Source organism: Pan troglodytes, chromosome 5, assembly GCF_028858775.2.
Source record: "Pan troglodytes isolate AG18354 chromosome 5, NHGRI_mPanTro3-v2.0_pri, whole genome shotgun sequence".
Taxonomy (NCBI): Eukaryota; Metazoa; Chordata; class Mammalia; order Primates; family Hominidae; genus Pan; species Pan troglodytes.
The window spans coordinates 26,231,517-27,384,949 of record NC_072403.2 but is presented as its reverse complement, the minus strand read 5'-3'; the positions used below and the strand labels follow the sequence as shown (position 1 = coordinate 27,384,949).

Genomic DNA, 1,153,433 nt, shown 5'->3' with positions numbered 1-1,153,433 from the left:
AGCTCTCTTTTTTTGAGACAGGGTCTCACTCTATCACCTAGGCTGGAGTGCAGTGGTGCAATCATGACTCACTGCAGCCTCGATCTTCCTGGGCTCAGGCGATTCTCCTGCCTCAGCCTCCTGAGTAGCTGGGACTACAGGCAGGCGCCACCTCACCCGGCTAACATTTTTGGTATTTTTTGTAGAGGCAGGAGTCTTGCTATATTGCCCAGGCTGGTCTCGAACTCCTGGACTTGAGCAATCTGCCCGCCTCAGCTTCCCAAAGTGCTGGGATTGTAGGTGTGAGCCACCACGCCTGGCCAAGAGCTCTTTAAGTCTTCTGAATATTTCTTTTTAAGAGCAATCTGTTCTTGCTTAATGGATGCAATACCTTTTATCTCTGTAAAGGGTTTTTTTTTTTTTTTAGTTTGTTTGGGGTTTTGTGTTTGTTTGTTTATGCTTCTTGTTTTTTTGTTTTTTTGAGGCGGGGGTCTCACTCTGTTGCCCAGGCTGGAGTGCAGTGACGCCATCTCTGCTCACTGTAACGTCCCCTCCCAGGTTGAAGCGATTCTCCTGCCTCAGCCTACCAAGTAGCTGGGATTACAGGCGTGCACCGCCACACCCGGCTAATTTTTGTATTTTTAGTAGAGACAGGGTTTCACCATGTCGGCCAGGCTGGTCTTGAACTCCTGACCTCAAGTGATCCACCTGCCTCAGCCTCCAAAGTGCTGGCATTACAGGCGTGAGCCACCGCACATGGCCTCCCTGAGGGGTTTTTGTGGGTTGTTGTTGTTGTTTTTTACATTTTTTTCCCTGCTCCCTGTATGGTTTCTTCTCTCTGATATGGTTATTGATTTTGGATTTTACCTTTTGTATTAGAGATTTCCCTCAAATATCTGTTGCTCCTTGGCTGTCCATTTTGAATGCCTGTCCCAAAAAGCTATGGTAGTCCAGAGTATAAAAGTGGGATTTGCAAGTGCTGAGATTCGTTGCAGGGTGATCGAGTATTTTGTCGGGTCCCTCCCAGTGTCTGCATTAATTTTCCTTTGCAGCAGTAACAAATCACCACAAACCTGGTGGCTTAAAACACAAGTTTATTATCCAACTGTCGCCGAGATCAGAAGTCTGATATAGACTTGCTGGGCTAAAATTAGGATGTTGACTGGGCTGCATTCCTTTCTGGAGCCTCCAGGGAAGAATCCATTTTCTTTCTTCTTCCAGCCTGAAGAAGCCACCTATACTCCTTGACTTGACTTTTTTTTTTTTTTTTTTGAGACAGAGTTTCACTCTTGTTGCCCAGGCTGGAGTGCAGTGGCGCAATCTTGGCTCACCGCAACCTCCACCTCCCGGGTTCAAGCAATTCTCCTGCCTCACTCTCCCGAGTAGCTGGCATTACAGGCACATGCCATCAGGCCTGGCTAATTTTTGTATTTTTAGTAGAGAAAGGGTTTCACCATGTTGGCCAGGGTGGTCTCAAACTCCTGACCTCAAGTGATCCGCACACTTTGGCCTCCCAAAGTGCTGGGATTACAAGGATAAGCCACCACGCCCAGCCTATTCCTTGACTTTTGACCATCTACCTTCATCTTCAAAGCCAGCAACAAAAGGCCAAGACTTTCTCACATCACGTGACACTGCCTGTCTCTCCTGCTTCTCTCTTTTTTTTTTTTTTTGAGACGGAGTCTCGCACTGTCACCCAGGCTAGAGTGCAACAGCGTGATCTCGGCTCACTGCAAGCTTCGCCTCCCAGGTTCAAGTGATTCTTCTGCTTCAGCCTCCTGAGTAGCTGGGATTACAGGCGCCCGCCACCATGCCTGGCTAATTTTTTGTATTTTTAGTAGAGACAGGGTTTCACTATGTTGGCCAGGCTGGTCTCGAACTCCTGACCTCGTCATCTGCCTGCCTCGGCCTCCCAAAGTGCTGGGATTACAGGTGTGAGCCACTGCACCAGGCCTCTGTCTTCCATTTTTAAGAAACTTTGTGGGCCGGGCACGGTGGCTCACGCCTGTAATTCCAGCACTTTGGGAGTCTGAGGCGGGTGGATCACCTGAGGTCAGGAGTTTGAGACCTGCCTGGCCAACATGATGAAACCCCATCTCTACTAAAAGTACAAAAATTAGCCAGGCATGGTGGTGGGCGCCTGTAATCCCAGGTACTTGGGAGGCTGAGGCAGGAGAAACGCTTGAACCCAGGAGGCAGAGGTTGCAGTGAGCCGAGATCATACCATTACACTCCAGCTTGGGCAACAAGAGCAAGACTCCGTCTCAAAAAAAAAAAAAAAAAAAAAGAACCTTTGTGATTACACTGAGCCTCTCGGATAACGTACAACACTCTCCCTATGTCAAGAGCAGCTAGTTAACAACTTTAATCCATCTGCCACCTTAATTACCCTTTGCATCTAAGCTAACATACTCACTGGTTTCAGAGATTAGAACATGAACATTATTCTGTTTACCACGGTATCTACAGATAACTTTCTCTTCAGCTGATCAGTTTACTCAAAGAAGAATTCCCTCTTCCCCTGCCAATTCCTCTGCAAGCCTGGCTGCCAGCATCCTAGGGACAAGAGGAAGTTGGTGCTGGTGATGCCACTATTTGGTTTGGAGGTGCGCCCCCCCCCCCAGTCTCTCTAGTTTCCAGTTGACACCAGTGCCCTCAGCTGCGCCCAGTATTCCCCAGTCCAGAACGTTCTCAATCAACCTCTTTTGAGAATAAACCTCCAGTCCCGTGGTAACTGCAGAAGGGATAGTAGGTGGCAATGCAGGATACCATAGAGAATATAAAGATCAATAGACTCTTAACCTCCCCTCCCCTCCCCTCCCTTCCTCTCCCCTCCTCTTTTCTTCTTTTGAGGTGGAGTCTCACTCTGTCACCCAGGCTGAAGTGCAGTGGTGCTATCTCGGCTCATTGCAACCTCCACCTCCGAGGTTCAAGTGATTCTCCTGCCTCAGCCTCCCAAGTAACTGGGATTACGGGTGCCCCCCACCACGCCCAGTTAATTTTTGTATTTTTAGTAGAGACGGGGTTTCACCATGTTGGCCAGCCTGGTCTCGAACTCCTAACTTCAAGTGATCTGGCTGGCTTGGCCTCCCAAAGTGCTGGGATTATAGGCATTTTAAGCCACCACGCCCAGCCTACTCTTCCTATTTTCAATCTTGCCCACACTGGTTCGGAGGCAGCTGGTGCCTCTATTGCTGACACTCTCCAGGGTTCTATGGCTCCGTTCAAGCTGATGTTTGGCTTTACTTCTCCTGTCTAGCAAGTCAGTTATTGCCCGTCCTGCTGCAAGGTAGCTTTTGAAATACTGGTATTTCCTCTTTTCTTCCTAGAGTCCCAGTTGAGTGTATTTTCACATTCTCTAATTGTGTTAGGCTGTTCTTGCGTTGGTATAAAGATATACCTGAGACTGGGTAATTTATAAAGAAAGGAGGTTTGATTGGCTCACGGTTCTGCAGGTTTTATAGGAAGTATGGTGCTGGCATCTACTCGGCTTCTGGGAAGGCCTCAGGAAACTTACAATCCTGATGGAAAGCAAAGGGGAGCTGTATATCGCACCGGAAGAGCAGGAGCAACAAAGAGAGTAGGGGGAGGTGCCACACACTTATAAACCACCAGATCTCACAAGAACTCACTCAGTATTGTAAGGTCAGCACCCAGCCATGAGGGATCCACCCCCATGACCCAATTGGATCATGTTAATTTTTGTATTTTTAGTAGAGACGGGGTTTCACCATGTTGGCCAACCTGGTCTCGAACTCCTAACTTCAAGTGATCTGCCTGCCTCACCTCCAGAATTGGGGATTGCATTTTAACATGAGATTCGGGGGGACAAATATCCAAACTATACCACTGACTGTCATCTTAGGGGGACTTTGAGAAGGATTGGAAATATACATATAGATATAGATACAGATATTTTTAATTTGCCATGTTTAGCTAGAAGTCCCTATGGTTTGTTTCTTAGGAGTGCTGTGTAACTGTGGAACCAATTAGGTTCTTTGTTCTGCATGAAAATCAGTTTCTATTAGTTTTCATTAAACACCAGTGACAAGAGTTCCGTTTTTTTGTTGTTGTTGTTGTTGTTTGTTTTTTAAATTTTCTCTGAAGGAAGTAAAGGTGACAGTTACCAGGTGGCAATCTCAAAATACTAATGTAAAAATAGCCTGCTTTACCTGGTCCCGAGTAGGTGCTCCACAGGGCATTTGTATGAATTACATGATGCCTAAAATGGACTCCAAGAATCATGGAAGTCCAAGCTTTAATCCCAATATCTCTAAGCACAGGGTCATGCATACTGAGCTGCTGCTACATAAACACTTCTTGTAGTTTTCTGAATTGAAACTAGGAAAGCAAGCTCACTTCTCATTCTAAATGTTCTAAAAGGACAGTAAAAGGTACTATATTCTAATCAGTTTCAACGAAGGTAAAATAGTGAATTCTCAGGAAAGCATCAAATAAAGCTTTGATATTTTATATACTAGTTATGCTGTCGGTAGCAGGTCAGATAAATTATGCATAGAAGATGTGGATTTTATCACCTCCTAGTTAAATTAATATGTGATTATCTTTCTCCCTCCCCACAAAGCATGCTATTTCATTAATTGTTTTACTTTTTCCTGATAACTCCATTCAAGGAATAAAAATTTGGCCAAATATTATTTTGAAAATACAGGTGGGACCGGGCACAGTGACTCACGCCTGTAATCCCAGCATTTTGGGAGGTTGAGGTGGGTGAATAACCTGAGGTCAGGAATTCGAGACCAGCCTGACCAACATGGTGAAACCCCGTCTCTACTAAAAATACAAAATTAGCCAGGTGTGGTGACACATGCCTGTAATCCCAGCTACTTGGGAGGCTGAGGCAGGAGAATCTCTTGAACCTGGAAGGCAGAGGTTGCCCTGAGCCGAGATCGCACCATCGCACACCAGCCTGGGCAACAAGGGCAAAACTCTGTCTCAAAAAAAAAAAAAAAAAAAAAAAAAAAAAAAAGCCGGGCGCGGTGGCTCACGCCTGTAATCCCAGCACTTTGGGAGGCCGAGGTGGGCGGATCACGAGGTCAGCAGATCAAGTCCATCCTGGCTAACACGGTGAAACCCCGTCTCTACTAAAAATACAAAAAAATTAGCCGGGCGTGGTGGCGGGCACCGGTAGTCCCAGCTACTCGGGAGGCTGAGGCAGGAGAATGGTGTGAACCCAGGAGGCAAAGCTTGCAGTGAGCTGAGATCGTGCCACTGCACTCTAGCCTGGGCGGCAAAGCGAGACTCTGTCACAGAAAAAAAAAAAGAAAGAAAGAAAAGAAAAGAAAAAGGAAAAGAAAATGAAAATACAGGTGGATGGGGGAAATATTACCCAGTTAGAGGTAGCACGGTAGCTATAATCTCAGTCTCTTTTTCTTAGAACCGTGGCTTTTTTTTTTTTTTGGTAAGTATTTACTGCCCTTTTGGGGTTGTCCTGTGTGGTATCTGTAAGAGATGTTAGAACTAATACTGAGTTTATCAGGGGCCTGCAGGCATGCAGCAGTTTGCTCAGAGCAACAGCCAGCACAGATATTCAGCAGACCTCAAATTAGGATGTTGGCTCCTCTCAGAAACCTTCTTCCAGCCTTAGACCAATGTCTCCAATTGCTTTAGGCTTCATTGACACCTGGGAACAGCAGCTGCATCCACCCCAGGGTGCACAGAAGCTTGGTTGTGTTAGCAAGGCCCACTTCTACTCTGAAGTGCTACCAATAAACTGTTAACATGTGACATTTTCACATACACATCTCGGGGCAAAGAACAGGCAGTTCAGCCCATGCATAAAAAGTGGACAACAAAACTGCTCAGAATGAATGTTTATGATACACTTTGTTCCTTCAGAGTAAAAAAAAAAAAAGAAGTTCTTTGATACATTGTATATGGTAGTACTTTATTGTACCATATTTATCTCTCCAAGCTTGGGACCTCCTCTGGACTGCTTGGTGGGTGAGAAAACAGAGGGGAAGAAAAATCTTTTTGATCTGTTCTGCAAAGACACGAAGGGAACTGAAGAGATAACTATTAAGACATGAAGGGAAGTGAAAAGATACTTCTTAGCTTTGTGACCTTAGGCACAATCTTTCTTCTCTTGGGACCTCATTTTTTCTCATTTGTAAATGAGGGGATTGGATTATTTATATATTGAAGTAAGAGGTTTCTTTCAATGTTAAAAAACTTGAGATTCCAAGATAGGTGATTTGCACAAAACACTGGGGGAAGAGAGCCTGTGAAAAGGCACATCTCCCATTATGTAAGGATTTATCATTATCTCCAGCTTACATTCAGCACTTTTATACAAATACAGATGTTAGAAATTTGTGACGAGTAAGGAACATACTGAAAGATTTAATAGAAAGAAATAGCGTATTGAGGGCTTTTTAAAAATAGCAATACTGGGCTGGGCACGGTGGCTCACGCCCATAATCCCAGAACTTTGGGAGGCTGAGGCAGGCAGATCACAAAGTCAGGAGTTCGAGACCAGCCTAGCCAATATGGTGAAACTCCCGTCTCTACTAAAAATACAAAAATTAGTCGGGTATGGTGGTGGGTGCCTGTAGTCCCACCTAACTGGGAGGCTGAGGCAGGAGAATCGCTTGAACGCAGGAGACGGAGCTTACAGTGAGCCAAGATGGCGCCACTGTACTCCAGCCTGGGCTACAGGGGGAGACTCTGTCTCAAAAAAAAAAAAAAAAAAGAAAAAGCAATACTGTCTCGGCGTGGTGGCTCATGCCTGTAATCCCAGCACTTTGGGAGGCTGAGGCAGGTGGATCATCTGAGCTCAGGAGTTCGAGACCAGCCTGGTCAACATGGCGAAACCCTGTCTCTACTAAACACACAAAAAATTAGCTAGGAGTAGTGTGGTGTGTGCCTGTAATCCCAACTACTTGGGAGGCTGAGGCAGGAGAATTGCTTGAATCTGGGAGGTGGAAGTTGCAGTGAGTCGAGATCATGCCATTGCACTCCAGCCTGGGTGACAGAGTGAGAATCTATCTCAAAAATAAATAAATAAATAATAAATAATAACAATACTATTGTTTGCAGAGCTCTGTGCTTTGGGAAACTCTGGGAAACTCATCTAGTACCAAAGAAAATGTTAATCAAACTTATTTTTTCATTTTATTATCCATTTTATAACTGGCATTGTAATTGGTCCACCCATCCACTCTTGGTACTTGGAGATTTCGAACCCCATGAAAAAGACACTAGAGTGTTTTCTTGCGTGGGCACCGCACTTCTCTGCACACAAATGCTTTATCAACAAATTATCTCATGCAAAACCTTGTTTTTTACAGTCAGAAAGACACAACTTGAAATAATTGTTTTTGCAAACATTTTGAAAGCTAAATTTTTCTCGGATTTTTCTCTTGAGATGAAAGCTCTGAGTTTGATTACTCTTGATCTTATGGTAAAGATGAATATTTCATTTCAGTTCAGCCCAGTTTTCCAGAGCACAACCAATTTTCCTGATTGACAGTGGATTGTACGGGCAGATAAAAGGGGATTCTGGGGAAAGACAGGCTGGCCCAGAAGCCTCAAGAAACCAGAGTTCAAACCCAGCCCTGACAGTAACTAACTAGCTGGGCGGTTTAAGGCAAATCACTTTCCTTTCTGGACCTTGGTTTCTCTACCGTTGTGTAATGCCCTTGTCACTGCATTCCTGGCAAGAACTTCCTCGAGTAGTTTGCTTTGTGGAATGATGCCAGACTGGGAATAGCTTAAATAAGAAGGGATGGAATTACTACCAAGTTATTTTAATATGCTCATTACCATAAATGAAAATTAATTCCATGGTTGAGAAATGAAGACACCATGCCACCAAATCCCATGTCTCGCATGTTTTAAGCCCAGCTAGCGACAGCCAGCATTCATTACATTCCAGCCTCTTTAACACTCCGTGGCTTCCTTGCTCATGCTGTTGTCCTCTGGTACTTCCTGTCCATCCAGTGTCTTATGGACACTGGCCTGAGAGGCCCATCAATGCTGACTGTGACGTTTCCAGCACATAATGCAATTGACATTCCTGCTCTCACCAAGGAGCAGGGAACATGTCCTGTAGCACATCATTTTGATCTTCTTCCTCTCCTTTTTAAGGATTTTTTAAAATTCCAGACAGAGCATCATTTAGGGTCTCATTTGAGGGCTCTCTGCCGTTCTTCAAGCCCTGCCCTCTCTATGGCTATATTCAATCAGGATTTAGTTAAGCTGTGAATAAAGAAACCATAAACAAAGGCCTAAATAAGAGAGAAGTCTTATTTCTCTTTCCTGCAAAAGAAAACTGGAGGTAGGTAGTCCAGTAGGCATGTTCAGAAAGTCATCATCAACTCAGGCCCATTCTATCTTGCTGGTATTGCCATTTTTAGTGCCAGATTTTTACCTCATGGGCTAAGATGGCTGCTGGAGCTTCATCTATTATGTCAACATCCCTCTCAATTCCCTCTCAACAGAAAAAAAAAAAAAAAAGGGTCCGAAACACATTGCCCTCGTGCTTTAAAGACCATTTTTGGAATTTTTTGTGACACTTCTGTTTACATTTCATTGACCAGAACTTAGTCACATGGACATTCCTAGCTGCAAGGGAAGCTTGAAAAACGTAACCTTTATTCCAGGTAGTCATGGGCAGAGCTAAATGAGAGTGTTGTATAAGATCACTGGGAACTGTCCCAGATCAAATATCTGGAGAATTATTTCACTTTCAAATATTTATGAACAATTTTTATAGAAAGACTTCAACATTAAATTAGGAAGTACTATCCCAGGAAGGACAATCTGAATAGGAGATAAATCACATTGAACTGCTTCATTCATGTCTTAACACATCTGTGCAGAGCTGTGTTAACCTATCAGGGTGATATAAGGTAGTTGGGGGTTATGGGTTAACTAAAAAAGTTTTCATGGATAAATTTTATCCAAAAGTAAACAGACAGAAAACATATAATTTGATAGAATAATGGGGTAGGCTATTTCAAGAATGAGAAGAATTAGTCTTTGGTGAAACCATAAAGTAAAAATGCTCCTTCAGTGCCTTTGTGGTAACTCCTACACATTTTCCTTTTTTTTTTTTTTTGACATTATTCCCCTTCTACCAGAATGTGATGGTGCATGCACATTTGTTTACACACACGCCCCTACACAGAGGTGTACACTAATGTTTTCACACCTACACAGGAGTGTACACTCATGTAAGAAAAAAATGAATCACTAAACTAATTAACTCCTATCTACTTAAGACTTAACTTGCTACTCATCCCAGGAGTACTGTGCAAATTAAATTAAAATTCAATTTCCCAGGAGTGAGCGTCACTTTGATTCTAGTCAATAAATGCCTTAGGGATGATTTCTTGCCGAACTTTATAAGGATTATAAAGAATACATTTTTTTCCCTCAAAGAGACTCTACTCTGGTAGATAGGGAGCCATGCATCTTCCAAGAAAAAAATACACAATATGATCTTTTATTCAAACTATTAAGGGCCCTTGGAAAGCAGAGTCTTACTCCAGTTTGGGAGGAAGATGGTGAGAAATGGGCAATATTTTTCAGGTAGAATTGGGCCTGGTGATATAGTTTGGCTGTGCCCCCACCCAAATCTCATATTGAATTGTAACTCCCACATTTCCTATGTGTTGTGGGAGGAACCCCAGTGGGAGGTGATTGAATTATGGAAGCAGGTCTTTCCTGCGCTGTTCTCGTGATAGTAAATAAGTTTAATGAGATCTGATGGTTATGTAAGGGGGAGTTTTCCTGCACAAGCTCTCTCTTTGCCTGCCACCGTCCATGTAAGATGTGACCTGCTCCTCCTTGCCTTCTGCCATGATTGTGAGGCCTCCCCAGTCACATGGAACTACAAGTCCATTAAACCTCTTCTTCCCCGTCTCAGGTACGTCTTTATCAGCAGCATGAAAATGATCTAATACACCTGGATAGAAGATGGGCATGGCAGAAGAACCAGCTGAGCATAGAGGTGGATGATGGTGAGTAGTCTGTGTGATGGGGCAGAGGCTATCCAGGAGGGTAATGGGACACCCCCTTGAAGGTATAGTTTGAGACTTATCATGGAGGGCCCTAGCACTTTAGTAATAAAAGCAATAGGCAATACAAGGAAGAGATGGGAAAAATATCCTGAGCAGGGCTAGTCTATAAGAAATGTCATCTGGGGGTTGAATACATAGGACCCACGAAGACAAACTTGGAGACTGGCCCAAATCCAGACAAGAGGCAGAGAAGACCTAAATAAAGGCAGTGCGGGTGGAGAAAAGAGAATGCATCCCTAATGGTGACACGCCGAATGACAATGAGGTGGGGTACTCAGGGGAGAGAGCCCTTCCAGGCACTTCTCATGTAACACTATGTGGGGGCTAGCCACCACATAGCCCCATGTGTAAGCACCACCCCCCTGCCCAAGCTCAGTGACAGAGGGAGGGGAAGGCAGAAAACCTGAGTAAACCAAACATAAGAATGGGAAGCAGCATCATAGATTTTCAGAGTTGAAGAGGGCTTTAGACACCAACTGTAACAAGTGTCACTTTTTCTTTTTTTGTAGATGGAGAAACATAATGGCTTTGGGGACATAATGGCAGCAAAAGAGATGCGGGACCTGCCTTCTCTGATACTAGTGTCTTAACAGGGAAAAAGATATGAAGTATCTAAGAACACCGTGTGGAAAGTCAGAAGACAAATAACAAATTTAGGGAAATACTTGCAACATATATCACAGATAAATATGGCTAATCTCCCTAATAAAATGCATATAGATAACAGGAAGATTAGGCATCCCATGGAAAATGGGCAAGGAACATGAACAGAGTTCACTCAGGAAAAAAAATGGTCCTTAATCACATGAAAAGATATTCAACGTTACTCAAAATCAGAAAGATGCACATTGAAACAACATTACCATCTCTTAACTCCCAACTAAAAGTGAGACGTTACTGGTGAGGCTGTGGAGAAATGGACGTTATTTTGTTGATGAAAATGTAAAATGATATAGGCCACAGGACGGGTAATATGCAAGGATGGCAGCAGCCGCTATCATCAGCCAGCTGCAGCAGAAAGGCACGGCTGGGGCTGCACACTCCATGGAGCCGGTGGGAGCCGCCCCCCTTCCGAGTTGGGGCAGGAGCACCCCGGGTGCCACTGCAGCCCACCCAACCCGGCTGCAGACCCAGGCCTCCTGCTCTAAGGCTGTGGATCTGAGCCTCCCTGTGCTCTTCGGGGGGTCAGGGAGCAGGCAGGATCTGCCCTCCTGGGTGCAGCTGCAGCTGCCCGACCCATGGCTGCAGACCTGGGCCTCTTACTCCACGGAGCAGGCAGGAGCCAGGGACAAGCGGGAGCTCCGCCCCTTCCCAGTTAGGGCGGGAGCTCCTCCGGTGTAGCTGCTGCCGCTCTCCCAGGTACAGGACCGGGGTATCTCTGCAGCCTGCACACTCAGGGGCCCGGGAAGGGCCCCCCATTCCTTGCAGGCTTGTGGGTGTCTCCTCCGGCTGCTTGGCTTCTCTCCCCTCCCAGCACCTGCTCCAATCTGGAAGAGGGTTGAGGCCAAGCTCCAGAGCCATGAATGGCAGCGTGAGGCCGATTGATTCCTGGGCGAAAGGGGGCAGGTCCCTGGTAAGGCTGGGGGCTGGGCTGCCAGTCCCGCCAAAAGGGTGGGGACTTTTGGTGCCTCCTCCAGGCCTGCCCATGGACCAATCAGCCAGCACACACTTCCTCCACTCGAGGTCCATAAAAACTGCTGGGCTCAGCCGAAGCAGCCGGAGGGCAGAGGGTGGAGAGGGGAAAGGATGACTAGCTGCAGAGAGGAGCTACCCTCTCTGCTGAAAGCGTCAGAGACCTGCAGAGATGTCTGAACGACCTGCCTTTGGAGAGAAACCACCCTCTCCAGGGCCTTCTCTCTGCTGAGAACTGAACACTCCACAAGACGACCTGCCTACAAAGAGGAGCTACCTGAGCTACCCACTGTCGGTCTCTTCCGAGCTGCTCTAACACTAGATGAAGCTCCTCTTCATCTTGTTCACCCTTCACTTGTCTGCATACCTCATTCTTCCTGGATGCAGGACAAGAACTCAGGCAAAGATGCTACTGGCCACAGAGGTTTCTGGGAAGAAAATTGACACATAACAGCAATACCTACCAAAATTACTGGTGTATTTATCCTTTCACCCAGCAAACCAATCCTGCACATTATTTACTCTACATATAATCTGCACATGCATGAAATAATGCTTACGTGTGGCCATTATCACAGCAGTATTTCTAATAGCAAAAGATTGAAAACAACCAAACAGCCAACTTAAGGAATGGGTTCCATGCAATAGAACAGTTACACGGTAGAATACAATGCCACTGTAAAAAGGAAGGAGGAGGTTCTCTATGTTTTGACATAGAACAGGCTCCAGAGTATATTGTAAAGGGAAAAAAGCCTGATGTGGAATATGCATTATGTATGTTATCTTTTGTGTTTAAAAGGGGAAAACAAGAATATAAATATTTGCATTTGTCCTTGCAAAATAAGAAATACCGGAAAGGTAAATAAGCAACTAATAATCTTTACCTCCAAATGGAGAAGTAATGGAGTAAAAGAAATCAGAGCTAGATGGGTTAGCATATTTTTCTATTTCATTTTGATTTTTTCACCTTGTAAACTTGCTAGTAATTTTTAAAATAACCACACTAAAAAATTTGCAGTTGCAACTGTGGCAGATGTATAAGTGGTATTATCACAGCCAAGAAAGATTTGACCTAATCAAAGAGATCAAGGAAAGCTTCCTTGAGGAAGTGGCTCTTGAGCTGCGATCTGGAGACTAAATGGAAGCTAATGGGTTCAAAGCGCGGAGAAGAGCATTAGAATCTGAGAAGGAATGATAGACTGGATAAAGAAAATATGGCACATATACACCATGGAATACTATGCAGCCATAAAAAAGAATGAGTTCATGTCCTTTGTAGGGACATGGTTGAAGCTGGAAACCATCATTCTCAGCAAACTAACACAGGAACAGAAAACCAAACACCGCATGTTCTCGCTCATAAGTGGGAGTTGAACAATAGAACACATGGACACAAGGAGGGGAACATCACACACTGGGGCCTGCCGGGTTGTAGGGGGATAGGGGAGGGATAACATTAGGAGAAACACCTAATGTAGATGACGGGTTGATGCATGCAGCAAACCACCATGGCACGTATATACCTATGTAACAAACCTGCATGTTCTGCACATGTATCCCAGAACTTAAAGTATATATATATATATATATATATATATATACACACATATATATATACATATATATATACATATATATATACATATATATATATATACATATATATATACATATAAAAGAATCCCAGAAGAAGCCCATGTGAAAGCCCTGTGATGGGAAGGAAACTGGCACTAACAAAGAACTGAAAGCAAACAGCATAGTGAACAAAGCTGTGAGATGAAGCTGGACCACGAAGTGCAGGCTATACCATTGCAGGGGTAGGAGGCTGTGTTGAGAAACTTCGTTTTGTTTTGTTTTGAATTCTAAGAGCAATAAGAAGCTGTTGAAGGGTTTTAAATAGGCACACATGAGAGAGTCCAGGGAAGTTTGAACTTTATTCAGGGGACTATTCGTAGTCACTAGAAAATGTCGAAGTTTGATTTCGTCACTACACTTGTTCCTAGAAAGAACCATCGGCTCCACCTGTCGCCCAAATTCACCTATAAAATCAAACACGATGCCTGCTAACGGTATTCTGTGTACTTCAATTATGATTCATCATTTGCTATTTGCTAAAACATTACACAAATTGCACAAAGGATAAAGTTGTTATAGTCTAATTTACATTGGAACTTATCGTCGTTTCTAGGCAACATCATTGCACTGGATAATGATGGCTCCGACCTCCAGAATCTTTCACAATCTGGTAAGTGAAATGAACGAGGGAACCAATTTCTGTGTGTTCAGGCCAGTATCACAGCCTATTACATCTAGCCTGGGAATAAAACCCATTGTTAATGCACCATTTGATAAGAACACTTAACCTCAGTATGTGTTGTAATTAGAGAGATAATTAGAACTTCACCAGAACCTCTTAAGAGTAGGAATACATTTGAAATTCACCTAGAATGAAAATTGCACTATCTAAAACAAATCTAAGGTATACTTTCTTCCAACTCTACCTTCCCTCCTCTCCTCACCCTAAAGCTTTTGCAGCCTAAGAAATGCGAAATGATAGGAATTTCATAGGTAGTGCATATCACAGAAAGCTAATGAGTTCAATCAAAAATTGCATTACAGTTATTTGCAAGGGAAAAAAAAACTCTTAATTTTGAAAACCAGCTTCAGAGGCCAAGTATGGAGAAGATGAAGTGAGTCATGTATGCAGAGAGAAAAAACTGCTCTTGCATGAATCCACTCATAAAATGTTAATATATGCATAAGAAAATTGTGTTCCTTAATCTCTGAAGAAACACTTATCACTAAGAACCCTTTAATTCTTTTCCTGTGCTTGATTTATTAGCTTATGAAATTATGTTAATAGTCTTCATGTTAATGGTTTGGGGGCTCAAATGACCTGATTTTAATAATGAAGTAATTTATGCAATAAATGCAATCAGCATCTATGAATCTCACTTAACAGAACATATTGGTGATTAGCCCATGCTAAAACAAGTGACTGTCAGCATGGGGCAATGCATGTGCTTCTGCAGTGAAAATAGATCTTATTGCTGGGCAGGGAGGTGGGGGCTATTCAAGACACATGATCCACGTTGCAGGTCTCGCTTTGCCAGAGAGGTTGAGACTGAATTTGAAATTAATTTAAAAACTGTTCAGTGAATCTGATGTTTCAGTAACTGTGGCGTAAATCTATATGTGAGGCGTGTGCATGACAAGGAACATTTTTATCTTTGCTGGGGTGTGGAATGGATTCCTAGAAAGAAATTAGGGAGTACAGAAAACACAGCATTTGAAAAATAAAACAGCCAATCTGCTTCCTGGGAAAGAACAGAGCACCAGTAAAGGAAGGTCTCAGAGGAGGTGGAGTGGACATTTAGGGAAAAACTGAAGATTTCCAATCCTGTAATTATAAAATCCGTGTCTCAGAATAACCTGGGTGCTAGTATTATTCAACCCTGCTTTGAAGCATATTATGTTGAATTACTCTTTTGTGGGGGAAGAGAGGTCATTTCACTTTTTTTCATTCCCTACAGATCTAAAGCTTAGAAACAGCCAGTATACACCCACGTATACCCATCTTAGTGCAAAGACACATTTGAAACATGCTGGCTGGATTCGATATTATTCTTTCTTTCCTCAGTGATCTCCGGGAAATAAATTTCCATCTCTTTCTCTTATCTTGTTACTTAAGTATTCCTCCCAGGAATTCTATCTCCCTTCCAATTAAAATGTAACTAAACTGTTCTCTGACTCTCTAGAACTAAAGAAAGGAGTGGTCATCCCCCCCTCCCATTAACTATGCAAAACCCCAACCAGGCTCGAGGAAAGCCGGAGGCAGAGCAGCAATCTGTGCTTCCAACAGAGTCCAGAAGCCACAGGACAAACATCCCAGCATCCCCGATCTTCACCCTCAACACTGACATTCCACAAGATATGGGGGTTTTTTTGTTGTTGTTTGTTTGTTTTCTTTTGAGACCAAGTCTCTCTCCGTCATCAGGCTGGAGTGCAATGGCGCGATCTCAGCTCACTGCAACCTCCGCCTCCCAGGTTCAAGCAATTCTCCCATCTCAGCCTCCCTAATAGCTGGGACTACAGGCGCACACCACCACACCCAGCTAATTTTTGTATTTTTAGTAGAAATGGGGTTTCACCACGTTGGCCAGGATGGTCTCGATCTCTTGACCTCATGATCCGCCCGCATCGGCCTCCCAAACTGTTGGGATTACAGGCGTGAGCCACTGCGCCCGGCCAAGATATGTATTTTTTAATGTATAAAAACACTGTTGGCTGAGGTATTTGATAAAATAGTATACATCCCCTGAAGAAAGTTCAGCATGTAGTGTGCTTTGGGACAATATCAACTAAAAAAGGCAAAACATTAAATTAGCTAGCCTTTAAATTATGATATTGTGCAAACAGCAGTGGCTTTGAGATCAGAGTTCTTTGGGTCTGTAACTTGGCTTCCGCCTCTCACTACCTGTGGAATCGGTCAAGGTACTTGGCTCTTTATGAGATATTTATAAAGATTTCTGTTCTTCTAACTTTTAATGAAGGGGTGTTGTGATGGTTAATTTTATGTGTTGACTTGACCATGGAGTGCCCACATTAAATATTATTTCTGGGTGTCTCTGTGAGGATATTTACTGAGGTGGTCAGCATTTGAATCAGCAGACTCAGGAAAGTAGATGGCCCTCCCCTGTGTGGGCTGGCATCATCCAACCCATTGAAGGCTTGAAGAGAACAAGTGGAGGTCAGCTGGGTGTGGTGGCTCATGCCTGTAATCCCAGCACTTTAGGAGGTCAAGGTGGGCGGATCACTTGAGGTCAGGAGTTTGAGACCAGCCTGGCCAACATGGTGAAACCCCTTCGCTACTAAAAATACAAAAATTAGTCAGGCGTGGTGGCACACGCCTGTAATCCCAGCCACTCAGGAGGCTGAGGCAGGAGAATTGCTTGAACCCAGGAGGCGGAGATTTTAGTGAGCCGAGATCTCGCCGCTGTACTCCAGCCTGGGCAGCACAGGAAGACTGTCTCAAAAAGAAAAGAAAAGAAAAAAAAAGAACAACAAGTGCAGGAAGGTTGGATTCATTCCCTTCTTACTTGCTGTCTGCCTGAGCTGGGAGATCGGCCTTCTCTTGCCCTTGGACTAGGGTTCACACATTAGGTTCCACTGGTTCCCAGGTCTTCAGACTTGGACCGGAATTACACCACTGCTTCCCTTGGTCTCCAGTTTGCAAACCACAAGCCATGGGACTTTTTACCTTCCATAATCATGTGAGCCAACTCCTCATAATAAATCTTCTCTCTTCTCTCTCTCTCTTTCTCTCTCTGTGTATGCCCCATTGGTCTGTTTCTCTGATGACCCCTGATTAATTTCATGATAAAGTGATAAGGTGTGTGGCTTTGGAAAATATATACAGAATATACCTATCAATCTTTAGTAGAATTAAAATTCTTCAACCCAGTTGTAAATTCGTATTTCATTGACCAAATTAGAAATGTGAAATCTCATGTCTCACATGAATCCTAACCAAACCTCCATCGTTCTTTGGATTTGCATAATGTTGATGGTAATTTCTACCACAACATAAAGCATGAAGTAAAATGCCTCTAGGAGGCTTCATGTGCAGTCTGCAATAAAAACTGCTCAACATAAATCCATAATTTTAAAAATCACAACTGAGAGTAACGCCTTGCACACGGCAGCACCTAAGGGTCTGAAATCTACTCACAGGCTGTCAAGCCTGGCATCGTGTAGGTGCAGAATGAATGGTAAACGCCTCCATCTCATTAACCGCCACTACTGCAAATCTGTAGAAGTGTTGTCCGCATTTCACAAACAGAAATATCTGCCAGGAGATTTTTATACCTACTTTGCCTGTGTCTCCAAGCACAAAATCTGGTTTCTTTATCTACCGGAATAATCACTGTTATGGCTGCATTTTTCATCAAACGTGGTTTTAACTCATATTATAATAAATAATTAATAAAATTGCAAGGGCACTGTCTCCTTGCAAAAGAGGTAACTCCTGAAGTTATTTTAACCACCTCTCCTCACGCAAAATTTTGAGGAATTTTCTTTCACACAGCCAGAGAATTATTAAAAAACTATAAAAAATTAATTTTGCTTAATATCAGTGTGGGAAGTATAAGTCTAAACTAACGTCTTCTTTTGACTCTAAGCGATGACGTCTGAGATGTACAGCTATTACTGTTCTTATGGAATGCCATGGTTTTTTATTTTTATTTTTCTGAATTCTTATGCCTGTTACTTGAGGTGACTTTCCCCTCACCAGAGCTCTCAAATCACATGGACGCTTTTTTCCGTCTTTTTTTTTTTTTTTTGAGACAGAGTTTCACTCTTGTCGCCCAGGCAGGAGTGCAATGGCACACTCTCTGCTCACTGCAACCTCTGCCTCACAGATTCAAGCGATTCTCCTGCCTTAGCCTCCCAAGTAGGTGGGATTACAGGCTCCTGCCACCACGCCCAGCTAATTGTGTATTTTTAGTGGAGATGGGGTTTTACCATGTTCATCAGGCTGGTCTTGAACTCCTGACCTCAGGTGATCCACCCACCTTGGCCTCCCAAAGTGTTGGGATTACAGGTGTGAGCCACTATTTCTTCCACTTTTGTGGCCAACATTGTACCTTAAGAAGCAGGAAGAAAAAAGTGTTAGGTGTAAAAGTAGCTGGGACAAGAAGCGGCTGTCCTCTTGTCTCTTTTCTGAGTTCCTGATTCTGTACAATACTCTGCTATATTTTGGGGGCTAATCCCTTCTACTTTGCCCTATTTTGCTGAACACTGCACCCTCCACTCTTCAAGGAACACTGGCTGGTTTATAGCCACTTTCACCATTTTGAGAGGCTGCTTTAATTATTCTTTGGGTGGCAGAGACACATTCTGTTTCTAACCCTGTGGTGCTGACATGCCCATCGTGTCAAGAGATACCGCACTTCCTGTTGCTCTGATGGGTGGATTCGCCAGCCATTCTTCTCTTCTAAGAATGTCTCTGTCCCTGGTAACTCAGGAGCTTCTCACACCTTCTGACTTACATGGTTCAGAAGATATCCTTTCTTCCATGCTCTTAGTTAAAACATTTGTTGCATTAATCACTATTCCTGAGTAATTTAAACCAGCCATTATGTCAAAAGAAATGCATTAACATTGATTTTTAAAGTCAGTTATTTTCATTTTGTGTATATATATACAATTATTATTATTATTATTATTATTATTTTGAGACAGAATTTCACTCTTGTTGCTCAGGCTGGAGTGCAATGGTGTGATCTCAGCTCACTGTAACCTTCACCTCCCAGGTTCAAGCGATTCTCCTGCCTCAGCCTCCCGAGTAGCTAGGATTACAGGCATGTGCCACCACTCCCAGCTAATTTTGTATTTTTAATAGAGATGGGATTTCTCCATGTTGGTCAGGCTGGTCTCGAACTCTTTATATTTTTAAAAAAGGAATATATCAGAGTCAGTTCTATTCAAGCCAGGGAGGTAATACAAAGTCCTTCCTAAACATGGGCTTCTCCCTCTCTCTCCACACCTTATTGTACTGTTTTTTTTGGCAGTGTAAAGACTCTGGCCTGTTTTGTGTTTAAACTCATTTTATGAAATGAATGGGTAACAAAAAAGAGACTTCCTATTGCTAAAATAACTATTCTTGGGTTCAATAAATATATTTTTTCAAAAATGGCCAGAAATAGATTCTTTTTTAAATCTCAGTGTCTTTATATAACACAGAACCACAGTATTGTGGTTGAAAGTGTGGATTCTGGAGACAGAATAGCTCGGATATGAATCCTGCCTCTCTTGTAATAGCTCTGTGACCTCGGGCAATGACTTAACCCTGCTGCAGCACACTTTTCTCCTCTTTAAAATGGAGGCAATAATAATATCTACCTCTTTCAATTATATTGAAGACTAACTGAATTTGTACTTAGAACAGTGTCTAGCATAGGGTAAATGCTCAATTGCTGTTATCTATTATTAGGGTAGACCACTGGCTGTGACTACAGAACAGATCCTGGAAATTTCCAGGTAGGATCAGGAAGAAAGAAAATGTTTTTTAGTCTCACTTCCTTTCTCAAACACTTTCTTCTTTACTATTCAAAAATTACTTTGGTTCAGCACAATCTAGAAAAATACTTATTAACAGTCCAAGGGACTTTATGTTTTAAATATGATAATTGCAGCCAACCAGATGAGTATTTGTCTCATAATCTTTAGATTCTTTTTCTTTTCTTTTTTTTTTCTTTTTTTGAGATGAAGTCTTGCTCTGTTGCTGAGACTGGAGGGCAATGGCACAATCTCAACTCACTGCAACCTCTGTCTCCCGGGTTCAAGCGATTCTCCTGCCTCAGCCTCCTGAGTAGCTGGGATTACAGGTGTGTGCCACCACACCCAGCTAATTTTTGTGTTTTTAGTAGAGACAGGGTTTCGCCATGACCTGACCTCAGGTGATCCACCCACCTCGGCCTCCCAGAGTGCTGGGATTACAGGCCTGAGCCACTGTGCCCGGCCAATCTTTAGACTCTTAATAACTTTGTTTGAAGCCCTATATTCTAGAAAACAATCAAAGTGGGTGGCTTGGTCAGCTTCTCCACAGAAAGAAAAAACCATCAGAACCAGAGGAAATTAAGATATTATATTTGCCTTTTCCCTGCAAGAATTTCTCATCCCACACACAAAATAAGAATTGCTGTTCCTGCATCAAGTTGTGGGGAAATGAAGATATGGCTTGTGGAAGGAATTAAAAATTATTCATCCAAAACAGTTTTGCAACATTGTATGTTGGGGGAAAAAAGAAGGTCACTGTTTCTCTTACATCCACCCCATCAAGACTATCCTCCAACCTGATATTTCTTAATCTGAGTTTATTTTCCAGGTCATTAATTTGATTTCTCAGTGTTTTGCAGCCTTTGAAAGTCTCAGTTAAAACAGCATCATTAACATTAATCAGCATTTTCATTTCTCCCTTATTTTCTCCTGCCATCTTGTTTTCTTTTTTAAATCCTTTTTCCATCACTATTTTTGAATAGTATCTGACCTCTTTGCATCAACCCAAGCTAATCCAACTTCATAAATCAATTTTGTGTCTCCCAAGGGAGACAAATGGAAAAGCAGACAGGCCTATTCCCTGGATTGTAAACGCGAAAAGAATAGCAACATTAAAGCATATTTTTATCTTTGCAGTGATTCTCCTGAAAAACAACAAACCAGGCTACCAATGAAACATATAGCATTACAAATAAAAAGTAGAACATGTCCTAAGTGTATCATGCTGCCAACACATAGCTGCCTATCACCCCAACTTCTCCTATAGCTGTCTTGAGTGTTTTCGAACTGAACCATTAAACATGCTCTGCTCTTGTTATAAATGCAGAGGGTCTTTCTTTGCCTCTATTTTAGGGAAATCAGATCTCCCAGAATACTGAAACGCCTAGGGAAACTAAGGATTTAAATTCAGATGAAAGACAAATGAGAAGAAAAGTTGAACTTTTCTGGGAACTTTGCTGACCCACTATCTGAAACATAAGTTAAATTAGTCCAAGTGAATGTGCTTCATTCCTAACATTATCCTTAGTAGTTGTATTGCTCAGAGCCTCAGGCTGAGGGGAATATGTGTACATTTGTTGAATTACTATGTCTGGGTACCTATAAATCTTGGGCCACCTAGCCAAGAATAAGCTTCCTTGGATTTTCTTTAAGACACTTTTAACTCTGAAATTGCCTGGAACTCTCCATTATTCTTATTGCCTAATATCTGAGCAGCCCTGAGTCTCTAACACTCAACTGGATGCTTTGGTGACTGCTCGTCAAAGACCATTCTGAAGCATTTGCACGGCTTTCTGAAAGGAGATAGCTGCTTTCCTCAGCTGTGTCTCCTGGGGCTTGATGGCCATTCTTCAGCTCCCTTCCCGCATAGAACCCTTAGTAAGTGTTACCATCATAGGTCTAGGCATTTCAAACCTTAGCTGGTGAGATGTATTTAAAGGATCTAGGTAGAAACAGAGAGGTGAGTTTTGTTACAAAATCTTCTGTAAATTTTTTCTAATCCAAAATGCATTCATTTCCAGGCCTGCCTGTGAAAATTTCTGCAAGTTTTAAGGCAGTTGAATTGGAGTATTAATAAAATTTCCCATTGTTTCTTTAGGAAAAACAATAACATCTTCCTAGCAAGAATATACCTAGGAAGGTATAAACTCTGCCTTTGCTGCAGTCTCTGTCTCTAGCTGTGACTTTCCTTTACATTTCTGTCCTCCTTTCCCACTCAGGAGCAGATAATTTTTTGCTTCCCTTTTCCTTTCTTTCCCTCTCTTCTTGGAAATGAGAGTGGATTACTTCTTCCCTTTCATGGCTCTCCAAACAAAAATGGGACCCTCAGGGATCACTCCCCAGCAGCCAGGACAAGTGAATCCAGTGGTAGGAGTGACAAGGATCAAAAGAGAATCTTCCCACAGCCCATTTCTAAACAGGGAACGTCCCATGTCAGCTGTGTAGTCCTTGGGGACCACTTGTAATAAAGAATAGCCACTAACATTGGCCAGTAACCTACCATTTACAAAACACTCATCACCACGTTTGACGCTCGCATTTACCTTGCAGGTTATGAGTGATGCTCACGCCCATTTTACAGAGAGATGGTAACTGAATCTCAGAGAAAGTAAGTGACTTAAACAAGATCACTGGTTCATAAGTGGCATAGCTAGGATTCCAAGTTCTTTGCACTCTTCACAGTATCAACTTAGTCTTTAACCTAGTACTACATTATTGGAACGCTAAGCTTGTGGGAGTTCTTTACATCCTGCTGCACAAGGTCATCCCAAGGTCTGATTTTTCACAAAAAAATTTGCAACCTCTGGCATAAATGGGTTAATATTGCAATGGTCTCAGAGATACACGTAGACAAAGGCAGAATTAACTTATTTTCACTATGATTAATCAACGTGTCTTTGTAGGCTTAGTTTAAATATTTTTCCTTCTTTTCTTAAAAAAAAGGCCCTTATATTATATTATCATTCTGTTTTAGTAATGTAAATGTTAAGGACCTGAAAAATTTTAAACCATATCTAATGGTATATAAAATAAGGATTTATTATAGGAATTGAAGAATCACTGTTCATTTGGAAGTTTATCAACATAATGTATTCCATTAATAAATTAAGAAGAAAATACAGGATTATACCAATATATGACAAAAGAGCAATTAATATTATTTGGTAAGTATTTGTGGTAAAATCTCTAAGTAAAAGAATAGAAGGAAATTTCCAAACAAGATAAAGTATTCATCAGAAACCAACAAATTGAAATACTAAAGGAATTCCTATTAAAATCAGAAACAAGATGGAGCTGCCCAATATTATCACCTATTATTTGAAAAGTATTTTGGAAGCAGCTGGAATTGGTGGAGGCATGGCACCAGAAAGGCGGGGAGCTTTGCAGAGCTGGGCCCTAAGAAATCTTCGTGGAGACTGCTCTCAGATCCTGGGCCAAGAACTGGGAAGCACATGTACAGGGCCTGATTCTGTGAAGCCTGCTGCTGGGAGGCTGAGAGCTGGACAGAGATATTAGAGATCATGCAGAGTTTGGAGGCACTGGGATTATGGCCCATCCAGAGTGGAGAACCCTTGCTAAAAACATAAAACATTAGATTGAGACCCTAGAAAAGCCCCACCTTATGAGTAAGCCCCATGTTCTAGGGTCAGGGCCAGACCCTTGGACTCTGTCACCCCGGCTGGAATGAAGTCGCCTGATCTTAGCGCAGCTCACTGCAACCTCCGCCTCCTGGGTTAAAGTGATTCTCCTGCCTCAGCCTCCCGAGTAGCTGGGACTACAGGTGCCTGCCACCATGTCGGGTTAATTTTTGTACTTTTAGTAGAGACGGGTTTCACCAAGTTGGCCAGGCTAGTCTTGAACTCCTGACCTCAAGTGATCTGCCCACCTCAGCCTCCCAAAGTGCTGGGATTACAGGCATGAGCCACCGCGCCCAGCCGAAAATGTAACTTCTGATTGGGGTGTTGTTTATACCTGTCAAAAGTCATTGGATTTACACCTAATAGTTGTACTTTTTTTTTTTTTCTAAGACAAGAGTTTCACCCTGTCACCCAGGCTGGAGTGCAGTGGCGTGATCTCGGCTCACTGCAACCTCCACCTCTCAGGTTGAAGTGATTCTCCTGTCTCAGCCTCCCAAGTAGCTGGGATTACAGGCACACAGCACCACGCCCTGCTAATTTTTTGTATTTTTAGTAGAGACATTGTTTCACTGTGTTGCCCAGGCTTGTCTCAAACTCCTGAGCTCAGGCAATCCACCCGCTGCCTCGGCCTCCCAAAGTGCTGGGATTACAGGCGTGAGCCACTGCACCCGGCCTACACATTTTATTCTACATAAATTTTGCCTAAATTAAAAATAAAACATAAGAAAATCATAATGAACATAACCAAATCACAAAGTAGTGGGTATTAAACTTGAATAAAAATGTATTCTGAATATCACAGGAAGGGATAAAGATACAAAATATGAAATAAATATTGGGATAAATAATTTATCCAGAAATAACAAAATCCTTTTCATAGAGTTTCTAAATTAACTGAATAAAAAGATTAAAGGAGAGTCAATATTTCAGAAAATAATTGAAATTTTTTTCTCAATTTTGAAGGAAAACATTAGTTCTCAGTCTGAAAGCATGTATAGAATGATAAATAGGGTAAATAACTTTTTTTTTTTCAATATGACCTCTTACTAGATATGCTGTGGCAAAATTTCAAAGAAAATCCTGAAAGCTTCAAGAAAGAAACATATAAACCTACAAAAAACAGGAATCAGGTTCACTTTAAAGTTATGAAAGAAAATAACTTGGAGTCAAGAATTCTATACCCAGCTAAATTATTTTTCAAGTGTGAGGGTAAAAACAATAAAAACATGCACAAAGATAGCCATTGAAGGTTTTTTTGTTTTTTTTTCTTGCCCGATGAAAACTTTCCAGGTCTTTTTTTCTTTTTTTCTTTTACTTGAAGTTCTGGGATACATGTGCAGAACATGCAGGTTTGTTAATAAGTATACATGTGCCATGGTGGTTTGCTGAACCTATCAATCCATCATCTAGGTTTTAAGCCCCACATGCATTAGGTATTTGTCCTAATGCTCTCCCTCCCCTTGCCCGCTACTCCCCGACGGGCCCTGGTGTGTGATGTTGCCCTCCCTGTGTCCACATGTTCTCATTGTTCAACTCCTACTTATAAGTGAGAACATGCAGTGTTTGGTTTGCTGTTCTTGTGTTAGTTTGCTGAGGATGATGGTTTCCAGTTTCATCCATGTCCCTCCAAAGGACATGAACTCATTCTTTTTTATGGCTGCATGGTATTCCATGGTGTATATGTGCCACATTTTCTTTATCCACTCTGTCATTGATGGACATTTGGGTTGGTTCCAAGTCTTTGCTATTGTAAATAGTGCTGCAATAAACATATGTGTTCATGTGTCTTTTTTTTTAATAGCTAAAATTCAGAAACAACATAGGGAATCAATAGCAGAATGGAGTGTATAAAGCCTAGCTTATTGAAATAATAGTGCACCAAGGATAATTAAATAAAAGAATTAGATCTACAGAAGCTCTACTGATAAATCTTATAAGAGCAACTTGTAAAAGAATATTATGCTATGATGACATCTGTGTAAATTGAAATTATCATTATCACCAACATCATCGTCAGAGCAAACACATAGTTCTTTCTATGCACCAGGCATGGTGTTAAGCAGCATCTCCATTTTATCTCATTTAATCATCATGAAAACTCTGTGAAGTAAGGTATGATTATCACCATTTTACAAATGACAGCACTGAAGTGCGGAGAGGTTATATAATTTGCCCCAGGTCATCTAATAAGTGACAGACCTGGAATGGGAATCCAGGTAGACTAGTTCAGACGGTATGGTATGACGCCACTCAAAACAATGCTATGTATTCTTGATGGATTCATCTTACGTAGCAAAAGTAGGGAAATGTGAACAAGAAATCTGTCAACTTCCGTATAGTGCTTGCCTCTGGGAGGGAAGAAAAGGGAGCTGGATGAGGGAGATGTACTGATTTTATCTGTAATGTTTTATCTTGTTTAAAAAAATTGAACGCAACTGTGGCAAAATATTATGATGTTGAATCAGGATTCTGGGTATATGGAGTATCTGTAATATTATCCTCTGTGATTTTCTGCAAGTGTAAAATCTTTTAAGTCAAGGCCGGGTGTAGCGGCTCATGCCTGTAATCCCAGCACTTTGGGAGGCCAAGGCAAGTGGATCACCTGAGGTCAGGAGTTCGAGGCCAGCCTGGGCAACATGGTGAAACCTCATCTCTACTAAAACTACAAAAATTAGTTGAGTGCGGTGGCACATGCCTGTAATCCCAGCTACTCGGGAGTCTGAGGCAGGAGAATCACTTGAGCCTGGGAGGCAGAGGTTGCAGTGAGCCGAGATTGCACCATTGCACTCCAGCCTGGGCGACAGAGAGAGACTCAGTCTCAAACAAAACAAAAATCTTTTAAGTCAAAATAAAATATGATGAAGTTAGTGTCTCTCCAACTTTGGCTGTATCCTTACAGTGAGACATCAGTGAGGGATTAGTGAATAAAGTCATTGTTTTAAAAAGACTCCATAAAAGAGGAATGCAAGTGTCACAACCCATGATTTTGGAGAGTAAAGAGTCATAATTCTAATGCCACTTCACAGTGTAAAATAAAATCTTCATCTCATACCAAGTTGGCAATTCCCAAATTCATTAGGTTTATCACAGTATTATAAATCCTATCAGCCAATATTTCATCAAATGAGTTGAGAGCACTATCTTTTGTTCCCATTTTGTTGTGAATTTGTTTCTGAAATTTGGGCATCTGACTGTTTTATTCCAGTGAATGCCATGGCCAGGATCTCTACATTATTTGCTCTTATATTTTAAATGCAAAGAGTTTTACCAGGCACTCGATATTATTGTTTACAATGTAATTCAATTGTTATCAGTACATTTTATTCAATCAGACCTACCAGAGGGGCCATATTGTTAAAATTTCACTTTTGTACATTTCTCATGTGGAGGTGAGATTTTAAGAATCAACTACATAATTAGTATTCTTACTTTCATTATTACACCAATGAGTTTTTGGGTGAGTTCTCAGAGGGTGGGGAGTAAATCCGTCAGGTAATATCTGCTTTCCTTCAACAAATTTCTAGTGCTTTGTGTTAAACGCAGGGCTCTCTTCTAAGAGGGAGTGAATACAAAGATATATATGATATGACCCATGTTTTCCAGTTAGAAAAGAGAGACGACATTCGCACAAATAACCGATGCAAACTAGAATATTTAAAATGCCTAAGAGATAGACAAGTCAAGGGCTTGTGGAATTCAAAGATGGGAGAACTTTCTGGCAGCTGACAGCTGAGAGTAGGTTATCAGGAAAAAATTCTTAGTGGTTGTGTTAGGCCGTTCTTGTGTTGCTATAAATAAATACCTGAGGCTGGGTAATTAATGAAGAAAAGAGATTTAATTGGCTTGTGGTTCTGCAGGCTGTACAGGAAGCATGGCGCCAGCATCCTCTCGGCTTCTGGGGAGGCCTGGGGAGCTTTTGCTCATGGTGGAAGGTAAAGGAGGAGCAGGCATTTCGCAAGGTCAGAGCAGGAGCAAGAAGTGGGGAAGGGGCTGGGCACAGTGGCTCACACCTATAATCCCACCACTTTGGGAGACCGAGGTGGGCAGATCACCTGAGGTCGGGAGTTCGAGACCAGCCTGATCAACATGGAGAAACCCCATCTCTATTAAAAATACAAAATTAGCTGGATGTGGTGGTGCATGCCTGTAATCCCAGCTATTCAGGAGGCTGAGGCAGGAGAATTGCTTGAACCCAGGAGGTGGAGGTTGCAGTGAGCTGAGATTGCACCATTGCACTCCAGCCTGGATGACAAGAGCAAAACTCCACCTCAAAAAAAAAAAAAAAAAAAAAAGGAGTGGGGAAGGTGCCACACACTTTCAAACAACCAGATCATTTGAGAACTTACAGACTGTTGCAAGGATAGCACCAAGCCACGAGGGATCCACCCCCATGACCCAAACACCTCCCACCAGGCCCCACCTCCAACATTGAGGATTACAATTCAACAGGAGATCCAGAGAGGACAACATCCAAACCATATCAGTGGTACTGATATTTTAATGAGGCTTTTTTTTTTTTTTTTTTTTGAGACAGGGTCTCACTCTGTTGCCCAGGCTGAACGCAATGGCATGATCATGGCTCACTGCAGCCTTGACCTCCCAGGCTCTGGTGATCCTCCCACCTCAGCCTCCCTGGTAGCTAGGATCACAGGTGTGTGCCACCACACTTGGCTAGTTTTTTAATTTTGTAGAGACAGGGTTTCGCCATGTTGTTCAGTCTGGTCTCAAACTCCTGAACTCAAGCAGTCCCCCTGCTTCAGCCTCCCAAAGTGCTGGGATTACATGCATGAGCCACCACGCCCAGCCCTAGTGAGGTTTTTAATAGTCACGGTTTCAATAGCTGGTCAGAGGGAGGGAGATATCAAGGCATTTATAGAGAAGCATAGGTGTGTTGGCTGGGGAGCCAGAAATGTGAAGATCCAGGCTGGAAATAGGCTAAAACAGAAAGTAAGAGTGGCGTGGAATTGTGTGAAATGCTTTTGGCTGAAAGTTGTTGAAGTGCTGACGTAACTGATTTAAAACAAGGAACTTGATGACATTCGCTAATAGGATCTACAGAGGTAGGCTGGGTTTGTGAATTACTTGCTTCGGCAGCTGGAAATGCCATGAAGGATGCAAGCTCTTCCCATCTCTCTGCTCATCCATCCTTGGGGTTGGCTTACTTCCAGGATTCACAGCCGAACATGGAACATCCAATGACAGATTTGGCCTCTCCCTGTGACTTTCCAGAGCAAGGAAATTTTTGCAGAAGCACTTCTCACATTTCATCAGCCAGAGCTGAATTGTAGGACATGCCTGAACCAATCACCGATGAGTGGTTCTAGATTATTCTTAGACCAATCAAGGCCACCCTTCCCCAACAAGATGCGTTTCTGCATGTAGGATAAGAGCATGTAGAACAATTAAAGGTTAAAGGAACAATTCCTTTGTTCAGCATGTAGTTGAACAAGCATTCTTATAGGTGAAAGGAACAAATAAACTAGATGAGTGCTGGATAAGCAACCAGCAATATCCACTATGGAGACCAACAGTCATCACGTGCCTTCTATGCACAGGCACAGGTTTGCTCTGTTTCTGAGTTTGTCTAACACATATGTGGATGTAGGTAAGTAGGAACTTTTGCAAGGGCCAGGCTGAGATGTCTGCACTTTACTCCACAGACATGAAGAGACATACCGGATTTTGAGGAGTCTAATGATAATAATCACAGTATGATGTCTAGAGGCCTTGGAGAAAGAACTCATGGAAATGGAAAGATTGTACATGTCTCCAAAAGTAGTATGACTTCTTGTCAAAAATGAGATGTCAAATTCTCACTAGCTTTCCCTTCTCTTTGTTTCTGGTAGCACCTCTTTTCTGCCATCCTTTTCCCTGCATTTGGTCAATTTGACTAAGCTTGACATCACATGGAGCAAATTTGAGGTGTGACTGGATGAACTAGAGGTAAATAACCTCTAGATAGAGATTATCTCTAATAGATTCTCATGCTGCTCAGATTGGCACTGTTTAAATCAAGAATCCCTTTCTGTGCCTCTGGCTTAGAGGTGAGTTCTGGAACTGTGCTTTTATGGACTTCCTGGTGCATTTAGTTTCCCCGAGGTAAGCTTCCATTTCTCTCTACACTCTCTGAGCCCAATTTCTGCAACTCTGATCATCCCAGTTCATTACCATCCACTTATTTTCTCTTGCTATTAAGACTTTCCCAGCCGAGTGCAGTGGCTCATGCCTGTAATCCCAGCACTTTGGGAGACCCAAGTGAGCGGGTCATGAGGTCAGGAGATCGAGACCATCCTGGCTAACACAGTGAAACCTTGTCTCTACTAAAAATACAAAAAATTAGCCCAGTGTGGTGGCACGTACCTGTAGTCCCAGCTATTTGGGAGCCTGAAGCAGGAGAATCACTTGAACCCGGGAGGCGGAGGTTGCAGTGAGCTGAGATCCTGCCACCGCACTCCAGCCTGGGCAACAGAGCAAGACTCCGTCTCAAAAAAAAAAAAAAAAGACTTTCCCAAGGATGTCCTGGGGCTCTTTCGTGTAACTTACAGGGTCTCTCTCTTTCCTCTGGGCTTTTTCAGTATGCTGTATCGCTACTTCATCCAGACATACAGTATCCTTATTAGTATACATCAGAGGAAGTGGGGTTATCTAAATGTATTTTTATTTCTTAATCTAATGTCTGAACTTTGAGAGTCAATATTTTTCACTTTTAACAAACTAGACATTAAAAAGGTCCAATTTTAGAACTTGAGTCACTAAAAATACTCAAATATTGACAGATAAAAAAGGCCTCAAGAAATCATGCTATAAACTCATCTCCTAGGTGAGGAGTAATTGTGTTAAAATATTATGAGTGCATTGATTATATCTCCCTTCCCTCCTAGGCAAACTGTGAGAGGTGCCTTCTCCCTCACTTCCTCTTTTCTCTAGTGGCTCCTGCCCTGGGCCGATACCAGCTAGGAGTGCACCAGTGGTAGCCTCCTAAGAAAGAAAAAGAGGGCCAGGCACAGTGGCTCACACCTGTAATCCCAACACTTTGGGAGGCTGAGGTGAGGGGATCACTTGAGGTCAGGAGTTCGAGACCAGCCTGGCCAATATGGTGAAACCCCGTCTCTACTAAAAATACAAAAATTAGCCGGGCGTGGTGGCGCGCGCCTGTAGTCCCAGCTACTCAGGAGGCTGAGCCAGGAGAATCACTTGAACCCGGCAGGCAGAGGTTGCGGTGAGCCGAGATTGCACCACTGCACTCCAGCCTGGGCGACAGAGCAAGACTCTCTCTCAAAAAAAAAAAAAAAAGAAAAGAAAAGAAAAGAAAAAGAGAAGGAAGTGGAGTTCCACCCCAGAGTCTAGAAAGAACAATCTTCACTCCTCTCCATTTCCCCTAAGCAATTGCACAAATACTGTGTGCTTGGTTGCTCCAAAGGGACAAACAAGGCGAGTGGGAACAAGAGAGAAACAGAACACTAAACGCTAAGCGGATGAAATAAAGCTTCACTGGGAACTAGAAGCCTTGTCCTGGACAAGGTCTGCCTTCAGGATTGGCTCATGTAGGATGACCCCCAACACTGTCTCCTCTCAGACTCCTCATCAGTCTTTGCCCAGACCCCAGCAGCAGCTGGAACAGGAGGGACTCCCTCTCGCTCAGCCCATCGGGTGGATCAGGTGGACTGGTAATGCCCGGTGGGCAATAGGTTCCTATCATCCCATATTGAAGTTTTGGACGTATTTCCCCCAAAGGAAGATGCTACATAGGAAAGGTAGGTTTGTTGTGTTTCTGAAACTGGACTGTACTTAAAAGATACATAGAGTCTAGAAATGGAAACCCACGGAGTCAAATCCACTGTCCCCAACCACACAGCACGTTAGATGTAGATCTAGAATCAGAATTCAGTCTCAGCTCCCAAATCAGTGCTCCTTTGTCATTACCCCATTATGAGAGAACTAGGTTTTTTTTTTTCCTGATGGAATCTGAAGCCCTAAACACCTCTGCTTACATAATTTATAGGAGAGGAAACAACACATGGAATTTCAAATGAACAACTCTGCTAACGTTAATATGGGACATCCCGTACTGAATTATCAGCTTCCTTTGCCCTCCTTTTCCCCTAAATGCCTCTAGCATGTCTTCCTCGTATTGAACAAACATCAGTTCTGCCGATGTCATGGATTTTGTCAATATGAACTGAAAATGTGCTGGCTTTTTTTATCATCGCTAACAGCTTTCTTAATTAACCTACTGATAGAGTCAACAGCACAGTTCACTGTTCACTGTTTGCTCTCCAGCCACTGCAGAGTCAAGATGCTCTTCGAGAACACTTGCCCAAGGTTGTTTTGTTTTCCAGAAAGGAAAAAAATTCACCACCGCAATGAATTTGACTTAATTGCTAAAATTTCCTTCTGATTGTTTTGCCCCAAGTAACAGCTCTTCCTTAACTAATAACTTTAATTATAGCAACCACTAGTTATAAAAGTGTACCTTTTCTCTTGGCTTGTTCTCTAATTACAAAACCAGAGATCAACAAGTCACTTTCTTAGGTTTGCATCTGATGGGATGTAGGGTCCTGGAACTACCAGGTATATATTCCTTGCTCCTTAAACCAGTCTGTCGTGGCTGAAGTCAGTCGGCTGGGTTCTGTCTCTATGATTTCCCAAACATACAAGATGAACAAGAAGCAAAAAGAGGATCCTGATCCGCAGAGAACTCATCTTTAGAGAAAAGTTAAAGATGCTGTGTTCCAGCTTTAAGATGAAATGTAGATTCCCTATGAAAACTCAAATCCTTCATTTCAAAAAGTTAAACGGGATAGTGCAGTTACTGTAAAAAAGAAAAGAAAAAAGAAAAAAAACCCAGCTGTTTAAATTTAAGGCATCAAAAAACATCCAATTCAGGCCTATTCTCTGGCGTGTACTCACAACATTTCATGTGATTAAGAAGAAAAAAAAATTTTCCTGCACTTCAGGCTCCTATTTTAATTTTTTTTTTTTTATGGGGTAGACAACAGTTAAAGACCATGTTGGGCTCAGTAATAGTGAGAAACTCCTTAAATGACTGATTTCAGCTGCGTTATTGCCAGGTAAAGATGGTCTCGTGTTTGATGACACATATTCAGAGGATGATTGTGCAAGCCACGGAGATGTTTTTCTGGGTTGTTTTGCGGCCTCATGCATCAGCCCAGTCTGCTCTCCCCACACTGCCTTGCAAAGCTGCCCCTTCTCTTTTTTGAAAATCACTCAGCCTCCACCCACACTTTGATGCCTCAGGATGGACACTCTCACCCCCAGGCCTCTGGGCAGCCTGTGGTTGGCCCTCACTTTTATATCCAAGAGGAGAGAAAGCAGGAAGGGCCCTCACAGCATATGGCCACCATATGTGGCCAGGTGGCTGCTGGGTGGGTGGTGGTGACCACCACCCATCCTTTCTGTCATGGAGATGGACTCCCCCTACCCACATACTGCACCAATTTCCCACAGACTCAGCTGAAAACTTGGACCCTGGCAGATGATTTCCAACCAGTGACTGCCTCCGCTTAATGGGTTGCTGACTGACACAAGTTTTGCTTCTCAGAGTGAGATATCCTCATCCTTCCTTTCGTCTCCTCCTTTTGTTATAGGAAAGGGGTCTGAATCCAGACCCCAAGAGAGCGTTCTTGGATCTCATGCAAGAAAGCATTCAGGGCAAGTCCATAGAGTAAAGTGAAAGCAAGTTTATTAAGAAAGTAAAGGAATAAAAGGATGGCTACTCCATAGACAGAGCATCCCCACTTGCTGCTGGTTGCCCATTTTTTGGCTATTTCTTGATGATATGCTAAGCAAGGAGTGGATTATTCACACCTCCCCTTTTTAGACCATACAGGGTAACTTCCTGTTGATGCCATGGCATTTGTAAACTGTCATGGTGCTGGTGGGAGTATTGCAGTGAGGACAGCCAGAAGTCAGTCTCATTGCCATCTTGGTTTTGGTGGGATTTGGCCAGCTTCTTTACTGCAATCTATTTTATCAGCAAGGTCTTTATGACTGGTATCTTGTGCCAACCTCATATTTTATCCTGTGACAGAATGCCTTACCCATCTGGGAATGCAGCCCAGTATGTAGGTCTCAGCCTCATTTCGCCCAGCTCCTATTCAAGATGGAGTTGCTCTGGTTCAAAGGCCTCTGACACTTTTTCTTACTGTTGCTAATTAGAATTGTTTTACCTTTTGTTTTTAAATGAAAGAAGGTCACCATTTAAAATGTGCCAATCACTTTTCTATCCTAGAGATAGCAAGTCTTCCTGGAGGTGTCCGTTGCTCTGGGAAGAGTCATTTTAATGTAAAGTAAATGAGTACGTCCACAAACTACTCAACTGATGGATTGGAGTGGGCTGAATGGGTTCTGTTGGCAGGAAAAGACCCTAAGTGTTCCTGAAAGGGGAACTCACCATGATGTCCAGGAGGGTATGTAGAAGTGTAATCCAACTCTACAACAGCGGAGTGGCACAGAGGTGGTTTGGGTGCAGGGCGTGGCTGGGCCTGCAAAGTCCTCTAGGCCCAGGCATTGACAAGTTGTTGGGGGAAATGGCCCAGCAAAGAAATGCAACCCAAGGGTTGTGAGCCTTCAGAGCCAATCACATCCTCCCCTGAAGAACCACTCAGTGCAAAGATCCAAGCCGGCAGTGGCATCGTCACAGGAGAGGAGGCTGCACTGAACTGTCACCGTGTGGGTCTGCAGTGAGGTTGTGACAAGGGTGAAAGCACCTCCTACCTAGCAGACTGGTCATAGATATCCGTTTTCTCTCCAAAAGGTGTTTATTACTAGAACTGAGTAATCTGGGCAATTTAGAAAGAGGGATTGGATACTCTGACAATCTCTGGAAGCTCAAGTCAGGTTTAATTTGAAAAACGAAAGGATGTGGCTTTATTTGCAGCCAGGATGGGACCCCACAAGAGACCACAGAATTCATTCAGTTCTCATTTTGCAAAGAAAAACTAATCGAGTCCAGATTAATCTCCTGCCATCACAAAGCAAGTGGTGGGTTGAATTTGTATGGAAGGACACAGACAGGACTGCTAACCTAGCGTCTTTTCTATTGTCAAAACTTGTAACTCCTCCTAAATGTAATGCTTTTTTTTTTTTTTAATTTTAGATTGTCTGAGATTTAGGAGATTTCAGTTGTCTGAGATTTTGCTCCTGCTTTGGAATTTAGAGACTAAGCCTGAATTTCCAGTTTCACACTTAGGGACATACGTTGTTAGGTTTCTTCTAGTCTCCACTTCTGGGAGAGCCTAGAGGTTTCTTGGAGAGATAACTATAGACCTGAATCTCTATTTTTGACCCTAAGCCTGGACCTTTCTCCTGAACTCTGCTCCTTTACCAATGCTGCCTTTCTACTGGATGATCCACAGGCACTTCAAAATCAACACGGTCAAAACCTAGTGTGTTAGTTTGTCTCTACCCAACCAGCCTCCTCTTCCCAGACAAGATCCTGTTACTCCTCTAGGCTTCTCTGGGGAATGACACCACCAGCCTTTCTTCTCAGCCATACAGAGCCCTACAAATTCCAGCTCCTAAAAAATGTTTATGATTATTATTATTGTGATAGAGTTTCCCTCTGTCGCCAGGCTGGAGTGCAGTGGCACGATCTTGGCTCACTGCAACTTCTGCCTCCCAGGTTCACGCCATTCTCCTGCCTCAGTCTACTGAGTAGCTGGGACTACAAGTGCCTGCCACCATGCCCAGCTAATTTTTGTATTTTTATTAGAGACGGGGTTTAGCCACACTGGCCAGGCTGGCCTTGAACTCCTGACCTCAGGTGATCCGCCCGCCTCGGGCTTTCCAAAGTGCTGGGATTACAGGCATGAACCACCATGCCTGACCCTAAAAAATTATTTTATCTCCTCTTCTCCATTCCCATTGCTCCTGCAGTACTTGAGGATTTTCTCATCTTCTGCCTGGACTGCATTGTCTCCTAGGTGGTCCCCTGGCTTTTGATCCCATTCCAAATCTTTTTCCTCACTGCCACTGTGATCTTTTGAAAACCTAAATCTGATCATGTTACTGCCTTCTACAGCTCTCTATGCTGTCCAGATAAGCTCCACACCTCTTAGAGTTTGAAGTGCAATGCCTTCTCTTCTCTCAGTTAGGCTGTGTTTCTCAGGGTCCACCAGCCCCCTCCCCTCCCCTCCTCCCTAGACTCTAGGACCCAGCCACCACAAGCCCTTAGAGACCCTTTCACTGATCACCTCTTTTTTAGGCCCCTATTCTGTCATTATTGTTACTGGAAAAGGGGCCTGACCCAGACCCCAAGAGAGCAGGGGACCTCCCGCAAGAAAGAATTCCGGGTGAGTCCATACAGTAAAGTGAAAGCAAGGTTATTAGAAAAGTAAAGAAACAGAAGAAAGCCTACTCCATAGGCAGAGCAGTGGCGTGGGCTGCCCGACTAATTATACTTATAGTTATTTCTTGATTATATGCTAAACAAGGGGTGGATTATTCATGAGTTTTCCGGGAAAGTGGTGGGCAATTCCTGAGACTAAGGGTTCCTCCCCGCTTTAGACCATGTAGGGTAACTTCTTGATGTTGCTACAGCATCTGTAAACTGTCGGGGCACTGGTGGGAGTGTCTTTTAGCATGCTAATGTATTGTAATTAACATATAGTGAGCAGCGAGGATGACCAGAGGTCACTTTCATGGCTGTCTTGGTTTTGGTAGGTTTTAGCCGGCTTCTTTACCTCACTGTGTTTTATCAGCAAGGTCTTTGTGACTTGTCTCTTATGCCGACCTCTGATCTCATCCTGTGCCTTAGAATGCCTAAACTCCTGGGAATGCAGCCCAGTAGGTCTCAGCCTTATTTTACTCAGCCCCTATTCAAGATGAAGTTGCTCTGGTTCAAACGCCTCTCTCGTTATGAGTTGCCTGCCCCGGAGATGTCCGTCTGCTTTCAGCCTGGTGACCACTTATGGCTTTGAAGGCTCAATTCAAATGTCATCTCCTCCACCAAGCTTTATCTAACCTCTCGTTTCCACAGGGCGAAAAGAAACACTCTAGCTTTTGTATTCCAATGGAACCCTGTTTCTATCCCAACACCACTAACATTTCAGGGCAATTATTTCTTCCATGTCTGTCTTCCCTTATGATATTGAGGACAGCATGATGGTAAAGAGCATGTCTTATTTATCTTTGATTTTCTAGCACCAAACACAGGGCCTGGCATATGGTAGGCACTTGGTAAGCATTTATGGAAGGAAGGAAAGAAGGAAGGAAGGGAGGGAGGGAGAGAGGGAAGGAGGGGAAGGGACAGAGGGAGGGAGGAAAACATATATTGTCATAATGTATTATTGTTCCTTTTTTTTTCATTTTTTATTACTTCCAGAAAGAAAGGCATAAGGTGAAACCTTGATCACAATTTCTATAAAATGTGTTCTATAGAAACTGTTTCTGTAAAACGAAGTGAACCTAATAACCAAAGGCAGTTCAGAAATTCCGTTAGTATTGTTAGAAAAAGGTAAATATTTAAATATTTATTTGTTCTCATATTGTATGATGTGGCCACTGGTAAGATATCTCAATCATTTTTTTTTTTTTTTCAAGACAGAGTCTCACTCTGTTGCCCAGGCTGGAGTGCAGTGCTGTAATCTCAGCTCACTGCAACCTCCGCCTCCCCAGTTCAAGTGAGTCTCCTGCCTCAGCCTCCTGAGTAGCTGGGACTACAGGCGTGCGTCACCATGCCCAGCTAATTTTTGTATTTTTAGTAGACATGGGGTTTCACCATGTTGGCCAGGATGGTCTCAATCTCCTGACCTCGTGATCCGCCCACCTCGGCCTCCCAAAGTGCTGGGATTACAGGTGTAAACCACTGCTCCTGGCCAAGACATCTCAATATTAAGACTAAAAAAAAAAAAATGTGTTGTGACTATAATGGACATTGGCCATGCTTCTGGCTCTTCAGATGTCGAATTCCCCTATGTATAAGACTTCTGGAGAGGCAGGGCTCTTATCCTCTATAGTGGCTACAGAGTGGGGTACCTGTATTCCCAGCATCCCTTACAGCCAGGGCACAGCCGCATGTATGCACAGCACTCATCAATTTTATGTACCCATAAGGAGCAGGGGCTGGTGACATTCAGATGTGAGAACAGAGAGTAATTCTTGGTGGTGGCAGTGGTACTAGCAATATCTGAGTCCAGCACTGGCAGCTGGGCAGAACACATTGAGTGGTGGGAACCAATGGCACAGCAGTGTCCTCACTGCCTATTCTCCAGACGAATGTTAGCCAAGGATCGGAGGCATTGCATCCCTTTGTTTCTGCCCAATTCCCAAGCCTGCTCCTCCAGCTGCCCTAGTGGTTCTCTGAGCCAACTAATATAGTTTCAATAATTTCCTTTTATGCTTACAGTCCTTTCTATTGCAACTAACAAACCCAAAAGATCCAGGAACTCTTTGGTGGTTCATAAATGCTTCTGGCTTTAGCTATTTGTGCCACCAGTGTGCATGATTTACATGAGTCCAGTTGATAAAATATCTCATTCACTGGTGAGTCAAGGGTTAGTGCATTCTACATTATTAGAGGAATTTTTCTAGGCAGATTATTTGCCATACAAGCTTCATTAGGGCAGGCTTTCTTGCTTTAAATCACATTCTTCTACACACAGTGCCTGGTATATAATAAGTATTCAATAAATACTTGCCGAGTGCTGAGTGGACTAATAAATAACTTTTTTTAAATCCAAGAGACTATTAACTAATTTTTACTATGTCAAACTGGTACTGTTAAGATAACCCTACACAAACAAGAGGACAAATTAGATGGGTTTTAGAGAGCCTCTTCCTACATGTGATTTGATGATGAACCTACTCAGAGCAAAGCTTGCTGATATTCTAGCAACTGGTTCAATTCAACAAATCTTTATTGATCCTTATTGATCCTTTCCTGGAGGTGCTCACAGTCAAGTTGGGGTTCTTTCATTTGCTTTCTGTGACTCCTAGCCAAACTCTTAATCACTGTGATTCTGAGTTTCCTCATTGATAAAATGGTGATGATAATTTTTCCTTAAAGGGTTGTTACCAAAATCAGAATGTTAACAATGCCCATTTCTTTTTGACTTTATTATTCCTGTTTCTACTTGCAGAATCTTCTCCTGAATTTAGTTCAAAATACTCTGCATTATGCACTGAGTGAGTCACAGTCACTGTGGTTACAAATGTGGAAAAGGCATGTATGTACTCTCAAGGAATTTACAATGTCATCAAGGAGATAGATGGGCCAAGGGATCAGTAATTGTGGTTATGGCAGTGATGGAACCAAACACAGGTACTGCTAAGAAAGTGCAGAAGAAAGGCCATTAATGTCAGGAGAGGAGGCCATTGTGGAGGACTCCTGGAGGAGATATCCAGTCACAGAGAAGGAAAGCCAAGGAAAAGAGAAAGAAATGGACCTCCAAGAAAAATGAACTTCATGAGCAAAGGCAAACAGGGATAACAGCATTTCAGCATTTCTAGAAGGTGAAGTTCAAGATGGGATTGGAAGGAAACCAAGTCCGCAAAGGGAGATGGGTCAGATCGTGGACGACCATATATGTTAGATAAGAAACATGGGACTGAGGGTAATAGGGAACGCTAGGGGATTGTACACAGGTAGGCACTTTCGAGACCTCAGTTTGGCTACAGGATGGGAGATAAATATGGGACAAAGGCCAATTAGGAGGTTATCATCCTGATCTAGGGGACTATTGTGATAGCCCAAACTGGGAAAATGGTGGAAGAAATGGGATGAAGAAAAGCAATATTCTAAATATTCTAAGCAATATTTAGAAGACATGAAGCATGTTGTAAAAAGGTGTCTTCATCTCCTCGGGGTTCACCTGTGTTCTTTTTCCTAAATATTGTCATGGTCTGAAGAGGTTGAATGGATGTATGATAAACAGTCACACGTATTCCCCACCCCTCGTCTTCAAATGGGATGGAATTACAGCCTATCAGATACTATGTCCAGCACCAGGTTGTGATAGCATGGGTCCAAACCATCTTTCATCTCCATTCAAAGGTCACAGAAGTAATGGAAAGGCCTCTAATATTTTTTCATGTCAGGTAACATTTTTGGCATGGTGTGAGTTATTCATCTTTCTGGAATTCCTTGTAAAATATTTTACATCCTTCAGACAATCCTATTCAGAAGTTCAAATGAATCTTTAGCTAGAATTTCTTTTCTTCTTTTCACTGGACAGCCTGTATACATTAAAATCAAATAGGAAGAAAGAAGCAAGAAGGATATTAAGGTAAACACATGATAACACTGGCCAAAAATGTGGGGAATGGTTGCCCTATTCTGTCAAATAGAAATGAGGCCAGACAGCTACTTCACTGGGATTTACAGCTCCCACCCCCAAGCAAATCTAATCTCATCCTTGTGTTCACAGGCTAGGCCAGCAGGGCAATAGCCTAAATTCAGAGCCCAGAGATGCAGATATGCTGGCTCCGTTCCCAGGAGGCCAGTCAGGATGAGAATCAATATTTCAATAGCTCGGGATTAGGAAACACATATATCAAATCTTGTCCATTAGGGAAACAAATATTAAAACCACAAGACATTCTGTGTCATGCACAGACTGATAGAGAAGAAATGTTTGGCTCAGCTGCAGAAATATACCCATTATTCTTGAATTCTTTGGACTGGTATAAATCGTGTAAAAAAATCATCAGAGTAAGACTGAGGCTGCTTAGGGGATTGCCATAAGTAACATCTTAAAGTCCCCCATGAGCCGCTTTTCAGGGTAACAGGAAGGCAGAGAAGACCTCTAGGTTTGATTGTGTTGTCTTACATTGTTTAGCAAAAAAAGTCACAGAAATCAGTGGGGGTAGAATTTGGCTTGGATGTGAAGCCGACTTTGCTTAGATTTGACAGACCTCACCTGGGTTTCCCACTCTCAAACCTTTGGAAAATCCAGACAACCCCAAAGTTAGTCCCAGCCAATTGGGTACCTTTCCTATTTGTATCAAAGGGAAAGCATTGGAAGCACAGTGTGATTCATATCAGCTCATACACTGGAACAGGCATTTGCAGGTATAACGGGTGTCAGGGTGAGGGGCCCCATTCACCTTTCCCCCAGGCCTTAAAAATAAGCAACTGCGGCGGGGCGCAGTGGCTCATGCCTGTATTCCCAGCACTTTAGGAGGCCAAAGTGGGTGGATCACCTGAGGCCAGGAGTTCGAGACCAGCCTGGCCAACATGGTGAAACCCCGTCTCTATTAAAAATACAAAAATTAGCTGGGCGTGGTGGAGGGCGCCTGTAATCCCAGCACTTTGGGAGGCTGAAGGGGGCAGATCACCTGAGGTCAGGAGTTCAAGATCAGCCTGGCCGACATGGCAAAATCTCCTCTCTACACACTACAAAAAATTAGCCAGCTGTGGTGGCACGTGCCTGTAATCCCAGCTACTCGGAGGCTGAGGCAGGAGAATCGCTTGCACCCAGAAGGCAGAGGTTGGAGTGAGCCGAGATTGCACCATTGCACTCCAGGCTGGGCGACAAGAGCGAGACTTCACCTCAAAAAAAAAAAAAAAAAGCAAATGCATTTATAAAAGGGATTTTCTCCAAGAAAGATTATGCCTCCCGTGTCCTAGGGCACACTTGGATCTCCCATAGCCACACCAGCTTTTTCTGGGACCTGCCTTGGTCTAGCACTCCCAGGTGTCCATGAAGAATGAAGAAATACTGAAGAAGGGAGGGGAGGCCAAGTGCAGCGTCTCAAAGACCTAATTGCAACTCTGACAAGCATCAGATCAAAGGAGTCTCTCCTTGGTTCTTTGATCTCTTGATAACCACATTTAGCACTCTCCCCTGGCTGTGCCTGGGGCGGGCAGCCCTCCCTTCTAACTCCCTCATCTCTTTCTAGTTTAAATAATTCAACTGCTAATCATTTTCAAAGGAGTAAAAATAAGCAAATATTTTAAGTTCCAACTCAATTGCTAGATTTAGTGAAGTCTCTGTACCAGAATGATACCACTTTGGTAAATAAAAATAGTGTCATGAAATCCTAAAAAGAATGCTCCTTGCTTTAAATATCTGACTTTGAGCTGTGCTGTAAGTCCACAGGAATGGGGAGGGAGATGACCATAACTGTAGCTCCAGACGTGCCTGGGGCGGGGAGCTAGGGAAAGAGGTGGCTTCCTGTCTTTCTGCTGGTGGAGGCAAGACTCTGAGACATGAACCATCATCATCAGCCCGCAGCCCTCCTTCCTTTTCTCCTCCCACATTTCCAAGACAATTTGATGGGACTCTCCTCCAACTCCACATCACCCAGTGTCTTTTGGTGCTAGGTTTCCCCATGAGGTGTGACTAGAATGTTCTGCTCAGAATTTTTTTTTGAGATGGAGTTTTGCTGTGTCACCCAGGCTGGAGTGCAATGGTACTATCTTGGCTCACTGCAACCTCCACCACCTGGGTTCAAGCAATTCTCCTGCCTCAGCCTCCCAAGTAGCTGGGATTACAGGGGCGCACCACCACGCCCAGCTAATTTTTTGTAATTTTAGTAGACATGGGGTTTCGCCATGTTAGCCAGGCTGGTCTTGAACTCCTGACCTCAGGTGATCCGCCTGCCTTGGGCTCCCAAAGTGTTGGGATTATAGGCGTGAGCCACCCCGCCCAGTCAGAAATGGTCTGTATTAAAATATTAGGGAGTAGGGAGAAAAGTCGTGCTATGGAACTTGCTTTTACCCCAAGGTTGCCAGATTTAGCAAATAAAAACGCAGGACACCCAATTGACTTGACTTCGAAATTCAGATAAACAAGGAATAATATTTTTGCATAAGTATGTCCCAGATATTGCACAGGACACACTTACACTACAACATTATTCATTGTTTATCTGAAATTAAACTTAACTGGATGCCCTGTATTTTATCTTGCAACCCTATCAGGGTCCCTCTATCACCAAAACTTGCTGAACCCAGCCTCAGAGTGTCACCAAAAAAGACGGATTCAGCTCTGCCCTTAAATCCCCTTGTGAATCTGGCCCAGTCCAGGCCTTTTATCGAGTGGTGGGGGAAGGGAAGGGGTCAGCGTTTGTTGAGCTCCCGCATAAAGGGGTGTCCCATTTGATCCTCACAATACCCCCATGGGTGGTTAGTATTATTTCCCTTCCACATTTGGTGAAGTAGGGCCCAGGAAAGGTAAGGAGTCTGCCGGCTTCTAACTGGAGGTAGGATTCTAACACAGGCTGTGATCTGTCAATTACCTGCTGCTGTCTCCTTCCTTCTCCTCAGTAAAGCAGGACAAACCCAGAGGCTAGTAGACTTGTTCCAACATAAACAGGCTTTTTTTTTTTTCATTCCAGCTATCTTTTTTCATGTTAATCAAAGCTCTAGATCTTATCCTCTAGAACTCTCTGTTCTGCCATTTGAAGGAGAGGGGTGTGGGAAACCCAGGGTAAGAAAGGAGAGTAGACCTGATGGGGGAGTCTTAGGAACTTAGTACATGAAAGGTAGTCACTAGCAGTTTTCCTCATGCAGGTAAGCCAGTGGAAATTTATTAATCTGCACTGAATTCCAGCCAGGACACCAGCATATTATGAAATCCTGACTTTCTTATTTCTTTTCTTTTTTTTTTTTTTTTCTTGAGACAGAGTTTCGCTCTTGTTGCCCAGGATGGAGTGCAATGGCACGATCTCGGTTCACTGCAATCTCCACCTCCTGTGTTCAAGCAATTCTCCTCCATCAGCCTCCCGAGTAGCTGGGATTACAGTCATGCGCCACCACGCCCAGCTAATTTCGTATTTTTAGTAGAGACGGGTTTTCACCATGTTGGTCAGGCTGGTCTTGAACTCCTGATCTCAGGTGATTCACCCACCTCAGCCTCCCAAAGTGCTGGGGTTACAGGTGTGAGCCACCATGCCTGGCCTGACTTTCTTACTTCTGAAGGCCATGGTTCTCAGATTGGAGCTGCCTTGGAATCACCTGGAGGGCTTGTTCAAACAGATTGCTAGTCCACCCCTAGTGTTTCTGCCTCAGTGGGTTTACAGTGGAGCCTGAGAATCTGCATTTCTGATAAATTTCCAGATGATGCTGACACTGCTGGTCTGGGGAGTTCACTGATATGGTTTGGCTGTGTCCTCACCCAAATCTCATCTTGAATTGTAGCTCCCATAATTCCCATGTGGTGTGGGAGGGACCTGGTGGGTGATAATTGAATCATGGGGGTGGTTTCCCCCATACTGTTCTCTTGGTAGTGAATAAGTCTCATGAGACATAATGATTTTATGAGGGGACACCCCTTTTGCTTGGTTCTCATTCTCTATCTTGTGTGCAGCCACGTAAGAGATACCTTTTGCCTTCTGCTGTGATTGTGAGGCCTCCTCAGCCATGTGGAACCGTGAGTCCGTTAAAGCTCTTTTTCTTTATAGATTACCCAGTCTCAGGGATGTCTTTATCAGCAGTGTGAAAACGGACTAATACGCCCTTAGTGAACCGCTCGCTGCTCCAGGACCAGAAAGGGGGCTTCACTAAAAATAATGACAGTATTTGGAACTTAGGTTCACATACACTTTGGAATTCAAGACCATTCTACACCTCTCATCCCTGCCATTCAAAAAGGTCCTGCAATCCTCTCTCTCCATTGAAGTCTACATTTATTCCTTTACTCACTCATCCCCATAGATATGAAGTAAGCGTGGACAATGAAACACACACCATCTGGATCCTCAGACACACAGAGATGAACTGGACCCAATTCCGGCCAGGACACCGGGGACAATTATGTAAGCAAAATAACACCAGTGGAGTAGGAGAGGTTATAATAGAAGCAGATAAAGTCATCCAGAAAGGAAGAGAGAAAAGGAAGGGAAGATTCTCCAGGGATTTACCCTTTGAGCTGAGTTTGGAAGGCTGGGGATGGGGTTACAAGAGGAAAGGATAGTCCACATGGAGGCATGAGACAACATGGCAAGCTCAAGGGCTGCGAGAAGCTTACATGGTTGACTTGGTGATAGATGGGCAATTAGTGTCGGGAAGCCCGGCAGGGGGGTTATACTGAGATGCTTGGCTTTCTTTTCTTTTACAATGATGATGAGGCATTGGGTGGTCTTTAGTGGAGGATGGCATTAATAAGGCCTATAATCTGGAAAGTGATTGAGTGGAGGGGTGAGTGTCATAGTCGGCTAGGGCTGCTATAACAGGATACCATAGACTTACAGACAACAGAAATTTGCCTCTCACACTTGTGGAGGCTGGGAAGTCCAACATTAAGGCAGATTCAGTGTCTGCTGAGGGCCCACTTTCTGGCCCATAGACAGCAACCTCTTGCCGTGTCCTCACTTGGTGGAAGGGGTGAGAGGGATCTCAGGGGTCCCTTTTATAAGGGCACTAATCTTATTCATGATGTCTCCGCCTTCATGATCTAATCACCTCCTAAAACACCCATCTCCTAATAGCATCACCTTGGGTGGCTAGGATTTCAACATACGAATTTTGGAGGTCATAAACATTTAGACCATAGCAGTCAGGAAAATCCCACCACGAGGCTATTGCAGTAGGACCCACTAGAGATGATACTGGTGTGAATAAGAGTGGGATCTCTCCGAGTTGAATGGAAAAAAAAATTCTGATGGTCCAAAAATGAAACATTTATGTCCACTCTTGTTACACTCCACCAATAAAAGCAACCTAAGTTTGGGGGAACAAGATGCAAATATTCCTGTATTTTTTTTTTTTTTTTTTTTTTGAGATGGAGTCTGGCTTTGTCGCCCAGGCTGCAGTGCAGTGGCACGATCTTGGCTCACTGCAAGCTCCGCCTCCCGGGTTCACGCCATTTTCCTGCCTCAGCCTCCCGAGTAGCTGGGACTATAGGTGCGCGGCACCACACCCTGCTAATTTTTTGTATTTTTAGTAGAGACAGGGTTTCACCGTGCTAGCCAGGATGGTCTCGATCTCCTGACCTCATGATCCGCCCACCTCGGCCTCCCAAAGTGCTGGGATTACAGGCTTGAGCCACCGCGCCCGGCCATATTCCTGTATGTTTTATGCTGCTATCTTAGTCTGCAACTTATTTAAACTGCATATCTGTTCTAATAATTTCCACCTGTTAAAGGATTACTCTAATTCATTACTATTTGTTCAATTTTGCTCTCTTTCCCATTCCTAGATGTTTATTTATTCATCCAAAATCATTTAGTAGCTTACTGGCTGGGAGAGAAGACAAAGCAGATAGAGGGATAGTTGAAATTCAGTGTGGCACGCAGTGTAACAGCGGTTCTTACTAATATCTGTGAGATGACAGAGGAGGGAAAGATGAACTTAAAAACAGTCAATGATATTAATTTTATTTTATTTTCTCTCTCTTTTTTTTTCTTTTTTTTGAGACAGAGTTTCACTCCCATTGCCCAGGCTGGAGCGCAACAGCACAATCTTGGCTCACTGCAATCTCTACCTCCTGGGTTCAAGCGATTCTTCTGCCTCAGCCTCCTGAGTACCTGGGATTACAGGCGCCCACTGCCACGCCCGGCTAATTTTTGTATTTTTAGTAGAGACGGGGTTTCACCATTTTGGCCAGGCTGGTCTTGAACTCCTGACCTTAGGTGATCTGCCCGCCTCGGCCTCCCAAATTGCTGGGATTACAGGCCTGAGCCACCGTACCGGCCAATTAATTTTCAAATCACTTTGAAATGAATTTTATGGACTTGAAAAAAAATGCTAATTTATTCCCTAAATTGAAAACTACTTCCAAGAAAATCATGGGGTTTTTTTTGTTTTTGTTTGTTTGTTTGTTTGTTATGTACAATGCCTAATATAGTACTCTAGCATAGGCACCTGATAAATATATTTTGGCCATTGAAAAAAAACTAAATGGTTTTAACATATTAATCTCACTAGAATATCAAAATTCTAAAATAAGTAGAACAATTTCCATTATCTGACTTTCTGTAAATACAAATATTTTACTTAATTTTTAAAGAAATGTTTTTAGTTGTAGTAAGAAAGTGCAAAAACCTAGCCTTGAAGAGAGTTTGCCTTTCAGTGCGTAATGTGTAGTGAATGCAATCAGAGCTTGTTTGGAGCGATTCGACACCAAAGAAGAAAAATATACCCATCTTCAGGAGTTATAATTTTAGAAGATAGTGTTTTCATAAATCACTTTTATTTGCATGTTGGGAATTTGAGTTACAGCATTAACATGATAAATCAATGGACTCTCTTTAAATAGGGCAAGTTTTAAAAATCATCTTCCGGTGATTCGATGCCAAATATTTGATTGGAAGTGACACGAGTTAGACTGAAGGGAAAAAACCCTCCTCTGGGCCTCCTGTGGCTACAAGGTCAACTGAAATCCCAAAGATGGTGGTTCCTTCCTAGCTCGATAAATGACCTTTGGCAAGTCACAGAAAGAGCTGTTGCCCACTGCGGCATCCACAAAGAGTCATCGTCTGCCTTTATGAGCAGACAGCAGCTCTGTCCATCAAGAGACCAAAAATGTAAATGATCCCTCCAAAGCCTAGTGTCCTGATCTCACAGCAGGGAAAACCCAAGCTTTCACAGCCAAAGGAACTTCCAAAATGAAATTAAAGGAAAATTAACCAGGAAAAAATGAGAGAAAAGAATTTAAATGGAATAATTCATGATCTCCCTCCTTTTGGCTCTTCTGCTGAACTAATTCATGATTGGCCTTGCTCTTGGTAAAGAATTCAAGATCGACACTAACAGCCTACAGCCCAGTTCAGGCCGCTTCTAGGGTGTCACCATGGCCCACCCCTCTGAGGCCAAACAGCTCAGGGTATGGCCAGGCTGATTCCAAGAAGCATCAGTGACCTACACCCTAGATCCCTTCACCTGCAGCCTCAACAGTGCTGCAGGTTGTTAGCATCTTTCTTATCCTCTTGGAAAAGGTCATTGGGTGTACTTTTTTACAGTAAGCATCTGTGAAGTTCAGTTTGCATGGCAAAAAAAAGGCATTGGAGATTTTTAGCAACTAGTACAGCAAAGAAGTTGTTGATCCCGGGAAAATTACAAAATAAATTGGGTTCATCATTACTGCCATTGCATTCTGCTCTCTTTACCTGCTCCTACATCCACCTTGGGCCCACCAATGGCTTGGCTATTTTCTGTCTACACAACAATCTGCACTTGAAACTCTTCGTAAACCTTTTTTCAAGTACACCGTAAATCAAAAGTCTCCTTCCCATTGCTCACATCATTGGGTCTGTCTTCATCCTGTATAAATTCCTTTCTTTCTTTCTTTTTTTTTTGGAGATGGAGTCTCACTCTGTCGCCCAGGCTGGAGTGCAGTGGCACGATCTCAGCTCACTGCAACCTCCGCCTCCCAGGTTGAAGCGTTTCTCCTGCCTCAGCCTCCGGAGTAGCTGGGACTACAGGCGCACGGCACCACGCCCGGCTAATTTTTTGTATTTTTAGCAGAGACGGGGTTTCACCGTGTTAGCCAGGATGGTCTACCGATCTCCTGATTTCATGATCCATCCGCCTTGGCCTCCCAAAGTGCTGGGATTATGGGCGTAAACCACCAATTGCTGGGATTATGGGCGTGAGCCACCGGCCCGGCCATAAATTCCTTTCTTATAACATTGATGGTCTCAGGTAAAAAGCAATCTGGTGAGTTGTTGACACAAATATGTGAATAAGGACAACAGTAGCAGCAGACATAGCTGCTGGCTCTCCTTCCTTGTAGGTATAATCCCAGTTGATTGACTTGTTTTCCTAGCCTCCTTTTTAGCCTTGGGTGGCCATGAGTCATAGTTCTGGCCAATAAGACCTAAGCATAAGTATGCTAGGGGTGTCACTGATAGTGTTTGCCTGATAGAAGGGGACAAACATAGCTGGCATCTTTCTTTATCCTTCATGCTGTCAGCGGGAGGCAACCAGCAAGAGGGAGAGGCTGAGAGTCACAAGAAGACAAGTTACTTCATTACTGCCCTTGTTTTCTCCCTGCGTGGAACCCTAGATCCCTCTGGCTACTTTCTCTCTCCAATCCCCTCCATGCCCTGTGTCCTTCTCTGACACTCTGCCCACTAATCTCTCACTCCGGCTCTAACTAATCATTGGCTTTCTCCACCACCGCCTGCCTCCTAAACCCCATCTCATTGCTGGGGAATATTCATGCACATTTGAGGGTTTGTTTTGTGTTATTATTTTATTGTGGTAAGAATACTTCAGATGAGATCTACTCTCTTAAAAGATTTTCAAGTGTACGATACAGGATTGTTAACTATAGGTGCTATGCTGTACTGTAGACCTCCAGAACTTACTAATTTTGCGTAACTGAAACTTTATACCCATTGGTTCACAACTCCCTACCTCGATCTTCCTCGCAGGCTCTGGCAACCCCCATTCTACTCTCTGCTTCTGTGAGTGTGGCTATTTTAGGTACCTCCTAGAGGTGGAATATGCAGTGTTTATCTTCCTTTTTTCTTTTCTTTTCTTTTTCTTTTTTTTTTAAGACAGAGTCTCACTCTGTTGCCCAGGCTGGAGTGCAGTGGTGTGATCTTGGCTCACTGCAACCTCCGCCTCCCGGGTTCAAGCAATTCTCCTGCCTCAGCCTCCTGAGTAGCTGGGATTACAGGCGCACACCACCACACCCAGCTAATTTTTGTATTTTTATTAGAGACGGGGCTTCACCATGTTGGTCAGGCTGGTCTTGAACTCCTGACCTTGGGATCCACTCGCCTTGGCCTCCCAAAGTGCTGGGATTACAGGCATGAGCCAACGCACCTGGCCATAGTGTTTATCTTTCTGTAACTGGCTTATTTCACTGAGCATAATACCCTCCAGATTCACTCATTATTACATATGGCACGATCTTTTTGAAGGCTGAATAATATTCCATTGCACAGATACATTTGAGGTTTTCACCTTTTCCCAGGCCTCGTCTGTAGCCATGTCTAAATTCACCCTGACCCATGGCTAAAGGAGAATGGGAAACACTGGAACATAATGACTTTCCCTGACACGTCCACATTCTGAATCTTAAATAACTCTGTTTCAAGTGCACTAAGTGATCTCTGCCTCCCTGTTCTCTTGGTGCTCCTCCCATCATTACTAGCTATAGGGTGATGATGAATGTTTGGGTCAAAAAGACCTGGGTTCTCTTTCCAACTCTAACAAGGTTGCCAACGAAATTAATTCCGTTTTACCCTCAAGTTCCTCTCTTGTAAAATAAAACCATTTTGGCCGGGCGAGGTGGCTCAAGCCTGTAATCCCAGCACTTTGGGAGGCCGAGGCGGGCGGATCATGAGGTCAGGAGATCGAGAGCATCCTGGCTAACATGGTGAAACCCCGTCTCTACTAGAAATACAAAGAAATTAGCCAGGCGTGGTGGCGGGCACCTGTAGTCCCAGCTACTCGGGAGGCTGAGGCAGGAGAATGGCTTGAACCCTGGAGGCGGAGCTTGCAGTGAGCCGAGGTCGCGCCACTGCACTACAGCCTGGGCGACAGGGCGAGACTCCGTCTCAAAAAAAGAAAAGGGAAAAATAAATAAATAAAATAAAACCATTTTACATTTCAGGGCTGCTATAAAATAGAAACAAGCTGACATATAAGCCAGGTAATAGATGTTGAGTATATATTAGCTATTATTCTTAACATGGCCGATATCAGTAGGCAGAGTCAGCTCTGCCACCCTGGCCCCACCTGACCTGACCCCATCAGTAAGCAATTCGTTCACTGGGTTAAGCATTGCCTTATCTCCAAAGCTCTCTTTTATTCTCGAGAGGGGGAGGTTCATTGCTACAAAGACATTCACTTAATTTTCTCTTTAAAATTTCATTATTTCAGTGGAAGAAGATGGGATAGAATTAGAACACTAGAGCTACACCAAGGGAGACAAGATAGAAGATGCTGAGTGCTGTGGAATGGGGAGGAAGAAAAACAGTGGGAAAGTGAAAAAAGAACTAGGGCAAATGCACCTTGGCCCCAGAGATGGTCCTAATTAATTTCCTTTCTTCTCTGTTGCTATTTTGGCTTCCTTTGGTTTAAAAATAAAAAGTCCTGTTTTTGCTCTGATTATGTCTTTTATTTTCATATTTATGAGATTAAAATTGCATAACCTGCCTAGGATGCACCGTGATCTAAGGCACTTGATGTATGTTCGAGAAGAAAGGGGGGAAAAGGCCTCAAGTCTGACCCGAGGAGGCAAAATGCTTATGTAGCATGAGAACTTTATTGACTTAAGTTTCAGGATTGTTCTCTCAGGGAAGGAAAACCATCTTAAAAAACAAACAAACTTGTATTCTGGGGTATTTCCCAGAAAAGACGCAGGTATGGTTAGTAAGATGGGATTTGGTTTTGTTTTTCGAGCTTCAGCCGGGTGGTAAAAGGTCAGCCCTGTGTTGTAATCCACTCTGGTGCCTCTCTCCCGTAAATCTAACCACAGCCCTAGAAAAGCTATGCAGTGTGGCAGTTAGTAAAATGAAATTTCTTTTTAAAACGTCTTCCCCCTTAAAAAGTTACTGCTGAGTCTTAGAATGTTCTGGAAAAACGCTGTTGCTCGAAATTTCAGAATAATTTCCCTAGGAGAAAGCTGTTAAAATGATTTATCTTAAAATAAGTTACTGAGATGGGAAGATGGAGCAAAGTAGACATGTCTCACATGGGTGAGGTCTTGAGAATGGGTGAGAAGGAAAAATGGTGTGGGGATGTGTGGGGTGAGTTTCTATAAGAGCCGCATCACCTTCTGACCCGTGAGCAAAAATGTTGGTTAATAGGAAGCCAGTCAGCTCTGTCCCCATGTGCTCAATGCGCCACAATCTATAGCAAGCATAGACACAGACAGTACGTCAGCACTGTCCTGGGCCCTGCGCCTCCGGGTAGGGATGCCCCAGCTTTGCCCCATGGAGTGGGGGGCCCCCTGAGGTCTCCATCTTCACACCCTTACAGCCTAAAGCAATACCAGCCGTGGCCGCACACTGGATGAAGCTGTCAAATGATTGAATCGCACAGCAGTGAGCATCGCTGGGATATATTGTATATTGTGGGTCCCCATTTTAAATTGGATTACAATCCTGACTTCATCACTGTCATTTGTAATTAGGTCTGGCATTCTAGACTTAATGCAGCCACCACTGTGTATCTACGACTGTGACAAGAGGCCATCTGCACACACCGCGAACTAAAAGCCGCATTTTGACCCCCGGCCTGATACCAAAGCTCAGTGCAACAGTGTGAGAGACCGTGGCTTCAACTTCATCTTTCCCCTTTTCTTTATCTAACTTTTCTTACACAAAACTATGCAGCAAAAAAAAAAAAAAAAAAAAAGGACAAAGGAGAAATCAAGAGCCTATACAATCTATAAACTAGCTCATCAGCTCCTAAATCAAGAGGCCAACTCTTTTGTTATGGTTTGAATTGTGTCTCCCACCCTAATTGTGACTGTATTTAGAGACAGAGTTGGTGTGGAGGTAATCAAGTTAGAATGAGATCATTAGGGAGGGCACTACTACAATCTGACTGCTGTCCTTATACAAAGGGGAAATTTGGATACAGTCTCAGGCACACAGGGAGATCATCTTGTGAGGATGAAGGCAGGGATCCGGGTAATGCCTCTACCAGCCAAGGAACACCAACGATGGGCAGCAAACCACCGGAAGCCAGGGGAGAGGCCTGGAACGCATTTGCCCTCACCGGCCCCGAAAGGAACAGATCCCATAACACTTTGATCTCAGACTTCCAGCCTCCAGAACTGTGAGACAATACATTTCTGTTGCTGAAGCCACACAGTTTGTGGTATTTTATGACAGCAGCCTTAGCAAACTAATACATCTTTGTATTTTAAAATCACGGATAGAAGAGTGTGGGTATCCACTGAAACCACAAGCGGCTTCCCACAGGTTGTTTACAGTCAGCTTTATGCTTAGAGGGAGGTGTGAGAGTCTCATAGTAACACACAGAAATCTGCATTATTTATGACTAAAAGCAAAAGCAAAATGTCTTGTTTTTCAGTCACTCCCCTCTAGGTAAGTCTTGTCCAAATTCTTGAGTTATTAATAGCTTAATTTCTTTCCCACACAGCTATGATCTGATTAAGACGAGAGGGATCCATTTAAACCAATCTGTATTCTTTTCTATTCGTGCAGTGGCACAATCTCAGCTCATTGTAGCCTCCGCCTTGTGGGCTCGAGTGATACTCCCACCTCAGCCTCCTGAGTAACTGGGACCACAGGCATGCACCACCACACCCAGCTTTTTTTTTTTTTTTTTTTTTTTTTTCATAGAGACTGGGTTTTGCCATGTTGCCCAGGCTGTTCTTGAACTCATGAGCTCAGGCAATCCACCTGCCCCAGCCTCCCCAAGTGCTGGGATTACAGTTATGAGCCACCGTGCCTGGCCTTGTATTCTTGACATTAATCTATTGAATGTATGTTGCTGCCACTTCAAGAGCAGTACAGTTGTAAATGAAAATAAGAAAAAATAAATCAGGGAGCCATAACATCAACACTCCTTCTGCCATGCAACAGCAATTCTCCATTCAACTCTTAAGCATATTAATATCTTTATTGCTTATACGACCATTTACTAACCGGTTCAGCAAGAGTTGGGAAAGGGGGCAGAAATCTCTCGAAGTTCTAGTTGATTTCTTTTGGGGCCATGATTATTATCGGGAGGATTCAAAACTAGTCTAGCAGATCCCAAATGGAAGTGTCTCTGCCTTGTACAAAGGAGACTGATTTTGAAGCCTTCCTGCCTAGGACTGCACCCTGTGTGTGTCTTATGAGCACTTGCCTATGCTGGAAAATATTGACATCAACAGGAAAGCAAAGCAGATTGAATGAATATTATCAAAATAGATTTTCTGAACTCACTTTTGCAAAAATAATCCATTCCATTGACTATGTACATGTGAGCCAGTGGTGAAAATACACTTCTATTTGGAAATCTGTTGTCAGATGGAATGGCATTTCATCATCCTCTCCAAGCCACTTCCCCCAGGGTCACCACCACCACCAACCCTCATATTTACATTTCCTCACATTACTTCACTTTGATCTGCCTTTTTCCTTCTAAGCTACCAAGCAGGAATTTCAACAAAACCCCACCCAAAGTCTGCTCCCTATACTACAGGTCCTAATAATTTTTTTTTTTTTTTTACAAACAGAAAACTAAAATTGGGTATAGCATTAAGTGGAGCAGAAAATTGTCACTCTCGTTTTATGGCCCCGAAGGCAACACCTTATGTCCAATCTGCAGAATGCCAAAGATACCATTTGGTGCTCAAAAAAGGGAGAAAAAATGGCTGTAAATGGGGCTCTGTGTGTGGCACTTTCATGCAGGTTTTCCAGTCAAGTAATCAAGGAATTGCTCTAAGATCCTTTTCAAGGCAAGATATTTTTAAAGACTCCTTAGCAAAAGAAAAGATTTTAGGCCCAAATTCAAGTAATTTGGTAATAAATGTTGCGTGCTGGGTGAACTATTTGTCTCATATGAGCACATAGAAGATATGTGTTCTGTAAACCTTGTAAGAGTTTACCTTCAATTTCAATCCCCTCTGCAAATGCTTTAGGATTATAATCTCCTTAACAGCAGCGACTATGAACGTGAAGGCTCATATGCTTGGTAACAATCTGGCTGAATGGGAAAAGTCCAGTATCTGCAGGCAGAGAGGCCTGGGTTTAATGGGGGCTCCAGCACTTTGCTGGCTTTCTGATCTTCAGAAAATTACTTACCCTAGAGGGCTATTGTGAGGATTAAATGAGCTAATGTGTGAAGTGCAAGTGCTGATTCAGAGCAAGTGCTCAATAGTTGCCTTTACTACTGTTTATGTTCCAGGCCATATTGGGCCCAGAGTAAATTGGAGCAGGAGTCTAATGGGCTCCTTGGCCTGACAACCCTCAATTTGCTATGAAGAGCATAAATATGAAATAAACATGCATATTTGCATCTCTTCTTTGATTGGGTACTTTCGTCTCAGTCAGTCTATTCAAGGTCCTAGTGGGTTCATAAATCCATTTCATTTGAATCCAGAGTTCCCCCCACAACTTCTCATACACATTCTCGCGTACTGAACACTTCATTACAAACCTGGGCATGACGAATGTCTATTCCTTCACTTGTTGAGACGACCTCTCTCATCCAGCCCATCTCCCTCTTCCTGGCTGCAATTACTGCCCTTTCCAACCTGGGCTTCAGAATGGATCATTCATCAGCAGGGTTCTTCCTCACAGCGGTAATTCCTTACCCTCCCCACTCTCAGTCCTGGTCCGGTGTCATCACCACCGTCTGCTTTCTTTTCTCTTATGCCTGGGCTGCTGGACATTGTTGTGAAAAGTCAAGATGATTGGTCCATTCATTCATTCATTCGTTCAACCAATATTTACCAAGTTTCCTAAAGCTTTATTGGGCACTGGAGATATAGAGTCAGGACAGACCCAGAGGTCTCTACATCCGTCACATTTACAGACTAGCAGAGGGACAGCCACAGACGACACACAGATACCATTGCACAATGTGACCAGGGCTGTGAAGGACGTGGACCAATGCTGGGATGAAGGAAGATGGGAAGAGGGAGGCCATTCCAGCAGCAGTGGCCTGAGGAGGCGCTGCCCAGGAGAGGCGTTCACACCGAAGCCTGAAGGATGAGAGGGAGCAGCATCTGCAAAAGCCCTGGGGAGGGAATGCACCTGACACATTTGAAGGCCCGCAAAGGCCCATGTGGCTGAAGCAAGGACTTTTGGGGAACAGTGGTGTGGGACAGGGTGGGAGGGCAGAGCAGGGCTCTGCTTATGCCTGGCCTGAGAGGTATTGGTGAGAAGCTAGAATTTTATCCTCAGAAAAATGAGAAGCCATTGATGAGATTTAAGCAAAGAAGGGTCACGATAGGATTAGGATTTACCAAGAAAGGAGGCTCACTTATCTCCACCCCTCGACTGGCCCATTCTGGCCCCCAGTTCTCCTGGGCTTGCTATGGATTCCCTGATACGGGTGCTCAAAAGCTCTTCTCGCTGAATCTTCATGCACAAAGGGCCCACCTCTCAGCCCTCACCCTCACCCTCTACTTAACTGAAAAATTAAGGTCATCCTTTCTCTCTCTCTCTCGTGTTAAAATATACATATCATAACATTTGCCATTTGAACCACTTTAAGTGTACATTTTAGTGTTCTTGAGGACATTTACATTGTGTATAACCACCACCACTGTCCATTTCCAGAACTTTTTGTCTTCTTTTTTTTTTTTTTGGAGACAGAGTTTCGCTCTAGTCACCCAGGCTGCAGTGCAATGGCACGATCTCAGCTTACTGCAACCTCCACCTCCTGGGTTCAAGCAATTCTCCTGCCTCAGCCTCCCGAGTAGCTGGGACTACAGGCGCCCACCACCACGCTTGGCTAATTTTTGTATTTTTAGTAGAGATGAGGTTTCACCACGCTGGCCAGGCTGGTCTCGAACTCCTGACCTCAGGTGACCCACCCGCCTCGGCTTCCCAAAGTGCCGGGATTACAGGCATGAGCCACTGCGCCCGGCCACTTTTTCATCATTTCAAACTGAAATTCTGCACCCACGAAACAACATCCTTTTTCTTTTTTCTTTTTATTGAGACAGGGTCTTGCTCTGTCACCCAGGCTTGAGTGCAGTGGCACAATCTTGGCTCACTGCAGCTTCTGCCTCCAGACTCACCCTCAGTCTCCCCAGTAGCTGGGACTCACAGACGCACACCACAGCGCCTGGCTAATTTTTGTATAACTGGGTTTTGCCATGTCACCCAGGCTGGTCTCGAACTCCTGGACTCAGGTGATCTGCGCACCTCGGCCTCCCAGAGTGCTGGGATTACAGGCTGGGATTACCGCACCTGGCCAACAACATCTTTTTTCTTCTAACTTCCTCTGTAGTTTTACCAGCAGCTTCCATCTTGTCTCTGAAGGAAAAGTGGGCCTTTCCTGAGCCAAGGCTTTTTGTTCATTCCACCTTCTCCAACCGTCCTTGAACCATTTCCACGGACCCAGCCGGCTCACATCTTCAGTCTCTGCACTCTCTCCTTATCCCTCACTGACAGACAGGCCTATGTCTTTCCATCACTAATGTCTATGAATAAATGAATGAACGTATTTTTAAAGGGCCAGGTGTGGTGGCTCACGCCTGTAATCCCAGCACTTTGAGAGGCCGAGGGAGGTGGATCACTTGAGGTCAGGAGTTCAAGACCAGCCTGGCTAACATGGTGAAACCCCATCTCTACAAAAAATACAAAAAACCAAAGTGGGCATGATGGTGCATGCCTATAATCTCAGCCACTCGGGAGGCTGAGGCAGGAAAATTGCTTGAGCCTGGGAGGTAGATGTTCCAGTGGGCCAAGATTGCACCACTGCACTCCAGCCTGGGTGACAGAGTTAGTCTCCATATAAAAAAAAAAGAAAAAGAAAAAAAAAATATATGTGTGTGTGTGTGTATACATATACATATATATATATATTTAAAATCCTTCCCTCAGCTATACTACTCCCTTGGCCTAAGCTTAAATTTCTCCTTTGCTTCAATGCCTAGGTTCTGAGTTGTTCTGCACACGCTGCCTGTATGGCTGACACCAGCGATGTCCCCAGCCCCAGGGATCATGAGCCCTGGCCTTGCTGCAGCAGGTGACACTGCTACTGCTCCTCCTCCTCCTTGAAATTCTTTGATTCCTTGGCTTCTGTGATGCTGTATTTCAGTGGTCCCTCACACATGGGATGCGTCCTTTTCTGTCTCCTTCCCTCATCCCTCTCCTTCCCCTGGCCTTAAACACAGGAGCTCCTTAGGATCTGTTCTCTAATCCAGTGCTCCTACCATCAGGCTCATTTTCTCTGCTGCCAGCTGGACATTCCCATGGGGACGGCCTGTCAGCATCTCAAATGCACTAGTTTCAAAACCAAACTCATCCTGTCCCCTGACCAGACCCAGCTTCACTTCCAGCTTGTGTATCCCAAAGGTCATAATTGCCACTGCCCCAGTTCAGATCCTCATTAACACTTCCCTTTACTACGGCAAGAATCAAATTCCATTCTTACCCTGCGTGTATCCATCCTATCTGTTGCTTCTAGATGAATCCTCCTAAAACATGGGCTTGATCATAGCACTCACCCGTCCAATCACATCAGTGACACACTGTGACACACCTTGAGCCTGACATACAACAGCCCCGTGCCCTGGCTCCAGGCAATCTTTCAGCTTTATCTATGACAAGGAACCAGGCCACAAACATCTCAAGCATTTCTATGGCATTCTGAGCTCTTGTCCCTTCCCTTGCTTCCCCATCTGACTTTTTTATCCCTTTCTTTCTTCAGGGTCCTTCCAAGTGATGCTATTTCTTCCTAAAATGTCATGCAATTCCCGAATGTGGTTTCTTACTACAGTACTTTGTTGCAACTTCCTGTTGACACTAGTTCTGTCCTTAGTTGCTCTACCTGATGGTAGTTTCTTTCCCTTCCTCCCCTTCTCCAAACCACTTTGCTTGTCTGTAAAAGTATGACCGGAGGCCTTGATGACCTCTCCTGCATCTCCCCATCTACCATTTCTGAGTCTGTGGCTTTGGCAGCAGAAGTCCTGGTGTGTAGACACAATTTACTCTGTGCCCGATATGGCCTGGAATATAAACAGTAGTAAAACAATGGACCACAGTTGAAGGCTTGGGTTCCACAAGCTGCTCTACCTGAGCAAATCACTTGACCACACTGGAAATCACATCTCCATCTTTGAAACTAATGATTTAGATTTGGAAGATCTCTTAAATCTTCTAAGTTACCACCTTTTAATTCCCATTTCTCCCAACACCCAAGACAATGCCTACTGCTTACAGAACAAGTTAGCTCTTTTCACCTATCATATTGTTTACTTCTTAAACCAACAAAGTGAATTCCAAGGCACGATAACCTTTATCAAGAAAGAAAAGTAAGCCAGGCATGGTGGCTCATGGCTATAATCCCAGCACTTTAGGAGGCCAAGGCAGGAGGATTGCTTGAGGCCGGGAGTTCAAGACCAGCCTGGCAACACAGCAAGACCCCCATCTCTACAAAAAATTTTCAAAATTATCCAGGTATGGTGGTGTGTACCTGTAGTCGTAGCTACGTAGGAGGATTGCTTGAGCCCAGGAGGTCAAGACTGCAGTGAGCTATGATCGCACCACTACACTCCAGCCTGGGTGACACAGTGAGACCCTGTCTGAAAAAATTAAAAAGCTTATTTTTTCCATTTCTCATAATTGGCCCCTAATTCTGATTTCAAATGTATAATCAAATGTGTGCTCTAAAATAAGTTATGTGTACACAAATGGGGATTTTTACCTGCAAACTAAGTTACTGTAGGCTTATTGGCACAAATATAGTCTATGTATCATAGAAATCATTGGGATTAAGTGTTGGGAGTAAATGTATCAGGGGACATCTCATTTTGCTTGACTTGAGGACTTACTACATAACTAGGGACTCTTACACGTATCAGCCCGTGACCCACGTAGATACCAGAGAGAAGCAGAGAAGCTTCCTGTCCCAGGGCCCACGGCCCTCCTGCTGTGGGCTCCAATCATGCCTCCACTGTGCCTTGAGCTCCCCTCTCAGCTTTGCATGGAAGGGCTCCAGCATCTTCTCCCGGATGGCTCGTCTCTTGAGATTGTCCAGCTTCAGCTCTTCCTGGGCGCCTCAATCCTGACCAGGAAGGCCTGTCCCTTCTGTCTCAGGACCAGCCCATTTCCACTCCCTCAGGCCTTGTGAGGCCCATGCTGCTCCTGGAAAGCCTGACGGAAAGTAGATTTCCTGCCAGGCATTTTCCTTGTCAGAGGTCACAAGCCCAGTCCTCATCTTTCTCACGGCAAAGCACCTGGGATGTCAGAACTCGAAGAGTGCATGTTCATGGTGAAGAAAGAAGGCAGAAGAGTAGGTGCCCCCGGCTGAGCTGGGAGGCTTGGCCCCTGGCTGGTGCTTCATGCTCCAGACCAACCGCAGCTAATGTTTATTCCCTGAGTTACAAACATAAAGCCTTTGAACCCTGCTCCTCTGATAAAAAGCCATCCCATCCTGTGATCTCATCCATACTGAGTTTAAGAAGGTGAAGCTCTTTTCCTATCTTTGTCATCTGTTTCTATATTTTAAACAGCTGTCTAATATAGAGGATTACCAAAAGCTAATCTTGAAAAAAACAGCAAAGGAGGTGGTATTATGCCCTGAGCTTCCATATCTCTGCCCTTCCCCATGATTTATGGGCCCAGGGTTCCCTCTTCTTCTGAAGAAAGGATCCAACCTCAGGCATGCATATCTTTACACAGAATGTGTCAAAATGTAGTCCAAGCATCACCCTCATCAGAAACTCCCTGGGTACTTGATAAAATGCAAATTCCTGGCTTTACCCAGCACCACTGAATAAGAATATTAAGGTAAGGTCTGAGGTCTGTTTCCTGTGCCTAGCATGCATTATCAGTCCATGTGCTGATGCAGCTCAGGGAGTTTTAGAGGAAGGCACTGTTTTCTCTTATAGGAACTTAAGAAGTTATGGCCAGTTTACACGGAGTGTGGAAGGCTAGCAGGGGTGAGGGTGGAGACATTTTGAAAGTCAGAGGTTTTATCTATAATGTAAGAGTCACCTGCCTTTGGGTCACACCACCTGAATCTATTAACATATTCCACCTTCACTAACTAGGTGCCAACTCAAACCTACGCCAGTTTAGAAACTCTGAAAATAGCACTGCCAAGCATTGGAAATGAAATGTGTGTGTCAAGAATATGCTACCCCCTCTTTCAGGGGTCTGAACATTCTCCTACACTCAGTGATAACAATTGTACTTCACGCACTGTTGGAGAAGCAAATGACCAAATTTTAACTCTTCAGAGCTCTTCTTATTCTCCCCTTCCTTAAACGCATACAACCTCCTTATGGATGTATAACATGGAGACTTTCTGCCACAAGTCTTCACAATAGACTTGAGTGATTTTTAGAATCCAGGTGAAAGAGTTTGAGAACAGCTTCCTGCTGTTTTTTTTCCCCTTAAAATAATTCTCATATGGCTAGGCATATTGACTTACACCTGTAATCCCAGCACTTTGGGAAGCCGAGGCAGGCGGATCACGAGGTCAGGAGTTCGATGCCCGCCTGACCAACATGGTGAAATCCTGTCTCTATTAAAAATACAAAAATCAGCTGGGCGTGGTGGTGTGTGCCTGTAATCCCAGCTACTCAGGAGGCTGAGGCAGGAGAATCGCTTGAACTCGGGAGGCAGAGGTTGCGGTGAGCCGAGATCGTACCACCGCACTCCAGCCTTGGTGACAGTGAGACTCTGTCTCAAAAAATATAAAATAAATAAAAAATAAAAAAATAATTCTCATATGGGACATTTACCAAAGGGTATTACTATTTTCCAAACTGAAATCAAACTGGTGAATATCCATGCAGGTACCTTAATTTTTCTATACAGATGGGTGTATGTATGCATTTTTTTAAGTCCATTAATCCTCAGAGTTATCTTACAGTGTATGGATTCTGAGCAAATCTTATTAGCTGGGACCAGTCTCTCCTGCCTAATACTTTCTTAACAGATGAAAGCTAATGTAAATGCTACAGCTTTGATCGGTAGCATCTGTAAACCACAAGTGCTGGTGAAAAATGCAGATTCCTGAGCCCTGTGCCACACTCACTAAATCAGAACCTCCTGGGGCTGATGTACAAGTGGTCTGCATTTTTAATAAACTCCCCAGGGGACTGTGATCATCATGATGCCCTATCCTAGAGCATAAATATCATGAACTACTCAGTCAGCAGGTAGACATGTTCTTGCCAGTCTCTGAGTTTGTGTCAAAGTGTTAGCTCTCTAGAAAGGCTGGGCAGCAAGGCAAGGAAGACCCAGTCTTCCTCTTTTTGAAATGTCTCACAGCATATGGTAGGTTCTCAACATACATTTTTATTTTTTATTTTTTTTTGAGGCAGAGTCTCACTCTGTCGCAGAGGCTGGAGTGCAGTGGCATGATCTTGGCTCACTGCAACCTCCGCCTCCCAGGTTCAAATGACTCTCGTGCCTCAGCCTCCTGAGTAGCTGGGACTAAAGGCATGCAACCACCACACCAGGCTATTTTTTGTGTTTGTAGTAGAGACAGAGTTTCGCCATGTTGGCCAGACTGGTCTTAAACTCCTGAATTCAAGCGATCTGCCGGCCTCAGCCTCCCAAAGTGCGGGGATTACAGGTGTGAGCCACTGTGCCCGGCCTTCTCCTGCTTTTGATGGAGAGAAGAGAGGTCATGAAACGCCAGTAAGAGAATGTGTGGGTGAAGGGGCTCACACTAATAGCATTTTACCTGTTGACCCTGAATTTATTTTATCAGCCAGCTACTGATGATTTCTACTCCACATTCTAGAGATCTCAGACTGTAGGGCTGGAAAGATGGCCTCACTCTGCTCTTCCATGGGACAGCTCCACCATCCCTGTTATCAGTAGCCGAGAACTTGATCCAGAATCTGAACTTAACTACTGGAGACTCTGTCTCAGCTTCCGTATTGGCTAGTGACTCTTTGACATCGAGTTGACATGTAAAGCCTTCCCTGCAAATCAAATAACACTTTGGCAAATACGTATAATAGTATGACTTGATATTGTCCATAAAAAAAAAAAACTTTTTCTATGGTACTTGGAATCATGCCCATCTTAATAATGCCTCCATAGGTCATGAAATTAAATGTTTGTAAAAGCATTATCACAACATATCTAGTGAATTGGATAGATACGGAAGAGAAAGACTAATTCATGAAGTAGCTTTTTCATATTAGTGATATTAAGAATAATAGTCATTATCATAAGATTGTGAGATTTGAAATTAGGATGTGTGCACTATGAGAAAACATCGAGTTTATTACTATTATTATTATTTTGAGACAGAGTCTTGCTCTGTCGCCTAGCTGGAGTGCAGTGGCTCAATCTCAGCTCACTGCAGCCTCTGCCTCCTGGGTTCAAGCGATTCTCCTGCCTCAGCCTCTGGAGTAGCTGGGACTACAGGTGCGCACCACCATGCCTGGCTAATTTTTTGTATTTTTAGTAGAGATGGCATTTCATTATGTTGGCCAGGCTGGTCTCGAACTCCTGACCTCGGGTGATCCGCCTGCCTCGGCCTCCCAAGGTGCTGGTATTACACATGTGAGCCACCTCGCCCAGCCTGTTTTTTTTTTTTTTACTCTTTTTATAGTCTAATTCCAGGCATTATCTAATGATACATATTTCAAAATAATAACCCTAGAGACAATTTTTTTAACAAAAGAAATTATTTTAAATCTTGATTTTGAGTAAACCATTGGAGTGTACCTTATTCCAATAAAAATCTCATTTCAGCTTCCCTTCCTTGCAGGATTCTAGGCTTAGCTGGAGCTAAAGTTTTCCTTTACTGAGGTGGTAGAATTTCCATGAAGGTCAGAGTTTATTCCTGCAGCAAAGGTTAGACAGGTCAATGATTTGGCAGTAGAATAAAAGGCTCAAGAGTGATGGAAAAGCAAGATTACAGAGAATATTAAAACACGGCCTATCCCCCAAAATGTAAAACAATTTCATGTTAGACTCACATGAATGATACAGATTAACAGAAATGCTTAGAAGCCAGGGAAAAGAAAATTGTTTTGCTGTTTTTTTCCAAAGATCTTTGAGTTTGTACAGACACACCCAAAATATTTGGCTTCTTCCCAAAACTTCAGACTCTAGCACTGCTGTAAAAATAGCTGTGAGCTACAAGGAATGAAGGGTGGGAAAAGTCTGCATTTCTGAAAGGGGCCTTGTTTGGCCTCAGCCTCAAAGATTTTTACACGTACAAACTCATTTGTCCACATGGATAAATGCAGTCACAACGATCTTCACATCTACAGGGCAAAGGGTCACCAGAAGTAAAAGTCTCCCACAGTGTTCACACTTGGTGGGGTGTAGGGGGAATCATTCCAGATGTTGCTAGATAATGCTGAGCTGTTTCCATGAAAAGCTGTAGGAATGGCATTAGCTCACATGGAAATAATGTTTTAACTAGCTGGGAGTGGTTCCTGGAGCTTGCCCTAATCCTGCCTGGATCTAACCCATCCTGAGCCACTGCAGAAACTATACCCAGGTACCAAACTGGTAGAATAGTTTAGCAGAACTCTGGTTGAAATAACCTCTGGTTGAATAAGACATGACATCTATCACTGCCAGCCTGGGCAGGGGTAAAAGTGCCTCTAAGGACCAGAAACAGTACTCCAAGGGTTCCAGGTCACAATAAATGTGGAGATAACATCATGGAGATGACCAAGGAGAGAGGTTTCAGAGGTACCAGGTGGATTTGTTACATCAGTAGCAAAGAAAGCTGTCTTGTCTATATAACCACTAGTGAGATCTGCCACTGTTGGGCTATTTTTTTTTTCATTCCTTCTCTGTAATAAACAATCCTGGTAACATGAATTGATTTTACATGATTTTAATTCTAATAAAATGTCAGATTGTCAGCTCAAATTAAAATCTCTTATTTCAGGGTGAATAAATATGAAAAGGTTCTTTGGAATTAGGCTTGGAGCTTCAGTCTAGAGCTCCTGAGAAAAATGTGCAACCCCCTCCTTCCTAGTGTTTATAAAATAAAATAGTGTAAAATGGTTTCACCCAGGGTGCAGGCCTCTGCTTTAACCACGAGATCACTAAGAACTGGCTCTTCACAACCCACCAGGTGGAGTCCAAGCCTCCATCACTGTGAAAAATCTTGTAGAACTCAGCCCTCATGAGACTGTGTTCTGGAAGAGCAACTTCTCTCCTGGCCTTGACTGCTGTGGGCATGAATTCTGGACTTGACTAGTTAGGGAGGATCTATCAGATCTGTCCTGCTCACCGGGTAAGTAGGGTTCAGGGGACTATCTTGGCCACGATCCTTGAAGTCACCTACAATTTGGAAGTGGCAAGGCTGACTCCCAGCTGTGGGTGTGAAACAGAGGAAATCTACTGATGAAAGGAGGCTCACCTTGGGAAGCAAGGGACTGTCTGAAAAGGCAGTGGGAGACTGGGGGAGGGAAGAGAAAAAAAAAAAAAGAAAAGCACATGAAGCATCTAGTGGACTTTGGAGGTAAAAATCTAGAGTGTTCCTTTAAGCCATAGGTATACAGGGGTATTGAGTTTTGTATACAGAAATTGGAGAAACAGTGTATGGTGGAGCTATTGAGGACACTGAATCAATTCAAATGAAAATAGAGGGCCTTTACCTTGTATAACAATACATTGAATATGACCCTCTAATGATTCAGTTTGAGATTGTCGATAAAATACAGGATGGATATTGCATGGGATGTACTTACATCTAAAATAATTATTCATTGTTTATCAGAAATTCAAATTTCACTGGGCATTTGATATTTTTATATTTTTCTTTGTTAAGTCTGGCAACTCAGATTCAATTTACTATGCATACCGTGATTACTTACACAAAACGAACTATAAAGTCTACATGGTGGGTTTTGAAACACACCTCCAATTCTTTTTCTCTGAGGAACTGGGAGTCAGGAGGGGCTAACCATTAACTAGTGTGGCTTGGGAAGGTCTCCCTTCATCTCGAGTCTGGATCCTAGAATATACATCATATGTGGCTTGTGAACCACAAACCGCACCTACTGAGCTGCAATGACCCCTTATTGTTATAAGGCCGGGATCGCCTAGTCTTCATCTCTATATGCATTTATGCTAAGTACAGTAGTTCAATATGAAGTCTATAAAGATTTATAAATTAACTGCTGCAGAAGGCCTTGTTTGCTTCCAAAACACCCTTCAAAAGGCATCATAACCTGTATTCCTCATTAATGAAGGAAAAGCTGTACCACATTCTTTTCCTGTGCTTTTTCTAAGCATTCTCTGCATGGCATGGGTTCTTAATTGCTATACATCTCTCTCTCTCTCTCTCTCTTTTCTCTCTCCCACATGCAGGAGAGCTGACTTCACGGAGCTTGTCCACACCTTCCAGAGGATTTAGAGTCTTGCGGAAATTTATTCCTATTTTCCATCTCCTTAGCTGACATCTCACCCTCTGCTATGATGTCAATTAATGACTCCATGGGGATGGTCAAAACCCACGTCTCCAGCTGTGAGGTCTCTCCTGAGGTTCAGACCTACGTATTCAACTGCCTGCTTTACTTGGGCACCAAGGAGCTTCATCAAGAAAAGAGCCAGAAAAACATCTGAGACCCACTGATTGCAGAATACGCCTAAAAACGCATGGTGGGAAGTGAACACAGGAAGTAGCTTTATACCACAAGGAAGAGTACTCTGAAGCTGGCCCTCTTCTTCAGGGACCTTTGAAGGAAGGATAAGAGGCCATGGAACCGTGGAAGGGAGTCCCACTTGGAAGGGTAAATACAGAACAAATAGCCCCATTTTCTGAGGCAGAGGGGCCAAGAGAGATTCATTAGGGTTCGAGGAAAGTAAGAAAGGCTGCCCAAGGCTTGAATGAAGGACCGAGGGAGCTGTTCTATGGAGAGATGAATGCCTAATAAAACTGGAGTTGAGGCAGGCTGAGAAGGGCTTTCCCCCTCTTCTTCTTTTACTTGAACTCAGATGAGTTTTTTAATAAGCTCAATAGCATTCTTGTTAAGGATGACAGTGGAAGCAGTTAGCCAACACTATGCCATGCCGCGGGAGGCGGTAACCCTGAGAAGGATGGCCACCTCCGTGGGTGAACATCTGAAAAGGCAGACTTGGTCAGTGTAGTAATTGTTTACAAGCTTAAAGCTTTGAATTAGACTATTGATTGGGTTAATTTTCCATGGGATATTGGATTGGGTTTGCATTCCAACATCAGAGTTCATTAAAGTTGCATTGCAGTTGATTATCTCCCATTAATAAGCCCGTTTTGAAGTTGCATTACTGGGAAATGTATGTGCATCGACACCTCCTACTTCCAGCCCTAAGAATGCAAATACAGGAGCTTCCTATTGATTTCATTGAATTTCACTAGGCAGCCGAAACCCACATTTTACTTTAAATCCCTATTCCAGTTTCTTGAAAAATTAGCGCCACTGTCAGTACTAGAAAGGGGCCGGAAAACTGTTGTTAAATTCTATGGGTCCTTCGCATAATCAACAAAATGTCATTTAATGAATAAAACTACTTTAAATAATAGTTCTAGCTAACTTAGCAAATATTCAATTCAATAACTTTTGAGGACAACTTCACTTATAAGTCTATTTGGGAGTTGGGGTTTTTGTTTGTGGGTTGGTTGATTTTGTATGGTTTTTGTTTGTATTATCCATATACTGCCATATGTATCTAGGTTTTTAAAGCTGTATTTCGCGTTGTAATCCAGGGGTAATACATCAAATCACAGAATCTGAGCTCTAGACAGCCATCTTTCTACATCACAAACACATTTAAGAAGGAAGAGAAAATCATCTTCTGAAAACATCAACTTAGCTTTGCAGACCTGAAAATCTCTCCCTCTCAGCCCTGGCTTTGAGCAATATAGGTGGCTTTCCTGTTTAAGGCAAAAGAGTACATTGAAAGGCAAATGAGAATTTCAAAGGAAGAGTTCACAACTTCTAAACTTTTTCTTTACTCTCTCACTTGCAAGAGATCAGGACTCCTGGAGATTTTAACCAAAGCTATTGAGAGGTGGAAAGTTCTCGCTTTGTTTTTTGTTGTTGTTGTTTTGACTGTGACAGTGAACAGCCTCAGAGTTACAGACACAAAGCAGGGAAAGTGAGCTCCCATGAAACCTTATGGGAGCTCTACCTTGTTTCTAGATTCTGGAAGCCACACACTGTCCTTCCTGTTTCCTTAATCATGAAATGACGAACAAGTTTAGGCAACACACAGGAGTCCCATGTTAGAGACTAAACATTCCAGAGTAAAAGTATGCTTCATGTCACAGTGCATTTCACTAAGGCAAAGTGTGAACTCTGCTCACCCTGTCTGTATACTTGTTTGTAAAAGGTACACAAAGATGTACAAAGTGTACAAAAGTGTACAAAGTTCTCTAATCAGAGCACTGGCCAAGCTGGTGGGCCTTTCAAACCACACTCGCCTTCCAGCCCCTCTTGGATCTCCAGCTCAAGGAGGCATGGCAATGACATGAACCCCAAAGACATGTTGTTATGGCCTTGAGGCTGTGATCCCAGATGCTTCCATGGCCATGCGTTCTCTTTGTTTAGTGTCTCAAAGCCAGAGACTAAAGAAAGAACCAGAAGATTAAGTCCTAGTCCCCAGAAGCAAAGGTTCTACTGAAACACTTCTTGACTTGACAGGAGTTTTCTCCAGGAAGACTCATATTCAAGAAGACTATGGGAATGCACACTTCAGAGACTAAGCTAGCAGTAGGTTGGGAGTCCCTGGAAAGAAGATAATTTTCAAAGGTCAGAGCCCAGGCAAATAAGAGAGTCAATTCAGGGTCAGCTCAGTAGAAGTCAATACAATAGAAGCATAAGATAAACCTTTCACAGAACCCAGACACAGATTCAGCTAACAGTGGTTCTCAGCCCTGGCTGTGTCAGGCCTCCGAGCCCAAGCCAAGCCATCGCATCTCCTGTGACTTGCACGTATACGCCCAGATGGCCTGAAGTAACTGAAGAATCACAAAAGAAGTGAAAATGCCCTGCCCCACCTTAACTGATGACATTCCACCACAAAAGAAGTGTAAATGGCCGGTCCTTGCCTTAAGTGATGACATTACCTTGTGAAAGTCCTTTTCCTGGCTCAAAAAGCACCCGCACTGAGCACCTTGCGACCCCCACTCCTGCCCACCAGAGAACAAACCCCCTTTGACTGTAATTTTCCTTTACCTACCCAAATGCTATAAAACGGCCCCACCCTTATCTCCCTTCGCTGACTCTCTTTTCGGACTCAGCCCGCCTGCACCCAGGTGAAATAAACAGCCATGTTGCTCACACAAAGCCTGTTTGGTGGTCTCTTCACACGGACGCGCATGAAATTTGGTGCCATGACTCGGATCGGGGGACCTCCCTTGGGAGATCAATCCCCTGTCCTCCTGTTCTTTGCTCCATGAGAAAGATCCACCTACGACCTCAGGTCCTCAGACCGACCAGCCCAAGAAACATCTCACCAATTTTAAATCAGGTAAGCGGCCTCTTCTTACTCTCTTCTCCAACCTCTCTCACTGTCCCTCAACCACTTTCTTCTTTCCACTCTTCAATCTCTCCCTTCTCTTAATTTCAATTCCTTTCATTTTCTGGGAGAGACAAAGGAGACATTATCTGTCAACCCAAAACTCTGGCGCCGGTCACGGACTAGGAAGGCAGCCTTCCCTTGGTGTTTAATCATTGCAAGGATGCCTCTCTGATTATTCAACCACGTTTCAAAGGTGTCAGACCACGCAGGGATGCCTGCCTTGGTACTTCACCCTTAGCGGCAAGTCCTGCTTTTCTGGGGAAGGGGCAAGTACCCCAACCCCTTCTCTCCTTGTCTCTACCCCTTCTCTGCTTTCCTGGGGCAGGGGCAAGTACCCCTCAACCCCTTCTCCTTCACCCTTAGCGGCAAGTCCCGCTTTTCTGGGGGAGGGGCAAGTACCCCTCAACCCGTTCTCTTTCACCCTTAGTGGCAAGTCCCACTTTTCTAGGGGGCAAGAACCCCCAATCCCTTATTTCCACACCCCAACCTTGTATCTCTGCACCCCAATCCCTTATTTCCGTGCCCCAACCCCTTATTTCCATGCCCCAACCCCTTATTTCTGCACCCCATCCCTTATTTCCATGCCCCGACCTCTTATCTCTGCGCCCCAACCCCTCTTCCCACTTTTCTGGAAGGTAAGAACCCCCAAACCCCTTCCCTCCGTTTCTCTACTCTCTCTTTTCTCTAGGCTTGCTTCCTTAATTATAGGCAATCTTCCACCCTCCATTCCCCCTTCTACTCCCTTGGCCTGTGTTCTCAAAAACTTAAAACCTCTTCAACTCACACCTGACCTAAAACCTAAATGCCTTATTTTCTTCTGCAGTGCCGCTTGACCCCAATACAAACTCAACAGTAGTTCCAAATAGCCAGAAAATGGCACTTTGAATTTTTCCATCCTGCAAGATCTAAATAATTCTTGTTGCAAAATAGGCAAATGGTCTGAGGTGCCTGATGTCCAGGCATTCTTTTACACATCAGTCCCTTCCTAGTCTCTGTGCCCAGTGCAACTCGTCCCAAATCTTCCTTCTTTCCCTCCTGCCTGTCCCCTCAGTCCCAACCCCAAGCGTCCCTGAGTCTTTCTAATCTTCCTTTTCTACAGACTCATCTGACCTCTCCCCTCCTCGCCAGGCCAAGCTAGGTCCCAATTCTTCCTCAGCCTCGGCTCCTCCACCCTATAATTTTTTTATTGCCTCCCCTCCTCACACCTGGTCAAGCTTACAATTTCCTTCCGTGACTAGCCCTCCCCCACCCGCCCAGCAATTTACTCTTAAAAAGGTGGCTGGAGCCAAAGGCATAGTCAAGGTTAATGCTCCTTTTTCTTTATCCCAAATCAGATAGCGTTTAGGCTCTTTTTCATCAAATATAAAAATCCAGCCCAGTTCATGACTTGTTTGGCAGCAACCCTGAGACACTTTACAGCCCTAGACCCTAAAAAGTCAAAAGGCCGTCTTATTCTCAATATACATTTTATTACCCGATCTGCTCCCGACATTAAATAAAACTCCAAAAATTAAATTCCGGCCCTCAAACTCCACAACAGGATTTAATTAACCTCGCCTTCAAGGTGTACAATAATAGAAAAAAGTTGCAATTCCTTGCCTCCACTGTGAGACAAACCCCAGCCACATCTCCAGCACACAAGAACTTCCAAATGCCTGAACCGCAGTGGCCAGGCGTTCCTCCAGAACCTCCTCCCCCAGGAGCTTGCTACAAGTGCCAGAAATCTGGCCACCAGGCCAAGGAATGCCCGTAGCCCGGGATTCCTCCTAAGCCACGTCCCATCTGTGTGGGACCCCACTGAAAATCGGACTGTTCAACTCACCTGGCAGCCACTCCCAGAGCCCCTGGAACTCTGGCCCAAGGCTCTCTGACTCCTTCCCAGATCTTCTTGGCTTAGCGGCTGAAGACTGACACAACCCGATCGCCTCGGAAGCACGGACGCCGAGCTTCCGGTAACTCTCACAGTGGATGGTAAGCCCGTCCCCTTCTTAATCAATACGGAGGGTACCCACTCCACATTACCTTCTTTTCAAGGGCCTGTTTCCCTTGCCTCCATAACTGTTGTGGGTATTGACGGCCAGGCTTCTAAACCTCTTAAAACTCCCCAACTCTGGTGCCAACTTAGACAATACTCTTTTAAGCACTCCTTTTTAGTTACCCCCACCTGCCCAGTTCCCTTATTAGGCTGAGACACTTTAACTAAATTATCTGCTTCCCTGACTATTCCTGGATTACAGCTGTATCTCATTGCTGCCCTTCTTCCCAATCCAAAGCCTCCTTTGCGTCCTCCTCTTGTATCCCCCCACCTTAACCCACAAGTATAAGATACCTCTACTCCCTCCTTGGCAACCGATCATGCACCCCTTACCATCTCATTAAAACCTAATCACCCTTACCCCACTCAACGCCAATATCCCATCCCGCAGCACGCTTTAAAAAGATTAAAGCCTGTTATCACTCGCCTGCTACAGCATGGCCTTTTAAAGCCTATAAACTCTCCTTACAATTCCCCCATTTTACGTGTCCTAAAACCAGACAAGCCTTACTAGTTCAGGATCTGCGCCTTATCAACCAAATTGTTTTGCCTATCCACCCCGTGGTGCCAAACCCATATACTCTCCTATCCTCAGTACCTGCCTCTATAACCCATTATTCTGTTCTAGATCTCAAACATGCTTTCTTTACTATTCCTTTGCACCCTTAATCCCAGCCTCTCCTCACTTTCACCTGGACTGACCCTGACACCCATCAAGCTCAGCAAATTACCTAGGCTGTACTGCTGGAAGCTTCACAGACAGCCCCCATTACTTCAATTAAGCCCAAATTTCTTCCTCATCTGTTACCTATCTCGGCATAATTCTCATAAAAACACACGTGTTCTCCCTGCCAATCATGTCCGACTGATCTCTCAAACCCCAGCACCTTCTACAAAACAACAACTCCTTTCCTTCCTAGGGATGGTTAGCGTAGTCAGAATTCTTACACAAGAGCCAGGACCACACCCTGTAGCCTTTCTGTCCAAACAACTTGACCTTACTGTTTTAGCCTAGCCCTCATGTCTGCGTGCAGCGGCTGCTGCTGCATTAATACTTTTAGAGGCCCTCAAAGTCACAAACTATGCTCAACTCACTCTCTACAGTTCTCATAACTTCCAAAATCTATTTTCTTCCTCATACCTGATGCATATACTTTCTGCTTCCCAGCTCCTTCAGCTGTACTCACTCTTCGTTGAGTCTCCCGCAATTACCGTTGTTCCTGGCCCAGACTTCAATCCGGCCTCCCACATTATTCCTGATACCACACCTGACCCCCATGACTGTATCTCTCTTATCCACCTGACATTCACCCCATTTCCCCAAATTTCCTTCTTTCCCGTTCCTCACCCTGATCACGCTTGATTTATTGATGGCGGTTCCACCAGGCCTAATCACCACACACCAGCAAAGGCAGGTTATGCTATAGTACAAGCCACTAGCCCACCTCTTAGAACCTCTCATTTCCTTTCCATCGTGGAAATCTGTCCTCAAGGAAATAACTTCTCAGTGTTCCATCTGCTATTCTACTACTCCTCAGGGATTATTCAGGCCCCCTCCCTTCCCTACACATCAAGCTCGAGGATTTGCCCCACCCAGGACTGGCAAATTAGCTTTACTCAACATGCCCGGAGTCAGATAATTAAAATACCTCTTAGTCTAGGTAGATACTTTCACTGGATAGGTAGAGGCCTTTCCTACAGGATCTGAGAAGGCCACCACAGTCATTTCTTCCCTTCTGTCAGACATAATTCCTCAGTTTAGCCTTCCCACCTCAATACAGTCTGATAAAAGACGAGCCTTTATTAGTCAAATCAGCCAAGCAGTTTTTCAGGCTCTTAGTATTCAGTGAAACCTTTATATCCCTTATGGTCCTCTGTCTTCAAGAAAAGTAGAATAGACTAAAGGTCTTTTAAAAACACGCCTCACCAAGCTCAGCCACCAATTTAAAAAGGACTGGACAATACTTTTACCACTTTCCCTTCTCAGAATTCAGGCCTGTCCTCGGAATGCTACAGAGTACAGCCCATTTGAGCTCCTGTATAGGCGCTCCTTTTTATTAGGCCCCAGTCTCATTCCAGACACCAGACCAACTTAGACTGTGCCCCAAAAAACTTGTCATCCCTACTATCTTCTGTCTAGTCATACTCCTATTCACCATTCTCAACTACTCATACATGCCCTGCTCTTGTTTACACTGCCGGTTTACACTGTTTTTCCAAGCCATCACAGCTGATATCTCCTGGTGCTATCCCCAAACTGCCACTCTTAACTCTTGAAGTAAATAAATAATCTTTGCTGGCAGGACTATGCTGAATCTCCTTAGGCACTCTCTAATCAGATATCCTGAGTCGTCCCAATTCTTAGACCTTTTATACCTGTTTTTCTCCTTCTGTTATTCCATTTAGTTTCTCAATTCATCCAAAACCGTATCCAGGCCATCACCAATCATTCTATACGACAAATGTTTCTTCTAACATCCCCACAATATCACCCCTTACCACAAAATCTTCCTTCAGCTTAATCTCTCCCAGTCTAGGTTCCCACGCCGCCCCTAATCCCACTTGAAGCAGCCCTGAGAAACATCGCCCTTTCTCTCTCCATACCACCCCCCAAAAATTTTCGCCGCTCCAACACTTCAACACCATTTTGTTTTATTTTTCTTATTAATATAAGAAGGCAGGAATGTCAGGCCTCTGAGCCCAAGCCAAGCCATCGCATCTCCTGTGACTTGCACGTATACGCCCAGATGGCCTGAAGTAACTGAAGAATCACAAAAGAAGTGAAAATGCCCTGCCCCACCTTAACTGATGACATTCCACCACAAAAGAAGTGTAAATGGCCGGTCCTTGCCTTAAGTGATGACATTACCTTGTGAAAGTCCTTTTCCTGGCTCATCCTGGCTCAAAAAGCACCCCCACTGAGCACCTTGCGACCCCCACTCCTGCCCGCCAGAGAACAAACCCCCTTTGACTGTAATTTTCCTTTACCTACCCAAATCCTATAAAACGGCCCCACCCCTATCTCCCTTCGCTGACTCTCTTTTCGGACTCAGCCCGCCTGCACCCAGGTGAAATAAACAGCCATGTTGCTCACACAAAGCCTGTTTGGTGGTCTCTTCACACGGACGCGCATGAAAGGCTGTACATTAGAATCACCTGGGCTATGCTTTCATCCAAATTCAATACACAACGCTTCTCCATACCAGTCGAGTCCAAATTTGCGGGTGGTGGGGGGACATGGGTCTCTACATTGAAAATCTAATTTAACTCTACTTTGAAGTCAGTGTTGAGAAGCGTTGAGCTAAAGGTGTTCTTCACTATTTCCAGCTTGTTCAGGTAGTTGTCCCTTATCATGGATAGTGAGAATGTTACCCTAGGGAAGGACAGGGAATGGATCCCCTGGCTAAAAGGGGAGTGAAAGGAGGCAGATCAAGTTAGAATTTGATGTAGACACTTGGACAGCTGTATAACCAACCTGGTTATAAAAGGAAAGGAGACAGCCAAGGGGCCTATCCGGGTGACCTGCTGACAAATGTGGGGTGACCCAGTAGTGGCAGAGACACCTACTGTGAAAACAGATAAACAGCCCACTGCTGTTCTGGTTGGACTGTGGCAGAAGCTCAAACCAGAACAGCACTTTACTGAGGAGCCTTAGGTTCAGCCCACTGCCCTTTCCTCCCATAGAGCAACGGCAAGTGCCGGCCCCTTCAGATTAGGATGAAGGCCAAGGCCCTGAAATCCCAATCAGAGCAATGGTGGCCAGGGTGTCTGGGGGAACCAGAGGCCACAAGTAGAACTAATTATATATTGGTCACTTAAGAATTGAACCAGATTGCGTGCCCTAGTGGATACTGGAGCTGGATGCACCCTCATATATGGCAACTCCCATTGGTTCCAAGGGCCTATGTCAGCAATAGATGGTTATGGAGAGAGGCCATGGAAGTCAGACAGGTTGAACTAGTTTTACAAGTTGGGAGACTGCCACCAAAACTTTGTTGATATACATAGCTCCCATCCCAGAATATATCTTGGGAATGGATATCTTATCAGGCTTGACCCTCCAAACAACTGCTGGGGAATTCCAAATGACAGTTAGACTGGTGAAGCATGTGATGGGCGGGGAGGGGAATGCAAAAGCAGTGAGTAGTAGCACTGGAGCAACACCGCCTGCTGGTGGGGAGAAAGGCAGGATGAAACCACGAGGACCACGGGGGGAGTTAGCCCGGGTAGGCATCATAAGGCCAGCGCACAGCCCATGCAACAGCCCTGTATGGCCCATACAGAAACCTGATGGTACATGGAGAATGACAGTAGATTACTGAGAATTAAATGTGTGCAGCTGTTCCCAATATCGCCTCCTTTCTGATGAGGGTAGGAGAGATGCTGGACACATACCATTTTGTTACCGATGTAGCCAACACCTTCTTCAGCAACCCCATTGCACCAGAGTCAAGACCAATTTGCATTCACCTGGAAAGGAGAACAATGGACCTTTACTGTCTGCCCTAGGGATATTTGCCTAGCCCCACTCTGTCCCTGCCTAGTGGCTGAGGATCTTGGTATATGAACTGCCCAGGAGGGGGTACATGTTTTCCATTACATTGGTGATTTCATGCTAACTTCTGAGTCTTCCTCCAGCAAACTGCAGCCACCACCTTGCTGTCTCACTTGGAAAACAGGATGGGCAGTCAACAGAGACAAACTCCAGGGTCCAGGCTTGTCAGTCAAATACTTGGGTGTCCTCTGGTCAGTTAAGACTAAAGTTGTTCCATCTGCCATTGTGGATAAGGTGCAGGTCTACCCACGTCCTACCATACCAAAGCAGCTGCAAACCTTCTCAGGCCTTCCAGGGCATGGGTGTCTTTTTATTCCCCATTTGGCCCAAATCCTTAGCCCCCGTACTGCTTAATTAAGAAGAGGGGCCATGGGGACTGGCCCACAAGGGGAGGATGAGGCCTAGAAACAAGATAAAGTTGCAGTGAAATGAATATTAGCCTTGGTAGTTCTAGTGCAGGGACAGCCTCGTGAATTTGTAGCCAGTTACCCTGAGGGGTTTGGGTGGGGCCTGGGGCAAAGGCAAAGACATAAACACGTGCCTTTAGGATTCTGGTCCCAACTGTGGCAGGGAGCTGAAATTAGGTGTAGCATCTGGAGCAACAACTCTGTGCTGCATACTCTATGCAACTCTGCCTGACAATGAGTGGAGGATGTTAAAGGAGGTCCCTGTGCTAGTACGCACCCAATGCCCCATAGCAGGTTGGCTGAAGGATATCTTCCAGAAACCCAAGTCTGGGAATGGCCAGATATAGCCTATGGCTAAATGGCATCAATGCCTTTAACAGAGGAGCACATTGACTAATAGCCTTTTGAGCGCAGAGTTCCATTTGGTGCTTGGCCCTGTCATCTATGTGACAACTGAAGGGCAGTCTTTGATAGAGGCCACTAAACCTACAGAGATTCCCTTCCTCGTACAGAAGGAAAAGGGCCCAACTCCTACCAGGCCTGGTACACAGACCACTCATCACGAGACAATCCTTGCACTTGGACAGCTGTGGCCATCCAGCTGTCCACTGAGAGTATCTGTCTTGGTACAGGCAAAGGACATAGTAGCCAATGGGCTGAGCTGCCAGCTGCTTGGACAGTCCCACTCCATGAGCCAGACCCAATAGTCCTGTGCACCCATAGTTGGGCTATCTTTTTTTTTTTTTTTTTGAGATGGAGTCTTGCTCTGTCGCCTAGGCTGGAGTGCAGTGGCATGATCTCGGCTCACTGCAACCTCCACCTCCCCAGTTCAAGTGATTCTCCTGCCTCAGCCTCCCAAGTAGCTGGGACTACAGGTGCCCGCCACCATTCCTGGCTAATTTTTGGATTTTTAGTACAGATGGGGTTTCACCATACTGGCCAGGCTGGTCTCGAACTCCTGACCTTGTGATCCGCCTGCCTCAGCCTCCCAAAGTGCTGGGATTACAGGCGTTAGCCACTGCGCTCAGCCCAGTTGGGCCGTCTTTTTTGTTTGTCTGTTGTTTTTTGTTTTGAGACAGAGTCTCGCTCTGTTGCCCAGGCTGGAGTGCAGTGGCGTGATCTCAGCTCACTGCAAGCTCCGCCTCCCAGGTTCATGCCATTCTTCTGCCTCAGCCTCCCGGTTAGCTGGGACTACAGGTGCCTGCCACCTCGCCCAGCTAATTTTTTTGTATTTTTAGTAGAGATGGGGTTTCACCATGTTAGCCAGGATGGTCTCGATCTCCCGACCTCATGATCCACCCGCCTCGGCCTCCCAAAGTGCTGGGATTACAGGCATGAGCCACTGTGCCCAGCCTGCAGTTGGGCCATCTTTAAGGGACTCACCATGTGGCTACTACAGTGGGAAGCCCAGGATGTGGACAGTAGTGGGTTACCCCCTCTGGGGTGCTGACATGTGGAAGGACATTCTCCATTGCATCCGGGGATGCACATAGCGGCCTACCACGTGGATGCCCACACTCCACCTACACCACCTAGAAACCCACGGGTGGATGGGCTCGCCTGCATTTGTCTCCTTGAGGAAGTCCCCGTGGCTACCTGAGAAAACAAGATATCGGGGACAATGTACTCTCTGAGCCATAGTGAAGAACTGGGGCCTGCCACTATGATATAAAGACTTAGTACATGTCTGTCAGCAATGTCCTACCTGGCCTGAATGCCCCAGGCCCTGGCTGCCTGATACCTAAAAGATGGTCAGGGGCTGGAGCCCAGTGCAACAGTGGCAGGTGACTACATAGGGCCTTTGCTTCTAATGGCTGCCACTATGCCTTGACTGTGCAGACACCTGCACGGGGCAGCTGCAGGCATATCCCAGCAAGCATGCTACCCAGAAAAACCACCATGAAAGGACTAGAGCAGCTGTGTGCAGCCTACAGTGTCCCCACTAATATTGACGGTGATCAGGGCTTGTAATTACCAGACATACAGTGCAGCCTGCAGTGTCCCCACCAATATCGACAGCGATCAGGGCTTGTAATTATCAGACATACAGTACAGAAATGGGTGGAGGCCCTGGATAGCCACCGGCATTTCCACTTGCAGATAGCCCTACAGCAACACGGCTGATTGAACAGATGAATGGACTGTTGAAGTGACAACTCTGGCAGGAGGTGCACTTTCTGGTTCTGTGGACATGCTGCTTACCAGCAGCCATCCACACCCTGAATGAGCATGCATGTTCTCATCATTCCAGGCTGTACACTGTTCTGATGCAAGGACCTGATCCCCCTGTCAGGATCCAGGGAGACAGGCTAAGGGACAGTACACTTTTGTCTCAACCTGGGATTCAAGGTAACCTGCTATTGCCGTTGCCACAGGACCTATGTACCAGCAAGCACATCATTACATGGCCCTGAAAATGGCAAACCAGTCCCTGATGGTTTGGTTTTTCTGCTCCATGGGGGAAGGGCCTGGAATAGGATATACAGGTCACACCTACTTTACACCCTACTCTTCCTCATACTTCTAAAATAATGAATCCTGGTCCTCCCTTTGTGCAAGGGGATGATCATCCCTTCATTACGGAATATTATGATACCCCCATGTCTTACTCTGACCTCCCATAACATGTGGCAGAGCGGGGCAATCCATTTGGTATCGTAAACCAGGCACCTGGCCATGGTCAGGGGTGGCGCTCTCTCAGAATGACACAACTTCCTGTGTCTTGTTAAATGGCCATGACTTGCCCTTTCTTGTACCCACTAAACATCTCACCTTTTTCCCATAGATGGTGCACAGCAAACCTCTTTGTGGACTGGGTACAGATAGTGATCTCTCTCCAGAACAAAACAGACTGTTGGGTCTGCAGAAAGCTGCCCCTCTCCACCACCGCGGGCCTGCCACGATACATCCAAGCAGCTAACCTGATCCCTGGAGCCACTTCTGTACTTGGTATAATGACCATCACCCACTTCCCTTTAGCAACAACAGCACCTCATGCAGTGAGTTTCCCACCATCAACAAGACGAGATGACATATTTTCTGCCTAGTATGGGAGCCAGTTAATGTTACCCCCGCTGGGGGGTACACTGTATACGATGGGCTGGGGTAGACAATGGTAGTGCAGATCCAGGAGTGGGTCACACACCCTTCTTTGTAAAATCACATGGCCCTGGACATCTTGCTTGCCAGGGCAGAACCTGTGCATTAATTAAAACTGAATATTGGGCTGGGTGTGGTGGCTGATGCCTGCAATCCTAGCACTTTGGGAGGCTGAGGTGGGCGGATCACTTGAGCTCAGGAGTTCATGACCAGCCTGGCAACATGGCGAAACCTCATCTCCACAAAAAATACAAAAAATTAGCTGGGCATGGTGGCATGTGCCTGTAGTCGCGGCTGCTGGGGGACTGAGGTGAGAGGATCGCTTGAGCTTGGGAGGTCAAAGCTGCATTGAGCCGAGATTGTGCCACTGCACTCCAACCTGGGCAAAAAACTGGGACCCTGTCTCAAAAACAAACAAACAAACAAACATGAATGTTTTTTATATATATCCCTAATTACTCTCACAATGTAACCCATACTATACAGGTCCTAAATACTAATATTTCCACTATAGAATCCCTGTCATCCAATCCTATAACTATGTGGTTCAATCAACTCTCAAGTGCTTGGAAAAACTTTCTATATGGTATGATTGCTATTATATTCATTATTCTTTGTTGTTGTTATAGTTTGTATTGATGCCGCAGTGTCTGGCTGCAATGATCCTCTGCATACCTGGCCCCAGGGAACTTGTGGAAGAATGATGTGATAAGAATGTGAGGGCCACTCCGGGGTATGCTGGGATGTAGCATACCCTCAGGCGGCCTGACAGCAATAATGTAATTTAGGCATAACTTGAGAGTGACCCTGTGGTCTAAGAAGAATGTGTGTTCAGAATTCTGAGCTAAGGAATCAATCTGGGAGTGGCCAACCCACAAATTTATTCCCTATCTATGAGGAACGTCTGAACCCCTTTCCCATCCTGTGGAACATGGGCCATACAGGGGATTGAGGCCCCTTTGTTTTGGGTTAAATGAAGGTTGCCAGGTGGAGGGTGCTAAGTGAAAATGCTATACAAACTGCATGTTTTTTACAAGTGGCTGAGGTTCTCCTGTCCAGCCCACCGCCACTGGACAGCCCTCCATGTAAGTCCCCTCAATAAACCCCATGTCTCTTTTGCTGGCTCTGGGTCTCTTCCTCAGCTTCTTGAACATGATGCCATCCCTACTGAAGTCAGCGGGGGTCTAGCACAGAACTCCATTATCCCCCCAGTTTCCATGGATACAACATAAAGATGGTCTTCAGATCTGTTCCATATCTTTCTCTCTACCAGAAGAGGAAGTTAATATATATGTTTCTCCCAAAAGTGTCTTTGAGCACCCAAAAGTACTAGAGTCTTGCCTTCTTCCTCGTGTGATTATGAATATGTTGAAAAGTAGTGTGTAGAGAAGTCAGTCGCCAAGAGAAAACAGGATTTTCTGGCCAAGTTCAAAGTCCCGAGCAGATCCCATGACTTCCTCCCTGCAGGGCTCCATCTATTTTCTCACAGTAAACACAGTCAGTCCCCAGGTGATCTCTCTGTTTCTGTCATAATCTCCTAGGATGAATACATTGTACTTTCCCACATGACTGGAGCGATCCTGCTTGTCACTGTTCCACTTTCTGGGCCTCACTTTGGATTAAACTGGTCTGGTGGTTGAAGTTCTGTGATAACCAAATTCTATTACTAAACCTGTTTAAGAAACCCCCATCTATTTTTAGTGTTGATGTCAGCCATTTCTAGGTCAGAGGTATAATGTATCTAGCAGAGGGATCCTCCTGGCTGTAACAATATTTCTAAAATTGACCGTTGCAGTTAAGAAAGCCAGCATGAATAGAATTATTTTCCCTCTGGCAGTCATATTGTCTTTCATGCTCTCTTTTGCCTTCACTCTTATAAACCCTCAGGGGTTGTCCCTGTTATACCCAGAGACACCCAGAACACAAAACTTAGCCCCTTCTCCAATTCCGTTAATATATCTACTTGAGGCAGACATCTGACCTTTTTTTTTTCTTTACAGATTTTACTGGAGATTTGTGGTTTTGCAGGGAGGAGTCACATGGCAGATCACACAGCCTTCAACTATATTCCTTTCTCCTTTTTATCCCCACCCGTATGTACCACATTGAAAATAATGAATTAAATCTTCAGAAAATAATGATCTCAAAGGAACCATCACGAAAATGCATCATTTCTCTCATGTCACTTTTAACTGGAAACCTTCACAAATCAATGGTTCCCATGCTTAATGAAAACAAAGACTTTCAGGCCGGGTGCGGTGGCTCATGCCTGTAATCCCAGCATTTTGAAAGGCCAAGGTGGGCAGATCACCTGAGGTCAGGAGTTCAAGAACAGCATGGCCAACATGGCAAAAGCCTGTCTCTACTAAAAATACAAAAAAAAAAAAAAAAAAAAGCCAGGTGTGGGGGCGGGCACCTGTAATCCCAGCTATTTGGGAGGCTGAGGCAGGAGAATCACTTGAACCCGGGAGGTTGAGGTTGCAGTGAGCCAAGATTGTGCCACTGCACTCCAGCCCAGGTGACAGAGCAAGACTGTCAAAAAAAAAAAAAAAAAAAAAGAAAAGAAAGAAAAGAAAAAAAAGCCTTTCAGATGAGTTTCTCTCCTTATTTTTTCTTTCTGATCTTTAAAAAAAACTCCACTCTTTAATGACTCAATGTCCGGAGCAGACCCAAACACACACTCAGGCTCTGCTTGCATGGTATGGGCCCAAAGTGCCACAGCTCTGGCAGTTGACTCTTTTCACCCTGGGAATGGTTTCTCCAAAAAATAAAAACGATTGTGTTTTTTAAAATAGACTTTATGGCTAAGTGCTGTGACTCATGCCTGTAATCCCAACACTTTGGGAGGCCGAGATGGGCAGATCACGAGGTCAGGAGATCGAGACCATCCTGGCCAACACAGTGAAACCTGGTCTCTACTAAAAATACAAAAAATTAGCCAGGCATGGTGGTGGGCACCTGTAGTCCCAGCTACTTGGGAGGCTGAGACAGACTTGAACCCGGGAGGCGGAGGTTGCAGTGAGCCGAGATCACACCACTGCATTCCAGCCTGAGTAACAGAGCGAGACTCCGTCTAAAAAAAAAAAATAGACTTTATGTTTTAGAGCAGTTTAAAGTTCAAAGTTAAAATTGAGCGGAAGGTACAGAGACTTCCCATAGACCCTCTGTGCCTACCCCCACTCATGCACAGACTCTGTCATTATCAACATCCCACTAAACTGGTACATTCATTGCAATTGATGAGCCTACACTGACACATCATCATCACCGAAAGTCCATGGTTTACATGAGAATTCTCTCTTGGTGAATGGAAGCATTTTTAGCAAAGTGTTTTGTGACACCTGTGATGTGGGCTCTGCCATAGCTTATGAATTGATGCTTGCCTTCATTCCCCCATCAGAAGACATACAACACGAAGGTAAAGGCCTCAATTACAAATTCGTTGTAATTCTGACAGCCTTCAATATTCTGCATAGCCACTGTGATGCATTTATCCTGAAGTTCTGGAATATACAAACTCCTCTGCTGACATGACTTCATTATTTTTTTTAATTTATTTATTTTGAGACGGAGTCTCGCTCTGTTGCCAGGCTGGGGTGCAGTGGCACAATCTCGGCTCACTGCAACCTTCGCCTCCCGGGTTCAAGCGATTCTCCTGCCTCAGCCTCCCAAGCAGCTGGGACTACAGGCACATGCCACCATGCCTGGCTAATTTTTGTATTTTTAGTAGAGACGGGGTTTCACCATGTTGGCCAGGATGGTCTCGATCTCTTGACCTTGTGATCCACTAGCCTCAGCCTCCCAAAGTGCTGAAATTACAGGCGTGAGCCACCGTGCCTGGCCGACATGACTTTAAATAAATCATTAGGGGCTGTTTTCTTGACATTATGTGGGTGAACTTTCAGGAGAGGGATTGTCTTGCCCTACAAGGCTAGCCAGTGGGAAACACTGATATTACTTAAGCAATACCAGATGCAGGCCGTTCAACTCAAACTGCATTGTGATAGCATCGAAATGCAGGGTAACAAGTTACAAGCGCTGTTCACAAAAAAGAGAGTCTTGTCCCTGCTTCTTTCATTACATCTGGATCCTCAATTTATTTCTAAAATAGTCTTAGTTCCAAAGCAAACACACTCCAGTTACTGTGCCCTGAGATGTGTTTCTTAACCAACCAGTCCTTGACAGCTGGGCTCTGTGGTCACTTGAAGACAATAGCTATTGTTGAGTTTCTCACTGTGCAGTTGGAAGAGCCCTTTGTGTTTAAATGACTCCAAAGACTGAACTCACTTTAGTTGACTTTCTCAGGAAGCTCATGTGTAGTAAACTGTGAGAATTTGGGGAACAGTTCAGCTTATTATTTCATAACCCCTGACACTCTTGCTAACACGCTGAAGACAGAAAATATAGCTTCTGGGGACATCGAAATCCAAGACAAGAAGGAGGCAAGTGGCACTTGTTGTAAGTTTGTGGAAAAGCAGGTTTTCTTTTTGGAATCATGGCTAACTTAAGTGATCAAAAGACTGAAAATTATTCTTTCCACTTGGCTTTCCACAATGAATAAAACTCATTTCAACACAATTAAGGAGAATGCTTCCTTATTTTTGCTTTCTTAAAAATAAAGCTTGGTCACACAACTTAACTTTGTAAAATGAGATTTTAAAAATTATTATCTTTGGCTGGTAGAACTAAGGGTGATATATTTCGGCATTTTCACTTCTTTCTAATATCTAAGTAGTCTGTAATAGGTGTGTGGTGCTTTTATCTTTTTTTTTTTTTTTTTTTTTGAGATAGTGTCTCACTCAGTTGCCCAGCCTGGAGTGCAAAGGTGCGATCTTGGCTCACTGCAACCTCTGCCTCCCGGGTTCAAGAGATTCTCCCACCCCAGCCTCCCTAGTAGCTAGTACTACAGGCGTGCACCACCATGCCCGGCTGATTTTCGTATTTTTTGGTAGAGACAGGGTTTCACCTTGTTGGTCAGGCTGGCCTCAAACTCCTGGCCTCAGGTGATCTGCCCACCTGGGCCTCCCAAAGGGATGGGATTACAGGCATGAGCCACCGCGCCCGGCCTCCTTTTATCATTTTTAAATCTTGTTTGCAAATATTAATACTTATATATTGAAAAACCCTAGGGTTCTTATAAGACAAATTGAAAACTGTTTTTAACCTCCTTATGGACTAAAGGTAGGGACAAGCAGGTTGATTTATTTTAATGATGCTACAAACTGTCCTAAAACAATTTGTCCACTCACAATTAGTCTCCAGAGGCTTGAGGCAGCAGTGCACAGGTAAATGTTTAATGACCAGTTTCCCAGGGGGAAAAAAAAGAAAAAGACCTGATTTGTAGCATTTGTCTATTTCAAGCTAACTCATGATGTCACTGAGCGCAGATTTGAGAAGAAATGTGCATAATCACCTCTTACTCACACATACACACGTATGTGCATGCATACACATGGGCACACACACTCATCACTAGGGATATGTTACAATGAAAGCAAATCGTGGACTGATTCTGCAAATATTTATTAGTAAACAGGCACACGCACGGTCACATCAGGTTGTCTGGAAGGTGAATAAAGTCCTAGGTCTCTGCCCTTTTAAGCAGCCCAACAAGAGATTTCTGGAAAAGACTCACTTAAGGCATATATTCCCAAATCCTAGCAGCAGGATTCAGTTTACTTTCCTGTGGGTTTCAGGTAACAGAATCAGGGGCAAACCAAATGAGATTCTGAAGAGTGTAAGCTACTAGGATCACTGCATTCCTACAGCCTGCTTGTGCTAGGGCAGAGGTGCCTGTAGACTACTGCTAGCCAGCCCACACATCTTGAACACCATTCATCTCAACAACAAAAAGTATTTTTTAACACCTTTTATGCTAAAGCACAAAGCCTGTACTGCTGATAGAGACAGCCAGGAGACAATGCCTTGAAGGAGCTCCCTCTGGACTGTGGACCAAAGGACTGTGAATGCAAACCAACCATCTAGGGTTGGAGTAGAGGGTGTTTCTGATCAGGTCACATACTAACAACTTCACAGGAGAGATTAAAACTAACATTTGTATATCTCACAGGCTGTCCCTGGTGAGCACGTAAGGCCCTAGAACTAAGCCAAGGTGGTTTTATCCTCGTCACGCACACTCCCCAGGATCTGCGCTCTGGGGCAGCACCCCTCCTGTCCCCTTTGGGGCCTGTCTCTGTATGGAAAGGAAGATCCAGGAGCCAGAAGGCCCTCAAGTCCACAGATTGGGCCAGCCACCACACTTACCTAGTCTCCTGGTCTCTGGATTTGCCCATACGACAAGTCTCTGTTCTGAGTCTTTGTCAATGGACTTAGGTAAGTGGCTAAGGATTTGAAAGCATAGAAGGCACATGGGAGGGCTTTTTTGGGAGAAGAAAACGTGGTAGATGATAGAAAATAGCTGAGTTGTCTGGGCACAGTCGTTCACACCTATAATCCCAGTGCTTTGGGAGGCCAAGGCTGGGGGACTGTTTAAGGCCAGGAGTTCAAGACCAGCCTGGGCAACATAGCAAGATCCCCATCTCTAACAAAAAATTTGTTTTTAAATAACTGGGCATGGTGGTGCATACCTGTAGCCCTAGCTACTTAAGAGGCTGAGGCAGGAGGATCCCTTGAGCTCAGGAAGTTGAGGCTGCAATACGCTATGATTGCACCACTGCACTCCAGTCTAGGTGGCAGAGCAAGACCCTGTCTCTAAAAGAAAGAAAGGAAGAAACTAGCTGAATGGCCCACAGAACACCTAGGCTTGAACATCAACACTGAAGATACCCAGTATTTCCACTAACCCATTGCATGGTATACTGGCCAATCTCCAATACACAATATACTGGCCAATCTCCAATACACACTAGCATGAGACTTTGAGGCAGTTATCTGGTCTTTTGAGTCTCCATTCCATCATCTATAATACAAGGAGTGTTATACTTTCCTTGGGGAGATAGTGTGATTACTGAGTAGTTAATGAGAAAGAGCCTCCAGCATGCTGCCAGGTACATTACAGGTCACTCAAATTGTCAATATTATTATTAATCTTGACTAACTCATATCAGGCTAAAAATCAGAGCTGATTTCGTATGACAAGAAACTTTAAGACCACGAAAGTACACTCTATTTCCCTAAAATTTCCTCCTTCCCCCTCCCCTGGCCCTATCATTTCTTCTTAACCCAGTTTGTTGAATCAATTTATCAATTCTTAACTAATGACCTCTTTTTTCTTTTTAACATTGTATTGATTCCAGACTTGAGGAGTATGAGGAAGCTCTGGGAAAGAACTGGGAGAGAGTGCATGGTTATCATCATTTTTACCCACTAGAAAAATAAAGGCTAAAAATAGTTCATTGATTGTTCAGGAAAAAAGGATCTAGATTTGACAATCTCCAACTGTCATTTTTATTTCTGCTAGACTATCATGCCTCCTACTGTTTTAACCCAGTTTTTAAAATTTATTTTACACACTCCAGCAGCATCCTGCCTGTCATGAGAAGTTTTTATTGCCATGATATATTTCATGCCCAGAGATTTGTTGCCTCTGAGAGCATCCTCAGGGGGTAAAATGATTTAATGGTTAAGCCTCTATAAGTAAACACGTCAGCACAAACATATGCAAGAACATATCATCCATAGACACCCTCACTTTAGCAAAGATTTTTCAATTCCTAGAAACTGGCCCAAATCTCAGGACTTTCTTTGTTCTTTCTGTTTGTCTAGTTCCCCCTGATGCTCTGATTATACACTCTGCAAAAGCAACAAGTAGGATCTGGCAGGCTTGTGACCGCAGCACCCTCCTACCCTGACAGCACCAGCCTGCCAAGGGCCTGGGTGACAAGGAGGTGAGCGAGGGCAGAGGCACGGCCAAGCCGGGGAGAGGAAGGGTGAGCTCATTCCTTCCCTGCTCCCTCCGCCCCTTATGAGAAGGGCTGTGAGACCAGCAGAAGCTCGGGTTTCCAGTCACAAGATCCCCAGAGGCCTGGCTCTGCAGAATCCACCAGGGCTGTGGTTTCTGCAGATGCAACCTTGCCTTTGCAGCCTTCTCCAGAAGCACCTCCCTGGCACATACCAGGGATCAGCTTTCCACCCCAGGTTTTACCCCAAGACATCAAAGTAGGGCCGCAGGACCCCAAATTAGGCCACCAAAACCGAGAGGGAGATAATAATCTAGAAGCATCAGATAGTACCTAGAAGCATCTGAGAATCTCCACCCTCTACCCGGTAGTCGGGAGAGGGAAAGAGAGAGGGCAGGGAGGGGGTGTTAGTACTTACTCTAGAAATGGACTTTTCTGCCTAAAGCTCCACCAGGGTGTGTACCCCTTTGATGGCACTGGGCAGGGCAGAGAAGAAAATGCTCTGAATATAGAGTCGCAGAGACCACAGCATCGTGCAAGTGATTCTGTTCCTAAGCAAAAGAGATAGTTGTTCATTTTTAGAGACAAGGATACCCTCCTTGAGAGGTACACAGTGAAAGACAAAGTCAACAGAGCTATAAAAATACAAAGAGTAAAATATTTCTCTATCTATCTATCATCTACCTATCTATCTATCTATCTATCTATCTATCTATCTATCTATCATCTATTGTCTATCTATCTACCTGTCTTTGGCACTCTCCAAAGTTTAAAATTGTTTCTTTTTTTTTCTTTTTTTTGAGATGGAGTTTCACTCTTGTCACCCAGGTGTAGTGCAATGGCACGATCTCAGCTCACTGCAACCTCTGCCTCCTGTGTTCAAGTGATTCTCCTGCCTCAGCCTCCTGAGCTGGGATTATAGGTGTGTGCCACCACACACAGCTAGTTTTTGTATTTTTAGTAGAGACAGGGGTGTCACCATGTTGGCCAGGCTAGTCTCAAACTCCTGACCTCAGGTGATCCACCCGCCTGGGCCTCCCAAAGTGCTGGGATTACAGGCGTGAGCCACCGCTCCCAGTCGAGAAAATCATTTCTATTTTTCTCTTAAATAAAATGCCTTGGTCAGCTTTTGGGATGGGGAAGAAGGGTAGGAAGTGGAGTGCAGACAGCATAGGACTGAGAAAGGTGAGGAAATGAGAAAGACACTACAGCAGAAATGAAATAGGGATTTGTGGGAGGGAAATTTTGAAGCAGGTAGAAAGGGAATGTTCCTCACAGTCTTTGCTGTGGACTGACTTACCTCCAGGATACCTAGGGACAGTCCTCTTGGCCTCCTTCTCTCCTCTCAAAATCTGGTTTCCTGCTGTCTTCCTGTTCCAGGCAAGGGCAGGGGGGCCTGGTTCACTGCTGAGAACACGTCGTGCAGTCAGGTTCCACCAGCTTCCAGTCTGTAGGAGAGAAAATGCCCTCTAACCTCGCTTGTACTTCCCTCACAGCCCCAAGACAGTGTTATAAGCCTATAACTGTACAATAAAAGTATACCAAACCAATGCTTTCTAAAGGTCTTCTATTTGTACTGACTTCTTAAGAGTTTTAGCTCAGTCCTTGAAGTCTGGTTAAGAATGCTATTAAAGAATAACATATAACTTTAATTGAAAATGCTTCTCATTATTCGTTAAATTATGTCCCCCAAAAAGATACATAGAAATCCTAACTCTCAATATCTGTGAATGTGACCTTATTTGGAAATAAGAGCTTTGCAACTATAATCAAATTAAGGTCAATAGGGGTAATCCAGTATGACGATATCTTATTAAGAGAAAATACCATGTGAAGGCGCAGACACACACGACGGCAGATGGCCACGTAGAGACGGAAGCGGAGATCGGAGTCGTCCTGCCACAAGCCAAGGAATGCCTGGGGCTACCAGAAGCTAGAAAAGGCAAAAAGGGATCCTCCCCTAGAGGATTTGAAGGGAGCATAGCTCTGCCAACATCTTTCTTTCTTCCTTTTTTTTTTGAGACGGAGTTTCGCTCTTTTGCCCAGGCTGGAATGCAGTGGCACGATCTGGGCTCACTGCAACCTCCGCCTCCCGGGTTCAAGCGATTCTCCTGCCTCAGCCTCCCGAGTAGCTGGGATTACAGGCGTGCATCACCATGCCTGGCTAATTTTTTTGTATTTTTAGTACAGACGGGGCTTCACCATGTTGGCCAGGCTAGTCTCAAACTCCAGACCTTGTGATCCGTCAGCCTCAGTCTCCCAAAGTGCTGAGATTGCAGGCGTGAGCCACCGCGCCCGGCTCTTTTTTTTTTTTTTTTTTGAACAAATATTATTATTTTAGAAATACACCAGACACAACTATTAGTTTAATAACTATTTTTGAACAATTCATTAACTCAACTATTTATTGAATATGAATCATATTAGCGATTCATTATATTAATCATAAACTTTTTTAAAATTATACTTTAAGTTCTAGGGTATATGTGCACAACGTGCAGGTTTGTTACATAGGTATACATGTGCCATGTTGGTTTGCTGCACCCATCAACTCATCATTTACATTAGGTATTTCTCCTGATGCTATCCCTCCCCCAGCCCCCCACCCCTTAACAGGCCCCAGTGTATGATATTCCCCTCCCTGTGTCCATATGTTATCATTGTTCAACTCCCACTTATGAGCAAGAACATGCAGTGTTTGGTTTTCTGTCCTTGTGATATTTTGCTGAGAATGATGGTTTCCAGCTTCATCCATGTCCTTGAAAAGGACATAAACTCAACTCATCCTTTTTTATGGCTGCATAGTATTCCATGGTGTATATGTGCCACATTTTCGTAATCCAGTCTATCACTGATGGTCATTTGGGTTGGTTCCAAGTCTTTGCTATTGCGAATAGTGCTGCAGTAAACATACATGTGCATGCATTTTTATTATAGCATGATTCATAATCCTTTGGGTATATACCCAGTAATGGGATGGCTGGGTCAAATGGTATTTCTGGTTCTAGATCCTTAAGGAATCGCCACACTGTCTTCCACAATGGTTGAACTAATTTACACTCCCACCAACAGTGTAAAAGTGTTCCTATTTCTCCACATCCTCTCCAGTATGTGTTGTTTCCTGAATTTTTAATGATCACCATTCTAACTGGCATGAGATGGTATCTCATTGTGGCTTTCATTTGCATTTCTCTAATGACCAGTGATGATGAGCTTTTTTTCATGTGTTTGTTGGCCGCATAAATGTCTTGTTTTGAGAAGTGTCTGTTCATACCTTTTGCTCTCTTTTTGATGGGGTTGTTTGTTCTTTTCTTGTAAATTTATATAACTTCTTTGTAGATTCTGGATATTAGCCCTTTTTCAGATGTATAGATTGCAAAAATTGTCTTCCATTCTGTAGGTTGCTTGTTCACTCTGATGATAGCTTCTTTTGCTGTGCAGAAGCTCTTTAGTTTAATTAGATCCCATTTGTCAATTTTGGCTTTCGTTGCCATTGCTTTTGGTGTTTTATTGATGAAGTCTTTGCCTATGCCTATGTCCTGAATGGTATTGCCTAGGTTTTCTTCTAGGGTTTTTATGGTTTTAGGTCTTAATTTAAGTCTTTAATCCATCTTGAGTTAATTTTTGTATAAGTTGTAAGGAAGGGATCCAGTTTCAGTTTTCTGCATATGGCTAGCCAGTTTTCCCAGCACCGTTTATTAAATAGGGAATCCTTTCCCCATTGCTTGTTTTTGTCTGGTTTGTCAAAGATCAGATGGTTGTAGACATGTGGTGTTATTTCTGAGGCCTCTGTTCTGTTCCATTGGTCTATATATCTGTTTTGGTACCAGCACCATGCTCTTTTGGTTACTGTAGCCTTGTAGTATAGTTTGAGGTCAGGTAGCATGATGCCTCTAGCTTTGTTCTTTTTTTTTAGGATTGACTTGGCTATGCGGGCTCTTTTTAGGTTCCATATGAAATTTAAAGTAATTTTTTCCAATTCTGTGAAGAAAGTCAGTGGTAGCTTGATGGGGATAGCATCAATGCTAAATATATTTATTATTACTTTTAAAAAGGAGAGAAAGATTCTACCTTTGGGAAATTTACAGCCAAAAGTTGAATGCTACCCACCATGAGAGATTCAAGTTTAAAAGTGCAAAATTGTATGTAACTGATCTGCTCATGCCAATTTGTGAAGATCATTCTATAGTCATCTTTCAATCAAAGAAGGGAAATAATTTGTCTTTTTGAATTTCATTATGAGATCACATGTTTTCATTTAAATAGAAATGTGCTTTTCTTTTTTTTGTTTTTAATTTTTATTTTAAGTTTGGGGGTACATGTGAGGGGTTGTTACATAGAGAAACATGTGTCCCAGGCGTTTGTTGTACATATTATTACATCATCCAGGTATTGAGCTCACTACCCCATAGTTATTTTTTCTGCTCCTCTCCCTTTCCCAGCCTTGCCCCTCAGGTAGACCCCAGTGTCTGTTGTTCCCTTCTTTGTGTTTATAAGTTCTTATCATGTATATCATTTAGCTCCCACTTATAAGTAAGAACATGTGGTATTTGGTTTTCTGCTCCTGCATTAGTTTGCTAAGGATGATAGCCTCCAGCTCCATCCATGTTCCCACACAAGATGTGATCTTGTTCTTTGTTATGACTGTGTAATATTCCCTGGTGTATATGTACCACATTTTCTTTATCCAGTCTGTCATTGATGAACATGTGGGCTGATTCCATGTCTTTGCTGTGGTGAATAGTGCTGCAGCGAACATTCACATGCATGTGTCTTTATGGCAGAATACTTTATATCTCTCTGGATATATACCCAGTAATGGGATTGCTGAGTTGAATGGTAGTTCTGCTTTTAGCTCTTTGAGCTTTGCCAACTCTGCTTTACCAAAATCTTGATTTCAGACTTTTAGTCTCCAGAACTGTTGCTTTAAGCCACCCAAGTTATGGCACTTTGTTTTTTTAGCCCTCGAAAAGCAATATATCCCTTCCATTTTTCACTGGTCCATGAGTCTTGTCCCAGTATCACACCCCTTTCCTTTCTCTTCCTGCAAAGGCTGCTTTGGGGGTCAATGCTAACAGATTTTGGTAGGCCTGTCCCTACCAGTTATGTCTGAGTCCTAGAATGAACATGGCCAACATGCTTAACCTGGAACTTCCACTATATTGCTGTGAAACACATAATTTTTAAAATGTTACAGGCAGAGAGAGGCCCCCTAAATACCTACCTTCAAAAGTCTCATTTCAACAGCATTTACTCACAAACTACTACACACTAATGACTACTTTAGATTGGTGTGGGGCTTCAAATGAAGGACATGGTCTCTGCCTTCTAGGAGCTGATGTTCTTGCTGGAGAGAACAGAGTGAAATATGAATTTTTAAAGAGCACTGTGAATAATAGTATGTAATCAAATGCTGAAATGCAGAATGGAGCTTAGATTTGGAGCAAGTTTCAAGAAAAGTGCTCAGAGATGTCAGGAACAGTTCATGAAGATGGGGTTGAGGTGGGAGGTGAAGCAAACACTGGGAGTAAAGTGACAACCAGGGCTTGAGGCTGGACTATTGCATGTAGGACAGTAAAGGACACCTGCCTGCAGGTGAAAGCTGGAGGGTCACAGGGAATAAAACTGCTCCCAGACTGCAGAGGAACCTCGAAATCAAGCAGGAGGAAAGTCCCTTTGCCTCTAAATTGCTGAGAGAAGTTGACTGCTGTGCAGGGTGGGACAGGCAGAATGAGAATTAGCTGGTCTGACCCCCAAGTTGTGATTTAGATTCTGTTTCTATAGGTTTCTAAAATCCCTAGGGACCAGAGCTAAGTATTCACTTGCAAGAGCAATTCTCAAAAGATTAACAGAGCACTGAAATGTCATGGTGACTCTCCGGAACATTTCTTCGTTCCTGGTCATAAACATAATCACAGCCTCCACTCCCGGGCTGGGTGGGGAGGAAGGCTAGAAATGTATGAGGTGTCTTAAGTGTGCACTCAGAGATACGCTCCACAAATAGGCCGGCAAACATTCCTCTACTAAGGGTTATGGACGCCAGATGCTGTTAGCAGTCCATGACTGGAGCGACTGAAACACAGACCTTAGCGATACACCATAATCTGGCTCCTGGAGTTAGGGCTCTTATCCCACTACTCATCCATCTACTAAGTGGGGAACATTCTTCTTTCCGGGAAGAAATCCCTTGTTTCTGTGCTTTGCTGTTTGCTTCTTAGTCTGTGAACATGAGGCCGCTGAGTTTAGGGTGCCGAGCTCTAGAAAGTTGTTGAGATGAATTTTCAGAATGCAGAACCACCCTGAAAGTGGGTACTCAGTGGTCATAAATGTCAGCCACCACACCAGGGGGGACCTAAGGATGAAACGTTTGCAAGTGTCACCATGACGTTTCAATGTTGGATTAATCTTTTGAGAGTGATTACCTGTCTCTGGTCCCCAAGGTTTGTAGAAGCTCATAGAAATATTATGCTCTGAGCTGCAACTTGCAATAATATATTTGTGACAAACTGTCACTCTGCCCCTTCCAAAGGCCTAGAGCTGTACTCTTGAGCTCCTCCTTCTACTCGGGGTGGCCTGGGCACTCTTCCAGGATTTGCTGTAAGTGTCCAGGCATGTTCATCACCCAAGTTATTATCTGGAGAAAGTCTGTGTGTGGTATTTCAGCACCTTCCTGCTAGGCTTTGAGACCTTAACCACCTGCTCTACCTGGTGGGGGACACAGAGCCACCTGGGCATCCTGAGACAAGAACCTAGGCCCTGTTCCCACTTCACGGCTTGCCCTCAGGTGGAGCTGACCATATCTATGTCATTTCTCCTCCTACAGACATGACATGTCCTTGAATATAAACCATTTCTTATTGTAGATCAGGGTCAGTAATTTTTTTTCTGTGAAAGGCCAAATAGTAAATATTTTGGGCTTTGTGAGCCATATGGTCTCTGTCTCAGCTACTCTATTCTGCCATTGTAGCTCATCATCAGCCATAGATGATGAGTAAACAAATGAGCATGGCCGTGTTCCAATAAACCTTTATTTATAAAATCAGGCAATGAACCAAATTTAGTCTGTGGGCCATAGTTAGGCCAACTTCTGTTATAGAGGTACATATACTTAAGAATATTTTTGAATAGCTTATTATTGTTTTTATAAATGGTTTCATAGACATTTTTGTTCCTCACAACCATGGTATGCAGGTAGGGCCAGTGTTTTGTATACCCATTTTATATATAAGGAAACTGAGGCTCCCTAATAACTTATCTGGTGCAAACAGTCAGAAAATCACAGAGTAGAGACCAGACACAGGCCTTTTATTTCAAAGTCCAATATGTCTTCTACCATTCCAGTATTTTACAGAACGTGACTCTTCCTATAAATAAGTTTGGGGAACTCACATTAAGTAAGGTTAAGGAGGCTTTTTATTCTTATGTGACTGTCTGAGGGAGGATTATAGTATTCTGAGTTTTCAAACATGTGGGATGCCAGACTCTTTCTTCTTCTTGTCGAAGAAGCTCTTAGGACTGGTGCTTCTTGAATCAGTACAGGGAAACTCTTCACTAAGCATAAACACAAGCTACAGAGAAAATGACACTTCAGGAAAGAAATGTCAGACTAAGATCCCAGACAGGTTAAGGTCCCCATGGCAGCCCACCTAAGTCAGACCACAGATTTCGATCACATCTTGACCCAACAGAGTGATATCAGAATGAGATAGGGACCGTCACACCCCACACCCAAGTTCAGTCTGACCAAGGTAAATGAAAGAAGTACGGAGGGAAATGGAAAATGTTTTTTGCTCATTCCAGAACATAATTGCCTTTGCTTTTTTTTTTTTTTTTTGCCTTCCTAGGAGGAAATGCTGGTCTGATTAGTCACAGTCCAAGTTGATATTTGGGCCTCTTTCCCTTTGCAGTCTATTAAGTACTTGGCACAGGCCCTGGTGAAGGTGCAGCATGGGGCTTGGTTTAGCATTCATAGTTTCTCAAGAAGCACTCCTTTTTATGATGCAAGATGTCAATTAAAATTAGTAAAATATTTCATCGAGCCAATCAAAGAAATGAGTATCTCCTAAGAGAGGTTTTGATACTGCTTTGAAGGCATTATGACTGGGAACCCAGGAACATCTGAGCCCTTACTGCAAACACCCCATCTTCCAAAAGGATTCTGGAGGAAGTGATACTCAAAGAACAATGCCAGGATAAAAATCAAAATTATCATTCCTAATAATGGCAGAAGCATTCTGAAACTCCCAATGCTGGCTTCTCTGATGAAACCAGGATTGCAGGCTCCAGGTCTAAGTGAGAACTCCACTTACCCTTTACCACTAAACCCAAGAATCAGGACTGGCACACTTGACATGTTTGTGGGAGCTTGCATTTAACACATGGCTGGGCCCTACAAGGGATCCTGACTCAGTTTACTCATAGTGCCACGCAGAATAGAAGATGTACAAGACAGGAATGGCTTGTGACCTTCAGGGAACAGAGAGAAGAAGCAGCACATGGAAGAGGGGACATGGCTTTAGTTTTAAGGCCTCGTCACTGTGGCCATTTGAGCTTGTTGGCTGCACTGTCTGTTGCAAGACCAAGAAGTGTATGCTAGTCACTTAAAACCCTCTGTCTCTTCATCTGTGGCCACCTTGCCAGTGAGTATTCTGGGATATTGAGGACTTTTCTCCCCTTAACCTCCTTTAAATTAACACAAGTCAAAAAACAGTAAACAGGTATCTACAATTGCAAGAGAGTAGAGAATCATTGTCTTTGAAAGGGCTTGTGGGGGAATCTTACCAGGAGGTGAGGCACAACTGGAATGATGAGGTTCTTGGTAGAATATGGACAAGGCAATAGCAGAAATATCCTTTCCCTCTTTTTGTGAATGGGTGCTCTTTGTGCTTGCAGAACCCCATAAGGGCTTACAATTCCCAAAAAAGCATAGAGTGTATCTGCAAGAATAATACTAAACCTAGATGACAAATCATTTCTCTTCATAAACAATGTACATTCTGTGTATTTATCTTAAAACTTTTTTCATCCAACAAAAGACTAATATCCAGAATCTACAATGAACTCAAACAAATCAGCAAGGAAAAAAAAATCTCATCAAAAAGTGGGCAAAGGACATTAATAAACAATTACCAAAAGAAGTTATACAAATGGCCAAGAAACACATGAAAAAAAATGCTCCACATAACTAATTATCAGGGAAATTCAGATTAAAACCACAATGACATATCACCTTACTCCTTCAAGAATGGACATAATAAAAAAAAATAGATATTGGTGTGGATGTGGTGAAAAGAGAACACTTTATACTGCTGGTGGGAACAAAAACTGGTACAACCATATGAAAAACAATGTGGAGATTTCTTAAAGAACTAAAAGTAGAACTAGCATTTGATCCAGCAATCCCACTATGGAGTATCTATCCAAAGGAAAATAAGTAGTTATATGAAAAAGACACTTGCACATGCACGTTTATAGCAGCATAATTTGCAATTGCAAAAATATGGAACCAACCTAAATGCCCATCAACCAATGAGTAAATAGGGAAAATGTGGTATATATCTACCATGGAATACTACTCAACCATAAAAAGGAACAAAATAATGGCATTTGCAGCAACTCAGGAATGGAAAATCAAATATTCCATGTTTTCACTTATAAGTGGGAGCTAAGCTATGAGGATGCAAAGCCATAAGAATGATATAATGGACTTTGGGGACTTGAGGGAAAGGGTGGGAGGAGGGTGAGGAATAAAAGACTACACATTGGGTACGGTGTACATGGCTCAGGTGACGAGTGCACCAAAATCTCAGAAATCACCACTAAAGAACTTATCCATGTAACCAAAAACCACCTGTTCCCCCAAAATTATTGAAATAAGTTTAAAAATTAAAAAACATTTTTAAAAAACCTTTCTGGAACAAACTGAAACATATAAGTAAAGAAAGAAATTTATGCAGATCATTCAACCAATTTATAATAGTACATCTCTTCCAAGTACTTTCTTATATGAGCAAACATCAGTTTGGGGGTACTATAGTGGGCTCAATGGTGGCTCCAAAAAAGATACGTCCACGTTTTAATCTCCAGAACCTGTGAATGTTACCTATTTCGGTAAAGGGTCTTTGCATGTACAATTAAGTTAAGGACCTTGAGAGGAGAAGATCATTCTGGATTATCCAGATAGGCCCTAAATCCAATGACAAGTATCCTTAATAGAGACATAAAGAGAAAAACGTGATAGAAAGACAGAGGCAGAGACTGGAGTGATGCAGCTACAAGCCAAAGAATGTCAACATACACTAAAAACTGGAAGAGCCAAACACAGATTCTTCCCTGGGGCCTTCACAGCTCTGTTGACACTTTGATTTTAAACTTCTAGCCTCCAGAGCTGTGAGAATAAGTTTCTGTTGTTTTAAGCCACCAGTTAGTGGTCATCAGTTATAGCAGCCACACGAAACAAACACAGGTAATCAATTTTTTAAACTGATTTTTTGTTAAATTTCAAACACCACCACACATACAGATGCTCACTTGTATTGAGCTTCTGCAATTCTATTCCTCACGTACAAGATCTCACACCGGCCCCACCACACAGACCTGATGTCAGCTCCTCTTTTGGTTCTGGAAAAGGCAAGAAGCATCTCTCTTGGCTTCCTGAGGAAGTGTTGTTTGCCTAGGAGGAGGGACTGCAGGTGGAGAGGAAGGGAATATCTTCATGGGACCAACAAACCAGCCAAATTAAATAGAGTAGGAGGTTATTTTATTATGTTTGCCATTGCTATAGCTGAATACCTGAGACTGGATAATTTATAAAGAAAAGAAATTTATTGGCCACACCTGTAATCCCAATAGCTTGGGAGGCTAAGGTGGGAAGATCGGTTGGATCTCAGGAGTTTGAGACCAGCCTGGGCAACATAGCAAGACCCCATCCCTACAAAAAACTTAAAAAATAAGCTGGGGACAGTGGCACACACCTGTGATCCCAGCTACTCAGGAGGCTGAGGCAGGAGTATTTCCTGAGCCCAGAAGTTCGAGGTACAGTGAGCCATGATTGCACTCCAGCCTGGGTGACAGAGTAAGACACTGTCTCAGAAAAAGAAGAAGAGGAGGATGACAACGACAACGATGACAATGATGGCAATGACGATGAAGAAGAGGAAGAGGAAGAACAGGAAGAGGAAGAAGAAGAAGGAGGAGGAGGAGAAGGAGAAATAATAGTGGAGGAAGGAGAAGAGGGAAGAGAAAGAGGAAAAGAAGAAGGAAAAGGAGAGGAAGGAGAAGAGGAAAGAGAAGAGGAAAAAGAAGAAGGAGAATAAGAGAAGGAGGAGGAAGAGAAAGGAGGAAGAGGAGGAGGAAGAGGAGGAGGAGAAAAGGGAGGAGAAAAGGAAGGAAAAGAGGAAAGAGAAGAGGAAGAGGAAGAAGAATAAGAAGAAAGAAAAAATAAATGCATTTCTAGTTTATTTCTTACAGTTGTGGAGGCTGGGAAATCCAAGAGCATGGCACTGGCATCTGAAGAGGGCCTTCAGCTGAATCATAATGCAGAGGTAAAGGGCATCACATGGTGCAAGGGCAAGAGCATGCATGCCAGCTCAGGTCTCTCTTCTTTTTATAAAGCCACCAGTCTCATCATGGGTCCCCCACCATGATGATCTTATTGAACTCTTATAACCTCCCCAAAGTTCCACCTCTGAATACCACCAATATATACATTTGGGGTTGAAGTTTTTCCACACATACAATTTCAGGGACACATTCAAACCATAGGAGAGGTGGTCACAACCTCTCACCAGGGACTTGACTTGTGTTTCACAGAGAAAGAATTAAGGGACTGCCACCAAACTCAGCTCTATCCTCCCACTATGCTCAAAACAGTGGGAACACCTCTACTGACAGCTAGCTTCTGAGCATCTGGAGTGGGATTCTATCTAGCTAATTTCCTGAAACTGCAATCTAAAGAGCAAGGCTCTCCCTTTCCCCATTCCCACTTAATCTAGTCCAAGGTTTTAGTTTTGTCTCAGTTTTATCATCTTAGAAAAAGCTGCTGGTTTACCGAGAATTGACTTCTGTCTCCCTTGAGAAATTATAAGACGAGGGTGGACCTAGGAGAGGATTGAGGAGGATGATTTGGTTGAGAAAATTATCTGGGTTCCTGACTCACACAATTACACAGAGGGTTTTTTTTAAATTTAATCAATCAGGTCAAAGGCACAGCAGATTTTGAAGAAATGAAATGACCAAAAGACCCTCTCCGCCCCCAGATTTTTTTTTTTTTTTTTTTTTTTTGAGACAGAGACTCGCTCTGTCGCCCAGGCTGGAGTGCAGTGGCTCGATCTCCGCTCACTACAAGCTCCGCCTCGGGGGTTCATGCGATTGTCCTGCCTCAGCCTCCCCAGTAGCTGGGACTACAGGCGCCCGCCACCACGCCTGGCTAATTTTTTTGTATTTTTAGTAGAGACGGGGTTTCACTGTGTTAGCCAGGATGGTCTCAATCTCCTGACCTCGTGATCCGCCCATCTCCGCCTCCCAAAGTGCTGGGATTACAGGCGTGAGCCACTGCACCCGGCCAGCATTTAATTTTTCTAATAAGCAGGTATCCAGCAAGAAGCTAGCAGTAAGCAAATTCTAATAAGAAAGCAATAGGCAGTGTTCCCATTAGTCATTCTCAGCTTTCAGGGTCTTGGGCTGTATTTTTCCAATACAAAAAAAAAAAATGACTATACATAGAAAAAAAAAAAAAAAGGAAGCTAGAAGTCACTGCCAGAACAGATCAGTTCCACCAAAAATGCACCAAAGAGCACTCTTTTCCCTGCCCTGGAAATTATGTGGCTATCTCCACCCTTCCAAATTACACTGTCCTGATATACTTTATTTTCCTACTAAAATACAGAATGAAGATATTAGCTGATAACATGGTCTATGCTACTTTTGGCTGATGCATGTTTTTGAACAGAACCAAGTATTGGATCACAAGGCCTTTGGAAATAATGACCAGCATTTCTTTGTCCTTTGCAAAAATGTAGTATCTGCTTCTTCCCTTACCTCATACCAGAGGTGGGCCCCAGAGGCTATAGCATTAGTCTATATATGTAATAGTTTTGTAGAAACCACAGCTGAAGTAGGCGTGCATTAATATTGTATTTGAATCTTGTCCAATATGTGTGTCTCCCTCCCTCTGTGCCTTCATAAATATTTTAGAGCCTTAGACAGGGAAAGGAGACACAGTGAAATCAGTTTCTAAGTTAAATGTAATCACAGCCTTATTGTAAAAACAGCAGCCAATGGCCTCAAAGCTGGTCCTGACTAGGTCGAGGTTGGCCTGCTAAGAAATCCACCAACAGACGAGCCCTAGCTGTTGACAAACCCTAGCTGTCCGAACACTTACTTCCCACTGAAATGAAAGCATCGAACTCCTAAATGGTAGCTTGGAATAAAGGCAATAATTTGTTTCCAGCTGGTACAATTGTTTAATAAAATGCCTGCTGGGTCTCCAGAAGTAATATTCTCCTCCCCTCAGCAACAATGAAAATTACCCTGTCTTGGGGGCCACTAACTCAATCCATACAAAATGTTCTCAACTTGAAGTATATAAGATTTCCAATGACAGTAATTTGCCATATGGAAGAATAAAAAAAAGTTTCAGAGATAACGTAGTGAACTGGAGGAGAAAAAAAAAAAACTTAACAGACAGATTAGGCCATTTCACTATTGTAATAATTATTCTTCTAATGTTTTCATCAAAAGGAGCAGCCTGTCTCTCTCCCCTCATCTATATTCAAGCCACCACACTTTGTAGGTGTTAATCTCCACGCCTTCAGGCGGTTAGGACGGAGCGGAAATTGGCAGTCTCTGAACTGCAGAAGACTGCAGGGTAACAGTACCTGGTACCGCACTTAATTATCTCGATTACGTTAATGTATGTTGTTTGTCAACAGCCAGCAAGAGATTGTGAGGCAACTGGGGAGATTTGTTTCGAGATGGATGTTTGGGCAGTAATGATTTTTTTCTTTCATGTTTTTTAATGGATTTTGTATTTATGAGAGTGAAAGAAACAAAATCACCCATAATCCCAGCTAGTAGATATTTTCTTATTCGTCCAGTGTAGATTCAGTAGTTTGTATTCTTCTTCCCCACAAGTGATCCAAATGTATATACATATATAAACCAATATAAATGAACACATACCAATATTAGACACACAGGATACAGGGAATGAGAGTAATTTATTTCATAGGTGCTAAATAAATACATAAGAATTAAACTAACATGGCAAAACCCCATCTCTACCAAAAATACAAAAATTAGCTGGGTGTGGTGGCGCACACCTGTAGTTCCAGCTACTAGGGAGGCTGAGGTGGGAGGATTGCTTGAGCCCAGGAGGCTGAGGCTACAGTGAGCCGTGAGCATGCCACTGCACTCCAGCCTGGGTGACAGAGTGAGACCTTGTCTCAAAAAAAAAAAAAAATTAATTAAACTAAGGTATAAAATCAGTATCACATACTTTTGAATGCAAATAAAAACCATTTTAGGCTATCCATGTAAAAGAAAAGAATGCTATTTAGTAATCAAATCCTTAACACTAGTTGATCATTTTCAGAGCATTATGGTGAAACATATATAATGTGAGTCCTGGTCAGTTTTCTAGCTTCTGGCACCAGCAACCCCTGTAAGCCACCTAGGCTATCTAGCTAGAGACCACAGGGTGGAATTTGACCAGTGGCCATCGAGTTATTACTAGTCAGTCACTGATGAAACCCTCACAGAGTGTGTCCCCATATCAGCAACAGAAGAGGGAAAGAACAGCATGTGCTGTTTTCCCTACAGAATTTCTAGGAAATGTGTACGTCCTTCACTATGTATTCTGAGTTCAAGCTTTTCTCATACTATTTCCTGAGCTGCCTGGGCTGAGCACAGCCTAATCACTGGTGAGAGAGGACTCAAGCAGTGGCTTCCCTAAATGTCTGGACTCCGGCTTCAACAATCGGAAGGGCAGTCTCCTCACCTGTTGAAATAACGCTAATCACGCTGGTTGATTTTTACCAGCGAGTTCCAAATGCCTCTGGGTTGTGGCTTTCTGGAAAGCCCTAAAATAATAGGAACGTACAAAGTCAACTGTCTGAGTAGAGATGGTAGAGACAGACATGCTCCCATTCTGCTGAAAGCATCAAAGCCCACAGAGACCCCGTAAACAGCAGTGGCAGGGGTGAAAGAAATAAGCTAAGTTTGGTTAAGGGCTTGGATTCCAGTCCTGGTTCTTCCATTGGCCAGCTGGGTGAGTTAGGTAAGTCACTATTTACTAGCTGAGTGAGTTGGATAAGCCACTATTTACTAGTTAGGTGGGTGGCGTAAGTCACTATTTATTAGCTGTGAGAGTGGGGTAAATCACTTAATATTTCTAAGCCAAGTTCCTTAACTGTAAAATGAAACTCATACAATACCTCCTTCGATGGATTGTTTGTAAAACTTACACCAAACCAAAGAAAAACCCCAAAATTTTCACTTAAAAAATTGTATAAGCTATCAAATGCTTTATAGATGTGATTTTCTTCCTTTTCCTTTTTAAGGCCAATCCTGGTTTTCGATTCAGAGTGTTCTTATTTTCACTGAGGTGCTGGATACGTCACCCTCACAGAGCTAATTTTATTCCGATGTATACAACGCCCAGACTTTCTGTTGAGGAGCGATCTACCTCCTCGGTCATGTGTTAGAACTTAATTCCACAGGAAAGAAAAAGAACTGTCTCTCTGTAGTGAAAGGGAGTTTTAAAAAATGCTAATGGAAAATGAGGCCAAATCAGATATAAATGTGAGCTATTCTGCCCAGAAAGAGCTGGAGAGGATTTAGTTTGCTGTATCTATCAACGGGAGAGAAGCTGGGATGGTGGAGTCTTTTGCTGCTCCGCTGCGGGAGGACACAGATCCGAAAGTGCAGAGGCCCCATTCCCCTTGTCCCCCCTTGCTCCTTGGCTAGGGGACAGAGCCAAGAGTAGCTAATCTCCTCTCAATCTTTTCTTTTCTTTCTTTCTTTTTTTTTTTTTTTTTTTTTTTGAGACGGAGTCTGGCTCTGTCGCCCAGGCTGGAGTGCAGTGGCGCGATCTCGGCTCACTGCAAGCCCCGCCTCCCAGGTTCAGGCCATTCTCCTGCCTCAGCCTCCCGAGTAGCTGGGACTACAGGCGCCCGCCACCACGCCCGGCTAATTTTTTGTATTTTTTAGTAGAGACGGGTTTTCACCATGTTTCGTGGCTGATTTTTTTAAAGCTGTTTAATACGCAGTACTTTCAATTCTCCTATTTATTCACTTAAACCCAGGGAAACAGAGAGCTGTGATTAGTGGCCACTGTTTTTACACCAAAGCCTTTGTGGGTTTGTGGCCAACAGAAACAGCAAGCATTAAAAGTTTAATTAATGACTATCTCTTGCTACCTCTGCTGACCACAGGATGTAAGAACAGGAGAGGATTTTGTTTGAGGTCGGTTGTTTACCGGGCTTTCCATCATTACCTACCTTGAAATAATTATGCCATCAAGCATTGGGGCAGATTAAAGAGGGGTAGGAAAAGAGGCTGACCAGGAAAAACGAAACTCAGAACCAAAATGCCTGCATTTGTTTGGCCACAGTCACATCCTTTGCGCTTCACCTTGGCCGACCTGCAGACCCAAGGGCACCCCTGTCTCATTCCCCTTCCGTAAGTGGGGTACCTGTGAATGCATTCATCATCCACTGCAGTAGCTCCATTTTGTCACTAGGAAGAATTGAGACTGGGAGTTGTTTGGAAGCAGATCTCTAACTCAAGGTCAAAGCATACAACAAGAATAATTGTGCAGCATAATTAAAGCTGGACTCCAAAGAAGGCTGGAACCCTCACTGTGTTTAAGGTGGGTACAGGGAGGAAAAGATGATATTCAAAGGCTTCAGCTTTATGAATATAAACCAGTCCTTTTTTTTTCTTTTCCTTTCTTTTCAAATATTTTCACCTTGTGCTATGAGACCCCTGGTGCACGCAGAACGTTATAAAAGGAATGCTAGGAGATGAGCTTTGTCTCATCACTCTTTTCTCCCACACTTTGAAGCGGGCCAAAACGCTCCGCCTCTGTAATTGGCCAAGACTCAAAGCCTGCAAAGTGTTTTTGGAACTGGTATTTATTGTACCCTCTTCTGTGACTTGCCTTTAACAGCACACACGGCCCACCAAGGGACTTTCCCCTTCATATTCAGCAGTTAGCACCGAATCTCCTTGGCAAGGCGCTCAGTGACTGCACAATCTCACACCTGCCAGCACTGGAAAGTTCTGGAAACAAGGACTCTGTGCCAGACATTCCTTTGGAGCAAGAGCCTCACTTCATCCAGTTCCTCATTCTCCTGGCCGTCTGATGAATACCATTTTCTTGAACTTGGTTAAACTTTTGCAGTATTAGTATGCACAAAGCACACCCAGGAACTGATGAGGATGCCAAGTCCTGAGGGTTCTAACACTGGCACTGCCTTTTGTAAGGCCTCGCTTTGGTATCATGCCCCTCACTTCCCAAAGCGCCCTCATACCTGGCCTTGCTTTGTTCTTTATGTTTTGAATGTTTGCCTTGTGCCAGGTTTTGTGCTAGGCATTTTCCTAGATTTTATCTCATGTGATCCTACTGACTATTCTATGAGTGGATTATGGGAAGGTACACACCATATGGATGAAAAACTTGAAGATCAGAGAGTGGAATGTTCCAGAGTTCAAAGTTGACCTTTTTCTGGAGTACATATAACGTATGTTAAATTCTGTGCTCCAGTTATAATTATTATTATAATTATTATTTGTTTTTTTGAGAGGGCGTCTCACTCTGTCGCCCAGGCTGGAATGCAATGGCGTGATCTCGGCTCACTGCAACCTCCACCTCCCGGATTCAAGCGATTCTCCTGCCTCAGCCTCCCCAGTAGCTGGGACTACAGGCGCCCACCACCATGCCCAGCTAATTTTTATATTTTTAATAGAGACGGGATTTCACCATGTTGGCCAGGATGGTCTCAATCTCTTGACCTTGTGATCTGCCCACCTCAGCCTCCCAAAGTGCTGGGATTACAGGTGTGAGCCACCGTGCCTGGTCAAGTTATAATTATTTAATTGACTGGAGTGAGCCCAACAGAGTACTGCAAGATGTGAATAATATCTCGCAGTTTAAAAACAATGACTAGGCCGGGCTCCATGGCTCACGCCTGTAATCCCAGCACTTTGGGAGGCCAAGGATGGCGGATCACCTGAGGTCAGGGGTTCAACACCAGTCTGGCCAACATGGTGAAACCCCGTCTCTACTAAAAATACAAAAAAATTAGCTGGGCATGGTGGTGGGCACCTGTAATCCCAGCTACTTAGGAGGCTAAGGAAGGAGAATTGCTTGAACCCGGGAGGCGGAGGTTGCAGTGAGCCAAGATCGCGCCACTGCACTCCAGCCTGGGCGACAAGAGTGAAATTCCATCTCAAAATAAATAAATAAATAAAAACAATGACTAGTCATACCTATGCCCATGCATGGCCTCTTTATTCCCTGGACAAGAGTCTGGCCTATATCCAGCCTTTCAGTTGGATAATATAGATTGAAATTAGAGGGAGGATGCTGGGTGCTTCTGCTATGAGCTCCTTGAGCACCCTCCAACTTCCCTGTAGTCTTTGTCATGCTCTATTAAAACTGCTGATTGTGAAAATTAATTGTATTTGATATTTTACAGAAGTAACACAATACAAGGTGTAGGGGAAAATAGGTAATTATCTACCTGATCCCATCTCCCTATGGTAACTAGATTAATATTGTGCTAGGTGTCTCTACACATATTTCTCCTTGATCTTATAAAAACATACACACTTATGCATATATTTATGAGTTTGCTGGCTTCTTTTCCACTAAAAGAGAATCATATCACTTTTATTACTCTGTAACTTTACTTATTTTTGCTCAATAATGTACCATATTATTAGATGATTTAGTGTAGGAGAGAAAAAGTAATATATTTTTCTCACTCATTGCAAGGTTTATGGCTGAGACCCCTGTAACAACAACAACAACAACAAACAGATTAAGAAGGGAAAAGCATAACACATTTATTGAAATGCATTTGTACATTGACTTAGGAACCTTCAGAAATGAAGACCCAAAGACCCAGAGAAAACTGTTTTTTGATACTCAGATTAGCTGAATGAGCAGCCACGGCTGGATAAAAAGGGATGTGACCTAACGGTAATAAACTGGGGGAAACTTAGTAAGACTTGTTGGTTCAGATTCTTCTCTGTGTGTTCATTCTTTTCCTTCAGGCACAGGACAGGATATCTGCCACATGAGGGTCTTCAGGGGAAAAGGGAGGGAAAAGGTCAGAGACATCTTCCTGCTTCTGCTGTTTTTGCAAATGCCCCAGTGCCATATTTCGGGGTACTATTTCCTGCACCCATCATTAGGATATTCCTGAGTCTAATTTTTCCCTAACTTCTTTATGCATATATAAGGAAGAAGCTGAGGCAAAATTAATATAAGTAGAGAGTTTATTTGGGCCAACCTTTTAGGATTGCAGCCTGGGACCATAGATTCAAGTCCCCCTTGCTATACACTCTCATCAGCAGCAGTTAAAATTGAGGGTTTTTTTTCTTTTTTCTTTTTGAGACAGGATCTCACTCTGTTACCCAGGCTGGAGTGTATGGCACAATCTCAGCTCACTGCAACCTCTGCCTCCCGGGTTCAAGGGATTCTCCTGCCTCAGCCTCCCAAGTAGCTGGGACTACAGGTGCCTGCCACTACGCCCAGCTAATTTTTGTATTTTTAGTAGAGACACGGGGGTGTCACCATGTTGGCCAGGCTAGTCTCGAACTGCTGACCTCAGGTGATCCGCCCACCTTGGCCTCCCAAAGTGCTGGGATTACAGGTGTTAGCCACTGTGCCCAGCCCAAAAGTGAGTTTTTGTTTTGTTTTGTTTTGTTTTGTTTTGACAGACTTTCCCTCTTGTTGCCCAGGCTGGAGTGCAATGGAGCAATCTCGGCTCACCGCAATCTCTGCCTCCCGGGTTCAAGTGATTCTCCTGCCTCAGCCTCCCGAGTAGCTGGGATTACAGGCATGTGTCACCATGCCTGGCTAGTTTTGTATTTTTAGTAGAGATGGGGTTTCTCCATGTTGGTCAGGCTGGTCTTGAACTCTCGACCTCAGGTGATCTGCCAGCCTTGGCCTCCCAAAGTGCTGGGATTACAGGTGTGAGCCACTGCACCTAGCCTCCAAAAGTGAGTTTTTAAAGGGAAAGAAGACAGCTGGGCACGGTGGCTCATGCCTGAAGTGCCAGCACTTTGGGAGGCTAAGGCGGGCAGATCACTTGAGGTCAGGAGTTTGAGACCCACCTGGCCAACATGGTGAAACCCCATCTCTACTAAAAATACAAAAAATTAGCCGGGCAAGGTGGCACACACCTGTAATCCCAGCTCGGGAGGCTGAGGCACAAGAATCACTTGAACCTGGGAGGCGGAGGTTGCAGTGAGCCGATATTGCGCCACTGCACTGTAGCCTGGGCGATAGAGCTAAACTCAGTCTTAAAAAAAGAAAAGCCATAAAGGGAAAGAAGAGACAGTTCCTGAGATGTTTACCAAAAATTTACATTAAAGTCACATAAGCTGTTGATTGGCTATGCATCGTTCTTTGTACCACAGATTCCAGAAACATAAAGATAATGGTGAGGTAGCTAGTTGTGAACAAAATGACTTTAAACAATTGCCCCCAGGTATGGGGTTGGGGGCTTGACTGATATCCCGTACTCACATCTCTCTGGGCCTGCATACCTCACATAGCTTAGATTGCTTTGAGCTATTTTCCTTTTCTCATCACATATATGGGATAATATCATACAAGAAATAATGAATGCATAAACATTCCCATGGTGTGGCTGTATCCTAATTCATCTTTTGATCTCTTTGTTTCCAGTTTTTTGCCACTGTGAACAAAGCTGCAATAAACACTGTTGAATGTATGTCCTTAAATACCATTTCTATGGGATAGATTCCCTGGAGTGCTGAGTTAAAGTATATGTGCATTTTATTTTTTATGGATGTGGCCAAATTACTTTTCTGAAAGGCTGTAACAACACTTCACATTTCAGCCGGCAAGATGAATACCTGAGCACCCTTCTCATCCACACTGTGGCTGGCATTTGGTATTTGTTGCTTCTTTGTTTAGTCTGCCTACTAGGTGTAAAGCGACACCTCATTGTTATTTTAATTGCATTTCCTTCACTACTGGAGTGGTTGAACACCTTTTCATGTTTCTTTACCATTTTAAGTTGCTTTATGTTGAATTCCCTGCAATTGCTTGCTTTTCTCTCTCCCTGGAATATAAACTCACCAGGGCAGGTATCAAGTGTGTCTTACTACTCTGGTTGTTATTTCTGGTTCCTATGATAGTTGGCAGCAAATAGTAAATGCTCAATAAAAAGTTTTTCAACAAATGAGTGAATATCCTTCAACACAGCAATCCTCCTCCACGGAGCTACAGCCATGTTCCACATAATATTTCAGTCAACAACGGACCATATATACTACCGTGGTCCCATAAGATTATAATGCAGTTGAAAAATTCCTGCCACCCAGTGACATCGTAGCCATCATAACGTCATAGCACAGACATAACTCACGTGTTTGTGGTGATGCTGATGTAAAGAAACCTACTGTGCCACCAGTCATGTAAAAGTATAGCACATACAATTATGCACAGTACATAATTGATAATGAGAATAAATGATGATGTTGCTGGTTTATGTATATACCATACTTTTTATTATTATTTTAGAGAGTACTCCTACTTATACAAAAAAAAGTTGGCCGGTCACGGTGGCTCACGCCTGTAATCCCAGCACTTTGGGAGGCTGAGGCCGGTGGATCACGAGGTTGGGAGATCAAGATCATCCTCCAACAACATGGTGAAATCCTGTCTCTACTAAAATACAAAAAATTAGCTGGGCGTGGTGGCGCGTAACTGTAGTCCCAGCTACTCAGGAGGCTAAGGCAGGGGAATTGCTTGAACCCGGAAGGCAGAGGTTGCCGTGAGCTAAGATCATGCCACTGTACCCCAGCCTGGCAACAGGGCAAGACTCTGTCTCGAAAAAAAAAAAAAAAAAAGTTAACTGTAAAACAGCCTTAGGCAGGTCCTATAGGATGTATTCTAGAAGAAGTCATTGTCATTATAGTAAATGACAGCTCCCTGTGTGTTACTGCCCCTGAAGACATTCCAGATGGACAAGATGTGGAGGAGGAAGACAGTGATATTGATGATCCTGACTCTGTCCAGGACTAGGCTCATGTCTATGTGTCTTCGTTTTTAACAAAAAAAGATTAAAAAGTAAAATAAAAATAAAAATAAAAAATTTTAAAAATAGAAAAATGCTTCTAGAATAAAGTTATACAGAAAAAAATTTTTTTCTTATAATGTGTTTGTGTTTTAAGCTAAGTGTTACTACAAAAGAGTCAAAAAGTTTAAAAAATTAAAAAGATTATAAAGTAAATAAGTTACAGTAAGCTAAGGTTAACTTATTACTAAAGAAAGAAGGCCAGGCGCGGTGGCTCACGCCTATAATCCCAGCACTTTGGGAGGCCAAAGCAGGTGGATCACCTGAGGTCAGGAGTTCAACACCAGCCTGCAACATGGTGAAACCCCGTCTCTACTAAAAATACAAAAAAATTAGCCAGGTGTGGTGGCTTGCGCCTGTAGTCCCAGCTACTCGGGAGGCTGAGGTAGGAGAATGGCTTGAACCTGGGAGGTGGAGGTGGCAGTGAGCCGAGATCGCTCCATTGCACTCCAGCCTGGGTGACAGAGCAAGATTCGGTGACAAAGCAAGATTCCATCGCAAAAATAAAGAAAGAAAAGGAAGGAAGGAAAGAAAGAAAGGCAAAGAGAGAGAGAAAGGAAGAGAAAGAATGAAGAAAGAAAGAAAGAATTTTTTGTTTTTACAAATTTTGTGTAGCCTAAGTGTACAGTGTTTCTAAAGTCTACAGTAGTGTACAGTAATATCCCAGGCTTTCACATTCACTCACCACTCACCAACTCACCCAGAGCAACTTCCCGTCCTGCAAGCTCCGTTCATGGTAAGCGTGCTAGACAGGTGTACCTTTTTTTTATCTTTTATATCATATTTTTACTGTACTTTTTCTATGTTTAGCTATACAAATACTTCCCATGTGTTACAATTGCTTGGCATATTCAGTACGGTAACATGCTGTGCAGACTTGTAGCCTGGGAGCAATAGACTGTACTGTACAGCTTAGGTGTGTGGTAGGCTCTGCCAGAGGTTTGTGTAAGTACGTTCTATGATGTTTACACAATGACGAAATTGCCTAATGATGCATTTCTCAGGAGGTATCCCTGTCATTAAGTGATACATGACAGTATATTAAAGAAATAATAATGATTGTGTGCGAGAATTTATTCACAAGAATGTTCATTATAACATGGTAACTGGAAACAAACTAGAAGTTTTAATAAATGAAGTTATAAAATAAAATAATGATATTTGATGCAGAAAGAAAATAATAAGGACTATAATGGCTAACTTTAATTTCATAGATACTTTTAGGAAGTGTGTTAAAAGCTTTTTAGTAATTTTTTCTTATTTAATCCTCACAATATATTAAGTTTTAAAAAGCAATTATAACTCTGTATGCACAATATAATCCTAATCACTTCAAGAAACCCTTCTGGAAGCCTAGATAAATAACTGGAAAGATACACACCAAATTGTCCGTGGTGGTTTATTTGTGTGAATAAAAAAGTACAGATCATTTTTATTTTCTTTTTTGCTTATACCTACTTGTATTAAGTCTTCTCCACATTTTGTAACAAGAAAAAGAGGCCGGCACAGTGGCTCACACCCAGCACTCTGGGAAGCCTAGGTGGGTGGATCACTTGAGGTCAGGAGTTTGAGACCAGCCTGGCTAACATGGTGAAACCCCATCTCTACTAAAAATACAAAAATTAGCCCGGTGTGGTGCCGCGTGCCTGTAATCCCAGCTACTCAGGAGGCTGAGCCACGAGAATTGCTTGAACCCGGGAGATGGAGGTTGCAGTGAGCCGAGATCGCGCCACTGCGCTACAGCCTGAGCAACACAGTGAGACTCCATCTTAAAAAGAAAAGAAAAAGAATCTAAGAAAAGCTATCTCTTAATAATATCCTCATATCTTGTGGTTGCTTCCTGTTGTTTTTAATAAATATGTATATGTATTACATATATATAAGAATCTATATGTAAGGCTGGGTGTGGTGGCTCTCGCCTGTAATCCCAGCACTTTGGGAGTCTGAGGCGGGCGGATCACCTGAAGTCGGGAGTTTGAGACCAGCCTGACTAACATGGAGAAACCCCGTCTCTACGAAAAATACGAAATTAGCCGGGCGTGGTGGCGCATGACTGTAATCTCAGCTACTCCGGAGGCTGAGGCAGGAGAATCACTTGAACCCGGGAGGCGGAGGTTGCGGTGAGCTGAGATAGCGCCACTGCACTCCAGCCTGGGCAACAAGAGTGAAATTCTGTCTCAAAAAAAAAAAAAAAAAAAAAAAAAGAATCTATAAGTACACATTTAGAGACCTCTCTTTCCCTGTCTCCATATATATATACGTGTATATATATGTGTGTGTGTATGTATGAATATATTCATACTTTTTTTTTAACCAAATAAAGTTCTACAATAAAGCTGGTAATACCCAATGCAATAGCTCATTGGCTACCTCATTTTTCCTAGATAATATATGTCCCGGGGCTTGTTTCCCCATGAATGAGGTATATTTGTCTCCTCAGTCTTTTAGAGTTGGCCCAAGGGGCCATTAATCACTCTGTCTGGAGCCCGGAGAGAACCCTCAGGAAAGAGGGGAAAGTGCAGCGAGCGGCTCTGCGATGGCGGCGATGATGAAGGTGCTGTCCACCTGGCTGGAAGCAGGCGCAGACCCTGTCTTGGGATGGAGAGCGCCATTTTCCGCCTCACTGGCCTGCGCCTCAGGTGAGGCCCCCCCACCTGTCCCCTTACACCCCCAAAGCAGTTCTTGCCCCTAATGTAATATGACACGGAATGATGTTTTTTTCTCAGTGGAAATTGAAACTGGAAAAGCACTGGAATCCAGAGAGCGGAATTGAAAGGGGGACCTTGAGCAGTTTCACAAGCAAACACAGAAGCAGCAGACGAGGGCAGAGCTCAGGAAAGACTTCCCCTTTGCAGCAACCCCACTCCCCGAGAAAACCCACCTAAATCAATAAAACAAAAACTGAAATTTAAAATCCACACATCTGGCTGGGCGCAGTGGCTCACGCCTGTAAACCCAGCAATTTGGGAGGCTGGGGTGGGTGGATCATCTGAGGTCAGGGGTTCGAGACCAGCCTGGCCGACATGGTGAAACCCCGTCTCTACTAAAAATACAAAAATTAGCTTGGCATTGTGGCGGGTGCCTGTATTCCCAGCCACTCAGGAGGCTGAGGCAGGAGAATCGCTTGAACCCGGGAGGCAGAGGTTGCAGTGAGCCGAGATCATGCCATTGTACTCCAGCCTGGGCGACAGAGTGAGACTCTGTTTCAAAATAAAATTAAATTAAATTAAAAATAATAAAATCCGCACATCCTACTCTGGTTCTCCTATGTTTTACCCCCAAATTCTCTTTCTGCGTGACAGCAACCTCAACAGAAGTGGTCACAAGCAAGTCACCTCCCTCCTCCTCCTCAGAAAACTCATGGGCTGATTTCATTAGCGTTGATTTAATTTCTTTCTAAGGCACTCGAGGACATCAAGCAAAATTCACAGCCAGGCCGGGAATTCGAGGAATGCTGTATTGAGGCACAGTGTGAATGCCACAAGATCAGTCCCCAGAGAATCAACCTAGAAGCCTGAGTGCAAATATGGAAAAGGCCAAGCCCTGCCGATCTCCCTGGACCCTTGGTAGAGGGAACCCAGTGCCCCTTCCTGCTCTGCACCTTTCTGGCAGCCCAGTGCCAGGGCACCACCAGGCCCCTGCTGTGAGCCAAGGTCAGGAACCAATGAAAATAAGCTTGGCCTTGGGAGTATATATACATTTTGCAATTAATAGTGTTAAAATTAAATTTCCCTCTCTCAAGAGACCTAGGTATGGGAACTCGGTTTGCCATAACTGTCTATACCTCCCTTGGTGGGGGCGTTATCCCATTGTGTCCAGGTCCTCGGCTAGAGAAGTGGGAATCTAGTACTGTCAGGTGCTAGGTCCTCATTTGTTCTCAATTGCCTCCTCTTTTTATCAATGCAGCCCTTCTGCTCATCCTTCCTTCAAAAAGACCATCGGCCAGGCACAGTGGCTCACACCTGTAATCCCAACATAATCCCAACACTTTGGGAGGCTGAGGCAGCAGATCACTTGAGGCCAGGAGTTCAAGACCAGCCTGGTCAACAGGGTGAAACCCATCTCTACTAAAAATACAAAAATTAGCCAGGTGTGGTGGTGCACGTCTGTAATCCCAGCTACTTGGAAGGCTGATGCAGGAGAATCACTTGAACCCGGGAGGCAGAGGTTGCAGTGAGCTGAGATCATGTCACTGTACTGCAGCCTGGGTGACAGAGTGAGACTCTGTCTCAAAAAAATAAATAAATGAAATGAAAATAAAAATATCCCATCTATTTTCTTGTGTTTGTTTATTTGCCAAAGCAAGCTGTTGTAGGGGAGAAAACATTTCTTCTTTCTAGGTTCAGGCTGAGATCCCTAAAACAAGACAGATTAATAAGATAAAAGCATAACCAAATTTATTCAATACTGTATACATTTTACATGACACAGGAGCCTTCAGAAATGGAAACTCAAAGAAACAGAGAAACCTGTGCATTTTTATGTTTGATGAAGAATGGACAATTGTGTAGAAGTGAGATTGGACAAAAAGGGGGTACGATCCAAAGGAAATCAACTGGGGTGAACCTAGCAAGCCCTGTTTGTTCAGTTTCTCTGTGGCTTTGTGTCTTCAGAGATAAGGACACTCCTTTCCTCTGGGTATAGGAAGCGCACCTCTTACATGACAGTCTTCTGACCCACTTCGGGAGAAGGTCAGAGAATTCTTTTGTGGCCTGCTTCAGGGGAGGAGGGCAGGAGAGGGTCAGAGAGACCTTCCTGATTCTGCTACTTTCTCAAATGCCAAGATGTCATATTTTGGGGTAGTATGTTCTGAACCTCATCATGGCCACCTGTCCTCCACCGGACCTGAGAGTGGGCCCCTCCTGACTCCCCTGGCACAGTGTTGCAAAGACACGAAAGATCCATCCCCGCCACAAAGGAGAAGTGACACAGGAGCCAGTGATGGAACCAGGGAGACAGGTGCAGAAGCGGCCAGCTATCCCTGGAAAGCCTCCCAGACACCCAGAAGCGGGAATATCTGTCAAGTCAGCTGGACCCAGCACACGCTTCTCAGTTGTTGCTACTGAAAATACAGAGACACGGTGTTGGAGCCAGCTCATCTCCACCCCTGAAAGCAGATGATTCGTTTTCAGGAAGTGTGGGAGCCAGTTGAACTCTCACTGGAGTCTTAAAAGCAGCCCTAGAGGGAGTGTTGTGGAAATCAGCTGATATTGCTACAAATAGGACTCTTTGTTTGTTTGTTTGTTTGTTTGTTTGAGAGCCTCTTGCTAATCTGGCCACAATAGTGAGTCCAATAGTGCTGGGTAAGGTGAGGCCTGGGTTCCCCTCCCAGCCTTGCACTCACCAGCTATAAGACTGTAGGGAGGTTCCTTAACACCTCTTTGGCTGTGTTTCTTTCTCTGCAGGATGATAATACCTAAAGGAGAACTAAATGAGTTAATCTACTTAAATGTGCATGGGACAATGTATTTCCCATTATTATCTGCTTTTAATACACTAGGATGCAAAAGAGATTGAGAAGCACTGATTTTTTTTTTTTTAATATACTTTAAGTTCTGGGTTACATGTGCAGAACGTGCAGTTTTGTTACATAGGTATACACGTGCGTGGTGGTTTGCTGCACCCATCAACCCATCATCTACATTAGGTATTTCTCCTCCATGTTATCCCTCCCCGAGCCCCCCACCACCCGGCAAGCCCCAGTATGTGATGTTCCCCTCCCTGTGTCCATGTGTTCTCATTGTTCAACTCTCACTTATGAGTGAGAATATGCGGTGTTTGGTTTTCTGATCTTGTGATAGTTCGCTGAGAATGATGGTTTCCAGCTTCATCCATGTCCCTGCAAAGGACATGAACTCATCATTATTTATGGCTGCATAGTATTCCATGGTGTATATGTGCCACATTTTCTTTATCCAATCTATCACTGATGGACATTTGGGTTGGTTCCAAGTCTTTGCTATTGTGAATAGTGCCACAATAAACATACGTGTACATGTCTCTTTATCTTAGAATGATTTATAATCCTTTGGGTATATGCCCAGTAATGGGATTGCTGTATCAAATTGTATTTCCAGTTCTAGATCCTTCAGGAATCACCACGCTGTCTTCCACAATGGTTGAACTAATTTACACTCCCACCAACAGTGTAAAAGCATTCCTCTTTTTCCACAACCTCTCCAGCATCTGTTTTTTCCTGACTTTTTAATGATCGCCATTCTAACTGGCATGAGATGGTATCTCATTGTGGTTTTTATTTGCATTTCTCTAATGACCAGTGATGATGAGCATTTTTTCATATGTCTGTTGGCTGCATAAATGTCTTCTTTTGAGAAGTGTCTGTTCATATCATTTGCCCATTTTTTGATGGGGTTGTTTGTTTTTTTCTTGTAAATTTGTTTAAGTTCTTTGTAGATTCTGGATATTAGCCCTTTGTCAGATGGATAGATTGCAAACATTTTCTCCCATTCTGTAGGTTGCCGGTTCACTCTGATGATAGTTTCTTTTGCTGTGCAGAAGCTCTTTAGTTTAATTAGATCCCATTTGTCAGTTTTGGCTTTTGTTGCCATTGTTTTTGGTGTTTTGGACATGAAGTCTTTGCCCATGCCTATGTCCTGAATGATATTGCCCAGGTTTTCTTCTTGGATTTTTATGGTCCTGGGTCTTACGTTTAAGTCTTTGATCCATCTTGCGTTGATTTTTCTAAAAGGTTTAAGGAAGGGGTCCAGATTCAATTTTCTGCATATGGCTAGCCAGTTTTCCCAATACCATTTATTAAATAAGGAATCTTTTCCCCATTGCTTGTGTGTGTCAGATTTGTCAAAGATCAGATGGTTGTAGCTGTGTGGTGTTATTTCTGAGGCCTCTGTTCTGTTCCATTGGTCTATATATCTGTTTTGGTACCAGTACCATGCTGTTTTGATTACTGTAGCCTTGTAGTATAGTTTGAAGTCAGGTAACGTGATGCCTCCAGTTTTGTTCTTCTTGCCCAGGATTGTCTTGGCTATGTGGGTTCTTTTTTGTTCCATATGAAATTTAAAGTAGTTTTTTTCCAGTTCTGTGAAGAAAGTCAGCAGTAGCTTGATGGGGATAGCATTGCATCTATAAATTACTTTGGGCAGTATGGCCATTTTCACGATATTGATTCTTCCTATCCATGAGCATGGAATGTTTTTCCATTTGTTTATGTCCTCTCTTATTTCCTTGAGCAGTGGTTTGTAGTTCTTCTTGAAGAGGTCTGAGAAGCACTGATTTTTAAAAAACAAAACAAAACCCAAAACCCCTGTATGCTTAACACAGTAGCTTCAGATGGATGTGGCAAACTGAAGACATCTAGGTGCTAGAACTTTTCAAAGTGAGCCACAAAAATGAGCAGAAACACAAAAACAAGGATTCACCAAATAGGTGTAAAAGAAATCCGGTTGAGAGAAGAGGTAAATTTGAAAACGCATCTTGGGTATAGTGGCTTCATCTGCTGATTCCACCCCAGTGCACATAAGTAAGGATGGAAACACAAGAAATCCTAGTTACCTGATAGACCTTTATTATCATTATTATTATTATTATTATTATTATTATTATTTGATGGAATCTTAGTCATCCAGGCTGGAATACAGTGGTGCAATCTTGGCTCTCTGCAACCTCTGCCTCCAAGCAATTCTGCCTCAGCCTCCTGAGTAGCTGGGATTACAGGCAGACGCCACCATGCCCAGCTAATTTTTGTATTTTCTGTAGAGATGGGGTTTCACCATGTGGGCCAGGCTGGTCTTGAACTCCTGACCTCAAGTGATCCGCTGGCTTCAGCCTTCCAAAGTGCTGGGATTACAGGTGCGAGCCACTATGCCCGACCTCGATAGACCTTTAAAGTCCATTTGAGAAGCTGAAGTCCTTCAGAGCAATTATTCAGATGTTTTTGCTGTTTTTAGACAAAACTCTGAGAACATTAATGTGCAGATGCAGAAAACTCACAGCGTCTCAAAGCTGCAAAGCTACTGTCAGAGCCAAACATTACTGTGAAGAAAGGGAAATCGATAGATACCCAGGTTTTTTCCCATATGAAAAAAAGTTCTCTTTTGTCCAAGGCTTCATTTACTGAAGTCGTCCCGGGCAAATATTCTAAGTGGGCTTTCTGTTTCCCGCCTTGGTTCCTAGTGCACTGGGCCCCCTGCCTCCTTTTAGACTTCGTGACTTAAGATATTTATCGTTTCAGGGACAGACTATGCCAGGAGCATTTTGGTCTCAGACAGAAAACAAAAATAGATGCACTTCAAAAATGATGCAAGTGTTGTACGTTTCTGACTTTTTTTTTCACCACCCTGCCCCCGCCGCCAACCATTTTAAAAGTAATTTCTGCTGTTTGAAATAATCACCTGAATCTCCCGAGAAACTTTAAACCGTGTTAGACAATTAAACAGATTCCTGGCATCGCTGAGGCCATCTGTGTGTCTGAGTAGCCTATAAGCAACACAGTGAAGCCAGAGGTAGTAATCGGAGAGCGCTCGACAGGAGGAAGTATATCTTTTTGCCCCCTAGAAGAGACCACATCTCAAAGTTGCTTTGATAATATCCCCACGACTTCTTGTCAGCGTGATGCTTCCAGCACAGTTTTGTTGAAAAATGCCTTTCGTGCTGACAAGACCACGTGGGCTTTCACCCCAACCTTGTTTTCTCACAGTTAATAAATTACAAGACAACAGAGCTGGAGGATACTCCAAAGAAGTAAACTTTCTTTTCCATGATTATCTACAGTGTAACATCCCTGAGAACATGGACAGGGGGTTACTACTGTAATGTGATCATCTGGGTACCCAGGAGCCGTCGGGCTCTGAGCACAGACGTCTGTCTGGACAGGTAACTTCGGGTCACTGAAAGGTCAACTATGAAGCAGTGCTCAAATGTGTGACAGTAAGAACTCTTCTGTCTGAAAAACACACTGTAATTTTACCTTTGTGTCCACAAAAACTACTTCTGCATCTAGAAGCAAAGGTGGAATTTCTATGCCAATATCAGAAGGATGCAATGAAATGGTGGAAATGTGGGCACCATATATATATATGTATATATACACCATATATATATATGTATATATATTTGTAAGTAGGCTGGTTTCAGAAATTAGTTGGACAGCTCTTACAAACATATAAAATCTGAAGCATGTCTGTTTTTAAAATTGTGGTAAAATACACATAACATAAAATGTACTACCTTAACCATTCTTAAGTGTACAGTTCAATACTGTCAGCTATCTTCACACTATTGTGCAAACAATCTCTACAACTTTTTCATCTTGCAGAGTAAAAACTATGCCCGTGAAATGACTCCCCATTAACAAGTTGTTGTTGTTGTTGTTGTTGTTGTTGTTGTTGTTGTTTTGAGACAGAATCTCGATCTGTTGCCCAGGCTGGAATGCAGTAGCATGATCTTGGTTCATCTCAACCTCCACCTCCTGGGTTCAAGCAATTCTCATGCCTCAGCCTCCTGAGTAGCTGGGACTACAGGCATCTGCAACCATGCCCAGCTATTTTATTTTATTTTTTGTAATTTTAGTAGAGATGGGGTTTCATCATATTGGCCAGGCTGGTCTCGAACTCCTGGCCTCAAGTGATCCGCCCACCTCAGCTTCCCAAAGTGCTGGGATTACAGGCAACAAGTTGTTTCTTAAAATAAGTTTGTGTATTACTAAATGAAAATTAAAAAGTACTTCAAAAAATTAAGCAAAATGTAATGACCTTAGCTATTCTTTAAAGCAGGCTTTTGAATTGGAAAATTTTCCAAGTCAATCTGACAATTGCTTTGGACAGAATAAAAAAGGCCCGTAGTCAACAGTAGAATAAAGTCTGTAACTTTAGTATATAAAACACATACGGTAAGGTCCAGTACATTGCAAGGGCTGGGCCACACATTTTCCTGAAGGCCCTCTGACAGCTGACGTGAAGGGAGAAAGACAAGCAGCTACTGAGAGTCAAAAGTGAATTGGCTACTGCTCTCTGGAGACCAAGAAAAAATGAGTTTCAGGAAAGGCAGTGACTGAAGGGTGTTGGCAAGAGGTGAGCACATCTGAATTAAGACAAAAAGAGCTGGGGGTGAATGGGAATGGTATGGACTCAGGACAGGAGTCTAAGGGAAATTAGAGGGTCCTTCTAGAACTCACAGATGGAAAGAGTGTATGCAACTTCCTTGACCCAGGCTTGGGGGCGGGGATGAAGACAAGACAAAAGATCTTGATGATAGATTCTAGAGCAGCAAGTCACTCTAGATTCTAAAACTCTGATTCTAAATTGGAGCTAGGTCATGAGAAAATGATGCATCAAAGAGGCACAGTTCATCTCCAGAAAGAACTTTCCTGATATCCAAGCTAGTGAGGAGAAGCAAACTCACCTTCAAATCTATCTCTAAGCTAAGTACCTGAAATCTACATCCAAAAGGATAAGTTATATTTCCATAGTCTTCATTCCATAATACACATGGCACTTTAAAGTCTCCAAGATTATATTCTAAGGAGGAAAACCCTTTGGATGCTGGCACTAGAATCTACTAGAAGAAAATAGAGAGAATGTCTGCTAAATTCAGGCATAAACAGAGATGAAAATCTGTCTCTTAGGATTGATGGCATGGATGGTGTGGAAGAGAAACTTTTCATGGGTTCTCATAAGGTGCTTTTAGATCCATGGAAGAGCAACAGTCAAATGTGGATGTTCCTGACAGCATCTCACAGCTTTACTTGGAAGAATTTTAGCAGTGTTTCCTGAAATTTGGAGAGTTTTCAAGCATATTCTATGGCATTTTTATAAAGTTATACCCTATAGAGCTACAATATTACTCTTTCTTAGACCTTTTTTTTTTTTTAATATTTTTCTTTTGTTTTAGGCAGGGTCTCACTCCTTTGCCTAGGCTGGAGTACAGTGGCATGATCTTGGCTCACTGCAACCTCTGCCCCCTGCCTTCAAGCGATCCTCCCACCTCAGCCTCCTGAGTATCTGGGACTACAGGCACGCACCACCATGCCTGGCTAATTTTAATTTTTTTTGGTAGAGACAGGGATTTCACCATGTTGCCTAGGCTGGTCTTGAACTCCTGGGCTCAAGTGATCCACCTATCTCGGCCTCCCAAAGTGCTGGGATTACAGGCATGAGCCACCACGCCCGGCCTCTTTCTTATATTGTCATTGTACTTGGGTTGTAATAGGTGCCATGGTGGAGTGGAGGAAGAACTGGTGTTAGGTTCCAGGACAAGTTTCACTATTTATTAGCTATGCAACACTGGGCAAATCACTTGAACACTCTGAGCTTTCGTTTTCCATCTGTCATGTGAGGGAGGTCATACTGTCTTATAAAAATCATCAGAAGGAATGTGAATCAAACTGGATGCAAGAAAGTGCTCGATAGATTTAAGAACGTAGTGTGGAACCCCCAGCAACATGGCAAATGAACCTGATGTGGGCTGGCTTCTTCCAGTTCCAAAGACACCCACACAGGGGATAAAATATAACATTTAAAAATATAGAGGGAGAGCTTAGTTTGAAAGAAAATAAGGGAAACTGAAGGTGCCAGAAATGAAAGAAACTAAAGCCAGAAGAGTGAGCAGAAGTGAGTGGAGAAGCCGCCCTTTGGGTTTCCACTGGGTTTCCAGAGTTCGTAGATGCAGAGCAATGAGTTTCCAGAGCTCATGGAGGCCAAGCCTTTGCCTATGGAAGGTGATGGAAGGGTGAAGTTCCGAAAAGGAGCTGTATTGGTTTGCTAGGGCTGCCATAAAAAAATACCACAGACTGGGTGGCTCAGATGACAGAAATTTATTTTCTCACAGTTCGGGAGGCTGAAAGTCTGAGATCAAGGTGTGGGCAGGTTTGGTTTCTCCTGCGGCCTCAGTCCTTGGCTTGCCGATGGCCACCTTCTCGAGGTGTCCTCACAAAACACAGCCTTTCCTGTGCACGTGCACATCCCTGGTGGCTCTTTTTCTTCATGTAAGGACATCAGTCACATCGGATTAGGGCCTACCTTTATACCCTATTTCCAAATACAGCCACGTATTCGAGGTAGTCAGGGTTAGGACTCCCACAAACAAATTTTCGGGAGGATACAATTCATTCCATATCAGGGGCCAACAAAAACCCTAGACATAGGCCTAGAGAGGCAGCACCAAAGCATAAGAAATCTTACCACTTATCAAGTCTTAGGTGGGATAGCCAGGCACAGTGGCTCACGCCTATAATCCCAGCACTTTGGGAAGCTGAGGCGGGAGGATGGCTTGAGCTCAGGAGTTCAAGACCAGCCTAGGCAACATAGTGAGACCCTGTTTCTAGAGAAAAAATTAGCCAGGCATGGTGGTGAGCACCTGTAATCCTAGCTACTTTTAAGGCCAAGGTGACAGTAGCACTTGAGCCCAGGAATTCAAGACTGCAGTGAGCTATGATCACACCACCACACTCCAACTGTCTCTAGAAGAGATTTAGACAGATTTAGAGATCATCCCATCTCAAAAAAAAAAAAAAAAAAAAAAAAGACAATAGAGTCATTGAATGCAATAGACTGATGGTTTTCAAAGTGTGTTCCCTGGACCAGCAATCAGCATTATCTAAGCAATTGTTAAAAATGCACATTCTCAGGCCCCATCCCAGACCTCCTGAATCAGAAACCCTGGAAGTTAAGCCCAATGGGGCTTGTGTTTCAAGAGGCCCTCCAGGGGATTGTGATGGTTGCAGAAATATGAGAAGCATTGCAATAAAGGAATTCGCTTCCCAGCAACTGCAGATCCTGACACCTCCAAACGATAGTTCCTCCCTCCTCCCTGGAAGCTACCAGCTTAGATGCTCATGCCATCAAACACTATCCTCTCCCCTTCCTCACTGGCATGGTGTTCAAATCCCCTGGTCACCTTCCTAATTCCTAGCTAGGCTTTCCCCTTGGCTCACTGGCCCTCTCTGCTCTCCCCCCAGGGCCTGGCACATCGCCGGTGCTCAATGCATTTTTACTGAATGAAAGCATAAAGTAGAGCTGTGTGTGTTGTTGAGGTACGTTCTTAAAAAAAGCTTCTCACCCTACATTTGCTATTTAAAATGAGGGTGGTGGGCTGCTACGCCCAACACGGCTAAATCTAGAAAGCATAACTGTGAGAAAAAGAAAGCAACTTCACAGGCGTTCCTTGGCTCATCAAAGGCTGTCTTCTCCCTGTGTCTCCACATCATCTTCCCTCTGTACATCTCTGTCTCTTCATGGGACATTCTTTATATAAGGATACCAGTCACAGGGACCCCCCCACCCCATTCCAGTATCACCACATCATAACCTACCTGATTACATTTGCAATGGTCCTTTTTCCAAATAAGCTTATATTTTGATGCCCTGGGGGTTAGGATTTCAACATATGAATTTGTGAACATATGGATCCAACATATGAATTTGTGGTTGGGGGAGAGAATGATACAATTCAACCCATAAAAGATACATACAGTATCATAGGTAACATTTCAAATTACATACAAATTCTTAAGACATATAAATGCATAGTGAGAGCACAAAAACGTGAATGGGAAGAAAAAGGCCAACTTTAGCATATAGCTTCCTTCCAAGGAGGGAGAAAAGGAGGGAAATGGTATCAAGAAGAGACCTGGAAAGGAGATTCAACTGTATTTTCTACATTCAGTTCTTTTACAATACGAAGCAAATACAGCTAAATGTCAACATTTGTTAAGTGCCCGTGGCGAGGACTATTTTATTCTCTGCTTTTTTCAGGTTGTTTATTTATCTGAGAAAATAGCATTAGGGAAGAAATGCTCCATGCTGTAAAGAACACTCCACATTAGGACATGCTCAAATACAAGGTGACATTAATTTTGTTCAGGTAAAGACATCAAAGAGTGCCAAGAGGCAGGTGGCAGTAAGAAAGGACAACTATAAAGGGTTGAAACTAAGAGCCAGGCCAGACTGCAGGGGAATGGATGTATCCCACGTCAGGCCGCCAGTCACAGGAATTGGGAGATCAGGCAGGTTAATACAGGCAAAGAGGACAACAATGTTGTGAATGGAGGGGACACTGCCAAGGTCAGCGGAAAGGCAAGGCGTGGTGTAGGTGAGACTCAGGTGAGCTAGGTCTGGAAATGCAGTCCAAATAGACAGGCATCCAAGGTTCAAACTTGCTCCTGGAATAAGCCAAGAGTGGTTGCCAGAATAGGAATTCCATTCTGTGAAGAAGGACTGGGTGAGGAATTTTGCCTTAGAATTCTAGGGAGGAGGCTGAATTCCTACAACTTCACAACTGATACTTGGAAAATGAATGACTGCAATTTAGTAGAGGTCCCAAACCAACTGGGCCATGGGTGTTCACAGTTTTCCTTGCATCCAAGGGCAACTACCTGGAGAAGGCAGAAGGGGAGTAGGGAGGTGGGATTAGCCCTGAGCCATCTCTGCCTAGTTGGAGAGGCCTTAACAGTTGTCAGGCCCAGAATAAAGCACTTTACATACATGCATTATCTCATCTAGTCCTTGCAACAACCCAGTGACATCGGTACTATAACCCCCATGTTAAAGACAAAGAAACAGGTGTAAAAAGGTAAGATAACTTGCCAATAACACAAAGCCCGTAGTTGGCAAAACTGAGATCAAATCCCAGCCTGTTTGATTCCAGGGCCCACAATCTCAGTCCCTGTGTTTTATGGCCCCTTTACATTCACATAAAAAATATTTGTTGATCACTCCTTAAACAATGAGGAAATACATATATTGAGTGTCAACCTGCTTCTGTTTCAGGAGCCAGAGATACAATGAACAAGTCTGATAAGGTCTCCATCTTCCTGTGTTCTAGAAAGCAGCTCACCATTCCCATCCTAAATACTATAGCAAATGTAGGATTAGAGGATTTTTAGAACGTGCTCCCATAAGCTTAGCTTGACATTGTTTTTAAAAGTGTGTGTGGGGGCCGGGCACAGTGGCTCATGCCTGCAATCCCAGTACTTTGGGAGGCCGAGGAAGGAGGCTTGCTTGAGCCCAGAGGTTCAAGATCAGCCTGGCAACATAGTGAAATCCCAACCCTATAAAAAATAACAAAAGTTACCCAGGCATGGTGGCACGTGCCTGTATTCCCAGGTACTTCAGGAGGCAAGGCGGGAGGATGGCTTGAGCCCAGAAGTTTGAGGCTGCAGTGAGCTGTGATCACATCACTGCACTCCAGCCTGGGTGACAGAGTAAGATCCTGTCTTAAAAAAAAAAAAAAAGTGTGTGTGGAGATTGCAGGGGAAGAAGGTGTAATCAAAAGGTTGTATCTGCAGGAGGCCCTGTGACATGGAAAGGCCAAGATTTCTAAAAGACACTTCTAATCGTTTTTGATGTGACAAAACTGTAACGATGGCCTTTGAGCTAAAAGGAAAATAAGGAGGCTCGTCCCGATGGAAGGGCCACCGACAGCGAGACCATGGCCCGGCCGAGGCAGACGGTTGATTATTATTCTAGCCCAGGGAGAAAAAAGTCAGTTCAAAAATTGCTTGTTCATGTCATGGTAAATCCTTAATGCTTTTAATGAAAATTCTTCTCCTTCATGAAATATTTTCTATTTTAAAGAAGAGCAGCAAATTAATACAGCGTTTCCAACAGCCTCTAAGTCAGGTTTAATTGGGGCAATTCCCTCCAGTGAATTGAACGAAAGGTGACATTCGTCTTCCTTGCCTGGGTGGAATGTTAAACTGGAAGCAGGGATGAAATGTCAAGGTAAAATAATGCTAATAATTATTCTGAATGTTACATTCTCCTTGACCTTGAAATTTAAAGGGCCAAAATGAAGGCTTTTTGTCAAAAGTCAAGAAGTCATCTAGAGATGCTGCTGACATTTATGATTAATGTAATCTGGGATTATTAGGAGAGAAATGAAGAATATGATTAGCTTCTAGTATCTTGGTAATTCATTTTTATATTATTATAGAAACCATATAGTATATGGACATAAAAAGAGATGACATGCTGTGGATAATCCTAATCTCTAGAAATTTAAAGAGGAAACCTCTAAAGATAAGTAAAGGCTTTTTAATTAAAGCAGCAGTGACCAAATAATTAAATTGATAGCTCCGTAGTAAAAGAGGGTAGAAAATGACCTCAGTCTAAGGAAAGATAATGATTTCTTATGCATAGCACACATGGGCACACAAAAGAAATCAAGCCTCTATCTGCTGGGTCCCGTCGCTTCAGAGAATTTTCTGGTTCATTTGCAGTGACAAGAGAGACTGAGTGCAGCTCGGGGAAGGCTCCCCGGCACCGTGCCCTGAGCTGGCAACTCAGGCTGCCCCTGAAAAATGAGTGTGGCTGACAGCAAAGCACCTCAGTAAAGCGGAAAGATGGCTTTCGAAATTTGTTGGGGAAAAATGCAGCTTCTGTTTTCAATAAAGCTTTTGGTCCAAAGCCCAAGCTGGGAAAAGTGCAAAGGTGAAAGGACCCTGCTCTTTGTGACCCAGTTTTCCTGCTCCCCAGATGCACCCTCTGCACATTCATCTCAATGCACTCCCCTCCTCCCGCTCAGACTGGAAGCTGAAAGGCAGCGGGGAGAGGGCAGGGGCATTGATTCTTAGAAAGAAAAAAAATAGGAAGACTTGCATACAAATTAAAATCAAAGCAAAATGGGGAAACAGGCTTTTGAGAGAGTGGGAAATAGAAAATATTTAACTCACCTATTTTAAAATTAAAAACCAGAACTAGGAAGCTTTTCACCATACAATCAAGCGATATATATAATTCTCATGTATGTCCAAACAGCAAACAGTAGGTACCACATAGATGATACATTACATGTATAGTAATTACGTCCTCAGGTTTTTCCCCAACAGGGATAGATGAGAGACAGTAAGGGAGCAGAGAAAGAAGAGGTAAGAAAAGGTAAGGAGATAGGCTGGGCGCAGTGGCTCATGCCTATAATCTCAGCACTTTGGGAGGCTGAGGCCAGTGGATCACTTGAGGTCAGGAGTTCGAGACCAGCTTGGCAAATGTGGTGAAACCCTGTCTCTACTAAAAATACACAATTAGCCAGGCATGGTGGCACACATCTGTAATCCCAGCTACTTGGGAGGCTGAGGCACGAGAATTGCTTGAACCCGGGAGGTAGAGGTTGCTGTGAGTTGAGATCACGCCACCACACTCCAGCCTGGGTGACAGAGTGAGACTCTGTTTCAAAAAATAAAAAAATGAAACGAAAAGATGAGGAGGGACTATAAGGGGGAAAGGCAGTGTGGAAAGGGGAGTGGGGCGAAGGAGAAAGCACAGAGAAGAGAGACCCCCATGGAGGGGCTTTTGTATATCCCGGTGGTGTACATCAGAAGCGTTTTTGATAGCTTTTGATTTGCTTTCTGGTAACTGAGGACAGATTCTCTGGTTTGGAGCCTTGCTGTCAGCATCCTATAGCTCAGCCCCCAAGTAGTAGTGTGTCTGCATGTTGGTACATATATCTGCACGTTCCCTGCATAAAATCTGTGTGGGCCAAGAGAAAAGCTCACTCTTCTTCGGGTCTCTGCTGTCTGCAGAATGCTGCAGTCATTTAGCATTGCAATAAGTAATTCAGAGGAAGTTAAGAGAGGCACTATTTGAAGAGAAGTCACAAGAGCATTTCTTATGTTGCATGTTGTATTTGTGAAAACAAATGAAAGTAATGTACTTGCAAAATCCTAATAAAGTTGAGAAAATGTTTGGAAATCTTGCTAAATCAATACAGCCCACATGGGGACTTCAGAAGCCTTTAAAGTATCTGGAATCTGAGATGTGACAGTAATCGCAGTTTGTCCTGCTCATTCGGACCCCCCAGACATTGCTGTCTTAGATAAAGACACCTCTCAGCTGACAACACCAAACCTTAAAAGGCATAGCCACAGTCAACATTGAAAAGGGTGAACGGTGTATGTACCACATTTTTTTTTGTCAAACTCATCATTGACGGTCACACCTAGGGTGATTCTGTGTCTTTGCTATTGTGAATCATGCTGAGATGAATGAACGACTGTATATGTCTTTTTGGTAGAAGAGTTTATATTCCTTTTGGTATATATGCAATAATGACATTTCTGAGTCGGGTGGTAGCTCATGTCCTTTGCAGCAACATGAATGCCACTGGAGACCATTATCCCAAGCAAACTAACCCCAAAACAGAAAACCAAAGACTGCATGCTCTCACGTATAAGTAGGAGCTAAACAATGGGTACAGATGGACATAAAGATGAGAACGATAGATGCTGGGGACTCCTAGTTGGGGAGAGAGGTAGGGGACAAGGGCTGAAAAACTACCTATTGGGTATTGTGCCCACTACCTGGGTGACGGGATCATTCATATCCCAAACCTCAGGGTCGCACAACATACCCATGTAACAAACCTGCACATGTATCCCCTGAACCTAAAATCAAAGTTGAAATTATTTTATATATATATATATAACCCATGTAATTAAATATATATCTATATCATCCTTGAGGAGAAATAGAAGATAGACCTAAAGGAAGAGAAGCCAGAACTTCATCCCCATGTGGACGGAGAGCTCTGATCCTCTCCAACTCCCCAAGAATTCTGAAAAATCATCACATTGTGTGAATTCCAATTCAGTTTGACTATATGATTTTTATGATCGCCAAGACTTATATGGTAATTAACTACTAAACTAAAAGATTTCCACCATTTAACATCAATTGAAAATCCATCTCCATTTCAAAAAGAAGAAAACTCAGTGCTCTGATATCTATAAATACTGACATTCCTTAAAACAGTTTGTAGGTTGAGCACTGTGATTCATGCCTGTAATTCCAGCACTTACAGAGGCCGAGGCGAGAGGATTGCTTGAGCTCAGGAATTCAAGACCATCCTGGGCGACATAGCAAGACCTTGTCTCTACTGAAAAAAAAAAAAAAAAATTAGCTGGGCATTATGGCACATGCCTGTTGTCCCAGCTACTTGGGAGGCTGAGGCAGGAGGATGGCTTGAACCCAGGAGTTTGAGGCTGCAGTGAACCATGATTGCACCATTGCACTCTAGCCTGGGCGACAAAGCCAAACTCCATCTCAAAAAAATAAAATAACAGATTGTAAATCATATAAAATCTTATAAGTAAATATCTCAATACTTAAAAGGGATATTCTGTTTATAGTTTAAAATTATATTATCCAGCCTGATAAACTCTCTTAATCATCAGTTTGGCCCTGAAGGAATCTCAGTTGTTTCCAAACATCAAGTTAACTTTAAAGGGCAAAGATATTTCAGTTTTACAACTTAAAAAAATCTGATCACACTGTAATCCCACCACTTCAGGAGGCCGAGATGGGCAGATTATGAGGTAAGGAGATTGAGACCAGCCTGGCCAACATAGTGAAATCCCATCTCTGCTAAAAAAAAAAAAAATTAGCTGGGCGTCGTGGCAGGTACCTGTAATCCCAGCTACTCGGGAAGCTGAGGCAGAAGAATCACTTGAACCCGGGAGGTGGAGGTTGCAGTGAGCTGAGATCACGCCATTGCACTCCAGCCTGGGCGACAGTATGAGACTCATTCTGACAGCATTTTTTAAAAAACAGTCAAAACTGGCTTAAGCTACAGAAACATTTGAGCAACATTGTTTTAATAAGATTATAGTCTCAGAACGTGATGAGTTGGCAGAGGTCCTTGGGATATAATTTCTAACATGCATATTTTTAAAAAATCAGACTTGTGATTTTATGTCATAATATATATTTGTATGCATTGGATGATGGTGGGGCAAGGCAGAGATTTATGTATATATTTCATGCACTAGAGACATTGTCAAAATTCTAATGCAATGCTCCTAGAATCTCATTATTCTTGAGGTTATCAGTCAAACAAAATGTAATTATAATACATGCAAACTAGCCACAATATAATCAACCACTCTGGTTTCACTTTTATAAAACATAAAGAAAGTGATAGTATTCCTTTGGTTTGGTTTCTAAACTTCTGCTGCTTAAAAAATGACACCAATTTGGATACATTAATATATATTAATGCAAGATCCCATTAAAAAGTCATAGAGAAAGACCAATTACTTTTGTTTCTGACAACACATCTTTTCCTAGCTAGCCCATAATGGTTTCAACCACATCAGAAAAAAAGCAAGATAATAGTTCCAGTCTATAGTGCTGAGTCTCCTATGGTCCACTAAATATATTCTCCTACAAAATTGCAAAAGGTCATTTGTAAAAGCCAACAGTGAAACATAAAATATTGGGAGTAGGTGATAAATATTCTGCAAGAAAACTTACTGTTAGAATTAAATACATTGCATCAGCATCTGTACCAATTACCCAATTATGCAATACACTTTGAAACACTGTTGGCCAGTAATACCACTTACTGCAGTGTGAGGGCTGTGCTGACACCAGAATAAAGTTCAGCTATGTCCAGCATTGAAAAAACCAGCCAAGAGACAAAGGGGAATAGAAAATGTCTTGATCTTCCTCAATGAATATCTAACCTGAAAATGTTTTTTTAAAATACCTGTATTAAGGTCAGGTGTAGTGGCTCACACCTGTAACCCCAGTACTTTGGGAGGCCGAGGCAAGTGGATCAGTTGAGGCCAGGAGTTCGAGACCAGCCTGTTCAACATGGCAAAACCCTATCTCTACTAAAAATACAAAAAAATTAAGTTGGTGTGGTGATGCATACCTGCAATCCCAGCTACTTGGGAGGCTGAGACATGAGAATCACTGGAACCCAGGAGGCAGAGGTTGCAGTGATCTGAGATTGCGCCACTGCATTCCAGCCTGGGCAACAGAGCAAGACTCTGTCTCAATAAATAAATAAATAATAAATAAAATAATAATAAAAATAGCTTTATTGAGGTATAATGTACACAAAATTCACCCAGTGTAAGTGTAAAATTCAATTATTTTTGGTAAATTTATGTAGTTGTGTAATTATTACACCACCACCATGACCCAATTCTAGAATATTTCCAAGAAGTTTTGCAGTGCCTAGTTGCAGTCAATCTTCATTCCCTATACCAGTTGCAGGCAAACACTGGCATGTTTTCTATCTCTATGGAATTGCCTTTTCTGGACATCTCACATAAATTGAATCATGTCTTTCCTGATTGCCTTTTTTTACTTAGCATAATGTTTTTAAGGTTCATGTAATGTGTATCAATAGTTCATTTTTTAAATAGCTGAATTTAAAAAAAGGAATTTAAAAATTTGTAAAATGCCAAATAAGATTTCATTGTATTCATATATGACATTTTGTCTAGCCATCCATTTTATCTGTCCCAGTTGATGAACATTTGGGATGTTTTCAGTTTGGAGTTATTATAAATAATGATGTTATGAACATTCACATTCAAGTCTTTGTGTGAACATATGTTTTCATTTCTCTTTGGTAAATAAATACTCTAGGGTATAATCACTGAGTTGTATGTCAAGCCTATGTTTAACCTTTAAAGAAAGTGTCAAATTATTTTCTCAAGTGGCTGTACCGTTTTACATACCCGCCAGTGTATCAACTTTCCAGTGTCTATGCATCCTCACCAACACACTATTGTCAAATTTTCTAATTACTTGTTAGCTATTAGTATATCTTCTTTAGTGAAATGACCATTTAAATTTTCTGCCAACTTTCTAGGGTTGTTGTCTTCTTATTGTGTTGTAAGAGAGTTTTAAAAAATATGTTCTAGATAAAAGCCCTCTATCAGATATACAAATATAGGCAAATACAGGATTTGCAACGAGAGAGAGAGAGAGAGACTGAGTATAAATTATCAGATCAGATTTGCAAATATTTTCTCATTCCGTGGTTTGTCTTTTTATTTTCTTAATTGGGTCTTTTGAAGAGCAAAGGTTTTTAATTTTGATGAAGCCCAAATTATTATTTTTTTAAATTGATTGTGACTTTGGTGTCTCTTTAAGAAACCGTTGGCTAACCCAAAGTCACAAACATTTTCTTCTTTGTTTTCGTCTCAAAATTTTAGAATGTTAGCTCTTTCATTTAAGTCTATGATCCATTTGGAGTTGATTTTTTGCATATGGTGTAAGGTTTAGGTGGAGATTTGCTGTTATTTTTTTTCCTATGAAGGAAATTGGCAATTGTTCAAATTGAAAAGATTGTTCTTTCTCTCACTGAACTGGCTTTGCACTATGATCTAAAATCAGTAGATCATAAATGTAAGAATTTGTTTCTGTATTCTACATTCCATTCTGTACTCTAAGTTCCATTAATCTATATGTTAATCCTATGCTAATCCTACAGTCTTAGCTGCTGTGCCTTATAGTAAAAATGAAAATTGGGTTAAGTTATTCAACTTGGCTCTTCTTTTAAAACATTGTTTTGACAATTTTAGGTCCTTTGCATTTTCATATACACTTTAAGATCAGTTTGCCAGTTCCTACAAAAAAAGCCCAATGAGATTTTGACAGGAGGGTGTTGAATCTATAGATCAACTTAGGGAGCATTGTCATCTTAACAATTGAGTGTTCCAATAAATGAACATGGAATGTGTCTCCATTTGTTTAGATCTTACATTTCTGTCAATAATGTCTTTAATTTTCAGTGTAAAAGACATGCTTTTTTTGTTAATTTTTCTAAGTAACATCTTCTTTTGGAAACTACTATGAATAGAATTGTTTCCCAGTTTCATTTTTGGATTTTTGTTGCAATTATAGAAAAATAATTGATTTGTGTATAGTGATATTTTATCTAGGAACATTGTTAAACATTATTAGTTCTGGTAGCTCTTTACCAGAGATTCTTTCTGGTAGATTCTTTAGTAGAGTTTTCTACATGTAGGATTATGTTGTCTGCAAACAAAAGCAGACAACGTAAGTATAAGTATATTTCTTAAGTATAGAAAAGTATACTTCTTACTTTCCAATCTAGATGTCTTTAATTTCTTTTTACTTTATTTAACTAGCTAAAATTCCAGTGTGATGTAGTCTAGGAAAGGTGAAAGCATTCAGTTCACTATTAAGTATTATGTTAGTTCCAGATTTTTCATATATGCCCTTTATCAAGTTGAAGAATCCCCTTTTTATTCCTTGTTTACTGTGAGCTTTCATAATGAATGGGTGTTGGATTTTGTCAAGAAATTTTTTTTCTGCATTTCACAAGATTATTATTAATTAAGCATGTGGGTTTTGCCTTTATTATAAATATGTTATGTTACATTAATTTATTTTTGGATGTTAAACCAACCTTGCTTTCCTGTAATAAATCCCATTTGGTCATGATGTATTATGTTTCTTTATAAATTCCATTTCTTTATAGATTCAGCTAAGTTCAGTTTGCTAAATTTTTGAAACATTTTTGCATATATATTCATGAGGAGTATCGGCCTGTTGTTTTCTTTTCTTGTGATGATTTACTTAGCTTTGGTATCAGGGTAATACCAGCTTCAGAATGAGTTAGGAAGTGTTCTTCTCCTGTATTTTCTGGAAGAATTTGTCTAAAATTTGTATTATTTCTTGTTTAAATAGTTGGTAGAATTTACCAGTAAATACATTTGGAATTGGGATTTTCTTTGCTGAAAGGTTTTTAGCTACTACAGGTTGAGCAATCCTAATCTGAAAATCCAAAATCTGAAATGCTCCAAAATCGGAAACATCTTGAGCACCAACCTGATGTCACCAGTGGAAAATTTCATGCCTGAACTTATGTGATGAGTCACATATATTATTTAAAATACTGTATAAAATTACCTCCAAGCTATGTGTATAAGGTGTATATGAAACATGATGAATTTCATGTTTGGACTTGGGTCCCATCCCCAGGATATCTCATTATGTATGTGCAAATATTCCAAAATTTAAAAAAAAATCTGAAACACTTCTGGTCCCAAGTATTTTGAATAAGGAATACTCAACCTGTATTTCAATCTTTTTGCTTGTTATACTTCTATTCAAATGTCCTATTTTTACTTGAGTTAATTTTGGAAATTAATGCCTCTATAGCAGTTTGTCCTTCTCATCTAAGTTGTCTAATTTATTGGCATAAAATTATAGCACATTCCCTTGTAAGTCTTTTCTTTTCTGTAAGATAAGTAATAATATATCTGCTTTAATTTCTGATTTTGATGATTTGTGTCTTTTCTCTTTTTATCTTAGCCAGTTCAGCTAAAAGTTTATTAATTGTCTTGATTTATTCAAATAACTAGCTTTGGTTTCATTGCCCTTCTCTACTGTGCTTTTACTTCCTATTTCATTATTTCTTACCTATCTTTCTTCTTTCCTTCTTTCTGCTTGCTTTGGGCTTAATTTCCTCTTCTTTATGTAGTTTATAGTGAAAGTTTAGATGATTGATTTGAGGTCTTTTCTAATATAGGTGTTTAAAGCTATAAATTTCTCTCTAAGTACTGCTCTTTGTCTCTAGCAATATTTCTTAAGTTTTATTTTTAATTGACAAATAATAATGGTATATATTTTGGGATAGCAATGTAATGTTTTGATATCTGTTTACATTGTGATTAAATCAAGCTAATTAACATATCCATCACCTCACATACTTTTTTTAGGCGAAAACATTTAAAATCTACTCTTTTAGTAATTTTGAAATATTGATGCATTATTTTTTGTTATAGTCACCATTCTGTGCAATAGATCACTAAAGCTTACTCCTCTTGTCTAACTGAAACTTTGTACTCTTTGACCAACATCTCTTTCCCCATTCACTCCCCTCCCCTAACCTGTAGTAACCACCATTCTACTCTTTTTTTTTTTTTTTTTTTTTGAGACAGAGTCTCGCTCTTTCACCCAGTCCGGACTGCAGTGGCCCTATCTCGGCTCACTGCAAGCTCCACCTCCTGAGTTCACGCCATTCTCCTGCCTCAGCCTCCTGAGTAGCTGGGACTACAGGCGCCCGCCTGCCACCGCGCCCGGCTAATTTTTTGTATTTTTAGTAGAGACGGGGTTTCACCATGTTAGCCAGGATGGTCTCGATCTCCATACCTTGTGATCCGCCCGCCTCGGCCTCCCAAAGTGCTGGGATTACAGGCGTGAGCCACCGTGCCCAGCCTCTACTCTTTACTTCTATGAGTTCACCTTTTTTTAGATTCTACATGTGAGATCATACAGTATTTGCCTTTGTGTGACTTGTTTATTTCACTTAGCATAATATCCTCCAGGTTCACCCACATTGTTGTAAATGACTGAATTTTCTTCTTCTTTTTTTTTTTTCTTGAGAGAGAGTCTTGGTCTGTCGCCCAGGCTGGAGTGCTGTGGCACCATCTCCGCTCACTGCAAGCTCCACCTCCTGGATTCACACCATTCTCCCACCTCAGCCTCCCGAGTAGCTGGGACTACAGGCACCCACCACCACGCCTGGCTAATGTTTTTGTATTTTTAGTAGAGACGGGGTTTCGCCATATTAGCCAGGATGGTCTTGATCTCCTGACCTCGTGATCCTCCCGCCTCGGCCTCCCAGAGTGCTGGGATTACAGGTGTGAGCCACTGTGCCCAGCAGAATTTTCTTCTTCTTCAGGGCTGAATATATTCAATTTGTATACATATCACATTTTAAAAATCTATTTATCTGATGATGGACACCAAGGTTGCTTCCATATCTTAGCTATTCTGAATAATGCTGCAATTAATATGAGAATCTCTTTGGCATACTGATTTTAATTCCTTTGGATGTATACTTACAAGTAGAATTTCTGGGTCTCTAGTAATGATTTCTACTGAAAGTATGTTTTTTCTGATATTAATATAGCCTCTGCCTTTTGATTGAAGTATTTAGTCCATTCTCATTTAATATAATTTTTGACGGGTGGATTTACATTGGTCATTTTGCTATTTGTTTTCAATAGATCGCAAGTATTTTTTGTTCCTTTGATCCTCCTTTACTACTTTCATTTGTGTTAAATAAATATTTTCTGGTGTGCCATTTTAATTCCTTTTTTATTTCAATTTTTTAAAGTTATTTTCTTAATGATGTTTTAGAAATTATTATATGCATCTTAACTTATAACAATCTATTTTAGTTTAATTCTAACTTAATTCTGGCAAAATATACCAACTTTGCTTCAGTATAGCTCAATTTTCTCCCTCCTCCTTTGTGCTATAATTGTCACTTATTACATGTATACATCATAAACTCAACGATGCAATGTTATAATTATTTATGCAACTTTAAATATCTTTTAAAGAACTTAAGAGAAGAAATGAGAATAAATTTATACTGTCTTATATTTACCCACATATTTGCCATTTCTAACCCTTAGTTTTATTTTCTCCCTACACATTCTCTACCTCAACCTTCTCTTCTACTTCCCTTAAAGTGCACCAGCCAGAAGACGCAGCGATAGCCACAGAAAACATCCTGACATTAAAGGCTGTAGAGAAGTCAGATTTCTGGTATGAATTCCAAAAGGAAGAAAGTCTTTCAAAAATGTTTCAAGTACACCTTTCAAAATAGCCACTTCCTAGAAATGATCTTTCTGCATAAAATTAAAGAGCATTGCAGCCTATCATTCACATTCTTCTGTTCCGAGGGTAACGCGCTTGAGTAGTTGCTATTTTCCTTCTTCCAGCATATATTCTGGGCAGCCTCATTTGCTGTGTGTTTCTAACATGCAGGTGTTTCCCTTTACCTCTCAGTGAGCTGGTTCAGTTCCTAGATCTGATTAGCTGGAATATTCTTCCTAGATATTTTTGAATGAGGGAGTTAGCAGAAGGATATCTTTCTGGAGTACGGCGACTAAACCAGACTTAAATCTATTATAAACACCACCCTGGAAAACATCCTTCTGCATTCAAATTATTTCAACTCTGGGATAATTACTTTAACTCTTAGACTTCTAAGTTTGCATTCCAAAAAGAATTGTAAAATAATTGTTCCTGGGCCTGATAAAACTTGAGTAAATATTTCATTGAGATATAATTATGGTTTCAGGACATCACTAAGAAAATATTCCAACATGTCATAGCTGTTTAAGCACATATATAAACCTATGTATGTAATTGCTTCATCAGCATAAATACATGTGTGCTTTCTATGTTTCTCTGTTGTTGCTATTACTGCTGGTTGTTTGGGGTTTCTAAAAACACTCTCCATACAGCTTCCCACCAGTTAAAAGTAGGAATCTAATGTTTATAGGTATATCCTTGACAGTAGGGTCTGCATAATTCACAGTTAGAAAGAAAAAAGAGAGGGAAAGAAAAAAAGAAGGAAGGGAGGGAGGGAGGGAGGGAAAGGGAAGGGAAGAGAAGGGAAGGAGGAAGGTAAAGGAGGAAAGGAGGGAGGGAAGGAAGGAAGGAGAGGGAGAGGGAAGGGAAGAAGGAAGGGTGAAGGAGGAAATAAGGGAAGGGAGGGAGGGAAAGGAGGGAGGGAGGAAGAAAGGAAGGAAGGAAGGAAGGAAAAGAAAAGAGAAAGGGAAGAAGGAAGGAAGGGGGGGAATATTAGTTAAGAAATGCTAATGAGATTTGGGAAGATGTATTCTGTGCCTGAGCCCTCTGCTTGATCTAATTACTACCTGAGAAAGTAAAATCACGGAGCCCGGAAGTGAAGGAAGTATAGAGGTTGGGGTTCAGAGGAAAGTCTACAGAAATTGTACATTAGTCACCAAGGTGCTTTAATTAAAAAAAGGTAAAAAGGACATTATTCTCCCTCTAAACAAAAGGGGCATTGAAATGGAAACCAATGATATCTTCAGGAAAATAGAAAGGGTTTGATGTGGAAAATAACTAACATCCTACACAGTAATATTTTGTTATTGGCAAACAGAAAGCAATAGTTCAAAATTTGTCAAGCTTATCAGTTCCACCTAATTAGGACCATATCCAGAGGGCATAGTAAACAAAACTCTAATAACTCACTTCTGAGCTCCTGGCCCTAGTGGCATCTAATATCCTTCTTGAAATGTGCTTGGTGGTCTCTGCTCATCTAGTCCGTCGGAAAGGCGACCACATGGAAACACTCTTCTCTGTTGAGGCCCAGGATGGAATTATTTAGAGATTACATTCTTGTCGCCCATGACAGACACTTGTCTCCAGCCAGAATATTGCCAGAGGTTGCATGAAATTCGTATGTGATCCTTTGAGGGAAAAGGAGGTCTACAGAATCTGGAGGAGGATAATTTAAGAATTTCTAATTCAATTACTGCTGCCACGTCCCCACTCCATTTGTTTCAAAATGAAGTCTAACATTTTCCTAGAAAACCTCCCCTTTCAACATAGAAGATGTTTCAGTATGAAAGTTATGTGTTCAGCAGGGTCCTTAGATGTGGGTCAAGAGAGGTTCTCTAAAGCTAAAATGAGAACAGTGGAAATAATAGGTGAATGCAAATTCAAACACCCCAGGCTCCTATTTCTCTTCATCTTTTACCCCCACCTCCAAATTCTCTCTTTTTCTTTGGAAGTCACTTCTTATTCCCTTTCAGTTATGGTCAGGAGGAGAGATGCCCTATGAAGGATGGTTGTCCTCAGCCTGGAATCATAAAGTCTAGAAACTCAGGGCTAAGAGCAATCAAAGAGATCATTTCACTTTAGTTATACACAGAAAGGAAATTGAGTCCCCAAAAGACTAAATGATATTTCTCTACCAAAGTTACACCATTAAGGGTTTCAAAACTAGTTAAGTTACAAAACTTAATGCTCACTTCTGTGCTTTTCACACTATCTTGTAATATCTTCCTTTACTGATGCCTAGAGTTTCCATGGTTACACGTGAATTTAGCTCAGATCTGCGCATACTCTGCAGGTACTCTCTCATCTCAAAGAAATGATTTCTTAATGAAGAAGTACATTGGAGCCAAATTATGGAAGACCTGAATGCAAGCTTATGGAATTTGAGTTTTTCCTTTAGGTCAAGATTTTTCATGTGAAAATGTTTAAGGATCTGAAATTATAAGTAAAGAGAGAGAGAGAATGAGTTTGCAAACACACGTATTCCTGAGAAGAGCTTTTTAAAAAAAATTCTCATATAGCTAAGGAACCACTGTTGTAGGTAAGGAAGAGGTAAAAACCTTTTTTTTTTTTTTTGTTAGAGTCTTGCTCTGTCACCTAGGTTGGAGTGCAGTGTTGCTATCTTGGCTCACTGCAACCTCTGCCTCCCGGGTTCAAGTGATTCTCCTGCCTCAGCCTCCCGAGTAGCTAGGATTACAGGCGCGTGCCACCATGCCCGGCTAATTTTTTTGTATTTTTAGTAGAGATGGGGTTTCGTCATGCTGGCCAGGCTGGTCTCAAACTCCTGACTTCAGGTGATCCGCCTGCTTCGGCCTCCCAAAGTCCTGGGATTACAGGCGTTGAGCCACCATGCCTGGCCCAAAAACATTTTTAAGGGGGAGAATGTTGTCATGACCCCAGAATCTTTTCTCTTGGATTACAAAGAAGTTGTAAATTCTAAATTATTACTTTTAACAACTATCCTTACTTACTTTTAAAGAAATTAAGATTTTTTTTCTATTGCTTTTACCATCTCAAAGAAATAAATATTACCTTACTAGGTGTTAGAAACCCATTGTGATCAAATACCTCTAGGAACATAACTCACATCTTTCCTGACTGAAGTCACACTGTCACGATGAGGAATCCTGTCCGTAGGCCCAGCTGTGCTGCAGAACTTACTCTGAGCACGGAAAGCAAGGCGGGAAGGAGCATTAGCCTCCCTAACCAAGGATCCATGTGATGATTTGGGAAATCGCATCCAGGCTCTGGTTTGCTACTTCCTCTTCATCTTTTCATGATGTAATGTACGACAGGATGGTTTTCTGTTCCTAGCCCATTTGCGGGGCTAGCCCTCAGCGAAATTGTCACGTAGGAAAAGTTTGCCTTCATTAGTCTCTGCTATATTCTGGCTTTGGCTGTCTAAAAACTGAGTCTGACAGCCAAGGAGCTTGCGGTTTTCAAATCATGTTGCCCATCTCACTCGAAATCCTCCTTTGCACCCAGCCCTTTCCTCCCGCGTTATTGACATCTCCATCTCCTCCTCTCTGCCATTTCCATGCTGGGAAGCAGATCTCACAATCAGATCTGGGATATTTGTGCATTTGGAAATTTAAATCAATGTGTTACCTCTCCCAAAGGTGCTAAAACTATAGAATATATCTCTAGTTGTAGAATAAAAGGCTTTATCAGGGGGTAATATTGTCAGTAAACAATTTGGAGAGGTGGAGGAGAAAAGCCTCTTTATCTATACATAACCAGAAACTGGACTACTAGGAATTTTCCTGGAACAAAAAACAATGTTTGGAAAGAAGGTGGGCAATCCTGACTCCAAAATGGTAACACAGTCATCACCACAGAATCTCCCCAAATATGTACTTTAAATCTGTTCACAATTCCTAAGTACCAGTGTGTATTTATGACGAATCAATTTACTTAGCACACACACCCAAAAAAAAGGCTAAAGAAGCAAACTTCAGTTTCTACATGCAAAATGTTTATTTTTAAAAATGCAGATGTTGCTTGGCTCACAGTTCCAATCAGGCATGTGAAAGATCACTTTACACCAGGACTCCTACAAGGAACTCTGAGGAGTCAGGAATCGCAGGCTCATTTTTCATACAGACTACAGAATTGTTTTAAATCCCTTCCACACAATTTATAGAAGTTCTGCTAATGCAAACCATACTGTTTTGAGTTCAGTAAGTAGCAAACATAAAATGACGACGACTTTTTAAAAAATATTGTTTCTTCACCAATCTTGAGAGCAGGAATCAGAATACCATGTTGAACGCTGGAGGAGCCCAAAGCCATGTCCCAAATCCTTCCTGTTAGTCACTGGTGTATGTTGGCCTTTCACCTTGATTAGTTTGAAAAAAGTGGCAGCATTCTACCATCTCCAATTTAAATCTGATATGGTTATTCCCACTCTGCTTCATCCTGGCCAGAAGAGTTCTGCCAAGTTTTCTGTTTTTCTAAAAGCTAAATAAGTATGGCTTACAGAAATTCAGTCTGACAGTCAGGGAGTTTGTGGACTTCAAATCACATTGTGTGTCTTGCTGTAGAATTCTAATATTGTAATCAAGACATAATGTTTCTGTGAAATCTAATTTTGACCAACTAGTTACAAGCAATGGGCATTATCAAACAGGAATTCCATAATTCAAATAGGCCATGTGTCCATTTTCTGCACTTCAAAAACCTCAATGGGATTTGAGTTTTCCCCGTTTTCTTCTGCCTCCATGGATCCATTGTATGACATACAAAGTCCCTCTCCTAGCTTTAAATCCCATTGTCTTGACAAAGGAATCATTACGCCTGCCCCAGTACCAGCAAGTAGAAAGTCATTGGAAAGAGACCTTTGGTGCTTTGAGGTTTAAGAAAGCACAGTAAACATGGTTTTATACCTCCTTCTTTTGACGATAATCCTTCAAACACGCCTAAATATGGAAAGATAGCAAAGATATGGAAACACAAAGCTGGTCTTTAATGAAGCCAGAAGATATTAGTAACCGCACCAACAGTGTATGAAGATAGAAAGCAAAGGGAAGAATGGCAAACACTTCACAGAGGAGGGAGGACTCAACCTTAAGTGTTGGTAGGGATGATGCTGCTGAAAAATAAGCTGGGTTGCTGCCTCAGAAATTCAGAAAGGCACAGGTATTGGTGGCATCCATTTCAGCACAATGAAGGTACATGTGAGACAGGAGATAAGCATGGGGAAATTGTTCAGAATTCTCTATAGAAAAGAAGTTGGCCCTGCTCTCCTCCTCTACCGTTACTGAGGAAAATCTCCAAAATGGAGAAAACTGTTAACAAATAACTTCCCCCTCCTACTAGCACCAAACCCCCGCCTCAAGAAAACTCAGAGGAAATGAAAACAATGCAAAGAGAAAAAGAAAACCTCAAGATATTACATTTATGAAATAAAAATGAGACGCTGAAGTAGCTACATTGGCTGGAGTATATACCCTGGGGTTTGTCATTGTGTGCCAGGAAAATTTAGGACACGGACACACACCAGGAGATTAGGAGTGGAAGTTTAATAGGTAGAAGAGAAAGAGAAACAGCTTCCTCTATAGATGAAGGGGTCTCCTAGCAGAAAGGACCTGGTGATGAATGCATCACATTTTATAGTCCAGTTTGAGGAGGCGGTGTCTGATTTACACAGGGCTCACAGATTGATTCGATCAGATATGACGTTTACATAGCGCTAAGGAAGGCAGGTTGCCCCACCCTAATCTTCTTATGCAAACAGACTTTCCAGTTGATCAGCCCCATCTTGCCTGCTTCTTACTGTACACGTGGCTGGCAGAGAAGGGAAGATGGAGCTGCCATTTTGAACATGTCTAGTCCCTAGTTCCTGCTGGCATTCACCCGTGCAAGCTCCCAGCTTGCAGGCTGCTCTTTGTTAGAAAATGATTTGGGGCTGCTTTTTATTAAAAAGAAAAGCCTTACTGAGGACTCCCATGCCCTTGCTATCTGCCTAAGTGATTTCTTCTTAAGTGCTATATCAATGCTACTTTAAAATAATAAGACTGCTCAGCAGTCAAGAGCTCCTGAAAGATTAAAATATAAGACTCAAACTTACAAATTCAATAAAGCAATTGGAAGATAATGCAGAATTTGTAAAAATATATATTACAGAGGACAATCGGAGACAAAAGGCAAGAAAATGAAGGGTTATATAAGAATGTCCAATGTCCAAATAATAGGAGTTCCAGAAAAATAAAATAGAAAACATTAAGGAGAGCATAATACTAAAAGAAAAAAATTCTAGAACTGAAGTAAATAAAGCTGAAGCTCCAAATTTAAAATGTCCATTGAGTGAATCCTAAAAGAAAAGTGGACAAGACACATTATCTATTTCAGAACATTTGAAACAAAGAACAGACCCTAAACACTTCTAGAAAGGAAAAAACTAGGCTACACGCACAGGACCTGGGATCAGAACAGCACTGGGTGTCTCCCCAGCAACATTAGAAGCTAGAAGATCGCAGAGACATGCAGGTGGGAACCATTAGGTGGATAATTCCTCAAACACAGCAACATGTTCCAAAAAGACTGTGCAGCTACAAAATGTGATAAATATCTACCACAAATTTATATAACATAATAATAAAACAGAATGTAACATAATACATGGATTTAAGTTTTTAAAAAGTGCTATAACTAAGTTGGGAGGGGAAGATGGGAGGGGAAGGAAGGTGTAATAGTTAAAATGCATATGTATCAAAATAGGAACTTAGGAATATAAAATCGAATGGTTATCATATAGCTTTATAGGTTATAGCAGCTAATCCCTGATGTGCCATGCCCTTGTGTACTCCCCTCCCCTTAAGTTTGGGTGGAACCTGTGACATGCTTCTAGCTGTGAAAGGATTGAGTAGATGCAATTAAGTTTCCAAATTAGCGGATTTCAAGGTAAACCAAATGGAGTATCTTTGGTGGACCTGGCTCAATCAGGCAATTTGAACACTTTGAAAGACAGATTTCCTGCTGGCCTTGAAGAAATCAACTGCCTGTGACAGAGCCATGAGGCAAGGAACATCAGGTGGCCTTGAAGAGCTGACAGCAGTCCATACCCCCAGCCAGCAAGAACACAGGGGCCGTAGGACTATTTTAGTTGTGGTTGTTATAAGGCATTTATTATTATAATATTATTTGACTTTGTAAACTATATCCATGTACTATTTTGAAAAAAAAAATTAACTTTTCCAGAAGGTAACCTGAGGAAAATTTAAAGATGATCCAACTTGTTTCAGATGAAATGGGATAATACATGTAAAAATGCTTAAAAAATAAAAAACATACTATACAAAGATAGGGCCGCGTAATTAAGTTTTAAAATCTCAGTCTCGTATGGACTGAATGTTTGTGTCCCCCAGAATTCATATGCTGAAGCCTTAACCCCCAGTGTGGCTGTATTTGGAGATGGGACCACTTAGAAGTAATTAATCTTAACTGAGATCATATGGGTGAGGCCCTGATTTAATGGCATTAGCATTCTTATAAGAATTGACACCAGAAGCCATTCTTGCTCTGTCTCTAAACACATTCACCAAGGAAAGGCCATGCTATGGTTTGAATGTTTGTCCTCTCAGAAACTCATGTTAAAACTTAGTCCCCATTGTGGCAGTATTGAAATGTGGGGCCCTTAAGATGTGATTGGATCACAAGGGCTGTGTTCTCATGAATGGATGAATCCATTCATGGATTAATGGGTTAATAGATGGATGAGTTATTGTGGGAGTGGGACTGGTGGCTTCATAAGAGGAAGAGAGGCCTGAGCCAGCATGCTCAGCCCCTCGTCCTGTGATGCTCTACACCACCTCAGGACTCTGCAGAGTCTCCACTAACATGAAGGCATTTATCAGATGGGTCCTTTGACCTTAGACTGCCCAGTCTCCAGAACTGTAAGAAATATATTTTGTTTCTCTACAAATTACCCAGTTTCAAGTATTCTGTTATAAGCAACAGAAAACAAACAAAGACTGGTCATATGAGCACATATGGAGAAGGTGGCCATCTGCAAGCCAGAAGGAGAGCCCTCACCAGAAACCAATCATCCAGAACCTTAATCTTGGACTTCTGGCCTCCAGAACAGTGAGGAAATAAAATGTCTGTTGTTTCAGCCACCAAGTCTGTGATATTTTGTTACGGCAGCCCCAAGCTGACTAGTATACAGTCTAATGTTCCAGTGTGTTTTGTAGCTAAATATAACTATTTCAAGTTCATTCTAATTATTTAAATTTAAGGAGTGTTTTTAAAATAGAAAATAGATTTGCTTCATGGATGGGAGCAAATTAAACAAGAGCTCCCTTAATATAGTACATAAGTACAACTTAAAATTGCTACTGTTAAGTGACTGCATCTATATCAAGAAAATAGCAAAAACAGGGAAAATACCACAACAAACCAATGATCTGATAAGGATGTGCACTAACAGTTTCATATGAGGATGCTTATTATAGCATTATTTATCATACTGAAAAACTGGAAACAACCTAAATGGCCAATAATTAGAAGGTTAGTTAGATAAATTATGTCACAGCCATACAATGAAATATTATGCAGTCATTTAAATAAAATATTATGCAGTCATTTAAAATCAGTTTTAAAGGAACAATTAACACCTTAAGAAAATATTAACAATATCATTAAGGAGAAAATGTTACAAAACACCATGAGCAATGCAGTCCAAATGGGGAATGCGTGTGTGTTTATGAATGAAATATGTCAAAATGCCAAGAGTTATCACTAGCAGGTCAGATTGAAAGTAGTTTGGCCGGGCACGGTGGCTCACACCTATAATCTCAGCACTTTGGGAGGCCGAAGCAGGTGGATCACGAGGTCAGCAGTTCAAGATCAGCCTGGCCAAGATGGTGAAACCCCATCTCTATTAAAAATACAAAAAAAATTAGCTGGGCATGGTGGGCACCTGTAATCCCAGCTACTCGGGAGGCTGAGGCAGAGAATTGCTTGAACCCAGGAGATGGAGGTTGCAGTGAGCCGAGATCACACCACTGCACTCTAGCCTGGGCAACGGAGTGAGACTCTGTCTCAAAAAAAAAAAAAAAAAAAAGTAGTTTTCTTTTCTTTGGGGAGCTTTTCTCTACTTTCTAAATATTCAAAAATAAACATTTCATATTTTATAATATATGTGTATATATTTTATTTATTTATTTATTTATTTATTTTTATTTTTTGAGACGGAGTCTTGCTCTGTCACCAGGGCTGGAGTGCAGTGGCACGATCTCAGCTCACTGCAAGCTCCGCCTCCCAGGTTCATGCCATTCTCCTGCCTCAGCCTCCCTAGTAGCTGGGACTACAGGCGCCTGCCACTACGCCCGGCTAATTTTTTTTTTCTATTTTTAGTAGAGACGAGGTTTCACAATGTTTGCCAGGATAGTCTCTATCTCCTGACCACGTGATCCGCCCTCCTCAGCCTCCCAAAGTGCTGGGATTACAGGCGTGAGCCACTGCACAGAGCCGGCTTTTTTTTTTTTTTTTTTTTTGAGATGGCGTCTTGCTCTGTCACCAGGCTGCAGTGCAGTGGTATAACCTCGGCTCACTGCAACCTCTGCCCCACCGGTTCTCCTGCCTCAGCCTCCCAAGCAGCTGGGATTACAGGTGCGCACCACCATGCCCAGCTAATTTTTGTATTTTTAGTAGAATAGGATTTCACCATGGTGGCCAGGATGGTCTCAATCTCTTGACCTCATGATCCGCTCACCTCGGCATCCCAAAGGGCTGGGATTACAGGCATAAGCCATCGTGCCTGACTGGGCTCTAAATCTTGCTGGCCACAAACAGTGCAATGGAAAGGGTCTGAACCTATCTGGGGACTTTGCAGGCTCTGCCATACTGGGGCGCCCATGCTGACCACCCTGCTGTGCACTCTGTTAAGAATATAGCAAATTCTTCTGGTGGAAACTTCCTCCGTTTTTCCAGGAACCCTCAGGGTTTGGGCAATGCCTTCTCCTCAGGCTTTAAGTGGAATTCCCAAAGGAGAAGAGAAAGTATCCACGTGCCACCCCAGCTCTCCCAGCCTTCCAGTCTCACTCTCCCACTCTCTTTCTTTTTTCTTATAGCAAAGGACTCACTGCACTGATAGAGGGAGACAGCCCGCTCTCCAAGGAGCAGTAAACTGCCTCGAAGTGTAAAGCCAAGAGTTGAGTGACAGAGCCCTCTTCAAGGAAGCAGACGTGTCCAGGAGTTGGCAAAATTGTGGAACTGTAGTAGTAATAATCTATTTGTTTTAAAATTTCCCTTGCCAGTGGTAACTGAAATTACATGAGTAACCACAGATTTAGTTCATTAATTCACAAAATTGCTATAAAAATATTAACCATTTAGCCTTATGAAGAAAGGACGGTATTTACAATTGTAGACAACAACTGATAAGCCTGCAGTCAGCTGGAAGTGGTATATTTATCAAACAAATAAGAAAAGTGGAGGTACTATCATCAGTGTTACCCTAAAGCTTCTGCATAAAACATCAAATGAATAATGTCTGTTTCTAGACCCTCTTACTTACCAGTACCTCCTTTCCACTTCCATCTGAGATTTTCTCTTTCCACTCCACCCAAAGACCAGGAACCCCACAATGGAACTGCCTGGCAAATAGTTCAGGCAATCCAGATGTGGAAATGGTCAGTGTCCTTCACCTTAGGTACCTCCAGGAGTTGTTCAGATAACCCAGATGACCAAGGTGGTCTTCCCTCTCCCGCCACCATTTTCTCCTCAACTCTCTCTCTTCCTCTCCCACCCTCAATCCACCCCTTCCAAAGCGGTAACCTTAATTAGGTTACCTTAATTAGATAACCTTAATTAGGTAACCTTAATTAGGACAGGTGTAACGGAGCACCTGTCCTCAGGCGTGGGATGGAATACCTGTCACATGGCAGTAAAAGGGATATAGGGGGAATCTTCAACAAGATCTCTGAACTCACACCACCCTAAATTCCAGCAGCATATATTATTGCAGTGATTCTCAAGGGGGAGGGGAGGAGGGTGCCCCCTCCCAGAAGAAGGCATAAGAACACTGGGACTGGACATGTGCAGTTGGCCAAAGCCCATTGAATTGATCAAATCTTTATTAACAAAAACTACAAAAAGTAAGTCCAATGAAATCAGCTTGTCTGATGGGGCTACACAGAGAATAAAGTTGGATTGAGAAGCACAGCAGCATTGCAACTCAAACCGAACAAAAGAAAATCTAAAAAGAAGTCACAGGGAATAAATCAAAACAGTGGACTGCAGCCTTCCCCACTCAGCAAGCAATCATTTCATCAGCAATGCTGCATCTTCATGCAGAACCTCCTAAAACATCACTGGGTATAACAACATGAGGTGACAACCTCACGACTCCCTAGTTCTTAAGAATTCCTGAGACATCTTCTCTACAGGGATTCAGCAGGGCTGGGTTTAAGTTTTTGAGCATGGTAAAAATAGATCAAGTGCTTTTTATTGTTTGAACTATGCCTGGCCCAAAAGATATGTTGAAGTCCTAATCCCCAGTAATTCAAAATACAATCTTATTTGAAAATAGGGTCAGGCCTGGTGTGGTGGCTCATGCCTGTAATCCCAGCAGTTTGGGAGACCAAGGTAGGCTGATCACTTGAGGTTAGGAGTTCAAGACCAGCCTGACCAACATGGCGAAACTCTGTCTCTACTAAAAAGACAAAAATTAGCCAGGTGTGATAGCACATGCCTATAATCCTAGTTACTCAGGAGGCTGAGGTAGGAGAATCTCTTGAACCTGGGAGGCAGAGGTTGCAGTCAGCCAAGATTGCGCCACTGCACTCCAGCCTAGGTGACAGACAGAGACCCTGTCTCAAAAAAAAAAAGAAAGAAAGAAAAGAAAAGAAAACAGTGTCATCGCAGGTATATTACTTAAATTAGGATGAGGTCATACCAGAGTATCATGGACCCTTAATCTAATAAGACCAAAGAGGAGAAGGAACACAGACACATAGACACATGAGGGGAGAATGCCACATGACATCGGAAGCAGAGGCTGAAGTGATGTATCTCCAAGCCAAGGAACACCAGCGTCTACCAGAAGCCAAGAAAGAATCCTCCCCTAGAACCTTCGGAAAGAGAACATGGCCCTGCTGACACTTTAATTTCAGACTTCTAGATTCCAGAACTGGAAGAGAATAAACTTCTCTTGTTTTAAGCCACCCGGTTTGTATTGTGGCAGCCCTAGGAAATGTAGGGGCACCCTTCCTCCAACAATTTGTAGTCAATGCCATCAATCCCATCATACAATCCATCTGGTTGAGAATTATGAAGAATCACAGCAGTCGGTGGGTTTCTCGTGCATAAAGTACAAATGAGGCAAATGTTTCATTTCCAGATATGAGGGTAGTGAGATTCCTGCTGGTGAAAATGTTCAAACATAGATGATGTTCACTTAGCAGAAAGGCTGGAACCAATGTAAGCTTTCTATATGAAGAGCTGGCTTCTAGAAACACCTGGCGGGGTCTCACCAAGTCTATGTCTCAGCCCAGGAGCTCCCTCATGAGGGGTGTGCAGAATCCACCTGGATTCAGACTAAGTTGTTTTGGCCATGTTTTAAAGAAAAACACAAGTGTTTGGTAAATTGAGCCTAAAAAGCTGGCATATGCCTTGCTCATTTATATCCTTTCCACCTGGAAAACATTCTAGGCCCCCAGACATAGACTTTTGCCAATGCTTTCAAAATTAAGGATGATGTATTGAGCAGCTACTATGTTCCAGATTATATGTTAGGGTGGTTTTGTGTGTGCGTGTGTGTGCATTCGAGTTAAATTTAATCATGTGCATTTACTTCACGATGGGCTGCACTATCATGAGTAAGGTACTATGATAACAACCTTCTAGAAAAACAGTGCAACTTCGCTATGAAGACCATCCTTCCTAGGGAGATAAATCACATTCATGGTTTGTGAATCACTTCAACACGTATGATGCTCACTTGCAGACACTAGCCAATCTGGGATCTTGTCCTAATCACTGCAGCAGTGGGCCAGGGAGAAGTTCCAATACCAGAAACTGGAGTAGAAGTGGCAGACCACATCTGGGGACCTGCAGCGGTGGGAGACACAGGGCATGATTATTCAATATCTCTCATTCAGCCTTCCCAGCAAGTGCCATGCCAACAGATGCTGTGCTGAATGCACAGTGATCCAATTAGGGGCATGGGCTATTTTTCCAAAAGGAAAAGCAGTTATTATCCATTTGAATTGTAACTGCTTGGCTTGTGGTAGGATATCTTAAGAATGTATTACAAAATCGGAATCTGTGTGATTTTTAAATACAATTTATAGAAGGTATAAAGAATCGTGCTATAGCTAGCACCCATGTTCCCACCTTCCCAGTTTAAGAAGTTGGCATGTTATTATCTCCTCTGATGTAACTGGCAGATTCTAAGAAGTATGAAAGACAACTCTGATCTCAGAGTCTCTAAATACAAGGTGTAGTCAGTTAAAACTTGCCATGATCTGTGTAAACTTCAGAAAAAAATGTGTCTGAGGTGCCCCCATTCCTCTTGTCATAGGACACCCACCTACCTTCAAAAGTTCCCAAGTCAGCTCATTTTTAAACATAATATTTCTGACTATGTGCCAGAGGACCTCGTGTTATCCTCAGGAGTGAGACTCCTCTGTCCATGCAAACCCAGCCTTCCCATCTCTGACTTACTGCCAATGGACTCTTCCATTGCATAGTCCACCCCATTCTCCAAGCTCAGTACCATCATGGTGCAGCAGTAATACTGGGGGAGGTGGTGAGAAACTGGAGTCCCAGAAACCCCAACCCCGTGGAATGTCTCTGATGGAGGATGACCCTGTGAATGCCCAAAACAGAACTACTTACGAACATTGAAAACACACTAGCTAGACTGGCCAGACACATGTAACCTAAGAGAAACCTTCCAGACTTCTCTCCTGGAACCTCCTCAAAATCTCTCCACAAGCATGCTACTGGGATGAACTTTCCCCCATAGTAACTCCAGCCTGCCAATGCCAGAACCAGTAAAAATCTCTGACAGCATTCAGTGGATCCATTTTCTCAGAAGAGTCACATCTTTCACATATCTTGCTGTCCATCTCAGCATTTTAGAAGATAATGATGAGTCCTAAATCTTGCTTTCAGTGAAAGGAGTCCAGTCCTGTGATAAATTGGCTAAGAAAAGGACTCCGTGTTTGACGTTTAGTTCTCAATGATAATTATTATTAATGCAACCATCTATTGATTGGTTGTGGACACTTAAAATACTTGTAATTAATGTTGCCATTAATTAATGTTAAAAGCATTTAACTTGCATCTATCAACTGATAAATGGATAAACAAAATGAAGTGTATCCATACAATGGACTATTATTCAACCACCAAAAGGAATGAAGTACTGATACATTAATGCAGTGTCTACATGGATACCTTGAAAATATTATGCTAAGTGAAAGAAGCCAGATGCAAAGGAACCTATATTACATGATTCTGTAATATCTAAATTATGAAATATCCAAATCAGGCAAATCCAGAGAGACAACGTAGATTAGTGGTTGCCAGGGGCTGGGGATAGAAGGAAGCGGGAGTGGCTGCTTAATGGATGTATGTTTCCTTTGGGGATAATGAAAAGTTCTGAAACTAGATAGTGGCAATGGATGCACAACATTGTAAACATACTTAATATCACTAAATCACACACCTTAAGATGGCTAACATGGTAAACTTTATGTTATATGCATTTTACCACAAGTTTTTAAAGGAAGGATCTAACCTCTGGGTGCCTGTTTCCTCAACTACATTCTTGAATCTATCTTCTCTGATATGTTACAGGAAATATATAATAAACTACTTTGTGAGAATCTTTGCAGATGGAAATGTGTATGTAAGTGGAATGTAAGAACCACTGTGCTAAGCACACACTCAATGGCCAAAACCACCCAGGACACCAGGACACTGGGACAAGATATTAAAGGTGGCAGCTGCACCCCCACCATGGATCACACAATCCCTCAATTTTCTCATTCTCTCTCCACCCCCACCTCCGAAGCAGCTCTTAAGATAAACTGCTAGTCACAATTTACAATCGGAATACTATTTAGAGACAGAAACAGGCAGTTGTGCTTCTTCCTAATGTATTCTAGGTACTTGATATGCTGAGAGCACAGGACAATTTTTTCACACGGTTGAACTCCTTAGGGCCTGTCTTCTAGACCATTTCATTGGTTTAAAATACAACGTTGCTCAAGCATTGTGAAGTCGGCCTGTGTGCCTGGTGGGGAAAGAAGGGCAATTTGGTTCACCGTGCAGAAATTTTTCTTTTATTTAAATCATTTAGATTTCAGACTACATCTTTTATTTCTTCCAGCAACAAGCATTAGCAAGTCATTTGCCTCTCTGTTTCTCGGAATGAAGACTAGAAATCTTAATACAAAACATTAACTCAGCGGGCCGGTCTGGCAGAGTAATAGATCTTCAGAACTGTGGTGGCAAAGCCTGCCTGGGCTTCCTCAAGTCACAATAAAGCACTATAATTCTTTTATTGAACCAAGAGCATTTAAGTCACAAATATATCTATGCAGAAAGCAATTGTGGCAGCTCCTCAAATTGATGACTGAAGGAACCCTTCAGAACCAGCACTGATGGGCCCTGCACTAAAGGTGAAAATAATAGGGTAGATTAGAAAAAACTGCTCAGACCCAGAGCAATCAATGACACTGGAATTGCTTATTTGAGCTGCGATGGCTCTTATTTCACATGCAAAGCACACTGCATTAGCGAGCAGATGGTATCTTCCTTTTCCTTGGTGGACTTCCTAGGGTTTTCAAAGATCCTTGCCTGAATTAGTTCACTTTCTCCAGCCAGCACAATAAGGCTTCAGCTAGCTGACATGCCTGAACACAAAGAAAAATGAATCCCCACAGATAAGCACAACTATTTATTGAACTTAGAAGAAAAGAGAAATAAAAAGAATGGTTTGGACATCAATAGAGTCAATATCTTCCAATATCATTTTTAATCCCTGAAAACTCATAAAATCCTAAATGTGGGAGGGATACCAGAGGTCAACTATTCAACATGCTAGATTAATTATCTATTGCTACATAACAAATTACCCTAATATTTTGTGGCTTGAAACAGCATTTATCATCTCACAGTTTCTGTAGGTCAGGAATCTGGGTGTGACTTAGCTGGGTCCACTGCTTTAAGGTCTCTCACAGGTTGCAATCTTGGTGAGATCACAGGTGCTGTGGTCATCTGAAGGCTTGACTGGGGAAGGATCTGCTCCCCAGCTCGCTCAAGAGACTGTTGACAGGAGTAGATCCTCCTGGGCTGTTAGATTGAGGGTCTCAGTTCCTCACAAATTGATGGCCAGAGACCTCCCTCTGTTCCTTCTTATGAGAGCCTCTCCAAATGGCAGCTTGTAATATGGTGGCTGGCTTTGTTACAGAAAAGGGGTCCTGATCTAGACCCCAAGAGAGGGTTCTTGGATCTCGCACAAGAAAGAATTCAGGGCAAGTCCGCAGTGCAAAGCAAAAGCACGTTTATTAAGAAAGTAAAGTACGGCCGGGCACAGTGGCTCACACCTGTAATCTCAGCACTTTGGGAGGCCAAGGCGGATGGATCATGAGGTCAGGAGATCGAGACCATCCTGGCTAACATGGTGAAACCCCGTCTCTACTAAAAATACAAAAAATTAGCTGGGCGTGGTGGCGGGTGCCTGTAGTCCCAGCTACTTGGGAGGCTGAGGCAGGAGAATGGTGTGAACCCAGGGGGGTAGAGCTTGCAGTGAGCCGAGATCACACCACTGCATTCCAGCCTGGGCGACAGAGTGAGACACCGTCTCAAAAAAAAAAAAAAAGAAAGTAGTGGCTGGGCATGGTGGCCCACACCTGTAATCCTAGCACTTTGGGAGGATGAGGTGGCCAGATCACTTGAGATCAGGAATTTAAAACCAGCCTGGCCAACATGGTGAAGCCCTGCCTCTACTAAAAAAAAAAAAAAAAATTAGCTGGGTGTGGTGGCAGGCACCTGTAATCTCAGCTACTTGGGAGGCTGAGGCTGGAGAATCTCTTGAACCCATAAGACAGAGGTTGCAGTGAGCTGAGATCATGCCACTGCACTCCAGCCTGGACAACAGAGCAAGACTCCATCTCAAAAAAAAGAAAAAAAAAAAAAAGTAAAGTAGAGAAAGAACAGCTACTCCATAGACAGAGTAGGGTGTTCCCAAAAGTAAGAAGAGGAATGCATCCACCCTAGGTACAATGTTCATGTATATAGGATAAAAAAAGATTATGGGGAGATATGTTCTGCTACAAGCGTTTGTGACAAAGGATTAATTTTCTTAATTACTCATTTTGTAAGAATTAATATTATTATCTTTAAAGCAAAATTAGAATGCCTTCGTTCTCAAGATATCAGGATATTAGGACACTCCCAAGTCTGGGTCTGTTTAGTAAACATTATCAATCTGTTCCCTTAACTGTAAACATCTAGAGGCTCTGAATGCCTGACTTTCTGGGAATGCAGCCCAGCAAGTCCAAGCCTCATTTTTCCTAGCCCTCACTCAAAATGGAGTCACTCTGGTTTGAACACTTCTGACAGCTTCATCAAGTAAGCAAAGGAAAGGACAAGAGAGAGAATGAGAGCAAAACAGAAGTTACACTCGTATGCAAACTAGGCTCAGACGTCATATCCCATCACTGTCTATTCACTTAGAGAAGGTCATTAGATGCAACTCACACTTAAGAGGAAAGGATTCCGTAAGGGCATGAATACTAGGAAGTGGGGTCATTGGGTGCCATCTCAGAGGCTGCTTGCCACCTGTGCCACCTGTACCTAGTTGACACTTCTGTCTCCTCCACAGCATCCTCACCAGTTTCTGCTTTAACTTCTCCTGCCGTGGGGAGACTCACTGCCTCTTAAGGCATCCAGTTCATTCCATTTCAGAACCCTAACTACTTAAGTAGTTCTAATAGTTAACCCACTGTCTGGCCCCTTGAGAATCTGCTAAATACCCAGAAACTCTTAAGAGACCATTGAGTTCAGGATATTTATAAAGGAGATGTTTAGAAATGGGAATTTTGCTCACGAGATGAGCTCTGGGAAGAGAAACGGAACACAGTTATTACAAGGAGAAGTTCTCACACAATCACCTAAGGCAATCTCAACATCACAAATATCACAGGCCACGTATGTAAGGGGAAGGCAAGTACCACGCCCATCCCCCTAATCAGCCCCATCCTGGGTTTCCCAAACCCCTTCTGCGGTGCATATAGGAAATTCTTAAAACAACTCTGCGCTGCGCTGTCCTTACAAAGGTTCAAAGGAAGGCTGACAAGGACAGTTGGGTTCTGATGCATCCCAGAGCTATCTGTAAAAGGGGGAGGGAGCAGTGACAAAGCTCTGGTGATAAGTGGCCTTCCAATCAATCAGGAAAGAGAAGAGCTAAAGGACCAGAAGCCTGAGGACACGGTCACATAATAAGCTTCCAAGGTCTTGATTTCCCAAGAGGTTGGGTTGTGACTGGTTGGGAGGGGTTAGATAAGCATGAAAGTGGGGTGGAGACAGGCAGTGGGAAAGGCCAGAGGGGCCAGAGGCCTGTGCCCCACCTAGATTCTATTCATTCCATTTCAGTGGTCACATTAATATTCCTTGTCACACCACACACTTCTGAAGGGCAGAGTACATGTGGGAGATGCGGGTGGGGTGGAGAGGGAGGAGTCATGGGACACACATCATCAGCTTGTTCCTCACTCCATGCATCTGGGTTTTCTAAAATTCTGTGAACTGCATCCCGAGGCCTAAAAGAGTGAACAGTAAAATCATTCACTAGCTTGGAGTATGTGTGGCTAAAATCTGACTAAACTAACCGACTTCATCTGATGAATTAGAAAAAAAAATTGATTCAAATAGGCATGGGTTTCAAATGGAAAACTGTAGCAGGGGTACCCTAGAAGCAGGTAAAATGCCCCCTAAATCAGTCTGCTCATTTAAAGGTGATCTCTAAGCCATACAATGGGAAGATCGTTGATTGTGGATGTGTTCACTTGTTTCTGTCACTCACTTATTAACTTCCTTCTCTGCCATTTACATTTATATTCTCAGAAATGAGCGGTGACCTCTGCCTTCTGTGCAGTTTTCCCCAGCTTCCAGGCTGATGGTCAGCACCCAACCAGTGAAATTTCAATTTTTGTCTGTGGCTGAATCATAAGGATAAGAAATAAAAAATGCAAGGGCTATACACCAGCTCCTTAAACTCCAGCACTTTTCTATTATGTCCTTGGAGCAAATTCAGCATACTCTCATTTAGCCTCAAATGCTGAGTCACTAGTAGATGATGAACACAAATCCCAACCAACATTATCAATACCAGTGGAGGATTGATGAGAATATATAGGGGTGTATTTCTCCAAGGTGTTCTACTGAGAATCATTAAGCAAACCATCAGCCCTTTAGAGATACATACACAATAGTGTGTACAGGGTATAACAACCCTGCACTCAGATGCCCAAAGTGCACTTTGGCAAATCTGACGTAGTTTGGGAGTACAGGAATATTTGCATGACAAACCTAAATTAACACATGAGCTGTAGGCCGAAGGTTTCCAGAACCTAAGGGGTCTCCAGGCCAGCCAACCGATATCTCCAGTCAAAATGACCGATCTACACTCATGCTTTCCACTCGGGATTCCAGATTTGCAATATAGGTCAAAAAGTCAAGAACGGAGAAGGATATGTTTCAAGATTTACTTTCAAGGAAATCAAGGTGCCTTCAACCAGTTTGATTTAAAATGGAGTCAATCTTCATTCATATATGATGTCATTTCTTTTATGAGTCCCATACCCTGGTTCACAAGGAACTAAGCTAATGATAAAAAAGCATTTTGTCCTTTTGAAAGATGTATACTTTAAAGAAAAACCTACTAGCAAATGAAGAGAAGGGAGCCATGGAATGGCTTCTTCCAAAGTCTCTTTTCATCAGAAGTCACACTCTGCAAAATCTCAAAAGTGATATCCCATCACTTTTAGAAGAAAATGTATGGTGGGCTTCTCCAAATGAGGGCTGCAGAAATCCTCATAGTTTGTCTGCTGGTCTTTTGTGAGATTTGAGATTACAATAAAACCAATCTATGCTTCTATTTCTGGCCTGACTTAATAACTTACTAATTGTAATTGACTAAACACCAGGCATCAACTCACACATGTCAAGACTCATTTTTATCACCATTTTGGATCTATTGTGTTCTACAGAGAAGCAGGCAGGGAAGAGTCCAATGGGTCACCAAAACATGGCGGACCTGAGATCAATATCACGATCCAAAATATGAAGCCAGATGGCCCGAGAGCCGGGGGAAAGGAGCAGAGAGTTGCAAGTCAAGCAGGCCCTGCAGGATGAGTGAATAAGGTCACTGAGCCTCGACCACTGTGATTGCACACTCTTAGTGATGTGTGAGTGAGCACAGCTCTTCTGAACAGCCACAGTTGGGGCACTGAATTATTGGATTTTAAAACAGGGCTGATCTCACACCTAGGCCCACTGCCCAAACTAGGTATCTTCATTTCTTGACACCTCTGGTCCCTTTAATCTCTACAATTGGAGTTCATTGCTTTGGGGGGGGATGACAGAGGGAGGGGCATGAGGCTGTCATCTAAAAATATGAATTTATCTAGATTTAAGTATGATGAAGATGTAAAGGGGCAACATAGCCTATAGCAGCTTGTCTAGCCCATGAGTACACCATCAAACAGGATTGTCCTGAGAAACTGGGCCAGAGAGTTGGCCGATGAACTTATGAATTTAAATGTCTTGGCCAATGAACTTTTGAATTTAAAACATGGACTACAAATAGAACTCAGGGCTTCTGCTTTATAATTCAATGTTCTTTCCAAGACTACCCAACTACCTTGACATGCAAATTGTTAGGATGCAATGCCTCTTTCCATTGCCTTCCAGCCACACATGTGAGATTGTGTCATTTAGAAGCATCCACAAAACTAAGCCCAAGAAACAGAGCAGATAACTATGCTCTTTTATTGAGCAGAGTACCATGTGCCAACGACTATTCCCAGAACTAGAGAGAGCAAGGCAAATAAATAGTTATTCCTGCCCTCAAGGAACTTGCTCTGAGGAGTGGCACATTTACCCCTTTAATCCAGACACCGCGTGGAGATACTAGATACTTTTTTAAAATTGTGGTAAAATACACGTTAACATAAAATTAACCATCTTCACCAATTTTCAAGCATACAGTTAAGTGGCATTACATGTGTTCACATGGTTATACAACCATCACCACCCTCCGTCCATAAAACTCTTTCCATCTTGCAAAACTGAAATTCTGCCCAGAGATATGTTTGTAATACTCCGCAGGGACCAGTTTTTCCTTGGCTTCTCTTGAACTGCTGTGGGGTTAATCCCTCAACTACAGGAAATCTAGTTATTTATGGGCTTTGGTATCTTCTCACCCCGGTCACCCCTCCTAGCTCACATGGAAGGGCATCGGGCCCAGCCAACAACCTTTGCCTCAAATCTTTGCGCGTCAGAGGAGACTGATAGCAGAGTCTGTCCCCATCCCTGTGAGTTTGCTTGGACAGATTTCTTCTCTCAACACTGTATTTATTACTGGGGTGTGAAGCACAAATCTGCAGATGCCTTTTCTACTTGCCTGCTGTTAAGAGCTTGCTCAATAATTTAGCTCTCTCTCCCTTAAAGACATTTGGTTTTGGGTTTTTATTGATGATTGCAGAAGACAATGTGAGATGAGTCCTGCGGTATCCTGGATTCCTCCCACCCTCTCTCCTGCCTCCCTTCTAGTTGGCTCTTGTAAGGTTGGTTTGCAGCTGCAGGAGCAGCGGCTCTTTAACTCTTGGGCAGCCATAACCATCCCTACTCTTTCACATACATAGATAGGACTGTTCTGTCTCCTCATTAGATTATCACAGCAAATTGATGGTTACTTGAAAAAAACAAAAAACAAACAAACAAACAAAAAACTGTCACAATAGGAGACAAAACACTGGCAACAGATAAAACAAAAGGAGGCACTGAGCTCTTTAATTAAGGTTCATGAAGGCATGTGAATCTTAGCTTCTTGTTACCCTGCTGTGCCTCTGCCTGATTAGCTACAATGCATCTGCTTGGTTTCCTGGTATCCATCTGTACTGCTAGGGAGAAATTTATTCGGGTTGCCCTGATTCTCAATAAGATGACTCAAAGGCATCAGCTGTAGATGGACTAATGGTTATGCATGTTGACAGAGTGTCTCCTGTGCTCCTTGCTGTGTTGATATGCAGAATCACACCACCTTACAAGTACCTGGGATTAACCCATATCCACACAGACAGCCCTAATGAAATGCCTCTCCCAGGAAACCCAAAGAGTTTTAGCATGACTCATTTCACCGTTGTCGTGTTTAAAGTTGGAAGTAGACCTTATCGCGCCCTCTCCACAAACTCCACCTTTCTGTTCTGCAGCGGCTGATGCCACAGAATTCCTCCTTTTGTAGGTTAAAGGGACTGTGAGTATTGGGATGTTTCTGCGCGTGACAATGTAAGAGATGTTTTCATTTCAATGCTGGATGAATGTGTTTGTGCATACAAGGATTCTTTCTCAACAAGAAAAGGGCAGCCAAGACCGAAGCCACCACTATTCAGAGTTGTTTGGGCAGAGAATACTAAAGTTATGTTGGCCCTGAATAATTTCAGGTTCCTCAAAGGACTTATTCACCTCCTTTACAAAACTGAGGATTTCTTTTAAAAGTAGCACTAACTATATGGGCTCTAAAATCCTTTCCTTATATACCATTCTGTGATTCAATAATATGATTGATCCCATAAGCTCAGTTTCATAGAGTTTGAAACAGCCGAGCTGAACCTTCTGCATACACTCAGATATTTAGGACTTAAAAATATTCTCCTAAAACTGATGAAATCTGAATACAGTCTGGACTTTGGTCAATTTTGATTTCTTAGATTTGGCAAATGTTCTGTGGTAATGTTAAGACGTTAATATCAGTAGAAACTAGGATATAAGCAAACTGTATTATTTTTTAAACTTTTCTGCAATCTAAAATTATTTCAAAATAAAACATTAAAAAATTTTTTTAGCCAGGCGCGGTGGCTCACTCTCGTAATCCCAGCACTTTGGGAGTCCGAGTTGGGCGGATCACCTGAGGGCAGGAATTCTAGACCAGCCTGACCAACATGGCGAAACCTCATCTTTACTAAAAATACAAAAATTAGCTGGGCGTGGTGGTGGGCACCTGTAATCCCAACTACTTGGGAGGCTGAGACAGGAGAATCGCTTGGACCCTGGAGATGGAGGTTGCAGTGAGCCGAGATTGTACCACTGCACTCCAGCCTGGGCGACAGAGCGAGACTCCATCTCAAAAATAAATAAATAAATAAATAAAAATACGTTTTTTTCTCACTTGTGTTTAAATAAAAGCAACATTTAGTTGAAACTGGGTATTACAAAACAACATTTGCCAGCCCTCCGTCTCAGAGAAGACAAGAGAATAGAGAGACATGGTTTTTCTGTAGCTATGAATTTAATGCTAATTTAGGTGATTCAGTCATTTCTTGAGCACTTCTTTCTTCTTCCATTGTAGCAGGAAGGACTTGAGACTTCCTACAGCAATGGAAAAAGTTCTCCAAAGAATTTCAGATTGCATGCTTTGAGCTTTGAGAGTAATACTTGGTGTAAAATACTGAGGATAAGATAAACTGTAGGAGGAATTTCCTTTATAAAATGACCAGTCCAGGAAGCCAAAGCGCAAAGCTTTATAAATACTAATGCTTATTGGAAAGCAGGGATCAAGCGTTGGTTTTGTCACTGCACACAGGATTTCCTACTTGTTCACACTAGTATATAAATTAAACTTAAATCTGATGTCATTATCATTAGTCTAGCCCTCTCCCTTTTTCTCCACTTAAATACCTTATAGAACTCACAGCAGGCTGAGCGCGGTGGCTCATGCCTGTAATCCCAGCACTTTGGGAGGCCAAGGCGAGCGGACTGCCTGAGCTCAGGAGTTCGCAACCAGCCTGGGCAACATGGTGAAACCCCGTCTCTACTAAAACACACAAAAAAATTAGCTGGGCCTGGCAGCGTGTGCCTATAGCTCCAGCGACTCGGAGGCTGAGAGGCAGGAGAATTGCTTGAACCCGGGAGGCGGAGGTTGCAGTGAGCCGAGATCATGCTGCTGCACTCCACCCTGGGCGACAGAGCGATACTCCAAAAAAAAAAAAAAAAAAAAAAAAAAGAAAGAACTCACAGCAGTAGCTCCATAGGGGACTTAGAGGTGGCCTAATCCATTCTTCCCCTGAGGCCCAGAGGTAGGTTTCAAACTAAACCAGGACACACAGGCAGAAGTACTTTGAATAAAGTGCCTCATAATTATAAGGTACAATTACTGTTGATATCATGACCAGCCACTAGGCCAAGTTCACCCAGCTGCTTAGACCATGGAAGATTCTAAACTCCAAAGGGCCTGGCATGGGTCTTCATAATTTAATTATGGACAGTACTGATTTCCACATGAGGAAATGTTTAATAAATAATCAGCCGATTGCAGTGCAGACTCTTTAATCCCAAACCAGTACAGAGGCTCGTTTTCCTCTTCGGAAAGTCAAGCCTGAAGAGAGAGGGTTTGTTTACCAGGTTGAAAAGGGAGCAGGGAGAAGCCTATATTTATTCCTGGGGGAGAAAAATGTAACTGTTATAAGCTGCTGTGCTTCATCAATTTAAAAGTAATTTTTCTGAATTAAGAGAAACTTGAGTGGGGAAAATGCTTCTTTTCGGAAATTTAATTCCCAACTGAGTATTTATATGCTGATACCCTTTGCAAGTACACAAGCAATAAGCTGCTTCGTGCGGCAACGACATCAAACAGGACAGGAAAAAAAGTCGTTCTTTAGACATTTTCCTCCAGACTTACACTTCTCCCCCATCTTCCACTTGTCTTGATCTCTCCAACACCCAAGCCAACTCCTTTAAAAACAGATCGGGATAAAATAATCAAGTTCCTTGCTGAATATCAACAAAATCCACGAATTTTTGTTGGCAATGAATGGGAATGAAGGAGAACATTTCATTTCATATTTAAAATGTTAAATTGGGTGCTTATAATTCCCCTGATTTAGCTTTTTTAATTTAAAAATTCAAGCTTTATTCAACATTTGCATATTCATGCCTCTATAATGTGCACTGATTGCATTAACGGCGGAGAAAAAGCATGTAAGTGCAGCACAAATATAGTTACTCATCAAGAGTACCATCTATGTATGCATAGATAAATATTTCCAAACAAATTAACATACACCCCAGCGCAGGTGCTCTGCCCTCACAGCTCCCTCCAGCTATTTCAGTCTTACTTTTCCTTCCATCAAGTTTCTAGAGCCAGAGCATCAGTTTAGAAATTGGATAATTTAGTGATTGGTAGAATTAGTGGGGCCCTTTTCCAAAGTCAGTGGTCAGAACGACTAAGTCTTTAACCAGCAATAGCTAGAAGAAGAAAAAAACATTCAACTGTACCCTTTATCAAAGACCAAAAGTAGGCTGGGAGCGGTGGCTCATGCCTGTAATCCCAGCACTCTGGGAGGCCGAGGCAGAGGATCACCTGAGGTCAGGAGTTCGAGACCAGCCTGGCTAACATGGTAAAACCCCGTCTCTACTAAAAATACAAAAATTAACTGGGTGTGGCAGAGCGCACCTGTAATCCCAGCTACTTGGGAGGCTGAGGCAGGAGAATCACTTGAACCTGGGAGGCGGAGGTTGCAGTGAGCTGAGATCACGCCACTGCACTCCAGCCTGGGTAATAGAGCGAGATTCTATCTCAAAACAAAACAAAAAACAAAAACAAAAACAAAAAATACAAAAAAAACTAGGCCAGGCACAGTGGCTCACATGTGTAATCCCAGCACTTTAGGAGGCTGAGGCAGGATGACTGCTTTGAGCTCAGGACTTCAAGACCAGCCTGGGCAACATAGCAAGACCTTGTCTCTACTAGCTCTACTAAAAAACCCCCAAAATTAGACAGGCATGGTTGTGTGTGCCTGTGGTCCTAGCTACTCAAGAGGCTGAGGTGGAAGGATTGCTTGAGCCCAGGAGGTCAAAGCTATGGTGAGCCGCGGTCGTGTCACTTCACTCCAGCCTAGACAGAGCTAGACCCTGTCTTAAACACATAAACACACATGCGCGCACACACACACACACAAAAGTAGAGTTTCCATAATTCAACAAAAACCTCCAATAGTTGATAGATAGTTGTTATAGGGAGTTCCCATCCCAGAGAAGTAAATCCTACTGGCCAGGGTAGCAGACACTGAATACCCACCAACAGTCAGTACCCTCTGGCTTTTAGTTTACAGAATCATGACTTTGTTTGGAAATATGATGTTCCCAGCTCTTCAGAACAGGCCATCTTTTGTTGGCACGAGTTGGCAAATTACCCCTGGGTCAAATCCAGCCCAGCTCTTGGTATTATAAACAAAGTTTTATTGGCATACAGATGTGCCCATTCATTTACTCATTTTCTATAGCTGCTTTTGCACCGCAAGGGCATATTTTAGTAGTTGTGACAGAGACCATATGGCCTGCAAAGCCTACAGTATTTACTATTTGGCCCTTTACAGAAAACATTTGCCAAGTCCCAGTCCAAGCCAATGCCAGCCAGTTTCCCAGCCTCCCTTGCAGCTAGGAAGATGTTGAATTGTATACAGTGGGTAAGGAAGAGGGTGTGGCCAAGGGCTACTCTTGGATAACAGAATAGATGGTAGAAACTTTGACTAAAATAGCAGCCATAGAGGAGCACCACATTTGGGGGGTGGAGTAAAGAGAGGAAGATGTAAGTTCAGGACATTAGAATATATGATTTGCTTTGCTGACCGCTTTGGTGCCCAAAAAAAAGAGAGAGACAAAGAAAGAACATATGATTTGAGGTACCTTTGGGATGTCAAGTAAGCACATTGATATACAAATATAGCACTCAGAAACTCAGAAAAGAGGCCTAGACTGAAGATCTCTAAGGTCAATTGCCTATTTAACTTAAAAAAAAAAAAAAGAAAAAACAACTTTTTTGGATCTGATCTCCTGCAAACCAGTAATTCCAATTAAATCCTCTTGACTACTGCCTCTTACTTATAACTCTCTTGGTTTCTATGGCACTAGTCTTTTCTGGTTCTCTTCCCACCTCTCTGACTACCCCTTCTATTTGCTTACATTTTATCCTTCGACACCCAAATTGGGGAATTCCTTCAGGTTTATCATCAGGTTTCTGTGCTTCCCTTGATACTCTCTCCCTGAACATTCTCATCAATCTCACGACTTTCAACCAAATGACTCCTGAATGAACATTTCTAGCCTAGACTTTTCTCTACTTCTTGACTCACTGTTCCCCTCCCACTGCAGATCCCCAAACGGGTGTCGTGTTGGCAATTCAAACTCTATGTACTTAAAATACTTATGTATCCTCCCCCCAAACAGAGAGAAAACACTGGCCATGGTGTCAGAATCACTGGTTTGGATCACTGGCTTTGAATCATACTAGCTATGTCTGAACTTTCAAAAATGTCTTAATTTATTTCAACTTCGTCATTTCCGTGTGCCTCAAAAGAGGGACAGAGTCCTGTTCATGGGTGTACAAAATGAAGGAGCCGTTGATTCAGAGCAAACGGTGAGGAAAACCTGGAAACGTATAGGAAAAGATAGTATTTATCTTGAAAAGTGTGGGAAATTCGAAAATCTGCATGTCATTGTCTTAGAGTCTATCTGATATAAATTCTAGTCTTAGATGGAGCACACTATGACTTCCAGCCCCGTTGGAAAGCCAAGAAGATGGGAATACCATTTTTGCTTTTGCACCTTGCTCCTGGCTACGTTTCCAATTGGTTAGTTCCAACCCCTGCTGTCTTTCATGGCCTGTGCTACTTGGTGCGTATATAACTCACGTTATCTCCTGGCTATTCCTGAACTCTGGGCTTGAAATCAGTGCAAATTTATCCTCAGGGTTGCATCTGCTTTTTGAGGGGCTTTAATCTCTCTGGTTTAAAAAACAAAAAAGGCCCAGCACAGTGGCTCACACCTATAATCCTAGCACTTTGGGAGGCCAAGGCAGGCAGATGGCTTGAGTCCATGAGTTCAAGAGCAGCCTGGGCAACACAGCGAGACCCTGTCTCTACAAAAAATAGAAAAACTAGCTGGGTGTGGTGGTGCATGCCATTAATCTCAGGAAGCTGAGGCAGGAGGATCACCTGAGCCTGGGAGGTCAAGGCTGCAGTGAGCCATGTTCACACCGCTGCACTCCAGCCTGGGCGATAGAGTGAAACCCTGTCTCAACAAAGAAACAAACAACTGTAAATGAGCTTTGCAAAGAGGCAGACATTTAGGGTGGGTTTACATCAAATAAAGCAGAGAATGTAAGTGCAACAGCCACAGCTCTCAGGGGTGTTCCCTTGAGGCAGCCAGACAGAAAGCCACTCATGGCCCTTCCCTGCCGAGGCTGACCTCCTCCTGCTGGTCACCGTAGGATGCCACGCTGCAAATGAAGGCCAGTGGGCTTCGCTGGCTCCGCTTCTGTTTCCTATACTAGATTTCCATTTTGTGTTTGCTGAAAAGATCAGCTTCCAGCCTTCACATTCGACCTGAGAGGAGTCCTTTACCAAAAAATGCGTTTTCTCACTTGACAAGCAGCCCAAGGGCAGATTCAGAATGCTTTATTAATCTCCCTTTTCAAATATTTTCAAGGAGGTGATCATTTCAGAGATCTGCTCGTGGTGTATTTATTCCTACTCCTCACGTACACGAGAAAGCAAACCAGATATGGGAAAGAAAAAAAATAAATATTTCCAAATCAGCATAGCTCCAAGCAACAGAAAGCAAAGATGGAATTCCTTGTCGCTGTCTCTTGACTTCTGCTTTAGGACTGCGAGCTGCCCGGGAAGATTGAGTTAACACAAAAGCCAAACTCCTCTACGAGAGTCTAGGGCAGAGTTCTCTCTTTGTAGTGACGACTAGGCAGTTCTGCCAGTGAGAGTGGGGCCACAGGCCTGGGATTTGAACAGGAAGTGAGGCCAATCCTAAATGAAATCAAACTGTGAATAAAGGAGGATTAAAATAAAAATTGACAGCATAGTTCACAGAGCCAGTGCCGTGGCGCAGCTGCCTGGAACTCGCTGCCATCATACGCTTTGGACAGGAGACATGAAACACTGCCTGGATAGCTCCTGGCTGAGGAGGTTGTGAGAAGCGCATTTGTCTGCACATTGTGGTGCCTGTGACACCGTGAAGGTAAGAGGGGCTGTGGGAACGTTGACAGGCTGATAGGTTTCTTTGGAAACAGCCCGTAAATGCTGCCAGCAGTGCGGGAAGCTTCATGTTCTAATTCCAAAGCTCTTCTCTCCACACTTTCTAACCTAGCGATTCGACTCTAGAATAACTCTTTCAGAGAGGACACTGGATTAGGGATCAGGAACTCTAGCTCCAGCCCTCCCTCTGCTCACTTGGATAAACTTGCATGCACAAAATGCTTAACTTCTCCAGGTTCATGTGCTTAAAAGGATATTTTCAGCTTTGGGAGGGAGAGTTGAGGGGGCGGGCAGTGAGAGACTGGGGAGGAGAGAAAGGGAGGGATGGGATTTGGCGCCTGGGTTTCTGGGCCTTGGCTGGACAGGTCCGGGGCCTGGAGGACACAGAAATGTAGAACAGAACCAATACCACTCCAAAAAGGTTTTAGCCCATCTTCCACCATGTTGGTTGAAACATTACTGTAAATAGTAGCGGGTTGACTAGCTGCCCCCAAAAGGATACGTCCCACCAGAACTTGTGAATATGATCTTATTTGGAAAAAGGATTTTTGCAGGTGTAATTAAGGCTGAGATCATCCCGGATGGTCAGTGGGCCCTAAATCCAATGACAGGTGTCCTTATAAAAGAAAGGCAGAAGGAGATTCGACAGACTCAGACACACAGGGAGGAAGGTAATGTGAAGACAGAGGCAAAAACTGCAGTTCTGCAGCACCAGGCCAAAAAATGCCTGGAGCCATCAGACGCTGGGAGAGGGACGGAAGATTTTTTTCCCCTAGAGACTTCAGAGGGCACAGCTCTGCCAACACCTTGATTTCAGACTTCTGGCCCCTAGAACTGAGAGAGAATCAATTGTTTTGTTGTTTAAGCCCCACAGTTGGGGGTGATGTGTATGGCAGCCCTAGGAAACTACTAGGGGACAGCCCAGCATCTCTTTAAAAATACTTCCATCTTCCCCTTAGGGTTTTAAAAACATTCATTTAAACCAGCTTCAATCCCCAATTTATTTATTTATTTATTTATTTATTTATTTATTTATTTATTTTTGAGACAGAGTCTCGCTCTGTCGCCCAGGCTGGAGTGCAGTGGCGCAATCTCGGCTCACGGCAAGCTCCGCCTCCCGGGTTCACGCCATTCTCCTGCCTCAGCCTTCCGAGTAGCTGGGACTACAGGTGCCCGCCACCATGCCCAGCTAATTTTTTGTATTTTTTAGTAGAGACGGGGTTTCACCGTGTTAGCCAGGATGGTCTTGATCTCCTGACCTTGTGATCCACCCGCCTCGGCCTCCCAAAGTGCTGGGATTACAGGCATGAGCCACTGCACCCGGCCCAATCCCCAATTTAAACATGAAGCAGGAACATCTCTCTCTAAACGTACTGAACACTGGGGTATTCCCAGAAAGAAGCGATCTCGCCACTTGAGCCCAACTCAGACAAATGCCAACGTGGCAGACATGCTTGACGCTGCTTGGTGCTGGTGCTGGGAGGAGACAGCTTTTCCACCATCGCTTCCTGTCGGAAGGCAGGAGATAGGCTGGCAGGACAGTAAAGATCAATAGGGAGTTGCTAGCATGAGGTCATTTTTGGTGTGAGAGTGTCATCATTCAAGAGGGTGGTCCTCAGCTAGCATAGGCCCATGTACACTCTGTGGTATAGAGCACGACTACCCGCCATGATGCCTCCAAAAGGATGCTGTCAGTCTCTGTGCAGGCTGGGGACATGGATCATCTTCTACATGGGTGCAAGATGCACCCTCTGGCCTCATTCATCCTTTAATTCAAGAAGAGAACAAAGTTTTCTGAGCCCTGATGGTTGGCCCTGCCTGATTGGCGCTCACCACCCCACACTCTCACTCAGATGCCCTTGTGACCCAGGATGCGATTTACAAAAACAATGGCAGACAAGTGGCAGGAAGCAGAGATATGGTGAGGCTCTAGCATATCCTGAAGTTCACTGTTTGACCAGCAACCAAGGAGAGAGACTGCAGTACAAAATATAGATGCTTGCATTTGGCAAGGAAGCTGAGGTGATCACCAATTTAAAATACTCACTAGGCCTTCACTACTGAATTCACCTACCTCAGTATGCTAGGACCAAGAGAACTTTCTACATAGACCTGAATTCAGGTAGAACTTCCTTTCTTAAATTCCTGGGAAAGAATATTGACAGCAATCACCTATGCTTCACAATGTACTGGTTTAAGAATAGGGAGTTAGACACTCCTGTAATCCCAGTACTTTGGGAGGCCGAGGTGGGTGGATCACCTGAGATCAGGAGTTTGAGACCAGCCTGACAAACGTGGTGAAACCCCATCTCTACTAAAAATAAAAAATTAGCTCGGCGTGGTGGCTCGCACCTGTAGTCCCAGCTACTCGGGAAGCTAAGGCAGGAGAATCTCTTGAACTCGGGAAGCGGAGGTTGCAGTGAGCTGGTATTGTACCACTGCACTCTAGCCTGGGCGACAGAGTGAGACTCCATCTAAAAAAAAAAAAAAAAAAAGAATAGGGAGCTAGAGAAATACTCTTGGAGGCATTTTCCTTGACCATAGAACAAATTATTACCATCTTAACTGCACATTTCAGTTTTGATGAGATGAATGTTTTTATTTTTTAGTTTTAACTGTGGTCAGACACACATAAAGTTTACCTTTTGTTTTTGAGAAAGGGCCTTGCTCTACTGCCCAGACTGCAGTGCAGTGGCACAATCACAGCTCACTGCAAAAATTTACCATTTTAAAGGGTACAATTTAATAGCGTTAAGTAACCATTTCAAACTATAGAGTTCAGTACCATTTTAGTGGTTTAATGGTTACCAGCGAAGTAACCATGTTTAAAGTGCACAATTCAGTAGGGTTAAGCACATTCACATTTCTGTATAGCCAATCCCCAGAAGAACTTTTTCATCTTGCAAAACTGAAACTCTACATCCATTTAAACAATAGCTCCCTATTCCCCTCTCCCCTCAGCTTCTGGCAACTATAATTCCACTTCTGTCTCTATGAATTCAACTACTCTGGATATCTCATATAAGTAAAATCACACCATATTAGTCTTGTGACGGGCTTATTTCACTTCACATAATGTCTTCAAGTTTCATGCATGTTGTAGTATGTGTCCAAATTTCCTTCCTTCCTTATTATTATTTCTTCACTCCTTATTATTCATTCCCTTCCCTTTCAAGGCTCAGTAGTACTCCATTTATGTATATGCCACATTTTGTTTACCTATTTATCCCTTGGACATTTGGGTTGTTCCCACCTTTTGGCTATTGTGAATAATGTTGCCATAAACATGGATATACAAACGATGAGTTAAATGTTTAATTTTTCTTTAGTGGGTAAAATTCTCCTTGTACTTCTCTTTGCATATTCAGAATCAAAACATACCATCTAATTGTTAGTTATCAATAATCTTGAAGAGATTCCTGGAGGTTTAAATCATGGGGTTCGTCTCATGGGGTCCCTCTCAGCCAAAGATTCTCTCGAAGGAACCCCACTGTACATTGACAAACAATTTCTAGCAGTTATATTCTTGTTTGATCATGAAGAATACATGTAGCCTCTGCCTCTTTGCCAAAGGTTGCTCTTATTCACACATCAGAACTGGAATTGATTTCTGTCTTCTACTTACACACATTTATAACTCCTGTGGCAAATACTACAGTATTTCTAAGTAATTTAAGACATTGTTTCCTGAAACTTTTGACTCCTTGGGTCATCCTAGTGAATTTTGAATGGACTTCTGTAACGGGAAAGCTATACTCCTCATCCTTGAATTCCCATGGGGGCTGGGCACGGTGGCTCACGCCTGTAATCCCAGCACTTTGGGAGGCCAAGGCGGGTGGATCACGAGGTCAGGAGATCGAGACTATCCTGGCTAACATGATGAAACCCCATCTCTACTAAAAATACAAAAAGTTAGCCAGGCGTGGTGGTGGGCGCCTGTAGTCCCAGCTACTTGGGAGGCTGAAGCAGGAGAATGGCATGAACCCAGGAGGCGGAGCTTGCAGTGAGCCGAAATTGCACCACTGCACTCCAGCCTGGGCAACAGAGCGAGACTCTGTCTCAAAAAAAACACCAAAAAATAAAAAACAAAACAAAACAAAACAAAAACAAAGAATTCCCATGGGTTCCTCTACTACCTCAACCTCGCCTGAAATAGAGATTTGAGGGCCCACATTTCCCCAAAACATGTTCTTTTTTTAAAAAATAATTTATTTATTTATTTTTTCAACTTTTACTAAGATTCAGCAGGTACATGTACAGGTTTGTTACCTGGGTTTATTTCATGATGCTGAGGTTTGGGGTATGAATGATCCCTTCACCCCAATAGCAAGCATAGTATCCCAACAGTTAGTTTTTCAACCCTTGCCCCTCTTCTTCTCACCCCTCTCTAGTAGTCCCCGGTGTCTACCGTTCTCATCTTTGTACCCAATGTTTAGCTCCCACTTATAAGTGAGAACGTGTCATATTTGGTTTTCTGTTCCTGTGTTAATTCACTTAAGATAATGGCCTCCAGCTGCATCCCTGTTGCTGCCAAGGACATGATTTCATTCCCTTTTATGGCTGCATAGTATTCTGTGGTGTATATGTACCACATTTTCTTTATGTAATTCACTGTTGATGGGCACCTAGGTTGATTCCATATCTTTGCACTTTGTGAATAGTGCTGTGATGAACACACAAGTGCATGTGTCTTTTTGGTGGAACCATTAATTTCCTTTGGGTGTATACCAGGTAATGGGATTGCTGGGTCAAATGGTAGTGTTTTAAGTTCTTTGAGATATCTCCAAATTGTTTCCCACAGTGGCTGAACTCATTTAGATTTCCACCAACAGTATGTAAGTGTTCCCTTTTCTCTGTAGCCTCACCAACATCTGTTATTTACTTTTTAATAATAGCCATTCTGACTGGTATGAGATGGTATCTCATTGTGGTTTTGATTTGCATTTCCCTGATGATTAATGATGAGCAATTTTTCATATGTTTCTTGGCCACTTGTATGTCTTGTAAGAAGTGTCTGTTCATGTCTCCAAACACGTTCTGCTAGTCTCATGAGCATAAACTCAGTGCTTACACGTTGTGTTGATTTGTAAAGATGGCCCATTTCTGTTGAAGGGCTAATGCCCATTTTTTATGCCAGGCAGGTGGTCCCAGGCCAGGTAGCCCTTGAGGTCAACCACTCTACTACAGAGACCAGGGAGGACGCAGAGGCCACCATGTGAATCTAAGGACCAGTCCTCTTCTCTCTCACTACAGCCCTACCCTGGGTCTTCCTAGATGTCACATTCAAAAAGAGCAAGGGGGTTGAGGGGAACTCTCAAAGGCTGATCACTTATGTGTCATCAAAGAGGCTCCTACTCCACCAATTACTCACTGTGTGGCTTGTCATAAAACCTTGCTGTGCCTCAGCTTCCTGATCTGTCCTAAGAGGTTCATCGTTGTACCCATAAAATTGTGTTATGATTGTTCAATGAACTGACATTTTTAAATGCCTAAGAGTACCTTGCACATACTTAGCTCTCTTTTAGCTCTTATATCATTATGAACAGATCACTAGTTTGGAATGGATTAGAGCCATTTTTGTATTCCTTCCTCTCTCACTCACTCTCCTTCCCCCCAGTAACCCAATGAGGTGGGAGTCTTCTAGAGAAATGCAAATCATTGAACAGGAAAATCAAAGGAGGATGTGTATTTTCCTTGTAAGTGAATGTGCAACCCGCACCATACCAGCTTTGGTTAAGAGAGGTAGGAACCAGACTGAAAACACTGAGGACTTATGGAGAACCCGAAAGAATGTACTGCATAGGATAGGCTGGTTTTTTAAGTTTTTAACCAAGTGTTGACAAGATCTATGAAATGAATGCCACCCCGAGGTGGGAAGGCTGCTCGTGAAACCAGCTATGGGTTACGAAGAATGAAGCCAGCTATGACAGCCTTTCTGACTGGGTCCTTCATCTGGAGCCTGGTCCCACATCAGTGTGACAAGCAGGCTCCTGAAAAAATAAATGACATGCTAGTCCCTGTGTCCATAGGCCGCTGTCTCCACTGCCTGGTCATCGATTCTGAATCCTTTCCTGTTATTCCTTCCTACCAGATCCTCCCACTAATTCTCAATGGGTACCCTGAGCTGGGCCTGCCTTATCTTTTCTGTAAACAGCCTTTAAAGGTACTGAAAGAAAGATGTTGACTTTTATGGCTCATAAAGCTGCTTGCAGATATCCAATTTAGCACAACCTACTTCCACTAACAGTATAGTTTAACACTTCCTTCACACCGCAGGGATCTTAAATTTTCAGTGGCCAACGATGAACTGAAAATGAACCGAAAGCGGCTGCATCGTGAAGAGGCTAGCTTGTAAATTAGAGGTTTGTCCCACGTAGGAAACCTGACACCTTTTGAAAATGACAAGGATAGTCTTTTGAGTGTCACCACAGAACAACAGCAGAAATTTATGATGTTTTCGGAGGGTGTAATCAAACTGTAAGACTGACATCAAATCCCTCTTGGTCTCTTTTATCTCGTCTGTAAAATAAGAGGGTTGAACAGTTGATTTTCATGTCTCTTTTGGCTCTCACATATTGTGATTCTAATACTGGAGTGCCTGTGGCTAGGTGACGTGGGATTACAAAGTCTTTCACAAATTCAAAGCGGGGAGCTGGCCCCAACACTTGCGGACTACTTTTAGACATGATGCAACTGGCCTTTACGGATGACGCTGACTCATTCCAACCCCAGACAGGCCCTGCCTCCTCTGAGGACTTTTCTGCCCACAACACCTTCAGCTACCACGATCCATGCACACCTCCCACCTCTTCATCTTCCTGGAGCAGCCTTTGTCACGCCTCCAAGCACACCTTGCGAACCACATCTGCCCACGTTTCTGGAGCAAAAAAGGAATTACCCCCGTTGCCAAGGAGGCAGCAGTGCGGAGTAAACTCTTTGGACCCCCTACTCAGCCCTCCGGAACACAAGAGCAGCCATTTTTCTGGCCGCAGGAGACCATGGCACTAGTGGGTGGGGCCATTTTGGTTCCGGCCTGGCCCGGAAGCTGGCTCCCAAGGCCTCCCCACAGTCTGGCGAGGACGGCAGTTCGCATGCTTCTCCTTCCACACCCCATACTTCTCCCTTGGTGCAGGGCGCAGGGTCTGTCTTTTAGAAGCAGCCTTAGGACCCCCAAGTTGTCACTTCCACAGGCGGGGGCGACTGAGACTCTGAGATGGCTCAGAACCTTTGCAGCAGCCCCAGCTCTCCAGGAGGCGAGAACCAGCCTCCATCTTTGAGACTTAGGGAGGAGCAAGTCCATTGAAACTTAGGTTTTAGGTTTGCGTTTGGGATGTGGAAGACACATCCTCCACAGTTTCTCAGAAAAGGTGTGCTTTGGGTAATGAGGCTGTGCCTTGTTTGGCATCTTGTGTTTGTTTCACCTAAATATTGGAGTAGTTGAGGGGTGCGAGGTGGATACCCCAGACACTCTTGAGGACCTGCCAGGTACCAAGCGCTCAGCTTATCTAGACTTTCAGATTCATGTTCTTTTTCCTCATTGGAAGTGGCTCTCTAGGCCCGTTTTTCCGTGAACGAAAGAGATCCTTGCTTCTCATCTCTCAAGCTCAGGTTGCAAACTTACCTCTTTCATGAGGCCTCCAGAAATTGTTTCAAGTCAAGAGATACCACGCCTCGAATTTCATTATACTTATATGCGCTATGTGATGTATTAATTTTAAACACATTTAAATCCCCTAGTTATTTCTTCCTGTTCACCATCTCTAAATATGTTAAAATGTAAATAGTTACGAATGAGATATTTTCCAACACCTTTCCTTCCCCTTACAAAAATACTCCTTACATCTAGTACCCTCCTACGCTGGGTTAGCTGACAGTTTCCGTTTTGTGTAATTTTATTAATTTACTCAGCAAAACCTCCGTTAAACACCTACAACGGGCAGGTGTGAGAAAGACAAAGATAACACATCCAAGCCCTTGAGGATTTCAAATTCTATTATGGGAAAAGTTCCAACGGGAAATATTGTCATAGAGGTGTGAACAGAGCTGTGAAAACAGAAGAGCAACTTTACCCAAGAGTCGGTAAGGCATTTCAGGGGATGTGTGAGCAGGGTTTTGAAGGATGAATATGAGTACACTACACAGATAAGAGGGAAAGGTATTCCAAGCAGAACCCATTGTTCGTGCAAAGGCATAGAGTCATCAGTTGACCAAGCAAGCCCCAGAAAATAATGGAAATCTCAGAAGAGCTGGAATGAGTTGCAATGGAGATGACTAGCAAGCATTAGTTTGGCAGGGCAGGTTATCAGCACAGAGGGACAACTTTTTACACTATGCTTATATGCTCAGGAGTTTAGATGTTATATGGTCAGCAACCAGTACCCAACAGAAGTTTATAAAATCACCTTTAGCTTTCAGGGTTTGTTTTTGTTTTTGTTTTTTTGAGACAGGACTTTGTGACCCAGGCTGGAGTGCAGTGGCATGATCAGAGAAGATTTTTAAAAATAGAAATAAACTTGGAATACATTTCTGGCTTGGAAATTGTGTTTAGATTGTGTACAATGCCCAGGATAATGCTGGACACACAGAAGACAATAAACAAGATCTTACTGAATAGGAGTTCAAGGAAAGTCAGAAAAGAGGAATCCTGGAAAGAGATGATGAGGCCACACTTATCACTTTTCCAAATTTTAGCTGCCATTGCTCATTCTACTAAAGACTAGAGGCTCTGCAATGATACAAACAGAAGTTAATTTTCTCAAAAAGAACAACTCTGTGCTTACAGGTGCTGTCACTACCTTAGCTGTTGCTGTGAAAATTGTGCATATATTATTTGGCACTGTGTGTCCCTACTGCTCTGCAGGGTTGACCATTGTATTAGTCCATTCTCACATTGCTAAAAAGAACTACCTGAGATTGGGTAATTTATAAAGAAAAGAGGTTTAATTGACTTATAGTTCCACAGTAAGCATGGCTGGGGAGGCCTCAGGGAACTTACCATCATGGCAGAAGGGGAAGCAGGCACATCTTACATGGCTGGCGAAGGAAGAAGAGAGAGAAGGGGGAGGCGCAACATGCTTTTAAATAACCAGATCGCATGAGAACTCACTCACTATCACAAGAACAGCAAGGGGGAAATCCACCCCCATGATTCAGTCACCTCCCACCAGGCCCCTCCTTCAACACTAGAGATTAAAATTTGACATGAGATTTGGGCAGGGACACAAATCCAAACCATGTCAACTGTGACACAACTTGCTCTCACCTTATAGCTGAGGAAATGGGGCATAAACCACATTCATTCATTCACTTCATACTTCGTGAGGGCCTGTCATCACTACCCCATCTTACCTGATGAAATGATTATCCTGTGTCCAGAAATAAATGTGGAGGTGAAGTCATCAGATTAAAATATTTTGAGAAAATAGGTACAGATGGTTGAGCATTTCTGTAACACTTTCTCAAACTTCTTTCATCTTCCTCCTACTTCTCCTTCCTCCTCCTCCTTCTTCTTTAGCTAATGTAATTAAAGGAAACACTTAAGGTGAGACTTGGTTTCAGATTCCAGCTCTGTCACTTACTAGCTATGGGACCTCAGTCGAGTCATTTTTCCTCCTCTTAGTCTCAATTGCTTTTCTGTAAAATAGACTTGTAAGGATTAAATAATGTGCAGAAAGGGCCTAGAATAGCACCTGGTGCAAAGTCAATCCTTAATACATGGTGCCTATTATTATAACAAACTGTTTTTGATACCATTGAATTTCAAGAAGGACCAACCTACATGTAAAGTGTATTAGGGTGACATTTTGGAGAATTGTCTAGGAAACTCCCACCTTATATTTGGTGTCACTTGGATTCCGACAGCCAAATCTATGTTCCCAATTTCAAAATCTTCTTTTGGCCAGGTGTGGTGGCTCACACCTGTAATCCTAGCACTTTGGGAGGCCAACGTGGGTAGATTGCTTGAGCCCAGGAATTTGAGACCAGCCTGGGCAACATGGCAAAATCCTGTCTCTATAAAATTATTTTTTTAAATTAGCCAGGCATGGTGGTGCATGCCTGTAGTCCCAGCTACTCGAGAGGCTGAGGTAGGAGGACCGCTTGAGCCTGGGAGGTTGAGGTGGCATTGAGCCGAGATCATGCCACTGCACTCCAGCCTGGGTGACAGAGTAAGACGCCATCCAAAAAAAACCCCAAACAAACATAATCTTTCTTTTATCATAACTCTTAGTGTGTCTGCAGTCTTATCTCTTTTCACTAGACTGTTTCTGCAAAGTGGTCTTAGCTTAGCCTATCCCTACAACAAGCTTTTTTTGTTTTGTTTGGGCCAAATGGTCAAGCTCTGGAAATGCTTTAAAAGCATTCGTTTAATCACTAAGTCCTCTGAAATGATATATTCTGCTGTAGGTGAAATCATCCAGCTCAAACATAAGTGATTAGGCAATAACATTGAATTAATTGCTATTAATTATAAATGAGTGGAAAAAATAATCTCATATTTGTTCTGACCTCTTTTTCAACTCAAAACAGGCAGATTGTGAACACAACACTTTCTCTCACCCATCCAGAATTATCAGAGTAGTATGACCACGAAAAGAATTCATGGAAAATGAAATTCTCAGTAAGAGTGAAGAATTCACAGGTCATACCCAAAAAAGCCTTAAATGGGGAAGATGCCCCTCTCACCCTGCCCACAGCACTCTCACCCTCCACTCCCCACAGTTAAAAGGTGAAAATCTGACCCAACTGTTGAGAAGGCCCACACACAGGGAAGAGATGACAGTTGTAAAAATGTGGAAGGATGAGAAATCCTCTACAAAGATCTTCACAAATCTAAATGCTGATTGCTAGTGTCTTACAAGCCTGTAGAGATTCAGTTACTCCCTTTTCTTAATCTCTGTCTTTGAATAGCTTCCTCGCTGTGGTGTGTCTACAGGTGCAAGTGGTGTGGACTCTAATCCCAGCTGTTAAAAACAGACAGGGTGCCCCCATCTGCTCCCAACTCACACCAATGAGCTTTCTGCTAAGGAGGAAGATGCCTTAATGCAGCGGTTCCCAGTCTTGGATGAGTATTGGAATCACCTGGGGAGCATTAACAACATTGTGGCTGGAACCTAGCACAATGGTTTTCAAACTTTGCTACATAGTAGAATCACTCCGGAGGTTTTTTGTTTTTGTTTTTGTTTTTTTATTTGAGACAGAGTCTTCCACTTTCGCCCAGGCTGGAGTGCAGTGGCATGATCTCGGCTCACTGCAAGCTTCGCCTCCCAGGTTCACGCCATTCTCCTGCCTCAGCCTCCCGAGTAGATGGGACTACAGACACCCACCACCACGGGTAATTTTTTGTATTTTTAGTAGAGACGGGGTTTCCCATGCTGGCCAGGTTGGTCTCGATCTCCTGGCCTCGTGATCCGCCTGCCTCGGCCCCCAAAGTGCTGGGATTACAGGCGTGAGCCACCGCGCCAGGCCGCTGTGGAGGTTTTAAAACTCCCAATTCCCAGGCTGTACCCCAGACCAATCACATTGTTTTCTGTGGCACCCAGGTATCAGTCGTTCTTAAAACTTCTCAGGTGGCTCCAACGTGCAGCCAAATTTGGGAACCAGTGTGTGAGAGAGTCTGATAGGAATGGTCTGGGGTGTGATCTGGCAGTGGGATTTTTAAAGCTTCCTAAGACAGTCTCCTAGGCAGAGCTTTGAGCCATGGGTTAAAACAAGGAGATAGTGAAGATCAACAAGGACATACTCACGTGAAGGAACACTGTAGAAAGGAGAGAACTGTCTGGATGGCCTGAGTGAGATGGACACAGTCTTGGCATTCACTGCTAGTCCCCTCCATGTTCCCCTTTATCCTTCACTGACAGACGCCAATTTTGTTCTGGTGGTAAAGCACCTGCCTCCAAACCACTACATTTCCCAGCCTGCCTTGCAACAGTGGATGCACATGTGATATCTCTCTGGCCAGTGAAAATCTTAGGGCGGAAATTCTCGGAAGACGTTTATTTAAAAAAAAAAAAAAAAGCCAACTCAGCTAGAAGTGCTTTTGGCCTTTGTCTTTATTCCTGCCTGAAAACAAATGGGAGGCTGAGGATAAGACAGCCCTCGTATACCAAGAGGACGCAACCATCACACTCTGAGAATGTCGGTGCAGAAAGCTAGGAAGAATTTGAGATCCCGAAGTCATCACGGAGCCCCCATACCTGCCTATCTGCAGGCTGTATGTGAGTAATTTTCTCCATAATTTGTTTAAGCTTTTAAAAATACATTTATTTCTATATTGGAAGCTATACCATCCAAAGAAGAAAGGGAGAAGATAAAGCTAATAAGAGAAAGAAACTATCCACAGAATAAGTAACAAGGAAGTCAAGACAGAACGTGTGAATTTAAAACAGAGTGGGGCTAGGCACTGTAGCTCACGCCTGTAATCCCAACATTTTGGGAGGCCGAGGCTGGAGGATCACTTAAGGCCAGGAGATTGAGACCAGCCTGGCCAATGTGGCGAAACCCTGTCTCTGTAAAAAATACGGAACTTAGCCAGGTGTAGTGGTGCATACCTGTAATCCCAGCTACTCAGGAGGCTGAGGCACAAGTATCACTTGAACCCAGGAGGCGGAGGTTGCAGTGAGCTGAGATTGTGCCACTGCACTCCAGCCTCGGTGACAGATGGAGACTCTGTCTCAAACAAAACAAAAACAATGTGGGAAGAGAAAGAAATATTGTGGCAGAGAATGTTTATATTTTAAGGATAACCTACTTTGATAATGTTAGTATTTCTTTTCTTTTTTTTTTCCTCTCTTGGTTTGTCATGTATTAGTTTCATGACTCCTTTTGAAGTTTTCTTGAGTCTAGCTACTTCTCAATCTTCATGACTCTAGACTTACGGGCTGTGCCATTTATTTCAAACATACATACACAAATGATAATCATGCAAATCAGATGAAATCATTGTTTTTCTAGCATCTTGCAGCACAGAACATATTCTTTAACCCCAAAAATGATATTGTTCACATGGCTTTCTTTCCTATTAAACACTGTTAGCTTCTTATGGATGTGTCTGTATCTTTCACTTCCATATCCCCACTACTTAAGAGATCTTAGCACATAATGGATATCCTTAAATGCTTGGAAGAAAAGAAGGCAGAAGGATGAATATGTCAGGAGTTGGGCAGGAACCTTTCCTTAGAGGGAGGAAAATTTTAATGGGGAATTTTCTTTTTAATATTTATATGTATATATATTATATATGCTATATATATGTATATATATATGCTATCTATATACATATATATCTATATATGTGTATATATATATATACATTTTTGTACATATATATATATATATATTTTTTTTTTTTTTACTAGATACAGAGTCTCATTCTGTTGCTCAGGCTAGTTTCAAACCCCTGGGCTCAAGCAGACCTTCCACCTCAGCCTCCCAAAGTGCTGAGATTATAGGCGTCAACCACTGCAGCTGGCCAGGAAACAGTTTTTAAACAACTTTTTGTGCTGGCCAGTGGGTGGTAGAGTTGGTTTAAGGCAGCTGTGTTCAGAAAGGATGTGAAATGATCATGTATGGCACGTTTTAAAAGTTGAGTCTTTGTAAATAGTGTAGTTTCATTATGCAGTTCAGTTTCTCTCTGCTGCTAGGCTTCTTCTCTGAGTTTTGACAGCCATACCTAGGGATTTTCTTAAAGAAAATACAACCATCTTTAATTTTATCTTTGTCTAATTATTAACAGGTCTGGTCTCAATACTATGTGGATTAATGAACTATTTCAAAATTTTGATAACTGTAAAGACTATTAATTGTGTTCAGTAAGATTTCTCCTATAAAGTACCTACCATTGTGCCTGGCAAAATGAAAAAGCACATGTGGTTTTCTTTCAATGTATTTGTATTAATAAATGTCTTCTAGAAGTGGTTGTGCATTGGTTCTAGTTAGTGGCAAGGACTTAGTCTTATTGAGATATGATTCTTCTAGTTCTACCATGTGATATTCTGAATTCTTTGAAAAATTCTCAAGACTAATTGTTGCAATTAAACAGCAAATTGAAAAATTTTCCAGTTTTATGATAGTTCCCTTTTTCTCCTCTTTTTCATTAGTTGTTGTTGTTGTTGTTGTTTGTAAGATGGAGTTTCACTCTGTCACCAGGCTGGAGCCGCCTCCCAGGTTCAAGCGATTCTCCTACCTCAGCCTCCTGAGTAGCTGGGACTACAGGCAACTGCTACCAAGCCCGGCTGATTTTTGTATTTTTAGTAGAGACAGGGTTTCACCATGTTGGCCAGGCTGGTCTCGAACTTCTGATCAGCCCACCTCAGCCTCCAAAAATGCTGGTATTACAGGCATCAGCCACCATGCCTGACCACATTAGTTCTTTCTTTTTCTTGAATCCTTTCTGACAATAGGATGACTGATGATAGTAAATCATAGTACAGGGAGCTAGGAAGTGGCTGACAGCTGGGAGTACAACAGCTCCAGTATGTCTTCATGAAGGATGGTGAGCCTTGGTCTCCAGGAAAGCCTGGGACGTGCTTTCCTCATGTGAATGGGAAGTGAACTTATGGCCTCTTTTTTTCTTAAATTTCTGTGGCTTATGACATAAGTAATTTGCTCTAGAGAAACACTGAAACTTCTTAGGAAAAAGCTAATGATGAATAGATAAAGTAAATTCATTATTTTGTAAATGCTAGAGATGGTAATTATGGGAAGACACAATGACTCAAGAAACTCAGATCCTTTTAGAAGCAGGTAGGAGAATTAATGTTAAATGAATATCATGAACTCATAGATCATTCTCTTTTCAAAAGTCCATAGTTGCACAGTAATGGCAAATGTCCACATAGGGATTGTTCTTTGATAACTATAAAATTTAAATACTGATGTTTAAGAAAACTTATTTTAAAGAGTATCATTAATTTTAATAATTTATCAAAATAAATGGTCACCCAGAAAACTGAATCAGGCAATTCAAAGCAAATCTCCATTAGTAATTTGAAATGTATCCCCAAAGCTATTTTAAAACTCACATATTGCATTCATTCACAGAAAATGAATGATAACATTCATATTTTTTAGTAAAAGTATTTGAGCAATTTTGAATGGGGCAATGATTTAACAAATTAAGAAAGGAACAATAGCGGCTAGACAATAAACGCTATAGTTTTATAATAAATGTAGTTTAGTTAAGGTACTCCAAATAATCTGTTACACAACTATACAATGCCAATTTCCATGATTAGGACATACAGATAAAAATGTACAATACCTGAAAACCACTGAATATTTACAGTTGCTAGTTCCAAATACTTAGAAAAGAAGCTGACAGTGTATCAGTGTCCAAAATAAGGCATTTGATTTCCTCATTGATTGACATAACCTATTTATTGCCTTGTTTTTGTTTTAATATGGAATGAGAGTGAAAATTAGTTAGCTAGCTTCATCTGTCAGATATTGACTTAGCACCCTTTCCAGTGCTTTCTGACATATTTCACATCAACATATGCAAAAATGACAAAAACAGACAAAATGGCAATATCAGTACAGCATACTGGGGTACACTGAGAAACCAGGTCAGCTACCCCAGGACTTCCCTGCACTTCCCATGGCTGAGGAAGTCAATATTTTGGTAGGCCCAGGTGGGAGCCGGAGTTTAGTCATTTTATTGGACAATGAAATTGTGGGCAACTTAAAGTATGGTTAAATCAGAGCAGGGGATGGTGGGTGTTTATTTTTTGGTTTATCTAAGGTAGCATTACATTAGCAATATCTTTCTAATACTTGGTCAAGTTGGTTGGATAACTGAAATAATACTATGGTTAAAGTTGAGAAAGAAAAAATGACTTTAAAATATGTAAATGTGTATTCATTTGGCAATCTTTTCCTGTCACACTCGAGAATTTTCTTTGAGTATGGGTGTACTGACTGGAATTGGCCAGGTTATATTTTTTGTATCAAGCATATCCATAAACAACATCTTCACTTTTGATATCATTTGGCTGTGTTCCCACCCAAATCTCATCTTGAATTGTAGCTCCCATAATCCTCATGTATTGTGGGAGGTACTGGTGGGAGGTAATTGAATCATGGGGGTCAGTTTTTCCCTGCTATTCTCATGATAGCAAATAAGTCTCATGAGATCTGATGGTTTTATAAAGGGCAGTTCCCCTGCACACACTCTCTTGCTGCTGCCATGTAAGATGTACCTTTGCTCCTCCTTCACCTTCAACCATGATTGTGAGGCTTCCTCAGCCATGTGAGTTCATTAAACCTCTTTTCCTTTATAAATTACCCAGTCTTGGGTATGTCTTTATCAGCAGTGTGAGAATGGACTAATACAACTTCCCAGTTTCTGTTTCTCTAAGGAGGAATGAGAATTTGGTCACTTGTGAAGAAATCTGGGTGCAAGATTATTCTACACTTGCACAGCATTTTCCTCTTTGGTAGTTATCTTACCATTTTTGTTAGCAACTCACCTTTATCATGTGTCTACAAAGAATTCTATTTGGTTTTCATTGAAACCATGACCACAAGTCTATTTCTTTCTAAACTCACATTTCACTTCCATAATATGATTTAAATAAATTGCATAGTTGTAAGTAAAATATCATTAGGGGGACAAACAACTGACCCATCAGTTGGGAGCAGAAGTGCAGGCATTGTGTAGAAGTTTCCAGAGTTATTTTCTGGTCCTCGGTTGGTACATGACTTAAAGGGAAGGAGAGTGAGTCAGTGCTGTTAGCTAAGTAACTGGTGGCTTGCTAAAGGAACTTCTACAAACTTCTTTGTTTGAATATGTGGATTTTGATAGATAGTGTTTATTGCTTTTAGATTTTGTGTCCTGTTTCCTTCTTTTTTGATTTTTGCATTTTTCACTTAGTGTACAAGTGATAGAACGATTTGTACTTTACTTTCTCAAAGTGTGCACACTCTGGAGAAAACTGTATAGGGCTGAGGGAACACTGGCTGTCTGTAGAGTGGTTCAGTGTTTTCCAATAGCTATCCTCATGATTGTGATAGTTTGTCACAGCATAAGACACTTGTAATGGAAACTGCTGTCTAGACAGGCTGAAGGAGCCACTGGGGGGCTTTTGTGAGTCTGGTGTGAACTGTGAGATATGACTGTTTTCTACCATTGTTTACTCTGATTATTGTGAATAAAATGTCTTCAGACATTTTTATATTAAACGTGTGCCACATCCCAGACCATTTCAATAAGTTTTCCTTAGCGATAAGAGCCCCCTTCTCTTTGTGCCACTTGAGGGTGTGAGATGTGAGGAAGGTAGGACCATGTGGTGGTGGTGGGAGGGTCACATTCATATTTTTTTGTTTGTTTGTTTTGTGAGACAGAGTTTCTCTCTGTCACCCAGGCTGGAGTGCAGTGGTGCAACCCTGGCTTAATGCAAACTTCACCTCCCAGCTTCAAGTGATTCTCCTGCCTCAGCCTCCTGAGTAGCTGGGATTACAGGTGTGCACCACCACACCTGGCTAATTTTTGTATTTTTAGTAGAGACGAGGTGTCACTATGGTGGCCAGGCTGGTCTTGAACTCCTGACCTCAGGTGATCTGCCCACCTCAGCCTCCCAAAGTGCTGAGGTTACAGGTGTAAGTCACCATGCCCTGCCAGTCTCATTCATATTGATTCAGTTTCCAGAGCTCATACACTATTGTGTGCTCTGTGAAATAGAAGACCATTCTGTGTTGTTTCCCTTTAAAAGAGAATGTATTAAAACAATAATGAGATACCAATGTACCACTATAAAAAGGGATAAGATCCAAAAAACTAATAATACCAACTGCTGGGGAGGCTGTAAAATAGTAACTCTTTCACTGTTTGTGGGAATACAAAATGGCACAGCCCCTTTAGAAGACAGTTGGCAGTTTCTTACAGAATTAAACAGACTCTTACTGTATGATCCTGCAGTCACACTTACTGTTACTTGGTACTTACCCAAATGAGTTGGAAATTTAAATTCATGCAAAATCTGTACACAAATGTTTATAGCAGTATTATACATATATACCAAAATCTAGAAGCAACCAAAATGTTCTGTAATAGCCAACTGAGTGAACAAACTGTGGTACATCCATACAATGGAATATTATTCAATGATAAAAAAATGAGCTATCAAGCTACCACAAGATGTGGATGAATCTTAAATGCACATTCCTAAGTGCAAGAAGCCAGTCCTAAAAGGCTGCAGATTACATGATTCCAACTACATGACATTCTAGAAAAGACAAAACTGGAGAGATGAGAAATAGATCCATGGATCCCAGGAATCCAGGATCCAGGAAATGGGCAAGAGAGCTGAATAGATGAAGAATAGTTTTGTTTTGTTTTGTTGTTGTTGTTGTTTTTTAGGGGAGTGAAACTATTCTGTATGATACTGTAATGGTGTCTATAAGACATTGAACATCTGTTAAAACCCATAAAAACATACAACACAAAGAATAAACCTTAATGTATGCAAAGTTTAAAAATCATTTTGGAAGTTATGATGGAATGCAAAATGTGGCAAAAGAATCCAAATGTATAAAACAACTTCACTGAAGGGCATGGCAGAATAAGGTACTAACCTAACTTTGGAAATGAGCAGTCTGTAAGACTAAAGGCAAAAGGAACTGTACAAAAGAACTGTACTCTAATCAATAAAGTTGCTTTCCACAGGGTTACAGGTTAACAATTCTGATACTACTATACATACATATGGAACTGAACAGTTAAGTAAATGGCTAGCAGATGGTGGGAGTCAGGTTTCCCAGTGTTAGAGTGGGGATTTGCAGAGAACGCGGCTAGAAGGATACACATGGTAATAGCTTAGAGTTGGAGACATTAATATAAACTCATGTTTAGCTTAATACAGATACAGATGGTTACATATAGAAATGTTTATAGAAATGTGTATATATACAATTTAGTATACACACATACATTTCCTTGCTCTGTCAGCTGAGAGGGTCTAAAAACAATGACACCTTAACAGCAACAAGCATACTTGGCACCCAGATCTTGGTTTCTAATAGCATTGTCTAATAAAAATAACCAGGGTTCCCTAGAGAAATGGCTGATCCTAGGATGGGGGCAGGAAATATACAGGATATGACTGGAGTATCTTGTGCCAGAAAGTAAAGGGATCAAAACCAAAACATTACCACATTGATGGTATATATTAAAGAAACACAATCACCTGAAAGATCTCCCAATGGCCAAAGCTCGAATAATTTGAGCAGCAAAATGAAGTAGTATTAGATTATAACCCAAAGTATAAAATAAGTATCCATAAGTCCATACAGATATAAATAAATGATTAAATAAATAAATGACATAGGGAGAAAAGACTAATTTCCTATGCCAAAGAATTTCAAATAATTCATATATACAAGGGGTTTCAAAAATCCATGGAAAATGAATATTATGAAAAAACTATGCATGGATTTCAAAAATTTTTTGCACCAAAATAAACTCATATAACTTGTTATAACATGTCCGAACAGAATCTACTTCAAGGCACTAAGGATAAGATATTAGTTTGAAAAGAGCCCTGATCAGAGCATAAATTCTGCTAAAATTTAAACAAGAACAAACATCAGATTTATAGTGAAGCTTGGGTGGCAGAATGGTGAAATTATTGATGTTTTATGAAAAGTTTATGGGGACAATGCATCCCCAAAATTAGCATTTGACAAATGAATAACTCATTTTAAGAAGGAATGAGACTATGTTGAAGATGATGCCAACAGCAGCAGACCATCCATATCAATTTGTGAAGAAAAAGTTCACCTTTTTCATACCCTAATTGAAGAGGACTGACAATTAACAGCACAAACAATAGCCAACACCATAAATAATCTCAACTGGTACAGCTTACACAACTCTGACTGCAAAATTAAAGCTGAGCAAACTTGCCACTTGATTGGTGCCAAAACTGTTGCACCCAGATCAGCTTCAGGCAACAGCAGAGCTTTCAATGGAAATTTTAAATCGGTAGGGTCAAGATCCTGAAGCATTCCTTTAAAGAATTCTGACAAGAGATGAAACTTGGCTTTCCCAGTATGATCCTGAAGACAAAGCACAATCAAAGCAACGGCTACCAAGAGGTGGAAGTGGTCCAGTCACAGCAAAGCCAGACCACTGAAGAGCAAAGGTCATGGCAACAGTGTTTTGGATGTTGAAGGCATTTTGCTTGTTAAATTTCTGGAGGGCCAACGAAAGATAATATCGCGTATTATGAGAGTATTTTGAGAAAGTTAGCCAAAGCTTTAGCAGAAAGACGCCCAGGAAAGCTTCACTGGAGAGCCCTTCCTCACCTTGACAATGCTCCTGCTCGTGCCTCTCATTAACAAAGGCAATTCTGTGAGAGTTTCTATGGAAAATCATTAGGAAATCATTAGTCACTTTATAGTCCCGATGTGGCTCCTTCTGACTTCCTTTTGTTTCCTAATCTTTAAAACATCTTTAAAGGGCACCCATTTCTCTTCAGTTAATCATGTAAAAATGACTGCATTGAGTAAGTGAACTAAATGGCTGGTATTGCTGCTTACAAAAGTGTGTTGAACCTGATGGAGGTTATATCAAGTGTATATTTTTAATTTGTATCTTAATTCAATTTTTCCATGAACTTTTTGAAGTCCGCTTGTATATCCACTCTCAGGCAGGTGGGACATGACTCCTTACTTCTTAAGAGTGGGCTGCACATAGTGACTTCCTCCCAAAGGGCGTCTTCATCCCAGAGTTGGTGGGCCCCTGATTGCTTAACCTGTCATAAGGATGGTCCCTGGCCGAGGTGGCCAAAGTTGGCCAAATTGTGAAGAGGGTAAAACCTGTTTTTGTCTTCTCTGCTAGGCCCCTGGGACACCTTTGGGATTCCATCAGCAGAACAGAGCTGTTTTTTTAGTCATAAAAAGCAAAGGTGATCGATAAAACTCCATCGCTAGAAGATTTGGTCCTTCTACCTTGTAATTAGGAACCACCTGCATTCAAATTGCCTGAAAAGTGTGCTAAAGATGCAGATGTCTGGGCTACAACGTAGAACTTCCCAATCAAACCCTCTAGGGTGGGGAGGGGAGCCTGGAGAGTGAGGGGCACAAGGGCCAGGAATCTGAATTTTTTAAAAAGTATCTGTGGTGATAATTATGGTTGGGATTAAAGCTTGAGAGTGGCAGCCACAGGAACTGACCATATTACTATTGCAGAAACAAAATGTTTACTTTAAGAGAGTGTATAAACAACACCACAAGAAAGACATTAGCCAGTTACAGAACGGGAGACTTTCTGTAAGACCCCTGACCTGGTTTCTTTCATAAGTCAGTAGCATAGATAAAGAAGAAAGAGATTAAAACCAACTTAAAGGACACTCCAGAGATAAATTAATCAAATACAATGGACCTGGTTTGGATCCTGATTCAAACAAATCAAAGGCAAGACAGTATTTTTATTTTAAGACTAGTAGGGAAATGTAAATATAGAGTATGCATTGACTAATATTAAGAAGTTAATTAGGGCCAGGGACTCTCATGCCTGTAATCTTAGCACTTTGGGAGGCCGAGGTGGGTGGATCACCTGAGGTCAGGAGTTCGAGACCATTCTGGCCAACATGGTGAAACCCCATCTCTACTAAAAATACAAAAAATTAGCTGGGCATGATGGTGGGTGCCTGTAATCCCAGCTACTTGGGAGGCTGAGGCAGAAGAATCACTTGAACCCAGGAGACAGAGGTAGTGGTGAGCCAAGGTTGCACCACTGCACTCCAGCCTGGGCAACAAGAGGAAGACTCCATCTCAAAAAGAAAAAAAGAGTTAATTAGTTTTAATTTTATTAAGGTGATTATGTAAGAAGATGCTGCTCCCCATTTTAGTTGTATATTTAAGTTTTGTGGGGAGAAATTACAGAATATCTGGTATTTGCTTTGAAATTCTTCAGCAAAAATTAAAAAGGGGCATGTGGATGAGGGATATAGATGAAACAGGTATGGCAGAAATCTGATGGCTGTTGAAGATGAGTGGCGGGTGCATGGGGCTTGTGGTAGTCTCAACTTTTGGATACGTTTGAAAATTTTTATAACTAATTTTTGAAAGGATGTAAGGAAATGGAGATGCATAGTCCAAAAGAATGAGTCATCAAAGGTGAACTTCTAGGAACACGGTTTGGTGTTTCCTGAGAAAGTTAAACATAAAATTGCCACATGCCCCAGGAATTCCACTCCTAGTTATACATCCTAAAGAACTGAAAGCAGCTACTCAAACAAACACAGACAACATACGTCTTCTTATCAACAGTATTCCCAATAGCCAAAAGGTAGAAACAGCCCAAATGTCCATCAGCAGGTAAATGGATAAACAAAAGGTGGTATGTACATACAATAGACTATTATTCAGTCATAAAAATTATAAAGTTCTGATATGTGCTACAACATGGATGAACCTTGAAAACATTACACTAAATGAAATAAGCCAGACACAAAATGACATATGTTATAAGAATCCACTTATATGGGGTATCTAGCACGAGCAAATTCATAGATACAGAAGGTTGGGTTACCAGAGGCTGGGATTAGGAGAATAATTATTTAATGTGTACTGAATTCCTGTCTCAGGTGATAAAAAAGTTTTGGAACTAGGGCCGGGCGCAGTGGCTCACGCCTGTAATCCCAGCACTTTGGGAGGCCGAGGCAGGCGGATCATGACGAGGTCAGGAGTTCGAGACCAGCTTAACTAACATGGTGAAACCCCGTCTCTACTAAAAATACAAAAATTAGCTAGGCATGGTGGCATGCACCTGTAATCCCAGCTACTCGGGAGGCGGAGGCAGGAGAATTGCTTGAAACCGGGAGGCGGAGGTTGCAGTGAGCCAAGATAGCACTATTGCACTCCAGCCTGGGCGACAGAGTGAAACCCTGTCTCAAAAAAAAAAAAAAGAAAAGAAAAGAAAGAAAGAAAGGCTGCAGGAGAAATGGAGATTTCTCATCTTCTAAAAACTCATTTATTCCAGGAGTATTGATGTACCAGCTCTAAGGCTGGCCCTGGACTTTTACCTGTAGATGATCTTTCTATTGAGCACAGTTTTTAAAATGTAGTTGAAACACCTGTCATTCCAAGAATGGACACGGGCTTAGCTTGAAGACTTTAGAAAAACTCTTAACAAAAGAAAAATATTAAATTGAAAAAGAAAAGGATAAAGTCACACAATGTGGTTGGGTAGCTGTAGAAAAAATACCTGCTTTGTAATTTTCCTCTGAAAAACTGGTCAGAGCAAACATAACCCAGGGCATCATGGAACAACATGAAAATTAATCAGAGGCTCCTGAGCTCACGCCTGCATCGCAGGGCTGGGCACTCAGAAGGAACGAAAGAGGTCAGGGGCTGGGCAGGACAGCGACTGGCTCTGCTCCATCAGTGCCCCTGACCATCATGAAATTCATGAGTGAGGGGTATTGCTGGATTCCTACCAACACTCATTCATAGGGGCTGCCTCTTTGTTCATGAGGAAGAAAGAAAATCAGTGTTACCCATGTGTTTACGCTTGTAAACTCAAATCAGCATCCAGGAAGTCAATTAATAGAAAAACTCAGAGGGGTTGACTTTCTTCTCTGCTAAGTATACCTCCTTCACTATTTTCAAATGTAAGAAGAAAATGAGGCTACAGGAAATGAAACAAGTAGGCTAATAAAAATGGACCAGGCCCCCAAAGATAGGCACAGGTGGGCGATTGGTAAAGGTTGATAAGGATTGAGACCTCAGCTTAGTTTGGTTCTGATCTCTCTACCAGTTCTGTTTCTTCTTTTTTGTTGCTTGTTTGTTAACTGAATACCATAGCCGCCTTCAGGCAATGCTAAGTAGAGTTTATTAACTCTTCTTATTTTGCATTGTTTTAAATGGTAATTATGTATGGCAAGAGATATAGGTTTCCCATTCATGATATAAAGTGTTCCTAAAGTTTCCAAAGTGAGTCGTTGAAAACAAACCATTGAGTAAACAATTCTGTCGACCGTCATTGGCTATGACAAAAGTTATGAGGTTTGGGGAACCTCATGATTAGACAAGACCTTTCTGTTTGTTAATAATAGCTAATATTTAATCAGTATCTGTGATGTATGGGCTGCTGGGAAGAGCACTTTTCATACCTGATCCATCACAGCTCTGCAAAGTGGGTATATTTGAGCCCATTCTACCAATGAGGAAGCTGAGTTTCGATGACTTTCTATTTCATCGTAAGAGATCACACAGTGAGTGGGTGGAGAAGGGTGTGAACCCAGGTGTCATGCCCAAAGCTCTGAGCCTTCTGATACAGCACACTGCCTCGGCGCTCTTCCCGGCACAGTGGGGGCTGCACCCTCTGATCTGTGAGAAGAGGATTTCCAGAAAGAAGTTGGAGAACCTGGCCCGAAGGCATTTATCCTCTGTGTCCTTCCCCAGATTAGATTTCAGAAGTTGTTGTATACTTCCTTCTCTCCTCATATGGTTCATACAAAAGCTGGGCCCGCTTTTTGTTATGTTCATTCTCAGTCCAAATGCTTCTTCTGCCTCCTCCCAACCCTACTTCAGTGAAAATGCCCCTATATTCCACCATCTAGTGCTATAACAAATTTTGTTGGTTCACTGCTGGCTGACCTTGGAGCGAATTAAAATATATCAAAGATTCTGAGTTTTAAAGTTGTCAGGCCTCGGTTTCCATGAAGAGGAACTTTATTTTCACTCATACTCCAGCAAGAGATTAGCAGCTTGAAATCACTTTGACAGTGTCGGTTGCTCTATTGCTTACCACAGGGAATTTTAATTCCAGCCTGTGAAATTGTAATTGCTTCTCAAGGAGAAGCAGGGAATCCTGGGTAATGGCCACAGTCAAGCTCAATGTCAGAGCTGCCAGTTGCTGCCACATCAGATATTACTTGTTGTTATTCAAAAATCACTCCAGCTTTCCATATGGGAAAGTTGAACTGGGGAGTGAAAGTAAATTAACAGAAACTGTCAGCTGTTCAGAACAGCATAGACAGCAGTGTGACAGAGGTGGGTGACTTCCCATCAGAAAAGGTAACTTTTTCCCTTTTTTTGTTAAGATAAAGAGTTTCACAAACAAATTTCATTACTTAAGATACATGGCTAAATGACGCCATTAGTAAGCAAAAAAAAAAAAATAAATAAAATAAAAAAAAATAAAAAATCTGGTCCGTGGCATGAAAAGATTAAAGCTGCCATTTTCTATTCACTCCTTCCTGGAAGGAATGAGGGAAAAAAGTGGCCCAAAAGAGTAATTAAAATAATGAAGATAACAAGTCCATGTCAGGCTGATGTTTGCGATAGATTAAAATTACCTGCTATCAAAGTTAAACTGTCTGAGAAATTACTTCCTGGCTCTGTTTGGAATAAAGAGAATTTGGAACTACCACATCTGATTACAAAACATTTAGAGAGACAGGAAAGATTGTCTGCAGAAGGGAGGACCTGGTACCTGTCACTGTCTGAAAACAGAGGAAGTTCTGACCAGTATTAAGTGGGTTCTGAAATTAATTGTTTTCCCTCTCCTGAAGGTCAAAAAGGAAAGAGAAAGGGCTAAATATAATTTCTTAGAAAAATATTACCAGTCTGGGACATTGCTTTTTTGCTGTAGGCATTAGAGAAAATTCACATGCAGGCTTTACTTTTCCTCATCTGATAATTTTTAGAGCAAATTTCTGTATTAGAATTCCTTTTCCAGGTAAAGGAAATGTTCCCTTGGAAGGTACTGACTGGTGCCCACCGCCCACCCCTTGCTGTCTTTCCATAAGAGGAGGTGGCAAGTGTTGGAGTTTGTTTTCGTTATTGTTATTTCTGAGTGCTGTCTTAATGTCAATTGTTGTAAACCAAGGTTGACTAAGTAATTGAGAATCTGATGTTACCTTCCTGTGCCGAGTAAAGTTTTGTGTTCCTCCGAGTTCCTTTGGCTGCCAAGAAGTGTTTGTTTTGTTTTGTTTTCTTCCAATGAACAAAATCTCTTTATTGTTTTAGGGAGATGGAGGGGAGAGGGCTTTTTTATTTGTTTGTTTGTTGTTTTTTTGAGACAGAATCTCACTCTGTCACCCAGGCTAGAGTGCAGTGGCATGATCTTGGCCCACTGTAACCTCCGCCTCCTGGGTTCAAGTGATTCTCCCACCTTAGCCTCCCAAGTAGCTGGGATTACAGGCACCCACCACCACACCCAGCTAATTTTTGTATTTTTTGTAGAAATGGGGTTTTGCCATGTTGCCCAGGCTGATCTTGAACTCCTGGCCTCAAGTGATCCGCCTGCCTTGGCCTCCCAGAGTGCTGGGGTTACAGGTATGCACCACAGCATCAGGCCAGGAAGGTTTTGTTTGTTTGTTTGCTGTCTCGCTCTGTCGCCAGGCTGGAGTGCAGTGGTGGAGTGCAGTGGTACCGTCTCAGCTCACTGCAACCTCTGACGCCCTGGTTCAAGTGATTCTCCTGCCTCAGCCTCCCAAGTAGCTGGGATTACAGGCATGCGCCACCACACCCAGCTAATGTTTGTATTTTTAGTAGAGACAGGGTTTCACCATGTTGGCCAGGATGGTCTCGATCTCCTGACTTCGTGATCTGCCCACCTCGGCCTCCCAAAGTGCTAGGATTACAGGTGTGAGCCACCGTGCCTGGCCATTTTTTTTTTTTTTAATCCTGTTTTTTCTGTTCCCATCACCAATGTAATCTTATTAAAAACCCAATTTGTTTGTGAGAGATTTCTCTGGGTCATTAGAATGGGCCCCAGAATACATAAAAAATGATATTGACAAATCAGCTGAGGCATGCTGGATTTTGTTTGTTTCACAGTGAAAGACCAAGTGGTTCCTTTGCATAATATGTGTGCAGATACACTGTAATCAAATTCCTAGGGTCTGCCTAGATATTTGGTGTGAAGAAGAGACACCACGATTAGACTCAAAGGCCATGCCAAGCTCTTTCCCATTTCTCAGTGAACCTTTGAAAACTCAGGCAATTCAGCTCTTACTTTTTGGCAATCTGGTATTTAGATATGGTGGGATCTCATTCCCATTTTTCATTTATTTATTCATTTGCTGAGTCTCCACTCTAGCATGGATAAATCAAGTGACACAATGGTGAATACACTACATACAACTAAACAGGTAAGTCTAGAGTCCTGCCCCAAAACATCTCAACACCAAAGAGAACGTTAAGGATTCTTGTTCAGAAATGCCCTAAACTAGAAGGGTGGCCTCGGACAAGTCACTAAACTCTCCTAACCTCAGTCTCTCCATCTGTAAAATAAAGGAGTCCAACTCCATGCTCTATGAGCCCCTCTTGCTCTTACTCTAGGCTGACGTGCAGGGTTCACCACTCCTGCCTTTTCAAGAAAGACCAGGCTCCAGATGAAACAGACACAATTCCCTTTCATTGAGCACGGAGAAAGAGCAGTCTTTCTGTATAACCTACTCAAATCTTAACTCAAATTTTAAATATTACTGTAAGAAAATTTAAATTCCCTGACACATTACAGAGGAACAGAGGTTGTTTAGGATTGATGACCAGATGGCAGCTGGTGGTGACTTTCTGGGGCTTTAAATTTGTGACTTCGATGTTAGGTTGCCACAGGTTTTTCATTTAATATTAATTGGAGATACTGCCGCTCCTCGGATATACAGCTTGACTTCGCCATGGAGCGTGAGGAAAAGCTGGTGTTAAATTGCCTTTTTCCCCTACTTTCTTTTTGACTAATATGTCTAGAGTCATTAAAAATATTCTTCTAACTAAACTGCAACATTTTTAGCTACTGAATTTTCTTGTAGCTTTTTATAATTCTGATGGCACAAGGCAATCTGGTTTGATGAGATTAAAATTTTTAGACTGGTATCCAACCAACTTCTGTTTTTCTAAAGATTGCTTTGAAATTTTCAACCTTTCTGCCTTCAAAAATCTTGGAGGATTTTGGGTTAAGAGGGAAGAAGAGAAGAGGGATCCCAATTTAAGGCTTGGGATCTGACTTTGCATATATGGGGTTAGAGGAATGTATGAGAAGAAAAACTATCAGAGAATCAAGATGAAAAGATGAAATCAGGGAAATATGGAAGTAGTCAAGGGTAACAGCCATTCCAGAACTTTCTTTGAGAGCCTGCAGATCATTCTGTTAAAAAAGACACAAACCCAACCCGTCCTGAATGTTTCTCCATATAAAACATTTATATTATACATATATATATATATATATATATATATATTTTTTTTTTAAAGATGGAATCTCGCTCTGTTGCCCAGGCTGGAGCACAGTGGTGCGATCTCGGCTCACTGCAAGCTCCGCCTCCCAGGTTCACGCCATTCTTCTACCTCAGCCTCCTGAGTAGCTGGGACTACAGGTGCCCGCCACCACGCCTGGCTAATTTTTTTATATTTTATATTTTAAGTGGAATTTAAAAGATTCTTTACTTCTGTGGTTGGGACCCAGACTCTATAAGCTCCATCTCCTGGTTCATTTTCTATTTGACTTCTTATTTTACTCTTGAATATGGAACCAAATGAGACGTGATATTGACTATTCACCATTGTTTCCTGGGTGAGAGACTGTGCTATGATCAGGTTTACTTACTCAGGCCCAAAACACAGGGTTGAGACCAAATTATAGTCTAGTTTTTCTGGTCTTGTGGACACCAAGTTTTAACACTTTAATGGGCCAATGATCAGAAATTTAGAGTTTTCCTGTGAAGTTTGGAATTAAGCATAGTGAACCACGAAGTGGTGTCTATGGTAGCAGAAGCTCTTCCCTTACATCTCAAATGATACCAAGTAAGGTTGCAGAAATCACATGGGTTGAAAAAACAAAAAACAGAAACAAAAAACCAGAAGCATCTGCCTTCTGAGATCACAGCCTGACATAGTTATCACGAGTGGCTTTTTTGTAAAGCATTTGCATCCATTTATTAAGAATAGAGCATATGAATTGTTAACTGAACAGATGTAGTAAGAGAATCTGAGACACAGAAAATCAAAACCAGAAAGCTGGAGTCAATTATTTAAATTGCAGTAGATAAGGAGAGAAGGTAGTGGGTGCTGGAGGGATAGAGGGTTGCTAGGTTTCCAGAAGCTATTCAGCGTGGAGGTGTCCAAGCGAAGATTAAGTGGGGATCAAAGATGCTGAACTACAAAGACAGGAGCTTGCCTCTTACTGAGGCACTTTCTTAATTAAGACAACAAAGGGATCCGCACATCCTTTCCAGCTATGTATTACAGCAACTATTGCAAAACAAAACTCCATTATCAGCAACAGTAAGATAAGATCTAGGATCAGTAATAGCAATGACAAGAACAAAAGCCACCACCAACTGGCTAAGTTGAGGCTTACTACTAGCTCTCCTGGAAATGGACACATTTGGAAGCTCAACAGTAGAAATTTAACTTTTCCCAAGCCTGAGAAAGTGACTACTATGTTGTATGTTTCCAAAAGTGTCAATATAGGGTATGGTAAGGGCACCCATTGACCGGGATTATCAATAGGAGAACCAGCTAACCTCCATATTGTAGCTGCTTATCTTTCCAAACACGAATCTCTTCATGGCCTGCAATGTTTACAAGCCTGTTTGGAAGCCTGTAGTGGCTCTACCTTGACTACTGAATAAAGTCTAGATTCCTTGGCAGGGCATCAAAACCTTTCACAACATGACCTGAACTTATTTCTTAGTCTACTAGACACTTCCCTTGTATATTACTGCAGTTAAAACTTTTTAGTCATACCTAACATAGACTCTGTATCCATTAAGCAATAGAATCTCCTTCTTCCAACTCCCCTCAGTTCCTGATAACCTCTATTCTACTTTGTGTCTCTATGAATTTGCCTATTCTGGTTCCCCATGTAACTGGAGTCATACAATATTTGTCCTGTGTCTGGCTTATTTCACTTACCCTAATGTTTTCAAGGTTCATCTGTGTTGTAACATTTCACTCCTTTTTAAGGCTGAATAATATTCCATTGTATGGATATACTACATTTTGTTTATGCGTTCATCTGTCAATGGACTGTTGGGGTGTTCCTACCTTTTGGCTATTGTGAATAATGTTGCTATAAACATTGGTAAACACACATCGGTTTGAGTTAAAGCTTTCAATTCCTTTGCATGTATAGTTAGGAGTGGAATATCTGGGTCATATGGTAGTTCTCGATTTAAATTTTGAGGCACCACTATTTTCCACAGTGGTTGCATCATTTTATGTTTCCACAGAAAATGTTTAAGGGTTTCAACTTCTCTACATCTTCACTAGCATTTGTTATTTTCTGTTTTTTTTAATTCAAAATTTATTTTAGATATAGGGGGTACATGTGCTAGTTTGTAACATGGGTATATTGCATGATGCTGAGGTTTGGGGTATGGATCCTATCACCCAGATAGTGAGCCTAGTACCCAATAGGTAATTTTTCAACTCATGACCCTTCCCTCCCTTCCCCCGTAGTAGTCTGAAGTATTTATTCTTCCCATATTTATGTCCATGTGTGCTCAATGTTTAGCTCCCACTTATAAGTGAGAACATGTGGTATTTAGTTTTCTGGGTTCCTGCATTAATTCATTTAGGATTGTGGCCTCCAGCTGCAATCTATGTTGCTGCAAAGGATATGATTTCCTTTCTTTTTATGGCTATGTAGTATTCCATGGTGTATATGTACCGCATGCTCTTTATCCAGTTCACCACTGATGTGCACCTAGGTTGATTTCATGTCTTTGCTATTGTGAATAGCATGGTGAACATGCAAGTGCATGTGTCTTTTTGGTAGAATGATTTATTTTCCTTTGGGTATATACCCAAATTCATATGAAAACAGAAAGGAGCCCAAATAGCCAAAGCAATCCTAAGTGAAAAGAACAAAGCTAGAGGCATCACACTACCCGACTTCAAACTATACTACAAGGCTACAGTAATCAAAACAACATGGTACTAGTTCAAAAACAGACACATAGACCAATGGAACAGAAAATTCAGAAATAAAGCCACCCACTTATAACCATCTGATCTTTGACAAAACAGATAAAAACAAACATTAGGGAAATGAATCTCTTTTTAATAAATTCAGCTGGGATAACTGGCTAACCGTATGCAGAAGAATGAAACTGGACCCCTCTCTTTCACCATACACAAAAATGAACTCAAGATAGATTAAAGATTTAAATGTAAGACGTCAAACTACAAAAAGCTTAGAAGAAAACCTAGGAAATATTTTTCTTCACATTGGCCTTGACAAAGAATTTTTAGCTAAGTCCTCAAAAGCAATTGCAACAAAAACAAAAATTGACAAGTGAGACCTAATTAAACTAAAGAGCTTCTGTACAGCAAAAGAAACTATCAACAGAGTAAACAGACAACCTACAGAATGGGAGAAAAATATTTGCAAACTATATTTCTGACAAAGGTCTAATATTCAGAATCTATAAGGAACTTAAATCAACAGGCAAAACCCCAAAACTGTTAAAAAATGGGCAAAGTACATGAACAGACACTTCTCAAAAAAAGACACACAAGAGACCAACAAACACATGAGAAAATGCTCATCACTGTCAGAGAAATGCAAATCAAAACCACAGTGAGATACCATCTCATACCAGTCAGAATAGGTATTATTAAAAAGTCAAAAAAAAACACAACAGATGCTGGCAAGACTGTAAAGAACATAGAGAAAACTTATACTCTGGTTGGTGGGGATGTAAATTAGTTCAGCCATTGTGGAAAACAGTTTGGAGATTTCTCAAAGAACTTAAACAGAGCTACCATTTTCTATTTTTTTAAATAGCAGTCTCCTAATGGGTGAGATAATATCTCATAATTTTAATTTGCAATTCCCCAGTGATGAATGATGTTGAGCATCTTTTTATGTGTTTATTAGCCATTTGTATATCTTCTTTGGAAAAATACCTATTCAAATCCTTTACTTATTTTTGAATTAGGGTGTTTGTGATTTGTTGTAGTTGTTGTTGAGTTGTAGGAATTACCTTGGATGTTAATCCCTTCTCAGATATATGATTTACATTTTCACCCATTCTGTAGGTTGTCTTTTGCCTTCTTGATAATGTTCTTTGATGCACAAAAGTTATTAATTTTGATGAAGTCCATTTTTTTGTTGCCTGTACTTTTGGTGTCATATTTATGACATCATTGCCAAATCCAATGTCATGAAGATTTTCCCTAATGTTTTCTAATGAGTTTTATAATTTTAACTCAAGTTTAAGTATTTGATCCATTTTGAGGTAATTTTTGTACATGGTATAAGGTGAAGTCCAACTTTATTCTTTTGCACATGGATATCCAGTTTTCCCCACAGCATTTGTCGAAAATACTGTCCTTTCTCTATTTAATGGTGTTGGCGCCCTTGTTGAAAATCAATTGATTACATATGTGAGAATTTATTTCTGGGCTTTCTACTCTAGTCCTTTGGTCTCTATGTCTGTCCTTAAGCAGGTATCACAGTAGTAGTTACTGTAGCTTTGTTGGAAGTTTTGAAGTTGGAAAACATGAGTCCTCCAGTTTTAGTCTACTTTTTAGAGATTGTTTTAGCTATTTGGGGTTGCCTGTGATTCCATATGAGTTTGAGGGTTGGCTTTTCCATTTTGGTAAAACAGGCTGTTAGAATTTTGATAGAGAGTGTGTTTAATCTGTAGCTCACTTTGGGTAGTATTAACATCTTAATGCTAAGTTTTCCTATTAATGAACATACGATACCTTTCCATTTTTCAGATATTCATAAATTTCTTTCAGCAATGATTTTTAGTTTTCAGCATACAAATCTTTTACCTCCTTAGTTAGATATATTCCTAAGTGTTTAATTTGTTTAGCTGCTATTGTAGATGGAACTGCTTTCTCAATTTCCTTTTCGGATTGTTCATTGCTAGTGTAAAAAAACACAAATGAATTTCTTTTTTTGCATTGGTCTTATAGTCTGTAACTTTGCTAAATTCATTTATTAGCTCTAGTTGCTTTCCTGTGGCTTCTTTGGGATGCTTTATACATATGATCATGTAATCTGCAAATAGAGATAGTGTTACCTCCTCCTTTCCAATTTGATGCCCTTTACTTCTTTTTGTTGTCTAATAGTTCTCACTAGAACTCCCAGTACAATGTAAACAGCAGTGGTGAAAGCAGGCATTGGGCTTTGGAATCAGACTGTCTAGTATAACATCTATTGTTTTGTGATTAATTGGGCATATTAAAAGCAGATTAGATAAACCTCGGAGTTAAAAACTCATACTTCTTTAGGTTTTTCTGAACTCCAAGTTTTCCTTTACCTTGACCCAAGGTGGTTCTCCTCCATCCCCCTGCTTTTTTTTTTTTCCTGAGAACTTGCATCATTAGTGCTCATAAATGTATTCACATACCCAGAAGCTAGGAAGATCATGAGACACCAGGTGAAATCCTTTGCTTCAACTTCTACACCGTTGAGATATTTTGGCCATAGAACTCTAGGAAACAGTACTGGGAGAAAATAATTGACAGAAAACTAATCAAGAATAATAGTGTCTGCATTTCCTTTTAGTCTCAAAGCAGGATGGGGGAGGGCATGACTTCTAGGCCTCCCTATTAATCTGGTTGCTCTTTTCATCTTTGGCCATGGAAAATCTCCTTCTTGATCTTAGATTGGCCACCCAAATCTGTGCTCCACACTATTCATTAATTTGATCTCCTCAAATACAGCTGCAGTCCATTGCCTTTGAATTTTTCTTCCTTTGCTGCATTTGTCAGAATCAGACTTTATCTCTCTCAAGGTAGGAATCTTTTTATTCCATATATAAATCTTTTGGGTGGTCATGTGTTGGTATCAGAATTTAAAACACCTAACTTTATTTATAAAGGTATTTTTCACCTTTAAGTGGCTACAGTAATCAAAAAAGAGGAGGAAATGTCATGTGTCAAGAATACAGTATTTTATATGCATGAGTTCACTTATCTTTCAATGATCCACAATGGAATCTTGTTCCTGTTTTAGAGATGTGGCTCAAAAAGAAAAAGTGGTCTGGCTGGAATTTAAAGTTTTGCTGATGTCAAAAATCTCATGGTCTTTCCTTATATTTTCTGCCTCAAATTTGTATTGGAAACAACTGAGATCTGAATCCAGGTGATTCTGATTGTTAACTCCTTTACAGTTTCAACATCATAAAAATCAAACTCAACGGCAAGCCCAGTGTAAATTTATCAAACACATGCTATGGATAATCTAACTTTAAAGTAAGGGGAAGATATTTTGAGAAGTGATTAGGACTCCAGATTATAAGTTTGACGTGGATCCTTTAAATTAGGTTGTATCATAGAGCAGAGGTTTTCAAACTTTCTTGACTCTTTGTACCCCTAGGCCAAAAGCAGCAGCTAACCTTCTGTTTAAATAGGTAATCCTGACAAGTGAATAAGCATTTATATCCTACTACCTTATGAGAACCATTTGAAAAAATAATACATGTAACTTAGATAAAAAATTAATATTTTATTTCATATTAATATTACTTATTAATGGCAGCTGTGCATCTGTTGGGTACAGCACCCCTTCTCAAACCTTGGACTATGATCACAATTTTCACTTCTTGTTCCACATTGATTTTCACTTGATACTTGCTTTTTATCACAGCAATTGCTGAAAATCCAGTTTTATAAAGACATGGTGTCATCAAAATTTGTGAAATGTAACGTTGAAAACTGTGAACTATTTTGAGCTGGTAGTTGGCCTGGTATCTGACAGATGTTGCTGTGTTCCCTCCAAAAATTTAAAGAATCCCAGGGTGCTCCTGTGAATGTGCCGCTGCATCCTGGGGTGCCTGGGGGGACCAGCAAACCTTTTAGAAAACGTACATATTCATTTTTTATTGTGAGTATTTAAGGTGAACATGTATTGATACACATATACACAGCAAAATGGTGGCTACAGTCAAGTGAATTACCATACCCATCATCTCATATGATTACCTTTTTTGTTGTTGCTGCAAGCCTTAAGAATCTTTTCTCCTTTTCTTTTTCTTCCTTTTCTCTCCCCTCCTTTCTTCTCTTCCCTCCCTCTCTCTCTTCATTTTTTCCCTATGTTTGTTTTATGATGACAAACCCTCTTGAAGCTTGATTTGTAACTCTAATTCTCCCTCCATGACATCTTACAATATACACTGAAATTTTCAACCTGGAGTGAAGTCAGTAGAAGTAGTATATGTTTTGACTGAATGACATATGGAAATCTGATGTTTAGACACATTTTCCCAGCAACAAAGCAAAGTTTTAACCCAAGAATTCTTTACATCTCAAACTGACTATCTCATGCTGGGATGATAAGAAAGGAAGCAGGGATGATAAGATGAAGCAGGGACAATAGAAAGGAGGGAAAGAAAGAAGGAAGGAAGGAAGGAGGGGGCAGGGCAAAGAAAAAAGCTTGATTAGTAAATCTTTATTTAAAAAGTATGTCAAGTACCATGCACATTTTTGGAGCAGGACAACACAGACTGAAAGGCTGAAGCCCCCCAAGCTCAGGCATCCACAGGATTGATCCTAAATGTGTATCTGTTGGCACAGGTCAAGTTTAAGTCAAAGATGGGACAGAGGAGCAGGAGGAGTTTACAGAAGAGGAGTATATGCTTTGGAGTCAGGCTGTGTACCAGCCCTGCCTCTAAACTTAAGAGCTCTGTGCCTCTTGCACAAGTTACTTAGTCTTTTAAGTTTTAGATTTTCTTCTCAGTATGACGGGAATAACAATACGTATCTCAAAATTTTTTCTTCAGGACTGATTAACACCTGTTAAGTGCAAAGTATAACATCCAGTGCATTTCATTTAAGGACTAGACAGTTAATGGTTGTCGATATTATCATTACTATTAAAATAGGAATGACTTGTGGAAGGGAGACAGCAGAGACAAGGTCTGCTGAAGAATATCTAAGGTCCAAAGAGAAAAAATAGTGGGAGAATGACAGAACTCATGTCAACTGCTGGTGGGGATGTAAATTGGTACAACCACTTCAGAAAACCATTTAGCAGTATCTAAGCTGAACATATGCAAATGCTATGACCCAGCAATTCCACCCCTAGACATGTACTCCTCACATCATCACATAAACGCTTAACAAAGTGTGTTTATAGCAGCATTATTCATAATAGACAAAACATTGGAAAAAACTCAAATGTAGAATGAACAAAGACAATGTGGTGTACTCATACACTGAAATACTATTCAGCAATGAACGTGAAATAATTACTGCTCACACAATAATCTGGATGTGTCTCACAATCACTGTAGAACAAAAGAAGGTAGACATGAAATAGTGCATACTACATGATTCCACTTATAGAAAGTTTAGAATCAGGCAAATCAATCTGTAATGTTAGAAATAAGGATACTGGTTACTCCTTGCGGGGCAGACTTAATGGCTAGGAGGGTACATGGGGAGCCTCCTGGTGCTGGCTACAATGCTTGCTCAGTTTTTAAAAATCCCTGTAGCCCTATGATTTATGTCCATTTCATATGTATGTTTTATTCTAATAAAGAGTTTAAGAAAAAAATTGGCCAAAGCATTGAAAAGATCACTTCATAGGTTTCCTTCTCAGCAGAGAAGTACACACACACACACACACACACACACACACACACACACACACACACCTTGATACTAAAGCAAAGCATACAAAAGCATACAAAGAAAACATAACAATTACATTTACAATCTGCGGGTCAAGCATCCTATCACGGCTGACACTTTGTATAAATCAGGTTATGTATGCTATGGCTACGACCCCCAGATGCCGGTGGCTTAACACAACCAAAATATATTTCTGGTTCCTGATGCCTATGTAGCACATGCTGGCCAGGAGCCCTACTCAACTGTACTAACTCAGGGACCCAGGGTCGGGGAGGCGTCATTCTGACATATGGGTCCAGGATCACCACAGCAGTGGGAAGAGCACACAGCAAACTGTACACCAGCTCTGAACATGTCTGCCCCGAAGAAGGACGTGACCCTTCTGCTCACATTTCACATTTCACGCCTAACTTCAAAGGGGCGGGAGAAGTGCAGTTGCACTGTGGGCAGGAAGGAGACAGGCTGGAAAAGTAACAACTCTACTGATGATCACACTTGCTCCCGTGGTTCCCAGACTCAGCCCCATTCAGAGTCCAGTGCTTAAGAAAACTGTTTTTAACTTGCACTGCATCCTTTTCTGCTCTCTCCCTTCCCCTCCCTATAGATGGAGGTCATAGGGGGAAGAAAAACCCTGGATTTCCAGAACACTGCTACCCCTCTCACCAATTGGTCACCAGTATGGAGACTGATTTCATGAAGGTCCAGCGTCTGCTGCAGGCAGTGACCTTGGTCCCTTTCTGGGTCAAACAGCAGAGTGAAGCTGCAGCCAAACTGAGGGTAAGTAACAGTCACGGCAGGAAGTAGGGAGAATCCTGTACAGCTGAAACGATCCTTGAGGATCCACGCCATGGTAGGTGAGGGCAGCAGGGGGGGAATTTGGATGACTGGGTGTATCATTCTCTTATAGGAAGAAAAAAATGAAAAAAGGAGAGGACAGCATAGAGCTAGAAGGGAGGAAATAAACAGACGAGGGAGTGAGGAAAAGAGTAGGGAAAGAGAAAAGGGAGGTCGAAAAAATCCTTTTTGTCTCCAATCAGTTACAGGTGTAAAGCTTTCTCTATGTCTGATCTAGTGCAACTCTAGGCTTTGGATGGCATTTTTATCTCTGCTAGGTTTTTGTTAAATGAGCACCACACTGGAACCCACTGTTTATTAACAAAGAAATGACTGCGTAGAGCTCAAGAAGGGAGGCACATGGCAGGTTCTTGTCCTCTTCTCCTCATTCCTGCTAAGAAGTGAGGGGTGCTCCCAAGTGGATGTTTCACTGCAGGACTAGAAGCAGCACAGGCGGATTTTTGCATTCCAAATGTGAGCACCTCTTAGAAGCACATACCAGTTCCAGGAGAAATGTACTAACAACACTAAAAGCATATATATTTTATAATTTACCAACTAGGACATGACTGAATTTTAATTTGGGTTCCTTAAAAGACACACAAAACACAAACATTTTGAGTTAAATGTAAGAGCTGAAGAGGGGTATGGGTTTCGAGATGGAAAATATCCTATGGTAACTACACGGTACCTGGTTTTCCTGTACCTATGCAATCCAAATAAATTCTCAAAAACATAGGATTTGCTTAGTATACCAATTCCATTTATTGTTAAAGAAAGAAGTCACTTCACTTAGTAAAGACCAATGATGGCAGGTAGAAATAAAAACATTTAATCTGGGCTGGGTGGAGTGGCTCACGCCTGTAATCCCAGCACTTTGGGAGGCTGAGGCAAGAAGACTGCTTGAGGCTAGGAGTTCCAGGCAAGCCTGGGCAACATAGTGACACTCATCTCTACAAAAAACTAAAAAATTAGTTGGGCATGGTGGTATATGCCTGTAGTCCTGGCTATTAGGGAGGCTGAGGTAGGAGGACTGCTTGAGTCCAGGAGGTCGAGGCTGCAGTGAGCCAAGATAGTGCCATTGCACTCCAGCCAGGGTGACAGAGTGAGATCTTGACTCACACAAAAAAAACACAAAACAACAACAACAACAACAAAAATCTAATGGATCAAAAATGTGAGAAAATGGGCACAATTCGTTTTCGACAAATCCAGTTTTCCAGTTTCATATTTCACAGAATGTTGCCAGGAGTCCTTTAGCTGGCAGACTCTCCCCGTGCATTCCAAAAGCATTCAGGTTCCCAGAACAGGTTTCTATACACTTTTCAGGAACACATCTGCTGTGAAAAATACAATGTTTGTAGCACGGGGACTCCAAACAAAGCCTGAAGGGGAAGATGCACTTAAAAATGTTTATTAAAGAGGCTGGGCGCAGTGGCTCACGCCTGTAATCCTAGCACTTTGGGAGGCCGAGGCGGGCAGATCACTTGAGGTCAGGAGTTCGAGACTAGCCTGGCCAACATGGTGAAACTCCGTCTCTACTAAAAACACAAAAAAATTGTCTGGGCTTGGTGGCGCATGCCTGTAATCCCAGCTACTTGGGAGGCTGAGGCAGGAGAATCGTTTGAACCCAGGAGGCAGAGGTTGCAGTGACCTGAGATCGTGCCACTGCACCACTCCAGCCTGGGCGACAAGAGCGAAACTCCATCTGGAAAAAAAAAGAAAGAAAAAGTTTATTAAAGATAGATAGAAAATTCTTCCACATGAGGAAAAGATGGCCAGAGCCACTGTACAATTAGGTTCTGACTTAAAGATTGGAGATTGAAACAAACAGAAAAAATGCAACCGCTTGCATTTCTTGCTAAAAGTAAACCAAAAGCAGTTTAATTTGAAGGATGTGCTATGGTAGCCGTGATTAGGTTTTAGGTCAAATAACCAATGGGCCCAACTCAATGTGAGACAGGGGGAGCCTCATTAAGAAGAGTGGCTGAGAAGGAGGCAGCATGACCAGTACAAATTATTGCCCTTGGAGAATGGAGATGTTGCTTTCCTGTTCATTGAAGATTTTAATTAGAAATGTATTCTTCTTTATAGATGTTTCCATTCGTTGTATTCTAATTATAGACCTTGACAAAAAAAGCAAAAAGAAGACCCAGCAGAGCCAAGCCCACAGACATCCTCAGCGCACAGTCTTGATGTAGCCTTGGCATGGGCAGCACCATTCTGGAACTCGCTGAGTTACACTGAGATGCAGCAGAGGTGTGGGATCCTGAACTCAGCTGGTTCCCAAGCCCATTTCTGAAGTCCTATAAAGAGAGAAACAGAGGAAAAAATTATTTTTAGATGCAGAGAAAGCCCTGTTGTGATATCAATCAAGTAATGGGTTCCAGAAGGTGCCGCCTTTTATGTACTCCTTCAACAGAGACACGTTTGAACACCCACCATGGGCCAGGTGGCCCCAAGGTAGGTATGAATGAGTCAGTTCCTTTCCTTGAAGGGCCAGGCCAAGTTCATGACTCCAGACTACACATAAACTGTATGAGAAAGACGGGCCGTGTTTATAGAAAATCAAGGCAGAATTCATGAAGGGTAGAATCTGTGTAAAGTGGAGTCATACCACAGACATATTTAACTCCTAGAGAGATGCAACCATATCTTCTCAGCAATGGAGGAATGACAAAGAAACACCATGGGCTAGGTGTGGTGGCTCACGCCTGTAATCCCAGCACTTTTTGGGAGGCCAAGGCAGGCTGATCACTTGAGGTCAGAGGTTTGAGACCAGCCTGGCCAACATGGTGAAACCCCGTCTCCACTAAAAATATAAAAATTAGCTGGGTGTGGTGGCAGGTGCCGGTAGTCCCAGCTACTCTGGAGGCTGAGGCAGGAGAATTGCTGGAACCTGGAAGGCGAAGGCTACAGTGAGCCAAGATTGTGCTGCTGCACTCCAGCCTGGGCAACAGAGTGAGACCCTGTCTCAAAAACAAACAAACAAACCAACAACCATGGAAGCCACTTGATTCAGCAAACACATCCCTAGGACAAAGATTCCCAGCTGGGCTGCTGCCACAGGAGGGCTGCGCCAAGAGTGACCCACCCCACATGACCCCACACTCAGTCCCCTCAAAGTACCTTGTGTGCCATACAAATACTATCATTTTCTCTTCATGCCAGATGGAGAACAGGTTGGGAAACCCTGCTTGGGCAGAGCTGAGAAGCTGGGGACCTGACTGTGCTGCTTTTCTCAGTGGTTTCTGTTCACCGGCTTCTTAGCTGGTGTCCAGGGAAGCGGAGAGAGGAGCACCTGGCTATTCTCAGGGTGGCTCTAGTTTCGAAGCGCAATTTATGATATTTTCACCTCGTGTGCCTGCTTCAGAATCGGTGCCTCCCCCAATAACACGGGACTCCCCTGTTGAAACCTGAATAACATTTTGAGAGATGGAAGGAGGGGTGTGGAAGGGGCAGATGAGAAATGCTGGATGGAAGGAAAAATGGTAGGGCGGAGGGGCAGCCCAGAGGCGGTGCAGGACAGGACAGGAAATCCACAGAAGCACAAAGTATCTTGGAACAACCATGGTACTTTGCTCAGTCTTCCCTTCCAAGCTCTCTAGCACCTCTTTGGCTGGTGCCTCTTTGGCTTCTGTTTGGGAAGCTGCATCTCAGCATGCACAGGAGAGACACTGGAATGGTGCTTTGCAGAAGGTAACACGAACAGGAATGTGTGGGGCGGACTGAAGGGAGGCAGGAGAATGGGGTAGAAAATCCAGTGGTAAGTTGTAGCAACAGATGAAATGGGAGATAATGAGGACCTCTATCAATCAGGATGACGGCAGAGGGAACAACAGACTTTTGATGTAGAATCAATAGGATTTGAATTCAAAGGATTGGGTAATGCAAGACACAAAGAATAGGAATGGGGAAATGAAAACAACTTCTACAGCCCAGTTTCCACAGGCTCCTATTTATATGTGATTGTGTGGGAAGAATTCTTGCTCTGTCTGTAGAAGGCTAACAGCAGAATTAACACAGCTGTTAGCCACAAGGAAAAGTCTCTCAACCATAATGACAGTCGAAGCATTATTTACTGCTGCACTCCTCAGGTATCTGGGCCGATATCCTGCTGGTCTCCCTGCACTCTGAGTCTTTCATAAGGAAGCACACAGATGGACAGAATGGGACCGTCCTTCCCATGGCAGGGGGAGGCAAGAGCCGGAGCTCAGTGGTGCACGAAGACCTGTCCCCGTCCCCAGGAGACAGCTCTCTTATGAGGGTGGCTTTTTGCGTAATATTTTGGAGTGAGGTTTATGCTGAAGAGCTTCCATTTCAATTTAAAATAGCCTCAAGGTCTCAAGGACAGCACTCACGTATATGTGGGAACCTGGAGAAAGAATGCAGAGTCCTTCAGCTGAATTGATAGGAACTATGTGAGTTCCTCAAAAGCAGCGAGTCTGCCTAATTCATCTCTGAAATCTTGGGACCTAGCAGGCTGCAGTCACAGAGCAGGTACTCAGTAAGTGTTTAGGAATGAATGAATGAATGACTGATCGAATGAATAATATGAGAGTGTGTATTCCAATGAGATGAGCAACCATCAAGAACATTCTCATCTATGTCTCTGGTGATCAATGTGTCCTGCGATACATTCAGGAAGCTATTCTACTTGAGTCACAAATTGTTGCCTCTAGCAATTAAACCATCACTTTATAAGTGTGGTGTTATAAGACCAGAATTAAGAGGTTGATTAATTTCTCCGAGGCCTGAGTTCTTTAACCTTTGTAAGTCATAGATGGCTTTGAGAAGACTATACAGACCCTTCCAGAAAAATATGGAAGCACATTTACATATCCACACAGCCTCGCTCACACTCTGTCTTCAGGAGGTTCACAGATACCTTCACCCAGGAGTGGACCCAGATTTTGTGGGTCCTGAAACCTTCTCTTTAAGAAAAAAATAATGAACACAAAATTAGGTACAGGGTCTTGGAAGGGGCCCCTCAAATTGAGAGACCCTGAAACTGGCTACACGAGCTTCAGGGAAAATCCACCCTTTTCCCTATCCCCCGTTCAGAATGCTTGACCTTGGTTCTGAACCTGTGCCATGATTAGTGGTGCCAGGCCAGGTGTCAGGCTCACCTGGGGAAGGACTAGGTGAGTCTTAAAATCTTAAGCATTTAGTTGGGTTGATAACACGTTTTGTTTTTTGTTTCACAAAGCAGTGCGGGTACTGCGCCTTCTTGGCCTGGGTTAAAATAAAAGCAAAACTCTTTGACTTCAGATGACAATTCCGGAAAATTTCTTCTCCTTTCAACTCATCTGTCATAAAATTTTGTTCAAAATAAAGTTACCTATTAAACTACCGGAGAGGATTATTTGTGGTCATGTTAAGTTTAGTCATTCTTCCTCGGGCATCCTTTTTTCTCTCCACCCCTCAGATGTTTAACACATTTGAACATAACTGATTCATAAAAGGTATTTTGGTGCTGAGCTTTCCTCCTGTGCCTGCTGGACAAGTCTGCACCCTGCATCCTGCAGAGAAGCAGAAGCATGCATATGCAGCCACAAGATTTGCCACTCTCTTGAGGATCAAGGCGGGAGCGTGACCGCGGAGCAGGAGAGGGTAAATGCATCCTGTCTCTATTGCGCTGTGCCCTTTTATTATTTTCACCTTTTACCAAATCAAGATCTTGATAAAAGGATTTTGATGATACTATTTTTAAACATAATATTTAAAAAGTTTCTCAGATGACAGAGTAATAATCAGTAGCCAGCTAGCTTTGTACATTTCAATTGTCACTACCACTGAGATACTTAAGAAAAAGTAGTTTAGAAATATGGGAAATATGAGATCTTTCTCATAAAGTCCAAGATGCTCAAACATGTAAATGTACAACCATAGCAGTTGAAAGCAGGGATCATGAATAGAAAATAATGTAATAAAAAGTGCTTATAGGCGAAGTGATTATAAACAGCCGATAGAAAAAGTCGACACACACATGACAAGCGTAGTTCTAGAAAGTAAACGGAGGCTCAGACCTTCCCTAAACCTTTAAAACCTTATCAAGATTGTCAATTCCTGAAATTCAATACATATCTGCATCGCTCAAAGTATCATACACCAAATTCGAATAATGTTATTGCTTATTAAAACAAACTGGGGCTGGGTGCGGTGGCTCACGCCTATAATCCCAGCACTTTGGGAGGCCGAGGCGGATCACGAGGTCAGGAGATGAGACCATCCTGGCTAACATGGTGAAACCCCGTCTCTATTAAAAATACAAAAAATGAGCCAGGCGTGGTGGCGGGAGCCTGTAGTCCCAGCTACTCAGGAGGCTGAGGCGGGAGAATGGTGTGAACCCAGGAGGCGAAGCTTGCAGTGAGCCGAGATCGCACCACTGCACTCCAGCCTGGGTGACAGAGTGAGACTCCATCATCTCAAAAACAAAACAAAACAAAACAAAAACAGCAACAACAAAAAAAAACAAGCTGGAACATCAACTCAGACAATTTTTAAGAACTCAAATTCTACTCAGAAATGCTTTTTTAAAAACAGAAATTTGAAACAAGGCAGGATATGACCTTTGCTTATGCAAAAGGCGTTATTTATCTGTTAAATGGAGTTATTTATCCTGTTATAATAGACTAAGGGGCACACTAAAATTCCCATTGTGCATTCTGTGTTAACTTTGATTAACATGGGTTTGTCTTCCCTTGTATATCTCACTGCTCCCTTGATTAATTTCTAAATCTACTTACTTGCTAACTCTTAAAAATAATCTACTAATTTTCAAAAGTGTAGCTTATCAAATCCTATCGAAGTAATCAATCTGTTAAAGCAGAACCAAGTATGTATACCAAAATTTCAAAAAAAAAAAAAAACTTTCATGTTCAGAAACTTTAGGGATCAGATTTCAATCAGTTAAAGATAAATACAGACAGTTGGGATGATAACAACAGTCTATCTCTATTTCCTTCGTCTCTAGCAGTTGTGCACGTATTGTTGGGGAAAGGAAAGAGATGCTTTTAACTTGAGCATGTTTCACGCCACAAGGCACAGATGGAACCGGTTCTAGGAGCAGTAAGTCCTCGAGCTCTGGGCTCTAATCCCAGCTCCATCTGAGGATTCTCAGGCAAATTTTATCCTCTTTTTGCCTCCATTTCCTCACCTGTAAAATGGAGATACTGCTAGTATTTGTGCATCATAGGGTTTTTATGAGGATTAAATTAGATATATATAGATTAAGTGTCCTGAACATTTAAATGTCAATTCAGATTAACTTATTCCATGGTATTTTGTGGTTCTAATGAAAAACGCAAATGTCCTCAGAAATTCTTTTTGTAAATTACAAAGTCATTATTTTATTTGCTTCTAAAATAGAATTGACCCGTGCTATTTTTGTTCCTTATGTATACCATTAAGAGGCACACACTATAATGAATGAGCATGGGTTTTGAATTGTGGCAGACCAAACTGAACGCAGGTTCAGACAGCCATGTGATCTTAGGCAGGTAGTTTAAACTCTCTAAGCCTGGCTATCCTTTCTGTGAAGGAGGAAGGCCATCTACCTTAGGAAGTTATCAGAAGGAATAGAAGTAATGTGCCCACAGCGGGGCAGAGTGCCTGGAATACAGAAGGTTCACAATAAGGGCTGCTGTGACGGTGACATCACAGGAGTGTGGCTTGAAAAACAGAGAAGGCCAGAGCCTCCCACAGCACTTACTACCAACACTGAGATGACAACGTCCTGCCTTGCATATTCTCACAAGCACTAACCCATGAGGAAGAAGCTACGTCCATTGTGAAGTCAGCACCTCTTACTCCCTGGGCTCTGAGATGGTAAAGCCGGTGGAGTGCACCTTCTGGAAAAGCTCCGAACTAAAACCATCACCCGCCCCTGCCTCCTCTAGTTACTGCTTGCTCAGGCCTCAACTAAGACAGGACTTGCTTTAGGAAAACCTCTCTCAACCACTGCCCACCCCGTGTGGGCCTGCTCGTCTTGTCAGCCGGCCCTCCTCATGGCGCGTGTCAACGGTGGTGAGCACCCTGCTGGATCCTGGCTCCTGCATCACCCTAAGCTTGCTCCTTCTGAGCAGGGGTGGCCTTTCTCTCCAATAGATGCCCAGGACCTGGTACCTAGGAGGGGCCAGTGTTAGCTGAATGCATACTGCCATTGCTACGTGTTACTTACTACCATATATTCACATTTTATACAGGAGCAAATATCCCTTCCATATGAACTGCCATTTACCTATTCTTACATTTCTTATTAGACTGACAAGTAAATGGGACAAGGAGTCATACATCACCAATACTACATAGTATAAATATGAAATAGGGTTACTAGGGAAAAACCTTACCAGCAGAGAAACAGCATGTTATATGAGTTCTCTATTGCTACTTTAACAAAACACCACAAACCTAGGGTATGAAGCAATATGCATTTATTCTCTTTCAATTCTGGAGGTCAGAAGTTCTATGTCAAGGTGTTGGCTGGGAGGCATTCTTCTGGGGGCTCCAGGGAAGAATCTGATTCCTTGCCCTTTCCAGGTTCTACAATTTGCCTACATCTCTTGGCCTGTGGCCCTATTTTTCCATTTTCAAAGCCAGTAGCATAGGGTTACTATTATTATTATTATTATTATTTATTATTTTGAGACAGAGTCTCACTCTGTCACCCAGGCTGGAGTACAGTGGCGCAATCTCGGCTCACTCCAACCTCCACCTCCTGGGTTCAGGCAATTCTCCTGTTTCAGCCTCCCGAGTAGCGCATGTCACCATGCCTGGCTAATTTTGGCATTTTTAGTAGAGATGGGGTTTCACCATATTGGTCAGGCTGGTCTCAAACTCTTGACCTCAGGTGATCCTAGGGTTATTTTTATAAGGACCTTTGTGATTTACATTGAACCCACTTAGATAACCCAGAATAATCCTCTCATTTCAAGATCCTTATCTTAATCACATCTGCAAAATTCCTTTTGCCATGTAAGGTAACATCGTTGGAGGTTCAGGTGATTAGGACATCTTTGGGTGGGGGACATGACTGTGCCTGCCACTCCTGACATATGTGAGCCCCCAAGCTTGCATCCCACCAGAAAGTGTACTCAGTTCAGGCAGAGCTAAACTAGCTGCCCAAGAGAACACACTCTGACAGAAGTGTGATGCTCTCTACACGTTTACAAGGAAAGAGGGATAGGGCGCCTCTTGGAGACTGTGTGGCTGGTTGACCGTGAAGTTTCCTGGGGGAAGAGGACAGCAAACCTCCAAGGCTCAGCCTCTGCTAAGGCCTTTTCCTTCTGCTGAGCTAACAGACTTGCTGAGCTAGCTGCTTCCTAAGAAAATGGGGAGGAAACAGGCCTCCAGGGCCTTCAGATGTGTCCTACTCACAGGTCTTTTGGCCCCAAGAGACAAGACTCTGAGGGAAAGGGCACCCAAGAGATGATCAGTTAATGTTTTCTGAATTGGTATTTGCATTTCTACTTATTCCTTTGCCTCCTATAGTCATTTCTTCACCTAGTTACAAGTATTCTCTTCTTGGGGGCTGGATGGGCTTGGGCTTCCAATGGAAGGAAGTCATGTTGTTTAGAGGCCTTTCTTCCAAGTCCTCTTCCTTCTCATACAAAATAGTGATAAGTTGTAATATGGTACCTGGCTGGAGAACCAGAAGCACAAGGATTCAGTGAGAAAGGCAGAGGATAGGCTCTATGTGAAAATACTAAGTAGAAGGAGTATTTAGAGAACATTCACCATGTGCCCAGCAGGACGCTAAGTGCTCTCTAATCCTTCAAACTACTCAGTGAAGTAGCTAATAGGAGTTAACCCTCTCTTTAAGTCACTTGCCCAAATTTCTGATAGTATAAATGGTGAAGCAGATGAGTGGCCTGGCTTTACTCATACTAAGTACAGCCCCACAGCAACACTTCTGAGATACATTGATAATTCCATATAAATGAGAAAGAGCAAGGCACTGCATAGTTATTAAAATGACTATCAAGATCAACAGTCCCACCAAATAGATTTTATCCATTTTACTTGCCCCTGCACCTCACAGAGGTAATGGTGTTATTTTGAGTTTCCCTACAGAGGCCATTCCAGAAAAGTCAGCCGCAAGTTATGCAGAGACATTTCACGCTACCTGTCTTGCAGTTCTGAGCCACGCTGCGACTTTGTAATTGTGACCTGTAGATGGCACATCGCTGAGTATGCTCTGAACACACACATGCACACACACTTGATGCGCTCACATGAGAACACGTTGCAAAATGTGTTTTAATGAGGAACAGTTGGTCTGGTTCTGCTCAAATAAAAGATATCCCTGTAAGAGAGTTGCCACCTGTCTTCCCATCTTGCGGTGCAGCCTCCAAATGAGTTCTTCTGTCCCTGACACCTGCAGGTGTTACCAGGGCCCTGCAATCACATTCCACATGCCAGCTCCCTTCCTTGAATTGACAAGACAACCCTGTCCCTGGGCTTCATGTTATTACCAGATACCAGGACATACAGGGGATTAAGGGTGCCAAGCTATCTTTCTCCTTTATTCTTCTAGACATTCCCCAAATTGGGGGCTCTTTAATATTATATAAGTAGCTGTACCCAATTATCTCCAAACCAAAAATGCCAGTATTTTATCTTGAAGTCAGTTAAAACAATGTTGTATGCATAGTCCATCAGCATTATAGGTACACTGGAATGTAACAGGATCAACAAATTGAAGTTGGAATTAATTGCTCCTTTCCATTTCTTTTGGAAGAACATTTCCATTGTAAGACCTCTGTCACACAGTCGCGCAATTAGAGCACAATACTGTCAGCCTTTCTGTTTCAATTCTGGGAATGAGAAATTCTACATCAGACATTATTCATGTGAAATTTTTCCCTTACCCCTTTCACCCCAAATGTGTAATTGCTATCAGGTCATTACAATTATGAACAAAAATTTTAAACTTGAACACACACATACACACACATGCAAACTCTCTAATCTTAATATCACGGATGGGTTTTTATCTTATTTCGGTGATAGCAGAGTAAACACAAGGCTTTGCTAATAAGTCTGAACATAAATTATTAAACTATCTACTGTATGATCAAATGCATTTCAGATTATATTCTGAGTAATTCTGCCTTGACGTCCACCAAAGGAACAGATCTGATGTGCCCCTGTGTGGTCTCAGTGATCCCTCTCTTTCAGAATGCCCAACCCGCAGACTTGAACGGTGCCAAATGAAAGATAGAGATAATCATATCAAAAAACAAAGCTTGGCATCTGCCCATCACCTAATTATTACTCTCTGTAAGCCCGCATTTCATCTGACTCAAGAGATGTGAAAGCAACTCTTAAGCTCTGAACTTATTTTAATGGCTTCAAAACATTTCTTATGTGTAAATTTTTCTCATGGCTCAGAGGCACTGTTAGAGCTTGAAGTGCAATCTAACAGGGATGAAGAAAAAATTGTTTGATAGCTCAGATCTCAGGATAAATTAGAGTTTAGAACAGGCTTTTTCCCCCCCACCAAGCCTGAACATAAGGGCTCTGCAGAAAACCTACTGAAACCAAATATGTGACCAATGCAAGGAAACAATCTTAAAACATACATTATGCAGTACAGTATAATATAGAAAAGAATCTTGAAATTGGCTGGGCATGGTGGCTCACACCTGTAATCCCAGCATTTTGGGAGGCCAAGGTGGGTGGACTGCTGGAGCCCAGGACTTCTACACTAACCTGGGCAACATGGCGAAACCCCCTCTCTACAAAAAATACAAAATTAGCTGGGTATTGTGGTGTGTGCTTGTAGTCCCAGCTACTCGGGAGGCTAAGGTAGGAGGATCACTTGAGCCCAGGAGGTGGAGGCTGCAGTGAGCTGTGATGGCACCACTGCACTCCAGCCTGGGTGACAGAGAAAGACCTTGTCTCCCCTCCATGAAAAAAATTCTGGTATTGAATACAAAATTATAAGCTATCTCTATCACAATTACATTTTATTTTTATTTTTTGAGATAGAGTCTCGCTCTGTCACCTAGATTGGAGTGCAGTGGTATGATCTTGGCTCACTGCAACCTCCGCCTCCTGGGTTCAAGTGACTCTCCTGCTTCAGCCTCCTGAGTAGCTGGGATTACAGGCATGTGCCACCATGCCCAGCTAATTTTTGTATTTTTAGTAGAAATGGGGTTTCACCATGTTGTCTGGGCTGGTCTTGAACTCCTGGCCTCAGGTGATCCACCCACCTCGGCCTCCCAAAGTGCTGGGATTACAGGTATGAGCCACCGTGCCTGGCCCACAATTATATTTTAATCTCCCCAGTATAAACTTCAGGAAGCACCTCCTAAGGTAAGCATCCCTAACAGGAACTGCTGCATCAGACCTTCATAAGAAGGAATGAGCAAAGGTGGCCCCTCAGGCTTTGTAATGCATTCTCGACACTCCAGCTGTGGGCTTCTATCTGAATACCTTCATTTTTAGCTGTCTTAATCTTCGGCTTAGTAACAAATATTCATTCAAATGAGCTTATAATAGTTTCCTAATTTTTGGCTTGTTACATTTACCAAAATAAGGGGAGGGTGTAGGACAGAAGAACCAGATCTAGAATTAATAACACAGTATAGAAACCTTTGCCAACAGTGGTGCGCTGGCATTTGTTTATACATAACTTCTCCAATGCCACAAAGTAAGCCCTGCCAAGAAGGTATGCTATCAGAGATCTGGCACTTTAGCTGGAGATACATTCATCTTTACTGCTTCCTCATTGTTTAAATTTTTTTCTCCAAAGAGAGGTATGTAGAAAAGGTTCTCTTAGTAACTACACATAAGGAAAACACAAGTTAGTTATTTACTGGGTCAAAGTTTGGAAATTTGGAAATTATTCTAGAACTTGTCATTTAAGTCTCTTCTGCTAACTAAATATCAGCCTAAGATATATGGACAAGTGCACATGTGCTCGCAAACACACACGCACGCACGCACGCACAAGCTCTAACATAAAAAAGGAAGCAAGAGGCACACTTAGAACCATGAAGCCTGTAATCCCAGCATTCATGATAGCAGTAGAAACCTGAACTCATCTATTCCTCATTAGAGGCTGGAGATAAGCATCAGTATGAACAAAAGCTGCCCCACAGGTGTGGCAAAGTTGAAGAAATAAAAGGTGAATTGGGTCAAGATGCTTTACTGATGAAGAAGTCTTTTCAATAGTCTCTCACACCTGAAACCATTCTCATTCCATGCAGCGCACACAGGAAGCACTGAGCCAGGATGTTCACAAACATAACAATTGGGCGTATTAAACTTCATCTTTAAGTCATCAGTTCAACTCAAAATAATTGTTCCTAAGGGTTTCCTTCCAACTAGGTAACCATGAAAGTGTGTTGGCAGATGTTTGGTTTGTATTTTAAATGAAAAAGAAGCCATGTGTGATGTTAGCTGTTATTACAATACAACCCTCTCATCCTGTTCTTAGTATCATTTTCAATGACACTGGAAATACGATTTTAGCATCACTGAGCTCTATAAACTGCATAAAACGAATAAAGGAGATGGCAGGTGCTTTCCTCTATCTCAAAGAATCTCATAAATGAGAAGCTAATATGTGAAATGTTTCCTACATATCACCATGATAGTTTTGCAGCTTGGAAAATGCAGATCAACTAGTTAGGAAAAATTACATGGTTTATACAATTGGTCCTCCATATTTGTGGGTTCCACACCCATAAGTTCAACTGACCGCAAATAGAAAACACTCAGGGGGGAAAAATTCCACAAAATTCCAAAAAGCAAAACTTGAATTTGTCACACACTGAATACTATGTTGAATCCATGAATCTGAAGAGATGTGTAGGCATTGTATTAGATATCAAAAGTCATCTAGAGATAATACATGGGAAAATGTGGGTAGTTTATATGTAAAACTATGTCATTTTATATAAGGAATTTGAACATCCATGAATTTTGGTATCCATGGGGGGTCCTGGAACCAATCCCCCACAGATACCAAGAGATGACTGTACTTACTATAATTACACTAAACTGAACCCAACCATCTGAAGAAAGATCACATCTCTACATATTTTCCTATCACTCCCAAAGTTCTATTATGCTTTCTTCCAAAAATCTGTTCCAAGACATGCCCATTCTCCCTTTCTATTTTGAATATAGATAGTTTTTTAAAAGTAAAAAACTATTATCCTATGGAAAGGCACTTAAAATTAGATTAATATTAAAAAACTTAATTACTTATGTTACTATATAAGTATGGTAGGCAGCCCTGAAGATGATCCCCAGTGAGCCTCGCCTCCTGGTATTCACACCCATATGTAATCCCTTCCCCTTGGCTATGGTCTGAATGTACTCACTTGCTTCTAATGCTCAACATAAATGATGGATGCCACTTCCAAAATTAGGTTACAAAGTACTGTAGCTTCCATCTCTCTCTCTCTCTGCTTGCTTGCTTGCTCTGAGGGAAGCCAGCTGCCATGCTGTGAGCTGCACTATGCAGAAGTCCACAGGAGAAGGAATGGAGGGAGGCCTCTGACCAATAGCCAGCCAAGGACTAAGACCTTAAAGCAACAACTCATGAGAAACTGAATCCTGCCATCACCATATAAGTGAGCTTAGAAGCAGATCCTCCCCAGTTGGGCCTTCAGCTAAGGCCACATCCCCGGCTGCCAGCCTGACTGCAGCCGAAGGAGCAGTACTGTGCCACGGGCACCCAGAGAAGCTGCACCTAGATTTCTGACCCACAGAAACTGTGAGGTAATAAATGTTTGTTGTTTTAAGTTTCTAAGTTCTGAAGTAATTTGTTACACAGCAACAGATAACTAATACAAAAAGTTGCCAAGTAGAGGGCTGGATACCAATTCACACATACTTAGAAATCTGATTCATAACAGAGGCATTGAAGACCAATAGGAAAGACAGACTTTCAATAAAGTTTTCTGGAACAGTTGCTTATACACAGATAAAACAATGAAATTTAACCCCTACCTACCATGTTTAAAAATCAATTTCAGGTATATTAAATATTTACCTGGCTAAGGAAAAGCTAGAAAAACTTTAGGACAATATGGGAGGAAAACCTTTCTAACCACAAGGTAGGGAGGACATACTTCTTCAACAAATCACAAAAATATACAAAGTTCTAAACAAAAGAACAAAACTTCTAACCAGAGAGGTTAACAAGCTGCAAACTGGGAAGAGACACTTGCTTCACATATAATTGACTCTAGACTACATAAAGAAATCCCAGCTGGGCACAGTGCCTCTTGCCTGTGGTCCCAGTACTTTGGGAGGCCAAAGTAGGAGAACTGCTGGAGGCGAGGAGTTTGAGACCAACCTGGGCAACATAGCGAGTTCCCATCTCTGCAAAAATAGCCAGATGTGGTGGCTCACGCCTGTAATCCCAGCACTTTGGGAGGCCGAGGTGGGTGGATCACTTGAGGTCAGGAGTTCGAGACCACTGTGGCCAACATGGCAAAACCCTGTCTCTACTAAAAATATAAAAATTAGCCAGGCGTGCTAGTGCACGCCTGTAATCCCAGCTACTTGGGAGGCTGAGGCAGGAGAATTGCTTGAACCTGGGAGGCAGAGGTTGCAGTGAGCCGAGATTGTGTCATTGCACTCCAGCCTGGGGGACAGAGTGATACTCCATCTTAAAAAATAAATAAATAAAAATAAAAAATAAAACTTAGCTGGGTATGGTGGTGCATGCCTATAGTCCCAGCTACTTGGGAGGCTGAGGTGGGAGGATCACCTAAGGCCAGGATTTCAAGGCTGCAGTGAGCTAATGATCACATCACTGCACTCCAGCCTGGGCAACAGTGCAAGACCCTGACTCAAAAAAAAAAAAGAAAAAGAAATCCTAAACATCAATGAAAAAGTATCGTCCAATAGAAGAAAATGGGCAAAAGACTTTTTATACAGACTCTTTGCTGAAGAGAAAATCTGAATATATATGTATGTGTGTATATATATATATAAAACCAATAAATATATTTTTTAAAAAATGCTCAACCTCATTTGTAATTAGAGAAATACAAGTTAAAAATACAAAAATACCAGCTTACATATACCAGGTTGGAAAAAGTAAAAAAACGAAGAATATCAAGTATGGGTGAGAATGTGGAGGATCCAGAACACTATGACACTGCTGCTGGTAATGGCAGAAATTAACATAGCCACTTTGGGAGATAGGAGGGCATTACCTGGTAAGGTGGGAGCTGTACACTCTGGCCAACCCAGCAATGCCACTCCTAGGTATGGCACCCAGACTAGAGAAATGATTGCAGATAAGTGGCCACACCAAGTCCTCATCACAGCTGATGTGATGTAAGTTAGAAGCTCTAGCAAGATTTGGGCTGGAGATGAGGGTTGGGGAAGGGTTGGTCAAAGGAAGAAAAAGTGGTCCAGGATGGGGGTTCAAGACCTGTGGGTGGGCTTTCTGCAAACATTAACTCTCCAAGCAGTCCCCTAAGAATCTCTTTCTTTTCTTAGATGGGCCCCAGTCGCTAACCTCCCTCTTCTCCATTAGCACGTTTCCTTTACCGCCTGTCAATGCCTTAGGTGTTCCCCACCCATCCACCACACCTTTCTTAAAATGATTGGTCAATGTGGAAAATAGATGGGACATAAACAGCCACTTGGTTGCTAATACACACTTGTTATTATTTTTTTTCTGGAGACAGGATCTTTCTCTGTGGTCCAGGCTATAGTGCAGTGGTGCAATTATAGCTCACTTGCAGCCTTGAACTCCTTGGCTCAAGTGATCCTCCCACTTTGGCCTCCCAAAATGCTGGGAATACAGGAGTGAGCCACTACGCCCAGCCTGCCAATATACACCTTCTCATTTTTTACATGGATTCTATGGGATAAAATCAGTCTGATAAGTTCCCAATTAGTTTCCAATTGCTGCGGTAACAAATTACCATAAACTGCATGGCTTAAAACAATACAAATTTACCATTTTTTAGTTCTGGAACTCAGAAGTCAGATGGGTCTCAATGGACTGAAATCAAGTGTGATGTGGACTCCTTCTAGGGCTGTAGGGGAGAATCCATTGCCTTGCCTTTTCTAGCTTGCATCCCTAGGCTCACAGCCTGCTTCCATCTTCGAAGTCAGCATTCCTATCACTCTGACCTCTGATTCTCCTGCCTTTCTCTTTTGCTTTTAAGGACCATTGTGATTACACTGGGCCCATCTGGATAATCAAGTATACCCTCCTTATGTTAAGGGCAGCTGATGAGCAAATTTAATTCCATATGCAACCCTAATTCTCTCTGTCATGTAATCTAACATATTCACAGGTTCTAGGTATTAGGACATGATCACCTTTGGGGGGTGAAGTGGGGGGCATTATTCTGCCTACCACAGGTCCCCAGGGTGATACTGTTGAGTTGCTGGGTACAACTGTACCTCAGAGAAAAACACCGGATATCTAGAGCACTTGACATTTCCTCATAGAAAAGACTATGACAAGGTCCCTTAGCTTCCATTAATGTTTAGATTTCAGATTCTTTTTACCAGATCCAACCCTTCCAGCTCTACAACTCACTACCTAAAAACAAGACACTGAGTTGTAGAGCTGAAAGGATTAGATCTCAGGTTGAAACTGAATGTGATTTCTTCTGGGGACATAGAAAAGAAGGAGGAAAGTTGCGCAGATCACAGGCAAAAACACCAAGATTTCATAGGGTGTGGTAGACTGAATACATTAATATTCCCAATTCCTTATACCTCCTTGTATCTGTATCTTCTTGTCACATAACTCTGTAGTGTGTCCCTGGTCTTGGCCATGTGATTTACTTGGCCAACAGGATGCTACCAAACACCATGCATGCAGAGGCTTGAAAAGCACTTGTGCATGTCTGTTTGCTATTCCTCTGCCTTTACCATGGGAACATGCTCAGGTCAGCCAGTTGAAGGATGAGGCATGCGGAGCAGGGCTGATTCACCCACAGAGTCCCAGTTGAGGCCATCTAGATCCACCAAATGCCTGCTGAACCTCCATACATTTTAGGAAGCCCCACCAAGCTTAGAAGAGCTGCTGAGCTACCCTACAGTGCACTGCAGATGTGTGAGTGAGCCAGGCTGAGATCAGCTGAGCCCCACTGCAGTTCTGTGGTTGGTTGTCATAGGGCATTTATCATGGCAAAAGATAACCCATATCTAGGATAACCAGCTTTTTGGTCTTGCAGTCCTTTTCAGTAAGGGGTATACATATATCTCCGGAACAAATTCATTCATTCATTCATTCATTCATCCAACAGACGTTTACTGAGCATTTGCTCCCTGCCAGGCCCTATCCTAGTCATTAAGGACACAAAGGTGAATGAAGCAAAGTCTCAGCATTCATGGGGCTTCAATTTTGGTAACTAGAGGCAAAAGAAACATGTAAATATTTAATATGTCTGGTGATAAAATGTGCCATGGAGAAAATAGAGTAGAGTAAGAATAGGAAGTACTAGGTTGTGTTGGATGGTGAGGGCTTGGGGTTTTATAGACGACTGCCCAGGGTGACCTCACTGATAAGCTGGTGCTTCAGCAGAGACCTGAATGAAGTATGTACCAGGGACATCTAAGAGATGGGCATTCCAAGCAGAGGGACCAGCAGTTGGAAAGGCCCTCCTGAGGGAGCAGACGTCGTGTGTTCATGTTCAAGGAGCAGCATGGAGGCCAGTGTTCTCGAGGGGAGAGAGGTCAAGGCATGGGACCTTGATCCTTGAGGCTGTTGTAGGGTCTCTGGCTTTCATTCTGAACATGCTGGGAAACCTTAGATGATTTTTATAAAAATTTTTATATGGTATGTATATATATATATATAAAATAACATTTGAACAATTTTTAAGTACACAATTTAGTGGCATTAATTATATTTACCATGTTGTGCAACCATTACTACTATTTCCAAAATGTTACCACCCCAAGCAGAAACTCTGTAACCCTTAAGGAACTCCCCATCTCCACGCCCAGCTCCTGGTAAGCTTTAACCTAGTTTGTCTCTATGAATTTGCCTATTCTCAATATTTCACATAAGTGGAATTATATAATATTTGCCCTTTCTGGTGTGGCTTATTTTGCTTCACATCATGTTTCCAGATTTGCCTATGCTGTAGCATGTGTCAGAACTTCATGTCTTTCTATGGCTGAATAAAATTCCATTCTACTACATACCACATTTTGTTTGTCCATTCATCTGTTGATAGATACTTTGGTTATTTCCACCTTTGGGTTATTTATGAATAATGCTGGTATGACTATTGGGATATAAGTATCTGAGTCCCTGGTTTCCCTTCTGTTGCCTATATATGGAATTTCTGAGTCATATGGAGCACTAGATGGTTTTGAGGAGGAGAGAGACACAATCTGATTTATATTCAGGGTAGAAACAGGGAGACTGGTTAGGCAGATTGTTTCATTTTCAGATAATATAGTACACGGCAGGGAAAATCACTTCCCACAAGAATATTTAAGAGAAGAAGACCTGTAATGAATGCCACTATCTTACACCATAGACGCTTTGTGATTGTTCAGAGGAACTGTGCTCACATGAAGGATAACAAAAGAAACAGCTACTCAAAGTCAGTGAAAAGGGGGAACTGAAAAACACAAAGAATTTATTTCAGGCAGCTATCCTTTACAAATGCTATTGCTGCTTATAAAGACTGTATGTTTAAAAAGACCAACGACCAATTCCTCGTCTCATGGCATATAGGTGATTAGGGCAAAACATCATCCATGTTCATGAACGAGATATTATTAGTATCTTGATCAACCAGGCCCCAAGTAAATCTTCACTATCACCATGCCCCCCTACTCCACACTCCACATCACATATTCACTGATCACTTCTACGTGTCAGGCAGCGTTCAGGGCTTCCCAAGCTTTATCTCACTTCGACATCAAAACCATCCTATCAAATGGACTCTATTCCTCCCAATTTATAGATGAGGAAAGACACCTAGAGAGGGTAAGTGACCAGTGATCACAATTAGTAAGGAACAGAGCCAAAATGCCAAACCCACGGTCTGACCTGATGTGCGTAAGGGCTACTCTATTCCTTCAAAACGGATGTTTTCAAGGAGGAAGCCCTGGGAGCCAGGGGCCTGTGGAAGGGAAAATGCTGATCTTGATAAAGTCGGCTGATGGTTCTTTGCCTTTATTGCCTTTTGAATTTCCTTCTCAGGGGTTGGCAAATTTGCAAGGTGCTACATCTTAATTTTTTAGGTTGGCTTCCTATCAGAAAACTGCCCTAGATACCTGATTTGATATATGGATTGAAAATTTCTGTTTCTCAATAATTTTACAGAATTGCATTCAGGAGAGAGAGGGACAGGAGAAAATTTGGTTCCCCAAAGCCCTTTAAATTTAAAATACTGCTTGCATGCATATAAGCAATCTGCGCTTGTACCCCCTAAATAATAAAAATTTAAAAATAATGAAAAAAATTTTAAACATTATAAACTATGTTAGAAAACAAACACACTCTATTTCTTTGAACATATTCTATTTTATTTATTTAAAAATAATGTTCTATTATTTTAGGTACAATGCAACATCCATACTCTGAGTCTCATAGGAGAAATAGGCTGTCACTTTCATCATTAGAAGGTGAGAAGGGAAACTAGGAAACTACAATTTATGGTTAGAAGCAACTCTTGCTCTAAAGTACTCATCCTCATAGTTCCCATGAAAAGAATTTCCATTTGCAAGATTACTATCAGTTTAAAAAGGGGCTTTTGCAATCTGCTTATCAAGATGTCAAATGACTTCAAAGAGTAGGTTGAGTGGCTTGACTGTGATTTTTTTTTAACCATTGAAGAATATATTAATGTCCTCATCAGCTGGAGTAACAGAGGATTTCAACCTATCATGTAGGTTCCCTGCCTCTGGTGGAGAACCCATCCATTCCACCCTGCATATTGCCGAGAGCCAAGTTCATTCAATAACCATGAAACAGGCACTGCACTGGGGCCTGGAGCCAGTCGTGGGCAGACCAGTCAGGCGGGGCCTGCTTTCATGGGCTTTCCCTCATATAGAAACTTTCACTATACTATGCTCATGCCCAAAAACTTTCCCACACGTAGCCAGGCACGGAGGCTCACACCTGTAATCCCAGCACTCTAAGAGGCTGAGGCTGGAGCATTGCTTGAGCCCAGGTGTTTGAGACCAGCCTGGGTAACATAATGAGGCCTCATCTCTACAAAAAATAAAAAAAAAAATTAGCCAGGCACAGTGGCGCATGTCTGTAGTCCCAGCTACTTGGGAGGCTGAGGTGGGAGGATCACTTGAGCCCAGGAAGTAGAGACTACAAGTGAGCCAAGATTGCACCACTGCACTCCAGAGCCTGGGTGACAGAATGAGATTCTGTCTCAAAAACAAAGCAAAACAAAATATTCCCACATGCATGATAGAAACTTCTAGTATTCACCCTTCTTATTAAAACAAAAGTAGGTATTTTCTAGACTCTTGTAGTTAGACAGGGCCATGTGGATGTTCTGGCCAATGAATATGAATACAAATACCATGTGCCACTCCTGTGCTGAGGCAGTAAAAAGCCTGGTTCACCAGCAATCGTCTTTCCTTACCATGGAGACATGCAGTCAACTTGGGTCCCTGAGTGACTGTGTGGAGCAGACAACTACCTGACTCTAAACTACAAACTAAATGGTACATCTTAGATGCTCAGTGTGAGCAGGAAATAAACCTCTGTTATGTTAGCCCTGAGATTTCAGGGTTAATTTGTTACCGAAGCGCAGCCTAACCTGTCTTGGACGAATATATGTGCTTGTCTAATGTCTTAGGTATAAATCCTATTTGACTTCAAAACCCAGAGGTCCCAGTCTTTATACTAAAGGTGATTTCCCTGTGCCTTCCAACTGCCCACAACTTCTTAGTCTGTGCATTCTGTCACTTTGCGTTGGTTCCTTTCACAGTGAGAAAAATTTCCTTCTTTACTTGCCTGATTAAGTTCTTCTCACCTTCAAAGTCCCGTTCTAATCCTACCATATCCATGAAACTCTCTGTAGTAGAAGTTGTCTGAAAACCCTCTCCACATTGACAGTTCCCCATGACTACAGATGCCAAAAATGATTTTCCAACCTCCTTTGTCCCCAGGGTGTAAATGTGAGACTTGGGTTCCACAGTCAGATGTGATATATGTGAGACATTGATTGGGAAGCTTCATGAGGAAGCAGATGGGGCATGGGGCCTCTGCCTTGCTGGGGCAGGTGGAGCAGAGGCGACACCTCTTACCAGAAGCTCCTGTGTGGTTCTGGGTGTTGTTTCTGGAAAACTCAGCAAAGATTCTGGTCCCTGGCCCTTCTAACAATTCTGTGGGCCATCTAGCATCCTTTCATACATTCCTTCCTGTTTAACTAAACTGCTCTCTGTTGTCTGCAAAGAATCCTGACCCATACATTTCCTGATACCTCAAGTCATCAGAGATCTCCTATCTTCCAACTTCTTATGATCTAACGCCAACCAATTTAACATTTGACATATTATAGATTTTGTTTCATATGTACATACTGTCTTAGTTCGTTTCGGTGACTGTAACAAAATGCCATAAACTGGGTAGCTTTTAAACAACAGATATTTATTGCTCACTGTTTTAGAAGCTGGGAAATCTAAGATCAAGGTGCCAGCAGATTTGGTGTCTGGTGGGGGCCAGATTTCTAGTTTATAGACAGAGTCTTCTTGCTGTGTCCTCACACAATGGAAGGGTCAAGGCAGCTCTCTGGAGCCTTCATTAGTATGGTATAAAGGTACTAATCCTCATCATGAAGGCTCCGCCCTCATGACCTAACCACCTCCCAAAGGCTCCAGCTCCTAACACCATCACGTGAGTGATTAGGTTTCAACACTGAACTTTGGGAAGACACCAACATTCAGACCACAGCAGCACATATCTTCTCTTCCCAACTAGACTTTATCTCCTTGAGGGCAGGATGGTATCTCCGACTTCTGTATCCCAAGCAGTGCTTGACACAGCGCTGGCTCAACTTTTGGAATTTATAGGATGACCATATAATTTATCATCCAAACTAGAATACTTTGAGGAGTGGAATAAGGGCATATTATTAATACTATTACAACACGTATAAACCAGGACTGATGCAGACAGTCCTGACACAGACAGATATTATCAAGGCACAATTAGTTCTTTGATGCATACAGTGTCATACTCGTCATTGATAATTGTTGACTGAGTGAAAAGGTAAAGACATGTGAAGGGGAAATAGTGCAGTGAAAATGTGAGTGTGGAAGAGTGGTTCCCAACACCTGGGTTCAAATCATCACAGGAAATCATGGTCTTCTGGAACTTCCCTAGTCCCATCCTGCAGGGATAGGTGGCTGGGCTTAGATGACCTTTCAGGTTCCGCTGCTGCTGAAATATATCTTTGGTTCTCCTAAGGAGGCTTTTTTTCCATTCAATGCTTTCATGATAAAGAATCCCTTTTGCTCTTAAGGGATTCCTTTTAGATTTGGGAAAATCATCCATAAAACTTTAACCACAGGAGTAATTATGTCGCACAGGTGAGCTAGCATACCCATACAAGACCACTTCCCTCACACCAATCCCTCCCTACCAGGGTCACAATTGATTAGCAGTATTACCAGAGGAACAGCCAAGACCAAAAACTTCTCAAAGACCAAGCCCATATTCATTATTTCCATCTCTAAGATTTCATTCAGTTCCTGGATAACAAACACTGAAACATATTATAAGAGGCCAGGTGCTACCTGCATGTTGCATATGTGAGTAATTCAGGCTCGGGGGCCTGGTTCTTTTCCTTAGCGCTTAGCTAGGGAAGCCGGTCCACGTCTTTGTCCTAGGGTCACTGCTCCTTCTGCCTCCTATCTTGAACGTGGACAAAGGATGGAGAGGTGGGGAAAATGCCTGCTCAGTCCCATCCTATGATGCCTCTATGTGGGTGTGTACAGCTATGTAAGGAACTTCATCGTGTTCTAGCTGCCCTAGGCCAGGCTAGAATAATAAACTGAAGTAATACGAGTAAAGAGCCTCAATACCAAGCACATAGTAGTGGTTCACTAAATGGTAGCTATTATTATTATCAAGGCACAATTAGTTCCCTGATGCATGCAATTTCCCTCACGATGCTCCAGCTACAACCCTCAGGAGGAAGAGAATTATCATCAGTGATTGCACAATTAGTGATGCAAGTGAAATGAAAGCTAATTGTTTAGCATCAGCTTGCTCTGATGATACTTTGGATGGTACTCAAATTGGTACACGGAAGGTATTGTAAACACACTAAACACAGTTTGAAGTGACAGTCATACTAATTCAGCTGCAATGGTCAATAAAATATAGCTCAGCAGCATAGAATAAAAGCTATGTATCTAGACTGTGAAACTCAAATACGTCCTAACCAGTCTGTAAAAGAAACTAACAAGATACAAAATGAAAGAAAAATGCATAAAATATTAAATGTACTATGGTTTTAATTGTTTGTGACATGAACTTAGCAGCGATGAAGAATTTAGTCTCACATAAAGTTTAATAAGAAAAAAAAAGGAACAGAAAAAACTGCTTGGGAGCCAGTACCTTGGGGGTGGAAGGAAAAATAGGAAGAAACACACCCTCATTTGCTTCTAGCATGGTTAGCTGACCTGTCTGAAATTAGACCCACTTTCAAGTGTTTTAACTTAATTATTAAGCCATTTCTTAACCTCATGAATGTAGTTTTCATGTGCTTTCAAATCTGGCCTTGAACTAATAGACCCTTTCACTTCAGTGGTTCTGGAAATGAATGTCAGATGGAGAGGAAAACATTTTAACTGTGTTTTTCCAAGGGTCAAAGCTCTGAAAATATAGTATAGTTTGTACATAAAACTCAGTACACCTGAATATCCTGCTGGCTTTTGTCTGGTAATGAAGCAAACCATGCCACCCTTTAAAACTTCTGCTTCCTTTCCAAGTGCGGTCAGCTGTGTCGGTGCTGAGCTATCTAACTGCTCAAATGAATCCATTCTCAGGATCAAAGTCTCAATAGATGAGAAACAGGTGGCACTAAGGCACCCTGGGGCAGCCTTCTCTTAACTTGTAAGAAGGAGAATGGTAAGTCCAGGCCTCCATTCTAGAATATTCTCTTAAAAAAAAAAAAAGACATAAAGAGTAAGAGAAAGAAATGTCTGTCAGTAAGAATGGCCAACGCTGTAGTAGTATTATTGGAATCTCCTTCTGTTAATTTGTCATTCTCATGGAGGAATCTCAGCAGTTGGTCTGGTTTCATCTGCCATTGTCAGAAATCTATGGCTGATGAATACAACATTTGAAATGATAAGATATTGGGCAACTTTTACTTCACAAGTTAAAGTAAAATAATGCCTTGGCATGCACCACAAATTAATAATGAAAATAGTAGTCAATATTTATTGACTGCTAAGCCATTTCCATGTATATCCTATGAAGCAGGTAGTACTATCACTCATTTACATAGGGAGAACTGAGGTGGAGGGACACTGAGTAACTTGCCCAAGATCATATTTTTTGTAATAGTAGAATCAAGATTCAAACCTGGGTAATCGGAATCCAGAATTCATGTTCTTAATTGCTATACTATAATGTACAGTGAAATCCATGAACGCAAAGTACTTTTTTTTTGTTTGAGATAAGGTTTCATTCTTTCACCCAGGCTGGGCTGCAGTGGCTGCCTGCAGCCTCAACCCTCTGGGGCCAAGTGACCCCCCACCTCGGCCTCCCAAGTAGCTGAGACTACAGGTATACACCATCACACTCGGCTAATTTTTTTAATTTTTATAGAGATGAAGTCTCCCAATGGTGCTAGGCTGTTCTTAAACTCTGGGGTCAAGCACTCCTCCTGCCTTGGCCTCCTGAAGTGCTGGGATTACAGGCGTGAACCACTGCATCAGGCTGCAAAGTACTTAAAAAAAAAAAATTTAAAGTAGGCCGGGTGTGGTGCCTCACGCCTCTAATCCCCGCACTTTGGAAGGCTGAGGCAGGTGGATGACTTGAGGCCAGGAGTTTGAGAGCAGCCTGGCCAACATGGTGAAACCCTGTCGCTACTAAAAATACAAAAATTAGCTGGGTGTGGTGGTGCATGCATGTAGTTCCAGCTATTCCAGAGGCTGAGGTACGAGAATCACTTGAACCCAGGAGGCGAAGGTGGCAGTGAGCCGAGATGGCGCCTGGGTGACAGAGTGAGACTCTGTCTAAAAAGAAAAAAAAAAAATTAAAGTAAAAGAAATCAAAATAAAAGCCAGGAAACCACTGCTTTTTAAAGTGATACTTACTGAATTCTTTCTTTAAAATATTTAATATACCTACCATGCATGGTGCACTTTGTCTACATGATTTAACTTAATCCTCTGCAAATCAGTTGTTAGCTCCATTATACAAATGAAGACACTGTGAGTCAAGAAAGTTGTACTTGATCATAGCAACTGTCACTGTAATTTGAACCCAAACCTGACAGACTCCAGATCCTTTCAATCTTTCACGATGCTACTCTACTTCTTTCTTTAAAGCAATTTTTACTACTAAGAATGAATTCAATGAAAAAAAACTTTGCAATCAAACTATTCATAAGTTTAAAATTAGAAGAGAAAATGCTCTTTTCTATCTCGTACCAGGCAAAGAATAGTTCTGCCTTCTTAAGAATCAATCTTAGAAATGGTAAGATTCAAGCGATGTGTTATAACGTAGGCCAGACAAGAAGAACATTAGTAGTAAAACTAGTTAGCCTTTATTAAAACAGACAGCAGTAATGTTCACATTGTCGCATATTCCTAAGAGAGACAGATCTCTAATGCCATTTTTAACTGAACCCACAGAGAAGATAATTAAAACTGCCCATTTTCTCATTTTTTTCCCTCTCTCTCTTACTTATTATTTTTTTGTATCCAGTGTAAGTTTACTCTGGTATACAAAAAGAAACTGGTGTCCAGAAGTTATCGAATAAGACTCCTGCAATTAAAATGGGCAAGGCAGTATGGACCTCGGCTTAAAAATACAGGCTTGACCGGTCCGGTGTGGTGGCTCACGCCTGTAATCCCAGCACTTTGGGAGGCTAAGGCGGGCGGATCACAAGGTCAGGAGATAGAGACCACGGTGAAACCCCATCTCTACTAAAATACAAAAAAAAAAAAAAAAAAAAATTAGCCGGGCACGGTGGTGGGTGCCTGTAGTCCCAGCTATTTGGGAGGTTGAGGCAGGAGAATGGCGTGAACCCGGGAGGCAGAGCTTGTGGTGAGCCGAGATCGCGCCACTGCACTCCAGCCTGGGCGACAGAGCAAGACTCTGTCTCAAAAAAAAAAAAAAAAAAAAAAAAAAAGGCTGGGTGCAGGGGCTCACGCATGTAATCCCAGCACTTTGGGAGGCCAAGGTGGGCAGATCACGAGGTCAGGAGATTGAGATCATCCTGGCTAACACAGTGAAACCCCTTCTCTACTAAAAATACAAAAAAATTAGCTGGGCGTGGTGGCGGGCTCCTGTGGTCCCAGCTACTCCGGAGGCTGAGGCAGGAGAATGGCATGAACCCAGGAGGCGGAGCTTACAGTGAGCCGAGATCAGGCCACTGCACTCCAGCCTGGGCGACAGGGCGAGACTCTGTCTCAAAAAAAAAAAAAACCAAAAAAACAGGCTTGACCCATGCGGATTAGGATGGCTACTATCAAAACAAAACAAAACAAAACAAAAGAGAAAATAAGTGTTGGTGTGAATGTGGAGAGACTGGAACCCTTGTGCACTATTGGCGGAAATGTAAAATGGTACCGCTGCCGTCAAAAACAGTATGGCAGCTCCTCAAAAGATTAAAAATAGAGGTACCATACAATCCAGCAATCTTATTTCTGCACAAATATCCAAAAGAATTGAGAGCAGGGACTCGAAGAGATATCTGTGCACCCATGTTCATAGCAAACATTATTCATAACAGCCAAATGGTAGAAGCAACCTAAATGTCCACCAATGGATGAATGAATTAATGAAATGTGGCATCCACATCCAATGGAATAGTATTTAGCCTTGAAAAGGAGGAAAATTCTGACACATGCTACAACATGGATGAACCCTGAGGACATTATGCTAAGTGAAATAAGCAAGTCACAAAAAGACAAACACTGGTGAGCATATGATTCCACTGATATGAGGTACCAAAAGTAATCAAATTCATAGAGGCAGAAAGTAGATTAGAAGTTACCAGGGGCTGAGGGAAGGGGGAAATGAGGAGTTATTGTTTAATGAGTACAGGGTTTCAGTTTTGCAAGATGAAAAGTTCTGGAGATGGGTTGTACAACAATGAGAACGTACTTAACACCGCTAACTATACACTTACAAATGAGTAAGACAGTAAATTTTATGTTACGTATATTTTACCACAATTAAAACACAAAAACAAAAACAAAGGCTTGAAAGTGGGGATATAAATCCTGGCTTCCCTCTTCTACCTTCAAATTTTGTGACTCCAGATAAGCTATTTATTGAATTATGGATGCTCAGATTCCTTATTTGTGAAATGGGGATAATAATAGTGCCTTCCTCTCAGGGTTATGAGGGCGATATGAGTGAACACATGTAGCATATTTAGCATGGTATTTGGCCATGATAAGCACGCCATAAATGTTGACTTAGGGTCCTAGCAGTAGGTATGGAGTATTTAGCCAATGACAATTATGGGTAATGATTTTAAAATTTGATAATATATTGTGATTATGTTTGTAAAAGGAATCTTTATCTTTTAGAGGTATTTACTAGTACATTTCTAGATGAAATAAAATGTAAATGGGATTTTCTTCAAAATAATCAGGGTTGGGGGAATAGGGGTAGATAAGAACACAGATGACATAAGATTGGCTGTCATCTGATGACTGCTAAGGGTGGGTAATAAGTATGCGGGATTATTATACTATTCTCTCTACTTTTGTATATGCTTGAAAACGTTCATAAAATTTCCATAAATAGATTTCCATAATGGAATTAAACAAAAAAATCCTTGATCCCAATCTTTGATGATGGCTTTCAGATAATTTTTCAAACTATTACATGGTCATGGATTTGGTATTGCTGACCCCACGTCCTGTCTATCTACAGTTTTTCTTCAGGAAAAATTAGGCTGCATGTGAGCACAAGATAAAAATATTGATGTTCTTAGCATCTTAAAACTGTGTTTTTCTCAAGTTTCCTATTCTTCTGCCCCTTTCACTAAAAATGCGCATATAACTTTCACCCATTCCCACCATCATTTTGATAACACCCTTCTAATCTGTTGTACTTCTCATCAGTTTCATCAAAAGAGGTCAAGTGATTAGCCAGGTGCGGTGGCGCACGCCTGTAATCCCAGCTACTCGGGAGGCTGAGGCAGGAGAATCGCTTGAACCTGGAAGGTGGAGGTTGCAGTGAGATCATGCTATTGCACTCCAGCCTGGGCGACAAGCAAAACTTCATTTCAGGAAAAAAAAAAAGAGGTCAAGTGAGACAAAATAAGTCCAAAGCACAGCATTTTGCTTTAGATGCCAGGGAGACCAAGGTGGGAGGACCGTTTGAGGCCAGGAGTTCAAGACGAACTTGGGCAACAAAGCGAGATCCTGTCTCTACAAAAAATAAACAGTATCAGCTGGGGCCGAGCACAGTGGCTCATGTCTGTAATTCCAGCACTTTGGGAAGCTGAAGTGGGCGGATCACCTGAGGTCAGGGGTTCAAGACCAGCCTGGCCAACATGGTGAAACCCTGTCTCTACTAAAAATAAAAAATTAGCCGGGCGTAGTGGCACATGCCTGTAATTCCAGCTACTCAGGAGGCTGAGGCATGAGAATTGCTTGAACTTGGGAGGTGGAGGCTGCAGTGAGCTGACACTGCATGCCACTGCACTCCAGGCTGGGCAACAGAGTGAGACTCTGTCTCAAAAAAAAAAAAAAAAAAAAAAAAAAAAAATTAGCCAGGATGGTGGTGCATGCCTATAGTCCCAGCTACTCAGGAAGCTGATGTGGGATGATTGCTTGCACCCAGGAGGCAGAGTTTGCAATGAGCTGTGATCACACCATTGCACTCCAGCCTGGGTGACAGAGGGAGACCCTCTCTCAAAACAAACAAACAAACAAGAACCAACAAAAGCCTTACTGTTTCTCTTAATGTAAATACCCAAATCAATATTCCTACCCCACTGGCCTCATGCTACAACACTATTTCTAGAGGCTCTGGCAGACCAGCAACCAACTGGCTTGCTCATCTTATCTGGGACTTTTGGGCCATTCTGGTTCAGAGCTGGGGTGGTGGTAGAACTGATAACACCATTTTCTAGGCTAGAGGAAAGGATGGGAGAGTAGAAAGGGTGCCCCAGAGAATTTAAACGGAACTGCCCTTTTAGACAGTAACACTATAGTTAAGGAACGAATAGAGGGACACTACATTTCCTTGTTTGTGTATTATCAATGGTGATGTTTACAATACTACCCTTTCCAAGAGGCAAACATGAAGGAATTAAACCAGGCAGAGTCTTTGAAATAATAATTTCCCCACTACTGCTACTTGCTGAGAAACCCTTTTCACTGTGGCAATCTAAAATTAACCTTGTAAAACACACTATGTGGAAAAACAAAACAAAACAAAAAATAAGCTGACTTCTTAAAAAATTTTTCAAAGTATTGGCTAACATATGAAAAGCCAAATCTCTAGCAATATAATTTAAATGCCAGGTTACACTGCTCCTTCCTGGCCACCCATACTATCTCCCAAGTATGATTTTTTTAATAAACAGCAAAAATGAATGGTTATGTTTATCAAGTTTTAGAGTTATCTCCTGATCATGCAGGCTGATGCATTTGGTAGGCTTTTGACAAAAGCTGGTCTATACCATTCCACTACGGGTTAGACGGCCATGCATGCAGATCCTGCATGGGCACTTGTCAAGCAAATGTGAATTATCACTGCTGTCGGACACAAGAATCCAGTGCCACAATCAGTGAGAACACAGACAATAGTATTGTCTTTGTTGCTATTGCCAGAGTGAAGCGGTATTCCCTTTATTTTAACAAACATGTCCTTGCAATTTATTTTGAGGAACAAGATTATACACAGATTAAAACAATTTCGGAATTACATGGCCAGATAAATATCAGTTATTTTTTTCCATATGTTAAATCACTGTTATATGCTTTTTTTTTTTTTAAGCGCTTAACAATTGTGTTGGAGAAAGGACATCAAATGATGCTTAGAAATGTGATACACATTTTCATTTCACACTCCATCAGCTTTTACAACTGTAGCTCAATGAAATGTGAGAGAGCTTGGCAAACGGCCATATTTACCAAGGTATAAAATAGGGGTCAGGTTACTTTTTTATAGAAAGAAAAAAATGTTTAATTTTCACTCCACATGACTAAAGTAGATATCCAGCTAACACTCTTCTGAAAGGCACCATAACTGCATATATGATATGGTTTAGTGCCTGTTCAGCTGTAGGTTTTTACTACAGTATAAACAGCTTTGTAAAGCAAGAAAACACCCCTTTCTTCATTCCCTTCCACTCAGGATCTACTGACATAGAAACATACTGGACCAGATCATCTTTTGGTGTCAACATTTTCACCTGCAAATAATGGCTTTTACCCCCTGCTTCTAAACTGGAAGCAGAAACAGCTTATTCCCTTTACAGCCAGAGAAGCAAAGCTATCGGCATCAGCAAAAACACATCTTTCTAATTCAGATTTCAATCTGTCAGAAAGGATTAAAGCCTCATGCATACATAAAAAGGGAACTATAAATGATAACAGAAACATGGCCTGGAATCACTGTGCTTCCACAGCTGCTGTTTTACTAGCAGGGTAGAGAGGAGAGCATCTTTTACTTACCTTTGTCAAACCTGAGACTTCTCCCTTTGCTAGCGGTTTGCTGATGGAGGGCGTGTACACTTTGGCATCAGATACTGGCTGCCCTTTCATAAAATGTTTGCCTGATTCATAGATGTCCACTTCAACCATCTTCCCCATGAACGCAGGGTTCTTTGGCACTAAAACCTTAAACACATTTGTTTCAGAGGCTTAATTTTTAAAAATAAACATTTTACTTTAGAACAGTTTCAGATTTATAGAATTATTGCAAAGACAGTATGGAGAGCTCCTGTATACCTAACTCCCAGTTTTCTTATTATTTACCGTCTTACATTAGTATAGTACTTTTGCCACAATTAATGAACCCAAATTGATATATTAACACTATTAACCGAAGGCATACCTAATTATCTAGGTTTCCTCATTGTCCCTCAATGTCATTTTTCTATTCTGGGATCCCCTCCAAAGTGGACTCTATCTTCTAGCTGCTTAAGGGTCTGCAGAGCCTGCAGGAAGGAAAGGCACTCCTGGGAGGGGCTCCTGGGCCCCTGGGCAGTGCTTTTCCAGTGCAGGATGTGCCTGATGTCCTGAGGCACGTGGAAGGCAGACCTGGGAAATCCCCCAGCAATCAGCCAGCCACTTCTGGACAGGCCTTTGATATCTCGCTCTTGGCTATTCCATGCAATGAGGAAAACCGAGACAATACTGATGAAAGCCTTATACTTTTAATACTTTCCAAGTGAGCTGTCAGAGTAATGGTTTGAAAAGACACTTCAAACAGGCCTGCGTGTTTGTGTCCGCGCATGTGTGTGCAGTGTTTTGAGGGAGAAGGAGGTACATTTGAAAGAACCTTCCAATAACACTGTACACTGCTGTTTGGAGCTAAATGACTCCTGAAACTAACAGCTGCCGTTCATTTCCCTTGCTCTGTTAGAAAAGGCATGTGTTTGTCAGTCCTGGGAATCTACCTCCATCTAGAACCAGTCCTCTGAAGGGTACTTTGGCTTGTTCGCAGGAAACTGTCAGGTGGTCTCTTTCCACTAGAGATTCCTGATAAAAGTACTTGTTTACTTCGAGCAAACGTTTCCCTTCCTTTGGGACCCACAGGTAGCTTGTGTGTGTGATGTCTCCCTTACACTTCTATTTTAGCACTGCAGCGACTTGCCAGTCTTTTCAAGTTAGAATCCAAAATAAATAGACCAGTTCTAATCCAGTAATACTTGGATATCTAGATATAATCTTCACCTCTGGAACTCATCTTATTTAGAAAAATAATTCCTAGAAAATCTTCGATATGCTTAGTTGTAGAGACAGAAAAGTCAGATGAGAGCCAGGAGTTCCACAGCCAATCTCTCTGAAAGGCAAAATTGAATCTTGGTCTGAGTTTGATTTTTATGACCACTGAGTACACTGCTTCATCAAAGTGGAAGAAAAAGGTCACCTGGGTGGTGAATTACTTAGGGCAGGCAAAAAGAACTAAAAGAGCTTTAGTGTTAGGATATAAAAAGCCCTTTTAAATCAGTTTTTATAAAATAAGAAAATCTCTAGACCAAACTAACCCTGGGAGATTTGGTACTATTCTGGGGAAAAATAACCCTCCTTGATCTGCTGCCTTGATCTGAATGAAGGGCTCAGTGTTTTCCCCTCCTCCAGTTTTAATAATTGGAAAAAGCCCGACTGCTTTAAATTGGAGGAAGCAGCTAACGAGGCATGCCACTGCCTTTAAAATGAAGGGAAAAAAGTTCCCTGCTGAGGCAAAACCCAGATGGCAAGAGAAAGGAGAGAGAAGAGGCAACCAAAATGCAATCAAGCTCCTCCCCAGGGCTGAGCAGAAGGTTGGCCTGAATAGGAAAATGGCCCTCTGGGGTATATTAATGAGATGGGGAAATGGGGAAGCGATGCAGGCCAGACATGGAGTGCTGGGAGCCCTTCCTCAACTGCAGTCTCCACCGGTACTCAACAGAGCACGTTTAGTCTGGGCTTTGAAAAGCTCCCCTGTTTCCTGGGGACGCACTGCCCAGTCTGAGATGATTCCCTGGGGAATGTCAATGCTAGGGGCCTCTTCAGCTCCTGCTTTCCTGCCTTCTGACACAGGCAGCCTGCTTCCTCTGCCCATCCCTCATCCGACTTGTCCACATTGGCCTTCAGCATCTTCTCAAGCTCTAATTCCAGCCATGACCCATAGCAAACATTTTCACCTCTTATCTGATAAGAAAGAAGCAAAAAAGTAGGAAGCTCCATTTGATTTTAATACAATCCAGAATGATCAGTGAAAATCTCCGTACGCCCATGACAGTCTCCCACACAGGCTATCATGAGATGGGAGACACAGGCTACCATAAGATGGGAGAGGAGGGCGTATCCCATCTCTTCCCTGGCCTTGGTCCTTGCCAGGGTCAATGACCCTGAAAGAGGCACTCTCTTTTCCTCAGTCACTTTTGAATTGCTCTCCCACCTGGAGGAGTAGAAACCCTGATGCTGAAACAGAAGTCAGGCTCCTCGGTGGGCAAAGGCAGGCCAACTTAGATGGCCAGGGAAGGAGGGCTAGTAATTGGGGGCGCCCCTAGGGATGGCCTTCAAAGCTCTCACAGTGAAGCTGGTTTGATCCTCACACTGGTCTGCACAGTTGTTCATACAATTAGAGTTGAGTCCAAGGAATAGACTCCTTTTCCTCTGCTCCCAGCATTTTTATTAAGGTAGAAGTTAAAAAAACAAATGCTAAAACTAAACAAAACTAAAAAACCAACCAACCAACCAACCAACCAACCAACCAACCAACTAAAAAAACTGTCCGGGTGATGTACCAGTGAGAGGAAATCCCTGCCCTTTCATGCTGCTGTCGCCCATGCAGACATCCTTCCTGTGGTCTGAGCAGGACTTTCCCCCCTGCTTTGCCAGGGTGTGGGAATTCTGGCAGTGCTAATTGCCTGGTTCCAAACGCCCAAAAGCCTAAAGCTGGTCCTGTCAAAGATTAATGTGAACTAAAATAGACTAAATACACCTATTCCTTTGTACAGAACATATTGTAGAGTAAGTCACAAAGATAAAGTCCATGTTAGCCTGGCTGGCTTGAAGCGATAAAACAGCCTTGTTGTGACAAGATTCAACACTCTCCCCTTTAAATGCCCTTTGCTTAAACTTTCAGAACTCTTTCTCACTTTGGAGAAAACTCAAGAATACTGAAGTGCCTCTTACCTGCTCATAGAATTGATTGTGTGCAACATAAAACTTGGAATCAAAAGATTCTTCTGTTACTAACACTTGTTGTCTTTCATCAATCTGTGGAGAGAAGAGGAGGGAAAAAAAGGAAAGATAAGGGTAAACACCTGTGAATCCAAAAATAAAAATAAAGGCTAGCCCAGCTAGGTCTGGACCAAGTAGCGTCTTCTTGAATTTAAAGTAGACTCTATATTGCTGGTTATTTAACAGCTGAACCCTGTTCAAATCACGGATTCAAATTTTTTGAAAGACATTAATTATCTGGCAACATAAAATTAGCATAGTATAAACTCTTATTTTCTTACATAACTCTGAAACAGAATTTGATCTCCTTCAACATAAGTAAGATAATTAAAGCTTCTATGACATACAAAAATCTTCTAAATATCACTTTGTTTCCTGAAACAAAGTTGCAAAACAAGCCAGAACAAGCTGCTTCTAATCCAAATTCATGAAAATATTTTGGCAATATGAAAGAATAGTAATAAACATTCATTTGAGTTATGAGGGATGTAACACTAAAGAAAATGCCTCGGAAAACTAGTCATTAGGACCTTGCACCTCCACATTTCATATCTTACATACAATTCTGAAAGTACTGAGTAATTCACAGAGCTATTTACTTATTATATACATTTTCTCTGTCACAGGCAACTGTCTCTTTGCTGCAGTCATGACCCCATGTTCATTTATTATTTTTTAAAGAGAAAGACAGCAAAAACATGGAATTGCTAATTTTCCACAGAATTGATGTACATTATGATCTAGGCACCCATTTTTAATAGCAAAGAAGTAAATCAGCCAAAACAATGGGTAAAGAAGTGTGACTATTCTAAGGAAATTCTATAATTTCCAAGTTTATTCTACTGTGAAATGCAGCATTTAAGGTATCAATTATTATTATTATTATTATTTTTTTTTTGAGACAGAGTCTCACTCTGTCACCCAGGCTAGAGTTCAGTGGCATGATCTTGGCTCACTGCAAATTCCGCCTCCCGGGTTCAAACGATTCTTCTGCCTCAGCCTCCCGACTAGCTGGGATTACAGGCATGCGCCACTATGCCCGGCTAATTTTTATATTTTTAGTAGAGACGGGGTTTTGCCATGTTGGCCAGGCTGGTCTCGAACTCCTGACCTCAGGTGATCCGCCTGCCTCAACATCCCAAAGTGCTGGGATTTCAGGCATGAGCCACCATGCCTGGACTCAGTTACTCTTTTTACAAGGTTGTCAAAATGTCTGATACAGCAAAACAACTGTACTGAATGACTGTGCCGGGGATTATTTTTACCATTGCTACTTAATAATTATGACGCCCCCAAATTAAAGCCCACTGGCAAGATAATTTTTTAAAATTCCTATTCTCATTTGTAGGGACTTGTCACCATGTTCAGGCGGTTACCATGAAGGAAACATAAACACAGCTGCACTAAATAGACCACCTAACAATTAAAAAACAAATCAAACTCCCCTCTCTATCATACAATGCCAGTACCTAAATACACCATAATTTACTATCTAGTTTACTATCTCATTCAAAATATAGCCCTCTTAGCCAAAAGTTGTAAGGTCTCTGAGATGACACTTACTAAAGACTCTTTTCACTGTCTGAAAAACAATGGAAGTTCTGGCAACATTAATCCCCTTAAAAAAATCAAGTGGCAAAAAAGAAATTTCCCCCAACTTCCATGTTGAGCTTCAATGGCTCTGTTTATCAAAAAGGGCTGGTGAATATTGGGTATCACTGAAGTATATTCTTCTAGAAGAAAACTTAGAATGTTTGCACACATTTCACAGTGTGAGTTGCTTATGACTTAGGATAAGTATCTGTCAATGGTTCTTAAGGAAATCTGCAATTACACTTCATTTAACATCAAGTTTTCAGGAAATTAACAACAATGTGAAATTGTAGAGCCACTGAAAACTATGCTGCTTCTTTCTTCTTCTTAGAATCAACGTGGAGAGTAAGGCCCATCATGTTTGGGCTGCTCTATTTCATCTGGAGATGATAACAACGACAGTAACATATACAGAGTTAAAAAGACTTGCTATGTTTCTATAGTAGAAAGCTGGGCTTTTAATCAACCATAAGAGAACTATTTGTAGGTGAGTATTTAACTATTATTTGCCAAAGAGACTCAGGAGAACCGCAATGTGCACTAATTCATAGTGGCAAACACCTTTTCAGTCATCCTATTTGTGTCCCCAGTCTCATTGGCAAGGCCCTTAAAAATCTCCAGAGTGGCCGGGCCCGGTGGCTCATGCCTGTAATCCCAGCACTTTGGGAGGCAGAGGTGGGCAGATCACTTGAGTCCAGGAGTTTGAGACCGCCTGGGTAACATGGCAAAACCCCGTCTCTATAAAAAATACAGAAATTAGCCGAGTGTGGTGGTGTGTGCCTATAGTCCCAGCTACACGAGAGGCTGAAGTGGAAGGATTGCTTGGGCCTGGCAGATTGAGGGTGCAGTGAGTTGTGATCATTCTACTGCATTCCAGCATTGGTGATTGAATAAGATCCTGTCTCAAATAAATAAATAAATAAATAAATTAATTAATTAATTAATAAAACATCTCCAGAGGCCAGGCACGATGGCTCATGCCTGTAATCCCAGCACCTTGGGAGGCCAGGGCGGGTGGATCACTTGAGGCCAGGAGTTCGAGACCAGCCTGGCCAACGTGGTGAAACCCTGTTTCTACTAAAAATACAAAAGTTAGCCAGGCATGGTGACATGTGCCTGTAGTCCCAGCTACTTGGGAGACTGAGGTGGGAGGATTGCTTGAACCCGGGAGGCAGATGTTGCAGTGAGATGAGATTGCACCCCTGCACTCCAGCCTGGGTGACAGAGTGAGACTCTGTCTCTAAACAAAATCTCCAGAGCATACGGAACAAAACTGAGCCTAGGAAGGCTAGGGCTTTGATCAAAAGCTGCTGCAATCCGTCCCCACTGCTTAAAATAAATATATGTATACATATATATTATAAATATATAAAACTTGCTTGAGCCTGGGAGTTGGAGGCTGCAGTAAGCTTTGATCATGCCACTGCACTCCAGTCTGGGCAACAGAGTGAGAACCTATCTCAACAAATGAACAAACAAAAAATAATAAATGCTTCCCTCAATATTTTTTAATGAATGAAGTCACACTGAAGTGAAAATCAAATATAACCTTTAAGAGAAACAACTATTCCAAATAATATTAAAGTCAACACTGAAGTTATGGAAGAATGAGTTCAGATGACATTCTGGAAGATGCAACTTCACCTTGGTTGCAAAGGAACTTGTGGGCCAAGGAAACATATACAAGCTTCAAATTTCTTTTTAAAATAAGCCACTTCCCCTACACTTTCTAGATGCTGTCTCTCCCACCCCATATGGTAGCCGTGTGTGGTTAAAGACCCTCACATAACAAAATTGAGAGTAATCATCCTGGCTTGCCATATCCAAACAGTGCCTCTGCTATCTGAGTATGGAAGTTCTAGTCATAGAACTAAGGCAGGGCATCTGCAGAAAAGTGGCAAGGCTACAGATATCTTCAGGACTCTAAGACCACACCACCCAGTTATCTATTATGCTGATGGCAGAGGTAGTCCACTAGAAGGGATCAGAATTTGTCTTAAAGAGACTCTACACTCATCTGAGAAGCAAACTTCTATGGCTGCCTCACCGTCACTGACAGATCCTTGCCTAACAGCTGAAACTACCAACAGGAAAAGCTTACATCACTGTGAAAAATGGACAAAATCCTGCAAGTAAGGAAGAGGTTGAAAACCATGGTTCTCATAAAATGTGTGACTGGCAGCCTGCTATGGTTTGTCCCTGACAAAACTCATGTTGAAATTTAATTGACAATGTAACAGTGTTGGGAGGCAGTGTCTTTAAGATGTGATTAGGTCATTAGGATCAGTTAATGTCTTTCTCCAGGGACTGAGTTAGTTCTTGAGGGAATGGGTAAGTTCACATGAGAGCCTGGTGTTATAATGTGAGGCTGCCTTTCGTGTGTGGTCTCTTTGAAAGCCCTTCTGCTTTCTGCTGAGTTGAAGCCCTCACTAAATGGGTTGCCTGATCTTGGACTTCTCAGCCTCCAGAATCATGAGCCAAATAAACTTCTTTTCCGTATAAATTATCCAGTCTTGGGTATTCGGTTATAGCAACAGAAAATGAACTAAGACAGAGCACAATATAATTGTTCAGCAGAAATGTTTAAGATACAACTGAAATTCTAAGTCCAAAGAATGGTCTGGTGGGTGGCGTCAAGAGAATTGTAACATTCAAGGATAGGAAGAAAGGGGAAAGTGATGGGTGGACAATGAAAGGTCAGAAGTAGAAGCACATAGTTCTAGCAGAACCCAAGGGAAAAAAGTCTGAAGAGGGTTCTTTGAAATCAACAGATGCCACATATATGGATTGGTCAGTAGGGGACAAAGACACAGGGTCTGAGTGAGATTATTTTTGAGATGAAAGAGACCTGACTATGTTTTGGGCCTTCACTTTCCTCATCGAAAAATGAGAGGTTGGTAGAAGTGGGACGGAAGTAGGGAGAAGAGAGTAGGGCTGTTGAAGGGGAGGTGGATTACAATATTTAAAGATCTTTCAATTATGAAGTTTAAGTCGTTGTTGAAGGTAGATCTGTAGGCTGCAGATCAGCACATCCAAAGGTTTCATGGGAATTAGCTGAAGGAAATTATGTACTCTAATCAAGCCTGTCTCTCTCTTGTTCTCTCTCTCTCTCTTTTTTTAAACAGTAAATGTATGCTTAGAGCCCTCTGCAAATTACAGCTACCTTCTTGGTGTACTTAAACCAACAACTTGATTTTCAATACAGTACCTGCCAGGAAACAATTACAAGGTGTCTCAAGAGGCTATTGAGTGTCTTGAAGTTTCCTTAAAGAAGCCTGCCAAAATCTCAACAAAGCTTGGCTGGGTGTGGTGGTAGTTCACACCTGTAATCCCAGCATTCGGGGAGGCCAAGGCAGGAGAATCATGTGAGGACAGGAGTTAGAGACTAGCCTGGGCCACATAGCAAGACCTCGTTTCTACAAAAAAATAAAAAAAATTAGCAGGGTGTGGTGGCGCACACCTGTAGTCCCAGCTACTTGGAACACTAAGGCAGGAGGATTGCTTGAGTCCAAGAGTTCAAGGTTGCAGTCAGCTATGATTGCACAGCTGCATTCTAGCCTGGGAGACAGAGAAAGATCCTATCTCTAAAAAAAAAAAAAAAAAAAAAAAGGAACTCTCAACAAAGTATTTTCTTGTAATCCTAAGAAAGATGTCCTTTTCCTTCTGATTTGTTTATAGGCATATAGTTTATGGCTGGTTAAATAAAATGATGTTTATTTAATTTCTGTAACATGCTAGAGGTTAAAAGCTTCTGTTGAGAATACAAATGCTATAGTATTTCCAAGGGAAACTCAGTTTCCATTTACAAAGCTTTGCCTTTTAAGAGATCTGTCAGGAAAGTAACTGATTGTAGTAACTTGATTGTAGCTCTCTGAAGTAAGGGACAATTCTTACCTTCAGAGCTTATTCCTTTACTGAATTCAGTTCTATGGACTTTTGAAAGTGGCTGTTGGTTCTGGCACCTGCTTTAACAAGCTAGGCATACTTTACAATTTATTCATCAAATGTCAGTAGAGAAAGTAATTTTTTCCTAGGATGTACAGAACTTCATTTCATCATTTTAACATTATTTAAAGACATTTTATGAAAAATGAATTATAAAAATATTCCTGTAAAACTATCCCTTGCTTTCTCTGACTCGGTCACTAAAGTGAAGGAAGGCGCAGGAAACGTCTCTACAAGACCCTGCATTACTGCTGACCTCTCAGGGCTGCTGGGAAACACGGCCCCCAGCTGTGAAAGAATGAGTGTGCTACAATTTTCTAGGCCTTGTTGAAAAGATATGAGAAAAGCTCTTATACTTTTTTTTTTTTTTTTAATGAAAACCACAAAGGCAGAAAATAAAAGCAGTATTCCCCTAGACAGACAAAGAAAGTAAGACGTTGGAGGGAGCTTAGCAATCTCTCTGATTTCACAGGGAGAGAACTAAGGTCTGGCAAGATGGGTGATTTGCTCAGTGGCAGTGGCAGAAGAAAGGGAAGTCTTTGAACTCTTCCCACTACTCAATGCTTCCTATTTAATTGCTAGCTGTGGAAAACTTACAACATCACGGATCTAATTCTGCAGTGTATGACTTTTCCTTGAGCAGAGAAACGTCTGTGACAAACAAATAGCAATGTTTTTAAATTCAATTTTGGGGTAGATTTTTCAGTAAGTTACATAATCAGCTAGCTGTGTCATTTGTGTCACATCTATGCTTAAATTTCCCAAGTGCCTGAAGTTGTGAAAAACATCAGTTCTAACCATATGGCCAGAGAGTGCAGATAAAACACACACTTGCATTTAAAAAGCAGTGGTTTCCAACAGAATTTGGTTGCTGAATGAATGGTCCTCAAGTACACTCTAAGTCACCATTTGCCCTGAAACAAACAATATTCTACAAGGCTATATAAGGATATAAAGAGAGAAACAGAATTGTGTGAAGAAACGCAGACATTACTCAAATTAAACAAAGACATCAGGGTATTTGGGCTAATACTTTTAACTCAGTAAGAAATGTTGCTTGCAAAGGTATTCTTTGGACTAGAAAAAGCAAAAGGTTTCTCTTAAACTCATATATGGCTTTAAACATAAACTGTATGTAAAGTTGCTCTTCTCTTTATAACTTTTTTTTCTTCTTACTTTCACTTTACTTAAACAGAAAGCCTGACGTGGCTTTGGAAAATAATGTCAATCAATTTCTATTCTGAGATGCTGAGTTACAAAAAGATTTCAATATTACTATTTAAATAGAGTAACAAAAAATTCACAAAGGACGTAGATATATGGACCTGTGTAAGATAGACATTTGTTTCTTGAAAATGGTGTTAAGGAAGAAAGAAACTATTTTGTTTCCCTTTAAGAGCTGCTGACAATTATTTTTTCTGTCCATTCTTTGCCTTAGGAAAAGAATGGAGATTAAAACACACATATCAGCCCGGGCGCAGTGGCTCACGCCTGTAATCCCAGCACTTTGGGAGGCCGAGGTGGGTGGATCACCTGAGGTCAGGAGTTCAAGACCAGCTTAGCCAACACGATGAAACTCCATCTCTACAAAAATACAAAAATTAGCCAGGTGCGGTGGCAGATGCCTGTAATCCCAGCTACTCGGGAGGCTGAGGCAGGAGAATCACTTGAACCTGGGAGGCGGATGGTGCAGTGAGCTGAGATCACGCCATTGCACTCCAGCCTGGGCGACAAGAGTGAGACTCCGTCTCAAAACAAAAAACAAAAAAACCCCCACACATATCAAAAGTTCCTGTAATCATTTACATCATGGTTCTAATAAACTTGAATTTTATCTGTGCTTATCCTACAGAATATTCTGACATGCTATTTCTGCAGCTAAGTTTTGTCTTTTATTGTAGATAATAAAATACAATTTTTCGACCTGACTGGTTTCTGAACGTATGACTCTGGGAAATGTCAAATGTCTTTCTTTAGCTCCAGTCAAATTAGTTTTTTTTTTTTCCCCCTAAGCTGCCTGGAACATGTTAAACACAAGGCTGTGACCTTCAACTCTGAAATAATATTTCTAGTGTCTGTGCAAAAGCCTGCCCTCACATACACCTTTAGACTAATTACTGCAGTGTAATGTTGCCAGTGAACCGCTGTAATTACACTTGGAGAAAAGTATGGTCTTGTTCTTTCCTAGCTAATGAAAATGATAACCTTTCCATTTTGATTCATCATTCACAACAGGCAGAGCACGCGATGCTGGGTCTCCTGGGTATACAGTAATTTTCCTGACTGTTTATGCTCACTTCTATTTTCTGGCCCTGCAGAAGCTGGAATTAAAGAACCAGGCATACTTATGCTAAAAACGGTCAACAGTAATAATAGCAATAACATTAAAATTTAATATCATCCTTACTCCACAATGCCATTCTATAATGAAATAGGGCCACGACACAAGAATGTGCGTCAAAAATGATGATAGCCCAGAAAACAAGTAATGAGCCTTTAAGTCCATCGTATTCAAAATGCTAGCCATCAATTTGTTGGTCTACTTAAGGGTTCTTAAGAGAAGATGTTGGACAGTTTATTCTCAAAGCGCTAGACTGGTAACTGATTCTTAAACAATGACAAAAAAAGGCATTCATTAGATTATTTGAAAACATTGTCCTCTGTGGAAAAAAAATTCTTTAGATACACTTATTAATGGATATAAATGTACTCAAAAGGGGAAGAATGTTCCTTTGAAGTGGAATAGCCATATTTTTAAGTATATATGCTTATGTATTAATTGCCATGGGTATCTTAGTAGCTTTATTTCTTCCTTCTTTGCATTTCAGAAATAACCTAAGTAGAAAGAAAAATTGCAAAACAATTTGGCTTTTCAAAAGTTATTCTTCCCTTCTTTGTGCAGTGATACAAGATACAAAGACCAGGCCCGAGGCAGTTCTACTGAATCAAATCAGACCATGAAGTTTCTTCTAACGAGAATCTCCTTGTGCTTTTCTTCACGCTGGTTGGTTTTCTTCTAGCCGTGTCTACCCCAGTAAGAGGAAGACAATCCGAGGTAGTCTCTTCCCAGCTGGGGGCAAAATCCCATTCTTAGTAACAAAGCTATTTTCATCTGCTGATCGAGAGCCAATAGTAAGAGCAAATAGTTACACAGGAAATGCCACACTGATGCCTTCCTGCCTGGCATCAGGGATCCAAATCTAGTGCTACCTAAACTGCCAGTTCAAAAAGCAGCTGCATTTTAACCACCTGCCTGTACATTCTGAGTATTCTAGAGCATTCAAAGGTATTGCCTATAAAGCTTTTTGTGGAATTAAAAAAAAAAAATTGTGGTAAGAACATATAACATGAAATCTACCCTCTCAACAAACCCGAACAAGTTGACCCTCCTATCACAGAGCCGGCACAAAGTACATCAGGTCTGTTTTTCCCCACACTGGGCAAGCTCTGTCATGCCCAGGCAGCCTGGGAAAGTGCTCAATATTGAAAACTGAAGTCCTATGGACAGATACTGCCAGTAAGATCTATCCAGGAGATCTGATTCATGGAAAGGGCCCGTGGAGCCAACACTGGATATAAGTGTAGAACTTTTTTATGAAAAGCTCAAACCTAAAAATTGAACAGAATTTCCATTCACTTCCACCCCCTTGATCTATTCCCACTGGTCTCTCTCAGCCATTACTTGGCAAGTCTAGGCCAGTCTTCTTTGAGAGCAGATTCTCAGAAAGGGACCTACTCATAAAAGTAGGTTGTGCACCTTAAATAGATACAATTTTATTTGTCAGTTGAAAAGATGAAAAAGAAGAAGCCACAAAATACTTGGAGGAAATATAAATTATTAGACATGTAACATGTTGATGAAACATTTTTAACATAATGCTATGTTGCCATAAATGAGAAGTTTTTAACTACTGATTTAAAAAAGTATATTAAGATTGTCATAAACAAAGTCAAAAAGCAAATAGAAAAAATTGCAAGTATGACATATATACTAATGACATGTTATATGTTATATAATATGAAGAGCCTTTACAAAACAGTAAGAAAACAATAAATGTTCCCAACAGAAAAACAAACTGCTAAAAAAGCAATTCAAAACCAAAAATCTAAATTATCTACATACAGCACATATATGAAAAAAGTTTCACTTCATTTTCAACAAATAAACACTAAAATAAGGAAATGTCCTTTTTTTTCACAAATGGGCAAAAATATGTATGAAACTGGGCTGTGCTTCTGGGAAAAATTTTTTTTCATACATTCCCCATCCCCAAAAGGTACACAAGTGACCAGTGATAACATTTAATAGGTCACTTTCTTGGAAAGTGCTTGTAGAAGTTTTGTTTCACTAACGACACAAAAAGTAAGCCAAATTTAAAAAAAGAGAAAAGCAAAAGCAAAAGCATTGGAGAGAGAGATTGTTTATGTAATCTAGTAATCTGCAGCAACTACTTGCCAACTCCCCTCACACCTTCATTGCTCCAAGTCCTCATTCCAAAAGCATGGGGAGTCAGGCAACTCAGTGAGCTACACCACCAGGTATTACCAATGGTATAAAACTCAGAATAATTCCGAGAAAGATTCAGACATTTGGAAGAAAAAAAGGTGTGGGTGTGGTATGCAGGACGCTTTCTAATTATCTTTATGGCATAAGAAAGCTTCTTTTCAAATACTAAATCATGAGAAAGGATGGATAAGCTCCAGCCTACCCAACTTCTAAATGAGAATTTTTAAAATCATGAATTCAGAGCTGGATTGGATAGAAGAGAGGACTTCAGAGATCATTTAGGACAAACTCTTCATATTACAGATGAGAATACAGGCCCCTTAGAGATTAAGTGACTTGGTCAAGGTCACATACCTCATAATATTTAATCTATAAAGTTAAAAATGGATTCTATCCTGTATCCTGCCAGTTGTTTTAGGCAAGTGGTGAATTACCCAATTACTTTAAAACTGCACCATGTATACAGTAGTCCTAGCCATATGTGGCCACTGGGCACTTAAAATGTGGCGAATCTCAATTGAGATGTGTTATCAAACACACACCAGTGCAAAGTACACACCGGATTTCAAAAATTTCACATGAATAAAAGAATGTAAGACATCTCATTAATTTCTATACTGAATACAGGCTGAAATGATAATAGTTTTGATATACGGGAGTAAATAAAATATATTATTCAAACAAATTTCACCTGTTTCTTTTTACGCTGTTAATGTGGCTATCAAAAAATGTGAAGTAACATCTGTGGTTCATACCATATTTTTATTGGAGAGGGCTGCTCTAAAACATTATGATGTTGTTTTTAAAAATTTAACGGAAATCTACCATTTCACTGTTTTAGAAAGGATATTAGTCATTTTTCAAAAAAATTTAAAAAAAAAAACTCACCACACTCTTAATTGTGGTAATCATGTAAATGTAATGTTTTAGTTTTAGGAAGGAATGTATACATGTCTATAAACTGTAAAGGCAGGAATTTTGAATAGCAAAATTGCTCTTTTTGACCATTAAATTATTCTTGCTTCCATTTTTCTGGTTGACCACAGCCTCTCTAAAACCTTATGGCATGATCAGCTTGCTCACTGTTTTTAGGGAAATCCAGGCAACCAAGGAGAGGCCATCTACATTTTCCAATCTGTCATCTTCCATTCAGTGTGGCTGCAAAAGCAACCATATAAAAAACACCGGCATTTGGACTTAAAAGGCAGAAAGTAATCATTATCAAAAAATTCATTTTTAAAAAATAAGCCAAAAATGAATGTCCAAAATAGGAACTGCCTTTGGTAAGATAAATCTTACATTCCCCCCCATTCCCCAAAGAATTCAGCATAGATGTGAGCAATAAATAACACGTGCAGTACACCCCACCACCTTTCAACCATTTGCCAGTCAGGATTGAGGCTGAGGAAGCAGAAAAGATTAAGCAGAAATCAAAGAGAGCCAAGCTCTAATGGTGTCTAATTAGCATAACAAAAGGCACTGCCACAATCTTTCAGCAGTGGGCAATACATCTCATTAAAGAAGACTGAATAACAATTATTCTCTCCTGACCCCCCCCGCCCCACCCCCATACTTCTTGGCTTAGCTCTGGGAGACCCTGAGAGCCCGGCTCCAAGAGCTTCTGCATTATTGGCCAGGCATTCAGGCTGCAGGGGAAAGAGCCCACTTGTATTACTGTGCACCTGCATCTCAATGCTTTATTCTGATTTCCTCTCCTGCTGTGAAAATGTAGCTTCCTCAAGTACATACAAGTCCTGATATGCAGTTTATAGGAATATAATATTGAGAAATGTCAATGATGACCTAAAAAATGAATACTACTTCTTCTAAAACATCTTTCTTGAAAGAAAATTGATCTAGTATTTATTTCTCTTCACCTATTCTATTTCCCCCTTAGTATTACTTCACTGTCTCAGACTTAATGAAGCTAAATTGAAATTCTAACAAATTTTATTGCAACCAGTAATTTGCTGTGTGCACACACAGGCACGCACACACACATAGATACGTAGACACATCATGCCATTTAAGTGGGAATACTTTGGTTCAGACCTATCCTCGCTCCCTATTTCCCCTTGATGTAGACAAGTGAGAAAATAGATGAATTTCAAAGAAAATCGAGATTGCAGGTGAGCATGTAGGTAGTTTTTGTATACATTTAAACCAAGAATAAAAGATTCTACTTAAATCAATAATTTAAAAATTCTTTCAGGGTGATTACTAACAAAGATAAAAGCTTTAAGCAATCCTATGTACTTTTTCATATCAATCTACTTTGGGGGAAGGATTGAGTGGGAAGGTGAGAGAAAGGACACAGTTATTTAGTCCAAACAATTTTCAATTCTGAGCTATATTTTTTGATCAGTAACACCTTTCAAAAGAAATTTAGTATGAGGGCTGCTTTTTTTTTTTTAATGGCCTCTCCTGCCAAACACAATAGTACATTGTCTACTTAAACCTGAACATTGCCATGTCTGCAAGTTGTTCTAGGAAAAGCTGTTTATCACAGATGTAGATAGGAACCACTGCAACAGTTCCTGAGACTAAATAGCAGAAACGAAGCCAACTCAAGGAGTAGCTGGGAAAACCTATATAGTATGTCTGGATTTTCAAACTGCTACAAAATTACTGCATTGTAGGAACTAAGAGACCTTGAGAATATTCAAATCATAGGCTGGGTACTGTGGCTCACCCTGTAATCCTAGCACTTTGGGAGGGTGAGGTGGGTAGATCACTTGAGCCCAGGAGTTTGAGACCAGCCTGGGCAACATGGTGAAACCCCATCTCTACAGAAAAAAAAAAAAAAAAAATTAGCTGCACGTGGTAGTGCACACCTGTAGTCCTAGCTATAGCTACTCCAGAGGCTGAGGTGGGAGGATTGCTTGTGCCCAGGAGGTCAAGGCACCAGTGAGCTATGAATGTGCCACTGTACTCCAGCCTGGGAACAGAGTGAGACCCTGTCTCAAATAAATAAATTAATTAATTAAATAAAAGCATTGGCTGGAGGCCTAAGGTGCGATATTTTAATGCTATGATACTTCGCACATGATAGTATACAGTTAAAATAAACCTTAGAAGATCACTTGAATTCTAAAAGGCCTTTCTCTGCGTGGTGAACTACTCAGCATTTAAGAGCTGGTTTCTGCGTGGTGGCTCATGCCTGTAATCTCAGCACTTTGGGCAGGCGGAGGTGGGTGGATCACTTGAGGCCAGGAGTTAGAGACCAGCCTGGCCAACATGGTGAAACCCCATGTCTACTAAAAATACAAAAATTAGCCAGGCATGGTGGTGGGTGTCTACAATCCCAGCTACTCAGGAGGCTGAGGCAGGAGAATTGCTTGAACCTGGGAGGTAGAGATTGCAGTAAGCCGAGGTCGTGCCATTGCACTCCAGCCTGGGAGACAGAGCGAGACTCCATCTCAAAAAAAAAAAAAAAAAAGGTCAAAGAAATGTATTTTGGGGTAAAATATTTTCATTTTTTTAGGGCCTGTTATCTGTCATGTGATGCTATACCAGAATCAGGTTGGAATCTGGTATCTTATTGTTACAAAAAGTCTGTTTTGTCAGTCTTAAGTTCTCTGTTTTAATGTTACTGCTGGTCAGCTGTACCTGAATTCCAAACAGAGGAGAGCATAATGAGGCATGTCCAACCTACCCATCCAACCCCCAGTCCCTGCTTCCTCTCATGGCCTAAAGTATCAGTTTTTCAGGTTAACTTTGAATGCCCCTGGCCAAGAGGAGGGCTGCATTCAGTTGGTTGGGGGGCTTAGAATTTTATTTCTGGTTTACAACAGTAATGATGTGGCTTGGGTCTTGAGTTGTCTTCAGATTAATAGCCTGGCTTTTGGGAGTCAGTGGCAGAAGTAATAATATGGAGGAGGTCCAACAGCAGGTGCAGGACAAGTTAGATTATTGTTGGTAACATAACCCGCAGCACTTCTACTATCTCCAGGATGGTCTATATTTAACTAAATTCCAACTTCACACACATCTTCCATTTATTATAAGAAGACAGCTCTGTGAGCTGAAACACATTCATAACTTCAACATTACTACTGGACATCTTTATTCAAGTAGTCATGAGGGAATTTTAATTTCAAGTAGAAAACTGTCTTGGAGCTCTAATTGCTGCTTCAGAGAGGAGTAACTTTTAGAAAGCAACACTGTGTGGATATGTGACTAGTTACTTAGAGTCTAGATTATTGTTAAATATGCTAAAAAAGCAAAAAGGTGCCGGAGGAATTAGGATCCTGGGCTTGAGCACAGGTCAGCACTCCTGGTGGGCGTACTGCCAGCCCTCTGGAGGAACCCTGTCTGAAAAGCAGAGGGACCTCTTTGCTCCCTTTTCAAAGCCATGGCTCAAAAGGGTTGCAGAAATGTAAGACTAAACGTATTTAATGGGAAGAGAGTAGGAAAATTCTCCAATATTGATAAATCTGCAATTCATTTTTTTCAGTAGCTATTGGAAAGACGAATTATGCTGGAAAAAAAAAAAAAAACCTAGAGCAGCTTACTGTCATTTCTAAAACATGATCCTATGCCTGCTTGAAAGAGTTAAGGCTGTATAAATATTTATCATTCTTCTTTCAAAAGGATAAGAAAAATTCCCTTTGCATACATGAATTTTAGATTGCAAGGCAAACATGAAGAGATGGTCAGGGGCCCATCATCTTAATGAGGATATGGTAATGATAATGATTTTTTTAAGCTTGCTTATATGTGATCAAAACCTAGAGATTTTGATTTTATACTAAGGCATGCACAGAGCCAAGAATAGTTAATGCTTTTAGGAGCATATGGATGGGATGACGGGAATACCATCAAGGGCTTACAGTGGGACCAGGGTGAAAGATTCATTAAAAGTGATAAATAGGATATGCCTTTCTTAATGTTTTTCAATTGCATATTCAGTACAGCAGGACAGTGACTATGCATTTTAACTGTTCTTTATTTTTAAGAGAGCTGCCAGATTTTAATCGCAGATTAAACAGTTATTTGCAAATGAGTACCCCTTCATTAACATACCAGAATCATAATAATAAACAATTCTGTTTCTAAACAGTACACAGGACAGTGTGAAGTTTAAGAACCATACACACATATAGCACTACAGCAGGGTAAAATACTCCTTTTAATTTCAGCAAACTAGTTACCTTAAATTTTAAGGGAAATAACCTAGAAGAATGCTCACAAGATTCTAAATTCCACGAGTAGAGATTTTGTTTATTTGCAACTTTATCCCTAGCGCCTAAAACAATGCCTGACTCATAGTAGGTTCTCAATAAATGTAAATGAATGAACCAGCTCTTTTAATAAATAGTGATATTCTTACAGTTATACTGTCAAGCACTGAAACCTTTTGAAAAATTGCGAAACTGAAATAAATCAATGGCATTTTTCTCAAAAATTTAATTCTATAATTTATTCTGAAGGCCTTAGAATAGCTGTATTTTTTGTTATCATCTTCATAACAAAGAGCAGCTATAATAATCTTATTTCATCTAGTTTCTTATTTTTCACTTTCACATAGACTTTTGTTGTTGCCAACTTATAGAAGCACAGAGAATTTAAGTACCATGGTTCTGGATACTGTGTAAGTTAGATATAGGTCTTAGGTGCCAAACTTCCTAGCGCACTGTTTTCTGCAGTAAACAATGCTGCACCATCTCTTTGCTACTTATTATGTGTCTTGAAGAAAACATAAAACAAGTTCTTTAAGAGAAAATAAGAGGTACTGTAATGACCATTAACAACAGGTAGTCTATCAATACAGTAAAGCAGAAAGAAATGCCAAATGAAAGAGAAATTTTCATTATTACCATTCACTTACCAGTACAGAAGGAAGAGAAATAATTAAAATATTTTCTCAAACTGGCCATATAAAAGTTCTCTGCTTTGTAGTAGGTTACAACATATAAAATACAGACCTGTTAATATCAAAATACTGACTAAGAAAACTATCTTTAACATTAACATGTAAAATTTGTGATTAGATCTCTGCCTTAGTCTGTTTTGTGCTGCTATAACAGAATACCTGAGACTGGATAATTTATAAAGAAAATGTATTTATTTTCTCACGGTTCTAAAGGCCGGGAAGTCAAAGATCAAGGTGCCAGTGCCTCGTGAGGGCCTTCTTGCTGCATCATCCAATGCCAGAAGGTAGAAGGGCAAAGAGAAGGCAATAGAGGGAGGACAGCAAGAGTGGGTTGAACTTGTCTTTTTATAAGAAACCACTCCCGTGATAACAACATTAATTCACTCATGGGGGCCCTCATGGCCTAATAACCTCTTGAAAGTCCCAACACCCAATATCACCATGTTGGGAATCAAGTATTGGTATGGTCTAAATGTCTCCTCCAAAACTCATGCTGAAATTTAAGTGCCATTGTAAGAGTGTTGAGATGTAGAATCTTTAAGAGGTGATTCGGTCATAAGCTTAGGCTCCACCCTGTGAAGGATTAAAGCTGCTATCTCCGGAGTTGGTTAGCTATCTCGACAGTGGGTTTTTATAAAGGTGAGTGTGGCTTTCTCAGCTCTCTCTTACTCCTACCCTCTTGCACATGCATGCATTCTTTCTGTCTGTGTCTGTCTCTGTCTCCTGTGCTCTTCACCACATGATCTCTCTGCCAGCAGTAAGGGCCTGGTCAGAGGCTGCTGCCAGGCTCTTGCACTTCACGGCCTCTAGAACTGTGAGAAATAAATTTATTTTCTTTATAAATTACCCAGTCTGTGGTATTCTGTTATAGCAGCAGAAAAAAAAGACTAAGACAAGTTTCTAACACATAAGCTTTAGAGATACATTCAAACCAATGCAGAGATTTGGGGAAAATGAAACTCAGATATAAACAGTTCTTTTCTTACCAGATCACAAACAGAAGATAAAAACTACAAAAGGTCTTTGAAAAGATGTAATTGCTGTTTCTTTTTTAGCAGACATACAAGATGAATAAAAATTAATGGAGAAAAATTAGTAGCCTTAAGGGTGACTCATACATAGTCAAAAAAAAAAACGTATCTGGAAAAAAGTTTTTAAATTCAAAATGTTAATTCAATTTCCTTACTAGTTATTTCTGATTGATTCAGGTGGTGTCCTTCTGAGGCTTTCTAGAAATCAGTGTAAGATCAGTTAATTACCACTGGGACCAGACAGCTAACTTCTGCTTGCTTCTAAAAACACTAGCAGCTGTAAATAGCTGACTTAAAACAAGCCTGCTGGTGTATTCCAGTTGACATATTATTTGGTATCACAAGGACTGGCAAGTGTGGTATGAAACTTAAAGGTCAAAAAAAAAAAAAAAGAAACTTAAAGGTCTCAGAGTCACTGTTTTAAATGAAGGTGGTAGTGGGTAGGAAGGATTCATAAGAAAGTTCAAGCATCAGATGGAGAAAATTTGATTCTTCTACTAACCACCATGATGACTATGAACACAAGCATTACCATACCACTACTTTTGTTCTGGTGATGAAATGGTTTACCTTATTTTGTCACCAAACACTCTACAGGGTGAGTAGATATTATTCTCATTTAAAAGATCAGGAAACCAATGCCCTTTGGGTTGACGTGGTCTTACCCAGAATCACATAGTTTATAATGGTGAAGCTGGTGATTTTTCTTTTTTTTTGAGACAGGGTCTCGCTTTGTAACCCAGGCTGGAGTGCAGTGGCATGATTTCAGCGTACTGCAGCCTCGACTTCCCGGGCTTGAGCAATCCTCTCACCTCAGCCTCACAAGTACCTGGGACTACAGGCACATGCTACCACGCCCAGCTGATTTTTGTATTGTTTTGTAGAGACAGTGTTTTGCCATATGGCCCAGGCTGGTCCTGAACTCCTAGACTCAGGCAGCCTACCAAAGTGCTGAGATCACAAGTGTGAGCCACCAGGACCAGCCTCTTTTTTTGTTTTGCTTAACATTTTAAAATTCAAAGTGATAGTATTCCATTACTTGAAGTATATGTGGAAAAAGACTACTGCAGCAAACAAAAATGCTGTTTTAGGAAGGTAATAACAGCTTAAAATATTCAATCCTCAAAACTTTATTTCTGATTTTTGTACAAATATATAATGAATGAACAATTCTTTCCAAATTCTTTAGCTTGCGAGAAAGCTACTAGGCAAAAATATGAAACAAATTTAATGCTAATTATTAAAATACACCCTCCCAATAGCATTTCCTAGAAAATACAGGGAAATAAATGACCCTTGAGGAACTACTTGCCCCTGTATAGGCATCCTCATGATTAGCATGTGGCTTTGTTGAGTATTAGTCTTGAGCTTAAATAAGGCCCTAGACTGATAAATGAAGGAAACATCTGCAAACAAGTAAACCCTGTAATGATAATGAGTTGTTGATTTGGGGTAATTTGTTTTATATGCCTATTTCAGGTAGTGTTTCTACTAAGGTCTCATTCTCTCCCACCTCCACCCCACACTCTCTGCTCTCTTTGAAAACCTGGGACTTTCTTTGCAAAGTTATTGTGGCCCTCCCTCACCCTGAAAAGAGGTGACAGCATAAAAGCAGTGCCAGGAGTGGGAAAATCTCTGCCCATGCAATGAGCACATCACTTGCTGTGTCCTAGGTGAAAAGATAACCGGGATAATGGAAAATAAGAGTTTCTCAACTTCTCAAACTAACCTCACTGTCCATCAAATTTTAGAGTTGAGATTTTGTCTTTCAGTTAAAAATTAAGAAAAATTGTGGCAGGCTGTAATTATTTCCTAAGCTGTGTAGTCTGCTGTGAGCTATCAGAGTGCTGTAGAAAGACCACGAAACCTGCAGAGGTTGCAGTTCAGCTTCAAGCGCTCCTGTGCTTAGGTAAGTCCTCTTGGATCCTCACTTAGAAGCAAGTATAACCAGTTCATTTAACAAATGACAGCAGGTGCTATCCCTTAGGAAACTGAAAATTGCTATACGAATGTAGGTTGCTGGGATGTTGATATCACCATTACAACTAGAAAGGTCCATGTGGCACAAGAGACTAAGTTATAATCTGGAAACTTTTGTGGGGGGATCATTTTCAATCAAATTAACCTGTTCTGCAATGACTTTTAACAAGATCACCTTTCACCATGTGATCCTCTCTTTTTTCCAAGTAAGGTCTTATATGCAAGATAAAATTAACACTAAAAATAAATGTTAAGAAAAATGATGCTCCCACATTTTAAATAAACATGGCTTCTTCTTCACTATTTGAGTTCAGAATTACACAGGGCACATCATATTAACAGCACACTCATAATTCATATTTTCTCCAATATCATTAGAATTACAATATAAATGGTAATGGATTTACAAAGAAAATACAGGTACTGGCTTTGTACAGGAATTTCATATTATAAAAGAACCTTAAATATGTAACCCCCATCATATAGTTTAGAATGACAATCAGAAATGTTAATTTCTTGACTATTTCCTTTTCTCTACCATCTTAACTCTTTCCCCATGATATGGCTTTTTCCTTGGATACTATATGATTGCCCCTTAAATCTCCATCTCTCATCTTCTCCTGTGCCTTATGCTTGCAACATTGGCTGGAATTAGCCTTTAATAATAATATTTCATGACATATTTCATTACATAGTTGATAGACTAGAGAAAGTATCAGTGGGTGATAGGTTGGGTTCAAGTGAGATTCTAACTTTTGTTTGGACAAGCTGTTTAGTTTTGACATCTATAAAATGGGAAAAGCTTAAAGAACCATATATAAAATTATGAACTAAAATACTACAGAACGCATTTTAACATTTTACTTCTCTGTTTATTTGTTCAACATTCTGATTTGGTTGCTAGGCTAAGAGAACATTTTTATCAAAAACATACTATTTACACCACGTGTCTGCTCTCATTATCTTTTTGGAAAATTGTCAAATATATTCATAAATAATGATTCTTCAATTTCCTTATAAAACCAATGTTTGGATAGATCCATTAGCCATTTTGGAGATAATATATCTCTTTGCTACTGAAAAAAAAAAAAAAATCAGAGGAAAACTTTAAATAATACACAACCAGGTTGAAGACATATCATATTCTTTAAATCAAGCTTTTGTTTTATAAATCAAGTGTTCTGGTTTAAAACACCTACTTTCCTAATGTATTCATTTTTAGTAGTTAATGAAAGGACAGTGGGAGAAAAACTCATAAACTGAGGCTTCTAAACAGAATTTGGCAGTTAAATCAAATCTCTGAAAAATTCATAATCATTACAATGCAGAGGTAGTTCTTAATGTATTTGGTAACAGATACATTCTCTAACAAAATTAAGTGTGTATGTGTAAGGGCGGATGGGGAGTAGGAATTTATCAAAACAATAATTATCATGATATCTAAGAAATATAAAAATGGAAATGAGCCAATGTATTAAAGTGGAGGAAAAAAATCTCTCAAGTGAAAAACAAGAGACCTAACTTTAAAAACAATGCAATATTTGATCAATTTTCATTTTACTCAAGTCTACTTAAATTAACTGAGAATACCCAAAAGCCTCAAAAAGCATATTGCAGTATCCAATTTAAGAAGGAGAGGCCTTGCTTATGTAAATAATTCAAATGAATAGCAGAGTTGTGGATTTTTAAAATCATAATTCTTATCTAACAGTTAGGGGGCTGTGAGGATTGCTTTTTAAAAACCAACATCTGGCCAGGCGCAGTGGCTCACGCCTGTAATCCCAGCACTTTGGGAGGCTGAGGCGGGTGGATCATGAGGTCATGAATTCAAGACCAGCCTGGCCAAGATGGTGAAACCCCGTCTCTACTAAAACTACAAAAAAAATTAGCTGGGCACGGTGGCAGGCGCCTGTAATCCCAGCCACTCAGGAGGCTGAGGCAAGAGAATCGCTTGAACCCAGGTGGCGGAGGATGCGCTGAGCCAAGATCGTGCCACTACACTCCAGCCTGGGTGACAGAGTCAGACTCCGTCAAAAAATAAAACAAAACAAACCAACATCCAGCCCATGAAGACATTCTCAGACTACGGGGACAGGAAGACCCTTTGCCTAAGCTGCCTTGTGCTTTATAAGATTTCACACTCTAGCACACGTGTACTATCCTTCATGTGCAGGCGGCTTGCTACGCAAATAAATTCCAAGCAATATTTTGGTCTCCTGTAGACTATAATTTACAAAAGAAACGAAGCAGATCTAAAATTCCACCATTGAAGAGATGAGCTGCATATTTAGCAGACTCACTTGTCTTGCCTGTGCATTGTTTGAAATGCCAGTCTGTTCACTTCTTTGTGAGTCACTGTTTGGCCTTGCAACAGTAACACCAAATTAATCAGCATTAAACACGCATAAACAATGTATGATTTTAAATTCATTAATGTACAGAAAAATGTTTTCTTTTAGAACTGTACTTACATGCATACAAAAATAAGAATCAAGGGTTAAACCTTTAATGTTCCTCTTATCACATAGTCTTAAATGAAGTAATTAACATCTGTTCCACCTAAGGATGTACACCAGGAAAAGAAATCTCCATTCCATTTTATCACTTAACAAATAACTATAGTAAGCAATTTACAAATATTAGCCAGTTCAATACTCAAAACACCCCATGCAGGAGAGATCTCTTCATGAGGAGCCTGAGACCCAGAGGCATTAAGTCTCTTGCCCACAGTCCCACAGCTGGTAGGTTACGGGCACAGCCCATGTTCAAACTCTGGAGTCTGGCTCCAAAGGCCAAGCTCTAAACTACCATGCTACGCTACCTCTTCAATTTTACAGACAGGTGATAGTTATAAAGTAATGTTACAAATGCTTAATTAATCTTGAGGAGCAGATTACTACCATGAAGCCTGCTGTGAAGTTAAAACGGTCCCTTCTTTATTAGAAGACCTTTGCTAAACCAATATGAAATATTCACAACTTTAGGAGATAAAAGTCAAATGACACCTTTCAAGTCACCAAGGGATCAAACAGACTATGCAGCTAAGATGGTAACTTTAACATTCACTTATTTATTAGTAATTTTAAACCTGTCTGGTTTTTAAAAATGGAGAATTCAGTGTACAATAAATGACACACATAACCATGTAGCCTTTGAAAATAAAAATAAAAGGCTAAATCTGTGGAAGAAAAAGTAGAAGCGAATTATAATCTAAACCTAAGTATAGGTCACTACATTGAGTGCTAAATTTGTCTCTGAGCTTCCTGAGAGTCAAGGCAAAAAGAGAGGGATGGTCACCTAGATGAGCTTTGTTGTTTCAACAAAGAGGTGTGAGCAGCTTTATTTGGAAAGCAAATTTAACAAAATGAATAGACTTGTAATTCTAACCAATTTAGTAAACAGATTTTATAGTCAGAAAACCTATTTTATCATCCTTGTCTAGGTAGGTGATTTGTAAGCCGAAGCTGCCCAAAATAACGTCAAAATAAAATAGCACAATGTATTGCCATACCTAAGTATCTTTTGGCTGTGTAAATGCAGTTTCAGCTCTGCCATATCTTGGAGTCACCATTAATGCCCAATTGGATTAATGGCCTCCTAATGGGATTCTTGACTCTATTTTATGTCTCTCTGATCCATTTCCCATAATCCATAATCCATCCAGAGAGATATTTTAAAAACTCAAGTCTGGTCATGTCGTGCCTCCACTTAAAACCCTACAATGGTTCCCCATTGCTCTCAGGAGAAAGCCCAGCGCCTTATGTTGCTACATAAAGCCCTACTTTATTTTTCAGATGAGTGCACAGGAGGCCATATAATGAAGATGCCATAATTTATTTAACCACTTTCCTATTAATAGACATTTGGCTTGTTTCCAATTTTAAGCTATTACCAACAATAACGCATATCTCTTTGGATACGGGGTGAGCATTTTTCTAGAAGTGGAATTACTAGGTTGAAGGAAGAATAGTTATACTTTTGATTTTCATATATATATAGTTAAATTGCCCTCCAAAATGGCCTTATCAATGTGTTTTTTTATTCTTGGCATCATTTAGCACTGTGACCACAGCCTCTCCCCACATAGTTTATGAGGGTTTTCTTACCTACTCCCAACAATACTGTATATAACATTTTTTAATTGTTGCCATAAAAGGGGAACAAATATTTTTGTTGTAGTTTTTGTTTTCTTAATTGCTATTGAGAGGGAATTCTTTTCATGTGTTTATTGAATCTCTTCGTCCATTTTTCTGTTGAGTTATAATAACTGAATTACACTTATTGAGACTATTTTTCCTCATTTAAACTTTGTTTACTATCATTCATTATGTGTAAGTTTTTTACTACTTTGTACTAAAATGTATCAAAAACCCTGTTGAACTTTTGACTAAGATTATACTGACTCTATTGAATAATATAGGGACAGTTGATACTATCATCATCATGTTACACTGTCCTATACAAGCATACATTATCTGTTATAGTCTTCAGAAAAATATCCCTTTTCATCATAAAGGTCTTACAACATTTATTTTTTGTTAGATTTATTTCCAGGTGTATTTGCTTAGTTCCTTTAGTGAATGAGATCTTTTTCTATTGTGTTTATTTAATTTGTCCCTTTCTGTTAATTTTTTCTTTCTTTCTTTTTTTAATTGAGACAGGATCTCTCTTTTTTTCTGTCACTCAGACTGGGGTGCAGTGGTGTGTGCGATCACAGTTCACTGCTGCCTCAAATTCCTGCACTGAAGCAATTCTCCTGCCTCAGCCTTCCGTAGCTGGAACTACAGTTGTGTGCCACCACACCTTGCTAATTTTTAAATCTTTTTCACAGAGATGGGGTCTCACTATGTTGCCCAGGCTGGTCTTGAACTCCTGTCCTCAAGGATTACTCTTGCCTCAGCCTCCCAAAGTGTTGGGATGACAGGCGTGAGTCACTGCATCTGACCTTAATTTTATTTTTGATGGTATCTTGTAGTTAGCTCAAACTCAATGGTCTTATTAGTTTTTCAGTTGATTTTCCTGCAGTTCCTGTAATTGCTTGTGTATTCATCTGCATTCTCTGGTAGACCAAAATTTCCATGAGAAAGGAAACTTTCAGTTATAACCCCACTACCTAGCACAGGTCCTCGAGCACAGTAGGTAATCAGTAGTTTTTGACCTAAACAAAATAGAAAATGTGGACCCTCAAGCTTCTCTTCTCATCAATGAGTGTCAATGCATGTTCATTTCTCCCTATAATGGTCAAACTTCTTGAACAAATGAACCTAGGATTCTACTATCCAAAACTTAATGATTAACTTATGAAAATAGCACATATGAAAATTTAAAACACTTTCCTAAATAAGCACTGAATTAAAGTCCAAACAAGTCGATTGAAAAATAGAAAAGATCAGACCATTACGCATGGAAGAATTAAAAAACAAACAAACACCACATTCAACTTTAGCATTTAGAAAAATAAGAACAACTCCAACAACATCCACACCCTAAGAAATGAAGAAGTAATATAAAATATTACAAAAATATAAAATATAAAAATAGGCGCAATTACTCATCCAAGAGTATTTTTGGGTGTGTGGGGGGGATGCAGGAGGAAAGAAGGGTGTTGTGGGGAGGTGAAGGAGGAAAAACCTCACAAAAACAAAATGAAATTTACAAAAAATTAATACTGAAGCAGACAAAACACTGGCAAAGCCAATCAAAAAAAAAAAAAAAAGATAAAAGACAAAATGAGGAATGAAAAGGAAGTGCTAAGAACCAGGAGAATATTACATACAACTCTATGCTAATAAATATGAAAAACAATATTCTAATGAAATGCGTAGTTATTGGAGAAAATAATTATAAAAATTGATTCAAAAATGTTTAACAAAGGAAACCAATGTACACACAAGCAACTGAAAATGTCATTAAATAATTTCCTGCTAAAAAACTCTGGAGAAGAAAGCTTTAATTTTTGTTTTTAATTTTTTTAGAGACAGGGTCTTGCTCTGTCACCAGGCTGGAGTGCAGTGGCATGATCCTAGCTCACTGCAGCCTCAAATCCTGGGCTGAAGCGATCCTCCCCCCTCAGCCTTCTGAGTAGCTGGGACTATAGGGGCATGCTACCATGCCTGGCTAATTTTAAAATCTTTTTTGTAGAGAAGAAGTCTCGCTATGTTGCTTTGCCCAAGCTGTTCTCGAACTCCTGGGCTCAAGCGATCTGCCCGCCTCTGCCTCCCAAAGTGTTGGGATTACAGGCGTGAACCACCTCACCCAGCCAAGAAAGCTTTCAAACTTTCAAGAAACACAATCCCCATGCTACAGAAAGAGATCCAGAGCATGGGAAAAAATACAGAAAATGATCCCACTAGATTTTAGGAAGGCAGCATGACTATGACTGGAAAACCCTGACCACGGGGCGTGGAAGAGGAATAATAAAACAGGGGATCCTTTCCCTTGGGGTATGAACATCATGAAGACAGGAGGCTCTGGAGAGTGAGTCCCAGCTTGACCATTTCATAGTGATACCACTCTGACCAAGTGACTTTCCTCTGTGATACCCCCGATTGTGAGGGTTCAAGGAAATAACCCCCATATAAAGCACTTAGTATCAGGTGAGCAACAAAATATTGACTGGCTTTAGGGGGAGGACTGTCCATGTTCCCTTAAAATATGTGAAAATCTGCATATGTATCAGTATGTTCATTTTTTGGAGAGGAAGGTTCACGGTTTCCATGAGATTCTCGAATGAGTCACAGACCACAAAATGTTCAGATTCATTGCTACACATGAATCTCACTTCTGAACATCGATGCAAAATAAAAATCTGGATGAAATATAAGCAAAATAAATACAAAGGCACATTATACAAATCCTTCACCAATAACAAAAAAAGGTTAATCATTGGAACTGAAGGCCCTGGGGTGGGAGTGTGGACAGCTTTTCTAAAAAGCAATTTGGCAGTTTCTACCAAAACCCCTTTAACTAATAGTACCTATATCCTTTAACCTATTAATTGTGCTTCTAAGAATACATCTATAGTATGAGGTATTTATTATGGAGTAATTTATACTAATAAAATATTGGAGACAACCTGAATGCTCAACAATAGTGGAATAGTTAATAAAGTGATGTATCCATTCAATGGCATAGTATTATGTAGCCATTACAGAAAAGGTTTCTGAGAACTTCAGTGACACAAAACAGTGCTCACAGTATGATTTTTAGAAGTAACTGGCCGGGCAGGGTGGCTCAGCCTGTAATCCCAGCACTTTGGGAGGCCGAGGTGGGCGGATCACGAGGTCAGGAGATCGAGACCAGCCTGGCTAACATGGTGAACCCCATCTCTACTAAAAAAATACAAAAATTAGCCAGGTGTGGTGGTGGGCGCCTGTAATCCCAGCTACTCGGGAGGCCGAGGCAGGAGAATCCTTTGAACCTGGGAGGCAGAGGTTGCAGTGAGCTGAGATCGTACCACTGCACTTCAGCCTGGGCATCACAGCAAGACTCCATCTCAAAAAAAAGAAGTAACTTGTATGCAGTATAATGATAGCATCGTAAAATAAAATAAATACCCAAGGTTTGAAGGAAGCAAATACTCCAAACTGATCATAATGGTGAAACCTGTGTGCTGGACTATAGTGATTAATTATTTTTTTATTGTTTCTTCTCTTTACTTTTCAGATTTTCTATATATTTTTTAAACAATCAAAGCCATTTAAAAATATCTTACTAATAAAAGTGGGTAATCAGGTGATCAGAGCTACTGTTCCCTGCGTGGTGATGGTGACAATATTACTTCAACTTTTCATTTAGTATTAAGATAATTTAAAAATACTGCTGATTAATGACAGGGCTGTAAACAGATTATCATTTATAAGTCTTCTAAATAGCCTAACAGTGCCAACTAAAAGCAGTGGAATCTGTCTGGGGAGGTTAGGGTACTTACTGTCTTCCTCGGCCTCTGTAAATTACACAAAGCTTTCCCTACCTTCAAACATGAAAATATCAGTAAAAAATATTCATCGCATCAGAAACATTTTAGAAATAGTGTCATGACTTTTTTTTAATGCCAAATTTAATAAGAAAGAAAATATTTAAAAACCGGTAAGTAGGGTCGGGCGTGGTGGCTGACGCCTGTAATCCCAGCACTTTGGGAGGCTGAGGCGGGTCGATCATGAGGTCAGGAATTCAAGACCAGCCTGGCCAAGATAGTGAAACCCTGTCTCTACTAAAAATACAAAGATTAGCTGGGCACAGTGGCAGGCACCTGTAATCCCAGCTACTTGGGCGGCTAAGGCAGGAGAATTACTTGAATCTAGGGGCTGGAGGTTGCAGTGAGCCAAGATCACTGCACTCCAGCCTGCGTGACAGAGTGAGACTTCATCTCAAAACAAACCAACAAACCAACCAACCTCATAAGTAGATAATGTATTTAAAATAAGAAAACTAATAAAACTACTTATGTTATTTTTCTTCCTAACCCATGTATTACAGAAGGTGATTCATCCCACCAGTGCTTCTTCTGCAGACAGTAAAATATGGTCCCAGTGACCATCTCAGGTGGCATGCTTCCAGCATTTTATCAGACAAGGCTGAAGACAGCAGACATTAAACTTCAGTTGTGTGCTCCACAGAACATTAGCTGTCTTCATCATTACTTTGCATCTTTCAGTGATAGGTATGAATTTGTCTACTGATACGGTTTGGCTGTGTCCTCAGCCAAATCTCATTTTGAATTGTAGCTCCCATATTTCCCATATGTTGTGGGAGGGACCCAGTGGGAGGTAACTGAATCATGGGGTGGGGGGGGGGGGTCTTTCCCGTACTGTTCTGGTGAGAGAGAATAAGTCTCATGAGATCTGACCGCTTTACAAAAGGGAGTTCTTCTGCAAACCCTCTCTTGCCTGCTACCATGCAAGATGTGACTTTGCTCCTTCTTGCCTTCCACCATGATTATGAGGCCTCCCCAGCCATGTGGAATTGTAAGTCGATTAAGCCTCTTTCCTTTATAAATTACCCGGTCCTGGGTATGTCTTTATTAGCAGCATGAGAAAAGACTAATATACCGCATTCATCAGAAATTTGATGACTTTTCTTCTGAGACAGAGTCTCGCTCTGTCACCCAAGGCTGGGGTGTAGTGGTGCGATCTCAGCTCATTGCAACCTCTGCCTCCCGGGTTCAAGTGATTCCCCTGCCTCAGCCTCCCAAGTAGCTGGGATTACAGGTATGCACCACCAAGCCTGGCTAATTTTTGTATGTTTTGGTAGAGACAGGGTTTCGCCATGTTGGCCAGGCTGGTCCTGAACTCCTGGCTTCAAGTGATCTGCCTGCCTCAGCCTCCCAAAGTGCTGGGATTATAAGCATAAGCCACTGTGTCAGCCAGAGATCTGATGACTTTTCTATCACTTTTTCATCTTGTCAGAAAACAGATGAACCCACCAAGGGTTATGCTAGTCGGATTAACATCACTTTTTAAATCACACAGGTTTTTGGTGGGGACACAGATGCATGGCATTGTAATATCTGCTCATGTGTATTTATCACCATGGGGCAGACTTTGTAAAATATTCCAGTTGTATTTTTTTTAATGCCCAACTTGTAGACCATTTTAGTTTGCTTCTGCCCGTATTTCTTTCATCTGGATAAAAATAATCCTATGTAGGTTCCCACTTTCTCCACATAAATAATCTCTTCTTTGCCCCTCACATGAATTTCTCACAAGTCTTGACTAATCTGGAACTTTGTCTTGCAGCCCAGGAGGTGTATCTACCTTAAATTAGCTCCTGTCTTGGGCAGAAAACAATACACTTACATATTTATGTTTTGGCGAAGAAGGATATTTATAAAGAAGAGGAGAGGAGAAAAGGGTATATGAGGGAGAGAGAGAAACAGAGATAGATGGGAATTAAAAGCAAGACAAAAATACAGAAAAATATCAAAGCTCTGTTGATCAAGGCTCTGTTGGTTACTAAATACATTACCTAAAAGAAAACTGGTAAAAGCCTGCTATTTATGTGGGTATGGGTATGACAGTACATTACAAATTGTATTTATAGCTCTTTGAAACTACACTGATTTTTAGAATATTCCCTTTAGCCCTTAGAAACAGATGGTATGCTTTTTATTTTGAAATTACCCTTCCACTTTTCCCAATTGTGGTGTATTACTTTCTGATTTGTAAGACAATAGCTTTGAGTCCAAGGAAATGTGCAATTATATAAAAAAGAAATTTTTCTCATGTGTAGCTATGTCAGTTAAGTATTAAAGGGTCTTCCCACTAGTGAATAAAAATTAATCTCTCTGTAGCTTCCATATGTTACCTGTACAGCATCTGCTCAAATGAGTTGTCTTTCTAGGCTGCTTGACATGTTAGGACCCTGAAAATGATCCCATCTTGACTGAATCTCAAATGCCCTTCCTGAGCAGCACTGATGAAACAGATGGAGCACCTGGATGTTATCTGCTTTGGATCTGGTTCTCAGGAGGAGGAGGAGCAGAAGGCTGGGCACAACGGTGTTTGAGGTTCTCAACTGCCCTCAGAAAGAAGGGTTGACTTGATTTACATTGACTTCAACTTGATTATCTTGATCTACTTAACTGCATTTTCGGCTTTTATGCTCAAGCCACCGGTCAGCATGCTTCCTATGGTCAACTGCAGTCTTTGACTACATGCAGGATATCTCAAATGCAGCTTGGAACATAACTTAACCATTCCTCAGGTTTACTGCCAAACGATAATGCTTTGCCAGTTCTGCAAAGCTGTTTATAATTTAGTATACTTTCTTGGGTGTGCACATCTACTTATCAGCTTGCAATAGTTTCAAGGGCTTCTGAAGACATCTGCAGAATGAGATGACAGAGGGCCTTAGAAGCTCAGACATAGATTATAACATCAGCTGGCAGTGCCTTGTGTCTCCCTGAGTAAGGCTTATGAAGCCATGAATTTAATTTATTAAATAAAATGGAATCTCCTGATTTATTTCACTGGTGAAGAATGTGTTAGACAAGGTACTGTCACATGGCCATCCATTAATAATACAGTTAAGATTTTGGTCACTTAATCAGTTTACAAGCTTTGAAGTAGCCATCTGAGAGTGGGCATTCTTAAGGTGTCAAAGGAAGGTCAAAGAATAGAATACTGAGAATCTTGGACTTGCCATCAATTTGATGTGAACGAGAGTGTGTATTCTTGACCACAGTAGGTCCTAAAAGAATAATTCTGGTGACATGGGCTAAATGATTTAAAGTTAAGTGGCTATTGTTGGATAGGGTTTTCATATCTATTATAAACTAATTGCCATCTTTGGTTCCAGGCTAATTAAATGTTTTCTAATATTTATAAAACAGTCCTGCCATAGTTCATATGAATCAGTCATGGTTACTTTTGGTGGCACTGTAATTAGAAATGATTAAGTCAGCTGGTTGTCAGCTTTGACAGTACCTTTGGCAGAAATATTTTAGAAAAGCAACTCTAAACTTAAAATCTAATGGCATTACTACTCAAACTCTTTCTCACAGGCTCAAAAACACCATTGAAACTAAGCACACATTTGTTAGAACTACAGGATATGCCATAAACTAACCGTAGCCCATAATAGATGTACAAACAGGCAAGCCACAGTGCCTGTTTTGCTTTTCTGATATCACATTGCTTTCACCTACATTATCTCATTTGTTCCTCATGACAACTATTTGAAGTATCATTATCTCTAGGACACAGATAAGGAAACTGAGGCTCCCAGAGGTTAAGTGACATACTCAAGGTCACCCAGCTGGTATATGGTGGAACCAGATGTCAGTCTGGGTGTTCTGTCTTCAAGGGTTGTTTTCTTTTCACTTTCACACCTGCCCTCTTAAGAGACCGGCACTGATGTAGATATGAATAGGAGCATCACATGAGACAGACAGTCAGAGTGGGGTACAATGAGGTTAGCAACTTCTGCATCACAGTTACTTGATTATCTCTCTGCTTTTTTTTAAATCCCAAATTTAAAAATCCAAATACTTTTTAGTAGGTAAAACATTTTCCTTTTCAATCAAAATGTTCTACTATGCTGTCCTTGATTAGTCTATTGAAAGCTAAACCTTTGTCCACTGAAGTTTTTTTAATAGTGAAATTTCAGATGAGGAGATTGGATTGGTTGATGGCTAGCATGTCAAAGGACCTGGCCTATCAAGAAGTTACTAAAGCAATTAGCCTTTAACGAAGCTGCTGCAGGAGAAGCTGTAGCATCTTTTCCACTGGCACTCCTGCAGGTCTACGCCATTTCGTGCCTGGCATGTTATGTGTGATCTACTTCATGCTATCCTCAAACTCACCCTACCTTTCCCTCTTCTAGCCTTAAAACTGGTAGGGGAATTTTCTTTACAAAGTCCAAATCTAATTGCCTGAAACATTTTAATGGTCCCTCATTACCTACAGAATAAAGTCTGCTTTCACAATTCCCACCTCTCTGCACTCTTTCATGTCATACCTCATTTTCTGGAAATAGTGAAAAACTACATGAAGTTATCTGAACATGGCAGGTTCTCTCACACATCTGTATCCCTATGACTACCCCCTTTTCCTTCCCAATTTAATTATCAGGTCAACTCCTAATAATATGAATGCTAATTCTGTACTGGCTCTGTTCTGAGTACTTCATATATGTAACACGTGTAATGCTCACAGCAACTCTATGAGGTAAGCACTATTATTATTCCCTATCTGATGATTCGGGAACTACAGCATAGAATGGTTAGTTACTTTCCGAAGGTCACACGGGTAGTCAGTGGAAGAGCCAGGATGTGAATCCAGGCAGTCTACTTCCAGAATCACCTCCTAATCACAGAACTAGGCTTTAAGTTCAAGTGTTGCTTCCTCTGGGAAACTTCCCCCGAGTGGACTCCTGCCCACAGGTGCGTAAAGCTCTCTCTCTTTTAAGTCAGCACACTCATAGGATGCCATGCACTGTGCTGTCATCGCAGAGTACAGACTCTCCTAGCAGCCTCCTTGACTCAGGCAGTAAGAAGTGTCCTACTCATCCTCTGTCCTCAGCAGCTACCACATGACATGGTCAGTGCTAAAGAAATGCCTTTGGTTGAGTGAAATGGAAAATACTATCAAAATGAGAACTATACGTCAACACAGTAATTTACTAATGTTGTTTCTTCTACGAGCTCTCAAATCAGAGCATTTAACTTCAATATTGCCTTCTCTGTAAAGCAAAATGAAGGAGATGGATAATTATAAAGATTTTTAATAATTATCCCAAATGTAAAAACTCCCAAAAGTAAAAAGAAGCTATGAACATATTTGCTATATCCTTTTAGAACTGTTCGGAGTAAATAAAAAGAATCCATTAGCTATCAGCTATTTTTCTGACTCTTTATATTTTGACCTTAGAATTCACAATAACAATACTATTTTTACTCTACAACACAACAAATCCAGCACCACATTTTAGGAGAGTTGGGCCGTAAAGAAGAAGCTGATGGCAGGAGTGGAGTAATCAGTCAGAAATTCTTAGAACAGCATAGTCATTTTAATAACAACAAAATGGTCCTTCCTCTCCTGAAACAGAAAGTGGAAGGAAAGGGCTAAGGAAGTGGATGTGAAGAGGTCATCTTTGTTGCTGTCAAAGCTGTGGTCAATTACTTTGCCACAAGGCTTTGGCCAGGAAGGAAGTTTATTCCTTTGAAGAGACACTTGGGGAAGGAGGAAAGAAAGGGTTTTTGCTTTCACATTGATTAACCACATCTTAGCTGTCTATTCGTTCATTTCAGTTTAAAGAGAAATCTTCCCAGTGTGTGCTATGCCATGAAGATGAATTAGATTCCTCTGGTGGAGCTTTACAGCTTAGTGATGGCAAAGACATTTTTTAAAAAAGATTCTTTCCAATATTATGTATACATGCTGTTGATGAAGAGGCAAGCTACAGTGGTGGCTTAAAGGCTGGCACAAAGCTGGTCAAGTCAAGCTTCAAGGATGATGATACAGTGAATCCAGTTTATAAAGGCGGGAAGCCTGTTTCAAGCAGAAAGTAGTCAGGGAAGATGAGGGGGCATTATGATCTCATCTTCGATGCTGAGGATTTTTGAGTCTGTGTTTATGAATATAAGCTTCTAAGTTTACACTTGACCATCATGGATGGATTTTACCTGGCTAGCAATATTAGGCATAAATGGCATCAAGCCAATTTAGTTCCAGGACAGGGAATGCTGGGAGACAATGATGGATAGTGGTAAAGGGCCAGCCCCGGTCTGTGTGTGTTACGGTTGAAGCACCTGGACTTGCTTTTGTAGGTTACAGTGGCTGCTATAGGGTATGAGGCATGGCAGTGAGGTTAAATCTGGGTTCTGGCTAGATCCTAGGTCCCAGTTTTCTGGGTTCTGGCTAAATCTAGGTCCCAGTTTTTGAGATTCTAAATGCTAGTAAAATGAGTGGAAATTTTTTTAAAAACCCAGCTTGTTTATAAGGTTGTGTACTTTTCATTCTACAAGCAGGTACATAATTTTTTAAAATTTCAAATCTATGATCACAATCATTTCAAAATAGGAAGTGATTTTAAATCTTTTAAATAATCAATTTAAGCTGTAAGTTGTACTGTCTTTGTTTTTCTTATCTCTTCTGCAGTTTGGTGAAAATGTCATCCTGGACCAGCATTTAGTAGACCAACAATTAGGAGCAGTGGAATAGGTCATTCTGGAGCTAGGTAGAGGGGCAATGCTAGGGACAGGGAGCCTAATTAATAACTAAAATAGACACATTATTTCTTTTTCTTTTCTTTTCTTGTTTTTGAGATAGAGTTTCGCTCCTCTTGCCCAGGCTGGAGTGCAATGGTGTAATGTCAGCTTACTGCAGCCTCCGTCTCCCAGGTTCAAGCGATTCTCCTGCCTCAGCCTCCCAAGTAGCTGAGATTACAGGATGCACCACCGTGCCTGGCTGATTTTGGTATTTTTAGTAGAGATGGGGTTTGCCATGTTGGCCAGGCTGGTCTCAAACTCCTGACCTCAGGTGATCCACCCGTCTCTCGGCCTCCTGAAGTGCTGGGATTACAGGCGTGAGCCACCGCACCCGGCCAAATAACAGCATTATTTCAAGACTACAAAGTTTAAGATTATGACTCAACACCACATGCCTTTTTCTGATTTTCATCTGACAAACACCTGTGGTTTAGAGGCCTCCACAGTAAGGATTTTGGATGATTGGTTAAAGAACTTTTGAGGGAGAGGGAACATGACTAGGATGAAAAAGAAACAGATGAGGAAAGTGAAAAAGATGGTGACTTGAAATCAAGGCACTAAAGGCTACTGTATTCCCAAACCACAGTGGGTTCTGCCGGTGGCCCCAAGCGGGTGTTTGTTTTGGGTTACTGTGAAGATTAAGAGGTCAGGATCCAGTCTAAAGCAGCTAATGATGTATGTGAGGCCTCTGCATCACTGAGAGAATGAAGTGGAGGAGGTTATAAAACCGACCCTAGGAAGGTGGCTCATGAACGAGAACTCAGGAACAACCACCACATCTGCAGTAATCTCAAGAGAAGTGACTTTTGCACAAGGCAGGGTTGTGCTGGTGGTGAGGAGGAGGCAAAACGGGCATTTGCTAGCGTTATACATCAGGCTTAAATTTAAAGGCAGATTTTGTGTGCTAGGGAGTTGATTCCTAATATTGTTCTGTCCCAGTTGGCCTCACTGTGATTACCATAGAAGGGTTCAGCTGTGGCATTAGTTAAGCTATTCAAGCCAGGCCCTCTCTCTCTTCCTCCCTCCCCCTTTCCCTCTTGTCCTTTCCTTCCTTTCTTTCTTCCATCAAGATGAGTTCTTGCTGTGTTGCCCAGGCTGGAGTGCAGTGGCTATACATAGGTGTGATCATTGCACACTACAGCCTCAAACTCCTGGGCTCAAGTGATCCTCCCACCTCAGCCTCCTGAGCAGCTGGGACTACAGACACATGCTACCACACCCAACTAACTAAGAAAACCTTTTTTTTAGAGACAAGGTCTTGCTATGTTGCCCAGGCTGGTCTCAAACTCCTGGGCTCCAGCGATTCTCCCACCTCAGACTCCTGAGTAGCTAGGATTACAGGCGTCAGCTACTGTGCCCAGCAGGCCAGACTTTTTCTAGGTCCTTCAAAGCTAACAAGCATCAAGGAAGTTACATATGTGATACTGAGACTGATTGAGTCAGGTGGCTTTTGTTTTTATTTTCAATTCTAGAGCAAAGTTTCAGTTAACTGGAATTCTGCTAACTCAAATCTCAAGGCCAGAGCTGGTTCTGGGCAAAACCATGGAATGGGCCTCAGAGTTCAATGCCCCACTTACCTATTTTCCATCAGAGGTTCAGCTTTCAGTTCTAGGTTTCTTAAGTTTTAAAGTATTGCTTTTGTTGGGGAACATTTCCATGACCCCAAATAGATTATTTTATGGGTAATTAGGAGTTAACAAGGAGAGAAGATGTTTAATCAGAAGATGGCTGTTCAATGTTACAAACTATTCCAAAATTCATCCTGCAGAGACCTGGAATGGTCCCAGTGATTTCTTGAGTCAATAGTGAAATTAAAAACCTTACTTCTAAGACTTAAATTGGCTTGGCAAATTAGAATTCACTCACATTTCTGGAGTTTGAAATAATCTCTTCCCTCTCTACCAGGACATATCTCAACCTCAAACCTCTACTTCCTGCAACTAACACAGTTTCAAGAAAATATCGGCATAAATTAAGTCATGTAAGCAGCGTCTGTATTACTTATTAAAAGCCTCCCGCTAGGCACAATAGGCACTTGCATTCAAGTGCTGAATTAATGAAAAAGGCATTTTGAATTTTCCATTGAAACGTGCCTTTCCTTTGCACCACAGTTTAACTTCTTTCTAAATGCAGCTTTTAGTAGAAAATGACAACAATTATGAGCCCTTTGAGATTTAAAATCTGAAACTCAAATTATCAAGCCTTAATAAAAGCCTAATAAATTCCTTTATGTGTTATATTATGTCTGCTTAATTACTCCAAGCCCATAAAAGAAGCCATGCAGAAGCAGAGTTTATATGTTAGCTTTACAGAAGAGTGAATTTTGAGACTCTTTTCTCTAAATTTAATTTTTATGTGTATAGTTAAAAATATATATTCAGAGACTTTATAAATCTGAAACGTAGATCACCCCTATAAATATATTAAGTGGATACATTCTCTAGAAAGGCAAATAAGTGATTAACACCACCAAAAAGTTCTTTATCTTAAAAAGAGCATATTCAGTTCAATGGGCATCTCTCTATTATTGCTAACAGTTTATCTCCTACACTGACTGAAAAGAGAGCTACAGCATGCACCAGCTGTAGTTTCTACAAAGGAACTACCATTCAATATTGTTTTTCTATAGCATAAATAATTTTTTAATGAAGCAGAAAGTCATTGTTACTTATAAGATGGTGTTTACTGATCTGGTGCTGTATTGAAAAATATAGCAATCCATAGTATTTTTATTCTGATAACGTCAATCTCATACGATATCATTGGAGGGGAGGGAAAAAATGTAGCCTTGTCAAGTACATAAGGAAGATGGGCCCATTCAACATAAGGTTTTCATGATAGCTTTTAACTCAGGACAGCAAAGTGATTACTATGAGCTGACACCAAAGGTCAGGCTGGGTGTCACCAGCAACAGGGAGGTTGTCTTCCCTGTTCCTTGACACTACCTTCACTGCACCCCCCCAGCCAACAAAAGGGGCTTCCTGTATTACCATTGATCCCTATTTTTTTCTTAATTTGCATTTTCTAATCTTCCAGGATCTATTCTCTTGACTGGATTAGCCACTGTTTAAATGAAAATATATATGTGTCCACAGGGAGGGGAACATCACACACCAGAGCCCATCGGGGAGTGGGGGGCAAGGGGAGGGAGAGCATTAGGACAAATACCTGCACGCGGGGCTAAAAACCTAGATGACGGGTTGACAGGTGCAGCAAACCACCATGGCACATGTATACCTATGTAACAAACCTGTATGTTCTGCACATGTATACCAGAAATTAAAGTTAAAAAATATATATACATATATATATATTTTTGGACACAGACACACAGACACACACACACACACACATATATATGTGTGTGTGTGTGTGTCTGTGTCCAAAAATTACAGTGAATAAAAAAAAAAATCTTGGCTGGGTGCGGTGGCTCACGCCTGTAATCCCAGCACTTTGGGAGGCCAAGGAGGGTAGATCACGAAGTCAGAAGTTCGAGACCAGCCTGACCAACACGGTGAAACCCCGTCTCTACTAAAAATGCAAAAATTAGCTGGGCGTGGTGGTGGGCGCCTGTAATCCCAGCTACTCAGGAGGCTGAAGCAGAAGAATCACTTGAACCCGGGAGGCAGAGGTTGCAGTGAGCCGAGATTGCGCCACTGTACTCCAGCCTGGGTGACTGGGTGACAGAGCGAGACTTCATCTCAAAAAAAAGAAAAAAAAAAAAGAAAATCTTTATTTCCCATTCGAAAACAACAGATGGGATGAAAACAAAAAGGTGACTGCTCAGGAGCCATTTTAAAGCCAAAGGCGACTTATTGATTCTTTCACGGAAACTTTCAAACCTGGAGATAGGTGACTTAAAGTGGGTCTGCAATGTGGACCACGAATATGCTTATTTTGCCAAATAAGCAAAGTGCTTCCTCAGAGAACTGTTGAAAACTGAGACATGCAAAAAGTAGCCCAAAATCACAAGAACAAATCCTATACATTTGGTGTCACAGAGGGTTTTTGCACATTGCTTGTTCTGGAAATACATGATATGAAAATAATCAGGCCTCATTGCAAAGATCTTTTTCAAGAGCAGCTAGGAAGTCAATAATCTCCCACTCTTGTCTGTTACATAAGCATATTCTCAAACCCAATCTGGGTTGGGTGGAACTATAGAGAAATTTTTGAATCTCAAACTCTGCCTGAAGTAAGGGTTTAATTTTTAAAAGGCTAGCCTATGGTGCGGACTCAGAACAGGAGGTAAGATCTCAACCAACTGGTGGTTCAGTGAATTAGGTGTCCCTGTTCAGAGTGGATTATCTGTGAGAACCGTGTAAACCAGGACAACTGAGGACATACTTTCACAACACAAAACTTAGTACAGATCTGACTGTCTTCATTTAAGTGTCCCATAACTCTTCACTGAGCATCTACCATAGGCCAGGCATGGCCTCTGCCCTTCTGGAACTTACAATCTAGTAAGGGAGATGGACAGTGATTAAATAATCACACACATATAAAATGGCAAGTGTGATGTATATGAAGAGTAGTGTCACAGGTTGCTATGACAGCTTGTATAAAACATCACTCTAGTTTCCCTTGGAAGAACAGATTCGAGCGAGGAACAAGAATGGGTATGGAGGGACCAGTCAGAAGGCAACTTCCATAGTCCCAGCAAAAGAAGACAGTTGCTTGGGCTAAAGCTGATTTTAAGTAGAAACACAGGAATATTTCCTAGCTTATAATCAGTGTGAAATGTTTCATTATTGCCAGATTTTTTCTTATCTGAATAAGTTGTATTCCATCCTGGAAATATATTTACCATCCCCAACTCTATTACACTCATTTTTCAAGAATACTATAGAAACTGCTTTTTTTGATGAGACATTACAGGGGTCATTAAAAAAATTAAAAAAAAAAAGGAGGTTTCAGAAAACAAGGTCAAGAAGCCCCAGAAGAAGGCATTAGGCAAACTTCTACAGATTATTAACTATGTTGACAATGGTCAAAACAAAAACGTATTTGGAAAGCACCTTTTGTCGCAACAAAACTTCATCCCAGAAAGGTACATCATGTATAATTATATACATGATCACAATTATATAAAACTAAAAAGAAATAATTAGGTACATATATGTTTCTAATTGAAAAAAAGGTTAGAAGTTGAAGTTTTTAACACTTAAATGGGAAATTCATGTGAATGTTTATTCTAGTCAGAGTTTTAAAAGATAAACTATTTATCTAAATTAAACTGTTCAGATTACAGAATACATATTTGTCAGTGACAAAATTCACATTAAGTTTCTAGACTTACACTGTCTATTCTTCTATGAATACCATCATATATGCTTTGCTTGTGGTTACACAGGTCTCAAAAGAAAAGAAATGGAAACATAGGAAATTAACAGACATTCATAAAATGAAGTGCATGTTTGTGGTCCAGGGAGTGAAATGGTGGGGCATAAACCCTTCCCAGCTTTAGCAAGGAGGTTAACCAGTGCTGTAGTTATCTGGCTTGGAGCTTCATCATGACCCTCTGAGTCCCCTCCAACCCACCCCCTGGCAAAGCAGGAGCAGCATATCAGATCCCTGCAGAGGCTGAAAGCTGAAGGCAACGCAAAGAAAAGCTTTGACATTCTGCCACTGGAGTGACAGGACAAAATTGACTGTAATAAACAACAGTTTGAGCAAGATAATTTGATGCATTGGGACCTTAAGCTTCTCCAGATGCTGAACTCAGCTTGGGATGGGAGATAAGAGGCAGCATTTACTGTCCTCAATAAAGGTTGGGTGAAAGCAGAAAAAAGAAACCTCCTTGTGTAAATTGAAACCAGTTCACTAACATGCGTATCCTCAGATATGCACAGCAATTCACAAACAGAAGAGTATATACCATATTCATATATGTTATAAACACATGTAAAGCATCATACTGACACATATGTATAAAATATAACTTGTCTGTTGGCCTAATAACAGATAGGAAAGCCAGAAAGAAAAACAAATGCATGTGAAGAATCTTTAAAATGAAAAGAGCACTCTACCACTATTAAGCTCACTTAATATCATATTGCTCCACAAGTATTACAAATAAAATGCCTCTCTGAATAACATTTCGTTTCCAAATAAACAAGCACATGCAGACACAGATTTTGACTGTGAAGATTTAATTCACAACAGAAGGATGTTGCTTATGGAGTGAGAAGTGAAATCACAGTCCCTCTGGGCACACCCAGGTGCTCTGCCAGTTTTCCATAACAAGGCTGAGTGATGTGCTTACATTTCTCAAAGACTGTTTTGTTTCAGTAAGGCCAGGTTAGGTGACTGGTAGATGTATGTCATAATGAAACAGAAGTACTATCAAACTACTGATTTTGGTTAGGATGACGAGGAACAAACAAAGAGTTTGCTTTCATTCGTGAAGATTTTCACTTAGCTATTTTTTTTATATTACTTAAGTAAAAACTACAAAAACAAAAAAACAAGATATCAACACAAGCATATGGCTTTGTAATTATAAGACACACTGTGTTTGTGTAATCAAGAAAGAACAATGAGAAAAGACAATCTTTCGTTTTTTGTTTGTTTCTTTGAGACAGGATCTCACTATGTTGCCCAGGCTGGTCTCAAACTCCAGGCTATCCTCCCACTTCAACCTCCTGAGTAGCTGGGATTACAGGCATATATACAACAGTGTCTGGCTGAGAAAAGACAATCTTGAGAACAATAAGTAACATTTACTGGCTGCCCATTATCGTGAAAGGAAATGAGTTGGTGACTTTACATAAATGTATCTTGCTTAAAACCTTGCAAGGTGATTATTATTAGCATCATTTTAACACTGCTGGCTAGGAGCATTGGAGCAAATTTTTCCAAGGTCATAGAGCTCATAAGTGATAGAGCAGGGATCAAATCTATGTCTGCTGAATTCTGCCAAGGTCAAAGCATATCTCTTTCCACCCTACCTACCATCTCTCTAAGTATCACAGTAGAAACAAAGAATATGGCGCAGAAAAAGAAATCAATAAACACACATGAAGAGTCAAAGGAAAATATGCTTAAATCACATGCTGAAAAACCAACCCAGGCAGACAGCAGACCCTTCTCCTTGGCAAAGTTTACCAGGCATACAAGGTTCTGTTTCCTACCTACTTTATACGGCTTGATACTCTTAGAAGGATTCCATGCCAAAGCAACCACAGGAGCATGCACACCAATCTTGCTCCTAGGGATCTCTCTGCACCTCTCCAGCTGCTTGAATTCTAGTAATCCCACCACACAAATTCTCCAGTGGCTGCAGCTCAGAGTTGATCCATGTCTCACTATCTTCCTTACATCCATCGTTCTTCCTTCTAAACCTCCCATTCCTGTTTCAATTCCTTTCGGACAAACTTGTCCCATCACTCCACAAAATGGCACTGGAAAACTTTCCTTTCTCTTTCCCTTCTTTACAAAAGGAATAAATGTTCATTTTAGAACTTTTCAAAAATATAGAAAAAGCACAAAAAGGAAAAAAAGGGATTCTGCTAAAGATAACTAGTGTTAACACTGTAGTGTATATTTTACCAGTCTTATTTTTCCTTTTTTTTTGGAGACAGGGTCTCGCTCTGTCACCCAAGCTGGAGTACAGTGGCACGATCTCGGCTCACTGCAACCTCTGCCTCCTGGGCTCAAGCTATCCTCCCACCTCAGCCCTGCCAGTAGCTGGGACTACAGGCACAAGCTACCATGCCCAGCTAATTTTTTAAAAATTTTTTATAGAGACAGAGTTTCACCATGTTGCCCAGGCTGGTCTCAAACTCCTGAGCTCAAGTGATCCACCTGCCTCAGCCTCCCAAAGTGCTAGGATTACAGGTGTGAGCCACCATGCCCGGCTCAGTCTTATTTTTCCTAAGCAAATGTGTAATAATAATTTTTATGAAATTAGGATCACATACATGTTATCTTGTAATACTTTTTCAGTTTTTGAAATATCAGTGAACGCTCCCCTCCCTATCACTAAATATTCTCCTATAACATGATTTTAGTCACTGCTATTATGCCATATGAATGCAACATTTATTTAACTCATCACCCACTATGGGATATTTAGGTTGTTCTTTACATTTTATTACTATAAACAGTTCTGCAATGAACATCTTCACAGATTTATGTTTACTCAGATCCGTCCCTGTCCCTTTATAATATATTCCAGAGCACATTTGGAAGGTCTGGACACACACTGTCAGGCTGCCCTTCTCACAGATTTTATGAAATTTCATTCCTAGCAGGACTAATTACTAATGCATGGGAAACAGGTCTCTTGAACATAATGAATAATCACCACATTGCAAAGTGACTTATAAGTGAATCAACTAATTCATTCAACAAATACTCATTAACCTTCTATACGTGCTAGGCACTGAAATACAGCAAGGAGACACGGTTCCTGCTCTTGAAGAGCTTTCACTGTCTCAAGACAGAAAATGTACTAAGTGATAGCAAAGGTGCTACCATGGGAGGTGATGTCCTGGGTGAGACTAGGCTTCTCCAGGCGCTCCTCAAATCAAATTCCTTCCCCTTCCCGTCACGGCTATGCCCCTTCTCCCTCCATGTTTCTGATTTTCATGTCCAGCTTGAGCTGGGGAAACAGAATATTTTATTTCAAAAGTCTCCTCCCAATTGTACAAGGAATTGGTACTAAATGCAGCAGCTTCTTAAAGCTGTCCTCCCCATCCTCGCACACGCTGATGACACATAGTATAATTCGGGGGAAAAAAAAACTAGATAAAACAATTGCTTAGGGAAAAATATGTTCTAAACATTTTAAAATCTAAATCTAAATGTTTTCTAAAGGATTTTGAGGAATCGAATTATAAAATTTTTTACAACTGAGTTTCTAGATATATTGTAATAAATGTGGCAAATATTCTAAATGGCTACCAATAGGTCAGCAGTAAACGTTTTAAATAAAAGCAATCAAAATAGACAGCAATTACATTCTTAATGTCATCACTCTTGTATTTTTTTTTGGGGGGGGTGGGGGACGGAGTCTCGCTCTGTGGCCAGGCTGGAGTGCAGTGGCACAATCGGCTCACTGAAACCTCCGCCTCCCGGGTTCAAGTGATTCCCCTGCCTCAGCCTCTCGAGTAGCTGGCATTACAGGTGTGTGCCACCACACCCAGCTAATTTTCTTTTGGCATTTTTAGTAGAGGCAGGGTTTCATCATGTTGGCCAGGATGGTCTCCATCTCTTGACTTCGTGATCTGCCTGCCTTGGACTCCCAAAGGGCTGGGATTACAGGTGTGAGCCACTGTGCCCAGCCTACTCTTGTATTTTAATATTTTACACATTGTAGAGTATTTAGCCACCACTGAAGCTTAACAACTTTTACAAAGCAATTTACATTTCCATTTCATGTAGACAAGAGCCAAATGATTAAAACATTTAACATTATATCAAAAGACCTAGTTACACCATTGCTTCAGAAACTAAGCAATATATTTTTCTCAAGGAGCAAAAGTATAAGGATTGGTTAATATATCCAGATATTGATAAAATTTTGGTCTTTGAAAATACATGATGACATATGGAGTTAAACATCGTTTTATAGAAAGTAAGTTACTCATTAGTTAATTTGTTTAGGGTATAAAATATTTTCCATTTAAGGGAGAGATGAAGTTGCTAGAAATTAGGGGTACTGGGCCAACTTTGTTTCCTTAGAATGGGTTTTTGATGTATTACTTCTTTGCAGTTAAGTTTAAAGCATGCACATAAAAAGCAAACCCAAATCTTCTATCATATGTGTGTTTCCATGAGTGTGGATGATGTGTGTGGCATTTAACCAGTACTTACATGCAAAACATTTTCCCAACCTCTTCCACATGCATTAATTTAATCACCATGACAACCTGTTTAAAATGCACTTTTGAGATTCCCATGTTATGGATGAGGAAACTGAAACACGGGGCAATTAAGTATCTTTCCCAAAGGTACACAGCTAGTAAAAGGCAGGGCTGGGAATCAAAGGCAGGCATGAATATCTATGAGACCCAGATGTCATCTGGAGTCTCCCCGCCCCTTTGGATCTAGTTAGATTGGCTCTAATTTCCCCATCCTTGCCCTGTGTGAAAAAAGTCCAGTGTCCTTCTCAAATGACTTTAAACATCCAGAGGACCTGCATTCTCAAGGTCTTATCTAGCTCTCAATTTTTTGTTTTCTGGCTTAGTTCTGTCCACACAGGGAAAAATGCAAACCACTTAAAACTGAATATTAGTTATTCCCCACTTCTTCCCTCTCTTTTATTACCCTTTCTCTCATTTATGCTAAGAGAAAAAAATCCCTCTATTTTTTTTCTACTGCTGAGCAGTTAGTTCTGTCTTTCCTAGTCTTGTTTCCTTGTAACTCATGTCCTCAGGTTTTAACTTTGTCCATTGAACTGTTTATCAAGATAGTTTCCTAAGCAAAGCCAGCTCCTTTCCTAAGAGGAATCCTGCTGCTAGCTAAGAGAATGATACCCGTCTTCTCATACGGGCACACAAATCTAGAGGTGATACAGCCTACATTATGATTAATATAAAATATTACTATTGATGATTAAACAGCTGCCATAATTGAATGAATGTCACATATGTTCGCTAACTTATCAGAATAGAGGCAGAAGCAATCTAAATTCAAATGGCATTAGGTTAATTCATTACAGTCTTAAATAAATCCACACAGAGGCAATTCTTTTCTTTGTATTTGAGAGTTCATGGTTAAATGCTTAACGATAAAAAAAAAAAAAAAAAAAAAGAAATCACATACCTCTACCCTGCCAATGAGGTTGTCAATATAGATGACAAGTGTTAAAAAGTCATGTCAAAACACTATTAGAAAAAACAGGTTAAGAATATAATTGGGGACATATACAAATTACTAAATCATATATATCTAATTCATATAAAAATGAATTTTCAAAACATCACCTACTTCTGAACCAGTGAACGTGAATTATTCACATGGCTTTATATAGTAGGGTGATTAAATAGAATAGGAGAGATAAAAGACTCAAAAAAATTTAGAAAATGGAACAGTGTTTCAAAAATTGCTGGTACTCTAAGAGTCGAATGGAAATATTTCTTGAACACTGATGCGCAAGGCCGCCTAAACTGAGATGTGTTTGGTACTCCTTCCTTGGATCTGCGTAGTACATGGCTGGAGTGGCTGAATGACAGGGATCTGTGTTTAGGTAATCTGTTAAACAAAGATCACAAAAGATAAAAAGTAATTCAGTTTTTGAAAACCAGTCTTTGTCCTCACGGTAATAGAAGAAAAGCTGCATTAAGGATATTACAGTTACATATAAAACATAAATAATCATTACGAGCAGTAAATAAGTAAAAGTTCAAAACGAGAGGTATAGCTAGCATAGGCTCCAGAAATAGCATAGACTACGAGCTCCTTGAGAGCAGGGGCTGTCATTAGCACTCATTGTGTCACCTGAATTTGACTGGACGAATGTTCGCTGAGTGAATGTTTGTGGGGGTCATATGACAAGTTGCTGGTTGAATCGGTGTGGCAGTTGTGAGCTGCTTAAGAGAAGGAACTTCATCTTACTCAAGAGTATACCCTTATTACTTGGCTGAATGCCTGTACCTATTGAGTGCTCAATTCATGTTTAGCAAATTAATGGTAATTAGAGAAGACAGCAGGTTAAACTGGAGACTACTGCTATGCCCATCTGAAAGTGAAGGGGAGGAGTTAGAAAAAGGAAGACAGAGACTACTGGGGAACAACTGGTGGGATTCCAGGACAGGCTGAAGGGATCTGATTGAGAGTTTAGGGGAAGAAAGAACTTGGTGAAGAAAGAGAGGACCCCCTTCTGAGACAGGAAAGAAAGAAAAAAGATCATGAATGAAGCACATAATTATTTGCAAGGGCAAAGGAGAGAAGAGCAAAAACGCCACAGATGTCTCCATCTTCGCACTTAGTGGAGATGATAATACGTATTTTTAAAGTGCACAGGTCACTGTCAGCAAAGACTACTATTAATACTCAATAGGAGTAAGGATGGAGCAAGTAGAATCTGAGCCTTGAAAATGGCAAAGGCTGAAAATAATCATTGTGTGTGTTGGGGGTGGAGGCGGCATGCCAGGGAGAGCAAGAAAGTTAAAAAAAAACTGTAGATACGAACTGCATTTTTCAAACTAATGTTTCAATTGTTCAATACTTTTATCAAAAACTGTACTAGGCACTGCAGAGGATTTAGAGAAATGTAAGATATGGCTCTTGTCCTGAAAAGTTAAATAACAACCCAGAGATACTACATGATAGAATGTGAATATATGCCAAAAAAGGGGGAAATGAGATAAGGGCAAATGTTCCATAATGAGAACTTTATTTATTACATATTTATTTTTCTATTAAAGTCTAATAATTATGTCCTCTACTGTTTTTGTTGTTTACAGGCAATAAAAGTCATTTTCTGTCTTTCATATTGGAGTAGTTATTTTAGTAGATATTTGAGTTCTTTTGTTTGTGAAAAAATTGCTTCTCCTCAAGGTTCAATGAACAAAACAGGTCACAGGGCTTTGGCTGAACACAGAGTCATTTCTTAGGTAGACAGAATAGATTCTTTTAAACAAATACCCTTTGTGCGAATGCACGACTGCTTCCCAGAGCTAGGTAACACACAAAAACTGTTACTACTGTCCAGCCACGCTGAGGCTGGGTCGGAGAGGGTTAAACTAAAAATCAAGTTATTGTTGCCTCTCCTTTAGTTCAGTACGGCTTTTCTATAATTCTCTAGAGCTAGGGAGCTGACAGCATGGATTTTTATTGAAGAAATGCTATGACATTTGTTCTAAATGTCACATTTCTCCCCCACAAACTAAAAATAGCATGTCCCCATACCCCTACCCCTAATAAAATTGTTGGCTTGGAAATGACATTGATAAGCAAAATGAAGCATATAACCTTTTCTCTCCTTTTCTAGAAATGTTTTATTTATTCCTGAGTAACATTTGGTATCTTTTGTAGGCTAAGATCAGAGGGACAAATCAGTAAATTTTACTGCTGAAGTAGTCTTTGCAGTATGGGGCTGTCATTTTTAAACCATGTTTCAGGCAGGCACTGCTGTCGTTTGAGTAGTGATCTAGTGACTGATAGAAAATATCTGTAGAAATAATGTGTGCTCTCATAGTAATGTGACATTTTATGAGCAGTTTGACTGTTTTCATTACTCTGATTTCAGTCTGGGGAAGAGTAAGTTAGAAAGCCAGTGATGGAATACAGAAAGCCTGTCAGGACGAAGTTGACAGGACAAAACCTGAACTTGGGCTGTTGTATTTCATGGGACTTCATGGGAATTATATGAAGCCATTTTAAATATCAAGTAGACTTGACTGCTTCCTCTGATCAATCCCAAGGTCACTGGTTTAATTGATAAGAGTGTTTGGCTAACTGACACACACTAAAAGCCAAGTTTAAAGCAAGTTTTATGGAGGCTTTGGCTATATTTGCCTTCGTTGCCCCAACTAGGTTTGGTTTTAAGGGTGAAGATTTGGTCACACAGGGAAAATTTCATTACAACAAACTTCATAACTACACTGTTCCCTTTAGAGAACACGGCCCTGCACTAAAGGAAATGGCCATGGAAGCAGGCTTGTACAATCGCTAAGGAGGCATCAGGAGTTTTGATTTTTAGCAAGGCCAGTAAGTAATACCTGGGTATTTCTGTGAAAACCTGAATACCTTGCTGGGTATTCATAAATACCCAACATCCATTCTTTTCTTGCCCCTGGAAGCGTGCTGTTTGGTAACTCCTGCAGTTTATGTGGGAAATCTTTAGAGCCTCACCATCACTAGTTGGAACAGAAACGTTCAGGACAGGCCAGGTGCGGTGGCTCCCGCCTGTAATCCCAGCACTGTGGGAGGCCGAGGCGGGTGGATCACAAGGTCAGGAGATTGAGACCATCCTGGCTAACATGGTGAAACCCCATCTCTACTAAAAATACAAAAAATTAGCCGGGTGTGGTGGCGGGCGCCTTTAGTTCCAGCTACTCGGGAGGCTGAGGCAGGAGAATGGCGTGAACCCAGGAGGCGGAGCTTGCACTGAGCCGAGATAGCGCCACTGCACTCCAGCCTGGGCGCCAGAGCAAGACTCCATCTCAAAATAAATAAATAAATAAATGTTCGGGACATTCATTTGTTATTTGGCTGCTGCACATTTTGGAATTCCCGAATTACTCAAGATTGATAGATACGATGGACTCACTTAATGAGTCACCTTAGCCAACTTCCCGGTGTTTGCATCTATGTGTGGCTTCTTTACTGTCTCTCAGTGAACGCAGTCACTTTCAGAAAGGCCTGCCAGCATCACTCTAAACGTTCAATTACTTTTATAAGCATAACTTAAGGATGCAGTTATACATTCCAAGGCTTTTTGGGAATGTGAGGAATCGTGAGGCTTTAGGATGTATCACCAGCAAATGTTGCAAGACCACTACCTACAAATCATTGCAACCAGATAAGTACTATTTCCATTGTCTATCACTGAAGTACTTTTATTACATAAATCATCATTTAAGAATGTTTTTTGGGGCCAGGCGTGGTGGTTCATGCCTGTAATCCCAGCACTTTGGGAGGCCGAGGCGGGCAAATTACTTGAAGTCAGGAGTTTGAGACCAGCCTGGCTAACATGGCGAAACCCTGTCTCTACTAAAAAATACAAAAAAATTAGCCGGGCCTGGAGGTGGGGCATGCCTGTAATCCCAGCTACTTGGGAGGCTGAGGCAGGAGAAACGCTTGAACCTGAGAGGTGGAAGTTGTGGTGAGCCGAGATTGTGCCACTGCACTCCAGCCTGGGCAACAGAGTGAGACACTGTCTCAAAAAAAAAAAGTTTTTTGAAGTAAATTACATTTCCTGTTCTACTGTAACTCCTTGTCCTCCAAATGTTTACTGACAGTAAGCTCCTTGAGGTAGGCTTCTATCTTAATGGTTTGTATCCCTAAGCACCCAGCAGGCACACAATATATACTGATATCTCCTTTATAATACTAAAGCTAATGTCCCTTATGCTACAAGATGTAAAACTTCATCCTAGTATAATAAGACTTTTAACTAAAAATTCAGTCTTCACTTCATACAGTTTATTCTTTTTTAGTCATGAATGGTAATCTTTTAAAATTGAAAAGTATGTGTACTTATTTTCAGTGAGTTAGTCTACAGTTTGCCTTGTGTCTTGCCTATTCCTCTCCCTGCAACAAAATTTTATTATTTATTTCTATAAACTTTTTAATCAATATACTATCACTCTTTGAAATTACAGATGCTTTAAAACTTACCATTTTCTTCAACTTTGAAAACATAATCAGTGTTTTTTAAAAGCCTGAAGCAGTAGTTACTAGTAAAAAAAAGAAAAATATATCCAGAAAAATCTGTAATTAAAAAAATAGGATAAAATATCTATTTATTTGGAACTCTCAACTACAATACTGTGATTCTGTGCTTTGTTCAGGATATACACAACACTAAGAAACAAATCCTTCTGAATTTCATAAAACAACCACACATTCTTCTGTATATGCTCTGTTGTCTAAGAATTAAGTTATTTAGATTTTTTGACTAGCTGGTGATTAATAGGTGATTAATACTTTCTTCTAGGTTGGATTTTTTTAGAAGGATTAATTAAGAGTATTTATAAGGTGGGGCAGAAAAGGACAACCCCAAATTCACAGTTCTAAGTCAGTCCAGGATTTTCACTTCATGGCTCCTCAGATCACAGTCCCTTCCCTTTTGGTTCATTCATAAACACTCCCACCTTCCTGTCTGCCTTCCCATCCCCCTCCGAAACAAAACATTTATTAACTGAAGCTTCCAACTGTGACAGAAATTACAGTCATGTTAATGGTACAGATGGTGTAAAAAATGCAATCCAAAAACATGATTAAAAAACTCAGGAGCTAGGTAACCCAAGTTCATCTCAGATATGGCTGACCAGACATCTATGAGGAAGGAAATACACTTTTTTGGTTAATTAGTTTGCTTTTATCCATCCCCGTAATTAGAACATGCTTTTCCCCTACTTAATCCTAAAACAGTCATTAGATTTAATAAACCTTTCTAGACTGCCACAAATGAGAAAATGAATTAGTTAAAAAGTAAGCATTAAGCTGTATTAGCAATATGATCATAACATTCTGCAAATAAAAATGCTTTTGTTTAATTAAAGACAAAAAACATCATTTTATAGCTTGTTGCAAAAGATTATACATGATTTTTTCCTTCTTCCTCATGTTGCTTCATAAGGTAGTAAAAACACCACTGTTGCCTCCACAGATTTTATTTTGCCAAATGGAAGTGATTATTAATCATTCTTTCCAGAAATCAACCCATAATTAGCTTCTTCTCAAGTCAAAGTAAAGTCAGGATCCCACAGGACTCAAGGAGAGAGGGTGGTCTTGGTTGCAGGGCACTAACCAGGAAGCTCAGCTTTGATCACTATCAAGGCTCTTGTGAATTAACAGTGGACAATGGACACAGAGCTACAAGTTAGCATTTGTTATTCTTATTATTTCCACCTCTAAGCCTTTGTGTGATGGTCTGATCTCCCACGGAGTCCAGAATGGCCCCATTACCCCCATCATATTCTATTTGCCAATCTCATAAGGAAGTTAGTTACTCGGGTGTTACGTTTTGGATGACCAAATATTAAAACCATTTTTAAAAGTAAAAAGCAACATACTAATAAAGTTGTGGACTCAAGCTTTCCAGGTTTTTATCTGGTTGAGCATTCTTTATACTAAATAAAATTATCTTTTTTATTTATCCAGAAACATTGGGGGGAAAAAATGACCTTATGTATTAAAAACTCGAAATGGTCCTTGCCTGGACTTGGTGATGCTTGCACAGCAAAAGACTACCTGTTGGACCATAGGTTCTAGGTATTCACTTCCCCCCCCACCAGTCAATCCCCTGCCTGTGCTTGCTGAAGAAGCCTTTGGTCGTGGCGTCCATAAACATTATTGCTGATGGACCATGGACACGTGCAGGCTTCCAAAAATGTAGACTTGGATCTGAATCAGACAGGAAAACTATAGGGGAAAACAGAAGGTTTATTTTGATTATAGAACCAAAGAAATCTTGGATAGAAAGGTAAACTCAAGAGTATCTTTTTTTTTTTTTTTTGAGACGGAGTCTCGCTCTGTCGCCCAGGCTGGAGTGCAGTGGCGAGATCTTGGCTCACTGCAAGCTCTGCCTCCTGGGTTCATGCCATTCTCCTGCCTCAGCCTCCCAAGTAGCTGGGACTACAGGTGCCCACCACCACGCCCAGCTGATTTTTTTGTATTTTTAGTAGAGATGGGGTTTCACCATGTTAGCCAGGATGGTCTCGATCTCCTGACCTTGTGATCCGCCTGTCTCGGCCTCCGAAAGTGCTGGGATTACAGGCGTGAGCCACCACGCCCAGCCAAATTTAAGAGTATCTTAGAGGGACCAGTCTATCCCACAAATAACACTAGAGGCTGTCAAAAAGAGTTTTCCTCCTCTCTCCAATGTTTAACCTTAAGGTCCAATTGGCTCTTTCCACCTTTATTCTGAGCCGAACCTACCTGAATTTGAAGGATAGATTAGAAAGGTTAGGGTCAGAAATCAAAAACACCCTTTCCTCCTGGGCTCTAGGACATGAACTGTGATTTTTTTTGGTCAATTTTTATGGAAGAATGGTACTCCATGAAGACATTAGTCGTTCATGTCAGCCATCTAATTTAATGATTAAATTAATCATTCTAATTTAAGAGCAGAGAAAAATCCAAGACCCAGAAAGCACGTGTTGGAGCTCAGACAAATGCCTGGTCCCTGATACCTAATGCAGTATTTGATGATGTTTTATTTTACTGGGCAACTGTAGTGCATGCAGTCCAGACCCATTAAGGAGAGGAGGAGGATGTAACACTGGGTATTAGCAGTTTAGAAGGGTACAATCTCCAGGCCAGTTTTCACACGCATTAATTTTATTACAAAATGTTACATTCTAGTCCACTGGAACCTTTAGGAAATACCACTCTTTGTGTTGCCTATTGTCAACAGTACTGAACTATGGAATCAGCCATAAACCAGCCATGTAATTTTATCTTATTTTGAGGCAGGGTCTCACTCTGCAGCCCAGGCTGAATGCGGTGGCGTGATCACAGTTTGCTGCAGCCTTGAACTCTTGGGTTCAAGTGATACTGCCATGTCTGCCTCCTGAGTAGCTGGGACTACAAGTGTATGCCACCAGGCCCAGTGAATTTTTGATATTTTGTAGAGATGGGATCCTGCTACGTTATCCAGGTTGGCAGCCGTGTAATTTTAGACAGAGACTTTGCTTCTTTGGGCTGTGAAGTGGTTAAAGTGATCTGTATGATTCTTTCTAATTACTTGATATCACTCTATTCCCTAACATCACAGATTGCAAATCTGATTTACCATTCTTTGTTGAGATTAACTTGGTCCCCTAAAAAGCAGCTAGGAATTAGGAATAAGCTGATCCTTCATAAGTGAGGTGGAATAAAAGAGATGTGTGTGAAGATGGGCACTTGACCTAGGGGTTACTAGAGAATTCTAGTTTTCTGGGATGTTGCTAACCAGTTTCACAGGAGGAGGGGAAAAAAATCTTTTCTCATAATACTGTTACAAAGCTTTTGGAATTTTTCTAAGGAGTTACTACAAAGGAGATATTTATTCTAAATGTGAAAAGATCAGCTCAGCAAATGAAGACATTTACTTTATTACCATAATTTAACATTTTTATAGACTTTCTGCTCTTCATCATTGAGAACAAACATGAAAATCTGCACACTTTCAACAGTTAGGACATTGTTCTGAGAAGGAAAACGTGACTGCCTGGAAATAAAGGCTGTGAATCAAGTGCATGCAAATGAGCTCCATGCCACCCAGCTCTGCAGCCCTCCTAGAAACATGTGTAAGACATTACAATCCTGAAGGCTCTGGGCATCCTAAGGGGACATGACCACCTAGGGCTCAAGCCTAGCAAAGCAGAACTTATTTTGGACACGTCATGAGGTTGAAATCACTTTTTGTAAATCTCAGATTTAAAGCAAATAAGAATACTTCAAACAGAAAATCTTAGAAAATATGTAAAGCTAGGGCACATCCCTTATCTCCCTCCTCACCCCACACTCAATTTACCTGTTCTCATCTTTTTTATTTGTTTGTTTGTGTTTTCTTTTTGGAGACAAGGTCAGTCTCACTGTGTCACCCAGGCTGGAGTGCAAAGGCATAATGATCATGGCTCATTGCAGCCTCCACCTCCTGGGCTCAGGTGATCCTCCTACCTGAGCCTCCCAGGTAGCTGGGACTATAGGTACATGCCACCACACCCAGCTAATTCTTTTTTTTTTTTTTTTTTTTTTTGGTATTTTTTGTAGAGATGGGGTTTCACCATGTTTCCCAGGCTGATCTCTAACTCCTGGTCTCAAGCAATCTGCCCACTTTGGCCTCCAAAGTGCTAGGATTACATGCGTGGGCCACCATGCCTGGCCTATCTTCAGTTTTTAAGGACAAACAGGTGATTCAGTATAAAATGTCACAGGAATGCCAGAATCCATTCCCAGTATATGAAACTGCACTCCGCTGACCACAGCACAGTATTTAGCATTCAATAGTTGCTTTAAAAACAGTTGTTCATTTATGTGACTTTACTCTGCTGCAGGGAATATAACATTTGCATGTCTAAGCTCTATTGCATTTGACCTTCACAACTCTGTGAGGCTGGCTAATAGGATGCAGTGTAATTTTATGCCACTTTCACAGATCAGAAAACTGAGGACCAAAGAAGTCAAATAACTTGTTTGAGAGTTATTTGGCTAGGTGGTGAGATGATTCATAGGTAAAGTACTTTGTAGAAAGTACTACACAAATGAAAGTAACTAACATGATGATTTGGGCACATATCTATAAATAAGGCAAAATTTAAAACTTCACATGGAATGGTATCTCAGTCTTTTCTGAATATAACATACCTACTAAAATTGTGCTGTTTTTTTACCATCCAACTCTCTCTTCCCTTAGCCATAAATGAGGGGCTACTCCCACTTTACACCAGAATGGCAGGCTACTCAGTATCATGAAATGCACCATTCCACAACCTGAGTCGACCCAGACAGGCTGTCACCGGGTATTCAACAGAGAGCAGCAACAATTACCCTCCTGACTAGGGTCCCTTGAGACACAGGTCTGGAGAATTCTGGCATTAAGAAACAGTGTTTGTGACAATCAATAATCTTTCAGGTTGACTTAATGTGGAAAGAAAACAGCATTAAACAATTATGCTGCATATGAACATTCTATATAAGAGGGTATAGTTGATCATTTTTATGGTTTCATAAAAATTCATTTGCTTTTGGGTGTTACAAACACACTAGGAAACTGAAACATCTAACACAGGCAAGGCACCACCTAAAAAATAAAAGCCTGACAAATTAAAAAAATAAAATATCAATTTCTAACCTAAACCACATCAAGTCAATTTTGTTTGAAAACAAAAACTAAGCTTTTGTCTAAGGCTGCTAGTCACCCTCATTTTTCTTCAACAGAAAAATTAACAAAGGAACTTTTGTGATGAAATGCTAATATTAAAGGTTTATAGGGTCCTACCTTACACTCCTGAGACACACTTGCTTTCATGACACAACACTTACATGGAAAAGAAAAAAAACCTACAGACTAGAGAAACGTTGAGAGAAAAACAAACTTTGAGAGATTTGTTACTGTGTGTGTTTCTAACTTTCCTAATTTAGGGTATACTGACTTATGCTATTGCTGCTTTTATTTTTGATCTTCTGGCAAAATTGTGTTTTTAGCTTCTAAGAGGTGAAATATGACTAAATGAAGTACAAATTCAGAGATAAGGATTAGGGCAAAGAAGCAAATTAACTACGTTCCCTACATTTTGAGCCTAATAGAATGATTATTTGGCTACAAGCTGCATAGATCATGCATTTTTCTCTGTAACAAGGCAAATTAGATATTTATGCTTCTATTCCAAACAAAGCAGACACGCTGTCTGGCAGGATTTTTTTCTACACTAGTTAGAACTCTTGTAAGTAAAGCTTATGAGTTTTATCACATGGCACTTCAACCCTGCTACACATAAACAATCTTTATGAGGGTCATACTGCTTCTTACTTAACAGTCAATAAATGTACCACTACCATTACCATCTTCAACTTCTTCCAATAATGTTGTAAAAGTAACGTTGCCTTGCTTGAATTTGCACACAAACTAGTTCATATTTACTCTTTAAGGCTGCAGTATTACATTTTGTACTTCTCTTTTTCTCCTAAAGCATTCTATTCGTACTTTGGTCCATGCTTTTGGTTCAAATTGTCAACAACACTGCTCATGTCTGAATCTTCATAATACCTGGCACTATGCTCCCCTTATCCTAGGCATGTTGGCCACTGCCTCCCATAACCTGCTGAGTTGCTGCCAATGAGGGTCCTTATCCTATGAATCCAGCCAGTCTCATTTAGTTCTTGAGCTCATCATCATCAGAATGGAGGGTACATTGGTGGCCACCAGTCCACCAGGAGGTAGGTGCTAGCCTTAGTTATGTTACCATAAACTCTACTGTTTGGGTAAAAACTGGGCACCCCAGATTCTATGGTGTCCCAGTCTCCTGCCAGACTGGCTTGATCCAGATGAGAAGATTTTTTTTTTTTTTCATATGGCAGCTCTGGCTAAGTACTATTGCCTTACCTAGAACACTAGGTACTCAGAGAGGACCCTGTCCTACCTGCTTGCCTCTATCTCAAGTAAGCCATTCTCTTGCCAAGAGGGGAGAAAAGGAAGGAAGGAACTGGCAGCAAATTTCTGATTCTTTGGCATCTAACTTGGAATCTGGTACAAAACACAGTCATTGCTGGGAACACCTAGACCAGTCTGGTGCACACTACTGAGGACCAGCTATTTAAATGTTTTTCCTTCCTTCTTTTTTTTGGAAAAAAAAAATTCGGATCCACCAGGAACCAATTGATTTATAAGATATGATAAAGATTAATGACTAGAAAAAATGGCATTAAAGACAAGCACCAATGTTTTCAGTATAAGATTTAAGAGACACAAAATTATTCTGTCAAATTCCTAAATGCTTACTCCAACTTCTGTAGCTACCTCATTTTGGGTCAATATGTTTGTGGACTGGCTGGGTCCAAGCTCCAAACTTTGAACAGTGTTGGCTGGGTCCCTCCTACTACATATCCCACTCACAGTCTTAAGGGCTACTGAGCGAATAAAGCCTGAGCTAACTCTTTTATGTGGATAATTTCTCTACCCCTTCTTCCTACTTCACTCCTAAGGTTTCTTCCCCATCCAAAATGCCAGTGTTGCTTCATGCCAGGACTCTTCCTTGGCATAAAGTTATGAGGAATACACAGTGAATATCTGCCAAATGAACTAATTCCTGCCTGACAATGTCATGGATTGAGTCATTCATTCAAAAATTATTAAGTACCTACTATGTGTCAGGCACTGAGTGAATCACGGGGACATACACCTTATTCTTAAGTAGGTTTTAGTCTAGTGGGAGGACATGAAAGTAAATAACCATAATTCACTGGGACAAATGTCCTGGCAGAGGGAAGCACAGAGTGCTTTGAAGGCACGTAAAGATGCCACATATTCCAGGCTGGGTTTGTAAGAAGCAAAGGCTTCGTGGAGGTGCCTGGGCTGAGTGAGTCCTGAAGGATTAAAAAACATTTGCTAGAAGAGAAAGTAGGTCAGGAGCCTAAGAAATAAAATCTGCAAAGATGTAGAAGTAGACAGAGCTTGGCATGATCCAGAACGAAGTAGCTCAGTAAGGATTAAATATAGCGTGCAAGGGGGGAGTGGTGAAATATAAGGCTTGTGTAGTGATATGGTTTGGCTGTGTCCCCATTCAAATCTCAACTTGAATTGTAACTCCCAGAATTCCCATGTGTTGTGGGAGGGACCCAGGGGGAGGTGATGGGTCCCGTGCTGGTCTTTCCCGTGCTATTCTCGTGATAGTAAATAAGTCTCATGAGATCTGATGGGTTTATCAGGGGTTTCCGCTTTTGCTTCTCTCCTCATTTTCTCCTGGCGCCGCCATGTAAGAAGTGCCTTTTGCCTCCCGCCATGATTCGGAGGCCTCCCCAGCCATGTGGAGCTGTAAGTCCAATTAAACCTCTTTTTCTTCCCAGTCTCGGGTATGTCTTTATCAGCAGCCTGAAAACGGACTAATACACATAGCAAGCAGGACAAGTTTTTAAGGAACCCAGTGTTTTTTAATGCTGAGCGCTAGCGGTACTGTGAGCACAACAGTGCTTTGCTGTGACAGACTGTGCTGTGCAACATTTAGCATGTTTAGCATCTCCGGCCCCTGGGAGCGTAATGCCAGTAGCACCACTAGCAACGACCAACCCCTCCCTATTTCCATATAGCCCCTTGATAGAGTGACACCAACCCTGACTGAGAACCTTGGGTAGATGGATAATTTGGTCAGAAAGTGGGCAAGTCTCTTAAAAACATGCAGTGATACCAGTTTGACTGAATTAAAGTTTTATCATAAAGGGATGCCCAAGGCAGGTGGGGAGGACATCAGGCACATCCAAGATGTGTCCAAAGAAAACCATGTCTGGCTCCTCTAGTGTTTACATTTGGTCTCAATGCAAGTAATTTGCAAGTAGCTTTGCCGTAAATACAATTCCAGTCGGCAAGAGTTTACTTAGAAACTATTCAATGTCAACTACTAGCCTAGGTTCCTTTAAGGGTGTTCAAAGACATAAGACATAGTCCTTACCCTTGAGAAATGTACAGTCTAGTTGCTAAGATATAATTAAGTGAACACACCAAGGCAGTATATAATCCAGTGTTTGACAGTGTATCATTCATGTTTCATGGGAACATTTAGCAATTAAGTGAATTCCTCTATATTCCTCCTCCTTGATCTTCCGTATCTACCCAAATCCTCTATCAGAACAGTACAACAAAGAAAGAAGCAAAAAGTCAGCAGAAAGCTGAGATTATCAACAATTATCTGTGCGTTTTTTACAGTCTTTCCCTTATTAGGGATTGTGAAGAAAATACCCTTGTAATTTACCTGAGGGGAAAAAAAGGTATTTTTGTTTGTAATACATTATCTTCATTATTAATGAGATTTTCATTTGCTTTCAGATATTTTCTAAAAGTAAAGACTTTAAAGAAAGGCACAGGAGGCTGGGAGCAGTGGCTTACATTTGTAATCCCAGCACTTTGCGGGGCTGAGGCCGGAGGATGGCTTGAGTCCAGGAGTTTGAGACCAGCCTGGGCAACACAGTGAGACCCCATCTCTACAAAAAATTAAAAATTAGTTACACGGTGGTGCGTGCCTGTAGTCCTAGCTACTCGGGAGGTTGAGATGGGAGGATCATTTGACCCTGGGAGGTTGAGGCTGCACTGAGCCATGTTCACACTACTGCACTCCAGCCTGAGAGACAGAGACCCTGCTTCAAGGGAAAAAAAAGGCAAGAAAGGAAAGGCACAGTAAAACTGATTTTGCACTAAAGGTAGAAGTTATTTTTCTCTACGTTTTCTTGCTCTTTAAGTCTTTCCTGGGACATGTTGATGACCAGGAATAACTGTAGCTAGTAGTTCTGCTGTAAGTAACATCCTCTGTTCTGTTCCCAATTCCCTTCCTTGATGACATTGTGCATTTTACTGGACGACTTGGTCACAAGTGAAATGGGTTTCTGCCAGAAGGGAACAGTTTCCAGTGATTTGTGGATCTCTTTGTGGGTCAGAAGTCATCAAAAGTAGCCACTTAAAGGTGAAAGAGCCAATTAAAAATAATATTCAGGGACACCATAATTGACATGTTCCAGAAAGTCTGCTGGAAAACAGAAAGGTTCACTAACACATGAGAATCAACAATTAGTAGCTAATACTTTGGCTTAAATCCCATCTCTTCTGCTAAAATGAAAATAGCCAGGGAGACTCTCCTATTGACCCTTTTCAATAATGTATATCTTGTAATGGACGTGCCTCTCACATTCTCTCTTGAAAGCAGGCTTGACTGTGCATGACTGGAGACAGTGCGAGGTCGCCGAGTCCATAAGCAGCAAGAAGGGCACACAGAAGGAGAAAGGAGAAGCTTGCTGCCGGAGGAGACAAACTTGACTTTACAGTGTTCTCTGGGGTGGGACCTGACTTTGACCTCATGTATACAGATGGGCTTGACTGAGCTAATCCATGCTTATGTCCAGGTTCTTAAGTCTTATGGTAATGTATTTTTTTTCAATTGCCATTGAAAGATGTGAGAAATGAAACATGAAAATATTTAATAATTCAGCATTTCCAAGTGTCTAGACTACTGAACATATTATCCAAGAAATTATTTAGAAGAAAGGGAAAGGAAATAGGCAAGAGATTTTATGAGTACTGACTATGAATCAGTTGTTTTCAGAGTTTTATTTCTCACAGAATAGATACTATTTTCCCTGTTTCACAGATGACAAATGTGAGGGTCAGATAGATTAGGAAACGTGCCCAAAGTTTCACAGCTAGTCAATGAGAGAAAGCATTTTCCAAGCCAGGTTCACTTGGCTGCAAAGCACTTACTCTTTCTGATATACAGCATGCTGCCTAGATGTTTTAGCACATTTGGATTACAAAAATGTTAGAAATAAAATTATGTTTGTGAAAGGATGGGCATTTAAAAAGCTCTGGGTTATGGTTGTCTGTGGTTGAAATTATAAAATGATAGTTCCCCACACACACATACAGCATACACACACACACACACAAACACACACACACACACACACACAAATGTTGGTTATTATGGCTGAGTCATTGAATTTATTTGGAAGAACCATCTTCTTTTGCATGACAGAATACAGATGGCCATAAACTACTTACCCAGACATTTTGGGGTTGAGGGATGTAATCATCATTTGAAACAAAAATACAACTCTAGGAATACATATGAAAGTGAATTACTTTGTTAATGTGAAAGGGAAAAGGGGGAAAATGAATAAAACAGCAAGAATACAACTGAAAGGAGACTAAAAGGAACAAGGGCAAACTGTCTTTGAGCACAAGGCATATGCGTATGCTACACAGAGCGTTGTTCTAGAAATGTTTATAAACAATGGATGTTTGTGGAATGAAAAATTGAATAGCTGTGATATTAAGGCTTTCCACTCCTGGGAAAAATATGGACACCATGGCTTATAAGTTATTTGATTCTGACAAGCATCTTCCTACCTCCTCTAACATTTGGTTATATTAACTATATTGGAGGCTTTTCCTTTTGTTATTCTGTGTTTCTGCCATCTGAAAACAATGAGCTTAAACAGCTATCATGCTGTCATTTTGCCCTGTGAATAGACTCGTTAATAAAGAAACCTAATGAAATGATTGTTTTAAAAAAGAAAAAAAATCCCATTCTATATGTGTTTTACTTCTTAAAACGTCCCTAAATTACAAAGACTCTCTGAAAAGATAAAAAATATCTCACATATTCAGAGGATGACTTTAGCCCATTGTTTCAGGGCTTTTTCATGCCTTATCTCCTTTTAAAAACCATAACAGGCTGTGAAAAACAAAATAAATTAAGGAGAATAGTTCCTTCCTTTTTATGATAAATCTGCATGTGGCGGTGACGGTCAAGTACAAACTGTAAATAACTGAAATAACTCATAACTAGTAATATACAGGTTAATCAACTATGATTAAAAATAAATAGGTTTTTCACCAAGAACAATATCTTTAACTCAAAATTAAATAATTGGCAGCATGCTAGGTAAATTATAAAATAAGGAATTTCTAAAAGCAGAGAATGATGTTCTTTCTCCGTTGTCAATCTGATGAGTCTTGGTGACCTTTTGTTCACATTAATGCTGACAAACTGCATCATGCATGACCGTCCCAACCCCCTTCTCCTCCCAATAGTTCCTTCTTTGATTCTAATCTGTATTCAAGGGTGTGGGGTGGGACACTTTAGTAAGGGGTGGGGGCGAGGGGATGGCAATGGTAGACGTTGGTCGGGGCTGTCAATAACCTTGGAGGCCTTTGGGAAGAGCAGAGGACAATAATTTATTGCAGTATAGGAGAGACAGCTAGGAAGTAATTCCTCCGTGTTACCTTTATAATTTGAGAAGGCATCCAAAGAAATAACATATAAGAGTTCAGTGCTATGAAGGAAAAAGCACTGGACAAGTTATTTGGATGGGTATTCTTGGTTTTCTTGGTTACAATTTAAGGCAAATATGAAACTCAAAAAGGTACCTTGGGACCATCGTGTTCTTGGGAAGTTGACACAAGAACCACAACAGTTTAGAGAAACCCCTAAATATCCATCTTAGAAAAAAAAAGTACACATTTTTAGTTTTTAGGAGAAAGAGCAATAGATTTATTTGAATGAAATAATTAATGAGTCATGGTCCCCCAGACCTTTTTCAGGTATGAAGCTAGCACTGAATACTTTGTGCTTTCAAAGTTTCAAATGACCTTCAGTTAAACTTTTATAACAAGGTTCCTTTAAAACACATTTACGCTTTGCTATTAACACTACTACCAATAATACAGTAATTACTAATAGTGGGTAGTAATGGCATTACATATGAATCTCAGAATTAAAATTAGCTGTTCATCTCCATCCTCCCCAACAGCCTGAGAGTGTGTCAAGACATGGGACCACACAGAATCTTACTGTTTGTATTTTCAACGTCTTGCGTATAGTGACAATAAATGAATGAGAGTTTTAAAAAACTGTATATAAAGACTATTGAGTCCTATTACAAACACATTGTTTACACACATATAAATCTGTGCTATGACACTAGGTATAAGCATACACAGGACACCTAACTTCACTTGAAGTCTAAGTAAACACAAAACATGGCCTACAGTGATTTCCCTGAGTTGGAGAACCATACACATGTCTGGTTGTCCTTTGGACAAGCTGGTAACATGAAAAAGAGGCAAGACCAATGTAAACACTGATATATTCATGATAATGCAAAAACATTAAGATTCATTAAAATGTTACAAATAAGAAAATCACTCGTGTTCTGGTATTTATATACTTGAAGGAAGTTTATTTGGCATTATGGGAGTTTATTACATTTCTAATCAAAGTCTACTGACGACTCGTGGAGGGAGAGGAAAGCTGTCAGGTTCTCTAACTTATCCATCTGTTCATGCCTCCCCCCTGGATGGCACCCGTTCTCCAATGGAGAAGCGGAGCACTGGCCTCTTGAAAGCTGTCTTTCTGGCACTGCCTTCCTGAGCGAATGAAATGGTTTGGTTTAAAATACCTTCCCTTTCAGTCCTGTCCCAGCTTCCAGATGAATGTCCTTAATTTTAAAGAAGCACAGTCCAATAGTTTCTATGTTGCTGGAAGAAGAAAATTAAATTATGTTGTAATTATGTAGTCAACTAGCATATGGTCCTTTACCGGGGAAAAGTAGTTTTTAACCTCTCCCGTAAACTCTAGAGGGAACTTACAGAAGAGAAATTCAGGCGCCAGGAAACACATGTATTCATCATTTTATTGGTTCTTAAAATTTACTGTGACATGGGAGGAGAACCTATGATCGTGCATACTCTCATGAATGTAGCAGATGAAATCCAGGAAAGTTTAATCAATAAAAATGACAGTACATATATTTTTATAGTACTTAAAAGTTTATAACACACGTGCATTATCTCATGTGACCCTCACAAACAACTAAAACTAAGGGCAGGGATGATCTTCAATTTCAAGATAAGAAACCAGGCTTGAGGTTATTAAACTTTTTTTTTAAGACAAAAATCTCACTCAGACTATTACATCTTAAAATGAGGGTTAATCTGGAAATAGGCCAGTCAGTATGAACCTGTTTTTAAGATCATTCAGCTAGTTTGGAGGCAAAGTCAAGACACAAACTCTGCCTTCTCCAAGCAAAATTAGCACTCTTCACAAATTCCTAGAACTACATCAGTAGTTCATGGTCATAGACTATTTACATAAGATTTCCTACTTTATAGTTTGGTTTGTCAATGCAGTGCTCTTAGTGGTGGGCATATTTTAAAAAATCACTTAATAGAAGAAATTAAACAATAATGGGATCTAAACTATTGGAAGAAACAGTTAAAAGTAGCTTTAAAATAAGAGAGGGGAGAGCTGGACATTAAAGTACTAATTTTACTTCTGAAATTATTTTTTTCCAGCTTTCTACATGGTGTTATCTTAATATCTGAAACTCTTAAGATGTCAGTTTGAATCCCTGCATTACATTTTATATAATTTCTGTTGGTATTGCTCATAGAGCTTATGTGACTAATTAAACCTCACTGCAATTACTTTTCAAGCAGAAGCTGTAGTTTACTTATTTCTCAACAAAAACTACGATCATTTGCCTTGTTTCCCATGCATTATTCGATGATTGATTACTGTTACAGCGTGGATTATGTTTTGTATTCTGCAGCACGCAAGCATTAATCTTCACTTATTCTGCAATAGTATAATTCATTAAAACACATGCTTTGAATTTGGGGCACATACAAGAAGATGTAACCACATAGGAATACAGTGTTGTTATGACAAAACATAATTAATAAAACATAAAATGTGTTTTATGAAGTTATGGTTTTAATTTGCTATCTCAAGAAATATGCTCTAGCAATTTTGTACAAGGTAACTTCCCAGGAGAATTTAAATCCCCTTCCCCTCCCTTCTCTAGGTACTGAAAGGATTATGATTAATGCACACTAAATCTCTCTTAAATGGAAAAGGTCCTAGCAAATTTCTAAAACCGAATTTGAGCTCCTGAAAAGTATGACAGTCCTAAATCTGGAGCAAACTTTGTTTGACTTCTGAATTCCTATCTGGCCTCTGCTGGCCCCTCTTTTTTTTCTCGACATTATCACACAGCAGGGGACAGAGTGGGCCCAGCCAGAGGCAGCACAAAAGAGCACGGCCACATACGCCCCCACGACCCCGGCAAATGGATGACCTACATTTGATGCAAGCAGTTCACATGAGAAAAATTAATCTGTATTGCAGCTTGCATTTAACCTGTATTTCAAGAGGCAATTAAAGATACATATATATAAAGTAAATATGAGCAAATAAGTATTTCAGACATACATCACTCTAAATTTATAGGAGACATCAGCAAAACTATATGTGTTCATGTAAATGTGCACATGGCCTTCTTTCTCTTAATTCTTCAATCTTCATAAACAAATGTACTAGTGGGAGGTTAGTACAAGTAAAAACAGCATTAATGGGTCGCATATTAATATTTATGTTTTACTATATAAAGACCTTGCATACATTATGACTGTTTTGCAAGCTGAATGAATAACTAATGCTACATTATGTATGGGTACATATTAAGCAGACATGTCTACACTTTCTTAGTTCAGGATATGATTAATGCAGCCTATCAGAAGCCAGATGGTGCAGAACCAGAACCATCAATCAAAATGAAAAGACCACTGCGTGCTATCCACAATGAGGTCTCACAAATGGAGATTCTGTTCACAGACCCTAACTGGTAATAGGCAGAAAACGCCAAGAACATAGCTACACTGTCCCACTGGGATAAAAAAATCGTAGCTCAGGCTTGGCTAGATCAAAAATCTGGTGTAGGAATATGCATGGAGTCCTGAGCACCAGGGCTGGGAAAGCCCGAACAAACCAACAGCCTGTCCCTAAGATTAAAAAAAAGAAGAAGAAGCTTTTTAATTATTTTAATAATGTTTGTACCGATGACAGTATCTGTCAAACAGTACCCATTTCCCATTTGATTTAGGATGGGACAGTGCCACATAGTAACAAAGCAGCTGCCACTGTCTGCCTGACACGTGAATTGGCATCTTGTTTCTTTTGCACAGGCTTTATTATAAATAACCCCAAATGCTTTAGTGTTACTTTGCAGCCTTTCTCCAAGGATCTATGGGAAACAATTTTAGTCTCTGTTATGTTTAATACTAATGACTATTTTTGGGGCAGTTGTAGGGAGAAAGGCTGCCGAAAGATGTTTCCTGTTCCTTTAATAGCTTTACATAAAAATAACTATAGAAACACAAGGTGCTTTGTCTTTGTAAATGGATCATGTGTGCCTAGAAAATGTTAAACAATCCCCATGCTCTGTAGAACCTCTGAAAAAAAAAATTAAAACAAATATATAGGTTCGACTTCCTAACAGCCACTAAATACCGTCTCAGAATTCTAGTTGTGTGGAGTTTTAGGGGGTAGACAGATGTGCAAGCAAGGAGAAATTACCAGGAAACACAATTTCTTCCAGAAGAGTAATGCAGCAAAATCATGAGATACATAAATAATACATTGAAAAACACAAATAAAAAAAGGATAATGAAGTGAAATTATTTGGAAAACTTAAATGTGTTATCTAAAGATATTTCTGCTTTAAGATAAAAATGTTATTATGACCCTCATAACTTGGCATGTGAGATAATTTGGAAAGAGAACAGCTTTTACTTTTGTACAAGCAATAATAAAAAAAAGGAATGACTACATATTAACATAAATAAGACCTTAGGTATAATGGCTGAGCTTAAGAGATTTTTAAAATTTCAGCATCTCCTTCTATCTTCATTAATATGTAGTTCCAAAATAGGGCTGACTTCCTAACTTATATAAAATTGTTACTATTTTTTTCCTCCTAATAATGAGTGTTTTCCACACTGTTATAAATTCTGCATAAATCACGTTTATCAGCTGGGTATTAATCTACTGCGTGTGTATACCATGATTTACTTATATAATTAATTTCCTTAATGATGGATATTTAAGCTTTTTCTTCTATTATTGATAATAATGCAGTGAACATTTTTGTCCAAAGAGATCTTTCTGTCTTTAAGATTATTTCCTCAAAACAGATTTCCAGAAGCTGATTTGCTGAGCTAAATGATATGAACTATTAGCCTCTTTCTAAAATTTATATGCTTATCCAACTCTCTGTATTCTCAAATCAAAAATTTTTAGTAATTTTATAGATGAAAATAACACTTGATTGGAATTTAAATTTGTATTGCTTTAATTACCAGATAGGTTAAATTTTTTTCCTATGGTTAAACAATGATGTTTTCATTTTAAAGTCTTATTGATGCCTTAGAAAATATTTCTTATTTATTAATTCAAAGAATCACAAAGTGGTCTCTTTGGAATACTAAATTTGTGGGATTATTTGAAAGAAGTAAACTATATTCCTTTAAAAAAATATTTTTAAAATAAAAACATTTCACTAATGCAGAGATCTCCCCTGAAACTACTTCAAATCAATAAAAACTTAACATAATTAACTGAATGCTCTGAACTGATCAATAACATTTTAGAGTAGCCATCTAGCTTTATGGTTTTTTTCTAGTGTTAGGAATTTTAAATGACAGCTGTCTTCTCAGTAATCCTCTCTCATGAAACGTATCTGTTTCACTGCTACCAAAACTTGGATAATGGGTAGTTTGCATCAAATTGCTTTTGACTTGTCTATAGTGACTTTTCTGTTATATACATAACAATACCGACCACACCAAAGTAATGAAGACACATGATATAAAAGTAGTTGTCATCACAATATGTAGGGAATGATCGCCAAAATGGCCTAACAAGAAAACTGAAATTAAACTGATACAGAACTACATATCTTTTTAGAACTAGATGTAATGGAGACAAACACCCTGAAAGGCAGTACTTATCATAAACTGGGATTTCTGAAATTCAGTGTCTATATTTAAACCAGAAGACATGATTAAAAAATATATTTATATCTACAACTAAATCTATCAGAGCCAACCAGATTTTGAACAATGCAGTCATCCAAATTTTCTCTGGCCCAGTCACAGCCTTTTTGAAAAAAAGTAGCACTTACTCCTTTTATGCCTTATTATGCAAATCATACTATATAAAAGGTAGACAATTTGGAAGCACAGACATATACCTAATATTGCCATTTACACTGAATCTACTGTTTTGTAACTGTTTTTTGAACTTTGGTATATCATAAGCCCTGCCCTGGAAGTAGCTTTTGGGAACCCGCTCCTTTTAATCCCATCCTGGGAGCTGGTGCAGAAGGAAAACTGGGGGATAAGAGGACTTACAGTATTGCTGATGAAAGAGGAATTCCAAATTCACCACTAGCTGGCAGGTCCTTTTAGTCCTGGCATTGGCAATTTCTGCCATACCTTCTTCTCACTACCTTGCTGCCCCAACCCTAGCCACTGTATTCTTTGGGCGATGGCTGTGGAGAGGTCTGCCTTGGGACCAGGGTGGTGGAAGTTCCCTGAGACCTTGTCTACTGTGGCTTTCTACCAGCAGACAAGTAAAAAGGTCAAGCCAAAGAAGCTGTCTTTCATACAAACTCAAGTAGGTCTACAGAACTCTAGGTGAGTAGTTGTGTGATACTGTACCACTATAACTTCCCCTGCCATCTGTATGGGGGTCTCCAATCAAAGTCAACTAACCTGGAAATTCACATTTAATTGAGCAAATCAGGGGTTTATAAAAATGTTAGGTCCAGGCCAGGCTTGGTGGCTCATGCCTGTAATCCCAGCACTTTGGGAGGCCAAGGCAAGTGGATCACCTGAGGTCAGGAGTTTGAGACCAGCCTGGCCAACATGGTGAAACCCCGTCTCTACTAAAAACACAAAAATGAGCTAGGCGTGGTGGCGGGTGCCTATAATCCTAGCTACTCGGGAGGCTGAGGCAGGATAATTGCTCGAATCCAGGAGGCAGAGGTTGCAGTGAGCTGAGATCGCACCATTGCACTCCAGCCTGGGGAACAAGAGCGAAACTACATCTCAAAAAAAAAAAAAAAAAAAAAAAGTTAGGTCCAATTTGCTACAAGGCAGAGTGTACTAGAGTTTTGAATCACAGAATACTTGGGAAAAAAGGGTGTTCTTGTCCTGTGAAATGCAAACATTAAAAATCAACAATAGCTAGAAACAAAAATAAATAATGACAAAAAGCCCCCCAAAACCAACAACAACAAAAAACAAACACCCTGTGGTGAGGTGAAAGACATATCAGACTAGGAGTCAGCAAATATGATTTCAAGGTTTCATTTTATTATTAACTAGCCAATTGCATGTGGGCCTTCGTTTCCATACCTAAATTTTTTAAAAAAGTAGAAAAAAAAGGGACTGTATTAAGCTGATCCTTATAAATTCCTGACTCCTTTCAGTGCTAACATTTAATAATTCCAAATATTCTATTACTTTGATTATTTAAGGGACAAACTTAAAAAGCTATCTACCATCAATGCATTAGTATGTGTGAAATACTCTAGGTATTTTTATTTTGTATTATATCTAGAGTTAGTACAATTACTCCATTTTTTCCTTTTTTTTTTTTTTTTTTGGTAAACTGCAGTCAGAATGTATAGTCTCCTGTAAGACAATAGTGTTTATATAAGTGGATGGCTGGAACACATCAACGTGCCTACAACATGCTGCTGAGTCTACACACATCGAAGCAAAATTCTAAGGTGCAGGAACTGTTGGGAAATTGTAAATTTTGAGGTCTACCCTGGGTTCACATATGTCAGTTCACTTTTTGAGCCTTCTTACCATAGGCTTTTTTTCTACTCACAGTAGGTTGGAGACTTTCAGTTCTAGTCCAAAATGGACTTGTTTTAAAAACAACAGAAAATTTTAATTGGCTCAGAGAGAACCAGAACAATATTTTCATTTTTCTCCTTTAGATTTCCAGCTGGTTAGGTTTCTTTTTTATCTAGTTGAAGGACCCTGGTCATATTTTTCAGTATTCAATCACATGCTTTCTTTAATCACAATAAAATTATCTCACTGCTAATATTTTTTTCCAGATATCTAGTTACAGTAATAAATACTTATGGATAGAATTTATAATTACTATTTAACAACTAACATTTATTAAGTACTTACTACATTCAGAGCACTGTGCCAATCTCTTCAACATACATTCTCTTGTTTAATCCTTATAATAACCCCATTGGGGAGGTACTATTGTTTTTATTCCCAGTTTAGAGACAAAAAAGCTGAGCCTCAGAGAAGCTAAATAAATTACCAGTGTTGCACAGTGAGTGAAAGGCAGATTCAAACCCAGGACAGACTGCACCTCCATTGAAAACTGTCCAAAATAGTTTCAAATCTTACTGGGTCTTGTAAGTTTTATGGTACAATGGTCCATTATGCTGTTCAACACCCCTTAACAGAAAGATTGATGGAATATATTCTATTTAGAGATTTGCCCTAAGCAAGGTTGTCATTCCTCTTGAATGATATACTTTCTGCTATTACAAAATGAGAGCTGTGCATTTAGCTGTGTTTGTCTTTTTGCCTTTGCTTCCCAGAAACCCAAGCTTTTATTCTTAATTGTGGCAGTGACTCAGATTTTGTGAGTGAACAGCACATCTCTTCTTATTTTATCCTAAAATATCTTGTTATGTATTTCTAATATAGGCCATTCTGAGGCTTCTTCAGCCAAAATAAAACATGAAAACAAAAGAGGTTTTAAGTAATAAAGGCAATGTGTTAGCAAAATAGAATTACATTTTAATTATGATGATATTTTCTTTGGCCAGGTAAAGTCAACCCAATGAGGTAGTAAAATTGAATGTAACAATTAACTCTGACTTTTCATTACAGATGATTCTCAACATATGATGTGGTTACATCCTGACAAACCCATTCATAAGTTGAAAATATTTTAAGTTGAAAATGCATTTAATATACCTAACCTACTGAACATCGTAGCCTCGCCTAGCCTACCTTAAACATGCTCAGAACACTTTTGTTAGCCCAGTTGGGCAAAACCATCTAACACAAAGCCTATACTATAGTAAAGTGTTAAATATCTCATGTAATTTATTGAACTGTGTACTGAGAGTAAAAACAGAATGGTCATATTAAAACTCCAAGTACAGTTTCCACTGAACATGTATTGCTTTCCCACAATCGTAAAGTCAAAAGAAAACTTGTAAGTCGGACCATTTTAAGTCAGGGACCATGTGTTTATGCTTTAACACATATTATCTCACTGGATACTCACAAACTTTGAGATGTATTACTTACATCTGCATCTAGCAGAAAACAAAACCAGTGATCAAAGAAAATAAATAACTTATTCAGGGTCATCCAGGTAGTTAAATGGCAAAGCAATAATTTGAAGTCAGTCTTCAGACTCTACTGTACCATTCTAATATTTAGTAAAGCCAGTTTTAATATTTGCAAAAAAGCTTAAACTCATAAATTCAGTGACACAAGTTCTTTCCTCTTTCCTCCCTCCCTCCCTCCCTTCCTTTTATTCCTGAGATAGAGTCTCACTCTGTCGCCCAGGCTGGAGTACAGTGGCGCAATCTAGGCTCACTGCAACCTCCGCCTTCCAGGTTCAAGTGATTCTCCTGTCTCAGCCTCTCAAGTAGCTGGGATTACAGGCACCCACTAGGACACCCGGCTAATTTTTGTATTTTTAGTAGAGACAGGGTTTCAACATGTTGGCGAGGCTGGTCTTGAACTCTTGACCTCAAATGATCTGCTGACCTCGGCCTCCCAAAGTATTGGGATTACAGGTGTGAGCCACTGTGCCTGGCCTTTTTACATTGTTTATAAAAATAAAACATATTACACCTTTTTCTGGCATTCACTTAACTAGAAATTCAACATGGTCCAACATGGTTCAATCGAACAATTCTTCTATATCGACATGTATGACATTTTGAATTAAATATATACTACTCAAATGTTGATGGAACACTTTTTGACAGATAATATTATGATAACTTACATTATTGTGAATATTTGCTATTTGCCCTTCCTGTATTCATTCTTCTCTCCTAGGGGCATTCGCCACTGCGTCATCCTTCACATCCCAGTCAATGCTTGGGTTAGTTGCACCCTCAGTTCCTGGGGTAAAAATCTTGATTGGCTTAAGTCAATGAACACATTAACACCCTGGCCCAATTCTGAGAAATGTACATAACCCAAATCGACCAGGTTTGATGAAACTTTGGTTGGCTATTCCAGGACAGATGCCATCTCTCTTCTTCGTATTTGAAAGTAAGAAGAGTGTGGTGTGGAGCTGGGGCAGCCACTTTGCTACCTCTAAGGAGGTAAGCCTGAAAATAGTCAATATATCAAAGCCTGCTAAGAAAAGGCTGCTGGTGAGACCACTTGAGTCCTGAATCAAACTTTGCTTAATGCAAAAACTACCTTGACAGTTCAATTAAGGAAGCCAATAAATTATAAATATAAATGATCTCTTTGTTTAAACCAGCATGAGTTGGGTTATTCATAACATAGTCCTAAATAAAATATCTAATAAGCTACTTAATATCCTTAGGGAAATGTCAGGTTATCAGATTAAGCATAACAACGGTAAAACTAGAAATTCAAAATGGCAAACTCATGTCTGCAATTTGAGCAATACAAATAGAAACTGATTCATGAGGGGTGGGAGCTGCAGTACAAGCAAAGGAAAAGGGAAGAGGACTCAGGCAAGTGGTGAAGTTTACAGAAGAGCCAGAAGCAGGAAAATGAGCTGACTGCAGATACATAAAAGGATCAAGGTTGAGTGCTCAGCTGAGATGGGAATGGCTAACGATAATAAAGCCAATGAGCATAACTTATTCTCTAGAACATTTGGAAGCAACACAACACACACATTGTGTATATGTGTAGGACCCAAGCACAGTAGATCTTAAAGCACCCCAGCTGATTCTAATGTGCCATCAAGTTTGAGAATCTCTGGAATGGAGGGGGCATCGCTCCATTATAAGGAGCTTTACTCTCTTTATATAACTACAGAGGAAAGAACAGACTGCTATTAAATCATTCCCCTTAATTTCACTTAAATGTAACATAATTGGGAATAGAAAGATCGATTTTTAATATGAAATATGGAAATACTGTGGAAACACTGCTGTCCACACATGATTTTAACTTCCTGTGGGTACATGGAATACAAAAAATGTGTGAAAGAAACATATACTAGAGCACCTGTGTAAGAGAAACTCTGACCTTGGAAAACATCACCTTCTTTCTTTAAATGAACTTTCACTGAACATCTGTTATGTGTCAGCCACTGTACTAGTCCTCCAGAGCTGCATACAGACTTTAGTTAACACAAGCCCTGCCCTCAAAAACTTCAGTTATCTAGGGGAGACACACAATGAGGTCGGGGAAGCACAGAGATTGTGGGAGCACATGAAAGGGACACCTAATTCCCCAGAGGAGCTGAGAGTAGAGGAAGACAGGAGAGCTCCTAGAAGGAAGCAGCAGCTCTGATTTCTGATGGTGTATTAGTCCGTTCTCACACTGCTATAAAGAACTGCCCGAGACTGGGTAATTTATAAAGAGGCTTTTTGTTTGTTTGTTTTTTTGAGATGGAGTTTCACTCTTGTTGCCCAGGCTGGAGTGCAATGGCGCAATCTTGGCTCACCGCAACCTCCACCGCCCCCGCCGGGTTCAAGCGATTCTCCTGCCTCAGCCTCCCGAGTAGCTGGGATTACAGGCAAGCACCACCATGCCCGGCTAATTTTGTATTTTTAGTAGAGACGGGGTTTCTCCATGTTGGCCAGGCTGGTCTCGAACTCCCGACCTCAGGTGATCCACCTGCCTTGGCCTCCCAAAGTGCTGGGATTATAGATGTGAGCCACTGTGCCCGACTAAGGAAAGAAGTTTAATTGACTCACAGTTCCTGATGGCTGGGGAGGCCTCAGGGAAGTTATGATCATGGCAGAAGACAAAGGGGAAGCAAGGCACCTTCTTCACATGACGCTAGGAAGGAGAATGAATGCAGGAGGAACTACCAAACACTTATAAAACCATCAGCTCTCATGAGAACTCACTCACTATCATGAGAATAGCACGGGGGAAATTGCCCCCATGATTCAATCACCTCCACCTCGCTTCTCCCTTGACACGTGAGGGTTATGTGGATTATAATTCAAGATGAGATTTTGGATGGGGACACAGCCAAACTATATCATATTGGGAAAGATGAAACAGATGAATGAAGTGACGGTGGCTTCTAGAAACAAAAAACAACTTATGAGTAGACACTGAGACCACAGAGAGTGTAGCATACTGGGGAAAGCATGGAATATGAGGTAAAAGGTAAGGAGCTACTAGCCAGGAAGGGCCTTATGGATCATGCTGGGGCTGTATCCTGTAAGTGACTGAGGGCTACATAAGAATTTTACACAGGGAATCAACAGTCTGGATGGCATTTTATAAGTATCCCCATCAAAGCAGTGAGAGAATGGATTGGGTTTTGGGAGAAGTCAGTGAGAATGGAAATAGGAAAATCAGTTGGGGAGAGATGAGGAAATTCAGGAGAAAACTGCCACCAAGTGAACCTATAATTTATCTACATTTGACCTCGTTCTCTTTGTGGCCATTGCCATTGCCACAAAGAGAACGAGGTCAAACCCAGATAAATTACAGGTATAGATCTGGGAAAATGAGAGCAATCAAAAGTAGTGGGTAAAGGGAGTGGGAGGAGTCTAGGATGACATTCTGGTTTTGGTTCAGTAGCTGGAGAGATGTAATATTCATCGAGGTAATAAATACAGTGATGAATTCAGTCCCGGATATAGTGGGGCTGGGGTACCATTCAAAAGGAAATGCCCCCGAGTCTGTTGCATGTATGTCTGGGATGCATCTGAGCAGCCATGGCCTACTAAGGAACAGGACTCTATTGTGAATGGGCAGCAGCAACATCAGAGAGACACAAATGAAGAGAAATGTGAAGGAGGAAGCCAGAGAGGCCAGAAGAAACCCTGATAGAGATACATGCTAACAAGCACTATTCCATTATCAAACTATGTCCTGAAAATTACAAAATACACACACACACCTATGTTTAGATAAGTATTTTGCAATCCTTGAGTGAAGTTTTAAGTACATATCTATTACATATTCAAAATTTATCATGAATACTCGATTTGAAAATGATTTTTCATCCATGGATTTAAAAACCATTTGGCTTTGTTTAAAATGAGAACATGTGCATGTTACAACTGAAGTGAGAACTAGTGAATGTTTAAAGCAACAAGTACAAAAAGAGAAAGCTGAATCACTAATCAGTCCTAGAAAGGTATTCCTAAGACGGAAGTGTTTGCAGCTGCTGACCTTCGGGGGGCACTAATTTGGTGACAGCTGGGTAGCAATTTAAATCTGTTGTTCTAAGCCCTAGTGCAGACTGTGATAGTATTTCAGAAGGAGAAAATAGGTTTGCCTCAAATTTTCAGAGCAAACTTTCAGGTTTGGACCTTATCTTCTTCAAGTGAAAGGTTAGTGACTGTAAAGTCATATAAACACATCAAAAATAGGTCTGTGATAAAAGTGGACTTCTACAACATGCGGGAGTGAACTTCACCCATGGGGAGATGCTCATGCAAGAACAAGAATGCTTCAGTTCCTGGACACAGGGCCCCGGAGCAGGACCAGGTTGTACTGTAAAAGACAGGTTGAGTTTTTAACAAGACTCTGACTCGAGCCCTATCAACTAAACTTAAGGCACCAATATCCACACTTAATTTGTAGTACACTCAAAGACCTTCAGAGTTTTCTGTTTTTTGTTTTGTTTTGTTTTATTTTGAGATGGAGTTTCGCTCTGTTGCCCAGGCTGGAGTGCAGTGCTGCGTTCTTGGCTTACTGTAACCTCCGCTCCCCCAGGCTCAAGTGATCCTTCCACCTCACCTCCTGAGTAGCTGGGACTACAGGCGCACACCACTACACCTGGCTAATTTTTCTATTTTTTGTAGAGATGGGGTTTCACCATGTTGGCCAGGCTGGTCTCCAACTCCTGGCCTCAAGTGACCCACCTGCCTCAGCCTCTCAAAGTGTTGGGATTACAGGTATTCCAATGCCGTGCCCAGCCACCGTTCAGAGTTTTAAAGACACTTATAAGGTGGGGAAAATAATATTAGCCAGAAAACCTGGGCTATCTGTGGAGAATTAAGTCATCTCAGCTAGTCTTGATATCAGCCAGAGTTCATATTTTACAGAGCATGCACATCTATACATACACATATATATACACATACAAATGTACATAAAAACACATAATGTATTTCCTATCTCCTCTTTTTAAAGCAATTAAATCCAGCTGGGAGAGGTGGCTCATGCCTGTAATCCTTTTTATTTTGAAGGGCCAAGGTGGGAGGATCGCTAAAAGCCAGTAGTTTGAGACCAGCCTGGGCAACATAGTGAGACCCTCCCCCTACCAAAAAAAAAAAAAACTAACTGGGGATGGTAGTGTGTGCCTGTATCCTAGCTACTCAGAAGGCTGATGTGGGGGTACTGCTTGAACCCAGGAGTTCGAGGCTGCAGTGAGCTATATCATTGTGGCAGTGAGCTATATCATTGTGGCACTGTACTCTAGCCTGGACAACAGTGTGCAATCTTGTCTCTAAATAAATAAATAAAATACAGTAACAAATCAGTATTACATCCTACATTCTCAAAGGTTGAAAACAGAGAGGCCTATGCAATATGGAAATATTCAGATATCTATAACCAAACTAACCAAAGCAAAGTCTATAAAGCCAAGTAGTCTAATGTGAGAAAAGTATGAAATTCGAAGAGAAAAGCATAAAGGATATAGACTCTATGAAGTAATAAAGACTTTCTTAAAGCCCATACTCTTATAGCTGAGAAAAAGGAAAAAACTCCTATGAGCTCATGTTCCATTAAAAAACAAAACAAAATGTGGTACTTCAAAAAGAAGGCTTATTTCTTTATACTTTCTGTAGTGGAAATATATACTGAATAACAATAGTTCAAGACCACGTGATTTGTACAGACCGTGTAATATATTTAAAAATGCAAATTCTAAAATGTAGGACTTACACAAATCTTGCCAAATTCTTATTAGGATCCTGTACAGATTATGTAAAGACATTTTGACTCTTGTTTAGATAAATATCAACAATATTCTGAAGAACTCTTTCAATTCAAAGTTTTTGGTTTTATTAATAAAGGTTTTTAAATGTTTAAACTGAGCTCCATAGGGCTTAGTTATTTTTAAAATGAAATCAGGTGATTTGTGATAAGGTCTAGAGGTTTTGGTGTGTATGGGGGACAGGACGGCAGAGGTAAAGACCATGTAACCCCAAAACCCATGACCACTGCAGCTGTTAGGAAGAATTAAGATCTCTACACACACTCTGCTGAAGTTTTAGAAGAGGAAACATATTAATTCCTTCAATCAACAGATATTTACAGAGCACCTCCCACATGTCAAGAACTGCTTTGGTGTTGGGGAAAAAAACAACATTGAACAAAATAGACAAAATCCCTACTTACATTCTAATAACTATAATTTCACATTAAAATAACCAGATATTTATTGAACATATAGCATGTGGTTAGTACTAGTGGTAGAGCTGACATTCTAGAAACTATAACTTTACTGCAAGAATAGTCATTTATTGAGCACTTACTGTGTGCTAGATGCTGTTCTAGATGCTTCCCATTTAATCCCTATGACAACCTTCTAAGGCAAGTATTAGCAAATTTCATTGATTCTAAGATGCACATTATTTTATATTTTAGCATTTCTCAATTTAAGACACCATTGTAATGGGCATTTTTTCCTTAGTGTTATGTAAATTAATGGTGAGTCTTACAATTAATAAGACTTAATGGCTTAGAGTCTATGGAATGCAGTATTCTCATTTTACAGAGGAGAAAACCAAGGCAAAGAAAACTTAAGTATCTTGCCAACATCATCTAGCTTGCACGTGGAAGAGTCAGAAATTCTAAAACGTGGATTTTAAAAGTTTAAAATCAAAGACCAAATCACTCTGTTTTTGTGGCTATTTCTAATAACTGAGTGACACCATTCATAAGAGAAATATAAATTAAAACTATAAGAAGTTATCTTTGTTTCCCTAATACGGAAAGATTTTAAAAGTTAGTTGACATGGTGTATAGCAGGGGTGTGGGGAAACAAGCGCTGTCTTACCTTGTTGATGGGCATGTACACTGGAACATCTTGCTGAGTGGGTCTCGGCCAATATCTATCATGATTTAATATGTACACATCTAATATCTAGATATTCACTTCTAGGAATTTATCCTACAGGTAATAGTTATACATTGATAAGATGACATGTTTGTGAGATTATACACTGCACAGCACTGTTTGTAAGATCAAAAACATCAGATGCCACTCAAAGATCCACCAGTAAGAGTCTAGTTAAATAAATATGGTGAATAACTGGTATATAATATATACAGCTAATTTTTAAAAAAAGAATGAGGCAGCTCTTTATGTACTGTTTGAAATTATCTCCAAGATATACTGTAAAGTGAAAAAAGAAACAGAAGACTTTCTAGTATGATAATATTTAAATTTTTAAAAAGCACATATCTATATAAAAACACATACTGACATTTACATGAAGGTATGTATTTGTATATGCATAAAATAACTCCAGAAGCATATATACAAAACCAGCAACAGTGGTTGCCTCTGGAGAAGAAAACAGGGGTCTCTAGGATAAGGTTACAAAGGCAGAATTTCCTTGAATAGGGTATTAAGTGCATGTATTACTTAATTTATAATTAAAACCAAGCATAAACTTACTTAGGACATTCTCCCACAGCTGTGGTTATTACTACTGGGACATTCCAACTGTATTCATTTTTGCAAAGACAGAGCACAAAACTGGGAATTAAAAGACTGGGTTTTAGCCCTGTGTTTGCTGTGGGATGATGGGTAAGTGCCTTGTATAGTTATAGTATCCAGATTCAAAGAATGGTAAAATACACTTCATATATATAACACATTCAATTCTAGTCCATAATTCAAGGTCTTCGGGGAGACGGGGCCCCTGCCTCAATGGATTGTAAGCATCTTACTCTAGTTATTCTGCCTGCCTCCTAGGAAAAACCTCAAATGTTTGTTAAATGGAAGTGAATTCTATGAGCACACAATGTCAAATAATATAGGTATATACAAGTCAGAGTGGTAGCAAGAGGTGAGAGCAATCCTCTGTGTGTATCAGAAAAGAGGCAAAGAAGGTGAAATTAAACTGGGTCTTGAAGGATGAGTATTAAATCAACAGGACAAAAAAGCCTCTCTTCCCTGAACAACAGAGGAGGGATGGAGGAGGATGGTGGGACTCCATGAGCTCTAAGGGCCTTCCCAGCTCTATAGTGTAAGACTCTTAATGAGGGAGAATGGATGAACCTTGGATTGAACCTAGTACTGAGTTTTCACATTACTGTCTCCAATAGAAGAGAAACAGGTACCCAAATGCACCATGTTGAAGAGCCCAAGCTCACAACAGAGGAAAAAAAGCAAGAACCCCTAAGAAATTGTGTGGGGAAATGCAAAAGTAGGTGGGATACTAAGAAAATACAAGTATAAAGAATGGTATAAGAAGATCATCAACAAACATGGAAGGAGAAACTGAAAGCAACAAAACCCATGACCACTGCAACTGTTAGGAAGAATTAGGATTTCTACACACACCCTGCTGAGGTTTTAGAAGCGAAAACCTATTAATTCCTCCAATCAACAGATATTTACAGAGCACCTCCCACATGTCAAGAACTGCTTTGGGTGTTGAGGAAACATTGAACAAAATAGACAAAATCCCTACTTAAATTCTAATAATTGTAACTTCACATTAAAATAACCAGTTATTTACTGAACATATACCATGTGGTGAGTACTAGTGGCAGAGCTGACATCCTAGAAAGTATAATTTTACTATAAGAATCATAGTCATTTATTGAGCACTTACTGTGTGCTAGATGCTATTCTAGATGCTTTCCATTGAATCCTTATGACAACCCTCTAAGGCAAGTATTACCAAATTTCATTGATTCATATTTTCTAACAGAAAGTAAACCAGGGAAATGAAGTTCTCAACAGGAAGAAAGAGGAAGGGAGGGGAGGAAAGGAGCAGAGGAGGGGAAGATGGTCGGGACGAAGGGGAGAGGGGGCGAGGCAAATCCTAAAAACATCAGCTATATCCAGTGAAACTTTTAAGTTAGAAATGAAAGTGTCCATAAGAATTAAAAAGTAAATAATAAAGATATAAATAAGCAGCTTTAAAAAGACACCCTCCACTGCCACCCGCAAAGCCTAAACTGAATTCGAGATTTCTGTTTTAAGCATTGTAGCTGGATTACTGTTATACTTCAACGTAATTAAAAGTGGAATAGTCTCCTTTCTTACCCATGTGTCTACCACATAACGATAGCTAAATTCAAACAAAGTTGAGTCTTTAAAATTCCTTTATTTTTATTTGAGACATGTGCATTTAAAATGCCTCTGGAATTCTCAAAGGTACCCAAAGGCAGAGTGTTGAATAATGGAAAATATTATCAATCATTAGGAGAAGCTGGTTGACTTACTTTCTTTCCAGATGCTAAAATTCTCTAGTTTCTCAATTTCAAGAGTGTTAACGTATACGTTTAAAAGTGCAATAAATGCTAACTGTAATCATGCCTTCTAAATCTTACACGAAAACTCCAGAGAGAATAAATTATTGGCCCACGGAAATACTTTCATCTCACTATTCTTTGTAAACAGAAATCTGGAAATGGTTTTGTGCAACCCTGAATCCGTGTTGGAGGTTGGTAATCATCTGAGAGTGGCCTTTTAGCTGCTGTTAAAAATATTGCTGAGGAAGACAAAGGCAGACCTGGGGAGCCCAGTCTGCAAACAGCATCAGCCCAAACTACCAATCACAGGACCCTTGACAGTCTTCAAATGTCAGCAGCGCAGAAAAAGGAGGAAAAAGCAGTAACAGCCTCCTCACTTCTCTAGTGGATGCCTATATTCCTTGTTTAAAGCATCAGCAGCATTAATGTTTCTCAGTATGTCTCAATATAAACAACTTCAGCTACAAAGAAGTCATTAATTATATTTTATGATAAAATGTATCACGGAGAAACAAAGTGTACCTTCTGGGGGGTAGGGAGAGATTGGAAAATTCTTCTTCCTGGAAAATATAATATGGACACTTTTAAATTTAATTTTCTTTGTGCCTTCTGAACAATTTTCCAAACAAGTTCCCCAGTTTAAAACTTTGTCAGCATATTTGAGAGAACCAAAGGCAAATTAAAACTTTTTCTTCTTAAATGAAGGAATAAAAGTTTGAAAAACTGTAGCTGACACACGTGTTAGCCTTTGATGGGGAGACCAGGCGCATTATATACAAGGATAGGATTAGGAATAGGAAGAAGCTTCCTCAGGTCCTTTATAGTAAACGAAGGGGAAGTTTTACAATCATTTTGTATTTCATTCCATTGTGGGTGCTGTTGTTTGTCTTTCGAGCCTCAATTTGCCCAAGTGGAATGTATAATGCTCATGCAACTAGGGTTTCCAGTTAAAAACAGGGCACACAGGTAAATACAAATTTCAGATAAATAATGAATAAATTTTTTTGAGACAGGGGTCTCTCTCTGTTGCCCAGGCTGGAGTGCAGTGGTGCAATCACAGCTCACTACAACCACCAGCTCCTGGGGTTAAGCAATCCTCCCACCTTAGGCTCCCAAGTAGCTACAGGCGCCCACCACCACACCCAGCTGATTTTTGTAGTTTTTTTTTTGGTAGAGATAGGATTTTGCCATGTTGCCCAAGGTGGTCTCAAACTCCTGGGTTCAACAGATCCGCCCACCCTGACCTCTCAAAATGCTGGGATTACAGGCAAGAACCAACTGTGCTCTGCAATGAATGGATTTTTAGTATAAATATGTCCCACATATTGTATGGCACATTCTAAAAAAAAAAAACAATTTATCTGAAATTTGAATTTAAGGGGGTGTCCCTTATTTTTATTTGCTAACTCTGGCATGTAACAGGACTTATATACCAAGTAGATGGTGTGCTAGCCAAGTTTGTCCTCTGGATGGGGATAAGAAAGGTTGGTAAGCACACACTGGTGGGGAGATACAGGAAAAAAAAACAGAAAGAGCTGTTGGGGCAGGGTATGTATCAAGACTCTGACATCATCAAGAGAGAAAGAGAATGGGGATACATCTTAACTGGGTGCAAAGACTGATAACCAAGGACACACCCAGGGCAACTGGTGACAGAACAGGAGGTGACCAGCCCCGGGATGGAGGGGAAGTACTCTGGCTCTTGGCACAGTGACATTCCTCTTTGTCCCTTTGCTAGTTTCTTCCTTATACTAGTGAATTTCATAGAGGAAGTATATAACCAATGACAGTTGAAACACAGATACTTTTAGGCGTGGTAAATAATTTGAAAATACAGTAACTGCCATATCTATGTAGACCTGTTGATTAATTTATTAATACTTTTATACTGAATGTTAGCAAAGGATTTCATCATGAACTTTGCCTTTTCCCTATTACTGATATTCCTGGGAGTTCTTGGATGGGGAGGTGCTGCTAAGTAGGGTATTCTTAAATGATGACCTAGGAAACTTTCCAATCTCTGCACTGTGACCCCACCTGTCCATAAAAGGCAGTCACAAATGCCATCAACTGAACAGGATGGCATCCTATCTCTTCTCTCCTGCCCTGCTGCCATTTTCCCATCTCCACGTATACTGCTCTGTAATTTACTAGCATACTCACCTTAGAATGTTGGTATAAAGATAAATGAGTTATGTGCATATGTAAAGCTTTGAGAATAGTGCTGGTTACATGGTATGCTTTAAATGGTTGCTTTATTACAATATTAATCATCATAATAAAAGTCTACTCAGATTTCAATCTCTTTGTCAATCCTCAGGGTAACTGGCTGAGAAAAATTCTGGCATCTATGGGTCTCTGGATATATCGTCTTAAGCGCACTGAATTTCTGCCATTTGTAAATACCTCGATTCTACCCATCTCTGCAGTTACAGTAAGAAAATAAGTTAAGTAAAAAATCATGCTTAATTTTTAGAATAATGCCATCTTGAAAAGGCAAAGGAAAAAATATACAGGTATGATATCAAAATTAGGCCAAAATGTATAGGTATAATTGTTAAACATAATCTGCTACTCAAATCACAAGCTGACGAGGGTTAAAAATGAGAAAAATGCCTTTGGATTAGGTTGGCATTGATGAGGATGCAAGGAATGGCTAGGGTTACCCTCTGCTGAAGCAGGAAACAGCTCAGCTATGTCTGCATCTTTGGTAACAACTCTATGGTCACTTTGAGAGGGAAGATACTTTAATAAACAAAAGCACAGATTTTGCACGGAAAGAGCTCTTCAGTATGTCCTTATTTCAAGGCTGGGTCATTCCTTTGGCTTTAGAATGAGGATGAGGAAATGGATTTAACACTTATTGAGGTACTGACTTCCCTGTGTTTCAAGGGCATACCCTGAGCATGGTTTTCGTATAAGGACATGTATCAATAAAACAATAGGGAATCTCATCAACTAGACATTTATTCAATTGTTCCTGATATTTAACAACATCCCTAAAATTACTTTTTAAACACTTTTTTATTTTTGCCAAAGATGAGAAATAGAGTTAAGTGCACAAATGGCTTTGGACAATCTGCTGCAGAGAACTGTTTTAAGCATGGCATAAACATGCCAAATCAATAACTTGTTTCTTTATCTGCATGTGCCATGAAAACCTGGCTATCATAGAGTGCCGGATCCATTAAAAACTGAATTTGCTATTTCCAGACAGCAGATAGCTCAAAGCTCAACAGGGCCAGCAGGCAAGAATCCAAACCCACATCTCTCTCTCTCTAGAAAAACAACTCAAAGCACTCTGTTGCTACATTATGTTATTCAAAGCACAGGAGATAATGAAGGCTTGACAATACCGTGGCTCTCAGGATTGAGTCAAATGGCCATTATTCTTCAAACATAAAGAGCTGGGTGAAGTGACTTTTGTAATCTTAAATCACTAGACAAATCTGATTACAAGAGAAATCTAAATCAGTCAGTGACATCTGAAATGAAACTGTCCCTTTTCCATATTTAAGAAACTTGATGTCACAGAGACACCTAGTCTTTGAGGGAAGAAGGAATGGTGCTATAACCCAAGGCTTTTGATATAGATTTTTGCTGTATGCCTCTGCCCAAAGCTTTAGAAAATATTTTACATTTTTATTATATAATATTTTACTGTACACTAGTAGATATGAATTCCCTGTACACTAGCAGATATTAATTAACAACTGTTCTTAAGGTAGTCATAGGAAGTGTGATTATTGAAATATATATCAATATTTTTTGTATATTTAATACAATTAAAAATTCATTGTCCTGATACACTACTTAAAATTATCCCACTCAAGTTATGCCTAGTGCCGTCTTTTATCTTTTCTTTTCTTTTTTCTTTTTTTGAGACAATGTCTTGCTCTGTCATTGAGGCTAGAGTGCAGTGGTGCGATCACAACTCACTGCAGCCTCGAACTCCTGGGCTTAAGCCATCTGATCCTCTTGCTTCAGCCTCCTGAGTAGCTGGAAACACAAGCACATGCCACCACACCTGGCTAATTTTTAAATCTTTTGTAGAGACAGGGGTCTCCTTATGTTGTCCAGGCTGGTCTCAAACTCCTAGGCTCAAATGATTCTCCCACCACAGTCTCCCAAAGTACTGGGATTACAGGGATGAGCCACCATATCCAGCTTAGAGGAGTCTTTCTTTAAGATAAAAATATAATAAAAATCTCAAAGACTAATATTTTATAGCATCTAATTAAGTAAATAATTTGGGGTGATAATGATTCTACTTTCCTCATCTTTTATCTCAAACACATTTTTTTTTGTCCCTTACCCAACTATCAACACTTATTCAACCAGTCTTTCGCTGCTTTTTTTTTTTGAGACAGAGTCTTGCTCTGTCGCCCAGACCAGCGTGCAGTGGCGGGATCTCGGCTCACTGCAAGCTCCGCCTCCCGGGTTCACGCCATTCTCCTGCCTCAGCCTCCCGAGTAGCAGGGACTACAGGCGCCCGCCACCACGCCCGGCTAATTTTTTGTGTTTTTAGTAGAGATGGGGTTTCACTGCGTTAGCCAGGATGGTCTCGCTCTCTGGACCTCGTGATCTGCCCGCCTCGGCCTCCCAAAGTGCTGGGATTACAGGCGTGAGCCACTGCGCCCGGCCGGAGCTTTTTTTTTCTTTTTCTTTTATATATGGGCTCTTGCTCTGTTGCCCAGGCTGGAGAGCAGTGGTGCAATTATGGCTCACTGCAGCCTGGACTGCCTGGGCTCAAGAGATCCTCCTGCATCAGCCTCTCAAGTACCTGGGACTACAGGCACACAGCACCACACCTGGCTAATTTTCTTTTTAAAACATTTTTTGGCCGGGCACGGTGGCTCATGCCTGTAATTCCAGCACTTTGGGAGGCTGAGGCGGGTGGATCACCTGAGGTCAGGAGTTCGAGACCGGCCTGGCCAACATGGTGAAACCCCATCTCTACTAAAAATACAAAAAGTTAGCCGGGTAGGCTGAGGCAGGAGAATTACTTGAACCCAGGAGGCAGAGGTTGCGGTGAGCTGAGATCAAGCCACTGCACTGCAGCCTGGATGACAAGAGTGAAACTCCATCTCAAAACAAAAACAAAAAAACCAAAAAACCCCATTTTTTGTAGAGATGGGTTCTTGCTATGTGCCCAGGCCGGTCTCAAACTCCTGGCCTCAAGTGGTCCTACTGCCTCGGCCTCCCAAAGTGCTGAGATTATAGGCATAAGCCACCATGTTTAGCCTATTATTTCTTTTATTCAACCACTCTCTGTAGTAATACTTTATTTACCCTACCTTATTAAGCAGCAGCAGTTCCTGAGACTTTTCAAGGTAAGTAAAAGTTATTTCTAAAATACCAAAGTTTCTAAAAATTCTATTTTAAAACAAAATATCTGTTTCAGAATGTAAACTGATCCCAATTATTTTACCCTAAGGCTACTGAAATATATAGGGATATCTGGGTATTTGGGTCCAAATTAAGTGGTCTTGGGCAGCTGCACTTTCGGAGTTCCTCTGTTAATGACTTACAGTTTTTATGGCCCGTCCTTGCTTTCATTTAGGATGCTGTCACTTCTTACTAGAGCTCTGACTTTCTGAAGCAATAACTACCCTCTTTTACCTGCTATTAGTGTTGACTGTGTTTTGGGAAACCAGGCATCAGTTTGAACTGATTTGTTTTAAAAAAAGATTGAACTGTTTGTGGATGAGGGACTGAAGAAGTAATGAGGTGGGTGAGGAGAATTACACAATAATTTTAACAATCTGGGCCCAAATAGGCTTTTTTAGAGGTTCTGAGCTGTTTTAAAAAGGTGAGATTGCTGCACAAAAGATGCTCTGGTTGAGTAAAGCACTAATGTTAGTTTTCTTTCTACTCATAGGCTAACTTATCAAGTGCATAAATACATACATGTTTAATGACATATATGAATTTGCTTCTAGTTCAGTTGATACATGCATATATATGTAGAAAAGTAATTAAATAATGACAGTTATCGAAAGAAAAAGAAAAGCCCAGTTCACCAACACAGGAGCTAGATGACAATGTTTCTTCTCAAGTGTGTCCACTGACATGTATATGCAGAAAAATTATTAATATAACAAGCCACTAAAAGAAAGCAAGAAGCCCACTTCACAAAATACAGAAAAATAGTGACTACCTGTTAAAGACTCACTTTTAGTGGTGGAGTGTGCACTAATTCATGCAGATTAACTGTGTTTGCAGATGTTAAAAACCACTGTAGATGTAAATAGAACTTTTTCCTTCCAAGCATTTCAATTTTTTAGAATAACTTTTCACAATAGCAGATTATAAACGTGTGTTTGGCTAATAAACCTAGATTTCCCCCTAAACACATAATTCTGATAAAATCTAACAAAAAAGAAAGAGAGAAAGAAACAGGAAAACATTTTTATGTGCAGAGAAATGTCTTCTTCAGGCCAAGGACAAACAGCACATGCTAATTTGCATGGTTTTAATAAAAGTGTTCTAATTATAGCCTACTCTAACTTACCCGTGATTTATCAAAAGAAAAAAAAAATCAACTCCAGGTTGGACTTTTTGTGACCTGGAAGCTCTCTGGCCCTGTAACCCTTCTTGGTACTTAGTATGGTGTGTTTCAGAAACTATAATACAAGTTATGTTCATTACCTGTTTATTAAAATGACAAAGGAAATAACATAATGCATAAAATATAACCAGATTATCTGCTACTTTGGATTACCTTTACTAATGTTCTCTTTTAGAAGGACAGATAAATGGGAATTAACTTCTGTCAAGCCCTTTTGTATGAGTCTTTATTTATTATAAGAATTCCTGAAAACAATTTAAGAAATGGACATGCAACCAGAGGCAACAAACAAAAATGAAATTCTTCTAGTCTCAAGCAACATTTCTTAGTGCAAGAAATAAAGTATTTTCTAAGCCTTATTCTGGGTACACATTTTGCTCTGAGCTTTATTTGCTTTTTGCAACAGCATTTAAGAGAAAACCAACTGACCATTTACAACCTAAACAATGGCTTTGGGGTATGATTAAGAAATGCACCTGGGCTCACTCAAACAACACGTTTGTTTAACCTGGTGACTTTCCTGTGTCTGGGGTCAGGCAGGAGCAATCTTGGTTGGGGGAAGGAAAGAAGAGCAAATACAACTGACTCACTGAGAACAAAATGGTTGCACTAACTACCCTTTGTAATTACAACTGTTTTAACAGTTTCTAGTAGGCAAAGCTGTCATTTAAGTGACCCACTATAATTTGGGATGAAACCCCAGGAAATTATGCCAACTTTAGAAGAGGAGTTGCATTTCTGAGTTTACTCAGCATGATGAATCCACTAAAATGCTGACTGTTCTTTTTTTGGCATAAACTTACGTCAAGGGGAAAATGAACATTAAAATGAATATAGCTAGAGAGGCAAACTGTCACAACATTCACTCCCAGGAGCAGACCATAGTTTATTTTACTTTTTGTATCTTTCTATTATGAAACATTTCAATCATATAGAAAAATGCAGAATAAAATAATGAACACCCCCCAAACATCATTTAGTTTTGATAATCACCAACACGTGGGCAATCTTATTTTATTGTACCCTATCCATTCCGCTCTTTGAAATTATTTTTTTAAAAAATGTTCTTTTAGAGACGGGGTCTTGCTCTGTTGCCCAGGCTGAAGTAAAGTGGTGCAGTCATAGCTCACTGTAACTTGAAATCCGGGGCTCAAGTGATCCTCCTGCCTAAACCTGTCCCCGGTAGCTAGGACTACAGGTGTGCAATACCATGCCTGGCTAATTTTTAATTTTTTTTTTTAAATAGAGACAGAGTTTCACAATGTTGCTCAGGCTGGTCTCAAACTCCTGCGCTCAAGTGATCCTCCAGCTTCAGACTCCTAGAGTGCTGGGATTACCGGCATAAGCCAATACACCAGCCTGCATTAAAGCAAACCCCAAACAACTGATGTTGTATTTCATAAAAGCTTTCACTGACAATATATGTATATATTTTCATAAGGATCACGCCAGAAATCTCACTGAGCATGAGATGTCTAAACCAACTTTAACCACATCTTGTAAAACACTTTACACTAAAACCTATCTGCCTAGAAAACCAATTTGCTTGAATATAAGTGGGTAATTAAAATGACAAAATAACTTTAAACACAACCCTCTATTAATTTATGGGGGGAAAAATAGCAACATTCTCAGATTGGGAAAATAGTGCATGTTACTTTATCCCTATGGTTCTAGTCTTTGTGGACATTCCAATCAGTGAGAGACAATATTAAAAGTAACATGGATAGATTTGCCTGGATGGAACTCAGAAAAGTAGGTAAAGGCTACTAAGGGGGCCGGGAGCTGCCTGGAATAAAACTTTTCCATTTTCCTTCACTACTGTACATCCAGAATAAAACAGAATGCCAACAGACCAAAACTTAGGAGCTTCAAAAGGCACTCATCAAGCAGTCTAGCTATTTACAATAATTTATTACCAATCTTAAAGATCAAAAGGAACTCCATCAAGCATTTAGATTCAATTCCTCACTGCCTGATGACTAAGTTGTAGAGGAATGAAGGGAAGCCAAAATAATCTGAGGTGACTTTGATACAGTGCCACAAAGGATATGAGGAGGAAGCCGGTAGAAGCTGCAAATGGCTAGGTTCCATTAAGAGTTCTAATAAAAGAAGAATGGAATTTCCCTTAACTGCGAATTTAAAAATGTTACAAGTGGGAGAAATTTAGACAAGCCAGGCAAAACCTCTGATTTGCCATCGCCTTTTTTGTTGTTGTTGTTAAATGTTAACTTTAGCCACTGCTGCACTTATGTTCATTAAGTGGCTTCATCTAAAAAAAAAATGCAACGTTACCTTCAGAAATCTGGCCAATCTCATTCCTTTTGCTGTTGTATTACTTATCAGCCTGCTCCTTCTGTCTGCATTGTCAGACCCTATTGGCTCTCTCAATCTCTTTCAAACAAATTGCTGCATTCTGCAATGTGATTGATTTAGCTTGAAAAATGTAACTTGGAATGATATAAGTTTTAGTATTACATATCACCATGGTCACATGAAGCATAAACATCTCTTTTGCGAGTTTTTGGTGCTTAAGTCAATTGGTCACTATAGAAACACTAGAAGCTAGTGTTTCAAATTCTTTCAACTTCTATGAACTGACACAATTTTTCCCTCCTGAATCCAGACATCTCTGTATTTTCAACCGAGGAAAGTAGTTTTCACACTACTTATTTTGGCTAGTTAAAAAATCCCTACCACATGTCTCCCTGTAAATTCATAGATAAAGATTTAAGTTTATATTAGCATTTCAACTGTGCAAATTTTTTGTTTGCTTCTGAAATCACCTCGAATTAACAGATTTACTGGAATCCTACATGGTTTAGAAGTTTCGCACAAGTCTCAGAAACCTTGTAATCTATTTCCCCATGAAGATGTGGAGTTAAGCATTTTCTTAAAAATGGCTACATATTTTTTCTTTTTAAAAGAGTGCTTACCTTTTACAAATATATTGTAAAATACTTACAAGTGAAAAGATGTCTAGGAATTTTTCAGACATGAGGGATGGAGAATGTAGGGTATAAATGAAACAGACTGACTATGAATCTATGAAGCTGTGGGATGGGTACATGTGGGTCGTCACGTTATTTGGTCATTTTCTGTGTAGCAAAGCTCCAGGCAGTAGATATTTCAGACATGATGCTATGTACTAATTTTTATTAGGATTTTCATTTAGAAAAATAACTTTCTATCAGGAGGAATGAAGAATCAAGTTTTGCAGTCAGCATTTCAATTATCTTTACCAATCCAAAACCCAAGTTCCTCCAGTACAGTGTTTGGAAAGAAAAAACAAAAACCAACCAACCAAAATACACCCCCAAATGTGTCTTTTCACTGTCTTTGAGATTTCAGTGCCAATATGTAACTAGATTTCAATGTGAATAAAATATAATTATTATAGTTCAGAAATATAACATTGCTGTTTTCTTTAAAAGGGATAAAGAGCTAAAAAATTTAAATTGAAATATAAATGTAATTGGTAAGTGTATTTCAGAATCACCATATGTTGGTGAAAATTGTACTATACATTCGGAAATACTTTAATACTTAATATGCTATTAACATGCTTCTCTTACCTTGTGATCATATGGACTGTAAGAATGAAACACCCGAGAAAGATCTTTTGTCCTTTGCTTTTTCTGTGAAAAAAAAAAACAAAAAACCAACATACAAACAATTGAGTTGACAGCAGATAAAAAATATACATGTGTGTATATATCTCTACATACATAAAGTTTTTTTTTTTTTTTTTTTTTTTAAGAGATTCTTCCTTTGTGGAGGCTGAGAAGACACAAGGATGCAACTAAAAACCAAAGTCACTTTATGGTTATGTGGGTCATTATCACAGAGCAACCAGGTGACCTCTTCCTAGAAGATTTCATAACTAAAACACTAATCATCATCAAAAACTGTATTTGAAAATACATAACAGACTAAAATGAAGAAAACACTGAAAACGAAAGAAAATTTAATGCACAGGGCACTTCCAATTTCATTGTAATACCAACTGCTGTTACTCAGAATTGGGCACAGACATGCATTCATTTAAACGATACACCTCCTTCAGGCTTTCTGATTACGGCTTGGGTCTGTCTGCTGGAGCTTGCAGCTATGAGGATACCTTTATTGTGTCACTGCTATATAGCCTAGGTACCTTGCATGGTGTTTTACACACAGTAGGCACTCAATAAATACTGGCTAAGTTAATGAATAAATGAATGTATGAGTTATACAGGCATATAACTCTTAATATCTGTAATGATGACACATAAGCCTCATAGATTAGTTATGAAGAGAAGGCTCTTTTGGCCGAGCATGGTGGCTCATGCTTGTAATCCCAGCATTTTGGGAGGCCGAGGCAGGTATATCACTTGAGGCCAGGAGTTCGAGACCAGCTTGGCCAAAATGGAGAAACCCAGTCTCTACTAAAAATACAAAAAAAAATTAGCTGGGTGTGGTGGTGGACACCTGTAATCTGAGCTACTCAGGAAGCTGAGGCAGGAGAATTACTTGAACCTGGGAGGCAGAGGTTGCAGTGAGCCAAGATTGTACCACTGCACTCCAGCCTGGGCAACAGAGGGAGACTCCATTTCAATAAACAAAACAAAACAAAAGAAAGAAAGAAAAAAGAAAGAGAAGGCTCTTTTCATTTCTAATGACGTGTTCTTGAGCTGAACCCAGGCATTACATGAGTCCCCTCTCCATCCCCTGCTCCTTAGTGTATCTGTGACAAGCAAGAAGTATGAGGTTCTCTTATTACAGCCAACTAGTTAATATAAAAGTGGCTTTTTTGGCCGGGCGCGGTGGCTCACGCCTGTAATCCCAGCACTTGGGAGGCCGAGGTGGGTGGATCACAAGGTCAGGAGATCGAGACCATCCTGGCTAACGCGGTAAAACCCCGTCTCTACTAAAAACACAAAAAATTAGCCGGGCGCGGTGGCGGGTGCCTGTAGTCCCAGCTACTCTGGAGGCTGAGGCAGGAGAATGGCGTGAACCCGGGAGGCGGAGCTTGCAGTGAGCCGAGATAGTGCCACTGCACTCCAGCTCCAGCCTGGGCGAAAAAGCGAGACTCCATCTCAAAAAAAAAAAAAAAAAGTGGCTTTCTCCTCATCCACTGTGATCCCTGCCCCATAACCACCATAAGCAATTTGTGTATGGGTCCAAATCTTCTATGCACACCCACAAACACACACATTGATTACTACTTTCAAAGAAAAGAGGTCATTCTATGTACAGCTGTCCCTTAGTACTCCCCGTAGATACCAAAATCCGCTGATGCTCAAGTTCCTTATGTCAAATAGTGCAGAATTCGCATATAACCTATACACAAACTCCCGTATGCTTTAAGTCATCTCCAGATTTCTTAGAATATCTAATACAATATAAATACTATGTAAATAGTTGTTACACTGTATTTTTATGTGTATTATTTTAAATTGTACTCTTGTTATTATTACTTAGGGACACGATCTCACCCTGTGGCCCAGGCTGCAGTACAGTGGCACAATCATCGCTCACTGCAGCCTTGGGCTCCTGGGCCCAAGTGATCCTTTTGCCACAGCCTCCTAGCTGGGATTATAGGCATGAGACACCAAGCCTGGCTGTTATTTTTTATTTTTCTAAATATTTTTGATGCCCTGTTTGTTGAATCTGCAGATGTAGAACTTGCAGTTATGGAAGGAAGACTATATATTGTTCGGAAATTTACTTTTTCCACTACACAATTTGTCCTCGCAAAACTTCCTTGGTTGTACATACAGATCAGCAATTCCCTAAAGGGAGTTTTTCAAAGTTTTTGACATCTGAAAACTTTACAAATGCAAACTTTTCTGTAATTCATTTCAATTTTTTAATATAATCATATTCTTTGCACAAACATCTTTGCCAGCCTGAGTGTATTTAAAAATAATAAATTATGGAAGTCCAGTTTCAGGATCAGACAGTACACACATTTATTACCTTAACAGGTAAAGTCAAACTGCCTCCTCCTCACAAATATTGCATCAGTTTGTCCCCTCAGCAAGAGTGAATGAGAGAAGGGATCTCAGCTTAAGTTGGTAATTCTTAAGAATTTCTCTCTTCTATTTAAAGGTTAGAATGTTTCTAAATTTACAGAGGTAATCAATGTTTTTAGAACAGATATTGAACATTTTCCCAGCTGGCAATAATATAATTTATTTCTTGTCCATCATAGGTTAGCCCACGACCACATCTTAAAATTCTGTGACACAGGTGGTCTGTTTGTCCCTAACACTGCCCCTGTCTTGCTTCTGTTTCTATTCTGACGTTATTCCAACTGCCAGGAGACTGCTTCTGTCTTCACTTGTGATGAATCCTTGACTGGTATCCCGTGCTCTAGGGAAGTATCTTCTACCTCCTCCAGTGTCCTCAAGGACACAGCTATCATACCTCCCCAATGCCGCAGACCCCCGCCTAGCTCTACATAATCTTCTGCATCTCCTTAGGTAAGCAGTTGGACCTGATATTAATAAGGACCTTGTAAATAAAATCATTTGCACACACTCATAGTTTCCTTGTAGATCAGTTTCCCTATTTCAGAGCTGTCTTTGAAGTCACAATTCCAGTGGCAGTCCTTCAAATCACTTGGCCTTGTTGCTACCTTCTGACACCCACTGAAAAATCCTCTCTCCTACAGATCAGCCAAAATTCCTGCCTCCTCTCTCCACCTCTGAGCAGTGCTTCTGACCATCAAATTCTAAAGTAATTTAACACTCCCTTCCCCTGGAGAGCAAAGATATATCAGTAAGATGATTGGAAACAGTTCCTGTGGCTAATGAAATGTTAGCTCTTGGAATCTGCTTTGAACAGGTCATTTGCCCATCAAAATTTCATTAGCTTATAATTTTTTCTTTTCTTCCCATACACCCACTTATTCGGTGAAACTGTTCTTGGCTTATACTTCAATCAGAAGAAAAATGACGGATACTAACACTTCCTTTGTTAGGAGTCTTGATATAAAACACTGGGGAAAATATTTTTAGAAAGGAAATTATGCTAGATAAAATAAAATAGGTAGCATATCAGTATTAAACTTAGGAGATGCCCCAAGAACTGAGGCTTATCAGAAATGGCTGAGCGACCAGCTTGCATTAGCAGGTGGAAAAGGAATATTCAGAAGTTGTTTTGTGTGACTTAATGTAGGTTTTGATTTTACTTTGATAGCTAACACTTATATGTGCTTTTTATCCTAATTATCTCGATTTTGGGAAAGAAATGGAGTATAACTAAGTAACACTATTCATATTAGCCCCAAAGAACCAGTAAAGAAACAATGCCTTTTCTGACAACAAATTTATTATATACAAATACTGTGAAGTCTTGGCGTATTGAAGGTTATAGGTATCTGCCCAGTTAACTGAAAACCACTGCTATTCTTCCCTCTGAGATCAGTCACACAATCCAGTGGAGTATCTTCTGGAATCCAGAGCAGGGGTTGGCAAACTATGGCCCCATAGCCAATCTGACCCACTGCCTGTTTTTTTTTTTTTTTTTAAATAAAGTTTTATTGAAATACAGCCACAAATCCTAAAGTATTTGCTATCTGGCCCTTTATAGAGAAAGGTAACCACCCCGATCTAGAAACTCTATCCCTGACTATGTCTACTTCCGGCAGTAGTCCCTTAACTCCAAACCACATGAACAACTAACTATCCTGCAAAATTCCTGGCTACTTCTATTTGCTCAATGGACAGTTCCAAGAGCCAATCATAACCTATATACTGAAACATTGGGATGAACGTACCAAGCATAATAACAATTAGCTGTCTTGTTTTCAGGATATTTCCTCAGTGCTTCTATGTACAGGCAAAAAATATTTCAAGTGGCTTTCTAGAGCATGCTGAAATAGATATGGGGCTTTCAGAGCCGTCTGTATTCACACTGTAACTGCTGATGACAGAAGCTCTGAGAAGAAATCCTTTACTAAGTTCTAGCACTAAAGCCAAGTAAGTTTTTTATACAAGTAACTAAAACACGGCCATTATTACTAGCGAGCCAGTTTCTCCTATGTAGGCAATGTTAAGAGAACTACTCTACAAAACCTGTCGAGCCTTGCTATCAGCAGTTTTAACTGAAACGAAAAGCTGAGCCAAAAATGGAATAATTAGGTATTTTCCTATTGCATCATAGCGTATGTCTAAATTACCTCCCAGTTTTTAGCCTGTTAAAACAAACATCTCAGTCATGCAACCACCTGTTAGCTCTCCAAGCGTTTAAAAAGTAAACATGTTAAACAAGTTGTGTGATGGACTTGTAACAAGGGTGGCCAGAGTACAGTGAGTATGGCAAATATTTTTTCCCAAATTGTACAAGGTACCTTCAAGTTACCTTCATCATTAATCCCAAAGTACAGGCCACAGAGATGAGAGGATATTTAAAAGTAATTACATGCTGCGTCCTGCATTCTATGCGGGCTGCCGTAGGTTTAAAAAATGAGGCAGTATGCATGTTTGGTAAAACTTCTAGATTCCCGAGAAGCTGAACCTCTGTAATCTTCATCTTACAGGCACTTCATAAATTGCTTTTATATTCCACTCTCCAAGGACAGAAAACACTGATGACCTTTTTTTTTTTTTCTTATGCTCAAGTTTAAACTCCTTTTCAGACAAAACCAAACAAAACTAAAGACCCCAAGAGAGTATTTTTAACAGTTCAGGTTTCCAGACAATGTAATCATTCCAATTTTTATCAAAGATATGCAACAGAGCTCAGTTCTGAAAGAGGCCCCGCATGTAATAACAGCTTGTATTCTGAATGTGAGGTTATACAACCAATCAAATTTTAGCAGCATCCACGAACTTAATTTCTTTTGGTTCCCCAAGCCAATTCAATCCTTTCTGTACCCATTCTCTAAGTTGTTGATTAAAATTTTCCCAAATAAAATGGTGTTATTATAAGGAAAAGCTATAATAAGACTATGGACTTCATTTCTACATACGGATTCTTAAAAATGATAAAGCCTACAAGTTTTCAAAGGGTTTGATATGTTTAAGGTATACTACAATACAATTTAAATGTTCTGCAAGCCTTCATCATACTTCGTGGTAAGAAGCCAAAAGAGCGGGTTTGCATTTCAGCATGCTGCATTTTTCCTGCTCCCTTTCTGGTAGAGAGCCTAAGTAGTTAGCCTGTCAACTGGCAGGAAGCAGAAAGGTAGGAGGAAAAGATAAGGAGCCAAGGCAACTCACTAACTGGACAATCAGGTTCAGAATAGAGTCACGCAGGAGTGCCTGAGGCAAAAATGCAATGGTGGTCTAATGGGGACCAAGAGTTATGCCCAAAAAAAAAATTCCAAAAGAGACTGGAGTGCAATTCCAGGTAATACATGCTAGGGCTCCAGGACTGGTTTACACGACAGAAACAGACACTCGGTAGAAGTTAGAAAACTACATCCTAAGGCAAAAGGGCCGAAAGAGCCAAGAGGTGCAAGATGAAAACAACAAATGACTGAGAGTCAAGGGGTCGTTGGTGAAGAACTAGTCAGGAACTGGGAGAGTCACGCAGAGAACAAGGGCTAAGATGCAATAAGGGACACTGAAGTCAGGGATAGGAAATGAAGAAGCCAGTAAACACTGAGTAAGTGAAGGTGTTAACTACCAAGGATGTGGACTGACGCTAAGGCAGGTCTGATGTTTACCTTGGGAACTTCCTGAGGGGGTGGGTTCCAAAATGAGGGTGTAGGCAACGCTAGGCCCATTAAATTCAGTCAGCAATGTGACAGCATTTGGTTGAAGAAGGAAAATGTTATTTCTGATGGGAGAGTTCAGTGTTTGATAAAAGCACGGTAAAAGAACTGACTCCACAGATAGATTATGCTTTTATAGACTATAAGGAAGTAGACTGAATATAGGTACATGGAGACAGAGAGAAAGGGGAGTCCTAGTTGGGCTGAAGAAAGGCTAAATGATTAGAACACATAATGCAAAAAATACAGTGACGAATGATCAAATTTGTGCTTCAGAAAGGGCTTCCTAATGGTGTTAAAGATAAAGCCCAAGTGGGACAAAGGCAAGAAGCCAAAGACAGTATGAGAAGCTGTTGCAAAATCACTCAGAAAAAAAATAACACCTTAAATTAAGCTAGGGGCAAGGGGAGAAGGTGGGACAGATCTGATTAACAGCTGGGAGGTAGGATAGACAGCTCTTGGTAACTGATTAGAGAGGGAAGAGCTGAAGAGGACTCCCAGGCTGCTGGCACAGATAACCAAACAGGAGAAGTACCCTTCACTGACAGAAGAATCTAGACTGAGACTGGTTTTGGAGACTGGGGGAAAAAAGGATAATTCAGTTCTGAATATAGGGAATTTGAGGAAGATGTGAGACATTTGGAGAGAAATTAAGAAGGAATTTACATGTAAAGGACTTAGGAGTCATGAGCATATTGGTGTAATTTAAAGCAGGACAGGGATGGGATCACACAGGGAGAATGTAGAGTGAGGGAGGCAAGAAGATAAGAAGATTGAGGTTAAAATCCTAGCAAACAATAGCTGTTTGGTCTTGGGCCAGGTATCTGCTTTGTACCTCCTATATAAAATGAAGACGCTAGATTTGGCCACTGCTTCTCAATCCTTGTTGCAGGTTAGAACTATTAGCGAATCTTTAAAATACACCAAAGCTTCAATCCTAATCCCCAGTGACTCTGACTTAATTGGTCTTCTGGGGCCTGGACAAAAGTGTATTATTTAAAAGCTCTCGGGTATTTCCAACGTGGGGCCAAAGATGAGAAACACTAGTCAAGACGATCCCAAAGGTCTCTTCCAACTGTTAGCCTCTATGATTCTGGATCGGTTCCCTACTGTCTTTCAGCTACTGCCATTCTGTGTTCTCAATTCTATCAGTCATTTTAATCTCTGTATTATGCCTGCAGCTTTGCCTTATTTCTTGACCTCTTCCTTTCCATAAAAGAATGGACTCTCTATGCAAGAATTCCTCTGGGGCACAGTAAGGCTGTGGCTGCAGCACAACCTGCTGCTGTATATTTAGTCCCCTACCTGGTAAGTGCTTCTGAAAAATAAATGGAGAGCTAACTTAATACACTGGACTCTTTACTGTGTTATCAATGTGTAAAGCATCAGAAGCTTAATTAAAACTACTTGACAATATCAGCGCTGAATCACAATCTCACTTTATATTATACATATTTTGATAGTGTCCCTAAGATGATAATACTCATTTAAGATCAATGAGAAGAAGGGAAAAAAAGTCCCTGGAATTTAAACCATGAACCTCAAGTTTTAGAAAACAATTATAACATCAATGATGTGAAATACAGTTAGTGATAAAAAAAAAATACCCCAAAATACACGGGGAAACAGGCAAACTCTTCAAAATCTCAAATGCTTTTCCTTCATAAGGCACATATAATACTTCCTTATTCTTTTGTGAGAAATTATTGTGAGGGTGGCAGGGAAAACAAAGAAAAAGAAGGCTGTGGCTCTATTCCATATATTTTTTCACCCCTTACTCTCTAGTTAGGTCTGCAAAATAACTAAGATGACCATAAATGCTTTTGACTGTTGTCTTGAATTTCTTTCTCTCCATCCATTTACAGCAGATTCAAGGAAAGTTATCAGGGTCTTCAGTTTCTCACATATCCAAGTGCTGGAGGCAAAGAGTAAGCATTTCTTAGAGGACACCAAAACAGCAGACTTCTCTAAGAGTGGAAGTTAGAAAATAGGTAAGTGAATTTGTTCACCCAACTGTAATGATATTCAAATAAAATAACCAAGCAAATGTGGAAATGTACAGCTGATTTTAAATCACAGTAGATATCAGTGGGAAATACTTTTTTTTTTTTCAGCCTTACGGTTTCTAAAATAACCTTAGAGGAAGGAAGTTGCAACCATCAGCCTCTCATTTTCACAGGGGACAGGGAGTGGGGGTGGTAGAGGAGCAGGCACCATTTATCCTGGCAGGTCTTTAACTAGGCAACAAATGCTGAAGAAAATGCAAATAGAAAATTCTGTGTTAATTCAGTGATGTGTGATAAAATGTAGGTTGCCATACCTTCTCCTATCAAGCTCACTTTATTTTCTAAAGAGAACATTTCTTTGCAAGGAAAGGTCATTATTTGGTAACAAAGGCAAGGCTACCACATAAGGAAGGCAAGAGACTTAACTAATTTGCAGTAATAAGTGTTGCCAAAATGATTAGCCTTTACTAGCAGTTAGGCCAGAAACAGCCTTACAACATAGGTCAAATCCCTGCAAAATAAAAAGACAAAGTCAAAGGGCACTAAGTACACCACATACCGCACAATGGTTCATTCAAACGTCCTTTGTATGACAACTTCTGGGTGCTCAAAAGTAGCCCATAAGAACACGAGTTGCTATAAATATCAACTCAATATCACTAACCTTCACTCTGCCCTTCTAACTGACCACAATAGTTAACTTTACCTCTTATCTGGATTATTATTGTTTTCTTTCCTGGACTACCTGTGTCCAATCTTCACCCTCGAAATCAATGGTTGGCAAAATATGACCTGTGGGCCAAATACTGCTGGCTGCCTTTTGTGTAGTCTGTGATTTGTTTGTACATTTAAAAATGGCTGGAAAAAAAAAAAAAAGCACAAGAATATTTGTGACATGTAAAAATTATATAAAATTCAAATTTATATATATAAAGTTTTATTGGAACACAGCCGTGCTCATTCCTTTATTAACATTGTCCACGGTTGCTTTTCTGCTATGATGGCAAAGTTGAATGGTTGCAGTAGAATGTATGGCCTATAAAGCTGAAAATATTTACTATGTGGCCCCTTTTTAGAGTTTACTAACCCTTGCTCTAAACCGTTGGTTTGCGATCCTGGCTGCAAATTGGAATCACCTGGGGATTTAAATAATACTGAGGTGTGGGTTCCAGTGCCAGATATTCTAATTGATACAGGGTGCAGCCCAGGAGTTGGGGTTTTAAAAATTTCTCCAGGTGATGAGAATGTGAAGCCACAGTTTAGAACCTTTGCTTAATCCCCCTTTACTGAGGCCAGAGTAAGCTTTATAATGCATGGTCAACTAATGGCACTCTTCTATTTAGGACTCCCTACTGCTCAGGGAATCAAATTTCAAGTACTGCATTAAAGCTTGTCCCACTTTTCCAGCTAACATCAAAGGCAGTGTCTTGTTCCTTAGAGAGCCTGCATTTTTCTGACTCTACATCTTGCTAATGCTACTCTCTCTGCCTGGAATGCCTCCGCCACCATCTCCATGTATTAAATTCCTTCCAAAGAGCCCTATTCAAAGATCACCTCTTCCATGCAGGATCCTCCCAAACAGAAAGAACCCACTCAACTATGTGCTTCCAGAGATCTCTTTACCACTTTCATGGTGAGTCAACTCCACCTTGAAGAAAGAAACCATGTCTTGGTCATCTGGATAGCATCCCTTCCTTCAGTAACACTTTATTCAAATGCCTTGCACATGGGTGATGGCCAAAAAAAAAAAAAAAAAAAAAAAAAAAAAAAAAGCTGTGTACCCGTCTAACCTCATAACATTTCAGTTTTACCTTCATTGAAACTTCTAGTTCTTCAAACTAACCATTCAGGTCACCTTTTCCCTCCAGGCTCTAAATTCATGACACAACACTTCAATCTATTTCTTGTCAGTAACCTGAACTTCCACATTGCTTTGTCCTTCATTCCCCCTACAATCTCCCACTCTCACCTTATATAGTTAAATCACTTGATCCCTGAGCACCTGGGGACTTAGGCCACCTCAGCACTACTTGGTCATTCCTCTGCAAGTAGATATTCAATTGCTGTTTCTATTCTTCATCAGAGCCTTCCAACCAATTTCTGTTTCCATTCTCATCCTTTATATCTAAAATCCATTCGCCGAGCTCTAAAACTTAGGTGATTAATTGAATGACATATTCATTCAACACATTTACTGTGTGCCCATTGTGCAGGCACCATACTAGTGAGACAGAAAGAAAGCTGGATGAGGCCACTGAACTCAATAGAGCTTTCAAACTAGTGGGAAGAAATAATTACTTAACCAAGCAACCAGGCACACAGTAAGTGCATAAATGTTTGTTGAATTAATTCCAAAAATTCTGAATATTGACATTTGGTATTAACAGTGCTTACCAGATTACTAAGTCAAACGCAAATTTTTGTGCTGGATGGAATTATTACTTTTGTAACTATAAATAGTACTTCAAGACAATCATTGTAAAAATTCCAGAATTTGAAACATGTTTCCCAGGGATTTTGCTTTGAGTCAATTTATATTCGAGGCATGAATTTCTTTTTAGTATGTTTGCACTCTCATAAAGATTGCTCCTTTCTCCAATGACAAGTTCCATAGAGAACGGGGGAATGACAGCATTTAGTATCTTTTGTTGAGAGAAAAATATTAGGAAAGGAAAAAATCAACAGCTATATAGCACAGTTAACCCTTACCTTAAGAAAAGTAAATAATTAATTGCAGTCCAGAATGTAGCCAGACAACTGATTTGCTGTCCATATATACATATATTAGGCACTAGGTTTTTTTTTTTTGTATTTGTTTCTTTTTTTTTTTTTTGAGATGGAGTCTTGCTCTGTCGACCAGGCTGAAGTGCAGTGGCACACTCTCAGCTCACTGCAACCTCTGCCTCCCAGGTTCAAGCAATTCTCCTGTCAGCCTCCCAAGTAGCTGGGGCTACAGCCACCACACCCAGCTTATTTTTGTATTTTTAGTAGAGACGGGGTTTCACCCTGTTGGTCAGGCTGGTCTTGAACTCCTGACCTCAGGTGATCCAACCGCCTCAGCCTCCCAAAGTGCTAGCACTACAGGTGTGAACCACCACACCTGGCTGAAGACACTAGGTTTTATACCCAAATACCTGAGACTACAAGAATAAATACTGTGTCCCCATCAATGTCCTCCCTGCCCCTTTGAATACCCTGAATCTAAACTGCTTGATAAAGCAAAGCAAATAGGGCTTAATCCAAGTCTTGTTGAATTTTACTTTCCAATAATTTTAGTATTTCTAGATACATTCTTGATATAAATATTACCAACGCATGAAGAAGTTTCAGTTATTTCTAAAATTTAAAATGTTCCTTTAACATATGACAAGATAACTATTCTCACACTGCTATTTTAGAAAAATTAGCAGTTACAGTGCTAAAACTCTCAAAGTCTGTCCCATCCTCAAAACCTAGCAGATAGTGTGGGGCAACAAACTCGCTGCTATCTATGTACTACACTGTTTTTATTTTTGTTTTAAAAGTTCTGCTATGTTATAAATTTTTTAAAATTAGGAAGGGTGACAGCAAGTGGTTTTATTTATTTATTTATTTTTTACCATTTGCTTAATAATAATGCCTGATACCTATAAATTATTTTCTTAAAGACAGGCAATATAATTAAACAAAAAGTTAAAAAAGGAAGTTATGTTAGAGACATAACTATGAGAGAGTAACACTGTGCAACTGGATAAAATAAATGCAGTGTGAGTTTTGCTAATTAGTATCCTGGAGTTCTATATATTTCTACATTGTCATTAAGTATTTCTCTTCCTTTTATTTATGGAGAGATGGTAATGTGCCTTTACTGAATCTAACATTCAGTGAGGCTGAGCTTGAGCCCAGTATTGCGAAAACAGAGTCTGGATCTGCGCAAACTCTGTTAATGCTCAGAGCCTCGTACCAGCTTCCAGACGCTAATCCACATCGCACCCAAGGGAAAAAGTGATGAAAAAAGAATGGAGAAAACGAAATTTCTCTGACCCACAGATAAGCTGCTATACAGTTCTAAAAACTGATCAAAGCCAATGCATCTCCCTCCCTACCCCGAATAACCCCTGGTGTCACCCCATTTGAAGAGAAGCTCGAAAATTGTTCTGTGCCAGTTATTGCTGCATCTCTAGATAAGCCCACAACTCGTTTTTATGATGATTCCTCGACTGGGACCTGGAAGGTCAGACATGACAATGTAGGTTTGATAACTCTCCTTTCTACATCTAATTTAGCACCTACTGTAAAAAATCATTTCTATCAGCAATGCAACCATCACTGATATCTCTCTCTGCCCCATCATACCAATAATAAGAGTCTAAAATTCATTTCAGGGGTGGCTGGGCTTTTTGACCCATCTTCTCCTCAAGTACTATGTCAAAAATAGACTTATTTTTGTTCCATATATTAAACATACACATTTTCTTTTTTATCTTTGGCCTTTACGACAAAGGAGTCTTTATTTGATAACCAGAAAGCAATTTAATATACAGCTCAATCTTCTCCATTCTCTCGTCTTTATGTCACTTCAGAAATCAGTTGATTTTCTTTTTTATGTTGTAGAGGAAGGGATACTACACAGAGATAGCCAGTGGATGAAAATTTCTGAAGTTGGCTCTTTGCCAAGCAACACTGTCAAGCCTTCGGCAGGAGGGGTACAGGTATGTATGTGTGTAGGGGGAGGAGGGGGGTTGGGGGGAAAGGGGGACCAAGAGGCTAGGAAATTACAGAAGAGCAAAGCAAGAGAAAAATAAAGTAGCTGAGCTTCCCCTTGCACCCATTCTAACACCTAAAGCAACTCTAGTTATATATAATTTGTGTTACATAATCACTCTTTCAGAAATCAACCCATGTTCACACAAGTGGGAAAAGGATGCCCAGACAGTGTAGGTTTCTGTATCAAATGACAGGCCTGACCATTTTAAGTAATGAGCAAACAGGCAGAAAGTGATGCTTCAGGTCCACCACCATAGACCTTCCTGCAGGCTAAAGTCCTACTATTCTTCATTCATCCTTTCCATTCTTAGGGAGGCCCTGCACCCATCACAAGAAGCATACTTTCAGGGGCTTAGCCTAGGCCTCTCCACTCAGCCTCGGGATACTGCTCTCCCATCCCTGCCAACCTTATCTCCACCTTTCTCTGCTTTCCTTAACTCTTCAGAGAGACATACTGAAGAAGCAAGAGGTCCTAACCATCCACTTATTGCGTATACTGTATGCTTTCTGTTTTTTTCATTGGAAGAGGATCCTAAGGTGTTTTTTAAAAAAAGCCAGTTGGTTTAACACACAACATGTTTAGAATGTAAAACGACAGGAGTATCTTAGAAGAGCTCAATGAACTACCTGATTGTGATAATTTTAAAAGAGTTATGCTTAAAGTAAGTTTAATCAATGTCAAAGTCCAAACATTCTTTTGACACAGATAGTGCTTTATATTTTCAAACTGTAATAACTATATTTTAATAAGCATTCATTCATTTAAAGATTTGAGTATCTGCTCTGTGTATTTTATTAGTAAATTAAACCCCATCTCTTTACCCAGTGTCTGGATCTATTGGCTTCTTCTATCACTAACAACCAAGACCATAAACATCTTTATTTTTATGTTTTAAATTCCTCGGCAATTTAGAAGTTCTTTCTCATTCTATTTATTGTAGAGGAAGCTACATGTTCTTTTTGCTTCTTTTTCTTTTTCAGCTCTAGCATCTTTTTAGCTCTTTATTTTCATGTACACCTAAATAAGATTCTATCTTGGAGAGTTTGTCTATTTTTGTGTATGTTGTTTGTTTTTAGCAACTCTGTTAATCTTAAACCCCCTAAAGCATCTGCTTATTTTTTCAGTTTTTTCAAAATCAGTTATCCATGTATATGATCTAAGAACCAACCAGCTCCACATAGCTTCCCAGCTTCCCTTTCCCATTTCTGCTTCCTTAGAAGTAACTACCTTCAACTCTTTTTAGTTTATTCTTTTGGTATTTACCTCCATATTGCCAAGTAACATGTCATTTTTGCTATTGGTAATTTCTTACTACTAGATACTATCTCCTGACTTCCCTCTAGGGAAGATGAGCTTGCATTCCCTCCCCTGCCCACTCTATTTATGTATGTATTTCTTACCTCCACTTCCCATGATCATACACATGCTATTCAGATTTTACCCAAGTAATATCTAATTATATTTTCTTGTCTGTATATTTTGTTTTCTCTGGAGTTAGTAATTTAAAAAATATGCTTGATGGACAAGTGCAGTGACTTATGCCTGTAGTCCCAGCACTTTGGTAGGCCAAGGTGGGAGGATGGCTTGAGGCCAGGAGTTTGAGACCAGCCTGGACAAGATAGTAAGACCCTGTCTCTACAAAAAAAAAAAAAAAAAAAAAGCCAGGTGTGGTGGTGCACCTACCGTCACACCCAGCTACTCATGAGGCTAAGGTGGGAGGTGGGAGGATTGCTTGAGCCTGGGAGTTCAAGGTTGCAGTGAGCCATGACCATGGTCGTGCCACTGCACTCCAGCCTGGAAGACAGAGAGGCCCTGTCTCCAAAAAAAAAAAAAAAAAAAAAAAGCAGCAGCAGCAGCTCAGTTGTTTATCTATGTCTTTATGACCAATTCAATCCAAGTTCTCTTCCACTTATCTAAATCACCTCGCAAGAAGTGCATTCACAATAAGCATTCTATCCTTTCATCCTCTTGAAGAAGTTTCCTCTGGACCTTTCTGGCACATTCTGGTTCAATCTGTCTATTCTCCAGCTCTGATACATGGCTGTCCCATTTACCACCATCTTGGAGATTTCGCTCACCTCTCATCTGTGCTGAGTCTGCTGTTTCCTTTATCCCACATCTTCGTATCTTCTTTCTTAGCTTACTCTCTTGTTTTCATGATGCCCAAAATTCTGGAAAGGCTTCCTGAGAAAGGAGTATCCTGAAATCTGATGAATACTTTGGTGGGTACAAAATCCTAGGATGAAAAGCATTTTTCTTCAAAATAGGGAAGGAATCACTCATTTCTTCTCTGGGTGCTGTTGATAAGTTTGAAGTCAGTTTGAAATTTGAGTCCTGGTCCTTTGAATGTGACCTGGCTTTTCTCTCTTGTCTTGGCATGGGTCTACATTTCATCCATAATGCTGCGTCCATGGTGATTGCTTTCAGTCTGTTAATTCATGACCTTCAGTCATTAAAAATGTTCTTGAATTATTCATTGCCAATTTCTTCCTTTCTTTGTTTACCCTGTTTTGGAATTCCTATTATTTGAATGTTGGACCCTTCCCAGATTTGTTCTTTGATTTTTCTATATTTTTCCTTCTATTTTTCATCTTTTTTTTTTTTTTGGTTCTACTTTCTAGAGATTTTCTCTACTTTAACCTTCCAATTCTATTGAATTTTTACCTTTGCTACCATGTTTTTAATGTCTAAGAATTATTTTTTGCTCTCCCAATCACTTTTTTGATGTCTCAATCTTATTTCATGAATAAAATATCTTCTCTCATTTATCTGAGAATATCAGTAACTTCTTTTTTTTTTTTTAAGTTTTCGTCTTCCTGCCCAGTCCTGTTTCTTTCTTATTTTTTATTTTCTCTCTCACTCCATTCCTATTCTGTTTGCTTTGGTCCTGTCCTTTGTGTTAGTTAGGGCTTTCCTCAGGTATTTGGTAATCCTTGCTTGCTACTTATGTTTAAGAGTAAGAGGCTTAAAAAGCTGATTGATCATCCTCAGCAAATTAAAACAGGAACAGAAAACCAAACACCACATGTTCTCACTCATAAGTGGGAGCTGAACAATGAGAATACATGGACACAGGGAGAGGACCAACACACACCAGGGCCTGTCGAGGGGAGTGGGGGGCAAAAGGAGGGAGAGCATTAGGACAAATACCTAATGCCTGTGGGGCTTAAAACCTAGATGAAGGGTTGATAGGTGCAGCAAACCACCATGGCACATGTATACCTATGTAACAAACCTGCACGTTCTGCACATGTATCCCGGAACTTAAAAAAAAAAAAAAAAAAAAAAAAGAATCAGTTAATCTAAACCCCGCCCCCCCGACCCAGAAAAAAAAAAAAGCTGATTGAAAGTTCTGAGCCTGGCCAGGCGCAGTGGCTCACGCCTGTAATCCCAGCACTTTGGGAGGCCGAGGCGGGCGGATCACGAGGTCGGGAGATCGAGACCATCCTGGCTAACATGGTGAAACCCCGTCTCTACTAAAAATACAAAAAATGAGCCAGGCGTAGTGGCGGGCGCCTGTAGTCCCAGCTACTTGGGAGGCTGAGGCAGGAGAATGGCGTGAACCCGGGAGGCGGAGCTTGCAGTGAGCCGAGATCACGCCACTGCACTCCAGCCTGGGCGACAGAGCGAGCCTCCGTCTCAAAAAAAAAAAAAAAAAAAGAAAAGAAAGTTCTGAGCCTGTTGCTGCATTTGTCAAGTATGAGCCTCAATATAGGATGATCTGATTGAATTGTTTAATTATGGAACCTCTGATGTCAACATCTCTAAGTATTGAACTGATCAGGTTTCCCAAACAAGGAAAGGCGTGTGTGACTGCCAGCATTCTAGCTGCTAAATGAACAAAGAGGGCATTTGATATCCATATAGGCACTGAATTCACCTTGCCCTCAACTGTACCACAGGTTCTTCAGTCCAGAGACTTTTCATTTTCCCCTCAAAGAATGAGCCTCCAGTCTTCTGTTGGTGTGAGTGAGGAGATGCCTGAGCTGTAGGCCTGAGCTGGGGAGGGAATGGGGCAATCCAGCTGCTGCTTCTTAAGTAGTTTTAAACAATCCTTCTTATGTTAGTGCCCTCATTTCCTACTTCATTCTCCCTTTCAAAAGTGCCAGCCAATTCCTTGACCATTTGAGGATACTCTGGTATATATCAAGTTGGTGCATAGCTTGGGTTTTGGTTTTTCCCCACTGCTAGGTTGGCATTTAGGTTTCTTCAGGTTGGTGAGGTGAGTTGCCAACTTCTAGCTGCTCCCCAGCTGTCACAATTTTGTTGTGGGGTTTCCTCTCCTAGCCTGTCCTCTTTATATTTGTGGGTTAATAATTCCTGTACTAAAAATCTCTATGATGTATTTTGGCAGGATTTGAGAGACAATGAAACTAGATCTGTCTTAATCTTTCCTTCTAAATCTGAAACCAGACTTACTCTTTGAGGAATTGTTAGTACACTCATGCCTGTAGTCACAGCACATCGGGAGGCAGAGGCAGGAAGACTGCTTGAGCCCAGGAGTTTAAGACCAGCTGGGGCAACAGTGTAAGACCCTGTCTCTACAAAAAATTAGCTAGGCATTGTGGTGCTTGCCTGGAGTCCCAACTACTTAGGAGGCTGAGGCAGGAGGATCATGTGACCCAGGAGGTTGAGGCTGCAGTGAGCCATTATTTTGCACCACTGCATTCCAACCTGGGTGACAGAGTGAGACTCTGTCTCAAAAAAAAAAAAAAAAAGAAAAGAAAAAATTGTTAGTATACTTATAAATATATTCTTAGTTCACACATACACATATGACATTCATGAATTTCTCTTCTGAAATAATTGATATATAGAACAAGGTAAATAATAATCTAACAGTATTCCCTGAACAAATAAAAAGTGAAAAAGTTTGAGATAAGGCTAGAAATTCTGTTTTATGTATACTTTCATATATATATGAGTGTCATTCCTTTCTTCCAGAGGCTGTAGAAAAATATATAACTCCATAATCCATAAATCAGTCTCTATCAGCAAAGGGAATTATGAAAGTAGAATGTTACAACTCAGGTTTTGTTTTTCTAAGCACAGTGGATTTTGTATTTTATGAAAACCGTGTTCAAAGACAGAAGAAACTGTGTATGCTAGGTATGGAAAGCAATCAAATGTGTTGAAGTTGTGCTTACCCTTTTGGCCCAGTTGGCTCTTAAATACAGGCTTCACTTACAGCCTTGATATGCACACCGTCTATTGTAGGAATGCCATGAAGATTAGATGAAATGTCAATAAAATGCTTGGTATAGTGTCTGCATATAGTAATCACTCAATAAATGTTAGTTCCTATTATCAACATACAAGGTTCTTAATTAGTTTTCCAATTAACATGACTGTGGTGTTCAATAATATCACTTGTATTCATTATCTTATCATGAGCTGAAAGGTAACAGGTGTCTATTTACTTATAGCTACAAAGACATCACCCTTGTAAAAACTTTCTTCATTAATGACTAGATGATGTCTCTCCATAAATTCAAAGAATGATGATAACCCTAACACTGGCATGCTATATAGCAATAAAAAACAAGAGTAAGCTACTCTCTTCTCACCATGATCTCAGCTCATATGTAACTTCCTATTTTAATTGGTTGTAGCTATGCATTCCCAATATTTCAGAGGCAAACAAGAATCCAATGTCCTCAAATCTCACTATATAGGAATTAATATTTATGGCTTACTTTGCTCTACAGACCTTAACCTGGCTTATAAAGCTTGCCATGATCTGACTCTTGACCACCTGGCCTACTTCATTTCCTACAAGTCTTCTCACCCATGACACTTCAAGCTGTAAGGTCTCCTTTTTGTTTCTCCACGCTCAGTTCCTTTTGAAGGTGTTTGTGTAGCTATTTCCTCAGCCTCAACTCCTCTTTCCTAGTATCTTCACAAGGCTACTCCTTACTCACATTTAACTTAGATGTCACCTCCTCAGAGAGGCCTTTGCTGGCCAATCCAAAGGATCTACACAGTCACATACTTATTATGTATGTCTATTTTAATTGGCTATTTGCACTTTTGTTTTTTTTTCTAGAGACAGGGTCTTGCTCTGTTACCCAGGCTGGAATGTAGTGGCAAGATCACAGCTTACTGCAGCCTCTGCCTCCTAGGCTCCAGTGATCCTCCTGCCTCAGCCTCCTGAGTAGCTGGGACTACAGGTGTGCACCACCACACCTGGCTAATTTTTTTATTTTTTGTAGAGACAGGGGTCTCACTATGTTGCCCAGGCTGGTCTCAAACTTCTGGGCTCAAGCAATCCTCCCACCTCAGCCTCCCGAAGTGCTGGGATTGTGGGCATCAGCCACCACACCCGGCCTATCTGTAAATTTTTTAAGGCATGGTAATTAAAAAACATTCATCTCACCATCAACTGACGTTGAAAAGAATGTCAATTAATCCTTTTTGCTTTATTCCTTTAAAAATCAAGGGAAGTAAATGCTACGATTTTAATTTCCATAAGCATAATATACTGTAAAGTTGCATAGTGCATGACCCGGTATCCATAGATAATGGGGAAGAATCATTTAACATTGTCTATATCATACTAATTTTATTTTATTTATTTTTTGAGTTGGAGTCTTGCTCTGTTGCCCAGGTAGGAGTGCAGTGGCATGATCTCGGCTCAATGCAACCTCTGCCTCCTAGTTTCAAGTGATTCTCCCGCCTCAGACTCCTGAGTAGCTGCGATTACAGGTGCCTGCCATAACACCTGGCTAATTTTTGTATTTTTAGTAGAGACGGGGTTTCACTGTGTTGGCCAGACTGGTCTTGAACTCCTGACCTCAAATGATCCACCCTCCTCAGCCTCCCAAAGTGCTGGGATTACAGGTGTGAGTCACCATGCCCAGCCTACCATATTAATTTTAAAGACTTGTAGAAAAATAGTGTCAATTCCAAAACAAAAATAGTGCTGTGAAGCCAAGTATTAATTAATGAAAGCAACAGGAAATAATAAGGACATTTCCTAACTTTTGAACTAGCTATGCTCCATAACTTTGTTCTTTATTTAGTTGGTTGAAGTAAGACTGCATCTTTTCCCATTATAAATAATTACATTTTGTTAGAACCTCCACTTCCAAAAAACCCAAAATGACGACTGAAAACCAATTATTTAACTACATCTCTGTAGATTATGGTTGGTTTTAAATTATAGGTACTATTTATGAACTATTTCTATGGGGAAATGAAGTCTTCTCCAGTTTCAGGTGAATTGAACTAATTGTGCAGTGGTCTCTTGCCCTTCTTTCCCAGATCTCTGTTGACCCAGATCCTGGAAGTACTATCTTTGTTTTTGAACCCGTTTTTCTCTGATAGGTTTATATGAAGTATAGTCACTAGCCAGATGTTCAACTATGTTGTTCCCATTTATAGGGACAAGGGACAGAGAAATTCTAGGCAGAAAAATGTGGGTCCCTGGCATAACCCCACCCTCAAGCTGAAAAGCCTGAAACTGTGGCCCAAAATGAGAACTTATATCCCTGTTTTCCCGCCCGAATACTGCCTTTTCCTAAACAACCCATGGCCCTGTCCCATCCCATCCTGTACATATAAAAACCCCATATTCAGCCAGTAGACAGGACCACAGTTGGATGTTAGAGAGAAGCGGCTTGACTTCAGAGGGACAGGTTGATGGCGTAACTTCGGAGAATCATCCGGTCGGAGATTTTTGGACAAATTTGTTTTTTTTCTAGGAAATGTGTGTGTGTGTGTGCATGCATGCATGCATATCTGTATATTAAATATACATTTATATAAACACACATATATAAAATTATTCTCAAAAAATGTTAAGAACCATTGACCAAGAGTTAGGGTTAGATAAAATACTCTCCCAGGAGCCTTTTAGAAACTACTTATTTGGTGTCCATGAAAGCCAATATTCTTTAAATATCTGATGTTTTTGGAGGATCAGCTGAGGACTATAGGAAGGGAGTAGAAGATAATCACATCAGCAGTGGTGTCCTAGCTTGTACACCCCACTTGGCAAATAAAAAGACCTGAAGTTGGCCAGGAGCAGTGGCTTATGTCTGTAATCCCAGCACTTCAGGAAGCTGAGGCTGGAGGATCATTTGAGCCCAAGTTCGAGGCTGCAGGGAGCTGTGTTTGTGCCACTGCACTCCAGCCTGGGAGACAGAACTAGATGCTATCTCCAAAAAAAACAAAGACTTGAAGTTAACTAGGCGCCCGCTCCTTAGAAGGCAGTTACAAGGAGCAAGGATGTTTCTCAAAGAATCAGTTACAACCCATATAGAGTCCTCCCATAGAGCAGCTGTGATTTTAAAGTTTTTTCCATCTTACTCTATTTCCAATGACATCTGGCATCCCTTGCTCGGTCTTTGGATAGAGTATGGGGCACAAAGCTTGCTCACAATTTCAGGCAGTTTATGCATTGTTGTCTTAGGCCTGGGTGCAGAAGGAAAAGAGTTCACTAAATTAATGGAAGGGTGGATACATATGGTGAAGTTAAGGAACATCATACTAATTAATAAACAAGAGAGTTATTGGGCTACAGAGGTTTGGGGTGCCATTTTAACCAATGCTTGATACATAAATGTTCCCAGAAAAATATTTTAGGACAATGACATTTAGATCTAGTGAGACAGTTAAGAATTAAAAATGAGGGACTATGATATTTTTTAACCTTTGTAAATTTCCTCAAAGTTTTCATTCTGTTTTTCTCCTGTCGTCTACAGAGAATAGCAAAAAAAGTCAAAGTGAAAAAGCAGTTTGGGCAAAGCAACAAGGAGCTTGGGCCCTAAATCATACTTAAAGCTGGTCTTGGGCAGTCGGGGGGAAACACGGCAGGTGGATAGAGTTTAAAAAAGAAAAGGTCTCTGGGAACTGTTAGGAAGGTAAAGGGGCTACTGGGAGCAAGCAGAGAGAAGACTCAGTGCCAGACTCTGACCCTAAACATCTACAGATGCCCCTTTTAACAGCCAGGACTTCGGTGTTCGCCTATGGCTCCCACTAGTTCACCCACCTAGGCGCTGGCATGGATCAGGCATTTGGTAAGTCATTCTATCTCCTCAAACCTCTATGAACATGGAATTTGTCTTTAAGTTGTAGCGCCAGTTAAAAGAATTTTGTCTTTAAATGAGTAAAATTTTGGCTCTAAAATCCTATAGATTTAAAATAGAAATTGAGGAGTCTATATTTTAATTAAGTCTCTCAGAACTTTATTTTAGGCACTAATTTTCTTTCTCCCTTGCCACTATAATTTATTATAGATACAATATTTAAGCAGAGAATGGAGGCAGAATTCTTGGTTTTGAATCCTAAGTCCACTATTAATTGTGTGACTTTGAGCAAGTTATACTGTTTGTGCCTCAGTTTCCTCTTATGTAAAGTGGGGATAAAAACAATCATTACCCACAGGGTTGGCATGAAGATTAAATGAAACAACATATATAAAACACCAAAACAGTGCAAGGCGGCAAGCACTACACAAGGTCTATGTAAGCTACCGGTATTATCCAGTGTACAAGTCATAGAGATTCTTCCTTTAACTTCTCTTGCCTTTTTGACTACCCTCATAGTCTCATCAAGGCACAGACTCTTAGACTTCATAACAACACTGTTTCATTACCGTCTTAATTCCTGCCTGCAGCCTTTCTCCACTCTGATGCAATTAGCATATTTTTACTAATTTCATCTTTCTACAGCACTGCTTCGATTGCGTCACTCCTTGCCTACTGAGTATAGATGTCATACTTCTGATGGCTCAGTTTATTATCTCGGAAAATTCCCAAGGGCCAATGCGGTTGTAGATCCAGGAGGATTATACAGTTGAATTCTCTTGATGGGGCCCAAAGCACCTGGTAAAAAGTCTTTCTCATTGTTCACTAGAAACCCTGGATTTTACAACTGCACTGTGATCACTTTCTAAAAACATCTCATACCTCACTCCCAATATCTTTCATGTAGTGAAAAGCTCAGCTTAAAAGTTACTTTTTTGTTAACAGTGACCTCGATCATCCCACTCACAAGCCCCCAAGTTTTAACAGCCCTTTGTATCGCTCTTACAGCAGTGGAGACACACGGTCCTGTGGTACTGTCAGCACCATACTTCCTCTTCCTTTCTGGATTACATGCCACTTGAGTAAGGAGCACCCAGGAGTCATCTTGAGATGTAGTGTCCTACCCAGCACAGTTCCTTGCATGTAGTAGAAGCTTACTCAATACTAGGCAAATTAACAATTTTTATTTTAACTACAGTTTTGAATATAATTTCTAAAAGAAATGCAGTTCTGATGGTCAAAGTGATCAAGAGACTTACATGACTCCCGAAAGCCATGTTTTGGGTGATTACAGGCAAAAAGATTGCTGTAGTTTCTACACACTAGTGAGATGCACCACCAGACAGCCTTCTTCCAATCTTCCCCTGGATAACTCTGGCTGCTAATGTAAGATAAAATCAAATTAAACTCGTTCACAGTAGTCTTTAGGTTTGCTAATAGGATAGGATTTCAGGTACCTGACAAATTATCAGTATGAACAACCTTTTCAACCCTTAGAGAACACACTGATTTTCATTTTAATAGGATTTGACTAGTTCTGGGTTAACCTAGAGAGAAGAATGAAGAAGGCTGCTCCCAGGGGATTGTGGGGCTCCCGGGGCTCTCTGCCAAGCCTTAATGTCAAGTTAGTTGGGAAGGAATCCATCAACTACTGCATCATATAACTTTGCAACGGCCCCAGGGATATCAGTCATATATTTTTGTGCTTGATTCCAAAACCAACTGGAATTTACATGGGGAAATTTTCTTCCACCTCTTTATATTTGTTTATCCTAAAATAACAAGTTCAAAGAACCCAGAAAATAGTTAGAGGGAATACTTTGTGATTTCACTGATAATAAACATTGAAAGGAATGGCAGTAAAGGAATGTAAGGTACATGGAAAATATTTTTTACTCCAAGAGTATGCCTTTGACACTAAGTCATACCCAGGCAGATTTGGTAAGTCAGTATTACAGTACTTCAGGAAAAATAGTTCACTTATGACCTATGAATTCCCCCTAAAAACTAAAAATTCATCAACTGAATTTACCTAGCTTCTCTTAACCCACATAGGTTTTGATCTGCACAGTTTCTGAGGATGAAAGATTTACATGTATTACCTGCCAAGTAAATACACAGGCACTTCAATGAAATAAATTTCTGCCTTTCCAACTTTAGTTGCTCCTCCGTCACTGTATATCCAATTCAAAATATTTTATTTTAAAAATATAGTCTAAGGATTTAAAACTATTAGAAATAACCCAAAGATTTAGAATAGATTAAACTTAATCTGTTAGAAATGAAAAATCTTGTGGACTACATAAGATGACAGTTCAAGTCATCATAAAATTGCAAATGTGAACTAAACCACTGAGAGTTTTGAGTTTTCAAGGCCTCCCGTTTCTTTCTTCTACAATCCTGTTCAATACTTGGGATTACAAGTTCTTATCCAAAAACAGATAACTATGTAGTGAAGAAACTAGACAAACCAGCTAACACCTGAACCAAGTGATCAAATTTAGCATCGCCAGTAAAGGGCAAAAGCACATCATATACCTTCTCAGATCTTCTGAGAAGGATATGACATCATTTTTATTTAGCTTAAGAGGGCAAAGCATATAACCTGAATCTAATCATGAGGAAAACTCAAACTCAAATTGAGGGACATTCCATTAAATAACTGGCCAGTATTCTTAAAAATGTCAATATCATGAAAGATAAAAAAGGCTTAGGAACTGTATAGATTCAAGGAGACTACAGAAATAGAACAACTAAATGCAAGCCATGATCCTAGACTGACTCCTCTATTGGGAAAACAATTGCTATACATATTGTCGGGGCTCTTGACAAAATTAGAATATAAACTGTAGATTAAAGCACTGTGTCAATGTTAAATTTCCTGATTTAGATAACAGTACTGTGATCATGTAAGAAACTCATTCTTAGGAAATATACACTAAATATTAAGGGGGTAAAGGGACATGATGTCTGTAACCCATTCTGAAATTGTTTAGCAGCAAAATATCTATAACTACATCTACATCTGTCTTTCTCTTCAGAGAAAGAGAAAGCAAATGTAGCAAAATGTTAAAAACTGATCATCTCACTAAGGGGTATACAGGTTAAGCATCCCCAATTCAAAAATCCAAAATGCTCCAAAATCTGAAACTTTTGAGCACCAACATGACTCCGCAAAATTCCACATCTGACCTCATGTGAGGAGTTGCAGTTAAAATGCATTGAAACCTTTGTTTCTTGCACAAAATTATTAAAAACATTGTATAAAATTAATGCTAGGCTATGTGTATAAGGTATATATGAAACATAAATGAGACCGGGCATGGTGGCTCACACCTGTAATCCTAGCATTTTGGGAGGGCGAAGCAAGTGGATCACTTGAGCTCAGGAGTTTGCGACCACCCCGGGCAACATGACAAGATCCTGTCTCTACAAAAAATTAACCAGGTGTGGTGGTGCATGCCTGTAGTCCCAGCTACTTGGGAGGCTGAGGTGGGAGAATTGTATGAGCCCAGGAGGTCGAGGTTGCAGGGAGCCATGACTGTGCCACTGCACTCCAGCCTGGGCAACAGAGCGAGACCCTGTCTCAAAAAAAAAAAAAACAAAAGAAACATAAATGAATTTCACGTTCAGACTTAGTTCTCACCCCCAAGATATCACATTATATATATGCAATTATTCCAAGATCTGAGAAAAATCAGAAATCTGGAAAACCTCTGGTCTCAAGCATCTTAGATAAAGGATACTCAACTTGTACTGGAGGTCTTTGTATTATTCTTACAACTTTTCTATAAAAGACAAAATCATTTTTAAGAAGTTTAAAAATTTTCTAAGGCCTATGAACTTACTGTCATAATAGAAAAACAACTTTAAAAACTGACACTTGTTTGGTCAAAATGTTCTAAAATTACTTTGAATTTATGGGATGAGTACTTATTTTACTGTTTATAAGAGCAAGGACCAATAAGAAAGAATGAAGTCTCAGTCTCAAGTTTTTTACTTAATAGTTACATAACCTGAGACAAATGAACTTAACTTCTCTGAGCTGAGTTAACTAACTCATGTGCAAAGTAAAAGTCATAAAAGACACCTAAAAAGATTGTTGAAAGAATAACAGGAGACAAAGTACATGAAAAGCATAGACTATGTTTGTTTGTTTCTGGCACATATTAACATCCAAACAATGGAAGGTTTCTTCCCCTGCCCTTCTAACTTCTTATCTTATCCACACTTCTCTGAAGGCATGTCATTATGAGTAGCAAAATAAAGCACCAGGACATTCATCTTAGATTACAAGATCCCAGATAGAACATAACTAGTACAGTACATTTTTGTCCATTTGAATGCTTATTTGCTCATATTTGATTATATTGTCCTTAATTATGAAATAAATGTGGTTGCAAGGGGCAAGAGTTTTAAAAGAGTTTCATGTTAGATTACCAAATCTATTCCATTGACCTGAATACACAGTTAACATTATACATAGCTCTTATACTTGGAACTACATGTATAAGTCCTTTGGAACGTTATAAATATATGGAATTATTAATGAACCATACTTATCACAGAACAAAAATAAGGCTAACAAATAAGGTATATTGGCCGGGCACAGTGGCTCATGCCTGTAATCCCAGCACTTTGGGAGGCTGAGGTGGGTGGATTACCTGAGGTCAGGAGTTTGAGACCAGCCTGTCCAACATGGGAAAACCCCATCTTTACTTAAAAAAAAATACAAAAATTAGCCAGGTATGGTGGCGGGCACCTGTAGTCCCAGCTACTTGGGAGGCTGAGGCGGGAGAATCACTTGAACCTAGGAGGCGGAGGTTGCAGTGAGACGAGATCGCGCCACTGCACTCTAGCCTGGGCGACAGAGTGAGACTCCATCTCAAAAAAAAAAAAAAAAAAAAAAAAAAGATATATCATTATAAGGTTCTTTATCTTTAGAAGTTACTCCAAGAGTCTACTCACTTCTAAAGTTGTTACTAATGTAATAAAAATGAATTCAAATTGAATATTACAATTTTAATAAATCAAGTTCATATAAAAGGCATAAAAGAATTATTATATAGATCCTTGCAGTTTTTCTGAAACTTGTATAAAACAAGGTATGTAATCACCACTGGAGAAAAAGTTAGACTGAAATATAATAAAGATGACTTTTCAAAGGATAAAATTTATATTCTCCTTATTTAATATAAATTCACTCAGTCTTTCTCAACTCTAATACCTACCACCTTTCAGCATGTGAGAGAAAACTTATAACCACATATCTTCTTCCTCTTTTGGTAATTACAAATTCATAAAAGAAGCAGGATAAAAATGAATGCCAAAAGGAAAGCAAAAAATTAATCATAAGAAACAGGTTGAGTTTATTTCTTTGATAGGCTTTTTAAAAAATGATTTTCTATCACTACAAAGCACAAATTAAAATTGCTATCAGTGAAGTCAAGGCTCTTCAAAGCATATATGATTCTTCATTATCCTAAAGTTGGGTTATTTTAGAAAACTTGAAATGCTAAGATTCCCAATACCAATTATATGTTCCCAAGTACAGTCATCCCTGATTTTTTCTAGAAATGGCTTATAATTAACAGGAGAGTCATATGAAAGAGCTTTTAGTACCAACAATCTGTGGGTTTTCTTCTTATCTTTACCATCTTAAGTAAAAACCAATCCCACAAAAACACGGCTCCATCCCGCAGTTAGTCTACACTCGTACCGTACACATCTGGTCCTGTTGGTCTGACTGCATAAAGTTGATTTACATGGTAATGGAATTTAGTTCATCACTGTCACATTGGGGCTAAACAAAAAGTTGGGCCAGTGCTCTGTGGCAGGTAGGCAAGAGGTCAGGTTCAGAGGGTAGAAAATTAGGGGGAACAGTGATAGTACAGAGGGAAAAGGTTGGGATCCTGAAAGGATGATTCTGACTGAGAGGAATCAGGAGCACACTCTTAAAAAAGATATTACCTGTGGCAGTAAAAACTAATAGAGTTCTTATTGGTGACACTCTCGGCTGTGGTATCTCCCTGGTCTCCTTGTGCAGGTTCCTGGGAGGAGAGGTACTGCATCAGCCCACACCCATGCACACTGTTTACACTGCTGGAGAGCATTTCCGTCTTAGAAACAGTCTTTTCTTTCATGAGATCTTGACAAGGTCTGCTTCCATTTACTCTAGATTAGTCATGTTTGTTAGATTCTCTATTTCAGATTCAAGATGGTAGACAACCCAAGGGTATCACTGGCAAACTTCCCTCTACACAGCTGAGGCTTAACAACAATTTTTGTTATTTTCACGTTTCCAAGTTCCAAATGTTAGCACCCCCTTTTTCTTTACTTTTGTTAGTGTGAGAGTGGAAATAAGGGAAGTGCTCAATTTAAGAAGGATTCAAAGGAAAAAAAAAAAAAAGAATGATCCAATCAGGGCTCCAGCTTCTTCAAATGTTCCCAAGTCCAGAGTTTTCTACATGGTTCAAACACACACACACACACACACACACACACACACACACACACACACACACAGACACAGACACAGTTGATAAGCTTATCTTATGGTGCTTAGAACAACAAAAACAAAAAGAAAGATAAAGAGGCCACAAGAAAAAAGCCAATCCTGTAACTGGCGAGTAGAAACAGCTTGGGAAAAGATAAAAATCAAGTGGGGGAAAAGATAGGGAGCAGACAAGGAAAGAGGGCTGGAGGGGTTGGTGTTTCTACTTCAGAGTAGAAGAGGTTGGGCCTGGTCCAGGAAGTAATCTCATGACCATTAGGGAAGATAATGTCATCAGCACCAGCTGAAGCAAAAGGCAAAATCAATTTATTTGCCTTAAATTTTCAGCAATGTTCAAGGGTCCTTGTAAAATGTTCTTGCCTACCAATATTTGATCTGTTAAGTCTACAGTCAAGGAAAACCCAATTAGTGAATGCCTGTGGCGTGAGTTAATGTTTTCCATAGAACACAGAATAATTTGCTGACATGCAACTAAGTCTGGGACTTGGAATGATTTAGTCCAAAAGAAGAAGACGTATCTAAAGTCTCAGGAATAAGTCACAGAGATTCTTTAAATCCACTTACTAGTTGCCAAATCTATCTCTTGCAGTATCTTCTCAACGGGCTTTCTGATACCTTTGTTCCCCTGCCACCTAGACAGAGCTTTCCAAAACAGACATAAGATCACTACTACTCAGTAGCTCCCTACTGCCCACAGGACAGTTTAAAGCTATTTAACATGGCTTATACGGCCATCTTAATCTAAGCCTTGCCTATAGTACCTGACTCATTTATTGACACTAACCTATTCCTGCATATTGTTCTCCACTTCATCAAAAACAAACAAACAAACAAACAAAAATATATCTCACCGCCCCAATGGGAATGAATTTTATTCTCATTAATGTTCCCTGTTTTATTTGTGCCCAGGTTCTGTCCCACGCCACCCCTGTAACAGCCATTCTTGCTCTCACACAGGCACCCCCCACTTCTCACAGCTGATGGCATCTCAACTTTCAGAATTCAATTTTACAGCATTTGTCAATCCAACACATACTGAGTTCCTGCTCTATGCCAGGTATTGTGCTCGGTGCACATGATAGAAAGATTAGCCCCCACATTTCTCAAAACCAGTTATACATCATAAGTGACAGGGTATAAATAAGCACCAAAATTTATGGGAACATGAAAGAGGTGGGGAGGAGAACAGGGTGATCATCCAAGCCAGGGATGATCAGGGAAGGCTGAAGAGAGGCTTAAATGCTAAGTGCAAATGATCCAAGCTCTCCTCCTCACCCTGCACCCCGCTGTGTGAGAGGACAAGGAAGGAATCTGAGGCAGGGGAGATGAATATAAAAGTATGCTGGGAACTACAAGCAGTCAGATGTGGGAGCAAAGAGTGAGTTGGAAGGAATGGCAAGATCGAGGAGTGGAGAGGCAGGCAGGAGCTCCTCTGTATGATCTTGGGCTAGTTAATCACTCATGGCCTCAGTTTCCTGATGTGCAGAATGACAATAATAACCGTTCTAACGGCAGAGAGCTGTGAGAATGAAATACATTAAAGGGCTCAGAACAACATCTGACATATAATCATGGCTAAATGTTAACTCTTACTCTTACTTTTGTTATATCATTATTATGATTAGGCCCAAAGATTATTGTGACTGTAGGGTAATATCTAGCTAACTGTTCACAGATCTAGGAATAAGCATGTGTCACCTAGTGATACAGCAAACCCTGGGTAACATAAAGCCCTGAAAGATCAATTAATTTAGCTGTCTCGAAAAGCCAGACAATGTTCTCAGATCAAAATATTCCATAGTGTACAAGTTTCATATAGTTGCAGTAACAAATTACCACAAAACACAAATTTATTATATTATAGTTCTGGAGGTGAGAAATCTGAAATGAGTCTCCTAAAATCAAGGGTTTTGGCAGGGCTGTGTTCCTTCAGGAGGCTCTAGGGGAGAATCTGCTCTTGCCTTTTCCAGCTTCTAAAGGCCACCTGCATTTTATGCCCGTGGTCCCTTCCTTGACCTTCAGAGCTTATCACTCTGACCTTTGTTTCTGCCCTCACATCTCCTCTAACTGGGACCCTCTTGCTCCCCTTTATGAGGATCCTTGTGGTTACACTGACCCCACTCAGGTAATCCATGAAAACCTCCCCATCTCAAGAGCTTGAACTTAATTGCATCTGCAAAGTTCTTTTCACCATGTGATATGGTTTGGCTTGGCTCTGTGTCCCCACCCAAATCTCATGTCGAATTGTAATCACTGTGTTGAAGAAGGGACCTGGTGAGAGGTGACTGGGTCATGGGGGCAGACTTCCCCCTTGCTGTTCTCATGATAGTGAGCGAGTTCTCACAAGATCTGGTTGTTGTAAAAGTGTATAGCACTTCCCCCTGCCCCTTTCCTGCTGGCCATGTGAATATGTACCTGCTTCCCCTTTGCCTTCTGCAGTGATTATAAGTTTCCTGAAGCCACCCCAAAAGCAGAAGCCTGTACAGCCTGCAGAACCATGAGCACAATTAAGCTTTTTTTCTTTATAAACTACCCAGTCTTAGGTAGTTCTTTATAGCAGTGCAAGAATGAACTAATACACCATGCACGGTAACATATTCACAAGTTTCGGGATCAGGACATGGATATCTTTGAGGACCCATTACTCTGCCTACCATATTAGGTCTCATTGCTGCCATTTGAGCCCCTATAACAATGAATTTAATAGTATTCCTATTTGAATTCAAGAAGATTTGATCAACCAATTGTACAAACAAAAAGTCATTAGATTCATAATACAAATAGAAGGTGAAAGAATGGGAAATGGAGATAACATATTTACACCAACCATCTAGAAAAAGAAAGCACCTAAACTTTTCTATACATATAGGTTGAAAAGTGGCCTTAAAATTGTCTAATAGAAAAATCAAAGATTATTGGGCATTTCAAGAAGTCTTTGGGATCATTAAGTTTATGTTAAATAAATATCCTCTGTATAAAAACCCACACAAAGTAGGAGGCTCTCAACTATCTTTCTATTATAATCTAGCTCATACTTCTCTCTAGTATAGAGTCATTATAAAAAGCTCTGTTAAATGATCTGCTGAAATCCAGATACAACAAAATTATGGGCAGGCTAAAAACTCCATCGAAAATGGAAGTAAAAACAAAAATGATGTGTCCAGAAGAAAGGACTTCAAAAGATCAACTGGAAGGGATCAAGTACAATTAAGTTGCATAAGAATAAGAATGCCACATGTACCCTAAAACTTAAAGTATAATAAAAAAAAAAAAAAAGAATAAGAATGCCAAGATAGTCTTTCTAAAAAAGAGAAGTTAAAATGAAAAAGTTCTTGAGAAAAGGGTCTTCCCTATGGGTATGTTTGGGAATCAATTTAGAATAAAAGGTACTTAACAATCCAGAGTATAAAAATTCTTGAAAATATTTTTTCTCTTTCCTCCAAGAAAACAAATTTAATTAAAAAATCTGACACTGAGTAAATAATGTAATTCTGTTATTGAGTAAGCTAAAAGATTCAGGATTCCTTCCATTAAGGCAACGTGATATTCTTTAAAACACTGAGTTGTTAAACGTAAGGATTACACTCAGAAACAAAAAGGTTTAAAGGCATTTAAAGAAAGTGACAAAGCTCTTTTATATGCTATGTTTCTCAGACATATGTACATGTGCGCACTCACGTGTCTGTGTGTGTGAAAAATAAAATATTCCTTGACCCACTGGCAGCTAGATTTGGGAGAGTCACTGTATGTCATTGAGTAAGCTTCTATATATGATTTAAGAATATTCTTTATTCAATATCTGTTCCAAGTGGTCACCCTGCCTTGGTATGAACACCCACAGCAACAATGTAATTCCTCACAAGGAAAATCTGCCAGAGACCGTTTTGGCAAAGCTGTCTCTAACCCCCACAAGAATGTCCCTCCAGCCCTCTTAGAAGCACTCCCTTACATTCTTTCTTAAGGGTAAAAGTTCCAGAAACTGCAGGTAAGTGAACTATGATTCTTTTATGAGGACATATATTTAAAGATATTGCCTTTACTCTCTGGTTCCAACATGTAAGACAAGCAAGTAGGTAGATGTATCACAATTTAACATCTTAAAGCTATATAAACATTCTAACAGCCACTCTTGCCATCTAATTGTTTTTTTCAAGTCATAAGACTCCTAATATAAAGATTTCACAACAATTTCATTATTCATCATCAATATTTTCTAAAAAGCAAAGTCTGGAATTGACCGCTGAGGATCAAAAGACTTTTTAAACTTAGGTGACCTTTCCTAGGCAGACCAAGAATCTCAGCCACAATTTAAAAATACTACTGGAATTACTTCAAATGAATGAAGACTAATGAAGGAAGACTTAATGGAACAGAAAATATAAACTTGCAAATCTGACCTTACATCTAAAAATCTAGTCGCTCTCATTTGGCTTAGGTGATTTCATTATTAAATCGCTTATATATTATAGTCTTGTAAAAGCTAAAAAAATAAATTTTAGTTTATCCTGTTCATGAAAATATATTATCTAATTTATTTTCATTATAAAGTTAAGAGGATTATACTCTTTTTTTTCAGTAGGCAATCAAGGCAAAGAATTCATCTCTCCCCCTATACAAATAGAAAATTCAACTAAAGGGTGTCTTATCCATTTGGGATTTAAATAATTAAGAATACAAACAATTTAGTTCATTTATTAGAGCTCTGCCATAATACATTAAAACACTGAAATTTATTTATATTAATGCTAATATTTATGTAAAAGTAAATATGATGGGGAGAGTATACTTATCCTTATGTCATTTACAGGAGAAGAACATTTTTTGGGACTTGTTGTTAGCAGAAATAAAACGTATCTAAGAAAATAGTATATCTTCACTAAGAGGCATTCTAAAGTCAAAACAAAAAAGATACTATTTGAAAGCAACTGGTATTGTACTCTTCTTCTAATAATGGGTTAGCATCTACTTTCATTATTGATTTTTAAAAAATTTACAATTGGCACACAATAATTGTACATATGTTCACTGATTATTCTTTTGGCAAGGAAATAGGCTTTGGAGACTCAGAAGTGGGGAGGTAGTAGGTGAAGGATTAAAAAAAAAACACCACTACGTTTTGGGTACAATGTACACTACTCACATGATGGGTGCACTAAAACCTCAGACTTCACCACTATACAATCCATCCATGTAACCACAAACCATGTGTACTCCTAAAGTTATTGAAATTTTAAAAAAATAATAAATTTTTAAGAAAGAAAAAACCAAAAAACTGCTACCCATTTTGCAATAGTATTATATTTTAGTGAATTCTAGTTTCATAAGCAGTTTCATAAACTACGTAAGACTGGTAGAGTAGACAATTATTAATTTTTAGTAAATTTAAGAGAACCAAGAAGACTCAGTGCACATCATATATCTTCTGTTTGACTGCAGATCTCTCAAGTTTCACCATTTTTGCTTCTTTTTACCAAAGTTTCTGCATTTTATAAAGAAGAAACTCTTCCAGGCAATGGTTTTTACCTAGAGCATAATTACAGGGATGTCGAAGAGTCTTGTGGATTGAATTGTATCCCCCACAAAAAGTCATACTGAAGTCCTAATCCCCAGTACTTCAGAATGTTACCTTATGTGGAAATAGGCTTGTTTCAGACATAACTAGTAAAGATGAAGAGCAGGGTGGGCCCCTAATCCAATATGACTTAGTCCTTTTAAGAAAACAGCCATGTAAAGACAGAGACATACACGGACACCTTGTGACAATAAAGTCAGAGACTAGAGCTATGCAGCTGCAGGCCAAGAAACACCAAAGACCATCAGGAAATTACCAGAAGCTGGGACAGGCCAGGAAGGATGCTGGGACAGGCCAGGAAGGATTCTGGTACATGATTCTGAGGGAGAAGAGGCTTTTCTTTGTACTTGTAGCCTCTAGAATCGTAAGATAATACATTTCTGTTGTTTGAAGCCCCCTAGTTTGTGGTACTTTGTTATAGAAGCTTTGGGACATTAATACAAAGAGGTTTAATAAAGAGCTGCATGAGAAGAACAACAGTGCAGAATCCCAAAATATTGACTCTTGAGAACAGAACAGTATAACTGAGAATAATAAAAGGAAACAGCTTCACAAGTTGGCCTAGGACACTCTGAACCTAAGTTTACTGTTTCAGATTGCAGTGCAGTGGAAAGTTGAAAAATTTCCAAGTGCTAAATAAACAAAATAATAAACAAAATAAATAAACAAAAATTAGTCTGTTTCAAACGAATGAGAAAACAGGCCACAGACTGGAAAAATATATTTGTAAAGCACACATCTAATAATGAATTGTTACCCAAAATATACAAAGAACTCTTACAACTCAACAATAAGGAAACAAACTGCATGATTAAAAATGGGCAACAGACCTGAACAGACACCTCACCAAAGAAAACATACATATGGCAAATAAGTATATGAAAAGACACTCAACACCATATGTCATTAGTGAATTACAAATTAAAACTACAGTGAGATACCATTACACACCTGTTACAATGGCCAAAATCCAAAATGCTGACAATACCAAATGTTGGCAAGGATGTTGGCAAGGATATGGAACAAAAGGAACTCTCATTCATTGCTGGTAAGAATGCAAAATGGCACAGTGGCTTTGGAAGATAGTGTGGCAATTTTTTATAAACATACTTTTATAAACATACTCTTACCATACAATTCAGCAATCACGCTCCTCTTTGGTAATTATCCAAATGAGCTGAACACTTAGGTCCACACAAAAACCTGCACGTGGATGTTTATAGCAGATTTATTCACAATTGCCAAAACTTGGAAGCAACCAACATGTCCTTCAGTAAGTAAATGGATAAATTGTGTTATGTCCACACAATGAAATATTATTCAGTGCTAAAATAAAATGAGCTATCAGGCCGTGAAAAGATTCAAAGGAATCTTAAATGTATATTACTAAGCGAAAAAAGCCAATCTGAAAAGTCTACACACTCCATGTTTCCAAATATATGACATTCTGGAAAAGGCAAAATTAGAGGCAGTAGATCAGTGGTTGCCAGGGGTTTGGGAAAGAGAGGGATGAACAAGCAGAGAACACAGGATTTTGGAGAAACGGAATTATTCTGATGATACTATAGTGGTGGATGCTTGTCATTTCACATTTGTCAAAACCCATATAATGTATACCACCTAGGATCAATCCTAATGTAAACTATGGACTTTGGGTGAAAATGATATATAATGTAGGTTCATTGATTGTAATAAATGTATTGGGAAAAGCTGTGCATGTGTAGGGGCAGGAAACATACAGCAACTCTATGTGTTATTTTCTGCTTAATGTTGCTGTGAACCTAAAAGTGCTTTAAAAAATAAAGACAAAAAAAAAAAAAGATACTCTATTCCAGGCCTGGGTGACTGAAGTCTAAAACGTGAGGAAGATGGTAACAGGCTACGTTTAGAAGATAAAAGACAAGACAAAAAAAGCCTTTTTTTTTTTTTTTTGAGACGGAGTCTCGCTCAGTCACCCAGGCTAGAGTGCAATGGCACAATCTTGGCTCACTGCAAGCTCTGAAAAAAAGGCATTTAAAAGCTGATTTTATGCAATGAGTTCTGCTTCTGGCTAACTAGCTAGTATCAGACCAATGTTCTTGCCAAGAACAATTAAAAAGGTGAATAAAATGTACAATCTGTACTATTTAAACATGAAAAAGCTACCAAGGAAGTGAGAGATCAAGCTCCCAGAAAGGAGACAAGCCCATGGAGGACAGCTCAATATTTGGAGTCACTTTTTCCTTCTAGACATTTATCAATGTTAAGTAGTGCCTGGGGGGCTGAACAGCCAAACAAAAGCTAAGAGGCGGAGTAAATACACAGAGCCTGATGCATTCTCATGAGCGTGAGATACAAAAATTAGAGTTGAAGATCTGCCATAAAGAAAAAGTCCTGGTAAAATCACCATAGAATTTCAGCTGGGTACTAGAAGAACTACACTAGGTGGTACGTTAATGTGGCATGTACCAGTTCACAAAAGCTGGCTGTGTGTATCGCTTCCCAGTGCCATCTTCAGTGATGTAACATTGGTAATCTGAAATTGGCAACAGTGGAAGTATTCACACTATGGAAACTGGCAAATGCTACAGATCAGAACTCTTTCTCCTGAGAGTCACTTGTTAAACACTAGCACACAACTGGCTGCATTCAAAAGTAAGGGCAGGCAGAAATAAAGCAGTCATCAGAAAGAGTGAAAAACAGTCTCAAAAATCCATCTCAGTCAGATTAAAATAATCAGTTCTTACCTTAGCACCTGGCAGAAGCAAAATAAAATCCTCCCTGGAGGAAGATACATGATAGCCTAGAATCTACAGGTTTTTAAAAAATAAACAATGGCCACCATTCAAAAAAAGAAAAAAATACTAGGTACATGGAGAAAAAGACAAACGACCAGAATCAAGAAAAAACAAAACTAAAAAGCAGAAATGAACCAATATCAGATCCAAATACTGGAGATTTTGGAATGGACTTTAAGATAACTAAGTAATATGTTTGTATTAGTCTGTTTTCACACTGCTATAAAGAAATGCCTGAGACTGGGTAAATTATAAAGAAAAGAGGTTTAATTGGCTCACAGTTCCACATGGCCGGGGAGGCCTCAGGAAATTTACAATCACGGTGGAAGGGGCAGCAGGCACCCTCTTCACAAGGTGGCAGGAGAGAGGAGAGTCAAGGGGGAAGAGCCCCTTATAAAACCATCAGATCTTGTGAGAACTCATTCACTATCATGAAAACAGCATGGGGGAATCTGCCCCCATGATCCAATCACCTCCCACCAGGTCTCTCCCTTGACACGTGGGGATTACAATTCAAGATGAGATTTGGGTGAGGACACAAAGCCAAACCATATAAATGTTTAAAAACTATAAAGGAAAATATGAATAATTTAATTAGAACATGGAAATCTATGAAAATTCAAACTATAATTCTAGAATTAAAAAACACATTAACTAAAATTAGAAATCCCATAGATGGGTTTGACAGCAGATTAAAAACAAATGAAGAAAGGATTAGTAAGCAAGATCAGTGCTTCACAAATTTTAATGTATACACAAATCACCTGGAGATGCAGACAGCGACTGAACAGGTCTAGGGTGGGGCCTGAGAGTCTGCATTTCCAGCAGCCTCACAGCTGCTGCCAACACTGCTGTTCAGGGACTACAATTTCTGTGGATGTTGGCCCAGGGACAGTTATGAATACCAAGGAAATAGGAAACAGCTAAAGAGGAAATATCCAGACAGAAACACAGAACAAAGTGCACAAAGTATAGCAAAGAATATATCAGATATTGGGGAACAAAAGAAAATATCTAGCACATGTAACTGAAATCACAGGGGAAGAGAGAATAGAGTAGAATATCTATCTGAAGAAAGAATGGCTAAGGTTTCCAAACCTTCTGAAAAAAATGAGGACACAGGGCAAAAAAACACCAAGAATCCTCAAGCAGGATAAATACAAAGAAAAGTACTCTCAGCAAGAAGCTAAGGTAGAGCAGGGATGATCTCAAAAAGATCTGTGGATATAGCATTTATCTAATGGAGTAAGTTCCAGTGAAATCCAGGGAAGACCCACAAAATTCCTGAGAAAACTGAGCCAAAAAAAAAAAAAAAAAAAAAAAAGAGACAGAAACAAAAAAACCCAAACAAACCAAAACCAAATAAACAAACAAAAAATTCACACTGCCAGTGTAGACTAAAAGGGACAGAGACAGTACAAAATAAAAAGAGGCTATAGGATTCTTAACATTCTCATGGCAGGATCAGGCCGAGAAAATTATTCAGCTGTACACATGTGCTATCTTTCAGGAAAAGGGAAAGATAACTACACAGAGTGGAACCAAACGATCAGCAAGTACAGCAAATATCAAATTCACAGTCCCAGAGATTAGAAAGGGTGTGTAACCTGGGGGTGAGGAGAATGAGAAAATCTGGGGGACCTGGCTCATGCCTGTAATCCCAGCACTTTGGGGAGGCTGAGGCGGGCAGATCACGAGGTCAGGAGATCGAGACCATCCTGGTTAACACGGTGAAACCTCGACTCTACTAAAAATACAAAAAAATTAGCCGGGCGTGGTGGCGGGCGCCTGTAGTTCCAGCTATTTGGGAGGCTGAGGCAGAAGAATGGCGTGAACCCGGGAGGCAGAGCTTGCAGTGAGCTGAGATGGAGCCACTGCAGCACTCCAGCCTGGGTGACAGAGCAAGGCTCTGTCTTAAAAAAAAAGAAAAGAAAAAAAAGAAAAAAAGAAAATCTGGGGGATTTTATTGGGCAATTCTATCAAATATTTTAAAAAGAAATACTTTACTTCTATACAAACTCTTCCAGAAAAATGTAGAGGAAGGAAGATTTCTCAACTAATTCTATGAGGCCAATGCTACTCTGATAACAAAATTAAGAAGACATTACAAGAAAACTACAGATCAATGTCTTCCATGAACAAAAATGCAAAACCTTCATGAAATATAACCAAGACAACAGAAATATTTTATCAATAGCAATATATCACAACCAAGTAAAGCTTATTCCAGGAATGCAAGGTTAATTTAATATTTGAAAACCATTCAATGTAGGTTATAATATTAACAGAGACTTAGAACAAAAAACAAATCATATTATTTCAATAGACAAAAAAGCATATGATAAAGTTCAACTCTATTCATGATTAAAACACACACACAGACACAGGGAAAAATAGGAATAGAAAGGAACTTTACTAATTCCAAAACTACAGCTAACTTTTACATTTAATGGTAAAATTCTGAAAACTCTCCCCTTGAGCTTGGGAAGAAGAGAAAGATGCCCAATTCTACTCAGTGTACTGAACATTCTTGCCAGTATAGTAAGATAAGAAAAGGAAATAAAAGTCATGAGAATTGGAATGGAAAAATTAAAACTATGACTATCAGATGACATAACTGTATACTAAGAAAATCTAAAAAAATACCCTACAGAAACACTATTAGAATTAATAAGTGAATTAGTTGGGCAAAATAAATATATTTTAATCAACTTTATTTCTAAGTAGCAACAAAAATGAAAATCATTTCAATAGTATCAATGGAAACACACATGTAGGAACATATTTAATAAAATGATATGTAAGACATATACAGAGAATTATAAAACATTATTGATAGAAATTAGAGAAGATCAAAATAAATGGAGACATATACTTCATTTAAGGACAGAAACTTGATATTATAACAACATCAGTTTCCCCCAAATGACCTATAAAATCAATATGATCTTAATCAAAATTCCAGCAGGATTTTTGGTGAAACTTGACAAATTTACAAAAACAAAGGAACAACAATAGTTAGGGCAATTTCAAGAAAAATACGACATTGAAATACTTACATTGCCAATATCAAGACTTAGTATAAAGCTATGGTAGTTAACCTGTGTATGGGTGGAAAGACTGACAAACAGACCAAAGGAACAGAATAGATGCCCAGGACAGACCCACACATGTACATACATGTGATTTATAATAAAGGTGACCAGGCAGGCGAGTGAGGCAAGAATGATATTTTCAATAAACTGCATTGACTCAAATGGATAGCTTCCGAGGCAAAAAAACCCAAAACAAACGTGAACTTCCCCTGAAACCCAAACACACCTCATACCTTAAATTAAAATAAATTCCAATTGGACTGCAGATTTAAAGGTAAAAGGCAAAATGATAAAATTTCTAGAACAGTACATTGAGGGGTATCTTTATGATGGTGTGGAGAAGGTAAACATTTCTTAAGAGGACACAAAAAGCACTAACATAAAAAAAAATTGATAAATTCTACATTAAAATGAAGAACGTCTGTTCCTCAAAAGGCACCATGAAGAGAAAAGGTGGGTTACAGAATGGAAGAAGATATTTAAATTACCATGACCTGCCAAGGAGCTGTAGCCAGAATACGTAAATAACTCCTATAAATTGGGGGTAAGGGCGGGTTGTAAATCAAACTGGTAAACCAACAGGTAGATGGGCAAAAGATTTGAACAGGTAATTCATGAAGAAAGACACCCAAATAGCTAATAAACATATAAAAGACACTCAAAATGGTTAATTAACAGGAAAATATAAAACTACAATTAAAATTAAGTTACATTCCCACCAGAATGGCTAACATTAAGAATGTAACAATACCAAGAGCTGGTAAGAATATGGAGCTTCTACCATTTTTATATATTGTTGCTGGGATTGCAAATTTATTCAACTATTTGGGGAAACTATTTGGCAGTTATCTAGTAAAGCAGATCAATTTCATTTCCTATGACTCAGCGATTCCACTCCTAGCCAGACCCCCCAGTGGAAAAGTTTACACACAAGTGGAACAAAAGAAAAAAACAAGAAGAACCCTGTCAGCTGTATTTGCTGCAATACTAATATTGGGATTTTGAAAATACCCAAGTCTTGCTCTGTCGCCCAGGCTGGAGTGCTGCAGTGGAACCATCTCAGCTCACTGCAAGCTCCACCTCCCAGGTTCACGCCATTCTTCTGCCTCAGCCTCCCGAATAGCTGAGACTACAGGCGCCCACCACCACGCCCGGCTAATAATCAATAGGATGAATAAACTGTGATATATATACGCATGCTGTAGAACACTGCCTGGCAATAACAATGGATGAACTACAGCTACTTTAAAAACAGATTAGTTCGCCAACATAATGTTATGCAAAAACAAACAAATCCCCAAAAACCCAAAATCCAAGCACTCAAACATGAATTCTTACATTTATATCCAGAATAATAATGGATAAAACTATCATGTGGTGTCAGAATAAGGCACGGTGGCTTCCTTTGAGGAGGGGGAGAGGACAGTAAATGGAGGACATGACAGGGACCTGTGTGGTACTTAGTGATGTTCAATTTCTTGATCTGACTGGTAGTTACAAGGAAGTATTCACTTTACAAAAGTGCACAGCCATATACTTTTCTGTAGGTACAGTACAAAAGCTTTTTTAGCAAAGAAGAAGTAAAGTTTAAAATAGATTGAACTATGAGAACAGAAAACAGATCAGTAGTTGTCAGGAACTGGGTGTGAATAGAGGGAGTAGATGATTACAAAAAAGGGTAAGAAGGATCAGCTGGGCGCAGTGGCTCACACCTGTAATACTGGCACTTTGGGAGACCAACATGGGAGGATCGCTTGAGTCCAGGAGTTCGAGACCAACCTGGGCCACATAGTAGGACTCTGTCTCTATGAAAACTAAAAAACAAAATGAGCTGGGCATGGTGGCACACACCTGTAGTCCCAGCTACTTGAGATGCTGAGGTGGAAGGACTGCTTGAGCCCAGGAGGTTGGGGCTACAGTGAGCCAAGATTGCAGCACTGCACTCCAGCCTGGGCAACAGAGCGATACCCTGGTCTGAAAGCAAAACAAAACACAACAGAACAAAACAAAAGGGTAAAAAGGAATCTTGAGGGGGCTAATGGAATTGTTCTATATCTTGACTGTGATGTAGTAGGTTGCACTACTATACGCATTTGCTAGAAGTCATAGAACTGTACACCAAAAAGAGTGAATTTTGCTGGATGTAAGTTATCCCTCAATAATATATACTTGTGATATAGAAGAAAATGAATTAATTTGGCATCTTTTTATGTTTGTGGGAAGTTAACGATTTGTGGTGTTACAATCTGCTTTTTTTTTCATTGATTAGATTAGAAAGAAAATTAAATGGTCCACCTGCAAAATATTTTCTTACCCTTGTATAGACAGAAAGTTGTAAAATTAAGATGAGGAAAATTTGGGGAAAACAAATAATGCTCTTCATTTTGGTTTTATGATATTCACTTTTGATTTTGGAAAAAACAGACTTTAACTAATACACATCTATTTTTCAACCAAATATTGAAAGAATATATATGTTGTGTTTGATATTCACTTACGCTATAACAGAAAAACAGTAACAAGCTCTGGATTATTTCTTTGCATATTTATTCATAAAAACATTTGAGGCAAATTAATGACAGGGCATAATTTTTTAAAATTTAGGTTAGTGCAAAAGTAATTGCGGTAATTAAAGGCAAAAACCGCAATTACTTTTGCACCAAACTAATAGTTATTAGAAACAAAGTAGAAAATTTTCACTTAAATTTCTACTTGCTCTTCAGGCTTATTTTACATTTGCCCATATTCAGCCAATGAATCTAGAAAGTAGATATTTGTTTTGAGACCCTTAATTTCTGGGGCATTCTGGGAAACATTTTGCCTTTACTTGATTCCAAACTTATTCACATTCATTATGAGTCATCTTATTCTACTGTATCTGTGAACATGAAAGGATAAAATTAAATTGAGGCTCGTTGTGAAAAAACTGAAAGAAAAAAAAAAGGTAGAAAGATAGCATCAAATCTATCCAATAGAAAAGTAGCAAAACTAGGGGGATGCCAATCAATAACAAACTATGAAAAGGGCCTCTTAAAAAGTGGGGTAAAAATGAAGCCTCATTTACACACAAATATTTAAATATTGCCTTATTTTGAAACATCCAAAAGTTTATCTTCTACACACAGGTAAATACTAGATACTAATTAAAAATTTTTTTCCCCAAGTCATCTGAATTTTACTGTTCAAAAGAAGAAAAAGGTGATTATATTTTAGTTGCCTAAGGTCATTTAACTCATCCATGGCCCCCTGGCCCCTGACCCCAACTTGGAAATCTCTCCATATTTTGTAATTTAAGGGTTATAACATGAGCAAGTTGTGTGAAGGTAGGCAACACAGCTGCATTTCTACAGCTACTGGCAAAAAACAATACCTTACAAGAAAAAGATCTTACCACTTGTGCTGGAACTTGTTCCATTTTTGCAGCAGGAGTTCCTGGTCTTGGGTAAAATTGGTTAATAAAGAGGCTTGGGAATTTGTACTCTTCAACAAGTTTCACTGTTTCTTGAAAATCCTGATCTGTTTCTCCAGGAAAACCACAGATAATATCTGTAGCAATAGTTATTCCAGGAACTCTAGAAAATAACAAGACAAAAATGTAAAAACTTGACTATAAGCCATAATTATTCTATTTCCCTGACATTTTAAATACAATTTTATGGTAATTAAAATTTATTTTTATAAAAAGCACATGTGCAAATAGTTTTAAAGAGTCCTAAATACCAAAAGTTTAAAATGAAAAACAGTTGGCTGCCTGCCATTTCCAGGGAAACCCATCTTAAATTCTTTTAAATGGTTCTTTGTTCTTTCCTCTATATTTAAAAATAGATGCTAATTCTGCCATTTCTAGATTTACTAATTTTTAGGCAATAAGTTACTAACTTCTCTATTATGGTAAATGAGGCTTTAACTCTTGAACTACTCTATCCTTACCCTCCCAAAGAAATCAATGAACAACTCCTAGTTAACACAGTACTTCCATTGGTACAATTGCAAAGATAACTTTCACTGTAGAGCCAATTGATATACTATTCAGTTTTGTTTTTCCACAATGTGTAATTTTTCCTAGAGTTAATAATTGCTTCTCTTTTTAAAAAAATTAGCTTAATGTTCTATATACCTATGCTGATGTTTTCCAGACTCCATTAGGGCTATCAAAAATCAATACTGTTTTCTAAACCTTTGACATATTGTATAATGTACCAGTCCCCTGTTCTTTTTCTGGAAATGCCACTCCTTGCAGGTGTGTGTTGCTTTTATAGTGAACTGGTTATCATCCTTGAATGTTGCTTCTTGGTATCCTTTTTTCAATAATCTTTTTTTCCCGGATCCTATGTCTTCTTAATTCTTGATTAGCTCCTTCATTCTATAGGGGTGTGCTTTCTTTCAGAAGCTTCATCAGAAAGATACCAGGGAAATTTTGTTGTTGTCTCTATATGCATGGTCTTAGGCCACGCAACTGAGTGACATTTGGTTGTGTGTAGCACTCCAAGTCAAAAGTATTATCCATACAAATTTTGCATTGTTCCTCTTTTTTTAAGCTGAAAAAATTGCTAATGGGATGTCTGGATTAACTTGGATGCGCACTTCTTTAAATGTGCCCACACCATTCTCTTTTTAGAAGCTTTTAAGATATTTTTATGCTCAATGTGATAATATGCCTTGGACTGGGTCTTTAAATCTTTGTACAAGGTATAGTCTGGAGACTCATGGGCTTTAGGTTGAGGAAGTTTTCTGATATTATTTCTTTAATAATTTTTCTCTCAGGGACTCCTTTCTTTTGAATGTTGAAACCACTGGGTTGATCTCTTAGCTTTTTCTCTCTTTCATGTCTGCCCTTCTATTTTCTGGAAATTTTACTTCAGCTTACCTTCCAACTATTTTATTGCAAAAAAAATTAATTCAATATTACTATTTACATTTCTCAGAGCTCCTTCTCTAATTTTCCTTTTCACGGTATCCTGTTTAGGGACACAATATCTTTTCTTATTTATCTGAGGATGTCAATTAAAGGTTTTTGTAATTTTTCTTCTGTTCACTGAAATTTGTCTGTTGGTTACTCTCATTCATGGTTGAGACTTTCCACCACTAAAGAACAATTCTTGCTGTTCTTTTATATTTAAGAGCAAAGCACTAAAATCTTTTTATCATTCAGCGATAAGGTAGCAAGCTGCCTTTGTTTTTGATAGGCCCAAATGTTGGCATCTTGGAAGTCATTTCCTCGTGGCCATTTAGTGCCTCCATAAATATGGCACAGACATTGTTCTATTTTAATAGTATAACAATAACAGAATTACATTAACTTATTTAAAAATCCAGTATTACTCTGAGTTCATAAACAATAGGGAAAATGGCTCCAAACGTCAAAGCATAGAATATCAACTTTCCTATCATTTAAACAGTTCTGGCCAGATGTAGTGGATCATGCCTGTAATCCCAGCACTCTGGGAGGCCAAGGTGGGTGGATCACCTGAGGTCAGGAGTTCGAGACCAGCCTGGCCAACATGGTGAAACCCTGTCTCTACTAAAAATACAAAAATTAGCTGGGTGAGGTGGCAGGTGCCTGTAATCCCAGCTATTCGGGAGGCTGAGGCAGGAGAATCGCTTGAACCCGGGAGGTGGAGGTTGCAGTGAGCCGACATCGCGCCACTGCACTCCAGTCTGGGTGACAGAACAAGACTTCGTCTCAAACAAACAAACAAACAAACAAAAAACAGTTCTACATGAAAGAATGAAAACAGTTTATCAAATTAAGATATATGAGATATTTGGGGGCATAAGAGGGAACAAGGGATATACCAATGAGGACAGTCAAATTATTATATTCCTAATATAGTTTGATAAAACAACAGCTTTCCATATTTTCTTCACACACTACTTAACACCCAGTGTGAAAGAAGCACGACAAATCTATTTTTCAAAATATTTTGTTCCTAATTTATTCTTGGTCTCACCTAGCTAGTTACTGGGCTGAACTTTAGTTAGTAAGATAAATTCCAAGGACTGGAACTTTTCTCCGTGATGATAAACAGAAAAAGAGACAATATTCATGCAGAAGAATAAAACAGTATATTTGAATACAAATTTAAACTTTTTATTGTGATATAAACATATTTTCTTCTTTAAAGGTAACTATCAAAATTACATTTGAAAAATCACAAATATCATATGATTTTACATGTAAGCTATAAATAAAAAGACCATTTTTGTAGACTAAAGCATGTAGAATAGCTTTCCAGCTAGCTAGTTTTATACTTGCCTTTTCAATAATTATGATCAAAAGGTCTACAGCTAAAAATAAAAGTTATGGATCACAGTGGATCATAATAGAGAATAGTCCATCTCTCCTAGAACATTTTTAAAAATAAATCTTAGAAACTGCATGGGAAATACTGTAAAAACAAAGGTTATTGTCCTCAGCTATGAATTAGAATAAGTTTGGCACTAGATTATGGGGTATTCCCACAGGAAAGTACCTTACTGATTTTCCCTCTATCCTTCTTGATACATTATGGTTGAACCCAGTGTTATGCAACACCTGCTTACTTTGGCCTTAAGGGTCATACTGACAAAAGAGAAACCTTTAAAGAAATCATAGTAAATGTTAGGGAAAGGGATTTTCAATGCATGGATATATTTGGCAAGGTAAACAAAAAGTTGCCTGATAGCAAGGGAGGAGGCAGGCCACTGTGAATAGCAACTTATACTAGTCAATATTGAAAAGTAAAAGCAGTTTAATGGTTTCAAAGTATATAAGAATACGAACTGATTGCTTATAAAATGTTTTTTAAGTAGAGACTGCACTTTAATGTGAGATGAGGTGGATCTATACATTAATTTTATATATGCAAATGATCCTACTTACATTCTTGAAAATAATCTGACTCTTTAGGTGAACCAACTGAAATCTCATTTACACTGTTGATTTGCCTAGTAAATAATTCTCTTTAGTATGGGAAAATCAAAGAAGTTTGAAGTGGAACAAATTCTAAATTACTAGAATATGATTTAAATGGCTAGGAGAAAATTATAAAGGGTGTAAAACAGAATATTAATCCAAATATTTAAGATGCTAATTCTGGGTAAAAGCTATTTTTGAGATGACATGAATTTTCAAAATACTAAAATTTTTAAAATAATCATTTCCACAAACTTATTTAAGCTGTGTGTAATGTATGTAAATACTAAGTAATATGTTATTCAATTTTAGGAACTTTATGTATGTTTTCATACTAGTATTAGAAAATAATTCTGAAAGGAAGATGAAAATGAAAATATTCATTTAGCTTAAACAACAGGAAAATTTTGGCCCATTATTTTTTCTCCCCTATATTTACTGGCAAAATGGGTTTATTAAATAGCTTGGGAATGGAGTAAGAAAGGTTCCAATTATGCATCTGACCTTGTCAGAAGCAGTGCTATGATTACTTGTAAAGATATATCAGGGACATGTAAGGAACAGGCAAACTATTTGTTGGCTCTAGCCTGGAATTTAAGAAAGCCATAAATATTTTAAAAGTTAATTATTTCACCTTGAATAAAAATACAAACATATACACACCCCACACTTTAAACATTCATCTCAAGATTTTTACTTGCCATTTGGTGTTTCACTGGCAAAAATACAGAAAATAATAATTCTATTTCATTCCTTAGATCAATAAATTGTGAGCTTCAAATTCTACATGTGAATAAAGTAGGACTCATACACATACTAATCATCTCAAAAGACAAAGAGAAAAATGATCAGCAAAGGACTAGACCCACCAAAATTACAGACATAAACAAAACACATGATTAAAATAAATAATTCTTATCCTGTGGAGGTTTATTCTAGGACAAATATTCAATACTTTTGGGGAAAAAATGAGGTAGGCAGGGGAGAAAAATATCTTGAACTGAATGAAAATGAAATCATAACACATCTAAATATATGATATGCAACTAAAGCAGTGCTTAGAGAAAAATTTATAGATTTTAATTTCTGTGTTAGATATAAAAATCCAACCTTCCACTTCAAGAAGCTAACAAAGAGAAAAAATCAAATGAAAAGACAAATAAAGAAAATAATAAAGGTAAAATAAGAAATCAATGAAATAGAAAATAGAGAAAAATCAATAAAAGTAAAAAGTACATCTTTGAAAAAAGTCAATACAATTAGTAATGTACTAGTTAGGCTGAGAAAAGAAAAGAAGATACAGATGACCAGCTTTAGGCATGAAGGATGGGACATCACTACAGATGCTACCAACAGTAAAAGGATACAAAGAATACTATGAACCTTATGCCAGTAAACTCCCAACTTAGATAAAATGGGCAAATTCTTTGAAAGATATAAATTATGAAAATGGACTCAAGAAGAAACCAAAAACCTGAATATTCTTTTATCTATTACAAAAACTTGTAATTTAAAATCTTGCCACCCAAACAAAACAACACAAAACGAAACCACCCAAGACTATATGGTTTCATGGTGAATTCTACCAAACATTTAAAGAATGATAAAATCAATTCTATGGAAACTATTTCAAAGATAGATGAGAAAGAAACTCTTTTTAGAGTCCAGCATTACCCTGTTACAAAAACCAGAGGAAGGCAAATACTGTATGTTCTCACTTATAAATAAGTAGGAGCTAAGCTATGGGTACACAAAGGCAGACAGAATAGAATAATGAACAGTGAAGACTCAGAAGGGGGAGGGTGGGACAGGAGCGAGGGATAAAAAACCATACATCAGGTACAGTGTTCACTACTTGGGTGAAGGGTACACTAAAATCTCAGACTTCACCCTATATAGATCATCCATGTAACCAGAAACCACTTGTACCCTAAAAGGTACTTAAAATATTTTTAAAATCAGGGGAGGGGCCAAGATGGCCAATTAGAAGCAGCTGCCATCAGTGGCTCCCACCGTGAAGAATGAAAAGGGTGAGTGAATCCTGCACCTTCAGCTGAGGTATCCAGGTTCTCTAATTGGGACTGACTAGGTGGTTGGTGCAACCCACTGAGAGTGAGGAAAAGCAGGGCGAAGCAATGGCTCACTTGGGAGCTGCATGGGGCAAGGGGAGCTCTCACTCACAGCCAAGGGAGGCGGTGAGTGATTGTGCTAACCCATCCAGGAAACCATGCTTTTTCCATGAATCTGTGCAACCCATGGATCAGTAGATCCCCCTGTGAGCCCATGCCAACAGGGCCTTGGGTCCCAAGCACAGAGCTGTGCAGATCCTCAGCAGATGCTCAAGTTGCAGCCAGCAGCAGCAAGCTGGAGACTGCCTAAGATGACCGAGTTCCTAGAGGTGAGGGTGGCTGCCATCACTGAAACTGCAGCATCAGTCTTCTGTTTTCCCCTGCTGGTGCTAGGAAGACTGGGCAGTCTGGACCAGGAGGAACTCCCCACAATGCAGCACAGTGGCTGTGGCAGATCGTGGCCAGACTGCTTCTTTAGGTGGGACCCGGATCCATTCCTCCTCACTGAGTGGGGCCTCCCTGTGGGAATTTCACCAACTCCAGCCAGTGGTTTACAGAGAAAACTCTGATCTCCCTGGGACAGAGCCCCTGAGGGGAGGGGCAGCTGCAGTCTCCATGGTTCAGCAGACTTAGTCTTTCCTGCCTGCTGGCTATGAAGAGGCTGGGCACTCCAGATGATGGGGATTCCTCTCAGTGCTGCAAACCCACTCCACCAAGGGGCAGCCAGAGTGCTTCATTAAGCAGGTCCCTGATCCTGTGCTTCCTGACTAGGTGAGACCCCCACAACAGGAGTCACCAGACACCTTATACAGGAGCATGCCCCCTGGCATTAGGTCGCTGTCACTCTGGAAAAGAGGTCCAAGATGAAGGAGCAGGCAGCCATCTTTGCTGTTCTGCAGCCCCCACTGGCGACATCTCCAGGTGAGGGTATTTGTCACCACCAGGCCTGCCTTGCAACAGCTCCTGAAGGAAGCACTAAATATGGAAAAGGAAAACCACTACCAGCCCCTAGAAAAACACACTGAAGTACAAAAACCAATGACACTATGAAGCAACCACATAAACAAGTCTGCAAAATAACTAGCTAGAGTCATGATGACAGGATCAGATTCAAACATAACAATATTAGCCTTAAATGTAAATGGGCTAAATGCCCCAATTAAAGGACACAGAATGGCAAGCTGGGTAAAGAGTTAAGACCCATCAGTGTGCTGTATTCAAGAGACCCATCTCATGTGCAAAGACACACATAGGCTCAAAATAAAGGGATGGAGGAACATTTACGAAGCAAATGGAAAGCAGCAAAAAGCAAGGACTGCAATCCTAGTTTATGACAAAACAGACTTTAAACCAACAAAGATAAAAAAAGACAAAGAAGGGTATTACATAATGGTAAAGGGATCAATTCAACAAGAAAAGCTGACTGTCCTAAATATATATGCACCCAATAGGGGAGTACTCAGATTCATAAAACAAGTTCTTAGAGACCTACAAAGAGACTTAGACTCCCACCCAATAATAGCGGGACACTTTAAAACCCCACTTTCAATATTAGACAGATCATTGAGACAGAAAATTAAGAAAGATATTCAGGATTTAAACTCAGCTCTGGATCAGGTGGACCTGATGGATATCTACAGAACTCTCCAAACAAAAACACGAAAATATACATTCTTCTTGGTGCCACATGGCACTTACTCTAAAATTTACCACATAATTGGAAGTAAAACATTCCTTAGCAAATGCAAAAGAACTGAAATCATAACAAACAGTCTCTTAGACCACAGCACAATCAAATTAGAACCCAGGATTAAGAAACTCACTTAAAGCCACACAACTACATGGAAACTGAACAACCTGCTCCTGAATGACTCCTGGGCAAATAATGAAATTAAGGTAGAAATTAAAAAGTTCTTTGAAACTAATGAGAATAAAGAGACAGCATGCCAGAATCTATGAGCTAACACAGTGTTAAGAGGAAAATTTATAGCACTAAATGCCCAGATCAAAGAGCTAGAAAGATCTCAAATCAACATCCTAACATCACAACTAAAAAAACTAGAGAACCAAGAGCAAACAAACCCCAAAGCTAGCAGAAGACAAGAAATAACCAAGCTCAGAGCGGAACTGAAGGAGAAAGAGACACAAAAAACACTTAAAAAAATCAACAAGTCCAGGAGCTGTTTTTTTTTTTTGAAAAAATAAAATAGATTACTAGCTGGACTAATAAAGAAGAAAAGAGAGGAGAATCAAATAGACACAATAAAAAATGATAAAGCAGATATCACCACTGACCACAAAAAAATACAACCAACCATCAGAGAATACTATAAACACCTCTATGCAAATGAACTAGAAAACCTAGAAGAAATGGATAAATTCCTGGACACATACACGTTCCCGAGAGTGAACAAGGAAGAACTTGAATCCCTGAATAGACCAATAATGAGTTCTGAAATTGAGGCAGTAGTAAACAGCCTATCCACCAAAAAAAGCCCAGGACCAGATGGATTTACAGCTGAATTATACCAGAGGTATAAAGAGGAACTGGTACATTTCTTCTGAAACTATTCCAAACAATTGGAAAGGAGGGACTCCTCCCTAACTCATTTTATGAGGCCAGCATCATCCTGATACCAAAATCTGGCAAAGATACAATAAAAAAAGAAAATTTCAGGCCACTATCCCTGATGAACATCAATGCAAAAATCCTCAATAAAATACTGGCAAACCAAATCCAGCAGCACATCAAAAAACTTACCCACCATGATCGAGTCAGTTTTATCCCTGGACGCAAGGCTGGTTCAACATATTCAAATCAATAAATGTGATTCATCACATAAACAGAAATAAAGACAGAAACCACACGATTTTCTCAATAGATGCAGAAAAGGCCTTTGATAAAATTCAACATCCTTCACGTTAAAAGCTCTCAATTAACTAGGTATTGATGGAACAGACCTGAAAATAATAAGAGCCATTTATGACAAACCCACAGCCAATATCAGACTGAATGGGAAAAACTGGAAGCATTCCCCTTGAAAACGGGCACAAGACAAAGATGCCCTCCCTCACTACTCCTATTCAACATAGTATTGGAAGTTCTGGCCAGGAAAATCAGGCAAGAGAAGAAAATAAAGTGTATTTAAGTAGGAAGAGAGGAAGTCAAACTGTCTCTGTTTGCAGACGACATGATCACATATCTAGAAAACCCCATCGTCTCAGCACAAAAACCTCTTAACTCAATAAACAATTTCAGCAAAGTCTCAGGATACAAAATCAAGGTGCAAAAATCACAAGCATTCCTATATACCAACAATAGACAAGCAGAGAGCCAAATCATGAATGAACACCCATTCACAATTGCCGCAAAGAGAACAAAATACCTAGGAATACAGCTATCAAGGAAAGTGAAGGACCTCTTCAAGGAGAACTACAAACCACCGTTCAAAGAAATAAGAGTGGACACAAACAAATGGAAAAACATTCCATTCGGCCAACAAACATGAAAAAAAGCTCAACATCATGGATCATTAGAGAAATGCAAATCAAAACCACAATGACATACCATCTCACACCAGTCAGAATGGCAATTAGTAAAAAGTCAAGAAACAACTGATGTTGGTGAGGCTGTGGAGAAATACGAATGCTTTTACACTGTTGGTGGGGATGTAAATTAGTTCAAGCATTGTGGAAGACAGTGTGGCAATTCCTCAAAGACCTAGAACCAGAAATACCATTTGACCCAGCAATCCCATTTCTTGGTATATACCCAAAAGAATATAAATGATCCTATTATAAAGATACATGCAAACGTATGTTCATTGCAGCACTATTCACCATAGCAAAGACATGGAATCAACCCAAATGCCCAGCAATGACAGACTGGATAAAGAAAATGTGCTACATATACACCATGGACTACTATACAGCCATAAAAAGGAAAGAGATCATGTCCCTTGCAGGGACATGGATGTTGACAGAAGCCATTATCCTCAGCAAACTAATGCAGGAACAGAAAACTAAACACCACATGTTCTCACTTATAAGTGCGAGCTGAACAATGTGAACACATAGACACAGGGAGGGGAACACACACTGGAGCCTGTTGAGGTGGGGAAGAGTACCAGGGAAAATAGCTAATGCATGCTGAGTTTAATACCTAGGTGATGGGTTGATAGGTGCAGTAAATCATCACAGCACACGTTTACCTACATAATAAACCTGCACATCCTGCACATGTACCTCAGAACTTAAAAAAAAGTAAAAAAAGAAAAAACAAACAAAAAAAGTTTTTTTAAAGAAAATCAGAGGAAGAGATTAGAATTAAACTATAGACCAATATCTCTCATAAACAAGGAGACAAAAATTCTTAACAAAATATTGGCAAACTGAACCTGGCAAAATTAAAAAAAAATGATTATATATCATGACCACTTTTTAAATCCAAGAAATGCGAGGTTGATTTGACATGTGAGTATCAATTAATGTAATGTACCATATAAAAAGAATAAAGGACAAAATAAAAACCACATAGTGATCTTAACAGATTCAGAAAACTTTTGACAAATCAAACACCCATTTGTGATGTTTTAAAATGCTTTTCCATTAGGATTGATAATAAAGCAAAGATTTCTGTTCTCACTTCTTCAATTCAACATATTACTGGAGGTTCTAGTCAGTTCAAAAAAACAAGGAATGGAAATTAAAGGCATATATGTTTAAAAGAAAGAATTTTTTTTTTTTTGGGCAGGTGACATGACCTTGTATGTAGAAAATCTAAAGAATCTAATGAGCCTACTAGAATAAGTGAGTTTAGCAAAACTGTAGGATACAAGATCAATATATGAAAATCAATTACATTTTTTATACTAGTAATGAACAACCTGAAAATGAAATCAAGAATCCAATTCCATTCACGATAGCATAAAAACTACTTGGGAATACGTTTGAGAAAGAAAGGTAGAAGTTGTATGCCATAAACTGAGAGAATTTAAAGAAACCATCTTAAAACTTGATGAGAGAAATTAAAGAAGATCTAAATAAATGGAAAAATATATAATTTTCATGGATTAGAAAATTTAGCATTGTTAAGATGGCAAGCCTCTCCAAATTGATTTTATAGAGTCAATGCAACTCCTATCAAAATAACAGCAAGTATTTCTGCTGAAAATGACAAGCTGTGCTTAAAATGTATACAGAAATACAAATGACTTGAAATAACCAGAACAATTTTGAAGAAAAAAAAGCTGGTGGAATAAATGAACCTGTTTTAAAGACTAACTATAAAGCTTCAATAATCAACGCAGTATGGTTATCAGTGTAGGGATACATCAATGGAAAAATATAGAGTCCAAATATATACCAATTCATCATATATGGGTAATTAGTTTTCAACAAAATTACCAAGGCAATTCAATGAGGGCAGGAAACAAAGCGTTTTCAATAAATGGTACTGTAACAATCAGACACCATATGCAAAAAACCCCACAAATTATTAAACCCTCCACCTTACATTATACACAAAAATATTTCAATGTGCATCATAGTCTGAATGTCAGATACAGAATTATTAAACATCTAGAAGAAAATATGGGAGGAAATCTTTGTGACCTTAGGTTAGGCAAAGATTTCTTAGCGATAGTGCCAACACTGAAAGCACAATCCGTAAAAGTAAAATTTGATAAACTAAGAAATTAAACTTACTCAAAAGATACCGTTAAAAAATGAAAAGAGAAGTCATAGAGTAGAATAAAATATTTGCAAATCATATATCCAATAAAAAGACTTGTATCCAAACTATATTGAGAACTATGACTCACTAACAGGAAGACAACACAATGATACAATGGGCAAAAGATTTAACAAACACTTCACTAAAGAAGATATAGGAATAGCTAATAAGTACATTAAAATTTGCTTAACATTGTCACTAGTCAGAAAAATGAAAGTTAAAACCATGTAAAATGCCACACATCCAGTAGAATGGCTGTACCAAAAAGACTGAAAAAAAAATAACAGATATTAGTAAGCATATAGAGAAACTGACGCACTTATACATTGAAGGTGGGAATTTTAAATGGTGCAGTCATTTTGGAAAACAGTCTGACAGTTTCTTAAATAGTTAAACATACACTTACTGTGACCCAGCAATTCTACTCTAGGTATCTACCCAAGGGAAATGAAAATGTAAGCTCACACGAAGACCTGTACTTGGATTTTCACAGTAGCAATCTTCATAACTGCCCCAAACAGGTAACAGTCCAAATGTCTATCAATTGTTGAATGAATAACAAAATGTGGCATATCCATATGTGGAAATTACTTACAAATAAAAAAGAGCCAACTACTGATATATGCACCAACATGAACCAATCTGAAAAACATTCTTAAGGAAATGAAAGACACGAAGGATTGCTTATTGTGATTCCATTTATAAGAAATATCTAGAAGACGACTTAGAATAGACAGAAAGCAAATCAGTCTTGTCTGGAACTGTGAGTAGAGGCAGGGATTGGCTCCAATTGGACATTAGAAAAATTTTTGACAGAATGAAAGCATTCTAAAACTGAATTGTGATGATAGTTGCACAACTGCATTAATTTGCTAAAAATCTTCAAAACACTTACATTGAATGAATATTCTGTGTTCTCTAAATTATCCTACAGACTTAACAATGAAAAAAAAAAAAAACCTTTCTGAAGACAGATAGCATGAATCTTCCATAACATACTCTTCTAAGAAGTCTTATTGAGCACTTACTGTGTGAGACTCAATTATATTCTCTTATTTATTTTCTGTAGAGACGGAGTCTTGCTTTGTTGCCCAGGCTGGTCTCAAACTTGAAGCCTCAAGTGATACTCCTGCCTCAGCCTCCAAAAGTCCTGGGATTACAGGTGTGAGCCAACTGCACCCGGCCAAGAAGTCTTAACAGTTCAACTTTGACAGGTGTAGTCAAAGAATTAAATGTGGACAAAGGACCAGGTGTGGTAGCTCATGCCTGTAGTCTCAGCACTTTCGGAGGCCAAGGAAAGAGGATCACTTGAAGCCAGGAGTTCATGGCCAGCCTGAGCAACAAAGCAAGACCCTGTCTTTACAAAAAAAAAAAAAAAACAACAAATTAAAAAAATTTAAATTAGCCAGGTGTGGTGGTGTGTGTCTATAGTCTCAGCTATTCGGGAAACTGAGGTGGGAGAACCACTTGAGCCCAGAAGTTTGAGGCTGCAGTGAGCTGTGATCGTGTCACTGCACTTCAGCCTGGGTGACAGGGCTAGACTCCACCTCTAATAAGAAAAAATAGACAAATCGGGACAAACAGCAAAATAAAAGGCCAGGAATAAAGGAATTACGTTCAGAGCATGAAATCATGAAGGACTTGAAGAAGGAAAGCATGGATCTATTTCCCAAGTAAAACATCATATAACAATAGGGAATCATTCTATTTATATTGAAAGAGAAAATTTAGGAAGAAACAACTCAACATCTTCAAATAAATTTCAGATTTTTTTCAGCATCTCTAAATTTACTCTCATAGTTATATTAAAAATTTCTTAAATTAACTGCTCTAAAAACAGAAAAAAACACTAAAACATTTAGATGAGGGCTAAAAAGCCATAATGAGTGACTAAGACAAAGAAAGTCTAGTGTGACCTGGGCATTCATTCTTATTCTTTTAATATGACTGTCTGGGAGAAACAACTTCCTTGCATAACTAAGATGTTCTACCACTAACTAGCTGCATGATCTTGGGCAAACTATTCAGCCTTAGATGCTTCCATTTCTTCTTTCATAAAATGGATATAGTAAAAGTATTCATAGATAAGATTAATGAGGTAATAGATGTACTAATTGCTCAGGATGGTGCTTCCCATATAGTGCTTAATATGTATTGGCTTTATTATTGTAACCTTGTCAGAGAGATGATAACAACTGTCATTTATTATGTAATACTAATATTACATAATAATACTAATAAAAGTGCCAGGCAATATGTTAACAACTTCATCTTGTTTAATATAACTTTCTCATAAGATAGATTCTAATCCAGTTTTCATGAGAAAGGGGGAAAATGCCATTAGGGAAAGAGGTACAGTAAATTGCCCATGATCACAGAATCAATAAATAGTAAAGGAAGCATCTGATCTGAAGCTTCTGATCACTACCCAGGGTAGTCCTTATCTCTTACCTATGTCACTGATGTGCTCACAGCACTGATGTACCATAAGCACTGGCTGATCATAAGTTCACGGAAAACACAACTTATTATTACTATTTTTTTGAGACATGGTCTCACTCTGTCACCTAGGTTGGAGTGCAGTAGTGTGATCTTGGCTTAGTGCAGCCTCTATCTCTTGGGTGCAAATGATCCTCCTGCCTCAGCCTCCCAAGTAGCTGGGACTACAAAGTAGCCGAGATTACAGGTGTGCACCACCACATCTGGCTAATTTTGTTTATTTTTTGTTGCAATGAGATCTCACGACATTGCTCAAGCTTGTCCTGAATTCCTGAGCTCAGGTGATCCAGCCAGTGTTCACATTCTGCTACTTTAATGAGACCACATTTACACAGGTCACCTTCTGTGAGAATAAAGCAATAAACTAGAAATTAATAAGAAAAAGGCACAGAAAAACCTTGATCCTATTTGTCTGGAAACTGAATATAATAAAAATACATGTATTCCTATAAATGAATAAACGTGATCTTTTTCACAGTAGACTTATAACATTTCTGGCCTTTACAGAGAAGTTTAAACCTTCTTGTTTGAAGAAATTGTTTTCAAATATTGATAGTGACAGGCAGATAGGGGCAGGTCCCCAGTGAAACCCCACCTCCAAGCTGGAAGACAGTTTAAAGCCTGAAAGCCAAGCTACAAGTTAAATCCTTGGACTGGACTGAGAATGTGTCTTCCTGTTTGGCACGTTTTCCTCTGATTGATCCCCACCCTTCATCTATTCTACATATACCTACCCTTTCCTAATTGGTTTTCTACACTGTCATGCCCACCTTTGAGTGGTGTCTTCGCTTTAACCTTTTTTGCATAGTCACAAACCAATCAGCAAGCACTCCCCATTCTGAGTCCATAAAAGGCCCGAGACCCAGCCACAAGAAAGGAACTTTCTGCCTTTGGGTAGGGGACCATCCCCATGTCCTCTCTTGACTGAGAGCTGTTTCACTGCTCAATAAACTTCTCTCCGCCTTCCTCACTCTTCAATGTCCAGTGTATCCTCCTTCTTGGGCGCAGTACAAGAGCTCGGGAACTGCCAAACACAGGTACAAGCTATAACACAGGCAGGCTGGGGCACACTAGTGTGGCTGAGTGGGGCCCAGGCAGGGCGTTGCCAGCCAGAGGTCCCCGGTTTGCAAGGCAACCAAGAAAAAAAATTCCTACAATCAATATTAGGCAAAATCTATATGCTAAAATACAACTAACATATTAATTATACATAATATTTATAATCAAAGATAGCCTTTCAAGGTATCTCCCTAAAAAAATTTATTAGCAGTTAGTTTTTTAATGATTCCTTCTCTTTGAAAGTAATAAAACTTTTAATAAGCAAAACTAAAAACCTAGATGGGTTATTCAGTTTAAATTTGGTACAATTTTACCTTTTTAAAGTAAACTAGGTAAATGTATGACATAAGTAAAGGAAGAAATATATGAATAAATGGCAAATGGTTTGCTCAAGCTCTGCAAATTTCTGAATATTCTGAGAATTTAAAATGCAACAAACTCCAACTATTAAATACTTGTGGTAAAAACTGATCAAGTGTATGGAAAAATTGTTTCTGACACTTAGAAAAGTGGCTGTCAAATAGGCTAAAAAAAAAAAAAGGATGAGAGACAACTGGATGAGATGACACCAAAGAATTTAGTGTCATCCATTACATTTCTAAGCCTGGTATAAATCCAGAATATATCATTTGGCTTCAAGCACAGATCAAATGAATCATCACTGCTAACTAAAAATCAAATAAATACCATGTTAAATAAGTTTTTTATCCTGTAACACTATGCTTGCATCCCATAGCAAATATTTTGGAATAAGCACAAAGCCTTACATAAGACCAAAGATATTGCCTTAAAAATTAAAAGTAAGCATACTGGATAATATTGTTATAGTATTTAAAAGAAACCATATCAAATTTCACAGAATTTTTACACATCTGTTATTAAAATCATTTTATGATATTGCTGGTTAAAGTGAAGGTATTTACTATCTATGGTACTGCTAACACAATTCTTATATGAGTTTTTCTGTTTCTATGGTAACATGAATTATAAGGTTCAATGAAGCTGAATTCAGTAATGTGTATTTTTCTGTTATTCAAGGTGAAAAGGAAATGAAACATTTCTAACATTCATAAACTACAGCAAATGTCTGAATCCATTTAGAGATAAGATGATAATTACTAAAGTAATTAGAATTCTTCCTGGATGGAATTATTTTGCACACAGTGGAAATTTAAGTTTGAGAATGAAAGTAGGGGCCAGAGTATATTCAGCATCAGTAATTAATTACAACCCAAACCCATCTGCCATTCTGATACCTTGGAACAGACTATACCTTTTTCTGTCTGCTTCTGACTACAATATAAAAGAAAGCTCATCCTCCACCCCCACCCCTAAGTCAGAAAGATAAAGTGGGTGAAATCATTTTATTCAAGAAAAAATCCAATTACAGAAATAATCAACTTTTCTCTCTTGCTTTATTTTTTTCATATTTGAAAGGGCTTTCACATTAGCAGAACCAATTAAATGAATATCAGGACAGGGCAAAATCTACAAAGTTAGGCAAGTTTCTTAAATCTTTTAAAATTAAACCTTGAAAAAAAACCACTTAGAGACTGAAACCCAGATCATGGCATTCTTTAATGGGAAAACATAACTGGAAGGTAACTAAACATCAGGTCTCGGGAAGAATAATTTATAAAATTATACAGTCAAAATGCAGTTGCCTCTAATATCCAGTCCATTATTAAGAAATTAGGCAAATTATTACTTTTAATGGAAGTGTTGTTATCAAAAAATAGCACTCAGAAACATTACATTTCAAGTTTTATGTCATCCTAAAGTGCAATTGGTATAGCATCATCATAAATAATACTGAATAGGGATATATACAAATTGGAAAAATACATATATACACACACATACACAGAGCAAGCAAGTGAGAAAGAAACCGGAAGCTATATTTATGGACTAGAAATTATAAAATCCTTTAAATCAAAACCCAGATTTATAATTACTTTATTTCTTATGAGTTGAGAACATTTTTCTTACTGTGTTTTATTGTTTTAAAATCAGTTTTCCCTGCATTCAGTTTACCCTGATCAGGTCAGAGGTTGGCAAACTACAACCCATGTGCCAAATCCAGCTGTTGTCTGATTTTGTAAATAAAGTTTTATTGGAACACAGCTACACTCATTCATTTCATACTGTTTATGGCTGCTTTCACTACAAAAGCAGAGTTGAATGTAGTTGTGACAGTTGCAACAGAAACTGCATGGTCCGCAAAGCCAAAGTTATTTATCATCTGCCGAGATTCTAAACAACCAGGTCCACGACTCTAATTTTTGATAAGAACTCCCAGGAACACTCCAGGGTGAGTTGAGGGCCAGTGGGTACATACAATGCTCTCCAAAATGTAGCCCTAATTAACCTTTCCATTATCACCCAGTTCCGATGGATATGATTCAAATCAGAATACTTTCTCTCTGAACAATCCCATTGTACAATCCCCTATCCAAACTACTCACTGAAATCAGAATACTTCCTCTCTGAGCAATCCTACTGTACAATCCCCTATCCATACTACTGATATTCCCTGGGCCACCTCTCTGATGAAATTTTTCTTGATTTTCTCTCAGCATCTTAATTCATTCACAGTCCCTCCTTTGTACCTCTATGATGTCCCTGTTATGATCTTCCTGACATTTTTTACATCTGTTTTCTTGCCTTATGCCTCCTAATAAACTATAAGCACCTGGTGGACAAGGATGGGGTCATATTCACATTCCTACACTCTGTAGTAATGAGGCAACAGCCACATAGACAGTTGAGGCTCAATAAAAGTGCCCACTGACTTAAAGGTGAAATGCTTGGGAGAACTTGGAAAAACAGACAGTAAGACAAATACATGAATTTAATAAAGCAATAGGCTTTATTCACCCAGAGATCAATGATTAATCCCTGTTTTGACTAATACCAATTTCAATATTTTCCTTTACGTCCTAGAGGTTAGCTCTGGTGGGAAAGGAATAAGTGGAGATTCACAAGGCTTTGTAAATGATGGCTTCTCTTTAGGAAAAGGGGATACTATCATTGTGAGCAGTACAAGTTGGCTCCAGCGCCTGGCTTCTCAGCAGCATCTGCCTAGCCTTTCTCCAAAGAGAAGCTGTCATCTACAAAGCCCTTTGAATTTCCACTTTCTCTTTCCCTGGCTCAGTAACACACACCTGTAGTCCTAGCTACTCATGAGGCTGAGACGGAAGGATCTAGGAGTTCAAGGCCAACCTGGGCAACATGGTGAGACTCCATCTCTTAAAAAAAAAAACCAAAAAATCAGTTAACTAAGAATTGTTTCAAGCTCAATTTCTATTTTTAGAATTAATCAGAACATTTGGTCAATGCTTATTTTGAACAACTTGAATTTATTTGCAACTTTCAGTTAAAATTTTGGGGAAAGGGGTCCAAGATGGAGTCTTTAAGGTTGAAGCAAGGTTTACGAGGAGGAGATGAAGTGGAGATTTCATTCTAATTCTAGGTTACAGTTGCTTGCGTCTATTTTTGAAGGGTGTAAGTCTCGTCATTCTAAACTCATTTGTTAACTGGATGATATGTTCTCGACAAGGTTCTCAACAGTCAGCATCTATGGGGGCTGCTGTGGCACGGAGGTGGCAGGTGGCCAAGAGCCCTTTCCCTGTGAAACTCACATGAAATGTGTCTGTTTGTTAGACGTTGTAGCTTTTATGTGAAGGCCCTGTCACTTTTTATGACACTGCCTCTTGGATCCACATTTGGCCAAAATCTCTGCCTCAAAAGGAGCAGCTCCGTTCTGTCTCACGCCACGCCTGGCTGGCCTGTCAGCTGCGGCTGCTTCGCAGCTCCCCACAGCCATGAGCACTGCCTGGGACAGGCTTCACTGACCTGCAAAGCACTCCTAGACTCTTCCTGACTGTGAGTGACCAAAGTCCTTTCTTGCCACAACAGCGGCTCCAAGGGAGCCCACTACCCACTGCCCCCTTCTTCTTACATACCCAGGCAGCAGTGCTGGAATGCTGGGTATGGCTTGAATGCTGGTGGTAGCTGACCCTATGCCAAGAAACACTTTAAAACTGAAGAACAAAGCCGCTATATTACAGAATATCAAGACACTGCAACCATCCCCAAAGTCACGGAGGGAAGGAAATAACATTAGTCACATGTGAATTAGCTAATTATCAGGTTAATAGTGTGACATCTTCTAACACCAGCCTCTCTGAACCAAGAATGTGGAAGGCACTCTTTTCATATATCAACTCATTTAATCCTCAGAGTAATCAGTGAGATATGCAATATTTTCCTCAGTTTACAGACATGGCAGTGGACACAGAGAAAGGTCATGTAAGCTGCCCAATGTCACACAACAATAAGCAGCAGAGTCAGGATCTGAATCCTTCCTGTCTGTGATCTGAAATAATAAGCTGCCTCCCACTGATGGAGGGCAGTGAATGTTAAATAGTGCCAGATGCATTTGTTCCAAAAGGCCCCCTTTCTCAGAAACAATGACTATCAGGTGTCATTGAATAGTGACTTGAGACGCCATCGGATGACCCGCACAACTGCTAAATAAAAATACCCACATAAAGTTATTTTCTCAGCACCCCTCCATTATTAGATTGCTATTCTCATATTAAAAAACAAGGGCACTGAGGATAAGGTCACTTGTCCATGGACACAGAGCTAGTTTACAGTAGAAAAGGCCTGGGATTAGGATCTCTGACTCCTAGTGCTTTACTTATGCATTTACTGTTTTAGCCAGGGGAAATAAACCTAGGAAAAATCCTCACCAGATAACACATCTGTGCTAGCAGCCAACAAGGAGATATTCATGCAAGTTCAGATTTCATCACGCACATTTTCAGTGGTGCCTCTAAATAAGGGAAAGGGAGACAGGTGCCCACGGGAGTAGAAATGTTAATAGGTACAACTAGGCCCTGACTCAGAGTCAGGGAGAAAACAAACACATCTTGTTAATTTTTAACACTTTACCTCATGCTCATGTCCCAAACCATGCAAGGTCTAGAAAGTAGCACTGATTACATCATTTTTGGCAAAAGAATCTGAGGATTATTTAGATAACTATAGCGGCGCTTGATACCAAGTCCTGAACAGTCACTGCCAGGAGTATTCCTGGCAAACCAAAGTATTCCTGCCTGCTATATCATTCCGATCTAGCTAATGACCATAAAAACCCAAAGAAGGTCACATGCTATAGTCCTTTTTCTGTGCTATTTCGCCAAGTGCTATGGTTTGAATGATGGTGTCCCATTCAAAATCTATGTTGAAACTGAATCCGCAATGCTATAGTATTAATAGAGGTGTGGTCTTTGGGAAGTGATGACATCATGAAGGCAGAGCCTTATAAAAGGGCAAGGCTGAAGGGAGCACTCTCTCTTGTCCCTCCCTCCCTTCCGCCATTTGAAGAAGCCGGGCAGTGCCATCTGTGAGGAATGAGCCTTCTCCTGACACTGAACCTGCTGGTGCCTTGATCGTAGACTTCCCAGCCTCTAGAACTGTGAGAAATAAATTTCTATAGTTTATAAATTACCCAGTCTCAGGTATTTGGTTACAGCAGCACAAATGGATTAAGACACGGAGACATCAAAACAACCTTCTGAGAAGGAAGGGGGATATGTCTAGCTTACAGAGGTTTAGAAAAGTGAAGTGTTTGCACAGAGAAACCAGGACTTGAAAACTATTGCCTTTCAAACCAGCTCAACTGAATATTTAGAAGAATCATTAATAATTTATTAACTATAAATACTAATGATTATACTATGTCAACATAAAGTTAGCATTTATAAAAATTAACAATAATGTCATTATTAATAACAATTTTGGCATCTGTGAAAGGGTTTTGGGCTATGAACTTAGAGAACCTAGTAAAGGAGAAAGTTTTGTCTGTGGCCACCAATGTAAGAAGCAAGTCTATAAATGTGTGTGATGCTATCAGCCAGCCAGGTATCAGAGTGGTAAAGTCTATTAGAATGAAGGCTTGAGTTAAAGACAATTTGATTCAATCCCATCAATGATAACTGAATACTTACAAGTAAGAGGCAAGAAAGCAGAATCAGAGTGTAATAGAGGGCTAAACAGGATTTCTAGCACCAGTGGAGGTAAACAGTAATGTGACCAACTGTGCCAGGCTCAATACAAGAGAGAAGGGTGGGATGAGGAGATGTCGAGGAGTAAAGAGAATTATGGGCCTTAGAGAAGATAAAATCAAAGAATAACACAGGGAGGAAAAAGAAAAGATGAAAGGAAAAACTACAGAGGTTTTTGGGTACAACATGGTATAACAGGATCACAGATTGCCCTCCTAATGTAGAATGTGCTTAAATTAACTGAAACAAAGTGTGACATCAATAGAATTTATATTCCACTTCAATCTATGTATGTAGCTCCAATTACAGTAAACATTTCCTTTAGCAAACAGATTTAACAAAATCAATTTCTGATCAGAAAAGCAAATGAAGAAAACTGGGGTGGCAAAACACAACTAATGACTATATCTCATCACAGCTAAAGGTCCAAGACACAGTGCTGTATACACTGTGACAATACGCTTCCTGTACAAAGTGATTTCCTGCTAAAGACAAAGTCACATTCTCCAGGTAGCCTTGAATAAGAATTGCTTTTAATTCCATGATGATACTTTTAAAAGATGTTAACATAAATAAACCGAATACGACAGAAAGTAACAAGGAAATGACGCTGAGATAGCAAAATGCAAAGGCATGTAATGCCACTAAAATAGGGATGATGAATAACTTTCAGAGCCATAAAAGTGCAGAGACAAATGATGAAAGCATGAAGATATGAGTTTTTTCTTAAGTGAGCCTAGCATGCTTTTTGCAAAAGGAGAGAAGAGTAGTCTTGGGAGTATCCTTACAAGTGTTGCATACAAAATATCTCTAAGTAGAGTAAAATGGAAATGAAGAAACAGCATCACGTAGATATTTGGAGCCTGAAAGAACCTTAAATGTTCACGTAGATCCCTCTCATACTGAATCATTTATACATACACACACACACACACACACACACACACATATATGTGATGTGGGCAGAAGACTTACTTTGGGCTTCGGTCCTGAGGAAAATTCAATTAATCAACACCATCAATTAAACTGACAGATAATTTAACCAATATCATGGAAGGCAGACATTCTATGCTCTATAACTGTGCTATGTGCTAAAGACAATAAGATGCTATACCTTCCCTCAAAAACCTCACTTACCGCTAAGTTAGGTGTACACCAGCAGTAGCAGTAGAAGTGGTAGTTGTGGTAGTGATAATAACATTAAGAGTTATGAGAAACATTTATGATGCATTTTGTGTGAGGTTCAAGTGCTTTCCATATTTGAACTCACGTGGTCCTCCTAACCACTCCCATAAAGTAGGTACTATTACTATCTCTATGTCTGTTTTTTATATACTCTCAGCAGAAAGAAAAGCCAGAGCAGAGGCGTTCAGGTAGAAAGAAACAAACCACAAACACCATAGGATGCAGGGCCTATGAATGGGAGTATCGTAATACAGCTAACAAGGCGGTTAGGACCAGCATATAGAAGTTTGGGGAAAAGGAGCTATCAAAGGCTTTTGTGGGGAGGAAAACGTTTGAAGCGGTACATCAGTAAGATGATTCTGGAAATACCTTAAGAACGAGATCGATGAAACAGACATGACAGAATACAAGATAGTACTGGCATCAAATAGGATAGTGACAGTGGGGCAGGTAGGGGAAGGAGTGTAAGAAGAGGTGTAATCATTGGAAATGGTGGCTGATTAGGTGACTGACTTGAGTGGAGGCAGGTGGTGGTAGAAGGAAGTGGAGACAGTAAAAAGGGAGTGAATATGATTCTAGGATTTTAAGCTTGGACGTGACTGGAAGGAGAGGCTGTTAACCAAGACACCTACCAGAGTACCCAGTGCCACGAGAGAGGTGTTAGTTGTGTAAGGGATGAACTATAAGTGCAGGTAGGGCAGGGACCACGTTACATCCAGCTTTTACCTCCCTGGTGCTTCATGCGCAGTGAGGTTCTAAAACAGTGTTTGTTAGTAGAGAAGCAGAGACAGGGGTGAATGGTGGTATGGTGGTGGAGTAGGGTGGGTGGGAAATGGGGGTGTACAGTTAAAATATTAGATAGAAGACCAATACATGGGATTTATGTATTTAATTTGTAAGAGACATTGGGAAGGAGCTGCAGCAGACTCAAAATGGATTAAGACTTGAGTGCCTCAACTAGAAATTTTCCCTGGTAGTTAAAACATTTAAAGGGATAAAAATAGCACAAAAAGAAATGAAGAAAATCACTTTCACCAGGAAACAAATTGCATTCTAGATGACTATTTTTTATTTACCAGATTCAAAATGCATACCAAATATCCTCTACCCTTAGAATATGTCCCTCAAAATGAAGTCCCACATCAAAGATTTGAAAAGAGAATCTCTGTAAATAGCTAAACCTGTGTTATCCATGTAACTTATTTTATCAAAAGCAATTTTACTGATACACATGAAACATGAAGGAAATGTTTCTTTGGACTTTGATTTGATGTTACGTGATTTTACCAGACTGTATGCTACTAACCACATAAATTACAGTCCAAAGATATACTAAGCATTAAGTCCCTATTCATCAAAAATTTTAAATGCTATACAAAAACCTTTATCAAATTATCCAGTACCAAATACGATAGGCAAGTATTATATGTTGTGTAAGAAAGCATTTTAAAGAAAATAATCCAGAATACCAAAAAAAAAAAAAAAAGATTTTCAGAGTAACATTGAAAATAAATCTAAGATAGAAAGGTAATTTGATATAAAAACTGTATTTTATTACATTGAAAATTTGGTTTAAAGGAATTACATGATTTAAGCCTGAGTTTTTTTATTCAATCCTTCTGTTTCGATTACTTTTTACAAATTTAAATCTGCTGATGGTGTGCATATTTCCAATAAATACAACAGCATGAGATTCCATACTAGTAGGACACCTGCTAACATCTTTTATTCATGTACGTGTTCCCAGTGCAAAGCAATTATATTATTTCAAATATTTTAAAATGTTTTCTATTACTGCCTAACATAACGGCAGGTTACCTCACAAATCACCTGTTTCCTTTTGCACTCTCTCTAAATCTATGAGAAAAAGATTTATTTGTGGTGTTGTATATAGAAGTCAATAATAGCTTGCAAGTAATCTCAGTCTGGTTTACTTGCATCTGATTGCAGATGTGAGAACACAGCTTCCTATCAAATGCAAGAAAAAGGTATGCATATATAGATTTTGTTTCTTATCCTTGATCCAGCTCTTTGGAACTGGTTCCCAATGTTATAAGCTCTGGAGAGAAAAATAAGTGTTAAGAACTAGTTCTTACAGCTCTGAAAACCCTGCAACAATGACTGGTCCCTCCCGGAGGGCTTATCATCTATCTATGGGCAACTGCAGTCTTATCAGTTTCTCATCTTCAGGTGTGGGCAAAAAGGCAGATGCGGGCACAATGCTTGAAAAAGAGAGGGAAGTGAGGAATTAGGGAAAGAACAATGCATGTCTATGTATTATTCAATGCAATTAATTTCTGTACACTAATTTTAGGCCAGTATATCATAGGTATATTATGTCATTTATTCTTAGTATAAGTATTTGGGGAGAAAAAGTTCGCTTTGAAGATTACTTTTAAAATATTGTTTTAGGCACTGAAATAATGACCCTGAAGTATAATAATATTTTAATAAATTTGAAATTACTCATTGATATGTGCCTAAATTAAATATGAATTTTTAGTGAAGCTATTCAATCTATTTAAATCCATAATTTACACAACTTAAGTATTAATTGTAGCTAGTATCTAATTGGTAATAACCTATTATTTACCCCTTTCTGATCTAAATTTTCCTGGTGATGGTGTCTCCTCAACAAAAATATATAGTTAATCTCAACTTGACTGAGAGACATTCATCTCAAAGAAAACAGTCTCACACAAAGCTTTATCATAGGGATACAAGACTTCAGCCCATTATTTTTTATGACTAAAAAATGAGTGACTTAAGACAAAAAGCTCAACATCCTTAAACTTCATTTCTATTCAGTCTCTAATAAATACCATCTGTTGTGTACTTTAGGGATATAATACCCGTCAAAAACTCCATCGTATTATGAGAATCGGCACCAAGTTGATCTGAAATGCATATTTGAACAGATGTGTTTAAATTACATCTCCGTCTATCCACATGCATAAATTCAGAGCAAGCGTGTGTTGATTTAAAATGCATAAAAAAAGGGATTTGGAGACGCATCAAAAGTGAACAGCATCTCAATGGATCAAGGCTCACATTACGAAAGGTCAGTACTAAAAATAAAGTTTGCATTTATTAAGGGTTGCACCAGGGGGCTGTTCATGGGAACTGACTTAATGTTTACTGCACAAAATCAGCCACTGAAACTACACTAATTTTTCACAACTCCTCCACATACAACATTAAAACTGTCATGCATGGACAGAAAAAATGGAATAGTAGACAACAAAATAGAAAAAATTATATGGCATGTCTAGTGACTGACATTAGTTCATATGGCTCAGTCCCCCATGTTTCAATCATACTTTGCATTTCTCTAAAAAAAAATTTGAGTGATTCTTACAGGCACGATACTGTTCTGATTCCATATTTTATAGAAATGCTTCCAAAAGTTAAAATTAATCAAAGCCTTTTAGAACTCTGAAGTTCTTCAATGTTTAGTGAGGAAATAAACATAACAAAAATACAGGTGCAAAGGTACTGACCTGTAAATGTTCTCCATATTCCACAAGGTGATAATTTTTATCCTGGTTCTCACTATCAATAAAGCTTACTGTTGAGCTGTTAAAGGTAATGGTAATGATGGCTCGCCCATTCTCCATTAGGTTAACAGTACAGAAACAAGAAAACTAATTGCTGAGTGAAATTCCTAATATTAATATCAATGTCATCATGTGTTAAGTTTATACTACTTATACCAGCAGTCCCCAAACTTTTTAGCACCAGGAATCGGTCTCCTGGAAGACATTTTTTCCGTGGACTTGGGGGTTTGGGGAGATGGTTTCAGGATGAAATTGTTCCGCCTCAGATCATCAGGTGTTAGATTCTCATAAGGAACGTGCAACCTAGATCCCTCACATGCGCAGTTCACAATAGGGTTCGTGCTCCTGTAAGAATGTAATAACACAGCTGATCTGAGAGAAGGCGGAGCTTGGGCAGTAATGCTTGCTCCCCTCCTGCTGAGTGGCCCGGCTCCTAACAGGCCATGGACTGGTATCAGTCCGTGTCCTGGGGGTTGGGGACCCCTGACTTACACAATAAATGTGCAGGCAGCTTTTGAAGACTCAGCTCTCAATGAAGAAGCTGAATGTGAGAATAAATATATAATACTGGCTCTTGAATATTCACACCTAGGTAGGTAATGCTATTACTGAAACCAGCGTTAGATATACTGGATGATATTTTCTCCATTCATAGATGAGAAAAGTAAAAATTAAATAAATGGACAACTGAAAAAAGCCTTATACACTGGCCATCTTTCAAATTAACCTTTACAGAAGGGGTGTCCAATATTTTGGCTTCTCTGGGCCACACTGGAAGAAGAATTGTCTTGGGCCATACATAAAATACATTAACTAATGATAGCTGATGAGCCCAAAAAAAAATCACAAAAAAACTCATAATATTTTAAGAAAGTTTACAAATTTGTTTTGGGCTGCATTCAAAGCTGTCCTGGGCTGTGGGTTGGACAAGCTTGCTATGATAAGTTAGAGCAGTTTAAGAAAAAAGGAATGACCATTTTAAAAGTAATTTCAGATTGGTACAAAAAAGAGATCTCTGAATACCTTTGTAAAAAATTTTTGCTTTCTGTTAAAATGCTAAATATCTTCTAGGTTTATAGTGTGTGCTGATTATTCTGTTCCCTTCTGCCCCCAGCCCTGCTGTGTGCTCAGAAGTCTGACCCCTACAGAATCTATCACAGGGGCTCCGTATCCCACACATTGCAGTTCAGCACCATTGAGCTTCAATTCCCTTCCTAAATCCCCATGCCTTCTAGCCTACTGGCCTCCACACACACAATATTTTTCTTACTGCTCCTCTAAATCTATTTGACAGAGCTAAACTCTCCTCTGTTCAGGCCTCTACTTAAAGAACTTTTCCTCTGGGAAAGCTTCCTTCAAGTTAGAGTATCTTCAGTGGCCTTTCCAAGCTGCCAAACTCCCTTGTATTTTTTAATGTTCCATTATAACTGCTTGTTATTTCTAAATCTTCTCCACTAGGCCAATTAAATTCCTTGTGGACAGTAATCATGCTTGTCTTTCATGTTACAATATTCCCAGGGTCCAGAGCTCAGGTGCCTGACACAAAGTAGGCACTTAATACACATCAATGAGTCAATGAAAGAGTTACTAGCTCCCTTTCTAAGAAAGAAAACCCAAATTCCATAAATAATATTTATTGAGATCTGATTGTCAACTTTTATCTGTAATAGGTGAAATTAAATATTTATGTGACACATTTAACAAAATTAAGTAAATGTAAATCGCATAATCTTTAGTGGCAAAGTAAGGCAGAATCACTGGAGAATGAATCAGTTTGAATGACTGTAATCTAGAGCTGAACTATCCAATACAGTAGGGGGTAGCTACACATGGCTAGTTAAATTAAAATGAACTAAAAGCAAATAAAATTAAAGATTCAGTTCCTCAACTGCACTAGCCACATTTCAGGTATTTGACACCACATATGGCTAGGCACCACCATGTTCCACAGCACAGATATAGAATATTTCCATCACTGCAGAAAGCTCTATTGGGCAGCACTGTTCCAGAGACTTGAGATCCTGTAACTGATAGAACTTAAGAAATAAACCAACCCATAACTATGTATTTGAATTGTACTTTCTTCATTTTATAAAATGGTGATAATACATATTATGTTCCCATGAAGATTAAATAAAATGGTGTTTTAAAATAGTTCAGTGTTTAATACATAACTGGTGATCAAACAAGCATCCTGCCCCTTTCTCCTGTAATGCAAAGGCATTCTGCTCCAAGCACATCTTATCACATATTCCCCTGCTGTAAAACTGCTATTTTTCACTCTGTGCTAAAAACAATTTTCAAACTTCTGTGGGAAAGGGAAAGAGCTTGTGGGGTTCTAGGCCTTCTACTTCCTGACTTTTCCATCAAAACAGTGTTAGATTAACTGTCACATATTGGGTTTCCCTTTTAGATTTTTTCCCCCCATTAAAACATCATGAATGAGAACAAGCAAACAAACAAAAAAAGTCCAAAAAAATCAATGTTCTAGAAGATACATCTCCAAACTTTATCAATGATGAGCAAATAAGGCCCATGATAATCCGAATCCTCTTGTCTAATCTCCTCTCGCTACCTTTCCCTTCTCAGTGTTCTATACTTACTTAGTTGAAGACATCAGGACCAACACCAACAGTCAGCCAGAAAACAAAGCAAATGATTTTGTATTTTTCCTTGGCTTTGATGAATGGACAGATGTCACCAACGCTGCTAAGTTGTTGTTTATTAGTGAGGTGAATACCAAAATTAAAGTGAATGAAAATTAGCCTTCATGAATAGTTTGCACAGATTAACTACAGGCAAGAATATTTTCAAAGAGGTTGAGAAAATGCTAATTCATCACAACCTGAAGTGGAATCTGCTATATGTTACAACTGATGGTGGCTAAAAACGTGTGAAACACAAAAAGACTTAAGTAAATTAATTTACAAAAGCTTGTGAAAATGTAAGCTGATGGTGTTATTCATCGGTAGACACTTTGGAAAATATCTGAATCTCATACGTCCTTGAGCCAGTAGTATCAACAGTTGGTTTCATTCTCAAAGACTTAACTTCCATCGCTTCTACAAATTTTTGTCAGAAACAGAAGCTTAACACCTTGACTTGCTCTGCCACACCATACTTTGATGGTTTAGTAGTGGTAAGGTTTTACTGTGATTTATTGGGCTCATGGCTGAGACTGAAATTTTTCCTCAGTAGGAAGACCTGCCTTCAACCACTACTATCAAACACTTTTAAACTAGCTTCTGTTACAGACTTAATGTTTCTTAATGTGTTCAACCTGAAGTTACATGAAAAAATTTTGCTTTTATGCAAAATGAATACTGCAATAAAATCATTTTTAACAACAACTAATGTTTAAATCCCAAGTAATGTCAAGCTGCTTTATGCAGTTACCATGCTGTCAAAGTTAAAGCATTAAGCATGCTCTCCACTCCAAAACAAATTTGGAACAGATATACTTTCTGAGATCAAACCACATATCCAACAGCATTTTTCAGATCTTGATGCAAGCGCAAAGGAAATGTTAATATTTAAAAATCCATTTAACTGTGCAATTGAGTGGCGCTTCCATCTAACCGTCAATTGCAAGTGATTGATCTGATAAAAGACAAATAGAGGAAGTAGAATCTAATAGAATTCTGCAAATGCCTTCCAAGTGCTAAATGCTCAGTTAAAACCATGTTATGCTGATATCATGAATTGGTATCAGTGTTTGGCAGCAAGAATCTGTGTGAAAATACATTTTCAAAGATGAAATATGCAAAATCTCATTACCCATCAGCACTGACAAATCAATATAGACAACTGATTTTGATGACAGGGCACACTAAACTTTGAACTTCAGTAAGTGAACTGTTGTCCCAAATAAAATCATTTCATTCTTCTTAGTAACAGATCTATATTTTTAAAATTGTACTGTATTAATACATTTTACAGTTCTTCAATAAAAAATCTGTAGAAATCTGTTTCTTTCTTGACAAACACACATATAAACACACAAGCTTGCTGACCCTTAGATGTTTTCTAATGATCCTGAATAGTTTAAAATACATGTACAAGGAAAATCTTTGTCTCAAATATGAGTGAGCTACACTTGAAACAAAATCTATGGGTACTAAATAATATTTTAAACAGTAAAAAGTGTGTAGGAGATCCCCAGCAGGGTAGGAGACTAGATGTGCCTTGTCTCAGAGATTTCCTGTGCTTTATTCTGAATAATCCTATAAAGAGAATTTGAGGGGGTTTTAAACAGGCCCAGTCTCCAGTCATTGGTTTCAGAATCTTATTTACTGAGGAATTTACTCTTAAAGCAATATTTGATTATACATTCCTGTAATTGGCTAAGATTGCTGTTGATAGAGAAGAATATGCTAAAATAAAATCTATATTGAACCTCAAGCACAAATATCAACATGCACAAAAATTAATAAATATTTCCATAGCAAGAGTTCTTAATATGGTGTCTCCGTTTTGCTCTATTTCATTAAATGGACCCCAGGAAAAAAATTCTCTCTTCACATGTGATATGTAGACAATCTACCACAGTGTAAACTTTATAGATTAAAAGATTTCAAAAGTAATTGAGTTTACAATTCACAAGTAAGATTCCTAAAATGAATTTTTTACACCTTGTGCCTTTTATTTAGAAAGGGAAAATGTCAAATGTGAATTGTTCATATTTGATTTCTTTGTATTTATCAAGTCAAAGCAAGAATTTTTAAAAATATAACAGCAACAAAAATAATTTGCTGAGACTAGATTATCCATTTTTTGCTTGGATGAACAAACAGCGGTACTAAACTAACCCTATATTCACACGAACAAGTCTTTGATGTGTTAAACTTGTAGGCAGTTTGTGTTGGCCTGATTTAACAGAAAAAATGTTTTCCTTAGTGCTTTGGCTAGCTTTATTAGGTACAGATCACTCTTATTATCAAGATACATGTGTGCTTTAGAAAACTGTACTCATTTCTGGTAAAATAAAAACCTATCAGTCCAGCTGATCTATGAGCTGCTTTAATTGGCCACTTATTTGAAACAAAACAGGTGTAATTCCAACATTAATTTTTATTTCATAAATATTTTTTATTAAAAATCGTTAAAGGTTGCTAGATTCTCCAGTGATAAGACAATGATGGCACAAAGGTAAAGATGGAACTCATAAAAGTTACAGAGCCAACAGGTGGATACAGACGATAACACTGCTCCTTAACTGAGAAGATGGAGACCATCTGGCAACAGCAGAATTTTGTCTTCATCTTCTCTATCTTCCTTCCAGATTCTGAGAACTGGAATCTTGCTGTTTTCTTTATAGCTAGATCCCATTCTTCTAGAACTCCTGACGGGCTTTGTTTTTGTCCCTGCTTCTTTCTATAGCATTGTCACACTCTTCCCTTGTAATTCAGGCTCACCTTTATTAAGGAACAAATCAACCCAACTTATCTTGCCTAACTCCACCATCCTCTTTCCCTAGCTGGTTCCAGATATTTTCCTTTGCAGACTTTTGGAGGAGCAGAACACAGCTGCTGCTGCTGCTGCTGCTTCCTCACTATTAGCTTCCTGGTAAACCCTCTGTAACCTGGCTCCTGCCCCAGCATGCTGATGAAATTATGATTTCATCACTGGCAAATCCACTAACGTTATTTTCTATCCTAATTCAACTTGACCTATTTACTGTATTGGCCACTGTTAACCATCCTTTTCTTAACTGTTCATTTGAGAAATATATACTGTGTCCCTGTGCCATGCCAGCTTCCGGGGCTATGGCTACTGCTTTCACAGAGCACATCGTCTATAGTGAAGCGAGTACTGGGACAGATACAGCAGTGATCGTAGCGAGCTAGGCAGGCAGGGAAGGCATTCCAAGAACATGACAGTATGCCAAGGCCTTCTCTTGCAACACTTTTCCCGTAGCTTGGGTTTTATACTGATTTGGAAACTATTCCATATGTTTCCCTCCTTAGATTCTCTTAACCTTCCCATCCTCCTCTCCAGGTCCCCTTAAAGCCTATCCTCCATGTCCACCCAACCCTACTCTCTCCCTTCTAAGGTTTTGTGTATCTTTTCTTCTATGATATCAACGGTTTTCTGGCCACTCAGGTTAAAAAAACTTTCAGTCAACATTAACTCATCTGTTCCATCCTCTATCACTAGTCAAGCACTAGTTAAAAAAGAAATATCTCAGCAAGTCTCCTATGCTTGCCCTTCCTCTTTATTTCCATTGCCAGTGCTGATCTCATCAATGGTCACTATTACATTGTTCTCATCACCTTATCCTATTGGGAAAATATTGCAACAGCTTATTTATTTGCTACCCCAAGTACAAACAAACAGGCATAACTTCTAAGTCCCTCAAAAATCTGAATTCATCCTAATTATCCAGGCTGTTCTTTCACAACTTCCCAACTGTACTTTCTTCTAAAACCAAACCAGTTTACCAACTGGCAAACGAACGTGCTTTGTTGGTCTCTCTACAGTAGATGTTGGGGATCCCCTCACCTCACTTGGACTGCACCTTTCTCTCCTATCTAGCCAAATGTCAAAAGTACATCATAACTCTAAAGTGATACTCTTCAACAACAAATATTTACAAACATTTTTAAGTTGACTACTATGGGCCAGGAATTATTTATCTATTTGAAATACAGTCATGCATCACTTAAATGGGGCCACGTTTCTGAGACAGGTGTCATTAGGTGATTTTGCTGTTGTGCGAACATCACAGAGTGTACATACATAAACCTACTACACGCCTAGGCTATATGGTACAGGCTATGGTTCCTAGGCTAAAACAGGTGCAGCATGTTACTATACTGAACACTGCAGGCAACTGAAATGCAATGGTAAGTATCTGTGTATCTACACATATCTAAACACAGAAAAGGTATGGTAAAAATACAGTATTATAATCTTATGGGACCACCAACATATACACAGTCTGTCACTGACTGAAATATTGTTATGTAGCACATTACTTTATATAAAAAGTTACTTAATTTTTATAACAAACTGGTGAGAATAGGTATTATAATCAGCTCTATTTGGGAGATTAGGGAAGGGAGAATGATTAAGTAACTTTAAATAAAAATGGACAGAGTTCCGCTGTTTTGAACATTTCTGGAGTAAAGAAATAAAGGGGAAATAGCCAGGCGCGGTGAGTCATGTTTGAAATCCCAGCACTTTGTAATCTCTTGAGCCCAGGAGTTTGAGACCAGCCTGGGCAACATGGTGAAACCCCATCTCTACAAAAAAAAGTCTTCTTGCCTTTAGCTCTCTTCAACATCCAATATAAATACAAAGCTCGCAGACACCCCAATCCCAACATATAGAGAAACTAAAATAGCCACACTTACTACTTAGTCACAAAATGGGCCAGGAGGGGGTGAGTCAGAAATCTGGTTGGAGTGAGCCAAAGATCCATGGGTTGGTTGTCAGTATATAGATAGCATTAAGATGGTAGGAAGGGGGCTGAGAAAGATAGGATGTGCAGGAGTCGAAATGGCATGGATACTGTGTCTATATCACTTATCCTCCAAATGCAGACACTGTTGAATGAAAGTGAGGTACTATTAATAAATACACCAGGAAAACAGGCATAAACCAGGATGGTCCTCAGCAAACAAAGACAAAGGATAGGTAATGGGGGAATAAAGGGTTAGATGACTCCACACCTTCAAGAAACTTTGGGGTATTGAAGCATTTTCCAAATGAAGTCCAAAAGTCATGCAAATAACGCACTGAAAAAGACTGGGTTTGTTATAGGGCTAAAAGCACACGAAGTAAAGGGTACCTCTAAAGCATGGGGCAGACTTACAAGCCAGTTACATCAGGGAAACAATCAACTCCATCGAGTTCTACTCACTCCCAATCCCGACTTCTACCTTCCAAGATGTTGTTTTCCACTTTATCCAAGCCAGGCCTGGCCCTCAGAGCTCAAGATAAACCATAAACCAGTGTGTGGTAGGCAGAATTCTAAGATGGTCCCCGAACTCCCAGCCCCTGGTAGGCAGACATCTTGCCTCAGTTATTCAACCAAACCCGAATGTAGGTGTTGCTGTGAAGGGATCTTACAGATGTACTTAAGGTCCCAAATTAGTGGACATTAAGATAAGGAGATTTTTCCTGATGGGCCTGACCTAATCAGGTGAACCCTTTAATAAAAGCAGAATGTTTTTCCCAGTTGCAAGCAGAAGGCAAAGTCAGAGAGACATGCTCTGGCTGGCTTCGAAGAAAGCAGACACCCATGTTGTAAACGATCTGTGGGGGTCACATGGGAATGGGCTGCTAGGAGCTGAGAATGGTTCCAGACAGCAGCTAGCAGGAATATAGGAACTTCAATCAAACACTCCAAGGAAATGATCTTTCTCAACAACCAGTGAGCTTGGGAGAGGACCCTGAGCCCAAGATGAGAGCACAGCCCCAACCAATACCTTGACTTCAGCCCAGTGAGACTCTGAGAAGTTTGACCCATGCAGTGCCAAACTTCTGTCCACAGAAACCATGAGATAATATATTTGTGTTACTTTAAGCTGCTAAATTGGTGGCACTTTTGTTACATGGCATTAGAAAACAAATACAGAGTTTGAAATGAGGGAAAGAGACATGCACGAGCACCCCTGTCAGCTTCAATGAAGAGAGAATGGGCCAGAAGAGTGAATGAATCAACTCTTGCCCCTTCTTAAAATCCCCCAGAGAGAGCAGCTGGCATAAGAGACTGACTTTTCAATGTATCCCTTTAAACTTTTTGAACATTCCCCCTCATATGCATGCATTCCCTTCTGCAAAATAAAGAAATACAAATAAAATTCATCATAACATAGAAGCAGGTGAGTCCAAGAAAGCATCGAAAGAAGAGATTTGATGGAAAATTGATGACGATACCATCACACAACCTTGAAGTTAGGGAAATTAACCCACATATTATATACTACTTCTCATAAAGGGCAAACCCTAAAACAGAGGTTTTGGAGAAAATCTCTAAGCAAACAGTGCTTTTCCATGAACATCTCTCTTTTCAATTTTTTTTAAATTTTAAGTTCTGGGATACAAGTGCAGAATGTGTAGGTTTGTTACATAGGTATACGTGTGCCATGGTGGTCTGCTGCACCTATCAACCCGTCATCTAGGTTTTAAGTCCCGAATACGTTAGCTATTTGTCCTAATGCTCTCCCTCCGCTCACTACCTCCACTACCAGTGGCCCTGGTGAGTGTTGTTTCCCTCCCTGTGTCCATGTGTTCTTATTGTTCAACTTCCACTTACGAGAACATGTGGTGTTTGGTTTTCTATTCCTGTGTTAGTTTGCTGAGGATGATGGCTTCCAATCTCATCTATGTCACTGCAAAGAACATGATCTCATTCCTTTTTATGGCTGCACAGTATTCCATGGTGTATATGTGCCACATTTCTTTATTTGTCCAGTCTATCACTGATGGGCATTTGGGTTGGTTCCATGTCTTTGCTATTGTAAATAGTGCTGCAATAAGTATATGTGGCCATTTGTCTTACAGTAGAATGATTTATATTCCTTTGGGTATATACCCAGTAATGAGATTGCTGGGTCAAAGATCCAAGATTCTAGATCCTTAAGGAATCGTCACATTGTCTTCCACAATGGTTGAACTAACTTCTATACCCACCAACAGTGTAAAAGCGTCCCTATTCCTCCACAGCCTCGCCAGCATCTATTGTTTCTTGACTTTTTAATAATTGCCATTTTTGACTGATGTGAGATGCTATGTCACTGTGGTTTTGATTTGCATTTCTCTAACGATCAGTGATGTTGAGCTTTTTTTCATGTGTTTGCTGGCCGCATAAATGTCTTCTTTTGAGAAGTGTCTGCTCATATCCTTCGCCCACTTTCTGATGGTTTTTTTTTCTTGTAAATTTGTTTAAATTCCTTGTAGATTTCGGATATTACACCTTTGCCAGATAAGTAGATTGCAAAAATTTTCTCCCATTCTGCAGGTTGCCTATTCACTCTGATGATAGTTTCTTTTGCTGTGCAGAAGCTCTTTAGTTTAATCAGATCCCATTTGCCAAGACCACCTTTATTACTTTGACTCCCAAGTCTCTCTCTCTACTTTTATTTTCATCTTGTTTCCCTTTTCTCTCCTTCACTCTGGGATTGATCAACATTACAAAAAGAAGGAGCTGGCCAGTATGGTGGCTCATGCCTGTAATCCCAGCACTTTGGGAGGCCAAGGCGGAAAGATCACTTGAGCCCAGGAGGAGTTTGAGACCAGGCTAGGCAACATGGAGAAACCCTGTCTCTATAAAAAATAAAATAAAATAAAAAATTAGCCAGATGTGGTGGCACCTGTCTGTAGTCCCAGCTACTCAGGAGGCTGAGGTGAGGGGATAACCTGAGGTTGGGGATGTCAAGGTTACAGTGAGCCATGATTGTGCCACTGCATTCCGGCCTGGGAAACAGAGTGAGACTCTGTCAAAAATGAAAGAAAGAAAAGAAAAGAGAGGTTAATGACATCTAGTTAGATGTCTGATGTAAGGAGAAAGAAGGAAAATAGCCCGAAGCACAGTATCTTCAAATTTTAATGCCTGGTGACTTTGAAAGCATAAGTACAATGAAGAGAAACAAAAAGGTCTCAAAGATGTGATGTTTGCTTGGAGAAGGGAATATGATTTCCATCTTAGACAATCTGAATTTGAAGTACCAATTGAACATTCAGGTTATAAGGTCGAGCAGCATTTGGTAACTAGTTATGTGCCTTTGAGCCACTTTAAGTCTCTATTTTTTAATCTACAAATTAAGGATAATACCTAACTAGCTGTTATGAATGGCTTGTGTCCCCCTAAGATTCATACGTTGAAGCCCTAATACCCCAATGTGACTGTATTTGGAGATAGCACCTTTAGGTAACTAAGGTTAAATGAGGTCTTAAGGGTGGAGCCCTGAGCTGATAGAATTGGTGTCCTTATAGGGAAAGGAAGAGACACCAGAGCTCTCTCTCCCCATGTCACACACAGAGGAAAGGCCCAGTGGAGGACACAGGAAGAAGGCAGCCATCTGCAAACCAGGAACAGAGACCTGACCAGAAACAGAATCTGCTGGCACCTGATCTGGGACTTGCAGCCTCTAAAATGGTGAGAAAATACATTTCTATTGTTTAAGCCACTCAGACTATGGCATTTTGTTATGGTAGCGTGAGCAGACTAATAAATACACTAGCTGAATGTTGTCAAGATCAAATGAGATAATGTCTATATGGTTCTAAGATACTGCTTGGCACAGAGAAAACCCTTAAATGTTAACTATTACTATTGTTGAAAATGCAGGAGGTGAGCCAGAGTTAGAAAAAAGTACCCAATTAGGAATTTCTTTCAACATTCCAGACAAAGTATTGACAGACTCCCTGGGCTTCCATTCATCACTGTGACTCCATTCAGCCCAGATGACCCTAATATACCAGGTTTCTTCAGATTCTCTAGTACCTAGGCCCACCTGCCTTGTTCTTGGATTCTCTGACTCCTCCTCAGTTCCTGTGTTTAGTCCACCCTTATGTCTTCCTCTCTGGTTCTCCTTAGCACCACGGGCCAAGTGAGCTCCACCTCAGATTTCTGGGCCAAAGCTTTTGGCTGACTCTGCACAGGCTCTTATCCCAAATGATTCTCTTTTCCAGAACATGATCTACACTCAGTTCTCCAGATCTGTTACTCCCATTGGTCTTACCTCCCCACTTATATTAGCCTGTTTCCTGCTGCTGTAACAGATTACCATAGACTGGGGAATTTATAAACAACAGAAGTTTATTTGGCTCTTAGTTCTGGTGACTGGGAAGTCCAAAACATGGCGTTCACATCTGTGAGGGCTTTCATACTGTATCATCCTGTGGTGGAGGGCAGAAGGACAAGTGAGCACTTGAGACAGGAAAAGGGAGCTGAGCTCCCATGATAACTAACCCATTCCGGTGATAACAGCATTAATCCATTCACGAGGGCTTTAAGAGGTGATTACTTAAATCTCTCTCTTAATGTCATCAAAATGGCAATTAAATTTCAACATGAATTTTGAAGGGAACATTTAAACCACAGCACTGTCCATTAGAATCTACTTCAATCCACTGAAGACAGGAGAAACAACTTCTTAGGCAGGAAGAATGAAGACAATGGCCAGTATATAACTGCATTTTGGGGCTGATAAGGAGGAGAGTTGAGGTGGTACTTGTGAGGTCCAATCCTGTTCCTGAGAATAAGTTAGGTAAAGTTGGAGTGCTATACTTGAAGTAGAAGAAGAAGGTTTGATATGGCTAATATGAATATGGAAGAATGTACTGAAAAGGAAAATAGACTGATGAACAGCAAAGAGGGCTCTGTGGAGATTAAACACTACAACCCCTTCAGCCAGGATTTTTAGCAATCTGGAGGTGGGGCAGGGGTGGCTGTCGGTGCTGGTGGTAGGGTCATGGCTGGGAGATGAGTGTGTTTAGAAGTAAAGGAATGCCAAAGCTATTATGAAAGGCATCCCTAGAAGGGAGGACCATGAGGTCCAGGGCAGGTAGAAGCCAGAAGATTAGAGAATAAGAAGAGGTCAAGTGATGAGAATTTATGACAAGGATGAAGAAGAAGAGAGAATACAAGGAAGTTTGAGGCTCATTGAGAGGTTTCTGAGCACCCTTGGCAGTTAGTCATTATGGTAAATAGACAAAATAATTCATAAAGTCATGTCCAATAACAGATAAAGACAACCAAACAACCTGAAGTGTCTGGAAGGGAAACAATTTTCTCTGATAACATCATAGTTAAGACTGCAATTGTGTCTGGTTTCATACACAAGCAGTCTCCATTATGCTCTACAATGAATTCCTGGAAAATGTATCATAAAAGTCTGCCTTTTTTCATAATAATAAAAACACTGATTATTGCCCTCCTGAATGTGACTCAGTATTAAATTACAGATAAGGCCACGAAAACATCATAAAAGCAAAAATGCAATAATAAACCTGTATAACTATTTAAAATTGTAAAACTATGTAGCAAGTTATTAAAATGATGACATTTTAGAGCAAAGGTGAACCTCAGAGTTTCTTTAATCTAGTCTTCTCATTCAAAAGATGAGACTCAAAGTGAAGCTAAAGAGATAAAATCCGTTTTCCCAATTGACAGCAACAAGAAACTTATTTCTTGACTCCAAATCAAATGTTTTCACAGCCTGTTTCAAAAGAATTCCACAAAATGAGTAAAATTACAGAATATTTTGAATATATAAAGATATACAAAATATCTTACAGTGAACATACAGAACAGAAAAATACAACCAGACTCTACCAGGTTTGTATTATCTAACGTTAATATATTAGCAGCAACAATATTACATGTATTTATTTAATTTTAACTTGCTTCTATGATCTCCACCTCAAATAAAGGAAAAAGAACTAATAGCCACACTCCTTGCATGATAGTTAGAAACTGAAAACAATCCAAATGTTTAACAATGAGAAATGAGTAAGCAAAAAAAAGAATGTCAATAAAATGTTATGTAACCTCTAAAAAATGATAAATTATATGGACCAGACTGAATCATAGAAATGTTCATTCAAAACAATGATGGGAGAAATGGAATACAAATTAAGAGGTGTTCAGTTGTGAATTTAGAGAACAATTTAAGTAGTTAAAATTTAACATGCATTGTATTCTTTTTTTCCTATAAGGTTGTACCATGTCAATAATATAAACCAACAAGAAGCAAGCAGATGAATTAGCAAGCTGTCAGAGAAGTTTGGAATGAAGCTTTCTTTCTCTTGATAAACTTCTTTATAGCTAGAAATAGTAGCAGGGGTTTATAAAACCACCCTACTATTTATTTCAAAGAGAATAATTAGAGCACCTAAATACTCGAGTGCCCTAAGAACTTCAGTTTCCAGGGCCTGGAGAAAATAATAGTTAAAATTCTTTTTGTTCCCCTTCATTTCACTACTTATTACATTCCTACCCCCAAACAAACAAACCCAAATCTACATGCCTCCAAATAGAAAGAGAAGTCAGGTGGGACAGCCTGAAAGTTCTAAAAGAAGAAAAATAGGAATATTCATCCACTTTTGCATTTCTTTAAAATTTGATTAAGTATGTAATACAAATAAACTAAACCAAACCAAACCAAAACAACAAAACTAGAGCAGACATGTCAGTGTTTAAGAAAAACTAACTGAAACATACAGCAAAGCATATAGAGAGGGGTATGTTTAATAAGAAAAACAGTGTGTTTGACTATGAATGACACTGATGAAAGATTATCTTAGCCCATTTTTATAGTCCAAAAAATAAAGAGAATTTTGGGGAGGAGAAAGGATGGAGAAGAGGTGACTGACTGTACAATCTGCACTTAACCAGAGCAAAATTTAAAATGATTTCTTTCACATCAACTTCGTAAGAAATAATTACAGTTATATCAGACAAGTGGATTTTTAAAAGCCTGTGGATCTGTCCTTATTGGGCAACAAAATACATTTTTAGTCTAAGTACTGTTCAGATAATACAATATCAAGTTTTCTGCTACCCAATGTTTTATCAAAAACATAGCCATGAGAAACAGCAGACAACTGGCTGAAAGATGTGGGGTCCATCAGTTAATTCCTCTAGCTGGTCTAAATTTGTTGTTGAATTAAGCCATGCTGGGAAAAGACTTTGTACTTGGACTTCTTTTGAACTGTGATCTGGCACTCTCACTTACAGTGAGGAAGAAAGGAAAGCAGTTCCCATGTGCCCAGAGATGAGGACATGAAGTATCACAAGACAGGCCACTGGCAGATTTTCCATTCCAGTCTCAAAGCAGGAACAGCTGTGTTCCCGGTCTCCGACACCTCTATCTTATAGACTGTGTAAAGCATGTTACTGATAATATTTTCTTTTTTGCATTGGCTTCTAAAAATCTGTGATCAAATATGAAGTCTAATAAGTGTATGAGGCTGGAGGACATGTATTTTTGATGGTAATCTTATCATTGTAATCATCTCATTTTTCCTACATTAATTGTGCCCTTTCTCTTGATTTCTTCAACCAATTTTTTTTTTTTTAAGAGATGGGGTTTCACTACATTGCCCAGGCTGGTCTTGAGTTCCTGGGCTCAAGCAATCTGCTCGCCTCAGCCTCCCAAAGTGCTGGGATTACAGGTGTGAGCCACCATGCCTGGCCTCTTCAGCTGCATTTTAAAAAATCTTAACCTCTTACATGTCTGTCTGTGAAATGCTTCCATTCCTGTGCATGGGTATAAATAAATAAATTCTATTAATAGGTCAACATTGCACAGGCATATGTCACCTATAAAACCATTCTATACTTTGTCCTAGAAAATTGCTTCTAATATTTATACTATTGACTCATCTCTAAAGTGAACCCTCATCTCATAATAGTAAAGTGTAACCTAACAGATGTTAATGTGAGATGCAAGAAAATAGGTATTTCTCATTATTTTCTTGGCTAAAATATAATTGCCAAAATCTTTCATTATTTTACTCTCTATCATATATTTATTTACAAATCAATAACAAAGGAAATGGTACACATTAAAATTCATGAAACTTTCTTCAGCCAAGGACAGTTTCCCCTCATTTGATGACATTATGTAAACCAAAGAAAAACAACTGTAATGTTCCTTTCCCAGGTCACACCATGTGAGTAACTAACGTACCCACTAAAGTGAATGGCACAATAGAAAATGATGAAAGGGCCATGAAAAAGCTAAATGGATACGATCTATAGTAAATAAAAATATATTGTGCCATTCTGTTAATTGTTTCTATTCTCAGTGAAAGTTTGCACGCTGTTCTAAGATAAATGAAAACCACATTAGAAAGTAAAATAAAAATCAGGAAGAATTTTAGCAGACATTCTCTAGAAGACAAAATAGTCATTAGAAAATGGAACCATCTACAACTGAGAAGCATATCATTTAATGATTTGGAGACTTTCAAAATTATAAAAGGAAAGTGAGAAGTGTACAATGTTTGATACGGATATGGAAAAAAAAGCCGCTTGACTTATGTACTTAAAGGACTTGAGCTTTCTGGCTTTCCATACCAAAAACTAATTTACAGAAAGAACACAAAGGCAATTCATATCAAAACACTGCCCTCAAAGTCTCCTGAGACTCTGAGCCAGGTACTAACAGGAAGTGTAAGGTTATAGTCACCTTGGATCACCTTCTCAGGTTCAGACCTTCAGAGTACCTCATCACTAAATTAAGGTATCCTTAAATCTGACCTGCTGAAACAAGCATACCTATATGTGGACTTTAAATCACCTTGGAGGAAATAAATTTAAGCTAGTATCCAAGGGGTAACATGTTTCCATTTGCATGTGTGGACAAACTTTAAATAAAAATAAATTGCTACTACTAATGTTCAAAGGCTAATGGTAAAAAAAAAAATTATCAATTGAGAAACATTTATCTTCAAACTTAAAAAAAAACTTACATTAAGCAAACTGCTAATGTTTTTCCTACATTTATCCTCATGCCTTCAACTTTAGATCACTCTTCCAACCAGTATTTAACCTGAATGATCTCATCAAAAGGTAACAAGGATGATTAATGCTGATGCAATGTAATTCCTGCCCTGCCCTAGCCTAAAATATATTGGACAATATGAGTTCTCTGTGAACAGCATTAAGTGCTGTACAGATATGGATTACGGTACAGTGAACAGTAACACACTTCCTGTTAAACATCACCAACAAAAGTTAGAAATGAATAGAAAGTACGCAAAGCACATACTATATTGGCAGTTCCTCAGGCCTGTGGCTAGAAACCCACTGATGCGCATGACAGGGATGAAGAGACTGAAGTCTGAGCACAGTAAAAGTCACAAAGAGCCTCCCAGCCAGGCCGTGGAGTCTGCAGTGAGCTCAGGGAGGGAGACCGTGACCAGAAGGGCCATCTCCCTTCCCTCCTCACACACAAAAGGAGCAGAGTTTACTGGTAATGGTTTACAGCTAAGCCAGCTGACCCAAACTGTTGTCAAGTCTAAGCATGAGTCAAGCTCTCTTGACAACTTAAATCAACAGTTTGGGTGCAGTCAACCCGCCACTTAGCTGAGTTCCTGCCACAATCTATTGTTTAGAATTAACTGAAACTGATTACATCTCTCAGGACTCTGGGCAGCAGCCAATCCATGAGCGTTTTGAAGATAATTTACCCCCTGCACTGCAAATAATGCTCAAAGTTAACTCTATGGCTAGGCGTGAACCTGTAGAACAACTTGGGACAAATGTTATGTTTATTTATTTATAACCAAACAGTGGAATGAGTTAAGGTTTAACACTATCTGAAGATTAGAGAACGAATTCTGATTTTTAAATGTAACTTAATTTCATACCTCGGGACCTGCAAAGTAGGAGGCCATGCTGGTGGCCACTATCATTCCAAATCCTTGTAGCTTTGCTAAAATATGTTGGTGGGTCAGCCTTCTGCCCAGCTACCGTTGCTGAAATTCCTTCCAAAACAAGATCTCAAACATTGGCCCTTCAGAGTTCCTGACCTATTCTGTTGTTTCTTCTTTTGCTTTAAGACATTAAATACCCCAGCCAAAGGTAAATTATATTTAAGAAAGATAAGTTCCCACGCATTATCAACCAACAACACTTCAAAGACAATGACTTCATACAAAACTAACCACCAGCAACAAGGACCACAAGGTGTCCCAGGAAAGTAGACATTTATTAGAGAAGCAACTGAAATGTCCGGACGGATGGCACTATGGGGGTTGAATTAGTGTGTGGGGTGCTACCCTAGGTGAGGTAAATAAAGAAAGGTGTACAAATGGTGACGAAAACTCTGGTTTTGAAAAAATGTATCTTTAATTTCAACTTTGACAACCCCAAAGGATGGCATCGTTCTTAGAGACATTAGTTGATATCAATTAATATGTAACTATTACATGTTTACCCTCTGCTTTCTCAATCTTTTGGGTGAGTTCTGCCCACTGAACTGTACTTTCAACTTAGGGGCATTTTATTTAAAAAGCTGTAGAAAGAAAATAAAATATTTTCAATTTTTTTTTCCTTCATATTTTTGTGTGCATTTTAGATTAAATGGGCTGTCTTCCACTTAATCTGCAACAAATTCTTGTCTTTATTTTTTAGGTATCATTTATTGATTGTGTTCTGTATTGTGGTTGTTTTGTTATTAATATTGCTTTGAATACATAAAAAAGTAGCAGCAATCATTTAAGGAGTGCTTACCAGGGACTGTATTAAGCTCATCTTAACACATATTATCTCAATTCTCAAAAAAAACCTTAAAGAAAGGATGTAATTATCCTCATTTTTACAGAAAAGCAAATCAAGGTAAGAGAAGTTAAGTAATTTGGTCCACATACCACAAAGATAGGATTTAATCTATCTATCTAATCTGTATATCAGTCTATCTGGCCCTATGCCTGTGCTCTCAATTACTGGACTACATTAAATTTTCTATCATCAGTATTGTGATTTTGATTACTCCCATACAGTTCTTGCTTGGAAGAAAATCCTGACAGTACCTCACTTCAGTATCTCTGTAACTAAGTGGCTGGGTTCATAAGATACTTGCTTTAGCATTCTTTCTCTGGCTCTTCATTCTTACTTACATAATAGTACCTGTGTCAGGTACCGTGGCACACACACACACATCTGTAATGCCAGCTACTTGGGAGGCTGAGACAAAAGGATCGCTTGAGCCCAAGAGTTCAAGATAAGCCTAGGAAACATAATGAGACCCTACCTCTTAAAAAAAAAAAAAGGAAAAAAGGCCAGGCATGGTGGCTCACGCCTGTAATTCCAGCACTTTGGGAGTCCAAGGCAGGCAGACCACCTGAGGTAGGGAGTCTGAGACCAGCCTGACCAACATGGAGAAACCCCATCTCTACTAAAAATACAAAATTAGCTGGGCGTGGTGGTGCGTGCCCGTAATCCCAGCTACTCAGGAGGCTGAGGCAGGAGAATCACTTGAACCCGGGAGGCAGAGGTTGTGGTGAGCCGAGATAGTGCCATTGCACTCCAGCCTGGACAACAAGAGTGAAACTCTATCTCAAAATAAATAAATAAATAAATAAAATAAAAAAGACAGAAGTACGTAATAGTACCTGTGAACCTGTGAACTCTAACAGAGTTCCTTTCTGTCAAAAACAGCTAAAAGTAGTTGAAGATATGGGACTATTTCTAATATAACCAACATATATTTCTGTCTAACACTGTGAGTGAACAAGCCTTTTATGGCAGCCAGGTGGTGCCACAGAAAACCAGACACTGCCCCCGCCATTAAATACATGTGAAAGGGAGAAAAAAATAACTTATCCAAGCAAATGAAAATGAAGGAAGCCAGACTATGACTTCTAAGTTGCAGTCTAATTCCACATGCTCATAATCATGTTAATTAAATTGGCAAAAACTATCTTATCCCTTAATTTTTACTTTTTTTGGAGGAAAGAGTGAAAGAAAAAGGGGAGACAGAAAAATTTGTTTCTAATAGGGTTAGCACTACAGCTTCTAGGACTTTTAAACAGTATCATTTAGAACACTGGTGTTAGAAAAGCATTTTTACTTTGGACATAAAATACTTATTGGATAACAAAGACACAAAAGAGACAGTGGCCACTGTATAAAAAAAAAAGGTAAACATTAAGCTGGAAGCAACTTCTAGGGTTCTTTCCTCAATGCTAGTTGAAAAAAGTAAACTAAATAGCCATAGTGTTATTTAGCATCTCCTAGTGGCTTGTGAGCATATGAAACATTTTGAAGCATGAATTTCAATGGTTCTATTTTGTCTATTGCTGTATGATGATTCCTACATATATATCCAATTAATTAAGAAAGAAATTTCGGAAATCACGGTGATGCACACCATACAAGACAGTCATCATTCACAACAGCAGAACCACAGGCTGCTGCTACAAGTGCATGAACCCCTCAGGCTTCTGACAAAGGTATTATTCAAATTTCATATATCTAATCACAGACGACACCACTAATATTTGTGTTATATACCCTCAAGTCTATTTTTTAATGCAAGACAAAATTCCTCTAGGAAGTCTAATTCTATACACAGCACCTGACACAGCAGTAGAAAGAATGCCATACAGGATCTTAATTAGAAAAAAAAGTGATACATTTGCAGTGTTGTAACAAATGGGCAACTGTAGAAATGATTTCTCTTAAAAAATAAGACAGCAAGAAAGACAGAAAAGGAGTAACTCAAGGTGAGGACAAACTAAATCAGCTAGCTTAAAAAACAAAAAAACCAGCACCACCTAACAGCAAATGAGGAGGTGCCAGCCCCGGTGGCTCACGCCTGTAATCCCAGCACTTTGGGAGGCCAAGGTGGGCAGCTTACTTGAGGTCAGGAGTTTGAAACCAGCCTGGCCAATGTGGTGAAACCCCGTCTCTACTAAAAATACAAAAAATTAGCCGGGCATGGTGGCGGGCGCCTGTAGTCCCAGCTACTCGGGAGGCTGAGGCAGGAGAATGGCGTGAACCCGGGAGGCGGAGCTTGCAGTGAGCCGAGATCGCGCCACTGCACTCCAGCCTGGGCGACAGAGCGAGACTCCGTCTCAAAAAAAAAAAAAAAAAAAAAATTAGCCAGGCGTGGTGGCGGGTGCCTATAATCCCAGCTATTTGGGAGGTTGGGGCAGGAGAATTGCTTGAACGTGGGAGGTGGAGGTTGCAGTGAGACATATCTCACCATGACATTCCAGCCTGGGTGACAGAGCGAGACTCTGTCTCTAAATAATTAAATAAATAACAAATGAGGAGTACGAAAGACGGCAAAGCAAAGGAGGTAAAACAAGGTGGGCCATGTATATCTTCCCTTTTACCACGAGAAAAAAACTCCTACTTTATAGGATACAACTTCATTTAAATAGCCAGTGAGGAAGTGGAGAACAAAAAGAGTCACAACCTACCTTCACACAGAAAAACACTACAACAAAAAAATCATAAACGTAATGACAGAAAACAAATAATAACATAAAAACTTGTGTTATTCAATTTTAGGCCAATAAAGGTTTGTTCTGATCTAAAATAGTTAATTTTATCAACAGTACCCAATGTCATGGTATTTGCAACAGGGTAGACAATGCTTCAATTTTATATCTCATTATAATTTCCATTACTCAGGCAGAAGCTTATTCCAAACTTAAAGGAATTTCATTTTAATAAGAATACTTTCCAATAAGGTGACATGAAATAAATAGACATCAGTGAAAATAGCAACATATCCACATTTGTACTTTAAAAATCAACTTCGGTATTAGCACTCCGTTTTAGGTAAATTAGCACCCAATTAGTTCATTTTCACAGAAGCTCCTGCACAAAAACCAGAAATAAGACCCTCTCTATAAGTATACCAGAGTGGACCAAACAAAGCCTGACTGCATACATTTGACAAAATTATTACATTTATTTTCCGTGGCTTGATATTATTTCTGGAAAAATAACCTTGGACCCTATTGTTAGGCATTAAATAAGAAGTGCTATGAGTCCACACCTCTGGTAAGAGGTGAATATTTCAGCAATTTGTTTTGAGGAAGGTGTAAATTCACACTGCCCTTTCTGCTGGTACACCAAATACTGCAATGGTTTACTCCAGGGAGACTGTACAGAGAATGCAGAGCCTCCTGATTGACCCCTGCTGGCAATCAATTTATGGCCTCAAGCATAGAGGTTGATAGCCCTTGCAATTCTATATTAGTTTTTGTAACACGATATTATTTTTATTCATATAAATGTCAAATTCCTATTGGTAACATGACCTAAAAGTGTTGGTAACCTCAGCTAACACCCTTTAAAACATCTCAGAAATGGAGGAATTAAATTAAATTGTATATATTTTAATGTATAAGAAATTAAATTAAACCCAAGAAAGAAAATTAAGAACAATTTTTATTGCTAAACATGGGATACCAAGGCTGTGTAAAGGTTAATCATTTAAGAAATATATAATAGCTTGGAAGAACAAGCCATTTTATAATAATAATAACAATGAAATCACTGCCATTTAGTGTACGGAGTCAGCCGTAAAGAATTAGACAATCCAGAGCTAGGAAGGCAATACATATTTCGAGTCTATTTACTACAGAATACCGTTATTTTGCCTTAAACTATATGGTGCACATAGGTGTGAAACTTCCAGTAGCAGGCTGTATGTACTGAACCAAACCCTAGAGACAGTCATCTTCTTCACCCATTCCCCAAATACTGCTACAATTAGGTGATGATGTGGTTGTAAAGACTTAGAAGAGGCAGCTGTTCTGGGTAACAGGATGTTTGCTTCCCTTGACCCAGAACTAGTATTCTGCCCAAGCCAGCACAGCCTTTGCTGTACCTTCCTGAGGGGTTCTATTTGCTTCTACTACAAGATTCTGAAGTCTCCACATCATATAAACATAAATGAGTTGCTTATAACGCCAACAAAAGAAACCCTTCATTCAACAAAGATTTAATGGGTTTGTTCCAGGCACTGAAAACATACACACAAAAATACTCCTTATGTTATATGGGGGAGTCTGTAGGAGAGGACATATGCATGCAATCAAATAGAGCAATGTGGTATGTGCCATAATGGAGAGATAATCTATAAGGAAATTGTCTATGTAAAATACTTTGCATAATTCCTGGCATGTAGAAGAAATCAGTGAGTGGTAATGGTATAACTGCTGTTGTTACTGTTCCTTATACTGTAGGCAATGGGGAGCTAAGAAACAATTTTGATCAAAGAAATACAAGGTTTCTATTTTAGAACGAAAATTTCTGGCAATAAAGTGAAGGGTGGATTGGAAGGAGTGAGGCTAGAGTTATGAAAGAGATTTGGGAGACAACACAATTCAAGAGAATGTCCCACCTATACTTACTTAAAGAGGCAGTGATGGTGGGCATGAAGAAGTTAGACATGAGTCATTTAGAAGACACACTGAGGGGACCTGGTGCCAGAGTAGATTGGGTGGGAGAAGGTAAGGAGGAAGTCCAAAAAAAGTTTCTGATGTGGTTGTTTGGATGTGTGCCTGAGGAACACTGAAGTAAGATGGATGGATGGGTGGATGAATGGAAGGCGTGGGGACAGAATAGATTGACTGAAATGAATTGATTCAAGGAGGAGGGGGTGGCCAACATAAGAAAGTGAAAAAATATGGATGAAAGACTGCCTGCCAGAGTCCACAATTAGAAATTTAACAAGAGCAGATACAATAAAACAGAGTAAGCAGAAACCAGATTACAGAGGATCAAGGAGTTCATGAAAGGTAGGGAAGGTGGAGACAGCAAGCGGTGTGGGGAGGTAGGTCACTCTTCAGAGGGGTGGGCAGTGAGGAAGAGTGAAGTGCAGTAGGTAAAAAGCACCAGCTCTGGAACTAGGCAACCTGGGTTGCAATTCTTCTACCTAACTTCAAGCTCTCTGTGCTTCACTTTCCTCACATATAAAAGGTAGACATCAAGGGGGTTCATTAGGATTCTGTTTCACAGAATTGTTATAATAATTAAATGAGGTCATATATATATATGTGTATATATATACACATATATATGTATATATATACACATATATACACATATATATGTATATATACACATATATATGTATATATACACATATACACATATATATGTATATATATACACATATATGTATATATATACATATATACACATATATGTATATATATACATATATACACACATATATATACATATATACACATATATATGACTCATACATTTTAAGTGTTCAATAAATATTAGTAATTATAGAATTATTTTAAGGCAGCGAACATATTAATGTGGGGGATTACACTATAAAAGTTAAGATGGAACCTGATTATTTCATAAGTAGAAAAACACTCTCCAAAAACTGAATTGTATCATGATTTTTTTTTTTTTTTTTTTTTTTGAGTCAGAGTCTCACTCTGTCACCCAGGCTGAAGTTCAGTGGCACAATCTCAGCTCACTGCAGCCTCCAGCTCCTGGGTCCAAGTGATTCTCATGCCTCAGCCTCCTGAGTAGCTGGGATTATAGGCACGCGCCATGGGATTACAGGTGCGCACCATCATGCCTGGCTAATTTTTGTATTTTTAGTAGAGATGCGGTTTTGTCACGTTGGCCAGGCTGGTCTCGAACTCCTGACCTCAAGTGATCCACCTGCCTCAGCATCCCAAAGTGCTGGGATTACAGGTGTGAGCCACCGCACCGAGCTATCACGATTCTTGAAAGTACAAATTATTTAAAAGGGGAAAAAGAAAGAAACCCAATTAGCAGAATTGTTGATAAGAGTCAAAACAAACTGGACAATGAAATAATTTTTTTCAAGAAAAAAACTCAAAAAGAATAATGTATTTTCCCAATGTACAATTAAAAGATTGAATCACCGTAAATTAGGAGAAAGTACAGGAAAAAGAATCACTGTTGGACCGTTGAATTATAATAGTATTTTCTATAAAAAAGTCGATGCTTGGTCTTATTTACATGGTCAGACTAAAAGCATTTTGCTTTAAATAATAATTGAGGAAAAAGAAATGTTTACTTCTTTAAAGGCTTCTAACAAAAAAACACTGATTTCATTGATCAAAATTGACTAAAGCAGATCACGTAAGTAACCTCATACAAATTAGAGGAAACACTGGGTTGAAAACAAAGAAAATAGAAAAATTTGAGTTTCTCCTCTCCATCTCTTTTGTTCTGACAAGAAATTATTCAGTAATTCCGGCAGCAGGCTAACTCCAATGTACTGGACACCTGTACTAGACACCTGGGATTGTTAATAGAAGCAGTGGGAGAAAGATATGCCCTAGATGGTATAGAATCGCAAAAGGGACTCACCATGAGGCTGAGGCAATTGCTGCATACATACTACAATAAGGAAATCTAGAATGTGAAAAAACTGAAATAACACCAATTCCTGTTTGATATTAGAAAAAAACCTCCAGCAGTTAAATTTCTTTAAGTCTTGCATCAAATGAAATTTTCTGATAGTCACTCAACACAGACAGCTGATAATCTTCAAAATATTGTTTAATTTGTGAGATTAAAATAGGAGATATGCATTTTTTTAAAAACGAAAACTTTGTCACCATATGAGAACAAAAACCAAATATTGAGCCAGGTGCAAAATTCAGTATTGACGCTCAAGAGAACATCATTAGATACTTAGAGATATGATAAAAAAAATTCAGTTGTTTTTAGGGAAGTTATTACCCTACAACATGAGAACTTTTTTTTTTTTTTTATGAGACGGAGTCTCGCTCTGTCACCCAGGCTGGAGTGCAGTGGCGTCATCTCGGCTCATTGCAAGCTCCGCCTCCCAGGTTCACACCATTCTCTTGCCTCAGCCTCCTGAGTAGCCGGGACTACAGGCACCCACTGCCACGCCCAGCTAATTTTTTTGTTTGTTTGTTTGCATTTTTAGTAGAGACAGGGTTCACCATGTTGGCCAGGATGGTCTTGATCTCCTGACCTCGTGATCCACCTGCCTCGGCCTCCCAAAGTGCTGGGATTACAGGTGTGAGCCACCGCACCCAGCCCGAGAACTTTTTAGACATACCTATTGTGGTAGAGATTTTCAGTGGCCCCTTTATATCCATTCCTTTCATCTCCCATATAAATGGATTTTGAGCTAGATACATGGATGTCCAGAAGAAATGTGTTATTTTCTAGTTTTCCGTGCAGCTAGGGAAAGTTATATTCTAATCAGTGAGATATAAGTGGAAGTGTCCTGTACAATTTCAAAGACAGTAACCTTCAAGGCAGGGTGGGGCACACACTTCTTTAACTCTTTCTCCTTCTTCCTGGCTGGAATGCAGACGTGGAGGTTGAATTTTCAGCAGTCATCATGGACCATGAGACAGAGGACAGCTGAGCAACAGGACAGAATCCTGAGTCATTGATGCTGTGGACTGTCCACCAGCACAAGACTGCTACATCTTAAGCATCTTAAGCTTTTCTTTTCTTTTTTAATGTGAGAAAGTGATATCTATCTATCTTGTTTCAGACACTGTTTTATGTTTTTGGTCATTGACAGCCCAAACCAATCCAATCAAAGTGGGATACTATATGTGACAGAATCTAAAAGTGTGATACTCGTTTGTCACATTTTGGGCAGCAAGGACTCATACTGCAGGCTGGAAAACTAATTAATGTTATGTTAGCAAAATATCTGGTCACATTGTCCCCTGCAGAACTTGGAAGACAGTACAAATGTTAACTTAGTCTATAGCTATAGAGATATTACAAAAAATTCAGAATGTTGAATATAGCTGGCTCCTTCTTACTGCTCTTAGTAACAAGGAACTCAGACTAGGGCTAGCTGGTTGCAAGCTGAGTAAGAAAGCAGCTTTGCTGAAATTGTAAATTACTTGAGGTGACAGATACCTCGTTTACTCTGTGATTATTATGCAGTGTATGCCTAAAGTATCTCATGCACCCATAAATATATACATTTACTATGTACCCATATAAATGTACTTAAAAGTAAAAAAGTTAAAAAAAGAAATAAGATGGACTTATACCTGAAAAGAGAAGAGAAAGAAAAAAAGAAAGAAAGAAAGAAAAGAGAGAGAGAGGAAACAGCTTTGCTAAGAAAACCACTCTCCTTGTGAATTAGAATTAAATTTGACTGAGGGTCCTGTATTTTGATGTTTGCAGGTCTGAAAAAGCCAAGCATAGCAATTACAAGCATTGGCTACAGTATCATAGCCACCTCAGAAAGTTGGTGCCCCATCATACATGAGCTGAGTTTCTTGGCAGAGATGGGATTAAGAGTGCTTCAGATGACCTCAAGGGAGTCATCAGTAAGTTCAGAGTAAGGAAGAAGGACAGAGGCCAGTAAATAAAAGACAGGGTCTTTAAGTTCAAAACTACGTCCAGTTAAGACCTTTGCCTATAGTTGTTCATGGAACTGACAAGAAACAGACTAAAAGGCTACTAAGTTTGTGAGGGACTTGGACTGCCAAAATGCAGGATGGTCTGCACAGCCGCTACTGTACAACCCCTAACGCAATTGCCGGGGCTCATGCTGGTATGAGAAGGAAGTATTAGAACCCACTCAGAAGAGCATTCACCCTAATGCCACCTCAAATATGGGCATAGAAGACAGGAGCAACAGAGGACAAAGGACTAAGGCGTATCCCTCACAGAGGAAAGCCAGGGGCCATCAGATGGGGTACTAAAGACCGTCCTTCAGTGCTTGCACAGAAAGGCTCCAGGATTTCCACCAAGCAAGGTTTAATAATTCCTATTGAAAACTCATGTGTTTCTTATTCTCCCATTTTTCAAATGGGAGCTTTAAATATTCTCTTATTTCCATTCTATTTTATATTGGGAATGTTAGGTTGCTTTTTAGCTTATATCCATCAGCCCATGGAAAGCCACACCTGGACTTCCTGAAAAGGACAGAGCATCACCCAGAGACCATGTACTTATAAGAGGACAGGGTAACTAGATGGGACTGGGGCTCTCTCTCTTAGAGTAAGTTCTGTATGTAGCAAGAAGAATGGACAAATGGTGACTGTGGCAAAGACTGCTAATTGCTCCCCACTATTTCATCTCCCCTTCTTTCCAAGAGACTCTTTAAAGGGGGACAAAAAACTCAAACTAAACACTAAATTTTCTTAGCCTCTCTTGCAGGTAAGTGTGGCCATATGACTAAGTTCTGACAATTTGACATAATCAAAAGTGACGGGTATGACTTTCAGGGAGTATTAAAAGGGAAGAAACACGCACTCTTGTTTGCCCCTTGCCTTCCTACTGTTTGGAATGCAGATGTGATGGCTGGAGATTAAGCAGCCATCTTTGACCATGAGATGAAAGTTCAATCCTATATCTCTGACATGCTGGAGCCTTACAGAGTTCCACCATCTGGCTCTGGACTTCATTTACATGACTGAGAAATAAACTTTTTTTTTATGCCATATTTTTTCTGTCACTTGCAGATGAATCAAACTACAACTTTTATATATATAAATATATATGCATGCAAACGTGTGCATGTGTGTACGTAACCTAGTTAAAACCTTTCTCTATACTGGTAGATTTAATGATATCACGGATAAAATGAAACCTATAAAGTATAATTGTGTGAAGAAAGGGGATTGATTTTCATGGAAGACCTGTAAATTCAATATTTCTTTCTCATCCATAAAAAGCCTATAGTAAACATTTATGTTCCTTGCATACTGGATTTAACACTGGGGTTTTACCATTCTTACCAAACATTCTGGCTTATAAACATCTACCTAATATTAACCACAACTTAGGAATATCCGTCCCTAAAAGACAGTTACCAAGTTTTACTAATCTCTTAATATTCTATACCTAACAAGTGCCAGACACATGGTCTATAACCAATAAATACTAGTAGAATAAATGCAAAATTTAGTCTCTTTTGAAATTAATGTTAATTCACAGGGACATTTTGATCTTATTTCCAGAATTCAAATTGGTCAGATCTTTTTTTTTTTTTTTTGAGACAGAGTCTCGCTCTATCACCCAGGCTGGAGTGCAGGGGCGTGATCTCAGCTCACTGCCAGCTCCACCTCCCGGGTTCACACCATTCTCCTGCATCAGCCTCCCGAGTAGCTGGGACTACAGGTGCCCGCCACCGCGCCCGGCTAATTTTTTTGTCTATTTTTTTAGTAGAGATGGGGTTTCACCGTGTTAGCCAGGATCCTCTCAATCCCCTGACCTTGTGATCCATCCGCCTTGGCCTCCCAAAGTGCTGGGATTACAGGTGTAAGCCACCGTGCCTGGCTTTTTTTTTTTTTTTTTTTTTTTTGAGATGGAGACTCATTCTGTCGCCCAGGCTGGAGTGCAGTGGTGCGATCTCGGCTCACTGCAAGCTCCACCTCCCGGCTTCACACCATTCTCCTGCCTCAGCCTCCCAAGTAGCTGGAACTACAGGTGCCTGCCACCATGCCCGGCTAATTTTTTGTATTTTTAGTAGAGACAGGGTTCACCATGTTAGCCAAGATGGTCTCGATCTCCAGACCTCATGATCTGCCCGCCTCGGCTCCCAAAGTGCCGAGTTACAGGCGTGAACCATCGCGCCCAGCCCGGTCAGATCTTAATAATCTGAGATTCAGCCTTTAAAAAAAATTATGGGTTACATTACCCAGTCTCCTTTTTCTCGTTTTTTCTGAGGACTTAATTAGGGCACCTTTTCGATATTACTGCAAAGTCGAGTAGAACATTCAAAAGTACACATACTGTACATGCTCCCTTGATTTCTTCCTGATTTTCAGTAGGAATATAAGGTCCTAGAGTGGCCCATTCACATAATGAGGGCTCAGTGAATGTGAGAATGATGATAAGGAGGAGTACAAGGAGGCAACAGTGACCCATCATTGACTCTTTCTCCTTGTGCCTGCAGCAAGTGATGAAATGGATCTCTGGTTAGGAATACAGGGTGCTTATGGGCAGGAGTTTAAGCTAGAGATTTAATATACTTGGCTTTAAGAAAGAAAGATAAGTAGGAGGAAGACATGAGGGCTTAAAGTTTTTGAAATGTAGTTTAGAATGGATAATAGCTTCACAACATGTTAACAACCACTGGCATTAGCATTTCATTTTAAAACACGTACACATACTTCATTAAGAAACTGCAGTTTTATAATTAAAGATGTTATTACAGATAAAACACTCATTACTTTTATTTGTAGTTTTTCTCCTCATGGTCACATTCAAACATAGCTTCATTTTCTAAAAATTTTACATAAAAAATTGATACATAATACTATGCATATTTATGGAAGGTATATGTGGTATTTTGATATATGCACACAATGCATAATGATCAAATTAGAGTATTTAGGATATCTGTTCCTCAAAATGTATCATTTCCTGTGTTGTGAACATTTCAAATCTCCTCTTCTAGCTATTTGGAAATATACAATAAATTGTTGTTAATTATAGTCACTCTACTGTGCTACCGAACACTAGAACTTATTCCTTCTATGTAGCTATATGTTTGTACCCCTTAACCAATCTCTCTTCATCACCACCTACCTCCCTTTCCACTTTCCGGTAAGCATCATTCTATGTTCCATCTCCATGAGATCAACTTTTTTCGCTCCTGCCTATGAGTGAGAACACGCGGTATTCGTCTTTCTGTGCCTGGTTTATTTCAGTTAACATAATGACCTTCGGTTCCATCCATGTTGCTGCCAAGACAAAATTTCACTCTTTTTATGGTTGAATAGTATTCTGGTGTGTGCTATATCTTTATCCATTCATCTGATGATGGACATTTAGGCTGATTCCTTATCTTGGCTATTGGGCATAGTTTATCTGCAATAAACATGGGGGAACAGGTATCTCTTTGATACTGATTTCCTTTCCTTTGGATAAACAGCTAGTAGTGGGACTGCTGTAGCACATAGTCATTCTGCTTTAACAAACACAGCTTCTTTATTGATCCCCTCACCCAGTGACTGGATGGAGAGTGAAGGTAAAAAGGAGGTGATATTGACTATAGAATGTTGTATTAAATGTCCAGGAGATGGCATGTATAATATAACATTTTCTATTCAATAGTGTAGTACAATTTTCAATTGGAAAATTATCATCCCTATTGTTTCCAAAAACTTTCCTACTTGGAAATTATAATAGCAATGAATAAAGTTTGGAGATCCACAAGCTAGAGCTTGAATCTGAACTCTGGCAATTATTAGCACTGTGACTTCAGGCAAGTTATTTAACTTCTATGTACCTAAATTTCTTAACCCTAAAATGGGGATAAGATTTTGTATGTAATATGTGCCATTGTGAGAATTAAATGAGTTAATTCATGTAAACCACTTAGTACCATGTAAACTACACTGATTTCAACATATTATAGGCTCAATAAATATTGCCTAATAATTATTCTTAGCTATTAGCCAGCAGGGGTCCACAGAACACAGAATCTCTAAGAAGGCAAAGTATTATGTCCTATTAAAAGGAATGTATCACTTTTTCTGCAAAGAGAAGAGGATTTTCTTGTCTATGAAAAGAGAACTTTAATTAAAACAGACCAAGAAATACTGCTCTAAGCCTTACTCTTATTAGTTCCAGAGTTAAGTGCCATTCGTTCAACAGACATGTATTATCCCTGCTTCTTACTCTTGAGTCCCTTCCTGCCATATATACGGTGCAGAGTTGTGGGGGTGTCAAAGAGGACAAAGCAAGCACTGTGCAAGGAACTGGGGATGCTGCAGTCAAAAAAGGACCATGAAGATTTCTAACTTTAGACGTTAGTACAACTCAATAGCTTTTGAATACTCATGATATTTGGAAAAGAAAGCAATCTAACAATATCTTTTGTTTTCTCATATTCTCCAGAGCCCCCAGCGCAGTGCTTGCTTATAAGAGGCAACTCTCAATAACACTTGGCCCTTCTTCCCTTCCTTTTCCTACAACTGTATTGTCTCTTGGCTTCCGTGGTATTATTTCCTCCTGGGTCTCCACCTCCACGGGCCTGACCCTGCCTTTTTAACCTGCCACAGAATCCTTTTTCCTTTCCCATTATTACTGAAATATTGGTGTTCCCTAGACTTCTGTTTTTACCCTTCCATTTTTCCTTCTGGATGATCTCATTACCTATAACTTCATCTACTACTCAAATGCTGATTACTCCCAAGCATTTATCTCTAGACCCTCATCTTTCTTTTTGGCTCCTGACCCATATTTTCTACAGCCTAAGGGGGGCTCTATCCTAGATTTTCCAGGTAGTCACTGCAAATTCAGCATGTCTAACATCAAACTCATCTTTCCTACCTAAACTCCTCCTCTTTCTCATTTCCCTATCTGGGTTAACTATATGATTTTCTATTATTATGCCTTACTTAAGATACCAAGGAGCTACTTTTGACACCCATGCATGCCTTCCTCATCTTCTCTTCTAAGCGTACATTGTAAATTTCTTCTCCTCAATATTTGCTGAATCCACTTTATTGTCTCCAATGCTAGAGGAAAATGCCTTAGATTAGACCAGCAGTACAACACTATGGATAAGAGCACTGGCTGGGTAATCCCCTGGCCTGGATTCTATCAAGATTCTATCACTAACTGCATGACTTTGGGCAAATTACTTAACATCTTTGGGCCTTGAGGATTAAACAACCTAAGACATACAATGCTTTAACAGTAGTGCTTGGCACGAAAGTAAACACCCAAAAATATTAGATAATTGTTTATTATGATTATCATGTTAAGTATTATCGGTATTCTTACCATTGCATTTATTACTAGTCTGGACACATAACCGATAAAAATATAAATCATTTAATTAATATATGCTATTGGAACTGGTAAAAAGAACCACAGTAGAAACTGAGGGTATATAGTTCCAGTATGCATTAATTCATTGTGGGCTTTTTTTTTTTTTTTTTGAGACAGGGTCTTGCTCTGTTGCCCAGGCTGGAATGCAGTGGTGTGATCTCGGCTCATGGTAGCCTCTGCCTCCCAGGCTCAACCTCAGCCTCCCAAGTAGCTGGGACTATAGGCGAGTGCCTCCCAGGATCCTCCCACCTCAGCCTCCCAAGTAGCTGCGACTACAGGCGAGTGCCACCACACCTGGCTAATTTTTGTAGAGATGGGGTTTTGCTATGTTGTCCAGGCTGTTCTTGAACTCCTGGACTCAAGCAATCTGTCTGCCTCAGCCTCTGAAAGTGCTGGGATTACAGGCATGAGCCACCATGCCTGGCCTCAACAACTCTTTCTAACCATTCTGAACCCTGACATTTGTTTTATAAAATGCAAATTAAAAATACTAACCCTATGTACTTTGCTAAGTTTTTGTAACATAATGAGTTAATATGCAAGCTCTGTGGAATATGAAAGCACTCTGTCAAAAAAAGAAAAATGTTATTATTCTACTACTTCATGTATATGTGATTGGACCTTTATGTTTATGATATACCACTGAGGCAGGAAAAATGCACAAGAGATTAAGAGACGATGATTTCTGAAAGGAACAACATAATCATATTGTAAAGGAAGGATATAAAGTGAATGAAGTTTAGGAAAAATGAGGTTCCTTTCTTGACCAGACTACAAGGAAATGGAAAGCAAGTCAACATAAAGTAACAGTTGCCTTCAAACCAGTGAATCGAATTTGGGGTAGTCCCAGAATCCTACGGTATTTAGCACATTGTGTCATAATCTATTTAGCATATAATCTTCTAAATATAACAACACACTGGAGAAGGAAAAAAATTAAATATGTTTTTCTGCTAAATAACTGATCCAATAATATAAATGTATTCATTAGAATATATATGTATTCTAAAAGTAGCAATGGAGAGAAGGGAAAAGAACTTCACTACCTCAGAAAGAAATTTGGCAAAAGATAAAAACAGTGAAAAAGATCTTAGTGCTACCCAAAATAACAACTTAGCTAAAGACACTAGAAATGATGACATAAAGCCAGAAAACATTTTTCAGGGAAGCATTTTGCCTAAAGTATTTTGGAGGTGGTTACTTAGTGAACAGAAACACATCTGGGAATGCATCTGGAAGAAAATATAATTATCTAATCCTTGCTGAATCATTCTTTTTTTTTCTTTTGCATTTCTTTTCTTCTCTTCTGACAAATATTCTACTTATGTTTCCAAGCCACTAGGACTAAAACTAGATGAATAAGGCAGAATAAAATACTAATTTAATGTAACATAGCTTTTATCAGATTGTGTTCCAATAAGCACACATGAATGACCAGGACTAATGATAGGAAAGAAGAATTACGCAGGATGTTAATAATTTAGCATCCTTTTTGCAGATAGACTGGAAAAGTAGGTCATAGGATGGGCTGGATGATATAAGTTAGCTCAATGACTCACTTACAGTCATCATCCTGCCATAAAGCCAAGTAATGCTGGCTTTATGCCCTTGTGCCCCTTCCATTGAATGAGTATACAGCAGAGAGATCACAGAATGAAACCTCCTCTGCAAGTCTGCTACTTCCCCTCTAGTTTGTTCTCTCCTCGCCCTGCAAAAGATTCCCCTTTACCCGTGAGTGCTCATTGCTTATTAGCTGTGGTATTTCACCGGGCAATCTCTGGGTATAGCGAACTTAGGGGAATAATAATAAATATCACAGTGCTAAAATGGTTAATATTCTATAAGCAACAAGGGAAATTAACCCTGAAGTGCACAGTACCTTAAGAAATGATAATGGCAAATTCTAAAATGAACGATATCATGGGATTAAAAATCAACATGGAGATGCCACAGTAAGATGCAACTTAACGTTAGATCCATGCAACTTGCAGGTAAAAACAAAACTGTTTATTAATTCATTCAAATTGTATTTACCAAATGAGAAAGATAGAGATGTTAACTATTTAAGGTCTAGTTAACATAAACTAAAAAGCTACTGGACTTCTAACAAAATACTCTGTCTAAAGAGTTAGGTCTTTTAATATATAAACTGTTTCATTTCCTAAATATCTATCCGTAGGATATTCTTACATGTTTCTTTCACATTTTCATGTGTGAACTTGAGGACTTAAAGATTCTTTTACTTAGCATTAAAACATATGCTTAAGAACTCCGCATGTTGTCATTTTTTGAATATATGTTAATGCATGGTTTATGTTGGGGAGTGACTATAAATTCACTGCTGCTCAAATGATAGAGGCCCAATTAAAGTCATTGTCTAATGCCTCAAGGCCCCGGGAACCCTAATTATATCATCCCCAACATAACGCAGTACAAAAATCATTGAATTGGGAAGTAACTCTCTCAAAAACACATGAAAAAAGAAAAAAGAATCATTCATGTTTTATACTTTAAAAAACATCTCAGTAATAAGTTTAAAAGATAACAGAAACATCAGTTATGTGACAATGAATGATAGTAAAATATATAAGATACATATTTTAAAATACAAAAACAAATTTTTTTTTGAAAGACATGATCTCGCTCTGTCACGCAGGCTGGAGTGCAGCAGCATGATCATAGCTCATTGTAACTTCCAACTTCCAGGCTCCAGTGATCCTCCTGCCTCAGCCTCCCTAGTAGTTGAGACTACAGGTGTACATCAGCATGCTCAGCTAGTTTTTTTATTTTTATTTTTTTGTAGAGATACGGTCTCACAGGCTGGTCTGGAACTCCTGGGCTCAAGTGATCCTCCTACCTCAGCCTCCCAAAGTGTTGGGATTACAGGTGTCAGCCACTGCACCCAGCCAAACACAGATTATTTCTAAAACCAGAATTGCACCGCTTGCTTTGTTCTATATAGTTTCTTCCCCTATCCCTACAAATCCCATTTTATACTTCAAAAAATCATCTTATCCATTTAGATAAAAACATCAAATTACTCAGTTAATGTTCAATTGGATTAATAAATCTGAATAGAATAATTTAAGTCATATGATTGCTCATGGCCAGCTGTTTTAAATTAGTATATTAAGTCATTTAGACGCTCTTCTTTGCAAAGGTTGCATGATTTAATAAATTCCCATATGCCTCAACATGTGCCAACACTGCTAGGTTATCTTGTATCCAGCTGCTGTTGTGATGATGGCTGCCAACTTTCAAACAACTGAAGAGAATAATGAACCAGCTTAGTTGGCTCATATGTAAACTTACATTGCTACCAGCTAAAACATGGGCCATTTTCGACTGCAAAGAAAATTAATTAAAAAGATTTCACTTCCACTTTCACGGCTCTACCAATATCACAAAATTAGCAGTTTGAAAGCTTGCAGCTTCAGGTAAACTCCCATAGTTTGGATTTCAATCTTAAATGCTATAGGTTGACTTAAAAATGGATTTTTTAAGGAAACAGATCAGGAAATGCCTTGTCCATAACCCATAACACAAATATGTGAGAAGCCTCACACTGCTGGATAAAAAAGAGAGACTTTTATTTGTTAAAGGCACATTACAAAAAAGGCTTCAAGGACTTCAGGGGAAATGAGAGATGTAAATGAAATGGGCCGCCATTTAGGAAGGATTTAAAAAGCAAACAGAAAAAGAAAGCACCAAACATACCACTTTAAGTCAGGATCATTTTATGAATGAGCGTTAGGCACAAATCAGGGCAACATGATAGTGTTAGGCCCTCCAAGAGTGAAAATACTGTGTTGAATTTTAATAAAGGCTGGACAAGACAATTTTGTGCTGGATCAGTTATCCAGGCTAGTGGCTCTAAAGAAAGCCCTGAAACTTTGGTGTTTCCAAAATGAGCACTAGTCTATTTGGCATAAAGCTATACTAGTTTTTATAGGGGAAGGTAGGTCAAACATAAGAACTATTTAAAATATTTCATTTATTTCTTTTTTCTTTCTTTTCTTATTTTTGAGATGGAGTCTCACTCTGTCACCCAGGCTGGAGTGCAGTGGCGCGATCTCAGCTTACTGCAACTTTTGCCTCCCGAGTTCAAGTGGTTCTCCTGCCTCAGCCTCCCGAGTAGCTGGGATTGCAGGCGCGTGCCACCATGCCTGGCTAATTTTTGTGTACGTATGTGTGTATATATGTGTGTATATATGTGTGTATATATATATATATATATATATATATATTTTTTTTTTTTTTTAGTAGAGATGGTTTCACCATGTTGGCCAGGCTGGTCTTGAACTCCTGACCTCAGGTGATCCACCCACCTCGGCCTCCCAAAGTGCTGGGATTAGAGGTGTGAGCCACTGTGCCTAGTCTAAAATATTTCATCTATTTCTAAATGTCCATAATAGTTGGAAATTACTCACTAGGTAGATGGACTTCCCCAAGAGGACAGGAAAACTCTTTTTCGCTAAATGGCAAAGCTGATTATACTGTCCTCATGGGAGTAAGTCTATATTATTCTTCACAACTGATGGACTAGACAAAATACACAATTTTATGGTTCTGATGAACTGTCTAAAACTATGCAAGGATCACTTTTTTATTTTATTTTTTGAGATAGGTCTCACTCTGTCGCCCAGGCTGGAGTGCAGTGGCATAATCTTGGCTCACTGCAACCTCCGCCTCCCAGGCTCAATTGTTTCTCCCACCTCAGCCTCCCAAGTAGTTGGGATCACAGGTGCAAGCCAACACGACCAGCTAATTTTTTGTATTTTTGATACAGACGGGGTTTCACCATGTTGCCCAAGCTGATCTTGAACTCCTGAGCTCAGGAGATCCATCCACCTCAGCCTCCCAATGTACTAGGATTCCAGGCGTGAGCCACCGCACTGGGCCTAGGATCACTTTATTGGCAGTGATAATCTGATTTTTTTTTTTTTTAAATAGGTTACCTGAAGTTTTCTCAGTCATCTGCTATACATAAGCAGGTATATCATATTGGCTGCCTACTAGTTTTCCAATATATCTTACTTATAATCTAAATGTGAAATTATATACCAGGGTTGCTTCTGCCCTTGCTGCATATACACAATACAGTGTTAATTTAAAAATCTCTCGGAGATGCTAACTGACTAGACTCATACTCTACAATCTAATTGACGCATGGCACTTGAAACTGAAACTATATATGGGGGGGGTATGGGATGGAGTGTGATCTCCAGGCATCTCCAATATCTTCTCCAGGTATGTCTAATATTTTCATTGCTAGAAATACTAGAGATCCCTGGGAAACATAGTTGGTTCTAGGATCCTCCAGTTGGTTGAATACTTCTAGAAAAACTACATAGATGCCTCACAATAACTCAGAATCCAAAGAAAGGACCCAGATCCAAAGAAATCCAAGAGACTATTTCCTAATACCTGACATGATCATCTTTTTACCTCTATATAGCTCATGGAGGCTGTTGGAACTGTTCAAGATGGAACAGATTTAACAGACCTTCAGAACAACGTAACTTGTTGTGAAATTGTTGCCCAGTTAAGTAGCCACAGTAATTCCTCCAACAACTGAGTCAGCCCTCAACCAAATAAAGATAAAAGAGAGGTGCTGATTCCTTAACCTCGTTTAATCACACTAATGCAACAAACTATCTGGAAAGTGTTCTAGTCTATTATGCACCCGGGATGCATGTTTATACTTGGGAAAATATTGTGTAACAAGTATCAAGTTTTTATTGGCTACTGCTGTAATAGGCAAAGAAGGAAGAAATTTCACAAGTGCAACTGACTTGAAATTTTGAAAATATTCCATTTACCAGTGCCAGAGTGCCCAAAAGAACTCTCTTATATGAGACAAATTTGCCTGCAATAATAGAAGAAAGGCAAGAAAGGGCTATAGGCCAACAGCAGATACTTAAACAAATAAAAATCTATATTCTTTAGCCTAACACAGTTCTGTTCAAGATTTGAAAGTATTAAAAAGGGTAGAGATCTATTTTCCATTTTCCACTTTGAAGGCTGTAGCACTTAACAAATACAGCTTCTATGCACTGATTTGAATATTTGGACAATTAGCTGTATTTGTCTGAATGTACACTAAGTAGCTTTATTCTTGGTGGTTAGGATAATCAAGAATGCCTAGAGGTTAAAAAAAACTTAGAAAGATATGTAATGGAAAGGTATGGAAGAATAGAAAAAGGAAAAAAAAAGAAAAAGATTTTTAAAATGATCATATGCAGTTAGGATAAATGACTAATTAAAGGTGGAAAAAATAATTGCTTACAATTTGTATAAAGCAATCGTATCCATGCAGTACTCTGACATAGTACAAAGGTACATAATTATAAACAAGACGATGGAAATAAAAAGCTGTATCTTAATTAAGAAAAACAACAAAGGAAAAGGCTATGGAAAAAATGTATGAAAAGTAGGAAGACCCAGGCCACAAATATGCCAAGACAAATGACATATCCCCAGAGGGGAGAACAGTGATGTAGACTTGAGAAGGCTCTGTGTGACCTGGGCCAGCACTTCCATTTCCTGCCTAGCATAATCACAGAAGGCAGTCAATGTTTGGTGATGATGAGGAGCAGGCTTCTGAAGAACATAATTAAGGGCTGAAAGTATTTTCTGTGGAAACAAAATTATCATTCATGTCTGACATTGTGTAAATATGCCTTAATTTTGGTCAATAGCAATTTGAACTTTACAAAGTAGAATCCTCAAACCTTCTTGTAAATCACAATTCTTTAAGCAAACTGCAGGGCTTCGTGTGTAAAAGCATAGACATTCCAGATACTCTTTAAAAAATGCTGTTTAGTAGAAAATTATCTATTTTGTAGTGACACAATTTGGCCTCTGTCCATGTCAAAACCAGCTCATAACTTCAAAAAGCCACATTAAAGGAGATTTACACAGAGCAACGCTAAAGCAGTTTTCATCCACCAGGTCAGGTATAAAAATAATCACAATTCACATTACCTTAAAAAGACTGGCAATCTTACACAAATTAATGGTGTGTCATGTACAGATGGAAGGTGGATATAAACTGAGGAGAAAGAAAAAACCACATCAAAGGTGCCAAAGAGACTTAAAGGCTTTGAAAGCTTCGAAAGTCTCGCCTTCTCTCTTGTACCTTTAATTGTAAGGCTGCAATAAGTGCATTTTTGCCACAAGCTTTTGAAAGAAAAAAGAAATTGTTATTTTCTTAGGTACTAACAGACTTACTTCTCTTTCAGAAAATCCACTACTCTTTTGAAGTCAGCCACACAGTATTCTCTTTTCATTTCCATGAGTACGCTGTCGGAGGCAGACTGGACTGGTATGTGCAGAAAAGCGTAGACTCTGGGGTGATTAAGGATTTTTGCCATTTCCTTAAAAAAATGGAAGGAGAAAACACTAATCATTTTAACAAATTGTGGAATGGTTTTCCTCACATCAACACCACAAGCGCAAGCAAATAAACATACTAGCTGAAAACAGACCAATCATCAAGGCTCTTAAAGTGAACATCAGTTGGTAATATTCTATGACGAGATTTGGGAATTCAATATCACTTTCAGAGGATTCCACACAACAATTATTTCCTCATGCCCTCTGTTTCTCTTAGGTGACAAAACAGAGATAAAGTCACATAATGCCTGAAGAGTAAAAAGATTTTTCAGGATTCCAAAACAAACACCATTTCTACTTCACTTCCAAGGAGTTTTACATTCTGCCTTGTTACATTTGTGGGAAAAACGTCAGTATTTAAGGCAAACACTTGAGATCCCATAATCGCCTATACTGGAATAGAGAAAGTTTCCAAATTTAGGTTAACACATTTTTTAATACAAATATTATTGCCAAGACAAATGACATATTTATACAAAAAAAATCAGGAAAAAAACTCTACAACTCACCTGTTAGTTTCTTTTTTTTTTTTTAATTTCAGTCACATATTTTTTGAGTATCTATTACGCAAAAGGCACATGACCAGACAGTGAGGCCAGCCACTTCACCACTGGGCACCTACTAACTTTCATACTTAAGACGCATAAAAAGAAGAGAAAGAAGAGATGAAGATTAAGAAGAACGTATCTTGCCAAGCGAAAGAGAATACATTTAAGTGAAAAACATTAAAAACTCAGAGAGTGTTTAAAAATTCCTCCAAGGACACAAAGGGGGCGAATAAGAAAGAGTGACAGAGGTGAAGTTCTGTAATGTCACCATTCATGTAAGCATTAGGTAAGATGACTAATGTGGCCCTTCTCCACTGCTGCATGCTGTCAGGTCATCGATTTGAAAGAGAGGGAGGAAAGGAAGGAGAGAAAGAGAAAAAGAAAAAAGAAAAGAAACAGAAAGAAAAAAAGAAAAAGAAAAGTGAAAAGAAAGAGACAGCAGGTGCATACGGCCTTTCAGAGTCCAGCAGTGAATAAAAATGTCATAAAGGGAGCGGCTCATTAATAACTTGCATGTGTCCAGTGATTCTTAGTTTTCAAAGTATTGCACTTTCACATCTGTTACCTCATTTCATCCTTCAAAAAATATTTTGAAGGATCTTATGGAATCAAAGAGCCAGCTAATTCCGTCCAGTTACCTCTCAGCTCTTCAAGAGTTAGTCATGCATACGGATCAACCATGCCCTGTGTTTCTCCATTTTCTTTTCATTGACTGTGAACATTAGCATTTTAGCCAAAGGGGAAGCCCAGAGATGAACTCAAATCAGTCACCTTCTTAGCAGCGGTTGTTTAAAATAATCCTTTCACTAAGATTATCAAATAAAATTACTCATAGATATCCTTTATCCACACTTTCTCTACCAGGAATTAATAGGTATATACCTTACTAACCTTGTTACATATAGACTACTAAATTGGAATTGGAGTTGAAGAATTTCTTATTTAGTAGAAAAGGAGCTGGATACACTTTCATGAAACTGTTACATTTCTGGGCTGGGTATTCAGTAGGCTTTTTTTTTTTTTTTCTTTTTTTTTGAGATGGAATTTTGCTCTGTCACCCAGGCTGGAGTGCAGTGGCGTGATCTCAGCTCACTGCCACCTCCACCTCCCGGGTTCAAGTGATTCTCCTGCCTAAGCGTCCAAGTAGCTGGGATTACAGGCATGTGCCACCATGCCCAGCTAATTTTTGTGGTTTTAGCAGAGATGGGGTTTCACCATGTTGGTCAGGCTGGTCTTGAACTCCTGACCTCAGGTGATCCGCCTGCCTCAGCCTCTCAAAGTGCTGGGATTACAGGCGTGAGCCACCGCGCCTGGCCTCAGCAGCCTCTTTGTAGCCATACTGCACACTTGGAGCTGGGCGAGGCAGAGCCACACTCACATTACGCATCCTACAGTAAATATGCTGGCCTTATGCTAGAATACTCTGCCTTTCAGGTTCTTCACACTTGAACATCAAAATCCCCCCCAAATTTAAGAAACATAACTGTACAAAGATCTTTGTTTTCTAAAGTGGCAGCACTCACAGCTTTAGACATATCTATTGCGGTGAGAAATGACATCTTGACATGTAATACACTTTGTGAGATGAAACTTCACACTCAGGCTGTGTACCTTCTTCTCATCTATAAAATGGAGAGAAGGATAATATTCACCTCATAGGGCTACTGGGCTATTGTGAAAATAAATTAAGATAATCCAGTATATGCTAATAGAGTAAGCACTCCATATGTAAATCATCTAATTTTTTAATTTTTTTCTTTTGGTAAGTATTTTAACTTCCCAGTATCACAATTTTATACGGATTACAGGGAACCTATCAATAAATAAAACAGCTTTCTGATAAGCTAGTTCCCGAACTAGTAAGTGAAGGAGAAATAACTGGTACTGATTTGCATGACATAAATTTGAAAGGGGTTTACCAGCAAACATGACCCCGGGCCAGAGAGGGTGGTGCAGTTTCTCTTGGAAACACTCAGGGTGGCCTCTTACTATAAACAGGATACTGAACTAGATGAAACTTTGCCCTGCTACAGTATGCCAATTTACAAATTAAAATGTTAATAGCAAACAAGTAGGATAAATGTAGTGGTTTCCCCCTCCCCCCGCCACCCCCGTGGTTCTCAAAATAAACCTTCCCACTAGTAATTATCTTTCGCTTCATACTACAGGCCTTGCAACTTTATACTGCTAGAACACAAAATAAAAATACACTTGCCCCTTAATTAAAGTCCATGTTTCTACCACTAAGAGAATCATGACTTAACACAGATTAATGTCCCCAAGGAGACAAAGTATGTATTTTTTGTTTTGCTTTCTCTTCCATTCCTCTTCTTGCTCAGCACTCTTAGTTTAGCACAACTTGTATTCTCTTCATCTTTCAAAAACTTCTTCCTTTATGACTTCTCAGCAACCTGTTCCTGGTGTTACCAAAGTGTTTACTTAGCTCTTCCTGGCAATACAATAATGAATCTCCAGGACTGAATGCTACAAGGCTGCTACAAGGCCAGGAATTATATTTCACTCTTCCCTCTGCATTTCTACAATAGCTTATACTGTGCTAAGCACACCACTAAACATTTAAATACAGATACGGGTTACAACTACACCAACATACACAAAAAGAGGTGTAAATTGTAATTTCAATAGGAAGACAAACTTTCATTTAGTAATATTTCAGTTTGGCTCAACCAGGTAAACAAACATATATTCAAGTAGGTAAACAGGCATTTAATCAGCCTGCCTTAATTTCTGGAACAAATGAATAATTATATGTAAATCTATAGGTATATACATAAGTACAGGCATACATCATTTTATTGTGCTTCCCAAATATCGTGTTTCTTACAAATTGAAGGTTTGTGGCAACCCTGTGTCAAGCATGTGCCCTGGCAAATTTTTTCAACAGCATGTGCTCACTTCGTATCTCTGTGTCACATTTTGGTAATTCTTGCAATATTTTAGACTTTTTAAATTATTACTGTATCTGCTGTGATGATCTGTGATCAGTGATCTTTGATGTTACTCTTGTAATTATTTTGGGGTGCCACAAACCGTGCCCATATAAGATGGCAAATTTAATAAATGTTGTGTGTGTTCTGACTGCTCTTCCAATTGGCTCTTCCCATCTTGGGCCTCCCTATCCTCTGAGATACAACAATATTGAAATTAGGCCAATTAATAACCCGACGAAGGCCTTTAAATATTCAAGTGGATGGAAAAGTCCCACATTTCTCACTGTAAATCAAAAGCTAGAAGGCACTAACCTTAGTGGGGAAGGTATGTCAAAAGCTGAGACACATTAAAAGCTAGGCCTCTTGCACCAGTCAGCCAAATTATGAATGCAAAGGAAAAGTTCTTGAAGGAAATCAAAAGTGCTACTCCAGTGAACTCACGAATGATAAGAAAGTCAAACAGCCTTATTGCTGATATGGAGAAAGTTTCAGTCATCTGGACAGATGATCAAACCAGCCACAACATTCCCTTAAGCACAAACCTAATCCAGAGCAAGGCCCTAACTCTCTTCAATTCTATAAAGGCTGATTGAAGTGAGGAGACTGCAGAAGACGTTTGAAGCTAGAAGAGGTTGGTTCATGAGGTTTAAGGAACGCTGTTTCCATAACATGAAAGTGCAAACTGAATAAGCAAGTGCTGAAGTAGAAGCTGTAGCAAATTATCCAGAAGACTTAGCTAAGATCACTGATGAAGATGGCTATGGCACACCGCAGATTTTCAATGTAGACAAAACAGCCTTCTATTAAAAAGTGATGGCATCTAGGACTTTCATAGCTAGAGAAGCTAAGTCAATACAAAAGGCTTTGAAGCAATGCTTCAAAGTTTCAGAGGACAGAAAGACTGACTCTCTCGTTAGGGGATAATGCAACTGGTGACTGTAAGTTGAAACCAATTCTCATTTACCATTCTGAAAATTCTAGGGCCCTCAAGAATTATGATAAATTGACTCTGTCTGTACTCTATAAATGGAACACCAAAGCCTGGTGAGAGCACATGTGTTGACAGCATGGTTTACTGGATATTTTAAGCCCACTATCGAGACCTACTGCTCAGGAAAAAAAGATTCCTTTCAAAATATTACTGCTCATGGACAATGCACCTGGTCATCTAAGAGATCTGATGGGGATGTACAAAGAGATTAATGTTTTCATGCCTGCTAACACAACATCCATTCTGCAGTACATGGACCAAGGAGTAATTTCAACTCTCAAGTTCATTATATAAGAAATACATTTTTGTAAGGCTATAACTGTCATTGTGATTCCTCTGGTGGATCTAGGTAAAGTAAATTAAAAGCCTTCTGGAAAGGACTCGTCATGCCAGATGCTGTTAAGAACATTCATGATTCATGGGAGGAGAACAAAATATCAATATAAACAGGAGTTTGGAAGACATTGATTTCAACCCTCATGGATAACTCTGAGGGGTTGAAGACTTCAATGGAGGAAGTAAGTGCAGATGTGGTGGAAACAGGAAAACAACTAGAATTACAAGTGGAGCCTGAAGATATGATGGAATTGCTGCAATCTCATCATCAAACTTGAACAGATGATGAGTTGTTTCTTATGGATGAGCAAAGAAAGTGGTTTCGAGATGGAATGTATTCCTGTTGAAGACACTGTGAAGATTGTTGAAATGACAACAAAGTATTTATGATAATATACAAATGTAGTTGATAAAGCAGAGTTTGACAGGGTTGACTCCAATTTTGAGAGAAGCTGCACTGCCACAGCTACTTTCTTAACCTTTAGCAATCACCACTCTGATGAGTCCATAGCCATCAACATCGTGGCAAGACCCACCACAAGCAAAAAGATAATAAGTTGCTGAAGGCTCATTTTTTAGCAATAAAGTATTTTAAAATTGAGGTATGTACATTTTTTACACATAACGCTATTGTATACTTACTAGACTATAATATAGTATAAACATAACTTTTACATACACTAGGAAACTAAAAAATTCACGTAACTTGCTTTATGGTGATATTTGCTATTTTGCAGAGGTCTGGAACCAAACCTGCAGTATCTCTGAGGTATGCCTGTAACAATGAAGACACTTTAAATAAAGGTAGCCCCATCATGGATTCTATTTCTAAAGGTATGCTGAAGCTTGAGATTGAAGCCACAATGCATTTTCTCTTTTCTTTTCTTTTTTCTTTTCATCTCACTCTGTCACCCAGGCTGGAGTGCAGAGGCACAATCTGTGCTCACTGCAGCCTCCACCTCCTGGGTTCAAGTGATTCTCTTGCCTCAGCCTCCTGAGTAGCTGGGATTACAGGTGCCTGCCACCGTACCTGGCTAATTTTAGTATTTTTAGTAGACACTGGGTTTCACCATATCGGCCAGGCTGGTCTTGAACTCCTGACCTCAGGTGATCCCCCTGCCTTGGACTCCCAAAGTGCTGGGATTACAGGCATGAGCTACTGCTCCCAGCCCACAATGCATTTTCTTATGAAAGTAATTTACAAGTGAAGGGAAGGGTCTCAGGTTCACCAAGGGAAAAAGAAGCATTTAGCTCAAATTGTGGCTGATGAAAGAAGGGCAGTCATGAGCAGCTCAGTGCTCTGAGCTGGGTGAGTCTGAGCTGAAGGGCAGATTTGGTGGGCATGTATGTGCTCACATGGGAAGGGGAGCAGTTGAGGAGCTCTGGTAGCAGCGAGCATGGAAAAAGTATGTGTTTTAATATTGGGTCATTTATAATGGAAGGGCTGATGTATTAAGGCTGCTTAAAATATAGATATTAACCATTTTACAGGCAGGAACTGCAGAATGGCTAACCAGATTAAAAAACAGTGTTTCTATCTGGTATTATTCCATGGAATCCTCATCTTACAAAGTGATAATCATCTCAATGTTTGTTATTTTTCTCTGAACTTAAAATATAAAGAAAAAAATTAATTGAATGAAAACAGACTTAATTTTAAAAAGCAGTTCTATGTATGGATACGTTTTTAAAAGAACTGCTAAATTTCATTTTTATTGCCCTATAGTCATCAAATTCATCATTACATTCTACCTAGTTTTGAATATATGTACTATTGGCTTAACAAAATCACTCAGTATGTGCTCGCCTCAGCAGCACATATACTAAAATTGGAATGACACTAGCATGGCCCCTGGGCAATCACTCAGTATGTGAAGAATATGTTGACACTTGCATTGAGATGCGTTTACATCCACACCAATAGTGATCAAACAGAAAGCCCTCTCAGATGATAGCTTTGTTATGAAGTACATGCATGTTCAAAATGCTAAACTTTACACCGCTCTGTTGTTTTCAGCTCATTTAAGTTATATGCTAAAGAAAAAACCTCCAAAAAAAGATAAACTATACCATTCCCTTTAAATATTTTTAAAATAGTTTGAGATATAATTCATATACCATACAATTTATCCATTCAAAATATACAATTAACATTTTTTAGTATATTCACGGGATTGTAAAACCATTACCACAATCTAATTTTAGAACATTTTCCTTCCCCCAAAACAAACCCTGTACCCATTAGCAGCCACTCCCATTTTCCCTCATTTCATGAACCCTTCTCCTAGCTCTAAAACAACCACTAGTCTACTTCCTAACTCTACAGATTTGCCTATTCTGGATATTTTATATAAATAGACTCATATAATATGTGACTTGTTTTGTGACTGGCTTCTTTCACTTATTGGTTTCAAGGGTTAACCATATTGTAACATCTAAGGATTTCTTTTTTTTTTTTTTCTTTGAGACAGAGTCTCATTCTATTGCCCAGGCTGGAGTGCAAAAGTGCAATCACGGCTTACTGCAGCCTTGACCTCCTCACCTCAAGTGATCCTCCCACCTCAGCCTCTTGAGTAGATGGGATGACAAGCACATGCCACCACGCCAGGCTAATTTTTACATTTTTTCTAGAGACGGGGTCTCACTATGTTGCCCACGCTCGCTGATCTTGAACTCCTGCACTCAAGTGATCCTCCTGCCTCAGCCTCCCAAAGTGCTGGTATTACAGGTATCAGCAACCATGCCCACCATGCCTAGCCTTATTTCAATTAAATAATAAAACATGGGAATTCAGAATTTATTAAATATATTATTTCATGCAAAACTATTTCAGATGTTCTGAATTATATTAGCTTGACTAAGGTGGCAAAGCAAGTTTCACCCATATTTCCTGGCTCTAACACAAACATTCTAATGGCATAGCCTTGCTAGAGATTAGCTGGTACATATAAGATCTTATTAGAAAAATTATAACAGAGACAAAAAATGGGAGAAAAATGGGCTGGATGAAGTGGCTCACACCAGTAATCCCAGCACTTCGGGAGGCTGAGGCACATCACTTGAGGTCAGGAGTTTGAGACCAGCCTGGCCAAAATGGTGAAACCCCATCTCTACTAATAATACAAAAAAAAAAAAAATATATATATATATATATATATATTAGCTGACTATGGTCACATGTGCCTGTAATCCCAGCTATTTAGGAGGCTGAGGCACGAGAATTGCTTGAGTCCAAGAGTTGGAGGTTGCAGTGAGCCGAGATTGCACCACTGCATTCCAGCCTGGGTGATAGAGTATCTCAAAAAAAAAAAAAAAAAGAAAAAAAAAGGTGGGGGAAAAGTATAAAAATTCCTTAAATTAAGAATCTCTTAAAATGAAGAGAATGTGACTATTAATGATAATGATATTATATTTTTTAAATTCCTACTTTTATTGTTTTGTTGTGGTAAAATAGACATACAATTTACCATTTTAAACTTTTTTTTTTTTTTTTTAAAGAGACAGGGTCTCGCTATGTTGCCCAGGCTAGACTCAAACCCCTGAACTGGAGCCATGTACGCACCTCAGCTTCCCAAGTAGCTGGGACGACAGATGCATGACACTGAGCCTGGTTGATTTTTTTTTTTTTTTTTTTTTTTTTTGAGAGGGAGTATCACTCTGTCACCCAGGCTGGAGTGCAGTGGCACAATCTCCGTTCGCTGCAACCTCTGCCTCCCGGGTTCAAGCGATTCTCCTGCCTCAGCCTCTCGAGTAGCTGGGACTACAGGCACCCGCCACCATGCCTGGCTAATTTTTGTATTTTAGTAGAGATGGGGTTTCACCGTGTTGGCCAGGCTGGTCTCAAACTCGTGACCTCAAATGACCCACCCACGTCTGCCATCCAAAGTGCTGGGATTACAGGCATTAGCCACCGTGCCCAGGCAAGACTGGTTGATTTTGAACCATTTTTAGGTATACAGTTCAGTGACGTTAAGTCCAGTCAATGTTGGACAAACCACCACCCACTGTCCATCTCCAGAACCTTTTGATCTTCCCAGACTGAAACTCTGTACCCATTAAACAACTGTCCCATAACTGCTCCTCAAGCCTCTCATAATCACAATTCTACTGTCTCCATGAATTTAACTACTGCAATTGAAATCATATAATATTTGTTCTTTTGTATCTGGCTTATTTCACTCAGCATAATGCTTTCATCCCTGCTGTAACGACATTATGTTTTTTATATCTTTTTCCAGACAGTTGATAGCTCTATTCTCAATGCCAAAGCACAATGTATAGATTTGTATTAGCACTTACTCCCCTATCCTGCAATTAAACCATACATCCTCATATCCCACAGGTATATCTTGTTTATGTTCATTTCCCTATTCCCTTGCTCAATTCCTGGCCCCAAATACTTACATTGTAGTTGAATGTATAAATGACTGAACGTCCCAATAAATCAGTATGGTTATTTTGGCATAAGTCCTACAAAGACTTCTAGGCAATGTTCGAAAGACCAATGCCAGTGTTCTAGGAAATCCTATTTCTGGATTCACCGTCGACACTTACCAAGTCATATAAGATAGAATAAGACCAGAAACATATTTCATCCATTACTTCATTAATGGCACTGTAACAGCTACTAAGTAAATTACCAGTATCTGTATTTACTCTAGCAATTACTAATACATTTTCATTAATCGCATCCGAAAGTGAATGAGGGAGCGCAAGAAAGGAAACTTTCCAATTCTTACGACCCAAATGACAAAGATTCGATATTGTGAACAGATTCTAATTTACATTTGATCTATAACTTAACTGTAACAGGAAATTCTCTTCTAAACTGCTAAGAGTTAACGTTTTCAGTATTTGTGCTAAAACAGGTTGAGACAAAACATCTGTTGTAATTAGCGTTCATAGAAATGTAAAAGGACTTCAGTGTTCCCTTACCATTACCAATTCATCTTAGTGTCACAATCATCAGGCTTTACATTATGAAGATAGAAATACACATCTTGAAACCAATGATAAAATGCTAACAGTTATAATTACACACACAAACACATTTATTTTCAACTAATATTATCAGTGTTTTATTTTTTTCATTATTTTTTATTTTTGAGACAGTCTTGCTCTCTTGCCCAGGTTGGAGTGCAGTGTTGCGATCTTGGCTCACTGCAACCTCCACCTCCTGGGTTCAAGAGATTCTCCTGCCTCAGCCTCCCGAGTAGCTGGGACTACAGGCACGTGCCACCATGCCCAGCTAATTTGTGTATTTTTAGTAGAGACAGGGTTTTACCATGTTGGCCAGGCTGGTCTCGAATTTCTGACCTCAGGTTGTCTGCCTGTCTCAGCCTCCCAAAGTGCTAGGATTACAGATGTGAGCCACCACGCCGAGCCTATTTTATTTTTAAATTATTATTCTGCTCTGTTAAGGACAAGAAATCAAAATAGAGTTTTTGTCTAATGATGATGGTGGTGGTTACATGTATCTATATATATATATTTTAAAATTCATAGAATGGAACACATATGAAAAACTCAATTTTGCTGTATTAGTTTTGAAATAAAATAACAAAGAGAAAAACTAAAACTAACAGTAAAATCTTTGGTGATTCAAACAAACATTATATGAACAGGTATACGCTATAAAAAGCCTTAAAATCCACATACAATTGCCTTTGTTCCATTTAAGAAAAGACTGCTACACACCAACAGAACGAATCAATAGCTGATCAATTTAATGGGGAAAGGGCAGCTCAGGCTGTACCGTCAGCTCAGAGAGTTTTATTGGCTTCTCTTAAATATGATATACATAATTGAGGAATCCAATGGAAAGGCAGATGTTAAAGATTTATCTTAAAATATTTAAGTCATTTATCTATGACCTGATTATCCACATTGAGGCTTACCTTAGGTAACTTTAGTTCCATGGTTTAGGCAGTACACAGAAAAATGGCCTAGTGATTTAACTGCTTTAGTTATGACTTCCTTGGTATGTAAATGATGTAGCTAAGCAAATACTTACTAAACATCAAACTATCTTTCTGGGATTGGGGATGCAAAGCAGACAATAATCTCCTCTGCATTCTATAAACGTGTAAGCATCTAATTGCCTTGTTTGTCAATGAAGCACTTACTCAGTGTTAGGCAGTCTGCAGAACAGTTTGAGTGCATCTCATTTGACTCCTGATGCTATGACATAGGTACTTTTTTTTACTGTTTCTGCGGTAAACTGTATTACTGTTTGCCAGTAAGTATTCTGGCTTCTGTCTCTGTGGGAGTAGTATAACCCCTGCCTATAGGCAGGAGTAGCCATATGACTTGGGATGGCCAATGAAATGTGGGCAGAAATGACACGCGCTACTTCAGGACAAAAGACTTAAAACCAGTGGTTTTCAGCCAGGCACGGTGGCTCGTACCTGTAATCCCAGCATTTTGGGAGGCTGAGGCAGATGGATCATGAGGTAAGGAGATCAAGACCATCCTGGCCAACGTGGTGAAACCCCGTCTCTACTAAAAATACAAAAAAATAAAAATAAATAAAAATAAATAACTGGGAGTGGTGGTGCGTGCCTGTAATCCTAGCTACTGGGGAGGCTGAGGCAGGAGAATTGCTTGAACCCGGGAGGCGGAGGTTTCAGTGAGCTGAGATCGTGCCACTGCACTCCAGCCTGGCGACAGAGCGATACTCAGTCTCAAAATAAATAAATAAATAAAAATAGAAACAAAAAAACCAGTGATTCTCTCAGTCTCTTTTCCCCCCTAACTCCACGGTCTAAGTTCTGAAGTGGAGAAAACTAGAACAGAGCTTCAGCCAGTACATGATGGGTGTGTAACATGAACAAGAAATAAATGTTTGTTGGTATAAGCCACTGAGATTTTGGAGGCGATTTTACTATACAACATAACTTAGTTTATCCTTACTATGATTGTGAATGTTACGTGTTGACAGGGCTACTGAATGCGTAGATAGCTGATAAAACATTATTTCTGGGTGTCTGTGAGGGTATTTCCAGAACAGATTAGCATTTCAATCAGCAGACAGAGTAAAAGAAGATTCATCCTCATCAATGGGTGGGTAGCATCCAATCCTTTGAGGGCTCAAATTAAACAAAATGGCAGAGCAAGAGTGAATTCTCCCTCACTACACACACACACACACACACACACACACACACACACACACACATTATGTTTCTTTGAAGGACTTTGATTAATCCACTGATGCATTCTCATGTTACGGATAAAAACACCAAAGTTTAGAGATGTTTAAAATGATATGTCTGGCTGGATGCAGTGACTCACACTTGTAATCCCAATACTTTGGGAGGCCAGGGTGGGAGGACAGCTTGAATGCAGGAGTTCAAGTTAAGCCTGGGCAACTAGTGGGACCCCATGTCTACAGGTGAAAAAAAAAAAAAAAAAAAAAAGCTGGGGATGGTAGTGTGTGCCTGGAGTTCCAGCTACTTGGGAGGCCGAGGTAGAAGGATCACATGAGCCCAGGAAGTCAAGGCTGCAGTGAGTCATGATTGTGCCACTACACTCCAACCTGGGCAACAGAGTAAGACCCTGTCCCAAAAAAATAAAATAAAATGATGTGTCTACAGTCAAGAGCAGTAAGTGGAATAACTGGATTTAGAACCCAATCTTGTCATAGCACAGTGTCCTTTTTCTTAACTATTTTTCAATAAATATTAGGATGGAAGTGTCTATCAATTATGAAGGTAAAACACGGGAAGAAGAAGTTAACTGTTGCAAGAGCAACAAAAGGTTTTACCCCAAGTAGAGTTCAATTTTTAAAGATAAAAACGTTTCCTAGCCATGCACGGTGTCTCACGCTTATAACCCCAGCACTTTGGGAAGCTGAGGTGGGCGGATCACTTGAGGTCAGGAATTCAAGACCAGCCTGGCCAACATGGTAAAACCCCGTCTTTACTAAAAATACAAAAATTAGCTGGGCGTGGTGGTGCACACCTATAGTCCCAGCTGCTCAGGAGGCTGAGGACAATCACTTGAATCCAGGAGGCAGAGGTTGCAGTGAGCTGAGATTGTGCCACTGCACTCCAGCCTGGGTGACACAGTCTCTGTCTCAAAAAAAAAAAAAAAAAAAAAAAAAAAAAAAAAGTTTCCAGACAAACTGCAAAGATAACATATGTTTAATAAATAAAAATGGTGGACACAGTTTAGATACACAAGGCCACTGTACATAGGTAACCAAAACTTAAGGCATCTTGATTTCCTCAGAACAATAACCCCAAACACAAACATAAACTTTTTGTCCTTTTGAGTCAGTGAAGTTAAACCAATCAACTACAGACAAATCAGCTTACACATCTTTGTTTGCCTTAAAGAAGAATATAGGGCAGCCAATCATGGGAAAGGTCAAAATACTTCCTATTTTACAGTCTATGAACTGTGCTGTCTTAATGGCTGTAAAATTGAGACTTCGTGCCATTTTTCAGTTTGAGGTCTTTCTGGTTCATAAACTTTTCTTTTGCATGCATAGTAAACTCTCAAAATTCTAACTTGATCTGATTTTGACACACATAATATACTTAGTGTCTTAAAATACAAGGCTGCATATTTTATAAAATAATCTAGTGACCTGCCATATCAGTTCTTCTGGCTTTTCTAAGTCTAATAATACCACTTATATACCTTTAAAAGTATATTTAGAAAAATAAGCATACTTGGAGATCACTTAATGATTCTCTATTTACTTTTTTTTTAAATTAAATACCAATTACTGCACATTTTGTTAAAGTCCTTCTAAAGAGAGAATTGTACATTTGAGGGTTGGGCTTATAGTATCTTATAAGGCTGAACCTGTCCCATTCCCTTAGGAAAAAAATGCATAAAATAAGTGGTGCACATAAAGTAATGAAAAAATATCTCCATTGTTCTTTAAAAATATACATTTTTTCTCTATTAAAAGCAATGCATGTTTCTTTAAATTTTGAAAAATTGAGAAAAATAGAATAAAAAACTAATCATTGCTGAAAACAACCATTATTAAAAGAAGGATTCATTACTCTTGCTGTCATCTTGAAACAACTAAATTATAAAATTATATGTGATACTATCTAGTGAGTTTGAGAAAAATGAAATGATTTTCAAAGACTAACATATAAAGCTAACAGTATTTCTTGACAATAGATCATTAGGTCTGAGCCCAATTTCCTCAAAAACGAAGGAAAAAAATCTTTCTTTTAAGCAGGGTCCAAATCACCCAAGCACTTAGACTCAAGGGGATCATAATACTTCCACATTAGCATAACAGGAGAGAGAAATCTGAATATGAAAACAACAAACAAAGGAGAATCAGAGATAAGAATCAGCAAAACATCTTAGACTCATTCCTGAACAAGTTATTACCATTAGAACAATGTTGTCCCTGGAGCTATGATGAGAGAATGGAAAAAATAAATAGATACAAAAAGAAAAATTTCTTTATTTGAAAAGCATATAAAAATGAGAAAGAAGGTAAAAGAAGAAAAGAGGAATAGGCAATTCTCTCCCCCACCTCTTAAATGCATTGTACAGAAAGGGAAGTCTTAAAAGTTGTTTTTTTTTTTGAGGCAGGGTCTCACTCCATCATCCAGGTTGGAATGCAGTGGCATGATCACAGCTCACTGCAGAGTCCACCTCCTAGGTTCAAGTGAACTCCTGAGTTCAAGGGATCCTCCTGCCTCAGCCTCTCAAAATGCTGGGATTACAGGTGTGAGCCACCATGCCTAGCTTTAAAGTTATTTTAAGACTTTAGGTCTTAAGAACACGGAACAGGGCGGGGTGCAGTGGCCCACGCCTATAACACAGCATTTTGGGAGGCAGAGGTGGGCAGATCACCTGAGATCAGGAGTTCAAGACCAGCCTGGCCAACATAGTGAAACCCCATCTCTACTAAAAATACAAAAAATTAGCTGGGCGTGGTGGTGGGTGCCTATAATCCCAGCTACTTGGGAGGCTGAGGCAGGGGAACTGCTTGAATCTGGGAGGCAGAGGTTGCAGTAAGCCGAGATTGCAGCACTGCACTCCAGCCTGGGCAACAAGAGTGAAATTCTGTCTCAAAAAAACAAAAAACAAACAAAAAAACCATGGAACATAATTACAAAATAGCTAGAAGAGAGGCTTTTGAATGTCCACACCCAAAGCAATGATGAACACGTAAGGTGATGTTCAAGCTAAATACCCTGTTTGATCATTATGCAACATATATATGAATGGAAATGTCAAACTGTACCCTATAAATATGTATAATTACAAGTCGTCTACCTAAAAAAAAAGTATTTGAAAAATGGGCCATAAGAAGTCATTTAATTGGAATGATTACAGAGGAACTAAAAAGGCTCCCCAGCCCATTCCAAATTACGGCACTATTAGTGATAAGTAGTAGTGATAGGGAGGGGAGGCAGGGAAATTCTGGGTAGAAAAGGGCAGGTCCCTGGTGAGGGCTCTATCCTCAAGCCTGGAACTGCAGCCCAAAATGAGAACTTACATCCTTGTTTTCCTGCTCAAATGTTGTCCTTTCCAAAACCACCCATAGCCTTCCCCACCCCCCCATTCCTGTGCCCATAAAAACCCCAGGCTCAGCCAGCAGAGAAAGGAGAAGCAGCTGGACACTGGAGATTATAGTTGGACGTCAGAGAGAAGCAGCTTGACTTGAGAGGGACAGCTTGAAGGCGTAGCTTCAGAGAGGAGAAGATTACCTTCCCAATCCGTCCCCTTTTCAGCTCCCCTTCCTGCTGGGAGCCACCTTCATCAGTAATAAAATCCTCTGCATTTACCATCTCTAATTCGATCATGCAACCTCATTCCTCCTGGAAGCCAGAACTTGGGTGCCACGAGTGTGTGTGCACCCTCCACTTAGCTGTTAACACTTAAGCCATCCACGAATGGCAAAGCTAAAATGGCACTATAACATTCCTTCTGGGGCTTCAGGGGTCTCGGGCACCTCCCTAGAAACTGCTGCAGGGCCTCCATGGAGATTTTTGCCTGCTAGCACCCAAAAGCACTTGCTCCAGCTCCTGCACCCGCTCACCTGCACTCCCCCACCCATGAGCTGTGGAACACAGCAGGACCAAGCAAGTAGAGTCTGCCCCTGCTGACACTGAAGTGGCTGGCTAGTTCTAGTGCCTGTGCACTCTAGTTCCTGCCTGCAAAGGGATCAGGGAAATATCCTGCTTCAGTAGTAGTAGCATAAATAGCAACAGTAATGATAGTACTTTGCATCTGTATGTGCTAGACAATGTGCTGAGTCACATTCATTGTCTCATTTAGACTTCAGAAAAAAAGTGTAGTTTTACTTCATGCGATCTTAGATTTAGAGAAATTAAATGCCATGACCACAGCACAATGGTGGCAATGGAATATAAACCCAGTGCCCTCGACATTGCTCAATTAAATGTCTCTCACAAGAGCATCATTCCTATGGATTGATCTACCTGTAATCCTCTCTATACATACACTAATTCTTGAGGAATAGCACAAACTAATTTGCATAAAGGTGTTAACTAACAATAAATCATTTCTGGGAGTGAGAGAAGAAGAGTACAAAGTAGTCTTTCTAAAACAAGGCATAAAATATATAGGTATTATGTATATTATACATAGTCTTTGACATATATTATGTAGCTTTTTGGGTTATTATTGAGACGGCATCTCGCTCTGTTGCCCGGGCTGGAGTGCAGTGGCATGATCTCAGCTCACTGCAACCTCGGCCCCTCGGGTTCAAGCGATTCTCCTGCCTCAGCCTCCCGAGTAGCTGGGATTATAGATGTGCGCCACTATGCCTGGCTAATTTTTGTATTTTTAGTAGAGACAGGGTTTCACCACGTTGGCCAGGCTGGTCTCCAACTCCTGACCTCAGGTCATCTGCCCACCTCGGCCTCCCAAAGTGCTGGGACCACAGGCGTGAGCCACTGCACCCGGCCTATATTATATAGTTTCTGATATATAAAATACATGTAATATTATATATGTCAAAGGTAATTTTTAATTTTCATAATTTGCAAAATTTTCCTCAGTTTGGTTATGTCAGAAATGGGTGGGTTTTAAAAAAAAGTCTCATGCGTTTAAACTACGTTAAATAGCTCTTATTACATTACTTAAAATTAAATAATAAATTAATGGGATCTTTGCAGTCTTGCTACTGATCCATATGGATTTTAAGTACAAACTGATAAACAGACATATATTTTTTATAAGGCAACAAGAGACATATTCCATCCCTGTTCTACTTAAATTGTTTTCACTTGGTAAAATTGTTTTCACATGTCGATTCTTTAATTGGAACATAAATAAAAGCATTTCTAGTTACTACATGGTAAGCCAGCTTGTCTAAGTACACCTTGTCAGAATATCTTGAGATTTTAATCTGCTTTTTTAAACACATGAGCTCCAAAGCTATAGGATCAGACAGCTCCTTTAGCATGTAAAGAGAGATGAGGAAAAAGTTCCATTTGGGAAGCCAAATTTACTTTTAAGACTTGAGCTTTCTAAAAAATGTTTTTTAAAATGAAATAGAAGTCACAATTTTATGCATTAAAAATATAGATTTATTTATATTAGAGGGGGAAATTGTGATTTTAAATTCCCCTTTCTGGCAGTCTGTGGTCTCTACAAATAAAAAAAATCTAACTTACCCTTTTTCGCAAGGTTTTGCCCAATGTTAACAGAAGAAGTCATTTGATACAGAAGCATTTTGAAATGTTCGATTTTGTAATTTTTGTAACATCACGGTTGGTTTTTTTTTCTTTTTTTGTATTTTGTTCTTTTGGGGTTTTTTGTCTTTTATTTTTATAGTTGATTTTCTTTAAGAGCAGGCTTTGCAGTGCTCTCTTTGTGTTTCCAATGATCAGATCTTTCCAATGAGCAAATGTGTTGTAAATTACATTATTAATACCTTATGTTAACCTGGCTAAAGAACTAGGTAAGCATAAGCCTAAATAACAATGATTAAGGAAATCCAGTACACTTTATTTATTTATATGCTAAGAATTTCCTTCAGAACAGGCACAGTGGCTCATGTCTGTAATCCCAGCACTTTGGGAGGCTGGGCAGGCAGATTGCTTGAACCCAGGAGTTTGAGACTAGCCTGGGCAACATGGTGAAATTCTGTCTCCATAAATAATACTACGATAAGCCAGGAGTGGTGGTGCACCCCTGTAATCTCAGGAGGCTGAGGTGGTGGGATTGCTTGAGCCCGGGTGGTGGAGGTTGCAATGAGCCAAGATTGCACCACTGTACTCCAGCCTAGGCAAGAGAGACACACTCTGTCTCATAAATAAATAAATAAATAAATAAGAATTTCCTTCTGTCTTAGGTGAGAAAAAGTGATTTCCACATCAAGTACTCTGACTTTTTAATGTTTCAAACTTAGAGACTGCAAATATAGAAGACAGCTAGGGAAAAAGATATTTCAAAGATGAGTCTAACAAAATGTGTAATATGCTGAAGTGAACTAGGAAGGAAGGAGAGTGATGGGGACCATCAACAATTTTCTTTTCTTTTTTTGAGACAGACTCGCAGTGTTGCCCAGGCTGGAGTGCAGGGGCACGTTTTTGGCTCACTGCAACCTCTGCCTCCCAGGTTCAAGCAATTCTCCTGCCTCAGCCTCCTAAGTAGCTGGGATTATAGGCACCTGCCACCACGCCCAGCTAATTCTTTGTATTTTTAGTAGAGACGGGGTTTCACCATGTTGGCCAGGCTGGTCTCAAACTCCTGACCTCATGATCCACCCGTCTTGGCCTCCCAAAGTGCTGGGATTACAGGCGTGAGCCACTGTGCCCGGCCTCATCAAAAATTTTCTATATAATGTTCAGATGATTGCTATTGCCCTATCCTCATAGGATCATCTCTCCACAGAATTCACTAATGGGCACGATTCATCAGAGAAAACTGGGAATTATTTTGCAAGGGGTATCTAAGACTTAGTCTCAGAAAGTGCAAGAACGCATTCCAGATGAAATAACATATACCAAGTATGAAGCTACTCTGAGTAAAATTAACATTTTAAAACGTCTTCGGCTGAGTGAAATGAAGAAAGGGAAATTCAATCCCTTACAAGTTCAATGATTACACATTCAAAACGACTCATTAAAACTAAAAACAAATGGAATACTCCCATCTGGGTGTTTGATTTTATTTTCTCCTAAATAAACTTGATTTCTCATAATCACTGATTATATAAAAGAAGTTCAAAAATGAACGCAATATTTCCTCGTCAGAGCATGACAGCCTCCTCCTGCTCAGTTACCCAGTTTCAAAACCTCTGAATTTCTTGCCCTCATCCACTACACCCCATCAGATAATATGTATTTCTGGTGCTACCCAACCCTCAGAAGTCTCTTATTTTCTAAGTCCATCTCTTGAGTGTAACTTTGCACTATCCAGGTCTCACAATTTTTTCTTACAAACCATAACGTAAGTCTGGGTCTTCAAATGGGCAAAGGGTAGGTAGACCTGGAGGGAACAAAGTGGCGGTGAGAGTATTTTTAATTAGGTCCATTTCCAGGTCTTCAACTTCTTTTGTAGTTTTTCTTAAACCTGGATTGTCTGTGGTGAAGGCTTGATGCTGTGTATCCTCTCACACCTCCCTCTCTCTCCCCTTTACTGAATGGCATCAGGTCACCAAACACAGAACACGTGAAGTTGCCTTTTTTAAGCAACATAAGGAGTTCTCATGCCTATTCACCCCCAACATCCATGCCGTTAAAGACTGCATTTCAAACAATTTTAATATTTATGCTGTTTTGGTGAAATGTATACTAGTAATAATTTAATAACAATCCAGAGGAAATGTTTCTCTTAAAAATATTTGGAGGACGTTGGCTCAAGCCTGTAATCCCAGCACTTTGGGAGGCTGAGGCGGGCGGATCACGAGGTCAGGAGATTGGGACCATCCTGGCTAACATGGTGAAACCCTGTCTCTATTAAAAATACAAAAAATTTGCCGGGCATGGTGGCGGGCGCCTGTAGTCTCAGCTACTCGGGAGGCTGAGGCAGGAGAATGGCGTGAACCTGGGAGGCGGAGCTTGCAGTGAGCCGAGATCGCGCCACTGCACTCCAGCCTGGGCGACAGAACGAGACTGCGTCTCAAAAAAAATCTATATCTATATCTATATCTATACCTATATCTATATCTATCTATAGTTGGAGGCTTCTAATCAGAATAATGTTTGTATTTTATTTTATACATATATTTTGATACACAGAAGGATGATACAATGATCAATAGAAGACTTTCAAGCTTAAAAATATATTGAATTGGCCAGGCGTGGTGGCTCACGCCTGTAATCCCAGCACTTTGGAGGCTCAGGAGGGTGGATCACCTGAGGTCAGGAGTTTGAGATCAGCCTGGCCAACATGATGAAACCCCATCTCTACTAAAAATACAAAAATTAGCCAGGTGTGGTGGTGCATGCCTGTAATCCCTGCTACTTAGGAGGCTGAGGCAGGAGAATTGCTTAAACCCAGGAGGCAGAGGTTGCAGTGAGCTGGGATTATGCCACTGCACCCCAGCATGGGTGACAAAGTGAGATGCTGTCCCAAAAAAAAAAAAAAAAAAAACTATGAAAAAATTTTAATATCAATATAAATCATTTAAAAAATTATTTTGAGGTAACAGCAAACAAAAGTGTCAATACCACTCAGTAAGAAATGCAGTCTGGACTTCGTCGGCCGCACTCCGCTCCCAGACTTAGACTCTTTCCATTCCTATCTCCTGTCAGTGGCTTCAGGTCACAATGCCCCTGCTCACCCTCGAACCCCCGGGAAACATGTTCCTATCAAAAGCAGACCTACTGCTTTTCCCAGAACATGCTCCTGGCTTTTTACCCTTATTAAAATGTTATCCTCACTCTAGAATGCAATTGCTCACCTCTAAGCCAACCCTGCCTACTAAAATCCCATCCATGCTTCAATTATCACTTCCTCCTGTTTCCCAATGTACCCAAAGTATTAATTATTTATTTCCTGTTCTCATTTAGAGTGTTTTGTGTCTCTATCAGGCAATTATCACATTGTACATTATTAGTTGTTTAGCATAATGTTTGATAACTTTTTGTTGAATTGAGTTGAATAACAGCTAATTTTACCAAGAGTCAATGTGCTCAAGTGAAGCAAGCCATAGATTCAATATACACAGACACACAATTTTTCATTTTGACTTTTTCAATGACCTGGTATATGCCGCTAGGGAAACCTCAACTCTAGATTGTTTATACTTACATTTCTGCATTTTAAACTTGAAGATTACACTCTTACTTTTTATACAGGAGAATTTTTTAATGATCAGTTAACCAAAAATAATTTTTCATCATTTGCAATTATGAAAGACTAATTATGAATATGACTAAATTATAGGAGCCTAAAATTAAAATCCTTTTTAAGATAAATTAGATGCAAGGAGGTCACATAATGAGGCAAATCAGTGGAAGAGTGGAGGATAGTGTACTAATACTATGCTAGTGCCCCAACAAACAAAAACTCTATATTCTCAACAACAAAGCAATTCCACATTCACTAGCCATTTTATACTCATTTTACCATTCTTGTTACCATTTACAGGATGATGATTAATTTCATTTTAATTTTTCACTGAAAATTAAAATTTGCAAATGAAAAATTCCTACAGGCCACTTCAAAGAAAATATACTGTATTTCATTACTCAGTAATAAATTATTAGCTTGTAGTCCAAAGAGAGTATGAAAATCTGTTAGTCTCAAATATAGCTCGTTTATAGCATCTCAAATACAGCTCAACTTTACAGCATCTGTATGTCTCACCTAACATCTGTTTCCTGTTTATATTTTTCACATAGTATTTTGCGTTATTAGTCATAATTATATATTTCTGCAGTAAGCAGAAGTATCAAATAGCCTCCTTCAGTCTCATCTGGATGTAATAAAAGAACCAAATTTTGAAATGGCAAGACTGTGAAAGGAAACGTCTACCTTTAATCATAACAGAAACAGCTGATTGCCCTTTTTCCTGCACTGTGGCACTTACTAATAACTTTAAGAAAAACACTCGCCACATGTGAAGCTCTGAATCAGTGTAGGATCTGAAGAGCTACTCATTGGTTGAATCAGTTTCAAGCTGACTTTACAAAACCCTCCAAAGCGGAACCTCTGCAACATTTTATGTGGAATGTCCTTTAGGATTCTGACTACATAGTAGCTGGGAAGGCACATCTGTGATACATTACAAAACCAAAGAAGTTGCCAGCAAAGTTTTTAATATTTCATTTTAAAAAGCATACAATTTTAGTTTAGTATTCCCTATATCAAAATTTGAGTAGTATCAAATTTTAGATTCAGTCCTATGACTTTCAGTCTACAATTGCTTATTTTCTCTTAAGTCAGTGAAATTTAATAAATTAGATTAATTCATTAATTAGATATTAACAAAACATTAACTTTACATAAATAATGATTATTATTATTATCATTAATATTTTGAGACGGAGTCTCACTCTGTTGCTCAGGCTGGAGTGCAGTGGAGCAATTCCAGCTCACTGCAGCCTCCACCTCCTGGGCTCAAATGATCTTCCTGCCTCAGTCTTCAGAATAGCTGGGACTACACATGTGCATCACCACGTCCAGCTAATCTTTTTATTTTTTGTAGAGATGGGATTTTGCTGGGTTGCTCAGGCTGGTCTCAAACTCCTGTGCTCAAGGGATCCGCCCACCTTGGCCTCCCAAATTGCTGGGATTACAGGACAGGCATGAAGCACCACGCCCAGCCTATATAAATTATTTTTTAAAAATCATAGAATGAGGAAACTGGAAGGAACCTAGGAGATAATATAGACCAAACTCTTCTCTCATCACTTCTACTTCCAAAGACAAAGACCTAAAGTTTTGCCTAAGTTCACATGGTTACATAGTGCTAAAATTAGAGTTAGAACCAAGGTCTTCAGATGTTCAGAACAATGTCCTCCTTATATACAATTTGTGCCTTTTATTATCAATTTAACTAAACTGTACCAAAGTGTATTCTAATAGAATATGTGGCCCAATTATTTAATCTGCTATCATATATCTAACATAAATAAAATCTTTATATTCCAAATTACCTCATTCTCTTGAATAAGCTTTATGTTCACTACCCATGGGAAAAAAACAACCTGCAACAAATCCCAAATATTTCCCCTTTTCAAGAGGGATATTAATTACACTAGGTCATTTCTTTAAGGGTCTTTACTACTTCCTATCCAAAATCTATTTAACAGAATAGCAGCAACTTTTATACATGATGGGCAATTTTATTAAAGCCAAACATACGCCCACTCTGACCCAGCAATTCCACTCAGGAATATTCAAGAGAAATGAGTGTATTATGTCTGCCAAAAGATATGTACAGAATGTTCTCAGAAGCTTTACTCACAATAGTTGAAATCTGCAAATTAACCTAATATTTAACAGGAGAATGGGTGAACTGTGATATATTTATAAAACAACACTTCACAGCAATAAAATAAAAACAGATTATTGAAATATGCAACAACATCGTGACGCTCATGGACATTCTGTTGGGCAAAATAAATCAAATTCAAAAGAGTACATACTGTATGAATCCATTTACATGAAATTCGAGAACAAGCAAAATTAACAGTGACCAAATTTTCCAATTCAGAATAGAGGTCTCTTGGATGTGTGAACTGGAAGGAACATGAGACAATCACATGAGATTCTAGAAATGCTCTATTTCTTGATCAGGTGATAGTCACATCCAAGTGCACATTTGTAAAGGCTCATTGTGCACTTAAGATCATTGCACTTTATGGTATTTATGTTATACCACAATAAAAAGTTTTTTAAAAATTGGGGAGGAGGCAGTGGTTGGCAAAGCTTAAGATCTAGATGAAAGTCAAGGAGCTACGGTCCAGTCATCATAAATGAAGGAACAAATGGATTCATTTATTCTAATTTCAGTCACAGAATTCAATTTCAGGAACTTTTTCTTGTTTTACAGTATTTACCCCCTTTGTAAACATCACTTCACTTAACAAAGAATACATTTTAATAATATTTAATCATAAATGTCTTCAAAATGAGAATTCTACTATAGTGATAAGCTGTGATACATTCAGACAATGGAATATTATTCAGCACTAAAAGAAATGAGTTCTGAGGCCAGAAAAAGGCATAGACAAACTTTAAATGATATTACTAAGAGAAAGAAGCTAATCTGAAAAGGGTATGATTGCAATTATATGACATTCTGGAAAAGGCGAAACTATGGAGACAGTAAAAAGAGCAGGGGTTGTCTGGGGCTAGAAGAAGGGAGGGGTAAATAGGTGGAATAATGTGGGGTTTTAGAGCAGTGCAACTATTCAGTATGATACTATAACGGTGGGTACGTGTCATTATACATTTGTCAAAACCCAAAGAATATATTACATCAAAGGTGAACCTTAATGAAAACAATGGGCTTTGAGTGATAATAACCTAGTAAGAGTGCTATAAAGTACAGCAATGCCAAGAATCCTGGCCCTTTAGGGAACAAATCAAAAAGTAAATTAAATTCTCTTAGATATTTTGGGTTTCAGTCAAATATTCTTTGAAAGATTTGTATCTTAAAATTATTAACATCCGTGGGAAGCATTCATTTTGTCCATGCTTAGCCATTTTTTTAAATGTATAATTGAATATCTGTAGAATCAGTGCTCATTTTATGAAATAACTAAGTCAAAGAGACTATTTTTACTTTGAAAATAATACGTGTTGCTTAAATATCACTTTATATTCACACACCTTAGAGAAGAAATGCCCTGATGTTATTGAATAGATGTTATGTATGCAAAGACATCGAATGAAATATATAATAAGCATATACATGAAGCATATGTACTATGTATGTAGTTGCCTAATGTAGTAAAATCAAATAGAATTATTAGTAACATCAATTATGTATCAGGGCATATCACAGACACAGTTTCAAAAAAAAGGGACTACTAAATACCAAGCAAACTTGTTCAAAAATGAAAGCACAAGAAAAGCACAGTCTAGATGTGAAATTAGGCAATTTGGAACATAAACTGAATCTGAGTAATTGCAGCATTGATATCTACAAGGCAGGGATATCTATCACCTGGAGACGGCAGAGATTAACTGGTCAGTCAGTGGGTTCGTAGTTAGCCGGATGGCCAAAAGATCTGGCTCTAATTTGGTATTTTTCCTCCCAATTAGCTCCAATTACAAACAAATGGAACTTCTGAGGTAGATACAGGGACATAAGATAAATATCTATATTAAAGCATTGCTAAAAACAGTCTTCTTGTTTTGGAGCCATGGTCCAAATATCTTATTTGTTTCTTTCCTTTTTTTTTTTTTTTTTTTTTTTTTTGAGATAGGGTCTGTCTCTGTCACCCAGGCTGGAGTGCAGTGTTGAGATCTCAGTTGACTGCAAGCTCTGCCTCCTGGGCTCAAGTGATTCTTTCACCTCAGCCTCCTGAGTAGGGGGGACTACAGGAGCATACAACAATGCCCAGCTAATTTTTTTTTTTTTTTTTTTTGCAGAGACTGGGTCTTGCTATGTTGCCCAGTCTGGTTTCGAACTCCTGAGCTCAAGCAATCTGTCAGCCTCGGACTCCCAAAGTGCTGGGATTACAAGCACGAGTCACTGCACCTGGCCCAAATATTTTATTTCTAAGATGCAACTGATGGTAAACCACACCATCAACTCGATAACAGCCTTTCAAGGAGAAAACAAAATCCAGAAAAATAGAAACCTTACGATATCAATGTTATATATTATTTGTAGAGCATAACTCTGATTTCTCAAATATTAAAGTGTGCCTGAGAATAAAGAATAGCTAGATATTAATCACTATCACAAGACAAGAGAAACACAATGTTCTTTTCATTTTCCCTATCCAATGTGAAGTTGTGGCAAAGATTGCTGGTTGCCCTAATATCCCTTCTCTCTTCTTCAGTAATAAAATTCCCAAATTTTAACTACACCTCTGACCACCAAGCTGGAGATTAATTGCTCATATGGTCAAATAACAAAGTTTGGGCAAAGCCAAAAGCTTGGATTTAATATGACTAGAAGAGATCTGCTACTTTTGGGTCAGGCCAGTAGAAGAAATGCATGCCATGTCTTTCCATTGTCTTTTCTGCTTCTGCAGCCTGGGATGCTAACATGACGGCAGGACAAAGAAGAGCCATCTTAGACCTAGAGAGGGAAGACACACACTGAAGACAGCAAATCCTCTAGAGAATCTTGGACCACCCATCTGTGGACTGTGAAAGAGAGAAATAAACTTCTATAAGCCACCATATTTTGGGGCCTCTTTGTTTTATCCTTTTCACGTTTTCCCTAATGTAAGCGTTTTCTATATAATACTTCACAGTTATATATCGTCTACAACAATAATTTCTTAAAAATTGTTTATAGTCATTGCTAGTTAGAAATGATGACCCAGGCCAGGCAGGGTGGCTCACGCCTATAATCCCAGCACTTTGGGAGGCTGAGGTGAGCAGATCACTTGAGCCCAGGAGTTCAAGACTAGCCTGGGCATCATAGGGAGACCCTGACTCTCCTAAAAATACAAAAATTAGCTGGGCATGGTGGTGCATGCCTGTAGTCCCAGCTACTTGGGAGGCTGAGGTGGGAGGATCACTTGAACCTGGGAGGCAGAGGTTGCAGTGAGCCGAGATCACACCACTGCACCCCAGCCTCGGTGACAGAGCAAGGCCCTGACTCAAACAAACAAACAAAAGATGACCCATGTTGCTTATGATCCTATGTTGGATCACCTGGCAGGATGGCAGCAGCTGAAGCAGAGACCCCAGTGAACACTGGCATGCCTCTACTGCTGTTCACAGTGACTGGCACTGAGAGCCACCTTTCCCTCCACAGCCTTTGGAAAGTCTCACATTTCCCCATGGGTCCTACTTCACTCCCCCCTCACTGGCTAGCTTTCTCCTTCCCCACAGGTACTTTTGACTTTGGCTTACCCTATCAATCATGAGAAAATAAACATTAGGAATATGTGACCCAAAAGATACCTTTACATAGAAAAGATACCTTTATATTTACATATGTGATACATTGTTTTTAAGGTAAAATTCCAAAATCTCAGTATAGTAACAATGATAATAATGATAGCTGATAACTCTTGAGCACCTTTTATGTGCCAGACACTATTCTAAGCATTCTACATATATCAATTCATTGTTCTACCAATGTTACTCTATTATAAGCTAAATAATGATACTCCATTATTTAAAGTCTTTTTTTTTTTTTTTGAGACGGAGTTTCGCTCTTATTGCCCAGGCTGGAGAGTAGTGACACGATCTCGGCTCACTGCAACCTCTGCCTCCCGGGTTCAAGCAATTCTCCTGCCTCGGCCTAAAGTCTTCAATTTATATAGCATCCCAGAAAGCACTAGTGATATGTTATCTAATATTCTTTGTATAGGGTAACTGCTAATATGCCCAGTTGATATGTGAAAACATCAAAACCCATAGAAATGTGAAAATCTGTCCAGTGCTCCACAAAAATCAGCAGAACATCCAGGCCCATGTCAAAGACTGGCCCTGACAGCAAACAGTCAACAATGCTCAGTTCTCCTTTCACGGTCTCTGAGTTCTAAAATCAAGCATGCTTTCCTAAGAGAAGGGATGTCCATAAGCTTCACAATTCCAAGGGCTATGGATTAATTCACTGATGACCCACGTTCCAAACAGGAAATGTGCCTGAAACTGAGGGAATTAACAGAGATGGGCTGTTCATTCCCTTAGGAATGTGGGCTAGGCTGGTGGAAGAGCAAAAGAGAAATAAAAATAAGTTGTTTATCCTGCTTTCTGTTTCAAACTTTCTTCAAAAAATCTGAAGGACTTGGGAAGTTGAAACATAAAAAGAAACTGATAGGCTTCCACGGATAAAACTGAGTGTCTAAAAGAATAGCTGGTGCCTTGAGAAACTTAACTAAAGGCTAAGGAAGAGCTAAGAGTGTCTCAAGCCTGGGTGATAAGAAGTGACTGCCAGGGGGCTGTGTCTGAGGCCTCATGAACTTGGCCACCAAAATGATCTCCAGTCCTTCTACAGGGCCACCAGAGTGGAACAATAAGAGTATGCAGAACAATCCATTTTTGGCAATAGAGAGATCTTGTGACATGATTTTCTGTAAATTTCACTTTACACTGTATTATTTACAGCATGAAAAGCACTTGCAAGTGAGGAAGGCCATTCTATCCAAAAGAATGTTTCTTTCTCAGGTGTTGAATGGAGGACTCAATTCAAGTGAGTCTCTAGGCTCACTACAGAAACAGAAGCCCTTGGTGTCTCAGGCCTCTCTGACTTAGGATTATAGAAATGATATGCCACTGTCAAAGCAAGTGTTGAGATGATTATTTCACACCAAATATCAGATAATAAAATGGAACAACAGTTTTTTCACGTTTTTTTTTTAATTCTAGGTCACATCAAGTAAAATGAGTTTAAAAATATTTTGGAAGGCCTGGAATTAGAGAGCAAGTGGAAAATTTAAAATCTACATCATTCAGCTTAAACTCTTCAAAATGGTGCTCCCTTTTCAGATGACTTACATGTGAATGGAATGATCACGATTCAACTAATTTGCCAGATTAATGATAAAACTGATTCAGATTTAAATCTTCTACTTCTGTAAACACTTCAATACAATAATGATCCATGTGGTTTGAAGGATACTGGAATAAAATAATAAAGCTATAACAAATATGTTAGTAATAAAATTGTTATATTCTAAAATCTGTTACTTCTATGACAGTAACACAATGTACTGCAGATTTCAAAATGACTCTTTAAGTTTTGAAATTGATTATCCCTGAAATATCAATATTTTTCTAGTGATCTGTTGCAAATTCTAGAGTTTATACCTATTAATTTTAAGTTTGATTATCTTTTTAATTTAGCAATGCAGCATCAAAAGCAAATATCTTTCCGATCAACAAATGTCCAATCACCTGATGTGCATAGCTTTTGGAAGACTATGCAGATGGTGTGACACGGCATAGTAAAGGGGACATCATCTATCAAGAAAACAAAGCTTCTTTAGTGAATCTAGACCAACAGCAGCTTTGACATCATGAAAGACAGTAATTGTGGAACTCAATTATCTATCAGAATAGAAATAACAACATAATATTTGATTTGGTTCTTAATAAAAGTATCAGTTTTTAACAGGGAGAGAGACCGTGCATGGTGGGCTCATGCCTGTAATCCCAGCACTTTGGGAGGCCAAGGCAGGCAGATCACGAGGTCAGGAGTTAGAGACCAGCCTGGCCAACAAAGTGAAACCCCGTCTCTACTAAAAATGCAAAAATTAGCCGGGTGTGCTGGCACGTGCCTGTAGTCCCAGCTACTCAGGAGGCTGAGGCAGGAGAAACATTTGAATCTGGGAGGCAGAGGTTGCAGTGAGCTGAGATCATGCCATCGCACTCCAGCCTGGGTGACAGAGCGAGACTCGGTCTCAAAAAACAAAACAAAACAAAACAAAAAACAGAAAGAAGCAATTAACCATCACAGGCAAGATTCAGTCTATCTATGCCATATTATTTCTTGTGTGGTATCCAAAGCCAGAAGTATCTAAAGAAGTATACATTTTAGTCTATAAGTCTCCATGCTTTCTGTGATGGTGATTCAATTAATAGTGATCATTTGCTGTCAATAACCTGCTAATGAAATGAGTTCTTCCTCAAAAGCTTTACGAGGAAGACAGCACCATAAGTGATGGATGCACCTTTGACATGCAGCACAAAAATTAAGCAAGAAAAGTGATTCAACTTCACATATTGATGGTCTGATAGATACAAGGCAGTCCCTTTTCAGGCATAAATTTTTATTGACCTCAGCAGGAATGGTGGAGTTAAGACTCTGAAAATCCTCTCCTTCATAAAAACAATGAGAACACTGACAAAAATTGTCAGTCAACTTTTTCAGAACTCTGGAAATTAACTAAAGGTTTGCAGCAATCTGGGTGGTGTTCATTAAAAAACAAATAAATCTTGGTAAGAACATGGAGATATGTGGTGTGTTTGGCCTACCCTAATCTCACCTCCCACTTTCTAGCTCCATGGTAGCCTTGAAAACCAACAGCCTTCAATCATGAAAACCAGCAGCCTGGAAGCCACTTGAGGGGGCATAATAGAGTTGTAACTTCTTCAAAGCCCCATTCCCAGAAAAACTATCATTATTGGACCTCACTAGTGGTTCCAAGGAAGGCTCCACTCACACAGCTTGCTTATTTAACCTGACCTGGCACTAACCCAGTGAGAACAGTCTTTTGCCCAAAGATATTTGTCAAAAATAATCAGCTGCAATTGTTTAACATCAGGGCTGCCTCAGGCTGTGATAACAGCTGGGACAAACAATAAGCAAATCAAAAAGCTTAAAAAAAAAAAAGGCAGGGAATGTGATATCCATACAAAGCCTAAAAAACACTGACATATTTCCTAGAATATAGAAGGTTCCATGTATGCACAGGGCTGGGTGTGTGTTTAGGTTATGCACATGCTGAGAACCAAATATCTGAGAACGTGCTAAACTCTCACCTCTGGCTAAACCTGATACTTGGCAGAAACAGGAAGTAAAGGCAAAGGTGGAGTTATAAGCTACCTGATGGAGCATCCCAGGCAAGGTCCAACATATACAATCAGGCCTCCCTGCAAAAACTGAGAGACTTACTGGTTCCAGGCATTTAAGGAAATCTCTGTCCAATCATTAGCTGACTATTAAGCTAAGTGGGTAGAGATTTCACTGGTCACACATGACAAAGAATACAGACTTTACAGAATTACAGTGGACCCTTAAAAACACGGGTTTGTACTGTGTGAGTTCACTTATACATAGATATTCTTTTGTCTTTACCACCCCTGAGACTGCAAAATCAACAGCTCCTCTTCTTCCTCCTCCTCAGCCTATTCAGTATGAAGATGATGAGGATGATGACCTTTATGATGATCCACTTCCACTTAATGAATAGTAAATATATTTTCTCTTCTTATGATTTTCTTAATAACATTTTCTTTCCTCTAGCTTACTTGGTTGTAAGAATACAGTATATAATACATATAACACACGTGCATTAATTGATTGTTTATGTTAATGGTGAGGCTTCCTGTCAACAGTAGGCTATTAGTAGTTAACTTTTGGAGGAGTCAAAAGTTAGACATGGATTTTTGACTGCACTGAGGGGGTACCTCTAAGCCCTGCATTGTTCAAAGGTCTGAACTATAATTCAGAAAAGTCACCAAATAACAACAACAAACTGTAGGGAGTGAGAAGAATCCGATTTCCAGAGCTGCCACATTATATTATTCAAATGTCCAGTATTCAATAACAAAAATCATAAACCATAAGAAAACCCTCCAAACAAACAAGAAAATATGGTTTGTGCACAGGAAAAAAGGAGACAATAGAAACTGTCCCTGAGAAAGCCCAGATATTAGACTTTACTGGACAAAGACTTTAAATCAGCACTTTAAATATGATCAAAAAACTAAAGAAAACCATGTCCCAAGAATTAAGGAAAATCAAGAGAATGATGTCTCACCAAATAGAGTACCAATAATGAGACAGAAATAATAAAAAAGAACCATATAGAAATTCTGATATAGAATGTATAAGAACTAAAATTTAAAAATTACTAGAAGGGCTCTGCAAGAGATCTGAACAAGCAGAAGAAACAATCAGCAAACCTGAAGACAGGTCAATTCAGATGACTTGATGGGGGGAATAGAAAGAAAAAATTAACAGAGCCTTAGATACCATCAAGCACACCAACAAACACATAATGGGAGTTCTAGGAAAGGAAAGAAAGGAGCAGAAAGAATATTTGAACAAATAGTGGCCAAAACCTCTCTAATTTGAAAAACAGCACTAATTGGCTGGGTGCGGTGGCTCACACCTGTAATCCCAGCACTTTGGGAAGCCAAGGTGGGAGGATCACTTGAGCCCAGTTGTTCAAGACCAACCTGGAAAACACAGTGAGACTCTGTCTCTATAAAAAATACAGAAACTAGCTGGGTGTGGTGGCACACACCTGTAGCCCCAGCTGCTTGGGATGCTGACATGAGAGAAGTGCTTGAGCCCAGGAAGTCAAGGATGCAGTGAGCCATGACTGCACCACTGCACTCTAGCCTGGGTGACACAGTGAGACCCTGGTCCAAAAAAAAAAAAAAAAAAACCCAAAACAAAAAAGAACATTAATCAACACATCCTAAAAGCTCTAGAAACTTCAAGTAGGATAGACTCAAAGAGATCTACACCCAGACACATCATAATCAAACTGTTGAAAGTCAAAGACAAAAAGCGAATCCTGACAGCAGCAAGAGATCAGCAACTTATAGATAAGGGATCCTCAGTAAGATTAACATTTGGTTTCTCCAAAGAAACCATATGGAAGAGAGGGAAGTGAGATGATATAAAATGCTGAAAGAAAAAGACTGCCAACCAGGAATTCTGTATCCAGAGAAGCTGCTCTTCAAAAATGAAGACGAAATTAAGTCATTTCCAGATAAATGAAAACCAAGAGGAATTAGTTGTTAGCAAATCTGCCTCTCAAGAAATGCTAAATGGAACCCTTCAGGCTGAAATGAAAGGACTCTCCAATCCACAGGAAGAAATAAAGAGCAGCAGTAAATGTAACTGCATATGTAAACATAAAAGACAGTATAATTGTGGATTTTGTTTGTAACTCTTGTTTTTATATTATCTGATTTAAAAGACAACTGCACAAAGTGCTAATTATAAATCTGTGCTACTGAGCATACACTGCATAAATATGTAATGTTTATGACAGTAACAACAAAAAGAAGTGGGGAGGGAAGGGAACTACTTAGGAGCAAAGTTTTCATATGTTATTATAATTAAGTTAATATTGATCAAAATTAGAGTGTTATAAATTAGAATATTAATTGTAATCCCTATGGTAACCACTATAAAAATGACTTAAAATATATATAGTAAAAGAAACAACAAAGTAATTAAAATGTCATACTAAAGAATTTCTATTTACTACAAAATGAGGCTGTTATGAGTTGAACTGTGTCCCCTAAAAAGATGTAAATGTAAGTCCTAACCCCCAGTAGCTGTGAATGTGACATTACTTGGAAACAGGGTCTTAATAGATATACTCAAGTTAAAATGAGGTCATAATGAATTAAGGTGGACCCTAATCCAATGACTGGTGTATAAGATGAGGACATTTGGAAACAGAGACAGAGGAAAGAATGCCAGGTGAAGACTGAGACAAAAATTGGAGTGATGTGTCTATAAGCCAAGGAATGCCAAGTATTGTCAGTAACCACTAGAAGCTGCGGGACAAGAACAGAACAGATTCTCTCTCAGAGTTCCCAAAATACCCAGTTTGTGGTACTTTGTTACAACAGATAAACCAATACAAAGGCAATAATGGAAGAATATAGAAACAACAACAAAAAATAAAAAGAGTCTGCTGAGGTAGGAAAAATAAAGACTGAAAACGTAGGGGCCACTTAACTAAAAGATTAATGTCTGAAATTTCCACCAATCAGAAGGTAGCCTAATATTCCATATGACATTGCAAAATAAAAGCTGATACAGAGTATGCTTTTAAAAATATTTTAACATTAAACTATGAAGACTACTTCTTTATGACCATATATTAGAAACAGACTTGATGACAGTATTTTCTCTAATCAATGTTATATTGATAGTAAACTTTCTGCAACAGTTTTTAAAAACACACAATAATACATGCTACAAACAGAAACCATTTCCCCCCTCAAACTAATGAATAATTGGGGATCTTTCAGGATTATGCTAAACAATCAGTTTGATTTTCTCTGGCCTATATGCAGCATCCTCTGATCCTAAAAGTGATTTATTAAACATGGATTGTGCCCATATTTAATATTCAATAGTTCTGATACAACACATGCAAATAAAAAAGTTCTGAGCAGTAGGAGTCTATAATAATAATAATCCTTATGTTTCCAACTTAGGACATAATCATTATTTACTGTTAAATGATATTAAAGAATTTTTGAACTTAAATTTTGAAAGCTTAACATTTTCAAGTGGAGCATTTCTGTGGTAGGGTCAGGAAAATGTAGAGAACAGATGTATATCAGACCTAAAAGCAACAATTTAGTATCTTAGAAATAAACAGAAGCAGATGAAGGGAACGGACTTTGCTTTCTGACAAACATGCAGAATGTCCCTCAACTATTCTATGAACCATTAACTTCATTACCTACCTGTCTGTTCTAGATCATGAATCACCTGAAAATTCCATTACCTACCTGATATAAAATATGACGATTTCATTTTACTAAGTGCTGAATTAGCAAGTGCCTAAGGTAGCCTTTCATAGGCTATTAAAGCAAAGAAGTCAATACCGAGAGGATCGTAGAATAGAAAAGTGTAAAGGAAACTACGTGGATTGCCTTATGTGTTAGCCATTCTCTGTGCTTGTGAAGGAATGTCAAAGGCAGCTTTTCTCAATGGTTTGAGCATAACTGACTTCCTAAATTAATAAGGAAGATAAAGCCCACAGCTGGTGTATTATGGAGTTTGAACTGCACTAATTTTGACAGGTGACATGAAAGGCTTCTCAGCTACTCCGGGTGAAATTAAGGATTCAGGGGACTGGCAATGTGAAATGCCTTTTAAGATGTAAATTAAACCATATACATATCTAATGCCCTTCTATATAAACGGAAGTGTACACTAGAATACTAAAAGATGAAGAAGGAATAGATGTGTGTCATAGTTGAAATATGTAAATTTTTATGTTTTTCAAGTATGTTAGAGTGAGAGAGATCTTTATATTTATTTTAAAAGAGTATTTTTCCTCAAAAAACATAGAGAGAGACATGACCCAGGATAGATATTCAACTATGATTATAATATTCCCCCTCCCCTCCCCTCCCCTCCCCTCTCCTCTCGATACAGTGTCTCAATGCTCAGACCAGAGTGCAGTTATATGATCATAGCTCACTACAGTCTTCCCTCTTCCCTCCCCTCCCCTCCCCTCCCCTCTCCTCCTCTTCTCAAGATACAGGGTCTCAATGCTCGGGCCAGGGTGCAGTTATATGATCATAGCTCACCACAGTCTTGAACTCCTGGGTCCAAGTGATAATCTGGCCTCAGCCTCCTGAGTAGCTGGGACTACAGATGTGCGCCACCATACCCAGCTAATTGTAAAAAACTTTTTGTAAAGACGGATCTCACTGTATTGAACAGGCTGGTCTCAAACTCCTGACCTCAAGCAATCCTCCTGTCTTGGCCTCCCAAACAGCTGGGATTACAGGTGTGAGGCACTGCACCTGGCCAAACATCAGTTTCTTTATAAAGGATTTGCTAAGGCCTTTTCACTCATCATCTTGACAACCATGGTATCCCTATGTTCTTTTCCTCTCAGGAAAATTAATCGTCTCTTTTGGGAACAAATATCCATGTGTCACTGCATTTTATAAACAATATTCAATAATTTGGGTCAATGGCAAGAGGGAAAAAATGATGACAGTGGTTGAGAAGTTCAGAAGTTTTGTTTTTAACTTTTGTTTAAGTTCAGGGGTACATGGGTAGCCCTGAGACATAGGTAAACTTGTGTCATGGGGGTTTGTTGTACAGATTATTTCATTACCCAGCATCCATTAGTTATTCTTCCTGATGCTCTCCCTCCTCCCACCCCGCCATGGCCCCAGTGACAGGCCTCAGTGTGTGTTGTTCCCCGCCATGTTTCCATGTGTTCTCACCATTCAGCTCCCACTTATAAGCAAGAACATGTGGTATTTGGTTTTCTGTTTGTGTGTTAGTTTGCTGAGGATAATGGCTTCCAGCTCCATCCATGTCCCTGCAAAAGACATGATTTCGTTCTTTTTTTATGGTTGCATAGTCTATGTACCACATTTCTTAATCTAGTCTATCACTGACGGGCATTTAGGTTGATTCCATGTCTCTGCTATTGTGAATACTGCTCCTATGAACATACCCATGCATGTGACTTTATAACAGAATGATTTATATTCCTTTGGGTATGTACCCAGTAATGGGATTGCTAGGACAAATGGTATTTCTGTCTTCAGGTCTTTGAGAAATCTCCACAAAGTCTTCCACGATGGTTGAACTAATTTACACTTCCATCCACAGTGTATAAGCATTCCTTTTTCTCCATACCCTCACCACCATCTGTTATTTTTTGACTTTTTAATAATAGCCCTTCTGACTGCTGTGAGATGGTATTTCATTGTGGTTTTGATTTGTATTTCTCTAATGATCGGTGATGTTGAGTTTTTTTTTCATATGATAGTTGGCCACATGTACGTCATCTTCTGAAAAGTTTCTGTTCATGTTTTTTGCCCAGTTTTTAATGCGGTTGTTTTATTCTTGTAAATTTATCTAAGTTTGGGAAGTTCAGAAGTTTATACCACAATGTGGATTAAAGCATTTCAGGACAAACATGAATGATTTGGCTGTTTATATTCTCACACTAGATTTATTCTCTCATGCCTGCTTTCTCATAATATAGACACTGGAACTGAGAATAACAGTGAAGCACATAAGATAGGTCTCTGTATAAATTATTGATGGCCATATAAAGAGAATTTTTAAGTATGATCCAGGCATGTTCTTGTGTTCCTCAGGAAGACAGAGGTACCCAGTATTTTCAACATGAGAAACATTTACCCAGAAAATATACCTGGCACAAGAAGGATAAAATAACATTCAGCAGCAACAAAGTGCAATCTGTTCTGAAATAAAGTCTATTTATAAGTTCATTTATTTTGGGGTCCTTCAGTCTACATGTAATCATGAGGCTTACTCACCCAGACTTAACATTACAAACAAAGACTCAGTAGTAGGAAGCAACAAGCTCGGTAAATTTTTCTGAGGAGTAGCTGAGATCAAGAAAGGCTTTGGCTTCTTGGGCAGGGTTGGAATTAGGGGCTGAGGCCTGGACAAGGGCACAAGCAAGTAGTATCACAGAACAAAGAGGCCGAGACCGAGGTATGGGCAGAGATGCAGGCCTTTTTTTTTTTTTTTTTTTTAGTGGAAGGGCCTGACTAAAGCTTCCTGCTGCTCAAACCCAGAACTAGCAGAGAAGTTGAAGAGTTAGAATGTTAGGTAGAGCCTATAATTTTGCTATGGGGAAGTAGCATTTCAATTTCATCTTTTATCAGTATTAGATCCTTGGCAGGCAAGAAAGGACATTCCTTTCATCCACATCTTCCCTTCCAGAGAGGCTGTTCCCAGCTCTCAGAATTAGGTTCCCAATGAAGCCTGATAAACTTAAAATGTATATGAGCCCTTTTAATATTTGATAAAAGTTTTCTCTCTTTAATATTCGGAAAGACACAAACTTCTGTTTCTAGTTTTAGGTGTTTCACTGACCTCTTAAAATTTATTCGCAAGTGCCAGGGTAAGAATCAAATAGAGCACTGATGATTATAAATGGCAAAAAACAGTGCCAACAGTTAGATCAAACCACATACTGACATGTCTCAAAAGCTACAGGTGGATGGTTGAAATAAAAGATTTTTCCTTTCCATTTCCTTGCTGAAAATAAGTAATCTAGCATGTCTTTTTATTCATCAAAAGGGGAAAAATATTTTGTATACAACAGTAGAGAATATATTTACATATCATTCTATTATTCCAGAAAGTATAAATCCTAAGGAAAAGAAATGTTTAAAGACACAGCTTGAACTGCTGAGTTCAGTTTGGAAAATCTGTATTGCTTTGATGAAACATAAGCACAGCATGTATTGAGTTTGCTATTATTTTGAAACTATGAGGCATTTTTTAAAACTCGGCAAAGGCAAACATATTATTAATGTTCATAAATTACCATGCAACAAAAGTCCTTGACAGGTATCTACTGTCTTTCAGCAGATGAATTTATTTCACTAAATATAGAATTAGCTTAGAATATAAGGTCATTGAAGTAGAAGTAAACATATAAAAATCTAGGGTAGCAGGAAGCTGATTTGTTACGGTGATTAAAAGATTTCCAAACCAAAAACAGAAGAGATATTTAAAATATCACTATTTGTAATTAACCTTATGATGACATGTACCATAAGTATACTAACTATAAATCTTGAGCAATACTATATATTTTAATTCAAGCTAAATAAAATGTAGCATAATATCAATGTGAATGTTAGTGTCAATGTTGTTTGGCAATATTTTACAAAGTAATATGTTTAAAAATATATAACTTGTTTTATTATAATTTGAATATATGAATAGTCCTTAATAAGCACTTGCAATCTAGATTAACCAGTTTGCCCTCTCTGGCGCAGGTTGTAAGTACTGCACTAAAATTCTCATACAATTTTGAGACACACAAGTCTCTTAAAGGGAGATAAGTTACTTTGAACTATTCATGACAGAGGGAAGACCAGGATAACTTTTTAAAATAAACATTTTAACTTTTATTTTAGGCTCAGGGGTACATGTGCAGGCTTGTTATATAGGTAAACTTATGACTTGGGGGTTTGGTGTACAGATTATTTAGTCATCCAGGTACTAAGCGTAGTACTTGATGTTTTTTTTTGTTTTTCTTTTCTTTTTTTTTTTTTGAGACGGAGTCTTGCTCTTTTGCCCAGGCTGGAGTGCAGTGGCGCGATCTCAGCTCACTGCAAGCTCCGCCTCCCGGGTTCACGCCATTCTCCTGCCTCAGTCTCCAGAGTAGCTGGGACTACAGGCACCCGCCACCACACCCGGCTAATTTTTTGTATTTTTAGTAGAGATGGGGTTTCACTGTGTTAGCCAGGATGGTCTTGATCTCCTGACCTCGTGATGCACCCGCCTCGGCCTCCCAAAGTGCTGGGATTACAGGTGTGAGCCACTGTGCCCAGCCGATATTTTCTTTTTCTGAAACTCTCCCACCCCCCCCCCTCCCGATCTCCCTCAAGCAGGCCCCAGTATCTGTTGTTCCCCTCTATCTGTCCACATGTTCTCATTATTTAGCTCCCACTTACAAGTGAGAACATGTGGTATTTGCTTTTCTGTTCCTGCGTTAGTTTGCTAAGGATAATGGCCTCTAGTTCCATCTATGTTCCTGCAAAGGACATGATCTTGTTCTTTTTCATGGCTGCATAGTATTCCATGGTGTACACATACCACACTGTCTTTATCCAGTCTACTGTGGATGGGCATTTAAGTTGACTCCATGTCTTTGCGATTGTGCATAGTGCTGCAATGAACATATGCATGCATGTGTCTTAAATACGTAAAATCCAGATACTTACTCTTTTCCTTACTGCCCAAGAGCTTTAACATCTTTTCCCTATCAGCCAATTCACGAAACTAAAACCAAGACAAACTGTCTGATTTTAATGTATCCTCTCTAGTGGAGATTTTAAAAAGCAGTGTAAGTTAAGAAGCAGGAAGAGAAGAAAGAAGTTAAGAGCCTAGATCATCTACAAATTCGATAATCATACAATAAGCTCATTTGTTCTAGACAACCCTAAAGATACTATCTATCGCTATAGTATTTTAGCTGGGCAAATAAACATAACGCATCCCTTTGATGAATCCCTAACCATCCAGTACATCTTCACAGACATGTGACTCATGAGAAACATATATGACAACTGTTCCCAAACTCTTCCAAAACTGGATGCTCAGCAGATATGAAGGTACTTCAATACATGAGGCATGAAGTCAAGGAACAGTTAATAAACTAAACTTTGAGCTATCACATCATTCAGTAAACATTTAATAAGTGTATGAAGTGTGTGTTATCACAGGCACTGATATACAAAGATGGATAAGACAACATCTCCCTTACGATAACAGTCATGTTGGATTTCTACATAAATAAGTAATCATGATGCGCCATGATGAGTGCCCAAAGAGACAGAGACCTGTTGAAGAGGGGTACTATGAAGCACAGAACGTATGTGGGAAGAGTTTGGGAAGGCTTCCTTGAAGATGCAGTAGAGTAGAAAGCATTTGCGAATTAGAATAGATTAGAAACCAGTTCAGCGGCGAACTGGCTATGCGGTTTAGCCAGTTATCTAACCTTTCGAACCCATGGCTTCTCAATTAACAAAACAAAAATAACAGCCAGGCACAGTGGTGTATGTTTGTAGTCCCAGCTAAGGCAGGAGGATCATTTGAGCCCAGGAGTTCAGGGCTGTAGAGCGCTATGATCACACCTATAAATAGCCACAGCACTCCAGCCTGGGCAACAAAGCAAAACCCCATCTCAAAAAAGTGGGCAAAAGAAAATTGAGGATAATAATATCTATATAGCTAGCCTGTTGTAAGAAGAAAAAGAGATCACACATGTAAAGCACTCAGTTTCTTGCAAACAATAAGCACTTGATAAATTGTACTGATTTTATCAGTTAGCAGTGATTTCAGGTGCCTCATTAGCAGCAGCCATTATACCACTATCACTGGTCTCATGTGAACCTTGTTGGGTTCACATGTATTATTTTCAGTCTGAATTAATACTTTAGCTGTAGGCTACCTACCACCAGGAGGACAAAACTAAGCAATGTAGTTTTAAGAGTAATCAAATTCATAAACCGCTTCACTTTCTGCAAGGTCAGAGTTCATTAAAGAGGAATATGCAAAGGTTATTACATTAGCAATATCAATAGGAAAGCAAACACAGGGAAAATACATCTTATTTGCCACCACAGGGGCGATATATTAGCCAACACATGTAGTAGCAAATATTAGTATGTCTGATTAACACATTACTACCAACTGTCATCATATGGTAAGGATATCATGAGAAAAAGGTAATGTAAACATTTCAGGAGTATGAAATGGTAAAAAAAAAAAAAGATATATAGGAGATATCATTAGGGCACTACTCAAGGGACAAATGAATAAGAATGTAATAGAAAAAAATAAGTACCCTGAATGTCCTCAAGGGCTTATTCTTATCCTTTAGGCAACAGGGACTTTAAGGTGACATAAAGCATGTTTATTGTTTTATCTATTGATTCTATTATCATATGCAAGTTTACTACAGCATTGTATAAGCTCATAGGTATATTTCTTCAATTCCAGAGTGTTTTTTTCACAATATATATGTTTGAGATATCTTTTGTCAGCTATATCATAATTCAAATGAATCCTATATTGTTTTTTAAGGGCAGTGATACTAAAAAATAAGGTTTGCAGATGTCCCAAACACACACTTCACTACTTGTCTGCCTATGAGTGATAAAGAGTTCTCCTTCCCTTCCTTTTATTCAGTACACATGTATTCAGTATTTGCTATATAAAGTGCCACACACAATGCTAGACTCTTGAAGAAACCTTAAAAGTGATCCTGCGTTAAGTGTAATGTGCATCCTCTATTCCTATGGAGATTGAATAAAATGTATTCTCAATAGATGTATCTTTCCCCAGCATACTTTTAAATAATGATAAAAACTTTGGTGCTTTCCTTTATATAACTTTCCCTTTAAACTGTTCGGTTTTTTTTCTTTTAAGTTGGTAAAAGGTGTTTTTAAAAAATCTGAGAGTCAGGTGAATAAGAAGTGAACAGAATGAAGAGGAAGGAAAACAAACCAGCCAAGTACTCTCTAATTAAAGTCTGTTGTGTGAAGCATCTTCTAAAAACACAAGAAGGCTGAGTCTTCCCAACAAAATTCTCAAGAAATCCTTACCCTGAAGGTTTTAAAGCATCAGGGTAGTTATTTCAAGAGTGGATTCCTTCAATCCCTATAGTTTAAAAAATCACCACCTTCATTTGTTGTTTTTTTTTTTTCTGTTTTCATCTTCTGTTTTTTCTCATTGGTGAACTCCGTTCACCCTTGAGATAAGTCAAGTAATTTCTGTAGAGTGGTCTAAGCCTAGTGAGAGGAAAATGTAAATGTACAAGGTATTGCTGTGCACAGGACTGAGGAGCACCAGATTTGGGCTCCCTTCCCTACTGCCCTTTTTGACACTGGGAAGCCATGTAGGCCTTCTGGGGCTCAGTCACCTTTTCTGTTACATAACGATGTGTTTGTGGAATCCTGAGTGTTCTGGGCTCTGCCATGCAGAGGAGGATGAGAAGAAACAGCAAGGTGTGAAGGTCTGGTCCAGGAAACAAAGGAAGAGTTTAAAACCTCTTACTTTGAGATTGTGTAGACCTTTAATTCTTGCATATCTTTGTTTCCTTTTGCTCTGTTTCTTTTGGATGGCTTTCTCCCTGGGTGTGGTATCACAGCCTGGATTACCTCCTGCACATAAAGTGCAGAGTAGTGGGTGGCTTTCTGTGGGGAACAATTCTCACCCTTGAAGCTCATTTACTTCATCATCTTTTGCTGCCTCTTCTGGCCAGGGGTTAGGATTTCAAAGTTCAAGACTACAGTGTGGGCTCTATAATTTATTTTATGAAGAAGGCTCTTCCTTTTTTTTTTTTTTTTTTTTTTTTTTTTGAGATAATCTTGCTTTGTCACCCAGGCTGGAGTGCAGTGGCACAATCTTGGCTCACTGTAACCTCTGCCTCCTGGGCTCAAGCGATTCTCCTGCCTCAGCCTCCTGAGTAGCTGGGATTACAGGCACCTATCACCCCGCCCAGCTAATTTCTGTGTTTTTACCAGAGACGAGGTTTCACCATGTGGGCCAGGCTGGTCTCAAACTCCTGACCTCAAGTGATCCACCTGCCTCAGCCTCCCAAAGTGCTGGGATTACAGGTGTGAGCCACTGAGCCTGGGCAGCTCTTCCTGTATTCATTCTCATATTCACTCATTTATTGAGCCACTACTGGGTGGGATAGATCCACAGACAGATATAACAAGATTGTTGCCTCAAGATGACAATGTAGGAGGAAAGGCCAACATGATACATACTTCAAAGGATTTAAAAAAATATAATGTCATGACCATCAAAACTTGTTATCACTCCAACTACGATCTAGGAACTAAACATCTGGTGTTTTCCAGGCAAAGTATAAAGTTATATTTCAGATCTTTTGTTGATTTTTAGACGCTCCCCGAGTCTGGCACTACTTCAGGTGCTGAGCACTAGGATTTGCTATACACACAGTATTAGCTGCTGCAATCTTGCAATCAATTAAAATGTTGAATTTATTCCAAGGAGTATTTGGTTAGTTACCTCAGAGCCAACACAAGATTTTTCTTCCTTGTGCTTCTTCCTTTTTGAACTTACCTGACTCTATCTCTTGTGGGTCCCTGGATCCCTGATCAGATCTTTTCCAATCCAAAAAAAGTGGCTGTTATCATAAACCTTATATTGATGGGGCCTGTTTCCCTTCCTACCCTCCACATGTCTAGTATATCTCCTGGTCTTCACAATGTATGCCTCACATTTACTGCAAACACAGCAAGACTGTCACAGCTCTTAGCATATTTGATTTTTTTTTTTTTTTTTTTTTTTACAGAGAATCACTTTGCTTTATCAAGTGTTGAGTCAAAGTGTTAAGTAAAAGTTGACATGCCTGCAACTTATTTTTAAATAGCAAATCATAATCATCCCACACTGTCTAAAGTACTAAACTTAACATATAAATCATATACCCTTACTAGAAAGAGCTAGCTAGAAAAATGTAAATAATAAAATTAAAATTGCTAAACTCCCTCATTATGTATTTATAATTAGCAGTCAAATTATTAACTCTGTTTTCAGAATTTCTGAAATAGGTTGTTGATATTAAGGAAGCCATTCAACAAAAACCTCAACAAGTATAGTCTTAAAATCAAATCAGCGAAATAATCTTTTAAATGTTTAGCTATTCATTAGCATTTGCATTAAATTTCAGCAACAGTGGTTGCTTTTAGCTTTTGGGGATGTTATTTTTCTGCACAAACATACTGCAAAGAACACACGTGAAAAAAATAAAAGTTATTCATTTTATTCTTTACACATGACTTTGCAATTGCACTAATCAGATTTTATTTCCATAACTATGGGTCTAAAGTAATTATTTTATTTCTCAAATAGTAGTCATGGATCCTAGCAAGTACTTCTTCATTTATATGGTTGCTCTCCTGTCCATATTCTTTGCTCATATTTACTGTGTCATTTGCCTTCAGGTACCACAGTTACCTGGACATATGCCCATTTGCCTAGTTTGACACAGCTACTTAAGGGTAAGCATCCCGATCTGTGGAAAACTATAAAAACAAAATCAGGGATCTCAGAATCACCTTTGTTCACAGTGATCACCATTATGTTGATAAGTGAAAAACAAGGAAGGAAATTCTCTGAAAGAAAATGTCATGTATTCAGGGATGGGCCTTACAGTGGGAATACAGGTGCCACAGTAACACATGTGCAAATCAAGTGGAAGAGTACCTTGCTCTGTGTCCCTCTGATTCAACTTCACCACTATGTATCTCCAGATGAAGGGATGAAATTGAAAATTCATCCTCGAGCTTCAAGCACAGTCCCTTTTCTGATATGGGTAACAGTAGTTTGGATAACACAATACTGACTGTGGGTTGCGAAATTAATGCAACACATTAGCAGTTCTGAATCAGACGAGCAGTCAAAATGGAGGAACTGAGGCAAATTTATGTGCTGGAAGACTGAAGGACTACAAACAAGAAACAAAGAACTGTGGCAAGGTGGCAAGTATTGAAAAATTTGGGCACTGTTAATTAATGATGAGGAAGTAAAAAAGTGTTGCCTGCCAAAGAAGGGGATTTGAAAGTCTTGATTCATTCTTGGAAATGCGGGACTACAAAAAAAAAAAATGTGAAGGAGTTTTAAATGAAGCTGATGCGATGATACTGAGGCTGCCACACTGTCTGGATTGGTTAGTGTCTATGTTAGCATGCAAATAGGGTGCTTTTCCTTACCTCCAGATGCTCTAAAATATAGGGCGGATTTGTCATGCCAAGCCTCAGCATTGCTCCCTCAGGAATCACTTCAACCAGTTTCCACAGGAGTGTGGGGAGATTGGTGCCAATATCTCTGCCATAAGCCCCCGTGTCTTCACTGGTCAACCATATCTCACAAACACCCTCTGTGAATCAAAGGAGATAATTAACAAATCTGTGGCAGAGCTGTTTCCTTCATCATACAGCTGCTCACTGTTTTTAATGCAGTATTTCTCAACACTATTATTCAGGCAGTCTGGGTATTCAATTGCAGAGAAAAAGCAGCTTATCCCATGGTGCCAGTGGGTTATTAAGTTCATTTTACGAACACCAGAGAGTTACAACAATGCTGTAAATTATCAGTGTGTCCTATGAAGTGATTAACATTCACAGCCAATCAGTTCAACTGTGCTTCCCCCAAAGCACTTTGATCAAGACTAAAGCCTCAGTCCCACCTCAGAGAATACCTATTTTATTGAATACTCTAAGCCCTGGAACTGAAACAGTCACTCCACAGAATAGGCACCATCAGCAGTTAACTCATTAATCAGTATGGCACCAACCTAAGGAAAAATGTCAAGTGTAGTTAAGGTTTAGCTCACATATTATTAATTATAAGGTATCCATTTTTCTCATAGCAACTATTCTAGTCTGTCTTCATTATTCAATTAAAAATAGTATTCATTTTGTTGCTGCATTCAAAAAAGTTGGTTGCTGCCTAAACTGAGTGTTTGTGTTGGAAAACCTGTTTACTGACAGTTTGCTTTCTATTTTCCACAAATCAGACTTTAGGAAAATGTATATATATTCTTGTCGTTATTATTGTTATAAAGAATCCTGACTTCAAATATCATACCCTGCAATGATACTGCTTCAAAAGTCCAGAGGAAATACTTTGGGATCCCCCTCATGTTATTTAAAATGAATAAAACAGAGTCAGCAAGAGCCATTCAGGCCTTTCATGGCACACAGAACTTTTCTCAATCCATATTCAATGAAATGATCAGCCTATTTTAAAAGGCCAAATGATTAACGAGGCTAAAACAAACAATGAAGGGAGCCTGTGAAATTTGCTCACGCTCAAGTGGTTTGTTGCTTCTGAAGAACCTCAACACACACACACAGGCACACAAACTGAAGACTTTAGCCTGAACCAAAGTATAAGTTTCTAGAAAGTGTCTTAAAATTATAATTTTAAATTACCTTTAGTTGACAGAACAGAAGAGTTTCAAAAATACATTTAAATATTCCTAGCCAAGAGAGACAACAAATAAAACACATGGCTTTTATGTGAACGTGGACTTAAAACTCACAGAATAAAAAAGCATAAAATAAAGATCTTCGCTCCTCTTAATATGTTCCATGAGGTAGAAAAAAACACAGCAAAAAGATTTCCAATCACTATTCTTTCCTTTAGCATAAGAAATAGAATTACTTCAGCAAAAAACTAAACCATATGAAAACATTTTCACTTTTTCCTGCCTGTCTATCTTTCTGAGACATACACATCCTCACCCACACCCACACAACATGGAAAATACAAGGATAGAAATAAGATTTTAGTTTTCCCAAATTAAAGAATCAATAACTTAGCATTGAGAACAGAATACATAGAAAAAAGAGCACTTAAAAAGCTTTTTAAAAAATAAAAAGCTCAATACATTTTAAAAGCTGAAGATATTTTTAGCATCTGAAAATTAGTAGTATTATGGATATATGGGTTTTCATAGTTTAAATTAAATACCTACTTCCAGAAATAATAAACCTTTGCTTAATCTTAATCATTCAATAAAAAGCTTTATCCTCCAAAGAAATAGTCTGGCATGTCCATAGGCTATTTTTAGAGGCGTACAATTTTATAAATATTCTCTGTACATGGAATAAATCTTTTTCTATTTAAAAAGTGGACTGAAATTAGTGGCATCATCTTTAATATTATATCTGCCATTAGGCGCTGGACTCATACAATCTTTTTTTTAACAAAATCTTATCACAAAATCCACTCCAGGAAAAGAGATGGCTAAGTAACAACATAAACAGATTTTAAAACATTCTGAAAGAGGTTATAAAAACAGGACATTATCCATGATTTTCCAGTTACTGGCATTTGAGCAACACAATATGAATATTTTAAAATGAACAGAATAATTTTAATTTATAATTTTTCCATCCAAATGGTTCCATGTTATGCCTTATGTAGAGAGTGCGGGTTCCTGGAACAGTGCCTTGCTGTTGCTAGATGAATATAGAAGGGGAAAAATCGCTATGAATAGGAATGGAAATAACATCCATAGAGAAACAGCAGCCAGCTCTTCAAGCTGCATAGGTGGGGACCAATAGCCCCCTGGTAGGCTGAAACCTCAAATTAAATCACATAAAGAGGAAGCAGCTGTAACACTAAATCAGCAACAATAGGAACAATGGTCTTGATGTTTCCAAGATCAAGGCTGCTAAAATACTCTATATAATAGCAACCTGGTTTAAAACACAATGGAACGAAAGAGCATGAGCAAAATGAAACCCTTGGACTTGAGGAGAATTTTGCTTTGCCAATTCAATTCAAAAATCTGTCAAAGATGATCTTGTTCTTAGTCAACGTGAGAAAGTTCAGCTTTTGTAAGGGTGTATTTCAAGCATGAATCCTAATGAGAATGGATCCTTCAAATAGGATATGGAAGTCATTACATACTAAAAGTGACGCTAAATGTGGAATCCCCATGCCTGACATCCTTTTCCCTGGAAAGTCTCCTGATTAGTCATAGCACAGGCAGTTCCTGCCAGGCCACGCTTGCATATGAAGTCACCAGAGCACCTGAGGGCTTCAGTAGTCACTCATGGACACACATTGGGACACATGCTTATATCTGCACACTTAATTGACTAGACTTATGGACAGAAGTGCTTGCCTAAAAAGCTTCATTTCTTAAGGACTTCAGTTATGAGCTTTATTTCTTTGCACGTTCAGTTCTCAATTCATCCAAACATTTATTTGGCCCTTACCGTGTGCCCTTCAGCTCTTCCAGCTCACGATAGATATGGATTCACCATTAAACTGGCTATTAGCTAAGAGCTGGCAAGGGGACACTGACTAACGTCCTGGACCCTTTGCATCCATCCCTATTGGTGGTGGGGATACAATGGGACAGTCTTCATGAACACAGCCTTAGACCAAAATGAAGGGCCTGCTGGGCTGGCTTAAAATGGACACAATGTCAGGTTCAGTAAGATAGTCCCAGTCTGCACTATAACTTGGAATTTGGTAAGTATATGTCAGGAAAATAAACACATGAAAATGAAAAAGAGGGGGCGGGCGCAGTGGCTCATGCCTGTAATCCCAGCACTTTGGGAGGCCGAGGCAGGCAGATCACGAGGTCAGGAGATCGAGACCATCCTGGCTAACACGGTGAAACCCCGTCTCTACTAAAAATACAAAAAATTAGCCGGGCGTGGTGGCGGGTGCCTGTAGTCCCAGCTACTCGGGAGGCTGAGGCAGGAGAATGGTGTGAACCTGGGAGGCGGAGCTTACAGTGAGCCGAGATCGTGCCACTGCACTCCAGCTTGGGTGACAGAGCGAGACTCCGTCTCAAAAAAAAAAAAAAAAAAAAAAAAGAAAATGAAAAAGAGATAAAAGCAGGAAGAACTAAGATAAGAGAAGTGAATGCCCATTAAAAACTTCCAGGCCTGTAAAAATAAATACATGCAAAAAAAGAAAGTGGTGGGGTAGGAAAGCAGGAGACAGAAATTAGGGTTTTTTTACGCATCCAAGGGAAGATTTTACTTTTTTCTAAAATTGCTCATCTACCTGACTTGTTTTCGTTTCCCCAAAAATTGTTCAGTCTACCCAACTTTTTAAATAAACATTATGTTCATCAGATCGTCCACCATCCTTTTGATGCATTAATTTTGGTAAAAGGAAAAGCAAATACTAGGAAGAATGAAATGCACTGTACAGGAAAAAAGCCTTAGGTTTAGTTATGAGATTCCATTATCATCTTACCCAAGCAATTACAGACCAGCCTGTAGATGAAACACAAGCCATTTTTCCCTGAATAAACAGCAACCCCAACAGCTAGATTCCCATCTCTGCTCCATAGCAATCTGAGATGACAGGAGACGGAAGTAGAAGACCTAAAAGTTTGATAATAAAAGAAGGATAATATCCTCAATAAAATAGTCTCACCACAAAGAAAATCCTCTTTGAAAAATCAAACTTTGCCAAAATTCAATTTCAAAAGATTATGGCTCACTATAACTATGTATGAGCTTCACTGTAATGAATTAAAATATGGGTGAAGACTGATTTTATCTGGTCAAGAAGTAGCATTTCTCTAGTAGTTCCTGCTTTATCTTTGAGGAAAATTTTCAAGATAAGTTGTTTCAATTATTCATGAGTAGTCTCTAAAAATAACCACAAACATACAAAAACTGTAAATAATGATTATGGGGATCTATAGTTAAAGAGCACTGGATGGCAGGGAAACCTACATTAAGTACACATCATTTAAAAATCCTTGGAAAATCTGCTAACTCTACCTCCCACTACCCGGTGTGCGCTCTCCACTCTCCATCTTTTCTTTCTTTTTTTTTTTTTTTCCTGAGACTGTTTCACTCTGTCACCCAGGCTGGAGTGCAATGGCACGATCTCGGCTCACTGTAACCTCCGCCTCCGAGGTTCAAGTGATTCTCCTACCTCAGCCTCCTGAGTAGCTGGGATTACAGGCGCACACCACCATGCCATGCCCAGCGAAGTTTTGTATTTTTAGTAAAGACGGGCTTTCACCACGTGGCCAGGCTCGTCTCCAACTGCTGACCTCAGGTGATCCGCCCACCTCAGCCTCCCAAAGTGCTGGGATTACCGGCATGAGCCACCGCGTCTGGCCCCTTCCCCATCTTTTGTTCTCCATTCCTATCCTTTGTTTTTTCCTCTCAATTTTATCCTTGAGTCTTTCTCCACCATCCAGTTCCAGCCTGTATTCTCCCACTAAGGAAAATACATTAAACATATATTATTTGTTATATTTATTTAATATGCATTAAATTAATCAGCTTTTACTTCCTGCTGTTTCTTTTAAGGGTCACAGTGCATATTAAATTTTTAGGGGTTCTTTCTTCTTAAAAAAATAATCTTAGAGAATTCAGAAATTAGGCAGGGTGCGGTGGCTCACGCCTGTAATCTCAGCACTTTGGGAGGCCAAGGCGGGCGGATCACCTGATGTCGGGAGTTCCAGACCAGCCTGACCAACATGGAGAAACCCCATCTCTACTAAAAATACAAAATTAGCCGGGCATGGTGGCACATGGTTATAATCCCAGCTACTCAGGAGGCTGAGGCAGGAGAATCACTTGAACCCGGGAGGCAGAGGTTGAATTACCTGTAGTTCCCGGGGGAAGTCACTATAGCTCCGGCCACTATGCTTTACGCCCACGCTGTTTCCTCTACCTAAAATGACCTCTACTCTTCTTTGCATAAAAAATACCTCTTTGAGGCCGGGCGCTCGTGCCTGCCATCCTAGCACTTTGGGAGGCTGAGACAAGTGGATCACTTGAGGTCAGGAGTTCAAGACCAGCCTGGCCAACACGGTGAAACCTCGTCTCTACTAAAAATACAAAAATTAGCCAGGCACAGTGGTGCATGCCTGTAGTCCCAGCTACTTGGGAGGCTGAGACAGGTGGATTGCTTGAACCTGGGAGGTGGGGGATGCAGTAAACTGAGATGGCACCACTCCACTCCAGCCTGGGAGACTGCATGAGACTCCATCTCAAGAAATACTTCTTCAGAAAACTTTCGTGACCACTGAGAATAATTTACATGCTCTTCTCCTGTGCCTCCAACCCTCTTGTACATAATTCTGTTAATACAGTGTGGTATAATTATTGATTTGTCTTCCCTGAGAGAAAAGAAGCATTTCCCAGGCAGATCTGCAAAAATCTAAAACACATACGCCTAGGACCTATCATGATGCCTAGCAAACAGCAGGGCCTCAATGAATTTTGGTTCCATCAATCAATATATTTGATGAGATCGCTTTCAGTAAAAAAAAAGAGATGCACAGATTAAGTATATTTCAGCTAACATTTGAAAAGCACCTCCTACACAGACACATAAATATACACACATACATATAAACACACATATACAAACACATGCACACATACAGAGATTGCGCACAAAAGTGGAGGAGATTATGTATTAGGCAATGAGGAAATACCAAAATGAATATTCTTTGGACAATATGGAAATGCAGCTTGAATGTTGCAAAGTTTCTTGCATAGTCTCTTAACTTCTACACAAGATTAGCAGTCTCGCTTAGGGTTCCCTATTACCCTACAACAACAGCTGGCCAGCAAAGCAACTGAATGCAACCAGCTTTTCACTTACAGGTATGATTTTCTTTTTAGTTACAAAGAAGTTCAGACAGATCAATACTCAGAAAACAAACTTTAACACTATTTTTTATTGCCTTAATAATGAGAGTTAACAAAGAGATGGTATTTCCAGACCTTACTGCTATCTGTAATTATACTGGTTATAGAAAAAATGTGTTGGCATAAATTGATAATGCTGTTGCTAAACAAAAACAACTTCTTTATTTCTTTCAAAAGGTCATAATCAGAAAGAATATTGTTTATTTCCATACTTCTGCAGGAATTTGGAAATAACGGAAAGTTCAAAACAAACTAAATACCATAAAAGGATGATACACTTTCTGAAAACAAGGCTTCAGACTCCCCAGTCTCCAAAATCTGTAATAAGCCTCAATGAAGCAGATTAAGTTTATCCTCTTAATACCACAGTATGTTATGCTCCATATATGGGCATTTTTAATACCCCTAGAGAAAATACAGACAGCAGTGTCTATGAACAGGTCCCCTTGTGTTTCAGCAGGATGTGGAGAGAGGTGTAATTCTATCTTTAAAAATCACAACAGGCTCAACGCTAGCAGTCCAAACATTATGGATACACAAAGGAGGAGGAAGAGGAAAGAAGAAAATCATTAGATGCCTGCAATGCAGTACATTGTTCTCAGAAAATATTAATAATCAGTTGATAACGGTGATAAAAACTTATCTAGATTTCAAGACTAACAAAGAGCTACAGAATAGTTTAGAAGGTAAAGAAAAGTAAAAAAGCAAAGGATTTTTCATTATTTCAGCCACTGAGCTCAATTATGGAATGAAGAACAAATAAAAGTTCAGATTTTTAAAGGACAGGATTTTTGTGACTAATGTTTTGGTCCTAAAGGTCTTTCCCTTTGGGCCAGGCATAGTAGCTCATTCCTGTAATCCCAGCTCTTTGGGAGGCCAAGGCACGAAGGATTCCCTTAGTTAAGGAGTTCAAGACCAGCCTGGGCAACAGAGCAAGACCCTATCTCTACAAAAACTAAAAAAAATAGTTGGGCATGGTAGTGTGCACCTGTAGTTCTAGCTATTTAGGAGGCTCAGGCAGGAGGATGACTAGAGCCCAGGAGTTGAGGTTACAGTGAGCTATGATTGCACCACTGCACTAGAGCCAGGGCAACAGAGTAAGACCTTGTTTCTTTTAAAAAAAAAAACAAAAAAAAGTGACCTTCACTCAAGGTACAGTCAAACAGAACTGAAATTCTATAGTTAAAATTAGAAAATTTTGTCTTTAAAACTTATACAAGCACAGATGATGCCCGACTTACAATGGCTCAACTTAGGATTTTTCAACTTTATGACAGTGTGAAAGCGATACGCATTCAGTAGAAACCATACTTCCAGTAAACATACAACCATTCTGTTTTTCATTTTCAATACAGTATTCAACACGTTGCATGAGATATTCAACACTATATTATAAAATAGGCTTTGTATTAGATGATTTTGCCCAACTGTAGGCTAATAAAAGTGTTCTGAGCATGTTTAAGGTAGGCTAGGCTAAGCTATGATGATCAGTAGGTTGGGTGTATGAAATGCTTTTTTCTTTTTCTTTTCTTTCTTTTTTTGTTTTGTTTTGTTTTTAAGACAGGGTCTTACTCTGTCACCAAGGCTGCAATGCAGTGGTGTGATCATGGGTTACTGCAGCCTTGACCTCGTGGACTCAAGTGATCCTGCCACCTCAGCCTCCCAGGTAGCTGGGACTACAGGTACATGGCACCACACCTGGCAAATTTTTGTATTTTTTGTAGAGACAGGGTTTCACCATGTTGCCCAGGCTGGTCTCAAATTCCTGGACTCAAAAAATCTGCCCTCCTTGGCCTCCCAAAATGCTGAGATTACAGGTGTGAGCCAATGAGCCTGGCCTTTAAATGCATTTTCAACTTATATTTTCAACTTACAATGGGTTTACTGGGATGTGACCCCATCAGAAGTCGAGGAGCATCTGTACTTAAACAGCAAATAGAGTTTTCTATTTTCTATTATATTATTATATGTTCAGTTTGAAGGTATATCAGGTATATAGTTTAGGTGTCCTCATACAAATAAAACATCATTCATTCATTCATTCATTCATTGACTCCTTCTAGCAAGTAATTGTTGAACACCTATTATGTACCAGATACTGTTCTAAACCTTAGAGATAAGGTCTCTGCCCACGTGAAATCTATTCAAGTGAAACAGAAAATAAACTAAGAGATAAAGAACATATTGTCAAGTAAAAATAAGTGCTAATAAAAATTTTGAAAGCAAGATAAAAGGTATGGATGATGAGGTCAGTTGCAGTGGCTCATGCCTGTAACCCCAGCACTCTGGGAGGCTGAGGTGGGCGGATCACCTGAGGTCAGGAGTTGGAGACCAGCCTGACCAACATGGAGAAACCTCCGTCTCTACTAAAAATAGAAAATTAGCTGGACGTGGTGGCGCATGCCTGTAATCCCAGCTACTCGGGAGGCTGAGCAGGAGAATCACTTGAACCCGGGAGGTGGAGGTTGCAGTGAGCCGAGATTGCCTCATTGAACTCTAGCCTGGGCAACAAGAGTGAAACTCCGTCTCAAAAAAAAAAAAAAAAAAAAAAAGGTACGGATTGTGGTACTGGATTACATCCCAGTAAATCCATTGTAAGTTGAAAATGCATTTAAAGGCCAGCCGTATTGGCTCGCCCCTGTAATCCCAACATTTTGGGAGGCCAAGGAGGGCAGATTTTTTGAGTCCAGAATGATGAAGTGATTGGGAAAAGACACTTATTTTTGATAGGGAATAGTTGAGGAAGACTCACAATGACACAAAACCTGAATCAATCAAGGTAGTAAGCCATGTAGATTTGCTATCTAAAGGAAGAGCCCTTGAAGCAGAGGGAATATAAGTGCAAAGACACAGTATGAGTATGCCTGCAGTTCCCAAGGAACCACAAAGAGGTCAGTGTGGTTAGAATGAAGTGAGTGAGAGTTTCGTGGTGAGAAAGAATTGTACAATGGGAGCCAGTGTTAATGGAAGTTTTTATAAGGGGCTCAAGCTCACAGGGCAGGGCTGGGAGAGCAAAGATGACATGTTGATAAACAATGCATTGTCATAGCCAATAATTATGCAATATGTATATTATACTTGCCAGTGAAAGCTCTCAATAACTTCACTTTAAGATATTCTCATACTTATGCTCATGAAAACTGAATGCAGTTTCAAAATTCTCAAATCACTAGATACGTTGTATAAGATGGGGCAGGAAAAAAATGACAGATAATGTAACTGTCCAGTCTTTCAGAACAAAATTAATTTCATTCATTCTTTATTTGGAGGGGAAATTTATGATTATAATTGACCAAAATATACAAAACAACACTCACAAATGTAAATAGAAATAAATAAAAGGAACCCAGACCAGTAACAATGTATGGTTTTTAGTTGGTATCACCTAGAGGGAAAGGAAGTGGTGCTTGCCTTTTATTTCTTTTCTTTTCTTTTCTTATTTCTTTCCATCCAATGGAGCCTAAATACTACTACTGCGCCCCAGCTTCTCACTTAGCATTATTTAAGTTGAAATCCAGCAAACAAACCAATACTTGCCACAAACTCAGAGTCTTAACGTTTGAACCACCGCTTTGGCTTCAGAAGATAGGACAAATGAGAATATGTGAAATAGGGCCTCTATGAGGTAGGAAAACGAATAGAAAAATAGGCTCACCCTCAAGAACCTACTACCCAAAAACCTGGAAACTATAATTATAAATATGATAATTTGGATCACTTTATTCTTTTGAACTACAGGTAAATATTCCTTTATCCAAAATGCTTGGGACAGAGGCATTTTAGATTTCAGATTTTTTTCAAATTATGGAAAATTTGCATCATATGTAGCAGCTAAACATCCCTAATCCGAAAATACAAAATCCAAAGTTCTCCAATGAGCATTTCCTTTGAGTGTCATGTTGGCACTCAAAAAAGTTTCAGATTTTAGAGCATTTTGGATTTTGGATTTTTAGATTAGGGATACTCAAAAGGGGTTAGTTAAAATAGCCTTATGTGCCTTTTACAGGTTGGATGTAGCAGATGAGAAGATAGTTACGTTCTTAAGTAAAAAGGTTGTGTGTGTGTGTGTGTGTGTGTGTGTGTGTACGTGTGTGTGCACATATGCACTGTTTCTAGATAATGAAAGAATAAAGTGCAATTCTAGGACAAAGAAATACTGTTTAAAAGTTTTAAGAAGCAGCTAGTGATTCAGCCCTGAGGAAAGGAAGAATAGTCAGAATAGGAAGGTCTGACAGATATACCAGTTAGCAAGAATTTAATAACCAGCTACTTCTTCAATTTAAAATTTCTAAGAACAAAACACTACAAACATTTGCAGGTAATGTCAACAAAAGGTAATTTTAATACTATTAATAATAACATATATATCAATAACCAGTTCTATAACTTGACCAAAATTATGCCAATCAAAATGATAACTACCAACATGTCTGCTTCTATAGAGGAATATGTAATATCCAGTACAAACTGTTGGCTCTGACCGTACTGATGATAACAAACAATTAAAAGGACAGGCCAGGCACAGTGGCCCATGCCTATAATCCCAGCACTTTGGGAGGCTGTGGCGGGTGGATCACTTGAGGTCAGGAGTTCGAGACCAGCCTGGCCAACATGGAAACCCTGTCTCTACTAAAAATACAAAAATTAACACAGCATGGTGGTGCGCCCCTGTAATCCCAGCTACTTGGGAGTCTGAGGCAGGAGAATCACTTGAACTGGGAAGTGGAGGTTGCAGTGAGCTGAGATCACGCCACTGCCCTCCAGCTGGGCGACAGGGTGAGACTCCGTCTCAAAAAGGACATACTGTGAGGACTTCCACTTCTACACATGAAGGATTAACTGTTATAGAAATTACCCTACTACTGTAAACAACTAGAAAAATTGACACAATATATGAGACAACAATAATTGGACAAAGAACAACACAGTGAAGGAATGTGATTCTTGAGAGAAACAAAGGAGATGAGCAATATGAGTTCCCATATTACTATCTGGAGGCATTTTCCAGGCCACAGTACTGACAGGTAGGAAAACAAACAGAGCCCAGTGATCTTCCTGAGTTGAAGAGACAGAGGTTGGAGTTTGGAAGGTTATAATTGATAGGATTAAATATCATAGAGGAGAAGGCTGCCTATGGAGACGGAGCTCCAAAAATCAGAAGAGGGCTCCCCTCAAGTCTCTGGCTGAGTACTGATGTGGGCTAAACTATTGACTATGGTTATTTATTTATATATTTGGAGACAGAACCTCACTATTTTGCCCAGGCTGGGTTCATACTTTTAATCCTCCTGCCTTAAGCCTTCTGAGTACTGGGACAACAGGCATGCACCACCGAGTCTGGCTCAGTGTGGTTATGACCAGGAGGGAAAAAAAAATATATCAATCAATAGGAACACAGTCAGAAATGACAAACATGATGGAATTAGCAGGCGAGGACATAAAAACAGCTATTGTACATGTGGTCTATGCGTTTAAAAAATTATGAACATGATAAAAAAAACAAAAGAAGATATTTGAAAAGATCCTAGTGGAACTTCTAGAGATGAACTTGAAGACCTAGTAGTAACAGAAACTACCCAAAATGAAACGAAGAGAAATAAAACATTCATAATAAAAATGAATGGAACAGAACCACACCAAGCACACTAACACATGAGTAAAGTCCCTGAAATATGGCTAAATTTTCCCCAAATTTGGCAAAAACTATAAACCACAGATTCAATAAATTCAATAAACCTTCATCAGAATAAACAAAAGAAGCCACATCAAAGTACAAAAACAAATTACTTTTTTTTTCTTTTTTCTTTCTTTTTTTTTTTTCTTTGAAAAAACAAGGTAATGAGGAGAAAATCTTAAAAGCAACTGGAGGCTGGAAGCAATATTGTATACAAGAACAAAGAAAAGAGTGACAGACGACTTCTTGTCAGAAACGATGCAAGCCAGAGTGTAATGGAGACATAACCTCAAAAGACTGAAACGCTCTTAACCTAGATTTTTGTTGACTTTTCAGACAAAGCTGAGTGAACTCAATACCAGCACTACTCCAAAGACTAATAAAGAAAGATCTTTAAACAGGAGAGAAACAATACTAGATAAAAAGCACAGTATCAGATGACACACAAAGAAAAGAATTGGACCAGAAATGGCAAACGTGTGGGTATATATAAAATATAATTTTTAATCTTTTTTTTTTTTTTGAGACAGAATCTTGCTCTGTCACCAGGCTGGAGTGCAGTGGCGTGATCTCCACTCATTGCAACCTCTGACTTCCTGGTTCAAGCGATTCTCCTGCCTCAGCCTCCCAAGTAGCTGGGATTACAGGCACACGCCACCATGCCCGGCTAAATTTTGTATTTTTAGTAGAGATGGGGTTTCACCATGTTGGCCAGGATGGTCTCGATCTTCTGACCTTGTGATCTGCCTGCCTTGGCCTCCCAAAGTGCTGGCATTACAGGCATGAGCCACCATTAAAATATAATTGTTCAGCTGGGCGTGGTGGCTCACGCCTGTAATCCCAGCACTTTGGGAGGCCAAGGCAGGCAGATCACCTGAGGTTGGGAGCTCAAGACCAGCCTGACTAAGATGGAGAAACCCCATCTCTACTAAAAATACAAAATTAGCTGGGCATGATGGCACCCAACTGTAATCCCAGCTACTTGGAAGGCTGCGGCAGGAGAATCGCTTGAACCCAGGAGAGGAAGGTTGCAGTGAGCCGAGATCACGCCACTGCCCTCCAGCCTGGGCAAAAATAGCGAAACTCCATCTCAAAAAAAAAAAAAAGTATATATATATATTTAAAGCAAAAATAATAACATATTTTGGGGTTTACGCTTGATGCAAAAAACTGACAATAGCACAAAGGACAAGAAGAGGAAACAGAAATATAAAATTACAAGGTTCTTACACTATAAATGATGTAGTAAAATATTATTTGAACGTAGATTGTGATAAGCTAAGGGTATATATTTAAACCTGAGGGCAACCATCAATCAATCAAAGTGGTAATTTTGGTAAAGTCCATCTTTTTTCTATTTTATAAAACATCTAAAAGGAGCTAAATCAACAAATGAAGCCTACATGTGTTAAACATAAGCTGTCTTATAAGCTAATTAAGTACAATGATCATTATTAAATTCTGCTATGAGAGGCTAGAGAGTTAATATTCAGTATTTTAAAATAGTATGTTAGTTATCCTCTCGCCGAAGGGGAAAAGCAGAATGTCATTTTGAAATAACTACCTCATGGAAAAAAAGTGATAATTCCTTATCGCCAATAATTCAACTTTTCACAAAAAGGTAAAACATACTTAGTTGCTAGCACTGACGAAAACAATAAACCAACAACTTCGATGATCTCACCTTTTCTTTGCCCCAAAGTGCCAATTCAGGGCTCTCCAATTTGTACCCAGATATAATGTAAGATTTTAATAATTCTGTGCTTGAAAGTCAGTTAAGGATACTTCTCTCCCTCTTCATGGCTTATCACCATCGTTCACTAAAAATAGATCCCAGTAGATAAACCTTTTTTGGCACTATGGGTAACACAATGCATATGAGTGTAATCAATCAATGTATTTGAATAACAAACACAGACAATTTTTTAAAATAAGAATTATCCAGTTTGAAATGCCAAAACTCTTTATCCACTTCATTTTATAAATACAGACTGTGACAGAAAGGTTAACAGACTTGCCCAAAGTGATACAATAAGCAGCAGCACAGCATGGATTAGAATTAATCTCTTAATTTCCAAGAAGGAACTCCAACATAATTGTTTTTAATGCCAATTTAGTGACTCAAGGAGAAGACCTATAAAATGCTGACTATAATTATGATATGAGTAGTACCAACCAAAAATCTCAAAAGCCAGCTTTAGTAGCATTAGAAATAAGAAATGATTGAAGAAAACCAAAACAATGTGTAAATAACATGAGATGCATTAAGAGTAATAAAACCTGTACTATCCAATAAACCACAAGCCATATGTGGCTGATGAGCACTTGAAATGCAGTTGGTTTGAACTAAGTTGTGCTTTTTTTTTTTTTTCTTTTTGAGATGGAGTCTTGCTCTGTCTGTCGCCCAGGCTAGAGTGCAGTGGCGCGTTCTTGGCTCACTGCAAGCTCCGCCTCCCGGGTTCACAGCATTCTCCTGCCTCAGCCTCCCGAGTAGCTGGGACTACAGGCGCCCACCACCACGCCTGGCTAATTTTTTGTATTTTTAGTAGAGACACGGTTTCACTGTGTTAGCCAGGATGGTCTTGATCTCCTGACCTCGTGATCTGCCCGCCTCGGCCTCTCAAAGTGCTGGGATTACAGGCGTGAGCCACCGTGCCTGGCCCTAAAATGTGCTTTAAGTGCCAAGGTACACATCTGATTTCAACTACTTAGTATGAAAAAAGAATATAAACTATCTTATTAAGATTTTAAAATAATTTTTACAACTGAGCTGGGCACAGTGGTACATGCCCGTAGTCCTAGCTACTTGCATGGTTGAGGCAGGAGTTCAAGGCTGTTGTAAGCTATGATTGAGCCATTTTGCACTCCAGCCTGGGCAAAAGAGAGGGGCTCCATCTCCCGCTCCCCGCCAAAAGAAATTGATTACAAATTGAAATTAGCATTTTGGATATAAAGAGTTAAAAGTATCTGATTAAAATATACTTAACCTGTATCTTTTTGCTTTTTTAATGCGGCTACTAGAACATTTTAAATTATACATATGGCTCATATATTTCTACTGGGCAGCACTGTTATAAGGTATAGAACTGCCTACAATGAAGAACTAAAAGAATCAACATGAATTTTAATTCACATAATAGAAATATATTAATAAATTATACTTTCTCCTAATTAATCAACAGAAACTGAAAATTCTTCACGGTGAAGTGATATGATTGATAGATATAAGATTTTGTACTTCATTTATGTAATTTCTTGATTGTATTGACATATTTTATTAAAATTCAAAACATTATATTACATAGTTAATAAATTAAAAAGTGGCATTCACAAATGCAACTGTACAACAATCATTTTGTGTATTATCTTTAAGTTATCTTGGACATACACATTTTATACACTTCACAGTGTTTACAAAATAGAGACTATTGCATTTAAAACTATACTTCAAAGTTCTGAGTCCTTAATTCTCACTATTAAAATAAATATTTAGTAGTTCTTACTGCAAATAGCATTTCTATCTACAAATTGCTTCTAACTGTAAGCCATTATTTATAAGTTATAAATGAAGAAACACAGAAAATAGGTAAGATATGTAATTTGCCAATTATAAACCAATACATGGGTGGAATAGAAATATTTTTAAAAGCTCCTCATTTCCAGGTGTGATTTATACAACTTTTCTTGTTTAGGAAAAAATGAATTATCATTACCAAAGCACTCCTGTTAACTTGATAAAAACACCATCTCTCAATCCCCCTCCATAAAACCTTTACAGAGAAACTCTCCACCTTTGTCTCCTCTGCAGCCAATATATTACTGTGGCATTTACTTACGAGGATTTAAAAAGAAAATAGAGTACTTATAGTAATTGCACTGGCCCAAGCTTAGCCAAATACAGCAAAATCATTTTGTTATCTTTTATAAGTGCCCTGGTTAAGTTTTAAAAATGCTTTATTACCTCTATTAAGTCTGCCAAATCTCTTCTAGGAAAAACCATTTTGATATTTCAAACTTGAGTTCACTTAAATATTCTACAAAACTCTTGAGAAATACATTTTCATTCTGTATTCTCTAACTCCCCAGTTCTTTTTTGTTATTTCCTGTGGCTTCAGCTGGTTAAGGATTAAGCTGAGGTCCTAGAAAGGTTCTCTTTCATTCATCATTTATTTTAAAGATCTCCAACAGTGACCAATGGAGAGAAATTACTCAGTAAATGCAGCAGGAGGAAGGAACGGACAGAAAAAAGTGGAGAGAAGTACCTCTAACATACTATATAATTTACTTCTAATTATGTTTATTGTGTATTGCCTCTCCACCCCACCCCCAAATAGAATGAAAGCTACAATAAGACTGCGATTCTCTGTTTTGTTCACTGAACTAACTCTTGTAATAGGACAGTGACTGAGGACATATTAAGCATCTAGTGAATATTTATTTATTGACTGAATGAAGAAATTAATAAGAAGACAGGAAGAAAGGGAAGCATGAAGGGTTGGGGAAGGAGGAAAAGGAGGAGGGGACATTGAGATGACAACATGAAAGGAAGAAGGAGCCTACAGGTGCAGTTCTCAGATTTGCTTACAAAGAAAAGAACATAAGAAAGTATTCAAGTTTTCACAGTATTTCAAACAGAAAACAAAGCATAAATGCTCATTCCCATTGGAGTAGAAAGTACACAATCAGAAAATACCTATATGTATTCAACAGAAAAAAAAAGGTCGTAAAAATAATAAATTGTTTGAGCTTCTGTTAATGTTTCCTACTTACGCACTAATTTATCATCTTTTATATATCCACACAAATGGAGAATAGCCACCAAAATGGGAAGAAAAGGTTTCCTGAGAAATACAGAAAATTGAGATGATTCTATCAATTAACTTAATCCATTTTTCCCTTTAAAATGAGAAAAAAATATTATTTCATTTTAATAGGAAAAAAAGGAGAATTTTACTAGAGAATCATTTGAAGACCATCAGTCTACACAGAAGTGCACTGGCTATCTATCAGTTCCAAGAGAACTCCACAAACTCGAAATTTAAAAGATCAAGTTAGAAGATGATACCCCGGAAGCAATGAACACAACTAGCGATCATATCTTATTTTCAAAACTCTATTCTCCCAACATAAAGTATAAGAATTGCTTAGAGAAATGGGTGATTCCAGGATTTGAGTTACGGAAAGTACAAAGTAAGCCTAAAACACTTTCTGGTGCCAGACAGTAAGAAAGTACTAAAAAAAATTATGAGGGCAAATCAAGAGAACAAAGGAGTCAAACTGAAGAAGCTCTCAAGGGCCAATCTGGGACAATCTGATCAACAGAATAAATAATGACAGTAGTAGAATTTAAAGTATAGAACAAAATAAATATCCATGAGTCCAAAACAGAAAAGGTATTTCAAAAAATAAATGGAGGAAAAAGCAGAGGTCTTCCATATAATATAATTTTAATTACTGAATGTAAAAGGTAAGATAGGAAAATCAACATCTGGCAAACACCACAAGTAATAATTGTCAGAGGCAAGGATCATCCATGGATGCTAAACTTAGTGGGCAGAAGGAAGATATTTACGGTTTTTAAGCATTTCCCCATAAGACACTTATTAATTAAAATGAAAAAAAAAAAAAGAACCACCTCAAAGTGGAGAAACTTGGCATCACCTTAACTATGTAATAAAAATCAAACCCACCAGTAATGAGAATCTTAACATCATGTACCTTGATGCTCTGAAAAGTGCATATCAATCACTTCAGTGGTACTCTTGCCAAAAATGCATAACCTGAATTTAATCACATGGAAATACCAGACAAACTTAAAGTGAGAGAGGTGCTATAAAATAATTGACCAGCACATTTCAAAAATATTACGGTTATAAAAGACAAATACAGGAGACCTGGCCCAGATTGGAAGTGAAGAGACTGAGGAGACATGGTAACCACATGTAATGTGGGATCCTAGATGGACCTGGAACCAGAAAAAGAATGTTAGTGAAACAATGGGTGAAATTTGGATAGGGTCTGTAGATTACATAACAGTATTTTACCAACGTTAAGTTTCTGGTATTGATAGTTATATAATGGTCATGTTAAAATAGAAACATTTAAGGCCAGGTGTGGTGGCTCATGCCTGTAATTCCAGCACTTTGGGAGGCCAAGGAGGGATGATCACTTGATCCCAGCTGGTTTGAGATCAGCCTGGGCAACATGGCGAAACCCTGTCTCTACAAAAAATACAAATAAATTAGCTGGGTGTGGTGGTACACACCTGTAGTCCCAGCCCAGGAGGTGAAGTAGGAGGATGGCTTGAGCCAGGGAGGTCAAGGCTGCAGTGAGCTGTGACTGTGCTACTACACTCCCACCTGGGGGACAGAGTGAAACACTGTCTTTAAAAAAAAGAAAAGAAAGGAAAAAAAACACTTGAAGAAGGGTAAATGTACTCTTATTACTGTTTTTGTAACACTTCTGTAAGTCTGGGATTTTTATACAATAAAAGCAAACAAGGAAGAAAATGAAGGCAGAGTATGGGTTATCAGGGCAAAGGACTCAGAATACGTGAAACCTCTGGTAACCAACAGACTCTAGGAGCTTCAGGTGAAATTTAAGTAAGGCAGGGCCAATATACTCTTTGTCTAATGTAAATCAAGAACCTATTTCCTCAGCACTGAGTCAAAGTTTCCTGATTTAAAGTGGCTACTGTTATGATGCTTCTAAAATTATCACCCATTTTAAAAAATCCATCAAATGAACACATTTTTCTTTAAATAAGAAGCCTCACACACTACATAAAAAAGATAATGCCTGTATTTGCAATTAGAAACTCAAAGACCACATCCTGAAGCATGTCATAGTACTGCCATTATCATCAGCAAGTGGTATTTATTAAGTAGTTGTCACCTAGCCCCACGTGAAGTTCCCCAAGGGATATTAAAAAAAAAAAATGATGAGACACTGTGACACAGAATTTTTTTTAAAAAATGTACAGAAAAGCTTTAAGTTAAATAAATTTATAAGATAGGTCGGTATAACCACAAACAGAAAGATGTGAAGATAATATTGTCAGCAGGCATTAGAAAAGAATAATTATTCTATGTTTTTGAGGTGTTAAACTTAGATACAGTAAAGATAAAATGCATTACATTTCTATTCATTATTATATATCTACACTAATACAAAGGAGAAGCTATGGGACAAGGTGCAGCGGTGTGAAGAAATCAACATAACATTTGTCTCCGAGGAAAGAAAAAATCTGATGGCTGGCAGGCTGGCACTCTTACACCAAGAGTGTGGGGAAGCAGGTCTGGTGTGCAGTGAGCAGAAGAGGAATCCATATGCCTGTAATCTTAGCTCTTTGGGAGGCCAAAGGGGGAGGATCGCTTGAGCGCAGGAGTTGTAGACCAGCCTGGGCTATGTAGCAAGATCCTGTTTCTATTTTTTAAAAAAGTCTAACTTTGGCCGGGCATGGTGGCTCATACCTGTAAGCCCAACACTTTGGGAGGCCGAGGCAGGCGGATCACTTGAGGTTAGGAGTTCGAGATCAGTCTGGCCAATATGGCAAAACCCTGTCTCTACTAAAAGTACAAAAATTAGCCGGGTGTGGAGGTGCATGCCTATAAGCCCAGCTACTCAGGAGGCTTGAGGCACAAGAATCTCTTGAACCCAGAAGGCAGAGGTTACAGTGAGCCAAGACTGCACCACAGCACTCTAGCCTGGGCAACAGAGTGAAAGTATGTCTCCAAAAAAAAAAAAAAAAAGTCTAATTTTCCACACCATACAGGGCAACTTTAATTGCTCAACAAAAATGAGAAGAATGAGGGGGTAAGGATCTGGCTTCCAAACAAATATATTACAATTCAGCCTTAGTAAACTATGCCTATCATAATAATTTCCACTTAGAGAAGGCTAAACTTAAAAGTTCATTATAAATTACAAAGCTATTAAAAGTCATTAGCAATAAAAAATGATGTGAAACATTTGATGTAATAAAAAGTATGTACAGGCCAGGCATGGTGGCTCACACCTGTAATCCCAACACTTTGGGAAGCCAAGGCAGGCAGATCTTGAGGTCACGAGTTCAAGACTAGCCTGGCCAACATGGTGTAACCCCTTCTCTACTAAAAGTACAAAAATTAGCTGGGTGTGGTGGCACATGCCTGTAGTCCCAGATACTCAGGAGGCTGAGGCAAGAGAATCGCTTGAACCCAGTAGCCAGAGGTTGCAGTGAGCCGAGACTGCACCATTGAACTCCGGCCTGGGTGACAGAGACTTCATCTCAAAAAAAAAAAAAAAAAAAATGTATAAGGCGGAATTAAGTAATTAAGTACAGGGTTTTGTTTTGTTTCTTTGCGACAAGGTCTCTCTCTCTCTTGCACAGGCTGGAGTACAGTGGCGTGATCATAGTTCACTGCAGAGCCTTGACCTCCCAGGCTCAAGTATCCTCCTGCCTCAGCCTCCCGAGTAGCTGGGACTACAGGGGCATCCCACTATGTCCAGCTAATTTTTTTTCAGTTTTTGTAGAGATGGGGTGTCACTACGTTGCCATGCCTGGTCTTGAACTCCTGGGCTCAAGTGTTCCTTCTGTCTCACCTCCCAAAGTGCTGGGATTATATGCATGAACCACCATGCCTATCTAGGACTTTTTTTTATTAATGCAGTGACTTTATAATATGCCCTGAAGGTCAGAAAACAGACTACACAACTAAGAAAATGAGAAATAGAAGCCCACAAATGATGATAATCTGCAGAAAATGATCTGTTGATTCATTATTGGTCTACATGTTACTCATGGCAATAACACAAATATTACCTGAGTGAGCTCCAGGTGCTGGGCACCACGCTAAAAGCACAAAGATGAATAAGACATCTGTCTAGCACTGTCTAGTGTCACCAAGCAGCAAAGGCGACTTGTATTTGAAAACTTGGCTTTAAATGGATGTCTACATCCACATTTCTACTTCCACTTAGAGTAGATGAAATCCACTCTAGTCCCCTGATTCTAGAAATGCCCTTGTCTTACCAGCTATAACCCGTCAAGGAGATCCAGCCATGCCTTCAATCATATTGCTCTCTCAATCTGAGACTCTTGAGCCCTCAAAGCTGTTTATTTGTTTTACAACCTGTGTCAATCAAAATCTATTTTGAATCCCTTTACCGATCCTTGGTCTTTTCTAACTACTGTGATAAGGACCACAGTCCATATATATATAATGCCTTGAATGTTACCGGCATTAGTAAATAACATAACCTTTTACTATTTAAAAAAAAAAAAGATTAAACAATGAACAATGAGCCTAGATTAGAAATCTCTATTGACCACAGAATTCTTAGTGACACTAAAAGCTATTTTACTATAAAACGTCCTTAAATTACAAAATATGCAAATTACCTTTATGTAAGAAATGTACCAAATATTCTAAGATTCAGAGTGCTTAAAAACATTCACCCAACTAGGATGATTTCAGATTAAAGAAAATAAGGACGGTGTAATTATATACACTTACCTTGACAAATAGAAAGCAATCTGTGATTAGAACATAGCAATTAGTTACAAAATGCTTCACATGGATTTAATTACCCATCAGTCTACATGTAGCTTAATTACTTTTATCTCATTGCATCAGTAAAAGATTTCTGCCTGAGGCAACTGCCAGTCATATATTTATAAGGTTTCTAGACTTTACAGTGAATACATTATAACATTCAGGCAAATGTGCTAAAGTTACAGTTGCAGAGGCATTCTTAATTTTGAGTCTCTCCTTTTAGTTAATAACTATCTCATCCCTTTCTTAGAGTCAACTACCATCTAGCTTTCACACTGACAGTGCCACCTATTTGGCTAAATAACATTGTTGACATAAACATCACCTTTGTTTATTTTAATCCAGTAGGAGCCAGAAGGAAAGACCTTTGAAACCAAAACAATTATCTTATTGCCCTGAAGCAAAGGGTATTGTTTTCTCATGGGTAAGGTAAATATTTAAATTCAGAAAGGAGATGATTCTCTTTCTTTAGGATGGCTGAAGAAACTCCTTTTCCTTCATGCTACACTGCTAATGGTGGCTTCCTGAGATGGAGTTTTTGTGATTCAGAGGGGGAAGCACTATATTCCATTTTTTCTCTCCTTGGGAAGACAGTTTGGAAATTCTGCCAACCAGGGTTTGATTCCTGGCTCCTTCATTGATTAACTCAATGTCTGGACAAGTTACTTAATTGACCTGAGGATAAATAATAACTATCTCATTAGGCTACTAAATACAATAACAATCAAATTCAATAACACAAAAAACATCTAGTACAGGTCCTTGGCTCCATAGCAAACATATAATAAAAGCTAATATTGTTTGCTGGGTTCCCCTAGGAGGGTTCTATGAGGCTTATATGATTTCATCAGTAAAAAGGTTCTCTTTGGAACTAGGTAGATAATATCCTCTCCCTCATTTTTCTTTAGGGAAACATTTTTGGTGTTGGCAAGGAAATCATATTCTCTAAAAACGGAAAGTTTTTAGGACTCTGGAATTTGGTGTTAGTGGACTCTGGCGCCATCCTAGTTTAGAACCATTGTAGAAATTCCCTTCTGTTAAGGAAAGAGGTTTTGGGAAAGGGCATTGTCTCAGCTCAATTAATAGAAATCTAAGGAGGCTTAGGGCTCATGAGTCAGCAGGAATCCCTTTGTAGTTTCTTTTTTACCCACACCAAAGTTTCTTCTGTTTATGCTTATACATAAATAAAATCGATAGGAAAAATGGGTCTGAAGTGCTACTGTGCTTCAGAATTGCCAATAAAGTATGTTACAACTTCAAATGGGAACGTGGGTGGACACGATTCTAATTAGGTAGGTCCAGCATGGTGTCCAAAACTGTGTGCCCCAGTGATCCTGACACTCCAACTTTGAGAAACACTCAGTGGGTTCATAAGAGAACACAACAACAACTTATATATATTTAGTTATCAAAATCCTTAAAACAAGAAAGAAAATAATTTTAGACTTTCAGAGAAACTTTTAAAATCCCCTCCTTAAATTTTGTTCTCACACTATTTCATTTATCCCAATTATTGATCCCAAAAAGGAATACAGACTCCAGTTTCTTAAAAATAGCTTGGAAATGATTAATGTGTCACCATGATATATAGATTTACCACTACGGTTGAAAGAAATAAAGAACTGGGAGAGATAAGCATATGATACAAAGGCAAGATTTTATGGTTCTGTGTGGGCACTAACGCAGAGAGAAAGAACTTGACATTTGAGATGTGTATTAAATATATGAAGATAACCTATACTGTAAAATCAATCGACTGAAGAGTTTCTGAATTTCTACTCCTTAATTCATAAACTTCAAAGCAAGCACGAAATGACAGTTGCTCGAAAAATATTTTCAGGTTCTTTCGGGTAAGGAGCTGTGTTTTATTCATTTAGGTACAAACAGCACAGTGACTACAGCACATAATAAGTTCTCAATTGATGTTTGCTAAAGGAAGGAAAGGCATGAGGCAGAAAGGAAAATACCTCAAATGTTTCATCTTTCAGGAAGGGCAAATGTTTTCCAAATTTTTTTTCCCAATATTACTGTGAGTTGGAAATCATCTTTAGAATGTGTTCTAAAGATAATCACATGCCACGGAGACAAATGCCACCACACATTTTTGGAAAGAACTTAATTGCGCTTTAATCCTTTTGTGTAGCTTGTTCAAGTAGTTCTTATTCAGCACCAGGAGAATAGTTTTGTTAGTAGCGAAACTCCCCTGACTCTGCCTCTTAACAGGCAATGACGATGAGGACATTAATATCTCCTATGTCTTATTTGTAAAATTGTATGGTGACACTGGATTCTTACCATTCAATGACAGCAAATTTACCAGTAGAGAACATAGCACAGGGCCTGGTGTCTGGCACGAGGCCAATTATGATATGTAGCAACTTTTCCAAGCTCAAGTGACTTTAAAGATGAATTATAACTAGAAAACTATTGCATATATATCATTAAATGTACATCCCATATGTCAGTATAAAACAGTGATGTAGTTAGGCTAAGCTTTAGTCAGTCTGGGTTAGAATTCTGGTTCTACTGTTTACTAGCTAGGTAGCCAAGGTAGCTTAATTACTGGTCTCTGAGCTTAGGTTTCCTGGTCTATGAGATTAAGATACACAGCCGGGTGCGGTGGCTCACGCCTGTAATCCCAGCACTTTGGGAGGCCGAGGCGGGCAGATCATGAGGTCAGGAGATCGAGACCATCTTGGACAACATGGTGAAACCCCGTCTCTACTAAAAATACAAAAATTAGCCGGGCGCGGTGGCAGGTGCCTGTAGTCCCAGCTACTCAGGAGGCTGAGGCAGCAGAATTGCTTGAACTTGGGAGGCGGAGGCTGCAGTGAGCTGAGATCATGTCACTGTACTCCAGCCTGGGCAACAGAGCGAGACTCTGTCTCAAAAAAGAAAAAAATACACATAATACCTGTACCTCATAAAGTTAATGTAAACATTAAATGAGATAATCCATATAAACACTTCCCACTCTTCCTGGCACTTGGTAAAAAACAAATCCTAGCAACTGTCATTATTATGAAAGATACTAAAGTAACAATGAGGGGATGTGGGTCCACTCCAGGTTTCGACATAGGTTTTGTTTACTGGACCAGCGGCCATTGCCTTTGCAAATACGAAATGACAATATGTTTACTAAGGCATTTGAATTACTCTGGAATTTCCATTTCGAGACAAAAACTACTTCTTTGACAGTAAAGTTACAATAAAAAGGATAATTGTGTCATAGCCTGTTCAGACCTATATGCAGAAATTGCCCTATTTGCAAATGGGAACTACCCAAGCACAGAAATAGAGCTTGGCAGGGCTTTAAAAAACAATAAAGTTAATTAAAAGAAAAAAAAATACTTTTTATAGAGTTCAAAAAAAGTTAATTTTTTTTTTTTTAAATTCACGTTTATGGTGTTAACAAAGAGTTGAAAAAACAATGAAATAAATTCTGGAAACTACTTAAACTGACTTCTCTTAAACAGCTTTCATTAGTTTGGTTTGAGTCTGCTTTTTAGCTCACTAAGTGTTTTTAAAATTAGATTTGTTGTTTTAATGGAGCTTTTCTTGGTACTTTTTGTCAAGAAAAGTCCAGAAATCACTTATACTTTTGACCCAGAAAATCCAGATAAACTTGATAAAGAAAAGTTCTTGTAAGCCAACTTTATGAAGACAAATTTAAATTAAAGGAAAAAAGAAAACACAGTTTCAGAATATTTAAACAAGCACTAAAATAATACATCAGGTGCTGACATCTTAAAACAAAAATAATGTGCTAAGTCTCTGACCCTTTTTTCCTTGTATTCTTTGGGGTCCAGGATGGGGAGAAGATGTTGACTGAGTCAGCCCTCAGCTGATGGGAATTAAAAGGAGCCATCAGCAGCCCAACTGTCAGTGGGGAAGAACACACTTTGACCGTAGAGGCAGAGAGCTAGTAGATCTTCAGGTGTCAGCCAGCAAAAAATAAAATTGAAAGAATAAATCAGCCTCCATCCTGATAATAATACACCCGCCCATTACAAAACTGCAACAACAACAAAATCTATTTTGACACTTTTGAACATTAAAAAAGGTCAGATGTAAGGCAAAAATCACTGGTAGTAACGTCAAATACATAAGGCATAAACAAAAAACATCCAATCTGCTATCATTCCTTTCTTATGAATGAGTGCCTTGTGCAAACATCCCTGTCTTACTGCTTTTTTCTACCTTACTTTTTCTACCACTGCCTCTGTGGGGGAACACCTCTGCTTTCCTGGGTTTTCCCTTCCATTTACTCCTATGTTGTGCTGCAGAGGAAAATGCTATCCTTGCCCCCAAGGTTAATCTTTATTACCAGGAAGAATATGTGTCCCTTCCCCAGGGAAGACCTGGAGTAGTCCCAAAAAAAACTGAGCTGACAAGTGGTTGTAGATATTTAAGTCATCTCTTGGCACCATGTGCCCAGGAAAGGTATCCCACTAGGCTTGGACCTTCGAGTGGGGATCTTTTCCCTATCTACTGGGATCCTTCCATACTGTCTGGAACTGTCAGGATTTATGCTAACAATTCCTGGAAGAAGGAAAGGCTACACTTCCACTGTATAGGGTTGAAACTGCAGGGAGGCGGGTAATGTACTTTCACTTGAAGATGTAATTAACATTGGCTGGCTTTATAGATATCATCCTCAAGCTCAGATGGAACTCAAAACAATATGCCGAGATATTATGAATCCAGGACTCGACTTCGTAAGTATTTTGAGTTGAATAGATTTGTGTACGAAAAAGGTTCATAATTTTTTTCAATTCTGCAGTATTAACATCTAACTTATAAAAGAATACTGGAGAGCTGGACACAGTGGCTCATGTCTATAATCCCAGCAGCTCAGGAGGCTAAGGTGGGAGGATGCTTTGAGGCTAGGAGTTCAAGGCCAGCCTGGGCAACATAGCAAGATCCTGTCTCTAACAAAAATGAAAAAAAAAAAAAAAGAATATTGCAAACCTCATGGACAATCTCCAGTAGAATAAACGATTTTAATTGTAGTTCTTTCAATACTGTCTCACTTTAAATTAGTCACTTGATTTTGTCAGATCTCAGATTCTTCATCTAGAAAATAAAGATCTTAGATCAGATCAGCTTAAGGTTTTGGGATTAGAGATCCCCTTTGATACTGATGGAAGCTAAGGATACCCTTCCAAAAACAAGCTACATACAACATGGGTTTGATATTTCAGGTGATTCACAGATCCTTGAGAGCACATCTGTGAAAAACTCCTGGGCTATGTTTAAATGTGATATTACAATCACTGCACATAATAAAACATTTTTAAAAACAAAGGTATACAATTTTTACCACTAGAAAACTAGTTTCTTCACATCCCATGAAGAACTATTGAACAATTACTTGCAAAATATAAGTTTAAAGAGACTCTGATATTACCAGCCTGCCCGTGGCACCTTCTCCACCCCATGATACCTTTACATTCTATGTGATTGTAAAATGATCACTCCATCAGCTGAGGATGGTTACTATTGATTGGCAAGTGTCTTAAGTACTACAAGAGTCATAGTTTCCCTGGCCTGAAACTATCAGAGCTCTCACCAAACATTAATGAAATAGTTGGTTAAAGCTACATAAGATTTTTCAGAAACAAAACATTTCCCTTTTGCATCAAACGCAAGCTGTTTGCTTAGAAAAAACAGAGTAAGACTGTTTAAGAAAGAAACATCTCAATTATCAAATGATAATGAAGTCAAATTATACAGTCTAATAATTAAGATTTTAATAAAAACTGATAGAATAATTTTTATATTCAGTAACACTCCTAAAGGTCAAGATAACTATTAAAGAAAATAATATAATTAAAGATGTATAGTGTTTTTAAGCTTAAACCAGGAGAAGACACTACTTTGGGGGAAAAAAAAACATTATTCCTGGATTCAGACTTCTTAGTTACCAAGGCAAATAGAAAATATAAAGCAAAAAAGCACATTCCTGTTTTAGAAAACGTTTCCTAGGACATAATTCCCCAAATATCTTTTAAATTCCAGAATCAGAATTCCAGAGTCTAGGATACATCTTCCTGTCCACCGCAGGTCAAAGATTTGACTTTCCACTTATTTTTGCTACTATGGTTAAAAATCGATTAAAAAGTAATATTAATGCAAAAGAGGTGTACTCCTATTGCATTATTAATAGACAATACAACTGTAAACGGTTTTGTTCACCGTTCTTCACTGCTTTTGCTAACAGTTTCAAAATAGGAGGTGCTGAAGCATGAAGACTGTTTGCAGCCATTGCTTTTTGAAATCACAGTGCTGGGAATTGGTGGAATTCTTGCCTCCTTGGGTTATCAGACATTGTGAACTTTCTTTGAAAGCAGACTATAAATTCACAAGGGGGTCCCCTGCCTTCAATCAAGGAAATGTTTAAAACGACCCCCATCTGCTATTTTAATGTATTCTTCCCAAAGACTGCCATAAATATTTAATATAAGAAAGGCGCTGTTTAAACACAATGAGTAGCTTACGAAATTAAAGTTGGCTGATGGATTACACTGTATGCATAATACACTGTAAATAATGACAAAGAAAATATGAGCAGCATTACTAACTTTCTCTTATTTCTCTTGACATTTCTTAAGGAATGGTCAAAAGACATTTAGATATGGGCAGCTTAATTGATACCAAAGGGTGACTAACTCTATAGAGCCATTCTATTCATGTCTCTCTCTCTCTCTATATATATATAAATATATATGTAAATATACATAAACATATATATATAAATATATAGAAACATCTTGGTATATTACCTACTGAAAGGGTATGAAATCGATTTTCCATTTCTCAAGAAGTCTCACTTAGCCCACTATGTTCATAAAAGTCACAGAACTATGATGGACACCTTCTATCAAGTCCCTGGTTTAGTTTCCTATATTCAAACAGGAATCAACACTTAATATTAGGCTTTTCTATGGAAGACATTCAATGCATATGTATCGAATGAGTACATACAGTTTTTATCAGATGCAATTATATATTGCATTCAAAATTTCCAAGGTAAGATGCTCCTTCTTCTTTCTGGTACTGTTCCAATAACCAACCTGCATATTTTCCATTCTCATGAATATGCATTTATTTTTACTCTGTTTTCACAGAAATAGAGAACAGCTGTGCCTCTTCTCCTTGTAACTCCTAATCTTTTGATTCTTCTGTCCAAATCAAACAATTTCAACTTATTTTAATTTTCCTGAGGTCTCTTTTTTTAACCATTTTCACTGAATTTCTCCACAGTGTAATATTAGAATGATTTCTCAATATTTATATGCCCCCAAAGTAATGTTAACTCTTACAAGATCAACATATCCTTGACATAAGATAAGTGTACTGACCAGATTATTTTTTCCTGCTGGGTCAGTGTCCAGTCCAAATTCTTTATGTAAACAACTATAGAGTTCGACATACCATATAGTTAGATTTTTTACCAACCCTTCTGCAGCGAATTTCCATAGATTCTTTTATTCTCTTGATGCCATCAATTTCTCCCATACTGATGTCATGTATCAATATCCTTTGTATGTTTTCCATTGTTTACTAAATAAAAGGCAATATTGTTCCAAGCTAACAATATCATCTTCAGAAAACCATCCTCAGGTTATTAACAGAGCTCTGTGTAATATCTTGAAAGATGTACCAATTTATTTTTCTAAAAATCTTATAGAAAAAATATGTTGGAATTTGTCAAGACTTTCATTTAAGTCTAGATAATGAGGATTAATGTCTTCCCCCATTTTTAGATGGAGTATCACTCAATCATAAAAGAGAGGAACAAAATTGATGATAGTGTTGAAAATGTCACAGTACTCTGTAACTAATACCTTTGGCTTGATATTTTGACTATTGATAGAGGTTCCAGTATCTTCCTATGTGTTATCATTAGTATCATTTATAGGTAAGTCTATTTAAAAGAAGATTTCTATATTTTCTGGAATCCAAGATACCAACAATGTAAAACATGTCTTTTTAAAAAATGCACTACTAAGGAAAAAACAATAAAATCCTTTTACATAATCACTAAATTCCCTAAATTATCAGATGTATTCTCACTGAGAAGTAAAAATGTAAAATAAGTTCACCTTAATATTTTATTAAGCAAGGTATTGTTATTTCTCTACTCTTATAAAAGTATATTCTATAGTAAGTACATTCCTAAACATCACTAACATAGAATTTATAATATAAGCCAGAGAGTTAATTATTTCACATGACAAAGTCTACTGCAATAAGGGAAAAAGTGCAATAAAGCAAATAGCACAATAAAATGAATCACACAAATTGTTTGGTTTCCCAGTGCATCTAAGTTATTTTTATGCTGTGGTCTCTTAAGTATGCAATAGTATCATGTCTGAAAAAGTGTACATACCTTGATTTTAAAATACTTTATTGCTACAAAATGCTAACGATCGTCTGAGACTTCAGGGAGTCGTAATTTTTTTTTGCTGGTGAAAGGTCTTCACTCCAATGTTGATGGTTGCTGCCTGATCAAGGTAGTGGTTGGTGAAGGTTGGGATGCCCGTGGCAATTTCTTCAAGGAAGGCAGCAATAAAGTTTGCTGTATTGGTTGATTCTTCCTTTCACAAAAGATTCTCTGTAGCATGAGCATTTTACCCACAACAGAACTGCTTTTCAAATTGGAGTCAATCCTCTCAAACCCTGCTGGCTGCCTTAGCAACTAAGTTTATGTAATACTCAAAATCCTTTGTTGTCATTTAAACAAAAGTCCGAGATGGCATCTTCTCTCAATAGAAGGCTGTTTCATCTATATTGAAAATCTGTTGTTTAGCATAGGCGCCTTCATCGATGGTCTTCAACCTTCTGGATAATTGCTGCAATTTCTTCATCAGCATTTGCTGCTTCACCCTACACTTTTATGTTATGGAGATGGCTTCTTTCCTTAAACCTCATGCATCAACCTCTGCTAGCTTCAAACTTTTCTTCTGCAGCTTCCTCATCTCTCTCAGCCTTCACAGAATTGAACAGAGTTAGGGCTTTGCTCTGGATTAGACTTTAGCTTAAGAGAATGTTATGGTTGGTTTGATCGTCTATCTAGACCACTCAAACTTTCTTCATATCAGCAATAAGGTTGTTTCACTTTCTTATCATTTGTGTGTTCATTGGAGTAGCACTTTTAATTTCCCTCAATAACTTCTCTTTTGCATTCACAAGATGACTCAACGGTATAAGAGACCCAGCTTTCAGCCTGCCGGCTTTTGACATGCCTTCCTTACTAAGCTTAATCATTTCTAGAGACAGGGTCTTACTCTGTTGCCCAGGCTGGAGTGCAGTGGTGTGATCTCAGCTCACTGCAACCTTTGCACCCTGGGCTCAAGCAATCCTCCCACTTCAGCATCTCTAGTAGCTAGGTCTATGGGTACACACCACCACACCTGGCTAACTCTAGCTAGACCACTCAAACTTTCTTCATATCAGCAATAAGGCTGTTTCACTTTCTTATCATTTGTGTGTTCACTGGAGTAGCACTTTTAATTTCCCTCAATAACCTCTTTTGCATTCACAACATGACCAATGGTACAAGAGACCCAGCTTTCAGCCTGCCTTGGCTTTTGACACGCCTTCCTTACTAAGCTTAATCATTTCTAGAGACAGGGTCTTACTCTGCCGCCCGGGCTGGAGTGCAGTAGTGTGATCTCAGCTCACTGCAACCTCCGCCCCCTGGACTCAAGCAATCCTCCCACTTCAGCCTCCCTGGTAGCTAGGTCTACGGGTACGCACCACCACACCTGGATAATCTTTTGTATTTTTGTAGAGGCAGGGTTTCACCATGTTGCCCAGGCTAGTCTTGAACTCCTGAGGTCAAGCAATCCACCCACCTCAGCCTCTCAAAGTGCTAGATTACAGGCGTGTGCCGCCATGCCTGCCCATTTCTAGCTTTTGACAAAAAGTGAGAGACATGCAGCCCCTCCTCTCACTTAGAGGCCTTTATAGGCCTCTAAGTCAATGTCAATATTGTTGTGAGTCAGGCAATAGGGAGGCTGGAAGAAAGACAGACAGAGAGAGGGAGACGAATGGCTGGTGGGGGAACAGTCAGAACACATACCATTTACCAATTAAGTTCACCATCTCATATGGGCATAGTCCGTGGCATCTCAAAACAATTATAATAGTAACCTCAAAGATCATTGATCACAGATCACCATAATAAATATAATAGTGAAAACATGTGAAATATTGTGAGACATACCAAAATATGGCACAGAGACACAAAGTTAGCACAAGCTGTTGGAAAAAACGGTGCTGAGAGAATTGCTTGAAGCACCGTTGACACAAACCTTCAATTTAGGAAAAAACTTACAATATCTACAAAGCAAAATAAAGCAAAGTGCAATAAAAGGAGGTATACCTGTACCCAAGAGTTATATGTAGGCTGGGCATGGTGGCTCGTGCCTATAACCCCCACACTTTGGGAGGCGGAGGCTGGAGGATTGCTTGAGCCCAGGAGTTCAAGACCAGCCTGGGCAACATGGCAAGACCCTGTTTCTACCAAAGAAAAAAAGAGAGAGAGAGAGAAGACTTTATATGCAGATGCTTTTCTCCCCCAAATACCTTTTAAAATCACTTTATCTTTCTTCTATGACTTCTAGGTTTTCAAAGTATTTGAGTCAAATACCATCCCTCCTAATAAATACTCTTATGACTAATTCTTAAATAAACTTATGACCTATGCCTTAAACATAACTTGAGCTATTCATTCATTTTAATAGATCATCTCAAAGGATATACAGATGCAGTTTAAATTATAAATCATTTGGTAAATTATGGAAATTTCTGTGTATTATATGGACTCATTAAAACAAACTTTTTGTAATGAACAAAAGCTTCCCAAGTGATGGGTTACTGCTTAAATAACTACAAATACAAACTTCTATTTCTCTGTTCTCATCCTGGTTCTAAGTCAGATCTTATAAACTGAAGATTGTTGTTTTGGGTGAAACACATGAGTTGTTTGACTCGATTAAAGCTTAATAATGATTGCAATGCACAGGGAAAGTAAGCACCCCTCAGTTTACCTTTCCCATTCATTCACCACAGCAGCAGCAGCTTGCCTGTTATTTGTCACAAAATAGTACACACACCCATACACGTATCTATCCTACTAGATGTACAATGGCTTAAAATCTTAATTTAGATACTGTCCCCTCTTTACGGCTCCTATGCGTCTTAGGTGAGTTCATTGTTTTCTCATGTTCCTCTCCTACCCCTTCCAAACTTCCCAGCAATCAGGAATACTGTAAGAGGGTGAAGAAAGAAAAATTTCAAAAGCAGGATTTCTTTGTAGCCTAAAATGTCAAAAACTCTTTACAATGATTCCTTTTATGTCTGACTTTGAATATGTGATTCATTATGGAAGTGCAGTAGACCCTCTGAATCCTGATGGGGCAGTGATTTATTCAAACACGAGATTTGTTCCAAAAATAGTACCATGGGGTTCAAATAAGTTTGAGATGGTTCTTTTCTCTGGCATTGGCTCAGAATGTATGCCTTTATCACAAAACCATTTGAATTTTGTTCGCATATCCCATTACACTTTATTCGAATCATTCCGCGCCTTTAAGAAGACAGCCCAGGACCATCTGAGGTACTTCATTGACAGTTACAGCACACAAATAAATTAAGGCCGCTAAAGTAACTGCAAATCAGGCCTGGCATCCCTCAACCTGAGAAGAAAAGTTTAACTTATTCTTCCTTCCTAAAAGAAAATAGTAGAGATAACTGCAATTGTTGAGAAACTACGGAGGGAGGGTTTAAATTTTCCACATGGCATTCTCTTACTCATTTGCTGTTTTGGCCAAGTAGGAAGAATAAGAACTACAGAAAGTAAAGCCCAAATCTGAGAAATTACATCACCAATAGGCAATGAAATGAAGTGATTCTTAGTAGTTACTGCCAGTTGCTAAAAGCCTGTGAAATCAAGCCACACAGCTGGGCCAGGGGCTGAGGGTTGATAGAAACTAGGATGCACCACAGGACCACTCTACTTAGACACTTAGATGAGGTTGGGAATAGGTAACTATTAAAATTCCTAAGAAAAGTACCTTAGGTTACAAAATTGCTCTGAAACATCAACTTAAAATAAACCTGGATAGCCAGGAGCAAGTCATGTAACCTCTTGAGCCTTAGTTCATTTCTTTGTTTGGTTTATTTATTTATTTTGAGACGGAGTCTTGCTCAGCCTCCCAGGGTGGAGTGCAGTGGCGCAATCTTGGCTCACTGCAACCTCTGTACCCTGGGTTCAAGTGATTCTCCTGCCTCAGCCTCCTGAGTAGCTGGGACTACAGGCGCACGCCACCACGCCCAGCTAATTTTTGTATTTTTAGTAAAGATGGAGTTTCACCATGTTGGCCAGGATGGTCTCAATCTCTTGACCTCATGATCTGCCCACCTCGGCCTCCCAAAGTGCTGAGATTACAGGCATGAGCCGCCGTGCCTTGCCAGTTTATTATTTTTTTTAAAGACAGGTGTAACAACCTGGCTGGCTGGGGTGTGTATGGCTCAAAGATAAATTATGTAAAGCATCCAAACAATGACTGCACCCAGTTGACCCTTGATAAATGGAAGCTTTTTTTATCTAATATAAAAATCTAAAGAAGAAACTTTCAGTTACATATCTAGGAGAGGGGCTTTAACCATCGGAACCATCTGAATCTCAAGAAAGACACGCACACTTAGCAGTTAGGGCCATATTGTTAAGGCAACACTGCTTCCTGACTGCCATATTCCAAAATGACTGGGCCAGTATCTCTCTATATAAAGGGTAAGTGAATGTTTCAATATGCCAATCAGTCTACTAAACTAAGAGTATTTGAATAATGATTTCTTAGGTTCAAAGCTCCCGGAAGAATTTTTTTCATTGTAAATGCTTTCTTGGGCATACAGCCCACAAACAATTAGAAAATTAGCATTATTATTTTAATACTAACTAAATAGAATTGTGGATGGCAGTACATAATCCTAAAAACAATAAACACGATTTTGATTTAGTTAATTCTGTATACAGTGAACAAAGAATCTGATTCTTTGAAACTATTTTAAGATTTACAATCTTGGAAATATGACAAAGGGAAGTGGGAATCAAAGAATGGTATTGCAATATAAAATTTTCTAATGCCAAGACAAAAATCACACAGATTTCAACTTGTCAGTCAAGCATGAGTCTGATTATTCTATTCACTTCACTGACTTTGATCCCTATCCTCGTCTCATCTTGGAGTTAGTTTTTCCTATGGTGGGCTCCTATTTCTCATAAAACCTTTATTTTTAACTCAGTCTGCACTTCTTACTTGTAGGCGTACATTTTCAGGTCTCGTTCTAGAAATGACATTATTCAACTTTTGAGCTCAGACCCTGTCCTTTGCCCTTACCCAAAACACAGTCAGACCAAAAGAGATGCTTCACAGTGCTAACTGAGAATTGATCTTTCAACTACTTAGTCATAAGCAACAGCAGCTGGTTCTGAGTAATCATACAGGAAAGGAGTTTATTAAAAGGATATTAAGAATGAGGCTCAATACTAAGCTTCTAGGAACAATCCCCAATCCAGCACAAAATAGGCTTAATGAGAAAACTGTCACTGTTTTCAGCTGCACCAAGAATTCAACACTGTAAACACGACCACCCCTAAGAGCCAGATGCCACTACCACCACTCTGGCTAGCAAACCTGGAATCTAAGCAGAGCCTCTCTCCTCAAATTGCTCATTTCAGAACTTAGGTTTGTTGGTGGAATCTAGGTTACATTCTTGTGCCCTAGGTGCAAAGCAGATTAGTTCTCTGAGTTCTGTTGTGGGAGGATGGTTCTCGTAAGGTTGGAAATTCCCCCAGATTATAGTAAGGTGTTCAAAAGGTGCTGGGCAGCCAAAAAAAATACCAATCATGCCCATTGTACAGGATTATAAATTGCTAATACCAAATAAACACCCACATAAGAAACAAAATGAGTTCATGTCCTTTGCAGGGACATGGATGAAGCTGGAAACCATCATTTTCAGCAAATTATCACAAGAACAGAAAACCAAACACCGCATATTCTTACTCGTAAGTGGGAGTGGGGGGGCTAGGGGAGGGATAGCATTAGGAGAAATACCTAATGTAGGTCACAGGTTGATGGGTGCAGCGAACCACCATGGCACATGTATACCTATGTAACAAAACTGCATGTTCTGCACATGTACCCCAGAACTTAAGTATTAAAACAAAAGAAACAAAATGAGCAGTCTTCATTCCTTCATCCCAGAAAAGAGATGTGCAAATAATTAAATCATAAATTTAGCAAACAAATATGGTGTGGATATAGCAATGTCTCTGATCGTGATTTAAATCTACTGTGAATAATGAAGAAAAGTCTACAGTGTTCTGTAGTGCCTAGTGCCCAGTTCTAATACCTATCAGTTATCCTTCCTCTTTTCAAAATGGATAGGAGCTAATGATGCTGTAGACCCCATCCTGACTTGAGTCACATCCTGGCTAATTCTGTCCCCTTTAATACTCTGTTTCTGTTTCCCTGCAGTAACCCACATGACTATTGATGTATTAGTTTTTGCTGAGTTCTCACGGAAAACCACTTCCATCATTAAGCACGCATATTTAATCAGAACCTCTTCTGTAATGAGAACACTTTGTTCTGACTGAAGAAGTGAGGAATTCCAGGATATGATAAGCACAATATTGCTGTTGGCCAATACTGGAGGGTGGAAATGACCATGAACACTAAATGCAGGCATTCTTGCTCACCTCAGCATCTTATAGGGACAAACACAAGGAAGATGAATTGATCAGTGTTTTCTTAATGCCCCATCAGGAAGCATCATTTTACATAGCCTCCCATGTGCAAATTAAATTTAGGCATAGGAATATGAGTAAGTAAAGAAACTGAGAAGCGGAAGTAAGAGAATTATCACCTCCAGCCTAAAATCAAAACCAAACAACACGTATTTATATGCCTTAAAAATGATTAGAAGAACACACAAAACTGTACAGTCCTTACATCTAGGTAGAATCACAGAATGTGTATGTTTTATTCTTCTTCATGCTTTTTGTGATGTACAAGAATGAGCATGTGTTACAGCTTCCAATTGGAAGGAAGCAGGCAGACCTGTTTACTGGAATATAGCCCCCCAAATATCACAAACTCATAAAAATATCTTCTAATGAAATTCAAGGTTATTATGATTCTCATTTTCTTTTTTAAAAATAACCATTTTGCAACTATGTCTTAAAACAGGTAAAGTTTGTGATAGTTGAATGGTATTGCTGTAGTCCATTTGGGCTGCTATAATAAAATACCTTAGACTGGGTAATTAAGAAATAATAGAAATTTATTGCTTACAATTCTGTTAGCTTGGAAGCCAAAGACCAATGTGCCAGCAGATTTGGTGTCTGGTGAGCACCTGTTCCTCATAGATGGAGGCTTCTCTGTGTCCTCACATGGCAGAAGGGCAATAAGGGCTAGGTAGCTCTCTTACGCCTCTTTTCCCCCCGAAACAGAGTCTCGGGCTGTCGCCCTGGCTGGAGTGCAGTGGCGTGATCTCAGCTCACTGCAACCTCCACCTCCCAGGCTAAAACAATTCTTATGCCTCAACCACCTGAGTAGCTAGGACCACAGGCATGTGCCACCATACCCAGCCAATTCTTTTGTATTTTTAGTAGAGTCTTAGGCCCCTTTCATAGGGTCTCTAATCCCACTCATGAGGGTTCTGCTCTCATGACTTAATCATCCCACAAAGGATCCATTCCTTAATACTATCATCTTAGTCATTAGGTTTCCATGTATGAATTTTGGAGGGACACAAACATTCAGAAAACAGCAACTATATTTAATCTTTCAAAAATACATGTGATATTGTACGTTCTCACTCATATGTAGAAGCTAACCTATGAGAATGCAAAGGCTTAAGAATGATACAATGGACTTTGGGGACTCAGGGGAAAGGGTGGGATGGGAGTGAGGGAAAAAAATTTACACACTGGGTATAGTGTACAGGTGCACCGAAATCTCAGAAATCACCACTAAAGAGCTTATTCATATAACCAAATACCATCTGTTCCCCAGAAACCTACTGAAATAAAAAAGAAAAATGTGTGATATAAATATAACCATAAGCAATCACAGAACAAGTATACTTTGTATTATACACTTTTACTTGTTAGTTTAATAAATGAATCCAAAAAGGCTATCACTAAGCATCTGATTGTATTGCTTCTACCATCTCCTTTCTATCAATTACCAGTTCTTCCTTAAAAGAAAGGTTTCACTATGTATAAAACTAGGATTAAGGTATACCAAAACAATAACAAAAAAAGGCAAGGTCAGGCGCAGTGGCTCACGTCTGTAATCCCAGCACTTTGGGAGGCTGAGGCGGGCAGATCACCTGAGGTCAGGAGTTCAAGATCAGCCTGGCCAACATGGTGAAACCACGTCTCTACTACAAATACAAAAATCAGCTGGGCATGGTGATGTGTGCCTGTAATCCCAGCTACTCGGGAGGCTGAGACGGGAGAATCGCTCGAACCCAGGAGGTGAAGGTTGCAGTGAGCCAAGACCATGCCATTGCACTTCAGCCTGGGCAACAAGAGTGAAACTCCATCTCAAAACAAAAACAAAAACAAACAAAAAGACAAATGAACGAATGCTTTTAGAATACTTCAGTAACAACATTATTAAGAACAGCCTTTCAAGCCACTGTGCCCGACCTTGTCTTTTTTTGTTATTGTTTTGGTATACTTTAGTCCTAAGGTAGTTTTATACACAGTGAGACCTTTCTTTTAAGGAAGAACTGGTAATAATTGATAGAAAGGAGATGGTAGAATCAATACAATCAGATGCTCAGTGATAGCCTTTTTGGATTCATTTATTAAACCTAAAATATAAATGTCTTTTTAAATTGTGATGGATCCTCATTTAGTGAAGAATCCCATGAACACTCCCATTTTCTCCACTGAAGGTAAGTTTTCAAATGCCTTGAGCAAGCAACTGAGGTGTCTAAGAGGGCACTATCCTCTGCATCCAATCTTCCTGCCCACTGCTTCTCAACACATGGACCTTCAATACACCATTTCCCTCGCTGACCTGCACCCCCAGTGTTCAGTCCCGCTTCAGTGCTATACTCTTGTTATTTCTTCTGCCTTCTGCCCACCTATTTGCCATTTATCAGTGACTTCTCTAACATCTGTAGATTTTTCAATTCTTCCTCCATCCTTCCAAAAAACTCAAAATTTTGAATTAGTCTGACTCACAGAGAAGTTGCAAAAATAGGAAGTTTTCTTGCATTCTTCACCCAGGTTCCCCGAATGATATCATCTTGTGTAACCATGGTATCAATTATCAAGAACAAAAAATTGGCATTGTTACAATTCTGTTAACTACAGGCCTTATTTGGATTCTACCAGTTTTTCCATCATGAACTCACTCTTTTAGAGGAAGAAAGGGACTGTGGTTCTGTAAATTTTATTGCATTATAGATTCATGTAACTACTACTACAGTCGGTACACAGAACTGCTCCATCACTACCCCGAAACTGCCTCAGGCTATCCCTTTATAGCCTTTATTCTCCCCAACTCTAAACTCCAGCAGTCATTAATCTTTTCTCTATCCCTATAATTTTGTCACCTCAGGAATATGTAATCATTTGAGATTAGCTTTTTTTTTTAACTCAACATAATTGGATCTTGAGATCCAATTAAGTTGCTGCATATATCAAGACCTGCTCCTTTTTACCACTGAGTAGTACTCCACTGTATGGATATACCACAGGTTGTTTATCCATTTACTTGTTAAAAGACATATGGGTTATTTCCAGTTTGGGGCTATTACAAATAAAGCTGCTATGAACATTCATGTATATATTTCTGTGTGAACAAAAGTTTTCATTTCTCTAGTGTAAACATCCAGGAGTAAGACTGCTGGGTCACACGGTACCTGGGATAATTAATTTTTAAGTGGTTAATCCAAGCTGGCTAGACTATGACACCCAGTTGTTTGGACAAACACCAGAGCAGATGTCATAAAAATTTTTCTGTATGTTATTAACATCTAAATCTGTAGAGTTTGAGTAAAGCAGATTATCCCCCAAAATGTGGGTGGGCCTCTTTCAATCAGCTGAAGGATCTAAGATAAAAGACTAAAGTTCAGAGAAGAGGAAGGAATTCTGCCTTCAAACTCGAGACTGCAACAATGACTCCTGGTGAAATTTCCAGCCTGCCCAAGCCTGCAGACTTGCTGGTTCCCACAGTCATGAGAGCCAGTTCCTCAATTTCTTAAAATCTGTGTGTGTGGGTGTGTGTGTGTGTCAACAACTGTGGTTCAATGGTTCTGTTTCTCTGAAGATCTCTGACTGATACATCTCCTAAGACTGGGAAATAGGCAGGGATATCTGCTTTCAACATTTCTTTTTGTTTTCTTTCTTCCTTTTTTTTTGCCATTATATAAATAATCTGTGATTTTAACATATAAACCAATTTACAATAAATTTATATATTTCTTTTAGATATGTACATATTGGATAGCTAAGGATTAAGAGTTTAATGGAGAATCAGTAAATACGATATAAGAACATCTTATTTTAAAGTCTGCTAGTATTTCAGAAAGTAAATTCTATAAGAGGGAGTAAAGACAAACTACCATATATTCAATCTTATACCCACCATAGTAAACTAAGTAAAAAAATATGTTCAGGCATATTATGTGAGTTTAGAGGTGAGCAATACCTTAGTGATACAACTGATATTCAAATTTTGTCAAAGTGACACCAGAGCTATGAAAAAATCTACACATTAAAAAGGCAGGAAAATTTCAAATGTTTACTACAGAGCTTCTTAGGGGAGGCTATGTGCAGCTATAGAAAACTGTTATTATGTTCTATGCGGTAGAAGCAAAAATTTTTAAAAACTTACTTTAAATAGTAGCATTTTAGAAGACAGTACAGAAATATCCAAGTAGTGTTAATATCTCTGCCATAAAGACATTCAAAAATTCAAAAACAAATTTCTACTGACCATCTTAGTGTACAGAGTACTGTTCTAGGCTCTGGGGTTATAGCAATAAACAATAAATCCAGTCCAAATTCTTAAGAAATCTACACTTAGCTAGGGTGGGGTAGAAGGAAAAAATGATAAACACAATAAAGTCAGATCATGATAAATTCTCATGAAAAAAAAACCATAAAACTCGGTAAGAGATTAAAAGATGGAAGTGTTTGGCGGTGGGTGTTATTTTAGAGAGAGTGGACAGGCATGACCTTTCTGAGAAAATGGCATGTGGGTATAACACAAACTTTTGTTATTTTTCTTTTTTCTTTTTTTTTGAGATGGAGTCTCACTCTGTCACCCAGGCTGGAGTGCAGTGGCACAGTCCTGGCTCACTGCAAGCTGCGCCTCCCAGGTTCATGCCACACTCCTGCCTCAGCCTCCCGAGTAGCTGGGACTACACGCGCCTGCCACCACGCCCAGCTAATTTTTTTGTATTTTTAGTAGAGACGGGGTTTCACTGTGTTAGCCAGGATGGTCTTGATCTCCTGGCCTCGTGATCTGCCTGCCTCGGCCTCCCAAAGTGCTGGGATCACAGGCGTGAGACACCACGCCCAGCCTGCTGTTTTTCTTTTAAGAGACAGAGTCTTGCTTGTCACCCAGGCTGGAGTGCAGTGGCACAATCATAGCTCAATGTAACCTCAAACTCCTGGGCTCAAGCAATCCTTCCTGCCTCAGCCTCCTGAGTAGTTGGGACTACGTGGTGTGCCACCACCCACAGCTAATTAATTTTTATTTATTATTATTTTTTAGAGATGGGATCTCACTATGTTGTCTGGACTGGTCTCGAACTCCTGACCTTAATCAATCCTTCTGCCTCAGCCTCCCAAAGCACTGAGATTACAGGGATAAGCCATCACCAACACAAACTCTATAAATCTGGGGTGACCTCCTGGAAAAAGATGGATGGAAAGAGAGAACCTCAGAAATTTCAATCAATTGGGCAGTGTGGAGTCACACCGCTCCTGCCCATGTGGTGTGCTCAGGCAAGGCCAGAAACCTCTCTGCTGTGTTGGCTGCACAAGTGGGGTATGTTTTCCACAGAGCTGGGGCAGGACCTTGGATGCATTTCTCGCAGTAGGTCCTCTCTCTTGCTGGCTTTGATGAAGTTAAATTTCCATGTTGTGAGCTGCCATATTGGAGAGGCCCACATGGCAAGGAACTGAGGGAAGCTTCCATCCAGCAGCCAGTGAGGAGCTGAAGCCCTCAACCCTACAGTTCACAAGGAGCTGAATCCTACCAACAACCACATAAGTGATTTTGGAAGCAGATCCTGCCCCATGTGAGTCTTTGGATGAGACCTCAGCATTGACTAACTTGTGAGAGACCCTGAGTAGAGGTAAGCTATGCCAGACTCCCACAGAGACTGTGAGATAAAAAATATGGGTTGTTTTAAGCTTCTACATTTATGGTAATTTGTGTGTGTGTGTGTGTGTGTGTGTGTGTGTAAACAACTGTGGTTCAATGGTTCTATTTCTCTGGAGATCCCTGACTGATACATCTCCTAAGACTGGAAAATAGGCAGAGATATCTGCTCTCAACACTTTTTTTTGTTTTCTTTTTTTTTTTTTTTGCCATTATATAAATAATCTGTGATTTTAACATATAAACCAATTCACAATAAATTGATATATTTCTTTTAGATATGTACATATTGGATAGCTAAGGATTAAGAGTTTAATGGAGAATCAGTAAATATGATGTAACAACATCTTATTTTAAAGTCTGCTAGTAATTCAGAAAGTAAATTCTGTAAGAGGGAGTAGAAACAAACTACCATATATTCAATCTTATACCCACCAGAGTAAGCTAAGTAAAAAAATATGTTCAGGCATATTTGTAATTTGTTATATAGCAATAGATAGCTAAATTACCTTCTTTATGATTCTGTTAAAAGATTAACACTGAAAAAGTTAAAAAAAAATATGTCTAGTAAGGTTGATCCTCAGGTTCCACTATTTGAACACTTGGGCATCCAACTCTGGTCTCTCACTTACTGGGCTATCTGGCTTTTATAAGGTGTCTTTGATTTCATTCTTGATTACTTGCCTCATTCAGCTGTTTCAGAAGCAGGGCATCACCTCCACCCCATACGTGTCTAGACTCTTGCATGTCTCACCCTTGCTTAGGAACTGAAGGCCTGACCAACACACCACACTTCCCTCATAAAAGTACTCGTCTGCTGAAACGAGGAGACCAACTTCATTTCAAGAGAGTCTTGGCTCCTTAACCCAGGATGCAGACCAGGGAAGCCTGCTACCTCCCCACCCAAGCAGCAAAGTCAAATAGGTTTAACTCCAGTTCAGATGAAGGAATAATAAACAAATATTAGCTAAAAAGAAAGCTGAGGAGGGGGTTTGAGGAGGAAGAACACTGGAAATTTTTACGAATTTGAAAGAAACAATAATAAAATTGGTAAAAAAACAAACAAACAAAAAACAGCAGAAATAGGGATTTCTTCATGCACTCTCATTCAAAACAAAATGGCAGTGGATCCTGGGTACATCAACCACCATGTGGTGGAAAAACACAAGAACTAGCAAACTATTGGGTGGTCCTTCTCAGAGGAAAGTTGTCAGATCCATCTGACTTTGATCTCTCATTCACAGAAATAGCCTGGAGAAACTCCTCCACCCAATAAAAATAATAAATCTCATGAGCCACACACTCTGCAGTCCAGAAATCACCTCTGGTGAGAAACCTTCCTTTCCAGAGCATGAAGCAAACATTAAGTGTTAAAATGCTGGAATAGAAATATCACAGTGAAAATCCAAAGGAATAAAAGTCTGTGTCACAAATCTCAGAGGTTGGGGAAGACACAAGAGAAAGGAACAGGTAAAATTTGTATTATTCCCTGCATCAGAAAGATTTTCTTGCCAGCAATCTTTTAGGGAAACTGTTAGGAACTAAGAACATAAAACTCAGGAATTAAATTTAACCATGTTTATTCTGGTCTAAGGGCAAAACTAAAAGAGCATAAATAAGAATGTCTGCAATAATGTGAAAACCTTACTTGTAGCAAATTCCTTTAATTCTTGGTAAAATTCATGAACAAAGGCATTTTGGTGTGACTCTGCCCACATAAGAGATTACTGATTCATGTGCACATATGCAAAATTAACGTGTGAAACAAAATGTAGAATTCTAGAGCAACAAGAAGACAATCTAACTCAACAGAGCGCCTCCTTTTCCTCATTCAGCCTTTTGCAATGTTATACACTGGTGGGCATCTTTCTTGTCTAGAAGTATCGAAAACACTGCTTGGAACTGAAGGACCTGGACTTGATTCTTGGTTCCACTACTTAGTGGGTAGCTACTATTTGACTATACCACAACATGTTCTCTTACTGAGCTTTAGTTTTCATTCATGAAATGGAGTTAATGAATAGCATTACTCGTTATCATAAATAGCAAATTAGATACTCCATATAAAGTATCTGGCACATGACCACTACTCTACAAAGGCTATTAGTTTGCATTACATGCATTAGTTTGCTGGGGTTGCCCTAGCAAAGTACTACGAACAGGGTGGCTTTAACAACAGAAATTCCTGTTGAAGGCTAGAGGTGCAAGCCCACGGGTGTTTCATTCTATGGCCCGTAAGAGACAATCTCTTCCAGGCCTCTGCCCTAGCTTTGGGTGGGTTGCTGGCAATCTTTGGGGTTCCTTAACCAGTAGAAGCATCACCTTGATCACTGCCTTCATGTTCACATGATGCTCTTCTCCCTGTGTGCATGTGTCTATCTCCAAATTACTGCTTTTTATAGGACATCAATCAGATTGGATTAGAGCCTACCCTAAATGACTTCATTTTTAACTTGTGCTTCTGTGAAAATCCCTGTCTCCAAATAAACTCATGCTCCGAGGTATTCAGGGTTAGAACTTCAAAATATGTATTTTGGGGTGACACTATTTAACCCACAACACCATGCTCCATCAAAAAAGCCAGCAAATCAGGGCACACAGAGGGGGTCTGAGGTAACACCTGCATTGAAGTCCAAGAGAACTCTAATCTAATTCCTGGCCAGACAGACTCTACCTGGCCCCAGGTAACAAATTTGAACAGCTACTTCTGCACCACGAATCTATTTTCTCCACAGGAAAGGTTGCCAGATAGGACACCCAGTTAAATTTAAATTTCCAATAAACAATGGACTATTTTCAGCCTAGGCATATCCCATGAGCCTCCTGTATTTTTATTTCCTAAGCTGGCCCTCTACCCACAGGTGGGTTGCATTGCCACGCTGAGCTCTCAAGGTCAGGCAGCATTACCTAAATGTCTCCCATAAGAACTATCTGAGGTACTTGTTATGAATACAAATTCCCAGGCTCCATCCCAGACCCACAGAATCATGTTCTCCATTGAAGATGTCTGGAAAGCTATGTTTAACCAGTAGCTCAAGTCATTCTTTTCAAAGACATCTGGGAAGCAATGGATTAGATGAGGACAAGGAACAGTTAGAGCTATTAGTATAAGAAGTAAAAGGAAGAATGATAAAGTGAAAACAAAATCAAAACATAAACTGCTGGGATTAACAAATGCTTTTCTAATTTAGAATATGAGAATGTAGGAGAAATGACTAGATAATTACAAATAATGCTTATCTTCTGGGGAGGTGAAAGTGGATTTAATCATTGTATTAGTAAGACTGTTTTCCCGTGGGCTTATTCCAATGCCAGGTGCAAACCTGCTAAACTCATAGTACACTATGACCAAGGCCACCCTCTTCAAGGAAATAGGACCTGCTGCTCAGTCCCTCCTGGCACCATGTCTTCTTTAACACTACCCGAGGCCTACCTAGGAAGGTGCTCCCTCTGCCTCTGCATTCTCAACCTCCCTGGCACAGGGAAATAATCTTCCTTCCTACAAGTATAGGCTCTGAGGGCAGAACTGTGCCTAGTTTGTGGGTGGTCTAGCTATAGCTCAAAGCATTGAAATATGTTTCCAACACTGAAAAAATAAAATAACAAGCAAAACCAAGGCAAAAACCACACTAAAATAAAATCTGTGTTTTATGCTGATTTTAAATAAAGCACCTAAAGCATTTAAGTAAATCTCATTGACTGCATAAGCAATAATAGCTTAGATGTAACTAGCGGCCTTTTAAAGCAAAACAACATTGGTTTACAAAACTAAATTACAGCGAGTAAGTAAAGACTCACTGGATTAATTCGAAAGGATGCTGATCTGGGATATATTCTTTGGACGGTCTGACCCATTTTTGGTCCCATCATCAATTCTGATTCCCTAATCCCAATTTTCTTCTTGTACTAGATGTTTGGAAGGATTTCTGAGCTCTGTGTAATTTGAATTCTGTACCATAGGGGCTTAAATTCAACAAGAGTAATACACACACACACACATACATGCACACATATATAGATACATATACATACAATTTCATATCATAAATCACACATACACACATTCATTCTATTACAGATGATTTTAGCTTTAGGGTTTTAAATTATGGTGTTTGCATTTTTATTTAATATAGTTTGTTTATTAGAAAAGGATGCAGCAACAACCAAGGGGGAACAGCCAGAACGTTCAAAAATGCATTGAAACAGATCTAATGTCTGGTACTCATTCAATCATAGTGTAGCATGACACCCAAGAATGCAACTTCTAGGGTTCAAAATGAATCATATTCTCATGACTGAAGCAAAACCACCACTTTCATGGAAAATACAAATGAAAATTCCTCTTAGAAAAATAATCAAGAAATAAGATTATTTAAATTTTAATAAGAACTGTCACATTGCAATCACTTTAAGACAGACAATGGAATTTGATTTAATATGTAATGCAGTCTATTCATTAGAAGATTATTACTTAGGATTAAAATGTTTATTGTATAAGTCAACTTACTGTCAACTGGAGGAAACCTTTTTCCCTAAAGACATTGTAATATCTCAAGATTATATAATGCTTCATTGTTTCTACATATTTTTTTAATTTTTATAAATAATCTAAAGATAAAAAAACTAAATATTTATGCAAAGTCACATAGTTGGTTTATGACACAACTGCTTTTAAAACTAGATCAAGTGATGTCTAGCCCAGTGTACCTTTTCATTTGCCAACCAGTCAAGATTCAGCAAGGAATTCATTTTGTTTGATTAAATTTGTATTTATAATTCCTATCTTAAACAAAATGTGACATTTTTAATCAATGCTAAATATTTTCAAGTAATTACATTTAGGCCCATCCAAATGTGATAAATACAGACAGAATTCAATTCTTATTATGGTGATCTGCATATTCAAGACTGTCATTTACCTTCTAGTGAAAAATACATTAGCCTTTCTTTTGTCTCCATTCAATAATTCTGGTATTTGAAGTGGTAGAGAAAAAAAAATCAATTTTCAGAAGCCTATATGATTTATTTAGATTCCACATTGCGGTAGTTTGTTCTGTGCCCATGGTTATGCTGGAGTTCCCAGAAGGCCCTACGCTGGTAAGGTTCTGGGTTAATATTGGCCCTAGAAGAAATCTGCACAAGTTTTGGAGCAAAAGTGAAGCTGCAGCCAGTGCTCTCTGAATGAAGGTCATTATGGGGAGAAGTGGTGACAGAGCCATGGATGTCAGCGTTCCCAGCTCATCCTTACTCTTCTCCATTCTGTGTCCAGCTCTTCTGCCCCAGTGGACCCTATTGACCAACAGTGGCATGGTGCCTACAAGAAGTGCTTGGCAGCAAACCCACAGAAGCAGCTGCCACACAGAGGCATGCTCCCCAAGGCCCTCCAGGACCTTCCCATTCCCATCCACCTCGGGTGGTGGGCTGTGCTCAGCTTTTGACTCCCTGGCTGCTGACTCCTCTGATGCCCCAACTCCCCATTGGCCCTCCCGCCGCCACTCAGCTCCTCACACACAGGGGAGCTCTCATTCCTATAATAAACCCTTAGTCCCATGGCTCACAGTGGTTTGGCTTCCCTTGATTAACCCTTAACTGCTACATGTACCTCCTAGTCCACAACTGTTGGAGGACTACCTAGGAGTATTTTTTATTTTGTCTTTTGGAAGTTTTTATTACTATTTTTTCTTCATAGTCATTTTTTTTCAAATTTTTAACGTTATGTTCCATATAACATAAAATGTATCATCTTAACTAATTTTGTTTTTGTTTTGAGACAAGGTCTCACTCTGTCATCCAAACTGGAGTGCAGTGACACAATCTCGGCTCACTGCAGCCTCTACCTCCTGGGCTCAAGCGATTCTCCTGCCTCAGTCTCCCAAGTAGCTGGGACTATAAGCACATGCCATCATGCCTGGCCAAATTTTATATTTTTATAGAGACGTGGTTTCGCCATGTTGCCCAGGCTGGTCATCTTAAACATTTTTTAAGTATACAGTTAAGACATATTGAATGATTCATATTGTTGTGCAACCATCACCAACCATCAATCTTCAGAACTTTTTCATGTTGCCAAATTGAAACTCTATATCCATTACACAATAACTCCCCAATTCCGTCTACTCTCAATCCCTGAGAATCACTATTTTCCTTTCTGTTTCTATGATTTTGACTACTTTAAGTACTCATGTATGTGTTATAATGTGTATGTACAATTTCATATGAGTTATAATTGCATAATGTGTTATATATCTGTTATAATCCGTCTTTTTGTGACTGGCTCTTTTCTCTTAATATTAACATCCTCAAGGTTCATTTATGGTGTAGCATTTGTTAGAATTTCCTTCTGTGTTCTAGTATATGTCAGACTCTGACTGATAAGAAGGGACTTACTTCTTCCACTTTGTTATTTGTTTTGTCCCTCATTTTCCATATTACTGCCTTCTTTTGTGTTTAGATGCTTTTTTGTGGTGAAACAATGTTTAAATTCCTTTCTCATTTCCTTTTGTATACAAATGGTCCCTGACTTTTAATGTTCAACTTATAATTTTTAACTTCATGGTGGGTTTATTTGGACATGACCCCATCATAAGTTGAGGAGTGTATGGACAATGGTTCAACTTACAACTTTTTGACTTTATAATGGGTTTAACAGGGTATTAAATGCATTTTCAGCTTAGATATTTTCAACTTACAATGGGTTTATTGGGAAGTAGCCCCATCATAAGTTGAGGAACATCTGTGTATTTTATATGTATTTTCTTTGTGGTTGCATTGGAAATTATATTTAATATCCTGAACTTATAGCACTCTAATTTGGATTTATACCAGCTTAACTCTAATAACATACAAAAACTCTGCTCCTTTAAATCTGTCCTCACTCCTTTCAACTGCTTATGTTACAAAATTATACCTCTATATGTTGTGTGTCCGAAAACATAAATTAAAAAAAACAAACTTAAATGCATTAGTCTCTTATATAGAAAACAAAACAGGGAGTTACAAACCAAAGTTATAATAATACTAGCTTTTAGACTAACAATCGCCTTTTTAAAAAATGTTAGTCGTTACTCTCTAAAATCATGTAGAAAACAAAAAGTGGAGTTACAATCTGTTGTTACAATACTACTACTAGCTTTAATAATTTCCCATGCCTTTATCTTTACTGAGATGTGTATTTCTTCAAAGGGTTTCAGGTTATTGTCTAGTGTCCTTTCATGCCAATCTGCAGGACTCTCTTTGGTATTTCTTACAGGGTAAGTCTGGTGGTAACAAACTTCCTCAGCTTTTGTTTACCTGAGAATGTCTTATTTTCCATCTCACTCTTGAAGAACAGTTTCGTTAGATATAGGTTCTTTGGCTGTCTGGGTTTGTTTTGTGTTGTTTTGTTTTTTCTTTTTTCTTTTATGTTGGCCCACTGGCTTCTGGGCTCCAAGGTTTCTGAGGAGAAATCTGTGGAGAATCTCACTGTGGTTCCTTTGCATGTGAAGAGTTGCTTCTCTCTTGCTGCTTTCAAGATACTCCTTTTTTGTTTCGACAGTTTGATGATAATGTGTCTCAATGTGGGTCTCTGAGTTCATCCTACTCGGAGTTCGCTGGGCTTCTGGGATGTTTACATTCATGTCTTTCATCAAATGTGGGAAGTTTTCCACCATTATCTCCTCAAATATTCTCATTGCCCCTTTCTCTCTTCTGGAATTTCCACAATGCACATGTTGATCTGTTTCATGGTGTAAGGTTCCACAGGTCCCTTATACTCCATTCATGTTTCCTCATTCTTTTTTCTGTTCCTCAGAGTTGATAATTTTGATTGTCCTATTTTCAAATTCAAATTCTTTCTTCTGCCTGCTCACAATTGTCTTTGAATCTCTCTAGTGAATTTCTTATTTCAGTTATGGTATTTTTCAGCTTTAAAATTTATTTTCGGCTTCTTTATAGGTTGTCTATCTCTTTCTTAATATTTCTATTTTGTTTATACATTGTTTTCTTGACTTCCTCATGTCTTCCTTTAGTTCATGAACATCTTTACGACAGTTATCTTAAAGTCTTTGTCTAAAATACAGGCCATCAGATTTTTAACAGGAACAGTTTGTTGGTTTTATTTTTTCCTTTCAGTGGGACACATTTTCTTGTTTCTTTGTATCCCTTGTGACTTTTGGCTGAAAACTGGACATTTGAATCTAATAATGCGGTGATTCTGGAAATGAAATTTTCTTCCTTCCCAAGGGTTTGCTGCGGCTTTTGGTTTTGTTTTGTTTTGATTTGATTTGATTGATATAGGCAGTCTCTAAGTCAATAATCTGCCTGAGGTGTAAACTTAAGGTCCTCTCAGATCTTTTCTGAGTCTGTGCGTCTTCCTGGCCCCATGTAGTGACTTTCTTTTTTCTTTTTTTTTTCTTGAGACGGAGTTTTGTTCTTGTTGCCCAGGCTGGAGTGCAATGCCGCAATCTTGGCTCGCCGCAACCTCCGCCTCCTGGGTTCAAGCAATTCTCCTGCCTCAGCCTCCCGAGTAGCTGGGATTACAGGCATGTGCCACCACACCTGGCTAATTTTGTATTTTTAGTAGAGATGGGGTTTCTCCATGTTGGTCAGGCTGGTCTCAAACTCCTGACCTCAGGTAATCCACCTGCTTCAGCCTCCCAAAGTGCTGGGATTACAGGTATGAGCCACCATGCCAGAACCACATGTAGTGACTTTCTAACTTTCCTCATACGTGTCCAGTTGCTTTGGAATGCCCTAGTTTCCAGGATCTGGCTCCCAAAATGGAAATAGAAAAAAATGAAGGGGTGAAAAAGGGACTGAATCTTTTTTTTCTTTATGAGATGGGGTCTCGCTATGTTGCCCAAGCTGGTCTTGAAGTTCGGAGCTCAAGCAATCCTCCCACCTTGGCCTCCCAAAGTGTTGGGGTTATAGGTATGAGCCACCATGCCCAGCCCTGGACTAGACCTTTAAATTCCCTGAAACTCACATCAGTTAAAGGAGGAGGGGCTTGCAACAATGCAGGGAGGGCACAAAAACAATGGTTGCCCACCACTTTGTTTGCAGCTCTTGATCAAAAGCAGCAATCAGCACCCACATCTCCAATATCTGGATCCTTATTGTGCACCCTACATTGTGCAAGCTGCCTGCAAGCTTCTCTTAGACCAAGTGTATGGCTGCCTACCCCAAGGCTGAGGGATAGGGGTGTGTAGCTGCTACCATGCTAAGGACCAAACATAACCACAATTCACCATCCTAGCCTTCCACTGGAAATTGTACATCTTTAGTAGATTCAGAGTTCCAAAACAGTTACATCAAACAGGTTCTGTCAGTGCATTTGTTGTCTAGTTGGGGAGACAGATTCCTGGTGCTTTCTACTCTGCCATCTTCCCAGAATCCTCTTCTGCATAGTCACTTTTCAGACTATAATTTCTAATCCCAGAAGGACTTATGTTTATTATGAAAAAACAAAGCAAGCCCAACTCTGCTCCGTGATATAAATGCACATGGGCTTCAGTTTCATTTGTTCCAGAGGGAGGGTTATAAGCACTTCTGAATAAAACTCATTTTCTATTTAGAAGCAGCATCTTTGTTATCAGAATTTTCTCCTCAGGCACTGTGTTCAAGTATATAGAAAATGCAATCATGATTGAGAAATCAAACTAAAGCATATAGGAGCAGAAAATCATCTCACCTTCTTCGGTAAATATATAAGGAGCATTGTGAAAGCAGCAAAGCTAAAAAAGGGAACATCAAGATCTCTGAACACTTCTAAAATGATATGTATTACTAATATTCAATTATAAAGTCTCAAAGGAACTAAGGCTGAGTAAAGTAATGAACATGTGCTTACCAATTCCAGCAGCACTTTATTCAAGAACACATCTCCAAATAATGATGCTTGGGAAGATTAAAGGAGAGAGTATTTCAAAGACTAACATCCTCAGAAAAGCTTTGAAACAGAAATTAAGATATTCACCATTAAAGTTGTTCGTGTGTGTCTGCGTTTGTGTGTTAGAGAGAGCAGGAGTGACAGAGAGAATGAGAAGAGAGGTGTTTTTAGTTTGGCTGTTCAAATGTAGACATTTGGCATCAATTTTTGGTGAATAGGCCTGGCAAGCAGATATGTTAAAAATAATTTGATTTTTTCACCCTGAAGTCACATATTCAAACTTGCACATCTTCCCTCAAAAAATTGCTAACTTCCTGTTACAATGAATGTCATTCAGTCTATAGAATACAGTGACAGCCCAAGTAGAAGACAGAAAAATGACTTACTACTTATGGGAAAAGCTCTAGGATCACAACTAAGCATACGGCTGCTCTCCTGGATGGGTTCTGTCCCAATGCACTCTTCATCCATCACCCACTTAGACCACCCAAATGACCTGCCGTCACCCCCCTTACCAATAACCATTCTTCTGTTATTGCCTTTTGGAAAGCTCCCTCTTTTCTATCTCTCCCTTTTTGTATGCCATACCCATATTGTCATTTGTTTTTACTCTACACCCTGTCCTTAAGCAATTTCACCAATATTATGGTTTTATATATAATCTATATGTAAATAATGGTCAATTTTACATCTGCATTCCAGATTCCTTTTTCAAACTCCAGATATAGCCATATATTCAACTGCCTGCTTGGGAATTCCCCTTTGATATCTCACAGGCATTTCAAAATAACATGTTCAAACTGGAACTCCAGAACTTGCTCAAATAGTTGCCTCTTCCAGTCTTCCATGTTCAGTACATTGTACCTTATCCATAAACCTGGGAACTATTAATGTCTCCCTCTCTTACTCATACCTCATAGCTAAACTCAGTTTATTAACGGCCCAATAAACACATTTTGTGTGTGTGTGTGTGTGTGTGTGTGTGTGTGTGTGTGAATCCACCACGTGATTTCTTTAAGTAGCCTCTTCTCTGGTCCCTCCACTTACATTCTGAACCCCTACAATTTATTCTCCACACAGCAGCTACTGATCCTTTGGAAATGCAAATCAGATGATGTCATTTCACTGCTAAAACCTTGAAATAAAGGTTCTTGAGATAAAGTTCAACATTTCCAACTTGGTCATTTACAAAGACAGTAATAATCCACAGTGTTAGAAGTCAGGGGGACAGTGGTTACTGTAGACGGACAGCTGAAAGATAAGAAACTAGTTTCTGGCCGAGGCAGGCAGATCACTTGAGACCAGGAGTTTGAGATCATCCTGGCCAACATGGCGAAACCCCATCTCTACTAAAAATACAAAATTAGCTGGGCATGATGGCATGCACCTGTGGTCCCAGCTACTTAGGAGGCTAAGGCATGAAAATTGCTTGAGCCCGGGAGGCAGAGGTTGCAGTGAGCTGAGATTGCGCCATGGTACTCCAGCCTGGATGACAGAGAGAGACTCTGTCTCAGAAAAAAACAAACGAACAAACAAAAAACAACTAGGAAAGAAAAGAGAAGAACCCAGTTTCTGAGTTGCTGGAAAAACTGCGTTTCTTTTCTTTTCTTTTTTTTTTTTTTCTCCAGATGGAGTCTCGCACTCTTGCCCAGGCTGGAGTGCAGTGGCGCAATCTCGGCTCACTGCAAGCTCTGCCTCCCAGGTTCACACCATTCTCCTGCCTCAGTCTCCCGAGTAGCTGGGACTACAGGCGCCCGCCACCACGCCCGGCTAATTTTTTTTTTTTTTTTTGTATTTTTAGTAGAGACAGGGTTTCACCATGTTAGCCAGGATGGTCTTGATCTCCTGACCTTGTGATCTGCCCGCCTTGGCCTCCCAAAGTGCTGGGATTACAGACGTGAGCCACAGCGCCTGGCCTCTAAAGCTGTTTCTTAATCTGAGTGCTGGTGACATAGTTATGTCCAATTTGTAAAATATCACTAAACTATACACTGAAGATTTGTTCATTTTCTTGTATATATGTTATAGTTGAATAAAAATATTAAATAAAAATCCAAGAGGAAAAAAACAGACTCTGCAAATGGAGGCAACAGTCGCAGAAATACTATCTTCATATATGTACATCACCAAAAGGGCTACTTAATATGTTTATCTGTCTCTCGGACAAGTCTCTGCCCACATGCCCGTTCTCCTGTCCTCTCCTGGCCTCTCTCTCTCTCACCCACACAGAGCAAGCACCAGTGAGACAATCATCGCTAGACTTCAAAGAAAACTCCAATGTTCATATAATAATACATGAGATCCAATGGACATTACCTTGTCATGAATATGAAAGATGACACGTCTCATTGATTTTCAGTATATGACTGCTACTGAAACTATTACAAATTATGCAATAACTAAAGGATAATGATTTTTCATTTTAGTATTTAACTCTCAGGACACAAATTTACACCAATGATAAAATATTCTATCATGTGTTTATAAAACATTCCCTTAAGAAATGTTATTCATTTTTTTAACTTCTACAGCACATTACTTAGGCAGGGATACTACAGTAAGATGTTGAAAAAGAAAGTTTGCATTTTCCTCCTTTACCAAGAAGTCCATTAGCAAAAAACAAGGTGATTGCATGAAAAGAAACTTGGAAATGACTACTGCACAGGTGTTGCTTAAAAGTGACATATCTGACAGGGGAACAGATGTTTCAGGGGGAAACTCTTTGAATAAGCACACAGTTAACGACACTCAGCCTCATCATTAAATTTAACAGCAGCCTTTTTCTCTCAAGTAGCCCATATATGATGTGCCACTAGCAATATCTACTTACGATGCTGGTGCTGTTATTTGCATACTGCATCAGAACACGGCCATGTGACAGTACTGATCAGGAGAGAAGCCTTGTGCTTCTCACAGCTTACTAAAGCAGCAGAATCATTAGCACTGACATATTTCACTACAGCAGTTGGAAGACTATCTTTTAAATGGTAGGAGCCATCAAAAAATGGTTTTCACTGCATCACTTTACAGATTGGCCTCAGAAATTAGCTTTAGAATAATTTTATGTTTTTTGCCCCCTTTTTTTAAATAAGGATTGAGCCAAACACACAATGTCTAAGGTAGCATCTATGTGCCAAATTCTATATAGTATAAATCGAAAGGAGACAGGCTATTTAATTTTAAACTCTCTCAATAAAAGTTATTACAGGTAAAAAGTTGAAGACTAGAATACTGAGAAGGTAAAGCAGAATTGTAATGGTTCCCTACAATAGTAAGAACAGAGGGTGCTAGCATCTCTAATCATTGAGCATTTTATCAATGCTTAAAGCAGACACAGCATGGTCATAAAAGTAAACATTTGTGTCACCTTGGTCAGATCGCTTAGATCCTCTTTGCCTTAGTTTCCTCATCAGTAAAATGAGGATAATAGTAACAACTTCACAGAGTTATGAGAATAAAAATTTTTTAAATGTTTTTTTGAGACGGAGTTTCGCTCTGTCGCCCAGGTTGGAGTACAGTGGCATGATCTTGACTCACTGCAACCTCTGCCTCCTGGGTTCAAGTGATTCTCCTGCCTCAGTCTCCCAAGTAGCTGGGATTATAGGCATGGGCCACCATGCCCAGCTAATTTTGTATTTTTCAGTAGAAATGGTTTTTCACCATGTTGGCCAGGCTAGTCTCAAACTCCTTACCTCGGTGATCTGCCTGCCTCAGGCTCCCAAAGTTATGGGATTACAGGCGTGAGCCACCACACCCAACCAGAGAATAAAAACAAAATTAATGACATAGAAATTGCTTAGCATTGTACCAGGTAAATATTATTTTACCAGTAAGTGGTTTTAAAAAGCAGCATCATTCTGTTCACAAGATCCACTGCAGCAAGAACAAGACAAATTATGCCCTGAAAATAACACCTCATTAACAAGACGTACTGTGGCGTGGTGGCTAAAGAATTAGAGGGCCGGGCGCAGTGGCTCCAGCCTGTAATCTCAGCACTTTGGGAGGCCGAGGCAGGTGGATCACGAGGTCAAGAGATTGAGACCATCCTGGCCAACATGGTGAAACCCCGTCTCTACTAAAAATACAAAAATTATCCAGGTGTGGTGGCGGGCACCTGTAGTCCCAGCTACTGGGGAGGCTGAGGCAGGAGACTCACTTGAACCCGGGAGGCAGAGCTTGCAGTGAGCAGAGATTGTGCCACTGCACTCCAGCCTGGGCGACAGAGCGAGACTCCATCAAAAAAAAAAAAAAAGAATTAGAAGAAAAAGGATCCTAGGAAACTGTGTCTTGATTGGCCTGTGTTCACTAGAGTTAGTCATATAACATGAGAAAGTCACGCAGCCCCCTGACTCTCCATTTCTATACAAAGAAAATGTGGTATTTAGTAAGGTGATCCTCAAGATACCTCTTGGAACTAATATTCTGTACAGGGAAAACCCTGGGAGCCCTTGAATCTTAGCATAAGCTCCTTTGAGCAACACAAATTAGGTGAAAATTATTTTATAAAAGCTTTAATCATAAAATTATTTTAAATAGGGAATTTTATATGTAAAAATAAAAAAGTTTATATATGATTGACTTCACAAAACATTATTTTACTCAATAATTTTCATGATGAGACATAAGTAATGTTTGGTTTATCAGTACTCTCAGTAAGCATTCCTAATCCTACTGAATCCATAGAATTTAGAAGGAGGGACCAGGTTTCCATCTCTTTGATTTCAGATGCCAAGAAAAATAGTTACCATCAATAGTCAGGAGTAAGGCCACTTCAGAATTATAATACCCCTTATAAAAACGAGCTCATTCTTGACAAGAACCCAGGGAAAGCCTAAGCAGGAGGCCACTGTCGCAATGGCAGTCACATTTAGAGAAGCTGCTCCAGTCATGATCTAGCATGCCTACACATCTCATTCAGAGTATCCCAACCGGAGACGGCTACACAATCAAGAACAAGAATTCCCAATGTCATAGGAGGCATGGTTGGAGGTGAGGGACGTGAATGAGCAGACAGGATGAAATTTACTAAATAACTAAGGACCAGGAGAGTATCTAGAGGGATAAAGACAAGCAGAACAGGAACACACATATACAAACCAACAAGAGACAGGGAGGTAAACGGAAGCAAATGAAACAAAATTCAGTAAAAACAGTAAAAAGAGCCCAAGAAGTCCCACATTACAGAAGGCAGCTGTCACAAACTAATTATACACCCAAGAGGAGCTGGGCCATCCTTCCACACCTAGAAGTAAATGAGTAAAGATCTGTTGATTAACAAGACTGTACCCTAAAGGGCAGCAACATTTTCATGGTTTTCTCCAAAGAACTGGAAATTTTACTTTTATCAATTCATCAGACCTTTGACTGAGTCATTCATATAATCCAATCTTAAATAGATTTTTATTGTATTTTAATTACTTTAAAAATGTATTTTTAATTAATAATGAAATAAATGTACTTTTAATTATTTTATAATTAGGAAAAGAAAGGTAATTCATGCTCACTGTAGGAAATAAAGATAATGAACACTTGCTGTAAATATTCCATAGAATATAAAATTTAAATAACTTAATCCCACCACTGAGAGATAATAATCACTAAGATTATTTTATCTCAATTCAGTCTTTTTTCTACACATACACGAAGACTTTTGCCTATATAATTAGGATAATGTTGTAGTCCCTTACTAAAAAAGTAGACTTATCTGAATATATAACTGAAGATTGGTGGAAAAAAGATACAAAATTAGAGCTATTTCTAGGAAGACTTCCCTGATGCTTGTTTTTTCTATATTACAGATGTATGTTATCTGAGGCACCTGGCTGCCCACTAGATTCCCAAGGTCAAAAGAGGCCGGGACATGTGGCCTCATTCTCACTCTGGCTTGCAGCAGGATTGGGAGGCCTCTGCTTTAAGGGGCTTGGCATACTAATCACTTCTTCACCTGAGCCTGCATCTTTCTACCTCCACTCGTGCCCAATTCATTCCTACTGGGGGTCAGGAAATACAGTCTCTTTTCTTGTGGTGTCCCATTTGACTTACTCATTTCTGAACAAATGTCTACAAGTGAATCAACTTTAATTAAAGGGCCTTTTGGGTGGTGATTAGGTCATGACAGCTATTCCCCTCAGGAATGGGATTAGTGTCCTTATAAAAGAAGCCCAAGAAAGCTTGTTCACCCCTTCTGTCATGTGAATAAACAGCTAGAAGGGACCATTTTTGAAGGCAAGAGCATGCCTTCATGAGATACTGAATCTGTTGGCACCATGATCTTAGATTTCCCAGCCTCCAGAACTGTGAGTAGTAAATCCATGCTGTTTATACTCATTCGAAGGCATTTTGTAATAGCAGTCCAAGTAGACTAAGGCACAGGTCCAAGTAGAAAATAATTTCTGAAACCATCCTCCAAATCCAAGAACACTTTCATCTGATTGAATTGTACATAACAGAGTTCCAAGGTCACAGCTCTCTTTGAGAAGACAGATTTATTTTGAGAAAGGTAGGGAGTGGGGAGGGAGGGAGCTTTCATCTCGGTGATCCCTCCTACCTTCCATCCCCAACTTGGTAGTATCTGGTAGTCTCAGTTTCCAACAGTGGTACACAGAATCCTAAACTGGAATGTCAACTGAAAAGTGAATGAACCACATTAATTTGATGAGTTTACAAATCAAACATGGCTATATATATTTATTTCTAAGCCAAAAAACTCAAACCATGGTTTTCATTATTGATTTAAAATAAATATTCTTTATTTTACTTAGCACTAGAAACTACTCATTTAAGCAATTACAAAAATATGCATTTTATATCAAACGAATGTATTCAACTATTGGACTTACGAATTTGTTTTGGTCAAGATTTCTTATCTATTCTTCCTACCCCATTTTTAAGTTGCATAAAATGACTTCAAAAGAAAAAAAGAGGCCAGGCGTGGTGGCTCACACCTGTAATCCCAGCACTTTGGGAAGCCAAGGTGGGTGGATCATGACGTCAAGAGATCGAGACCATCTTGGCCAACACGGTGAAACCCCGTCTTTACTAAAAATACAAAAATTAGCCGGGCGTGGTGGCAGGAGCCTGTAGTCTCAGCTACTCGGGAGGCTGAGGCAGGAGAATCGCTTGAACCTGGGAGGCAGAGGTTGCAGTGAGCCAAGATCGCGCCACTGCACTCCAGCCTGGCAACAGAGCAAGACTCCATCTCAAAAAAAAAAAAGAAAAAAAAGAAAAAAAGAAGCCATTTCCAATCCCAATCTCTTCAATTTTATCTGTCAGTGTTCCCTTTCAGTCATTGCTCAGAATGCTATTTTTATATGTTTGTTTTACATATTCCCAATAATGTTGGAGACCAGATGTAAGTGGTGGCATATCAGAGGCTGCAGTGGAGAGAGAGAAATAAAATATTTATCAAAAGGGCCACTGGATAAAGAAAGTTGAGGGACAAAACTTTCAGGAGTGACTATTGAAATATGCATATTTCCATAGTAATCACGCAACCGGATATGTTTTTGGGTATGGTAGTGCTTGCAGAAGGGTTGTTTTGGGAAGCCATTCCCTTTCTCTCCAGGAATGATTATAAACAGTGGTAGTTTAACCATGCTAAAGAGATGGAGACATGACAGACTTCTCACAACTGTTGATGTTAGAGGTTACTTGCAAATCTTGAAATCTCCTCTGGAAATCATCAACATGATGATGATAAGAACATACTGAATGAATGCATCTGTATTTATGTCCATCTTTCCTACAAAGATGTAAGGCATTTGAGTTCATTCTTCTGATAGATACTTTAGATTCTGAATTCTAAAAATGAATAGCTGAGCAAGCGTATGGGGAAATGGAAACATACATTACTGAGAGAAGTACAGGAGTGCATTTAGGTAATATCCACCAAAGTGGAAAATAAGCATATTCATTAACCCACAATTTCATTTACAGGTAAGGAATCCTGAAGTAACTCTCATATGTGTATAAAAGGAAATAAGTGCAAATGTTTATTACAATTGCATTGTTTGTAATTGGAAACAACCCAAATATCCATTACCAGATGAGTAAGTTGTAAATTCACATGATGGAATACTATAAAGCTATTAAAATAAGTAAAACAGATATATGGACAAATATGGATAGGTCCATAAAAGAAAACAGTGAGTGAAAAGAGCAAAGCTGAAAAATATTTGAGAGTATAAAACCATTATTTAATATTATAAACTCACAAAACATACACATAGAGAAAAAAGATACACAACAGATTCACGGCAGCAGTTACTTCTGGTAGAGAAGCAGGTGAAGAGAACCTGGTAGGAGGTGATAGAGAACTTCAACTTTATCTGTAACATATTATTTCATTAAAAAAACAAAAACAAAAAGAATCTAAAGAGCACATGACAAAACTAAGATTGTTTATTCTCTGAGGAAAATTCACCAGTATCAGTTATCTTACCTATACTGTATATATATTTTAAAACACAGGGTCTCACTATGATGCCCACACTGGTCTTGAACTCATGGACTCAAAATATCCTCCTGCCTTGGCCTCCCAAAGTGCTGGGATTGCAGGTGTGAGCCACCACATTTTGTATTTTATGTGTTATTTTTGTAAAAAACTAAAGTTTAGAAGTGTATAACTTAGAGGAGAAATTAACCATTATCTCTACAATGGGGGCAGTTGTTAAACCTGTAACACTCAACATGAAGTGAAAGACCTTCTTCAAACTTCCCAAATGGAAAATCTCTGATTCAGAAGTGTAGCCTTTATAAAGAAAAGCATCACTCAAACTTCTTTTATAAAACCAGAGCAGCTTACACTTAAAACCTGTAAAAAAAAATTTGAAGTATTAATAAGTTTCTCCCTGAGGCCACATAAAGAAATATCCATTATATGTTTAAAACACAGCAAAAAAAAAAAAAAAAAGTATATGGGGTGTAGGCTAAGAGGTTAATTCTTCCAAGTTCTAGTACTGGTAAATTTACCACTGTTAATTTAGGAAGACCATCTGAATGGTACGGTAAGGAGAAAATAATTTTCATTGAATATATACTGATTTTATAAAACAATATCTGACCAAAAAATAGTTAAGGTAATTTTTTAAAGAATTAAATAGTTGAGGTCAATAATATGCTGACCTAGAAATTAATGCATCAGGCTGTCACCAAAATAACACTTTAGATACTTAGTGTGCAGTCAATAAGCTAATGAACTACCAATATCCTTGACAGCAATTCCATTCTGTCTTTGATTAAAATGTACTCAGCACACAATTACATGTCAAAAATATGAAACATATTTCTTTTCTATGTATTTATAATTCCATTTATAATCACACCATTTGAATGCTTCGACAAGAACTGCATTATTAACATAAAATAATGTTAATTCCTGCTCTAGTAAGAAACAACTCAATCTTTTTGTTCACATACTACTATACAATTACTCATGATCATCATCATCATCATCATTATCATGAGTTCTTGTGCACCTACTCCATGCCCAAGACTGTGCTTAGCTCTCTGCATACATTTCTTCATTTTTATCCTTATCACAACTCTATGAAGTTAGTTCTGTTATTATCCTCATTTTGCAGAATAGGCAATTGAGGATGGAGATGCTAAATATATTATCTCAAGGCACACAGATTTAGCAAATAGGAGAATAGTTGCTTCATTTGACTACAGAAGTATGTAACCACTGCATATTCTACATACTATCAGATAGAAAGCCTTAGAAACAATATAAATAAATGTAACTATGCCCAGAACAAAAAATTACGCAATGACATATTTACACTTTGAAATTTACATTATCCTTCCCCCATAGTCAGGCCCTCCCCACCTGAATAATCCAGCCATATATCTCTACACATATATCCCTTACTCTTTATTGTGATTATTGGAAACCAGTTGCTACAGGCATGGGATATAAATTGAACCATTCAGTTATACAGTGGGGGACCAAGCATGTTGAGTGCTATTGTTCTTTTGCTTTGAGGCAAGCAAAAGGCCAGCGAACACCTCATGGCACTAGGCTGTAAACTGCATTCAGTGCAGCAACTTGAATGAATCATGATTATCTAACTGACTCCAGTCAAAACCCCAAAGAATTAGTACATTATTAAGATGTTCTAATGTGCTTCTTTTGTGATGCCAAGTCAAAAATACCAGCTATTAAAAATAAGGCGGCACAGAGAGATGCGTTTTTGGGATCATTCCAGACCCACCTACAGGGTAATGCTATTCTGCTTTCAACAGCTGTTTCTACTTACCTGAGGTAAGGCAGGTGCAGGACAAAAGAAGCCAATGTCTCTGCACCTGCTCCCTCAAATTCAACTCAGGTAAATCAGTAAAAGTGACCTTTGTGAACCTGTCACTAGGAGCAGATGTTTAGTGAAAGACCAGGAGGTTTTCATCCACTTGACTTTGCCTCAGTTTAATTCATTCAATTTAACCAATCTGATCAGATTCTATTGACAGATGCTTGAGGCAACTGCTTCCAAAAAGGTTGGCTTATCTAGGAAAATGCTGTCAGAAAATACTGCAACAAAATCTTTCCAGGCCAAGCTGGAAGTGGATAGTTAATATGAGGTAAATAAAAACTCCTTAGAATCAATTTTAAAGTGAGAACTGCTTTGTTAAATCTGGATGATTGTGTAGATGGAGAAAGGTTATGAGTACATGTTTTGTGTAATTTTTATGACAGGAAACCTCAAACATATATATAAATATATAAATATACAGTACGGTATAATTAATCCTCATGCTTTTATTAGTCAGCTTCAACAAGTATCACCCCTGGGTCACCTAGCCACATGCTCTCACCAGGGATTTTGAGGCAAATCTCAGATACGTCATTTCACCTATAAATATTTCATTATTACCATACCTTAAAATGTTTTAAAATAATTTTTACATTGTATCAGCACTGAATATTGTACTTGTCTTATAATTGTCAACTTTTAAATAGTTTGTTTGAATAAGGATCCATATACAGTCCACATATTGCAATTCTCTTTTAAGTCTCTTTTGAACTGTGAAGGAGTCCCCACTTCAGTCTCTCTCCCTCTCCCTCCCTACTGCTCCACACCTCTTTCTTAATTGAAGAACTATGTCTTTGGTCCAGTAAAGAGTTTCACAGTCTGGATTTTGCTAACTGCATCCTTTAAGAATGGGAATGTCCCCATGTCTTCTTCATTACCTTAACCAAATTTAAGTTCAACTTTTTGGTAAGATTTCTCTGTCGGGGAGACGGCGCAAACACTTATTTTTAATACAGATACATATGCAACAAGAACAAGTTGCACAAGGGCAGAAGAGGCAAGACATGAAAAAACAGCAACTCTAAGGATGCTGCAGTAATTGAAAGTAGAGTTGAGAAAAAAACAACTCTGTAGATAAGACTAAAATTAAAAAAGAAAAACAGATGACCATGAGAAAAGCAGAAGAGTCCCTTATGCATGTAAGAAATAAGCAGGATGGGCCGGGCGCCGTGGCTCACGCCTGTAATCCCAGCATTTTGGGAGGCCAAGGCGGGTGGATCACGACGTCAAGAGATCAAGACCATCATGGCCAACATGGTGAAACCCTGTCTCTATGAAAAATACAAAAATTAGCCGGGCATGGTGGCGCATGCCTGTAGTCCCAGCTACTCGGGAAGCTGAGGCAGGAGAATCGCTTGAACCCGGGAGGCGGAGGTTGCAGCAAGCCGAGATTGCGCCACTACACTCCATCCTGGTGACAGAGCGAGACTCCGTCCCCCAAAAAAAAAAAAAAAAGAAAAAAGAAAAGAAATAAGCAGGATGAGTGACAAAGAGTGAGATGGAATAAGAAGCGAAGGATGACTGACAGGCCACCCGGCGTCTGCTGGGTACTTTCACAGGCATCACCTCCCATGATCTGCACTCCAGGGGGAGTGTTATTAACTCACAGTAAGGACAGGCTGCAGCATGCCCACCTTCCTGCCGCTAACAAATGATCACTTCAGAGCTCAAGCCAGAGCCTTCCAACTCTTACTCAGTTCAAGACCACTAGTGCTAGAGAGTGGTGAGGAGATAAGAAGAGGAAGGACTGAGACACTGGGCCATGATTACACCTCATTACTGCCTTGTAGAAAAACTCCTTCCAACCCTCAAAATGAACACACCATACTGCCTGTAACTCATGCGGTAGCCATGTAAATCACTGGTTAAGCCAAGAGCTCTGAGGCCAGAATGTCAGGGTTTAAAGCCTGACTCTGTCATCTACTACTTTTGTGCCTAGGGTAGTGGGGGAAAGGGGAGGTGCAAATTATTTATCCTTTCACCTGTTTTCTCATCTGTGAAAGGAGATAATTGCAGCACCTCCATCTTTTGTGAGGATTAAACAAGTTAATGGAAAAAAAGCATTTAGATGAGGAACTAAAATATGGTAATTGCTTCATAAATATTCAATAGTATTATCTTAAGTTACTATTGTTTTTATTATTATATTGAATTTTAAGCTATTATTGGTCACCAATAAGAATTACTTCTTGTCTGATGCCTTTACTTATAATCCAAATGCAACATTTCCCAAACAATTTGATGCAAATCGCCTGATGCACTAATTAAAAAGACTAATGGTATAACAGCATCTTAGACCCGCTGATGCAGAATCTCCCCAGGGTAAGAGTGTAGAAAACAAATTTTAAGCCAACACTCCACGAACGTCAAAGAAACAGTAGAGAGCTCAAGAGAGAAAACCTGGAATGTCACCAGAAGGTTCTGATAACCACTACATTTATTTTCCATCAGATTGTATAAAATTACAACAGCCATCAGTAGAAAAATGTGATTTTATAAACGTTTTTTCTTTTCTGAAAATACATGGAATTATTTATTGCTCACTGATTTTTCCACATCTATTGCTGAGCACTTTTCTCCTCATGAATGTGTACAGTGTTCCAATCCAGGTGATGATGATTTTATCACTAGAGAGGAAGCTCTTGAGAAGGAAAACTCCATAAGCACCACTTCTTATGCATCTTGCTTAGAGTCTACAACTTGATAATTAAGCAATAAGAAACATCAAGATGTAGCTTACAGCACTAGTTATTAACACACATGGTGTGTACATTGTAAAACATCAGGCAGTAACTGCCCAAGGCGAGTGCTAACAGTCCCATAAACATACAGGTGTTTTGTCACTGTGTGACTATCATCTTCGAAGCTCAGGATTATTTTTTTCTTTCATATCATTAACTAGAAGTTTTTATTTGATGGAAAATCTACATAAATGGAAATGTAGCCCGGGCACAGTAGCTCATGCATGTGATCTCAGCACTTTGGGGGGCCGAGGCAGGAGGATCACTAGAGCCCAGGGGTGTGAGACCAGCCTGGTCAACACAGCAAGACCTCATCTCTAAAAAAGATTTTTTTTTACCCATCAAGCTGCCAATGACTTTCTTCACAGAATTGGAAAAAACTACTTTAAAGTTCATATGGAACTGAAAAAAAGCCCGCATTGCCAAGACAATCCTAAGCAAAAAAGAACAAAGCTGGAGGCATCACACTACCTGACTTCAAACTATACTACAAGGCTACAGTAACCAAAACAACATGTTACTGGTACCAAAACAGAGATATAGACCAATGGAACAGAACAGAGCACTCAGAAATAACACCACACATCTACAACCATCTGATCTTTGACAAACCTGACAAAAATAAGAAATGGGGAAAGGATTCCCTATTAAATAAATGGTGCTGGCCATATGTAGAAAGCTGAAACTGGATCCCTTCCTTACACCTTATATAAAAATTAATTCAAGATGGATTAAAGACTTAAATGTTAGACCTAAAACCATAAAAACCCTAGAAGAAAACCTAGGCAATACCATTCAGGACATAGGCATGGGCAAGGACTTCATGACTAAAACAGCAAAAGCAATGGCAACAAAAGCCAAAATTGACAAATGGGATCTAATTAAACTAAAGAGCTTCTGCACAGCAAAAGAAACTACCATCAGAGTGAATAGGCAACCTACAGAATGGGAGAAAATTTTTGCAATCTACCCATCTGACAAAGGGCTAATATCCAGAATCTACAAAGAACTTAAACAAATTTACAAGAAAAAATCAAACAGCCCCATCAAAAACTGGGCAAAGGATATGAACAGACACTTTTCAAAAGAAGACATTTATGCAGCCAAAAGACACATGAAAAAATGTTCATCATCACTGGTCATCAGAGAAATGCAAATTAAAACCACAATGAGATACCATCTCACACCAGTTAGAATGGCGATAATTAAAAAGTCAGGAAACAACAGGTGCTGGAGAGGATGTGGAGAAATAGGAACACTTTTACACTATTGGTGGGAGTGTAAATTGGTTCAAACATTGTGGAAGTCAGTGTGGCAATTCCTCAAGGATCTAGAACTAGAAATACCATTGGACCCAGTGATCCCGTTACTGGGTATATACCCAAAGGATTATAAATCATGCTACTACAAAGACACATGCACACGTATGTTTATTGAGGCACTATTCACAATAGCAAAGACTTGGAACCAATCCAAATGTCCATCAATGACAGACTGGATTAAGAAGATGTGGCAAAGAGGGCAATTAGGCAGGAGAAGGAAATAAAGGGTATTCAATTAGGAAAAGAGGAAGTCAAATTGTCCCTGTTTGCAGATGACATGATTGTATATCTAGAAAACCCCATTGTCTCAGCCCAAAATCTCCTTAAGCTGATAAGCAACTTCAGCAAAGTCTCGGGATACAAAATCAATGTACAAAAATCACAAGCATTCTTATACACCAATAACAGACAAACAGAAAGCCAAATCATGAGTGAATTCCCATTCACAATTGCTTCAAAGAGAATGAAATACCTAGGAATCCAACTTACAATGGATGTGAAGGACCTCTTCAAGGAGAACTACAAACCACTGCTCAAGGAAATAAAAGAGGATACAAACAAATGGAAGAACATTCCATGCTCATGGGTTGGAAGAATCAATATTGTGAAAATGGCCATACTGCCCAAGGTAATTTATAGATTCAATGCCATCCCCATCAAGCTACCAATGACTTTCTTCACAGAATTGGAAAAAACTACTTTAAAGTTCATATGGAACCAAAAAAGAGCCCGCATCGCCAAGTCAATCCTAAGCCAAAAGAACAAAGGCGGAGGCATCACACTACCTGACTTCAAACTATACTACAAGGCTACAGTAACCAAAACAGCATGGTACTGGTACCAAAACAGAGATATAGATCAATGGAACAGAACAGAGCCCTCAGAAATAACGCTGCATATCTACAACTATCTGAATTTTGACAAACCTGAGAAAAACAAGCAATGGGGAAAGGATTCCCTATTTAATAAATGGTGCTGGGAAAACTGGCTAGCCATATGTAGAAAGCTGAAACTGGATCCCTTCCTTACACCTTATACAAAAATTAATTCAAGATGGATTAAAGACTTACATGTTAGACCTAAAACCATAAAAACCCTAGAAGAAAACCTAGGCAATACCATTCAGGACATAGGCATGGGCAAGGACTTCATGGCTAAAACACCAAAAGCAATGGCAACAAAAGACAAAATTGACAAATGGGACCTAATTAAACTAAAGAGCTTCTGCACAGCAAAATAAACTACCATCAGAGTGAACAGGCAACCTACAAAATGGGAGAAAATTTTCACAACCTCCTCATCTGACAAAGGGCTAATATCCAGAATCTACAATGAACTCAAACAAATTTACAAGAAAAAAACAAACAACCCCATCAAAAAGTGGGCAAAGGATATGAACAGACACTTCTCAAAAGAAGACATTTATGCAGCCAAAAAACACATGAAAAAATGCTCATCATCACTGGCCATCAGAGAAATGCAAATCAAAACCACAATGAGATACCATCTCATACCAGTTAGAATGGCAATCATTAAAAAGTCAGGAAACAACAGGTGCTGGAGAGGATGTGGAGAAATAGGAACACTTTTACACTGTTGGTGAGACTGTAAACTAGTTCAACCATTGTGCAAGTCAGTGTGACAATTCCTCAGGGATCTAGAACTAGAAATACCATTTGACCCAGCCATCCCATTACTGGGTATATACCCAAAGGACTATAAATCATGCTGCTATAAAGACACATGCACATGTATGTTTATTGCGGCACTATTCACAATAGCAAAGACTTGGAACCAACCCAAACATCCAACAACGATAGACTGGATTAAGAAAAGGTGGCACATATACACCATGGAATTCTACGTAGCCATAAAAAATGATGAGTTCATGTCCTTTGTAGGGACATGGATGAAACTGGAAATCATCATTCTCAGCAAACTATCACAAGGACAAAAAACCAAACACCTCATGTTCTCACTCACAGGCGGGAATTGAACAATGAGAACACATGGACACAGGAAGGGGAACATCACACACCGGGGACTGTTGTGGGGTGGGGGGACGGGGGAGGGATAGCATTAGGAAATATACCTAATGCTAAATGATGAGTTAATGGGTGCAGTACACCAACATGGCACATGTATACATATGTAACAAACCTGCACATTGTGCACATGTACCCTAAAACTTAAAGTATAATAATAATAAAATTTAAAAAAAAAGAAGATGTGGCACATATACACCATGGAATACTATGCAGCCATAAAAAAGGATGAGTTCATGTCCTTTGTAGGGACATGGATGAAGCTGGAAACCATCATTCTGAGCAAACTATCGCAAGGACAGAAAACCAAACACTGCATGTTCTCACTCACAGGTGGGAATTGAACAATGAGAACACCTGGACACAGGGTGGGGAACATCACACACCAGGGCCTGTCATGGGGTGGGGGAATGCGGGAGGGACAGCATTAGGAGAAATACCTAATGTAAATGACAAGTTAACGGGTGCAGCAAACCAACATGGCACACGTATACATAAGTAACAAACCTGCACATTGTGCACATGTACCCTAGAACTTAAAGTATAATTTTAAAAAAAAGAAATTATGTTCCACCAAAAAAAAAATTTTTTTTTTAAAGATTAGCCAGGCATGGTGGTCCACGGCTATAGTGCTAGCTATTTGGGAGGCTGAGGCAGGAGGATCACTTGAGCTCAGGAGTTCAAGGCTGCAGTGAGTTATGATCATACCACTCTACTCTGGCCTGCGTAACAGAAACAGACCCTGTCTCTTAAAACAACAACTACAAAAAAAGAAAAAAAGGAAAGATCTTAAGCGAGTGAGTTCTGACAATCATCTACTGTGTAGCCCAAACTACTCTAAAGATATAAAATACTTTCCTCTAGAAAGTAATCCTATGCACCTCATCAATCTCTCCCTACCCTCGTGCCTACAAGTATTCAGTTTTTTTCTACCACAGATTATTTCCAGAGATTCTTGTGAATGAAATCATATCTTGCACTTTTTTTGTGTAATGCTTCTTTTACTCAGCATAATATTGTTAAATTCCTGTTATTGCTTAAATTGGTAGTTCGTTCCTTTTAGTCACTAAATAATAGTTCATTTTGTGGATAAATTCCATTTTGTCCATTCTTCTACAGATAAACACATGGGCTGTTTCTAATTTTTGGTGGTTACGACTAAAATAGCTATAAACATGCTTATACAAGCTTTTTTGTGACTAATTTTGACAAATTTCTCTTAGTAAATGAGTAGAATTGCTGGATTACAGGATAAGTGCATGTTGACTTCAATACGAAACTGCCAGACATTTTTCCAAAGTGGGTGGAAACCCCCATTCCCAGCAACAATGTATGAGAATTCCAGTTGTTCAACAACCTTGCCAACATTTAGTGCTGTTAATCTTTTAAACTCTGGTGGTTGTACTTAATGTATAGGAGTATCTTACTGTAATTCACATTTGCATTTCCCTTGTGACTCATGCTGTCGAACACTTTTAATGTACATTTTGGTCATTCATATCTTCTTTTTCGAAGTATCTGTTCAAATCTTTTGCCCAGTTTAAAATTCAGTTGTTTGTCTTCATTATTGAGCTGTAAAAAATATTTACATGCTGGATATCAACCCTTTACCAAATAAATGTGAATATTTTCTCCCAGTCCATGTCTTGAATATTCATTTTAACAGAGCTCTTTAATTTTGTTTTACATTTCTGGGACATTTATTACATTCACAATGTTGTGTAACTATCACCACCATTTCCAAAGCTTTTTCATCACCTGAAACAGAAACTCTGTATCCATTAAGCAATAACTCCCCATTCCTCCCTTCACCTTTTCCCTGGTAATCTCTAATCTACTTCTTGTCTCCATGAATTTGCCCACCCTAGATATTTCACATAAATGGGATCATACAATATTTGTCCTTTTGTGTCTGGCTTATTTCATTTAGCATAATGCTTTCAGGGTTCATCATGCTGTAGCATATATCCGAACATCATTCCATTTTATGGTTGAATAATATTAAATTTTGCATACATCCAATATTTTGTTTATCCATTCATGTGTTAATGGTCACTTGGGTTGTTTCCACCTTTGGGCTATTGCAAATATCGCTGCAATGAACATTTGTGTATGTGTATCAGGTTGAGTCCCTGTTTTTAATTCTTTGGAGCATATACCTAGGAGAGAAATTGCTGGGTCATATATTAATTCTATGTTCAACTTTTTAAGAAACAGTCAAATTGTTTTCCACAGTAGCTGCACCATTTTACATTGCTACTATTCACAGCAATGTATGAGGACCAATTTCTCCACATCCTCACCAACACTTAGTTTCTATTTTGTTTTTAATTAAAGCCATCCTAGCAAGTCTGAAGGGTTTTGATTTGCATCACACTAAAGACTAAGAATGTTTTCAGCATCTTTTCATGTGCTTATCTTCTTTTGAAAAATATCTATTCAAATCTTTTGTCCATTTTCTAACTGGGTTGTCTGCTTGTTGAGTTGTAGTTCTTTTTTGTGGGGGACAGGGATGGTGTCTTGCTCTGTTGCTCAGGCTGGAGTGCAGTGGCATGATCTTGGCTCACTGCAACCTCTCCCTCCTGGTTCAAGCGATTTCTGGGTAATTTTTGTTTTTTTATTTTTAATAGAGATGGGGTTTCACCATATTGGCCAAGCTGGTCTCCAACTTCTGACCTCAAGTGATTCGATGCACCTCGGCCTCCCAAAGTGCTAGGATTACAGGTGTGAGTCACTGCATCAGGCTGAGTTTTAGTTCTTTACGTATTCTAGAAATTAAACCTATATCAAATTTATAATTTGTAAATATTGTCTCCCAGTCTGTATATTGTCTTTTCAGTTTCTTGATAATATCCTTTGATACATGACAGTTTAAAGTCTGAGGAAGTCAAATTTATCTATTTTTTATTTTGTTGCTTGTGCTTTTGGTGACATATCTAAGAATCCACTGTTAAATCCAAGGTCATAAAGATTTACGCCTGTGTTTTCTTCTAAGAGTCTTAGTATTTTAACTCTTATATTTAGGTTGTTTTTCAATTTTGAGTTGATTTTTGTATATGGTGTAAGGTAGGGATCTAACTTTGTTCTTTTGTATGCAGAAATCTAGCACCATTTGGTGAACTATCTTTCCTCACTGAATAAATGTGGTTCCCTGGTCAAAAATCAATTGGCTACAGTTGTATGGGTTTACTTCTGGATTCAGTCCCATTCCATTGATCTATATGTCTATTCCTATGCAAGTACCATGGTGGTTTGATTACCATAACTCTGTAGTAGGTTCTGAAATTGGGGAGTGTGAGTCCTCTAATTTTGTCCCATTTAAAGATTGCTTTGGTTACTCAGGGCCCTTGCAACTGCACGTGAATTTGAGGAATAGCTTTTCTAGAACTGCAAAAAAAGGGGAGTGCTGTTGGAATTTTGCTAGGGATTGTGCTGAATCTGTAGATTACTTTGGGTAGTACTGACATCTTAACAATATTCAGTATTCCTATCCCTGAACATGAATGCCGTTACTTTTATTTAGGTCTTCTTTCATTTCTTTCAGTAGTGTTTCATAATTTATCACTTTTTTTTTTCTTTTTTAAGAGATGGGGCCTTGCTATGTTGCTCAGGGTGGTCTCAAACTTTCAGGATCAAGTGATTCTCCTGCTTCAGCCTCCTGAGTAGCTGGGACTACATGCATGTGCTACAGCACACAACTTGTTTCATATTTTTTTAGTGTACAAATTTTTCACCTCCTTGGTTAAATTTATTCCTAGGTATTTTATTCTTTCAGATGCTATGGTAAACGGAATCACTTTCTTAATTTCTTTTTCAGATTGATTATGATTGTTCATTGCTGATGAAGAGAAACACAACTGATTTTTGCATGGTGATCTTATAACATACAACTTTGCTACATTCATTTCTTAGTTCTAGTAGTTTTCTTGTAGATTCTTTGGGATCTTCTATATTTAGGATCATATTATCTGTGAAGAGAGACTGTTTTACTGCTTTTCCAGTTTGAATGCATTTTAGTTCTTTTTCCTGTTTCACTGCTCTGATTGGGAATTCGAGTACAACGTTGAATAGCAATGGTGAAAGCAGGCACCTTGTCTTGCTCCTGATCTTAGGGGGAAAGCTTTTATTCAGTCTTTCACCAATGAGCATGATGCTAATCGTGAGTTTTTCAGAAATGTCCTTTAACGTGTTGAGAATGTTCTCTTCTACTTATAGGGTTTTTTTAGTGTTTTTGTTTGTTTGTTTGTTTTTTCCATCAACCTCATCATTCCTGAGACGAAGTGTTGGATTTTGGCAAATACCTTTTCTTCATTCATTGAGATCACTCTGTTTTTGCTTTTGTTACATTAATGTGGTATATTATATTGATTGATTTTTGTTATGTGGAAGCATCTTTGTATTCCTTGGATAAATCCCATTTGATGATGGGTGTAAAATCCTTTTAATATGCTGTTGAATTTGATTTGTTAATATTTTTGCATCTATATTCAGAAGGGCTATCAGTCTATAATTTTCTTCTCTTCTGATATCTTTATCTAGCTTTGGTATGCTGACCTCAGAGAATGAGTTAGAAAGTGTTCTCTCCTCTTCTATTTTTTAGATGAATTTCAGAAGGACTGGTATTAATTCTTTAAATGTTTGCTAGAATTCACCAGTGATGCCATCTGGTCCTAGATTTTTCTTTACTGGGTATAATTACTTTTTTCACTAAAGTCCATCAAAAGGTTTCCTCCTGTCATGTTATTGTAAAACATTTTAAATATACAGAAAAAGTTGAAATAATTTTACAGTGAACTCCATATACCTACCACCTAGATTCTATGATAAATATTGTACTTTATTTGCTTTACCATACAACTATCCATTGTACTTTCTCATGCATTTCAAAGAAAGGTGCATATATCAAGACACTTCACCCCAAATACTTCACCAAGCACATTATTAACTACAGCTGCCACTAGCCACATGTGGCTATTTAGTTTTAAATTAATTAAATAAATGAAACGTTCAGTTGCGCAGTCATTCTAGACATATTTAAATGTTCAACAGCCATGAGTGGCTATACAATACTGGAGGAACAGCCCATTATATCCACAGGTTCCACCCACATTCGGGGGAGGGAACAACACAAGGTAGGTGCAGCAGAGGGTAAGAATCTTGGGAACCATTTTTAGGTTTTGCCTACCATATGTGGGGAAGGGGCATCTGCCTGGAACTAGTTACACTTGTCAACTAAAATGCAACAACTGGGAAGACAACGTATGAGAGAAGGTGACCAGCATGGAGCTTGAATTCCCCACTGCTCCATTTCCTATCCAGCCACCTACTGAAAGTTGAGTTTTGTTACTTCCTTTGATACAGATCTGGGAAGGTCCACTTCGAAGAATTATAGGTGGGCCCCTGTACCAGTCTGTCAGAACTCATAGCAGTACTTAAAGTACCTAATTTTATCTATACCTCAAAATTGCCTGTAGGTTTCTCTCTTATGGATGAGCAAAGAAAAATTATCTCAGAGCATACAAAAGTTTCAGCAGCAAAAGAGAAAAAAAAATCAAAGTGCTGAAGAAAGACTAATTCTTGTCAGTATGAAATGTAAATCAAAAAATAAAAGAATTTTTCAGTTTTGAACCTTTTCTTAACAACACACAAAAGGACACTGACTCTAGGAATTAGAGGAAGCCATTATGAGAAAAGAACACATCACAATAAGTAAAGACTACATGAAAATGAAAAACCTAGTAGAAAAATCAGAAATGACACTGGACATGTTCTCATAAGAATCCGTATGTCAATGTTTATAGTGGCTTTATTCATAATTGCCCCAAACTGCAAGCAACCTAGGATGCTTCAAGTGATTAACAGATTAAAAACACTGTGGTACATTCATACAATGGAATAGCACACAGCAATAAAAAGGAATGAACATGAAACAATATGGATGAAACCAAAAATATTGCTCAATGAAAGAAGCCAGACTAAAAGAGCTTGTAGGGGAAGAAAAAAATATTCTTTTCGCTTACCCTCCCAGGTTCTCTGGCTGGGCCCTGGAAATTAGACTAACAAAAGATTTAAAAGAGAAAAGTAAACACATCTGTTTAATAGAAGTGTTATATGATATGGGAGTCTTCATAAGGAAACGCAGATGGAAAGAAACAGTTAACCTGGGTGTTTTTATGCTAGGTTTGATAAAGAGTGGGAGGTTGTGAAAAAATGTGACAGGACAAAGCGTATGAGCTAAAGGGAGTTAGCAAACCAGGGGAAACTTAGCAAGGCCTGTGGGGTTCATTTGGAATCCTCAGCATTCCTCCGCCTTTGGAGACAGGAATGCCCCTTCCCCCTCCAGGTGCAGGGAGGGCACCTCTCACATGACATGTCTTATGACCTTCTTCAGAGGAAGGTCAGAGAGTCCTTCCTGTACCTGCCATTTCTCAAATTCCTTCAGCTTAAAATATTCAATATGCAATGTGCCATATTTTGGGGTAGTGTGTTCTGAATCCCATCAGGCTACATACCGCATGATTCCATTTATATGACATCTGGAAAGGGCAAAACCAAAGGAAAAGAAAACAAATTTGTGGTTGCCAGTACTTGCAGCGATAAGAGAGTTTGACTAGAAAGGGAAAAGGAGAAAATTTTGGTACGTGGTGTAACTGTTCTGTATCTTGATTGCAGCAGTGGTTACAATTTCCAAAAAGAGTGCATTTTAAAGTATATGAATAAAAATTATTAACTACTTTGGAGATACAAACAGGAGATTTCAGACTGCATAAAAACAAAGAGTATAGACATGAGATGCACAACCATAATAAAAAAAGGAAGAGAAAGAAAAGCAACATGTTAACAAATATGAAAGACATTTCACAGACAGCCATTTTAGGAATCGCTCAAAGAGGAAAAATAGAAATAATATTGTTGCTTACCTAGAAAGCCCAAAGAATCAACTAAAAAGCTACAAGATTAATAATTAATAGGAAAGGTCAATCAAATGTCTAGTTAAATATAGCCAAGTCAATAGCTTGCCCATGTAAAAGAGATCAAGTTAGAAAACAGAAAGAGTCCATTCACAGAAGAGTGAGATGACAATCAGTTCTCAATAACAAGCATACAGAATTCAGAATGAAAAATGCAAGTTTATCAATTTATATATCACATATACAAAATATATGCTATGATTATATATGGCAAAGAGGGATTCATAAATCAAAGGTGAAAGCAAAGTCTGTTTTCAGTGTTTCTTGGAATGTAGTCCCAGACCAGCAACATCATATTATCTTGGAACCTGATAGAAATGCAAATTCTCCAGCTCTACTCCAGACCTACTGAATCGCAGACTCTGAGGATGGGGTCCAGCAATCTTTGTTTTTAATAAGCCAGCCAAGCGACTGTGATGTTCCTTAATGTTTGAGAACCAAGATGCCAACGCTGTTGGTTTGGGGATCACACTTAGAGATGTCAATAGTCTGTTTAATGAATAGTAATGGGAGAAAAGCTTAACCACATGGAAGGATACTGTATTAGATCACATATGTATTAAGCTCCAGGTAACAGAGTTGGTGGGTTTGTGGGAAAGGAAGATGCCTGGATGACTTACCTAATCTTCAGAGCCGATGGTCCCTTGCCAAAAACAAAACAAAAACCCAACACATTCAAGCCATCCGTAAATTTTCTTTCACCTGCTGAGTTGCTTAACTGTGCATGAACCAATAATAAGAAATTTTATAATCTTTTCTTAGCCTAATGGAAACTTATTTAGCAACCCTCCCCACCCCTTTATAACATGTCAGTTATCTGACTTTTAGATAATCAACTGTCAAATATGTTCTCAGACCCACATTATATATGAATTCAGGAGGCTTTATGTATACAGTATAAGACACAGGCCATAGAGAAATTTATAAATCACAAAAAAGAACAGTATTATGATATATTGTGGCATTTTACTTATATATTTAAATATTATAATCACTTAAAGAATGTAGTTTCTTGGCCAGGCGCGGTGGCTCACGCCTGTAATCTCAGCACTTTGGGAGGCCGAGGTGGGCGGATCATGAGGTCAGAAGATCAAGACACTCCTGGCCAACATGGTGAAACCCTGTCTCTACTAAAAAATACAAAAATTAGCTGGGCGTGGTGGTGCGTGCCTACAGTCCCAGCTACTCGGGAAGCTGAGGCTGGGGAATAGCTTGAACCCAGGAGGTGGAGGTTTCAGTGAGCCGAGATTGTGCCACTGCACTCCAGCCTGGAAACAGAGAGAGATTCCATCTCAAAAAAAAGAAAAAAAAACGTAGTTTCTTTGATGGAATAAAAAAAGTAATACCAGCTATGTAGAGCTTACTTACCATTATCTCGCATTCCCACTCTAAGCATTCCGAAGCCTGTAGCTACTTTCTTTCTATTGACGCATGAGGATATTACTTATAAAATTCTAAAGAGTAAAATATGTCCCTCACTGCTTCTCTAGGTGTGATATGGAAGACACAGAATTTGTTTATAAAAAGATTTTTTTAAAATCACTCAATTATTAAAGCCCCAACCTCTAAGAGAATTAAAACTACTATCTTGATAAATAAAACATAGTCTTCTCACAGGAAGACGAGGGCAAGAAAATGACAGACAAAATTCATACCATAGTTCAAAAATGGACAGTCAGAGTGAACCTTTAATTGACTGCAAGAAAAGGCTCTGCTTTCAAAAACTTGGTAAGCTTCCTGTTTGGGAGGTTGGATCCCCTCACTCAGCATCACTCCGAGGTGTGGGCAGCAAACAGCAGGGGTCACCACACAGAATAGGAGCCAGAAGTGTGGGAATCAGGGATAATTTTTAGAACCAAAGAGGTCAGAAAAGTCAGAGGAGAGCACAAGTGAGAAATGCAGGAAATCCAGCAAGGACAGGAAAGAAATTGCCAATATCGAGTGACAAAGGAGAACAAGGTTTAAATTCCAGACTAGCAGGCAGAGACAACGGTCAGCCTGACTCCAGGATACACATATTTGCTTCCTGAATGAATCTTTGAATCTCTAGTTCTTCATCTATAAAAGTGGAAATAATGATAATCCAAAAAGGTTGTATTGAAAAGTTAAACAGCATAAAAACTGTTGAAGTGACTATTACATAACAGGCGGGAGATATTATATATTGAGAGTGGTTTTCTAACCATCTAAGAGCAGTGCTGAAACCAGCAGGTGTACTCTACTCCTCCTGACCAGGGAAGACCAAGACTTCAAAACTAACTAGAGACTCTTACTGCCTCTTCCTCACTCTACCAAAGTGGCCTTGCCCCTTTGGGGCAGCCTGACTTTGTCACTGGTACTAGAGGTTTTGTGGGTTCTCTACAGAAATGCAAAGAGTCCACCTGTACATCAGTCCTAGGGACTAGGCAGGTATTTCTATATCCTCTTGGTACAATCACCAATGGGTAATATTTCTTTTATTTATTTATTATTTTTTTCTTTTTTTTTGTATGAGACAGAATCTTGCTCTGTCACCCAGGCTGGAGTGCAATGCTGCGATCTCGGCTCACTGCAACCTCTGCCTCTCAGGTTCAAGTGATTCTCCTGCCTCAGCCTCCCGAGTAGCTGGGATTACAGGCGCCCGCCACCATGCCTGACTAATTTTTATATTTTTAGTATAGAGAGGGTTTCACCATGTTGGCCAAGCTGGTCTTGAACTCCTGACCTCAGGTGATCCGCCCACGTTGGCCTCGCAAAGTGCTGGGATTACAGGCGTGAGCCACCATGCCCTGCTGAAGGGGGATATTTCTTTAAAATCTGATAGAGTTGCTATGGTTAGCTATTTATTTATGAGACAGAGTCTTGCTCTGTCACCCAGGCTGGAGTGCAGTGGCATGATCTCAGCTCATTGCAACCTCCGCCCACTCCCTGAGTTCAAGCGCCTCAGCCTCCTGAATAGCTGGGATTACAGGCGTGCATCACCACACCCGGCTAATTTTTTATATTTTTGGTAGACACGGGGTTTCACCATGTTGGCCAGGCTGGTCTTGAACTCCTGACCTCAAGTGATCCGCTCGCCTCCGCCCCTCAAAGTGCTGGGATTACAGGCGTGAGCCATTGCACCTGGCCGCTAAGGTTAGCTTTAAAGATTTACTGATTTACTTAACACTTGAAGGAGTTCAGGACAATAATACTGCATGTAGGAAAAAAGGCAGGGTAGGTTCTGTGATACGTAAGCAAAGCCTATGGGCGAGGGGAGAGAGGAGCTTATTAGGTACAAACAGATAAGAAATTCGATCTTGTTGTTCCCAGTTACTATCTAAAGCCTGGGTCTCCACTCCATTCCACTAGCAAAATTTTACTGAGAATCTGTATGTATGAGACACTTAATGGTATACAGATAAAATCATCTTACAGTCTAGTAGGGGTGACAAGACATAACACAAATAAGTATAACACAAAGTGCAAAACAGTAAAATACCATTAAATACCACAGTATTGCCAAGAAGGAAGAAATTCCTCCTGGTAGGAGAAATTAGAGCAAGTTTCAAAACTAATGTGGTAATTTTGAGCTCATCCTGAACGAAAGAAATAGGGTCAGCAAAGACCCATCATCTTTGTAGGAAAGCTTGAGACACATACGGAAAAGTATAAGTAAGTGCATTTGACAGGAGCGGCAGGAAGTGGGGTGGTTAGGGCTAAGGCTAGAAATAGAGACCACAGAAGGCCAAAATTCCCAGCCTAAGGAGCTAGGATTATAACCATACAAAGCCAACTACAGACATTTTAAGCAGTCAAGGGCCAAGTCAAAACAGGATAAGAGGTTCTGCTTCTAGGAGAAGGAAGACATAATTCAGAGCTACCCTAATGCACAAGTTTAAAACAAGGACTAAGTCATGAGTCATGTGTGCATGAGTTAAGAGGAAGAAATGAACACAGAACTAATTTCGGGTCACAAACAAGTTTTCTGAGTTCATACTGAACTACAGCTGAGGAAGCAGAGTCAAGGGCCAGCTGCGGTAATACACAGTGAGTCACTAGTAAATCAGTGACACAGGTCTCAGCCCCAGGGCAGTGACCTCAGACTGGCCCGCATAATGGTCAGACAGGTATACCTTGGTCCTAGTCAGCCTGTGAGGACACCTGAAGTTTCTGTGAAAACAGGAACAGGACAGCAAGTTTGGACAAAGTGAGGATCTGAAAACTCCAAGGATACTTTCAAGATATTAGGCTAAAAATTCCTAAATCTCATCAGATATTAGATGGCAAAGACTTGTAGATGACGTTCACAAATCTGTCCAGGTCAGAATCACCATGCTTATTTAACAGTTGAGGTGTTTTCATATCCCTCAGTCGTAATTGCTATTATGAACATATTTTTTGTAAAGTGCTCCACATTTTACAACACTGCCTGCAGGAATGCTTCCCTAACCACAAAAGTCTTTCCCATCACAGGACTGATCACAATGTAAATACTTATTGATTCTACTGTATTCACAGCAGTCTACAGCATGTTCCATTTAGAATATAAGCTTCAGAAGGCCAGAATTGGAACCATCATCACCAGACCTTCCAATACACAGCACATACTATGTGTTAAATAAAAGTGTTGATTGAACAAGTGTATTGACTTTTTAGCTGGTTCTAGTTAGCATTTAAATTTATAATATGTAGAAGTCTAATTTGTAATAAAAAGACTGACAATAAAAAGTAAGAGAGGAGATAGGTAGCTCTGTGTGTACGTGTGTGTATATCATAAAGGAATTAGCCAACCTTTTAACTAGTTGTTTTTCATTAATTAAAGGCACTAAAGCAAATACTCAAAAGAAAACTATCCTCACCAATGTGAGGAAAGAAAACAAAATGTTTAACGATTACACACTGAATTCTACGCCTGCCTGTTAAAAGTGGCTAAGAAGCAACAGAATTTGCATTCATATCTAGGTCTGCCTGACTTCAAAATTCATATTCTTTCCAAGAAATCCCTGTCTCCTGCATGCTCAAAATAAAAGTTTTAGGAATAAAAAAGTACACAAAGAAAAAATATTAACGAATTTAATCCTTAGAATGAAGCATTAATCCCATCAATGCACAAATGCTGTCATTTTGCCTAAAATATGTCCACTACATAAGAGACAATTGCTAAAGAAAGTTTTGGGGATTTTTTTCCTCCAAGGCTGACTCCACACTCAACAGTAGTGGCACCCTGAATGTCCTGTCATGTTAGCAGCAAGCAGTAGAAATCTATCCTCCGCATTTGTACTGACAGCATCTTTAGAGAAAGTACACCCTTACATCCTGCCCCAAGTGAAAGAATCTGCTGCTTAAAGTTGCAGTGACTTTTCTAATCCCCAGTCCAGCTCTGCCAGTTTTAAACTACAGGTTCTTATATTTATCAGCAGAAACCCACCAGGGTGCTCAGATCCTGAGTCAGCTTCAAAAACCCCAGCAGCAGCTGGTAAAAATGGAATGCTAATTCATTACAGATGGTAAAACACTGCCTACATTTTAATTTATTTACATTTTCAGAAATTTTGAATCTGCAGTTAGATTGCCAAATTATTTTAACATGTAAGTTTAGCCTTTTTCAATTCGGTCTGTGCTTAATAAAAATTAATGTTTATCTGTTAAAAATTCTTTCAACAAGCCCAATTAGTCCTATGTTCCCACAGTTTATATTTTTAAAGCTATTTAAGCTAGTAAGCCTTTTTTTCAATTTCTTATTATGCAAATCACACACAGAGTCAGGACAAAATTGGGTCTAAATCATACCAAAATGTTTCAAATAGATCTATTATATATGAGGATAATTTTCAGTAGCTTTGTATTTTCCACAATTGCCATGTTTAGTAATGTGAAACTAATAAATTAATAAATTGTAAGATTATTAAATAGCTTTACAGACCCTATTTTTTTTCATTAGTGAAGGTAATAGAGACAGAGAACACATTATTACTTAATTTTTAAAAGCCAAGGGAACAGAGAAAGGATATACCCAAATTAAATGCTTACAGCGCTGCTGCCCTCTCCTGGAATCAATCTTCCAACCCCCCTCCCCATATCTCAGAGACAATGGTGAACATGAAATATTATAACTGTAAATACTGAAACATTTTATAAGAGTTGGAAGCACTTCTATTTTTTTTTTCTTTTATCAATTCAAAGGTCTACAAAGATACAGAATGATCAAGTCATATGTAACAATCTCTTCAAATGCTCAGTGATTACTTGGAAGCATGTCTTGCCACCTACTTATCAAAAGGGCTAGACATTATTTATTCTGAAACTCTTTAACCCTCCTCCCATCAGTTCAAAATATCTCAAGGTTTTTGACACAACCTCTCTTTGCTCCTTCTTGTATCAGAGTAGGAAATGTCCCTAATCTTTTGTTTGTCTAACATTACCTTCCTTTCCCATCTCTTCTGAAGTCGCGCTCTCATCTATTTAAGATGCCTCTTTTCAGGAATATTAAAATATTGTGGCCTGGCACGGTGGCTCATGTCTGTAATCCCAGCACTTTGGGAGGCCAAGGTAGGCGGATCACTTGATGCCCGGAGTTCGAGACCAGCCTGGCCAACATGGTGAAACCCCATCTCCACTAAAAATACAGAAAATCAGCTGGGTGTGGTGGCTTACGCCTGTAATCCCAGCTCCGCAGCAGAATCGCTTGAACCTGGAGGCGGAGGTTGCAGTGAGCCAAGATCACACCACTGCACTCCAGCCTCGGTTACAGAGTGAGACTCCATCTCAAAAAAAGTTTAAAAATAAACAAACAAACAAATAAATAAATAAAATAAAAATACAAAAAAAAAAATTAGCCAGGCGTGGTGGCAGTCACCTGTAATTACATCTACTTGGAAGGCTGAGGCAGGAGAATCGCCTGAACCCAGGAGGCGGAAGTTGCAATGGGCTGAGATCACACCACTCTATCATCCAGCCTGGATGACAGGGCGAGACTCCATCTCAAAAACAAACAAACAAACAAAAAAACAAACTTGCTATTTCCTTGTTCCTTTTCATCTAGAAACATGGATAAATAGCTCCCAATGTAAAAATGCCATTTCCTCCATACAATTTCATCATCTACCATACCATTTCCATTGTTTCCATGGTTGAGGGCACGAAAGAGTAGCTTTTATGGGGCTTTAGCCATCTCCCCCTAACTCTACCTCTAACCCCAATTATTTACTTCTATATCCCAGGCCCAACGTCCTTCAAGCCAGTACAAACAAACATAATTCTAAGTAAAATCAGGCTGCTTGTTTTAAACCCACAGCTCCCCCATCTGGGACTGCCACCCTTAAGCACCTTCCACACAGAATTCCGGACCTGCCCTACTACTCCTTAACCTCCATATGTTAGCTACTTCGATTCCTTCACCTCCCCTTAGCAACTCGATGCACTGCAATCCAATTTTTTTGCAATCACTCACTAGGACCTCTTGGAAGTTAAGAGAAACCTGGTCTCTTAGATTTCTTAAGGCTCAAAGAATATTAAAAATTAAGCAAGGTCAAACAGTGTTACAAAAATTGTAACATGAAACAAAGCACTGCCTTTTAAAACACCCACGGAAATAAATACAATGTGTGGGGGCCTTGGTGGATGTGAGGCTGGGACAATGGCCCTCCTGCAAGTATCTCTAATGGCCCCTATTCTAAATACTGATTATCAGCACTTATTGGGAACAACAGAGTGATCAAGATCATGGGCCACAGAACTACCGCTTCCTGGCTATGTAAATTTGAGGAAATTGTTTAACTTCTTTGTGATTCTGTGTCTCATTTGTAAAATAGGAAAATTACATACATACTCAGTAAGGTTCTTATGTGATCGTGATTATAAATATAATCACAATGTCTGGCATGTAAGAAGTCCTCAATATATATCAGCTACCATAATCATTATTTATTATCTGCATCACCTGAGAGTTTATAAATGCATACTTCCAGGTCCTGCCCTAGTCTTAGAGACCTACGACAAAGAGTTCCCAAATCTATATTTTTGATAAGCTTCCTAGGTAATTCTTATCACACTAAAGACTGAGAACAACTAATCTATTGAAATGCTCTCTTAAGTTCCTAACTGCCACATCAATGATCTCTTAAACATCGTCCTATTCATCATCTCTTGCCCCTCATGCTCCCTCTTCAGCTTTTACTCCAATTTTTGACTCTCAAAATTTCATTTGAACTTGAATTTTTAAACGGAGCCACAGATAAGAATTTGGAATGGGCAGCTGTATTTGTCTACAAATAAAGACAACACTACACTGAGCTCAAGATTAAAATTACCCTTCCCTATAAGACATGCTGCTCCTTTTATGATCTCTAGTTCCATTACCGACACAACCCTTTTCAACCACTCAGGCTACAATCCTTGGTCATTTGTGACTGCGTTCTTTTCCAAATTCTCGAGTTTTTCAAAATCTGTATTCTAAAATATCCTTTGGTTCTAACCCATCCTTTCCAATAACCACTGCCAAAGTTTAAGACTCCCACCTGGAACATTTTAACAGCCCTTAATCTTTCGTCTCCAATGTCTTCCCTTTTCACACCATCCTTTATATTACAACCTGAATTATCTTCCTACCATGTAGATTTGTTAATATGTTCTCTTTGATTGAAAGGAAAAAGAACAGGACACAAGGCTTCAATAATTTCGCCCCTCCAGAATTGCATCCACCCAGCTATTCAGACTGCAGAGTGTTCTCTGACTGAAACATGCATGCCCATTTCTTTCAGCATTTGCTCATATTATTTCTCCAGACTAGAATGGGAATGTCTTTTTCCATATAACTCTACCATCTTCTAAACCCAATGTGTTCTTTGAAACCCAACTTAAGGTCACCTCCTCTATAATCCTGTACCATCTTGAAAGCCCAAATTAATCTTTCTCTACACACTGATGACCCTTGCTAGGATGTTGTTTACTTAGCTCTGAGTATAATTTTGATAATCAAAGCTATAAGAAGAAATTAACCTTTAAAAGAGATAATCAGGAAATAGAAAAATAAACTCTTTAGGGATAATTAGAAAAAGTAGGCTTATTCAGAGTAATAATGAATTATTTTCAAACACGTTTTCATTTATTCATATTGCTGTTCTAAAATATACATTTTTAAATTAAAATATGTTCAATAATACAAGTTGTTGGTTATGTTTTTAAACACGATATTTTTTGTGTGGCTACTCCCTTCTATATTAAAGATATCTAGAACTATGCAGCTACAATCTCTAAGGAACTTGCTTGAGTCTTTTCTGTTGCTCTATGCTGGGGCAAAATAATTTCAAGATTTTAGTTTGGCCATCTACTCAAGATTGGGCCAAATTAGTTGCAAATTCCAAGCCTATTGTGTTCTTAAGCATTCCTTGTTCACAGGTAAGGAGACATATATATTGTTTGTAAACTAATTAAATGTTTTAGAGCTATGACACCTAGATTCAATAGGGAATGATGTTAATTTCATGGAAAGTTTGGATTCTAGTTCAGACAAAATAGTACATGCATTTAAAATCATCATCAAATAAGAAGGAACTACTTAGTACCAATTTCTAAGACATGGTTAATCTTCTAGAAGGGGGCTGAGAGAGGTAACCTTGAAGGATCTATCAACTAGAGGTCTTGGTCAAGGGCCAAGACAGCACAAACCTTCTGGCCTAATCATTTTTGGATTATTTTCTTGGTGTTGCTAAGCGCTTTTATTAATTTTTGTCGTTGTTGTTGTTTATATCTTCATTAAGAAAGCTATTTGAGACTGAACAGACTAAGAGAGTGGGAAGAGACCGAACTTGGATGCAAAAAATAAAAATAAAAAATCATAACTTCATTTTCATTTATTTCTTGCCAAAATTTACCAATTCTACAACTGTGAATGTAGGCAACAAGTTATAGCTATTTGTAGTGGCTGTGATTTCACCCATGAGAAATTATAAAAAATTTGCATATCATATTACAATTATTTCAGGTATCTTGAAATATACAATACTTTGAAATTATGGTAATTATTAGACACACAGCTGCATCTTATTCAGCTTATTGATAAAGAAGCACATATATCACGAAAATGTTCATGTACTGATAACGCTATTTCAATATAACTTGCTTTCTTTTAATCCTATGAATTTTATTTTACACATTTAAAAATATCATCATGAGAAGGGATCCACAGGTACTTCTCCTAATTGGTTAATGCCACTCAATCAGTTAGCATTACTTGTGTGCAATAAGTACCTTGGAATTGTGTGGGTATGAGGCCACCCTTGCCCTTGAGGAATGTGCAGTATTAGCAAATATAACAACTTACTCTTGGATTTTTCCTGGGTAATGATTTCTTTGAAGATAATTTAAATATGAGTTTATGGGTTCTTGATCATTTTTATGCTACGGATCTTTTGTTGGTAAATGTGCACCATAACAGTCCTGACCATCTACTGAGTGCTCATGCTCAATCATTATGATGATTTCTCACAATTTATGCAAGGCAAAGAATTATTATTTACATGTTGAAACAATTGACACTTTCAATTTCAATTGACAATTTCAAAGGTTAAATTATTTGCCCAAAGTCATATACCTGGCTAGTGGCCAAGCCAGGATTCAACAGTGTAATCTCACTACCCAGGCTCTTCCTATACTCACAGCCTGCAAAGAAACAGATGACAGAGCAAATGTCTACTGAATGTATGAGGGGAAAAAAATGCTGATATTTTAATGCTTTGAAAACAAACAAGTAAACCTCAGGAAAGAAGGAAAGTACTGCTGGTATGCTTTCTATCATCACAGTATATATTAAGTAATAATCAAGTAAATTCCCAAGATGTAACTTAAAAGGAGTTTTCAACCAACTCTTGTTGCTGCCCTAATGAGTTTCTAGAAATATAATAGGGGAAAAATAAGATACATTTTGTTAACCTTTTATAGTAGGGTTATTCAAAGTAAATGGGGAAAAAAGTTAGTTGGGCATTTTAAAGTACTAAAGTAGCTTATAACTCTATCCTCTCACGAAGCCTGCGGTATCTGGACAATAGGTTGGAAATGAGTGATGGGAAATTCAGATGGCAGCGGCGTCACTGACAGAACAGCTCTCCGCACCTTTGTGGCACTACACTGACAAACACTGACCTCAAGGGCATCACAGGGAGCATTCATGTAGTGTTTGGAAGAAGCGAATAGGTTTTTCTCTCGTTTTCCATTTTTGGAACATTCATGGAAATAAAATGAAAAAATGCACGGGGATTCTCTAAGTGGAACATTTTAATGGGGACATTTCTATTATTTATAGAAAGCTGTTCAAGCACTCAGACCATATAAATGTTATATTTGTACTTATTAAAGAAATCGTGAAATCACTAATGTCAGTTACCTACAATCACAGATGCTAGATCGTCTAAATTATTTTGATACACTGCACCCCGTTATAAACTATACAGCATTAAAAAATCAGCCATCAGATGCTACTTCATTGTGACTATTTGTGTTATATGAATATATACTATGGATCTTTAAAAATGTTTCATGATATTAATATTCATATTGATAAGGAAATCAACCATATATGACCTACTAATATTATGCTAGAAATCTTCTTTTTAATGTTATGTGAAAGCATTCGTATAAAATTAATTTGGCAAGTTTTAAGAATTTTACTTCCTTACACAATATATAACCTCAAATACTATTTTTTTGTTTTTAGCCATTTTACCCATTCTTAAGTGTGCATTCAGTGGTGTTTAGTATGTTTATACTGCTGGGCAACCATCACTGTACTTTCTTATTCTGAAGCTTCACTAATAAACAAGTTTTTGTTACATTTGAGACAAAAACTACATCGGCCTGTAGAAATAAAACACACACGTTAAAAAATGACCAAGGAAAATGCAATGTGGTTTACTATTTACTCTTTAAATTATACTTTCATTTATAAATTATTTTGAAGAACAAAGTTCATTTGGCTAATTTAAATCAAACAAATACTCTATTTTAATTTAAATAACTACAAGAGTGGTAAATGGTTTAGAATCAGATGGTCATGTGAATGTTACTAGGGTTAGTTAGCTTTACTTAAAAAGAAAATCAATTAGATGATTTGTTTTAATATATCTCACATGGCCGAGATTGTGAATTACATCATATCAATACCACTGTTGAGAGCAACTCCCAACTAAAATGAGATGAGATACTGAACAGATGAAGTGCTGTTCAAAGTCAATGTAGCCCAGACTTAGGGGACAGAAGAATTAATGAGAAAATGAGAATCTACCAGATGGTGCTGCAGTATTCCTCGCTGCACATCCGCCACCTCAAGCAGCTTCTATACATGCAAAGCCCCAGGGCCCCACCTGGTAGCAGCATAATTACCCTAAATGTGCACTTATGTTTCATTACACCTTGGCCATTACTATGTGCACTGATTACAAGTATCAATCCCTTTCATTTTCATACACCTCTGCAGTTCCATAGCATTCAACTGTGAAAACTCAGCACTCTAGTCACTTCTAACACACGGCCCATGCTGATAAAACCGCAGAGGGTAAATTATTTGTCACTCTGCAGGGTGCCAATTCAGTTTGATAAGGATGACATCATGCCCATTTTACCAATAACAATGGCACTAACAAGAACGTGTAATCAACAAACCTCAGTCCTCCGCTAGCCCTGGCAGGTGCAACTCTTTTTATGCTAAAAATAAGCCAACATTAGCTTCCAGCTCAAAACTATTTCTTTTATCACAATGCTAAGCAGAAGTTGGCTTCCATAAGGCACTGCAGCTGCTGCTGCCACGGCCGCTTCTGCAGATGCCTGCATTAATTGTATCAAGGACATACTGAAATAAGTGCTTATTCAGCACAATGGCTATTGGGGAGCAGCTGGAAGCACAAGGCAAACTGTCTTGAAGAGAATGTACCAACCTAGTGTGTAAATTACAATGATGAAGTACAAAGAGAGTCTAAGTTTAAGGGTCTATAACTGCAGAACAGCATGAAAATTTAGTGTTATCAATGGAGTCTCGATCAACTAAAAAAGGAGCAGACCCTTTCAGATTTCACCAAAACTACTTTTAGAATGGGGGTGATATTTAGTACCTTTTCTACATGGCAGAAATAGGAAAGTCACCATTAAAAATATCAACAGTGTTGATACTTCCCTTTTTATATGCACAAATTATAATTCTCCTCATGCATGAGTGTATGCCTATGTGTGTCTCTGAACTAATTAAACCGCAATATAAGATTTATTATACAGAAGTAACACGTAGCTCAAAAGAAAGGACAAATTTGCCTAGCTTTCTTCCTCATTCCCTTAATACCTATTCATGCCCCCTCTATACATCCATATAGATGTACTATATATGGAATACGTACTTTGGCCATTTCCCTCCCATTTCCTAACCTCTACATTAGTGAGCAATGTGAATTAATGGTGATTAAAGGCGATTCCAGGTGACAGGTAATTATGAAGCTTTTGATAGTGCTAGTTTGGGTTAGGGATAGGGGAAATTATTCAACAAAGATACTGCTGAAATAAGTGCATCCTTGGAGAGGAATGAAATGTAAAATCAGAGAAATAGGTTAGGACCAGACCATGAAGTCCCATGATCCTGTGTCAGCCCTCACCATGGTCTCTGTGACAACACTTATCCTGTCAGAAGGGGCTAAGAATGACCAAACTCCTCCACTGGTTCTGAAATTGGCCTGAAAACATACCGTGACTCTAATAATACAACACACCTAATCTGACAGTCGTCTGAAATCTGTTAGATTAGTGATGTCTGGGCTGCAACTATAAAGCAGTTCAGTCATCTAAACTGAACACGATACACTTCAAACATAAATCGTGTTTTTTGAACATTCACAAAATGACTCATGCTGGTGTGAATCACACTTTTTACATGTTAGAAAATGACCACAAATCAAAATAACCTTTATTTGACAACTGTTCAAATATTAACACAGTAGATCCTTATTGTCTATAAATCTCCAAATTCACAAAGGTCATGCCATTAATAATTAGCTCTCCTTTCGGTGACATCTTCCATACAGAAACAAAGATCTGGTAATTTACAACTAAAAAATTGTAAGAGACTTACTCTATATTACACTGAGATACAAATGCCGAGATGCTGGCTAAGCTCCCTCATCAAATAAATGACTTGATCCTCCATTTGAGCCTAAGAGTACAAGCTATTCAAACACAAATTGAAGCCTCAGGAAATTCAAATTGCTTCTCTCCACAGACTTTCACGGTATGAAGAAATAGTTAAAAACAGAATGCTTGGTCCTGAATGTTAAGGGTCTACTGTATAAGTCACCAATAAATGTCACGTACAGCTTGCTTTAATTTTAGCTTAGTGCAAAAGGAATATTTTACATAAAAAGACAAGGATGGGTTTGTAGAAACATGTCCAAGCATGTTTAGGCAATAGTAACTGTACCTGTAATCTGCATTGGGAACCAATCCCTCACTGCTTCAGGAATAATTTCCATTTTTATGTAGCATTTCCTAGCAAAACCGTCCTGATGCTAAAATGGTGTTACTGTCACAGTCAAACTATTATGTAGTCAGGAACCCCGTAAAATAACAAGTTATGGTGTATCTTCATCCAAAGACACATGGGTGAATTTTTAAATTTCTAACCAATTTAATCACGATGGACACAACTCTAATGATTCTATCCACTAACCCCTGGCGTTAAAATCTGTAAAATAATATCTGTGTGAATATTTGAGGAGTTAGAAAAGATAAATTTTAAAAAGAATAAGAATAAATTACTGGTGTAAACCACAAAGCAAGATGGCTCTTATGCCCAAATGGGTCTTAATAGTTTTTGTGTCTGAAACAGTTTTTTTTCTGAGTGTATTTGATATTTGACAGATATATTAGCTCTTGAGCATCATTTATCATGTTTATTTCTAATAGGTTTCCCTTAGAACAGCTGCCTAAGATGCTAATCTTTTCTTTTTTCTTGGGCCTTTTGTAAATATTTGAAATAGCTATTCATTAACAGTTGCACATTTATTCAGTCTTGTTGTACAGCTTGTGAACTGGCATTAGCTTTTACTTTATTTTTTCTATCTGTTGGCCAGACTAGAGAAACCCTGCTGTTTGGGTTCAATCTGTCAAGGTTCAAATTATCCTCCAACTGAGAGCTAATCAAGGGCATCTGACCTGGTTTGCAAATAAACTAGAAACAAAAGTAGGTTTATTTTTTCTTTCTTTGGGGCACTGGTTCTCAAAAAGTAAAGCAAAACAAGAGCAGATCACAAATACAATTGCCTAAAATTAAAATCAGGCACACAACTACATTTACTCAGCACTTCTGAAGTACTCGGTTTCCAGCTATAAATCCATTTTTATAGGAATTGGTTTGCAAATAGTTTTCAAATTAAAATTCACAGTTCATTTAATGCAAGCCTGTGGCATGAGGGGCACATAGATTTTAGGCAATCAAGTTACTGTGATGGGTACGCTGGAGACCTAAAGTATCTTCATGGATCCCAAGTCTCAAATTAATGGAAGTATATGTGGCAGAACCAATCTTTCTGCATCATTATCATTACTATATCCATTTTATGCACATTTCTAAAACATGAAATGCAGATTTTTCTTTTATTTTAAATATTTTCAATCTCAAAATTTGATAAGAACAGATTTTTTTTTTACAATTTCAGCAGAGTTAGTTTTAAATGTACCTTACAGAACTACTTAGTGAATGCACTTAAATGTAGTCTTGTTTACTAATACAAATATTAAAACACTTTTCTCTTAGTATATTAAGGTTCCTAGAGCCTAGAAGTTTTGCTTGGCTCTGATTTTCAGTGTTCTGTTGTATTTAACAGGTATTTAATCTTTTTGCAACAGCTATGGACAACGAAACTGAGGTCTGGGGAAATATTGTCAGGGCCACCATTCAAGAGCATTGTGATTGCAATTCCACTAAGGGCTTCTCTCAAAATGATCCAAACTGATGAAATGACCCCAGTTATCATAATAAACTAAATTGCACCTATAGCAACAAATGCATTTGCAATACCAAGTATTTAAGCCCAACATTTTCCCTGAGGAACAGCATGCTATAGTGCAAAGTGCAGAGGCCAATCAATCAGGAAATCTCAATTTTACTACTCTTCTTCAGACTCTAAGCGTAACCTCTCTGTGCTTCAGCAAAACAGAGATAACAAGCACCAGCAGCAATAATTCATGAGGTGAATATAAAGATGAAATGAAAAGCTAGATGTAAAAGTGCAAGGAAAATTATTTGATACACACTTTAGAAAATTTTATTTATATAAGGACCATAAAACGGCAAAATGCCTGAATTGTATTTATAATCACACCTGTGCTCACAGAAAACAATCATTATAAATAAGAATAAAAATAAAGAGATAAAATCAGCCATGTGCTATTTATGTTTATCGATGGTAGGATATAATAAATATCATGCAGCATGTACAATAAACTTTTACTTATTTAGGAATGATAATTGTGATTTCTGAAGTCGATGTTTAAGAATACTTAGCAATAGAGTGGTTGACTACATCATAAAATGTCAAGAAATAGCTGATATTCAATTTGAGAAATACCATTTTACCTAAAATACACTGGTCCAAGTTTCCATTTAGTTTTCTCTTTATTTATTCTGAACAAGCCAACCATCATTAAGTAGCACTTTATTTTTTAGCAATTTTATATTTTATGAAGAGAAAAATATATTTGTTTCATAACTTGCTATCAGTCACAGTTAGAAATCACAAATTGCTTCTTCTAATGTTCCAGAATTCATAATAGAATATGTAAAATGTAAACATCATTTCACTATCAGAAACTCTCCACTTAATAGGCACTTGACAAATGTTTGTTAAATAAACAAATAATAGTAATAACAATTACGATTAACAGGCACACTAACCTTGGCTAATGTGCTAGAAAAAAACTCAATAATTTGCTTGTATTAACTCAAAGTAAGCTATTTTAAATGTCACCATTTTAAGTCTAGAAACACAATAAAATGCAAAATGTCAGTTGATTTAAGTAAAAACATTACAGATTTTCAAAATTAATGGGGAAAGGGATATTTTTCATGTGACAGCATTACTTATTAATTAATTTAGTTACAGATACATTATTGCTGAAAACATTCAAATGCTGGGCTAATACGGTAAGTGAAATTATTTTAAAATCTTTATTCAATTTATTCTCCAGTTAACATCGTGCCAAGTTTCTCCTAACCTCTCCCCTTTTTTTTTACTAAAACAAATTACATAAGTGAATTACATCTCCAAGTCAGTATGACTATAAAATGAAGGTCAGACCATTGCATATAAGTTATTTCAAGTCTGAAAAGCACAGATGTAACCAGAGTGAACAAATATAAATGTAAAAACAATCAAATTTTTCAAAGGAAATGTATTTTCTTTTTAATTCCAGTTTTCTTCAACATTTCATATATAAATGATTCCCTTCATTTCAAATATTACCTAGTTTGGCATTATTTGCTTACATATTACAGTACGGGTATACATTAATATTCATAAAAATATATAGTCTTAACTGTGCCCAATCCATATTATCCTCCTTAAATTACCTCACATCTGTGAACAATCCATTTTTCTCATTACCAATTATGGGTGCTAGTTGGGTATTCCTTCAAAATCCAGCATCCAGACATTTACAGTGCTCATTCTGAGAATGTTCGCTGCTTCCAATTAGTAAGGCAAAAGATGAAGTTTCCATTTTACAGTTCTGAGAATCATAGAGGCATGCATGCATACATTCATTCAAAAAACATTTATTGAACATTAATAGTGATATCAAGATAAGTAAGACCCAAGGGGTCTTTACTGAAGAGGAGGTAGCGGATATAAACATCTAAACAAATCACTTTGTCTAAATCTAGTAAGCACTATTGATGATGTATGAAGAAAAAATTATGTGATGATTGCAGAACCAATTATGTGGTGCAGAATGAGGAGAGATGATGGCTGAAGAGAACTGAGACCAAAATACAAAGGGCCACAAGCATCATGTCATCCTACAGTCCATTTCTACTCAGTGGGACCCATGCACCAGCAGTATCAGCATTACCTGGGAGCTTAAAAATGCAGACTCTCAGGCCCCATACAAGACCCACCAAAATAAAATTTGCATGTTAACAAAATTCCCAGGGGATCTGTATGCACTTTATAAATATGCATATAGTCCAGTGTTTCCTCTTCTTTTTTTTATTGAAACGGAGTTTTGCTCTTGTTGCCCAGGCTGGAGTGCAATGGCACGATCTCAGCTCACTGCAACCTCTGCCTCCGGGTTCAAGCGATTCTCCTGCCTCAGCCTTCCAAGTAGCTGGGATTACAGGCACCCACCACCACATCCAGCTAATTTTTGTATTTTTAGTAGAGGCGGAGTTTCTCCATGTTGGTCAGGCTGGTCTCGAACTCCTGGCCTCAGGTGATCCACCCACCTCAGCCTCCCAAAGTGCTGGGATTACAGGCATGAGCCACCTTGCCTGGCCTCAGTGTTTCTTCTTAAATGAAGCCCAGGCATAGCTATGTGAGAGTATATGGGTATATGTGCACGCGCGCGTGCACGCACACACACACACACACACACACAAGTTGGAAAGAAGACAAGGCAGAAAGAATGTCAACAGTCATTTCTTAGGTGGTGACTTATTTTTTCCTGTTCCTCCTTTCTCCTTGCTCTCTTGTTATATCATTAAGAACAGTAATAATAAGAATTCATTTATTAAGCATTTTCCAAGTATTGCAGACTTAGTATTATACTATTTTAATTTTCAGGTATTTAGTAAGTATGCTTTATCCTTATTTTTACAATGGGAAAACTGAGGTTGGATAAGAGTAAGTAACTTTCTTAAGGTCACAGAGCTAGAAACTATGGAAACAGAATTGAACCTATTCTGGTTTTAATCAAAATGTCATAGTATCACAAGCTTAACTGAATCGCTGCTCTTATTACTCCGTGATATAACGGCTTACATGCTAGGCTGTAAACTGTAAGCCACTTGGCCACTGGCTGTGTGATTTTTAGCTTTCTCTGCGCTTAACAGTTCCTGGTGATATGCCAGTAATTGTTAAAACTATAATCCTAATATTACTACATATTGAGTTTCATGGAAAACATACCTCAATTTATCTAACTAATCTTATGAGTTAAATGTAATGGTATTATAATATTTTACTATTAAAATACACGTCAAAAAGTAACAAAATATGTCTTGCTGCATAACACATCATACAAAAAATAACTGGCTTAAAATAATTCTTCTGCAATCTGGGATAGGCTCAGGTGGGCAGGTCATTTGATCAATGTAGTGGCTGGAACATTCAATATGACTTCTCCATTCACATGTCTGGAGTCACAGCTGGGATGCTAAAATTTCTGTGGGCTGGCTAAGCATCTCTCTGTCCACATGATATTGCCAATAAGGTAGACAGATCTCCTTACAATGGCGGCTCAGGGCTCCAGCAACATCCCACAAGAACAAGCCCCAGCACACAAGTGCTTATCAAACCTCTGCCTGCATCACACTTTCTAATGTACTGCTAGCCAAAGCAAGACACATGTGCAAGCCAGCTGTCATGGAAAAGTTCTGTCTACATAGAACATGAATCTTGGGAGCTACCAAGTAATAGTCTACCAAGGATTTTTCAAGTTTATCCACTTTTTATAGAGAGAGAAGGAAACAGGAATTGTTGCTTTTCCAAATTTGTTAAATATTTGATTATTTTAAAATATATTTATGAAATATATAAGCAATAATGCAACACATAAAATCAACGAAAATTAAATATTTAAATAATTTTTATGCCAAAAGTGGGCTTTGCCCATGGCACACATGGCCTCTGAACCCTGAGTCAAGTCCAGCACTCCAAGTGGCAAATAACAGAACCCATTCAGTTAATCAGACGGGACCTTCTCCCATTTAATCTTCACATGCTTAGGTTTACGTACGCTTACATTTATGGTTTCATACTCTGGCCTTGATCTCTGAATCAGATCTCTTTGTTTTAATGACATTCTGGGCTACCCTTCTGGTTTGGGACTTTGGGATCCACTGTTATTTCTGAGGTCTGATTATTTGACATACCAGGTGCACAGGCCCATGTGCAAATCCTCTATCAGTCCTGACTCATGAAACATGGCTACTACTCCTACCCCCATCACTGAAGCCTGTCACTTCACTACTGGCAAAGGTATTTAGGGAAAGTTCTTACCCTCCTAATAAGATGAGGATGTAGAGAACCATTTACATAATTTACGTTTACGCTTTTCTCTAAAAAATAAAAAAAAAAAGACCACACTACGCAGAATGTTTCTAAACAGATCTAAATTCCATAGGATTCTATTAGTTTATAAATTATTTTTATTCATGTATTCATTCAGCAAGTATTTTTTTTTTTTTTTTTTTTGTAGATGGAGTCTCGCTCTGTTGCCAGGCTGGAGTACAGTGGTGCGATCTCATCTCCCCGCAACCTCCACCTCCCGGGTTCAAGCAATTCTCCTGCCTCAGTCTCCCGAGTAGCTGGGACTACAGGTGCGTGCCACCACGCCCAGCTAATTTTTGTATTTTTAGTAGGGAAGGGGTTTCACCATGTTGGCCACGATGGTCTCGATCTCTTGACCTCGTGATCTGCCCCCACTTGGCCTCCCAAAGGGCTGTGATTACAGGCGTGAGCCACCGTGCCCAGCCCAGCAAGTATTTATTATGGGCCTACTCTATGCCCTATGCTATGCCAAGCTCTAGGAATGCAATGATGAATAACAAAGGTATTCTCACTTACTTCTCAGAACAGACAATAAATAAATGAATAAACAGATAAATGAATACAAAGTACAAATTATGATAAATGCTTTGGCTGAGCCAAGTGGCTCATGCCTGTAATCCCAGCACTTTGGGAGGCTGAGGCAGGCGGATCACCTGAGGTCAGAAGTTTTAGACCAGCCTGGCCAACATGGTGAAACCCCATCACTACTAAAAATACAAAAATTTAGCCAGGCGTGGTGGCAGGCACCTGTAATCCCAGCTACTCAGTAGGCTGAGGCAGGAGAATAGCTTGAACCCGGGAGGCGAAGGTTGCAGTGAGTTGAGATCACACCACTGCACTCCAGCCTGGGCAACAAAGCGAGACTCCATCTCAAAAGAAAAGAAAAAAAGAATTATGATAAATGCTTTGAAACAAATAAACAGAGTGATATGATAGAGAATAAGAGAAAAAATGTTCCCTTCAAAAAGGTGGTCAAAGAAGGGCCTTATGAGGAGGTGATATTTAAGTGGACACTTTAATGTGAAAAAGACAGCCATGCAAAGACCACAGGAAAAACCACTCAAGGAAAAGGAAATTGCTATATTCAAGGAACTAAGAAACAACAGTTGGATGCTAGCAAGTTAGAGAAAGTGCAACAGGATGAATTTGGAATGGAAAGTGCAGCCAGATCACATGGGATCTCATGGGCTTTGATGAAAAGTTGAACTGTATTCCTCTTCAAAGGCAGAACACTTCTGGCCCTACTCAAGTTCTTTCTCTTCTAAGAAGCCACTGCTTAATCTTCTAGTCCAAAACTTCTCTTTCTGTAGACTCTCATACTCACCATCATTTTTTTCCTCCCATATTCTTTGAATTGTCTTTCCAAAAAGATATTACCAATGCTATCACTGTTAGAGCTATTAGGGCTGAAGAAGCCACAGTGTAGTGGTGACAGAACTGGCATTGGGTGACAGCAGCTTGGGGAGTCACCTCTCTGTAGGCTTCATGTTCCTCAGCTGGAAATGAAGGGCAAGGGAAGTAACTGCAAAGGCTTCCTCCTATTCTGCAGTTCTTTTACGTATTCATAGATTTGTAGTTAAGACCATAGAGTCAGGCAGGAAATGGAAGAGGGAAAGCCAGGTGGCTTCCAGATTTCCCCTGAAGCAGATCTTCATAACACCATTTTTTTTTCTTTTTTTTTAAGTTTTTTATTTTTTCTGAGTCAGGATCTCACTTTGTCACCCAGGCTGGAGTGCAGCGAACACCATTTATTTGTTAAAAGAAAATTTTCAGAATATTAGGCTACCACATGATCAAAGAGAATCCATGAACTTCAAAGTTAATCTATAAATTTTAGTTTATCAAATGTTTCAAATAGTCAAATTTCTATTTTTATAGCTTAGTCAAGTAACAAAAAGTGACTCATTAAAAAAAGATACATATGTGATTTAATTTCCTATACTAAAAAATGGATAATATGCAATTCTTTAAAAATAAATTTTATTTTGTTTATGTAGTCTAACTACAGTGATATATGTACTTATGAAAAATATAGAAAATATTAAACTAGCAAAAATGTTTAATATACTCTTTGTCCCCAAGAAAAGTAACATTTTGGCATAATTTCTCCTTTTTTTCTGTTTTTAATTTTTATTTTTACTTCCTTTTAAAAGTAATTGTGATCATACATTACATACATTACATTTCTTAAAAATCAACATTATAAGACATTTTCTGAGTTATTATCAACTTTGTAAACATTATTACATGCAATTTTATAACACTCTATCATGTAAATGTATCAAAATGAAGCACTGACCATACTGGAAGAACTGCAGATTCCTACTACAATTCAGATTTAGCACTTCTTCTCAAATAAAGAGAAATAAGCAAAGATATACCTTGTCTCAAGGAAATAATCTTCCAAAACTACACAAATTTATATATTACTATATATCTACAAAACCAAATAAGCTAATTACTTCATTCATGTTGATAAAAAATGAAGAATTATTTTCACAATACAGGCGTATCAGTTTTATTAAGACATGGATAAGGAAGTTCAAGGTCCCTTTGTTCTTCTAATTATATACAGTGTGATATTTTGCTTTGAAAGGCTCATCTCAAACTGTACCAAAATATTGATATGTAAACAGGAAAAAAAAAAGTCAATACAGAATAAAAAGAGCTAAATCCCAGAAAAAATCTAGGCTACTGATTCCCAAACTTACAGAGCTTTAAAAATAAACATTCCCAGGCTTGTAAGCCTAGCTCAGTATCAGAATCTTTTGAGGTAGAGCCTAGAAATCTGTATTTTAAAATTCCCCAGAAGAGGACAGGCACAGTAGCTCACGCCTGTAATCCCAGCACTTTGGGAGGCCGAGGTGGGCAGATCACTTGAGGTCAGGAATTCGAGACCAACCTGGCCAACAGGGTAAAAACCCATCTCTACTAAAAATATACAAATTAGCCAGGGTCGTGGCATGCGCCTGTAATCCCAGTTACTCGAGAGACTGAGGCAGGAGAATCACTTGAACCCGGGAGGAAGAGGTTGCAGTGAGCCAAGATCACACCACTGCACTCCAGCCCGACAGAGCGAGACTTCATCTCAAAAAAGAAATTCCCCAAAAAGAATCTGAAGAAAGGTCTGGTGTGGGAGGAATGGAGCTGGGGCCTATATCTATCACAGAGAGAAAACTGGCCCAGATTTTTATTAGCTCACATAAATGGTACATTTCTTCCCCAATCCTCTTTACTACTTTGATCAAATGTTTTGGTATACGTAATTAAGAAAGTTCTCTAGACAAACATTTCTAGAAGTGATCTTTGTATCATCTGCCTCCCAAACATTTGAAATGATTGTTTTGAAAAATGCAAATTCCTGGGCCTATGGCAAGGCTACTGAATTGGGAATGTGGCCAGATATTTGCATTTCAAACATATACCTCAATAAGTGCCAATGACCTCAATAACTGCCAGCTCCAGAGGTTATTCTCAAAGATGGAGGTGTTTAAAATCTACTTTTATAAATGATTACTATCTCATCATCATTCCTCTTCCTTAACTAAAATTCAACAAATCAGAAAGATCTATGTGGACTGTATGATCACAGAATCATTCATTCCTTATTCATTCATTGTTTCATCAATTCTTTCTCATTCTTACCCAATTATATTGTCACAGGTTAAAAACTCTTACCACCCAGGTTTCCCTCTTGTTCACGCTACCAGAAATGATTAACTAAGAGGACGTATTTTTAAAAGTCAGCAATCTAAATCAAACTTCTCTTTCTTATATTACAAATAACAAGAAATGTGTTGGAACTCACCACGAGAAATAAAAAGCATGACTGAGAACAACAAATAAAAAGAAATACAGAAACGTATAACCTCTGCAGAACAGCCAAGGTCCCACTAACAAACATTTTTTTTCCAGGCAGGAAATTTTGCTCGCCTTACCTGATATTGTGCAAGTATGTTTACTGCAGTTTAATATCCACACAAGCAGGAGAAGAAATTTAATAATTTTTCAACTGGAATGAATTGACAGCCAGTGTTAGAAAACTGCAGACTCTGCGGAATCAATAAAGGCTGCTGGCATCACAAAGTAGTACTTTTGCCCAGAAAACATCTCACAAAGGTCGGGTTTACAAACCACCAGGTAGCAGTATCACTTTCACATCTTTCCAAGGCTATTAAAATTCCATTAAACAACCTTCCAAAACCAACTTGCAGCCTTTAAAGTTCTCCAACATCATCCCAGAGACAGATCAGTCTCAGCTCAAATGGTAAACGCAAACATTTGGTTAACTCTTGTACCTGGTCACAAGAATCATTTGTAGAATTTTGTTTAGTAAAGGTATCAAAGCAAATATATATTACTTATAACTAAGTGTGGAACTAGGTGGACATACCCACCTACATTTAGTAAAATGTTAGATACCCATTAACTATCAGATGATTTCCCAAAGTAAGTTATTTCTCTGTTGTAAATCTTGGAAAGCCACCACCTCTACATATCTGGTGTTATAAAATCAAGCCCATGTCATAAGACACAGCATTCAATTGTGCTGGAAGAGCAGCTGAAACTAAGCAATATCTCTTGCCCACTTAAAAAGTATGGTTTTTCCATACTACTTTTTCATTATGGGTTCCAAGTCATACATGGAATTTCATCAGGCATAATCAATTCTAGATTAACCACTCATTCAACATTTATTGTGCACCTATTAAACCCATATTCACACTGCCACATACGCCTGACCCCAATCCCCTCTTGGTTAAGTCTTCCCACGTCCTAAAATACAGATGAAGCAATGGGAAACACGTGCTCCTGAGTAAGCAGCATTTCTCTCCACCTCTGAGCAGAGACGCATGGCTCTCACCAGATGCAGGCAAGAATCTTCATTAAATACATCAGTTTTCCTCCAAAGGACATAAACTTCATTATTTGCTTATTTGATCTCAAAAGCAGGTGGATTTGCACTCAATCAAAGCAGAATATGGGCACCTCAGGATCTTGATAGAGAACACAGAAGTCTGTTGCCCTATTCAAACCAAACGTCTCGCTGAAAGAATTATGTTTATAGTGGAAAATGGGCAGGCTATTTGTTCCTTTAAATCAGTGGTCTCCACATATGGCTTTCTGAATCAGCTAAAAAAATTTTTAAAAGTATTCCCATGGATGTATACTTATTAATTATACTCATGTACTATTGTACTAATATATACAATATGAAACATACACAAAGAAAAGAAAAATTTAAAGAATGAGAAAACACAAATAAATACAAATTCTAATGTTGTCTTCCTGGACCTAGCTATACCACCTCACAAAATGACCTATGGTGTACAAACCCCTAAGGTATTAGCCTCTATAACAGGAGTCCTTTACAGCCCCCAATGGCTGTGGAATCTGGAAGTAGACCAGATTATCAGTGAGTAGTATACTTTGTATTGTCTTAGCACCCAATAAATCCCTTCAGGGTGTTATGCTTTTCAAGACATGTCTGCAAGTTCTTTTTTTTTTTTTTTTTTTTTTTGAGACAGAGTCTCGCTCTGTCTCCCAGGCTGGAGTGCAATGGTGCTATCTTGGCTCCCTGCAACCTCCGCCTCCTGGGTTCAAGCGATTCTCCTGCCTCAGCTTCCCAAGTAGCTGAGATTACAGGCATGCACCACCATGCTTGGCTATTTTTTTGTATTTTTAGTAGAGATGGGTTTTCGCCATGTTGGTGAGGCTGGTTTAGAACTCCTGACCCCAGGTGATCCACCCACCTCAGCCTCCCAAAGTGCTGGGGATTACAGGCATGAGCCACTGCGCCCAGCATGTCTGCAAGTTCTAACAAGAAATACCAAAATATATAACTTTCAGAAACATGGTATGTGAGTGAGTGTTAAAGGGACGCTGCTGGGACCTACTCTATCCCTCACCACTCCCTATGTGAAAACTCTTTCAAACCTAATGCCAAGCTGGTATTACTTTTCTTTAAAGACAGTAAGTGTTCAAGAAGCTAAGAGTCAAAACTGTTGCTTGCTTTTAAAAACCACATGTGTGATTATGGCCAACTTTCCTGTGTTCCAATTTTCCACCAAGTTTCGGACTTTCTATTCTTATCTGTTTTCCCAGAGCCTCATTATTTTAAATAACTTTTACACTTAACTGCATGTTTGTAAATTGTTTTATAGAGCACAAAAGAGTAAAACGTAAATAAAACTCACCAATAGCAGTGAGGGATGACTGCACTATGATTTTCATTAAGGACAGATTTAACAAGGTATTTCCAGAAGCAGCAGATTTTCTGTACGTTGGACTATACATACTCTGAACTATGAAAACTCAGAATTATGAACAAATGTAACAAACTTGGGATCACATCCTTGTTTCCGATGGCAAGGATAAGCTGTCTGCCCCATTATCAGCAAACCTCTCTTTCTGTCCTCCTTACTGGCAGAAGTAATCAATTATTGATTGTAATAATGTACTGTTATCATACCTTTTCTAAAGCATGTGCCTATTAGCAGAAATAAGAACTGCTTCTAACGAATGCTCAATAAATATTTGTTGAATGAATGGAAAAATAACAGCTACATAGTTCCAATAGTTACCTTAGTTAAAGAGTCACCATTTGGTTTCTTTCTTTCAGAGACTTCGGCATAACAGAAGCCTCGGGATTCAGAACAGCAAGTAGATCTCATTCTGAATACTCAGCATAATCAATGGCAGTGGCTAACAAAAACTTAGTGAGAGGGATTCTGAGGAGGAAACCTGGCTGATTTGTAAGAATGACTTCTGTTATCCCAAATTTGGTGTCTGTTTCTGCATACTTCAATTTTCATTAGTCCAACTTGCTACTCTCTCTCCTAAACTAGGAGGGGATCTTTAAAGACAGGGACCATGTGGTTTTCATCGTAATTCCTACCTATGCACTGTAAGTACTCCATAAATGTCAGCCATCCTTTTGTGATGCCTTGGTTGATAACAAAAACAGCTGAGCCTTTTAACTTAAATAAGTACCTTTGGACTTTGAAACCATCCATTCACTATCTAGGGCGGTAATAGCAAATTAACAACGATTGTGTTGCCCCTCCACCTTCCCCATATGGCCATTATTTACTAATCAACCAGGGTTTTTCCTCAGAATCCTTCTCACTACAGAATTGAGAGGGTCAGCTCATTTTACAGCTTCAACCAAAAAATTTTCTAGAATAGTGGTTCTTAATTGTAGTTCTCGCCTCTGACTATCATTGCAGTCACCTGTATTTTAGAAAACGCAAAGCCCTCATCCATGGAAATTGTGATGTAATTGTTAGGGTTATGACGCAGACACATTTAGTTTTGGTTTTATAAGACTGACAAGTGAGTTAAATGGCCAGATTTAGAACATTAATCTATTTTACGTCTATATTAGTTCTTAAAGGTTAAATCCTTCTTTTATGGATTGACAATATGTATTAACATATTAGACACAGAACCAGAAGTTCTGCCATGAAGAATCTCGATTAATTTGTTTAAATTAATTTCCCCCAGAATTGACCATGGAACCCCTTCATCAATAACCCCTATCATATAGGGTTTTTTGTTTTGTTTTGTTTTGTTTTTTTGAGACGAAATCCCCTCTGTTGCCCAGGCTGGAGTGCAGTGGCACGATCTTGGCTCTGCAACCTAACCTTCCGGGTTCAAATGACTCTTCCGCCTCGGCCTCCCAAGTAGCTGGGGTTACAGGCGTGCGCCACCACGCCTAGCTAATTTTTGTATTTTTAGTAGAGAAGGGGTTTCATCCTGTGTGGCAGCCTGGTCTTGAACTCCTGAACTCAAGTGATCTGCCTGCCGAGACCCTCTCAAAGTGCTGGGATTACAGGCGTGAGCCACTACGACTGGTCTATCATACAGTTTTAATGAAGCACAGCCATATCCATTTATTTGCATATTTTCTGTGGCTGCTTTCATGCTACAAGGGCAGAACTAAATAGTTGTAGCAGAGGCCTTATGGCCCACAAAGCCTAAAATATTTACTATTTGTCCTTGAAGGAAACCTTCACCACTCCTGGATTGCAGTGTTCAGGAATACCTTAAATAATCAGAAACACTCATCTAAACCAGCAGATTCTGGCTGAATCCTCAAAGTTCTGAGGAAAGGCCTCATTAAACAGGGCCCCACTTCTACTTCAACCACGGTGGTCTGCCTCTACTTTTTCAAGTTTCCTTTGTAAAAAGGGTACCCTTTGTTGCTAAGAAAAGTTTAAACACCACTGACAGAAACTCAGAGACCTGAACAGGCAACGGCCACATAAATTATACTCTGTTTCTGCCACTGATAGTCTAAACTAACAGTCCCTGAAGTCACAGCAATTAATCTTAGCTTATTTAAACTGAATATCTGATAAATAGCTATTTAGGCACTGTGTTCACGATCCAGTTATGTGTATTATGTACGTTACATGTATTTAGTTCTCCCAAAAAATGTCTTTTAAAGGTTACATTTTAATATTATATTTTTGGGTTTTGCAAGAATCAACAGAAGAAAAAGCCAGGTAGAGAATATATCTTCAATTTCTATCATTAGTCAAAAACATTTCTACTATATCATTCAGTGTCTCTTAGGAAAGAATGCATGAAAATAATTCTGAGGGTTCAGTGCCTAGAAACATGTAGACTTCTCTTGGTACAGTGTATACTTTCTTTTACATACTCCTATCAGATTATATAAATCACTCTATTTCACTATTCTTCTGAAGAGCCAGGACTCAACAGTTGTAAAATCATCTTCCCTCTTTCAAAACACAATACAGCATTTTACATGGTTCTTATTTCCATGGTCTTTTACATACAATCATTTAATGTAAGCTGCCTAAAATCCTTTTTGGAAGTTGACAATTGTTATAACAAACATGTAAATTGCATCATTAATCCTACAGATAACATGCATTTCTCAATTGAATACAGCACATATGAAAAGATAAAGGAATTAAAGAGACATTTAATTTAAACTGCCATATAAATCAACAGAATACAATTATGGCCCCCTTTTAATCTTGGGTCGAAATCAGTGTATACTAATCATCATTACAGTCAAATGGGACTTGATATAAAGTGTACAACTGAACAATTTTAAGCTTATACAATAGAAAATCAAATATTGCTCATATTGTTTCCTATCTAAAAAAGTTGGAAGCAATGTACTACAGTTGCATTTCATAGTTAATCTTATACACACTAGATAGTATCTTTGCAAGTCTTGAAATACAGAATCCATTTTTTAAAATTCCAACATTAATATCAAAATTAATCGAAATCACTAGGCATCAAGAAATTTTCTTCCTGTTCTGAATATTTCATCCTAATTTATTTTACCTTTCCATAACCAGTTTATGCCACTTATCTTGCGGGGCTTTTCAGATTTATGAGGGAGCCAACAAGTAGTAACCCACAAATGAGATCTAGAAAAGTACACGATAGCTATAAAAACAGCTCATCCATCATCTCTACATTTTGATTCCAGAGACAGTGCGGTGAAAGGTGTTGTTTCCACCCCACTCACCCTGCACGCTTAAAAAGGTTTGTTCCATCACTTATACAACTGAAACTGATTGATTAGCTGCTAGAGAAAAATCAATACAAATATCCTAGAAAACACCAGCTTGTAAATTCATTCTGGCCCCAACAAAGTCCTGGTCACCACTTGACATGTTTTTCTAGATATCTAAAATGCAACCGTGTCAAACCCAGCAAACTCAGCCCCCAAACACTGTTAATCCTAGGAATTTTTAAAACCTGAATCGCATCAGAAAGGAGGAAGTGAGAAGGAAGGTTTCACAACAGTCTGTGAGAACAACGAAATGATACCCAGAAGTTACCTGGTAAATCTTAAACTCACATGCAGCAGTCTCCTCAAAAATAAAACACACACTGAGAAGGTAAAGATAGTCAATTATGGAGGTTGAGAGAGAGAAAAAAAAAAATGCCAGAAAACCAGTAAGATGTAATTTATATACAAAAGAAATTACATTTCTATTTAAACATAGAAATATTTACTTTAATGCTGTCCATTCAAAAGTTAATGAGCTCTCTCATTTTTTCACATCTGAATGCATAGTCAGCATATTTTTAGTATTGTGGGGAGCCATTTTATATTCAGAATGACTTCATGATTATTTCAGAATCTCTTCTGAATGCTTCCTTGCCTTTGGGTTAGCCTTTAGTCTCCTCATTCATTAGACTAACAAGAAATAAATTTTTATGAATATAAAATGTCTCATAATCACACCTGTAATCCCTGCACTTTGGGAGGCAAAGGTGGGCAGATCACTTGAGGCCAGGAGTTCGAGACCAGCCTGGGAAACATGGCAAAACCCTGTCTCTATCAAAAATAGAAAAATTAGCCAGATGTGGTAGTGCACACCTGTAGACCCAGCTACTCAGGAGGCTGAGGTGGGAGGATTGCTTGAGCCCAGGAGGAGGCTGCAGTGAGCCAAGATCATGCCACTGCAGTCCAGTGAGCTCTCACCTCAAAAAAATAAAAAATAAAATAAAATGTCTGATAAATATGCTATTTGGAATAAAATTTTGATCCTATTGTATATTCTATCATATGACTGGAAACCTGGGTTCTAATCCTCATTCCACAGTTGATATAGAGTTTAAAAAAATCATTTTTTAATTCTGACATACAGGAGCCATTAAAAAAATTAAAAGAAAGAAAATGCCGCTTTAAGGATGGGAAATTTAACTCCCATCCACAGAGTGGCTTTAAACCTAGTACTACAATTTATTGGTGGCATATTTAGGTTTTTCATTATAGAGTAACTTTTCATAAAACCATGTTTCTTATTCATTATAAGACAGGCAATCTAATCATGGTAGAATGCAGAACTTAAGAGTTTCTGGTCCAAAGAATATTCCTATCACCTGAATTATTAAATAACTAAATGTGCAAAAGTCATAGTAATAAGAAAATGAGTCATTTCTTCTATTATGTTTACTTTCATAATTATTATTTGCAATTTTAAAGCTCAAACTTAGGATTTCTATAACAGCATTAAAATCTCAATGTCTTTTGCAGAAAAAAGACAATGCTACTAAAATGTCTTAAAAATATTAGCTTATAGATTGATACTTCCTATTTTTGAAAGGGATTATAAGGCCGCCCGTAGCATAAATTTGCACTTCTCAAATTTAGAAAATGAAAGGTAACTGTCATACTAAACATCTATCTACAGAGCAGTTTTTCATAAAACATAATTTGGACTCAAAAGAAAAATCCATCATTTGATTTTAGTCATTAATGTTTTTGCTATGGATGTTACAATATTCTTACCCAAAATTAGACTTCTCTTCCTGGCTTCGGATTTTAGTTTAAGTAATATTTCTTCTTCATAATTTTTTTTTTTTTTTTTTTTGAGACAGAGTCTTGCTCTGTCGCCCAGGCTCGAGTTCAGTGGTGCAATCTCAGCTCACTGCAAGCTCCGCCTCCCGGGTTCACGCCATTCTCCTGCCTCAGCCTCCCAAGTAGCTGAGACTACAGGCACCCGCCACCACGCCTGGCTAATTTTTGGTAGTTTTAGTAGAGACGGGGTTTTACTGTGTTAGTTAGGATGGTCTCGATCTACTGACCTTGTGATCCAAGGCCTCCCAAAGTGCCTTGTGATCCAAGGCCTCCTTGTGTGCCTTGGCCTCCCAAAGTGCTGGGATTACAGGCGTGAGCCACGGCACCTGGCCTCTTCTTCATAATATTGACATAGCCAATTACTTTATACATGTTATCTCAAATTCTTAAAATAAAAACATTAAATATTATAGTGATGAGAAAGCCATAAGCTTGGAGAGGTGAGATACTACGTTCACATCATGTGGCTGGTAAGCAACAGAGCAGTATTTCAAATCCAAACTGCTTATAGCAAAAAGCACCAAGTACTTGAGGACTTAAAATTTTCCTGGCTGGGTGCAGTGGCTCACACCTGTAATCCCAGCACTTTGGGAGGCCAAGGTGGCTTGAGGCCAGGAGTTCGAGACCAGCCTGGCCAACACAGGGAGACTCTTTCTCTCTAAAAAATTTAAAAATTAGCCAGACTTGGTAGTGCATGGCTATAGTCGCCACTACTGCGGAGGCTGAGGCAGGAGGATCGCTTGAGCCCAACAGTTTGAAGCTGCAGTAAGCTCTGACTGTACCATGACACTGCAGCCTGGGTGATACAGTGTGAGACCCTGTCACCAAAAAAAAAGAAAGAAAGAAAGAAAGAAAAAAACAACCACATTTCCTGAACACACTGGATTATCTCACAAATTAGCTCACCAGTCCAAAAACTAGCATTTAGTTTCTATTCTAATACACAGATAATAAGGCAACAGAAAAACCTGATGTTGCAAACATTCCATGGTTGGGAATAAAAAGATCTTACTGATGTTAATAAGAGTAATCTTCTAATACGTTCTCTAAAAATAGCTACTACGTTACTGCTAACCTCTGATATATTATTTGAATCACTCGCCTTAACTAGTCCAACCCACCTGGATATGACAATGTTAACTTACTAAAGATCTACAGAAGCAATACGCTGTAAATTGGTTACTCAGAGGGCATTTCTAAAGATAAATCACAGAGCTAAGGTGGATATTGTTAGAAAAAGTCATAATCAGTTTATACAAACTATGTTTCTGAGGCAGGAGAACAGGGTCTGGAGGCAGGGAACCTAAGGCCAATTCACCCTGACTTCCTAGAACTAAATTGGAAAAACAAAAACAAAAACAAAAAAACAACTTTCCAGCAAGTAACAAAAGGACCAGAGGTTACTCTCTTTGCAAACCCCCATCTTTTCTGCAGGGCAGATGGGAAATTGAAAGTATCTCTGATTGCTTGCTTTCTGCAACCAGTCAGACATTTGCATAAGCATGTAACTTTGTAACTTCACTTCAGCTTTCCATAACTAATCGGATGTTTGCATAGGAGTATGAACTTTGTAACTGCACTTCAGCCTCTGATTGGTTGCTCTCTACAACCAATCAGACTGACCATGGACCACCATTTCATTTACATGGGATGAACACCATATGGCCAGTGGGAAACCTCTAGGGGGTATTTGGATCTCAGGAGATTCTGTATCTGGGCCCTTGAGCCACTACTCAGACCTGCTCCCACACTGTGGAGTGTATTTTCATTCTCAATAAATCTCTGCTTTTGTTGCTTAATTCTTTCCTTGCTTTGTTTGTGCATTTTGTCCAATTCTTTGTTTAAAACGCAAAGAACCTGGACACCATCCACCAGTAATATTTCTGTTCTGTCTTCTTTTTTTCTCAAGTCACATATAATTCATAAATGTGTCCATATAAAGCCATGAAGCAATCATATCCAAATGTTAGCATAAGTTACAGGTGAAAATAGATGTAAGCGAGTGAAGAGATTTTCACTTTCTACATGGTGATTTTACAGCTTTACATTTTTCAAAAACGTTTTCAAGTAAAATGAAATAGATTTTTTAAAAAATTATATGCAGTTGCACTTAGAAATGCATGATGTTAAAAAAAGTACTAATTTGCATGCCTTCTAAGTTGCAGTGTTTGGTAGATAGATCATCTATGTTTAATATCCGCATTATCTGACAGATATATGAAAAAACAAACACTAATTAAGAATGCCAGCAAAGACTTTTTCAAATAGATTTAGTTTCTGGGAAAATTTTTGCCCCTTTTAAAAAATCCTTGGAAGTACTGGTTATGCTGTAGTAAAGACAACCACCCAGGCTTTTTCTTAGATTAGACAATAATCTGGCTGTAAAAGGAGAATGCTAGCAAGAGTCAGTAAATGTCCTTTATTTCTCTCTCAATACTAGTTGAATGTGAAAGGAGGAGGGGACTGAGCTAAGAATATACAAGTAGAGAAAAACTGTTGGGAGGCATCAATAAATCAAACAAGGAGATATTTTTCTCTATTAAGAGAAACATTACAAATTCATGTTTCTAAAAGTTTTCTACAGACTAAACAAAAAAATGAATTTGGAACTCATACTTTCTGAGACCCAGAGTATGAAATACTGAAACTAGCACTCCAAGTTACTTGACAAAAAGAAAAGTACATTGCCAATAACTATTAACCTGCAAGATTATGAGACAATGGATTATCTCATGTTGGGAGTAAAAACACACCGTTACAGGCACATACTATAAACAAAGACAAAAGAGGAAGTTTCTGGTTTGAGCAGTTATATGTCCACACAACTGTCACTCATGTTAAAGATAAGTCTTACTATATATGCTGAGAGAGACCTAGATAATCACATTTCCCGGCAAGCGATGACTCAGAAGTAGTTGGCCACCCCACACAAATCATTCTCATTAGGCCTCTCCCCCAGTACCAATCTTTAGTGGTCTGACAGTCATGTGGTTAAAAGGGGTGGCCTCCTTTATTGGCTGATATGAAAACTTATCTTCTTCAAAGACGTCTACAAACCCTAATTAGCTCTATTTTCTAAATGGTCCAAAAATGTCAAAGAAAAAGATGAAAAATCTGAGTATTTCACTTGTCCACAAAAATCTTAACAGACATCAGAGGCTCATGGATTTCATTTTATCTTAATTTTGTCTTTTCCATGGAGTCTAGAGGTGGGTGATAAAGTTCAAAATATGTCATTTACCTTAGAGTGATAAGAAAACAGAAGCGTAGTAAAAGAAGAGTAATTAATGTAAAAATAAACTAAGTGATTAACTCTGGTCACATCTTTTATTAGTTAAGCTCATATATTTGTAAAACTCTTCAGAAAACTAAAGAAGTTGGTCTCTAAACTGAAGTATTACTTAGAAGGCTAACATAATTTATTAAGAAGACTAATTTCACATATAATTCTAGAAACTCTTACCTTGAAAAGATTGTTTGGCTCTATCTACTAGTTCATCAATTGGATAACTGGCCAAATTTCCTCTGGCGTGTTTAGTTTTGCAGTAGGTACAAGCATTGAGACACCTGTTCAAATGATAACAATAAATAAGACTCAAATTTCTAAAGATAGCATATACTTAACATGGGGATACCTCAAAACATACACAAAAGTGCTCTTTCAGAAACATTTGCTTGGTTTATACAAGAGATTCAAAAACCAAGTATCTACCATGTCTCAGAGTTATTTTATCTCCACCAGGCACAAAATTTTGCAATTCTTTTAAGTTTCAACTACTCAAGAATGACTGTACAAATCACATATTATCTAAAAGTGCACAAATCTATGAGGAAGAAAGTTTAAAAATGCTTACAATGACTAATCAAAAGAAATTCAAGACCTACATTACTTTTTCATAAACTACTGACATTACTTTGGCCATCATAACTAGAAAGTTCTGGTATTCCTTATACACACTATAGTATTCAGAAATGATAACACATACTCATTTAACTTTTAACTAATGATATAAGAATAAATAAGTAGATAATATAGCATTCTCATAAGAAAATACAACCTTAGAAATTTTTAGATAATCTTTTTTCACTCCTTGAAATCAGGAAAAAATATTAAAGCATGTTCAATGAATAATTCTCTGAGACTACATTAATCAAAGTAAAAAAAGTAGAATGGCAATACTAGCTTTAAAAAATTAAAAAATAGGCATATTTCCCAATAGTATTTAGACATGATATAGAATTGTCTTTTTAAAACTAAAATATTGGTTCTCTTATAATATTAAAATATACCTTAAACAAATTTATTACAAAATAAAAGACACAGTTACAAAATAAAAAATAGTCCTATATCAAAAAGATAAGACTCAATAACATTGAACCAAACAAAAAGGAACATTTCTTCAGTGATTCGATTGCTATAATGAGTAGCAAGGCTTTAAAAAGACCATAGTACACAAATGCTTTAAAATTTCATATTGAGAAAAATTGTACTTTTAACAATTGAATCTGATCCATGTGTAATTTTACGAATATGTGACTTTAAGATACATATGAATCACTGTACTCAGCAGTCAAATATGCAATGCTTAATTTCTGAGAATTTTTGCATGGGATCCTTAAGTAAAGTAACATACATTTTAAAACGTGTTTAACTATTTAACCGACCACATAATCTTGAACTGCTAACACTCTTTTCCTCCTAAGTAATTTACATTTTTAAAATAAACACAAATTGTGGCTTCTCTTACAAATAGAGGTTCTAGTCTCCCAGTTGTTCTATGTCTTCTCTTTACATTTTCTGCCCTTTCTATAACAAGGGGAAGGGGAAAACCATTCTATTGTCGTTTCCTTGGTAGAGTAACTCAATTTTGTTTAGCCCTTACTGAGCATCAGACACTGTTGTCGATATTTTCTTTTTTTTTGTTTGTTTTTTGTTTTTCTGTTTCTTTCTTTTTTTTTAATAGAAACGGGGTCTCGCTATGTTGCCCAGGTTGGTCTCAAACTCCTGGGCTCAAGCGACCCTCCCCTCTCGGCCTCCCAAAGTGCTGGGATTACAGGTGTGAGCCAGTGATCCTGTTACTGATATTTTATATGCCTTATCTCATTTAACCCTTTCAGAGTTGGGTTTCCCTATCTTGATCTTACAGACAAGAATCCACCTCAAAAAATCAGATAAGTAGGCTGCTCAAGGCCATGTAACAGCTGAGATTCAAATCCAGGACAGTGAGATTTCAAACTCCAAGTTCTTTCCATACCAAGCTGCCCCCTCCCACAAGAACTGAGCGCCAAACATCTTAGCTGCATAAACATGCAAATAAAAAGACCTGCAAATCATCTGACATGAGATTTAAACTAATATAGCATATATATTCAAATATATGGCCAGTACTCATCTTCTTGAAGCTAAATATGAAGCTATTTAATTAAAATATGTGTTTCTCTCTTTTATTCTTTGGAAATCTAAGGCCAGGCTTCTTGTCCATCCAGTGTCCTAAACCTGTCACTTTCATCCTTGTTTACAATTTCTGTTTTTCATCCTCCTGCTGGTTCTGTGTGAAAACATGTCACTTCATCGGACTTGACACGTCATTTTAAATTCCATAGCTCAGGTTCTCAAAGCTGTTTATGGTACACTGGAAGACCAGGGTTCTCTCTGTTTTTTTTTCCTCGAGTGTCTCCATGGCCCAGTCAATGCAGCAGGCCTTGTCATGAAGCTGTGATTCCCACGTATGACTGGCATTCACCCAAGTTAGATCAGTACCCTTCCAGGGAACCTGTCATCTCTCCTTCTAATACTACCTCATTTCTTGTGATCCCTTTCCCTTATTTGTCCTATAACCAATGGAAAGCTCCATAAATTAAGTGAACAATCTTAATGGAAGCTATTGGTTGACCATTCCTAATCTGAAAATCTGAAATCCTCCCAAATCTGAAACTTTCTGAGCAACAACATGACACTACAAGAAAAAAATTCCACACCTGACCTCATGTGATGGGTTGCAATCAAAATGCAGTCAAAATTTTGCTTCATGCACAAAATTATTTTTAAAATATTATGTAAATTACCTTCAAGCTATGCGTATAAGGTGCACATGAAACATAAATGAATTTTGTGTTTGGAGTTGGATCTCATCCCCAGGATATCTATCTATCTATCTGCAAATATTACAAAATCTGAAGAAAAAAAAATTCAAAATCCCTTATCTGAAATGCTGGTTCCAAGCATTTCAGATAAGGGATATTCAACCTGTGCTAATATTTCTGACTTGGGCTGTTTATGAAAAGTAACTGTCTTAAGGAACACTAGCAGGGGGAAAGGGCAGGGGAAGAAAAAGAGAAAAGAAACATATTTTAAAATTTATAACATAAATGAATTGATACATGTAAAATACTCAGAATGGTGTCTGTATCTAGTAAGCAATCAGTAAGTGTTGGCTACTGGTAGGTTAATGTGACTATTAATTCTGTGAGGAAATAATTATGCATTATCATGTCCCAGGTGTACTCAACTTTATGGACAGATGTGTCGCTGATAGGTTGGCTTAAAAGTCAACTGTGGAAACCAAATCACATTTTCCTACTGTTTCACTTAATAAAGATGGAAATGTATTCCCCACGGAAAATCACTCATGAAACTGTACCAAAAAGTTTAAATAAACAAAGTGATATTCTGAAACATTTATAATACTCAAAATAAGCAACTAAGAATATTACATGAAGAATTCAAAAAACTCTGTGTTAAATTGTTCCCTTGGGGTTAATTACAGTTGTTGACATGATAATTTTTTGATTTTTTGTTTGTTTGTTTTTGAGACAGAGTTTCGTTCCTGTTGCCCAGACTGAAGTGCAATGTCGTGATCTCGGCTCACTGCAACCTCTGCCTTCCGGGTTCAAGCGATTCTCCTGCCTCAGGCTCCCGAGTAGCTGGGACTACAGGTACCTGCCACCACGCCTGGCTAATTTTGTATTTTTAATAGAGACAGGGTTTCTCCATGTTGGTCAGGCTGGTCTCGAACTCCCGGCCTCAGGTGATCCACCCGCCTTGGCCTCCCAAAGTGCTGGGATTACAGGCGTGAGCCACCACACCCAGCCAACATGATAGTTTTGAAGTTCTAAACTCTTTATTGCATAAGACGGGTTCATCCTATCCACAGTTATCAAAATAATACTGTATATTATCTTAAGAAAGTAAAAATTTCTTAAGAGCACATTTTTTTGACTGCTTGTATGTTTATTTTTAATTTTTGTGGGTACATAGTAGGTGTATATATTTATAGGGTACAAGAGTGCGTTTCTTTAAATTTGCTATAACAGTACCAACTCAAGCATCTAATTTGCTATTGTCTTAGCTTTAAAAAGAAGAGATTTGTTATAATACACAGAAAAAAGCCATGCAGTGTAAAATCAGAAAAGAAAGAATAAGCATTTTGATGCTATTTGGTTGAAAAACAGTTTTTCTCATCACCAAGAATTATGTTGACCAATCATTTCAACATAAGAAGCTTCCTATAAAATAAAGAAATTCACAATAGAAACCTTTAGAAGATAGTTTCAGTTATCTGTAAACAATTAAATAATTGTCTAGGAGAAAGAACACTGAGCCAGTTTCTTCAACTGTCAGAAAACAAAAGATCTTTGAAGGTTGACTGCAGAAAGCCAAAACCAAAATGAGATGGCTGTTGAACTACAAGGAAGATGCAAAATCCAAATAGGCCTAGACTGTCCTGATGCAAGGATAAAGCTAGCACACAATACCTACTAATCTTTGCACAGGTTGTTACATGGCCAGAGACCAAGAATGACTAAAACCCTCAAAAGCAGAGAGAGCTTAAGTATTTAATCTGGCAGTATAACCCAGGAGAGTTTTATTTTTTATTATTTTTATTTTTGTAAAAAAGGTTTTTTTTGTACAGACAGGGTCTCACTATGTTACCCAGGCCGGGTCCCTCAAGTTATCCTCCTGTCTCGGCCTCCCAAAGGGTTGGGATGACAGGCGTGAGCCATCACGCCCAGTTCAACCCTGAAGTCTTAAGAAACACCTGTGGTAGAATATTTTTAAATTACATAGACTAAACAAATGAAATAACAATGAATTTTCACAAATTAAAATACTTCAAAGGGTGTAAACACATAATGGTCAACTTAATATCCAAACCACATAAAGCAAGTGAAAACTAAAAGTTTTAACATACTTATTCTTTTTTCGTAAAGAGCATCTTTAGATATTACAAGTTCTGAAATAATTTAAAAATCAGAGTTATACTCTTAAAAAGTCACTCGTACTGGTATCTTTTTTTAATGGGGGAAAAAAGGTGACTAATGTGACACAGTCTTCTGGTTTTCTCTGCTTCAGGTCAAAGATAACCTGAATATGCAAAAACCATTTGGACTCAAGCATTAATACTCACAGCCTCCACTTTCCATTCCACTCACGTAATTTAATCATGATTTGTTTTTCATAAATTGATAGAGTATGATCTTTCTCAAAGCTTCAAATGTTACAAAATGGCCAGGCATGGTGGCTCACGCCTGTGATCCTAGCACTTTGGGAGGCTGAGGCAAGAGGGTTGCTTGAGCTCAGGAATTCGAGACCAGCCTGAGCAACATAGTGAGACCTTGTCTCTACGAAAACAAAAAACAAATGTCACAAAATAATAAGCCCTTAACAAGAACTAAATCTTGGAAAAGCCATACTGTGGTCTAGCCACATTCTTCCAAACTGAAACACCATCAAGTGAAGAAAAAACAAAAACCCAAGAAACCAAAAGTTCACACAATGTAGGCTGTGCCAGACTTGATTGTTAAATATAGCTTATTGTGAGCCCTCATCTTGGTTTAACTGTTTTTCCAGGAAAATTACTTTTTGATCTTTCAAACGAATACAGGAGATACTCATACCAACAGAATCTGATAAGATCTTCAAATGATAATATAATACCTGTTTGTCAAGATCAAAATTCTCAACAAGCAATGGAAAAATGACATACTTGAAAAATTAGCTGAATATACTTCCAAAACCCTACATTCTTTAAGCTTCCTGTGCCCAAAATTTCTCTTGCCTAAAATGAAATCCCTCCACTTGGGTGACTGACTCAATCGTCTCTCCTGTCTCTATCTTCAATTGTGAACTTGCGGAGTTAGTTTCCCCTGCATTAAAATATGTGTACTAAATTGAAACACAATTGCAACTGTATTTGCTCTTACTCTATTCCCATCAGCTACATCCTTTGCTCCAAAATGTTGTTCCAGCATATTTTAACTCTGTACCTTTTTCTGTTATTCACTTTAATTGAAACAATTATACTTACCACCTCTCAATCCCTGTAAAAAAACATCACAATCTTTAAAATAGTTTGAGGGGAGAAGTGGCCAGTGATAGTAAAAGACAGCTGCCAAATGCTTGCCAGAAACTCAGTTATGCATTTTACATTAATTGTTTCATTTACCCTCACAGCAATCTTGATATAAGCATTATTATTCTTCCGTAGAGGAAACTGAGGCTCAAAAAGATCAAGAAACTTGCTCAAAGTTATACAGCCAGCCAAGTCAAAGATCTTTCCAATTGCATTTGAATTTCCTTTATCACCAATTGTACTCTGTACTTCTCTTAAGAAACACGGACTTATTCTGTGTAAGAATACATGATTAGTTGCATGCTTATCTCAATATTCTTAAGGAACAGGTATTATCTTCCTTATTTACTATCTGCTATAGCATTTAACACAGTGACTTGTATACTATTAGAATAACAATAAATACACAAATCTCTTGGTGATTTCATAATGGACAGACCAGTTGACAAGCCAATACTGGGCTACAAAGCTAGGAGGAGTGCTAGGCAGAAAGGTATCCAGTAAAATACAATGAAGCAGGGAAATGGAAGTCAGGAATCGAGAAGGTGCAGAGCAATAATGCAGATCTTGCCAGACAAAGGATCAACAATCTTGTCTTAGAGGTCAGGAAGCTGGGAACAGGAAAGTAAAGCTTGGAGACGAGAGCTGTAAGACAAGGGACCCTACACAGGGTATAAACACACTACAATCTGTATACCATTCCAAGCAGACTATGCAACAAGAGAAATAAAGGGCCTGATAGTCCATCAAAGACCATCCATTTTCAATATTAACTATTTTTCCAGTTTCTATCAGTAGTTTCTGATGCTGGGATGTCACAGAGCAACACACTTAAAATGCACACACACATAACTGGACATCAAATAGGCTACCAATTTGTTATTTTGCCAAGATAGGACAAAAAAAGTTAAACTATCTTGTACTATCATTACTGTTTTTCAAAAAATAGCACATTTTAAACAACAAAACAGGAGGAATGTCATAATGAAGGCTCACAAATGTAGCTTCATAAAAATCTCATTATATTTTCCTTATATTTCTCATTTTATCACAGGCCAGCAAAAAAATCCATCAAGTTCTACAGAAACTGTTGCTGTAGGTGATTCTTTAACATCTTCCTAAGTTTTCCTTACATTTCTATAATGATCTTTAGAATTAAAGATGTACAGGGGGAAAAAAAAGCAAGAAAATGGCCTCTTTTAACTGAATATTGGTTTGAATCAGCTAATATGTCAATTGACATACAATATGTAGAATAAATATAATTAATAAGTAGCAGTGATCATTCCAGTTAGAATTTTTTTTTTTTTTTTTTTTTGAGATGGAGTCTCGCTCTGTCTCCCAGGCTGGTGTGCAGTGGTGTGATCTGGGCTCACTGCAAGCTCCGCCTCCCAGGTTCACACCATTCTCCTGCCTCAGCCTCCCGAGTAGCTGGGACTACAGGTGCCCGCCACCACGCCTGGCTAATTTTTTTGTATTTTTAATAGAGACGGGGTTTCACCGTGTTAGCCAGGATGGTCTCGATCTCCTGACCTCAGGTGATCTGCCCACCTCGGCCTCCCAAAGTGCTGGGACTACAGGCGTGAGCCACTGCACGCGGGCCTCTCCAGTTGGATTTTCAATGTGTTCTATTTGTAGCTAGCAGCTTACTCCCTGGGAGACAAAGTCCCACACCCTTAATAGCAACAACTGTTTTCTAAATGTGTTTACTAAAATAGCATGGTAAAAGATAATGAAATTCTGTCAACCATAAAGTACATACTTTTCCGAAAATTTTCTTTTGTTCCACCTTCGTTGTTATTTTTAGTTTTATAAAGCAATGACAGCAGACAAAAATTAAGGCTAAGATATTATCTACACCTTCCAAAGACAGCAGTAGAGACAACTGTAATTGTCAAATAATGTTTGTGATATAGACACCTGGTTGGCCATCCAAGCTGAGACCCAAAGTGACACTGTGCTACAGATTTGAGCTAACTTACGAATGTCCAAGCTGAAAATGAAACAGGAACTGTGAACACAACTATACACTTCCTACCATAGTAGGAGATTTTATTTACATAATATATGTATAAATTATACATATAAATAGACATATAATTTATCCTTTAAGAATATAATTCTGCCATGTAAGATATATTCCTAATATACCATAAAGTTTAAAAAGCAGTAACAAATACTGTTTTAAAATTATGTAATGTAGATGTATACATCTATAAAAATAGATGTATACATATATAAAAGTAGATGTATACATATATACAAGTAGATGTATACTTATATAAAAATCATATACATACAAGTACACACACACACACACACACACACACACACACACAATTTCTTCCCAGCTCCACCCCTAACTGTTCTCTATGTCTGGTTTGTTTGGTTTTGGGGTTGTAGGTTGTTTTTGTGTTTGTTTTTTCTTTTTAGGTACACATACCTGGCCCCCTTATCAGATTTACTGAATTAGACTTTGCAGGAATGAAAACAAGGCATATATATATTTATAAAAAGTATTATTATTATTATTATTATATGCTGAAGTGAAGCCAAATTTATGCTAGTGTTAGAAATATTTATTTCTGCAGATTAATAGTTAACACTCATCTGCTGTTAAACTAAGCAAAACTAAATCTGTACTTTCAAATATTCTAAAGGTCAACTTATGGGAAAGTGGTCTCTAGCAAAGACTTACCTAAGGGTTAATCTGAAGATCTGACTAAGCCACAGGCAAAATATACCAACCAAAAAACCTGAATAATGGACCATAAAATATACTCTAAAAGCAAAGGAGTATTAGTGAACAAAACTATTGTTTTTGTTCTCTCAGTGGTTATGGAGGCTGACGTCTGCTGAGGTGAAATCTCACAGGAAACAGTGGTTGAGGCTAATTCTATAACATGTAACAGGTACCATATTTTGGCGCCTGGGATAAAAGGTATTGTTCTAACATGAGTCAAAACATCCTGGGAAAGAAAAAAAAAATCTTATATTTCAAGGGCATTGAAACTAGAGAGCTAAATTCAGATAAAACTTAAATTTCTAACCTGTGTGGGAAAAAACTTAAATTGTTTGGGTCAAATAATGGTGTGAGCAATCACATAAGGAAGAGAGATGACGTGTTTTAAAGTGAAATGAAAAAGTAGTGCCTAAGCATTTATGTAATTACCCACCATTTTAACTTCAACAAATTCTCCAAATTCGAGAGCTAACAATTTTAATCAACATTGTAATAATTTCAGTAAAATTCAACTGCCCATCTTTGACTTGGAGATTACTACCTAACGCAGGGCCAGGAAAAGTAGCATTTAACAGAGAGAGAAAATGAGGGAACTGGTAGGCCCTTAGCACACAGTCCACTGGCTACCAAGGCGACTACCCAAATATCCATGAGAAGAAAGCTTTCCCACGCAGACCTCAGCTGCACAGTGGTTTAGTGCCTCTTCTCCTACATACACATTACACCTCTTTTCCTTGACTGATGGATAGAATCCCTATCAATACAGTGAGAGCTCTTTTCTTTATTGGAACAGGAGAAGGGAGTGATAAAAACTACCCCCATTAAATACAAGATGTATTTAAAGGAATGTATATTCCTTTATAAAGAATTGTGCTGTTTTCAGAAACATTTGGATGGAAAAGGGAAAAATGCATCTCAACAGAGGAAATACGACAATTTAAGAACTTAAATAAGAACATTAAAGAACAGTATTTCAGAGATGAGCAAGCAATGTGCCAGCTGAGAACTTCCATCCCAAGAGGTGGTGATATTCATGGAGTATAACCCTAAAAAGCCAACCTATGACAGAGACAAAAGTGAATCATAAGAAAGACCCGGATTCCCAGATTCTATTCTTTTCAACTGTAATGCCATTGAATATGCTACAGAATAACTGCAACTTACGCTGAATTTTTATATATAACTAGCTTAGTGATGGTGCTGCTTTTTTAAAAATGAAAATGTTTGTACAATATGCAAACATTATATTTTTGGTAATATGATGGCTGGAACTCAGCAAATCAGATAGCCTTTGTAACATAATCGTCAGTTTGATTTACTTCGATGCTTTTCTTTTCCCACTGCTAAATCTTGAGGTCATGTCCAAGTGAATGAAATAGTTACTCTACCGAGTCACTATCGAAAAGTGCAGGTGTGGGCTATTCATAGGAGGTACACTCCTGCTTTCCTTTTTCATCTACATAGCAGGGAGTAAAATGGAGGCTTGAGGGAGCAGAAACCCATGGGTCCCTTTTACAACAGCCAGGAGAAGGAAGGAGAAGAGAAAGGGTAGTTGCTCATGTAAAGTACACAAAGCAGGGCTCCCTCATATACATCTCATTTTGATAAGCACAACCAGCAGATTCTTGGTGCCGGTAGTAGAAGCTCCATTTTTCAGATATGAAAACTGAAGTTGAAAAGGGGTTCCAGGCCAGGCGCAGTGACTCATGCCTATAATCCCAGGACTTTGGGAGGCCGAGGCAGGTGGATCACTTGAGGTCAGCAGTTCAAGATCAGCTGCGCCAACACAGCAAAACCCTGGCTCTACTAAAAATACAAAAAAATTAGCTGGGCCTGGTGGTGCACGCCTGTAATCCCAGCTACTGGAGAACATGAGGCAGGAGAATCACTTGAATTCAGGAGGCAGAGGTTGCAGCAAACTGAGATCATGCCACTGCACTCTAGCCTGGCTGACAAGAATGAAACTCTACCTCAAAAAAAAGAAAAGAGACAAGACAAGACAAGACAAAAGACAAGACAAGACAAGACAAGACAAGACAAACAAAGCAAAGCAAAGCAAAGGAGTTCTAGTACACAGGCTAATTAACTGCCAGATTTCATGTCTGCACCTACCTCTTCCTAATTCTAAGAAGACTCAAAAGGCTCCTTTTGTGGGGAAGGAGGTACCTTGTTTATTGCTTAGTATGTATTGTTTAATAAATAATTATTTTAATAATCTTCACTTTATTGAGGTAAAATTGACACAAAATAAACTGTACATATTTAAAAAGTATAATTTGGTAAGTGTTGACATATGAATACATCTGTGAAACATTGCCACAATCATGATAATGAACATATCCATTGTCCCTAAAGGTTTCCTTGTGTCTCTTTGTCACCTCTCCCTCTAAACCCTCTACCCAAGTGCCCAGGAAATTATTGTTCTTTCTTTCACTATAAATTAGTATGCAGGATAAATTGGTTTTCAATAATTTTATATAAATGGAATCATAGAGTATGTACTCTTTTTGTCTGGCTTTTTTCATCAACACTACACAGTGTGTCAATAGCACATTGCTTAGCACTACTCCATGGATTTGTGCTTTGCTAGCTGTTTCCTGTGAAGCTATGGCAGTATGGGGTGATAGAGGGAGATAGAAAGGCTAGACAAGAGAGAATGGACTTGCCTTTTCTATTTTGCTTCCTGTCCTCCTCCATAATGCCAATTTCTAACTCCGATGTGGGAGAAGGTAACATCAGAACTCTCAAACAATAAGCTAATGACTTAAATTTCATGACTACTCTAAACATTATACTATAGTTGCTTCAACCAAAAGAACCTTAAATGGTAGAAAAATTAACAATGATGAAATGTGTTGCCTATTTCTTCTAGTCTAGATAAAGATAAGCTTAGTCTGAAAGAAGAGAAGGGAGAAAATACAGCATTGATACGAGAGGTCCTCTTTGCCTTTATAACCCCCAAATGCTAAAAGTCTGGTAATGTGGACTCCAATAGGGTTAAAACAAAAATAAACCAACCAAACAAAAGGCCAAATCCCAGAAGCCAAGCTTAGGTTCGTGAAAACAGAAGCTGGTATGTTAGAAATTCCATAGGAGATGAGATTGGAACCCAGAGGACATCTAACTCCCACCCCCACAGTTGTCCTTTCCCAAGCACAGCTAAGCATCCTCTTGCCTAACAAAGACAAAACAGTTCATTGTGAAAATGCAGCTGAGATGTAGCCTAAAGGCAAGGGACAAGCTGAGGCCAAAACATGGTATTGGCCTTTCAATTAAGGTCCTGAAGTTTAGGTAGAGGCTTCTCGCTATAATAGAAAAATTCCCAGGTGCAGAAAGGATGACCAGGCAAGGTTTCTGGCTATTGTCACCGTAAATGGAACTGACCAGAACAAACAGACTGATATTCCACTTAGTCCACTTAAGGGAGCTGATTTTCCAAAGAAACCACAAAAACCTGCTGAATGTCTATGTCAATGATTCTTAGAGAACGCATCAGATGCTCTGGGAGTTCTTATCAAAGCACAGATCGCTGGATTTCCTGTTCTCATTCAGGAAGTCTGTGGTGACACCCAAAAATTTGCCGTTCAAATGATGCTATTGCTTCTGGTCTCCGGACCATGCCGAGAACCACTGTTTCAAAGCAACCTGAGATCTCTCCTACCCAACCTTGCATTAACTGAGAGAGAACTGCTGGAAATGAATGGTCCTTCCTAAAAGCAACCCCAGATGTGGCATTAAAAAACAAGGAAAGGAGAGAGATTCTCAGAGCTAAAAATCACTTGCTATCAAATATGCTAAGAAATTAACTTCCTACCAAGTACAGGGGGTGTTTACCATTCCTGGATTATGAAAGAATGACCAATATGTGTTGTTTTCTATTATTTTCCTTTTAAGATTAGATTTTTCATTGCATCATCCTGTTCTTCCTCCAGTATTATGAATAGACATAGGTGAGTTACTTTTTAGTTACAGGTTGCAAGACCATAAAGAGCTACACTAGATCCCACAGAGAGGAGTATATACCACCCAGATATATAACCTATGTATCATCTAAGATCCTGGTCTTGGAATTGAATGAGACTTTGAGTATCCCTCTTCAGGGAAGTGGCAAGGATGGTTTGTTTAAGAGCAAGTTTTAGTTAAGAACACGTATAGGAAAAGCATGTGTATGAATGTTAGGGAGCAAAAGGTGCGAACTACAGTGCATGTTGCTACTCAGGACTTAACCCCACTCTCTTTCCAAAAGAATACTGATTTTGTTCAGGAATCAACTCTTCTCTCATGCAGTCAGTAAAGCTCACAAAAAACTAACGCTAGAACCAGTTCTAGAATAGAGCATGGCTAACCAAAGGGAAATACCTTTTCATTCTCCAATAAATGCTTCAATAAATGTATTCCAATAAATACATCAGGAACTCAGACCTAAGCCAATCAGAATGTAGCATTTTCGTGGAAACTGGGATTCATTCAGGAATGTGCCTGAGATAAAATTCGTATCAATGAAATGTGCTGGGAATTCTGGGGAAAATACTGCTTTGCTTTTAAAATAGTGACCTTTTCTTTTAGAGATTGAGACAAAATTGCACTCAGGACCATTTAATCCTCAGACTAAAAGTCAGAGGAGATATAGCCAAGAAAATTACAGGAAAATGTGGTAAAGCCACTGGATTAAGGTATACTTCTTACCTTCAACTATGTCATTATATGTCATTATCATTAAGTTATTTATGATATGCCATTGAAATTTATACATCTAAATAAAAACTGTACCTATTAAAGGCAATAAGAACTTCAAAGAACCAAATAAATGGTGTTTGCCAAAATAATTTTATATCCTCCTTAATCTGAACAATTTCCGTTTTTTAGAGACAGGGTCTTAGTCTGTCACCCAGGCTGGAATGCAGTGGCGTGATCACAGCTCAGTGCTCCCTCGAACTCTTGGGCTCAAGCTAACCTCTTGCCTCAGTCTCCCAAGAATCTGGGAATACAGGCTTGCACCACCAAACCTGGCTAATTTATTTTCACATGTTTTTTTTTTTTTTTTTTTTTAAATTAGAGACAGGGTCTCACTATGTTAACCAGGCTAACAAATCGCTTTGAATTTGCAATCTTTCTAGGTGTCAACTTTGCAAAATGCTTTTCATTTGATCATTTGAGATTTACAAGATAAATAGATAGTCCCTGCCTTAAAATTAGAAAAGTGAAAAAGGAATTGCAATTTTTGCATTGTTGGAATTTGCCATTTGATATTGGAATACATTCTTACATAAATGTGGTTATGTTATAAATCATTTTAATGGGCATTTCTCACCTTATATTTTTTTGCTAATGACTTATTACTTGCTGTTTATGTTTATCTTAGACTATGGAAATGATGTTAGACATAAAGTAAATTTGAGCAATCTTCTTATTTGAGTTCAAAATGGGTCTTAAAGCAGTGGAGACAACTCAGAACATCAACAACACATTTGGCCCAGGAACTGCTAATGAACAGACAGCGCAGCGGTGGTTCAATAAGTTTTGCAAAGGAGAGGAGAGCCTTTAAGATGAGAAGCATACTGGCCGGCGATCAGAAGTTGACAATGACCGATTGAGAGCAATCATTGAAGCTGATCCTTTTACAACTACATGAGAAGATGCCGAAGAACTCAAAGTCGACCATTCTACGTTCATTCAGCATTTGAAGCAAATTGGAAAGGTGAAAAAGCTCGATAAGTGGGTGCCTCATGAGCTGACCGGAAATCAAAAAAATCGTTTGAAATGTCATCTTCTCTTATTCTATGCAACAACAACAAACCATTTCTTGATCAGATTGTGATGTGCGATAAAAAGTGGATTGTATACAACAACTGATGAGGAGCAGCTCAGTGGTTGGACTGAGGAGAAGCTGCAAAGCACTTCCCAAAGCCAAACTTGCACCAAAAAAAGGTCATGGTCACTGTCTGGTGGTCTGCTGCTGGTCTGATCCACTACAGCTTTCTGAATCCTGGTGAAACCACTACATCTGAGAAGTCTGCTCAGCAAATCAATGAGATGCACTGAAAACTGCAAGGCCTGCAGCTGGCACTGGTCAGCAGAAAGGGCCCAATTCTTCTCCACAACAACACTCGTCCGCACATTGCACAACCAACGCTTCAAAAGTTGAATGAATTGGGCTATGAAGTTTTGCCTCCTCCGCCATATTCACCCGACCTCTTGCCAACCAACTGCCACTTCTTTAAGTATCTTGATGACTGTTTGCAGTGAAATTGCTTCCACCACCAGCAGGATGCAGAAAATGTTTTCCAAGAGTTCATCACATCCTGAAGCACAGATTTTTATGCTACTGGAATAAACACACTTCTCGTTGGCAAAAATGTATTGATTGTAATGGTTCCTATTTTGATTAATAAAGGTGTGTTTGAGCCTAGTTGTAATGATTTAAAATTCATGGTATGAAACCGCAATTACTTGTACACCAACCTAATATTATAGGGTGGACGTAATATAGAGACTATATAAAATAGATTATGCAGACAATTTGTTAGGCTTCCAAATTCTGGGTTTTGGTAAGACTCAAGAATCATAAGAAAAAAAATCAAAGTTGGAAAAAAAAATCTAAAAACATACACTTGTCTAGTTCAACCTTTTCATTTTACATGTAAGCAATGAAGACCAAGTGATTCAGCTAATTAGTTTGAAGAAGCAAAACCCACATTTTCTGAAATGCGGTTTAATACTTCCACACCAATAGTTCTCAACTATTTTTCCTGGCCAAAGACAACACTGAGATATGCCCCAGTCCTGTGAATAGCAGTAATTCTTAATAGGAGAGGAGAGAAGGAGGGAAGGAGAGGTGTAGGGGCACAGGGGAGGGGAGAAGGGGTAGAGAAAAGGGAAGGAGGACCTGCAGGGTGCAGTGGTAGAACATTACCCATGCTATTGGGGGAGATAACTTTATTTACTGTGGTCTTATTACTTTAGAGGTTAGATGTTACCACTAGTTTGTATTATATTTTGAAATTTGGTCCCAAAATATGTAATTCTAAAATTTATTTATTAAAAAATATCTTTCTGAAACATATCATACAAATTCTTTACCTGAGGAAACAGAGTACAGTGAATCATCTTGAATAGTATCTCATGTTACTGTTCTCAACTTCATACAATCATTGTAAAGTGCTATAAAGATACAGGGCAAAACATATTGTTGCATTTCTGTTTTTAATTTAGTTAATTTATTGGTTTGAAGAAAGGGAAAAGAGAGTCATATGTCTACTATCATTTATTTTGTTTTGATAGTTATTCTAAAGTTTAGGTTCACAAAAGGTTCAGCTATGATCATGTAACTGGTAGAAAATAACCCATGTTAAAGTAAATAACAGGCCAGGCATGGTGGCTCACACCTGTAATCCCAGCACTTTGGGAGGCCGAGGCAGGTGGATTACTTGAGGCCAGGAGTTCAAGACCAGCCTGGGCAACATGGTGAAACCCCGTCTCTACTAAAAATACAAAAGTTAGCCAGCTGTTCTGGCACATGCCTGTAATCCAGCTACTCAGGAGGCTGAGGCACAAGAATAGCCTGAACCCAGGAGGCAGAGGTTACAGTGAGCTGAAATTGTGCCACTGCAAGTGAGACTCCGTCTCAAAAAATAATAATAATAAAAGTAAATAACAGCAAACCTACTGTAAAAATCATTTGCATAAATGAATTCAGTATCATATTCATGTTGAGAATAGTTTATCAAAGCACCTAAAGTGTTTGTAGACCCACATCTCTTCAGTGAGTCTGAGAAATCAAAATTATTAACATTGGTCTACTTCTGTTCTTGCAGTACAGAAGGACCTAAAATAAAACATTTGATGCTACTTTTTCTTTTGTCGACTCAATCTTTTGGAGAGCTTGAAAAATAATACAGTTTTTCAACATTCCTGCACACAAGATTTTACCTAATTCTGGAGTTACCTATTTTGTTTAACCCATATGACTAAGGTGAAGGGTAATGCTTTGCATTGCATCTATCCAAGAAAGTTTTTGTGATATGAGGAAGCAAGTAAATAGGCCTAATATAACGAATCTGTAATACTTATTGTATTGAGTATATAGGAATCGAAATGAATCTGTTAGGAACTAAATACTAGAACAGTAGTTCACTCTGAGGTTTAATGAAATCTAACGACCGATTCTCAAGAAAAATATAAACAACACAAAATTCCACAGACAGTGGGAATGTAAAATGGTGTGTAGCTGCTGAGGAAAACAGTGTGGCAGCTACTAAAACAAAATAAAAATTAAATTACCATATGATCTAACCATCTCTGGTTAAATTCCTCAATTTCTAGTGAAATTCACAAAAGAACTAAAACCAGAGACTTAAACAGATATTTGTATAGTAATGATCACAGCAAACATTATTCTCAATAGCCAAAATGTGGAAGCAAACCAAATGTCAATCACCAGATGTATGCATAAACAAACTGTACTATATATATGTACAATGGAATCTTATTCAGCCTTAAAAAATGAAATGTGACATGTTACACAATGGATAAATCTTGAGAACATTATGCGAGGTGAAAAAAGCCAGTCACAAAATGACAAATACTGTATGATTCTACTTATATGAGGTACCTAGGGTAGTCAAGTTCATAGAGACAGAGAGTAGAATGGTGGGGCTGCAGGGAATGGGGAGTTATTGTTTAATGAGTACAGAGTTTTAGGTTGGGAAGAGGGAAAAGTTCTGGAGATGGATAGTGGTGATGTTTGTACAGCAACATGAATGTACTTAATGGCACTTAACTATCCACTTAAAAATAGTTAAAAAGGTCAACTTTACGTAATGTTTAGTTTACCACAACAACAACAGACTGGTTAATGCTAATCTATCATAAAAGTTTCAAGAGGAAAATATAATTCTATGGACAATTCCAACAGTTCACCAATTACCTAAAGATAATCAAGGAAACCCAAGCTATAAATACCTATTAAATTTCAACATAAATATAATGAAACACAGCCAAGCACAGTGGCTCATGTTTGTAATCCCAGCACTTTGGGAGGCTGAGGCAGGTGGATCACTTGAGGTGAGGAGTTCGAGACCAGCCTGGCCAACATGGCAAAACCCTGTATCTACTAAAAATACAAAAATTAGCCAGTCATGGTGGTGCATGCCTGCAATCCAAGCTACTTGGGAGGCTGAGGCACAAGAATTGATTGATCCCAGGAGGTGGAGGTTGCAATGAGCCGAGATTGTGCCACTGGACACCAGCCTGGGTGACAGAGCAAGACTCTGTCTCAAAATAATAATAATAATAATGAAACAGGCATTACAGTACTATTTATAGAAATTAGCTTTGTTTTATCACTATAATGATTGCCAACTAAATCCCATGCCTAAATATAATAAAAGTTTATTAAAACAGCAGAAATTGTTCTCCCTGCTCTGAAGTTATCTTTCCCACACTAAAATAGAGCAACAGTAATTCCACATTTGTTGTTTGTATTTCATCACTGTTTTCAGACAGAACAAGAGATCTGCTGCCTACACACCATTTCTCAGCATCAACACCCATTTTCTTATGCAATTTTAAATTCTGTTGGCAGGTTAAAGACATTTTTTCCAACCACAAACAAAAACTTCTTTTGATACTCTAAGTGAATGTTCAAGGAAATGTTCCCAATTAAAAAAAAAAAACTATTTAAAACAATAACATAGAAGTATATCAACAGTCTTAAGAAAATGTAAGTGGTAATTCAATGAAAACCTCAGTTCTAGATATAAGACATATAGGACTTTATACTACCTCATTGACAAATCACCTATCTTTATGTCTTCAATTTGGAACTTTGCAAATGTTAAATGAACACAGAAGGCCAGAATGCTAAAAAAGGCAGAACCACATAACTTAGTCTTCCATGCAACTCCATAGACCTTTTTTTTTATGTTTAAAACATCACTTTGTAATAGCCCTTGACAATGAAAAGTGTTTAGCTTCAATTGTTCGTCTCTTAAGAGTTATAGAAACTAGCGTTACTAGAAATTTTTAGCCTAAAAAACTTAAATCTTAGTACATACTTTTAATATCTCATAAGTAAAGGTTTCTTTGCTATTGTTAAAAGAATTGTAACACAAATAGAGACCATCACAAAGATAAACAATGGCAGCTAAGAACATACATAGCATTTATAGGGCAGTGCCGGGTACTGTTACAAGCACTTTACATTTATTTAGCTAATCCTGAAAACTGCCTCATGTGGTAGGTACCACTATTCCTCATTTTACAGATATGAAGCCAAGGAATGGAGAGGTAAAGTGATTTGCCAAATATCAAAAACATCACACAGCTGGTTAAGTGGTAGAATCCAGACAGTCTGGCTCCAACATCTATGCTCTTAACCATTACACATACCACCTGTCATAACATATTGGGGAAATAAAGACGATTTTGATAATGCTGAACAAGCTCTTTAATAATAACATAATATAAAATATATCAGTTGTCTTTTTGATCATAGTATTGTTGGTTTTGTTTGTTTTTAACTATGAGCCACTGTGCTAGAAGAGTGTAATTCACAGAATTAGATATACTAATGAAATTAAGATTTTTGGTAATGTCCATGACTAAGAAGAAAGTAAGTCACAAAGATTAATGGCCAATTATCTTAAGTCTTTTGCTAATTTTGTGAACAATATACAAGTATAAAAACAAAGCCAACAAGACTGGTAGTTTGCTCACCAAAAAAATAAATACATAAATTTATAAGGAAATGAAAAGTGCAGGTGATTAATCAGAATACTTATAAACAGATATACAGTTGAGATTTTCAACATATAAGCTTCAAGATGTTGAGGTATAGGTAAATTGTCCAAAAATAATCAGAGGTTGGAGGAAGGACGGAGTTCGTGATTAGTATGACTCACATGCATCTCGCAGCAAAACACAAACCACCAGACGTTTATCTATTAAAAACAAAAGACACTGAGTCTGGCACCAGCCTGAAAAGCAAGAAATACCATATGCGAGTCAGACACTCGTGTGCCATTTAAAAATAAAGAAGGGAGATAGGCACATGACACACGATGAGTTCTAAACTTGACCTTCTCTGAAGTACACAATTCCATTTATAACTTCCAAAACAATTCAAAACACCTGAAAATAGTAACTTTCACAAGAAAAGCAAGCAAGAAAAACTAAAAAGATGCTTTCAAAATCAGAGGATAAAACTATTACAAAAAGAAATACTATATTTAGGGAGGAAAAAACCAAAAAGATTTTTGTGACACTGACTGTATTTTTAAGTGGGCTCCCCTCCTCCCTGTATTAACATGAACCCAGTGAAGCCAACCATTCTCTTGTGAAGACACCTAGGTTGAGCCCATGAGAGTGGAAAACTGGCTTCTGCTTAAACTGTTCCTCCAAACTCCAGTTTCCCCTACAAAGGAGAAAAGCTGTACTTGGACTAAAGATTGCTGCATCTATTTAAGCAAGGTTCTGTTTGAAAAGGAAATGATATAATTACATGTAGCAGAAACCCTGATGGGACCAAATTCAGGTCATATTTGTGAGTAAAGAAAAAGTAGCTAATCTCCCAAATATGTAATGTAATAAAGTAATCCCCCCAAAATGATAGAATAAGAAATAGAATGGAGAGGAGATACAAACCCAATAAAGAAATGCCTTAATAAGACTACAGGGGTCTTGGGGACCTCTCTAAGTAGCATACCCATATTTAGAATCTGGCAATAATTTATTAAGTTACAACAAATAATCAACTTGGGTTAATATCAATAAACTGGGACCATTTAAAATTCATTAATTACACTCATATTGTTAGCAACAATTTTTTAAAGTATTTACAGTAAATACAGCCTGTCACTCAGGGTATGCTTCGATGCCACAGCACTATCAGGAAGAATCAAACCATACTTTAAAAGTTCATGAGAGCTGTTGTAAAAGCACAGTGTGTGACATAATGTTATCATTAATACTTAACAAATAAAGTACAAAAAACCCCACCAAACCCTACAAAAGTTTCTAAACACTTACCTTCTATTTCTGTCTATATCTTATCTTTGACTCATAATAATCTTTCACGAGCCAGCACAGTCCACATTCTGAGCAGAACTGAGCAGAACTGATTTATAGCTTATCTGCCTATCTTCTCACTTCTAACCCCTAAGAACCCTGCAGTCTCAACAGAACCCACTGTAAAAACCTCAGGGTTACTAAGGCAAATTCAAAATTATTATGTCATTTAAACCATACTTTCAACACACAATTACAGAGCATATAAAATATGTATGGGGAATATAAAAGTCATTAAACTGCAGAGTGAAATAGAAAATGATCCAAAGGGGAAGAATGGAAAGGAACAAAGAAAAAGGAAAAAGGAAGAACCAGAAGAGGAGCTACCTGGAATGTAAGGGAAAGAGTTAAAGATGGCAGAACTAATCAATCATTTCAGATAATACCAAGGAGTCGGGATTTGGCACATGCTCTCTCCAGCCTACTCATGAGAAGAAATGGTAGGAAAAAGCAGAAATATAAATAAAACTCTAACATGAACTACCAATTAACTACAACTTATCTGCTATAAGAGCTAATATATCTTGCTTCTTTTTCCTAATTATCACAAACATGCCATTTTAACAGTCAAGAATTTTTAAAATAGAAATAAGAAAATCATAGCACTTCTACACAGATAGCTCTAATAAAAATGTTATATGAGCCTCTTAACAACAGACTGGAATATGGCCTCCAGAATCCTGACTCCTGGAATTACGCCCTTATGGAATCCTTTCCCCCTAAGTGTAGGCAGGATCTGTAACTTGCTTCTAACCAGTTAAGTATGGTAAAAGTGACAGATGTCACTTGGATCATTACATTATATAACATTATAACATCCATCTAGCTAGAAAACTCTCTCTTTTGCTGGCTTTGAAGAAGCTGCCATGTTGTAGGCTGCCCTATGGAGCAGGCCACATGGCAAGAAACTAAGGGTGGCCTCTGATTGACAGCCAACAAGAGACTGAGGCCCATAATCCAATAGCCTGTAAAGAACTAAATGCTCCCAACAACCATGTGAGCTTGGAAGAATCTCCTTCCCCAGTCAAGCCTTCAGGTAAGACTCTAGTTCTTGCAGACACCTAGACTGCAGCCTGGCAGAGGACCCTAAATTATGCCCGAGCTATTGACTCACAGATGCTGTGAGATAATAAATGTGTGCTGTTTTAAGCAGCAACGTTTGCAGTGACACTGTTATACAGCAATAGATAACTAATTCAGGGCCTTTAGACTTGTCAAGCCAGTCTACTTATATGATCACCTGTGGCTCAAAAGAACATGGTCCTCTCCAGAGGTTCAAGAGGCTTCATATCCTTTTAACTGCACTACAGACTAGACAGCCTAAAGCAGTAGTAAGAGTAGAAGCAGCGGCAGCAAGACACAACACCTTTGGTTGTTCTATCCATGCTTGAATCCACTTGAAAGTAGACTTTAAGGGAATCCCAAAATTCATAATAATAACAGTCCATCCTGGCCAACCATAAAAATACCTTAACCTTTGTCCCATTTGCCCCAAGAATATCCACCAGTGGTGGTTGTGACTGGAGCATTCACCCCGAGATAACTGTGCCACGAAGTATCTTGCTTTTATTATTATTTTCACATCACTCTAGTATCTCGACTTTGGAAGCAAAAGACATCATTCTATTTATGGCATTCTGTTTTTAGTAGTGGTATTTCCATTTACAAAATGTAGTAATTCTCAATCGCTGAAAATGTCAAATCCTAGAAAACGCAGCATTCGTTTGTATGATGGTAACATTGTTCTCAAATAATTGTTCACCGAAGAGTTATTTGATGAATCCAATTTTTCTGAAATAGACGATTCTGATAATTCAGACAGTTCTGATGTTAATTCTGTTTAGAAGTAACTCCAGGAACATTTTTTATGTTTTATTTTCACACTGAAAATCAGTCAGATTTGCTTCAGCCTCACAGAGCATGTTTATGTAAAATTAAATGAGCACTGGCAGCGAGCTGCACTCTTTTTTTCAAAACAGGAAAGGCAGTTTTCTAAATTATGAGTTATCAGCATTTTACTTTTTATTATTTAGATTAGAAAATATTAAAATGCATCACACACAAACATTTGTATCAATTCAATTAAATTCTATACTTACTGAAGACGCATTCTATGCAAAACACTATGTCATCCGTTAGAATCTAATAGGGTAGAATAATACAAAGGCACAGGTAACTGTAAGGAAACATGACAAGGACCATACGAATGGCCAAATCAAGGAAGGTAACAACCATAACTGGAACCAGAAAAGCCTTCAAAAAGGAGACAGCATTTTAGACAGGCCTTGAGTAAGAAAGTGGAGTTTCACAAATGGATACCAAGGGTAGGGAAAGAAACAACATCTCTCTTCAGAAAGGGACGGACAACAACTGTCGTATATATGTATGTGAGAGAGACAGAGAGAGAGAGAAAACGAGAATGTGTACATGTGCTTATTAGAGAGTAGGAGTTATTAAGACAGAGTCTGGTTAGAAAGGCAAGTGAACACCAGGCTGAGAAGTTTGTATTTAATTTATCCAAGATTCACAGAAAAATTTTAAACACACTGAGTGTATTTGTACATTTTCACATGGCTATAAAGAACTGCCAGAGACTGGGTAATTTATAAAGTAAAGAGGTTTACTTGACTCACAATTCAGCATGGCTGGGGAGGCTTGGAAACTTAAATCATGGTGGAAGGTGAAGGGAAAGCAAGGCACTTTCTTCAGAAGGCAGCAGGAAGGAGAAGGGCTGAGTGAAGGGGAAAAGAGCTCTGTATAAAACCATCAGATCTCGTGAGAACTCACTCACTATCATGAGAACGACATTGGGGAAACCATCCCCATAATTCATTTACCTCCACCTGGACTCTCCCGTGACACATGGGGATTATGCAGATTACAGGAATTACAATTCAAGATGAGATGTGGGTGAGGACACAAAGCCTAACCCTATCGCTGAGCCAAAGAAAACGATGCTGTTTGCCACTCTGGCCTGGTGTTGTGATTCAAGAACTGTTATCCAAGAAGTATCGCGAGGTCTGGACTTATGTTGTGACATGTTCTGATTATCGAGTATGGGAGTGAATGATGACCTAAAATATTCAGTGATACTTCAACTTGATTAATTGTAGGACTTTCAAATTCTGTCTTTTGATATTTTATAAATAAACTGATTTGGTGAAGATAAGTCTATATTAATTCATAACCAACTACTTTCCTGTTGTTCAATATTTGCTTTCATCAACATTACTTCATTATAACAACTTGTCAAATGGCATTATGATCTATACTGCAAAATATATAATACCATATACTCAGTATAATGCTCTCTATATCAGGGGCTGGCATATTTTTCCTGGAAAGAGCCAGACAGTAAATATTTCAGGTTTTGAGGACCCATAGGTCTCTGTTACAACTACCTAACTCTGTTGTCATAGAGCAAAAGTAGCCATACACAATATGTAAACATACGAGCATGGTTCTGTTGCAATTAAACTCTATTTACAAAAGCAGGCAATGGGCTATTTTGGCCCATGGGCCAGAGTTTGCTGACCTCTAATCTATACTTTCTTCTATTAATTTATTTTCCCATAAAAGAGTAAAATGTAGCCCTTTACTGCACATTGGCCTTATAATGATATATTAATGGTTTATTGAGGTGGTATTTTATGTCAGGTACCAAGTTAAGTTTATTACCTCCAGTCTACTAGAATAACTTCCAGAAATGGACAAGAACATCCAGAAGAAAATCCTGTTGGCTTTGTCTTCAAATTAAATCTCCTCTCACCTCCTCCATCAGCACTTAAGCCATACATTCAGCAAATACCTGCCAAGCACACACTCTATGCCAGGCTCTGTTCAAAGCATCTGGGACACATTACAGAGCAAAATAGAAAAATCCCTGCCCTTGAGCAGCTTAAGCTCTGGTAAGCGATGAAAGTCATAAATAAACCTAATATATAAGCAAATGATACCACACATTAGAGAGCAATAAGTGCTATGGAGGAAAGAAATACAGAAGAGTAACCAGGCTTTGGGATGCCAGGGAAGGAAGGGAGTGGTAAGGTTAAATAGTGTGACCAGATTGGGCCCAGGACAGCTGGCAGAAGAGTGTTCTGGACTACAAGCCTCCAGAGGAGGGGCTTACCCTAGGATGCTGTTTCCACCATGTCTCACCTAGACTATCACGGGAGCAACCCATTCTCTCTTCTTCCATTCGGACTTCACGACAGGATATCGTCCCTACAGCAGCCACACAAGACTGAAAACTCCATCAGGTCATGCCAATCCCCTGCTCATGCCAACTCCCATTGCATGATGAATAAAATGCAAAGTCTGCCCTGGTTCCTGATTGCCTCCCAGTCTCATTTGCTACCGCTCTCCCTCCAAACACTCTGCTCATAGTGGCTTCTTTGCTTTTCCACTCCAAGGCCTTTTGCTTCGCTGAGACACTCTTCTCTAGGCATCCTCCTGGCTCTCTCCCTCACTTCCTGCATATTTCAGACCAAACATCACTATCTCGAAGGCCACCCCTAAAAGTTCTCTGTCCAAAACAGCTCTACATCTCCTGCTTTATTGTTCCTCATTACACTGTTCACTATCTGACATTTTAATCTAGTCTGCTGTTTACCTGTCTGTCTCCACCACTAGAATTGAAACTCCATGAAGACAGGAACTTTATCCCTACCACAATATCCCTAACACCTCAAACAGTGCCTGGTACACAGTAGGCCCTCAATAAACATTTTTGAATATATGAAAGAAAGTACTACTACCTTATAAAAGAGGAATCAAGGCTTTCCCAAGGTCACACAACGAAAGAGTAGCCCAACCAGGACTTGAACTTAAGAATGTAGGACACTGGGGCCAACGCTCCTCATCAACAATCTCTTAGGGCAAATCCTCATGGAACTGGAAATAGAGAAGTCATTCACTATGCACATGGACAGGGTAAATCGCATCAAGAGCAAGTTGGCCTAGTGGATAAGAATTCCAACCTGGTATTTTACTAGCTTTTTGACCTTAAGCAAATAAATTACTTAATAGTTATTTGCCTCACCTTTAAATTCAGAATAATATAAGTCCTTAACCTCACAGGGTGGGTGGGAAGAAGAAACAAGCTAATGTCTGTAAATTACTCAGAAAAGGCCTCAAACAGTATAGGTATTCATTAAGTGTTTATTATCATTAGAGCAGAATGACTTCCAGGCATGAAAAGTTGACTCCAACCAGACTGAATGTATGGACATAACCACAGGTGACTCTGATTAGAGTTAGAAGCCTACACCCTCTTCCGCTAGCACCTTGTGTGGGAGGAACTGTGGGTGACAATGCAGCCTACATACTTTGAGGCCCATGACCCTCCACTTACTTTAGAGAATTCTGGGGAGCACCAAGAAGCAAGAACTTGGAGGGAATCCACTGGCCCCCTTGGTAGGTTACAGACGAGACTTCAGCCATGCAAAGGGGTTTCCTAAGCCTATAGGAGTGCTAGACAGAGAAAGCCTCTTCTACGTAGTGCTGCTGCGGTTACTACGCAGCCTCCATATCTGTGTGAGGCATCACTGAAAGCGGTTGGCACTGCTCTGTGAAGCTTCTAGCTGAGGGTGTGGCCCACAATGTATTTTCTTAAATATTTAATAAAAATAATAAATAAAAATAAATATTTAACAAAAATTTTTGACACTGTATTTACCGCTATCTTCTGATCTCTATAATAAAAATCCATTTGTAAAGTAAAATACAAAGAAACTCAAACACATTTGAAAATATTTTCACACTTTACATTTATTTCGAAGTATAGAAAAGCACCCCATTTGTTTAATGACCAAAGCGTTCAATATAGCACAACATAAATGTGTGAAATGATTTTCAGAACACTTCATGCCTAGATACTTGGTCATCTTAGGATAACATCTAGTTGGTTAATTTTATTCTGTCACTAAAGGTGTGACATAAAGTTCAGAAATCCATTTGATCATCAGAAAAACAGGAGACAGAGCTCTAAATGAATACAAGCAAAAACACATTTTGCCAGTAAGAATATACTGCCACATCTTTTAAAAATGGAAAATCATCATATTCATAGAGGCCTGGAGTTAGAAGAATCTTTAAGGCACCCTTAGCAGAGATTCTCAAAAAATACACTCTAATTATTTTGCCTATCAAAGTAAGAGAGATGGTTGCGTAAAACTCAGCTAAAAATTATTAGGACATCCCAGAAGACTGTCATCTTGGCCAAAACTATCCATTAATGTAGGTCAAAAAAAAATACTATAAATAAGCATTTAAGCTTATTTATAGTGAAAATAAAGCAGCAGACATTAAATCAAAGTTTTGCAATTGTGTAATGCTAACTACGTGGAAGGGGAAAAAAACCAAAAATACCATGTGAAAATGGTACTCCCAGAAGTTGTTCTTTACAACCAGATCAAGTGAGTACCTTGTGAAACAAAATAACTCTAGTTCAACAAAATGATTGTTTTATTTTAAAGTGTAAATCAACCAAGCACTTGTATTATCCATGAACTAAAGAAATACACTCCTATAACAGTTAATAACACACAGAGCTTTTTAAAACATTTTGTACAACCTAAATTCTAAACATAATGCAATAATCAAAAGGTACCATAAGAGGGTGAACAATGAACCTCTCTACTACTCCCTAGGGTATTACATTATCTCACTGTGACTCCATGACAACAGAGGCACTTTAAATATATATATATTAGTGTGTGTATATATATAATTATTAAGTATATAACTATATAGTTTTACAAATATATTTATAATAATTTTATAAATTCTTAAATGTTTACTTAAGATTAATGTATCTGTCCTAACAAAACCTACTCTTTCATTATGAATGATGCCTTGTAAAGGTTATGTCCCAACTGGGCAACTATATAACCACACTTGATTATTTTCAATGGTCATAATATAGAACTATATTTTTTAGGTCATAATATAGAACTATATTTATTTTTGAAGTAATTGATTTCAATTATAGGAGATAGAAAAGTTATGTTAGCTTGATTTTACTAAGAAGGATCTTAGCACTTTTCTTCAAGACAAAACACTCAAAAGAGATAATTATTGATGCTGGATTGCTATTTGTAATACAATCTGATAATGCATAATAATTTGAGTTTATTGCTGTATAGTATGTGAGTAACAGAAGCAAAAATGTGAGCCACGTGACATTACTACTGTGGAACAGTTTATAGAATTCAATCCAGAAATACACCTCAAGTGAAGAAACTGCTAACCCTAGTTTGAGACATGTTATCAAAAAACCATAATCTAGCCCTTGATTGTGATAGTTTGTCATTTGATCTCCCAAGACCAAAAAAGACATTGTGTAAGTTCTGAAACAAGCCATTATCCTAGAAATGACTCACTCGCTTGAGGAGAGCACCTTTGGGAACAGCTGACACCACACTATGAACTATAATGTAAATGAGTACTTGGTAAAGAGGACTGATGGGAGTCAGAGTGGAAGGAAAAGGCTCAAGAAATAGTAGTGGCCCCTTCTTCAGGAATGGGAGGCTTCAGGCTATAATCATGCTAATACAGCCTGTCATTATTATCATAAAGCATTCCTTGAGATCAAGCAGTTCTTTTTTCACAAACACCCTATGATAAAAGTTCCTTACTGATGTAAACCATAAAAACCCTAATAATAGTATATCTTGGATCACACAGAGCTATTTAGACAAATGGTGTTTGTATGCTTGCCGGAGGTAGAAGACACCATATCACTATTGCTTCAAACAACAATAATTAGTCAACTCTTTTTAGATAGTTTTTTAAACACCTAAAATTCTCCATGTCATTTAAAGCAATAACATAAAAAAATGAGTAACATAAAAACATGACATCTTCCTGCAGGTTGTGAACAGTCTGCCAGGGCCACCCTGCACATTGTGTTCATGGCACATGATCTACTAAACTGACTGAATAATAGTCTTTATGCTTTCATGTTCAAAGTGTTTCTTTTTTCCCAATAAAATTATTTAATTAGAAAAAAAATAAAATCTACTTTCTCTGACCTTCTAACAAATAAAGAACTTTTACTGGCCTGTAATTTACTACGAAGAGACAGTGTATTAATAATGTAAACAAATGAATACAATAATGTAAACAAATGTAAACAAAAGAAAATAAGCAAAATTCCACTTCAATTTTTTTAAATGGGCTGCCATATAGAAAACTTCATAGAAGATGTTCATACACATTTCCTATTTTTTACACTGGAGCCTGCAGGTACGTATATTAATAAAAGAACTAGTGCTACAAGCAAAAATCTCAGGAAATTAAGGCCTGAGCTCTACTTCCAACTATACCAATAACTAGTAATATGATTTTGTTTTCATTTTTCTAGTATTTAACATGGGTTTAATGCCTACCTTTCATAGCATTACAGGAGTTAAAGAAAAATAGCATATGCAACATAGCGCAGTGCATAACACACAATGTCCTCAAAGAATTTTGGGTGTTCTTCCAAACCCTGCCCTCCACAATCCTCTGTTTAGATTAGTGAAAATCTAAAACTAATCTAAGTGTTAAATTAAACACAGCCACAATAATACTTAATTCACCATTATTATAGAGAATAGCTACTGACTCTTGAGATAACAAAAATAAAACTGGAGGTGGTAAACATTTGTTCAACAAATGAGAAAAATGACCAGATATGTTCCAGTTTATATAAGGACCAGGATGAGCACCAGGAATGTCTTGTTATATACCACACCAAACAAAAACACTCATGCCACTATTTTTTTTTCTTAGTTTTCTGATCCAATTAGATTAATTATTCAGTTCTTTATGATTCACAATTTGGGTCTGAAAACATATTCTATTCACTTAGAGATATAATACAATTAAATTATTTTCAAGAACATTGTAACAAAGAGCATTCTCATTTTCTAAAATTAACCAGGATATAAGCTCTAAGAAAATTTAATGACCTCTGATTTGCTTTTCTATGATGAAGCACTGTCAGGTCATGATGGAAATCTGTGTTTATGGGTAAACTGTAGGTATAACTAAATGCTAGCACATTGCAATGCTGATACACTCTAGTACCAATTTTACCTAGCAGCAGACACTAAAATTCACTGAGAAATAAAAGTACAAAGAAAGCTTTGACATTAACAGAAAGGAAAGTAACAATAGAATGCTGTATTGGGTTGACTAGTATCCCTGCAGAATTCACATCTGCCAGGAATCTGTGAATGTGACTTTATTTGAAAACAGGGTCTTTGTAGATATAATTAAGTTAAGATGAAGTCAGATGAGAACAGGGTGAGACCCTAATCCAATGACTGTTGTCCTTAAAAAAAGGGGGGGGGGACATATTAAGGCCATGTGTCCATATATCAGTATGGACACAGAGAATGGAGTCATGCTGCCAAAGCCAAGGATCACCAAGGATTGCTAGCAATGAGCAGAAGCTAGAAGCAGCAAGAAAGGATTCTCTCCTATAGCTCTGGAGAGAACATGGTACTGCCTACACCTTGATTTCGGGTTTCTGGTCTTTGGAACTGCCAGAGAATAAATTTCTGTTATTTTAAACCACCCAGGTTGTGATATTTTATTATGACAGCCCCAGGAAATCAATACAAGAATGTGCACAGAAAACTGATCTCAGTTGTGTTAAAATTAACATGCAATTATATGCATACCAACATACCAGAAGTTACCAAACTGTTAACAGTGGTTATCTCTGGGTGGTAGACTAGCTGATTTTTATCCAACTATTTGTGCTTTTTTCAAATTTTCTAAACCTTTTTTTAATGAACATGTTTACTTTCATAATCAGAACAAAATCCAATAAAGATGACTAATTTTTTTTTAAGTGTAGTCAGTTAAACTAATCAGGAAGCAAAGCATAAAGAAAAAAACATGAAAAATTAGAAAGGGCAAAAAACAGATAACCATCAAAAAAGAGAAAGTTTATTTTAAAAAAAGGAGAAAAAGAGATTATACAAACTTCTGTAAGTAATTTTGAAAACCCAGTTAAACTGGATAATTTTGTAGAAAAATACAATTTACCAAAACTGAACCCAGAAAAGTCTAAGAAGTTCAATTAGCACAGGAGAAATAGAGAACCTAAAACACTTCTTCTACTCAACCCTTAAAGACTAGATCATACAAGTACTATATAAACTACTAAAAACAGAGAAACAAAGTATCTGATACTTTTCTTAGGAAACAAACATGATAATAATTCTGAAATCTGACAAAAAATTTTTTAAAAGCCTGCAACCGTTCTCAAGAATACCAATGCAAAAATGCTAAATGCAACTGGCAGAAGACTTTTGCTTCTGGCCAAAATAAAGTGACAGGGACTGGATTTACCCTCCTACATTAAGGAATTTTAAAATGTGACAAAACATATGAAAAACATGTTCAGATATTAGACAAATGGCAGTGCAAAACAATGATAACTGAGAGGAGGAAAACAGACAAGATGAGCTCACAGATTTTCCAACATGGTGCCTAAAGAGTTTCCAGATCTCAACATATAGATGGGGAACCCCAAGAAAGCATGGCAGCCTTAGCAATGTAAAAATAGTTCAGCTATCATTAACACTAAGTCAGTGAAAATTTGTAGGGCAGAGTATGAAAGATGAACAAGCTTAAAAGAACTCTGGAGAATGATAGAAAGGCTCCCTAGAATACTGACCAAACTGTACATGTACAGGAACTACAGGGGCCAGGGAAATAGGCAAAACAATTCCTTTCTAGTCAGAGGAAAAAGATTTCCTAATACATAGGGCATTGAGCAGAGTCAGCAAAAGCCTTCTGACTTAGTAGTGAAGGAAAATGAACTGTAAACTAAAAGCTGTTCAACAGCTGCATAACAACATTAAAAGCAATCAGAGAAAAAGGTCAGGCATGTTGGCTCACGCCTTTAATCCTGACACTTTAGGAGGCAGACGCAGGTGGATCACCCGAAGCCAGGAGTTCGAGACCAGGCTGGCCAACATGGTGAAACTCCATCTCTACTAAAATTACAAAAGTTAGCTGGGTATGGTGGCAAGTGCCTATAGTCCCAGAAGCAGATCACTAGAGGCATAAAAGTCATAAAGAATGAAGTAAAACTGTCTTTATTCACAGACAACATGACTATCAAAAAAATTCTAATAAATCTATTAAACAACTGCACATAATGAGTAAGTTTAGGAAGGTGGGAGAATACAATGTTAACATTAAAAAATTTTTTTATTTTTATATAATAGTAACAAACACTTGGAAACTAAAACTTCTTAAAATATCATTCATAATAACATGACAAAATATGAAATAGTTAAGAGTAAACTTGACAAAAGATATGCAAGACCTATTAACAAAAACTATAAAACACTGTTGAATTTAAGGAAGACCTAAATGAAATAGAGATATACCATGTTCATGAATGAGAAAACTCAATACTGTAAAGATGCCAATTCTCCCCCAAGTGATCCATAAATTCAATGGAATCCAAATGACAATAATAAAAGAGGCATTTTTTTGTAAAAACTGCAAAAGTAATTCTAAAATCTATAGAAATGTAAATAATTTATAATATTATAACTAATTTTTTGAAAAAAGAATGAAGTTAGAAGACTTACATTATGATTTCAAGCAACACTTATCAACTCAGTGTGAAACTAGTGTAAAGGAAGATATACAGAACAATGGAACAGAACAGAGAGTTCAGAAATAGACCCACATATATACAGTCAGTTGAGTATCGACAGTGTTCCAAGACAAAGGGAAAGGATTATCTTTCAACAAATGGTGCTGGAACAATTCCATATCCATATTTAAAAGAAAGCACCTCAACTCTTATTTCATACAACATGGAAAAATTAACTGAAACCAAATAACAGACCTAAATATAAGAGCTAACATTACAGAATTTCTAGGGAGAAAAGACAAACAGGAGAAAGGGTTAGTGGCCTTAGGTTGGATGTGAAACACAAAAAGTACAAGTTATACTTGAAAATATCATAAACTGGACTTTATCAAAATATAAAACTGTTGCTTTTTCAAAAAGCAATGTTAAGTAAATGCAAACACAGGTAACCTAATGAGAGAAAAATGTTTTCAACACATAGCCAATAAAGAACTTGTATCTAGCATATAAAAGAAATCCTAGCACTAAATAGTATGCCAAACAAACCAATAAAAAAGGACAAAGGATTTGAGTAGGCACTCAACCTAAAAATATACCTGAGGCCAGGCACCATGGCCCATGGCTGTGTAATCTAGCACTTTGGGAGGCCAAAGTGGGGAGATCACATGAGGCCAACAGTTTGAGACCAAGCTGGCCTATAAAGCAAGATTCTCTTGAGAGAGACAGAGACAGAGACAGACAAGGAGAGAGACAGAGACAGAAAGGATGTTCAACATCATTAGTCATTAAAGAAATCCAAATTAAAATTGCACTGAGGTATAATAACTATACACTCACTACAATGGCTAATATTGACAGACCATATTGGGTGTTGGTGCCAAGGTAAAGCAAATGGACCTCTCAAAAACTGCTAGTGTAAATATAAAATGGTACAACCAATTCAGCCATACCACACCCTAGAAAAATGGGAGCATATGTCCACAGAAAGATTCACAAATAAATGTTTAAAAAATTGTGTTTGTAAATCAGAAAACACAATCAAACCAGGTATCTATCAACAGGTAAACGAATAAACAAATGTTGGTATAGCCCTACCATGAAATGCTACTCAGCAATAAAAAGAACTCAGTTATCATATATACAATGATACAAATGAATCTAACAATCTAGGCTGTTAGGTTGTATTAAAGAAACCAGAAAAATAGGGGAACGTACTGGATGGTTTTATTTATGTAAAACTCTAGAAACTGCAAGCTAATCTATACTGACAGAAGGCAGATCAGTTCTCTGCAGATGGGGATGCAGAGAAGAATGAGTTATAAAATAGCAAAAGAAAAATTTGGAAGTCATGAAAACGTTCATTATCATGATTATGGTGATGGTTTCATGGACGTATACGTAAGTTGGACTCTTCAAATAATGCTCTAGAAAGACTACTGAGACCATGTCAAAATAATCTATTAATAGGAGCCAACTTGAAGGAGCCTCCACTAGCCAATAAGCAATAGTTTGAAGCACATTAGAAATGCTTTTCTAAAGAAAATCCCCCAAGTGCATAATGATTCATGGTTAAAAATTAAAACAAAAACAAACCAAAATACTTAACAATTACCTTTGCAGAATGTTGGAGAACCAATTCATTTTTTAATATCTTAAATAAAACCAAAGGAATTAGGCATTCGTCCTACCTTTCTATAGAAACTATAAAGCAGGGTAACCAAATTTTTTAAAAAATTCTTTTCAGAGGAATTCCAACTAAAACATGAAGAAGCAATAAAATTAAAATATCAAAATTTTGCAATCCTCAATAAAATAATGGATCCAGGCCAGAGGTCGACAAACTATAGCCAGCTTGCCAAATCTGGCCTATGCCCTGATTACGTATGACCAGGGAGCTAAGGATGGCTTTTATATTTGTAAAGGGATGTAAAAAGAAACAAAATTGTTTGATAGACATTTTTGTGACTTGCAAGCCTAAAATATTTATTATCTGACCCATTACAGAATATGTTTGTCTGCCCCTAATTGAGCCAACAGTCCAGCCTTTTTTTTTTTTTACTACTAGGTAAAAAATTGATAAAATCTTACAAAGGCTGGATCAAGTTAACAACACATAACCCACAGATTAGCAAAAGTAAGAGGAGTAGACATGAGACACTGTTATGATGTAATATGCAGTGTACAGCACCAGCTATGAAGCATGCTTGCCATAATGCTGAATTCTGATCAAGTGCCTAGATTTGATTTCCAGTTTACAACACAATCTGGGGATAAAGACACACATTAAATAACACCATGAGGATGCAATTAGCAAAATCCAGAATGTGGAAAACTACAGGACAAATGAAATGGTTTCCTTAAATAAACTGCAAAAAACGAAGAAAGAAAAAAATGAAACAACAGACAAAAAGATACTTAAGACACAAGGTGAGTAAAGGGTTAACATTCGCCAGGGCTGAGTCAGACTTTCCTGGGAATGACCTCAGCGTCTCGACATTTATCTCCTTGGTAACAACAGAATTAAGATAAATGCAGAATGTTAAGTCAGCCTCATCTGCTGTATAGAATTGCCCCGGATGGAGAAAGCTAGGAAATGGTACACAGGTCTTGGGCCTACTTAACTAAAATGACATAAAAAATCAGTGAAAAATCAAGGCTGGGTCTTTGCTTGATAAGGTAGCATCCACACACCTTGGCTCTTGTCCATGGCAGTCAAAATATTCTACTTAGATGAGAAAAGAGCTGTACATTAGGGTAACTGCTAGGTTTCCTGAGATGAAGACGTTGTACCTGCTATGTCTCCTGCTCATATTCCTTACATGAATCTAAATAAAAATAGTATTGAAGCCATTTCAGTCTTACAAGTCTGATGGCCAAGTTGGACAAAGAACCAGAAGCTGTGGTGGCACAGACTCAAAGCATTGCAGGGATCTTGTTTGGGTCCTAATTCAAAACAATGAATTGTAAATACTGGGAGTAGGGTGGGTGAGAAAAGGAGATAAAGAGGGCGAATGAACAAGAGCACTAACTGTGAAAGCTTGGAGACTGACTAGATGTTTAATGATATTAAGGAAACCTAATTAATTTTATTTTAGATGTGACAATGTTATTGGGTTGTTTTGTTTTCCAGAGAGAGGACAGAGAATGAATAAACACTTTTTTTTTTTAGCAATATATTACACACACACACACACACCCCCATACATACACACATAATCTTTTTTTTAAAAAGAGAGTGTCTCACTCTGTCAGCCAGGTTAGACTGCAGTGGAATGATCATAGCTCACTGCAGCCTGGAACTCCTGGGCTCAAGCGATCCTCCCACCTCAGCCTCACGAGTAGCTAAGACCACAGGCAACAGGTGCGTAACATGACACCGTGTGTGTGTGTGTGTGTGTGTGTGTGTGTGTGTGCGTGTGTGTGTGACAGAGAGAGAGAGAGAGAGAGAGAGAGAGAAAGAGAGAGAGAGAGAGACTCTCACTATGTTGCCCAGGCTGGTCTCAAACACATAACTGGTATATTAACTAATTAAATGATACAACAACTCCCGCACTTTGCTTCAAAACAATTTAGTTGTGCTGGGGCAAGAGAAGGGGCAAGGGTGGTGGAAGACAGATAAAATAATTTGGATTGCCCATGAGTTGATAATTGCTGCAGCTAGGTAAGTACTTGAGGGTTCATTATACCATCTTCTCTTTCTATGTGTTTGAAGTGTTCTATAATAGTTTAAAAGAGTTAAAACTGTGGAAGAGCAGAGGGTAGAAAAATAGGACACAATTGAAGGATCACTATCAGTCTGCGGGGCTGTCCATCTAAAAGTTTAGATGTCATTCAGCCTCCTTAGAAATGTCTTCATCTATCTTTAAACCAACTTGATGCTTGTTTTTCCATTTTGTATTTGTTAAAATTTGAATACTAAATATAGTAAATACTTCTGAATAATTTCTATTCATAAGATCTTAAAAGTAAAAATATCTTAAGGAAGTTACATATCTTAAAAGAGACAAAAATCAGCTAAGAATACAATAAAAAGTCAGGATACACCAATCAATCTCTGATTTTCTGTCACTTGATACACTCTTCAAGAAGTAGAGCAACTCATCTGTGAATTGACTTCTTCCTTTCTACATTTACTTATTCTTCAATTGTTAGCCTTCTATTTTGCTCATTTTATTCAATTCAATGGAACAAATATTTACTGAGTATTCACTAGAATGATGCATTCTGGGGAAAGCATATGAGAACAGAAAAAAAAGGAGAAAAGTATGTTGCCTCCTCAAAGGCCAGGAAGCAAGGGTTTCATTCCCAACTACTCCAGATCCAAAAATCATTCCAAGTATAGTAAAATATCAATACATTAAATTCTCTGCTCTCAGATGGCTACAAAAAATGATACCTCTGCTCTCAGATGGCTACAAAAAGTGATACCTAATCAGCTTGTTGTACTTCTAAATTTGATTTTGGAAACAGACACCCAAAAAAGTTAAAAATCATTAGTGATATGAAGTAGAACAAAATTCTTCAACATATTAAGTGAAGAAACGCATGGCCCCTGGGTGCTAATAACTTGAAATACACACTGCGTTAAGGAAGGAATGGCCCTGTGAGTGATGACTGGGGTTGGGAGCTGTAGCTGAAAAGTCTTAATTAGGAAATACTGACCTTAGATGTCTGTTACAGTAAGTTGTTTTGGAAAGAGTCCTCAGGCAAAAAGATCACAGATTTTGTTATGCTTTCCACTGTAAACAAGTTTTTGCTTTCCCTCTGATAAAAACACTGTGGTTTCTGCAAGCAATATTAATAGAGCCAAAATGCATGTATGGTCTTTGCCTTCAAAAAAGATTTACTTCAAGTGTTATAGCTAAAAATTAAAGTTTGATGTAGTAAAAGAGAATTATGCCATGTAGTCAAGAAGAGAATCTGAAACAGCTCCCTCAACACAAAATCAAAGACAGCAGTTACTTAGTGACCAGAGTCTATTTCAGGAGCCCAGTGAAAAATCAGCCTTGTTTCAAAATAGAAAACACAGTAGAAAAATATACTTATTTTGTGAACGAAATAAGTATAATGTACAGGATACATCAAAATAGCACCCATATTTTCTGTTACTATCTCATACTAATAATACATACATCCAATCCCATCTTCTCTCCTGAAACCCAGAACCAAATTTTCAACAGTTGGTTTCAACCAACTGTTGAAAATCTCCCATAGGCATCTCAAAAACTGATCCAAAATTCAACTAACTTATCTTTGTCCCACTACCAAAATTCCTCTTCCCTCTGAACTCCTTGTCTGCAAGAACACTGCTATAATGCTCCAGCCAGGAACTGTGGGCGTCATCTCTCCCTGTTTCCATCATCCCCCTTTCCACATCCAATCAACTAACAAAAAGATGGCAAATTTTTTTCTTTAAAGAAACAGATAGTAAATATTTTTCATCACCAGACTTCCTAGGTCAAAAGTCAATGTCAAGGTTATTATGTAGGTACTTACATAATAAGAGTGAAAACAATTACCATAAGCTTTTCATTGACAACATCCAAAATAAAATAATAAAAATAATAAATGTAATTTTTTGTAATACAAATCTCTTAAGGAGAAGAATAAAATTTTTTCTCTGTGGAAGAATAATATTTTACTTAATTTGGGTTCAAAGGTAAAATGCCCTAGCAACAAAATTAATTACAAATTTTAATCTGCTAATATTGACATATGAAGAGATTTTACTTATTTCATTTTTTAAAATGTCTTTCACACAGATAAGTAATGGCAAATACTGATAGCAATCAACAAACGTGATTTTAACTGAGCAAATTCATCACTTGGAAGGCATCTATAGTATTCTATTCTTCATATTTACCTTTCGGCATGTCATTTACAATACAGATTAATCACTCCCAATGAAGATTAGGTGCGAGTTCCTCACTGCACCCCTTAAATGGATTTTGAAGCACAGAAATTTACTTTGCTCTTTATTGAAGTCCAAAAAACTGTTGCTGTAGTTTGAGCTCAGAATATTTATCTGCTGCAAATTTGGAAGGCAATAAAGAGCTTGCTTCTTCATTTAACTTTTGATAGCACATGAAGTGTAGAAAGCAGCTTGATATTACATATGACATGAATATTCGTTGCTATCAAAATGACTTTACAGTAATATGTTTTACATATAAGTGCCATTTTGCTTTTAATTTTGGATTAATTTTATTAGGAAATATTATCAAGTCTCCAGTAAAACCTAATTTCCAAAGCCATTTAGTGTTCAGAAACAGTAGAGAAGGGCAGTTCTTTTCATTCAGAAAAATTTCAGGCCGGGTACAGTGGCTTGCGCCTGTAGTCCCAGCACTTTGGGAGGCCGAGGTGGGCCGATCACAAGGTCAGGAGTTCGAGACCAGCCTGGCCAATATGGCGAAACCCCATCTCTACAAAAATACAAAAATTAGCTGGGCGTGGTGGCATGCGCCTGTAGTGCCAGCTACTCGGGAGGCTGAGGCAGGTGAATCGCTTGAACCCAGAAGGTGGAGGTTGCAGTGAGCCAAGATCGTGCCACTGCACTCCAGCCTGGGGCAACACAGTGAGACTCCGTCTCAAAAAAAAAAAAATCAATTTTGGCCCTGACCTCAAAAATAAATACATAAATAACAGTAAAACTTTGCCATTACTAAACCACCAAACTGCTGTGTGTGGTAGAGCAAGTCAAAATAATCAGCTTCAGTTTCTGACAATAATTCCCAGAACTGACAAAGGCTAAGTCTTCATGAGTAAATGAAATGAAGTTCACCAATGACACTATCAGTTCAGTACATGACAGATACAAATACTTTCATCAGTATCTAGTGATGAATAATACAATGAATATACGCTTTAAACACTCTACATTTTCACAGATTTGTAAATCTAAGACTTGTTCTGCTTCACACATATTTTTACCGTATCAGCTGTAACACATCTTAGCAGATTCCACTTCAGCTTGAACTAAGTAATGCTTTATTAATTTCCTTGTAAATATCCTCGCTTGTAGTTGTTCCACATAAGGTATTCAGATAAGCTAATTCTTCATTCACTTCAAACTCATCATTGCCTCCTCTAATAAACAACAATTGAATAGTACTAGAAAAATCTGTTGACTCACAACTGGTCTGAGATACCATCTCAGACCAGTCAGAATGGCTATTACTAAAAAGTCTAATATTAACAGATACTGGTGAGATTGTGGAGAAAAGAGAACACTTAAACATGCTGGTGGGAGTTAAATCAGCTCACTCATTGTGGAAAGCAGTTTGGCGATTTCTCAAAGAACTTAAAACAGAACTACCATTCAGCCCAGAAATCTCATTATTGCATATATACCAAAAGGAATATAAATTGTTTTACCATAAAGAAACATGTATGTTCAGCACAGCACTGTTTACAATGGAAAAGACATGGACTCAATCCAAATACCCACCAACGGTACACTGAACAAAGAAAATGTGGTATGTGGAATACTACAAAGCCATAAAAAGAATAAGTTCATGTATGTCCTTTGCAGCAACATGGATGGAGTTGCAGGACATTATCCTAAGCGAACTAACGCAGAAACAGAAAACCAAATACCACAGGTTCTCACTAATAAGAGGGAGCTAAACATTGAGTACATATGGATACAAAGAAAGAAACAACAGACACTGGGGGCTACTTGAGGGTAGAGGATGTGCGAAGCGTGAGGATCCAAAAACTACCTAACAGGTAATACACTTATTACCTGTACAGCAAACCCCTGTGACATATAATTTACCTACATAAAAACCTGTACATATTACACACGTTGCTGAACCTAACAGTTGAAAATTAAAAAAGAATAAGACCCCAAAATACATTTGAAATCATATGCCTTGTTTTTTAAATTAAATATTGCTGTATCTCCCCATATCCTCAACTCTTTGAGCAACTGCTCTCGCCATTAAATAGTCTTAAGTTTATTTTCAGTGCACATACTTCTTCAGCGGCTGCAATCAAACATGATTTAATAAAATCACTACTGATAAATGGATCTCCTTGCTTGGGTAACAAATGTGCCAATCAGAAACTTACAGTGGTTATAGTCTCATTTTCGTTTTTTTATACTTACAAAAAATTTCTGCTGAGAATAGATTTTCCATTTTAAGTTGTCTTAATTTTTCTGACTGTTGCCCTCCTGTGAATTGGGAATATTGTGATGAATGCTTAGTCTGCTAATGTTAAAGCATATTGTATTATTTTTACCACAGCTATAGTTACCACATAATAAACACAATGCTTTGCCATCTAATTTGATAACAAAGTAATCCTCACTCCACTGTGCCTTAAAAGTGAAATATTCAAAGTACACTTTTCTTTTGGCATGATGGGTAGGCCCTGCTAATAAAAAATAAAGTAAAATAAAAACAGTGATATACATCCACTGAAAACACTGTGGAGTTAGTTGTAACTGCAATTTATAGTGTGCTGACCAGCATTGCAAACAATGAAAGCTCCAGTTTCAGGGGTCTCTAGATACTAACACACATATTCGGTGACTCACTAGAAGAACTCACAGACTCAGGAGACAGTTGCACTCATGGCTATAGTTTAGTACAGCAATTAGTAACAGAAAAAGACACATCAGGTAAAATCTGGAGGAATCTATGCACAGGCTTCCTGTGCTTTACCTCTCAGGAGAAGCCATACAGAACACAGTCCGTCCAGCAGTGAAATGCAGTAACACACATACATGATCTTTCTACCTAGAGCAGGTCATTAGAGACTCAGAATCCCAGGTTTTAATTTTTCTTTCTTTGTTTTTTAGAGGCAGGGTCTCACTCTCTCACCCAGGCTGGAGTGAAGTGGCACAAGTAAAGCTCACTGCAACCTCAAACACCTGGGCTCAAACAACAGGACTTTTATTCTGGGCTGGTCACAGAGTTATGATGACTAGTCACAACTATCAAAACAGTAGACTAGCAGAAGGAAAGTAGGCGTTTGTACTCCAGGCAGGAAAAATGCTTTTATCAGCTTAGGGAAAATTCTAGGAGTCAGGCTCCCAGATACTACTCAATGGTTAACCTCACCCCCATGGCCCCAGTCCCAAGCAGATCCTTCTAAAGATGGCAGCCCAGACCTGCTCTATTGACTCTTTCCTGCACAACATCATAGATACTGTCTGCTGCAGCTGCTCAATTCTGCCACTGCAGCATGAAACCAGTCAAAAACAATTTTAAAATGAGTGAATGTGGCTGTTTCCTGATAAAATTAAAAATATCCATAAATAGTAATGGATATTGAAACTTAAATTTCATGTAATCTTCATGTATCACAAATTATTATGTTTCTTTTTATTTTCCCCAGCTGTTTAAAAAACGTAAAAACTATTTTTAGATCACAAGCTGTTCTAACAAAAGCAACTGACTAGCTCTGGCCCACAGGCTGTAGTTTGTTAATCCTTGAACTAACTGATCACCTGTATTCTTAGTCCCAGTTATTCTTGCCTCTCTCATTCTATTTTCTCTCTCTGAGTTCATACTACCATTGTTTCTTTTCTGAATTCTTACAACTAATTCACAACTGTTTCTGTATTTCATCATTGTATCCGTACACCTACCATCATAGCTGGCACAATAGTATGCACTCAATTAAGTCATTTTTACTGAATGACTTAATAGTAATTCTTAAACCATTCAAGTTATTTTTCAAATTGGTAGATAGTCATTGTAAAATGTTATAGTGTAGTTATATTCAAAGATTTAACAGAATACCATAAATGTCAGTAGAAGAGAAAATAATTAAATATATAATATTGGAAAATTGTTGACCAATGATATAAATATCACATTTACATTTTCTTTTTCCCTAAACAGGACCAAAAATAATGAAAATTCATCCACCCTTGTCAACACATCTTCCTGCCTTGAAGGTAGAAGTGTTATATTATCCTAAGCACTTCCACCTACATTCTCGATCCCATATGCTCCGGAAACTTACTCTACCAAATAGTCTCACTTGTTATTTGGTCTCTCTCTTTTCCCAGTAGCTATTTCTTTTAAATACAAAATTATTTTCTATTTCTGCCATTCCTAAAACCACAAGAATAACATCAGCTCCCCTGATTCTCCCCAACTAGAGCCCCATCTCTACTCTTCCCACTGGCAACAAACTTCTTAAAAGATACTATCTTGTCCCTATGCCTCATCTCCTGCCCACTCTTCCACCTACTTCAATCTGCATTTAACCTAAACAACTCTCCTGGAATTGCTGTCAGGTTACCATGAACACTTTACTATCACTGCCAATGGCTTATTTTTAGTTCTCAATTATTCTCCTCTCTGCATCTTCTGAGAATATATTATGGTAAAAACTGTACAAACGTGATTAACAACTCTTCCTTGAGAAGGATGGTGACACTTGACATGGAAAAGGTGATATTTGACAAAGTTTTGAAAGATGACTATAGTTGGCTAAGCAGGCCTAGCAGAAGTAATGGCATACACAAGAGCATTAACACATGTTACAGAATAGTATGTTGAGACAGGCAGGCTGGCATTGATGAGTATTAGTTGTAACAGGGAAAGGAGAGAAAAGGCTGGAAGAAGCCATGGGACTCTTATACCACCCTAAGGAGTTGGTAATCTTCCTAATAACACTGTTCCTCTATCTTGTTTGCAAACTCTCTGGAACCCTATCACAAATGTATACCCACATATAAGCAAATGTTAAGTAAAAAAGTTTTCACAATTTCAATCCTATACACTTGAGAGATGGCAACAAACGTGGCTTCAGGTTATTTAATATAATTCCAGATTAAGTTCAGACATTCTGTCAGTTCCTTGTAGGTCAAGCCCATTACTGTCCCCAAATAATCCTGACATCTGTCAAGATAACATGTTAGGATGTCTCTTCTGCATTTTAAAAATGCATGTTCTTTCCTGGTAATTTCAGCAGTACTCTTCTCCTTCCTGCAATCCAATTAAAAAAGCTTTCTGCAGACACAGAGTAATCTAAGACATTTAAGATGTCTAAGCCCCACCCACTCACTGGCCTTCAGGGTCAGACTTCTTCACAATCATCTTTCTGTGCTCTGAGAAATGCTTTGCATTTTTGAAACGAACATCAAAATTTTCTACTGAACTACCTGTAAATGCCTGTGACTCAAAGCATTTTTAAATCACTGTAAGGCCTGTTTTGTGGTACCCCTTTGCAATCATCCAACTGGAAAGAATGCTTATGTTGAAGAACATATATATGTTCTTATATATGTGTGTGTATACATATAAGAATGCATGTATATGTGTATGTATATATTTCACATATATATCTCCAAAATATATATATTTGCCTAATCAAACAATAGATACAAAGGTTGAGAGTATTGTAGTAGGAATGATGTTTTTCTTTCTTTTTGAGACTATAGGGTGAGGACATGCATATACTTTCAGTATTTTAGAAAGTAATATGAAGAAAATGATTTGCTAAAGAAAAATAATTCATTCACATTATTATTATTATTATTATTATTATTATTGTTGTTGTTGTTGTTTTTTGAGACGGAGTCTTGCTTTGTTGCCAGGCTGGAGTGCAGCGGTGCAATCTCGGCTCACTGGAACCTCCGCCTCCTGGGTTCACATGATTCTCCTGCCTCAGCCTCCCGAGTAGCTGGGACTACAGGCATGCACCAACATACCCAGCTAATTTTTGTATTTTTAGTAGAGACAGGGTTTCACCATGTTGGCCAGGATGGTCTCAATCTCTTAACCTCGTGATCCGCCCGCCTCGGCCTCCCAAAGTGCTGGGATTACAGGCGTTTGCCACCACTGCACCCGGCCGTCATTCATATTTTTTAAAGGTTAACAGCAAATATTGCATGTGGTTAAAAACACATATTTTAAGAAAATATTTTATCAAGTTGTTGCATAATAGCACACTTAAAATTCTTAATACATTTAAGAAGGATGTTACACATTGGGCTAAAATAATCTATTATTTCCATCATTATAGGGACAAAGACAGGGAGGGGATTACAGCTTTGATCTCAACACAGAAAATGCAGACTATTTACCAACACATCCTTATAAATCAGGGGGATTACTATATTTCCATTGCGAAATTATGTAAATACTATCTGGTCACAGATTTTTTTAAAAATAGAGATGGGAGTTACACAGGCATACGTATTTGTCGAAACTCAGTCATGTGCTCTTAAGATGTATATATTCCATGGTTTCAAAATTTTACATAAAATCCTACAAATACTGATGTCTATAATGTCACGTCTGATGTAGTATTTAGAGGAAGTGTTTTGATGTCTGCAATTTCATTTGAAACATGTTGAAAAAAATAAGTTGGACTGATGGATGAATAGAAATGGATGAAGAAAGATATGACATAATAAAGATGGTAAAATGTTAATAACAATCTTCATGGTGGGTAGACAGGTGTGCACTGTAAAATTTTTTCGACTTTGCTGTCCATTTGAAATTTTTCATAATAAAATTTTGGGAAAAAATGTAAAAGCCTGCTATGGTTTCATCTGCAGAGCCTCGTTAGCAAGCCTAAGGTGGTAGATGAGGATAGAAAATTTCTTCAGGGAAAAACCCAAGATGAAAGAATAAGGGGCCAGGAACAGCGGTTCATGTCTGTAATCCCAGCACTTTGAGAGGCCAAGGTAGGAGGATCACTTGAGTTCGGGAGTCTGAGACCAGCCTGGGCAACATAATAAGGCCCTGTCTTGACGAAAATAAAAATAAAAATAATTAGCCAGGTGTGATGGCATATGCCCATAGTCCCAGCTACTTGGTAGGCTCAGATAGGAGGACTGCTTGAGCCTGGCAGGTTAAGCCTGCAGTGAGCCTTGAAAGCACCATCATGCTCCAGCCTGGATGACAGGGCAAGACCTGTTTACCCCAAAAAAGAGAGAAAGAGTTGGTTGGGTGTGGTGGCTCATGCCTATAATCCCAGCACTTTTGGAGGCCAAGGCAGGAGGATCTCTTGAGCCCAGGAGTTCAAGACCAACCTGGGCAACATAGCAAGACCCATCTCTATAAAATATCAGCCAGGCAAGGTGACACACGCCTGTTGTTCCAGCTACTCAAGAGGCTGAGGTGGGAGGATTATTTGAGCATGGGAGGTCGAGGCTGCCATGAGCCATGATCACGTCACTGCACTCCAGCATGGGCAACGGAGCAGGACTCTATCCCCCACCACCCTCAAACAAGAAGGATGTCAAATTAGTTTAAAATTCCTAGTAAGTATCAAAAGAATTTTTAAAGCTGGGCATGAGAGTTTAGAAGTGTTTCATACATATATATGAAAACATCATCATAACAGACAATGGGCATATATGTCACCCTACAAAGCTTCTTTGTGTACCTTTGCAATTCCTCCCTTCCCCACTCCCAGACCAATTTGCCTCAGGGATTCACTCATTTGCTTTCCGGAACTAGAGATTTGTTTGCATTTTCTACAGTTTAGTTGGAATAATGTAGTGTGTCATAAATTTGTCTGGGTTCTTTTACTCTGCATAATTGAGTTTCATCCATGCTTTTGCATGTACCCAGAGTTAGTTTCTTTATGTTGCTGGGGAATATTCTATTGTAACCCCATCTCACACTGTGGGTTGTTTCCCATTTTTGGCTATTGCAAATAAAGCTGCTATGAGAATTTGCTTTAAAAAAAAGAAAAGAAAAGAAAAAGGCTGCTGAGCATGTATATGCTGGTCCAGCAGTTCCAGCAGGGCTGGGTGCTCTGAGATATTGTAGGGAATCCATGCTGTTGCTTTTCCATTGTATAGATTTTCATAGGCAGCCCTGCAAAGGGGGGATTTGCAATTCTTCCAAATATATGGCTAAGATGATTAAATGGTAAATATAAGGGCCTGATTAAGATTTCGCAGTATCTACTAAGATGCAAAAGGGTAAATTTAAACAAATCATCATGAGTACAAGTGACCAAGTACTTTTAGATTTGTACAGTTTTTATAGGCACAAGTTCCAAAGCAATAATTATTTCTTTCTCTACTCAAAGCATCAAGACAAATTGCAAGGCTGGTGTACACATGTGCACGAAGGTAAGGGGAGGATGCACACATCAGCTTACTGGTAAGCCAAATGATTTTCTTCTGTGGCATTTTTGTTCTAACCAGATTCCACCTTGGCCCAATCCTACCTCCAGTAGCAATACAATACTTCTGAAAGTTGTCTTCTGATCAACAAATGGAGACTGGCAGGAATTGCCAAAACAAAAGAGTATTTCCTCTAATGGAAAATCATACGTTAAATTTTTTATATAATAAGTCAAATCATGACATAATCCCGCTATATAACTGTCTTTTTAAAAATTCTTCTTTATTTATTATTTTAGTGGTATACAGTAGGTGTGGTAACTGTCTTATTAATCGTCGCATATTACCCACAGGTGACATATTCCATTCATTACTGAGGGTAAGTTCAGTGATACCTAATTTACCCTTAGCAACAGTTCAAAAGCTCAGTTCTAGGCCGGGCACGGTGGCTCACGCCTGTAATCCCAACACTTTGGGAGGCCAAGGTGGGTGGAACACCTGAGGTTGGGAGTTCGAGACCAACCTGACCAACATGGAGAAACCCCGTCTCTACTAAAAATACAAAATTAGCCAGGTGTGGTGGTGCGTGCCTGTAATCCCAGCTACTTGGGAGGCTGAGGCAGCGGAATTGCTAGAACCCGGGAGCCAGAGGTTGCAGTGAGCCAAGATCATGCCATTGCACTCCAGCCTGAGCAACAAGAGCAAAACTCCGTCTCAAAAAAAACAAAAAACAAAAAAAAAACAACAAAAAAAAAACTCAGTTCTTTTCAAATATATGGGCCCAGGCCCATTTTCCTCTCAGTCCAGATGACTTTGTTCCAATTTAAATGAGATGCAAACCTTTTAACACAATTTTCTTTTCTTTTTTTTTTTTTTTTTTTGTATTATTATACTTTAAGTTCTAGGGTACACGTGCACAACGTGTAGGTTTGTTACATATGTATACATGTGCCATGTTGGTGTGCTGCACCCATTAACTCGTCATTTACATTAGATATATCTCCTAGTGCTATCCCTCCCCCCTCCCCCCATCCCATTACAGGCCCCGCTGTGTGATGTTCCCCATCCTGTGTCCAAGTGTTCTTATTGTTCAATTCCCACCTACGAGTGAGAACATGCGGTGTTTGGTTTTCTGTCCTTGTGATAGTTTGCTCAGAATGATGGTTTCCAGCTTCATCCATGTCCCTACAAAGGATGTGAACTCATCATTTTTTATGGCTGCATAGTATTCCATGGTGTATATGTGCCACATTTTCTTAAACCAGTCTATCACTGATGGACATTTGGGTTGGTTCCAAGTCTTTGCTATTCTGAATAGTGCTGCAATAAACATACGTGTGCATGCTTTTAACACAATTTTCAATCTACCCTGGTTCTCTACCTAAATATTTCTTGATAAATATTATTTTCTTCACAGAATAATTTTTTTAAAACTGACATAAATTTCATTTTCTGGAAGGTGTACAGTTCTATGAATTTAGCCTATGTATTGGTATGTGCAACCATCATCAAAAGACTACAGAAGAGTTCTTTTACCCTAGAACATTCCTTTGTGCTATACCCTTACCCAAACACTCTCTGCCCTCCTCACCTCCCAATCTCTAACCCCTAAAAATCCTTGATCTCTTCTCCATCACCATAGTTTTTTCTTTTTGAAAATGTCATATAAATAAATAATATAGGGCAGGTGAGGTGGCTTACAAACCTGTAATCCCAGCACTTTGGGAGGCCGAGGTGGGAAGATCACTTGAGCCCAGGAGTTCAAGACCAGCCTGGGCAACACGGTGAAACCCCATCTCTACAAAAAAATACAAAAATAGCCAGGCATGGTGGCACATGCCTGTAGTCCCAGCTACTCAGGGGGCTGAGGTGGGAAGATTGCTTGACCCCAGGAGACGGAGAACGCAGCGAACCGTGGTTGCGCCACTATACTCCAGCCTGGGCGATGGAGCTAGACCCTGTCTCCAAGAAAAAATAAAATAAAATAAAATAAAGCAATCAATCATACATACAGCCTTTTAGTGATTGGCTTATTTCACTTGGCATAAGCTTTTTACATCCATCCAAGATGTTGGGGATGTCAATCATTCATTCCTTTTTTTGTTTGGTGGTATTCAATTAAGTGAACGCAACACAGATGATTTTTCCATTCATTCCCTAAAGGATACAGGAGTGTTTTCAGTTTGGGCTAATTAGGAAGGAAGCTGCCATAAACATTCATACACAGATTTTTGGGTGAACTTACGTTTTCATTTCTCATACCTAAAAGTAGGATGTTCATCATATGATAAGTACATGTTTAACTTTTTAGAGAAACTGCTAATTCATTCTCCAAATGGCTGTACCATTTAGCATCTCCAACAACAATGTATGAGAGCTCTAATTGCTCTACATCCTCTCCAGTACCTGGTACTATCAATATTTTTTATTTTACTTGGTCTAATAGGTGAGTTATAGGATCCCTGATGTTAATGATGTCGAAAAACTTTACATGTGCTTAGTTTCCATTTGCATATCCTCTTTTGTGATGTCTCTGTTCAAGTCTTTTACCCATATTTTAATCTGGTTGTTTTCCTAGTGAGTTTTGAAAGTTCCTTATATATTCTGGATACAAGTCCTATGCTGTGTATGTGATCTGCAAATATGTTCTCCCAGCCTGCAGATTGCTTCTTATTATCTTAATAGTTTCATTCACAGAGCAAAAGTTGTTAATTTTGATTAAGTCCATCTTTTATCCTTTTATAGATCATACTTTTGGGTATCAGGTCTAAGAACTCTTTGCCTAACCATAAATATAGAAACCTTCTCCTATGTTTTATTCTACAATTTTTAAAGTTTTACCTCTTATTTTTTATTTTCATGAATTGAATAAGAAAAAAGGTTTTACATTTTACATTTTGAACTTGGATCCCTTTTGGGTTAACTTTCATATACATTTAACATTTGGGTCAAAGTTTTGTTCTTTTTCCATATGGATACCCAACTGCTCCAGTACAATTTGATGAAAACACTGCTTTCTCCCTTGGATGAACTTTGCGCCTTTGTCAAAATCAACTGCCCATATTTGCATGGGTCTGACCTTCCTGGACTTGTTAGTCTCCTTCCAGTGATTTAATGTGTCTATCCCTTCAGCACTACCACACCTCTTGATTGCTGCTACTTTACAGTAAGTCTTAAACTAGGATGGTGTGATTCCTCCAACCTTATTCTTATTCAAAACTGTTTTAGATAACTCTACTTCCCTTGCCTTTCCACATAAAATTTAGCATCCATTTCTCCACTTCTACAAGAAAAATCTTACTGGAATTTGTATTCAAATTACTTTAAATCTATACATCAACTTGAGAATTGTCATTTACTATACTGAATCTTCCAATTCCTGAACATTGCATGATTTATTTATTTAGATCTTCTTTGATTTCTTCTGTTTTGTAAATTTCCATATACATATCCTATACATAATTTGTCAGTCTAAGCATTTTTCTTAGAGCTATTGCATAACATAAATAATTTCTGTATTTCCCTTTCCAATTACACATTGCTGGTATACAGAAAGATGTTTTATTTTTATGGGTTTATGTTGTATCCTTGCTATATTCACTTATGAGTTCCAGAAGTTTTATTATGGACTCCTTGAGATTTTCTATGTAGACAGTCATATCATCTGTGAATAGGCACAGTTTTCTTTCTGTATTTTCATAAATCTGGGCCCTGATATATCTAACATTGACTCCTTTGGAAATAAGAACCCAGGCAGTTACAAGCCTTAGATGCCATGCCTAAATAGAGGGCTGATTCTCAAGGATCACTTATACTGGCCAAGTCAGCTTTAAACATGTTGCATCTACTAGTTCCAATCTCTTTCCTTGCCCTTCGAATTTGTGTCATCACAGACCTAATAAGTCTTACATAGAAGTTCACCCAAGCACTGGCCAGTTTGACATTCAGGTAGTATATGCTTTTCAAGAGAAAAAATAGCAACATGAGAAATCTATTATATACTTTTTGTTTATGTTTCTTTTTAAAGAATAAACCAAATTTACTATAACCCATTCAGCATATCACCAACTTGGCAACAGCTGTTAGTAAAAATTAAGTCTATGTACTAAGAAAATGTGAAGTAAAAGAACAATTAAAATGAAGTCAATCAATGATGGCATTTCTTAGAAAAGTAAGCTTTAAGATGGTTATTTGGAATATCTGATAAAGTGAATAAATCAGCCTTTCTCAACCACTATTCCAAGAGAATTATGCACTGCAGAAAATAATCTGAGTGACTACTTTTTAATTCTCTCAAGGATAGTATGCAGCTAATATCATTCTAGATGCTTGGGAGAAGGTTAATTCACTAAATAATGAATGCCTTAGGACATTCAATCACATATGTTTAGGCTTAATTCTCTCAGAAAACATGAACTGAGAAAGGCTGGAATAGAGATTCAAGACTCAAGAAACAGCAAAAGAGACTTTAGAATGAAAACATACCATTAGCATTTAGAAACTGAGTCGTAAAAACATTTTTATTGAGAGCTCCTATGAGCTAGTAACTATTAGGTACTAGAAATACAAACATATAAACCTACAGGAATTAAAGGAAGGTAAATGGTAGAACCAGAAGTGTGGATGGGAAAGGTAAATAATGAGTGAATAGAAAAGGAAAACAAGGTGATATGAAGTCCAGAATTTTTCCAAAGGTGCTCTCACACCCAAACAGAAGTCTCAATAGCGCCTTTATCCCATGTAATCAAATTCACTTGACAGATAATCTCACTGTTTTCCTCTGATCCACCAAACAGTATTGGTCACAGTGATACCAGTTTCTGGTATTTTGACCTACATATATTTCAATACAAACTAACATCAAATATCATTTTTATGATGTCTTGCAGACCACAAACAAAATCTAATCTGCTTTCTAATCCTTTCACTGACCCCTAAAATCCTAAAGATGAAGGTGTATCACCTGTGAGAGTAACCTCTGTTTGTCATGAACCTTATTCTCCTAAAAGTGAGTACAATCTGTGGGCCACCAAACTTTCGGACATTAGTCCTTGGGGCCTCAGTTTTATCATCTATGAAAACATTTTAAATCTCTAAAATCCTTTCTAGCTCTAACAGTCTATGAATATGTGAATCTGCCAAAAAGATTTTTAATTAACTATGAATAGTTTTGTATTAAGAAAGTGTGTGGGTAGTAGGTATTTGGCCATGGGGCTACAAATAATAAAGAAACTTATTAAGTATTTTACAAAGTCTACCCCTAATTAAAAGGGTTTTTTCCCATCCCTTACAAAAAAAAGGCTTCAGATCATTCTCATTAGCTGGCAAGAGATTTTAAGCAGTGTAGCACATAAACAAATAGCTTAAATCAAACTGTTGCTCACTGTGTGAACTGTCATGCTACTCTACTATCTATCCAAACACTTGGCAAGGCAGTGTTACAAAAGACAAATCCATTTATTTACAGTAGATATATTTAAATTCAACTACTTCTTTCTCACCTACTATACCAAAAAAAGAGGCTTTTAATAAAACATGATTCTTACATAAAAGTCAAAAGTGTGGGCTCAAAAGAAAAAGCAGATACAGAAAATGGAAAAATAAGAGAACAAAACAATAATTTAAAGAAGGATTTTAAAAAACTACAAGATAAGGGAACAGAAAATACAGACATTAAAAGATCAGTCAATTAAAGCTGTCTAGGATCTACAGGTCTCTAAGTTTAGAAACCTTTAAGATATATATGTATAAGCAAAGCAGTATTGGGATAAACAAAAGAAACTAAGAAATTAGGCAAGCCATACTGATGCTGTTCAAATAAGCATTTGTAAAGTACATCAGAAAATATTCTATGCGTGAGTCTCAGTCACAGTTAGATTTTGAATTAGGAGATATATATATATATATGTGTGTGTATATATATATATATATAACCTAATTAGGATAGATATATATATATAATATATATCTGAAAGAATTAAATTTAAAATTAAAAAAAACAATCCCTGAAATGTCTATATTATTCTTTCTTCCATCACTCATCCTTGAATATCTACCATACAAATTGAAACTTAATGGAGTATTAAAGTATGTTAGTTATATTCCAAATGTAACATTTGGATGACAAATCTCCAATAAAATTAAGAAAATTAATTATTTGATAAATTATTTGATAAACAATCATTTGATAAATAACTGACAAATAACTGCAAAATATTTAAGTGCAAGTCAACTCATTTATACAGAAGACTCTCATTATGCCAACCATCATGTTGCCATTATTAGGCATCATGGAAACAACAGGAAAATTTGCCTTCAGCAGTAGCAGAATCTCAACCATACTCCATCCTCATGGGCATTTGACATCTCTTTTTCCAAGATGCGTGCAATGTGTCAACATCAACGCCGCTACTGACACCTTGTCATTATTTTTGTTGCTTTGCCTCTTCCTTTGCATACAATTGAGAATTAAGGTAGGAAAATTTTTAAAATAAGACCAATAGTAGAAATAAGAATGAGAAAGTTGAAGTAGACAGAAAGGGGCTTTAACAATTGCAATCTTTTTTGTAAGTGAAATTAGGGGCGTTAATTTTAGGAGTAAGCACAGAAATCTACACTCAAAGGATCCCGGGTTGACTGAATTCCAGAGTGAGAACAATATGTGATGCTAGTGACAGAATTCTCAATAGTGGCAAATTACCAAAGAACGTGCTGCTGGTTCACATGACATACATGTTGTACACCATTATTGTATGAGCCTATTTTCAGCTATCACATTTGAAACAAGTCTGATACATTCTCCATATTTGTGGTAAACTTCTAGGTACACAACTCTAAGTCCTACACATATAAAACTACTATTATATTCCATGTAGACTAAAACAAAATTATTTCCCAGTTAACTAAACTACACTAGACTGTAAGGCTCCCAAGAGCAGTGATACATTACTAGGTCTTGTTTCTTTTATTGCACTTAGTACATTTTCAGATACATAGAGATGTTCTGCAAACTTCTGTTGAGTAAAAGAGTGAATGAGTAGAGAATAAAACAAACCAATGAATAAAACAGACCACCAATCTTGATAGAGGATATCTTCCAGTTACAAGGGGCTCCTGGTCCTAAATAAATAAATCCGTCCTTGCATATCTTGTTCTCATAAACTTATATAGAAAAAAATAACAGAGACAGGAGAAAGTGGGGGAGGAGAACGGACTAAAAATTCCATCTCAGAAAGTTTATGTTTTCCGCAAGAGCAGTAACAGAACAGTACATAAAATATATTTCACAAGGGAGAAAGAACTTTGTAAACCTATATGATCTCACAATTAATACTTACTTTAAGGTTAACCTAAAAAGAACCACAAAAATATACATTACAAATCACAAAGGTACCTACATTGTTTAAAAACTGAAACCAGTATTTTTAAAAATGACCTTGTTTTAAACCCAGTTTTCTTAGTGGATTTACCAAAAAATAGACACTCCTCAGAGACTGTTTCATCAGATAAAGTAAATGAGGTCTTAACTACATGCACTATTGCCTTTTTAAAAAGCCAAACAAAACATTCTGCTTTGTCAGGGTTAGAAAAAAATAAAACAACTGGTGCTACCATGCTGAGATGCAGTCAAATAAAAGCAAAGTGGTTTCAAAAATAAATATGGGATATATATTATTCTTGTATTGGAAAAAACTGACAGGCCCTCGTCCACAATCACATGTGTGTTCAATTATACTTAATTAAAGTTGGGCTACACAAGTTTCAGGGTTTTTTTTTTTCTCTCTCTTGATAGGGCTGGAAAACAAGTTTTCTTAAAGCAACAGGAAAGCTGACAGATGGTGGCTCTTTGGATACATCCAATGATTTGCTCCTACTGCGCCCTTCCAAGTGCAACTCACTTTCACGCACCTTAGCTCCAGTAGAAGTGGGAAAAAAAAAGACATGAAAGGAAGGTACAATGGTCATATATCTCTATATGATTTAGCAGTCCCCTCCTTTAAAATAACCATAATAGGAATTTCAAATTCCATTCCATTGGACAAAATGGATGCATCTTAGGAGTCATCTGACAATACAACATAGATACATAGCAGAAATTCTCCCAGCCTACCTCCACTTGACAGACTCACTACATTAGCCCCATATTCCCCATTCTCTCTGTAAAACTCTGCTACGTACAGCATGTTTCTCAGATTTAATAGTCTATCTTCCAGATGAGTCTCAAACTTTAGCTCTAACTGGCTTTCCTTTCAATTAACTAAACAACTACAGTACAGACCCAGAAGCAGAAAATGAGGCTAGAGGCCACTGACGTTATGGTTTATTGAAAAAACTGGTCAGATGATGTGGTTCGAGTCACAATTCTGCCACTTACTAGCTCTGTGGCCTTAAGCAAATAGCAGTCTACTTAAGCCTGAGGTTTGCCTTCTCATAGCTATCATAGTAATAAAGTTAATAATACTATATATTGAACAGATACTATGTGCCAGGCATTGTGCTGATTAAACCTGTGACCTCTTTTCATTCTCACAACACTATTATTATCATCATCACTTTATAAATGAGGAAACTGAAACCTATAGAGAGGTTGAATAACTTATGCCAATGATAGCAGCAGGAGGCAGACAAATGCCTAGGCAGAGAGTGTTGGGTCCCCAGTGAAACCCCACTTTCAAACCAAAGACAGTTTAAAGCCTGAAAGCCAAGCTACAAGTCAAATCCACAGACCGGACTGAGAACCTGTCTTCTCATTTGGCACACTTCCCTCTGATTGATCCCCCCTCCTCCACCAATTTTACTTTAACCTACCCTTTCCTTATTGGTTTTCTACACTGTCGTGCCCACCTTTGAATGGTGCCTTCATTTTAACCTTTTTTGTGTACTCACAAACCAATCAGCATGCACTCCCCATTCTGAGTCCATAAAAAGCCCCAGACCCAGACACACAGAGAGAGAGAAACCACCCAACTACAGGGGTGGGGGACCACCCCCTGCATCCCCTGTCCACTGAGAGCTGTTCCATCACTCAAGAAAATTCTTCTCTGCCCATCCTCACCCTTCTAATTGTCAGTGTAAGCTCATGCTTCTTGGATGTGGGACAAGAGCTTGGGAACCACTGAATGCTATAGCACAGGTGGACCGAGTGGGCAGGGCGCCTCCAGTGGTAGGCCCAGGGCTGAGTGAGGCCTGGGTCAGGGGGCATCACTGGCTGTGAAGGTCTCTGGTTGGCAAAGTGGCCGCGAAAAATCCAGCGTCACCAAGTTCGGAGCCCAAGCATTCTCAAGCTACCTTTCTCCGACCATTCCCTTATTCAAAACACCACCACAGTGACTCATCATTCTCTGTGTAAGACATGGTTTTTCACAATGCAATAACCACTGCTTATGGGTTTTGTTTTGGTTCCCCCCACCCCACCACTGCTTAAATTGCCTTTAAATCCACCTATAAGATATTTTAAGACACAGCCTAAATATTACTTTCCATGGAAGCGCTCTCCAACTCATTTAAACAATCCGTCATACAATGTGAGCTTATAACTTTATTGTTTTGTGCTTGTTGCTTATAACTTTATTGTTTTGTGCTTTTCTATGGGATTCTCAAGGGCAAATACCACATGAACTCATCTTTTTATGTTCAACTACATTTGTTTAACAAATTGATGTCCCGGCTAGGTGTGGTGGCTCACACCTGTAATCCCAGAGCTTTGGGAGGCCAAGGCAGGAGAATTGCTTGAAGCCAGGAGTTCAGGACCAACCTGGGCAACAAAACAAAGTGAGATCCTATCTCTACAAAAAATTAAACAAACAAAAAAACAAATCAACATCCATTTGCAGGGCTCTTTGGCCTTCTTAAAGAACAAACATATGAAATAAATAAGCTGATTTTTAAAGATAACAAATATAATGAGGTTTCTCAACTGTAAAAGCATCTCTAAGTTGTTCTATCAACGCATATCCACTCCATGAACTAACCTGAAGAAAGTGTTGACCATTCTACCCAATTAACTGTAAACTAAGATTGCTTTAACGGTTTGCCTAAATTTGAGTACCTTTAAATTTTTGCTTTTTATCCAAATTCAATCTCCCTACTTCAAATTAAATAGTTTTGTTAGAAATTGGATAAGCAAGATGTACTTTTTAGAAAGGGCAATAGAATCCTACAACATGCTAGAATTTGAAATGTTTTTTTTAAATCAGTAATTTCTCTATGCTAGTAACTAAGAAAATTATATATATATTCATTTCAAAGTTTATTTAAAATAATGATTAAAAAGTTTACAAAATATAACATTAACTCCTAATACTGTCCGAGCTTTTTGACTGAGCTGCTCTCTTTAAAAGCATTCACTAAGCCAGCATTTGAAAGTTCTGCAACTTAAGGATAATTACTTCGCAGGTATGAGCCTATAGTGCCATCCACTGTTCCTATGAATGATCTTTCCCAAGTACAGTCTTATAATGCACTAGAAATAAATATTACTTTAAAATTTCATTTGTATAATATTTTAGTGAAAATAAGATATTTTGGGATTCCATTGAAGGCATAAAAAAGGCTGCAAATTTTAGGACAACTGGTTTGTGGACAAAAGAGTAAAAACGCAGTTCACAATTGCCATAAATGCCTCAATTTCACACATTTAATTGTTTCATATAACTTTCACTTCATTCATAGTCCAAACTATCATATTCTCTTTTCTACAAAACAATCATCTATAGTAAGAGAAGCAATTCGAACTATATTCCAGGTTAGCCAGAAAATTTTTTCTGCATTTAAGAAACACTGCTGTCAACTGAAATACTTAACAAACATTTATGGAGTGAATACTGTGAGAAAGACACTGTGCTGAAAGCTACAGGAGAGACTAAGATGAACTTTTTTTGTTTGTCAAACATTCACTTAAAACTGAACAGGTGAAATAGGAAATTGAAGAACCAACATTGAACAGCATAAAGTCGTAACCTCACATTCTAGTCCCAGCAAATTTCTTACCTAAATAATAGAAAGAATAAAAAGAAATCAAGGGTAGAAGGGGTCTCAGAGAATGACGGTAGAGTAGAAGATACAGCAGCATCAAGATTTGAAAGAAAATATGTATTAATGTGCTAAGCTATACATTCAGTAGGTAGCACTATACCCATGCCAGAAAAGACATCATCTCTAAGATCTCACCTAATTTATTCAAGTCATTCAGCTAGAAAATAAAGTGTCTATGACTACAAACTCCAAGTGCAGAGCTCCTTCCAATGTATTATAGATTCTACTACCTTCTCCAGAATAGGCTGGTGTCACATTCTAGGCTCATGACAAAGATTAAGGTTCCTGCCACCCATAAAGCTTACAGAAGAACACGAATAATAACCACAGCTCTGTACTCACCCTACGGTGTGCAAATATAGCAGTTATAATACCTAGATTTTAAGTTTCATGAGAGCCATGTTAGGAAAACTATAAATTTACTTTTGAAAGAATATAATGTAGTGAACATCATATAAATTGTGTGACTTGATGTAAGCTACAACTGTTAGGCACAGTCACACTCTTAGCTAGTATTTAATCAGAAAGGCCACCTTCCAGAGGAGGTTGCTCTGTATGTTTAAGCTATCTTTTATCTTTAGTCAATACCAGAAGCTTTGCTAATTAGCATGTAAATAATAAGTTTCCATTTTTGAAAGTACTGGTCAACTACTAATTACAAGTAGTTAATAGCATAAAAGACAGTCGAAATAGGGTCTCAGTTAAAGAAGGGACACTCAAGATAAGTAGATTGGGTAAAATATTTTCCAAAACAGAGTAAAGAATCTTACAACACACACTAGCCTAAATCAGTGTTTCTCAAACTATATATAGTGACAGAGCAGGATTTTTACTTCCAACCTCTTATAAACCAGTATCTGTGTAAAATACAGTGAAAATGAATTATAACTCGCTGCAGTGACATTAAACTGCCTTGAAAGTCTCTATTTGTGTACTCATCACAGACCAACAATCTGTAGTTAACTGGTTCACAGAACACAGTTTGGTTAGTACTGGCCTAGACCATTAAAGATATGATTCTGGCTTGGTCCCTGACACACTCTCACTCCAGACACTAGGTAAGGAATTCTGGTTGCCTGAGGATGTATTATCTATAGTGAGACAGTATGTTGCTTCATGTGGCTCAAGTGAACCTTTCATACAAGGTTTGATTCCACCACCCAAAAAGAGAGACAACGAGGACTCCACCAACGTTACAAGAACAGCTGGACCGTGCCAGCTTGCTTAATAAATTCTTGTTGGAGACTGTGGACTAGGACTTGCTTTCATTATAATCTGACAGCTGAGTTGTCAGGTTATAATGAAATAATGAGTTTGAAATATCCATTCAAATATTTGTAGATAGCCTACGTATCCAGAACTGGAATAGAAACTGATAAATTTTGTACATTACAGACATAAAGTGTAAAAATCTGAGTTAGTTTTCCCAAAGCCAGAGTGTTACAGGGAGGAAAAATATGCTTTTTAAAATGATAATAAATTCAAGAATATAAACTCAAAGAAAATTATATTCCCCTTAAAGGTTCTCAGTTACCACCATATGTCTGTCTGATGGCAAATAACAAGAAAGACAAGATAAATTTTAAAAGATGAAGTATCAGTAAAATATCACAGGGTCAGACAGTAATTTCTAAGATGTGTTTTGCCTGAGGGAGGATTTCAAACCTTCAAGCTAAGGATAATCTGATAGGAGTATCTTAAAAATGATATAATTTATATAAGAACTGTTAAGCAGCATCTAACTCTTGGCTTTGGAAGATAAAAATTGCCAAGGAACTGTCAAAAAGGATGACTTTCATAGGGTCAGAGAAGGTAAAATAAAGCACAGATGTCCTTTATGCCACAATTTCCAATTTTTTACTTTTGTCCCCTACACTACCTCCTACCCGTCTCCACACTGTATTCCCACTGCTAGAAAAAATAAGGGAGTCAAGGCCGGACGCAGTGGCTCACCTGTAATTCCAGCACATTGGGAGGCCGAGGCAGGCAGATCATGAGGTCAGGAGATCGAGACCATCCTGGTTAATATGGTGAAACCTCGTCTCCACTAAAAATACAAAAAATTAGCCGGGCGTGGTGGCGGGCGCCTGAAGTCCCAGCTACTCAGGAGGCTGAGGCAGGAGAATCGCTTGAACCCGGGAGGCGGAGCTTGCAGTGAGCTGAGATCGTGCCACTGCACTCCAGCCTGGGTGACAGAGCGAGACTCCATCTCAAAAAAAAGAAAAGAAAAAAATAAGGGAGTCACACAAATGGGAGACCTGACAAAAACAGCTTTTCAACCTTAGCTTATTTCTTCCATTCATGCACATGTTGACTCCCTATGATACTGACCATTACATTTGGTTGACTTTTTAAAAAATTCTACATAAATATCCACACACACCATATCCTTCTGTGCCCATCCAAAATTTATACAATCTGAAATTTTCAACTTCTTCCTTGGCTAAAGCAACTGATGTACTTTTATGTTTTGTTTTATTTTATTTATTTAGAGATGAAATCTCACTCTGTCGCCCAGGCTGGAATGCAGTGGTGTGATCTCAGCTCACTGCAACCTCCACTCCCTGGGTTCAAGCAATTCTCCTGCCTCAGCCTCCCGAGTAGCTGGGATTACAGGCACGCACCAACCACCACATCCAGCTAATTTTTGTATTTTTAGTAGAGGCAGGGTTTCAGCATGTTGGCCAGGCTGGTTTCAAACTACTGACCTCAGGTGATCCACCAGCCTTGGCCTCCCAAAGTGCTGGGATTACAGGCATGATCCACTGCACCTAGCCATACTTTTATATTTTAAGCTAGAAATATAACAAGGCATAACAACTTTGCAAAGTCTAATGGTTCTAATAGTAACTTCAGTATATAATAAAAGTTGCTACAAATGAATTTTCCTAAATGAAATGAAATTTCCTAAATGAAATGAATGAATTTTCCTAAATGAAAAATGAAAAATTTATGGAAAGTCAGATCTACATATTTAATGTGGAAGCAATAAAATTTTGAAAAGTGTTAGGATTTTACTGAGAAGGCTCATTTTCTACTGAAAAATAATTATGAGTATAATCATTTTAAAACATTTAAAAGTAAGTGAAAAAAAGCAATGAGCTCCACCAGCATGAAAAAAATGAAATCTGGCTGGGCATAGTGGCTCACACCTGTAATCCCAGCACTTTGGGAGGCTGAGGTGGGTGGATCACAAGGTCAGGAGTTCGAGACCAGCCTGGCCAATATAGTGAAACCCCGTCTCTACTAAAAATACAAAAATTAGCCGGGTGTGGTGGCGTGTGCCTGTAGTCCCAGCTACTCGGGAGGCTGAGGCAGAAGAATCAATTGAACCCAGGAGGCGGAGGTTGCAGTGAGCCAAGATCATGCCACTGCACTCCAGCCTGGGCGACAGAGCAAGACTCCATCTCAAAAAAAAAAAAAAAAGAAAAAGAAATCCAAGCTAATATGTTATAGAATGATAGTGTGGACAAATACGTATGGGAATGCTTTCATGTGAGAGCAAGTGATAAGGCTGCAACTGATTCAGGAAGATGATTAGCAGTCTGAGAAAATTAGAAACCCATTTCTCATTCTGGGACAATATGGATTAAATTTTCGTAATATCAAAAGCATTATTTGCTAATGTACCGAGGATCAACACTCTACTCTAATGTGAAGGATACAAGAGGATGAGAGTGATGCCAAATCCAGTGAGCTTTCAATCTTTTAAAGTGCAGGCCCATTTGAAGAAAACATTAAGTCTACAAGAGGGAAAATTCAAATAATATACATAAAAAATTTTACCTAAAGGCTATTGAAAATGGTTACCTAAAGCAAATTTTTAAAATTTAAAATTGTAAACATTAAAAAATTTTTAAATATTTTTAAGATTAATTTTTAATTAATGTACAGCAACAAGAACTCATAACTTATAAAACATTTACTCAACAAATATTTATTGAGTGCAGGCAGCCCTCTGTATCCATGTGTGTGCCATATCTACAGATTGAACCAATCATGGATTGAAAATATCTGGGGCCAGGTGCAGTGGCTCATGCCTATAATCCCAGCACTTTGGGAGGCCGAGGTGCGTGGATCACAAGGTCAGGAGTTCAAGACCAGCCTGGCCAATATGGTGAAACCCCGTCTTTACTAAAAATACAAAAGCTAGCTGGGTGTGGTGGCACACGCCTATAGTCCCAGCTACTCGGGAGGCTGAGGCAGAAGAATCACTTGAACCCAGGAGGGCAGAGGTTGCAGTGAGCCGAGATCGTGCCACTGCACTCCAGCCTGGGTGACAGAGTGAGACTCTGTCTCAAAAAAAAAAAAAAAAAAAAAAAAGAAATAAAATATCTGGAAGAAAAAAAACACTTAAAAATAATGCAATAATTAAAAGAAGCCAAATTTTTAAAATACAGTATAACAACTATTTAGGTAGCATTTCTATTGTATCAGGTATTATTAGTAACCTAGAGATGATTTAAAGTATATGGGAAAAAGTAAGTGGGTTATATGCAAATACTACACTTTTTTTTTTTTTTAAGACGGAGTCTAGCTCTATCTCCAGGCTGGAGTTTAGTGGCACGATCTCGGCTCACTGCAACCTCTGCCACCCAGGTTCAAGTGATTCCCCTGCCTCAGCTTCCCGAGTAGCTAGGATTACAGGCACGCGCCGCCACGCCCAGCTAATTTTTGTATTTTTAGTAGAGTCGGGGTTTCACCTTGTTGGCCAGGATGGTCTCAATCTCCTGCCCTCATGATCCATCCACCTTGGCCTCCCAAAGTGCTGGGATTACAGGCGTGAGCCACCACACCCGGCCAATACTACACCATTTTATATGAGGTACTTGAGTATGCATAGATGTTGTATCTAAGGAGGTCCTGGAACTAATCCCCTACAGATACCGAGGGACAACTGTACTCACTTTGTACTAAACACTGAACTCAAAGATAATAATGTAATGACAATTGAAATACGTTCAGCCCCCAAGGAGCTCACATTGTAGTGGAAGATACAAATGACACAGTGTGTAAAGTGCCATAATCAGGATACATAGGGAATGTTGTGGACACAAATTAGAGTGAGGGATAGATTTAGCCTGGTTGCAGAGGGAGAAACAAGCAGACATCCCAAGAAATGAGCACACAGTTGAGTGCAGGAGGCTCACCCATGAGGTGAACGGGGAAGGACAGACATGCCAGGAAAACCCTTCAACCTACAGGGAGGCCTGCAGTCAAGACAGAGAAGAATCTGGAGTTTTGAGAATTTCAAGTAGTTCAGGAAGACTGAATACTGGGGTGTGAAGTAGGGAGTGATAAAATGAAGAAGAACATAGAGACTAGAAAAATAAACAGTTAAAAACAGACACTCAGTAGGCCAAATACGTACCTGGAAAGTTACCATGCAGAGACCTAATGGATCCTAATCTAACAGAGTTTGACAGACCCTGAAATACTAATGTTTTAAAGGCATGTGTCTAGCCAAAAGCCCCGCATAAACACACACACAAAACCGGCATTTTTCAGCTGGGTGCAGTGGCTCATGCCTGTAATCCCAACATTTTGGAAGGCCAAGCAAGTGGATTGCCTGAGTTCAGGAGTTTGAGACTAGCACGGGCAACACAGTGAAACTCCATCTCTACTAAACTAGAAAAAATTATCCGGGCATGGTGGCGTGCACCTGTAATCCCAGTTACTCGGGAGGCTGAGACAGGAGAATCACTTGAACCCGGAGGCGGAGGTTGCAGTGAGCCAAGATCACGCCATTGCACTCCAGCCTAGGTGACAGAGGGAGACTCCATCTCAAAAAAAAGAAAAAAAAATCTGCATTTTTCAGGAGAAAGTGTGATTAGCCAGCAAACTCCAAATATTATTGTCCAATTTGCAAGGCAATCTGTACCATGATGATAATTTAGCATAGTCCCACTAAACTGTCAAATTTTAAAACTTAATCATTCATTCATTCAGTCAATAAATAAATATGCATTAAATCCCTACTGTGTATAATTTTCTACTCACTGGGGATAGAGTGGTAAATAACACAATCAAAAAGGCCCTGCCCCCATGGAGCGTATATGCCAGTGAGGAGAGACAATTAAAATACAAATAAATGACCATTTATATATTTCAATGCCAATTAAAGTTACAGAGGAAAACAAAGCAACTGTGAAAAAGAGAAGGAATGTTAGAAAGTTTGCAATTTTAAATAGGATAATCAGGAGTTGCGGGAAAGTATTATAATGTTTGAATGAAGGGGAAAAAAGAACTGAGGAAGGGGAAAGCAAACAGCCTTGCATTTATAATTCGGCTCAGGCTAGACAGACAGAATGAATATGTGAGGTACTCCAGTCAAGCGACAACTGTACTTCTCACTGTTAAATTCTGCTTTAATTACTAGTTTCTGAGCTTGATAAGTTTGGGTTTCTGAATCTTCAACGCTGAAGGCCAGATGCTGGTCTACAACAAATTCACCAAGTCACTGAATGCCACTCCATGGGGTTTTTTGGGAAAAACCGAATGACTTTGGTCAACCTTCTCTAGTCTTTGACAGCAGTGTGGAGGATAAACCAGAAAGTGGTGAGGCTACAGAAAAGAGGGCTACTGACAACACAACCGCCACTGTCCTGGAGGAAGTAAAGCCATTGGATTCAGAGAAACAGGCAGATGGTGGACAAGGAAGCTGTTCACTGGTTCTCAGTGAGAAGGAGCATGAAGAAAGAGCAGAACAGAAGGAAAACAATTTCAAATAAAAGGGAAGGAGGATGAAGCAAAAGGGGCAGAACAGCTTAAATCTGTGGGGAATGAGATGTGGTTGTACGCGTAATTAGGTGCTCCCTGTGATTTAAGAAACAGAAGCCCTTCATCTCATCAAATTTTCAGAAAATGTTTCTTTTTCTGATGGACTCATAATTTAAAGAATGCAAAAATTCAATAAATGCATATGAAACAAAGTATAAATGAGTATACCAAGAGTTATAATCAAGGACTTTAAATCAAGGTGTGGAAATTAAAAGAGTACTTAATATTCTGTCATGATGCTTCTTTTAAGTTTAAAGCTCAGAATAATAACATTTTAAAATATGCATTTCAAATAGTGAATAATGAAAACGTGGTTAGTATCTTGGGCAACATTTACCATACCTTTACTGGAAAAAACAGTCGAATATGACAAGTGTCTTAATCATTCCACAAAATAAAGTGCTACTTTTTTCAAAGATTTTAAAAAAGGGCATAGCTGGGAAATGAAATCCATGTTTATTACCAAAAATGGGAATAATATTAAAGGTATAAAAGCCTGCTGCAAATATAAGTGTAGTTTACATACAGGAAACATTTCAGAAGAAACTGTATTTGAGCACATTTTGTAATTTTTCTTTCCCAAGAAAATGTTCAGCTACTTTTCTATGTCACATGTCCAAGAAAAAAAAACTGAATTCATGAAATATATTGAATATTTTATGAGCAAATTGGAGAGATGCTTACCCGGTATTGATGGAAATGATTTCTATCAGTGGATTCTTCCTAATCTTCGGCAAATCCAATCGTGCTCCCCCAAGCCGCCTTCCATTATCCTTTTTCTGACCCAGCAGTCTCACAGAGTGACCTTCAAATCAAGCACATAAATATACATTAGCAAGAGTTACACACTTCACTGTAACTTAACGCTTTCAACAAATGTGTTCATTTAACTTCTTTTCGGGAGCAGGGGAAACAACATAGAAGAGTGAAGTGTGATCATTTAAACTTCAGAAATACTGTCAAAAGGAAAAACAGTGGCCAGGTGCAGTGGCTCACACCTGTAATCCCAGCACTTTGGGAGGCCAAGGTGGGTGGATCACCTGAGGTCAGGAGTTTGAGACCAGCCTGATCAACATGGTGAAACTCCATCTCTATTAAAAATACAAAAATAAGCCGGGTGTGGTGGTGGGCGCCTGTAATCCCAGCTACTCAGGAGGCTGAGGCAGGAGAATAGCTCGAGCCCGGGAGGCGGAGTTTGCAGTGAGCCCAGATGGCACCACTGCACTCCAGCCTAGGTGACAGAGTGAGACTCCATCTCAAAAAAAAAAGAAAAGAAAAGAAAAAAAACAAGAAAAACAGCTGTATTCAGGGCCTACTTGCTTTGCTTATATTTGCACAGATGAGAAACAGAATACCCTCAAAATATCATTTCTACAGGTATAAATACTCTCTAGCATATGCCAAATATGCATGTGCAGCAGGAAGGGTTTCCTTGGGCACTAGGCCTGCCTGCCATTACATTGCAGAAAAAATGAGTAATTAAAAAAAAGCAAAACCAAGTATCTGCTCAAAGCAAACAACAAATCAAACAAGTAAATAAACAAAAAGCTGAGATAAAATTATACTTTAGGGCTGGATTTTTTTTAAACAAACAAACATTTTAAACTTATTTTTACACACTATCACAAAAGGAAATCAGATCACTATTAAGAGCCATTAAAACATTTGTAATTTTTTAATTTTGATATAATTTCACACTTGTAGAAAAAGTGGAAGAATACAATACAAAAAAATCCCATACCCTTCAGATTCAATTATTATTTTACCATATTTACTTTGTCATTTTTTCTTTCTATATGGACATATTGCATTTTGTCTTTTTTTTTTTTTTTTTTAGTTTAGGTTTTTTAAGAGACAGGGTCTCACTATATTGCCTAGGCTGATTTCAAACTCCTGGGCTCAAGCAGTCCTCCTGTCTCAGCCTCCCAAAGTGCTGGGATTACAGGCATGAGCCATCGCACACGGCCTAGACCTATTGTTTTTATAACTTTACTGAGGTATATCCCATAGCCTATAAAATTCACACACTATGAGAGTAAGAGTCAATGATTTTAAATACATTTATAAAGTTTTGGCCAGGCATGGTTGCTCACACCTGTAATCCCAGCACTTTGGGAGGCCAAGGCAGGCAGACCAGCCCAACCAGCATGGTGAAACCTCATCTCTACTAAAAATACAAAAATTAGCTGGGTGTGGTGGTGTGCACCTGTAAACCCAACTACTCGAGAGAGTAAGACAAGAGAATCACTTGAACCTGGGCAGCAGAGGTTGCAGTGAGCCAAGATCACGCCACTGCACTACAACCTGGGTGACACAGCGAGACTCCGTCTCAAAGAAAAAAAGTTTTATAATCATCACAATAACTCAATTTTAGAACACAGGAAGTCAATGTTCTAAAACTGAATGAAACAACTGAATGGAACATCACCCCAAAATAAGAATTTGGGGGGTGATGTAAGTGTTCTAAAATTGAGCTTATCAGAGTCTATCTCTATTCACATACCAAATATAGGGAATTCTGTCAATCCATTGACCAGCTGATTGACATTTGAATTGCTTCCAACTAACAGCTACCATAAAAATGCTTCTGTGAACATTCACATACAAGTTTTTGTATGGACATATGTTTTATTTCCCTTGGATATATTCCTAGGAGTAGAACTGGTGGATCATGTGGTAAATTTATATTTAACATTTTAAGAAACAACTGCTTACGAAAGCAGTCATACCATTTTATGTTCCCATCAGCAATGTATGAGGTTTTGAGTTTCTTCATATCCTTGCCAATACTTAGTACTATGGCTTCTTATGATAACAGCCATTCTAATGGGTGTGTAGTGGTATATGACTGTGGTTTGAATACGCATTTCCATAGTGAGGAATGATGTTGAGTACATTCTCATGTGATTATCAGCCAAATGTATTTCTTATTCAGTAGAATGTTATGACGATTAATTTTATATGTCAACTTGACTGCGCCACAGGGTACACAGATATTTTGATATTATTCTGAATGTCTCTGTGAGGGTGTTTCTAGATGAGATAACATTTGAATTGGTACACTGGGTGAAGCAAATTGTTTTCCCAGTATGGATGAGCCTCGTCCAATTAAATAAAAGTCTCAATTTAAAAAAAAAGGCTAAAAGTGAGCTCCTCCTGACTGACCGTACGAGCCAGAACATAGGTCCATTTCGGCTTTCAGACTCACACTGAAATATTGGCTCTTCTTGGGTCTCAAGTGTGCCAGCCTGTGGACTGTAACTTAACACCATTGGCTCTCCTGTTTCTTAGGCCTTTGAACTCAGACTGGAACTACATACACATCAGCTCTCTGAGGTTTCCAGCTTGCTGAACGCAGATCTTGGGACTTCTCAGGCTCCATGGTTGCATGTGCCAATTCCTTACACTACGTCTCTTTCCATACATACACCCATTGGTCCCAACTAATATAAATGTCTACTCCAGTATTTTCCCAGTATTTTAATTAGAGTATTTGTCTTACTGAGTTGTAAGAATTATTTACATATTATGGTTATAAGACCTTTATCAGATATATGATTTATAAATATTTTCTCTCAGTCTGTGGCTTATATTTTCACTTTCACAATGGTGTGCCTTGAAAAGTAAATGTTTTTTCAATTTAATGAAGTTCAATTTATCCAGTTTTTTCTTTTATGGCTCATGCTTTTGGTGTCACATCTAAGAACTCTTTAGCTATATTAAGGGCACAGAGATTTCTCCTGTGTTTTCTTCCACATTTTATTGTTTCTGTTCTTATATTTATGTCTAGAATTCACTTTATTTTTATGTACAGTGAAGGCCTAAGCTCTTTTTTTAATATGAATATTCAACTGTCCTGATGGTATTTATTTTCCTTCTTCCTCTTTTGTGCTATTGGCACACATATTAACATATACAGTTATATACAGTAGCACCACTTATCTGTGGTTTTGCTTTCCACAGATTCAGTTACCCACAGTACAGTATAATAAGGTATTTTGCGACAGGAAGAGAGAGACACCCCACATTCACATAACTTTTATTACAGTGTATTGTAATAATTATTCTATTTTCTCACTAATGTTGTCAATCTCTTACTGTGCCTAGTTTATGAATGAAACCTTATCATAGGTATGGATGTATGTACGGGAAAAAACATGGTACATACAGGGTTTGGTACTCTCCATAGTTGCAGGCATCCACTGGGGATCTTGGAATGTATCTCTCATGGTTAAGGGGAGACTCATGTAAAGCTAAAAATATGGTGCTATAATTATTGTTTTTTACGTAATTGTATGTTTTTTTCCGTTTTGTTTTCTATGAGACAGGGTCTCACTCTGTCGCCCAGGCCGGAGTGCAGTGGCACAATCATGGCTCACTGCAGCCTCGACTTCCTGGGCTCAAGCAATCCTTCCATCTCAGCCTCCTGAGGAGCTGAGACTATAGGTGTGCGCCACCACGTCCAGTTACTTTTTAAATTTTTTTTATAGAGATGAGGTCTTGCCATGTTGCCCAAGCTGGTCTCAAACTCCTGGGATTAGGTGATACTCCCACCTTGGCCTCCCAAAATACTAGAATTAAAAGTATGAGTCACTGCACCTGGCCTATGTTGTTTTTTAATAATGAAAATGTGAAAAATATGTTTACTCATATAAATACCATTTCTAGCATTTTTCACTGCTCCTTGGAATCCAAGTTATCATTCAGTGCCTCTTCTTTTCTGCCTGACAAACTTTCAGTATTTCTTACAAAGCCCATTCCAGTTTCTGCTGCATGTGCAGAAGAAACAACTTCTGGTTAACTGAAGGTATGTGGAGAGTTTCACAAGCCTCATAGCGCTAGCTCAGCTCCCAGAATTCCCTGCTAAAACCCTGGCTAGTCCGTCTGTCCATTGCTTGCACCAAACAGGTCAGTAACTTCAGTCCAGTAGAGCCGCAGACCTTCCCTACTGCTTGCCATCAAAATCTCCACTGAACCTGACAGTTCTCCAAATCCACTGAGCTGTCTTGGGAGCAGCAAAGAAGCTGCTGGCTTTCATGGCCTGTTTTGCCCTAGTTGCAACCTTACTCACCAAATAGAGGAGGGAAAATGGAGCAGCCCCAGCATTAATACCACAGACTTACACTGTTTTTATCCAAAGTTCAGTTTTTTCATGAATAAACACTTTTCAGCTTGTTGAATGCTTTTAGTTGATTTCCAGAGTACTGACATGATTTGCTTTTGACTGCTTGTGCAGCTTTAGCATTGCTTTTGAGAAGGTTTGTTGACCTCCTCATGCCATCATGACAGAAGCATATTAAATGCAACTTTTAAAAAGCAATCATTAAAATAACTTCAAATACATAATTAGTACAGCTCTAAGATTCTAAGTAGTTATATACATGTTTCATTGCCTGTCATTTCAGAAAGCTTTATTGCTTAAATATCTCCGGTACAACTTTTCACAACCAAAAGTAATAACACCATCAGTCATAGCCTCTTTGCACTACTCACTTTAATAAGAAACATTTAGTACTTTATTCGTTCTGAAAATGTATGCTCTGATATGGAAACATGCTAAAGTCAAGCAAGCATTTGGCATGTTGGATTCCACAGATTTTCAAGATAAGTTAAACTCTCCAATCAAAAGCCCAGTTAATGAAGAGGTGAGCAAGACTGGCATGCTAACATAATAGTTCTTCAAGAGATGCCAAGAATTCAGTAATGACTATGCAAAGGCATGCTATTTTCATACTTGCATGAGACAAATTTCATTATATCCTGCTGCGACTCCAGTAATATGCAGCCTGCACTAATAACATTTGATAAATTATTCATCTTCACTATCTACATGCAAATAAAGGAAAGTATCTCTGCCTGATGGTATAATGAGTTATTTTCCAATCCAATGATTCATTAAAGAGCAGCAGACCTAACAATAGTCTGTTTTTTTTTAATTGAAAACTATTGCACACTAAAGACAAAGTAGGAAATAACCTAACAGTCACTTGTTATATCTGGCCAAAGATGAAAGGAGGGAATTTCAACAATAAAACAATTATTTGTTTAAAAATGGAGTAGCAGAACAAAACTTTTATTTGTTATATACCCTTTCATTTAGAAATCCTCTTTCAAACAGAACTGCTGTTTCAAATTAATTCCTTAAATCCATAAACCATATAGTAAATATAAATACTATTTACTATCAATTTTATGTGCAGTTATCAATACTGCTGCCATCTAAAACAAACTAAAACTTACCAGAATAAAGAATAAAACTGAAAGAGATGTCTTAAAGGAAGCAAGTCTTTGGAAAGAAAAGGAGAGAGGACAAGGACTCAGGACCAGAGAAACATGCTGAAGGAGTTGAGATGTGAAAGGTAAAAGGCAAATTTTTGGAGCAAATTTGTCCTGAAAATGAACATGCTATACTTAAGAAAGGACCATGAGACAAAGACCATAATTACACATTCACACATTCCTTCTTTATTTGATCCTTTCTTGTTAGCCACTGAGGCCTAGCACTGTGATGGAAAAAGAATGGCTGCTCACTGAGCACTGGTTTGTTTTGTGACTACTGTGAATCAGCCTTTTGGCTTGAGTGAAGGGAAAGAGAAAAGAAAGAAAGCAAAACAATACAGAAAAGAAAAAGGGAGTGGGTTTTTATATCATTTCAATCCCATGTAATAAGAAATTAAAGGAGGAAATATTAATAGGAACAGATGGGGAGATGACGCTCAGTGTGACAAGATCAACTGATAATGACATGAGGCCACCGAGGAGATGGTGATAAATATGTAAAGTGACTAAAATAGATATGCAACTTTAATAAAAAGATGAGAAAGGAAGGCTGGCATATATGTAGAATGAGACATACTCAAAAATGTTATATTTCTGAGATCTTTTATCTTTTCCATTTTTAATGTAAATTCACATTTCACCTCCTCTAAATAATGGTCAAATATGTCTCAGTGGGTTTATTAACCCGCTTTAATAAACATCTCTCTGAGTTGTTATGTACAAGTGTCAGATACAATTCAACCCTGTTAAAACCAAATTCAATTTTAAGCCCTGAGGTTTTCAGCAGTTATTTATAAATCAGCTACAAAACCTGATTCCATGCTGGTTTTTACATTTGATCTAATCCATTAAAGAATGTTACTAAACCATTTTACCAACTAAAATTATTATACATTGTAAAAATTTGAACCAAAAAGCTAGCTTTTGATACAATTCACTGCTGTGTGCACATTTCTGAATTCATAATACTGAAATGCTTATGAGAAGAGAAACCAAGGCACTGTATATGATTTGTACAGTAATTGCTACACTAGTTGAATCAATGTTCAATGCTGTCTATCGATCTTCAAGAACAAAAATGTTTTCTAAATCTCATGGTGCTACCTGCATTGGATGGTGTTAGAACCGAGGGAAAACATCCCACCCATGTATACTAGAAAGCCTGGCCTGTCAGCATATCAGGAAGCCAATCATAAAGGTCACTCACAAATAGAAAAGAACCACCTCCCCGAACATAAACACATATATTAATTGAGTGATGGAAACATAACTAGCTACAAAATATATCTATTAACTAAATTACGCTCCTACACACAAACCAATCTTCTCTGTTTGGTTCTCACGTTCTAAAGTGGGTTGCACATACGAGCTTTAGAATATCATTCATATTACAGAAATACCAATGATCTGGCAACTTGGACTCCTATTGTTTATTTTTTCCCTTTACTTTTTTCTAAAGGCTCTATAAACAGCCCGACTTTTCTTCAATACTTCATTCACTCCATCTAATTTTAAAGGCCATTCACTGTTTTCTTAATATGTGACCACCCACCTCCACTACCACCAGAGAGGACTCATGCCAAGGCTTGTTGGTTTTATTTTTTATCTCTTGATGACTGGTCTCACCTTGCACAAATTTGGTTTCATTAAGTACACACTGAAAAGACTTGTCTGAACCCTAGCTCTGGGTCAGCCTGCTGGAAATATTCCTAGTGAAGCAATCCAACACGATGATGGGGGCAGAGGGCAGAGGGCAGAAGGGTGGCAGAAAATTCAAGCAAAAAAAGTTTTTTAAAAAATGAATAAATGGGCCAGGTGCGGCAGCTCACGCCTGTAATCCCAGCACTTTGGGAGGCCGAGGCGGGCGGATCATGAGGTCAGAAGATCAAGACCATCCTGGCTAACACGGTGAAACCCCATCTCTACTAAAAATAAAAAAATTAGCTGGGCGTGGTGGCAGGCACCTGTAGTCCCAGCTACTCAGGAGGCTGAGGCAGGAGAATGGCATGAACCCAGAAGGCGGAGCTTGCAGTGAGCCGAGATCGTGCCACTGCACTCCAGCCTGGGCTACAGAGCGAGACTCCACCTCAAACAAAAATAAAAATAAAAAATAAATAAGTAAATAAATGTACCGTACATATCAATTCTCACTTAAATTTGATCACATCAATTTGAATTTTATTTAAGAATATTATACGAAAGTGCCCAATTTAATCTGTTTTTCTACAAAATGTCCATAGTTACCACTTAAAGTGTCCTTAACAGGCATTTTAACTACTCAATTACAAAGAACAACAAAAGTGTAGTCAAAGTTTGTCTCTACTCCATTCAATATCATTCCTCATATACAGGTACTTCTTAGAAGAAAAAAAGGTAGGTATTCACACTAAAGTGTGACACTCCTTTGAAATATTTCATCTTAAAAGAAGAAAAGAATATAAAACACAGAAACTGGGTTAAATGGAAGAAGCAGCTTTGTCACAAGTCTAGATTGGAAAACTTTACACAAAATGGTAGAATTAACTAAAAAACACAGAATCTTTACAACTCAAGCTCTAATTGTTTGTTACTGACATTAAATAATTTCCTTTTTCAGCAAGTATGAAGAGTTTGTTAATGACAGCAATGATACCTAGAAAAAGATATTAAAATGAGAAAAGAATAAGAAGAGACTGTCCAAAAAGACAGATCTCAAAGTATAAATCAGAGTATAAGTAGAGAGCCCACTAAGGTACTGATGTTACCAAGGTGCATTTCCAGAGTTTAACAAAGCATGAAGATTCCAACACCTTACCTGGTGGACTGGGGAGGAGGCGAAGGTAAGATCACAGTGCACAGTTTAAATCCCTAGAAATCTGAGAATTGTTTAATATCAAAACTCCTGCTGTACAAAAAAGTACCTACTCTATAATCTTAATAATGTAAAATTTATGTATGGACAAGAATTATGGAAGAGAACATGGAAAGATGAAAACATTTATTGGAATGGAATGTTCTTAGGCAATTTTTTTCTTCCATTTGGACATTATCAATGGTATAACTAATAATTAAGTTACATTAAACAAAGGATACATATAACAAAGTAATCTGCATAAGCAAAATGTCCTTTTACTCTAATGGAGATACCTTCTGGGGCAAATTACAGTAAGTATTTAATGTTTTAATTACTATATTTTTTGCAAGCAGATATGTCTTTTATGACAGTGGGAGTAGACTTATGTGGTGTCAATTTATTTTTTCAGAATCCAAATCAAATGTACATCAAAACAGTTAAAAGTCAAAGCAGTCCCATGTCAATAACTCAACGTTAGTATTGACCCTTAGTAGAACTCTTCAGATCATTAGCTGTCTTGCTACAACAGACTCTCCTGAATTCTAAATTTATTAAATGGCTCCAAGCCTTTGATATTTACAGCAATAAAGCTATGAGCACTTCTGTTTCTGTATGTAAAGCAACCACAGCAACAATACAGAACATAACGATTTCTCATGCTCAAACCTGTATTCCCAAAGATACTGTAGCCGGTGTTGAAAGCAAAGCAGACCTTACAAAAGACAGCACTCAAGCTGCTGGAAAATGAGAACAATAAAATGTACAAGACAGAAGGAACTTGTAAGCCACAGTTAACTTTTAAAATTGAAGCTCAGAGTCCCACTGAATTAGGCCATTTTATGCACTGCTATAAAGGAATACCTGAGGCTGCGTAATTTATAAAGAAAAGAGGTTTAATTGGCTCACAGTTCTGCAGGCTGTACGGGAAGTATGGTAACAGCATCTGCTCAGCTTCTAGTAAGGCCTCAGGAAGCCTCCAATCATGGCAGAAGGCAAAGGGGGTGCCCACCTGTCACACGGGGAGAGTAGGAACAAGAAAAGACACGAAGGGGACAGATAACACACACTTTTAAACAACCAACTCACGTGAGAATTCCCTATGGGCCAGTACAGCACCAAGCCATTCATGAGGGAAACGCCCCCATGACCCAAATACCTCCCACCAGGCCCCACTTCCAACAGCGAGGATCACATTTCAAAATGAGATTTAGAAGGGACAAACATCCAAACTATGTTGTACTCACTTTCAATCACAAATGAACATGTCAAGTCTCCTCGTGCTAATTCAACTCAAGCCACCATAAAGTGTGACAGAAGAGATGGGAAGCAGTAAAGGCTGGGGAATTTTCCCATCTATGTATCTTAAAAAATGCCTCTCTGACCTTGCTGACCTTCATTTCACTTCCAATCAAGAACTGAATAATCTTGTACTGTAGGCAGCATAAATACAATCTAAATGAGAGGAGGCCCCTGGAGCTCACTTTGCTTCAAATTCACTCTCTTAGTCCTCAACCCGTTGAGATAAGTGTTATCACTGCCTTTCTATAGAAATGGCAAGAGTGAAATAAGTTTAAAAATGTAGTTAAAACAAAGAGGATGTACATTTTATATTGTAAGTCACTGTATTAATGTACATGCATAACTGAAACAAAAGTTCCATAATACCATAGATGAGCTTAGAAAACGAAGCATGTATGAAAGATTACTTTTTAATATTTAAAACCTTCTCTATCTTGAGCCACTACTTTGACTTCTGCCTTAAAGGGACTTAAGGTCTCGAGGAAGGCAGACTGTTGAACAAATAAGTGGAAGGACGTGTCAGAGATGATCTGACAGATGTTTCTAAGTACAGAGAGACACCACAAGGGAGTGGTCAACTCTCCCAGGGAAAATCAGGAAAGGCTTCAGGGACAGGTGACACTGAAGTCTGGGAGGCAGAGCAAGCAGGATACAAATTATATACATGATTATATCTATTTCACAGTACCTTTTCCTAGAATTCCTGCTTTTGACTGATTTTCCACTTCTTAAAACCAAGCTAGTTAAAAGCCTATCACTTTAACTGGATTTCACTTAAAAGATTTATTAAGACTTGGCAGGAAGGGGCCCCATGGTGAAAGACCACGCCTTCAAAAATGAAAATGCTCCTAAAAATAATGTATGAAGTAGAAATTATGTGGGCTTGAGATTCTTAGTTCTAGTCGAAAGACTAATCAAACATTGTCTTAAAATTTAATTTTTAAAAATGACAGTGTTGGGCATGGACTGTTAAAGATTGAAAGTTATGAATATTAAAATACTTCTGGTTACAGCTGCAAAACTCATGTGGCCTAAATACATAACTAGGATTGAGAATACAAGATTTAAGACATATCCTTAAAAAACATCGCAGGATTTTTTTGACCTAACCATTTGACAGTTAAAACTCTATATACAAAGTGTGTTTTACATTAAAACTTTCAAAACTTATTCTTACAACACATACACAAGAATTTTCTCTATAGAATCTTTCATTTGCTTTTTTTTTGGCTGGCTTTTTTAACGGTTGCTTATAGTTAGGGAATACGTTCACTCACTCATTTCCCAATTTAAGCACCTTTATAGCATGGTATGACTCAAACAGTATACTCAGAATTTTCTATAAAAAATTAAGCATATCTTTATTAACTCCTTACAAAAGAATGTTTTATGTTGGCACAAAATAAAACAGCAAATAAAAGAGAAAAAAAGAGTTTAAAAAGATCAAAGAGGAAACAAGACACATGAAGGAACAAAATATATAAGAGAGATCTAAAGGGAACATGGAAAAAAAGTGAGCAGTGATCTTAAACAACAGGTATCAGAAAAGAAAATAATAAATGGGCCTCACTTTCTCATTTCCATCTGTTCAATATTAACAGCTTCACAGAATAGAAAGGAGGGTATGTGGAACAAGGGGACTAGGTTTCAAATTACAGTTCACTGCTGCTTGGCTGCATAATCAGTAATGCCAGGCTTCCTGTGGAGTAGAAATGAATTAATGTATATGAAAATGGTAAGCCACAAAGAGCTAGACAGAAGTTAATTACAGTTACTACCATAATTAAACAACTGTACTCCTATCAAAACATACAGCGCTAATGACGTTTCTCAAAAGCAAGATGGCAAGGGACTTTTTAAAACTTTCAAGCACTAGAAGTTAAAGTCAGATTCCATTTCTTTTAAAAGCTCTGGAGGGCTAGGAAATAGGTCACAAATAATTGCATTGATAATGATGATCAAGGCCGGTGTGGTGGCTCACACCTGTAATCCTAGCACTTTGGGACAAGGCGGGGGAGATCACATGAGGCAAGGAGTTCGAGACCAGCCTAGCCAACATGGTGAAACTCCTTCTCTACTAAAAATACAAAAATAAGCCAAGCATAGTGGTGCATGTCTGTAATCCCAGCTACTTGGGAGGCTGAGGCACAAGAATCGCTTGAACCTGGGAGGTGGAGGCTGCAGTGAGCCAAGATCGCACCACTGCACTCCAGCCTGGGCGACGGAGCAAGACTGTGTCTTGAAAAAAAAAAAAAAAGGATGATCACAAGTTTGTGAATGACATCTTAAATATATAAATTAAAGTAGATTAAAGGTCACCCTTGTGAAGTCACTCATTTGCATTGTGATGTACTTTCCCGGGTGTGAGTTACGGGAAAAAGGCATAGGTAATGAACCTGGAACCGTACATGGTCCTGGGTGAGGATAAGCACGTGTGTTCAGGGACCATGTCAGAGAGCCAAGGCTGTTTTTCCACCTCAGGACGCCTGAGTGATATGATCCTTACCTGTCTAGAACAGGGGCTTACCATGGCAATGAATCTAGGTGAGTGGCTGCAGGGCCGACTCCCCAGCTCCCAGTTTCCCAATAGTCTGGATTAAGCAGTCTGCCATCTCCCCTCTCAGGTCATGGGTCCTCTCAGCCACCATCCCTCTCCCAGCAAACATTCTTGAGAATCACTGCTCTAGGTAATGTTACCTACATTAAATCCCCTCAAATCACTTTTTCTCTCGGCAAACCAAGTTACCAAGACTAAAACTACCTCTCTCGAAGTCCTGAAAATAAACATGCTCCTGGGTAGAAATGAAAGCTCCTTCAAAGAGGCACAGAGTTTTTGAGCAACACTGGGAAGCACGCTCCCTGTCACTGCCCAGAACTGCATTACAACTGAATGGAGGAAGGGCAAAAGAGTCCAAGAACTGGGCATTACTCAAGACCCTCTTCACTAAAAAATATAGAGGTACACCAAACAAAAATGCATGGTACCTCTGCCACAAACATCTTCAGCTTCATTTTGTAAGAAGGAGGGCACAAGGAAAGAAAAAGTAAAATCTGGCATATAGAAATCGGGGTGCGAGATAAAGGCTAGTCACATTCTATTAACTTCTGCTAGAGATCACTATCTAAAATGCCAAAAACTATTCTAATGACAGACTCTGAAACTCAATTTTATATTACAGACGCATGCACTTCAAGAATTTCAGAGTGGAAGTGACCTTCCATGTGATACAATTTGCAACTCAGGAAACTGAGAACCAATGAGTTTGTATGGGCTGTTAAAGATGGCATTGTTAGTAATACAAACAAGCATCTGCACACAGCTCTTCATAGTCTCAATCAAGGACTCTCACCTATCACAGCAGCACCCAACAGCACCCAACACAGCAGCTGACTTTTCAGTGCAGCTTCAAGAAATGGTGCACTTTAATTTTCAGAATTACAATAAAGATTTAATGTTAGAAAGCATCCTTTATAAGGACATTTTAATTACTATTTCTTTATTACTCAATACAGTGCATACTTTGTTATAAAATGGTAGTACTGAGATAAACTTCTTTAAAATATCCAGATATCCAGAGGATATCCAGAGTTGATATCCTAACTGAAGTCTCCAAGTGAGTTTTCTCTCCCTCAAATTAATAAGTGAAATTGGTATTTAGTCTCTCCGTCTCCAAAGTAATTGCTACATCTCTGCTGTATACTTCATAATGTGTTACAGAATGAACTTCTAAAAGAAAAAATGTGCCAATCACCAAATATTAGAAATAAATGTTCAAATCGATTAAACATTATTGTAATAATCCTGTACCAATTATTATCAATATTAGGTTTTCTAAGAAAAGATCCATAACATCACTAAAGAAAAGTTTATCCTACACCTAATTAAGTTAATTATTCCAATTATCAAATACAATTTTTCAAGAAAAAGAGAAAGTCAGATTTAAATTTCTTTTCTACCTACATCTGAGCCATCAAATTACTTTGTGGTGCCAGTTTTCACTTGACTGTGACATAATAAATTATTTCCCTAACAATAAAATCTTTGTTTTTTAAAAAAAAAAATTGAAGATGATAATTTCTATGTCCTATCAAAGCTTTAGATACTGTATTTCTAACATGACCTGGTTTCTATTTTATATTTTTAATTTTAGGGAAATCAGCTATAAAGTACTAAAGAAGAATTACCAATACAATACAATTTACTATTGTGCTGAGAATAATCAAAGCAAAACAGAAAATACCACAATTAACCTACAACTTTACCCTGCATTTGAAAAATGCAATGAAGCTGCTAGTATTTTATTTTTTTCTCTAACTTTACAGTCTCATCTATTCTCAATATATTTTACTAACCAAAAATAGTGCATTCTCTAATGAAGAATAAAATCTCTCCAGTCACGTAATAAAGCACGTGATACATATGCAGTGTATAAAAGCAGTGTAGCAACTGCCAATTCTCTTAAAAGTTGGTTATAATAAAGGAAGAATATAAGATGAAAAAATGTTATTTTTGTATTTTCTTTTAAAGTATACTAAAACTCTTAAAATATATACATTAAGTGAACATTTTGTATGGAAGCCTCAAAATATGATTAATTGATCTACTTGGTATTTTTCTTTTTCACTAAATAATTCCTACTGTAGTAAATACTATAACATTTAGGTATAATACAAATTCTTTCTGGGATTGATGCTTTATTTATTTATTTATTAAGAAAAATTAATATGGTTGAGAAACGAGAACCCTGGGAATCAGAAGTTGCCGTATCTGAAAATATTAAGTACCAGAAATAAAAATGATTAAAATACACATGTAAAAGCAAGGATGTTCAAACATATATTTGCTCATGTTAACAGTTTCACAAAAGTCTAAATGATAATACATTTTTAGAGATTTGACAATACTTGTAGTCTCACCTTCATGAAATCTTCCAAAACACTACCAGGATTCACAAGAGTTAATGTGTAAGTGTAATTTAACAGTAGGCAAGTCCTCGTTAATAGTTAAACAAAGAAAGATGGGGATACCATACTGGACAGGTCAGTGGGACTACTAGCGGAAGGGCTGGGTCATGGGAAGCCTGTGGGGTTCAAGCCTAAAGTAATTTCCTTTCCTTGCTTACGGCAATCAAATCTAGTAAACCACTATAACAGTGTATTATGTGAAAACTACAATATGATTATCAACTTGAACTATTCAACACTATGCACCAGCTCACCCCACCAAAACCCCAGAATTAAGAAATCAAAAGTTAGAGAAATACCCAAGTCCTCATATAAATAAACTCCATTAATGATGAAAGGTGGTTTCAAATAATTTAAAAAAAATGTATCTTTGATCAGAAAAGGAAATATAAGCGATAAATACACTAAAGCTGTATAATTAAATTTAAGATGAACAAAAAGCATGTAAGACCATTCTGAAGCCACCATAAAGCAGCAGAATCCACTTGGGGGATTCATTTAGGCATTCATTTGTGTTCTAAAAGCCTTAATGGCTAAAAATACTTGATAAATGTAAAGTTACTTACTATCTTCATTTAAAAAAACCCAGTGAACTTGACCACTTACAATGTTTAAAGAAGACTTTTTCTAGAGCATCTATTACATATTTTGTAGTGGATAAACACTGCTGCTGCTCTGTATGTGTGTAGCTAAAAACAGGACTGATAATTTGGCCAATACAGTTATAAAGTTACAGAAACACAGACAAGACAACACATGCTGGCTTCTCTTACAAAGTCCTTTCTGGTATTATTCCAAACCAAGGTATAGAATGAAGTGATGTAAAAAAATCAACTAAAAGTCTTATCATAGAATGTTTTTGTTTGGGGCCATAAAGAAATTAGCCTACTCTTATTTTTAAGAAAATGTTATGGTTTGAAAAATGCTATTTAAGAGAGAGAGAATGAATAACAAGGAGTTCATCCTAGAAATAATGTATGTAGATGTACAGAATACAAATAAGTAAAGCTAGAATCCTATTGTTAACGTGGGGAAACTAAAGGAGATATAAAGAAAAGAAGATAGCAAAACAGATAAACTGAGTGCATTTTAGAATGTAACCATTACCTTTGCAATTGGAAATGCAAGTTACCAAACTGTAATCAAATAGTAAAGTTAACTTTACTATACTCATAAACTTAAAACAAACAGGCTCATTGAAAAAAACTAAATAAAGTAATAAATCCCTGGCTCCTTTACTCACTAGAAGGTAGAAGTTATCATGTATTTACTTACACCGATGAGACTGGAAAGTATTCCTAATATGTAAGGCAACCCACAAACTTTTTCCCACTACATTCAGACTATACTAACTGTATCAGAGATTACATATAATGAGAGGATGCATACAAGTGTTCTTTCAAAGCACATATTAAAAATCAATAAAAATTATTTTATCGAAATGCAACTATTGAAAAAGCAGATGTGTTTTTGTGGTCCAATACCCTCCCAGATATACCATGCTACATATCTAAGCTCAATCACTTACTCATTGAGGTTGGAAAACATCCTCAAGTAAGTCTGCATTGAGCTCTGTAAGGTGGTTATTCAGTCATTCACACTGATCAAACCACACTTGATACAGTACTGCTTCCCAGTCTCAACCTATGAACAGTTTATGCTCTAAATAAGTACCACATGCAAAATACAAAACCTTACAGAGTGAAGATTAGTAGCAATGTCTTAAATAAGAAAGCTGCTTGGTGACGTACTCTGGGAATTTAGGTCAGTCTAGTGCAAGATGGCACCAATTACTGAGAAGTTAGGAAAAAACAGAAAATCAGTGAAACTTGCAAATTATATACCACATTGGGAAAACTCTAAATTACCACCACTTGAGGCATTTGGAATCTAACTGAAAGAAATACCAGCAAACATATTAATTACAATAGGGATCTCAACAGAGGTTGATTGGTGAAGAAACATGACGTAATGGTAAAAACATTTTTCTAATGTCGATAGGTAAAATTTATTTGCAATAATTTGTCATAAGATATCCAATTAGACTATCTTTCCACAAAGATAAGATTATTTTTAATGATATTTTGTTTAGAAGATTTCACATACTTTTTTTGGAAGAAATGCAGATTTATATTCCTTTCATAGTTTTCATACAAAAAAAAGTTTTTAATGACCATATGAGCCAAGACTAAGGTACGTATGAATATTTTTAAAAGACAGAAATGAATGTGAATCCACTAGACGCTGTATTTCTTTCCTTACATTCAGTTCCACACCTTATAAAATTATCAAAGTGATACAGGAAAAAATCCTAAATTCATTATAATTTCATATATCCTGAAGCCAAAACCACAAATGAATGGAGTTTTCTTGTTGCTATTAACATGATGAAGATCCATTTCAGAATAACTTATCAAGAATTTGCCATTTTGATACAATCAAGACAGATAAATGAAAATAAGCTTTTATGGTTTTATGTTAATTACAATAGAGTTAAATGCTTTTCGTATCAATGTACCTTATTAGTACAGTTCTTAAAATACTACTTGGTGTAACATAAGCAGCAATAAGAAGAATGCAAACAGGCTGTGACAGAGGCTGTATGTCTAAAGCCCCTTCAAAGATGAGATGAAGAGAGCCCAACAGGGATCAAACGTGGAAACAAGAGGGTTATAGCAAAATCCTCTTGTCAGGCGGTATTCCATCTGGCCCTTCTGGGCAGAGCCTTGCTTCTCCACAGCTAACTTCTTATCAATCAGGGTACCAGCAAAGCAGATGGCTCACCGCATAACTAAGAAGATTTTCATAAAGGAACGATTTACTAAAATCTGGGCAGGGTTAGGAAAATCAACAGACAATGCGGTACTCTGAGGCTAGCAACAATGGGGTGCTGTTTCCATCCCAGAGGCAAGGAAGAGAAGAGCTGCAGAAACCTGGAGAAAGATAAACAGGGAGGGTCACCGGACAAGAGCTGTGACCTTAGGGTAAGGAAAGCAACCAACCCAAAATAGGCAGGGAGGGAAGGAGAGACGGGAATGGATACTCTTAGCTTGCTCTCTTGTCACATCCTCCAATTGGCTAAATCCAACTGGACATAAGATGGCAAGAATCTTACTGATTCAATCCATACAGGTCAGCCTCCACGGACACAAATCAAGATGGAGAATAGATGTGGAAGGACAAACAGAAGATATCCACTTCTGTGGAGGACCATCAAGTAAATGTAAAGCACAGTGAAAAAATATATAAGAAACATCAAGCAGCACAGTTGGCTGGAGCAAAGGGTATAATGTATAGCATGCATGGACAAAAGAAGTGAAAATGGTAGAAAGTCCCAAATTAACTTGGTGGGTAAGAGGCACCAGTGAGAGTATACATACAGGAAAGTAAAATAATCCCAGGTTAATGGTAGCAGGATATGCAGTCAGATTGAAAGGAGAGTCACTGATGGCAAAGATCAGTTAGATTATTCCAGCAGTTCTTATATTAAGGAGGAAGTAAGAGGTAAGCATTAACATGAACTAATGCCTTAATATGTTCTGTGTACCTCAAAAGTCTTATCCATTTAATCCTGCCCATTTTAAGCTGAGAAAACTAAGCCTCAGAAAAATAACTTGCTGAAAGACAACCAACAACTGGCTAATTGCTGTAACAACCACATTATTTCAGTGACATATGCTGTCTGAATGAAGTACTGGCAGTAGAAATAGAAAGCGAAGAACAGAAGTTGACTGATAGGCACAGTTCTCTATTAACTAAGAGATCTCAAAAACATCATGTAACTCCTTCACAGCTCAGCTTCCTGATCTGCAAACTAAGGAAAGCTATCAAAATTATTCCTTCCATCTAAAAAATTCTCCTGTTGCATTATGAAGGCTTAATTATCAAACTTCCCATCCTCTAACCAAACCTGCCAATGAATATCCCCTTCAACTTCATCTTCAACTCACTTTCATAGCTAAATGCAAACACAATCTCTCCAGTAAATCCACTCAAGTCCACGCTCATCAGTAAGAAGCGATCCATGATTAACTCAGCCTGGGAGTAACAGGTCTTGTATGATTTCCCATAGAAATTTTATCTCTCCAAGCCATTTGGCAAACTCCTAACCACACTGTTAATTACCAGTAATTTCCTAAAATAGATTTTATTTTTTAGAGTAGTTTTAGATTCAAAGAAAAACTCAGCAGAAGTACAGTTTCTATATATCACTGCCCCCACTTCACACACAGCCTCTCCAACTATCAACATCCTACACCAGAGTGGTACGTTTGTTACAATCAATGAACCTACACTGACACATCATTTTCATCAAGAGTCCACAGTTTACATTAGGGTTCACTCTTGGTGTTGTTCATTCTAAGGATTTGAACAAATATATAATGACAATTGTCCACCATTACAGCATCATATAGAATAGAATTACTGTCAAAAATATCTTCTGTTTTCTGCCTACACATCCCTCCCTACTCTCTAATCACTGGCACCAACTGATCCATTTACTCCTTCCGTATTTCACCTTTTCCACAATGTCCAATTAGTTGGACTCATAGAGTATGTAGCCTTACAGATTGATGTCTTTCACATCACAGTATGCATTTAAAGTCCTTCTATGTCATTTTATGGTTTTTTAGCTCATTTCTTTTAGTGTCAAATAATAGTCCATTGTCTGCATGTACCACAGCTTCTATATCTATTTACTTACTAAAGGGCCATTTTTTTGCTTCTAAGTTTTAGTAATTATGAATAAAGCTACTATAAACACTGAACAGGTTTTTGTATAGACATAAGTTTTCAACTCATTTGGATAAATATCAAGTAGCACACCTGCTGGATGATGTAAGACTGTGTTTAGTTTTAAGAAATTGCCAAACTGTCTTTCAAAGTACCTGTACCATTTTGCATTACCACCAGCAATAAATGAGAGTTCCTGTTGCTCCATATCCTTGCCAGAATTTGGTGTTGTCAATGTTTTGGATTTTGACCATTGTACCAGGTATATAGTTTTAACATACCACTATAGTGCATTGCTGCTTTAATTTGTAATTCATTAATGACAGACATACGATGTCAAACACCTTTTTATATGCTAATTTGACATTTGCATATCTTCTTTAGTAAATTGTCTGTTCAGATCTTTTGCCCATTTTTTAACTGGGTTGTTCCCTTTCTTATTATTGAGTTTTAAGAGGTCTTCATATATTTTGGATAATAGCCCTTTATCATATGTGTATTTTGCAAATATTTTCTCCCACTCTGTGGCTTATTTTCCCATCCTCTTGACAGTGTCTTTTATAGAGCAAAAAATTTTCAACTTAATGACATCCAACTTGGCAATTATTTCTTTCATAAATCATACTTTTGAAGTTGTATCTAAACAATCACGCCACATCAAGATCACCTAGATTTTCTCCTATATTCTTCATCATCATTAATTTTTTTAAAAAATTATTGAGTGGCCAGTATATACCTGGTACTTCAGACAAAGGATGAATAAGGCAACAATGCCCTCAAGTATCTTAAATCACTGCTTAAGACACTCAATCAAATAACATTTAAGGTAGTGAATCTCAACTGAGAGAGAGCAAAGAAATAACAGTATCGTATAAATCACAGTATAATGTACAGGCTTTGGAGCCAGGCTGCCTGGATTCAAATCCCAATGCTGTCACTTACTAGCTGTATGTACCTGTGTCTCAACTTGGTCCTCTGCAAAATTAGGAAAATATTTATGCCCACTTCACTTCACAGTACTATTATGAAGGTTAAATGACTTAACCCATGTGAAGTGTTTAACATAGTGGCTGTCACACTGTAGGTACACAATAAATGCTAGCACTTCTGGATTCTCCAAGATGGAGTTGAAGTAGTTTGTAAAAACATTCAAATTATCATTGCTATAAATTTTTAATCCTGATATTTCATTTTATTTTGGAACATCAAAAGAAGATTAAGGGCCAAGCGTGGCAGCTCATGCCTGTAATTCCAGCATTTTTGGAGGCCAAGGTGGGTGGATCGTTTGACCCCAGGAGTTCGAGACCAGCCTGGGCAACATGGCAAAATCTCATCTCTATTTATAAAATAAATAATTTTTACAATTAAAAAATAATAAAAAAAGATTAAGGTATAGTCTCATTCTCATATTCTCATAATCTCATTTATTAGAAATTGATTCTGTAATAATCTCTGATAAGGCAATGATTCAAAATTAATGAATAGAAGCATGTGGAAAGTAGTAGACACCACCCAGAAGGAAAAGTGCAGCATTAAAATTTCCAGTTTGGCACGTGGAGACTATATGGTTTTTTAAAAAATATAAGTTTCTCATTTACAACAAAACAGTACTTAAGTAAGACTTTCAATTCACTTAATATTTCAGTATCATATTATTGGTTTTCATTTGTGCTAATCAAACATAGGAAAAAGCCTTTAAAAATTTAAAATTATACCACAGAGTTGAAGATGGTTTATTTCACAGTGACTTCAATAAGAATCTATGTCAGTGAGTGTTGGCTAACAAAATAAGCAAAGCTTAATTCTACTTTCTTTGTGTAATTTTTAGTGTAACTATAAAAAATACACCTTGAACAAGCATCAAAATTATTACTGTTAAAAGTACTTACAAAACAACCTAATTATGTGATAACAAAATGTACAAATTAAAAATTCCTTATTATTTATTTATTTATTTTGAGATAGGGTCTTGCTCTGTCAACTGGGCTGGAGTGCAATGGTGCAATCACTGTTCACTGCAGCCTCAACCTCCCAGCCTCAAGCAATCCTCCCACCTCAGCCTCCTGAGTAGATGGGTCTACATGAGCACCCCACCACACCCAGCTAATTTTTCTATTTTTTGTAGAGATGAGGTTTCGCCATGTTGCCCAAGCTGGTCTCGAACTCCTGGGCTCAAGCAATCCAACTACCTCAGTCTCCCAAAGTGCTGGGATTACAGGCATGAGCCACTGTGCCCAGAAAATTTCTTTATCTTAAAATTGATTAAATTCTTCAATCTGAAATTCAAACTAAATTCATTTTACACAAAAATAAAATAATATTTAAAAAAGAAAACTATGACCTGATTCATTTATTCTTTAAAGACAGGGTGTCACTGTGTTGCTCAGGCTGGAGTGCAGTTACATGATTATAGCTTACTGCAGACTTGAACTCCTGGACCCAAATGATCCTCCTGCTTCAACCTCCTAAGTAGCTGGGACTACAGGTGCACACCACAGCATCCAGCTGACTTTCTCCCCCAGAGATCCCAGGATCTTGCCCAGGCTGGTCTTGAACTCCTGGCCTCAGGAATCCTCCAGCCTCAGCCTCAGCCTCAGCCCCAGCCCCCACTGCTGGGGTTACAGGAGTAAGCCATTGCTCTTGGCCTGATTCATTTATAAGCCAAACAAATATACAGCAGAGTGCCTGCCTCCAATATTAGATTGGCAAATTCATGAAGCCAAGGATAACATTTTATGATTTTATATCTAAAACAATAACTTTTATAAAGATGCCTGGCAAGAGTTAACTGAGTGGTGTTTCTACTATGTAGTTCAGAAAATATATACATCTGTTTATCTCACTTTCAACGATTACCTTTAATTGTCTCCTCCACAACTTCTACCACACGATCTATCTGCTGAACCTAGGAAAAAAAAAAAACGATTACACAAGTAATTTACACGAAGAAACAAAATTTGTGTTTATCCTTATGCTTGAGTCAATGCTACACATTTTCTAAGCACATCAATGCAGGTTTCCTTTAATGTATTTGGAGACACTATAAAAAATATCCTATATTAATATTTTGTGTTACAATGAAGTATGAAATTATCACCCTCTGTCCTCCAATGATAACTGAAGATATCATATTGCATTTAAATAAACTGCCTGGAGTTGTTTTAGAATAGCCTATCAACATATACTCAACATATCCTGAGACAGAAACTTAAGTTTAATTAACACATGTCTTCTCACACAGAGCTTCAAGAAAAAAAATGGCATAAAATGACAAGCTACACAAAAAGAACATGCTAGTATTAAGGAGATCTGTTCCAAATTCTATCTTTATTATTTTAATACTCAAAACCCTTTTGATGAATTTCTACCATGTGCTGGGTACTGTACTCAGGTCCATGAAATACAAAGTCAAATAATACAGCTTCTGTTCTATACACCAGAGACTAAGGAAGCTTTGCCATGGGAACACAGAGGAAAGGTAATAAAATCAGACCAAGTGATGCAGGAATGCTTCCTAGAGAACCAAGGGTGACTCCTGGGGTTATGATTAAACAGGATTATGATTGGAGAAACCCACTGAGAATAAGTAAGCATGGCTAGAGTTTAAAAGGAAAATGAAACAAAGCAAAGTAATATTATGATTCACAAAGCTAAAAAAAGAATAAGTCAAAGTCGATTCTTCTTTAAAAGTCCTTAAATTACCGTTGTTTTATTACAGAAGAAATATCACAAAAAAGTCAAACAAAATAGAATATAAAATGGAAGTCAGTTGAAAGAAATCATAACATCTTTCATGCTGTATTTCCACTCCTCAGATGAAACCACTAATAATAGTGTGATGAGCAGATACCATGACATTTTCTGGCATCAAACATTTACATATAGGTCTGTTCTATAGTTTTATCCTTCTTTTACAAATGATAGAGGGTGTGTGGGTGTGTGTGTGTGTGTGTGTGTGTGTGTGTGTAAATAAATATATAAAAAAGATATACAAAATAGACCAAGACCAGCTGGGGCAACACAGTGAGGTCCCGGGGTCTTTGGTGGGGGGTTATACATATGTATAAAATACACCTGTGCCTTGATGTTTTTTCTATATATTGTCAGTCTATAGGTCTATTTCATTCACCTTACTATCTCTCTGTATGGATGCATGATGTGATGCATGCATCCATACCTCTATTGATGAAAAAATTTCTATTCTTTCATTATTATACAACTCTGCAATGAACTCAACTGAGACAGAGGAACCTGTTTAAAAAACTTTATTAAAAATGTAATGGCTGGCTGGCCACAGTGGTTCATGCCTGTAATTCCAGCATTTTGGGAGGCCTAGGAGGGGGCAGATCACTTGAGGTCAGGAGTTCGAGACCAGCCTGGCCAACATGGTGAAACCCTATCTCTATTAAAAATACAAAAATTAGCCAGGTGTAGTGGTGCATGCCTTAGTCCCAGCTACTCAGGAGGCTGAGGCAAGATAATAACTTGAACATGGGAGGTGGAGGTTGTAGTGAGCTGAGATCACACCACTGCACTCAAGCCTGGGCAACACAGTAAGGAAAGGAAGGAAGGAAGGAGGGAAGGAAGGAAGGGAAGGGAAGGGAAGGGAAGGGAAGGGAAGGGAAGGGAAGGAAGGAAGGAAGGAAGGAAGGAAGGAAGGAAGGAAGGAAGGAAGGAAGGGGAGAAGGAAGGAAGGAAGGAAGGAAGGAAGGAAGGAAGGAAGGAAGGAAGGAAATGGTAATTCTCTTAAAAATATTCCTTTGGTCTCAGTATCTTACAGAAAATGAGGAAAGACTTGTGAGAGCAGACCTCAACTCCATTCTACGTCTGACCACTCAGCCCAACATGATGGCAGCAGCAACAATAATTACTGAGAAACTGCCAAAGGTAAGTAAATCTCAGACAACATTAGGTTTTCAGCCCCCAACAAACCTACCCAACCGGAGATGCATCTACCAGGAAACAATGGAACCATTAGGCCCTGGTTTTATTATAAGAGCCCATGTGGCTTCCATACAGAATGTGATTGAAGAAGCCAGCAGAACAAAGACTTCAAAGAGGAGGAAGTGACCAACAGTGTCAAATACTACAGAGACATAAGTATACAGACTAAAATGAATATGTTTGATTTAACAATACGGGAATCAAACTTAGGGAAAGCAGTGAGTTCAGTAGTAATGAATTATACGTAAGAAAATAGAGTTAATTTGACTACTCTTAGTAAAAAGCTGGGGAGAAAGGGAAGGAGAAGAAAGACTCTTGATGGCTAGAGAATATTGAATATGTTACGTTTTGGTTTAGGTTCGTACAAGTAACTATTTATTTCTTTTTTTGCAGTTTGAGCAGAGAAAGGCAGTAGGCAAAGGAGCTGTAGACTGAAAAACAAGTGATGGAGCAATGATCTTCAGGAAGTAGACCGAGCAAAATCTACAACATGAATAGAGAACAAGTCAGAGTGAGAAAAGGGCCAACTCTTCGTCTCCTGAAAGAAGAGGTTAGGGGTAAAGCATGGGAAAAGATGCTAGTACTCTTATAGAGGTCAGGGAGGATCTAAGCAAATTCCCACCTGTTGCCCTCAATTTTTCTCAGTAAAGTAAGCAGGAAGTTCATCTGCTAAGAGTCAGAAAGCATATCATAAAACAATAACAGAATGAATGTTTTCAAATACCTATTACAGACAACAAGAGACAGTGATGACTAAGAACACATAAAATTCACCACACAGTATTGGGACACCAGTTGAAATATGAGACCATGAATTTATAACAATAACTCCAAGTAGAGCTATAATTTTTCTCAAGTCCCAGCAGTTCTACAGTAGGAGCCAAACAGACAAACAGATTGACCCAAGGTTTGTTAATACCACCATTTATTCACTCATCAATTATTGAGCATCTAAATCATACCAGGATGGTTGAAAGGACTGATGAAATAACACTAAGAGATTTGTGGAATGGACTAGAAAGAAAATGGAACAAGGAAAGTTAACTATGCATTTTAGATGAGACGAAGTTTGGCAAATAGGTTAAACAGGGAAAGAAATAGAGCCAGAAAAGAAGAAATGAAGGGGCTGGGGGTTGGAGAAAGAAAAAAATGAAGGGGAAAAAAAGGAAGGAGAAAAGAAAAAGGACAGAAAGTTATAACCAGAGTACAGACACAGGCATTTAGTATTTCTGAAGAATAGTAAGGTCCAGTATCTGGCAATGGGAATAGGTTGCTGAAACAAGGTATAGGTGATGACTGCTGGAACTGGTGTATGATGAAGTGAGAGGTGACAATGTTGCCAAGACATTATATCCAGACACTCAGATTGCCAAAGATAATACAGACATGAATAGGATAAGAAAGAGTTGGTCAAATTTCCTACTGGATGTGGGTGAATGACCAAGATATCAATTAAGGATAGAAGACAGACAATAAAATGAATAAAATATAAGATAATTCCATGATGAAACCAGAAAGAAAAATGTTTTCCTATGCAGTTAAAAATATAAAAGCTCAAAAGCACTGCATCCACTCTTGTAGCACATGGACTGAATAAGAAGCCATATTTCTAGAGAAAAGTCAGAACATGCAGAGGAAGCAGTCTGTTAAAAAGTTGAGGGTAAGCTAAAACTATAAAAGTCTTAGAAGAAAACACAGCCATAAATCTACATGAACCTTAGATTAGACACTGATTTCTTAGATGTAACGCCAAAGCACAAACAACAAAAACAACAAAAGAAAAAATAAATTGGATATCATCAAAATTCAAACCATTTGGTACTTCAAAGGACAACATCAACAAAGTAACATGACAACACAGAAAATGAGAGAAAACTTTTATAAATCACATATCTGGTAAGGAACTTATATCTAGAATTTATGAAGAACTTCTACAACTCAATAATAAAAAGACAACCCAATTAAAAATGGGAAAATAATCTGAACAGACACTTTTCCAAGGAAAATATACTTATGGCCAATAAATATATGAAAAGATGCTCAACATCATTAGCCAACCAGGAAATGCAAATCAGAACCGTAACGTAGGAATAGGGAGCTATTGCTTAATGGGTATAGAGTTTTAGTATGAGAAAATGAAAATATTCTAGAGATGGATAGTGGTGATGACTACACAACAATGTAAATGTACTCCACATCAGTTAAAAATGGTTACAGTGGTCAATTGTATTTTATGTGTAGTTTACCACTACTGAAAAAACACAATGAGATACTACTTCACACCCAGTAGGATGACTACCAACAAAAAGACAGGCAGGCCAGGTGCAGTTGCTCACACCTGTAATCCCAGCACTTTGGGAGGCCAATATGGGAAGATCACTTTAAGGCCAGGAGTTTGAGCCCAGCTTGGGCAACACAGCGAGATCCTGTCTCTACAAAAAATTTTTAAAAATTAGCTGGGCACAGTGGTGCTCACCTGTAGTCCCAAATACTTGAGAGGCTAAGGGGGAAAGACCGCTTGAGCCCAGGAGTTCAAAATTACAGTGACCTATGATCACACCACTGGACTCCAGTGTAGGTGACAGAGTGAGACCCTGTCTCTTAAAATACACACACACACACACACACACACATACAGATAATAACGAGTGTTGGTGAAAATGTGGAGAAATTGGAACCTTCATACATTGCTGATGGGAATGTAGTAAAATGATGCAGCACTTTGGAAAATAAGCTGCGTGTTCCTCAAATGATTAAATAAACAGTTACCATATAATTTAGTAATGTCAATCCTAGTTATAACTCCAAGAAAAATGAAAACATGTCCATAAAAAAACTTGTACACAAATGTTCATAATAGCATTATTCATAATAGGCAAAAACTGAGAACGGAAGTATCCATTCAGATTAACAACACGTGGCATATGCATACAATGAAATACAGCAACGCATCACTAAGACAGAATGTGTTCTGAGAAATGTGTTATTAGGTCATCGCTTCATTGTGTGAACTTCAGAGTGTACTTACACAAACCCAGACGGTACAGCCTACTACTCAACTAGGCTATATGGTATAGCCTACTGCTCCTAGGCTACAAACCTGTACAGCCTGCTACTGTACTGAATACTGCAGGCAGCTGATACACAATGGTAAGAATCTAAACATATAAAAGGTACAGTAAAAATACTGTATTATAATCTAAAGAGACCACTGACTTATATACATCATTGATTAAAGTTGTTACGTGGTGCCTGACCATATTACTAATCCATAAAAGGGAATGAAGTATGGTTACATGCTATAAATGCAAAGTGAAAGAAGCTAGACAAAAAGGTCACAATAGGAAATGTCCAAAATAAGAAAATCTACAGAGACAATGTCAGTTAGTGATTGTCTTTGGATGGGCAGAGGGAGAATGAAAGGCAGTGCTAAGAAGTACCTGCGTTTTTTTTGAAATGATGAAAATGTTCTAAAATTGATTGTGGTAATGGTCATACAATTCTATGAATAAACTAAAATGCAATGAATTGTACACTTTAAATGGGTGAATTGCATAGTGTGTGAATTATATCTCAGTAAAGTTGTTATTACCAAAAAGAAAAAAAACGTTGAGAGTGGTCAAAGGTTCTAATGTCAAGGCCATGAAAGTCAACGAAAAACTGAGGAAATGATCCAGATTAAAGGAGACTGAAGTGACCTGACCTGAATGCTACTATGAATCTGAGACTTTTCATTTCCTATAAAGGACAGTATTGAAACAATTGGCAATATCTGAATAAAGCTAATACACTAGTTTATAATATTGTATTAATACTGATAATTGTACTATAGTGATTTAAGAGTGTGTCGTAGCTTTTTAAATACATGGGTATTTAGAAGTAAAGGGCATCATGGTTGCAACTCACTTTCATAAGGATCGGGATCAGGGGGAAAATGTGTACACATAAAAAGAATGAGAAAATGTGTTAAAATGTTAATATTTGGGGAATCTGGGTAAAGAGCATATAGGAACTCTTTATTTTTGCAACATTTCTGAGTGATACTACGTCAAAATGAAAAGTCTAAGAGTGTGTGTGTGTCTGTGTGTGTGTGCACATGTGTGCATGCACATAGAAGAAACAAAGATGGCCTGATGAAGATGGAGACCCTGATGGTCACACAGAATTTGCTTGAATGTATATAGCTGAAAATATATCCTCTAATTTAAAATAGTACTTGATTACATTTGCTTTTATGGCAGGAAGTGGAATATTGCCAACACATGATAATTTAAATCACTGGATGGTGTGTGGGAACCCCAGGACCTTAAAAAGAAAGATCTGCCAAAACTGTAAAATTAAAAAAAAAAATGTAAGTACTTGATTACAAACAGAAGAGAAGTTTATTAAATGATTTAAAGAAAATATTATGTCCATTTTGGTTTCCAGTAACGAAGACAATGGAGGAAGCAATGGGGAAAAGGGAAAAAAGGGGAGACCAAGAGGAAAGGGAGAGAAGAGTCAGGGGAGGGGGAGTTACGTGGAAGAGGAAAACATCAGAAGAAAAAAAAAAATGAAGGGTGGGAGGCAGAGAAAGAAGAAAAAACAATCGAGAGCAAGAAAACAAACTCAAAATTCACATACAGTAATGAAGAATATATTGAACTCATTCTGGGAGAAAAGGAAAGTTGTTCTTAATTAATATATAAATTGAGGCTCTGAATACACAAGAGCTTATTCTCTAGCATGTAATTCAAATAAAATAAATAAAACAGTATCTTGTGTCCTTGAGGCACTTAGTTATAAATACACACAAAAAAAGACATGCAGTATGTTTTATTACTGACTCCATATGTTCTCAACAATGAAGAAAGGAGTTGGTGTATAAACAATTCATAAATAACATTAATGAGTCATTCTACTGCAGAACTTTAAAAAGAAATCCACAAAAATATTTTATTCAGCTATTATCAACTATTCCAAATTTATAACTAGACATGTATTGAAGAAACAAGCCTATACAATGGCACTCAAACCAAATAAAAATGTTATTCTAAAGTATCCTAATCACTCAGAGCAGTGCTGTCAGCAGGACCTTCTGCAATGATGGAAATGTTTATATGCTGTGCCATCCACTATGATAGTCACTAGCCACATGTGGTTATTACAGACTTCAAATGTGGCTACTGTTACTGAGGAACTTAATTCATATTTAAATAGTCAAATGTGGCTACTGCAGCCACACTGAAAAGTGCAGCTTTAGGGAATGGCTAAGGGAGCCACTCAATTTACAGTAATTTGTTATGGCAGCCTTAGGAAACGAACATACATCCCAAACACAATTTTGCCAACTAGGCTTTAAAAAAAAAAGTCCACTCATTTGAAGCTGTCGGAGAACAAGCTGATACTACTCTGCAGTCAAAGGTTCTGTTTTAGTATGCACTTGAAGTATCATTTTTCCTGAAAAACCAGCAGCTAGATAAGTTAATGACTAGGAATAACACAGTGACAGCTAACATTTCTTGAACAATTACTCTGTTTCATGCTCTACACTGACACTTCACGTACATTATCACACTTAATCCTCAAACACTACTAAGCAGGAGGAGACAGTACTGTTATTTCTTTTTTTTTTTTTTTTTTTTTTTTTTTTTTTGAGACAGAGTCTCACTCTGTTGCTCAGCCTAGAGTGCAGTGGTGTAATCTCGGCTCACTGCAACCTCCACTTCCTGGGTTCAAGCGATTCTCCTGCCTCAGCCTCCTGAGTAGCTGGGATTACAGTTGCCTGCCACCACACCCGGCTAATTTTTGTATTTTTAGCAGAGATAGGGTTTCACCATGTTGGCCAGACTGATCTCGAACTCCTGACCTCAAGTGATCTGCCTGCCTCGGCCTCCCAAAGTGCTGGGATTACAGGCATGAGTCACCACGCCTGGCTGATAGTACTGTTATTTCTGAGGCTGAGAGATTTGAGGCACAAGGATATCAAGATAGATTTTTGCCAATGATTCCTAGTACATCTTGTCCAGGAATGGCAGATAGGTGGTCCACTTGATGAATCTCCCTTCTCCTATGCACATGGAGGTTATTATTAAATGATCATAAAATGCCCTTCAACTGAACCTGAACTTTCAAGAGACTCAGACAACTATTTTCTCCAAACTCTCCCCCACAAATCACCATTGGCATAAATACATTCATTTGAAAAATATTTGTTAAACACTAACTATGAACTACAAAGTTCTAGTAACTGGGGACATAACAGTGAAAAATACAATGTCCCTACTTTGGGAGGGTGAGGCGGGAGAATCACTTGAGCCCAGGAGTTTGAGACCAGCCTGGAAAACTAGAGACACCATCTTTACAGAAACGAAAAATTAGCCATGTGTGGTGGCATGTATGTGCCTGCAGTCCCAGCTACTTGGGAGGCTGCAGTGTGCCGTGATCACATCATTCCACTTAGCCAGAGTGACAGGGCGAAACCTTGTCTCAAACAAACAAAAAATACAACATCCCTGCTTCATGGACCTCATAGTCTAATTAGGGGAAAGAAACATGCAAATAATGGAAAATTTTCATTTGCTACAATGACAGACACTATGAAGAAATTAAAATCTGGGGCCAGGTGTGGTGGTTCATGCCTATAATCAGCACTCTGGGAGGCTGAGGCAGGAAGATTGTTTGAGCCTAGGAGTTTGAAACCACCCTGGACAACATGGCAAGACCCCATCTTTATTTAAAAAAAAACAAAAAAGGAAAAGAAAAAGAAAATCTGGGGCTGGGCGTGGTGGCTCACACCTCTAATCCCAGCACTTTGGGAGGCCGAGGTGGGCAGATCACGAGGTCAGAAGATCGAGACCCTCTTGCCTAACACAGTGAGACCCCATCTCTACTAAAAATACAAAAAAATAGCCAGGCTTGGTGGCGGGCACCTGTAGTCCCAGCTACTTGGGAGGCTGAGGCAGGAGAATGGCGTGAACCCAGGAGGCGGAGCTTGCAGTGAGCCGAGATCGTGCCACTGCACTCTAGCCTGGGGGATGGAGTGAGACTCCATCTCAAAAAAAAAAAAAAAAAAAGGAAAAGAAAAAAAGAAAATCTGGGATTAGTGGTAGGAGGTAGAGAGCAAAATTTTTCTACAGCAGTCCAGTTAAACTTACTGAATAGGTAGCATCAGTCCAGGGACCTGAACCACTGACAGAGGCATCAATGCGAACCTCCGGCAGAAGAGTAAGCACAAGGACTGAGAGGCTGAAATAACATAAATGGGTTGTGTGGTCAAAAGAGGGACAGCAATTAGGGACACAGTGGTAACAGATGAGGTCACATAATGATGGGAGAAAGAGTATGTGAGATCTTGCAGTTCAGCAGTTCATGCTATGTGGTTTAAATTTTATTCTGTTTGCAAATGAAAGCCACTGGAGGGTTAATAGAATAATATTAACAACATTGCTCAGGCTAATTATATTAAAAATGTGAAACAGTGCTCTTTGTCCATATTTCTCTATTAGTTGGTATGACTCTTATTAAGACTGCATGAATCTGGCTGGGGTTTTACTATCTCTTGATTTTATCCCAAGATACCTCAAATCCTTTCAGGAGTAAAAGAAGTGAATACATTATATATATATATATATATATATATATATATATATACACACACACACATATATATATACACATATATATACATATATACACACATATATATACATATATACACATATATATACATATATACACATATATATACATATATATACACATATATACATATATATACACATACATGCAAAGTACTTTCTTATTAGCTGTCTTAATTTTGATTGTATATAAATAAATAAAAAGACAATGTCATTTTAATTCCAATTAAAAAATACCACAACCAAAACTTTAAAACTACCTGAAAACTCCACTGATCTGTAAAAGGAAAAAGTGATATCCAGGTCCAGTTTCATTCTTTTGCATGTGGCTCTCCAGTTTTCCCAACACCATAAAGAGACTATCCTTTCCCCAGTGTGTCTTCTTGGTGGGCTTGTTGAAAAAACTTCAGTTGAGTGCATATCCTTGGTATGCTTGGCTTCATGTCTAGGCTCTCTGTTCTGTTCCCATTCGTCTATGTGTCTATTTTTATGCCAGTACCATACTGTTTTGATTACTATAGCTTTTTTTTTTTTTTTCCAGAAACAGAGTCTTGCTCTCTTTCCCAAGCTGGAGCTGGAGTGCAGTGGCACAATCACAACAACTCGCCACAGCCTGGAACTCACCACAGCCTGGAACTCGCCACAGCCTGGAACTCCTCGACTCAAGCAACCCTCCTGCCTCAGCCTCCCAAGTAGCTGGAACTACAGGAGCATGCCATCATGCCAGGCTAATTTTTGTTATTGTTATTATTATCATTATTATTATTTTAGAGACAAGGTTTCAGTATGTTGTCCAGGCTGATCTCAAATTCTCGGCCTCAAGAGATCCTCTCACTTCAGCCTCTTGAGTTGCGGCAATTACAGGCACAAACCACTGCTAGCCACAATAGCTTTAGACTGTAATTTTAAATCACAAAGTGTTATGTCTCCAACTTTTTCTTTTTCAAGACTGTTTTGGCTATTCAGAGTCTCCTGTGGTTTCACACAAATTTTAGAACTGTTTTTCTATATTTGCAAACAATGTCATTGGAATTTTGATAGAAACTGCATTGAATCTGTATACTACACCATACATAAAAATCAGCTCCAGATTATAGGTCTAAATGTAAGAACTGACACTGTGAAATTCCTGGGAGGAAACTCTCTCTCCTTAAACATAGGGAAAAAGATCTTTGACATTGGCCTTGGCACTGATTTTTTGGATATCACATCAAAAGCTCAGGCAACAAAAAGCAAAAATAAACAAATGGGACTACATCAAGCTAAAATGATTCTGCACAGCAAGGGAAGCAATCAACTGAATGAAAAGGCAGCCTATGGATTGGGAGAAAATATTTGCAAACCATATACCTGATAAGGGGTTCATGTCCAAAATATACAAGGAATTCATACAACTTAATGGCAAAATAATTAAATAACCTTATTTAAAAATGGGCAAAGGACCTGAATAGACATTTTTCCAAAGGAAACATACAAATAGCCAATGAAAACATATATAAAAATGTGGTCAACATCATAATGATTAGGGAAAGACAAATCAAAACCACCATGAACTATCACCTCACTGAGGATGGCCATGCCAAAGAGACAATAAATAACGAGTGTCAGAGAGGAAGTAGAGAAGAGAGAACCGTTATGCACTGTTGGTAGGAAAGTAAACTGGTACAGCCGTTATGGAAAACAGTATGAAGATTCCTCAAAGACTTAAAAATAGAACTACCATATGATCCAGCAATCCTTATATATCCAAAGGAAATGAAATCAGCACTCTGTAGAGATATCTGTGCTCTCAAGTTCAATGCAGTATTATACACAATAACCAAGATGTGAAAACAACCTAAGTATCCATCGATGGATGAATGAATAAAATAATTGTGGTATATTTAAGTAATGGAATATTATTCAACATTTTTAAAAGGATATCCAGTCATTTGTGACAACACTGATGAACCTGGAGGACATTATGCTAAGTAAACTAAGCCAGACACAGGGGAAAAAAAATGCATGATTTCAATTGTGTGTAAAATCTTTACTTAAAACAAGTCAAATACAGAGAAACAGGGAGTAGCCTGGGGATTACCGGGGTGGGGAGGGGGAGAAAAATGTGAAGTAGATCAAAGGGTACAAAGTTGCAGTTATGTAGGACAAGTCTAGAGATCTAATTACATCATCAGGGCTATATTTAATATTGTATACTGAAAATCTGCTAAGAGTAGATATTAGGTGCTCTTACTACACACAAACATAAAAAGTAACTACAGAAGGAGATGGATAAGTTATTTTGCTTGACTCTAGTAATCATTTCACTATGTATATATAAAAACATTGTACACCTTAAATATATACAATAAAAAAGGAAAGAAATGCCCTTATTTCCATCTCCATTAAGAACTATACATATAAAGTCTTTTCCATCAAATATATGTTCAGATGTTTCCCCTTTACCATAACGAAGTTTGATTGAATAATCAGCATCTGACAAGTCAAAGTTCAATATTAACTTCTCTATTAAGCCAAGTCCCTACCTTACATAGTAATGGAGGAGGGCTCAATTTCCAAATCCTTTAAATGTGGGGAAGCTGACAGCAGTCACTAAGCTAGCTTAATGTGTTTCAACGCTATGAGAAGATTTTTCTTGAACTCACAAGCCCGTGAGCAACTTTGCTGTGTAACACAAAACAGCATTTGATGTTATGTGTGATTTAACTTTAATACTCATCTCCCAGTATATTTTCATCTTTAATCTCTTCATTCAAAAAGATTCTTCCCCAAAGGTAGAAATAGCCCTTTCAACAGAAGTTACGTGACAGTACATTCCTCATAACACTGAAGGCATATTTCACCTGAATGGTAGTACCAGTGAGTGACTAATACTGAGTTAGAGATAAAAATAACTAATTGAAAGATGAAGCCAGGCTAGAAGGGTGCCAGTAAAATGAGGATTGGTACCAGGAACCTCTCTTCCTCTTAAATGCAACTAAAATACCTATTAAACTTTCTGTAGCGGGGAGGGGTAAAGGAGGCACAAAACCCCTTCAGCAATAAAAACAAAATTCAACAGGCTAAGCTCAATCACACACAGAAACATTGTTTGGGACATCAGAATACTCCTATTAAATAACAGAACATGTTACAAATTAAAAGATAATTTAAAAAGTGATACCAAAGTTAAACACAGAGTAATATTATAACTAAAACAAATACACATTAGAGATGTAAAATACCAATTAATAAACAATTTTACACATCAGGCTTGTCCAACCCATGGCCTCTGGGCCCCATGTGGCCCAGGACAGCTTTGAATGTGGCCCAACGCAAACTAATAAACTTTCTCAAAACATTATTAGATTTTTTTTGGCGATTTTTTTTTTAGCTCATCAGCTATTATTAGTGTTAGCGTTAGCGTATGTTAGGTGTGGCCTAAGACAATTATTCTTCTTCCAATGCAGCCCAGGGAAGCCAAAACATAACTTCTGTCATACATAAAAGGCAGAATAATGATCTCCCAAAGACATCCAAGTCCTAATCCTTGAACCTGTGAATATGTTACTTTACATGGCAAACAGAACTTTCTGGATCTGATGAAGATTAGGGACCTGAGATAAGATTAACATGGATTATCCAGCTAGGACCAATGTAACCACATGAGTGTCAAAAGAACCTGAGAACCTTTTCCACCTGTGGGCAGAGTGAAGCAATGACAGAACAAGTGTGGGGAAGAGACAGCCTTGCTGGCTTTCAAGATGGAGGAAAGGCCCACAAGCCCAGGAACACAGCAACCTATAGCAGCTGGAAAAGGCAAGGAAATAGCCTCTCCCCTAGAGCCTCCAGAAAAACATGCTGTCCTGCTAATACCTTTATATTAGTCCAGTAAAACCCACATCCAACTTCTGACCTCCAAAACTCTAAGATAATATAATATGTATTGTTTTAAACTACTACGTTTAGCCGAGTGTAGAGGCACACGCCTGTAATCCCATCACTTTGGGAGACCAATGTGGAATGATTGCTTGAGTCCAGGAGTTTGAAACCAGCCTGGGCAACACAGGCAGAACCTGACTCTATTTAATTAAAAAAAGAAAATAAAGATAAATAAATAAAAATAAACTACTACATTTGTGATACTCAGAGCAGCAAAGAAAACTAATATACTAATTAAGAAACAAACATGGGCTGGGCGCAGTGGCTCATGCCTGTAATCCCAGCATTTTGGGAGGCTGAGTCAGGAGGATCCCTTGAGCCAAGGAGTTCAAGACAAGGCTGGGCAACATGGCAAAACTCTGTCTCTACAAAAAAATTAAAAATGAGTTCAGTACGGTGGCATGTGCTTATAGTTTCAGCTACTTGGGAAGCTGAGGTGGGAGGATCACTTGAGCCCAGAAGGTCAAGGCTATAGTGAGCTATGAGTGCACCATCACACTTCATCCTCAGGGACAGAGTATGACCTTGCCTCGAAAGAAAGAGAAGGAAAGAAAAGAGAGGAGAGGGGAAAAGAAGGAAGGGGAGGGGAGAGGAAGGAACACATAAACATATGATGGAGTTAGCATCATAAAAGGAAAAGGAAAAATTTTTAAACAAATGCTGCTGGAATAACTAGGAACAATATGAAAAAAATTAAAGTTAAATCCATATCTTATAATTTAATACTCACTCAAAAAATATTTATTAAGGCAGACACTGTACTAGGCAGAGAAGGTAAATGTACAGTATATATAAATATGTAAAATAATAATAAAATCCGTGGCTCTATAGAGCCTATCAGTAAGTGTCCATCACAGTAACACACAAATGGACTAACAGTTTTCATATTTTAAAAAAAGGTGAGAGAGAGAGAAAACATTAGACACTTTATCAGACATGTTACCTCAGGGAACATAGCTTTCAAATGTTGAAACCACATTACAAATTACCCACCCACCCTCCAAAACTCCATGTTTCTAACTATATCAAAATTTTAAAACACAATAAAAAATGACAAATATGAGCCAGCAATCCCTCTTCTGTGTATATAACAAAAGGAGATGAAATCCCTACCTCATAAAGGTATCTCTACTCCAATATTCATTGCAGCATTATTCACAACAGCCCAGATTGAAAATAACCTAAGTGCCTTGTGGTGTATCTATACAATGGAATATTATTCAGCCTTTAAAAAGGAGGAAATCCTGCCACTTGCCACAACATGGAAAGACATGGAGGACATTATGCTAAGTGAAATAAGCCAAACACAGAAAGAAAAATAATGCATGATCTTAGACATGTGTGGGATAAAAAAAAGAAAAAGCTCAAATACACAGAAATAATTGAAAAACAGTGGTTACCAGAGGCAAGGGAGGGAGAGCTGGAAATGGGTTAGGGATTATGCTAAATAAGCAGATTTTGGCTGCTCTTGACACAAAAATAGTAAGTCTGAGATGACTGATACATAAATCTGCTTCACTATATATGTATCCCAAACATCATGTTACAAACTACAAATATGTACAATAAAATTTATTTTTAAAAATATATATAAATGAGATACAATGGTTGAATATGAGAGGGCATTTTTTTTTTAATGATCGCCTATAATCTCAGCATTTTGGGAGGCCAAGGAAGGAGGATCTGAGCCCAGGAGTTTGAGATCAGCCTGGGCAACAAAGTGAGATCTCCTCTCTCTTTAAAATAAATTTTAAAAATTAAGAAAGAAAAAAAAAGATTGACAAATATTTTCTCCACGTTAAAACAGGTTGATTTCTTACCATTTAGTTGGAGTCATTATATTTCCTGGACATAGGTCCTATAGGAGATTTGAATACCTTACCGAAGATACATAGATGGCAAAGAAGCACATGAAAATATGCTCAACATCATTAGTCAACAGAGAAAAGCAAATTAAAACTACAATGAGATATCACTAACACACCTAGTAGAATTATCAAATGTTTTTAAAAACTGACAATACCAAGTATTGATTAAGATGTGAAGCAGCTAGGACTGGTGATAGAAATGCAAAATGGAATAGCCACTTTGGAAAACACTGGCAGCTTCTTAAAAGGCAAAAGAGATGCTTATCATACGACCTGGCAATCCCAGGTATTTATTTACCCCAGAAAAATAAAAACATGTATCTACACAAAGACCTGTGGATGAATGTTTATGGAAGCTTTATTTGTAACAGCCTTTAGCTGAAAACAACACACATATCCATCAACTGGTGAAGAGATGAACTGTGGTCCACCCTCACAGTGAAATAATTCTAGGCACTAAAAAGTAACAACTACTGATAAATGAAACAACATGGATGAATACTGAAGGCACTGTGCTAAGGAAAAGAAAAAAGACACAAGTAATATATTCATTTACATGACATTCTCAAAAAGACAAAACTATAGGAACAGAGACCTCATCAATGGTTGCCAAGGACTGGTGGCATGGTTGAATAAGAGAGGGCACAAGATAACTTTTTAGCACAATGGAAACTATGTGGTGACTGTCCAAATTCATCAAAAGTGAATTTAACTGTTAACTATACCTCAATAAATGTGACCTAAAATAAGAAAAGACTGATATCATGAACATACAAGAAAACAACGGACAGATAATGAACAAAGGGCATGAAGAGACAACCAGTACATTATACTGCTTCTCGCCTTCACCTGTTCATGCTATCCTCCCCCGCTGCCCCAACACAGTGTTTCACCCTGTCCTGTGGTTCACTGAGTGCAACCCCCTTCCTTCTCTCCACCCTCACTAGCGTACTCATCACTCATCTGCACAACTCTGCACTACACTTCTTAACATTCCCCACTCCACTCACTCCTTGCTGATCCTATTCCCCTCCAGGCATCTTACACACAGGTGCCTGCTCTTATATTGTTGTTTCTGATTGAAAGTCCTTTTTCCTTTCTCCACTCATTAAACCACTACTTAATATCAGAGGCCTATGTAAAGCATGGCTGCATCCTCTGTGTGCCCACAGCCCTTCTCCCTATGCAGATTAATCACAAGGATTTGCACCTCTCATCAGATTTCATGGTCTTTAGGGAGAACATATGTTGTATTCAGCTCAGTATCTCCAGCAAATGGTTTAGTTCCAGGCACATAGTTGTGCTCAATGTTGATTCTACTATTAAGTACATTAGTTAATTTTTTTAAAAACAGCAAATACAGAGCACTATGTGCCAGGCTCCATGCTAAGCACAATTACATGTAATAATTGATATATATATATATAATTTTTTTTTTTTTAAGTAGAGACAGGGTTTCACCATGTTGGCCAGGCTGGTCTCTAACTCCTGACCTCAAGTGTTCCACCCGCCTCAGCCTCCCAAAGTGCTGGGATTACAGGCGTGAGCCACTGCACCCGGCCATATTAATTGATTTAACCCTTAAAAAACTCAGAGTCAGGTTCTATTATTATCACCACTTAACGGTGGAAGAAACTGAGGTACACAGAGGTTAAGTAACTTGTACAAGGTCATGCAGCTAAGAAACAGTGCTGCAGGGATATGAACCCACGCAATCTAGTTCCTGAATCCATACTCTTAATCACTATGATATACTACATTTTAATCATTCAATAGGTGAAACATATATGAATACAGGTGAGATTAGAAGATGCCAAAAAAAGTGAAACCAACAGGTCAAGGAAGGGAAAAACATAAATGGGTGTTTAAATTTACATGTCATTCTCTCACAATACTACCTTTTAGACAACGGAAGTTAAAAAAAATAGAACATGGCAAGAAGAAATGTTCGAAGTAGGGGCAAACAGGAGAAGGAGAGCGTTCCTCAAGCCTTGCCCTCAATACTGATCCCACTGTTACTGTGACACTGCTCCACTTTGTGAATTTGTTTACCTTTTGCAACATGGTGTACGATAGAAATATTCTCAAATTTAGCCGTTCAAATGCAGCTTTAACTGTACACATAATTTTCAAAATTAAAGTGCTCGCATTTGAAATAGTCAAAAGTCAATCCTGTTTCACTTTTTGAGATTAGAGCAGCCTGCCTGAAAAGATGTTTAACCACTGCAAATCAACCTGGTAATAGTCCCTGAGATAAGTGGACACCTGTGTTAAACCACATTTCTGTTCAGCTCTCCAAAGAAAATGTTCACCTGCCTGCAGGGCTCACAGCTGGCACATGAGGAAGCCTTGTCATTTACAAATTTTCAATATCAAATTGTATATTCCGTTGTGAACTGCATGTCTTAACATTTTACAACGTGTCTATTAATTTGCAGTTTATTTAGAATTTCTAGAGCTATAATTAGTTACAATGATCAGTCCAATGAATTAACACCAAGACCAACTTCAAATGTGGTCCTTGTTAATAACACAGAAAAACTACACAAAGCACACAATTTCATAAACACACTTTCTAGTAATAGAGTGAGAGCCTAACTTCGTAATAAATGTTGTTCCTGTTAATAATGGATACTGTAATAACTGATAAATAACACTACCTTAGGAAGAAGAACTCAGCAAATAAATATTGTTTCACTCATCTCTCCCTAACACAACTCACAACCAGCAGACACCAAGGGCATTTCCATCTGAGCCTTAAAGAGAAATTCCCAACTAATTGATCTCACTGTGGTCTAGGGACCCATCTCACTAGATTCTCCAGGAAGCTGGAGAAGCTCTGGACTCAAACCAGAATTCTCTCCCTAAGAACCAGAACGTAAGCTCAGTGAGGACAGGGATCTGGGACGATTTTATATACTGCCGCATTCCCAGCACTTGCATAGTACTGTGCAAGGAACAGTACACCAAGCACACAGTAGGCACTCAGTAAGTACTTGCTGAACCAAATAAATAATGATATGGCAGGTCTAGGATTTGAAGCTAGGCTTTCTGAAGCCTGAAGTCTACTACTCTTTTTTTACTGCAAATGTTAAGAGAACATCCTATGTTCTGGTTAACTAATCTAAAAGAAACTTTCTGCCAACAAATTAGCCTAAAAGAAAAACAGAAACATTCAAACAGATATATTCACAAGATATGAAACTATCTACAGCTAACATAAATGACATAAACAAATAGCAGTAATAAAAATGGCATTGCATGAAAACTCTAAGGTAGATGATTAACTATAACTATTTGTTAAAAGAGAAAGGGAATTTTTAACTGTAAGGTAAAATGTTTCAAGATCCTAAAAAGAGACAAAAAGATCTTGATTCTATACTGGTCACTCATAAATATATATCATCTAGATACAAAATTTAAACTTCATGCTAAGATAGTTTCATATCTTGTGAAAAAGATTTTGGCTAAAACTTTTTATTCAAGACGTACATGTTTTCAAATCTGTTCTCTCTCTGCTTCCATTGTGAAGAAATTAGACAGGTTTGTGCACAGATTTTTGCTCCAAGATGGGAGAAGTGCAGAGGTTACAGCCACCAAAGCCAGTGCATCTGGACTCAGAGGATGGCAGGCTTTATTTCTGGTTTCGATGTTGTTATTTTCTTTCCACGCACCATCACACAAATAATATTAATCACAACTAGGTGATTTCAGGAGAGAGTGGGACAGATGATAATAAAAGGCCCAGAGGTCAAAAAATTGCTTACCATGTGTTCTCACCACACTGCCTTGTTCTGATTACTAAACTAAATGCCCCATTCCTACAGGCTTATATTGATGGAAACTAGCATGTTATGATGGTAGTAATTTCTCTCATTATCTATTAATATCTTCTTAAATGCCTATGCTATGAGCACTTTCAAACATGGGTAAGTACAATAAAAGTCCTTTAACTCAGATGTACAATAAGCAGCTTGCTCATCCAATGATCCCCACCTCATGGAAGTTTTTTATTTTAATCGCCTGGTCAATAGAATTGACACATTCTTCCTGTACTGTAAGGTGACACAGATAAAGGCTAGCAGAAGATAAAAGCAAAGAATGCAGTTACAGTTGTTCTTCCTTCCAACTCTATTAACATCCTCCCATCATAGAAATTTTGTGAAGGAATAGCATTCTTTACTCAATCGTGCAATACAATTCTAAACTTCCTGCTAAAAATAGTTTCCCAAGTCACTGAATTTAAACATCTATTCTTTTTGGACTTCAGAATTGTTTTCTCTTTGTATAAAATATAATTCATTTCTTTATTTCACTGTAACTCACTATATTTGAGAAGGTTTCTAGTTTTATAGAAATTCTATAGAACAGTTCTATTCAAAAGTAGGTCTCTCTAAAGATAAAACTTAGATAATTTTGTTTCCTAATTTGTAATTTGTTTTCAAAATTTTCAGTTATGTGGACATAATTTTCATATATAAAAAGTCAGTGATGATAAATAAAATGTAATATACCTGCCACAGAAAAAAATGCTCTACAAAATGATATTAACAAATAATAATCTTATACTTTAATAATATGTAATGCTGGTAAATATATAATTAAATTACACCTCTGAAATGTTAATGATAGTGTGACCCCACTTTCAGAAATTTTTCAAAATATACTAATTTCAAATTTAAAAAATTTAAAAGACCAGTGAGAGCATTAATGTATTATGTATATTTCCTAAAAACTAGAAAATTCTTAAATACAATAATTAAGAAATAGGTAAAGTACGTTATATCCTTCAGTAGAACACTAATGCCACACTTAAAATGGTTAAAAAACTCATGAAATAACATCAAAAAATAAGAATACAAAATAGTTTTGAGATTACAATTAAGTAAAAGATGCAAAGGTTAAGTCTGAAGCAGATAAGCAAAATTTTAAATGCATTATGGTGACAGAAATATAGATTTTATTTCTACTCTTCAAAATGTGTTCTTAAGTTATTTCTCCAATTGTAAATGAGCAAAATAAGATAAACCTAAAGACTACTAGTGGTAACAAAATGGGACTATATGACAGAACAAAACAGCAAAAGAAACTCTCAACAGAGTAAACAGACAATGTACCGAATGGCAGAAAATGTTTGCAAACCATACATCTGACAAAGGTCTAATATCCAGCATCTATAAGGAACATAAACAAATTTACAAGAGAAAAAACAAACAGCCCTATTAAAAAGTGGGCAAAGGACATGAACAGACACTTTTCAAAAGAAGACATACATGCGGCTAACAAGCATATGAAAAAAAGCTCAGTGTCACGGATTGTTAGAGAAATGAAAATCAAAACCTCAATGAGATACTACCTCATGCCAGTCAGAATGGCTATTATCAAAATGTCAAAAAATAATAGATGCTGGCAAGACTGTGGAGAAAAGGGAACACTTACATGCTGTTGGTGGGAGTGTAAATTAGTTCAACCATTATGGAAAGCAGTGTGGCAACTCCTCAGAGAGCTAAAAGCAAAACTACCATTTGACCCAGCAATGTAATTACTGGGTATATACCCAGAGTAATATAAATCATTCTACCACAAAAACACATGCATGTGAATGTTCACTGTAGCACTATTCACAATAGCAAAGACATGGAATCAACCTACAATGACATATCGGATAAAGAAAATGTGGTACATATACACTATGGAATACTATGCAGCCATAAAAAAACAAAAACAAGAGCATGTCTTTTGTAGGACTATGGATGGAGCTGGAGGCCATTATCCTTAACAAACTAACGCAGGAGCAGAAAACCAAATACCATACGTTCTCATTTTTAAGTGGGAGCTACATGATGAGAATACATGGACACATTGGGGGTAACACCACACTGGGGCCTATTGGAGGGTAGTGAGTGGGAAGAAGCAGAGGATCAGGAAAAATAACTAATGAGTAAAAGGCTTAGTACCTAGGTGATAAAATAATCTGTACAACAGACGCGTGTTTAACCTGTATAACAAACCTGCACATGTACCCCTGAACTTAAAATAGAAGTTTAAAGAAAATAAATGTTAACCACAGAACAACAAAGGTGTGGGATTAAATAGAAAAAAAATGTTTATCTGCCAGTGTCACAGCTTTGTGTCGGCCCTGAAAATTGGACCGACACAAAGCTGTGACATTGGCAAATAAACTCATATTAATAGCACTAAGTGTCCTCCCTTACACTGTATCTGGAGAATCTCCCGTACATCCTAACATACGCTTTTCCCGGCACACAATGGCATTTTAAAAAATGTTGCCATAATGTATGCAGAGAAGAGCCTTTTGCCATACTAGAGAAATTCTGCTATTCTCTAACGTAATTCCTTGAGATGAAATCTAAGATCAACTCCAAGTTTTTACCACATTCCATCTCTAAAAAAGACTTCCAACTAGTTTCCTATTTCCCTACCACAGCAGGATTATGTTTATAGAGAAAGTTAGTCTGACATGAAAAGATAACTCGGGAGTCCCATATTCATTTCATTCCTTAAACCAAGAAAAATCAAAATGTAAACAGACAAATGGTGAAAACAAACTAAAGTTACCAAACATTCAGGTTCTGTTTGTTGAAAGTGAGAATGTTTGTTCAAAGATTATTAAATTTGCTAGTGGGGTAAGGACCTCACAGCAGAAAACAAGTTCATTACACTGAGAACATGATACAAGAACCTGTCAGTAGTATATCAAATAAGGAAAAATCTATCATAAAGTTCAAAGCAGATGCCAATTAATTATGTAAACTTCTTCTATGAGCATATGATGTTTTTACACATTTTTTTAAATTAATGTAGCCTTTTTAAACAAACAACATTGCTGAGCTTATCACCTACAGCTTCAGTAGAATGTTGGGAAGGAAGAAGCACCATCATTTGATCAACAAATATTGACTGAATATCAGCTACTTCAGGGCATTTTTACTCAGTCAAAGAGTAATTGACTACAAAGAACAAGAGAGAGAGAATAGACAGTAGTCTCCTTACTTCACAGAGCTGACTGCCCACGCCACCCCCCAAAAAAAGTATGCTAACAACAGAAATACAATGGGAAGATTTTTTTCAGGCAATCAACAAACACTTATTGAGTGCTTACTATGTGCCAGGTATCACAGGAAAGGCTAGAGAAACATGGTGAGAGTTCTAAAAAAAGATTGAAAAACTATTCTCATGAGGCTAACAATTTAAATAGACAGGTGGGCTTTATTCAAAGAATTATACGACAGGTAACTGCATAGTAAGCAAAGAGAAACTAGAGAGAATAATTATGGTGGACTACACAGAGTAGGCAGAGAAGGCTTCACCGAATGTTGTCATGTTGGAGCTGAGACTTGTGGTGGTAGGTATAAGGGAAGTGGGGCATTTGAAAAAAGGCATTGATGTACTAGGGGGCGAAAAGCAAGTAGCTGAGCGAGGTGGAAAAACTGTAATGACTTGGAAAGCGATGGTAATAGACAGCCAAAGACCGGGTTATTAAGGGATGTAAATTCCACACTATGGCTTTTTATTGTGTTGCTCTTTCTTAATGAGAGAAACTAACACATGTTTTTGTGCTAAGGTGAAAAAGTTACACAGAAATGACAGTTTCAGGGACAATAAGGAAAATATGTTTAGGACAGCCATAAGTGTAACATAGCTTACAAATAACCTACAAACAGAAAATAAAATGCGGAGCTATTACAGGTGTTAACAATATAAGATTTTCTCTTTTTGCATCAGGTACAAGCTTACCCCAATGATACTCAGTCCCTTAAGGTAGTCCTGGCGAGGCTGGGCTTGAGGAACGCATCCAGCCAGTACGATTTTCTTGTTCTCCTCTTGAGCTTTTCTAAAAGATTGAAGAGAAAACAATGTGAATTCCTTTGCTCATGGGTATACTCTTGGAAACTGTTGTTAGTGCATATTAGTTCTCCAAATAATAACAGGCCTATTTCACATGAAACAAGATTTTCTTACAACTGGTTAAAGAACACATAATAAAACTTCTGTACAATATGTCTATTTATCGCAGCATTAAAGAACACAACAGCAGTCCAATCTGATAATGCCATTCATTACCGTCTCATTATAAAACAAAAAAATTCATTATTTTTTACTTTATTGCCAAGGATATGAATCATTCTTGAAAACTACATTTTCCAGATAGGCAAGCTAACTCTCCAAGTAGGTTACTTATTTTAAATGTTAATGAAAATATGCCTAAAACTTAATAGACTATTTCCTAGTCTTTTGACCAATATAAAAGTAAAATATACTTTAAAAAAAATTGAAACAGAGAAGAGTAAATAAAAGGTATAATACCCTACGTGCTAGTAATTCCCCCATCTCCTCAGTCCTGCTCCCTAGAGACATGCTAAAGTTGACTGCATATGCTTACTTCCAGACACAAGAATATCCCTCACATATGCAAGCATATCCCTCACATATGCAAGCATATATGGGAAAACAAGCTGGTGCTTTGTACATACAAACATATTTGAAGATTTGAGAAAGTATTTCTGGATTACAGAAACCTAGATGTGAAATCCCCACTCTGTTGTGTAATTATTTCCTCAGTATAAATTCTAAGTAATTGGGTGCAGTGGTTCACACCTGTAATCCCAACACTTTGGGAGGCCAAGGCGGGAGGATCACTTGAGCCCAGGAGTTTGAAACCAGCCTGGGCAACATCGCGAGACCTTGTCTCTACTAAAAATAAACAAATTAGCCAGGCATGGTGGGGCATGTCTGTAGTCCCAGCTACTCTGGAGGCTGAGCCAGGAGGAGCACTGAAGCCCCAGGAGTTCAAGGTTGTGGTGAGCACCACCAATGATGATGGCGCCACTGTACTCTAGCCTGGGCAACAGAGCAAGACTGTGTATCAAAAAAAAAAAAAAAACTAAGAAGTAGAAATGCTGGCTCAAAAGTATACATATATGGCTATTTTTTAAGCATTTCTTTACTCAAGAGGGTGCTAGCAATATGTTTTGATGTGACATTATTCACTCGGGTATGCATATATATAGCAAACATTTATTTTGTGCTAGAAGACAGTAGTGAACGAAGCAGAACTTATATCCTCTCCTAGAAACTACTCAAATCCTTTGCCCATCTTAAAATTAAATTTTCAAGTCTTTAATTCTTTTGCATGTGTACAGGTATTGGAGTGTGTTTTGATGCTTTGTTCACTTTTATTGCTGAGTCTTTGGGCACTGCGTGTTATGTACCAAATTGGGTCCCTCCTCCCACCACTACAAGCAACCTCTAGGTTCTGAAACCAACTGAGAAAGGTAAGGGTATTAGCAGCTCAGTTTCTGTAGGTGTGACATTAAACTATACTACTATAAAGTAAAAGGTCTCTAAACCTGGCACACTTCTTTGTCTTTGTCAACTTTTTCAAGAGTACAAATTCAGAACTAGATGCCAACAAAAAATTGGGCTCTTTGTGATAAACAGCCACATCAAAATTTTCTGGGAAGTACAGAGAGAATGATTAAATAAATGAATAGACAGAGTACAAAATACTATTTTAACGGCACCTGCATTTCATTTCAATAGCTTCTAAGAACACTTTGATATAATTTTTCTTCTTGCAATCTTGAAAAAGCTTGTTAACGAAATAAAAACAAATCTGACTTTGGTAGATTGCATACCACATCCAAGAGAATTATTGCCTGGCTCTGCCACCTGGTTTTACTTTTTATCAGTACCAAGCACATCATTGCATATAAATACTTTTCTTGTATTAAATGTGAAATACCTTATCAAACAAAAAAATCTTTCCATTTTCATTAGCCATGTATACAAAGATGTTAACATCAAGTTTCTTCAAGAACTTTCATTATAACACCTAGAATCACTGCCAAACATCCAAGAGACATTGAGATGACTAATAATTAAATCCAAATTCAAAAAGCCTGCTTCCTAAAATGCTATTCAATTTCTTATTAAGCATATCTAAGACATCATTACACTGAGTGTTTAAGAGAACACGGTAATGAAGAAGACAAGTGCCTTGCACTCAACAAGCTTATGGTTTATAATATTTGAAATACAAAAGAACGTTAAAAACACAGCATTGAGTAAGGTGTCCTTGGTGACAGTGAGATGGATAGCTAACATACCACGAAGTCAAAAAGAATATGCAGAAAGGAAAATACAGGAAAAAGCTTCATGAGGAAATCTAGGAGGATTTTTATTGGCAAGACAGGAGTAGGAAAAAGGGAGATGGAGGCAGAGAAAGCTCAGGGCAGTTGTTAGAGCATGAACAAAGACAAGGAGGAGGAAAGTATTTCATTATATTAATAGAAATAATTTCTGTAATTGGGAGAATGAGAGGGCTTATACTGTAGAAAGAATCTTAAGAGGGTTGAGAGTCTCTAATTTTGTGGGCAATATGGAAATCTCTTAAGTTTTGGTGGCAGAGTGGAACTTTGAAAACATAACACTGGTGACATAGTGTAAAATGTCAATACATTTGACATTGACATTCCCCTTCTGTTTGCCCTAAATAGAAGGGGAAAAGAAGCCAGGAGGTGAGGAAATTAATTTAATACCCTAGGCAAAAGGATCAGAGAACCAGAACGCATGTGGAGAAATTTTTTTTTTTTTTGAGGCAGAGTCTCGCTCTGTGGCCCAGGCTGGAGTGCAATGGTGCTGTCTTGGCTCACTGCAAGTTCCGCCTCCTGGGTTCCTGCCATTCTCCTGCCTCAGCCTCCCGAGTAGCTGGGACTACAGGTGCCCACCACCATGCCCGGCTAATTTTTTTTGTATTTTTAGTAGAGATGGGGTTTCGCCGTGTTAGCCAGGATGGTCTCGATCTCCTGACCTCGTGATCTGCCTGCCTCGGCCTCCCAAAGTGCTGGGATTACAGGCGTGAGCCACCGCCCCCGGCCGGAAGATTTTTAAAAAGATGATGATGATTACAGAAATGGAGATTCGTTCTCTTGCTAGAATATACTTGAAAAATACCAAAGGAGGAATCAAAGATAATGCCAAAGTTTTAGTCTAAAGTAAGGGTCAGCAAACTTTTCTATAAAGGGACCAAAAGTCAATACTTTCAGCTTTGCTGGTCATAAGGTCTCTGTTGCAACTTCTTAAACTCTGCCACCTTAGTGCAAAAGCAGCCATAGACAATACTTACATGAATGGGCATCTAACATTAATAAAACTTTATTTACAAAAACAGGCAGCAGGCCATAGTTTGCTAATAGTTTGCTAATCCATAGCTTAAGAAAACAGAGAGAAAAAAAAAAAAAGAAATAGTTGTTCCACTGGTTGTCAGAGCTGAGCACTGGGATAGAAGGTAATAAATTAACATAGGACACACTGAATCTGAGATTCTAGCAATGCCCATCAAATCTCTGAAATGCAAGTTGTCTGGCTGAGAATAAGTGAGGATAGATTTCAAAGTGATAGTTGATGACAGCGGATGCAGCAGTGTCAAAGTGTGAGAGAATCCAATTGAATATAAAACATTACAGTTTTATAGAGGTGTACAAACATTTCTATAGGATCAAAAATAATAGGTGAAAACAAAGAACCAATGATACTATGACAATAAAAACTGTGGTTAGCACTTACATAGCACTTAATCAGGGTAATAGCCATTATGTAATTAGTCATGCAGAATACTTGAAAACAGTACAGCCAATATATAACAACTCAGGGACAATGTTCTCGTGACATGAAATAGGCGAAAGCTTATTTTAAGGGAATAAGAACACCAAAAAATTAAAAGAAAAATTGAGGTGCATGATTAAGTAATTCACACACTATACCATTGATATGGTTTGGCTGTGTCCCCACCCAAATCTCATCTTGAATTGTAGTTCCCATAATACTCACATATCACGGGAGGAGCCCAGTGGGAGGTAACTGAATCATAGGAGTCGTTTCCCTCATGCTATTCTCATGATAGTAAGTTCTCATGAGATCTGATGGTTTATAAGGGGCTTTCCCATTTGTTCAGCTCTCATTCTGCCTCCTGCTCCCCTGTAAAGAGGTGCCTTCTGCCATGATTGTAAGTTTCCTGAGGCTTTCCCAGCCATGCAGAACTGAGTCAATTAAACCTCTTTTTTTAATAAATTACCCAGTCTCAGGTATGTCTTTATTTGTAGCGTGAGAATGAACTAATACACCCATGTAACAAATCTGCACATGTACCCACTGAATCTAAAATAAAAGTTGAAATTAGTTTTTTAAAAAAAGAGACGGTCGGGTGCAGTGGCTCACGCCTGAAATCCCAGCACTTTGGGAGGCCAAGGCGGGTGGGTTGCCTAAGGTCAGGAGTTCGAGACCAGTCTGGCCAACGTGGTGAAACCCATCTCTACTAAAAATACAAAAAAATTAGCCGGGCATGGTGGCATGCACCTGTAATCCCAGCCACTCAGGAGGCTGAGGCAGGGAATTGCTTGAACCAGGGAGGTGGAGGTTGCAGTGAGCCAAGATCGCACCACTGCACTCCAGCTCAGGCAACACAGTGAGACTGCATCTCAAAAAAAAAAAAAGAAGAAGAGGTGCAGCAACTTGCCCCTTTATCCCAGCTCTTTGGGAGGCCTAGGCAGGTGTATAGCTTGAGCCCAGGAAGGCGTTTGAGACCAGCCTGGGCAATGACGTGGAATTACATTGGCTTTGGGGAAAAAATTATTTCATTATTTTTTTAAATTTGGCTTTAAAATTCTAAAGCAGACCAGAACTATAATCTAAGCCGAAATCATAGCTGTCATGGAATATTAACACCATACTTTACAAGTCACCAAATAAAGTAGCAAAGTTTTAATGCAAATTCACACAGTATTTTTGTTCTCAACAGTACCTTCTTACAGCTTGTTCTTTTTGTCTGGTTAGCTTTGTTCAGGTTAATAAAAGCCTTAAAAAAATTTCCTTTAAAAATGTACCCAGCACAGACATATTTTTAAAAGCTTTTATCCTGCAAAATATGAATGGTGATAAGAATAATACCTGAAGAAAATTTAAAATAGTATTAATTTCCATGTCTTCACTTCAGATAGCCTTGAAATGCTAATATAAAAACAATATAAATTTAATATAATGGGTCATTTTTTCTTGAAACATATTTCTAAATAAAGAGAGGTACCCTTTTCTAGAGCATTAACTTGAGTAATATAGAAAACATAAAGAAGTTTTCCCTCTTGTCTTCCAAAAACCAAATGGAAGAAACAATTTGTACAAAATCTTTTTCTTTCTTTCTTTTTTTTTTTTTTTCAAGACAGAGTCTCGCTCTGATGCCCAGGTTGGAGTGCAGTGGCATAATCTCAGCTCCCTGCAACCTCTATCTCCCAGGTTCAATTGATTCTCCTGCCTCAGCCTCCTGAGTAGTTGGCACTACAGGCATGCACCACCACACCTGGCAAATTTTTGTATTTTTAGTAGAGACGGGGTTTCACCATGTTGGCCAGCCTGGTCTCAAACTCCTGACCTCAAGGGATCCACCCACCTCAGCCTCCCAAAGTGCTGGGATTACAGGCATGAGCCACCGTGCCCGGCCTGTACAAAATCTTAAAATTCATAGCATAATAAAAAATACTTAAAGATGACAAAATATCATTCCCTTACTTCACAGATGAGAAGATTAAGATTTAAGAAGAGGCAATGATTGAGGCCTAAAGTCCCACAGTTTCCATAGTTAGTGCTGGAGCTGGCAGGAGCACCCAAGATCTCCAGATTCCATGAATACCATATTTCAAAAACCTTATTGCATTCAACAATCAGAACTCAGCTGTGTTGGCCAATCAAAACTAAGCAAGTTTCAATCCTTCATTTGCACAAATGGACCCGATTGGAAACCTGGGTGGGAACTTTTGTTATACAACTCAAGCCTCCTCTTCATTCTCTAGAATGCACCTTTGTTTTACACTAAAGGCTTCAAATAGCCGGGTGTCATGGTGCACTGGAATAAAGTCTGTTTCCTCCAAATCCCTTTTTCAGAGAACTTTTGTTCACAAGCATTTCATGTTTTCATTCTACAATTTGTTCATGTATCACATGCCAGACACAAGGAAAAATAAAGACACAAAGATAGTCACTGATCTAAAGTTCACAGTTGAGAGCGAGAAGGAAGAAATATGCTTTAGAAGCCAAGTTTTCAAGTAAAAGGGAAGAATGGAAGAACAGAGATGTGGAGATGGCAAGGACAGCTGCAAGTAGCTGTGGGACAGTCATCATGCACCTTTATCAAGAGACCCAAGGATACCAATGTTATGCAGGAGAAGTGGTTTTCCCTGAAAGCATGACTCCATCACCCTGACTCCCACTGAGGTCCCTGAGGGAGAAGGTCAGGGGCACTGGGACGGCTGGGCAGCTGAGACTAAGAGTCCTCCCCAACCTACAGTGCGACCTGTTACTGTGTTTCCATCTGCTTTACAAGGGCAACAAGGGTCTGTGAAAGATTAGTTTAAATGTTTTGTAGCTTTATTTTAAGGGGAAGAAATGAGGATACGTATACAGACTTCTGTGAAGAGGTTAAGGGTCTTTAAAAACTTGGTTCATTATAGAAAGAGAAATTCAATGAGACACATACAAAAAGTTTGAAAAAGAAACTACATGGGAAAAATGAAGGGCGGAAAAGTAAACGATGGAGAAAAGTCAAAGGTGGTACCTGCAGAAATTAGAAAATGGTGACTGTGGTGCTCGCACAATGAGTAATGAATGAGAAGTACAGTAAAAATAAAACACGCATCAGAGGGGCTTAACTAGCCTTATGGCTCCAAAGTGAACCAAGTGCAGACAATGGGAATGATTCCTTAGACTTGTAAGAAGATACCTGTCAGCCAGGCGTAGTGGCTCACGCCTGTAATCCGAGCACTTGGGGAGGCAGAGGCGGGCAGATCACTTGAGGTCAGGAATTTGAGACCAGCCTGGCCAACATGATGAAACCTGATCTCTACTAAAAATACCAAAAAAAAAAAAAAAAAAAAAAATTAGCCAGGTGTCATGGTGCACAGCTGCAATCCCAGCTACTCAGAAGGCTGAGGCAGGAGAATCGCTTGAACCCCGGAGGCAGAGGTTGCACTGAGCAAAATGGTGCCACTGCACTCCAGCCTGGGTGACAGAGTGAGACCCTGTCTCAACAACAACAACAAAAAAAAAAAAAAGAAAGAAAGAAAGAAAAGAAAAAGAAAAAAAGAAAAGAAAAAGGAGATGGTTCTCATAGCCAGGCAAGATGGTACACACCTGTAGTCCCAGGTACTCAGGAGGCTGAGGTGCAAGGAGAGTTTGAGCCCAGAAGGTCGAGGTTGCAGTGAGCTTGGACTGTGCCACTACACTCCAGCCTGGGGAGCAGAGCAAGACTCCATCTCAAAACAATTTTTTTAATTAAAAAATAATGTTTAAAAAAAGAGAGAAGATGATGCTTCTGAGTCCTACCAGGCTGGCTGCTACAGGTCATCCTCCCTGGAAATCTTTCACCAGATGTCCTGGCAGCAAGGTAAGGGGAGAGATCTTGTCATCCTGGGAGGCTGGCTGCTGTTGGCTATGGTCTGATGGGGCTCCATGACAAACTGAATGGATGAGACTGGTTACTTACGAGTTCTGTGCCTGGGCCCATTTAACTCTAGGTAAACCCAAAAAATCAAATTCCTGAACCTGCCAAACTGAACCTTTCATACCCTGAAAATTACTGCCAACGCCTATTTATGTCACCTGATAGACAGCTTGTCTCTATGACACATGTTTCCACTTCTCTACAACTGAAACTCCAATCCTTCAAGATAATGAAGCATATATACTACCTAGTTTCTCAGGCTAGTGACTTAAAAGCTGTATCTAAAGTACTAAAGGCCGTAAGTTTGTTCTTTGATTTAAAAATTCAGCATCAAGTCATTTGTGCAAGTTAATCTCAGTCAACAGCAAGTCCATCCTTCCAGTTCTTCCCATAACTCTTAGAATTACTCTTAACTTCTCTCACACTCAATCCATCAGCAAATCCCACTCAGAAATATACCATGTTTCAACATACCTCAGAAATATGTCCAGGTTTAAGCCACTTATCACCATCCCCACAGCTACCACCACGGTCTAAGCCAGTAACACTTTTTCCCTGCTGCCTTCCATCTTCATTCCCTTAGACTTTGGTCTCAACACAGCAGTGGTCATTTTAAAACAGAAGCCAGAACATGGTACTCTTCTCCTGAAAGTCGTTTCATATATCATCATCTCACAAGGACTAATAGTTCATAAGAATGGCCTACGAAGCTCTAACTACCTGGGCAGTCCTCCCTTCTGCGTTCCTTCCCTTATCTTCTCCTACTCTTTCCTCATTCACTCTGTTTCGGCCACAGAGGCCTTCTGAGTGTTCCTGAAAAAAAGTCATGCATGCACTTGACATTAAGCCGTGGCACTTGCTGTTTCTCCACTGATACATTCTTGGCCCAGATGTCCACATGGCTCACTTTCCTTCATCTGCCTCAACTTCGCTCACATCACCCTCTCATCTGCTTAAAACTCTTATACTCCACAGCAACACCACTGGCTGCTTCCCTGCTTTATTTCTCCTTCTCTCTTTTTTTTTTTTTTTTTGAGACGGAGTCTTGCTTCTTAGCCCCAGCTGGAGTGCAGTGGTGTGATCTCAGCTCACTGCAACCTCCACCTCCCGGGTTCAAGCAATTCCCCGCCTCAGCCTCCCGAGCAGCTGGGATTACAGGCATGTGCCACCACACCCAGCTAATTTTTGTATTTTTAGTAGAGACGGGGTTTTACCGTGTTGGCCAGGCTGGTCTCGAACTCCTGACATCAAGTGATCTGCCCGCCTCGGCCTCCCAAAGTGCTGGGATTACAGACATGAGCCACCACACCTGGCCTATTTCTTTTTCACAGTACTTCTCACCTGTTCCTCTACCATGTAATCTCTTTCTTTCTTTCTTTCTTTCTTTCTTTCTTTCTTTCTTTCTTTCCTTCCTTCCTTCTTTCTTTTCTTTCTTTCTTCTTCCTTTCTTCCTTTCTTTTCTTTCTTTCTCTTTCTTCCTTTCTTCCTTTTTTTGTCGGGTCTGGCTCCATCTATCTATCTATCTTTATTTCTTTCTTTCTTTTCGGGTCTGGCTTCTTTCTTTCTTTTCTTTCTCTTTCTTTCTTTTTTTTTCAGGGTGTGGCTCCATCTCAGCTCACTGAAACCTCCACCTCCCAGGTTCAAGTGATTCTCCTGCCTCAGCCTCCCAAGTAGCTAGGACTACAGGCACACGCCACCATGCCCCAGATACTTTTTGATTTTTGTTTTTGTTTTTTAGACACAGGGTTTTGCCCAGCCTGGTCTCAAACTCCTGAGCTCAAGTGATCTGCCCATCTCGGCATCCCAAAGTGCTGGGATTACAGGCATGAGCCACTGTGCCAGGCCAATGTAACTTTCTTATTTAACCTTTTAATAGTCTGTCTCCAACCACCTCCTTCCTCCAGAGCATGAATGTCATAAAGATGGGGATTTTTGCGTATTTTAGTCCACAAGCATGCTACCAGGCTTACAGTATGCCTGGCACATTGTAGCAGCAAAAAGGAAACAGGAGAGAACTAAAAGTACAACCACGAGGAGTAGCTAACATGAATCACGGCATAGGCACAAAAAGGAACCTTACGGTCATTTGAGAAGCAGGGTAGTAAAATGGTTAGCACCCAGACTTAAGCCAGGCTGCCTGGGTTCTAACACTGGCTCTGCTATTTACTAACTATATAACCGTAGGGGAATTACTTAACCTCTCTCTGCTTCAGCGTCTTCACCTGTAATAGAAGTTCCTACCTCATGAGGTTGTCATGAGGGTTAAATGTTAATATGTGAAAGCACTTTAAAAGTGCTGCCATGCAGTAAGTACTTTATAAACTGAGAATTATAGAGATCTACAAGTGCTGACAAGGAAATGTGTCCACAATATATGGTTACACGAAAGTAGCAAGTTATAGAACAGGATGTAAACTATGTCCAATTTTTATAAAGAGGGTACATGCATAGAAAAACCTGTGAAAGAAAATACTCCGAAATGTAAATAACTACTTTTGTTGGATAAGACATTAAGAAAAAAAAGAAGAAACTCTCAAAGCCTGACACCAAAACAGAGCAAGAGGAAAGAGTTCCCCAGCAGCTGTGGGAAGGCTGCATCCTGACAAGCTCCTTAGAAGGCATCATCCCAAGATTAAGACTAATCTAAGAGGACAGATGTCATAAAGAGTACCTCCCTAACTACCTGCCTAACTCGCTTTATGTAACCTCAAAGAGTTCCCCAACATTAGCGGAGTTTCTCTTGGATAGGAAGGTTGCCTGTTTGAATGGATTTTACCCAACTGGTCAATATTTTCTACAATATCCCTGATAAGTGATCATGTGGCTTCTGCTTCATTTCATCAGATGTAGGGAGTTCATTACTTTAACACTTCCTGTTTAATCACAAATGCCATATGTTATTATTATAAAACTTTAATTCATATACCTTTCACCTATTCATCCAAATTTGCCCTTTAATGTCAAAAAACTGAACTACATCCCAAATCATTTTTGGTCAAAAAAATAAAAAAAGAAAGAAAAGAAAAAAGAGTAATCATTCTAATAAAAATGTTTCCACAACATGTTTACCTTTCTTATTATAGAGAATATAGCGAATCTAAGTGGCTTTGTAAGGTGACTGCCTCAGATAATCGGAGTACATGTAGAATTTCAAATTTTTAAAAGACTTTTAGCCCTGTCATTTCGTTTTATGAAAGAGGAAACTGAGGACCAGAAAGATTAAATGGCTTGTCCAAGATCAAAGTAAAGACAGTGTCATTACTGGAAATCATCTATCACTGTCCTTTGCTTCAATATAATAATGCCCTAAGCTAGGGGTTACCAAGCTCCATCAAGCTGTGTGGCCCCATAATAAATAATCTCAGTAAGCCATACGTATTCACTCTTCTCTTTCTTTTGTGGGTGTCACCTATTACTTCTCAATATGTCAATTTCTAACTTATCTACTCAATCTACCATCACCATTTCTAACTGCTATGTAATGAATCCATAAAAATTTCTGGAGTAAACGATGAAAATCAACAACTTCCTTTTATATATGATTTTTGAAATTCATTAATGAATATTTATTTTGTGCCTATCATGCATACAATATAAGCTTAGATACCTGTCAGATACCAAGAGGAATTTTTGCTTCAAAGAACACACATGAAGTTGGAAAGACCACCTTCCACTGAAATATACAAATTATACAGAAATACACAAGAACACTTAAATAAAAGGTTAGGACATTATTTGTACATTAATAAACACAAATAAGTTCACAGACCAGTGGCCACTAGACATTTTATGAAGGCACTCACCAGTGAAAACAAAAGCAAAGAACAGAAAAGCTCTCATGTACCCTAAATACATGCAACTACATATAAAATATATACATGCAGTACTACAGTACTATATTGCACACACTATAAAACTGCCTTGAAATTAGTATCTTTTTAAGTGAAAAACAGCAAAAGAAAATTAATGTTCTGAGTTCAAATAGGACAGAACTCATTGCAGGTCCAAATACGGCCCTTACAAAGTCTGGTGTAGTATTATCAGTCACCTCAAAACTCATTTCCTCATGGAAGGGGACAAGAATATACCATCCAAAAATATGCCACTATAGCATAAGAACTATTTTCAGCTGAAAGCATTTAAGAAAAAGCAGACACAGAAAAAAATCTCCCCGTCCTTCCCCATCTTACTAAAAACAGCACATAAAGTTCCATTTGTAAAGGTGTCTCCCTCTCCAGTATCAGGAAGAGAACTACTCTGAAGACAACTCTTGGCACCTGAAAAGACTCTAGTTTGCATTTTAAAAAACCTTACAAATGACCCTTATTTACTGTATCCTTTTTAGTCCCTTTCCCACAACTTACCCCCCTCAAGAAGCCCCAAACCTTTTCTTCTTTGTCTAACAAGACTCTTCTCTGTATTTCATTCCCTTTGTTAAGATGGTATATAGGCCCCAAATTCTAACTGTGTCCTTAAGTCACATTCATTTGTTAAATCCTGTATATCCATATGTAGTTATATGTATTTTTTTATTCCTGTTAATCTGTCCTTTATCATTTTGATTCATAGACCCCAGCTACTGAGCCTAAGAGGGTAGTGGAAGAGCTTTTTTCCTCCTGTGACCTGCAAGATCAAAATGATGCCCCTTAATCAACTAAGACAGACCCTAAGGTTAAGGAAACAGTTACCTGTGGGTCAAGGGTTCAGGGCCTGGCTGGCATGGCATTTTTCTAAATTCCTATGGCTACAAGAGTAACCACCCTCTTGTTTAACTCCTTAACAATAGGAGCTATCAGGCAAATTTTCAGAACTGATTTACAACCCAGGCCACTTGATTAGACAGATGATGGGCCTTATAAACATTCTTTTCTGATAAGCTACTGGAGACCAGAAACCAGTTTCAGCTAGTTTATAGGGGCTGCACAAAGTCTTTGTGTGCTTTTGTTCACCTTTTGATATAGATAGTGAAATTCCATCTCATTTTAATGCTAAAACCCCACCACAAAGTGAATATGGGGTATATGTTACATAAATGTTTACTCATTGTGCTTGTACTCAGCTCTGCTCATAAATATGTAGCTGTTCCCCCAAACCTGCTGAATATATATGACTCCACTGTGTAATACAGAACTGGTGAGGCATAAAACCCAGTATGTCCTTTTCCTCTTCAAAGAGAGAGCACCTTCAGTCTATGCTGGAGACTTCCTCTTCCCAGCTTACAAACCGGTATCACCAATAAAAGTTCTCCTTTCTACTGTTTAGCCATCCTGGGAGTCTTTGGGATGTCACTTCCCTGTAACATGAAATTTAAGGTTCAATGGTATTTTTGTGTTGTCAACAAAAAGAGTAAAACTCTAAAATATTTAAAGAAGTTTATAATGCGCTCAATATGAGTGACCATGGCTCCAGGCACAGTCTCAAGAGGTCCTGAGAACATCTGCCCAAGGTCGCTTGGTTACAGTTTGATTGTATATGTTTTAGGGAAACAAAAGGCATCAGTCAGTACATGTGAGGTATATACTGGATTGGTGCAGAAAAGTAGGATATATGGAGAACAGGTGGGGGGAGGGTCACACAGGTCATAGCTGGATTCCAAGATTTTCTGATTGGCAATTGGTCAAAAGAGTTATTATCTAAGACCTGGAATCAACAGAACTGTCTGGGGGGTTGTGGAGACCAAGGTTATTCTGTAGATGAAGTCTTATAGGTGGCCACCCTTAGAGACAAATAAATGGCAAATGTCTCCTATCCAAACCTTTAAAAGGTGATAGACTCTCAGATGCAAATACTCCCCCCTACAAAAGATGGCTTTGCAGGGCCATTTTAAGATATGGAAGAAAAAAAAACGTATTTTAGGGTAAAATATTTTGATTTTTCTTATCTGTTATGTGATATTATGCCAGAGTCAGGTTGAAAAGTAAGGCATATTATATAGGGTTAAATAAAACCCACCTGATGAAATTTATATGGTTTGTAGGGTGTGATACCCTAGATCCCTTAGATAAGAATTTGGGCAAGAGAGAAAAAAGGTTAGAGTTTAGTCCTCAGTGTAACTTTTTCTTTTCTTTTTTTTTTTTTTAGACGGAGTTTCACTCTTGTTGCCCAGGCTGCAGCACAATGGCATGATCTCAGCTGACCGCAACCTCGGTCTCCCAGATTCAAGTGATTCTCCTGCCTCAGCCTCTCGCATAGCTGGGATTACAGGCATGTGCCACCACGCCCGGCTAATTTTGTATTTTTAGTAGAGACAGGGTTTCTCCACGTTGGTCAGGCTGGTCTTGAACTCCTGACCTCAGGTGATCCGCCTGCCTCAGCCTCCCACAGTGCTGGGAATACAGGCATGAGCCACCATGCCCAGCTAGTCTTCAGTGTAACATTAAGAACCAAAGGAAAGTCAGATGAGTGAGGCTTACGGAAGTCAGACCACTGCATACACGCCTCACTGCATTCAAAATTCACCTTGCACAGCATGCAGCATCTGAAGCAATTATTTCCTTCTTGTTAAGCAAGGTAAAGTGCTCCATTCTTAAAGGGATTAACAAAAGTAACCTCAAGTATATGGCATATATTCTATATTCCTATTATGAAGAATAGCCTCTCATAAAATGAAAAAACAAATCTATAATTAGTTCACCTCCCCTAAGATCAATATCCTGATACTCTACTCACAGCAACACTGTAGAAGTTAGTATCTTTCAACAAGGGGAGAAAGAGAGAAAAGAAAAAGGCAGGGGTGGGGAGGAAACTCCAGAATATATCAGTATATCAGAAGACCTTAATAAAGTGACACTGAGAAGAGAAGCCCTGATCAGCTGTTACATTTAGTGAATTCACCATCCAATTTGCAAATCTCATTGCACTTTACCCTAATTATCACATTCGCCAAGAATGACTAAAATTAAATGAGGACATGCATCTATATTTTGGGGTAGGGAAGGAAGAAATTTACATTCTGGTTCCTACTAAAAATTTAATTAAAGGGATAAGGTTTATGAGATACTTATATTTTCTAGCTTAGTGTTAAAAAGTCCTGAAGGAAAATGCGTACTTGGGCTTATTTCTAGCTCCATCTACCTGAATGCTATGTGAGCTGTAGTACTATGAGATCCCAATCTGGTTTCAGGTGGAAGACACAGCCAAATGAATTTGTTTGTTTGTTTGTTTGAGGCAGGGTCTCACTGTGTCAGACAGGCTGGAATGCAGGGTCATGATCTTGGCTCACTGCAACCTCCGCCCCCCAGGCTCAGCCTCCTGAGTAGCTGGGACTACAGGCACGCACCTCCACTCTCAGCATTTTTTTTTCTTTTTTAAGTAGAGACGGGTTTCACCATGTTGCCTACACTGTTCTGGATCTCCTAAACTCAAGCCATCTGTCCTCCTTGGCCTCCCAAAGTGCTGGGATTACAGGTATAAGCCACTGTACCTGGTCTCAAATTTAGAATTGGCCATGTAATCAGAATTAAACTTTGTTTTAACCTCATAAAAGGTTATCAAACAAAATTTTACAAAGTTTTTTTACATCTTTATCAAAGTCCCTTTTCAAAAAGAAAAGGTATTAATGTAAAAGCTACTCCCTTGCAGGGAGTAACAAAAATGCCCTTTGTTATTCAAAATAATACAAAAGTGGCTGGAGGTGGTGGTTCATGCCTGTAATCCCAGCACTTTGGGAGGCCAAGGCGGGCAGATCACCTGAGGTCAGGAGTTCGAGACCAGCCTGACCAACATGGTGAAACACCATCTCTACCAAAAAATACAAAAAAAAAGTATCCAGGCCTGGTGGCACATGTTTGTGCTCCCAGCTACTCGGGAGGCTGAGGTGGGAAAATCACTTAAACCCAGTAGGCGGAGGTTACACTGAGCCAAGATCATACCACTGCACTCCAGCCTGAGAGACAGAGTAAGACCCTGTCTCAAAAACAACAGCAAAAAAAGTGGCAAAGCAAGAGCCACTTGAGTCCTGGGAAAGATAAGAATCTGGAATGGTGTCTCCTTAGCAAATTTACATGGTCACAAAATTCCCCAACCTCAGAACAGAGGCAAAAGAAGAAATGAACTTCCTTCAAAGCTACCTCAACTGGGCTTCAGCAAGTTGTAATTCTGCATAATCAAAAAGTTCCACTAAAGGGGCAAGAGGCAGAGACTAACAGTATTTTAGGACACTTAAAAAAACTCATTTTTCTTTCTGTTCCAATAGCACTCCTATAAACATGGTGAACATTCCTAAAAACCATCAAACTTTCTGTAACGAGTGTGGCAAGCACCAACCCTACAAAATGACACAGTGCAAGAAGAGCAAGTAATGCAGGATTTTTGTCGGCCCCTTTGCCGGACTCCCAGCAGGGGCGCCCCCTCTATTCGGCCTGCCACACTCAACCCCTTGTGGAGGGAACACATGAGCGAGCAAGTGCAGGACCTGGCCAGTTGCTCCAGATGCCGACACAGGAGCAAGCTCCGTGCAGGGCCCACGGCCAGACCAGGCATGTCACCTCAAGGGGAACACAGCTGCACCCAGGTGAGGATGCCCATGACCCCGAAGCCCCAGAGGGGGTGATACAGTGCTCCTTTAGTTCTGCCATCCGCAGACAGCAGTGTGTTAGCAGCTCAGCTGGCCCTTGAGGTGGCATCCAGGTGAGGGTGCCCACGACCCTGAAGCCCCAGAGTAGGTGTTACAGTGCTCCTTTAGTTCCACTGTCCATGGACAGTGGTGGGTTAACAGCTCAGTTGGCCCCTTGCCTCATCACATGGGGCAGCTGCCCTCCACTGGAAAGGGCAAAGGGCTTGTGTGGCAGCCTTTCTGGGTACCTGCAGTTGATGGGTCCCAAGCTCTTGTCCAGCATCCAAGAAGAATGAGGTCACATGGATAGCTGAAGGATGGTGAAGATGGAAAATTTTATTGAGCAATGAAAACAGCTCTCAGCAGAAAGGGGAGGTGGAGAGGGGATGGGAAGCGCAGGTCATCTTCCCCAAAGTCAGGTTGTCTCTACCCCGACGTCAGGCTGGCTGTCTGGCCGTCTGTCTCTCTCTCCTCTCTCTCCCAATTGAGTCTGGGGTCTTTATAGGCACAGGATGGGGGCAGGGCAGCCCACAGGTAGTTTTGGAAAAGGCAACATTCAATTGGTAAAAAGGCATTAATCAGAAAGAACCAACCAGAAGAGAGTGGGCAAACAGGAACAGAAGCTCTCACTTTGGGCTGCGGGTTTCAGGCTGTTTTTTTGTTTTTGTTTTTGATGGTGAGGTTTCACCAGGGACCAGCCCCTGTCTGTCTACAATTTCTCTGCCTCCTGCCTCTACTACAAGGATTCTATGTATGCCCAGGGTAAGCAGCATTATGACAGGAAGCAGAGTGGCTATGGTGGGCATACTAAACCCATTTTCTGGAATTCTGTAAAAAGGCTACTGCCAAAAAGAAGACTGTGATGAGGCTTCAGTGCTTTGAGCCCAGTTGCAAATCTAAGAGAAGGCTGCCTATTAAGAGAAGCAAGCATTTTGAACCGGGAGGAGAAAAGAAGAGAAAGAGCCAAATTAACTAGTTCTAAGCATCATCTTTTATTATGAAGACAATAAAATCTTGAGGGAAGGTTCAGGGGGAAAAAAAAACCCCTCATTTTTAACATACTTGTCTTGAACTATTTCAGAACATATTATGGTCCCAAATTATCTGTGTTGTTTTCACAGCAAATGAAAGCTGGCCTTCATAATTAAAGATGGAAAAATGATAATTTGAGTCCCCTGCCTTCACAGGAGTTGGCTTCCAGAGTAACCTGCAAGTAAGTTGAGGCCACAAGTATGGCTCTCAATATAAAAGTAGTTCTACATAAAATAACAAAATTGGGCCAGGCATGGTGGCTCACGCCTGTAATCTCAGCACTTTGGGAGGCCAAGGGGGGAGGATCATGAGGTCAGGAGTTTGAGACCAGTCTGGCCAAAACAGTGAAATCCAATCTCTACTAAAAATGCAAAAATTAGCCAGGTGTGGTGGCACACGCCTGTAGTCCCAGCTACTCGGGAGGCTGAGGCAGGAGAATTGTTTGAACCCAGGAGGCAGAGGTTGCAGTGAGCTGATACCATGCCATTGCACTCTAGCCTGGGTGACAGAGTCTCACTCAAAAAAAAAAAAAAAACAGAAGTTGGTCAGGGTGCAGAGAAGAAGGAATGCTTATGCACTGTTGGTGGGAATGTAAACTAGTACAGACACTATGGAAAATAGTATGGAGATTGCTCAAAAAACTAAAAATAAGATTATCATTTGTCCAGCAATCCCACTACTGGGTATCTACCCAAAGGAAAAGAAATCAACATATTAAAGGGCTACCTGCACTTACATATTTATTGTAGCACTAATTACAATAGCAAAGATATAGAATCAACCTAAGTGTCCATCAATGGATAAAGAAAATGTGGTGTATATATATATATATACCTAACGGAATACTATTTGGCCATAAAAAGAATGAAGTAATGTCATTTGCCTTGGAACCAACCCAAATGTCCATCAATGATAGACTGGATTTAAAATATGTGGCACATAAAAACCATGGAATACTATGCAGCCATAAAAAAGGATGAGTTCATGTCCTTTGTAGGGACATGGATGAAGCTGCAAACCATCATTCTTAGCAAACTATCTCAAGGACAGAAAACCAAACACCACATGTTCTCACTTATAGGTGGGAATTGAACAATGAGAACACTTGGACACAGCGTGGGGGACATCACACACTGGGGCCTGTTGTGGGGTAGGGGGAGGGGGGCGGGATAGCATTAGGAGATATACCTAATGTAAATGACCAGTTAACGGGTGCAGCATACCAACATGGCACACGTATACATATGTAACAAACCTGCACGTTGTGCACATGTACCCTAGAACTTAAAGTATAATAAAAATAAATAAATACATAAAAAGAAAAAAAAAGAAATAATGTCATTTGCAGCAATATGGATGGAACTGGAGGTCATTATCTCAAGTGAAATAAGGCAGGCACAAAAAGACAAATATCACATATCCTCACTTACATGTGGGAGTTAAAAAATGTGATCACACAGAAGTAGAGAATAGAGGCCAGTGCGGGGGCTCACGCCTGAAATCTAGCACTTTGGGAGGCAGAGGTGGGCAGATCACTTGAGGTCAGGAGTTTGAGACCAGCCTGGCCAACATGGTGAAACCCTGTCTCTACTAAAAATACAAAAATTAGCCAGGCCTGGTGGCATATGCCTGTAATCATAGGGAGGCTGAGGCAGGAGAATTGCTTGAGCCCAGGAGGTAGAGGTTGCCGTGAGCCGAGATCACACCACTGCACTCTAGCCTGGGCTACAAAAAAGAAGTAGAGAGTCAAGAAAGACAGATAACAGAGGCTGGGAAGTGTGACTGGGGAGAAGGAATGATGAAGAAAGGTGGCTTAAAGGGTAAGAACACAGAAGGAATAAATTCAATATTTGATAGCAGAGTAGGAAGGCTACAGTTAACAAACATGTGCTGTACGTGTGTGGTGGACACCCTAAACACTCTGACTTGTTTACTATGCATTACACACATGTAACTAAATTTCTCATGCACCCCACAAATTTGTACAAGTTTTTTTTTTAAAGAAAAAGGTAGACAAACAAAAAATGCCTATATATGGGCCTGTATCCATTAGCATTGCAACCAGGAAAGCAGAAGAGTGCCACCAAATGACTTAAAGCCACCACAGGGCCCAAAACCACATCAAAAAGACCAGTAACTTCCCTACGCCATAAGGAAGCCAATCCCATGAGGAAGCCAATCCTCAGAGAACCACGATCTTGTCACCTTTGAATATGCAATCACCAAAATCCAGACTACGGAAAGGCTACAGGTCAAAAGGCCCAGGTTCTTCAACAGGTAAACTGTAAGGAATAGAAAGAAATGGAGGGGAGCCTGTAGATTAAGAAAGATTTAAAATACGTACCAGGCTTTTTAAAATGAGCAAGATTTAACTTTATTATCTAAGCACAAGCAGGGGAAAAAGCCATAAGGAAACATAAAGAAGTGGGCATTATAAAAGTCAGGAGAGTGGTTACTTGTTGAGGTAGAGAGAGATCTGTGAGTTTCATGGGGAACATAAAAGGGTTTTCCAGAGTGGCTGGCAATGTTTCATTTCTTGAGCTAGTGGTAAGAGCTACAGGGTATCTTACTTAATTCGCTAAACTATACATTTCTGTGTGGTTTTTAAATTTTTTATTGTATTTTACAATAGAGGTTAAACATAAAATATTTTAATTAAAAATACTCTAAAATTAAATAACCTGAGATTTCCCAGCACTCAAAAAGGAGAAGAGAAATAAAACCATGGTAGCTGTCTCTAAAGTCTTTTCAACCTTCCTATGTATCTCAGAACCCACATGAAAGTGGTTTTAACCCATGGCATATAAATACGATGTCACAGTTAGCTGGAAAAATTCCTATGTACACTTGTACTAGCAGAAACAAAACTGTATTTGGTCCTCTGACCATCCTTATCAGAAGTAACTAGGATGACACTAAAAAGACCAAATAATTCAGAATTATTATTAAAGAGCTTTCAAAGAGAGCACAACTCAAAGAACCTGTTTGTTTTCTACATTTTGTGGTAATGAGTTAAAACCATTGAGAAGACTGAGGCAAATTAAATGCACAAAGGGTACACAGAACTCATCTGCCCATCCTCCTCCTCTACTGTGGCTGGGTAACTTCACCCTTCTCTTTCTGAGAACACAACTGTAAACTTTAAAAGGCAGGATGGTTCAGGAAGGAAAACCCTACACACTGACTGTCCAGAGACCTCAACTTGAACCCGGACTCTGCCATGAACTGACAGAAAGACAAATCTCCTTCTTCTCTGAGTCTTCATTTTCTCACATGTTACATGAAAATGGTTTAAAAAGATGAACCCTAAGGTTTCTTCCAGGACTAAAAATCTATTATTGTGATGGGAAATATTTGCCCCCAGAGGTAGGATTAAGAAGAAATACCACAGTAGTAGATGACGTCATTAGACATTTTTTCTTTTCCACATAGTAAGAAGTTTTTTTTAATTATAAAAAACGTAAAAATATTTTTGAACACTCTCCCAAAAGCTGCAATCTGCATTCAATTTTTACACCTTGCTAATAGAAGATGCTAATCTCCAGCAGATTTGAAAATTAGCAAAGAAAAACATAAGAACAAAGTTGATTTTATCATCTTAAATTCAAGCTTTTTCTACCAGCTTTCATATATCCATTTGTAAAAATGTGATAAGAGGGAAGCTTGTGGTTTTAAAAAGTTAGAAGAATAATAAACTATTTGAAAACAGGCAATATATTCAGCTTCTTTTCTTTCACCCCCAGTTTGTAGTATGCAAATTTGAACTCCATATAACAAAACCCTAAACAGTACTCAAGTCACTACACTAAGCCCCTAACAGAAGAAATAAAACAAGAAATGGATGCCTCTGTAAGATGAAAAACAAGAGTTTAAGGGGTGGTCCTAGGGAACTGTCAATGTCTTCTAGAGAATAACAAAATTGTCACCATGACAACAGGATTTCTCTTTTTGTACTGTTTAGGCTTTTCCAGAACAATTTTCACATGCATCATAAGCTGCCTGATGAAGAACCCATACGTGGGGAAGTATTACTCCACAAATGAGGAAAATATGGTTCAGGGAAATGAACTGGAAAATGGAATACAAGATTGAGAGATGAATTAACGTTGGTCTCTACTACTTACAGCTAAGAGGGGCACTTGGAGTCCTCAAAGACAACAGAATGATGTATATAATCTCTACCTGCTAAAGGGTGGCACTTCACTTTAAAACCTGAACAAAAAGAACATCTCAACTCAGTCATCTGTGTTAGAGTGGCCACTAGGATTTCACAAGCCTGGGACAGTTCACTGGGCAAGGGATTATGCTCAACAACTCTCAAGACCTGGAGGCTGCAGAACAGCTGAATGAGCACACTGAACTAAATGAAACCATCCTTTCTCCTTCTCTACTGTGCCTGATGAAAAATTAGAGAAGCAGAAGAGGGAGAAGGCAAAAAAACACAAGGTTTCTAGATTTCAAATTCCCCATATACAAAAAAGGTGGTGAGGGCTCCTGACTTACGCCCTATGTGGCCCAGGGAAACTCAACTCTACCTGTTTAAAGAAAACATATTCAGACATATATTGCTAACCACAATAACAACCAAAAAGCAACAGCTAAATAAAGAATACATTTATAAAGTAGTATTTTTAAAATAAAATATTTTATATTGCTCTAATAAGGCCTTCCCCATTAAGGGTCTCAGCAAATTACCTGCCTTCTGACTTCACTGAGAAAACAGAAACAAGAAGGAACTGCTGTTTCTTTACACCATCATATCTATCAAACTACCTGTTCTGTATCAACATATTAGTTTTCCCACCTGTTACAATAGGTCAGCTGTCCTCACTCCCCAGTAAGCCTGATGCTTCTGCTTGTGTGCTAGATCCTAGCCTTTCTGTCATACTTTGGTCCTGTAAATTATCCTTTTCCCTTCTACAAAGCTTTTTTCCTCTATAATGGATCAGACTCAATAGCATAAATATATGCATGTATTTTGTATTAAAAATACAAAATAAAAACTCTCCCTTGATTCTACACCTTCCCAACCCCTGCCAAGCTCTAGCTCCATTTCTGCTTCCCTTTATAGCAAACCTCCCCTAAAATGCAATAAGTACTCTATCTCACTTCCTTGGCTCTCATTCTGTTTAAAACCCACTCAAATCAGTCTTGTGTGTCCACCTCTCCACTGAAACTGTTCATCAGAACAATCACCAGTTCCCTATTGACAAATCCAGTAAGTCAATCTTCAGTCTTCATCTAACTCAATTTCTCAGCAACACTTACACAGCTGATCACGCCTCCTTCTGGAAACATGCTTCACTAAAACACTTCCCCTGACTTCTTCCACCTCTACTGATCAGTGCTCCTCAACCTCCTGAGCACATTCTTAGTCCTTGGTTCTCTCTTCTCTGCCTACCCACATTCCCTGGGTGATCTTCTGCAGTCCCATGGATTTACACACCATCTACAGTACGATGATTCCCAAATTTATATGCCAAACTCCAGCCTCATACATATAACATATCAACTCAGGTATCTAGTAAATGCCTCAAATCAAGTATATAAACCAACAAATTCTTCTTGACTTCTCATTCCCACACCCATCCCACCCCAAACAAAACAAACAGAAAAACTCCTCTTCTGTTCTTTCTCATCTCAGATAAATGGTACCAACATATGCCCAGTACTCAACCCAGACCCAACCAAACCAAAACAAAATGAAACAAGCAGTTACCCCTGATTGCTCTCTTCTTTTCATGTGCACAATCTACCTCCAAGGCTACCTTCAAAACAGAATTCAAATCCAAGCCCTTCTCATCTCCACTGGCACCACACTCATCCAAGCCACGTCATCTCTTGCTGTACTTTCTGTCTAACAGCAGGATAATTTTAAAAAATCTCATTCCCCAGCTCTTCACAAACTTCTGCTCTGCCACAGCATCCAAGTCTCTGTTCAAATATCACCTCTTTCAAAAGGTTTCCCTGACCGTATTATATAAAATAGGCCCCATTTGACCTCATCACTCCTTTTTACTTTATGCTGCATGCTTATTATCAACCCTATCAAACCTGAAATCCTGTTTTTATTTTGAAAATATTTAGTTAGTTCCTATCTCCCCAATCCCCACAAGGCTGAGAAACTCTCTTATTCATCACAGTGTGCACCAAACCAGAACAGTGCTTAGCTTACTGCAAGTGCCAAATAACTCTTTATCAAATGCCTGAGATTCTATCAAATCCTTTTCCCTTCAAATGTCATATCCCATGAGTACGCACTAGCTGTCTCTCACCTTCTCATTCGTCTTCTTACCTAAGTTGAGAAAAACTAAAATTACAAGTGAAATAGTAAAATAAATCCATATCAGAAAATAAACCCACAACAAAATGGTAAATTCTATCCCAGATCCAATTTTTTCAATACGAAGTTTTCATTAATGCTTTTGTTTATTACTAAAGCAATACATGCAACCTAGATGAGAAAAGTCAGGAAATACTGACTAGGAAAAATAAGAATATTTTAAATATATTTTCAGAATATCCTACATAGCTGTTATCAAAAAGACAAAAGATAACAAGCATTGATGAAAGCGTGGTGGAAAGAGAACCCTTGTGCACTGTTGGAAGGAATGTAGATTGGTACAAACCACTATGGAAAACAGTATGGAGGTGCCCACAGAAATTAAAAATAGAACTACCATATGACCCAGCAATCTACCTTCTGGGCATATACCCCAAAAAGATGAAATCACCACTTCATAAAAGATCTCTGCACTTCCATGTTCATTGCAGCATTATTCACAATAGCCAAGAAATGGAAACAACTTAAGTGTCTATGGACAGACAAGTGGATAGAGTAAATGTGGTGAATACATACAACAGACTATTATTCAGTCTTTAAGAAGGAGAAGATCCTGTCATGGATGGGCCTGAAGGATATTAGGCTATGTAAAATAAGCCAGACACAGAAAGAAAAATATTGCATCATCTCACTTAAATCTGGAATCTTTTTTAAAAAGGTGGGGGGAAGGTTGGCAAATATAATACATAAAGGATAAAACAGTGATTCTGGCAGAAGTGGGAGAAAATAGGGAGATGTAGGTCAAAGGATACAAAGTAGCAAACACAACAGGATGAACAAGTTGAAAGATGCAATGTATAACATAAGGACTATAGTTAATAATGTTGTATTATATTCAGAATTTTTGCTAAATGAGTAGATTATAACTGCTCTTGCCACAGGCAGGGAAAAATGAATAATTGTAAGATGATGATCTTAATTTGTTCCACTATAATAATATTTTTACTATATATGTGTCTGATCACATATCTTAAATTTATACAATAAAATTTATTTTTTAAAGAAAACAAGGCTGCTAGTCACAAAATAAAAACAGTTTAACAAATTCATAGCATGATGCAAAGTGATTTCCTCACCTTCAAAAGTATCCCTAATTCTTCAGATGTAGAGGTTATACTCTATAAACTCTTATGTATGCCAAGTGTTTTATTTTAATATACAAGTTTAAAATATTAGTTAAGTTAAAATTCTAGACTGGAAAACATTAGTTAACATTGGGTAATAAAGAAGCAGCAAAAGTCTGCCAATTTTCATTTCAGTGAAAAAAGAAAAAATGTCACCCATATCAGGTGAATGGCTCAGGATAGTGAACAAGAATAGACAATAATACAGTTTGGACAACATTGGAAGACCCAGTCTCTACAAATAATAAAAAATTTCGCCAGGCATGGTGGGTGCGCATCTGTAGTGTCAGCTACTTGGGAGGCTGAAGTGGGAGGATCACTTGAGCCTGGGAAATCAAGGCTGCAGTGAACTATGATTGTACCACTACACTCCAGTCTGGGTGACAGAGTGAGATTCTGTCTCAAAAAAAAAAAAAAAAAAAAAAAAAAGAACAGACAATAGTATCATTAATATTAACAAAAGCATTGAATTTGGGACATCATTGATTACGACAAACACTTAACATGCAAAAAATTTAATAAAAAATATTTTAATATTAAAAATAAGAGACTAGCATAGCTAATAGCCTTAGGCTATTATCTTCTGGATCAACTGAACATTATGAGAAATTTTTGTATCATAGTACTTTGTTTTTATTTACTTCTTGCCCATAAGCTGGTGGTAATTTGCCCTTCATGTTATTATGATAAAAAAAAGAACATCTTTCATCCTGGTCGATAAATCTGCTTTTTCTTTATTTCTTAAGTATAAGTCTATCTTGACAAAAGCATTTTTCATTTTTAAAAAGTGTCATAAGAAATCATTTTGCTTGCATTTATGTTTTCTTTTTTTAAGGATAAAATAGTTTGTTTAAAAGTCCAAATATGATCAAAGTTAGCATCACTGATGTATTTTTAAGTAGCCTACTAATAGAGTGAATAAAGTATATGTCTCACATTTGATTTTTACAAAAACCAAAACAGGTAGGTGGCTCTAATTTTTCATACACATTTATCTTGTGGTAACTTGTGATAAGGTATTTAGAAAGCTCTATAAATAAAGAACATGTCTGACTTTTCTATGTCAATTGTTAAGTATTATATTTCTTGAGCTTAGATGTTGTTTTGTTTTTAACAAGAAAAAAAAGAAAAATTTTAAGTCAAAATCAATTATAAAAATCTTTATTTTCATTGTACAGTGTATGAATTCTAGTTCATCAAGTATTTCTTTGCAAATGTGCTTACCATATCCTTTTTCTGGGTTACCTGAAATATCTGTTGGTTTGCCTTGCAATTATTCTCCATGAATATATGGGGCAATGAATTATCCAAGTAATATGAAAAAAGAATATCAGTCTCCTAATATGATGTCTATGTCTTTGGAGAGTGGAGAGTAAGTATTAGGAACTAAGAATGATTTACATCATGTACTCTTAGGATGTGGTATCATTTTTAAATAATTAAGATACGAGTATTATTTAAAGAGAAACAAAACATATAAAAATGGCAGTGGAGAGCAAAACATGCAAACTCATTTCTGAATCATTAGAAGAAAAAAACCCTTGTTAGTGTAAGCTCTTTTCTAAATTAATTAATTCAATCAAAACTTAAGAAACAGCTTTAAAGGATGCAAGTAAAGATATGGCAGAATGCCGATTCCAGGTATATGCTTTGCATTAACATCAGAGGATAAAGTCTCTTACCTGTGCTTCTTGAAATAATTAAAGTCATCCTAGTTTTTGTTCTAATAAACACTTCTCATTACAGGCATCAAGTAAGTAATGACTGCTTTTCACAGAAGTAAGAACTACATGATCACAAGTCCTTTGAATCTTAGAATCTTACAAAGATTAAAAGAGAGTGTTTCATACTGTAATATACAGCATTTTTAAAGTTATATAGGCCAGGCTTGATGGCTCAGGCCTGTAATCCCAGCACGTTGGGAGGGTGAGGCAGGTGGATCACGAGGTCAGGAGTTGAAGACCAGCCTGGCCAACATGGTGAAACCCTCTACTAAAAATACAAAAACTTAGCTGGGCATGGTGGCGGGTGCCTGTAATCCCAGCTACTTCAGAGGCTGAGGCAGGAGAACGACTTGAACCCAGGAGGTGGAGGTTGCAGTGAGCCGAGATTGTGCCACTGCGCTCCAGCATGGGCGACAGAGCGAGACTCCATCTCAAAAAAAAAAGTTATATAACTTTTTCTTGAAAAACAACAATCATTTTGAACATTAGTTGTTATACATATAGATAATGGTGCTTACCTCTGATTAGGTGTTTTTTTCTTTTCTTTTTTTAAATTTTCTTTTCTTTTCATTTCACTTCTTTTTTTTTTTTCTAACACATCAAGCATACTGATTAGGTATTGAAGCCAACATTTGTCCTAAAACTTTCCTTAAAATAGTCCTGAAACACCATCATGGCTAAGTTTTGTGCTCTTATAAATACAGAAGAAGGGTATGCTGCTCATGACTAATTCCTGTCTGGTTTCCACTAATTCCTTAGGTGATAACTAAGATGTCATTTCCTCCAGAAAAGTCTTTCCTGACCATTGCAACTTTGGATTCAGGTTTTCTCATACATTCTCCTGTAGCACCCTGTATACTGCCCCGAGCACAGACTGTTGTATTCTGTTACCACTCTCTCTTGGTTTCTGTGCATCTCCTACTGGCCTCTACTCAAGATGATTAGCTCATCACTTTTGTTTGCCAACTCAGGTTCTTCTCCCTACACACCCCATTTGCTTCCTGGCAGAGATCCGATTTTGTTTGTTGTTTACCCTGTGAGGGGCTGTGCTCAGGAAAGAGCCTCCCCACCCCCAAATCCAAAGGTGGGGTTAAAAAAAAAAAGTCTAAGTCAGTCATGGCATCTTCATTATCCTTGCTAGTGAGTAACTTTTAGTCTGAGTTTGAGACATAATTTGAATCAATGGTGTGTACTACAGCTTTTGAGAATGGTTTTCTACCTACTAAAAAGAGACAAATGGGAGGAATTCCTCTCTTTACTGGCTGTCATCATGACTGCATGTAATATCTTGAACTATTGCTATTACAGCAATATCACCACTCAAACGAAGATACCACAAACAAACTAAGAATGGCAGAACCAAAAGTTTAAATACTCCTATGTTGCAGAAGATATCATTAAGTCATGGAATTAACACATAAATACCAATTTCCAGACTTCCTGTTCTATGAGATAACACACTTATGATTCATGCTACTTCTGGTTGTTTTCTGCAACATACAGGCCAAAGGTATCCAAACTTTCTTTCATCAAAATGTATTAATGTAAGTGGTGAAATCCAACTCATTCCTGCCTCTGTTTGACTCCAGCATCCATATTATCATTCCGCCATGCTACCAAGGTTTTTTCTAAACTAGCTGAGCCAGGATTCCAACTTGGTCTTCTGACTCTAAGTCCAAAACTCTTTTTACTATATTACAGGTGATTAAGGAATCTATGCTTCAGTCTTTTATTTACATATGTAGAAGTCTGACACTATTCGAAATGCCAGACAACATTAGAATCTCATATTTGGCTAATGACATACTCGAAATATTGGGAAAATGTAATGTGTTTATACCTACAAAATAATTCCTTTCTAATGAACTAACATGTATATTTCAAAACAGAAATACTCTTCTCTACAATCACTGTATACACCGAGGACAGAACTGATATCTATCTCACAACTTTTATTTGCTTTTTACCTGTTCCTTCTTGTTCAAATAAACTTAATTACATATAAACTTAATCCTACTAAAAAGCCACACCTCTAGAGGAATGACATATGTCGCTCAATTCCCAGAAAAGCAGTGGTTACAATCAATGAAAAGAAATAGACATTTTTAGAAAATTTAAAAGGAAGCATTTTACAAAGAAATGAGGGCTTACAGAGGTTGAATGTTTTACTAGAAATCATGTCAATAGGTAGGACCAGAACCAGAAATTTGGATTCCAATTCCTGATTCAGTATTTTCTCTGTAATATCATAATGCTTCCAAATGCCTATTAAAATTTACTGAAAATACTTGGGCAAACAAAAATAATCCATTACTGCATGTTCAAGTAAATCAAAAACTTCTCAGTAAATTAAGGTAACAGATGCACATTACCTTTTATATTGACTCTGTATTTTTTAAAGTAAGCTTCACTATGTCCTAGTTCTCTCTTCCACTTTTCTAGTCCACAGATTTCATTTTATTTAAATAATTCAAACTTACCGATTGTTATCAGTTTAAACAGACTTAAAGGGAAGTCAGTTCTAACTGATTTTTACATACAGTCATTCATCACTTAATGATGCGGATACATTTTAAGAAATGTGTCATTTGGCAATTTCATCACTGTGTGAATATCACAGAGTGTATGTACACAAATCTAGATGGTACAGCCTACTGCACACCTAGACTATATAGTGTAGCCTACTGCTCCTAGGCTACACATCTATACAGCATGTTACTGTACTAAACACTGTAGGCAACTGTAACACAAAGCTAAGTATTTGTGTTTCTAAACATAGCTAGATGTGTATGTGGCTCTCAATGGCTGAAACATCACGGGATCATGGGACACATGACTGTACCTACTTTCTACAAACAATGTTGCATGTAATATTTACTAAATTTAGGAAGATGGAACTTGTTACTTTTTTTATTTAAATGCCATGATTTCCCTAATGAAGTAATTATCATAATGTTGACTTCACCCTGCATCCTCTTGGTTATAAACCTAATTACTCAGGGAAGTTTTAACTTGAAGCTCAGGAAATCAACAGTCTTTAGAAATTTATTTATAAAGGTTAATTCATATGGGATTTTCTGTAAGTGTTGTAGTTGATTCCAACATCCATTTCACTCTCGATGATTACTCCAAGCTAATCGCTATAACTCCATTGCCTTTGCCAATACTCGGGAGAGAATAATCTGAGACCAATTTGGCCCAATAAAAACATAAAGAAATTCTTACTCAGATCTTCAAGGAAAGAAATGCCAGCCTCTTTCCCATTACATACAAACAAGGAAAATGTTGATCTAATTGCTGCCCCTGTCCTAATAATCACAGAAAATAATAGCTTGAAGGATGAAGCCAAGAAGGCAAAAGAAAAATATAAAAAGACCCAACCTAGGTCTCTTATGACAACAATGAGTTCAATTAACCCACTCTGAAGCCTTCTTGTACTTCCTGTTGTGCAACATAATCCACGTCCTTATTGTTAAGTGAGTTTCAGCTGAGATTTCTATTAATGAAACCAACAAGCATCTTAACTGATAAAGTAGTAAAATCGAGTCTAGGGACAATGAGCACTAGAAAGGGAAGAGACTACAGGTTGAGGATCCCTTATCTGAAATGCTTGGAAGTGGAAGTGTTCAGACTTCAAATTTTTTTTTGCATCCCTAATTGGAAAATCCAAAATTGGAAATGCTCCAGTGAGTATTTCCTTTGAGCATCACATTGGTGCTCAAAATGTTTTGAATTTTAGAGCATTTCAGATTTTGGATTTTTCGGTTAGGGATGCTCAATCTATTAAAAAAAAAAAATCTTACAGTATTACAAATAGAATCTCTCAAAAGTACTTTGTTCTTCATTAGATGGTTCAAATACCAGCCAAGGTTCAGGGGTGTTCTGTAGAGCAAAGGAACTTCAAGACTCTCCCTAAATAATATCTAATTTGGGAAACTCTCAGAAAACTAAAGCATTTCTATTCATTTTTTTTTAAACAGCTGTTAGACACTCAGCACACTTCCAGGCTCTGGGGATACAGTGGTAAAAAAAAAGAGAACCCCTGCCCTTGGAGCTTACATTGCAATGGGAAGATAATTAACAAGTAAATAAATATCTTCCCATGGATTTAGTTCTACTGTATAAAAATCATGAAGTACTGAAGCAAGTTCTATCATGACCAATGTCTGACTATTATGATAAATCAGGGTAGACATAAACAATAAGACTTGGTAAACTCTGTCACTCAAGTGAAAAAAGTCAAAAAGAAAAAACATAAGGACAAGAAGAAAAAGGCTGAAAAATAAAGAAACCAGACCAGAAATTGTAGAAAAGTCAAAGGGAAAGATACAGAAAGACCAAGACTACAATATCATCAGACACATGCACACATACAAAAAACTAAAATAAAATAAAGAAATGGAGATTTAAATAGCATCTGTTTCAATTCTGTCATATTAGAATCAGAGTGACTAGGACAGATGGGATGTTAAACCAATTAACAAGGTCTCGAACCTGAAACTGTCTAACACCTTTTTTAAAAAACCTACTTCAAACCAAAAGAAAAGACCAAAGTTCCCAGCCCACGTCATAGAGTCCCTCTAAACCACAAGTGACTTGCCAAAACCCACCACACTGTAACACACATTCCAGGGTTGAGCTAAATCCAATCTGTCTCATAAGCTGCCCAGGCAGGCAAGAATCACCACATAGAAAAGGATAGAAATTCCTGCACCCTTTTCTATGTCATATATAGTAAAGTAGGCCTTGCAAGGAGAGAGAAAACTTTAAATGAAAGAAAATTTCTAAAGTGAACAACACAAAAATTGAAAATTCGTGAAAAAAATTATCCCAAATTTCTTTCCGTACTATTAAAGTCTCTGACAAGGTACTAACAAGCAAGTAAATTAAACGACTTGGGTTCCTTATTTTCTCTCAGAGTAAATTTAAGGAAATGTTAAGTAGCCACTGAATTGTTTAACAACTTCAAGTAAAAAGGTAAAGTAAATAAGTTACCAAGAGAAGTCATAAGCACTTGACTAAAGGGCTCACTCTTCTAACACACAGTTAAATTATTTTAGACAGAACCATACGTAATTGCAATTAAGTGCTTTTCCTACTCTTATAATATACTACATATTAAAATGGTTTCAGAGTTTAGATCACAGGTCCATGGGTAATGCCACTGTGGGGAATCCTGACACTGGGTCCTAATATCAAGAAAATACAGAGGATGTTTAACTCAAAGCCCTTCTAAAACGTACATTTTTAAAGATTTTGGCAGGAAGCTTTAAGATTTCTTTAAGCATAAACATTTATTCAATTTACAAATATTTATTGAGTGCCTACTTTATATGAGGCACTATACCAGCACAATTAATGCAATTTGAAAATAAGAATTACTCTTACATGCATGAGGAATAGTCAGTTATTCTTGATCATGGAAGATGGCAAAATATGGCTATGCCTTGTAAGTAAAATGACTACATATCCTTATTTACACCTTTCGTCCTAGCTCTCTGTCACTGACAAAAGTATCCCAGTTTAATCACTGAATTATATGGTTACCCCACCACAGTGGGTAAGCAGACAGGTGCTATATGGTAGCTAGTTACCATAATGCCAAATATTACCTAGATTTCTTTTTTATGTTGTAGATAAGAATACGCTACCCTTAGATAAAATGTAAAGACTCAGATGTTATATCAACACGATAAAAGCATTCTGTGATTGCTGAATAATAACTTTTAAAAGGATTTGTTTTCTTACTTCAAACACCCAGTAGTCAAATATTTCATCATTCTGTGCTACTGGATTAATGGTTTGCAACTAACCCAGGCAGATCTCAACAGCCACGTGACCAAGGAAAGACCCAAAACACTGGGACCACTTGCCAGACTGCCACAAGAACAAAGGCCTAGCAGGTGGCTATCCGCTGCTCCAAATTAAATCATGCTGCACAGAACATTATCTCCATCATTGTATAATGTTGTTTTGTGTAATGTAACTCCTCATATCCAATTTTCAAAATTAAGACAAAATTGTTTTTAATGACAGACAAACCACAATAGGAAATAACAATGATCTAAATAACGTTGTTCAGGACTCAATGAAAAGGGTCCCTCCCAGGTCCCAGAAGTAATCACCAAACCCCACCCACCCTCACCCCCAATATTTGTTCAATGAAGCAGTGCTGTATCTGGAACAAATCCCAAGGCCTAGTTAAACACCAGGTGGTACACTGGGGTAATTTTTTTTTTTAAGTAACAGATGGCTCAAACTTTTCATCTTTATGACACACAGCACAGGACTTATGCAAGTTAAACTGTCTTCCAAGTACTTTATACAAGTAATACAATTACTCATGTGACTCATCACTTCACATCATAAAGAGAGCAGCAGGTGAAACAGATGCTGTACTCCTGGATTATTTATGACCTTGTATAACAGATATTTAAATGATACACACAAATACAGATAGACACAGATATATTTAAGTGTAGTTATATATTTGGTGGTATTCCATCTCCCTAGTTGTAAAATTAGAGGACTACCTTAAATGAGTACTTTGGTTTGAGTAAATAAAAGTAAAATGTTATAAATCTAAAATGGTAGTGAGGAGAAAGGTGTGTCCAGTGCCATTAAAGTCTGGATTGTAGTATTTTACTCAAAATGTAAGGGTGGAAACTAGGCTAGTTGGATCAGCATATGAGCATCTGATCACTACTTTCAAATTCACCAAAGGGTTGGCGGGAAGCCTAAAGTAAAGAAAAGAAGTTAGACTGAGAGATTTTTTCTTCCCCTTCTTCTATTTCACCCTATTTCACACAACCCTACAGCCAAAATCCAGCCCCAAACAGGTGTGCCTCCCCACACCAGGCAAGGCTAGTGAGAGGCATGGGTATCTCTGGATACAGCAGCAGAATGAAGGCAAAGGAATCTTCATGGGTAGCACCATAGGGCTTTCCATAGAGAGGGCCTGCCTGTCCCAGTCTGCTGTGCCTGGCCTTCCCCACCTCTCCTATTGTCCTGTGAAGTGTGGACCAAATGCGTGGTCAAGGACGGCCCTCATCATCACCTTGGCTTTCTGTGGCTGAAAATCATGAGCACAGCACCCATGGAGATGGTCTGCTGCTGCCCTTCGAAGAGTGACTGCAATGTCAATAACTGCCTCACCAGTGGACCTACTCATAAAGCAACCCCGCTATGAACACATACTACCAGACCCACCACACAGGACAAGTGACACAGGTAGCAAACAGAAGAGTAATCCTAAACAGATTCGAGAATGGCTGTGCTACTGACATATATACACCAAGGAAAGGGAAAGCTATAAGCTTTTCTATAAAATTAGATCTGCTAAAAACTAGTACTAGACTCCTCTAAAATCCATGAAATGTATACAGCTTCCTGATACATTTTGCATTTGCCTGTGAAGTGAATACCCTATATATGGTTCTCCTGAGTAAAAATGTGTCCTGAATTCCACCAAGTCTTTGCAAAAGAGCTTCTTAGGCCCAGTTGTTTATACATGGGGGTCTTTCCTGGTGAGATCTCCGAATGTCTGAATGGTATACATTTAATTTGTCTTGTCTTTATATGGTATTTAAATAATTATTACTAACTGCTGAGTGTCAAAAGCCTGTACTGTTCCACAAACAGTAGCTAAATAATAGTTGTGATTGATGCTGTTCTTTATAAAATATTTTGTGAACAAGCTTAAGTAATAATCTTATTATGCCAGAAACAAAATTTCATTTATTGATACTTGCTTTAAAATGAAAAGAATCACAGTGAAAATTGTGCTCAGTAATATTAAACAAATAAAATGCCACAAATATTGTCATTTGTACAATGAAAAAAATTCAGTTATTTTTAAATATCTACTTTTGCTAAAGCATATCACACAAATCCTACGTTAATTAGTTTACACTTAAGGTCAGCTACCTAGCATGCCTTGCAATTATAAATACCATGATCAGTGTTTCTGCAATTACAGGAACTTGATCATTTTGTACAACACTTCCAGGAAAAATTAACACTTGGAAAAAAGCTGACTTTTAAATTTACAACTATTAATTATCATTCTACTTCTATTCTCCCCTTTACCCAAGTACAATAAGAAATTATTGCAGGCTACTCACATTTTTAATTGAATGTGAATTGTTATTCTCATTTTAGTCAGGCTTTCTGACCCATTTATTCCAAACCTCATATTCTTTGTTGCAAATTAACCAGATGACCACCCTATAATGGTATTGGCACACCATAAATTCAACAATTTACACAGGCCTCGGGGCACTGGACTATACCATCTAGAATTCCATTTTGAAAGAGTAAATTACAAAGAGATTCACAGAAGTGGGATTTAATTTGAGAAACAATGAGCAAATTAACTATTATTTCCTCACTTCTGGTCTAGGGACCTCTTCCATATATCCTTGTTTTCTGGTTTTATACTGCTGTCACCTCATACAGAATTTAGCTTGGTCTCATGTGGCTTTGCCTCTGATACATATTCAAAGCTATTCATTAAGTAGAAAATAAACTCATCTCCTACGATTCTCCCTCTGGCACTTTCTATTCCAGCCACACTTGCCTCTCCTTGCTGTTTCTTGAATATGACAAGCACATTCCTCCCCCAGTGTTTTTTTTATTGCTGTTTCCTCTGTCTAGAATGTTCTTTTCTCGAATATTCCCATTACTCATTACCTTATTTCATTCAGGTCCCTGCTCAAATCATTTTACCAGAGAAGTCTTCCTTGACTATGCTACAAAAAATTACACCCCTCTTCTCTCTCAATGCCTTGCTTTCATTTTCTTCCTAACAGTTGCTACCAGACTTACATGTTACCTTTCTTTAAGCTACATGACAGCAGAAAATTTGCTTCCTTCATTGCTATTATCGATCCCCAGGTCTTAAAAAAGCACTTGGTGTAATTCGATAAAAAAATTGAGTCAAGGAATGTTTGTTTGTTTCTCTCCCTACCCACATAAGCTCATTAAGTATTTTGTTTTATTCAGTACTGAAATCCCAGAGCCTCAAACAGTGCTTAATACCTGAAACAATCAATAATTGTGTTGAATGAAATCCCCAACACAGGCCTGCACTTTTCAAATGCTCTCAAAACTGAAAACAATAAAGACATAATTTTATTAGTGTTTAATTTGATCATTAAATAAAAATTCACTATTTCTCAAGTAACTGAAACTTTTAGCAGTTTTCAAAGTTTAAATTCACACCAAAATAGACTATATCCACACATTTGTGTATTAAAAATATTCCTGAAAATATGTGTAAAACTAATTATATAACATCATGTTTTTACACTTACTACAGTCTCCTCTCCAAAAAAACTTACAGCCCAAAACAAAAATTTTTTTACTAATTTTTACTATTATATCATGTTTTTACTATTTATGTCATATTTTCCTGTTAACTATTATAACCTTCCCTAGAAAAAAGCTGTAGTCATTGACATACTAAAATTATAGCTCAATTGTACCCTAAGACATCATAACATTTTTACTTCATTCAAATGGAACAATAACTATAAAATATCTTCAAAATCATCAAATAGCTATATATATATTTTTTAAATGAATCACAAATTCCCTTTGTTTTCAACAGCAAATACATTAGAGCACATAAAAGAGTTGGGTTTTTTTTCCTTTTTCTTTTTTGGATATTAACCATCTACACCAAAGGTCAGCAAAATTGTTTATGTAAAGTGCCAGATAATAAATATTTTAGATTTTGTGAGCCATATAGTCTCTATCGTAAGTACTCAATTCTACACTAATATTGTGAATGCAGTCACAAACAGTACCTTAATTAACTAGAGCAACTCTGTTCCGATAAAACTTTATTTATAAAAACAGGCAACAGGCTAGATTTGTCCTGAGGGCCATTGTTTGCCAAGCCCCAGTCTACACCACTTTCTTTATTTTAACTTTATTTAACAAAGCCAAGAACAACCCAAGCTATGAGGAAGCTACGTGCCAAAAGTCAACTTACAATGGAGGTTTTGTTTTTAAGTTTCACTATATTTGCAACACATATTCTAATTGGAAACCATATTACAGTAAGTTGTGAGATTCTTAGACAAATGAAACTCAGCTCTTCACTTCTCTCTATACCCAATTAGAAGCAAAGGGAAATCCTATTTCTGCCACAGACCCTGGTGATACGGGAGTGCTGGGAAGGGAAGAGCGTGGTCCCTTCAAATGATAAAGAAGTGGTGAAAGGAAGTGCTGGGTAGAGAAGGGCGTGGCCCCTGGTTAGGGCTCCACCCCCACGGACCTAGGTGAGGACAGGCACTCCTGCCTTCACATCCAAATGTTACATTTCCCAAGACCACCCTGGCCGGCCACACCTCATCGTGTGCCTATAAAAACCCCGAGACCCTCGCAGGCCGACACACAAGTGGCTGGACATCATGAGGAACACATCGGTGAAGAAAACACAGGTGGCTGGATATCAAGAGGACGTCCAGAGGGGCACACAACAGACACCAGCAGGCCAGCAGGCCAGCCGGCCATCGACTGGCGGAACGACAAGTTTTGCCTGAGCAGTTGGAAGGCCCGATCCACAAGAAAACCATCTCCCTTCTGGCTCCCCCATCTGCTGAAAGCTATTTCCACTCAATTAAACCTTGCACTCATTCCCCAAGCCCAGGTGTGATCTGATTCTTCCGGTACACCAAGGCAAGAATCCGGGATACAGAAAGCCCTCTGTCCTTGTGACAAGGGAGAGGGTCTAATTCAGCTGGTTAACACAAGCCTATAGACGGAAAGACTAAAAAAGCACCCTGTAACACATGCCTACTGGGGCTTCAGGAGCTGTAAGCATCCACCCCTAGACACTGCCGTAGGGTCAGAGCCCCACGACCTGCCCGTCTGTATGCTCCCCTAGAGGTTCGAGCAGTGGGAGACTGAAGAAGTAAGCCACACACACATCACACACCCTGCGAGGGGGACAAGGGAACCTTTCCCATTTCACTGAGTGCTAAGAGTTGAAACACCAAATAGCACAGGAGTAGGGAAGAAAAGAAGGAAGAAGAGGATCATTTCTTCTCCTTTTCTGAGAAAATTTAATCCCTGGCATCTTTCCGCTTCCTCCTGTCCATGCTAGAAAGGATCCCATTGCTGTCAGCCTCTCCCACCACGGCATCACAGCAGGATCTGCCCTAACTCTCAATCTGTCCAGACCTTTAAAAATGTCTCCATTCCTTTTCTAATCAATCTCTTATCCTTCAAGAAAGCTGATTTCTACTAAAAACAAGAAGAAAAACTAGATGATTAAACTACACATACAAATGGGTAGATTAAAGATCTAGTAAACATTCACAAAACTCCTACACACCAGGTACATAGGATATTTACTAAGGGTGGCTGGGGGAACATAACTCAAAGTTCTGGTAGGTATAATTTCCCTAACGGTGAAGGGGAAAATTGAGGTATTATGTAGAAAAAAAGGGAAAAACCTTAGACGGAGTGGGAGGGGGCAGAAGACATGGGCACACCAAGCCTAACTGTATAAAGGCTCCACAAGCATCCTCCTGAAAGCTGTCTTTTCTCTGCATGTCTCCACTTCTGAGGCACATATCCTCTACTCGAGGGGTCATTAACTCATGTATCTACAGGAAGGTAATAGACATGAAAGTACAACAGGGAATGATAAGGACTGGAGCAAATCAGAGAGTCTAAAAGCAGAGAGCTACTACTTGGTTCCAGCAATAGTACCGTGCAGGCCCAGCACTGCCATTCATCGGTTTTTCCAAGAAAGCTAGAAACACGGATTTTTTAAAATGTGAAATTGTCAAATTTTCAAGACACTGGGCAAGCCAAAAAAAAAAAAACAACTTCATGTATGGGTGAGATTGAGCCCATAAGTCATCAGAACCCTGTCCTTTCTAAACTGCAGCTTTCCAGGGTCGCAACACAGCATGTGGGGATGGAAGCTGCTAGCCGGCTTCTTTATGGACCAGGAACAAATCTGGTGTCCTAAGGTGGAGAACTGCTTAATGGAACCTGAAGGTGATAAAATCTCATCAAAATTTTGTATTATTCTCTACAAAGACCTTGAAAAATACAATTCAGGTGTTCCCAAGATATTAAATTAAAACTGCTTTCCTCTTCACTAAAGTCAGATATGCTCCTAAGTCTAAAAATTAAAATGTTTTAGAAACAGATTACATAAAAAGTGTAAAAAAAAAAAAAACCCAAAAACCTCCAGACCACCCTCCTCAGCTATAACCACTGTATACCACTTGGTGTTGAGTGATTTATTTCAGTCCAAATGTAAATTGATTTTAAAATGCATCTACACTAGTTCCACCTGGTCCTGAAGTCATACAAGAGGTGGCTCAGTGGGCAGTTTTCTTTCTCAATATTCTGTATGTTACTCCCTTTTTGGCAAATATCTAGCCTCAATCAGTAGACTCTTTCTGTAGCAGAAGGTGAATTTCATACCATAAAACAAATCTGAGCTTGCCATGAAATTTAGGCTACTTAACTCAGGTCAGACCTGTCACAGGTCAGGCCTGCCAGCTGCTGTGCAACTTCTGTTCTAGTTTCTGCCCAGGCATGTAATTATTTACAGTTTTGCACCTGTCAAAATCCTGAAACAATGACTTTCCTTGTTTCTCTAGGTTTATAGAGAGTTAAATGTACTCCTTTTCAAAATTGAACACTTAAGGCACACATGTTAGGGGAGTCACTATCATTCAGTTTAACTTTTATTTATTTATTTATTTTTTTGAGATGGAGTTTCACTCTTGTTGCCCAGGCTGGAGTGCAATGGTGCAATCTCAGCTCACCACAACCTCCGGCTCCCAGGTTCAAGTGATTCTCCTGCCTCAGCCTCCTGAGTAGCTGGGATTACAGGCATGTGCCACCATGCCTGGCTCATCAGTTTAACTTTTTAAAAAACAGAATAAAACAGAAGCAAGGTGGAAAAAATAAATTCAGTTTTGATGGTTAGTAAATAAAATATTAAAGTAACTACTCTCCATCTTAATGAACATAAGAATTACTCATGAGTTGTTAAAAAAAAAAAAATGCCTAATCCAAAAGCCGGACCTCCACAATCAGAATTTAGAAATGGGGAGGGATGGGTACATTTTTAATATGTGTTCTAAAAAACATGTTTTCAAAAATAACATAATAAACCAAAACACCATCATCTTAAAAAACTGATTAGTCACTACTGCTACAATTTAGTCAAGAATTTGGGAGGCTATCTGTTAAATAACTCAGTAGACAGGTAAAATTAAACTACTAAGTAAATCAAAAGAAGAAAGGTAAATAATGCTGTACATGGTTCTGTGATCTAAATTGACCACTCATTAAGAAATGTAAATGGTCTTCTCGCTACAGCTGATTCTGCCATGCAGAGATTGAGAGCTCCGGCTTGACGAGCTTTTATTCTCCTAAGTTATGCAACTCTATCCAGAAGGTGCATATTTCTTTAAGAAATCAGCAGCCCTGGGTAAACAGGGTGCATCTGGTGAACACATGTCCATGAGCAGGTAAACACATGATTTCAGTAATTACTTCTAACACCATCTGTCAAGCAGGTAGTTCAAAACCTACTCAACAGGAAAGGCAGTTTGAAGTAATTTTTAAGCGAGTATGCTTCTCATCTGCTTAATAAAAATAAAGATCAAAATACAAACCTAGAAACCTGTCTGCCTCTGCCCTAAATTTACCAAGGGCAGAGGCAGACAAGTTCATTCTTGTAACTAAAAAAGATGATAATGCTACACTGCTTAAGAAGCACATGAATCTGATTAATTATCCCCAAAAGAAATTTTCTTATGATTAGAATGGCAGTAATTTATTCATCACGAATCAATAACTAACAAGTCTGGTCTCTGTAATACATTAAAGTGTGTCACCTGTCTGCAAAACCACCTCCCCATTTATTAAGGGATAAACCACTCAGGTGACAAATGTTTTGAAATATTGCTCAATATCCTTAACTGGACTTGAAAAACATAAATCCTAATGCAAAAGAACACAGGTCAAGAAAAATATATAGAAACAGAGGAAAAGGGGAAAAATACAATTAAGAATCTTCTGACTTTAAAAAAATGGTTATACAAGAGACTTTTTAAAACTTATCATTGTAAATTCTGCCTTGATGTGTATCTATAAACCACTGACCTTTTCATTGGTCTGATTTGTATCATTTAAATAGAATAAATTCTACCAACTCTTAAACACCCAAAGTGAGTCACTGACAGGAACACCAAGGGCTGAATTCCCCCAGATAAATATAAATGATTCTTTTAGATTCAGTTCCCTCACCTTATCTTTACCACAATTTTTACCATGACAAGACTGACTCCTTTAAATTTTACCTTCTTACTCTTCCCATCTCTCCATTGTGATACTGAAATATTAAAAATAAAGTTGTTTAGTAGGTATCCCTGATATGCTGTGATGAGAATGGCACTTCACCACCGTGGCCTTCCCCCAAAAGTCCATAACTCTCAACATGAGAAAATTATCAAACAAACCCAAATTGAGGGGCATTCTACAAAACAGCTGACCAGCCCAAAACTGCCAAGGATCAAAAACAAAGATAATCTGAGAAACTGTCACAGACTAGAGAAGACTAAGACATGATAAGTGCAACATAGTACCCTGGATGAAATACTGGAACAGAAAAAGGACTTTAGGGGAAAACTAGTAAAATCTGAATAAAATGTGGCATTGAGTTAATGGGAATGTACCAATGTTATTTCTCGGTTGTGAGAAATGCAGCATAATAATGTAGGATGTTATTTAACAACAGTGAGAAACTGGGTAAGAGGTTTCTTTGCAACTTTTTTGCAACTTTTCTGTAAGTTGAAGATTATTCTAAAATCAAAACGTTGTCTAAAATTTTGTTCAGTGAGGATTTTGAATGTTCATTCAACCAAAATTCATTGACTAGCCACTATGTTACAGACAGACACACTGCAATACACAGGAAACCTTACCATAAGACAAAGTCAATGTGAATACATTGGAACATCACAAAACTGACTAAAACCCACCATTGGTAGGAAAATAATTAAAAGGATTTGCATATAAAACAAGGTGCCTCACTGATATAAAGCATATAAATTATCTCCTGTTACAATGTCTGTAGTTACTTTAAAATACTTGTGCATAAAGAATGAGACACACGTAACTCAAACTTCAGATGTAGGGGCAATCAATTACTTCAGTCAAAAAGACAAAGCCCAGGACACTCTCATCAGAAACCCATACCAGGAGATAGCAATGATTAGTAGGCATCCTTGTGTAGCAGAATGGGGCCTCAGTCTTGTAGAAAAGTAGCTCACTCGTCTGAAACTTGTTTGGCAGAAACTAACCATTATCAATGACAAAAGTTACCTATGTCATTTCATGACAGTCCCTACAGAAACATTTTCTAATTTTGCATCCATGGGTGGCCTTCCAGAAATCCAATTGAAACGGTATGAAAACTTTTGCCATGTTTATGAATGTGCTTCCTTTTGGTGGACAGGATGTATATGGCTTTTATCAGATTATTAAAATGGTCTGTACCTCAAAAATAATCAAGAACCAGAGTCCTGAAAAAATCAAGTCCACCAATGATTTTTTTCTTAATTAAGTTTTTGCTTAAATTATACAATGTATATGTTCCCAAAAAAAGTGGCCTTCTCTTTTGATCTAAATTATCACATTATTATCACATTATGTTTCAAAAACAGATAAAATCTTAACTAGTAGGAGATACAATTTCCTTGACATTTCAAACATCTCACCAAAAGCAGAAATCAAAACTTTAAGAAGCCATTATTTTCCAACAATGATGCTCTATGCATTTTTTAATTTCAAACCATTTTACCTAGAAATACTAATGGTTTGCTCATCTCAATAAAGTTTGTTTTAAAAAATCAGTTTATTTCAGTCATGTTTTACAGGATCTTCACACTAGTTTTTGCATGACATCTTGTAGTTTCCAGTACATCCAGCCCTAGAAAAGAACAGCCAATTTTCTTCCTTTTGCATCTCTCTAATGATTTTTTTCATTTTGAATGAAATAGAACAAGGAAATATCATTCTCTATAGTGACCAGCAATGCTCCCAAAGGTCAGATTATCACTCAGTAGTGAAGTATGTGGTAAAGCAACACATAGGATTTGTTTTAATCTTCGTGAGCAAATGTGGAAAATGCTGAAATTCATTACAAGTGAACATGATGAAAAATGACTACCGAACACGTCATACAAAACATTCTTCAACACATACTGTTAGCATCAAGTCCTAACTGGGGAAAGCTGGAAAGAAATGAGCAGCAAACAGGGTCATAGGCTACTTGTAAAAAGTTAATGAAAGATTTACTCAGCTTTACTTCAAATTCTATATAATTACAAGCTGTGATTCTTATTCTACGATACTACCTTCGAATTTAACACAACTTACAAAGAATTAATTTTTAGCAATACCTGGTCAAATTTTAAATATTTTTGTTAAAATACTTTTTAAAAGCTATTAAAAATACAAACAGTTTTTTGTTGTTGTTTGTTTCAAATCCAAGCATAAACCCATGGACAGAGATAAAAAGAAATTCAAAATAAAAAGTCTGTATTCTAGTTTTACACAACCAAAGGAAATTGTCTTTGCTAACTGTTAGGCTAACTTCTAATTTTTTTCTAAAGAATGGATTTCATTTCCTTCACTAAATATTTTCAGGTGCTCTTAGCTACCTAATTTCTTCAAAAGTTCACAGTCTAACCCTAAAAGCTCTGGAGCCCTGGAACCTTAGGAGTGCCTAGGTAACACGAAATTCTATTTGGTAACTGCCACTGAGCAATATAAAAATATGGTGGGAAAGTTGACTTGGTTTTTAGACAACTTCTTAAAATCAGTCTTTATTAAAAGGATGAGGGCTCATATTTCTGGGGTTTCCCCATGCTTTGCTCTCCTATGCCTAGCAGGCCAATGTGGAATGCCTTTGGGACCACAGCTAAGAGAAGAAATGCAAATGTAACTGGTAACTTAAGCCATGCATTCAAGAAATGTGGCAATGGCTTTTACAAATCTATTTTTTAAATATCAGTGAAATAGAAAGGCCACTGATATAAAGGAATCTGGAACAGTCAAATTCAGAGAGGCAGAAAGTAGAATCGTAGTTACCAGGGATTGGAAGAAAGGAGGAATGGGGAGTTACTGTTTCATGGGTACAGAGTTTTAGTTTGGATAATGAAAAAACTCTGCAGACGAATCATGGTAATGGTTACATAACAATGTGAATATACTTATTGACACTGAACTATACGCTTAAATAATGATTAAATGGTAAAAATGGATAAAATGTTAAATTTTATATTATGTATATTTTACTACAATTAACAAAAAAATCAATAAAAACCACAATGGCTGCCTTCAACATTCTGCAGAATGGCTAACAATCCAGAGTATATCTGCCTGGCCAGAGAAAAAAAGGAATAAAACAAAAGAATGATGGAAGTAGCAGGAACAGATCCATGCCAAGCATGAAGAAACTAGTGGTGCAAATGAATTACCAGATATGAACAAGCAGAAGCTCTCTAGTAATGTATAAATATCACTTCTTCCTGTTATAACTTGATATCTGGAGAAAATGATGTGTATTTCTCTAAAAGATAAAATGATATGAGAAAATGATGTCCATCCAGAGCATCTAGATGGATCTCTAACCTAAGCAGTCCTAAAGAATGGTTTTGATGGTGAGACCTTCCCCTGAGTGTAACAAAAAGAGAGGCTACATATGGGAGACATCCAACAAATAATAAACTATCAGTGGCTGATAGACCAAAAGCCCTAGATATTTTTTAGGAAATAATTCTGGATACTCCCATCAGCGCCAAAGTTTGTTTAGAAGCATGAGAAAATCCAGTTCATAAGGCCATAGACAACTTGTTTTTCCCAGAAAAACACAGTCTTAAAATATGTATACTAGATCTACATCTTTCAGAATTGCTGGCTGGAAAAGCAGCAGCATTGCATTAAATAGGGACTGTCTCAGTCAGTCTGTGTCACTATAAAGGAATAGTTGAAGGTGGGTAGTTTATAAAGAAAAGAGGTTTGTTTGGTTCATAGTTCTGCAAGCTGTACAAGGCCCATGGCACCAGAATCTGCACTCATGGTGGAAGGGGAAGGGGAGTCAGTGTGTGCAGGGGTCACAGGGCAAGAGAGATGTGGGGGTACCAGGCTGTTTTTAACCACTAGCTCTCTCCAGAACTAAGACAGCAAGAACCCACTCATTACTGTGAGGACTGTAGGGAGCTACTGACCATGACCCAAACACCTCCATTTGGCCCCTCCTCCAACATTAGGAACCAAATTTCAACATGAGGTTTGGAGAATCAAATATTCAAACAACAGCAGGGACTTAAAAACATTTCCTACTTTTTCACTGAGGTGGAAAGCAGTGACAAAGGCCTTCATTCTGGTGTTTACGGTATATATGTGGTCATGCTATCTCTCATTACTTTCATGGGCTATTTGGTGAGAGAAATGGGGGGGACTCCTTTAGCCCTGGCATTAATGTAACTACCTATTACCCATGCTGAGTTGATGCCTCATAGCAAGATTAATACAGACATGGACAATATGCAAGCTGTGGGAGTAGAACCTTCTCTACGCAACTCAAAGAAATGACATCCTGATGCACAGGTAGAGATGCCCATTCTTCTCCTTCTGTGGAACCAAAGGGGGTCTCCCTAGATCCAGAGTAGAACACTGTGACTCTAATAAAAGTAGCTGGCAGGGGCCAGGCACAGTGGCTCATGCCTGTAATCTCAGCACTTTGGGAGGCCGAGGCAGGAGGACTGCTTGAGCCCAGGAGTTTGAGATCCAGCCTGGGCAACATAGTGAAACCCTGCCTCTACAAAAAATACGTTTGTTTGTTTATTTATAAAGATAGTTATAAAACTCCACATAAACTTGGAGGTTAAGTAACAAACTGAGAACACTTCTATACCAACCATCTACATATATATACACACACACACACACACACACACACACACAAAGTTAGCCGGGTGTGTTAGTGTGTGCCAGTGGTCCCAGCTCCTCGGGAGGCTGAGGTGGGAGGATCCCCTGAGCCTGGGAGATCGAGGTTGCAGTGAGCCATGATCATGTCACTGCACTCCAGCTTGGGTGACACAGAGAGATCTTGTCTTAAGAAAAAAAAAAAAGTAGCTGGCAAGTTCTCAAGAAGACCCATGCCAAGCATGACTCCTATCAGTTACTTGTTAATTAAACTAAGAACTTTTCTGAGTGAAGCAATCTCAAGGTCAAGTTTAACCAGGTCTTATGAAAGCTTTTAGTATTACTTGAGTCATTCTCATTAAGTGGATAAGACATGACAAGGAAAGGCAAAAGTATTTCTGTGGTCTCAACTTTCAGGAAGCCATAGGCGAGAAAGCAAGGCTGCTGCTGTGTGCAGTGCTAGGCATTGGCTAATATAAAGTATATTAACTAAAAAGAACTAAATATAGGACATTTGTCCCTGAAAGAAACATATCTATCTGGAAATAGAATTCTGTCATTTGCCCTGTTTTGGGGGAAGGGAGAAAGTAACTGTTCTTCTCCCTCTTGATAAAATGCACACAAAAAGTCCAGACAACTGACAGTTCTATAAGTTTGGTCTCAGAGGATTTCAGAGTCCTGGAATTGAATAAAAGAATTATCTTATTTCAACTGGGCAAATTATCAGAAATGGTTACAAGTTTGAATAATGGTTAGTATTTCTGACTAAGCAGAAAGGGCAATAAAAATTTCTACACATTAAATATTTGAAAAGGAAACAAAGATGGAAGAAAAAAGTGAGAGGCCTTCTTAGACTGTGAAGGACCACCCACCACAGACAGAGCTGAGATCCTGTCCCTTACTCATGTGCAAGCCCCAACTGTCTCTTTTTTTTTTTTTTGAGACAGAGTCTCGCTTTGTTGCCCAGGCTGGAGTGCAGTGGCGCAATCTCGGCTCACTGCAAGCTCTGCCTCCCGGGTTCATGCCATTCTCCTGCCTCAGCCTCCCGAGTAGCTGGGACTATTGGCACCTGCCACCACGCCCGGCTAATTTTTTGTATTTTTTTTTAGTAGAGATTAGGTTTCACCGTGTTAGCCAGGATGGTCTCGATCTCCTCACGTCGTGATCCACCCACCTCGGCCTCCCAAAGTGCTGGGATTACAAGCGTGAGCCACCGCACCCGGCCACAACTGTCTTTTAACTTTACTACATGACAATGCTCATTTTCTCTACATTGTGACCACTCAAAGCACTGGCTTACCAAATTTTTCCAGTAGGTTAGGGTTTTTTTTAATGTTCTGGGCTGATAAAGAAAAATATTAAATGAAGCCTCAAAAGATAATATTTTCCAGAAAAAAAGTACAAAACTGATAATTACTGTTACTTTCCATAGCTGATATTCCCCACCATCAAGCTTTCTACCATGATTTCACTTTGGTTTTTGTGATTTTGAACCACAAGAATCACAAATTTTCAGAGTTCTAGAAATAATTAACCCCCTCTGTGACCCAGAAGAAAATTCTGTGGAATCCCAAATCAAAGCCCAGAATGGTTTTAAACATTATTGTCAAAGCATATAAAAATGAAGAAAACCAGAGATAATTACTATCATTTCACTTATTGATTAGTAGTAGGCAGAATTCACAAGATTTTATGATGTTTGGAGCTCCCAACAGAAAGCTGACTAAAACAGTTATAAAATTCCACATTAACTTGGAGGTTAAGTAACAAACTGAGAACACTTCTATACCAATCATCTCTAAATCTTTAGTCATTTTGACATGTTTAACTTCAGTTTAAAATCCTGGCAAAGAAATAGTGAGAATTGCCCTTGACTTTATGCCCTTCATATGTACTCTATTAAGCCTGATTTACTCAGAGGGAGGAGAAAAACACTCCAATTGGTAGACAGTAATCTTATGTAAATGTCAAAATGTCTTAGTATTCAGGGTAAGCAAAAGCTGCCATGCCTATACAACAAATCCTATAAGACAAAAGTTCTACAAAATTTTTAAACTGCACACTGTGAAAACTTAAAAATTAAAAACTTTTGTGCATACCACCAAATTTATGTATATTTGCTTATAAATTATATACATACTTTACTGTAGAAAAATTGGTTGTGTATATTACATAACATATATAATAGAAATGAAAAAGGATGGGAAATAAAAAAGAATGAAATAAAAATGAAGTTTTTAATATTTTCTTCTCACCCAACTCCAAATCTAGCCTAGGGATATGTACATCCCACTATGGAGACAACTACAAGAAAAGACAAGGAAAGAGACTGAGACGCATAATGAGCTTTCTTTCACAATGCTTTGGAGTCCTCTCTAAATTATGTAAGCGTTGACAACTGAAAACCTTCTCAAACTCGGGAGAGCTGTTTTTAGCCCTTTCTCAATTATCCTCACCTCCCTGAGAGGATACACGGTAAGAGAGGAGGCAACAAGATGAAACAGCCAGCATGGAGACCTCTGGTTAATAAGAAAATAAGGCCTCCTCTAATAAGGAAGTTTAATAAAACTACAGACTAAATTAAGTGTACATATCCACTCTGCCAGCGATGACTTTCACTTAGCCAGGCACTCATGCTCGCCTTGCCTCAGACCATTACTCGGTGTAAGCTCTATTATCAATCACCCTCTCCAACATCACCAAGCAGAAGGCAGGCTGGCCCCACCATGCCATCTGTACACACACCTGCTCTCACCAGCAGTCGCTTCCTAGGGTCTGCCGGCCCAGAGATGCCCAGGCCCAGAGGGCACCACTGTGAATTCATATTTTCTGCAGGAACTAGTCCAAAGATTTGGGAAGAAAAATTGGAAAGAGCCAAAGGCAAGAGACAGGACAATGAATGGCAGTTTACAAATGGCAGCCACATAATCTCCTGCGGGGTGTTTGTGGGGTCGTGGTCATAAAGTGTTTACCTACTCATAGTCCCTAAGACCTTCGAAGTCATTATTGCCTATTACCTGTAATAATACCTGCTTTTCTAAAAATCTACCAAAATAGTATTGTTGCATGCAATACATGTTTCATTTTAAAAGTATATTCACCACCATATATGAGCAAAATAATTAGCATATCAGAATCTTAATTTTTTGTTTTTCCTATTTACAGTAATAAAGTCCCAAGCAGTCAGTAGTGGTACATAAGAATATTACTCAATGAACTCACATGACATCTGTAAAATCCGCTCTCAAGATCTGAAAGTTATATTCATTTTTTATCAGTTTTTATGAACATGGTAAAGCAGTCTTGACTTCCACAGTTCCCTTACAGCTAATTCTTAATATACAAGAAACCCATATAAGTATACGTGAAAAACATGAAGTCTATAATAAAGATAATATAAATAGTAAATAACCAAAAAAATATAAAAACATTCTATTTTGTTTATAATCAAAGAATATATATTAAAACAATGAGCTGTCATCCCAATCTCCATTAAATTAGCAAAACTAAAATTGGAAATACTAACAGCACAAGTGGCAGGGGTGTGTCTCCCTCATTCTCACACACTGCGGTAGTAAGGCTAATGGATATCTCTCCTCTAGAGAACAAGGTTGAAAAATATGTCTGGAGTTCGTAAAATGCTCATTCTGTGACCAAAAATTCCACCTTCACGAACTAGATCTACATTTTTTAAACTGCAATACCAAAAAAGAAGGTAAAGACTTACGCCCAAAGATGTTCATTTATTTGACAGTTATAATACATTTATACTAGTGAATAAAAAATTGGATAAAATCTAAGTACTCAGCCAAAAAATATATACAACTTATAGTATATCCATAAAATGAAATATTACATAGCCATTTAAAAAATTCTCATTAAACACATATGTGTTTTTTAAAAAGTAGGATACAAAAATATGTACGATATAATTTCATGTAAGTAAAAGAGAATCCAATACAGAAAAAAGATTGGCAAGTCATATGCCAGCATGTTAACTATGGTAACCATTACACAAGGAGATACAGGTGACTTTTAAATTGTATTTTCCAAATGGTCTACAATGTGAAAGTTATTTTTCATAATTGGGAGGCAAAATGATTTTAAAAATCCATGGATTAACAAACAATGAAATTTCAAAAAGTTAGCTATTCTGTAACACTAAGACCACCATAAGCCTTATACAATAAAAGCAGAATTTCTTATCATTCAATTCTGAATGATTCTGAAATGTTCTTTTTGCAGGGAGGGGTAAATGGCACCCATTCATTGCAATTAAATACCTCTCTATTTTTTTGGTCCATTTTTCCATAAAGAAAATTAGAGCACAGATACATGAAATTTCTTTGAAAATCACAACATAAACCTTTAACAAGTAACAACCAGTAATAACAAAAACACCATTTACCTCTAGGTGGAAATTATATATAATACTCATGAAATGAACATTACAGTTTTGCCCCCTAAAAATGATTGTGGGGACTTCAGGTTTCCAGTTCAGCATCTGAGAAGCTTGGAAGTTGCTATTCCATCCTACCAACAAGTGAAAAAACTAAACAAACTAACAAATCAACTCTTTTTAGATATGTAAGAGAATTGAGGTCACCAGGCAAATCACTGCCCCTAATATTGGAGACACCAACTGGCAGATACCAAAAATCACAATTTGCCTGAGCAGAAAACCACAAACCTCCACGGGAACGAGTGTTAGGGTAGGAAAATCTAAACTGTAATTTATGTATTGCTGGAGGCTCAGTGTGGACAACTTTTAGAGTAAAGTTAAAAACTCCAGGATGACTCAGTCACTGGGGCCCCATACTTGCGTGAATTTTTACCTCCAGGAGCTTGACCTGGTTCTCACAGTGAATACTGGAGCAAAATCCCCTCATGCTTCCAGTAGGGGAAAGGTAAAAGAAACTATATGGAAACTCACCAGAGTACTCTGTTCTTAAAGTCTGCTCTCAGGAAAAACTAGTTAACTACAGCCTAACCTGCTGGGGTGTCACCAGAGCCTAAATGACCTGGGTGAAAACAAATGCCCAGCTCCAGCCAAGTCTAGCTTTCTAGTCCCTCCTGAAGGGGAGAGGACTAAGAAGAACTTGTGAGGATCACAGTAAGCACAGGCTTACTAAAGGACTGAGACCTAATCAGTGGATTACAGAACACTCCCTCTCCCCCAACACCTTAATACCACATCACTGAAGACCTATTTATACCAGTTTCTGTTTCTCAGTACTTCGTGTCTAGATAGCAAGAAAAAAGTGCAAGGTGTACTAAAAGCATCAAAGACAATTTGAAGAGACAGCAAGAATCAGAACCAGACTCAGATATGGCAGAATGTGGGAATTATCAGACTGGGAATTTAAAACAACAATGATTAACATGCTATGGGTGCCAAAGGAAAAAATGGACAGCATGTAAGAAAAGAAGGGCAATGTAAACAGACAAAAAGAAATTCTAAGACAGAACAAAAAACATATAAGAGAAATCAAAAACACTAACGGAAATGAAGAATGACTTAGACAAGCTTACTAGTAGACTAGACATGGCTGAGCAAAGACTCTCTCTGAGCTTCAAGATACCACAACAGAAATGTACAAAACTGAAAAGCACAAAGAAAAAAGACTAAAAACAAAAAAAAAAAACGAAAGAAACCTCTCAACAGAATATTCAAGAACAATGAGATGATTACAAAAGGTGTAACATACATGTGATAGAATACTAGAAGGGGAAGTAGAAGATAAAGGAACAGCAGAAATATACAGAGCAGTAATCACTGAAAATTTCCCTAACTTTATGCCACATACCAATCAAAAGATTCAGGAGACTGTGAATGCCAAGCAGGATAAAAACCAAAAAAACTATACCTATGCATGACATATGAAAACTACAGAAAGTCAAAGATAAAGAAAAAAACCTGAAAGAAGCCAGAGGTGGGGGGTGAGGGGGGAATAACCCTTAGCTAGACAGAAGCAAAGATAAGAATTACATTTTACTTCTGCTAGAAACCATACAAGAGAGTGGTAAAGTAAAATAAAGTGTTGATAGAAAAAAAGAAAAAACAACAACATAGAATTCTGTAACCCGCAAAATCATTCTTCAAAAGTGAAGGAAAAATACTTTCTCAAACAAACAAAAATTGAGAGATTTTGTTGCCAGTAGATCTACCTTGCAAGAAATTTTTTAAAAAATCCTTTACATAGGATAAAAATGATGTAGGTCAGAAATTTGGATCTAGAGAAAGAAGCAGGGCAAGGTGGCTCATGCCTATAATCCTAGCACTATGGTAGGCAGAGGCAGACAGATCACTTGAGCCCAGGAGCTCAAGACCAGCCTGGGCAACATGGCAAAATCCCCTCTCTACCAAAAATAGAAAAATTAGCTGCATGTGGTGGTGAGTGCCTACAGTCCCAGTTACTCAGGAGGATCACCCGTGCCTAGGAGGTCGAGGCTGCAGTGAGCTGTGACCATGCACTCCAGCCTGTGTAACGAGTAAGATCCCACCTCAAAAAACAAAATAAAATAAAATATGAAAAACAAAGAAAAGAAAAAAAGATTGATAAAAGAATAAAAGTAAAATAACTTTTTAATTTTCTTATCCCTGATTGATCTAACAAATCACAAATTTCATAACCCAGATGAAATGAACCAAATCTTGAAAAACAATCTACAAAACTCATGTAAGAAGAAAAAGACGATGTGAATAGGCCTATATCTATTAAATAAATTGAATCAACAATTAGCAACATTCTAAAACAGAAAGCACCAGGCCCAGGTTGGTTCACTGGTGAATGTTACCATATTTTTTTTAATTATGACAATTTTCCATAACTTTTTCAGAAATTAGAATCAAGAGGAAATACTTCCTAACTCATTCTGAGGTCAGCATTATCCTAATACCAAAACCACACAAAGACAACACAAGAAAACTATTGACCAATATTTATCATGAACATAGATATAAAATCATCCATAGAAAATCAAATATAACAATGTATAAAAAGAATTATACACCATGACTAACTGGGATTTACCTCTGATTGCATGGCTGGTTCAACATTTGAAAATCAATTAATGTAATTCATCACATCAACAGGCTAAAGAAGAAAAATCACATAATCATAGCAATAGATTTTTCTGCATCTATTGACAGACACACTTGACAAAATCCAAAACCCATTCATGATAAAAGATCTCAGTGAACTAGATACAGAGTAACTTCAACTAGTTAAAAAAAACTACAAAAATCTATAGCTAACATCATACTTAACGGTGAGAAACTCGAAGCTTTCCCACTAAAATCACGAACAAAGACAAAAATGTCCCCTCACCACTCCTTTTCAATATCATACTGGATGTCCTAGTTCAGTGGCCCCCAACCTTTTTGGCACGAGGGAAAGGTAATTTTTCCACAGATTGGGTGGGAGATGGTTTCAGGATGATTCAAGCGCATTACATTTATTGTGCACTTTATTTCTATTATTACATTGTAATATATAATGAAATAGTTACACAACTCACCATAATATAAAATCAGTGCGAGCCCTGAGCTTGTTTTCTTGCAACTACAAGGTCCCATCTGGGGGTGATGGGAGACAGTGACAGATCATCAGGCAACCTGGATACCTCACATGCACAGTTCCCAATAGGGTTCGTGCTCCTGTGAGAATCTAATGCTGCCCCTGATCTGACAGGAGGCGGAGCTCAGGTGGTAATGCAAGCAAGGGGGAGCAGCTGTAAACACAGATGAGCTTGGCTCACTCACCCACCGCTCACCTCCTGCTATGCGGCCTGGTTCCTAACAAGCCACAGACCAGTACCAGTTCATGGCCCAGGGGTTGGTGACCCTGTCCTAGTTAATACAAGATAAGAAAGAGAAATAATAGGTATATTGATTGGGAAGGAAGAAACAAAACTGTCTTTGTTCGCAGATGAAATAAATGTCTGCATAAAACACTCAAGAGTATTGGCAAAAAAAAAACCTTAAAACAAATAAGCTATTTAGCAAGGTTTCAGGATACATAATTAATATATAAAAGTCAACTGCTTTTCCAAATACCAGCAATGAACAAGAGGAATTTGAAATTTACAACAATACCATTTACATTAGCACCTCCCAAAATGAAGGAATAACCCTAACAAAATAGGTACATGATCTATAGAAAATAAACTACAAGAGCCAGGCTTGATGGCTCATGCCCGTAATCCTAGAATTTTGGGAGGCCAAGGTGAGAGGATCACTTGAACTCAGAAGTTCAAGAGCAGACTGAGCAACAAAGGGAGACCTCATCTCTATAAAAACGTTTTAAGAACTAGCAGACTGTGAAGGTGTGTGCCTATGGTTCTAGCAAAAATAAAATAAAATTTTTAAAAAAACTTTAAAAACTCTAATGAATGAAATCAAAGAACTAAATAAATGAAGAGATATTCCATATTTAGGATAGGAAGCCTCAATATTGTAAAAATGTCAGTTCTTTCCAACTTGATCTATAGATTCAATGCAATCCCTATCAAAATCCCAGCAAGTTATTTTGTGGATATCAACAAAGTGATTAGAAAGCTTACATGGCAAGGCAAAAGACCTAGAATAGCCAATATAATATTAAAAGAGAAGAATAAAGTCAGAAGGATGACACTACTCAACTTTAAGGCTTTCTGCAAAGCAACAATAATCAAGACAACGTACTACTGATGAAAGAACAGACAAACAGATCAATGGAACAGAACAAAGAGCCCAGAAATAGACCCACAAAAATACAACCATCAGATCTTTGACCAAGGAGCGAAAGCAATATGATGGTACAAAGACCATCTTCAAAAAACGGTGGTAGAACAACTGGACATCCACATGCTAAAAAAACAAATCTAAACACAGACCTTACATTCTTGACAAAAATTAGATCGAAATGGCTCAGACCTCAATGTAAAACATAAAACTACAGAACTCCTGGGAGATAACATAGGAGAAAATCTAGATGCCCTTAGGTTTGACAATGACTTTTTAGATATTACACAAAAGGCACACTCCATGAACACAAGAATCAATAAACTGGATTTCATTAAAATTATAAAATTTTGCTCTGCAAAAGATACTGTCAAGAAAATAAAAAGCAATAAAGAAAATACTTGCAAAAGATATGTCTGATAAAGATCTATAATCCAAAATACATGAAGAAATATTAAAACTCAACAATAAGAAAACAATCTGATTAAAAAATGGGGTAAAGCCCTTGACAGACACCTCTCCAAAGAAGACATGCAAACGGTAAATAAGCATATAAAAATATGCTCCACATCATATGTCATCAGGAAAATGCAAATTAAAGCAATGAGATACCACTACGCACCTCTTACAATGGCCAAATCCAGAACACTGCTAACACCAAATGTTGGCAAGGATGCAGAGCAACAGGAACTCTCATTCATTGTGGATACAAATGCAAAATGATACAGTCACTTGGAAGACAGTTTGACAGAATCTGAACATACTCTGAAACTAAACATATCTTATCAAAAGATCTAGCAATTACCTGCCTTTTGCCCTCCCAGAAGAGTTGACAACTTATGTCCATATAAAAACTGCACACAATGTTTATAGCAGCTTTATTCATTTTTTCTTTGTTTGAGACAGAGACTCACTCTGACACCAAGGCTGGAGTGCAGTGACACGATCTTGGCTCACTGCAACCTCCGCCTCCTGGACTCAAGTGATTCTCATGCCTCAGCCTCCTAAGTAGCTGGGAATACAGGCACATGCCACCATGCCCAGCTAATTTTTGTATTTTTAGTAGAGACAGGGTTTTGCCATGTTGGCCAGGCTGGTCTCAAACTCCTGACCTCAAGCGACCCACCCACCTTGGCCTCCCAAAGTGCGGGGATTACAGGCATGAGCCAACACACCTGGCCTAAAGCAGCTTTATTCATAATTGCCAAACCTTAGAAACAACCAAGATGTCCTTCAGTAAGTGAATGGATAAACTGTTGTACATCCTGACAATGAAATATTATTTAGCACTAAAAAATGGGCTATCAAGACGCGAAAAGATATAGAGGAAACTTAAGTGCATATTACTAAGTGAAAGGAACCCATCCAAAAAAGCTACAAATTATATGACTCCCACTATCTGATATCTGGGGAAATATAAAACAGTGGAGACAATCAAAACATCAGTGGATGCTAAGAGTTTGGGATGAATAAGCAGGGCAAAGATTTTAAGGGCAGTGAAATTACTCTGTATGATACAATAATGGTGGATACATGTCATTATTCATTTGTCAAAATCCATAGAAAATACCATACCAAAAGTCAACTTTAATATAAACTACATTCTCTGGGTGATTGATAATGATGTGTCAACGTAGGTTCATCAATTGTAACAAATGTACCATTCTGATGGGGGATACTGATCACGGGAGAGGCTGCAGATATGTGGGGGCAGGGGATATATGGGACATCTCTGTACCTTCCTCTCAATTTTGCTGTGAATCTAAACCTGCTCTAAAAAATAAAATCTATTTTAAAAAATCACTGTGAGAGAAATAAAAGAATCATTTTGTTAATTCCGATTTTGAAGAGGATAAGACACTATCAATAAGTAATTTTCTGCTAATGAATCTCTCAATATAAGTAAAGCCAAGACTTTTAATCCAAATGCTGAATTACTCTGGTACTCTAATGGATCTATATTAACACAATAAAAATAAGAAACAAAATAGCTATCTTCCAAAAACCTGGTTACTTTTTAACATCTTCTGAATATTTGAGAAGATAAATAGGAGCAGGAATGACCCAGGTTTTAAAATGAACTATGTAACTTCCTAGCTATATAAACATGGGGGCAAGATACTTAACTCCTCTAAACTTGTTTCCTAAGCTCCAGTGGGATTAAACTAGACAAAGTATATAAAAGTACCTAACACGTTACTCAATAAAATATAAGACAGGCACAGTGTGTGCACCTGTAGTTCCAGCTACTCAGGAGGCTGAGGCTGGAGGACTTCTTGAGCCCAGGAGTTCAAGGCTACAGGGTGCTATGCTTGCACCTGTGAAAGTCACTGCACTCCTGCCTAGGCAACATAGCAAGACCCTGTCTCTAAAAAAAAAAAAAAAAGAAAGAAAGAAAGAAAAAAGAGTTACTATTTTAAGTGGAAGGAAAAAGTAAATAGAAGATTTAAATCAATTCAGTAAGCATCTGAGAGGTTATGTTACTTAGCACTAGTGATATTGAAATTAAAAAGAGCTCACAGTTCAGGAGGAAAAACACAAGCCAACTAAAAATTATAATGCAGTCTAATAGAATAGCACAGCTATAGTAAATCTCAGATGCTTTAAAGGAATTCAAGTTGGGAAATCTAACTTGGGTTGTGATATGATTTGACTCTGTGTCCCCACCAAAATCTCATGTCAAATTGTAATTCCCATTGTTGGAGGAGGGGCCTGACGGGAGGTGATCGAATCATGGGGCAGACATCCCCCTTGCTGTTCTCCTGATAGAGTTCTCACGAGATCTCATTGTTTAAAAGTGTGTAGCACTCCCATCTCCTCCTGCTCTGCCATGTGAAGATTGTGCCTGCTTCCTCTTCACCTTCTGCCATGATTGTAAGTTTCCTAAGGCCTCTCCAGCCATGCTTCCTATACGAGCTGTGGAACCGAATCATGGGGGCAGACAGCCCCCTTGCTGTTCTCCTGATAGAGTTCTCACGAGATCTCATTGTTTAAAAGTGTGTAGCACTCCCATCTCCTCCTGCTCTGCCATGTGAAGATTGTGCCTGCTTCCTCTTCACCTTCTGCCATGATTGTAAGTTTCCTAAGGCCTCTCCAGCCATGCTTCCTATACCAGCTGTGGAACCGTGGGTCAATTAAACCTCGTTTCGCCATAAATTATCCAGTCTCAGGTATGTCTTTATAGCAGTGTGAGAACAGACTAATACAGGCTGATGTTTAAGGAAGACTGCAAGAGGGAAGTGCTGTTAGATAATAAAAGATATTTTAATAAATGTCATCTAGGCAGAGAAGGAACGGCAGATCAGATAAGTACAGACTATTACAGCTAGAACCAGGGTTTCTTGAGGGAGATGGCCTGTGTTACTGTCTGAATGCTTGTGTCCCCCCCAAATTCATATGCTGCAATATAATCACCAATGTGATATTAGGACATGGAGCTCCTGAGAGGTGATTAGGTCATGAGGGTGGGACCCTCATGAATGAGATAGTGCCCTTATAAATGAGACCCCATAAAGCTAGCTGCCTTGCCCCTTCCACTGTGTGAGGACACAGCTATAACTTGCCATCTATGAACCATGAAGTGAGTTCTCACTAGACATCAAATCTGCTGGCGTCTTATTCTTGGAATTCCCAGCCTCCAGTATTGTGAGAATTAAATTTCTGTCGTTTATAACCCACCTGCTCTATGGTATTTTGTAAGAGCAGCCTGAGCAAACTAAGACAGTCTGTAATGTCATGGGAAAGGAGGCAGTATCGATACTATCCTATGAGCTCCACCAGGCCTTCCATGCACCCATCTCTCGCTTCTGGAGTGAATTAAAAATGGAGGAAAACTGGAACCCAGAAGACAAGTGCTTTCCTGCTGCCACCACTTTGCAATTCCCCACCAAGACCATCTACTAACATTATAGCAGCTGACAAAGAACAGCTATTACAGAGTCCAGTTATGTCACCCAAGGCAAGGCAAACAAGGCTGGGCTGCAGGCTGAGAATAAGTAAACTGATAACAGTCACACTGTCTTTCCTATCAAATAACAGATGAGAACTCTGCTTTTATACCTGCCCCCTAACACAATACCTGGTACAAAGTGTAATTCAATAAATTTGTAAAACATGCTAAAATGGAAAAAAACACAAAATGTAGGCTCAGGCAAACAGTGGTTGAAACTAGCCTGGGCACAAGTGGGTGACAGTGCCAGGGTAAAAACAAGCAACAGGAAAGAACCAGATCTCCCAAAGGTCAAGCATACATATGACTGTTGCTGCCTAGAAACATTTTAGACTCCAGCTTATGCTTAGGAGTTGTTATAATAACCTTCTACAATGTTCTTTACAGGGATTCACCTACAGAATGAGGCCATCTTTTAAAATAATTGTAAATGCATTCACAACAGTGAAACAACTAGGGTAAAGTGGACCAACAGGGAAGAGGCTTAAGCTAAATATCTCCAACTAACATGATACAACAGATGAAACTGAAACTGGGTATCCTTCCTCATCTGTGTTTTCATTGTTCACATATACTGATTATTCATTTAAGGCATTAAATACTTTAGTATCTTTGATGCCAATAAGTGTTATTTTCCTCTTCTCGAAGTCACATCCTGATGTCAGGAAACTGATGATAAAAACAAGCTGCCTCCTTATGGGCTAGCAAACAAGAAACAGGTTTCAGTTTTGCCCTGTTATAAATTCCTTGCCTTGCTGAACAGAAGCATCATTGTTAGATTATATTTTTCAATATTTCTTAAGACTCAAGGCATGACCCGAAAGTGCCCTGTCGTGCCAGGTTTCTATACAAAGCTCCATGCAGAAAGCAAAAGTTTTCCTTCAGTCAGAATGAAGCACTTTCAAGAGAATCACAGACAGGGACATAGGGAGATAACATTCAGTATTAATAAAGTCTTGCTTATAGAAAGAACAATTCCAGACAAGTGACAATCTGTCCTAGTTTCAACCATCCTTAAAAAGGACCAGTCCTAGAATAGTAATGGTTTGAGCACCGAATATAAGGAATCAAACATTGCTAACAGTGCTTTATTGTCAGGAAATTCTTCTTTAGTTTTCCTTCCTTTACTAAATATTTGTAAGAAATTTCAAATATAATGTCATATGTTTAAAAACACCTACATAAAATTCTAAATAAAAATTATTTTAAAACTCAACAAAATTAGACCGGGTGTGGTGGCTCACGCCTGGAATCCCAGGACTTTGGGAGGCTGAAGCATGCAGATCACTTGAGGCCAGGAGTTCGAGACCAGCCTGGCCAACATGGCAAAACCCCGTCTCTACTAAAAACACAAAAATTAGCCAGGCATGGTGGTGGGCACCTGTAATCCTAGCTATTCAGGAGGCTGAGACCTGTAATCCTGTAATCCTGAGACCTGTAATCCTAGCTATTCAGGAGGTCAAGAAACACTTGACCTGGGAGGTGGAGGCTGTAGTAAACCAAGATTACGCCACTACACTTCAACCTGGGCAACAGAGCAAGAGCTTGTCTCAGAAAAAAATAAAAATTAAAAAAAATTAAAAGTCAAAGAGAAAGTGATGGAATCAGAAAGCAAAAAAGAAAAAATAACATTGATAAAACTAGAGTCCCAGCAAAAAATTTTAAAAAAGAAATAAAAATAAATAGAAACAATATTTAAGATTGTAATTCAAGAAAACTTGAATCTGCATATTAAAAGGGTCAACCAGTACCTGGGAGAATTTACCTGGAACAGTCAACTCCAAGACACATCCTAATAAACTCTTAGGCTTCAAAAACAAAGAAAAAGTGTCCAAGGCCACTAGGCATAAAAGATAAAATAATGAACGAAGGCAAATAAATTCAACTGGCATCAGAGTTGTCTAAAACAAAATATAATGCAACAATGGAAAAGCATTTTTTAGAAATTCAATAAAAGTACGAATAATGAATTTTAAAAACAACCAAGGTATCCTTCAAGTTTCAAGGCTATATAAAAAGTTTTTAACACACAAGAATCCATAATCCCCTCTTGAAGAATCTAAATAAAACAGGATGAGCTTCATGCAACCAAGAGAGGTCTGGGGAAATTTCAGCAAAAGGACTGATAATGAGCTCATTGCTACATAACTGTAGATCCAAAACTAAAATACAGGGGGGAATATTAATTGTCAAAAGCCAAAGATGAATGTACAAATGCTATGCATTGTAGCAATGCACAAAAGTAGGAAAAAAGTAGGTCAATGTATAAATGTTATAATAAATAGAAATAATGCAGAAAAATGTGTAGGGTGAGAAAATCAGAAAGTAAAACACATTCTTTGGTTGGCAAAACTCAGGAATAAAAGGATACTATTGAACACTGACAAAGTAGATGGTAAATGTTTAAACAGGCAATGGAAACCGGATACACTGGTTCACGCCTATAATCCCAACACTTTGGGAGGCCAGGGCAGGAGGAGGGTTGCTTGAGGCCAGGAGTTTGAGGCCAGCCTTGGCAACATAGTGAGACTCAGTCTTTACAATCAATCAATCAATCAATAAATCTAGCCATGTGTGGTGACACACTCCCGTAGTCATAGATACTAGGGAGGCTGAAGTGGGAAGATCCCTTGAGCCCAGGAGTTTCAGGTTACAATGAACTACAACCATGCCTCATGACACTGCACTCCAGACTGGGTATGAGGAAGACCCTGTCTCAAAAACAAAAACAAAAACATAGGCAATGAAACTACAGGCATTTAGAAGTTATAAATAAAAAGTTAACCACTCAAAATATGCAACTTCCTAAATAACACTTTATTTATTTAAAGAAAAAAACACATGTCACAAAGAAACATAGTAAATAAAAAATAATATATATAATTTTAAAACATCACAACAGAGCAGAGACCAAACAATGCAGTCACATCAAACAGTAAGTCCTCACTTAATGCCATCAATAGGTTCTTGGAAACCACAAGTTTAAGCGAAACAACTGTAGTATAAAGAAACAATTTACCATAGGTTAATTGATATGAGCAAGAGTTAAGTTCCTACAACATACAGTAATTCATTTCACTTAAAACTGTGTTTCCAAGAATCTACCCAGGACATTAAGTGAAGCCTTACTGACTGTAAAGAAGCTTAACTCACCTACTAAAAGAAAAAGATTTTAAATGTGGTTCACAAAGCAACACCCAATTCTATTCCACATACCAGAAACATGCCTAAAGCTAAATAATTCAGAATGACTAAAATTAAAAAGAGACAAAGGAGTAACATACAAAGAATAATCCAAGCCAAAATTGAATAAATATGAAAAGAAAAGCACTTTTGTTTTTTCCATGCCCAGCCCAAGAAGAACACTTTAGAGACACAACTGACAATAAAATTAGAACATCTATAGATACCTATGCACCAAATAACATAAAACCAAGCTGAGGCTGCAAGAAGAAATGCATTCACAATAACAGACCTATACATTCTCCATACAAGACTCAAGCAATGATAGTAGAAAGAAGACTTAAATAGAGTCAAAAAAAAAAAAACAACACAGATCTTAATCTAGATTCAATGTTACTACCTAATAACAGAGAAGAGAATACACCTTCTTTTCAAGCACCCATTGAACATTCACAAAATGATAAATCACAAATAAAGTACATCAGGAAGCTCTTTAAAGCAGAAAAATTAAAAATAACTCTGATCACATTGCAATAAAATTAGAAATAAAAAAATTTAAGCAGCTTTTGGGTGAAAGGAGAAATAAAAACCTAAATTAGAAGATTTCTAAGAACTAGTGATATTGAGCACACTATGCATCAGCATCTCTAGGATTTAAAACAGTAAAGAGACAAAAATTCATATTACTAAAACTTAGCAGTAAAAATGCAAGAATAAAAGATAAATTAGAGACTTAGCTCTGGCCATGCATGGGGGCTCACACCTGTAATCCCAGCACTTTGGGAGGCCGAAGTGGGCGGATCACCTGAGGTCAGGAGTTTGAGACCAGGCTAGCCAACATGGAGAAACTCTGTCTCTACTAAAAATACAAAAATCACCCTGGTGTGGGGTATGACTGTAATCCCAGCTACTAGGGAGGCTGAGGCAGGAGAATCGCTTGAACCTGGGAGGTGGAGGCAGCAGTGAGGCAAGATCATGCCATTGCACTCCAGCCTGGGCGACAAGAGTAAAACTCCATCTGAAAAAAAATAAAGCCTTCGTTGAAAAATGAAAAAAGCAAACAAACAAAACAAAACAAATTTAGCCAGGCACGATGGCTCACACCTGTAATCCCAACACTTTGGGAGGCTGAGGCAGGTGGATCACCTGAGGCCGGGAGTGCAAGACCAGCCGGGACAACAGGTGAAAGCCCATCTCTACTAATAATACAAAAATTAGCCAGGCCTGGTGGCAGGTGTCTGTAATCCCAACTACTAGGGAGGCTGAGGCAGGAGAATCGCTTGAACCTGGGAGGCAGAGGTTGCAGTGAGCCAAAATCGCGCCACTGCACCCCAGCTTGGGCAACAGAGGAAGACTCTATCACACACACACACACAAAAATTATCAAATAAAAAACAAGGCATAAATAATAATAAAAACAGAAGAAATTATTTTAAAGTCATAAGAGGCCACTTTTGCAGACTTCCATGCAAATACAGTCATGTGTCACTTAATGATGGAGATACTGTCCAAGAAATACGTCATTAGGCAATTTCATCATTCTTCAAGTGTACTTACACAAACCTAGATGGTATAACCTACTATATACCTAGGCCATTATATGTTGCAGACTATTGCTCCTAGGCTACAAACCCATACAGCATGTTACTACACTAGATGCTGTGGATAACTGTAACACAATAGTAAGTACTGTATATCCAAACATACAAAAATACAGCATAAAAGACTTTTTTATTTTATTTTATTTTATTTTATTTATTTAAGACAGAGTCTCGCTCGTCACCCAGGCTGGAGTGCAGTGGCGCAATCTTGGGTCACTGCAAGCTCCACCTCCCGGGTTCACACCATTCTCCTGTCTCAGCCTCCTGAGTAGCTGGGACCACAGGCGCCTACCACCACGCCCGGCTAACTTTTTGTATTTTTAGTAGAGATGGGGTTTCACCATGTTAGCCAGGATTGTCTCGATCTCCTGACCTCATGACCCACGCGCATCAGCCTCCCAAAGTGTTGGGATTACAGGCATGAGCCATTGTGCCAGCCGACTTTTTTAAAATGGTACACCTGTCTAGGGCACTTACCAAGAATGGAGTTTGCAGGACTAAAAGTTGCTCTGCGTGAGTAAGTGGGTGAGTGGTGAGTGAATGTGAAGGCCTAGGACATAACACTAAAAACACTAAAATGTACAATAAACACTGTACATTTAGACTACACTAAAATTATTTAAAATTATGTATTTCAATAATAAACTAAACTTAGCTTACTATAACTTTTTTACTTTATAAACTTTTTCTTTTTAACGTTTTGACTCATAATAACGATTACCTTAAAACACAAATTGTTCAGGTGTACAAAAATATTTTATTTTATCTTTATTCCATAACCTTTTTTTATTTAAAAAACGTTTAATTTACCTTTTGAACATTTTTCTTAAGAATGAAGACACAAACACACATTAGCCTAGGTCTGAACAGGGTCAGGATCATCACTATCCCTGTCTTCCACCTCCACATCTTGCTCTACTAGAAGACTTTCAGGGGCAATAATACACTTGGAGCTGTGATTTCCTGTGATAACAATGACTTCCTCTGGAATCCCTCCTGAAGGACCTGCCTGAGGCTGTTTTACAGTTAACTTTTTTTCTTAATCAGTAGAAACAGTTCACTCTAAAATAATAATAAAAGTTTAGCATATTAAGTGCATAAACCAGTAAAATAGTCATTTGTTATCATCATCAAGTATTATGTATGTACACGATTGTATGTACTATACTTTTACACAATTGGCAGCACAGTAGGTTTGTTTACACCAGTATCACCAGAAACACTTCAGTAATGCACTGTGTGACAACATTACAATTGCTATGATATAACCAGGTGATAACAATTTTTCAGCTCCATTATAATCTTATGAAACCACCATCATATATGCAGTCCATCACTGACTGAAAATGCAACGCATGACTGTATATTTAAAACCAAGATGATACGGGTAATTTCATACAGAAATACAGATTACCAAAATTGCCCCAATTAGAGATAGAAAGCTTAAACAGACCAATTTCTAAAGAACATATACAGAAATTTATATAGGAACCATCCCACAAAAAAGCAAAAGGACCAGATGTGTTCTCAGGGAAATTCTAAGTCTTCAAAAACCAGATAGTTCCAATTATCTGTAAATTGTTCCAGAGTGCTGAAAATGAATAAAAATGTTCTAATTCTTTAAATGAAGCAAGTATAACACTGATGCCCAAAGTAGAAAAAGACAGTTCAAAAAAATATAACTACAGACAAATATCACAAATGGACCCCAAATGATAATATTTTATGGAGTATTTTTTGCCAAGAATACAACAATTTAAAAAAAATACCATATGAAATTTACTCCAGAAACACGAGGTAAATTCAATATTAGAAAATCTACTAACACTATATGTCATATTAATAGATGTAAGAGGAAAAATAATCACTCCATCAATCTTCTGAAATGCTTTCAACAAAACTCCCCACTCACACCTGATAAAACTCTAAGAGGAAGTCCTAATCAGAGCAATTAGGCATACATGGATGAGTCTGGAGAACATTATGTTAAGTGAAATAATCCAGGCACAGAAAGACAAATGCTGCATCTTCTCACTCATGTGTGAGAGCTAAATAAGTTGATCTAATGGAAGAAGAGTAGAATCATGGTTACCAGAGGCTAGGAAGGAGCAGGGGATAAGAAGATAGAAAGAGGCTGTAGAGTTAGACAGGAGGAATAAGTTCTAGTGTTCTACAGCACAGTAGGGTGACTATAGCTAACACTAATCTATCGTATATTTTTAAATAGCTAGAAGAGAGGATTTTTAATGTTCCCAACACAAAGAAATGATAAATGTTTGAGGTGATGAATAAACTAATTATCCTGATTTGATCATTACACATTGTATGCATGTACTAAAATATCTATATGTACTCCATAAATATGTATGGTTGCTGCGTATCCATTTTTTAAAAAGAAAAAACTCTTAAAAAATAGAAATGTATGGATAGTTTCTTAACATGACAAAATAGATACAGTGCAAAAGCCAGTATCTTACTTAATGGGGGATGTACTAAAGTCAATTCCACTAACACAAGGAACAAGCCAAGATTATCCACTGTCTCCACTACTGCTCAACACTGTAATTAGACAAAAGACAAACTGGACAAAAGAAACTGCTATTAGACAAAAGAAATAACAGAATAAGAATTTGAAAGCAAAGAATTAAAACTCTTATTTCCAAATGAAATGAGAGTACCATAAAAAATTCTAGAAAAAAATGAATGATAAAAATTAACTCAAACTATAAAAAAGTGCAGTAAGACAATATAAAATGAACATATAGGAATAATAGCCTTTATATATACAAGTAATAATCAGCTAGAGGTCAAAATGAGAGAGAAATCCTCTATGAAAGGCAGAAAAAAAAATATTTACAAAGGCAACAAAGAATATAAAACATAAAGGAATAACTACAACAAGGTATCTGTATCCATCGTGTATTAGTCTGTTTTCACACTGCTGATAAAGACATACCCAAGACTGGGCAATTTACAAAAGAAAGAGGTTTACTGGACTTACAGTTCCATGTGGCTGGGGAGACCTCACAATCATGGCGGACGGTAAGGAGGAGTAAGTCACATCTTAAATGGATGACGGCAGGAAAAAAGAGAGCTTGTGCAGGGCAACTCTTGTTTTTTAAAACCATCAGATCTCATGAGACTCATGCACTATCATGAGAACAGCAGGGGAAAGACCCACCCCCATGACTCAATTATCTCCCATTGGGTTCCTCCCACAACACATGGGAATTATGGGAGTTACAAGATCAGATTTGGGCGGGGACACAGAGCCAGACCATATCACATGTGTTCTGTATCCATGGATTCAACCAACCATGGATCAAAAATACTCAGGGGAAAAAAATTGTGTCCATGCTAAACATGTACAGATCTTTTCATTTTCATTATTCCCTAAGCAATACACTAAAACAAGTATTATCTAGCATTTATACTATTAGGGATTACAAGTAATCCAGAGATGATTTAAAGTATACAGGAGAATATGCATAGGTCACGTGCAAGTACTACGCCATTTAATATCAGGCACTTGAGCAATGGCAGATTTTGGTATCTTTGGGGAATCCTGGAACCAATCCCCCACAGATCTGGAATGACATCTGTATATCCAAAGCCTACAATGGGAAAACATGAAGACACTGCTAAAAGACACAGAAGTAGAGCTGAATAAATGTGAAGCCATTGTCTATTCTTAAACAGAAGGACTTGACCTCCTAAAACTATCAGTTCTCCCTAAATTAATTTATTAAAAATTAATTTCCAGCCAGGCACTGTGGCTCATGCCTGTAATCACAGCACTCTGGGAGGCCAAGGCGGGTGGATCACTTGAGGTCAGGAGTTCAAGACCAGCCTGGCCAACATGGTGAAACCCCGTCTCCATTAAAAACACAAAAATTAGCTGGGCATGGTAGCGCGCGCCTGTAATCCCAGCTACTCGGGAGGCTGAGGCAGGAGAATCACTTGAACCCGGGGGGGCAGAGGCTGCAGTGAGCCAAGATCATGCCATTGCAGTCCAGCCTGGGCAACAGAGTGAAACTCTGTCTCAAAAGAAAAAAATTAATTTCTAATTTACCAATACAAATACCAAGTCAATTTTTCATGGAGTTACACAGATGATATTAAAGTTAATTTGAAAAAATTCATGTGAAAGAATACTCAGAAAAACACTTTAAAAAGAAAAACTAGGCCAGACACGGTAGCTCACACCTGTAATCCCAGCACTGCGGGAGGTCCAGGCGGGCAGATCACTTGAGGCCAGGAGTTCGAGACCAGCCTGGCCAATATGGTGAAATCCTGTCTCTATTAAAAATACAGAAATTAGCCAGGCATGGTGGCTAATAGGAATCCCAGCTACTCGGGAGGCTGAGGCACATGAATCGCTTGAATCTGGGAGGTGGAGGTTGCAGTAAGTCAAGATTGCACCACTGCACTACAGCCTGGGTGACAGAGTGAGATTCTCAAAAAAGAAAGAACAGAAAGAAAGGAAAGAGAGAGAGAGACAAAGAGAGAGAGAAAGAGACGGAGAGGGAGAGGAAGAGGGAGAGAGAGAGAGAGAAAGAAAGAAAGAAAAAGAAAAAAGAAAGGAAAAAAGAAAAAGAAAAAAAGAAAGAAAGGAAGGAAAGAAAGAGAGAAAGAGAAAGAGAGGGAGAGGCAGAAGGAGAGGGAGAGGGAAGGGAAGGGAGACAGACTACAAGAAAGGACTAGCCCTAGCAGATGTCAAATTATAATATAAATAAAACTTCCTTTACAAACAGGGTAGATGGAATACAAATAAACAGAACCGTGGAGCAGAACAGAAAGCCCAAAATAGACCTACGTAAATTTGGAAATTCGTTTTGACAAAAATGGCATCCCAAAACATTGGTGGTAAAGACTAAATTTTTAGTAAAGAGTGCTAGTGTAAGCACCAGGTGTGGTGGTGTGTGCCTAGAGTCCCAGCTACTAGGGAGGCAGAGGCAGGAGAATCATGTTGGTCCATGATCTCAAGGCTGTAGTAAGCCATTATTGCACCTGTGAACAGCCACTGCAATCCAGCTTGAGCAATATAACGAGACCCCATCACTAAAAAAAATTTAGAGATTAAAAAAAAAAAAGAGCACTAGAACATTTCTAGAGATAAAAAGAGCTCTAGAACAATTAGGTTACACAAAGAAAAAAGTAGATTCATACTTCACACCGTAGATAAGAATAAACTCCAAAAGGATTGGAGATATAAATGTCACTATGTAAGTGACAAGTACTAGAAAAAAGTAAATGTCTCTTTAGCCTCTTTTTATAGAAAGGTGATAACTTAGCCATGACTCAAAATCCAAAAGAACTTGAAAAAGATTCATAAATTTAATGGCAAAGAATAAAATATTCGGCACAACAAAGTAAAAGGACAGCAGACAAAAGGGGAGAATATGCCTGTGACATATGCCACAGACAAACAGAAAAACTCACACAAATTGAAAGACAATAGATAAACAATAAGAGACATGAATGATTGACAAAAGTATATCTAAATGGCCAAACTATAAAAGATGCTCAAACCCACTCACAATTACAGAAATGAAAAATGAAAACCCTGAAATACCATTTCTTCCCTACTGAATGGTGAAAATTATAAAGAATGACAACAATAAAATTCCATTTGAGGGGTTGCAAGGAACACACAATTTTCACACTTGGTGGTAAGGACATAAAGTGTTACAACCCTTTTGGAGGGTAACTAGGCAATATCTATAATTGTACCTACCTTTCAATCCAGCAGTCTGCACTCTAGAAATTCATCCCAAAGACATACCTCCAATAATATAAAAATCAATAAGCAAAAGTTCACTCACTGCCACACAGTTTGGAATTGTGAAATATCAGACAACCTCAACACCCACACATGGGAAAGTAGTTGAATAAACCACTATATACTCACTGCATGGAAAACTAAGCAGCCATAAGAAAGAATGACGAAGATTTCTATCAACTGATGCAGAGTTCCCAGGTTACATTACAAAAAGTAAAATAGTATCTATAGTATGCTATCATTTAAGTAAAAAACAAAAGGAAATTTAAAAATTTCCATGGGTTTCATACAGAGAATTCTGTATATTTATTCTATGACATTATGACCTACAGAATAAATAATCAGAGTCTACACTGACATAAATAATTGAATAAATGGGGAATAAGAGACCACTCTTCCTTACAGTGAAATTCCAATTAACAAATGTAGAAGGCATGATCAAAATACGAAAAATCACCGCTGACTTCTGCCTGTTTGTACAAAAAATAAATAAATAAATGGAAGGAGAAGTCAAAAGCTAATGGGAGACGGGTGGGCTCAAGATGGAAAGAATGGAGTAATGGGGATGGCAAAAAGGACGAGTGGGCAGTGATCATTCTCTGAGTAAAAGATTTAATATCATTCTGACTTTGAGGGCCATGCTCATATTTCACAAACTCAAAAAATTAAAACCATCCAGGAAGTGGGGAGAATCCACAATGGAATACAAGTGGTAACAAATTAATCTAATTGTATTACAAATTAAAAACAGAATTTGATTTGAGTGGCAAAGGAAAGAACTAACCCAAGTAAACTTCACAAAAAGGACTAAACATAAATATTATATTTGTGTTAGTAAAATTTCTTTTTCACAGAGATGGGTTAGTAATTCTGAAACCACTGTATATGATTAATAGGATTGAACAAATGATGTAAATATATTGTAGACTATGAGACTTTCTGTTTTTCACTGTTAAAGAGCAGAGTTACTTATAAGAAAAGGGAGATGCTAAAATCAAATCCTATCCAGTTGAAGTAAAATCAAAGGGAATAGTACAACCTCGTGTTTTTTTAATACATATACAGATAAGTAGAAATAGTTATAGGTGTTTGTGTAAATACATACATTTCCTAAGTCTTAGTAGATATAAGTCTACTAAGAGTGCCTGGAAGCAATGACATCCTAGTAGCAATGAGCATATCTAGTGCCCAGATTGTGGTTTCTTCACACAGTTCACCAGTGAAAGGAACCAGGGCTTCTTCAAGAAATGACTCAAACCAGGACTTGAGGCAAGGAAAGTACACGATAAGCCTGAACTTATGGTGCCGGGAAATAAGGAAGTGCTCAAAACAGAAGCATATTAAAAGGATACAGGAGCACTGGGTAACAGTGTGAATGGAGTTAATACTGCTGAACTCTGCACTTAAAAGTGGTTAAGATGCGCGGAGGGAAAGTCAAGCCTTGTACCATTCTCATTAGTATAAGCTGAGTTCCATAGCTTGTCATTAAAATCCTCACTCAATAAGAAAACAAACGACAACAACAAAAAGATAAAGGAGACAACCTGAAGACATTTCCATTGGCCAAGTCCAGAACAATATGGGTGATAATGATAGTTACGGATTATGTCTCAAAAAATAAAGAACCATGAGGCTACACTGATATAAATAATTGAATACATAAATAAATGAGAGAAAAGAGACTCATTCTGTAGCTCTTCTTTACACTCAAAAATTCAAATTAATAAGTGGAGAAGACATGATGGAAAGAGAAAAATCACCACTTGATAATACAATTGTATTGATTGTTACAGGTAAGAATAACCAAGGGATGCTAAAATTATAATGGTGAGAGCACGATGAGAAATAGGATATCTGCACAGTACCAAAGAATCCCAAAATATCTATTAATTCCAAAGAAGAAGACAGTAACTTTACAGTGGAGAAAACTGACAGCTACCACCTTAAATAAAGTTTACACCTGGTTACTAGATGTTAAAGTTAACTGGTACAGAGATATATCAACAGCCTGAATCTTCTTGGTATGACACACTGATATTTGTCAGTCTCAAGTGCAATATCCACCACTCCTATATTCTTGATAAAATGTATAGCATCTGAATCTAACCATGAGGAAATATCAAGCAAATGCAAACTGACCAATGTTCTATAACACAACTGACAAGTATTCTTCAACAGCGTCAATGTCATAAAAGAAGAAGAAAAAAATGAGGATCTGTTCCAGATTGGAGGTGACAGTGAATGACAACTAAATGCAATGGAGAATCCTAAATTGGATCCTGAACCGGAAAAAAGACAAAATGTGAATTAAGTCTGTATCAATATTAATTCTCTGGTTTGATCATTGCATCATGGCTATGTAAAATATTTAAACATTAAAGGAAGCTGGGTGAAAGGTCCATGGGAAGTCTTTGCACTATTTTTGTAACTTTTCAGTAATTATGTTATTATTTCAAGACACAAGTTAAAAACTGTTTACATACTCTACATAGTCAACAACTAAGGTTTCCAGTCAAAACATGTTTATAAGCTGGCACAGTAGCACATGCCTGTAGTCCCAGCTACTCAGGAGGCTGAGGCAGAAAGATGGCTTTAGCCCAGGATTTCAAGGCTGCAATATGCTATGGCTGCACCTGTAAATAGCCACTCCACTCCAGCTTGGGCAACAGAGCGAGACTCCATCTCCAAAAATATAAATAATACTTTAAAAAACATTCTTCTAAGCAGTATTTATAATGCCAGTTATTACCAAAAAAGTCAAGAGGTGACTGGTTAATAAAATTTCATGCACATAAACTGGAACACTAAAAATCCATAAATAAGAGAACAAACAAATATTCTATGAATCTATAAAGAATGAGGAACCTTTTTATATATCCATATGGAATTATTCCAGGATACACAATTGGAGGAAGGAAGGGAGGCAGGGAGGGAAGAAAGAGAGAGGGAGGGAAAAACACAAAGGGAGGAGAGAGAAGAAGCGAAAGAGAGACAAAGGAGAAAGGGAGGAAAGGTATTTACATAGTCATTTGTATACACTACGGTAAAGGGCATAAGGTGGCTAACATCAGAGCTGTAATGAAGTTTCCATTGCACACCCTTTTGTTTTAAAATTTTAGCCATGAAAATCACATACACCAAAAAAGTAAAATAATATGGTAAAATATTAGCATTTGCTAAATCTAGGTAATGAGTATACAAAAATTCAGTGTACTATTTTTACAATTTTGCTATTAGTCTAAAATGATTTAAAATTTACCCCAAAAAAGTACACACAGGAAAGAAATTGTTCCTCTACACATGGTCCCCAAAACCCAGGCAGCCACCTTATGAAAGTAACTTTTTAACTTCACTGAAGACCAAGCCATCACATTGAACGTGGCAGAAGAGAAAAAATAAGGAAAAAATACGAAGTACTTAGTGCCTAGGGTCTTTGATAGTATCTTTGAACAACCGAATTAATAAAGTCGGAGCTGCCCTTCCTCAAGATTTCTTGTTACCTCAGATAGCAAAGTTTGCTTATTGTTGAGGGAAGAGGGGTGTAAAATAAGATACAGAGACCCAGGATGAGTATAGACTTGAAAAAGACCGAGGATTTTAAAAACTGAAGTACATTCGTACCCATTCAGGTATCATTGTCAACAAAGAAGCATTACCACACTTCCCTCACTGTATTATAATTATCTGGCTAAGACTCTGCCCTTTTTGCTAAACTGTCATCTCCTAAGAGCAGTGACTGTGTCATTAATCTTTGAATTGCCAAAGCCTGTAACACACAGTAGGCATTCAAGAAATATTTGTCAAATTAATGAACACTGACTCTCTTTAATGTATCACATAAAAATGGCTGGCCAGATGTGGTGCAAACATCATTTACTTTGGAAAATCCTTAAGCCTGCCATTCAGGACAAGTATATTTATTTCAAGGGCAGTGAAAACTGAATCAAATGCAATGGATATTTGCTGCCAAATGGAAGAGACACACCATACATATTTAACACAGTGGCCAGAGAACAAACATTTGTTTTAGATAAAAGTTCCAAATCTATTATAGTAAAGAATGTTCAGTTAGTTAATGTCTGAAATTTGTCTCTTTTGACCAGCCCTGAAATGGAAAGATGAGGCAAATGGTACATGCTGTTCCAGTGGTAAGATGATACTAGAAGAGCTAAATATTAATTAAAGAAAGAACTAGTTAAATCTTTAAACAGTGGCAAACAGAATCCAGACACTTCAAAAATGTCATCAGAGCATGGTTTCATGTATTTTGAAACAGTTCAATAAAAGGTAATGTCATCATAATCACTAATAAGTCAAAAAAAAAAAAAAAAGGATTCTTTGGAATGCAGCGGGAGATCAGCCCTCAAGTTGCTTCTCAGCCGGGCAAATCTATGTAAGTAGATTCCAGGATCAGCTGCTGTAAAATGTATTAATATGTGCCCATAAAGAAGAATACCTAAGACGGCATAAGATTTGTTATAACACTTTTTGCATTATAAATAATCATGCAATAAATAACTTTATGTTCCTATCCTAGCAAACAGGTATTTCATGTCTGTAGGAGAGGGTCATAAAACACAGGACTGCTAAATCAAGGGGCAGATATATTTTTAAATTTTATACCTATCAAAAAACAACTTCCACAGAAGATTATAGCAATTCAAACTTCTACCAGAAATGTATCAGAGTAAACAACAGTTCCCCATACTCTCAGGAGCACTGGGCCTACTGGGGAAAAAAAAAAAATCTAGTGGGCAAAAACCAGTATCTCACTTGGTCTGTATTTCCCTGAGCACTGGTAAGAATGAAAATCTTTCCATTTTTATTTGCACATCCTCTTTCATAAATTGCCTGTTTATGCCCTTTGGATATTTTCTAATTATGTTGTCTAATGTAAGGAGCTCTTTAATAGTATTTATTTAAACTTATAAACATAATGTCATATATACCTTCACATCCATATTCTCCTGATTTTCTTTTATCTTGTTTTGTGTGCTTCGGGCCATATAGAAATTTTAATCAGTAAGTGGTTAAATCCAAATCTTTTTGGATATAATACTAATTGGAGGGTGCAACTGCCATTAAGCAGGCCGAAGTCAGAGGTGCTAGATGTCTTCCACTACACAGATCTATGCTGTACAGAGAATTCCACACGACCTGCATGAGTTCTGAAAGCCCCACTTAACATGCATATACGTAAAAAATATATTTATAATATCTCCTTAGAACCTATCTCCATTTTACAGATAGTGGCTCCTGGAATAAAATTGTTTCATTCGACAGTTTCTTTATAACATTGCTTAGAAAAAAAAAACTCATCTCTCTATACATCGTTTCAATTAAAGTTATAGTTTCCAAGAACTTATCGTTGACATTAAGTGAGGACTTATTTTAAGTATTTCTTGTACAGTTTCAGGAATCCAACCTCTGTGAAAATGGAAGGAAGAACATACTTCGTGTCATTAAGAACTTTAGCAAGAGTCATCATCCATTCTGGAAAGGTGCATCACTAGATCACCAATGCTGTTCTTGGCATTTAAGCTGTTAAGGCTACACACATATCAGACTGCGTTCATTACTCTCACTGTCACTGTCATTCTGTATACAGGCCATTTCATTAGGTCTTCTAGTATATTTGTGCCTAAGCATTTGTATTTTGAAATATGTATTGCATTAACAATTTTTTCTTTTTTTCCTTATATTAATTACATTCAGAGCACTGTGCTAATTGATTTGTTAATTATGTGTGTGCATAGATTATATTATTCAAGATTTTCACTTCAATATAATAAAGGGTACGTTGCAAAACACTTTTTATATAAGAGGATTACTGGGTCTGATAAGTTTTCAAGACACTGCCCCAGGTCTATGGGAGAGCTAAGACTCTCCAGATTCTAGGTCCTGGACTCTTCTCTCCATCACCACAAGGAATACAGATAACATTACTCCCCCAACCCCATCTATACAGCACAACTTCTGCCCAAGACCCAGAGTCTCAGCTGATATATGTGCTCCCCTCTAACACCAGGTACAAAGGTTCCCACGGTTGTTCAAAGTTATTTAGGCAGTGTGACAATGAGGGGATCGAAAATACATACTCAGGCCACCATCTGCCCTGGATTACTCTGAGTTTTAAGTTCTAATTATGCTGTATACCCCTCAAGTCACCCATTACCGATTACCAAGTTGGTATATTGCAAATTTCTCGATATACAAGTATCTGAAATGACAAGTAAGAAAAAGCTTGCAGCCTAGATAGAAGAGAATTTTTTAAAGTTTCTTAGAATTTGCTCAATGAATACACTCCAGTTCTATTCCCTATTTTTAAAAATTACTTTTTAAAAAATTTACTTGATCAATGACATCAAATCCTTTGTTATTAAATTAAAATGGTAAAAGCATCAAAAGAGTTAATCAATGTTTCAACCATGGATAATTGAAATACTACAAAATATGTTGACTCAAACCATTTTCTCATTTGAGGTAAAACAAGTCTTTTCCTTCAGTAACTATCATAAAATACTGACAGGTACTTAAGGAAAGCACCAAATTAAACTTTTTAGTTTTGCCATAAACTTGCTTATCTGATTCCTCTTGTAATGGAAAGGAAATTTATGAGCTGGAAAGCAAATTGTTGGTTGGCACAAAGGATGAGCTGTTGACTTCTAAAACATATTGTTAAAGAGATCCTTGACATCCATTTTAATTTGTATTTTTCCCAAAACACTTTCTATCATGTGATTCTGTCAGTTTCTTTCTTAATGCATCTACATTGAGCGTGCGAGCACACACGCACACAAAGAAACAGTAAAGAATGGGTCAGGAGAACCTAACTATATCTGGGTAGTTCCCGACAGCTTCTGTGTACAGAAACACAAAAAAGACACTGCTGCAGAATGTGTAGGTTGTATCCTGGAATGAGAATTTGATAGCCTTAACATCCCTCTGATAATATCCAATGGCGCCAACCTATAAAAAATCTCCAGCAAGTTTTGTAAGACTCTTCCCATTGGTTAGATTTTCACTGGTTACATCAAATTCTCCATTTTTTTTTTCAAGTGAAATCTAAAACATTAAATTTCCATCTTAGTGAGAGGTGGTATTTTTCAGCTGTACCTAAATTTTTTTAGAATTAAACAAAATATTATTTTCTAAACACTTAATTATAAAATGAGTTTAACTGTCCTTCAACCTGTTTTCCAATTGGTTAAGACCCTCCATGATAATCATCATAAACTCCACTTTTGTTTTATGTCTAAATTATTTTAAAATATCTAGGTTTTAAATCAGGCTTATGATTATTATATCACAGAAATGAATCTCAGAACAATGAAAAACATATTTTCCTTATAGATTCCATTTCAAATATGGTCATTGCAGGTCTTAAGAGCAGAAAATATAAGCAAGTCCCATTTTTTAAAAAAATGTGTGTCCAACAACTAAGCCATGAACTTCTCCTATGTATTCTGTTATTCCTTCATCAGAGACCACTCAGAGTAAGCAAAAAGAGGAAAAGTTCTTACATGTCAACTATGTCATTTCTTAAATGTTCTGAATAAAGATAAGAGGAGAAAAGAGGATCATTTGTTCACAAGTATGTTGAGGACCTCCTCCAATACAATGGCCCTGATAAATGATAGAAAGATAAATAAAATGTGTATCTTGTCCCAAAGTTTATACCCTGTAGCAGAGATATCAAGCCAATAAACATTAGCCCCATCTCCCTTACTAACAGAATCCCAATTCTGTTGGGAGCAACAATGTGTGCAGTATAAAAACAAAAGAAAAAAAAAACACTACATTTCCCAGCCTCTCTTACAAATAGAGGTAGTCCTGTGATATGACTCCACACAATGAGATGCAAGCACGGGTTTTGAGCGGGACTTCCTATAAAGCTCCTTTAAAGAAGGGACAGACTCAGCTGGCACATCCAGTTTGGTACTTCCATCTTTTTTGTGGGGGAAAGTGCATGTGATGGCCAGAGAGCAATAACCATTTGACACCAAAAGGGAAAGACCTTTAAAACAACCGACTTCAATCCTCACACCCTTAAATTGGTAAAGCAAAGCCAGCAATTTCCTAACTGTGGACTTTGCATATGTACGAAAAATAAATCCCCTAAGTCATGTAAGCCTCTACTTTTTAGGTTTTCTATGACATGCAGATAACCTCAAGTTCAAACTCTTAAAATCTAATAAGAAAGAGACACAGAAAAAGTTCTATGAAAATCCAGTGGAAGACATTTGATCTGACAGACGCAGAAGGTGGAAGGGATGGGAAAGATAAACATACAAAGGAAACATACATATGAGTTGGTTCATTCATTTGTTCAACTATCACTGTCAATCACTGTATAAGATGCTGGGATACAGATAAAAGATATAGCGGCTGCCCCTAAGGAACTCTGAAAATGGGTGCAGACAGATAAAGAAATGACAGTTATTAATATGGGGCAGCCACACACAGTGGTGCTGCACTGTGTCTATGCACTCTTTCTAACACCCACAAAAGTGCCATCCTTTCATCAAAGGTACAGTAGGGACCAGCCTCAGCCTTAGAGCTACAAAAACAGTAAAATATGTAAACATAGGGCACTTTGAGTAAGATTTAGATCCACAGCTGTTAGGTAAAAGTAAGTTGCATATTACCTGCCACTCCTATCCAATTTTCCAGGATCATAGCAATCTATGCCTTAATATAGTCTACAATCTAAATAACTTCATTAATGTGGCCCAGAGAACTACACCTAAGTGTAACCATAAGTAAGAAATAAAAAGGGTTAATATTTAATACTTTGGTAGCATGTCCTATGGGTTTAAAAAGTCTTTTTTATTTCACTTATTATCAGTTATTAAACAATACTACTGACTAAAAATTATGAAAGATTATGTTTGTCACTCTTAGAGCAAACAATAAGGGAAGAAAAAAACAAGAGCCTTTTTTTCTCTGCTGTTATATAAACACACACACCAAGAATAAGTAGAATGTCTTTCAAACCAAAACAATAGGAAATCACTCTTGGCTGAAAGAACAGACTTAGATCATGTTGATTTTTTCTTTAATCCTGGTAAAGCAAGTTTCTGCATGCTTTCTGGAGCCTCCACCTACAGAGTTGTTAGGACAACAGCCAACACATATATTTAATTACGTAAGTATTTCAATGCTATCAGCCAGCTGTTGCCAGCACATAATACACTGCCCTCTTTCACTCACTCTCTTGCTTAAAATGGCAAAAACAAAGCAACTGTTGATGTAACATTAATCATAAAATATGCAAAATACTATTCTTCAAAAAGATTTTGGATATCTACAAAACTCAGTTTTGCATTTTAAAATGGCCTACCACCTCTGAACTGCTTTTTCTGTTGCTGATTTGCAAATTAAGTTACTAATCTTTTAACTGTAAGTTTACAGTTTCATTTGGTTTTTTTTTTATGTAAACCAGGAATTAAACACTAAAATAGACTTTCTTTTGTATTTCCAATAAAACTGCTCACTGGCATACATCACATGATAATATTCTGTCTTTCCTCTCACTCATCTCCATGTTTTTCCAGAGTTAGAAGACAACTTGAAGCCTCTAATAGGAAATGGTCAGAAGCTGCTCTGAACATACATAACTCTCACCCCCTACTTTACAAAAAACTCTTCATCTATGTTTCTAGAAAACTTGCTCCTCAAATACCATTATCAACTCCAAACAAACTCATGGGGAAAAAATTACAAAATCCTAGCAACAACAGAAAATAGACTAAACAAAACTGTGACATAAGATGAATAAAATGAATTCATTCACATATGATAGATAATAAGACCTAATCCATAAACAAGAATTTATTTAGAGAAATTTGGCCTTCATCAAATCTTTCAATTCAATTCAGTGAATAAGTAACTCAATGCTGTTCATCAGGCACTATTCTAGAGACCAAGGATACCTCAGTCAATAACAGAGACATCACTGTCCTTTTAGATCTTTTTCACTCATCTTACAAAATCCTCTATCAAGTCAACCTTTCCAACATTACTACTTCTTCCCCAACAACAAGCAGTTGATTTTTTTTTCAATTTTGGTGGTATATCTGGTGTATTTTGCTCACTCTCAAATCTGGACAATTTGATACTCAAATGTAAGACAAGTGTTCTGATATTAATGCAATTATATTACTTATACAACTTACAATGTACTTAACATAAATATATTAACGATGACTTGATGCAATGACAGCAGAACGATACTAAACCCTTTTCCCAAAAAGAGGAAAAATCAGTTCAACCTAATTATACAAACATGTATTGAGTAATTATAATTGTGTGCCAAACTCAAGGCCAAACACTAACCAGGTTTTTATCCACCTTTCCTACTCTCTCACTCAAGACATGATACTTTAACTAATCTAATGGCCACAGCCCTGAAGCTGGCCCGGAGCTCATTTAGGATAGTGAGGAGCACAAGATCCTGCCAGCATGACCAGGTGACTACTCCAAGAAGGAAGATACTCCTTTTACAACTTCCCTCAGGAATACAATATTAGAAGTTAGAAATTAGGAAGTTAGAATGTCCTTTTCCCTTTTTACAAATACACAGCCTGTATCTGTCAAGGGACTCACTACAACCTTGGGAGAACATTCTTACAACCGTTGACAAATGGTCTTTGTCTATTAATGATATCTGTTTCCCAGGACAAGGAAAATCATTACACAGTAGAGTCAGAGCGTCAAAGGCTTCATAAAAAGAATTTTTCTGAGGTCAGTATCCTAACCTCAAAACTCACAATCTAGTAGCAAGCCAAATATGTAAACAAATAATAGAATATACTACACAACAACAGATGTTAATTGTTAATATGGGATAAAGAACTAGCATGGAACAGACCTTGGAGCTAAGAGGTGAGGTGAGGCTTAGAAGGGCGATGACCCCACAGGTGTTATCTCTGACATGAGTTCCAGAGATCAACTATTTAGCCAGGTGGGATTAATGTGGGGTGGGTGGAGGTGAGGGCATGCATTTGGAGGAAAGAGAGAAGACAGTCCAAGGAAGGGAAGAACATATGCAAATACATTAATTATGTGCTTGGGAAATTTTCTAATGTCAGGGAGGAAGTAAAATTCTATAGCCCAGTGGCAAGAAAAGAGGTAGGAGAGAGAGGCATTGAACAAATTTTTTTTAAAAACCCTTGTTACACTAAGAAATGATAATGCAATTTCCTGATGACCACAATCAAAGAAGATGGGCAATACTAATGGAAATGCTAGCTAGAGAAAAGGTGAGGTAGATAAGGAGGAGGCCCTGACATGATGATTTGAGGTGTCCATGGTCAAGGTCATCCAAATGGCGAAGTCAAGGAAGCAGTGGGATATACAAGGCTGGAGCCTGTAAGGAGACATACAGATCAAAGACGAAGATTTGGGAGAAATCAGCATACAGACAATATCTAAACAGTGGAACGAGATGACAAATGGTAGGAAAATGTAAATTCATATTAAGCATAGCACTGTTGGGAGACAAAAAATCTTATTAGACAATACCCAACCAATAATACTAATTAATTCAGTCTAATATTTTGAACTAACTTTCCATGTAAAAGGATACTTTTTGGTAGGCAAGGATAGCTGAAAAAAGGAGATTGTGACTGGTAAAAGCACACAATGATTCACTGAATCTGCCACTAACATTTTAAACAATAAGATGAAACTGATACTAAACTATAGCCATTTCATATAATTAGAAGAGTTAAAATTAAAATATCTAAGTTTAACAAAAAATCAACAAACTATAGTATTATTTAAAGTATAATTCAAATAACTTGCATTATCTAACTTATTTCTCACAAAAGGCCAAATCAAAACCCCGTGATTTTTTACCTTCTAATGACAAAATTTTTTTAATTAAAAATTAATTTTGGAAGTCAGGCAAGGTGGCTCATGCCTGTAATCCCCAACACTTTGGGAGGCCAAGGCAGGAGGATCACTTGATTGAGGTCAGGAGTTCAAGACCAGCCTGAACAACATAGCAAGACCCCCTCTCTACTAAAAAAAAAATAATAATAACAGATTGACTGGGTGTGGTGGTGTATGCCTGTAGTCCCAGCTACTCATGAGGCTGAGATGGTAGAATTGCTTTGGCCCAGGAGGATGAGGCTACAGTAAGCCGTGATCGTGCTACTGCACTCCGGCCTGAGCAACAGAACGAGACCTGGTCTCAAAAAGTAAATAAAAGTAACTTTTAGAAGTTTAGTTAAAAAAGAAAATTACTAGTGAATGTGGTTAACAAGAGAACTGGAAAGGGGTTTTTTAATTCTTTTAAACTGGATAATTACTAACTGAAAGGGTAACCACTTCTCTATTCTTATGAAGTCAGCTTTTTTGAAAGCAATTTACTTTACAAGTTCAAGTTGAAATAATATTCTGGTACCTCCCCCAACTTCAATTTATGAAGAAAAAGAACTCAAAAATAAATCTGCATAAAACAAACAATATTTTCATAATAGGAATAACAATCCAATAATTTATGTTTTGCTCAACAGAATAGCATGGAAGGTGCTTTCCTATAGTGAAAAGATGTTATACAAAGCAGATATCCTCTGTCTCAAACACACATTTTTTGTCTTTATCCAGTTCTGCCTTTATTTTCAATTGTCGTTTCAAGTAATTACATTCAGATACCTAAGCCATCCCTTCGACATTACCATTTATTTCTACAGGCAAAGGCAGTTAAAAACAAGTGACTCCTGTCTATCCACTATCAGTACGGCTAAACCACAGTGCCCATTTGGGTTAATAATGCACAAGGTCAAATAGAGGTTGACAGTCCATGATCAAAGCAAGCTGGCTATTCTTTCTGTCATTTATATAGGACACACAAGATGTGTTTATTTTCACCAGCCTCTGAATGACCTCCTGTAGGTGGCATGGAAAAGATCCCACACTTCTATAAAGCATTAACCAAAGGAGTTTTTTGATTTGATACTATCATTAAGAGCAAATTTTATTTTTTGAAACTTTTGATCTTTTTTATTTACTCAAGAACCCCCCAAGTTAAAGGCCATATTGTCTAAATCAAAATGGTCTAATGGATAAAACAAAGCCAGGGCAACTGACAAATGCTCAAGAGGAACTAGTATGCATCCAGCAGGCTGCCATCATAACACAGGGGGCTTCCTAGCGATTCTTTCTAAATTAGTAAGGGCAATAACATTTCAGATTTCTAAGGTGAAAAGGCAACCAAAAAGTCACTCTTATCTCTATTTTTGCTACTTAAAATTCTTACTCTTTTATCAGTCTGAATATCAATAATACAAACACTGTAAAACCTTGAAAAAAGTATTAAGCCCCAAAACAAACGACAAAATAATTCAGTCCATAACTGTCATGTCACAAATTCACAATTTCTGGATCTTAATCATTGAGACTGTATTAATCACATGAAAGACAGTAAATCCCTTACAGTCATCTTTCTTTATTCCTGTCAAAACAAGGTGATCTTTTGTGTGGTGGCTCAAGAGAAACAAAATGATGTGATGCATAATTTAAAACAACTATTTAACACCAAGAAGTACTGGAAGGAAAACAAAAGCAGATGATCGAGAGATGATGACACACAGGAATAAGTAGCAAAGTGAAGTAATCATGGGTAAAGAGTCCAGGTTAGAAAAAGACAGGTCCCACCCCACTGCTGTAAATCTTTACATTTGGGTATAAAGGATTGGGTGCAACAGAAGGAGAAGCAACATCTTATCAGGCTCTCTTTGAATCTAAGCTTTACCTCACTCTCATGGAAAACCAAAATGCATGCAAGAGAGGACAGCAAAGGGAAAGGATGGTGCTGGAGGATGAGAAAAGGCACATGTGTAGCACGACTTAACATTTAACAATGTTACACTACTCATCTTTGCTGTTTTGTGTTAGGCAATGGTGACAACTGGGAAAATATCTGAATAAAGCAAAATGCTTGAGAAGAGTAATCCATCACTGAAAGATTTCATATGTATAAATGTCACCTCAATCTGATATTTTCCCAATGTTAACTGTTATTGTACCTTTTACAGGATTGTATTTATTCTGGAAAGAAATCAAATGTTAGTTTAAGTGTTATCTTAATAAGAATTAGTTGTGATGATCAAAAGTCTTCAAGGCCATTAAAAATAATCATATATAATATCTTTTTAAATTTTCTTTCAATCAAGCAGAATAGTACATTAAAGGAACCTGTGCTTGCTACCACTAGCTTTGTAGTGTTTAAATGGCAAACTTTTCTTGTGTCATTTCTACTTAATCATTCAAACAGCATTTCATTACTTTGAACCATATTTACAACACATATATAACAAAACCCATTGACACAAGTTATATTTGAGTTTTTAAACTTTTAGAAATACTCTAGAACTATGTCCATTAATTACATCATAAAGTTGATAATCACAGAAACTATATTCTCTAGGTTCAGTACATAGGGGGTATCAGTAGCACTAAAGTATCTTTGTATCTTGTTTACCTTTCTATAGAGAAAAATACATAATTTGGGACAATCACAGGCTTCTCATTAAAAAAAAAAAGCATTCTCTGAAAATGAACAGCATCTGGTGAATACCATTCTCTGCCTTAGTTTAATTCGTCCTTCTTCTGCTCCTAAACGTGACCCTAACTCCCCTCTTCCATCCTCCCTTCCCTTGCCTCTTGCCATTGCTCAGGTAAGAACTCCTCTGTTCCTTCCACCATTTTCAATTAAGGATGACATCACATTCAACTATCAACTCTATGCAAACAATATTAAATTTGTGTTTCTAGTGTTGACCTCTTTGATATCTGCCTCAATTCTGCAACCACTTACTTGACATCTTTATCTAGGAAGCACAGTAATAAAATGGTTAAATGCACAGACTCTAGTCAGACTGCCTCAGTTAAAATCCCACCTCTACCATTTATGAACTGAACAGCCTTAGAGACCTTCATCTGTAAAACAGATGCTGCTTCACCTATAAAACAGGAATACAAATGGAATCTACAACTCATTGATAGGCTGCAAGAATTAAGCTAGATAATATCTAATTCATCTAAAGCACTTAGAACACTGCCTGTCACATAGAAGACACTCAATAAAGCTCAAGTATATTCATTATCTTATTAAAATATTTATCTGTAACTTCAAATACAGCACATTCAAAACCAAAACATGTCATCTCTTAATAACTCCCTTCCTAGAATTCCTCACTTCATTCTAGCCAGAGACCTTAGAGTCATCTTGGACAACGTGGAATGTGTAAAGCAGCGGTCCCCCCAACATTTTTGGCACCAAGAACCGGCTTCATGGAAGATAATTTTTCCACAGACCGGGGGTGGGAGGTATGGTGTTGGGGTGAAACTGTTCCACCTCAGGTCACCAAGCATTAGTTTAGATTCTTATAAGGAGCGCACAACCTAGATCCCTCACATGTACAGTTCACAATAGGATTTGTGCTCCTGTAAGAATCTAATGCTGCTGCTGATCTAATAGCAGGCAGACCTCAGGCAGTAATGCTTGCTCGCCTACCACTCACTTCCTGCTGTGCAGCCAGTTCCTAACAGGCCACAGACAAGTACAGGTCTACAGCCCAGGGGTTGGAGACCCCTGATGTAAAGAATTCTTCCATCTCAAGTCAATGTATTCCTTCCAATTCTGAACACCTCCACTTTAGATGAGATCCTCTGTACCTGGACTACAACCACTCTGTCCTCCCTGGACTCCTGATCTATACTCTTCCTTACACACAACCATCCTTCACATTGCTACTACAATTAAGTCCCTGACCAAGGCAGTAAAAACAGAAAACAAAAAATTTTTAAAGTTTACTATTTACAGTAGTATAAAAATATAAAGTACATACTGTGCAGGCAAAAGGAGAAAGAGTAAGTTTATTTTCTTAACGCACTGGAATAATTCAATACCTACATTGGGAGAAAAAAGTCTAAAAGATGCACAAGAGCTATAGAAAGAAAAGAATCAATCCTTAAAAAGTCAGGATAGAAGAGTTGGATAACTCAAAATTGTGAAGATTCAATTCTCCCCAAAATCATCTAAAAATTAAATGTAATCACAAACACACAATAGTATTCCTTGTTGAACTTAAAAACAGATACACTCTTAAAGAAGAACACAAAGGTACTAGCACTATCAAATAGGTAGCCTTAATGTAACTCTGTACTACTTATGACTATGTAGAACAAGAACCAGAATAAAGAAATAGATCAAAGGAATGAAATAGAGGACCCAGAACAGATTCAAACATCTATGGACACTCAACATATGAGAGGGTGGGCAATGCACAGATAAAAGAAGAAAGAATAGAACTTAAATAAATAAATGATACTGAAACAATTGGTTATCTACAGAGAAAGACATAAAATTGGACCCCTTCTGATACCATAATAAAAAATAATAACAGTCAACTCTAGATGAATTATAGACCTAAATGTAAAAGGTAAAACCATGAAACTTTTAGAAGAAAATATAGGAAAATATCTTAATAGCTTCAGAGTAAGAAAAGACTTCTTAAACAATAAGAACACAGACCAAAAAGAATGGATTAATACCTTTAAACCAGAATTTATCTTCATCAAAAGATACCACAAAAGAAAATGAAAAGATAAGCCGCAATTGGGAGAAGATATTTGCAACGTGTATAATATCTAAGGATTAGGATATGTAAGACACATAATATATGGCGACAAAAAAATGATTAAAATGAAAAAAAAAAAAACAGAAAAATAGACAAATGACCTGAGAAGCCATTTTACCAAAAAAGTAAAATCCAAATAGCCAATAGATCTATTTTAAAAAGCCCAAACTCATTAATGATCACAGAAATGCAACAAAGGCCAGGCACAGTGGCTCACGCCTGTAATCCCAGTACTTTGGGAGGCCGAGGCAGGTGGATCACTTGAAGTCAGAAGTTCAAGACCAGCCTGGCCAACACGGTGAAACCGCATCTCTACTAAAAATATAAAAAATTGACTAGGCGCAGTGGCTCACGTCTGTAATCCCAGCACTCTGGGAGGCCGAGGCAGGCGGATCACGAGGTCAGGAGATTGAGATCATCCTGGCCAACATGGTGAAACTCCATCTCTACTAAAAACAAAAATTAGCTGGGTGTGGTGGTGCACGCCTGTAATCCCACCTACTCGAGAGGCTGAGGCAGGAGAATCACTTGAACCCGGGAGTTGGAGGTTGTAGTGAGACAAGATCGCCCCACTGCACTCCAGGCTGGTGACAGAGTGAGACTCCCTCTCAAAAAAAAAAAAAAATTAGCCGGGTGTGGTGGCGCCCGCCTGTGATCCCAGGTACCCGGGAGGCTGAGGCAGGAGAATCCTTTGAACACGAGAGGCAGAGGTTGCAGTGAGCCGAGATCCTGCCACTGCACTTCAGCCTGGGCGACAGGGTGAGAGCCTGTCTCAAGAAAAGAAAAAAAGGAAATGTAAATTAAAACCAAAACAAAATACCATCATCACCAACAGACTTGCAAAAACTTAAGTCTGGCCATATCAAGTGCTGACAAAAATGGAAAACAACAAATGCACACATCCATTACTAGTGAGAATGCACACTACTACATCCATTCGTGAAAAGAAATTGGCGTTACCTAATAAAGTTTGAATGTACACAGATATGTTACCCAGTAACTCAACTCCCAGGTTCATATTCTAGAATAATTCTTACACATGTGCAACGGAAAACATGTTTAAAATATTCATAGCAGGAATGTCCATGAAAGCAAAACACTGGGAAAAATTCAAAACTCTATTAATAATAAAATGAATAAATTGTAGCAAATTCTATGAATTTACACCCATTAACATGAATAAATCTCAAAGCGTAATGCTGAGAAAAAGATGTAAATCTCAGAAGAACACAAACAGTATAAGTTCAACAGATAAAGTTCAAAATACGGCTAAACAAGACAACACACTGTTTAAAGACATACTTAATAGATGATACATTAACTAATAAAAGTAAGGAAATGACTCACAAAAGTCAAGATAAAGGTTACTTCTTGGGAGTTATGATTGAAAATACGGCAGTTTCTACGGTCTTGACAATGTTATACTTCTTAAACTGGGTGGCAGATGTTTAAGTGTTTATTATTATTTAAACTGTATGTGTTTTATAAACGCTAATGTATGTTTAATATATTTCACAATAAAACCAATAAAGGGGAAAAAGAATGAGTATAAGAATGAAATTAAGAAGAGAAGAATTTTTAAAAGTCTGGCTGGGAAGGCAAGAAAAAATGTAGGACAATAGCTAACAGGGGCACAGGGGGCCAATTAGACCCAGGTATGTTTAAATACAAATGAAAACGTTCCAGGGGAGTTGGAGAGGTTGGAAATATGGAATGAGGAAATAATTTCTAGAAGAAGGTTTCTAAGAAGATCCATGGAGATAAGATTCAGAGAAAATGTGAAAAAAGGATACTTCTTCCACGTTAACTTGAGGGAACAAAGAAAGAAGCAAGGACTTAATATGCCCACCTCCCTTCAACAAAGTGCAATTCCGTTGAAAGCCAGGTACTGTAGCACTTAGAACAGTGCTAATGGGCAGGGAAAAGAGGCAAGGACTGTGTCAGGCAACTTCACAAAGTATGCATTGATTCTCCGAGAAGAACACACAGTTAACACTTAACAAATACTCAAAAATCACCTATTAGCTAACTTCACAAATACTGAAATTACTTATTAGAAAAGTTCCCATTAAAGTATTACTCTTAAGGAGATAGACACACAAAAAACCCTTCAAAAAGCCATCCTCCTGAAACTACTCCAAACAACTGAAAACAAGGGATTTCTTTCTAACTCATTTTATGAGGCCAGCATCATCCTGATACCAAAACCTGGCAGAGATACAACAAAAAAAGAAAACTTCAGGTCAGTATCCATGATGAACATCAATGCAAAAATACTGGGCAAACTGAATCCAGCAGCACATCAAAAAGCTTATCCACCATGATCAAGTGGGCTTCATCCCTGGATGCAAGGCTGGTTCAACATATACAAATCAATAAACATAATTCATCACATAAACAGAACTAAAGACAAAAACCACATGATTTTCTCAATACAGAAAAGGTCTTCAATAAAATTCAACATCCCTTCATGTTAAAAACTCTCAATAAACTAAGTATTGATGGAACAGACCTCAAAATAATAAGGGCCATTTATGACAAACCCACAGCCCATATCATACTGAATGAGCAAAAGCTGGAAGCATTCCCTTTGAAAACGGGCACAAGACAAGGATGCCCTCTCTCACCACTCCTATTCAACACAGCACTGGAAGTTCTGGCCAGGGCAATCAGGCAAGAGAAAAAAATAAAGCGTATTCAAATAGAAAGAGAGGAAGTCAAACTGTCTCTGTTTGCAGATGACATGATCCTATTCCTAGAAAACCCCATCGTCTCAGCCCAAAAACTTCCTAATAAGCAACTTCAGTAAACTCTCAGGATATAAAATCAATGTGCAAAAATCACAAGCATTCCTATACAGCAACAATAGACAAACTGAGAGCCAAATCATGAATGAACTCCCATTTACAATTGCCACAAAAAGAATAAAACACCTAGGAAAACAGCTAACAAGGGAAGTGAAGGACCTCTTCGAGGAGAACTACAAACCACTGCCCAAGGAAATAAGAGAGGAAACAAACAAATGGTAAAACATTTCAAGCTCATGGATAGGAAGAATCAATATCATGAAAATGGCCATACTGCCCAAAGTAATTTGTAGATTCAATACTATTCCCATTAAACTACCATTGACATTCTTCATAGAATTAGAAAAAAAAACTTTAAAATTAATATGAAACCAAAAAAGAGCCCATATAGCCAAGACAATCCTAAGAAAAAAGAACAAAACTAGAGGCATCGCGCTACCCAACTTCAAACTATACTACAAGGCTACAGTAACCAAAACTTCATAGGACTGGTGTAAAAACAGATACATAGACCAAGGAAACAGAATAGAGAACTCAGAAATAAGACCGCGCATCTACAACCATCTGATCTTCAACAAACCTGACAAAAACAAGCAATGGGGAGAGGATTCCCTACTTGATAAATGGTGCTGGGAAAACTGGCTAGCCTTGTGCAGAAAATTGAAACTGGACCCCTTCCTTATACCTTATACAAAAATTAACTCAAGATGGATTAAAGACTTAAATGTAAAGCCCAAAACTTCAAAAACCCAAGAAGAAAACCTAGGCAATACCATTCAGGACATAGGCACAGGCAAAGATTTCATGATGAAAACATCAAAAGCAATTTCGACAAAAGCAAAAATTGACAAATGGAATCTAATTAAAGAGCTTCTGCACAGCAAAAGAAACTATCATCAGAGTGAACAGACAACCTATAGAATGGGAGAAAATTTTTGCAATCTATCCACATAACAAAGGTCTGATATCCAGAATCTATAAGGAATGTAAACAGATATATAGGATAAAAAAACAAACAACCCCATTAGAAAGTGGGCAAAGCACATGGACACTTCTCAAAAGATATTTATGCAGCAAAAAAACATACGAAAAAAAGTTCAACATCTCTGATCATTAGAGAAATGCAAGCCAAAACCACAATGAGGTACCATCTCACGCCAGTCAGAATGGCGATTATTAAAAGTCAACAAACAACAGATGCTGGCGAGGCTGTGGATAAATAGGAACACTTTTACACTGTTGGTGGGAATGTAAATTAATTAAACCATTGTGGAAGACAGTGTGGCGATTTCTCAAAGACCTAGAACCAGAAACGCCATTTGATCCAGCAATGCCATTACTGGGTATATCCCCGAAGGAACATAAATCATTCTATTAAGAAGATACATGCACGCATATGTTCATTGCAGCACTATTCACAATAGCAAAGACATGGAATCAACCCAAATTCCTATCAATGACAGACTAAAGAAATTGTGGTGCATATACACCATGGAATACTATGCAGCCATAAAAAGAAATGAGATCACATCCTTTGCAAGGACACAGATGGAGCTGGAAGCCGTCATCCGCACCAAACTAATACAGGAACAGAAAACCAAACACTGCATGTTCTCACTTACAAGTGGGAGCTGAACAATGAGAACACATGGACACAGGGAGGGGAACAACATACAGTTGGGCCTGTTAGGGGGCGGGGGAAGGGAGAGCATCAGGATAGATAGCTAATGCATATAGGGCTTAATACCTAGGTGATGGGTTGATAGGTGCAGCAAACCATCATGGCACATGTTTGCCTATGTAACAAACTTGCACATCCTGTACATGTACCCCAGAACTTAAATTAAATTTAATTTAAAAATAAAAAATAAAAAAGCATCATTCTGTATCAGACAAAGTCAAAATAGTATAATCTTAAAAGTCCAACTCATACTTTTTTAATATAAACTATCTATATTGACATTTTTAAAAAGCTAATCTTTTGGTATCAATTCTTACTTTGATTATACAAAATAGGAAAAAATCAATTTCTACTTACTTAATTGAGTTTCTAAAGTGGTCTTCAGCTGGGTTTTTTACAGTGCAACTGTTCAGGAGCCATAAATCTGCATCGGATGCATTTTCTATTAAAAAAATGAACACAAAAAAGAAGTAAGTAGCACACTTAATCATTCAAAAATATCCAGTGGCACTGGGATTGCTGTGGTAGGGGAGAGAAAAACAGTGGAGTAAAATGAACAGGCAATTACAACACAGTAGAAAATTGCTAGAACATGGAAATATTTGTGAACAATAAATATAAAAATGTGTAATCTATGCTATATCTTTTCACTTAAAATGTAATGATAAGCATTCTCTTCCTTTATTTTCAATGCTTGACAGTACTATCTAATAATTTCCACAAACTAAAGTGAAACTTGCCCTAATCTTACCTCTGAGTATCAAATCAATTTCACCTTTGTGGATTATGTGTTAAGCTTTTTCAGGCACAGAGTGTACACTGAATATTCTTCAGCTTGAGAAATTCTTAAAAACATAACTTGTCTGCCTTAAAAATTAATGATTTACCTCAAAGTGGGCCTTTTATTCCTATCACCATTTTGATTAAATATTGTTATATACTATAATAAACTCACTGGCAATGCAACAAATAATCCAAACCCATCATATTTATTATATGGATTTTTAATACCTAAAGTTGCTACTATTCCACCTGCCTCTTGCATACTTCAGTTGCCTGAAAGGATCTTATATATTAAAATAGGATTACCATAAAGAAAGGAAAACCAAAATTGAAAACTGCAGCACCTTCAACAGTATCTGTATAAGAACAGAAGCTAAGCTCAAATGACATGAACTAAGAGAACATACAGATGTCTATGTGTAGATTCTCCACTTAGGAAGGAAGATTCAAATAAGAGCACTAGGTGGGAGGACTGGTAAGCACATCAGAGTTTCTGGTAACTTGGCACACACGCCAAAAAATTCTACCGGGCGCTGTGGCTCACTCCCGTAATCCCAGCACTTTGGGAGGCTGTGGAGGGTGGATCATGAGGTCCGTAGTTCAAGACCAGCTGGGACAAGATGGTGAAACCCCGTCTCTACTAAAAATACAAAAATTAGCCGGGTGTGGTGGCGGGCATGCCTGTACTCTCAGCTATTCAGGAGGCTGAGGCAGAGAATTGCTTGAACCCGGGAGGCAGAGGTTGCAGTGAGCCGAGATCATTATGCCACTGCATTCCAGCCTGCGCGACGGAGCAAGACTCCACCTAAAAAAAAAAAAAAAAAAAAAAAAAAATCCCCCAGTATTTTATTATAAACATGGCAAAAAATATATACATACTTTTTGAGACAGAGTCTCGCTCTGTCACCCAGGCTGGAGTGCAGTGGCATGATCTCCGCTCACTGCAACCTCCGTCTCCTGGGTTCACGACATTCTCCTGCCTCAGCCTCCCGAGTAGCTGGGATTACAGGCACCCACCACCATGCCCAGCTAAAAAAAAAAAAATGTTGAAACAATGAAAGGCATGGAAACTACTTACACTATTTATCAGCTGAATACTACGATCCTTGCTAACCTGACTCATTTCTTGCATTCATTTCCTCTACCCCCAGACCATAGTCTAATTTGCCACCCAGCAGCCAGAGTGCCTTATATAAAACATAAATCAATTATGTCACTTCCCTACTCAACTCAGAAAAGATTATTCACCTACCTCCTGTTAGTATCCTCCAAATTATTCCCAGTGCCACCTGAGTGATATTCCTCTACTATCAATCTGATCCTAGTACTCTTTCTTCTCTGAATTCCTATAACAGACTGTGTGTAGACAATTCTTGTACACTGAAAATCATTCATTTTTTGGCCTGTCTTTACTACTATTTAAGAGATACTGAATACATTTTTATCTGCTGCTCCTTGAACGTTCAAATCCCAACAGAGTGATGGGCACAGAGTAGACATTCAAATTGTCATAGAACACTAAACAATATGCAAGTAGGTAAAGGGTGAGGGGAGGATGACAGAGGGGCAATGTGTGGGACCACATGCATATGGCGCTTCTCCAATCCCCTAAAGCTTGGAAGGCCATAGTGATCGTTAGAAATGAGCTTCAAGAAACAAGCTTCACTGTTGTATTTAACAAAGATTTAGGACTGAGACTCACACCTTACTCGTAACTATATCCCCAGCACTTATTACAGGGCCTGCTACATGGGAGATACTCCTTAAATATTTGCTGAATGAATGTTGAATTTCAAATGACAAAGCAATACTATGAGAACCATATTATGCAGACAAGAAAATGTCACAGATGTCTGCTAGCTAATGATAAAAAAAACTAGCAATTGTTAGTTTATTTCAAAACAAATAAATAAGGGCCAGGTGCAGGTGCTCACGCCTGTAATCCCGGCACTTTGGGAGGCCGAGGCGGGTGGATCACCTGAGGTTAGGAGTTCGAGACCAGCCTGGCCAACATGATGAAACCCCATCTCTACTAATAATACAAAAAATTAGCCGGGCGTGGGGGCGGGCACCTGTAATCCCAGCTACTCAGGAGGCTGAGGCAGAAGAACTGCTTGAACTCAGGAGGTGGAGGTTGCAGTAAGCCGAGATCGTGCCACTGTACTCCAGCCTGGGCAACAAGAGCAAAACTCTGTCTCAAAATAAATAAATAATCCTAATGACAGAACTATCTGTATCAGATGCCAGCTTTATATCCTGGCACATTCTTCTACCCAGTCATTTTCAAGTCACTAGATAACTCTTACCATAGGACCTCTCAAGGAGAAGTATGGCAATGAATAAATAATGCAAATTATTGTACTTTGGAATTTTGCCAACGTTGGTTTCAAAATAAAGGGAAAACATGTGTTGCATAATGACATTTCAGTCAACGATGGACCACATATATGACAGTTGATACACAAGAGTATAATGGAGCTTAAAAATTCCTATCACTTAGTATTTACTATAGAATACTTTTCATCACTATTTTAATGTACTCCTTCTACTTATTTACAAAAAAAAAAAAAAGAAGAAGAAGAAAGAAAAAAGTTGGCCAGGTGCAGTGGCTCACACCTGTAATCCCAGCACTTTGGGAGGCCGAGGTGGCTGGATCACGAGGTCAGCAGTTCAAGAACAGCCTGACCAAGATGGTGAAACCCCATTTCTACTAAAAATACAAAAATTAGCCGGGTGCAGTAGCAGGCGCCTGTAATCCCAGCTACTCGGGAGGCTGAGGCAGAAGAATTGCTTGAACCTGGGGGACAGAGGTTGCAGTGAGCTGAGATTGCACCACTGCACTCCAGCCTGGGTGACAGAGTGAGACTCTGTCTCACAAAAAAAAAAAAAAAAAATTTAACCGTAAAATAACCTCAGGAAGGTCCTCCAGGAGGCAGGTATTCCAGAAGAAGGTAAGGCATTGTTAACATAGGAGATGACAGCTGCATGCATGTTATTGCCCCTGAAGATCTTCCAGTGGGACAAGATGTGTTGCTGGAAGACAGTAATATTGATGATCCTGCCCTTTGTAGGCCTAGGCTCATGTGTATGTTTCTGTCTTAGCTTTTAACAAACACATTTAAAAAGTAAAAATAAATAAAATTTTAAAAATAAAATAAAATAAAATTATTTATTTATTTTTATTTATTTATTTATTTATTTGAGACAGAGTCTCACTCTGTCACCAGGCTAGAGTACAGTGGCGCAATCTCGGCTCACTGCAACCTCCACCTCCCGGGCCCAAGTGATTCTCCTGCCTCAGCCGCCCGAGTAGCTGGGACTACAGGCACCTGCCACCACACCTGGCTAACTTTTTGTATTTTTAATACAGACGGGGTTTCATCATGTTGGCCAGGATGGTCTCAATCTCTTGACCTCGTGATCTACCTACCTCGGCCTCCCAAACTGCTAGCATTACAGGTGTGAGCCACCGTGCATGGCCATAAGTAAATAAAATTTAATTTTAAACGCTTAAACAATAAGGAAATATTTTTCTCCAGCTGTACAATATACTTGTGTTTTAAGTGTTATTACAAGAGTGTGAAAACGTTTTCAAAAATTAAAAGGTTCATAAAGTAAAAATATTATAGTAAGCTAAGGTTAATTTATTATTATGAAAGAAAAATATTTTGTATAAATTTAGTGTAGCCTAAGTGTACAGTGTTTATAAAGTCTACAGTAGGGTGCAGGGTATGTCCCAGGCCTTCACATTCACTCACCACCCACTCACTGACTCACCCAGAGCAACTTCCAGTCCTGCAAGCTCCATTCATAGTAAGTGTCTTAGACAGGTGCACCATTTTAAATTTTTCATACCATATTTTTACTGTACCTTTTCTATGTTTAGATGCTCTGCAGTGCCTATGGTATTCAATACAGCAATATGCTGTACAGGTGTGTAGCCTGGGAGCAATAGGCTATACCATATAATGGCCTAGATATGTCATAGGCTGTACAATCTAGGTTTGTGTGGGTACACTTGATGATGTTCCCATGATAACAAAATAGCCTGACACATTTCTCAGAACAAATTCCTGTGCTTAAGCAACACATGACTGTACTATACTTGATGCAGTAACCTCAATCAATAGGAATTCTGTGAATATGTCAAAATGCCAAAAAATTACATAATCTTTTAGGAAACCCCCCACCCAACAAATATTCCTTTCCCACTGAACATAGGAGATTCTTTTTTTTGTTGTGTTTTTGTTTTTGTTTTGAGACGGAGTCTCACTCTGTCGCCCAGGCTGGAGTGCAGTGGCGCGATCTCGGCTCACTGCAAGCTCTGCCTCCCGGGTTCACGCCATTCTCCTGCCTCAGCCTCCTGAGTAGCTGGGACTACAGGCACCCGCCATCACACCCGGCTAATTTTTTTTTGTATTTTTAGTAGAGACAGGGTTTCATCGTGTTAGCCAGGATGGTCTCAATCTCCTGACCTCGTGATCCGCCCACCTCAGCCTTCCAAAGTGCTGGAATTAAAGGCGTGAGCCACCACGCCTGGCCAGGAGATTCTTAATTATTTCTGAACTCTATCAGTTTTGTATTAGGTCATCTTATTTAATATTATCAAAAGATAGTTCCTCTTAGAGGCATAAATCAGTCAATCAACAAACAATAGGCAATCAGGATTCACTATGTGCCAGGCTGTACCCTGGGTACTGGGGATACGGCTGTGAATAGAATCTCTACCCTCAGGGAGTTTACAGTCTTAAAGAGCCTATCTGATTTTAAAAAATTAAAAATAAATTTAAAAAAAAAAAAAGCAGGCCAGACACGGTGGCTTGTGCCTGTAATTCCAGCACTCTAGGAGGCAGACGCGGGCAAATTACTTGAGGTCAGGAGTTCAAGACCAGCCTGACCAACGTGGCAAAATCCTGTCTCTTTGTATTTTGTAAAAATACAAAAATTAGCCAGGCATGGTGGCGCATGCCTATAGTCCCAGCTACTCAGGAGGCTGAGGCAGGAAATTCGCTTGATCCTAGGAGGCAGAGGTTGCAGTGAACTGTGATTGCACCACTGCACTCCAGCCTGGGCGACACAGCAAGATTCTGTCTCAAAAAAAGAAGGGAAAAAAAGAGGGAATAATTAATTATGTCAAATGCTAAGAATTCAAGACAGATATCTGTATAAATGTTAATATTGTTAACAAAAAGATAATACCCTATACTTTTCCTTTCTCACTTTAGAGTATTTGCTAGCTCTGAGCCAACCCACAATCACCCAGCAGAGGCCTTATTTATGAAATAACACAGAAAACAAACTCACTAAAAATGAAAAGTGAGAAGGAAAACTGTCTATGGCTATTTGCCAATAAATAATGGTGATTCCACGTGGCTTACCCCCTTATGCACACATTGTTGGGCTTCTAAGATGCCACCAACTACGAGAAACACCATCAACTTTGCAAAAACTCTTCCAGAGGGGTAGAAGTTAAATGCAAGTTCTTACCAATTTTAAGATACATCCCAATTTCATACATTAATTTGGATAAGTGGAGGTGGAATAAATAATAAAATAAATGTACAAACACACTACCGCTTTTAGATGATCTGGTTATCAGAGCAAATACCTGCTAAGAGGTTAACACCTTCTGATCTTGCCTTAGAACATTCATGCCAGGTCCTCCAGTGCCTTAGAAGGAGAAGCAATATTAGAGAAGGGCACTGAAGGAAAGAAGGGCCAGGCAGATGGACAAGAGTGGACCAGGGAAGGGAAAGGTAGGAAGAAGGCACCAACTTAGAGAGTGCCCAAGAAAGAACTCCACCTACTTCAAGATTTGAGCGTTAGAACCCCTTAGAGTGCTCGTAACCTCTGATATGCAGCTGAAAACCATCTGCACGTAAGCCAAATATTGCCAATGCCAAAGTTGGGATATCAGATCTATTTTGGAGAGCTGCAAACTTCAGGCTAGCCAGATGGAATCTAGATTTCAATATCTTATTATTTACAGCCTGTTGTTGTTGTTGTTGTTGTTTGAGACAAAGTCTCACTGTGTCGCCCAGGCTGGAGGGCAGTGGCATACAGTCTTTCTTTATTACAAACAGTACTGCAATGAGTAGCAATGTACACATGTCATTTTTATGTTTCCCAGATTACTTTTGGAATCGAGTCCAAAAAGGTGGGAATGTGGGGTCAGAGGATAAATTCTCATGAAATTCCATTACATACTGTAAAATTCTTCTCCACAAAGGTGTGCCACTTTGCACTCCCATGAGCAGGGCCTGTGAGTGCCCTTTACCTGCAGCCTTGACCCTGGAGTCTGCTATGAAAACTTTGGACTTCCGCCAATCTGGTGAAAAACAACACTGAGGGTGTAACACGAATTTTTCTTATTATGAGTGAGCTGGGCACCTTTTCACGCATAAGGGCCCCTCGCAGTGTTGTTGTTTTTTTTTTTTTTCTGTTTTTCATCTTTTCATCTGTACCTATTTTTTCCCATTTTTCTATCAGGCTAATAGTTATTTTCATCTCAAATTTTAATTTACTCATACACATACGCCACATAGGATATCAATCCTATCTATATCTATGATAGAAGTCACAATATTTTTTCCAGTTTGTCATTTTACTTTTTTATAGTTTCTTCATACTTTTTTATTTCTAAAATAGCAAATGTGTCACTCTTTTCTGTTATTGCTGATGGATTTTGAGTCATTATTAGAACATTTCCTCTATTCCCAAATTACTAAGTAATTCACCCATGTTTTCTTCTAATTCACATACGGTTTTGCATTTATATCTCGGATCTATTAGGAATTTATCCTGATATACATTGATCTCGCATAATTTTAAAATGCAAAACAAAATGAGATCCTATATTCTCATATCAAAATAGAAAATATTAAGTGCGATACTATCCAGTGCAAGCAAAAGAATGGGAAAACTGGCAACCTCTCCCTCTGCTGATGGCAGGCTACGCTGATGAAACGCTTTGGAAGGCAAAATAGAAAAAACTAGCAAATATATATGCATGTCAGAATTTCTCCTACATGTGCTTGTAGGATACTTACATCACATACCCATACACATGTGTACACACACACACGCACACACACAAACATATATAAATAAGTAATTCTCATTGAAGATTATTGACAAGGCAAAAAACATAAAAAGCCTACATATCCACTATAAGGACACTGGTTAAATAAATTATGGGACTGCAGCTGAAATATCATGCCTGTTTAGAAAGCAACATAAATCTCTAAGTGCCAATTTGTAACAATCTCTATGATATTATTAGAAGAAACAAAGCAAGGTGTAGAAGAATATGTCTAGTATCTACTTTGTGTTTTACAAAGGAAAAAGAAAAAAGGGAAATTCTGTTCTAAGCAAAGAAAATGGATAGAAGTATACATGAAAAACTGGTTTGCCCTTGAAAGCAAGATAAAGGTTCAGTGGGCTCCAATATTGTATTCATGTGCATCTTTTATATTCTTTCTCTTTTTTTTTAAACTTGCATGAATACTACTTTTATAATTTTTTAATGCTTAATCCTGAGAAGGGACACATGAATATTTAATTTATATCTATCTGTACTGTTTGAATTGTTAAAAGCATGCATTGCCCTTTTTTCCCTTAAAAAACTTATCAACACTTTTTAAATGTTTTTAAGTTTCCCTTTCCATACAGCTTGGAATCAATAGCTTCCTTTTATTTTAAGGTGAGAACATAAACTATTTTCCTGCTGTGATCCATCAGAAAAACAGTGACCTGATATACATTTTCCAAGGGACTTTTCCCTTGCCTGCTAAAAGCTTTTGGACTCACTGAACCAAGAAAATAATAGTCACCAACAAGAGAAATAAACTATTGTTGTAATCGAAACACTTTACTTTCCAAACTATTTCTTTATATACAGAAAAATTATTTTTAAATCCAGGGTAATAAAAATCTGATTAGTAATAACGATAATAGCTAACATTATTGAGTACCTATTATATATCCAGCAATAAACTTGGCCTGTCACATTCATTTTTTCATGTAATCCTCCCATGTTGACCTTCATTTTTATTCCAATTTTATAGAGGAGGAACCTAAGGTCTAGAAAAGAAAAGTAACTTGCCTAGAATCACACGGTGAGAGGGTTGGCAGGGATTACAAACCCAGACAAACTGACTCCAGAGACTGTGAATTTAAGGAAATTATAATGGCTCATTAGTGGCTCTTTGCCTATTGATCAAAAAACAATGTAGACAATATCTAAAAACTAAAATAAGTAATATTACATGGCCTTGCAGTTGTCATTTCTAAGACTAATAATCGGGCTTCAAAAGCAGCCGTTCTGCTATTTTCAAAATTTCTAACATCTTGAACATGTCATGTCTTGGCCTTTGGTAATGAGCAGGAGACATGGAAGCAAAGGGAGATTAATAATGAATGCAGGATTATTACCCTAAAGCACAGGCAGACTCTCACAACTACGAATCTGCCCTTCCCCCTGCAGGCTTCTGCATAATGGTGGCATTATAGAAGAGACAGCACGGTTCACATCAACACTATTCAGGAGAACAAACCTTTATCTTACACAACTGTTCCATTTGAAAATCAACCCAAGAAACAACACAAAACAATAAAAGGAGTCTATTCATGGATTTAAGTAAGGACGGTATGGAGGTTGATACAAATAAAAATTCAGTGAGAACAAAACAAAGAGAGAAAACAGTTTGATTGTTTTGAACCCAAAAGCATGTTTTGAGAGTTTCTTTACCACAGAACTCTGGAAGACAAGTCAAGTCCAAACATTTTAAGTGTGCAGTACTTTTGCCCATACCCAGAGGGTTTATTTACATAATACAAATCATTGACTGCCTACTAAAAACTGAGAACAGAGTAAGCTTTAATAAGAGAATTCGAAAGCACCCTTAAGGTACAACTTGAAAAATAACTTCTTAAAACCAATGAAAATGGTCGGCGCGGTGGCTCGCGCCTGTAATCCCAGCACTCTGGGAGGCCAAGGTGGGAGGATCACGAGGTCAGGAGTTCAAGACCAGCTTCACCAACATGGTGAAACCCCATCTCTACTAAAAATACAAAAATTAGTTGGGCGTGGTGGCACATGCCTGTAATCCCAGCTACTCGGGAGGCTGAGGCAGAAGAATCACTTGAACACGGGAGGCGGAGGTTGCAGTGAGCCGAGATCGCACCACGGCACTCCAGCCTGAGCAGCAGAGCGAGACTCCAACTCAAAAAACAAAAAGAAAACAAAATAAAAATTCTGGTCAATAGATTAATTTTTTTCTTTACATTTCATTTATTTTTCTTTATTTGGACTTACACAATGCTCAGCATGGCGTAACCATGCTTTCAAAATCTGTTTTCTAAAAGGAATAAAAGTGATTCATGATAAAGTATTTTCCTTTAAGCCAGCTAGGGTTGGAGCGCTGGGAGAATGAGCAGAAAAAGGGGGAAAAAGGAGGAAAGAGTAGAGGAGAAATGAAAGGAAGGCATTGACAAAGAGCACCTATGCTCCCATTCTGAAATTCTCAAGAGTATGAACTGGTCCTTTGTATGGTGGTGGTGTCTCTAGAGTGAGTCTCTGACTAAAGGAAATAGAAGCTACTAGGAAGAAGCAGTTATTCTCGGAGATTACTTATATAATGAGTTTGTTCTCTTAAAATAGTCCCCCTGAGTGCTTCATAGAAATAAGATGAGGAAACCAAGGGTCAACTTGAAGTCTGTTCATTATATGAAAGACGATTTTTTCTTTTAAATGAAAAATAATAGCTGGCAAAGCTCTACCACTAACTATTGAAAATTAATTATGGCTATTACCCCATAGCTAAGTAGGCCTGGTCATAGTCAAATCAGGTACAAGACAGACGTTGTACTTACCATGTAGAAAAGAACATTATTAATATTCCCCGTCCTCATTCCAAATTAAATTGCTCTATTGATTTTGACATATAATTATTTCAGAAGTTACTGCATCTAGAGAATCCCTAGGCCGGGCACGGTGGTTCATGCCTATAATCCTAGCACTTTAGGAGGCCAAGGCAGGCGGATCATGATGTCAGGAGATCGAGACCATCATGACCAACATGGTGAAACCCCATCTCTACTAAAAATACAAAAATTAGCTGGGCATGGTGGCGCGTGTTTGTAATCCCAGATACTTGGGAGGAGAATCGCTTGAACCAGGGAGTTGGAGGTTGCAGTGAGCTGAGATCGCGCCACTGCACTCCAGCCTGGCGACAGAGTGAGACTCCATCTCAAAAAAAAAAAAAAGAATCTCTAATAAGATACTATTTCTGTAAGTTAAAACAAGTTTTATAAACCAAGAGCCTATATAAACACCAAATGGACTTTCCAGGGCCCTTCATGATCCAGCCACCATGCCCCAATCCAAAACCACTGCTCACCAGGCCCATCTTACAAGCAATGTTACAGCCACAGTGAGCTGTCAGGCCCTTAGGCCTAACATACAAAACTCAAAAAGTTAAAAGACCAAAGCTAATAGAAAAAAAAGGGCAACAAATATGAACTGAGAGTTCATGAAAAAATGAAACACATACGGTTCCTGAACATACAAAGAGATGTTCAACTTCATTCTTAACAAATGAAAACTAAAACTGCACTTTAAAAAAAAAAATACTATTTTTCACTTACTAGACTGTCAAAAATCCAAAAGTTTGATAGCACACTATACTGATGTAACTGTGAGAAAACAGTACTCTTCATGCTTTGCTGGTGGGCATAGATACCAGATCGCCACTTAAGGAGGTAATATGACAGTATCTACTGAAATGGCAGGTGCATATTCTCAGACCTAGCAGTTCTCCTTTTAAGAAGTTAGCCTACTGCAAACATACAGGTATTATTTGTAATAGTAAAAAATGACTGGTTACAAATATTTTAGTACCTTCAGAACAAATATTCCTATAAACAAATGAATAACCTCTAAGTTCCAATGCGGAAAGATCTCCAGGTCATATTATTCAGAGAAAAAAAATAAGACAATAAAAATATATACAGTAGGCTATCCCTAGGGATAAGAAGGGGAAAATCTAGAATATATAATCACATTTGCTGGTATTTACATAAAATTTTTTTGGATGTATACCAGAAACACATAGCAGTGGCTATATGCTGGGGCTGGGAGAAGGGAGTAAAAAAGAGTTAACGGGAAAGAAGAGGAAAACTTTTCCTTGTATGACTTCTATTTTCATTTAGAAACTATTCTAAAAATTAAATATTTTTAAAGTAAAAGGCAATCATAAAAACTGTAGCTTTTCTTAATACATCTCCTCATTTCTTTTTTGTTGTTGTTGAGACAGAGTTTCGCTCTGTTGCCCAGGCTGGAATGCAGTGGCACAATCTTGGCTCACTGCAACCTCTGCCTCCCAGGTTCAAGCGATTCTCCTGCCTCAGCCTCCCGAGTAGCTGGGACTACAGGCACCCACCACCACACCCGGCTAATTTTTGTATTTTTAGTTGAGGTGGGGTTTCACCATATTGGCCAGGCTGGTCTTGAACTCCTGACCTCAAGTGATCCTCCCGCCTCGGCCTCCCAGAGTGCTGGGATTACAGGCGTGAGCCACTGTGCCCAGCGTTCCTCATTTGTTTACTCCCCCTTCATTATCAAACATCTCGAAAGAACTCTCTCTATGCACGAGCTATACTCTGTCACCTCACATTCACTCATCTACCACTTCATTTTGGTGAAGACCCTCAACTACCCACCATGTCCCTAAAACTGCTTTCATCAAGGTAACTGACACCATAAACATTTGGCAGAATGCACAAAGCAGTGAAACGGTCGTTTCTTTTTTCTTTTTTCTTTCTTTTTTTTTTTTTTGAGACGGAGTCTCACTCTGTCACCCAGGCTGGAGTGCAGTGGTGCGATTTCCGCTCACTGCAACTTCTGCTTCCCGGGTTCAAGCAATTCTGCAGTCTCAGCCTCCCGAGTAGCTGGGATTACAGGCATACACCACCATACCTGGCTAATTTTTATATTTTTAGTAGAGACGGGGTTTCACCATGTTGGCCAGGCTGGTCTCGAACTCCTGACCTCAGATGATCCACCCGCCTCGGCCTCCCAAAGTGTGGGATTACAGGCATGGGCCACTTCCCCCCGCCAACAATCCTTTCTTTATGTTATCAACAGCATCACTCTCCCTGGCCTTTCTACTTTATCCATCTCCCTCCCCCATCCCACTTCTCAGGACTCAGAGTTTCAGAGGACCTAGATTTGGATTCCCTTCTCTTCTGTGTACTAGATGATCCCATCCATCCCTCCCATGGTTTGAAATACTACCATTTGGCTGAGATGATAGCCAAATTTATACTTCTAGTTCACACACGCATCTGAGCTCACTATCCAACTCCTCTAAGAACATCACTGGAATGCATCACAGAAATACTAAACTTGACACAAATAATTTCCAAAATTGAACTCTCAAATTTTCACCCTGTATTCATCAGGTTCTAGTTAGGAAAAAAGAAACCACTCTAAGCATTAAAACAGATAAAATTTAACAGAGAAATGTGGTTACATGGCAATAGAAGATCCAAGACTCCAAACAGGGAATGGGAAGGAGCGCCAAAATGAACAACAGCAGTGATGGGGCTCAGAGCACACTACCCCAAAATATACCACCTCGACATAGTGAGTATTTTAAACGGAAGAGATCTGAAAAACAGCAGAAGCAGGAAGGTCTCTCTGACCTTGTCCCTCTTGTCTCCCCTGAAACAAGTCATAAAACCTAGAAGAAAATTTCTGACCTTCCCCTGAAGCAGGTTATAAGACCCTAATCTGAGACATGCCCTCCCTATACCAAGAGGAAAGGAACATCCTTATCTCTGAAGACGAGGGGACACAGAAGAATCTGGCAAAATCAGGTCCTACTATGTTTCCCCCAGTTTATTACCATTAGATCACACTCTTTTACCCTACCATATTTCTCCATGGTTCTCCACTCTTCTTCAAACCTACTATAAAAAATACTAAAGTTTAACTGTTTCTTTGGGTCTTCATTTCCTTGTGAAAGTTCCCATGTCACATAAAACTTAAATAAATTTGAATGTTTTTCTTCTGTTAATCTGTCTTTGGCAATTTGATTTTCAGACTCAGCCAAAGACCCTAAGAGGATAGAGGAAAATCTTTCCTCCCTTTTCCCAGCAGGAAGCTACTACCAACCTAAGGGCTGGGGAGACCCACTAGAAGAGGTGGTACAGGTTGAGTATCCCTAATCCAAAACTCTGAAATCCAAAATGCTCCAAAATCTGAAACTTTTTGAGTAACCACAGGATGCTCAAAGGAAATTCAACATTTTGGATCTTCGGATTAGGGATGCTCAACCAGTAAGTGTATAATGCAAATATTCCAAAATCTGGAAAAAAAAAATCCAAAATCAAAAACACTTCTGGTCCTAAGCATTTGAATAAAAAATACTCAACCTGTATTATAAGAGCCCAATAGCTGGGATCATTTGACAGGGGCTAGAATAGCAGGAGTTGCCCTTTGGGACCAGGGACCACAAAGGAAGGAAGGAGCTCCCTGACAGCTGAAGCCACAGGAATGAAACTGTCACTTCCTGGGACACCACCCGGAGTAAAAAGGGAGGGAGAAAAATACCCTACCTTCTCCCTACTCCTACCCTCCAGTCTTCCATCAGTGCCTCCAATTGTCCAGATCTACTCACAAAAGCCGAATGGTAAGGATACCTATGAAATGCAATACAAAACAGGACTGAGAGGGTCAGAGAATTGGATTTAAGACCTAATAAGCGAATGACTAAACCTCACTTCTTCCAGTGTTCTACAGTTCCATAAATGGCACATCTCCCCAAATGGTGAAACCAGAACCCTAGGAATCATCCTTTTTTTCTTTTTTCTTTTTTTTTTTTTTTTTTTTTTTTTTTGAGACGGGGTTTTGCTCTTGTTGCCCAGACTGGAGTACAATGGTGCAATCTTGGCTCACTGCAACCTCTACCTCCCAGGTTCAAGCGATTCTCCTGCCTCAGCCTCCCAAGTAGCTGGGATTACAGGCATGAGCCACCATACCTGGCTAATTTTGTATTTTTAGTAGAGACGGGGTTTCACCATGTTGGTCAGGCTGGTCTCAAACTCCTGACCTCAAGTGATCCTCCTGCCTCGTCCTCCCAAAGTGCTGGGATTACAGGCATGAGCCACCACACCTGGCTGGAATCATGTTTAATCATTCCTTTCCCCTCACCATCTTCCATGGCAAATCCAACAATTCCCAATGTATTTTATCTCCAAAATAATGTGAAATACATCTGCTACTTATCACTACTACCACCACCACTCTTGTATAAGCCAACATGTCACACCTGGACCATTGCAATAATCTCCTTTCTCCCTATGGTTTCCATTAAGGCAACTCAGGGAATTAGCAACAAACTAGAAAGCAAGAGTTTGTTTTAATAGTCATAGATAATCTGTACATATGCATAATTGTAAACTGGGTCAATAAGATACACACTATTTGCAGCTAGTTAAACATTTATTTTGATGAAAAAGAAAATAAGTCGTTATTGAGAATTTACTACACATAAAATAATAAAGTTGTTCAAAAAATTCAATTGTATCCATAAATTTGTATGTCCCCCAAAAATCTCCTTCCTTATTCAAATATTTGAAAAGTGATACACTGAAAATAGTTCTATTTAGTAAAGGAGCAGGCCCTAACCAAGAGAAAACCACTCACTAGCAAACTGCCAAAACATCTGCTTTCCATTCAGATTATACACAACCCTTAGTTTGGCACAAATCAATAACACAAGTCATCTGCTCAGAATGGTACATTTTTCAGGATCAGCACCAATTCTAGAGTATAGAATTTTAAAGAGACATCTTAAAAGAGATCTTTAGATTAATCTGCAGAATATTATCTCCAATATAAGAACCACTTCTAGATTTTGACCTAGCAAACTTACTTGGTCAAAACAACTACCAATTTCATAATTAAAAAGAAAATACTATCACAACTCAATAATAAAAAGACAAATAATCCAATTTAAAAATGGGCAAGAGATCTGAATAGACATTTCTCCAAAGACATATAAATAGCCAACAATCACATGAAAAGAGGCTCAACATCACTAGCCATTGGGGAAACACAAATTAAAACCACAATGAGATAGCACTTCACATCTACTAGGATGGCTATACTTTTTTAAAAGTAGTAACTGTTGGCAAGGATGTGAACTGGAACCCTCATATGCTCCTAATCAAAATGTAAAATGGTTTGGCTGCTTTGGAAAATAATCTGGCAATTCCTCAAATTGTTAAACAGAGAGTTAACATATAATCTAGCAATTCCTCTCCTAAGTATATACCCCAGAAAAATGAAAACGTGTTCACATAAAAACTTGTACATCAATGTTCATAGCAGCATTATTCCTAATAGCCAAAAAGCAGAAACAACCCAATGTCCCTCAAGTGATGAATGGATAAATAAAATGTGGTATATTTATGCAATGGAATATTATTCAGCAATCAAAAGAAATGAAGTGCTGATACACACAACATAGGCGAATCTTGAAAACATTATGTAAGTGAAAGAGGTCAGGCACAAAAGAACATAGGTTGTCTGATTCTACCTCAAAGGCATGTCCAGAAGAGACAAATCCATAGCACAGAAAGTAGACTGGTGATTGCCTAGGGCTGAGAGGGATAGGAGGACTGAGGGGGCTCAGCTAAAGGATGTGGAGTGTCTTTGTGTGGTATTGAAAATGTTTTAAATTGACTCTATGAAAACTGTGTATTTCAAATGAGTGAATTTCATGGCATAGGAATTATTATCTCAATAAAGCTGTTAAAAAACAAAAACATAAACAAAAACCTAGAGGTAAGCTGGAGCCACACCATCACCACTGTTCTCATTTCTGCGCCCACTGCCTAAATGTATCTTCCACCTGTCTGCCCTAACCAACTCCTGCTACTCATCTTTCATAGAGCAGCGTACACGCCACCTCCCCCAGGAAGCTTTCTCTACTCTCTTCAAAAAGGAAGGCACTGCTTCCTATGTGCCCACAGATGGGCCCGTGGTACATCCTGGCAACGATTCAAAAATAAATAGTCCCTCGATGAACTAAGCAATCTTTAAGTCTTCAGAGCCAAAATCAGGAGATAGAAGAGACTATGCTATTATTATTGGAGAATGAATAAGAAAAGAATAAATACATGAATGAACAAACAAGCGAGACCAAGAAAGCAGAAAGGTAACTTAATGAGTAGGCATCATGACCGAGGTAGGAGGAAAACAGACTAGTTGTCAGCAATCAAAAATTAACACTAAACAAACACTCTCAGCAGAAGCTGGGGTTAAGCTCTGACAGAGAGTCTGGCATTTCTTGGAAGGGATCTTCTTTTTCTAACAGAAACATGGATAGCAATCTTTCATTCTCTGAAGCAAAGATGGTCTCCAACTTACAATGATTCGACTTATAATTTTTCAACCTTACAATGGTGCAAAAGTAATATACATTCAGTAGAGCCCATGTGTCAAATTTTGAATTTTGATCTTTTTCAGGCCAGTGATATGCACTACAACGCTCTCTCGAGATGCTGGGCAATGAACCACTACTCCCAGTCAGCCACACGATCAAGAAGGTAAACAACTAATAATCTACAGTGGACTGTTTTGCCAGATGATTTTGCCCAATTATAGGCTAATTTAAGCGTACAAGCACATTTAAGAGAGGATAGGCTAAGCTATGATGTTCAGTAGGTTGGGTGTATTAAGCACATTTCCAACATATGAATTTTCACTTTGCCAGGATGTAACCCCATCCTAAGTCAAGGGGCATCCATGTTACACACCAATTTTAAAAATGCACTTACTAAAATATCATTAAAATGTTTTCATTTAACAGATGTGATGAATGAATACATACAGTATAATTATAGACATGCAAAAGAAAAAAGAAAAGAAAATGCACCAAAATGTTTACAGTTGCTATATTTAGATACTGGAATTCATGCTATACAGAACAGGTCCTTTCAGATTCTAGATGCTTCCAGGCATGAGTTTGGGCCTAACATGGTAAGTCTTCTTCCCCAAGCCTGAACCCTACCATCTAGAGGTTTTTACAGGTCTCTGGAGACATGTCCTGTAACATCTGACTGGTTCATCCGGAAGGGCTGACTCAGAGAACTGACTTAGGCCCCATGGTCTTTTTCATCCAATTATTCAGCAGAGGACCAGTCTAGGACCTGGCAAGCTGAGGTTCTAACATTTGCCTTGAAGAAGGCTATTTTAAGAGTTCAGAGATTAGATTTAAAGGAATACACCATTAATTATGGGGAAATAGATGCTCAAGTGGAGAAGAGATGGTTGCAAAAATAAAAGAACTTACTGACTGACTAGACATGGGAGATGACAGAGGGAAGAGTTAAAAGTTTCCAATCTACAAGGCTAATACACAGAGTGACACCAGTAACATAAATGGAAGCTCTAGGGAGGAGCAGGTCAGGGGAGAAGAGTGTAACTTGAGCATTAGACATGTTCACTTTGAGATCCCTAACCAGTGATATATGCAAGCAGAACTGTGCCACAAGCAATTGTAGATGCATGAAAGAACTCATGTTAAGGCCAATGAAGCTGATGTCACCAAAGATGACAGAAAACAGGCACTGGGGTAGGGAGGACAGTTGTACACTGGAGGTAAAAATCATCTAGAAGGTGGCAGTATGTCACCGAGGCGTAACAGGTGGGCAGAACTTCAAAAGAGGAGTGTTTACCTGGTTGAGTAATAGTGACAACACAATGGACTTAAAGTGGCAGCAAAAACAAAACCATGCCGACATTTTATCTGCCTTATGACTCAGAGGGAATTTGCCTACAAATCACAAGTGCAATTAAAATGCTTGACTTAATTTCCTACACATTTCAATTTTGACTAGGTAATAAATTAGAACTAAATAACCACATTTGCATAGCATTTTCCCACTTGCAAAGCATTTTCAAATGCATTATCTCATCTGAGCTCCCCAACAACCCCATGACCTAAGTATTTATAACCCCCATCTTATGGATGCGGAAACAGAAATAGAAAGAGATGTTGTGACTTGCAAAGAGGTGTCTTAAGCTGGAAACCAGAAGGCAGTGCCAGGATGGATCTTTGGCTCTACAGGCTGAACTGAAGCAAGCTGATTCTATGCTAGCTATTTGCCATCTGACATTAGGTACTGTGATATGGGATGTCTTCACTCCCATATTCGGGGATTATTTCTTTGAAAATATCCAAAATCATCAGGCTTTGCACATTTATTCAAAGGATTATAGTCACCTGGTTTTTTCTAAGAAAATAATTTTACATTTCAAATGTTATAAATTATCTCTAACCACTCTTCATGAAAAGGTAGAAAAAAAAAGAGGTGAAAAAGCAAACAACAGGGGGCTGATTAAGAATACCGAGAGGGACTGCAGTTCCTTTTACCTCCCTACCCTTCTAGACAAATTCAGCATAAAGACAATAGGTGGGACTGATAAAAGCAGGTGGCTGAGCTGGGGGAAGGCAGAGAGCAGCCTTAGGAAACGTGATCAGAGCCCATCCAAGGGGAAGAGGGTGTCAGGGCACACACAGGATGAGGAAGGCCTCTGTATGGGAGGGTGAATCAATATGGGCTATCAATGCCAGAGACACAAGGAGGGCTGGGCTGGCCACAAAGAGGGGCAGTTTGGCATAAGGTATCAAAGTCTGAGCAGGGACGTGGCGTGGTGGCTCACACCTGTAATCCCAGCACTTTGGGAGGCCGAGGCAGGCGGATCACTTGAGGTCAGGAGTTTGAGACCAGCATGGCCAACATGGTGAAACTCTATCTAAAAATACAAATCTCTACCTAAAAATACAAAAATTAGCCAGGTGTGGCGGTGGGTGCCCATAGTCCCAGCTACTAAGGAGGCTGAGAGAAGAGAATCGCTTGAACCCAGGAGGCAGAGGCTGCAGTGATCCAAGATCGTGCCACTGCACTCCAGCCTGGCAACAGGGCAAGACTCTATCTCAAAAATAAAAAATAAAAAAGTACGAGCAGGGTGAGAGCATCCACCAAGACAGGCAGCCCAGCACAGGGTCTCAGAGCCCAAGAAGAACATGGGGCATCTCTACAGGGGGCAACCAGCACAGGGTGACAGAGCTGCGGCACAATGGGATGGGCATCTGCATGACAAGGCAGCCTGGCCTGGGGTGTCAAAGACCAGGAGGTGAAAAGGGCATCCATATTGGGCAGGAGAGCAGAAATGGAGTGAGGGAGGTATCACTCCCAGGCAGCAGGATGGCCTGTGCAGGTTCAGAAGAGCCTCTTTGCTGGGTGTTAGAACCAGAAGGGGTGAAAAGGGCATTCCTATAGAGGGACAGCAAGGTGCAGAGCACAGGAATTCAAGAGGGGTGAAAGTTTGAAGAGGAAGGGGAAATTTACATAGCCTCAAAGAACCTCCTCACAAAATACATTTAACTGCGAAGAGGAAAAAATAACCTTACAGTGGAGAAACCTGGCAGACACCACCTTAATCAACTGATCAAAGTTAACATCACCAATAATAGGACAAATCAAAGTCAGGTGTTACTTGATAAGATGCACTGAGAGAGAAAAAAAGCATCATTTCTGAAGATCTTCATGCCAAAGATGTATAACTTGAACCTACTCATGAGAAAACATCAGAGAAAGCCAAATCAAGACACAATCACTCAAGTAACTGGCCTGTACTCTTCAAAAAATGTCAAAGATATAAAGGCAAGTAAAGAGAGAGAAACTAGTCCAGATTAAAGAAATCTTACAGAGACATTTCAAAGGGAATCCTTTCTTTTGCCATAAAGGACATTAAGGGAATAAGATGAATGAAGTCTGAGGATTAGGTGGTGGTAATGCCTAAGTGTTATTTCCCTGTTGCTGATGGCTTTGTCATAGTTGCGTAGGAGAATAATTTTATAGGAAACACACAATAAAGTATTTGGGGATGATGGGGCATCAAGTAAACAGCTCACTATCAAATGACTCAGAAGGCAAAAAAAAAAAAAAAAAAGGGTTTTGTACTATTCTTAACAACATTTCTGTAATTTTTTCTTCTTTTTGGTTTTATTTTGAAACGAAGACTAAAGAGGCAGGCTGCTCTGCAATGTAAGAATATATAGCTGTCACTGGAAAATTGCAAGAGCATGGAAGGCACTATAAAACATACAACATGACTCTTTAACCACATGAAGTATTTTTTTTTCCCTGATAGTAAAATAAGGGTTGGTTTTATGGGAACAATATCAGTGGCAGAACCAACAAAGATACTGACAAAGTATGCTTTTTAAAAATGTTTATGTTAAAGGAACATCTATTTTAAAAGCCAAAATAAGAAAGAATAGTCACATGTAATTATGTTAATAAATCTTTCCCTAAATAGAGAAATACATGAAGTTGATTCAGAGCCAGTTAATGTCTTTGGTGCCCTAAGTATTGTATGCCTGAGACAACAGTCAGACTTTATCATTCTAATTCACATATTACTCTATTTCCAGCTAAAAAAGAATAATCCAGTCTCCCTTCATAGTATTTTTAATATCTACAAAGTATCCAACACCTATTCAAGGTAAAAACACTCAAAAAAACTAGAACTAGACAAGATTTACCTCAAACACAGAAAGAGCATATACCAAAAAATCCCAGAGGTAACATCAGACTTACTCATTGAAAGACAAATTCTTTCTCCCTAAGATTAGGAACAAGGTAGGGATGACCACCCTCACCACTCATACTCAACATAGTACAAGAAATTATAGCCAGGAAAATGAAGCAAGAAAAGGAAATAAAATGCATATAGATTGGAAGTGAACAAATAAAACTGTCTCTTTTCACAGATAATATGATTGTCTATCTAGAAAATCCCAAGGAATTTACAACAACAACAACAACAAACTCCTAGAATAAAGTGACTTCTGCAAGGTCACAGAACTTAAGATTGACAAACAAAAATCATGACCTTTGTATACTAACAGCAAATGAAACAAATTTTAAAAGGCAAATGCCATTCCAATTATACTTCTTTGCGCCAAAGAAAATGAAATACTTAGGTGTATAGCTAACAAAACATACACAGGATCTACATGCTAAAAATTATAAAATTGTGTTGAAAAAAATTAAAGTCTCTCCAAATTATCAGAGGAACTTATCAAATTCATGGATTGGAAGACTCAACATAGTAAAGATATCAATTCTTCTCAAATTGATATATAACTTTAACGTAATTCCTATCAAAAATCCTAGCAAGGTTCTCAGTAGGCATAAACAAACTTATTCTAAAATTTATATGGAAAGGGGAAGTCCTTAAAATAGCCAAAACAATTCGGAAAAGAATAATGTGGAAGGAACTGGTCTACCTGACTTACTATACAGCTACACCAATCAATACTTTCTGGTCAGATGTGACCAAGGGAAACCTCCCAGGGATCATAAATAAGTATAGCAGATTGTTTAAGGAATTTCGCTCACTGCCACAACAGGAAATCTTCAATATTCTTATCCTACAGAGTATGGTATATTTGTGGACCAATGACTATTTTGAGTTTCTAATTCTCCCCTTTTCTAAAGGAAAAGATTTATTTGAGTTAACTCATTCCTTTATCTAGTAGTTTTTGATGTGCTGGAAGTATATATTTGTCTTCTTAGTTCTAGGTCACCAGAGGACAACAAGCTACAACTAGACCTGATGGAGAAAACTATGTATCAAGCAGACATTCTGGACTTTGAAGTAGATGCAATTATGTATAAGAACAGGTATCATCTCCCTGGGAGAGATGGTGACTGAATTCTCTATAAAATGTATTCATAAGAAGGATATATTCGGATTTTGGCTAGCCAAAGAGGTAGATTTTGCAGCAAACCCAGAATGTATTTCCAAACTCCTTCTCCCTTCCCCATCTACAGTAGAGGCTAGAAAACCCAACTCCCTTTCACAGCCTTCCTTCCAGATAGAGGTGGCCATGTGAAACAGTCTGGCCATAAGACTTAAGGGGAAGACTGTTGTACTACACAGCTTCCAGGAAGGCTTTTGGTTCCCTGGTAAAACAGAGATGCTGTTGTTGATCCATGCCCTTTCCTGGTGCTTCAGACAGAAAGGTGATGCCTACAGCAGAAGCAGCCATCTTGTAACAAGTAAGGAAAGGCCAAGAAAATTACAGAACAATAGCCCTGCCATTACAGAGCAGCTAAGTCAATGTTGGCAGATATCTACCCTCAAAATGTAAAAATGAATCCTCATTAGTTTAAGTCACTATCGATTGGGTGTTCTGTTACATACAATGAAAAGTATCTCTATATCATCTAGTAATAAGTTTTAAAATATTATTAATGGTGATTTACTATTACTAATACTAACAACAAATAACTAACATTTCTGGAGCCTTTTAGTACTTTCATAACATATATTCATGACATTACATGTTATATATTCTCATGTATTACTTCACTTAGCCTCTCTGGATCTCATTTCCTTTCTCTCATTCAACGTGTATTTTTGAGCACCTACTATGTGCTGGGAAAACAGAGGAGGATCAAGGTTTTAGTGAAGGTCTCTGCTTCCATCTAGCCAACTTTCTAGCAGGAAGCTTATTTGCAAAATGAGACACATGAGGGATGATGTCTCCTAACACCAATATTTATGAGGCAATGAAGGTAAGTTCTGCATATAACAGAGGCATTGGAAAAAAAGAAGCTATAAAGGAAGAGGGCTTCTGAACAATGAGACTAACTCTAACTCAGTGAGTCAAGGAAGAAAAAAATGTAACAAAAGTGAACTTAGAAGTAAAATAATTACAAAATAAAAGAAGTAGGGGAAAGTGAACTTATTCACGTCCGTGGGTCCCTCCACCACCCACCCAAAGTAACTCCAGAGAAGAAAACATAGATCCTAGTTAGAATTTAATGGCTGGGGATGGGGGGATCACAAGAAAGGCAGATCTTGCAGACAGCATTATTGTTTTAAGCCTAAGCTAGTAAGAAAGAGTAATAAGTTAAAATTGGTCAAACGGGTGCAGAGTTTCCCAATTACAATCTTACAAAATCTGGCCATTTTTTTTTTTACATAACAGTCTACATTTTCTTCTAAGATGATAATCTATAATCTTTACTACAGCAAAATCTGTTTTATGTTGAGCTCTACCCAAAAGCAATTCATCGACTGTCAATGCCTTATTTCCACCTAACCCAATAGGGAAAATGGATCTAAATATTACAAATCACAGAAGAGGATTAAAGTACACAGAACACATTTGAGCCAAATACTCTAAATGCTTATTAAACTGTCCCATATAGCATATGTTGACTTTTTATATACTACCTATATAGTTTGACTCATCAGAAAGCACTGATTTTCAGGGATTTGTCATAAGTTAAAAAGATAATCAGAACTTTTCAATTAATTTAGTGAATTCCACATACTGCCCAGGCGATAACTATGAGAGCCACACAAGACTAACATACACCATTGAAATTCTTCTTCAACTAACCAACGCCAAAAATGCAAAATGGATGCGTACTGACTAAACTATTTGAAGTCACCAATACATTTTTCTCTAATGGCTTTTTAATATTTGATAGATAAGAGCACCCAGGTAAAAAATTTAAGAGTTTTATAATATGCTCAAAAGAAGTTTGCTGAAGTGGAATAGAATATGTAAGAATAGAGTTACAAAAACAGATACCAGTCTCATCTATGGAATACTCTTAGAAAGAGCTATACCTTCTCCAATAGAGTAATTTTTCCTGGAAATTAACTGTCTGTAATATCTTAACCCAGAATTCTTCAGAGTTTAACTGCAACCAGAGCAAAGACAAATATTGTCTTTTTGAATTATATGTGCTAGGTATTCTGGGAAATCACATTAGGACTCAGAAAACAGATGAAGAGAGGAGGTGAGTATATTTCCTAAACCACAATCATATGACCTGTGCCAAAAAGCATAAAAGCCTTACAGACAGAATTTTGTTTCATTATTACCAAGAGGATATTTCTATTCTATGGCCCACCCTAATTCCAGTTGTTGATGTGAATATAGTAAACTCAAACAAACAGAAATGTGGCCTCTATACACTCTGCAGGCATTTGTTCTTATACAAAATTAAATACAGCAGCTTATGTAAAAAATTGAGTAGCATGCCATCTACATGGAATTTGAAATGCTTCTCAATGTTCATGTCACAGTTTTTTTTTCCCACTACTCTCGTCAATTGTAAAAATGGGTGGTTTAAAATTAATTCTACCATCAGATCTAATCAGTGAGATCATACCAAGTCATATGAGTTTGTGGGGCTCATGGTGGTAGCAAGTTGTTAAGAACATTAAGGTGAAGAGAAGCAGAGACCCAATTACATCAAAAGCAGGACCTTCACATGTATATAAAATGGTGCAGCAGCTATACACCTATTATCTGCCTGGCCTGCCCTCAGGTCAGAAGCAAAGATACAAGAAGCATCCTCAGGAGAGAAAAAAAGACTTAGCAAAAAGAGGGGGAAAAAACTTAAAAATCGAATGCATTTCCTTAACTAATGATGGGGAATGGTATGGCTAATGATGAACAGTATGGTGGTGGCTGTCTACATGGGTCTCAGTTCTAAATAGTATTTCTCAAGTGTTTTAAAAAAAAGAAAAAGGTATCTACCAAGAGCTGACTACCTATCTCTGTTTATACTTCCTCATCCTTGTAGTCACCCCAAACCACCAAATGTCTGCTCATAAATTTTGAAAACAAACTGCTTGAATTAAGTAGTAAACTCTCCCAAACTGCACAAGATCTAATACCAAGAAAAGAACTCTACAATAAGCCGCATGTCAAAGGTTATCAGTCCTTCAAAGAAAACACATAAATAATAAACCCATATTCCTTTAAAAAAATATAACCATAGCTGTCATTTATTGAGCATATTCTCTGTGCCAAGATCAAAGAGATTTACATGCATAAGTTCACTCAATCTTTATAAGGATTCTACAAGGCAAGTACATGATTAGCCCCACTTTACAGATGAAGAACCTGGGCTTAAGTAAGCCAAGGCCAAACATTACAAATAGTGGAACACTGATTTGAACTTAGCAGTCTGGCTCCAGACTCTGCAACTTTAATCACCAGTGCTATTAAAAGCACATCAAAATAGATTGATAATAAAATAAAGGTCTACTGCATACTGCTATTTTTCTTTATTTCAGAAACCATGACTTAGGAACCAACAAATATTCCCCTATTAAATAACTACCCTCCAACTTTGATTCACTTTGTAAAACATATACAGCAAGCATTTGCACTGCATAAATATTTTTAAAATCACTATACCTCTTCTGTAAACTATAGCAATAAGATTTTAACAAGATTTGAACATAACATAGCAATTTCCTTTCCTCACTGATTTTGGGAAAGTGTTTTGTAAAGGATCACATTTTAAATCCCTTAAAACACTGAATCACTTAAGTGCTACAAAATAAGTCTAAGCTGACAAACTATGTTATATAATAATGTCATATCCTATTCCAAATATCCAAAATGAATCATTGCATAAACTTAATAGTTTACTTTCTTTGCTTAAAAAGTTGGCTTTTATACTGATTAAGACTTTTCAAAAATTACCAGTCTTCTCAAATAAGTATATGTATTTTCATCACAACTTTAGTTAAGCTCTTTATCTGTTGTTACTAAAAAAATGAATGGGCTTTCTGCAACAACCAAATTTGACTAGAACAATCTGTTTGAAGAGAAGTTATGCTTGCTTTGCCTTGGAAATACAAAGATTTATCTTTCATTATCTTACTAACAGAAGACTTTTAATGTACATTTTTCTTCCCCAAAAAATCCATACAAAAACAATATAATTAGTCACCACAAATATGCTTAGACATAAAAATACTTTATTGAAAAAAGCCTGGCAAAGAAAAGTAGTTTCCCTTTTGTTTGAGACAATTAGGGGGAAAAAATTAGTGTGTCAGTTTCTAATGCAAATGATAATCAATTAAGCTCCTTCATCTATAAAATGAGAGTTGTACTAGATAACAGCAAAGATAGCAACTAGATATTACAACTGTACTTAAATGTAAATGGTAAACTTGAGGAGGCAGTAGAGTGGAAAGGCTTTAGGGGAAAGAAAATATTGGTCAAAGTAAAAGATAGCAGAATATCACTTCTCGGCCTTTTGGCTAAGATCAAGTGTAAAGATGGCAGAACAATATAGAATCACTGAACCTGTACCTCTCTGAACCCAACGAACTAAACACAAGAAATAAAATAAGCAAAGAACAACATCAACAGTGTTCTTAACTTGGGAAGGGACCCAAACTGAAACTATAAGCTTTTGAACACTGTCATCTAGAAGCAGAGTAGACAAAACTAAAAACATTTCAGTATCAATCCAACACTACTCTCCATCCCCTTTGTCTAATATATCCATCCAAAATCAGAAAGCAATACTGTGAAAATTAAAAGGTGAACAGATATAATTCTCAAATATCTCACTGATAGGATCCAATCCTTAGTTTTTTTAATACAATTTTCAAACATACAAGTAAGAAATTAGAAAATATAGTAACCATGAAGAATTTTTTCCTTGGGGTAGGGGAAACTTGTGTATAAAAAATTAGGCAGCCCAAGGAAGAATTAAAACAATTCAAGAATTGAGAAGTCCTTATACGACACAACTGAGAGTGAATAGAGTCCACCTAAATATAGAAGCAAAGCTAAACAAAAGAAAAAGGTAAAGAATAAAGCTGCCATAAACTTTAAAAGTGTTCTTAAAATCACGTAAATATTAGGAGTTGTAATAAATTAGAGCTGGAAACATCAGTAAGAACTCATGTTTAACTTCACAGAGACACATATAGAAGTATTTTTATATATGTATTATATCTAAAGATTAGTATATACACATTTTTCCCTGACACTGGGAGAGTTTAAAAGAAATGACACCTCAGTAATAAGCACACCCAGCACCAGATGTTGGTTTCTAACACTACTCTTCAATAAAAGGAATCAAGGCTTCTTGGAGAAATGGCTGATTTTAAGACTGGGGCAGGAAATATGCAAGATGAGCCCAGAGCATCTTGCAGTGCCAAAAAGTGGTCAAAAAAAAAAAAAAAAAAACTGAGGCATGCAACGGGACACAGGAGCGACTGACACAGAAGTGACTGACAGGGTCATCTCCCAATGGCCAAAGCTAGATCAATTTAAGTAACAAAATAAATAAAGTAGTATTGAATTATAACTCAAAGTATAAAATAAATATCTATGTCTCCACAGTGATATAAATGATTGAATAAATTAATAAATGCAGGAGAAGACACAAATCTCCTGTGTAGAAGAATTCCAAATAAATTATGTAGATACACCACTCTAAAAAAGGGGGAGCACAACCCCCCGACTCCTTCAGTGCAAGCTCATGTAATGACTTCCAGTATGGAAGGGAGGGAAGAAAAGAGTAAACTTCACAGTGGAGAAAACTGACAAGCACTACTTCTACCAGGTTTCAGGTTAACACCAACAGTCAGAAATCGTGTTGACAATACATACCCAGGATATGATGTGGTGAAAATGGCAGCAGACTTGCGTGGTCTTCCTCCCAATAACCCATATCCCAGGCTAATCATGAGAAAAACACTACATATATTCTAACAGAGGAACATCCTAGAATACATAATAACCTGGACACCTGGATTCCTTAAAAATGTCAAGGTATGTAGTAGCAAAGCTCTTTGAAAAACAACCACCAAAAAATCTCAAGGTAATCAGTAACAAATTACAATTGTACTTAAATGCAAATGGCAAATCTGAGGCAGCAGTAAGGCAGAGTGGAAAGGCTTTAGGGGAAAAAAAATGAAGTCTGAGAAACTGTCACAGCAAGAGGACCCTAAGGAGACATGACAAGTAAATGTAATATGGTGTCCTGGATGGCATCCTGGAAAAGAAAAGGGACATTAGATAAAAACAAAGAAAATCTGAATAAACCATGGACTTCAATAATAATGTATTAATACTGGTTCATTAATTGTAACAAACATACCGTACTAATATAAGATGTAAATAATAGGAGAAGCTATGGCAGGGAAAGAGAGGCACCTATAGGAGCATTCCATACTACCTATTCAATTTTTCTTTAAAAGTGTTGAAAAAATAAAATTATTAACAGAAAAAAATGCACCTATTAGGAAGTCAAAAGTTTTCTTCCAGAAAAAAAAAAATTCGGTGTTAGGCAGGAAATATAGACCCAGTAAACAAGTGTGCTAGTCTTCTCATCTTTCAAGAATTCAACAAATACTATCAAATGTCCAGAAGTAAGAAAGAGCATTATATTCAGAAATGTAGCTTCAAATCCTCACTCCATCATATATTAGCTATGTGGCATTAGCCAAGATACTTAACCTCTGGAGCTTCACCTTTCTCATCTATCTTATGTGGATAATATTTATTTTGCAGATTCGTTGTGAAGATTAAAGATGATATATGCAAAGTCACAAGAGCAGATCCAGCATATTGTAGAAGCTTAACAAATGGCACAAACATTTAAATTCTTTAAGAATTTATAATATTTTCAATAATTCTAAATTCAATCATTCTAAAAGAATGTTAAATTTATAAAAATAGAAAGTCTTTGAGCTATCTTGTTAAATATACATTGTTTGGTTATGACTATTCCAGATTTCATCATTTCCCTCCAAAAGATTAAGGTGACTTTTTTTTTCTCCAGTATAAGCTATGGCTCTGTATATGTGGAAAATAAGGCTTTCAGCCCAAGCCTTGTTTTACCACTTAACCAACACATATGAACTAATAATAGGACTGAGAATCTACGGGAAGAAAACTGAGAAATTCTCTCTAAACGTGAGTTCGCTTGCACAGATAATTTACCTATATTGAACAAAACAGACAAAAGTAGATTATAACAGTTTATTCAAGTCAAAGAAGAGAGGTGTGAGTTAGCTTTCCACAAAAATCCTTCATTAAGAGATGGTGCTATAACCTTTCCAAGTCACTTGAATACATATAGAAAATAAGGGGATATTTAAAATATAGAAAAGCAAAACATAGAAATTTCATTTTAATTTAATCAAATGACTGGCTAGTGAATTCACAAACAAGTGCCTCATTAAATCTTTTTTGGAACTGCAGGGCTCTGGAAGACCTAACCAGTCAAATATGTATGGGATTCAGCAGGTTGTAACAAGGCATAGACACACCATGAAACTGGAGAAAATTAAGGAGTTGAAATTTGTTCAGAAAAGGAAGAATTGCCAGTCAAATTGGATATATGAATGATACAAATGATAACCGAAATCTGCATTTATTTTATATTGCTGCAAGGTATTTGGTGACTACCTGGTGATTATTAGGGCTATTTGGCAAAAATAATTTCTAATTTTTTTTAACTAGAAGATAGAATTGTATTTATCACATACAACATAATGTTTAGAAGCCTATATACATTGCAGAATGACTAAATCTAGTTAATTGATGTATGCATTACCTCACATAGTTATTTTTGTGATAAGAACACTTTTACATCCACTCTCTTAGCATTTTTCAAGAATACGATATATTGTTAACTATTGTCACCATGTTGTACAATGGATCTCCTGAATTTACACCTAACTAAAGCCTTGCAACCTCTGGCTTTCTATTTTTCAAAAGAATTTTATAGATGCACAAGAGTCTGAACCATGTTTTAAGTTTCTGAAGTTGCCTTTGGAGTACAAATCTGAGGATACATCTGAATTATCAATAACAAGTGATATGAGGGTAGCCTAGCTTTAAATAGTTTAAACAGAAAGGAAAGATAATATCCATGGAATCCAATTGACAAATATAATCTAAACTGAAATTTATAGCTATGTAAAATATCTGTACCTGTCACTATCATAGAAGTATATTTTCTCATATGAAACTGAAAAAATCACCAGGTGCAATGGCTCACACCTGTAATCCCAGCACTTTGGGAGGCCAAGGAGGGTGGACTGCTTGAGCTCAGGAGTTCAAGACCAGCCCAGGTAACATGACAAAACCTCATCTCCACAAAAAATACAAAAATTAGGTAGGTGTGGTGGCACGTGCCTGTGGTCCTAGCTACTCAGGAGGCTGAGGCAGGAGGATCAGCTGAGCCTGGGAAGTCGAGGCTAGAGTGAGCCAAGACTGTGCCACTACACTCCAGCCTGGGTGACAGAGCAAGACCCTGTATCCAAAAAAAAAATGAAAAGAATTCATAAAATGAAAACTGAGCACAAATCTTAGTGGTATAATTCTGGAATCAAATAGGGAATATGCCTGGACACGCTTATTCTCAAGAATGCAGTCATGAATTTGATCAAAATGTTATCAATTTCTAGCATTAAGCCTTATGCACACTTTCAAAAATAGATTAGGCAATACCATTCAGGACATAGGCATGGGCAAGGACTTCACGACTAAAACAGCAAAAGCAATGGCAACAAAAGCCAAAATTGACAAATGGGATCTAATTAAACTAAAGAGCTTCTGCAGAGCAAAAGAAACTACCATCAGAGTGAACAGGCAACCTACAGAATGGGAGAAAATTTTTGCAATCTACCCATCTGACAAAGGGCTAATATCCAGAATATACAAAGAATTTAAACAAATTTACAAGAAAAAAACAACCCCATCAAAAGGTGGGCAAAGGATATGAACAGACACTTCTCAAAAGAAGACGTTTATGCAGCCAACAGACACGTGAAAAAATGCTCATCATCACTGGCCATCAGAGAAATGCAAATCAAAACCACAAGGAGATACCATCTCACACCAGTTAGAATGGCGATCATTAAAAAGTCAGGAAACAACAGATGCCAGAGAGGATGTGGAGAAATAGAACACTTTTACACCGTTGGTGGGAGTATAAACTAGTTCAACCATTGTGGAAGACAGTGTGGCGATTCCTCAAGGATCTAGAACTGGAAATACTGTTTGACCCAGCGATCCCATTACTGAGTATATACTCAGAGGATTATAAATCATACTGCTATAAAGACACATGTACATGTATGTTTATTGCGGCACTATTCACAATAGCAAAGACTTGGAACCAACCCAAATGTCCTTCAATGATAGACCAGATTAAGAAAATGTGGCACATATACACCATGGAATACTATGCAGCCATAAAAAATGATGAGTTCATGTCCTTTGCAGGGACATAGATGAATCTGGAAACCATCATTCTAAGCAAACTACCACAAAGACAGAAAACCAAACACCGCATGTTCTCACTCACAGGTGGGAACTGAACAATAAGAACACTCAGACATAGGGTGGGGAACATCACACACCAGGGCCTGTCATGGGGTGGAGGACAGGGGGAGGGATAACATTAGGAGAAATATCTAATGTAGATGACGAGTTAACAGGTGCAGCACACCAACATGGCACATGTATATCTATGTAACAAACCTGCACGTTGTGCACATGTACTCTAGAACTTAAAGTAAAATTTAAAAAAAAATAGTTTTAAGCTACATTTGAAGCACTTCTTTATTATTCCCTAGGTCCTATCCATACATTTGGCTAAACTTAACCACTGCTCACAATTTTATTATTCATACGGCCTACACACAGACTGCTCATTAAGTGGCCCCCTAGGAAAATCATCTAGACACTTCTACACTAATAAAACATTCCAATATCATGGCATACAGAGGCAGATCTCCCTTAAAAGCAAGTTCAGGGAGAAAGTTTCATGAGGACACAACTCTAAGCAATTAAAGGACTAATATGATACCACCTTCAGCAACTGAGTACCAGTAAAAGCACAGACATCAACTATTAAGCCCCCCGTGGTTTTTCTCTTTAATTTAGAACAAAAAGTCTTTTTTTTTTTTTTTTTCTGAGACAGAAAGGTTTCACTCACCCAGCCTGGAGCGCAGTGGTGCAATCACAGCTCACTGCAGCCTCAACTTCGTGCACTCAGGTGATTCTCCAGCCTAAGCCTCTAAAGTAACTAAAACTACAGGTGCACACCATCATGCCCAGCTAATTTTTGTATTTGTGTGTGTGTGTGTGTGTGTGGTAGAGTCGGGGTTTCACCATGCTGCCCAGGCTGGTCTTGAACTCCTGGGCTAAATGATCTGCCCACCTCAGCCTCCCAAAGTGCTGGGATTACAGGCATGAGCCACTGCTCCTGGCCATAAAAAGTCAAATATATCTAGAAAACCCCATTGTCTCAGCCCAAAATCTCCTTAAGCTGATAAGCAACTTCAGCAAAGTCTCAGGATACAAAATCAATGTACAAAAATCACAAGCATTCTTATACACCAACAACAGACAGAGAGCCAAATCATGAGTGAACTCCCATTCACAATTGCTTCAAAGAGAATAAAATACCTAGGAATCCAACTTACAAGGGATGTGAAGGACCTCTTCAAGGAGAACTACAAACCACTGCTCAAGGAAATAAAAGAGGATACAAACAAATGGAAGAACATTCCATGCTCATGGGTAGGAAGAATCAATATCGTGAAAATGGCCATACTGCCCAAGGTAATTTACAGATTCAATGCCATCCCCATCAAGCTACCAATGACTTTCTTCACAGAATTGGAAAAAACTACTTTAAAGTTCATATGGAACCAAAAAAGAGCCCGCATCGCCAAGGCAATCCTAGGCCAAAAGAACAAAGCTGGAGGCATCACACTACCTGACTTCAAACTATACTACAAGGCTACAGTAACCAAAACAGCATGGTACTAGTACCAAAACAGAGATATAGATCAATGGAACAGAACAGAGCCCTCAGAAATAACACTGCATATCTACAACTATCTGATCTTTGACAAACCTGAGAAAAACAAGCAATGGGGAAAGGATTCCCTATTTAATAAATGGTGCTGGGAAAACTGGCTAGCCATATGGAGAAAGCTGAAACTGGATCCCTTCTTTACACCTTATACAAAAATCAATTCAAGATGGATTAAAGACTTAAATGTTAGACCTAAAACCATAAAAACCCTAGAAGAAAACCTAGGCATTACCATTCAGGACATAGGCATGGGCAAGGACTTCATGTCTAAAACACCAAAAGCAATGGCAACAAAAGACAAAATTGACAAATGGGATCTAATTAAACTAAAGAGCTTCTGCACAGCAAAAGAAACTACCATCAGAGTGAACAGGCAACCTACAAAATGGGAGAAAATTTTCGCAACCTACTCATCTGACAAAGGGCTAATATCCAGAATCTACAATGAACTCAAACAAATTTACAAGAAAAAAACAAACAACCCCATCAAAAAGTGGGTGAAGGACATGAACAGACACTTCTCAAAAGAAGACATTTATGCAGCCAAAAAACACATGAAAAAATGCTCACCATCACTGGCCATCAGAGAAATGCAAATCAAAACCACAATGACAGACCATCTCACACCAGTTAGAATGGCAATCATTAAAAAGTCAGGAAACAAGAGGTGCTGGAGAGGATGTGGAGAAATAGGAACACTTTTACACTGTTGGTGGGACTGTAAACTAGTTCAACCACTGTGGAAGTCAGTGTGGCGATTCCTCAGGGATCTAGAACTAGAAATACCATTTGACCCAGCCATCCCATTACTGGGTATATGCCCAAAGGACTATAAATCATGCTGCTATAAAGACACATGCACACGTATGTTTATTGCGGCATTATTCACAATAGCAAAGACTTGGAACCAACCCAAATGTCCAACGATGATAGACTGGATTAAGAAAATGTGGCACATATACACCATGGAATACTATGCAGCCATAAAAAATGATGAGTTCATGTCCTTTGTAGGGACATGGATGAAATTGGAAATTATCATTCTCAGTAAACTATCGCAAGAACAAAAAACCAAACACCGCATATTCTCACTCATAGGTGGGAATTGAACAATGAGATCACATGGACACAGGAAGGGGAATATCACACTCTGGGGACTGTGGGGGGGTGGGGGGAGGGGGGAGGGATAGCATTGGGAGATATACCTAATGCTAGATGATGAGTTAGTGGGTGCAGCACATCAGCATGGCACATGTATACATATGTAACTAACCTGCACAATGTGCACATGTACCCTAAAACTTAAAGTATAATTTTTAAAAAGTCAAATATTTGATTATCTTTTGAAAGTCCATATTTTTAAAGCTACACGCAGAACTACTAAGAGGCAAATGATATGTTATCTGGGATTGCTTTAAAATTCTTCAGCAAAAACATAAGTAAAAGGAAAAAAAGATAAATCTTAATTACTGAATCTGTGATAAGTAGGGGGGTCTTGCTGAGCTATTCCCTCTACTTGTGGGTACGTTTGAACTTTTTCATACTAAACAAACATAACTCTTAAATATGAGAGAAAGAATACAAATACATTTAGTAAGTTAGCTTTTGATAGATGCATTCGAATTAAAGGAGAAAAGATAAATTAATAAATGGTATCAGGAGAAATGGCTAGTCATCCAGGGGAAGGAGAGCTGGAACCATCAATGATGCATAAATCAAAATAAATTTCATGTAACTCAAAGATTTAAATGTAAGAAAATGAAACCATTAAAGTAACAGCGGAAACAATCAGAGAATTACCATCATCACCTTGGAGTAAAAGAAAACACTGATAAAGTGAACTATGTAAAAAGTAATTATTTTCTTCATGGCAAGAGCAACCATAAACAACAGAAAAATATAGCAAAGGGGGAAAAATCTGGAAATCATATCATGAAGGGTTGATTTCCCAAATAGAGAGTACCTACAAATCAGTAAGCGTCACCCAACAGAAAAATGATAAAGGGATACAGACAGGTCACAGAAAAGGAAACAAAAAATCACCCTTGTAAGAAATGCAAACTAAAAGACACTGAGATCCCATTTTTCATTCATCAGATGGGCAAAGATCAAAAAAAACTCATGATACATAGAATTATGTTGGCAAGGTTCTGGGGAAACCAGCAAGCATATATGTTGTTGATGGGAGCATAAATTAATATAATCTCTACACAAGGCAATTAGGTAATATCTATCAAAATTAGAAATGTACACAACTTTTAACCCAGTAATTACACTTCCAGATAGTCTAAAAATATATTTATGCATATGCAAAATGATACATAAATACAAAGACATGGGTATCACTGTAGCAGTTTTGTTATTAGCAAAAGCCAAGAAAAGAAACAACAAAAATGTCTAGAATACAGGGAATGGTTAAATAATATATATTATATATAAATATATAAATATTTACTGTATATAAATATCCCATATCCTCAAAATGGAATATACTACTACTTCAAAAAATAAAATAAGAAACTTTGTCGCAGCCAGGCATGGTGGCTCACACATGTAATCCCAGCACTTCAGAAGGCCGAGGAGGGCAGGTCACTTGAGACTAGGAATTTGATACGAGCCTGGCCAACATGGTGAAACCCTGTCTCTACTAAAAATACAAAAATCAGCCGGGTATGGTGGCACATGCTTGTAATCCCAGCTGCTTGGGAGGCCAAGACACGAGAATCACTTGAACCTGGAAGGCGGAGGTTGCAGTGAGCTGAGATCACGCCACTGCACTCTAGCCTGGGTGACAAAGACTCCGTCTCAAAAACAAAAAGAAAGAAATTTTGTGATGAACTGATAAAATAAGGTAACCAAATCATATATTAGCTGCAATTACTTTTGCAACAACCTAAATAGTTAAATGAAAATCATGTGTATTATATGCTAACTTTTATGTAAAAGGAGAAAGCAAAAAACATTATGTATGTATATATATATGTGTGTGTGTGTACATTTATTCTTATAAATCCATACCCTTTGTGTGTGTGTGTGTGTGTGTGTGTGTGTGTGTGTGTGTGTGTGTGTGTAGAAATTGTAACAATGAGTTTCTTCACAAATACTTAGCTGAAGCAGACGGCAGATGGATGGAGTCTTATTACTTACTGTATGGGTTTTGGTTCCCTTCGAATTTTGTGCCATTCAACAAATTATCCATTCAAAAAAGTGATTTTACATAGGGAAAACACTCCAGGACATTGGTCTAGGCAAAGATTTTATCATTAAGACCTCAAAAGCACAGACAACAAAACCAAAAGTAGACAAATGGTTTTACATCAAGCTAAAAAGCTTCTGCACAGCAAGAAAACCAGGAACAAAGTGAAGAGACAACCTACAAAAAGGAAGAAAATATTAGCAAGCTATTCCTCTGACAAAGAATTAATAAGCGGAATATATAAGGAACTCAACAGCAAAAAAAAAAATCTAATTAAGAAACAGGCAAAGTATGTGAATAGACATTTCTCAAAACGAAACACACAAATGGACAACAGGTATATGGAAAAATGCTCAACATCACTAATCATCAGGGAAATGTAAAGCAAAACCACAATGAGATATCATCTCACCCCAGTTAGAATGGCTATTATTAAAAAGACAAAAAATAACAGATGCTTATAAGGATGCAGAGAAAAGGGAACTCTTGTTCACTGTTGGTGGTAATGTAAATTAGTACAACCATTATGGAAAACAGTATTGAGATTTCTCAAAAAACTACAAATAGAACTACCATATGATCCAGCAATCCCACTAACGGGTATTTATCCAAAGGAAAAAAAAATCAGTTTATCAAAAGGATACCTGCACTTCCATGTTCACTGCAGCACTACTCACAATAGCAAAGCTATGAAATCAACCTAAGTGTCTGTTACAGAAAAATGGATAAAGAAAATGTGGTACATATATACAATGGAATGCTATTTGGCCATAAAGAAAGAACAAAATCATATCATTTGCAGCAACATGAATGGAACTGGAAATCATTACATTAAGTGAAATAAACCAGGCAAAGAAAGACAAATTTTGCATGTTGTCACTCATGTGGGGGCTAAAAATGTTGACCTCATGGAGGTAGAGAATAGAATAATAGATATCGCAAGTGGGAAGGGGATGTGCCAAGGACTAGGAGGGATAACGAGAGACTGGTTAATAGGTACAAACATACAGTTAGATAGAAAGAATAGGTTCTAATGTTTGATAGCAGAGTAGGGTGACTACTGACAGCAACAATATATTGTATATTTCAAATATACAACTAGAAGAGAGGACCTGACATGTTCCCAGTACACAGAAATGATAAATCTTCATGGCAATGAACACCCCAAATACTGACTCAATCATTACACATTGTATGCACATAACAAAATGTTACACGTACCCACAAATATGTAACATATTATGTATCAATTTTTTCAAGTTTTAATATTCTTAGCTTTATCCAAGAGCATAAAAGTAATAGTAAACACCAGTGTCTTGGTCACACACATTATTAATTTTAAACTGAAATACATAACAAACATGTTCATTCTGGGTCACAGGTAAAATCTTCCCCATCTATCACATACCAATAATAGAGTTAGCCTCCTGAAAAATAACACCATCACTTTAAAATCATCTGTAATCCCAGCACTTTGTGAGGCTGAGGCAGGTGGATCACTGCACAAAGGACCAGTCCACAAAAGCTGACACATACAACAGGATTGCCAGAAATGGAGAACATAAAGAAAATGAAGGTATGGAAATTAAGAACAAACTGAAAACCTTTCCAGGGGTAAGACACGAAACCTCAGATTGACAGAATCCCTAGAGCCCTAAGCATGAAGTAGCTGAATAGACATTCACACCAAGAATGTCCTTCTGATATTTAGATGACTAAGGCTAAAAATAAAGGCCTAAAAGTTTTTGAAAAATGAAAAACAAAAGATGCCTGCAGAGAAAGAAAACAGATGGCCACCAGATTTCTTAACTATTAGAATAAATTCTAAAGGAAGGAATGCCTCAAAGCTGTGAGGGAAAATGACTTTGAATCTAAACATTTAGACCCATTCTAGTCAGGCATGGTGGTGTGCACCTGTAGTCCAAGCTATTCGGGAGGCTAAGACAGGAGGATCACATGAGCCCAAGTTCAAGATCCTGTCTCTAAAAATTATTTTAAAGTTTCAAAAACTAGACTCATTCCAACAAGTATGAAACATGTTCAGTTGTGCAAGAGCACAGAGAATTTACCACCCAGATCTTTTCTGAAAGAATTACTCAAGAATTAGATTCTAGCCTAAAGTAGAATTTTGTTGCCATTGTCTCCCTACCTTTTACATTTTATTAATGTTTGTTTCCTGTTTTGGGTAAGATTTACTTACAGAAAGGAAAATAAGAGAAAAGGAGGGAAAGTGAGGGAAGGGAAAGTCTGGCCTGATATGGGTTAATGGTCCTATGGTAAGTTTGTGCAGGAAGGAAGAGGAGAGGGAAGACTGGGCAAAAACAGAGCCAAATATAATTTCAAAGTTGTCACTACTTCAAAAAAAAAGAAAAAAAACGTGTTCCACACCAGTCAGAACAGCTATTATTAAAGTCAAAAAATAACAGATGCTGGCAAGGTTGGGGAGAAAAAGGAAAAGCTTATACAATGTTGGTGGGAATGTAAATTAGTTCAGCCACTATGGAATACTGTATGGCGATTCCTCAAAGACCTAAAGACAGAAATACCATTCAACCCAGCAACCCCATTACTGGGCAGATATCCATGGAAATATAAACTGTTTTATTATAAAGACACATGCAAGTGTATATTCTTTGTAGCACTATTCACAATAGCAAGGACACGGAATCAACCTAAATGTCCATCAATGGGAGACTGAATAAAGAAAATGTGGTATATACACACCATGGAATACTACACAGCCCTAAAAAGGAATGAGATCATGTCCTTTGCAGGGACATGGATGGAGATGGAGGCCATTATCCTTAGCAAACTTGACACAGGAACAGAAAACCAAATACTGCATGTTCTCTTATAAGTGGGAGCTAAATGATGAGAACACATGGACACATAGAGGGGAACAACACACACTGGGGCTTATTAGAGGATGGAGGGTGGGAGGAGGGAGATGATCAGGAAAAATAACTAACGGATACTGGGCTTAATACCTGTGATGAAGTGATCTGTACAACGAACCCTCATGACACAAGTTTACCTATGTAACAAACCTGCACTTGTACCCCTGAACTAAAAATAAAAGTTAAAAGAAAATAAAATTTTCCAAAGATAAACCTCTAGAAATAGGAAAAATCATATATATCATGCTTCATTTAGCAGAATATGGTCCCAATATTAAGGAGAACATTAAGATGAATAATAATAATAAACTTTGGGAGGCCAAGGTGGGCAGATCACTTGAAGTCAGGAATTTGAGACCAGCCTGAACAACACGGTGAAACCCCATCTCTACTAAAAATACAAAAATTAGCTGGACGTGGTGGTGCACACCTGTAATCCTAGCTACTCGAGAGGCTGAGGCAGGAGAATCACTTGAACCTGGGAGACGGAGGCTGCAGTGAGTCGAGACTGTGCCACTGCATGCTAGCCTGGGTGACAGAGTGAGACTCCATCTCAAAAAAAAAAAAAAAAAAAAGGAGGAGGAGGAGAAGAGGAGGAGAAGGAGGGAAAAGAGAGGGAGGAGGGAGAGAGGAGGGGGGAGGAGGAGGAGAAGGAGAAGAAGGAGAAGGAGAAGGAGGAGGAGAAGGAGGGAAAAGAGAGGGAGGAGGGAGAGAGGAGGGGGGAGGAGGAGGAGAAGGAGAAGAAGGAGAAGGAGAAGGAGGAGGAGGAGGGAAAAGAGAGGGAGGAGGGAGAGAGGAGGGGGGAGGAGGAGGAGAAGGAGAAGGAGAAGAAGGAGAAGGAGGAGGAGGAGGAAGAAGGAAGGAGGAAGAAGAAGGAAGGAAGAAGGAAGAAGAAGAAAATAAAAAGGTGTTCCAAGAGTCCAGGTGGAAATCGAAAAATACATACTTGCTGCCAGCACACACAGATAGAGGTCTGTTTTGAAAAACCCAATGTCCCTCCAAGGCCAGTTATTCTGCTATAATCCCATATGTGCAGTCCAAAGCATTCATAACACAGATAAAGACACAGACATGAAATCAATGATAAATGTCTAATAACTTTATGCTTAACTTTATTAGTACAATACTCTCCCAAATCCATAAAAAGCCTATGAAGAAAATCATTCCTGTAAAGGTTTTGCCTCATTGTGAAAAGACCTTTACCAACTCTTATTATGCCAGCTGCAGTCACAAACCACAAACACCAATAGTTTGAGAGCCTTAAAAACAAAGCATATCATGCAAATCTTTTTAATAACTTAATTATGTGTTATTTAATTTTATAACACATCACCCTTGCTAAGAGTAGAGAAAGATGCCAAACAAGCATTATCATGTTCTTTCCTGACCTGGTTCCCCAAGGTAGCACTACCTCCAATGACTACACCAGTTGTAAAGGATTTGACTACGGGCAACTTCAGACATACTCGCATTTATCCCATGCTCACAAACTCAAAAATAATTGGCTTCCTCTCTACTGGTATCAGCCATAGTTTTAACAGATGGTGCTGCTAAATGAGGAAGGTATGGTACTGAATACAACTAATGACTAACCATATGTCAGCAACAAAATAGTGTCCTCGTCAAGGATATAACACTGGGTTTTATTTACTTGTTTATTTTTGCATAGAGGAGAACATACTACAGTGCAGTTATACAAAGTCACACTCACTTAGAACTGGAAAGAAATCTAAAAAGTACTAAAAAGTAGTAGCAGATTTTCAATTTCTTAAATTTTCAATTTCCTTAAGTATACAAACTATATATAGATAACTTGTGTACTTTATATATATATAAATTACACATGTACCAATTTCACTCTCATAATCAATGAAAATATATTTTTGTTAGTTCAAAAACTTTCTCAACTTTGGCTGTATACTTCAGACATTACCAAGGATAATAATGTTGTTTATATGACAGACACTAAACTTCTTTCCTCAGTAAACGTCTATGTATCCAAATGGTGATAACTTTAGAGTTTACTATGCATATGTTAATTTATTTCAGGAACAGCAGAACATACTCAGATGTAAGTACCCTGAGCTATTGCTGTATTTATTAAGAGTTACCTTGGGCTGGGTGTAGTGGCTCATGCCTGTAATCCCAGCACTCTGGGAGGCCAAGGCAGGTGGATCACTTGAGGTCAGGAGTTCAAGACCAACCTGGCCAACATGGTGAAACCCCATCTCTACTAAAAATACAAAAATTAGTCAGGTGTGGTGGCACATGCCTCTAGTCCCAGCTACTCAGGAGGCTGAGGCAGGAGAATTGCTTGAACCTGGGAGGCGGAGGTTGCAGTGAGCTGAGATCGCACCACTACACTCCAGCCTAGGCAAAAGAGTGAGACTTGTTCAAAAGAAAAAAGAAAAAAGCTATCTCATTATTTTACATTCTTAATGACACAACAGCAACAGGTTTAAACAAACAAACAAAAATAAATAAATAGAGGAACTGACTGTATTCTATTCCTATAAATCCCCACCAAGAAAAAATGGTAAATATCTGTAGCCACCACTCCCTCTCCTGATAACTCTGTTTTTATAGTGTTATTTAAATTGTTCTTTAGGGTCACATGATTTTATTTGGGAAAAAGGTCCTCTGAATCTTTTTTCTAATATTTACATTGTGACTCCAGATGCCAACTGATATAAAAATCTATGATAGTCTATGAATAATTTAAAAGAATGTATAATTAATTAAAATATGCACTTAAAATTATGTAACTATTTTATTTAGAAACACGTATGGCTTTTCAACAAAATGACTGTGGTTATTTCAACAGAAATTACTGTAGTCAGAATAATAGGGAAAACACAACACCTAGGTTAGACAAGTTTCCCCTTTCCTGTTAATTTGGTGACCAGAAGAAACTACTTCTAAAAACTACTTTACGTTCTTTCTTTTTTGCCCTTTTACTCAAGGAAAGAAATGTCCACCTACTACCTCCAGAAAAAGCAGCCCATGTGTGTGATGAGGTGTTAATACTTGCCTAGCAGTCAAAGACCCAGCCATAATCCCTGCTTACTACCAGTGACCTTAAGTCAACTACCTAAACCCTATAAGCCTGAAAATCTTCATCTTTAAAATGAGATTAACACCACATACCTCACAGGATTTGTCAGAAGGACAAGATGAGATAACATATGTAAACCACCTGGTCTAGAGTGAAGCAAAAGGAAGCTCAATAAATAAAACCTCAATGCAGAAGACTCACACAAATAGCCAGAATGTCCATCAAAAATGCATTGGCAGACAGTTTTGCAATTTTCACCCTGAATTGAAATAGATTTTATGAAGCATCTCATGAAAGTTAGTTTTCTTTCCCATTTCACATCCAACTTTTCTGCAGCATTTTAGGATCAACTCGTTCAGCCTGATAAATTTTCTAACACGCACTAAGATGATCTCAAATCAATAAAAAACAAACACAGAAACATATCCTTAAAACAAGACCTTAGGAATACGGTGCTTCAAAAGCTACTCTTTTGATTCTTCACTTTTCTCACCCTGTATTTATTTTAAAATGATTCTTTTGGTGTTGAGATAAACTCTACTCCCGGACTTCTCAATTACCTTCTTGAAATTCTACACATTCAGCTTCTCTATGGACATAAACCTGCAGAAGCAATCCGGCCGATCTTAACCGTTCTCTTCTCTATGTTCTACTATTTAATAAGGAGAAAATCTAGAGGGAAACAAATCTTCAATAAAACAAAGTATCTTGCTGTGATTAAGAAGTGATTCTAAATAGCTAACAACAGGCTCTCACGCAGAAAAATTTTTTTAACTTTCTAAATAATGTTTCTTCTGTTTAATCTTATCCAATTCAATGTTATATAAATATATGGTCTCAGAAATAACATTAACATTAAAAGCTTCCACATGAAACGACCAAAAAACAGGCAGAACATATAAAACAATAATTTTTCAAGACATTGAACATAACACAATGCAGAACAGTGACCCCTGAGAGACGGAAAACAAATGAAGTGGGCCCTACAATTGCCCCAGCTTACTGCTTTGTCAGTTTCCAGACTTGGCTGCAGTTGTGCAAGGCAGTCAGTCCAGAAGACTCTGCACTAAGACAGAGTTAAGAATTTGAGGAAATCAAGGCTTGCTAGAGTTTGTAAGACAGAGTACTTGAGAGGAGTAATTACAGTACTCAGCTGAGCATTGACCAGTGCATGTATGTGAGGAAACCAACCAAAGCTGGGGAAAGAATGACCTCAAAAGAATGGAGTAACGGCGCCCAGAGCTGACTCAGTACTGGGGATAATGCCTGTTCTTACCAGCCAGTCATGAAAACTTCACGACTGATGGGGCACTGAGTAAAGCACACAGAAGGATCTTGCCTCAGTAGCAGGGAATAATTAGCCCTTGACTGAGCATGGCTCCAGTCATGCTGAACAGAACCAACCTGTTTCCAAGTAATTTAACTGCATCCAGAACAAAGCTCAAAAATATTTATAAGAACACAAAAATATCCAGCAACCAAAAAGGTAAAATTTACAATGTTTAGCATCTTATCAAAAATTACCAGGCATGCAAAAAATAAGAAAAAGGAATCCCATAATGAGAAGAAAAACTGGAGAATAAGAACTGACCCAGAATTGGCACAGATGTTAGAATAGATAAATCATTAAAAAGTTATTATAACCATTATTAGTGTACCCAAAAATTAAGCATAGACCTCGAGGATATTAAAAAGAAGACCCAGATCAAAGTTCCAGAGATGAAACAACCTCAGCTGCTCTGAGTTCTTTACCTGGTGGAGTGACCCAAACCTTCCTTCTTGAAATATTTGAGCCATTAATCATCCTGCCCTTTTTTGGCTGGTATTATTTTTTATTAACCTTCACTGTTGGGGATGGAAGTACTAAGAGGTGCCCAGAGAATCCCCTGAATTTCAGATATTGTCTCTTTGACTGCAGTGTATCAAATCCCCGATTTCCCCTTGGTTAACAGTATCAATTACTCCAGTGACTAAATTAGCTCCTCTTTCTGAGTATTTGCTCAGTAGCATAAGGACTGCAAAATGGCCAAGAAGCAGCCCCATCTTCCAATCTCATAGAACCACTGTTGTATCCTCTAGTGGAAACACTATCCCCTTGAAGTCCAAGGTCTCCAAACCAGAGCTCAGCAAAGCTCAGTATTTCCAAGAAAGGAAATAAAAGATCTGCAAGTGAGTTATTAGGTGTAACAATGAGCAAAGCTACTCTCACTTACCCCTTGAATCCCAGAGTCAGAGAGACAGCACATGTATTGGTCACAGATTCAAATTGTATACTACATCTTGTAAAACAGAACCCCATCCTTTCATGGTACTGCCTTTCAATTAGCATTAGGAGTATTCAGTAAGCCATTCTACCTTCCAATTAGGCTAGCCACTTTCAGATCACGGGGTATGGGGCAAGACCAGTTAATTCCAAGAGCACGAGCCCATAGCCGCACCTTCTTTGCTAGAGAAGGAATTCTTGATCAGAAGCAATACAATGCAGAATGCCCTAACAGTGAATAAAGTTTTATGTGAGTCTACAGATGGTGGTGCTGGCAGAAGCATTATAGGTAGAGAAAGCAAATCCATATGCAGAATATGCTACTAGCCCTGTGAGAATATATCTTTGCCCCCTCCATGATGGAAGAGGTCCAATATAATCAACCACTAGCAGATGGCTGGCTGGTTCCTCAGTGAATGGTGCCATATCAGGGACTCAATGTTGGACTCTGCAGTTGGCTGATTAGGCACTCAGCAATAACAGTAGCCAATCAGTCTTGTAAAGGGAAAGACCTTATTGTTGAACCCATGAAGAGCTCCCAACCCTGCCAATATAGCCACCTTTTCATGGGTCCACTGAGCAAGCCCTAATGTGGGTGAATAAAAGGCTGACTGACATGCACAGAGCAGGTTGTTCTGTCCAGCTCACTAGCAAGTATCCTTTGCAGTAGATGCCCTTTAACAGGCATTCACATGGCACTCAATTTTCACAGTTTGTGGACATTCAGAGAGGTCTATCCACACACCTCTTCCCTAGACTTCCTTGTCACCAGTCTTCACATCCTGTTTGTTCCAGGTCTCTGACCACCAAGATAAAACATTAGCAACTATACAAAAATTAGCCGGGCGTGGTGGCAAGCGCCTGTAATCCCAGCTATCTGGGAGGCTGAGGCTGGAGAATCGCTTGAACCCGGGAGGTGGAGGTTGCAGTGAGCCGGTATCACACCACTGCACTCCAGCCTGGGTGACTAAGCTAGACTCCGTCTCAAAAAAAAAAAAATTTAGCAACTGCCCATTAATCAATGTAGATCTTTGTCTCTGGCCATCTCCTACTGCAGACATAGTAGGCAACAAAATATAATGCACAGAAGTTCTGTCCACTGGGAAGATCTTCCTTCACCATTGTCCTTCATGGTGAGTCTTTTGTGGGGCTTTAGTGTTTCAGTGTCTGCTTTTGAGTAACACTTGCATATCATCCAGACCCACTTATAAACTAGGCTCAAATTTTCTTTTTCACTCAAATGGTCCATAAGGAACATCCCAGGAGACCATACACATGGAGTGAAGGAGTGGAAGCAATGGAACAGAAGTTGGTATCAAAGGAGTCTGAGCCACCAGCTCGTTTAACTTACTTATATTATCTGGACCTGCCCAACCTTGGTCTCTTATATACCATTTTCACTTAATAACAGATAGCTGCTGCTTGTTCCCAACCTATGGCTAAACAGGTCAGACAACAGCCAATTCATGATGGGAAACTCAGCCACATGGTCACCTGAGATCTCATGAGTAGGTGTTCAGTCTCTAGCAAAGTCAAAAGCCAGGAACTGTTTCTCAAAAGAAGAATCATTATCAGCAGAGAGGGCACAAATTTGCTCTAAAATCCTAAAGGTCTGCACGGTGATTCTTTTATTGGTACTTGCCAGAAGCAAATAATACACAGAAAAAGAAAAAGTAGAAGAGGAAGAAAAATCACTGAATAAACCTTTGCTCACAGTATCCTCCTTGTTTCCGAACTCAGTGGGAACAAGCAGATTCCACTCCCTACATCTATACCCTTCTGAGATTTAATCAGTATGACAGGACTATAGTCCTAATCAATAAGGATACCCAAAACAAAAATTACCAGTGAGTTTTTCATCCTCACACTGAGAAACTGGATGTGACCATCTTCTTCAGATGAGAAAAGCATACAATGAATATGGTTAAAAGGAATTAGAGGCCACAGTGGGTAAGAAGAATAAAGAATGCCTCACTGCTCCAAACCCAGCCCAGAAAACTGATATCCCAGGGAATCAAAGAACAACCAAGTGAGGCTGCTGAATCAGTAAGTAAGTAACCTCTGAGGAATCATGGAGAAAGAAGAAAATATGGAAAGGCAAGAGGTAGGCAAGTGTTCCAACTTCCCAAACAAAGGTAAATCAGGTAACCTGTTCATCTACCATCAATCCTCAAAAGACTATAATTATGCCATTTTCAGGATGGTTGATAAACCACTAACCACGACGTAAAAGCCTAAAATCCTGAGGACCAAATAATAGCAAGCAATGATAGCAAGCTAACCCCATTCCTCCCTGTCTAAGGGCTGAGAGACTATCCAGAATAAACTTGACATGAAGGAGTCCAATCCCTTGAAATCTGGGGTGAGATTCAATTAGCTGATTTTCATATTATAATGAAAAGAAAAATTTTCTTAGAAAAAGAGGGAAAAAACTTAAATTCCAGTAGTCACTGGACATGAGAGCTGACAAGGGCTTTGGATCTGTTCAAAGACCTTCCCTTATATGCTGACTGATAAATAAAGGGAAGCAGAATGGGATATGGTAGGAGTTCAAATATGTGCCCCCATACTGAGTAGATAAGTATCTTTAGCAAATTACTTCATCTATTTAAGACTTGGTTTTTGCATCTACAAAACAGTACTATAATACTGCTATCTACCTCAGAGAACTCTGTAGAGATTACATGTAAGTACCCATGAAGCTCTTTGCACAGTGTCCCTTACACAGCAAGTTCTCAATGTTATATTAGCTACTATTATTAACTGTCAGCAGACCAAGTCTTCAGCAGAATCGTGAAATAAACTTTTCATTAGATCTTCCTACCTCCTTTCTCAATCATACATAACCATCTAGCAAGCCAATAACAACTACTGTATGTATAACAAATAAACATGGAAAGAGAATAATGCAGAAGAAGGCATTAGGTTGAATAAATATGATCTGGATTCTAGGCTGCCAGTAACTCATTCAATGGCTTCACACACATCTCCCAATCTCTGCGGGCCTCGGTTATTTTAGCTATAAAACAAATTTGAGTTAAATATTGCAAATTCTTTTCTTATCTGCAATTCTACAATGCAATGAAATAATCATACATGGATTTTTAAAGTTCTGTGTAATTAGTATACCTATGCTTGGCCCTTCCAGATTCTTGCTCATCTCATCATCTTCATCCTCATCAACCACCAGCACGCTAACAGAGGAGAGGCTCTGAGAGTGCTGAATCCCCTCCTCTCCAAGAAAAAATGTAAGTCAATTCTCAGTTTATTTTTCTTCCTTATATCCATTAAATTCAAAATTTTAATCACCACTTACCATTCCCATGCCCACAAGAAAAACTTTTGTTAAAACTTAACAACAAAAAACTTAAACACTAGTTCTGAATTAAAAATGTGTTATCCTCAAAGTCAAGCATTAATATATCTAAAAGAAAACATAAGAATCACTATCATCTGTACTAGATGGACACCAAGTTGTGCTGCCCCAGTAATCAATGACATTGGATGAAGCTATAATTAACTCAAAATTAAATAAGTTACCCTATTTGCATTTAATTATGTGTTTCTGATCTTTCTCAGAGGTATTGAGACTTTTATAATCATGTACAAGGCATTCATCAATAACACTGATTTTCTCAGTAATCTGACCTAAGTATGGGCCACAGAGAGCGCGAGGAAGAAAGAAAACTGAAGATTTAGCAATGCCATCCAGAGGAAACTGCCAATTCCCTCAGGGGATCCGGGATCAATCTGAGTAAATACATGACTGTTTCTCATTCAGCACTCAGAACTTGGTAACAAAAACATGCCAGACTTGATAGTGGCATGCCTCATTTTATATAATTCTCATCCTAATCTAATATTGTACATAGAGTGAATTATATAAATCTAATACATTAAATACACTAAGGGTGCTTGCTAGCTAGAAACAATGAATGTATAAATAATATTACAGAATAATTTATCATTCATGTGTGTATATATATATATGTATACATATATATCTCTCTCTCCATCCAGGTTTTTTAAATCATCATTAAATATGATCAAGGCAACCAAATCATTATAAATAAAAGTTAGTATCATATCTTGAGTATTAATTATCATCTTATTTAAAATCTTATTTTAAAAGGCACAGAGACCACTCATAGGATTAAAAAAAACATTTTAATAGAAACTATTCAAGAACTCATGTTTGTTCAGTCACTACCTCAAAAGTGGTATTTGTCCTGAGGTCTTACAAAAAATAATGATTTAAATGAAATTGACAGAATCAAACTGTTCAAATACAGAGGCGTCTTCAAGGGCCTAAAACCCTTCCAATATATTTACAATAGGTTTAACCACAAATGGAAAAAGGTAAAATAAGAGGTGTGCTTTTCCTCAATCTTTGCAAATCTGAGGCAATCACTGTTCTAAAAAGTAATCAACCTTTGTAAATAGCCAAAAACTTCATCTAAAAAGAGATTTATATCAGCTCACTACCCCAATAAATTATTAACACATATACAGTCATGCAATATTTAATAAAAAGAATCGCCATCTCCATATAGCCATTACAAAAAGGACCAAATGATTGAGAAATTATCCATCAGTAGCAGATTAATGGATAAAGGCTACAATAAAGCAAGAGCCAATATAAAGTGCACAAAATTAATATATTTTCTTTCAGAATTATACAACAAATCACAAGCCACAGTACTGCTCCTAAACTATCTAAGTACCAAGCATGATATTCACATAGGGAGGATTTGATATAGCACAGCTGCCAGGATTTGAAACATGTCATCCACCATTTCTGGTATGAAAAGGTAAATTGTCAGACATGTTTCTGACATTCTGACATGATACTACAGCTCATTTCTAGAAATGATTATCAGTAAACCAAATGTGCTTAGATTAACTTTCATCTTGACAATCATACAGTCACACATGCTACCCAAGGAGTTAACATTTTGCTCAGTATACCTTAAGCTATCAAGATGACCAATTTTATGCAAATTTATCAACTGTAAATGGAGTTAATAGTCATAGGTCTAGATCCAATATGCAAATTAGATTTGAATACCTAACACAGGCTTATCCTGAGAACACTGCCTACCACACGACCTTTTTATTTGGTATACACTGTAAACTTTCATATCCACAGAATTTGAACTCTTAACAATACACAAAGCTAAATGAGCCAAGTCATTATGCAAATTTTGCCAAAACTCCTTTGAGAAACACAAATAAAAAATACAGGTGGTAATATTTGTATAAAGCACCCAGTGTTTGCATGAATGAGTAAGTTTGCATAGCATGGGTCAAACAAAAACAGTTCCAGAAAGAGCAGGTCTTCTCCAGGAACTTTCTACTTTGAAGATGAAGCAAACGTACACTCAACCTGAAATAACTGGGAGAGACATGTAATTAAATTATTTTATTTCCAAGTATAACAATAATGCAACTTTATTCTTTACGAGTTATTATCTGACATCTAACACTTATTATCTATTACTTAATATCTCTGGATTTATACTTTTTAAAATGTGATAAAAGAAAAAACTTATAATATGTACGTATATCTACTTGCATTTGTATAAATTCTGGAAGGATATGCAAGAAATTAATGTTTTTACCTGGAGATTATAGGAGAACCAAGAAAATAAGGAATCCAGACAGGAAAAAAACTTCTGCCTTTATATTTTGGGTATTTTGAACTATGTAAAGATATGACCCACTTTAAAAATCAAATTATAAAAATATAAATAAAATGATATAACAATACACCACAGTAGCAGAAAAGACTTTTATATTAACTTTAGAAATTTAAAATAAAATTGTAACATTCCAACAAACTACAATTAAATTTAGGCCGACTAAAAAGCATTAAAGATATTTTATAATTAAAATTTCATAATAAAATAACTCAGTAAGTTTTTTTGTTACATACAAAATCCCCATAGAACAAAAGCAAAAACGCCAATGTTTAAGCATATGAAAAATAAATGTCCCCTTTCATCTTCCAGAGGCAGAAATCTTATAGCATGTAGTAAATCTATTTTAATTACCTTCATTCTAAATGCTAAAAACTAATTATTAAGAGCTGATAAAATTAGCTACTTGAAATGTTTAATTTGATCCTCGTTTCATATGTATATTTTAATGAACACAATAGATATCTCTCAATAGGCCATCATTTATGAATTTAAAACATGTGTCTATGCTCATGATGGGAGGTCATGTCATTAAGGACTTGCTTTTTAGCAAGATGTGTCAGATATGTATCGTATGCCATACTTCATGTAAAAGTCCAGTGTATTCTCTCTTCCAAAATGGCTGTAACCTATTTTTCAATCACCACTACACAGTCCTCAAAATCAATGTGAAGCTCAGTAAGCTAAGGTTTCCATTTAGAAACAAAAATTGGTATGTAATATTAACAAAAGCAAATATTCATACAAAACTAGCCCACACCAAAGCTTTCCCTAGACTCCAAATTATTCCAGTGATTTTTCTAACTATAACCATCACAAATATAAGAATGTAAGGAAATGCAACTTCAGGTTTCTTACAGTACTTCTGGAACTCTTGTAACCCTCCAATGCTTTACAGCTTTCCGTGGCTCCCATGCCACCACTATAAAATGAAAGGACTGCAGTTCCTATTACAGCACTATCATGTCCGCACTATAACTCCAGCTGCCATAACCACCTCACAACAGATATTAATGGACAGAGAGGAGGGAATAACAGGAGATAAAAGAGAGAGAAAATGTTGGCTCAGCACTCACATCCTTTTTTAACACTCAGTAGTGGAAACTTAATGATCACCACCACGTTTCTCTCACAGTCTGCAATTAAGAAAGACATTTATTTCAATCGTGTCTAAAGCCCTGAATCCCAAGAGTTCCTCCTTTTAGAAACTCTCTAGATATCAATTTAGCAGGATACAGTTAAATATTACAATAGATTAAACAAAAAGGAAAATGGGTATCCGGCAGGGTTTTCAGGAGAGAAAATTATAAAAACAGAACTACAGCTACTATTAATAAAATTATGGGGCTGTGTGTGATGGCTCACGCCTGTAATCCCAGCACTTTGGGAGGCCGAGGCAGGTGGATTGCTTGAGGCCAGGAGTTTGAGACCAGCCTGGCCAACATAGTGAAACCCTGTCTCTACTGAAAATACAAAAACTGGCCGGGCATGGTGGTGCACACCTGTAATCCCAGCTATTCAGGAAGCTGAGGCATGAGAATCACTTGAACCCGTGAGGCAGAGGTTGCAGTGAGCCAATATTATGCCACTGCACTCCAGCCTGGTTGAAAGAGTGAGACTCTGCCTCAAAAAAATAAAAAATGGTGGCTCATGCCTGTAATCCCAGCACTTTGGGAGGCTGAGGTGGGCAGATCACGAGATCAGGAGATCAAGACCAACATGGCTAACACGGTGAAACCCCGTCTCTACCAAAAATACAAAAAATTAGCAAGGCGTGGTGGCAGGCGCCTGTAGTCCCAGCTACTCGGGAGGCTGAGGCAGGAGAATGGCATGAACTCAGGAGGCAGAGGTTGCAGTGAGTTGAGATCACACCACTGCACTCCAGCCTGGGCGACAAAGCGAGACTCCGTCTGAAAAAATAAAAATAAAAATAAATAAAAAATAAAAATAAAGGGGTGGCTGGCAAGATGGCCAAATAGGAACAGCTCTGGTCTGCAGCTCCCAGCCAGATCAACACAGAAAGCGGGTGATTTCTGCGTTTCCAACTGAGGTGCCAGGCTCATCTCAATGGGCCTGGTTAGACAGTGGGGGCAGCCCATGGGGGGCAAGCCGAAGCAGGGCGGGGCGTTGCCTCACCCGGGAAGCACAAGGCGTCGAGGAACTCCCTCCCCTAGCCAAGGGAAGCCGTGAGGGACTGTGCCTTGAGGAACAGTGCACTTCAGCCCAGATACTACACTTTTCCCATGGTCTTCACAATCCCTCGGGTGCCTACACCACCAGGGCCCTGGGTTTCAACCACAAAACTGGGCAGCCATTCAGACACTGAGCTAGCTGCAGGAGTTTTTCTACATACCCTAGTGGCGCCTAGAATGCAAGCGAGAAAGAATCATTCACTCTCCTGGAAAGGGGGCTGAAGCCAGGGAGCCAAGTAGTCTAGCTCAGCAGATCCCACTCCCACAGAGCCCAGCAAGCTAAGATCTACTGGCTTGAAATTCGCACTGCCAGCACAGCAGTCTGAAGTTGACCTGGGACACTCAAGCTTGGTGCGGGGAGGGATGTCCACCATTACTGAGGCTTGAGTAGGCGGTTTTCCCCTCACAGTGTAAACAAAACTGCCGGGAAGTTCAAACTGGGCAGAGCCCACCACAGCTCGGCAAAGCCGCTGTAGCCAGACTGCCTCTCTAGATTCCTCCTCGCTGGGGAGGGCATCTCTGAAAGAAAGGCAACAGCCCCAGTCAGAGGCTTATAGATAAAACTCCCATCTCCCTGGGACAGAGCACCTGGGGGAAGGGGCAGCTGTGGGCACAGCTTCAGCAGACTTAAACATTCCTGCCTGCCGGCTCTGAAGAGGGCAGCAGATCTCCCAGAACAGTGCTCAAATTCTGCTAAGGGACAGGACTGCCTCCTCAAGTGGGTCCCTGATCCTCGTGCTTCCTGGCTTGGAGACACCTCCCAGAAGGGGTTGACAGACACCTCATACAGGAGAGCTCTGGCTGGCATCTGGCAGACGAAGTTTCCAGAGGAAGTAACAGGCAGCAATCTTTGCTGTTCGGCAGCCTCTGCTGGTCATACCCAGGCAAACAGGGTCTGGAGTGGACCTCCAGCAAACTCCACCAGCCCTGCAGCAGAGGGTCCTGACTGTTAGAAGGAAAATTAACAAACAGAAAGGAACAGCATCAACATCAACAAAAAGGACGTCCACTCAGAGACCCCATCCGAAGGTGAACAACATCAAAGACCAAAGGTAGATGAATCCACGAAGATGAGGAAAAACCAGCGCAAAAAGGCTGAAAATTCCAAAAACCAGAATGCCTCTTCTCCAAAGGATCACAACTCCTTGCCAGCAAGGGAACAAAACTGGACAGAGAATGAGTGTGACGAACTGACAGAAGTAGGCTTCAGAAGGTGGGTAATAACAAACTCCTATGAGCTAAAGGAGCATGTTCTAACCCAATGCAAGGAAGCAAAGAACCCTGAAAAAAGGTTAGAGGAATTGCTAACTAGAATAACCAGTTTAGAGAAGAACATAAATGACCTGATGGAGCTGCAAAACACAGCATGAGAACTTCAAGAAACATTCACAAGTATCAATAGCCAAATGGATCAAGCGGAAGAAAGGATATCAGAGACTAAAGAGACTAAAGATCAACTTAATGAAATAAAGCATTATTAGAGAAAAAAGAATGAAAAGGAATGAACAAGGCCTCCAAGAACTATGGGACTATGTGAAAAGACCAAACCTACGTTTGATTAGTGTACCTGAAAGTGATGGGGAGAATGGAACCAAGTTGGAAAACACTCTGCAGGATATTATCCAGGAGAACTTCCCCAACCTAGAAGACATGCCAACATTCAAATTTAGGAAATACAGAGAACACCACAAAGATACTCCTCGAGAAGAGCAACCCCAAGACACATAATCGTCAGATTCACAAAGGTTGAAATCAAGAAAAAAAACGTTAAGGGCAGCCAGAGAGAAAGGTCGGGTTACCCACAAAGGGAAGCCCATCAGACTAACAGTGGATCTCTTTGCAGAAACCATACAAGTCAGCAGAGAGTGGGGGCCAATATTCAATGTTCTTAAAGAAAAGAATTTTCAACCCAGAATTTCATATCCAGCCAAACTAAGCTTCATAAGTGAAGGAGAAATAAAATCCTTTACAAACAAGCAAATGCTGAGAGATTCCAGGCCTGCCTTACTAGAGTTCCTGAATGAAGCACTAAATATGGAATGGAAAAACCAGTACCAGCCACTGCAAAAACATACCAAATTGTAAAGACCATCAATGCTATGAAGAAATTGCATCAACTAATGGGCAAAATAACCAGCTAGCATCATAATGACAGGATCAAATTCACATATAACAACACTAACCATAAATGTAAATGGGCTAAATGCCCCAATTAAAAGACACGGACTGGCAAATTGGATAAAGAGTCAAGACCCGTCGGCATGCTGTATTCAGGAGACCCATCTCACATGCAAAGACACACATAGGCTCAAAATAAAGGGATGGAGGAATATTTACCAAGCAAATAGAAAGCAAAAAAAAAGCAGAGGTTGCAATCCTAGTCTCTGATGAACCAGACTTTAAACCAACAAAGATCAAAAGACACAGAGAAAAGGGCATTACATAATGGTAAAGGGATCAACGCAACAAGAAGAGCTAACTAACCTAGATGTATACGCACCCAATACAGGAGCGCCCAGATTCACAGAACAAGTTCTTAGAGACCTATAAAGAGATTTAGACTCTCACACAATAATAGTGGGAGACTTTAACACCCCACTGTCAATATTAGACAGATCAACAAGACAGAAAATTAACAAGGATATTCAGGACTTGAACTCAGCTCTGGAACAAGCAGACCTAATAGACATCTACAGAACTCTCCACCCCAAATCAACAGAATATACATTCTTCTCAGCACCACATCACACTTACTCTAAAACTGACCACATAATTGGAAGTAAAACACTCCTCAGCAAATGCAAAAGAACAGAAATCATAACAAACAGTCTCTCAGACCACAGTGCAATCAAATTAGAACTCAGGATTATGAAACTCACTCAAAACCACACAACTACGTGGAAACTGAACAACCTGCTCCTGAATGACTCTGGGTAAATAACAAAATTAAGGCAGAAATGAATAAGTTCTTTGAAACCAATGAGAACAAAGACACAATGTACCAGAATCTCTAAGACACAGATAAAGCAGTGTTTGGAGGGAAATTTATAGCACTAAATGCCCACAGCAGAAAGTGCGAAACATCTAAAATTGACACCCTAACATCACAATTAAAAGAACTAGAGAAGCAAGAGCAAACAAATTCAAAAGCTAGCAGAAGACAAGAAATAACTAAGATCAGAGCAGAAGTGAAGGAGATAGAGAGACAAATAACCTTTCAAAAAATCAATGAATCCAGGAGCTGGGTTTTTTTTTTTAAAGATTAATGAAATAGACCACCAGCCAAACTAATAAAGAAGAAAAGAGAGAAGAATCGAATAGATGCAATAAAAAATGATAAAGGGGAGATCACCACTGATCCCCCAGAAATACAAACTATCATCAGAGAATACTATAAATATCTCTAAGCAAATAAACTAGAAACTGTAGAAGAAATGGATACATTCCTGGACACATACACCCTCCCAAGACTAAACCAGAAAGAAGTCGAATCCCTGAGCACAGCAATAACAAGTTCTGAAATTGAGGCAGTAATTAATAGCCTACCAACCAAAACAAAGCCCAGGACCACATGGATTCACAGCCGAATTCTACTGGAGGTACAAAGAGGAGCTGGTACCATTCCTTCTGAAACTATTCCAAACAACAGAAAAAGAAGGACTCCTCCCTAACTCATTTTATGAGGCCAGCATCATCCTGATACCAAAACCTGGCAGAGACACAACAAAAAAAGAACATTTCAGACCAATATCCCTGATGAACATTGATGCAAAAATCCTCAATAAAATACTGGCAAACCAAAACCAGCAGCACATCAAAAAGCTTATCCACCACAATCAAGTCGGCTTCATCCTTGGGATGCAAGGCTGGTTCAACATACGCAAATCAATAGATGTAATCCATCACATAAACAGAACCAATGACAAAAAACACATGATTATCTCAATAGATGCAGAAAAGGCCTTCGATAAAATTCAACACCCCTTCATGCTAAAAACTCTCAATAAACTAGGTATTGATGGAACCTATCTCAAAATAATAAGAGCTATTTATGACAAATCCATAGCCAATACCAAACTGAATGGGCAAAAGCTGAGGCCAAACACAGCGGCTCACACCTGTAATCCCAGCACTTTGGGAAGCCGAGGCGGGTGGATCACAAGGTCAGGAGTTCTAGACAGCCCATCCAACATGGTGAATCCCCATCTCTACTAAGGATACAAAAAATTAGCCAGGCATGGTGGCACATGCCTGTGATCCCAGCCATGTGGGAGGCTGAGGCAGGAGAATCGCTTGAACCCAGGAGGTGAAGGTTGCAGTGGGCCGAAATTGCACCATTGCACTCCAGCCTGGGCAACAGGGTGAGACTCTGTCTCAAAAAAAAAAAAAAAAAAAAAGCTGGAAGCATTCCCTTTGAAAAACAAGACAAGGATGCCCTCTCTCACCACTCCTATTCAACATAGTAACATAGTATTAGAAGTTCTGGCCAGGGCAATCAGCCAAGAGAAAGAAATAAAGGGTATTCGAATAGGAAGAGAGGAAGTCAAATTATCTCTGTTTGCAGATGACATGATTGTATATTCAGAAAACCCAAAAACTTCTTAAGCTGATAAGCAACTTCAGCAAAGTCTCAGGATACAAAATCAATGTGCAAAAATCATAAGCATTCCTATACACCAATAACAGACAAACAGAAAGCCAAATCAGGAGTGAACTCCCATTCACAATTGCTACAAGGAGAATAAAATACCTAGGAATCCAACTTACAAGGGATGTAAAGGACCTCTTCAAGGAGAACTACAAACCGCTGCTCAAGGAAATAAGAGAGGACACAAACAAATGCAAAAACATTCCATGCTCATGGATAGGAAGAATCAATATCATGAAAATGGCCATACTATCCAAAGTAATTTATAGACTCAATGCTATCTCCATCAAGCTACCATTGACTTTCTTCACACAATTAGAAAAAACTACTTTAAATTTCATCTGGAACCAAAAAAGAGCCCATATAGCCAAGACAATCCTAAGCAGAAGAACAAAGCTGGAGGCATCAGGCTACCTGACTTCAAACAATACTACAAGGCTACGGTAACCAAAACAGCATGGTACTGGTACCAAAACAGATATATAGACCAATGGAACAGAATAGAGGCCTCAGAAATAATGCCACACATCTACAACCATCTGATCTTTGACAAAGCTCACAAAAACAAGAAATGGGGAAAGGATTCCCTATTTAATAAATGGTGTTGGGAAAACTAGTTAGCCATATGCAAAAAACTGAAACTGGACCCCTAACAGAAACTGGACCCCTTCCTTACACCTTATAGAAAAATTAACTCAAGATGGATTAAAGACTTAAACGTAAGACCTAAAATCATAAAAACCCTAGAATAAAACCTAGGCAATACCATTCAGGACACAGGAATGGGCAAAGACTTCATGACTAAAACACCAAAAGCAATGACAACAAAAGCCAAAATAGACAAATGGGATCTAATTAAACTAAAGAGCTTCTGCACAGCAAAAGAAACTATCATCAGAGTGAACAGGCAACCTACAGAATGGGAGAAAATTTTTGCAATCTATCCATTTAACAAAGGGCTAATATCCAGAATCTACAAAGAACTTAAACAAATATACAAGAAAAAAATAACCCCATCAAAAAGTGGGCGAAGAATATGAACGGACACTTCTCAAAAGAAGACATTTATGTGGTCAACAAACATATGAAAAAAAGCTCATCATCACTGGTCATTGGAGAAATGCAAATCAAAACCACAATGAGATACCATCTCATGCCAGTTAGAATGGCGATCATTAAAAAGTCAGGAAACAACAGATGCCAGAGAGGATGTCAAGAAATAGGAATGCTTTTACACTGTTGATGGGAGTGTAAATTAGTTCAACCATTGTAGAGGACAGTGTGGCAATTCCTCAAGGATCTAGAACCAGAAATACCATTTGACCCAGCAACCCCATTACTCGGTATACACCCAAAGGATTATAAATCATTCTACAATAAAGACAGATGCACACGTATGTTTATTGCAGCACTTTTCACAATAGCAAAAACTAGGAACCAACCCAAATGCCCATCAATGATAGATTGGATAAAGAAAATGTGGCACATATACACCATGGAATACTATACAGCCATAAAAAGGATGAGTTCATGTCCTTTGCAGGGACATGGATGAAGCTGGAAACCATCATTCTCAGCAAACTAACACACGAACAGAAAACCAAACACTGCATGTTCTCACTCATAAGTGGGAGTTGAACAATGAGAACACATGGACACAGGGAGGGGAACATCACACACCGGGGGCTGTTGGGGAGTGGGGGGCTAGGAGAGGGATAGCATTAGGAGAAATACCTAATGTAGATGATGGGTTGATGGGTGCAGCAAACCACCGTGGCACGTGTATACCTATGTTTTGAACAAACCTGCACATTCTGCACATGTATCCCAGAACTTAAAGTATAATAAAATAAATAAAAAATAAAAACAAAAAAATAAAATTATGGTGCCCTTACTCTGTGCATAGTAGGTAATTTGCATATCTAGTCTAGAATCATCATGATGGCCTTATTAGATACAACATAATATAATCTTGTTTTTAAAGATGAAAAATGAGACTGAAAGTAAAGTAACCTGGGGACAGTCATATGACTATCAAATGAAAGAGCAAGAATTAAAACACAGTATTAACAACTGTTAATACTTCATTAATATTAGTACAATACAATAAGCAGCCTACTACTTATATGAGCACTTTTAAGTACCTTAAATATTTTCATTTAAATTCATTTACTACTTATAACTGTCATATGGAATAAGCACTATTATCCTCATTTTATAAATGAGAAAACTGGGGACAAAGAGATGGAACAGCTTTCTCAAAGTCACATGGCAAGCAAAGTGGCTCTTGGACTTACACAGCCTGGTGCCATCACCCAAATTCTTAACCCGTGCACTACCATTTCTCTAATCCTTAAAATAAAGCAATGCAATTTTAAAGTCAGTGTATAACTCTGTGAAACTTTAAACATAAATTTGGACATCATTTTTAGCATTTCACTGAATATGAGAAAAACTAATAATATAAGAAATTTCACTGAAATATGAGAAAAACTAATAATATGAGAAAAACTAATAAAATAATTACAAAAGTACTTTTAGTAGTATGTTCTTTTTCTGAATTCAATCCCACTGATGTGAAGGCCGTCCACTTTCCTAAAGAGCTGAAAGGCACGTAATGAATCATTTTCTAATCAAACAGGAAGTATTACAAGATCCTGGAACGTTCCCTGAGAATACCTGCCAAAGGAAACTTGAGAAACAATATTATCAACTATAGAGTTAAAGAAACAGAAATTCTACTTACAAAGCTAAGCCTTTCAATTTCATTGGCTTTCAGCAAGAGTAGCGATTGCATCTAAACTCAAACAGGAAGCAATCTGACACTTTCTTCTCAGAACGTGCAGAACATGTGTGTGTAATGTCAAATACAAAATAAAAAGGAAGTAACTAACTGCTTTTTACTAGTGTTTTTACTAACACTGAAGTAAAAACAAGATTAATATGCAAGATTAGTACTTTTTTGTCATTAGTATCCTTTTCTTTACTAGTATCTTTAGTATTTTAATGGTTCTAATCAATGATATCTAGCCTCAACATTCATAATATGTGAATCTGATAACAAAAGGCAAATAAAATTTCTCTGTGTGGCTGTAGATATTCACGGAGACAGAAAGACCACCAATAATTTCACACAGGACTACATGAATGAAAAATAAGCAAGATATCTCCTTTTTGTAGTGATATTTTTAAATCACCTGAACCAAGACTGTTTGATTCACATAAAACCATAAATGAAAATATTATAAGATTTCAAACTTTCCATTTTATAAAATAAGCAAGTATATAATCCTATAAAACAGAAATGGATGGTAGCTAGGCTGGAGACATATTGATTAATTTGAGCTTTCCAGTCTACTCTAAGAAAATAACACATTTTTAGGACTGTAATATCTACAACAGAAACAGCATTAAAATGTAAAATAGATGAGATTATTTTAAAAGGAGGTCTCTAGCTCATTAACTTACTAGAGAAACAGAGTTCGAAAATGATAAAGTTTGAAAGTATAATTTTACTAATGTTGCCTCTTAACTTTTGAAAGACTGCCAAGGATACCTAAGCAAAAGGGAAAAAGATTAATTAAAAAAATCCACCTTAGAGCTACCGAACGTAGGAGTGCTAGAGGGAAAACCTGAAATAGAAAGAAAACTTCAAAGAGATTCTGTAATCGAAGATGCCTTATTCTTGACTGCCTCATCTCAGAGATTAAAGAAGATTTTTAAAGCTGTCCATGGACATAGAGATCAAACATTTATAAATGTTTATAATTTTACAAGTCCTAAATTCAAAGGTGGGCTCAAAGAAATGAGTAGCGTAGGCTGCTAGAAACAAAGATGAATTTTTGGGTGAGGGAGTCATGTAGAAGGTAGCTTTGAAGAATATACTCTTTGGGTTATAGAGAAGGAAGAGTATTTTTGAAAAGTTCACTCAACATTAAGAACACCTAAATGAACCACAATAAAATGCTAGGGAAAGGGAATCAAGGATCAGCCTTAATTATCTCTACTAGATATTAACAAGTATTAAACCCATCAAATATTCCCACAGCAACAATTTTTTGTTTGGTTGGTTTTTGTGGTGTTTTTGTTTTATTTTGTTTTGTTTTGAGGCAGGGTCTTGCTCTGTTGCCCAGGCTGGAGTGCAGTGGCATGATCTTGCCTCACAGCAACTTCCACCTCCCAGGCTTCAAGCCATCCTCCCACTCAACCTCCTTAGCAGCTGGGACCATAGGTGCATGCCACCATGCCTGGCTAAATTTTTGTATTTTTCATAGAAACAGGGTCTCGCTATGTTGCCCAGGCTGGTCTCGAACTCCTGGGCTCAAGCAATCTGCCCAACTTAACCTCCCAAAGTGCTGGGATTACAAGCATGAGCCACAGTACCCAACTTCTGGGGGTTTTTTTTGGTTTTTGGTTCTGGTGTATTGAGTTGGTTTTTTGATGGGGGCGGTTTGTTTGTTTGTTTGTTTTCAGACAGGGTCTCACTCTGTTGCCCAGGCTGGAGTGCAGTGGCATGATCATGGCTCACTGCAGCCTCAAAATCTGGGGCTCAAGCAATCCTGCCATCTCAGCCTCCAGAGTAGCTGGGACTACAGGTGGGACTACAGCCTCCAGAGTAGCAGGGACTACAGCTAAAAAATTAGCACACCCAGCTAATTTTTTAATTTTTTGTAAGGATAGGGTCTCACTACGCTGCCCAGGCTGGTGGCAAACTCCTGGGCTAAAGCGATCCTCCCACCTCAGCCTCTCAAAGTGCTGGGATTACAAGCATGAGCCACCATGCCCAGCCCACAGCATCTGTTTTGTAGCAGTTCAAGATTATCATATAAACCTAACTAGATCTTCTCTTTTAAAGTGAAAATTTCAACAATTCAGATTCTTGGTTTGTAGATAATTTATGAGTTTTATTATCTGTTAGCTTCGAACTCTCATCCCCTAAAATGAAAAGAAGGAGGCCAGGCGTGGTAGCTCATGCCTGTAATCCCAGCACTTTGGGAGGCTGAGGCAGGTGGATCACCTGAGGTCAGGAGTTCGAGATCAGCTTGGCCAAAATGGCAAAACCGTGTCTCTACTAAAAATACAAAAATTAGCGGGGCGTGGTGGCACGCGCCTGTAATCTCAGCTACTCAGGAGGCTGGGGCAGGAGAATCACTTGAACCCGGGAGGTAGAGGTTGCAGTGAGCCGAGATCTTGCCATTGCCCTCCAGCCTGGGCAAAAAGAGCAAAACTCCGTCTCAAAGAAAAAAAAAAAAAAAAAAAAGACACCTGGAGGAAGAACATTCCAGGCATGAGGGAATAGCAAGTGCAAGCATATGCTTGGTATATTCAAAGAAGAGCAAGAAAATGAGGGTGGCAGTGGTAGCAGGAGATGAAGTCAAGAGAAGTAGAAAAGGTGTTCAGTTCATCTGGCCTTTGTAAACCTCAGAACATGATATAAATCTTGGCTTCCACTCATGTGGATATTTACATTTAAATCAATTAAAATAAAATTTAAAATTCAGTGCTTTGGTTGCACTAGCCGGATCTGAAGTACTTAACAGACACATGGCCAGTGGCTACCATATTAGCACAGATTAGAGCACTTCCTTTTTTTATGTTTGTTTTGAGATAGAGTTTCACTCTTGTCACCCAGGCCGGAGTGCAGTGGCGTGATCTCGGCTCACTGCAACCTCTGCCTCCCAGGTTCAAGTGATTCTCCTGCCTCAGCCTCTCAAGTAGCTGGGATTATAGGCACTGGCCACCAAGCCTGGCTAATTTTTGTATTTTTAGTAGAGATGGGGTTTCACCACATTGGCCAGGCTGTTCTCGAACTCCTGACCTCAGGTGATCCACCCACCTTGGCCTCCCAAAGTGCTGGGATTACACGAGTGAGCCACCCCGTGCCTTGGCCGAGCACTTCCACTTTTGCAGAAAGTTGTACTAGACAGCATTGTGAATTTTGAGCAGAAAAGTAAAATAATCTGACTTAGGTTTCGAAGAATCTCTGATCACTGTGTGGAAAACAGATGGTTGAGGGAAAAGCTAGGAGATAAAACAGGTAACTATTATAATCCAGGCAAGATGATGCTGGCTTAGACCACAGTGGTAGCCTAAGTGAAGGTGATAAAAATGATAGGATTATGGATATGCTTAAAGGTAGAGCCAGCAGGATTTGCTGATAGACTCAGTGTGTGATGTGGAAACAAGTAGTTATCCTTGACTCCAAAGTCTTTGGCTCAAGCAACTGAAAAGACTCAGAATCCTTTTACTGAGATATGAAGAACATGGAGCAGCAGATTTGTGGGGGAGATTAGTAGTTTTGGACATGGTAAATAGACATGCCTTTTAAAGATCCAAATTCAGATGATATGTAAGCAGAGAGCCCAGGGTTCCAAAAAAAAAAGCATCAGCATAAAGTACCTAAAAGCTATGGGACTCTATAAAAACTCAAATAAGTGAGTACAGGTGGAAAAGTAAAATAAAGTGCCTTGGGGATGCTCCAACATTTCGGTATGATAAGAAGGAACCAGCAACGATGACTGAAGGGGCAGCCAGTGAAATAGGAAGAGAACCAATAAGCAAGGGGGAGTAGTGTCCAGAAGGCCACAGTATTTCCAGAAGGAAAGAGTGAAAAGCTGTGGCAAATGCTAACAAACAAAGACTATATAAGATAAGGACTGAGAAGCGGCATTTGCATTTGGCCAAGCAAAGGTCATTGGTGAACTTGATGAGAGCACTTTCAAGTAAAAGGGCCTCCGTAGAGTGAACTAGAAACAGAAAGAGAAGCAGCAGGTCCTTCCAAGGAATTTTGCTATTAACAGAGAAAGAAAAAAATGGAATAGTTGGAGAGGAAGAACGTGGTGTCAGGAAGTTGGAGAGTAAGAATGTGGTGTCAAAAAACAAGATTATCGGCCAGGCGCAGTGGCTCACACCTGTAATCCTAGCACTTTGGGAGGCCAAGGCGGGCAGATCACGATGTCAGGAGATCGAGACCATCCTGGCTAACACGGTGAAACCCCATCTCTACTAAAAATAAAAAAAAATTAGCGTGGTGGCGGGCGCCTGTAGTCCCAGCTACTGGGGAGGCTGAGGCAGGAGAATGGTGTGAACCTGGGAGGCGGAGCTTGCAGTGAGCCGAGATCATGTCACTGCACTCCAGCATGGGCGACAGAGCGAGACTCCATCTCAAAAAAAAAAAAAAAAAAGAAACAAGATTAGCTTAAGGTAGGATATATCACAGAATGTTTGATGATAGGAATGATCCAGCAAAGAAGGAAAATGATCCAACAGAGAAAGCAGAAAACTGCAGGAGCAATGACCTTGGCGGGGGAGACAGGATGAGTACACAAGTAATGGAGCTGGCCTCAGATGAGAGCACGTTATCAAAAGCAACAGAGGGACCTCAGAGTCTACATGAAATAAATTCACTCCAGCAGGTAGATTTGGTGCGGGGAAAAGTGGTATTCTCATCCAGCAGGTCTAAATAACTATGCACCTCACCAGAGTCACAGTTTTTCAGAAGAATGGGCTGTTTGTCATCTTTGGGTTCCTAGCACTAACAAGCTAGCTAAGTGAAGTTATTCAAAAGTTCTATTGAACAAATACATTCTTAGAACTACCTAACTACCCAGGGACCTCAGCTTAAGCCTTAACTCACCAAGGACTCACCAGTCAGTTCTCAATTGTGAACACTCAGCATTACAGAGAAGAAAAGGGATCACAGTTATGACCAACCACATCCCACCCTCCTTCCTCTCCCCACACTGGCCTGCTCACGGATGGGGCAGGAGGGTTGTGTGCATTTCCAGCCTGCATGTACAGAAAGCACTTCCTGTCTAATATCCCCAAATGGTGACTACTCACTCCTATTTTAACTCACCTCTCAGACACTGCCCTGCTTTCTCAGAACACACTGACCAGGGCTGCTCTTTCTTAGAGCCCCCTTGCCTTTAAGCACACTGTAGAGTACCCTATCCACTGTGATCAAACTGGACTCCTGTGTGAGACTCCCTCCTAGGCCCCCAGACTTACAGACACCACAGACCCCTATTTACAAAAAGCCTTAAGAATTTGAACAGATATTAAAATAAGAATGAGATTAGGAACTAAACATATAAAATGTAATTCAATTTCCTAAGCCCCTTCCTAAGAGTAAGGATATTGAAAACAAATCAAATGTGAAATATGAGTAGTAATGTTAAAAAAAAAAAAAAAAAAAAGGAAACCAGCAGAATATTGCCAGCATAGCTGACATTCATTAAAGGGGCAAATCCAGATCCTGTAATCTGAATTACATCTGGTCTGTTTCCTATACTTACTTTCCTGACTTAAAATATTTTAATAAAATAAATTTATGCTTATTAAATCTGCTGAAACTCGACAGATTAAAGATATCTTGAATCTCAAAAATTTTGTAAGTAGCAAAAATTGTTGAGAGGAGTGATTCTCTGCAAGAGCAGACTGAAACTAGTGGGGGGGGGCGCTTTTACTAACAAAAGTGTCTGATGAGATAAGATAATGCAATACATCTATTATATCTATTGTAACAATACCATTCATACTCCTATAGCTAAGACTCTTAGCATTTCCATTATAAAAACCTGTTTTTCAACTCTGCCACCTGCCATCCATTAAAAAAAAAAATAGTTCTCTCACAGCATTCAAGTGTTGATCCTGGAAACATTCTACCACCACTCCCACTAAATGTTTTTGTTCCGTAGATTATCATGCAAATATTTCAAGTGTGTATTTTGTCTTTCCACATTGCACCAGTCTGATTCAAATATTAAGGTTTTCATCTGCAAGCCAAGATCACAGGAACATTCATTCCAGAAATACATCAATATGTACTGAAAGTCAATTTGGTAGAATATTAGCAGTACATCAGAACATTACTCTTACATTCAAAGTAAGAGTTACAGATATTTATGATACTGAAGACATCAATACTGATTAAGTTTTCTTCATCTGACTCAAGAAGTAAAAGTCTAACAAGATACTATGAAAACAGAAATATGAAAATGAGGAATTGGGTAAAAACAGTACACTTCATGGCAAGGCAAAGCAGTATGGAATGGTGAATAGAACAGCATGAAAAACACTGGGTTAAATAGAACCTATCTACCAACTCCCCGCTAAGAGATGTTAGCTGGCAACTCAACAAATGCCCAAGTATAAGGCAAAGTTTACTTTTCCCAAAAAAAATCCCTCAGAAAATAGGAAATTGTTTTCTATTTCTATTAATAAAGTCCATAGAAAGTCTTTCTTATTACCAGAACCTCTTTTTACTCTCTCCAGTCCTACTTTGAATAACAGAGTATCACTTGGAGAAGACATTACCCTAAGTAACAGGATCTGTGGAAGCTTAGGGAAGTCCCCCAGAAACAATCATCTGAATCAGTAAAAATTGCAGTAAAAGCTGCGATGAGATTTAACACAGATTTAACTCCTAGGGATATTGCCTCACATTGGCAAATATTGGATTTCATTGTAAACAAGCCTTGCAAAAATGACTTTTTTTAAGTATTATAATAAGTGCCTACACTACAGAGATCAACATACATGCTTCTACAGGAGGAAAAAGAAAACCAACTGATCTTTAATAATGAGAATGGAGGGGCTCCTGAGAGAAAATTTCCAGTGACCACAACGTAAATAGATTCAAAATAGGTTGGATTTCAGACAATTCAAATGGAACCGTAGAAAACTGTGTCAGACAACTCAAAAAGAGGTTCTAGAGAGGAAAAAAACCCTCATATGTCAAAGATGCATTTGAAGAGTTTAGATAAAATTGCTTCATGAAAAGCCAGGAGAGAAGAGTTACATTTGAAAATTATCTCATGTAATGCTATTTTAAATATGTATGTATAACTTAAATAAATATACAGAAATTCATCTTCATCTCTAAAGTTTACATATTCAAGTTAGTCAAAACAATTTATTTAATATTCTCATTGGGAAAATGGAGGTGTCACATTATATTGTGACCATCTGTGTTTGCCACCTGAAATAATTGAAAAAATAAAGACAAGAATCAAATCTTTTCTATTTTTTAATTGTATCCCTCAGCACATAGCATATCTCACAGATACTCAAATATATTGGATAGTTAAGGAACATATTAAATTTTACTTCATATAAATGTAAAGGTCTCCATAAAATGTCTTATAAACAATTAAATTTTTGTGGGTTAGATACATAAATGAGGAAAATATTTGATCCTCAAATATCAATTATGAATTTTTATATGTTTACTTTTGAAAATACACTTATCTATACAACTTATACATATGCTTTATAAAGGGATTGGGGGCTTTCCAAATCCAGGGTCTACAAGACAGCATTGTATGTACAGTGTTCAGAACAATGCCTGGCACAAACTAAAAGCTAAGTAAGTTTTTGGCATTATCCTGAATTGCTAAAGCAAAAACTTGGGGTTAAGGGTTGTGACATAATTTATTGATTCATTGCAAAGGAAAAAAACCTGCAACTTCAAGACATTTATTATAAATTATAGATACGTAAAATCATACCAAAACTGGAGATTATATTTTAATGATTACTGCAGGCAGTTCATATTGGCTGTTAATCTCAAACTGCTCAGTTCTGAAGGCTACTAAAGAAGCCATCATTACTGACCCTTTTGCCTGTCACACTACTGGGGTCACTTTAACACTGACATTTCATAAAGAATGGCATTAAAAGTGAAAGTTAATGAAACTTGTGATAAAATAAAAATTTAATATAGCATATAAAATTTTTCTTCAAATATTTACCTAAAGTCTAACAAAAAAATTATATTTAGTTTGCCCCAAACATTAACAAGGAACTTAAAAGGATGAACACTTTGTAAGAATGAAAGACAGGGCTTCATTTCTGGGGCCCCTACAGCATCTAACTCAGTATCTTTCACACTGTAAGTGTATATTGCATGGACTCTATGAAAATGACTCTTATGAAATTGAAAGCATTATAAGACTTCTTACCAAAAAACACAGTCAGCAAATTTTATGAGTTAGTAAATGGGAAAATCACTCCTTAACAAACAACATCCAATGCTCCACTTTAGTTGGAAGCAAGGAGATGATCTACTACATCAGGGATAACTGAGGCTCTGGAGGCCAAGCTACAAAAATATTGGGGCTTCTCTTGGAAAAATTAATAATGTATTTTAAGGTTTAAAAATTAAAAGTATCACGCCTGTTATCCCAGCACTTTGGGAGGCCGAGGTGGGCGGATCACCTGAGGTCGGGAGTTCGAAACCAGCCTGACCAACATGAAGAAACCCCATCTCTACTAAAAATACAAAATTAGCCGGGCGTGGTGGCGCACGCCTATAATCCCAGTTACTCAGGAGGATGAGGCAGGAGAATCGCTTGAACCCAGGAGACGGAGGTTGCAGTAAGCCGAGATCGCACCATTGCACTTCAGCCTGGGCAACAAAAGCGAAACTCCGTCTCAAAAAAAAAAAAAGTAAAGTGCCAATGAAACCAACCTAACCATGAGTTGAAGGAAGAGACACAAGGGCTATGGCATGGTGATACAAAGGAGAAAATAGTACCCAGAATGCTTTAACCCATAGCTAAGAAAGGTGATGGCCAAAAGCAACCTTACTTATAACCTGGAGAGGGAAGTTTGGTAATTAAAAATAAAGGAACTTTATATTGAAAGACCAAACAGAAGTAAAAAGTAAGTGTTCCATGAAGGACACAGGGGCAGAAGTAACTCTGAAGCCCTGAGTCTAGAGAAGACTCAGTCCAGCAAGGATGAGAAGTGGCCATAATAGTGCACCGACAGCACAGTCACTGATGCATCCTGAGACTCCCAAATGCAGAATGTCACAAGCAGACACGGGAGGACCTCTGCTAGGTTCACTCACTCACCAAATGACTAGAATCTGTATTCCAGCCTTCCAGCAGCTAACGCCTACATACATTATTTTTATTTAATTCTCAGAACCCCACAACTCTATGAAACTGATATTATTTTCATAACAAACTACTGAATGTCATGGACTTTCTGGGGGCTTGAAAATAATTGAAACCCCAAATGTTAGATTCACAAATGTCAACGACCTACTGCAGGTGTGCCCAATCTGAGTACAAGGACCTCATGTGGTAATAAAATACTTCCAATTGCCATTGCCTAATTCAAACATATGTACATTCACAGACCGTCCCTATGGTCTCTCACTCCCAGGGTCTACGACCAACTAGCCAAGAAACACCAATCTACTACAAATACAGCCTTGAATAAGCAAAAAATTGGTTATGTAATTAGCTTTGCTGAGGCTTAAGGTACTTGCTCTACTGCTGCCAGATTTCAAATTATAAATCATCCCTTCCTACATATCCTTCCCTCCCCTACAAAAAACAGAACTATGCAATTTTAAGATCTATTTTGTGAATTATAGAAATTATCAAAGTCCCAGTTGCTACATCTGTTTTGATACTGTCAATCTTTACAAACCTTGAAATACTCAACCAGCATCATCCCTAGGATCAAGGACGAATGAGGAGCATGTTAGGGAGAGGGGAGGCTGAGGCACACGGTGCAGTGATTAAGAGCACGGGCTCTGAAATCAGACCAGCCAGGTTAGAATTCCAGCCCCACTTGCACTACCTATGTGACTCTGGTCTAGTTCTTTAACCTCGTATTACATCAGTATCCTCATGGGGAAAACAGGGACTAAAAAACAGAAAAAATTCCCACTTCACAGAGTTTTGAGAATTAATATACATAAAGCAATTAGGACAATGAACTGGCACCATAACAGGTATTACATACGTGCTAGTAAAACAAAAGCTATATGTAAAAACTCAAAACTAGGTTGATATAATTCTGAACAAAAATAAGGGCACTGATTACAAGCATCTTTGAGAGGCTAAGCACAATTTACATATGCTTTTTTTCAGGCATCCGTATTGTATGTAATATACTTTCATTCATGTATATTTTGCAACTTTCTTCTATGAAGAAAGGCAACTTTGCCGGGCTCAGTGGCTCACATCTGTAATCCCAGTGCTTTGGGAGGCTGAAGCAGGTGGATCACTTCAGGTCAGGAGTTCGAGAACAGCCAGGGCAACAAGTTGAAACCCTGTCTCTACCAAAAAAATACAAAAATTAGCCAAGCATGGTGGTGCAGGCCCGTAATGCCAGCTACTCGGAAGGCTGAGCCAGGAGAATCGCTTGAACCCAGGAGGCAGAGGTTGCAGTGAGCCGAGATTGCGCTGCTGCACTCCAGCCTGGGCAACAGAGCGAGACTCTGTCTCAAAAGTTTCATCACAGATTGTATAAGACAAATCTAAACTAGCTACTGCACTTCTTTCTTTCCCACCCAGTAACTCTCTTCCATTGTCCTTTTACACTTTTCCCCCTGTTTCATGATTTAAGCTCATCGATGCCTGCCATAAACAATGCTTAGTACTTAGTCCTGAGAAAACAATCAGAATTTTATATCACAAGACAGTTTCTTTTGTCAAACACCAAGTCAACTTCTTCATCAGATGTCAATGCTTTCACCGAACATGTCTGCCATAGAGAATTAAGTAAACAACTAAACAAACAATCACAAAACACAATTAAATAAGATAATGTGTGTAAAGCACTGAGCGTAGGGACTGGCACTCAATATATGTGAGTTGCTGTGGAAGTCTACTAACAATCCTCTTAAAAAAGCACTACTCAATCTCTCAACTTTAAGGTAAAAGTAAATTTGTATTTGATTGCTAGTATACACATTTCTGTTGCTAGAAGCAAATCGAATTTATACATGCAACAACATGGATGAATCCAAAAACAGTATCTTGAATAAAAGAAGCCAGACATAAAAGTACATACTATGAGTCCATTCATATGACTCCCAAGAACAAGTGAAATCAGAATCAGAAAGTGGCTGCTGCAGAGGGGAGGGGAAGGGAAAAGGAGGGTTGATGGGAGAGAGGTAGGAAAAATTTTTCTGGGGTGATGGAAATATCCCCTACCTTGTTTGGGGTAGTGTTTACATAGGTGCATAAATGGGAAAAAAAATTCACTCAACTGAATGCTTAAGATCTATGCATTTTATTGGATATAAATTATACCTGAATTTTTAAAAATTTAAAAAGCAAATGCATCAGTATCGATTTTTTGTAATTTAGAGTAGGAATGTTATACATACTTAGGTGATTTAGGGGAAGGAAGGTTACAATAACTGCATAAGAAATATGGAGTCAGAGATTTATGACATATAGTCCAGGGAAGACAAATACATGTATTTGTTCTTTTTATTGTAACTACACCTAAGACTAAAACATTTTCCCCATCCATCTTCTTGACATCCATCTCCTATTGTCTCTCTGAGTTCTGATCACTGGCTCATTCTTCCACTCATCTTCCCTAGACTGTAGTCTGCTTATACCATGATACTAATAGAGTTAACAAAAAGAAAGGCTATGAATACCCAATCAGAACAGCAATGTTTTTATTAAATAGACCAGCAGCTGTGTGAGCAGAGACTTGTAAATGCATCTGTTCTACAGGATTTTATGTTTAATTCAATTTGTTCAAATCAGAGCACCAAGGCCCTGTAACTATGGGCTAGACAAGGAAATAGTTTTGCTAAACAGAATCCTACATTAACATGGTATTTTGAGAAAAGAATTGTACCTATTCATTCATTCAGTCATTCACACAACAAGCACTTACTGAGCACCTATTCCATTCTAGCTATTATGTACGGTACTGAAAACACAAAGATGAAGTACAGCCTGGTAGAGGTGACAGACATCTGAACAGATGGTTATAATACATTGGCAGGTTCAATAATACACTTAGGCCTGGGGTAGTACTATGAAAGCACAGAGCAAGGAAAGATTTCTTTTGAAGTATGAAGCTTTTGTAGAGCAAAAAGGTACAAAGTGAAAATGAAAAATATACTCCCACCTAATCCCCACCCCATACATGGAGGGCTGCAGCTGTATCAGTAATGTTTCATTTCTAAATCTGAGTAGGTGATATATAACTGGTCCTTATTCTCTTAATCCTTTTCTCTGTCAAATAGTTCATAATAAAATGTGTTAATACTGCCACCAGGTAGTACCTATAGACTCGGAAAGCCTTCCCCACTTACAGCTCTTTCTCTCACAACCGATCGCTTGCGGTCACCAAGGTTAGGTCGCCAACAACGAAGGGAAATGTGGAACAGAGACAGAAGTCCTCTTGTAATAGGAGTGTATGGAGGCCTGAAAAGGCAAAAGGAAATAGCCTACCAAGATTTCAAAATACACTACAAAAAAATTGTTAAATACAAAATGGGTATGGAGAACATATTTCAACCTCATTTTAGACATACACAGTAAAAAATTAAAATATATATATACCTGTGCCATATAGAGAAAATAAACATTATCACAAACAACTAATTCCATTCATTCTGACCACTGTTCTCTCAACAAACATTATTGAACACCTGCTCCACGCCACACACAGAGAAAAGCAAGCTCCTGCCTCCAAGGTGGCTACAGTCAAGTGGGAGGTGTCAGTCCTGTGAGCTGACTCCTAAAGTACAATAGGTAGGTTCTATGATAAGGACTAGCATACAGTTTGCTACAAGGAACATGGGGAAACAGAAGGCGCTAAGCATTGCAACATTTACCATCTTCACAGGTCACATAAATAAATGCATTACCCAGGAGTAAAAATGCTACAGAATAAAATGAAATGCTGAAAATGCAGAAGACTTGAAGTTAATAAAATAAGAATTGCTTTACCACAAAATCTCATAAAACTGTTGATTTTTATTATACTTCATACCTGATTTCAAAGAACATAAAATTTTCAGTAATGATGAAACACCAATTGTTCTCCTATTCCATATCCAGGAGTCATGCCATCTTGCTAACACCTCCTCTTAATGGTTAAAAAGAAAAAGAGAATTGACAAAATTCTGGAACTTGTTTAAAAGATAGGTGTCACTACCATGCTGAAAATACCTAGCTTAAGCCAAAATGACTGACAGAGACATGTGCTGGGGCCTCCAGGCAAAGGTAGACTTCTCATGACTGGAGTAACTGTGTAACATGTTTACATGTATGACATAACTCAGCTATTTATTCTTCTTTTACAGTTCTCACAGACACTAAATAAGATCTTTAAATCAGAGTTTTGGAATGTTCATTTTTCCATCCTCAAAACACTGTTTAATACAATATAAAAAATAAATTCCTTACATATATATGTCTATAGCTAAGTCAACTTAAGGTACTTTTGAGTCAATTAATTGACTTCCCTCTCCTTGTGATCGTATAGTTATGCTGTAAGAACAATGCTGCTCCTTACACACCTCCTCCTCTTAGCATTTGAGAGTTTAAAGGTAAGGGGCACGACAGATTTGTGATGTTTTGATAGAGTGTGTTGCCATGGAAATGACTGCCTTGTTCCTTACGAAGCATCATGACCTCCTTGCAAATGAAACAGGAAAAGGATGATTTCTGAGGATTCAACTGAAAGAAAAATTAATGGCTAGGGAAAAAAAGATCCAGAAACTAAGCAGACAATGTGAAAAATATTGCAATGTCAAGTGCTATACTGAAATATTTTCGAAGAACTTTTAAAAGCTATGACCTCCAAAATAGAAACCCTGTAATCAAAAAGATATAATATTAATGTGAAGATAAACCATAGAAATAACTTGGACCTGTGGTTTCTGAAAAAATATATTACAACCTCAATTCTGATAGATTATGAGAAAAATCATATGAATTTCTGTGGCTATGTTATAAAATCAAATGGATACTTTTTCCCTTCTAAAAGCAGTTTGCTTTCTTTTTTTTTTTTTTTTTTTTTTGTGGTGCCCCTGTTTATACAGCTTATCCCTTATCACACTGACAAGACTGGGAACCACAGCAGATGGTCCCCCCAGACATAATTCTAACAGGTTTTTTGTGCAAACAAAAGATAAAGAAAGCTACAGCAATGATTTACTGATATCTAAAGTTGAAAACTGACAAAACACAAACTGCTTTTTTCTTACTGTTTGAACTGTTTATCCTTTAAACTACTAAATAAGATAGATATGGCCAAAATTAAATATGGTTTAAAAACTACAAAACCAAATACTCCAATCTTAACAGCCATTAAGTTCTGTCTTTGAGTTACCTAAATGTCCTAACTTTATTTTTTTTTAATTTTCACCATTGCCTTTGTCCCAGCAAAAGAAAGTATTTATAAATTTCTGCTTTATAAATCCTATTTAGTTATTATGTTGTGAAATAAACTACTCATCTGGATTTTTCTTAAATGAGGATGCATTTGAAATGAAAATTCCAAAATATTTTCCCAAGAAAAACTCACTGAAGAATGAATTAACTGAACTAAATCTGGAATCTTAGCTGCAAAGTCTATCCTATTTCAAAATAACCTACCATTTGAACATAACACACCACCAAATGGAAAATGTTCCCAAAATTACTCACCCTTCAAGATTAAAGAGTGTTTTCATACCATAAAACAGAAGCTATTTCATGACAATCTAACTGCAAAGAGAACTGTTTTTATGGTGTACCTGAAAATCCAGCAAGAGCCCCAAACAAAAATATATAATGAAACTGACAAGCATCTGAAATAAACTACCCAGACATCAAGCAAAAATACACCAGACAGACCCACAGGGCTCTTTTAATGTAGGTCATGATTGTCAGACCATAGCAAAAACATGGTGACCCTTGATAAAAATTAACCTTGATTATATGTAATCATGCACATATTTTGCCCTCAGTAAACAGTCCTCTAAAGTAAGTCCAAGGAGTGGATATCACAGTAAACTATGAACTACTTTTCACCAAAGAAAATGTCTGCCCATCATATTTCTATCAGTGGAGGTATAGGGGTACCTTCCATCATAATAGCTCAAGACATAAGGACCCTATACCACCTGAGCTAGGATTACATCCTCTTACTTTCTGAGAGGCTCTGTTTTATTGTGGAAAAATTATAAAAGGAAGCAAATTAAAATCAAATCAGGAATAATAGGCCCCATTATATCATCTATTTTATAGTTTATTTTTGTAGAAATCATTTGCAAAGTCTCTGACTAGGGGAGAGGTCCATATTAAAAAGCTTATTTTCCAATTAATCCAAGCTAATAAAACACTTTATGAAACAATCCATGAGGACAAAAATTCTCCATGCAGAATAATAACGAATATGTTCATATAATATAAACAATTTAGCCACAACTACTTAATTCAGGTAGTGACACCATAATACTAACCATATCAGTGTTGCAAATTTGAACCAGTATGAGCCAGCTAGTTCTACTGCCTTCCACAGTCAAAATGCAGATGTTTGATTTTGCTAGCCAGCCATCACACAGGACAACTGAAAAACAGGACCAAGTGGCATACTCTGCTCAAATTAGTGCAAATCCATTACTACTGGAAGAGCAGTGGGTCAAAAAGCTCATCTCTGTACAGCATCCTTATTCAATAGGAACAATAGGTCTTCTCTGTACAATGCTTCCAAATCCAATCTAAAGTCACTGTATGGGTAAAGGACATATTTTTCTGATGTTAAGAACATCCAAAATTCAGAAAATGATAAATATATTAAGCATAATCTAACAGTTGTTATTTGATGTTCTACATCCTAAACCAAATACTATATTTATTTATGAACAGAAAATAAATTCTGTCAAATATAGAAGAAATCTAATTTTGACTTTTACAGTAAAAGTATGGCATCTACTTTAATTCTAAGACAACATATAAATCATCATGCTGATGTATCAGATACAATTTGAAATAAATGCAGCATACTTTCTTTGAACACATATTAGGTTCATTTCCATCTGCCATCTTTTTGGAGCATAAAAAACTCCTTAGCTGAAATATGTTTGCTAATAAATATAACTTGAGGTTTTTTGTTGAAATTAAACTGCAAAAGTGTTATGAAAACTGTCATTTGCATACAACTCCAATCACCTACTATTCTCATTATGGTCACTATACTACATATTCTTAATACATAAATAACAAACACTGACCAGCAAGGTAAAATGACAACAACAACATTGAAATCCACAATGGAAATTTCCAATCTGAAAAAACAGATCTCAGATACTTTTTCAAAAAAGGCAAACAGGAAATGTGTAACAATGAGTTGCGCAACATGGTCCTTAAAATCCTGAACTTGCTAAATGTCATCGTATTAGAAGGAGACTCTGGCTACAAGCTAATTTAATACTTAAATGTTAATATAATTTCCCCATTACTACATCTGCCATGAATGTTTTCTAACCAATAAAAGCAAGACTAGAAAATGGTATGTATGAGAGAAAAGGAAAATCAGCAATATCCTTGTTACATGTAGTCACAAACATACACTATATCTGGGCCTAGTTTTTTTCTTTTTTTAAACTACTACTATACTTTCAAAAATTGGTGATCATTTGAGCAGAAATAAAGTATGGAATTAGCCTGATTTTTTTTTCCATCTAAAAATAATATAACTGAAATTAGACTACTATCTTGCCAGGCACATGAAGATTTTTAAGTATAATTTTGCTTAAAATATGCAGAGACTAAATCCTGAAATAAATTAACTTCTTTAGCCTCCACAAAACAAGGAACAAAAACAGCACTGGATAAATCTCGTTATAAGTACTGCAATGTGGACCCAATACATATGATAAATAAAGTATAAGAAAGCACTCAGCATTTCTATGTAAACTGCTTCTGAAGGATTATTATGGAATGCACACACTGGCTGAACTTAAAGTGTTTGGGTTTTAAACATTAATTTACTTTGACTATGTGCATGTCAAAATGAAAGATTGCTGTCTGGATCCAGACGTGCCATATTAATATTGAACACAGGCATTCACTTCAGGTCAGTAGTCACTCCAAGTCGACTTCAGCAGGTGGTAAAAGTAATGTACTCATTAAAATGTATGTGTTACAAGGTTATCTCCCCAAAACAGCTCTCAAATACTACAGGTAGCCTTGAAACTTAAGCATTAGACAGGCTAGAACCAACCTCTAATTGTCACAAGTGTAGAGAAAATTGAACTTACTCTTGCTGCCTAATAACCAATGAATTTAGTTGCTTTCATGGGTATCTTGGGAGAAGTCAGAGATTTACATTCAATAAAGCTAACCTGGCTGCCTCCAACAGGGGTAAACTGCTCTTGAACCAACCTGCATAGATTAGAATATCATTTTAGATCTAGAAGCCAAATAAGGGATTTTTCTTCATTTTGGATGCCTCACTGTATTTCTAAGTGAAATTTTACTCCTTTCATTTTTATTAACTCCATTCAAATTATTTTCCTCTTTTATGAGATAAAAATTTCAATTTTCCAGAATAAAGGCATAAATCTCAAGATAATAGGCCTGACTTATACCAAAGACATTTTTCTACCAAAAATTTTTTTAAAAATTACATCTGATCTTCAGCAAATACATCAAGATGGGTAACTATTCCCAAGAAGCTCAAATGCATTTTTTAAAATTACTCAACATCAAAGATAAATCTTTTCCATTTCATATCTGCTATATCTAAATTTAGACAAAATTACTCTCTAGCTCAGTCTAGAGAGTAATTTTGTCTCCCAAGTCAAATAATTTTCACTCCCAAGTCAGCCAATTAATTTACCACTAACTGATAAATCACTTTTTCATTTTAATAACATTTTTAATATATATAAACTATGTTTTTACAGGGTACTTTCCCCCCAAAATGTCAATCCACTTCATCCATAAAAGCAGACAGAGTCCCCAAATTTGTAATTAAGCATTTCACATTGCTTCACTTCCTCATTATCCAACCAATTACTAGATAAGAGAACAGGGAGAAGGACAGGTCAGCAGAGATAGGGGAAAGAGAAGTCTTCTTACAAGGATAAGACTGCATCTGTCTTGTTCAACTGCTGAATACATAGTACAACAGGCTTATGATGAATATCTAAGAATGAATGAATTTACAAAGAACCAGGGAACAGAGGAGTTCAACTTGCTTATTTTATATATGAATAAACTGAGGCTCAGGGAGATTACATGGCTTGACTAAGATCACAAGGTGAGTTGGTCAGCCTTGCACAGAGTAACTCAATAGATGCTCCTTTAAACATCGAGTTTTTTCTTATTCTCTCTTTCACCTATAGTACTTACTTCGTAACATCAATATAATTCTCTTTTTAGAGATTCACATAAGCTTCCCCTTCCAGAAATACAGGTAGAAGGTAATTCCTCCCCAGTGAGGGTGCTAATATTTCTGAAAATCCCCACAGCAGAATATATTTGGGGAGAATTTTTTAATCTAGTGGGAAGATAGGATAAGGAGACCAAAAGTAGAAAAATAAACTATAGAAGCCCCTATCAATAACTTACCACAATAAAGATATTGCACTAAATGAAGAGACTATAAGGGTACATTTTACCCTTTTTTTTTGTAATGATCAATACGGTACTTTTGGGGGTTCTCTAACCATCCCTTGATATCCAGGAAATTCAGGATTTTCCTTCTACAGTTTCATTCAAAGGCGAGTAAATTTCTTTTAACTTGCAGCAGATAAAATGCATTCTAAAAAGCTGACCCAGTGCACACCTGTAATCCCAGCACTTTGGGAAGCCAAGGTAGTTGAATCACCTGAGGTCAGGAATTTGAGACCAGCCTGGCCAACACAGTGAAACTCTGTCTCTACTAAAAATTCAAAAATTAGCTGGCAGTGGTGGCAGATGCCTGTAGTCCTAGCTACTCGGGAGGCCAAGGCAAGAGAATCGCTTGAACCCAGGAGGCGGGGGTTGCAGTGAGCTGAGATCACGCCACTGCACTCCAGCCTAGGCGACAGAGTGAGACTTTGTCTCAAAAAAATAAATTAATTGGCAGGGCACAGTGGCTCACCCCTGTAATCCCAGCACTTTGGGAGGCCGAGGTGGACGGATCATGGGGTCAAGAGATAGAGACCATACTGGCCAACATGGTGAAACTCCGTCTCTACTAAAAATACAAAAATTAGCTGGGGGTGGTGTCATACTCCTGTAGTCCCAGCTAGGCGGGAGGCTGAGGCAGGAGAATCGCTTGAACCCAAGAGGCAGAGGTTGCAGTGAACCGAGATCATGCCACTGCACTCCACCCTGGCAACAGAGACTCCGTCTCAACAACAACAACAACAAAAATTAATTAATTAAAAATAAAAATAAATAAATAAATAAAAAGCTTTCGCTGTAGTCAAATATTTTTAAGTCCCATCAATGCCTTTCTTACTTTATGATGGACTCTCATTTTCTGAGGTCTCACCAGGTCCCAGACACCCTCCAACACAGCTTCCTCCCAGCTCTCAGATACACGTATTAAAGCCCAGAAGAATCACTCTCCTGAGATGAAAGGTTAAAACTTCTACATGTTACCTACCAGCCATCTTTCTCCCTTTTTAACTTCCAATCCTCAATTTCCTCTTTTCTAAATCATCTCAAAAAGGAGTGACTTAGATATATCTAAGGAAAAAAATTCTACTGATTCTGAAAGACTATATAAAAGTAAATTGAATATAATCAACTGAAATTTCACACAAAGGAAAATGCTGCAGGGGTAGGGAGAGAACTCCAAATTTAGTAGCTAGTTTCATATTCAGGTAAAGGATTTTTCCATACTTCACAACACCTTTAGAATTAAAACAGCATAGCACCTGAATTAAGCATTATGGTGGCTGGCAGTCAATGCTAATTAGTATGACATGCTTAGACTTATCAGGTGGTCCATAGCCTACACCAATAATGAAATCTAACTCACTCGAAATGCTCTTGACCAAAGTAAAAGCATTCCTTTGGCAGGTGGCAGAAGGGATGATGAGTCAGGAAGAAATACTCAACACTGGCCAGATGCCTCAAGGAATCACCAGTAAGAACAGGAAAATTAAAAGAACCAACTGAAGAAACTAACAAAGAACAATGTGCCTATTTTATTCAATTGCTGTAAGCATGAAATCTATACTTACAGTGCCCATGAATCACAAAATCTGTAAAGCACCAATAAGGCCATTAATATAGTGAGGCTCATAAAAGTGTCTCAAAAACTGAACTACTTAAACTAGAAAAATGCTAAATTTAATTATGCCAAGTGGTAACAAATCATTCAATGTTTTACATCTAACAGTAAAAATAAGAGCAACACGAATTAGAAACCACCTCTATGCTCTATATAATAAGTTTTGTTTCTCATGAATGGCATGGATATTGATATAAATTCATTCAACAAACACTGAGGCTTATTATAAGCCAAATATGGTGGTAGGTACTTTGAATACAAGAATAAAGGGCCATCTCTGTACTCAAGATCAGTCTAATGAGACAAATACATAAATAATTGCAATAGAGTCTAACAAGTGCTACAAGAAGAAATAAAGACAATCTGGGTCACAGCAGTGTGTTAAGGAAGAGTCTGATGAGGGGGCAGAGTGGCAGCATAGGGAGGAGTGAAGTTAAAAATGTTCAAGAAGGATTTCTCACCTCACATTTCTTTGTTTTTTTGTTTTTTGTTTTTTGTTTTTTTGAGGCGGAGTCTCGCTCTGTCGCCCAGGCTGGAGTGCAATGGCGCGATCTCGGCTCACTGCAAGCTCCGCCTCCCAGGTTCACGCCATTCTCCTGCCTCAGCCTTCCGAGCAGCTGGGACTACAGGTGCCCGCCACCACGCCCGGCTAATTTTTTTTGTATTGTTAGTAGAGACGGGGTTTTACCGTGTTAGCCAGGATGGTCTCAATCTCCTGACCTCTGATCCGCCCGCCTCGGCCTCCCAAAGTGCTGGGATTACAGGCGTGAGCCACCGTGCCAGGCCCACATTTCTTAATATAGTACTTTATTTACCTTACAAAGTAAGACAATGCATGTGAAAGAAGATGACCTGTCCCCCACACTTTTGGAACAGTCAAATGCGTTATTTCATAGACGAGAATTTAAAAGCTAAGAATAGGCCAGGCACAGTGGCTTACGCCTGGAATCCCAACACTTTAGGAGGCTGAAGTGGGAGGATCCCTTGAGGCCAGGAGTTGGAGGAGAGCCTGGGCAAAATGGCAAGACTCCGTCTCTACAAAAAATTTAAAAATTAGCTGGGTGCTGGGCACGGTGGCTCACGCCTGTAATCCCAGCGCTTTGGGAGGCCGAGGCAGGCGAATCACGAGGTCAGGAGACGGAGACCATCCTGGCCACCACGGTGAAACCCCCGTCTCTACTAAAAGTACAAAAAAATTAGCCGGGCGTGGTGGCGGGCGCCTGTGGTCCCAGCTACTTAGGAGGCTGAGGTGAGAGAATGGAGTGAACCCGGGAGGAGCAGCTTGCAGTGAGCCGAGATCGCGCCACTGCACTCCAGCCTGGGCGACAGAGGGAGACTCCGTCTCAAAAAAAAAAAAAATTTGCTGGGCATGGTGGTGCACACCTGTAGTCCCAGCTACTCAGGAGGCTGAGGCAGGAGGATCTCTTGAGCCTGGGAATTCAAAGTAGCAGTGAGCTATGATCATGCCACTGCACTCCAGCCTGGGCAACAAAGTAAAACCTCGTCTCTAAATTAAAATAAATAAATAATTAATTAATTAATTAAAAAGCTGAGACTAGATAAATAAGTTCACCAACAATCAAAGTGATCTTTGGAGCAAGACCCCAAATCTTCCAACTCCTAATTCCATATTCCTTCTATGAAGACATCACCCCATTCTGTCTGACTGGCTACCAAAAGAGGCTATCCATTATATATCCTATTTTGGCTCATTTCCTAACTCACGCTCTCCATCAGAAAAAGATGTGCAAGAGAGAAACACGTTTAAATAGATTGAAATGGACTAAATGTGTGCTTAAATCAAATTTCATTAAGTTGCCGGTTAATTTCAGGGACTCAAAACATTTACATGTAATAGTGAATTTTCCTTATTAATGCTTAATACCATAATAGCTAGTATTTATCAACCATTTATTAATCATAACAACTACTCTATAAACCATTTTAGAGAGAAGTAATCACAGGCACAGAGACGTTTGTGAAATACAGGTTGGTGCAAAAGTAATCGTGGTCTTTGCCATTACTTTCAATGGCAAAGACCACGATTACTTTTGCACCAACATATTCTTAATTATGCCACGTATACCAATTTGAAAGTTACCAAGTTTTTCGGATATTTGAGTCGGTCAATGTCTTTCAGATCCAGATGAGACCCAAAAATGGGGAGGCAACAATTTCAAGACAAAGCGAAAAGAACATTACACTTTCAGATCAACAGCTAAAAATAAGGAAAAATACCCCTCCTAGTATATTCTCTGTAGAAAGAACACAAATAAATTATAAGGAGAAGCTTCTGTAGATGAGGAAAGATAATAAAGATGAATTATATTTAAGGTACATAAATTGTTTTCCTTCTATGGAATTTTTATTTTAACAAATTTTTTTAAACAGTTGAGTTCTCCCATCTATTTTAGGCCTTGGTCTCTGCTACCTTAAGGTCATGAATTTATGAACCACATACAGTATTTTCCTACCATGGGAATCTTTAGATGCATAACCCTCAAGGCTTAGGGAACAGAAAAATGGATGCAATAAAGTAAAAACTGCCAGTGATGTCTAGTTTTCATTCTTGTAATATTTTCTCACTGATATTAAACAAAAATCAAGAAAAAAAATCAAAAGATGTTAATAAGCCCTTGCTTAATAAAACCAATGACCCAACTCTCTTTCCTAATTAAAAGCTTACAGTACTTAGAGTGCTTACTATTTTCAATGAATGTTCAGACATAAAGTCTTATTAAAATTATGTATATTTTATAATTTCCTCCATTACTGATACATGCTTAAAGAAATTGATTCTGAGATACATTTTTCTTGTTCTTTTTCAGTTCTTGACACAGACTAGTGAGGGGCACTATGGACTAACAAGCATATTCAACCAACACAGATGATCGAAATTAAAAAGCTATAACATATTAACATATCTAGGCCACACAGAAGGGTCATGAGGCAAGATCATCAGCATAAATTAGCACATTATTACAAGGCATCTAAAGGAACCAGGCAAAATCTGCATGATAGATCTTTCTTTCATAACGAATATATAATGCTATTTGATTGCATTTCTTTTAATCACAAGTATTATCTGGAGGGAAAATACTCGTAGTCTAATATCACATTTTACTACCTACCCAAAATTGGAATTATGGACAGCCAGGGTATGTATGGGGTTGGAGAGGGAAGCCTGTTAAAACCATTTTTGGGACACTTAACTATCTTTGTCCATTTGTCCAGAAACAAAGGGGTTTAAAATGCACTGAGTGCATTTTTGCTTTTTCTAATTTTCCCACAAAAATCTGAAAGCATTAAATCATTTAGGAAAAAAGCCTTTGTTATTTACCAAACCCACAGAATTACACATCTACTAAAAGAGGTGAAATAGCAGTTCAGTTTGTTAATGAAGCCCTGCTTTTTCATCTCTACAGTAAGAATATCCTAAGACTACGGCCTCTAGGGTATTAAAGAGTCACAGTATCTTCTTTTTATTTTTTATGCTACTCATAGCTCACAGAACCACTGTCAAATACTGGAAGAAAATATCTATATGATAGTCTTTAGCTACTGGAACTGTTGCTGAATAATCAAATCCTCCTGTAATTATGCATTTTTAAACAATTCAGACAAATCACATATGTAGCATATTACTAACATCAACAAACCCTGCTAGAAGAGTGAACATTTAAATATAAGCACATATACTCCCATGAACATAAAAACAAACCTCTAACTGCCAACTGTGCCTTCACTTCCCCCAAGCTATATACATTTAGTAACTGAGACAGTCATTTCAGAGTTAGGAGGATGGGTTTTTAACGGAAAAAAATGTAAACTTTCTTTCCAAGGCATGGTACCCTAAAAAGTGATTTTCAGAGAGAAATAAAAACTGAAACATACAAATTATATTGCCTCAAAATAGTCCCTACTTTTAAGTAAAGGAAACAGTAGAAGCACATCTGAAATTATTATATCTTGGACTTCTAAACTTACCCCCACAACAAAAGTAAAACATTTTATAATAGTAATGGAACCATCTTGTGCTTTTTCACCCCTGTAAAAATCACTGACAAATGCTGTTCATTTAAAAATATATATATATAGATAGCTTTGATGGGATAAAAAAAATATCCTACTTGTATTCTCTTTCTAGGTCATAAACTACATTGGATGTAATAGGCTGTATAAATGAACAATCAGGAGGTTTCCGTCTAACTGTATGGGAAGTGTATTCACCACATCCTGCTATATAAATAATCCTCACTTCAAGTCAAATTCATATTATCTAATTTTTGCATTTCTCACCTAGAGAAGCTCTTCACAGGACCTGGACCTAGATTCTCCTCTCATCACACAACTGTGAGTAGGAAATTCAAGCAATGAAAGGTTTTGCTACATTTTCAAAGGTACTTTTAAGATAAAATAACTTTCTAAAATGAATAAACCTGGGCAGTGTGACCTAAAAGCCACATAAATAATTTATTTATGGCTGTCATGTTTTAATCACTGGACTGTTTTTAGAGGCTTAAAAAATTTAATGGTTTTTGTTATACAAAAGCAACTAGGTTTTCCATGAAACATTAGCTGTCACATTAATACAAGGTTTTATCATTAATTACAATGGATTACACAGGAGTTTATATCTACAAAATGATTGTTAAATATCTGAATTTCCAAACCATTTCAAAATAAAAATGAAACCTGGTCCTAGTAAACTTTACATGAATTAAAGATCCATTTACAAAACAGAAAATTAAATGTAAAAAAATAACCTCAATTTAAAACATTTGTAGATAAAACATTCAACACACTTTTTCATCAAAAAACGCAAATTAAAATATTAAACATAGGTAAACAGTGCCATCTTTTGGTATATTTAGGAACTGAGCTAAATTGTACAAAAACATCTTTAACAGATGAAAGGTGAGTAGAGCAAAGAATTCAAAAACCATCAGTTTATCATTTTATAACATTTAAGCTTTATAAATATATTAGCTTTTTTGGAGATGGGGTCTTGCTATGTTGCACAGGACAGACTCAAATTCCTGGCCTCAGGTAATTCACCTGTCTCAGCCTCCTGAGTAGCTAGCATTACAGGCACAAGTACCAAGCAGGCTATTTTTAAACTTATAAATATTTCCAAAAACATATTACCTCACATTTGTTTTCACTTCAATTTCATGAGATTAATAGAGCACCATTACATTTTAAAGACACTGAGGCTCAGAACATTTTAGTAATTGATCCCAAAATCCCTCAGTTAAAAATGATTGAGCCATCGCTGGCTTAAAATTGCTCGTTTTTACATTCCAACATTAATTCATTAAGCTTAGATAATAAGCCAAGTTATATAATTATCCTGTATTATAAGCAATGAACAAATTTGTATATTAGTTAAGATTCTGTAAAAATCGTTTGATTGCTTTTAGTATTTTTTGTATACATTTGGCAAGGAAAAGATACTTATGTTTATTAAATGAAGAATACACATTGACTACATTCACACAGCTGCTTACACTTCACAAATGCAAAAACTTTTAATCCAATATAGTATTCTTCATATCTCTATGTTAATGGAAAAAAAAAAAAAGCCCTCGTTGGCTAGGTGTGGTGGCTCATGCCTGTAATCCCAGTGACTAGGGAATTTGAGATGGGAGGATCAGTTGAGGTCAGGAGTTCAAGACCGGACTGAGCAACACAGTGAGACACCATCTCTATAAAACTAAAAAAAAATTAACAAAAATATTTTTAAAAGCCCTTGTTTATGGCTTGCACATGATTTTACACCACAATATAAAAAGCCGTTACAAATGGAAATGATAAGCTTCAAATACTCTCCCTAAAGCTTCTCTGGCTTAATTTTGATCTTAGATGTGTCCATATACCATTTTCAATGTCTTCCACTTTTGTATTGTTCAGTGATTTTCTGAATAGTTTTATTAAGCCATAACATTTATTCCAGAACACTCTCACAATTCCTTCATTTTTGTAAGCTAGCTAATAATGAACTTCCTCATGGAGAGAAAAAAAATATTCTCAATGATCTATCCTTATCTTTGATTCACTTGTTACTAAGAATTTTGCTCAAACTGCAGTCATTAGTTCTTTATACAGCAGACTTGAAGATCATGGTTAAAACACAATCATTCCATCTTAAATCATACAGCAATTCAATTAAAAAGAACATCAGAAAAAAGACAAGTCAATAAGATCACCAAAAAGGCTACTGAAAACACTGCTGAAGGAGTGAAAGCAGAGAAAGAGTCAATGGGATGAGCCATAAGCACTACATCTTCTGTCAAATGGAACTAGGTGATCAAAAACAATTAGACACTAACTCAGAAATGTAGTTACTTCACCCATTAGGCCTTACCTCTTGTCTACCGTATATTCAAGAAAAAGCACCGTATAGGACATGAGAATTGATAAACTTAGCTGTCTCTAAGTATGATTTGCTGGGAAAGATTGAAATAACATGCTAACAATGATTTTTTTTTTTTTTAAGATGGAGTCTCACTCTATTGCCCAGGCGGGAGTGTAGTGGCGTGATCTTGGCTCACTGCAGCCTCCACCTTCCAGGTCAAAGCAATTCTTCTGCCTCAGCCTCCCGAGTAGCTGGGATTACAGGCGCCCACCACCACAGCCGATTAATTTTTTTTGTATTTTCAGTAGGGACGAGGTTTCACCATGTTGGTCAGGCTCTTCTGGAACTCCTGACCTCAAGTGATCCGCCCGCCTCAGCCTGGGATTACAGGCGTGAGCCACCAGGCCTGACCAACAGTGAATTTTTTGATGGATTTAATTTCACCCCCAGGCTCTCCTTTTTTCATCTTTAGTAGGGCTGGATGCTGTTTACCCTCAAGAGTAAATAGCATTCCAGATCTTCTCTAGAGACTCTAAATTTCCTTTCCTTATTTTTGAGTGGATGGAAATCCCATTTTGAAGGCCCTTATTATTTCTCTCTTCATTATTCCATGGGTAGAAAAGAAAAAAAACAAAGAGAATGCCACTCTCATTCCCACCCTTACAATATGCCTCTTTACCAACCGTTGCAAATAACTCAAGTGAATACAAGTAATACTCCAAGATCATCTCTCTGCGATGGCACGGGAACACACACAAATAAATGGAAATATATATAACCATATTGTATTAAGTTTGAAGGGACATCAAAATTTCTAATACTGAATCCAATCCCATTAAATTGAAAGCAATTACTGCTTCCAATTGAATAAGAATGGATTAAATTAGATTTCTGATTCAATATAATTTGTAGTGTCCATGACAGGAAAAGTGATAGTATAAGGATCTTATCCAAGACATGTCAAGACTATGCAGACTGGACTTGACAGCCACCTAAATAGAATTTTACTGAAAAACTCAAGGGATTCCCATACACACTGCATTTATCTAACCTTTGGAATATACTTTAATTTTTCCTCTAACTTAAAAAGAATAAAATTACTTCTATACATTATATTCAAGAAATATACTTGTTTTTACTTGTTCACTAATGCACACAAAAAAAAACCTGAATTACTACTTTGTGCCAGGTATCATATCTAATAATTATTATAATACTAAAATACAAAGTTGACCACTTTACATATACTGATTCATTTAATCTTCAGAAAGGACTACCATTGCCATCTTCATTTAATAAGGATACTAAGACACAGAGATATTATGAAAGTTATATAGCTAATAAATGATGGTAGTTGGTTTTACAGTCTGGCTTAATATTAAGAGCTGGCTACAGTCTGTTCTTTTTTTTTTTTTTTTTTCTTTTTTGAGATGGTCTTGCTCTGTCGCCCAGGCTGGAGTGCAGTGGTGTGATCTCAGCTCACTGCAATCTCCACCTCCTGGGTTCAAGCGATTCTCATGCCTCAGCCTCCTCAGTAGCTGGAATTACAGGCACGCACCACCAAGCCCAGCTAATTTTTTTATTTTTAGTAGAGATGGGGTTTCACCATGTTGGCCAGGCTGGTCTCGAACTCCTGACCTCAGGTGATCCGCCCCCCTCGGGCTCCCAAAGTGCTGGGATTACAAGCATGAGCCACTGCGCCCGGCTGACAGTCGGTTCTTAATAACTAAGCAACAGTGTCTCTGACACGTCAAAGGTAAAGATGAGAAAGACAGAAAGAACTCACACATCATAAAAAAGAAAATGTAAACCAGTTAAATTATCTTAACACAGGAACTAGCCGAGACGTCACTCTAAGCCAGCAGAAATAAGCTAATGGCAGCAGTGCTAAGCAGAGCTACATTTTATGCAAGGAGTTTGAATCAAAAATGATTAGATTAGGTAAAAATCATGTATAGCCACAACTCTTCCCAAAAAAGTCCTTAATCAATCATAAAAATAATATATACATGGATTAGCATACATAACACTTTAAAAGTCCTTAGAAACTCAAATTTGAGAATGACCAAGCTACAATGAAAGAAGAGGTAAAAGCAAAGTCTCTGCAAATCCTGAGATATTCAAATCACTTCACCCTTAACCATCAAACATACGCTGGTAAAGTAGGAATTGGTGGGAAATTTTTAAATGCAGTAGTTTACTACATTCTGTTTTATTATTAAGCCTCTTTAACCATATTATATGTTAATAGACTCGAAGATTAATAAGCTATACAAGTTGCATACTATGCAAAGGTTAGTTTTTAGTGAGTACGAAAGCAATGTAGTATTAAAGGTAACAAATGTTTGTCCTCAAATTCAAAAACTCCCACCTTCATATGCTCCTATGCACAAAGAGGACAACAACCAGATTCTAGGACAAGCACAGTCAGGGCAACAGAGCAATGAAGGTGTCAAGCAGTAAGCCAGTGACTAAATAATTTTCACATCTGTTCAGCACACATATTGCAGACAGGTATCTGCACAAGATCATACTGCCTCTGAAAGGGTCATACTGCCTCTGAAAGGGTCAATTTGTCCAATTTTTATATAAATACTGCTAAAAAGTTTTTTTAAAAATCAATCAGAAGAAATAAAGTGTAAACTAATTTAATGACGCCTAATAATTGCATTAGAAGAACATTTGTAACATGAAATTCACTTTCATATATAATAGTGTAACTGCAGTGATCATGTAATGCAATATTGCCATCTCTTGCCCAATAGCTAAAAATACATCATGTCTTTAATCCAAACACATGACAATTTTAAATTGAAGGCCAAAAAGAGCCCACAGTACATGTTCAATTGTTAACATCTCAGAAGTTTTTTCTCCCCAAAATTAAAGAAGACAATACTAAAAACAGATTTTTAAATGAAGCTTTCATGGTAATTTATCATCTGCCCATTTTCTTAAAAAAGAAAATTAATATTTAAACACACGCTATTTCTAAATAAATTATCCCAAAAATATTTCACAAATCTCTAAGCCTGATGTGAATTATTAAGCAATTAAGCAAATGTCAAGTTTCTGAAAATCTGGGTATATGTTTATCTGACTCATGAAAATTCTAAAATATTATAAACATAAAATATTTTAAGTTCAATACCATAATGCCAGTAATTCTGAAAAGACTAGGCATCTTAACACACTTCAGCACTCCATAGCAGTTTATTCACAAAAATTAATACAATTACACTTGAATTTTGAAGTATTATTTCTCACATGCTACAAGAAGTGCAAACCAGACATTTAGTGACCTGAAAAGGTCAGGCCAAAGGTTGAACAGGATGAAAAATGATCTTTAAGTTCACAAGAAAGACAACAAAAAAAGATTAACTTCTCCCACATCTTTACTAGCGGCAAAATTGAGAACAAGAACTTATAAACATTATCAAAATACTTTAATTGCCATGAGAGTTACTAACTTTTACTGGGCATTCATTTTGGACATAATACCAGGGTAAGAAAAACTAGGACTTGGAACCAAAACATTTTAGAATTCACAACAGTGAATGAGATTTTTCCTTAATCCCTTTAGAAGGTGAAGATTCTAATCAACCATACATGTTAACTCTCAAACATAAGAAAAATATTGCTTAAAAAAATTTTAAGGTTGACACTATTTGATTTGTGTAAATAACATAAATTTAGTACAAAATCAAAATTAATACCACACAGTAGTCTCTTGGTTCAAAAATATTTAGTTTTGTGCTTCATAAAATAACAAAAAAAAAGGAAATTACTGGGCCAAGATGGAAAAATATCAGAAACTAAGTACTTCTGTGCTCCATTTTAAAAAGAAAAAAAATAGAATGTGGAGATCAGAAAAATCATCATGCAACTATTGCATAACACAGTAATGAAGAGTATTAAACATCCTTTTAAAACACATTAAGGGCCAGCCACGGTGGCTCACGCCTGTAATCCCAGCACTTTGGGAGGCCGAGGCAGGTGGATTGGTTGAGCTCAGGAGTTCAAGACCAGCCTGGGCGAACAACATGCCCTAATTCTCTTAGGTCGACTTTTCTTCCACTCTTCAATGCAATTTCCACTCTTAAAAATGTATTGTAACGCCTTTAAATTGCTGCTTATCTTCCACAACTTCGAACAACACATCCTTGACCTTGTCACCACTGCCAATCTATTTTCCTCAACAACATGGAAATGTGGTGTGATGAACAAATCTTCTTAACTCAATTCCTTCTTAGATTACAAAGTGATTTTTCCTGGCCCAGGCTAGCCATTCCAGAATTCCAAGTATAGGATTCCCAAATTTCATTCACCTATAACACAAGGTCTGGTCAAAAAGAGTCTGTCTAGTTCATGCACTTACTGTTTCAATCCCAGTTGTTTATTATACAGACCGCACTGCCATGTGCCCAGAAATCTCATTTTACATTTAGATATCTCCAAATTAATTTATCACCCCAAATCCTAACATTGTGAGCTGTTTTATTTTTGTTATCTGGGCAGATAAAAGGTAGGGAAGCTATGAAACCTCTTTAAGATTTCCATCTCCCCCTCCTAGAAAGCTGAGTCCCTTGGAGAGAGCTGATAGAAAGAATACAGCTCGGTGATCCAATAACCATTGTCATCTCTGCCACAACTGGTACTTCGCTTTTATTTTGTTGGGAGTTACCCCTTAAAAAATGTCTATTTCTACTACCTCTATGCTATCAGATCCTCACACAAAGGCAGCTTTGAATAAAATTCTCTCAACTTTCTACATGAAATAATAGTGGCCAAAATGTGTAGAAAAATATTAGAACTTAATAATCTCAGTTCATGCAAATAACCTAACATAAGCACATTTCCACAGGAAGAAAAGTAAGAGTGAATTACTGGCAAGTTAAGGATGTTTGTTTGTTTGATGTGTTTGTTTGTTTGTTTGTTTGTTTAAGACGGAGTCTCACTCACTCTGTCACCCAAGCTGGAGTGCAGTGGTGTGATCACTGCTCACTGGAACCTCCGCCTCCCAGGTTCAAGCAATTCTCATGCCTCAACCTCCTGAGTAGCTGGAATTACAGGCATGCACCACCACACCCGGCTAATTTTTGTATTTCTAGTAGAGATGGGGTTTCACCATGTTGGCCAGGCTGGTCTCAAACTCCTGACCTCAGGCGATCCTCCTGCCTCAGCCTCCCAAAGTGCTGGGATTAGAGGCATGAGCCACCGTGCCCAGCCATGTTAAGGATGTACTTTTAAATAACGATCTTGAGACTACAGTTTTGTAGTACATAAAACATATATATGTATTCACATATATATACATTATGTATACATATATATAGTAAAAGCTTGGAAAATTATCTGAAAATATCCACAAGAAGGACATTTTACAGATCAGCAGAAATAGTTTCTATTTTAATGTATGAAAGGCTTTGTTTCTCTGTATATAATTCTATGTTTAACTTCCAAGCCTTAGAATAATGCTAAGATTCAACTATATCTATAAGCTGATGATCACACCTTGCATTACAGATACTACACAGGATCAGACTACAATTTACTTGCACTATAATTCCAGGTAGACTTCAGAACCTTAAGATATTAACAACAGACATCATCTTTGGCTACAGAATAAAGAATTTTGGCAAGAAAACCCTGGGTTACATTTTTTAAAAGTTCTATTCAATATATAACTAAACACTTCACTGTAAATACTTATTACTTACACATATAATTTTAAGTCAGAAACCTTAATGTCAGGATTTTTATTTATTTATGTATTTATTTATTTTTCATTTGTTTATTTATTTATTTATTTATTTGAGATGGAGACTCGTTCTTTCTGTTGCCCAGGCTGGAGTACAGTGGCATGATCTCAGCTCACTGCAAGCTCCGCCTCCCAGGTTCACGCCATTCTCCTGCCTCAGCCTCCCGAGTAGGTGGGACTACAGGCGCCCACCACCATGCCCGGCTAATTTTTTTGTACTTTTAGTAGAGATGGGATTTCACCGTGTTAGCCAGGATGGCCTCGATCTCCTAACCTCATGATCTGCCCGCCTCAGCCTCCCACAGTGCTGGGATTACAGGTGTGAGTCACCACACCTGGCCTATGTCAGGATGTTTTTAAATAATTTCTGTAAGGCCTAAGTTAACATTTTGTTTTTCCTTTATCTTCAGGTACAAGCTATACAAAATTAGCAGAGCTAAATGTATGTTACAAACTGTAAGACACTATATAAATGTAAATAATCATGGTGATAGTAAAGGAGCAAGAAAGCTAGATTAAAGAGTTATGTGTAGAAAGTATAAGTTAACAGCCCTATACTAAGATAGTTGATGATTCTTTCATTGAATCCACTAGAATTTCCAAAAATATCCTATTGAGGTTCCACTGGATCAATTACTTTATACTTATGATTAAGGAGGTAGGAATGGACCAGGTAGCACTCTGCTGACACTGCTATCTATAACTGAAGAAACAGCTTACTTTTTTTTTTTGAGGCGGAGTTTCAGTCTTGTTACCCAAGCTGGAGTGCAGTGCCACAATCTCAGCTCACTGCAGCCTCTGCCCTCCAGGTTCAAGCTATTCTCCTGCCTCAGCCTTCCTAGTAGCTGGGATTACAGGCATGCACTATCATACCAGGCTAATTTTTGTATTTTTAGTAAAGACGGGGCTTCACCATGTTGGCCAGGCTGGTCTCGAACTCCTGACCTCAGGAGATCCACCTGCCTAGGCCGCCCAAAGTGCAGGGATTACAGGCGACAGCGATCGCACCCGGCCAAGAAACAGCTTACTTTCAAATCCCAACTCAGCACTGAAATTAACAGACTGAGCATGTTCCTGTGGTATAGACTGCAGTGGGATATATACCCCCTTCTTTCCACCAAAAAAAAACGAGAAAGGCTTCTAATAAGGGTTACATATTTTAAAACTCTGGCTGGGGCCGGGCGCAGTGGCTCATGCCTGTAATCCCAGCACTTTGGGAGGCCGAGGCAGGCGGATCACGAGGTCAGGAGATCGAGACCATCCTGGCTAACACAGTGAAACCCCGTCTCTACTAAAAATACAAAAAATTAGCCGGGCGTGGTGGCAGGTGCCTGTAGTCCCAGCTACTCGGGAGGCTGAGGCAGGAGAATGGTGTGAACCTGGAAGGCGGAGCTTGCAGCGAGCTAAGATAGCGCCACTGCACTCTGGCCTGGGCAAAAGAGCAGGACTCCGTCTCAAAAAAAAAAAAAAAAACAACTCTGGCTGGGCACAGTGGCTCACACCTGTAATCCCAGCACTTTGGGAGGCCAAGATGGGTAGATCACTAGGTAAGGAGTTTGAGACCAGCCTGACCAACAAGGTGAAACCCCGTCTCCACTAAAAATTCAAAAATTAGCTGAGCGTGGTGGTGCATGCCTGTAATCCCAGCTACTCAGGAGGCTGAGGCAGGAGAATTGCTTGAACTCAGGAGGCGGAGGATACAGTAAGCCCAGATCGTGCCACTGCACTCCAGCCTGGGCAACAGAGCAAGACTCCATCTCGGAAAATAATAAAAATAAATAAAAATAAAAAAATAAAGCAGGTCCTACCTCCCATATTACAAAAAGTGAAAGAATACATTATGAGCTTAAGTATTTCCTAAAACAACTTCTAGGATTTAACACAGAATATGAAGGCCTTTCCTTTGCCAAAAAAGAATAAACTTCTTGTCTGCTGGAATCCATGGCTAGTTCAATTTCATATCTTTACACCTCTTTAGCACTCTACTCTGTAACATATGTCATGTTCAGAGAATGTTTGCCAAATGAATAAACTATAAACACATATACAAAGAAACTATCAAGAATGTTAACAGCTCATCAATTTTTAAATAACTGCTCTGAAAATGTGGGCACCCAGGCTAAACACTCTATTCTGACTTAGGTAAGCATGTCCACAAATATTTCGTACACATAACACCATTACTCTTCAGTGTTTATGAACCACAGCCTCAGTCAATGGTCTTTGGATGGACTTTTTTTTCCAACTAACCAAAAAACACATACAATATTCATTCACACCAGGCATGGCTGCAAACTAAACATAACACAGCTGTATCTAACACAGCTGTATCTAAATGAGGGCTGTTCCCAAAGCAGTCACCTTGGAAGCCTAAACCTTTATTCCACTATCAGGCTAGGGAGTGGTTACGAATTCCTTAACAAAATTGTGTAAGGATTGTGAGGTTCTGAAGAGACCAAAAACGTGTAAGAATCACAGCTACTCTTTCAAAACTCTTTAAGAACTGATTTCAGAATCACTTAAGACAAAATTTATTCTCAACTAGAACAGCATTGTGCAACATCATAGCACATATTTTATTCACCAGATTTGGCCTCAAATGACCTGTGGCCATTTTCTAACACTAAATGTATTCTCAAGATATGAAGATTTGCCACCAATGAGCACACTGAAAACAATTTACCAACATCTCCCAAAGAAATAATCCAAAAACAATAAACAAAAGATGACTGGAAAAAAAGTTTAATCTATAAAAATTGCCTACTTGGAGAACACATTCATTTCTTTAAAAAGCCATGGTGCTCACAGGGAAAGTTTAATTGCTTCCCAAGATACTAATCTAATTATATCACATATCCATGTACCCACGATACAAGTAATTGTTCTGAGTTTTAGGGGCTAACATCATTTCTCCTCAGTAAGTTTTATTCTTTGAATGAGAGACAAGCAGGCACGATTTTGTAACAGTTTATTTAAAAGTTGGCCAAACACGGTGGCTCATGCCTGTAATCCCAGCACTTTGGGAGGCCAAGGCGGGCAGACCACTTGAGGCCAGGAGTTAGACCAGTCTGGCCAACATGGCAAAACCCCATCGTTACTAAAAATACAAAAATTAGTCAGGCATGGTACCGCACACCTGTAATCCCAGCTACTCAGGAGGCTGAGGCAGGAGAATCATTTAAAAGCTGGCCGAGCACGGTGGCTCATGCCTGTAATCCCAGCACTTTGGGAGGCCAAGGCGGGCAGACCGCTTGAGGCCAGGAGTTAGAGACCAGTCTGGCCAACATGGCAAAACCCCCATCGCTACTAAAAATACAAGAATCAGTCAGGCATGATACCGCACACCGGTAATCCCAGCTACTCAGGAGGCCGAGGCAGGAGAATCATTTGAACCCAGAAGGCAGAGGTTGCAGTAAGCCGAGATGGTGCTACTGCACTCCAGCCTGGGCGGCGGAGTGAGACTATGTAACAAAAAAGTTATGAGCCACCTTTTTCTTCAAAATAAAAAAGGGTTTGAAAAGAGGCAATGAACAACAGCAAACTGCTCTGACAGTTCGCTTTATGAAGCTGTTGTTTTTGTTTGTATTTTTTGAGACAGTGTCTCACTCTGTCACCCAGGCTGGAATGCAGTGGGGCAATCTCAGCTCATGGCAACCTCCGCCTCCTGGGTTCAAGCAATCCTCCTGCCTCAGCCTCCCGAGTAGCTGGGATTACAGGTGTGTGCCACCACACCTGGCTAATTTTTGTATTTTTAGTAGAGACGGGGTTTTGCCACATTGGCCAGGCTGGTCTCAAACTCCTGATCTCAGGTGATCTGCCCACCTCGGCCTCCTAAGTGCTGGGATTATGGGCGTGAGCCACCACACCTGGCCTTATGAAGTATTAATACAGAATAATTATATCCTGAATTTGCATATTTAAAAGCAGCAATTTCAAATACATACCCACATAATCTTTCTTCCCCAAATGATAAAAAATCTATGACTACTGAGAACTAATTTTGATATAATTTATCTGCATACTGTTTTCAATAAACTCCCTATACATTATACATAAGGTATATTTTATACCTATTTTATGTTATACATTTAATATTTTAGGTTTCCATTTGATTAATGAAAACATTATCAATTAGTAAGCCATAATAAACTTTATACATTCTCATTATTCCATAGTAATGAAAGTGACTACTGGCATAGGTAATCCAGAAGTCATTCATATCAAATCTTTAAATATAAAATCTGTAGAGATTTACTTCTTAAATGTCTTATCAAAGCTAATTCTGTTTATATTTCCTGGGCCTATAGCACCTAGACTAGTGAAGAAAGTATTCCCACAGTCTGCTGCATGCAAGCCAGGCTGGAATTAACAACCATGAATTTCTAAAGTAGGAACAATCAATAGTTTATAAAATTAATACAAATACATATAATATATAAAAGCAACAGACTATGCTACATTAGCAAAAAAAAAAAAAAATTCCCATTCAAGTAATTACTTCCTCATTTTCTCTTTTTAACTATTCCCAAATAAGAAACAAAATTAGGTGTGTAAAACAAAACCTAATATTCTTGTATAAACATACCAGGACTGTTATTTTATACAGACAAGTACTGTTACAAGACCAAACACAAACTGCTAATGGATTAAAATTTAATTAAAATGTATTAGATATTTAATATGACATAGAAAAAGTCAATATCTGATTTTCCTTATGTTTTAGGAAATTATCTCAGGGCCTTTTTTTTTTTGAGATAGGATCTCACTCTGTTGCCCAGGCTGAAGTGCTGTGCACAGAACAGCTCACTGCAGCCTCTACCTCTCAGGCTCAAGCGATCCTGCCACCTCATCCTCTCAAGTAACTGGGACTACAGGCAAAGACCAACACACCTGGCTACTTTTTAAATATTTTTGCAGGGCCAGGGTCTCACTATGTTGCCAACACTGGTCTCAAACTACTGGGCTCAAGTGACCCTCCCACCCTCTCGCCTCGGCCTCCAAAGTGCTGGGATTACAGCAGGCATGAGCCAACACACCCAGCCTTTTTTTTTTTTTTTTTCCTTAGGGTATTTTCTTAGCCAAGCACACAACTGTAGTCCCAGCTACTTGGGAGGCTGAGGTAGAAGGACCACTTGAGCCCAGGAGCTTGGGGCCAGCCTGGGCAAACATAGTGAGACCTGTCTCAAAAATAAATAAATATAAATCAATAAATAAATTCTATTTTCTTAATACTCAAACTACACCATCAGAATATGGTAAGGCAAGCCCAGGCTAAATTATACTAAAAATTACTAATGAATATAGAGAAGTAATTCTGAAAGCATATTTTGACCATTTTTAACTTAAAGGACAGAAATATTAAGACTCATTTTGCCATCTAAAGAATATGTTATAAAAAATACAAAATTAATAACATAAGGTATTTTAGGCCGGGCGCGGTGGCTCACACCTGTAATCCTAGCACTTGGGGAGGCCGAGGCGGGTGGATCACAAGGTCAAGGGATCGAGACCATCCTGGCTAACACGGTGAAACCCCGTCTCTACTAAAAAAATACAAAAAAATTAGCCAGGCATGGTGGTGGGCACCTGTAGTCCCAGCTACTCGGGAGGCTGAGGCAGGAGAACGACATGAACCCAGGAGGCGGAGCTTGCAGTGAGCTGAGATTGCACCACTACACTCCAGCCTGGGTGACAGAGCGAGACTCCGTCTCAAAAAAAAAAAAAAGATATTTTAGTTACTGAAGGAAAAAGGGTGATACAAGGACTAGGTTTCCAATCCTCCTTAATCATTACATGCTGTCTTATAGCTAGGACTTGCCAATTACACATGCAAAGGCAGCCATGAGGTACAGAACAACGGTCAGGAGCAGTGTTTGGAAGTGACAAAGGACTTCACTGCATATGTGATTTAAGATAAGACGCAACCTCTCAGGCCGAGCACAGTGGCTCACGCCTGTAATCCCAGCACTTTGGGAGGCCAAGGCGAGTGGATCACGAGGTCAGGAGATTGAGACCATCCTGGCTAACACGGTGAAACCCTGTCTCTACTAAAAATACGAAAAATTAGCCAGGCATGGTGGCGGGCACCTGAAGTCCCAGCTACTCGGGAGGCTGAGCCAGGAGAATCCCTTGAACCGTGAGGCGGAGCTTGCTGTGAGCCAAGATCGTGCCACTGCACTCCAGCCTGGGAGACAGAGCAAGACTCTGTCTCAAAAAAAAAAAGACACAACCTCTCCTTTCTCAACTGTAAAGTAGGGGTGCCAATATTTCCTCCTACTCAAGGACTAAGCAAGATAACATACATAAAGCACCGGGTCAGTGCCTGTCACAAAGCATTCGAATTATAGTTCCATTTAGTACACATAATAGATACAGAAACAGCTACAGATGCGTGCATATGTGTGGGTAACTATTCATACATAATTCCTAGCTCCATCCCCCAAGAGGACCTCACAACAGCGACACCTCACGGTGGCAACGAGCAAGCATATTGACTGCCCAGATCCCCTTTTCTAAATGCCATTCTCTTAATGAAAAAAATCAGGACTCCTTGGAAAACTGGTTGCTTCCAAGACTGGGGAAGGGAAAATATGAGAGATTAGAACATTTTGTGGTGCCAGGAAATAAAGAAGTGCTCAAAAAAAGGATGGGGGCATGCTGAAAAGACACAGGAGCCAGCCTGAACAAGATCCTAATGGCCAAGATTGGAACAACAAGCAGCATAATACATAATGATAGTATCAGACTATATCCACAGGATAAAATAAATATCCAAGAGTCTGTACTGATAGAAATAACTAAGACGGGCCAGGCGCAGTGGCTCATGCCTGTAATCCCAGCACTTTGGGAGGCCAAGGCAGGTAAATCACCTGAGATCAAGAGGTCTAGACTAGCCTGGCTACCATGGCGAAACCCCATCTCTAAAAAATACAAAAAATTAGCCTGGTGTGGTGGCGCATGCCTGTAATCCCAGCTACTTGGGAGGCTGAGGCAGGAGAATCCCTTGAACCCCAGAGGCGGAGGTTGCAGTGAGCCGAGATCACAAAACTGTACTCCAGCCTGGGCAACAAAGCGAGACTCTGTCTAAAAAAAAAAAATTAATTAATTAATTAAGATGGAGAAGAATGGACAGCTCTTCCTTAGAGAAAAACTCCAATTAATAAATGTAAAGAGGAGGCTGGGCACGGTGGCTCACGCCTGTAATCCCAGCACTTTGGGAGGCCGAGGCGAGTGGATCACTTGAGCTCAGGAGTTCGAGACTAGCCTGGCCAACATGGTGAAACCCCGTCTCTACTAAAAATACAAAAGTTAGCCAGGCATGGTGGCATATGCCTGTAATCCCAGCTACTTGGGAGGCTGAGGCAGAAGAATCGCTTGAACCCGGGAGGCAGAGGATGCAGTGAGCTGAGATCGTGCCACTGCACTCCAGAATGGGGCACAAAGAGACCCCATCTCAAAGTAAATAAATAAATAAATAAATAAATAAATAAATAAATATAAATGTAAAGAAAACAAGATAGCAGAAAATCACCATTAAGTAAACACCACAGTAATAACTGTTGCAGACAAGATCCACCAGTAGATACTAAAATTAACAAGCCAAAGGTTGAGGAGAAATAGGATGTTTATTAGTTGTAATGAGAAAAACAGTGACTGTATTGGAAAGAAACCTAGCAGACATGGGTTAGTGTACCAGTATAAGACACACTGACATCATGACCCCGATATGACGCACTGAGAAAAATATAGTATCGCTTCTGTTCTCTGCTTGCCAAAAACCCAGAACCTCATTCTAATCATGAGAAAAAGACCAATTCAAGTTGAAGGACATTCTACATAATAATCATTTTCATCAGAAATATCAAGGAAATGTTTTCTTCAGAAGTGTCAAGGTCACAGAAGACAAGAAACAATTAAGAAACTGTCACAGATTGGAGGAAACTAAGGGGACATGAAACTAAATGTAAGGTGGGACCCAAGATTAGATCTTGGGACAGAAAAAGGAAGTTAATGGGAAAACTGGTAAAATTCAAATACGATCTACAGTTTAGATAACAGAAATGCACTAATGTTAATTTCCTGGTTTATTAATGATATTACAACTATGTAAGATGTTAATATCAAGGGAAGCTTGGTGATGGGCATATGTGAACTCTCTAATTTTACTACTTTTCTGAAAGTCTAAACTTATTTCAAAATAAAAAGTTTTTTTAAATATGACATCCATGGTTATCTACAAAATGTGTAATAACTATCAGTGTTTCACCTTAAAATCACTGTCATGCTAAAATACCCTTTAACTGCTAGGCTATTTATCTCTAAAAAACTTAATTCTGAAAAATTTAATCAATAAAATATATTATAGATCTCATTACCTGTAATTTTATAGCCATAAGCAGCTAGCTGTCCAGCCATATATTCTCCATCTGAATTATTATGAGAACAACCCCATGTTCGTATCCAAATTTTCTGTATGCCTGGAATAGTGCTGTTAAGGAATCAATTAAAAAAAAAAGTAAGTTTCATTGAGTGATTTTTTTTTCTTTGATCCAGGGTCTCGCTCTGTTGCCCAGGCTGCAGTGCAGCTGTGTGACCACAGCTCACTGCAACCTCAACCTCCCAGGCCTAAGGGATCCTCCCATCTCAGCCTCCCAAGTAGCTGGGACTACAGTCATGCACCAACACACCTGTTAATTTTTTTTATTTTTTGTAGAGACAGTGGCCCACTATGCTGTCCAGGCTGATCTTGAACTCCTGGGCTCAAGTGATCCTCCCACCTTGTCTCCCAAAGTGCTGGAATTACAGGCGTGAGCCACTACTACACCCAACCTCATTGAGTTATTTTTAAAATAAAAACCACTAGATGATTTTAAGATATATTACACAAAAAACAAACTCACTACAATCCATTCAAAAGCTATTCATTAAACGCACCAACTTAACTCAAAATCTGTTGTTATATCAAAAGTCTAAAATCAAGATAAAATAACCACAGAATTCTAAGAAGTTAACACTCCACATAAAAAAATCTCCTTTTTCTCTGAATTGCATTTTAAATTCATACTACTAACTTACTAACGCTAAGTTCAACTCCTGGAAAGGTACACAAAAATAACAATAGGAAAGAAAGTGGTTCTAGCAGCAATGACAAATAAAGAAAAGTATGTCTGTTTACAGATTCCTACGTACTAGTTGCAATCTGTAGCTTCCTTAAAACTTACAGATATAAATAACTTAATCAAAGTTAAAAACCGTCATCCTAAAGCATTATTAAAAGCACTCTATAAAATCAGAGTTCTAAAAATAAGGTAGTACTTTTAGGGGAAAAAAAGGACTTTCAACTTGGATTGCTCTAATAATTTATAAGTAAATAAAAATTACCTTAAGGACACATTTAGGAGAAATTTTATAAACTTCAGTCATTAAAATATAAGCAAATTTTAAATTCCAAGAATTTAAAAGCTTAGTTTCCCAACAAAATAAGCAGATTATAAAGTTCAGCAGTTGACTAGATAAACAAATATAGGCTTATTAAAACCATATAATTACATTATCCTTTCTGGTTAGGTTGTATCAAAATTTCACGGACTAGAGATCTACTATAATAGTGTAAATAGGGCAATAATTTATTTGTGCCCACTGCCTTTACCTGATCCACAGGTATTTGAAAATCAGCTAAGAAAATTCAAATGTCCAAAATACTACTGTCTCATAAGAATCACAAACTCTCGTAAAAATTTTATTTGGAAATAACACAGACTTACATATCAACTACAGTAATATCCAAGAGATCCCTATTGCCCGAGGCTATCTTCTAGGAACATCCAATTTGACATCTCATTTCTTTTTAACCAATTACCTTGCCAAATTTAAAATCATTCAAATAAAAAAAAATCTACATACAGGTTGAGTTTCTTTAATTCAAAAATTCAAAATCCACAATGCTCTAAAATCTGAAACTTTTTGAGTGCCAAAATGATACTCAAAGGATGCTCACTGGAGCATTTCAGATGTTTGGATTAGGAATACTCAACTGGAAAGTATGTAATGCAAATACTCCGAAATCCAAAAAAAAAAAAATGTGATATCTGAAACACTTCTGGTCTCAAGCATTTCAGATAAGTGATACTCAACTTGTATTTCCTATCAAAAGTTCAAAGATTCTAATGAAGAGACATTATATATATCACACAGACCAGTAGTGTCAGCTTCTCCCTGGAATGAAAATGAATATAATTTCGGCCGTGCTCAGTGGCTCAGGCCAGTAATCCCAGTACTTTGGGAGGCCAAGGTGGGCAGATCACCTGAGGTTAGGAGTTCAAGACCAGCCTGGCCAACATGGCCATCTCTACTAAAAATACAAAAAATAGCCAGGTATGGTGGTGTGTGCCTGTAATCACAGCTACTAGGGAGGCAGAGGCAGGAGAATCGCTTGAATCCAGGAGGCAGAGGTTGCAGTGAACCGAGATCACACCACTGCACTCCAGCCTGGGCGACAGAGCAAGACTCTGTCTCAAAAGAAAAAAAAAAGAAAATGAATATAATTTGAAGGAAAAAAGCTTACCTGTCACTTGGTGGACTGTTTTCTTCCTCTTGCAAATATTTTTGGGTATTTCGCCTTCGTACCTTCGGGACAACATCCTTTCTTACAAAATGCCTATCTTGTGGTTTTGAATCTTCCTGAGACACGATATCTTCGATGTCATCCAGTAGTGTATCACAGGATGCAGAAGGCATATTCTCTACCACATAAAAGTTATAAATAAAATCAACTTATGAAAATCTGCTTAGCATAGCATCATTTATGAAATATTCTCACCAAATTTGAATCTAATCAAGCCTTTGGATCTAACTTCAAATTTATAGAAAATACAAGAGATAAAGAAACACAAGGATGAAGTACTATCTTGGGTATATTGAAAAAAGAAAATATACAACGAAACAATCAGACAAAACCCTAATGACAATGGGACATTCCAAGGTTCAACAGGAACTATTTCTTCAACAAATCAATGTCAAGTAGGAAAAAGTAGGAGAGGAACTGTTTCAGATAACGGGAAGCGTAAAAGCCTAACAACTAAATGCAGTTCATGTTCTTGATTGTTTCCTTCTTTGTCCGTCAAGCTATAAGAAATTTTGGGAATAACTAGGGAAATCAGAATATAAGCTGGATATTAGATAATATGAAGATGTTATTATAAATCATTCGATATATTGTCCTTATATTCAAAAATTTTATTTTTTAGAGATGCATATTGAATATTTAAAAGTGAAATGTCATTATGTCTATAATTTACTTTAAAAGGACCTCAGAAAAAATAGACTGGCTAGCCACAGTGGCTTATGCCTGTAATCCCAGCACTTTGGGAGGCTGAGGTGGGCGCATCACTTGAGGTCAGGAGTTTGAGACCAGCCTGGCCAACATGGTGAAACCCCATCTCTTTTAAAAGTACAAAATTAGCCAGGCATGGTGGTGTACACCTGCAGTTTCAGCTACTTGGGAGGCTGAGGAAGGAGAATCGCTGGAACCCAGGAGGCAGAGGTTGCAGTGAGTCGAGAGTGCACCACTGCACTCCAGCCTGGGCAACAGAGCAAAACTCCATCTCAAAAAAGAAGAAAAAATAGATTAAGACATACTGAAAAGCATTTACAACTCTTAAAACTAGAAACTAGATAGGTTCATGTTCATTATCCTATACGACTTTTCTAAATATTCAAAATTTTTATAATTAAAAGAAGAAAATGTGGACACAGCTTGCAAGAAGATAAGCACATTTTTCTCTGCCCCGCCAGCAAAATACAAATAAAACTCTGGACATTATATATAAAACAAGCATAAGGCAGACTGGCTATGAACCTCAGGACCCAAGGAATATGATGATGAGTTCCTTGGGTTTTCTTCTGCCTCCTACAGCTCAGACATGGAACTAAAGATCCCAGCAATCAGAAATGGCAAGAGATGCCAACAATAAAACCCCCCAATAAAAGCCTGCTTTCTCGTTAAAGAACTATACAAAGGGCAGCCTAGGAAAACAGAAAAGTTTTAGATAATAATCATTCTACTCCAGCCAAACACAAACACACACACACACATACACACACAAAACTGTAATCCCGCCCCCAGGCACGCTACAAAGGCCAAGTGGGGAGAGCTTTGACTTCTACCTACAATCAAGCACCCCAACACACTCCACTAGTGTAGAATCAGAGAAGGTCCTGGAGGGATCCTGGACATTCAAACCAACCAACTGACCAGTAATGAAGTTTTGCAGTGTCAGTGGAGACAAAACTGATACACAAGTTTAAAATAATCCCTATCAAAATCCCAGCAAGATTTTTTTGTAGGTATAGATAAGACTATCCTAAATTTTATATGGAAATGTACAGAAACTAATATATTTAAAACAATTTTGAGAAGAGTAAAGTAAGAAGAACTGGTCTACCCAATTTTAAGACTTATTAGATAGCTATAATTGAGACCGTGGTATTGGTAGAGGGATAGAAATATAGATCAATGGAACATAACAGAAAACCCAGAAACAGACCTACACAAATATTCCACAAAAGCAATTAAATGGAGGAAAGATTGCTTTTTAAACAATTCGTGCTGGAGCAAGTGGACATTTATAGGCAAAAAATGAACCTTGACCTAAGTCTTGCACCTTATACAAAAATTAATTCAAAATGGATCATAGACTTAAATGTAAAACATAGGCTGGGCGCAGTGGCTCACACCTATAATCCCAGCACTCTGGCAGGCCGAGACGGGTGGATCACTTAAGGTCAGGAGTTCAAGAACAGCCTGGCCAACATGGTGACACCGCGTCTCTACTAAAAATACAAAAAATTAGCTGAGTGTGTTGGTGCACGCCTGTAATCCCAGCTACTTGGGAGGCTGAGGCAGGAGAACTGCTTGAACCCACAAGGCAGAGGTTGCAGTAAGCCGAGATTGTACCACTGCACTCCAGCCTGGGTGACACAGTGAGACTCTGTCTCAAAAAAAAAAAAAAGGAAAACATAATATTATAAAACTTTTAGAAAAAAATCACAGGAGAAAATCTTCTGGACGTAGGGATAGGTAAAAAGTTACCAGATGTGACACCAAAAGCACAATCCATAAAAAGAAAAAGTAATAAATTGAATGTCATTAAAATTTAAAACTTTTGCTTTAAGAAAGACCCTATTAAGAGGCTGAAAAGTCAAACAGTCAAACTACAGAGTGGAAGAAAATATTTGCAAACCACATATCTGACAAAGAACTAGCGTCAAAACACAACCGTAAAAAGAAAATGACAAAAGACATTTCAAGAGAATATACAGAGGGCAAATAAGCACAGAAATGGAAACTAAAACCACAATGAGGTATCAGTATACACCTTTCAGAATGGATAAAACAGACAACAGTGAAACCACCAAACACTGGCAAGGATGCAAAGAAACTGCATCATTCATACAGTCCTGGAGGGAATGAAAAATGGTATAGCCACTCCAGTAAACAGTTTGGTGTTTTCTTAAACAAATCATATGACTGTGATGCAACCCAGCAATTGTACTCCTGGGCAATTATCCAAGAGAAATAAAGACTTGTATTCAGACAAAGACCTGTACATGAACGTTTACAGCAGCTTTCTTTGTAATAGCCCAAATCTGGAAACCACCTGGATGCCATTCAAAAGGTGAATGGTTAAACAAAGTGTGGTACATCCATACCATGGAACACTATTGAGCAATAAAAAGAAATGTACTAATGACATATGCATCAACCTGGATGACTCTCCAGAGAATTATGCTGAATGAAGAAAGTCAATCCCAAAAGGTTACATTCTGTATGATCACTTTTGTATAACATGCTTGAAATAAGAAAATTACGGAAATGGAGAACAGAATAGTAGTTGCCAGGGATTAAAGAAAGAACAGGGTGAGAGGAGAATGGGTATGACTATAAAAGAGCAACATGAGGAATCCTTGTGATGATGGAAATGTTTTGTATCCTGACTGTATCAATGTCAATATCCTGGTTGTGATACTGTATTGTATTGTAGTTTTGCAAGATGTTACCAACGGGAGACCTGGGTAAAGTGTACAAGGATCTCTGCATAAGTTTTACAACTGCAGGTAAAGCGGTAATTATGTTAGAATAAAATAACTAAGAAAAAAATGGGGGGGGGGAATACACTCGTATATACTTACTGACAGTACTACTACTAATACTATATCCAGACACAAGGCAAGTCCTTTATAGGGTAATCTCATCAACCATTCACAACAACTCTTACTAGTTAGATAGTATTACTATCCTCACTTTAAAGATGAACAAACTGAAACACAGATAAATTAACTTGCCCAAAGAAGCTAAACAAGGATACCATGACAGATGAGTCCAAGCCCATGCACTGTGTGGTACTCTACTACCTACTTAGTATGTGTATACTGAATGACCGCTGTTCCTCATCTGAGTTGCAGTGTTAAGGATCTTACATTCTTTCAGTTGTCCTCAAAGCTTTCTGATGAATTTTCCTTCTCCTCATTTGCTGGATTCCCATCCTTCCATTCACATCATTCAATTAACAGAGTGGCGGCCAGCCAGGCTCCTTTCCTCTGTAATGTATTCATTACAGCTATGACAAATTATGCACTGGGTATCCGAAAAATCTGTGTTCAAATCTCAGCTAGCTTTATATTGTCAGTAAGAACCAAAGATTAGAAATAAACCAAACATCAATCCATCGAGGATTGGCTGGATTATAGTTAACATACATACCACGTGGTCATGGTAAGACTGTCAATCGCCGGAAACGGTGGCTCACGCCTGTAATCCCAACACTTTGGGAGGCCAAGGTGGACAGATCACCTGAGGTTGGGAGTTCATGATCAGCCTGACCAACATAGAGAAACCCTGTCTCTACTAAAAATACAAAATTAGCCGGGCGTGGTGGCGCATGCCTGTAATCCCAGCTACTCAGGAGGCTGAGACAGGAGAATTGCTTGAACCCGGGAGGCAGAGGTTTTGGTTAGCCGAGATCGCGCCATTGCACTCCAGCCTGGGCAACAAGAGCGAAACTCTGTCTCAAAAAAAAAAAGACTGTCAATCACAGACTCCCCTTTCCCTAGACACTGGAATGGGGAACATGACCCAAGCTTGCCAGGGTAACTCATCCTCCTGGCCACAATGACCAGTTCAAGGTCAGTCATGAGAAGCCTAGCCAATAAGAATCACTGTGAGGATTCTACGCTAGTGTTAACAGAAGATAGCTTCTCTTGTCACTGAAGTGGCTAAGTTGGGAGGATGTCAACTTGGGGATACCAGAGCCCTCTTGTCTGCTACAGGGAGGAAGCCTACTTAAGGAATGAAGCCTAATAAGATCTAGAAAGATAAAGAACCATACTGACATTATTTGAGCATCTGAATCCAACAAATGCCTGAAGCCAAATGCAGCCCTGCTCTGCCCAGTCATGCGAGCCTGTGGCTTAAATCAGTTTGAGGTGGGTATTCTGTTCTTGCAAAAAAGAGCCCTGGCCAACTCAGCCATCCAGGTAGGGTGAAATGAACCAGGTTAGTCTTTCCCAAATTGGTTCTAATTATTTACTACCTATCTGGAAAAAAAAAAATGGTTCTGTGGTCAAATAAATTTAGAAAATTCTGCTTCCTTACCCATTCACAGTGTGCATTATTAAAGACTGAAGAACTGCAGTAAGAAATTGCACTAGTTTCCAGGATGCCACACTCTCCTAGCTCCAGTCTCCTCTGCTCATCTCTCCAACTTCTCACCATTAGAATGCCCCCATGGCTCTGTTACAGGAACTCTTCTCTAGTTTCAGGCACTCCCTAGGTGACCTCATCCAGTCCCATGGCCTTGAAATATCAACTACGTATATGCTTATATAACCAGCCCCATTCTTCCCCCGAGCTTCAGACTCAGACGTTCAACTGCCTATTCCACATCACTGCTTGAATGTCTAATAATTCCTTCAAACTTAAAAAGTTAAAACAGGGCTGGGCACGATGGCTCACGCCTGTAATCCCAACACTTTGGGAGGCTGAGGCGGATGGATCACCTGAGGTCAGGAGTTGGAGGTCAGCCTGGCCAACATGGTGACACCTCATCTCTACTAAAAATACAAAAATTAGCCAGGCATGGTGGTGGGCACCTGCAATCCCACCTACTTGGGAGACTGAAACAGGAGAATCGCTTGAACCCAGGAGGCAGAGGTTGCAGTGAGCTGAGATCGCACCACTGCACTCCAGCCTGGGCAACAAAGGGCAAAGCCCCATCTCAAAAAAAAAAAAGTCAAAGTCAAAACAGAATTCCTGATCTCCCTACCTTACCAGATCCTCTTACAACTTCTCCCATTTCATTTAATGGCAATCCCGGCTGGGCGCAGTGGCTCATGTTTGTAATCCCAGCACTTTGGGAGGCCGAGGTGGGTGAATCATGAGGTCAGGAGTTCAAGACCAGCCTGTCCAACATGGTGAAACCCCATCTCTACTAAAAATACAAAAAATTAGCCAGGAATAGTGGCGAGCGCCTGTAATCCCAGCTACTTGGGAGGCTGAGGCAGAAGAATTGCCTGAGCCCAGGAGGCAGAGGTTGCAGTGAGCCAAGATCTCACCACTGCACTCCAGCCTGGCCAACAGAGTGAGACTCTGTCTCAAAAAAAAAAAAAAAAAAAGACAATCCCAATCTTCTACTGCTCAGGCCAAAAATCCTGCACTCCCCTCTTTCTGTCACCCTAAATCCAATCAATCAACAACATCCTGTTGGCTGTACCTTCAAAATATATTCAGAATCTATTTGTGACCATACCCACTGTTACACTCTTGGTCCAAACCAACATCACCTCTTGTCTGGATTATTGCAATCCCTAATATCCTTGCTTCTATCCTTAAACTCTACAAGAACATTTTCAGCACAGAAGTCAGGGATCCCTTTAAAACCTAAGTTCATCTCAAGCTTCTCAATCAAACCCTTCCAGTGGTATTCCATATCAGAGTAAAAAGCCAAAATCACTACAAAGATCTGCAATGACATATAATCAGCCTCCTGCTGCATCTCTGGCCCCACTTCCTACCACACTCCCCTCAGTCATGCAGGCTTTGTTATTTCGTACCCACCAGATATGCATTCATTTCACAGTCTTATTCTTGCCTGGAATGCTCTTACTTAAGACACCTGAATGGCTCACTCACTCAAGCCCTTAAGGACTTTGCTCAAGTGTAACAAGAGAGGACTTTCCAACCAATACCCCCACCTCATCACACACCCTCTTCCTATGCCCCTTTCCTGCCTTTTTTTAAACTGTAGCACTTAATCATCTGCTTCCAATGTTTTAATAATTTTTTAACTGTTTATCTTACTAGAATACATACTTCGTGAGGGTAAAGGTTTTCGTGTGAGGTGTTCACTGTTTTATCCCAGGTGCCTAGAACTATGTCTAGCACATTGCAGGTTCTCAATAAATACTTTTACTGCAGACTACACAGTCGGGCAATATATGGATATAGATATTCTGAGTATGCCAAATTAGTTTCTGACTCGGAAGCCTTCATAATTGCTATTCCTCTGCCAGAATATCAGCCCCCAGATAAGTATGTCTTCCCACCCACTTCTTCACTCAAACAACATCTCCTCGGAGAGGCCTTTCCTACTACTTTATCTAAAATAACCACGCTGCCCAAGCATGCCCACACTTTCATTGCTTCTAACCCTGCTTTTGTTTCATGTTTCTTCATTGTGCTTACCTACCTGACACCACATATATAATTGTATCTTCCTCATTACAATGTAAGCTTCTTAAGCACAAAGGCATCATCTCTTTTTCAGTACTGTCTCTACAACACCTCTAACAATGCCTAACACATAGCAGGCACACAATAGTTACTGACTAAATGAATGAACGCAATGCTTAAGTTGAATTTAGCTAGTCTTTCTATGACACAGCAGGAAATTCTACACTGGGTGGGAAGCTGAAGTAAATGCCCAACCCCTAGGATTTCTTCTATCACCACTATTCTACGAAATAATTAAATGAGAGAGGCTAGGACCATGTAGTGCCTTTGGAATGCGGAAGAACTACTGACAGATCATGAATAATTAAATAACATTAATTAAAAGCCATATTTTTTAATTACACAATTTTGCCATCCCATACACAAGTGTGTATGGATCCACTGAAGAGAAATAGAAAGGAAAAAGAGGAATGAAAGGAATCCACTGCAATTGACATCCCATATCATTAGAGTTAGAGAAGCAGAAGTTGCTAAGCTTCTTATCTTACAGAACTGGAGTCCACTGAAGCAAAAGGATTTGTACATTGATAGAGCTAGAAATCAGAACCTAGGCATCCTCTCAATACCATGCTCTTCCCACTATGGCTTTGCCTCACTGGCAAAGTACAAACAATGCAAGAATCTAATGTGACACTAATAAGTAACCACATTCCAGAAAACAATGCGCAAAGGAAAAACAGGCAGTTCACTTAAGAAATACAAATACCCAAAAAAGAAAAAAAAAAGAGGAAAGAATGCTCAACCACACTAACAACAAGTATTGAAACAGTAAGTTATTTTTCAGCTGCCTCACTGATACAAAGCTGACAAAAACTCTTAGCTGAAAGCACAGAAAAACTGGTACACCCCTTCTGGAGGGCAACCTGACAATTATACCAAACATATGTATATCCTTCGAGCCAGCAATTTCATTTGGAGATATTCACTCAAAAAAGATAAATATAACGCTGCATATCAGCATTATGTAGCATAAACCTGGCTGTATATCATAAGTACCTAAATAATCTCACTCATCACTATTAATAAGCTAAAGGTTTTACTTTGAACAAACTGATAGAGGGAATTGTTTAGCCTTCAGAAATTTTTAATTAAATCATATGGAAATGAAAGTTTGAGAATAAAAGGAAAGCAGCGTAATAGCTAAATGGAGCACAAGGATCATTAAAAATTTTTCTCAAAGGTAGAGGAAATCAAATTTGATAAAGGGAATAAAAATAGAGTCAGTGAAAAGGAAAATACTGAAAATGATAGGAAGAAGGAGGATGCAATATCCTAGAGCAGTGGTTACTTACATAGGTGAGTTATTAGGAACGCTTTTTTTTTTTTTTTTTTTGTAATTATGAGACAGAGTTTCACTCTTGCTGCCCAGGCTGGAGTGCAATGGCACGATCTCGGCTCACTGCAACCTGTGCCTCTTGGGTTCAAGCAATTCTCCTGCCTCAGCCTCCCAAGTAGCTGGGATTACAGGCACCTGCCACCACGCCCAGCTAATTTTGTATTTTTAGTAGAGACAGGGTTTCACCATGTTGGTCAGGCTGGTCTTGAACTCCCAACCTCAGGTGATCCACCTGCCTTGGCCTCCCAAAGTGCTGGGATTACAGGCGTGAGCCACTGCACCCAGCGGGAAGCTTTTTATCATAGCAAATCTCCAGGTTCCATTCTGAATTAGAATCTCCAAGAGTAGAACTGAAGTATGTGAACACAGAAACTGTCCAGGTAATTCCACTATAGATCCCTAATTAAGAACCACGATTCCACAGTAATGGTTCTCAATCTTCAACACTCATTCTATTCACCTGAAGAGCTTCTGAAAATTCCCAACTAAGCTTGCAGTGAGCCGAGATCACGCCACTGCACTCCAGCCTGGGCGACAGAGCAAGACTCTGTCTCAAAACAAAAACAAAAACAAAAGAAAAAAAAAGAAAATTCCCAACTAAGCCCCAAGATAGCTGAATGAATCTCTGAGAATGGAGCCTGGGCATCAATATCTTTTAAAAACTTTCCAGTCATTCTTATGTGTACAGCCACAGTTGCAAAGCAATGTCCAGTGGTTTTCAAAGTGTAGTTTCCACATCAGCTGGAGTAGCACCATGGGGAACTTGTTAGAAATGAACATTTTTTCTTTTTCAATTTTTTTGTAAAAACAAGGTCTCGCTTTGTTGTCCAGGCTGGTCTCAAACTCCTCCCATCTTGGCCCCTAAAGTATGGGATTACAGGCATGAGCCACCATGCCCAGCCAGAAATGAAAATTCTTGAACTCCACTCCAGACATACTAAATCAGATATTTTGAGTAAAACCTAGCAATATTTAACAGGCCCTCTAGGTGATTTTGATCTGAATTAAAGTTTGATAATCACGGTCCCAGAATTATTCTTTCATAAAAACCACCTAGAATGTATGTCAAATATACATAACCTAGACAATTCAACGGGGAAAGCATAGTTTTTTTTTCAACAAATGACGCTGGGATAACTGGATAGCAACATGTAAAAAATAAAGTTGGAGCCCTATTTCACATCATATACAAAAATTAACCGAAAATGGATCATAGACCTAAATTTAGGAGCTAACATTATGAAACTCTTAGAAAAAAACATAAGCACAAATCTTTATGATGTTAGAGTAGGCCCTTCTTTCTTAGCTAAGAAACGAAAAGCACAAGCAACAAAAGGAAAAACAGATTAGATGAAGAAGATACAGAAATGGGCCAGGTGCAGAGGCTCATGCCTATAATCCCAACACTGGGAAGCCAAGGTGGCAGGATCACTTCAGGCCAGAGTACAAGGCCAGAGCCTAGGCAACACGGACCCTATCGCTACAAAAAAAAAAAAAAAAAAAGTAAAATTTAGCTGGGCATGGTGGCATGCACCTGTAGTCCCAGCTACTTGGGAGGCTGAAGTGGGATCACTTGAGACCAGGTGGTCAAGGCTGCAGTGAGCCGTAATCGAGCCACTGCACTCTGGCCTGGGTGGCATAGGGAAGCCGTGTCTCAAAAACACACACATACAAATGGCTGATAAGCACATGAAAAGATGTCAACATCATGAGCCATCAGGGAAACGGAAATCCAAACCACAATAATACACCACTTCATACCCATTAGGATGGGTAGAATCAAAAAGAGAAATAACTGTTGACAGGCATGTGGATTACATCACCCAGAGGGGAAGAAAAAGAGAACAGAGGTAGGAGAAGGTACAAGACCACGACTTGAGAGACTCCAAATTTAACTGCCAGATAAAGGAAAATCAGCTTATAATGGATTCCAAGAAGCAGCCACCAGACAAGGAAAAAAATCCATGGGCCATGGAAGGCAAATGAAAAGGGCATCTCAAAAAAGTGGACATGGTCAATGCTGGTGAATGAAAATGAAAGGTTAAGTAAAATAAATGAAAATATCTCTTCGATTTAATGCTATGTAAAGCACAATGTTTCCATAACACGATAGTGGCAAATAGCTAAAACATTAGGCTACCTCTCTGCATTTTCTAACATGCAAAAATACGCACAGCACTCAAACATAAAAGGTTTAAAATAAATCAGTACCTTAATTATCTGCAATTAGTCTAAAGTCCTCTTGAAAGATGAGTCTGGAAAATAAAAATTGATTAGGAAAAGCAAGCACCCAAAAAGTTCACAAAACCACTGTAAGGATTCTTTACTTAAAAGGAATCAGACTCCATAAAAGACTGCTTTATACAGCAGGATTAATGATGCTCCATACTACTTGTAACTTCTTACTGATTACAACAGGTTTGCTGACATCTGCCGTGACTGTGATCCAGTGTCTGGCTTTAGTAATAAATGTTGTATTCAGCACCGCAACACGTCTGCATAGTGCGAGTAACCAACCACTACAAAACAGGATTAAGTCAATAAGGTAGGTAGACATCCAGATCACGTTCCATCCGAAAGATAACTGTCGTCCCGAGATTCAGAAAAAGGTTTTATGAGCAAATAAGAACGAAAAGTGAAAAAGCAAGACACCTGCTTTTCTCAATAACTTCTGCTTAAATTCTTAACATACTGATCTGGGAAAGCTATGTAACTGCGAAAGCCTTGTCACATCTACAAATTCACTAAGGTATAAAGTGGGAGAACAAATGAAGTTAAACCTGACAATAAGGAACGAGGTGCCTAAAATACTCCTAACTGGAGAGCGGCACCTGAGGCCAACGACCCTATCCTCGCTCCTGGAAGCCCCATCTGCCTCCCAATTCCCCCATCCCAGCTGGCAAATCCCCTTTTAACTGCGAAACAAATTTGCAAACAGCCCAAGAAAAACTGAAACTGGAGAAACAAGGCTTGGCCATAAAAGGAGCTGTGGCCACACTCTGCCCCACATGGACCCATCGGCCACCCTTACCCAGAAGTCTGGAAGTAAAAACCAGTCCAAAGTGAGAAAATCAACCCGCCACTCTCCGGAAGCTGCACAGACTTTAGATGGAGAGCGCCATGACACATACGTCCCGCCACGTTTATTTACGCATGCTCAGCGACGGTGGCCCGAAGAGATCAAATTACATCATTGCTGAAAGCGCTAGTTCTGGTTTAACTTAGTTTAGGAATGACTACGCTTCAAGTTCCTTTGATTCCAAGAACTAAAATAACAACCCTGAGTCCTCGGGTTCCTAGAAATGCTTAATAGCCAACTTCTCCTAAGCTTTTATGTGTTAGACACTGTGCTAAGTACTTTGCATAAATATTATTTCACTATTTATTTATTATTATTATTATTCCTAGTTTACAAAAGAGGACACTGGAAGTTTAAGGACTTAATCTAAGTTACTCTACTAGTCGTGCTGCGCTCTGGGCTGGATCCGATACTGTCTGACTCCCAAAGAACTTGCTCTTTTCACTGTTTTACTAGCCTCCTCAATCATTTGTGAAAAGAGGTCTCTTCTTTAATATTTAAAAAACAGGAAGGAAAGGATAAAGGTCAGTTGGTAGGTTTCACTTAATATACATCATTGAGCACCACACAAGTGTTTTTGTTTTTTGTTTTGGAAAACTTAGATGGCAGTTTAGCAGACACCTATGGAAAGAAAATACTTTTATGGAGTACGGATTCTCACCCGCTTTCTCTACATATGTTATCTCACTTTACTATTCGTTACCCAAGACACTGTATTTGACCATGTGTTTACCAGAAGAATATCTTTACTTGAAAAAGTAAAGGTAATAGGAGGCAATAGGCCATGAAGAAGGGTCAGAAATCGTGAGTTTTATGCCTGACTTAGGGTTTCATAGTGATTTGGGGCAATTACTTTGTTTTGCAAATGCCTTTCCTAGTACAATTTCATCTAATTAAAATGCCATCCATCTACTCAAGAGGCTGATGTGGGAGGATCACTTGAGCTCAGAAGTTTGAAAACAGCCTGGGCAACACAGTGAGACCCAGTCTCTAAAATAGATTAAAAAAAAAAAAAAAAACACCCTTTTCTCTGTTTATCCATATCCATAAAATAATCTAAACTGTGCCCTGGGGTCCACTGTTGTCTTTACCCACCTAAATTAAAATTGTGTATTTATGTTGCCCTACTTTTTTTTTTTTTTTTTTTTTTTTAGATAGGGTCTTCTTCTGTCACCCAGGCTGGATTACAGTGTTACCATCACAGCTCACTGCAACCTCTCCCTCCTAGCCTCAAGAGATTCTCATGCCTTAGCCTCCCAAGTAGCTGGGACTACAGGTGCACACCACCATACCCATCTAATTCCATTTCTTTCACTAGACCAAAAGTAGGCCCTGGGTTATCTTCTTGGTTGTAATCGCACTACCTAGCACATAACCTTGTGCCTATGTTTATAGCTTCTCAATAAACATATGTTGAATGAATGAATGAATGAATGACTCCACCCCTTTTCCCCCAAGATCTAGTTGAGTTCAGTAAAGGAAATTTTACTGAGTATGTACCCCATGACCACAAGCACTGTGATAGATGCTAGAGCTAAAAAGAAAGAAAAAAAGTACTGCCTATTGCAATTGCAGGCTCTTTTGAGAAAATTCATTTCAGTAGAGAATAGCAATCACTATGAAAGATGAATGCACAGGAACACAAAGGTGAAGTAAGGGAAATAGATGAAGGCATTCCAAGCTGAAGAGTCAGCCAGAGCAAAAGCAAGGAGGCCTGAAATGATGAATTATTCCACAGTGTAAAAGCAGAGAGAGTGAAGCTGGTGATGGGAGAAGTCTGCCAGAGAAAGGGAGGCACAGGGACTAGATCAAGGTGAACCTTGTGTATTCAAAGGCATTAGACTTAATCCTGGATGTATGTAGTAGGCAACATGAATGTGTTCGAGCAGATTATTCTCTCAGGACAATGGGTTTGAGGACGATATTTCAGACATGAAGAAATAGTAAAAGCCTAAATTGAGTTGTTGGCTGGGAGGAATGGGAAGGAAGGACAGATTTAAACAAATTGAGGAGGTAACAGCAGCAAGACTTGGTGATTGATAGGTACGAAAAAAGAGGAAGAAAGGATGTTTTCAAGTTTTGGCTACAATAACTAACAGGTGAAACCTCTCTCTTTAAGCACCTTTAGTCTAAATCCTTTGAAGTCAGTAACCCTACCTCTAGGAATTTATCTTACAGAAATATACATAATGACCTATGTTCCAGAGTATTTTTTGAAGCATTGCTTACAATGACCTATGTTCCAGAGTATTTTTTTAAGCATTGCTTATAATAGCAAAAGACTGGAAACCCTCTCCGGCTCCTCCTCAATAGAGTATTGGTTAAATATATTTATAGTATCTGTACAACTTTTGAAAAACAACCAGTAAGGCCGGGTGCAGTGGATCACGCCTGTAATCCTAGCACTTTGGGAAGCCGAGGTGGGTGGATCGCCTGAGGCCAAGAGTTCAAGACCAGACTGACCAACATGGTGAAACCCTGTCTCTACCAAAAATACAAAATTAGCTGGGTGTGGTGGCGCATGCCTGTAATCCCAGCTACTCAGGAGGCTGAGGCAGGAGAATCTCTTGAACCCAGGAGGTGAAGGTTGCAGTGAGCGGATATTACACCATTGCACTCCAGCCTGGACAACAAGAGCGAAACTCCATCTCAAAAAGATTAAAAAAAAAAAAAAAAAAAGGCCAGGCACGATGGCTTACGGCTGTAATCCCAGCACTTTGGAAGGCTAAGGTGGGCGGATCACGAGGTCAGGAGATCAAGACCATAGTGGCTAACATGGTAAAACGCTGTCTCTACTAAAAATACAAAAAATTAGCCAGGCATGGTGGCATGAGCCTGTAGTCCCAACTACTCGGGAGGCTGAGGCAGGAGAATCGCTTGAACCTGGAAGGCGGAGATTGCAGTGAGCTGAGATCGCACCACTGCACTCCAGCCTGGGCAACACAGTGAGACACCGTCTCAAAGAAAAAAAAAATCATGCTTTGTTTCTTAAATTAGAGTTAAGCTTCATAAATATACACCATCCTATTTTGTTCCTGTTTTTTCAGCCAACAATATAACACTAAATGCTTTATAAATATTTGGTAATAAGTAAACAAACCAATTGGTGTATACCAAGAACATTTAAAATGCAAGTAAATCTATAAAATAATAGTAAAGCTAAGATTTTTTCAAGCACTTATAAATTTGTGCCAATAACCACCCATAAGTAACCCTATAAATGAGGAGGGCTATTATTATCTTGTTATCTCTTTTAACAGAGAAGAAACCTAAAGCTTAGGCAGTCTGACTTCAGTTGTTTTAACAACTCTATATGAATACTTCAGAAGAAAGCAACAATAGTGCAAAATTTCAAATAGAGAAAAAACATTGGAGAGAAAAAACAAAAGAGTGATCAAGGAAAAGTGGAATAAAATCTGTTTGCCTGGACTGGGCACAGTGGCTCATGCCTGTAATCCCAGCACTTTAAGGGGGCCGAGACAGGTGGATCACGAGGTCACAAATTCAAGACCAGCCTGGCCAAGATGGTGAAATCCCGTCTCTACTAAAAATACAAAACTTAGCCGGGCGCAGTGGCAGGCACCTGTAGTCCCAGGTACTCGGGAGGCTGAGGCAGGAGAATCGCTTGAACCTGGAGGGTGGAGGTTGCAGTAAGCCAAGATCGCGCCACTGCACTCCAGCCTGGGCGACACAGTGAGACTCCATCTCAAAAAAAAAAAAAAATCTTTGCCTTAAATATTTTATGTTGGCCTTCACAGTAAAAATTGAAGAGAAAATATGGACAAGAAAGAAGTTACACAATTCTTACCCTCTCAGTGACTAATCAATACAGAATAAAATGTGAAAATTATAAAAATCTGGGGCCAGGCACGGTGGCTCATGCCTGTAATCCTAGCACTTTGGGAGGCAGAGGCAGTTGTTTCACTTGAGCCCAAGAGTTTGAGACCAGCCTGGGCAACATGACCAGACCCTGTCTCTACAAAACAAACAAAAAAGTAGCCAGACATGGTGGTTCCAGCTACTCGGGAGGCTAAGGTGGGAGAATCACTTGAGCTCAGAAGGTCAAGGTTGCAGTGAGCCGAAATCACACCGCTGCACTCCAGTCCAGGCAGCAGAATGAGACCCTCTCTCAAAAATAAATAAATAAAATTATAATTAAGAATTGGGAACTGCTTTTTAAGATTATGTTTTTGGAGACAGGATCTGGCTCTGTCACCTAGGCTGGAGAACAGTGGCACCATCAGAGCTCACTGGAAACTTGAACTCCTGGGCTCAGGCAGTCCACCCACCTCTGCCTCCCAAGTAGCTGGGACTACAGGGGCATGCCACCACGCTCGTCTAATTTTAAAACTCTTTTTGTAGCAACAGAGTCTCACTATGTTGCCCAGACTGGTCTCGAACTCCTGGCCTCAAGCAATCCTCCACCTCAACCTCCCAAAGCGCTGGGATTGCATGCATGAGCCAGCAGGCCAGCTGGAACACATGTTTTAGATTTAGTTGATGATCTGAGCAACTAGCCATTATATGTACACATCTGTAGCAATCAATATCCCTTTTCATGAGAAAATATTCATGTGCTTAATTCACTCTTGAAAGATGATAAACAATATACATGAAATTTTCTATGTAGAACGTTAGGTAAATTTAGTAGAATGAGAGTTAAAACAGATTTTTATATTTATATATATATAAGCTATATATAAGCAAAGTGAAAAGTATGACTATTAAGTGCTCTTAATTTTTTTTTTTACAGGTGCATGCCACCGCGCCCAGCCAATTTTTGTAATTTCAGTAGGGACGGGGTTTCGCCATGTTGGCCAGGCTGGTCTCGAACTCCTGACCTCAGGTGATCCGCCTACCTTGGCCTCCCAAAGTGCTGGGATTACAGGCCTGAACCACTGTGCCTGGCCAACTAAACAGTTTTTTAGGAAAGTTTTGCAGGTGTTGGATGAACCCAAGAAGAAAGATGGTAACAGCAGAGGAATAGAGGGGGGCAAAAAGAGAAATACTAGATCTATGAGAAACGAAAAATTGCCCCGGATGGATGGGTGCTTCAATGTAGAGAATAAAAGGGAAGAATGCTGATGTTCTTTAATAAACTGATAAAAAGATCATATAGGAACATGATGTGAAATAACCTCCTATCGTCTTTGGACAAATGCTGAATTTTCTCTGCATAATTTAACCACTAGGGGTCAGAGTGCTATACTTCTACTATCAACTTTTTTTTTTTTTCTTTGAGATGGAGTCTTGCTCTGTCACCCAGGTTGGAGTGCAGTGGTGTGATCTCGGCTCACTACAACCTCCACCTCCCAGGTTCAAGTGATTCTCCTGCCTCAGCCTCCTGAGTACCTGGGATTACAGGCGCCCACCACCACACCCGCCTATTTTTTTTTTTTTTTTTTTAAGTAGAGACGCGGTTTCCCCACGTGGGCCAGGGTGATCTCAAATTCCTGACCTCAGGTGATCCGCTTGCCTCGGCCTCCCAAAGTGCTAGGATTACAGGCCTGAGCCACCGCGCCTGGCCCATTTTTGTATTTTTAGTAGAGACAGGGTTTTGCCACGTTGGCCAGGCTGGTCTCCAACTGCTGACCTCAGGTGATCCGCCCGCCTCGGCCTCCCAAAGTGCTGGGATTACAGCCCTGAACCACTGTGCCTGGCCAACTGAACAGTTTTTTAGGAAGATTTTTCAGGTGTTGGATGAACCCAAGAAGAAATATGGTAACAGCAGAGGAATTGGGGGCGGGGGGGCGGCGAGAGAAATACTAGATATATGTGAAAGGAAAAATTGCCCCAAATGGATGGATACTTCAATGTGGAGAATAAAAGGGAAGAAAGCTGATGCTCTTAAATAAACTGATAAAAAGATCATATAGGAACATAATGTGAAATAAATCAACCTCCTGTTGTCTTTGGACAAGTCCTGAATTTTTCTCTGCATAATTTAACCACTAGGGGTCAGAGTGCTATACTTCTATTAACTTTTTTTTTTTTTTTTTTTTTTTTTTCCTGAGACAGGGTCTGGCTCTGTCACCCAGGCTGGCATGCAGTAGTGCTGTCACAGCTTGCTGCAGCCTCGACCTCCCAGGCTCCAGCGGTCTGCCCACCTCAGCCTGTCAAGTAGCTGGGACTATAGGTGTGCACACCGCCACTCCTAGCTAATTTTCTTAATTTTTGGTAGAGACAAAGTCTTGCTGTTACCCAGGCTGGTCTCAAACTCCTAGCTCAAGTGATCCTCCCGCCTCAGTCTCCCAAAATATTGGGATTACAGGCTTGAACCTCCTCTTTCAGCTTTACTATCATCTATTCTACTCTATCAACTTACACAGATATGTTTGGTTCAATTCTATAATTAATTTTATCTGTTCACTCTCCCACTCTCAGTCCAAGTGTTTTGGGGGTTGTACAAGTGCCCTGTAGCCCAAGCCAGAGAAATGAGAACATCACAGGGAATGCAACCAACACCAGGCCAGCGTGAATTCGGGGTTGTCGGTCAACTGTGAAATTCTGAGGCAGAAGCTTCCAGGACTACCACGAGGAGAGCACCGGCCTGAGATTGAAGCTATTTTTTTTTTTTTTTTTTTTTTTTTGAGACAGAGTCACGCTCTGTTGCCCAGGCTGGAGTGCAGTGGCACAATCTCGGCTCACTGCAACCTCCGTCTCACAGGTTCAAGCAATTCTCCTGCCTCAGCCTCCCGAGTAGCTGGGACTACAGGTATGCATCACCACGCCTGGCTAATTTTTTGTATTTTTAGTAGAGACGGGGTTTCACCGTGTTAGCCAGGATGGTCTCGATCTCCTGACCTCACGATCCACCCGCCTCGGACTCCCAAAATGCTGGGATTACAGGTGTGAGCCACCACGCCCGGCCTACCAAAGCTCTTTCAGAGGAAAGCAGAGTTGAGAGATGAAGGGAGAAATCAGTAAGTTCCAAGGACAATTGTAAGGCCCCTATACCCAGCACGCCTGGAGCTAGCTTTCTTTTTGTGCTATTCAGCTATGTTAACAAGTAAATCCTTCTCTTCTTTTCTTAAACTAATTTGAGTGGATTTCTATGACTTGCAACCAGAAGAGTGCTGGCTAAACTTCTTGCTGTTACATATTCTCTTAATGATTAAAAAAATAAGAATTCGCATCTGTTGTCTAACTCCCTGATTGCTTATAATTATCTGTGGATAGAAGACGTGATGTTTTCTCTGTCCTTCAGTAATATATGACTCATACATTGCAAACTTATTGAGTTACATAATAACGTATTTATTGAGTATATACAGTATACCAAGTACTGTTCTAAATTCTCAAGAAATAAAACAGACAATATCATTCCCCTTTTAAGAATTTATATGCGGCCGAGCACGGTGGCTCATGCCTGTAATCCCAACACTTTGGGAGGCTGAGGCGGGTGGATCACGAGGTCAGGAATTCAAGACCAGCCTGGCCAACATGGTGAAACCCCGTCTCTACTAAAAATACAAAAATTAGCCAGGCGTGGTGGTACATGCCTGTAATCCCAGCTACTCAGGAGGCTGAGGCAGAGAATTGCTTGAACCCAGGAGGCAGAGGTTGCAGTGAGCGGAGATCGTGCCACTGCACTCCAGCCTGGGCATCAGAGCGAGACTGTCTCAAAAAAAAAGAAAGAAAGAAAAAAGTTTATATACTAATAGGTAGAGATAGACAAAACACAAGAAATATCATACGAAGATTGTATTGTGCATTGAAAGGTGATAAAGATGGCCACAAAATTACAGCAGATTAAGAAAAACCAGAATCAGGGCTTGCAGTTTTTAAAGATGGTGGTCAGAGTAGGCTTATTGAGAAAAAGACCTTTAAGTAAAGGCTCAAAAAATGTGACGGGGTCAGCCAAAGAATGTATGGGGGAAGAGCATTCAAGGAAAAGGGGCCACCTAGCGGAAAAGCCTTCAGGTAGGAGCATACTTGACCTGTTTGAAAAACAGCAGGGTACACGACCAGCCTGGGCAACACAGTAAGACCCCACCTCTACAAACAATTTAAAAATTAGCTGGGCATGGTGGTATGTGCCTGTATTCCCAGCTACTCAGGAGGCTGAGGCAGAAGGATCCCTTGAGCCCGGGGAAGTCAAGGCTGCAGTGAGCTATGATCGCACCATTGCACTCCAGCCTGGGTGACAGAGCAAGACTATGTCTCTAAACATGTAGATCAGAGTGGTTTGAATTAAGTGAGTGAGTGAGTAGTAAAAGAGGAGATCAAAACTAGATCACGTAGAAAGTGAAGGAAACATGTAGGGCCTCATAGGCTATAGTCAGAACTTTGACTTTTACTCTGAATAAAATGAGAACCATTAGAGCATTAGGAGAAGAGAAGTAGATCAAGGAGGCTGATTAGAAAGCTGTTGCAATAATCCAGGCAAGCACTGACAATGTCCCGGACTGGGAGGCAGCAAGAGAGGTGATGAGAAGTGGTTTGATACTGGACATATGGAAAGACAAAGCCCATAAAATGTCTTGTAGATTGGAATTGAGGTAGGAGGGCAAAAAAGACATAAAAGATGACTTTAAATGTTCTGGCCTGGACAAGAAGAATGAAATTGCCATCCATGGAGATGGAAAAGATTGCAGATGGAGCAGGTTTGGGAGTAGAAATGGAGGCGATCAGGAGTTCAGTGTTTTTAAGTTTTAAATTTTCTTTAACCTTTCATTTTGAAATAATTTCAGATTTTAAGTGGCAAAAGTATTCCAATTAATTCATGTATAGCCTTCACCCACCTTCCCCAGGTGCTAATTTTTTTTTTATTATTATACTTTAAGTTCTAGGGTACATGTACACAATGTGCAGGTTTGTTATATATGTATACATGTGCCGTGTTGGTGTGCTGCACCCATCGAATCACCATTTACATTAGGTATTTCTCCTAATGCTATCCCTCCCCCTCCCCCCACCCCACAGCAGGCCCCAGTGTGTGATGTTCCCCACACCATGTCCAAGTGTTCTCATTGTTCAGTTCCCACCTGTGAGTGAGAACATGTGGTGTTTGGTTTTCTGTCCTTGCGATAGTTTGCTCACAATGATGGTTTGCAGCTTCATCCATGTCCCTACAAAAGATATGAACTCATCCTTTTTTATGGCTACATAGTATTCCATGGTTTATATGTACCACATTTTCTTAATCCAGCCTATCATTGATGGACATTTGGGTTGGTTCCAAGTCTTTGCTATTGTGAATAGTGCCACAGTAAACATACGTGTGCATGTGCCTTTATAGTAGCATGATTTATAATCCTTTGGGTGTACACTTAGTAATGGGATCGCTGGGTCAAATGGTATTTCTAGTTTTAGATCCTTGAGGAATCACCGCACTGTCTTCCACAATGGTTGAACTAGTTTACACTCCCACCAACAGTGTAAAAGTGTTCCTGTTTGTCCACATCCTCTCCAGCACCCAGGTGCTAACACTTTATAGAACAAAATTACAATTATCAACACCAAGAAATTAACATTGACATGATACTACTTGGGCTTCGTCTTTCATGCTCTCTGTTAGCTACATCTCTCCCTGGAATTTTTCCAATTATTTTCTTACAAGTGATAAATCTGTAGAAGAAATTCAGGGACTTGCAATTCCACTAACAGCAACTCCCTTTGAGAGTGAGTGGTGAGGCTGGGCACAGTGGCTCATGCCTGTAATCCCAGTACTTTGGGAGGCCAAGGCGGGCGGATCACCTGAGGTTGGGAGTTGAAGACCAGCCTGGCCAACACGGTGAAACCCCGTCTCTACTAAAAATACAAAAATGAGCTGGGCGTGGTAGCCGGCACCTGTAAGCCCAGCTACTCAGGAGGCTGAGGCAGGAGAATCGCTTGAACCTGGGGGGCAGAGGTTGCCATGAGCCGAGATTGTGCCACTGCACTCCAGCCTGGGCAATAGACAGAGTGAGACTCCATCTCAAAAAAAAAAAAAAAAAAAAAAACAGAGAGAGAGAGTGAGTGGTGAGAATACCAAAGGCCAAGGAGGGTTTTGCTAGTGAGAAACTGTCAAAGAACAGAACAGAACTCCTGCAGCAGTCAGTTTCATGAGAATTTATTCCCTGAACCTACAGAAAAGGCAGATTTAAATTGTAACAGCTGGGAGGGGAGGCAGTAGAAGGAAGTATTCCATTTGGTTTGTTTGCTTATTCTAAATTTCTGGAAGGCCTCCTTGGGGGTTGTTGTCTATTCAACAGGAAAGTAAAAGCAGAGATCAAAAGTCAAAGCAAGCCAGAACAGAATAAAGGAAGCAAGGCTTTTTGTCTTATGCTTTGTTGTGTTCTTATATTTGCCCTCTATAATTTCTCAATGATGATTGGTAGGGAGACAGAAAAAAATGTTTAGTTTAGTAAAAGGCGAAAGATTTATACGATCTGAAGAGAAACCAGAGTATAAATGTTTAGTTTAGTAAAAAGGCACTCAGTGAATTGTTACAGCATTTCTTTTCAAAGCATGTATTTAATTATGTTAGGTATAAATATGGGCAGAATTCATATCCAAAATGAATTTGCTTGGATCAAAACGACTCCCTGAAGTCTATTTGTTTTCATATAATTATGATGTATTATTAGATAAATGACATATGGAAGTATATTTAATTGATTGCTGATTATCTTAGCTAATGGAGGGAAACAATGGTGTGGTTAATCCAAAATAATCTAAAGTCATTTTGATTTGATTTTGAAAAAAAATTGCTTTACATTTAGCAACAACTTGGGTATTTTTAACATTCTAAGATTTTTTATATCTTCAAATAAAGCAATGAAAACATACTGAGTAAAAATATATTCAGCTCATAGCCTGGCCCTGCACATGTTAAACTGGCAATAAATACACGGTAATTAATAGCCAGAGAGTTTCATAGCTTCCTTATCTATCTTCTAGCAACTGTGCCAGTCATTTTTCCTCATTCAGGAGACCCTCTTCTTACCTATGCTAATGGGCACAGGCTATCTCAGCCTCTGCTAGTGGGCATGTGACTAAGTCTAGCTGAATCAGAGCCTGGTACTCCTCTGGCTACAGTTATAGATTTCATGAGTACCTGTAACCTTGTACATTTACTCATGGACAGGATATTGTATCTTCCCTGGCAATAGTTTCATGGAAGAGTACATGGTAACAGCTGTGAGTCTCCAGCTATCATTTTATAAAATATGGTCATGCCTTTCTGGCCCTAGTTGATCTATCTAGAGTAGATCTCCACCAAATCAAGCCTATCATAGCTCTTTCCCCCATGAATTAGAAACTAAGGCTAAGAGATTCCAGTATCACCTTTGACATCACTTTAACAGGAGTTGCAAGTTAGGAAGCTTCCACGTTACTGTGTGAGAACAGAAAGTTATTCTAGAGAGGGAGAAAAAGACAAGAAAGAAGCAGTCAGACAGAGAGAAATAGAGACGAAAACTGAAGACAGAAGTACTGATTCTGATCCTTTAAAGGCCAGCCTACATTCTTAATCCTTGGTTCCCTAAGGGTACAAATTTGAATTTTCATATTAATTTTTTTGAAGCTAGCTCCTGTTGGATTCTCAATGTCAATCAAGAGTCTTTACTAATTCTGCATTCCCAAGAGATAGTAGCAGGGAAGGCGATGAATGTATTAATCCAGGGGTGGGAATTTGTAGGGCAGATAGAGTAGAAAGAGAGGAGGGGAAGGCAGCTGAAGGTATGGGTGGGAACACAGTTGAAGCGGCTAGAAATGAAGGTCAAGTTGGATTGAGAAGAAAGAAAATCAGCCAGGCATGGTGACTCACTCATGCCTGTAATCCCAGCACTTTGGGAGGCTGAGGCTCAAGTGATTTACTTGAACCCAGGAGTTAAAGACAAGCCTGGGCAACACAGGGGACCCTGACTCTATAAAAAAAAAAATTAAAAAATTAAATTAGCCAGGTGTGGTGGCACACACCTGTAATTCCAGCTACTTGGGAGGCTGAGGCAGGAGGATCACTTGAGCCTGGGACATTGAGGTTAGCATGAGCCATGATTGCACCACTGCACTCCAGCTTGGGTGACATAGAGCAAGACCCTGTCTCAAAAAAAAAGAAAGAGAACCCAAAATGGGATAAACCCAACTAGAAGAAAGGACAGCGCTGAGGCTGGAGAAGGTTAGGCGAATCTGCTGCCTTGTGAGTCAGAATGACGGGAAGGAAAGGAGGCTGTGTTCTGAGAGTAAGTTGTCAAAAGTAGAGGAGTCCTGAATTATAACAAGGTCGAGGATGTGGCTGGGAGAGTGGCCTGTTGAAAGAAAGTAATAATTGGAATACAGGTTAGGGAACTCTCAGGCTAAGAAGTGGAATGTATAAGTTACCTAGGAAAGTGGTAGAAGTTAGGCAGAGAAGAATGTGAACCAGATGTCAAAACCTCAGTGGATATGTGTTTGTTAGAAATGTAAGCTATTGATACAATCAAAATTATATTGGAGATTTTAATTCTTCAGTGTCAATAATGAGAATCTGAGTGGATAAAGTATTGTGTAAAAGGTCCTGACATGTTCAAATATAGACTTAATTGATACTCAGAATAAATTAAATAAGGTAGATTTATATTGTATTTATAATGCATACAAAATGTGCTCTGTAAAGTAGTATAGAGATAATGGAATACAGTATGGAGGTTCCTCAGAAAACTAAATATAGAACTACCATATAATCCAGCAATCCCACTGCTGGGTATATATCCAAAAGAAAGGAAATCAGTATATCAAATAGACATTTGTTGGCACTCCCATGTTTACTGCACCACTCTTCGCAATATCTAAGGTATGAAATCAATCTAAGTGTCGATCAGAAGATGGATAGATAAAGAAAATGTGGTCCATATATAAAATGGAATATTATTTAGCCATTAAAAAAAGAATGAAATCCTGTTATTTGCAGCAACATAGATGGAACTAGTAGTCACCATGGTAAGTGAAATAAGCTCAGCACAGAAAGACAAATGTTCTCACTCATATATGAGAGCTAAAAAAGTGGATCTTTTGGAGGTAGAGAGTAGAATGATTGTTACCAGAGGCTGGGAAGGGGAGGAGGTTGCAGGGGATGACGAGAAGCCGGTTAATGGGTAGCACAAAAATACAGTTAGGGCTAGGCGCAGTGGCTTACGCCTGCAAACCCAACATTTTGGGAGGCCGAGGCAAGTGGATCATTTGAGATCAGGAGTTTGAGACCAGCCTGGCCAGCATGGTGAGACCCCTGTCTCTACTAAAAATACTAAAATTAGCCGGCTGGATGGTAGTGGTATACACCTATAATCCCAGCTACTTGGGAGGCTGAGGCAGGAGAATCGCCTGAGCTTGGGAGGCAGAGGTTGCAGTGACCCAAGATTGTGCCACTGCACTCCAGCCTGGGTGAAAGAGTGAGACCCTGTCTCAAAAAATAAAAAATACAGTTAGATAGAAGGAATAAGTTATATTATTCAATAGTACAGTTGGAAGATTATAGTTAAAAATAATTCATTGTATATTTAAAAATAGCTAGAAGAAAAAAATATGTTTCCAACATGAAGAAAAGATAAACGTTTATGGTGGTATATATCCCAATTACCCTGCTTATCATTATACATTGTAAACAGGTATCAAAATATCACATGTACCCCAAAAATCTGTACAACTATTATATATCAATTTTAAATTTAGATTTTAAATTTAAATTACTCAGTTGTGATTAAAAACAGAAATTAATTTTAAAAATAAAATAAAAACTAATTACTTACATGAAAAGTTCATTCTTCTAAAAAATAGACTTATCTGGCTGGGGGCGGTGGCTCATGCCTGTAATCCCAGCACTTTGGGATGCCGAGGTGGGCAGATCACCTAAAGTCAGGAGTTCATGACCAGCCTGACCAATATGGTAAAACCCCGTCTCTACTAAAAATACAAAAAATTAGCCAGGTGTGGTGGCAGGTGCCTGTAGTCCCAGCTACTAGGGAGACTGAGGCAGGAGAATCGCTTGAACCCGGGAGGCAGAGGTTGCAGTGATCTGAGATAGCGCCACTGCACTCCAGCCTCAGCAACAGAGTGAGACTCTGTCTAAAAAAAAAAAAAAAGTACTTAACGCCACTGAAATGTACCGTTAAAAATAGTTAAAATGGTAAAATTCAAGTTGTGCATATCTTACCAAAATAAAAAAGATTTAAAATTTAAATATTAATATAAAGTTAAATGAGTTTAATTCTTGAACAACTAATATTGTTACAACAATGTAATAGAGAAATTATAAATTATCAAATGCTATTTAGTTGTATACAATGTATCTATTTTTGAATAAATAATAGATTTACATGGTACAAAACAATGCATCGGGAAGAGTAAATCTCCCCTTGATCTACCCAGTTCCCAGAGACAACCCTGTTACCTACCAGAGCTAATATATATATTTACTCCAATTACTATATGTAACACTGTATGCACAATCTTGCAACTTGCTACCAATAGAGTGAATTTCTTTTTTTTTTTTTTTTTAAGACAGCATCTCACTCTGTCACCCAGGCTGGAGTGCAGTGGTATAAACATGGCTCACTGCAGCCTCGACCTCCTGGGCTCAAGTCTCCTCCTGCCCCAATCTCCCTAGTAGCTAGGGCTACAGCTGTGACTCATCATGCCTGGCCAGAGAGTGATTTTTTTTTAATTGTTTGATTGATTGAGACGGAGTCTCATTCTGTCTCCCAGGCTGGAGTGCAGTGCTGCGATCTCAGCTCACCGCGCCCACTGCCTCCCAGGTTCCAGCAATTCTCCTGCCTCAGCCTCCCGAGTAGCTGAAATTATGGGAACGCACCACCACACCTGGCTAATTTTTGTATTTTTAGTAGAGACAGGGTTTCACCATGTTGGCCAGGCTGGCCTCGAACTCCTGACCTCAGGTGATCCATCCGCTTTGGCCTCCCAAAGTGCTGGGATTAAAGGTGTGAGCCACTGCACCCGGCCCAGAGTGAACTTCTTAATCAGCTAAAATGGTCCCTTTTCCTCCAATGGGTAGATTTAAAGTAGACATTGGTAATGATTTCTTTTCCTGAGGTTACATCTCTTGAGCACCAAGAGTGTGGCAAGTGCATTAGAGGTTTAGAGGTGAAACAATCACCAGGTTGAGTCTAGAACTGGACCTCTGGGCCTCTGTTTCTTAGCAGCAGACTCTAAAGTTCCACCCTACTTTTCAAACAGTTAGCTAATGAAATTCATCTCTGCATCTGTCTTGAGGCAATTTAGATGTTCTAGGGTAGGTATACAGGTGAGGCTAATCGGCTCCAGGCCTGCAGTCCAGCCACATTTCTGTAAATGATAATTGCCTACTTTGTCAGCCATAAGTGCCTTCAGGAGGTAGTTGAATGGGACCTATGGGATCAGGAATAATTTAAAAATATTATGCCGGGCGTGGTGGCTCACGCCTGTAATCCCAGCACTTTGGGAGGCCGAGGTGGGAGGATCACCTGAGGTCGGGAGTTTGATACCAGCCTGACCAACATGGAGAAACCCTGTCTCTACTAAAAATACAAAATTAGCTGGGCATGATGGTACATGCCTATAATCCCAGCTATTTGGGAGGCTGAGGCAGGAGAATCACTTGAATCTGGGAGGTGGAGGTTGCGGTGAGCCAAGATCACGCCATTGCACTCCAGCCTGGGTAACAAGAAGGAAACCTCATCTCAAAAAAAAAAAAAAAATTGATGCTAGCTCTTAGATTTCTGATGAGCTACTTTCAATGTAACCCTCCTTTTTGGGGCACCATGACATAGGCCATAGGAAACAGCCAACACACTCTAAAATTCTGGCATTGTTGTACTATGTTCTCTAACATTCCATCCTTTCTCAAGAAATGGTCCACGTCCCAAGATAAAATACATGATAGCCATAGTCATTTGACTGTTTCCATTTCACATGAAGGGTTAGTAAGATTACCAACATTCAGCCTAGGCCTGGGGGGTGTTTACTTTTCTTTTCCTTTTTTTTTTTTTTTTTGAGATAGAGTCTTACTCTGTCACCCAGGCTGGAGTGCAGTGGCATGATCTCCGCTCACTGCAACCTCCACTTCCCAGGTTCAAGCGATTCTCCTGCATCAGCCTCCCAAGTAGCTGGGATTACAGGTGCGCACCACCATGCCCAGCTAACTTTTTATATTTTTGGTAGAGATGGTGTTTGACCATGTTGGCCAGGCTGGTCTCAAACTCCTGACCTCAAGTGATCCGCCTGCCTTGGTCTCCCAAAGTGCTGGGATTACCGGGGTGAGCTACCACGCCTGGCCTGCTTTTCTTAAAACTACCTTTAACTTAGATGATTCTACAATTTAGTGTCTTTTATACCAAATTCTGATATGAATTTCTTATCATTTTTCAAACTTCTTTTTGTTTTTTTGAGATGGAGCCTCACTCTGTCACCCAGGCTGGAGTGTAGTCACGCAATCTCAGTTCACTGCAACCTCTGCTTCCTGGGTTCAACTGATCCTCCCGCCTCAGCCTCCCAAGTTGCTGGGACTACAGGCATGTGCCACCACACCAGGCCTAATTTTAGTATTTTTTAGTAGAGACGGGGTTTCACTATGTTGGCTAGGCTAGTCTCAAACTCCTGACCTCAAGTGATCCACTCACCTCCGCCTCACAAAGTATGGAATTACAGGCATGTGCCACTGTGCCCAGCCTCAAACTTCTTTTTAGTTACAAATAATAGAAAACACTACCAAATTGGCTTATATTAAAAAATATATATGTTATTAGCTTGTGTAGCTTGGTCTTATGATCTTGGTTCAGATTTTACTTCAATCAAGGCTGGTGAAGGAAACCAGAATATTTCACCCCCAAGATATGCCTTTTGGCATCCATATTTGTTGTTGTTGTTGTTATTTTATTTTATTTTATTTTTTGAGACAGGATCTTGCAGTGTCACCCAGGCTAGAATGCAGTGGCAAGATCATGGCTCACTGCAGGCTCAACCTCTTAGGCTCAAGCAACCCAGGCTGCTTCAGTAGAATTTTTTGTAAAGACAAGGTCTTGCTTTATTGCCGAGGCTGGTCTCGAACTCCTGGGCTCAAGCTATACTCCTGCCTTAGCCTCCCGAAATGCTGGGATTACAAGCATGAGCCACCACAGCCATCCTGGCATAAATATTTTTAAGCTAGAGACAATTGGGAAGCAATAGTTTATAGAAAAGGTCTGTTTGAGCTGCTCCTTCTTACCTATGGCTGGCCATAAAAATTCCCGTGAAAAAGATGCAGAAGGGATCCTGCCTGTCCTTTCTGCCTAAAGACAGACATGCAGATTATCATCCACTTAGCTCGGAGACTGGCACCAGTGGGCCAGAGGAATCTTTGAGCTGACTTTATTACCTTCCCATAATTTCCCCACCTTTTGGGAGCCTAAAGCTGCTTATTCCTTTGTCTTGTCACTTCTAAATTATTGCTCTTTGTTAGGTATGCTTTCTAAGCCAGGACTCTTAGCCACCATTTTGAGAGATACTTTCAAATCGGGATTTCTCCTGCACGGTGGGCACAACAGGCATTAAAAATAAAAAAATGCTTGTTTTTCTCTTGTTGATCTGTCTTTTGCTACAGAGATGTCCCAGCTATGAACTTATAAAGGTTGAGAAAAGAAATTACATTTTCTCCCCTTCACTGAATTGGGAAGAAGGTTACATAAAAATATCATCAGGAAGTGTCTCTATTCCTTGTTTCGGGAAGATCGGAGTTATTCTCTGGCTCCATAGGGAAACAAGATGGCTGCCTGCAGCAGCATCTTCCCGGATTCAATTCAATAAAAACATTTTGAAAGATGTCTTTCAACAATCCCAGCAAAAGTCTAATTTTGTTTTATTCGTTTGATTGGGTTACATAATTGTTCCTGAACAGATTCATGTGGCCAGAAGAGTGTAATATTCTAATTAGCTGGACTGTCACAGGAAGTATTTTTTTTCTTTAGATGACAGTTTCATCGAGATGTAATTCACATACCATAAAATCTACCCCGTATGAACTCTTGGAAAGTAGGATATGGAGTGACACCATCTAAAGCACTTGGACTGGCTGGGCGCGGTGGCTCACGCCTGTAATCCGAGCACTTTGGGAAGCTGAGGTGGGTGAGTCATCTGAGATCAGGAGTTTGAGACCAGCTTGGCTAACATGGTAAAAACCCACCTCTACTAAAAATACAAAAATTAGCCAGGTATGATAGCGCATGCCTGTAATCCCAGCTGCTAGGGAGGCTGAGGCAGAATAGCTTGAACCTGGGGCGCAGAGGTTGCAGTGAGCTGAGACGGCACCACTGCACTCCAGCCTGGGCGACAGAGTGAGACTCCATCTCAAAAGAAAAAATAAATAAATAAGCACTTGGAATGGAAGTTGAGGAGGTGAGGTTTCCCAGAGCAGAATGGGCACCGATATTATTAAAGAAAGGGTGAATGGATACTGGCCCCCAAAACTGAATTTCTAAGGATCTTACCTGAAGGGAACTGTATACTGTGGATTTGTAGAGTTTAGCAATTACTCCCTGTGTTGCCTCCCTGTGAGGTGCAGTTTAAAACAAATTACTCATTGCTTTGCTTTTCTTATTCTATTATCCTCCATATTCATTTTTTTTTCTACAAATGTTGCAAAGTCTTAGTTCAGCCAGGCACAGTGTCTCATGCCTGTAATCCTATCACGTTGGGAGACCGAGGTGGGAGGATCACTTGAGGCCAGGAGTTAGAGACCAGCCTGGGAAGCATGGCAAGACTCTGTCTCTACAAAAAAATTTTAACAATTAGCCAAGCATAGTGGCACACGCCTGTATCCCAGCTACTCAGGAGGATTGCTTGAGCCCAGGAGTTTGAGGCTGCAGCGAGCTATTATCAGGCCACTGCACTCCAGCCTGGGCGACAGAGGGAGAGCCTTTCTCTAAAAAAAGAAAAAGTCTTAGTTCCCAGACTTATATTCACTTCCGTACCTGGCTCTGTGTTTGTGTATAGTAAAATAAAAGTTTTCTGAATTTCCTTATTTAAAAATCACTTTCTTTGTTCAATCATAGCATTAATTCTCTAGCAATAGCCTGGGAAGGCTGTATGGTTGATTGAGAAATACCTATATTAGGGCTTCCCAATGAGCTCTCTATGCCATAGCATGGTACACAGGCTCACTTAATGTAGGGTAAAGGTTAAGAGCCCAGACTGGTCATCAGATGGAATCAGATACCACTTAATAATTCAGTAAATTAGTCCGGGCGTGGTGGCTCACGCCTGTAATCCCAACACTTTGGGAGGCCGAGGCTGGTGGATCACGAGGTCGGGAAATCGAGACCATCCTGGCTAACACGGTGAAACCCTGTCTCTACTAAAAAATACAAAAAATTAGCTGGGCGTGGTGGCAGGAACTTGTAGTCCCAGCTACTAAGGAGGCTGAGGCAGGAGAATGGCGTGAACCCGGGAGGCGGAGCTTGCAGTGAGCCAAGATCGTTCCACTGCACTCCAGCCTGGGTGACAGAGCGGGACTCCATCTCAATAAATAAATAAATAAAATAATAATAATCATTTGGTAAATTAGGCTGGGTGCAGTGATTCGTGCCTGTAATCCCAGCACTTTGGGAGTCTGAGGTGTGTGGATCACCTGAGGTCAGGAGTTCAAGACCAGCCTGGCCAACATGGTAAAACCCTATCTCTACTAAAAATACAAAAAAATCAGCCAGGCGTGGTGGTGCATGCCTGTAGTCTCAGCTACTTAAGAGGCTGAGGCAGGAGAATCGCTTGAACCCAGAAGGCAGAGGTTGCAGTGAGTAGAGATCGTGCCATTGCACTACAGCCTGGACAGCAGAGTGGGACTCCAGCTCAAAAAAAAAAAAAGAAAATCACTAAATTTTGGCAAGTCACTTGAACTCCCTGAACTTCGGTTTGTATATATATTTTTTAAGAGACGGGATCTCACTGTGTTGCCCAGGCTGGAGTGCAGTGGCTATTCCCAGGCATGATTATAGCACAGTACAGCCTCAAACATCTGGGCCCAAGTGATTCTCCTGCCTCAGCATCCCGTGTAGCTGGGACTACAGGTGTGCGCCGCTGTGTCCAGCTTGAACTTTGGCTCCTTATCAGAAAACTGAAACTAAAATTATATCCCAAATGACAGTCACGAGGATTATAAATTAGAAGATACATGTATAAGGAAAGAGCGGAAATAACATTTTCTTGAATTCCTCTTACGATCTAAGAAATGAGTTTAGAAGAAATACTTGAATGTACTTCTTGGAGCTAAGGCCTTACGAGTCAAGTTCTGGTATCAAAATATCTTCTAGGGAGGATGAATCCTGTTAACTGAAGTCTTTTTGTTTTTCTGAGAGTTGAATAGGGTTTGCATATGCAAAGTTCCACTGGGAGAGCTGGAAGCTGGGTAAATCTGTGAGGGGAGAAAAAAAAAATAAATGACGCTGGGGCTGAAGGGGTACTCGGGTGTGATGGAGCTGGCAGCTATGGGCTTTCAAGGGCTGGTTTTTGGCATTTCTTCCCAACTTCATGTTCGGAGGCATCATGCTGGCAGTGTGAAATCAGTTATGGTGGGATTATTTATGCTACAGAAATTGGCAAGTCTGCACATCAGCCCTTCCCACTCCCAAAGAGCTAACTAGTAAATATTTACTAGCACAACGGTAGATAAAATACCTCTGTGTCTGAACAGTGAAAAAAGTTGCTTTGGAAAACAGGGCTATCTGAAGAAGAGGTTTTTTATTTTTTATTTTTTATTTTTCTTCAGATTTTTTTGTTTCTCATTCTTCCCTTGATGTCTTTAGAAATTCCCTCTTATTCACGAATGTTTTATGCAGGTGAATTCTTTTTTTTTTTTTTTTTTTGAGATGGAGTCTTGCTCTGTCGCTGTCGCCCAGGCTGGAGTGCAGTGGCGTGATCTCAGCTCATTGCAACCTCTGCCTCCCAGGTTCAAGGGATTCTCTAGCCTCAGCCTCTTGAGTAGCTGGGATTACAGGTGTGCACCACCACACCCAGCTAATTTTTGTATTTTTTGATAGAGACAAAGTTTCACCATGTTGGCCAGGCTGGTCTCGAACTTCTGACCTGAAGTGACCCACCCACCTCGGCCTCCCAAAGTGCTGGGATTATAGGGGTGAGCCACTGTGCCCAGCTTGCAGGTGAATTCTTGAAAGAGATGAGGACAAGAGTGCAACTGCTATCTAAGTACTGACAAATGGTAGCAATAATTGTCTTTATTAGTATTATTCATTTAAAAAATAACAAATGGTTCCTTTTCTTCCCCATGAGGCTGCTATTGGGGTTGCTTTCCTTGGCCAGAACACATTCTTCTTCACCTGCTTCTTGGCAGGACATAGCTCAGGGCCCCCAATTATGAGAAGCCATTGCCCCTTTTGAGTCCCAAGTGAGCTGGGACATTCTCTCCGAGGAGGTGACATTTAAGGAAAAGCCTAGAATAAGAAGCAGCCAAGGAGGGGAAGAGTGTGAGGAAGCAAGGGAAAGCATTCCAGGCAAAGGGAACTGTAAATTCAAAGGCTCTGTGGGGGGAAAAAGTCCAGTGAGACCAGAATGTATGAAGGAGGTAAGAGTGGAATGAGATGAGGTTTAGAAGTAGGCAGAGATCAGCTACACCGGGTCTGCTATACTCTTAATCAGCAAGAGATATTTAATGCCCTCAAGGAGCTTGTCAGGAAATATAATGTCAATTGTCCCGATGCTCAATATTGACTAAAGCTTGGTTGATAGATACAATATTAATAGAGGATTGCCTTAAGGGTATGGAGTGCATGCTTGTCTCTAAAAATCTGTCTGTGGGTTAAGTCAGATGAGCTGAGAGCTGGACTGCACTGTTGACAGATGCTGTGACTCAATGTCACACAGTCAGATAAAGGGATATGTGGCAGCCAGTGTCCAAGATGACCCCAATGGTCCCTACCTTTGTATTTATGGCATAGTTCTTTTTTTTTTTTTTTTTTTAAGATGGAGTCTCACTCTGTCACCCAGGCTGGAGTGCAGTGGCACGATCTTGGCTCACTGCAACCTCCGCCTCCTGGGTTGAAGTCATTCTTCTGCCTCAGCCTCCTGGGTAGCTGGGACTACAGGCACCCGCCACCATGCCCAGCTAATTCATTTTTATTTTTAGTAGAGATGGGATTTCACCGTGTTAGCCAGGATGTCTCCATCTCCTGACCTTGTGATCCACCCGCCTCGGCCTCCCAAAGTGTTGGGAGTACAGGCGTAAGCCACCGCTCCTGGTCTACCTTTGTATTTATATATTCCCATCCCACATTGAATATGGCAGACTAGTATCACCAACAGGATATTGACAAAATGACACTGTGTGATTTCTGAGGCTACATCACAGAAGACATTGTAGCATATGCCTTGTTGTAGCTCACTGCTCACTCACCTCCCAGGTCCCAGTGATTCTCTCTTGGATCATTTGCTCTGGGGAAGTTGATGGCCATGTCATGAGGACACTCACTTAAGTAGCCCTATGAAGAAGTCCACATGGGGCGGATCTGAGCCTCCTGCCAACAGCCAGTACAACTTGCCATCTATCAGAATGAGCCAGCTTGTAGTAAATCCTCAATCCCTAGACAAGCCTTCAAATAACTACCACCCTGGCTGCCACCCTGACTGCCACCTCATGAAATACCCAAACCAGAACCACCCCAACTAAGCTGCTCCTGAATTGCTGACTACAGAAACTGTATGAAAAAATAAATGTTTACTTCTGTTTTAAGACAATAAATTTTGAGGTATGTAGTCATGCAGTAGTAGATTAAAGCAGACATTATAAGAATCCTAATTTGCTGTAATAACAATAACACTGTTCATTAAGGGTATTGTCTGTGAGTTTGGACAAGTGACTTAACCTTGCTATACTTCAGTTTTCTCATCTGTCAAAAGGGTCTAATAAGGCCTGGTCAGGTGGCTCATGTCTGTAATCCCAGCACTTTGGGAGGCCAAGGTGAGTGGATCGCTTGAGCCCAGCCTGAGCAACATAGCAAAACCCCATCTTTACTAAAAATACAAAAAACTGGCCTGGTGTGGTGGCATGTGCCTATAGTCCCAGCTACTCAGGAGGCTGAGGTGGGAGCATCACCTGAGCTTGGGAAGTCGAGGGTGCAGTGAGCTGTGATTGAGCCATTGCATTCCAGCCTGGGTGACAAAAGTGAGACTCTGTCTCAAAAAAAATCCATGTCTCAGAATGTCTATAACATTAAATTATATAATAGATATAGATATTTTAAAGAATAAAATAGAATCATAGATAGCATATAATAGAAAATAAATGCCATCCATTATTATTTGCTGTTCTTTTTTTTTTTTTTTTTTCCTGAGATGGAATCTCACTCTGTTGCCCAGGCTGGAGTGCAGTGGTGTGATCTGAGCTCACTGCAACCTCCACCTCCTGGGTTCAAGCAATTCTCCTGCCTCAGCCTCCTGAGTAGCTAGGATTACAGGCGTATGCCACAACATCCAGCTAATTTTTGTATTTTTAGTAGAGATGGGGTTTCACCATGTTGGCCAGGCTGGTCTCGAACTCCTGACCTCATGATCCGCCCACCTCGGCCTCCCAAAGTGCTGGGATTACAGGTGTGAGCCACCGCGCCCAGCTGCTGTTCTTTTTTTAATTTTAAAAAATGTTTTTGAAACAAGGTCTCACTCTGTTGCCCAGGCTGGAATGCGGTGGCCTGACCACAGCTCACTGCAGCCTTGAAATCCTGGGCTCAAGGAATCCCCCTACCTCAGCCTCCTGAGTAGCCTCCTGGGGCTACAGGCATGCCTCATGACATCCAGCTATTTTTTTCTTTTCTTTTTTTGAGACAGGTTCTCAGTATGTTGCCCAAGCTGGTCTCAAATTGCTGGCCGCAAGTTATCCTCCTAGCTCAGCCTCCCAAAGTGTGAGATTACAGGCATGAGTCACCACGCCCAGCCTGCTGTTATTCTTATTACTATTATTTTTTCTTTTTTAATGTTAATTTTAACCAAATCTGCTTCTCCTTCTGTTTTTCAAAATCCATTACTAACACAACCCACACAGTTAAAACAACAACAGTCAAACACATCAGAAACCTGGACATTATCCTTGACTGATTTTACTTTTCACTCTTCACATCCAATCAATCATTAAGTTCCAATGACTATATCTTCTAAAGACTTTCAGAGTATTTCCTTTATTCCTACTCCCACTGCCTTAGCTCAGGTCCCCATCAACTCCTGACTGGACTATTAAACAGATTCCTAAATGGTTCTCTGCCTCTAATCTTGTTTCCCCCAAATTGTTTTTCACACTGCAGCCAGTGATCTATCTACAATACAAATATAATAAAACCATTCCCCTGGTGAAAACATTTCCCTGGTCCTCTGACAACTGCAGAAGGCAGTTGCTCACACTGCTCACTCGCCTCCCAGGTTCCAGTGATTCTCCTGCTTCAGCTTCCTGGATAGCTGGGATTACAGGCATGTGCCACCACACCCAGCTAATTTTTGTATTTTTAGTAGAGACAGAGTTTCACCATGTTAGCCAGGCTGGTCGCAAACTCCTGACCTCAGGTGATCTGCCTGCCTCGACCTCCCAAAGTGCTAGGATTACAGGCGTGAGCCACCATGCCCAGCCAGCTGTGGATTCTTACTTATGCTTCAAAATTCAACCCAAGCCTTCTTTTCTCCAGGAGAGAACTAACCAAATAACTAAATAAATTAATAAGATTTCTCAGATGCCTTAGTTTGGGTTAAGTCTCCTTTCTTTAATGTACAATATATATCTGAGGTCCAGGTAAAATATTCGGGACACCCTTATACCAAAAAATTACTCATTGTTTTTCTGAAATTCAAATTCAACTAGGCACCCTGTTTTTGTTTTCTGAATCTGGCAACACTGTCTCCTCACTTTCTATTATATATTGTATAGATTTTATCTCTTACATATATATCCCTCCCTTGGAAGGACTTGCAAGAAAGGGACTTAGTGGAAATCTCTTGCAGGAAGGAACCAGGTCTTTTTTAATGATTTATTTATTTATTTATTTATTTTTTAAATCTCTGATTCCCTAGTGGCTGGCAAATTATCTGACACACCCGGATACATTAGTTAGAATCTTCTGGTTGCAAGTAGTAGAAACAAACTCAAGCCCAATTAAGCAATGAAGGATTTATGGTAATGAGAATTCCAGAGCCAGAGTGCAGCTGGCTTCAGGAAGCCCAGGAACCCATTGCTCTCTCTTCTCTCATCAGTTTCTCTCAATGCCTGAGCTCCCTTCTTGTCTAATTGCCAGGCGTTTCTCTGCTATTCAATTCACTTGGAAGATAGCTGAGCAGCCCTCCTGATGGTTACATCTCCTTCATTTGAGATAGACACTAATATCTCTTAACCCCAATTCCAATCTCTGGGGAGGGTACTGGGTTCAGTCAGTTGAGTCTAGGAAGAGAGGGTTGTGTAATAACAGGGGCTCGCCTGTGACCATGTATTTTTTTGGTTTTTAATGTTTTTTGGGGGGACAAGATCTTGCTCTGTCGCCTAGGCTGGAGTGCAGTGGTGTCCTCATAGCTCACTGTATCCTCAAACTCCTAGGCCCGAGGGCTCCTCCTGCCTCAGCCTCCCAAGTTGCTGGGATTACAGGTGTACACCACCATGCCAGGCTAATTAAAAAAAAATTTTTTTTAGAGATGGGGTCTTGCTATATGTTGCCCAGGCTGGTCTCAAACTCCTGGCATCAAGCAATCTTCCAGCCTTGGCCTCCCAAAGCACTGGGATTACAGGCATGAGCCACTGTGCCCTGGCCTCACCCTGTGGTTTGATAGTGGAGGAAGAACAGACACTGAGAAGGTTTCTACTGCATAGATGCTATATTAGTCAGGGTTCTCCAGACAACAAAGCCCATAGTATACGTGTGTGTGTTTGTGTGTGTGTGTGTGGTGTGTGTGTGTGTGTGAGAGAGAGAGAGAGAGAGATTGAGAGATTGAAATTATAGAGGCTGGTAAATGCAAATATTTAGGGTGGGCTGGCAGACTGGAGACCCAGGGGAGAGTGGATATTGCAGTTCAAGTCCAAAGGCTGTCTGCTGGCAGAATCCGCTCCTGTTCCAAGGTCAGTTTTTTGTTCTACTTGCCTTCATCTGATTGTGTGAGACCCACTCACATCAGGGAGGGAAGTCTGCTTTACTCAAAATCCGCTGATTTAAATGTTAATCTCAACGAAAAACACCCTCATTGAAACATCCAGATACTCAAACATTTGTGGAATTGAACTACTTTTGTTGCCTACTACATTTAAACAGTGTTGCTCTGTGAAGAACCTCAGATAAATTGTGATCTCAGAATCTCAGAACCAAGAATAGTTAGGCCTTCTTCTGAGCCTTGGTTTGTTTTACCCCATAAACTCTGAATCATGTAATATATCATATTTCTCTCTTTTGGTTCTAGAGAGGTTGGACTTTAATTAGTGTTTCTTTTCTAGCAAATGTGCAGTACCTTACAGATGCATTTTATACACTAACCTCATTCCTGTGTACATATTACCTTCGAAACAATTCTCATTTTTCATTTCTTAATTGCCTCACTAATTTGTTTTTAAGTTTATTTAACAGGACTTTATGGGAAGAGTGTGAGTTAATAAAGAAAGCGCTTGTCAAAATTCTTGATCTCCTTTTCCTTGAGCCAAGACCAACGTCTTTCATTTTTAATGATTCTAAAATGAGCAGTTTGTAGTCTTTCAAAAGTCCTCATATGACACGATTCCCACAGCCCTTCCATTTCAGTAGTCCTGTTTACCGGTTTAAAAGAAGCCCAGCATGTATCATCAATCTCTTACCATTCGAAGCATAATGAAAGTCAAGTGCTCAATGCTGCAAAACATTGAGCTGTTAAACACCTCCAGACATTTTTTTTACCAGCTTAAATTGCTCTTCTTTTACCATCTTAAAACATATGCTCTTTTCCTCAGATCTTCAAAAATGTTGACTTCTAAAAGTGGGCCTTTGTTCTGGGGTGGTAGAGCTGAAAATCGAGGCAAAAATAAGAGAAGAGCTGAGAGCAAAAACAGAGCCAAGAGAAGAGGGTCTTTGAGATGACATCTGAATCTGTTCAATAAACATGGCTGGCATAGCCAGGCACGGTGGCTCAGGCCTGTAATCCTAGCACTTTGGGAGGCCGAGGTGGGTGGATCACCTGAGGTCAGGAGTTCGAGACCAGCATGGCCAACATGGCGAAACCCCATCTCTACTAAAAATACAAAAATTAGCTAGGCGTGGTGGCACATGCCTGTAATCCTAGCTCCTTGGGAGGCTGAGGCAGGAGAATCAGTTGAGCCCGGGAGTGGAGTTTGCAGTGAGCCAAGATCATACCACTGTACTCCAGCCTGGGTGACAAGCGCAAAACTCTGTCTTAACATAATAATAATAATAATAATAATAATAGCTCTATATAATTAAGTGTAGGAGATTACATTGCAACCACTATATTTTTGGTAAATGCAGCAATAGGATATTCACTATGAGTTGAGGTTTTCCATGTTGTCCATTTGGTGTCCCTGAAGCAGTCCTTGAGTGCAGCAGCTTTACAAAGTACATGCCAAAAAGGAAGAGGCCAGAGCATCATCTCCATTTTTACTTCTGTTATCATGTTACTCCCTTGCCCTGATTTAAAAAAAAAAAGTAGTCCTGGCCAGGTGTGGTGGCTCATGCCCGTAATCCCAGTATTTTGGGAGGCTGAGGCAGGTGGATCACTTGAGGTCAGGAGTTTGAGACCAGCCTGACCAACATGGCAAAACCCCATCTCTACTAAAAATACAAAAATCAGCCAGTTGTGGTGGCTCAGCCCTGTAGTCTCAGCTACTCGGGATGCTGAGGCAGGAGAATTGCTTGAACCTGGGAGGCGGAGGCTGCAGTGAGCCTAGATCGTACCTCTGCACTCCAGCTTGGGCAGCAGAGTGAGACTGTCTCAAAAAAAGAAAAAAAAATAGTAGTCCTAAACAGAAGTTTCTAAACATGATACAGAATTTCATTAAAAGGTTAGCACTGTGTATTTCAGATATAACAAATAGTCACCTGAAGAAATATGAGAGGGAAAAAATTGGTAATTTCAGCATGAAATGAATACTTTTGTAATTATTCTTGAAGGAGCGAAATAATTAAAAGATGAAAATAGTATATGGATTATGTGACATCTTCCCCCAAAGGACAAAAAATGGGGAAAATTAGCAGAGGTCTCAAGAAGACCCTAAGCTGAGCCGAGAGGCTATTTTGAGAAAATACTTGATGAGAGTATTACTTTATTGCCTCTGCTCTTCCATGAGCTGCATGCTGTGAAAGCCAGAGCTGAAATAATAAAGTCTAAGATGTCAAATACTAACACTGGGGGGCAAGAGGGCATTTAGGCTTGCAGGGGAGCAGGGGAGGTAAAGGTATTGGTGCTGGGCAGGTGTGTCCAAATGAACCTGAGAGAGTAACAAAGTGAGGGAAAGCAAAGAAGATATGAAATACATAGTGAAATTTGAAGGTGAGACAGAGGCAAGAAGAAGAATGGCTCAGGAAGGCCTTTCTAACACCAGTTTTTTCCCCTACTATTTTCATGAAGTTATCAAGAAAGGGGCAGGGCACATAGCACAGTCTCAGTAGCATCTCTTGCTTCTCAGCTCCTCCTGCTCTTACTAGCCTCCCCTGTTGGAACCTATCTATAAGCCAGCCATGCCTGGGGCTTTTGAAGAGAAGGTAACTGAAAACAGCTGGACAAAGGGCCTGGAGGAAAAGCAGTTTTTATCAAGGGCAATTCTTGATGCCATCTGCACATAAGGACTAAGCAATAGTCCTGGTGAAATAAAACTCTATCTTTTTCTGTCTCCTTGCTTCTCTTCTAGGTTTTAATTTAATTCTTGGTTTTAAAAAGAACTTTAAAGTTTTGCCTTTCTCTTAATTCAACTCAATTTTCTATATTTATCTCCTTTTTTTCTTTTCTTTTCTTTTTTTTTTCTTTTTTTTTGAGATGGAGTCTTGTTCTGTTGCCCAGGCTGGGGTGCAATGGTGTGATCTCAGCTCACTGCAATCTCTGCCTCCCGGATTCAAGCGATTCTCCTTCCTCAGCCTCCTGAGTAGCTGGGATTATAGGTGTATGCCACCATGTCTGGCTAAGTTTTGTAATTTTAGTAGAGATGATGTTTCACTGTGTTGGCCAGGCTGGTTTTGAACTCCTGAACTCGAGTGAGCTTCCTGCCTCAGCTGCCCAAGTGCTGGGATTAGCAGCCACTGCGGCTGGCTAATTTTTGTATTTTTAGTAGAGACAGGCTTTCACTATATTGGCCAGGCTGTTCTCGAACTCCTGACCTCCAGTGATCCACCCGCCTCAGCCTCCCAAAGTGTTGGGATTACAGGTGTGAGCCACTGTGCCCGGCTAATTTTTGTATTTTTAGTAGAGATGGAGTTTCACCATTTTGGTCAGGCTGGTCTCAAACTCCTGACATCCAGTGATCCACCTGCCTTGGTCTCCCAAAGTGTTGGGATTACAGGAGTGAGCCACTGCACCCAGCCTATTTTTATCTCCTTTTATCAGAACACTTTATTGCAGTGCACAGCAATACAAAGAGATTAACTCAATCCATGGTGTGTTATTCTTCTATAACTAATTTAGATCTCCACCATAATTAGATTAGCTCTACATTGTGTAGTCAAACATCACATTTGGCCCTCTAAAGGCTAGTTGGTTGTTAAAGAACTTGTCAATCACCTACCTTTATCCTTCTGAAATTTTGGGATCCAACCTTTAAAAAATTATTTTTAATTTTGTAATAATTTCACATACAAAAACTGTATATGTAACAAATGTAAATTGTGATGCTTAGTAATAAAATGAATACCTGTGAATTCACTGCCTAATTTAAGAACAAGGCAACAATACCATTGTGTCAAACTATTTCCAACTTACCAACTTTTTTCATAGCTAGTTCTTTTGGTAATGTATCTCAGAAGTTATCAGCAAACTGAAGGTCATCTAGATTTTCTTCTATGTTATCTTCTAGAAGTTTTATAGATTTGCATTTTATGTTTAGGCCTATGATCCGAAAAATGTAGAGACTGTGTCTAGATTTATTTTGTTTCATGTGGATATCTAGTTATTCCAGCACCATTCATTGAAAAAGTGATCCTTTCTCCATTGAATTGTGTTTGCTCCCTTATCAAAGATCAGTTGACTATACATTTGTGGGTCTAGTCCACAGATGCATCTGTCTATTCTTTCACCAGTGTCATGTTGTTTCAATCACTGTAGCATTAGAATAAATCTTCAAGTGTCAGTCCTCTAACTTTGTTCTTCTATTTCAATATTTGTGTTAGCTATTCTGGGTCTTCTGTCTCTCTACATAAATTTTAGAAAGAGCATGTTGATACACAAAAAATAGCTTGCTGGAATTTTTATTGGGATTGAGTTGAATCTAGAGATCAACTTGAGGAAACCTGACATCTTCAAAATATTAAATCTTTCTATCCATGAACATGGACTATCTCTCCATTTATCCAGATCTTGGATTTCTTTCATGAGAGGTTTATAGTTTTACTCATGTAGAGTTTGTACATATTTTGCTAGGTTTATACCTAAGTATTTTTCTTTTTTTTTTTTTTTTGAGACAGAGTCTCGCTCTGTTGCCCAGGCTGGAGTGCAGTGGTGCAATCTTGGCTCACTGCAACCTCCGCTTCCTGTGTTCAAGCTATTCTCCTGCCTCAGCCTCCCCGGTAGCCGGGATTACAGGTGTACACTACCACGCCCGGCTAATTTTTGTACTTTTAGTAGAGATGGGGTGTCACTATGTTGGCCAGGCTGGTCTCGAACTCCTGACCTCAAGTGATCTGCCTGCCTCAGCCTCCCAAAGTGCTGGGATTACAGGCATGAGTCACCACTCCCAGCCCTCTTTTTTGATGGTAATGTAAATAGTGTTGTGTTTTAAATTTCAAATTTCAATTGTTAATTTTTGGTATATAGAAATACAATTGATGTTGTGTATTAACCTTGTATACTGCGTCATTGCTATAATCACTTAAATTATAGGAGGCTTTTTGTTGATTATTTGGAATTTTCTTTTCTTTTTTTTTTTTTTTTTTTGAAACAGTCTGCCTGTGTAGCCCAGGCTGGAGTGCAGTGGCACAAGCTCCGCCTCCCAGGTTCACACCATTCTCCTGCCTCAGCCTCCCCAGTAGCTGGGATTACAGGGACCCACCATCACGCCTGGCTAATTTTTTTTGTATTTTTAGTAGAGATGGGGTTTCACCATGTTAGCCAGGCTGGTCTTGATCTCCTGACCTCGTGATCCACCCGCCTCAGCCTCCCAAAGTGCTGGGATTACAGGCGTGAGCCACTGCGCCAGGCCGATTATTTGGAATTTTCTACATAGATAGTCATATCAATCTGCAAACACAGTTTTATTTCTTCCTTCCCAATCAATATACATTTTATTTACTTTCTTGTCTTATTGCATTAGTTAGAACTTCCAGTATGTTGTTGAATAAAATGGGTGAGAGGGAGTATCCTTGTCGTGTTCCCAATTTTAAAGGGAAAGCATCTAGTTTTTCACCATTAAGTCTAATGTTAGCTATCGGGTTTCTGTAGATGTTCTTTATTAAGTTGAGGAGGTTCCTTTCTATTTCTAGTTTGTGAAGGTTTTTATCATGGATGAGGGTTAGATTGTATGAAATGTTCTTTCTGCATCTATTGATAGGATTATATGATTTTCCTTCTTTGGCCTGTTGATATGATGAATTACATTAATTGGTTTTCGAGTGTTGAACCAGCCTTGCATAACTGGACTAAATTCCACTCGGTCATGGTGTCTATTCTTTTTATAGATTGTTGCATTTTATTAGCTAATATTTTGTTGAGGATGTTGGCATCTATATTCACAAAAGATATTTGTCTGTAGTTTTCCATTCTTATAGTTTCTTTGTCTGATTTTGATGTTAGGATAATGCTGGCTTCATAGAATAAATTGGAAAGTTTTCACTCTGCTTTATTTTCTGGAAAATATTACAGACAATTGGTATAATTTCTCCCTTAAATGTTTGGCAGAATTTTACAATCAATTTGTGATGGTGTGCTTTCCATTTTGGGTGATTACTAACAAATGATTCAATATCTTTAACAGGTACAGGCTTATGCACATAATCTATTTCTCCTTGTGTAAGTCTGGTTGATTGTGTTATCAAGAAATTGCTCCATTTCATCTAGGTTACTAAATTTGTGGCCATTGAGTTGTTAATAATATGCCTTTATTATGTTTTTAATGTCCATGAGATCTGTAGTGATGGCCACTCTTTCATTTCTGTTGGCAATTTTTCTTTTCTCACCCTTTTTTAGTAACCTGGCTAGGAGTTTATTAATTTTATTGGTCTTTTCAATAAAACAGCTTTTGGCTTTATTGATTTTCTCTATTGAGTTCCTGTTTCCAATTTCATTGATTTCTGTTCTAATTTTCATTATTTTCCTCTGCTTACTTTTGATTTAATTTGCTGTTTTTCTAGTCTCCTAAGGTGGAAGCTTAGATGATTGATTTTTAGATCTTTTTTCTTTTCTAATATATGCATACAATGCTCTAAGCAATGCTTCTACTGCATGCCACAGATGTTGGCAAGTTGTATTTTCATTTTCATTTAGTTCAAAATATTTTTAAATTTCTCTTGAGACTTCTCTGATCCATGTGTTATTTGGAAGTGTGTTTTGGGAGTTTTCCAGGTATCTTTCCGTCATTGATTTCTAGTTTACTTCTATTGTGGCCTAAGAACATACTTCGTTTGACTTTTATTCTTTCAAATTTGTTAAGGTGTGTTTTGTGATTCAGAAAGTGATTTGTCTTGTGAATGTTCTATGTTAATTTGAGAAGAATGTGTATTCATCTGTTGCATGAAGTATTCTATAGATGTCAATTAGACTTAGTTGATTGATTCAGTTCAACTCTGTCCTTGCTGATTTTCTGCTTAATGGGCCTGTTAATACTTTCTTTCTTTCTTTTTTTTTTTTAGACAGAGTTTCGCTCTGTCACCCAGGCTGGACTGCAGTGGCATGATCTCGGCTCACTGCAACCTCCACCTCCTGGGTTCAAGCGATTCTCCTGCGTCAGCCTCCCAAGCAGCTGGGACCACAGGCATGCACCACCACGCCAGGCTAATTTTTTGTATTTTTAATAGAGATGGGATTTCACCATGTTGACCAGGCTGGTCTCGAACTCCTGACCTCAAGGGATCCACCCGCCTCTGCCTCCCAAAGTGCTGGGATTACAGGCATGAGCCACCACGCCTGGCCCGGGTCTGTTAATTACTATCTGAGGTGTGTTAAAGTCTTCAATTATAATAGTGGATTTGTCTGTTTCTCCTTATAGTTCTACAAATTTCTGCCTCATGTATTTTGACACTATGTTTTTATTTTTATTTTTGAGATGGAGTCTCACTCTGTTGCCCAGGCTGGAGTGCAGTGGCACGAACTCTGCTCACTGCAAGCTCCACCTCCTAGGTTCACGCCATTCTCCTGCCTCAGCCTCCCAAGTAGCTGGGACTACAGGCATCTGCCACCATGCCTGGCTAATTTTTTTCTTTATTTTTAGTAGAGACGGGGTTGCACCATGTTAGCCAGGATGGTCTCAATCTCCTGACCTCGTGATCCGCCCGCCTCGGTCTCCCAAAGTTCTGGGATTACAGCGTGAACCACCACGCCCCGCCTCTTGACACTGTGTTTTTAGGTGCATACACACTAAGGATTGTTACGTCTTCTTGGATAATTGACCCCTTTATCATTATGTAATGCCCATCGTTATCCCTGATAATTTTACTTACTCTGTAGTATGCTTTGTCTGAAATTAATACAGATCCTTCAGCTTTCTTTTGATTAGTGTTCACATAATATAGCTTTCTCCATCCCCTTACATTTTTAAAAAATTTTATTGTGGTAAGAACACTTAACATGAGGTCTACCCTCTTAACAAATTTAGAAGTGTACAACACCATGTTGTGAACGATAGGCACGGTGTTGTATGGCAGAACTTAGTAATCTTGTATAACTGAAACATTAGACCTGTTGACTAGCTACTTCCCATTTCTCCCTTCCCTAGCTCCTGGAAACCACTACTCTACTCTCTCCCTGGGTTCTATGTGTTTCATTGTTTTAGACACTCATGTAAATAGAATTACACAGTACTTGTCTTTCTGTGACTGGCTTATTTCACTTAGAATTACATCCCCAAGGTTCATCTATGTTTTCACATAGGGCAGGATTTTAAAAAAATGTTTTTTAAGGCTAGTCAAGTGAACCACTGGGAGGGGAAAAGGAACAAAGAAATCTGTAACTGGTTGTGACCAATTAGTTGGAAATATCACTGCACTTGGACCAGCTTAGATTTCCTTCTTTTTTTAAGGTGAATAATATTTCATTGTATGCACGCCTATAATCCCAGCACTTTAGGAGGCCGAGGTAGGAGGATCAGTTGAGGACAGGAGTACAAGACCAGCCTGGCCAACATGGTGAAACCCTGTCTCTACTAAAAATACAAAAAATAGCCAGGTGTGGTGGCACGTGCCTGTAGTCCCAGTTACTTGGGAGGCTGAGGCAGGAGAATCGCTTGAACCCGGGAGGTGGAGGTTGAAGTGAGGCAAGATCTCTAACTTATGTTTTCGGTTGAATCTAGATGTTCTGTAACAGGGGGTTTCTTGGTTATCCCCTTCTTTTCTTCTTTTTTTTTTTCTTTGTTTTTAATGGTTCATTCTGAATCCTGGCTATCTAATCTGCCATACTGATGGAAGCAAAAGTCCCATCCAATTATATTTTCTGTACTTACAACTATGTTTGTTCCCTACTTGCTGGATTTTCTCCTTCCCAGAACCAGATGTGGGAATTGCTTCTACACTTTGTACCTTCCCCTGTCCTTTGTTATACTTTTATGCTTACTCTGTTCTATAGCACTCACTCTATTCCCTTAAACGATACCCCACCTCTCAGTCAATGGTGATGATAGTTCCTTTTCAACTAAAGGAACACTCATTCTTTGGTTTCTTGCCAAGGACAGAATTTAGCTTGTGTCTCTTTTTAAACATCTTGGGTCTCCTTCTGCTTCCTCCCATTTCTGAACACACACACACACACACACACACACACACACACACACACACACACACACACTCTTCTTCCTATCCATTTAAACATGTTCTCTTTTTTGGCATGTTTAAATTTTTATTCACTGACATCACTATTTCAGCTCTCTCTCCTATGGAATTGCAATACTCTTTTTTGTTCCTTGGGATTCCAGGGTATGGCTCAGAGCTAAATTCTTTTCTTCCTCCATTTACAGCACTGCCCACACACTGTTCCATCATTTGCAGATTGATTAGTTACTTCTGCAGCTGTTGCCATCAGTTACAAATGGCTTTAGATGAAGAGATAGGCATATGAAAATACTTTGCAAATTGTAAAGCCATCTACAATGCTAAGGGCTATTCAGGCATAAGATATACACTATAATTTAGGCTTCAGCAGAGGCAAATGCCCCTGACTTTGATTGTGTAGAAAAAAATGTCTTAAAGGCTTCTGAAGCTGAAAAGTGGTCTATACAGAAAGAGAAGTCTTTCAGGAGGAAGTAGAGCACCCAGTTTAGAAGTTGCTGTCAATTTGATTCTTCCTACATTTGAATAAGCAAATCCATTTTAATCCACTACTAAAGACAAAAGAAACACTGAGAAGTCTTCCAAACTTATGTTTCTTAGTTGTTTCCATCTCTCCCAATTTGCTGTTGTGCCATAGGCTAAGAGTGTAATGACCGCCATACACCCATGAAGCATGGTTTGGAAGAGTAGAAGGAATTACAGGGCTGGTAGAGAATATAAACAGGGATCTCCCAGAAGTTCATGTTAATTCAAAATAATTAATTAATCATGACAGCCAACCTACGGTTCCAGGGATAAGAGTGGGAAGAGGCAGGTTTCCAATGTGCATATCTATGCAGAGAACTAAGAGACCTTATAGACACAGCAGAAAGAACACTGGACTAAGAATCTGAAGACTGTTCTTGACAAAAGAAAAATGGATCACAGAATTGTCCCTTGATGAAACCAGCTCCTTTCTGGCTGTGAGGTGGCCTTCCAACTCAGACACTATGATTCTCTGATCAGGACCAGTTGACATGGTTTTGTCTGAGTTGAAAAGCCAGCTCTTGGTTAATGTTTTTGGTTTGTTGGCTTATCTCAATTCCCTGGTTTTTAATATCTGTGTCTCTGTATTTGTGTGAAGTCAACCACTGTAGTTGATGTAGGGCAGCCTGTCTTTCACCAAGGCACTAACTCTATTCTGTGATATGAGAAACGCCGAAGTCCTGAAACAGCATAATAGAAGCAAGGCTGGAGTTTCCAATGTTGCTTCTGAGGCAAGTCCCTGATTATATGCAACTTTGTCCCTTCTCTCTTTTCCACAGCACTTGCCAAGCACTTCAGCATCAGGAACTCCAGAACTTTTTGATAGTGCTCTTCACACACAAAAAGCATAAGAGTAATGCCTGGTGTTCTAAACATTTCAGAATACATTTAATAAATTCTGTTTATCTCTCAGTCTTCAAGTCCCAGATTTAGGGGCACAATGAGAAAGACTTGCCGTTTGTATTCTATGGAACACTAACTTCCTGCTATGAGTGTCACTTCCTTAATGTCTGATTGACTCCAGGCTGATGAAGTCTATGTAGTCAGTGCAGAAATTCTTCTTAATATCCCGGTGTATGACCTACAATTTAATTTTGTCATTTTCTTTCATATCATGGTTATAGATTAGATCTAGATTGGGGCTCCCCAGTTCCTTGATCCTAGAAAGGGAATCCATTGGTTTATTTTGAGTCATGCCTACTTGGAGAGTCATCTCCAAGCACTCTTGCATTCAGATGCACAGGCTTGGGCTGGGAATAGCTCCAAACCACCCTAGATCAGGACCTCTGTGGCTTTGTAGAGCTTTCCAGTGGCAAGGCTACATCTGCCTTCCATTTCCATTCCTGCCTCTAACCATCTGTCCTTCCAATTCTTCCAAAAATGGCTTCAGTCAGAAAAATAGCTCATTTGACATCCGGCCTTCCGGTTTGCTTCTCCTAGCTAAAACTCGTTTCTCCCCGAACACTAGACTGCAAACTTCCTCTTCCTGACAGGACCTAGGCCTTTTTAAATTTGGACTCCAGCGCCTAGAACAGTTCCTGGCATCCAGCAATGACTTTATATTCATTCAAAGGGTGACTGACCCTGTTTCCCTTAATGGCTACTGAATCACTGAATACAATTCACTTTTCTGTATTAGTTTTATATTCTATCTCGCAATATTACTAGGACTGGTCTGATTTCTTCTTCTCTCCCTCCCTTCAGTCCTCCCTCCCTCCTTCCCTCCCCTCCCTTCCTCCCTTCCTTGGGATCTCCCTACTGAAACTGATTTATAACTTTTCCCCAGAGTGAAACCCATTTCTAAAACAGTACTTTGGGTAAGGTTCTAAATTATAAAATATTCAAACATCCTAGTTCTGTATCAACTTTTTTTAATTTTTTTTTTTTTTTGAGACAGATTCTTGTTCTGTCACCAGACTGGAGTGCAGTGCAGTGATCGGATCACTGCAACCTCCGCCTCCTGGGTTCAAGCGATTCTCCTGCCTCAGCCTCCTGAGTGGCTAGGACTACAGGCGCGCGCCACCACACCCAGCTAATTTTTGTATTTTTAGTGGAGACAGGGTTTCAGCATGTTGGCCAGGATGGTCTCGATCTCTTGACCTTGTGATTCGCCCGCCTCGGCCTCCCAAAGTGCTAGGATTACAGGCATGAACCACTGTGCCTGGCCTTTTTTTTTTTTTTGGTTTTTGAGACAGAGTCTTGCTCTGTTGCCCAGGCTGGAGTGAAATGGCGTGATCTTGGCTCACTGCAACCTCCACCTCCCGGGTTCAAGCAATCATCCTGCCTCAGTCTCCCAAGTGGCTGGCATTATAGGCGCCTGCCACCACGCCTGGCTAATTTTATTTTACTTTTTTATTTTTAGTAGAGACGGGGTTTCGCCATGTTTGCCAGGCTGGTCTCCTGACCTCAGGTGATCCACCTGCCTCGGCCTCCCATATGCTGGGATTAAAGATGCAAGCCACCACACCCAGCCTATATCAACTTTTATGAGGTTAATGCAAATTCATCTTGTCTACATTACCTGAGGTCAGCAGTTCAAGACCAGCCCAGCCAACGTGGCAAAACCTCATCTCTACTAAAAATACAAAATTAGCCAGATGCGGTGGCGGGCGCCTGTGGTCCCAGCCACTCGGGAGGCTGAGGCAGGAGAATCGCTTGAACCTGGGAGGAGGAGGTTGCAGTGAGCCGAGATCACGCCACTGCACTCCCATCTGGGCAACAGAGACTCCACCTCAAAAAAAAAAAAAAAAAAAGAAGTTAAACACAAAAAGCCACATGTTGCATGATTCAATTTATAGGAAACATACAGAACAGGTGAATCCATAGGGACAAAAAAGCAGAAAGCAGGGACTGCAAGGTGTCGGGGATAGGGAGTAACTAATTTATGGACACAGGTTTCCTTTTGGAGTGATGAAAATGTCTTCTGGAACTAGACAGAAGTGATGGTTATACAACACTGTGAATGTTATCAAATGTTACTAATGATAAATTTTGTTACGAGAATTATACCACATAAAATATATAGTACCTGACACATAAGCATTCTAAAAACTTTACATTTTTTTAATAGCAAAATGAACAAAACTATCTCTCAAACAGGAAATCACCTAAGTATATTATTAAATACATTTTTAGGCCAGGCGCGATGGCTCACCCCTGTAATCCCAGCACTTTCGGAGGCCGAGGAGGGTGGATCACTCGAGGTCAGGAGCTCAAGACCAACTTGGCCAAGATAGTGAAACCCCGTCTCTACTAAAAATACAAAAATTAGCCGGGCATGGTGGCAGGCACCTGTAATCCCAGCTACTTGGGAGGCTGAGGCATGAGAATTGCCTGAACCTGGGAGGCAGAGGTTGCAGTGAGCCAAGATCACTCCACTCCACTCCAGCCTGGGCAGCAGAGTGAGACTCATCTAAAAAAAAAAAAAATTTTTTTTTTAAATCACTGGAATGGTATGCAGCCTTTGAAGAGCATGAACACGATCTACAAGTACTCACATGGAAAAATGTGACATAGCAATAAAAAGCTTCAGATCAGCATATATGGTATGACTTATGTTAAGTCACGTTAAAAGACACATGCTTACTGTAATCCCAGTACTTTTGGGGGCTGATGGGGGAGGATTGCTTAAGGACAGGAGTTTGAGGCTAGCCTGGGCAACATTACAAGACCCCATCTCCACAAAAAAAAAAAAAAAATAGCCAGGCTTGGTGGTGCACGCCTACTATTCCCACCTACTCAGAAGACTTGAGGTGGGAAGGACCACCGGAGCCCAGGAGTCTGAGGCTGCAGTGAGCCATGATGGTGCCACTGTACTCAAGCCTGGGCAACAGAGTGAGATCCTGTCTCTAAACAAAAACAAAAAACAAAACAAAATAGGTCGGGCTTGGTGGCTCACCCCTATAATCCCAGCACTTTGGGAGGCCAAGGCGGGTGGATCACCTGAGGTCCAGAGTTCGAGACCAGCCTGGCCAACATGGTGAAACTCCGTCTCTACTAAAAATACAAAATTAGCTGGGCATGGTGGTGCATGCCTGTAATCCCAGCTACTCGGGAGGCTGAGGCAAGAGAATCACTTGAACCCAGGAGGCGGAGGTTGCAGTGAGCTGAGATTGCACCACTGCACTGCAGCCTGGGCGACAGAGCAAGGCTCTGTCTCAAATAAATAAATAAATAAATACAAACAAAATAAAATAAAATACACATGTTCATGCACAGATATGTGCCTAGAAAATGACTGGAAGGATAATACAAGAAAAATGCGAACAGTGGTTATCTCTGGCATGAATAGCATAGAGGGGCAGGTAACGTCCCCCCCTGCCCCTTTTTTTTTAAACTTCATACCCTTTTATATTGATTTTGTGTGTGTACAATATATAGCACTTTGAGGTTTTTCAATGATAAGTTCAGAGTTAACAGTGTGACATGGCAGTCAAAAAATTCAAATCTGCTCCTAGATGGCATTACTAGAAATACACAATCTAGAACATGGGAGGTAATTACCAGATTTCAGAATTAAAATGTATTGGCTTTATAACCCTTACGAGGAGTCAAATTTGTCACTTTCTCAGTGTAACAATTACTCAGTGTCCGAGTGGTTTCTGCACATGGTCAAAGGGACAAGGTAAGTTCTACTTCACAGGGTGCAGAGCACACCGGAAGTGGTCACCAAATATTTGCTGAGTGTTCTGAGTCCCAAATACCGTCTAAGGCAAACGATGTTTTAAGCTTTTGTTTAGCCTTTCTCCTTAACTTGTTTAAGAATGTTTTAAAAAATTCAATTAATAGGCTGGGCGCGGTGGCTCATGCCTGTAATCCCAGCACTTTGGGAGGCGGAGACAGGCGGATCACTTGAGGTCAGGAGTTCGAGACCAGCCTGGCCAACATGGTGAAACTCCGTCTCTACTCAAAATACAAAAATTAGCCAGTCGTGGTGGCGGGTGTCTGTAGTCCCAGCTACTCAGGAGGCTGAGGCAGGTGAATCACTTGATCCCGGGAAGTGCAGGTTGCAGTGAACCAAGATTGCGCCACTGCACTCCAGCCTGGGTGAGAGTGATCGACTCTGCCTCAAAAAACAAAACAAAACAAAAAAAAAAAGAAAAAGAAAAAGAAAAAGAAAAAAATTCAATTAATAGAGGAGCATAAGATAATATTAAAGAAAACCCATCCACAAGCCTGAACTCTTAAAAAAAATCATTTTATTGATCCTTTACCATACAAAATTTATTCAAATTACACCCATTTGAAGTGGTAAGATCACAGCTAGAGAACAGGTCACCCTGTAACAAATCTATTTACAAAATCCATCATAAAAGCTTTTTTTTTGTTGTTTTTTTTACATTATATTACATATTTTCTTTTTTAAACTAGCATACAACACAAAGCTAAACTGATTAGTAGTTTGCCTACTCCCAATTTTGGGAGAAATACTTCCTTTTTACAAAATCTCGTACCCCGTAGGAAAAGAAATTCCCACGCCCTGACAATTGCCACCCGACTTACTCTGCAAGCCATCTTCCTTCATATCCCTCCTTCTCATACACACGAGTTGTCATGCACACACTGAATTCTTATTTTCTTTTTCCTGAAAGCTTAAGCTTTAAATACTGCAATTTTATTTACAGATCTACACGTACAACAAAAATGAAAACAAGAACCACAACAAAGAACAGAAAAACAAAAACAAAATAACACTCTTAAAAAATTACAAACCAGCTAGAAAGTATTCTGGCAGTGTTTACAAATTAATTGCTATTTTTGTACAAAATTGCTAAATAATGAAAATGTGAGTAGACTACATATCAACTTAAATAAAACGATTGCTATGCACAACTCTGTACATATAAACACATTCCTAACACTGTTTGACAGCTCATGTGTTGCCCTTTATACATTTTATTTTCTAAGGCTCACGCAGTCATAATTTGCACACTTGTAACTTTTAGCCATTTCGTGTGTGAGCTTTAATAGCAGCAACTCAATGGTACCAGGAAACCTGCATACTTAGTACTTAAAGTAACGCAAATACTGTAGTAGTAACCCACTTTGTGTGCCGGATACTAAGTCAAAAAGAAAATTACTTAATGCAAACAAAATACAGTATGGACATCTAATTAATGTACACCAGTTAAGCCCAGTAACTGGAAAAAAATCTTATGCATGAAGGAACTTTTAAGACTTATTAGTATTCCTTTCATTTTTAAAACAATAAATACGGCATTACATTATGAAAAAATTCAACAAAACACACAACAATCTAGCCAGGTGAGCTCAGTCTTTAGACTTTGGAAAAAATCAGCTTTGTGCAGCTGGCAAAGAGAATGACACAAAGCTGGAAGCAGAGGCAGCTAACCAGATGAGATAAATATGGGAAATGGGGAAAAGCTTGGCATAAATGGTTTCCCATACAGGAAAAAACCCCACAGTGCATTTCCAGTAGGCACTTAACACAAAGCTCCCTCTCCCTCCCCCACCCCAATGCTTCATCTAGGACCACACCGACATTTTGTACCAAGTCCAGTGTGTGTGAGGGGAGGAGGCCAGGGATGGAGGCTGAAGAAGAAAAAAGGAAGATAGTCTGCACCTTTGTTTTTCTTCCCAAACATACACCCACGCATACCCACACAAAGAGTTTAAAGTGCTGGTGTCATCTGTCTTGACCCCACCACCACTTTGCATATTGTGGAAATCTACCTGGAGTAAACTGGCTGGGGCTCTTGTGGTTTTTTGTGTGTTTTTTTTTTTCCTAAGGGATATTTTCAATTCAATTAAACATATGAGTTGAGTGCCTACTATGTGCCTACCATTGGGTCAGGCACATAGCATTTCAATTTAACTGTTCGTTTCGAGGTTTGTTCTTTATCTGACTCCCTCATTCCCGCAGTCCTTAGCATCCAAGGAATGGACCGGAGATACTACGCCATATTCCCAGTGGGAGATGGCCACTGCCACCTGTCCAAGGGAAAGCCATTCTTGGACATAACTGGTAGGATTTGCAGCTGACACAAAGCCTCCAACTTGGGACACCATTCCTGAAGAGTAAAGCGGGAGACACCCTGGCATTGTTTTGCTTCATTTTTTACGTCCCCGACTTCCCTTGGTCCAACTCATTCCTTCATAGAGGAAGGGGAATGGGGTCTGGCCAGAACTATTCCAGCCCCCGACACAGGGCTGCTCCCTGTTCCTGCCAGCTTAAGGAAATGCCACTCACACAATGGGGATGTCTTTCTCCCTAGAGGTCTCTCCATCTGACCCCATCCTGAGAAGTGGTCTCCCTGAGTGCGGTGTAAGAGAGCCCTTTCCCCTGTCACAGGGGCCCGGGAAGCCCAAGGATGGAGGGACCCATGCCTGCTGCTCCTTGGGGCTGTTACATCATCTGACCTGGTTCTCCTTTCCAATGGGCCACCCATGTCAGCAAGCCCCAGGACTGACTCGCTCCAAGCTCCCCCTCCTGGGAATGGAAGCACGATGGGACAAAGCTCCTTGCAGAGGCTGATAAACCTTAGATCACACAGGTTTAGATGCTCTGATCAGTAGAGGTTCTCTCCCTCTGCTTAAGTAATATGAATTTGCAAAAACCGCTTCAAAGTAAACAATTAAATTGAAATGGTGATGGGTGCCACAGGAATGCTTAAATGGCAGCTAAAAAAATTAAAAGTCTAAAACAATCCACAAAGAACTAAGTAGGCATTTGCTACAAATCAACTGGAAACTCACAAACACATTGGGGACGGGGGAATGGGAGTGGTTCATGGAGACAGGAAAATCCACAACAGCTTAGAGTGGCAGAACTCTACTAGTCTTCTGTATCTGCAACAAGTATATTTGAAAACAGGTTCTTCATCCAGAAGGCTGTGGAGGTTTTCTTGACCTCCTACTGGGACACACAGTTCATAGCTTAAACTGAATTATGACAGTAATTTAAATATTCCTAAGAAGAGCTGAAGAAATCCATTTCATACTTTTGCATGACTTCAAGTTTGCATTTGCTGCAGTTCCATTCCATATTAGCAGACCCCAAAGACATGCATTCTGCGGAGAAGGCACGGCTTGAAATGCTATTAAGGAAGATTGCTGTTTCCCAGCGGGCCAGGTGGCCAGACCCCATTCTACAGCCCATCCGTCAGGCACAGCAAGCCAATCCGGGGAGGAAGGAGGAAGGAAAATTCGGGGTGAGAGACACCTGATTGCACATTTTCTCACTTGCTGACTTAGCCAGGAGATCTTGGAGCCTGGAGCAAAGCAGGGCTTTCCCAAGGGAGCCTGCAACTGTGCGTTTAGACAATGTGTTTATTAATTTTTTAAAAAATTCATTAAAATGTCAGCTTTCTTCTGAAGTTTGTAGTTTACTTCATGATACTCTCTTGGAGGAAGAAGGTAGGAAGGGACAACACTGCATGACAGATGTTCTGGTTCCGTGATAAAAAAATATCGGTTTTTGAGGAGAGTTCACACGAAGCATAATCAACTACACATGAAGTCTTCCACCAGTGGGAGCTTTTCCAAATCGTAAGCATCGAAGAGATCGCTGATGCCTTCCTCCTCCCCGAGGCTCAGGAGATAGTCCTCTTGCAGCAGGGGAGGCAGTAAGTTCACAAAGGGTCCTTCTAGGTTGGAAGGAATTTGGTCCTCAGTCTGCTGTAAGAGGTTGGCTGGGGAGGCCAGAGGAGAAAGGTTTCCCATAGAAATTGAGCAATCGCTATGTCCTGAGTTGGTTGAAGCCAAGTCTGAAAAGAAAACATTGATGGAAACAAAAAATAAGTTAGAAAAATCAAATGAATTTTTCTGGAAGAATGTATATGTTGCTGTTAGAAAAAAGCATGTACCTTCCGCAAATAATGACAATGAGACGACTTTATGATGCAGATCACCTTTTATGCTAACAGGTACAAAAAAGTTCTCTGCCACCCCCCTCCCCCTTTTAATTTTTGAGACAGGGTCTTATTCTCTTGGCTGGAGTGCAGTGGTGTGATCATGACTCACTGCAGTCTTGAACTTCTGGGTTCAAGGGACCCTCCCACCTCAGCCTCCCAAGTAGCTGGGACTCCAGGTGTGAGCCACCATGCCTGGTTAATCTTTTTTTGTAGAGACAGGGTTTTGCCATGTTGCCCAATCTGGTCTCAAACTCCTGGGCTCAAGTGATCTGCCTTCCTCGGCCTCCCAAAGTGCTGAAATTACAGGTGTGAGCCACCATGCCTGGCCATCTTTCTTTGGCCCTAGTCTACTCACTCATTTTTCAAATAAACTACTGTCAATAAACAAGAATGCAAATAACTTCAATGATGAGAGGATAACAAGTTCAAAAACTTCTCTCTGCTATCTAGTCATTGTTTCAAGAAAATCAAAACAAAACAATATATACATACTGAAAAGTTGGCTTCCTAGTAGAAACTCACCAACTGAAAAAAGAACTTTTTTTTTTAAGAGATGGCGTCTTGCTATGTTGTCTACACTGGAGTGCAGTGGCTATTCACAGGCAGGCATAGCTCACTCTAACCTTGAACTCCTGGGCTCAAGCGATCCTGCCACCCCAGCCTCCCTGTAGCTGGGACTACATGCAGAATTCACTGATTTTAACTCAGTCTTTTTTGAACAATCAGCTTATTAAAAAGATCTCTAAAAATACATACAATAAGACATATCCACTTTGGATTTCTGTGGTGAAGAAAGATGGCCTTTTGTTTTATCATTTCAGGTGAGGTACTTTTGCTCAGTATTAAATCAGACTTATTCACTTAAATCACCCTTATTCTTGCTGCTATATAGGGAGACACTAAGGGAAAAAATTGCATATATATCTCCTCAAGTTAGGAAATGGAAAAATACATACTGCAAAGAGCTTCCTTTGCTCTTTGCAGAGCGGGAAGGAGAAGTTAGATTTCTTTTCTTTTCTTTTCTTTTTTTGAGATGGAGTCTCGCTCTGTCACCAGGCTGGAGTGCAGTGGCGGATCTCGGCTCACTGCAACCTCCGACTCCCTGGTTCAAGTGATTCTCCTGCCTCAGCCCCCCGAGTAGCAGGGATTACAGGCACGTGCCACCACGCACAGCTAATTTTTGTATTTTTAGTAGAGACAGGGTTTCACTGTGTTGGCCAGGACAGTCTCGATCTCCTGACCTCGTGATCCGCCTGCCTCGGCCTCCCAAAGTGCTGGGATTACAGGTGTGAGTCACCACACCCGGCAAGACTTACTTTCCTAGCGTTCTCCTCCCATATCCTTTCCCCATCTCATTGGGGGGGAAAATAAGACAAAAATTCTCCAACAGAGGCTTTTCTCTTCAAACCTTTTTCATTTCCCTCTCTGATGAGCTCTGCAGTGTGATTCAAAGGTGTGTGGCCAAGTGTCTCTGATGATCCAACAAGACAGTTCACAGCTTTGCTCCTCACTTTAGCTGGTTTTCAAAAATGCTGTAAGGAAACATTCTCTGCCAATAGCAAAAGCCTGAAGCGACTCCATAAGTGGGTGAAGGAGTCGTTTTTCCCAAATCATTATTTTCTTCTGCAAACCAGTCAGAATGTCTTTTAAAACATGTTACCTAATACCAATAGAAGTTTGTGTTTCTTGCCTAGGCTTGTGGTTCCAATACAGATGGTTCTAGTCACCCTCATTTTTAACATAGTTTCTAAAAGACAAAAGTGGAGTTTTTACCTTTGGAAGCGGGTTTAGGGATATTCCCATTGTGGTCTTGGTTGTTTGTTTTCATTGGACTGTGTGTTTCAGTCTCTTCTGGACATAAGTAAACCTCAATGGGCCCTTGGGTACTTGCCAAATGTATTTGTAGGCTCTATGAACAGAAGTGGGAGAAGTTCGAATCAGAAGTTCTTTTAGAAATAAAAGCCATAGTAATTCTTGTTTAAAAATGGAAGGTAAGAACAATGTTCATTTTTCACTTGCTTTTTCCCTACTAGTCCAACTCTATGAAAGACTGTCATCCTCTAGAGCAGGGGTCAGCAAACCACAGCCTAAGGGCCAAATCCAGTTCACCAAGTGGCTTTGTAAATAAAGTCTTATTGGAAGAGAGTCACACCCATTCCCATTGTTTATTATTGCCTCTGGCTGTTTTCGTATCACAATGTCAGAGGTGCACAGTTGAATAGTCTAGACACAGGCTGTATGGCTCGCAAAGCCAAAAATATTTACTATCTACCTGGCACTTCAATGAAAAAGTTTGCTGAGTCCTGCCCTAGAGAAAGAAAACTCTTTTAGGGGGGCTTGGGGGAGAGGGGAGTCGTTCTGAAAATAGCACAATGGGTGAGGTGAATTGTGTTCTTTGGATATATTCTTTTTCTGCAAATTATTACAAGGTCCTTTAAGTGTTCCAAATTCAGTATCTCCATGTTATTGTTCCTTTATGGTAGGACTTTTTCATGTTGAACTGTATACTGATGAATAGTATTCTTAAGTGCTAGGAACTGCATCTATTAAGAGAATGCAGCATACTAACATTTAAAAATCTTTTTCATCTAGGTCAAAGAGCTATTATTATCTTTTAAGGTAAGAAGTCTACCCTAGATGGAAGCGTGTAACTTTCATTCTCTTTTTATCTCCTATGCATTTTCTTTTTACTACAATTCTTTATGTTATAGTTGTAGTCTAGGCCTCTATTATCCAAGTATATCTGAAAATTATAAAAATATGCCCCCTACTTTCTTGCAATATTCTAGTCTATCAGCTAACCCAAAGCCCCATGTGAGCTCTCAAAATGTTATAAGTTAGGGAGAGACTTTAAAACATTTATATATCTGTTCATGGTGGGGACCATATACAGGATAATCAATGTAAACTTTCCAAAGTGATTCAAATTGATCAAAACGATTGATGACAAATTATGAAAAAGAGAAAGTACGAGAGGGACAGGGTATCATATACCACTTTGAACTTGAACATCCTGCTAGGTCAAAGTTAGGTTGTTTGAATACTCAATGAACATCAAACCATTGAAATGTTTTCAAATGTATGGTTAAGTAAAATAAATGGGAAAGAACCATCAAGTTCATAGGAGGGGGACAGACTTTAACTATGAGTCAATGAGTCATTCAATTTCAGGCATTCCACAAAGATCTTTGCAGATGAACAAAGATGCTGTCTCCTTACCTCTATTGAGTCAGGCACTTCAAGTCTTGTTTCTGGAGGGGCTTTCACAACTATAACAGTTTGGTCTTTAAGGCCACTAATTTTTCGAATATCTTGATATGTAACATAAGCTAACGTAAAGAGTGTCAAGGAATCTTCCATCTAATTACCTCAGATATAAGTATGATGAAAATGACAAAATAGATGCATAGAAAATTTTAAAGTATTTTATGACTTAGAAGTATGCATACGTGGCCGGGCGTGGTGGCTCACACCTGTAATCCCAGCACTTTGGGAGGCCGAGGCAGGCAGATCACGAGGTCAGGAGATGGAGACCAACCTGGCTAACACGGTGAAACCCCGTCTCTACCAAAAATACAAAAAATTAGCCGGGTGTGGTGGCAGGCGCCTGTAGTCCCAGCTACTCAGGAGGCTGAGGCAGGAGAATGGCATGAACTCAGAAGGTGGAGCTTGCAGTGAGCCGAGATCGCGCCACTGCACTCCAGCCTGGGCGACAGAGCAAGACTCCTTCTCAAAAAAGTATGCGTATGTCTCCCCTTCTGGATCTGCAAATGTTTAGGGTCTCCCATGAATCTTCATTTCTGGTTGACACTCTAAACAACTAAAGAAATGAATAGCTTTATCCCGCCCATTTCTAAAAAGACTATGGCTATTTAAAATATTAAACATAGAAACAGAACAGTTAAAATAAATGATCATACGAAAATAAAAAACTAAGTGGTCAGAAATTTTATCTTGAAGCCAGGGTCCTTTGCAGCACAGGCATTCCATGAACTCCAATGAAGTGTTCTGTCACTCAAACTGAATGATGGCAGATTCCAATTTGCAGGAAAAAAAAATGTAATCTCTATTAGCCACAATTTTTTTGAAACTCCAGTTACTTCTATCTACAAGCAAGTGTCAGCAGCCACCAAGTAAATAAATAAGTAACAAATATATTAGTGGAGGAACTCAGAATACTGCTCAGGCAGACAGCTTGTTTTCTTAAGTGCACCTGGGCTGGTTGTGATTATGTACTGCCTACAGAAGAGTGTCATTATTTCTGTTAGAAAAATTATGCTTTGCGTGATACTATATTAACTCTATCAATATTTCAGTGTTCATGAGGAAGAAAGCAGTTTCCAGGTGCTCTGCAACTTGAATGAATTTGAGAAACACTGATTTAGGAAAAGAGAAAAGTATAATATCTCAGTACTCTTGGTAGTTATTTCCTTTTTCTTTTTGAGACAGAATCTTGCTCTGTCACCCAGGCTGGAGTTCAGTGGCCCAATCTCAGCTCACTGCAACCTCCATCTCTGGGGTTAAATGATTCTCGTGCCTCAGCCTCCCAAACAGATGGGACTACAGGCATGCACCACCACACCCGGCTAATTTTTTTTATTTTTAGTAGAGATGGGGTTTCACCCTGTTGCCCAGGCTGGTCTTGAACTCCTGGACTCAAGTGATCTGCCTGCCTCCGGCCTCCCAAAGTGCTGGGATTACAGGTGTGAGCCACGGCGCCCGGCCTTGGTCATTTTTTCTAAGCACTGAACCATTCTTTTAAAGGTCCTGACAGCCAAGCCTAAAAGGCTATCATGAAAGAATATGGTACTTACGATATGACACAAGTATTCAATTAATGTACAATGTCTTTAGCCCGTTATTATTTTTTATATGAACCCACAAAAAATTCCTAGGATAAAACAGCAAGTAACAAACCAATGAAGGCATTTCAGCAGGTAGTATAACGTATTTAATGGCTAATAGAGTCTGTGATCTAATATGTTTAATATAAAAAAAGGGGGGGGCTTAGAGACCCTAAAATAAATCATGTCCCTTACGATAGTAGCTTCTTTTTTTTTTTTTTTTTTGAGACGGACTCCCACTCTGTCACTAAGGCTGGAGTGCAGTGGCACGATTTCAGCTCACTGCCACCTCTGTCTCCCAGGTTCAAGTGATTCTCCTGCCTCAGCCTCCCGAGTAGCTGGGATTACAGGCATGAGCCACCGTGCCTGGCTGTAGTAGCTTCTTATTAGAAACTGAATGCAGCTATGGAACTTCTACTCCAGAAAGAAAGCACATTCACACAAAATCTGCATATACATGTAGGGGATCTATCACAGACTATCTCCTTCAAATCTTTACAGTTGAGATGATGGCTAATTCAGTGTTGAGCTTGTAGTGGCTGCTCTTGCAGGATTCTGGGTTTTAGGTCACTACATAACCCATCAAAGAAGTCAACGGATGCCTTTATAGAGGGCCAGGCAGTTCTGATTTTTTACTGAGAACACTGGAAAAAACTGACAACCAGGTACTTACACTACAGCTCACTGTCAAAAAGCTGTATGATAAGAACTTATTAAAATAAAAACTCACCACTTCTTGGCCTTTTGGCTAAGATCAAGTGTAAAAGAAAAACTCATCTACGATTACTCAACATGCTGCAGGAAGGAAAATTTCAACACATTTGTGAACAAGCTGTACCAATTTGGGAACTGAATGGTGAACTGAAATAAATTGTGCAAATGTATTTTCTAATCTTACAAACTTAAAAGTGCTTCCTTTGTGGCTCCCTCCTGAATTTACTCCTTGGGTTTGAAGTTCCCTGCAAGGAAGCTTTCATTTTCTGCAACAAAGGCCCCAGAGAGAGCTAATATAGGTGACAATGCCATAAGCCACATGTCCCGGAAGGCTGCCAATCACATGTAACCACCCATCTCTTCCACAATGGGGCTCCCAACCAAACAATGAATGAAACAGCCCAACTGTTGGTTTCTTCCCCTGTAAACCCACTCTGCCCACCACTGGGGTTCCAAATCACTACGCCTCTCTTCCATCTCACTAATTATCGGCTGACAAGGTTAATTCTTTGGTCAAGAGGAAATGAACAATTGCAGGTTTGAAAAACTGCCAACACTGGAAGAAAATAAATATCTCCATATTCTCCAAGGGGGAGCCTGTTAAAGATGAGACACTAGAAGAATCTGGGCAGAACACTTTTTAGTTTTTGTCAAAAAATGGTAAATGTGCAATCATCAGAAGTTTGGAACTAAAACTAGAGATGGGATAACTTACAGTATTGTTTTTTGTCTTCTAATAACTGAGAATATTGGCAAGTCTTGTTTGACATAATGAGGCAATCTCTCTCTTACTTTGTCTGTAGTGAGATGATGAAGAGCAAGTTTTCCTGAGATCGTCAATAGATTGTCAGGAAGTTGAGAACAAGAACTGACCTTTTGTATTTTTATTTCCAAGGACTAATGTTTGTAGTGGAACAGAGGAATTGAGAGGGGTTTCTCAGGTCTTGGGGTGCTTTTGAAATCAGTTTTTTTATTGAGAATCAGCAGAATGCACTTTAAGAGTTATAGTATGATTTTTCTTTACTCTTTCAAACCCTTCAACTATAGCCCAATCAGATAGATTCAACCAATTTCAATTGCTACGATATCTGGTGAAAAGAAAATAGAATGTGAGAACCCCAACAGTGACAGCTAACACCCACCAAAAATCTGGGAAGCCAAAGACGAATCTGCTTAGTGTTGTCATTAATATTAATACCGACACCTTATGTATCTTTTAATAGTGTGGCCTTACGCTATGAGTATACCCATATGTCTCAACCACACATGAAAAAATGCTTTAAAAAACAGTTCCCACCTGGTATCAAAATAGATAATAATAGGATCGAGTTGGTGACTATCTTACCATAAATACTGACTTTTTAGGCAAAGCTAACTGGGTTTACACACACACGTGCATACACACACACACACATACACACGCAGGCACACAGGTACTCATTTGCATGACATCAGAATAATAATCTACCTTGTGCGTAAGTCAGATTGTCAACTCTGGAAATAGTCTAGGAAGCACTAACCCCCAGAGAACTGGCGGCACAAAGGATATCTTTGATTCTCTGAATCCTCGGTTAACAGTTTGAGGTCCAGGGTGCAGCTTTGGATCAGTTCATCTAATTTCTTCTCTTCCTGACTGAGCTCGGTCACTTCTTTTGACAGGCCTTGACACTGGGCCAGCATGCCCCCATCCTCAGACAGACTGCAGCCCCTAGAAACCCAAACACAGACTCTTCATGGCTACTCATGGGAGGGAGGGGAAGGAGAAATGATCCTTTGGGTAAATGTCTCCTCTTGACATAGGAGGTCACATTGCTTGTTAGCCAAGTGTTAAAATTAGAACATTTATACATATATATATATATATATATTTTTTTTCATAAATACAGTTCTGCACTTTTCACAGCATAGAAATTTAGTGAAAGCGCACTGCTATTTTCAGGATTCTTTCCTCCAGGGGAGGTCTACTTCTTCAGAAGGTTCAAATTCAGAGGGCAAAAGAAGGCAACCACCTTCCTCCCTTGCCTCATGGCTCCCAGGTGGTGGGGGAAGAAAGGGAAAAAGGATAAAAAGATAGAGAAAGACAGAGAAGATGGAATGGTTCAAAATTAAAAAAAAAAAAAACCCATCCAAAAAAGCACCAAAAACCCAGGTAATTACTGAGGGTCTTATATCAACAACTAAAAAGAAAAGAAAATAAAGGAAACAGATGTATGTGATGTATGCAAGAACTGAGACCAGCGCACAATATGTTTCTCTAAACCAGAGGCCAAAATGGGTTACCAAACTGTCAACAAAATTCCAAAATGTGCAAAAAGGTATGTATTCATCTTCCATCTGAATTAGTATTTTTTTAAAGCCCTCCTGTAACAGAATTATTCCTTCCAAAATGCTTTAATAATTCAATACTGTGCTTATAGTGGCTATTTAGATGCTCTAAAATTCACAAAATATATTACATATGTAATCATACGTGTGGCTGTATAAGTATCATGCTACCATCCCTGCTCTACAGACGAAATGGAGGCATTTAAGTCTTGCCTTAATTTACCCAGAAAGTGAGTTAATCTGCTATTAGAACCATGGATAAAGATATTCTGTAACTATGCAGTTGTACGTATACACATAGATAACCCATAAGCCATCATTTCCAGATTCTTATTACAAACGAGCTGAAGACGTGTACACATCTGTCAGATACACACGTGGGTGCACACAGACATCTATGTAACAGATGAACAGCAGTCCACTTTCCAACTGCAGAGACCTCTTTAAGGATGCCGTTGCTGGATGCTCATCAAATATAAATCCTTTTATCTCTGACAGTATCTAAACAAACTCTCTTTGTAAAGAGACTTCGAACTTCTGGCTTAGAAGCTGAGGAGGGAAGAGAGAATGAGAGAGAAGAAAACAGTAGGAGAGAAAAGAAAAGAATGTGTGGGCGTGGATGTGAAAGTGGGAACTAAGAAACCAGGCAGTTTGAAACGACCCCCTCAGAGCCGGGGCATGGGGAGGACTCCTACTCACATCCATTGGACGTTGTTTTTAGACTTCTTCTTAATGAGGTGGATGCCTTCCAGAACGTTGGTGATATCATAAATCCTTCTCTTTTGCACTTTTAGCACTTCTGCTGCCTTGTTCAAATCCAATACCCCATCGGGTGACTGGCTCAGGAGCTGAATGAACTTCTTGGTGAGCAGACCAAGAGACGTATCATACCGCGTTTTTTCTGAGGGAGATTTTGGAGCTTAAAGAAAAACAAAAACCGAGCGGGTGGGGGATAGGGGGAAAGGTAAAGAAATGAAGGGTGTCTTTGCAGTCAAGCAAGCTCTCTTTCCCACTGCAGCCAAAGTATTAGTATCTGAAGCAAGGCTGTCGTTGCTGTTGTTGTTGGCAAGTCATAGAAAGCTATGAAAGTTTTATTAGAGCAGGAAGGGAAGGTAAAAAATTCCAGGGTTTGATTAAAGCATTTCACCTTGAATTTCTCAAGAGTTTCTACCTTGACTTACACTATTCCCTGGCTCTAATGAAGAATTTACATATAGCGGGTGCTAAAAAATATCTGTCAAATGAATGAAAGAGTGCTGTGGCCTCAGGGGACCAGCACACACGAGGCCTACGGTGATGGAGCCAGGCTATGAGTCTCACTAGCACTGCAGGACAAGGTCTTAAACAGACCCATCTCAAATGGCCTTTCAGGCTCTGGTATCTGTGTGTGCGTGTATCACCTGTTCACCAATTTTCCAAATAATGCTTCATTTTGATAAATAATTACCTGGAAAAGTCTTCTGCCAAATCTCCCCATCTCTCTTAAAGGAAATTTCCTTACTTAATATTGTACTTGTTCCCCCATAGGTGCACAGGTCAAGGTTTTAATTTAGTGTCACACAATTTGTGGATTGCCTGATGCATGAACTACAGGAAGAGAGAGAACAAAGTCTAATTTAGCCCTTATGTTAAATGCAAACACATACATAATGGGACTAGTTGGCTATTTCTAACCTACGTTTCTCTCTCTCCCACAAGCAACGGTAATAGTATTTGATAGAAAGAGAAACAGCCTGCAATTTATCGGGCTCAATCAATTCTTACGCTACCATATGCTGAGCTGGAGATTGAGGTCGGCACAGACACTGGTGACTCTGGCATAGTTCGTGGACATCCAGTTTGCCTCAGACTCTGAAGCAATGTCCATTAAGGGAAGTTAAAATTAAATTTGATATAGAATGATGCCAAAAGCTCGTATTCCGAGTTGAAAAATGAAACTACATACAGTTAAAAGAAGTCTTCCCTTATGGTACCAGTGTGACTCTGTAGCCTTTCACTGGTTGTCTGCTGACATTGTATTTATTTTTTTGGATAAGCACAGAAAGAAATGAAAAAGAACAAAACATGCCAGAATTATTCACACCTTGGCATCCTTCCGGCCATAAGCTTTGAAAGTTGGAAATGCCACACCAAGGAGAATAAGGAAAGAGATGAAAAGATCCTTACTTTTTGGACTATCTGGACTTCGTAGTGCAGCTCTTCCTTTGCCCTTGGGGGTTTTTAAACCATCTGAGAGGTACTGATGACCGCTTTCTCCTAGCTCCAGCCTTCGCTTTGCCTGTAATAAGAAAGTGCGATCTCTCGTCACCGGTCATATGGACAAGAACAAGAAGGGAGGCAGTTTGTGGGCTGGCCTGCCAAATGCTGCAGGCTCATGCCAGCTCTCACCCCTCTGCTCCACCCCACTCAGCATCTTGTCGTTCCCTAGAGCCAGGATTCTAGCGTTGTAGGCTGGGTTGTCATGCACACTCTCTTCACCTGCCGTGATCATCCGTCCACACCCAGTTGGATAAACACAGCGATCCTTCAGCATTAGGTTCAGGAGTCACTTTGTTCATTGATTCAACACATCATGTGCCTGGCATGGGGCTGGATGCTAAGAATATCACAGGCGCCATGGGGCTTAAATTCACTTTCCACAGTGAGTCTTTCCTGCCCATCTCCCATTCTCTGACCTGGGTTGGACCCCCTTCCTTGTGCTCCCCAAACACTCTGTGTTTATTTGTATCATGACACTTATTCGGTATTACTGTAAGACTTATCTGTTTCTCATTTCCTTTAAGGCAGGGACTGTTTCCCATTTATCTTTGTATACCCAGTGCTTGGCACAGAGCCTGGGTTTCTGTAGATTTTCAATCACTCTCTCTATATACTGTATATTCAATGAGAGAAAGGGTGATTGGATCGTAACACAACTAGTCACAGACTACAAATGGCCCTTCATCGGGAAAACAAATACTGCAAACATGCAATCTTGGGCTTCAACCAGTATTGCTTTCTCCATTTTCTCATCAAGCCTAGCAAATGAGAAGCCCTTATCTAAGTTTTTAATTTAACTCCAATTAAATTTTAAAATATCCACATAGCGTCTTCTAGGTACCTAGGCATTGGGCTTAGCAAGCAAGATAGATAAGGGGCTTCGAGTCCAAGAGAAAAGATAGATGGTTAAGCAGTTGTTAAGTACTAATTGTATGGGTATGACAGGTGTTTTAGAAAATAAATGGCACCAACTGGACACTCAGCACAAAAATATGTATTTAGGCTCATTTTCAGGCAGATTCTTCTAATGAGGAGATTTGCAGTTTCTTTTCTTTTCTTTTTTTTTTTTTTTAAGACAGAGTCTTGCTCTGTCGCCCAGGCTGGAGTGGAGTGGCGCGATCTTGGCTCACTGCAACCTCTGCCTCTGAGTTCAAGTGATTCTCCTGCCTCAGCCTCCCCAAGTAGCTGGGACTGCAGGTGCACGCCACCACTCCCAGCTAATTTTTGTATTTTTAGTAGAGACGGGGTTTCGCCATGTTGGCCAGGCTGGTCTCGAAGTCCTGATCTTTGGTGATCTGCCCACCTTGGCCTCCCAAAGTGATGGGATTACAGGCGTGAGCCACTGTACCCAGCTGAGATTTGCAATTTCAAAACAACTCCCTGTGATGTGAATCCGTAAGTAATAACTTACCAGCGGAAGCTAGATATTCAGCCCCTCTATGGAAAGTTACCAGCTAACCCTGCACCGTCTACTACGATAGCCACTGGTTACTAGCTCATCCAAACTGACATGTGCTATAATTGTAAAATACACACTGAATTTCGAAGACTTAGTACAAAACAGGGTAAAATATCTCAACAATTTTAGTAGTGATCACATGTTAAATGAAATAAATAAAATACAACTGACCCTTGAGCAACATGGGTTTGGACTGTCCGTGTCCACTGATTTTATTTTTTTAGAGACAGGGTCTTGCTCTGCCACCCAGGCTGGAGTGCAGTGGTGTGATCTCAGCTCACTGCAACCTTGTCCTCCCAGGCTCAAGGAATCCTCCCATCTCAGCCTCCTGAGTAGATGGGACCACAGGTGCACACCATGATGTCTGGCTAATTTAAATTTTTTTTTTTTTGGGTAGAGATGGGGCCTCTCTATGTTGCCCAGGCTGGTGTTGAACTCTTGGGCTCAAGTGATCCTCCCACCTCATCCTCCCAAAGTGCTGGGATTACAGGCGTGAGCCACTGCACCCGGCCATGAGTGTGTCCACCTATATGTGGGTTTTCTTCCTCCTCTGTCATCCCTGAGACAGTAAGACCAACCCCTCCTCTTTTCTTTCACCACTGCTTCCTCAATGTGAAGATAACGAGGATGAATTTTATGATGATCCACTTCCAGTAATGAATAGTAAATCTGTTTTCTCTTCCTTATGATTTTTTTTTCATCCAGCTGCTTTATATGCCCATATGCCTTCTACACTTTGAACCCTGGACCAAGTTCAGCTGCTAGGAAATGCAAATTCCAGAGCATACCTAAGATGCATTGGATCAGAAACTCTGGGAATGGGACTGAGCAATCTAACAGGCCTTCCAGGTGATTCTGATACACCTTAAAGTTGGAGAAACCTGGCTTTAGATCATAAGGGAAAAGAGTAAGACACTCAGGCAAAGCCCAGCTCTGGCCAGCACGGCCTATTTCACATACCCTCACCTCTAGTCCTGCTTGGCTGATGAGGGAAATCTACCCTGTGGATTCCACTTTCATTCATTCCAAACTTTCTTTTATTGATAACATTTTCTCTCTAACTTAATTGTAAGAATACAGTATATAATACATATACCATATGAAATGTGTTAATGACTGTTTATGTTATTGGTGAGGCTTCTAGTCAACAGTAGGCTATTAGGGCTGGGTGCATGGATCACACCTGTAATCCCAACTACTCAGGAGGATGACTTGAGGCCAAGAGTTCAAGACCAGCCTGATCAACGTAGCAAGACCCCCATCACTAAAATAATAATGAAAACCCCAAACAACAGGCTATTAGTTAAGTTTAGGGGAGTCAAAAGATCTATCTAAATTTTTGACTGTGTCAGGGCACCTCTAACCCCAATGTTGTTAATGGGTCAGATGTAGCAGTAAAATTATTTCATCTGTTTCTTTATATATATATTTTACGATGTGGCTTGCCTCAGTGGCACACCTTATCTTTCTACTGCAGTGCTGAGTTAAACATCACTCTAATGGCTCTGGAAGGACAATCTGCTTGCTGGACTTCATCTTCCCCTCCCAGCCATTCTGTCAAGTCCTTGTGTAGGCCTGCTGTGGTTGGTCCAGCAAACATTCCCTCTTTATCAGGCAGAAGCTCCCTGTTTGTTCCTTGGGGAGCCATCCCTTTCCTGGTCTAAGCGCATCTGTGCACACAGGTGATCCAGGCCTGGCTAATCATTGTGTCCCATCCTGCCCTCCCCGCCCCCACCGCGAACAGGTTGAATGGCTCATGACCAAGGCTGGAGGAGCAAAGGCTAACCCCAGGAATGTTTCTGGAACTATCTGGCAAGAAGCAGGTATGTCTTTCCAGTAAGGTTGGTAAGTGAGGAGCCTAAAGCTGCCTGAGAATGGGGCCTTCCCAGGGGAAAGCAGAGTGGAGAGAAGGAGAGAGAGGGGTCTGAGACCACCACTCAAAACTCTGGCTCTGGTCATGCCCTGGGGGCAACTGTTGGTCTTTCCCAGACTTTCCAGTTACATTAGCCAATAAACTCTCCTTTTTGCTTAAAGCATTTTTTTTTTTTGAGACCCGGAGTCTCGCTCTGTCACCCAGGCTGAAGTGCAGTGGTGCGATTTCAACTTATTGCAAGCTCCGCCTCCCGGGTTCATGCCATTCTCCTGCCTCAGCCTCTCGAGTAGCTGGGACTACAGGCGCCCGCCATCACGCCCAGCTAATTTTTTGTATTTTTAGTAGAGACGGGGTTTCACCATGTTAGCCAGGATCGTCTTGATCTCCTGACCTCGTGATCCACCTTCCTGGCCTCCTCAAGTGCTGGGATTACAGGCGTGAGCCACCGCGCCCAGCTGCTTAAAGTGTTTTGAGTCGGGAACCTAGAATTGTGCTGTTGCCAGTGACAGCTTATGGAACTGGCTGAGTCAAGATGGCTATGGTGTGACAGGGAGTTGGCAGGCCTTGTTAGAGAGTGGCAGAGTGTGTTGGTCACTTCTTGTGACCGCCAGGAAGATACTACAGATAGAGAGAAACTTCATCTGAGGCTGGCCCGCCTCAAAGAAAACAGCTTTGCTATGGAGGCCTTCTCTACAGAAAGCAATCTAAGGAGACACAGAGCTGTATTCTCTGCCCAAATTAAAGTCAACAAATGGGCTGGGCACGATGGCTCACGCCTGTAATCCCAGCACTTTGAGAGGCCGAGGTAGACAGATCACCTGAGGTCAGGAGTTTGAGACCAGCCTGGTGAAACCCTAACTCTACTAAAAATACAAAAAGTAGCCCAGCATGGTAGCATGCACCTGTAGTTCCAGTTACTTGGGAGGCTGGGGCATGAGAATTGCTTGAACCTGGGAGGTGGAGGTTGGTGCCTCCGCAATCCAGCCTGGATGACAGAGAAAGACTCTTGTCTCAAAAAATGAAAATAAAGTGAACAGAAAGAAGGCAAACTTGGAAGAGTCTGGGACCCAGAACTCCTAGGGACCTAGGGCTGTGCCTCAGCAGTAAAGAACCACCCACTGGTCAGCAGGCTGGGGGCATACTAGTTTTATCTCTCCCTCCCAGGCTGCTGTTTCAGACTGCCATGAGGCAAAGGCCTATGGAAGCATTAAACTGTAGGTTAGGGAAATTTCCAGAGGTCTGCTGCTAAGTGACTGAGACTTAACTTCGAAAGACCAGGACTAGTCTTCATGTGTAACTCTAGTTACTAAGCACCAAACCATAAATTGACCAAATTTGAATGCTAGATGGACAAGCTACGAAAATTGCAAGGCACTTTTATTGCGAGAGAATCACTAGGTCTAGAAAGTGAAGGCCCATGATGTTGAACCTCTAAGGAAATCAATCACTAGGTCCAAAAGCCACGCCAGAAATAGGTGAGGTGTGAAGAAGGGGCAGCCCCAGAATTCCTCCCAGGAGGTGGAACTTGGGGTGGACTTATAGGCTCTACAAACTGCTGTCCCTGTTGAGGACGTGACAAGAAGCAGGAGGTGAGCACTTTATGTCATTTCCCCTTTTCAGAAGGGAGGTTTCCGTTGGGTTATCCTGTTATTTTTCCTCCCCTGTTTAGTGAACAGGGAGGGCGGAACTGGATTTGTGGGGACCACATATTACCTGTTTGGTCTCAGATCTGAACACGGGGGCAATAATTAGAATCTCTTGAAAAAGGGCTAAGAATTTTGATATTTGATGGAGCAGCATTATTTTAATGCTTAACTTAGCAAATTCAAGCACACATGCCTGGTAAAACAAAAAACTATATGACAGGATTTAAATAGTGCGGGTGAGCTCTGTCTACACCACCCTGCCCTGGGCTGAGCACCAGGGTAGATGGAAATCTCTTCTCTTGGTCATCTCAATTTTTGTTAGTTCACAGCGTGAGCATCGTGCTGATTGGAGAGGTATTCATTGTTTATGCACAGATCTTTACATTACATGGCCCCTACCAGTAAAACAACCAACTTATCCAGTAATCAACAGAAGGACGGGCCATTTGGTCCCAAGCAGTGGTAAAGCCTGGCTCTGTGAGATTCTGTGTGGAACTCCACGTGGCACCTTCCGGCAGTACTTTCAAGGGTAACTTGTACTATAAACAAGGTATGTGCTAACGTTAAAACCTCAGCTCCATGGACGGTAACATGCCTCTGCAAAGAAACAGTTGTACTGGTAAGCAGTTCTGAAAATCTCCGTAGGAAAATGTATGTAGTTAGAGCTGGGTGCAGTGGTAATGCGCCTGTAGTCCCAGGTACTTGGGAGACTGAGGCAAGAGGATCACTTGGGCCCAGGAGTTTGAGACCAACCTGGGCAGCACAGCAAGTCTCCCATCTCTCTCTCTCAAAACGAAAAAAAACCCACAAAACCCCAAAAGAATTACCACTGGAGCCAGTGGGGAACATCTATAGTCTGCCTGCCTGATATTTGTTGCCCCTATTTTTTTTCCACTGGGGAAGGAGCTCTACTGATGCTCTTAGTTTCTATTAGTCTCCAAGCATGAAAAGACAAGACTTGAGACTGATCAACATTAGGACGACTCTTCCCATCAAAGTTGCAGAGGTGAGTACTGAATCCTGGCCTCAATCCCGAGGCTCAAGTGTCTGGGGTAAAGATGAGACCATGACCAATGCAGGAAGGGTCAGTCAATCCTGGGATTTTTCTTGGGAACCACTGGGAAAGTACTGGGTTCTTTTCACTGGGCACTATTAGGCCAGTAGGGTGCGAGCCTGGAGCTACTTGGGAAGTGAGCCAACACAGAAGAGCTGGGGAAAGGCTGAGTCCCAATCCCTTCAAGGGAGGTGCTAGATACAGCCATACCCAAAGGCACACATGCCACAGACTTTCATTTGTGTGAGCCCACAAATATCCCTTTTTGGTATAAGGCAGCTGAATTAGATTATGATTAATACCACTGATAGATACAGACCTTTAGTATTAATTATTACACAACAAACATTTGAGTGCTTATAATATGCTACGCACCATGTTAACTGTTTTCCACTCAATTTTGTTATCTTATTTTCACAACACCCTTAATAAGGTGGTTATTATTAATTCTTATTTTATAGAAGAAAAGGGAGGTCTAGCATGATTAACTGACTTTTCCAAGATTCTATAGCCAGTAAGCACATCTACAAGTCCATGCTTATAACTACTTCATGAAAAGATTGTGAAAAGTCCCATGTAAAAATATTTGAATAGCTAGATTAAGTTGACATTGCCTTAATGACACACTTTATTTTATCCCTGATTTAAAAACTCTTCTTTACATATAATAAATGTATATGGTAATTTAAGCAGCATAAATGAGTATAAATGGAAAGCAAACTTTCTCCCTACTCCTGATCCCAGTTCCCTTCCTCAAAGGCAAGCACTATGAAGTTACTTGGATATCCTTTCAGATAGCTATATACATACTTGTATTTACCTAGACTATCTACCATCCCATCTTTAAAAAGTTTTTCCCATAAATCATAGCAAAACACACACTTTTCTATTAATAACATATGTCCGAGTTAGACCTTATCAGAACACATGGAATGATCTCATTTCTCATAGCTGCATAATATTGTATTAATTAATATGCCACGATTTATTTACTTAAGCAGACATCTACTAATGGACATTCAATACTCCTCTCCTATAATCATTTTTCCAATGAATAATCATGCTGGCATTGTGGGGTAGGTATTACTACACCCAGCTTGCACTGAGACAGAAGTTAAGGATTTACCCGAGGTCTCAGTTAACAAGGGACAGATACTAGAATTCTTATTTTTTATTTTTTTAGACACAGGGTCTAGCTTTGTTACCCAAGCTGGAGGGCGGTGGTGTGATCACGGTTCACTGAAGCCTCAAACTCCTGGCTCAAGCAAGCCTCCCACCTCAGCCTCCTGAGTAGCACCACCATGAGTGGCTAATTTTTTTTTTTTGGTAGAGATGAGGTCTTGCTATTTTGTCCAAGCCAATCTTAAACTCCTGTGCTCAAATGACCCTCCTACCTCAGCCTCCCAAAGTGTTGAGATTACAGATGTGAGCCTCCACGTTCAGCACAGATACCAGGATTTGAACCTCAGTCTATGCAATAATTTGTCAGTGACCATGACACCCTTGGCCTTATTGAGATGTCCTTCCTCTGCTTCCATAGCAACATCCATGCTGCCACTGCACGATTTTACCACCATGACAAATGCATACTCCAGGCTTCCTCACTGGACTCTAAGCTCAGGTCATAAGCAGCTTAGTTTCCCCAGAGCCTTGCATATGGCATGCACTCAGTCAACTTGACTTATTTATTTTGAATGAACCAAGGAATAAATTCCCAAAGTCCCTTGGCAGGTAAATTACAAAGCTCCAATGTTACCAATCTGCAGAAGGGATAGATGTGAGTGAGAGAGAGAGTGTGTGTGTGTGTGTGTGTGTGTTTGTGTGTGTGTTGGAGCGGGGGCAGGCTGGAGTTTAATCTCTATAGATGGCTTCAAAAGACTTTCAAGAAATATAAAGGAGAAAAATTAAAGTTGCAGAGATATGTGTATTATAAAAAACTATGAAACCACAGACTTCACAAAAATTTTTCCTAAATCCATAGAGAAGAAGGCCTGAAAATAGATCCACACCAAATGTTAATGGTGGTTATCTCTGGGAAGTCAAATTAAATGAGTAATGACTTCATGTTTACATTTCTGCAATTTTTGATCTTATTTGAAAAAGCAATGTGTCTACATATACATTATACCATACTAACTGGCACTTCTACTTCTTGGAGTACATCCTCAACATTTAGGTTGTTTCTAGGGTTTGTCTATTAAAAACAGCACAGCCTGTTTCTTGAATATTTGATTTTTCCACATATGTCCAACATATTTTTATTTTATTTTTTTGAGTGGAGTTTCGCTCTTTTTGTCCAGGCTAGAGTGCAATGGTGCAGTCTCCACTCACTGCAACCTCTGCCTCCTGGGTTCAAGTGATTCTCCTGCCTCAGCTCCCAAGTAGCTGGGATTACAGGCGCGCACCACCACACCCAGCTAATTTTGTATTTTTAATAGACACAAGGTTTCACCATGTTGGCCAGGCTAGTCTCGAACTCCTGACCTCAGGTGATGCACCCGCTTCGGCCTCCCAAAGTGCTGGGATTACAGGTGTGAGCCACCGTGCCCGGCCTATATGTGCAACATAAATGCCCAACCTCAGAAGAAAAATTCAGTAAGTTATTATACATTTATATCTTGAAATGTTATGCAATTAATAATGATGTACAGCGACATATGTAACTTAAAAAAAGCAGGTGTGAATAGTAAAACTATTTTTGTAAGAAAATTATATGCATAGAAAGCAAGTATCTAAGGATACATACCACACACCAAAGAGTTGAAAAGCATTAATCTTTGGATAGTAGGCTTATGGTGATTTTACTTTCTTCTTTTTAGCTTTTTTATATTTGAAAATCATTTTAAAGTGAGCGTGGGTTACTTGCATAACAAGAAAAGCAATATCATTTCCATTTGGGGTTAAACAGAAATCTGGTGGCTTATTTTCTAGACTGTTGAATGTCTTATGTACCATTCAATATGTACGGGTTCAAAAAAGAAATGGGATATGCCACCAGAAAGGGCATCCAGCTTCGTGGGGGGGAGGGAAGGGATGTTCTTATCCACCATGCCACTGAGCCACAGGAAAAATTAAATCAAGCACAAGGCATGGCCTGCTGTATGTTAACAAACTGTGAATGCTAAAATAAACTCCCTTCTCCCTAGTTAATAGGAGATCAGGAAAGGGATAGAACTTGATAGATGATACCTTTTGTCTCAAAACCAAAGACGAGACAGGTATTTTGAACAAAGGAAGAAGGAAAATGAAATAAAATAGAAATGAAAAGAATGAAGACCAAGTTAAGTACATCAGTGAAATAACCCAAAGGAGGGAATTTCCAGCTTCATAGCAGACCACAGCTGAACCTCACTTGGACTCTGGCCATTAGGTTAGTGGGTCAGGGCATGAGGATTTTAAGAAAAGTTAGTTTTCAGCTGTAACTATGTATTAACTCAATCTGGCTCATCATTTTTGAATCCATTCAAATATTTATTGAGTGCCTGCTATGTACCAAGCCCTGCATGGGCATATGATTATAAAGGCAACATGGTGGTCCCTGCTATCAACAAGTATACAGGCAAGCAAACAATGGGAAATTTATTATGAATGAATACTGCAGTGAGCCCAGGGTGGGTCCAGGAGGGCATGAAGAGGGGTGCATGGAGAAGTGGGTAGAGGTCTGGAGAGATTGTTAAGAGGTGACAGCTCTTGAGCTGTGTTATGCAGATAAGGGAGTGAAGTCAGCGGAGTTGAATGGGCTGTCCAAATAAGAACAGAAGCAGAGATTTTGAAAAGTCCTGGTTCGGAGGTGCTTGTGAGTAGGGAGGGGCTTTGGGTACAGAATGATGAGGAAGGGGGACAGCTTATGGTCCCTTTCATGCCAAGCTAAATGCACTCCTAGTGTCAACCTGTCATTGACGAGGTTACCTAAGATGAAGGGCTCCAAAGTCTTCTCCAGCTTTTTACAGTGAGAGGTAAGTGCAGAATCTAACGAGAGTAGCATCCTCTGTGAGCCGCTGGGTGAGAAGCCTAATCACAAACCAGACTATCTCAGAGAAGAATAACTGGTAAACTGAACAGGTGTGCAGAAAACTCCAACTGTATCCCCATCCTTTCTCACTTGGATTACTAGAATGGACTCCAAAGTTGGTCATTTTTCTTCTTTTGATTTCTAAACTAGGATATTTTAATTTCACTATAACCTGTATTTGTGGACTAGTTTGGGGATCTAACCACATATATATGAATGTTTCTAAAGGAAAAGCAATCTCACTGACTTAGAACTTTTGGAATAAAAGCCATTTAACCTATGAACTGGTGACTGCGGTCCTTCCTATAGAAACTTATTTTGTTTTTAAGAATAATTTAAGACAATTAAAAAACAAATAGATGCACATGGTTTTTCAAAACCCACTAGCTCAGAGAGCCTATAATGGCTACCTTGCTGGGGGAACCACCTTTACTATTTCTCCTGGTGGTCACCTCTGTATCTCTAAGTGATATGCTCACACAGCTATTTCTGGTTTAGCCATTTTAGTTCTAATGTACCAACATCCTTCAATGATACGATACCCATCTCACTTCTTCCATTTTCCCCCAATAGTTACATAATTAGTTTTGGTTAAATAAAAAACCAGTGCTATACATCATGACTGTATAAACAGTATTCACTGCAGTATCAAATAATATACTGACACTATATATCCTTTCTTGTAAAGCTTGTTTGTTTTCTTTGGAGTTTCCAATTGTCTTTCTAGCTCGTTGGCACCATTTGCCCTCACCAAATCTTCAAATTTTTTCCAACTCTCCATCATATCAGATATTCTACCAAATCTCCACTTTTCCTCCTGCCTGAAGCTCTCTGGCCTCCTGATATCCAGACCTGAGACTAGCTAGGGGTTCTCCAGGTCTGCTGCATGGCTGTCATTCTGCAATTTTCCTTCACTGCATACACTGTGCTGATGCCCGAGGTGAACATCTGTCACTTTATTTGAGTGCCCAGCACCTGAAGTTTCTCTCCTATGTTTAGAAAACCCCTCACTTTATCAGTCTTGGTGTAAGGTAGGCCCACTTACTATAGAAGATGAAGTATCTTTTTGTGTGCTGATGATTTGAATGAAGGCCGGCTGCCCTTAGGTGGCTTCAGGATGGACAATGGTCACTGGAAAAACCAAGGCAGGATCAGAGGGTCAGAACTTTCAGACCCATCTCTAAACCTCCAAGGAGAGGAGAGGGGCTGAAGGTTAAGTTGATCCCCAATGGCCAGTGATTTAATCAATCATGCCAACATAATGAAGCTTCCCAAAAAACCCAAGAGGACAGGGTACAAGAGGACAGCTTCCAGGTAGCTGAACACAAGGAGGTTCCTGGAGGGTGACGCATGCAAGGAGGTCATGGAAGCTGCGTGCTCCTTCCCACATGCCTTGCCCTACGCACCTCTTCATCTGCATCCTCTGTGATATCGTTTATAATAAACCAGTAAACCTCAATGTTTCCTGAGTTCTGTGAGCTGCTCTAGCAAATTAACTGAATCTGAGGAATGGGCCGCGGGAACCCTGATTTACAGCAGGTTGGCCAGAGGCACAGGTAAAACAACCTGGGGCTTGCAACTGGCATCAGAAGTTGGGGGTGGTCTTGTGAGACTGAACCCTCAATCTGTGTGATGTGACACTTCTCTGGGTAGATGGTGTCAGAATTGAATTGGAGGACGCCCAGCTAGTGTCCGCTGCAGAATGAATTGCTTGCTTGATGCCTGGGGAAACCCCCCCCACATCTGGTGTCACAACTGTAATATGCGAAAATAGTGGGAGAAACCGAGTTTGTTTATTCCTCAGCATTTTCAGAATTGGTGTCAGAATCGGGACTGCTAGAACATCCCTAGCTCATGTTTGGGAAGAAAACAGATAAAGGGGTTGGGGGGTGGGAAACCTTTGATTCCTGGGTGCCCATGTGGTCACCCATGGTATGGAGTGGCATCAGTCACTAAAGGTAAAAGTTACCAATGGAATTTAGAGGTGGATCAATCTAACTCCCTGGAAGGTGGTTTGCTGAATGCATGAAGAAATGCGAACTAATAAGAAAAAAACAAAATATGCAACCCTTTGGTTATTGTTATCTGTAATAGCTAGAATGAAAGTAAAAAGAAAGTGCTGGGCCAAACCTCGATGCCAGACCAAGTTCAAATTTCAGTCGATCTATGCTTCAGCCAGTAGACTCAAAGAACCTCGCTCCCACAAGGGAAAAATTATGCAGTGACATCAGAAAGCACCCCTAAGGACTTTGGGCACCAAGAAGGCAGTGTCAGGAAAGGGCAAAATCAAGAAGCCATTGAAAGCAGAGGGTATAGTGTGAAGGAATTGTTTCATTTTTTAGATTGGTATCATCAGCTTCCTGAGGAGGCTTTACTAAAATGCACTGTGAGAGTAATTTAGGAGCAGTGTCTTTGGTTTTGAATGTTGGAAGAAGGGGGACTGCCTGACTCCACCTATAAACGTCAAACTGAAACAGCTGATACACTTTGTATTCATGCCATGTGGGGCCTGGGTTTATGACCACCAGATTATTCAAGCACTGAATATGCCTTGCTACCCAAGTCATGGTAAATGATGCGATTAGGGGCGCCCCTTTAATGTGGATGCCCCATTTAACCTTGTTGCCACAAAATCGAGAGATAGTTCAAGAAGCCTTATGAGATGTACTTGCTCAGCTTCCCCTCATGAGTCTTACAGATGCTAATACAAACATTAGGTTAATTAACAAGAGAATGATGAAGGGTAGGGGGGAAGAGTCACAGGACTCCTCACAGGAAGGTGGAAATTTTTTATGGTTATTAAGAAATAAGGTGAATAAGAACACACTGGGCCGGGCACGGTTGTTCACACCTGTAATCCCAGCACTTTGGGAGGCCGAGGCAGGTGGATCACGAGGTCAGGAGCTCAAGACCAGCCTGGCCAAGACGGTGAAACCCCATCTCTACCAAAAATACAAAAATTGGCTGGGCGTGGTGGCAGGCAGCTGAAATCCCAGCTACTTGGGAGGCTGAGGCAGAGAACTGCTTGAACCCGGGAGGCGGAGGTTGCAGTGAGCAGAGATTGTGCCACTGCACTCGAGCCTGGGCGACAGAGCCAGACTCCGTCTCAAAAAAAAAAAAAAAAAGAACACACCGATAGGGATGAAACAGAGGAAAAACAAAGAGAAGAGTCATGGGACTTTTCCCAGTATGGTGGAAATCTTTAGATGGCTATTAAGAAATGGGATGAATAAAACAAATTAGCAAGAAAAAAACCAAAAAATCCCACCAAAAAGTCAGCTAAGAACATGAAAAAGTGCTCAGCATCACTAATGATCAGGGAAATGCAAATCAAAACCACCATGCAATACTACCTTACTTCTGCAAGAATGGCCATAATCAAAACATCAAAAAATAATTGCTGGCCATGGTGGCTCACGCCTGTAATGCCAGCATTTTGGGAGGCTGAGGTAGGCAGATCACTGGAGGTCATGAGTTCAAGATCAGCCTGGCCAACATGGTGAAACCCCATCTCTACCAAAAATACAAAAAGTAGCCGGGCGTGGTGGTGTGCATCAGTAGTCCCAGCTACTCAGGAGGCTGAGGTAGGAGAATCGCTTGAACCTAGGAGGTGGAGATTGCAGTGAGCTGACATCACGCCACTGCACTCCAGCCTGGGTGACAGAGCGAGACTCTGCCCACACCCCCGCCCCGCACCCCAAAAAGATGTTGGCGTGGATGTGAACAGGGAGCACTTCTACACTGCTGGTGGGAATGTAAACTAGCACAACCCCTATGGAAAACAGTGTGGGGATTCCTTAAAGAACTAAAAGTAGAAATTACCACTTGATCCAGCAATCCCACTACTGGGTACCTACCCAGAGGAAAAGAAATCATTATTCAAAAAAAATATTTGCACACGCATGTTTATAGCAGCACAATTCACAATTGCAAAAATTGGAACCAACCCAAATGCCCATCAATCAACAAGTGGATAAAGAAACTGTGGTATATATATATATGATGGAATACTACTCAGCCATAAAAAAATGAATTAATGGCATTTGCAGCTACCTGGATGAGATTGGAGACCATTATTCTAAGTGAAGTAACTCAGGAATGGAAAACCAAACATCGTATGTTCTCACTCATAGGTGGGAGCTAAGCTATGAGGATGCAAAGGCACAAGAATGACACAATGGACTTTGGGGACGCAGGGGAGTGAGGGATAAAAGACTACAAATTGGGTGCAGTGTACACTGCTCGAGTGATGAGTGCACCAAAATCTCACAAATCACCACTAAAGAACTTACTCATGTAACCAAATACCACCTGTTCCCCAATAACCTATGGAAAATAAAAAAAATTGGGATGAATAAAATGGAAACTGAAATAAAATGAGGTTAAAACAAATGTTTTAATGCAACACTGTGGAAGGCTGGATAGATCAAAGGGAAGTCCTGCTGGTCTCTCGACATTAAGGGGTTTGAAAAATGTTTGCTACATTTACCCTAGTTTGGAGAAATTTAAAAAGTCAGAGGCAGAGATTACAATGAAGGATCTGATCTGAAATTGCCTGGGGCAATAGTCAGGCAGATTAATCAAGAAAAAGACTGACAGACAGCAAAGGTGTCTTGGCCCAGTCTCCTGCTGGGTACCCACAGCCTTATGGACACAAGTGGGAAAATCGTCTGGGAGGTGAAGAATAATTCCTGGGACTCCTCGATATGGGAGCCTTAAGCACTGTGCTATCAAAACCCACTGGGCAAGCCCTGACTTGGGCTACAGTTAAGATTGTGAGAACATAAAAATGTAAGGATTGCTAGGATGATCAAAGCTGGGATGTTTAAGTAGGCTTTATCTAAGGAAGTTGTGCCTCTTTACCTAAATGATTTATAGGAATGGATATTATGTCTGTCCAGGGAACACTTCCCCTAGCTAGTACTGAATTGTACGACTGAAACCTGTTGTTAAAGGCCTAATGAAGGCTACAGTTAGGAAAGTAAGGGTTGATGGAACTAAGGTAAAAGTTTAGAGAGAGGTGGTATATTTGAACACACTTCATGAGAAATAGCTGTGTCTCTTTATCATGCAATGGACATTACATCTGAGTGGGAAATGCTCCCCCTACATAGTACTGTAAAACAGAAGGCATGCAAATCCACCCTTTGAGCAATATTAATTGGACGTGCTAAATGGGAGCCAGCAAGGTTGCCCAAGGCCACAGGGCGTAGAGCAGAAGCTGACTGCTGGTGGAGACATATCCTGGAGGCGTAGTCCTGTGTGGAGCCTAGACTGAAGAACACAAAATGACCCTGAAACCTGAAATAACCATGCTGTCTGGGGGTGATGTCACAGGAACACTGTAATGGGGATGGCAGTGCCCAGAAGAATTCTATCATAAAATGGAAATGGTTTATAAGAGATCATGCTACCTACCTGAGGAATACAAGGAGGAGATAACCTCCCCCTTAGGCCTGACTCTGAACTGTGTGAGGAGCTGCTGGATTCTTCAGTGTCTGATAAACAGCTCTCTGACTGACAAAGAGCTGCTGTGTTTATGATGCATTTCAAGGCAGTTTCAAGGTGAACAGACAACAGCCCATTTGATCACCGAAGGCCAATGATGCAATCGACCATGCCTATGTAATGCAGCTTCCATAAAAGCCCCCGAAGGACTGGGTTTGGAGAGCTTCTGAATAACTGAACACATAGAGGTTCCTAGAGGGTGGCACACCTGGGGAGGGCATGGAAGCTCCACACTCCCGCCCCCATACCTCGCCCTGTGCATCCCTTTATCTGTACCCTTTGTAATATCCTTTATGATAAACCAGTAAATGCTGTTTCCCTGAGTTCTGTGACCTGCTCTGGCAAATTAATCAAACCCAAGAAGGGGGTTGTGGGAACCCCAATTTATAGCTATTCAGTCAGAAAAAAACAGGTAAGACAATCTGGGGCTTGCGACTGGCATTGGAAGTGGGGGACAGTCGTGCGGGGCTCAGCCTTCAACCTGTGGGATCTGATGCTATCTCTGGGTAGACGAAGTAGAATTGAACTGGGGGACACCCAGCTGGTGTCCACTGCAGAATGAATTGCTTGCTTGATGTCTAGGGAAAGTACCCCCTGACTCAGCACATCTGGTGTCAGAAGGGTGATGTGAAACTACAGTAGGAGAAACTGAGGTTTTTAGTTCCTCTATATTCTCAGACATACCCAGCGAAAACCTTTTAAAATCTCAAGGCAAAATAGGGACTTTTTCCCAGAGATACGAAAGCCGAAAGAATTCTTCACCAGTAGAATAGAGAAAATATTAAAGGAAGTGCCTCAAACAGAATAAAATGATGTCAAATGGAAAACAGATCTAGGCGAAGGAATTAAGAGCATTAGAAATGGTAACTATGTGGGTAAATATGTTACATTTAAATCTCTCTCTTTGTTTTTACAGATAGGGGACTTCACTATGTTGCCCAGGCTGGTCTCGAACTCCTGGCTTCAAGCTATCCTCCTACCTCGGCCTCCCAAAGCACTGGGATTTTAAGTGTGTGCCACTGCACCTGGCCACAATTTACTAATTTTTAAAATTGATTATCTTTTAAAGAGATTTGGCCTGGTGCAGTGGGGCTCATGCCTTGTAATCCCAGAATTTTGAGAGGCAGAGGCAGGAGAATCACTTGAGACCAGGAGTTCAAGAACAGCGTGGGCAACAGCGAGACCTGGTCTCTACCAAAATAAAAAAATTAGCCAAGTCTGGTGGTGCACACCTGTAATCCCACCACTTAGAGGTTAAAGTGGGAGGATCACTTGAACCTAGGAATTTGAGGCTGCAGTGAGCTATGACTGCACTAAAGAGTGAACGGGGGCTGAGGTGGAAGGATTGCTTGAGCTCAGGAGTTTGAGTCCAGGCTGGGTGATACAGTGAGACCCTGTCTCAAAAAAAAAAAAAAAAAAAAGAGAGAGAGAGAAAGAGAACAAAACAAAAAGAACAAGATAGAGAGACTTGCCCTGCCCGATACCCAGGTTTTTACTGTGTAACTATAGGAATTAGTGAACTAGGCAGGGTGTGGTGGCTCACGCCTGTAATCCCAGCACTTTGGGAGGCCAAGGTGGGCGGATTACCTGAGGTCAGGAGTTCAAGACCAGCCTCACCAACCTGGTGAAACCCTGTCTCTACTAAAAATACAAAAATTAGCAAGGTAAGAGGGCGGACACCTGTAATCCCAGCTACTTAGGAGGCTGAGGTGGGAGAATCGCTTGAACCCAGGAGATGGAGGTTGCAGTGAGCCAAGATCACGCCACTGCACTCCAGCCTGGGTGACAGAGTGAGACTCTGTCTCAGAAAAAAAAAAAAAAAAAAAGAATTAGTGAAATACGTACAGGCATACCGATAGGTAAATAGACCAAAAGAATAGTATAGAAAACTGAGACACAGCTCCACACATACATGAAGATGTCATATATTACAAATGGGACACTGCAGATACTGCAAAGAATGGACAATTTAATAAACTGTGTATCGGAAAAATAAAATTGGATCCCTCAAACTACATACAAAACTCAACTCCAGACATACTGAGGTATAAACAAGAGACTGCACGGGAGGGCAGCACAAATCACACGTGCTATCTGTCAACAAAAGGCCACAGTAAAACAATGGAAAGGTAAGCTACCTCAGCATTATTATCCAGAATAGGTAAAGAATTAGGAGTAGCCAGTAAGAAAAGAACATATAACCCAAGAGAAAAATTAGATAAAAGACAGGAATAGGGGATTCCTAGAAGAGACTACTAAATGGTTGAAAATATTAAAATACGAAGTCAGAGAAATATAAATTAAAATGAAATAGCCTTCTCACACTTACAAGGTTGGCAAAAATGACAAAGTCTAAAAATACCAAGTGCTGAAAATACGAGAAACTGATACTATGCTTGAAGCCAGGGGTTGACGGGGAGGGCCCCTCGGGAGAAGAGTTTTATTAATATTTAGTGAAAACCATCAACTTCTCAAGATGCACCATAAACTCTTGCGCATATGCACAAGGATGTGTACACAAGAATTTGTAGAGCAGCATTAGCACCAGGCTACAGTTATCAACACAGGCCAATCACACAAATATAGTAGTGAGTAAAAAACTAACAAAAAAACCTCAGAATGTATACGGCATCTTTTTATAAAATTTTAAAAACATTGAAAACATTACTAAATAGCATTAGATTAATAAATACGTAGTAAAAGTAGACATATACAACACAGGCAAAGTATGAGAAATGAAGGGAAATGTAGTGGAAAAAACAACGCATTTGGGGAGAGAAACAAGACTTCAAATGTATTGTCTCGCTCTGTCGCCCAGGCTGGAGTGCAGTGGTGCCATCTCGGCTCACTGCAAGCTCTGCCTCCCGGGTTCACGCCATTCTCCCGCCTCAGCCTCCCAAGTAGCTGGGACTACAGGTGCCCACCACCACGACTGGCTAAGTTTTTTGTATTTTTAGTAGAAACGGGGTTTCACCATGTTAGCCAGGATGGTCTCGATCTCCTGACCTTGTGATCCACTCACCTCGGCCTCCCAAAGTGCTGGGATTACAGGAGTGAGCCACCGTGCCCGACCTTCAAATGTATTGTTAATGTCATTTCATGGGTGCTATTCTTTCTATCTTTTGTATCTGAAATGTTTTATAGTAAATTAAAAAATTAAAAACAAGTGTCAATTAGTGAGGCAGAAGAATGGGCATGAGACTTAGTATAACTATTTTGGAGGATTACCTGGCAGTGTTAATATTTAAAATATGCATGGCTTTTTTTTTTTTTTGGAGATAGAGTCTTGCTCTGTCTCCCAGGCTAGAGTATAGTGGTGTGATCTCGGCTCACTGGAACTTCCATCTCCTGGGTTCAAGTGATTCTCCTGCCTCAGCCTCCCATGTAGCTGGGATTACAGGTGTGCACCACCACACCCAGCTAATTTTTGTATTTTTAGTAGAGACAGGGTTTCACCATGTTGGCCAGGCTGGTCTTGAACTCCTGACCTCAGATGATCTGCCCTCCTCGGCCTCCCAAAGTGCTGGGATTACGGGCGTGAGCCACCATGCCTGGCCAAAACATGCATGACTTTTTGACTCTACAAGTGTACTTCTGGGAATCAATTTATCTTAGAGAAATACTGAAAAACATGCACAGGAAGGCATGTATAAGGATGTTTATTATAGCACTATAATCAACAGGGGTAAGTTAAAAATCTAAATGACTATTGTTCATTAAAAGGGAATGGTTAAATAAACCATTTTATCTTATATGCCCATATTATAGAACATTATGTACCTGCAGTATTCTATGGCCAAGGTACATCTTTCCTTTAACAAGTAAGGAAAAAAACAAGTCAGAACTGTAGATAAGGCATGGTTTCCAGTGTAAAGCCAAAATAACCACTGTTGAAAATACATAGAAAAAGGCCTGGAAGGAAGTCCATAAGTGAGGAGAAGGGGAAGGGCTGAAGACGCTAATACATCCTATATACTTCTGATAGAATGTGTGTGGGAATACATAATCTGTGTAATTCATTTGTAAAATTGGTGAAAATAGAATAAAAACAAAGGATACACATGTTAAAAACAAACAAACAAAAAAGTCTAGGGAAATTGGAGGAACCAGTCAGCCCATGAGAAGTTCTGAGACAGCTGGGCTTCTGGGAGACAAGTCGTGGGAAGCCTCTATGAACACTGACAAAGAATAACATTTAGTGAAAGAACGAACGAGCGGATGAGAGAAAAGAGGTGAGCAATGGGAACCCCCCGATTTTAGGATTATTGCCCATTTCTATAACATCAGTTCTCCACTTCCCCAAAGGTAGGTAACTCACAAGTTTTCTTTTTTTTTTGAGACAGGGTCTTGCTCTGTTGCCCAGGCTGGAGTGCAGTGGCGCAATCACTGTAGCTTCAATCTCATGGGCTCAAGCAATCTTCTCACCTCGACCCCCCAAGTAGCTGGGACTACAGGTGCACGCCACCACACCTGGCTAATTTGTGTATTTTTGGACAGACAGGGTTTCACCACATTGCCCAGGCTGGTCTCGAACTCCTGGACTCAAGTGATCTGCCCGCCTAGGCCTCCTAAAGTGCTGGGACGAAGAGTCTGGCTGTAACTCACAGATTTTCAAAAGGAAACAAAAATGTATCCAATGCCTACTGTGTACTTCCATATCGATTATTTTAATTAAAGGAAAGTGGATCCTCTAACAAAGCTTTAATTTGTTAAGATAAAAAAATTTTCTATGTATTAAAAAAAATCAATGTAAACGGTGACATCAATTTTCAGCTACACTGACTGTTCAGATGTATACTTTTTAAATATAATATAGTGGTAACGGGAGATTTCAGAACAGGCTCTTCATCTAATGATATAAGTGGTAGTTAGTTTTCATAGCTGGCATCACTGTTCTGAGATCAGTACCTCTCTTCAGATAACCCGTGGGACTTCATTCCTCCTGCTGTTCTTCCCACTGAAGCTCTTCCTGGCTATATGACCTTTTTTTGTTTGTTTTCAGATGGAGTTTCGCTCTGTCACCCAGGCTGGAGTGCAGTGGCACGATGTTGGCTCACTGCAACCTCTGCCTCTGGGGTTCAAGTGAGACTCCTGCCTCAGCCTCCTGAGTAGCTGGGATTACAGGTGTCGGCCACCACGCTAGGCTAAGACTAACTTTTGTATTTTTAGTAGAGACGGGGTTTCACCATGTTGGCCAGACTGGTCTCAGGTGATACTGACCTCAGGTGATCCAGACGCCTTGGCCTCCTAAAGTGCTGGGATTACAGGCGTGAGCCACCGCCCCCAGCCCTTCCAGGCTATATCACTAAAGAAAAAAACAACTGTGGAAAATCTGATGTAGACCCCATTTCGTATGATCCCTGACAAGCTAAATACAGGATTGAACAACTTGTGAGGTGACAGAGTCATCCGAAGACACCCAGCCTGGGGCAGATAATGGAAGAACCTTTCTTACTCTAATTGTTCTTCCCAAAGACTTCTAGGGAAGCATCCTGGAACCACTTCTGGGGAACAGAATATTAAAAATGCAATCTCCACACAAAAAAGCAACACTTTTGCCCCTTTGTCACACCAGAGTTTTACTGACAAGCCTATTTTTGGGAAATCTCTTAATGTTTAAAGGACAGAATGGAATTAGGGCTTGGAGAGTGAGTAAAGTTACACTGATAAGACATGGGTTGGCTCTAAGAAGAGAATTCAATTTTCTTAAAAACAACCAAGAATAGAAGCTTATCTCCAAGGTCCACCGGCAAGCACCACCATGAGTGAGCTGTTTTTTCTAAGGCTGAGGAAGTGGAGAAATGGTCTGGGAGGGAGGTGCAGAGAGGAGCCAGTGGGCAGAGCAACCAACTCTGGTAGGTATTGCTTGACCTACCTATTTAATTTATAGATTAGGGGTTAAAGACCCCTCGGTATGGGGAAGACAAGATATGAGTCTTCTCTTTCAAAATCTCCCCGGCAAAACGACACAACCATGAAAGTAGAAAAAGCACATGCGATTCTTTAAAAGGAGTCAAATTCCTCCACTCTCATTCTGAATGACTCCCTGTTACAGTAATGTGGGCAAACATTTTGATAGAGATTATGGATCTGAAGCCTCTTGCTTACCCACTGTAAGTTCAGAACAAGGTCTTAGTTAGCCTTTTTCTACTTCATAATGAGCCACTATCTCTGAGGTTCAGAAGAAAAATCAAACAGAAAGGCCTACGGCAGTGATTGCTAATGAATACATATGAAGTCATGTTCATTTTTCAAATGAACATAAAAAGATCTTGAAGAAATACTAGACAAATTGCTATGAAAAATGTGGGCTGGAATAGCGATCCAAAAGCTCTAAAAATATACAAACTTGATAATACTGAATTCAATGAAAATTATACGAAGAAAAATGTTCTTTACCTAAATTAATTTTGGAAAAAAAAATGGTAGTGTGTTGCTGCAGGAAAGGGATGACAGTATTAACTTTTACTGGTGATAAAGTCAATAACAAACTATGACGTCTATCAAGGACCCTGGCTCTATTCAGCAGCTCAATGATTATAGGAAGAGCAACAATTTATTTGAATGGGAATTTAGCTCGTGCAGAACAAGGACTTCTCAGGAGGCAATTGTGGCAGGTGTAGCTAGGGGACCACTCTGACAGTTTGTCTCCTTTTTATGAGTGTTTATTTTCTTACCCACTTACCTCTTTGCTACGTCTATCCTATATACCTTCCTACAATTCTAGGTAATGGATGCTGTCGCAGTAGATGTTCGTTAATTGGGAGATTAAAGAGAGAACGGGCTAGGTGCAGTGGTTGACACCTGTAATCCCACCACTTTGGGAGGCCGAGGTGGTCGGATTACCTGAGGTCAAGAGATCGAGCAGCCTGGCCAACATGGTGAAACCCCATCTCTACTAAAAAAAAAAAAAAAAAAGAAAGAAAGAAAAAATAAGCTAGGGATGATGGTGTGCTTTTGTAATCCCAGCTACTTGGGAGGCCGAGACGGGAGAATCGCTTGAACCTGGGGTGCGGAGGGTGCAGTGAGTCAAGATGGGACCACTGTACTCCAGCCTGGGCAACAGAGTAAGACTTCATCTCAAAAAGAAAAAGAGAGAATGAAGGATCTCAAAGTGTACACTAGCTGAACCTGACAAGTCAGGGAACATTTTTTCCCTAGGCTAAACTTATTTCTAGGTGTAGGCAAAGGGGGTGCGGAGGAGAAATACTCTCTTCATCTCTGAAGCCATACCTACGTCAGATCCTCCCACTGACTCTCCTCCTGCTGGTTCGAAGCCTGGAAACCTCACCTGTGGGCAAAGTGAGTTCATAAACCTGAAATGCATTGCTTTTCTTGATAAATGACCCCAAATGAACTTCAAAGAATTCTGCATGAGATCTTACCTGAGAATACATCTAGGGATTCTTATAACCAACTTTTTGCAATTAATCATTACAAATGCAAAGTAATTATCTGGTTATTTAAAAAGCAACAAATAATTAACTGTGTGAGAAACAAACCTTCATAATCTCTACAATCAGTTAAGGTTTATGAATCTGAGGCCATTATTTATAAATTAAAATTATTTAATCCCCCCAAAAGCGCTCAATACTTCTCTTAAACATAGTTAATGAATCTTGTAATGACTTTGGTACTTTTTAAACTAGTGGACTGACATTAATTTTTTTTTAACAAAATCTATTTCTATTTGTATTCGCACATTGCATTGCTCACTAAAATATGTGCGCGAGTGCGTGTAGGCAGTCATTTCATAAAAAGCAAGGAGGAAAGGAGACAGGACTATTTGAATCACATTCCAATTTAGGAGAATGCTCTTTATGACAATGTTCTCAGAATGGTTTATAAAGGTGAATAAAATAAGAAACTACAAGAACAGATACATTAAAATGAGTGTTATTTCCATTGTATAATTCTCCTTGTCAGTTTGCAAAATAGAACCTAATTTTTTTTTTTTTTTTTAACTGGGGGACTGGAGGAATGGCAAGAAACCTTGGCTGAGTTCCCTGGGTCTCGGTTTCTTCATCTGTACAAAGTGTAGAGAGGACTAGAAAATTCACTGGCATACTACTTTCTAGGGCTTGAAGGCCTGTGAGCATATCTGAAGTTTCACATCCTAATCAATTTCTTCTTTTGTTCATTTACTCTGACCATCTCTGGGTAAGACCCACCTGAACCTGGCAAAAGCTAAATTTACCAGAAACTTATGAGATTACAGGTAAGAACATAAAGGACAATATATTTCAAAAACCATCATAGAATTCTAAGCAAAAATGGAAGAATACCAAAAGCCTCTTGATCTGTGACTTAGTTTGTAGCTAAACACACACGCTCTTTGCCTAGCTCCTTCAATGCTTAACCCTGAGGTGTGGCCACGGCAAGCCTCAGCCAGCGTATCATTTCAGAGTTCTTTCCCTGGGTTCCCAAGGGTTGGTTCTAGAATTGCCTGGAGTTGTAAAAGGGATGAGAGAATTTCTTTCTGACTCCACCCTATTACCACACTGTTTATGACCAAATGGCACCCCTGTCAAAGCTTTTGGGACACCCTTGCCCCAGGGCCAGTGCAAAAGAATGTTCAGTTTATTAAGAACAGTGCCCTGTCTTGAGGGAAAACAGGATGTTTAGAAAGTTTTGTATTTAATCTTCGACTCTCTCTTCAGCCAACTATGACTCGCTACAGGGAAAATTGTACAGCAGGGTCAATAAATAAAACCATAGGCTTCTATGATGAATCGTCAAGTTCTGCTGTGGACAAGGCAATATCTGATGGGCCAAAAGGTGGGAAAAGATCTAGAAAGGTCCATAGCTTTCCCTGGAGCTCTCAAAGATAACAGACGCTTTTGTAGGTCAGAGTCTCCAAAGAGGGTTGGAATCAATCTGCTAAATGCATCAAAACAGAGCCAAGTGGGAAAGTCCAGTCCTGACCTCCCTGGCACAGGCATCCACTGGCATTTTATCACTTTGCTTGCAGCCAACAAAATCAATCAGCAAGACTATTACAATGAAACACACAGGATATGGAGAGAAACACATACTACAACATGTGTTCTTCAAAAGACAAGAAAGGCATCCAAAAAGGAGTTGATTTCAGCTTCAAGCAAGTCGCTATTTATGCATTTCTTATTCTGATTGTATTGGCATTCAGGACCATTTTCTTGCATTTGATATTTGGTCCCTCTTATAATTCTTATTATCATAACCAAAACTACTTTAAAACAAATGTGCACATCCTTTGTTCTTAAACTAACTTCGATATACATTGTCATTGGCTGGGTAATAAAAAAAATCCTGATCCCTGGGTTCCACCCCTGAGATATAGAATTAGTTACATGGATTTGGCCCGGGTAGTTGAATTTTCAAAAGCTATCCAGTGGAGTCTAATGTCCAGAAAAACTTTCGAACTACTGCTCTGAGCTGAACCCTGGCTGGCAATTAGGCTCAGAGGTATGGGAACTCTGCCTTAACCTGCCAAATACAAGCACCATTATGGCGTGGCTAACAGTCATCAGAAGTATTTGCCATTCTGGTATCAAATTAATCTTAAAGGCAGAGGGGCAAGGGATGAGAAGGAACAATGATGCTTTTGTGGGGGTAAGACAAGTCTTCAACACTACAAAACTCCTTAGCATATTATAGAAACCAGTTTTGCTGGTTTTTTATTATATGACAAAGGGAAGCACTGACCCAGTGGCAAGATTCTGGATGTAAGGTGTTCTAGTCCAAAGCACTAGCAGTCCTAGTGAGATATCTTTGTGACTCCTGGAAAAAACTCAGAAAAGTTTCCTACTCTAAGAATACCACCTTTAAAGAACAGATATTATCACTTCCTGCTGTGAGTCTACATTTTTACATGTCAAGAAGATTAGGACCAAACCCATCCGCCCACAAGGCAGTGCTATAGGGTTGTAAACTGCCATTATGAAATTAAATATTACCTCTAAGGTCATGGGTCTCAATCTTGAGCATGCTCAGAAACACCTGAGAGGCTTGTTAAATTCAGATTGTTGGGCTTGTCCACACAGGGTCTCTGATTCTGTAGGTCAAGGATGGCAGTTTGCATTTCTGACAATTCTCAGCTGATGTTGAGACTGCTGGTCTGGGGAAGACCACACTTTGATAACTCCTGTTCTTAGGGCTCATAAAAGGCATGGTCCTTGAGTAACAAGAAATGTTTCTTCAGGCTTTGTGATAAAGAGACAAAGACTTTGAGTGAAAGGAGACAGGGTCTTAAGATAAATCTTGAGAATTGTGCCAAGAGGCAAAATGTTAACATTCCACTAGGGAGAAACAAGCAGGTGGGTTGTTAACCTCATTCATTCACTCTGGAGTAAATATTATCCTTGGAAGACAAAGTGGAAGAGCTGTCTTGAGTTAAAAAGAGAACTGAAACATTCTTTCCAAAAAATGGTGACCCACGGTTTCTTGTTTTACAAGGGAATAGTGGGCATTTTTCATTTACAAAATATTTACTTTATAATGGTGGCACTTCAGTGGGAGGAAAGGTGGGCATTTTGACTAAGTGGTCAGGGAAATTGGGTAGCCATCTACAAAAAATAAAGTTGAGTCAGGCACGATTGCTCCTGCCTATAATCTCAGCACTTTGGGAGGCTGAGGTAGGATCGCCCGAGCCCAGGAGTTAGAGACCAGCCTGGACAACATAGTGAGACCTCGTCTCCACAAATAATAAAATTTGCCAGGCATGGTGGTGTGCACCTGTGGTCCCAGCTACTCAGGAGGCTGAGGCAGGAGAATCACCTGAGCACAGGAGGTCGAGGCTGCAGTGAGCCGTCACTGCACCACTGCACTCCAGTCTGGGCAACAGAGTGAGAGCCTATTTCCAAAACAAAAACAAAAACAAAAAACTTGAATCCATACTTAACAGAATATCAGGATAAACCTCAAATGGAGCAAATATTTAAATGTAAAAAAAGTAATAGCATAGAAATTCTGCAAGAAAATATGGGTCAATTCTTGTGCGTGTATGTGTGGAAGGCGTTGGTGGAAATGCTTTCTGTGACTCGAAATCCAGAAGCCATAAAAGAAAGAATGGAAAATTCTGTATAAGACAAAAAAAACCCCACAAATGCTAAAGGAAATGATAAACCAAGAAAAATTTGAAGATCATATCACAGACTTAGAGCTAATCTCCCTATTATATAAAGAGCCCTTACAAATCAACAAGAAAAAGAGCAAGAATCCAACAGAAGAGTAAATCACGTACAGGAATTAAGTACAGTTTGCAAAACAAACAAACAAACAAAAAGAAAGAAACAAGAAAAACAAATGGCTTCTTTTTTTTTGAGATGGAGTCTCACTCTGTCACCAGGCTGGAGTACAGTGGTGCGATCTCGGCTCACGGCAACCTCTGCCTCCCGGGTTCAAACGATTCTCCTGCCTCAGCTTCCTGAGCAGCTGGGACTACAGGTGTGTGCCACCATGCCCAGCTAATTTTTTTGTATTTTCAGTAGAGACGGGGTTTCACCATGTTGGTTGGCCAGGATGGTCTGGATCTCCTGACCTCGTGATCCACCCTCCTCAGCCTCCCAAAGTGCTGGGATTACAGGTGTGAGCCACCGCACCTGGCCAACAAATGGCCTTTAAACATCTTGAAAAGATGTCCAGCCTTTTGCTTTTTTAAAAAAGGTATGCAAATCTAAACCATATCGATATAGTATATTTTACAAATGAGATTGGCAAAAATCCAAAAGTTTGATAACCCACTCTATTGGTGCAGCCCTAATTAAGTTGGCAGGAGTGCAAAAATCAAACAGTACTTAGGGTGATCGCTTCAGCAGCACACATATGAAAATTGGAAAAATACGGAGAAAATTAGCATGGCCCCTGTGCAAGGAAGGGGCATATTTGTGAAGCATTCCATTTAAAAAAACAAAAATAGTCCACTGAAAGGGCAAGCGACAGTAACTATAAAATCTAGAAGAAATGGATAAATTCCTGGACACATACACCCTCCCAAGAGTGAACCAGAAAGAAACAGAATCCCTGAAGAGACCAGTAATGAACTCTGAAATTGAATCAGCAATAAATAGCCTACCAACCAAGAAAAGCCCAGGACCAGACAGATTTACAGCCAAATCCAAATTCTACCAGACGTACAAAGAGCTGGTACCATTCCCACTGTAACTAGTCCAAAAAATTGAGGAGGAGGGATTCTTCCCCAACTCATTCTATGAGACTAGCATCCTCCTTATACCGAAATCTGGCAGAGACACAATGAAAAAATAAGGCCAATATCCTTGATGAACATCTATGCAAAAATCCTCAATAAAATACTGGCAAACCAAACCCACTAGCACATCAAAAAGCTTACCCATCATGATCAAGTAGGCTTTATCCCTGGGATGCAAGGTTGGTTCAACACAGGCAAAGCAATAAATGTGATTCATCACATAAACAACTAAAGACAAAAAACACGTGATTATCTCAATAGATGCTGAAAAGGCTTTCAATAAAATTCAACACTGCTTCATGTTAAAAATCCTCAATAAACTACATATTGAATGAACATACCTCAAAATATTAAGAGCCATCGATGACAAATCCACAGCCAACATAATACTGAATGGGCAAAAGCTGGAAGCATTCCCCTTGAAAACTGGCAAAAGACAAGGATGCCCTCTCTCACCACTCCTATTCAACATAATATTGTAAGCCCTGGCCAGAGCAATCAGTCAAGAGAAAGAAATAAAGTGCCTCCAAATAAAAAGAGAGGAAGTCAAACTACCCTCTGTTTGCAGACAACATGATTCTATATCTAGAAAACCCCACAGTCTCAGCCCAAAAGCTCCTTAAGCTGATACATAAATTCAGCGAAGTCTCAGGATACAAAAGCAACATACAAAAACCACTAGCATTCCCATATACCAACAGTTAAGCCAAGAGCCAAATCAGAAACATAATCCCATTCACAACTGCCACAAAAAGAATAAAACACCTAGGAATACACTAGAAAGATCTCTACAATAAGAATTAAAAACACTGTTCAAAGAAATCAGAGATGACACAAACAAATGGGAAAACATAAGCAATTTACACATTCAATGTTATTCCTATCAAACTACCAACAACATTCTTCACAGAACTAGAAAAAACTATTTTAAAATTCATATGGAACCAAAAAAGAGCCTGAATAGCAAAGGCAATCCTAAGCAAAAAGAACAAAGCTGGAGGCATTACGCTACCTGACTTCAAACTATAGTATAGGGCCACAGTAACCAAAACAGCATGGTACTGGTACAAAAACAGACACATAGACCAATGGGACAGAATGAGAGCCCAGAAGTAAGGCCGCACACCTACAACGATATGATCTTCGACAAACCTGACAAAAATTAAGCAATGGGTAAAGAACTACTTATTCAATAAATGGTGCTGGGATAACTGGCTAACCATATGCAGAAGATTGAAAGTGGACTCTTTCCTTATACCATATATAAAAATCAACTGAAGATGGATTAAAGGTAAGTATAAAATCCAAAACTTTTATAAAAACCCAGGAAGACAACCAAGGCAATACCATTCTGAAAATAGGAACGGGCAAAGATTTCATGACAAAGACACCAAAAGCAATTGGAACAAAAGCAAAAATTGACAAATGGGATCTAATTAAACTAAAGAGCTTCTGCACAGCGAAAGAAACTCTCAACAGAGTAAACAGACAACATATAGAATGGGAGAAAATTTTTGCAAACTATGCATCTGACAAAGGTCTAATATCCAGCATCGATAAGAAACTTAAACAAATTTACAAGAAAAAAACAAACAGCCCCATTAAAACGTGGGCAAAGGACATGAGCAGACACTTTTCAAAAGACACACATGTGATGCAGCCAATAAGCATATGAAAAAAAGCTCAATGTCACTGATCATTAGAAAAATGCAAATCAAAACCACAATGAGATACCATCTCACACCAGACAGAATGTCTATTATTAAACAATCAAAAAACAATAGATGCTGGTGAGGTTGCCAAGAAAAAGGCTTATACATTGTTGGTGGAAGTATAAATTAGTTCAACCATTATGGAAAGCAGTGTGGCGATTTCTCAAGGACCAAAAAAACTATCAGAAATACCATTCAACCCAGCATTCCCATTTCTGGGTATATACTCAAAGGAATATAAATTGTTCTATTATGAAGACTCATGCATACTGTATGTTCACTGCAGCACTATTCACAATAGCAAAGACATGGAATCAACCTAAATGCTCACCAATGATAGACCGGATAATGAAAATGTGGTACATATACACCTCGGAATACTATGCAGCCATAAAAATAATGAGACTGTGTTCTTTGCAGGGACATGGATGGAGCTGGAGGCCATTATCCTTAGCAAACTAACACAGGCACAGAAAACCATATACTGCATGTTCTCACTTATAAGTGGGAGCTAAATTAGAAGAACATATGGACACATAAAGGGGAACAGACACTGGGGCCTACCAGAGAAGGTGGAGAGTGGGAGGAGGGAGAGGATCAGGAAAAATAACTAATGGGTACTAGGCTTAATACCTGTGTGATGAAATAATCTGTACAACAAACCTTCATGACACGAGTTTCCCTATATAACAAACCTGCAGATGTGCCCCTAAACTTAAAATAAAAGTTAAAAAAAGGAGGGGCTAGCCACACGATCACAAATACATATGCACATATCTGCTGGCCCAAATCCGGATCCCCTTATAGGAAATTACCCTACAGATACACCTGCACATGTATGAAGTGATATACAAGGTTATTCACTGCAACTTCATAATAGCAGAAGATTGAAAGAGTGTCTGAAAAGCTTATTAAGGTATATGATTCCATGTAAAAACAAGGTGCAGAATAGCATCTAGTTGTCACCTTTTCTAAGAAGGAAAATAAAAGTATTTAAAAATTTAAAGATTTGCATAAACAGTGGAAGAATTTTCGAGAACCTAATGGATATGGTGAACTATAAAAGGCGTAGTAGGCGGGCAGAGTAGATGGGAAGAGGCTGGACAGCAAGATTTTCAAATTGTATCTTCTTATAAAAGTTTCTTTGTAATAGTTATTGAAATCAAATTATGGAGCTATATAAAAAATCAGAAAACTTCAGTGTACATGGACATTTTTTTCTTTACATGTACATTTTCAGTACAACCCTAAGCCAAAAAAGGAAAGTACGTAGTAAATACGAGTCAAGCAATAGGGTTAGGTCAAAGTGACTGACTGCCAGGAGGCCAGAAATTGGATGGCAAAGTCCACTTTGCAGGCAAGGGATTTCCAGAACAGCATTTACTAAGGCAGGTCTCTGAAGATGAAAGAAGCCAGGCTTTTAGTTTTACTGGATCATTCAATTTCTATAAATACTCTCTTCCAATTAAGCCAATGAATTTACATTTCTTTGCAGCCCATGCTTTTAAGTAAAGCTCAGATGTTTGCCATAGAGTGTTTTCCACTATGTGGCACTCCCCTCACCCCCACCTTCAGCTTTGTTTCAATAAACAATCAACACAAGCACCTAATTATAGACTTCAGGAATATAAAATTCCTCAGATCAGACAAGAAATACAACATACTCTTCTCCCACGTCTCTAACCTGTCTTTTAACTAATTCAAAATCAGGCAACACCTTTAGATACTGTGTAAAACACACCACATGGAGTATACAAACAAGACATATTAACCAAGGTTTTTTAGTACTTCTATGTCTATCTGAAGAGATGCCAGTTTTTACATATTCCCTAAAAAAATCATATTTTACAAACATCTATTTTCTAACTGCTGTGTGTGTGTGTGTGTGTGTGTGTGTATACATATACATATTAAAGGCAAGCACATTTAACTTCCTCTGGGCACATGACAAGGCACCAGAGTTACATTTCTGATTATCTGTCATACAACACAGCAAGAAAACAAGTCAGCCAATTTCTCCTGTATGGACACTGGATACCAGGAATTTATAGGAAGATACACACCAGCAAGTGAGGCAACATGCTAGTCTGCAAGAGCACTCCTTGGAGAGCTGATTATTTCTCTGGAGAGGTTTCTAAGCTTTGCATTGAGAGCACTCATAACAACCAAACCAAAAAGAGCCCACTACAATCTAGCTTTCACCATCCCTTGCTCAGTTTCTGAAATTACTACCTGTCATCTGCCTGGACAAGGAAAATGGGATTGGACAAGTAAAAAACCTTTCATATCAATCCCCAGGAATGAAACTGGAGTTTAATATCCTGCCTATTGTGTCAACAGGAAGTGGGGCAGAAAGGTTTAAGGACGATGTGATGGATTACCAATGTTCTAGTCCTTGATATGGCTCTAACCCACTGTGTGACCTTGGGCAAGTCACCTGCCCTCTCTGGGCCTCCACTTGCTCACCTTTAATACGAGGTAGTGGTACCTGAAGTCTCGCAAACATCTTTTCCAGCACACATGAACTGGAGCTCCTGGTTGCTTAATTCTGATGGCTTACTCTGTCACTAGAAAACCCAATTTACTGCCAAGAATAAATTATGGCAATGACTGTTGGTGATTGTTTACAATGAATGAATGTGTTGTAACACAACTCATGGACAAAATGACTTCACAGCCTATTCCCTTAGATTTTTGACTCCTGATTATGTAGCAGTCTCTGCACCAGATGACATAATATAAAAATAAATTCTCTGCTTCATCTCGGCCCTTACCCCTTAGAGGCTAGATCAGTGCAAATCACTGTTTAAAAAAAAAAAAAGATTGCTGTGAGTAGTGTAGTGTGGTGCACTGGTGAACTGCCCCCAAGACCTGCTCAAGTTTAGAACTGCAAGCAGAAAAAGCAGTGGCTTGGGGTTAGGACTACATTCCTATGCTGAGGGGTGGGGGTGGGTTGTCTGAAAAGGCAAAATGGCGAGACTTACAGGCTCTGTTCTCTTTCTCTTTCTCTCTCTCTCTCTCTCTCTCATACACACACACACACATACACATCCCACTAATAACGTAGTACTGCTTAGCTCATTTGTCCCTTGGGCAAGAAAGTTCACAAGAAAGGCAGTGCCCTTCCCCCCAACATCTGTCCCAAGCTGCAGAACGCCCAGCACTGGCTGGTCATACTCTTCTTCAGTATGACACTAAACAGGACAAACGTGGACGTCCCTCCTTCCTCTGTGTTCAGAGGATCTACCTATTTTCCCTGACAAGATGCAAGCTAATATGTTAACCTAACTTATTACACTCTATCCTGATATTATCCAAGAAAGACAATTAAAAATTGATTATATTCTGGGTCTAAGGTGGCCACATTTCTTTATTAAGATGCAGTAAAACAGTGACATTGCATGAAGTTGCTTTTTGTTATTAAGACTTCTTTGCTTTTACTTTTAACTTTTTAGGTTCTCTTTAAATGTTGAACCATCCATCCCATCAAAAATACAGAGGGCCGGGCATGGTTGCTCACGCCTGTAATCCTGGCACTTTGAGAGGCCGATGCAGGCAGATCACTGGAGCCCAGGAGTTGAGACCAGTCTGGCCAACATGGTGAAACCCTGTCTCTACTAAAAATACAAAAATTAGCAGGTGTGGTAGCGCACACCTGTAGTAATCCCAGCTACTCGGGAGGCTGAGGCAGGAGAATCGCTTGAACCTAGGAGGCAGAGGTTGCAGGGAGCCAAGATTGCACCACTGCACTCCAGCTCTAGTCTGGGTGACACAGCAAGACTCTGTCTCTAAATAAATAAATAACATGGGATGAATTGCAAATTTCACTTTCCAATTTCTGGTCCAGAAAGAGGCATTTTACACTGGGGTCAGCAATGATTCCAACCTTAAGTGCTACTTGTGGTATGATACAAAACAATGCCCTTATGTGCCGTGTAGGCACTCCTAATGCCTTTGAGGATAAATCCCTAAACTTCTGGTGAAATAGTTTCATGAAAACAACTATAGGTAATATGTACTGATGCTCTACTATAAGTCAGGCTGCTGTGCTAAATAATATCATTTTGTCTTTCCTGGACTTTTAAGTCAGATGAGAAACTTAACATCAGCTAGAAAGTGGCCAGAGACTTCAACCCGTCTAATAACCAATTTGTAACTACAGCAGGTCCTTGAATAACATTTCATTCAATGTCATTTTGTTATAACGTTAATGAGGAAAAAAAAAGGATTCCTGGCCATGGCCACTATCGGTGGAGTTTCCACGTTTTCCCCACATCTGCGTGGGTTTTCTCTGGGTCCTCAGGGTTCCTCCCACACCCCAAAGCTGTGCACATGAGGCAAAGTGGCATGTCTACACTGTCCCAGTCTGAGCGACTCTGGCTGTGTATGAATGTGCTCTGTGATGGGATGGCATCCTGTCCAGGGCTGGTGCCCTGCCTTGCACCCTGAGCTGCTGGGACAGGCTCCATCCACCAGAAACCCCGAGCTGGAATAACTGATTAAATAATCATCTTACTTGTTTTTAAATTAATCTTTCTTAAATGTATGTATAGCTTACCTTTATTTCAGTGTTTAACATTGTACGTATTTTGGAAGGAACTTAAGTCTTATGTATATCAATTAGCCTGTGGTCAAATTGCTTTCATGATACCTCATTCATTTAAAATTGCAATTTCCAAGAACCTATGGAGTGAAGACTTAACTGTACTGTGCTAAACTGCCTTTCAGAGTGATGACAAAACGAATTCCTCAGTTCTAAGAAGCTACTGATTACAAGATGTACCACTGTTTTATAAACAAATGTAGAGGGGGTATCAATGCTGAGATACGTATGTACAAATGAAAAAACGCATGTCTTAGAAAATGGAGAGGCCGGGCACGGTGGCTCACGAGGTCAGGAATTCGAGACCAGCCTGGCCAACATGGTGAAACCCCGTCTCTACTGAAACTACAAAAATTAGCTCGGCTTGGTGGCACGGGCCTGTAATCCCAGCTACTCGAGAGGCTGAGGCAGGAGAATCGCTTGAACCCGGGAGGCGGAGGTTGCAGTGAGCTGAGATCGCGCCACTGTACTCCAGCCTGGGGGACAGAGTGAGACTGTTTCAAAAAAAAAAAGGGAGAAAATATACACATTCTAATTTTCTCAATGCCTTGTCATCCTGGGAAGGAAGATGATGTTGGTAGTATTCTATTTTTAAGTACAAGGCGCTGCTGCCACTAGGGATTCTTACACAAAAAGACCAACTCACCATGACCCGCTCTCGACTCTCCAGCCCGACTGAGGAGGAACTTGACACTCAGGGTGTTATTGGTCCAAACGCTTAAACCATGGCCAGGCCAATGCAGTTCAGTTCAAAAGACATGTATTGAGCATCTATTATATGACAGGGACAGTGCAAGGCCTAGAGATAAACAGACAAAACGGCTGTCCCCAGCATGACTGCTGCCCTAGGAGAAGTTATCATCAGAAGCAAAGCCCAGAGGTCCACATCCCAGTCCTACCACACCCATTCATGACTCAGGGGGACTTCCCAAGACCTTTGGGTTGACATACAACATTTTCAAGACCTAGAAACAAAATCTTGAATCAAGTAGTTATAAAAATGTGTTTTCTGTTGTTGTGTTTTTTTCGTCTGGTTTTTGACATAGCATTTCATTTCCAAGGATCTTGCTTCTGAGTGAGGATACAAAAGTTGTACAAAACAGCAACGAAAGGAGCCATGCTAATTTTCTTCTAGACACAGCAATAACAAGGCAGGCAGACACAATGGAATAAAGAGAAACAGACCCACGACTAGACTTTCTAAAAAAGACTAGTATTTCTTGAGGGCCCATGAGGGATCATATTAGATACTAGATGTTCTTATTTTCTGTAGGAATGAACTAAGAAGTAGACAAATCTTTCATTTGTCTAAGGTATCAACTGTAGCTGCACTTAAAAATGGAATTCAAAGATTTGAATGAAGTTTATTTCATAAAGACCGAACTTGTTGCAAATCATGAGTAGCTAATATTGAAAATCTCATTGCCTAAAAACACCATAACATATAATAAATAGGGGTATGTACCTACAACATACAATATACCATGGGGACACTAACATATAAAAACCTTACAATTTAGCTGGGAAGAGCATTCTATTATTTTATATTTATTTTTCAAGACTAGGTCTCACTCTGCTGCCCAGGCTAGAGTGTAGAGGCACAAACACAGCTAACTGCAGCCTCTGCCTCCTGGGCTCAGCCTTCCAAGTAGCTGGGAACATGGGCGCACACCACCATGCCTGGCTAATTTTTTTTGTAGAGACCTGGTTTCACTATGTTGCCCAGACTGGTCTTGAACTCCTGGGCTTCAGTAATCCTCCCACCTCGGCCTCTCAAGCTGCTGGGATTACAGGAGTGAGACACTGAGCCCAGCCTCTGTCATTTTAAAAGCTAAAAAGTATGAAAGTACTTGATATGAAATTAAGGTAAAATAAATAAAATGCAATAGTTAACTTTTAATTTGACGGAAGACATGCAGTACAGACACACACAATTAACTCTCAAATAATTTTTCTTTTGTTTAGACTAAATAAATGTTAGGGCCATCACAAAGCACTCACCTTGAAAGGGGTGAAGATAAATTGGGGGGCAGAATGGGAATACCAGCTTAAAAAAACAAAGATAGACTTTCTTGCCGCTAGCATTGCTCTTTTCAGAGATGGGTTCTCACTCTCCCGAGTAACTAAGACTACAGGCGTGCGCCACCATGCCCTGTTAAATTTTTTTAAAGAGATAGGGGTCTGGCTATGTTGCCCAGGCTGATCTCGAACTCCTGGGCTCAACCAATCAGCCTACCTCAGCTTCCCAAAGCACTGGGATTATGGGTATGAGCCACTGCATCTGGCCTGTCAAATAATTTCTATAAGGCAATAATGCTACCAGAATTCACATAGGCTGAGACAGTATCTGAAGCACTACAGGTTACAAAAAAATGTTATTAATAATCCCAAACTGGGGATTTCAGGTCAAGAAACTGTGTCTTTTGTAAATAGGAAGGCACAGGGAAGTTAGATGTTGGAATGCAGAATCACTACATGCAGACTATTCCCACAGAACAATTCCATGAAGAGACAAAGAATGGAGCCAAGAGGGGCAGCCGTGGACTTTGAGAAGGGCTGGTCCACAGACACGAAGACGGGACCCCTGCATCCCTCTTGTCCCTGCTATTGCCACTGCACCCCACAGCAATTCTTGAGCAGACCCAGCTTTCTGTGTTGACAGACAGGTTTGTTTCCTCATCTGCCAAAAGAAGATGGTGGTGCCCATGAGCCACCTGCATTACACAAATGTTTCAAAGGTTAAATTTAAAAAATAGATTTGAGATTTTTTTTTTTTTTTTTGAGACAGTTTGCTCTTGTCGCCAAGGCTGGAGTGCAATGGTGCAATCTTGGCTCACTGCAACCTCTGCCTCCTAGGTTCAAGTGATTCTCCTGCCTCAGTCTCCTGCACAGCTGGGATTACAGGTGCCCACCACCATGCCCGGCCAATTTTTCTATTTTTAGTAGAGACGGGGTTTCACCATGTTTTCCAGGCTGATCTCCAACTCCTGACCTCAGGTGATCCAACCTGCCTCGGCCTCCCAAAGTGCTGGGATTACAGGCATGAGCCACCTCACCCGGCCTGAGATATGTTTAAACATGATTATTGGAGAAACTTAACTGTCCTCTAAATGCTTTGTCTATACTGATCAATGAAAAGAATTGTGTCCAGATATAAATATACACACAACATATCAAATTGAGGGTGTTAAAAGTACTTCAAATAATTCTAAATTTTGCTTTGTTTCTTGTAACTACGTAAGGATAAAAATGCACAAAACACCGCATGTTGTGGAAACCTGCATCATTCTCAACTTTGCTTTCAGGAATAAAAAGTACAGAAGTTACTGAGATAATTGGTGAAATAATATCTGACATGTGAGGAGCCTCTCCTTTGGGTAAGCAGCACAAGATAAATTTTTCATTTAGATGAAGCCACAGCTATTAAGAAGACGGTTACCAGGAGAATGAAAAGACTCAAAGGCAGATTGTTTCTGGAGGAGGCAGGGCGAGCACACTTCGCTGTGTTGGCTCACCTTCACGCTAAAGAATACAGTTGCACAGCCCCTGACTCCCTCAGCCAGAGAAAGCACCTCATAAACAGGCTGGCATGCATGTCCAACCAGGTCAGTAGCAAAACAAATATGCTCCTTTCTCTAGCCAAAGCCAACACCAAAGGGGCAGGCACACTCGGCAAACAGCAAAAGGAGACCCAGTGATGAATGAGGATGAGGCCTGTTGAGCAAACTGCTGGTTAGCAAAAAAAAAAAGTTGGGTGACATGCGGATGGGTCAAAGAAAGGATCCGCGTCAATCCCCTAGTGCATGGCTAGTAGGATTGTAAGATGGGGCACCCGCTGTGGAAAACAGTTTGATAGTTCCTCAAAAAGTTAAACATATGGCCGGAAGCGGTGGCTGATGCCTATAATCCCAGCACGTTGGGAGGCCAAGGTGGGTGGATGGCTTGAGGTAAGGAGTTCGAGACCAGCCTGGCCAACACAGTGAAACCCTGTCTGTACTAAAAAAAAAAAAAAAAAAAAAAAATTACCCAGGCATCTTGAGGCAGAAGAATCGCTTGAACCCAGGAGGTGGAGGTTGTAGTGAGCCAAGGTCATGCCACTACACTCCAGCCTGGGCAACAGAGCAAGATTCCATCTCAAAAAAACAAAAACAAAAACACAAGTTAAACACAGAATTACCATATGACCAGCAATTCTACTTCTGGATATATACCCAAAGGAATTTTAAAAGGGGACTCAAACAGAAGATACTCTCATACATCCATGTTCATTGCATCATTATTCACGATAGCCAAGAGACGAAAACAACTCAAATGTCCATTGATGAATGAAAAGATAAACAAAATGGGGCCTTATACATACCATGGAATATTATTCAGAGATAAAAAGAATGAGATTCTGATACATGCTACAATATGAATGAAACTTAAAGACATTGTGCTAAGTGAAATAAGGCAGATACAGAAGGATAAATATTTTATGATTCCACTTATATGAGGTATCTAGAGTGGTCAAGTTCATACAGACAGAAAGTAGAATAGAGCTTACCAGGGACTAGAGGGATGGGAGGGGAGTTATTGTTCAATGGTAGATTTTCTGTTAGAGATGGTGAAAAAAATCTGGACATGGATGATGCTTGCATAACATTGTAAATGTAGCCAATGCTACTGAATCATACACCTAAAAATGGTTAAAATAGTAAACTGTGTGTTTCGGATGCCCTCACCCCTTATCTGACACACTGGATTTTGGGCCTCCCCTTATCTGCCACACTGGATTTTGGGGCTTCCCACCCCTACCCCTGACCCTTTTCACTGGATTTTGGGGTCTTCCCACCCCTACTCCTGACCCTTTTCCCTCTCCTTGATCATCTGTTCATTTCTCCATTCAAGATGCCCACCAAATGTACTTCTGGCAGAAGTAGGCTCAAATAAATCTGGAAACCAGAGTTACAGCAGGAGGCTTATGATCCTTGGTCCTGATATTCCACTGCTAGCTCCAGCATGTGACCTCTCCTTCCAAAGGAAAATAAGTCATTTTTTAATGAGCTTTTACAGAGATGGTAACTATCAACACTTCAGATCATTATGGAAAGAAAACTTCAGTTTCTCTAGTGGGTTGCAGAGAGCGGACCAAATCCTAAGTCAGAAAAACAGCCTTTTTTCTACTGGTATCATTGACTTCCTACCAAAAAGCCTGAGAGACAGAGAAGGAGCCAAGACTCCCATGTACAGAATCGTGAATCATTCACTCTAAATACTCGGGAGCCAAGTTTTCCTCTCTCTTTCTTTGGACCAATGAATACATATATCTGCAGTGAGAACTGCCTTAGCTGGAAGTAGGCTGAGGCTAAAGTTAAAAGTCACTGCAACCATTTGTTCCTTTGGAACATTCTGGAAGAGTGTTTAAGACGACGTGGACATTACTAAATTATTTTAATTTTTTTGGATAACTATAGTTATGATTTCTTTGGAAGTCATGTACCTGTGGCAAAATATGCCTTGGTTAAGTATTTGTGGAATGAAGAATATAAGAAAAACAACTCCCTTAAATAAGAGTTCAAAATATGTTATGAAACCAACTTTTCCACAACATGGCAAATCCTTGATATGTAATAAGTGGAGTGCAAGAAAGTATGACAAAGGGGGCCAGATAGCACGTAATGTTTGATAAGGGGGTTTCACTGCAAGAGATGAGGAAGTCCTGGCAGGGCACCCTGGCTGGGTTGTGGCGCCATTGCTTTCTCCATCGGAGTCTATAATCAAAACTCAAACCTACAGAAAGAAAGAGACCAATATTGGTCATAAATGTACGTATTTCCATTGTATACACTTAAATGGGATGAGGACTGTCAGGTAAATGAAGTATGAATTCTCTTTTTTCTTAAGAAAAAATTGGAGGAGGGCCAGGTACAGTGGCTCATGCTTGTAACCCCAATGTTCTGGGAGGCCGAGGCAGGAGGATTGAGCCAGGAGTTTGACACCAGCCTGGGCAACATAGTGAGACCCCTCTCTACAAAGAAATTTTAAAAATTAGCCAGGCTTTGGTGGCATGCACCTAGTCCTAGTTACTCAGGAGGCTGAGGTGGGAGGATCACTTGAACTCAAGAGTTTGAGACTGCAGTGAGCTATGATCACGCCACTGTATGCAAGCCTGGGTGACAGAGACCCTGTCTCTTTAAAAAAGAGAAAAGAAAAAATGGGAGGAAAATGATGGTTGCAGAGGGACATGTCACTGCACTTGTAATCAGTGGAAAGACTTACAGTATTAAAATCAGATCTAATAGAGAAATGGCAAATACATTAATAAATAAAATAAAGAAACAAACAAAACATCTCAGTAAGCCTCCTCCTCCTCCCTAAAGAGCAGCTCGCTTCAGCAACCCATGCTAAAGCGTTGCTTTACATTCTGGAACTCAGTTCAAAATGTGAGTAATTTTGCATTCTGTTTCACATTGACAAAGTTGTTCTTTCCTGCTACTTATTTATAATTTAATTCCCTCGATGGTTCTAAAATCAAGAGAAAAAATGTTTTCAAACAAAAATCATTATTTATACAGCTGGAGTTTCTATTTAGTTAGGAAAATTAGTAGAAAAATGTTTGGTCAGAATTTGAGATAAGTTTTGAATGTTTCGGAAAACCTTATACCATCAACTTCTAAATCTCTTTTATAATATTTATGTCTTCCCCAAAGTCAACAAGGAACCCCCCAAATCAACTAAATTAATGGGTTCTAATCTGGGCAACTCCTTTGGCAAAGGGTGGGGGAATCTCTGAATCAGCAACAAAAATAGCTCAATTAAAATACCATTCTAACATGCAGTTAGTTTTTGTTTGAAAATGGAAACCAGCAACTTGCTTGCATGAGTAAACAGAAGACAATTACTCAGGCTGGGGTCTCCAGAGCAGAAAGCACGGGAGACAGCTGGCAATTATCTGGCTAACATAACCAGATAATTCATGCCTAAAAATCCACTCTGGTGCCCAAATTGCCCAGATTGGTTATATTCACAGAAGAACTAAAGAGTGTAATTACCAGATTCCCTTCCAATCTGTGCAGCCAAAGCTGTGCTTAGGTGGTTTGTTTTAAGGTGGTGATTGTACTGTCCTCAGTGCTTCATCTCTAGCAAGGAATGAGCTAGGATTTTCACAATAGAAATTTGAACATCTGTTTAAATATCCTATGGTCTTACATAGGATGCAGCTTTCATATACCAAATGCAGTACTAAAAATTTCAAATATGCCGAGACACTGACAAACTGCACCGGAGATAATGCTTTAAGTTTATACACCTTGAGACAAAGCCCAGTTGAAGAGAGATATTGTAACTCCTAACAGAAAAAAGTCTGATGGGGAAAACATAGAGTTAAAAATAGAGAAAGAGAATGTGTAAGATTATGCAAATTAGAGCATCCAAAATTTGAAACAAGTATGTCTTTTTAGCCTGTCACCAAAGACAGGAGATTAACACCCTTATGTTTATATAGCACTTTATATTTTTACAAAGCCCATTACAATGAATCCTCACAACTGTGTAAGGTAAATTGGGTGAGTATTATTATTCCCATTTCATGGATTAAGAAAATAGGGTCCTCAGATTTGCAGAAGCAAAGCTAATGTCAAATCTGAAACTTGAACCCAAGTCTTCCAGATCACAAGTTTGGTGCCCTTTCCATCACACTGTGCTAAAGGCTAAAGTTAACTTAAAGCAAATAACAAATATCACATTACCCAGTCAAATCTGTGGTATTCGCCATCACAAATAGTCTTAGAGTTACACGTGTCATTAAATAAATCTTATTACCAAGCGCAGCTGGAGAGCACAGACTTTATGGGAAGGTGGTAGCCACGAAGGCTGCTCTCCATCAGTTCTGCCAGAGCCTGGGCAGGGGATTTCTCTTGGACTCTGCTTCCTAACCAGTTAAAGGAAAGAATAGATTAGAGAATCTCTCAAGTCCCTTCACATCAAGCTGATGATCAACCTAAAAGGGTTCAGTTTCTCCCGTTCCCGTGAACTCAGAATGACAAGTGTCCGTTTTCTTCATCCTCTGGATATTACAAACTTCTCCAAACCAGTGGCTCTGTGCTCTCCTTAACAAAAATAGGGTTCTAAAATGCATTTTACCAACTTTGGCCTAACTTAAGCAGGAAAACAATATAAACACTACATTTTTAGAATTATTATAATATTCACTACATTTTAATATAACACTACATTTTTAGAAAAAAATTTTTTTGAAAAAAAAAGACAATTCTTTAATGTATGATCTTGAATTTTCTATATTCATGAATTTTCTATAGGTTACTATGCTGCTCAGTTCCATTTCCAAACTTGATTGGCACCCGCCAATTTTGATGCTCTTCAGATGGATAAAGGGTATTGGAAACCAGAATAATAGCCTTGCCCCGGATCAAGAAACAAAAACTACTTCTTTTAAATTGATGCCATTTCAAAAGCTATCAAATTTTGCTCAAATTACCAATCATCACCTGTAGTTGGCAATGACTGCTTTGAAGTTTCTTATAAGCTAGGTCCAACCAAGGGACTTCTATTTCTCAGTAGTACACTCCACCTGGGAATAATGACTTTAAATTTTTAAGAGACTGAGTCTTACTCTGCGCCCAAGCTGGAGTGCAGCAGCACAATCACAGCTTACTGCAACCACTGCAGCCTTGAACTCCTGGGCTCAAGGGATCCTCATACTTCAGCCTCCCAAATAGCTGGGATTACAGGTACATGCCACCACACCTGGCTAATTTTTAACATTCTCGTGGAGATGGGGTCTCACTGTGCTGCCCAGGCTGGTTTCAAACTCCTGGCTTCAGGTGATCCTCCCACCTCAGCCTCCCACAGCACTGGGATTACAGGTATGAGCCTCTGCACCTGGCCTGATGTTTTAAAAAGTATGAAAGATGTTCCCCACTCTCTAAATGGAATTAACCATTATGCTTTAGTAGAAGTCCATATTAGAACCTTATTGGAATTCAAGGGCTTAAATCCCAGGCAGCGTGTTCTCATTGCCTTTATGCTTTCCTAGTCCTGCTTGGTCATTTAAGAGAGGAGGGGAAAAGGACTGCTAATGTGGGAAAGCATCTAACATACAGAGACAGAGGAAGAACGTCTAGAACAAGCTTGTCCAACCTCCGGCCCACGGGCCGCATGTGGCCCAAGACAGCTTTGAATGCATCCCAACAGAAATTCACGAAGTTTCTTAAAACATTACAAAATTTTTCTCTCTCTCTCTGTGTGTGTGTGTGTGTGTGTGTTTCCTAGCTCATCAGCTATTGTTAGTGTTACTGTATTTTATGTGTGGCCCAAGAAGTCTTCTTCCAACGTGGCTCAGGGAAGCCAAAAGATTGGACACCCCGATCTAGAATCTTGATTTTACCAGAAATGTGCAAAGTCAAACATTCCTCTGTCGTAAAGACAATTCTTTAGACCAGGCATGGTGGCTCACGCCTATAGTCCCAGCACTTTGGGAGGCCGAGGCAGGTGGATCACCTGAGGTCAGGAGTTTGAGACCAACCTGGCCAACATGGTGAAACCTCGTCCCTACTAAAAATACAAAAATTAGCTGGGCGTGGTGGTACATGCCTGTAATTCCAGCTACTCGGGAGGCTGAGGCAGAAGAATTGCTTGAATCCAGGAGGCAGAGGTTGCAGTGAGCTGAGATCGCACCACTGCACTCCAGCCTGGGCAATAGAGAGAGACTCTGTCTTGGAAAAAAAAAAAAAAAAAAAAAGACAATTCTTTAATGTATGATCTTAGCCTGGAAAAGTTCTCTTTCTCCCAGGGAAGGTTGATAGGGACAAGAAAAGAAAGCAAGATAAGGGCTGTAATAATAGTAACAATAATGTTTATTGTTGTTATATAACAACAAAAGGAGCACCTTTTTCTTACCTCCAGAATCCCTTTAATTATGGTGTTCAGCAAGTCAATGAATTTACTTTATTTACTTTTTTGAGACGGAGTCTCCCTCTGTCGCCAGGCTGGAGTGCAGTGGCACAATCTCGGCTCACTGCAACCTCCACCTCCCGAATTCAAGCAATTCTCCTGCCTCAGCCTCCCAAGTAGCTGGGACTACAGGCGTGCGCCACCACACCCAGCTAATGTTTGTATTTTTAGTAAAGACAGGGTTTCACCATGTTGGCCAGGATGGTCTCGATCTCTTGACCTTGTGATCCACCTGCCTTGGCCTCCCAAAGTGCTGGGATTACAGGTGTGAGCCACTGTGCCCGGCCAAGTCAATGAGTTTTAATAATGCTTATTTTTCCCTATCTTTTGAAGTTAAAAAGTTGGCTTGCTAACCAGCTATAACTTTTAGTATGTTAAAGTGTTCTGGTCTCACTAGCAAATCAAAAAGGCCCAGCAATACGTCATTCTCCCATATATTCTGCATTGTCTATTAATTTTTTACATGACTTGGGGCACATCAGCCAGGTGCAGTGGCTCATGCCTGCAATCCCAGCACTTTGGGAGGCTGAGGAAGGAAGACTGCTTGAGCCCAGGAGTTGGAGACTTGGGGCATGTGATCACCAAACTTGAGTCTGAAGTGCTGACTGTAAAATGGATATACCACTAAACTACTTCAAAGAGCTGTTGCTGGAAAGAACAAATACAACTCACCATAAAATATTCTTAAATAATCCAGTAGGACCTCACTTGTCCAGGACCACACCCATTTACAAATGGGTGCTACGCAGAGCATCCAGGGCTGATGCCAAATCTGTTGGCCCTGGCGCCATGTTCCTGTGCCCTTGTCTCCACTGCTGAGGCCTGCAGCCAGTCACCCTCTAGGCTCCCCACCCCTCTCCATCTGCCATGCTCTCATTTTATGCGTGTGCCTTTGTTTATTCTGATGAACAGAAGCCTGATTCTGCTTAGTGCTGCCCATGGTGGGGTCTCCAGTGCTCATTCATACCAAGGATGACCACAGGCATTATAAAGCTTGCTGCAGTGAATGGGGATGTCAGGGCAAGGAAGGGATATTCAGCTACCTGGACCCCTTCTGGTCCTAAATGAAACAAAGAAGCAAAGCTGTACTATACAACAGTTAAACTTAATAAGGCATCTGAGGAGAAACCTGTGTTTCTCTCTATAGTTTATTCAGAAAGAGCAGGCAGAATATTTTTGGAAATAATGAAAAATCCACTGATACATTTAGAGCTTTCGGTGGGTCTAAGATTTAAGTGGCGTAGGAGAAAAGAAACTGAGATGTATTACTTGTACATTTTTCTTCTGACACCTTGATATTCCAGTTTAAACTACCTTGAATTATGCCACAAATCAGTGTCTTTAAGTCCACAGATTCTTAGGTCTTTGAGATCAATTCACCCCTAGTTATACAGATAGCAAACTGTTAAGAAACCAGTCTAAAGTTTTCTTGCTCCTTTGTGCTAAGTTCACCAGAATTCAAGCCTCTGACTTTTTTAACGATGGTGCTCCCTTTTCTTATACCACAATGTGGATTTGCTCATGGTTATCTTCCTTTAATAAATTCTTGCCACAAGTGAATTTAGGCTGTTTTTAATTAAGGTCTTAACCAAAAGATCATTTGGAAAACTCTGTCCCTCCCACAAGGCAGGACAAGCTTGTTCTGACCAGCTGTGCAAAGATTTTTCTGCTCAATCATCAAAGCTTGCAATATCCTCTTACAGTCCTGATAAGGTGAGCACCACTTCCAACCTATCTATGAAAAAAGTATCTCTCTCAAACTTCCATCCCAAAATTAACAAAAGTGTGGAGAAGATTCACAGGGAAGCAGTAAACCCGGAGCAGGGGGTGGGGACCACGTTTGATAGGAATCTTCATTAACATGATTTTAAGGAGTGATAGGACTTCTCTTTTCACATAATTCCACCAGAATTCATGTTTTCGTGCCATAGACGCCTCCTTTGGCCTCCTGATGAAGTCTATTGGACCCCTTTTCTCAGGCTAGTGCTTTTTTATGTCTTAAAAAAGAAAATATATATATATATAGGATTACAAAGGAAACACTTTGTATTGAAATATAGCTATTCAAAATATTAAAAAGCAATTTATCATACAGTAATCTATGTTCTTCTGTGTTAGTGCATGAAATAAAAAGATCCAGCAGCAGGTCAAAAATTACTGTAATTTTGAAGTCATGATGAGCATAAACAATATTTCAAGACAGCTGCAACAAGTGTAATGTGATATGAAAATATCTATTTCTATGGGTGACAGTCAAACACACTGCCAGTTCTACTGTGGTTTAGTGCCTACGTTCATACTAGAAGAAAACGCTAAATTTCAGTTAGAGGGTAGTCACACAAAAAAATTAAGTAATATCTAGAATTCTATCCAGGGGCCCACATTAACAACCTGAACCATAGAACTGGTCTGTAATCTCCTTCAGGTCTAATTCATTTGATTCCTGGGATCTAACTAGCATAATGCACGACACAGACAGGCACTTGGCAATTGTGTGAATTGAACTGAGTCCACAGAGTCTGAATTTAAAAACAAAACAAAACATTAGAAAGGGGCTGAGGCTGCCTTGAGTAATCTTCCATGCCCCTTAATCTCAGCGAGTCCACCCACTGCCAGCTTCCTTCAAGTTCTTCATTCATTTAGCAAATATTCACAGAGCACCTAGTGAGCGTCGGGCAACATTGTGGGCACTAGGCAAACAAAAGAGTCTAACTGCAGATGGTGATGAATGTTAATAAAACACGAAAATAGGATAAAGAGTGACTGGCAGACCAGATGGTAGCAAGGGCTTTTCTGAAGTGACAGGTGAGTCAATAGATGACAAGGAGCCAAGGTCATATGAAGATGTGAGGCAAGGCCATTCCAGGCAGATGGGACAGCAAGTGCAAAGGCCCTGAGGCAGGAAGAAGCTCGGTGCAGCCCTTTCTTGCCTTGTGCTCCCTACATTTAACACACCCTGGCCATACCACACCCTGGAAGAGCCTCATCAGACAGTCTACGTGAGGAAACGTCGAACAGGGTCTTCCACAAGACCCTGGAAGAGGCCCTGTTCACCTCTCCCCTAACCTTCCCTCCATCTATCCCATTTTCACATACTCCAGACCACATCCATCTCTCAATCTGAAAATTTCAGGGCAGAAGCTGTTCCATAAATCATCTAATTCAACCCCAGCTGTAATCATCCGACCACACCTTCTGTTACAAGAAACTCAGCCCACTTAAGAAGTACGCTTTCCCTAAACGTAAGGTCTGTGGTCTATACCATATATCTTGTCTCAAACAAACCTAAACGGTTTTCCCCTGATAGATCTAATGGGCTTGTCTTATTTACACTTTGAACTCCTTCAGGTAAGCAGCAGCCTTGCCTTCCCTGTCTTCTCCATGTACAGAGCAGAAGTGAAGACACAGGCTGCGCAGTTAATCTGAAAGGAGGTGGCCAACGAACACCATGGCCTCCATGTTCACAGACCCCCCTCCCCAAGGCCCCAGAGTAGGTGAGTTCTAGACAAGATGGAAGAGTTTTTTGAAAACAGCCACAATCTTGAGGCCAATTATGTTGGGGTAGCTTGTATTCTAAATCAGATTTTTCTCCTTCACAGGTGCCTTGGGCTAAATGCCCACCCCCACGTCCCCGTTAAATTCCTATGTTGAAGTCATAACCCCCAGTGCCTCAGAATGTGGCTGTATTTGGAGAATGAACCTTTAAAGAGGTGATTAAGTTGAAAGAGGCCATTGGGGTGAGCCCAAATCCAATCTGAAGGAAAAGACACCCGGTGAGCTTATGACAGAGGGACGACCAGGTGAAGAGGCAGCCATCTTGGAGCCGAGAGCGGCCTCAGAGGAAACCTCCCTGACAACATCTTGGACTTCCAGTCTCCAGATAAGGGAGAGAATAGATTTCTGCTGTTGAAGCCACCCAGTCTGTGGTACTTTCTTATGGCAGCCCTACCAGACTAATGTAATAGGTGTCTAAATTTAGATATTTCCAAAAACAGAGGCTGAGACAAGGAGTTGTGTGCAGGTAGTTTATTGGGAAGTGATCCTAGGAGGAGGGAGAGTGAGGTGGGTGTATTATTGAAGAGTGTGTGTAGAAGGTCATGGCTACAGGTAACAGGGGCTTCATTCTGCTGAGGCCTCCCAAGAAGCATCCAGAATGCCCCCTGGAACTGTTCTAGGAAGTAGGGCCATTTATCCACTGGCTTCCATTCCCACTGGTAGAGGGTGGCCCTGGGGTGTTGACCCCCCTCCGACTCACAGGTTGCAATATGTTCAGTCTGCTCCTAGAGAGACAAAAAAGCAAAAAGCAGTGCTCCTGGCACCTGAGGCAGGACACCGTCAGCAGAAGGCAAATCTCAGCTCATGGGACACTGGGCCACGGGATGCGAGGTGGGAGCAGACGGAGTACTGTATGAAGTCAGCAGATCACCGTTGACGCAGCTGGTTCCTTCTCCAGAAGCAAAAACATCTTTAAGGTCACTGAAGATAGCAAGATTCTTCAATGGACCCATTTGAGGCCACAGAGATGTAATGATAGTGGCATCCAGAGACAGTTGCGTTCCTCCCACAGGGTAGATTCAGGTGTCAGCTGATGGCGAGAAGTGTTGAGGAATACCGTGTCTCCGGCATGCTCATTTTCAGCACGCTCTTGTGAATTCTGTGTTTTAAGTGAGAATTTTGGTTGGGCCTTTTTGCTATTTTCCAAAGATAATCTAATTCTTTTTTTCTTTTTCTTGAGACAGAGTCTCTCTTGGTTGCCCAGGGTGGACTGCAGTGGCGCCATCTTGGCCCACTGCAACCTCCATCTCCTGGGTTCAAGTGATTCTCCTGCCTCAGCCTCCCAAGTAGCTGGGATGACAGGTGTGCGCCACCATGCCCAACTAATTTTTGTATTTTTATTACAGATGGGGTTTTGCCATGTTGACCAGGCTGGTCTCAAACTCCTGACCTCAGGTGATCTGCCTGCTTTAGCCAAAAATAACCCAATTCTTTTATAATCAACATGTCCCTCTATTGCAACAGGCCCTCAACTCTGAAGTGAATCCTACTGCTTATGAAAAGAAGAAAGAGTAAAATCACCTCACTTAAGTTCTAGGTAATCTCTAGAAGCCAACCCATAAAAAGGATTTTTCTCTCCCATCCAAGTTTCCCCTCTGGAATTGAGGTGTTATGTCAAATATGGTACTTCTGAATGTCACGTGAACAACTAACTCCAGTTTATTCAAGCTACCCTTTAAGACCAATAAATGTGCTTATGGGACAAATTTTCTAAATTCCCTTCAGAAATTTATTTCCTTCTCTTTGGCAAATAACTATACGAGATTTATTACTTAATACTTTGTAAAGTAAAACATCCAAGATAAAGTTATGCAGGGAGATGTCAGACGTGAGTGGTATTTCCTGGTATTTTCCAATTATCCTGAGTCCTATCTTTAGAGTTATCAGATTTAGCAAATAAAAATACAGAGCATTAAGTAAGTTAAATTAGAATTTCAAACAAACAACAAATTTAAAAAATATCTATATCCCCAATATTGCATGGGACCTACTTATACTAAAAAAGTTATTTGTTGTTTATCTGAAATTCAAATTGAACTTGGCATCGTGTATTTTATCTGGTAACCCTATCATAATATTCCAGAATGGAAAAATAGCAAATTTAGAATTTAAAAGTAGAATTTATATTTAAAATATAACCTCCTATTTTAACTTTGATTAACTACAGCAGAATACTCAAAGCATGATTAGTTAGAACAAGCTGCCATTTTAACAGAGAGGATTCATTTTAGAACTGATGGCTCATTATAACAACTAGGGTGGTTCAATTTGAAAGGAAAAAAATAGGGCATTTTATTTAATATTTAATAAAATATTAAAATTCCCCCAGGGATCAATGTGTAAGAACAAAAAAACCATCTATTATTATTTGCATAAAAAAGAGCAATTAAAATGTAGTAAGCACACATTTTATTTGTGTAACTTGCCACTGTTTAGTGCTTACAGAAGATAAAACATCAATGTGGGTTAAGATACTGAAAAAAAAAAAAACACAAGAAAGTGGTTGGAAAAAAATTGGATTGGATCTCAAAATTGTACATATCTCAAACTATGCAGAACAGAAACAGTTTCCTCTCCAACTTTGTCCTTCTCTTAGTTTGAGAAATGGTCCTAGACTTTCCGGAAAAAATACGGTAGTCTCTCCTCATCCTCCGAGGATACATTCCAAGACCCCTACTGCAGGCCTGAAACCTCAGATAGTACCAAACCCTATACATACTGTTTTTTCCTATACAGTAAGGAATGAGGGTTGGGGAATAGTGTAACATAGTGCGAATACACCGGACAAAGGGGATGACTCAAGTCCCAGGTGGGATTTAATGATGCTACTCAGAACAGAGTGCGATTTAAAACTTATGAATTGTTTATTTCTGGAATTTTTCATGTAACATTTTTGGACCTTAGGTAACTGAAAGCACGAAAAGCAACACCGTGGATAAGGGGGACAACGAATATACCCTTGTTTGAGATGGCTTATATGACACTTTAGCTGGGGACAAAGAATGCCTGTGATAGGCAAAGAATTATCTGAGAGCAAGACTTGTTAACCTTGGCACTAGTGACATTTTGGGCTGGATAATTCTTTGTTGTGGGGAGGCTGTCACATATGTTATAGTATGTTTAACAGTATCCCTGGCCTCTACGCACTAGATGCCAATAGCATCTCCCACTCCCAGTTACGAAAATCAAAAATGTCTCCAGACGTTGCCAAAGGTCACATGAGGGGCAGAACATTCCCCAGTTGAGAACCACTGGTCTACGAGAACCTCTGGTGTTTTGGCTCTGCCCTGGCAATGACAGTCTTGAGTTCCCAGAAATTTCTAAAAATATCATTGTAGGGCAGCTTAGAATAACAAAAGGGGGGAAAAAAAGCTGCAACGAAATTTGCACCAAATCCATGTTGACCAAAATTCTTCTAAATATATTTACGGAACAATTACAATAGATTTATCTACCTAAAGATGCCCCTAACTCTTTATATGTGGAAGTTGTGTACTAATCCAAGATTTAGGCAGGAGACCTGTTTTCAGCACCAACTCTAATCTTTGCTTACCACGTATCAGAGGGCTAACCTTTCTGACCCTGTCTACATTCCCAACATTGGTTCTCATTCAGCCGCTCCCTTCCCAGTCAACCCTGAGAGGTAAGTCATTAACCGTCCCATGTTAGATGAGGAAGCTTGGGGGCTGGGCGTGGTGACTCATGTCTGTAATCCCAGCACTTTGGGAGGCCGAGGCAGGTGGATCACTTGAGGTCAAGAGTTCGAGACCAGCCTGGCCAGTATGGTGAAATCCCGTCTCTACTAAAAATACAAAAATTAGCCAGGCATGGTGGCATATGCCTATAATCCCACTACTTGGGAGGCTGAGGCAGGAAAATCGCTTGAATCCGGGAAGCAGAGGTTGCAGTGAGCCAAGATCGCACCATTGCACTCCAGCCTCGGTGTCACAGCAAGAATCCATCTCAAAAAATAAAAAAAAATAAAAAAATAAAAGAGGAAGTTTGGGTCTAGAAAAGAGAAATGACTGCCTGAGTTCCCGCAGCTGGTGAGATTTTAAACTCCAAAGTCCAAGCCCTTAACCACCTCCCTCACCTTGGGAGAAAAGAAAATCACTAAATGTCTCTGACCTTAGTTTCATTTCCTCGCCTCTAACTTAGAAATAAACATTTCAGTACTTCAAAGTCCCTGCAAGAGCTTCAAGGCAGTTCACTGAATCGTTGCAGGAGAGGGACCAAAGTCCCATGGTGAACAGCGGTGTTCACCGAGGCCTGCTGTGCTGGGCAGCACCCATCTCAAAGGCCAGAAGAACCACACCCTAACTCAGAGATCTGCTTCAGAATTTAAATGAACTGCTGCCAACTCACTTGGAAAGAGCACTATCAGGGATGCAAATGTAAATAGTAAATATCATTAAGGAGCTCCTAGGACTTCGAAAAGAGGAGATGCATGGCATGGAAGGTGTGTGGCAGGTGTCAGGAAGGCCAACTTCCACAGTGACATTCTCTCCAAGTCACCTCAAATGGTAGTCCAAATGTATGCCGGCAGAATGGGCAGTCACTTCGGCAGCAAAACCTCCCTGAGGTCCCCAAGAATTCAATGGCCACAGTGAGTCTCTGTGGCTTAGTGGACAGTCACAGAAGGTCTGAGCAGAAGGGGGCCTTAGAAATCACTTTTATTTGACAAATGAGAAACTGGAGCCCTGAGGTGAAAAGAATTGATCCCACCCAACCTGCCAGGTCCCTGGTGCCTGACTACACTGCAAACCCCAATGTAACCCCTGCCCTGGCCGACTCTTCTTCCCTAAGCAGATTTTGCAGGAGTAGTTTCAGGACCATATTATTGTTCTGAACTTCTAAGAGGAAAGGGCCAAATACAAAGTGTTTGGTTAACTCAGTCAATGGCGCATAAATGAGATGTTTAAATCTTTGAGTTACAAAGCCTCATTAGGGTAAGAAGGCGCTGTAGGAGTGGACGTAGGGAGGGTTTGTGATTCCCATTATATGATAAGAAATGCTATTAGGCTGGAATCAGTTCGATATGCCCAGGGAAGGCAGGCAGGAGTGGTAGTGAACATTTGTCTTCTTATTATATATGCAAAAACCCCAGCTAACATTGTACCTTATGCAGAACTTTTCATTCTCAGTCACTTTTACACATATATTACCCCATTTTCTTCCCCCAGCATCACAGTGGAGAAGGTATGGATAGGTGGTTTGGGGTGCCAATAAACCATAGACTATTTGAAGAAAAAAAATGTCTCACCCATAGTTTCATGAAGCCACATTTAGATTCTAGGTCTAATTTCAACAGATATCAGCACAGCGGAGCTACAGTTACAGTGGACAGATCATTTGTCAAGAATGGAAAAAGCCAGGATGCCAGGGCAGTTGTATTGGGGGGGATGGGAAGGAAGAAGTGAAAGTCTATTTTAAAAGAAATGCAGAGAAAAACTGCTAACAGAGCAGGCAGAGTTCAAGTTTAAGCCCTGGGCATGAGGGAAAGCCCAGTCAGCTGAGGCCGTGCCAACACTTCAGGGTTACAAGCACCACTGGTCACCAATAGCACAGCCCTGGAAGGCCCATGTGTGGCCACGATCCCAAAATGACACTAGGTGGAGATCAGGCAGATACCACCAACAGAGAGGCTGGGAATGGAACAGATATTTCAGCCATAACTGCAGACGTGAAAAAAAAGATTGGGGCGGCAAGTGCTAAATAAATCACAAAATAATTATTCATTTACCTCTCAGTCTGGAAGTAAACCTATGCTTTCACAAAATTAAGAGTGCAATCATGCAGTAAAAACAAGAAATCTTTGATTAGGTGCCTTCTATTGTGTAATACAAAACTGGATAATGTAGACCAAAAAACAATAAATGAATGACAAAGCAAAACTATATATTTTTATAAAAGCCACTAAGATTTAATTCCCCTATACTTACACCAGTAATTGTTGAAGAAAAGGTAAATTAAAGGACTCAGGATATGAAAACAAACTTGATCCCCACCACCACTGCCAATTAATTACATGCACATGAGAAATTCACTAAGCAGCTAATCATTTATATTCTGGTGTAGTATTTCCGCACAACTATTGTATTAGATATTTAAATTTGCAATTTCAAATGGACTCATTGTCACAGGCCTCTTAGTCCATTTTACACATAAAATCAATACACTATTCCTAATAAATGAGATTACTTTTCCAAAACTCCCAGTGGGAGCTCAACAGGACTTCTGTTTGGGAGGCTGCTTCAAACTTCTCCAAAGAAAATTACTTTTCTGATGTTCACCTCTAAGAACCAACAGAAGGCACCTGAGAGAATTCAAATGAAGAAGCAACCACCTCCGGGGAAGGGAGGGCTCAAACTGTTAGGTAATTTAGACACATGAATGTCCCAGTTTAAATGCCACTCTATAGCAAAGCATTTCTGGATCCACCTGAGACCTCTGTTCCTCCACTAGAGAGCTAAGACACGTTGTTGCATTTTCTTCTAAAAGGTAGAAGGGGCCGGGCGCAGTGGCTCACGCCTGTAATCCCAGCACTTTGGGAGGCTGAGGCGGGGCGGGCGGGCAGATCACCTAGGGTCAGGAGTTCAAGACCAGCCTGGCCGACATGGTGAAACCCCGTCTCTACTAAAAATACAAAAATTAGCCAGGCATTGTGGCGTACGCCTGTAGTCCTGGCTACTCAGGAGGCTGAGGCAGAAGAATCGGTTGAACCCAGGAGGCAGAGTTTGCAGTGAGCCAAGATCGTGCCACTGCACTCCAGCCTGGGTGACAGAGCGAGACTTTGTCTCAAAAAAAAAAAAAAAAAAGTAGAAGGTTCCTGGGGTTGTGCGCACAGCTCCTCCCAGCCTACTGCCCCATTCTGAATGCCCAGGGCTGTGTGTTCCTCACCTTTGTATTCCAAACCACAGACCCAACTCTAGAAAAGAGCCGAGGAAGGGTTACACAGTGTCTGGCATTAAAAAAAAGCATTGGGTAAATAATTTCTCTCCCCACTCACTTAAACTTTAGCCTGTGGTCCCAACTTGACTTGTATCCTAAATCTGAACAAATACCCTTGGCAAAGCCAAATTTTTCAACTCTTGCTGCCCCAATGGATAAATCCTTTAGAGAGATCTTGCTAGGTCTTCCCTTCATGCAATAAACACTCTACTCTGTAAAAGCCACTGACCGCCCTGCAGGACATGGAGAAACACCTGATAACCCGCCCTAGACAATGGCCTGCCCTCGTCCTGTGAGAAAACCCCACGTGTCTGGGTTGCATAATGGTTAAGAGAGGTTTCGAAATTTCCTGGACTTGGTCTGGAACCCTGGTTCTGCCAATGTCCAGAAATGCAGCCTTGGACAAACTGCTTCATCACTGAGCCTCACTTTCCTCATCTACAGATGAGGATATTGGCACCAACTCTCAAGGTTTGTTGTATCAGATGAAAGAAAAAATGTAAACAGCTTACTGCTATTCCCAGTGCAGTAGACTCTCTAATAAGTGCAGAGAGTTTTTTTTCTTATAACCCTAAACTCACAGTGGATGGGGGAGAAGAAGCTCAATTTGTAAAAATGCAAGTAAGCATGAACATAAAAACTGTAATTTTAATGGAAAAAAAAGTATGTAACAGGAAGCAGATTTTCCTTATCGATAGCAAATCATATCACAAAGCTACTGTATTCAAAACAGTGTGCTGCTTCTTTACAAAGGGATAAAGGTATCAATGGAGCAGAGTAGAAAGTTCAGAGACAGAACAACACAGACACACATGCACACAGCACATACATGCATGTATGCATGTACACACACACACACACACACACACACACACACACTCTCTCTCTCTCTCTCTCTCTCTCTGTCTGTCTGAGAAAAGGGCATTTCAAGTGCATGCGTGGGGAAAGCGGAACCATCCAATAAATGGCACTAGTTTAACTGGCTATTCGTTTAGGAAAAATAAAGTCACACCTTTAAAACACACACACACACACACACACACACACCCTTCCACTGAGGTTAAAGATCAAAATAATAAAATTATGAAGCCAGGAGAAAAAATATATAGAATATTGTTATGGTTTGCAGATTAGGAAAGGCCTTCCCAAAGCAAGCCACCAAACTCAAACTGTAAAAGCTGTAATTTCGGCTGTGTGCAGTGGCTCACACCTGTAATCCCAGCACTTTGGGAGGCCGAGGTGGGTGGATCACCTGAGGTCAGGAGTTCGAGACCAGCCTGACCAACATGGTGAAACCCCATCTCTACTAACAATACAAAAAATTAGCCGGGCATGGTGGCAGGTACCTGTAATCCCAGCTACTCGGGAGGCTGAGGCAGGAGAATCGGTTGAACTTGGGAGGCAGAGGTTGCAGTGAGCCAAGATCAGGCCATTGCACTCCAGCCTGGGCAACAAGAGCGAAACTCTGTCTCAAAAAAAGCACTGTAATGGCCGGGTGTGGTGGCTCACACCTGTAATCCCAGCACTTTGGGAGGCCGAGGCAGGCAGATCGCGACGTGAGGAGTTCGAGACCAGCCTGGCCAACATGGCAAAACCCTGTCTCTACTAAAAATACAAAAATTAGCTGGGTGTGGTGGTGGGCGCCTGTAATCTCAGTTACTTGGGAGGCTGAGGCAGGAGAATCGGTTGAACCCATGAGGCAGAGGTTGCAGTGAGCCGAGATCGTGCCATTGCACTCCAACCTGGGCGACAAGAGCAAGACTTGGTCTCAAAAAAAAAGCACTGTAATGTCACATGTAGTCATCTGCCAAACAATGATGCTTTCAGTCGACAGCAGACTGTATATATTCCAGTGGTCCCATAAGATTATAAGACTGTATTTTTACTCTACTGTTGCTATGTTTGGATACATACCACTGTGTTTAAGTTGCCTACAGTATTCAGCCCAGTAACATACAGTACAGGTTTGTAGCCTAGGAGCAATAGGCTAGACCATAGAACCTTGGGATATAGTAGGCTATACCATGAGGTTTGTGTAAGTACTCTCTATGATGTCTGCAAAATGATGAAATTTCCTAATGACACATTTCTCAGACTATATCCCCATTGTTAAGTGACACATGACATTATAAAAACTAAATAAACATATGTAGAAAGAAATACATCACAGAAAAATCAAAAGAAACATAATAGGCTTGGGCAAAACAATACAGGGATACCACATTTCATTGTGCTCCACGGTTACTGCAGTGTTTTACAAATTGAAGGTTTGTGACAACCCTGCATCAAGCTAGTCTATCAGCACCATTTTTCCAACAGTGCTTACTACGTATCTCTGTCAAATGTTGGTAATTCTCTTAATATTTCAAACTTTTTCGTTACTATTATATCTGTTGTGGTGATCCGTGATCAGTGATCTTTGATGTCACTATTGCAATTACTAATGTCACTAAATAATGTTTAGTAACTAAACAATATATAATGGCAAACTTAATCGATAGCCGTTGTGCGTGTTCTGAATGCTCCACCTTCCAGCTGTACCCTGTCTCTTACCCTCTTCTCGGGCCTCCCTATTCCTTAAGAAACAAGAATACTGAAATTAGGCTAATTAGTAATCCCACAATGGTCTCTTAAGTGTTCAGGTGAAAGGAAGACTCACACATCCCTCCCTCTAAATCAAAAGCTAGAAATTATTAAGCTTGGTGAGGAAATGTACGTCAAAACCTGAAATAGGCAAAAAACTAGGCCACTTGTGCCAAATAGTTAGCCAGGTTGTGAATGTGAAGGGAAAGGTCTTGAAGGACATTAAACATGCTACTCCATGAACACACAAATGACACGAGAACAAAACAGCCTTATTACTGATATGGAGAAAGTTTGAGTGGTCTGGATAGAAGATCAAACCAGCCACAACATTCCCTTAAGCCAAAGCCTAATCCAGAGCAAGGCCCTAAATCTCATCAGCTCTTTTGAAGGCTGACAGGTGAGGAAGCTGCAGAGGTTGGAAGGTAGGAGAAGTTGGTTCACGACCTTTAAGGAAAGAAGCCTTCTCCATATCATAAAAGTGCAACGCGAAGCAGCAAGTGCTGACATAGAAGCAGCAGCAAGTTATTCAGAAGATCTAGCTAAGATCACTCATGAAAGTGGCTACCCTAAACAACAGATCTTCAATGTAGATGAAACAGCTTTCTATTGGAAGATGATGCCACTTAGTACTTGCATAGCTAGAGAGGAGAAGTCAATATCTGGCTTCAAAGCATCAAAAGACAGGCTGACTCTTTGGTTAGGGGCTAATGCAATTGGTGACATTAAGTTGAAGCCAATGATCGTTTACCATTTCAAAAACCCTAGGGCCCTTAAGAACTATGCTAGATCGCCGAGCGCAGTGGCACATGCCTGTAGTCCCAGCTACTCAGGAGGCTGAGGTGGGAGGATCGCTTGAGCCCAGGAGTTCTGGGCTGTAGTGCGCTATGCCGATCGGGTGTCCGCACTAAGTTCGGCATCAATATGGCGACCTCCTGGGAGTGGGGGACCACCAGGTTGCCTAAGGAGGGGTGAACCAGCCCAGGTCAGAAAAAAGAACTATGTTAAATCTACTCTGTGATCTATCAGTGAAGTAATAAAGCTTGAATGACAGCACATCTGTTTACAGCATGGTTTACTGACTATTTTAAGCCCATTGTTGATAACTACTGCTCAGAAAAAAAGATTCCTTTCACAATATTACCACTCATTGACAATAGACCTGGTCACGCAAAAACTCTGATGGAGATGTACAAGATTAATGTTTTCATGGCTGGTAACACAACATCCATTCTGCAGCCCATAAATCAAGGAGTAATTTTGAATTTCTAGTCTTATTATTTAAGAAGTACATTTTGTAAGGTTATAGCTGCCATAAATAGTGATTCCTCCAAAGGATCTGGATAAAGTAAATTACAAACTTTCTGGAAAGGAGTCTCCATTCTAGATGCCAATATCAACACTCATGGTTAATGGGAGGAAGCCAAAATATCAATATTAACAGAAGTTCGGAAGAAGTTGATCCCAACCCTTATGGATGACAGGGGTTCAAGACTTAGTGGAGAAACTGCCGATGTGGTGGAAGTAGCAAGAGAACTAGAATGAAAATGGAGCGTTAATAGGTGATTGAACTGCTACAATCTCATGTTCAAACTTGAATAGATGAGGAGTTGCTTCTTACGGATAAGCAAATAAAGCGATTTCTTGAGATGGAAGATGACTGTGAACAATGTTGAAATGACAACAAAAGATTTGGGATATTGCATAAATTTAGTTGATAAAGCAGCAGGACAGTTTGGGAAGGATTACTCTGATTTTGAAAGAAGGTCTAGTGTGGGAAAAATGCTATCAAATAGTATCACATACTACAGAGAAATCTTTTATGAAAGGAAGAGTCAATCAATGTGGAAAACTTGATTTTTTCTTATGTGAAGAAATTGCCACAGCTGCCCCAGCATTCAATGACTTCTTCCCTAAACAGCAACAGTCTTCAATGTGAAGGCAAAACCCTCCACCAGCAAAAAGATGACTCGCTGAAGGCTCAGGGGATTGTTGGCATTTTGTAACAATATAGTATTTTTAAGTTAAGATATGTACGTTGGTTTTTGATATAATGTTGTTGCCCACTGAATAGACTACAGTACAGTGTAAACTTTATATGCACTGGGAAACCAAAAACTCCATATGACTTGCTTTATTGTGACATTTGCTTTATTGCTGTGCTCTGGAATCAGACCTGCAATATCTCTGAGGTATGCCTGTATTTACTATACACACACACACACACACACACACACACACACACACACACACCAGAGAAAGCCCATTATCTATAGTTCATTAAAAGTTCCAATAATTCAGTAAGAAAACTATAAATAGCCTTGAGCACAAAAATGATAAAGAATTCAAAGAGGCTACTCACAGAAATGCAAATTAGGGCAGATACTTAAATTTACTAATTCGTCTTTTTCATCATCGGTAAAATGTGGACAATAATCACACCCACTTTATAGAGATGTTAAGGTTTAAATTAGTGATTTCATATAACGTGCTTAAAACTATCCCTGACACATAAAAACATTCAATAAACATTAGTCAGTAGCAGTAATAGTAGCGGTGGTGGTGGTAGCAGCAGCAATAATTTAAAAAACATACAAGTAAAATAAGGAGGCAGCCTGGGCAACATGGTAAAACCTCATCTCTACAAAAAATACAAAAAGTACCCGGGTGTGATGGCATGCGCCACTAGTCCCAGCTATTCAGTAGGCTGAGGAGGGAGAATCACTTGAGCCCGGGAAGCAGAGGTCGCAGAGAGCCAAGACTGCACCACTGCACTCCAGCCTGGGCAACAGAATGAGACTCTGTCTCAATAAATAAATAAAAATTGGCTGGGCACAGTAGCTTGCGCCTGTAATCCCAGCACTTTGGGAGGCTGAGGCGGGCAGATTGACTGAGCTCAAGAGTTTGAGACCAGCCTGGGCAACACGGTGAAACCCCAACTCTACTAAAATACGAAAAAAGTAGCCAGCCATGGTGGCGTGCGCCTGTAGTCCAGCTACTGGGGAGGCTGAGGCAGGAGAATTGCTTGAACACCTGGGAAGTGGAGGTTGCAGTGAGCCCAGATCATGCCACTGCACTCCAGCCTGGGCAACAGAGCAAGACTCCGTCTCAAAATAAGTAAGTAAGTAAGTAAATAAAGAAATAAAAGGAGGTACTATCTAGCATGAGCAGCAACTGCAAAAAGACTAATGTTACCTAGTGTTGGAAAAAGTATGAGAAAACAGGCAACTCTCTACACTTGTGGTGGGAATATAAATTTGTTCAGCCTTTTTGGAGGGTAATTTGGACCTATCTAATCTATCAGCATTTTAATATACATGCCCTGTGATATAAAAATTCAACGCTTAGAAATGCAGCCTACAGAAATACACACAAGCACAAAAACTTATGTACATACATATCCAATGTAGCACTGTTCATAATAGCAACAGTTAAAATGAAAAATGACAGAAATGACCATCAAATGGGAATAACTAAACACATTCTGGCATATCTATATAACGAGTGGCAGCGCAGCTATTACAAAGAATAATGAGCAACAATATATACAGATAGGGAATTACGTCTCTGGAAATACTAAGCAAAAGGGCAAGCCACGATGTGCACTTTTGTATTTTTGAATCATTTTTACTTTTATGTAAATAAAATATAGATTTGCAAATGATTATAAAAAGGAAAGGCCAAGCTGTGATTGTGGTTATCTCTGGGAAGGAAGCAAGATTAAGAGGGAATGAAGAAAGTATTTTCATTTTCACTCCACTTCCTTATATATTTTTTATTTAAAAAAATAATAAGCAGGTACTAAAAACAAGTATTTTCTTACAAAAAAAAAAAGGTAACAAACAAATTCAGTGTTTCACACCAGAGTCATGGAACTGGACACCTGGGTGGGTGAATGACAGTGTCCATATGCTCCATAAGTGGCCAGCAGTACTCCCTCCCCTGCAGGTACGCTCTAGAGAGGAGACTACAGCTGGAAGATACTAATGGGATCATTCAATGCCTTTACTCTGACACAGCTAATAACCTTCTGATCGAGAACACAGGCAATAACCAATTTCTGTAACTGTCCACTTGGCAGTTATACTTCTCAGGGTAAGTATTAAGTTCACAGTCTAGTTTGTCCGCCTTTAGAACTCTGATTAACACAAAGCCGCCCTCCAGATCAGTAAATCAGAATTCCTAATCCTGCACAGTTTAGGGCTAGACCTACTCCTATTGAGATCTCCCTAGGGTGCAAAAATTGCAAGAGACCTACCTTAGCTAAAACAGACAGCCAACTGGCTGGCCATTTTAACAGTTATTTGCATATTATAAGAAATAAAAAGCAAGACTTAAAAGAGCTCAACACTTGCCACTTGTTACTGTCGAATGTGATAATGCATCTCTAGTTCCATCTGACAAATATTTACAAAACTCGACTATATGGACAGCGCTGCTCTATTCCCATTTCTTTCACTCCACAAGTCAGATGGGAGGCCCACACGTCGGTCCCCAGTGCTGGATTTGGAAAAGAAGACAGTGGTTTCGTCACGCTAGACCTCCAGAGGTGGCTGTTGTTTGAGGGCCACCCCTTGTCTACCCTGACTACATAGAGCAGTGAACTGAAAGTCAAGGGATTAGAGAAGCTGATCCTTACACTCTAGAGCAAGGCAGGAAGCAAGAAGTGAGGACTGCTTGCCTTCCTCCCCCAGCCTCTATAATAGAACCAACCACAAATGGCAAACTTAAAACTGTCACTGTAACCAGAACTTGTTTTGGCTGTAGGTAGACAGAAAGAGAGAGGAAATGCCCACCGATGGTCAGAGAGATATTTTTAGAATAGAACCACCAAGACGAACCTGGACTATATATAACAGAACCTGGTAATCTTTCATACGCATTTTCAAGACACAGGTTTTCTTCAAAAGGAACTACCAAACCGTCCCAAACACCCCTTTTAACATGGCTGTAATTAATTAGTGTTTGTGAATTAAATGACAGCTGTTAAATGGACAGGTTATATGCCTTATAAGCATATCCAGGCTTTGGGCTAGTGCAGAAATAAAAGTATTTCTGCCAGTCTGATCTGGGCCTTTTTTTTTTTTTAAATCCATTATCAGGAAATAAAAATCAAGTAACATCTTTTTAAATTTAAAAGTTTATTTAATTACACTTATTTTTTAAAAAGTTACTAACTTTTAAAACACTTATTTTTATTCAAAGTTATTACTTAAGATTTTGGATTCTATTATTTTGGTTATAAGTTACGTTACGGTATTCACTCATTCAGACTGTATGTAATCCAAAGCTTTTCACACAAAGAACCGTGATGTCTATTTAATGCCTTTATTGGTTTTTATAATGAGTTGGGATGGGGGGAAGACTGTACCAGCATTTATCAAACGGTCACCCTGTGCCCAGCTCCACACTGGACACTTTCCCATGGTCTCTCATTTCATTTACTTTTCACTGTATCTTTAAATACCCAAATTACCAGACATACAAAGGAGAGCTACCATTTCATTTTCAGATAAGCCTTGTCCATCCAGTTGGCAATTTGATTGCAGCTATAAAAATTTTTTAATGATGCCAGGTAAGAAGCCAATAAAAACTGAAGGAATTAAAAGAAAAAATAATTGTCAAACATGCCAGAAGTCTGGAGAAAAGTGGGGAAAGCAACTTCCTTGTATATCAGGCAAGGAAAAGCCTAGGGAAGGCTAAGAATTTCTGTTACTGAGTCCTGTGTGCTGTGGTGACTTAGGAGGCCTCCCAAAGCCCTCCCATTTAAAGGAGGGGTGGCCAGGCCCAGGAAAGAGATCAAAGGGTACTGCTAGTTTTAACTGTCTCGGTGTACCTAAGACTATCCTTTGTAAACTCTGATGTTATTAGAATCTTATGATATGAGCAACACCTTATTTGATGTCACCATATAACATTGCAGCCCAGTTATGGCCTGGGTTTCCCCCTACTCCTTTCTTTTCCCAAACACTGACTCACACACAAACTTGGTGCATTGGAATGACGTTGGGGACTTGTTAAGCCATACACCAGTGCTGCTCACCCCCACTTCCACTTCCTGAGTTTCTGACAGTGGGTCTGGAGTACAACCTGAAAACTTTCATTTCTAACAAGTTCCCAAGTAATGCTGATGGTCCAGCACCACATACTTAGAACCATTAAAAAAATAAAATAAAAAGAATCCATCAAAGATAAGACCAGGGTATTTATGATGTGGCAAAATCTTCATCAACTATGACACAAACCACACAGAGGCAGGGAATTTTGTCTGTTCTGACACTGCTGTATTCCTGGTACCTAGAATGGTGGCTGGCATATGCTAGGTGCTTAACACATATCTGCTAAATAAATGAGTCAGCCGGCCCTGTGGCTGAAACTGGGGCCAGCGTGGGTATAGGTGAGCAAGGAAAATAGCTGCGGAAGCACCAGCAACAAAGGGAATGGCTGCTTACTGTTGAACTGTCCTGAAACGGAAGCCCAACTTAATGACAACCACAATAACGATATACATGACAAAGACAACAAATGTCAGAGTGTTTAGCACATGGCCAGGGACGGAGCCAGCACTTTACAGGCATTATTGCATTCAATCCTTAGAGTAACTCTGTGAGGTAAGAACCATGATTTTCCTCATTTAACAGACGAGGAAACAGGGTTTGGAGGGAAAGTGACGTGACCAAATCATCTAACTATGAAGTGGGATTAAAAACCACACTGAGAAGTTGATCCTGAGCAGAAAGTCGCTCTTAAATTACCCATTGGGTCAATGATAAATGCAAAACTTCCTTCCCTGAACTGCAGACTTTGATCCTTTCTTCTGCAAGTTAGAGAGGCTTCCAGCAGCCAATTAATATCATGCCTCATCATAAAAAAGACAGGGCTTAGGTGGCCTGCACAGAGCACTACCAAGAGTAGGGGCAGTGGATCCCAGTTCTGGGGTGCCATGGGGTGGTTAGGCATTCCAAAGTTAATCCAGCTATGAGAAATCCGTTGCTTTTAAAATGTATATCATATTTTAAAATTTAAACATGTACTATATATAGAAGAGGCAAACATGATATCCTCTTCTACCCTTTCTTCAAGGTCTAGTTCGGTGGTTCTCAGCTGGGGGTGATTTTGCTTCCCAGGGACATTTGACAGTGTGAAGATAATTTCGATTGTTGTTAACTAGGGGTGCTAATGGCCTCTAAGTGGGCGGAGGCCAGGGATCCTGCTCAACTTGCTACAATGCACAGGACAGCCCTCCACCACTGTTAACTGCCCACAAAGTATCACCACGAAGAAGTATCTGACCAAAATGTTAAGAGCGCTGAAGTCCTGTTCTAGTTTAAAACTTCCTAAAGCCTCCTTTGTCCCCTCCATCAAGTTTGGATGCCTAAGAAACTTCACTGTTATTTCCTTATGGTCTTCACTGCCCTTTCTTTTCTTAGTTATTGAAGAAAATGTGTCGTCTCCCTGTCTCCAGATGAACTCCTCGAGGGCCAGAAGGACATCTTAGTAGCCTCTGAAACTCCCAGAGTATCAGGAAGTGCATTCTGCACAAAAGCGGGTGTTCAGTAAGAGCCTGTCCAATAGTTTTCCTTGAAGGAGGTAAAAATGCAGAGTTCAGATTTGACGAGTACTCGAGAGTTCCTACCACGGGGAGTGGCGGGGGGAGGCAACTAAGGAACACAAAGTACATTTCCTATAAACACTATCTCATTTAATCCTTCCAGCCAGTGAAGGAGAGAGGATCACTATTTTAGGTAACTACAGCTCATGGATGCAATTTATAAAAGGTCACACACGGTCATTGGCAGAGCGTGTTCCTGGAGCCGGATCTTCAAGTCCACACGCCTTCCACACCACACCACTGTGTCACGCATGCATTTCCAAAGCTGAACACCTTGCCTCCTAGAGACTATTCCCAGAATTGGGAAGTCTGAGATGCTAACAAGGAAAACAGCAACAAGAAAGGTGGGAAACTTTATGTTATTAGTGTGATCGTCACAAGTTCTGCTACCCAACATAGCGACAAAATTAGCCAACAAAAGGGGTATTGCAAATTGGGTTTAAACACAAGTAACATATCAAAAGTCAATTATAGAGATACTTAGAATTTACATGGCTCTTTCCTAGACAGGAGTATTCAAAGGCTCATATGTTTAAACTTTAGAATGCTAGAGCTTAAGAAAATAAATTCAAGATTTTTTTTTTTTTTTTTTTTTTAATCAGAAAAATCAGAGAGCGTAGGAAATCATGGCAAAAAGAGCTATCTTGGTTCAGGACATGACTATGTGACCTTTCTGGATGCACAGTACTTTCCAGCTGGCTCTTTGCTTTGTGAGGTTGCAAACTGTGGGCTTTCTCACAGCAGCTAGGAGACGGGGTAAAGCATGTAATAAATAACATCTGATGGCTCGTCTCTGCGAGCCCTGACAGCATCGATCCCCAAAAATCAACCTGATGAATTTGTCTCGTTTTCATATTACAGAGGAAGAAGTGAAAATGATGAAAGGTTTTTGTGGCACCATGTTAAATTTCTTTTATTTGTAAGCTAGGGAGACCAGGTCTTGGCCTGCTATTGTTCATCAAGACTTCCACTATAACCTCTATGCCAAAGTCCCACTTCCGGTGCTCAGCCTTAGCCCCTCAGAAAACGGGATGGCCCATGGAGTCACTCACAACCACCCCATCCATTCTGACTAATCATGCCTTCCACACAGTGCACACCCCAGACAGAAGAGAAGCTTGGCCTCACCCATTCTTCCAGCCCCTGGAGTTAAATATTTGGGAGTCAAAGGTCTTGTATTTCTTTTCTCCCTTAATCTGCCCTTCACTTCCACCTGCCTTTTCACACCATCATTGTTGCCATCCTGCTTCCAGACTCATCAACTCAATAGCGCCCGTACTCTAAATGGTGTGCTCTGGTCCTCGTATTCACATTTCTCGCTCTGTCCACTTGGTTACCTGTGTTTCAGGCAGGTCCAGACCAGACAGAATGAAAAGCCTTCCTACTGTTAAGGCAGAAAAACCACTCAAGGGTACCCAGCTGGTGCTGGTGCCTGGCGTGTAGCCACCGAGCCCACTTTGACCTCCTGAGCTCGGATTCTCAACCGCTTGAGAATCCAAGAAACCACTTCTTGTTTCACATCTTTTAAGTTTTGGGAGACCCATCTTTGTATGGTTTGCCTGGGCTACAACCTGGGAGTCCGCAAGTTTTGGAACCACGAGAGCAGGTATGAGGCTTGGGGCCCTGGGGTCTTTCCAAACGAGGAAGAGCTGAGATAAGCATTATGTGAATGGATGTGGCAGAAGGCTCCTGCCTTCACCTGGACAATCCAGTTTCAGTAACTCTTCCCTGTGCTCAACTAGCAGTGCTTCCAGAATGTTTCATCAGAAGATCTTAGGGCTTCTCTGACAGAGGATAGGGATGGAGCCTGGGAATCTGAATCTGAAACAAGTGCTACAGGCAATCAGGTAAACTTGAAAAACACTGGATTATTTCTTTTTGACAGGTATCTTGGATTTTTACTACTTAATACAATGCCAGAGACCACAGAGGATAAATACTAGGAATAAGCTGAGACTATGGAGCCAGGCTCCTTGGGTTTAATTTCAGTTGCCCCACTTATTAATGGGGCCCAGAGCCAGGCCATTAACCCCTGGCTGTCTGTTTCCCTGTGTAGAACAAGGATGATAATAATACCCACTTCATAGGTTGTTATGTGGATAATGTGCTAATGCGAGTAAAGCACTTAGTTTAGTGCCCTCGATACATGCGGGCACTCGATAAACATTAGCTATTATTATCCCATAGACCAGAGACTGCTGAGTGGCAGCCCTTAAGCCAAATCTGGCCTAGAGACCTATTTTGTTTGGCCTGCGCAATTTCCTTTTAAATTCAGCCAACATTTTAAAACTGGTAGTTTTCTGGCATTTTGAGAAGGTTGAAGACCTGGCAAAACACAAGGCCTGCCATCCCCTCTGGCAGCCACTGCCTGTGACCAGGTCCCAAGGCCCCCTTTTGATAGTACGTTTCTTCTTTATTCGGGAACAATCCCCACACCACTCAAACTTCCCACTCCCAATCTACTCCCTGCCCAGCCCTTGTAGAAAGGCAACTCCAATTCTAGATCAGTTTTGCCAACACATCCAACCTTCGGTCCTGTTATCTCCCCATACTGACGACTCTAGTCCAAATGCTGCCTCCTGACGCCAATCTTTCTGCCTGCCTGCCTTTGACTTATGTCTCCCTGCCAGGAAGGGCCTCCCCAATCTTCCCTTTCCACCAAGCCCAGTGGTTCCAACTGAGCACATTAAAAAAAAAAAACAAAATCCATGTCTTAATCTCACCCCTAGACATTCTGATTAGTCTGGGTGGGGCCTAGGTATCAGTATTTTTAAAAAGCGCCCTGGGAGATTCAAATGTGTGCCCTAATGTACTCCAAGATTGACAACCATGGCAGCCGTGGCCTCCCCATCTCACGGCCCAGCTGGAGTCTGGTGACTCTCACCTGTTCCTCTGGCACTTTCTGTCGACACCACACAACTGAGGACTAGATGAGTCTTGTTTTCTCCCTACCGCCTGTTTAGTCTTGCTTGCAGATCAACTTGTGTTTAAAGCTTGTCTCCTCAACAGACTGTAAACTCAAGAGTGGGCGGATCACACCTCATACTTCTTTTGTATCCCCAATAGGACTAATGGGGTGCCAAGCACATGGAAGGTGTCTAATGAAAATGCCTCTTCTCAGGTAGCTGAGCCTATAGTGTAGTGGGCACTGCAGGGACCACATGATGAAAAAGCAAGCCAGACCGATTTCTTGGAGCTTACAGGTTTGGAGGAGGAGTAAGTCATGAACATGCAAGATTAGGCTACGAGGCAGACCACGAGGTGCTACAGGAAAGAAGCAGTAACCCAAGGGAAGGGAGAGGCCCAAGCCCCTGGGAAACTGGGGGAGGCTGTGCCTACGCCTTTCCTTGATGTGGGCCTCAATGGGCCAGTGGGAGGAGGGCAACAAAAGGAGTAAGGTGGAGAGGGAGAAGCTACGAGCAGACACACCAGAGGGAAACCTGCAGTACCTGCAGCACCACACTGTCGCAGCAGCCGAGTGCAGAGGAATGGGAAGCAAGACCGAAATGGCAAGATTTCACCATCCCTTGATGCCAGGAAAAGGTGGTAATTAATTTGATAAGTCCAGGAAGCAGCCACTGAAGGTGGCAAGTCTGCTTCCTTCTAAGAGCCAGGCAGAGGGCAAGGCGAAGGGGAAGGGGTAGGAATAGACGTAACATAAAAAAGGAGGAGTGAGGAGATGAGAAGGGAAAAGGGAGGCCCAGAGGCAGGTTCCATTGCCTCTGGAGAGCAAGACAACCCCCCGCCCTGCCTCGATATACACACACTGGCAGGGGCTCCGAGTCTGGCAGGGCCCAGCAGCTCAGACACCCTGATTCTTGCCATTCAGTCTTAAGCCATGGTTTACTGTACGGGATTGAAATTATGTTAATAGTGTCATTCATGCTAGTAGTGCCACTTTATTAACACATTTAATCACAGAAATAAAGGTTTTATTCATGACACTATCACTACTGATAGCACTACTACAAGAAGCTTATTCTTCAGTTCTTTTTCCCAAGTCAATGGGCAGCTTATAAAGAAATACAAAGACCCTCGACCCTAAAGACTGCATTAGGCGAGAGCCATTCCATGGTTTACTTCTCCTTCCCATCATCACCATTTTTAGAGAGGTGCAATGGGGTGAAATGAACACTAAGGGCTAGTTAAGAAAATAGATCAGGCCAGGAACAGTGGCTCATGCCTATAATCCCAGCACTTTGTGAGGCCGAGGCGGGCAGATCACCTGAGGTCAGGAGTTCGAGACCAGCCTGACCAACACGGTGAAACCCCGTCTCTACTAAAAATACAAAAAAAATTAGCTGGGCCTGGTGGCGCACACCTGTAATCCCAGTTACGGGGGAGGCTGAGGCAGGAGAATCGGCTGAACCCAGGAGGCAGAGGTTGCGGTGAGCCAAGATTGCACCATTGCATTTCAGCCTGGGCAATGGAACAAGACTTGGTCTCAAAACAAAAACAAACCAAGAAAATAGATCACAAAAGGACAGCCCATGAGATGCCTGTGGAAGGAAGGGCAATTATACCATGTTTCTACTTAACACATAATCCTTCCTACGTGCCAGACACTGGTCTAAGCACTTTACAAATAAGAACTCATTGCAACTTCCTAACCCCAGAAGGTAGGTACTATCATTGCTCCCAATTTACAGATGAGGAAATGAAAACATAGAGGCCAAGTTTCTTGCCCAAAGTCACAGGGCTAGTGAGCAGAGCCAGAACAAGAACACAGGCACTCTGGCTCCAGGCTAAGTGGCCTGACCTTATACTCAGCTGCCCCTCACTATGCCTTTTAGGACAGGGTGCAGGTTATAAACACACGAGCCTCCTTCTCTCCAAGGGACTGCCAGATGCAGAAAGGCACACAGGAGATAGTGTGGGCCTCAGGGATGCTGCTCTGGTTATGTATCAGAAATGGAGCCCCCAAAGCATCAGAAATGGGGAAGAGCAGAGTGGAACGAAATATACAGACCCTGAGTTCACTGCCCATCATTCTCAGAGTCCAGAGCTACCACCCTTCAGGATCATAAAAACTAGAGCAGGCAGAAGCTCTCCTCAGCAGAAAGTCAAGACGCATTCAAATCCTCCACTCTCTAAGACAAACTCTACTCGCCAAAAAACTTTCCAGAGGAAATCAGCTTCACTGATTACTACTCTCATCAGTTGGTACTTAATGCTCACTGGCTGTTACACCGTATCTACACTGGGCACCTTTCTGGTTTGTGGATTACAGATAAGCCATATATCGCTGCCCCTAACGAGTCAGTGCACTACAGCCACATTAGGTTATGTTTCACTTTCAGGCCTCAGGGCTTGAAGCAATTCTATTTTTAAGCTTTCTCAGTTCCAAAAAGGAAAAGAAGGCATTTTAAGGAAATTAGCGTTGGCTAAAGGAATGACAATTTCCTCTTAAAGAGTTAACTGATTAGCCACTTTGCTAAACCAGAAATCTTGGAGCTAACCACAGAGGAAGAACACCTTGTTCAATGTTACTGGGCAAGGGCTGGGGACCTCTGAAAGCATGACAGTCACTCAGGATGTGGGTGGCCCAGGACAAAACTCCGTTACTACCAGAGGGGCACTGTGTGTCCTTCTCCCCAAGAAAGTCTCAAAAATCCTTTTAGATTCTATTCTCTATGAAGCATGTGTCACTTTTTGAGCAACAGAATTGATATAACCACAGAAGACAAATTTGCGAATATCAAATAAATCTTTAAAAATATTACTATCATGTTTGGAAGAGTCATTCTTTCCTTTTTAAAATAATTCCCTTTCATTTAACATCCAAAGTAGCCTTGCTTATTTTGTATCTTTGGGAGTAAGTCATTACCCCCACAGCCAACTGTTTAAAGGACACTTCTTTATGTGCACATTTTTAAAAAAGGTAACCACTCCTGAAGGAAATCTAAAATGTGTCCTACACACCCCAATTTTCCCATATAGGGTTCATGAGACACAGTTAACCTTCTCTTGGTGAATGAGGCTTCTAAGAATTCAAGAGTCTCCAGTTTCGGTTTTGGCTTTGCCACTAGCAAAGACCTGTGACCTTGGGCAAGTAATTTAACAGCACTGGGCCTGAATTTCCTCACCTGCAACATGAAGGGGATGGGACAGATGAGGACTCTTGTGCTTTACACTTCTCAAATGTTATGATTCCAAGACCAGTGTAAATGCCAACTATTGCCCATGCCAACCTAGAATATCGTTCTCAGGGACTGTCAAGTTCTAAGAATGTTGTCTAGGCCACACAAATGGCCCCAGAGTTGGGCTACGGTAATGGAAAGCAGACTAAAGTCAATTATTTTTTATTCTTTTTGTCCCCTTTCTATTCCATCAGCTGCCAACTCTCACTGCTTTCTACCTCGAGCTGACATAAACCCCTGCCTTAGTTTACAAAGCTAAGTGGGGGCCTGCATCACTCAGATTCTTCATCAAAGCAAAGTGCATCCGGCTTTGTGATACAATCTGGCAACCAGTGGCCTTCATCACTTCTCCTTCAAAGTTACATTGCATTGGATAGGAGAGTATTTGAGGGCAAAAATTATATTTTTTAAAAGTTATATTCTAGACAAATATGGTGGCCATAAGACTGACCCCCAGTTAAGGTTGGGGAAAGAACGTACATTCCTTGAATTCCAAAAACACATTGCTTTTAGAGGAGAGGGTTTGAAACAAGTGTGAACAGAATATAAACCAATTTCCCTCTTATTGAAATAGAAACTCGGTATGTTATCCCTCTATAATAATCCCCACTCTGTAAGTTTCCTGTCCCCAAAGGCAGTTGTTGCTTTTTAGTACCTTCTGTGGTATAATTTTTCTTTGTGAAAGATACATTTTCCTCGTCACTTTCTGATGCCAAAGAGGGGGTCAGGGTAGGAAGAAGGAGACACTGTTAGTGGTTTCCTATATTTACTGCTTTCCCAGTTATCTTCCATTGTTAAGTCCCATGAACAATGATTAGTAGAAAAAATGCTTTTTAGCAATCGTGAATACAGTCTCTGAAACATTTTTAAACTGCTAACAAGAATGAAAATACGCATTAAACCACGTACTTAGAACCTCAAAGAATTCAGGGAAGATTCCCCTTTTTAAAAAACAAAACTGTGAAATCTACCTTCTTTACCTTGCTTTCACCACCTTTTACCTTGCTTTTACCACCTTTCAGGTGGCTTCATGGGAATCTATCAGGGATCTGGTGAGCACAGGCAACTGATTTTGACTCATCCTAGTTACAGCTGTTAGTAGGAAGTAGATGATTAAAAGGGAATTGAAGTTGGCTAGCTTGGGAAAGTAGATGTAAACTGGTCCTACAAATGGAATATTTGTAAAATCAGGTTAAGTTAGGAAAACCAGCCAGAAAATTAACTATGAGTACTTGAAGCTATTTGCCAAATGGGTCCAAATCCCTAGGAAAGAGGTTAAAGGTATGGATGATATATCTTTGCAGATGGCATTAAAGACAGAAGAGTTAAAGGAAAACTACTGCTTTATATATTTCTGAGAAACCATAATAAAAGCTTTCACCCCGTCTTTCAATCTCCAGGTAATGTTATTTATGCACGTCTAGGCTTCGAGTATTATTTTCTGTTTTCAAGTTAGCTTTACACAGTATAACATTAATCTCAGAATCCACTCTTCCAAGTAATACACAAGGTGGTGATTTATAGAAAAACAAAAAAATCCTTTCCTGTTCACAAGGTGGAGTTCTTCAGCCCACAGTGCCATATTTAAGGGTGCTTTGTTTCAGAGGATGATTAGAGTGGCGCCCTTGGTACTGATTATAGTGGAGCTACTTGTACTGCCCAAGTCTGGGCACTGCATTATATTAAAACTTCCATTTTGGGGTATGTAGTGACTAAAAATTGTCTCCCAGCTTAAACTTGGCATCAACCATATATCTCAGCAGAAGCAAGATTATTGAGTATAGAACCACAGGAACCCGGCACTTTTCTTTTTATAATTGTACAGGAAAAGAGACCCTGCTGAAATAGCACCTATGGTTCCTCCATTCTTAGATGAAAATTTCAAGCATTGAGGGCTCTTTCCCAAAGTAGAATCAGTAGGTTGCTATGACTGTGACAGGACATAGTCTCTTACATTATTAAATCCCAAATTTTCTAGAATAAAATAATTTCAGCTTCTTTTTAGAAGCAGCAGCAGAAAATGATGAAGCCTTGTCTGCTCCATTGAGTAGCACTTCTGACTATGGTTTCTCTGGAGTTCTTACATTTCCAACAGTTCACCAACTAAGATGGAATTTATCTAATACATGTCTCTGACATGGTGAAGATTGAGAGTTCAGGTCTAACAAAAGCCGCTAAGCATAAACTGCACCCAAAAGTTGGCAGGTCTGTGGAATCATGGACGGAGTGGAACTCAGGCGAAAAAGTGAGGATGATGTGGCCTTAACTTGTCACAATTCAAGGCATATGCTTGGCAGTTCAACACCACTATCTCTATATAGGCGTGTCTTACTGAAATGTCCCTATTTTACCCCTAGGATGGCCATGTTTTATATATTTAAAAGCCCAAATTAATTGGGCATAAATAATTAATTACAGATCACTTAAAGACTTTTAACAGTTCTCTTCATATATGTAAACAAAGGGACAATGTGCACCTGGCCTTCCACTATTTCACTAAGTCAGAAAAAAATTAACATTTGTATAATAAATATGAATTGTACTGGGTGTCTACTTTTTGCCAGGCACTGTGCTAAATAGTTCACATGCATTATCATATTTAACTCTTCAAAAGAACCTTAAAGGTGACACTGTTTTTGTCCCTATGTTACAGAGGAAGAAACTGAGTTGAGAGATTAAGTTATTTGCCAATGAACATATAATTTGTAAATAATAGATGCTTTACAGCTGGTAAGGTAGTACTCATATTTTTACCCCCATTGAAAAAAAGGTGAAGAAGTTGCTTCTGGTTAAGTCCTTAGATATTCTTGAGACAGAACTTGGGATCAGAACCAGATAGGTCTGCAACTCTGGCCCCCTGAAGACTTTTCAACCTCTTCTCGGACACAGAGTGTTTAGGTGATCTTTGTTCAGCCAATCACTTAGCTTTCCCCATCCTGTCTTTCCTGCTTAGGGAAAGAATATCAACAAAATTCAAAATTCGAAGACTTACATGGAAGTCTAATATAATTTCGATAAGAAAAACAATAAATCAAACTTTATATTCAGTGCTTAGGCCCTTTTGTATGCATTGACTAGATAAATTTCCTACACCCTCCCAGAAGAAACAGCTCCTTTTTTGAGACGGAATCTCGCTCTGCCGCCAGGCTGGAGTGCAGTGGCGGGATCTCAGCTCACTGCAACCTCCGCTTCCCAGGGTCAAGCGATTTTCCTGCCTCAGCCTCCTGAGTAGCTGGGATTACAGGCGCGCACCACCACGCCCAGCTAATTTTTGTATTTTTAGTAGAGACGGGGTTTCACCATGTTGGCCAGGATGGTCTGGATCTCTTGACCGCGTGATCCGCCCCCCTCGGCTTCCCAAAGTACCGGGATTACAGGCATGAGCCACAGCGCCCGGCCAGAAGAAATAGCTCTTAAAAGTGTAGATAACCGGCCAGGCGTGGTGGCTCACGCCTGTAATCCCAGCTACTCAGGAGGCTGAGGCAGGAGAATGCTTGAACTCGGTAGGCGGAGGTTGCAGTGAGCCGAGATCGTGCCATTGCACTCCAGCCTGGGCGACAGAATGAGACTCCGTCTCAAAAAAAAAAAAAAAAAAAAAAAATGCAGATAACCAGTGATTCAGCATACATTGCAATCATATAAAAAATGCTTCTGAATATGTATATGAGTAACATTTATATTCCTGTAATGAAAAACCTTTTGTGTGCACATAAACTCAAAAGGATATTATTATTTCTGGTATAATAATTTCATGTCAAGGAGAATAAAGTTTTGAAATAACTTGGAAGATGGTGAGGGTAATTTAGTATACTTTAAATACTTAAATACAATGAACTAGATATAATAAACCTGGCTTGAAAGATAGTCTTAGGGACCTGGCCCAACAAACACTGTTAAAATTTTTTAAAAAGCAACTTGAAGCTCTTATAATTTCCCATTATCAAAACTACCCCCTGCAAATCTGTGAATCTAATCCAAGAAGTATGTCAATAGCTGGTTGTTTAAGGTTAGGTTTATGAAATAGTAACAGAACCGTGCAGGGGTCAAATATGCTTAAAATATGTCCAAACATGCTTAGGTCAAGTCAGTAAGAGTATCTGAAGCTAATAAAAGCATGGAATATTCTTGCGACTGAAAACCCAGCACACCGGATACTGTTATGTGTAAGCAGGTACTGTGCTCCGTTTCCCCCCTGCTGGCAGACCCTAGTCACTAAAAAACGATGAGCTTCTTTGACTAAGACTACATCACACATGCCCAGCAAGTATCTCTGGGGCTGGAAAGCAGTTAAGACCGAACCCGGGGAGAAACTGGGAACAGGAAAGAAATAAAAAACGCCTCATTATTCCCAAACCCATCCCATTTCCCAAAGTGCTGCCTATGTGCTGACTTTCTTAAAGACTCCCGCAAAATCTTGATTCTCCAAAAATTAAACCCATTTGGAGCTGAGACAAGGTGAGGTCCACGCCTGGTATAATCAGGCTACCATGGATCTAACTGAGTCTGGTTCGGTTCTAGCCCCGTGGAGGCCAAGCCTCACTCACCACGAGGGTGAAGACCCGGAGGCATGGAGGAAGGGAATGAAGGAGAGAAAAGGAGAAAGGGGAGACCTCCGGGCCACACTTCTTTCTAGTACCAACAAAAAGAGAAGCCGCATACTGACCTAAATCATCTCTCAAAGGCGCTTTATAAATTACAGGGACAAAGGGAGGGGGTGGCGGGTGGCCTGGGAATCCTACAGACACCCTACCCTCTGACCCGCCCCCCTCCCCCTCCAGCACAAGGGAAGGAAGACAGAAAACAGAGCTCAACTCGGCCATTGGCGAGAAGCCCCCTCCGGTTTTCTATCGCCCATCCATCCGCCCCCTAGAAAAAAAATCCACGTAAACACCATACCCACCCCCTGGGGCAGACACTCCCGCCCCGAGGTTCCTAGAACCGGAGGCCGGGGCATTTACTTAGTTAGATTTTTCTTGCTTACTCATTTCCCTCGAGCACCCAACCCCCCGTTCCCACTCCAAAACCCCGCTCAACCGCCTACCCTCACCGCTTCAGCCCCCAACAGAATCCGGTGCCCCCGCGGCGTCGGCGGCCCCCGAGCCGTCCCGGTCACTAACCTGCTGCTGTAAGGGCATTTCCGAAACCAGCCTGGCTCCGGGGGGAGGTGGGGGGCCGGCTGGAGAGGGGGCCCGGAGGGCCGAACAGACCGGCGGCGCAGGGCGAGGGCGGGCGCCGGTGGGGGGGTGGGGAGAGGAGAGGGAGGGTGGCGGTGCCGGGGGCGGGTGCGAGGGCGCCGGGACCGTCCCAGGCCAGGGAGCCGGCGAGCAGGAGGAAGTGGGTGCCCCCCTCTCCCCCTCCAGCGCCCCCTCCCGCCGCCGCCTCCTCCCCAGTCACAGGCGCGTCCTGCGCGCACGTGTGCGAAACGTCACCGGCGGGTCCCGGAGAGAGGGACAGACCCAGGCGGCGGGACGGGAACCCAGCTGCCCCCGCCCTCCGTCGCCGGGGGGCGGAGAGGGGGACAGGGCGGGGAAGGAAGGGGCAAGGGGAGAGGCGGGTCAAGGGCAGGCCCGGGGCCCGGCGAGGAAGGCCTGGGCGCTCGGGCCACGCGGGCGCCGCCGCTGCCACTGCCAGGATGCGCCCAGGCCAGAGCGCCAGCCCGCGAGCCCCTCACCCCAGACAGCCCACGCCCCAGTCCGCACCCGGCTTCCAGCCCCACCTCCCCCACGCCCGACTCCCCTCCACCTCCCCCAGCCCCTTTGTTGCCGGGAGTTACAGATCCTAAAATGTGTCAAGCGCAGCCCCGCCGATCCCCTGCGCTCCGAGCACGCCGCAGGGACCCCCGGCCGCCAACGAGCCTCCAAGGCCGACTGGGGGCTAGCACCCCAACAGTCCCCCGGTTTCAACCCCTCAGAGCCCCCCACACCCCAGTTCACTACTCCCTCCCCCACCCCCTTCTCCATCCGGGGCGTGACCCCTTCCTACGCCCGAGAAAGAGGAAGCTTCGAGTTGGAGGGGAAGGGAGAGTGGGGGTAGGGAAAAGTGCAGGAAAAGAAGGGGGGGCCGCGAAAAGTTTTGGAGTGTTTGATGTGGTTCGCGCCAAGGCAATCCCCGCCGCCCCGCGCGCCTGGCCGAGCCCCCCGACCCTCCTGGCGCCGGGAAGAGCACTCAGGTCTAACAATGAACCCTCGTTGGAGGGGCAGCCACCGAGGCCCACGATGCTCGGCCCAGTGCTCTCCCCGAGCGGCCCGCAGCGCGCCCACGACCCCGCGCGGTGCGAGCCCACCTCCCGCCGGGGCTGGGGACGGTGGGGAGGGAGGGTATTACCGGAGGGCCGCCGCCGCCGCCGCTGCCGCCGCGTCCCAGCGCTGGTGGCTGCTGCAGCAGCCCGGCTCTGCTGGAGGGTCCGTGCGGCGTGGTGTAGAGGAGGCTGCCGGCGGTCTGCTCCGCGCCGGGGGCACTGGGGAGGAGGGGGCCGGCGGCTACGGCGCCGCTTTGGAGGGAGGAGGAACAGGAGGTGGTGGAAGTGTTCGTGGTGAGGATCTGGATGTACGCGCCCGGGGCGGCGGCAGCGGCGGCGGCGGCGGCGAAGCCGGGGCTGGCTAGCAGTGCCCTTTTGTCCATGGAGGCTGCAGCGGCGGCGGCGACGACAGCCGCCCCCTCCCCACCCCCGGCGGTCACCAGGTACTGCTCCAGAGCGGGCTGGATCCCCTTTCTCATCTCTCGCTCCTGCTCTTTTTAGTGTTATGGTATATTAATGTATTGTTTTCAATTTCTTTATTATTTGCAGTCGGAGTTTCCAAGTCTCTCCTCCTTCTCTCCTCCCCGCCCGGCGCTTCCGAGCCCCCTCTCTCTCTTTTCTTTTTATTTTTCCGCACCGCACAGGCCCCGGGGGCCAAAAATAATCGGGGCTCTGGAGAGAGGAGGGTCCCGGCCGCACGGATATCGGGCCCCAAGCGGGGATGGAGGCGTCGGGGGCGGCCGATGCAACGGATTGCGAGGCGGCGGCGGCAGCCCGGGTGCTGCGGCCGGCAGCTGAAAAATGGCTCCAGGAAGCTGCTGCTGACAATGAATGAAGGGATACGGTTTACGCGCCAAGGTCCTCCCGCGAAACTCGGATTTCCCGCCGGCTTTTCAAACCATATTTGCATATCCCCGCCCCTCAACCCGCCGAGGACCGTTCCCACAGCCCATTGGGCCGCTACCTCCTTACTTCAGTCCCAATCATGGAGCAGGGCCGCGACTTACTGGTTTCCATTGGCTGCCGTGCATCATGGTTACCGGGGCGACAGGGCCCCTATTTGCATAGGCTTCCTTGATTGGCTGGCAGAAGAGCAGTTTTTAGGGGGTGGGGCAAAGACTTTCCTTCCCTCCCACGGAAGACCACGCCTGGCCTAGGCTCCGCCCCTGTCCCCGCCCGCCCGCCGGGCCGGCGCTACTGACCTGGGCAGGGACTCCGCGCCCCGCAGACTCAGTGTAGATCTAGTCTAGAGCGCAAGTTTCGCTTTTGGAAATTGTCAAGGTGACTAAGGGAACACTCTTTCCTTTGACCAGTCAGTGCAATAAACGAACAGCGCAGGAGATTCTTCCAGATACGTGCCAAAGGCAAGTTGGACCATGCGGACGATGTCTGGCAGGTGCAAAAGGAGCCCTTTAAATCGTGGGCTTCTCCCTTCCTGAAATCCAACCAATGACGCGGCGAGAGCTGATCCCGAGGCCGGGGCTGATAGACAGAAGCATGTGGGCAGACAGAATCGTGGGGGCAGAAGGTTCAGCAGACGCGATTGCGGGCACCAGTTAACATTCCAGATCATTCCCGGTACCTTCATTATTAGCCTGGATAGGGGTAAAGTACAAATTAACTCTTTTGTCTTACAACGAATATTGGTTTGAATCCAGCAGACATTCCCTCTGGCCCAGAAACACCCAGGGCAGTTAATCAGGGCTAACCTAGAACTGATCTGCGGGTTTCTAATCCGCCAAGCAGTAATCCGAAAAAGTACACGCTTCCCACGATGACGTCGTGCCCCCAACGAACGCAGGCACGCCCGGGCATCAGCACTTTATATCTTCAGTTTTGTAGGAAGTTCTCTGACTGGAAGCAAACACAACGACTCAAACCTATCCCAAAGTATTTTTAAAATAGTGTCTTTTTTAAAAAAGTAAACTAGAAATTGTCATCAGAAAAATATAAAATGATGTGTCAAACTGACTCCTGAATTTGTTCAAGTATTCATGGGTCTTAAAATTAAAGCTTGCTCCTGAGATTGAGCAGGAAAAGAGACCCCTGCAGGAATGTGGGGGAAGTTATGTATGTAGACACTAGATCATAATTTATAGTTATGTGCAAAACAGCTGCAGAATTGGTGCTCATAGGTGATGAGGATTGCAACACCTTGAGCCCTTTCACAAGATTTTTATTACTATTATTAATTTCCCAAAACTCTTACTCAGAGTGCTATGAAACACCTGACAAGATGTGTCAGATCAGGCTAGGACTCCTTAATATTTTAGCCTTGTTACCTTTTCTGAAACAGATGAGTTAAAAGTTCCATTAAACCTTGCACCAGGCTCAGGAATATTTTAGTCTTGCATTCAGGCTAGTTGAGGATCCATAGCCCTAAACATTTGTCGACACTGGTAGAAGTGACGCTATCTTTATTTTTTGAGACAGAGTCTCGCTGTTGTTGCCCAGGCTGGAGTGCCATGGCACGATCTCAGCTCACTGCAACCTCTGCCTCCTGGGTTCAAGCGATTCTTCTGCCTCAGCTTCCTGAGTAGCTGGGACTACAGGTACGTGCCACCACGCCCAGCTAATTTTTGTATTTTTAGTAGAGACAGGGTTTCATCATGTTGGCCAGGCTGGTCTTGAACTCCTGACCCTAGGAGATCCGCCTCCCTTGGCCTCCCAAAGTGCTGGGATTACAGGCATGAGCCACCGCGCCCGGCCAGAAGTGACACTATCTTTAGGGCAGATTAAGTGGTACTCAAAGGGCATGAGCTAGAAGTGTAATATACCAGCAGCTTCCCTGCTCTTGTTCCATCAATGTTGCTTTCCTCTATGGATATACCTGTGGAGGAAACTAGTACTGTCACTACTTGGATATTACCATCTGCAGAGCATCACTGGCAGCTTGCATTTGGTGGCAGTAGTGGGGGTTGTGAGGGAGGAGTGGTGCAACATACACAGTAATTATAGACCTGCACCTTATGATTAGAGACCAGCCTGGGACTGGGGCTGTGCGTAGAATCCCGGCTTGAGCTCCCCACAAGTGATTGCAATAAGATAAATACGACACAACCACAAGAAAGCAAGTGTTCACACTCTAGACCCACACCTGCAATTCTGCTTTAGAAAGCTTTCAGATATTTATCATTCTACCTTACCCAAGTTTTTTTTAATATAGGGTATTTGGTAGAGAAACATGTTTTGACATTTTATGTCTAGTGAACTCTAGGATGAGTAGGTGGAGAGAAGAGTTCAAAGAGAGAAGATAGTGGAAGATAAGATGCTAAAATCCAAGGTAGGCTATTAATTTGTGGAAGAGGTAGCATGTTTTAGCAGAAAGAATGAGCTTTGGAGTCAGAGTGATCTGGGTTTAAATTCTGGCTCTGCCATTTACTAGCTATATAGCTAGGGGTGGTGGCTCACGCCTGTAATCCCAGCACTTTGGGAGGCCAAGGAGGGCAGATCACCTGAGGCCAGGAGTTTGAGACCAGCCTGGCAAACATGGTGTAACCCCATCTCTACTGAAAATACAAAAATTAGGCTGGACATGGTGGCTCACGCTTGTAATCCCAGCACTTTAGGAAGCCAAGGCGGGCGGATCACCTGAGGTCAGGAGTTCAAGACCAGCCTGGCCAACATAGTGAAACTCCTTCTCTACTAAAAATACAAAAATTAGTCAGGCGTGGTGGCATGCGCCTGTAATCCCAGCTACTCAGGAGGCTGAGGCAGGAGAATCACTTGGACCTGGGAGGCGGAGTTGCAGTGAGCCATGATCATGCCACTGCCCTCCAGCCTGGGCGACAGAGCAAGACTCTGTCTCAAAAAATAAAAATAAAAAAGTCTGTTTTCTCATATGTCAAATGGAGACCCATATTTCGACACCCATATTGCTAGGTTTTGATGGAAAGAGGCAATAATACATGTAAAGTGCCAGGCATATAGCAAATGCCCAATAAGTGGCAGCTATTTATGAATCTACTTACATGTGTGATCCTGCTTTGCAGCTCTTTGTCCAACCTGACTCTCAGCGTCTAATCTTCCTAGAGCCCCTGGATGTCCACTGGCTAGGGCAGCTTAGCTTTGTCCCATACTAGGAGTGCAGCCATGTCCTGGTTAGTTGCAATCATAGAATCCTGACTCAGAAACTCAGAATAAAACATAAAGTCAGCTCTACTGTCTATCCCACTCCAACCTGCTGATCTATTAGTGACCAGCATCTGGCTGGTTCCTCAGTCTGAGCCCTCCTCACCTTCCCTTGAAGACAAATTTTTCTAGTAGGACCGGATGTTTTTGCCAACAATTACCCCTCTTTCCCTTGCTCTGACTGCCCCAAGACTTCTAGTTTTCCCAGAATAGGCCTGTGTGGTTGACTGACTGGTGGCACCCCAAAAGATATATCTATATCCTAATCTCTAGAATCTGTGATTGTGATATTTGTGGGGAAAGGGTCTTTGTAGATGTAACTAAGGTAAGGATCTCAGGATAAGACCATTTTGGATTATCTAGGGTGGCCCCTACATCCAATGACAAAGATCCTTAGAGGGGACACCCAGAGGAGGCACACACAGAGAGGAGGAAAAAGCCATGTGAAGTTGGAGGCAGAGACTGGAGTGAGTGGCTACAAGCCAAGGAATGCCAACAGTCACCAGAAGCTGGGAGAGGCAAGGAACAGAATCTCTCCTAGAGCCTCTGGAGGGAGCAGAGCCCTGCCAACACCTTGATTTTGGACTTCCGGCCTCCAGAACGGTAGTGGAATAAATTTCTACTGTTTTAAGCCACCTAGTCTGTAGTAATTTTTATGGCAGCCTAAGAAACGAACACAGCCTGTTATCCTGCCTACCTGAAACTTCAAACCTGTCAACTCTTACTCATCTTGGTTTTTTTGAGACAGGTTCTCGGTCTGTCGCCGAGGCTGGAGTACAGTGGCAACGAGATCAGGGCTCACTGCAATCTCCACCTCCTGGGCTGAGTGATCCTCCCACATCAGCCTCCCAAGTAGCTGGGCTGCAGGCACACACCACCAAGGCCGGCTAATTTTTCTGTGTGTGTATTTTTTGTAGAAATGTGGTTTTACCATGTTGCCTAGGCTGGTCTTGAACTACTGGACTCAAGCCATTCGCCCACCTCGGCCTCCCAAAGTGCTGGGATTACAGGTGTGAAACGCTGCACCTGGCCCCCATCTTGTTTTTATTCCTGCCAAGGTATCATTCCTTGCTGGACATCAACGATAGTAACTGCTAGCCTGAGCTATAGACCCTACCGAAGAGTTTTCAACATACGACTTACTGACCGGCAGACACAGACTCACCTAAGGAGCTTATAAAAATGCAGATTCCTGAGCTCTACTTCAACCATATGAATCAGAATCCTTTAAGGCAGGCCCCAAGAATCTGCTTTTCACAAGCCCTTCCAGAAAATTCCTTTGAGCACTGGAGACTAAGAGCCAGAGTCATGTGTATACCCTTGGACTTCCATAACTTCCCATTGCTACAGCTAGAATTGCCCCCCTGACCCGTGCCCCCTTCCCCCACGCCTAAATGCCTTGATGTATGTTTCTAATATCCCTCTTGCTCCTTATCCTTCCTGTTAACATGAGCTCTGGATTCCTTTGCATACACACACTCACACTCACACACATACACACAAATGTTTATATATATACATGTACATATATATGTATATACATAGTATTTATAGATAGAGTTTGACATTACAATCTTCTCTGAAAGTCTTCATTTTCATCTAGAAATACAATTTGCCCAACATGCATAAAATCTACAGAAACAACTTCCAAGAAACAATGCTATTCAACAGTTGTACGAGAATTCAGAATAGAAAAATTATTGTTTAAGGAGATTAAGGAAACTGTTCACAAGCAAAGAAGGTCTTTGGAACATCAAAAGTTTAAATCGTGCCTTTAATTTAGTTCAGCCAAATCTGGTTGCCACATCAGATTTAGAGCCTATAGTTTTAAATTTTAGGATCTGAGGAAGACTAGTTTCGGAGTTTAAAGCTTTTTAATTGCAATCCAGTTAGTTGCCCACAAAATAACATTCTCTGTTTTATCTTCCTGGTTTAGAAGAAGGAGGAGTATGTCCTCAAGCCATTACCACAGGAAACACTCATAACAGAATTTCTAAGTGCTTATCCTAGAAAATTGACCATTATAGTTATTATAGATAGTAGTGTAGATACTAGTATTGAGTTTCTTCTCTTCAGTTCTTTCATCAGGAAGGTACTGTTTGGATAGAGCTTGTGTTTTAAAATAAATCTAGGATGAAGTTCTGGCGTAGAGCACTGTTCCCAAGTATGTCTTCTGAATCCGAACCTCTGGTAGGGATCCAGGAATCTGCATTATAGGCAGGATATTTTTGATGCAGGTGGTCCACACAACACACCCTGAGAAATACTGCCATCCGTGACCTAGCAGTCTCTGCCCTATCCATTGGCTTCTTTGGCAGCTATGGCATAGAAAACTCCCTTGTACATAGTATCTTTTGAGCAACTGAGATTTTCATTGTTAGGAGAATCATTTATTTAGACCATACTGTGGTTGCAAATAGCCTCTTTTACTAAAGCTCTTCTTGCTCAGTTAACAAGTAATGTGATTCAGACAAAATATACTGGATGGAAAAGAAAGGTATTATCTCAAAGGTTTGTGTTTCCTTGTGTTTGTGAAACAGACTTTTATTGTGACAATAAAATATAAAGATAACCAAACAAAACAGATGTTTGGCTTAATGATTTATTAAGTTGAACACCTTTGTAACCACCACCCAGGTCTGGAAATAGAACTTTGCCTGAACCCCTGAGGACCCTTTCTTGTGCCCCATCCTGAGCACAACCCCCTCCCTCACACCAAAAATAACTATTAGCCAGACTTTTTTTTTTTTTTCTTTGAGATGGAGTTTCGCTCTGTCACCCAGGCTGGAGTGCAGTCGCATGATCTCGGCTCACTGCAAGCTCTGCCTCCCGGGTTCAAGCGATTCTCCTGCCTCAGTCTCGAGTAGCTGGGACTATAGCATGCGCCACCAACGCCCGGCTAATTTTTGTATTTTTAGTAGAGACGGGGTTTCACTGTTTAGTCTGGCTGGTCTCAAACTCCTGACCTCAAGTGATCTACCCACCTCAGCCTCCCAAAGTGCTGGGATTACAGGCGTGAGCCACCGCGCCCAGCAATGTCCTGATCAATTTTGATTCCACTCTTAACAGTTTCTCCTCAGTGTGAGACCTCATCTTAAAAGGGAGACCTGGGGGTCGGTTTTGAGAGAGACCTGGGGGGTCGGTTTTGAGACAGACCTGGGGGTCGGTTTTGAGAGAGTGCCCCAGTTACCTGAGACCTTCCTACCACAGCCCCCTGCTCTCACCTACCCCCGGAGGACAGGACCCTTCTCAGTTTTAGAGGCTGTCCCTGTGTCAGCTCACTGACATCCCAGTGAAGCTCTATTGGCTGTTTGGGGGTTCTCCTATTCTCGGGTCCCACCAACACTACCTGGTTTCCCTTCTCCCTCACTGCTGATGCCACGCAGCTCTTATGGCACTTGGTAGTTCGTCCCCACTCACTTGTACTTTGGGATTCATGTGGTTACTCTGTCACCGAGTTTTGCTGTAAACATTAGCCATGGATATTTGGTTTTGCAGTCTAGATGTCCTTTCTGTTTTCATGTGGGGGTAAGGAGAGATGGAAGAACGATGCTGTCTCAGCACCATCTTTAGATTTACCTTCCCTTTCCTTTTATTTTATTATTAATTATTATTGTTATTATTTTTTGAGATGGAGTCTCATTCTGTCGCCCAGGCTGGAGTGCAATGATGTGATCTCGGCTCACCGCAACCTCCGCCTCCTGGTTTCAAGAGATTCTCCTGCCTCAGCCTCCCAAGTAGCTGGGATTACAGGTGCCCACCACCACACCTGGCTAATTTTTGTATTTTTAGTAGAGATGGGGTTTCACCATGTTGGTCAGGCTGGTCTCGAACTCCTGATCTCAGGTGATCTGCCCGCCTTGGCCTCCCAGAGTGCTGGGATTACAGGCGTGAGCCACCATGCCCGGCCAATTATTATTTATTATTTATTTATTTGTTTGTTTGTTTTTGAGACAGAGTCTCGCTCTGTCGCCAGGCTGGTGTGCAGTGGCGCGATCTCGGCTCACTGCAAACTCCACCTCCAGGGTTCAAGAGATTCTCCTGCCTCAGCCTCCCAAGTAGCTGGGACTACAGGTGTGCACCACCACACCCAGCTAATTTTTTTGGTGTTTTTAGTAGAGACGGAGTTTCACTATGTTGGCCAGGATGGTCTCAATCTCTTGACCTCATGATCTGCCCACCTCAGCCTCCCAAAGTGCTGGGATTACAGGCGTGAACTACCGTGCCTGGCCTATTAGTTTTTAATAGGACGGAGTCTGGTTATGTTACTTAAGTTGGTCTCGAACTTCTGGCCTCAAGGGATCCTCCCACCTTGGCCTCCCAAAGTGTTGGGATAACAGGCATGAGCCATCGTGCCCAGCCCCCTTTCCTGTTAAACATGTGTTTTGAATCCATACTGTAGGATTGCCGTGGAAACGATATCAAGTAGATAGACATTTCCCTAAGCATTAAGAGAAAGGAGAGTTATGAGAGGTTTTTTTTTTTTCTCAGAGAGAACTTGCAAGAGTTGAAGAAGAGAATGGGAGTCGAGGTACTTGACTCACTTAGGCAATGATTAGAAGGAGATTTAGAACAGGGAGAAGCAGAGGAACACACCACCTTTTCGTATTTGGTAGGCTGATTGTACCTCTTTCTTGTGGGTTGTAAATAGGGAACATTGTTGGCAGCATATCACAAACGGGCCTGTGGGTAGAAAATTCCTTTTTTCTTTCCACCTTGGTTTCCTTGACAGCACTCCCTCTTCATTCCCATTCAACTGCTCTGACTTACTGGATCTCATTGATGGCTTCGTTTTCTTCTATTATTCCCTTAATATCTTCTTCCTTCTCTTCTTCCTGTTTTATACATTCTCCTTGGACCATATTTTTTTATTGTGGTAAAAATATACATAATGTAATATTTATCATTTTAAACATTTGTAAGTGTACAATCAAATACATTCACAGTGTTGTGTAATCATCACCATTATCTATATCCAAAACTTTTTCATCATCCCTGAGAGAAATTTTGTTCCCATTAAATAGCAGTTCTTCATTCCCTTCTCTGTACTAGTCCCTTGTCACCAGGATTCTACATTGTTTCTGTGAATTTGACTCTTCTAGGTACCTCATGTCAGTGGAATCACACCATATTTGTCCTTTTGTGTCTGGCTTATTTCAGTTACCCTAATGTTGTCAAGGTCCATCCATGTTGTAACATACAGGCCTATCTCTTTTTCTTGTGCTTTGCTTTATTGCACTTTGCAGATGTTGCATTTTTTACAAATTGGGGTTTGTGGCAACCCTATGTGGAGCAAGCCTATCAGCACCATTTTCCCAACAGCGTGTGGTCACTTCATGTCTCTGTGTCAAAACTTGGTAATTCTCACAATATTTCAAATGTTTTCGTTATTATTATATCTGTTATGGTGATTTGTAATCAGAGATCTTTGATGTTACTATTGTAATTGTTTTGGGGTACCACTAAACACACCCATATAAGACTGCAAAAGGAATCAATAAATGTTGTGTGTGTCAAAAACAGCTGGCGGTTCCCCTAATTCTCCTTCTCTCTGCAGGCCTCCCGATGCCCTGAGACACAAAAATATTGAAATTAGGCCAATTAATAACCCTATAATAGCCTTTAAGTGTTCAAGTGAAAGGAAGAGTTGTACACCTCTCACTTTAAATCAAAAGCTAGAAATGATTAAGCCTAATGAGGAAGATATGTGGAAAGCCAAGACTGATCGAAAGCTAGGCCTCTTGTGCCAAAGAGTTAATCAGGTTGTGAATGCAAAGGAAAAGTTCTTGAAGGAAATTAAAAGTGCTACTGTAGCCAACTCATGAATGTTAAGAAAGTGAAACGGCTTTATTGTTAATATGGAGAAAGTTTGGATGGAAGATCAAACTAGCCCCAGCATTCCCTTAAGCCAAAGCCTAATCCAGAGCAAGGCCCTAGTCTCTCAATTCTATAAAGGCCAAGAGGGCCAAGGAAGCTGCAGAAGAAAAGTACTACTAGCACATGTAGTTTCATGAGGTTTAAGGGAAAAAAGCCATCTTTATAACATAAAAGTGTGAGGTGAGGCAGCAAGTGCTGATCTAGAAGCTACAGCAGGTTATTCAGAAGAACTAGCTAAGTTCACTGATGAATGTAGCTACTACTCTTAACAACAAATTGATGAAACAGCCTTCTATTGGAAGGAGATGCTAAATAGGACTTTCATAGCTAGAGAGGAGAAGTCAATGCCTGGCTTCAAAGCATCAAAAGACAGGCTGACTCTTTTGTTAGGGGTTAATGCAGCTGGTGACACTAAATGAAACCAACGTTCATTTAACCATTCCAAAATCCTGGAGCCCTTGAGAATTATGCTAAATCTACTCTGTGATCTATTAGTGGAACAACAAAGCCTGAATGACAGCACATCTGTTTACAGCATGGTTTACTGAAACTTTTAAGCCCACTGTTGAGAAATTCTGCTCAGAAAGAAATATTTTTTTTTCAAAATATTACTACTTATTGACAATGCACCTGGTCATGCAAGAACTCTGATGAAAATGTGTAAGGAGATTAATATGCTGTTTTTCATGCCTGCTGAAACAACATCCATTCTGCAGCCCATGGATCGAAGAGTAATTTTGAGTTTCCAGTCTTATTATTTAAGAAATGCACTTCGTAAGATTATAGCTGCCATAAATAATGATTCCTCTGATGGATCTGGCTTAAGCAAATTGAAAATCTTCTGGAAAAAATTCACCATTCTAGATGTCACTGTGAACATTCATGATACATGGAAGGAAGTCAAAATATCAATATTAACAGAAGTTTGGGGCCAGGCGCCCAGCTCACGCCTGTAATCCCAGCACTTTGGGAGGCCGAGGCGGGCGGATCACGAGGTCAGGAGATTGAGATCATCCTGGCTAACAGGGTGAAACCCCATCTCTACTAAAAATACAAAAAATTGGCCAGGTGTGGTGGCGGGCGCCTGTGGTCCCAGCTACTCAGGAGGCTGAGGCAGGAGAATGGCGTGAACCTGGGAGGCAGAGCTTGCAGTGAGCCGAGATGGCGCCACTGCACTCCAGCCTGGGCGACAGAGTGAGACTCTGTCTCCAAAACAAAAAAAAGAAAAAGAAAAGAAAAAAAAAATAGAAATTCTGAAGAAGTTGATTCCAACCTTCATGGATGACTTTCAGGGGTTCAAGACTTTAGTGGGCATAAGTAACTGCAGATGTGGTGAAAATAGCAAGAGAACTAGAATTAGAAGTGGAGGGCTGGGTGTGGTTGCTCACACCAGCAATCTCAGCACTTTGGGAGGCTGAGGAGGGAGAATCTCTCGAGACAAAGAGATTGAGACCAGCCCGGGCAACACAGTGAGATGCCATCTCTACAAAAAATTAAAAAGTTAGCTAGGCATAGCGGCATACCTCTAGTCCCAGCTACTCAGGAGGCTGAGGTAGAAAGATCACTTGAGCCCAATAGATGGAAGCTGCAGTGATCTATGACCACCACACTACTGCACTCTAGCCTGAAAAATAGAGTGAGATACTGTCTCTTAAGAAACAACAACAACAAAAAAACAAAAAAACAAAAAATGAAGTGAAGCCTAAAGATATGATTGAATTGCTGCAATCTCATGGTCAAACTTGAGTGAATGAAGAGTTCCTTCTTATGGATGAGCAAAGGGAGTGGTTTCTTGAGATAGAATGTACTCCTGGTAAAGATGCTGTGAACCAAGCTTGTCCAACTCGCAGCCCATGGCCCAGGGGCCGCATGTGGCTGAAGATGGCTTGAATGCGGCCCAACTCAAATTTGTAAACTTTCTTAAAACATTATGAGATTTTTTTGCAATTTTTTTTAAAGCTCATCAGCTATCATTAGTGTTAATGTATTTTATGTGTAGCCCAAGACAATTCTTCTTCCAATGTGGCCCAGGGAAGCCAAAAGGTTGGACACCCCTGCTTTAAACATTGTTGAAATGGCAACAAAGAGTTTAGAATGTTGCATAAACTTAGTTGATAAAGCAGTGGCAGGATTTCAGAGGTTTGACTTCAAATTTTGAAAGAAGTTCTAGTGTAAGTAAAGTGCTATCAAACAGCATTGTATGATACAGAGAAATCTTGCATGGAAGGAAGAGTCAATTGATGCAGCAAATTTCATTGTTGTCTTATTTTTGAAAATGATCACTGCCACCCCAAGCTTCAGTGACCACCACCCCTTATCAGTCAACAGTCTTCAACATCGAGGCAAGACCCTCCACCAGCAAAAATATTACGACTTACTGAAGGCTCAGATGATGGTTAGCATTTTGTAGTAATGAAGTATTTTTTAAGTAAGGTATGTACATTGTTTTTTAGACAATACTGTTGCACAGTTAATAAATTACAGTATAGTGTAAACATAACTCATATGCACTGAGAAACCAAAAAATGTGTATGACTCGCTTTATCATGATATTAACTATATTAATGTGATCTGGAACTGAACTTGCATTATCTTTGTCATATGCCTGTATGTCAAAATTCCATTCCTTTTGATGGCTGAATAATATTTCACTATGTATATATACACACACACCACATTGTGTTTATCCATTCATCTCTTGATGTACTCTTGCGTGGTTTCCACCTTTTGGCTATTGTGGACATTATGAACCTTGGTGTATAGGTATCTAAGTCCCTGCTTTCAATTCTTTTGGGAATATACCTAGCAGTGGAATTTCCAGGTCATATCGTAGTTGTACGTTGAAATTTTTGAGGAACTTCCTGAATAATCTTGACCTTAGCTACAAATTTAACTACGATTTACGTAGTGTTGTCAAACAGAACTTTGTACAATGATGTAAATGTTCTGTAATTCTGCACTGTTGAATATGGTAGCTACTAGCTACATGTGGCTAATGAGCACATGAAGTATAGCTAGTGTGACCAATGAACAGATCTTTAAAGTCCTATTTAATTTTAATTAATTTAAATTCAAATTTAAATAGCCACACATGGGCTATTTTATTGAACTTCATACATCTATAAGCTGAGGCTTTTTCTAATTCTGTATCTCCAGTTCGACCATTTTTTCTGAGTTTCAAATACATACTTCCAATATGCTTCCATGAACACTTTCTTAATTCATGTGTCCCTTATTTCTTATATGAACAGTTACTGCAGACTCCAGATTTATCTCCTAATGTGAAGTTGGCATCAAACTCCAGTCAACTCTACTGCCAAAATGATCGTGTCTACTTTGTCTAAGATACTTTAATTGGAGCTGGGCTATCAACATGGGCAATGAGATCTTTCTAAACTTTCTAAAATGTAAATCCAACCAATTTTATCTCTCTGAGGTTCCCCATTACCTTAAAAATTAAAACCCAGTTCCTTACATTAGCCTACAAGTTCTCATGTTATCTCTCTAGCCTCATTTCACTTCATTTTCCAATAGGCAACATTCACTCCAGCCATACCAATACCAAACTACCTGGAGCTCTTCCAATGTGCTCTCCTACTTCCATGTCTGAGGTAGCTGTCACTCTACCTGAAAATGCCTGCCACCCCACGGGTCAAAGGCAAGTTACTACTCATTGTTTAGGACCCTGCTGAGGGAATGCTTCCTCTGTGACACCTCCTCAGGTCATTCCTCCCCACCCCATATTATTTACTTATTCAGTAAATGTTTATTGAGCATCTACTTTGTGCAAGACCCTGATTTAGAAAGTGTGGATATAAGTAAGAAGCAGATAGACTTAAGGGTGCCCTCATCAAACTTGAAGATACTGGCTAGCAAATATGGATTTATAATAATAATATAATTATATATTATAACATATAATAAGTACTGTGATGTGAGGCAATACACAGTGGTATCAAGACACTGCAGAAGAATACATAGCCCAAGCTTGGAGGAAAGTCTAGGAAGGCTTCTTGGAGGCGGTAATGATAGAAGAAAGAGTAGGAATTATTTGGGTAATATGGGATAAGAACAGGGAACATGGAATGCATGGCTTGGTGGAGGAAATGAAAGCGGTTCAGCAGGCCATCCTAAAAAAACCTTGTAAACAATTATCAAGACATTTTGAAAAGTCACTATGAAATTTTACACAGGTATGTGACACGATAAGATTTCGTCTAAGAGGCCGGGCACGGTGGCTCACGCCTGTAATCCCAGCACTTTAGGAGGCCGAGGCAGTCGGATCACGAGGCCAGGAGTTTGAGACCAGCTTGGCCAACATGGTGAAACCCCGTCTCTACTAAAAATACAAAAATTAGCTGAGCGTGGTGGCAGGCGCCTGTAATCCCAGCTACTCGGGAAGCTGAGGCAGAAGAATCACTTGAACCCGGGAAGCAGAGATCGTGCCATTGCACTTCCAGCCTTGGCGACAAGAGCAAGACTCTGTCTCAAAAAAAGAAAAAGAAAAAGATTTGGTCTAAGAAGGATTCCTTCAGCGACAGTAGGGAGAATGTGTTGGAGGGGTCAGGACTTTGGCAATAATCTAGGTCAAGGATGGACAAACTGTGGTCCCTGGGCCAAATCTGGCTCACTGTCTGTTTTTGCATAGCCAATAATCTAAGAATGGCACTTATACTTTTTGGGCTTTTGAATGGTTGAAAAAAAATTAAAAGAATATGCCATGACAGGTGAAAACTTAAATAAAATTCTAATTTTGGTTTCTATTAATATTAATAGAGTTTTATTGGAACACAGCCAGACATATTTGTTTACCTATTGTCTGAGGCTGCTTTCAAGCTACATGGATAGAGATGAATACTTGCAACAGAGACAGTTTGACCCACAAAGTTGAAGCTATCTACTCTCACCCTTTACGGAAAGAGTTTGCCAACTCTTGATGTATCTAGGTGAGACATCACAGTGAATTATGCCAGAAAACCCAGCCTGACACAGATGTGTCATCTCCTTTTCCGTAATGTGTGAATTAAAGTGATCGTCTATTGATTTCTTCCTGTTTTCTATTTTTCTTTCTTTCACTAACTGTGAGCATCTTGGGAGTACATGTTTTTTCTTTTCTTTCTTTTTTTTTTTGAGATGGAGTCTCTGTCACCCAGGCTGGAGTGCAGTGGTGCAATTCTTGGCTCACTGCTACCTCCGCCTCCCAGGTTCGAGTGATTCTCATGCCTTAGCCTCTCAAGTAACTGGGATTACAGGTGAGCGCCACCATGCCTGTGTAATTTTTGTATTTTTAGTAGAGACAGGGTTTCACCATGTTGCCCAGGCTGGTCTCGAACTCCTGGCCTCAAGTGATCTGCCCGCCTCGGCCTCCAAGGTGCTGGGATTACAGGTGTGAACCACCACACCCAGCCTAAATTTTCCTTTCTGTAGTCAATTTGTCTTTTTGTGCTTAGTGCATAGGACAGGCTTAGTAAATGTTTGTTGGATAAATAGATATACGTGGATTTATATGTGTGTGATACTCGTGTGTGTGTGTGTGAGATACTCGTGTGTGTGTGTGTCCATAAACAGCTGCTGCTTTTGTGAGCACATCCTCTGCTCTCCACTGCTAGGGACCATCTCTAGCCCATGTGATTTAGTTGAAACTGATCCCCACTATCCCTTCTGTAAAAGTGGGAATGTGATCTAGGCCTAAGAGACTAGGCCTGGTTAATCTCTCCTAGTCCTTCGGTTTTAACCATTGAAGACTCAGAGGGTCATCTTCCCCCTTATTTTGGTTTTGCCTAGAGTTGATCTGAGTTTCATCCTGCCCAAAGCTGGTGAGATATTCATCAGGAAAAGTGAAAGTTTTATTCCTCCAAGTATTTACTATTCCTGTTCTCTCATGGCACCTAAATACATACATACATACATATGTGCATGCATAGAGGTAGAACCTAATGTCAAAGGTAGGCATGCAGACTAAACCAAGCCAATGAAACTCAAGTACAGATTTGTTTTCTGTATTTAATAGAAAAGAGGAACTCTTTCTTTCTGCTGTCTCTGAAGCTGGGAGGATACGAGCCTAAATCGTCTAGGGCTACCACTTGGAGGTAGAAAGCCTGAGAATGAAGCCAACAGGGGAAAATGTGAATGAGAGAGGGAAGAGAATCTAAGTGTTAATAAGATAATTAGAGCCCCCACGTCCTGTACTTTTCAGTTACGTGAGTCAATAAGTGCCCCCTTTTTGCTTAAGCTAGTACATATTGGGTTACCATTATTTCAAACAGAATGGTTCATATCTAAAAGCTTATGGAGCTCAAGTCTGTTAGACGTTGTCACAGGTTGAGTTCAAGAGGCTGAGGTAAATACTTGGGTGCAGGTGGAATTTTGGGGAGATGACATCTGAAAGCAGGGGTGAGGGAATAGTAAGCGTGGAAGAGGAAAAGTCCATAAAGAGGGTCTGTTAATGAGTTAATGACTACTAAGGGCAACTGGGGCTCACTTCTGCTGGGGACACCCTGGGTAGAATGTCTCAGAATTGTCCCTCCAGGAGAAGGGAAACTGGGGCATTCATCTGGTGACGCTGATGATCCCTTGTTAGTTGAGAGTTAACACTTGGGTCATTAATTCCTCAAAAACTTGGGGTTGCTGGTGCAACAGCTGAGTAGGCTTCCTCAGCTTTGAAGGAAACTCCAGGCAGAAGCATGGAGAGACGTCAGGCTGATGCCTGAGATGCAAGACCATCAGGGTGCACAGAAGTCTCCACTGCAGCTACTTTGAAATCAAATAAATGTCATGGGTAAGTGCAACATGAGGCACTAGAGGGTGGGCTGCCTGCTATCTAGTCTGTGATAGTGGTCAGCAACCTCTTTTTATCCTGTGTGCTCTTAGGAATGGTCTTGGGTGGAAAAGAAGCCCTAAGAGAAACAACATGGCCGGGTGCGGTGGCTCATGCCTATAATTCCAGCACTTTGGGAGGCAGAGGAAGGAGGATCGCTTGAGCCCAGGAGTTCGAGACCAGCCTGGGCAAAATAGTGAGACCTCATCTCTACAAAAAACAAAAAAAATTAGCCAGGCATGGTGGTGCACATCTGTGGTCCCAGCTACTTGGGAGGCTGAGGTAGGAGGATAACTTGAGCCTGGGAGGTCAAGGCTGTAGTGAGCTGTGATTGCGCTACTGTATTCCAGCCTGGGTGACAGAGCAAGGTCCTGTCTCAAAAAAACACAACAGAAAAACAGAAGGAAAAGTAGAAGAAGAACAAATAAAAAAGGTGAAGGGCTAGAGAAAGAAAAAGAAAGAGGTAGACTATGGATCTGTGAACGTGTTGTGGACAAGGGCCTCAAATGCCATTTATTTGCACAAGTTAAATCTAAGATGAATGGTAGGTACTTTGAAAGGAATAGTAACACTTTTAAGATATTCGATCTAATTTATTAAATCTATTGATATTTTAATTTGTGAGTTCCACAAATTGTTTTTCACACCAGGTGGAGGCAAAGCAAACTATCTTTGACGTGAAATACGTCATCTTCTGGCTTTGCAGTCAGTGCTGTGCACCTCAGTTTTGATCTGCTTTGTAGTTTTATGTGTCTCATAAATGTAAATCTTAATTTGTGGAGATGGGGGCAGAGATGGAGATGGTAGCCTGTCCAGCCACCAGCCCCTCTCTCTAGGGCCCTTTCCCCTGTGCTTTCGGCAGGCTCGCACATTGAAGGAAGAGAAGAAGTGTGACATATATCGGATACAGGAGCTGGAGAGAAGCTTGTCTGAACTGCAAAACCAGATGGGTAAGATGGGGCTGGTGTGACCTGGGAGCAGGACTGGCATCAGAGGTCTGTGGGGGTGGCTTAGAATGCCCCAGGGAGGTGGGTGGACGGAAGGGCTTTGAGGCAGAGGGAAAGAGGTCTGTAGATCACCTGAGGTCAGGAGTTTGAGACCAGCCTGGCCAACATGGTGAAACCCCATCTCTACTAAAAATACAAAAATTAGCTAGGCATGCAGGTGCACGCCCATAATCCCAGCCACTTGGGAGACAGAGATGGGAGAATTGCTTGAATCTGGGAGGCAGAGGTTGCAGTGAGCTGAGATCACGCCATTGCACTCCAGCCTGGGCAACAAGAGTGAAACTATGCCTCAAAAAAAAAAAAAGTAATATATGAGTACATTATTGTTTGTAAGAAATTAAAAAAAAATTTTGAAAATAAGCAATGAGGCTAGGTGTTTTTACCCTCCATAACATGTGTTTCTATTTCTGTAAAGCATAGATATCTTAACCCTAAAACAGAGGGTTACAGATATGAAATGCCTAGCCCAAAGTCACATAGCTACTATAGATGACAGAGCTGTTTCCTTCCTCCCTTCCTTCCTTCTTTCCTTCCCTTCTTTCTCTTTCTCTCTTTCTTTTCCTTCCTTCCTTCCTTCCTTTCTCTCTCTCTCTCTCTTTCTTCTTTTGAGATGGAGTCTCACTCTGTTGCCTGGGCTGGAGTGCAATGGCGCAATCTTGGCTCACTGCAACCTTCACCTCCCGGGTTAATGCGATTCTCCTGCCTCAGCCTCCCGAGTAGCTGGGATTACAGGAGCACACCACCACACCTGGCTACTTTTTTGTATTTTTAGTAGAAACAAGGTTTCACTATGTTGGCCAGACTGGTCTCGAACTCCTGACCTCGAGATCCACCTGCCTCGGCCTCCCAAAGTGCTGGGACTACAGGCGAGAGCCATCGTGCCCAGCCCAGTTTTCAACTCATACTCTTGATTCAATGCTCCTTCCACAGCTTATACCACCGAAATGGGTGTCCAGTGGCCTACAGATGACACAGCTCTGAAAATGGAACACTGGTTTAGAATCAGTACCCAGCCTTTCCAGAGAGCAAGATCTAGTTTTCAAGTCATTCTCAAATACAACTACAGATCCCAGATGTTATGGGTTGCATTTTGCCCCGTCCCCACTGAAGATATGTTAGAGTCCTAACTCCTAGTACCTCAGAATGTGACCTTATTTGGAAATAGGGTCATTGCAAATGCAATTAGTTAAGTTAAATGAGGTCATTTTGGAATAAGGTGGACCCCTAATCCAATATGACTGGCATCCTTATAAGAAGACAGCCTTTAATTTAATATGACTGGCGTTTTTATGGGAAGAGAGCCACATGAAGACACAGAGATGTAAAGAAATCACCATTTAATAAGGAAGGCAGACATTGGCATGATGCAGCTGCAAGCCAAGAAATGCCAAAGACTGCTATAGGCAAGGAAGGATTCCCCTACAGCTTTCAGAGGAACCATGGTTCTGCCAACACCTTGGTTCAGACTCTAGCCTCCAGAACCATGCAATGGTAAAACTGTTGTTTTGAACCACTCAGTTTTAGGTACTTTGTGATGGCACCCTTAGGATACTAACACACCAGGTAAATTCCTTTCTAGTAAATCCTACACAACACAGGTAAATGTCTTTGCTAACAACTTATCCATGGAAAATCATATTCTTTTGTTCAGAATAACATTTTCTGTTTATATCTTAAGTTGCTTAAAACAACCCAAAAGACTCCTATAAAAATCCAGGAATATTTTGATTTGTAACTTTCAGTTACTCCCTAATGGTTTAAGAGTTCACAGAGGCTGGGCACAGTAGCTCGTGCCAGCTACTTGGGAGGCGGAGGCATGAGAATTGCTTGAACCTGGGAGGTGGAGGTTGCAGCGAGCTGAGATTGCGCCACTGCACTCTAGCCTGGGGGATACAGTGAGACCCTGTCTCCAAAAAAAAAAAAAAAAAAAAAGTTCACAGAAAAATAATGGATCCTTTGTCTAATAGGAAATAGTCAATATTTACTCTCTAAAGTTACTTTTCCCAACCCTTTATTATAAAATTTTCTTAAATTCTAAGGTCATTTTATTAGAAAAGTATAGAGAAATACCTATACATTATGGTTGTAGGAAAGCCTTTTCAATGAAAACTATGGCAGAAAATTTACAAAGCATACATAAATGCAACCTGAAGTATATATTAATGTTTTTCCCTTCTTGCAGAAGACGGCTTGCAAAGAAGGCCATTGATTTTTCTCTTCTGAACTGGTCCGGTGTTGAGGATGACCTATTTGTAGCAGCATAAGGTGAAGATCCTCCTGTTCTAATATATCTCCCACCCTTCCTACCTGGCCTAAAATTGCTTACCTTAGTCATTTATTTGGACTAGACAATAAAGGTCAGGACCTTGTCTTTAGAGGTTGGAATAATTCCCAGATGACACCTGAGAAAGGTAGAAGGTGAGTGTGTAGATTCTCTGGGGCTCTTTTCTTCTTGGCCTCTTAGCAAGGAATAATTTACCTAATCTGCTAAAATTTACCAGCAATGTCAAAGAATCTGGATAGAAGTGAAACCACCTTCACAACACTTATAACAGGGAGAGAAATCTAACCAAAATGATTCCAGCTTGCTTCTAACCTCAAAAGCTGACTGCCTTTGTTAACTTTAAAACAAAGATGGGAGGCCAGGCACGGTGGCTCACGCCTGTAATCCCAGCACTTTGGGAGGCCGAGGCGGGTGGACCACAAGGTCAGGAGATCGAGACCATCCTGGCTATCATGGTGAAACCCTGTCTCTACTAAAAACACACAAAAAAATTAGCCGGGCATGGTGGCAGGTGCCTGTAGTCCCAGCTACTTGGGAGGCTCAGGCAGGAGAATGGCATGAACCTGGGAGGCGGAGCTTGCAGTGAGCCGAGATTATGCCACTGCACTCCAGCCTGGCGACAGAGTGAGACTCCGTCTCAAAACAAAACAAACAAAAAAGATGGGCACACTCTCTTCCCAAAACTAACCTCATCCTTGCTGACAGACCAAAACCACCCTTGTAAGACTACTGAAACACCATAGGCTAGGATTATGGAAGAGGCCTGGATTCTGCTAACATGATAACCAGCCATTGTTCCCTAACTTGCTTTTCTATAATCACTTACTGCTTGAGTCATGTAGCCAGAGGTCAGAGGATTTCTAACTTCCCCAACTGCTTCTATAGATAATTGTCACTATTGTCAAAATGATATTTTTTAGACTTTTGCATTCTGCTGATCAACTGACTCCACCTGGACCCACGACTCAACTAGTCCTACAACCCCCACCCAGAAACTGACTTAGCACATGAAGACGGTTTGGACATGTCTATGGATTTCATCCCCAACCAATCAGCAGCACCCATTCCCTATCCCCTTGCCCACCAAATTATCCTTAAAAATCCTAGCCTTTCAGGCTAGGCAGATTTGAGAACTATATCCTGTCCTTCCACTTAGCTGGCCCTGTGATCATTAAATTCTTTCTTTGCCGCAAAACCTGCTGTTTTCAGTGCACTGGCTTTCCTGAGCAGTGAGCAAGAAGACCCAGTTGAGCTGTTAGAGGAAAGGCTTAGTTTGGTGGTAGAGAAAGAGCTTGGAGGGTTGTGGGAGAGACTGGTAGGCCTCTTACTTGGACAGTGGTCCTTCTCTATCTGGGAAGGTCATCCTCTTTCTCTGACCAGCCAACTTCAGGAGGAACATTTTGGAGCATGGAAGAAGGAAGGGCTACCCACCTAGCACTATTTTCTCTAACCATGAAGCAGCTGGATCCATCCTGTTAATGAATGGTGGTGAGGGGTGAGTAGCAAGCTGCATCCTAGCACCCTAGTAAGGAGTCAGGGCACATAGAGTTCTAGGAGCAGAAAGGTGGGAGTGGATGCTTATGAAGTGATAAGGATGTGAAGGCACAGCTCAGAGGGGAGCAGGAGGAGCAAAGAGAAAAAGACACTCAGAGTGCCATCTTTCCTATTAGTTAATTTTATCTAGAGTTGATCTTATTTTGTCCTACCCAAAGCTGGTGAGATAGCCATGAGGAACAGTGAAAATCTTATCTATCCCTCTAGCTAGCTATCCACTAGTCTTTTTTTTTTTTTTTTTTTTTTTTTGAGAGAAGAGTTTCTGTCTGTCACCCAGGCTGTAGTGCAGTGGCATGATCTTAGCTCACTGCAACCTACACCTCCCAGGTTCAAGCAATTCTCCCTGTCTCAGCCTCCCGAGTAGCTGGAATTACAGGTGTGGCCACCATGCCTGGCTATTTTTGTATTTTTCAGTAGAGATGGGGTTTCTCCATGTTGGCCAGGCAGGTCTCGAACTCTTGACTTCAGGTGATCCTCCTGCCTCAGCCTCCCAAAGTGCTGGGATTATAGGCGTGAGCTGCTGCACCCGGCCCACTAGTCTCATTCTTGCATGGCACCAGAACAAAAAAAAGAACCTAATGTGAAAGCTGTTCCCTGTGAGGCAGTCATTATTTTGACTTTGGACTGCAAGAAGAGATAATTTGCCTGTCACCTTTGAAAACCTTCCTTCTCCTCAGATTCCTGAAGGGATTTGTTCCTCACCAGAGGTTTGATACACTTCTTGAGAATGAGGATATTGTTTTCTATTTTCAGGAATGTCTCCATAAATATTTGTCAATTGATTGATTATGTCTGTGTTACTCATCAAATCATATCTGCCTGAGGTATGTAAGTGTAAACATCCTGCTCAGATACACATTTCCTACATGTCATATTGAATATAAAACAGGAGAAATCAAAGCAAGGGAACGAGCACATGTTACACAGACAAGCTTGTTTTACTGCACTGTGTGGTTCAGAACCAATGGCAGAAATATGCAAGGACTAATGCACTTCAGATGAGCAAGTGTTAGAATCTGTGTTTGCAAATAAATAGAAACGGATTTCTGTAGGATGAAAGGGTAGCAGCAAGGGGATGGAAGTAAGAAGGAATGCATGGAATTACTGGAAGAACATCTGGTTTAATTAAAGAATAAAACCTAAAAAAAAAAAAAAAAAGCTGGGGGCCTGGATGTTCTATTTCTCTTGATGATAGCTTTGTAAGAACTGAGTCTTTTTCGGTCCTTTTCACTGCTGAGGCCTAGTGCCAAAGCGGGCACACAATAAATGGTTGTTGAATTAATAAATGAATAAAAGAAACTCCAGAAATAATGTAGAGTTTATGAGGAAACCCATTAGACCTATGGTTTTTCAAAATCAAAGGGTTTTAGTTTTAGTTTTGTTTTAGATAGGGAATCCCTGATTAAATAGAATCTTGCTAAACATTAATAAGGGCAGAGCTACACAGATGCAAGCCCAAATGGGAAGTCCAGTGGCTTCATCCAATCACTGCTCCCAACCACACCCTCCCCATTCCAGAAACTCCAATTCACTGGATCTGGGGAGAGGCACCCAGGGGTTTATGTCCTTAGGAAGCTTCAAAGGTGATTCAGATACAGAGACGGGCTTGGAAACCACAGCTCCAGGGCTCCACTGAGCACAAGACTGGATGCTCCAGGAGGGCAGGGGGTGTTCACATGTATCCCTCACAACTGGAGGGCAACCTTCACCTTAGACCCCAGCACTATTTTCTCTATCTTTGGTACCGCAGTTGCATGTTTGTGGTCCACTAAGCTTCCCTCAGAGCTGATTTTGGATTATAAAGATTGTTAGAGTTATAACAGGTTCTTGTGAATGTCTGTTGACTTAATACAGCTTTCTCAGAAAATTTGGGGATAGGGCTGAAAGAGATTTTCTTCCCCCCGTCTCTTCATCTGAGACAGAGCTTTTTCGCTTTGAATTGTCTCTCTCAGGTTCATTTTTCTTCACAGCATCCCTGGGAGTGGAGGAAGACAGGCATTTCCATTTTTATTTTATTTTATTTATTTATTTTCTTTGAGACGGAGTCTCACTGTGTCGCCCAGGCTGGAGTGCTGTGGCACATCTCGGCTCACTGTAAGCTCCGCTTCCCGGGTTCAAGCGATTCTCCTGCCTCAGCCTCCCAAATAGCTGGGATTATGGGTGTGTGCCCCCAAGCCAGGGTAATTTTTGTATTTTTAGTAGAGACAGGGTTTCACCATGTTGACCAGGCTGGTCTCGAACTCCTGGCCTCAAGTGATCTGCCCACCTGGACCTCCCAAAGTGCTGGGATTACAGGCGTGAGCTGCCAAGCTTGGTCCTCCATTCTTATTTTATAGATGGGGAAACTGGGAACTAGGGATGTTTATTCATTTGCTTCCTGTCCAAAAGACGATTTGAAGCAGAGCTGGGACTGGCTTCCATAGACATATTTACAATGTTTGGTTCTCCTGAAGCAACAAAAATAAAGCTCTGCTCTCAGGAGAGTACATTAGAACAAGCTCTTATATAAATGTCTTCTATTGAGTGGGAAACTGGTAATGTATGATTACAATACCATCTCATGATTTTGTTGAGCAACAAATGCAATCTTATGTTTTATCTGAAAGATTATAAACTTTACAATCAGTTAATGTTATTTTATACACTTTGGGCCCCTCAGCCCCTCTCAAAGTACTGCTTAGAATCTTCCTCATCAGCAGTATTTATATACTGCATTTCCCATTTATTTTCAGCAAGCTGGTTCTCTTGAAAAGATTCTAATAAGCTTCCCTTGTAACTGAATTCCTCTATTTCCTTCCCAGTACCCATTAAAGAACGCACCTCCTCTGAAAGGCACGACATTTAATGTATTAGCTTACACTCTGGTTCTCAGACTTTTCTAGATAACCTTGCAAGGGCATCAGCTCTATGGCATTCTTTACTGAATACCACAGGAATGTGCATGTTATGACCCAAACCGTGAGAGGATTTCCTCTGGAACTTATTCCAGATTTGGGTCTGTAGATCATAAGAATGAGTTGATTTATGGACAATGATCATGTGAAATTTTCTGTAGAAATACAGAAAATTCTAATCATTGCCTCACTGTCGAGCATCTCTCCTCAATCTGAGTATAATTTCTTTCAGTTTTGATCAGGATGTGTGATGCATAACTAATGGGCTTCCCACTGCCATCTGGCAGGCTGTGTGAGTTCACAGCTCACATTACAGCAGAAGCAGGACCACAAGCCAAATTTAAAGTAAAAGTGGGCTGCAGGACAGTTGTACCTGTAAAAATGAATTCTCCTTTTGCTACCTACATTCTTTTTGGTGGCATCACCATCTTTGACAGCTCGGAACTGTCTGCAGCCTTTCAGATACGGCCCTTTACCTGCACTGACAAAAGTAAATCTTAGTTTCCAAATGGTTTCGTTACCAAAGAAAAGTTTGCGTATTCGGCATATTTCAAAGCTTCCTTTAGCTTGAATCATTCTTTCATCACTAATTGTTATGCCACGATTTAATTATGGAGAATTCTGAGGACTTTCCTACTTTTGAGAAGATGCTCATGTAAACTAACCAATATTCAAAATTGTGTTTATGCTTGATAATTATAGGAAAATGTCTTAATTGGCTTGCTTGAAACTATCGTACTGTCATTATTTCTTCACCTCATGATGGGCCACTAGAGTGCTTCTGAGTTAATACTGGAGCAAATGAGGACACTGACAGTCACAATTACTTTCAGGATAATTTATGCTCTTTATAATTCTTCCATGAAATAATTTTTCCCTTAAGAAGTACTTACTGCTGTGTCTTTTTCACATTATCCTATTCCCAGGTTGGATCTTTTCTCTGCACCATATTCACATATGTAAGTCCATAATATATTAGCTATTCTTGTGATTGTACAACGCAGCAAGCCAACTTGAATTTGCTTAGGCTCAAGGAGGAGTTGAATAACTACACTATTTCATTGATTTTAAAATTTGCATTACACTTCTTTTCAATATCAGAAATAGAATGAGTCTATAGTTTAATTGCAAGTGTATTTTAAAACACATACATAATGTAATACTGCATCGTTTTTTTCTTTTTTCTTTTTTTGAGACAGAGTTTCACTCTTGTCACCCAGGCTGGAGTGCAATGGCGCAATCCAGGCTCACTGCAACCTCTGCCTCCCCGGTTGGAGTGATTCTCAAGCCTCAGCCTCCTGCGTAGCTGGGATTACAGGTGTGTGCCGCCACACCCAGCTAATTTTTTTATTTTTAGTAGATATGGGTTTTCACCATGTTGGCCAGGCTGGTCTCGAACTCCTGACCTCAGGTGATCCACCCACCTTGGCCTCCAAAAAGTGCTGGGATTACAGGCTTTTTTTTTTTTTTTTCTCTGGGTCTTGCTGGGTCACCCAAGCTGGAGTGCAGTGTTGTGATCCCAGCTTATGGTAGCCTCAACCTCCCAGGCTCAAGCAATCCTCCCACTTCAGCCTTCCAATTAGCTGGGACTACCGGCATGCACCACCACACTTGGCAATTTTGTTTATTTTTTGTAGAGACAGGGTTTCGCTATGTTGCCCAGGCTGGTCTCGAACTTCTGGGCTCAAGCGATCTTCTCACCTCAGCCTCCCAAAGTGCTGGAATTACAGAAGGAGCCATGGTGCCAAGCCAATGGTGCATCTTTTAATGGATAGTTTCTTAGACTCCATCAGGTAGGGTAAGTTGTGAGAAGGCTGAATGCAGCTGTGTCTCAGGGACTACTTGAAGCAGAGCTCAAACACTACTGGAACACTCTGTCTCTGACCTGGGCCTCCCTCATCTGGGCTGGTGTTATTTCTCTTGGACTGCAGACTGACTTCCCCCAAATGGCAAGTGACAGTGCTACCAGTCTATAGTTTTGTATCTTATGGGTCTTTCTACAGAGTCCCAAATTCAAAGTTACCAGAGAAGGCACTCATTGGCTTAGCTTGGGTCAGATGCCCACTCCTAGATCAGTGGGATCACGTTTGGCAGGGACATGTAATCATGCATGAATTATGAAGAGCATAAACGTGTAAGGCAGATCCTATAGTAATCATGTAGAGGGAAGTGGTTGGGGATGCACTTCTCAGGAGCAGGGAGGTCAATGCTGGATGGACAATGAATACATTGATATCCTCCCCTATTATAGTTTTATTCACAGGTGATCAGCTATGTTGGTTTGGGAACATTAAATCTTTACTGGTTTTCAGTTCTAGATTTTGTTCTCCTTACAGCTGAAACCACTCAATTCTCACTTGTAGCTCAGTCTTGCCCTACACTTTAGGACAAATTGCAAGAAGGCTAGCCAATTCAGGACAAACAAAGATGTTTATGGATTGCATTTTTTTGCACTCACAGAGGTCAATATTTTATTGACTTCTTAGTGAGAAAAAGTATATGTTTATTGGTAGCAGAATCTGCTGGTTGCGTAGAACTCACTCCAAACCCTTCTGGGTATCTCAGAGGCTAAGAAGCTAAAAACAATTCTTGGACTCCTTTGCAAGTAGCTCCCACCAGAAACTTGGAAGGTGAAGTGAACAACGTAAGTTGCAGCCCATGGGGAGGTAGGATTCTGCAGTTAATAATGTAATTTTTCGGCCGGGTGCGGTGGCTCACACCTGTAATCCCAGCACTTTGGGAGGCCGAGGCAGGTGGATCACGAAGTCAGGAGATCGAGACCACGGTGAAACCCCGTCTCTACTAAAAATACAAAAAAAAATTAGCTGGGTGCGGTGGTGGGCGCCTGTAGTCCCAGCTACTCCGGGAGGCTGAGGCAGGAGAATGGCGTGAACCCAGGAGGTGGAGCTTGCAGTGAGCTGAGATCACGCCACTGCACTCCAGCCTGGGCGACAGAGCGAGACTCCATCCCCCACCCCCACAAAAAAGAAAAATTTTCAGGGTAGCTGTGATGGTGGCACAACTGTCCACTGTCCAGTGGTCTTGGCAATAGCTGAGAGGTTTCCTTGGTTTTAGACAGGCTCCTGTGTGGTTGGGTATTTCTCCTGTTGACACTGTGGCTGGCTGTGTGGCCACCAAACTTGGTTCTGTTCCTCTTGGAAACTCTATGAGCTTAGATAGAAATGATAAAATCTATTTCTGTTGAAACTAGCTAGATTCTGTGATTTTACTGTTGGCAACTCAGATCCCTGAGTAATTATCTTACACCACCAGCAAAAACATTAGAACCATTTGTTTAGCCACCAAAAGATAAATGATTGGGTCTATTAGAGAAGTGGTCAGTTGGAGTCAACTTTCTAATAATTTTAACCTTTATATCCACATTAGAGCTCATATAGTATGTTCATTTGCATTATCTCGAGAGATTGACCAAAAAATGCATAAATCCCTATTGTTGGTGGAGGTTTAGGGTAATATATACATTCTCTTAGAGAAGCATATGATTAAGGACATGGTCTAGACTCCAAATAACTAATCCATGGATTTGGTGAAGTTATTTGACTTCTCTAAGCTTCCGTTTCTAAATATGTAAAACGGAGACCAAAATACCTATCTTAAAAGCTATTTTAAGGAATAAACAAATCCATGCAAAACATTTGGGAAGGTATCTTAGGTACAATAAACTCTCAGTCCATTAGCTATAATTATCATTTGCCTTTGCTAAAAGCATGAATTGCCACATGAACTTTGGAGGGGAATTTGGCAGTATCTATCAAAATGTCTGTATAACTTGGCTATACTTGAACTTTGTATCTAATCTACAGAAATGCACTTGCCGTAATGTCCATTAGTAGGGAAATAGTTCAATAGATTGTGTCATACGATAGAATACCATGGAGCCAACAAAAAGAATAATGGAAGTCTGTATTTCTGACATGGAAAGGTCACCCATTTACCATTCATTTCATCAACAAATATTTATTGAGTAGTTACTTCATCCTCTCTGTTGTAGGTGCTGAAAGTCAGAACTATTACATTATGGAACAGTCTATGTAGTATGATCCAATGGGTGTTAAAAAATTATCTGCACCTGTGTATGAGTGTAGGGTCAGTTGTGGGCTCTCCTGTCCAGGCGGTGGAGAGGTCTCAAGCTGGCTTTCTCCAATCTACCCAATGAGGATGCTGGGGCTTGCTTTCCTACACCACTACCTTTTCATGTTTCCTGGCTTCGTTTCCATGTTGGAGGCCTACAAATGACCTAAGCATAAACAGGTATCATATCTGCTGGATATCTGATGGCTGTCCAGCTAGCTGCTATTTAAAGGAAGTCCTCACCACAGGGCAACCAGAAAAGCTAAAGTGTTTCTTGGGTCTACTTAGTCAAATGGCTGCTGGGCTCTCTGTGGACATTGCCTAGGCAGCTGCTGGCTCTCTGGTGCTCCAGGGGAGGAAAGTGTGGTCTCCTCTCCTGTTGCTCTGCTTGCTTCCAGTCCTGCCCCCCATCCTGAGCCACATAGCCCCCCCTTGTCATGGTCTGTTCCATCTATCACTCCACTCTTTATCTAGTCTCTGAGGCAAGGATGTTGGAGTCTTCACCCATTCTATTTCCAAACTACTGTTCATGCTACAAGCTTTTAGCCTCAGATATAACAGGGCTTTGGTGTTGATACATAATACTAAGATTTGGGAACTGAAAATCCTTTTATTTCTTCCAAAGCTCAGGTCTTTGGAATTGAAAGCCTTAGCCATGAGTCATCTTGATGTCTGCAATGACCCCACCTCATGGCCCTGCTTTCACCTTGTGTGTATGTGGTGGGGAGTATGATGAAAAGACTTCAACATAAACAATAATTTTTTTAAAAACATCAATAACAAAACCAAAAAATATTGAAGACAAAATCATAGTGATTAAGATACCAAAATAGTATTCCACCACACATAGAAGAAAATCTGGGAAACCTACCTAGCGGTTAGTGGGGTTTACCTCTGAGAAGGGGAGGAGGATTGACAGTGAGGTGAAAGCAGACTTTTTTTTTTTTTTTTACAGTGTCGCCCTATGTCACCCAGGCTGAGGTGCAGTGGATCCTAGCTCACTGCAGCCTCGAACTCCTGGCCTAGTGCGATCCTCCCACCTCAGCCTCTCAGAGTGTTGAGATTACTGGTGTGAGCCACCACACCTGGCCTAGACATTCTATTTTTACTCTGAAAACCTCTTTTGGTTTATTTGAAGTATGTATAGACATGTTTAAAGTTATCTTTTGTAATTAAAATCATCAATTTAGAAAAATAGACTTTTAAAAGTAAGCTATATTGTTTGGATCTTGGGTATGGGATGTAGGAATCCTGTGCTTTCAACCCCTTTGACCGTCTCCCTGCTCGCTATACTTAGCCCCAATTGTGGAGGCTGAATCAGCTCCATCTTGGATGTGAATCCGCCATGTTGGCTTCTGATTAACCCCAGTTCCGGGAAGGCCTCTGAAATTTCCAGCTGATCTATTGTTCCTTGTGTAAGAGCAGGTACTTACCGAAAACCCCACCCTTAGGTCAAACAACCTTGATGTTATCATACTTCAATTGTCCCATACATCCCTTCTGAACCACCTCTTCCCCATAGCATATAGGCCCTGGAACTGACGGTAATGTCGTGGGGATCCACCATCTTGTCTCACCACCGCCCAAGACACAGACATGGCTTCTGTTCATACATCCCTATTAAATATTTCACTTCCTAAGAAACTGGACTTGTCAGCCACTTTCTTCGGTCTCTCAGCTTCCTCGGACTTTGAGGTGGGTCTATGTAGACCTGCCCACTGTGAAACACCAACTTTAAGTTGTTCTTCATCTGGCTGGCTCTTCTGGGATCCCTCTAAGAGCTTGGGAAGTGTTTCTGGACTTCCTCCTTATCCTCTACTCTGGGCTGGATTGAATGACTGTCTGTTGGCACTTTCCACATACCATTATTCTAGTACTTACCAGATGGCCTTGCAATGATCTGTTTATGTGTTTGTCTTCCCCTCTCTGCTGTGATCTTTTTGAGGATAAAAATTATGTCTTATTCACTACCATGTCTCCAGATCCTAACACAATGCCTGGCACATGGGAGTGCTTCATCAATGTTTATTTGAATTTGGTTCTTGCATCCAAGTCAGAGAATTGCTGCCTTGGCACACTATAAATAGTGCAAATGCAAACAAATGCTTACACCCACTCAGCTTGCTCTGCTAATCGACAGTTCTTGTTTCTATATCTTCCATATCTCATCTCTCACATCAATTGTTCCAACTGTTCTTCACATTCCAAAGGCAAAGTCCCTTTCTCCTTAATTTGCTAGGAAGATTCAGGCCATTCTCTCTTTCCTCTAATCCCTCCCCCCACCCACTGTTTTTGAAATAGGGCCTTGCTCTGTCACCCCGGCTGGAGTGAAGTAGCATGGTCGTAGTTCACTAAAGCCTCAAACTCCCAAGCTCAAGCAATCCTTCCACCTCTTCCTCTCGAGTAGCTGGGACCAGAGGTGTGCACCACCATGTCTGGCTAATTTTTTTTTTTTTTTGAGGCAGAGTCTCACTTTGTTGCCCAGTCTGGAGTGCAGTGGCGCGATCTCGGCTCACTGCAACCTCTGCCTTCTGGGTTCAAGTGATTCTCGTGCCTCAGCCTCCTGAGTAGCTGGGATTACAGGCCTGCGCCACCATGCCTGGCTAATCTTTTGTATTTTTAGTAGGGACAGGGTTTTGCCATGTTGCCCAGGCTGTCCGGGTCTCGAATTCCTGAGCTTAGGTGATCCACCCGCCTCTGCCTCTCAAAGTGCTGGGATTACAGGTGTGAGCCACCATGCCCAGCCGAGGCTAATTTTTTATACTTTTTGTAGAGATGGTGTCTTGCCATGTTGCCTAGGCTGGTCTCAAACTTGTGGGCCCAAGTGATCCTCCCACCTCAGCCTCCGAAAGTGCTGGGATTACAGGTGTGAGCCACCACATCGGCTTTCCTCTAATCTTTCCCAACCTCTGCTTTTGGAAGCATGTCCTTCTAGCTCCTCTTGAGTTCATTAATTACCACTACTTTCTGGTATCTCAGACATGGTTGGGCATGACTTGGCAAACTGTAGCAGGGTGACACATTTATTTATTCAACCTTTATGGAGCACCTACTGAATGCCAAGCGCTATGCTGGATATGAGGCCACAGAGGTAAATAAGGAGCCATCTCTGTCCTCATGTCAGGATTCTGGCAGAAAACAGATGGCACTTCATATTGGGTAACTTGAAGAGAATGTAGACAGAGTTTAGGCAACCACATGGGATAGTGTAGTCTCCTAAGGCTGGTAATAGTGGGAATCCATGACCATTCCTAGACCTGAAATTGGGAGCCGGGGAGTAGTTTCTGGAACATGGGAGGTGAAGGAGAAGTACCAGCAAGCTGTGTGGTGATGCTTCCTGATGAGGTGTGGTCTTGGTCTTAAATCAAGGGCATAGTCATTGAGCAGGAAGCTGGGGATAACACCCTGACCTCACTCTCCTGGAACCAGTGAGGGAGAAAGCCACTGGTGTTGTTCACACATCAGCCTCCTGGAGCATAGCAGGAAAGAGATGTGTAGAGAGAGAATCTGGACCCAGCAAATGGAAGGTATCCAGCAAGTCCTCAAGGAGCTCAACATCTAATAGAAATAAACATAGGCAGGAGAATGAAATGGTGGACTGTACATTCAGATGCCTCTGAGGATGTGGGAAGGATGGGCTCAAGGGAGGCAGGACTAGAGATGGGGAGACCGATAACAGGAGATTACTGTGGTGGGGGATGATGAGGCTGGAACTCTGGCTGGAAATGGGATGATGAACTTGGAAATGTTCAAGAGCCCAAAGCATCAAGTCTCAGGGATTGGATGTGAAAGAGTTATCAAAGAGGTTTCACAGGTTTCCAGCTTGGGTACTTGTTAGGTAATGGTGTGTCCAGCTGAGAGTTCCAGACAACAAGAGTGAAAAGTTCCGTAGGGATTGTGGGGTATTTAGGGGACTGTGGGATATTTGGGGGACTGTGGAGTATTTAGGGGAAATTGTTTAGTAGGTAGTTGAAAAAAGTGAGCCTAAGCTACACACACACACACACACACACACACACACACACACACACAGAGAGAGAGAGAGAGAGAGAGGTCTAGGCAGGAGGAGTAGGTTTGAGAGTCTTCACCATGTAGGCAGGAGATAGTTGAAACTATGATACTATGAATATAGGTTGAATCACTCAGGGACTGGGTTGAGAGTGAGAAAGGACTCTTGATTGCACAGTAGCTGGGGAGAAAGTAGGAGGGGGATGTGTAGGATCCAGAAAGGACTTTTTCTTTTTTTTTTGAGATGGAGTTTCGCTCTTGTCACCCAGGCTGGAGTGCAATGGTGCCATCTCAGCTCATTGCAACCTCTGCCTCCCGGGTTCAAGCGATTCTTCTGCCTCAGCCTCCCGAGTAGCTGGGATTACAGGCATGCACCACCACGCCCAGCTAATTTTTGTATTAATAGCAGAGACGGGGTTTCACCGTGTTGGCCAGGCTGGTCTCCAACTCCTGACCTCAGGTGATCCACCTGCGTCGGCATCCCAAAGTGCTGGGATTACAGGCATGAGCCAATGTGCCTGGCTGAAAGGACTTTTTTTTTTAAAGTAGCGAAAAGACTCAAGAAGATGAATATTTGAACTTTTAGCTCACCTTGTCCTTCTTGAAACTCTCTACTCTGTTGGCTTCCATGGTTTTCCCCTGATCCTTCTCCTTTTCCTGTCCCCCTTCCTGGATCCTTCACTGCTGTCTGTCGTCTAAACATGTGCACATTCCAAACCCTCCTATATGCACAATGTCCCTAAATGGTAGTAGTCCTTACTGACTCGTTCTCAATGGAATCTAAACACCCAAGATTGAATCAGGGGTGGCCCCCAGAGTCTCCCAATATATGTGATGATTTCCTGCATCGATCTACCTCCCTCAGGAAGGGACTGTGACCTGTGCCAATACAGCTCTCAGTCATTGTTCTTTATTTGAGGTAACTACTACCCTGTACCTTCTATGTCTTCATAATTAACACCTTTACATGTGCCGACATGTGGACATGCCATACAGAAAGCAATAATAATAATAATAATAATAATAATAAAAATAAAAAATAGATCATTGGAGGTAGGCCACAATCAACTTCTTCTATCTCTCCTATTCTCACAAGTTTTCCACACACTCATACATCAAAAATTTTAGGAAAAGATTAACGAGTGGCCGGGTGCAGTGGCTCATGCCTGTAATCCCAGCACTTTGGGAGGCCAAGGTGGGCAGATCACTTGAGGCCAGGAGTTTAAGACCAGCCTGGCCAACATGGTGAAAACCCATCTCTACTAAAAAATACAATTAGCAAGGCGTGGTGGCACGCGTCTGTAATCCCAGCTACTTGGGAGGCTGAAGCAGGAGAATCACCTGAACTTGGGGGCCGGAGGTTATAGTGAGCTGAGATTGCACCACTGCACTCCAGCCGGGGCCACAGAATGAGACTCTGTCTCAAAAAAAAAACAAAAAAAACAAATTAAATAACAAATAAGACAGAGGGGGCTAAATAGAGAGGAGCGTACAACATTTGGATGGAACACTTTTGCTACCCTGCATGATATAGACACTTCCTGTTTCCCCCATGCTTCTGAGCTGAGGGTCCTAGCAGTGTCCTCCTTTCTTATTTTTAACTTGAGTTTGATAGAATTTGGGTACCTTCTTGGAGCAATCAAAATTTATCAGCTCACTTCTCTTCAGCAAACAGGTGGGAATGAGATCATGGAAAGATAAACAACTCTAGAACACCAGATAGGAAGTGTAGAAAGAAAAACTTTTAGAGTCGTTGATTTGCAGGCCAGGGGCCTTCCTGCAAGCAACCTTTGGGTTTATCATTGGGTTTATTGTTAATTGGTGAACTATTACACCCCCACAGTGGATCCATGATTATAAGACAGATCCCCACTTGCAGGAATTCATCAAATAAATGGCCTACTCTGCCTTCTGTTAATTTAATCTCCAATCCACAATGCTTCATGTTAGTACTCCTCAAGTAGAAAATGGATGTCATCCATGCTTATGTAATTTCTAGTTGAGCTCTTTAGCTCCAGCCATGCTTATTTGTGAGTCATAATTATGTCTGTGTAAAACACTGCTGCAAGCCCTGTGTGCCTGTGTGGGTGTTTTATGCATGGGTGTAGTCTACAGCCTGGGAAGCTAAACCTGTTGGTGAAGGGATTTTCATTTACCTAAGAGAAAGATCTTAACACTTAATAGAGAGCAGATTAATTTCAGCTGGTTATTTAGATAGAAAATATAGTTTGTTTGTGAGAGTGTAACCGGATGGAGCCACTGTCCTCCTTTCTACCCAGCAACTCTCCGGGGTTAGGAGTGGGGAGGAGGATCAAAGAACTCATAACTTCTCCCAGGCTGGGCAGTCTGTGGTTAGTTTTTCTGCCTACCTGGTAAAGCCATGGGGTCTCCACCTCTGGAGCAAGATTAGACCTCTCTTTGAGTAAAGGAGAGCCAAGGAAGTATAATGGATAGGCCTCTGGACCCAGAGCCTGCTGGGACCAGAGTTGTGTGCTCATGGGCAAGTTTCCTTATCTGTAAAATGGAGCAATAATCATATCTATCTAAAGGTTGCTGTGAGGATTAGACGAGTTCATTCATGAAAAGAGCTTACTGCCCTACATGTTGTGGTGCTCAAATAGCTGTCTTCTGAAGGGTTTATGGAACGGTCCTAAAATGGGAGCTGACTCGCTCACTCCCTTGAATCATACAAAGGGATAAGAGGAAGCCTCCTGTGGATATTCTCTTACCCTCCCTCCTCTTCTCCTCAATGTCCCCTCTCTGCAGTAGGCCTCTCCTGAAAGCCCTCATCACCTGGTTGCTCTGCCTTGTCCTTGAGACTCTGGTAAGGGTGATTCCTTCTTTGCCATTTTTTTTGTGTGTGTGTGACAGGATCTCACTCTGTCACCCAGGCTGGAGTGCAATGGCGTAATCATGGCTCACTGCAGTTTCAACCTGCTGGGCTCAAGCGATCCTCCCCCCTCAGCCTGCCGAGTAGCTGGGTCTACTCAGGGGAAAAAATTTAGCTACCACACCAGGATAATTTTTTTATTTTTTTTGTAGAGATGAGGTCTCACTCACTATGTTGCCCAGGCTGGTCTTGAACTCCTGGGCTAAAGCAATCCTCCTGCCTGGATCTCCCAAAGTGCTGGGATTACAGGTGTGAGCCATTGCACCCAGCCCCACTTCTTTTCCTTGAGTTGAATTTTCAGGCTGGCTGTATTGTGTGTTTGTCTTTTGTGAGGCTGTGTTTCTTCCACCCCCACTCCACCCCCATCCCCGCAGGCACCACTGCCTCCTTGCCAGGGCTGATTCTTTTCATCTTGCTCAAGTTCGGGCAGCTCTGTCAAACCCCCTGTTTGCTCTGATGGAGTGTGGGTGACTTCGTGACTGCCTTCCCACCTTATCTGAGACCAGTTTGTTTTCCCCAAAGTGCTATAATTTGCGGCTGGGTGTTTCCTGTTTTTTTGCACCCTCTGGGCATGGCAGGGGGAGCTCAGCAGAGACTATGTTTCTATGTTTCTTCATTAGAAAACCTGAGCTCCGGGCTTATTTCTATCTCAGTTCATCCCTCTGGTGTACCCATTTCCACAGGCTTTGGCTCCCTTCTCCGATTAAGAGTACAGCCCTGGAGTCTTCTCATTCATGTTACTCCAGTTGACTGTTTCACCCAATTTCTCCCCAGCAGCCATTTTCATTCACTGCAGTCAGAAGACAGAAAAGATAAGGATAAAGCATACTGATGGGCTCTTTGCAGATTTAGAATACTGATGAGAATGCTTGGGATTTTATGGCCCATGAGTGAAAGAGTTGGGATTGGTAGCCCTGCCAAGATGCTGTCCTGCTTAGCTCCAGAATCTTGTTTTCTTCCTGTACCACCTTTTTGGAGGCTTATGGTATTAGCATGTGCTCCTTTCCTTGTCTGATTGCTGCTGGTGGATTTTTAGAGGAGTTTTTTTTTTTTTAACTTTTTCTGTTACTTCCTTAGGAATTAGCTATGAAGCAACACCATTCCTCCATATTAATCCAAAGGTTACATTTTTTTTCTTTTAATATGGATGAGACCCAACTCCTTATGAAATAAAAACTCTGACCTTATTAAGCTATAATTCTTTCCTGGGCTGGCTTTTTCTTTACAAGGCTCTGCACATAAACAGCCATACTTCTCCAGCCACCCAATCAAATGGCAACATATTTTACCTCCAGCCTTCAAATATCTCCTCAATAACCGAAGTAATGGTAGATCAGGGAATCGGATCAATGTGCCACACTAACTAATTTGCTGTAGCCAGCCACAGAATCAGGTGTCCCTGGAGAAAAAATGATGTAGTACAGTGTTTATCAGTATAGACTTTGGAGCCGGACTGCTTGAGTTCAGTTTCTGTTTTCACCACATACTAGCTAGCTGTGCAAATTTTAACAAATTGCTGTTTCCTGTACCTCTATGTCCTTATATGTAAAATGGGATGATGAGAATTAATTTTACCCACCTCTTAGGGTCCCTATGAAACTTAAATGAGTTATTTTGTAAGATATGTTTAGAATAGTGCCTAGCTCATTGTACCTATTTAATACATAGTAGCTATTATCTTCCTTTCTTCTTCCATTGCTGTTTATTTGTTTAGTGTCTAATCTGGCTATTTCTGGAAAATCCTGGTCTTCACCGATTAGGAGAAGCAAATGTGCTTTTACGTAAAAAGAGTGATATAGAAATACAGCAGCTTTGCTGGGTATGGTGGCGCATGTAATCCCAATGCTTTGGAAGGGTGAGGCTGAAGGATCACTTGAGCCCAGGAGTTCAATGTTGCAATGAGTTAGGATCATGCTACTGAACTCCAGCCTGGGCAATAGAGTGAGACCCTCTCTCAAAGAAGAAGGAAGAAGAAGAAGAAGGAGGAGGAAGAAGGGGAGGAGGAGAAAAGACATATAACTGCTCTGCTGATAGGAAGTAGAAATCAGGACAAGAAGCAGAAGAGATGAAATAAGCAGGAATTATTGAAACTGGGTGATAGGTACATGGGTGTTCAATATATTATTCTCTAATTTTTGTGAGTATTTATTTTCTGTAATAAAAATGTAAAAATAAAAAAAGAGATAAACTCTAAAATCTGTCAGTGTGGATCAAGAGCAGTGAGATGGGAACACTCATATATCCTAGGTGGGAGGCCAAATTGCTATGAGCTGCTTAGACAACAATTTGACAGCATATATCAAGAACCCTAAAAATGTTTGTTCCAGTTACTACAGCTGTGTGAAAAATTACCCGGAAACCTTGGCTTTAAACAACCATTTTATTGTGTTCGCAGATTCTGTGGATCACATTTGGATAGCCTACAGTGGGGATGGTTTGTCTCTGTAACGTGTAGCACCTTGGCTGGGGACTTGAAGGCTTGGGGTGACTCAGAAGCTGTGCCTAGAACCCACTGAAGGTTTGTTCACTCACAAGTTTGGCACCTGGACTGGTGTGATACAAAAACTAGGTATGTGGAATGATTCATGTGGCCTTCAAGTGGCTTGGCTCCTCACAGCATGGTGGCCTTAGGGTAGCCCGATTTTTCACATGGTGGCTCAGGGCTCCAAGCATGAGTGCTCCAGCCATCACGCTGAATGGCAGAGTACTCTCTTGGTTGATGTTGTCATAAGTCTACCCAGATTCAAAGGGAGGGAAAATAGACCCTGGTTCTCCATGAGAGGAGTGGCAAAGAATTTTAGGGTCATGTTTCAAAACTGCTACAATGTTTGTGTCTTTTGACCCAATGATTTCACTTCTAGGGATTGATCTCAATGAAATTATTTGAAATGTAGACAAAGTTTTATGCATATATTTCAATATAATCTATAATAATGAAATATTAGAAATAAACTTAATGACTAACAATAAGAAAATGAATAAATGTCAGCAAATCTCTAAGATGTTGCAAAGCCATTAAAATGGAGTTCGATTTTTTTAACACATAGGAACATGTTCATGTTTTTCCTTTCCGAGAGTTGCAAACTGTCATCCTTGGGGTCCCACCATCTCTTTCATTTTTCTCTTCTCATGCCTGGTGTGTATTTACCAGTGGGTTGATGAGGTTGGTTCTAAATAAGCATTTGTGCCTAGTTTCATCAAAGGTCATCACTGGGGCTGGGCACGGTGGCTCACGTCCCAGCACTTTGGGAGGCCAAGGTGGGTGGATCACCTGAGGTCAGGAGTTCGAGACCAGCTTGGCCAACATGGTGAAACCCCATCGCTACTAAAAATACAAACATTAGCTGGGTGTGGTGGCGGGCACCTGTAATCTCAGCTACTCAGGTGGCTGAGGCAGGAGAATCACTTGAACCCGGGAGGCAGAGGTTGCAGTGAGCCAAGATCTCACCATTGCACTCCAGCCTGGGCAACAAGAGTGAAACTCCATCTCAAAAAAAAAAAAAAAGTTCATCACTGGAACCTGTTTGCCCAAAATCTGTAGCTTCCACAGGGCTCAACAAGCTGCTATGGCTTTTGTCCCAGCCCCCACCTGACAGACGGCTGTATACCTTACTTCCAGTGGATACACAACTTGTCCTTGTCTCAGTTGCCCTCTGATGACCTATTCCATTGTTCTCCTCCCCAAGGCTAAGGTCTCTTAGGATCCATCAACAAATTCAACAGATGATAATGCCTTAGACACATCATATAGCAGCTGCAGATGTCGTTTTCTTATAATCTATATAATCTACTACTTTTTGAAAAGGATCTCAAACATTTCACCAGTCAATATATTCAGTAGGCAACATCTGAAATAAACTGGTGCCAAAGTGACATATTATTATCGATTGATATTACTTCCACAATAGTTTCCTGATGTGAATTACTTCCAATAGTGCTTTAAGATTCAATTATCTAGGATAATTTTTAAACTATTTAATCAAAATTCATGTTTTGTTTTAGATCACCTAGAATGAATAACGCTGAGCTTTTTGGCGTATCACAAAATTGCCCCCTGTGTTACCAGTGCCAGATACTTCTTTACTTTCTGGTTTATTTGATATTATATGAGCAGAGGATTAAGGGGAGGGACAAAGTATAGTTTTAGATAGAAATGGAAATGGTTTATGATGCAAACTCTGACTAATATGGTTAAATCATTTGATCCTCTTAAAGGATTTTCAAATCAGGAAAGATTTTACTCTCCATTCCAACCCAGTTTCTACTGCCAAATTGTTTAGAAATTCAAACAAATAAACAGAGTGTCATCTGGGCCATTTGCAAATGTTCTAGTTTCTTTTGGGGATGTGACAGGGTTGCATGGCAGCAGTTCTGCTTTGGAGTTAGCTTGGCCATGACACTTGCTTTGGCCAATAAATTGTGAGTGGAAGTAAAAACATGTATCACCTCAGAGTGAAGCTTTAAGAATTAGGGTGTGCTTTGCCATATTCTATCTCTCTGTTGGGTGAAATAAATGGAGCCTACATCATCCTGGCTCCCAATTGGCTAGAAGAGCAAAGTCTTCCCAGCCTGCACTGGACATGTAGTAGGATAGAGAAATACACTTAGTAAGATACTGACATTTCAGTTGTTTGTTACTGGAGGTTAACCTATCCCATCATCACTGGTAAAGTAAATAGCTAGTTAGATGATGGATAGGTATGTATGTAGGTAGACAGATATACAGACAGAGAGATGTAGATTCAAATGTACTGGGTAGGGCTGTAGATCTAAAAACATGACCCCAAAGTTCTCACTCTAACATTGATTAATTAGTCTATTGGTCACTATTTTTAATTAACAATTCATTTGAGTCTCCCTATCCTAAATTATATTGAGATCCTTCACTCTTTTATATAGAGTTTTCACAAAATATTTGGAAGTGAAAAAAAGTAAAGTATAATGCAGAATATACAGTATAACTCATTTTTTTGGCAAAAAATTATATATTAGAGACATGTCTGGACATACTTGTGAACTCAGACATGCTGAGAGTATGTGTGTGATTAAAGGCTACATGTGTAAGGGTGTGATGATGACAATAGTGGGTCAATATCCTTTCATTCTAGCCACCCACCATTTCCCCACATCACCTAAATAGCATATTACTTGCTAGTCTAGCTCCTTCCATGTGGTGACTCGACTGCCCTAAGCAAGAGGCCACCTTTCTTAACATTTTGTTCCAATGCTCTCCAGCCTCTGGATGTTGAGACGGACCTTTGCTCTTGTCACCAGGCTGGAGTGCAATGGCATGATCTCGGCTTACTGCAACCTCTGCCTCCTGGGTTCAAGTGATTCTCCTACCTCAGCCTCCCGAGTAGCTGGGATAACAGGCACTTGCCACCATGCCTGGCTAATTTTTTGTATTTTTAGTAGAGACGGGGCTTTACCATGTTGGTCAGGCTGATCTTGAACTCCTGACCTCCTGTGATCCACCCGCCTCAGCCTCCCAAAATGCTGGAATTATAGGCATGAGCCACCATGCCCAGCCCGCATCTTTTTATATAATAGCTACTCCAGGAGTATTATCCCCTTTCTCATCTCCCATTAAGTCAATGTTTGCTGAACAATTACTATGTGCTAAGAGATGTGTCAGGTGCTGTGGAGCCAAAGCAAATGAGGTAAGCCATTGTCTTTAAGGACCTATAGGCTAATAAGGGCCATGGGAAGCACGCCTAGACCCTTAGGAAACCCGCTGAGATGACTCTGGATGCTCCCTCCTGAATGGTGAAGCCCGCTCTCCCACCTCTCACTTCCGTGGGCATAGAGTGTGGTGGTCATTAATGCTATCCCCAGCATTTCTGGCTTTTCTCCGTCAGAACACATGATGGCGTTACACTTCCTTCCCCCTTGAAATTAGGTATAGACAAATGACTTGCTTTAGCCAATGTGAGTGGAAGTAACATCTGTGGCTTCTGAGGAAAAGCTTTTATGAGTGAGTGCATGTTTACCATGTTAGTGACTGGCCGTGTTCCAGATGTGATGCCCTATTAACTTGATCTTTTGATAAAGGTGACACCCACCCAAGACTGACAGTAACGTAAACATAACGTAAACATAACAATAACATAAACATAATGTAAACATTCATTGTTTTAAGACACTGAAATTTGGGAGTGTTTGTTACCCCAGCGTAACCTAGTTTTTCTGACAGATACAGGGGACAACTTTCAGACCTGGCAGGAGTTCTAGTGGACCTGGCTCAGGCTATCCAGTGTGATTTAGGATTAGTGGTTCTGGGTGACCTGCACCACCAAATGAGCAAAGATAGCACTGACCCTAGTCTAGCTGGAATGACAAGCAGCAGTCCCTTCAAGGTCTGAGTAATCTCCCCCTAGCCTCAAGGAGGCTGCCTCACCATACCATGCATGTCTTTGAAATAGTAAAACCCAAGGGCAGACCTACTTGACAATAGTAGGTTCATACATGGTGAACGGAAAGGAATCACCCCTGAGAACCATGATTGGAATTGTCTGTAACCATGACTGGAACTGACTGTAACAAAATAGCCCTGGATAGTGGTGTGCATTTCGAGATTAGAGTGTTTAATCTTGAAATCTGGACTTCCCACTTAACCCTGAATTCAGAATAAATTGTTGTAGCCACTTATAACATGTATTTCAGTAGAAAAAAATGTTGCCAACATCACTAGAAATTAAATGCAAAATAAAATAGCGTGATGATAATTTTCTTCACTTATTAATTTGGCAAGATATTTAAAACGTCCTGTGTTGGCAAGGGTGATGGAAGTGTAAATTGCTACAATCTTCCTGCAGACTGATAAGGGAGTATATACCCAAAACCTTAAAAATATGGGTGCTCATTAACCTCTTCTTCTATGGTAATAGAATTTTTAGCCAGGCTACCAGAATAAAAAGGTAATATTGCCAGCTCCTCTGGCAGCTAGGAATGGGTATATGAAAAAGTTCTGGCCACTGGGACGAGAGCAGAAGTGATGTGTGTAACCTCAAGGTGAAGCCCTTAAAGGGCTGTTGTTCCTCCTTTTCCCTGTTTTGCTGTTTGGAATGAAATTGTGATAGATCAGAAAGACAAGAGCAATGTCTAGAAAAGGGAGAGCCATGGGATAAGAACCTCAGTCCTTGCCACCATGGAACAGAATCACCATGCTAGCTCTGACTTTTTCTCACCTATAAATACACTTGTAGGCTACTTAAGCCACTGCCTAAATATGTAGCCAAAAATATACTAAGTAATGTACCAGAATCTCTACTTTTGGAGACGTATCCTAGGTCAGTAATAGTGGATGTGTGAAAAGATTTAGGTAACAATGAAATTTATCGCAGACTTTTCCGTATACATGGAAGTTGAGAATAAACTAAACAGTAGTTTGGTGAAAGAAATTACAGGTTATCTATACAACAGATACATGAAGCCATTCAAAATTATTATACAAAAACTATTGTTGCAGACAGACATTCACTTTTCTTTTTCTTTTGTGAGATGGAGTCTTGCGCTGTCACCCAGGCTGGAGTACAGTGGCGCGATCTTGGCTCACTGCAACCTCCACCTCCTGGGATCAAGCAATTCTCCTGTCTCAGCCTCCCAAATAGCTGGGATTACAGGTGCCCACCACCACACCTGGCTAATTTTTGCATATTTAGCAGAGATGGGGTTTCACCGTGTTGGGCAGGCTGGTCTTGAACTCCCGCCTCGGCCTCCGAAAGTGCTGGGATTACAGGCGTAAGCCACCGTGCCTGACCAAGACATTCACTTTTTAAAAGATGCACAGGCCAGGCGCAGTGGCTCATGCCTGTAATTCCAGCACTTTGGGAGGCCGAGGCTGGTGGGTCACCTGAAGTCAGGAGTTTGAGACCAGCCTGACCAACGTGGAGAAACCCTGTCTCTATTAAAAATTAAAAAAAATTGGCTGGGTGTGGTGGTGGGTGCCTGTAATCCCAGCTACTCAGGTGGCTGAGGCAGGAGAATTGCTTGAACCCAGGAAGTGGAGGTTGTGGTGAGCCAAGATTGCACCATTGCACTCCAGCCTGGGCAACAAGAGCGAAACTCTGTCTCAAAAAAAAACAAAAAAAAAACTGCACATATAAGACAGGAAAATGATTTCTCACTTTTCCCCTCTCTCCACCTCCAAAAGAGAATTCTAACCTTGCCCACTAGGTTCCTTCCTCTTCCTCATTCTCTATAGAAAGACCTATCTTTCCAAAGGAACTCCTTTGGGCTTTTCTGATGAGAATTGAGAGGAAAGGAGGAGGAGAAAGATAAGAGGCACCTTGGCTAGGATTGGAGGAGGATATTTTCGGACGGGTTTTGAGAAGCAAGAGTTGAGTTGAGTGCGGGACAGTGGGTGGGAGAGGAAACTGAAGTTTTTTAAAGTATACCTGTGGATGATGTGTCTCTTCAAGATATTTGGGCTGCAATGACTTCAGACTGCCACGCTATGTAGGCATTTAACCACAGGGTCTCTCTACTGTGGACTCAGAAAGCAGTCCTGAGGATATTTACCAAATACCTATGGCTTTTATTGGCTTTTCCTTCTGGGTCAGTAGAATTCCATTTTCTGCTGCTTATTTTTCTGATAGTATTTCTCCATTTGTCATTAAAAACAAATACAAAAATTTATTTTAAAAAAATGGTCACTGAGCTTTATTCATAATTGCCAAAACTTGGAAGCAACCAAGATGCCCTTAAGTAGGTGAATAGATAAACTATGGTATGTCCAGAGAATGGAATATTATTCAGTGCTAAAAAGAAAGGAGCTATCAAGCCACAAAAAGACATGGAGGAAAAGTGAATGCATTTTACCGAGTGAAAGAAGCCAGTCTCAAAGGACCACGTACTATATGACTGCAACTTCATGACACTCTGGACAAGTCAAAACTATGGAGACAGTAAATAAAAAGATAGGTGGTTTCCTGAGGCTTGGGGGAGGAAGGGATGAAGAGGCAGAGCACAGATAACTTTTATGGAAGGGAAATTGTTCTTTATGACACTACAATAGTGAATACAGGTCATTACACATTTGTCCAAACCCGTAGAATGTACAACACCAAGAGTGAACCCTAATGTAAACTATGGACACTGGGTGATGGTGACGTGCCAATGTAGGTGCATCAGTTGTAACCAATTCACCACTCTGGTGGGGATGTTGATAATGGGGAGGCTATGCATGTATCAGGGAAGGTGATATAAGGGAAATCTCTGTACCATCCTCTCTATGTTGCTGTGAACCTAAAATTGCTCTTTTAAAAAGTATTTTTTTAAGGCTGGGAGCAGTGGCTCACGCCTGTAATCCCAGCACTTTGGGAGGCCGACGTGGGTGGATCACCTGAGGTCAGGAGTTCCAGACCAGCCTGGGCAACACGGTGAAACCCTGTCTCTACTAAAAATACAAAAATTAGCTGGACGTGGTGGCGCCCGCCTGTAATCCCAGCTACTCGAGAGGCTGAGGCAGGAGAATTGCTTGAACCCGGGAGGCAGAGGTTGCAGTGAGCCAAGATTGCGCCATTGCACTCCAGCTTGGGTGAAAGAGTGAGACGCCATCTCACGGGCAGCAAGGGTGGGGGGGATGTATTTTTTTAAAAAGTCCCAAACACTTTAGTGACTACAGGAAAAAACAAAAAAAGGCTGTCGAGCCCTGCTAACAAAAGTGCAGGCATGAATCCATCTAGCACAGGGAGAGGTGACTGGAGAAGGGCCAAGTTTCTGCTTCAATGTCCCTGACCCACAGCATACACCTTCATCTGCTAGAACAACTATCAGCCTCACCCCAAGCCCAGAACCAGTTAGAACCAGGTCCATTGGGGGATGCCAGCATTTTCCTGCTCACTGTTGGGGAGGATGAGGGAGCTTGGCAATGGTCTGCCATCTTATTCCTGGGGGAGAAGGAGCCATAGACACCCTCATGGACATCCACTACCATCCCTCTGTCTCTCTAACTACACTCTCATTATATGTGGTCCATCCACCCAACACACCTCCCACCCCCGTTCCTAGTTTTTGCTCTGGGTGGGGCTGCAAACAGCTCAGCTAGCTGGAGACCCAATCACCTTGTCTATAGAAAGAGAATTAATTCTGCCTCTGGAATTCCAAATCTATAATTATGACATATGGCTGAGGGCTGAAAATGACAGCTTTGCAGAACATTCTGCTTACCCCACTTTGGGAAGTGTCTATGGGGACCAATGGGGGAAGTCCTGGGTTCTGGTAAGCTCAACATAGACAAGAAACAGAGATGTTGTTTTGTTTGTCCACCTCAATGAAAGTTGATGAACTCTCACTCTCACTTGACCATTTTTAGCCATCCATGTCCTCAGAGAGACATCCTGAAGTCTTCTGGACAGCCAGAGAGATTAGATATAAAAGGTATAGTGTATTAGGCTGTTCTTGCATTGTTATGAAGAAATACCTGAGACTCGGTCATTTATCAAGAAAGGAGGTTTAATTGGCTCATGCTTCTACCGGCTGTACAGGAAGCATGGTGCTGGCATCTGCTTGGCTTCTAGTGAGGCCTCATGGCGAAAGGCAAAGGGGGAGCAGGTGCACACCTGGCGAAAGCAGCAGCAAGAGAGGGAGTGTGTGTGCAGAGGGGAGGTGCCACACACTTTTAAATGACCAGATCTCTTGAGACCTCACTATTCAAGAGATAGCACCAAGCCATGAGGGATCCACCTCCATGATCCAAACACCTCCTACCAGGCCACACCTCCAGCATTGAGGATTATAATTCTAGATGAGATTTGGGTGGGGACAAATATCCAAAGTATATCACAGAGCAACCAAGGCCATTCTACCTATAAAGGATCTCCTTTAGTTAGTTGCATTTTTTTTAGAGACCTCATACCAAGTCTTTGCCCCATGAATTGTATGCCAGAGATTGACTTGGAGCTTATGCTATAGGCCTGATTGTAATTCCGGGGTAGGCGGTGGAAAGAATGGCTGGGAGGAGCCATAGTTACTGTGGAAGAGATGTTTTAGTTAGTCATATGGAAGGTATTAGTCAGTAGTGGGCTGCCAAGCTGCCCAATCATCTGGGTGATGTGTGGCATAGTTCTTGAGGAACGGATGCACAGCTCTGTGAGGGTGATTGGCCATTGTGATACAGGTGGTGAGTGGAGTATACACAGGCTGAAATGGCAGGGTTTTAATAAGGAGTCTAACGGGGTTTGCAATAATCTAGCCCAGGATTCCGCAGGGCTGGAAAATTTCCCCGATAGAAAAGGCTACTGTTGGCTGGGCGCAGTGGCTCATGCCTGTAATCCCAGCCCTTTGGGAGGCCTAGGCAGGCGGATCACGAACTCAGGAGATCGAGACCACCCTGGCTAACACGGTGAAACCCCGTCTCTAGTAAAAATACAAAAATTAGCTGGGCATGGTGGCGGGCGCCTGTAGTCCCAGCTACTCAGGAGGCTGAGGCAGGAGAATCACTTGAACCTGGGAGGTGGAGGTTGCAGTGAGCTGAGATCACACCACTGCACTCCAGCCTGGGCGACGGAGCGAGACTCTGTCTCAAAAAAAAAAAAAAAAAAGAAAGAAAAGAAAAGGCTACTGTCTTAATGTCCATCTGAGGATATGTACAGTTGACCCTTGAACAACACCGGTGGGGTAAGGGTCATCAACCCCCAGCCCCATGTCCAGTTGAAAATCTGAGTATAATTTTTGACTCCCTAAAAACTGAATTACTAATAGCCTACTGTTGACTGGAAGCCTTACCAATAACATAAACAGTCAATTAGCACATATTTTGTATGTTATATTATTATATACTTTATTCTTACAATAAAGTAAGCTAGAGAAAAAATGCTTTTAAGAACATTGTAAGAAAGAGAAGATATATTTACTATTCATTAAGTGAAAGTGGACAGTCATGAAGTTCCTCATCTTTGTTGTCTTCACATTGAGTAGACCGAGGAGGAGGAGGTAGAGGAGATTGGTCTTGCTGTCTTAGGGGTGGCAGAGGCAGAAGAGGTGGAAGAGGTGGAAGGGAAAGCAGGAGAGGCAGACACACCCTATACTTTTATTGGAAAAAAAAAATCCACGAATAAGTAGACCCGCACAGTTCAAACCTATGTTGTTCAAGAATCAACTGTATGTATGACATATATCATGTTATTTAAAATCAGAAGAATGTAGGCCTCCAACAACAATGGCTATGCTGGTTTACATAAATATACAGAATAAATTCAAGGGACCCAAGGTCCTTGTGAATTTAAAAAAATGGAAAAATACAGTGCCTTTAAGACAGAGATCCATTGGTAATCAAAGTCCAAGTTGCTTCTCTCTCTCTCTCTCTCTCCTTTTTTTTTTTCTTTTTTTTCTTTTTGAGACTAGAGTCTCACTTTGTCATCCAGGCTGGAATGCAGGGGCTCAATTACAACTCACTGCAACCTTGACCTCCCAGGCTCAAACAATTCTCCTGCCTTAGCCCAGTGAGTAGTTGGGGATACAGGCACGTGCCACCATGCCTGGCTAATTTAAAAAATTTTTATGTAGTGACTGGGTCTCACTACGTTGCCCAGGCTGGTCTCAAACTCCTCGGTTCAAGTGATCCTCCTGCCTTGGCCTCCCAAAGTGCTGGGAGTTACAGGTGTGAGCCACCATGCCTGGCCTCCAGGTTGTTTCTAAACATCTTCACATGAATGGAAGCAGGAAAATTTTAAGTGAGACTGACTACATTATTTATGTGACTTAGTGCAAAATGAAAACATAGGGTCCCTTGTTCAAAAATTACTAATTTCAAGACAGTGACAGCAGAGCATTAAATCAAATACAGGGTCCCTCTAAGCAAGGAGACCTGTGAAACTGTGCAGGTCACAAGCCCATGAAGCCAGCCCTGCTTTGAAAATTTCCAAGAGAGTCTTTGAGACTTGTTGAAGACAGGAGGGCCAATGCAGGGCTGAACTGTACCAGTAATTGCTGAGGTTATTCTTGCTCCAGTTTTTAATCTTTCTGCTTCTACTAGATATTTCCTCACAGACTATAAAATTTGCCCTTAGGATTCCCCTGGCTACTAATTCGTTTCTCTCATTTTCTTCATAGTCAAATAGAAGAGTAGGCTATAATTGCTATCTCTACTTTTATTCTGATTAGACATTCATTAACATTTTAAAATCAAGTTTTATCCCCCACAAATCTACCAGATCTTTCCAGCAGGGGCGCTTCTAACTACAAGTAACGGGTAACTTGGCATAGAGTGGCTTAAATAAACCAGAGGGGTTTTTTTTGTTTTTTGTTTTTTTCTCTGATATTCCAGGAGGCCTGGAGATAAACATTTGTGGGTGTTGGTTTAGCAAATCAGCAACATCAAAGCCAACATCATGCTTTTACCACATGGTGGTGAGATGTCTCTGCTCACACCCTGCCCAGCTCCTAGAATCCAGGCTGGAAGAAAGGAGAAATGGTAATGCCAGACACATCTATGTTCCAGTTACCAGAGTTGTGAAGCAAACCACCCCAACACTAAGTGGCACACATCAACCATTTTATTATGTTCACAGATTCTGTGGCACAGGAATTTGTGCAGAGTGCAGTAGGGAAAGGTTGTCTCTGCTCCACAGTGTCTGGGGTCTCTGCTAGGAAGGTTCAAAGGCTGAGGATGACTCAGGGGCTGGGGCTGCAATTACTGAGTGATGTTCTTACTTACATGTCTGGTCGATGCTAACTGCTGGCTGGGACTCTGATCTGCATGTGGCCTCGTCATGTGGTCTCTTGGCATGGGCTAGTCTGGGCTTCCTCACAACATGGCCGCTGGATTCCAGAAGCAAGTATTCTGAAAGAACAAAGTGGTGGACATGCATGGAATTTTTATTATCTAGTTTCAGATGTCACACGATGTCACTTCCATTGCACTCTACTGGCTAAGACAATCATAAAGTTCACTCCAGGGTCAAGGAAGAGGAAAGAGGACATTGACTCCATCTCTCTCTCTCTCTCTCTTTGCTGTTTTTTTTTTTTTTTTTTTTTTTTTTTTGAGACAGAGTCTTCTTCTGTCACCCAGGCTGGAGTGCAGTGCTGACCTCAGCTCACTGCAATCTTCACTTTCTGAGCTCCAGCCATCCTCTCTCCTTGGCCTTCCAAATTGCTGGGATTACAGGCATGAGCCACTGGGCTCAGCCTGACCCCATCTCTTAACAGTAGAAGTTTTGGGGTTTGTTTTGTTTTTGTTTTTTGAGACAAGGTCTGGCTCTATCACCCAGGCTGGGGTGTAGTGGCGTGATCGCAGCTCACTGTAACCTCCAGGCTCAAGCCATCCTCCCACCTTGGCTTGGCTATTTTTTGTAAAGACAGGGTTTGGCCATGTTGGTCAGGCTGGTCTTGAACTCATGAGCTGAAAAGATCTGCCCACCTTGGCCTCCCAAATTGCTGGGATTATAGGTGTGAGTCACTGCACCCGGCTGAGAGGGGGAGTTTTAAGATCACATTATGAGAAGAGCACATAGGGTGGGAGATATTGCTGTGGCTATCTCTGAAAAACACAGTCACAGCCCTTTATTAAGAAAGCAACACTTTCCCAGAAACCACCCACCAGTTACACACACACTTATATCGAATCTGTCTATGTCACATGCATGTTTAGTTGCTAGGAAGGGTGAGAGAGAGAGTACAATACTTGACTTTCAAGTCGATTTAGTGGGAGACGGTGTGGGGAAGGGGGAAGCATGATTGTTAGGGAGGCAATCAGCAAAGTTCAGCATACTCCCACCCACTGCTAGATTCAACCACTCCCTCCTCTCTGCTGTTTCTCCTCCACACATGCCTCTATTTAGCGCCTATAATATTTTATTGATTGATTTGTTTCTTTCTGTTAGGTTCCAAGCCAATATTCTGCTAGATGGGAGGCGGGAACTGTCAATTATTTGTCTTAGTATCTCCAAGGTCTCTTGCTATGCCTGGCACACAGGAAGATCTAATAAAACACTCATTGAATAAATAAGTGACAGGTAAGGTTCTAGAATTTTCTGAGAGGAATAGCTTCTGGTCTTAGATGTTTTAGGGCCCAAGATTACATGTAATTTTAATGCAAAGACACAAAGAAGTCCACTTTCGATGCTCTCAATGGCTAAGTTGCCAGACGGTCTGCAAAGGGCACAGGACCCAAAGGTCTAGAAGACGCTTGAATAACAATCACAACTTCCTTCATTTAGATAAGGCGGTTTTACCAACATCATCCTATTTGCTCCTCATAATCACCTTGAAAGCTCAGAAGGGCAGATATTATCATTCTCATTTTGTAAAAGTAACAAAGTCTTAGATTAAGTGGTTTTCTCAAGCTACTATGCAAAGGGAAAGCATAGTGATCACTTTCTAAATTAACCACACGTACAGTTTAAGTCTGGAAGTCTGCGTGATGCAATCAAAGCACTTAGTGCCTGGTTGTAGTCTGCTCTAATTACGGGTGCAGTTTCTGAAAATAACCATGAAGTGTAAAATTACAAGTTTACACACATACACATTGTATATATAGGCGTTAGGATGGATACACATACATACAAATCTATATATATACAAAGACACATATATACAAGTCTAATACCATTTACCTTGAAGTTATATGATAGCACTATGTCAAATGATATTCTAAGGAAATAGCTGTATTTTCCTCAAACATATTTTTTTTTCTCAAAAGTTAGGGTAGAGAGATGTCTATTTATTTTATTTATGTATGTATTTATTTTTGAGACGGAGTCTTGCTCTGTCACCTAGGCTGGAGTGCAGTGGCACGATCACAGCTCACTGCAACCTCTGCCTCCTGGGTTCAAGTGATTCTCTTGCTTCAGCCTCCCAAGTAGCTGGGACTACAGGTGCCCGCCACCACACTCGACTGATTTTTGTATTTTTAGTAGAGACAGGGTTTCACCATGTTGGCCACGCTGGTCTTGAATTCCTGAACTCCAGTGACCCGCCCTCCTCAGCCTCCCAAAGTGCTGAGATTACAGGTGTGAGCCACTGCTCCTGGCCAGAGATGTCTGTTTAAAAGTTTGTGGCCAGGCACAGTATTTCACGCCTGTGATCCCAGTACTTTTGGAGGCTGTGGTGGGAGGATCACTCAAGGCCAGGAGTTTGAGACCAGCCTGGGCAACATAGCAAGATCTTGTGTCTACAAAAAATTAAAAAATTAGCTGGGCATAGTGTTATGTGCCTGTAGTATTAGCCACTCAGGACCCTGAGGTGAGAGGATCCTTTGAGTCCAGGATTTCAGGCTAGCAATGAGCTATGATGGTGCCACTGCACTCCAGCCTGGGCAACAGAGCAAGACCCTGTCTTTAAAAAAATTAAATTTAATTAAAAAATAAAAGTTTGGTTCATCCAATTCTTAAATGCCCGGCTTGGAGCCTTGATGGTAGTTGATTTGTAAGAATATTCGTGTCTCTCATGACGAAGGAGCGGGAAAGAATTGTGAAGTATGTTAACTCAGCACTACACAGTCTTTGCTAAGGTACTAGGGAAAGTCCTGTGGAGAGGAGAGTCACACACAAGAATGTTGACGCTCAGTGGCCCAGAGTTTCAGGGCAACATGGAGCTGACCTATTGGAACTGGCAATCAAGTAATGAGAATGTGAAAAAGAGATTTTGCAACTGAGGAAACAGGAGTTACCCAGGGTCATCCTAAAAATGTTCCCGCATTCCCTAGGAGATTATCCCCAAACCCTGTGTATGTTCAAATGAGAACTCCAGAAGTGGAGGAACAAGAATGATGGCTACCAGAAGAATGTGCCTGGGTTAATTACGAAGGAAATGACAGGGGTATGTAATACCAAGTGAGTCAGTATTCCTTACACTCTGTTTAAAGAACAAATGCTTGAAAGTGTGTAGAAAGAGTCATTACCATTTCAAACAAGTAATTTCGGTCTTTACCATTTCCACCCAGTAATTAATGGCCAACTTTGCACTAAGGTTGTAGGTCTGTACATTTCTTCTAGAGTGTTTGCTTTAGTTTTCTTGTGTTCGAGTTTATGTGTATGCACCCTAACTGTTCCAAGACTGGACTGCTGAAGAACAAGTGACTACAGCTTATTTATCTTTATGTTTTGCAGAGGCCCAGCACAGGGCTTTGTACTTATTAGGAACTTACTAAATGTTGTTTGGATTGAATGGCTCTGTGTAGAGGCTGTGAAGGCAGATAATGGAGAGCAGGTCCTTGACTTAATTAGGTTCAATCAATATGTCATAAAATTCCCAGGGAAATTCAATTACAGGTCAAGGCTATGAAGCTAACAGTGGTATCTAAAACAGCCAGGATTATTATCTATCTTTTTTGGCATTCAAAAGAATTTGACCCCCAGCCCTGATGCCTACAAGGGGTATGTGTAAAAATGATCTAGCTGGAAATATAAGAAAGAGAGTTCTAAAGTAGTAGCCTTTATTTCAAGTAGTCTTGAAATACATCTTAAGGAATCCTCCCATGTCTTTGGCAGCTTTTTAGAAGTCGCAATATCCAAGAAAAAAGTATATTCCCTCTATAGTTTCCCACCTGACCGATTTTTGATGTGGCACAAAATATACCCAGAAGTCAGAAATGTCACATGCAGAACATCTTTGTGCCTCTGACCGATGCTTATTATAACGTTGCGTGACCACATTGATAAGGATGAGTGAACCTTGAACTGGCTGGTAAATGAAAAATGACTTTTAGTTTCATGACAGCCCTGGAGAGATGACAGTCTCAGACTCTTGTCTTCTTCCTTATTCAGATATTGATCCCTGGCACCTGATTCTGAGGGCAAAGTTTTAAAAATCTACTTAGCTAGAACTATTTCCTATTATTGAGGAACTCAGTCAATGACAGACCAAACTGTCGTCCCTTTCAGTGGTGCTGTTTATCATGACTTTAACTCTCACTTATGAAAGGAAACTCCAAGATCTTCATCTCCAGCCTAGACCTCTTGTCTGAGCTCAACCCTGTTTGCTAATTCATTGAAAATTTACTGATTGGGCATCTACTAGGTACCAGGTAGTATATTTGAGGCTGGAGATATAGTAAGGCACAATCTCATCTTTTTTTTTTTTGAAACAGAGTCTTGCTCTGTTGCACAGGCTGGAGTGTAGCGGCACGATCTCGGCTCACTGCAACCTCTGCCTCCTCGGTTCAAGCGATTCTCCAGCCTCAGCCTCTCGAGTAGCTGGGATTACAGGCACACGTCACCACGATCAGCTAATTTTTGTATTTTTTTTTTTAGTAGAGACAAGGTTTCACCATGTTGGTCAGGCAGGTCTTGAACTCCTGACCTCAGGTGATGCACCCGCCTTGGCCTCCCAAAGTGCTGGGATTACAGGCATGAGCCACCGTGCCTGGCCACAATCTCATCTTTTAAGGAACTCAGACTGTCAGGAAGATGGAAAAGTAGACCTGTACTCATGATACAGGGTTATCAGTTCTAGGGAAAAAGCATAACTGGGAGATTCTGGAAGCACCAGACTTTCAGACTTGGATATGTGGTTGCGGGGAGCTTCCCAAGGGAGACGGCTTTCAAGTAGTTATTTCAGCTCACCTAAGATTCAACATTTCAAATAAAGAATTCATAATTTTCTCTCTACAACCCTCATGGCTTCCTAATTTTTCTATTGCTATAAAAAGTACTATTTTCTCAGTGATTCAGGCTTAAAACCTTGTGCTTTGATTTTTTTCATTCCATTCAGCTATTAAGTCCTATCAGTTATTTTCTAACATTTCAGGTCCCTTACGCCCTGGGCACAGTAATGCCTGGGGGGACTTTGTTTTCTGCCTTTACTCATCACAATTCCAGGCACTTAGGATTACCAAAGTTCAAAAAACAGAACAAACTAACCAGCTAAAACCACCTACTAGTCCACACCTCCGTCACCTCACTTATGAATCACGGACCTGGCCTCCTAGCTGATCTCTCTGGCTCCTAGGCCTGCCTACCAGGATCTATCCCACATGCTGCTACTGAGAATTTATTTCCCTGGAGCCTGTCTGACTTGATAATGTGGCTTTAAAATGAAGAGAGTGGGAGAGATAAAATACCTACCTAAACCTGTGAAACTAGCATGCAGTAAATATGAGTACATATAACATTAAAAAGGGTAAGAGAACAGGAACTAGTCGTCCCTCGATATCCTCGGGGGATTGGATCCAGGATCCAAGATACCCCTGTTAGCTTCATAGCCTTGACTTGTAATTGAATTTCTCTCGGAATTTTTATGATATATTGATTGAACCTAATTAAGAACAGGAACTACAGTCATCCCTCGATATCCTTGGGGGATTGGATCCAGGACTCCAAGGATACCAAAATCTATGGATGCTCAAGTCCTGAATATAAAATGGTGTAATATTTGCATATAGCCTATGCACACCCTTCTGTATACTTTAAATCATCTCTAGATTACTTAAAATACTAATATGACATAAATATCATATAAATAGTTTTGATACTGTGTTGTTTAGGGAATAATGACAAGAAAAAAGATTCTGTACATGTTCCGTACAAACACAACCCTTCAGTTCTAATTACACTTGCCATCCGAGGTTGGTGGAATCCGTGGATGTGGAACCCTTAGATACGGAGTGCCAATTGTACCTGGTAATTCAGCAGGGAAGCCGACAGGGGAGCAATAAGGATGACATGAAGGATAGATGCCAAGGTACAGGACAAGATAACTACATTTGTTTCCTGTAACTGTTGCAACAAATGACCACAAACTTGGTGGCTTACAGCAACAGAAATCTATTATCTCACAGTTCTGGAGGCCAGAAATCCAAAATCATGATCACTGGGCCCAAATCAAGGTGTGGGCAGGGTCACACTCACTCTCTCTGAAGGCTCTGGTGGGGGGAATCTGAGCCTTACCTCTTCCAACTTTTGGTGGCTGCTGGTATTCCTTGGCTTGTGGCTGCCTCACTCCAGTTTCTGCCTTTGTGGTCACATTGCCTTCTGCTTTCCTGTCTGTGGGTTCTCTCTGTGCCTTCCTCTTTTTTTTTTTTTTTTTTTTTGAGACGAAGTTTCACTCTTGTTGCCCAGGCTGGAGTGCAATGGCATGATCTCGGCTCACTGCAACCTCTACCTCCTGGGTCCAAGCGATTCTCCTGCCTCAGTCTCCCGAGTAGCTGGGATTACAGGTGCATGCCACCATGCCCAGCTAATTTTTGTATTTTGCATTTTTATTTTTTTTAGTAGAGATGGGGTTTCTCCATGTTGATCAGGCTGGTCTTGAACTCCTGATCTCAGGTGATCTGCCCGCCTCAGCCTCCCAAAGTGCTGGGATTACAAGCGTGAGCCAACGCGCCTGGCCTTCCTCTTGTAAGAATATGTGCGATTGCTTTCAGGTTCCACTCAGATAATCCAGAATGATCTCCCCAAGTCACAACCCTTAGTCACTCCTGCAAAGCGCTGTTTCGCATATAAAGTCAAGTTTACAGGTTCCAGAGATTAGGATGAGAAAGTCTTTCTGGGAGGCCATTATCCAACCTAATATAGTAATAAACTAACTTTTAGATCATGACCTAGGCCTGTATACCTGATCTCATGGTTACCTTAGAATTAGAGCTGGCTTTTAGACATGTGGATGAAGCACAGGACAATTCTTGCAGGGGAACAACACAAGCAAAAGCCCCAGAGTAGCTATGAAAATGCAGGAAAGAGAATAGGGGCCAGACCACTGGATTGGAAATGCCATCTGGGACAATTTATTGTAGCTGGAGATAAGGCCAGCTACGTAATGAAAGAGGGACCACATAACAGAAGAGTTTGAGTGTTGCAGACCTGCTCTGATAGAGGGAGAAAGCTGTTGTTTCTTTTACAGGAATTACTGTCTTGGAAGCCCTGTTGTAGGAGGATCAGTCTGTGGGCCTTGTGAAGGCCACTCTATTTCTATCTAAGAAACTTTATGCAGAAGCTTAAGTTAATGGTCCAGAAACCCAGATTCCACCATCTGGATACCATCTCAGATTTTCCCCTCAAATTGTACTAACAGGTCCAGCCTTAGACAAAACTGTGAAGAAAATCTAAACTCTACCGTAGCCCACCAGATCTTTTATGATTTGGCCTAAACACCCCTTCAGCATCACATGTCATTTTCTTCATTCCCCATTAGTTCCCTCTCAATCCTTTTTTTTTTCCTTTCAGATACACTTTCACTCTTGTTGCCCAGGCTAGAGTCCAGTGGTGTGATCTCAGCTCACTGCAAGCTCCATCTCCCGGGGTTCAAGTGATTCTCCTGCCTCAGCCTCCTGAGTAGCTGGAATTACAGGCGCCCGCCACCATGCTGGGGTATTTTTTGCATTTTTAGTAGAGACGGGGTTTCGCCATGTTGGTCAGGCTGGTCTTGAACTCCTGACCTCAGATGATCTGCCTGCCTCGGCCTCCCAAAGTGCTGGGACTATAGGCGTGAGCCACTGCGCCGGGCCTGTCCTCTCAATTCTTTGAAGACATCAAACTCATTCCTGCCTCAGGATTTTTGAATGTGCTATTTTCCCTCCCCTCCAGCACGGTCTTCTCCCACAATTTGCAGGGCTGGCCCTATCTCCTCCTTTTAATCCCAACCTGAGTGTCACTTGTTTCAGAAACTCCCCTTTGACCACCTGAAAATCTATGTAAAGCAGGCACTCCATTACGGTATCTCTTGGTTTTCTCACAGCACTTGCCACAATTGGTGATGATATGTACTTTTTCTTTTACTTGTTTATTGTCTGCCTCTTATCATCTTTACAAAGGAGAACCATTTCTTTGCCTTCATGCATTCAACAAATATTTATTGAGACTTACAATGTGCCAGACACTGTAGCAAATGCTGGGAGGCAGCAATGAATGAAAAGATGCAATCTCTGTTGTCAGGGAACTGACATTCCAATGGAGGCAGACAATCAACATTCAAGTGAGTGTACAACATGGCAGGTGGAGATGAGCGCCAGGAGGAAAAATCCGGCAGGTTAAGGGAATAGAAAGGTAGGGTGCAGGGTGCTGCTTTCTGAGACATGGTCAGGAAAGGTCTCCCCAAGGTGACATCTCAGCAGAGACCTGAAGAATGTAAGGAGCCAAGCCATGCAGGTATCTGGAGGAAGAGTTTTCTAGGTAGAGGCAACAGTAAGTTGAAAGGCTGTGAAGTGGGAGAAGCTTGGCTGGCATGTTTAAGAAAAGCAAGGAGGCCAGAGTGGCTAAACTGGAGAGAGCAAGTGTATGAGGCCTGGTAGACTCAGTAAATACTTTGGATTTCACTCAGAGAGACACGCAAGTTGTTGGAGAGTTCTGAGGAGGGGAGTGATTTGTTATAACTTACATTTTTCAAGGATCACTCTGGCAGCTGACCTAAGAATAGGCTATATAGGAATACAAGGAATATAGCAATGAGATCGGTTAGGAAACTGTTGGCTGGGTGCAGTGGCTCACGCCTGTAATCCCAATACTTTGGGAGACTGAGGCGGGAGGATCGTTTGAATCTGGGAGGCAGAGGTTGCAGTGAGCCAAGGTTGGGCCACTGCACTTCAGCCTGGGCAACAGAGTGAGACTCTGCCTCAAAAGAAAGAAGGAAAGACAGAAAGAGAGAAAGAGAGAAAGAGAAAGAAAGGAAGGAAGGAAGAAGAAGAACTGAGATAAAGGGAGGTCTAAGGGCAAGTGAAGCAAAGTTTTCAAGAAGGAAGAAGCGATGGACTCTTGGAAGGCTACTGGCAGACAGAGCCAGATGTCTGTCTTGTAAGCCCTTCTCTTCTCTTCCAGTATTAGATGCTACTTGAATATTTGTTGAATGAATAAAGAAACAAGGTGAGGTTTGTGCCTTTATGAGTCTTATAAAGGGGTAATTTTTGCATTTTTGAGGTGGAGCTAGAGCAGGTTTATTGATCCAGATGAGAGAGTCTTAACTCAGAGCCTCAAACTTACCAAGGCAAAAACAACATAATGTGTCTTAATGGCAATGCTGTCCCTCCAGAATACCAACAGGTGAAAAACAGGAGGGCTAAGAGTTTCTGTTTCCCCACATCCAGGACGTGGCCATTAGGTGGTGATGGGCAGACAAATGCTTGGAGAGATTCTCGGCCGCCTAAGTGTCCTGTGTGTCTGACATGAAGAGAGACAGCACTTCTAAAAGATTCCAGCAGCAGGGATAGAGGGATTGTCCAGTTATCTTTGGCTGCCTGGGATGCTATCACCCTGCCTCTCCCCAGATGAGCTGACTCTTTTGCGACCAGCCAAATATCAGGTACCCACCAGGTTGATAAGTCACCGTGAGAGTGACCAGACCTTTCGAGTGGGGGCTCAATGGGCAAAACAAACTCATCAATGTTTGTTATTGTGCAAAATATGTATTATAATACAAAAATATGGAATTTTGAAATTTTTAGTCACATTAAAAACTTTAAAAAGTGAAATTCATTTTAATAATATATTTTATTTAACTCAACATATCCCAAATATGATCATTTCAACATGGAATTAATGTACAATATTATTAAAGAGACATTTCACGTTCTTTTGTCTATTTACTTATTTTTTTTTTTTTTTAGTTTTTTAGAGCTAAGGTCTTGCTCTGTCGCCAAGGCTGGAGTGCATTAGCACGAACATAGCTCACTCTAACCTAGAACTTTTGGACTCAAGCAGTCCTCCTACCTTGGCCCAGTGTTGGGATTACAGGAATGAGCCACCACATTCAGCCACATTATTTTGTCTTTTTTGTAATGAGTCTTTGAACTCTGGTGTGTATTTTACATCTATGGCACGTCTCAATTTGAACCAGCTACACACAGCTAGGGCTGTTGTATTGGACCACACAGGTTAAAAAAAACTTGCCTTTGAACTGGCACCGTGGCATACACCTGTAGTCTCAGCTACTCAGGATGCTGAGGTGGGAGATCACTTGAGCCCAGGAGTTCGTGGCCAACCTGGGTACCATAGGAAATCCCGTCTCAAAACAACAACAAAAACCCTACCTTTGCAAGCCAATCATGCACATGCATTTCCAATGTGGCACTGGCACCTAAATTCAAAGCTACCTCAGCCAGCTTCATAGCTAAGGATTACAGGTATTAGCTTCTTTAGGGGAAGTCTGGAGACCAAAGAAGAGGGTCGCATCAGGTGCTTGAGCTCCAAGGAGAGGAAATTGTACAGACAGTGTCTCTTTCCCTTTCTAGACCATTGTCCTCACAACCAGTTGCTGGTTCTCAAGCTGCTCAAGACCTTCTGTGCCACGAACAGAACTGAATGTATAAACTAGATCCCATGAAACTCTGCCAGTGTCAGCAGGAAGAGGAGAACAAACACTCTGTGAGCTTCCAGCTTTTCCTAATTCCTTCCCAAGACTTCAAAGTCCTACAGATGCTTCTTCTTCTCTTTCTCCAGCTGCCCTGTGCCTGGGAAAGGTCCATGCTTCCATAAGTCCTCTTGGTGACTTGTAGGCATCTCAGCAGATCAAGGCCTGGATACATGAACTATGAGTGATTCGATTTGTCCTACATCCTGCAACACTGACATTTGGAACAATTATGCCTTCGGACAAGAATATTTAAGTTAAAGAAATTAATATGTGATGGTAGGCCAGGCGCGGAGGCTCACTCCTGTAATCCCAGCACTTTGGGAGGCCAAGGCAGGGAGATCACAAGGCCAGGAGATCAAGGCCATCCTGGCTAACACAGTGAAACCTCGTCTCCACTAAAAGTACAAAAAATTAGCCGGACGTGGTGTCACGCACCTGCAGTCCCAGCTACTCGGGAGGCTGAGGCAGGAGAATCTCTTGAAGCCGGGAGGCGGAGGTTGCAGTGAACCGAGATCACGCCACTGACTCCAGCCTGGGAGACAGAGTGAGATTCCGTCTCAAAGAAAAAAAAAAAAAGAAATTAGTATATGATGGTAAAATTTTGGGGAGCACTGCCCCTGAATGAAGGAGAGGGGGTAATTTTTGGATGACAGGATGCACTGGCTCTTTGCATGATGGGCTGATTGGTTACCTAATCCCATGTCTCTTTCCTCTTTCTGCAAAGGCTGTTTGGACTCTGCCTGTGGGCTTAGTACTCCTCAAACCGGAAAAAGAACAGTAAATTGGCAACTCACAGCTGGTCCTTCTCTGAACATGACATTCTATTTGGGAAATATAGCCCTTGCTTTTTCCATAGGACCCAGTCCAGTCCTAGTCCCGGACTCTCCCAGCACCATCCAGCCTTGCACACCCAGGCTCAGCATCCCGTAGTTACTTTGGTAATCCAGCCCAGCCTGGCAGTGTATTTCAAGCCCCATCCCTGCTTCCCTCCCTGCAGGTGTGGTTTGGATTTAGTCTTAATGATAGTAATAGCCCTGTTTATGGAGCACCTGTGATGGTGCCAGGCACAGAGCTTGGCGCGTCATACACATTGCATCATTGAATCATCACGACAACCTTGCCAAGTACATGTTGTTATTCCCATCTTAAAAATAAGGCAAACACAACTCAGAGATGTTGATTAACTAGCTGATGGTCTCACAGCCAGTAAATGGCAGCATCAAGACTAAACCCCAATTAGTCAGCTCCAGAGTATAGATCAAACTCTGCCACCCCAAAGTCTCACTGCCCCTGGCCAATATCAGGTACATCTGGGGTGGGTCCAACAAGCTCCAGCTCCCCATCTCACCCTCACATGTGTGTGCCCTGTCTATGTGACTGTGTGTCTGCCCTGGGTCCTGACTTTTATTTCTGCAACTGAAGCTCTGCCCTGACCCCAGGTTACTTTGCTGAGGCCCTCATGTCCCTCCTGGGGCCTTGCCTACCTCCTCTTCCTGGAGGCTGGGCCTGGTCCCTCCAGCTGCTAGACGGAGTCTTGTAATCAGTTGGCCAGGACTTTCCCAGAACCATGAACCCCCTCCTGCTTGACTACACGCATGATTGCTACCTAGAGATGGTTGTGTGTTATTGCCTTGCTCCCTGTCAGCCTCTGTTTAATGCTCAAGCACATGTATGTCAGCCCATGTTGGGACTACTACCTATAAGGTCACTATACACACACACATACACACACACATATATATATATAAGCTATAGATATATAAGCTATATATATATGTATAGTACTTACACAAAAGCTTACAGTTTGCTATGAAACTGCTCTGGGATGTATCCTGTATACCTGGATCCTCCATTCCTCTCTTGCTTCCTAGTTTCATGATTTCCTATCAGGCTCTTTTAACTTTATTCTCAGTCAAACTCATTTTATGACCCAGTTTTGGATTTGCTCTCGAAGACTCGACATGACTCTCAGTCTGTATTTTCATTCAGCCTTCGCCACAGTAGCCATTGCCCTAGGTAAGACCTGCTGTGTCCAGCAATCTACCGTAGCTCATGGGATTTGCCCCTGCAGTTTTGCCTGGTTCCTGCCTGAGAGGAGAAACAGGCACCGGGCCCCTACTGGCAGATTTGAACACTGGCACCAGCGCATGTCAGACCCTAGTTTGTGGTTTGGACAGCTGGCTTCTTTCCTTGGGGCTGGGCCAAAAACCAAATTAATCCCTCTTGCTTGGTCACTGCCAATTTTTAGCTCATTCTTTCAGTGCTCACCCACCATTGAGATCCCAGCATGCTGTGTAGCCAAGTTGGCCCAAATGACAGCCTCCACATTCCCCCAACTTTCAGAAAGTCCCTGACTAGACCTCGGTTCCCTGTTCTCACCTCAGTACTCCCTTTCTCCAGGGCTGGGGGCTGCCTGGGGTTCCCAGGACCCAGTGCCTGGCTTTCCCCTACTGCGCTGCCCACACTGCTGTTGGTCCCATCCACATATGGACCTCACTGACACCAACTGCCTGCCTGGATCGCTACCAATTGCCTCACTCCATGGAGTTCTGCCAGACAGCAAGACAGGCAACCAGGGCCAGGCTGTGCCCCCAACACTCACCACCTTGTAACTGTAACTACGTTGTCACCCCAATCACATGTTCCACGAGGTGGCCTGTCTGCCCATTCCTCATCTGGCCTCTCTCCCTGGCTCTATTTTTCAAAATCTTAATGTACTCTGATGGAAATGAATGGCTGCCCATGGTTCTGAAAACATGGGATCTACCTGTGGCCCTTCTCATGTGTCTTGCAACTTATCCCCTTTCCCCGGATTGTACTGATTTCTAGAAGCTTCATCCATATAACTCATCACCTTCTAAATTTGGTTTTGGGCTCCTGTAAGGTGATAATCATGTCTTATCCTGAATTAATTTAATAAATCCCGAGTCCTTACTATGCCCTTTTCCCTATGCTAGATCCTAGGGTGGGGTGAGTGGATAGCGGGCAGCACATATGTAGCATCATGAATCAAAAAGAGCCTTCGAGAGAGGGAGAGCATGTGACTGATCATCTGAATTGGGAGACTTTTGAGAGTGAAAACAATTCTAAATAATCATTTGATTTATAGCAAGTGTAAACTAGGACTATCATGGACCACTGGAAATTATGATTACATTTCTTACATATTGTTCGGTTCAGCCCTCACAGGCCCAGCACACCGAATGAACTGATCTGCAAGCTAGGGCCAGTGCTGGTGCCAGGCACAGAACCTCCATCTCTCAACTCCCACCTCTCGCTGATTCTGTTGTCTTTCATTTGAATCTTTGCCCCTTAGAAGTTTGTAATCTAATTAGCAAATCTACAAGAATCATGGAAAAACACAAGGCAATGTATGATTAACTGCCGAGTAAATGATACAGTTTGTTCTATACAAACTGTGTTCTATGGTACCCTAGGGTTTCTCAGGCTCTCAACAGAGAGATGCCCAGGTGGCCACACTTTGCATCTACCAGAACCCTTCTGTGTGTGTGCGTGTGTGTGTGTGTGTGTGCGAGCAACATGGTCTCACTCTGTCATCCAGGCTGAAGTGTAGTGGTCTGATCACACCTCACTGCAGCCTTGACTTCCCAGGCTCAATCAATCCTCCTAACTCAGCCTCCCGAGTAGCTGGGACTATAGGAGCACCACCACTACAGGCTAATTTTTTTAAATATTCTTTTTTGTCGAGATTGGGTTTCACTATGTTGCCCAGGCTGGTCTTGAAATCCTGGGCTCAAGCGATCCTACCTCGGCCTCCCAAAGTGCTGGGATTACAGGCATGAGCCACTGCACCAAGCCAGAACCCCTCTTCTTTTTTTTTTTTTTTTTTTTTTTTTTTTTTTTTTGAGACGGAGTCTCGCTGTGTCTCCCAGGTTGGAGTGCAGTGGCGCGATCTCGGCTCACTGCAAGCTCCGCCTCCCAGGTTCATGCCATTCTCCTGCCTCAGCCTCCCAAGTAGCTGGGACTACAGGTGCCCGCCAACACGCCCGGCTAATTTTTTGTATTTTTAGTAGAAACGGGGTTTCACCGTGTTAGCCAAGATGGTCTCGATCTCCTGACCTCGTGATCTGCCCGTCTCGGCCTCCCAAAGTGCTAGGATTATAGGCGTGAGCCACCGCGCCCGGCCAACCCCTCTTCTTATATCTGGTTTTCATATTGGTTTCTGCAGATTTTTGTCCTCAATAAAGAGTCCTATGGCTTTAAAAAGTGTGAAACTTTTGTGGTAGAGAATAAATAGAATGAAGGGTCAGGTAAGGGAGGGTTCTTTTTGTGTTTGTGTTCGGAAGCTAGGGTACATACGTTGGGTCTTAAAAGATGGGCAGAATTGAGACACTTCTAATGTACTTCCAACCACATCCAACTCAATATCATGATCCAAGTTGTTGCTTGATAGATGCTAGTTGACTTCCTTGGCCCTCATGTACACACAAGTACATTTTGTGGTTTAAAAAAGTGCTGTAATAATAGCTAACCAGCATGACCTCATGTTTATTTCTCTGATTCCTGCTTCCTGATTCATTACATGTTCTTACTCTTCCTACCTTATTCCTAATACATCCTTAGCACTGCATTTCCCAGTAATGAAAGTATGAAGGTCTCTCTTCATACTTACGTGGGCAGGACCACCCATGTCCCCCAGCATTAAGGAATCCTGTTGACCTGATTCCTAGCAATGACAATGGCGCTGTAATAGTGCTGCCTGTCCACAGGTTGGCCACCTGGTAGGGGGCAGTGGCTTATGGGTGGTTATTGATCTAATGGCAGCTAACTGAATCCCACCTGGTAGGACATTGTGAATGACCTCTGCCCCATTCACACAGGAAACGGGAGTGCTCATGAGCTCCATTGATGCTGGGACTATCATGGACCACTGACCTGCAGTGACCTGCAGAGCTCTCGACACCTGCAGCAGAGTGAGCCTGAAGGAACAACTCAGAGGCTCATGAATAAAGCCCTGCTGGTTTGTCCAGCAGCCTTGTTGGTTGTAAATTCATACAGATGCAGCACAGGGTTTCCTGCACATTTATAGAATACACCAAACAGAAAAGGCAACGGAATTTAGGTTACGTCTAAGCCCTTGGGTTCAGCCATTTTATGGCTACCGTGGTGTCAAAGGATGTGCAATAAGCTACAGTTCTAGTTCAATGTTTAGTGAGGATTTTTTTGGCCTTCATTTGCCCAGAATTTCCGATTAGACTATTTTCAAAAATAGCTAAATTCAATTCCATCACATCTACAAAGATTTTCAAAAAGTAACCAGCCTAGCTTTCTACTCTTCAAGGATGCATCAGTACCTTTCTGTGACCCTAGAAGAAGTGGAGGGAACCCTCTCTGCCCCTCTCTGCATGATGGAAAATCAATTTTCTAACTTCTTATGGAACCATAAATCTCTACCACACACAGGACAGAGAACTAGACTGTTTATACTCATTCAAATGATAATCAAACAACCTAGTGAATTGCTATCTTATGCTTGATATACACTCTATATGTAAAATGAACAGAACATGATTCAGAGCTCAAGTTTTCACTGATTCTCAGGAAGAAATGGCCTTGAATACTCTCATACACACAAGGGCAATTAATAGCTTTATTTAGTTTCAAACATACCCTCTAACAATTGCTATTCCTTGAGTATCATAAGCACTTTACATACATCATCTCATTTTAGCTTCATCAGGACGCTAGAAAGTAGGTATCATTAGCACGGTTTTATAGAGGAGGTGATAGGTACAAGAAATCGATTGACTTTCCCAAGGCAGCAGAGCTGAGCTCTGAATCCACATCTTTTGGAAGCTCATGCTGTCAATCAACATGCTGTACCCTCTTATCAAAGACCTAATCAAATATTGATTATTGATTCTCTGTATTTAATTTTCAACAATACATTTTTGATCAGGGAGAAAGCATCTAGAAGAGAGTCCTAGAAGTCAGTCAATGCTAAATGAATGCTTTTCTTTTTGGAAGATGCACTAGGTTAAAGAACAAATGGAATGATCAAGAAAAGAGCTTGGTATTGCCTGCAAGCCATATGAAGCACTGTGCTTGTCAAAAGCATATTTAAAAACCAAAGATTCAACTCTTTTGTCACCTAGCCATGATGAGGCATGGCAAAGACATTTTCCTATAACACCTAAGGGAAGTTATTCTCTTGGGAAATTAATAATTATTTAACACTGGCTGAAACAAGGTAAATTTGTCAAATTTAGACATACATTGGGGAAGGGCAGACACATGCCTTCTGGAAATCAGCAGTGGGTAGCATAAAACCTGTATACTGGGTACTGGTATACCTTTGCATTTTGATTTTTGCAACATTTTCTGCTCCATTTAACAACTTGACTGCATTACAATGTGTGTTACAAGGATTTGGACTCATGTCCTTTAGGTGGTAAAATGAATGCATTCATGAGCTTCAGGAACACAAACAGGAAATCAATTTATACTGAGTGGCAACTAAGGATTAGAAAAAAAAATCGGGTGTCAGGAAGAGAATTGACATGTGGGAAGCAAACAAGAACAGGATTTCAAGGAAGACAGAAAAGAATAACAGCATGTAGAATAAAGGTTAATAAGCAAGCTAGACGGGTCTTTGCTTCTAAAAATATGAGTTAGTAAAGTTCTGGACTGACTGATAACTAAGAGATTGGAGTTGACTGCTAGCTTTATCTTTGACGTATGTGATTTTGAGAAACACAATTATTCTGTGTCTCAATTTCTTTATCTGTAAAATGGACTCATTGAACCACCTACTCAACTCTCTTTGTCGGTATAAAGATCACCAAGATAAAGATTACAAAATGTACTGCACGCATATGGGATACACCACTTACTGTAAGCAACACTATATTTTACTTTCAGTTTCCTGTAACTAAAGTATACTAAAGCAATATTCTAAAGCAAATCCTCAGGTACTCATCAAAGTTTCCTGTCCTGGATGAATTACTTCCCTATTTTCTTTTTAAAGTTCTTATTTGGAATGCATAAGAAATGGAAAGTTTATTAGTTACTCCAAGCTTTATATATGAAGCTTGAACTGGATTATGTATCTAAATTGAGTCCTAAATTTCAGGTTTATTTAAAAGCATATGGATTGTGAAAATAGGAAATTGGCTATTTTATCTTGTGGAGCACACATTTTATGATAAAGCCAATCATTGTTACATACAACGTAAATTTTTAAATGAGGGCATTGATGTTTTAAAAGGATAGGAAAAATTAATTCCTTAGTGTAGGAAAACAAAGAGGATTGCTAGTATCTTGCCATGCTAATTTAGCATAGGAGTTCAATAATATAGGAAGGTTCCATCAACCCCAAGTTCTTTTGGGAGTTGCCAAAGACTGCCTCCAAAATCACAGCAGCCTGGAAATGGGTGTATCTTCTCATAGATGCTATACAGGGTTTAGCTGTGGACTTAACTGCCTCAAGGCACAATATTCCCTAAGTCAATTGGCAAAATACTGTGAGACGGAAATTTACCAGCAACACTGTAACTATTTATACACTGCTGCCATCTTGAAAGGCCACTGGATTCATTCTCAGGACATCATCCAGATGAATTGTGGAAAAGAGGTCATGGGCTGTTTGGAATGGGAGCTCTGTAGGATAGAATTTCAGTTCTGGCATTCCTTTGCTTCTTGTCCTTCATCCTGGTGTAACAATGCATCTGGCCCAACTCATGTTTCCTCAAGGCAGCTCAGTTCCAGTTGAGCTCTGTAGACCAAGGAGGGAGGAAACTTGGGCCCTGCCTTCTAGAGAGCTCTTTCTCAGTTGACAGAGGATAGACTAGTCATGATTGGAAAATACATGGCATGCTGTGAAACAGAGGAAGGTACCCAGGATCAAGTGCAACTTACCAGGCTAAGTCAGAAACACAGAGAAGAGTAGTAAGAGAGCAGAGAAAGCCGTGATGGGCATCTCTTACCAACACCATCTATACAGCAATGCCTGAATCAGAGAACGCTTTAAGCCCAAGTCTGCACCTGGCAGCACTTCCTTCTTCAACAATAAACTGAATAAAGACTTCTGGGTTCCTATTGTGTGCCACGCCCTGTTTGGCAGTGGGGTCGCTGCGGGAACATGTGTCATATTGGTCACTTATCATCCACTCCACCTTTTCTTCTGGCAGCAGCCCTTGAGTTTCCTTTAGGGAGCCACTCCCATCCACCCCTGCTTAGTCGGCTTGGCTTAGACAGGCTCCACCCCCAGCTCCAGGCTGGAGCACGTGACTGAGGGCTGGCCAATCACGGCACTGAATTCCTCTTGCTAGCGATTCATGTAGTGACTGAGTCACTCAGGTTCCTCCAATAGCAATGAACCAAGGACCTAAGTGGGACGTACCAGGGAGATATTTTCCTCCTGAGGTTACTTACCGAAATGGTGACGTGAGCCTGGAATGGCCAGGAGCCACTACATAGTACCTAAAATAAACCCACACTGCGGGAGGCAGAACTAAGACAGAGAAAAATGGAATTCTGAAGATATTATTAGAGCTGCTATCAATCTGGCCCTAGCCCCGAACTTTTCAATTACATGGGCCAATAGATTTTCTCCTCCCACCCCATCTTCTTGGCTGAAGCCAGTTTGAATTAGTTTTTGTCTTTTGCCACCAACACTGAGTTTTGATATGGAGACAGATGAAAAGACAGCATTCCTGATCCTGAGGCGGCAGACGTAAACTCAAGTGTGGTAAGTGTGAATGTGGAGATATGTTCCCAGTGTGGTGCGGGCAGAGGGAGAGGCTGATTCTGTCTGGGGGAGGAAGTGCGTTCATCCTGGGAAGGGCAACAGTTGGTGCCTAGCCTATACCCCTACTGACCATAAGACGTACACAATCTCTGTTCCTCACATGCCTCAAGCTAATTAGTTCTAGGAAGATCCAGTGGTCTGGAAAAAATTTCTGGCAACTCCTTTTCTTCTCCAATTTCCCCTAGACTGTGCATTTCCATTAACTGGCAGATATTGCTGAAGACCGCACAGTCTTAGTCAAAGACTGAGCAGGTGAAAATGGCAAAAGAAAACGTTTTTCTCTCTTTAGAGAAGCAGTAATTGGCATTATGCCCTCTCCGCAGCAAGAATAGGTTATGTAAATGACAAAAATAGCAAAGGCAAATATTCTTATTGCACTGTCAAGTATTTCTTATGGCTGGATATACTCTCCAGAAGGATCTACTGAAAAGTACTAAATTCCTAGATTCATAATGGCTCCTGTGCCTTCCTCCAAGCTGGAAAGGCTACTTCAGCTTTCAGCAACTGCTGAGTGACTGCTGTGGCTATGCTTTGGATTTGCAAGGTTTGCTTGATAAAGACTGGCACAGGTGTGGTGGTGGGCGCCTGTAATCCCAGCTACTTGGGAGGCCGAGGCAGGAGAATCGCTTGAACCCGGGAGGCGGAGGTTACAGTGAGCCGAGATCACGCCACTGTACTCCAGCTTGGGTGACAGAGACAGACTCTGTCTCCAAAAAAAAAAAAAAAAAAGACTGGCAACATTCTCTAGGACACGGTGTCTTTAGTTGCAGACTGGCATGGGGGAGGCAGAATAATGAAGCGGAAAGAATGCAGCCTTAGACTCAGATAGATCTATTTTGATTTCTTACAGCACCCAATCAAGATAATTCACTTCTCTAAGCATTGATCTCCTTGTTTGTAAAATGAAGATAACAGTACTTTGCTCCCAGGGTTTCTGTGGAAGTGAATAAGATCAAGTGCCCAGCACATTGCTGGTCATATTCTATATTCATTATAAAATGAATGAATGAATAAGTGGTTGTAATCAGTGTATATATTCTATTTGACTTCTGTCCTTAGGAAAAAAAATCAAGATTTTATAAATATTTAGCCAGACCTGTACACTTCCCCTTCTCCAAGCTCAGTGTACCCCAGCTTACTCTGTTCTGTCCCCAAAGTGTGAGGGATAGAGTTCTTATCTGCACTTACAAAGTAACAGAAAAACCAGTGAGCCATGTGTCCAGCTGGGATCACAGTGGGGAGGGCAGATTAGAGTGACAGCTGGCCTGGGAGAGAAACCCTCTCTGAAAGAGTGCAGGGCTCTATGGCAGGCTGTAGCACCCTCACTGGCTGAGGTCAGAGAGTAGATTTTGTCTCCATATTCACCGGAACAGTCACCTCAACTGGGGTGATTCTGTAACACAGCTCAGCTTCCTTCCAGAGGCCCCAGTAGAGTGCAAACTCCATGAGGGCAGGGATCTTATCTTTCATTCATTGCTGCACCCCAGTGCCTAGACACTGCCTGGCATACAGTAGACACACAATATTTAGAAATCTCCCTACAAATACATGAATCTAGAGCCCCAACTGCATTCCCTTCCCCAGTCTCTCTCTAGGGCTCTGTCTGGATTTCTGAAAACATGTGAAGGGGCTGATTACAAATCTCCTTACCAGATAATAGAGCTATTCCACACTCTCCCAGCCTTGGCTACCCAGGTAAGTCTCCAGAAACCTTAAGCAGCACTGAAGATGGAGAGAGATATTTTGATGGCTCAAAAGAGATCGGACTAGGCAGGTGAAAAAGCCAAGTTGACTTTCTGGTACCCCTTTTCCAGACCTGAAAAACACCCACAAAGTTTAATTTCAGCCGTGCATGGTGGTACATGCCTGTAGTCCCAGTTACTCGGGAGGCTGAGGCAGGAGGTTCACTTGAGCCCAGGAGTTTGAGGCCAGCCTGGGCAACATAGTGAGATTCCCCTTCTCTAAATAAATTAATAAATTTTTAAAAAGTTTAATTTCCAGCTGGGCATTCTGCAACATGCGTATGTGTTTAAGGAAATGCATTAAACTCTTAGGAATTGAGACCTCTACATAATAGCAGCTTAAGCTAATTTTGTTTTTCTTTCTCATAACCGGAAGGCTGGGGTAGGTGGCCGAGGGCTGGTAAGATGGCACCACGGTGGTATCAATATCCAACCTCCTTCTGGCTTTCTTTTCTGCTGCCCTTAGCGTGTGCTCCCATCTTCACAGGACGGCTGCTGGAGCTAAAAATACCATGTCTAAGTCAGAAGAGGAGAATGAATGTCTGCTTGCCAGTCTAGTAGACTGCTTTAAAGAGCTTTCCCAGAAGTTCTGTCCAAAGTCTTCCATTTCATCTCCTTGGCCTTCCATTCTACAAGGGAATATGGCAATAGAGCATTTTGTAAAGGCAGGACATGTGTATACCTCCCAAATATAGAAGTTAGTGAAGAAGAGAATGGATATCAGGCAGGCAATTAGCAGCTTCTGCACAATTATTGTATCCTTCAAAATGAGTAATGACGATGACAGAAATCATTTTGTAATTTTACAGAGAAATTGTTGGGAAGATTGAAAGAGCAGACTCGAGGAGGCTGTGCTTCAAGAGCAGCTTTCCAGAACCACACCACAGGACTGGCTGCTTCTGGGCCCCACAGCCATGATGCCTCTGCACCAATCAGGAAGCTGCTGGTTTTAGAATAACCAAATGTCTCCACCCGTGTTTGCCAGTAAAATCATCTCCCTATGCATGGTTTCCTCCTCATGAGGCTTCATTTTTCCTTCCATGTTTTGTGAGGAGTCTGTCATTACTTTTTGCCATTAAAAGTAATGGCAAAAACCGCAATTACTTTTGCACCAGCCTACCTTCCCAAGAGGGGACCTAGCTGTCTGGGAGTCTGGGAAATGCAGTTTTTAGCTTTCAAGATTTTATTACATAGGAAGAAGGTTAGGATGAACGTTGAGTAAACCAATCTGCAATATTTAGCCCAGTATTTATTTTATTTTATTTTATTTTTCTGAGACAGGGTCTCATTCCCATCATCCAAGATAAAGGGCAGTGGTGCAATCACAGTTCACTGCAGCCTTGACTTCCCAGCCTCAGGTGATCCTCCTATCTCAGCCTCCTGAGTAGCCAGGACTATAGCTGCATGCTACCACATTTGGCTAATTATATATATAATAGCAAATATAAATATATAGTAAAACTAAATATAATATACACATTTAGTAAATACAGGGTTTTGCCATGTTGCCCTGGCTAGTCTTGAACTCCTGGGCTCAAGCATCCTGTCTGCCTCTGCCTACCAAAGTGCTGGGATTACAGGCATGAGCTACTATGCCTGGCCCATTGCCCAGTATTTTATTCTGATCATATAATCTACACGTTTGCCATTTTCAGTAACCACACATTTATTCTTTATAAATTCATTCATTCATTCAGTCAGTCAGTCAGTCACTCATCAAGTGTCAGGCAGCATGCTAGGTGCTATGCATCAAAGATGATGAAGTTAATGTCTGCGTGGGTGGTGGAATTTCAGAAGATGAGGGCCAATAGCAAAGCCAATTGTGGAGTACTGGAGGGTGCTGACAGCCACTTCTCATGGCCAATCTGTTATTTCCATGGAAGATTGCAGTCTCCATGTGGTCAGATCCCCCCACAGTCAAGCGAAGCCAAAGTCTAAAATTTCATGCAAATTCTTTTTTTTTCTTGTAACACAGATTGTATTTATTTGTACAGACAGGGTCTTGCTATGTTTCCCAGGCTACTTTCAAACTCCTGGCCTTAAGTGATCCTCCCACCTTAGCCTCCCAAAGTGCTAGAAATACATGAATTCTTCAGATCCTTAAAAATCAATGGTTCTTAATACTAGCTGGACGTCAGGATAACCAGGGTATCTTTTAAAAAGTACTGATGTCTACCCCAGCCTAATCATGAAAAAAACATGAAACAAATCCCAAATGAGAGGCATTGTACAAACACCTGACCAGCACTCCCCAAGACTGTCTTGATCATCAAATCCAAGGTAAGTCTGAGAAACTATGATGACCAAGAAGAGCCTAAGGAGACGCACCAGATAAATAGAATGTGGTGTCCTAGATGGGATCCTGGAACAGAAAAGATCATCAGGGAAGAACTGAGGAAATCTGAATAAAGTATGATATTGGTTAATAATAATGTGTAAATATGAGTTTATTAATTGTGACAAAGGTAGTATACTAATGTAAGATGTTAGTAAGAGAGGAAACTGAATGTGGGGTATATGGAAACACTCTGTATTGTCTTTGCAATAATTGTATAAATCTAAAACTGTTCTAAAGTAAAAAGCTTACTATAAACAGATACTGACATCTAGGACCCTTCCCAGGCAGATTGAAGCTCAATCATTAAGGGGGTGGGATTCAAACACTGACATGTTTCGGAAAGTGTTCCAGGTGGTTCTAGTGTGCAGTTGGGGTTGAGGATTAGTGCTTTACATTTGGCACTAACTTATATATTTTAAAAACACAGTAATGGTAAAATAAAACATCTGTGGGGCCATATGCAGCCTGTCGCCACCAGTTTGGGAATTCTGCTCTATGCTTTCAAGAAAATGATAGTATAGTTTGGGAGAAACACATCATCAAATACACGGGCAATGACTGAAACTTCTATAGCCTGTGAGGAGTCCCCAAGAAGGAGCAGTGGTGCCAGTGGGAGAGGAAAAGGTGGCGGTGGTCTGAGTAACTGAGATGACATTCCTGAAGCACCTCCTGACGTAGTTTCCCATTGATTACCTATTTCCTTTCCCTGCACCTTGCCTGCTATCATTGTCCTGCAGACGTGGAGTGGGGGAAGTAAATACAATCTCGTGAAAGAGGACTGATCAGGCTTGCTTCTCAAAGGGTGGTCATTGAGCAGCCTGGTTGGCATCACCAGGGAGCTTGTTAGAAATGCAGACTCTCAGGCCAGATTCCAGAATGATTGAATTGGAGTCTGCATTTTAATAGGATCCTAAGGCGATTTATATTCACTGATGTAGAGGGCTCTTGTAAATCAGGAAGGGAGATTAGAAACCCATTCCAGCACTAACAGAAGGCACCCAGGAGAGAGGAGAAAAAGGGCAAGAGTTTTTAGTGATGAATGTTGGACTCCTCCTTCAGAGTTGAGGAGGGTGTAGAACACCCAGGTAGTTTTGTGGCAATGCAGAATATTGGGGTAGATTCCTGCTTCTTTGGACATTATTTGGGGGTAATTCATCACATCACCACATCCAATATGACACAAGAACAGTAGAATAGCATTGGCAGAGGACAAATCTAAATATAGGGGTGTGAGACAGTGCACCAGGTGCCTACAGCCTGCACACAGCACTGAAGACACCCAGAAGCTCCAGCAGCCTCAGTGCAGGGCTCTAAAGAGTGGAAGGATAGGGGCCAGAAAAGCTTCCTGGGCTCAGAAATGAGGAGGCTTCAGAATATGGGGCTTCTCAACCAGGGATGTCAGAGGTCTTGGATTTCCGCTGATGATATCATCACAATAGTTAAAACAAACCAAGCTGGACAAGCCACATCTCAGCAGCTACCACTTCAGGATATTCAGAAACCTGCTAAGGCAAATGACATGTCGACACAGCCAGGGAGGAATCTGAAGCATGTCACCTCACTGGAATGAAGAGACGTATTTTTCTGCATCTAGATGCCATCTTGGGAAGTGTTGGAAGTGCATGAGTTCCTTTGAAAGGAAAGAAATTGGCTGGGCACGGTGGCTCATGCCTGTAATCCCAGCATTTTGGAAGGCCGAGGTGGGCAGACCACTTGAGATCAGGAGTTTGAAACCACCAGCCCGGCCAACATAGTGAAACCCTGTCTCTACTAAAAATACAAAAATTAGCCGGGCATGGTGGCGGGTGCCTGTAATCCCAGCTACTTGAGAGGCTGAGGCAGGAGAATTGCTTGAAACCAGGAGGCGGAGGTTGCAGTGAGCCAAGATTGTGCCACTACACTCCAGTCTGGGCAACAGAGTGAGACTCCGTCTCAAAAAAAAAAAAGAAAAAGAAAGGAAAGAAATTGTTTAATAAAATGTTGGATCTTCTGGTCTCAGGAGGAGGTTCTCTGTCTTCCTTAAAGTAACTGTTTTAAAGCTAAAGAAACAGAATTACATTTAATGGACAAGTTGGGTTGCTCCCACTCCACTACCCCTATTATTAGCAGAAATAATACAATAGAAAGGAAATAAATAAAATCACACATTTTTGCATACCTTAGTGGAAGTGCATGTCTTTCAACCCTGCTACATTAGGAGGGGTATATGAGGACTTGAAAGTTGAGTTAAGGTTAAAAGATGAGGAGACTTTGTCAGGAGGATGAGAAGGCCAGGAAAGGCAATCTAGGCAGAGCACAGGGTTGTAAAGAGCACGATGGACTCGTCGAATTGTAAACAGTCCAGATGGTTAGCAAATAGGGTGTGTGAGGGTGAAGAAACAAACTGGTAGGTAGGGTCGGGTCTTGGAGGACTTTGGACACCATGCTGTTTGGATTTTAACTTATAGGCAATTGTGGGGAGGGGGACGGGGAGGTTTGAATTTTAGAATTAGCGCTGTGGCACCACTGTGGAAGATGAGTTGGAGGAGGGTGACATTGGAGGCAGAAACAAGTTGGGAAGCTAATACATGGGAGAGGGCTGGAATAAGGTAAAGGAAGAATTCTTGGGTTTCTCTGTTGGGTTACTGTTTGGGTGGTGCTGTTATTCGCTGAGTCAGTGCATGTAAGAGACAAGAGAGACTTCGCGTGACATTTACAGTCACCCGGTGTAGGCATCACTCACTGTTGGGCATTTGGGTATGTGCAGCTGCTGTTTCTAACATCTTCCTATTAAAATGTCGCCATGAACATTCTTGTATGAATTATTTTTAAAATTTGGAATTTTGGGGGGAATGGGATTATATATCTAAATTATTTTTATTTTGTCAACTTGCAAAATCATTTTGTACTACTTTTTATTTTATTTTATTTTATTTTTTTCAGACAGGGTCTCTCCCTGTCACCCAGGCTGGAGTGCAGTGGTGCGATCTCTGCTCAATGTAGCCTTGATCTCCTAGGTCCAAGTGATTCTCCCATCTCAGCCTCCTGAGTAGCTAGGACTGCAGGCATGCACCACCATGCTCAGTTAATTTTTTTATTTTTTGTACAGATGGATCTCCCTGTGTTGCCCAGGCTGTTCTCAAACTCCTGGGCTCAAGCGATTCTCCCACCTCAGACTCTCAAAGTGTTGGGATTATAGGTGTGAGCCACCATGCTTCGCCTTATAATGCTTTCAAATATTGCCTGACTGCTTTCTGGAAAGGCATACCACTCTATAGCTTACCAACTATTGTTAGTACACTTGTCTGTATACAGTCCCAATTGTAAAAAATATACAGGTTTTTAAAAAATAACTATAAAAATATACAGATTTTGTATAACTGTAAAAAATACCAGATTTTTATAATATGAATCAATGTTAGCTTGTTAAAAGGTAAACTGAAACACAATAATATTTTAAAGAGTTTAATCGAGCAAACAGTAATTCATGAATTGGGAAGCGCCAAACTGAAAGAGGTTTTTGGGCTCTGTTGAAGTGTCAAGAACAGACTTTTATAGAGTGAATTTGTAAGTAATACAAAGAAAATATTTGGTTGGTTACAGTTATAAAGTTGCCTTACTTGATCTATCCCTCTGGAAAGTCCCTAGTTATATAATTTAATTTTGCTGGCTGCTTCCAATTGGTTGAGCTTAAGTTCTGCTTTTCTTTGACATAAGTATTTGCAAGACATTGCTCAAGCTAAGTTTGGCTTATGTTAACAAATCAAGCAAGGTTAGTCACTCATTGGGCCTAATTAGCTTTGTCTGCTCAGGGGTTCTTCAGGTCTCGTTTCCATTTTAATTTACTGCAACAACCTAATTTCAAAGATGGATCCTAAGGGTATTTATCTGTTTATTTATAGATAGGGTCTTGTTCTGTCACCAGGCTGGAGTGCAGTGGTGTGATCATGACTCACTGCAGCCTTGACCTCCTGGGCTAAAGCAATCCTCCCACTTCAGCCTCTTAAGTATCTGGAACCACAGGTACCCACCACAACACCTGGCTAATTAAAAAATTTTTTTTGTAGAGACAGGGTCTTCCTATGTTGCCCAGTTGGTCGTCTCAAACTCCTGGGCTCAAGCAGTCCTCCCACCTCAGCCTCCCGAGTAGCTGGGACTACAGGCACACCACCATGTCTGGCTGATATACTTTTTATTTTTTGTCAAAACATGGGTCTCACTATGTTGTCCAGCCTGGTCTTGAATGACTGGCCTCAATTGATCCTCCTGCCTTCGTCTCCCAAAGTGTTGAGATTACCGGTGTGAGTCCCTGCACCCGGCCTGAGCATTTCTAATGTTCTATGCTAAGTGTAATAGTTATTATCAGTTTTAAATATATATTCTTTATCATATTAAGAAAGAAGAATTCCTAGGAGTTTTAATCAAGAAAATATTTTGTATTTAATCAAATACTTTTTTTGTACCTGCCTATGTATAGTTATATGATTTTTACTTTATGCCTTGTTAATATGATGAATTATCTTGATAATGTTTTATGCGTTATATCAACCTTGCATTCTTGGAATAAATTTTCCTTCATGATCAGTGACAATTTATTTTTAAGTATTTGGAATGATTTCATTGTTTTCTTCCTTGTTTCTTTCCTTTACTTCCTCACTTCCTTCCTCTCTCCTATCTCCCCCCCTTTCTTCAGCCTTCCTTACTCCCTTTCTTCCTTTGCATATATGCTGGAAATTATAATTTTCTCCTTTTGATATTGGTCTTAGGATTGGGAAATAAATCCATGTTTAATTTATAAAATCAGTTCAGAAACATATTGCCCTTTTCAATTTTTTGCAACAATTAACATGTGACACAAATCTGTGTTATTTGAAAGATCCGCAAATTCAGCAGGGCCAAGTGCCTTTCTCCTCCTCCTTTCCTTTATAATTTTTTTCTATTTATTTATGTTAGCTTTTCCCCCCTACTATAAGGAGTCTATTATAATAAATCATCTCCTGTTAGTTTTTCACTCAAGGGTGGAATAACCCACGTAACTGGTGCCGACAGACCACTTTTTAATGAAGTTCTTAGGAAATCTCATGAGCTGATGCAGGAGGCTGCCTCAGTGGGAATAGACTGTATTTGTGCTAGCTCTATTAGCTTTTATGATTTATATTTGTCAAAACTCACTCATTTCATTTTAATTGTAAAAGTGTTTTTTTTTTTTTTTTTTCCAGAGATGGAGTGTCGCTCTGTCACCCAGGCTGGAGTGCAGTGGCATGATCTCAGCACAGTGCAACCTCTGCCTCCTGGGTTCAAGCGATTCTCCTACCTCAGCTTCCCAAGTAGCTGGGACTACAGGCACAGGCCACCACAAACAGCTAATTTTTGTATTTTTAGTAGAGGTACGGTTTTGCTATATGTTGGCCAGGCTGGTCTCGAACTCCTGACCTCAAGTGATCCACCCTCCTTGACCTCCCAAAGTGTTGGGATTACAGGCGTGAGCCACTGCAGGCCTGGCCAGTTGTAAAGGGTTTTAATATAATAATTGAAAAAAAATCTCTCCATTTCAGTGAAATAAAAAATTTTGGTTTAAATTATAGCTTTTTCTTACACTGAATATTAATAATTTGGGTTTTCCTTTTATTTCAATGATTAACACTTTAAAAAATTGTCAAAGAATCTTCTGTTACTGATTCTACAGTTTTTTTTCTACTTTATTTATGCTTGCTTTATTAGTTCTCCTTTTCCTACTCTTTCGATGCCTCTCTTCTTTTTTAAAAAGGAGATAGGCCGGGCACAGTGGTTCACGCCTGCAATCCCAGCACTTTGGGAGGCCAAGGGGGCAGATCACCTGAGGTCAGGAATTTGAGCCCAGCCTGGCCAACATGGCAAAACTCCATCTCTACAAAAATACAAAAAATTAGCCAGGCTTGGTGGCACGTGCCTGTAATCCCAGCTACTTGGGAGGCTGAGGCAGGAGAATTGCTTGAACCCAGGAGACAGAGGTTGCAGTGAGCCAAGATCACGCCACTGCACTCCAGCCTGGGTAACAGAGCAAGACTCTGTCTCAAAAAACAAAAAAACAAAAAAAAAAAACCCCAAAAACCAAAAAAGGAGATAGTTTAGAAAATTCACACAGTAAGAAAAATTATGGCTCACTTCCACAACGCAAAGACAACATGATTATTTTGATGCATTTCCTTGTATATTGCTTACACAATTATGCATTAGCCATACGCACTTTATATATTATTGATCAATGTGTGTGCATTATATAATATGACTATATATTTTTTAGAATATATTGGGGTTATTTGTAGATTTCTTCTCTAATGTAGGTTATTATTTAGATTAGTTAAAAATTTTAAGGAATTTTGAATTTTTTTTAATCTCAAATTGTATGCCTTTTTAGTTTGGGAAAGTATGGAGAATCTGTCTTTTTCTTTATATGAAGAAATTTTTGTGCTTTATTTGATATTTTTGATGACACATTCATGGCAAAAAGTATATTAGCTTCTGATATGATTCTATCATGTATTCTATCAAATGCATGACTGTTAATTCTATCTAATTTATTACACTTATCAACTCTGCACTTTCTTCATCAAGTCTGAATACGCCTGATTTGTTATATGAAACACTGACATTTCAAATTATCGTTCTGTTTCTGCCTATTTTTTCCTTTTGTGATGTTCTGGTATTCTCAGGCCCTTGTTTATTATACCTTTTATGATTATATGATTTTATTTATTCCACCTTGAAATCAAATAATGAAATAGTAACTCTTACTTTTTTATGGTCCATCAGGCAGGCTATGCTGTCCCTTCCTCAGTGTTTTCCCTAAGTGTGTTCCTGGACATTCCTTTTCTGGGTCTGCTGTGACCAAGTGCCACAGACCGGATGGCTTAAAGAAATGGATTGTCTCACAGTTGTGCTAGAAGTCCAAACAGGGTTGGTTCTCTCTGAGGACTGAGAAGGCAAGATCTGTTCCAGGCATCTCTCCTGGGCTTGTGGATGCCCATTTTCTTAACATGTCTTCCTTCTGTGCCAGTTTTTGTGTCCCTCTTTATAAGGATACCATTCATTTTGGAATACAGCTCACCTTCATGACCTCATTTGACTTGATTACCTCTGTAAAGATCCTGTTTCCAAGTAAGGTCTTATTTTGAGGTACTGGGGTTAGGATTTCAATACATGAATTTTGAGGGGGTCGCAATTCAATCCATAACAGCGTATTAATAGTTAACTTGAATGAATTCTGCAATTATATAAGTTGGGGAAGCGTCAGTTTAATTTTTTGAGACGGAACCTCATTCTATTGCCAAGCTGGAGTGCAGTGGCTGCAGTGGCACGGTCTCGGCTCACTGCAACCTCTGCTTCCCGGATTCAAGTGATTTTCCTGCCTCAGCCTCCCGAGTAGCTGAGATTACACGCGCGTGTCACCACACCCAGCCAATTTTTGTATTTTTAGTAGAGACAGGGTTCACTATGTTGGCCAGGATGGTCTCGAACTCTTCACCTCATGATCCACCCGCCTCAGCTACTCGAGAGGCGTTACTTTCTTGATGTCTCCTGAGACAGATCCCACTGGAGACCATTTTTCCTCAGCAGATACAGGATTAATTACCCACTCATCGTTTGGGAGAAGCTCCAGAGCAGAGGCCATAATCCAACTGCAGATGCTTGATTCTGATATGAAATAGTTTGTTACATGTCTTGCTGTGAATGCCTTCTCTGGGGAGTATAATCAATCATTTTCATTTATTTGGTTTTAAAAATTTTTTGTTTGCTTTCTTTGATGGGAATTTAAGACCTGAGGTTGGGAGGCCTTGGACTCGGGAGGGAGAACATGGAAGAGGAAATATACAAGAGGAGCATGGCTGGAGGTGAGGGAGGAGAGATGGAAGGACCTGTCGTCTCCAGCTGGATATTGCAGGAGACTCAACATGTTCAAAATGCAATAATCTGGTCTCTAGACTACACCTGCTCTTCTTCCCTAGTTAAACAAATGGCACGGCCATCTATTCTCTCCTTATCTTCTCCTGGGCTGTTTTGTTTTCTTACCTGCATTCTTCCCTATACCCTTCTCTCCCCACAAGCCAATCTATTTTGTCACTTGCACCTTCTAAATGTTTCTCAAATCCATTCATTTTTTTGGCCAATATATTGTTTTCTCATTTTATTGAAGTGGAATCTCGTTCTGTCATCCAGGCTGGAGTGCAGTGACATGATCTCAGCTCACTGCACCTACCACATCCTGGTTCAAGCGATTCTCCCGCCTCAGCCTCCCAAGTAGCTGAGACTATAGGCGCAGGCGACTGCGCCCGGACTAATTTTTCTATTTTTAGTAGAGATGGAGTTTCACCATGTTGGCCAGGCTGGTCTTGAACTCCTGACCTTAAGTGATCCACCCACCCTCAGCCTCCCCAAGTGCAGGGATTATAGGCGTGAGCCACTGCACCCGTCCTCTCTTACCGTTTTAAGTCTTCATCTCTGTATTGTCCCCATAAATTCACGCCTTCCTCAATTGCAACATGTTGTTTTTATTCCTCACACACGCAGTTCTCTCCTCCTGCCATGCCTTTGCTCCCACTGTGTCCGGAATTGGTGAGTTCTTGGTCTCACTGACTTCATGAATGAAACCGCAGACCCTCGCGGTGAGTATTACAGTTTTTAAAGGTAGCGTGTCCGGAGTTTGTTCCTTCTGATATTCAGATGTGTTCTGTTCCTTCTGATATTCAGATGTGTTCGGAGTTTCCTCCTTCTGGTGGGCTCCTGGTTTTGCTGGCTCAAGAGTCAAGCTGCAGACTTTCGCGGTGAGTGTTACAGCTCACAAAGACAGGGTGAACCCAGGGAGCAGCAGCATGACTTATTGCAAAGAACAGAATAACAAAATTTTCAGGGTGGAAACGGACCCGAGCGGCTTGCCACTGCCGGCTCCGGCAGCCTGCTTTTATTATCTGGCCCCACCCACATCCTGCTGATTGGTCCATTTTACCGAGAGCCGATTGGTCTGTTTTACAGACAGCTGATTGGTCCGTTTTGACAGGGTGCTGATTGGTGCATTTACAATTCCTGAGCTAGACACAAAAGTTCTCCACCTCCCCTCTAGATTAGCTAGACACAGAGTGTCAGTTGGTGTATTTACAAACCCTGAGCTAGACAGAGTGCTGATTGATGCATTTACAAACCTTGTAGCCAGAGTGCTGATTGGTGCATTTACAAACCTTGTAGACAGAACGCTGATTGGTGCATTTACAAACTTTGCAGACAAGAGGGCTGATTGGTGCATTTACAAACCTTGAGCCAGATAGTGCCGATTGGTGCATACACAAACCCTGAGCTAGACACAGTGTGCTGATTGGTGTATTTACAATCCCTTAGCTAGACAAAGATTCTCTAAGTCCCCACTAGACTCAGGAGCCCAACTGGCTTCACCCAGTGGAATCACACACTGGGGCTGTAGGTGGAGCTACCTGTGAGTCCCACACCATGCACCCCCCACCACTCCTCAGCCCTTGGGCAGCGGATGGAACCAGGTGCCCTAAAGCAGGGGGCAGCGCTCATCTGGGAAACTCAAGCGGCACAGGAGGCCACAAAAGGATGGGGAAACTCAGGCATGACGGGCTGCTGGTCCTGAGCCATACAAATAGCCTGCCAGGAGGCAGCTAAGGCCCAGCAAGAAATTTAACACAGAACTAGTGTGCCAGCACTGCTGGGGGAATCCAGCACACCTTCCATAGCTGCTGGCCCAGGTGCTAAGCCCCTTGCTGCTCTCAGTGCAAGGCTCACCACGCCCACCTGCGTGCAGTACAGGTTCCCGCCCGTGCCTCTCCTGCCGCACCTCCCTGCAACCCGACGGGGCTGCCTCCGGCCTCAGCCAGCTAAAGAGCTCCCACGGTACAGCGCTGAGCTGAAAGGCTCAAGCACAACCAGAACGAGCAGTGGACAAAGAGGAACTGAGAGCAAGTGAAGGCTACTGCCATACCGTTCTCTCTCACTACCACTGTGTTCAAAATTGGTCTGACTTCAACAACGAAGCCACGGCCCCTCACAGTCAATGTTACAGTTAAGGAGAGTGTGTCTGGAGTTTGTTCCTTCTGATGCGGTCAGTTTTTCTGGGGAGCTCATGGTCTATGCCGGGTCGGAAGTAAAGACTGCATATACTTCGTGGTGAGTGTTACTGCACTTAAAGCAATATACATTAGAATTGTTTTTTCCTCCTCGTGGGTTCATAGCTTATACTGGCTTCCGGAGTAAAGCTACGTACTCTCACAATTTTCCAGCTCATAAAAGCAGCCTAAACCCAAAATACATAACCACCACAATGTGAAAGTATAGTGCAGCAATTTGGCACTCCTAGTTCAGGCAGTCTGCTTTTATTCTCTTATCTGGCCCCACCCACATCCTGCTGATTAGTTCATTTTACAGAGAGCTGATTGGTCTGTTTTACAGACAGTTGATTGGTCCATTTTCACAGGGTGCTGATTGGTGCATTTACAAACCCTGAGGTAGAGGCAAAAGTTCTCCACCTCCCCACTACATTAGCTAGATACAGAGTGTCAATTGGTGTATTTACAAACCCTGAGCTAGACACAGAGTGCTGATTGGTGTGTTTACAAACCTTGAGCTAGATACAGAGTGCTGATTGGTGTATTTACAATCCCTTAGCTAGACATAAAGATTCTCCAAGTCCCAACCAGACTCAGGAGCCCAGCAGGCTTCACCCAGTGGATCTGGCATTGGGGCCGCAGGTGGAGCTGCTTGCCAGTTTCACGCTGTGCGCCCGCACTTCTCAGCCCTTGGGCGGTCGATGGTACTGGGCGCCCCATGGAGCAGGGAGCGGCGCTCGTAGGGGAGCCTCAGGCCGTGCAGGAGCCCGTCAGGAGAGGGTGGGGGAGACTCAGACATGGCGGGCTGCAGGTCCCAAGCCCTGCCCCGCGGGGAGTCAGCTAAGGCCCGGCGAGAAATCGAGCACAGCAGCTGCTGGCCCAGGTGCTAAGCCCCTCACTGCCTGGGGCTTGCAGGTATGCCAGCCGCTCTGAGTGCGGGGCCGGCCGAGCCTACGCCCACCCGGAACTCACGCTGGCCCGCAAGCGCCCCTTACAGCCCCGGTTCCCGCCTGCGCCTCTTCCTCCACGTCTCCCCGCAAGCTGAGGGAGCCGGCTCCGGCCTTGGCCAGCCCAGAAAGGGGCTCCCACGGTGCAGCGGTGGGCTGAAGGGCTTCTCAAGCGCGGCCAGAGTGGGCGCTGAGGCCGAGGAGGCACCGAGACCGAGCAACGGCTATGAGGGCTGACAGCACGCTGTTGTATCTCAACTGTCTTTTCACCCAGCTAACTCCCACTCAGCAGGTGTCGGCCTTTCCTGACCCCCTATGTTAGTCGTGCTTGTCCTGTGTCCCAGAGCCTGGGACCTTCTTCACAGCCATTATCACACTTCATTCTTTGCAATCTCTCTTCCCTAGAAAAGCTATGAAGTGAGGAAACATGTTTTTCCTTTTTTGCACCATACCCCAGTGCCAGGGTTACAGGTACCACACACCGACCCATTGTGCAAACCAGAAGAAGTCCTTTCCGCAGGCAGATGCGTCGCAAGTATGTTTCTGTCTCTGTTTTTGGTGGCAGCCACATGCCAGAATATTCGAGTGCAAGCTGGAGTTCAGCTCTCATTTGTCCCTCTTGGTCAGGTGCTTTTGTGCAAAGCACAAAATATGAGGTGGTTTTGAAAAGCAAAAGCCAAGTGGAACTGAAGAAAAGATATCCACAAGTAGATTTGGTTTAGTCACTGAAATATGTCTAAAAGGATTGCTTATCATCCTCCTACAATGAAATGGATGTCCAGAGAAACTGAAAAATCCTTCAGAATAAGCAAAAGAAATGTCAAAGTAAGAAAGCTAGGTGTGTTCAAGTCTCATATCTAATATGACTATCTTGGCATTGTGTTATAGCATAATTGGTAAGATTTGTTTCCTTAGTAGTAAGTTGTGCACAAAGGTGGGAATTGAACAATGAGAACACATGGACACAGAAAGGGGAACATCACACACCGGGGCTTGTTGTGGGGTGGGGGAGCGGGGAGGGATAGCATTAGGAGATATACCTAAAGTTAAAAGACGAGTTAATGGGTGCAGCACACCAAGATGGCACATGTATACATATATTACTAACCTGCACGTTTTGCACGTGTACCCTAAAACTTAAAGTATAATAAAAAAAAATGGGGCATCTTAAAATCTACAGCATTCTAGACTTGATAATATGTAGTATGAACATCAGTTAGGGATTATATTCACCTGCATGTAAGAGAACCTGAATAAAGGAACATAATCAAATACAGTTTATTTTTCTCACGTTCCAAGAAGCATGGAGACAGGCAGGCCCGGGCTGGTCTAGTAGCTCCGTGATGTCATTAATCATGGTTTCTGTCAATCACCCAGATTTCTTCAGCTTTTCTTCTCTGCCTTTCTTAGCACATGACTCTTCATCTTGGTTCTCTCATGCTCTTAAGAGTGGATATAAAATTAGCAACTAGCAGTGACTGTACACGGTGATTTACATTACAGCCTCATCTATTTAGTTTATTATCCTTAAGTTGGATCTTCTTGTTCTTTATTTTCAGTATGCCATTTAATTTTCTATTTTTACTGATTGCTGTGTTATTTACCCTTTAGCTTCTGTTTTCTAAGTGCACCATGAAACATTTGCCTTTAATTCTATCTTTTACAAATCCATTAATTTATTTTGTTATTTCTTCCCAATGTTTACAAGTTTATTGAAGTCTTCCTGTATTGGTGCATGTTCTAATTTTGTTGTCACACTTTCTTCTTTTCTCTCTCATAACCCAGTTGATGTCAGATGATTTCTCGTTGTTTTGGAGTCTTTGAGGGAGTACTGCCAGTTCTACTATTGTGCATAATTTGTGTTTTGGGATTTTGCTTTTTCTTTCAGTTTTGTAATTCTTTTTACTTAATACATGTAATAAAAACATGTAGATTTGTGTATTGTCTTGAAAACGTGTCTCTTTTTGTCTTTGCTTTTTGTTGTTGTTTTTTTTTGCCCGAAATTACAACTTAAAAAAAAAGATTTTGTCAGAAGGAAGTGACCTGCACTATTATTCATAAAATCCATATGAAAATCTAACATGGAGTAATTGTGGAAAACCTTACATATGTCTAAAGAAAGAATCTTCAATGTTTTTTACTTTATATCTCATCTGTTATCAATTATCTTAATTAAAAAGATTGTTTCTTCCTAGAGCTATCATTTATCGATCATCTACCAGAGCAGGAATTGGCAAATTATGGCTCATGGACAAAATCTGGCCCACCACCTGTTTTTGTGGGTAAAATTTTTTTGGAACACAGCCACACCTATTCATTTAAACATTCTCTATGACTGCTTTTGTGCAACAAGGGCAGAATTGAGTAGTTGTGACAGAGACCATGTGGCCTGCAAAACCTAAAATATTTACCATTTTAGCCTTTAAAGAAAGGTGTAGTCGAGTATAGTGGTGTATGCCTGTAGTCCTAGCTACTCAGGAAGCTGAAGCAGGAGGATTGCTTGAGCCCAGGAGTTCAAGTCCAGCCTGGGCAGCATAGTGAGACCTTGCTTTTAAGAGAGAGTGAGAGAGAGAGAAGTTTGCCGACCCCTGTACTAGAGTCTCACTGAAACTCCGGCAGCACTGTAACATACGAATCACAGCACCTTTGAAGTTCAGAGGAGTTACATAATCTTCACAAAGTCACCAACTAATAAGCTGTGCCTGGATCTGATCCCAAGTCAGGGATTCCTCATCACTATTATGTTATACCACTTTTATATACATGATGTCTCACATTAAACCTCATAGAAATCCTCTCGGCTGGGCGCGGTGTCTCATGCCTGTAATCCCAGCACTTTGGGAGGCCGAGGTTGGCAGATCACGAGGTCAGGAGTTCGAGACCAGCCTGGCCAACATAGTGAAACCTCGTCTCTACTAAAAATACAAAAATTAGCTGGGTGTGGTGGGGCACGCCTGTAGTCCCAGCTACTTGGGAGGCTGAGGCAGGAAAATCGCTTGAACCCGGGAGGTGGAGGCTGCAGTGAGCCAAGACGACAGTGTGAGACTTCGTCTCAAAAAAAAAAGAAAGAAAGAAAGAAAGAAAGAAATCCTCTCATTCCTGTTTTGTAGATGAGGAAACTGAGTCTTACTAATCTGTCCAATATCCAAGGTCATACAGCTGATGAGTGGCAGAGCCAGGATTTGAACCTATGTCAGTGTGAAGCCAAACACTGCCTTTAAATATTACATTGTTAAATGTATTACTTCTCAAAGATTAAAAAATATTTTTAAGACAAGTTCTCACAGTGTTGCCCAGACTGGAGTGCAGTGAATATTCACAAGTGTGATCATTGCGCACTTTGGCCTCAGACTCCTGGGCTCAAGCAATCTTCCTGCCTTGCCTCCCGAGTAGCTGGGACTATAGGCACGTGCCACCATGCTCAGCCTTCTCAAAGACTTTTTGAGGGTTTAAAAAATTTATCACAAAATTGATACTAAGCCTAATTTCCTCTAGAAGTAAAAGTAAGGAAAACTTCTGGCAGGGTTCATTCAGATTGTTTGGCAGATCCATTTTTGTCTCTCCAGCACTGGGTTTTTCTAATCCTTAAAGCATGTGAAGATATCATTTACCTAACAAAGCAGTCATTGCAGGAACTTGTTAAGCCTGAGCTAATTCACTGCATTATAGCACTACCATTTCCCCTATTTTTTCCCAGATTAGCAGAGAATAGACACAAAATTACTTCCTTATAAGTTTACCATATAATCCCATTGAATTGATTGAAAGCATGTAGTTAGAAAAAAGAAACTGAATAAGACTCTCCCTCCTGTATCTCTTCATGCCCTTTGAACATGTAAACTAAAAAGTAATCATTATTTTATGATGTCCAAAGATTCTCATTTATCTAAGTACTGATAGGATGTATAGAACAAGTAGGTAACCTACTTGCACCCAAACCATGCAGTGTTGGGTTGTAATTCCATCTGGCTTTGCAGGGCAGAATTGGCACCCAGATGGAAGTTAGTAGAGCTAGAGAGACAGCATCAACAGCAGGAATAAGAAAAGAGGCTGTGATGAAGACAGCGAAAAAAAACAGACATTCCCCTTGCACATTTCTGTGTTGGTCTTATAGGCTCAGGCAAGTAAAGTGAGACAGACACAGAGACAGGGCTGTAAGACCAATCCTTGATGACATGACTAATGTGTGAGCTTATGATTGTGCTTGTTTCACACCTGGAAAAGCAGAGGCTTCCTTTGAGGGCTCACCAAGGCCATAAGAGGAGAGAAGAGCTCACAGTAGGACTGGTTAATTGAACTGATAATGCATTGAAGCACCTCAGGTGAAATCGTCCATCCATAACTTCATATGCCTGGTAGTACATTTTGTCTACATGTTGGTTTGTTTTGCTCCTAGTAACAGTGAGCAGCATAAGCTTGCTTTGCACCCCAGACAGGAACGCATCTGCCCATTTCTTGTTTGGCATATTCTAACAGGAAGGATTTTTAGGCTGGGAGTCCATTCCACACAGAATGAGAAGGAAATAAAAAACACTCCTGGGACAGGGGGTCCCCTACTAATTATTTTTCCATAAGTCTCCTGTTTACTTTCCAGCTGCCCTGAATCAAGCCTTTGGGAACTCATAAGTGGCAGGTGAAATTCACACTGGAATTGACACCAATAATTCCCGGCGGGTTATTTTTGCAAAGGTGTAAAGTTTGTTTTCTTAAATTGCTTTGAACATGCTTCTCATGATTTTAAAGACACTTTTAACAAGATTTAAAAAGTCTGGCAGGAGGTATGAGTGGAGATGGTAATTATAAGGACTTTCGAAATGAGTTATGACATCAGCCTTAAGTACCCAAAACATTGCTATCATAATTGTCATGCTTTTTTCTGCAAGAGCCACCGAAACAGGACAGATACTCAGCAGATCATTTATTCTGCCAGCTTCCACATACCACTGAAAAGAATAATTTGCAAAATTCGCGGGAGAGTCTAACAATGCACTTAATGAGAGAATAATTTGTTGACGTTTCATTTGTAGTAAGCAGAATAAACAAAGAAATTCATGAAACGAAAACAGACTAAGTCACAGCAGAGAACACTCATGTTATGGGAGAGCAATCAAACGATACTTAGTGGCTACTGGGCAGAGACTCTGATCCGAAGGAAAGTGACCCAGTAGACTTCTTCTCGGACTCATTTAGACAGAAAGTTTTGCCTGTGTGTGGTTACAGTGGCATGATACAGGTCAACTGGTTGGGTAAGCTTCTAGGATTTCCACCACTGCACACATGGACACCATTTTCTAACTCATATAACTAACAAAAAGATGCCTTGATTTAGGTAATAATTGATAGCAGGAAGAGGACAAATAAAACATGCACAGCTTGCATTTATTTTTACTTTGTTATTTTTAAGTGCTAGAGTAATCACGTCGTCCCACAGTAAGGAGAACACAGAGGCCCCCTCATGAAGTAAGGCTGGGTCGAGGCATTCTTGGGGCAGGTATTGGCACACAATGTCTCCCAGCAGCCTGTCACTGGTGCCTGAAATAGTGCCACCAGGTTCACTCTTTTGGATTTAGAGTGGTTATTGAAAAGCTGGTGCCCTGATGGTATAAAACCTTAAGCCTAGGCTAGCTTGCTTATGAGAGGCCACTTTTCCTAACGTGACAGATGATTGGCTGGGGAGACATGTACAGGCTTTCCAGGGGGTGGGTCTGGCCAGTCAGGGAGTCACAAGGTGGCAGCGGGGAGAAAAGGAAGCTGAGGATGCTAAGGGGATGTTCTAGTACAGCCAGAAAGGGCTGATTTCACCTGTTTCACAGTGGGCTAGTGGTAAGTTTAGAAGGATGACAAAATATTGTTTAGACATCTGCCCAGCTGTTTCCTGCAAAGTTAGAGAGCCAAGCAAATGTCTCTGGATTTCAAAGGCCAACTATCAAAGTTATTTGTAAAACTGAAACAGGGCAGGGGATATAAAGGATGTAAGAAACAATCCATTGTTGGCAAGATCTTCACATCTGAATTGACTAACATTGTCAATCAGGGAGCTTTGGCCCCAGTGTGGTAGAACAGATTGAACTGTGATCTTTGCAGGATGATGGATGCAGGGAAAGCCAGCAGATGGTTTATAGTGATCTGGCCAAGGCACTAATAGTAACAGAGCCCAGTGCTCGCAATGGCTTAGTCAGCTGAAGCTGACTGCACAGACGAGGAAGTGGGTTGTTCCAAGGTTGTGTAAGGACAAGAGCGGCACCTGAGTCCCGGCTGGGCAAAGCAGATTTTCCTTAAGCGCCTCAGCACTTGGTCACGTGGGTGCAGCCTTATAGAGCTTCATAAATTCTCTAAGAATGTCCCTAACAGTTTTTATAATTTCATGCTCTTAGGATATCTCAAATCTTTTGGTGATATTCAAAGCTTACCAAATTAGAAAAGTTTTCATGTGTATGGAAGTTGTCTTCTGATACCAACTCTCTAGGTTCTCTTTTTCTTCATCCTTGATTGTGGCAGTGTAAAAGAGACAAAACTGGACCTATTACGGAAACCTAGCCGGGCTCAGTGGCTCACACCTGTAATCCCAGCACTTCGGGAGACTCAGGTGGGTAGATCACTTGAGCTTAGGAGCTCCAGACCAGCCTTGGCAACATGGTGAAACTGCATCTGTACCAAAAATACAAAAATTTACCAGGTGTGGTGGTGTGCGCCTGTGGTCCCAGCAACTGGGGAGGCTGAGGTGGGAGGATCCCTTGAGCCCAGGAGGTGGAGGTTGTAGCGAGCCAAGATCGTATCACTGCACTCCAGGGCAACAGAGAACCTTACACAAGTAGTTTACAACCAGTGGGGAGGTATTAGGGACTTCATATAAACATGCACACACACACAGATATGCGTAAACATCCGGGGCCAACCCAAAAATATTCTGATAGGCCCAATTCTATCTTCCAACCCTTTCAACTTGAGTTATTTCATTCGCATTTTCGTTGCAATAATTTTTAGCTGCAGGAAACAAAATACATCTACAATGGCTTAAATTAAAATTTTTGTTTTCATACAACAAGAAATCCGGAATTGGTGGTTTTTGTTTATCAATTAGACATTGTCAGGACCTACGGTGTATGAGTCCCTTGTCCTTTTCCTTCATAAATTCAAGATGGCCCCTGAATTCAAGTCATCTTGTCCAGAAGGAAGAAAGGAAAATGGGGGAGATGGCTATGCCAACTTTCAGGCATTTGTCCAAGAAGACTTCCACTTATGTCTCATGGTCTTGTATTGGGTCACTTGACCGCCTCCTGTTGCAAGGAAGAGCTGCCAGCAGGAAGGACAGGGAGAAGAGGCTGTGAAGGCTTTAGGAGTAGCCATTCAAAGGATCTGCCACCATTAATTTCTGGAATGAACAGAAAAATTACTAGCTCTGGCTGATTGACCATCACAATTGAGATCATGCTTTATTCTGCCACTAATAGTATACTTTCAATGCTGAGAGCAGTCACTTAATTTTGATCCTCAGGGACACCCTCTGATACTACTTTTCCATGAAGTAGGAAACTCGTTCAAGACTAGCCTTTGAATGGTATTAAGGTCTAAAAAACTTTAAACCAAGGTAGAAATGGCTATACTTTTTATTAGGTTATTATGGACAAAACCGCAGTTACGTTTGCACTAACCTAATTGTAGTGTGAAATCTGAACACACCTTGAAGATCATATCTCTTCTCTCCAGCAGTGTCACTACATCCAGTTACATTTTACTGAAAGGTAATAAAGTGAAAACTCAGTGTTTGACAGTGGCTTCACTGAATGAAACAGATGGGTAACTGCAGGATATTCAGGTAGCCTTGATATTGATGAACTACAGCTCAGTAACAATAAGCAATTTTTTAAAACAACTTTCTAACTTTAGGGGGTACAAGTGCAGGTTTCTTACATGCATATATTGTGTAGTGATGAAGTCAGGGCTTTTAGGGTACCCATCACTAGAATAGTGAACATTGCATCCAATAGGTCATTTTTCAAACCTTACCCCCATCCCAGCCTTCCACCTTTCTGAGTCTCCAGTGTCTATTATTCCAGTCTGTACGTTCATGTGTCCCCATAGTTTAGTGTCCATTTATAAGAACATGGGGTATGTTTTTTGTGCGTGTGTGTTCCAATATAACTTTATAGCCACTATGATTTGAATTTCATATAATTCTTTTTTTCTTTAATTTTTCTATTTCAATATTTTTTTTTCCTTTAGCTTTCAGAGGTTTAATTATGATGTGCCTTGAAATGTATTTCTTTGGGTTTTCCTATTTTGGATTTGCTCAGCTTTTTTGAAAAACTTTTTAATATTCTATAATATAGAAATTTGATTTATTTTAATATTTGGCTTCTTTTTGTTAAGCCTTGCTCCTCGACTCCTTCCCCCCTCTATTAGTGTCTATTGTTGCCATCTTTATGTCCATGAGTACCTAATGTTTAGCTCTTACTTATAAGTGAGAACACGTGGTAGTTGGTTTTGTGTTTCTGTGTTAATTCACTTAGGATAATGGCCTGTAGCTGCATCCATGTTGCTGCAAAGGACATGATTTCATTCTTGTTTATGGCTGTATAGTATTCCATGGCATATATGTACCACATTTTCTTTATCTAAGCCACAGTTGGATAAAGCACCTAGGTTGATTCCATATCTTTGCTATTGTGAATAGTGTTGTGATGAACATACAAGTGCAAAACATGCAGTATTTGACTTGCTGTTTCTGGGTTATTTCAGTTAGGATAATGGCCTCCAGTTCCCTCCATGTTGCTGTAAAATACTTGACTTCATTCTTTTTTTATGGCTGAGTAGTATTCCATGGTGTGTGTGTGTGTGTGTGAGAGAGAGAGAGAGAGGGAGAGAGAAAGATTTTTTCTCTATCCAGTACTCCATTGATAGACACACAGATTGATTCCATATCTTTGCTAGTATGAATAGTGCTACAATAAACATACAGGTACAGGTATCTTTTTGATATAATGATTTCTTTCCTTTTGGGTAGATACCCAGTAGTGAGATTGCTGGATCACATGGTAGTTCTATTTTTAGTTCTTTGAGAAATCACAATGAGCAATTTTGAAGGAGTCTTCCAAGGATATACTGAAACACAAATGAAAACAATGTACCCCTAATTATGAACTCTTTATCCATCCTTTATATTTAAAAGAGATCTCCTAATCCAGCTCTCTGGGATTTTATTTCTTCATGTGTGAAATGATGAGGTTGGAGTAGGAGATCTCTTTTAAATATAAAGGATGAAGATGCTTCCATAGAGGCTGAACATTAATTTACATATTTAATTAGCCAGATTGAAGAATGTATGGCCTTAAGATTGGATATCATTCATTAAGGTTGATCCAGTTACAATAAAAATTTACTTTTTATTTACTTAATTAAAAAAATTTTTTTAATCTTAAAAAAAATTTAAATCCCTTCCCAGCAAAGCAATACTTTTTATTTTTAAGTAGATGTTTCATTTCCTGCATTCCATACACATTTTTTAAAATATGACCAGCTTGGCAGACTATGAAAGCACACAAGTCTGACATTAATTGGCAACATTGAATATGTGCATTCAAGTACTTATTCAAATGTATAACCTCCAACTAACTGCTGCTTCGCAGTTATCAAAATTGCCACTAATGTTATATTTATGAACTGCTAAATCTATATTTCTAGCCCAGAACTCTCTGCTGAGCATATCCAACTGCCCACTGAACATCTCTACTAGGATAGTCTGCTGAACAAGTTCAAAAACCAAGCTTCTTCTCTTCTCCTGAAAACCTGCTCCTCCTCCTGAGTTTCCAGCTCAGCAAATGGACCCTGCATCCAGCCTCTTGATTCTCTTCTAAAGAGCTCTGTATCCCTAAATTTCTTTGTGTCCCAGCTGCCGCTGTCCTGGCCCTCTCTACTGCTTGCGCGAGTCGCTGCCATCCAGCCTCCTATTGGACTCCCACTCCAATCCATTCTCACAATCTTTCTAAGATGCACATTCAAACATTCTTTTATTCAGCAAATATTTATTGAATGTTTCCCACGTGTTGGGTACTGTTCCAGTCCTGTGTACAAAGCAAAGTCCTTGCCTTTACGGAACTTACATGGCAGAAGAAGCAGACAATAAGCAGACAAACAAATGGATATATAATAAAATGATGGGTAGGGATAATTGCTACAGAGGAGAACAAGGAAGGGATGTTTTTATTTTTTATTTATTTATGTATTATTATTATTATACTTTAAGTTTTAGGGTACATGTGCACAATGTGCAGGTTAGTTACATATGTATACATGTGACATGCTGGTGCGCTGTACCCACTAACTCGGGAAGGGATGTTTTTAGATCGGGTGGTCAAGGGAGGGCTTGAAGAGTGGTATTTGAGTAGAAAGAAGTGAAGAAGCAAACTAGGCGAATATCAGAGGAAAGAATGTTCCTGGGTGAGAAGACTCTAGAGTGGACCCTTGCTTTGTGTGTTTGAACAACAGCAAACAGGACAGTGGGGCTGGAGTGGAGTGAGCCAGAGGGAGAATGGAGGCAATGAGGCCAGGGAGGTGAGGAGGGACCAGACCAGGCAAGGCCTGGCCGTCCACTGATAGCTTTTCAGCAGCGGGGAGATGAGACATGCCTCCTGTTTCAAAACAACTGTCTCTGTTCTGTGGAAAATACATTGTAAGGGATCAAAAACCATGGCAGAGAGATCAGTTAGGAGGCTTATGCATAGTTTTAGCAAGAGATAATGGTGGATTTGGCCAGGCGTGGTGGCTCACACCTGTAATCCCAGCACTTTAGGAGGCTGAGGCGGGTGGATCACTTGAGGTCAGGAGTTCAAGACCAGCCTGGCCAACATGGTGAAACCCTGTCTCTACTGAAAATACAAAAATTAGCTGGGTGTGGGGGCAGGAGCCTGTAGTCTCAGCTACTTGGGAGGCTGAGGCAGGAGAATCGCTTGAACCCGGGAGGCGGAGGTTGTAGTGAGCTGAGATCATGCCACTGCACTCCAGCCTGGGTGACGAGAGCGAAATTCCGTCTCAAAAAAAACAAAAAACAACACCAAAAAAACCCAAAACCAAAGAGATAACGGTGGATTTATTTTATTATATTTTATTATGGTAAAACATACATGACAAAATTTGCCATCTTAACCATTTTTAAGTGTACGGTTTAGTGGCATTAAGAACATTCACATTGTGGGGCAACCATCACCAACATCCATGGTGGAGCTTGTTTATCCTCCTAAACCAGAACTCTGTACACATGAAACAGTAACTCCCATTCCTTCCTCCCCTCAGCCCTGGCAGCCACTGTTACTTTCTGTCTCTATGAATTTGACTACTCCTGTTATGTCATGTAAGTGGAATCACACAATATGTGGCCTTTTGTGTCTGGCTTCTTTAACTTAGTACAATATTTTCAAGGCTCATCATCCTTTTTCTTTGAGATGAAGTTTCGCTCTTGTTGCCCAAGCTGGAGTACAATACTGTGATCTTGGCTCACCACAACCTCTGCCTTCTGGATTCAAGGAATAGCTGGGATTACAGGCATGTGCCACCACGCCCGACTAATTTTGTACTTTTAGTAGAGACGGGGTTTGTCCATGTTGGTCAGGCTGGTCTCGAACTCCTGACCTCAGGTGATCCGCCCACGTCAGCCTCCCAAAGTGCTGGGATTACAGGTGTGAGCCACCGCGCCCTGCCAGACTTTCCATCCTTTTTAAAGCTGAGTAATACTCCATTGGATGTACATTTCCCATCTGGTTTTTCCTTTCATCTGTTGATGGACATTTGGCTGCTTCCACCTCTCAGCTATTGTCAATAATGCTGCCATAAACAAGAGTGTACAAATATCCCTTTGAGACCCTGCTTTTAATTCTTTTGGGTATATATACACCCAGAAGGGGCATTGCTGGATCAAATGGTAATTTGGGTGGATTATTTTCAATGTAGAGATGACAAGAATCTATTCCTCTGCCTAAAATTTTTCAATGGCTTTCTATTGAAAAATAGAAACCAACTTTCAGGCAAAAGTTGGTTTAATATGGTTCAAATATCTTGCAAGATTTTACCCTTGCCAATCTTTTGAAATCTCCCACCCCCACATTCTAAATGCTGGTGAATATCTTTGAATCCCTAGAATAGGCCATGCCGTTTTCTGGGAACTGGCCCCGACCCCGGCTGACTTGTCTCTATTCTTAGCTCTCCCGGAGAGGGCACTTTTCTATCCCGCGGAATCCAGATTAGACTTTCTAGAGCCACCTTCCCGAGTGCCTGCAGTGCCCTTGCTCTTCCTCTGCCTTGTGCATCTCGCGTCCTGCAGTACCGCTGTCCACCTGGGCGTGTTCCCTCTTACGTGGGAAGTGCTGTGTCTGACAGAACTGATACCAGCCAGGTACGAGTATCTGTTGAAAAATGAACACAAGAGGATGTACAACCTGTCCATTCCTTGAGACACAGTACTTTAAAATATCAGTCGCAAAGCTGGGCTCAGTGGCTCGCGCCTGTAATCCCAGCACTTTGGGAGGCCAAGGCGGGTGGGTTACTTGAGGTCAGGAGTTTGAGACCAGTCTGGCCAATATGATGAAACCCTGTCTCTACTAAAACTACAAAAATTAGCCGGGCGTGGTGGCGGGCACCTGTAATCCCAGTTACTTGGGAGGCTGAGGCAGGAGAATTGCTTGAACCCGGGAGGCGGAGGTTGCAGTGACATGCCATTGCATTCCAGCCTGGGCGTCGCAGCGAGACTCCATCTCAAAACTAAAAAAAAAAAAAGATAAATAAAATATGAGTCACAAACAAAATACCTTCAGAGGCCAGACACAAAACCAAAATGTGTGATGCTGAGAGTGAGGGGCTGATAAAGTAAGGAATGGTGGGACTTGTGGCCTTCCAGAGCTGTACTATGCAATTGGATCGTTACTAGCCACATGTGACTATTACATTAAAATTAGTTGAAATTAAATACAATTGAAATTCATCCCTTCCACCTCACTAGCCACATTTCAAGTGGTCTGTAGGTAGCCACATATGGCTATTGGCTACTATACTGGACAGTGGAGACAGAGAACATGTTCATCATTGCAGAAAGTGTTGTTTGACAGTGTTATTCTAAGGAACGCATGTCTCATGTAAGGTATTCAGATTTTAAAGTTTTAGCTGGGCATGGTGGCTCATGCCAGTAATCCCTGCACTTTGGGAAGCTAAGGCAGGAGGATCTCTTGGGGCCAGGAGTTTGAGACCAGCCTGAGCAACATAGGCAGAACTTTGTTTCTACAAACTTAAAAAAAAAAAAAAAAAGTTAGCCAGGTTTGGTGGTGTGTGCCTATAGTTCCAGCTACTCGAGAGGCTGAGGCAGGATGATCACTTGAGCCCAGGAGTTTGAGGCTGAAGTGAGCTATGATCATGCCACTGCTCTCTAGCCTAGGTGACAGAGCAACTCTGTCTCTTAAAATAAAATAAAAATGTAAAACAGTGTTCTGGCCAAACAAAACACTTTGGGTACACCAATTTCTAACTCTTGCTCTTAGAAATGAATCTTCAGATAAAGCACTTGGAGACTGCCGCACTTGCACTCATCTTTGAGGAAACAAGTCTCAGTCCTACGGACGAGAGAATGAGGCTGACAAAGTTGCCTACCACCCACCTTGCATGGTGGCCTCTTTATGAAAGTTCTGGAGGAAATTTTTCTCTGATCTTAGTGCCAGGAATAGTTGCATGTTTTTATAACACAGTCTAATTCTGTCATTGATCACATTTCCTTTTTTACATTGGCCGCTAAATCTTTAGTGCCAACTCATGACCCAGCTCTAGCAGGGGAGTCAAACCTTGCACTGTGCATAGCAGGAACCCTTAGGGTCATCTTATTTTTTTCAACTCTATCTCCCTTAAAAAAATCCTGTGGCATGTGTTTTGTAAATACATTTCTTTCCCAGGGAATCTAATTTATTTATTTTGGTGCCATATAGTATTCTATGGTATATATGCACTACAGCTTGATTCTGCAACCCTTCATTGGTAGGTATTTGAATTGTTTCTATTTTCTGCTATTACAAACAATGCTAATGAAGGCTCCCGTGCATGCGTCTTTACTTGTATATGTGACAGCGCACTGGGAAATGGAACTACGAGGTTGTAAGGTGTACTTATTTTCAACTTTGAGGTGTTGCCAAATTGCACTCCAAAGCTGTCATTATCAATTTACATCCCCACCAGCTGTGTATGAGATTCTCATTCTCACATCCTGCTATCACTTGGAATTATTATAATTTTTCCCAATATAATGGGTTTAAAATATCTTGCTTTGTCTTGCATTTTCCTGACCACTCCTGATATTGTGTCTGTTTTCATACTTATTTGTCCAATTGTCGTTCCTCTTTTGTGTGTTTCCAACACATATCCTTTGCTCATTTTCTAGTGTATTGTTTATTATTCTCCTACTGACTGATGGGAATTATATAAATCACTTTTTTAAAATCACAGCTTTATTGGAACAGAATGCTCATACCATACAATTCACCCTGTTAAAGTGTACAATTCAGTGGCTTTTGATATATGCACAGAGTTGTGCAACTGTCAGCGCTTTCTGACTTTAGAGCGCTTCATCCTCCGAAAAGAAACCCCATCCCCATTTGCAGCCTCTCCCCATTGCCCTCATCCTCCCTGCCCAGCCCTAGGCAACCTCCAATCTACTTTCCGTCTCTATAGATTTGTCTTTTTTGAACATTTCTTACAGATAGAATCATACAATAAAATCCATTTTGAAATAAGGTGGGAATCCAGATAGTTATTTCAAAGAGTTATGGGATCATTTTGCATTTTTGAGTTATGTAAGTGGCCCTCCGTGCTTAGATGCTTTTTACTTACATCTAAATGTCATTTTTTCTTCCCACATGAGTTATGATGAACAAATATATATTTTTGAAAATCCAGGCTTCCTATTTCTGGTATCTTTCACCTTCAAGGATTCTCCAGAGATCAAAATCTCCTCTGTGAAAAGCATTGGCCTGGAGCAAATCATAGTCTAAACACAACTCTTATAAGAGCAGAGCTAAAATTCAGTTTTGTTTACATTTGGCTGAACTAAAACGGGTCATTTCAAGAAAGACAAGGACTAGAAAAGGAAATGGGCTGGAATGAGTCTAAAATATTTAATGTTTAAAATTGGGGAAATATCTAAGAGAACTTCCAGCTATTGTGAACTGCATGATCGAAAAGAAATCGAGTATTAGGGGAACTAGACAAACCAAAGTCCTTTAGGGGTAAAAATCATACAGTGCATATCTCCCTGTATACATAATATAGTATATAGTGCAGAAATGAGTAAATAGATCATAAAGTCCCTCTGGGGAGTACATACTTTGGGAGTCAAAGGTGGGAGTGGGGAAAAGGAAGAGCGTTCCATATTGGATAGGAAACTTAGACTACTTCGCCCATGAGACAAAAAGAATTGAATTAAATAGAAATGCAAGTTAATTTTAATCAGCAAATCAAACACAATGTTCACAAATCTTGTTTTGCTAACTTTTCCAAAGCAAACAAAGGAGGTGGTTATTGGTATTTTTTTGGCACATTCTGATAGGCAAAATGGTGCTTTTAATTTATAGATTTAAAGTTTAGTGTTGTTTTATTTTTAGTGGAAATATTCTTCCTATTTTCCTATTGAGTTTTAGAAATTCAGGTTATTCCAACGTGTCTTTCAACGTTAATGGTGTTATTTTTCCTCCCACAGTGTAGACTCATAGATGCTTTCTAACACATCCAGCATTTCACACTCTCCACAGGGCTTAACAAATGCCATTTGCTGCCAGACACAGATAAGGCCCTTGGACATTGTTAATACAAGCTGCCGTCTTCTCCCAGGAAGTATATGTATGTCAAGATCTTTGGGTATGTGCTAGATCTAAGCGTAAATTTGATTATAATACATGTGCAGTATATTTTCTTGACTTGAAACTTCCACTTATTTCTCACTAGTTAGCCTCATCTCCTTATCCTGCTTTTAAAGAGAAAATTTCCAAATCCTCCACAAGTTTCTTGAAGTATGAGTAAGGAGACTCATGAATCATCAACTGAAACACTCCAATAACCTTGACTAACAGTGGGAGCACATCTAAACCACGGAATATTTTTAAAGAACTCTAGTTTATCACTTACTTTCAGGCACATACATAAACTAAAGCTGGAGACAAGGTGTTTCCACGTCAAGGGCCTCCTGGTCTGTTTATGTCTCATTTGTGATGGACAGTGTAGACACTAACATTCTCAAAGCAGATCATTTGGGCAATTAGACATGAAAATGCTATGAACTATTTCATTATCTTTATTAAGTTCCTTGCTTTTTTTTGTTTTGTTTCCAAGAGATGAGCAACCATACAGCTGTTTTTGGAGGCTACAGACTTCAAAGTATCTCCATTTTCAAAGAGTAGTCATTAATACTGTGTCCAGAATTGGTGGATTCTTGGTCTCACTGACTTCAAGAATGAAGCTGCAGTGTTACAGTCCTTAAAGGCAGCATGTCCAGAGTTTGTTCCTACTGATATTCACATGTGTTTGCAGTTTTTTCCTTCTGGTGCACTCATGGCCCCACTGGCTCAAGACTGAAGCTGCAAACATTCACAGTGAGTGTTGCAGCTCACAAAGGCAGTGTGAACTCAAAGACTAACCAGTAGCAACATTTATTGCAAAGAACAAAGCTTCCACAGTATGGAAGGGAACCAGAGCCAGTTACCACTGCTGGCTCCGGCAGCCTGCTTTTATTCTCTTATCTGGCCCCACCCACATCCTGCTGATTGGTAGAGCCAAGTAGTCTGTTTTGACAGGGTACTGATTGGTGCGTTTACAATCCCTGAGCTAGACACAAAGGTTCTCCACCTCCCCACCAGATAAGCTAGATACAGAGTGTGGACACAAAGGTTCTCCAAGTCCCCACCAGAGTAGCTAGATACAGAAGTGTCGATTGGTGCATTTACAAACCCTGAGCTAGACGCAGGGTGCTGATTGGTGTGTTTACAAACCTTGAGCTACATACAGAGTGCCGACTGGTGTGTTTACAATCCCTGAGCTAGACATAAGGGTTCTCCAAGGCCCCACCAGAGCAGCTAGATACAGAGTGTCAATTGGTGCATTCACAAACTCTGAGCTAGACACAGGGTGCTGATTGGTGTGTTTACAAACCTTGAGCTAGATACAGAGTGCTGATTGGTGTATTTGCAATCCCTGAGCTAGACATAAAGGTTCTCCACGTCCCCACCAGACTCAGGAGCCCAGCTGGCTTCACCCAGTGGATCCTGCACTGGGGCTGCAGGTGGAGCTGCCTGCCAGTCTCACGCCATGCACAGGCACTCCTCAGCCCTTGGGTGGTCGATGGGACTTGGCGCCGTGGAGCAGGGGGCGGCGCTCGTCGGGGAGGCTCAGGCGGCACAGGAGCCCACGGAGCTTGTGGGAGGCTCAGGTATGGCTAGCTGCAGGTCCCGAGCGCTGCCCCGCGGTAAGGCAGCTAAGGCCCGGTGAGACATTGAGCGCAGCACCAGTGGTCTGGCACTGCTGGAGGACCCAGTACACCCTCCGCAGCTGCTGGCCTGGGTGCTAAGCCCCTCATTGCCCGGGGCAGCAGGGCCGGCGGACTGCTCCGAGTGCGGGGCCCGCCAAGCCCAGGCGCAACCGGAACTCCAGCTGGCACGCAAGTGCCGCGCAGTCCTGCTCGCACTTCTCTCTCCACACCTCCCTGCAAACTGAGGGAGCCGGCTCTGGCCTTGGCCAGCCCAGAAAGGGGCTCCCACAGTGCAGTGGTGGGCTGAAGGGCTCCTCAAGTGCCGCCAAAGTGGGAGCCCAGGCAGAGGAGGCGCGGAGAGCGAGCGAGGGCTCTGAGGACTGCCAGCACGCTGTCACCTCCCAATACCAAAGAACTCAAATGGACTGCCAAAGCACAACAGAAGCAATTAATATCAAAAGAGAACGTTTCCAGGACATGTGAATTATTCATTTTTCTAAATTTTTCCATTTCTGTTTCTGCATTACTACAGGACCTAAAAGCAGATATGCTATTATATAGAGGTGGTTCTCACAGTTTAATATGCTAGATTCCTGGTCCATGTCACCCACCACCAATTTTGATTTAGTTGGTCTGGGATAGGACTTAAGAATTTGTATGTGTATCATGTAGCTCCAGGTAATTTTGATCCAAGTGATACCTACTGACCATATTTGGGAAATTGAAAGTGAATGCACTGGATTTCTGCATAAGCTATGTTCCACTCGGTCATGTTGAAGGTAGATACAATAACTTTTCATATGAAGAAATGTTTTGCATCCCTTGTGAAACTATTGTTTTTCATGGTGTTATTCGATATATTTTATGGGTCTTTTATTTTATTTTTGATAATGCAGTCTCGCTCTGTTGCCCAGGCTAGAGTGCAGTGGCGTGATCTCGGCTCACTGCAACCTCTGCCTCTCGGGTTCAATTACTTCTCCTGCCTCAGTCTCCTGAGTAGCTGGGATTACAGGTACACGCCACCACGCTGCTAATTTGTGTGTGTGTGTGTGTGTGTACTTTTAGTAGAGACGGGGTTTCACCATGTTGGCCAGGCTGGTCTCAAATTCATGACCTCAAGTGATCTGCTGGCCTTGGCCTCCCAAAGTGCTAAGATTACAGGCATGAGCCACCGTGCCAGGCGTCTTATGGTGTTTTTGTTTGTTTGTTTGTTTTTTTGAGAGGGAGTCTCGCTCTCTCTCCCAGGCTGGAGTGCAGTGGCGCGATCTAGGCTCACTGCAAGCTCCGCCTCCCGGGTTCACGCCGTTCTCCTGCCTCAGCCTCCTGAGTAGCTGGGACTACAAGCGCCCACCACCGGGCCCGGCAAATTTTTTGTATTATTAGTAGAGACAGGCTTTCACCGTGTTAGCCAGGATAGCCAAGATGGTCTCAATCTCCTGACCTCATGATCCGCCCGCCTTGGCCTTCCAGAGGTCTTATGGGTCTTTTATATCAGAAATTATATGACAAATATATCTGAGGATTTAATGACAGAAAAAAGTTTTCCTTTTCCTGGAAAACTGATGTTCTTTCAATTAACAACCAAGAGAATAAAAATTATCTCTTTTTGTCTTAGACCATAGGAATCCCAGAAAATAAATACATATCTCATTTCAGGTTCTTAGCTGATTTTTCCCCCTTGCCTCTTCCTCAATATGGCTTCTGAATTTGCTTTATGATTCAATTTTTAGCTGTCTTGATGCAAATAGCTTTTTATGATAATGCTTTCTCAGAAGCAGGGAAGGGAAATTATAAAAATATAAATAAAAAAAAATTTTTTTTTGAGATGGAGTCTGGCTCTGTCGCCCAGGCTGGAGTGCAGTGGCGCGATCTCGGCTCACTGCAAGCTCTGCCTCCAGGGTTCACGCCATTCTCCTGCCTCAGCCTCCCAAGTAGCTGGGAGTACAGGTGCCCGCCACCACGCCCGACTAATTTTTTGTGTTTTTAGTAGAGACGGGGTTTCACTGTGTTAGCTAGGATGGTCTCGATCTCCTGACCTCATGATCCGCCCGCCTCGGCCTCCCAAAGTGCTGGGATTACAGGCGTGAGCCACTGCTCCCGGCCTAAATAAAATATTTAATGTGATTGTAGCTTCATGGTATTACCAACAGTTCTCTCTTTCCTGCACTCAACTGCAAGCCAGGGTCCAGTGTTGACCTGGGCAACTCTTCTGGCTCATCCAGTTCCTCATAAGAATTTTTTGTTTCTCTCATTCCCTGTTATGTGTATCATCCTAATTGAGCTGAGCCCATGGTGGCCTTTCTTTCCACTTTCCTGATGCCTGTTCTTTACTGACTTTCTCAAACATAACAGTGCTGCTTGAATCTGCTGTCTTCAACAATGTCTAATGTTTTGTATTTATTCATTGTGAAAATTGCATTTATTTCCCAAAAATCTTCATTACCAAAAGCTGGAAACAACAACTTCAGTGTCCTTCAATGGGCAAATGGATACATAAACCATGGTGTATTCACAGAACAGAATACTACTCAGCATTATGCTATGTGAACTAAGCCAGTCTCAAAAGATTACATATTATATGATTTCATTTATTTGAGATACTGGAAAAAGCAGAACTATGGGACAGCGAATATGTTGCCAGAGGTTGGGGTGTGGAGAGGGTCTGAGCAAAGGGGGAACATGAGGGAATTCTTTAGGTGTTGGAATGTCCTGTTTGTGGTAGTAGTTAAAAGAATCTATGCATGTGTTAGAACTCATAGACATGTATACCAATGTGAATTCTATTGTATGTAAATAAAAGCAAGCCACGTACTAGGAGAAAATAATTGCAAAACATGTATTTGATAAGGATGTATATCCAGAATATTTAAAGAATTCTCAAAACTCAATATAGAAACAAACAACCCAGTTAAAAATGGCAAAAGTTTTGAATAGATACTTAATCAAGGATCATGTACACATGGCAAGGAAACACAGGAAAGGATGCTCAACATTGTCATTAGGGAACTGCAACTTAAAACCACAATGATTTAATGAAATCCAACATTCTTCTATGATAAAATCCTCAACAAATTGGGTATAGAAAGAACATACCTCAAAATAATAAAGGCCATATATGACAAATCCACAGCTAACATATACTGAACAGGGCAAAATTAAAAGCCTTTCCTCTAAGATCTGGAATAAGACAGGGATGCCCACAGGGATCACCACGTCTATTCGACATGGTACTGGAAGTCCTGGCCACAGCAATGAGACAAGAGAAAAAATAAAGGGCATACAAATTGGAAAGAAAGAAGTCAAATTAACCTTGTTCACAGATGACATGATATTATATTTTGAAAAACCTAAAGACTCCACCAAAAAAAACCTATTAGAACTCATGAACAAATTCAATAAAATTGCAGGATACAAAATCAACAAAAGAAATAAGTAGCATTTGTATATGCCAACAGTGAACAATCTGAAACAGAAATCAAGAAGAAAACCCCATTTATAACAACTACAAAAAATATAAAATACCTAGGGATCAGTTTAACCAAAGAAGTGAAAGATGTCTCCAAAAATTTTATAAAACACTGATGAAAGAAATGGAAGAGGACACACACACACAGAAATGGAAAGATATCTCATGCTCATGAATTAGAAGAATGGTGTTAAAATGTTAATACTAACCAAAATGATCTACAAATTAAATGCAACCCCTATCAAAATACCAATTGTATTCTTCATAGAAATAGAAAAAAAAGATCCTAAAATTCACATAGAACCACAAATGACCTTGAATAGTCAAAGCAATCTTGAGCAAAAAGAACAAAGCTAGAGACATCACACTATTTGACTTCAATTTCAAATATTTGACTATTTACTACAAAGCCATAGTAACAAAAACAGTAGGCCAGGTGGTGACCTTGGTGGCTTACACCTGTAATTCCAGCACATTGGGAGGCCAAGGTGAGCGGATTACCTGAGGTCAGGAGTTTGAGACCAGCCTGGCCAACATCGTGAAACCCCGTCTCTACTAAAAATACAAAAAAACTTAGCCAGGCATGGTGGTGGATGTCTGTAACCCCAGCTACTTGGGAGGCTGAGGCAGGAGAATCACTTGAACCTGGGAGGCGAAGCTTGCAGTGAGCCGAGATCACACCATTGCACTCTAGCCTGGGTGACAAGAGTGAAACAGTGTCTCAAAATAAACAAAAACGAAATAAAAAAACAACAGCGTGGTACTAGAATAAAAACAGACACATAGACCAATGGAACAGAGTAGATAAGCCATAAATAAGTCCATGCATTTACTACCAACCCATTTTGACAAAGGCTCCAAAAACATACATTGGGAAAAGGAGAGTCTCTTCAATAAATGGTGCTGGGTAAACTAGATAACCATATACAAAAGAATGACGTTAAACAACTATCTCTCACCTTGTGTACACAAAAAAACTCAAAATGGATTAAAGACTTAAATCTAAGGCCTGAAAGCATGAAACTACCAGAAGAAAACACTGAGGAAATGCTTTGGGACATTGATCTGGGCACAGAGTTTTTTGGGTAAGACCTCAAAAGCACAGACAGCAAAAGCAAAAATTGTCAAATGGGTTTACATCAAGCTAAAAAGCTTCTGCACAGCGAGAAAACAACAAAGGGAAGAGAATCTACAGAATGGAAGAAAATATTTGCAAGCTATTCCTCTGACAAAGAATTAATAAACAGAATATATAAGGAACTCAAACACCTTAACAGCCAAAAACACACACACAAAAAAAATCTAAAAGAAACAGGCAAAGGATCTGAGTAGACATTTCTCAATTGAAGACATGCAAATGGACAACAGATATATGAAAAAGTGTGCAGCATCACCAATCATCAGGGAAATACAAATCAAAACCACAATGAGACATCATCTGACCTCAGTTAAAATGCCTTTTATCAAAAAGACAAAAAATAATGGATGCTGTCGAGAATGTGGAGAAAGGGGAATGAACGCTTACTTGTACACTGCTGGTGAGAATGTAAATTAGTATAGCCATTCTGGAAAACAGTTTGGAGGTTCCTCAAAAAACTAAAAACAGAGCTACCATATGATCCAGCAATCCCACTGCTGGGTATATATCCAAAAAGAAAGGAAATCAGTATGATGAAGAGATATATGTTACTTTATTGTAACACTGTTTACAATAACCACGATACGGAATCAACCTAAGTGTCCATCAACAGGTGAATGGATAAAGAAACTGAGGTGCATGTACACAATGGAATATTATTCTGCCTTAAAAAGAATAAAATCATGTCATTTTCAGCAACATGGATAGAACTGGAAGTCATTATGTTAGGTGAAATAAGCCAGGCACGGAAAGACAAATTTTGCGTGTTCTCACTCGCATTTGGGAGCTTAAAAAGTGTATCTTATGGAGGCAGAGAGTTGATTAGTGGTTACCAGAGGCTGAGAAGGGTAATGGTGGAGAGAAAAAAAGAGAGGTTGGTTAATGGGTAAAAAAATGCAGTTAAATGGAATAAGATCTCTCGTTGAATAGTGCAGTATGGTGACTATAGTTAGCAGTAATTTGTTGTATAGTTCAAAATGGCTGGAGGAGTGGAATTAGAATGTTCCCAGCATAAACGGGGTGAATGTTTAGAGTGATGGATGTCTCAGTTGCTCTGGTTCAATCATTACATATTGTATGCATGTGTCAAAATACCAAATGTACCCCCAACATGTGTACAATTATGTATCAATAAAAAAATCTCATGAATAATTTTGAATATTGATTATAGATGGAAACAGTAGTTTTTTGCATATATTAGCTTAATTAAAATATGCTTAAAATTTTAAAACCCGCAATAAATATTTCTATTTTAATTGGTGAAATAATAAAAATTTTAAAAACTGACAATACTGTGATCAATAATGAGGTGTAGAAAAAAAAAGGAAAAATGGATAATACCTAGTGCTGGTGAGGATGCAGAACAGCTCTAACTGTCATTTATTGCTGGTGGGAACATCAGATGTTTACAGCCACCTTAGAAAATAGTTTGACATTTTCTTTTTTTTTTTTTTTGACATTTTCTTAAAAAGTTAAGCATGCCACATGATCCAGCGATTCCACCTCTATGCATTTACCCAAGGAAAGTGAAAACATGTTTATACAAAAACCTGGACATGAATGATTATAGCAACTTTATTTATAATTGTCCCAAACTGGAAACAACACAAATGTTCTTCAGCTGGTAAATGGATAAACATACTGTGATTTACCCATACAAAGAAAGACTGCTCAGCAAAAGGAACAAACTACTGATATATGCAACGAAATGGATGAATCGCAAATGCATTATGCTAAGTGAAAGAAGCTGGATTCAAAAGGCCATATACTGGATGATTCCATTATGACATCCAGAAAAAGAAAATCTATAGGTACAAAAAAACAGATCAATGATTGCCAGAGGCAAGGGGAGGGACTGGCTACAAAGGGACACCAGGAGATGTTTAGACACAGAGGGATAGAACCGATCTGTATCTTGATTACGATGGTGGGTACATTACCATATGCATTAGTCAAAACTCAGAGATTGATACACTATAAAGAGTAAATCTTTTAGTATGTAAGTTGAATTTGTATTATGTTCAGTAATCAATATGGTTCTCAGAGCTGGAAGAACTTGACAGTTTGTGAGTTTCACTTTTGTTCTTTCAATTGTCTTTTCTGTTCATATCAATCCAAAAAGCGTTGCGTGTTTACATGTATCATCCATCCTGCTAAGCATTTCTAAGATTACAAAAGAAGTTTAAAACTAGGTTTTTGACCTCGAGTTGTTCATAAGTATGAGGACAGGCATTGCAATTAAGACTTTATCTGGTAAGTAATAAATGGTCATTATAAGTCCCTAAATACAGAGATGACTAGTGAATGCAAATCTTAGAAAGGTCAATCAGAAAGTTCTGATTGTATAGTGTTGTATAGATTATAGCTGGGAGGTACCGAAGGGGAAAACTCTTTAAGAAATAATTGCACTAACCTGGAAGTGAGGTGGGTGATCAGAATGCAGACAGGGAGATGGTGCTTCTGGATCCCTGGCTGGCAGATTAAGCACAAATTCAGGGACAAAGCTGGGGCACCTAAAAATGAGAAACCCTCAGCTTTCATTACAGGTTTTACAGACCTTTGTAACTTATAAAGAAGGGCACCATGCACTTTTTTGTCCTGGGCCAGGCCCTAATCTGTCTCTGTCATGACAGAGGAGATGGAAAGAAAGGGCTAAATCCAAAGACACTAAAAAGAGAGGAAAAAAAAAAAAGACTAGAATTTAAGGAATGAAGTAGAGGAGGGTTAAAACAGTGATTTTAGAGTTATCTTGGAAGAATTTAGCATCAATAAGCAGAGAACATTGATCAAAAAGGTGGGCGGAGATGTATGATTAGAGAATGGGTCATCCAGTTTGGAGATGTTCTCTTCACCCCAGCTGCTCTGGGCTCCTTTGCCATTCCTAGAACAAGCAGGCACACCTGGTTGCAGAGCCTTTGAACTGACTGTTCCCTTTGCTTGAAATGCTCTTTCCCGGGCCAGCGCAGTGGCTCACACCTGTAATCCCAGCACTTTGGGAGGCCGAGGCGGGAGGATCACCTGAGATCAGGAGTTCAAGACCAGCCTGAACAACATGGAGAAACCCCGTCTTTACTAAAAATACAAAATTAGCCGGGCATGATGGTGCATGCCTGTAATTCCAGCTACTTGGGAGGCTGAGGCAGGAAAATCACTTGAACCTGGGAGGCAGAGGTTGCGGTGAGCTGAGATCGCATCATTGCACTCCAGCCTGGGCAACAAGAGCGAAACTCTGTCTAAAAAAAAAAAAAAGAAATGCTCTTTCCCCCACGGCTACATGGTACTCCCAAACCTTTTCCACTTCTTTATACAAGCCACACCTTCTGCATGAGGCCCACCTGACCAACCTGTTTAAAACTGTAACCACCCCTCCCAAGTCTCTATAGCCTGTTGGTTCTTTTCTTTTTCACAGCATTTACTGTCTTCTTGCCTGCTAGCATGCTTTAGTCACTTAGAACACCTGTTGTTTACTGTCTACCTCCTTTTGCTGGAATGCAAGCCCTTAAGGGCAGGGATCATTAACTATTTTGTTTATAGATAAGTTGCAAGCACCCAGAATACTCCGCACATCCTAGGTGCTCAATAAATATTTGTGAATAAATAAACCATGCTAATTAACATTTACTGAGCATATTCTGAGACTACATATTTTGCCATGTACTTTAAATCAGGCATCCCCAACCATGGGGCCATGGACTGGTACCCATCAGTGGCCTGTTAGGAATAGGGCTGCACAGTAGGAGGTGAGCCAAAGGTGAGCAAAGCATGTGTATTTATAGCCACTCCCCATCACTCACATTACCATGTGAGCACTGCTTCCTGTCAGATCAGCAGTGGCATTAGAGTCTCATAAGAGCATGAATCCTATTAAGAACTGCACATGTGAGGGATCTAGGTTGTGAGAATCCTTATGAGAATCTAATTCCTGATGATCTGTCACTGTCTCCCATCACTCCCAGATGGGACCATCTAGTTTCAGGAAAACAAGCTCAGGGCTCCCACTGACTCTACATTATAGTGAGTTGTATAATTATTTCATCATATACTACAACGTAGTAATAATAGAAACAAAGTGCACCAATAAATGTAATGAGCTTGAATAATTCTGAAACCAACCCCCTCCCCGTCCCATCTGGGGAAAAATTGTCTTCCAAGAAGGCAATCCCTGATGCCACAGCAACTGGGGACTGCTGCTTTACATTATGTATATCACTGAATCTTTACAACTGCTTTATGGAGCAGGTACTATTATTATTCCCATTTTACAGATAAGGAAAGAGACTGGCAGAGTAAGAGACTGACCCATGGTTACACATAGCTACTAAGAATTGGAGCCAGGGTTCAAACCCAGACACATAGACCCCAGAGCCTGCTCTGGCCACGTCCTAATTGGCTGGTGCCAAGAAGCTCAGCAGATTCTTGGTTGGCTGGTACATTGAAAAGATCAGATCTATGGGTTGCATTTGTCAGTGGAAGCCATTTGAAAGAATGAGTTATGCAAGAGCAACCTGGTGCTGACGATATGGGTTGATAAAGAGGCTAAGACTGCTGCTACACTTGCACCCTTTGAAAAGATAATAAAACTGGAATGTAAACTCATTTTCACTTCTCAATAGTTTATAAGGAATACAAGGCTTAAATTCACATTTTTAAAAAAGGTTTATGCAGGTTGAATCCCTTTTAGTCTCCACTTTTCAGCAAAGTTTACCGAAAATAAAATCCATTTACTGCTGACACTTACTGGAATTGCCTTATGTGGGTAGTTCATGTGGCTTCTATTTTACTCTATAGACAGGAAAATTTGTTATTCTTTATACACTATCTCTAAGAATTTATTATTGAAATGGGATTAACAACATAAAAATAGTACTGAAGAAAAGCAGATCTTAATTTGGAATGTGTTTTATCGATTCCAGGAGCAGCCCCTGATTATAAAAATACCTTCAACCTCCTTAAACATGGATTCACCCTTCCGGTGTGGGCTTAGGGCAGGGTGACCTTTCCCTTTTGATGACCGCCCTCTTGTGGTGAACTGTGAGTATGCACGTCTCCATCTTCAAGATGCTTTGTGAGACGGGAACACTGTTTTGTCTAGAGCATTCCCTGACATCCGGGGTGAGGAGAAGTACTCCCTGCATGATCCTAGTTCTTGAGTAGTCTCTGATGTTCTTTAAACATAAGGGCAAATGTGTTGTTTTTATTTCTAGACTTTATTTTTTGACCGTGTATTTTTATGCCCACTGCTGTTACTGTGACCAATTTTAGTTATAATTATTTTCTCTTTCTATTTTATGGAGGATAATTAGCGAATGGAAATAGAAAAAAATTTAAATAGGTTTAAAAAGGCTTTACATTTTAAATTCGAAGTTCACTCCTTATCCAGAAAACTCCCCTTTTTTGTGTTAAAAGCATAAAAAATGTATGTTTAAGGATGAGAAATAACAGAATGTCTTGGGATTTTGAATTCCTCTCATTCAGAAGCTGTCTGAAGGTCAGTGGGAAAATGAGGTTTGGAGGTGATGTAGAATGATTGTGTAAGCTCTCAGCATGTGTCGCTCATGCATGGACACTTGATACTATGCCTCCTGAAAATGATCATGGATGGTATGCCGAGACCCTACTCCTGATTGCAATCCGTCATATATAATGGCTGCCATTTTAATTTCACTAAATCAAGGGTCAACGTCTCATGCTTATTTCATGATACACTGAAAAGGTTTTGGATCTTTGGAGTCAAACAGAACTGAACTTAAATCTAAACTCTGACACTTATTGTGACTTTAGGCAAATTATTTAATCTCTCTTGTTGCAACAAAAAGACAACAATTCCCACTTTGTAGGGTCAGGTAACTCAAAGGAGTCAATGAGTATGTAAGCCGGGCCAGAGCCTTTTGTGGAAGTCATTGCACGAAAGCTCCCTTCCCTCCTGCCTCCCCACCCGCTCATCGCTTATTTATTATAGTGTAGCTGGGAAGACAAGACACACACTGAAATATGGAACAGGCAGAAAATAATAAATTGAAAATGATTTAGTGTGTACACCCAAATTTCCTTATATTATCAATTTGTCTTTATATGTTTGGAGGCTATATCAATAAAGTCTATAAATATGGAATTATATCTTCCTGGAGAGTTGAGGCTCTTGCAAATACTTTCACGTAAGGCAACCCCTAATAATGTTGTTTTCCTGAGAAGCTCGTTTGTTTGATATTCCATGAGCACGCCAGCTCTCTTTTGGCTAATATTTGCCTGGTTCAGGTCTGTGATTCCATATCTGCAGTTCTGAAAACCAAAAAGCTTGGAAAACAAAAAGTTATTTTTATAATTCTTTTGGCAGCAAAACCTGATCTATGCCAATGTAACACTATTTATAGTCTTTATTTATTCTACTTAGTGTGAATATTTATGTTTCTTTCAGAAATATTACTGTGTTTGATTATGGGGTGCTGCCTCAAACTCCACTGTGTTACATAATGTATAACATAGACCCTATATTAATTTCTTAAATTAATCTGAATTTGAAACACATTTGGCTCTAGGGTTTGGGTTAAGAGTTTGGGCTGCACTGTCTATAAATGTCTTTCTGTCTTCTTATGTTTTAGGTATGTATCTTTAAGTAGCATTTAGCTGGATTTGCTTTTAATCTAATATAACAATCTGTCTTTTAAATGGAAGATTTAGGCTATTTAAATCTATTTCTGGCCGGATGCAGTGGCTCGCACCTGTAATCCCAGCACTCTGGGAGGACGAAGCGGGCAGATTGCTTGAGCCCAGGAGTTCTAGACTAGCCTGAGCCACATAATGAAACCCCACCTCTATTAAAAATAAAAATTAAAAAAAATTGGCTGGGTGTGGTGGCACATGCCTGTGATCCCAGCTACTCAGCTACTCAGGAGGCTGAGGTGGGAGGATGGCTTGAGCCGAGAGGTTGAGCTGTGATTGTGCCACTGCACTCCAGTCTGGGTGACAGAGCGAGACCCTGTCTCAAAAAAAAATAACAATTATAAGATAAAAGATTAAAATAAATAGAAAAATCTATTTCTGGTGTGTTTGAATTTTTCTGTCCTCTCTCTCTTTTTGCTTTCTAAATGTTCCACTTTGTCTATAGTTTTCTCATTTCCAGCATTCTATTGGATTGAGCTTTTTTCCCCCAAGTTTTTGCTCAATTAGCTAGGAAGTTACATACCCTCTTTATTCTCTTAATGGTTACTTTTGAAATATTTTTCATGCATATTTAACTTATAAAGTCCAAAATTATTCCATATCTTTAGTCTATGTTTCAAAAATTCCAAGACCTATGAATTCCAAGCGCAATGAAAATTGCTCTAGCTTTGGCCATACTCTTCCAGCTTACAATGCTATTGTCTGGTATTTTCGTTACATCTTATTTTTTAATCACAAAACTCAACATTATTATTTAATAAAGATTTATTTCTATTTGTGCCTCTATTTACTAATTTGTTTGCACATCAAACTGTTTATCAAACGTATATTTTTTGAACAGTTACTATAGGCCTGAGGACTCAACAGTGAGCAAAATGAAGTATCTGATGTACAGGACTTAATTTCCAGCTCATACTAACTGTTTCTTCTTACCTTCAGATCTTCCTTCTGGGATCATTTTCCCTCTTCTTCCTCTATATCTCTTAGATGTTCTACTGGGGGTTTGTTGAATCTTAATTCTTTTTGCATTTTAGATAGCTTTATTGAGATATAATTTGCATACCACACAATTCCCCTATTTAGAGTATATAATTAAATGTTTTTTAGTATATTCACAGATATGTGCTATCATCACCACAGTCAATTTTAGGACATTTTCATAACCTCAAAAAGAAACTTTAACTGTTAGCAGTCACTCTATAGTGGATTGAACAGTGTCCTCCACAAATTCACATCTACCTGGAACCTCAGAAAGTGACCATGTTTGGACATAAGGTCTTTGCACATGTAATTAGTTAAGATGGGGTCATACTGGATTAGCATGGGCCCTTGAGCCAGTAATGAGTGTCCTTATAGAGGGGAGAGGACGCACAGAGAAGAAGACCACGTGAAAATAGAGAAGGCTGGGCGCAGTGGCTCATGCCTGTAATCTCAGCACTTTGGGAGGCCAAGGTGGGTGAATCATCTGAGGTCAGTAGATTGAGACCAGCCTGACTAAAATGAAGAAACCCTGTCTCTACTAAAAATACGAAAATTAGCTGAGCATGGTGGTGCATGCCTGTAATCACAGCTACTTGGGAGGCTGAGACAGGAGAATCACTTGAACCTGGGAGGCAGAGATTGCGGTGAGCTGAGATCGCACCCTTGCACTCCAGCCTGGGCAACAAGAGTGAAACTCCATCTCAAAGAAAGAAAGAAAGAAAATAGAGAAAGAGATTGGAGGGATGCAGCTGCAAGCCCAGGAACACCAAGGTTTGCCAGGAGCCACCAGAAGCTAGAAGGGGGAAGGAAAGAGTCTTCCCTAGAGCCTCCGGAGATAACACGGCTGATACCTTAGATTTAGCACTTCTAGCCTCCAGAACTGAGAGACAATACGTTTCTGTTGTTTTAAGCCATCCAGTCTGTGATAGTTTGTTATGGCAGCCCTGAGAAACAAATGCACTCTCCATTTCCCCGTTCTCCCAGCACCTGGCAACCATTAGTCTGTTTTTTATCTCTATGGATTTACCTATTCTGGACATTTCATATAAATGGAATCATGCAGTATGTGTCCTTTTGTATTTGTATTCTGTATTTGTATTTGTATTCTGTAGCTGAGCATAATATGTTCCAGGTTATTCATGTTGTGGCATGTGTCAATGCTTCATTTTTTTTTTTTTTTTTTTTTTTTTGAGACAAGAGTCTCGTTCTGTTGCCCAGGCTGGAGTACAGTGCCATGATCATAGTTCACTGTAACTTCGAACTCTGAGGCTCAAGGGACTCTCTTGCCTCAGCCTCCTCAGTAGCTAGGACTATAGGCATGTGTCACCACACCAGGTTAATTAAAAAAAAAATTTTGGGGCCGGGCGTGGTGGCTCATGCCTGTAATCCCAGCACTTTGGGAGGCCGAGGTGGGCGGATCACCTGAGGTCAGGAGTTCAAGACCAGCCTGACCAACATGGAGAAACCCCATCTCTACTAAAAATACAAAAAAAATTAGCCAGGCGTGATGGCGCATGCCTGTAATCCCAGCTACACGGGAGGCCGAGGTGGGAGAATTGCTTGAACCTGGGCGGCGGAGGTTGTGGTGAGCCGAGATCGCGCCATTGCACTCCAGCCTGGGCAACAAGAGCAAAACGCTGTCTCAAAAAAAAAAAAAAAAATTTTTTTTGTAGAGATAGCATCTTGCTATGTTGCCCAAGCTGGTCTTGAACTACTGGCCTCAAGGGATCCTCCCACCTTGGCCTCCAAAAGTGCTGGGATTACAGGCGTGAACCCCCATGCCCAGCTGATACTTCATGTCTCTTTACAGCCAAATAACATTCCAGTGTAAGGATATACCACATTTTGTTTATCCATTCATCAGTTGATTCACATTTGGATTGTTTGCAGCTTTTGGCTTTTATGACTAATGCTGATATAAAATTCATGTACAAGTTTTTGTGTGGACATATGTTTTCATTTCTCTTGAATATATTCTTAGAAGTGGAATTGCTGGGTCATCTGGTAAATCCATGTTTAATCATTTTAGGAACTGGCAGTTTGCTTTCTGCCATTTTACTTTCCCACCAGCAGTGTGTGTGGTTTCCAGTTTCTATCCATCCCCACCAACGCGTGTTATTATCTGACTTTTGGATTCTAGCCACCCTGCTGGTTGTGCACTGGTCACTCATAGTGGTTTTGATTTACATTACCTTGATGACTAATGATGTCAATCATCTTTTCATGTGTTTATTGGCAATTTGCATATTTTCCTCAGAAAAATGTCTGTTTTGATCCTTTGGCTAATTTTTAAATTGGCTTACTTACCTCTTTATTTTTGAAGTGTGTTTTTTATACCTTCTAGATGAACATCCCTTATCAAATATATGATTTGCAAATATTTTCTTCCATGCTGTGGAAGACATTGTACTTTCAGTTTCTTAATTGCATCCTTTGAAGTGCAAGTTTTTAATATTTATGAACTCCAATTTACGTATATTTTCTTTGTTGCCTTTGTGTCACATATAAGAATCCGTTGTCAAATCTGAGGTCATGAAGACTTACCCCTCGGTTTTCTTAGCTGTAAAACTCTTATAATATTTATGACTGTCATTCATTTTGAGTTAATTTTTGTGTATGGTGTGAGATAAGAGTTCAGTTTCATTCTTTTGCATATATGTTTACCCAGTGGTCCCAGTGTCATTTGTTGGAAAGACTATGTTTTCCCCATTGAATGGTGTTTTACGTTTTTCAAAAATCATGTGGCCATAGACACACAGTTTTATTTCTAGACTCTCAATTCGATTCCACAAATCTGTATGTCTATCCTTATGCTAGTACCACACTGTCTTGACTGCTGTTGCTTTGTAAAAGTTTTGAAATCAGGAAATGTGAGACCGACAACTTTGTTGTTCTTCTTTAAGATTGTTTTGGCTATTCTGGATCATTTGTAATCCCATACCAATTTTGGAATCAGCTTGTCAATTTCTACAAAGAAGTCGGTTCTGGGATTCTGATAGAAATTGCATTGAATCTGTACATCAATTTGGGGAATATTGCCATCTTAACAATGCTAAGTCTTCCAATTCGTGAACGTCAGATATACTTTCATTTATTTACATCTTCTTTAACTTTTTTCAACAATGTTTTATAGTTTCAGAAGTGTATATTGTAAATTTCTTTTGTGAAATTTGTTCCTAGGTGTTTTATTCTTTTCAAAGCTATTGTAAATGGAATTATTTTTTAAAGAATGTTGTATTTTTGGATTGTTTGTTGTGAAAGTATAGAAATACAATTGATTTTTGTATATTGATCTTATGTTCATCACCTTGATGAGCACATTTATTAGTCCTAGTAATTTTTAGTGAAGTCATTAGGATTTTCTAGATACAAGATCATGTTATCTATGAAAACGTTAGTTTTACTTTGTCCTTTCCAATATGGATGCCTTTTCTTTTCTTGCCTAATTGCCACAGCTATTCTATGTTGAATAGAAGTGGTAAGAACAGACATCTTTATACTTTTCTTAATCTTAGGAGGAAAGTATCCTGTCTTTCATCATTAATTACAGATTTAGCTGTGGCTTTTTTCATAGATGCCCTTTATCAAGTTGAATAAATTATCTTCTCTTCTCAGCTTGTTGAGTGTGTTTAATCCTAAAATGAATGTTGGGTTTTGTCAAACATCTTTTCTGCATCTATTGAGATGATCTTGTGGATGTTGCTTTCCATTGCTATGGTGTTTTTCATTAGTTGATTTTTGGATGGTAACCCAACCTTATATCCTAGGATAAATCCCACTTGTCATGGTGCATCATTCTTTTCATACATTGCCAGATTTGGTTAGTGCTTTGTTGAGAATTTTTGCATTCATATTCATGAGATAATGTTCTTTGATTTTCTTGCAATGCCTTTGT

The 1,153,433-nt window shown here is 39.8% G+C and overlaps 2 protein-coding genes, 2 long non-coding RNA genes and 1 other non-coding gene across 13 annotated transcripts; 3 read left to right on the top strand and 2 right to left on the bottom strand.

Moving 5' to 3' along the window:
• Positions 1–202,396: 202,396 nt before the first annotated feature.
• Positions 202,397–904,595, bottom strand: CDKAL1 (CDK5 regulatory subunit associated protein 1 like 1). 7 transcript variants are annotated; one of them, XM_016954980.3, is made up of 16 exons: positions 904,440–904,595; positions 903,620–903,663; positions 892,849–893,026; positions 890,660–890,772; positions 790,026–790,110; positions 699,781–699,877; positions 676,527–676,575; positions 654,245–654,365; positions 589,387–589,490; positions 478,958–479,124; positions 434,217–434,362; positions 369,079–369,259; positions 325,820–325,882; positions 236,642–236,725; positions 233,468–233,632; positions 202,397–203,961 (listed from the first exon to the last, which is right to left on the bottom strand). In XM_016954980.3, the coding sequence occupies exons 3-16, from the start codon at positions 893,019–893,021 to the stop codon at positions 203,770–203,772; spliced, it is 1,740 nt and encodes a 579-aa protein (XP_016810469.2). In that variant the 5' UTR covers positions 893,022–893,026; positions 903,620–903,663; positions 904,440–904,595; the 3' UTR covers positions 202,397–203,769. The 7 variants fall into 7 exon arrangements, with proteins under 7 accessions (XP_016810469.2, XP_063668875.1, XP_054541606.1 ...); XM_063812805.1 differs by lacking the exon at positions 325,820–325,882 and having other exon boundaries at positions 904,440–904,590; XM_054685631.1 differs by lacking the exon at positions 890,660–890,772 and having other exon boundaries at positions 904,440–904,557.
• Positions 904,596–945,241: 40,646 nt separating this feature from the next.
• Positions 945,242–1,037,017, bottom strand: E2F3 (E2F transcription factor 3). Of its 3 annotated transcripts, none has more exons than XM_016954977.4 (7): positions 1,036,252–1,037,017; positions 958,986–959,097; positions 957,519–957,738; positions 956,044–956,202; positions 952,156–952,270; positions 950,710–950,845; positions 945,242–948,789 (listed from the first exon to the last, which is right to left on the bottom strand). In XM_016954977.4, exons 1-7 carry the CDS (start codon positions 1,036,642–1,036,644, stop codon positions 948,527–948,529), a joined length of 1,398 nt encoding a protein of 465 aa, XP_016810466.1. In that variant the 5' UTR covers positions 1,036,645–1,037,017; the 3' UTR covers positions 945,242–948,526. The 3 variants fall into 3 exon arrangements, with proteins under 3 accessions (XP_016810466.1, XP_016810467.1, XP_016810468.1); XM_016954978.4 differs by having other exon boundaries at positions 957,519–957,720; XM_016954979.4 differs by lacking the exon at positions 1,036,252–1,037,017 and adding an exon at positions 1,035,045–1,035,263 and having other exon boundaries at positions 957,519–957,720.
• LOC112209621 (U6 spliceosomal RNA) lies at positions 986,410–986,514 on the top strand. The gene has a single exon (XR_002944449.2). It is a non-coding gene; the product is annotated as a U6 spliceosomal RNA (small nuclear RNA).
• Positions 1,006,932–1,008,347, top strand: LOC134810278 (uncharacterized). The gene is made up of 2 exons (XR_010157920.1): positions 1,006,932–1,007,012; positions 1,007,360–1,008,347. It is a non-coding gene; the product is annotated as an uncharacterized LOC134810278 (long non-coding RNA).
• A 67,267-nt stretch (positions 1,037,018–1,104,284) lies between the features above and the next one.
• LOC107975080 (uncharacterized) lies at positions 1,104,285–1,107,453 on the top strand. The gene is made up of 2 exons (XR_001718298.2): positions 1,104,285–1,104,648; positions 1,107,260–1,107,453. It is a non-coding gene; the product is annotated as an uncharacterized LOC107975080 (long non-coding RNA).
• The last annotated feature ends 45,980 nt before the right edge of the window (positions 1,107,454–1,153,433 follow it).

Bases quoted from the DNA above. Each gene is read 5' to 3' on its own strand.
- CDKAL1 (XM_016954980.3), bottom strand. From the start codon at position 893,021: ATGCCTTCTGCATCCTGTGATACACTACTGGATGACATCGAAGATATC. The intron at 890,773-892,848 runs GTAAGCTTTTTT...ATTCCTTAACAG, and splicing joins AACAGTCCACCAAGTGACAG to CACTATTCCAGGCATACAGA. The intron at 369,260-434,216 runs GTAAGTCTGTTA...GTTATTTTCTAG, and splicing joins GTGGATTTTCTGAAAGAGAA to AGTTCCTGGAATAACTATTG.
- E2F3 (XM_016954977.4), bottom strand. From the start codon at position 1,036,644: ATGAGAAAGGGGATCCAGCCCGCTCTGGAGCAGTACCTGGTGACCGCC. The intron at 956,203-957,518 runs GTGAGTAGGAGT...TTGGGTTTCTAG, and splicing joins AAAAACAACGTCCAATGGAT to GGGCTGCAGTCTGTCTGAGG. The intron at 948,790-950,709 runs GTAAAAACTCCA...TTTTCTTTTCAG, and splicing joins CCCTAAACCCGCTTCCAAAG to ACTTGGCTTCAACCAACTCA.